The 1,119,156-nt window shown below is 38.2% G+C and overlaps 3 protein-coding genes and 1 long non-coding RNA gene across 4 annotated transcripts; 2 read left to right on the forward strand and 2 right to left on the reverse strand.

Moving 5' to 3' along the window:
- Positions 1–29,774: 29,774 nt before the first annotated feature.
- On the forward strand, positions 29,775–824,211 carry nonC (serine/threonine-protein kinase Smg1). Its single transcript, XM_068225601.1, is given in 58 exon segments — positions 29,775–30,358; positions 44,854–44,960; positions 61,461–61,627; positions 75,499–75,628; positions 105,700–105,825; positions 113,841–114,106; positions 115,774–115,931; positions 147,114–147,265; positions 181,349–181,527; positions 195,097–195,248; positions 205,901–206,057; positions 209,586–209,761; positions 222,694–222,905; positions 241,329–241,475; positions 242,871–243,019; positions 251,526–251,746; positions 254,941–255,137; positions 268,578–268,742; positions 311,496–311,647; positions 321,712–321,862; positions 331,349–331,459; positions 348,452–348,457; positions 361,775–362,010; positions 376,874–377,051; positions 392,956–393,305; positions 396,926–397,129; positions 397,853–397,876; positions 405,232–405,254; positions 419,726–420,036; positions 422,833–423,024; positions 438,507–438,524; positions 447,874–448,180; positions 460,726–460,898; positions 491,739–491,966; positions 503,121–503,205; positions 505,646–505,961; positions 538,117–538,394; positions 547,209–547,377; positions 556,578–556,731; positions 584,393–584,512; positions 643,008–643,143; positions 643,246–643,378; positions 656,627–656,909; positions 674,857–675,000; positions 702,943–703,133; positions 717,040–717,374; positions 731,100–731,284; positions 739,747–739,932; positions 740,020–740,274; positions 751,806–752,067; positions 763,247–763,546; positions 773,341–773,663; positions 779,532–779,679; positions 794,355–794,515; positions 794,696–794,858; positions 801,694–801,849; positions 821,525–821,631; positions 823,964–824,211. Coding segments are annotated over 58 exon segments (10,647 nt in total). The 5' UTR covers positions 29,775–29,904; the 3' UTR covers positions 824,042–824,211.
- On the reverse strand, positions 599,995–628,532 carry mAChR-C (muscarinic Acetylcholine Receptor, C-type). Its single transcript, XM_067138638.2, has 3 exons — positions 628,129–628,532; positions 609,757–610,036; positions 599,995–600,312 (listed from the first exon to the last, which is right to left on the reverse strand). Exons 1-3 carry the CDS (start codon positions 628,530–628,532, stop codon positions 599,995–599,997), a joined length of 1,002 nt encoding a protein of 333 aa, XP_066994739.1.
- Positions 824,212–942,882: 118,671 nt separating the features above from the next.
- On the forward strand, positions 942,883–1,011,714 carry Srp19 (signal recognition particle 19). Its single transcript, XM_067151493.2, has 4 exons — positions 942,883–942,963; positions 943,178–943,253; positions 965,800–965,980; positions 1,011,225–1,011,714. Exons 1-4 carry the CDS (start codon positions 942,917–942,919, stop codon positions 1,011,356–1,011,358), a joined length of 438 nt encoding a protein of 145 aa, XP_067007594.1. The 5' UTR covers positions 942,883–942,916; the 3' UTR covers positions 1,011,359–1,011,714.
- On the reverse strand, positions 981,151–982,162 carry LOC137501535 (uncharacterized). The gene is made up of 3 exons (XR_011018608.1): positions 982,014–982,162; positions 981,830–981,924; positions 981,151–981,728 (listed from the first exon to the last, which is right to left on the reverse strand). It is a non-coding gene; the product is annotated as an uncharacterized lncRNA (long non-coding RNA).
- Positions 1,011,715–1,119,156: the final 107,442 nt, after the last annotated feature.

Raw genomic sequence — 1,119,156 nt, forward strand, 5'->3', positions numbered from 1 at the left:
AGTGTTTGTAGTAACTGAGATTAGCGGGATATATTTACAATTATCACATTGAATAGTTCCGTAGGAGTTCGCTAGATTACAAGCAGTAATTTAGGACTACGTGAAAAAAGAACTATACCTTTCTTTTTAATATTATGATTAAAATATCAGTAGTTTTTTGATAAAATAGTTACAAAAGTAGGAGAGAAATAGCGGCACTTTTTCTGCTGAGTCGGTACACGAGGTCATTGACCACGAAAAAGGTCATTGTGCCCATGACGTCATAACCACGTGACCGTAACGTTGCATTGCTTGTAAACAAAGCCACGTGCTCCTTAATAGTTGTCGTATTGACAGCTGGCACCTTCACATATCCTAACCTCACTTCTTCGGACAAGTGAGCATCGCTAACATCACTGCTGCCATTTTAACAAGATCTAAGCTCCTTGTTGCCACCTTAGGAACGTAGTAACGCGCAATTTAAAATCCACGCGCTTTTGAGAACTGTCAACATAACTGGTCCAAACCACGTGGGCGCGGATTTTGAACAAGAGAACGTGGATAACCTCAGTGCTGCCATCTTAACAGGGCCTAACACCACTGTTGCCATCTTAACCACGTGGAGGGCGCGGAATTTAAAATCCACGTGCTTTTGACAGATGCCAAGATAACAGCTGCTAACTTGACAGGACCTTTGAGCACACGGGACGCGGATTTTGAACAAGTGAACGTAGATAACCTCACTGCTGCCATCATAACAGGGCCTAATCTCATTGTTGCCAACTTAAGCACGCGGGGAAGGGAATTTTAAACCCACGTGACTTTTGACAGCTGTTAAGATGACAGGTCCTAACCACGTGCACTTGCTAAACGTGGATAACCTCACTGCTGCAATCTTGACAGGCCCTGTCCACACTGCTGCTACCTTAACCATGTAGGAGCGCAGAATTTAAATTATCCTGATGTGACTTAGCCACGCTGCGGAAATTGAAATGTACATAGCCAGGGGGCGCCAAAACTTAAAGTTTTAAGGCAAGCTGCCCTTCCCTATATGACCTCTTCCCTAACACCATTTTGGAGAGAGGATTATAGTTTTAAAGCAAGCTGCCCTTCTCGACAAGGCCCCTCACCGTCACCATCTTGGAGAGAGGATTATAGCTTTAAAGCAAGCTGCCCTTCACGACATGACCCGTGCTAACGGGACATAGACAGGGGACCTAACATCCGAGTTATAAGGTAAGCTGACTTTCTCGACATGATCCTTCCCGGACACTATTTTTGGAGAGAGGATTATAATTTTAAAGCAAGCTGCTGTTCTCGACATGATCCTTCCCCGACGCTATTTTGGAAGGAGGATTATAGTTTTAAAGCAAGCTGCTCTTCTCAACATAACACTATCTTTGAGGGGGTCTGGATTAACGTTAGCTGCCCTTCTCGACATCCCCCTTTCCCAATACCATCTTAAAGGAGGGTCTAACTTTAGTAGATTATAGTTTTAAGGCTAGCTGCCTTTCCAGACACTATCTTGAGGGGCCTAACGTCAGAGGATTAAAGCTAGTTGCCCTTCTCGACATGTCCCTTCCCTGACACTATCCTGGAGGGATCTAACATTACTGGGCTATAGTTTTATAGTATGATGCCCTTCTCGACACTATTTTCTCTCCTCCTACTCTTCTCGACAGCGTAACGTTACGGAGGTTAGTTTAATCCCTCCTTCTCCTCTTCCTCCTCCTCCTTACAGCGGAGGTCAGCTTAATCCCTCCTCCTCCTCCTTAGAGTTACAGAGCTTAGCTCAATAACTCCTCTTCCTCCTCCTTACAGTTTTACGAACAGATGCCCTTCCCCTCGGAGGAAGACTAAAAAACACCGTTGCTATGGTTTTACGTCTCTATCTGACGCTTAACTTCCCTTCCTAACAAGATAAAACATGATGCTAATCGGAGGAAGCATAAAAGTACACCATCGCTAAGGTTTTATGTCTCCATCCGACGAGTAACCTCCCCTCCTGAACAAGATACAACATGTTGTTACAGAGAACTGGAAATGATGTGGCCTCTACTAAGAGCAATAATTTTTTGTGTGTGTTTAGAACATAGTCTGTTGCTATCTTATAATAAAGATTGGAATAGTCAGGATACATTCCTATCGTGTCCTAAACAGAAAGAACTTACCTTGATAGGAGGAGGGCGCGCGAAGAGAAATTGACACGCAGGCAGACGATGATAATTGCATGGAATGAAACTACCTCTCTCTCCTATACGATCAACATTTTTATGATGCAAACAGAATTTAAAAATCATGATTCGAACTCTGATCTTCCTGCATTTAGCATTAGAATAATACGTGCATCACATGGATTTCGAACCCTGTTTCCTCAGTTCATCGTCAGAATAAAAATCTCTAATACATGGAATCTTACTGGATTAATGCAAGAATAAAAATACCTTACTCTTTATTTTGAATGCTGTCTACACAGTTACCGTAAAATAATTACATACATGCATTAGAAAACTGAAACTCACTGATGTAACAACACTCAATTAAAAACGCACTACTTTATTAATGATATACCCACACGACACTCTATCGTAAAACTGAAAACACACAAAAATATGAAATTGATTGTAGGACAAGCAAATGCCCTGAGGTAGCCCCTTACAAACACATTACTACGCGCAAACACTCACATTTTGATTATATGAGGTACTTCTATCGAATAGCAATGTGAGGTTAGCATAAGGCTTTATGTCCCCAACCGACAAACAAAAACTATGAACTACTATGCCCCCTGGGTTTCGGCACCTCTTCCCTATTTTTTCCTTAACACGTTAACTACTCTATAACCGCCCCATCTAGTTTCAAACACTTTCCCTAACCACGCCTCCACTGAAGCAATTATCTTAAAATCTTTCACTAAATCTACAATTTCCCTATTCCCTAACTTCCCCATCAACCCCTCAACATTCAGCATCCCTATCACCATCTCTAGTTATTTCCTCCCCTTCGCTCTCTATACTTCTGCGTTTCGCCACTTACCCCTCACTTCTCGTAGTTCTTCCTTGTGGCTCCTCCCCATCCATCTCCAATTCCCTCCCTCCATCCCTCCCACCCTTTCTTCTCCCCATCCATCCCGTTTTCCGTGCCAACGCCTTTTTCCCTCCAGATACATCATTAAACTTAACGATCTCCACTTATTCAACGCCTGATTTCTCTCCAAGTTTCCTTCTGCATTTCTTTTATTCGGGGAGGTTGAGTCACTACCCTGACTCCGTTTCCCTCCCATCACCTCTTCACTACCTATACTCACTTCACTTCGGTCTAGTGTCCTATTTGTTAATTCACTCATTCTTGGATTGTTCTGACTCACCAGGGCTTCTGCTATCCCCGCCACCTCACCGCTGACACCGCAGCCCCGTCTTCTCTCTTCCTTTTCCCCGCTGATGTCGCCCTGCTCTCGATTTCTGCAACTCATTTCCTCCTCACATTTTTACATCCTCAGCAGTTCCTCCTGTGCCCACGATCGCGATCATTTTCTTCCTGAAGTCACCAGACACCTCCCTACTATATGGGTTCGCAATCCCTGCGCTCGAGCCTGCCACATATGCAGCTTAAAGATATCCAACCGAATCCTGTCTTCGTCCTCTGTCTCAAACTTTAAATAAATGTTCGATCCTTTCAAATTTCCAGCATTCCTCAGAATTATATCGGCCATCAGGTTTGAAATTAATCTTAACTTCACCGGCCTATGTCCCTTGTTCCTTCCTACTCTATACATATCATCAATATCCACTTCAGAGAAGTGTATCTTCATTCTATTCGAAACTATGTCCACCACTTTCAATACTAACTCCACTTTTGATTCTGTTCCTTCCTCTGGTACACCATACACAAACACATTTTTCTTGCTGATTCGTTCCTCGCTAGCCTCACTTCTCTCTTCGCTGCTGTCAATTCTTCTTCCAATACCAACATCTTTTTAAGCTACGGTACCTACCTCTTCTATCTCCGTTAACTTGTCATTTACCCCTCCAATTACTTCTTTTATAATTTTTTTTAGTCCTTCATCACATTTGTTTTGGTTGCCCGGTATTCCTGAACCATTTCCTTTATTTTTTCTCCTTTGCTCGATTCCTTCACCACTCTCTTGATCTCTTCAAGTTCCTCTCAACCCAACGGTCCCTGATTTGGTACCGGGTTCTTTTCTATACCTCCTACCACCAGCAATGTCGCAATAACCTTCGCACACAACATAATCTCCAACAGTCCTTTATAAGCACTAATTTCTCTCCCTCTCTCTGCTCCACGTTTCTTCCAACACCACCTTGCACCATGCCATCTTCCAATTCTTAGTCTGTATTGCTGTAATGTTACACCCATCTTGCACTCCTCGGCACACTCACACGTCCGCACTTCCCGATGTCTCGCACGTGACTGCACAAGCTATATGCCAAAAAATAAGATGATTATTTTTACTACTGCAGATAAATTCGAATAATAAACGACAGGCATGAGAATAAAAATCAATTTACAAGATTGTGCCAAATAAGTGTATATGTTTCGCTACTGCAGTGTAGTGAATATCTATTATCGCTACCCCTCCACCCCCGACGCCTTAAAGTTCAGGAGCCCCTTTTAGTCAACTCTTTCAACATTTAAAAGTTTATAGATCTGAACAGCAGAGACATTTAATAGTCTACCTTAATATTCACATCACTAGAATCTAACTCTAAAGTAAAGAGGAAAACAACCATATTCCTTGTTCGTCTCTTCTATAATGTCTACACTGCCTTACGAACTAGCACATACTAAATACCAAGAAAATGCTAGGACTGTATCGATTATTACTTTCGCCACTGCAGTTAATGTGAATATATTTTCGCCACTGCAGATAATGTGAATATCTATTATCGCTATCCCCCACCGACGCACTAAAGTACAGAAAGAAAAAATCATACACTTACCTTTGAAGAAAACAATCACTACCAGCATTAATAGTAGATAGATGTAAAATCGACAGATTTATTTCCGATAACCTGGGTAGGAATCGAACCCAGCCTCACCTAGAAGACGGGGTTAATATTGTTGCGATGCCTTTTAGTCGACACTTACAGCGGGTGTTTAGAACACTGAATGTTTAATTGTAATATTTTAAGCTTTGAAGAAAACAAAAATCACTACCATCATTAATAGAAGGTAGATGAAAGCTCGAAGGATTTATTTCTGATAACCTGAGTAGGATTCGAACCTAGCCTCACGAACTAGCTCATAGTAAATGCCAAGCAAATGCTACGACTGTATGTTACAACACCCGACAATATTGTTCCGTCTTAATGATAATAATGTAATTGGCTTTTTTCATCCTACTAACTTTTTACGGATGCCGAGGGGGCAAACAAACAAACCTCATGCAAGGACTGTATAACACATCACGTAACAATATTGATCCCGTCTTTTCGGTAAAATGATTAGCGATGTTACGGACCTATCTCTTTCGACTACGGAATTACAAAGCTACAAAGCTAAAATCACAATCACAGAATCTTAAATACTCTTTGAAGAAAACGCACATTATATATGCCGACTTAGGGAAAACACAATGCAAATGGTAAGACAGATTAACACATCACTAAAAAATATTGATCCCGTCTTGTCGGTAAAATGATTAGCGATGTTTGGTTATACACCTGTAGCGTGTCGTGATGAGGACCAGTGTGAAGCGATGTACGCTGATCACACATTACCTCGTAATCTGCAGGCCTTCGTAGGCTGAGCAGCAGTCGCTTGGCAGCGAAAGACCTCCGTGGTTTTACATTTCTATCAAATCACATATTTTACGAAAAGCTAAATAAAAACTGCGAAATAGTTTGCTGACTGTCGTATTTCACCATTGCAATCACGTTTAGAAAAATCGATAACATCGGCTTTACGTTTCTACAAACTACTTACACTATTTTCGAAGACGTTGAGGTGTTGGAATTTTTTCACACGGTTCACATTCTTAAACAACACTATCAATACTTACATATCAAGGGAAGTAATATTGTTTAAAATTGAAATACATTCAGTGGATAAGTAAAGAGAGTGTGCTGCTCATTGCATGATATAAATATCGGAAGCGAGCAGCGAGGCTCCTTGCGACAGGTGTCAGTTTTCTAGTTACACACTTGTCCCACTGCAATGTTCACCGTAGAGCACATGTGAAGAGCACATTCATACATTATAAACAAGAATTATAAAGTTATAAAATAACGTTCTACCGGTGTTGAGATTATTAATATTATCTAAGAGGGCCTGCTTGATAAAATTCCGTTACCTCAGCTTTATCTGTCTACAATTTAGCATATTCGATCCTGTCTTATTCAAAATGTATTTTTCTACTTTGACGGCCAGGGGAGCAATGGGCAATACGTCGGGATATTAGCAGAACATCGGAACAGGCAAATACTGGGGCTGTACTCTAATCATGGGCATGGCCGCTTCTTTCCTATTCATAGACCTTTCCTGTCCTTATCGTCGCTATAAGACCTATATCGGATTGAATCTGCTAAGCTGTAGATAATGTCGCGGTAACGGAATTTTGTCCCTGCAGGAGATGTTTAACATGTTAGTGGTAGAAGTAGGGGGCTAGATTCGATTTCCCCTGGATCTGTTACGAAACGTATTTCGAGCGCTAACGCGGACTTTGCCTACCAAGTGACAGCTGCTCAGCCCCCACTAAAGGCCTTCAGATTACGAGATAATGTACATGGTCAGCATAATAAATCCTCCTCATCCAAGAGATAGTACGTTCGAATCTCACTGTCGCTCCTGAAGCGACCGCTTTTTGGGGTCGGGCGGAACCTTAAAATACCGAAGGGAAGGCAACTTACAACAACGGCACGACCAGGGTTAATACCATTAGCAGCATGCCTGACGCAGATGTTTAAAGCGATAGCACAGAAGTTTCAAAGGACGGACGGCGGATACTTTTTCTAGAATCCGTTACAGTGCTATACTATGTTGAAGACAAAGAAGGGACTTACTACTTGACACAGTCAGCAGGGGCACATTGTTCGCAAAATTACGCCTATTAGGGGTATCTAGTAAGATGGTACAAGCATTGGAGGCAGTTTACCGAAGGGTGCAATGCAGTATAAGGGTAGGTGATGGGGTAGCATGTGGTCAAATAGATTCTTTATTGGGTTTGAAACAAGGATGTAAGCTATCTCCTATTTTATTTCTGTTATTTATAAACGATATTTTAAATGGACATGGAGGTGATAACAGGATGAGCCCAGTTTTAGTAAATCAAGAAATACCAGGCCTAATTTTCGCGGACGATGTCCTGCTGATGACGTTAACGGCAGGAGGCATGCAAAAGAGCATTAATGCTGTGACAGAGTTTGCTAAAACGTGGTCATTAAAAATTAACATTCCCAAGACGAAAGTTCTGATCTGTAAGAAAGGCTGTAAACGAGCGAAGAATGAACAATGGACGACTGATGGTTGTCAAGTGGAGGTCACAAATATATAGCAAACAACGGGAAGTGGATCCATCAAATAAAACAAGCCAAATGGAAAGGTCTTGCAGATTTATCAGTAATTAGAATTCTTGAAAATAAATTCCCAAATATAGACTATAAGATTCAGAGAAATGTCCTGCAAGCCGTAGTTAAAAATCGAATGCTTTATGGAGCTGAGCTATGGGGTGTAGGGAAAGAGTGTGAGATGCTGAATCAGGTTATAAGTAAGTTCTGTAAAATTGTAATGGGTTACCAAATTGTACAGCAAATTGTGGAGTAAGATTAATATGTGAAGAAAATATCCAAGTAGATGTTCTTAAGAGAGTTCTGAAATATCTGTTGAGATTGAAAGGAAGAGAGGGTAGCGAGCTTCTGCAGATCGCATATCAACATCAGAGAGATAATATCCAGGGAGAGTATTGGTTAACGAAAATCAGAAGTATATTAGATAGGTTGCGATATGGAAGTTATTGAGAGAGGTTGGAAAGATCAACGAATAAACTAATCATTAGACGACTCAGAGATATTCAAAGACAGTGGTTGGTATCCGAGTGTAGAGGCAAGGCGACCCTCTCAGAGTTTATTAGGATAAGGCAGGATATGAACATAAATATTGTGAGTGTAAATAGAAGAGAAATCAGGGTTTGATATGGTTGTAAATGGGAATTTACAAGAACAGGGGATGGATTAAAGTGAAAGATACAACAAGGTGCCTTCTCTGTGGTGAAAACAGAGAAGAATTTCACATGTTGAAATCATGTAAAGAAACCATAGCGGTGAGAAGGAAATTTTTGAATAACAAGGAACAATATATGATAAATGAGGATGAGAATGGCTATAGGATTATTAAGATGATAAGCAAAGAATGGTATAAACCTGGTAATCTCAGTAAACTGTTAATTGTAATTAGAAATTCATGTAGAAGAGTGTTGAAAGAGCCTACAATGAGGGTAGGTCATATTACGGATGGATGATTGTGTTGCGAACCGATTAGTTAAGAAATTGCCAATAGGGATATGTAGTAAAAGGAATATTAGTATATGTAGCACTGTAAAGTCGGTATGTTAGTTAGCCATAACGTAATTAACTGTCAAACTGTTTGTAATGAGGCAGGGCCCAATGGATATAATGTTTCATCCTCAGCTGCTGGCGATCCGTGGCTGTAGGTCGATAACATTCATTCACTACTCATTCCACATATATTATTCATTCAATCATTTATTTAATTCATAATAAGGGCTCCCTCCCCAGTTACTGGTTATCCGTACTGGGAGGGATGAGTTTTTTTCCTAACATGCATGCATGGATATCCATATACCCATTCATAAATCCATCCATACGTGTTTTCTCAATACAGTTAGGGAATTGGTAATTAATTAATTCATTCATTCATTTATTCATACACTCATGTAGATAATCGCAGGCGTGGCCCTTGCATGTGCAAAGGGCACTATTTTAGATCGGGAATCATAGCCAATTAATTAATTCATTCATCAATTCATACACTTACGTAAGGCTATAACCGAAGTAGGACGGGATAGGACGGGCCTATCCCAATCGAATATGTAGAGTGATCTAAATGCAACAGAGAAAGAAGAATAGGGAGGGGGGCACATGGGGAGCGGGATTTCCGCTTACATGTGCCTCGCAGAAATTAGGGAATGGTGAGAAATTAGTGTTTGACAGCTATTAGATCAGGCGGGGTCTTCCGTTTGGGCCTCAGGGGAAAGGGCCGGACGTGTTATCCTTGGGAAGGTGGCTCCTTTTTCGCACCAGGGATGGATAACACGACCGGGCAGTAGTCATGCATAATCCCATCCATGCATTTATCCTGCCAACCGAATGCTCTCTCCTCAGTTGGTGGCTATCCGTGACTGGGAGAGAAGTGTTCATTCATTTATTCATGCATGCATGACAATTTAATTCGGCCATGGAATAATTAAAAAACCTCATTCATGCATTTATGTACACCTACGTGTAGTGTCTGTGAAAATGGAGGAGAACTCTGTACAGACTTATGATAAATAAATAAATAAATAAATAAATAAATAAATAAATAAATAAATAAATAAATAAATAAATAAATAAATAAATAAATAAATACTAAATACTTGTTCGGAGTCAAACGACGAGGAGAAGAACCTGATCAACGTCTTCCTACAGTGTTTACAGTAATGGTCGGAGAACGTCAAGGAGAGTGTTGAACCACTTCCATCACATCGCTTGAAGAGTTTTACGCAACATGTGCAAAGCCTTGCCTCAATAGGAGTAACAATCCCTATAATAAGAATGAAGAACACTTTAAGATACTTACTTAGGTGTGCGGACGTGGTTCTACTTATGGGTCTGCAGTTCGACATCTATCCGACTACTCCGAAGGCAACGACATTCGACGCATCCATAATTGATCGTTCTACAGAGGACAATGCAGGTGTAAGTAGATCAGGAGGTTTCTGCGTTGATAAACGTTGAAAGGGCAGGATTCGGTCAGTCCATACCTAGTCCTTACTTAGTCAAATCATGTACCTCAGCTCGTGGCCCGGACGGGACGTACATCTATTCTGTAGAACATGTGAATTCCAAGTACATACTGTATCTTGGATTGTACGACAGACACATACTCCAGGACATAAAAACCAGTGGAAGAATGGAAGAATTCATTAACCGATATAACGTTACATTTCAAGGAGTTGGTCGACAAGATGTGGCAGGCTCTTCAACACGTCCTAGTAGTAGCGAACGGGTTCATTGAAGGAAGAGGAGGCAGATCGTTCACGGTTAAGAGTCCAACACCCTTCCTCTAGAAAATTTTTATCACCAGCGATTGGAAGTACTAGAGTATCCTAATAAAAACATTTCTACGTTCCATGGGAGTGTGTTGTGCCTAGTACAGTCATAGTTTAAGAATACCAGTAATCAGTGTTTTAGTGATAGAGGTATATTTCTTAAAGAAACAACTCTACGTTTTACTGGAATTGTTGTGTTGAGTAGGAAGTGGTTACACACTCAGTTTAAATTTTTAAATACCAGTGAACAATGTTTTAAACAACTGTGCATGTTTTTTCAGTCTAAACTTGTGTGTGTATTATACTGTTAAAGACTTTCATATTTTGTGGAAAAATGTAGAACACCCATATTGGACGGTAGAGAATGCCGAGTCTTAAGGACATGATTATTTGAATGTTGATAAAAGTGTAAGTGTTTTCGTTAAGTTATTCAATATATCATTTATTAATTATATCAGAATTCGGTTCTTTTACTTCATAAGACTATATCGAAAAAACCTGAGTAGGGATAATTAATCCACCAGGTGTTGGTAAGAATTTTTTCATTTCTGTGTGTAACTTTTTATATCATATTAAACTGTTAGAATTGTTTTACAGCAGAACTCATTTCTATTAACTAAAGCATACAACAAACGAATTTTAATGTTTAATAAAACTAATTTGAGGCAGGGGCGGTTATTCCATGGAATGAAGCGAATGAGTCATTCCCTAAAAAATTATTACACAGAGAAAAAATATATTTAAGCATGTTATTGCAGAAAAAAGTATTTTAAATTTTGTGTCGTTTTATATAATGAATAATTAACATTATTTGAACGTTACAGTGATGAATGGGCAGTTGAGAGTTGCAAACATACGTCTGTCTCCAAGAGCTACGCAAGTATATGCTATTAAAATCCTTCGTCAGGCAAGTGGCTTACCAGACTCGACCATGGCTTCACTCTGTTCCCTTCGTAATTATTCGCGTAGGTTCGGGAAGCTCCGCGCAAAGGATTTGGCTCCGCCCAATGGAATGCATCTGACGACTCTTTCCGTTCGAGAGTATATGTAAGTGATGAAACTTGTGAGAAGAGGATTTAATTGTGCTTGTGTTTTCAACTGAAGTGAAATATTGTACAGTGAGTTGCACCACTAAATTTACTTTGTGTTATTTGTGAAAATTACACCAAATTTACGTGCACATATATAAGTTAAAGGATCTACTGCGATTCTGCTGGCTTAGAAGGGAATACATTGACTGTGCTCATTCCCTGCTTTGACAACTGTCGGCGCGAGTGAGGAGAGCGGAGTGGAGTGTGGATGCATATTAGAAACTCTCTTAAAACAGGGCATGAGTTCGAGGGCTATTCAAGAGAAGAGTAACATAATTTCCGATGGCAGACCAATGCCTGTTTTACAGGGTGTAAAAATGAAAACGAAAGGTTGTGTTCGACACCTTAATACAGAGCAGTATGGAAAAATAGGCTGGTTATGTGGTTGTCAAAATACATCAAAACCCTACTGTTGGCCTTGGGTTCTATTTTCAAATGAAAGAGGGTGTGGAACAGTGTAGGCTTCGATGACATGAATAACTTGCTTAAAGCATCCCAGCGTCATCGCAATCACAAACACATATCCGAACTGAAATTCAGTTAACAATTTTCGGAACGACCAGAATAGATTTGCAACTCGATCAGCAGCGTCTATAAAAGGACGGATGTAGATAACAAAATTAAACGTTTGTTACCCTAAAAGAGATTTGATGATGAATCAAACATATATCAAAATGAATATATAATATTGGTGATAATCTCTAAAAAAGACAGATGTAGGCAACCAAATTAAATATTTGGTACCTAAAAAGTATTTGATGACTAATAAAAACAGTATCAGATTAAATACAAACTATAGATGGTAACGTTTATAGAAAGAAAGGTGTAGATGATAAAATTAATTATTTGATGTCTAAGGATAAATTTGATGAAGAATTCAAAAAATATACCGTAATCTGGTATTCTAAGGATTACTTTGCATTTCGGAAAAGATATTAAGAATTATTCGTGAAGGTATTGAAGAAGATACAAACAATTTGAAACAATTTAATAAAGCATTATAAAAGTAACCAGTTGAAAAGATAAAATATCTATAGATGTGTTCAAAAACATTATACAAAAGAAGAAATAGAATTTTTGTGTATAGAACATTTAACAGCTATCGAACCAAAAACAGGTTGTAAGTGAACATGTAGAGAAATCAGAAAGAAAATTCTTTGATAAAATTGAAATAAATAAAACCTTTTCAACAAAGGATGATACTGAAATGTTGCACACATTTTTGTATGAAGTATATATAAGAAAGGTACTTGTTTCAGTTTTTATCTTTAAAATCCAAGTCCACAAATGTATAGAGGAGCTGATATACAAAAATATTGTCCTCTATTTCTTGAAAGAGAAAAAGACACTATAATTATGCATATTGATCTGAGGAAATGATTTAAAATTCGTCTTTCACATAAATAAATATTTAAAATTTGTGGTGGGTGATAATATCTTACCTACTTAAGTGAAAATTATTTTGGGTGAAATAATACTGGATGCAACTGTACATGATCATGATGAATATATTGTTTAATCAATCATATTTTTCTTCTAATAAATGCATGATGTTATCTGGTGTTTGAAATGCAAAAAAAATACTGAAGCACTTCATCCTAATAGAATTACGACTAAAATGTACAAACTAGAATTTAAGGTTTATGTTCAGAATGTAAAAGTAAGAAAAGCAAATTTGTAAAAAGAATTTGAAATATAAATATTGGAAAAGAAATAATAAACGAAAGGAAGATACCTGTTCCGGGCTATGTGTGGAACGCAGAGAGGTGAAGAAGGTGCGGGCTTGAATGGGTCTAACTACAATATGAACTATTGAATTAAAATGTTAATAAAGGTTATATTTTTCAATAGCAAATAAACAAACTTAACAAATTTCCACTAAGTGAAATAACAATCACGTACAATTCCAATCTTGAAACCAGACTTAGACAAACCCAAGTTTAATGAAGTTTACATCTTTGGGGCTTCAAGCCATTAGTTTACAATTTCAGAGATACCGGATCCAATTGACAAAACTTGATAACTCACAAGGTTTCAAGAGGGACGAACATATCCCGATTTAAGAGCACTTGCTCCAGATATTACAACATTTATCCTTCCAAGAGGCACCCTCACTATTACAAAACTTGGAAAAGAGCTTGCCCGCTTTCGATTTCTTACAGCCCACTCAAGGCAACATTACATCAAAATATTACAATCTCTGGCTTCACGAGGCACGAATTACAAATGGAAATATTTTAACACAGGGGTATCTAGTACCCAACCTAACGGGCCTTTGAGAAAAGAGCAGGTTAATTAAATGGCCCGAATACAAACAGAATGGAGGCGTACACTGCGCTCCCGGATAATGAAATATTAAAAACCTACCGGGCTTTCGGGCGATGAAACTGGAGCTAGTCCCAAACTACTGAGGTGGCTCGTATGGAAATAACTGTAATACATTACAGAAAAGAAAGGTTGCTAAATCGTAGTCATTTCAAACCAAGATGAAGGGGAGCTCGAGAGGGTAACTCATTCTCTATCCCCGATTTACAGTTAAATACTTTATGAAGTTTTACATTAGCCAAAAGAAAATTTACATTTTAGAAAAGTATTGTTACATAGTTAAGAATTCGCACCTTCCCTTCGGATAAAGCTGCGGAAGTAGCTACAGAAAGGAGAATTCATGTGGCCATTACCTTGCAGATGTTCTATCGGCCGAAGGAAGAGTCGCCCGATCTCCTGCCTTAACTCACACACTTAGAAAGACGGCGATCAATTGACAAATTATCCAGAAAAGACGCAGTTTATATACCCCCAGGGGAGGTTCGAGTGGATTCAGGACTAACCCGGCCATACCCTCTCAATTTTATTGGCAAATTCAAAGTGAACAGAAATACGGGATTGGTCGAAAATTAATTACAAAAATTATGATTGGCCAGATTCAAAACTGACGGAAGAAAAAAGAAGTGTTGCCAACCCAAAAATAAATGAACATAGATTCAGTTGTGGAAAACCTAGGAATACGAACCTTCTTTAAGTTATAAGTTCTTCCACATTGCACCAGAGTGCATGATCATAGTTTTGGCGGTGTCACCTGTGGAAAAATGTCCAAACATTTTGAGGTATAGCAAAACAAAACAAGGAGAAATTTAATCAGTTTAGGAAACATTACCAAAACACAATTACATAATATTTCAGTAATGACATATTCTGATTAATGTTGCAAGTTCGTGTAGTATCAGTTCACCCCACAAATGTCCTTATTTGGGGTGACACAGAAGAATTTTGAGAAAACATTTGAAAAAATAGAAGTCTTTTCCGGAAAGTAGATTAGTAGAAAAATTAGTAAATCCAAATTTAAGGTGTCCTTGTGGTCGTAGAAAGTTAAATACATGCTGACAGATTTGACGGCAAGATTTGTCGCCGCTGCTGATACCCAGGTGGGGTCGCCCGGACCCCCAAGTACCTTCAGACACACCTCTCACACTTCTATGAGAGGGGTAGTCGTGGTGATGGTCGCCGCAGATCAGAAGTATATGTGCAGTCCCCAGATGTCTTGGTGGTAGTAGCAGTTCACCTTTTGATCGATGGAGGAGTTTATTAACGCGCTTATTTTGAATAAGCCTAGTTGAGGAGTACTTGCCGGTACAATACCCATGACAAAAAATTTCCGAGGCAAAAAGTTATTACTTATGATATCGACCATCCTTGCCCAGCCGATTTACTACAAATGGATTCTGGAAATTATAAAGTAATATCTAATATTAATAAGGGATATAAATATTTTCTTACAGTTATAGATGTTTTTCAAAGCATTCTGGCGCTTTTCATGTTGAAGATAAAACTGGTAAAATATTGTCGAAACTTTTAAAACTATTTTTTAAGATAGAATTCCAAAAAATATGCGGATTGATAAAGGAAAAGGATTTTGTAATAAACAACATTCTGAATTAAAAAAAAATATAATATCAATCATTATTCTATATATTCCGGATTAAAAGCTCCTGTTGTTGAAAGATTCATTAGAAAATTAAAGGAGAAGATGTGAAAACAGTTTGGTATTCAAGGTAATTATAAATGGGTTGAAATGTTATCTAAAGTGGTAGATAGTTCAATAATACAAAACATGGTACAATATAAATAAAACAAAAAATATGTTAATAATGATGATAAGAAACAAATTTGAGAAAATATTTTAATGAAGATAAAACATTTCCACCACCGGGGATACCCGGTGGCAGAAATAGGACAAAATATTAAATTGGTGATAAGGTTCGAACACGTAGAATGAAAAATCCTTGAAAAACGTTATACAGCACATTGGTCTACAGAATTATTCGAAATAACTGTTCGAATTAATATATAAATAATGAAGATATTGAAAGAAAATTTTATGAATTACAGTAACGAAAAACAAAATATCCAGATATATATCTTGTTGGAAAAGTTTTAATGAAGAAAGGTTATAAAGTTTATGTTAAATGGTTGGGATTTTATAATTCACATAATAGATGGGTAAATAAAGAAAATGTTATAATATAATTTTTATCAATATGAAATATTTATATTTTGGGTCTTATATGTATATTATTTATATCTTGAATTGATTGTTCTTTTGTATAATTCTTTTAAGATTAAGATAATTTCTAAAAAATACAATATTATTACTTAATTGTTCCCTCATTCTATGATATAAATTTTTAGAATTTTGATCATAATTAACCGTAATAAAATTGTTCTTGTATATTTTAGCTTGAGCTCTAAAAACATGATAGTTATAAGCAAAAGTTTCATCAGATCATTTTAACACAACAAACGTTTTCTTAATTTTGAATCTTGCGTTCTTGGAACAACATTTGGTAGCTGAGCCATGTATTTCATTTCCCCTCCCCCTTATACTACTTACTATGTCTATTTTAATGGTTTTCAACTTATTTTATGCACTACTGTTTTTTCGCCCTTTGAGTTGTCCCCTTGGGCAAATTATAATAAAGTATTCCTAAATGATGGTCCCAGGGTAAAGGAGTTTTGTCCGCCCTGGGAACGGCCCGTCCTGTACTTGCCTCCCTTTGCTTTCCCTCCCTTGCCCCTGCGGATTCGCCATCCACTTCTCACGCAGCCTGTGTGTGTCGCATTGCGTCACGTGGTCTTGCGTCGTCGGTACTCTTGGCGAGGCCGTGCTGCCTTGCTGGGAGTAGGTATTTTTGTTTTTGCCTTGCTCTCTCTCACTTGAGCACTTCACGGACCTGTCTTCGAACCCAGGACCGCTAGGGGTATGGGAGGTAAGCATCTAAGACTTGCTTAAAACTTACGGATGATGGGAGGATATTCCTTCGATTGTAAGCCACTGGATGGACGCTGAATGTTGTTTCAAGGCATTATAAATGCCGAGTTGCTTGGAAATTGTAAACTTATGTGTGAACCCCTTGGGTCTGTTTACTGCAGCTTTACTGCAGCTTAAGTTATTGGGAGTTTGTGCCCTTGGTAGTTGTAAATATATATATATATATATATATATGTGTGTGTGTGTGTGTGTGTTGAATGATGTATTCAACTTCCCTAGGAGTCTTAGGCGCTTAGAAGCATCTTTTAATGAAAGTATACGGGACCATGGTATGTTATGTTAGGGGAATTTGCGCTGCTCCTTGAGTCACTTGAAGTGGCGTATTATCAATAAACCTTATCTAGAATTATCTATTACATTGTAGTTCTCTGGTGATAAGCTGTGAACAGGGCTGGATCCCTGTGAATTAGTATAGGGCGCGTGTCAACGAAACCTTAGTGATGTTGGTATTTAAATATTTAAATCTTTCTTACTCTTTTCGGTGTTTATCTATTTTATTCAATAAACTTTGTTAAGCTGACTACCTACGGGTATCAGTGTACTTGCCCTCTGGGTGGTTTCCTATCCTCGCAAAGTCCAGATCCTATGGAGGCCGCACCTTCTGAGGGTTTGCCAGTGATAATTTACGGTACAGTAACATTTCTCCAATTTCATTATTTCTGTCATTTATAATATATATCCCATCATGAGTTGAATCACGAAAATTTCCAGTATAATTTTCTAATTATTAATATGATCCTCTCGAATTTATTTTAAATCTTTTAACCTTGGCCCGTCCAGCAAACTACACCGTCTTCACCGTATGGTATACTACGGTATTGCCGTGTTCAGAGAAGTCCCGCCTAACATCTTACGTGGTTTGTTTTAGTATATCGTGCTCATTGGTACGGTATAGCTACATAAAAATGACGTCTTGTTTTCACGAGTGCCAGTAATGGCTGCACGTTTGAAGTTTGTAATTCCTGCTTTACTTATATAGTTGTCAATTTGGACCCTGTTGCGTTATGTTTTTCTCCTTATTGTTAAAGAAACAATGATGATATTTTATTTTTCACTGTGTGTTTCTTCACATATTTAGACTTTTTGTTATCTTTTTAATCAACTTTGTGCGCATATATTTTTGCCCTTAATCCCGCAAATTCTGTCCTAATTTTTCCCTTACTTTCGTCTTCCATCCTTCTTAGTACTTTCTTATTAACTAGAGGAATTTTGCAAATGTTGTCTTCTGGATAATCACCTGTATCAAGTAGTTCAATCATATCTTTCATATAGTTGTAGAAATCTTGTGTTTTCATATTATGTATGTAACTATCCGGATCATGATAGGGCAATTCAATACAATCACCATATTTTGGTTTCATCTCATTATAATGGAAATCATACATAAGTATTTTTGATAGATCTTAAGTACTCATACCCATATAAATTTGCTTATTAAACTCTATTTTCACCTTCTGCATATTTATTGCAACGGCGTTTTCGTTGAATATCGTTCTACTTTCAAAATTTGGTTTAGCTAAAAATTTATCACATTTCTTAGCATCAGATACTAATCTCATATCCACTTTCTTATATTTTGCATTGTTTCCCCAAAGAGTGAATTATTCATCAGTTTATAGAAATATTCTTTTACATTTTTTGCCTTTGTTCTCATTTGAGTATCCGAAACTATATAATTCTTTAACCAATTGAACTGATTAGATTTGAGTATTCCATGTATTTTATAATTTTCATCCTGGACTTAAATTTTGTTTTAGATTTCTATAGTAAGCAATATATTTATTTTTGTTGAGTAATGCCATTTTCAGTTTACAGTAGATTCCATTGTTCCTGGAATAATTTTATTTTCTGGAGCATGTAGAAGAGCTTTATGTACATCACGTAATTCTCTTGGAATTCTATATCCACTTCAAGAATGTATCTATGTTCTGAATTATCTTTCATAACCCTTTTAGTTTTTCCTAACAGTTTACATCAAATTGGGGATAATTTCTCCATTCAAATCCCCCATATGGTTAATAATGTCACATTGCCCATCTACATAGGTTATTAGCATCAAGATACATTAAATAATTAGATTCTTTTCCTTTGTCAAAATCAATTAAAGATTGATTATTTGCTATTACGTAACTTATACAACATTGTAATATTTCTCCTTTAATTCCTTTTTCAATCATCACATCATAATCGTGTACTAATTCAAGAGGATGTCCAGTCACTTTCAGCATCGCATCCGAACTTAATCCTGGCGCCGTATAATAAAAAGGTGGATCCAAACTATAAGCTTTCATACATGTTTCTATAAAATTTTCAAAAACATCTGATAATAATAGAACATCAATTTTTAGATGTAAATCATGAAATTCTCCTAGGTCCTGCATATCAAATTTTTGCCAAACTAATTTTGCATGTTCATAGTCTGCAATAGGTATAGCTTCTTCATAAAGTTTTTATAGAATTAAGTTTTTTATTGTAGTTGTGTTTCTTCAAATATTTTCCAATCATCCATATAATCATAAGGATAAATTCCTTTTCTTACAAATATTTGTTTTCTTTTGTATATTCTGATTTGCATAATGGAAAATTTTCTATTTTCTAAAAGCAAGCTTTTCATCTTTACTTAAAGGTTTCATAGGTTCTACTTGAGAATAAATAGTACCTATTTCTTCTACTTCACTTTAAGTCATCTCAATAAATTTCTTTTTAACATCTGGTCCTCTGTATAGATCCGGATTTTTATAATATCCATGAACATACTTTGTATAGTAGCAGAATCCGGATGGTTCATGTTTCTGATACTTCATTGTACATGATTCCTCTGGATTTGGTCAATACGTGTCAATTTTTTCCAACACGCTCTTAAAATCCACATATATCACAAAATGAACTTTCACTGTATTCAGATAATTTTGAAAAGTGTTTTCTCCTTTTTTGTTTATACTAATCTATTTGGAATATGATTTTTCAATTTTTCTTGAGAATTGAAATGGAGTAAACACTTATCACGAATAAATTTCTGGCCATTGTGTATTGTAATTTACATTGATGTTATTCTAGATAAATCTTTAATCCAACAATAATGTTATATCTCTGAATTTTTGATGTATTACGAATTTATATGACTGTCTTTCTTATTATTTTTTTACGAGGATAAATATTGTATTTTTCATCAAATTAGTATATATTAAGCAATATATCTAATTTCCTCTCAATTTTTGAAATATCTTCATTTTTATTGGATATTAAATTTCTTCTAATTTTCCTCAATTTCAAGTCCAACATTTTTATATTTTGATAATCGTTGTGGATTTTTATCTGCTGGATATAATAATTATATTGCATTAACATTTTTATCATTATTTTTCACATTAATACAAGCTTGTTTTGCTTCAATTTTTTGTGGTAATTTAATATAAGATGATTCCCTTATAGGATTATGCCTGTTAATTGCTAATTGTTATCCAATAACTCCTTGTAATGTCTATCCTGCATCTCTTTACTCAAAATCAGCTAGTCTTGCTAATATTTCACTTTTAGCTCTCTTAAAATATTTTTTGATATCTTTCTCATAAGTAATGTTATGATTATATGACTAAATTGAAATCTCATAACTTGATTGTTATCGGGAAATCGAATATCGCAGAATAATGACATATCCACGTTTAAACCATTGTGAATCTTTAGATTGTTTTAATTAAACGAAACACATTATGTTCAGTAGAAGTAAGGAAATATCGTAGATATTTCAAGTTTTGAGCGTTTTCAATATGGAAGGTTTTCAATCTGTTTTCGAAAGCATTCGGAACTAAGTAAGTGTTGCTGGTATTTCTTGTTCAATTCTTTTTGATTATATTTGTTGAGAATGGAAATATTTCCTTCAATTCTTTCTTTATTGGCTTTGAAAACACATCTGTTGAGAATGGAAATAATTCCTTCAACTGTTTCCTTATTGGCTCTTCAAATACATTTGTTGAGAATGGAAATAATTCCTGCAACTGTTTCTTGTTGGCTCTTGAAATACATCTGTTGAAAATGGAAATAGGTATTTTCTTCAGATCTTTTGTTTGAGATTCATAAATTTATTTTGTATCTATATCAGGAAATGGAAGAACGCTTGCGTTTTCTTTCTTCACTTGATTAATATTATAATAATAACTGGCAATAGTTCTGATTAAAGTATATTTATTCGTTCTATAATTTCCTCTTATACCACAGTCCTAGATATAGGTCTAAGTTTAAAGACTCACATTGCTTTGAGATTGTGAACTCTATTTATTAAGGAAAAATTTTATCAATATTTATTCGTTAATTTTTGTGTTCTCTATATTCATTTTTTTCTCCATATGGGCGCCTGGTTTATGATGATTTTTGAGGTATGTTTTACGTACGTATTTACCACGCTCACAAATAATTTTCTGAAGGACTTGTTCCGTGTTTTCATAGTATCATTTGAGCCTCTCATTATTCTGGATTACATTTTTCTGCATATTTTTTATATAGTTATGAAAATATTCTCGAATTTTACCTCTATTATTCTTCGAGTATTCTTTATATATGTTACTTGAACATGGCTTACATGAGGTAGAATGTTTGTATCTCGTATTATTATTTTTATATGAATAATTTAAGCACTTTGTCTCACCGCATATATTACACAACTTAGTTGACAATAAACTTGTTGCTGCCATTTATTTAATGTTTTATCAATATTTATTCAATAATTATCCCTATATAAATAATAACTAAAATGGCTAATTAATTGTTTGCTAAGTTAAACAATTCATATGAGTTTATGAAACTGTCTGAACTTGAGATAAATAAAAAATATAAAATATCTAACTTTGAAATTGTAGATACAAATTTCGGTAAGAAAGTCAGGTGTATTTTAGATGGCCAATTTAAATTTACGTTACCAGATAGATATGTTAAGATCTTTGACAAAAATACTCTGAAAGCAGTGAATTATGAAGAAAATATATTCTTCACATATAAAGTTTTAAAATAAACAAAAACTGGAAAACCAATGCATGTAATTATTGTATCAAATGAGTGAATCATGTGATTGGCAATGTTTATTTGCTCGTTCAGGATCATTCTGATTCATTCAGGCTCGTACAGGATCATTCAGATTCGTCCAGGCTTTTTCAAATTCGTTCAGTCTTGTTCAGGCTTTTTTCAGATTATAATTTTTAGAATTTTAGCTTTATTTGTCTTAAATTTGGGTGATTTTTGTCCTTTCTCTTTTTGTAATTTTTCGTGCAGGATCGACTAGTGCAAAAATGATTATTTTGAGATGTTGAGAAATTTTTGGTAAGATGTGTTTTTCATTAATATATCTTTAATTTTCACTACATTTTATAGTTATTTTCGTGTTTTGCTAATTTTCACTAAATTGCGCTTATGCTTTCAGTATCTATCTACTACCAAAGTATAAGAATTGATGTTCAGTGCATCAACCCAAAAGTCAAGTATTAAAAAATGGACATGCATTCATGCCATAGTAATGTAGTGAGTGTAGGAATGTTAGTTCATTGATGATCCTTTGGTTATTCCGTTTAAAATTTATTGATGACACACACCACTCTCTGACCTGTAGGTAATGAGCTAAGCATCTGTAGTCCTAGGATAGCCATGTAATAGAGAAAGTGGACTCTGTCTGGAGACAATTAAGGGTTCAGAACCTCTCCGTCAAGAAAATTATACAGAAGAACATGAATATAATTAGTGAGAAGTTCCAAACAATAGACAGAGAGAACAATTAGAATGATTTTCCCGGTAAAATATTCACTGACGTTTTGGAAGGAAAGTTTCAATCAATGGTTGAAGGTAACTTAAATAAACCGGCTTCGGTGGTGCGTCATGTGAGGGGAATATCGGATGGGTTATACAGGGGGATAATGGTCTCTCTCATGGAGAGTAAGAGAAGTAGAGGATGGTCAAGATGATTGTGGTTACTGTCAGTTTGTAATGATTTATGGAAGTAAACAAGGCCACAGTGTTAGTTATATATAGAGGACTGTGGAGATGTTTTAAATTAGCTGAAGCTTGCAGAATGAGCACTGAAATGAAAAACAGTCTACAATGTCTGTAATGAATATGAAAGTATGTTTGAGTTACGGTATGTTTCTCTCATTGTCTGCCTCCTTCCTTCATGACAACTGTTCTTGAATCTCGATTACAGTACGCAAGTCGACCATCGCCAGTTCACTTGTAGGCGCCGTAAAATACCATTAGACATATTCATTAGGGTACAAGGAAGGGGCAGAGTTGAGAAAACACTGGGTTTGTATATCATTACCTCACATATAAGACATAGAATAGTACACTATACATGACTATTATTGCACATGGCATCCATGTTTACTTAATGACTGAGGAATGATGACGTCATTTAGGGTTTTGAAGAGAGAGACAGGGAATAAATATTAAAAGCTAATTCCGAATTTTTGCTACTGCGCATGCTTGACTATTTTAATTATTTAGTCATGCTGGAATTCGCCCTTCAGTTTAAAACATTTCTGAGTCCCGAATCGGAGATAGTCGGCCTGTGTACCGTATCCTGAATATGTAGAGAGACTACTAGAGTTGAAGCACACATAGCATTGTGCTGAAATTATCACCACTACCACCACTTGCCTCTATTCTATAAACACTGAGGTGAGACTTGGAATTCAAGTAGGCCTAAGTGTATGTCCACACTCATTCACAACAATATTTAATTACATATATATATATATTTTCTAAGTATTGTATTGCAGACCAGAGACCACTGGTTAGAAAGTTCGCAGATGATGAAATAAATCCAAGTAACAGTTTGCCTTGATTTCGGAAACAAGCTGATTACTAATCTAAACGTTGAATAAGAAAACAATTCAGGGATTGTCATAGCAGTCTTGAATGTACAACATAATAGGAAATGCAATGAAATACTTAAAAATATTATGTTATCTAGAAATGTAACACTATAACAGAGAAATAAATAACCTAGTTCATCTGGATGTCCAATGCACGAGTTGGCAGTCACAGCGAAAGGACGTTCGTGCTTCCCGCTGACTCACCTCTCTTCGCCAGACGATTTGTACTTTCCCAGTACTAGTCAGGTAACTGTACTTGTTGGTGCATATCTGAAGGTGCATTTTCTACTGTGTGTACTTTAAAGTACACAGTACGAGCTTTGTCAGGAAACACTTTCTAGTGCTATTTCTCTTTTAGGTTTTTATTTCAGGAGGACAAGGTTGGGGCAGCTATCAGTCCCAGTGATACCAGCCGACTACGACTTCAAGGCAGCGACGGAGGATCTCCGAGCGAGACTGTGCTCAGCGCTCGCTCCCAACCTTAGACTCCCGGCGCTGATCGTGTTCAACCAGTGGGGGAAGCACACCTACAGGGAGATGAATGCCATAATCAATATCCTTACAGCGATTACGGAGCACCTTGGAGAAGAGACGATCACCCAGCTCATCGGCGAGGTGATATCGGGCTGGGCGGTCATCACCCGCCCCAAGGACCCAAGCCGCCTCTGCGCCTACGAGAAACTAGTGTTTCAACATTTCCAGGTTGTCCGGATACCAGGACCCAGGGAGCAGCTGGACGACACAGGCAACCAGGAGCTAGCCACCCAGACATCACAGGAGACGTCCACGGTCCAGACGCACACTGCCAAGAGGCAGATGAACAAGCAGGTGGGAACGGACTCAGGCTTCTTGGTTCCCCCCGAGCCGAGGACGACGACGACGACGGCGGCGCTTCCAAGCTGCACTACGGCGCGGCACAAGTCGACGTGCTGTACTTCACGAAGAACTCGCAGACCGACGAGGCCGCCAATTAGGAAAGTCGACCATCTGCCCGGGCCACCCAGGGAAGCCCACCACCCTGGCGCAGACCAGAAAGGCGACCCGGACAGCGGAATTCGGCACGGAGACGAATGTCACCGGTGTTCAGAGGCTGCCATGCACGCCCGCCCTGCTAGCACCTCGTTCACGATGCAGACATCTTACGACAGGGAATGCATGGAGATGCCAGGAACGAGCGACGCCGCCATCAGCCATCAGGGAAAAGATGGCACTGCAGCGGGGCCACCCGCCACACCACGGTCACCAGGCAGGGAAAAGGTCTACCAGGATGTGGCTTCTTCCCCGCCGAGAAGAGACCACCACCGCCAGGAAGCAGATGCCGCCCCCGAACCAATGTTTGGAAGAAGACAAGGGCACCAGCCCACCAGGAGAGGGCCAACCAGCCGTAACCCAGGAAGGCAGTCGAGCGAGGAACCAATCAGGAGGTGACCTCAGCGGGTAGCAGCAGTGAGGTGAGATTAGAATGCCCCCCTCAGCAGCTCTTGCTGTGTTTCCACTGTCTGAGGTTGGGCCACCGTCCGTTTAGCTGTGGGCTGCATGTACGGTGCAACCGCTGTGGTGTTGATTAACATTACAAGGCCTGCGCTACACTTAGATAGGCGCTGGTGTGCTTCTACTGCACGGGGTGCCACCCGGCCTCTTCTCGCAGTTGCCCTGTGTACCGGGCCATGGCGCGGGCAGAGAGGAAGGAGCTACTTGTCCCGCAACCATCCAACGGCGGGCTTAGCCTCATTCTCTGGGATTGGAGACTGGTTACGTGGGACCTTAAGGGGGTCGAGCGGTGCAACAGGCACTATTGGCTATCGCCACCTGGCTCGGCAACCGTCAAGACCCGCACTAGCCAAAGCAGGGCCCAGAAGGTCTGATCCCCTGAGTAACTGGACTGGCGAGGAATAGACTTATGACTTGTGCATGATACCTATTTCCAGCTAACGCAATTGCCTTGACCTCTCTAGAACCACATCTTTGCATGTGCTACTTACAAAATGTCATTTTTTTTACATATAGGCATCTTTCTATTTCCGCCTATGTGGTTTTGTGCTGACCTTATACCCATCACCACATCTGGCCTGGTAACATGCTGAGCATGGGAACAGGTGGATAGTCTTGTAGTATCACACTCCCACTCCTCCCTACTCTCTTTCTCTTCTTAGAACTAATAGTATGTCGGAGGCAATGCAGAATGACTATTGCCACGCGGGGGACCGGCTTTGGCCCTCCCCGCCGAAAAAAGGTTTAATCAGTATCTCTGTGTATTCCAATCTGCCACGTTGTGCGGGCCAGCTGTGGAAGATATCGGTCAGAGATCTTTACTCTGTTCGGCATACCGCCGGCGGTAGTTGAGTATACGGTAAGTGTAAGTGTTCGCGTCTGTGGACGTACACATTTCTAAGCGTCGGAGGGGGGAACTTTGAAGTCTATTTTTGTGCGAGTTAGGAAGTGATATATTATTTTGAGTCGTCAACAAGTGATAGACTTTTGTATTAAAACTTGAACAGTTCGAGTAATTAATATTCTTGAGAACGGGACTAAATTCTCCGAGTGAATAATCATACATTATTATCAACTTGCCTAAACTTGGCGGACTCCCCCGGCAATAGTTTATCGTCGCGTTATTGTGCATATTCAGGGAATTGATTATTCAGTTACTTTTGTTTCGTTGTATTATATTTATTTATATCGTAGGTTAAGTTCACCACGATGTATGTTTCCTTTAATTATTTCATTGTATGTTAACTGTTGATATGTGACTCAGTTCCAAGGGTTTCCTTTCTGTTTTATTCTTTTGGTTCCATACCAATGCTCGTTATGGACTCTATTTGGACGAAGATTTGTTTATTTTTTCTGGTACTGTGTTCTCCTAATTGTGTGTCACATACTGTACTTTGCTATGTATTTCTCTTTCTCACTACGACCAAGCAATCTATTAACTTTAAGCGTGTATGTGTTCCCCTTTATTTATTGCTGTGCCTTGCGTCATTGTTCCGGTCAATGAACTTTCGTACTACCAACATGTGACCTTGGCTTATATATGTGTTTGCTCGGCAGTGACTTGTTTACATTCTCCTTCGTCCTTTATAACAAACATCGTTTTCGGTGTTGCGCGCCCGAGATACGCAAATCAATTTCTTGTAATTATAACTATGGTGTTTGTGGGGTTCTGCTTGGGCTGGGTGTCTTGTGTGCCTTACCTGGGACCCGGCTTGTTGTCGCGGTGCCTTTGCGCCACTCCATTCTCTTCCTTCCTCTCATTGTACGTACAAGACATACACCCATTTTTTTAATTTTTCCTTCCCTTCTTTTCCTCCTAACCCACGGCCAAAGAGCTACTAGTATAGCTAACGGCCCACCCACTCCACGTATGACGTGTTGGAATGAAATAACCGACTTGATTGATTGATTTTTGTTCAGTTACAAACGAGACCATCTGATTCATGCCAGTCTTTCCCAACGAACTGTGTCATGAAAATTTCTAAAGACTGTGACGTTTGTTTGTTGGTCAGTGTTAATTTCTTACCTTCGAAGTATTCTGATCACGTAATAATCATTCCTTTTAGATTCACAAGACTGTGCGTTTGTGAGAGAAGTGATTTCGTAAAAACTGTGCTTTAATAACATAATTTGTTTTAATGAGACTGTGCCTTAGTGACAGAATATACTCGAGTTTTTTGAACTGTGTTCGCTAAGTAGACTTGGAGCTCTGGTACACTTTATCGACCGGCAATCAATTCATTTATGTTCAACTGTGTTAATATTCTTATTTCATTATGAACTGTGATATTCTGTTAATATGAGTTACGTAGACAAGTGCATGGAATGACAATCATTTCATTTTTGTTAGTGTTTACCTACTTCTTTCGTTACGAACTGTGGAACTTGTAAATTCTACGAACTGTGTTAAGTAGTAATATTCAGTGAATGTCCTAATTAGCAAAATGTGCAGTGCAGTAAAGAAGTTTCGTACCAGTTCTCATTGACATTCTGTGCGAAGTTCACTTTACAATGGCGAAAAATGAAATTATCCTCCTATTCAATACATCATATATTCCGTCATTAGACGGAGTAAACAAGTTCAGACATGTTTCGGCTCGTTTGAGCCATCTTCAGTGAAAAAATTAGGGGGGTTGGGATAATTTACATAATATGAGTTGAAAAAATGCTAAAAAACATAATGAAAGCGCAAATGAAAAAACAAACAAAAGAGAGCCTAGACGGAAACAAAATAGCACAAATATACAATATTTACATCAAAATGCAGAGCAAAAAACAACTTATTGCAACAAAATTCAGTGAAACTGGAGTTAATTTGAAATAATAATTGATACTAAAAAACTGCGTTAACCTAAGAAACAATTCTGTGCGAAGCCTATACACTTCTTTACTCCCTTCATGGACTAAAGTGGAATTATATGATAAATCAATTACTCCACATTGGATGTAATCGATCATCAGGCGTCAGACTCTAGTGTTCGATCCCGATCCTCATCGGACCTTCAAGATCTGTCAACCGCCGTGGGATAACGTGATGCCTTGGTTCTGAGAGGAGATCCATGTAGAATGGGAAGCAGTCCGGCAACGTGGAATATCGCCGACGCTGATAGGCAGCGTCACTTCGAACCACTGTTTGGACTTTCTCAAATCCATCCTTTACATCTGTAAAAAGTGATATGTTTTTTGTCTAACTTGAATAAACAAAGACTTACATTTCAAGAGAACTTATTCAAATACCCTTCTTCCTGTAGTTCCTAGCATATACCGTACACCTCCTGACGTCAACCCATGCTTTCCGATAAAGCTAATGTACGGGCGTTCCTGGTACAATGTATGTATACGCAGCTTCACAACTCAATAGGATTTTTCTACTTCTAATGTATGAAATTCATGATAATTAGCCCTGATAATTTGGGTAGTATTAACTTAAGAATTGGGTATTTTCACGCTATCTTCCCACTGTACCGTTCTCCGCCTAGGGTGCTGTAATGGTTCAACGTGGTTGGCAGTGTAACAAGTGCATAGAGCACTAGCCATAGTGTACCCAAGTCAAATATTACTGTTAGTCATAACGTCCCCTAGGTGGCATAGGCCCCCTAATGCCCTCCTCCAAAGTTGACTCTCAATTTCACGATTACATTTGTGAGTGTCTCTCATATTTCAGAGTTCGATTTATGTCATAGGCCGTATGTTTTCACATTAGTTTTAAATTCATAACTGAGCGAGGAGTAATTAGAACAACTAGGAAGATTAACTCAAAAATACTCATTTACCTGTACCTTGAATCTGGGATATCACTGTCTATTGTCACTTCCAGTGACGTCAGGCGCTTCAGCCAATAGCAGGGCAACTTTCCAGAATTGTCTACCTGACTCGTGAGTTTTTCAGTTACAGTAGAAAACCCCAGCTTTTAGAAATGCAACGACTGCGGGCCTCTATTTTGTATACGCACCGGTTGCGAAACATGAAACGCCACTTGATCGGTGCTGGCGAAGAACGCCACTGCAACTGTTATTTTCTTGCAACGGCTTCATTCGACAACGGTGTTGTTGCGGAGACGGTTGCGTTGTATCTGTCCCAACTCTATCGCACTGAGGGATTTTATTTTAAATATGTATTTACATTTAAATGAGATGTTAGCTGTTGGAAACGTCTTTCATCTGTATAATTACTTAAATATTAATAAGATATACTTGAAATAATTAACATTTCTAAAATAAAATACATTTATGACCCTTACTGGATTACGACCTGCCCTTAGGACATGCCGAGGAGGTGCCACGGAGAGAAGAGGCGCCAATATTCATAGGTGTGTCAAAAAAAGTGGAGAGATGTATTGAGTAAAATTCAGAACATGCACATTTGAATTACTGAATTTAAAAAAAGCCTTACATAATAATATGAATGTTGAGGATACTTTCAATTATTCACTACAAAGTTTTTTTAAAACGTGATTGGTCTTTTCTTGCATATGTTGGCATGATAACTTATACAATGTTCGTTGCTCAATAGACGCTCGCAATCTAACTTTGTGTAATCTCTTCATTGGTTGCGATGAAGACCGTGTTACTGGAGGCTAGGTTTATTTTCGAATACCATAGTCTCCAAATATGAATGTTAGAATACTCTTTGAGATTCACTTCAGAGAATTTATATTTAACCAACTGTCATGTATTGATATAGTCTATCTTTGATTTAACCGTTGATGATTGTGTTATGTTATGTTGGATGCAATGGTGGATGGTTGACTGTGGGGCATGGTGTTCGATTTTGGTGAGATTTCGAAAGAAGTGTTTTACTGCAGCCTGGTAGAAGTTGCAATGACTGAGTAAGGTTTCGATGTATAGTATTGCTTCGTTATGTAAAGGTTAGGTAATGATAACCACTAGTAACGGCGTCAAGCTCAAGGCTTTTAAGAACGGCAGAGATACTGAAGACGTAAAAGAAGCCGAAGTGGAAAATAAGTGCAAAGCATCTGACAAGGGCGGAGACGAAGAAAAGGGCTCCAACGGCGCTAGCAGCAATACAAATCATAATAACCCTCAACCCACGATTGTGATTTGTCAGCGGGATCGGCCTGATAACAGGCTTAAAGCTCGACCACGTACAAGAGATGATTTTCGTATGGCTCGTGGAGGTACCATGGATAGAAGAGGTGCCAATATTCGTAGTAGAGGGGGTGGAGGTGTGTCGAGAAAAGTGGAGAGAGAAAATGAGTCTAACATTTTGTCCGGAGGAAAATTTCAAGATTCGTTGAATAAGGGAAACACCTCTGAAAATGTTTCATCTAAGTATTACAACGATGTGGAAGGCTCAAAGCATAGAGTTGGTATGTACGAGCATTATTTCAATTTATTTCTTATTTGATATTAGTTATCTTTTTCCCCCTGTGTTATTTTTGTCTATGTCAGATTAGCCAATTTCTTTTCAAATGTTTAGAGAGCGATGGTATGAAAGATAATTGGAGTTGATGTCAAATACATTTGTGCAGAGAAAACTTGAATTAATTAATAATGTACATAGTGGGAATTAAAATGTTTCTACAACATTTAAGTCATTGGTATGCTGTTGTCATTCACTGCTGAATTCTGTAAGAGACACTGTCCTTTTTTGAGCAGGTGAGAGCATGATATTTGTTGCAGTGTGACTTGCATAATTCACAGATGCACTCTAAGCAAGGTGAGTGATATGTTTTGGTCGCTCAGATCTTATCATAGTGGAAACCGTGAACCGCAAAGCGGGTGAGTAGTAATTACAGCACCAGGCGAGTTGGCCGTGTGCGTATAGGCGCGCGGCTGTGAGCTTGCATCCGGGAGATAGTAGGTTCGAATCCCACTATCGGCAGCCCTGAAGATGGTTTTCCGTGGTTTCCCATTTTCACACCAGGCAAATGCTGGGGCTGTACCTTAATTGAGGCCACGGCCGCTTCCTTGCAACTCCTAGGCCTTTCCTATCCCATCGTCGCCATAAGACCTATCTGTGTCGGTGCGACGTAAAGCCCCTAGCAAAAAAAAAAGAAAAAAAAAAAAAGAAAAAAGTAATTACAGCAGATCTGATGTGAATTAAATTAAATCTATGGATTTACAATTGTTTGACATGCTAGGTTTAGATTAAAAGGGGGCATTGAAGAATGCTTAATTATTAACGAATTATTGTGCTGGTTGTTTTAGAATATTCAGTGATCCTGCAAGTTGGTTTAATTTGGACAGTTCTGTTTGTGGTTACTTAGGAATGAACCATTTCACTGTCATGTGGGAGGTAGGGGCACTTAGCGTTTGCCATATTTTCGTATTTTTTTCAATGGTGTCGTTTGTGTGTGTATGTGTGTAGGCCCTACAGTATTTCTGAACGTATTCGATGCTTTCTTCGCATTAGACTGGGTTGCATTGTTCATGAGAGTTGTGTTTCTTTTTTGTTGGCGCTTGGCTAGTAGATGGCAGTAAGAATTTACTGGTATCATTTGACGGGTCCCTCTTTATCATTTAGGTTTGAAAGGGTTACCCATTCTTTGAACTGATCATTCACTTTCCTGTAATGTTTCATTATTGATGTTGCTTTATAATGGTGTAGTTTACATGATTTCCAAGGAATTTCTTGTGAGTGGCCATACAGCTCCTGTGTCGATATGTCACTCTTGGATGAGTTATGTGATGTGGTAATTTCTCATGTTTTCCTTAGTTTGAAGTTAATCGATAGTGTGTTTGTTAGTGATGAGATTTTTTATTGAAGCTGTGTGTGTGTGTTTCTTCAATGTACCTATTTTTTTTGCTGTGTTTTGCCAAAATAAAACATAAGATGAAATGATCTCTTCATTTAATGTCTGAATATAGGCTAATAATGAATGTAAAAAGTTTCAGACAAATTTATTAAAAACCACCAATCCAATACTTTACAATCTTTAAGTTACAAATAGGCCTATTACATAGATGTTAAAAATGGGACATGTTTCGCTTAAGCTTTGTAAGCATCTTCAGCCACACTTAATCTAAAGCTAAGTCAGGGCCCTGAACTGGGTTCCTCATTAAAGTATAATACACGCTTTAATACAATGCTTAAATTTAACTAAAATTCAATAATAAACTTGTTATAGTAGGCCTATTATATGTACATGGGATGAATAGTAGTGTTTGTCTAAAAAAGTACAAGTTGGTTATTTGTAGAACGAGATATAGTCGTAATGATCTGACATACAGTTGGATTGTACAAATTATTTGATATTAATGAAGTGTGGATTAATTAAAATATCGAAAAATAAATCTTCGAACGTTGTTGAACGAGAATCAGGTACATAGAATTACAGTAGAGTTGTTGATTCCAAGTGATTGCGCGATAAGGTCAAAAGGCGCTTGAAGCATCAGTATAGAAGTGTTGTGTCTCCTAGAATAATTTTTGTAATAGATAGTAGTCATGAGCTGTCTAACGTAGATTCAATAAATAGGGTGTTCAATAAAGCCTTAGATGAAACTTTGTTTGAAACGTTTTACATTCTGTACTCCAATAAGGCTTTCATAATGAGACTCATAACATGTAATATAATAATGAGTCGATATTTACTGAAGTTGAAGATTTTTTCAATAAATTAAGAGACCTCAGCCACCTATTAGATGAATAGGCTTCGGTACTGTAAGAAACAGCTCAGTTGTTACCCTCCCAGTGAAGACTTTGACTACCAGCAAATAACACCAAACCCTAACTCACCACCTCCGTCACTGGAAGAATTTTGGATAAACTATCCAACTACTCAGGACCAAAAAGGCATCCAGAAAGGACTCATTGTGGTCAAGCCCCGGAATTGTGCCAGCAGCAAGGCAGTGAACAAGGTCATTGATAACATCTGGGAAACTGATAAGTTTCCATCCGACTAGACCTCAGCTTTCATTTGCCCTTTCAAAAGAGAATATATTTTTAAAGTTGTGAACAATTACCAAGGGATTTCTCTCCTGCCAGTAATGTTCAGGGTCATCTCTAAGGCCTTCCTAGCAGGGAATCAACTGGGGCATTTACCAGGGAGGCTTCAGGAAGAGCTAATCCTGTACTGAGCAAATTCTCAACCTTGAAATAGTCGTAGCCTACTCGAAGGTTAGAAACAGCAAAATGTTAGTCAGCTTTGTTGATTCAAGGCCTGCAACTTCACACACAGATACACTTGGTTGAATTCTTGTTGAACTAGGACTAGACAACAAAACCTGGAGACTCATTCTATAAGCTCTGACTGACACACACTCTAGAGATAATATCTTGGAAATTTTGGAGATCAAAACAGGAGTCGGACAAGGTGATGGACTTTCCCCATACCTCTTCTACTGCATCCTTGAAAAAGTTGAGAGAATGGTGCCAGGAACAGTTTAGCTTTGCAATCCAGAGCGGGACTCTAAGTGTCAGTGGAGAAAACCAAGTATTTTACAAACAACAAAGAGCCTAACAGAGATCTCAGTAGAACAGGGTAAAATCAAGTGAGTGGAGAAATTGAAGTATTTCAGTAACTTGATTGAGCCCAGCTTCTCTGCGAGAGTTTACCCTCTGAAACCAACATATCGACTGACTCAGAATATCTACAAGCAATGCCTATCATGCAATTTGAATCCAAAAAACACTTCACTTCAGTTGTCTGCCCAGAAGCCATGTATGCAATGGAGTGTTTGTCATCAAACATAAAGGGCTTGATTGAACTGGAATTTGAAGAGAGAAGAATTCTCAAAAAGATCCTAGGCCTAGTACTAGAAGATGGGAAATACCAGAGATGTCACACTGTGCCAGGAAAAGGAGGGTACTTTTCTATGATCATGTAGCAAGATTGTCTCCCAACTGACTAACCGGCTGCCTGTGCAACTTGCGGAAAAATAAATTCCATACTGTTTGGCTGACAGAGATTGAGGATGACATACAAGGGGGTATCAAATATAAACAGGATTATATTTTTTATTTAAATTCATTTATTGAAAAACTCAAGACAAGTACAGTTTATTTTTCCTCATAGTTTCCTGCTTTGGAAATGCATTTGTCCCAGTGTATGGGCAGCTTTTTGATGCCCTCATCGTAAAAAGAACAGTCATGTCACCAGCCAGTTGCGCACAAAGTCTTCCACACTCTTATCATCTTCAAATCGTTGCCCTCCTAGAGCTACTTTACACGGTCCAAACAAATGGAAACCGCAGGGCGATAAGTCCGGGCTGTAAGGAGGATGATCAAGCGTAGTCCAGTGCATTTCTTGTAGCATGGAGACGGTTAAAGCTGCAGTATGGGGCCGCGCATTGTCGTGGAGGAGGATGACCTGTTGAATCGGTTGGTGTCGTCTTTTGCGGCGATATACAATCCTCGCCTTGTTCAACAGCTCGCAGTAGTAAGCAGCATTGATTGTGCATCGCTCATGCAAAAAATCAATCAGCAAAATACCTTGCCGATCAAAAAAAACTGTTGCAAGAACCTTGCCAGCTGACAGTCGAGTCATGGCTTTCGCTGGTGCTGCCTCCCCTTTCCTCCGCCATTCCTTACTGGCTTACTTGGATTCAGAAGTGTAGTGGTGGGCCCATGTTTCGTCGCTGGTGATGATCCAACTCAAAAATGCATCACCTTCTTCTGCAAACCTTGCTGTAAGTCTCTGACAGACCTCCAAATGTCTCATTTTCAGATTTTTGTTCAAAAGGGGGGGGACCCATCTGGAACATACTTTATGGAACTGTAGGTCATTTGTGATGTTTGCTTGACAGCTCCCACAACTGATTCAGACTTTTCCTGCAATTTCTGATACTCTTGCCCGTCGATCGTCGTCAATAATGTCTTTAATTAAAAATATCACTTATAACTCAATCTTATCTTCCACAGATAAACATAACATCATTGCACAGCTACAAATGGGAAAGGAGCCACTACTTTGAAACCAATTTACGGACGCCAAAAAGACAACATGAATTGGTTCTAATAAAAGGGCAACACACACAGCAGAGCTGAACATATTTTACTTGAATTTCATCCATACATTTGGCACCTATTTTAAATTGAAAGTGTTTTATCTCACATACGCACAGGAAGACAAAACTTTTATCCATGCAATTTTACAAACTCTAAGAATAGCAGCTGAAGTGCACAACTGTGAATAAGACTTAAATACGGAAGTTAGTCGATGTATTGACCACCAAGCAAGAACGAATGTTCATATGCATGAAGTGTTTTTATATATTGTTTTTATCTTGTACATATATATAAGTTAGTTTAGGAAAAGACGTGTTTTATACACTAGTTTTAAGACCTTCAACATTTTAGACATACAGTTGCAATATTGTACAGAATGACATATACGCCAGTTCACGCTAAGACGTGCCCCATTTGTATGTAACTAAATGTACATCATCATCATATGGCATTCCTTCAACACCACAATCTTAATCAAAGCTTCATTATATAAATATGTATGTATGGTTCAGCTGAAGATGACCTTGAATATGAGGTCGAAACCGGTCCTGTAATTTAATATATACAATAAATAAGTATTGATTGGTGGAAATCCTCTCCTATTTTTAATTGTGCAATTGTCAATACGGAAATGAAAATTATAGATTACGATATAGATTACAATAATGTCTTTAACCTTTCAAGCGGTAATGACGGAATAAACCGCCATAGCCGCATGGCTTCGTAAGTGGCCATGACGGAATATTCCTTCATCACATTGTTAATGTCTTTCGGCGATGGGTTTGATGACTTACTCCGTTGTAAGATCCGAGAGCGCTTTCCTTTGTCTGTGTATGTTAGTTTCGAGCTTTACCTTCAGCATCACTCTCCTAAAACCACATGACCGGGAAAAATGCTTTCATTCCGCGCCCAGCTGGCAGCCAGCCTATACCGGCCGCCAGGCTGCTAGGAGTGGTAGGTGGGGCATTATGGCAGGTGCAAGATCACTATCTTCTGAGCATACAGTTAATCAGTGGACTGACACGAATAAAGATGAAATTATGACTTTACTTGCATTCTTTTTCTTGCAAGGCATTCATCAGTTACCTGACAACAAGAGCTACTTTTCTCGTAGACAGATATTAGAGATACCAATACTTTTGGAGATGTTCTCTGAAAGAAGATTTCAGCTTCTTCTCAAATTCTTACACTTTATTGATAACGAAGCATACGATGAAGCCACCTGTGGTCCGAAAATACTCTACAAATTGAAATCTATTCTTGACCACTTGAATAGCAGATTCTGAAGTGTGTACACACCCGAAAGCGATGTGTCTGTAGATGAGTCTCTTATGTTGTGGAAGAGACGTTTGTCGTGTCATACCGTGTAGGCGCTCAAGATTCGGTATCAAATCATTTGAACTGTGTGAATCTAAGTCTGGTTACATGTGGAATTTCTTGGTGGTGGGTGCGGAACGTAGACGAAGTATACACCCACGGTATCCCCTGTCTGTTGTAAGAGGCGATTAAAAGGGGCGACCAAGGGATGATCGAATTAGAACCTTGAGACTACTTGTGATTAGTTCCACGACGCATGGAACACCATGGGTCACTTTTAGTTGCGCATAGTACCTCTATCTTAGGTACAAAATAGGTTTTTGATTAGTAGCTACAGAGTGCGTTGCCGGCTTTTACAGTTCCTATGATTAGTAGCACTATATGAGCGACACCATGGGATGAGCAACACCATGGTTCTGGCTTGCCTATGATTAGTACCCATTATATGAGGAACACCACGAGATAGTACGAGTCCCTGTGGTTTGTACACTTACGTGATGAACACCATAGGTTTGTGTTGCCTGTAAATGGCGCGAAAACAACATAGGTCTCTAGTACATGTGCGAATTTCATTACCTGTGAGTAGTAACATAATGTGTGGAATACCGCGAGTCTACGCTACTTTTGATTAGTACCGCAACATGACAAATACCATGGTTCTACTTTCCTAGCAATAAGTACCATTATGAGGGGCCGATGACTTGGATTTTGGACCCCTTTAGACTACAAGCATCATCGATTCAGTATTGTGCTATAGAAGCAGTCCCTTGGTCAGTAATACTATTGTTTTACATCAGCTTCTGTGAATGTGAGGCATTGTGGACGGTTCCACTGATTGTTTTAAATTCATCCTTCCATTCTTTGTCCTCACGTTTTGAATTCTGGTCAGTGGAGGATTTTGGACTTTTAATTTGTCATTACATTTCGTCTCATTTCGTACCAGTAGGGGCCAATGACCTAGATGTTAAAGCCCCTTTAAACACCACCATCATCATCATCATCAGGAAAAGACACCTATTTTGATGACTATCTAAAACATGAACCGTATGGATCAAAAGTTGTTTCCTGTTGCTTTCCTCACTGAGGCAGATTCTCTTTCCTTTCCCTTGGTACTGTAATAATTTTAATAGCTTGACAGTAAGACTTTTTTTTTTAACCTGATGAAAATACCTGACCAATTCAAAGTATCTTACCGTAAGTTCGTGTTGTTTTCCCCAGCAATCCAGACACCTTGCCCTTCGTACTATAATTTCTGACAGCTTGATACATATTCTGTACTTTTTGAACCTGATAAAAATACTATACTACACAAGAGTATCTCGCTGTATGTTATTTCCCAGTACCTTATAGAAAATGTGCCTCTGTGTTAGTAGCTACTCAAAAGAAATGTACCACTTGAAAGGTTAACCGCACAAATGTTTGTGTCTGTAATGCTGGTGTGAGGACTGCGATCGTGTTGCTGATTTTCCACACGTTCTCGTCCTTCCTTGAACTTTTTATGTCGGGCAAACACACACGTGTCCTTGACACTGTTTAATCACCAAACTGTGCAGTCAATCTCTGGCAAATTTCCGCCGCTGTAACTCCGTCACAAGTAAGAAATTTTATAATCGTGTCTTGCGCAGTGGAGGGGTGCACCTTTTAAATCCGACATCGTGAACGTTACTGATGAAATGGAGGGAAGTATCTAACAGCACCCACTTCCCACTCCTAACGGTCCCGCCTAAGCATAGCAGAAGCGCGGGGCCAGTCCTACCAACTGTTGATGTTCAGGAACAAAAATCCCCTTTATATTTGATCGACCTTTGTTAAAGAATTTGGGCTGGCAGACTTGCAAAATGGACAGACTGTGAGACAGATTCTGAAGAGAGTCTGTAGTTTTCAGGAAAAACTTCTGAAGAAGAAAAGTGTCCCTTGGTTAGAGGAGAGAAAGGAACTACACTGAGAGAAGATGCAACAACACTGGACAAAAGTCCGAGCCTAATGATAGAACAAGTGCGGTCCCAAATAGGGCTGTTCGAAAGAAGAAAACAAATTCAGCATAACCACGATTATCTTTAGCCTGTACAAAGGATACACAACTGGGAAACGAAGCAAGAAGACCATGATGTATACCCAGTGTGAGAAACCACAAAGTTAAAACAAAGTATTAGTAATGTGTAATTATTAGTGTATATATAAATAATATTAAGTAAATGAATGCATGCACCTGGCAGTTGTAATAAACAAATTTTTTTCTATGATAATAATACATTGAATCTGTGTGGTCTTCTTTTAAACCTTGTAGATTCCGCACAAACTAATAACTTGGAAATGCCCTAATATTAAATTGGGGGAGTTCCAGATTGACGATGTGGCCATGGACAAGAATTATCACAAAGAAATGTATAATGTGAAAGTACTCCGTGGGCTAGACATAGATTCAGATCACTATATTTCTAAGATTAAAATAAAATTAACGCCAAAAAAGAACAAAATATCCAAATCCAATAGGAGGAAGAAGTATGACCCTAGTTATTTAATTAATAATAAACTGTATTTTGAAAGGTCTAAAACTCCTCTAAGCGACAATTTGGGGACGGTAATTGAAAAATTAAAAACCATAGCTGAGGAAATTGCTCCTGTTAAAAAAGGAAAGAAACATGCTTGGTGGAATGTGGAGTGTGACACAGCGATTCAAAACGGGCACAAAGCATGGTTCAACAAAAGAGAACAGAAAAGTCCCGTGAAGAACTAAATAATGCTAGAAAACAAACAGCGAAAGAAATCAGAATGGTTAAGAGAAATTATCACAAAGAATCATTAAACGCCATAGATGAAGCATTCATACAAAAGACGAGGAATTTTTATAAAACATTTCGACAATACCAATCAAACTATACTCCACCAACACTTATGATGAGAAATACAAATGGAAAACTGGCACATAGTAACCAAGAGATTGCAGAAATTTTAGCTCAATACTTTCAAGAATTACTTAATAGCAAAGAACCAACACAATACCTAGAGTATGACTTTTATTCAAAAAATAAAACCCCATTAGAAAAGGTTATACCACCAGATTACAATGAAGTGTTGAAAGCCATCGATTCATTTAAAAATTACAAAGCTTCAGGGGAGAATCAACTAACTGCAGAAATATTGAAGAATGTTAATACACAAACCATTCAGAATTTACATAAATACCTCAGACATTTGGAATACTGAAAAAATGCCCAAAGAGTGGAATATGGCGATAATACACCCTTTACATAAAAAAGGTGATAGATCAGATTCCAACAATTATAAGGGGATATCATTGACGGATATCACTTAGAAATTTTTTTCAAAGTTATTATACATGAGAATTCAAGAACAAATTGACAGTGAACTTGGAGAATACCTAGGAGGCTTTCGTCCAGGGAGAAGTTGCCCAGATCAAATAATCAGTTTAAAGTGGATTATGAAACATCATAGGGTTAGAAACAAAAAGTTAGTTATCACTTTTGTTGATTTTAAAAAGGCATATGGTAGTATCCATCGTGAGTCATTATTGAATATCCTAAAAGAATTTGGTTTAGGGCCTATATCCAAAACCTATTCGCCTTATTGGAATTACCCTTCAGAACACTAAATCTAAAGTCAGATTTAGAAATGAACTCTCAAAGCCATTTGACATTAATACTGGATTTCGGCAGGGAGATGGACTCTCACCATTATTGTTTAATTGTGTGTTGGAAAAAATCATGCGGGAATGGAATTAAGATGTGTCAACCTAACATCAAGATTGGCAGAAAAATAAGACTCAATTGTTTAGCATTCGCTGATGATCTTGCACTACTTGCTAATCATATGGAAGAAGCTAAATTGCAAATAGAAGAACTTGATAACATAGCAAGAAAAGTTGGATTGTAAATTTCATATGAAAAAACAGAAATAATGCCAACCTTCCCTGTTACAGCACCAACCATTACCTTAGCCAATACCAAACAAATTAAAATTGTGAATACGTTTAAATATCTTGGTGAAATTATAACTTGGAACTCCAATGAAAAATCATCAATAGAACGCAGAACATTTAAGTTAAAAAAAAGCACAACGAATTACATGGCCAACGTACAAGGAAAAATCTTTCATTAAATGCTAAACTTCAACATTACTGTTCCGTCATTAAACCTGAAGCGACTTATGCTTGTGAAACACTATTTAAATTGAACACCAAAGCAACAACTGATTCACTGCAAAACGTTGACAGAAGGATTTCAGAACAATCATTAATAAAAAACATCAGGTGGATGGACAATGGAGATTATTGTGTAATGCAATCGTTCATAGGGAAAGTGAATCTATAATAGATACAATGAGAAAAAGAAGAATTGCCTTTTTCTGTCATCTTTCTGGATTAAATGATAATAGGATAATAAAACAACTATTTAATTACTTTGGAAAAGTAAAACAAAAAGTAATTGGTTTAAAGAAGTTCAGAATGATTTAGAAGAGCTGAATATTACAATGAAGCAAATTGAAAATAGAGAAAAAGAAAGGCTTCTCAAGAACAAACAAATAAGATTGTCATTAAAAACTGTACAACACAAGCAAGATGTCATATCTGATGAAGAAACGGCAGCCAGGTCAGCCAGAATGAAGAGGTTTTGGGAAAGGAAGAAGATGATGCAAGCTAAATCTTCAGTTAATTCATTGTTAACGTAAATGTATTTGGGATAGATTTGTGTGCTCCAATGTGGGCGTGAACTATGTAAATAAATAAAGAAATAAATACATTGAATCTGTTAGTATTTTGGTTGAAAATTTTAAGTCCCGGTAAATGCTGTTATATTGGGGCGAAACGCTGGTAATTTTTTGATTGAACATAACACACACAAACCCCCAGGTGCTACAGTCCTGATGGACCCCATCCTAACAAGTGACCGCTACTCAGCCTGAAAGTCTGCAGATTAGGAGGTGACGCTGGGTCAGTTCGATGAATCCTCTTGGCAGTTATTCTTGACTTTCTAGACGGGACTGCTATCTCATTGTCAGGTAGCTCCTCAATTGTTCTCACATAGGCCAAGTGGACTTAGAACCAGCTCTCATATTCGGTAAAAATCTGATCCAGCTAGAAATTGAACCCATGGTCTGTGGATTATAGACAAGCTTGCTATCTCTAAATCACTTGGTGGCACTTTTCTATAAATGTTAAACAATTATTCTTTGAAAGACAACACAAAAAGCCTCCTCTTCTATTGATAACTTGGGCTATGGGCCAAGAAATGTCTTAATGGTGCAAGGATAAGATTTTATTAGGTATCTGATGAGATTGTAAATGATCTGATCGAGTCTCTGAAAGTAACAATATAATAAGGAAATGATTTTTGAATGCACCATGGAATAAGGTAGTAATGACAAGATAAGGATAAATAGAAGGCATGCGTTAGGGTATTTTATGGAAGAATGGATTTCTAGACTTGATTTAGCAATGAGTTGTTTCCACTTGCTTAAAATCCAGAGTCCACACCTCACCAAGGCTGAGGTTGAAACACTGGGTAAGATGAAACAGGGACAACTGGACTAGACGATCTACCTGCAGAATTGTAGAAATGAAAGCGCTGGGATTCAGTGTGATGGATGACAGGTTTCTCCAATAAGATCATTGAAGAGTGTTGGATTTCAGCAGAGTGGGAATGTAGTAGATTTCCATGGTTTTGGAGGGGTAGATTCTCTCCGCGCCGCTCACTTGCTAACTGAAAAGCAGCGTGAAAAATCAAAGCACCTACACTTTGCTTTACTTCAGCCTTTTCATTTTGCCCTTGTGCTAAATGTTCCTTGAAACAATCTCTCACACTCTTTTCTTCCAACTTGTCTAGATCCCATCTCCTTGCATTCCTTCAGTTTCATCAACTTCAGATGGCATTTCATGACCTCTTTCGGAAAAGTCTTACAATCCAACACCTGGTTTCTGAATCTCTGCGTACTCGTATTGAAGTCTATTTGATCCCTTCCAATGTCTCCAGGTTTCATCCATGTATATAGCCATTGTTTATGGTGTTTGAACCAAGTATTAGAGAGGACTGAATTGTGATTGGTGCAGAATTCAATCAGCAGATTTATTCATTCCTTTGTCCCAATTCAAATTCTCCTGCTGCATTCCAGCCTCCCATCACAATTAGATTCTGCCATTTTTACAGGTTGTATTAAATCTTCTTTCTCTTCATATATATTCTTTCGATTTCTTCATTATCTGCTGAACTAGTAGGCATATAGACCTGCGCTGTTGCGGTGGGCATTGACTTGGTGTCTGTCGTGACAACAATAATCCTTTTACTACACTGGTCGTAGTATCTTAACCAGTGGCAAAGCGTGAACTTAGTAAGGGGGTAGACAAAGATTCTTTTATTTAAACTGTTTTAATTATATTATTATATGGAATTTTGTTTTTGACGCAGACATCTGTATTCAGTATTATATTAATGACTGAAAATAAGACAAACCCTATAACAACCTATAACCCTACGTGCACTTGCTTTATTTTTAAATATAGATGAAATAGGCTGCGGGAGTTGTCAAATAACAAGATACTTTTAGAATAAAAATAGCAATATATTTCATTGTTATGTAGATTTAATAAGAGAAATAAGAAATAAATACCGGTAGTTGTTCGTACAAGTCACCTTAAACAATATTCTTGCAAATGAGTTTAATCCGCCTGTCCTTCATTTCGGCAAATATATCTATTACTCTCGTCTTGAAGTCAGGCGTCTTGCTAAGATTCCACAGAAATTTCTTCTCTGTAGCTAGAGTTCCCAAGTTAGACAGTCTCTGGTTGGTCATCCAATTCCTTAAATACGTTTTAATTCATTTGAATGCACTCATAGCGCGTTCACTAGAAACTGACTTTAACAGAATATACAGCATCAAGTTAAGCAATTTTTTCCGTATGCGTACTCTGGAGTACCTTATTAAGACTGGAAGCCAATAGTTATTGGGGTTATAATACCGCAACTAATATTGGCGGGCAAGAAAATGCACGTACTTGAAGGGTTTTGATGCTGTCATTCATTTATTAGGTGTAAGTTTACCATACTTCGTATTTAAATATTATTAATTTATTTTTAGACGTGTCTTATAGTAAAGTAAATTCAAATTAATAACATTAAAAGCATGCCTAAGATGGTAGCCAATAAGAGCACCTTTATAAGAGAGATCCAAATACTAGCCAATGAGAGCAAGAAGAGACGCTGGTAAGTCTGTCTACTGGGCGGAGACATCTCGCTATAGGAAATTCATAGTTCCACAGTCAGCACCTACAGATAGCGTTAGTGTTGCTCTATCTGAAAGCTTTGAAAATCAAAGGAAAAATACACAAAATGGACAGCGTCTACTTTCGCCTACGTGCGTCGTGTAACTAACGCGAGCCTTAGCATTGCCGAAGTGAGACGAAAATAAGTAAAGCGGGGAATACAATAATGTCACGAATCTGGAAATATTTAATGTTCTAAAAAGTAATTGAATTAACTAGACAGTATTTCTTTCACAAAATGTTAAAGGTACACGCTGTCTACCCTGTCTCCCCGGACGCTTCGCCCCTGATCTTAACCACTGCCCTATTTTCTTATTCATTATTAAACCAACTCCTGCATTTCTCCTGTTTGTGTGTTGATAAATCTGTAGTTGCCTGACGGAAAATGCTGCTCTTCCTGCCAAGGTACTTCACTTACACCAACTACATGTAGGCCTAACTTTTCAGAATCGCAGAATGTCAATATCCGTCTTCCTGATACTTTCCCCCCTTTCGTATAGTTCCCATCTGGAGATCTAAATGGGGGGGGGGGTTACTATTTTACACAGGAGGAAGCCATCATCAGTACATCATTCGTACAGAGGGCTACATGTCTTCGGGAGTCAGCTATGGGTGCAGTTTCCCGTTGCTTTCAGCCATGTGGTAGTATCAACATAGCTAAGCCATATTCAGTATTATTATAAGACCATATCAGTCAATCATCCAGATTGCCGCCTTTGCAACTTTCGAAAGGCTGCTACCCTACTTTCGATGATCAGTTCGTTAGTGTGATCTCTCGACAGATACCCATGCGATATTGTTGCACCTACGGCTTGGCTATTTGGGATGCACAAGCCTCTTCACCGTATGGTTCGCAGGGCAGGTCAAGTCTCATAATTATGTTGTAGGATCACTTCATAAAGAAACTACCTATCCAATAGTAATGTTGGTAAAAACAAATCTTAGCCTGTTTCCAGTTTCACCCTCGTCAGGAATAGAATGGATGTTTGTAATGGTCATAAAACATTAAGCTTTGTTATCCCAGAAGTCTGTTGCTGAAATCAGCCAAGTAGTTGACAGGAACCATTCCCTTGAGTTACAATGTTTACTGGAAGGACCTTTGTGACAGAATTATTCATTGTCAATTCTTATCATCACTGTGTAATTGTAATTTTTTTGTCAGCACTGATGATAGTTTTTGTTTTATTGACTATAAAACTGTTTTTAATTATTTTTCTTTTTTGTGCCATGTTGGTAAAATTTCATGAGCTGATCAATAATATTTGTTCCTGCTTTATATTTTATGTTGTATAAATGTTTTAAAACTTCTGATCTCTTTACAGAGTTTGGTTATATGGTTCCTGAAGATTCCAGGATATCTAAACTTCTGCGTCGATTATCCAGGGAAGATGATCAAGATAAATTTATGACATTATGTAAACAGTTGCAGGTAAGATAGCTGTTTGTTTATTCGTGTTATTTGTATCAATGTTACGATTTGTAGAGATCTGTAGGATGGTCTTTTTTTCAACATACAGTGAAGTCTCATTAGTGGATTCTTCGTTAGGCCCCAAGAAGTTTCTTTCTTAGCATGTTGTATATTCAAATCCAGATTCTAATAATTTTAAATCTGTACTAAAATATCTTGCATTGTGCATCATGATTTTTTGCTATTACCGCTTAGTACGATCACATTTTTCTCATCCTGAAAATGTTTGTCATCGCTTGTGTATGGAATGTGATTTCCAACACAGTGCCATCAGAGGCAGGTTGGGGAAAGTTGCGTGATAACAGGAAGAGTCCTTGAATTCCTGAACTTCCTAGCGAAAATTGCATGTTTGATGAGCAAGTTGTTAGTTTCAGGAAAGTTCAGTTTTGCTTGCTGATTAGCACTGAGGATGCTAATAATCCATTGAGCCTGTTTGTGTGTTTTGCATTCCAGTCGGGAGGTATTGTGCTCGAAGCGAAGAGTTGTGGATAATTGTCGTGTGATAGCGGAGGCAGCTTCTGAGCTGGTTACAGAGCTCGATAGCTACAGTCGCTTAAGTGCGGCCAGTATCCAGTATTCGGGAGATAGTAGGTTCGAACCCCACTGTCGGCAGCCCTGAAAATGGTTTTCCGTGGTTTCCCATTTTCACACCAGGCAAATGCTGGGGCTGTACCTTCATTAAGGCCACGACCGCTTCCTTCCTACTCCTAGCCCTTCCCTGTCCCATCATCGCCATAAGACCTATCTGTGTCGGTGCGACGTAAAAGCAACTAGCTCTGATCTGGTTGCGGGTTTGTGCAACCACCAGTTTTATTGCACTATTTAAAATGATCAAAATTACGTTTTATTTTACGATTTTTAAAAAATTTTTGCTTACAGTGATGTTCCTTTAGCCCTGAGCAATGATTTGTTTAATGCTCTTTACTGTATGCATAAACTTAATTCCTGTGATGACTGTACCTCTACAACCTGGCTGTTGGTTAGAATTCTCACTAGTTTCCTGTCCTCATGTATCTAGCTTTCTATGTCACGTGTGGTAGCCATTAGCTTTTGTATTGCCAGTCCAGGGTTGCAGTAGAGCTGCAAAGTGCAAACAGCAGAAAGTATTGAGGATACTGTTGCCATTTATTAAACTCAACAATTTTGTGCATTTTAAAAATGAATTCAGTGTCTAGTTTAGTGTTAAAAGAATGGGACAAGAGTGATTTTCGACATCTTCCTGGTGTCAAGGTCTGTGCTAAAAGTGCTAAGTCATTGCTCGGGTGCTTTTCGCTATTCGTTAATGATGTAATTGTCAGGACTGTTGCTAATTGTACAAACATTTAGATAGACGCTTTTGCCGGAAATTATTCGAGAGATCGCGATGCTAAGCATACTGATAAATCAGAAATAAAGTGTGTGATTGTTATTCTGATGTGTTTATCGCTCTGGACATCAAGCGAGATGGCAAACGTCCGAGAACGAGCTCCGATACAATCACGGTGCACAGTATACCCTAGAAACAAAATGTAAAGATTAACTCGTACAGTGATCGCTGTTGTAGAGTGATGTATGTGAAATGTATGAGGAATGTGTGTGGAAAATTTTACCAAGATTCAGATGAACCACAAAGTGATACAGACTTATTTTCTGACCTTGTGTTGTGTTGAATGTATTCTTACATGTCTTTACTTCAATCTGATAACAGAAACATTGAGTGTAATTCAAAAATATTCTTGTATTAATTTGTTTTGTACTGAAATGCAGAAATTGAGTAATAATTGCAATGTTTTTGCATGCTTGGATTTTTGTAGGAGAATATTTTGCATTTTATGATTTTCATATGCTAGTCTCGTTTGTAAATCTATATTACATATGATAAAATACATTTTTGAAAAAAAAAAGTCTTTATGTAGGTTGTACTGTGAAGTGATACTTGGGGTGTTGGCAACACCCCGCGTGACTACTAACGTTTCAAATGAGTGAGCGACTCCGTGAAGGTTAACAATGGTACCCTCCTGTTTTACTTTCAGTTCTTCAGAAAATATCTGTTCAGATTAGATATTGAAGGGGAGTGGGGATAGAACACTGCCTTGCCTCACTCCTTGCTTTATTTCAGTAACACAGGTGTGGGTACTATCAACCTAAAGTGATGGAGTGTTTTAAGGCTAACTATGCACCTGCAATTTTTAACCCTCTTGCTATAGCTTTCAACCAGCAACACATTTCACTCGTGACCACACACCCAAAGTTTCTCTTTTCAGTCACATATTCACATAGCCTGTTGTTGATTTCTGGAAATTTTGGTTTTTGCCCACAAAATGCCTGATGGTTTTTGTTTGTTCAAGCCTAGCTTTATTTTCGTCCAGTCATGTACCGCAACCATTTTCCATTCCATACTTTCTTCCTGCTGCATGATTATGAAATTACTCTCTCTTCAATAATGTGGAGCTTTTTCTGTGAATGAGTTGATGTGCAAACTTGCACTAGCCATCCTAAACACATGCTGTTAAGCTGCAACCTTGCTTCTAGCTTCTGGCATGAACAGAGTTGCCTACAGAGTGGACTGAAAAAAATCTTCCAGATTTCTGTTTTCAGGAGCACTATGACAACCTTGACTCAATATCTGCACCCCAACTTTTCCTGCAAATTAAAAAAAATATATATGTGGGCCTTATTTGCATATTTGGCTCAGTTTTACTCTTAATTTGTTTTAGAAACTATTTCCAAAAATCATTTAATTTTCTTCCTTTTTTTCTGCCATCCTGATTGAAGCTATATTGCATGTTTTGTAAAATTTACTGCAGCCTTCAATAGATCATACCACAAACTGCCATTGTGTGTTTTATCCTATTTACAGATATGGATTATAATGATAAGTTCAGTAGCATTGTGCATATTTGTCTTGTGATTGTCTAGGTATGGATAAGATGAAGGTCATTAAATTGCTTACTAATGAAGACAAAATTGAAATACTTCAGGAGGTGGATAGGCAACTGCATCTCAAGTGCATGGAGTTGGCACGATTGTTAAAACTTGCACCTTCGACTTGGGTCAGTCTGAACCAATGTTGGGTATTGCCGATGTGTTGTCGCATTCTTCTAATTTGGCTGCCAAAACCGTTCTGATGTATGTCGTGCGAGGATGAGTGTAACCTTGTAATAATTCATAGTTGATGAGTGTGATCATTAGAGACGAGAATTACAGGCACTAAAAGCAGTTAAAATAGGCAGGCATATAGGTTCTTAAATTAACCAAAATAGGCATGTAAATAGGCACTAACGTATAAAATAGGCAACAAAATAGGCATGAAGAAATACTTACAATAATGCACACAATTACTATAAAAGGAATTTACAACAAGCAACTTTTCAATGTTTTCCAGTAACAATCTTGTTCTCCTATCGGGCAGACTGTTTTGTACTGAGAGAAAGATCTCTCAACATCACAGGAAGTGATTGGACAAAACTTCAATGAAGCCACTTCGTTCAACTGCTTCATCTACCTCACCTCGTAGTACCCTGACTACTTTTACCGTCGCTTTCCATCATGGATTCTGCTGCAGGACTCTTATGGGACTTTTTCTAACAGCGGCTACCTTCCCAGAGGTTCGGTCAAAACTTCTCCGGACTTCTTCCACAATCCTAAATGACACCACCAGGGCAAAGCCACTCTTCTCCAACTAGGTGATTGCTCCCGACAGCTTGTTGAAGTTTGAAGATGCTCCATTTAATGCAGGGCGGTATTAGCTCCCATCATTGCAGTGCACAGGTCAATAGAAAATTGTTGTTGGTTGCTGTTTACAGTGGACCGGTAGGAAAGCCGTAATGACACAGCTTTCTGTACTTGTGTTAAATGCATCGCAGTAATTCTATGTTGATCTATGTGGTATCTTTACACATTTGATCTGAAAAATAATAAAATTGACTTAAATTACAGTTTTCCTATATCTTAAATTTCTACAGGTGGGCTAATTGGCAATAATGCTTAGTATAAACATGCATTTGTTTCATTAAAAAAAAAAAGACTATTAGAGATGATGTTTCTAGAAGTACAAAACTTTAAAGTAGGAACAAGAGAATTCGTAATTTACATGGAAATATATGCTCAAAAATGTTCAGTTATAATCTGGCAGTTTCCTACCGAGTTCACTGGGTGGAAAAAATAATAAAAATGGTGTGAAATGATACCTGAGTAGCGTAGAGGAGAGATCCTTCCTATATGCTTGCCAGTGACTCGCCAATCTGCCTCTAGCAATATTCTTACGTATATAGAAGAATTAAAACGTAGGCACTGTAAATCTCAGATTTGTGAACATTTATATGTTGCTATTTGCCGGCTTTGGTCAGCCGGGTTAGCTGTCATGAAGACTATTTTCTGTTGCCTACAATACATCCTGCATCATGGGTGCCCACAAGTTGCCACCCTCGTTGAAAATTAGAAAACCACGTGATTTGAAACTGTCGTGGCATGCGCCCACAACCTTACTTCTTGTCAAAATTTAGCAAGACTCTAGATGGGATGCTAGAACTTACGCACCCCAGACTCTCTTTGCTTGCCCCCCCCCCCCCCCCCCCAACACAACGGTTACTTACCTGACCTCACCAATCCGGACCAACAGTCTTTTCACTGGCCTAATCTTGTAAAGATAGTCTTTGCAGCCTTGTAAAACATGCTGTGACGTCGTCCAAGCCGTGCCATCCTGTATGTCTAGTCTCTGTGACATTGTCCTAGCAGCACCACATTCGATCTTCATTCTATGTTTCGCGAAGGCTTAGCGGAAGCGTAATAGAGTTCATTAGAGCCTACACATAGCGCTGGTGAAAGTTACTCATGATTTTAAAAAATTAAATTTCAGTTGTAGTCTGCTTCTGTGGCGTAATAGTTAGCGTGATTAGCCGCCACCCACAGAGGCCGGGGTTCGATTCCCGGCTCTGCCACGAAATTTGAAAAGTGGCACGTGGGCTGGAACAGGGTCCACTCGGCCTTGGGAGGTCAACTGAGTAGAGGTGGGTTCGATTCCCACCTTAGCCATCCTTGAAGTGGTTTTCCGTGGTTTCCCACTTCTTCAGAGAAATGCCGGGATTTATTTTGAAAACTTCTGAACCAGATATACAGTAGAACTTCAATAATTCGAAATCGGTTAATTCAAAGTCTTGCCTAATTTGAAGAAGCTCTCGTTCCCGGAAACACGAGGTACGATTTTGCATGTTATTTAAATTGTTTAATTCTAAATGCGAATAATTTGTAATTTGAAGAATAATGTCGGTCCCATTACCAAAATTCAGACTTTTATTTTGAACTGCCTTTATATTTAAAAAATTGTTTTTTTAGAGTAATTTGAATTTGAAATTTATACGCGTCTTCTGGAATTTGCTGGGGTAGATTTCAGTATTTTCACTCACTTCGATGTGTCGAGTATGTGCTTCATGTTTGTTAAGTTCGAGTAAAATCGTAATTCTATTGTGTTCAGTGTTTTAAGGAACACCATAATATCACTTAGCAGGCAGTGTGCGCAGAAGCAGAATCCTCGAACACTGGCGATACCGACAGTTGGCGATAAAGCGTGGTTCATATAATAAATTCGTGCACACCGAATATTGTCAATGCTGGTGAAACTGTATGTTTTGTTTAATGCCGAGCCCAAACGGACTTACAGTTTTATAGGGGGGTAGTGCCAGCCGGTAAATCATACAAGGGGGTCATTGCACTGTGTTGCAAAGCACAGGGAAGCGAGAGACTTCTTCCCCTCATCATAGGGAAGTTCTATAAGCCACGATGTTTTAATGGCGTCGGGATCTTTCGTCCAAGTACAGAACATCTAAAATGCATTCAGTACAGTAATCCAATGAATAAAGGACTTGCACAAGGGAGTCAGCATAATTTGTCCTCGTCTTTGAATCGTGCTGTTTTTTTTCTTTCAATGCATGAGGTTATGTTTGCCAGTGATTTATTCAAGTGCATTATTTGAATAATATCAATGCACCTTGTTGGATAAATTTTGGGAATAGATTTTTCCAAGGCATTTGAAAGGTTTAAACCATGAATCAAAGTGATTGCGTGCATTAATGTATCTTAGAATACTTTGTGACGCGGCAAGGGTTCACATTTCTGAATTACTATATAAGTACCATGGCGGGAAATTGTACAAGGATAGATGAATCACTGTACTGTGTTCAAATGCAGATTTAAGCAAGAGACTTTCTCCCTCGTCATAGGACAGTTTGATAAACCACGATCTTTTATGGGTATCGGGTGCTTTCCGTGCAAGTACAGGGCATCTAAAATGCATTCAGTTCTGTAATCCAATGAATAAAGGACTTGCTCAGGGGAGCCAGCTTAGATTTCTCCTTGTCTTTGAATCATGCTTTTGTTTTCTTTCATTGCGTGAGGTTATGTTTGTCAGTGAGTTATCTAAGTGAATATTGTATTGTGAATTTGAATACTGTAAATGCATCTTGTTGGATAGATTTTGGAAAAAAAAATTTTCCATGGCATTTCAAAGGTTAAAACTTTGAATCAAGGTTAATTGCATGCAGTACAGGTGTTAGAATATTTTTTGATGCGGCAAGGGTTGGCATTTCTGAATTAGGAGATGGCGGTTAATTAAAAATAACTTAATTCGAAGTCCGATTTTTGTATCCCAACGACTTTGAAATAACAAGGTTTTATTGTAATTCCCATGAGGATCCTCTTAAAACAAAATCTGCTGAATGGGGATTATAAGTGTCGAGTTTATAGATATTGGCGTCCAAAGGGATCTGCCAGAAGCAATTAGATGTGTCTAGTCTTGTAAAAAAATGTTTACCATCTAATCAACCTGAAGGTGATGAATGAGGGTGTTTCTTGCAGCTAGACAGCACCATATGTCACATATCTCATGAAACCATGTTGTTCTTGTGCAAGTTCTTCACTGAGCATCTCATTTCAGAAGGATTCAATCCCTGCATTTGTCAGATTTGTCGCCTTCACATTTATTCCTTTGGGGATACCTTACAGGAAATATCTATAAAAACAATTCCATATGCTGTACAAACTAAAGAACAATACTTCGTCAGCAATTACCAGTATCACTGTACAGGTGATGCAAAAAATGGTCTCATTCATGGTAAAACGAGTTGCAGGAAATGAAATTCATATTTCGAGTTTCGTATTGACAGGTTAAAGTAGAAGATTTCCACCTGTTCTATACTACACATTATAAACTTATAGATTATTTAAATCAACATTATATTTAAAAGCATAAAAAGACATAAAATGGTTTTTACTTATTGAATAAAACCATCTCAAAACAATACAATATTGATATACTTAAAAAATACATGTCAGTTAGGTCTCTGGTGAGAACTTATTGTAAAACACGTGTTCAGCATAGCACAGATAAAATATGATGAAAATGACATTAAAATTTTGTACAAACTGTTGGATCCATCCACCAAAATCTTTTTGTTTCAAGAATAGGTCTTGGTGTAGTGTTGACACTATCTTGTATGTACAGTAGTCAATATAGGATTGAAATGATGTGTAAAGATTATTCTTCATAATAGTAGAAGTCTGGGATAGGATCCTCAAATATTTATGCAGCGTTCTCCCTAGGATCTTTTTGATGGGTGCACCGCCCAGCCGTTTTCACAGACCGCCCGGCTGATATAACCTAAATATGTGCTAGTTACATATTAATACATGTCTGAATCATTGGGTGTTCCAAATTAACATGGAAATACTGTAAAACTGTTAATTTTAAATGATAAATCATTATTGCCAGCATTATTGCATCTGTAACCTTTACTACAGTGGTTACACAAAAACAAAGCACTAAACACAATAAGGGGGGGAAGTAAGAGCAACTACACAATGTCAGATAACACTACACACTCAGCAAAACATCAGCTGGACTACGTGGATCTCCGCCAACAACATAATACGTAAATATCAGTAGGGCCAACTAGTGGACAATAAACCAGGAAGGTGGAAGGAACTACGACCTACTGAGGGCATGGACATGGCTTAGGTTGCGATTTCTGAAATAATTTGCCGTGATCCTTAAATTTGAAAAATATTATTTACAAGTGAAATTTTACAAATACATTCCAAAACAAAATCCACCAACTTATAACTTACGAACTATAAGCTCTGTGATACACATATCTTAGAGGTTCTTTGATAATGGCTTCACTGCAAGTTTCAAACTTCAAACCAACTATACATCTAGTTACAAATCCAGTTGTACAGTGCAATTTACAGTGAAGTAAACGTACTCTCCAAAACTCTAGCATACATCAAGTGACACTGAACTACCAGAGGCAAACCCCAAGGTAAATATATTAAATTACAATCTACATATCGATTGCCTAGAATGAAAACCTCGTATCTCACAAAGTTCTTCCTATCCATTACTTCCCTTAAGACTGGTTACGCCTCCCAGCCACACATGAATTCGCAGTCTATCAGAACAATGTTCGTTGTGTTCTTTATTCCTATGCCGACGTGTGAAGGAAAATGAACCTTATCGTACCGTACTATAGGAAAGTATGTCTGCGTGACGTATTTACTGACTCCTACAGTATAATTTTATAAGGTTCATTTTCCTTTACGCAACACCATAGGAAAATAAACCCAATGAACATTGTTCTGATGCACTGCATATTCATGAGTGGCTGGGAGGCGTGACCATTCTTAAGGGAAATAATGGATAGGAAGAACTTTTTGAGATACGAGGTATTCAGTCTAGGCCATCGATATTCAGTGAAACAAGAAATGGGAATGCCTCGAAAACAAACAGGCAAGCCCAGCTGAAAAGCTAAGGCGTCATAAAATAATTAATTTGACGAATCTAGGTTAGGCTAGGGCAGACTCCTGTACGAAATAGCAACCGAACATTACGGAAATTTTAGCCGGAACGAAATTCAAGAGTGCTTACCCGAAGGTGGCCCATCCCGGAAGTGAGGCGTCGCACACGACGTAAAACTTCAGACAGACCAAGACAGACTAAAGCAGACCAAGACAAGACAGACCGAATTCTCACGAACGCAGCTTCGCTCTCTATATATAGGTAAACCCTGGCCTTGGAGTAGCCAATCAGAAAGCATGAGTCCGCCCATCCCACCTAGTTTCACCAATCACAATTCCTACTTTCAGTCGCGAACTTTAACTAAACTTCTCAAATACGCACGCTCCCGAATCTTCCATTTCCAGAATAGTTAGAAAATGCCTTCTAGAACACACAACCAACAAAAGGCAACACACCCTGTTCAAAAATTCATGTAACTTTCTGGGTACTTACATTAAGTACAGAACTGAAATCTACTATTTACACATACCATATGTTACAAATATTAAACAGTACAGGTGAACAATGTAGTGGAAGTGGAAAATGTTTATTGAAGACTTTATTTGTAAAGTGTGGTAATATGTTTTATTTGTAATGACCTAACCTGTACTATCATTAAATTGTCTGCCGAAAGGTACAAACATGGGGCGCACTGCTGCAGTAACCGGACATATGATTGGTCTGTGCTGTGAATGTGGCATAGGAGGGCCGATTCTCTTCACACCTTGCAGAGTGATTCCTTCGCTGATGAAAATTTAGTCCAGATTGTACCCCTGCTTCCATAGTCCGCTATTACAAGAAGGCAGTTTGGCATTATGGATCAAAAGTAGCTGAGTAGCCCCTGCCCACTCCAGCACTGCCTCTCCATCTTCATTGTCATGTTTATATCCCCATACAGAACTATGGCTGTTGAAATATCCAATCACAATACGAACAATCTGATGTCATAATTTTGTGGCCTCTGGAAGTGGAATACACTGCTGGGTGTTTTATACACAATTGAAACAGTACGACGATTTAGCTCAACTGTAAGGATCTCTACGTCATGGTCATCATCTCCCTGCAAAATGTCAGTGGACAGGGCAGCGATACCAGGCTTAACAAAAGTGGCACTACCATAACATTGATTTGGTATCTCTACCACTAAGTGCATAGCAGTAACTCTTGGACGGCACTGATTACTGTCTTAGTGTGTTTCCTGAACACGAAGGATGTCACAACCAAGTATTTTGCAAAGATTCTGCAAGAGTCGTTCTTTGGCCGAAGACATTCCCTCTATATTTATGGACGTAATTGTCAACTGGGTCCTGGAAAGGACCGTTTTAAATTCATATTCTTCAGCACGTCTGTTGTGAAAGGATCAACCGCCAGATCGTTTCTAATCATTCTCTGGCGTTGCCCAGTGTACTCCCGATTGCTGTTTTTGTCTTGAATACCTATCATTGCAATCTCCATGCCATTGATTTTCTTTTTGTGTGATTTGTTTCCATGGAGGTTCTGGCGTATCAAATGGAAGAGGAACTCCATTATTCTCATAGGTGCAAAACTTGCTAAAATCATTTTGAGCATGCTTGGTAAATTCCTGTGAGTACAATTTACGAACTTCATGTAGATTCGTATTGATACAGTTAAAACCACGAAACAATGTTAGGTTTTGGTCCACCCAATCAATATACATCACTTTACAAGTGAACTGTTTTAACAAAAATATATTCAAAATATTTAGGGACATGTTTCGTCTCTGTTTGAGACTTCATCAGACATAAAATTATGTAGTAGATTACAAAACTCAAAAATCAGAAACAAAAAAATGGAAGAACCTAATTCCTTTTTAAGAACTATTTGAGAAACAAACAAGATATAAATATATACACATTATTTACACAAATTGACCTCACTTCTTGCAAAACGTTTGTCTTCAATGTTAAAAAATGAAATATAACTTGAACTTGACAAGTCTGCCATAACGTCTCGTACGGAATCAATGTCCATTGTTGCTGTCCATATTTCAAACAGAAGTTCCTTTTGAACTGCTCAGAAAGCATAGGAGAAGAAGTGCAAGAAGTGTTAAACTACCTCATTAAATGTGTATATTTTTTCTGTGTTTTCTCAACAGTTCAAAAGGAACTTTCCGTTTTGAATACAGACAGGAACAATGGACATTTTGATTCCTTACAAGACATTATGGCAGGCTTGTCAATTTCAAGTTATATTTCATTTTTTAACATTGAAGACGAAAGGTTTTGTAAGAAGTAAGGTCAATTTATGTAAATAATGTATATATATTTATATCTTTTGCGTTTCTCAAATAGTCCTTGAAAAGGCATTGGGTTCTTCAATTTTTTGAGTTCCTGATTTTTGAGTTTTGTAATCTACCACGTGATTTTATGGCTGATGAAGGCTCAAACATAAACGAAACATATCCCAAAATATTTGTAATATGTTTTTATCTGAATAGTTCCCTTGTAAAGTGATGTGTGTTGATTGGGTGGACCAAAACCTAACATTGTTTCTTAGTTTTAAATTTCTGTGACGTAGGGTGCTAACCTTACTAACACGTGGTCCCAGTGAGAATATTTCATTCTAATGTTTTAGCAATCAGTGTTAGATTGGGTAGTCCTAACTGCCTGCAGAGAGATCTTCATCTTCTTGAACCAGCTTCAGTTTCCTGGGTGCAGTGAATGAGCGCTCTCCATTTACTTTTGTCCATGTAGAGGTTTTCTTCCATTACCTGCTGCAAATCCAGACGTCGTTCAGTTAGATCATTTCTAATTTGATTGATCCATCTCTTCCTTGGCCAACCTCTTGAACTTTTTTCGATTTCCTTCTCACACCACGCTATCTGTTCTTTGTGGATCCATTTTTTTGCGATACCAAATCATTTCAGCCTGCAAAGAGAGCCTCAACTCAGAATACGTCTGAGATACTTTGTGCTATTCTATAGCAACTGGTATTCCAATTCTCTATACCTCTTAATAGATCACTAAGCTGTCGCCCATGGTTCATGAACTGGGGTGTGACTACAGGAACCCACAAAATAATCCACTGGAATGTAAACATTTCGTATCATATGTGAGAGTAGCCAGAGAAAGTTCTGCAGATACTGACCACTGTCTAATTTGCTCTAATTCTTAAATGTGACATTTGCAGCCCGGAAATCTTTTTATAAATTCAAAGTAACTCAGGATGAACGCTGTTAACAAAATGTGTAAACCGTGGCAGGATAGTGTTTGAAACAATGGAATAGTTTAATTTAGAAATATATACAGTGTGAGTCAGCCATGCAGTTAGGGCCGCACATCTGTGAGCTTGCGTCCGGGAGATAGTGGGTTTGAACCCCACTGTCGGCAGCCCTTAAGATGGTTTTCCGTGCTTTCCCATTATCACACCAGGCAAATGCTGGGGCTGTACCGTAAAGCCACGGTCACTTTCTTCCCACTCCTAGGCCTTTCCTATCCCATCGTCGCCTTAAGACCTATCTGCGTTGTTGTGACGTAAAGCAAATTGTTGTCATGTCAATTTAAGAATACAGTGGAGCCTCAATTCTCTTTTTTGGAGGGACTGCAGGAATAAAACATAAAATACGGGAAAATGTAAAATCCGGGAATGAATGAAAACCATCAACAATTTGGCTAAACATCACAAAAATGAAATATGTATAATTATAATCTCACAAACACTCTAAACCAAGCCAAACTACAGCCGCAATGGACCTTTGTCTACCAAGCGACCGTTGCTCAGCCCGAAGGCCTACAGATTACGAGGTGACGCATTGTTAGTGTAATTACCTTCTCGGCCATTATTCCTGGCTCTCTAGACCAGGGTTGCTACTTCACCATTAAATAACATCTCGATTAAAGGTGATCATGTAGGCTGAGTGGATCTCAAAACCAGCCCTCATATCCAGGTAAAAATGCCTGACTTGGCCGGGAATCAAACCCGGGCCCTCCAGGTGAGAGACAGGCAAATTAGACCATGGGGCTGGCTTCAAACATTAATTACCGGTATGCGAGTTAAAAATCTCGATATTTTACATTCAGTTTTACCAGGGACACTTTGCCAGTTACCTGTGAAAACTCCTTTCAGTTCATCAACTTTGATCAGCCAAACTCTTCAAAAAATGTAATAACGCCAAGCCAAACAGCAATCGACCACAGGTATTTTTTAATTCTCCAGTCTAATAAAATAATACAGATTACATACAAAGAAGCCCAACATTATGGCAAAATCCCTTTTTTATTTCATCTTCCATTGTAATTTGGCCACTGGTATACTATTAAGTAATATTGTACTGCATAAATTAGGCCTACATCGACTTTTAAAGGTTCTTTTGAACTCTGAGAATGTGGTTTCTAATGTATCGATTCTCAAAAGTACGTGAATGCATTATAATAAATTCTGCCTGTCACTATTCACAATCAAATTGGAGAGAGAGAGAGAAAATATCCTTAAAATGCAAGAAATTACGGTTATTCATAACCTTGAGCTCAGCTGGAAAGTGCGCTTGCTGCACAAGTCAGTACGAGTGGAAAATGATACAAACTTTTCAGACATAACTGTTGCGACTGACGAATCAATATATTGGACGCACATAACAAAGTTCATTCTCATAGGCGCACAAGCACAAGTTGATACAAGTCACATGGAGGACCAGACTATCTTACATGAGCAGACACAACACATCACTCAGTAGGTAATTTAAATATTTATTCCACATGAATAAACACTACATATTTGCACATATGTACAAAGAAAATGTAGATACACGAGGATGTGTTTACTGCTGCCAGTCGCCATGTTCAGTCTGATCAAGATACTAAAAGATGTGGCAGCACGTTGCAAATTGTGAAGATGACAAAATGAAATGTGGCAGGCGAATTAATTGCCAACACAAAAGCTGCAACAGTAACATTGCACAAATAAAACGTCTGAAGTTTTTATGACATTTTAACAGTAATAGGCAATTCCAAGACCTCTCATGGCTTTATGTATATAAGGTGCAACGCGATAATATTAAAATACTAGATTTTTGTTAAAAAGGAGCAGTTTCGATTCCTGCCTGAAAGCCCAGTGACCACAGTGCTCTGAGAGAAGTGCCGAAAACCTGTTTGGTGATACAGTTGAAACAAGTAAAAAATATACATTTAACCCTGAACATGATGTAGACTTTTTACAGGTACAAACGTTTGACGAAACTCGTTCTCTCTTCAAGTACAGCTGTCGAAACCCGCTCTGCCTCCTTCTAATTGTCGTGGCCACTCTCTGCTTTGTGATTTCTGAGGATTTTCTAAACAATACCATCCGAATGCAGTGCTAAGGTGGTCCTTTATGCAAGTTCAGCACTGATCGTTTTTCCAGTACAGTAATGGTACTTGCTCTAATTATTGCAATGACGGGACGTTAATGCCAAGATCTACAGATATGCTGTAGCCGTTCCTTCATAAGATACAGTTTATTGAGAAACGCTTGGTCGAGGATTTAGTGTTGATGAGACTGAAATTTCTGGACGGTTGACCTGGGAAATAGTTTCTTCGAGGAATGGATAATGCAGGATTTTTACAGCGTGATTTCATTAAGATGCTTACGGGACAACTCAATTTGAACGAATAATCTGGGAATACTTAGCTTCTGGGAATGAATAATCGAGGTTCCACTGTACACACTTTACTCTGTGAATATGAATCATCTTAGGAGACCTAGGAGGTGTTGGTTGACATTGTCATTATTTAATATTTTTGTAGGTGGTGGTAATTTTTGCATTGGCTTTATGCCTGATTGGGTGAGATTTGAATTCTAGTAGACTCTTTTGAAGATCATGTGGTGTCTGGAAGAACTTTCAGCCTTAAACCCCTGGCAGAAACCGGAAATGAATGAGGATCGCTCCTGCTGTCCAGAGATGTCTGTGATAAAGTAAAGAATGTTCATATTTACTAGTGAAGGTACATTTTTGTAATTGAGATTCTTGCTAGCACCTTCTTCTGATTTGCTGTGTATGAATATTTCTGGACTCTTCTGGAGGTTTCTGTTATAAGCTAACTTTTTTTGGCATATTGTAGTATGTGAGAACTGTGATTTATGTACTATGTCTGTTGTCTGAAAGGTAGATTTCCTGTTATCGGTTTTGTGGCCAAGAAGTTGAAAATCAGCCATTCCTTGTTAAAAAGTGTATATATACCGCATTTATCCGACAATATGCCACCTTTTTTTTTTTTCCACCCTTTTATAAATGTCCTTCAGTTTAGAATCGGTATTGTTAACACAGACATTAAAGACTACGACACCCTTCATTGAAGCAATAAGCAAGAGTTCCGAAAACTAGTGCCAAAAGCCAGCATAAGTTTTTGCTATCATGTAAACTCAAGACTTTTTCGGAGAAATCATCAACGTGGTGACTCTTGCGAGAGTTGCGAACAGTGTGAATCTACAAGGCAGTGGCTGAACCAAGCAGTTTTTGCATTGCAATCTCCAGCTAAGACCAGGAATCTGACTTTTACAGACCTATATCATCCTTTCCATACACTTTAAGATCTCTTTGTAACTTGTCCCCACTTCAAACCTTTCTCTGTTATGGGATCTGTTAAATATTATACTATCGTTTATAGAACTTGGTCAGAAATACTCCCTGATTTGGAAATTAGGATCATTAATCATTTGAACATTAACAGAAAAAAATATCCCTTCCTATTATGGTTTTTAATTTTAATTTTGTGTGGCTATTTCTAGCCGAGTGCAGCCCTTGTAAGGCAGACCCTCCGATGAGGGTTTGCGGCATCTGCCATGTGTAGGTAACTGCGTGTTATTGTGGTGGAGGATAGTATTATGTGTGGTGTGTGAGTTGCAGGAATGTTGGATAGCATAAACACCCAGCCCCGGGGCCATTGGAATTAACCAATGAAGGTTAAAATCCCCTACCCGGCCGGGAATCGAACCCGGGACTCTCTGGACCGAAGGCCAGTACGCTGACCATTCAGCCAACGAGTCGGACTCCTATTATGATGTATTTCAAACCGATGGATTCTTGTGAGTGTACTATCTGTTCACGTAAAACACCAGCCAAATGGCATATTTCATAGGAGTCGTGGGTAATATATTAAATTCTTCACAAGGATGCTATTGCTGCAGAAACTCTAAAAATTTTACTAATTAAAGCTTTTGAAACTTTAGGAATGTCTCCAGGTATTACAAAAAGAATAGTCGGTCACACATTTAAGAAATGTTCCATTTGTCGTGCGCTTTGCGGCACAGAGGATGTGTACGAAGACAATGAAAAAAGAAATAAAGTGACTGTGAATCTGAATCATCTGATGTCTATGAATGACTAAACAATTAAATGGCACACAATTTATGTTTTGTGTGCTTCATTAATTTTTAAAAAATTTGTTTTTGATTTCCCGGGGATCAGCTTAGAATCAAATATGGTACGCTGATTATTTCAATGACCATTCAATAATGTGTTATATTCTTTGTAGGAACTTGTGTATTTTTTAAGTGTTCAAGTTTATTGTGATGTAATATGTTTTTTATCAGTTTTATTCGAGTCTTACAATTACCGTATGTTGACTGACTGGATAGATCCTGTTTATATAGGACTCGCATAATGTAGCATTGATAAATGTAGCCTCAGTTCATTCCATGTTTATTTCATTTCACAGGAGTCGTTGATGGTGCCAGAAAATGGTCGTTATATTAGAAGATCATTGGATTTGATTGTGGAATCTCTTCTTGATTTGCTGCACAGTGGGCCAGGGCCTGATGCCAAGTTCCAGGCTGCAAAATGCCTAGGCCGTGTAGGTTATGTTCTGGAACAAGATTTTAAACGGTAAAGTATATCATCATCATTTTGCCCTCTTTCACTCTATATTAGCCTCCAACACTTGTTTTGCTATCCTTCTCTCCTCCATACTTGTAACATGTCTAAATCATCTCTATTTATTCTTCTCCATCCTATCACTCAGTTTTTCTACCCATATTTCTTTCCTGACCTCAACATTTCTTACTCTGTCTCTCCTTGTCTTCTCTACTATACTCCTCAGGAATTTCATCTCACTGACCTGAATTTTACTTATCTCTTTCTGTCAGTGTCCAAGTCTTTGATGCGTACATTAATATATGGGTATAGTACATCTTGTACATATCTCTTTACATTTAATAGGAACTTCTCTGTTCCACACAAAATTCCTTCCATTCTGATGGAATGTATTTCCCACTTGTACTGATCTGATGATCTCCTTATCCAACCTTGCATCTTGCATTATTTCATTTCCCAAAATATTTGAATACCGGGCAAGTTGGCCGTGTGGTTAGGGGTGCGCGGCTGTGAGCTTGCATTCGGGAGATAGTGGGTTCGAATCCCATTGTCGGCAGCCCTGAAGATGGTTTTATGTGGTTTACCATTTTCACACCAGGCAAATGCTGGGGCTGTAGCTTAATTCAGGCCACGGCCGCTTTCTTCCCAGTCCTAGCCCTTTCCTGTCCCATCGTCGCCATAAGACCTATCTGTGTCGGTGCAACGTAAAGCCAATAGAAAAAAAAAAGCCACTAGGAAAAAAAAAAAATTGAAGTATTCAAGAACCTCAAGGTTTTGTTCCCTACTATTAACAATTCCTTATCTTTTTCTTCTTGTTATCACCACCGTTTTGCTCTTCTCCACACTGATTTTCATACCATATTTCTCATTGTCATTTAAAGCCTCTAGTTGGATTTGTACTGCTGTATTATTGACTCCCCTGGTCACTATGTCATCTGCAAACAATATTTTCAAAGCCCCTCTATATAATGCCTTTGTTTCCTTTAGGAAAAGTTAATTACTTTGAAATAAAAGTTCTGATTTCCCTCATGATTGCAACACATTTGTCAATGGAGAAATTGGAGTTGTTGGAGGCTTCTCTGTTTTTCAGACTGCCAATTTAGTCAGTGTAAAGGAGAATAACTACATAGTGTTGCTTGCTACTGACAGACAACAGTTTACTTGCATGACATCACGGTGGAAAAGCTCTAGGTTGCAGCATTATATGCAGAGATCTGGGGTTGCAGTGTCAAGTATAGTTGGTGAAGTGTATGAAGTTGCTGTAATGTTTTCACACAGTTATGAGTAGTAGCAAGAGGAATGTCGATATATGTGAATGCTAGCATTTACATAGTGTCAAACAAAATCGACTCTTCTAACATCACAGAAGGCTGGCAACAAGCATGGAGGAAGTTTTTTAATTTGAGTTTCTCATATCAGAGTTGTCATGTTGTGGGTGTTGATCCACTGTTGGAGGTTCTGCGTCCAGGATTATGTTCTCCACCCACGTCCTAGTTTCCTTTCTGTCTTACCTTCTGTGATTAGTTATATTAGGCTGTATTTCTTATTTCAGAAGATGTGACCGAAATTTGCTGCTTTCTTCCGTTTGGCAAAGATTAGGACATGATTTCCTGGTTCTGCAGAGTACCACCTTATCAGGGACTTGATCTACTCGTGAGATCATTAACGTTTTGCAATACATCTACATTCCTAGGCCTGCAGTCGGTTCATTGACGAAGCCTTGTCATTTTTAGCATTCCAGCTGGGATGTACTTTTTTTTTTTTTACCGTCTCTGGGAATGCTCTTCTTAGCCAACTTATATACTGTAATTGCTCCTGTAAAACATTTATAATTATAGTTCTTAGGAGGAATCTACTGAATACTTTTTATCTAATTCAGAAGAGAACAAGCCACACTTTGCTGTTCTACAGTTCCCCATTTAATGAATGGCATTAATTGTAGAATGGGGATTTTGATACTAATTTCTGATATTATTGGCCAATGTTGACTTTGGAGAGAACTTTCTATTACTTTACGATTCTAGTGAAATGGGCATCACTTCTTATTTCAGCTGACAAACTATAAATCAGGAGTAGTCTTTATCCCACTAGCTCAAGTGAAAGGTCTCGCATTTTTAAAATCTAACACCAATTTGTTCAGGTCTGCCGCACCTGTGGGTTTCACTCTACATTCATTGTTTCTTGAATGCTCTCATAGTTCATGGTGGCCATTGAAGTCGCCTGTAATAATAACAAAAGGATGTTCAGCAATTGATAGGACAGTCCTGGGCCATGATATGTGTGGAGGTTGAAAGTTGTTTGTTTCTCAAATGTACAGCAATGCAGATGTGTTTCTCTCCTGTTTGAAAAAGCAGGGAGGCTTCTTGGATGCTGCTACACCATACACATCATGATACGTTACATCAAGTACTGAGTAACCATAAACATGACACCTTTCTCGAACCTGTTCTTCATTGGTTGCATGCGCTTCCAGCGTGACAACGTATGTTGTTTAGGGAAATATTGATAGGTAATCACTAGAGCTGGGATTTTTATGTATTATCAAGTGGCATAATATGTACATAAATATGTAACAAAATGCACCAAAATATGTAGCAAAATATGTAATATCATATAATTTTAATAAACTTCAATTTTGTCAGTTACAACGCACTAAACACGCTTTATATTACATTTTGCAGCACAGTGAACAATTAAGTATTTTTCAATGTTCTTTGGAGTCATATTATATGAATATATCACACACATATTCAATAGATACTTATTATTTTCAACACTCAAAGCATGTTTATTCCTTAAATTTTGTAGCACAGTGAACTATTAAGTATTTTTCGATGTTCTCAGGGGTCATGAAAAGGCGTTTGTCACTTAGGATGTTCTTATATGCAGAGAAAGATCTTTCAACATCACATGATGTAACTGGGGCAAATTTTAAGAGAGGAATTTTCGCTGGTGAAATGTCCTCGGGATGATCAACGTCATCTCCATTTAGAATTCGGCACACACTGTGAAATGTTGAATAACCAGGAGTTCTCTTCAACACTTTTTGCAATTTACTCAATACACTTGCACTAGTTTCCCCATGCACAGCACTTAGTTTTTCAATAGCATCCTCTATGATGGCAATAGAATCTTGCAGTGGCAGTCCTGATGTTTCTAGACGTTTGATGGTTTCTGGAAGCCAGCAGAAGTTGCCCCTGATGTAGGTGATTGAGGAGACCACTTTGGAGTCACTAAAGGCAGTTTGTGATTCACAGATAGATACAGCATTTTCAGGATCAAAAGAATCTACCACAGTCTTTATAGCATCTAGATGCTCACTATAGAATTTAACTGCTTCTATCCATGTCCCCCACCTCGTTAACACTGGTTCCGGCGGCAGTGGTATCTTTGGCAATTGCTGTTTGTAAGATAGCACTCGTTGTGGAGCTTTTAGAAAAACCTTTTTTGTTGCTGAAATTAATCTATTCACTTGTGGAAACTTAGCTCTAATATCTTCGGCAACACGTTGCAGTCCATGAGCCATGCATGTAAAATGGAGCATATTGGGAAGAGATGGCTGGACCAAGTGAAAGAGGACATAGGAACAAGGAGTCAGCTGGGGTGTCGTCTTGAGAGAAGAGTGGTACATGGACAGACAGAAGTGGAGAGTGCTCGTAAACCACACCCGGGCAACTGGAGTGGAAAACTGATGATGATGATGATTAGGATAAAACACCTTCAAAGCAGTTGCAGCCTTAAGCATATATGCTGCAGCATCAGAATACATCACTAATACCTTTTCCTCTTTCATCTCAGTTAGCCACAGAGCTCTTAATCCATCATTCACAAATCTCACAATAGTTGCGTGATTTGTATAGTCTAGCTCTTTATAGTAGATCAAACATGGTTTTGAGGCGCTGTCAGGTTGTAGCTTCGCCACCACAAGATTTGCAATAAATCTACCCTTAGCATCTGTTGTTTCATCAACAGCAACCCATATGAAAGAATTTCCTATATGCTGTCTTATGTTGTGCATTACCTCGTCGTAACAGACTTGAAGATAATTCTTGCGTAGTGTTGATTGGTTAGGAACATGTTGCTTGCAGTATTTTTCCAGAAAAGATGTGAATTCAGGCACTTCAAGTTTATACCATGGAATATTGGCTGCAATCATTGCACTGCATAAGTCTTTATAAAAAGGGTTACTTGAAGGTGAAGGCTGCATCTGTGTTAAAAGGATTTGTTTCTTTTGTAGACCTAACTGTTGGTTTTTTCTATGCAGAGCACTTCGTGCATGTTGCTCAAGCTGGGATTTCATGGAACATGCGATATGTTTGTTGAATGCTTGGCAAATCACTACTTTGCCATCAGTTGCAAAGGACTCATCAACTGCAATGTATGATTTTAACTTTGAAGCCAGCGAGGACGCTACTGGTGCCATATTGACTCCAGAGGAAACTGATGTTCATGAACTATGTTCTTCAGCTGTTCAAAAGAAACTAAAACCTAACTGAGACATTTCAAAGGAAGACAGCTCTAACAACAGATTTGGAAATTCCTAAGTACATAACAGAGAGGTCAGAGAAATGCGCTTAGAAAAATATTCCTGGAAACTCCAACATGAAAGTGGCTAGTTGTAAAGCAATGAACTCTAAAACGGATGAAAGATTTAAGACTGGCACATGTAAAGTAACAGGTTTCCTGCAGCTAATTGGAACCTTTAGAATAACCTATTTCGCAACGGTCTCTACCTGCACCTATCATTATCTCAAATACCTGTCACTCATAATTACCTTAATCCCCCTGTTGAGAGAACAGACAATAGCCCCACATTAAGTGTGAAACTTCAATTCAGCAATTTATTATATATGAAAACAGGAAAACATTAAAATATGTAATTTTATGTAATATCACTAAGAATATGTAGAATACCCACAAATATAAAAAAAAAATATGTAAAATGAAATTCAGTAATAATAACCCTAATATAGCGTTTTTTTAACATATGACTTTTCCAAGCAATTAAATAGCAAGGAACAAAATATGTAATTACATAGAAATCCCAGCTCTAGTAATCACATTCTACTCTACTCCCTACTTGTCATTGTCCAGGTCTCAGCCTCACATAGGTCAATATGAGTGCATAAGACATTTTGAACATTATCTCTTTACACTTCCTTGGTATTTCCTTATTCCAGACAGTTTATTACACTCTGGTAGAAGTCAGGTGACAACACACTCCCCTGTCAGGCCTGTTTCATTTTTAAACCATTCTGTCTTTCCAAAACTGCTGACACAGTTTTTGTACATTGCTTGCACCATTTCTACAGTTTTTGTACCCAGTCTCTTTTTGACCATGGTTTCCCACACCTACTCCTTTGGAACACTATGGCATGTCTGTTAGATCTATGGATGTTGTGAGCAGATCCTTTCCATATTCTCAACTCTTTTCCATTAATTGGCTCATGCTGAAGATGGATCCACTGTAGATCTTCCACTTTTACTGCCATACTGTTCGTCTTGCAACTCTCCTTCTCATTCTCCCCTGCGTATCTGCAAAATACAGTATTTGGGTGCACACATATTTTTCACTTTCTTCATTACCGAAGAACTATCATATTTCTGATTATTGATCTCATCCTATTACATGCATATTTACTTCAACTCTGTTCTCTACTCTGTTACTGTAAAATAAGTTAAGACATGTTATTCCTTTCTTGGCTCAGTTTCACTTTAAAATAAGACCTCGGTAATATTGAATATCTACTCCCTCTCCTCTCCTTATCACGAAAATCTCCCTCATCACTGTGTCTGTAGTGTTTTCTTCTTCTTTCGAATAACCCATTTGGAGGGTACTATGAATCAACATTGGTTACTTTTCATTCATTGTGTTCGATTTCCTTTGCTTCCAAATTTCCTTCATCCTTCGAGAGTGTCGTTCCTTCTCTTTTTGAGTCCACTTTCTTCTAGTTGTTGGTTTCTTCCGCTCCTGAAACTGTGCCTTTTGAACTGCTTCTCTAAAAAGGGTTCTGTTTTTGATTGTATCTGTTTTAAGTCCAGCATTTTTCATTTCTTTCTCAATTTCAGTGAACCACGTGCGTATTCCGGTTTTTCCGTAAAATGTACGAATTTTGAGTGTGTTTTATGGTTGTACGGATGAACAGCGTTATTGTACGGATATTGAATATCCGCGCTTGCTTTCGCTTTCTCCGGTCAAATCGGATTTGTTTGACTTTCGATAGTAGCTGGTAATTTAAAGATAATAATTTCATAATGTTCCGTATTGAAATGCACCACAATTAAAATCAAGTATAAGTATAAGGAAAGTTGTGGACTGCAGAGGGGGGACACGGACGCAAACCCCAACATCCAATGTAGAGAAAAGTCACTCTGAAAATGAAGCTGTGATTATTGGTTTGGAAGCTGGAATTAAGGCGGGTGAGATCCAGAAAGCGGGGAAAAAACAAGAAGTAATAAATACACTACAGACACGCCTGCAAAATACGACGATTCATGACAACACAATATGTAAAACAGATTGCTTTAAATACTTACGAGAGTGGATAACGAATGCACAAAAGAAAAAACAGCTACAGGAACTAGAGCGCACAAAATGAAATGGATGTTTCACATGACAAAAAATGTATATAACAAAAAATCCTTATCCTGGAACAAAAAACTGGGACACTAGCAAACAGTAGTCAGACCTGAAAATTTATATGCAGCAGAAACACTTAAACTAACAAGAACTGGAGATCTCTAAAAACTAGAAAAGGTTGCAAAAAAAATTTTGAGAAAATACTGGGAGCTAAACTAAATAATAATGCAGAATACAGGTTAAGACCAAACAGAGAGCTATATTTGAAAATTGAACTGACGTAATGAGGAAAAGAAGACTACAAATTTTTTGCACAAGTTTACAGAATGGATGACAACAGACTAACCAAGCACATCTTCAACCTTCTGAACAGTTAAAAATCTAAACCCACATGCATACCTGCCAACTTTCAAAAATAAAAATCCAGAAGATCCTAAAGCTGAAAACTTTTAACAACACGCGTCACAAAGTCTTGAGACATAATGAAAAAGGACGGCAAGGGGGAAGATTATAAACAATACTAATACAAGTCAAATATATGTTATGTTCACCCCTGAAATTAAATACTTAAACAAAGATGCATGTTGATGAGTGCTCATCTGTTTCCACTTAACACTGGGAACACTTTCCGTGATCGTATAAAACAATGAAATTAAGTAGAATTTGCCTCCTAAAAGACTGATAATATCGTTTCTTAGTTGAAATCGTTACGAACACCACTAAAAATACTAAGTCGCCAATAAATTCGTCACACAATCCCACAAGTTTCAGAACTACTGCCAATGTTACTCACATCCACACACAAACAAAACCTTTCACAGCAGCTACGAAGCACGACGCAGTAACTAAATTTGTTAAATATAAATTCTCAGCCTGCTACTTTTCACAGATTTCTTTTCTTCAAAATCACAACCTGCTACTTGTTTGGAAACATTTCAGTGAATGAAGTAGCAGTTGAGGTTGAAGAGGTGACAAAAGCACGTTGATAATCATAATGTGATTATCAATAAATTTACCCGTCGAATTTCAAACATTGCATCTCGTATTACCAGCTACTTACAATTAAATTGAAATAATAAATAAGGTAGTTCAACCTATTCAGTACAAATAAATATAAAATGTAGTGTGTTGTTAGGGTTGCACAGCTGTGAGCTTGCATTCAGGAGATAATGGGTTTGATTCTCACTGTCGGCAGCCCTGAAGATGGTTTGCCACGGCTAGCTTCTTCCCACTCCTGGCCCTTTCCTCTCCCATCATCACTGTAAGACCTATCTGTTATAGAAGAAACAATAAAACTTTTGTATCCACCTAATCAATACATCAGGTGGATACAAAAGTTTTATTGTTTCTTCTTTAATAGACTTTCAATTCAGAGAAATGAGGATAGTCTCTTGCATGACCTATCTGTGTCGGTGTGACATGAACTAAGTTGTAAAACAAAATTCTTCAAGCAATCCATAAATGTATTGTGTATTACCTTCTTTGTCATCTGTTTCAAACTTCATTTTGGGATTGCTATAACTTATCTACGGTGTTAGTTTTATAGTGTTTTTTTTACATTTTTTATACAAGATGTGCCAAGTGTTTTGAGTGACACTATCACTGCTCACATCTGCTGATTTTATGATGCATACTAAAGGGTTCCTTGGATCTGTTTTGTTTTCTGTTGACACCCTGTATATTTGATTCTTTTCTTATTACTTCTTTGTCACCAGCTGGTTTGTTTATGGCTGCATTGTCTATTCGCTTTCTATCTTCGCTTTTATCATGTCCTTCGACCCTGGGTGGGAAAGTCCCTGCTGTCCCGTGTATTGTTTAACTTGTGCCGGACATATGTTCTTTCATTAGAAGTTATTATTTCCACCTGTCATTTTATTTGCTTTCAATTACACTGAATTCCATTTATTGAGCATGTAGCTATAACCGATACGGGCTCAGTGTGTTGGTGTATGATAATGCTTTGATTAATTTGAAGTTTTCACATCTTTTGTTCAATTCACACATGAATTATTTACTGAAACATAAATTGTCATAATTGAGAAATAATCTTAAGAGTAATTCTACTTAGCCTACTTTGTTGATACTCTGGTAGCCACCTGCTTTACTTTGGTTGCCACTTAATTAATTCCTCACAAAATAATCGGAGTTATAAAATAATATTCCTCCCTCTTCTACTGGAACAATTTTAAAACAAATTCTGTACAAAACATAAGTGGCATACTAACCACATTAATGTTTAATGTAATATGTATGCTGCTAGACTTGTATGTTACAGCCACTCAAAATGGCCTGACAAATCTTTCTTGAATTTCGTTTTAAGAAGAAAAGAGGTTTTGACGTAACTTTTACTTTTTACTTAACTGGAAGACGGATTAACTGACTTGGACACTGTTACAGATCGATTCACTTCTTCTGTTTTGGAGACGTTTGCACATGGATACTGTTGGGTGATCACTTCCTTCTTTATTGTTAATATTAGTCCTTTTATAAAAGAGTATTGTATCGAAAACTATTTTAGGTAGCAATTGATGCTTGACCACCAAATAGGACCCTTCTGTGTACAATGAATTCTTATTTGCCTTAGAATTTTTGGGGAAAATAAATTAAATTTCAGTAGAACCAATATGTTTATGATTTTCTATTCTTGGAAAGAAATTTGAAATTCAAATTACCTTTGGATATTTCATTCACGTCTTCGGTAGAATATATGTACAGTGTCTCCCACCCTAATGGAAAGTAGGAGAAACTAAATCAACACGGAAACTAGTACTATCACTAACAACACACGTTTTATCAAGCAGAAGATTAGTCCACTGCAGAGACTGAACAATTTTATGATATTTGTTCTCTCTTCTATGTGAAACCAGTTGAAACAGGCATGTAAAACTGTCTGGAGCTGGATTTGAGCCTCATAAGGGAAAAGAACAAGCATTAAGAGGTTATTCTACTAATATCATGCACAGTGTCTTAAAATAAGGGCAGATTTATTCAAATAAATATCAGGGGAAAATCAAACAACTTTGTGGGCTGGCGTAAGAGAATTAACAACACAACAGCAAGGAAAGCAAACAGGCCCTTTTTGTATCAAGTATCTCCAAAAACATCCGCAATCATAGAGCCAAAAGAAATATTTAGGTTCAAATTAATCAATTCAGTATTCCAGACAATTACTTTACCTTCATTTATTTTACTCCCAGTCAGTCCACTGGCCTTGACCCAATCTCGTAAAGTATTTCTTTCATATTCTCATTGGCTTCGCACTAAGCAAAACCAAAACATTTTTTTACCTCCATTATTAATAATAATTCACACCCGTGACAATCCCCAAGGAAGCCTCAAGGGCTAGATAATGGAAAACGCACGTGACGTAAGAGTAAGGGCATAAAGGTCGAGATAAGATGAGACATGCACTGAAGGGACAAAACATGAAAGGTGACACATGAATTAATGCCATAGTTACCTTGGATACAAAATAAAATACATTTAAAAGAGGAATATTCTTACGGAGCAGAGCATACAAACATAAAAAATTGCCAAGATTAGAGTTAATTGAAATCAAATCAAAGGATATATGTCCCGTTAGACTACCATTTACGCGTCCACACGTGCAGACACCTAAAATCATACTAGGAATAGTAACTTGGTGACACACCACAGCCCATCGATCACCAGTTATAATACAGGTTAGGTATATGCTCGTATTGGCTACTCAAAACAGTGATACAGATCACAACTTGTAAGAGGCCTTATTATGTACACATCTCACCTCACAACCAATAACTCGCTGTGCTAAACACATTCCCACGCTGTACAATTGATCCACATACGGACACTAGGTGCATGCAACAGACACGAAGCATTGAAACAAGACCTTAAGGCATAAGCTGTGAACAGTCTTCACACAGCATAAATTAAATGACAACTTCGAACCACACACAGCATTTACTCCACCACACATACAGTACAACAGGACGTGTACCAGCAATAATTCTCACAATTATGCAAAGAAAATTAAAAACTAGTGAAAACAAAATGAAAAGATATCAGGCTTGAGCCATAAGATGATGAACAACAGAGAAAATCATAAAACTCCAATAAATGTGTACGGCAAAGCATCTTGTCACCAAGTTAACACAAAAAATATATTCCAAAGGAATCTCCGAGAGGTAAGAAAATAACCTTTAAAACGATTGAAATATCATTTATAAGTAAGAAAGGCCATATTTATAGTATTCGCCTCCAATTTCAATCATAAACAAAATGCTGAGTCAAAACAAGGAGAATCAGGAATGTCAACGCAAGGCAGAAAAAAAATTTTCGTGACAAGACGTGACGTGGGCTGGTTAACGGTGAGCAGCGGAAAACCCGCCGCCTCGCGCGATTAAGTCTGCAACATGCAAGGCACCGGCGTGAGCAATACCTGAAGAGAGGGGGGATATATGGTTCAACCAGTACCTGCACCGCTTTCCACTAAACTTCTCCTAAGTAATAAAGTTAAAGAGGTGGGTAGTAATCAAAAACTTATATTGTTTATTCGAGGGAAAGCTGTACCAGGAGCTCCAAGTATCAGTTCTGCTCTGCGATAAGCTGTCGTCACAGTGAGGTGGATACTGGCGGAGAGCTGTGACGGGAGAGTACTGTTGAATGGTTTTGCATGACTATGGAGGTAGAAATGTAGGAGCTATTCAAAAGACAAATTCAAGGTACAGAATACAGTTTGTTTATTGGGTATCAGAGGGTACACAGTTCACGGCAGACACAAGTGCCGATATATCGGGAGTCAGTGCATTTGCTGACAGGATACGCAGAGCATTCTTCAATGTTGGATCTCCGAGCATTGATCTGTCTTTACATTTTATTCCGTGCATGGCCAAGAGAAGTTACTCGCAACATTATGTGGACCCAAACATACTCAAGAGCTGTGCTGCGTTTTTGTGCAGCCTGGGAAAGGTTTCTTGATGCAATGAACGATACCACCATGATAGATCCAGAGTGTTGTAATATCTGTCTTTTAGTAGTGTAGAATTTCGTATGTCTATTATTTCCAACTGCATTGACTGTGGGTGGTCATCAGAGGTAACTGAGGAAAGAGTGCTGAATAATCGTATTTCTTTTTCAGAAACATCGAGCTCTTGGAACCTCATTTCAAACAACTGGAGAAGCCTCATGATCTTCTTTAGATACTTGTCAAAAGAGGTCTTAGGAGGCATGTTTAAAGAGGCAGGACGGGTGAAAAACGTTGAATCTCTATTTCGAATCTGCCTCTCAAAAAAACGGAGCTTTTCTGTGAACGCTCTGAGTTTATCATACATATTGAAGATTAATAGATATTTTCCTTGCAATGGCGTATTCAGGTGGTTGAGCTGCATTGAATCTGCAAGAAACGCAAAGTCCTTACCCATGTTGGATCAAACATTGCTCTGCCTGTCCTTTCATTTCCAGGAAAAGAGCGATTTCTTCGCAAATGGCAAAAAGCATGTCAAGAACTTTTCCCCGACTTAGCTAGCGAACAGTGCTGTGGTAGGGGTATGTCACCGTAAGCTGCTTTGAGATCTTTTGAAAACACTTTGAACTGACGATTAACACCGCGTTGCTGTACAGAATTTACACACGCCACTTTAACTTCCATAAGACATTCTAATTCCACTGTTGCGGCATAAAGTGCCTCTTGATGAATAAAACAATGAAGTCACCACATCCCTCCGGAATTCACATTTAACTTTATTTTTTAACCGAGAGAGGAAACCGTACTCTCGCCCAACCATTTACGGCGCGCCGTCTGAAGCCAATGAATAAAGCTTTTCCCATGGTAAGTTCATGTCCACAGATTCACAACCTGCCTCAAATATATCTTGAACATTGGCACTGTAATCCAGTGGTACCACATCTAAGAGTTCCTCCATAACTTTCAGTCCCTTGTCCATACGGCGCACAAATATAGTTAGCTGACCGTAATCAGCTACATCCCTACTTTCATTAAGTGTGAGCGAAAAGGCCACCGTGTTTTGAATTCTACACTTGAGCTGTCTCTCCAAATCCCCTCCCATGGCACGAACGCAGCGAGACACTGTCTGTTTTGAGAGACATATTTAAATTTTTGCCTCTCCCCTGGAGTTCAACATTCTGCAATAACGAGCAAACACGATTTAACGATAGGCTCCACCGAGAACGGTTTCCCATTCATCGCAGTGATGTGAGCGACTTTTGTAACTTGCTCGAATTGCCTCATTGGTAGCTTCTTCAATATGATTCACCAGGGAAAGAACATACTGTATAAGTTTTCCTTTAATCTGTAATGTTTTATGTCGAATCTACAATGATATTTCTTCTTAAAAACGTACATCATTCTGTATGTCGGCTTTCAGTCTAGCTATGAGCTCCTGCCGTGCTTCGCCTTCCATCTGTTCATACAGAGCTGAATGAACTGTTGTGTAATGACGCTGTACGTTCCATTTTCTCATTGACTGTAGCACTTTTTGACATACCAAACACTGTGAGAGTCCATCCTTTTCGGTAAAGAGGAACTGTTCTTTCCATGAACTAGGCAACGGACCTCGCCGGCTTGACATACTGACAGAATATTATGTTATGTAGTGATGGGAAACAACACAACATCAAGACTGGCAGGAAGTGCATGGACTTGTGTGACTTTCTCCCAGTGATGTGTTGGCTATCACCCTCCGCCCCCAATCCCTCTCCAATTGTGCTCCGAGCAATACTGCTGCGTATTTGCATGTGTGCATACTCAAACTCATGGATTTGGAACAACCTGATGTATTGGGTCAAGTCAGAGTAGCATGCCCCTTCTTGAATCAAAAGCAGCCTTGATGTTACAATAACAGCTGATCGCAAACAATGCAAATCCAGTACACATACACAGGACATGAAAAAAGCCACTCTATTGGTTCAAATGTAACAAAATGCTATTAATGACGGAATTACGTAGGTGAGTAGAGATAACAGTTTCAAGGGTGAAATTGTGGATCAGTGGTTGGAAGTTGTTTTAAATGATCATGAGCTTATTTTGAGAAAACCATTTGTAATCAGGGCTGTAGACAAACTGTTCTAAGGCATAACTAATAATTACATATGTTTTTATATATGATTTTCGGGTCTTAAGATTTTTGTGTTTATGGAATAGTCTTATTGTTTATTTGGTTCAAAGGAACTCAGAAGACTATGACAGAGAATTTAAAGTAATCATTAGTAATTCATGGTTGGGTAAATACAATGTAAAGAACCATTCTTCTGATACTGTGTTTTGAAGGGAATTGATCTCATAGCATTTTAATAATTTTTCTAGGTATGTGGATTGGGTTTTTTCAACATATGCTGTAGAAAGAAATGAAGATGTGAGATTGCTTCTTATGAAAGCTGTATTAGAGACATTGAAACTGGATGAAGAAACACTGAAATTGAAAGAATTTTCATCTGTAAGTGAATTGAATACATATTTTAAATATTTTATCATTTAAAATGCTATACTTACAGCTTGTTATAAGGACTATTTTTTCTTATATTTTATACAGTGTGATTTTAGTTAATATCTTAATCTATAATGTGAATTAAATGAACAGGAAAACATTTTTCTCCTTTTTGAAAGAGAAAAGGAGATGCACAAAACTCCTTGAATTCAGCAATACCAAACCTCTTTCCAAAAAAATTTTATACTTATTCATAATTAAGTAATTTATTTTTATATTACATTTTTCCTTGGAGAAAAAATTTCTTTTTCAAATACAGTGGAACCTCGGATTGCGAATAACTTGGTCTACGAGTGTTTTGCAAGACAAGCAAATATTTTAAATTGTGACTTGATAAGCGAGTGAGGTTTCGCAATACGAGCGTCACGATTACGTAAGTTTCCACCTCCCCTGTGCCTTTGTTTTCCCCTCCCCCTGCCAATCCCTTTCCTGGGAAAGTGTGTGTAATCATTTCCCGCGCTGGACTTCAGTTGGCGTGCCTCGCTTGCATAGTCAACAACATATCAGATGTAAGGCTTTTCAGGCGTTTGCTCTATTAACCAGCATTAATTCCATTCGCATGTACGAGTGTACATGTTTTGTTTCTGTCATCTGTGATATAACTGTTCTGCAATGATGGGCCCTGTGGACGAAAAGAAGGCTTAAGAGGAATTCGGTCAGAAGGAGGAGATGATTACAGTGGATGAATCTGTTCAATGACAATGCAATGTCACATTGTCGTGAAATCCTCAAAAAGAGGCAAAAGCAACAGTCATTGGACAGGTTCCTCGTTAAAGTTGCACAGAAAGAAAACACTTCCAATGAGCCAACCGATAGTCGTGATTCATGCTACACAATAACTCTTCTCATGTCATCTCTTGTTTCCCTCACACCAACAACGATTCTATTGTAAGGTAAAGTGCAGTTTAATTGTTTTACGTTATATTTTGTTTTAGAAATGTTATACGAATAAATGTTTTTGTATTGTGGACGAATCATCCGAGTTTCAATAGTTTCTTATGGGAAAATTTGCTTTGATATACGAGCGATTTGGATTATGAGCATGTTGCTGGAACGAATTATGCTCGCAATCCAAGGTTCCACTGTACTTGTTTAGGTATACAATTGTTAATGCATGTTATGGCTAGTAAATAATCGTTATGATCAATAATAATGAAAGAGCCTGTTTTCATAAAAGTAACAGGTATAGAAATGGACCAGGTGTAGTTTACATCACTTTACACTCTTCCCAGAGATTTGTGATGTGATGCCTTATGAAAAATGGAGGTTTTAACCCATTCACGTACCATTTAACTGAACTTATTTGTGCCTTGGTGTACCATTTATTTTCATGACTTTACATGTTATCACCGACACTGAAAAAACATGCTTTACAGCAACACTATTTATTTCACCAGTTGCGATGTATGAATGATACTCTGGAGTATCAGTTACGTGCTTCCAGTTCCATTCCCTATTGTGTAAAATATGATTAGAAGCCGTTGGTGTGGCATCAGTTGTAGGGCTAAAATTCAGTGACTTACTCGACGGCAAAACAGCACTTTGTTCACCCCTATCAGCACTCACGTCACTGTCACACGAACTATTTTCACTATCTTCATTGCCACTAAATTCTTCGTTGCTTATTTCTATATCAATGTCACTCTCTTCTAAAAATTCCCTTATAATCGCTTTGTCACTCAACTTGGAGGCAGGCATGGTTTCGCTTACGATGAGGTTGCTAAGATACAGGTCATTCATTCCACAGAATAACTGCACAGGAGTGCTTATCGAATACATCAATGAAATAAAACAGTGTTTCAATCTGTCAAAAGGTTACCTTACTAATATCAAATCCTTTCACAAAGGAAATAGGCTAGGAGCGGGTCTGGAAATAAACACTATGCGCGGACAGAGAGATCCGTCTTTGTACCGGAGTGCGGTCGAGAGCCGGGACGGAGAAATCCGTCTTTGTACGGGAATGGGTTAATAGTTCATATGGCTATTGTTTACAGTAGTAACCGCACTAGACATTAATCTTAATTTATCAAAAGATTAACGAAACAGGAGTCACTGTTCTTTTCGTAAATTCCGCATGAAAATATATTCAGTCATCATCCTTTTACTGCTAAGCAATATGACAGTTGTAATTTATTGTTTCGGGGGAAAAACGTGTTTAAAATGTGCTTGCATACACAGTTCATTGCTGTGCATTCATTACGGTAGATAGAACTTGTGAGCTTATCTTGATATTGCTTCCATTTATTTGTAACAGATTACTCTCTAACTTCTTTCCTATAGATCATTCCATGTTAAGAAAACGGTAATACTCTTATGGACCACAAGGAGACAACCCCCTCCTTTCTCAGACACCCATAATATCTTGTGTTTGTGGAATATTATAACATACTTTATATTGACATGATATAGGCTTGTGGGCTTATGCCTTGTCAAGAAAATAAGGTGAAATTCTTTATATTTCGCGGAGAACTTTGCTTTGCGCCTTCAGAAGAAAATCTTGACTGTTCACGAGAAAGGCTTCTCAAAGAATGAGGTTTGAATTTAGACATTATAATAGAAGTTGAAGTGGTACGTTCATTCGCCACCAGATGGCTCATCAGACGCAGTACAGTGCTAGTGTTTGAAGCGGAAGCTGACGGAACCATCAGAATCGATCTGAGAGGGAGTCACATAATATAACAGGTGTAGGCATAGGAAAGTATGACATTGACACAAGCTTGCAATAAAACATCTGGCGATGAGGTGCGTACAAATTTGGAAAACACCTAAACGAAATAACACTAGTGAAGGGACAGGGAAGGCGAACTACCTACATAAACCCATAACATTATGAGCCCGGACGTTTCAAGATGGCGTCCCTACCCTATGCCGGCGTAATTTAGACTCTCAGAAAAAAAATCACATTTGTCATTTTTCGCATTATAAATTAACAAATTTATATACGTATTGTACGAGTGGGCTATCCCATGAAATCAAATAAAAAATACTTACCTTCAGCATTGGAAAGAAACTTAGGCTGCAATATTAGTCCATTCTGATATCCTTGTTCACGCACTTGAATTTCTATTTCACTAGAAAAGTTCGATAGTTTTTATTAATGGTTATGAATTTCATGTTTTTGGTCCGTATTGAACTGAGAATAATATATAAGTAATAATAATAACAACGTAAACGTTTCCACCTTTTCAATACTAAAATATATTCACAAAATTATAAATTACACGGTACTAGTTTCGACCCATCTAGGGGTCATCATCAGCCGTATTGGAGCAAAGATCACTTTTGGCGAAATCCTAAGAAAATGTTATTTTTAAAGAATAACAAGTGAAATGAGATGTTATTATGGTAATAGTTAATATTACAAGGAATATACATACTAAGAGGTTTTTAACAAAGAATAAAGTATAAATGGGGTGTTGTAAAAATTATAATCATGGAAATCGGTAAGTTCTTGTATTGAAATGACATATATAAAATTATATATGGCTTAGGAAGAGGGCTTAAGGTGGGGCTGAAGGGTGCGGGAGAAAGTGTAATTGTCTTGGAAAAGTACCTTTGATTAAATTTAGGATTGAGTTTAGGTTGGCTGCATTATTGTTTCTGAGGAAAGTGATAAATAGATCGAAGAGTATGTTGGGTTTCTCTGAGATTTCATTGAGATTGTGATTGGCATTAAAGTATTGGTCTAGGTGTATGTAGTAATTTTCCATTATGTTGAGTAAAGGGCCCTTGTTTGCTAATACGAGGATGTCCATGTCTTGTTCAATATTGGTGAAATTATGGTTATAATCTTGCATGTGTTGGCCGATGGCTGAAAACCTGTTGTATTTTATTGCGTTAGTGTGCTCGTGGTATCTGATAATGAAGTTTCTCCCGGTTTGCCCGATGTAGGTTTTTTTACAGGTGGTACATTTGATCCTATAAACTCCTGATTTTAAAAAACTGCTGGTCTTGTTGATGTGTGAAGTATTGTATAAAACGTTCATGTTCTTATTGTTGGTTTTGAAGGCTATTTTAACGCCTTGTTTCTTAAAGATGTTGGTTAACTTGTAGATATCATTGTTGAACGTGAAGGTGGAAAATGTTAGAGGTTTGGTTATTTCTTTTTTGAGGGTAGTTTTTGGGCGATGTTTGTGTTTGTTGATTATCCTTTCTACAAAATAGAGAAATTCACCGTCAATACAAGGTTTCATCTTTTGCATAATGAGAAAGGGGAAGTGTTCTTTGTGTGCAGTCAAACAGGTGGTATAGTGATCATTGTGAGCCACAGACTTCACAAACACAGTCGCTGGATACCTGATGAAAACCTTTCTTATTACAAATATGGTGATGAAAGCTGTGAATTGCTCCTCTCGTATAGAGGTGATATAGCTCAAAATTGGCTGATTTCCGTTCATCGTTGTTCATGGCAGAAGTATTAAAGAATTCTGGGTCTGTTTTGGCAGTTTTCAGGAGTCGTTCGTCTAGGAACCTTTCGGTAGCTGGGGTTGGTGTCGGATTATAAGTTGTCATCGAGTCTTGTATGAAGGGAGATGTTCCTACTTAGTGGTATACAAGTTGGTTTGGTGGAAACTTTGAGATGCGGAGTGCTCTTTTTATGTATCTGGCTGTAGTTCTGTCCAAAATACATACAGTAGAACCTCGATAATTCGAAATCGGTTAATTCAAAATCCCGCCTAATTCGAAGAAGCTCTTGTTCCCGGAAACATGAAATACAGTTTTGCATGTTATTTCGATTGTTTAATTCGAAATACAGATAATTCGTAATTCGAAGTACAATGTCGTCCCCATTACCGAAATTTAGACTTTTAATTCGAAACTGCCTTTACATTTTAAAACAATAGTATGTTACAGAGTAATTTCAACTCAAAATTTATCCGCGTGATAATAGAATGCGTGTTCCGGAACGTGGAGGTGTAGCTTTCCGCACTTACACTCATTTCGGTGGGTCTACAGTGCGCTTCATGATTGCTAAGCTGAATTAAATCGGAATTCTTTTGTGTTCAACTTTTTAAGGAACGCCGTAATATCACGTAACAGGCAGTGTGCGGAAAAACAGAATCCACGAACACTGGCGATGCCGACAGTTGATGAAAAAACGCGGCTCATGTGATAAATTCGTAGGCGCCGAACAATTTTGTCATTGCCGATTAAACTGCATTTCTTTATTTTAACGCGAGCCCAAATGGTCTTATGGTTTTAAAGGAGAAAATGCCAGCCGGGGAATCGTTCACAGGTGGGGGATGGGAGTCATTGTATAGTGCGTTACAATGCACATGGATATATCATAGAAAAGATCCACCTGATCTATACTAATTTATTATAATAATATATAATATATATAATACATATATATATATATTATAATTATATATAATATATAATATATAATTATATATAATAAATTAGTATTGATTAGGTGGATCTTTTCTTTTCTATGATATATGGTAATAATCAATACGGAACATAATGAAATTAATTAATCAAGACAAAATGCACACGGAAGCGAGAAACTTTATCCCCTCGTCATAGGAAGGTTCGATAAGCCGCAGTGTTTTAAGGGCGTCGGGCAATTTCCATGCCAGTACAAAGCATCTAAAAATGCAAACGGTACAGAAATCCAAAAAATAATGCATTTGCACAGGGGAACCAGCATAATTCATCCTCGTCTTTGAATTGTGTGATTTTTTTTTCTTTCGTTGCGTGAGGTTATGCTTTTCAGTGATTATTTGAACATAGTAAATGCACCATGTTGGATACATTTCTGAAATAGTTTTTTCCCTGGCATCTGAAAGATTTAAACTGTGAATTGAGGTGACTGCATGTATTAATGGGTCTTAGAATACTTTGTGATGCGGCAAGTGTTTACATTTCTGAAGTACGAGAGAAGTACCATGGCAGGAAATCGTACAAGGATAAAGTCATACGAAAGTTCGATGTTAAGGGCATCGGGTAATTTCTGCGTAAATACAAGGCATATCATTTAACTGAACTTATTTATGCCTTGGTGTTCCATTTATTTTCATTACTTTACATGATATTATCACCGACACTGAAAAAGCATGCTTTGAGAGCAAATATCCAAACTACTGTCAGATGTACTTTGTGAAGTAGATGGTAGATCATAAAACAGTCATCTGCGTGCAGCGCCACCTTGCACCGGTGGCATTCAAATGAAGATTCCTTCCTCAGATCCCGTGTCACACAGATTTTGCATCTCCGTTGATGGGATACCCTTCTTTGTTGTTGGGGGTATTTTGGTTGGAAAGTGTCCCCAGTGCCTCCCCTGAAGTCTCAGTGGTGTATCTCCAGGGCTTGGACATCCTCGTTTTGGATAGTCACGCAAGGTCACACTTGCCAACAGCTGTTCGGCCAAGTTGATCCGGAAGCTGGTGAAGCCTGCAGGAATTCAGAGGGGCCATGTCTAGCATGTAGAAGTATATCATTTTGTATCCTTTTACATACTTTCTCATCAAGGGGAGTGATGCGAGTCTCTGGTCATGGGAATCAACATCACCCATTCCATAGTTGTAGTCAACAATGAGATTGGGTCTGAACTTCTTCTTGCCATCATACTTTACCACTTCAAAGTAATCTGGCCTTCATTTCATCCACAGATACAGGAAACCAGTGATCCTTTTCATATGACATTACCCTATTTATATCCTCGCAAGCATTTGTTTCTTTGGTTAGATGTTCCCAAACGTCTGCTGTTAGAAATTTGTTCACAACTTGCAGTTCGTTCGGGCATTGTCCTAGGTGCCTTTGAACAACACTTATTTATTTCACCAGTTTTGATGCATGAATGATACTCCGGAGTATTACTTACGTACTCCTAGTTCCAATCCCTATCGTGTAAAATATGATTAGAAGCTGTTGGTGTGGCATCAGATGTAGGCCTAAAATTCATTTACACATTTGACGGCAAAACAGCATTTCGTTCACCCCTACCAGTGCTCACGTCAATGTCACACACACTACATTCACTACTTTCACTTCCACTGAATTCTTCATCACTTATTTCTATATCAATGTCGCTCTCTTCTAAAAATTCCGGTATAATCGCTTCGTCACTCAACTTGGAGGCAGCCATGATTTTGCTTACAGTGAGGTTGCTAAGATACAGATAATTTTTTCCACAGAATAACTGCACAGAAGTGTTTATCAAATACATCAATGAAATAAAACGGTGCTTCCATCTGTCAAGAGGTTATCTTACTAATAGCAAATCCTTTCATAAAGGAAACCGGCTTGGAGCGGGTCCGAAAATAAACACTACGCGCGGACGGAGAGATCCATCTTTGTACTGGAGTGCAGTCAAGAACCAGGACGGAGAGATCTGTCAAAGTACGTCAAGTGGTTAAACATCATGGGGCTCAGGGGGTCGCCTTGTTCTATGCCATTCATTTGTATGATGTCTTTTGACTGAAGACCATTCACTGATGTTTACTACATTCTCTTTTATGATGTTGATTTTTAACTGGAAGGAATGGTCTTCATGTCCTAAAGCAGTTTGAAAATGTAACATTCAAGAAATGCTCTAAACATTTGCACAAAAACTTCACTCATATTCTAACAGTTCATCCTCCAACCATCCTCTTTCGGGTTCTTGGATTCCTTGTCTCATCTTACCTGTGTTTATAGGAGAAAGTTCCTGGTTTTTTCAATTTCCCATGTTATAGTCTGTTTTTATGTAAAACTCATACTCTGCTACTAAATTGCCCTATGTTTCTGCTGTCAGTAAGTTGAGCTTACAACCAGATTGTATTTTTATATCACAAGGTATTCATATAGCTTAAGACATTTCAGAAGCAACTTTTTTGAGAAATACTAATAAGCATAATTCATAATTTAAACTCCAAACCATTAAAAGAAGGAGTGAGAAGCATGTAGGACTTACAGATCTTGCCAGTCCCTCCAAGAGTTTGGAGAATAAGACCAAAATTGAGGATTTCATTCAGATGAGATTGAATCGGTATCCCATACTTGGGATAGAATGGAAGAAATGGTTTACTCATCTGCCGTAGAGTCTGCAAAGTTGTTGCCAACTGCAAAACAATCTTGGTTATTGCACACCATACTGCTGCTCATTGAAGGGAGGAGAACTCAAAAGAAAAATGTCATCCAAACTGCTCTATAAGAACAAAAGTACAAGGTCCTGTGTCGGGAGATACAGCAAAATTGCAGGACACGTTTGTCACAGTTCCTAAACTGTATGTGTGTGTGATGATATAGAGCAACATCAAAACTCGAACCAAACAAGAGAACTATTCAAGAAAGTCTCCAGCATCGGTCGGAAGTTTAAACCCCGCACTTGCATGGTAGATGATGAAAATGGCATCGTCATTGGAGACGAAAGCAGCCATTCACTGGAAACAATATTGTGAATAGTTATATAGAGAAGATTATAACAATATCTCAGGTGGAAGACCAGTAGAGTACCTTGAAATGGAACCTGTTATTTAAAGAACAGCAAAGCCCTGGGTATTTATAATATCACAGAAGATGTGATTAAATAGTGTAATGGAATATGGAGTAATGGAGAATGTCCAAAAGATGGGACAACAACTGTTTTTATTTGGTTACACAAGAAAAATCTCAGTCATAAACTACTGTAACTATCATATCACACTATGTCCCTGATACCACATGCCTGGAAAATCCTATTCTTTTTCTTCTCCTCCTTCATCCTTTCCCTTTTCCAGATTCTCTCTGGGTAGGGTAGTGTACCAAAGCCCTCCACCTTACTCGATCTTTCCACCATTCCTTTTCTAGTACTTTATTACTATCAACTCTATTTGCAATACAGTCCATAACAGAGCTCTTCCATCTCATTCTAGGCTGTCCCCTAGGCCTCTTTGCAGTCTCTGTATCTATGAATGTTCTCTCTCTCTCCTGGCATTCTCATTGTGTCTCCAAACCATTTTAGCTTTGCCATATCTCTTCTCGAAGTTTACACACTCCCACGCTTCTTATTTTCTCATTTTGTATTCTATCCCCTCTTGTCCTTCCCTGTATGCTCCTCAAGAACCTCATTTCAGCTGCTTGTATCTTACTTTGGTTCTGCTCAGTCAACGTCCAGGGTGCTGAAGCATAGGTCAGTATAGGTTTATAATAGGACGAGTATAAAACCTTCCTGCACTTCATTGGCACATCTTTGATCCATACGTCTCTCACACACGGGTAGAAACTTGCAGACTGCTGTATTCTTAAATCAATTTCTCCAACCAAATTTCCATCTTGGGACATCATGCTGCCCAAATATTTAAAATTTTTCAGTACTTTAAGAGGTTCATTTCCCATTGTTATCACTCCCATAGATTTTCCGTTACCTCTCGTCATGATCAAATTCTTCCTTTTCGTAGTACTAATCTTCATTCTAAAATTTCTTATCTCCTCGTTCCATAAATCAACTTGGGTCTGTACTTCCTCTTCATTATCTCCCCAAACTACAATGTCATCAGCAAAGAGCATAGACTTTACTTGCTCGCCCATCATCCTCTCCTTGATATTATGTAGAATTCTATCCATGATGATAATAAAGAGTAAGGGAGGCAATACACTTCCCTGTCTTAAGCCTGTCTCGACTCTGAAGCATTCCGTTTGACCCACTTTGGTCCTAACACAGCTTGTTGGGGGTCTTGCCTAACATCTCTTCTTTTACTCCGTGAACGAAGCATCTTTATTGTTTGTGTTCATTTGTTTATATATTGTCTCCCGTTAGTAAGGTATTGCTACATAAAGGTGTGTTCCATTAACCTCGCTCTCCCATCACGATCACGAATCACGACATTTTTTGGTGCCGAAAACGCAGGAAGTCAGGATATTCACGCCACGAAACACTTAAGTTTACAAGTTAAAATTTGATGTTTGGTCTGTATTGAAATGTACATCAGTTTAAAATATTACCAATATTTATTAAAATCAACCTATTCAATACACCTGAATTGGCACATCTTTGATCCATACGTCTCTCACACACGGGTAGAAACTTGCAGACTGCTGTATTCTTAAATCAATTTCTCCAACCAAATTTCCATCTTGGGAAATCCTATTACACTAAAATTTGAAGGGAGATGTTTCGCCCTTTATAAGGGCATCATCAGCCTTTTTACACTCATACTTCAAAGATTCAGGATCCTGATTGTCATAGTACAAAGTATAAAAATGAGAATATAAGATTGGAAATGAGTATTATACAATGTGAGAAATTGTTATGAGTTCTTAAATAATAATTTACAATTGAACATTTAAAATGTTTGTGAAGAAAAGGTTGAAGTTGGTGTGACATTACACTAGTAATTTTAAAATATTTTATAAAAAATAGACGAACTAGGCCTTATCCACATAATAACAAGAAGGTCTATGGCTAAAGTCGCCGTATCAAAGTTCAAGTGAAATTCGGCTGAAAGCAACTTGATTTACATGTTGAAGAGGAGGTTAATGGACCTTAGTAGCCAATTAAGATGACACTGAAACTTTCTTGTTGAAAACTTGTGATATTAAACTGTAGTATGGCGCTATATAGATGATAAAGTTGGATCCATTAATCCATTAATCTCGTTATTTACGAAATTTTGTAGTGATCAAGTCAATACGGCTCAAATACCGGTCACTATGGTCAAGATTATTAATAGTGATTATGCTAGCCAGGCTAGAAAAATGATAAATAAATTCAAGAATACCAAAGTTAAAATTCTTAGCATTTCAAAAGACCTGAACTTTCTCAAGAAATGTATTAAAAGTAATGTCACACCTAAACATTTGAATTCAGTACAAAAGAAGTGTAGATTGCAGCATCACGAAATGAGAACACAGCGGAAAGTTAATCAATTGTGGATTAAAGATGAAATTAGGTTTTTACATCTTAAAAAACGAAGATGAACAACACACTTTATGAATTACACTTACTCATCACTAGTCAGATTTCGGTTTTGGAGTGGGAAGAGGTGCAATTTAATATTAACATCTCATTATTTTCAATACTAAAGAAAAAACAAGAAGTTTTGGTCAGAAAATACCAAAAGCTCATTGATGACAAGCGCATCACAAGAGAGAAAATGCGAAACAATATCACACACACACACATACATTTTATCCGCCACTTAAAAACCTAACCAATGTTGATTTCAACGAAGATGAGGTTGAGATCTTAAGTAAAGGTCCTTACCATAACTGGCCACACACGAGTAAGACCATTCAAAACAGGGAATTAGTGAAACTAACAGCGGAATCTGAAGTAGCAATTGCAGAGGTCCTTATAGACGAACAAGAGAATATGAGGTTCGAAACCAAAAAGAAAATTTGTAAAATAATAAAACACAAGACTAACGCAGATGTCAAAATAAATAATAATCTCTGAATGATCAACAAGAAGATCAAAGATAAGAACATAATCGTTACGAAGGCTGATAAGGGTAATACTATAGTTTTGTTGAATAAAGAAGATTACGTTAGTAAAACGAATGATTTTTTGAAGGGAGATGAGTTTCGTCAGATAAAGAAGGCCCCCACTAACAATATGCAAAAGACATTTAAGCAAATTTTAACTAACTTCCTGATGGATTCAAAAGAAGCAAAACGCTTGGTAAATATGAACCCTGGATTACCTAAATTGAGGGCAATGCCTTAGGTGCACAAAGAAGGCATGCCTATTAGACCGGTCGTAAACTTCAGAAACAGTCCCACATATAAAACGGCCAAATTTATACACACGTTTTTAAAGAAATATTGTAGATTTAATGTAGACAGCAGCTTTCACAATACCACAGATTTTTGTGATGGGACAAAAACTGTCATTTTATCGCAACATAATACCATCCACAGCTTTGATGTTAAAGATATGTACTTGAACATCCTGATTATGGAGACTATTAACATTATTAAAGATAACTTGAATACACACAGCCCTTTGAGTAAAATAGAGATAGACGAATTCATCAACTTATTAACGTTCACACTAGAAAACAACGTTTTTACTTTTAATAACAACGTGTATAAACTAGTTAATGGGTTGGCCATGGGATCACCAGCATCTGGCATCCTTGCGGATATATATATGGACCACGCGGAATCTAATAAAATAGTCGGTAAAATAAGAGGATTAGATTTATGGTTGAGGTTTGTCGATGACATTTGTTATCATTAACGAACAGACCTCAAACCAAACGAGTTGTTAGACCAGTTAAACAACTTAGATAAACACATAACGTTTACAATTGAATCGGAAGATAATAAAAGTTTAAACTACCTAGACGTAACAGTATCCAGAGAAAATATAAACCTTGTTTGTCATGTATTCAGAAAGCCTACACATACAGATATTGTTATCAGGAAAGACTCAAACCACCCGGGAGAACACAAGAAAGCGGCATTTTATAGCCTGATTAATAGAGCATTAAGAACACCACTAGATAGAAGTGAATTTAATAAAGAGATAAACATTATCCAAGATATTGCCAGAAGAAACGGTTACCCTACGAGCTATGTCAACAGGATAAAGAGTAAGGTCATGAATAGACCTAACACTCTACTTGTTAATAGGAAAGAAAAGAAGAAATTTGCAACATTCACTTATATTAACAAACAATCATATGGCTTGGTTAAACTCTTTAGGAAACACAACATCCACGTATCCTTTAGGACTGATAATAATAATAATAATAATAATAATAATAATAATATTTTTTTGTTCAATTCGAATAGCGTAAACACCAGTAGCATTTTCAGTACGTCAGGAGTATATAAATTGTCTTGCGAAGACTGCGAAAAAAGTATATAGGACAGTCGGGGAGGAGTGTGTCGGTACGGTATAAAGAGCATGTGAATGCACGAAGACATTCTAGATACTACTCTGCTATGTGCGAACACATGCACGAAAATAATCATCACTTCACTAATATTGAATGGGACATGGTTCTATTACACCCGCTAAACAAAGGTAAAAGAATGAATACCATTGAAAAGTTAGAAATTTACGTTACAAAAAAATTTGATAATGAAAATAGCCTTAACGAGCACATGGCAGATGATAACCAGTTGTTCAAATTGGTGGCGCAATACGGGAGAGCAAAAGAGAAGGAAGAAAAGCGAGTAAGAAGGGAAGTATGACATTAGCACACAGGGGCAGTACTCTCCCCTCCTCCGTCCATTCACTGCGCCTCCCACTGCAACTCCGCAATCTGTCGCCGAACAACCTCAGCCGCTTTTATATATCCTTAATAGTTGTGACAGCCTCACGTACTTCTTGTATCATTATATTGGTAAGTTTTAATAATTTTACGCGTTTACTCTCATTTTGTTTGTTATAGTCTTCCGATTACAGTTTCTGTTTTACTTCTCCCTCTTACAGATCATTTTAAGCTCACATCACCTGGCTGCATAAGAAGCCCATTATCGGATGGTTTCGACATGATAATAAGTTTTTGCACTATTCTTTTATTCTCAACTGCAATTGAATTTTAGAAGAAGTTATCGGATCTTCAAGTACATAGTGATCTAACGCCACAACAAGAACATAGTTCTCAATATTTTAATGCATACAGACTTTATTCTATTGTGTTTTTTTGACTGGATGGAATTTAATTTCCATGCATCCACACTTTGATTTTGAAAATGTTAAATTGTATAGGCAATAGTTTTGGATTTCTTAATGCCCCCCCCCCCCCCCCTTTTTATTAGGTCTTTTTTGTGTACAGGAATTTTAATTTTAATTTGACTAGCTGATGAAGGGAATGTATGTAGATTCCCAAAACATGTACTAGACTTATGTAAATAAATATAAATAATTAATATTTAGTATTGACTAGGCAGACCATCCACCTACATATTTGTTGTGATCAAGTCAATACAGATCAAATACCGGCCACTATGGTCAAGATTATTAATAGACGTTCAGATATGCGAAGAGTATATAGAAAGTGCCAAGCGTGCAATCCGCAAAGTTAATAAACTCTTAGCAGCAAATAACTCCACTGATACACGGACTTTAGGTCCACAGTCAGCTTCATTCAGAGCCACGCCTGAAGTTAAATTGCCGACTATCCGATTAGAACCGTTTACTGGCGACATCGAAGCATGGCCACGTTTCTGGGAACAATTCCACTCTTCCTTGGACAAAAACCAGGCAGTAACTGCTATCAACAAACACGTCTTTCTACGGGGATACATGGATGGCAAACCGAAATGTTTAATTGATGGAATATCCGTCACAGTGGAAACATATGAACAAACTAAAGGAATTCTTCAGTCACGTTACGGAGACAAAAACTGAATAATTCAGTCTCACTTAGGTTATCTCGAACACTTCCAGCTTGCAGCAATTTCAGACAACCCTGATGTTCTCAATTCCACATTTATGGAATGTCACCGAAGAGTTCAAGCCCTCGCCTCGCTAGGAGAAAACGTGTACACATATGGAAGAATGTTAGCTCCGAAAATCCTCCGTGCCTTCCCCAACGATCTTTGTCGATGTTGGCTTCTTCACGCCAAAAGATCAGAATTCGAAGAGAGCAATATTTCACGACTAATGGAATTTCTTAATGACGAGGTTCAGAGTTCCTTGACCACTCAAAAGATACGAGGGGATGTTTCTGTAACTACTGTTTGCGTACCGACAGCAGCCAATTTCAATATAAACGCCAGAGCAAGTAAGTCCAAATCTAACAACAAACGACCACCACATTCATACTGCGTGTTATGTGAGAATAGTGGCCACTGGGGACAAGACTGTAAGAGAATGACAAACTTGGAGAGAATTAAGAAACTGAAGGCTACGAACAGATGTTTTCTATGCCTAAATCGAGGACATAATGCATGACAGTGCGTTAAACGAGACAAGGCAAAGTGCACCAAATGTAAGAAACAACACCATGTTTCCATCTGTGACGTCGGAGAAACTCTGCCTACTTCCGTGGGTAAAATTAACGTCTACACTCCAAACTTCACATTTCTTCAGACTGCACGAGTATGGATAACGGGACCAACTGGGAAAAGTAAACTTACTCGATGCATTCTAGGCGCCGGAAGCCAGTCGAGTTTCATCGACACATCCTTGGTTGATTTACTCCAGCTTGAGGTTACTGACGAAAGAAATCTTGTAGTGACTTCATCGAGACATCTTCTTGCATCACAAGTTCCAGACGACAGATCAAATTTGATATTACAGGATTTTCTACTAACGCCAACCTCAAACTCTCGGCCTTTGAAAGCAATAATACGTATTCACGTCACCCAACAGTACCACACAACATGAATGGACTGGCATCAGTAGGTAAATTGAGACTAGCCAACCTGAAGGATGATTCCTGTGAGCTTCCCATCGAAATTCTCATCGGCGCAGACCATTATTGGAAGGTCGTGAAGATAGACCAACCAATTTGAATAACGTCATCTTTAGTCCTCCTCCCAACGATATTTGGATGGGTCCTCAGTGGGAATAGATCAGACACTACAGTCAATCAAATTACAGTCAGACCAACCAATTTGAGTAACGTCATCTTTAGTCCTCCTCCCAACGATATTTGGATGGGTCCTCAGTGGGAATAGATGAGAGACTACAGTCAATCAAATTACAGTCCAGCACATCTCCCTCTCCAATGAAATAACAACCAATAAGATTTCTCATGTACCAGATGATACTCTACGAACATTCTGGGAACTGGAAGCCATTGGTATCACAGAAAATCAAGAACGTGTATTGACAACTAAAGACAATACCATTCTTCAAGAATTTCATGAATCTTATAGGATTGAAGATGGCAGAAGAGTTGTAAAACTTCCCAGAAGGAAAGACGTTCTACTCTCTAACAATCTATCCATCGCAGAGAGACGCTTCTATAGCCTGGAGAAGAAGATGCAGACAAATGAAGAATTTAAGATTATTTATCACCAATTGATGCTTAATTACATTTCGAAAGCACAAGTAGAAATTGTTCCTGCCGACGACACAAGCAAAGAGATATTTAATTTACCCCGTCACACGGTTAAGAAAGATAAGAAAGGTAGCACTAAATTCAGAATCATTTTTGACTCTTCCTCACATGAAAAGGGTTATCCATCCCTCAATGATGCCTTAGAAATGGGACCAAACCTGCAACCTGAGATACTTGCCACTTTGCTGTGTTTTCGGTCGCATGCTAAAGCAGTCATTTGCGATGGATGTCAGGCATTCCTACAATTGAATCTTCACGACGATGACAGAAATTTTACTAGATTTCTTTGGTACCGGGTGGAGCTGAATAACGAAGGGGACTATGTCACGAAGGACGACATCGTTACATACCGGTTTGCACGCCTTCCCTTTGGACTAACTAGTAGCCCGTTCTTATCAGCCACTCTACGAGAGGTAGCAGCACTGAAATCGGACAGATATCCGAAGGCATCTGCCGTAATAGAGAAGTCTACTTTTGTGGATGACTTTACAGCTAGTGAAGAAGACGAGGTCATTACGCTTTACTACGAACTCACTGCTTTACTAAACCACATCAAGCTTCCTCTCTCAAAATGGGCTACAAGTTCTATATCTCTTCGAGATATATGGAAAGGTGAAGGCCACGATTATAAGTTAGAGACAAGTGTTTTAGGAGTGGCCTGGAATTCCATGGACGACTATATCTTTACTGATCAGTCTGATATCAATGAGATCCTATTAGAAAAACCTGGAACTAAACGAAACGTTCTCTGTGCGACATTCAAATTTTACGATCCTCTTGGTTTGTTCACTCCAGTCTCCATCATCGCTAAAATTCTCTTTCAAGACATTTGGCTCAGAGGAATCGACTGGGAAGAAATATTACCATCAGATCTCACGCAACAATAGCAGTCCTGGACGGCAAAACTGCCAGTTTTATCAGCGTTGCATGTACCGAGATGGACTGGCATATCCAAAAGACAAAAACACTCCGAAATGCACGTGTTTTGCGACGTGTCCGAAAGGGCGTACGGAGCTATACTATATGTGCAAACCACGACTGAGAAATCATGCCTGATACGATTAGCCTGCAGCAAGACTAGGGTTGCTCCTGTGAAGAAAATCATACTTCCTAGATTGGAACTACTCGCCGCATTAATTGGTTAACATCTTTTGAACTATTTCTGTAAGTCGACTGATAGATTTATGATGGCTCTTCAATGGTTTGTGGGTCGCCGTGTGTTGCCACACACCATGTACTCAGATAAAGCACAAACTTTCCACGCGGCTAACAGAGAACTGATGGAGCTCCTCACTACAATTGAAGATCCCAAGATACATCATTACTTTGCCCATCACGCTGTCACCTGGAAATAAATAACCACAACGGCCAGCTTGGTGGGGAGGATGGTGGGAACGGATGATAGGTTCCACCAAACGTTGCCTCAGAAATGTGCTAGGCCGCGCACGAGTAGACGAAGAGGGTTTAAATACAGTCGTAGTGAAAATCGAATCCGCCCTAAACTCGCACCCCATCGTACGTGACGGAGACGACTGCGAAGCCTTAACACCATCCCATTTCCTCAATGGAGAAAAGACTACCACTCTTCCAACAGGTCCGCAGCCAGAAACAAGGAAAGATCTATACAAGCGGTTCCGTATGATGATGAAATTTACGGATGATCTCTGGCGGCGGTGGAAGGAGTACCTCCTCCAACTGCGAAACTACCACGAGGTTAAGTATACTCACAGTGGACATTCGAAACTATGAGTAGGAGATATTGTTTTGTTACAAGACGATGTGCTGCCCAGGTTGATGTGGAAAAGAGCTCGCATCAAGGAACTTCTCCAAGGAAGAGATGGACGAGTAAGAACAGTCATCCTACGTCAGGCAGGTGGATCCGGAATTAGCCGACCGATTCAACTGGTCATCCCTCTGGAGATTGACCAGGGCGGGGAGGATGTTGGGGGTCTTGCCTAACATCTCTTCTTTTACTCCATGAACGAAGCACCTTTATTGTTTGTGTGCATTTGTTTATATATTGTCTCCGTTAGTAAAGAGAGATATTGCTACATAAAGGTGTGTTTCATTAACCTCGCTCTCCCCTCACGATCACGAATCACTACACAGCTTTTGCAATTTTGATACATCGTTATTATCGTCTGCATTGTTTCATTCCCAATCTGTGCCTCTGTCAATGTTTTCGATACCAAATTCCTTGGGACACTGTCATATGCCTTTTCAGTATCTAGAAACGTTGCTACCATGTCCTTTCCATATTCCCAATACCTTTCCATCATTTGACATAATTTAAATATAGGGTCAAATGTGAACCTGCATCTTTTGAATCCATACTGGCATTCAGCCAATTTTCCCTCTACTCTCTCTCTTATTCATTTATCCAAGATTCTTTCAAGGATCTTAGCTGTATGAGGTATCAGTGTCATTCCTCTGTAATTCTCACATTGCTTCCTGTCTCCTTTTTTGAAAATTGGTATAGTGACCCCTTTTGTCCACTCTTTTGGAATATTCTCTTCTCTCCATATCACTCTGAAGAGTTCTAAACAATCACTGTAGACCAACTGCTCCTGCTACTATTATCATTTCTATGGTGACCTCGTCAGTTCCAGCTGCCTTGCCTCGTTTCATTCTTTTAGTGTCTCACTCAATCTCTGCCATGGACACCTCATTTTCCTTATCTTCCATCTGCATTAAATCTGGTTCTTCGATTTCTCCTTGTACCAAGATATTTTGCACGTTGTAAAGCTGTACAAAGTATTTTCCCCACCTCTGCAATATATCCTGCTTCTGTGTCATCACTTCCTCCTGTTAATTTTTAATGAAGTTAGCACCTTCACCTAGGTTTTTCTTCTTGTTTTTACCCATTCTATTATACATCTTATATCGGTGCCTAAAACCTTACATACAACCTCAGATATCCATGGAAAAAGCTGGCTTTGTCTCTGGTCAAGGATTACGTGAGCAGATTCTCAGCGTGGGACAAATTATAGAAAATGCTCTAGAGTTTTGTGTCCCTGTCTTCATCTGCTTCCTTGCTGCAAAAAGGCCATCGACTGTGTTGTTTGGGAAAGGTTGTGCCACGTGCTAGATTAATTTGGTATCCCACCTCATATCACGGATGAATGGTCTGTATGACTGCGACAATGCAGCTATGAAGGTACATGGTGAGATCTCGGAATACTTCATTGTGTCCCATTGCGTCAGACAAGATATCATCTAGTCCCCAGAATTAAACAGCGTGTACGGCTAGTATATCATAAGGAAAGCATTTGATGATTGGATTGGAGGCATTTCAGTTAGTGGGAGAAAAATTAACTACTTGCAGTTTGCTGATGACACTACCTTGCTTGCCAGCAATGGGGAAGAGTCTTCAGATATGTTAAGTGTGAAGAACGTGATCCTTGAGTACAGACTGGAGTTTAACCTCAGTAAGTCCAGACTTATGATTGATAGAGCAGCACAGGTAGTTTGAAAAAGTTGGATGTAGTGCACGACTTCGTATATTTTGGGTCAACCATCAGTTATATGTTAAGTTCCGAGAAGGAAATAAGTTGAAGGATTTTGCTAGGACAAGTTGTTACAGTGAAATGAATTAAGATCTGGAAGAAAAGGGGAATTACCAATAATACACACTGAGCGATTTGACCGTGTGTTTAAGGGTGCATAGCCGTGAAGCCTGCATTCGGGAGATAGTAGGTTCGAACCCCTCTGTCGGCAGCCTGGAGGATGGTTTTCTGTGGTTTTCCATTTTCACACTAGGCAAAAGCTGGGACTGTGCATTAATTAAAGCCACGGCCGCTTCCTTTCCACTTCTAGCCCTTTCCTATCCCATCATCACCATAAGACCTATCTGTGTTGGTGCGACGTAAAACAGATTATAAAAATAAAAAATAAACTAATAATACAAAGATCTGTCTCGTTGAAACCCTTCTATTCCACGAACCTACTACGCTGGCGTAGCAGGGGGAGAGGTGATACTCTCACGTGGCGCGTCCCAGGTAGCGGAAAGGGGTGTTTCTAACCGGCTTGCCGGCGGACTTGAGGGAAATAAAATACCTCTTGCGTACCAAACACACTACCCCCTGCGGGTGGGGGACGCACATGTAGAACACATCCGCGGTATCCCCTGCCTGTCGTAAGAGGCGACTAAAAGGGGCGACCAAGGGATGATTGAATTAGAACCATGAAACTACTTTTGATTAGTACCATCACGCACAGAACACCATGGGTCGCTTTTACTTGCGAGTAGTACCACTCTGTTAGGTACTGAATAGTTTTGTGATTCGTAGCACTCAAGCGGGGTTCAGTGTGGTTTTCCAGTACCCGCGAGTCATACCCATGTGAGCAGCACCACGGGTCTGGGCATTGGCTGTGAGTTGTACCACTATATGAGCGACACCGTGGGTCTGCGTTGCCAGTGATTAGTACCCACTATGTGAGGAACACCACGGGAATGCCGGCGCCCGTGCTTAGTACACCTAGGTGAGGAACCTCATCGGTTTGTGTTGGCTATGAGTGGCACCATTGTGTGAGAAACACCATAGGTCTGCGTTACCTTTACGACGTACAATACTTGTGGGTAGTACCTTAATGTTTGGAATACCGTGAGTTTACGCTACCTTTGATTAGTACCGCAGCTTGAGAAATATCATGGTTCTACTTTACTCGCGACATGTACTATACTGAGGGGCCTTATACCTGGTTTTTGGACCCCTTTAGACATCAAGCATAATCGATTCAGGACTGTGCTTTATAAGTGGTCCCTTGGTCAGTAATACTATTATTTATGACCGTTTTTGAGTCGGATCCACTGTTTTCCTGTTTGTTTTTGTTTTTTTGGGTTCATGTCCATCCATTCATTTTTCATGACATTTTTATTTATTTTGGTCAGTGGATTTCTTGAATTTTTTGTTGTCATTTCATTTCGTACCATTAGGGACCGATGACCTCGATGTTAGGCCCATTTAAACAACAAGCATCATCATCATCGAAACCCTTCTATTCTCTGTTTTCTCATATGGCTGTGAGACCTGAACTGTATGTACTATGGACAGAAGACACATCATTGTCTTTGAAATGTGGTTCTGGCATAGAACGCGTGTGCCTTAGACCACAAGAAGAACCAATGCATCCATTTTTCAGGAGCTGAAGATTTTAAGAAGCCTTTCTTTTCATATCAATGAAAGAATACTTCAGTTCTTTGGACACATTATGAGATGACGTGGAGAAAATCTACAGAAGTTAATCATGGAATGGAAAGTTGGGGGGCAGTAATCCACGCGGAAGGGCTGCTACCAGCTGAATGGGACAAGAGAAGACTATCACCGGTTTATCTTTCCAATTAATATGTCCTAATGAAAACTGAAGATCGCCTGGGATGGCAATGCTACTGCAGAGGTGTGACCAGCTAAGACAAAGCTAGTGGGATCACAACACTCATAAATGCGCAATCCAATTCGTAATGATGAATAAGCACGTAACTGAAAATGAGTGACTACTTGTTAGCCATCAGTGACCAGCTTTCCTTCAGATTTCTATGCTAGAAATGGCAAAGAATAGCTATCCTTCATTTGCAGATTTTGAATGAGATTTTGACACATAGCATTAGAGTGCATTAACATGTGGTTTACCCTCTCGTTTTTTCAAAGAACTTTAAAACAAAATTTCATCTGAAAGATTTAATTTAACTAAATTTTTTGAATGAAGAATAATAGAATGAAACATTCGAGAGTGAGCTTTCTTAAGTATATGTGGTATTTATTTACTTCGCTTCTGACTGGGTATAGTAGGTTATGGTACACGAGTGACCTTCTTTTTTTTTTTTTTTGGTTTTTTTTTTGAACTGATGTTTGATAACAAAGTTTACATTTAGTTTTAGTGATATTGTAAACGTCTGGGTTTTTGCTATGTGAAACAAAGCTGTCGATACCGGGCGTGTTTCATTTCTGAGTAAGTGGAGCAAAGTCTTCGCTAAACATGAAGTTTCCTTGCTGTTTGTGTTGTTTCACACGACGTAGATGAAAAATATAAAGTCTAACATAGTTTATACTTGTAAAGTGTACAGATTCAGTGTTTTCTAGATTATTTTTTTTGTTGCGTAATAAAAGATAAATAAAGGTATTGAATTTTAAAGAAAATCACCAGAAATAGTTTCTTAAAATACTTATTGACAATTTCAAGGCAGAAAATGCAATGTCAATAATCAAAGATTTTTATAATGCCAAGATCAAACGGACTTACGGTTTTAAAGAAGATGGGGACACTGTACTGTGTTGCAATGCAGACGGAAGCGCAAGACTTTCTCCCCTCGTTATAGGAAAGTTCGATAACCCACGATGTTTCCGTGCAAATACAAGGGATCAAAAATGCAAACAGTACTGTAATCCAAAAAATAAGGCACTTGCACAGGGGAGCCAGCATAATTTGTCCTCGTCTTTGAATCTTTTTTTCTTTCATTGCGTGAGGTTATGTTTGCAAGTGAGTTAACCAAGTGCATTATTTGAATACTGTAAATGCGCCTTGTTGGAAACATTTAAAGAATAGTTTTTTTTCCATGGCAGTTGAAAGGTTTAAAATGTGAATCAATGTTAATTGCATGCAGTAACGGGTCTTAGAATATTTTGTGACGCGGCAAGGGTTGGCATTTCTGAAGTAGGTATTGGCGGTTAAATTGAAATCACGTCATTCGAAGTCCGAGTTTTGCGTCCCTGAGACTTTGAATTAACGAGGTTTTACTGTATCACAAAATTAACAAACGAGTTAACAGGTGTGTGTGTTTCAAGTGTTTACATTGCAGGAAAAGAATTATCCACCACTGGTCGTGTTACTCTCCGAGTAAACAGAGATCGCATGTGAGAAGTGTTTTAGGACAGGATTCTAATGATGCAAGAGATAATGACTCTTCCGATCTACAGCGAATCAAACCTATTGCAAGTTCAGATTAATGAAATACCTGTCACGTCAGAAGGCGTACTTGCTAAGTTTCATGGCAAATATATTTTATAGCCGTGATAGTGCATTTTTATCATCTCAGATATGTTCAGGCAAAGTAGCTATATCCATCATGTTCACATTTGCATAAAGGCCGTGTAGAACTCAAGGAGTGATATGAAATGTTTGTTTTTGCCTACGTTACTCTTTCGCTGGATGGAATTTTAGTTCAATTAATTTTTTTCAAAATTATCCATCCTAAAACTAGGGTATGAAGATTATTCAGTGGCGGGGATTATTCACGTAAATATGGCAAATCTTGGACATACATTTGTCCTCTTATCTTTAAGTGTTGTGTTTGTGGTAATGGGTGTAGTTTTAAGGATCAAGTCAATGGCATTTCTGCCCGTTTGGTATACTGGCCTATGCAAGTGAACCTTTTCTTTCTTTTCTTTGTTAATGACATTGCCCATTTTGAAGAGACCTCTCAATTTATTATGGCCTTCTAAAGTATTAAAATGTAAAGATATGGAGTACAAATTGCAATACAGATCTTACATGATTTTGATGTCTATTTAAATGCAGATTTTAAAGATTTATTATATTGTTTCATTATTTATTACTGTATGTTTCTTACATCATGGTATCGTTCATGTACTGTACTGTATATGACTTACTTTTTTGCTATTTAGCTGTGAAGTAAATATGAATGGACTTTAAATCGTCTAGTCATATTTTCATTTTTAAAACTCAAAACTAATACAATAGAAGTCTGCTATAGAGAGTACGGCATGTAGTGACAGCCCCGTTATAACTATAGTTTTTTTTCTCTCCCTTGAAAATTTCTATACATATTAAACTTTGTATTAAGAGGAGTAGATACAGGTTCAAATCATTGCATAGTCAAAATCAAAATTAAGTTCCCACCAATAAAAAAGAAACCAAAACATAATAAACAAAAGAGGAACTTTGATCCATACCAATTAATTAGGAATGATAAATATAGGGAAGTTACACAAAACATAAAACTGACAGGTAACTTAGAAGAACTGATTCCAATTCTCAGGCAACAAGCTGAAAATTTAGCCCCATTGAACACACGTAAAAGACACGCCTGGTGGACCTCAGAATGTGACAAAATTCATGAAGAAAGACATCAGGGATGGTTAAAATTTCAAACGCACAAAACAGAAGAAAGTGCAACCAACCTTAAAACTACCAGAAAAAAGTTCACACAAATTATCAGGCAAATCAAGAGACAATCACAGATAGATCTAATCAACTCAATAGAAGAAAACTACCACAAAAACAATTCCAGAGACTTTTACAATATGTTTGGAAGACAAGTACAAAAAATTGCCCCTCCCACATTAATGCTGAAAAGTGGGGATGGAAAAATGACACTTAATGACAAGGAAAATGCCAAAATCATGGCAAACGCATTCATTAAACTTTTGAATTGTGAAGAACCCCAGGAACTTTTAGCAATTAATACAAACACACTCATCAAAACCCCGCCTGAACTCATAAACCCCCAACAATCCAAGAGGTGGAAACAGCACTCAAAGAGTTTAAAAATTATAAGGCATGCGGAGAAGACCAAGTTTTCGCAGAAATATGCAAATATGCCAGTGATACAGTTCGAACATCCCTACACATGGCCCTAACAATAATCTGGATAACAGAAAAGTTCCCCGAACATTGGACCACAGCCATAATGCACCCACTCCACAAAAAAGGAGATAAAAGCAATCCAGATAATTACAGAGGTATCTCTCTCTTAGACTGTACATACAGGATTTTCTCTAGAATCCTATACAGGACTAGAGGAAGAATTAGGTGAATACCAAGGAGGCTTCAGACCTTGGAGAAGTTGTGCAGAGCAAATCATCACTTCAAAATCAACCATAGCATATTACAAGAAGCAAAACAAACCTCTTGCGATAACCTGCATGGACTTTAAAAAAGCTTACGACTGTATCCATAGACCTTCAGTGTTGAAAATTTTAAGAAATTTTGGGCTCCATCCAAAATTAATCAAATTGATTGAACTCACCTTAACCAACACTAAATCAAAAGTCAAATTCAGAGGGGAATTCTCTGAGCCATTCATCATAAAAGCAGGCTTAAGACAAGGAGATTGCTTGTCACCACTATTGTTCAACTGTGCCTTGGAATATATAATGAGGGAATGGTACAAGAGTAACCCAAAGAACATCCGAATTGGAAGACCCAAAGACAACATAAGTTTAAATTGCCTAGGTTTTGCCGATGACCTTGCTCTCTTGACCAACAGTATTCAGAAACCAGACAAGTTATATCACTACAGGAAATAGCACAGAAAATTGGTCTTGGAATATCTTTTGAAAAGACAGTAATCATGTTTACTGACCCACCACTCATAAACAAAATTGCCATAGGAAACCAAGGAATCAAAATTGTAGATAAATTTAAATATCTGGGAGAAATCATAACATATAACCTCAATGAAAAAACAGCATGGCATAACAGAATAAATAAACTGACCAGAGCACAATATGTCACCAAGAATACCTACAACAAAAAGGGCCTGTCAGTAGCAACAAAATTAAAACATTACAATACAGTCACTCAACCAGAAATAACATACACAAGCAAAACCATCTTCAAAACAACTAACACTGCACAAATAGACAAAATACTCAAGGTAGAGAGAAGAATCATTAGAACATGCATCAACAAATCATACCAAAAAGATGGACACTGGAGAGTAGCTTCTAATGAAACAGTCTACAAGGAAATAGAACCAGTAATAAGCACAATCAGGAAGAAATGCATTTCATTTTTTGGACATCTAATCAGGCCACCAGAGAACAGGATCATCCGGAGAATAATAGAAAAATTATAGAATAGTAAGTGCAACATTAAGTGGATTACAGAAATCAAGGAAAATATGGATGAACTACAAATTACAATGGAAGATCTAAGAAACAAAACCGACAAAATCAAGAAACTTGGAGACAAACAAACCAGACTGCAAATCAGCAAACAGACAATAGGAAGGGTGATTTCTGATGAAGAAAGAAGGATAAGATCAGAGAGAGTTAAGTACTGGGCTGACAGGAAACAGAAAAATTCTTTGTATAAAGTTGGCTAGAGTGGTCCAATGAAGGCCATAAAATGTGAATAACAAAAACTTTGTATTATCCTTCGGATACAGTAAGAACTGTATCACTGATGCATCCATTGTTAAAAGTGATTAGGAGAGGACTATTTTTTCCATTATCAATATTTATACACTCCACTGATTATATTGAATGTGATAGATCATCTTTGGTATAGTTTTCTCACTATGTGCAATAATGAGCTACCTCGTCGGTATTCAAAGATTGAGTCAATTAGTAATACCCATTGATTACTGTTCTATAAAGAAAATTTGAAATTAAGGAGGAGAATGTTTCCATAATAAACAAAGGTGGCCGATAGAAGTTATTGACACGTTAGAAATAAAGGCTGAAGTAAGTTATCGCTAAATTTTAATGCTATATACTGAAAGTAAGTAAGAATGTGATACACCTCAAGATATTTCAGAATGCATCACTTTCAAAGTGTAGTTTATATTTTCTCGCGTCTGGTTAAATTTTGAATGTAAATTCATGTAGATTTATAGCTAGAAGGTTATCTTTTCTCGATTGGTGCCGTTTTCATGATATGTGTATATATATGTATATATGTATTGTCTTCATATTTTACTCTCTGATATCGATGTCATAAGTCAGTCAATTGAAAATGGTAAATGTTCTCTAACTTGACGTCTACTTCTTCCTGATGAGACAGATGGCACCACATGTAATTATGAATTGCCATAGCATTTCTTTCAATCTATAACTTGCTTTGTATGCTCTCTGACTATAAGATAAGAACGCTTGGGTAAAAAGAAGAGGAGGTGCAAGGCTATGAGATGATTCTCGTATTTTTTAAATGGTATTACAAAAAGATTTATGATTTTTCCCTACGTAACTCTGCTTGGAGTCAACATACATGATTACTTAATGTTTTGATTCTTATCCTTCAAACATTATCTTATTGATGTTCCTGGCTTGCTCAGCCATTTTATTTACCTTTTTTGGGATCTAATTTATCAGCTTTGACTCATATTTTTATTTTGCTTTGGTAACTATGGCAACACCATTTTATCCTCTTTATAACCTCCTAATGTTCTACAATTATTCTTTTCTGCCTGCTTTGCTTCTACTACCTTAATTGCTTAGGGATTCGGACTCTTTTGGATATTGTTGGATGCTTTTTGATAAGGTTTGCAGGGTTGGTGAATTACTTTTGTTTTATCTGGAGCGGCGACAATATTTCTTTCTTCTTTACAAGCCGCTATGTTATTTTTTATTGATGCTTCGTTCTAATGAAAGAAATGTTTTGCAACAAACCTTATGCACCATTGTCTGGTATTAACTGAACCAATTTGTATTGCCCTTTCCTATGCCTCTCTTGAATAAGATAAACGCAATAATTTTATGAGATGGTTATTAAAGAGGCAAAAGACTCGTGGGTATTTTAGAACATATGCGCGAGTAACTGTTTCCCTTATGTCTCCTCTTTGTTTATTTGGTGCTCATCTTTTATTTGTTCGGGCAACCTTATGATGATAAATCCTGTTTATCTGAACTTGATCTCTGCTTTGGGTTCACGCCTTTTATACTTTTAGTCATTAGTGTAAGAGGCCCGGATTCAGTTCCTGGCTGTCTATAGCCAGTTTCGACCAGTCCACGATATCTCGTTACTAGTTGAGGTGAGTAAGTGGAAAGTTAAGTTAGGTGACACTGTATGAATAAAAGAACTAGAACGCTTGTCACAGAATGTGATGAATCATCTTTGTTATAGTTTTGTCACTATGTGCACTTGTGAGTTCTCTCATCGATGTTGGAGGGCAGTTTCGAAGTCGATTGGTAATACCCGTTGACTGCTGTTTTGCAAAGGAAATTCAAAATGAAAGAGAACATATTTTTGTAATAAATGCATAAATAACGTGGCCAATAGCAGTTGTTAACTCATTAGAAATGAAGGTTGAAGTAAGCAATCGCTTAATTTTAATGCTATATACTGAAATCAAGTATATTATGTATATTAAGTGATACACCTCAAGAAATAGCAGTGCATCACTTATTTTAGAGGTTAGTTTACATGTTTTGGGTCATGTAGCTATCGGCTTGCATTTGAGAGATTGTGGGTTCGAATCCAACTGTCAGCAGTCCTTAAGATGGTTTTCTGTGGTTTTCCATTTTCACACCAGGCAAATTCTGGGACTTACCTTAAAGTCATGGCTGCTTCCTTCCCACTCGTAGCCCTCTCCTATCCCATCGTCGCCATAAAATGTTTGTGATGTAAAGCAAATGATTTTAAAAAAAAATTCGTGTCTGGTTAAATTTTGGCTTTTCCCTTTTAAATTTATAGCGAGAAGGTTATCGTTTCTCTACTGGTACTTGAAATATGTTTTCATGATGTACACAGAGTTAACTCAAGAATCTATATATATATTTATATATACAGTATATATATATAAAATAACAGTTTTGTCTGTATGTTGCTCAGAATGTAAAAAGAATTGTATTTTTGTACTGGTCGTGTCCACAGTAAGAAGGAAATGCACTTTTCATTTTCCGTCATTTCTGACTGTATGTACATATGTACGTACGTACGCGCATCACGAGCAAATGGCTGAAGAGAATTTAATGAAAATCGGTATATAAAGTCGGGGAAAAAGTCACTACAATCTAGATCATCATCATCATCATCATCATGTGTCCCAATCCAGTTGCCCGGGTGTAGTTAAATAATTTTATTCCTGCTGATTAAAATGTTAATTTAGGGGAAGGCCTTAAATATAATTCTCAAATATTTGTTATTGGTGGTCCTATCAATATATACTACATAACTAAAGTTATATAGAATTACATTTCCGATCATTTATGTCTTATAGATTTTTACCGTACCGGCTATGATAATAGAGATATTCATGAATTTAGATTTTTGTTGCCAAGTCCATACCAGCGCCGAGTCATGAAAAAGTAGGTATACAGATTTTAATGAAAATTGGTATGTAAAGTCGGGGAATAAAGAACTACAGTCTACGCTATAAATAATTTTAAAATATGCCCTAGTATATAGTCAGAAGGAAACTAAATGTGAAGGCCTACAATATAGAAAGCTCATAAAATTGTTCAACATTAACATTACATTGGCCATTGTTGATTGTAATGTGCTTTGTGTCCTCTGCTGCCACTCATCACCTATAGATGGGATTACTGCTGTGTACTGAGTATAACTGGCTGCCTGAATATTGGCAAGAAGTAGCTGGGGAGTTAGATCTCTCTTTAGCATGCCATTCCTCTAGTTCATAAATTTTCTGATATTACTGGTATGTAACAGACTGGTTCATCATAGCATTCCAGCTATTCAATCCCTACTCTGAGGCACTGATTAGAATGAGCAATGTTTACATTTAACAAAATAATGGCATAGGATTGTTCCCGGCTGTCTGCAGCCTGGTCATTCCAGCACTGGAACTTTGAACTGTTAGATCGGCAGCAAAGTACTGTTTGTTAAAAGTGAGGAAAGTGTGCGGTTTTTCATTTGATCAAGTATTTTGTATGATAACATTGCTTTTAATCACTAGATTCCTACTGACATCATTGCAATGTCCTATGTTGACTTCAGTTGGGAAAACCGCAAAGACAGTCTTTCTGAGAATTCCGTAGCGAAGCACGGGTACATCAGCTAGTCATATATATATTTACTCGCGATGTTGTGTGTTACATGCTGGAGTGTCTATACTAGGCTTTTACCTTTTCAGAATGAAATTTAACATAAACGTTCACGAAAAATAACTAATGAATAAGTCGTAGTGTGGATATCTTCTGCGGAAAAGAAAGTGTTTTTACAAACTGATTGGTGTTACCTATTGTTTTTAATCTGTGCAGGTTCTGCTATAGCGAGTACATTTTCTGCCGTTATGATTTCTTGCTATAACAGACGTCTACTGGCTACTACATGCTTTATCGAGCCTAGATGGGCTGATTTTGAAAAAATCCTGGTGAGGTTATCTTTGACACAGAAGCACAAATCAAGGCTCTGAGGAATTAAAAAAGAAAATTTCTTTCTTTACAGTTGCTGATGAATAATCTCCAGAATGCCTTAGAATATACAGATTCACCTGAATTTCTCATTGGTACAGTTGATGTAATTCTTCAACTCACTGAGATGTACCCTTCTACCTTCACCAAACACTTCAGGGTAAGTAAAAAATATTTGCACTTAATATTGTTACTAGAAGCAGATTTCAGGTGGGAATGGAGGTTGACTGCTGAGTGACCTCAGTACAGCTATTGTATCTAGATGGCTACACTTTGAATCCCAGCCATTGCATGAGGAGTCTCTGAAATGAGTTGTATTCTTGTAATTCGCATTCCAAGCAAAATGAGTCCCTTTTGTTAGTGATCTCAAAAATCTTTATTTCCAGATCAGAATATGAGATTAAAAAAAATTTTTTTTTGTTATTGTGGAAGCTGTTTCATTTCAGTTTTGACTTGGTTACTCTATAAATGTGAGGATTTTCAGTCTGTCAAAAATAATGCAGTTTAAATAAAAATAGAAAACACCTGAAAAAGGAAAAAACGTATATTTCATCCATCCCTGTTGCTCTTTTTGTTTTAATTTGTTTAACAGCCATTTTCATTTCTGCCATTGCAATATCACTGTCTATTTCTGGATCATCCTCATTTACCACTACACTCTCTTCTGCATTTTTTTCTCACATTCAGGAGTTATCTTTCCACCACCAACCCCATTTTCACACCTGGTGAATGCTTAGGCTGTACCTTAATTAAGGCCATTTCCGTTTTCTTCCCACTCCTAGGTCTCTCCTATGTCTTCACCATTTAACACTCTCTCCCTTCACTTGTTTGGTGTAGATTTTTCCTCTTATTTTTTATCAATCCATACAACATCCTTTTCCAACTCTTGTGTGAATCTCTTCAAACACATTTTTTACACGTTTAATTTCCTGAAACGTAATCTTACTTCCTTCTTTCCTTTCTCTATTCCATTCTTCTTTTGTTTAAAAACCTCCTTCATCTCCTATTCCTTCACTCTTCCTGATGTTCTGCCACATATCTACTCTGCATAATTTACAAATGACCGAGCTCGATAGCTGCAGTTGCTTAAGTGCGGTCAGTATCTAGTATTCGGGAGATAGTAGGTTCGAACCCCACTGTCGGCAGCCCTGAAAATGGTTTTCCGTGGTTTTCCATTTTCACGCCAGGCAAATGCTGGGGCTGTACCTTAATTAAGACCACGGCTGCTTCCTTCCCACTCCTAGCCCTTTCCTGTCCCATCGTCGCCGTAAGACCTATCTGTGTCGGTGCGACGTAAAACAACTAGCAAAAAAAAAAAAAAAAATTACAAATGTGTTTTTATATTTGTTCCATTTTCTTTCTACACTTTCCAATTTTGATACAGGGATGTGCTGTTTTAATTCCTCCTGAAATTTCTCCCTTTTACAGCCAAAACTCGTTAGAAGGTTTTTGTGGGGACCAAAAAAAAAAAAAAAAAAAGAAATGCTAAGAAATGAAAATCAGTTTTGCTGTTAAATAAATTTAAGGTTAGGTTTGAACTAAAAATAATTATGAAAACATAGAAACCTGTGTTTACATATAATTAATGAAATAAAGGAAGAAATAATACATTTTAAGAACATCAACATAGTAAACTTCAAGGAAAAACTTCCTTAGAAACGCACATCATACACATTGCTTACCGTTACGTTTAATGGGCGATTTGCACATGTTTCATTGTGTATTAGGATCCACTTTCTCCGTAAACCAACACGTCAACTATATACGTAAGTATAGAAGGCCTAATTTATGTACGTTGTTACACAATTCACTTATGAATGTAAAATTAAGCACCAACATGTCAGAAGAGTTACTGTTACACAATCCAAGCAACCAGAGCAAAGTCTGGCTTGGGACTGATGCTCCCTGTAGCTGCTCCCAACATGCAACCGCGCTCCAGGGTTGTGAAATTAAGTTCTCTACCAAATCCTTACCCAAGCCAGTTTTTGGCTTGCTCCGGAAGGGTCCCGTCGGGGGGCTAATGTTGAGTGTTGTAGTTGTCGCTGGCCCGTCGTGCGCACAACGTGGCCATTAATGCTAATTTTTTCTAAGGGTGGGAATTACGAACGTACTAAAGAGTGATTTAAATGTGCATTTGAGATTTCTTTAGCATGTATTTAGTAGGATATGGCCTGGGACTTTGGAATAATGGCTAATAACCAGGGAATTGCACTAGAGAGGGACGTCTTAACCAGTTTCGACTGTATTTTGTATTATCTGTTTTTTGTTTTTTTTTTTAACTTAAGAACACTTCCTTTGATTTTGGAGAATTTTGTCTCTAGGTCCTTTTTTCTCTTTTGTCATGTTACTATATTATTTTATGAAAATATGTCTGAAAGCCCTAACTAGTAGTTATATAAATATAGAAATAATACATTTCAATATATTTTTATTTTGTTATGACAGTAACTATAATTTAAAGGTTTTATAGCGCAGAAAGTTACAGTAGATGACTGCGTACATACAGGCCTTAAAGTCTGTGGTGCGGCGATGAGGTGAGCGAAGCAATCGTTTCTCACCCACAAGCAGATGCCAGCTGTCACTGTTCTGTCATGATACTGACTTTATACACTTGCTTTTCCAGGAAACAGGTAACTTGGGGATTGGAATGTCTGGAATGTTACCTGAAATCTCTTAAGACTTCTGACACCTGCAGCTGTAAAGGTTAGGGTAGTAGGGAAAGGTGTGCATTTTCCATGAACGGTATTGGCTCAGTTTCACACAGTTCATAGCGTGCAGTGCGTTGGAAGCATTCAAGTATCAATTTAAAAATGCCTAAAATTAAACCACATCTCAGTTCATTTAAAAGAAATATTAGCAGAGTTTCATGATTGTGTATTCTACTGATGGAAGCATGCTGTATTGTAAGCTTTGCAAAACTAAAGTATCTGCTGAAAGACTGTTTACTGTGACGCACTAAATTGATTGCGAGAAGCATATGCGTGTTCTTGAGCGTTCATCAAAGAAAGCTGCAGTTCAGTGCTTGCTACCTACTGTTCCTTCGACATACACTAAGTCCTCACAGTTTAGTAAGGAGTGTGCAATGTGTTAGTGTCAGCAAATATTGAAGTATTTAAAATCTGTAATCCAAAATTATGTGCACTTTTTTGAAAATCACACGAACCAAATAATACCAGAAAAGTCTACTTTACGTAAGAATTATTAACCACAATACTACGATGAAACATTAAATAAAATAAGGTGCAGTTCTCATGGGAAGAAGCTGTGGGTTTCTATCGATGAGACAACTGATGTTGTGGGGTGCGATGTAACCAATATTGTGATTGGAATTGGATAGACCAGGGGAAATATTTTTGACTGCCAAAGTGTTAGGAAAGGCCATTTACTTGACGATATCAAAATTAAGTTATCAACGTACTTAATCGACAGTCAAGATGCTATACCAGAAGTGTTACTGCTGTGTCCAAATGTGCAACGGATGATCTAAATGGTTTGAAACAAAGAGAGGTGTCCAACAAGGAAGTGCTCTGTCAGCACTCCTGTTCGTAATAGTAATGGACAAGGTCATCAAATCTATCAAGAAAATGGACAGGGAGCCAAACATCCTGGTATTTGCTGATGATGTGCTTTCATAGGGAGAGACAGAAGCTGAAATTCGGAAGAAAATGAATGGAACAACACATTCAAAAATTTTGGACTGAAGATGAGCAAATCAAAGACAGTGGAAATGACCAACAACAGGAAAGGAACAAGCTCAATTATATTTCTGGAAGGAACAAGCTCAGTTATATTTCTGGAAGGAACAAAAATCAAATCAGCTTCCCACTTCAAGTACCTCGGCGGAAGCACAGTCTTGAAAGACAACACTGTTAGGCAGGAAATACTCAGCAGGACACAGAAAGCATCAAACTTCAACAGTCAAGTCAGAAATCTTCTCTGGGACTGCAAAATACCACAAAAAGTGAAAACAATCATGTACCACACTTACTTTGTACCAATCCTCACGTACAGGTTAGAGACATGCACCCTACTAAACAAAGACTTCAGTAGAATCCAATCAACTGAAATGAGATTCATTAGAACCATGAACCAAATTACCAGAAAGGACAAGATCACAAATGAAGAGAATAGGAAAGTAGTTGGTATTGAGGTTCCTATTACCAATGTTACAAAGATACGCAGACTTCAGTGGTATGGGCACATAATGAGAATGAACAGGGAAAGACTTACCAGAAAATATTCTGACCTTAATCTCGTAGGAAGAAGACCACAGGGAAGACCAAGAAAACGTTGGATAGAGACTGTAAGATCAGATGCGGAGGAGAGAGGACACAAAAGGGAGGATGTACTGGAACAGAAGATGTATGAAGACAGAAGGAGATGGCGAGCGCTTGTACACCACACCTGGGAAACGAGTTGGGAAATGATGATGATGATGATGATGATGATGATGATCAAAGTTGTTTGACAGTGCTGTGTTTCTTCTGTGGCCTGATGTCATAAAACTTGATAATATGTTTTCATTTTTAAGTGACGCGGCACCATATATGGTACGAGCAAGTCATTTATTGAAGGCACTGACTTGTGGCATATATTAGAGAGGTTTTTTTTAAAAGCCCCCCAACAAGTTACACAATTCAAAGCAGAAACTCCAGACTTCGCGTTACTACCACAACCTACAATCCCATGTTAGGTCTGTGGTTAAATATGTGATTGTATTATTGTGAAAATGTCCACATAGTGGAAAAGATAGTACAGGGTTTGCCTGTGAAGAAGCTGCTTCAATACAGATCGCTGAAGAAGTTACGCTTTCTGAATCCTTCATGGAAGGCAATTTGGCGTTTATTAAGTATAAGTATACTTGAAAATGACATTTTTAGTTCACTGCGACTCAGACTAAGGTGTATTAAAAGATTATATAATTAAGTAGTCTTATTCTTGTTCTTTCGAGTCTTTGTATTTGAATCGTATTTACATGTTTAATTTTGTAGAAATTAATTTCTCAAGTTGTTTCTTATAATTTTTTAAATGTTTTTGGAGACCTTAATTTCACAAATTGTCTTTAATTATTTTGAGCTCTTTTCAAATTATTTCTGTTTCAATCAATATTCGTTGTCTTTAGGCAGCCTCCAACTAAAAGGCCTGTATTATGTATTAGAAGTTTGTGTCTAACGTATTATTTTCTGAAGGATTTTTAAACATCCTTTTATGATGCATTGTCTTAACCTATAGATCATGCTTTATATTTTAAGTGCATTTTTAATATAATTTAAATCATTAACATCCATCCTTAGTTATCATATATTATTTTTATCATTGTTATTAGTTCCTTGCCAGTACCCCTGTGTGTCAGGGTTTCCCAAACTTTTGATCTGGGGATGCTGTCGTATTCTTTTTCTAAGTCTGTAAAAGTAATTACTATATCCTTCCCATATTCCCAGCTCTTTTCCATGGTCTGGCTCAGAATGAAAATGGGTTCCACTGTTGCCCTTTCAGAATTTAAATCCAAATTGTTCCTTTTGTAACTGACTTTCTTCCTTTTCACTAATTCTTCTTTCCAATAAGTTTCTATTATCTTGGCAACATGGGAGATGGTGATTCTTCGGTGGTTACTGCACATGTTACAGTACCTCCTTTCTTGAATATTGGTGTTATAAGCCCCTTTTTTCAATCCCTGGGCACTAACTTCTCTCTCCATGCACACTTGAGTATTCTATTAATTGTCGTCCCACTGGCCCTGAGCCTTTATCATTTCTGTGGTTATTTAGTCTATTCTCACAGCTTTACCAGTCTTCATCTTTTTAACTGCCCATTCCACGTCAGTCATTGTAATGTTTGATCACTTCTGTGTTGCCACTTCTATTCTTGCTAACTTCTTCTCATGTCTGGGTTTCTCAAGTTTATCCCCTTAGCGTCGCAGCCATTTAAAGAGCTTCCTACCCCGCGGCCGGATGAGATTTCAACTACGCGCGACTGAAATACATTGATTCACTTACAACGTTACTACAATTATAAGAGTAGCCCGATATTCACGAAACTTGGAATTCCTTATGACAGAACTAATTACGTGCAGATAATTACATAATTGTTTCACATTTCCTTAGTAATTTAGTTCCGAGTGATAGAGTTCGAAGCACTCTTCGAGACAGGGACCCAAGTCACACTTCTGGCAGCAGTACACTGATGTCTTCTTTTCGTCGTGTTTTTAACACACGATACAACGTCTCTGAGGTTTGGATTTCTCACTCTTTGGTGTTAATTTCCTGATAAAATGTCTTTTCTGCAACCTTGGAACTGTATTATCTGATGCGCGCCGGCCCTGAATATTTCTTTCCCCGCCCGAGCGAGCGTATTTTGTAAACGAACCTTTCACCAGCTGCTCCGATAAGGTACCCCTAATTGCTCAATATTTGTCTCTGTGACATGTGTGAATATTATTAGAGAAGTTAGGAATCATAATTCACTGTTGAAAACTTCCCTTTGACATGTATAATTATCAGTAGTCTCCGACACGAAATTTCCAAGTACTGTTTCCTCCTCATCGTCACTCTCATCATTTACCACTGCTACATCATCTATTTCATTATCAGTGCTGCTAATACTGTCATTACTACTTCCGACTAAACGTTCATCTGACTTATACAATATTCCAAGCACGTTACTGTCAGTCAAACCACGGCTGAGCGCGGCGCGCCACACGGACTGATAAAGCTGCAGGACGAAACTGAATGAGGGGAATAACACTTACTGTATGCGAAACAAATCAACTCGATACATATTTCAGATGAAAGGTCGAGACATAGTCTTTCAAGCGAGATATGTACCATGAACAACTGGCTCTCGTATCGTATGACAGAAAGCAGCACTTGCTGTTGCCTACACAGAGCGCTCATGGAGAGTTACGAAAATATTACGAGCTGAGAAATAAAGACGAATATAATAAATAAACCGCACTCCCGATGTACAAATAGAGCAAAGAATATCACGCGAAAAGACAAACTTCTCAGATCATCATTTCTTTATTTTCTTCTGTGGGAAAGAATGAAACAAACAGACTTTTTAAAAAAGCAGAAATTAGTGCTCAGACTTACTTGACAAATAATTAACCTTGCAAAAAAAACTACATTATAACGATTTTAAATTCTTATTTACAACACTGATAAACCTGAAAATGTCTTCTTGGAAACAAAACAATTTGCATATCAATAACTACAAAACTCTTCGCGCTATAGTCGTAAATGTGAAACCATGTATGGGTCTATACGACGTATAGAGGTCGGCGGCTACGGAAGAAAAGAGGGTCTATACCACGTATAGAGGTCGGCGCTGAGGGGTTAACAGGTCATTGAAATTTTCTTTACTTCTCTTTCCATCTGGTTTTATCAGAATTACTCCTTCTTTATTCTTCACAAACCCTGTGTTTACTGTTTCATTCCTACAGATTCTTATGTTGTATGTTGAGTATTCAGCCCAAAGGCTGGTCCAACCATCAACAGCTGTGCTACCAGCCGTCATAGATGGCCTAGGCATTACTGAAGTAGTATTTTAGGGAAATGAGGAGTGAGGTTGTTCCCGCTGTTTTCTTCACCGGGTCATAAATTGTTACCTATCAGCCTGCGAAACCCACTGAAATGCATGAACCAACCGATCCTGTGAGCAACATTTTCACACTGTACATAACAGGGACTGCCTGCATAAGGAATGGCATTACTAGCATCACATAACTAATCAACTGTAACCAATTAATTAGATGATATATTTTTCAGATGTAATCTGTTATTATGTTTCCTTTTTCAGGATTTTTCTAATTTTATTTATACTATTACTTTCAACAAACTGAAAATCCTTAGTTAAAGATTATAAAGGAACACAATTATGCTACTCTGTTGCATCCTGCAACTTCACAAAAGTGACCTTCACTTAGGCCTATTGCTTTATTTTTTACCTATTCTTTCCATTTGAAGTGTTTTGAATTTGTATTCCTTTCTTGGCAAATATGTACTAATGAGTTTGAAATTTGTATGTTGAAAAACTATTTATTTTAAACCAAATCAGTTTGCTAACATATAATGTATTTGGAAAAGAATGGCCTTCAGTGAGATTTTTATGATAGTTGTACATTTTTATGATAGTTGTAGATAAGGTATTATGATCAATGGAGTACATTTTTTACAGGACACAGTTGACATTCTGGTTGGTTGGCACATTGATGGTACTCAGAAATGCCACATCACAAATTATGCTTCCCGGAGCCTTCAGCGTTTGAGTCGCTTTTGGGTTGCAGACATGCAATTTTCTCTTACATTACTGAGTCAGTTCCTGGAAGATATGGAGGCATATGGAGAAGATCTGACACTTCCAAGCTCAGGACGTTCGTCTCCAACAGATGAGCCGCCTCTAACTCCCGAGCAATGTGTTGCCAAGATTACGTCGCTCATTAAGTAAGTCCTTTTTATATCTAATGACTTTCTTAATTTAATTAAAATATCAATTTTCCTTGTTATTCTGATTCTGATTAGTTATGTTAGTGGGTGTACCAGGGGAAATATATCTCTGATATCTTAATAAATGAGCTATACTTGTGCCTTGAAATATGGATTTTATAGGAGTAGTAGTTGAATGTTAACAATAATACTGGTACAAGAATTTTCATTTAGAATACTTGCTTTCTTGAAGCTCTTTTCAATCGCCTTCAAAGAAATCATGCCCCAAGCACACAATATCCACTCACAAAGTAGTTCCACAGGGGGTTTCCGAATCTTGCCTGTTGGAGTAAGTTTGTGCACACTTCCGCCATCCAGCACTGATAAAATTTCCGCACATAGTGCTTGAATGTTTTATTTATTGAAACGTCCAAAGGTTGAAGTACCGACGTCAGTCCACCAGGAATCATTGCCAAATCGGTTTTCACGGTTTCCAATAACTTCTTAGCGTCTTCAGGTGGCCACGTAAACTGTCCAATACAAGAAGGGCCAGACATCGAAGGAGGGGCCCTGCTCTATTTCCCCAAACCGTTCGTATCCAATCTTGTACGAGTGACGTGCCCATCCACCCTTTTTCCTGGATACGAACATGTTATTTTCACCATTGTTTTTCGCTTTAGAACAACTGAATCTGAATCTTAAATTCGTTAGACAGGAATGAAGATGGTTTCTTACAGGGAGATGCGAGCAGTGATAACATTAGCAGCATTTCTTCCTCCAGCGCTGGTAGGGAACTCGAAGACGGTACCCTATAAAAGATAAGACTCTTTTTGCCGGTATGTCATTATGTACTTACATGAATTGAACTTTTATTAGTTCATATTTCACTTTATGTAATTCTGATAATAATAATAATAATAATAATAATAATAATAATAATAATAAAAAACCGAGCTCGATGGCAGCAGTCGCTTATGTACGGCCAGTATCCAGTATGTAGGATGCTAAAAGGGTTTAATGTGTCACCTATTCAATACATATAAATTTTTAAACATTAGGAATTTATTATTAATTCCATTTCAGAAGGTTTGGCAGGCTGAGTGGCTCTGATGGTTGGGGCGCTGGCATTCTGACCCCTACTTGGCAAGTTTGATCCTGGCTCAGTCCGGTGGTATTTGAGGTAGCTTATATAAATCAGCCTTGTGTCGGTAAATTTACTGGCACATAATAGAAATCCTTTGGGATTAAATTCCAGCACCTCAGCGTCTCTGAAAACCGTAAAAAGTAGTTAGTGGAACGTTAAGCCTATAACATTATTATCTACACACTCATCTCCTAAGAAAGGAAGATCTCCGGGCGTGTTTATTTGGAGCCAGTTGTAGTGTATTAATCATAAGAAATGCCCTGCATTATGCAATGCCATAAAAAACAATTTTCAGTGTGCTGCTCAATAGCGGAAATATATTTGTACACATATAAATTTAATAATAATATTGAAACATTCTCCATTAGTTTTATCAAGCATTTAGTTACAAAAAAAAAAAAAACAAAAAAAAAAAAAACAAAAAAAAAAAAAAAAACAACGAAAAACTGTTATTTACTTGAACTTTCCAAGTCTAACCTAATGGTAATGTAACTATTGCTTGTATGTTACCAAGTGAAATGGAATACTTCTTTTCTTTCAGAGTGTTCAATACAGTACTGAAATGCTTGGGTCAGCATCTTAGCCCAGTGTTGTCACCAGCTATTTCCTGGAGTTTCCTCATTAATTGTTTCACCAAGATGCTGCAAACTGTTCTTAAGGTCTTGGAGATTCATGTGAAGGAGGACTTAATCATGGCAGGTAATCAATCACCACAACTACCACTGTTGTGTATATTATGTTCATTTTTATCACGTTATTATTACCCTTTGAAGTTGTGGGTGTATGATTAACATTGTGGTTTACCTGCTGGCTTTCCACCTGGACAGCTGAGATGTGGGTCCCAATTCAGAATTTTGACAATGAGACGTTAGGAAGGGCATTCTGCCTTAAACCCATAGCCAAAACCCATGAGCCAGGGTGGGCTCCAGTGACCTCAGAAATACTGTAACTGAGATAAGCTGAAGGAAGATATTATTTTTTGATATTATCTTCTCTTCACTTACCTCTTGTTAGCTAAAAGCGTCCTTGTTTTGAAATATTTTTTGAGATAGATTATTAATTCTTGGCATTTGATGTACATTTAGGTGATCTTCATTCAGTGTTATAATGTCGTAATAATATGTGCACAGTGAACAGAGAGAATATCATTTGAAAATGTACAACAGAATGGTCATGATTGCTAATGTTGCTCTTCTTAAGCATCTTTCTCAGTTTTTCAATATTCTCTTCCACCTGTCCATCATTAATTTATCAATTTCAAACAAGGCCTCTGAAGTAGGTACCTCTCAAATTTTTGTTGGATACTGATAAAATTATCAAAGGTGCACTAAAAGAAATACTACAGATACCATAACCCCCTGTGGGTGGGGGATTCAGACAAAGAATACAACTACGGTATCCCCTGCCTATCATAACAGGTGACTAAAAGGGGCAACTAAGGGAGGATTGTATTAGAACCGTGAAACTGCTTGTGATTAGTACCATCACGCAAGGAACACCATGGGACGCCTTTACTTGCGAGTAGTACCCCTATGTTAGGTACACAATATCTTTGTTAATAGTAGCAACAAAAGGTGACTGAGTCTGTATGGGTTTCTCAGTACCCGTGATTAGTACCATTGTGAGAAACACCATGGGTCTGGGTGTTGCCTCTGATTAGTACCACTGAATCAGCAACACCGTGGGTCTGCGTTGCCTTTGATTAGTACAGACTATATGAGGAACACCACAGGAATACTGGCACCTGTGATTAGTAGACCTGGGTGAGGAACACCATGGGTTTGCATTGCCTGTGAGTGGCTCCATTATGTGAGAAACACCATAGGCCTGTGTTACCTGTACGAAGTACAGTACTTGTGAGTTGTACCATAATGTGTGGAACACCGTGAGTCTACGCTAAGTTTGATTAGTACCACAACATGACAGCCTACCATGGTTATACTTTACTAGCGATAAGTACCATTATGAGGGGCTGTTGACCTGGATTTTGGACCCCTTTAAACAACAAGCATCGTTGATTCAGGATTGTGCTTTAGAAGCAGTTCCTTGGTCAGTAATACTATTGTTTATGATGGTTTCTGGGTCGGACCCACTGATTGTTTTAAATTCATATCCGTTCATTCTTCATCATAATGTTTTTTATTCTCGTCAGTGGATGATTTTGAACTTTTAAATTCTCATTACATTTAGTCTTACTTCATACCATTGGGGGCCAATGACCTAGATGTTAGGCCCCTTTAAACAACAAGCATCATCATAATCTTCATCATCATATATATGATTAGTAGACCTGGGTGAGGAACACCATGGGTTTGTATTGCCTGTGAGTGGCGCCATATATATATATATATATATATCTGGGCTTGGAATTATTGGGAACAAAATAGAAGATGCCATTCAATAGTTAAATTGACTGCGACTACTCAAGAGCTCCCAAACATATACATCAAATCGACAAGAAATACATTGCATGTATGTCCCAGTACAGATGATGCGCACTTATGACGGTCTCATTATGCTGCGCAACATAGTGTTCCAGTTTTTAAAAAGGATTAGTAATTTTTATGTCAACCACACGAGTTATTATAAGAGAGAATTTTCTAACTCAACATGTTTTTACTTTGTCAATCATGATCATTGTATTTTAATTCCACACACGACATCAATGTTTTTATTTGTTTGCCTAAATGTAATATTTGAGCTACTGAGGATGGCCTTTAGATAGGCTGAAACATGTATAGATACCGTCCCATCTAATATAGATGGTTGATTTGTATTGAAAAGGAGGATTATATGAAAATTTTTGTTTGTAAAGAAACAAGAACTACAGACAATGAAGACAACTGTATTAATACAAGAAAAGTCATAGCTATAATGTAAGATCGCGAATTTGATTCTCAGTTTGCCCTACGGCATGAAGGAAAAGAAGCTATTTTTATACAGAGTATACGCACCTGTAAATAAGTGGATTTCAAACTACTCTGGGCTATTTGTTTCTGAATGGAGGGATGGAATTAAAATACAGTAAAACCTCGATGCATTGTTTTTCAAGGGGGAAGGGAAAAATGGCTATGGATGCGGGAAAACTATAAATGCGGGTAACAAAAAATAGGGGGAAAGCAAAATAATAAAATATGGGTACTGTATTCGGACATTTCACTTTATGTAATTCTGATAATAATAATAATAATAATAATAATAAAAACCGAGCTCGATGGCTGCAGTCGCTTATGTACGGCCAGTATCCAGTATGTAGGATGCTAAAAGGGTTTAATGTGTCACCTATTCAATACATATAAATTTTTAAACATTAGGAATTTATTATTAATTCCATTTGAGACATGTTTCGTCCTTCATTGAGGGCATCATCAGTCAAATTACTTCCTCAAGGCAAAAATCAGGTATCTGATTAGTGATTAAACTATAAATATTAAGATACATTACAATGGGAAAAATGAAGCAACCAAGAAAAATTTTTGTTCACTGGTGATACAGTTAAACAATATAAGTTTAAAGATATAGTAGTCGGCACCAATGCGTAAAATCACTGGGTATTTTAGCAGAGTCCAGCAGTGGTGTTCCGAAGAATAATTGACGCACTCGTTAGAAAATCATGGGAAATTATAAAATTTATACAAATATTTACATTGATACAGTCGAGGGAGAAAGGGTATAAGTATCTGGCGTCGATGTTCGTAACATTAATTACTGCCGTTGGTTGAATGATTACAGGTTGACAGGGTAACTATACAGTAAATTTGCAATTCCAATTGAATAGTTGAGAAATCACAGCTTATATACATATTTACAAAAGAGCAGCTTGGTAAGAAAGGGTATAAAGATGTCTAGCATCAAGTGCGTCCCGTTGTTTTAGTTGTTGGATTACGATTGCACCATTAACACATCAGTAATATGCAGAGCCGCCCAACCTTAGTTTATATCACAGGGGGCAGGGAAAAATATTCCATAGCTTTATTTTTTATTTCCAGAATGTCAAATGAGGTTCTGTAGGCGTAATCAAATCGAAAGTTCTCTGGTTGAAGTCCTGGGTTAGTGCGGTGAAATTGGTCAGCGTGGACGGAGACTCATTGGGTGTCACTGAGTACACGGTGCATTTGAATGGCAACAATGGCGGCACTTATTTGTTGATAATTGTATTTATTGGGCATATGTTGAGGGTTAGAATCTTTTGCTTTTTAGTTTAGTTAACTTCATGTAGCTTTGAACTTTGTGTGAAAACATCAGTGAGATTCTAGTGAGACTTTAAATTGATATTATTCCGTAAATGAAAACATGAAGGACCTCGGGATGAAGTTATTGTTTTGTGCTGCTGGCCTGGTGAAAATAGAATGGAGTTGCTTATGGTATAAACTGCAGTGGAGAGATTAGAATGTATTACTACAGAGTCAGAGCATCGTAGCTGGGACGAGGCATCTTCTTTTTCTGTCTGTGGAGAGGAGCCGTAGTGGCGCGCCATGTTCGTGCCGGTGTGCGCTGCATTCTAGCATGTTGTCAAAAGTTGTGTTGTATGAAGTGGAAGTTATCTGTCATCGAGATGTTAATATTATTAATTGGTGTGTAAAGAAAAGATCATGGTAAGTAATGAAAAGTAAATGCTGTGTTACATACCTGATGCGTCGCTGAGAAGCTATTTGTTGGCGAGTGTTGGTTGACTATGAAGGAGGCTCAGTCGGTAATACGCACATGTGTTTGGCGTTTGGCGGCAGGGGGTGGGGGGCTTTGGGAGGGAGAAGCATGGGCGGAGTTCATGCGCAGAGGAGAGCTGACGGAATGGAGGGAGGTAGAGTGGAGGGGTGAGCTTGTAATGTTTTGGGAGTGTTGGTTGAAAAAGGAGGGGTGGGGGGCAATGTATGGACTCGAAAATTACGTGGATAGTGTTGATATCTTGTTACTAATGCGGTTGAAATGTTATTTGCTTGTGTTGCGTGTTGTTGTGTTTTTGATGGTCAAGTGGTTTTTATTTCTTGTATTGTATCGATGGTGTCGTAGTGGAGGGGGGAGTGCTTGGGGGTGGGAGGAGGTATGGGCTTGCTGTCGTTGCATGTGGGGGAATTGGTGGGAATGGGGGAGGGAGGAGGGAGACTGTCAACGTGTTGGGTGAGTTAGTTGATGTGGTATTAAATAGTTTAGAAAAGTTGTCGCTTGTAAGTTCATTTTTTGTAGTAAGGTGGGAATTTGGTCATAAAGGGTTTTTTTTATATCTATTATCTCGTTGAGGTTTTTGTCTTTTTGAAATGTTGGTCTAGAAAGATGTATTGGTTCTCAAATTCAGTCATTAGTTTGCCTTTCTCAAACTCTTTTTAAGATTTTTAAGTCTTGTTCTATTGTGGTGAAGTGGTGGCCAGTGTCGCTCATGTGGGTGCTCATTGCAGAAAATTTATTTTATGTTTTTGGGCATTATAGTGTTCTAAATAACGGGTTTGGAAGCTTCGGCCAGTCTGTCCGATGTACGAGCAATTGCATTGTGAACAGGTGAGTCTGTAAATACCTGAGCCCGCGTAGCGATTTTTTTCTTAGGTTCACAAAGTTCTGGTTGCAAAATATGTTCCGGTTCGTGTTCTGCGTTTTGAAAGCAATGTTGACTTCGTGCTTTTTTAGGGGGTTGGCTATCTGGTGGATAATTGGATTAGTGTATGTGAAAGTTGCGTATTTGTGTTTATTGGGTTTTATTGGGGAGAGTTGCGTTGTTAATTTTAGTTTTACTTTGTTGATGATCCTGTTGATCGTGTTGGTGTTGAAGCCGTTCAATTTGGTTATTTCTTTTATGTAATCATGTTCTTTTTTTTAGATTGTTAGGTGAAAGGGGAATTTTTAAAGCTCTATACTGTCCCCGTTTTTACCATCAAGGTAATTTGCCCCAGACTAGTCAGCCGTTCCCAGGCGTGCTTAGTCCAAAATATGATAAAAATAATGCCCTAAAATACGTACACCCTGGATCTTGATGGGGAGCATATAACTAAATACGGACACGGTGAGGTCAATTAAAACTACAAATAAAGCAAGGCGAAGCATGACGTCAGTTTTGGAGGAAAATCTGTTTATTAAAAATAAACAAGGTAAATATTTTTAAAAAATAGCAAAGCATCAAATAATCAGGTTTACATGACCCAGATAGGGGTTTTTTTTCTTTCCAGCTGGATAAAGTCCATCTTGAGATTCAGAATATATAACAAATTTACAGTGTATGCCGACACACATACTGAATATATCAAATCAATATTTGAAGTTTTTTTTAAAATTTATTAATTTTAACACACGGGCTTGCATGCGCGCACCACGCTCCTGGCTTTACTTTTTGTTAACACCTTTAAGTGTAGATGAGTACGTTCCCCATTTCTGCACACTTGACACTGCAGTGGGATCCCTAACCTTAAGGAAAGGCGTGATCTAATGCCCAAAAGGCGTGGGGGGAACTAACCTAACTGTACAATATATAACACGCTGAGTGGTAAAACATCCTACGCACAAAATATACGTCTCAAGCCATGAACGATCTCCTGAGCATAACAAACACTGCAGATAAGAGCCACACAAACAAAAACATATAAATGGCAATATATACATTCAAAGAAACAAAACATATCATATTTTCCATGGTTCACTTAGGAAAGCATGCGGCATTCACGCAACGCGCATCCACATAAGGCCTCAACGAGAATGAAAGGAAACATAATTAGACATTAAGCAACACTTCCTATTCAACACAGTTTCCGGAAAAATAATTACATGATACAAAATCAATTGGGAGCCTCCGTGGCTCAGACAGCAGCGTGTCGGCCTCTCACCGTTGGATACCGTGGTTCAAATCCCGGTCATTCCATGTGAGATTTGTGCTGGAAAAAGCGGAGGCTATATATGATTCATTCATTACATCCCTGACCCGGTCAATGACTGGAAAACAGGTTGTAGGTTTTTTTAAAATAAATTCAATTTAAAAAATAAGTGACAGAGTAGGCTTTACCTTTCAACACCTATTTCAACGTTTTAACATGGAAGAGATGACATGACACAAATATTCCTCAGCGCGGTTATATCATAAAAGAAAATCCGGAACAAATGTCGCAATATAAAACTCTCGTCAACTGCCACAACCGTAGAGACATGGACAGAAACAATAAAATCACAAAGTATAGGCCGCTCAAATAAAACTCTCCTCGGTAGACAAACATATCACCCTTGCCAACACGCGGCGGAATGACTCAAAGTGGAGATCGACGCCTCCCAAAATAAAGCAGCAATAGCAAAATCACAGGGTCCAACCTTTTACACACGCTCCTCAACAGTCTACCCGAAGCAAGTCATGCAATCAAGAAAATGCAGGCCTTTCAGATGAGGAACGCGTTCTCTTACTCAAATCACACAAAATAATATCTCATGTCCTACAGTAGCATAAAACTAAAGGAATATTAAGGACGTCGTCTAACATTCGCTCGCATGAAAGAAACACGACCGCGCTGGTCACAAATCAAAGCACTTGCGCACAAAGTAGACATGAATAATAAAGTGGCCAACTCTGTAATAAATATGTTAAACTGAAACTAAGAAATTGCCACATTGACAATCGATCATGTCTGAACATCGGAAAGTTACTGAAATATCTCAATCCAACATCGCGCGAAAATCATATGGATAATAATAATAATAAGAATAATAATAATAATAATAATGATAATAATAATACATGTTACAGAAATTTTATTCAAATATTCGGAACTCGAAATACGAAACTGTGTTCGTGGAACTCGTGAATCAATAATTAATTTACCACGTAGATATACAAAATAGTCGTGAAGATGACACAACTTCGTGGATCCACACTCCACCGTCTTACACCCTCTCATTCACACATCATGCAATAAATCCCAGAAAACGTGACGGCATGTTTCCGTACACTTTGAGCTCCCATTACTAATACATTAATCTAGTCCTTCCTGACTTTAATTTGAATCCTTATATACAATTACAATTAAACCCCGAGACGTGCACATCAAAGCAAACAAAAAAAAAAAAAAAAAAAAAATACGAGACTAAAATAAGAAACTGTCTCGTAAAGAAAAGACGCTAACCACTCAGCTAAATAAATCAGAATAAAATGTAAGACAGCAAGCTGTGACCTCATGCAAATTGTCAACATTTGTTACAATTTATATTTACATTAAGGAGCTTCCTATCATTTACTTTAAATGGGACGTAGTCCTTCCAAACAAAGCTACATCTACAGAAATTAAATATCAAACTAACCTATCCCCTTTTGCAACATTAAACACATTCACACTGACATAATTACATTAAAAATTCTGTACTCATCTGTTATATTGGCTCATGGCCGCTCGTCCTCGGGAGACAGCCGATCCCATCTTGCTTTTTAGCTTGCCGTATCGATGATAATGCTGCCTTCAGAGAAGACTTGGATCAGTCCTTTTGTCTCCAGCGAGGGGTAGAAAGGTGATGCCATATTTTCCGTTGCTGCTTCTGCTTCAGGATGTCGTCTAAAACATCCCCTCGTTCACAATGTAGAAATTAGGTCAAGATGAACCGGCCAGTTACAAGAATACTACAGCCGGGGTAAATTCCGCCGACCGTGAAACCAGTTCCCATTCAGTAGCGGAACCGCTTCTCTTATCTTCTCCCGTAACTAGGTCAAATATTTTCCATATTATAAACGGCTGAACCGAAAAATGGTAAAGTTTATGCCCTTGGAAAGCGATATACACAGGCAGGCTAATATGCACTTTTAAATGATTAAATGGAACTGTTCTCTCCCTTTGGTAACCGTAAGTTAAATGCCATTCTCCCGGTATTAGAAAACTTGAGTATATCAAATGTAGATTGAGCGTCTTCCAACAAAATCTTACGAGTCCCCCTACGATCACTCGCGTATATAAAAACTTCTTACGATGTTACCTGCACAGAATCTCGCCGAATAATAGGGTAACTGATGTGGTCATCGTTTTTATTAACTCATCCTTGAAGATGCCGTCGTATCCTTGATTGGGGCCATCCTTTCCCTAGACCAATGCCTAGCCATATCGACGGTGGCTCTATCGTTTCATTGGCTCGACGCATCGCATACCTGCCGCTTGCTTAAAACATTTCTTATAAGCGACCCTAGCCTCTCGCCCGGGCATCCGAAATGTTGTCCGTTGGAATTCTATTGTTCCCTTGTTCGGCTTTATGTGCGTCTCGAAATTCTACCTTCCAAACTTAGCTGGTGAGCAAACAAATCCGAGCTCCAAGCTCCCTGCAGAAATTGCGACGTGCTGCTGAATGTAGATGTTTCCTGCCAGTTACTAGCGCTTAATAAAATGAAATATTCTCTGTACATTCGAATAAATGACTGATTAATTAAATGAGCACTTCAATAACGGCTCAATATATTAAACTGTAGTAAGAGGCTTGTTTATGAGAGTTTGGGTGTAAAGAATTATTGTTTATTGTTAGCAGAGTGAGGGAGGGTTTTCTGTGTATCTGAAACTCAAATGTGTTGTCCATTCGTGTGAAGTTGATGTCTAAAAAATTAATAGAGCTGTTGTTCTCACCTTGCTTTGTGAATTTTATATTGTTGTCTAAAGTGTTTTAGAAAGTGAGGATGTTGTCGCTGCTATTGCACTGTTTATCGATGATGACTAATGTGTCGGTGACATAGCGGAGCCAAAGATGAATACCATTAATGGAATTTATTATTTTATTGTGTTCTAAATTGTCCATGTAGATGTTCGCTAGAATTCCAGAAATAGGGTCTCCCATAGCTAAGCCTTTTTGGTGGTATATCTTGGTGTTGAATGTGAAGTAATTATTGTTCAATACAAAAGTTAATATTTTAATAAACTCTTCGGTTTCTATTTTGCCTAGTCCACTGTGCTTGGAGAGGTTGTTTCTTATGATGCCGATGGTTTCAAGAACTGGGATGTTCGGATACATGTTAGTGATGTCAAAGGAACATAGAATGTGGTTTTGTAGCAGTGTAAATTTAAGGTTTGACATAGGTCAATTGAGTTCTTAATGGGGTTTTTGTTGTTGAATTTGTAATGTTTTTTGAGAAAATAGTGTAGAAATTTTGAAGTTTTGTATGTTGGACTGCCTCTACTGTTAATAATTGGTCGGATGGGGATGTCGTTTTTGTGGATTTTGGGTAAGGATTTGGCTGTGTGTAACGTTGGATTCATGTTGATTAGTTTAAAGATTTCATGGTCATTTAGGAGGAAAGTTGAATTTTTGAGAAGGGTTTTCAAATTGTGTTGTACTTTTGGTATAGGATCTTTGTTGATGATGGTGTAGGTTGTGTCGGAAAAAAATTCTTCAGTTTTTTTTATGTAGTCCTGTTTGTTCATGAGTACAGTTGTATTACCTTTGTCAGCTTTTGTCACTATAACGTTATTGGTGTTTATTTTGGTCTTTAAAGCATGGATTTGTTTTGAAAGGGTAGTGTTTTTGCTGGTTTGTAACTCATTAACTAGGGAGGGCAGTTTCTTTTTTATTTCGTGTCTGACGTCATTTTGTTTTTCTATGGTGATTTGTTTATTAATGTTGGATTCTACTTCTGCAATAGTGGTGGTTAGACAGATTAATGGTAGTAGGGGTGTTGTTTCAAATAATGGATGTAGTGTTAGGCCCGGTTGTATAAAACTTTTGATCTGAGTTTAAAGAGGAAAAATGGCTGCCAGTCAAGTTGAACTTCGATTTTCCATTGTATAAACGCTAATCTAAGATCATCTCGTCTTGATCTAAGTTCAGATTTCACTGCCGAATATTCGTCGGTTAATCTCCTTGAACCTAGATCATTATCATTCATATTAAACATTGAACTAGACCTGAAGACTTGAGAAGTGTTTCCTTGTATCGTATCTGCGTAAGAATACCGTACCTTAGTAATATCGAGGTGCGTTATAAATATATTGAATGCTAGTAGTTAAATAATATTGCTAAAGATCGCTCGATTTTTTCATAATAATAAAGAGGAAAAGCGCACAATGTGCAGGAAAAAAAAACAAACAAATAGTTAACAATAGTTATTAGGATAGTCCCTCACTGCAAAGCATTTTCAATGAGCACTTCCTTTCACTGCATATAATTGCGTGATATCGATCACAGTTTCTGTTGCACAAACACAGGTGACGTCTGGATCGTGATATTTGCTGGTCATGCACACCTTGAAGTGGAAGCCATGAATGGCGTAGCGTGTCACTAAATGTCTCAGCTCAGTTCCCTTGTTGCCAATCGCTGTAGATCATAGCGTCTGTAGCGTAGAACTCTGACCATATTTCATTTTTCTTTTTCCAAAGCACTTCCATATGCAGGAGTTGCTGGCAAAAGTAGCTGTAGTCGTAGTTCCTCAGAAGTGAGGTTATGTGAATATCATATAAACAATAGCCTACTGCTATACCAACATATTGTTACTTAGTTTTCTATTATGTTTCAAGTTTATAAAACAAAGCATATATATTTTCTTTAGCAGGGATGTCAGATTATTCTGACTTTTCGTCTGATGAAGAGGAGTTGATTTTACAACGAGCTCCTCGCGTCTTTCGGCACAGACGGAATCCGATTATTGAATTGTGTGAAAAGTTCAAAATAAGTTTTTGTTTATCGAAAGACTTTGTGGAACGACTGGAACTAAAGTTAAGGGACACACTACAAAAACCTAGTCAAATAAATTATCCCCTGTCACCCATGTGTTTGTTCCTAACAACTCTTAGGTTTTGTGCTACAGTAAGTTTTCAAATGGTTGTTGGAGAGCTCTTTAACATTGACAAGGCAACGGCTTTCTCTTTCCACTTTGATGTCACCATATAGGTTCTTTTATTTTCTATTATATGCTTGTACCTTGATAGTACAATATCCACCAGATCGCCCCTTTCTTTCTGTGCGAAGTTCCTTCCATGTTTACTTCGTGAGTTTACAATATTATCTTCTCCTTCTTCGACAGTCACGGCGATTTCGTATTTCATTTGTTGACAGTCACAGCCAGGTCAATCCCACTATTTAAGTATTATCCAACGGGCCGAGCTATTTCGTATTTCATTTGTTTTGCGGTGTTGCCACGTCCAATTTTTTGAACTCTGATTACATTTGAACTACTCATGTGTAAACCGAGTTCAGTTTTATACAACGCGATGAAGTCGTAATCTCAGTTCATTTTCAGAACTAAGTTCTTAATTGATCTCCAGTCAGATGTCTTTATACAACCGGGCCTTAATGTTCTTATTGTGGTTTGAAGTGTTAGGTTTAGTTCCCTTCAGATGGGCTAGTTTGAGGTTTAATGCTTTTTGTTTCTTTTCCAGTACATTAGTTAACTTATTATCGGTATGTCTTAGGAAAGATTGCCATTCAAGAGGGGATAAGTGTTATGCAAGGGTTAAGTGCGTTCGATACAACTGTAAATTTAAGAATGATTTTTTCCTGTATAGTTGTTTAATCTCTTCTTTCAACCAGATGTTATTAACTTTGTTTTGGGTGATTGTTGTACTTTGAGATGGAATGTTTTTCCTTTGTAGTGGTTTCAAAAATTTAGGTACTAAATCTAGTTTCACACATTCTTTAAGGAAATTAATATCTTTGGAAATTTTGGAAAAGAAACACATTACAAGCTCACCCCTCCACTCTATGGAATGGGAGTGGGCATCTCGGACATATTCTGAGTCCTGGCCCTCCTTGTGCTCAGGCGGCTAGGACTATACAATCCACCGGTGGTCCATAACCCGTTAGAGGACAGATCCTCACTTGGACTATGTGTAAGTAGGGTAGCATCCTGCTTCATGAATCTACCGAGCTCAGAACATTTTAAGCAAGCCTCGGACCTATGGGAGTAATGGAGTCCCACTCCCATTTGACAGGCGAGGGACTCATTGGAAACAACTTGGCGAACGAAATGGAATTTGATGGAGAGCTATCAATATTAATGGGGCTTATGGAAGAAAGAAAGTAGAACTGGCTGAGTCAGCAAAGAGGATGCATCTGGATGTGCTAGGAGTAAGTGATATTCGGGTAAGGGGAGATAACGAGGAAGATATAGGAGATTATAAAGTGTACTTGACGGGTGTTAGAAAGGGAAGGGCAGAGTCTGGGGTAGGGCTCTTCATCAGGAATACCATTGCACGCAACATAGTTTCTGTTAGGCACATAAATGAGCGAATGATGTGGGTAGATTTGTCATTTGGAGGAATTAGGACTAGAATTATGTCCTTGTATTCACCATGTGAGGGTGCGGATGAGGATGAAATTGACAAGTTTTATGAAGCATTGAGTGACATCGTGGTCAGGGTCAACAGCAAGGATAGAATAGTGCTAATGGGCGATTTCAATGCGAGAGTTGGGAATAGAACTGAAGGATACGAAAGGGTGATTGGTAAATGTGGGGAAGATATTGAAGCTAATAGGAATGGGAAGCGTTTGCTGGACTTCTGTGCTAGTATGGGTTTAGCTGTTACGAATACATTCTTCAAGCATAAGGCTATTCACCGCTACACATGGGAAGCTAGGGGTACCAGATCCATAATAGACTATATCTTAACAGACTTCGAATTCAGGAAATCTGTTAGGAATGTACGAGTTTTCCGCGGATTTTTCGATGGTACAGACCGCTATCTGATCTGTAGTGAACTAAGTATCTCTAGGCCTAGGGTAGAGAAATTGAAATGTGTCTGCAAACGAATAAGGGTAGAAAATCTCCAGAACGAGAACATTAGACAGAAGTACATGGATATGATTAGTGAGAAGTTTCGAACAGTAGACAGTAAGCAGGTTCAGGATATAGAAAGTGAATGGATGGCATACAGGGATGCTGTAGTAGAAACAGCAAGGGAATGCCTAGGAACAACTGTGTGTAAAGATGGGAAAAGGCGAACATCTTGGTGGAGTGACGAAGTGAGAGCAGCTTGTAAACGTAAAAGGAAGGCTTATCAGAAATGGCTCCAAACAAGGGCCGAGGCAGACAGGGAGTTGTACGTAGATGAAAGAAACAGAGTGAAACAAATAGTTGTTGAATCCAAAAAGAAGTCCTGGGAGGATTTTGGTAACAACCTGGAAAGGCTAGGTCAAGCAGCAGGGAAACCTTTCTGGACAGTAATAAAGAATCTTAGGAAGGGAGGAAAAAAGGAAGTGAACAGTGTTTTGAGAAATTCAGGTGAACTCATAATAGAGCCCAGGGAATCACTGGAGAGGTGGAGGGAATAATTTGAACATCTTCTCAATGTAAAAGAAAATCATCCTGGTGGTGTTGTGAACAGCCAAGCTCATGGGGAGGAGGAAAATGATGTTGGTGAAATTATGCTTGAGGAAGTGGAAAGGATGGTAAATAAACTCCATTGTCATAAGGCAGCAGGAATAGATGAAATTAGACCTGAAATGGTGAAGTATAGTGGGAAGGCAGGGATGAAATGGCTTCATAGAGTAGTAAAATTAGCATGGAGTTTTGGTAAGGTACCTTCAGATTGGGCAAAAGCTGTAATTGCACCTATCTATAAGCAAGGGAACAGGAAGGATTGCAACAACTATCGAGGTATCTCATTGATTAGTATACCAGCCAAAGTATTCACTGTCATCTTGGAAGGGAGGGTGCGATCAGTCGTCGAGAGGAAGCTGGATGAAACCCAGTGTGGTTTCAGACCACAGAGAGGCTGTCAGGATCAGATTTCCAGTATGCGCCAGGTAATTGAAAAATGCTACGAGAGGAATAGGCAGTTGTGTTTATGTTTCGTAGATCTAGAGAAAGCATATGACAGGGTACCGAGGGAGAAGATGTTCGCTATACTGGGGGACTTTGGAATTAAAGGTAGATTATTAAAATCAATCAAAGGTATTTATGTATTTATGTTGACAATTGGGCTTCAGTGCGAATTGATGGTAGAATGAGTTCTTGGTTCAGGGTACTTACTGGGGTTAGACAAGGCTGTAATCTTTCACCTTTGCTGTTCGTAGTTTACATGGATCATCTGCTGAAAGGTATAAAATGGCAGGGAGGGATTCAGTTAGGTGGAAATGTAGTAAGCAGTCTGGCCTATGCTGACAATTTGGTCTTAATGCAGATTGTGTCAAAAGCCTACAGTCTAATATCTTGGAACTAGAAAATAGGTGCAATGAGTATGGTATGAAAATTAGCCTCTCGAAGACTAGATTGGTGTCGGTAGGTAAGAAATTCAACAGAATTGAATGTCAGATCGGTGATACAAAGCTAGAACAGGTCGATCATTTCAAGTATTTAGGTTGTGTGTTCTCCCAGGATGGTAATATAGTAAGTGCGATTGAATCAAGGTGTCGTAAAGCTAATGCAGTGAGCTCGCAGCTGCGATCAACAGTATTCTGTAAGAAGGAAGTCAGCTCCCAGACGAAACTATCTTTACATCAGTCTATTTTCAGACCAACTTTGCTTTACGGGAGCGAAAGCTGGGTGGACTCAGGTTACCTTATTCATAAGTTAGAAGTAACAGACATGAAAGTAGCAAGAATGATTGCTCGGACAAACAGTTGGGAACAATGGCAGGAGGGCACTCGGAATGAGGAGATAAGGCTAGTTTAATAATGAACTCGATGGATGAAGCTGTACGCATAAACCGGCTTTGGTGGTGGGGTCATGTGAGGCGAATGGAGGAGGATAGGTTACCTAGGAGAATAATGGACTCTGCTGTGGAGGGTAAAAGAAGTAGAGGTAGACCAAGACGACGATGGTTTGACTCGGTTTCTAACGATTTAAAGATAAGAGGTATAGAACTAAATGAGGCTACAACAGTAGTTGCAAATAGAGGATTGTGGCGACGTTTTGTAAATTCACAGAGGCTTGCAGACTGAACGCTGAAAGGCATAAGTCTATAATGATTATGTATGTATGTATGTATGTATGTAGGGATCTTATCATCGTTAGTGTTAATGTTGTAGGTCTATTTTGGCGACGATGATAATGATGACGATAATAGTAGTGGTAATATTAATAAGCTGACAGTATACGTTTACATACATGTCAATATTAACATCAACGAGCTCAGCTCTGCGGTGTAGGGGGCAACGCGTCCGCCTTTCACCCTGCGGTCCTGGTTTCGATTCTTCGCCGGGGTAGGTTTTTAAAATTGTAAATGATTAATAACCCTGGCCTGGGGCATTCAACAGAAAAAGAAGAAGCATGTGCTTAGAGTATGATTTTACAACAGATATTTTACCAAACATTGTGTGCGTCATAATAGCCGCCTTCGCAGTCTAGGGAGGCCCCGGGATCGATTCCGGCCTGGTCGGGGATTTTTACCTGTATGTCAGGTTTCGTGATGGTGGTGAGGTAGAGACCGGGTCTAGAAAGCCAAGAAAAATGGTTGAGAGGATTCGTTGTGCTGAACACACGTCACCTCGTAATCTACTGGCCTTCAAGCTGGGCAGAAGTCACTTGGTAGGCCAAGGCCTACCAGGGCTGTCGCAAAAAGGGGCTTTATACTACTACTACTACTACTTCTAGCAAGGCAAAGTCACCTCCGTACAGGCCATGAAGGCCCTTGGAGGATGGGAAGGTAAAAGCTTCCACCATTGTTAACCTTGGCTCGTGATGGGGTAGAGTGGTTAGCTCTACGCTCGGCCGCCTTTGCCCCCAGGAATTAACCTGGTACTCATTTTTGGTGTAGGCAGAGTGAACCTTCGGGCCACATATACCTCCGGAAGTGCAAATCTCGTTTCTTAAATTTTACAACTTCCTGGCGGGGATACGAACCCATGTCCTTCCGGGCGAACCGAGCACGCCTCTACTGCCTCGGCCATACAGCCCTTACTACTACTACTACTACTACTACTACATTCTGACAGAATAATCTTCAATAATCGCCAACGTGAACTTGAAGTACATAATACAAACAACTTTCATGTACTTTTTTTTTGCTAGGGGCTTTACGTCTCTCCGACACAGATAGGTCTTATGGCGACGATGCGATAGGAAAGGCCTAGGAGTTGGAAGGAAGCGGCCGTGGTCTTGATTAAGGTACAGCTCCTGCATTTGCCTGGTGTGAAAATGGGAAACCACGGAAAACCATCTTCAGGGCTGCCGATAGTGGGATTCGAACCTACTATCTCCCGGATGCAAGCTCACAGCCGCGCACCTCAATGCGCACGGCCAACTCGCCCGGTACTTTCATGTACTAATGGAATATTACAACACGTTTCACCAATTGTTTTTATATACTATTATTAATAATATATTATGACCGAATCGTAAGTAATTGCCAATATGAAATTCAGTTACATAATAACAAAACACCGGCGAGCGTATTACGTATGACAAACAATTTCTAATCAGTTATTGCGTCTAATAATAATAATAATAATAATAATAATAATAATAATAATAATGCAACAAGACTTAATGTGGTCCTTGAATAATGATGAAAACCTACAACATGTTTTCGATTCAATGACCCGGTCAGGAATGGAATGAATGAAGCCCCATCCTGCGGCGAGGATAGGAATTGTACCGGCTGCCGAGGCGTGTCGCACTCCTCTGGGGCAATGATGAATGACTGACAGATGAAATGAAATGATATTGGTGAGTGTTGCTAGAATGAAAGATGACAGGGAAAACTGTAGTACCCGGAGAAAAACATGTCACGTGGAGTGACCGGTATTTGAACCACGGAGTCCAGCGGTGAGAGGCCAAAACGCTGCCGCCTGAGCCACGGAAGATTTTCATGGTTAAATCTATGTTCGAATTATGTTAGAGGATTTACCCATATTAGATTTGTTTTCATTGTTCATGTGCAATTCATAATGATTTACCATCGATATTTATCAGTTTCCTGATCACGACAAATAAAGACGTGAAATTTAGTGTCCGTGGACTGCTATGCCAATACTTTCCGACTTGACATGTTTAATTTTATTTCGACTACATCATTACGCTCATCGTCTTCATTAACGATATCGTACCTCACTCTACAATATTAAAAATCCCAATGCGCAAATAAGGATCAACATGTATGATATTTCATGTTATTTTTCGCGCCTCGACACTCAAGCGGCCCCACAATGAGAGTCAAGTTCGCTTGGAGTCGAGAGGCTTCGTGCAAACTGAGACCGGTGTTCGGAGTCGGTGGAGTCGATGCTCTCGATTCCAGGCTTCAGTCGCCCCCATCCCTACTTTCTTCTACGGGATCGAGTATGAAGTGAGACGAATCTTCGTAGGGAGTTTTTACGGCCGTATGCCCTTCCTGACATCAGCCTCACCAGAGGAATTAATGAGACGTAACGAATGACGTGATAGGTGTAACTAAAACGGACTTTTGTATGTACCGTAGGCCTAAAAGTCGTGTTCACCATTTATTGTCATATTACGTTTAGAAATACTGTCTTCCGATGAAAATAGCCAGTATAACTTAAATAAATTGTAAGTTTCTTAGAAGTGAAGCTTCCACGGTGTGAAGAATTATTTAATTTAATTTCCGGGTTGAACCGTGTTGTAGTTGTCTGCACATCATGTACAGTTTGCCGACGTTTCGAATGCATTGCAGTATTCTTTGTCAAGGCGACTGAAATACCCCTACTCGATCCGAGGTAATCAATCTCCCAGGCAGAACAGAAATTTACACTACTAGAGTGGCCCTGACCTTGGCCTTTTATATCCTAGCCTTTCTGGCTGACGTAAGCAATGGCTGTCTCGTGAGCATTCTGGAAGGTATGTGTCACAGCCAGGTAGTGGGGGCTTGCCCACGCTGTTACGTAATGGGTTTTCGGCCCGTATGTTTATGTTGTAGTCTGTATGTCGTAAACTGTGAATGATAGCCATCCAAGAATTACTGATTTTATATCCTTCTTCTAAATTTATGTTGTTCGGATGTTTCTTGATTTCGATAGCCTCGTGGATTTTCCTTTCCAGATTCCAAGGGATAGCTGCTAGGATCTTGGTCTTGTCAAATGATATTCCGTGCCTTGTTTCGTAGGAATGCTTGGCTACCGCTGAAATATCTGTGTTTTGGTTCTTGGTGTGACAGATATGTTCTTTTAGGCGGGTGGAAATCAGGCGTTTTGTTTCACCAACATAAAAAGCTCCGCAGCTGCATTCAATGTGATATACTCCAGGGGCCTGTAATTCTATTGTGTCTTTTATTGGTGGTAGATAACGGGCTAGTTTCTGGTGAGGTTTATAGATAGTTTTTATGTCGTATTTGTCCAGTATCTTGCCGATCCTGTCTGTAGTATTTTTAATGTATGGCATTATCGCTGTTTTCGGGCGGGTCAGTTCTTCTTTCCTGTTGTTTTTTTTCTTTCTCCTACGGCGGCATCTTCTTTGTTCTCTTCTGATTTTTTAAGGACTCGTCGGATGTTATAAAGCGAGTAGCCATTTTTCTTGAGGGTTCTCGTGGGGTGTTCTTTCTCGTCCTCGAGGTGCTCTGCGTCAGATATCGCTATGGCCCTGTTCACCAGTGATGTTAGGACAGCCTGCTTTTGTGATGGGTGATGATGAGACGAGGCATATAGGTACCTGTCTGTGTGAGTGGGTTTCCTGTATACTGCGTGTCTCAGAGTCCCATTGGAGTTGCGTTTTACTAGGACATCCAGGAACGGTAGTTTTCCGTCTACTTCTTTTTCCGTGATGAACTGAATATTTACGTGTATAGAGTTGAGATGGTCGAGAAATAGCTGTAGGTTATTGCTCCCGTGAGGCCAGATTACGAATGTGTCGTCCACAAAACGGAGAAAACATTTTGATTTCAGGATGGATGTAGCTAAGTCTTTCTGTTCGAATTGTTCCATATACATGTTTGCTATTATTGGAGAGAGTGGCGACACCATCGCGGCCCCTTCTGTCTGTTCGTAAAACTCCCCATTGAAATAGAAATAAGTGGCGTTAAGGCATTCTTTAGCTAGTGTTGACAGGTCTTTTGGAAGTTTCTGGTCTAATAGCGGAAATACTTCTGTTAGCGGCACCTTGGTGAAAAGTGATGTGACTTCAAAACTTACTAATAAGTCCGTACTTTCAATTGATTGGTCCTGGATGAAATGTCGGGAGTCCTTCACGTAGGTTTCAGTGTGTCCTGTATGTGGCTGAAGTAGTCCAGCTAGGTAACGGGCGATATATTGCGTGGGAGATCCTATAGCGCTCACGATAGGTCGCAGAGGTATGCCTTCTTTATGGATTTTAGGTAGGCCATACAATTTAGGAGGTATAGGGTCCGAGGATATTAGCTTCTTCTGTATTTCGGCTGCGATACTGGAATTTTTTACTAGTATGTGGAGTTTGTTCTTAATGCGGCTGGTAGGGTTCCTTATTTTTTTGTATGTAGAATTGGTGAGTAATTGTTCTATTTTCCGAGTGTAGTCGGTGCGTGTCATTATCACCGTAGCGCTGCCTTTATCTGCAACGAGGTTCGAGACAGAGCACTACCCAACCACAATAACAGCAATAACCATAATACCAGACACAATATAGACAAGAAAGGAACCACCACTGCCGTCAAAAATTTTAACTAAACAAGACTGTGTCTTCATCTTATGCATCTAACTCAGACGAAGATGATTTTACCTACCACGAAGCTAAAGTGGACCTTTTAACGACAAGTGTTTTATTACAATACACCTAGATATTAATGAACTAAATACAGTACATCATAGAAACTCATCATTGCTTACAAGCATAGTATCAACCGACGCAAATCTACGATTAACAGTATGACAACTACAAGAAGAAAGCGCACGCAAGATATGTACAATTAAACTCACGACGTTTTAGACTCCATTATATCATATCATCCTTCACAAACTCTAGCATTAACTGATATATTTGAGGTCACAAGACTTTACCAAGAAAGAAGATGATATATGCAAAACATAAACATTAATCAGTGCTTTACATATGTTTTTAATACATTTTAATGTGTTTTATGTCTTTGTACAACCTGATTAGCTCTTAAGTTTAGGTTAAGTTTTTTACAATCACAACTCAACCCCAAGGTCATTCATATTTACGTACCGCAACACAAATGATAAATCATAACTTATACGTCCCATTAGACATATCCGGATATGCCAATTAAAGATGTGAACCTCCTTCAGATATTGTAATGTAACTTATGCAAAACTTCAATATTAGCCACCTGATGATAGCCAAATAGGCCGAAACCGGTACTGTAGATCTACTAGTATAATAAATTGTATTGATCAGGTGGAATCCTTTCTTTTCCATATATGTGTAATCTATCAATATGGACATGAAGCTCATAAATAATGATGCCTAATTTATGTACGTTCACTTACGAACATAAAATTAAATACCAACATGTCAGCTGTATACGTGAGTATAGTAGGCCTAATTTACGTGCATTGTTACCAAAGTCGCTCAGGCCTCTTTCAGACGGCGCCAATGTAAGGCGTGCCCGTCTGCATACGCGGGTGAACCCTGCTTCTGCTGACTCTTACAACACACAACGGGATGAGTGGTGAAAAAGTCCCTACGCTTTCTAGTGGATACTTTTCAACGCACTTTTCAGTGTAGGTAATAAATATGGACCAATCATCTTCTTTGTTTACCTTCTACATGTAAGAAAATACAAAAATAGTTAAAGCATGCATTTCATTAGAGAAAATGATTGGTACAATTTTGAGGATACTCTCTCAATAATGGGTCTAAATGATACCACACTTTTCCAAACACGAGACCACTGGTATTTCCAACATTAAAGTTATTCAGTTCTCAGTGTCTATTTTGGGTTCCTGAACAACCTCTGTAAATCACACAAGAAAAAAAAAGAAAGCTCATGATTAACTTTTAACCTCTTAGCCGATCGTGATGAGTTAATTTGTCTAACAATAGTTGTTACTCAATCGGGTAATGACGAGTTAACTCGTCTAGAGCCTTCAAATCTGCTGGACGGGACGTGTTATCTTGTCTCTTATTGTTGTTTAGTGTAGTTCTGTGATCGCGTTATAGATGGCAGTAGGTACGAAACTTGCTGCGATAGAATGCGCACCAATATTTCATTGTATTTTCTTCCATACATAATGCCTAAGTGCACTCATTTGTATGATGAAACTATTCTTCATCTCATTGATTCATATGACAAATTAGGTGACAACTCATTGGATAGCAACGATAGCACAAGTGGTGAAAGTGAGAGTGAACTTGCTTTTGAAAATGAACAAGAGGGAGAAGATAAGAGCTTGCCGACAACAAGTGATGTAGCCACTTCGCACTGGCATAGGTAATACTCGTGCTCCTTTTACATTTGTATCTGACAGTAAAATAAATTTTGATCTAAGTGATTCCAACAAAGTTAGCCCATTGTTCTATTTTAGCCAGTTGATAGAAGAGGATCTAATCAAGCTAATATGTGAGCAGACAAATAAATATGCAGAACAATTTTTCGAAGTGCATGCGGTACTGAAGCCTCAGTCGCGAGCTCGGGATTGGACTCCAACTACCACACAAGAGATAAAGTTATTCCTACCCCTTTTCATTTTTCAAGGAGTAATAAAGAAGCCTACTTTAAAAAAAAAGTTTCTTTCAGCGAAGTTATTGTCTCATTTGCCTTGATGATGTAGTACCCAACTATATCTGTCGGCACAAGGTCGAACTACGTACATTGCGACTTCTATTACCTTCCACATTTGCTGTATATGGAAGATACAGGAACGTTGTAAAGACTAGAACTGGTACCAGATATGGGTTACAAGAACAGTGCAATGATGACCATCATACTTGAACTGTTTAGTGAAAAATACTATCTGTAAATGAAATGAATGCTTTTTGTTCTTTCTTTTTCCATTCTGGGGTATTAAAACATATTATTTCCATCAACACGCACAGCGTTCTGGTGGCCATGGTCGTTAAAGTTGTCAAGTGTATATTATGTTCTGACACTTCGTGATGTTGTGAACATCACAGCATGTACAAAATTATCAAACTGTGTAATTGATTGGAAAGATGTTTATATTTAATTGGTGGTAGGTCATTTTAAATAATTATGTTCATTTGTAGGGTTTTCAGTCATCCATTTCACATTATCTCATTTTTTTGTATCACAGCAACAACGTATTCTGAACAAACTAATTCTTGAGTAAAGTATTAAAACATCACCCGTAAATTTCCAGTAGCCGAGGTCAGGTGACCAGACACAACATGCTAATTTTAGCCCTTTACCAGGAAAAGGACATATACGAGCTTGGAATATTGCTTACCCCACTCCATATTCTAAAGGGACAGTTAAAACTTGTTAACGCCTACTTTTCAAAGTTATCTACATGACGCGTTGATTGCCCACGAAAGTTAAACCTATGTAATTGAGCGTTATGAAACAGGATGATGGATATTCAGTGGTGGATAGAAGGGATAGAGAATCAGATCATACTGGACCATGTGATATGGTACATGGCGGGAGATTTTGCAGCCTATAAACATCAAAGACAATAGTTGGAGAGCGTCTTTGCTCAACATTGGAGATGGGTTGTACGTCTTTTCTTTATGTCGGAGAACGGCTTAACTTCGGAGAAGGTCTTAACTGCAGAAGGTATTATTAACTTAGTTAACTTTGCATCTGAGTAGAGCACTACTCAAAATTACTCTCGTTGAGACCTGGTTATCTCAGTGATGAGAGATAGTCAACGAGAGACTGGTTTTGACTTATCTCGAACAGAAGATATCTTTGTCATGTATTTAGTTACGCTACATTCAAAGATATGACCACTGATGAAGGGAATGATTGAATTTCTGAAACATGTTTGGTTGAATAAATTTCTCTCATTAATAAGTGTATTGACATGGCTGATTCAAATATAACTATTTTAAATATTTGTGTACTACATTCAAACTAGTCAATACGGATCAGACAATCATTTTAACTTATCATGATTAAGTTTATCAACAACAATTCTGTAATACGAAAGAATACAAGTGTATTCTCTCCAACGCAACCCAAGGTGGTTTTTTATATTGAAATTAGGGCTTATTGCAACTTTATGTAAATAGTATCATAGGATGTGTTAAAGTTAGGAAAGCCGTAGTTCAATTAGTGGGCTATGCATGAATCAGAAATAGGACTGGTACCTACAATGAGAGATGACGATGCCTGCACGATATGTCCATCAAACACCAGCTTTCACATCAAACGTGTCCAGATAACAGAATTTACAGATGGTGAGCTAACAGCATAAATTACTGCAAGTCTCTACGTAACAGTTCATTTTCTTAAATTTTATTTCATTCAGTTTTTCTTTTGTTTCCATAAGTTCACAGGTTGTATATACGCCATCATGTTTTTTATCCTAATAAATAGTTATTTTAACCCATTGCCTTGGAATGACGGAAATTTCCGTCATTGTCCGCGGGTTCCCATAAATGCAATGACGGATATTTCCGTCCACCCTCTTTATTGCTTTGTTGAGGTTTCCAAGCATACATATTGATATTTCTTTGCAATCCCAACATGTCTACGAGATGTTGGTAATTGTATTTCAGCTATCTTTGGCCTTCAGCTATGTATTTCGCCGCCAAAGAGTCTAAATATGATCGAGTTAATTGAAGCGTAAAGCTTTAGTGAAGGTAAAGTCAACGTCATGGCCGAGTCGGATGAAGCTTGAATATTACGTTTTTTGGGGGAAGGCGATGTCAGCGACGGTTTTTCCGATGAAAGTGATACTGAATTACCTTTGAGTGACGTCAGCATTAGTAATTCCGAAGAATTAGATGACATTATTGAAGAAAATGAAGACGGGGACGCAGGTGGGCGTGTGCATAACCTAGAAGACTGAAAGTGTACATAAACAGACAATGTACCAAATAATATGTGGTGTAGTCTTCTTGCTACCACAGAGTTCAGTTCTCCAAGCCCCAAAGTTTTTCTTCTGCTGAAAGAAGGTATTGATGCGGTTTGTCGGTCGTGTCCTTATGCCTGACTAATGAGCGCAATTAAACTTATTTAGCTGATGTCGTTGCCTTTTCCTTCTCCCAAACTCTCTTCATCTTCTCACTGTGGCTTTTCTTGCGAGGTCTGCAGAGGAAAAAATCCCAAGGAAAAGAACAGGTGTGAATCCCGCTATGAATGTGATAAGTGTAAGGTGGCACTGCATGTATATGAGTGTTTTAAGATCTACCACACTGTGTTGAACTATTGTTAGAATGTGAACTGTGTTTCAGTGTGTTAACTTGCTGTAGCAAAAGTGTTCTCTGTTAAGCCAGATTAAATCGCAATCAATGTACATTTATTTTCAAGAAAAATTGCAGTTCAATGGGTTATTTGGTAATTTCAGAAATTCTTATTAATGATCTTTAAATTCCAAGTAAGTGTGTATTTAATGGTTAGTGTTCTGTCACCCCACCTCTGGGAGTGTTTAGTCTCACATTACCTATCATCATCATCATCATCATCATCATCATCATCATCATCATCATCAAGCCATAAGTTTGAAGTAAATGAGTTAATATTTATTTACATTAAAATTAAGGTGACCCACCACGTCACATATTGTCGCACATCTGTGGGTAAGAGTGGGTACGTCACAACCTTGGGCAGCTGGTTCGAATCCTGTTGGTCGAAAAAATGTTTACCATTAGGACGTTGGCTGGCAGGGTAGGAGAGGTGGTAGTGTACAATTCCAAATCACTAATTTGCGTGCCAAAAACTGGGATTAAATTCCAAACCTTTTCGCAATGTTCATATGGATTGAGTGCATATGACACTCTTATGTATTCTTTACAAGAAAAATACAATGAACCTCTTATGACCATGACTTTCGTACTTTTTAAAGAAAAATGTTCCTATCAGCGAAGTTATATGGGTTGCAAGAACAATGCAATGATGACTATCACTATTTACTGGAAGATACTATCTTTCTGAGAAATGAATAAATGCTTTTGTCCATTCTGGGGTATGAAAACACACTGTCTCCACGGTTAACATAGCCCACATGGTGGTGGCGATTGTTTAGGCGTGCAGGCTAAATGATTAGGCACCGTGGTTAGCCAGTTTGAGTTCCGTTATACATTATAAGAAATATGGGTAAGTGGTTCCACCTATTCAATACTATAAAGTTGTGAAGTTATTAATACGTCACACATTTATTTGCTCTCATTATTGGGACCGGTTTTGGCAACTATACTTGCCATCATCAGCCTAAGAAAATTGTTACAAGGCATTCTGAAAACTACACTAACATAATTTTAAAATTTATGTATGTTCGACTTGTTCTTAAACTAGGTTTTTTGTGTTGGGTGTACACCATAAAACTTGTATATTTAAAATACAAAGACTAGAATCATTCCTATGATATAATATAAAAGTCATAAATATTATACAGTCTTTTGAATATAAAAATAGTAAATGACATTGTCAAATTGCTTGTAGATGTTGTCATAGTAGATTACAGTATTGAGTTTTTGTAAAAAATTCTTCATAAAATATATCTTAATCGGATATTAAAGGCATTCAATTGGCCTAATCAGATTGTAAACATTTTTAATTACCTTTAACATACAGTAAAATAGGCTGATTAGAATATTAAAATTCCTTATACGTGAGGGAAAATCAGATTACAGTACCATTTTTTTATACAACCAGTTCCTCGTAGAATATATGTTAATGACCGTGTAGAATGTTCAAGTTTGCCATGACAGTATCTAGAGTATAGTGACTAATATCTTGTGTGGATACAGTAAATTAAATTATATTAGTACATGTGTCATGTAATATTGATCTTATATTTTGATAGCTGTATCCATAAATATGCATGAATTTGAGAATTGTAGATTGATGGCTGAGATTTCTTGAAAAACAATATGTTCAGAAGGATTTTGGTGGATCTAGAAAGACCTCGAACCAAGACGGACCTAAAAGAAAATAAATTGTGTATTATCGTGACAGAAGCAGAGACAAGGAGAAATTCCTTTTTGTAAATAGAAACTCACCTCGAGCACCAAGTTGACAAAGGTAAAGCTGATGAGGAACTGCCTTGTGAAATGATTGACCACAGACCACAAGCCCTATCAGAGGAGCAGAGCTTGTTATGTAGGGGAAGGTGTGGTGGCTGTAGCTGGAGGGCATTGGGCGGGAGGGCATGGATTTCGGTGGGTGTAGTAAGCTAGCGTATTACGTATTATTTTGTATACTGATTGATCTTTTGGTCTTTTTAGATTATTAATTACAGAAATAAGTGTATCAAATAAAATTTAGTTTTTTTGGACAAGTCGTCAAGTTGTAGGTAGGGTTATATATTGATCTAGTAAAATGAAACATTGCTCAATTAAGTCAAGTAAAGGGCCTTTGTTTATTATTTCGATGATGTCTATATCGTTATTGTCCTGTTTGTCCAATATACTGTATGTGCTGGCACAGTTGATGCAGTGAAATCTGTATACACCTGATTTGTTGAAAGGGTTAGAAACATTAACTAGGCTAGAGTTATGAAAGATGTCAAGATATCTATTATTGGTTCTAAAGGCGATATTGATATTTTTCTTCTTAAATATGTTTGTTATTCTATAAATGTCTGGATTAAATGTAAAGGTTGAATAAGTTCTTGAACTAGTTGTTTCCTCATCAGCTTTACCTTTGTCAACTTGGTGTTCGAGATGAGTTTCTATTTACAAAAAGGAATTTCTCCTTGTCTCCGCTTTTGTCACAATAATACGCAATTTATTTTCTTCTTTTAGGTCTGTCTTGGTTCGAGATCTTTCTAGATCAATCAAAATCCTTCTGAACATATTGTTTTTCAAGAAATCTCAGCCATCAATCTACAATTCTCAAATTTATGCATATTGTAACATGTTGGCAGGGTAAATAAGTAAATAAATGGGTACAGAACCTGGTAGCAACCTATTTCTAAGATTTATTAACTAAGCACTACAATTACACATTTACACACACACAGACGATAGCTGAGCTTACAAGTTACAAAAGTACACGGTTACACACTTAGGCCGGCCATACACGTTGCGGCGTACCGGAGAGGTTTACCTGTACAGTTGAACAGAGCAGTAAACCTGTACAGGCGACGACCTCATACACGGTACGGTTTGCCCATCAGTTGACCTCTCGTATTCCTTCTACTTTGTCAGTAATTTTGTATAAGAAGCGGCATATCTCAGTGCACGATTATGATACTCCTTGCTCTTCACATGCCACAGAAAAGGTTCAGGTTTGTACAACTCGATAAACTCCTCTAAAACTTGAGTTCGCTTACGGTTTGGCATATTTCGTATAGTATTCTATCAAAACAAAACAAAAAATCACCGGCAGTCAAAAAGGAATTACAATAGAAAACAGAGGGGTTTTGTAAAAACAAATAAACAGAAAGCAAGACCCTCTTCCTGGGCTTGTCCTGCTTCAACTGAGCTGAAACCTGTGCAGGTCTTGGGTGAATCATACAGACATGCAGTTATGTTCAAATGTGCAGATAACGGAATTGTTTTTCGATTCTTCCTGGCTCGCCTGTACAGGTCTGGCCACCTGTGCAGGTTCATCGAACGTAGGTGCCACCCACGTTCCGGTTTACCTGCGCAGGTCAACTGTACGGGTCTCCGGTACGCCGCAACGTGTATGGCCGGCCTTACACGGTCCACAGCCTACACGCCAATCTCGCCGGTCGGGATAGTATCCGCTGTTCACTTAATCCGTCGAACCCCGTTTGTAGTCTACACACGTCGTACCCAGTGTTCCCTTCTTCGCCGCTCCAGAACACCCAAGGTTCTTCTCCAGCAGCCAGCCACAAGGGACTCACACGCACACGATGTCAGGGGTACAGGAATGAGTCCTCGGTTCTAACAAGCAGATAATCCATCAGGCTGCACTCTCCCAGGCCCTCACTGACTGTGCTCCAGCGAACTCAATCTCGCTCTCTCACTCACTCTTACTCACTAACTCCGTCTAACTCTCACTGACTGACTGCAGGCAAGTAACTGCTCTTATATACCTGTGCCAGTCCTTCTGGAATAGTCCGGATGTTCGATGGATCCAGGAACCTCTCGAAATAGAAGACTCCAGATTAATCTTCCAGTTATTTCCGTAGTCCTCTTCAGCGCGGCCCCGGATAGAAGAGAGAAGGGCCGGCCCAGCACTTAATTGTTGCTCGTGATTGGCGCGGTCGAGCGTAAAGGGGGGGCGATGGGTGACGAGCTCGGCCCGCTGCCAGTTAGCATGGCGGACGCTGTAACCATTACAATATTTATGGATACAGTTATCAAAATATAAGATCAATATTACATGACACATGTACTAATATAATTTAATTTACTGTATCCACACAAGATATTAGTCCCTATACTCTATATACTATCAAGGCAAACTCGAACATTCTACACGGTCATTAACGTATATTCTATGAGGAACTGTTTTTATCAAAAATTGGTGCTGTAATCTGATTTTCCCTCACGTATAAGGAATTTTAATATTCTAATCAGCCAATTTTACTGTATGTTAAATTTTTTTAGAAAACTCAATACTGTAATCTACTTTTATAACATCTACAAGCAATTTGACAACATCTTTTACTACAGTATTTTTATATTCAAAAGATTTTTTTAAATTTATGACTTGTATTCCATAGGAATTATTCTAGTCTTTGTATTTTAAATATACAAGTTTTATGGTGTACACCCAATAAAAAAACCTAGTTAGAACAAGTTGTACATACATAAATTTTAAAATTATGTTAGTGTAGTTTTCAGAATGCCTTGTAACAATTTTCCTAGGCTGATGATGGCAAGTATACTTGCTGAAACCAGTCCCTATAATGAGATCAAATAAATATGTGACGTGTTAATAACTTCACAACTTTGTAGTATTGAATAGGCGGAACCACTTACCCATATTTCTTTATGTAAATCTTGATTCAATATGGACCAGAAATGAAATTTTTGACATTAAATCGAATTCCGTTAATCGAAGGAAAAAAACAAAAATTAGAATGTTGGTCGGCAGGGTAAGAGAGGTGGTGGTATGCATTTTATAATCACTAGATTGCGTGCCAAAAGCTTATATTAAGTTCCAAACCTTTTTGCACTACTCATATGGAGTGAGTGCATACGACGCTTTTGATGCTGATTCGTCTGTCGAATAGATACATAAAGCCTTGAACAGAAACTTTGGTGCTTTTAGACAGGAGCAGGCTATGTGCCGGCAGGGTATTTCACCCTCTCCCTTCCCACTGTCATATATCAACGTAATTCGTTTTATCTCATTAACTCCTCTGAGTTTGACGCTAGGAAGGGCATCCTGTTGCACAACCTTGCTACAAAGATTCGTCTCACTTCATACCCGACCCTGAATAGGTTGGACATACAAGTTTGAGGAGTGACATCTTAACAAACGTTGATCTTGGGTGTTTTGTTGTTGGTTTTTCATTTTCATTTTCAGAGATATGTTTCGGCCAAGATGAAATTTCAAACACTTACACTTGGTTCTTTATCAATAAATTGCTTGTCATTCAGTGGAGAACTGGGCCAAATGGCACTATCGAGATTCAACAAAACCGGATGTTAAAAGATATTCTACCAGATTTACTTGGTTCTTCTTTTCATCCAAGTGAGAGTACAATGTTTTCCAAAGTAGCAATTTTTTGTCCAAGAAACAAACAAGTTAACATCATCAATCAATAGATTCTGAATAACTTCAAAAGAGGACCAAATAACGTACATTACCATTGAGTCCTTAGTATGCGATGTTGTTATTGAATTAATTTTTACAAACAATGAAATTTATTGCTTATACGATGTTATTGAAGTTAATAAAACTGGTTTGTGCAGTGGAACAGGATTGAATGTATGGAAGCTTGACAAAAATATCATTCATGCAAAAGTGCAGACAGGCTCAGCTTCAGGAAGAAAGTGTTTTATTCCAGAAATAAATTAAGCAGCTGTGAATACGGGAATACCATTCGTTCTTAAATGGAGGCAATTCTATCTAAATTTGTCTCTGTCACAATCAATAACCCACCAGGGACAAACTTTAAAGTTGGGATGAATCTCTCTAGTGTTTTGGACAGTTGTACATACCTTTTTCAAGAGTACTCAGATCCATAGACTTCAAAATATAACTCCAAGCTACAACTGCACTCATATGGTTTGTAGGGAATAGTGACCGTATTTTTTTTGGTAATAGCGATCTACACACATTTTTTTCGTATCTTCTTTCTTGCCTATCTTTTTGCTTCTGAATTTGGCCAACTGTGGACCACGTGAAACTTAATGCTTTCTGGCCAGTCTTCTTCTTTTCTCTTCCCAGAACTTCTTCATTCATTCACTCCTTATTTTTCTCTGCTCCTCTTGTGATATATTAAAGGGACTCTCTAGGATATATTTGATTTTTATCCTGCCTGCTTATTAATTGTCTGGTAATGAAACGCAGTATTTTTGTTTGCATGTTTGTAAAGCTATTTTTTCTGAACAGAAGATTTATTTAAATTTTGTTCCAAATTCTAAGTCTTCAAACTGGCTTTGGTAAGAAAATATGACAAGGGCTTTTTATCTGCCACTTGCTCATCACGTTAAAAATATGTAAAGTTATATATGTATAAACTGCTTGAAATTTCAATTAATATATGCCAATATAACAATACATTAGTTTGCCAGACATAAAAGATTTATTTATTTTTGTTCCAAAAGTGATTTCAACTGGATTTGGCAAGAAAATACAGAGGTCGTCTGGTTTCTTCTTCTGCCATGTACTTACGGTAAAAATATGTATTTATATACTGATTGAAATTGCCTCTGTGAGTGGCGACCCCTCTGTAATAACAGCCCATTTAGGATAGGGTACTTCTGAACTTGCCTCAGGAAAGATAGTTAATATCTGACAGACATCCTGAATGAATATAAATGCAGTCAGATTAATATTTTGTATGTGACAGTTAATCCTTTTTTCAATGCATGGTACTGGTTTCTACTAGGTATTGACTACTATATCCTTACATTTTCAGCAAATGAATGTGCCTGCCTGCTCCTTACTTATTTACAATCCAAAACATCCTCGGGTAACGTCAAGTTGTATCTCTTGATAGAGACTGAACTTTCTGTTGTCCCACAACTTGGTGAAGAAGCTCTGATCTCCATGCTACGAATGATAGCCAAGGTAAATATTATACAGTATTAAGTTTTGGTTGGCTTTTCTATTTTAGGATTTACTTCCCATTGTTGCTCTCCTATATCCCAGTAAAACCCAGGTATGCTTCTAAAATTTAGCTAGTATGAAAAATAGTACACAGTGATGGCCAAAAGTCGTGGGAAAACATTGAATGTCATTTTAATAACGAGTTGCTCCTTCGCGAGCCCTCAAAACTGCAGCAATACGGTGAGGCATTCACTCTACAAGGTGTTGGAATCGTTCTGGAGGAATCTGGGCCCATGCATCTTGCACTGTTACCCACAGTTGGTCTTGTGTATTTGGTGCGGGGTTTATGGAGCATACACCAGCATCGACAACATCCCATAAATGCTTGATTGGATTAAGATCGGGGTATCTGAAGGGCCAATCCATGGTTGTAACTTCACTGGAGTGCTTCTTCAACAACCTGCGTACCACCATAGAGCGGTTGAAAAATGGCATCTCAATCAGGGTATTCTAGGGCCAGAAAGGGATGCAGATGGTCTGAAAGAATGTCCACCTAACGTGCACCTGTCAGCACTCCCTGCAGTGGGACCCAATTGCAATCATGAGAACGCCACCCAGACCAGAACTGAGCCACCTCCCGCCTCGACACAATCTTGTTGACACGCAGGATCCATAGTTTTATGGGTCATACACCATACTCTCACGCGACCATCAGCTCGATACAACTGGAACCTGGATTCATTGGACCTTACCACATGCCGCCACTGTTCCATGTTCCATTGCCTATGTTCACTGGCCCATGCACGTCGTTGAGCTGTTTTAAGGTGTCAGCAAAGGGACATGAGTTGGTCGCCAACTGTGGAAGCTTATGCGGTGTAGTTGCCTCCTTACATTCATGGTAGAAGTGGCTTCCTGACCCCCAGCATTCAACTGGGCAGTGATCTGACTCACAGTATTCCGCCGAGTACCCAGTATGGTTCTCAAGAGGCAGCGTGATGTCCGTTCGTTAAACACCTGTGGTCTTCCTGCGTAGCGGTTTACGGGGTGGTAACATTCTCTCTGCGATATTGAAGGTCTACTCTCGGCACTGTTGACCTCAAACCCAAATTCACATGTGATCTCCACAATGCTATGACCTGTGTGCCGATAATCATCGTACGTTCAGCATCGATTAACTTGCGACTTGTTGCCATCTTCATGACACTGGTGTCTGTGACAGAATGCTCAGTTATGGCGCAGCTAGCCGCAACTCATAGGGATCATACACGGCACATTTTCTAATGGGACACTCCTTCCCGTGACTTTTGGCCACTCAGTGCTTGTTGTTTTTAACATCTGTAATGTGAGAAATTGACCACAAATTTGAAAATCTGGAATAATTGAGCAAACTTGGAAGCAAATGGAAATTAAACAAAGAAACCAAAATGCTAGTAAGACATTTTATTCTCTGTAGGTCTAAGTAAATTTTAAGTTTCTTTAAAGAAACGTGGAACAGAAGATGTACAGATCAACTAATTCTACTTTTGATGGTGTATTTGAGGTTCAGCTATAACTAGGAGGGATTTTTTCTTAGAAAATACCTTTCTACAAACATACTTATTTAACATATCCTCTGAAGTATTCCCTTTCAGCTTATATGCACTTTTTCACAAATATTTTGTCCAAAGCCATTTAAAGACCCTTTTGAACTCGTATGTTGTTATATCAAACCACTCGCCTTCAGTTTCCAAATATGCAAAAATCTCTTGTGGCTATATCAGGACTGTAAGCTGGATGTGGCAGGATGTCCCTCTGTAGTTTCATAATGTTTTCCATGGTTTCACAGGATGTGTTAAGCGCTTATTATTCTGGAAGGAAGAAACCTGATTTCCCCCATTTTTGTTTTTGACCAGATCTTATTCATTTCTTACAACAACATGTTGGCATAATACTCTGCATTGATGATCCTGTCTTATAGAAGAAAATCTTCATGAATAACAAACACCTTTCCAGAACCAAAGGAAGGTTGCTATTATTTTTCATATCATTTTTGATATTAAACATAAATCCCAAAAGCCCCTGTTCAATATAGCAGAAGAGTTTTACATTTATTTGGATCAATACGCTGATCCCAATTTCATTATAAATGATATTACAGAAAAAACCAATATTATCTTCAACAAGGCATTTTCGCCCTAAAAAACTACTGTCTCGAAACAATCAATAAGCAGAGCACAACCCCACTTCTGCCCCCACAACAACCAATCCCCCTACCCCTTCGTCCGTCCACACCCCCCATCACAGTTGGCATAAGCCCAAGATGAACCCGCAGCAGTACGCAGCTAGTTCCGAAACAGAGCACTACCTAACCACCACAACAACAACAACAACAGTAAGTACACTTTCTAATTCACACACGTTTTCAGGTATTCCTTCAGTCCACAATCCATCACTCATAACATATTTATGTTTTACAGATAACCGTAATACCAGAACACAAATATAGACAGGAAAGGAACTACCACTGCTGTCGGAATTTTAATCATATTCAAAACAAGACTACGTCTTCATCTTGTGCTTCTAACTCAAAACGAACAAGATTTTACCTGCCATGAAGCTAAGGTGGACTTCTTAATGACAAGTGTTTTATTATAATACACCTAGCTATTAACCAACTAAATAGAATACATCATAGAAACCTATCGTTGTTTACCAATATAGTATCAACCGACACAAACCTATGATTAACAGCTGGATAATTACAAAAAGAAAGCATACGCAAGACACGTACAATATTAAACTCATCAAGTTTTAGACTTATTTATATTATTGTTCACGAACACTAGCATCAACTGATGTAATTCATAGCCATAAGACTCTACCAAGAAAGAAGAAGATATGTGCAAGACATAAACATTATAAATTAATTAGTGCTTTACATATGTTTTTAGTATATTTTAATGTGAATTGTGTGTGTGTACACCTGATTAGGCCGTGCGCGTAGAGGCGCGCGGCTGTGAGCTTGCATCTGGGAGATCGTGGGTTCGAATCCCACTGTCGGCAGCCCTGAAGATGGTTTTCCGTGGTTTCCCATTTTCACACCAGGCAAATGCTGGGGCTGTACCTTAATTAAGGCCACGGCCGCTTCCTTCCGACTCCTAGGCCTTTCCTATCCCATCGTCGCCATAGGACCTAGGCCTATCTGTGTTGGTGCGACGTAAAGCCCGTAGGGAAAAAAAAAAAAACCAACAACTGATTAGCTCTTAAATTTAGGTTAAGTTTTTATAATCACAATTTAAACTCAGGGTCATTTACACTTAAGTACCGCAATTTAAACGATAAATCATAAGTTACATGCCCCATTAGACATACCCGGATATGCCAATCAAAGATGGCATCTCCCTTCAAACAATGTAATGTAATTCATGCAAAACATCAACATTAGCCAGCTGATGATGGCCAAATAGGCCGAAACCGGTATTGTAGGAACTACAAGTATAATAAATTTTATTGATCAGGAGGAATCTTTTCTTTTCCATTTATATATATAGAACACCAATCGACGAGTATTACTAATTGACTCCTGATGTACGGTATTCACAAAGATGTACACAAAATGCTGTCACTTGCACATACTGTTTTTATTTACAATTATTTACACGTTACACATGAATAAAGCACCATTTTGAAGAACTGTCTATCGCGAAGAATAAGAAGACTGCAGCAAATGCATGTCAACTACCAACTCAACAAAACCAATTCACATACTTCACTCGCTACATTGACTTCCACACAAGTCTCATCAAAACAGCTGCTGTTAAACAATAATTCAACTCGAGACTCTCTTTATATATGTTGCCTTGCCAGGCTTCTAGAAGGATATTGCAAAACATATTTTCTAGTAAATTCTAGAGTGCCTAATAGCCTAGTTATAATGTAAAGAACTTTCTACAATTATGTAGTGCCAAAGATACATATTCTGGATATTACAGTGTGTTGCACAATATTGTAGTGGATTCTACATCATATATACAGGTAATAATAAATTATATACTATTAATTCAGTGTTCTTAAATTAAATAAACTCATATATATATACAGCACATGTTTCATGACATAACCTCACAAATAATACGATAGTGATTTATACCAAATAAAGTCCGGTTATTGCTACGTAAATAATAATAATAATAATAATAATAATAATAATAATAATAATAATAAATAGTTGGATGTAGACACTTCATAGCCATACCTCTCAAGTAGCAATAATAATAATAATATTAGTAATAATAACGGTAATAATAAATATTTGCATTATTTACCCATGGCTTAAAGAATATTGTTTCCAAGTTAAATCGGTCTATTACACTTGCGTCACTCCGATGTCACCTTTGAGTTTGATTGTCGACCAGAGTTTGCTAGTGCACATAGCGACATATCTATACCGAAGATGATCGATCACATTGAATATAATAATACAAGTTATTATACTCATGATTTTTCCGTATTGATAGTTATTATACAAGAAAATAACAAAGGTATTTTATGGGTCCACCTATTCAATACTATCCACTTTTATGTGGTTACATTTATATACAGCTATAGAGTTTTACAATACATGTTTTGCCCTTTCTAGAGGGCATCTTCAGCCTTTAGTCAATCTTAAGGTGTTGAACTGAAATATTTAATAAAATGTGAAACAAGAAGCTAAATAATTAACATTGTAAATCCTAAACTAGTATATAAAGTCCTTTAAAATTTGGGCAACACTACATTAAAACTGTGACAATCGCCACTAACTCGAAGTTCAGAAATGCCAACCCTTGCTCATCACAACATGTTCTAAGATCCTTTATAGCATGCAATCACCTTGATTCACAGTGTAACCTTTCAAATTTTGTAGGGAAAATATTCCTATCTTGTATCCAACAAGGTGCATTTATTGAAATAATGCTCTTGGATAACGCCATTCACTGTCAAATGTAACCTCACACCCGGGAAAAGTAAAACAAGATTCAAAGACAAGGAGTACTGTAATCTACACAATGCAATTTAAGAAGATAGGTATAACCTACTTGAAACAAAATTGTTTTCAAAAGAGCTACTTTCGTCTTCCCACAAAGTAAATTGGAAATGTAGAGACCACTTTGTGTTTGACAAACGGCATAAATGCAGGCACCAAAAGCCTTCTTTAAAGTATCACTAAATCAAACAAATAAAAAGAGCTACAGCGAATTCCTGGATTTACGCTTCTCATAATTCTGGTGTTGTTCAGTCTATCTAATGATATATTGTTCTCATTCCAAGTCTGAAGGTGCTCTGGGGACAATGGCTGATCCCAGTCCAATCCATCTACCCATAAGTTTCGCATCAACTTCCATTTGATCAGTACTGGACCCATGAGTTCTGGTTGGACAAAAATCTGTGGTTTTGGAGGCAACTTCTGTTTTGGATCTTGGTGACTGCTTTGCCAGCTCAACTCGAAACTGAAGGCGATCTTGTGCAGAGTCCCAAAGAAGTCCAAGAGTCTTACTAGTTTCACCTTTGTCTAAAACCAGTAAAGTCCCTTCATCGCTTTTACTCTCCGAATCCTGCAAGATCCGTTTACTGTTGGACCTCCATTTCCTCAAATGCGTTCCACCACTCTTGAGAATATCTTGTATTTGCCGCTGTAATCTGTTCACATCTTCTAGTATGTCTCCTCCTCTTAAGCAGTCATCCATATAAAAATCATCACGAATAGCCTTTGCTGCTGCTGGAAATTCATTTTCAATGAGAGTGGCCAATTCATTTAGACATTTTATGGCACGGTAATGTGCTGATGCTGTTCTGTATGTTACTATGTTCAACTGATTAAGCCTAACAGGGTCTGAAGATTCGTCTTGCCACAAAATGCTCAATCTTCAGGGCAGACGAGAAATTGCCGAAACATTTTTCGCCATCTGATGTTGTGACATGGCTGCAAAATTTAACTACAATGTGGAAAAATCATGTTGTAAATTAGGTTCTGTCATGCGCTTGTCATTGAGTGACGTCCTAAGTGATGTTTTCGCCGAGGCATCAAATACCACTCTTACCTTTCTGGTGTCGCTATCTGGACGTAGGAAGTATGAATTTAGTACATCTTGATTTTGGTTTGTTTCAATAAAGCTCATATGCCCTTGTTTTTGATATTTGTCAATGAAATCTGCGTAAGCAGTCTTGAGTTCTGGTAGTCTGCTTAATCTCTTGACTAATGATTCTAGTCAGTTTAGTGTTTTTTCTTGATTCTCAGAGGATGACTTTTGGCTTTATAGGAAGCCTTACGATGAATCTACCTGTTGTATCTCTCAAATCGGTCTCCATGAACGGTGTTTCACATTTTCTTCCTTCTGATGTGTAATGCTGAATTTCTGGAGTTGCCTCTTGTTTCCAGAATTTTTCCATCTGATCTGATAATTGTTGATTGCTGATTTTCATGCATGCAGTTGCTGATCCTTGTTTATTCTCAAACTTTACCACCTATAGTCCAGCCTAATTGGGTGTTTTTTCAGAGCTAGCTGTCCTTCAGCTTCATTCTTGGGTGGACCTATGACTATTTTCCAATAAAGTCCAGCACCAATCAATATGTGTGTCTCCAGGCTTGTTGAATGTGGGGTCTGCCAAGCGAATGTCCTTTGGAATAATAATCTTGTCTTTCTTAATCTCCAATTGTGGCAATTGTGCTGTTATAGTTGGCAAAACCAGAAATTCTGCTTCCACCTCAAATCCATCATTCTTTGAAGCGGGGTGTACTCTCGTAATCTTTCTTGTTTCCACTTTGGAATAATCTACTCCAATGAATTGTGTGTTTCTCTTGATGTTCTGTAAAGCAAGCTTCTTATACAGGTCTTTTATTAGATTTAACTGAGATCCCGTATTCAAAATGGCTCAACATGTCTTTTTTCTTCCACGAGCATCTTTCACGTTAATTAAAGCCGTTGACAGAAGTATTTGCAGTGTCATTTCTTTTGCCAAGCTGGCATTGAGAGAAGGAAGTGAATGCTGAGATTTGACCCAAAGGTTTATGGGCACTTGGTTATCTTTAACTATTTTTTTTTTTTTTTTTTTTGCCATCTTCCTCTGCAGGGAAAAGTCTGTTGTGTAGTCCACATTTCTTGCATTTCGATCCTCTACAATTTTTTTGCAATATATCCTGGTTTCACACAATTATGACACTTTTTTTCCTTGGAGCAGTTTCCTTCTGTCTTCAACTGATAGCTTAAGTAACTCTTCACATTTAAAAATGGGATGACTTCCTCCAATAATATTACAGCTTGCCTGAGTCGTTATCATAACTTTCTTCCTAGGTTATTTGTCCTTCGGATTTGCCTTTGTATTGAATGTCTTGGTTTTGTTGTGGTGTAACAGCATGTATGTTTGGGAACGTTGGGTTAAAAATTTCAAGAAATCCTCCAACATTGGCGTCTTCTCTGAAGTGTTGCCTTTCACCCTTTACTGCCGGTTTCTTTGCTCTATGAAATCCAACTGCTCCTTTGCTAGATGAATAACCATTGTATCCCAATATTGTGCTGGTTGCTACATTGCTTTTAACGAAGTCAGTGAATTTTGAATATTAATTTGTAATTGCCTGGGTGATTCAGATTTGTTCTCTTCGAAAACTGTAGGAAACTTATAAAAAGTTCATCTAGATGTGTCTTGATTATCATAATTTGATTTATTATACATGTCTACAAGCAAGTTTCAGGCACTTGTGTAGTTTTCTCCTGAAATGGTAAAACCTTGAATGACTTTGCATGCCTTGGCCTGCAGAAGACCGATCATATATTGATATTTTTTGCATATTTGTCAGTTGAGTATCATTATGAATGGTTGACTCATAACTGTTTTTAAAAAGCAGCCATTTTGTGAATTTGCCGTTGAATTCTGGTAATTTAATTTCTGGTAATTTCTGTGTTCTTCTGTTATGATTTTGTGGAACTTCCTGTTGATGAATTGCATTGTTTACGGCTGCATTCATTTGAGCTAGCAAATTATTTTGAACGTCCTTTTCTTCATTTATTATTGTATTCAATTGTGTAACGGCACTGAAATACCGTATTTACTCCTGTATTATGCACGCGCGCGCACACACACACACACACACACACACACACACACACACACACACACACACACACACACACACACACACACACACACACACACCCTCTCTGGCATTTTAGGACAAAGAAAATGAAAAATATAAATCTTGCATACAAGACCCCGCAACATAATTAGTCAGAGGAGAGTGATTCCGCTTCGAAGCGGGTACAAGCCTTACTGCAGCTCTGTGACATCACACAAATTTGTGAATAATTTCGTCTGTGACCCGCGCAATGAAAACACATCAAAGTCATGCGCTACGCCTGTGTTTCGTAGTTAAGAAATGTCGCCTCCGTTATGTAGGCCTACTGCAGCTCTGATGATGATGTACAAATAGGTGAATAGTTTCATGTCCGACCTGCACAATTAAAGCACGCATCAGTCATTCTATATGTCTGTTTTTTGTAGTTCAGAATATCTGTCAGCGTAATGGTTAACACAATTAGCTGCTGTTCTCGGAGGCCTGAGTTCGATTCCCGGTACCGTACTGCCAGAGATTTAAGAATGGCAGAAAGTTGATATGTGGTAGAAAGGTATATGCAGCTCCCCTCCATTAGGGGTGCACCACCTCGGGGTGAGGAAATGAGTTTAATTTAGTTACGAAATATTCACTGTTGTTGCTATTAATATAGCAGGCGAGATCATTAACAAAGTGATCGTTTAATATCTTGTGACTCGGGCCAATATAGCCTACGTAATCTTTGGGGAGAAGTAGGTTTAAAGCTCGATAAAAACAATCCAATCATAACGATTGTTGTACTCTCCAATGCCCCTAAATAATAATATTGATTTTACGTCTCCACTAACTACTTTTATGATTTTCAGAGATGCCAATCAGAACATACTATGCGTTAATTAAAAAAAGTATAAAGGCAGTGAACATGCATAAATTAAACATTATGATAATAAAACGTAATACCGCCACACCTGTAGATATTCATAAATGTGACAGGCTTTCCTTTTATTTATTTTTATTCTTTCCTTCTAGGAACTTAAGACTGTCCGAGCACTTTGTAGCATACCTAACCAAAACAATGTGGCCTGTCTTATCTCAATTACAGCTGTTAAGGTATATCCTGATGTGATAAATGTAGAGAACAACCATGAACTATATTTAAAAATAAAGGTCTGGCTTTCAATAGCCGCAGTTACCCAAGGAATGCTTCCAGTCACTGTGTATTACAGTCGGAAGTACAACTCGTAACATATGCTAGTTATCAGCTGGTGGGTTGGCACGCTTTTTACAGCATGGCTTTATACAGAAGGAGTGGCTTCTGCTACACATACACCATTTGGGAATAACAGAGACCATCTCCAGAAACCATTTGCGAATAAGTTCTCACTGTTTGGACTCTATAGTTGGGAACAAAACTATTTTTTAAGTTGCAAAAAGGAAATTGGCGGCGCAAAACAATGATAATTCAAATGAAAGCAGTGATCAGGTTTGTTGTGTGGTAGGCCTACTACTTAACTGACAGACACAAACGACTGCCATTACGTTCTTTTGTTTTAATATTGCTTAATACGATACCCTTATCCCTTTTCTGTACGGGGTCGAGTATGAAGTGAGATGAATCTTCGTAGCGAGTTTTTATAACAGGATGCCCTTCCTGACTTCAACCTCATCAGAGGAGTTAAAGATGATACGAATGATGTGATATAAGAGTAACTAAAACTGATTATATTTACTTTTTATGTAGGCCTAAAAGTCATGTATTCACCACTTATTCTTTTTAAATTTAGAAATACTGCCTTCCAACAAAAATAGCCAGTAAAACTCTGAATACATTCATAAGTTTGTTAAGGAATAGCGTCGTCTGTTTACATGTACAGTGTATAGCTCTTCATAGCCTAGAAGTCATGTGTTCACTGCACAAAATTTGAAGTTGTTGCATATTGGACAACCCCTTACTTTTTTTGCCTGTAAATGTGGAAAAACAAATGGTCTAATAACCAAGTAAATACATTAAATAGATTCAAATAGATCTCTGGTTCTCCCTCACATTCCTCTAGAAATGGTTGTGCAGCTTTCACATCAGTGATCTCCATTTCCTCTACTTTAATTTGTACCTCTTCAGAAGAATTCCATAGCTCTTCACATGTTAAAATTCTAACCTTCGCCTCTGATTTTGACATGTTAGCTATAATTGAATTAATCATTCTTAACGCGCCTTTTACTTGACCATGCGATTGCTTCAGTTTCGTTAGTTGCAAGATATTGAAATTGAGGTTATACTGTATGTACAAATTCGAAGGGATTGCGTGAAGGTCATGTATAAATTCAAATGAGTCGTGTTACTGAATTGAGGTTATATGACAAAGGAAACTGGATCTTTTACATTTATGACATCGGGAAGATCAATGGATTTTAATTGCAATTTTCCTCCGATTATTATGTTGATCAGTTCACTTTTATATTACATAAATATGTGCTGAGAGGAGACGAGGATCTAAGAGAATTTGTAGCAAGAATGGTGTATATGTCAAAGGGACTCTCAGAGATTCTTGCATTGAGTGGTAAGAAGAATGTAAAGTCAACTTTAAAATCTTGTCATCTTTTCTTCTTTGTATGTACGTAATCGAATCGTATTTGCCTAATAACTAATTTATGCTGCACTCCGTTGAAGGTGGTGGTTTCAGCAGTCGGATTTGGGTTATGAACAAGAATCCAATATCCGCGAATGATTCCACGAATTTGAGTTGTGTTACTTCGCTGCTTAACCTCAATGGTGTTGCATTGTTTTCACGTCTGCATTTCACATTTCAGGACCTTGCATGTATTGAAATTGAACATCTCAGGTTATAGAGCACCATGCTGTCGGGCGCCAATATTTTTGATTGATTTTGAAGAAAAGGAACTTTGTGCCTTCAATACTCTATTGAATTTGATATGTCTTGCTTATTATACCATATCACAACTTGATGATGAACCTGACATAATCATCCGACCAATCAGAAAGTGTCTCGGAAGCTGCCAACCACAATTAATGAAATCGTCATCATCTGCAGTTTCCAGCTGTTGGCCGGGTCTGCTTAATTAATGAAATAAATTTATAAAAAATTAAGTCTCTTCATAACAAGTAGCTTAATTTCTCAGTTGGCCTTATCTTACAACTTATCGCTTCATAATAATCACAGTCTGGATATGCCACCAAGAGTTAATGTACATTACACTGTCACACTATGAGCAAGTACACAATACAATGTAAGAATAGCGTAGTAACTGAGTAATAACTAGGAGTCTGCCTAACTGATTGTAATCATGAATATAATGTTCTGTGAGTACAGTGCAGTTCCAAACAACTCAAAAAATAGAAACCTGTAAGCAACAAACACATCAAGTTTAAGAATTAGAATCGTGATTGCACCAGAGTATTATTGAATGACAGAACAGAATGTTGGTTTTGAATTGACGTTACTAAACAAATACAAATATAAAAGATTCACCAATTCAATACACTATTTATTCAGATGAAAGTTATGACGTGACAGCAAATGCTAGTACATGTTGTCACATAACTTTTACTTTCCTGTTTAGGTTCTTTCTCTTTAGTCTTTAATCTAATTTGGATATTTTCTTTGTTTATAAACTTTGCTCGTTTTACATGTTACGCATCGTTAGCAAAATCTCCATATTCAAAAAATTCAATGGTTCCCTGTTGAAGTTCACCGCAACATAAAATAAGACTGATCCATGCAGCAGGAGGATATTTATCCTTATTTTAAACGTTTTTATGCACTTAGTTATATGTGACACGTAATTTGGTTCTCATTACATCGAGACCTTCTGTATCAACTCGTCAAAGAGCAATTTTTAGACTTTAGTGATTAACTTTCCAGTAATATGTGCGATGTTTTACGACTTACTAGATGCACTTTCTATGCATATTTTAATTTAATGTTTCCTTCTAGATTTTGAGTGATACACTAGTTTCCCCATATATTAATTCCATTGTTCTCTTTAACAATTCAATGTAAATGGTTTAGTACTGATGGTATTAGGTGAAGATGTCCAAGTGGGCCAAACATGTACTAGTATTTGCTGTCAGCTAATAGCTTTTATCTGAATAAGTAATGTATTGAATTAGTGGATCTTTTAGCCTTTACTGTGTGATGATAAAACAGAACTAAGCCAAACATCTCAGTACTTTATCAAGCTGCCTTTAGCTATTATAAATGCTGCCTGGCATACTGTTAATACAAGATCATACGGTATCCTGCATCTGTGGGTGATACCAGACTTGAATAATCTTTTTAATGAGACCAATTTTTGTCGTGATTGTTTCCTTTGCCACTTCCCTTTTCACCTGTTCCCAAACATTTTCTATTGGGTTCAAGATAACATAAATATTGCACAGGAGAGTTTTCCACCTATTCAATACTAAGTTGTATTTACATTACATGGGACTAGTTTCAACCCTACTTGGGGTCATCATCAGCCATATTAAACGTACACAATATTTGGCAAAATCCTAAAACATGTTTCTAAGCAGTAAGAATCTTATGAATATATAATTTACAATATGAAGTGTGGTTGAATTAGGCAAGGGCTATGGCGCTCAAAATGTTGCAAATGAAAATGAAATATTACGTGTGACGTAGGTGAGTAATAAAAGTACACTAAATGTGCTAAATAGTCTGGAATAAAAGTACAAATGAGGTGCTCTGTGTTGTAGGTTAAAATTTTTTAGTATGATTATAGAGTCATGGAATTCAGTAGGTCCTGGTAATATATAAACATTTTGCCAAATATTGTGTATGTTTAATATGGCTGATGACCCCGAGTAGTGTTGAGACTAGTGCCATGTAATGTAAATACAACTTAGTATTGAATAGGTGGAAAACTCTCCTGTGCATTATTTATATGTTACCTCAGTTCAATATGGACCAACAACATGAAGTTCATAACCCATGATATTGGATTCAAGTCCAGTGAATTTCCTGGCCTGTATAACAATGGGACGTTTTCTTGCTGCAAAAAGGTTTCTACTGATCACGCTGTGTGATATGGAGCTCCGTCTTGCACAAACACAAATGGTTCTCCGTTAGGGAACCATTCTTTTATTTGAGCTAGGAACCTTCACCTCCTTGTACTGGACTTGCCTCATTGCTCCCTCAACCACGTACAGATGTCTGGTGCATTTCACACTGATGACTGACAGACCCAACCATGACTTTGGTGGGATGTTTCACAGTCTGCACAACACAATCGGGGTGGTACTTTTCACCGGGGCGCCGTCGTACAAACTGTAGTTTATTTGCCAAAATTTTAAATGTGGACTCTTCACTAAAGCAAATCTGAAACAAAATGAAAAAGCCATTACGATTTGATTTAGGAATGGCCTTGAACTCAGGAAATACATTTATTACTATATTCCATCTTCATGGTAAGGGTTTTTGGATGAATGGAGGTGTGGCCTGGCTTCGAGTGTGAGGAACTATCGGAGTGTTCACGCTGGTAGTGGCGGAAAATTTGATCCTTTCTTCCAGCTGTCGCAGTTGAGTTCAGGCAGTGGACGTAGCCCAGGGAGCTGATTGGAATAGTGTGCAAAGCTTTTGTGTATTACTCTCCCCGCTCCAGGTGCAAAATGTTCCTGGGTTGGGGTGGTCAAAATGCAATGGTTCATCGGGCTACATACACTGAAGCAAGTGTAATAGACTAATATAACTAGGAAAGAATATTCTTTAACCTGTGGGTAAATAATGCAATTATTATAATTATTATTATTATTATTATTATTATTGTTGTTGTTGTTGTTGTTGTTAGCCTGTTATTATTATGACTTGTCAGGTGGGGCTATGAAGTTGTTCACATCTATTATTATTATTATTATTATTATTGTGTGATTATGTCCGGACTTTATTGATATAAATCACGATTGTATGATTTGCGAGGTTGTGTAATGAAACATCTGTTGTATATATATATTAATGAGTTTATTTAATGTAAGAACACATAATTAGTAGTATATATTTTATTATTACCTATATATATATATATGATGTATAGTCCAAGGCAACATTGTGCAGTACACTGTAATAAGTTCAGAACAATGCATGGTGCGACTAGAAGTGTATAGAGAGTTCCTTACATTCTAAGTAGGCTATTGGAGACTCTCGAATTTACGAGAAAACATGTTGTCATATTCTTCTGAAATCCTGGCCAGGCAACGTATATAAAAAGGCAGTCTTGAGGTTAGAGTTGATTTGTTTTGATGAGACTTGTGTGGAAGTCGTGTTAGCCAAGTATTTGAAGTAAAGTATGTGAATTGGTTTTGTTGGGTTGGTAGTTGACATGCAGCTGTTGCAGTCTCTCCTTACTTTTCTTAGTAGCGTTTTGTTTATCAAGATGGCAGTTCGTTAGTGCGTGAGTATGGAAGATGTAAATACAATTTGTAAGTAAAATAGTGTACACAGCTGACAGAATTTTGTGTGCGTCTTTGTGAATACAATACACTAACTGAAAGTTGTAAGAATTAATTAATATGATGAACTAGTGAAAATAAAGTAATACCATGACGAATAGAATACCAAGTGTGATCACTCCGCTCTCTTAACATTGTAGTTGGTGGTCGTGGCGGAGCGTGGCACTGCAGTCTCAACGAACCAGCTGCAACAACACATGCACCAAATTGTCGGCGAAGGTATAGCGAGCGTGCGTGAAGTTGTGATAATTTTAATGCCTATTTGTTTGTTTTAATATTTTCTGAAAGTCCGTGTTAGCATCTGTGCAGTGCTTTGTGTGTGGAATCAACTAGTTTTCTATTATTTCGAGAAAATGTACTGTTTTGTTCCTGGTTGTAAATCGGGTTACGGAAGGAAGCTTGAAGGTAGATGATTTTTAGACTGCCAAAAGAAAATAATATGTTTGCGAAGTGGGCTATAGTTATTCTGCAGAAAAGCAATTGTTGGCCAAAAGCAGAATATGTGACCTGAATTTTTCGGCAGATTTAATTATAAAGGCGGACTGTTGTTGTATCCACAAAGATGCACACACAATGCTGTCAGTTGGTACACTTATTTATTTAGAACTATTTATCTACACATTACACATTAATCATGCATACAACCTAACTGCCGTCACTAACAAAGCCCTGACGTCAGAAACATCATCAAACCACCATTTTAACAGCTGCCTATCACTAAACACACATGCCATATGGAGATTGCAATCTTAAAACAATTGACTGCTGACTGCTTACAAACATGTCTGCCTAAACACAACACGTGGTTACAAGTATACTCCTGTTAAACCATAACTCTTGCTGAACAGTAACTCGTCTCCACCATTCTGACCACCTCTATATATATGTGCCTGGCCAGGCTTCTAGAAAAATGTTACAGAATACCTTCTAGTGAGTTCTCGAGTGCCTAACAACATGGTTATAATGTAAAGAGTATTATACAATCATCTCGTCTTACCTAGTGCCATTCTGGATGTTAGAGTATGTTTCACAATACTGTAGTGGATTACAAATCATATATACAGGTAATAATAAATTATATACTATTAATTATAGGTTCTGCTGGGTTGAGTGGCTCAGATGGTTGAGGCGGTGGCCTTCTGACCCCAACTTGGCCAGTCCGGTGATACTTGAAGGTGCTCAATATGTCAGCCTCGTGTCGGTAGATTTACTGGCACGTAAAAAGAACTCCTGCGGGACAAAATTCCGGCACCTCGGCATCTCCGAAAACCGTAAAAGTTGTTAGTGTGATGTAAATCAAGTAGCATTATTATTATTATTATTATTATTATTATTATTATTATTATTATTATTATTATTATTAATTATGGGTTCTTACATTAACTGAACTCTTATATATCTATATACAGCACAAGTTTCATGACATAACCTCACAAACAATGCGATTGACTACGTACATAATAATAATAATAATAATAATAATAATAATAATAATAATAATAATAATAATATATGCGGGAAATTTTAAATGTCAGAATGCGTAAAGAATTCTTAGAGTCTGATCATTATTTGCTACAAGTTAAGATTAGGCCAATCCCAAGACAGAAAAAGACAGCGCAAAACAAAATAGTCAAACCTGATCTGGATTACTTGAAGATAAACAGGGAAAAAATCGTTGAAGAAATTCATAGGCATTCAACAGACATTTGGGCAGATCTTGCGAAGACAGTTCAGAAGGCAATGCGCTGGGAAAACGAAAACATGATGGTGGAATGTAAGTTGTGATCAAGCCATTGAGAGAAGAAAACAAGCATGGGAGAAGTTCAGCAGTAACAGAACATCAGAAACATGGAAGGAATTTCACTTAGTTCAGAAACAATCATCGAAGGAAATCAGAAGAGAAAAACGAGCATACGACAATAACAGGCTAAAAGAAATTGAGGAAGATTTCAAGAGAAATAACACAAGAAATTTTTATAGAACTTTCAAAGAAAATATTAAAGGCTATCAGCCTCCTAGCCTCTGCTTCCGAAGAACAGATGGATCTCTGGAAAAAAACACGAAAGAAAACTCTAAAATTCTCAAGCATTACTTTGATAAACTTCTTAATTGCAAGAAACCCACAGAAAAACTAACATTCCAAAAAACTACATCCAACCCCGATTCTAATCCACCCACAATAGAAGAGATAGAGGAAATCATAAAACAAATGAAAAATAACAGAGCAGCAGGAGAGGATGGTATTATCGCCGAGATCTGGAAGCTCCAAGATGAAAACATCACCAAAAAATCCATAAGATTATCACAGATATTTGGGTCACAGAGAAAGTGCCAGAGGAATGGAAATGTGCATTAATCCATCCATTACATAAAAAGGGTGATAAGTCAGATCCAAATAATTAGTGAGGTATTTCGCTAGTACCAGTTGCGTACAAAATTTTCTCTAAGGTGCTATTAAACAGGCTAGAACCACAAGCAGATCCACAAATAGGTGAATACCAGGCAGGCTACAGAAAAGGGAGATCATGCATCGAACAGATCTGGAACTTAAGAACACTTTTGAAAGTTAGACAAACAAGAAACACTGTAGTTACCTATGTGGACTTTAAAAAAGCGTACGACTCCATAGACAGACAGACGCTCTTTGACGTACTGGAAGAATATGGCATTGACAGAAAAACCAGAGCACTTATACAACAGACACTTACAGACACCACCTCCAAGATCAAGTTCATGGGAGAAATTTCGGAACCCTTCCAGATACACACAGGTGTCCGACAAGGAGACGGGCTCTCACCAATCTTGTTCAACATGGTGTTGGACAAAATTATCAAGCAGTGGGAGGAACAAGTTAAAGGAATACAGCTGGGACGAACACGTGAAACAAAAACAATCATAAAATGTCTGGGATTTTCAGATGACATAGCCATACTTCGCAATAATACACAGGAGGCAAAGGAAGCACTGGAACGCTTATATGAAATAGCTGCCAAAACAGGTCTACAAATATCTTACGAGAAGACCCAATACATGGAACGACAGAACAACAATGTGCACACCATGCATACTGTATATGGATCCCCGCAGACGTGCCAAGTCTCCCGATTTGAGCGGGAGACTCCCGATTTTTCATCGTTCCTCCCGATCTCCCGATCGCCGGGTCCGATCTCCCGATTTTCAGAGCAATATCCGTAATTTTCGTGTTATTTTAAACTCCCGCGTATTTCCTCGTTCTATCGATATATGGCTGAGTATGGCTGGTCGATAGTAGTTCTAATAATGATACCAGATGGCAGTACGGGGCACGGTGGCTAGTCATGTGCTGCTCTTTGATCTATAATACAGTCATTCTCTTTGCAAGCGAGTCAAGCGAGTAACATTCTCTTTGGAGTAACCTAACCTCAGAAGTAGCACACCATAGTTGTTTTACCCGTAGAAGTGCTCGTGTTGTGCCTTAATATTTGTTTTGGCCAAAATGTCAAAAAAGAAATATGATGCAGTGTTTAAAAGTGCTTATAGGGAAGAGTTTCCGTGTTTGAGTGAATCCAGAAAGGGACCAACGTTCACATTCTGTACTATATGTAGGTGTGAATTTTCAGTTGCACATGGTGGGAAATGCGATATACTCAAGCATATGCAAACGAAAAAACATAAGGAGAGTGTCCAGTGTGTAGAAAGAAACCAGAAACTGAACTTTTCATGTAAAAACCAAGATGTAAATCCGGTGACGAATGCCGAGGCGTTATTTACGTCATTTATAGTAGAACATAACCTGCCTGTAAATTGTGCCGATCAGGCCGGGCCTTTGTTCCGCAAAATGTTTCTTGATTCGGAAATCGCTAAACGATATGGGTGTGCTAGAACGAAAACAGCGGCTATCATTACAGAAATGTGCATGGAAGAAAGGAAGAAAATTGTATCACATTTGCAGGTGAATGCATTTTCTGTTGCTACTGATGGTAGCAATAAAAGCGACTTGAAGATATATCCCATTGTTGTAACATTTTTTAGGCCTGAACTCAATGAAATTCAGAGTTTTCTACTCTCTGTGCCTAATTTAGAAGGGGATGCTACTGGAGCTAACATTGCCAATCTTTTGCTCTCAGCTTTTCGGGAATTCTACATTCCATTAACAAACTGCCTAGCTCTTGGTGCTGATAATGCTCCAGTAATGGTAGGATTAAAGAATGGTGTGGCAGGATGTTTGAAGCGGGAAAATAGTAACATAATCATCGTAGGCTGCTCTTGTCACCTAATTAATCTTGCTGCCGAGAAGGGTGCGGCGTGCTTGCCCGTAAATGTAGATGAAAGTATAATTGATATATTTTATTATCTGGAAAGGAGTGCAAAGAGGAAAGAGAAGTTCAGAGAATTTCAGACTTCACACAACACTGAGATCAGGAAAATTCAGAAGCATGTGCCTACTCGATGGTTATCACTAAGAAGGTGTTTAGATAGGATTTTGCTTCAGTGGGACCCTTTGGTTACATTATTCAGGAGCGAAATTGTGAGTAAGGATTCTCAGATGGGAACTTTGAAGACTTACAAAATTCCTAAGCGCAGTTTAAGTGGAGATGTGTCTTGTTTGTCTGAAAACATTAAGGAATGTCATAACATTTCACCTCACTCCTCAGTTAAAAGGAAAACCCAGTCATCAGTTTCACTAAAAAAAAAAATGAAACTACTGATCACACTAAGAGCCATGCATTGTCACGTGAAGAACGACTTTTCATGTTCCTTTCATCAAATTTACATAAATCTTTTTGCCATTTTCTCTCAAGTTTTATGGATATCTTTGAGAATCCAAACGTAGCTCTTCAGTCAAGTATGCCGCACTTCCACTTATTGAGGTCAGTTTTGGAGGAACTATTGAAGAATGTGATGGCAAGGTTTGTGAAACCAGACGTTATTAAAAGATCCTCCTCTCTCCTTGATGTAGATTATCATACTCCAGCAAATCAAAAGGATGATTGTGGTTTGATGATAGGGAACTCTGCGTTTGTTTTAGTGAACACCTTGAAGTCTGAGGAAAAGTGCGTATTCTTTAAGTCTGTTAGAAAGTGTTTCTCTTCATCGTGTGACTACATGGTTCACAAATTTCCATTCAAAGATGATGTTTTAATTAATGCAGAAGTTGCAAATATTTCTGCTATAAGTAAGGCATCATTTTCTAGCCTAAGATTTTTCATTAACAAGTGTCCGAACATTTTGACTAGTGAAACGGAACATTTGGATAAAGAAACTGATATTCTGCACTCCCAGTTCTGTAACTTTCAGCTCGAAGAAACAGACCTGGCAAAAGGAAGAATTGATGCTCAATGGGCATTGGTAGGTCAGATGAAATCAGCTGATGGTGTACTTAAGTATGACAGACTCTCTAAGGTGATGCTTGCTATTTTATCAATTCCACATAGCAATGCAGAATGTGAAAGGATTTTTAGCAGAGTCACAAAGACAAAAACACAGTTCAGATCCTTGCTGTCTGAACAAACTTTGGAGAAACTTTTAACCTTGAAATCAGTTCAGCAAGGCAAGTGCTTTGAGCAAAAATTTAGTTCCGAGTTTCTGAAGAGGGCTAAGTCAGCTACTGGTGTGTTGAACAACAATTAGTCATAATGTGAGTGATCACCATGTTGAAGGATGAGAAGTCACATGTTTCTACAGTTCAGGTATGTCCAGTATTTAGTATTCACATGTAAATGATGAAAATATATATGTGGGCAAATAGAATTGTTAATGTATTGAATTATAATGAATTTGTACATGTTTTGCCATCAGTAATGTGTCGTAATACGTCGCGATTCGCTGCGAAATTTCTCCTGATTTTTCACATTTGAAAGTTGGCATGTCTGGATCCATAAAAAGAGTAGAAAAATTTAAATATTTAGGGGAATACATACAAATAGGAGGATCAAACAAGGCGTCTAACATAGAACGAACGGAAAAACTCCAGAAAGTATACACACTCACATGGTCACATTATAATAAGAAAAGCATATCAAGACAGGCCAAACTTAGACACTACAAAACAGTCGTATTACCAGAAGCATTGTATGCGTCAGAAACGACCACAATTGGAGCATCAGGCATCATAGAGACAGAAAAAATAGAACGTAAAATTCTCAGAAAAATATTTGGACCAATACACAGAGATGGCATATGGATGAAACGACCTACTGAAGAGCTGTACCAGCACACTGACAGACTCACAGACATGATCAGGAAACACAGACTTAACTTTTTATGGGCACATACAGAGAATGGACAGCAACAGACATAGAAGGAAAATCTTTGATGTAGTAAACAGTTCAAGCAAGAAAACAAATTGGTATCATGAAATAGAGGAAGACTTAAGGCAGGTGGGGATCAACAGGCAAATGATAGGAGACAGAAAATAATTCAGAAACAAAATTAGGAATACAAAATTTGTGGACAGAACAAAGGAAACAGGAGCACAGCCAAAGGATGAAGAGATTTTGGGAAGAGAAGAGGAAGAAGAGAAAGAAGTGAAAATTGTGTCATCATGAGATATTCGAGTTCAAACACTGTCCATAAGGGCAAAAATGATATGAATGAATGAATAATAATAATTTGAGCTTGGTATTTGCATTACTTACCCATGGGTGCGAGAATATTTTATTCATGTTAGTTCAGTTTATCACACTTGCGTCACTGTGAATGGTGAAAACGTTGAACTCCCTTGAGTGGGGTGGAAATTAAAACCAGAAGAGGTGGCTCTTATATTTCCAAATTTACCAAAATTCTTATCCATTGAGGTAAAATCGCGAAAGGCACCCAGTGGGAAATGGAGTGAGGAGATTATCAAGAGGATAAGGAACAGGAATCACGAAGTGAGTGAAGCACTGATGACAACAGTGGGCGGTGAAGTTCAAGTTCGAGGTCAGCCTAGTTGTTGCCAAATTCAAGGTCAGTCTAGTTCTCTTACCGATGCCGAAATGACAATATTGTCTCTCAAGAGGCGACTAAAGAATGCAACTCTAATTTAATGCGAGCTCAATTCAGTCTTTCTTCAGCCAAAGCTAGGTATAATTTCGTACAGGGGCAGATTAAGAACACAGAATTTCAATTTAAAGATTGTAATTTTCTTAGTTAGAAGCAGAAAATTGTTATAGACACTATGTTAAAGAAATGCCAAGTAAAATCTCCCAGTGGTATGAGGTACCGTAGTGATTTTCTTTTAGAGAGTTCATTACTTGGAATAAAATCATCTAAAGGATATAGGCACTGTCAGCGGCATAATTTATCTCTTCCCTTAAATCCAAAGCCATTTGAGGAAACTCTGCAAAGGACTTATGTCCTTATGGTGTAAATCTTCATTGCACAAGTGCTATTTCAGATTATTTTAAGGATGAAATGGACGAGGTACGGGATAGTTATATTCGATGAGGTTAAACTAAGAGAAGAGATTCAATTTAATGGTTCTTCATTGAAAGTAGATGCCTTTGTCGATTTAAGTGAAATTATGCCAGATTTGTCAAAGAAATCAGGTGGCAAATCATTCATTAGTTCTTATGTTTGTGCCTCTTTTGCAGAATTGGGTGCAACCTATCACCATTTATGCAAGCAGAAATGCTACTCCAGGAGATATCCCTGCTAAAATTCTAATTCAGGTTATATTGCAGCTAGAAAAGGCTTCCGCGAGAGTGGTATGTTTCACGTGTAATGGTAGCCAGTCAAATAAGAAAGCCAGGAAATCTTTTAAGGAATTGGCAGGAAAAAAAGTCAAGCACAATGTTATATTCCGTATCCAGCTGATGTAAAATGGAAGATCTGGGCTTTTCTGATTTTTTTTTTTTGCACATACTGAAATGGTGGATGATAAAGTGGACTAACTTACAAAGGCAAAAAAGTAAATTTTGACTTTTATAGGGAACTATTTAAGGAAGATCTCTGTGGATATGCCAGACTTAGAGCTTGCCCCAAGCTGACAAGAGCTCATTTAGATCCTTCCTCCTTTCAAGGAATGAATGCCATGCTAGCAATCCAAGTATTCAGCGATAGTGTTGCCAAAGCGCTAAAATTTTGTCGAGAAATGGTTCTGACCAGATTTGTAGGCAGTGAGGACGCTGAGGCATTTACAAGTTGACTTAAACAATGTTTATGATGCACTAAATGCATTGTAACTTCTAAAGCTCTCTGTAAAAACTCGTCATCCCGCACAGTTATCCTCACTTTTCTTCAAGCTCTAAAATCTACTTTCACCGAGCTCGATAGCTGCAGTCGCTTTAGTGCGGCCAGTATCCAGTATTCGGGAGATAGTAGGTTCGAACCCCACTGTCGGCAGCCCTGAAGATGGTTTTCCGTGGTTTCCCATTTTTACGCCAGGCAAATGCTGGGGCTGTACCTTAATTAAGGCCACGGCCGCTTCCTTCCCACTCTTAGCCCTTCCCTGTTCCATCGTCGCCATAAGACCTATCTGTGTCGGTGCGACGTTAAAAAAAAAAAAAAAAAAACTACAGATAACAGGTTTGCCTCATCCAGGACCATGGAATCCTTAATGGTAACACTTCAAAGTACATTAGAGATGAGCGGGTGGCTCTGGGAGAGAAGTTATGCTTATGTATTGACAGGAAATTTCACTCAGAATCCCTTGGAGCAACACTTTGGAATCATTGCATGATATCTTCATTTTTCCATATTGAAATTCAGTTAAAGTAGAACAATAAAAGTTTGATTTCCGCCTATTCAATACTTTACAAGCAATTATAAAACTAGGATCTCATCCTTATTTTATTGCTAAATTATTAAAAACATAGGACATGTTTTGTTCAATTATTGAACATCTTCAGCTACATACATTTTTAACAAGGTCAAAATCGGTAATACTATTCTAATAACCTGCCACTATTTTTTACCGCGAACAGATTTAATCATAATAACTATTAAAATACTTTTGAATATAAAACATTATATATAACGTCTTCATTGTTAAAACAATATTACTATTTGTAGTGTTTGATATTTTACCGGACGAGTTGGCCGTGCGCGTAGAGGCGCGCGGCTGTGAGCTTGCATCCGGGAGATAGGGGGTTCGAATTCCACTGTCGGTAGCCCTGAAGATGGTTTTCCGTGGTTTCCCATTTTCACACCAGGCAAATGCTGGGGCTGTACCTTAATTAAGGCCACGGCCGCTTCCTTCCAACTCCTAGGCCATTCCTATCCCATCGTCGCCATAAGACCTATCTGTGTCGGTGCGACGTAAAGACCTAGCAAAAAAAAAAGTTTGATATTTTAAAAATTTTGTTCTAAATTTGAATACAATGTCATAAGTTAGTGAGATATAAATAACTTTACAATCTGTTTGATTTTGTTGTTTATCTTAAAACTATAAGTTGGATACACATTAAAATCTTTTTGCTAACTGGCGTGAGCATTACTACATCTTGTACTTTATGAATACAAAATCTTGGTGCTCTCTCAAAACAGTTGAGTTTGGTTCATCCATAAATTAACAAAGTGAAGCACACTGTTAATTATTATTTATTAATTTGTCGTATTTCAAATCTTTAACGTCCAATTGTTCAAATTCACGACTTTCTATTAAACTTTACCGGTTTGGAGCAATTCTTCAAAACTTTATCATGAACTCTGTCAAATGGTGACAGTGTGATTAGTAACTTATTCAAATTTTACGAAAGTAAGTTTGTTGACATCTCTGTAACAGGAAAATAATTTTGTTAAATAATGTTAGATGGTATTAAAAGTTGAAGAAGCTAATGTTGAAGGATCAGTATTTACCCTTTCTACTTCTGCCTGTATTTACATTTGTGCACTCAACTGTTTGACGACTACTTGTGCTCCTCGTGTTGTATGTGTCTCTCCTTATCTGCGGAGTATTGGGAGGGGAGGTAACAGGGCGGCATTCTAGCGAATGACGTGATTCTTGGAGGGGAATGTTCAGAATTTGTGTGGAGGGGTGTTTGTATATTCGTAGATTGACTGTTATTGTTATTCAGGATAAAATTGTTTGTCAGCTTTGTATTATTGAGTTTGAATGTCTGTATTAACTTCGGAATTTGTTCTATTAATGGGTTTTTTATTTCTATTTCGTCGTTCAGGTTTTTATCTTTATTGAAGTATTTGTCTAGGTAAATATGTATGTTCTCCAGCTCATTCATTAATTTTCCTTTATCTACCTTTCTGATTATTTGTAAATCCTTTTCTATTGTGGTAAAATGGTGTCCTTTTTTTTTTGCATATGATTACTCATCGCGGAAAATTTAGTTTATTAGTTTATAGATTCCTGAACTTTGGTATTTGCTGTTGCGTGAATTTACACTATTGTGGTTGAAAATTATATTTCTATTTGTATTTTGTGTTCTAAATGCAATATTGATTTGCCGTTTTTTGATCGGATTCGTGATTTGGTATCCTTTTCTGTTGTGGTAAAATGGTGTCCTTTTTTTTGCATGCGATTACTCATCGTGGAAAATTTATGTTTAGCTGCGTTTACATGTTCCAAATATGTACACAATAGTGTAAATTCACGCAACAGCAAATACCAAAGTTCAGGAATCTATAAACTAATTTGCTCAGAATGTGGTTTCTCTTATGTTGGCCAAACCGGCAGAAGTTTTATAACTAGATATTTGGAACATGTAAACGCAGCTAAACACAACAAATTTTCCACGATGAGTAATCACATGCAAGAAAAAGGACACCATTTTACCGCAATAGAAAAGTATTTAAAAATAATCAGAAAGGTCGATAAAGGAAAATTAATGAATGAGCTGGAGAACATACATATTTACCTAGGCAAATACTTCAATAAAGATAAAAACCTGAACGACGAAATAGAAATAAGAAACCCATTAATAGAACAAATTCCGAAGTTAATACGAACATTCAAACTCAATAATACAAAGCTGACAAACAATTTTATCCTGAATAACAATAACGGTCAATCTACGAATATACAAACACCCCTCCACACAAATTCTGAACATTCCCCTCCAAGAATCACCTCATTCGCTAGAACGCCGCCCTCTGTTACTTCCCCTCCCAATACCCCGCAGATACGGAGACACACATACAACACGAGGAGCACAAGTAGTCGTCAAACAGTTGAGTGCACAAATGTAAATACAGGCAGAAGTAGAAAGGGTAAATGCTGATCCTACAACATTAGCTTCTTCAACTTTTAATACCATCTAACATTATTTAACAAAATTATTTTCCTGTTACAGAGATGTCAACAAACTTACTTTCGTAAAATTTGAGTAAGTTACTAATTACTTATCATCATAACTGGACTGTCACCATTTGACAGAATTCATGATAAAGTTTTGAAGAATTGCTCCACACCGGTAAAGTTTAAAAGCAAGTCGTGAATTTGAACAATTGGACGTTAAAGATTTGAAATACAACAAATTAATAAATAATAATTAACAGTGTGCTTCACTTTGTTAATTTATGGGTGAAAAGATTATTAGTCACAACCAAACTCAACTGTTTTGAGAGAGCACCCAAGATTTTGTATTCATAAAGTACAAGATGTAGTAATGCTCGCGCCAGTTAGCAAAAAGATTTTAATGTGTATCCAACTGATAGTTTTAAGATAATCAACAAAATCAAACAGATTGTAAAGTTATTTATATCTGACTAACTTATGGCATTGTATTCAAATTTAGAACAAAATTTTTAAAATATCAAACACTACAAATAGTAATATTGTTTTAACAATGACGACGTAATGTATAATGTTTTATATTCAAAAGTATTTTAATAGTTATTATGATTAAACCTGTTAGCAGTAAAAAATAGTTGCAGGTTATTAGAATAGTATTACCGATTTTGATTTTGCTAAAAATGTATGTAGCTGAAGATGTTCAATAATTGAATGAAACATGTCCTATGTTTTTAATAATTTAGCAATAAAATAAGGATGAGATCTTAGTTCTATAATTGCTTGTAAAGTATTGAATAGGTGGAAATCAAACTTTTATTGTTCTACTTTAACTTTGGAATCATGCGTTCGTTCAGTTCAGATGACCATCCATCCACGATAGATTTTCTGCATTTGCATTTACTACAATGTATCTACGTTCCTGTAAAGCAGGCACTCTCACCTGAAGGAATCTGTGAGCCTAAAAGAGAATTAGTGCTGACGTCCTTTGTAAAGTAAATGCGAATGTTAGCCCGGAATGTGAAAGTGCGCAACGAGACGGTAAAAAAGTCAGTGGAAGCTTCCATAAAAGAAAAAATCTTTATTCAAGACAGTTTAAGTATTAAAGATTGGGAAATGCTGTACCGGAGTTGAACCCCGCCCCTGATCCTTCGATAGAAAAGTGTTTAGTTTATCATGTGGCTGGGTATGTTGTTAGGCAATCCTCAAATTTTATCAAGTGTATATCCTGTGTTCGTTCTCTCCATCACGAAACTGGAAGTCATTTTTCAGTTCTTACGGAAATCAAAGACTGTGGATGCGGTAGTGGGATGAGGTTTCTAACATATCCGTCTAAAAGTGTGCGTGACATTTTTTCAGACTGAAAGGAATATTAATGAAAAAATGAGCTCGTCTAGGTCGATGTGGGGCCAAATTTTTTACGAGTGTCTTGACTCGATTAAGGTGATTTCAGTTATACCATCAGGAGCTGGCTGTGGAATTGAACACACTTTGGACATTATTCCAAAACTGGTCTACTACTATTTAAAGTGCCGATTCTTCTCTAGAGTGGGAGAGATCCGCAGAGAACTGCACGCTCGACAGTCTATTCGTAAACTATCAAAACTAGTTTTGGGGAGTAATTTACTTCATTTAATTTATTCGAGAAAAATGTCAGTGTTGTTTCTAATCTGGCGTATGTTTAGTGTGCTCTGTTTAAAAAGTATTCTTTAAGTATGTAAAGCACAATATTGCTTTCGCTTTTTGTAACGTTTCATTTCATTTCATTTTGTGTGTTCTCTTTTTAAAGTTAAAGATATTTCTTCGTGGGGACTGAGAATATTATTTATAACTCTCCGACTGTATTATTCATGTGTTGTATTTGATTATTTGTGTATCAATATAAACTTCCATTAAATCAGCTGACATGTAGGTGGGAGCGCGCTTGAACTCGGTGAGTGATCTCACTAGGTATTCCATTCGTCATGGTAATACTGTACGTTTTACAAATAGTCTTACTTTTTGATTGCTTTAAACAAGCACAATCAATACTAGAAGCTGTGGAAATGTGGTTCTGGAGAAGACTGACAGGGACGAGTTGGACAGAATAAAAGACTAATATACAAATCTTCAATGACGTTAATGAGAAACCGACCTTAATTTATTCAATAGAGCAAAGGAAAGCTAAATTTCTTGGACTGTCCTATGACAATGACACCTTTCTCCAGAACGTCTTCGAAGTAAAGGTCCTAGGGAAGAAGTCGAGAGGAAGACCACGTTTCTCATACCTTAGGAACATAATCACTCAGCTGGGTTTTGCTTCCTATGTCACAATGAAAAGGACTGTTGAAGACCGTGGGATGTAGCTGCAGCGACAAGGCTTAGTCTTTAGATAATGGATGGACGGACGGACGGACGGACGGATGGATGTCAATTAATTACACACGCCTTTGAGAATAACATTCTTAAATTTCTGGTATATTCCAGTTCGGAAATACTTTGTATCCTTCGTAGTAAATGTTGGTGACGTCCAAAAGCAGAGTGGATAATACCTAAATATCGGATGATGCTTTCGCATACCTGCCAACACTTCCGATTTACCCGGAAACTTTCCGGTTTTTAACTCGTGTTCCGATTTTCCGATTTATTTTTACTTCTTCCTATATTTGACCAATATAACCTCTAGTATGGCCAATACTCTTCCCCTAGGATAAAGGATAAATTCTTAAGTGCTTGTGTAATTTACGAAACCTCATTTTCAAGGGTATTTATTTGATGCTTTGTTTCGTGAGTGTTTTGTCCGTCGCCTTCGTGTATCGTGTTTCCCGCTCACTACAGCAGCGTATGCGCTTTATACAGCTGGGGATTTGGGGTGGCATTCGTCCTGCAAGCAAGAGGGCTAGCGCGCGTTAGCGACTCAGTTAATCGGGAAGTTAGTAAAATAACCACCTAGTCGATTAGGTGGTTATTTTACTGACTTCTTGATTATATTCATCGATATGGTCATGAAATGGACAACTTGTATTCAGTTAATCGGGACAAAAGAATGAGTTTGTTATCGTGCTGTTCGCGCGCTGTTAACATCATTTCGTAGTTTCGTCGGAGTTGTAGGCCATATATTTTTTCTTGCATTTCTATGCTTTCCCCCTCTCTCATAAAGGATCAAGGAAGGACGAGAACGTATGGAAAATGAGCAACACGATCACCGTCCTCGGACCAGCGTTACAGACGAAAACATTTGTGCGGTTAAAGACATTATTACGACAATCGACGGGCGAGGGTATCAGAAATTGCAGAACAAGTCGGAATCAGTCATGGGAGCTGTCAAGCAATCATCACAAACGACCTACAGTTCCTTAAAGTGTGTTCCAGATGGGTCCCTTGCCTTTTGACTGAAAATCTGAAGTAGAGACATTTGTAGGTCTGTCAGAGGCTTACAGCAAGGTTTGCGGAAGAAGGTGATGCATTTTTGAGTCAGATCATCACCTGTGACCAAGCGTGTCCGCCACTACACTCCGGAATCCAAACAAGCCAGTAAGGAGTGGCAGAGGAAAGGGGAGCCAGCACCAATGAAAGCCAAACTCGACTGTCAGCTGGTAAGGTTCTTGCCACCATTTTTTTAAAAAATCTGTGAGGCATTTTGTTGATTGATTTTTTGCATGAGCGACGCACAGTCAATACTGCTTACTACTGCGAGCTGTTGAACAAGGCGAGGGTTGCGTATTGCCTGAAAAGAAGAGACCGACCAATTCGACGGGTCATCTTCCTCCACGACAGTGTGCGGCCCCATGCTGCAGCTCTATTTCCAAGCTACAGGAAAATGCACCGGCCTACACTTGATCATCTTCCTTACAGTCCGGACTTGTCGCCCTGCGATTTCCATTTGTTCGGACTGCTTAATGAAGCTCTAGGAGGGCAACGATTTGAAGCTGACGAGATTGTGGAAGACTATGCGTAACTGGCTGGTGCAAAGGTGCCATCTATTACGGATTGTCCGTAATAATTACGGATTTCACCTCACGATTACGGAATTACGGTCAAAGGGGAAATTATTACGGAAAAGCAGACATCACGAAAAAATAATTTTGAACGGTAAAAATAAAAGGAAAAATGTTCAATCCTTTCGAGCCTTTCTCCTAAATCGTCCTTGTTTCAATGCTTGTGAGTTGGCAACGATACTTATTCGATCGTGACTTCCTTTGCTACCCACAAGCGCTGTAAAATTCATTGTGAATGAAGGAGCTCAGGCGCTGCCCTTCTCCACTATAAATCCTTCAGTAATGTCGTATTTGCTGTGTTAAGTGTACCTGGAAAGAAGTAAGGCCTATATTAAGCACATCAGCACTGGAATCGCTTATGGTTCAGAGGACGGAAATACCATCACAGTGGGAAGGATGCTTAAAGAAAAACTACGCTGAAAAGCAGCTGCTGCGTGAGAAACAACCTATCACAGAACTGACAGGTTGTGTGCACATGTTATTGTGTAATATGGTATACTTTCGAATAGATTGCTAGAGGGAAGGACAAAGGGGGTGTCATTATCGACGAGGAAGGAGCATGCTTTGGACTTGACTCGAAATTCTTCTCGGGGGCGGAGGGCGATTACTGATAATCCACTTCAAAGGTTGGCACCTCTGCTGGTGACACAACCCTGTTCTTTTTACGATGAGGGCATCATAAAACTGCCAATACGCTGGGACAAATGCATTTTCAAAGCAGGAAGCTATGTAGAAAACTGAATTGTAATTGCCTTGTGTTTTCAATAAATGAATTTAAATAAAAAATGAAATCCTGTTTATATTTGATCCACCCTCGTAAATTAAAAGGGCATTGGGAACAAAACATATGAGTAAACAACACAATAAAGGTTTCCACCTATTCAATACAAAATATATTCACAATATTTTAAAGTTACATGGAACTAGTTTCGACCCATCTAGGGGTCATCATCGGCCACATCAAAGCAAAGATCACTCTTGACGAAATCCTAAGAACATGGAACTCTCTTCTTTCTTTCACCTTGTTTTCCTGTCTGAATGCTAAACTTAAGTTCTCCCCTAGCCAGACTCGACATTCCCTCTTTCATTATCCTCTTTATCAGCATTGTTCTCACTCCTGTCGTCCCAGAAACTGAACTGTCTGCACAACATTCAGTTTCAAGTCGTGTTCTCTCTTCATAACTTCCATATGTTCACTCACTTCATAAACAATATTGCGTGCCTGACCTCGCAGTGGTCTCCAAGATTTAGAAGAGGACCTAGAAGCCATGCTCATCACTTTAGTAATGTTTCTGGTGTGAAAGATCAGCCGTCAGCACATTTCGTAATGTCTGACGTTGCCCAGGGTACACCTGATTGCTATTTAAATCTCTTTTTGCCATAATTGCAATCTTCGTGGAGGTTCCTTATAGTACCAGATGAGAAGGCAAGGATACAGCTATGGAAGACGAAGATCCCCTAAGGCTCTGAGCAGATGGCAGTTGAGGAACGTTTGCCACCCGGTTGCAATGAGAGCTGGACAATCTGGAAATCTCTCAATAGGTTGAGATCAGGAGTGGGAAGGTCCACAGTTAATTTGGCAAGATGGGGCTTCATCAATGGCGACAACACCAAGTGTGACTGCAGAGAAGATCAAACCATCCAGCATATGCTTCAGTGTCCGCTGTGTCCATCTTTGTGAACGCAAGATGACCTGCATCAAGCTACGAAGAGAGGACTCGAAGTAGCGTTGTATTGGTCCAATATTATTTAAATGTTACTTGAAATTATTGTAACTGTTTTCTTTTTTTTTTTATGTATCTAACATGAGAATAATAATAATACTTTAGTAATTTCAAGTTAGCCCGCACATAACAACATGCACCACTTGAAAGACTTTTTCACTTCAGCGCTGGTGACTGGACCTGCTGCAGGTGTGTCGGGGGGGCGATAGCTCTCATCACTGCATGTGCAACCATTTCTCCCACAGGACGCTTTCAACCAAAATTGACTATACTGTATGTAGGCCAATACTGAAAACACTTCAATGATGCTCACCGATTTTCAAAAGTCGAAATCTCGTTGCTAGTGCTCCTTAGCCCATGCAAGATATTTTAACGATGCAGCAGTTAATTTTGGCTTTCGGGCAGGCCTGTGAGCCTTGAAGTTCATCTGTGAAAGTTTGCGCCTTACAGTTCTTTAAGATGCAATGATGCCACTGTGTTCCAGTTCCGGTTTCATTTTCATTTCTGTTGTAGAAGCAAACTGGTTCTCTTCGGATATCTTCTTTAAGGAGCGCTTGGACTTTAGTGAAAGTATTGGTCTTTGCCACACCTATTATTCCTTTGAAGGACTAATTCCTCACCAAAATCATTTTCTTCTTTTTACATGCCTCACGCCTGATTCAGATATACCCAATCTTTTTGATATATCTCCTAATTTGAATACATATTGGTGCTAATCTGTGCTTTTAGCTCTGCAGTCTTTTGAGGCATTGAATCACTTACTTTACCCATTGTTTTTAGTATTGTATTCTATCTAAAACCCCTCGGTAATCAGAAAACGGTATCATCAGAGGCTGCAGATTTTAAATAAACGAAGAAACCAACAATACTAGATGTTAATATTGCACTGTCATTCTTGCTGTTCTCAAGACTGCAACTGGTATTTGTTCATCAATAATCAGCTTTCACAAATATGACACTGCACAGCAGATGAGCTCATTTCGTTCCGTAATAGCTGTTTTACAATATTCAACATATTTAACAATGACAGGTGATTCAGTTTATTGTACTGATTTAAATCAATATGAATGGCATCTTGGGATTGTTTGGATGTCTGTATACCAGCGCATAACCACCAGACAGAGCCAACATCGGCCAGAACATCAATTTAAAAGTAAAGCCGTACAGTTTAATAGTCCACTTACAGATAGTTGTGAATGTTACTACACTGAACAAAATCGCTGAGCGCTTTGGCAATCAATCGGTGTACGTCCAAGTGCTATTGCCAGTCAGCTCTGCTGTCCCTGACTGTTAACCATGTTTACTTGTGTGCTGTGTGTTCCATTACATGAAAAACATTCGAATTATGCTGGAGTGCTTAGACGTAACAAAATGTTTGGTATTACATTCCTTAATTTCAGCATGCTGTTTTTACAGTATTTATATGCTCATTTTTTGGGCTGTAAAACTTTCTTCATCCAGAATTTGCCCTGTTAAGAAGTGTACATGTATATATTTTTTAATTTGTCCTTGTTTTTGTTAAGTTGTAGTATTTTGAAAGATGCCATAAGAATATTCCTTTCTTCCTGGCCCTCTTTGTACTTTGGATATTATATCTGAGAATAATTTTCCCATTCATCTGGTCTGCTAAATCATTGGTTAGGACTGGGCTGAGTAGCTCGGACTGTAGATCTCTCTCCTTCTGAGCCCAATTTGGCAGGTTTGATCCTGGCTCAATCCTGTGGTATTTGAAGGTGCTGGAATACGTCAGTCTCGTGTCAGTAGAGTTACTGGCATGTAAAGAATTTCTGCACCTCAGCATTTCTGAAAACTTTAAAAGGAGTTAGTGGGACATAAAACTAGTAATATTATTCATTGGTACGGTACCTTTAATCTCCATGACGTGATTAAATCTGATACAGCTAGTTCGTGGAGGATTATGATGTAGTAGTTCTTTTGGCCACTGTTAGGGATAACCATAAGTTTATTTGTAACTCCTGCTGTTGTTTTGTGCAGGGGATATTTACAAATGAAGTTTTGTATTTTGTTAGCTGGGACATCACATCTGAGTTAAGAGCAGGAGTAGAGGATTCTGATAGCCGGTACTAGCTGATGTACCCATGCTTCGCTACGGAATTCTTTGTGGTTTTCCTGACTGAAGTCGATGTAGATCATTACAATGACGTTAGTAGGAATGTAGCGATTAAAAGCAATGTTATCATATAACATACCCGATTAAATTAAAAACCGCACATTTTCTCATTTTTAACATGCAGTGTATGTTACTGCTACGTACCGAGTATAACAGTCTGCCTGAAGATTGGTAAGAAGTAGCTGGAGAGTTACATTTCTCTCTTCTTTAGCACACCATTCCTTTGTGCTGTTTCACACATTTTGTGATACTACTGGTACGTAACACACGGGTTTATCATAGCATTCGAGGTATTCAGTCCCTACTCTGAGGCACTGATTAGAATGACTAGTGTACACCTTTAACGGAATGATGGCAGAGGAGTGTTCGCAGCTATCTATGGCCTGGTCATTCCAGCACTGGAACTTTGGGCTGTTAGATCAGCAGTGTAGTGCATTTCGTTGTTACTGTGGACATGACCAATACAGAATTATACAATTCTTTTTAAATTCTGAGCAATGTGCAGACAAAACACTTATATATTAGGAAAAAATGTATTATGAAAGATAAAAAACTGTAATATGTTAACGTGTGGATTTTGTAATTCATTTTTTAGGCAGTGCGTGAAGTAAGTGCCAATCTTCCAATTGAGTTGGTGCAGCAAATACTGGGACCTACTTCAGCCATACTTCAGTTAAGGTTCTCATCCTCACTCAGTGTACAGAATGAAGTTGTTGCTGTTTATCAAAGTTTGCTCAATCTGAAGAACATCCCACCGCTTCAAGAGGCATACAGGTACAGTAATCTTAAAGAAAGGCACATACTTATTCTGTTTGTCTAACCAGAAAATTTCCTTTCCTTCTCTTTCTTTTAGTCAGCCCACCTGTTGGCCATGATTTATAAGGTGTCAAGTCTATATTTTTTGATGGTGTGTGGTTATCCAGTTCGAGTCTCGTTGATTGAAAAAATTTTCACCAGAATAATGTTGGATATCATTGCAGGAGAGGTGGAGGTATACAATTTCTAATTACTAGATTGTGTGCTGAAAACCTGGATTCAATTGCAAACCTCTCCACAGTATCAGTATGATGGAGTGAAAGCATATGGCGCTATTGATGATGATTCTCCCGTTGGATGGAAATGTAAAATTATGTTAGGCTATCTGTCAGCACAGGGTTTCTCCTTCTGTATTCCTATTATCATATATTACCTCATTCATTTCATCTCGTAAGCTCCTCTGTTGATGTTGACCTTACTACGAAGATTTGTCTCGCGAGGGAACATTGGCAATGGTTAAGTCTCCGATCACGATGAAACTTCGAAAACACATTAAGGTACACATAAAAAGATGTCAGCATCAATTTTGGGTGCCGACATTCATTAGGGCGTTAACTAAGGGGCTTAAAATTTATGACGTCAAAAGTTCAGTGCGAACAGCGATGAATACCTGCTGGCCAGTGCTAAGCCGGCACACTGCCTGCCTCATGCCACACCTCTGCACCTTCTCCCTTCCCCCCTCCTACTGATTCGCTGCCGCACATTTTTCTCTCCATGCCTGCCCGTCTCCTTAGCTGTTGAGCGGGACCGGCGCTATGCTTTACTTCTTTACGTACTATAATTATTGAAATCCTTTAAATAACGTTCCTTTTCACACATAATGATGATCAATAGCCTAAATTAATGAATCCATGTTTTATTAAAATATTATACTTTCATTCTTGCTAATTCCGGTGAGTTGTCACATTCGTCGGTACTAGCCCAAGTTAAGCACCATCGGGCGTGGTCAAACGTGGGATAGGGTACTGCATCTGACCCACGCTTAAATGATTATTTACTTCTACAACGGTCTTAAAGCTGTCAGTAATGTCCTCTTGAGTGGACATACAAATGAAATTAAATGAAATCACCCACCATTAAATAAATCACCCACCTTTGAACAACGTTAAATATCTTTTTATTTAAATAAATTACGTGCCCAGGTAGAGGATCTCGGTGAATGTAATGAGATTCGGTACCTTGGGATACCAAAATCTGTATACAGGTGCAGACCTTCTTTTTACGTCCCCCCCACCCCACTTTGTGTACGCTATCAGTTGTGTCATAATGAAATCGCAGACAACAATTATCAACTCCGAGCTTGAAACCACTGGTATTTTCTGTATTGCATACTCTGGTATAAGGATTATAGCTAGAATGTTTTTATTTGTGCTTGTACTGAACGATATATGTTTTGCAGTGACAGATACATTTCAATTGCAGCAATGGTTGCTGAATATAAATCAATTTAATTCATAGATAACATTGATACGAGTATGACATGGAATGTAGTAAAGTGTGACATAATAAGAACAGCCTTGAAAAATAAAAATGATGTGCATTTATAACTGCAGTAGATATACATTTGAGGAAAGCAACGGGAAACCACCGCACCCCTCCTCATTTCCCTAGTACGCCTCTTCAATGATGCCTAGACCATCTATGACATGACAGCTGATGGCAGAGCTGTTGAGGATCCAGCCAGCCTTAGGGTTGAGTACTGAACATACAGATATACAATAATCACAGGCAGACCTATAGTCTTACTTTACCGGTACTTTTTGCGTTACTGCTGATGAAGGTCGATCTCATACCTGCCAACTTTTAGAAATCAAAAATAGGAAGATTTTGTAATCTTAACACTTTCCCGTGCGTCGATCTATCGGAGCAAGAGGTTATGGCAAGAAAGCTCACGGCGAGTTACAATAATTGAAAATCTTCCACCTTTTTGATACTTTTTATTTGCTTTTTAGCAAATTATTAATTTTAAACAGTACATGTTTCATTCTCACTTGATAACTTCTTCAGCTGTTGTTTAGCTTAGGTGAATCGCTAAGTTTCTGAATACATTATTTTGAGGTACATTGTTCCTCTTAAAGACTAATTTGAATATTAAATTAAAATGATGTTAATGGGTTGATGAAATGAGACAGGATGAATACATAGTTAGCCTGCTGAAAAACTATATCTATTCATTAGAATAGCTGTTAAAAATTTCAACTCTGTTACACTAAAAATATCTATTTGTCTTCCAGTTAAAAGTTTTTTTGAAAAATGAATGGCTTCTTGACACTGTTCTTATTACTGCTGAATGCTCATTTCATTCACTCCTTCCAGGTAGGCTGTTATTTATTTTGAGCTTGCTTAATGTGCCTTAAATTGAGTCTAATGCGGAACTTTGAAGCTGATTGCCGGTCACTTTTTGAGAAGGGAGCTTCGTCTTAATTTCTTAATGTTTTTAGACTCCAACTCTACCGTGACCCTGGAGGGGGAACATTTGAAGCTGTTTGTAGGAATGCATAATGTACGGCAGGTGAAACACATGTCTGGAGAACTCACTTCTCACCTTGATTTTCGACGAGCAATTGCTCAGACTTACCTCACACGCTACAAAGCTGCTCCCTTGTTCAGCAGATCTCATTGTTTTGGATATAATGCAGTGCAGGAACTTCGGTACGATGGAATGCACCACTGGCCGTCTCCAATTCCAGGAGCCAAGAGAAGAAGATGCGCGTCAGAAAATTGCCTTACTAGGCTTGGAACCCAGTGTACCAAGTGCAATGTAGGTTTATGTGTAGACTGTTTTACTAATTATCATACATGCAAAGGTAATAAGTACTGTGTACTTGCCATTCAGAACATCACCGTTAGTGCAGTACTTACATGAACAGGTGACTTACCTTTGTACATATCGCTGCTATAGTGTGTTCCAACCTTAAATTGCAGTACAGCGTGGATGGAGCGCGCTGTTGCGAAATTGACTCTTGAAGATCACGCTCGAGTGTGACTCACACAGGGCGTCACATTTCCACATTTTTCGTTTGTAATTTTAAGTTCATTCATTCATAAATTGATATTTGTAGGATGGTAATATAAATACAACATATCTTAATCACTGTTGTTGCTCTCAGACTTTGGACATACACCTTCTATCATTTTTGCAAGACCTGATGTTCCCGCTTTGGATGAACCGGGTTCGGGAGATGAACTTCAGTATGTTCTGGACGATGAAGAAACTCTTATTAAAAACTGTCCTGTAATTAATCTTCTTTCTATAATCTTTCATTTTTCTTTACTTCATTCACGTAATTTGTCCTACTGTCCAACGTAATGTTCTTATACGCAGTGGTTATTAAATTTTCCATATCATTTTTCTTGAATGATACGTTATGATACAGTTTTTCACCTGGGACCACACCATCTCATGGGGTTTAACTAGCAGTGATAAGGTGGGAGATGTAGAATCGGTCGACCTACCGCTTTTGCCATTGTATCTATTCTCTGTTTATCATGCAGGGCCCTATGCTGAGAAGCGATGTGCAACAGTTCTTGCTTGAGCATCCCGTCCTGAAAAGATATTTGTTTTTTACATAACCACTGTACGATGTCATCTTTTCGTCAAGAAGCCACCGGCAAAGGTTCCAACTTCAGGAATGATAAGCGGCATTATCCAGTACGATCACGGCACCTTCAGGAGTGTTCGGCAACAGTTGTTCAGAAAACCACTTCTCATAAATTTCACCAGTCATTTCCTTGTGCGCGTCTGCCATGTTTTTATGGCATAAAAATGTTAGTTCAGCATTTGGAACAAAGCCATGTTTATTACCCGCGTGGACTAGGCGAATCGTGGTCCTCAGCTTTTCGGTGGCCTAAGTCCCGATCTCACCCCTTCAATGGCGGCCTGCTGTGCACTTTCCACTGTCGTATCCTTCCATTCTTTTGTCACTCACTCTCTGCCTAATATTTACCCACGGTTCATCTGTGTAAATTATAGCTTTATTTTGTGCCCTCAAACATTTTATCTCCCTGAGATATCTGTGCCTCCATTTAATAATTTCATCGGTTTCAATGAAAGCTGCTTTATTACCCCATCTTAAGTAACGGAAGCCTATATTATGTAAGAAGCGATACAACGTAATTTTTTTAAAATCGTGGCAAAGAATCTTCAACATTTACCCGACTCAAAATCACATTCAATGTCGGTGGTTTGTTAGCAAATAAGAGAGTGAACTACCCAACGCACTCCACTTTGCACAATTTCTTCAAATTTAAATTTCCTTGCGTTTTTCTGCCATCCTTCTCTCGTTTGCTTTCTTTTGGCGGGAATTCGCAAAGGACCATGTTACATGTAATAAATATCATTTTTGGTCCGTATTGATGATATTAGATTGAAATAATAACATTAAGTTATTTATTAGACCACCTAATCAATACAAAATCGTCTTGGATGATTTACATAAATTTGTTAGCTAATAGTGGTACATGTTTCGCCTTCCCTGAAGGCATCATCAGCCATAGTCTTAACCTTAAATTAAAAATAAGCGTCTAAATAACATGTATTAATGAAATGAATTTTTAAAATCTTGAAGAGATTTGAAGTAAAATAACATTAAAAATAACAATGATGGTTTGAAAATACAATGTGATGAGATACAATAGTGGAAGTATTAACAAAATTAACATTAGAAGGCTGCTAAAATAAGTACAATGGATAAAACAACAGATTGTTATACAACAAGTAGTAAGATTGCATAAAAGTAAAGTTGATAGTCATGGCGGTTATAATTAGACGATGGCGAAAAATCTTATATAATCAAAGTAAAGAGGAGAGAATAAAAGTCAAAGTTAGTCGAGAGATCCAAAGTTCATCATGATCTTGAAGATAAAAGACGAAAGTCAGATGCATATGGTGAAGTTGTAGAACACGTTGAGGATATGAAGTAGGTGAATAGAAGTTGAAGAACAGTTTCAAATAGGATCACTATGGACTATCTCAAAATTTGAAGTGATGTTCAAATGTTGTAAATTGTGAGTTTGTAGATATTCTAGTTGAAAAAGCATATAAAAGTGGAATCTGTAAATGGAAGCAAGAAACGTAGAGTTAATTGTGTGAAAAGATATTTGAAAAATATTGAAGTAGAATCGTATGCACTTACCATTTGACGATGACAAAGATAGCTTGTAATATTATGAGTTAGAAGAATTTGCAACCGTAGACTTCTTGCTACGTGTGTTATAACTGAAGTTTTGTGCTGGAGGGGGATCTGTTTGCGTTGACGTAACTATTGGAGGGGGGCTGCTATTGGTGGGAGGGAAGGAAGAGAGTGTATTACTGCGCGTGTTGTAACGGTGTAAGGCTATTGGAGGGAGCAATGTTCCGGTGGGTGTGGCTATGGGTTTATTGGTTGTATTTGAATTAGAGGTACTAGCGGCGGGGGGAAGGGAGGGGGGTATATTAGCTGTAGGGGAGGTGGGAACTCTAATTGATGTGAGGTTGAAGATTTTTAAGAATTTGTTGGTGAGGGAAGTTGATTCTCGTAATAAAATAAGAATCTGTTCATACAAGGGGCTTTTTTTATCAATAGTGTCATTTAGATTTTTATCTTTATTAAAATGTTGGTCGAGGAAAATAAATAAGTTTTCATATTCAGTCATGAGTTTGCTTTTATCGACTCTTTTTAGGATATGGAGGTCTTGTTCTATTGTGGTGAATTTATGCCCGGTGTCCCTCATATGGTTGGCCATTGCGGAGAATTTGTTGTGTCTTTGGGCATTGTAATGCTCGGCATATCTGGTAGAGAAGCTGCGGCCAGTTTGGCCAACATAAGAAAAATTACATGTAGAGCATATCAATCTGTATATTCCTGATCCAGAGTAACTATTGTCTGTGATGTTGATAGAGTTGTGATTGAAGAATAAATTACGATTAGTGTTTTTTGTTGTGTAGGCTATTTTTATTTCGTGCTTCATTAATGAATTGGTTATCGGGTAAATGCTATGGTTAGTGAACGTGAATTTAGCGTATTTTGGTTTGACGGGTTTTAATGGGGTTAAATTGGTAGCTAGTTTCAGTTTGGTTTTATTGATGATTTTATCAATCATACTCGTGTTAAATCCATTGAATTTAGCTATTTCCTTGATGAATAGTAATTCTTTCTTTAAATTAGTAGAGGACATAGGGATCTTTAATGCTCTATATATTAAACTGTGATAAGTGGCTTTTTTATGTGAGTTGGGATGTAAAGAATCATTTTTTATGGTTGTTGGAGAAAAGGTGGGTTTTCTGTATATTTGGAAGTCGAATTTGTTCAATGCTCGTGTGATTTTGATATCTAAGAAGTTCAAAGAGTTATTGAACTCATCTTCTTTAGTGAATTTAATATTATTATCTAAGTTGTTGAGGAATGATAGTATGTTATTGCTGTTGTTGATTTGTTTATCAATGATAGCTATGGTATCATCAACATAGCGGTGCCAAAGACAGAGTCCGTTGATGTTATTAATAATCTTACTGTGTTCGAGATTATCTAAGTATATATCGGCTAGTATTCCAGACAACGGGTCTCCCATCGCTAGACCTTCTTGTTTGTAAATTTTCTTATTGAAGGTGAAATAGTTGTTGTCTAAAACGAAATTAAGTAATTTTAACCATTCATCAATTTCGATTTTACTCAATGTGCTATGTTTCAACAGATTGTTTTTTATGATGTTAATAGTATTGTTGATAGGGATATTAGTATACATGTTGGTGATGTCAAAAGAACATAAAACGTGGTTTGGTTGTAGATTGAAATTATTTAGGGAATTACAAAGTTCGATCGAGTTCTTTATGGGGTTGGAGTTGTGAAATTTGAAGTGTTTTTTTAGGAATTTGTGTAGGAATTGAGAGGTTTTATAGGTAGGACTATTGATACTATTAATTATAGGCCGAATGGGGACATCATTTTTATGAATTTTGGGCAGTGATCTGACTGTAGGTAATTTTGGGTTCATTACAGTTAATTTCTGATAATCTTGATCATTTAAAATGAAGTTAGAATTTTTAAGAAGGTTCTTTAAGTTACGCTGTATTTTGTTTGTTGGATCTTTGTTAATTAAGGTATAGGTATTGTCTGAAAAAAAGGTTTCAGTTTTATTGATGTAATCTTGTTTGTTCATTATTACTATGGTGTTGCCCTTATCTGCTTTTGTAATTACTACGTTGTTGTTATGGATTTTGGATTTCAGGTTTAGAATTTGTTTCGAGACATTGTAGTTATTATTAGATGTTATCTCATTAATCAAAGTTGGGAGTTTCTTTTTTACTTCATATCGTATGTCATTCTGTTTATCAATTGGGATTTGTTTATCGATATTAGTTTCGGTTTCAGCGATGGTAGTGATGATGTCTTCTGCCTTTTTGTGATTAGGCCAATTATGTTTGATGCCTTTATCTAATAGATTTAATTCTTGGTTAGAGAAGGTTGCATTAGATAGGTTGATTGTAGTGGGAATGTTAGTCAAATGGGAAGGGGACACTTTGTTGTTTGTATTTTGGTCAGGAGTTTTACATTTGTTTTCTTGAAGACAAAGTAATTTATGGTTTAGGGTTTTCTGTTTCTTGTCTAATACGTAAGATAGTTTGATGTCAGTGTACCTTAAAAATGAGCTCCATTCAAGTGGGGGTAATTTCTGAGAGATGGTCAAATGAGTCCTATATAATTGTAAATTTAGTAAAGATTTCTTCTTGTATAATAGTTTAATTTCATTTTTCAACCATATGTTGTTTACTTTCTTTTGAGTGGCATTAGATTTTGAATAGGGATGACTTTTTCTTTGTAAAGATTTGAGAAATTTAGGTACCAACTCTAATTTCAAGCAATCTTTAAGAAACTTGATATCTCTAGAAATCTTGCCTATTTTAATTTTTAGGTTCAAGTACTTGTTAGGTTTTACTATTGCCTGGTTGGCATTGACATTACATGTAATAAATATCATTTTTGGTCCGTATTGATGATATTAGATTGAAATAATAACATTAAGTTATTTATTAGACACCTAATCAATACAAAATCGTCTTGGATGATTTACATAAATTTGTTAGCTAATAGTGGTACATTAAATCTATTAGAATTAAATCTATTAGATAAAGGCATCAAACATAATTGGCCTAATCACAAAAAGGCAGAAGACATCATCACTACCATCGCTGAAACCGAAACTAATATCGATAAACAAATCCCAATTGATAAACAGAATGACATACGATATGAAGTAAAAAAGAAACTCCCAACTTTGATTAATGAGATAACATCTAATAATAACTACAATGTCTCGAAACAAATTCTAAACCTGAAATCCAAAATCCATAACAACAACGTAATAATTACAAAAGCAGATAAGGGCAACACCATAGTAATAATGAACAAACAAGATTACATCAATAAAACTGAAACCTTTTTTTCAGACAATACCTATACCTTAATTAACAAAGATCCAACAAACAAAATACAGCGTAACTTAAAGAACCTTCTTAAAAATTCTAACTTCATTTTAAATGATCAAGATTATCAGAAATTAACTGTAATGAACCCAAAATTACCTACAGTCAGATCACTGCCCAAAATTCATAAAAATGATGTCCCCATTCGGCCTATAATTAATAGTATCAATAGTCCTACCTATAAAACCTCTCAATTCCTACACAAATTCCTAAAAAAACACTTCAAATTTCACAACTCCAACCCCATAAAGAACTCGATCGAACTTTGTAATTCCCTAAATAATTTCAATCTACAACCAAACCACGTTTTATGTTCTTTTGACATCACCAACATGTATACTAATATCCCTATCAACAATACTATTAACATCATAAAAAACAATCTGTTGAAACATAGCACATTGAGTAAAATCGAAATTGATGAATGGTTAAAATTACTTAATTTCGTTTTAGACAACAACTATTTCACCTTCAATAAGAAAATTTACAAACAAGAAGGTCTAGCGATGGGAGACCCGTTGTCTGGAATACTAGCCGATATATACTTAGATAATCTCGAACACAGTAAGATTATTAATAACATCAACGGACTCTGTCTTTGGCACCGCTATGTTGATGATACCATAGCTATCATTGATAAACAAATCAACAACAGCAATAACATACTATCATTCCTCAACAACTTAGATAATAATATTAAATTCACTAAAGAAGATGAGTTCAATAACTCTTTGAACTTCTTAGATATCAAAATCACACGAGCATTGAACAAATTCGACTTCCAAATATACAGAAAACCCACCTTTTCTCCAACAACCATAAAAAATGATTCTTTACATCCCAACTCACATAAAAAAGCCACTTATCACAGTTTAATATATAGAGCATTAAAGATCCCTATGTCCTCTACTAATTTAAAGAAAGAATTACTATTCATCAAGGAAATAGCTAAATTCAATGGATTTAACACGAGTATGATTGATAAAATCATCAATAAAACCAAACTGAAACTAGCTACCAATTTAACCCCATTAAAACCCGTCAAACCAAAATACGCTAAATTCACGTTCACTAACCATAGCATTTACCCGATAACCAATTCATTAATGAAGCACGAAATAAAAATAGCCTACACAACAAAAAACACTAATCGTAATTTATTCTTCAATCACAACTCTATCAACATCACAGACAATAGTTACTCTGGATCAGGAATATACAGATTGATATGCTCTACATGTAATTTTTCTTATGTTGGCCAAACTGGCCGCAGCTTCTCTACCAGATATGCCGAGCATTACAATGCCCAAAGACACAACAAATTCTCCGCAATGGCCAACCATATGAGGGACACCGGGCATAAATTCACCACAATAGAACAAGACCTCCATATCCTAAAAAGAGTCGATAAAAGCAAACTCATGACTGAATATGAAAACTTATTTATTTTCCTCGACCAACATTTTAATAAAGATAAAAATCTAAATGACACTATTGATAAAAAAAGCCCCTTGTATGAACAGATTCTTATTTTATTACGAGAATCAACTTCCCTCACCAACAAATTCTTAAAAATCTTCAACCTCACATCAATTAGAGTTCCCACCTCCCCTACAGCTAATATACCCCCCTCCCTTCCCCCCGCCGCTAGTACCTCTAATTCAAATACAACCAATAAACCCATAGCCACACCCACCGGAACATTGCTCCCTCCAATAGCCTTACACCGTTACAACACGCGCAGTAATACACTCTCTTCCTTCCCTCCCACCAATAGCAGCCCCCCTCCAATAGTTACGTCAACGCAAACAGATCCCCCTCCAGCACAAAACTTCAGTTATAACACACGTAGCAAGAAGTCTACGGTTGCAAATTCTTCTAACTCATAATATTACAAGCTATCTTTGTCATCGTCAAATGGTAAGTGCATACGATTCTACTTCAATATTTTTCAAATATCTTTTCACACAATTAACTCTACGTTTCTTGCTTCCATTTACAGATTCCACTTTTATATGCTTTTTCAACTAGAATATCTACAAACTCACAATTTACAACATTTGAACATCACTTCAAATTTTGAGATGGTCCATAGTGATCCTATTTGAAACTGTTCTTCAACTTCTATTCACCTACTTCATATCCTCAACGTGTTCTACAACTTCACCATATGCATCTGACTTTCGTCTTTTATCTTCAAGATCATGATGAACTTTGGATCTCTCGACTAACTTTGACTTTTATTCTCTCCTCTTTACTTTGATTATATAAGATTTTTCGCCATCGTCTAATTATAACCGCCATGACTATCAACTTTACTTTTATGCAATCTTACTACTTGTTGTATAACAATCTGTTGTTTTATCCATTGTACTTATTTTAGCAGCCTTCTAATGTTAATTTTGTTAATACTTCCACTATTGTATCTCATCACATTGTATTTTCAAACCATCATTGTTATTTTTAATGTTATTTTACTTCAAATCTCTTCAAGATTTTAAAAATTCATTTCATTAATACATGTTATTTAGACGCTTATTTTTAATTTAAGGTTAAGACTATGGCTGATGATGCCTTCAGGGAAGGCGAAACATGTACCACTATTAGCTAACAAATTTATGTAAATCATCCAAGACGATTTTGTATTGATTAGGTGGTCTAATAAATAACTTAATGTTATTATTTCAAGGACCATGTTTGCGTTCCTTCTTTATAGCATAGATTGTTCTTTCGGAACAACCTGTAGCTTTAGCTGTTCCACTGATTGTGCTACTCACATTCATAGTCTTTAAAAATAATCCAGGACACTCATTAAAATATTGCTTTCTTTTCCCCTGAGTTTACTTACGGAACGTTTCTTTTTAATTTGATGATCCATTGTACATCCTTCTGCACTTTTTTTCAAACTAAGATCCCCACACACGGGCACGAACTCACGAACCACACAAACGAAATACACTTGCCTTCAAGAATTGTACGTATGTCACCGATATGTATTTTATCACTATTATACATACTACTGACAAAATGAACACTGCACTGCATGTGACTCTCTGTAAATGTTAAAAGCGCGTGTTTGAGAGATCACTACCGGTACTTTAGCCAGCCAGACAGCCAGCCAGCCGAGTCACGCGCAAAACCAAAATTCAAGGAGACATTCTTCCCGTCACAAATTAAGAACTAAGCAAGATATGAACTTCAGGATTGTTTTAAAAATAACTTCCATATCTGAAGTCCATTTGCCTCACTTTGACCCCCTATTCAAATTCAATAGGAAAGACACTGGCCAGCGACTGACTTTTTTTTTCGTACCTGCACATAAAAATCCCTGAACATGACTGAAATGTTTCTTTACCAGCAGTGAAAAAATTAGGAAAATAATTAATATAAAATAGGAGTTATGACATGATAAGTTCTATCGTAGGTTATGATCTTCATTTCCATGTTGACGTATGTCTATGTCTATCGTCTATGTCTATAGTTTCCTGATGGGAATGAAAGAAGAAATTTAGTCCTAAATGAACTGAATGGTAACGGCCATAATTTTTACTTATGCATATACATTTTAAATACCGTATTTTCTTGAATAATTAACGACCTTGCATTTATGCATCCCAATATTTTTGGGTCCAAAGTGGAGAAAAAGAAATGTTTCCGTATTATACGCATCCACTTTTTCGAACATCCATCACGCAACTCCGGCTACGTTGTGTTCCATGAACACAAGACAGTTTAAGCCAGAACTAAGAACTTTTTAAGTTCCAAGTGCTGCTTGCCATGTGTACGTTACATTTCAAGGTAATGTCTTGGAACCCATTGATGTGTTTCCATGCAATCGCCTTTAAGTACATAATTTTTTATTATGATGATTGTTATCAGATTCTCCTTGATTTGATTTTCAACAAGAACTGATGATGACTCCAAGGGAGTTGAAACCTGTCTTCTTATAATTTATATATTTTACAATGTGTTGAATGGTGGAACATCCCTCAAACTCTATCTTATGATAAGTTCTATGCAATGGAGATTTTTCATTTGGTGTAACTTTCCACTATATTATCATTTTCACACTAAATTATTTTTTTACATTTTTTTTTGTTAACGGCATCAAATGCGCCTTGAAATTCTGTACATAACATGATATTCACCCATTTTAACCGATAACATTCTGATTTACGAATATTTGGCAAACCCGCTGCATTAGAGTAGGACAGCGCTACCCGCAAAACATGGGAGAAGGAAAGAGACAGAATTACCCCATTACTGCTGTACTGCATTTTAAGGTTGAAGCGCTCTATATAATTCCTCATACAGACTGATTGCCTCACAATATAATCAGTGATTTGGGTAGCTTGTGAGATTATAGCATTATTATTTAAAATATAAATTCATTTCCTCATACAATTAACAACTCAGGGCATTTACAACCTTTATAAAATCATCTCTAGCACCAAAAATCAAACATCTAGGTATTTTTAATGGTTCTGGAACAACATTATTTTTGAAATATATGCAAATATTGAAAAAAGACTTGTATACTGATGATGTACAAAAGAAAGTATTGGATGAAAGCATACCAATAAGAAAAATTGCAGAATAACATCCAAATTCCTGTATATGAAACAAAAGACAGCACTACCCCCCAGCGTGCCATATATGGCATGGGCCTTTTCTCAGAAGTTACATGCCGAATGAATAAAATTAAAACTTTTTCGGGATGTTCATATGCACATTATCCAACACTAAAAGTTACGACTTGATTCTCAAAAAAATAAATCTCGGGTGGATCCACATTAAATTAGCAACAATGTTCATTGTCAGCAGCAAAGTATTTCAGCAGTCATATGTTAATTTTTCTTGCCTATAGTAACTATAAATACCTTAGTAACTTTAAGGATTTTGTGAAGTGTGCGGAAGGAAAAATATAGAATGGTTTCCAGATGTAGATACATTTTTAAGAATTTGCAGAGATAAGAAATTGCTTAATGTAATGGTGTAGAAATATGCATATGATTTTTGCCTGGACATTCGAATTATTTACTACCTGAACTCCTCCTCTTTTCTAGGTATGTTCTGGGGGACCTCGAGATAGCGTACAGAATGATTGTTCCTTCCATGCCAGAATTGTGCCAAGTAAATCCTCACGTGGATACAAAGTATACTTTAGATGATGCAGAAATTGTTGTCATGTTCCATCTGCGTTCATTGGCTGATCTTGGTAAGTTCCTTTTTTTATAATTTTGAGCATTAACTTGGAGAGAGAGGCCTCAGAATTTTCAATTTGTACATATTTCTTCTGTTTTTGAATTCCATATTCTCAGCCAGCTTTTAGAAACTTTCAGAAAATCACCTAACACCTTGAGAGAGTTCAGTCTCCTATGACACCAAAAGAAAACTACACAGAACCTGATTCTTGTCTAGGATGAATCCATGTTCTGCTGGTTTGGAGAGTAGAGGTGGAGGCATTCATATTGCTGCTAGCTAGGGAACTGCACATCACAGTTCCTTGGAGATGTATTTACTTTATACTCCCATTGACTTGGTATTTTTTTTGTCCATTTGCTTGCCAATTTTTCCAGGAACTCCATTACTTTCACATAATTGTCTCTCCTCTTATAGGTAGTAGATCTCATATACCTGAAATGACACAATCTGAAATGTAGGGAAGTATGTCTATAGTTCCCTGATGGGAATGAAAGAAGAAATTTAGACCTTAATGAACTGAATGGTAATGGCCATAATTTTTACTCATGCGTATCCATTTTAAATACCGCATTTTCTCGAATAATTAACGACCTTGCATTTACGCATCCCAATATTTTTGGGTCCAAAGTGGAAAAAAGAAATGTTACTGTATTTGACGCACCCACTTTTTCGAACATCCATCACGCAACTCCGGATATGTTTCGAAATAAAGATGTCAACTACTTGAGTAGCAGTCTTCCTATTGCGAAATTCCAAATACTGGGCAGCGTGCTGTTATCATCCGGTATGAAATACCACTGCACTAGTTAAGTGGGTGAATTGGCACAAAAGTGGCTAGTGACCCTCTATTCCAGTCTGGTACAAACATATTTTATGAGTGTTTCGGGTGCGGTTTACGTGCTTTCTGTGATCTCGGAACTGTTTATTAATCTACAAGAAGCAAGTATTCGAATAATACGGAATCGTATAAACTTGCAGTGATCAGTTACGCCAAAACATATAGGAATAGGGCAGCAGGCCGCTAGTATTGAGTTTCCGAATGCATTGTGCGCTACTGGCGGATACAGAAAATTGCGACCAACAAATATCGCAAAGCATTTCGCGGACCAAAAAGTGACAAGTTTCTACAAATAGAGAAGGATCTACTTAAATATGTGATTTAGTTATGCAATGATGGAAATGCTGTTTCTCACAAAATGCTGTATTTTAAAATACACTGATTGACAGAGCAGATGCAACACCAAGAAGGAGTGGTCAGAACTTGATGCCAATTGCAGGGTAGACTGACGTCACTGCGGTATGCTCATGATGTGAAATGCGCCGCTGTGCTGCGCACGTAGCGAACGATAAATGGCACACGGCGTTGGCGAATGGCCCACTTCGTACCGTGATTTCTCAGCCGACAGTCATTGTAGAACGTGTTGTCGTGTGCCACAGGACACGTGTATAGCTAAGAATGCCAGGCCGCCGTCAACGGAGGCATTTCCAGCAGACAGACGACTTTATGAGGGGTATGGTGATCGGGCTGAGAAGGGCAGGTTGGTCGCTTCGTCAAATCGCAGCCGATACCCATAGGGATGTGTCCACGGTGCAGCGCCTGTGGCGAAGATGGTTGGCGCAGGGACATGTGGCACGTGCGAGGGGTCCAGGCGCAGCCCGAGTGACGTCAGCACGCGAGGATCGGCGCATCCGCCGCCAAGCGCTGGCAGCCCCGCATGCCACGTCAACCGCCATTCTCCATTCTTCAGCATGTGCAAGACACCCTGGCTGTTCCAATATCGACCAGAACAATTTCCCGTCGATTGGTTAAAGGAGGCCTGCACTCCCGGCGTCCGCTCAGAAGACTACCATTGACTCCACAGCATAGACGTGCACGCCTGGCATGGTGCCGGGCTAGAGCGACTTGGATGAGGGATGAGGGAATGGCGGAACGTCGTGTTCTCCGATGAGTCACGCTTCTGTTCTGTCAGTGATAGTCACCGCAGACGAGTGTGGCGTCGGCGTGGAGAAAGGTCAAATCCGGCAGTAACTGTGGAGCGCCCTACCGCTAGACAACGCGGCATCATGGTTTGGGGCGCTATTGCGTATGATTCCACGTCACCTCTAGTGCGTATTCAAGGCACGTTAAATGCCCACCGCTACGTGCAGCATGTGCTGCGGCCGGTGGCACTCCCGTACCTTCAGGGGCTGCCCAATGTTCTGTTTCAGCAGGATAATGCCCGTCCACACACTGCTCGCATCTCCCAACAGGCTCTACGAGGTGTACAGATGCTTCCGTGGCCAGCGTACTCTCCGGATCTCTCACCAATCGAACACGTGTGGGATCTCATTGGACGCCGTTTGCAAACTCTGCCCCAGCCTCGTACGGACGACCAACTGTGGCAAATGGTTGACAGAGAATGGAGAACCATCCCTCAGGACACCATCCGCACTCTTATTGACTCTGTACCTCGACGTGTTTCTGCGTGCATCGCCGCTCGCGGTGGTCCTACATCCTACTGAGTCGATGCCGTGCGCATTGTGTAACCTGCATATCGGTTTGAAATAAACATCAATTATTCGTCCGTGCCGTCTCTGTTTTTTCCCCAACTTTCATCCCTTTCGAACCACTCCTTTTTGGTGTTGCATTTGCTGTGTCAGTCAGTGTAAGAGAAATAGCTGCTGCAGATTGAATCAGTATCTCTGATTTTAAGGCTAGCCGAGGCTGGATGATTAATTTTATGAAGAGAAATGGGCTCTCTCTTCGACGAAGAACAACCTTATGTCAAAGAATGCTGAATTTTTCAACCAAAAAGTAATTGATTTTCACCGCTTTGTGATTTAAAAGCGTGAAGTTCAGGAATATTTGCTCTCCCAAATAGGAAACTCAGATCAGACGCCAATAAGTTTTGACATGTCACAAAATCGAACAATCTATACGAAAGGGACAGAGTGTTATCGTACGCACGACGGGAAGCGCAAAACAACGATGCACAATGCTTGCTGTAGCAGCTGATGGCAGAAAGCTTGCATCTTACGTTGTTCTAAAGCGGAAAACAATGGTGAAAGTAACGTTTCCACGAGGGATCCACATTTTTATCCTGGAAAAAGGGTGGATGGACACGTCACTCGTACAAGATTGGATACGAACGGTTTGGAGAAATCGAGCAGGGTCCCTACTTAGTTGTCTGGCCCTTATCGTAATGGATAGTCTTCGTAGCCACCTGACGGAAGACACTAAAGTTTTTGGAAACCATGAAAACAGATTTGGCAGTGATTTCCTGGTGGACTGACGTCGGTACTTCAGCCCTTGGACATTTCGATAAATAAACCATTCAAGGACAATGTGCAAAAACTTTATCAGTGCTGGATGGCGGAAAGTGTGCACGAACTTGCGCCAACAGACTACATTCGTAGACCACGTGTTGGACTACTTTGTGAGTGGATATTCCGCGCTTAGGACATGATTTCTTCGAAGGTGATTGAAAAGAGTTTCAAGGAAACAGGAATCTTGAATTTGTTACATGGGAATGAAGATAATTTCTTATGGGGAAATGTGAGCAGTGATAACAGTAGCAGCAGTTCTTCCTCCAGTGCTGGTAGTGAACTCGGAAGATGATACCCTATAAAAGATAAGACTTTTTTTTATGGTCATTATTATGTACTTACATGAACTGTTATTAGTTCATATTTATTTCACTTCAGGTTGTATCATCACCTTGTAACGGGAAGAGAAATTTCCAGTGTCGGTACTTCAAATCTGTGTCTCCATCTTACCTTATGTATCCTATCTGACTTTCAGAAAGAAACACACGCTGTAATTTTACGTCAAATGACTATAACCGCAAATAAGTTGAACCAATTGTGTGTATATTTGATGTATTCCTTTAAATGTAAATAAATTGTAAATAATTCTTTTAAATATTTGGATTCCTTGAATAATTTACGCATCCAAATTTTTCGCCTGGTTTTTTTTCCTTCGTCAAAATAGTGTGTTAATTATGCAAGAAAATATGGTAGTATCAATAACTGATGCTGCTCTCCTTAACACATGTATATTCTGTTCTATTTAACAAGAGCAGTGTTTCTACAACTTTGTTGTCCTTTGAATGTAAAGCACAACAGCTAATATATTTCTCCTTCACTTGTAACTATACACCTGTTCAAATTTATTAGCTCTTTCAATGCAACTTAACACAACTATTAATTCAAAAAAATTGAAACAACTATTTACTATTTCCCCCCAATAGTTAAATTCAACAAACTATCATCAAAATGTGAAACAATTTTGGGTGCCACTGTAGTATTACAAAAGTTAATGAATTCTTGAGTTTTGCCTGGCATGCGTTTCTCTGTTCTCCCAGAGCGAATTTCATTTGCGGATAAGCCTCCAGATTTGCTTATTACCTTATATGAAACTATTAAATTATGAAAAGGAATCTGGGTAGCATGCCAGGCTTTTAGTCCCGATGAAAGATTTTACAAGGTTAACTATAGAATTTACTGGGCAGTACTTATTGTCTACAACTCATATTATATAATCATTAAACCCCTCCTCTCACCTTGGGTCATCTCACAATAAATAACATATTAATTTCTCTATACTTCATTTCAAATATTTACTGCAAAATACACATAAATTACTGTTCACGGATCCTTAGAGAAAAAAATATAAGCGAATTTAACTGTATTGGTTCACAAATTGGTCCAAATCGACAATCTCGTAGAAGAACACAATACAAATAATGTTGTTTTTTTTCATAATGTTATTTGCTTTACATCTCACTAACTACTTTTCCGAGATGCCAAGGTGCTGGAATTTTGTTCCGCAGGAGTTCTTTTACATGCCAATAAATCTACAGCCACGAGGCTGCCCTATCAGTATATATATATATATATTTTTTGCTTTACGTCGCACCGACGCAGATAGGTCGTACGGCGACGATGAGATAGGAAAGACCTAGGAATGGGAAGGAAGCGGCCATGGCCTTAATTAAGGTACAGCCCCAGCATTTGCCTGGTGCAGGTTGGAACGAAATAGAGTTAGAAATGGTTGTGGAAGTAAGGAGAAAGTGAAGGAACTGACTATGAAATTGAATCTAGCAAAGAAGTCAGCTAAGGACAACATGATGGCAAGCATAATTGGTGGTCATACAAATTTTAGTGAAGGGTATGTATAGGTACTTTAAGGCAGAAACGGGTTTGAAGAAGGACTTTTCCAGGAATCATTAATGAACAAGAGAAGTGTGTATGTGAGGATCTTCAAAAGGCAGAAGTATTCAGTCAGCAGTATGTGAAGATTGTTGGTTACAAGGATAATGTCCAGATAGGGGAGGTGAGTAATACTAAAGAAGTATTTAAATTTACCTATGATAACAATGACATTTAAGTAAGATACAAAAGTTGAAAACTAGAAAAGCAGCTGGAATTGATGAGATTTCTGGGGATATACTAAAGGCAATGGGTTGGGATATAGTACGATATCTGAAATACTTATTTGATTATAGTTTGGTTGAAGTAGCTCTACTAAATGACTGGAGGGTTGCTATAGTAGCCCCTGTGTATAAAGGAGAGGGTGATAGACATAAAGTTGAAAATTACAGGCCAGTCAGTTCGACATGCATTGTATGTAAGCTTTGGGAAAGCATTCTTTCTGATTATATAAGACATGTTTGCAAAATTAATAACTGGTTTGATAGAAGGCAGTTTGGGTTTAGGAAAGGTTATTCCACTGAAGCCCAACTTGTAGGATCCCAGCAAGTATAGCAGATATCCTGGTTTCAGGAGGCCAAATGGACTGTATTGCGATCGACCTATCTAAGGCATTTGATAGGGTAGATCATGGAAGACTACTGGCAAAAATGAATGCTATTGGACTACAAAAAAAGTGTGACTGAATGGGTGGCTATATTTCTAGAAAATAGAACTCAGAGAATTAGAGTAAGCGAAGCTTTATCTGATGCTGTAATAGTAAGAGGGGAATTCCTCAAGGCAGTATTATTGGACCTTTATGTTTTCTTATATATATCAATGATATGTGTAAAGTGGAATCGGAGATAAGGCTGTTGCAGATGTTATTCTGTACAGAGTAATAAATAAGTTACAAGATTGTGAGCGGCTGCAGGGTGACCTCGATAGAGTTGAGATGGACGGTGGGCAATGGTATGGTGATAAACAGGATTAAAAGTCAGGTTGTAAGTTTCACAAATAGGAAAAGTCCTCTCTGTTTTAATTACTGCGTTGATGGGGTGAAAGTTCCTTTTGGGGATCATTGTAAGTTCCTAGGTGTTAATATATGAAAAGACCTTCATTGGGATAATCACATAAATATGATTTTTAATAAAGGGCACAGATCTCTGCACATGGTTATGAGGGTATTTAGGGATTGTAGTAAGGATGTAAAGGAGAGGGCATATAAGTCTCTGGCAAGACCCCAACTAGAGTATGGTTCCAGTGTATGGGACCCTCACCAGGATTTCTTGATTCAAGAACTGGAAAAAATCCAAAGAAAAGCAGCTCGATTTGTTCTTAGTGATTTCTGACAAAAGAGTAGCGTTACAAATATGTTGCAAAGTTTGGGCTGGGAAGAATTGGGAGAAAGAAAACGAGTTGCTTGGCTAAGTGGTATATTCCGAGCTGTCAGCGGAAAGGTGGTGTGGAATGACATTAGTAGACAAATAAGTTTGAGTGGTGTCTTTAAAATTAGGAAAGATCACAATATGAAGATAAAGTTGGAATTCAAGAGGACAAACTGGGGCAAATATTTGTTTATAGGAAGGGGAGTTAGAGATTGGAATAACTTACCAAGGGAAATGTTCAATAATTTTCCAATTTCTTTGCGATCATTTAAGAAAAGGCTAGGAAAACAACAGATAGGGAATCTGCCACCTGGGCGACTGCTCTAAATGCAGATCAGTAGTGATTTATTAAACGGGAAACCACGGAAAACCATCTTCAGGGCTGACGACAGTGGGGTTCGAACCCACTATCTCCCGATTACTGGATACTGGCTGCACTTAAACAACTACAGCTATCGAGCTCGGTTCTATCAGTATTTAATATCCTTGACTAATTCAATATTTAATTTTTGCATATAAATTATAAACAGAAAAGTTTTCCACCTGTTCAATACATAGTTATATTTACAGTGCATGTATTTACATTACAGACTGGTTTCAACCCTACTTGGGGTCATCATCAGCTATTTGATCAATACACAAATATTAGACGAAATCCTGAAACATGTTACTAAGCAGTAAGAACATTATGAATGTATAATTAACACTACGATGTGTGGTTGTATTAGGCGAAGTGCTATGGTGCTTAAAATGTTGTAAACCGGGCGAGTTGGCCGTGCGCGTAGAGGCGCGCGGCTGTGAGCTTGCATCCGGGAGATAGTAGGTTCGAATCCCACTATCGGCAGCCCTGAAAATGGTTTTCCGTGGTTTCCCATTTTCACACCAGGCAAATGCTGGGGCTGTACCTTAATTAAGGCCACGGCCGCTTCCTTCCAACTCCTAGGTCTTTCCTATCCCATCGTCGCCATAAGACCTATCTGTGTCGGTGCGACGTAAAGCCCCTAGCAAAAAAAAATGTTGTAAATGAAAGTGATATATTTTGAGTGACATAGGTGAGCAATATATAATACAAGTACACCAAAAACGTTAAAAAGTCTGGGTATAAAAGTACAAATGAGATGCTCTATGTTGTAGATCAACTTGAGTAAAATTTTAGACACATGGTGTTTCAGATAGAATTCAGTAGGTCCTGGTAATATATTACGGTTGTGGATACCCAATCAATACCCTTAACTTTACAGGTGAAAACTATTTAATATTAAAATATATTAAACATGCTTTCGAACATGTTTTGTCTTATTTAAAGACTTCTTCAGCCATAACGTCTCGTAACAGATTATGATACTCATTGTTGCTGTCTAATGATTTTAAAAATGGAAGAACCCATATCCTTTCAGAATGGTTTGATAATACATTAAAGACAATAAATAATATTTTCATAATTGTCCATCACTTCTGTAAAAAAATTTCTTCAATGTTAAAATTTGAATGACATTTCTTTAACGTCCTGGGAGTCAAGAGGGCTGCTTATTTCAGTATGGTTTATAGAGTCTTCAATTTACCTTTATCTCATATGGAAAGGGAAAAAGAATTACGGTACATTCAGAAGATAGCCAATGTGAATGGGTTCAGTGTTAATACCATTGATTAAATTACAAGTAAATAAAAAGAAGGAACAACGTAAGGCTAACACCAGAGAATCGCAAGAGTTCGAAGTACACGACTTTTACATTTACAAACCCAAGGATATTTCAAATCCTCAAATTATTTAACAAACACGACTATCAAGTCTGATTTTCAACAAAGAACAATATTGGTCACACATTTTATGACCATAATAGTGTAAATTACGATAAAGAGGATTACTTAGATTCAGGAATCTATAAACTTAAGTGCGATCAATGTTTTGTCACGTACATGGGCCAAACAGGTAGGAGTTTTCAAACTGGGTATCTGGAACACATCAATGCTAATAGACACAAGACATATTCTCCTATGAGTGTCCATATGGGAGATACTGTTCACCAATATACCAACATAAAATGAGACTTGAACATTAAAAAAAAGGTGAGCAAAGGGAACCTGATCAGCAATCACGAAAATATTTATATAAGTTTGGACCAGATTATTAACGCAAACGTACAAGAGAACAAAAATCCGTTATATGAACAGATACTGTTGCTCTTATCATGAAAAATTAATAATTTTAAGTTACCTCCTATAAAATAAACATCCCACCCTCCCGTTCTACCTATAGGTGGAGCTGTTTCCCGTTCCCCTACTACTAGCACTGCTCCCCCTCCTACTGCCGCTAGCCAAGTTCCACTGGGCTAGAGGAAACATAATTATAACACACGCAGTAGCGTGGTGAGAAGCAAGTCAGAGCAAGGCTCAGATGTGAATCAGCTATAGGGAGTTTCACCAACTTCGATAGTAAGTTCTTACGTCATGCATTCGTGACAGAAACTCATTTCTAAAATTTTTGAGGATTTTAAACCCATTAAGACCTTGCCTTTTGAAAGGAATATTCATAAGAATTAAGCTATCAATATGGTGGTCATGCAGCGCGGATCTTTGCCATACGACAGGCTATCTCAGAAACATTAGATTCCTTCTACCAGAAATAGCTTATTTTTTGAAAGGAATTTTCATAAGAATTAAAGCTTTTAAGTATTCTGATGTGGATATGGTCCCATCTTCCTATTCTGAGACCAGAATTCAAATCTCCCTCAGTCAGTATACTGAAGCTACCAGCCATCACTGAATGTCATATTTTCAAGAAATGTCATTCAAATTTTAACATTGAAGAATTTTTTTTTTCACTAGAAGTGATGGACAGTTTTATGTAAATATTATTTATTGTCTTTAGTGTATTCTCAAACTGTCCTTAAAGGACATGTGTTCTTCCATTTAAAAAATTATTAGACAGCAACAATATTGCAATCTGTTACGAGATGACACGGCTGAAGAAATCTTTAAATAAGACGAAACATGTTCCAAAGTATGTTTAATATATTTTAATATTAAATAGTCTTCACTTGTAAAGTGAAGTATACTGCTTGGGTGGGTCATTAAATCTAACACTAGTTCTTAATTTAAACTGTATCACTACAGACCTATATGATGAAGTTTGTAAATTGTAACAAGACTTGGGAGTACGGAGACGAGCTGCTGTTCTGAACAGTATGTCAGTGTAGAGATGGTGGGGAGTGATACTACTAGACGTGTAAGCTAGAGTGGAGCTTTTAAAGTAATATAACATAATATGGAGATCAAGTTTGAACTTAGGAGAACAAATTGGGGGCAAATATTAATTTGCAGGAAGAGGAATTAGGGATTGGAATAGTTTATGAAGGGAAATGTTTGATACATTTCCATGTTCTTTGATATAATTTAAGATAGGACTAGGTAAACGATTGATAGAGTGTATGACACCTCTGCAACAACTCTAAATGCAGATCAGTTATGCTTGATCGATTCTTATTAGCTTATTCGTCAATTTGACTTATACTTTTAGTGGGTTGATGTGTTAGTAAATTATAGTTTATATTACTGGAAACTGAGAGAGTTGGCTACATGGCTTGAGTCTAATAGCTGTCAGCCTGAATTCAGGAGATGGTGGTTTTAATCCCTGCTATCGACGATCCTGAGGATTGTTTTCCTTAGTTTGTCATTTTCACATCAGACAAAGATTGGTATTATACCATCATTAGCCAGGCTGAGTGGCTCAGACGGTAAAGGCGCTGGCCTTCTAACCCCTACTTGGCAGGTTCGATCCTGGCTCAGTCCGGTGGTTTTTGAAGGTGCTCAAATACGACAGCCCCGTGTCGGTAAGCAAATAACATTATTATGCTTATACCATCATTAAAATCTTGGTCACTTCCTTCCCAGTCCTAGCCTTTTACCATCCCTTCATTAACATAAACCCATCTGTATTGGTCCGATGAAGATGGGAAAGAAAAAAGAAAATATTGTAAATTTTAGTAATAACTTGTTGTGTAAATGACGTCTAAGTTTCTTTCAGTGCTATTGTGTGTTTGTTCTTGTTAGTTACCTTTGTTGTTCTTTTTTTATACTTGTGTAATTTTTCCTTTTTTTTTTTTCTCAGCAAATGCCAGCAACTCGATCATTGGAATGTGGGCATTAAAACCAAGCATATTAGAGTTGTTAGCTGTGAAGTTACAGCCCTATGACGAGAATTTAATGATGTATAGTCCAGCTTTATTGTATGCATTGCTTTATCTGCTTTACAGTCATTGTGCAAGGTATGTTGCATGACTTTTCTTAATCCACATTATTTACACATGAAAACTTACATAACATTCACAATCCGTGCAATTATGGTTCCCTTCAGGGAACTAATTTTTTATCCTCTTTTAGTTGTTTTCATGCATATTTATTATGAATTGGACAGCATTATGCATTAAACAACTATTTGCTGAAAGCTAAAATTGTGTACAGTGTGACTAAAAATTTGGGCATACAACTTCTAAATGTCTCCTGTTGTCTCCATGTGAGTTTGAAAAGCAAACAGTCATATTTCTATGCATTGTTGGCAGTACTTGCATTCAAATTACGAAAAGTACTCCAAGGTTTTATTAGCATTTATCTCTTAGATGCTTTATCTTATTTGTAAGGCAAGTTAGACATAGCACTGCCATGTAATATTTTTGACACTTTTTATCGAACAAAACAGTTATGTGTAAAAGGGCTAACTGTCCTGTTTGTCGTTTAGTCTTTTTATGTGTAAATTGGTCAGGATTCTGGACAATTTGAAGTGTACAATGAGAACTAGTTCGTTATAAAAATAACAGCATTTTTTTTTCAATATTGTAAGAGAAATATAAAATATTTGAATACAGCCTTAATCACATTTAAAGTATAATAATGATGATGATCATCATAATCTTAAACCCTGATATCTTCAAAACTGTTTCCATCATATTCTTTAAGTCCTGCAATTCCAGCTGCAATGTACCCCTATCTTTCAGCTGTAAGGCATTAAGGCAAAATCTAAATTTCTTCTGGTCACACTGGTGTGCAGTATGTCTCCCCTGGAAATTAATCTTCATGGCCTTCTCTGTTGGGACCATTTTGCTTGTTCTCTTTCCGTCCTGCAGGAATCGGAATAAAACGAAAGCTTTATTCTGTCTTGTAGATATTTAGTGACATATTTCCTTAGACAAGAACTTCTTGGGACCCACGGCCAGCGTAGCCATTCAACTACACGCGACAGCGGCCTTTGTCAGATGAAGTGTTACTGAATTCCATAGTTATGCAATAACTGATATGGATAGAATGTAAGACTTATTGGAATTATTGGCAGGAATAGTGTCCTCTGCATATTAAAGCTTAGCACTGACGTTTCATTAATTTCAGTTACTGTATAATCCTGATTACTATCCACAGTTTTCTTGCGAATTTTTGTGTCTCAGAATTCGGTGCAGATCATATTTAAACCCTTATTGTAGTGGTCTCATAATTACGTTGTTCAGTATGTCATTGTGGCAACAGTAGTTTAATGTTGAACGAGGCTTGTTAAGAGGGCTTTCACAGTCACTGTTCCTTCAGGCAATATATTGCAAATAAGCCAGAAAAATACTGTGCCAAATATATTCCTTGGTATATGCCAGAACATACTACACCTATAAGATGGAAGTAGACATATGTAAACAACCTGAAGGGCCTTATAAGGTTGCTGGATCAGTCACTGTGGAAGGAATGTCGGTTTCATGTTCAGATTCACCAGATTCCTCGGTTTCTGTGTTATATGCACTTTCGTTCATTGAATTATCCCTGACAGATGCTCATCAATTGAAGTCTGTGTATCATCAAATTGCACACAGTTAGAATTGTCATCATCAAACCCATAGCATCTTTCAGTAATCTATTCTTGTTGAAGAGCACGGTTCACCGATTCTTCTTTTTCTGCATTCCGGTGATAATGATCAGTTGTTTCATGTTCCTCAGGATCCGTGTCTTCTATAAGGATGAATATCACAGTCTGCATATTTAAGCATTCAGACTCACAAGCACACAGCACAAACAAAAGTACAAAGCGAAACACATTTGCTCGCACGGAAGAAAAGAGTGCAACTTATGTAGAGTTCAGATTTTCCTTGTCGAGACAATTGCTGCACTAATGTTTCCAATAGTTCAACAGAAGTTAAGATGAGCAAGAGCATAGCCAGATTTAAGCTCGTAAGTTAAGGAGGAAAAAGTGAATGTGCGGTCTGTTGTGTGTATGTTCAGTATACAAAGTTAGAAGACCAGTTTTAATTGCCGTTTCATGCAGGGTTTCTGTCATTACTTCTGCCTTTAATTTGCTTCCAAAGGAAAAAATGAAATGTATCCTCCTAATTCAATACAAAACAAAATATCTTGTAATTTAATTTGTTTGCCAAAATTATTGGTATATAATCAGAAAAAGCAAGTCATTTCTCATCAAATCTTCCTTGATGTTTTTCTCATGTCATTTATTTTCCCACGCCCTCTAGATTTTGTTTTAATAGTGGAGAGAATTAGTGAAAGTCTTTCATCTTGCTGAATGCCAGGGGCCTGAACTATTGTTTATAAATTTCACACTTGGGTTGTATCTTTGAATGTGTGTTCAACCAGCTCTCTAATATTTTTATCTATCCTTAATTTTCTTAGTGTTAGGAATAGCATCTGCCTGTCTGTTGAATCGCTGGCTTTTCTGAAGTCAGTGAAAGTGGTGACTGTGTTGAGGTGTTGTATCTTTCTAAGTTTAAGGATAGTTAAGCTTGATAATCTGCTCTGGGCGAGATCAACCTTTTATAAATCTAATTTGCTAATCACCGATAGTGTGCTCTGTTTGTTTTCTTCTAGACTGCTTAATAAAGCTATTGAGAGAAGTTTGTAAGCTGGATGTTGTTAGGAAGTACCTCTATAATAATTGGGGTCTTTCTTGTCCCCGTTCTTGTTTAAGGGGTGGATTAGGATCTGTTTCAGATCATACAGTATTATTCTTTTTTCCCCAGCTATCTTCGATAACTTTGTGTATGGCTTCAGTTGCCAATTTACTACCTAGTTTCCACACTTCAGTTAATATTCCATCTTCACTAAGTGCCTTATTATTTTTCATTTGGCCAGTATATTGTAATGTGTTGTAAAGTTGCTGGTTCTGAAGGAGGTTTCTCATGTTGTGGAAAGGTAAATTGTAAACATTCTGTTGGTTATTCCCAATGTAGAATTTCCTAAAAGTATTTGGTAAGTAACTCATAGTTGTCTTTTTGTTGGCGACTTGTCTCCCTGTTGAATCTTTGAATCATCATCGTATTATTATTATTTCAAATTTCCGAGTTTAGGATCTTGCAGTAGTTAAAGTTACCCGGCATTGACTTGATTGTACCTAGAGAGAGGAATATGTTGGTTATTCTTTTCCTTTGATTGAAAATAATCAATATACCGACTCAATGCACTACACAATCTGCCCCATAGTAAGAGCTTTATGAACTTCTGTGAGAGTTAGTATACGTTCTACCAAGACTTCGGTTAGTAACTTTGGAAATCTTAGGAAACAAGTATGAGTATTTCAGAGAAAATTAGTGGATATCAGGAATAAAATATATCAACTAAAATCTTAAAAATCAGTATTTTGAGTCTTATACCCTTTTAAATTTAGGACCATAGTATTTGAATTCATAGTCATGGTTATCTATTTGTTATACTTGGAAAGCTGTTTATGGATACGAAACCTGACTGCATTTTGGGATTTTTTTGTAAGCTAGAATTAAAAGGTTTCACTCACGATCTAAATTTTTGTGTTACAGATACAACCACTTTGTGTCCAGTAGTTTTTTGGTTAGTGCAAACCATGGAATGACTAATGTGTGCGACATTCTGCGATTGCCCTTGACACGGGATGCAGATGTACCAGCCACTTCTCCTACAAGTGGCCACTTTTCCATAATTCTTAATTTGCTTTCAAGAATTTTATCTCAGGTGAGTAAATTCCTCTATTACCGTATTGCACGTTTTCGTTATAGACTGTTACGCCTGTGTCCAGTCTGCATGCCTGTGTGCATCAACTAAATGGCTCCACAATCCCATATTTCCAAATAGTTTAATGGCTTCCTTTACTTCGACACCTCATGTCATAAATCATTAAAAGTAGAGTTTAACTACCAAGTGAATTGGCCTCGCAGTTAGGGAGATAGTGGGCTTGAATCTCACCGTCAGCAGCCTGCCTGAAGATGGTTTTCTGTGATTTCCCATTTTTACACCAGGCATATTCTGGGGCTGTACCTTAAGGCCATGGCTGCTATCTTCCTAGACCTAGCCCTTTCCTATCCCATTGTGACCATAAGATCTATGTGTGTTGGTGTGATGTAAAACAAATTGTAAAAGTAATTTATAAATGTTTGTTTAAAACGTTTTGGACTTAGTTCTCTTCCTTAGTAAAGCTAAACAATTTTGATGGGTGGGAAGAAATCTCTCATAGTAACTATAATAACTCCTGATGTAATTATGTTAAACATAGCATAATGCCATACATAACACCTACTTACAGTTTATTCCATAGATCATCATCATCATCATCATCATCATCATTTCTTCGCTCCAGCAAGCCGGGTGTGGTTGTGTACGAGCCTCCTCCAGTTTGTTCTATCCATCCACAGATGCTGCTCATATATGCGACACCAATTCACATCTCTAATTTCAAGGTCCTTCATTATCTCTTTTTCCCAAACATCACGAGGTCTTCCTCTTGGTCCCTTCCCAGGAACATTGTGGTCAAAGTATGTTCGAGGAGTCCCGTGAGGGTTCATTCTTTTCACATGACCATACCATTGCAATCTCTTCACTTCTAGAGTCTCCAGCAAGCTTCTTTCCAATCCAGGTTGTTGTCGGATATCAACATTCCTCATTTTATCCATTTTTGTTTTTTGTAGACAAGAACGGAGGAACTTCATTTCTGTTGCCTGAAGACGACTCTTTGTTGGTCGAGTAAGTGTTGCTGCTTCCAGGCCATTCGTCAATATAGGTACTAGATTTATTTTGTACAAGCTGATCTTGGAAACTAATGGAAATGTTTCATCCCAGAGTATTTGACATACAGAGTGATAGAATTTGGAAGCTTTCTGTATTGTGTTACTAATCTCTTGATGTATTGTCTGATGACAGAAAACTACCTAAATACTGGAAGTTGTCTACAATATCAGTCCCCTCATCTCCAATTCGTAGATGAACAGTTGGAGAGTTTCTACTCATTACCAAGCCAACCATCTTCGTTTTGCTGATTTTGAGACCTAAGGTTGTAAAAGCTTCATGCCAGAGATCTAGTCTAGTTTGTACTTCCGCTTCTGTCTCACCCCATACCATTACATCATCAGCAAAAACCAGGGCATTAGTTGTTGGATCCTTTCTCTTAACTGCTTTTAAAACTTCATCCATTATGATTATGAAGAGAAGTGGTGAAAGACAACTTCCTTGCTGGACTCCACTATTCGTTTCAAACCAACCTGACCTTCCATCCTGGACCTGGACACAACACTTGATTTCATCATATAATCGTTATATTCATGCTATGATGTCATCGGGCACTTTCTTATGTCTCAAACATTCCCATATATGCCTGCATGGTACATGGTTATATGCTTTCTTGATGTCCAGAAAAACAGTTATAAGTGTTTTTCCTTTCTCCCAATACTTCTCATAGATCATTCTGGTGGCAAAAATGAGGTCTATAGTTTATCTATGAGGTTTAAATCCATGTTGTTCCTCCTCAAGTGTAGATTCAACATATTATCTAATCCTGCTCTCAACAATGGATTCGTAGATTTTGAGGCCATGTGAAAGCAGAGTTATACCTCTGTAGTTGGTACATTTCTTTCTATCACCTTTTTGCAACAATGGCAGCATGTTCAAAGGTAAGAGTGCCAGTGTAATCAGAGAAGATGGGGGAGTTAGGAAAAACTGTTAGAATATATTGCAAATGTAGATGCTTTAACATTTTATTCTGTCATTATTCCACAGCCATTCAATATTTGTTAGGTTAATGATCCTATGTATGAGAGCAATTGACAATCTTCTACAGAACAGTGAGGTAGTCATATCATTGAAATTACACTGAAGCACCAACTAACTGCAATATTACATCCAAGACTACTAAACCAAGCGTATGGGTGTTTGGAATGGTTGACATGTGCGCATAAACAGCCCAATGATATGACTACCTCACTGCAAGGTAACTGGGATAAAAGGTAAGCTACTCCGGCGGTTGAAGCTTCCAGTGGCTGGAGCGCTATGACGTCACACAATATGAACGACAGCGAGTAAGGTACACAGTCGCAAAACAGCAAGCCTATAAGTTCTCGTGCCTGTGAAACATCTTCTCAATCTTTCATCAAATAATAAGTCTGGTTTAGTCCGATTTGATAAGTAACGGCACTTCCTATACATTTAAAAACGTGAAAATGCGTTAATTTTCATCACATGCTGAGCAGGTAGAACATCAAGTATCAAGTACATGTCATATAATATGATAAGAAATAAAATATAGCCATGCAGCTCAAAATAATTAATTTATTTCCTGATGAAGTAAATATTTATATCAAGTGACATAGGAAAATATACATCATATAGACATCTTTATGGCATTATATTAAATTATTAAAACATACATGTCAGGAGACTTACAGTAAAACCTCGTTAATTCGAAGTCCGATTTTTCATGTTAGTCGTTGGGACGGTGCATTTACAGTATTCAAATAATGCACTTGGATATCTCACTGGCAAACATACATGATTTAAACATGAGGATAAATTATGCTGGTTCCCCTGAGCGAATGCATTATTTTTTGGATTTCTGTACTGTTTGCATTTTTAGATGCTTTGTACTGGCATGGAAAGTGCCTGACACCCTTGCAACATTGTGGCTTATCGAACTTTCCTATGACGAGGGGATAAAGTTTCCATGTGCATTGCAACGCAAACGGTAACCTCCATCCCCCACCCTTGTACGATTCTCCGGCTGGCACTTTCTCTTTTAAAACCATAAGACCGCTTGGGCTTGCATTAAAATAAAGCAATGCAGTTTCGTCGGCAGTGACAATATTGATAATAATATAAGAGAATTTATTGGACTCCAACCTATTCAATACATTACAGGATGTTAACATTTTTAGTTAAACATCGTTAAAATGGAGACATGTTTCGCCCTCCATGTGGGGCATCATCAGTCATATCAAAGCACCTCAAAAGTAAACCAGACGTCTGGTTGGAAATTATGAACATAATATGTAAGAAAGAATACATTAAAAAACACGTACAAAGTCCTATCCTAAACGAAATAACAATAGACTAGTTACACATAGTAAAATACGCTATTGGTTTCTTAATATTAAAATGTGGCCATCATATGCACAGTATAAAAATGAAAGTAATCAAAGTCTATATGATATTGAGTTCGATGGTAGTTCTACGTAGTATATACAAATGTTGGCAAAATAAAACACAATTTATAATTACTGTACACTTATTTATAATTGTTAAAATTGATGAGGTAAAACATTCCAATTTGTCTATTTGTAATTTGGCTCCAACCAAAATAATTCGCCCTAGGATTCATGAGGTAGTCAACTCCGTTGGTCACTCTCTATTTGAATGGAGTGCACAGTGCAAGTGAACAGCTTTTGTTGATTATAAAATGAGGCTGTGCTAAGACAGAGTTAAAACAACACCGGCTTCAAATGAAGATAGTTAAGAAACATCATTAGGTTCTTCCTAGTTGACTAAAGGTTTGCGTATATTTTGTTGTTGAAGTGTGGGAAAGTCCGTTGTTGGTTGAATGGGCAACGGTCGAAAATGTTGTGCAGTGCAATCGGTGTTTGAGCTGTCTTACATGTGAGGGAAATCTGAAAATGGAGGATTTGTCTTAATTAGTTAAGTGAAATGACGAAAAAAAGAGAAAAAAAGGGGAAATCATTGAGAAATGAAAGATGTGAAAGTTAAAACTTACCTTGAAAGCTGTTGAGCTGTTACCTAATTGTTAGGAGGTTTGTGGAGCACTGGCTGTCGCTAATGTCCTGCTCCTCGAGTTGTACGTGTGACGTCTTAGAGGAGGGGAGTGGATTTGAGAAGGGTATGTGGGTATGTGATTGGCGCTTGGGGAGGAGTTGTGTGCATTGGAGGGAGAATAGGGGCTTGATGTGTTGAGCAGCTTAGTGGGGGTGCTTGGAAAGCTTGTTTTGAGGACGTTAACAAGTCTTTTGTCTTTCAGATAATATGTAAGAAAGAATACATTTAAAAAACACGTACAAAGTCCTTACATATTATTCGTACATGTTATGTTCATAATTTCCAACCAGACGTCTGGTTTAGTTTTGAGGTGCTTTGATATGACTGATGATGCCCCACATGGAGGGCGAAACATGTCTCCATTTTAACGATGTTTAACTAAAAATGTTAACATCCTGTAATGTATTGAATAGGTTGGAGTCCAATAAATTCTCTTATATTATTATTGAGATTCTTTCAATACGGAAAATAAAATGATTTTCATTACTTGTAGTGACAGTATTGTTTGCTGCCTTCGAATTTATTATATGAGCCACGTTTTTTCGTCAACTGTTGGGATCGCCAGTGTTCGCGGATCCTGTTTTTTCCATACACTGCCTGTTGCGTGATATTACGGTGTTCCTTAAAAGGTTGAATACAAAAGAATTCCAATTTCATTCAACTTAGCAATCATGAAGCGCACTGTAGACTCACCAAAGTGAGTGTAAGTGCGCAAAACTACCCTTCCACGTTCCGGAACACGCGTACTATTATGACGCGGATAAATTTTGAGTTGAAATTTTAAAATGTAAAGGCAGTTTTGAATTAAAAGTCTGAATTTCGGCAATGGGGCCGACATTGTACTTCGAATGACGAATTATCCGTATTTCGAATTAATTTAAATAACATGCAAAACTGTATCTCATGTTTCCGGGAACGAGAGCTTCTTCAAATTAGGTGGGATTTTGAATTAACCAATTTTGAATTATCGAGGTTCTACTGTACCATGGTTCTACTTTCCTAGCGATAAGTACCATTATGAGGGGCCGATGACTTGTATCTTGGACCCCTTTAGACTAAAAGCATCATCGATGCAGTATTATGCTATAGACGCAGTCCCTTGGTCAGTAATACTATTGTTTCACGTCAGTTTCTGTGAATGCGAGACATTGCGGGTCAGATCCACTGATTGTTTTAAATTCGTATCCATCCATTCATTCTTCGTCCTCACGTTTTGAATTCTGGTCAGTGGAGGATTTTGGACTTTGAATTTGTCATTCCATTTTGTTTCATTTCGTACCTTTAGGGGCCAATGGCCTAGATGTTTGGCCCCTTTCAAACAATATAATAATAATAATAATATCATCATGATGATCATCATCATCATCAGCTGTTGTGGACAAATTCATGTTACAGTTTTTTATTAATGTTGAGGCTACCTTGATTAATGACTTCACCATGTCACGGCAGGCATTCTTTGATGAATTCTATTGTTGAAAATGGCACACACATTCTTTCCCTGAGTGAGAGGAATTAACCAACAATGGTTAAAATCCGTGGCCTGCCTGGGAATTTAATCCGGGGACCCTTTGGACTGAAGGCTAGTTTGCAGCCTTTTAGTCATGGAGCCAGACAATATAAGTTTGCTGTGTAATGACCATCTATCCAAGAAAAGACTCCAGTCCCATCAGACGATGTTTATGTCCAACAGGACACAGACACCTAGCAAATACATGGACATATGGCAACAGAAGTTTGGATGTGTGGGGCTCTTCATGGTCTGTAAGCAATTACGAGCCTATCATTTAATGAAGTGAAAGAATAGTTGGAGAAGATCATGTGATTCTAATTATGATCTAAATTCAGCTCGGCAAACTTTGTGCTTAATGGAGTATGTCTCATGGTGACTTTTTCAAAGTTACAAATTCTGTTAGGCTGAAAACATTCATACTGAGCTCATCAAATAGATTTCAGTTGAACATGAGGTGACTACTCACCAACATTGAAAACGTATCCCCACAGTATGGTTTGAGGACTGTGTACAAGCACGTAAGGAAATGAGTTGTAGATAGGGTCTTGCTGTGAGGTTTCAACTAAATAGTTATTAGTGGAACTCTATACAAATTGATGTTTGCTTGCCACACAGTGTACCCTGATGCATGCTACAGTTTTTATCGATCACTAGGTAAACATAAGGTGAATATCAACATATGTAACTGCCTACTGAATGCTCTAGTTGTCTGAACGTATGTCATTCCATTTATGTTTTACTTGGAGTGTTCATTTCAGGGTGTGCTCGCTTTTTTGAATTAACTTGGATAAATTTGGTTGTGTTCATTGGCTGATGTTTTAGTAACATTTTCATCTTATACAACCTTTCTTGGGCCAATATTCATATATACAGTGAAACCTCATTATAGGTTTCTGCAGAGGACAACGTGTTAAGTGAGAAGACATACCAACGAATGTATGAATAAAAACTACCCAACAGGGATATGGAAACACTAGATAGAATTTTTTTCCATTTGAGGGCATTTTACGTTGTGCATTCACAGGTACAGTGAAAACTATAGGCCTATCTACCATTTATGAAGATGAGAGGAAAGTATTAAAAGGTGTGAAAAACATGAGAGAACCAATATGAAAACCTTTTTTGCTGGGAATTATAAAATGACATGTACCAGTACATTGAAAGGTGTGAAAAACACCAGACAACAAATATGAAAACGTGTGCACAGGTGCCAACAAAAATATCAAAGTATTGTTGCGGATCACATTCTTTCTAAAAGAAATGTTAAGTCATCATCATCATCTAGGTAATCTGCCTTATGGCAGGTCTTGTCATGGGATGAACCTTTTCCACTATTGCCTGTCCTGTGCCAAGTTTTTCATGTCCGAATATTTATTTCCTTTGATATTGTCCAACATTTGATATTTTTTCCTTCCTCTTCCTCGTTCGCCTTTCACCATCCCTTCTATTCCTTCTTTCAGTAAACAGTCCCTCCTCCAACAATGTCTGATCCAGTTCATTTTTCTCCTTCTAATGATTTGCAACATACTTAGTTCTTCTTGAACTCTTCATAATACCTCCTGATTCCTTACCCGGTCTTCCCATTTTACTTGTTCTGTTCTCTTTCATACCGACATCTCTAGTGCCTCCAATCTTTTCTCATCTTCCTTTCAGTTTCGAACCCCACTATTGGCAGCCCTGAAGATGGTTTTCCGTCGTTTCCCATTTTCACACCAGGCAAATGCTGGGGCTGTACCTTAGTTAAGGCCACGACCGCTTCCTTCCCACTCCTAGGCCTATCCCATTGTCGCCATAAGACCTGTGTCGGTGCGACGTAAAGCAACTAGCATCTTCCTTTCGCAATGTCGAAGTCTCTGCGCCATATAGCGCTATGCTTGTAATATAACACTTACGAAGTCTTTTCCTCAAATCTTTGTTTAGTGGTCCATAAGGTAATTTTGATTTTTTTCTTGAAGCCTCCTTTTGCTATGGCAATTCTTTTCCTAATTTCTGTTGTGCAATACATATAATCTCTTATCATACTTCCCAAGTACTTAAAATTACTAACTTGCTCTATTTCTTCTCCCCCTATACTGATGACAACTTCTACCTTTACCTCCAATTATCATACTTTTGGTCTTCTTATTAATTCTCATTCCATATTCTTCTAGTTTCATGTTGAGTTTATCTAACATTTGTATCATTTCACGTTCACTTTCTCCCATTACAACCATATCATCTGCAAATCTTACACATTCTACTCTCCTACCTCCAACACAAACTCCACTTTTTTCATTAAAACTTTCATTGATTATTTCTTTGAGATAGATGTTGAACAGTGTCGGTGATAAAAGAGCAGCCCTGTCTTACACCTCTTCCTAATTCATTTTCTTCACTCAACTCATCTCCTATTCTCACTCTTGCTCTCTGGTTTAAATACAAATTCTTTATTAGCCTTCTATCCCTCCAATCAACTTGCTGTGAGGTTTCAACTACGTAGTTATTAGTGGAACTCTATACAAATTGATGTTTTTACTGTTTTCCATTTCCTGCGCTCTTCCATTTTACTTATCATTTCTTCACGATTGTTTTCAATTTGTCTCATCTGAAACAGTCAAAAGCTTTCTCAAGGTCAATAAATGCAGCATAAAGCTTCCTGTTTTTCTCTATGTACCTCTCTCCTATCACCTTCAGAAGCCCAATGGCATCTCTTGTTCCAACTCCTCTCTTGAAACCAAACTGTTCTTTACCTGTTTATTCAGCTTTCCATATATCCTTCTGTTGAGCATCTGCAGTAAGACTTTGGCTGCGTGTGAAATTAGACTCAATTTTAGACTGTTTTGCTGTTCTTTTTCTTTTCCATAGGGATTAAGATGATTTCACTAAAGTCCTTTGGCCATTTTCCTGTTATGTATATTTAATTACATAATCAAGTCAACTCCTTTCTTCCTTCGTTATTTAACGCTTTTAACAGTTCAACAGGAATCTCATCTATTCCCATAGCTATTTCTGTTTTTCATCTCGTTCAGTGATGCTTCGATCTCTCTTCACATAATGGTTTCTTCTTTATCATCCCGTTTAACCATATCTTCCCCCTCTAATTCAAGTTCTTCATTTGGTCAGTTGTCCCGATCTTATAGCCATTCTATGTATTCTTCCCATCTTTTCGTTATTTCTTGGGGTTCATGTATCATTGTGAAATCTTTAGCCACTATTTCCTTACTGTTGTTGTTTCTTTTCATTGAATACTATATTTGTTGCTTCTTTGTACATCAAGTCATATTTCCCTTCTTTCTCCAGTTGCTCTATCTCATCACACTTTTCTGACAACCATTTCTTCTTTGCTTTTTCTGTTTCTCTTCTTAACTCATTATTTAACTTCCCACAGTTACGCTTTCCTTCTTCTGTTTTTACTGTTTTCCATTTCCTGCGTTCTTCCATTTTACTTATTTCTGAAGTTATCTATTCCTTCTTTCTTTTCCTCTCCTTGACTCCAAGTGTTTTATTAGCTGCTTCTTTTATCCCATTTTTAAAAGTTTCCCATCTCCTTTCTACATTTTCTGTTTCATTTTCTAATGTATTACTGTTACAATACCCATGCTCTAGTTTTCTACACTTGTCTTTGTCTTTCAGTTTCTCAATATTAATTTCATCTCTCTTCTTTCCTTTCCATGTTATTTTCAATTTAATTAGTACCTCTGCTACAACTAATATATGGTCAGAATAAATGTCTGCTCCTAGGTAACATTTAGCATTCTTGAGGCAGTTTCTGTACTGTTTTGTTGTATTATTATATAATCAATTTGATATTTCTTGTCATCTAATCGAGATATCCAAGAATACCTTCTCTTGTGGTTGTCAAACAGTGTTTCCAACCACCATGCAATTTTCATTACAGAATTCAATCAACCTTTCTCCCCTCTCATTTCTTTCCCAGTCCAAATTTACCAATGGTCTTATCATCTGATCCTTTACCAACAACTGCATTCTAATCACCCATTACAACAATACATGCAGTCTTTTCCTCTTTCTCGATGAGTTGATCTATCTTCTCATAACACTCTTCTACCTCTTCATCAGAATGATTACAGGTTGGCGTATAAACTTCAATGATCACTAAGCCTTCTCTTTTCCCTTTCGGTCTTATCACAATCCTTCCATTGATATATTCAACCTTCATAACTCTGTTCTTCAGTCGTTTTCCAATCAGTATCCCAACTCCATACAATCCATTTTTATCTACACCCGAATAGTACATTCGAAAATCACCGCTTTCTGGTTCTTCACATCCACCCCATCTCACTTCACAAATTATTTCTCTTCATCTTATATTTAGCCTTTTTCTAATTTTCCGTCCTGTAAAAGGGTAAAACATTCTACGTCCCTATCTGCACTAATTCTTCTTTCTTCTTCTCCTTGCTTCCATATTTTAGAAACCTCGTTGTACACCCCTCCCGGAGATCCGAATGAGGGGAATCTTTACCTTTGGAATCTTTTACAAAGAGGTCCATGTCATGTTAGTAGAAGTCTTTTATGTCGAAGCAGTGGGTTATTAAACATGATTTTCTGGTCACACTCTTAGACAATGAATTGGGAGGTTGCACATCCAAGTGCAACTGCGAGGAATGACTTTCGCCGCCATTTTGAATCAAACAAACTTCGACCAATTTAAGTGATTGAGTAGTAACTCAAAGGTGCAAGTTTCAATATTCGCGACCTTTGCATGCTTATGTCAGTCCTCTTTCTGACAGATTTTAATTTCTTCTTCATTAAGTTATTAAAGAATAGATGGAGAAAGTATTTTCAGATGTTTCTGAACATGGGAACTAATGACAGTCATTCAATGGACCACCAGGAAAGGCAATTAGTTGAAGAAATGGATAAAGAAATTACAATGAACGAAATTGAAATGGCAGGAAGAAAGATGAAGAATGGAAAAACTGCTGGAATAGATGAAATTTCAGTGGAGATGATACAGGCAGCTGGAACTGTAGGCCTGCAGTTGACATATCGAGTTCTCAGGATTGTCTGGGAGAATGAGGTCCCTGAAGATTGGCAAAAAGGAATAATAATCATCCCAATTTTCAAGAAAGGCATTAACAAAGTATTGAAGAACTACAGGGGAATTACTCTGATATCCCATGTTGCTAAGATAATGGATAGGATACTGGAAAGTAGGATAAGGTTGTGGGATGAAAATCAGATACATGAAAATCAGTTTGGTTTCAGAAGTGGAAGGTCAACAATACAATCCATTTAGATTGTGAGACAACCAATGGACAAGCAATGCGAGTGTAGGAATGATATGGTGATGACATTCATTGACATTGAAAAGGCATGTGACAGTGTCCCCAGGACTAAAGTTTGGGACAGTCTGCTGTTAAAAGGAATTGGACAGGGGTTAATAAAATTGATCATGGCATTGTCCAAGGAACGTTGTAGTTGTGTGCAAACACAAGTTGACAGCAATAGTTGGTTCAAAATCACTAGTCTGCTGAGACAGGGAAGTGTTCCATTACCAATCCTGTTTACAATAGTAATGGATGACATCATGAGAACAGCAAAAGCAGCATATGGTGGAAGAGAAATATACATGTTATTTGCAGATGATTTGGGAAGAAGAGGACATGACTGTTCAAGAACAGTTGAATGTGGTGAATGGGAAGATCGAAGAATGTGGATTGAAAATAAGTGTAGAAAAGAGTAAAACTCTTGTTATGACTAGAGGGGAGAAAGAAGGGAAAGGTCAGATGGACTTGCAGACAAGCCCCTGGAAGTAGTGGAGAGATTCAAATACATAGGGAGTGAATTAATGGAGAATGCTCGACTGGATGCTGAAATGAGTAAGAGGATTCAAGCTGGAAGCTGTTTCTATCATAGTGTAAGAAACATGTTATGGGACAAAGATGTGCCAATGGAAGCAAAGGAAACTATATACAAGATGTATTACATACCAATTTTACGGAGCAGAAACTTGGACAATGACAAAGAAGGATGAGAGTCAAATACAGGCAGCCAAAATGAAGTTCTTGGGGAGTATGATACAAAAGTGTAGAAGAGACAAAATAAGGAATGAGAAAATCTGGGAAGAAATTGGAGTGGAAAAAATGAATGGTAGAATAGAGAAGAGCCAATTAAGATGGATTGGGCACATAAAGCGAATGAGTGATGAAAGAATGCTAAAAAAAAGGTGATGGAAATGTAAATGCAAGGAAGGGGGACGAACACAATTAAGATTGAGGGACACAATCCAACACATTATTAGAGAAAGAAACCTGGACTGGGACACATTGTTGGAGGAGGAGTGGTTGAAAGACCGAAGAAAGTGGAGAGGAACCATATTTGCCCTTACTTGGCTTCAGCTCGATAATGGGAAATGATGATGATGATGATGATGAAGTTATTAAGGAATTTTACATTTTCTGTATCCATAACTAGGCTATCACAAGACAAATATGCACCACACTAGTCAATTTCACATGATTATGTTCCTAATCCAGATATAGGCTACTGTATCACATGAGAAATATTAGCTACACTTCACTGTACAATTCAACACAAAATACATTTCTACCTTCTGAATGGAATGCGAAATACAAGCACAAACAGGTTCACTCTGCTATTCAGCAATCTCTCTGCTAACCTGCAAGCAAAACGGAACATTCCTGAGGCTAACGGCCTGCTCCCCAAAAGTGCAACTTATCCTTCAAAGTTCAGGAAGGCCTTTTTTCTTGTAATCACACAGCTGTGGCAACGACTTGTAACAGAGTTGGAAATCGCGTTTCTTTTAGAAAGGATGAAAAATACATTAACATTTTAAGGTGTAGGAAAAATATGATTGTACTAAGTGGTAGTAGCGAAAATTCGTGACATGATAAGTGAGGTATTTTATATATAGATGTAATACGATGAGAATCAGGACTTGGAATTTACAATGTGCTAAGCATGAAAACGTGTTAATGAGGAATGCATTAACGAGGTTTCACTGTATTCATTGAACGTATGGTGCTGACATTCAGAATGTGTTTATAAGCTGTTCTGATCATAGAGGGTGTAAAATGGCATTCATGATCTGGTAACAACATAGCAATTTAAACTTACGAGGCCATCTATATGGCTCCAGATGTAGCTGGAGTGGAGCATACGTTTTGTCTGAAGACTTGTAATTGAGGTAATGTACACTGTTGAGGGGCTTGATACATGTCTGAAGAAAACACATACAAACAATTGTTGTGAGCTTTCTGCCATGCCCAATACAGCTTTAGTTGCAAACATGTCAGAGTTATGCTTTTAAAAATTATTCTATCAGTACTTTTCTTAAAATCTGTTATTTTCTCTATCTTATGTATTTTGTTGTTTTCAACAGGGAGCTTGTGAAGAAGTTCTACATTTAGTTTTAGGTTGGACTCAGGAACTACTCTTCCAAGCAGTTACATACCTAAGTGTGTTGCAGCAAACACCAGAGTTCACAAAACTCATAAATGCAATCATCGTAACTGGCCATACACCAGTACCCAGCATAGCATTGAGTGTGTTTGATAATTTGGAGCAGTTGCTGTCTGCTGTCAATATTCCTTGGGAGGTAAATACACTATTTTATTTTACTTTGCTTTTCTAATATTATTACTAATTACTTTTAAAACTATTGTGTTTACTGTTTTGTTTCTTTGTTGTTTGCTTTGTTCTTTGTCACAGTAAGAGGTTATGGTGGAACTAAAACAGCTAATACAAAGAATCTTTTGTGGGCACCTTGTTTGTCAAAGTAATTTGACTACAATTTTAACAAATTTATTTTAATCTTCTATTCTTCTGAAACTGTTCTGAATCACTCCAAGTTTTTTAGCTGCTCTCTTCCCTGCCTTTGCCATTAATTTAGCTCTGCAGTATCATTTTTGGGTGGAAGTCTTTGTTATCCTTCATATGTTTGAGATTCAAATTCTCAATCTTTTGTCACGTTTAGTCACTAGAAGGAGAATGAGTGCACTCTTTACACCTTTTTCGGCTCGGTCCCAGTGCCAGGTTTATACAAGAACGTTTACAGCAGTGTTAGGGATTATGAGTATATATGGTGAATCACGTAAAACTTGCACCCAAAATATTTCTGAAATGGAGGGTGCTATGATGTGCTGTTTTCACAAAAATGTTTAACCAAGGCCTCATAATTGTAGCCCTTACACAGATTTTAATCATTATTAGGCTGTATTTATTTCAGAAAGTTCCATCTTTTTTTTAATGGAACAATGCCTATTCATGCAACAAAATAAAACTACAGTAAACCGAGTAAGTTGGCTATGCTGTTAGGGTCGTGTAACTGTTAGATTGTTTTCGGGAGATAGTGGGTTTGAATCCCACCGTCGGCAGCTCGGAAGGTGGTTTTCCATGGTTTCCCATTTTCGCGCCAGGCAAATACCGGAGTTATACCTTAATTAAGGCTATGGCTGCTACCTTCCCCATCCTAGCCCTTTCCCATCCTAGCCCTTTCCCATCCTTCCATTGCCGAAAACTTTTGATGTGTTAGTGCGACATTAAGCAAGTAGGAAAGAAACTAGAGTAAATTAGTTTTTGCCCCCTTCCAGATTTCAGTACTAGTACAGGGTGGGCCATAAGTCAGTTGTCACTAGCAATCCTTGGACTTTGTTTTGCCAGTGTAGTCAGTTGTGAACTTGACTAGTGTATTGTACCCGTAAGTCAGTTGACACTAGCAGTTTGAGCCTGTTGTTTATCTCTCCAATACATCAGGACTGCTCACATCAGCGCCTCAGGTTAAATTCAAGGGAAGCATCATGGGTACTAGGTGAGAGACTGATTAAAAAACAGTTCAACATGAATCAAACATGGCACAGTATGTGGTTCTCTTCAAACCCAGACAAACTAGGCTTAATCCTGGATCCAATTAAACGTTGTCCTGGTTTCAACCTACCCAGAAAAGTCTGGACGTCATTAAATCGAATAAGAATCCAATGTGGCAGATGTCAGTACTGGAAGCATAAGTGGAAGGTAACTGAGAACCCTTGATGTGACTATGCAGACATGTCCTAGACTTTCCAACATATTACTGTGGATTGCCCGCTCAGGAAGTTCAGCGGAACAATGCAGGACATCCATGAGGCCACTGATGAAACTATGAAAGTGTTAAGCATGTTGGACATTCAACTCTGACATGACTACATCATGTGATCTAAGTTTCATTCTGTATGTTTTTAAGACTACTCAAATGTATATAGTTGTAAAAAAAAAAAAAATATCATTGTTTGTAAACTCATATTTTTCTGCATATGAAATAAATAAATAAATAAATAAATAAATAAATAAATAAATAAATAAATAAATAAATAAATAAATAAATAAATAAATAAATAAATAAATAAATAAATAAATAAATCTGATAGACAATGAATAGATGAAATAAATAAATAAATAAATAAATAAATAAATAAATAAATAAATAAATAAATAAATAAATAAATAAATAAATAAATAAATCTGATAGACAATGAATAGAAAGTTAACTATAGAACAGCATGTATTTGTTTTGCAGACATTGTGAAAACATGAGGATAATTACAGTGATGATTGTGATTTGTTTGTGGAACGTTTTCCAAACATCCAACCTCCATCTTGACAGGGTGTTCACAAATTAAATTTATGATGTAAAGAGACTGGATCAGTTGCGGAGATTCCTTGTTCAGGCAGGCCAAAGTATGTTACTACAGAAGAAAACAATGTTTTGTGCAATCGCAGACTAAATCTCAGAGAAAAACATCCAAAGAGTATGGAATAGCACAAATAAGCCTACCAAGGATGCAGAAAAAGCTGATCTTAAATGAAGATCATTCATAGAGGCGAATGCAGTTCTGAGAGTTGTACACAATTAGACAAGAAGCCGATCCCAACTTTTACAAAAGCATTCTTTGGAACAACATAGTGGTTAAAGAATAGTTGATATGGATGCAGGGGTGCATTATGGAGTTATTGTGAGAGATTTTCTAAATTAGAACTTTGATTAATGGGTTGGCAGACGGGGTACTCTTGAATGGCCTCCACGATTCCTAGATTTCACATCCATGAATTTTTCAGTCTGGGGTATACTAAAAAATAAGGTTTATACAGTCAAGATTCGTGATGTTGAGCATTTGAAGGAACAAATGCAATCAGAATTTGAAAACCTACAGTCCTGGAAGATTTGTGACAAAATTTGTAAATTAGTGTTGTAAAGATGAAATGTTTGCTTAGAACAGCATGGAAACCACTTTGAGCATCTTCCTTAGCTTCATTGAACTGTACATGTGTTTCTATGTTGATAATAAAACTGTATTTTCATTTGTTTAGTACTGTTGCATCAAACGTATTTTTGACAACTGATTTATGATCCACGCTGTAGTAACACGCTATCATAGTTTCAAAATGGTTAACACTGACAGTTGTCTCCTCCATGTATCAGCACTAACTTAAAAAAGAAGTGAACAAACTGAAACTACCGCAAGCTATTGAAATACTGAACAGATAAACGTTGACTCAACTAAGTGTAAATAACAAGGATAATGGGCGCCACCTGCAAAACAATTGCAGGAATATTTAATTATGTAGAGCAACGAGCCACTCCCTCTCCCAAGGCGACGGTCATCAGGCTGACGAGGCTCCAGACTTGCTTTATAACCTTACCTGTTGCTATATAACCCCTGAAATTAAATTTGGGTAACATGCCAGGTTCAGCCTTACTCCACTGACAAAAGACTCACATTAAGTTTGATTCTATGACTTTACTCCCAGAATAAGAACTCATATGTGACAAGCACCAACAAAAATAAACACTTATGCAACCCACTTAGTGCTTGCTGTTTACATAGAGCTAATATACACAATACTACCCAACAAATTCATCTCTTCACGAGATTTCTTCGTTTGCCGTCTACAAAGGCAAATTACACATCATTAAAATCATCACTAAAAAATAGAACATCACTATACTTTTAACATACCTCCAGGTAAGAGCCCCACTGCACTCCACTGTTACCGTGAATCCTAATCTGGTAGAGAAAAGTACGACGACTATTTCTCTACATATGGATGCAACCTTCTTTACGACGAGCATCCCTAACCTTATTTACACTTCTTCGTCGACGTCTTGAATTCTTTCCAATTGCTGGCTGGACAGAAAGCGTTACATCTCCGGAGGCAAGCAAACAGCAAAATTCTCCATCAACTGAAGCTGCATACTCGGGTGACAAGTTCCAAACAAACACTTCCTTATACAGAAAGTCCACTGCAAAGCCGGTAAGTCGTTGAGATTATACCACGTTCACTCCGCAACAGATACTCCGAACAATAGCAGATCGTATAGCAAACTGCGCAAATACGTCGCTCCCGCAGACCAGTACAAATGAGAAACACACAGTATCAGCATCAGAGTCAGAAACCGAATGAGAATCAGAATGAGAATCAGAATAACTCGCCACACACGCGTACACACTTATATATGCTTGCTACACGTGGTTATAGCGGCCTGAAAAGTTCACTGGTAGCAACGCTCACACCGGCACTTCTTCCCGCGTCACTCTGTCAACCCAAACCTTGCTCAAAACAAAGCCCTCGCATTGGTTATCGAGTATATGATGTGACATAGACCGTCCACTCATGTATGTCCACATTGATTCACTCCAATTCTTCAACCGATACAACCTGCCGTACCCCGTGTTTTCAAGCCACTTGTTGCAACACATCCAACTGACTTCAACCGTCCTTCCCGATATAGTCGCAGTTTTCCCGGTTGCACAATCCTTACGGCTAGGCCATATTTACAGACTCTTACCCAAACGGAAATTTATACAAAATATAATGATGAACATATGCAATATTCCCTAACTATACATTCTTCTTATAATATTACGTTTTTACATGGTAAATAAACAAAATTACAGGATTTTGACCTTACAAACTATATACAAAATTTCCTAACCTAAAAAACTCGGGGATCGTACATACGTACGGTTACAAAACAAATGCTTTGGATTCTGAAGAAGAAATAGCATTGGCCTTCAGATGTTGTGCTCAAGATGACAGCCACCCGCTTCAATATAAAATTCCAGTGTGCCATGTAAGGACTGATGCATATGTTCTACCATTTCATCAGAAATTTCAGTGCAGGCAGGTTGCTTACTTCGCACTGACACACGTCTAATGGCAACGATGGGATTGGGAAGGACTAGGAGTGGGAAGGAGGCGTCCATGGCCTTAAAGTACAGCCCCGGCATTTGCCTGATATGAAAATGGGAAACCATGGAAAACCATCTTCAGAAATACCGATGATGGGGTTCGAACCCATGTCTCCTGAATGCAAGCTTACAGCTGCATGCCCCTAACTGCACAGCTAACTCACTTGGTGATTAGGAAACTATCAGTGAAGACAAGTGGTTGTACGTCATGCGCTGGACAGCCATCGTGCTCATAGCATGTTCCTCCTAGTCTGCAGTGGAACATCATCTCACATCTGTGAAGTTTGGTTTATTAGGAGGTTGGGATACTTTTGAGAATCTAGTGTTCTATGAAAAATGGGCCTATGAGCTGATGATTCACTATTCCACACCACACATTTAAACTCCGTGGATGCTGATGTTCCACCTGACTGACCAATAGTACATGTTCTGGAGGTTCACTTGGCCATGGTTTGGAAATGTTGCTTCATTACTAAACACAATGCTTGATAAATCTGGTGTATTTGTCAAATGCTCATGTACAGAAATTAACACGATTCTCAAAATCTTTTCAGTGCAGATCTTGATGGATGTATTTAGTCTTATGGTGATTACAAGTATTGAACTAATTCAAAAGTATATGTTTTGCAGCCATTTGATAACACCTTCTGTGAGATGAAACAGGTTGCTGGAGCTTTCAGAGTAGGAATGCAGAGGGCAGTGCTGGATTCAATTGTCTGCTCCTCCTCATTGCATTCAAACATTGGAGAATCTATCCACCCCCACATGTGATGCAAGTGTTTGCAGTGACCATGCTTGGTTCTCAATCTGTTTAGGTGACACCATAATTTTCTTGGTAGGTTAAAACCCTTCATTTCCTTTGTTGGATTTAACTCATGGATGCTAGTTCAGGATGTTGCATTTGATCATTCATCCTGCCAACACTGATTTAGATGAGTTTACCGGACAGTACACTTGCTGATCTCCTGAATTGAAGTCGTGGCAGTGGGTAACAAAATTCCTGGTGAATTGGTAATAGGGGAAATACCCAGATCATTTTTGGTTCTCTCAGCTGAACTTCCTTTCTTCTCAGGTCTGGTGGTGGGATATGACTGAGTGCAGGTAACCAATGGCATGGGGTTGACTTCACAATATCAGTTATTCATTGCATGGTATCGTTCAGCTTGGTATCTACTTTATGTATGTGTGCACTTTCCTGCCACATTGGAGTGCATTATTCTACTGCAGAGTAAACAATACTGATACTCGTTGGTCAAGACTTCTCAGAAACTGTCACAAAGCTTGTGCAGGATGTTATTCCTTGCAGTGATTTTTTGAGAGAGATTGGTGAGGTGCTCTTTGTAGCACATAGTTCTGTCCAAGATGACTCCTAGATATTTTGCAACCTGGTTGTACCTTAATTTTTCACCACCAAATAGGGCAGTTGGCTCATAGTTTGCACTACCAGTGCAATATCATCAGCGTAAATGAATTTTGTAGCTATGGTTGGTGGTAAATCATGAGTGGAGAGCTTGAAGAGAACTGAGGCCAACACACCTCCCTGAGGCAGACCATTATTTAGTTTTCTTTATGACTTGGAATAACCTAGGATTACTACCATCTCTCTTTCACAAGGTATGTGGGAAATTAGATTTGCAATTTCCAAACAAGAAATTGCTTCTAGCACTTACAGAATCAATCCATGCCACCATACAGTATTGTGCACACTTGTCAGATTGATAAAGACAGCTGTTGATTCTAACTTCTTTTGAAAGCCTGTCTCATTGTGAGTGACAAGGGCCAAAACTTGATCAGTGCAGCTACAGTTTTTTTCTAAAACCAGCTTGTTCTGGTGGGATTACAGATTCGTTAAGCGATGCTATTCTCGTAAGGAGGATTCTTTCCAAGGGTTTATAAATGAAGAGAGACATGACACGGATAGAACTTATGATGATGGAGAATTGTGCCCTGAGACCTAACTTCAGTCTGTACAACAGCAGCAGCTTGAACATTAATTTCACCCTCTTCACCAGTCACTCAGTTGCTTCTGTTATTTTTTCTAGGTATTACACTTCCATTTTCACTTCATTGTTTGAGGAGGTTCAAAAAAATTATCGAGACTGGTAATGTCTGTTGGGATATCGTTCTGCGTACAGAGCATGAGAATGAACAGCATTCTTCCTGCATTGTCTATACACCATTAACATGTCGGATTCTCAACATTGGTAAATACCATCTTCCACTATGTCTTTTTGAACTATCACAAAGGAAGTGACAAGGAAGTTGCAATGCAATCAGTGTACTGCAAAGGAAACAAACATAAGAACATAAGAAGTAAGCAGTTGAATGGAGCAGACAACTGTCGGTATTTACAATTTTCAAACTACTATAGCTCGTGAACTACTTGTACTAGAATCGTGAAGGGAAAAAACACCACCACCATTGTCATTCTAATTTACTGTAGTTTTATTAATGGCAATATGCATTGTTGCATATGGAATGTTAAAAAAGTAATACACATTCTATTAACAATTAAAATCTGTAGCATTTCTTCGCTCTGTACATGGACTTCAATTGGTTACACTTTATATCTGTGAAAACAGCACATCAGTAGCACGTTCCATTTCAGAAATACAGTCGAATATCGATATCTTCAACCTCAGTTACTCAAATTTTCAGTATCTCCAAGTAACAAATTTCCCGACTGTTTGTCCGATTCTTCATGTGTATTTCTCTATTACTTGAAATTCGGTTACATGAATATCTCTTGAAGCAAACATTTCTTCCCTTGAAGCAAAAAATACTCTGTAACTCGAATTTTGTACAAATTAACTGTGCAATACGGCATTTGTGGTTTGTGAGGAACAGTTAACCCATTCCGGTCTGGGCCTTAATATCCCTAACAAACGTTCTGGACTGGGAATTTTTAAGGATCTTTAAAATATTATATCTCTGTACCTGTAGGAGATATTGACATGATTCTGTTTTCTTTGTGCTTGTTTGAGCATCTAATTTTCAAAAGCGCTTTTTAGATCATGTCAACTATCACTTGAGATTTTAAAATTGTTTATATATTATACCATGATTTGCGAATGGAGGAAAGGTCTGACGGATAACGAAGCAAGTACATTTTTCTGAAATACAGTAATATTTACCCTATTTCACTAATATAAAATGTGCATTGCAATTACAAAACAACAACGATAATAAGTACGATATAAAAATAATAATTTTTCAGTAATAATAATAGTAATAATTACAATAATGAAAATGGGTGCTCTTACGAAATTTTATTTTAATTGATAAATTTTGTTAAAAGTTACTCAAATGTAAAAATATTGTTCCATTTACCACAAAAGACTTCTGAGAAAGAGAAAATACAGTCTTCTAAACAGACAACTTTACGAATATGTAGACAGTCTTACGTATTCACGCAAATATGAAATACGCGGGAACATGAGCTAGGCCGTAAAACGAACTCCAATCATAATGAAATGCAAGAAGTTGTTTTGAATTCATATGTCAATAATATGTTCATTTGCACATAAACTTATAATATATCATAAAATAACAAAAATATCACTTTCGTCAAGCACGTGTTTGCCACGAGAAGCCATGTCTTAGAGCTCACTGAGTGACAAAATCTACTGATGCATGCTGTTCAAATATATCGTAAATTCTCTGACTTAGACATATAATACTGCCATCTGCTTAAATACTCTCGTAACTAATACATTAGAAAACACGATGTAACCACCAGAATGCGTGCATAGCTCGTTCTCGATTTTTAGCGAATTGTCAAACCTTACTACGGGCTATGCCCGCAGCGCGTCCTGAATGTAATTTCGGCCGCTGAGCTCGCAGTTAGACCAGAAAGAAAGAAAGGATTGCAGTGATGCTGGAAACCAAAAAGCTAAAACTTCTAGTGACCGAAAAATTGGCAAATCCGCGCTGTTTCTCGGGTGTGAATTAATTACCAGTTACGTATGAAAGCAAACCCCGAAGTCTCAGATGACAAGCTCCATTTACGAATTTTGCCTACATGGTATTGACGAGAAGTTTTAACACAGAATGAGGAATATCCTCCTTTTCATAGACAACAGCCCTGCTCATCCCAAGGTGCTCGTTCAGGAGTTAAAGGTAGTGCACATAGTTTTCTTGCCATCAAATTTAACATCCAAACTACAGCCTATGGACTAAGGTGTGATTGAAAACTTGAAGCATTTCAATAGGAAGAGGGTTGTTCAGAGAATTCTGAGAGGAATTTAATCCAAGGAGTCATTAACAAACATTAATCTACTACATTCGATAACAATGCTGAGTAAGTCGTGGGCAGATGTGAAGCAGGAAACAATTGTAGACTGCTTCCACAAAGCAGGATTTTTGGAAGTTGACTCGGGAGCTTCAGAACAGGAGGAGGACGAGGAGGATTGTTGCCTTCTCCTGTACCGTCAGCAGACCAGGCGTTAAGTGCAGTGGCTATTCTTCGATCCTACATACAGTCAGTCGAATGTAAATGACAGTGTTTTCGCAGCAATAAATATTGTTAAAAAATGTATGGAAGAAAAAAAAAAACAGAAGAGATTACCAGATATTTTTCAAAGTGTTAACGGAGGTATGTGTCTTGTTTCATGACTGTACATTATGTACGTATTCTGTCTTCTAAAATGTTACTATAATAAGGGTTGTAATTAAAGTGATGCTATAAAATAGAGTTTGTATATTTTGAAATACTGTTAAAAAATTTATTTGGTGTAAGCGTGTAGATACATATGATTCAGTTATGTGTTATATGCACTCAGAAACAGAATTCTCTATATCTTGAAATAAAATTTAGCTCCCGAGGTGATTCGAGACATCGAGGTTCTACTGTATTTGGGGTTCAAGTTTTAGGTGATTCACCCGGTATATTATTTTATTCTGTGCAGCTCTTCAAGTTTTGGCACTGCGTATGAGAACTAAACAAGAAAGAAAGTGAAGGTGCCCTGAGACTTAACTTCAGTCTCTACAATCAAAATCAAATGGGAACATCAGAAAGAAAACAAAATGAGTCAAGGAGCCATGTATTTATCTGTATGGGTAAAGGCATTAGGTTGAACTGACAGTGTAGATATTGGTAGCAGGCATATGTTCAAATTCTCCTAGCAAGCTGGGTTTTCCTTTTCTTTTCAATGTAATTATACTGATTACTTGTTACTAGGAGAGATGTGGACGTTACCATGCATGGATAGTATTATATCTTTTGCAGATGTTTTTTACTTATTTTCTGGTGTTGGTCCTTGCCCTCAAGGACTAAATAAGAAATAAAAATGTGCCGTGAGATTTAACGTCAGTCTGAAAAGAGAGAAGAAAAGAAAGCAATTTAGTATCGGGTCTGCTGACCCTTGTGCTCTATAATCAATGTTGATTGGGCACAGTAGGAGTGAGGGTCTGGCAGAGCCCCTTCTTAAGGGCCAGTTCTTCCCAAAGGTTGAACACCATTGTCTACAGCATTTCCTTTTCAGTTCATGCAACGGCAGTATTCCCGCAGAGTCCTCTTCATTAGACCTTGGAAATTCTCAATTGGGTTCAGGTCAGACTATTTTTGGAGGTCAAGGTATCACCTTGATCGTTGCCTGACAAGCAGACCATCACTGAACTGCCTTTTGAGGTATGATCTGGGTGATTTTTGTATTGAATCTGTATTAAATCAAAGAATTGTTTGTTGGTAATAAAGTGACTTGGATACATTTGATGGATGAACAAAGAATAATAAATGATTAAATTTGATGTCAACATGGAACAAAGAGTAGTTGGTGAGTGAACTGAGCGTCACTCCAATTAAGAATTCCATGCAACATGTTGAGCTGGATACAGCGATGTAAACAAGTGTGCACTATGGCAGGAACTGCAGAATGCCTCTCTGCTTCTTGAGCATGTTCTGATAAAACTTGTCCCATCACTTAGCAGTAAAATTGGGAATACCTTCCTTACAATCAACTTCTGTTTCTGAAATGCATTCACCAGCGCCAACACAGCTGACCTACGGTCCACAAACTGTACCATTATAGGAATGACGGTTGTAAACACAAGGATATCGAACTATGGGTGGCATGCACCAACCAAGAGTAAGTTCTACTTCCGTAGTAAAGTACTCCTGAAGTTAGCATTCCGTGACTTCCATACGAGAGTAAATTACTTTCGAAGTATTTTAGTCCTTTGAGATACTCCTGGACTAAATTACTACAAGAGTAAAATGTTGATGAGCACCATCTTGTAGTATATTACTAAAGAAGTAAATAACGCACGAATATAGGTTAGAATTTACTCTCACGTCTTGCGTGGAGTAAGCTAGGATCAGACTTGTTGACTAATTGAATACTATATCGTATATGAGAGGAAGACGTTTCAAACGTGGTTATGGATTACTTAGATTATATTGACGATCTCGACGAAGAAAATGACAGAAATATAATAGTGCATACAGTGCGTGAAAGGTGAGATCCGTACGATATGTAAATGGAGAGAGAGTTTAAGGAACGTTTTGGCCTTAGGAAGGAATCCTTTACTTTCCTTCTAAATCTACTTGTAGATAATTTACAACAAAATTCAGACAGAAATTCAGCTGTATACAGTTACTGTGTGCCCTGCGAGTGTTTCGTACTGGAACATTTCAGTTAGTTGCCAGTGATCTAATAAACGTTCACCACACGACTGCTGGCTGTATCTTTCATCGCGTGGTTAGAGCAATAGTGAGGTTAGGAGGGAGGTACATACATATGCCTGCAAATGATGATGAATGTTCTGAAAATAAAAGGAAATTCTTCACGTTGGCAGGTTTCCCACATCGTGGGTGCAATTGATTGTACGCATGTTCCCATTTTGTGCCCTCCCGGTGACAACGGCGAACTTTTCAGAAATCGGAAGGGGTATTTTTCTATAAACACTCAAGTTATTTGTGATGCAAGTATGAAGATCATGAATATTGTTTGCCGATGGCCTGGTTCTACGCACGATGCACGAATATAGGACAATAGTGCTGTTGCAGCGAACTTTGAGAATGGTTTATATAATGGAATGTTAGTGGGAGATAAGGGTTATGCCTGTACGAAATTCCTCATGACACCACTCCTAGAACCAAATACACCCGCTGAACACCGGTAAAACACTGCTCATGCAAAAACCCGCAATGTTGTGGAACGCACTTTTGGAGTGTGGAAAAAAAATTCCAAATCCTCGAAAATGAAACACGCTTCACGCCTACGGCATGCGGTAACACAATAGTAACTACGGCAGTCCTCCACAATTCCGCTCTGGATGTAGGCGATATGTATGAAGAAAGAGACTTGTTCAGTAACAACAAAAACATTGAATTTGTGAATCACGAAGAAAATATAGCAAGAAATGCCATTCGGCGAGCTATTATAAATGATTACTTTTCATGAATGTGAAAACCAGCTAGGCGTAGTGCATTTTTCCATGTTTCCTTGTAAATAAAGACAGTATTATGAGAACATTTTGCTCTAAATTAAGCTAAATAAAATGTGAACTAAATAAAATGATAATATTTAAACTGTAAATAAACATACTTCATATGAAATTACTGACAAAACTGGCAAACAGTATAGGGTGAAAATATTTACACATTGTTCGAAATTTCAATCCGCCGTTATCGATACAATTTCGCATACTTAACTCGCGTGATCTAAGTAAGTCACAAAGTTGACCGAGTTTTCTGCGAGCATTGAACATATTTTGTTCTTAAATATTTCTAAAACGTTTATTTTCATTTTGTGTACTTCCTCTTGCATTTCTCTCTCTCTCTTCATTATTGACATCTTCTCTTCGTGTTCTATGCGAAGGAAGTCTAGACGCATCTTATGTAGCTCTTCATGCCGCTTATGTATCTCATTGTCCTGTCTGCTAGGGCGTCTTCTAATTCTTTCAGTACTTCCAAGATCTGTAATACAACAAAATACGGTATTTGTCTTTACCACAGCATAGCCATAAGAATATCAGCACTTACACTTACGAGGTTTATGAACAATTTCAACAATATTTTCTTATCGAATAAGAGTTAATTTTACACTTGCCAACCTTCGGACTTCCAGCAGTATCAGTGATAGAAATTTCAACGTCATGATCCACCGGAATGTTTAGACTTGGGCCCACTTCTTTATCATTATACATAGCATCAGCGTAAGTGTCATCAGCTCTGTGTATAGGCTTATTATTATTATTATTATTATTATTATTATTATTATTGTCGTGTGATTAGCTGCTATCGCATCATCATGAACTGAATTAATACCATCGAAAACCTGGGGCATTATTTCAATTATTATTTTTGATATATCATCAATGTGCGTTGTCTGTGGACCACCACCAGTTTTAATTTTTTCCCGTGTGTCCGTGGCTTTCTGCTTCTTAGCCTTCACTAAGTCCTTCCACAGAATTTTAAGTTGTTCTTCACTGCGTTTACTTCCACTCGAAGCATTGAATTCTTCTGTCACGGCTTTTCTTGCATTTCTTTTTTTATCCAGCATCTTTACATCGTGTTTCTTACACTCTACATCCTTTGCATACATCCTCATTATCTCTACTAACAAGCATTTATCTTTTTCGCTTACGTTTTTCACCCATTTCCTATCGCACATAACCTTATCCATTTTGAGTTCTTTAAAGAAGGTACATGAACATAACACTTCTCCGCAAATAACGAGCGCTACTTCTATAGTAGTAACTAGAAGAGTAAATTGTACTTCAGCTCTCAGACATTACCTCCGGGGTAAATAACTACCGTAGTAGTTTACTTCTGTAGTATGGACTTCTTTAGTAGACGCTACTTCCGGAGTAATTTACTCTAAGATGGTGCACGCCACCCTATGGATAGTAAAATATATAAAGACATTCCCTTGGGCTTTTCACGAATGGACAAGAAATCTGGTCATGTTTCATGAGAGAGAGAGAGAGACAGAGACAGACAGACACAGAGGATTGACTGAGATTTATTAATAAGCTACCCATATTTAACTAGCAATGACATCTATGAGGTGAATAATGAAATGGATTATTAAAATGCACATTAAGAAAAAAATATCCTGGACAGGAATCACTCTGTTTGGATCTGTTCTGTGTTTACCTGTGCCTCATCCATACACATCACCTAGCACAGCTACGGAGCAGCTTGTGAATTGTACTATTGAACTTGGAAGAATAACACTAATTACAAGTGTCATATGTATTTCTTAATTTAGAGGCTGTGTGGCTCAGGTGGCAGCATGCCGGCCTCTCGCTGCTGAGTTCCGTTGTTCAAATCCCAGACTCCACGTGAGATTTGTGCTGGACAAAGCAGAAGCAGGGCAGATTTCTCTCAGACTACTCCGGTTTTCTGTGTTATCTTTCATTCCAGCAATGCACTCCAGTATCATTTCATTTCATCTGTCAATCATCAGTCATTGCCCTAACAGAGTGCAAGAGGCTTCGGCAGCCAGTACAGTTCCTATCCTCGCTGTTAGATTGGTGCTTCATCATTCCATTCCTGACCCAGTTGAATGACTGGAAAAAGGTTCAGGACTTTTAAATTTACCATATTAACAAAAGCTAATGTGAACTTGAATTCCTGACATTTCTTCATTTCATTTGCCCAGAATAATTGAATAACATTAGCCATTCAACCAAACTGTTTCAGGAGATTATGAACCATACTCTCTGAATTACTGCATATGCAAATGTGCATATGTGGAACTTATAGAATACCATGCGTTAGTTCTTTGCGTGACTGTACTTCAGTACCACTGCATTGGAGATTTTCTGACCAAGAAATTTGCAACATCCTTGGCAAGATCCATATCTTCAAGTCACTCTACTTGTGATTTTAGTCTTTTGTGTCTGTCTGCTTGTAGGATAGACGTAGGCGTACTAAATTCACATAGCACTTACAGTACCTCAGAACTGAAACTTATATCACTAAGCTTTAAATGACTTAAAATTTGAATCTGGTTGTAAATCTTCAGTAATCTGGCTGTGTAGGTACAAAACCTTATGCACCTGTTCAAATTGTTTGCTATACAGGTTGTATCTAAATTATGCCAACAAAAAAATCAGGAATGTTCTTTGTGTTATGTAAAGAATGATGGTACAGTCAGATAGGCGGAGAAAATTTTTTGTTTCAAGAAAATTAGGTTACTTTGTTATTTCCGGGCACGTGATTCAAACCGACGAACTCGCCATGTTTGCTGTGCCAGAGCTTAAGCCTCTGCTCGCTGCTGTGCTTCAGTGACAGGAAAGGAAGGGGAGAGAATGAAAGGTGAGATGTTTGTGTACTCGCATTGTAACTGAAATGAAATACTGAACAAAAGAAACAATACGCCAAATGGCTTGATTACATTAAAAGTTCAATATGCCCCCTTCTACTTCGATGCACTGTTCAAAACTGAGTAGTAGTGACCTTAGGACTCTGTTTAAGATGTGTGGTATGTCACAAATAACCTGAAAAGCTTCCTGGATCTTCTCTTTCTATGGGGTTCGAATAACTAAAGTCTTCATGTAATCCCACAAGAAAAAATCCATGGGAGTTAAATCAGCTGACCAAGGAGGCCATTTAACTGGCCCACCATGGCGTACTCATCTCCATGGACTATGATCACTTAAGTGCTGCATGACAGACAAGTGAAATGTGGTGGAGCACAATGATTCTACCAAGAAACGGTTGTGCTATATTTCTCACTGTTCAGGTGAGGAGGAAGGACATATCGTCCAAGTAGTGACCAACAATGCTGGCCTATACTCTTCTTTTTCTACTTCTTCTACTTCTTCTTCTTCTTCATTTATGACCGCATAGGATGACTTTAGTCAGTCCATCGTTCAGGTCTCTTTGAAAGTATTGTTCGGGCTTTGTGGTCCTTCCAGTACTTCTTCAGATGCTCCGATCTTTTTTGTGCCCTTTCCTCGGTTGAAAATGTGCGTGTTGTTCGTTTGTTTCGTGTAAGGGTAAATAGGAGTTTTGTATTCAGTTTTATCTTATTTGTGGTGTCTTCTGTTGTAAGGCCTATTTCCTTCAGATGCTCTCTTACTTCTCTGATCCATTTACATCCTGTTGTGGTATTTTTTGAGACGAGATTGTGTTGTACTAGTTGATTCAGAAGTCTCAAATCGTACGTCCTCATGATATATCCAAAGAATCCCAGTCTCCTCTTACTCATAGTATCTGTAATGGGTTCTAGCTCTTTGTACACAACTTTATTAGGTATCTGCCATTGTTCATCTTTCTGGTATTTTTTGTTGTTACATGTTCTTCCAATCCTCCTTTCAATTTTCTGAAGTCTGTCAGTCTTTGATTGTTTATTCAGGTGAAGAAATATTTCTGCTGCGTATGTTTTATAACTGTGTTGTAGTGTTTTATTTTTGCATTTATTTATAGACATTTCTTTTTGTAGATATCCCATGTTAATTTTTGTGCTTTAGCTAATGTATTTGTTCTTGTTTGGATTGAGATTTTTTCATTTAGGTTATGTGTTATTACTTCTCCAAGATATTTAAATTGAGTTACTATTTTGATTTTATTACCATTTATGGTAACTTTTTTTTAGTTGTGTTGGTTTTTGGGGCATAATTTCTTTTTTTTTTCAAATGATATTTTGAGGCCAGTTTTATTTGCAATGTTTTGAAGTTCTGATATCTAGGGTTTAGCTTCTTATATGTCAACTGCTAGTAAAGCTAAATCATCGGCAAAACCCAGCCATTTTGTTCTGATTTTTTGGTCAATCATTAGTTTTGGGGGACATTTTCTAAACCATTCCCTCATTACTATGTCTAGAACACAATTAAATAATAGTGGTGAGAGCCCATCTCCCTGCCGTAGTCCAGTTTTAATTTCATATGACTGACGTTTCACCACTAAACTTCACATTTGATTTGGTGTTAGAGTTTAATTTTATCATGTTTATTAATTTGGGGTGTAGTCCAAGGTGTCTTAAAATTTTAAACAGAGATTCTCAATGGATGCAATCATAATCTTTCTTGAAATCTACAAATGTTATCACCATATCTGTGTTTCTTCTCCTCTTATAGTCCATTATACTCCTGTACTAATCAGGACAGCTCCTCCAGGGTCTGAAACCTCCTTAATATTCTCCTAGTTCTTTCTCAAGTTGTGAACTTATCCTATTAAGGATGATTATTGAAACAATTTTGTATGTTATGTCTATGAGCGAGATTCCCCTGTAGTTATTAGGGTCAGTTTTGTCTTTTTTGTGCAGTGGGTGAATGAGGGCTGTTGTCCAGTGTTTTGGTAGTTCTTCTTTAATCCAGATAGAGGCAAGTTGTTGATGGAGGGTAGCTTTTGTTGATCTTCCTGCATATTTCCAGATTTCCGCAAAGGTCTAATCTTTTCCTGGCGCTTTGTAGTTTTTTTTAGCCAAAACTCTAAAACAATGTTATGTTTTTAAAAAAAAAAAACAAACTTTGTTGCTAGTGGTTTAATGTTGCACTAACACATCAAAGGTTTTCAGTCAGGCAAGGTTGGACAAGGGCTAGGATTGGGAAGGTAGTGGCTGTGGCCTTATATATGTATATTTGCTTGATGTGAATATGGGAAACCGTGGAAAACTATCTTCTTCTGAAATGTGCTCGCTACTATGACATGAGGGTTTTCTTATGCTAAAAAATGCCAATTTCTGGAGTTTACCACGCATCTCTTTTAAATGTAGCTTCATCTGTGAAAAGAAATGCGAAATATTCCTTCAACTGTTGAAGACCCACCTTGCAAAGTTTAGGCATTGTGGGTAATCCAGTGGTGATAGTTCTTGCACAGATTGTTATCTATAAGGGTGCAACAATTCCGGGCTTGGGACTGGACAGTAATGGAGTTGATGAAAGTATTGCATGTAATTTAAAAGAAACTATATTTGTGGAAATGTTACTACTAGGTCTGTGGAGATTGTACCACAAGTGGACTAATATTGATAAGACCAAATGAAATAATGCACTTTTAAGTAATTCGTTTGTTCGTTCGTTCATTCATTCATTCATTCATTCAGTTTCCATAGTATTTACGTTACATACCGTGAAATATGTTAAAAGCAAGGGTGCATGCATTTATTAGGTAAAATAAGACAGAGCTTTAAGGATATAAGTAGAAACGGACACTTCTATTGCAGGTAAAGAGGGCTGCTTGATGTTGCCGTGTTAAGCAAGACACTCAAGGAGGTCATCTGGGTAGTTTCTTTTGCATAACCTGTTCCGTACAGTCTGATCAGATACTGTGATTCCTGTTGGCCTTCTGAGGTCTTGTTGGAGTTCTCTGACTGGTGTTATGATGTAATACAGAATGACCAGATATTGTTCGTCATTTTGGATTTGATGTGTCAACGATGTTGTCCAACCTGCCTGGTGAACTGACCTTCCTCGTTGTGATTCTATAACCAATAAATGACAGACGGAGAGACATTGAAGTTCTCAGCAACATGTCGAGAAGTCCACTCTTCCTGGATCAAAGTGACTCTTCTTGCTGCTTTTACATTGTTAAGATGTCTCATCGTACCTGCTCAAAGATATACATACTCTGCTAATGATAACTTCTATTAACCTTGCTGCAGCACATCAGTTCACGGATATTTACTTTGTTTTGAAGGGTCTTGTGACACTGCACTGCAGGGCGAAGATTATAGAGACAGTATGACTCAGATGTTTCCTGCATTGAATAGACAAGGTCTCAGTCTAAGCAGTAAGGTCACTGGTACCAATTGTGTCAAAAGTACTGTAATAGATTAAAAAATATGTTCCATTAATCCCTTTTTTGACAGTTTAGAATGCTCATGTTTTTTATTTTAAAGTTTCAGATATTATCAGATGTGGTGGACTTGTGTATTTTACACTTAAATTCGACAGATAATCAAGTAGGTCAAAAAGTATGCAAACTGCTCACCTTGATACCATGGCATGTTACTGTCATCAAGTTGGCTACTGTTGCTGAGCAGAAGGTAAGTTTTACTTTCAGCATTCTTTTAAAACTTTAAATTCATAATACGTGTACCGTAGTGCTATAATGCAATTAATATAAAATGGTCCTGCATCATTTTCTAAGTTTTATTCCAGTGTATTAAAGGTATTTTGGATCCACCTTTTCAGTACAATAATAATTTATTGATGCGAATTATATCACATGCCGTTCATAAAAGAGTGGTACTAGTTTCGACACTAATTACTTGTCATCAGCCAGTGATACAATTATGCAAAATACAAACATTCAGAAAAACAATATAAAACACACGAGACACATACAATAGTAATTTAAAATAGTTAAATAGCTACAAAAATATGAAATGAGAATATGGTGCATCAGACCATGAAGTAAAATTCTTTAAAATCTAGGGTGGGAAACTCAGTTGTTAAGTCCATTGACACACAAGAGATGATCCACCTTGAAGCATATAATTCATAAAGTGTTTATATATTTGTCTTGTTAAAAGAAATTTTGAAAACATATGTCATTCATGTGAAGAATAACTCTTGTTTGTATAAGCTGTGGCATTCGATGGTCTTAACTCCTGAGTTAATAATTCTTAATAATTGTTATTTTGCTGTATTGTATCACTGGCTGATGATGACACGTAATTTGCGTCGAAACTAGTACCACTCTTTTATGAATGGCATGTGATATTATTATTATTATTTTAATATACCGTCTCGGCCTCTTAAAGCCATGGTTAACACTTGTCAACCTTTCGAGATTTCCAGTACTCCTTCATCTTGATGGAGAATGCAGTTATTTGCTTTTTGGACCGCTTTGCACCGGGTGATTGATCATCTTGCTCTTTCTGAATTATCATTCAACTATGTACCCAGGGCCTGAACTTACTTCTTTCTTGACCTAGTGTATCAGAGACACTAGCCAGATCCTCCTTCAGTGCAGTTGCCCATGGAGTCGTAAATTTCCATTGGCGAGATGACACAGTTTTGTATATTGCTGTGGGTGGAGGACAGTGGGACGAGTGATGGGCATATCAGTGGTTCAGATACCGTTGTTGCATGATTCTTACATTACTGACTAGTCACGATATATTTTGGAGAAGAATTTATGAGTGCTACAAATACGAAGACAGTGGGGCGAATTCAGTTTAGATTACATGTTGTTCATTCATGGACTAGCAACATTAGAGTGAAAGGAACCCATGTATCGCCAAGGACGTGACAGGCTGTCTGAGCAATCGTTGATTTAATATGCTACTGTACCTAGCAGCATCCAGATGGCATAGCACCTGACTTGAACAAGCAGGTGTTTCTGGCAGTTTTATTTTAAGCACACAATATTTATATGGTATTTCACTGTGGGATGTTCAGAATCTAAGACATTTTTTGTTTTTCTTTTATTTCAGAAGAAGGCAAGTAGTAAACTGGATTCCTTCACTCTGGAAACTGTTGATTTGATTCAAAGACATCATTTGGCAAGAGGCACTTACGGTGAAATACAACCCCAACAGTTTAAAAAATTTATGGGATATTTACTGCAAGGAATTCATTATAGGTAATGCTTGTTGGATTTCCTTAATAACCTGATGTTGTTTGACGGTCATCATCATCATCATCATCATCATCTGTTATCCAGATCCCACTAGCCATTACACTCTTTTCTTTCCACTACTCCTCATTCACCATTATACTACAGATCAGGTCCTGTTCTTCACCAGTTTCATCCACTGTAATCTCGGTCCACCTCAGCTTCTTTTTCCTTTCATTTATAATTTTACCATTGTGCCATTTTTCATTCATTTGTTTAGTACAGTGTGTCCAAATAATCTCCTCTGTTTTCTGTCAACTTTTTCACTGCTGATTCTTCCTACTCTTCTTACTCTCTCTCTCTCTCTCTCTCTCTCTTAATTTTCTGTGACATTCATCTCAGAAATTTCATTTATACTTCCTGTATTCAGCTATCACCGGGCGAGTTGGCCGTGCGCGTGGAGGCACGCGGCTGTGAGCTTGCATCCGGGAGATAGTAGGTTCGAATCCCACTATCGGCAGCCCTGAAAATGGTTTTCCGTGGTTTCCCATTTTCACACCAGGCAAATGCTGGGGCTGTACCTTAACCCTCTTGGAGCCAAGAGCCGATCTGGTCGGCCGTTCCCCATCAGCTAGAAGAGGCCAGAGCTCCGCCTCCACTCTACTACTGTAAAGTGCCAGGCCGTTTTCAGTGGAAATACATGTATTTTAAAATTTGCGTATATCTACCGCTGTATAGCAAATACCAGCATGAAATTTTCTACATACCGACTACGTAGAATAAGAAACTGGTTTGGAGTGTTATAAAGAGTCAAAGACGTTTTATTGTTGATTTATAGTTGTCGATAACGTTTATTTTTAGGAAGAGAAAAATATTTTCGCACTTTCTCTCTCAATATCTACTTTGAAAAAATAATTTACGATACAAAAGAATATACGTATTTATGTATAATGTATTTCTAAATACAATTCTATAGAATAACTAAAAAAAATAAAAACGTAAAAAATAAAAATTCAAACATATGTCACTAATAAAAACAAGACAATTTTACTCACCGATAAAATTCGCGTTTATGTATCGATGTTTGGCAAATACTGACAATAAATCTTCTACATGCGGACAACACAGTATTAAGATAATTCTGAATTATTAAATAAGTAAAAAATAGTAGTTGATATTATAGTTTTTGTTTTCAGAAGAAATAGTTTCTTGTTTTCGGTTGTAGTATATATTAGAAAAATAATTTTACAATACAACAGAATTTACGAAATTAAGAAATGTACAGCACTAAAGCAGTGATTTGCTTTGACCTACTAAGCGACCGCTGCTCAGTTCGGTACCCGCAGTTTACGAGGTGAATCATGGTCAGTGAGACGGATCCTCTCGGTAAATATTCTTGGTTTTCCAGACCGGGGTCGCCCTCTCACCCTCAGATATCTCCTCAATTGCAATCACTTAGGGTCACTTAGATTGAGTGAACCTCAAACCAACCCTCAGGACCAGGCGAAAATTCTTGACCTGGGCGGGAATTGAACCCATGACCCCCGGGTGAGAGGCACGCATGCTACACTTGTCCCGCGGAGACCATCATTTGGGTAATTATAGAGGACTATATGTGACTATAAGGTTTAGCAGAGAGTAAGTGAAAAGTAAATTGAAGTGTGATATGGGCGGAGAATCAGACAAGAACTTCCTTGAAGGAGACAGGAGGTTGAGGAATGTTGTCGGGTTCATTGGGACAAATTTCCACAAAATGTTCTCCAGAGACATAATCATCATATTCGTTATCACTAGTTTCATCTACCACCATATTCAGAGTAGCTTTAGTGCTGTTAGACACAATTAAATGTCTCTTCTTTAGGTGCGGTGATTCCGTGGGATAATTTCGTCGCTACTCTCTGAACTAAATTCCCTATTGCTATCCGATAAATCATCAGCGTTAACTTCGCACTGTTCTAAATACTGCATTAATTTATTGTCATCAGTACATGCTGAAAAATTATCACGTGAACAATATGCCATTTTCCTGTCACAAATCCACTCACTGCAAGGAGCAATCTCTTACTGACCGGTTAGCGGTATTTGTAAACACAGGAAACGACTCTTGTGAAAGGTATAACACCCTCTTAGAACTGCCAAAGCAAGGCCAGGCACACAATAACGTGTAGCCCCTTTACTACAGGTTGTAACAAAAGTATGCACATCACTATAGGTTGCCTCAAAATTACGTATATCACAGAATTTTAAGCCGGCCGATGTAATCGGCTCTGGCAACTTCCTACTGGATTGTTAACGGCCGACCAGATCGGCTCTGGCAATTTAAAGGGCGGATGCTCGCACTACCGCCTGGCACCAAGAGAGTTAATTAAGGCCATGGCCACTTCCTTCCAACTCCTAGGCCTTTCCTATCCCATCGTCGCCATAAGACCTATCTGTGTCGGTGCGACGTAAAGCCCCTAGCAAAAAAAAAAAAAAAAAAGTATTCAGTTATCCTTTGTGACAAGTTGGAATCTGTCAGACTCGTTGGCTAAATGGTCAACGTTGAGGCCTTAGGTCAGAGGGTTTTGGGTTCAATTCCCTGCTGGATTGGGGTTTTAATAGTGTCTGATTAATTCTTGTCTTGGAGACTTTGTGTTTGTCCCGACACTCTACCTTTCATATTTAGACAACACACTACACTTCCAATCACCAGAGATACATAAAATAGCAAATGCATCCCTCCCTATATGGTTGACGTCAGGAAGGGCATCCGAACGTAAAACAGGGCCAAATCCACATGATGCTGTTCGCACCTTGAACCTCGGAGGTGTGGGAGAATAAGAATAAGAAGATGGTGATAATGCCATTAAGTATATAATATACCTAGAGTTACCGGATTCTGATAGTGAAATGTAGGACTTCATACCGTAAAATGTGTATATCACGGAATTACACACTGAAATTACAAATATGTGAAAAATGAGCAATATTGTAAGTTACTCTCACATTAAATAAGCCAAGATCAGAATTAGTCCTTTACAGACTATGAAACTCTTTGTTGAATTCTAGTCAATACTATATATATATATATAGGAGGATTAAAAATAGTTTCGTACAATTTTGTAAGAATTAGTCCTACTTTGACTGTAAAATATCATTCATATTCTGCAGACATACTGATTTGTTTCAAAATATCTCGCATATTTAAAATATAATGCTAAAGCTCAGGGAGTTTTAAGAGAGTTTGAAGTTACATTTAACTAAAAGTATATCCCTCACAGACATAGAGTCGGCCAATATTCCTTTCTCTCATCTGTCCTTTGAGCGGGAATCATTGGAAACACCCGTTCAACTGCATTGTGCAGCAATAGTGGGGGGGAATACCCCCCACCAAACTACAACATTCAGCTGCTCAAAATGGCAGGTTTCTTACTTTCTATTGCTAAATTATCTCCAAAAATAATTGCCGATATGGTCTAGCTACTTGCAACGTTATTCTTTCCTTCACATCCGGAAAGTAAATTTTTTAATATTAAGGAAAGTTTCCAATTTGTATAATTGAACATTTAAAAATTTTAAGAAATTCTGTCCAGATGTCAGACAGAAGGTCATGCCTGGGAATTTTCAAACATTCAGTAATTTTTTTTTTAAATTTTTTTTTAGCCTTCATTAATAAATGTTTTGTTCTGTAGGATATTCTGAAATCTGTGTTGCACAACTTTCTCAAGTTTTATTTCCCTATTGATTTCCTCATCCAGCTTTCAATTCTCTTTTGAGTTACTTCCATAGCACTTATTTTACTGTATGAAGTTGTTCTTGCACTTGTCTGTTATCATTTCACCAAATCACAATATAATCAGCAAATTGCATTGTATTCATTCTTGGCTGCTTTTGCTGCCCTTATGATTACCATTAGAATTAAAAATATGAAAGTTAATGGTACACTTCCTTGTGTTAGCCCAGTTTCTGTTTTGCCTGCTTATTGATGATGATGATGATGATGATGATGATGATGATGATTATTATTATTATTATTATTATTATTATTATTATTATTATTATTATTATTATTATTATTATTATTATTATTATTATTATTATTATTATTTTTCTTCTATTTGTTTTACGTTACACCAACAGGCAGGTCTTACGGCATTGATGGGATAGTACAGAGGTAGGACTGGGAAGGAAGCGATCATGGCATTGATTAAGGTAAAACCCCAGCATTTTTCTGGTGTGAAAATTGGAAGCTACAGAAAACCATCTTGATAGCGGTCGACAGTGGGATTCGAACCCACCATCTGCCGATTGCAAGCTTAGCTACTTAGGTCTTGACCAAATACAGCATTTATTGTCGTGGCCACCAAATTAGGCGGGTGAGGAAAACTGCGCTGTCGTCAGATATGGGAACGGCGCAGCGACAGATGTTCGAGAGTCTCTTACTCCTGGGCACGAATTGGCAACGCTGATCGTGCATAGCTGTCAAACTGAAGCCCATCCGCTCCAGGCCACCTTACCCGAGTCATTCCCTGTCAAGCGGCTGTTGAGCTCGCATCGTAAAGGCAGTTAAAGATGGATAGTGAATGTGAATTGATTTGGGCTCATGTCAAGAGAGAAGTGGCAGAGAGAAACAAGATATTCAAAATAAAGGGCGTAGAAAAACTCACGTCAGAAGCCATCCACCGTGTGACTGCTGCAGATTGGGAAAAGTGTTTCAATCGCGTGGAAGATGTTCAAACAGACGATTGTGCCAAGGAAATACTAAGGGACGAAAGAAAGGAGCCATTCATCATCAGTTAAAAGACGACTCGACAGATAGGGAGATAAGTGATGACAGTGACTAAGACTGCCTTGAAGCCAGAAACCAATTCTTACTTCATTGTAAATTAATGTAAACCTATTCTTTAAAGTAGTTCTTTTCCTATATTACTTGGTACAATATACAGTATTCAAATATTTATAATGTAATAAAACTGATACAGATAAATATGTAATCCGAAAGTATTTACGGTGTCCTGCAGCCTGAGCTGGTGCGCGCGCCCCGAACTGCCTCAGCTAGCGACATTTACATGATCGCTTTCTGGGTCATTTTCCAGGAAAATTACAAGACTCACGGAAATATGTTTCAGATAAAAAATATAAGTCAGGCGATTTTTTACATTTTTCCCTCAGACAAAATTTTATTGGCAGGAGAAATAAAAACTTGGCTGCTTACTGAAATTTTCAATACATGATTCTACGGATTTAAATTTACTCGTTCAAGATTTTATTTTCCATAATTATTTAAAGTGGTTTATATGGAAAATAGTTATACCACTGGAATCAGCAGTCTTTTCTGAAGCTTGTAGTATAATTTGTCTCGCAACATTGCATGAAGTAACATCAGAAGCTTGAGAGAGAACGACTTGCCTCGCGCTCCGAAGTGATGTGTTCAGTTAGACATTTCTTCGCCAGTTGCTACGTAATCTTGGCAACAGCGTAATTTCTCTGACCCGCCTAATTTCGTGGCCGCGACAATAGTATATATTGCTTCTGTCAGTTTTATTCTTCCTCTTTCATTGCCTTTCTTTACCAGACTTCGCCACAGTTTTTCTCTGGGAATATTATTATAGGCCTTTCTGTAAACAATAAAACTTACTACTATATTCTTTCGATATACTCGGTGTTTTCCCAGTTTTGTCTGTTAATGAAAATGGACTACGCTGTTTATCTTGTTCTTCTGAAAGCACTGTTGTTGTACTTCCACCTATCCAGTATTTTCCTTTCTGGTATTATTTCAGTGATTTTGACAATATGGCATGCAATTGATATTCTTCCATTAATTATTATTAACGTTACTGGCCACATTAGACCACTTGAGTCGTTCCACATTATCTTTCTCTTCAAAGGTTGCACTGCTTGGTTCTTGTGATCTGCCCAGTACTTTTTCAGTCATTCTGATTGTAATTTTCTTAATTCGTCTGAAATTGCTATAGCCCGCCTGTGTGTCTTTTCATAATTGTGAGTTTTAAGAAAAGAGTTCATTTTACTTTTGTTCTCTGCATCTGCTCTCTCGAGTCTAACTGCTTTGAGGTCTTGCTGAATTTCATGGATTCATTGTCCTCCTGTATTCGCTCTAAAATTTCTCATAGCTAGTTGTTGTAAAATCCAGTTTCCTGGCTGTTGCAAGATGTGAAAGAAATACAAGATTTTGTTCTTCATTGTGCTGGTGATAGGGTCACTCTCTCGATAGACAGTTTCATTAAGAAGGATTCTTCTGACTCCTTTGACCCGGTATTTTTTACCTTTTTTATGCAAGTTCTGTTGATTCTAGTTACAGTTTTAAGGAGCTGATCAGTTCTTCTTTCATTTTTAATTAGAAACAGGGTTTCACGATTGTGTCTTCTAGGAGAGTTAGGTTTATAGTGTTGGATCTTAGTGTCTGTTAATTCTTATTATGCGTTGACCGGTTTAGAAGTTGGACTTTTTGTATTTTGTTAGTTCTATTTATCCAAGTTTCTCGTTTAATTTTTGTGTGATGATTTCACCAAGGTATTTTAATCGTAGAATTATATTACGTTTTTGATCATTTATGAAGATTTTAATTACGGTATGCTTAGGGGTTTCACGGGCATGATCTCAGTCTCAGTTTTCTCAAAAGATATTTGTAATCCTATTTTTAGGGGCGATTTCTTGAAGACGGGTGATCTGGACACAAACTTCTTCCAAGTCGAGGGCTAAGAGAGCTAAATTGTCTGCAAATCCTAGGCAGTTTGTTTGTATTGAGGGTTTTGCTCTAATTTTAATTCTGTGTTCTTTTATAACCTTGTAATCAATCTGTGTGTCTATTGTAATATCAAATTTCCCGCTGCCAATTATCATTCATGCTGAGACTTCATCTTTCACCTTCATTTTTGTAACTTCTAGTTTCAACTCTTCCATGTCCAACACCGTGGCTGAATGGTCAGCATCGTAGTCTTTAGTTCAGAGGATCCTGGGTTCCATTCCTGGCTGGCTCAGGAATCCTAAGTGTTTAATTCCCTTGGTTCTGGGACTGTACCCAACATCCCTGTTACTCGTACTCCACTCACAACACTATCCTCTACCACATTAACATGCAGTTTCCCATACACAACAGATGGCACCCACCCTTACTGGAGGGTCTGCCTTGCAAGGGCTGCACCATTCTATCAATAGCCACACAAAATTATTATTTCTTCTATTCCTATCCATCATTCCTAATCTCTGTCTCTGGTATTGTTTTAGCTTCTCTTTATACTCTTCTTGTTCTATGGAATGAGTTGGCACAAGTCATGGTAACTGTAAACTTCCATTTGTCAGCAGCTGTGAGTATAATTGTAAATGGTTTCCCATTTACACACCAGGCAAATGCTGATTTAGACCATAACTGCTTCCTTCAGAGACCTAGCCCTGTTTTATCCCATAATTCCTGGAAACCTGCGTGAGTTAGTGCAATGTTAAACAAATTCCAAAAAAGAGATCTTCCCTTATCTGCTTACCTTCGAATTTTCTCAAATGTATGTTTTTTTCCCCCTGTAGTTGTACAATCCTGCCTACTTTGGGAGTTGATATCACTAGCCTCTGATCTGTACCAAGAACTTCTTCAGGCATGTTCGTGATATTCATTTACTGGGCAAGTTGGCCATGCGGTTAGGGACGCGCAGCTGTGAGCTCGCTTCCGGGAGATAGTGGGTTCGAACCCCACTGTCGGCAGCCCTGAAGATGGTTTTCCATGGTTTCCCATTCTCATACCAGGCAAATGCTGGAGCTGTACCTGAATTAAGGCCATGGTTGCTTCCTTCCCATTCCTAGGCCTTTCCTATCCCATCGTCACCATAAGACCTATCTGTGTTGGTGCGACGTAAAGCAAAAAAAAAAAAAGTGATATTCATTTCTTTATGATTTGCCGTTTTCATCAATATTTAGTTAGTCAATGCTTTAGTTGTCTTCTCATGTTTGCCTTCCAGAAAGATAATTTTAACAAAGGACATCAAGCGTTAAGTGAAGACAATAATTCTCTATACATGCAGCACTCAAAATAGGGAAGGCGAATATGTGATACAAATAGATAACTTTTGGTCATGTAGGAATTTGGAGTTGAGTCTTATGCTTTAAACTGTAGAGGAATGAATTAGCAGGAGATGCAAATGACATTGTCTTGTTTTATATTTATTGATTTCAGGACCCAGGACTACATACCTGTAAGCAAATAGGGGGATTTTTGTAGGTATTTAATTTTCAGAGGCTTAGGTAATTACTTTTGAAGGGCATAACAGCCTGAATTGAAAATGAATGTTTTTACTTGAATAGTTCATAAGATGCTGTGCAGATTTAATGACCTTTTGTGTAAAGTTTTCCAATTAAAAAAAAAAAAAGCTTTTGTCTATACACCCTTTATCAAATGATTATCATTTAATTACATTTTTCTTTCATGAATTATATTTTAACAGGAAAATATCATGTACTTTCATGTTCATCTGTTCCTGTGGTTGTGTTTCAGTTCTTTTCACTGTATTTAAATATATATAACAATTGTATTTCTCTCTTTTCACAGTGATAGAGAATGGTTGGAAGATATGTTTTGCAGTTGTTGGCCTGTCAACCCTCCTAAATCAACAGATGATGAGAAGACAGCATCATTATTTCCAAGATTTGCTTTGGCTTCTAATACAGTGTTATTACTTTGGGCAACTTGGGAAGCTGCTCAATTTTGTGTTACATATAAGTTGAGAACTCCCCTTGGGAAGCCACAGGACACTTTTACGAGTATTGAAGGTAATTTGCAGTGTTTATGATAACTTGCCAATCTTTTAAGTACCATATGACCGTTATTCCTGTTTGTTGATGTAGACCTTTGTAGTCAGATATTTGTGTACTGTAATAAGATAGAAGCACAGAGAAGAGAGGACGAACAGGATCATTTTTGTTTCCGCTTCCACTTAATTTGTTCAGAATGGATGGTTACCTTGTTGTATTTCTTAAAATAAAATCCATCACCACCACCACCAGTACCTCATTTTAAATAAAAATTGATGTCTTCCCAACTGTCTCTAATTTTTTTTGTGGTGGTTTAATGCCACACCGATTCATTGAAGGTTTTTAGCGATGCAAGAATGAGAAATGGCTAGGATTGTAAAGGTAATGGTGGTGGCCTTAATTAAGATACAGGCCCATTGTTAATCTGGTAAAAATGTTAAAACCACAGAATACAGTCTTCAAGGCTGTCAACAGTGAGATTTAAACTCACAATCTCCCGAATGTAAGCTCACAGCTACGTGACACTAACAGCACAGTGAACTTGCTCTGTTTTCAATATAGATATTTACTGTATTTTTCCAAATCCGAGGCAACGTTTTTTCCTCAGAATTTCATGTGAAATATCACGGGTCTCCTTGCATTTGCAACGTAGTAGTAATGAACACCACTGGCAAGTACCACGGTAACCACGCTGCTTCCCTTCTCTCTCTCTCTCTCTCTCTCTTATAGAGTGCCTGTGTGTAACATCTCTGGTTCTCGGAAAATAGTGAAGACAGAATGACATTCTTTCTCCCCACCACAGAAATATTTTCAAGGGTTATGAACTGCATATTGTTGGTCCGTATTGAACTGAGATAGCATATAAACAATGCACAGGAGAGTTTTCCACCTATTCCACCCTTAGAATTCTTAGAAAGGCCACGGTTACTTAATGACAAAGTTATAACACATCTACTGTACTTCACGTGTAGTAAAAGTAAGTTTTATAGACAGTAGTAATATTTTCGTGATGGATCGTCGTATTGTAGACACGTGTAATAGGTATTGCTAGCAAATTTTTCTATGTTTTTCGTTGATATTATGATACCAATTGTAAGTTAATTATTATTAAACATGCAGAAATGAAGAATAATTGTGTAGCCACAAGAAATTACGACATAACTGAAGTCAATGTTCGGTGTAAACGTGAAGCCACAGATAGCTTAGAAAATGTGTACTGTAGAAAAAAAAGTGTATTCAGGGACCTGCAATAAAGACGATTTACAGAAGTCGAATATGAAAGTGTGATGAATGTGCGCGAAAAACATGAGGGCGCAATGACCAAATCATGGTGTACAAAACTCTTTGACCTTCAACGTCCACGTCTTTATTATACTGTACATTGCTAGCTGTCGAAGCCGAGAAGCGAGATGTGCTTCTAGCAGCAGCTGGTTGTACCCAACACTTAGTAAGAGTTTTATAGACAACAGGAATATTTTCCTGATGGATCGTCGTATTGTAGACACACTGGAACAAGTATTGCCAGCAAATTTTCAAAGCTTTCGCTTTGATATTATGATGTCAGTTTGAAATTAATGGTTATTAAACACGCAGAAATAAAGAATAATTGTGCAGCCACAAGAAAATGCAGCATAACTAAAGCCAATGTTCATCGTTGGCGTGAAGACAAGGGTAATCTAAAAATGTGTGCTGTACAAGAAATGCATTCAGTGGCTCACACCAAGGGCGCTTTATAGAAATCAAACATGAAATTATGGGGTATGTGCACGAAAAACGCAAGGTTGGAATGACTAACACGAGATGCGATACGAATGCGGGCTTGCGAATAGGAATTCCTTAAACTTTCAAAGGCAGTATCAGGTACCTCTACCTCTAATGAAAGTGATTAGGGAAGTAGGTAGGATTTACATGATACTTGTATGTGTTTATTTTATTTCTCTAATTAAATTTGAAATTTGTTACCAGTATAAATGAAATTATGATTTCACAAAGCACTTAATTATTTTGAAGGGAAAAGTGGGGGTTGTCTTGCCTGCGGGGTCATATTGGATTCAGAGAAATAAGGTAATAGAGCTGCAAATCCAATAAAAGATGTTATTTAGAATTTCCCTTCCTGAAATTAGAGTGCAGGGATTATTCATGTATGTATGGTATTTATTATTGGTGAACTTCTATAACAGTATATACATACTTGTGCCAACTGCTAATGCAGAATGTTAAAATCACTTTGCTTAATGCCCTATAAATGAGCCTTTTTTCACAACTATCAGAAACATGCTGTTAAGTCATACCGTTCATAAAGTTCTGTAATACGGAAATGTTAATCATCGTCCTTGCAGAAATGATGGAGGTCTTCAAGTCTTTGATATTATCATCCTTCCTTCCTTTCTTCCTTCCTGCAAAGGATTCCTCACAAGTTTTTAGAACGGTTAAGATATAGAGGAATGGCTGGCTACTTCATTACATTAACACCTTTGCGCTGAAACCATTTTTGTTGTTGTTGAATTTGACATGCTGGATTGATGCTTTGTCTTCTAGGAATACTCAGTCTCCTCTGTAAATCGTAAATGATAATTTTCAGGTAATTGCTATTGGTCTCTGGCTTTCATACAGCCTGAGGAGAAAGTAGAACTGTTTTCCTCGATATCTAAATCCATCTATACCATCGGAGACTTCCCCCCCCTTGTTGCCTCTTAGAAAATATCTGGCCGGGCTGAGTGGCTCAGACGGTTAAGGCGCTGGCCTTCTAACCCCAACTTGGCAGGTTCAATCCTGGCTCAGTCCGGTGGTATTTGAAGGTGCTCAAATACGACAGCCTCATGTCGGTAGATTTACTGGCACGTAAAAGAACTCCTGCGGGACTAAATTCCGGCACCTCAGCATCTCCGGAGACCGTAAAAGTAGTTAGTTATATAATCATAAATAATAATAATAATAATAATAATAATAATATATCTGCTCTTCTCTCAAGCCAGTAGTATGATGAACCATCACATCAACCTAAATTGAATTTTTGATTACTGAAGATCACACATTTCCATTCTTTCTTCCAAGTTAATTGCTCTTTAGCTAACTTTATCCACTATTGTACTGGTACCATAACATGAGGCCCATGAGATGTAATTTGATGCTTATCTCAGAAGTGGGGTAAATATAGTATATTGTAATGATGTTTGAGATTTGAATAATTTTGATACTGATATACTTTTCAGGTGCTATAAAATCTTTAGCTCGAGAACTGAGTCTTAATCAGAATAGTATTGAAGATATACATCCTGCAGTCGAGGTGGAAGGTAACTTTTGGAGACAACAGAGGGTTCGTTTGTTAGTTGAATTTGTGGAGCATCTGGAGAAGGCGACCCACAATGCTGCTGAAGGTTGTGCTACTGCTATGCTGCCATCACCAAAGGTGATATTAATCTGCAATATATTTCCTGTAGCATTAAAACTACAAGTGGGTTCATGAAATATCCTGTTTCTGTTAACATTGTTAAAATGAATATTATTGTGGGGGGTATTTTGGTACCACTCTTCGTAGAATCTGTCACTTTTGAGTGAATTATGCTATATTAACCATTGTTGCCTTTATATACCTACCATTCACATGTTTTGATAGTTCTTCACACTTGGAAAATCTCCTTATTAAATAAGGTGTGATGGTCATGTCTAATTTTGTGTTTTGTTACTTAATCTGTTTTTTTTTAAACTGTGAAGCAACCATGAAGTATCGGGTTTTTTGACTGCTATGAACATATCTACGATAATAGTATGAGTGTTGATGGTGATCTGCGCCGATGGAGACGACTAGGTTTGAGAAATGGTAGTGAAATTAGTGTAATACATTTGCACAATAATATTTGGAGGGCATATTGAAAGGATACTGAGGAAATATCAATGGAAATAGGAATGTTATTAGACTGTGCTCATGATATTCTGTATGAAGGTGTTTATGTACAGTACAACACAGTAAAACGAAAAATCCAGGAACGAATGAAAACCATCAACAATTTGGTTAAACATCACTAAAATGAAATATGTATACAGTAGAAGTCCACTATAGCGAGTACGGCATATAACGAGAATCCCGTTATAACGATAACTTTTGTCCGTCCCTTCAAATTCCTATATTAAACTGTGTATTATGGTTCGGTTACAGCGAGAACCCTGTCACTGAAGCATCCGTTATTACGAGCGATTATTCGTGCTCGAGTTTTTCCGTTGCCGATATTTATGCACTCAGTCCTTGTACTGCATACGATTGATCATCTTCGGTACCGTATCGTTTTCTCGCTATGCCCACCAGTGAGCTCTCCCGTTGACATTCAAAGGCAATGTCGGAGTCTATTAGTAATACCCGCTGACTGCTCTTCCGCTAGGAAAATTAAAGAGGAGAACATTTTTTCGTAATAAATGCGGAAATAATGTGTCCGATAACCGTTGTTAACTCGTTAAAGATAAATGTTGAATAAAAGATCGCTTAATTTTAATGCTAAATACCGCAATTAAGTAAGAATGCGATCGGCCTACACCTCAAGATATAGCAGAGTGTGTCAGTGATTGCGAGGTTAGTTTATATTTTCTCGCGTCCAATAAATTACGGAAAGACTATTATCATGTAAATTTATAGCAAGAAGGTTATAATTTCTCTACTTCCGCTTGAAGTATTTTTTCATCATACGTATAGTACAGATAAGTTAATATGTGACGCTACTGGTATTTGAATAACAAAACTGAAACGTTTGCCACAAAATGCGACCAATCATCTTCGGTACGGTATAGTTTTCGCGCTATGTGCATTTGCGAGCTCTATCGTCAACATTCGAAGGCGATTTTGGAGTTGATTAGTAATACCCATCGACTGCTCTTCTCAAAAGAAAATTCGAAATGAAAGAGGATAACACGTTTTCGTAATAAATGCGTATATAATGTGGCCGATAGCAGTTGTTAACTCGTTAAAAATAAAGGCTGAAGTAAACGCTCTCTTAATTTTAATGGTATACCGTATACTGGAATTAAGTAAAAAGTGATACACCTCAAGATATGGCAGGATACATCGCTGATTTCAGAGGATAGTTTATATTTTCTTGCGTCTAGTTAAATTTCGGAAAGCTATTCCCATGTCAATTTTTAGCGAGGAGGTTATCATTTCTCTACACGCGTTTCAAATAGGTTTTCATGATACATATGCGGTTAGGTTAGGTGATGCCGTTTGAAAAAAAAAAAAAAATGTTTGCCACAGAAGCCTCTGGAGTGATACCGTACTTCTCCGAATCCAAGAAGACGTTTTTTTCCCCCTTATAATCTCATGTGAAAACACAAGGGTCGTTTTGCATTGGCGGCCTGATAGTAACTAACGCTATTGGCAACTACTGCAGTAACAAAACCACTCTGTCTCTTTTCACCCCTGCGCCGTACACTTAAAACTCGTTGACAATAAACAACTGCCTCTTTATCAGGCCTACATCGCTAGCCGCGGCGACGGGTCGTACAGTGCCTATGTGTTACGTCACTGGATCTCAGGAAATAGTGAAGAGAGAATGACACTTTATTATCCTCTATAAAATGTTTCTCAAATCCGCAGAATGGCATCAAAACGTGCGAGTCTTCGAATTCTTAGAAAGGCCACGGCCACTCAGTAGCAGAGTTATAACGCGTCTGCTGTACCTGACGCTTAGTAAAATTAAGTTTTATAGACCGCAGGAATATTTTCGTGATGGATCGTCATATCGTACAGATACATGGAACAGGTATTGCCGGTAAATTTTCAACGGATTCTCGTCGATGTTATGATGCCAATTTTAAGTTAATGGCTATTAAACACTCGGCAATGTATAATAATTGTGCAGCCGCAAGAATATACGGCATAGGCCTAACTAAAGCCACTATTTGGCGTTACTGTGAAGACAAAGATAGCTTAAAAATGCGTACTGCACAAGAAATGCACTCAGTGGCCCGCAACAAGGACACTTTAAAGAAGTCGAAGATGAAATTGTAAAGTATGTGCAGAAAAATGCATGGGCGGAATTGCAATACCGCGGCGCAGTAAACTCGTTCATTGACTTTTAAAGTCCGCGATTAAGACCTATTTATAGCTGAAGTTGGCCTAATCTGGCAAGCAAGACGTGCGTGTAGCGGCAGCCAGTTATATCTGGCGCTAAGTGAAAGTAACAGTTTTGTAGTTACCAAGAATATTTTCCTGATGGATCATCGTATTATAGAGACGGGTGGAATGTGTATTGCTGGCAAATTTTCAGCGAGTTCCCTTCGATATTATGATGTCAATTTTAAGTTAATGGTTATTAAACCTGCTGAAATAAAGCATAATTGTACAGCCGAAAAAAATACGGCATAACTAAAGCCAATGTTCGGCGTCTACAGTCTAAAAACCGCGTACTGTATAAGAAAGGCATTCATATGATTCTACAAGCACTTTTTAAGCCTGATTAAAATTTTTTGAATAAAAAAGTGGGGGTCATCTTGGATTCAGAGAAATATGGTAATATATATTTTTTTTTCAGAATGAAATTAAACACACACTTTCACATAGTATCGGATTTCGAAAAACAAGAAACAAGCAAGCCGTGCTGTATATATTTTCCGCGAAAACTCAAATTTTGAACAAACCGATTGCCGTTTCATACTGAATTTAATGTGTATGTGGGTTTTCCTGACTTTTACAAAAAATCTGATATAACGACGATCCGCTATTGCGAGTAAACTTTTCGCCGTTATGAATTCTCGCTGTAACGGACTTCTTCGGTAATTATAATCTTACAAACACTCCTAAACCAAACCAAACCAAACCGAACCGAACCAAACCACAGCCCCAATGGGCCTTTGCCTACCAAGCGGCCGCTGCTCAGCCCGAAGGCCTGCAGATTGAGGTGGCGCACGGTCTGTGTGATGAATCCTCTCGGCTGTTATTTCTGGCTCTCTACATCGGTCTCGCCATCCCATCATGCAATAACTCCTCAATTAAAGGTAATCACGTAGGCTGAGTGGACCTGGAACTAGCACTCATATCCAGGTAAAAATGTCTGACCTGGCCGGGAATCGAACCTGGACCCTTCGGGTGAGAGGCAGGCAAGTTAGTCCGCGGGGCCAGCTTCAAACATTAATTACCGGTATGCGAGTTAAAAATCTCGGCACTTTACGTTTAGTTGTACCGGGGAAACTTTGTCAGTTTCCTGTGAAAACTTCTCTTTCATTTCAGCAACTTTGATCAGCCAAACTCTTCGAAAATCTAACACCACCAAGCCAAACAACAGTCGACAACAAGTAGTTTTTAATTCTCTAATCTAATAAAATAAAGCACATTAGATAAAACAGCGCCCAACAGGATGGCAAAATCATTTTTTTAAAAAAATCCTCCATTGTAATTTGGTCATCGGTAAACTGTTTAGTTAGTTTCTTGTAGTGTTGTACCGGGTAAATTAGGCCTACATCGACTTTAAGGTTATGTTGAACTTGAGAATGTGGTTTCGAATGTATTGGTTCTCAAAAGTTCTTGAATGCATTATATTAAGTTCTGCCCACCACTAATCACAATCAAATTAGAAAAAGTATCATTAAAACTTCAGGAATAACGGTTATTTGCGACCTTTAATCAGATGGAGAGCGCGCTCACTGTACAAGTCGGTACGGCTGCAAAATGATAGTTTTTAAATGTAACGTGCGAAAATAAAATGACTGCGGTTTTTATGACATTTTAACACAAAAATCTAAAATTCCCAGTCTTATATTAGGGCCAAACCAGTAATAGGCAATCCCAAGACCTCCCATGGCTTTATGTATGTAAGGTGCAACATCTATTCTGGTTCACAACTAAGTATTTTTTATTTTCCACTTTGTCGATGTATCGATGTATCGACAAAAATACTTAGTTGTGAATCTGTTAAAGTGCAATACTGACCATGAAGCTGATTTTCTCTTCTGGTCTTGATAACATAATCGTATTGCATGTAATAAACTTCATGGTTGGTCTGTATTGAAAATTGTATATTAATTTGAAACAATTAGGTTTATTGAAGTGGTCAACCTATTCAATACAATACAATACAATATATTCGTGAGAATTTTTGTAACTTAAGCATGACACTTAAATTGGGACATGTTTCGCCCTTGTTTTGAGCATCGTCAGCCTATCTCTCAGCCTCAAAATCAATTGTCATCGGGATCCCGATACATTGGTATTAAACCATTTTATAACTAAAATGGTAGTGAGAGTTAAAAAATACAATGTGGTGGTTCTTTACTGACAGGTAAACAAGATTTAGTGGAGTTCTTGAAAAAGCCTTTGAAACAGTTCATAAGATATCTGGTGTTGGCACCTATTAAAATAATTATCATGTGGTTAGGCACTCTCTGTCTTACGAAACAATGTTTGACGTTTAAAGAATACATTAACACTTGATACAAAATAAACACCATGTTAAGACAATATGTACAATACATTAACTCTTGATATAAAATATCACACCAGGCAAATGCTGGGGCTGTACCTTAATCAAGGCCACGGCCGCTTCCTTCCCATTCCTAGGCCTTTCCTATCCCATCGTCACCATAAGACCTATCTGTGTCGGTGCGACGTAAAACAAATAGAAAAATAAAATAAACACCATGTTAAGAAGTTGTCTGATTGATAATTAAAATGTTTGATGTCTGATAACATGTATTAATCATACTCAAAGTATATGATAAAACCTCTTGATGTTACTATGGTCGTAGTCGTATTCTTCTAAGTTGAAGTCTGCTTTACAAAAGGCACATCAACAGATTGTGGAATTGAAACAGCTGTGAGTTAAATTGTAGCCAAGCCCTTGGTTCATGCTATTTTAAAAAACGGGCTATTGTTGATTGGCGATCTAATTTGTATACTGTAATGGTTTAGAATATAAGCGAATAATAGGGATAGGTAGGTAACGATGCTTCCTAAGTGTTCGAGGTGTGGTGTCGGCCACTGTCTTGATGTTGGTTGAATGGGAGACTGACGAAATACTAACTTTTTAGACGGAAGAATGATATCCACTGACGAAATGAAGTTGTTAGTAATTGTTATTAGTTGTTAGTTACTGTAACTGTCAGTCGAGCTGGTAACAAGAATGACACGATCTTGCCACATACAACACAAGGAGACATTCTAACAACTTCATTACCTCAGTGGATATCATTCTTCCGTCTAAAATGTTAGTATTTCATGAGTCTCCCATTCAACCGACTTCAAGGCAGTGTTACATGTGATAAATATCATTTTTGGTCCGTATTGATGATATTTGATAGAAATAATAACAGTAAGTTATTTATTAGACCACCTAATCAATACAAAGTCTAGTCTTGGATGAATTACTGTACATAAATTTGTTAACTAATAGTGGTACATGTTTCACCTTCCCTGAAGGCATCATCAGCCATAGTCTTAACCTTAAATTAAAAATAAGCGTCTAAATAACATGGAATACCTGACGGTACACTGACCAACACTTGAAATTCATTAACATTTCCAAGTTCCTCTATAATTTGAGGAAGGTTACGCGCTCTCAAATCAGTAAACATAAACATTTAGAGAAATGAAATGTTTGTAATATTTAATTTTTACAGTAAAAGCTTTGGAAATACAGTATTAATACCGTATGTTATCGTACAATACACTGACACTTCGGCAGGTATCAAGTTTAAAGCTAGCACTTTATAACAGCCGCAGAAGCAAGTTCATATTCGAAAACATGCATATATCATTCTACTTTTTTAAATAACAGACTAAGGAAAAACAAAAAAAAACAAAAAAAAAAAAAAACAAACAGTTAATTTGAATACAGTTCTGTGATATCAGATTTAATGAAGTGGTTGCTTTCGACAACGAAATGCCAACGAGATGCAATGGATTTTTCAGTCCTTGCCCGAATGTTCATTTGTCGAATGCCTATGAATATTCTCGTTCTAACATACATTTTTACAATTTCTGGTGGCACAGCGGTCAATTTACTGCTAATTATTTGACACAGTCTGTGTATAATATAATAATATTAGTTACCGGTACAAGTGACAGCTCAGCACATCCTTGAGTGTCCGTGAAAACTACTTTTACGGTTTTCGGAGACGCCGAGGTGCCGGAATTTTGTCCCTCAGGAGTTCTTTTACGTGTCAGTAAATCTACCGACACATGGCTGGCATATTTGAGCACCTTGAAATACCACCGGACTGGGCCAGGATCGAACCTCGCAAATTGGGGTCAGAAGGCCAGCCCCTCAACCGTCTGAGCCACTCAGCCCGGCCCAAAAAATTAATTCAGATTCCTTTATATGGTTTAGCCATTTTTCCGATGGAACGAGTAGACCTGCCCAAGATAAACACTTCTCTATCCAATCTACAGGGGTTGTACCAGAAGAAATGGAAAGCATTTGCCCGGTGGGACTCCCCATTGACCTGTCATATTTCTTTCCACGGTAGGCGATGTAGCCGGCGAGGTACCGAAATCTCTCTTTAGGAAATGAATGATACACGATATCTCATCCTTTCGTCTTTCTGCTGTATGACAGATGGCCAGCTACTCCATATCCAGGCACTGTTGTCAGTTATTTTGACCAGTTATCATCTGCTATAACATATTTAAGAAATTTTATTCACACTCGAAGTATCGCAAAAAAAAAATAAAACCCGCAAATATATACGCTACAATGATATTATGAACACACAGAAATTTCACTCCAGCTACTGTATAATGTTCATGCAACTAACGAAAAGAAAATAAGTTCACCTCGCTGCACGAAACACAGCAACTTATCAGAGATCTCACAGAAACGAACTATGATTCACACACTACGCAAAATACAGTAGGCCACTATTCAAACTAATTGCAATATTCGGAAATAAATTACAAATAGATATTGCGTGGAAATTGCTTTTTTATAAGACAGACAGCGGTAAACAACACATGTAGTTATATGCTGCACAGTCACGGTGCTCCTATGATGACGTCACATGCAGGACGAGGAAAAACTAACATCTACTGCGCAACCAGTATAGGCCACCCGTGATGTAATCTATTATGGATCTGGTGCCCGTACCATCCCATGTATTGTGGTGAACAGCCTAATGCTTGAAGAATATATTCGTAACTGCTAATCCCATACTAGCTCAGAAATCAAGTAAGCATTTCTCATTTCTATTACCTTCCATATCTTCCCCACATTTACCCACCACCTTTTCATATCCTTCAGTTTTATTTCCAACTCTCGCAGTAAAGTCTCCTATTAGCACTATGCTATCCTTGCTGTTGATCCTGACTGCGATGTCACTCAGTGCTCGATAAAACTTGTCAAATTCATCCTCATCTGCATCCTCACGTGGTGAATAAACTGAGACAGTTCTTGTCCTAATTCCTCCGACAGCGAAATTTACTTACATCATTTGTTCATGTACATGCCTAACAGAAACTATGTTTCATGCAGTAGTATTCCTGATGAACAGCCCTATCCCATACTGCCCTTCCCTTTTTAACACCCATTAAGAATACTTTATAATCTCTTCATCGTTTGAGAGCTAGACGCGTGTAAGTGTGCTCCGCAACTCACCTGCCTAAATCGCAAGTAAAGCAGCAAATCATAATCGCGAGTGTGTGTAATTTGAAACTTTAGTATACAAACTCATCGTGTGTGCAGCTATGGCCCTGAAAGAAGTGAAGGAAAGAATTGCCGGCTTCGAAAAACAAATGGCTCATTTCCAAGCCTGCCTGGAGGAAGCCATGTCTGCTCCCATCAGCAGTGCTACCAACCCCAGCGATGTTCTGACTGTGCTTCAAGCGGACTTCTGAAACTTTCAAAATTCTATCTGTGCTGAACTCTCGGTTTTGAAAAACAACATTGATCGAGAAATGACTAGAAATTCAGGAGGCTAGGAGCGTCGAAGAGGAGCAGTACATTAGGCGTAATTGTCTCCTCCTGCATGGAGTGAGCGAGGCATCTAATGAGGACATTTACTGGAAGGTCATGAAAATTATTGTGTGATAAACTGAAAGTTGAACTGTCCATGGACTACATTGATCGCTGTCATCGACTGGGACGGCAACGTAGATCGACTGCTGACGTGGTGACTGAGGGTAATCGCCCTATCATTATAAAATTCCTCCGCTACCACCAGCGGGATCAAGTTTGGCACACTAAGCGACAGCTGAAAGGCTCCAAACTTCTCATGACAGAATCCCTCACTAGGTTGAGAAAGGACATTTTGAAAAAGGCACGAGACACTTTAGGACTGCCCAGCACATACAACCAAGATGGAAGAATAGTTATTCACGTATCCGGCAAGAAGTTCCATGTGAACACACTCGTGGAATTACAATCATTAAAGAGGCAATATGGTGAAAGCAACATGTGAACAATGTGCATTCTATTGTATGTAGTTTATTGATTTTTAATTTAGTATATATTTGTGAATGTGTGTGTTCGTGTGAATCAGCTGGTCACTGTATGTATGAGGAAATTGTGGTAAGCCACAATGTTTTACATTCCTTTAGCATGCCTGTGTTAAGAAGTGCTATTGAAAGTCCCCCTTCTTGCTTTCTCCCTAACCCCTCAGCACTCTTCAATAAGACAAACCCTCCTCATATTCCCTTCACAGCCCATTCACCGGAACATACGTCTGTAAAGACACGGCTTGACTCCGACCGTTTTTCAGCTTCTTCTCCCTCTTATTCTACCCAAACCATTTTAGGGAAGAAACTAAAGTAATTTAATCACGCCCTGTTGTGTGTGCATGTCAACAGCCAATCCATCATTGCTCACCTCGATGAACTGAAAACGATATTTGAAGACAGTCTAATTCATATGGCTACTGTAAGCGAGAGTTGGCTCCGTAGTTCGATCCCTTCAAACATGGTTGACATATCGGGCTGTGATATTCACAGGCATGATCGGATGAATAGACGAGGTGGTGGGGTTGTCCTATATTGTAAATCTATGCTCAAGAGTACAGTCGTTCACACGTCTACTCCTGCTGTACAAAGATTGCCCTTGAATATGTGTTTGTAGAGGTGTTTGTAAATTCTGTAAAAATACTTGTAGGTGTAGTATATAGGCCTCCTGAACGCAGTGCGAGACTTCCGTGACTTGGTAGCAGTTTCAGTAAGCTGTCTTCTATCATACGGGCACGTGATACTTTTTGGAGACTTTAATACAAATTTATTAACCCAGGGCAACGATGCCTTATGACTACAAAATATTTTTAAATCCTCTGACATGACTATATTGCTTCTTAAACCCACCCACCACGTCCATACTTCCACAATTTCCACTGATACATTCATAACCGAACTCGATAATAGCTGCAGTCGCCTAAGTGCGGCCAGTATCCAGTAATCAGGAGATAGTAGGTTCGAGCCCCACTGTCGACAGCCCTGAAGATGCTTTTCCGTGGTTTACCATTTTCACACCAGGCAAATGCTGGAGCTGTACCTTAATTAAGGCCACGGCCGCTTCCTTCCACTACCTAGGCCTCTCCTATCCCATCGTCACCATAAGACCTCTCTTTGTCGGTGCGACGTAAAGCAAATAGCAAAAGATACATTCATAGACCTAATAATAACAAATAACCCCCAAAAAGTCCTTCACCATGGTCAAGTATCTGTTCCTGACATATCTAAACATGATCTCATATACTTAGCGTACTCTCTTCGGGTGCCTAAGTACCGACTGAAATTTGTAATGTTTAGAGACTTTAAAAGCCTGAATTTAATACAACTGAGGCAAATTGCACAATTCTGCCCTTGGTATGACATAATGATAATGAGCGACGTTGACGAGAAAGTGGAAATATTTAATTCCTATTTACATGACTTGTACAACAAACACGCACCAAAGCGTAGTGTGAGAGTAACACACGTGCCCTCTACTTGGCTGACTTCTGATGTTAAGACTATGATAAAAGAACAAGACTCACTATACCGACCTATAAAGAGACTCAACTAGCTGACATACATGAGCAGTACCGTGTTCTTCGAAACCGAATTAAGCTTGTAATTCATAATAAGAAATTTAATTATTTCCAGCATTTAAACAAAAATATTAACACTGGTTCCACATGACAATTTTGATCATTGGGTATTGGCAAACCACTTGTGAAGCATACTGATCCCGAGGTGTCCCTTGAGGAATTAAATACATATTTCTCCACGGAACGTCTCACTCTTGACTCACCAACAGTACAGAACACCATTGACAATATATTAAGGCAACAATCACCAGTCCGTCCAGTATTTGAATTTGATACTGTTACAGATCATGAAGTAGGAAGGGAAGTTATGTCAAATCTCACGCAACAGGAGCTGATGAAATTCCCATTTCATTCGTGACCTACATAATCGACATAATATTGCCCATTATTACGCATTTAATTAATACCTGCCTTACTTCAGGCAATATCCCAATTAAATTGAAAGATGCACTTATTGTGCCAGTCGCAAAAAACTCTCCTGCAAGCAATACATCTGACTACCGACCTGTCTTAATTCTCACAGCACTTTCTTCGGTTTGGAGGAAATTATGCATAAACAAATTGTTAAATACTAGGAAAAACATTCTGTACTTGATCCCTTACAGTCTGGTTTTAAGAAAGGACACAGTACTGCAACAACACTAATCAAAATCACAGATGACATTAGACGGGCTATGGTCGAACTAAAACTGACTGTACTTATCATACTTGACTTCAGCAGCGCGTTCGACACTTTAAATATTGACATATTGTTAGCCATGTTACAGAAACTTCACATGGCTCATTCTGCTATTCACCTCTTGGGCTCATACCTCAAAAATAGACGACAGCGGGTTGTATCAAACATGACGACTATAGAATGGAGGATTAAGCTATCTGATGTTCCCCAAGGGTCTGCTATTGGACCTCTTTTATTCTTAATCTATATTAATGACATTTCTTCTCATCTGAATGACTGCAACTACCACTTTTATGCTGACGATCTTCAGATATACTTATACTTCAATGTCTCCGACACTGACAAAGCAATCCACCAAATGAACTTGACTCTAAATTTAATTACCTCGTATGCAAAAGAGAATTGCCTATTAATTAACCCGAAGAAAATGCAAGATATCATAATAAGGCAATCTAGGCTTTTAAATACGCTAAACGTCACACAACAGCCTAATCTCATGCTCTGCGGTAAAGCTATACCTTTTATGAAGTCTGTAAAAAACCTAGGTGTTGTCATGAATGGCATCTTAAACTGGAATGACCATATAACAAGTGTCTGCGGAAAGGTATATGCATCTTTTCAACCCTTAAAAGGGAGACAATCTATTCTTCTACGTAGCATGAAAATAAAACTTATTCAAACTCTCATTTTTCCAATAATTCATTACTGTGATGTCGTGTTAAGCGATGCAACTGCAGAGCAAACTATGAAACTTCAAAGGGCAATGAACCCTTGCATACGATTTATATTTTCTTTGAACTTTAGGAGACATATTTCCCCATATTATGAGAAGCTATCCTGGCTGAAAATCGATCAACTAAAAAATCTACATACTGCAACACTAATTTTTTGACTTCTAAATGAATCTACACCTGAATACCTATCCTCACATTTTAACTTCCTCTCATCTATCCATGGACATATTACCAGATTGACTTCTACCCTTATGATACCGGTTAATCATTCATCTGTATACAGCCACTCTTTCCAAGTGCCTGGGGCAAGGTTATGGAACACTCTCCCTGTCAGTATACGTAATAGCACTTCAATAGTCTCATTTAAACGGTCTTGTCGAGAATTCCTCTTAAGTACTTGATCAGCTTGTATGAATGTTAGTGTGTGAGTGCAAGTATGATTTAGAGCTAGGTGATGTAGATAGATAATACTAAATATTAAAAAAAGCAATTATAATAAGTTATAGGCTAATATTACTCTATTAATTTAGGTAGTTTTTAGAGACTGTTAACAATGGTATTTTTCTTATTCATGTGACTATGTACTGTATGTTGTGGTTAAGTGTAAGAGGGGGCTGTGAACCCTAACTTCGCCACATACAAAGGCATAAAATAAATAAATAAATAAATTTCCCCTTTTCCAAATATCATTAACGAAACAGATCCAGGAGGATCCTCTTTTTTTGACTTGGCCAATTCTACATTCTTTCTTTCTTCCTTTCTTTCTTTCATAAGCCTCATTGATATTAATATCTCCACATCAAATACCACTCCACTTGCCAAATTCTTTTCAATTAGTCCCTCGCCTGTCATATGGAAGTGGGACTTCGTTATTCCCCTAGGTCCGAAGCTTGCTTAAATTGTTCTGATCGTGCTTTGTAATAATTCTGTGAAGTAGGCTGATACCGTACTTACACATAGTCCCAATGAGAATCTCTGCTCTAGTGGGTTAGGTACCGCTGTTGGATTGTATAGTTCTAGCTGCCTGAACACAAGGAGGGCAATGGCACAGAATATGTCCGAGATGCCAATTCCCATTCCATAGCAACTGGTATCTCAACTTTCAGGTTCATTTACTAGGCCACTCAGCTGTTGCCCATGGCTGACGAATTAGTACGTGACTTCAGTAATCCACACCATGAACCACCATGTTTTTATTTTTAAATAATGAGCTGACAAAAAATAAAAAGTGCATCTTAGGATACTTCCACTTGGAACACTTGTTTCACTACAAGTTATTTCTCCACATATATTATCAATTTTTACCCTACATGTTTGGTCAGTCAAATAACTTTCAAAAACTTTTAGTGGTGTTCCTCTGACCCCTATAGGTTATGTGGTCTTTATGTTGTTTTTGGTTTGTTTCATGTAGAAGCCTCTGGTGACTAAATGTCTTACTTTAAATTTACAGCCTGTCAGAATGTTCTTCCACACAAATAAGAGTACATGTGCAGAGTGGCTGACTCGTATTCGATTGGCTGTAATGGTGGTTGCCTTGCATGCTGGACTAGCTACTGCTGCTGTTAGACATGGTCATTGTTTGCTGCAGGATCTTGTTGATGCTAACAATATCCAGGTATGTTATATACTAAGATTATTCATAATATTTTTACTGCACTTAATGAAACTGTGATGGAAAATAATCATCAGGGGCATGGAACTTGTTTGAAAAATAGGAGAATCCCATATTCAAGTCTAGATGATGACCAAGTACCAGGGCTGATGACAGAACACGTATAATTCAGTACCGGGTACCAGTTCAGTGAATACATGAAGCGAAAATTCCTGGGTATCTGTTACATCAGATAGAGATGTCTCAAATCCTGAGTACCCCTTCCTCGTAACACATAAGATGAGTCATACCCAGGGATAAATAGCTTGCATGTATTCCTGACGATGCATTTGATTTCCTTTTTCCCTGCGAGCCTGCTTCTTTTCATCTGCCCGATTACTCTTGTTAAGCGTTGCTCTTGGTGCCCTGAAAATGTTACTGTGCTTGCTTTTTACATACAAATTGAGCTTTTCTGCGAGTCTAAATTGAAGGTGCATTTATGTTGTTTGTTATTTTAAAATGTGTGGATTTATATTTTTCATGGAAACAGTTAATTTTATTTACTGTGTTTAGAAATAGTCGACTCAGCATTTCGAGAGATTCATCCACTAGTTGAAATATTTTTAAACAACTACTGTTGTATTTTAACTGGAATAGAATCTGACAGGAAGTCATGGATTTTACACAAAATTATGCATTGTCAGTGTTGCAAACAATTGTGAATTCAAGAGCAAACTGTGAAGTGGGTGTGCAAATTTTTTAATAATAATAATAATAATAATAATAATAACGACCTCCCCTGTGAAACATGCGATTTTTCCGCGATGGGGAGGCTTGCATGTACGAATAAAGCAGATAGCCGAGCCGCAGGTGCAATCATATTGGACGGGTATCTGTTGAAAGACCAGACTAACCAATGGTTCATCAAAACGGGGGTAGCAGCGTTTCGGAAGTTCCAAGGGTGGCAGTCTTAGATAATTGACTGATATGGCCTTGTAATACTCAACATGGTTTAGCTGTGTTGATACTGTTACACGGCTGAAGTCAATGGGAAACTACAACCGTAACTAACTCCCAGGGACATGCAGCTCTCTCTGTATGAATGATGTACTGACGATAGCTTCATCCTGGGTAAAATGTTGTGGAGGTAAAATAGTCCTCCATCGGATCTCTGGGTGGGGACTACACGAAAGGGGGCAATCATCAGGAAGATGGATACTGCCATTCTGTGAGTTGGAACATGGAATATTAAAAGTTTGAATGGTGGTAGGTTAGAGAATCTGAATAGGGAGATGGATAGACTGAAGTTAGAGGTAGGTGGTATAAGTGAAATACGTTGGCAGGAAGAGCAGGAATTTTGGTTAGGTGACTACAGAATTATCAACACAAAATCAAACAGGGGAAATGCAGGAGTTGGTTTCATAATGAAAAAGAAAATAGAGCAGTGGGTAAGCTACTACAACCAGCATAGTGAAAGGATTCTTGTCGTGAAGATAGACACCAAACCAATGCCCACCACAATAGTGTAGCTCTGTATGCCTACTAGATCAGCGGATGAAGAAGAAATCGAAAGAATATGTAATTGTGATTGGAGACTGGGATTCTGTGGTAGGCAAAGGAAGAGAAGGTAATGAAGTAGCAGAATTCGGATTGGAACAAAGGAATTAAAGCGGAAGTCACTGGTTGAATTTTGCACCAATAATAATTTAGTCCTTTTAATACTTGGTTTGAACACCACTCTGAATACCGGCCGTATGCGTGGATGAGACCGGGAGACACTAGATGGTATCAAATAGACTTCATTATGATTAGGCAGAGCTTCAGAAACCAGGCGTTGGATTGCAAAACTTTCCCTGGAGGAGACGTGGACTCTGACCACAACTTGTTGGTCATGAAATGCTGCCTAAGTTGAAGAAATTGAAGGGAAGGAATGCAAGAAGATATGATCTAGGCAAGTTAAAAGAAAAGAAATGTGAGGGATTGTTTCAGGGAACTTGCTACACAAGGACTAAATGAAAAGGCTGAAGGAAGCACAATAGAGGAAGAATGGACTGTCATGAATAAGGTCTCTAGGGCTGCTGAAGAAATGTTAGGAAAAAAAAGGAAAGGTCAACTAAGAATCAATGGATAACTTAGTGCAACCTTACCACCCATGCCATTGCCCCATAGAACCACATGACAGCATGATAATCCCCATAATATCGGGCTACCGCCATATAGCACCATACGCCAAGGCGTTCTATGGTATGGGACCTTTTTAGTCTAGAGTCAAATGCCACCTCATCTAGGAAAAACGAAAGAAAGATACTCTTCAAAATGATGGGTGAGCAAATGCTCTTTCGACCGTGCAAGGATCAACTGCACCCCTCCGTTCCATAAAATCAATGTTTGGGAGCACATACATATCTACATCCCTGCCGACCCTTGCGATTTACCTGAAAACATTCCGTTTTTTAACTCTTCTTCCGATTTTCTGATTTATTTTTAATTCTTCCTATTTTTGTCTAATATAACAGTCAATACTCTTGCCCTCGGATAAAGGTTAAATTCTTATGTGCTTGTGTAATTTTCCCAACCAAATTTTCAAGCGTATTTATTTGATGCGTTTATTTCACAAGTGTATCGTCCGTCAGCCTTAGTGTATTGTGTTCCCTGCACGCTACAGCAGCATGTGTGCTTTACGGCTGAGGATTCGGGATGGCAATTGTCCTACAAGCAAGAGAGGCTAGCGGGCGCTAGCGACTTAGTTAATCGGGACGAAAGAATGAGCTTTTTTAATGTGTGGTTCGCGCACTGTTAACATCGTTGCTGTGTGTAATTTCGTTGGAGTTGTAGACCACATGTTTTTTGTAGCGGTTCTGTGCTGTTCCACGTGTGAAGGTCGTATGTTAATAATGTATGAGACATACTGATCTATTTTGTATGTGGTAGTTTCGCATACTTCAGTGCATTTATGTTCATTCTTAATAATTTTATGAGTTGAATGAATTTCAGAGAGTTGTGTCGGTGACAGTTTCTGCTATTTTCTCTTCACATTATGGCAAAGAAACATAACAAACATTATCTCCAAGTGTTCAGAGTTACCTATAAAATTAAATTTCTGTTCATTTTACAGTCTAATAAAGGAAACTATTATGTGTTTTGTTCTGTGTGTCGGTGTGATATAAATACAGTGGAATCTTGAATCACATAGCACATATTAAGTCACACGTACCTACGGTCTTTTACTGAATACATTATTTTTAACAATACCGTACTTAAAAATGTATGAAGAAAGTCTATTTTATGGCATCACTTTAATTACAGTAGAACCTCAATAATTCAAAATCGGTTAATTCAAAATCCCGCCTAATTCGAAGAAGCTCTTGTTCCCGGAAACATGAGATACAGTTTTGCATGTTATTTCAATTAATTCGAAATACGGATAATTCGTAATTCGAAGTACAATGTCGGCCCCATTACTGAAATTCAGACTTTCAATTCTAAACTGCCTTTACATTTTAAAACAATACCGTAATATGTTACAGAGTAATTTCAACTCTAAATTTATCCGCTCTGCGTCATAATAGAATGCGCGTTCCGGAACGTGGAGGGGTAGCTTTCCGCACTTACACTCACTTCGGTGGGTCTACAGTGCGCTTCATGGTTGCTAAGTTGAATGAAATCGTAATTCTTTTGTATTCAACCTTTTAAGGAACGCCGTAATATCACGCAACAGGCAATGTGCGGGAAAACAGAATCCGCGAACACTGGCGATGCCGACAGTTGACGTAAAAGCGTGGCTCATATAATAAATTTGTAGGCACCGAACAATATTGTCATTGCCGGTGAACTGCATTGCTTTATTTGAATGCGAGCCCAAACGGTCTTATGGTTTTAAAGGAGAAATTGCCAGCCGGGAAATCGTACAAGCGTGAGGGATAGGGGTCATAGTAGTGCGTTGCAATGCCCATGGAAGCGAGATACTTTATCTCTTCGTCATAGGAAAGTTCGATAAGCCACAATGTTTTAAGAGCGTCGGGCACTTTCCATGCCAGTACAAAGCATCTAAAAATTCAAACAGTACAGATATCCCCAAAATAATGCATTTGCACAGGGGAACCGGCATAATTTATTCTCGTCTTTGAATTGTCCAATTTTTTCTTTCGTTGCGTGAGGTTGTTTGTCAGTGATTTATCCAAGTGCATTATTTGAACATTGTAAATGCACCTTGTTGGATACATTTTGGAAATAGTTTTTTCCATGGCATTTGAAAGGCTTAAACTGTGAATCGAGGTGATTGCATGCATTAATGGGTCTTAGAATACTTTGTGACGCGGCAAGTGTTTACATTTATGAAGTACGAGAGAAGTGTCGTGGCGGGAAAACGTACAAGAATAGAGTCATAGGAAAGTTCGATTTTAAGGGCATCGGGTACTTTCTGTATAAATACAAGGCATAAGGCCGACTAAACGACCGCTTAATTTTGAGGCTAAATACTGCAATTAAGAATGGGACACACCTCGAGATATGGCAGAGTGCTTAATTGATTTCAGAGGTTAGTTTATATTTTGTCGCGTCTGGTTAAATTACGGAAAGGCTATTATGAAAATTTATAGCGATTGGCACTTTAAGTGTGTTTTCATCATACGTATAGTACGGTTAAGTTAGGATACGTGACGCTGTTTGAATAAGAAAACTGAAACGTTTGCAACAATATGCGATCGATCATCTTCGGTACAGTATAGTTTTCTCACTTTGTGCATTTGCGAGCGCTCTCATTGACATTCAAAGGCGATGTTGGAGTTGATTAGTAATACCCATCGACTGCTGTTCTCTAAAGAAAATTCGAAATGAAAGAGGATAACACGTTTTCATAATAAATGCGTAAATAACGTGGCCTATAGCAGTTGTTAACTCGCTAAAATTAAAGACTGAAATAAACAATATCTTAATTTTAATGTTATATACGGGAATTAAGTAAGAATGTGATGCACGTCAAGATATGGCAGAGTACATCACAGATTTCAGAGGATATTTCATATCTTCTGGCATCTAGTTACAGCTATTTACATGTAAATTTTTCGCGAGGAGGTTATTTCTCTATATGCGTTTCAAATAAGTTTTCATGATAGGCTACATATACGGTTAGGTTAGGTGACGCTGTTTGAAGAAGAAAGCTGAGGTGTTTGCCACAGAAATCTCTGGAGTGATACTGCATTTCTCCGAATCCAAGACTTTTTTTCTTTTCTCAGAATCTCATGCGAAAACTCAAGGGTTGTTGCATTCGCGGCCTAACAGTAAGTTAATGGATACCACTGGCAACTACCACAGTAACCACACTGCTTCTTTTCACACGCGCACAGAATTTGTTGACAATAAACGACCGCCTCTTTACTACACATCTCTAGCCGCGACAACCGGTTGTACAGTGCCTGTGTGTTTCTCAAATCTGCAGAATGGCATCAAAACATGCGACCCTTCGAATTCTTTGAAAAGCCATGTTTACTCAGTGACAGTGTCATAACGCGTCTATTGTACATGACGCTTAGTAAAATTAAGGTTTATAGATAGCAGGAATATTTTCGTGATAGATAGTCGTACTGTAAAAATACGTGGAAAAGGTATTGCTGGCAATTTGTCAACGGGTTCTAGTCGATATTATGGTGCCAATTTTAAATTAATGTTTATTAAACACTCGGAAATGTAGAATAATTGTGCAGCTGCAAGAAAATATGGCATAGGCCTAACTAAAGCCAATATTTGGTGTTAGTGTGAAGATAAAGAGCTAAAAAAATGTGTACTGTACAAAACATGCATTCAGTGGTCTGCAACAAGGATGCTTCAAAGAAGTAGAAGATGAAATTGTGAGGTACGTGCACGAAAAACGCAAGGGTGGAATGGCCACAATGTTGCGCAATAAACTCGTTCGTTGACTTTCAACGTTCGCGATTAGGCCTATACATCGCTAGCCGCTGAATTTGGCCGAACCCGACAAGCGAGACGTGCGTGTAGCGGTAGCCGGTTATATCTGACGCTGCGTAATAAAAGTAACAGTTATATAGACAGCATGAATAATTTCCTGATGGATTGTTGTATTGTAGAGACGCATGGAATAGGTATTACCGGAAAATTTTCAACGAGTTCTTTTCGGTATTATGTTGCCAATGTTAAGTTAATGGTCCTCAAACCCGCGGAAATAAAGAATAATTGAGCAGCCGCAAAAAAAAAAAGCTTCATGAAAGTCAATGTTCGGCATCTAAAAATGCGTAGGCCTACTGTAAAACAAGGTGTTACCGTGTTTTGTGGTAGTTATGCATGAAAGAAGGTGCTGGGTGGTGAATAGGTCTCAAGCTACTAAAGTGAAATTAATTTTAAAATTTAACAAGGTTATATTTTCTTTTCAAAATTAGGTAACAACAAATAGAACAGGTACTTAGTAGCCGAAACACGATTGAAAAATACATTTACATAGGTACCCCATTTGGGGCTTCAAAAGTCAGAAACATAATTCTTGAGCAATGAGCCCAACCTTACAACGAACACCATACAACAAAGGGGCCGAAAACCCCCAAACATGCCAGAAACCTTTGCTTTCAATTACACCCAAAAGCCTCCTTGAGGCAGAAACACAATTTTCAAGAAAGGGCAACTTCCCCCTAAAATACAAGCCTATCATAGGCCACTCCGAACTCCACCTTTAAGCTGTCCTCCAAGGACATATACACAGGGGTAAAATACCCAACCTACTGAGGTCTGTTAAATGACAAGAAGGTTAATGCATGACCTCTAAAATACAATTTGAGAGGAGGCGAACTTGCACTCCCAATACACTTTGCTTAAGACCTACTTGGCCCTAGGCTGTTAATACAAGGGCTAATCCCATACTAAAGAGGTGACTTAAGAAGAGAACAATTTGTTTTACGTTAACGAAGAATAGGTTGAGAAAACTAAGTTCACCTCACAACAATATGAGTGGGAGCTCGAGAGGGTTAGCACTCTCTATCCCAGTATGAAGCTTTAAAAGAGATTATATGAAAAGAGTAGTTACATTTTAGGAAAAGGTTACATGGTTGAACGCTTAGAACCCGCCCCGAAAGTTAAACTGCTGAGCTAACAAAGAAAGAAGTTATAAATCGGCCATTACCTTGTTGTTGACCGCTGCCGAAGAAAGAGGCGCTTCCCGCCCCCTGCTATGTACTTTACGCACAGAAAGATGGATCAGAAGTGGCGCAGAGACCCAAAAATCAGCAGTTTATATCCTCTCGCGGAAGGTTCTAGGCGTTAGGGGAATGAAAACACCCGCCCACAATAATTTTATTGGCTAGGGTACAGAAACATATCCAAGTTGGGGGAAAATACATCGGATTGGTCGGAAATTACTAAAAGAAATTCGGGATTGGATAAACCTAAAACAAGGGGAAAAAGAGGGGTATACAGCCAACTTAAACAATAACAGAAGGAAATTTAACAAGAAACAAACATTTGAAATAAAAATTTCTCCAACAAAATAGTTCTTTGACTCCGCACTAGGGTGCACTATTGTTGATCTTCAGTAGTGTCCTCTAGGAGAGAAAGTTTACACTTCTTACTTCAAGCGAAACAAAAACACATCAAAAATGACACAGTTCAAAAACTCAAAATTTTCCACGTGGTGACATCTTCTGAGAAGGTAAAGAATTAACAGCGTAGATAAAGTTCAGACTTCCTCCAGCAGAGGAGTTTCACCTGGCGCAATTTTTAAATTAGCGGCGTGGAGGTGTACCGCCCGGTACAGACCTCCCCCCCCAAAAGTTCCTCCAGGGGTGACACATGAAATCTGTTTGAAACAAGGTCCAAGTTATGCTGTGGATATGAAGATTGATTGCAGAAGCATTTATAAGATTTCTTAATTTGGTTTGATTCAGTTTCAAAATTTGTTGTTGCAGATGAAGTAAAGTCTTTATATTTGTAGAAGTTGAATTTCTGAAGATAACTTTTTATACTTGAAAGTGAAGGAAAAAAAATTTTCAAAGTCCACCAAATATTGCAGTTGAATTCCCAAGTGTAGTCATTACTTATAGTAACTGTTCATGTAGTAGATGGTGATGAAGTGGGATGGCCAGACCGGCCGTTGCGGCTTGCGTCCAAAGGAGGCCGCTCGGACCCCTCAAGTACCCTGAGATACCGCTCGCCCGCACTATGAGGGGAGCAGAGGTGTTGAAGCACGCCGCGCCCGCGGTGAACATATACAGGCTGCGGGCAAGTAGCAGGTCGTGCGCCGCACATCAGCCTTGGCCGGGAGGAGAGCTCCGGCTCGCCGTGCACACGTCGTCCTCGCTGGGGCCGAGGGGGCCCGTCCTCTGCTCCAGTTGCTGCACGGCGCCGCGCGGCTGCGGGGGCACTGAAACATTAAAGCTTGGCGGCAGAATTGTGTTGGACCATCATCTTTTTTTTAAGGGCACAGGCTTGGTGAGGAGGTTGAGGGGTCAGCGGCGTGCAGATATCCATGGCATTTACTCAAATCAAGCCACAGTGTGTATTGAAGCAGGAGACGGGAGCGTGGTAATGGCCGAGGCAAGGACAGAATGGCAGTTTAACGGATCGGGGAAGGTTTTACAAGAGGCTTACATATAAGACAAAATATTATAGAAGGGGCAGAAAGCCTTAAAAGTTGAACTCAAAAAAAAAATATAACCTTCATATTCCTTTCAAATTATATGAAGCAAGTTGACACAAAATTTACACTGGTTTCACCTGTGACAGGTGAACCCTAAATATCCTCTCGGTGGCTGGATTGCTTACTAACAACGTAACTGGCGTAAGAAAATCGAGAATGATGCATGGCCCATGAAATCTGGGGGCAAGCTTGCCCGCGGGAACAAAATTCTTGACCATTACCTGGTCACCTACATTCAAAGTGGTGGGTCTCCGTCCACGATCATACCTTTCCCTGACCTTTTCGTGAGACACTTTAAGATTGGCTTTAGCCTTCTTCCAAAGATCTTTAATATTATCCGGATCTATTGTCTCGGGTAGAATGTCACTCAGAGACCAGAGGTTAGAGAGCGGCGAGTTGGGAACAAACTTGAACATCAAAGAAGCTGGAGTGAATTTATGTGATTCATGAACCGCTGAATTCAAAGCAAAAGCTAACCAATGCAGGGACGTGTCCCACCTGGAATGATAATCATGATGATAGGCAATCAGTGCGGACCTGAGATTACGATTAACCCGTTCAGCCAGAGATGGTTGAGGGTAATAAGCATAAGTAGTTACATGAGAGATGGATAAGTCAAAACAGAATTTACGAAATAAATTAGATGTAAAAGCCTTAGCATTATCAGATACAATATATTGGCACGGACCAAAAGAAGCAAAAATAGAATTTAGGCAAGTAATGGTGGACTGAGCGGTAGCCAGCTTAGTCGGAAATAACCAAGAAAATCTGGTAAAACCATCTACACATACAAAGATGAATTTGTTGGCATTTCCCTTCGACTGGGGGAAGGGTCCTACATAATCAATATACAGGCGTTCCATGGGGCGCGATGCTTGATGCGAAGACAAGAGGCCTACCTTGGTGGACATGGTTGGTTTACTAATCAAACAGGATTTACAAGCCTTTACTAGTTCACGGATTTCACCGTCCATACCTTTCCAGATGAACATTTCACGAATCTTTTCACGAGTTTTAAAGATACCAAGATGCCCTCCTAATGGGGTCTCATGATAATACTTGAAGATCATAGGTACAAGAACCGCTGGAACAACAACCTTCATCATCTTATCATGCCTCGAAGGGCAACATAGAACACTATTCCTCAGAACATAAGGGACGACATGTTCCCCAGAAGAAAGGGTTTCCATTATCGGAGCCAGCGTCGGATCTTCACGTTGGTATTTCTCAATATCCCTAAAAAGCATGGGAGCATCTGTTAAGATGGCATTAACACCAGATAGTATGGACTCGGGAGGTGATGAACTGTCGACCGGTTCCTGGGTCTCGACGTCGTTAGAAAACATACGGCTGAGTCCATCAGCAACAACATTTTCGGTACCTCTGATATGCCTGACATCAAATTGGAAGGCAGAAATACGGATGGCCCAACGGGCTATACGACCAGTACGACGCGGCCTACCTAAGACCCAGCTTAGGGCTTGATTATCTGTCTCCAGGTCGAATTTGACATGTTCCAGATAAAAACGGAACTTCTCTAAGGCGAATAAGACTGCCAAACCTTCGAGCTCATAGATGGAATACTTGGCTTCTTGAGCCGACAATGTCCTAGACGCATAGGCGATGGGGCGCCTCCCTAGTTCAGTCTCTTGAAGAAGGACTGCAGCTACCGCTGACGACGACGCGTCGGTTTGGACGATGAATTTCTTCGAGAAATCAGGCATAGCAAGTACAGGGGCATTACAAAGTGCTAATTTAAGGTCTTCAAAAGCGGCTTGTTGAGAAGGTCCCCACTCGAATTTGATGCCTTTCCTACGAAGAAGGTTTAAGGGCGCCGCTCTATTAGCGAAGTTAGGAATAAACTTCCTGAAGAAATTCACCATACCAATGAACCTGGCGATACCTTTAATGTCCTTGGGAGGTTTGAAATCACGGATGGCCTGGGTTCTAGAATGATCGACTGCTACACCATCAGGTGACACAATATGCCCTAGGAAGGACATAGAGGGCTTAGCGAAGGCAACCTTGGACAACTTAACAGTTAACCCAGCCTTACGAAGGCGATCGAGAACTTCTCGCAGATGATCTAGATGTTCTTCAAAAGTCTCTGAAAATACGACGACATCATCCAAGTAGTGATATAAGTACTCAAATTTGATGTCGGAGAAGACCCTATCTAGTAGCCTAGTGAGTACAGCTGCTCCGGTGGGGAGCCCGAAAGGCACGCGGTTGTATTCATATAAATTCCAGTCCGTGGCAAACGCTGTAAGGTGTTTAGACTCTTCGGCAAGGGGAATTTGATTGTAGGCCTGATTTAAGTCCAAGATAGTAAAGAACTTGGCCTTACGAAACCATGAAAAACAAGAATGAAGGTCAGGAAGGGGCACAGATTGCAACACCACCTTCCGATTGAGAGCCCTATAATCAATGACAGGCCTGAAGCCTCCTTGGGGTTTCGGAACTAGAAAAATAGGCGAAGAATACGCCGACTTAGAGGGCCTAATAATACCATCCTTCAACATCTGATCGATAATTTCTTTCAGAGCCTTCATTTTAGGTGGAGATAGCCTATACGGTGGAAAACGAACAGGAATCGAATCCGTGACCTCAATTTTGTATTCGATCAGGTCAGTAACACCAAGAGTATCAGAGAACACCTCGGGAAACGACTGACACAATTTGCGAATACTATCAGCCTGCTCCTCAGGTAGATGTCTAAGGTCTAACAACATCTCATCCTGGGTAGGCGAAATAGAAGAACATGATGCAGATTTACACTTTAATAGAGGAATGCTACAATTAGAGGCAAATTTGAAAGTGCAAGACCTACTCTGAAGATCGAGCACAAGACCAGTGTGAGAAATAAAGTCCGCTCCCAATATAATGGGGCAAGACAAGAGCTTGGCCACAAACAATTTAACTCTCCAAGTGAATTTAAAAATACGAATTTTGACCAATAAGGAACCTAGAATTTCTAATGGGGATGAATTAGCCGAAACATATTGCACAGGAGATGAGACATAGTCAGGTAGTTTACAAACAGATTTCAATTTAGAATACCATTCAGCCGAAATAATCGAACAAACACTGCCTGAGTCTAAGAGAGCTGTAATAGGCTCGTTATTTAACTCAATCTTAAGAAAAGGAACCGGTGCGGGGGAATCCGCCGCAATCCTAAGACACTCTTTGGGACCTTCAAAAGATAAATTTGAAAATTGCTCGTTCTCTAAATTTACAACCTGTTTACCAGGGGCTGAGTCTCGGGAAGATGGATTAGTTGACTCAGCCGAAGCCACTAGTCACTTTTTATTATTGGCATAGGTAGAATTTGCACCAGAAGTTGAGCAGGAGGGGGTGCTATTCGAGTTTGGGCAATTCTTGGCGATATGTGAGAAAGCCCCACATTTAAAACAGCCTTGTGCTGAACCAGCTCCATTATTTGCCCTACTAGTTTTGACCAATGGACATTTATTGCGAAGATGGTCAGGCGACCCGCAAGCATAACATTTACGGGGTGTGACTGGTCGGCGAGGTGGAGGCCGAGTGTTACTAAAGGAAGGCGGGGGTTCTTTCGCTACACGCAAAGAATCGGCGTATCTAACTCCTTCCGCTGAGACGGCCAACGCTTCAAGTTCAGAGAAAGTTTGCGGGCACGCCGCGAAACACAAGTATGACCTATAAGATGGTGAAATGCCTTCCACAATAGCCTGTACAATCTGATCTTCAGGAAAATGAAGGGCAAACACCCTAGTATAAAACTTAATATCTTGGATGAAGTCAGCCAAGTTTTCATCCAAGCGCTGTACACGGTAATAGTACTTCTGAATAAGGGAGGACCTGGCCCTAGCCGGGATGAAGTTAGCTAGCAAATGGGCATGGAAATCCTCAATAGATGATTGCTCGGCAATGGCTCTTACGATTTTATCCGAGAGAATACCAATAGCATACGGATAGATAATTTGCAAAATTTGACATGGAGAAAGAGAAAACACAAGGGCATGATCCTGAAATTCAACCAGAAATCTTAAAAATGAAATTACTTCACTGGTGGTATTAACCGAAAACTTAGAGATACCTCTGAGCAACATTGCCAATGGATGAGGCAAGCTGCTAAACCCGGGTGACATAGTAGGTAAAGGTTTCAATGGCAAGGAAGTTAATTCAGAACGGATGTTACTCAACGATGCACGGCGTTCAGGCTCGTTGTCCAATGGGGCAGGGATAGTTTGGGCAGCAATGGTTTTCCTATTTACTTCTCCCTTAGGAGGTGCTTCCTCGCTACCTACATTCACTATGGTGGGTTGATCAGATTTGGGAGGAACTTCCCCAGTTAACAATTGAGTGACCTTGCTAGATAATTCAGACATATTTTCAAGCAGCGTACTAGCTTCCTTCTTCTGAACGTCATTCAACTTTAGAGACAACAGATCGTTAACTCTATTTGAAAAGTGATATAGCCTAGCTTGCACACGCTTAATTTGATTGGGAGAAGGATCATTTTCATCAAAAAAACTAACTACAGAAGCTAGCCCAGAAATATTCTCCGTGATCGTGGAAAGAGAGTCGTCAATTTCTTTCTCTCCCAAATTGGGGATGGAAATGGGCAAATCTAGGGACTCTCTAAGCTTGTTAGTGTCTACTGCAACCGTGCCTCCAGATTGCACATTTCTGATAGTTAATTCATAGATCAACTCCTCTTTGCGCAAATAATTAAGATGGAGAACATCGCGAGGGCCTGGCATGATGACAGAACAATTTTGAAAAAGTCAAAAAATTCCAGCAACTGAGAAAATGGTTAGAGTTCGGATCAAAACAATGTGTAGCCGTCAAAAGGGGCTAAATTGAGACCCATTCAACCACGCTCTGCTACCACTTGTTACCGTGTTTTGTGGTAGTTATGCATGAAAGAAGGTGCTGGGTGGTGAATAGGTCTCAAGCTACTAAAGTGAAATTAATTTTAAAATTTAACAAGGTTATATTTTCTTTTCAAAATTAGGTAACAACAAATAGAACAGGTACTTAGTAGCCGAAACACGATTGAAAAATACATTTACATAGGTACCCCATTTGGGGCTTCAAAGGTCAGAAACATAATTCTTGAGCAATGAGCCCAACCTTACAACGAACACCATACAACAAAGGGGCCGAAAACCCCCAAACATGCCAGAAACCTTTGCTTTCAATTACACCCAAAAGCCTCCTTGAGGCAGAAACACAATTTTCAAGAAAGGGCAACTTCCCCCTAAAATACAAGCCTATCATAGGCCACTCCGAACTCCACCTTTAAGCTGTCCTCCAAGGACATATACACAGGGGTAAAATACCCAACCTACTGAGGTCTGTTAAATGACAAGAAGGTTAATGCATGACCTCTAAAATACAATTTGAGAGGAGGCGAACTTGCACTCCCAATACACTTTGCTTAAGACCTACTTGGCCCTAGGCCGTTAATACAAGGGCTAATCCCATACTAAAGAGGTGACTTAAGAAGAGAACAATTTGTTTTACGTTAACGAAGAATAGGTTGAGAAAACTAAGTTCACCTCACAACAATATGAGTGGGAGCTCGAGAGGGTTAGCACTCTCTATCCCAGTATGAAGCTTTAAAAGAGATTATATGAAAAGAGTAGTTACATTTTAGGAAAAGGTTACATGGTTGAACGCTTAGAACCCGCCCCGAAAGTTAAACTGCTGAGCTAACAAAGAAAGAAGTTATAAATCGGCCATTACCTTGTTGTTGACCGCTGCCGAAGAAAGAGGCGCTTCCCGCCCCCTGCTATGTACTTTACGCACAGAAAGATGGATCAGAAGTGGCGCAGAGACCCAAAAATCAGCAGTTTATATCCTCTCGCGGAAGGTTCTAGGCGTTAGGGGAATGAAAACACCCGCCCACAATAATTTTATTGGCTAGGGTACAGAAACATATCCAAGTTGGGGGAAAATACATCGGATTGGTCGGAAATTACTAAAAGAAATTCGGGATTGGATAAACCTAAAACAAGGGGAAAAAGAGGGGTATACAGCCAACTTAAACAATAACAGAAGGAAATTTAACGAGAAACAAACATTTGAAATAAAAATTTCTCCAACAAAATAGTTCTTTGACTCCGCACTAGGGTGCACTATTGTTGATCTTCAGTAGTGTCCTCTAGGAGAGAAAGTTTACACTTCTTACTTCAAGCGAAACAAAAACACATCAAAAATGACACAGTTCAAAAACTCAAAATTTTCCACGTGGTGACATCTTCTGAGAAGGTAAAGAATTAACAGCGTAGATAAAGTTCAGACTTCCTCCAGCAGAGGAGTTTCACCTGGCGCAATTTTTAAATTAGCGGCGTGGAGGTGTACCGCCCGGTACACAAGGCATTCGTATGATTTTACAAACTTCTTTTTGAGCCTGATATACATTTTTTGAAGGATTTGGAGAAATACGGTACTATATTTTTTTTTCAGAATGAAATTAAACATACACTTTCACGTAGTATCGGATTACAAAAAATAACAAACAGGTATGCCGTAGTGTGGATATCATCTGCGGAAACGCAAGTTTTGAACAAACTGAGTGCCGTTTCATACCGATTTTAATGTGCAGAAGGGTTTTTCGACTTTTATACAAAAATTGGATATAACGACAATCCGTTATAGCGAGTAAATTTTTTGCTGTTATGAATTCTCGCTATAACGGACTTCTACTGTAGTTCTTTTTTCATGGCATTTGAAAGGTATTAACTGTGAATAAAGGTTAACTGCATGAAGTAACTGGCCTTAGAATATTTTGTAACGCGGCAGGGGTTGGTACTTCTGAATTGTAAATTGGCGGTTAATTCAAAATCACGTAATTCGAAGTCCGATTTTGCAGTCCCAATGACTTCGAATTAATGAGGTTTTACTGTATAACTCTTATGGTAACTTTTTAGAAGTAAGAATACAGTGCATACAGTAGTGAAACAAGAAATATAGCTCCGTTAACACCTATAGAAAAAAATCCGTTTTTGAGTTCAAAAAAGTATGACCTTTCCCTACAGAAGCGATATAGAAGCGGAATACTATTTCACATTACTCTGCTTCATAATTATTCATAGGAAGGTTGAGCATGTTAAAAAAGTAAATGCTTTTTATTTTGTACTTCATACTTTATGGCAACCTTTAAAGTAGGATGCTAAAGGGTTTATTGTGTCACCTATTCAATACATTATAAATTTTAAACACTTAGGAATTTATTATTATTTCCTATTGAGACATGTTTCGCCCTTCATTGAGGGCATCATCAGTCAAAGCACCTCCTCAAGGTACAAATCAGGCATCTGATTGGTAATTAAATTGCAAACACTAAGATACAAACTTAACATGTTAACAATGGGAAAGTAAAGAAAAAAGAAAAACATGTTCAGTGATGATACAGTTAAACCATATATATTTATAGACACAGTAGTCGGCACCAATGCATAAAATCACAGGGTATTTAGCCGACTCCAGCAGTGGTGGTCCGAAGAATAATTGATGCTACTCTATTAGGAAATCATAGGAAATTATGTTTATAGATATTGTACCGGGAAATGATTTTGGGGTTGTTTGAGCATGGGAAGGTTCTCAGGTAGTGTCCGGTGTTTTTTTGGAGCAGGTACAGAGACGGATAGTATCGCAGGGCGAATATTAGATGGTAATTCTTTCTTCTATAAAATTTATTAATAATAGCCACAGATATATCACCCTGCACTTGCAATTCAATTTGGTAGTTAATATTTGCCAAAATGTAAAAGAAAATATTTATGTTATGATTTTCTTGACGTCTGTTTGCTTGAGAATTTCAAAAATAATTATTGTTCTTCTATAGATCATGAATAGCCTACAGTCTTTCTAAATGTTAAACCACACACATATTACTTAGCACCTTGGAAATTGTCAGTTCATCATTTATGGTGCTGACCTATAGTCTTTCTAAATTTTGAAACAAAATAAACACACACTTGTCATTGAAAGTTTGATAAATTAAATATTTGAACTCTTGCAGTATGTCTTTTAGTTTGTTTAAATTGAAAAAATGAAACGAATAAAGCACTTCAATTAATTAATGACTTAGAAAGGAATTTACAGCAAAATATGAACTTTTAACTGACGATGAAATTATGAATGAATATCCACACGCATCACTTGTAAGAACACTGTACTGAACAAAGTGCTTGGTAAAAAGTCAGTCAGTTGTGATTACTCACTCAGATTACATGAAGATCTGCTTATTAATGTTGGAGTTGTGCTGTACGGTGTCTGGAACATTCCGCGGAGTGCGGACGAAGACTCGAACTCAGCACTGGCGATGTTCAGTGAATATACCACGTCAATCTCCCTCGCGACGTCCCTCGATGGGTACCATAACTGAAGAAACCATGTAAATCCCTCGTTGGAAGCGACATTTAATGTAGCAGGATCTCGTAGCACTTTTGCCAAGATTTCAGTTGTTCTTGGAAGTAATGTCGGAACACGGGAAGTTCAATTGGCACTATTGAATTCACAAATATTGTGGATATTAATCTTACACACCATAATGCACAGTTCTATTTTTATATTGATTTAACGGCGTTGAATTAACATTCACAGTCCATGCTGTAGAAAACACAGTTTTTATATACACAGTTCACAAGCACTTGGAACTGTGATAGATCACGTTTTCTATCACAGTCTCTGAACAAATATTATTAACAGATTAAGGCGGTTTTATGGTTGCATTCACACCACACTAGTCCGTACTACTTAATATTATTGGAAAATGTCCTCAATGTTCACTGGATTTCTCACCGTAGTGATCGAAAGATCAAGACAGTGCATAATGAAAATAGTTAATTTTTACCCTGTTATATGACGAATGTTGAGTAAATACAGTCTCACACAGTTCATTGTAAGGGAAATATGTCTTAGAAGTGGTTTTAAATTACGATTTCAGTTTACCACATGCAATGATTTATGATATTAGCACAGTTTAGAATTATGTGGAATTATTACAGTTCACGGTGTTGTATTTTAGTCAGTGAAATATTGGACACTTCAATTGCTACTTCCTATTATAGCTTCACCTTTATAATAAACTTGCAAGTGTTATATCACGCTAATTCACCTCGAAAAACGTCTAGAATCTTACAGTCGTCGCGGTGCGGCGGAAACTTCACGTTCGGTACGACGTCCTTTTACTATTACAACAGCGTTTGAGTACGGCCACTATTGTCCTCGCGAATCGTGACGGAGCATAGTTTCTACACACACTGTGCACACATGACTCTGTACACGGGACTGCACTGACTATGGCCTTGGCCCAGTGGCCTATATATACATATATATAGCGCTTGGAATCAGATGATGAGGGAGCGAGTATTTCTCGCAAAATTTAAATTGTCGTATCTCAGAAACCACTGGACGGATTGATTTCAAATTTGCGGGGTTTTACTTCCAGAACATTAGCTATAATTCAGCGTTGGTCTCGTGTTAATCGGTCCAGGCATTAAAAAGTTCTTAAAAATATAATCGAGAAACTTCGGTAGGGGAAGTAAGCTTCAGGCGACGGTGACGTCACTTGACCTTGCTTGACTCGCCTTCTCCCTCGTGTCATGCAGTAGGTACGAGAACATTCTCTCACACAGCTGTTCATGCAGGGGAACTGAATTGTATGCTAGAAAATAAAATTTATAATTTATATGTGCCAGGGCCTATGCCTTCCTGGTACAATATATTTACATGGAAACAGATACGGGAGAAAGGGTATAAAGTGTCTGGCGTCAACGTTCGTATGCTAATTACTGCCGATGTTTGGACGATTACAGGTTGACAGGGTAACTATACTTTATACCGTTTCTCCCCTAACTGTTTCCATGTAAATATATGTATAAACATTGTGTATGAACATTGACGCCAGACACTTTATGCCCTTTCTCCCCTATCTGTTTCCATGTAAATATATGTATAAACTTTATAATTTCCTATGATTTCCTAAAGAGTAGCGTCAATTATTCTTCGGACCACCACTGCTGGAGTTGGCTAAATATCCTGTGATTTTACGCATTGGTGTCGACTACTGTGTCTATAAACATATATGGTTTAACTGTATCATCACTGAACATGTTTTTCTTTTTTCTTTACTTTCCTATTGTAACATGTTAAGTTTGTATCTTAGTTTTTGCAATTTAATTACCAATCAGGTGCCTGATTTGTACCTTGAGGAGGTGCTTTGACTGATGATGCCATCAATGAAGGGCGAAACATGTCTCAATAGGAAATAATAATAAATTTCTAAGTGTTTAAAATTTATAATGTATTGAATAGGTGACACAATAAACCCTTTAGCATCCTATGTTCAGTATCTTCAATACTGATTAACAATGATATTTATCACTTGCAAAACCTTTAAAGTAGTTATCCATTTTCCTGGTACAGGTTGGTTACAAAGCAGGTTGTTTCACGCATTGTGGTTAACCTTTCCTCCCTTAACGTTGAAACATCTCGTCAATACCACATAACCGTGTTTCGTAAATGGAGCTTGTTATCCGCGACTTCTGGGCTTGCTTTCGTACGTGACTGGTAATTGACACCCGAGAAACAGCGATGCTTTGCCGATTTTCCAATCACTAGAAGTTTGAGTTTTTTTGTTCTGGTCATATTAGTTCCCAGCTTCACTGTAACCCTGTATGTATTTGTTAACTGTTTCTCACAAACCACAAATGCCGTATTGCATAGTTAATGTTGCACAAAATTCGAGTTACAAGGGAGCTTCAAGGGAGGAAATGTTTGCCTCAAGAAATCGAGAAATTCGTGTAACCGAATTTCGTGTAATAGAGAAATAAATACACTTGAAGAATAGGACAAACGGCCAGAAAATTTAAGTTACTTCGAGATACTGAAAATTCAAGTAATGGAGGTTCGAGATATCGAGGTTCGACTGTTTCATTATTTGTATGTATGCGTCATAAATGAGAGTGATTAGGTATATTTTCTTGTAACTATTTAATGTTTGTTTGTTTTTAAGTTTTAAGATTTTAAATTTAATGGTCAGTTCACATTGTAACTGTAGATAAGTATGCCTTTTATCCTGTCCATTTTTCACTTACACCGTGGCGCAATATATGTGATGAAATCCAAGAATTAAAAAATCTTCCTATTTTTCCTGTGTAAAAGTTGGCAGCTATGTATCTAAAAGTGTTTTTTCTATGAAATTCATTAAAAATCAATACAGAGGTCTACTTTCAGATTATTTCTTGCTGCATCTTTTGAGATTAGCAACATCATTTCTTCATGGGTAGATGCAGCTGATCAACAACACTACTCCCACTAAATTGTCCTCCTTTAAGTTTTATTTTGACTACATTGTTAATGTGTCTCTTTGTCATTTATCAAATATTAAGGATGCTCTTCCTTAAAATTCAATTGTCCTTGGTATAATAGTGTTTATTTTTAATTTCACTTTTTTATTCAATTATAAAATAGTGTTTTAAGCAATTCAGATGATTAAACCTTCATTTCAGTTTAACTATGCATATGATTTCATACTGATAATTCACTGTTATTTGAAGAATTTCACAGAAATTGCCCTATTATTGAAGTGCGGCCCGCTATCATGCCTGATGTTTCTAATGTGGCCCTCGAGCCCTTACAAATTTGAAACCCCTGCTCTAGGTTGAGGACTGGGTGTTTGTTTTCGCCTTAATACACTTATTCATTTACATATGAGACATCACCTACAAATCGTGACAGAAATATGCAGTGGTGAATTGTATTATATATCTCGTTGGCATCAGGAAAGGCACGCAGTTGTAAAAATGGACTAATTCCATATGCGGTGTGCCAGTTACAGGTAAGTCGGAAAAGGTCAGGAAAAATAATAATAATTTGTTGTTTTTACAGTTGAAGTGAAGAAAACTTTTCTACACTAGAGGTAATCACTAGTAAATTTGCCAAATTAATAATGAGGTTACCCAGCTGCACAGCCAATTGTGGAGTAAGAATGATGTGCAATGATATGAGTTTACAGAAAAATATTATTAAAATGAAAATTAAGTATTGGTTGGGATCTGGGGGCGTAGTGTTACAGGTAGCCTGCGAACAACAAATGAAGTATCAGAACCAAGGATGGTGGGCGGTTGGTGTAAGGAACAGTTTGGAAACTGTAGGAATGGGATACTACTGGGAAAGGGATTGCTTAGAGCAGCAAAGAATATGTATTAAAAGAATAGAAAATGGTTCTAAGAGTTAAAGATGTTGAAAAACAGCAAATGACTTCACTGTGTGAAAATAGGGTCACTTGAATAATTTAGTTAAAGATATTGAAAAACAGCAAATGACTTCACTGTGTGAAAATAGGGTCACTTGAATAATTTAGTAATGTAATTGCGAGAATGAGGGCAAATGTAGACAACATAACATAAAGGGAAATGAGGGTGAATAATATGGTGGGTAATGGGAGTACACAAAAGTAAACCATACAGACAGAATAAGGATGATAATACATGTTTATTACGTTGTAAAGCTTATGTTGTAAAGCAATGAGATCGGCACATCTTATAAAGATTGTTAGAGACAAGGGAAATAAAACAGAAATTTATGGATAAGGTGAATAGGAGAAAAATAGATAATGAAACTCAGTTGCATACCAATGTGAAGTTATTTAACAGAGAGTATATGCACGTGGGAAAAGTTGACAAATTATTCAACATTATTAAGGGAATGTGGAGAAGTAAATAGATGGAGATAAGAGTTGATACATGCTAGTTAGAGACGGAATTGTTCCTAAGGTACATACACATACATAATCATTATAGACTGTTATGTCTTTCAGCGTTCAGTCTGCAAGCCTCTGAGAATTTACTAAACGTCGCCACAATCCTCGATTTACAACTAGTGTTGTGGCCTCATTTAGTTCTATACCTCTTATCTTTAAATCATTAGAAACAGAGTCTAACCATCGTCGTCTTGGTCTCCCTCTACTTCTCTTACCCTCCATAACAGATTCCATTATTCTCCTAGGTACCTATCCTCCTCCATTCGCCTCACATGACCCCACCACCAAAGCCGGTTTATGCGTACAGCTTCATCCATCGAGTTCAATCCTAAATTAGCCTTTATATCCTCATTCCGAGTACCCTCCTGCCATTGTTCCCACCTGTTTGTACCAGCAATCTTTCTTGCTACTTTCATGTCTGTTACTTCTAACTTATGAGTAAGATATTCTGAGTCCACCCAGCTTTCGCTCCCGTAAAGCAAAGTTGGTCTGAAAACAGACCAATGTAAAGATAGTTTCGTCTGAGAGCTGACTTCCTTCTTACAGAATACTGCTGATCGCAACTGCGAGCTCACTGCATTAGCTTTACTACACCTTGATTCAATCTCACTTACTATATTACCATCCTGGGAGAACACACAACCTAAATACTTGAAATTATCGACCTGGTCTAGCTTTGTATCACCAATCTGACATTAAATTCTGTTGAATTTCTTACCTACTGACATCAATTTAGTCTTCGAGGGGCTAATTTTCATACCATACTCATTGCACCTATTTTCAAGTTCCAAGATATTACACTGCAGGCTTTCGGCACAGTCTGCCATTAAGACCAAGTCGTCAGCATAGGCCAAACTGCTCACTACATTTCCACCTAACTGAATCCCTCCCTGCCATTTTATACCTTTCAGCAGATGATCCATGTAAACTACGAACAGCAAAGGTGAAAGATTACAGCCTTGTCTAACTCCTGTAAGTACCTTGAACCAAGAACTCATTCTACCATCAATTCTCACTGAAGCCCAATTGTCAACATAAATGCCTTTGATTGATTTTAATAATCTACCTTTAATTCCATACTCTCCCAGTATGGCGAACACCTTTTCCCTCGGTACCCTGTCATATGCTTTCTCTAGATCTACGAAACATAAACACAACTGTATATTCCTCTCGTAGCATTTTTCAGTTACCTGGCGCATACTGAAAATCTGATCCTGACAGCCTTTCTGTGGTCTGAAACCACACTGGTTTTCATCCAACTTCCTGTCAACGACTGATCGCACCCTCCCTTCCAAGATGTCAGTGAATACTTTGGCTGGTATACTAATCAATGAGATACCTCTATAGTTGTTCCAATCCTTCCTGTTCCCTTGCTTATAGACTGGTGCAATTACTGCTTTTGTCCAATCTGAAGGTACCTTACCAACACTCCACGCTAATTTTACTACTCGATGAAGCCATTTCATCCCTGCCTTCCCACTATACTTCACCATTTCAGGTCTAATTTCATCTATTCCTGCTGCCTTATGACAATGGAGTTTATTTACCATCCTTTCCACTTCCTCAAGCATAATTTCACCATCATTTTCCTCCTCCCCATGAGCTTGGCTGTTTGCAACACCACCATGATGATTTCCTTTTACATTGAGAAGATGTTCAAAATATTCCCTCCACCTCTCCAGTGATTCCCTGGGATCTATTATGAGTTCACCTGAATTACTCAAAACACTGTTCATTTCCTTTTCCCTCCCTTCCTAAGATTCTTTATTACTGTCCAGAAAGGTTTCCCTGCTGCTTGACCTAGCCTTTCCAGGTTATTACCAAAATCTTCCCATGACTTCTTTTTGGATTCAATAACTATTTTTTTCGCTCTGTTTCTTTCATCTACGTACCAATCCCTGTCTGCCTCGGCCCTTGTTTGGAGCCATTTCTGATAAGCCTTCTTTTTACGTTTACAAGCTGCTCTCACTTCATCATTCCACCAAGATGTTCGCCTTTTCCCATCTTTACACACTGTTGTTCCTAGGCATTCCCTTGCTGTTTCTACTACAGCATCCCTGTATGCCACCCATTCACTTTCTATATCCTGAACCTGCTTACTGTCTACTGTTCGAAACTTCTCACTGATCATATCCATGTACTTCTGTCTAATTTCCTCGTCCTGGAGATTTTCTACCCTTATTCGTTTGCAGACAGATTTCACTTTCTCTACCCTAGGCCTAGAGATACTTAGTTCACTACAGATCAGATAGTGGTCTGCATCATCGAAAAATCCGCGAAAAACTCGTACATTCCTAACAGATTTCCTGAATTCGAAGTCTGATAAGATATAGTCTATTATGGATCTGGTACCCCTAGCCTCCCATGTGTAGCGGTGAATAGCCTTATGCTTGAAGAATGTATTCGTAACAGCTAAACCCATACTAGCACAGAAGTCCAGCAAACGCTTCTCATTCCCATTAGCTTCCATATCTTCCCCACATTTACCAATCACCCTTTCGTATCCTTCAGTTCTATTCCCAACTCTCGCATTGAAATCGCCCATTAGCACTATTCTATCCTTGCTGTTGACCCTGACCATGATGTCACTCAATGCTTCATAAAACTTATCAACTTCATTCTCATCTGCACCCTCACATGGTGAATACACGGACACAATTCTTGTCGTAATTCCTCCCACTGACAAATCTACCCACATCATTCGCTCATTTACGTGCCTGACAGAAACTATGTTGCGTGCAATGGTATTCCTGATAAAGAGCCCTACCCCAGACTCTGCCCTTCCCTTTCTAACACCCGTCAGGTACACTTTATAATTTCCTATCTCTTCCTCATTATCTCCCCTTACCCGAATATCACTTACTCCTAGCACATCCAGATGCATCCTCTTTGCTGACTCAGCCAGTTCTACCTTCTTTCTTCCATAAGCCCCATTAATATTGATAGCTCTCCATCAAATTCCATTCCGTTCGCCAAGTTGTTTCCAAGGAGTCCCTCGCCTGTCAAATGGGAGTGGGACTCCATTACTCCCATAGGTCCAAGGCTTGCTTAAAGTGTTCTGAGCTCGGTAAATTCATGAAGCAGGATGCTGCCCTACTTGCACATAGTCCAGGTGAGGATCTCTCCTCTAACGAGTTATGGACCACCGGTGAATTGTATAGTCCTAGCCGCCTGAGTACAAGGAGGGCCACGACTCAGAATATGTCCGAGATGCCCACTCCCATTCCATAGCAACTGGTATCCTGACTCTCAGGACCACTTACTAGGCCACTCAGCCGTTGCCCATGGTTCACGAACTAGGTCGTGACTACAGTAACCCACAAACATGAACCAAAGGTAACCTAGACATAACTGTTGAAGTCTATAGCTATTAGGTATGTACTGTAGATTATACTTATAGCATATAAACTTGAACTGTCATATTCTACTCAAAAGTTATATTTTGATAATATAATATTAATATTCATTTGAGATGTTGGACATGGTATGCAGGGTCTGAGAATGACTACTCTGGTCACCCTCACCTTGGGCGGGGTCACGTTTTCGGGGTATTCAATAGACCTCTGTAGTGTGTCTGAGAAGTCTTGTTTTTTTGTTCATTTTTTATTACTATAATGTTTCTAAATTTAATATCAGACCATTCTTTCTCTGTTCAATTCCTAAATCATTTAAGTGTTAAAATTAGTTCATGACTTTTTGAGACACTTCTTTATTTGTGGTTTCTTTGTGTGTTTTATAATTATTCTGTAGGATATCAACTTTTGTATAGTGCATGTATCAAAAATGATCAATGAACAGTACCCTCTCCTGGATCTGTGGTTTCTAGGATTATGGGAGACGGGTCTTATATTAGCTAATACCACAATTCCAAAGTTTTTTAACCTCTGTTCAGAAAAAGTCTACATCTTCAGTCGGGCACCAAAGAATTCTATTAAAAACAAATTCCATTTGATCAAGAAACATAATACTCTAGATAAAGAAAAAGTACACACTTAAGTACCCCAAACCCAGTAATAATTCTAATACAGCAATTTTTTTTGCCACACCAACACAAACACAGATAGAGTTTTTCCATCCACCTGTTAAGAATCAGGCACACACACACTTTAACGACACTGAACTCAGTATTTTAGAAAAAAGGTCCCGACCACAATTGGCCTAGTTCCTGAAAATTGAAGAACGCATTTACTATGGTTGCAGAAATCGAACAAGCCATTCCCAAGTTATTGTATCTATTGAAAAACAATAATATAAAATGGCCGCATAAAATGTATTCAATCGCTACATAAGAACATTGCATCAACAGTTATGCATTTTTAAGGACACAAGTTTTTAACAAATTAGTTGTATGTAAGTGTCATTATGCTAATATTATTTGCGCTACATGGGCATATTTGAATGTTCTTACATCAAGACTTTGCCTCAAGACTTTAATTGTGAGATAGTTTTTACTACTGTGCAATATGGTTTTAATAGTAATAGAGCACACAAATTGTGTGTTGATTAGAGAGAATCATTGTATGATATCAAGAGGTTCACTCGGTGGTCATATAAAACTTTATTATAGACTTTGGTAGATTTTTTCCACTTCACAATATAGTAGCGTTCGCAGAAATTATCACAGAGTTCACACTCGCACTTGTCGCCTGGGTTCTGGAAGGAATCAACTTGCAAGCCCTGTGGTGGTATCCCTGTACCACCATTGAGTTCACAAAGTGTCGCAGCTCCTGGTTTGTGTCCGCCCATGAGTTGTCCACCATGGCTTTTGTAGAGTAGAATTCTGTCCAGATCTCGGTTTTCTTCATTTTCCTTTTCTGCAGTAGCCTTCTCCAACTATCCGTAGAGGGTAAATGTAGCTTATATTTCAGCATTTCAGTTATGAAGTTAGTGAATTACAAAGTGTCATATATTCTCAGCTCTGCACGTACAACTGTCGTTCTCTATTAAGCAATGACAGATTAGAAGAGCTCGAAGATGAACTTGGAAAGATCAACTGGAGCGTAATCGGTCTATCTGAAGTACGCCGTAAAGGAGAAGGGTGTTACCTTTTGAATTCTGGTAATTTATTCTATTACTGTGGTGACCCAGAAGGAGGGCTTAATGGAGCAGGATTCCTAATCAACCGACATCTCGTAAACAAGGTCTCTGTATTAGAAGGTACTTCAAGTAGAATTGCGCGATTAGTTCTAAAACTCTCTAAGAGATACGAAATGCACATTGTGCAAGCGTATGCGCCCACATCAAGCCACTCAGACGAGGAGTTAGAATTCTTTTATGAGAGTCTACATGAAACCTGTGAGAAGCGGAGTGACTGTCACTTTCAAATAGTAATGGGTGACTTCAATGCGAAGGTTGGAACCTGTAAGACTGGTGAAACTGTTATTGGAAACTATGGGATAGACGAGAGAAATGAGAGAGGGGAGAGATTGGTCCAGTTTGCCGAGTACACCAACATGCGTATAATGAACACATTCTTTAAGAAACACCCAGGGCGTAAATGGACATGGAGAAGTCCCAATTTTGAATTCACCAATGAGATCGATTTTGTTCTCTGTAACATCCCTCAAATTATTAAAGATGTATCAGTCCTCAACAGATTCAATGCTGGTAGTGACCACCGACTAGTAAGGGCTAGAGCCGAGTTAAACATTAGGGAACATCGACTTAAACTAGTGCGGGAGAAAAAGAAACAAATAAATCTTAAACATCTAGAAGAAAATAAAGAGAAATTCCATCAAGCCCTTCAACAAAGCCTACATGACACAACTGGTGAAAATCTGGCAAAAATGCTAATGGATACGGCTGAAGTAATTGGAGGGTTGAAAAAAGAATAACACCCGTGATAAGAAACTCAGTGACGATACCAGGAACCTGCTAAAGAGGAGGAGAGAAATGAAAATTCAGTCTGTGACAAAATACAGTACTCTGAGCTGTGCAAAACCATAAGAAAGAGAATTAAAGCCGACTTAAAGAAATTCAACGAAGATACTCTGAGAACTTGCTTATCTGAAAAAACAAGTTTGAAGTCTGCTAAAAGGAAGCTACAGATCGGGAAGAAGCAATTAATTGCATTAGATGGGGACAACGGACGAATTACTGATAGGGAAGAACTTCTTGAGTTCATCAGGAACTTTTATAGCAAGTTGTACGAGAAGGCTGATGATAACCTGTCCTTGCCTGACTTATCCAACATTTCCCAAGTCCCGGAAGTTCTCCCATCTGAGATCAGACATGCTATAAACAGTATGAAAAAAGAATCAGTTGCAGGTAGCGATAACCTTTCAGTTAGCGTTCTCAAACTTGCTGGTGATGAAACTTTAAGCCACTTGGCAAAAATATTCACGTCTTGCCTGCACAATGCATTCATCCCTCCATCTTGGAACAGAGCAATGATAATTCTCCTGCACAAAAAAGGGAACATACATGACATCAGAAACTATCGTCCTATTAGCTTGCTTTCTGTCCTTTACAAGGTTTTCACCAAGGTACTGACAAATAGTATCAGTTCAACGCTTGATTTTGCCCAACCAATTGAACAAGCAGGTTTCCGCTGAGGTTTTGGAACAATCGACCATATACTCACCCTTCGTGAAGTTATCAGCAGAAGTAATGAATATCAAATGCCGCTCTGTCTAGCCTTTGTGGACTTTGAAAAGGCTTTTGACTCGGTGAGCCACGCTGCTGTTATGCAAGCCTTAGCTGAACACGGCGTCGATGCTGCCTACATAAGAGTTCTCCAGCATATCTACGAAACCTCTTCAGCCTTCGTGAACATCAGTGTGCCAACCACGGATTTTCCCATTCAAAGAGGTGTTAAGCAAGGCGACCCCATATCTCCCAAGCTGTTCTCAGCCATATTAGAAATGGCCATGTCAAAAATCAGCTGGCAAAGCACAGGAATCAAAATCAATGGGAAAAGGCTGAACAATTTAAGGTTTGCAGACGACATTACACTTTTGGCCAACGACATCGATGAACTACAAACTCTAATACAAGATCTTGTCTCAGCCTGTCAAAAAGTGGGACTATCCATGAACCTTTCTAAAACCAAAGTAATGCTTAACAAATGGGCCCCAGCAGGAAAGCTGCATGTGGGAAACACCACATTACAACAGGTCAATGAATTTGTCTGTCTTGGGCAACTTGTAAACATGAAAGGGGACTTAAGACCAGAAATCTTCCGACGTATCAAACTAGGATGGCAAGCCTACGGAAGAAATTCTTCAGTCTTCAAATCCAACATGCCACCCCACCTAAAGAAGATAGTCTTTGACCAGAGTGTTCTCCCCGTACTGACTTACGGTTGTGAAACCTGGACATTGAGCGAGTTTGTTAAGCAAAAACTCAGAACAACCCAAAGAGCTATGGAACGGTTCATGCTAGGCTTGACGAAGAAAGACAGGAAGAGAGCAGATTACATCAGGTCAGTCACAAAGGTCAGTGACATTTTAGAAAGAGTATTTACCCTAAAATGGCAGTGGGCAGGCCATGTTGCTCGGAGAACTGATGGTAGGTGGACAAAGCTTGTGCTTGAGTGGTGTCCGAAAGATCATCTCAGACCAAGAGGAAGACCACCGGACAGATGGGATAAAGACATCCGGAAGATTACTGGGATCAATTGGCAGAACATCGCTCAAGACCGTCCCAGATGGAGAGACCTCATGAAAACCTACCTTGCTTCGGACTTAAAGAGGCCACATCGTAAAAACGATTGAATATGGCTGATAGTGATAGTGATCTTTTAAGTATTATTGGAATTTGCTCTTATTCAATAAACGGCTGATGTCCTGGAATCAGGGACGAAACATGTCTCACTTGATTTTAGTTATATTTTAATTAGTAAATGCATTGTTTTTAGTATTGATAAGGTGGACTTTTCTCAAAATTTTTAAAATCTAATTGTTAATTGTTAAATCCTTCCTGTCTTCATGTTCTTCGAAGTTACTACCCAATACGAACATAAGATCTTCCTTCGCGGTATACAGTTTCTCTGACATTATGGAATATGGTACCCGAATGCTGTGGAGCTTACTGTATTTAGTTTGAAGCAATTTTATGCTCTTTTCCATGAATAATCCAATTGGAATTTTTTCTCTGCATCCTTAATCCATGTGGATTTGCATTTTTAATGTGGTTGCCCTAAATCTATTGCAATCTCACTTCAGGACTGAACCTATTTCGGGGAGGGAGGGAGTCATGGAGAAGATTGTTTTAGAAGGGAAGGTACCATTTGGGAGATCTAGAGAGCAGGCACCTGCGAGATGGGTCGATAGGATAAATACATTTGATGAAAGTCTTTATTTGAGGCTTCGCAGCTGGCCAAAGATAGAACAGCAAGGAAAAATGTCTCAAACTGCTAGTGACATGTCACCATGCCCTGTCAAGGGTAGGGATAAACATTAAAAAAACAAAGAGGCAGATACAAGCACTAACATATTGTTAGTGAATACCGAGTAGGCGGCAAGTGATCATTAGAAAAATTTACTCAAATCCTTACATTTGAACTGACTGCCCTCGGCATATGGTGATTTTAGAAGTAACCATAGACTCCCAAGACAACCGCTAAACATCATGAAGGTCTAATTTCTCCAGTAGTTTTCTGTAGCGAAGAACAGAAAAGCCAAATAACACAAGACTGCTCCACCAGGCATGCGGTGTTGTTCCTGCGTGACTGCTGGAGCAGTCCACTATACCTGACAAAGCTCTCTCCTGACTGCTGCTACAGTCCACTGGATTGGAAAAGTTAAGTAACTTTGTTGCACATCTCTCTGACTGTTGAAAACCTCAAATCCACGACATTCCAATGTACTGCCTTGTTTTTTAAAAATGTGATGAAAGATACATGCAACTCACCAATGTCTTACAAAATTTTGCAATCCTATTGCGCAACACAAGACGTTTCCTTGACACTGCATTCCACATACGATCCTTCAAAACAACCTTTTACACCTAAAATTCATTAATGATTATGACACAGTTGATAACTTTGCGTTTCTTTTTATACCATCAACATTTTTTTTTTTTAGAAAGCACTGTTCAATAGACTTCACTTTTTATTTATACATGTAAATAAATGTACATGATGTATGAATACAATTTTATGATAAAGATATAAACAACTGAATACACTAACCTATAATCAATTTACATATTACTTCCACATGCACAGCCTCCGTGGCTCAGACGGCAGCGCGTCAGCCTCTCACCGCTGGATACCGTGGTTCAAATCCCGGTGACTCCATGTGAGATTTGTGCTGGACAAAGCGGAGGCGGGACAGGTTTTTCTCCGGGTACTCCGGTTTTCCCTGTCGTATTTCATTCCAGCAACACTCTTCATTATCATTTCATAGCATTTATCACTCATTAATAAATCACCTTGGGAGTGGCGACCCCATTGTAATAACAGCCTATATATGTTTCATTCATTACATCCCTGACCCGGTCAATGACTGGAAAACAGGTTGTAGTTTTTTTTTTTCCCACATGCACAGAACAAGGGATGTTTTGATAACTGTCACAATACCATGAACCATGACACATTGCTTGTTTTTTGAAATGATATTAAGCCCCATTCACAATGCAAACGTAACGTAACGTAAACTTAAAAATACCGTTAACATAGAAGTTTGCGGCCATGTTATCTGATGGAACCATTCACAATGCGTCGACATAAACGTAACTGCAAGTCCGTAAAATTAAGAGATTGCAAACTCCAAGCTCTTGTGGTTAATTTTATGTTAAACTTAAGAGCCAGCCAATCAGAGCAGACATAAACATTGTATTTTGTGCATGATATAATGACTTCTTTCGACGAAACATAATTCTCTTTCAAAATAACCTTTGTATGTATGATAAAAGGAAAAAGAATTACAAAGACGCTGTGCCGAAAGAGAATACGTGGAAATAAACATGCTGTAGCAATGAACTCTGACGGTAAATGGCGGGAGACAAGCTCGCAGCACTGGTGACCGGGCGAGTGACAATCCCTGTCATAAATAAAACCAGATAAAACAGTGTCCCTGTATATTTCTTAACTTTATGGCAGACTACTAGTTTACGAAAACAATATCAACCAAACAAATAGTTCCAAACATCTCATTGGGGTATGATAGATAGGGGCATAGATGTCGGTAAAGGAGACCTTACATTTCTTATTTATTAAAAAAGGGGAAGCAATTCGTAAGAAGGCAAACAGTTTAGGTTTCATCCGCATGTACATAACGAACTGATGAGGGTCATTTCTTACGGTAGATTCCGAAATCGCCCTGAGATAACCTCCTTTGATTCAAGGATGAACCCATTTTCTGCACTGTTGTTTAGATCGCCTTTTCAGGTACACAGCTCCCAGGAGCAAAGCAATAGATGTTTGAAGTAATATGAATTCCGCTACCATGTTGTTTGATTCCATCGAGGTATTGAAATATAAAACTGTGAGATAGCCCAAAACCAGACTTCCGTGCTAAATAACATGGCAGTGTTTTGATTGGCTGCTGTGTACTCTTTACATTAATGTTACTTTCCTCCATTGTGAATACCACAAATTTTACGTTAATTTTACAGTTACGTTACATCGTTAAGTTTATGGTTACGTTTGCATTGTGAATGGGGCCTTACTCTACACTGCGGAAAGCCAATAGTAGTTCAGTTTCGGTTTGTACCTTTACAATTCTAAATATTTCTTCTTACATGCAATGTATCTGTCAATATTCAAATTTTGATTTTAAGTGATTTTTGTGTTTTGGCATCATAATTTGCCAGACTGGCCAAATATTTAAGAAGGAAACCATTCTTTTTCAGTGTTGACTCTGTTAATAAAACCTGTAAGAGTTTTGGGCTGTCGAATATAACACACCACCTTAACATATCTGTAAAGGAACACTTTAATCACAGAATAAAGTGTCTCATTCTAAAAGAATATTGTCAGATTTTTTTCAAATTACTTTTACACATTACTATGTCATAATAATTCAGCTTAGAAGTCGAACCAGAAACGTTCTGTCATCTAAGGTTCAATATTCCATGAATTATATAAACAAATTTTTGTTTTAAGTAGTACATGTGGTGTGGGTTAGTATTTCTTCCCTCAACATCATCACATAACGGTATTTCAAGGTGCAACAATATTGTTTACATCTGATAAACTTATTGTTGAGTGTAAATGAGTGTTATTATGAACAAGTGTGACAAACTATATAAATGTTGAAGTAGATTTATGGAACATTGGTTGAATGAAGGAAGGTTACTGGGCTGCAAGTGCCAGTGAGAGACGATAATTTGTATGGAAAAGGTGGACCCTTTTAAGTTTGCTGTCTTACGTTCTCAGTTCAATACGGACAAAAAATGAAATTCTTAGATTTAAATGCACAGCAGTGAGTCAAACATTGGGACCGGTTAATTACCGAGGCTTTTGATAAGTACCGGGTGAGTTGGCCGTGCAGTTAGAGGGGCGCAGCTGTGAGCTTGCATCCGGGAGATAGTGGGTTCGAATCCCACTGTCGGCAGCCCCGAAGATGGTTTTCCATGGTTTCCCAGTTTCACACCAGGAAAATGCTGGAGCTGTACCTTAATTAAGGCCATGGCCGCTTCCTTCCAACTCTTTGCCCTTTCCTATCACATCGTCGCCATAAAACCTACCTGTGTCGTTGCGACGTAAAGCCACTAGCTTTTGATAAGAAAGCTGTAAATTAACTATGGACCAGGTGCCCAGAATGATCTAGATGTAGGAACTGCTAGAATCCTCTGCATACCAGTTGGTCTTGAGTGCATCAGTCATGAGTAAAAGTAAAGTTACTGGACGGTTGTGAGTGTGTGACAAGTTATTCATTGGTATCGAATCCGTCAGTCGGCTGTACAGAGTTCAAGGCTTTCTAGTTGTGAATTGTTCTAGGATGACACTACACTGTTGAGAGCCATATGGGGAGCAGGAGTTTGACAAAAAAAAAGAGAGAGAGAGAGAGAGAGAGAGAGAGAGACACACACACACACACACACCCTCTGCGTTGAGTGGAAAACTCAAACATGAGTGAGATTGTTATTAACTGAAAATAGTTCAATAAATTTAGTGAATAGTAAAAAATGCTACCTTACTCTGTAGTAATTTTTGGTGTTAAGGATCCAAATAACACCTATGTGTAGCATTTTCATTACAAGGAAATCTCTAGGGTAATTGACAAGATGGAGTCTGGCTGGCAGGCCTTCTTTGGCAAGCTCTGTGACTTTGAGGTGGCAGAGTCGGCAACGGAGCTGGAACAAATGACAATAGAATTGGACAACACCAGCAAAGAAGCGGGCCTGACAATGAACCCAAGAAAAACAAAGTTGATGACTAATGCATTGGAAACTCCAGTTAGCGTAAATGGAGAAATACTGAAATACGTAGAGAAATGTGTATTCCTTGGCTAGAACATATCATTCTCAAACTGTTCAGCGCAGTAGGTCAAACGGCAAGTAGGACAAGCATGGAAGAGGTTCTGGTCTCTAAAGTTCATGTTGACAGACGAAACTCAAAAACTCACCCTTAAAGCAGAAGTCCTAGAAAAATGTGTAATACTGGTCCTACTATATGGATGCGAAACCTGGGCACTAACACTAAAACAAAGGTAAATGATCCAGATATGCCAGCGTAAAATGGAAAGAAAAATACTCTAGGTCTCATTGAGAGACAGAATACGGAACGAAGAAATACGAAGGAGAACCGGCATGAAAGACGCTCTGACGACAGCCGATCAGCTAAAATGGAAATGGGGAGGACACGTAGCAAGACTGAAGCAAAATCGATGTACTTACAAAATGACAGTGTGGGATCCCAGGGAAGGAAGACGGAGCGTGGGAAGGCAAAGAACTAGATGGGTAGACTGGTTTGCGAGATGGGGAGGAAAACAATTGACAAGAAAAGCAAAGATAAGGTACGAGTGGAAAGAGCTGGGAAAAAATTTGTGTGTAGGGATCACTAACCTTACGGGATATACATTTGGTTCAAGCGCTATGATGGGATAGGTCGATTAAGACACGTGTTATAGAAATTGTGCAACAGTGAAATATAAAACAGTGCGCTTCCACAAAGAGGGAAACCTGAAAGTCACCTCTCTGATCACTCCGGGATAAAAGAGTAAAAGTGCCAGGAATACAAAAAGAGGTTTTTATGAAGTGGTGAATATAAAATTATCATCCTCGCGTACACTGCAAAAAGAAGCTGCGCAGGTGTAAAGTATGTTGAAGTACGTTCTCAGGACAGGGGCAAAGTATACAACATACAATTGTACATCCCGACGAAGAGGATACCGTGATGGTCATCTTCTGATCACTCGGGACAGTAGCAAGACTGTTGTCAAAGCAGACATTAAGACGTTTGCATGAAGTAGTGTTTTGATAACTCATTACGGAACGCATAGGAAAAGGAGGATATGCACATGCAATGTATGTCAAGAGACTTTCGACGGAGGATAAGCTCAGGAACTTACGAGAAACGTCTACAACATTCGGAGAAGAAGCTATGGAAGAACGAAGAGTGCAAAGTAACGCTTTCATGAACAATTAATCTGAATCCTCCCTGGGGAAAAAAGTGTACACCTGTTAATAATGTAACAGTGCGTTTTCGCGGTATTTTTCATCTCGAATTGCATCCATTCAGAGGTGAGACTGCACAAGCGTGCAGTCTGCAGTAGTAAGTTTTCATCAAACAAGCTAGGAATTAACCAACATAATAATGCTCTTCAGGACCTGCTCACCTGATGAGTTAAACTGAGCACTGTTCCTGCATTGCAGGAGGCCATAGCCCTTAGGGGATTCACACGGCTAATTTATTTTTATTTATTACCGAGCTCGATAGCTGCAGTCGCTTGAGTGTGGCCAGTATCCAGTATTCGGGAGATAGTAGGTTCGAACCCCATTGTTGGCAGCCCTAAAGATGGTTTTCTGTGGTTTCCCATTTTCACACCAGGCAAATGCTGGGGCTGTACCTGAATTAAGGCCACGGCCGCTTCCTTCCCACTCCTAGCCCTTCCCTGTCCTATCATCGCCATAAGACCTATCTGTGTCGGTGCGATGTTAAGCAACTAGCCCAGAAAAAAATAAAAATTATATATTTATTTACAAAACCGAGTTGAATAAATTGAGGGAGGACAGTGCAAGTTAGACAAGTAACTGCAGGCTCTTGAAGAAAGATTGAAAAATGATGTTTTTAAGTGAAATGACCAATAAACAGATCAAGCCAATACCTTAGATTGGTAAATCCAGCATTCAAGACTTGAGGGAGGAAATGGGTGCAAAGGTCAGTAAAGGCGATAAATAGTTCCTGGCAGTTCTCCTGATTGTGGGGACTGGTATTTGCACCTTGAGGCTAGAGATGAGTTACTGTACCTACAGGGAAGGGTGACTGCCTTGGAAACCGGACCGAGGCCTAACAGCAGCGACAGCGGTACCAGCATCATGAGAATGAAAACCTTGTGTTTCGATGGGAGTATATTGTAGATGACGTTCCGGACCCATTTTGAGACCATAGCCAATCATAATGGGTCTCATCGCTGGTCTGTATAGACGAGTGACAGAGTTGCTATGCAGTGTCTGGCTAGGTGCTGTGTACGAAGAGATTGTGAGGATCCTTACGGGATGTTAAAGTGGCTACTAGCTGGCAGCCCAATTGTTGAAGAGGACACAGAGCACGAGCGAATCACTGCAGGAATTTATGAGGGTTCAACAGCTGTCTCGCAGGGTCTTATGTGGCTTATTACCGGAACATGTTTAGTTATTTAGTTATTTATTTCAACATTGCCATTTACAGAGCTCATCTCTAATTACAAAAGGCAGTACATAGTACATACACAGAAAATTTTAAAATAACATAGAAATGTTGATAAAAAGAACAGAACAAAACTAATAAACCTGTCTTGAAGAAAAAGGAAGCATCTATTTGTACAAATATCGTCCTTTTAAAATTCTAATAAGTGCATTCATATTATCAGTAAAAAAAAACAAAAAGGGCTACAGTAATAAGAAATATTCTACACATTAGACAAAATTTACAGCAAATGTATGTGTATATGTCGTGTATTGGTGTACACGATTTGGTAAAGACATCTTAATACTAACCTTAGAGAAACTTCACAAATCAGATATGTGTAAGCCATTGTGAAACAAATTTGCATATTGGCATTGCAAAATCAATATTATTAACATTTAAGGCTATTTGCTTAAATATTCTAACCAGTGGTGAATTTCTTTGACTAACTGACGTGGAATGTGCACAGCAGAATAGTTGCCGTGTCCTCAAATTAGTTGGCTTTACACTGAATTTCACTCGAGCAAGTAAATCACTATCATCTATTATACTGTTTATTATTTTATAGAGAAATGCTTGCTGATAAACTTTTCTTTGATTAATAAGAGTGGAGTAAATTACTGGAGTAAGTGTTTATAAGAGACTCTTTTCTTTAGAGCCTAACTTTTATGACCGATATAGTAGAGATATCTAAGAAATTTCTTCTGAATCTTTTCAATAGAATTTTTGTGAGATTGTTAACACAGATTGCACACAACGCATCCATATTTAAGTTTGCTTCGAACAAGTGTATTATATAGTGTAGTCGAAGTATGTATATTTTTTATTTCACTACACTTTCTTATGAAACCTAAGGACTTGTATCCTTCATTAATCATCATCATCTGTTTGCACTTCCAGCGAGCCGGATAGGGTGTTTGAAAACAAGCGTCTTCCAAAGTTGCCTATTCAAAAAAGATTTTGTTGTCCATGACAGATTCCCAATTCCATGGTAACCTTGTGCTATTCATTCGTTTAACATGCCCAAACCATTTAAGTCTAGATGACATAAGTCTTTCCTCCATCAATTCATTTAGGCCTAGGTTAGATTGGATATCATTATTTTTCACGTGATAAAGTCATGTCTTTTTGGAGGGCAGTTCTAAGAAATTTCATTTCACATGCTTGAATCCTACTACAATCCTTTGATGTTAGTGTGAAGGTTTCCAGAGAATATGTAAGGATGGGAATGAAATATGACTTGTACATTTTGTATTTCATTTTTGTTCTTTGTGAAACCTTTGCATACCATAATATGTAAGTAATAATAATAACAACGTAAACGTTCCCACCTTTTCAATACTACAATATATTCACAAAATTACAAATTACACGGTACTAGTTTCGACCCGTCTAGGGGTCATCATCAGCCGTATTGGAGCAAAGATCATTTGTGGCGAAATCCTAAGAAAATGTTATTTTAAAGAATAACAAGTGAAATGAGATGTTATGGTAATAGTTAATAATACAAGGAATATACATACTAAGAGGTTTTTAACAAAGAATAAAGTATAAATGGGGTGTTGTAAAAATTATAATCATGGAAATCAGTAAGTTCTTGTTTGCTAATACGAGGGCCCTTTACTCAACATAATGGAAAATTACTACATACACCTAGACCAATACTTTAATGCCAGTCACAATCACAATGAAATCTCAGAGAAACCCAACATACTCTTCGATCTATTTATCACTTTCCTCAGAAACAATAATGCAGCCAACCTAAACTCAATCCTAAATTTAATCAAAGGTACTTTTCCAAGACAATTACACTTTCTCCCGCACCCTTCAGCCCCACCTTAAGCCCTCTTCCTAAGCCATATTTCATTTCAATACAAGAACTTACTGATTTCCATGATTATAATTTTTACAACACCCCATTTATACTTTATTCTTTGTTAAAAACCTCTTAGTATGTATATTCCTTGTATTATTAACTATTACCATAACATCTCATTTCACTTGTTATTCTTTAAAATAACATTTTCTTAGGATTTCGCCACAAATGATCTTTGCTCCAATACGGCTGATGATGACCCCTAGACGGGTCGAAACTAGTACCGTGTAATTTGTAATTTTGTGAATATATTGTAGTATTGAAAAGGTGGAAACGTTTACGTTGTTATTATTATTACTTATATATTATTCTCAGTTCAATACGGACCAAAAACATGAAATTCATAACCATCAATACCATAATATGTGTTTAACAATACTGTTAAAGTTAGAGCCTTTGGTTACTCTGTTATTTCTGTCTCAGCTCTATTATTATTAGCCTTTATGCTTCCTAAATATCTGAATTGGTGTACTACTTCAACTTGGTGGTCCTGTATTTTTATGTTACGTTCTGTATTGTGTCTGCTGATTTTCAATGCTACTGTGTTTGATGGGTTCAGTTTCATTCCATAATCATCAAACTTCTTACACCTTGCATTCAGATTATTTTGTACTCCCTCCTCTGTTTTATCCCATATTGCCACATTGTCTGCAAACACCAGAGCCTGAAGATCTTTATTGCCTTTTCCTTTTAGTTCCTTCAAAATGACATCAATCAATCAATCAATCAATCAATCAATCAATCAATCAATCAATCAATCAATCAATCAATACTGATCTGCATTTAGAAGAGGTGATAAGGCACTTCCCTGTTGTACTCCTTTGGTTGTATTGAACCATTCAGAGAGACCATCTCCAATACTGACACAGCTTTTGCAATTAAGTATATAGCATTTGGATCTTCCTAATAAGCTAGTCTGATACACCAAGTTTTCTAAGACTATTTCAAATAGTTGATCTAGGAGCATTATCATACGCCTTTTCAAGGTCCATAAACACAATAATTAGGTCTTTTCGTCTTTCCCAGTATTTCTCTGCCAACATCCTCAAAGCAAATATCAGATCTATTGTGCTTCTTCCAGCCCTAAAGCCATGTTGTTCCTCTTTTAAGATTTTAAGGCCGTGTGAGAAGAGGGTAATGCCTCTGTAATTTTCACTTTTCCTTCTACTCCCTTTCTTAAAGATAGTTCCTATCATCCCTTTTGTCCAATCTTCAGGTATTTCCTTATCCTTCCATATTATTCTGAGAACTCTATACAGCCACTGTATTCCTGGCAGACCAGCAGCTTTAATCATGTCAGCTGTAACTTCATCAGCTCCTGCTGACTTACCACTTCTCATCATATGGAGAGCTTGCTCTACTTCTGTCCATGTAATTAGGATATCTTCCTCTATTGTTTTCTGTGCTACATTCTCAACAGAGATCTCGTTAGGGCCATTTAGGAGCTTGTCAAAATACTGTCCCATTGTTTCCGTGATATCTTTCATGTTGTGAACTATATTCCTTTTCAATGTGCGTTTCGAAAGACATTGTACTGTGCATTATGAGCCCTATATCATTTACAGAGTTAGTTTGAAGGGTTATATTATTCATTTTTTAATCAAGTAAAATTTCAGGTAGGCTGCTTACACTCATCACCACCAAAACTATGCTTGCATTCATTAGATTTCCAAGGCTCCAGACGATTAGTCTGCTGAAAATAGGGTGAAGGCATCCATCTGAGGAAGGCGGCCTGCCAGCAGGAGGCCCTCTCCTATTCGTGGACTTCTCCTGGCCAGTGTGCTCGTACCAGTACAAAGCTGCTTGCTGGTACTAACTCTCAGTGCAACGTCTTGGAACCATTGGAAACACTACAGCGTAGAAGTTCTGTCAATTAGACCATACCCTGGGAACTGTATCTGTTGTCAGGAGGTTGAGAGGATGGCTGGTACAGTCAGTGCCCAGTCTGTGAGAGCTGGTGCAGTGGAAGGCTGGGATTATGTTACCGTGAGGAGGGAGCAGCTTATGGATGAGGATGTTCGACAGATCCTGTGAGAAGTTTAATCAGGACAGCAACTATCATGGAAGGACATTGCTGAGGCTATCAGCGTGCATGGTGTACTGGGCCCTGTGGGAGTCCTGAGAAGTCAATGACTGTACAGTACTTTGAACATGTAGGGCCTATATAAAATATGAAAATTACCGGGCGAGTTGGCCGTGCGCGTAGAGGCGCGCGGCTGCGAAGCTTGCATCCGGGAGATAGTAGGTTCGAATCCCACTATCGGCAGCCCTGAAAATGGTTTTCCGTGGTTTCCCATTTTCACACCAGGCAAATGCTGGGGCTGTACCTTAATTAAGGCCACGGCCGCTTCCTTCCAACTCCTAGGCCTTTCCTATCCCATCGTCGCCATAAGACCTATCTGTGTCGGTGCGACGTAAAGCCCATAGCAAAAAAAAAAAAAAAAAAAAAAAAAAAAAAAAAAAAAAAAAAAAAAAGAAAAGAAAATTATTTGCTGAAGTGTATGTGGGAGTGCCACATGATGCCCAAAATTGTCCAAAATAACGTGCCAAGTTAAAACAGCAGACCCTGCACCAGCAAGAAACTCTAGGATGATGATAATGATACTGGAGTGGGCCCTTGGCAAAGAGGAGGTCGCCCAGGAAAAAATGGATGGAACTGGTGGCTGAGTTTCACGTAGACACTACTGCAATCCATCTTGCAGTCAATAAAATCTTGGATTGGGTCCAGCAACACTAATACAGAGTACATACGAGGACACATGTTGTAGGATAGTGCCAAATGTGCAATACCTGTGCAACTAACCAGGGTTGTCGTTCTCGGAGTAGGGGTCAGATCTAGCATTACAATGGGGAAGTGCCCTTCGAGAGGGTAGCCTTAAACATTGTAGGACCCTTTCCCGAATCAGACGTCAAGTATTGTTACTTGGTTCTAGCCATGGACTATTTCACGAAACAGCCTGAGGTGTACACCACCACCAATCAGGAAGCATCAGCAGTAGCCGATGCCCTCGTGAGGAACTTCTGTCTGCACAGTGACCAGGACCAAAAGTAAATATCCTCTAAGTTTTCCATTCTGTCAAAACTATTGTAATGTAGGCACAGATACCAACTATTACTATTCAGTCTAATAATTACGAATTACCCATCATAATTACGCCTTTACAAATCACACACTACAAATTATGATTTTTTTTGTTGATTTTTAAATCTAAGTATATGAAGTGTTCAAATGGATACACAAGGAATGTCATTACAGCTTGAATTCTCAGAATATTATTTTTGAATTTCTCAGTAATCATTTATACCTGTTTCCTGTCCTTCGTTTAAGAATTTTATTTTGAGTTTTCACGCGCCGAACGCAGCGTGTGCTTCCAGTATCAGAAAAATAGCCACCTGTGAAGTGGTATATCTTGCTGAGTTGTCTTTGTTCGTCACGTGATCAGACTCCATGCAGGTATGCAAGTTCTTTTGTCTTTGTTTTGGTGGCAAATTGGTGACACTCAGTTTCATTGTGAATACTGTGTGCGTGACTGTTGAAGTATTTATTGCGATTTAGGTTGCCAATGGACATAGTTTTAAAGGAGAGAAATGCCAGCCAGGAAATCATATAAGGATGGGGGGTTATTGTATTGCGTGGCAATGCACATGGAAGCAAGAGACTTCCTCCCCTTGCCAAGGGAAAGTTCGACAAGCCACGATGTTTTAAGGGCGTCAGGCACTTTCCTGCAAGTACAAGGTGTCTAAAAATGCGACACAGTAATCCAGAAAGATAAAGCATTTGCATAGGGGAGCCAGCATAATTTTGTCCTCGACTTTGAATTGTGTACCTCTTTCTTTTGTTGCGTGAGGTTATGTTTGCCAGCCATTTATCAAAGTGCATTATTTGAATAATGGAAAACAGAGTTCGATAGCTGCAGTCGCTTAAGTGCGGCCAGTATCCAGTAATCGGGAGATAGTGGGTTCGAGCCCTACTGTCGGCAGCCCTGCAGATGGTTTTCCGTGGTTTCCCATTTTCACACCAGGCAAATGCTGGGGCTGTACCTTAATTAAGGCCACGGCCGCTTCCTTCCATTTCCTAGGCCTTTCCTACCCCATCGTCGCCGTAAGACATATCTGTGTCAGTGCGACGTAAAGCAAAAAAAAAAAAAAAAAAGAATAATGGAAATGCACCTTGTTGGATACATTTCGGAAATAGTTTTATGCATGACGCCTGAAAGGTTTAAACTGTGAATCAAAGTTAACTGCATGCAGTAAAAGCGTCTTACAATAATTTGTCACGAGTTGGCGGTTAATTCGAAATAACTTAATTCGAAGACCGATTTTTGTGCCCTAATGAATTTGAATTAACGAGGTTTTACTATAGTTCCTTGGGAATAATTAAATCTGCTTTAGTACCTTATATTGCTATGACCCTATAAATTTATACATTTATTTACACCATCTTAATGTTATTTCTTATTCTATATACTGTTTTCACAGCTGGAAAATAGCAAAATTTTGATGACTCTGAAAAGTAATTTTATATCGTTCGTTAAAATCTGCCATCGACCTTTTGCAGTGGGGTGCCATCAGCAAGTGAAGGGGTGGGTTTTGAATTTTCTGGCAAATGCTCTTTATCTTAAAGTATGCTGGTTCGTTTGTACAGTACTTTTGTGTCTTGTGTAACACTGGTAAACTATTGTTTTTTTGATATTTTCACTTAAAACATATGTATAATGTTTGATTCACAGGGAACAGAGTTTGAAAGAGCAGTAATGTATACGTGTTGGGCACTGTGCAAGCTGAATGAACCTGAGGCAATCCAAGGTCTATATGCCTGGTGTCGAGAGCTGGGCAGAAAGTTTGTATGGTTGAAAGCAGCTGCAGAGCAAGCTTGTGGAAAGTAAGTCACGATAATTTGTTAAAATGACCTTGTTTATGTTCTTGTACAGTATAAGTCTGTTATAGCGAGAATTCACAACAGCAAAAATTTACTCGCTACAGCGGATTGTCGTTTTATCCATTTTTTGTGTAAAAGTCGGAAAACCTCCATGCACATTAAAATTGTATGAAACAGCAATCAGTTGTTGAAAACCTGCGTTTCCGCAGATGTTATCCACACTGCCGTGTACTTGTTTGTTATTTTTGAAATCCGATACTACGTGGAGGTGTATGTTTAATTTCATTCTGAAAAAATACAGGACCGTATTCCTCCGAATCCAAGACGAACCCCACGTTTTCCTTTCATCATTGCGCATTTTTTTTCCGGCTGCGCAATTATTCTTTATTTCCGCGGGTTTAATGTCCATGAACTTAAAATTGGCACCATAATACTGAAGAAAACCCGTTGAAAATTTGCCGGCAATACTTGTTCCATGTATCTTTACGATTTTCCATCATGATGATATTCTTGCTGTCTATAAAACTTAATTTTACTAAGAGTCAGGTACAGTAGATGTGTTATAACTAGAGATGGGAATTTGCCTATTATTTATTCCTGTGTTCAGAAACATAGGCTTTTGAGATATAAATCTGTCTTAGGGTATTTTCAGCTAAATTTCATTGGTTTTATTGTGCCTATAAATGCCTATTTCAGGTGTTTGTGCCTGTTTGGAGTATAATTGCCTATTTGGTGCCTTTTGACTCTATTTTAAAGAAGCCGATTTTCTTCCAGTGCATTATATTGTAACTGGTGTGCTCACAGAATTATCTTCTCATTTCTCAATATCTGTTTACCCCACGAACAAAAATGGGAATTCCTGGAAGTCACCAGAAATAGTTCTTTGGAAATTTCCATGAGGAGAAACAACTTGACCTCGAAGCCTTCAACCCCTCCAGCCTCCTAAGACATATGCGAGAACCAGTCGTCAAACTATGTCCCCTGTACCTCCCTCATGATGTGAACTGTTGTACAAGTACGCTTTATCTTCAGAACATGTTGTGATTTATTGTGGAGAAGAAAAATAAGTGTGTCTGCGGCAATGCCCAAGGAAACATCGTCGGTCCTACTGGCTGAAGCAGCGGATTACAGGGGATCCCAACTTCACTATGGATGGAAGGGTAGTCTTCTGCCAAGCTTGCTGTAAGGTGGCAAAAGTTCGTTTGTTCCTTTTATGTTTTTTGTGACTGAGAATTACAATTGTATTTCATTGTAGCATTTATAGGCCTATTTATGTATTGTGGCAAGTTGTTTTGTTGCAATGCTGTATTAGTCGTGAATTTTTAATTATTTACATCGCTAAAATATAAACGAACGTTTAATTACTGAACGAGCAGTTTGAACGGCAGTGGTCTCTATTCACAGAGTGGATGAAAATTAAAAGTTGGTAATTTGAACTGTGATTCATTTCCTGTGAAATTGGAGATTTACAACCGAAATGACATTTAAAAAAATCATAACTTTCACAGCGCTATGTGTAACCTCTAGTGAACTCTATTACGCTTCCGCTAAGCCTTCGCGAAACATAGGTTGCAGATCCAATATGGCGTGGCTAGGACGATGTCACAGAGTGTCTTACAAGGTTGCCAACACTATATTTACAAGACCAGGCCAGTGAAAACACCGTTGGTCTGCTTAGGTGAGGTCCGGTTAGTAACCATTGTGCTGGACGCATGCAAAGAGTGTTGTGGTGTCCTAAGTTACCAGGTTAGGGCCGCAATGCGGCCAACAAGCCTCTAGCATCCCCTCTAGAGTCTTGCTAAATTATGACAAAAAGTAAGGTTATGGGCGCCTGCCACGACAATTTCAAATTATGCGTTTTTCTCATTTTTAACAACGGTGGCAGCCTTGTGGGCACACATGATGCAGGATCTATTGCAGGCAACGGAATATAGTCCTCATGACAGCTGACCTGGCTGACCAAAGCCGGCGAATAGCAACAAAATGTTCACAAATCTGAGACTTATAGTGCCTCCATTTTAATTCTTCTATATAAATAAGAATACTGCTAGGGGCATCTTGGTGGCTCCCTGGCAATCATAAGGGAAGGATATCTCCTCTACGCTACTCAGGTATCGTTTCACGACATTATTATTTTTCACCTGGTGAACTGCACACGATACTGCCAAATTATAACTGAAAAATCTTTGAGGACATACTGTATCTCCATGTAAATTACCAATTCCCTTGTTCTTACTTTAAAGTTTCGTACTTCTGGAAACATAATCTCTAATAGTCTTTTTTTACCGGGCGAGTTGGCCGTGCGGTTGTGAGCTTGCATCCGGGAGATAGTGGGTTCGAACCCCACTGTCGGCAGCCCTGAAGTTGGTTTTCCGCGGTTTCCCATTTACACACCAGGCAGATGTTGGGTCTGTACCTTAAGGCCACGGCCGCTTCCTTCCGATTCCGAGGCATCGGCCAAAGGAAGACAAGGGCCACGAAGGGCCTTGAGTGCTCTAACACCTTCGGGGTCGGAAAAGAGCAAGAGTTGACCAAGGAAGGTCAGATAGGATAGATGAAAGTGAGGAGCCTGGCACAAGTAAGTGGAAGCAATGCCAGGACTCAGCTAAGAGCCACGTGGTTGCCAATTGACGCTCCCAAGTTCAGAGCTCCTGCAGTTCCTTTTAGTCGCCTCTTACGACAGCAGGGGATACCCTGGGTTTTATTCTACCCCTCCCCCCCAACCTACAGGAGGAACAAAATTCAACAAGCTATCGGCAGCAATCATCGAGCTGGAGAAGAGTGGCATATCATTTAGGATTGTTGAAGAAGTCAGGGGAAGTTTAGACCGAACCTCTGGGAAGGTAGGCACTGTCGGCAAGAAGTTCACTAGGGTCCTGCAGCGGAATCCAGGATGGAAAGTGATGGTTAAGTAGCCAGGGTACTATGAAGTGAAGTAGATGAAACAGCTGAACTAAAACCAGATGAAGTGACTTCACTGAAGTTTTGTCTGATCACTTCATGTGATCAGAGATCTCTCTCTCAGTACAAAATCATTCTGCATAACAGAAGAACAAGTTTTTGACTGGAAAACATTGAAAAGTTGATTGCTGTAAATTCCTGTTATAGCAGTTGAGTGTTATTAAATTGAGAAATTTTTTCATGCCTATTTTGTTGCCTATTTTGCACGTTAGTGCCTATTTACATGCCTATTTTGGCTTATTTAAAAGCCTATATGCCTGCCTATTTTAACTGTTTTTAGTGCCTATAATTCTCGTCTCTAGTTATAACTCTGCCACTGAGTAGCTGTGGCCTTTGTAAGAATTGGAAGGCTTGCATGTTTTGATGCCATTCTGCAGATTTGAGAAACGTTTTTGTAGAGGCTAACAGAATGTCAATCTACCTTCACTGTTTCCCGAGATCCAGTGACGTTACACACAGGCAGTGTTCAACTGGTTCTCACGGCTAGCGATGTATAATAAAGAGGCGGTTCTTTATTGTCGATTAATTTTGTGTTTGCATGTGCGTGCAGGGGTGGAAAGGAGCAGCGTGGTTACCGCGGGAGTTGCCAGTGGTATTCATTACTGTTAGGCCGCGAATGCAAGACGACCCTTGATTTTTCACATGAGATTCTGAGGGAAAAAATGTCTTCTAGGATTCGGAGAAATACGGTACTGTATTACTCCAGAGTTTTCTTATTCAAATGGCGTCACCTAACCTATATATGTCATGAGAACATATTTGAAACGCATGTAGAGAAATGAGTTATACTCACTAAACGTTTACATGTGAATAGCCTTTCCGAAATTTAACTAGACATGAGAAAATAAGAACTATCCTCTGAAATCAGTGATGTACTCTGCCATATCTTGGGGTGTATCACATTCTTACTTAATTTCAGTATCGGTATATAACATTAAAATTAAGAGATCGTTTACTTCAGCCGTTATTTTTAACGAGTTAACAACTGCTATCAGCCACATTATTTACACATTTCTTACGAAAACTTGTTATCCTCTTTCATTTCGAATTTTCTTTAGAGAACAACAGTCGTTGGGTATTACATATTACTAATCAACTCCAACATCGCTTTCGTATGTCGACGAGGAGAAAATTGTACTGTACCAAAGATAATCACATTTTGTGGCGAACGTTTCAGTTTCGTTATTCAAACTATGTCACATATCCTAACTTACCATACTATATATATGATGAAAACATACTTCAAGCGCCAGTAGAGAAATGATAACCTTCTCGCTATAAATTTACATGATATTAACCTTCCCGTAATTTAACCAGATGCGAGAAAATGTAAACTATACTGTGAAATCAATCATGGACTCTGCCGTATCTCCTGTCTCTCCCATTTTTACTTAATTGCAGTATTTAGCATTAAAATTAAGCGATCGTTTAGTCAACCTTTATTTTTAACGACTTAAGAACTGTTATCGGACACGTTATTTACGGATTCATTACGAAAATATGTTCTTTCATATTGAATTTTCCTTACGGAACGGCAGTCGACGGGTATTACTAATAGACTCGGACGTCGCCTTCGAATGTCGACGAGAGAACTCGCTGTTAGACATAGAACTAAATGAGGCCACAGCACTAGTTACAGATAGGGGATTGTGGCGACGTTTAGTAAATTCGCAGAGGCTTGCAGACTGAACGCTGAAAGGCGTTATGGTCTATAATGATTATGTATGTATACAAAAATACTTTTTTCCTCATTAGTAATCATTTCTTCAGTCTTCTCATGTAATGTTACACCTTGTTAGCTTTCTTACCTGTGTAATTGAGAGTAGAATTTACAGGTAGGAAACATCTTAATTTTAGCGTGGGCAACTGTTGGTCAACTGTATATACTTTCTTCCGAGGTAAAATTTTGAGACTTCTAAAACATGCTGTTTGCCTATGATGATGATCTGGTGTGAGGAGCAAGCAGGTTGGTAGTACAAGAGCACTTTGACACATTAAGTGAGATTATTGAAAATCAGCACGAAGAAGAGTAAGACAATGGTGTTAACTAGAGGAGAAAGGAATAACAAAAATAATAAGCCAAAACCTTGAAATTGTGGAGAGCTTCAAGTACTTAGGAAATGAACTAATGCAGGGTGCAGGGCTGGAAATGGAGATCAATAAAAGGATTCTACAGGGAAATGCATTCTACTAGTGTGTCAGAAACCTGGTGTGGAGGATATACAGTCGTCTGCTGCAATTCTTATCTGAGTAAACTTCTAAAGCAGTTAAAATTTTCACACTCTGGAATGCTTTGTGAATATGTTTCATATGACTTAGAAGCCCAAATTTGACATGAAACGTACATCTACACATCACATGAAAAGGGAGGGGGGAGGGCTGGGCTGGGCTGTGTTTGTCATTTATCCTCTTCATGTCATCGTCCCTCTTCAAGCACCGTAACTGATGTAGAAACAGTGTGGCACCAAAGTGTACTTTTCTCAGCAAGCGTATCCCAGTATTGAGTGTTAATTCCAGCTCTTTTAATGGTATGCTTTAGCTGATCCTTGAAATGCCTCAAGGGGCCTCCATGAAGTCTTGTGCCGGTACAGAGTTCACAATACAGAAGTTGATGAGGAAGCCTGGTTTCACTCAAGCGACGGGTGTGCCCTGTCCATCTGAGACGGTGGTCAGTGATGGTAGCTTCAATGCTTGTATCATGCACTTTCTCAAGAACTGCAAGGTTGGTGACACGGTCCTTCCATTTGATGTTCAAGATGGATCTAAGTTCTCTAGCTTTTTGATATCCTAGAGGGTCCAAGTTTCACAACCATAAAACAGTTTTGATATGACAACAGCATGGTAAACCATGATCTTGGTATGCATTGTAAGGTCTTTATTCATGAAGACATGACTGGATAAACGTCCAGATGCTGAGTGGGCAGCATCAGTTCTTCTATACACATCTTGTGAGCAGTTCGCATTTGTTGAGAGGATACTTCGTAGATATAAGAAGTACACAATTAGAAATAGGAAAGGATTTCCACCTATCAATACTTGTTTATTGCACTTATTATGCTACAGGACTGGTTTTGACCCTTTACATAAGGTCATCCTCAGCTGAACCATGCATACATATCTATATGATGAAGCTATGATTAACATAGTATTGTCAAAGGAATGCCATACGATAATAAACATTAGGTCACATCCAAATGGGGTATGTCATAACGTGAACTGGCATATATGTCACTACGTACAACAATGCATTGTATGTCTGAAATAGTATGTTTAAGATCTTAAAATTAGTTGATAAAACATGTCTCACTTAAAACTAACTTTTATATATATATATATATATATATATGTACAAGATGAATACAATATATACAATATATGGGAGCACTACATGCACATGAACGTTCGTGTCTTGCTTGTTGGCTGACTCCCGTGTTCAAGTCTTATTTACACATTCACTCAGCTGCTGTTCCTGGACTTTAAATGATATGGTTTGCTTGTAAAATTGTATAAGTAAAAGATTTTGTCTTCATGTATGTACATTTAGTAAAACACTTTCCAATTTTAAAAAGGTGCTAGACGTATGGTTAAAATTAGGCTAAAATATGCTCAGCTCTGCTGTGTGTGTTGCCTTATGTTAAATCAAATCATGTTGTCCTGTGACGTCCATAAAATTTGAGTGACATTGGGTTCAAAGTAGTGGCTCCTTTCCCATTTGTAGCTGTGCAGTGATGTTATATTTATCTGTGGAAGATAAGATTGAACTATGAGTGATATTTATGTTGGAGGAATGTCTAAGGGTTGTGTGTGCTAATTTGAATATGTACTTGCTGTTGTTGGTATGGCTGAGATGTGTTTGATATGCGAGCTTGTTGTGTACTGCTTCGTGTTCTTCTTGGGCTCATACTAGCTGCTGTGAGGGGAAGGGGAGGAGGGGTAGGGAGAGTTGCTGTTGTGGGGGTAGGGGTGGAGCTGGGTGTGTTGTTAGATGTTTTCCTGTCGCGTTCTGTTTATCGTTTATCTTAAGGTAAGAGTTTGTTAGGGCAACGTAAGGCAACACACACAGCAGAGCTGAACATATTTTAGCCTAATTTTAACCATACGTCTGGCACCTTTTTAAAATTGGAAAGTGTTTTACTATATGTACATACATGAAGACAAAATCTTTTACTTATACAATTTTACAAGCAAACCATATCATTTAAACTCCAGGAACAGCAGCTGAGTGTATAACTGTGTAAATAAGACTTGAACACGGGAGTCAGCCAACAAGCAAGACACGAACGTTCATATGCATGTAGTGCTCCCATATATTGTATTCAACTTGTGTATATATATATATAAAGTTAGTTTTAAGTGAGACATGTTTTATCAACTAATTTTAAGATCTTAAACATACTATTTTAGACATACAATGCATTGTTGTACATAGGGACATATATGCCAGTTCACGTTACGACATGCCCTATTTGGATGTGATCTAGTGTTTATTATCGTATGGCATTCCTTTGACAATACTATGTTAATCATAGCTTCATCATATAGATATGTATGCATGGTTCAGCTGAGGATGACCTTATGTAAAGGGTCAAAACCAGTCCTGCAGCATAATAAGTGCAATAAACAAGTATTGATAGGTGGAAATCCTTTCCTATTTCTAATTGTGTAGTTCGTCAATACGGAAATGAAGATTATAGATTACGATATAAGAAGTAGTCGACCTGCTCCAGTCGAGTATTCAAATTGGAGATATTGAAAGCTGGAAGGTTTACCGAGGTGCAGGCTGTGTAAGTACTTTGGTTTTCTGAATATTGATGGAGAGACTAAATGATCGCAAGCACTCTTGAAACAACTGATGGACTGTTGTAGCTCATCACGTGTACAGCGTCATCTGTACATTGCAATTCTGTAACGGAGGAAATTTTAGTAGGCCTTTGGGAGCTAAGCCTAGTCGGATTGAACAGTCCCCCACCGAAGCAATATCTGACCTTTACACCTTGGTTATCTGTAGATGTTCCATATATCATGGCTGCTAGATAAAGAGTGAAGAGTGTTGGAGCAAGCACACATCCCTGTTTCAATCCATGAGTGACTGGAAATGGATCAGGGATAATATTTTGATGAATGATTTGCTCAGACGTGTTATGAAGAGCTTTGACCAGATCTGCAAAATGCTGTGGACAGCCAAAGTGTTTCAGTACTGTCCACATAGCCTTTCTCAGGGAAAGTCGAAAGGAAGTGTCAGTGAAGTGTAAAAGGGTTATGTAAAAGATGTACTACTGCCCAATACTGACCTTTGCAGCAGAGACCTGGACTCTATCATATAGACAGGAGAATATAATCCAATCCAAACCAAACCAAAACCATACCCCATGGCGCAACAGCCCCAGAAGGGCCATAGCCTACTAAGCGACTGCTGCTCAGCCCAAAGGCCTGCAGATTACGAGGTGTCATACGGTCAGCATGACAAATCCTCTTGTCCGTTATTCTTGGTTTTTTTTAGACCGGGGCCACCATCTCACCGTCAGTTAGCTCCTCAATTGTAATCACGGGGCCGGCTGGAATCAAATCCAGGTCAGTGAAATTAAAATTTTATGAATATGATAGGAAAGACAAGAAAGGACAGAGTAAGAAATAAGGATGTCGGGAAGGAAATTGGAGTGGAGAAGCTTTTCGACAGACTTGAGAGGGATAAACTTAGTTGGTTTGAACTTGTTACAGAGGATAAAAGAGAAAGGGATGACACCAGATAGAATTGAGGTCAAGAGGGAGATCCCGACTAAGATGGTTGAAAATGATCAAGAATAGTAAATTACAAGAAATGTGGATACAACACTGTTAAGAAGGAACAATTGTGGTTACATAGAGGAAGATGGAAAAGTGCCACAAACATTTCGCCTCGGCGGGAGCTGGACGAGGGAAATGGATGCTATACAGCACTGATGTATCAATACCTTTCTCATCAGAAGGATAAAGAATATATTTGTAATGAAGAATTAGACTCATGAAAACACACCCTGTCTTGATTATGAAATTCTTGATAGCATCAGTAGCAATATAATAAACCAGTAGTGACTGCAAATGATTTATTAATAGTCTGTCTACAAGTGAGTCTATGATTGATAACTAGCCTCAGCTGGGTAAACTATAAAGCAGAACACAGATGGCACAAAGTAGAAATAAAATACAGCGTTAATTATTAGTGAAACTTGCTGTATAATTTGAATTAATTTGACTTAATTCTATTCATTGAAAAAACACAGTTGACTGCTTACTGCAGGTGTTCTAACTGTACTAGGTTATTAGTTGTTCAGTGTACTTTCAGCATGTTAAGAACAACTAATTCAGATTGGGGTTCTTTTTAACGTATATTTGAACGTGACTACTCCATCTAACTCTCATCATTGCCACTAATTACTACACCCACTATAAAATTAAACACACACTGTATTTGATTGCTCATTTTAATATAACCTCCCTTTTGATAAATGAGACACAAGAACCTCGTTTATCCGGCTCTTGTTAATCTGGATCTCCGGTTTATCCAGATCAAAAATAATCATCATCATCATTTGAAATTGGCTGAAAGAAGCTCTTGAATTCACTGATTAGTACACTCATTTCAAATTTACAATTTGTAATATTCCATGATGTGTTGTTTACAAGTGGAAATAGTTACATTGATCTCAGGAAATGTACCAGGACAGTTTTTAACTATCAGAATACAGATTGAGTGTTTTAAAACTGACATTCAGTCGTGGTGTTGGCGTGCACCACTGGGATTCATGTGTTTAGCTTTGGCATGGACTAAAATAATTAATTGGTGACTAGTCAGACGTATATCGTTGCTATGCCTGTGTAAACTGCTGTGCGACTAGGAATATTGGCCCGCAGCACCTGCATGAATATGAATGACTATGTTTGGTAAAACTCACTCGGTATTGAACCTTACAAGTAGACGATAGAACTTAACCAGTCAATATTCTAATCTGAAAAATTTGACATAGCAGTTTCTGCAGGCACGATAACGACATGTTTCATGAGTTGATAATTTTTAGAATTTTCAAGATTATCAAGATTATTATGAAGTACTGTATGTTATTCTGTAGATATGAAGCTGCTGGTGAAGATTACCGCAAGTTGTTGTACCAGGAGTGTTCTAATGTGCAGTCTCCTACTCATCCTCCATTTGATGAAAATTCAAGTTCAGTAGTCGAGAAACAACCTGAGCAGCATGTTAATGGTTTCCTGGCAGCCCAGGTAAGATTTCACTTGTCTTTCTACCGATGGTATGTTAGTACACAAGAACCTCGTTTATCCGGCCCTCATTAATCCAGATCTCCAGTTTATCCAGATCAAAAATAATAATAACAATAATAATAATAATATTATAATAATAATAATCATCATCATCATCATTTCCCAACTCCATTTTCCTGGGTCTGGTGTACAAGCGCTCACCATCTCCTTCTGTCTTCATACATCTTCTGATCCAGTACATCCTCCCATTTGTATCCTCTCTCCTCCACATCTGATCTTACAGTTTCTATCCAACATTTTCTTGGTCTTCCCTGTGGTCTTCTTCCTACAAGATCTGGCAGGTCATTCCCTGTTCATTCTCATTATGTGCCCATACCACTGAAGTCTGCGTTTCTTTATGACGCTGATAATAGGAACCTCAATACTAGCTACTTTCTTATTCTCTTCATTTCTGATCTTGTCCTTTCATTCGAACCATGAACCAAACAACCAGAATCTCATTTCAGTTGCTTGGATTCTACTGAAGTCTTTGTTTAGTAGGGTACATGTCTCTAAACTGTATGTGAGGATTGGTACGAAGTAAGTGTGGTACATGATTCTTTTTGCATCAAAAATAATTGGTTTTTTTTTTTACTTGTACAGTATTTCTTTTACGGGGTCGACTTCTTGAATGTCAGGGACAGGACAGGAACTGGAAGTCATTCGGCTACTGTCTATCAAAGGTACCATCCTGGCATTCGCCTGGAATTGAGAATGGGAAATCATGGACTCTTCTGATTTCCTTCACACATTTGCCAGCATTCCCGGATGCTCGGCGTAGATGTGAACGACGTAAATGATTGGTTGAAAAATTACTGTAATTCAGGCTACAGCCTAATGACAGATGAATAAATTGCCTCTTGTTCCTCGGCAGGTGATGACGAGAGTGATGGTGAATTTGAAAATGAAACCAGCGCTCCATCAGAAGAAACAATGAGTCATGGATGGGTAACAATGCAACTGGACAAACGGATGGCCTATTTAGAATCTGACTGAAACCACACCGGCAGAAATGATATTAGTAAAACGTCTTTGTGATCGTGGTGTGCGCAAACGCTATACAAATGTAAAACAGAAAGAACTTGCACATTATTTTAGTGCATAAAACAGAGTTGTAAATGTAAGAAAAGTGTTCTTATATTTTTTGTACAATTGAAAAAAGGTATTACTGTACAACTTATATAAATGATGAATAAAAATGTAAACAGTCTCTGGGATGGGTTTAAAGCAATTGTTGAGGAATGTGAAGATAGGTTTGTACCTTTAAAGGTGGTAAGGAATGGTAAAGATCCACTATATTATAACAGGGAAGTAAAGAGACTAAGAAGGAGGTGCTGGTTGGAAAGAAATAAAGTTAGAAATGGCTGGAGAAATTGAAGGAACTTACTAGGAAATTGAATCTAGCAAAGAAGTCAGCTAAGGATAACATGATGGCAAGCATAATTGGTGACCACACTCATTTTAGTGAAAAATGGAAGAGTATGTATAGGTACTTTGAGGCAGAAACAGGTTCCAAGAAGGACATTCCAGGAATAATTAATGAACAAGGGGAGTGTGTATGCGAGGATCTTCAAAAGGCAGAAGTATTGAGTCAGCAGTATGTAAAGATTGTTGGTTACAAGGATAATGTCCAGATAGAGGAGGTGACTAATACTAAAGAAGTATTAAAAGTTACCTATGACAGCAATGACATTTACAGTAAGATACAAAAGTTGAACACTAGAAAAGCCGCTGGAATTGATAAGGTTCCAGGGGATATACTAAAGACAATGGGTTGGGATATAGTACCATATCTGAAGTACTCGTTTGATTTTTGTTTGCATGAAGGAACTTTACCAAATGATTGGAGAGTTGCTATAGTAGTCCCTGTATATAAAGGAAAGGGTGATAGGCATAAAGCTGAAAATTACAGGCCAGTCAGTTTGACATGCATTGTATGTAAGTTTTGGGAAAGTATTCTGTCTGATTCTATAAGACATGTTTGCAAAATTAATAATTGGTTTGACAGAAGGCAGTTTGGGTTTAGGAAAGGTTATTCCACTGAAGCCCAACTTGTAGGATTCCAGCAAGATATAGCAGATATCCTGGATTCAGGAGGTCAGTTGGACTGTATTGCGATTGACTTATCTAAGGCATTTGATAGGGTAGATCATGGGGAACTACTGGCAAAAATGAGTGCAATTGGACTAGAAAAAATAGTTACTGAATGGGTGGCTCTGTTTCTAGAAAATAGAACTCAGAGAATTAGAGTAGGCGAAGCTTTATTTGTCCCTGTAAAAATTAAGAGGGGAATTCCTCAAGGCAGTATTATTGGACCTTTATGTTTTCTTATATATATCAATGATATGTGTAAAGAAGTCGAATCAGAGATAAGGCTTTTCGCAGATGATGTTATTCTGTACAGAGTAATAAATAAGTTACAAGATTGTGAGCAACTGCAAAATGACCTCGATAATGTTGTGAGATGGACAGTAAGCAATGGTTTGATGATAAATGGGGATAAAAGTCAGGTTGTGAGTTTCACAAATAGGAAAAGTCCTCTCAGTTTTAATTACTGGATTGATGGGATGAAAGTTCTTTTTGGGGATCATTGTAAATACCTAGGTATAAATATAAGGAAAGATCTTCATTGGGGTAATCACATAAATATGATTGTAAATAAAGGGTACAGATCTCTGCACATGGTTATGAGAGTATTTAGGGGTTGTAGTAAGGATGTAAAGGAGAGAGCATATTAGTCTCTGGTGAGACCTCAACTTAAGTATGGTTCCAGTGTATGGGACCCTTACCAGGATTACTTGATTCAGGAACTGGAAAAAATCCAAAGAAAAGCAGCTCGATTTGTTCTGGCCAATTTCCGACAAAAGAGTAGCGTTACAAAAATGTTGCAATGTTTGGGCTGGGAAGACTTGCTGGAACGGGGACGAGCTGCTAGACTAAGTGGTATGTTCCAAGCTGTCAGTGGAGGGATGGCGTGGGAGGACATCAGTAGACAAATAAGTTTGGATGGTGTCTTTAAAAGTAGGAAAGATCACAATATGAAGATAAAGTTGGAATTCAAGAGGACAAATTGGGGCGAATATTCGTGTATAGGAAGGGGAGTTAGGGATTGGAGTAACTTACGAAGGGACATGTTCAATAAATTTCCAATTTCTTTGCAATCATGTAAGAAAAGGCTAGGAAAACAACAGATAGGGAATCTGCCACCTGGGCAACTGCCTTAAATGCAGATCAGTAGTGATTGATTGGTTGATTGATTGATTGATTGATTGATTGATTGATTGATTGATTGATTGATTGATTGATTGTTAATATGATACACCTTGTTCTGTAATTTTTTAAAAGTTTTTTCTGGGTTATCCGGATTTTTGAAAACCCAGATCAGTTCCGGTCCCACTTACTCCAGATAAACGAGGTTCTTGTGTAATTGTAAAACCTGAAAAGAAGATAACTGCTGTAAGGAGGAAATTTTTTCCCTCAGATTGTTGAAAAAGAGAATTGATGGTATCACAACTAACCTATACTGTTCAAATATGAGTTGTGTGAATTGAAATGATTTTGTGTAATAAGGAGACTAGTTTCTTAATGAGAAACATGCAAAGTACAATAAAATGTTGCTGTAACGAATGCCAATGTAACGAAATATTCAGATTTGAAAAATTTATTTCTAGCGCCTCCATATAAAGTGAGTTGAAATATTTAATTTCAATGAATTTCGAACTTGCAGTGTAAGGAATTAATACTTAGCCCTTTTGCCTACGTCATATTTATGCGAATAACCCTGCACCCTAATTTCAGGAAGGACTCTTTTAAAAAAAAAGAAATAAACTAAAATTCCTTCCATCGAAAGAGTAACGTAGACATAAAGAAACATTTCATATTACTCCTCGAGTTTCACATGATATTTATGCAAAATAAGAACATGACTGATATAGCTACATTGCTTGAAGATATTTAAAATGATAAAAATGCATAATCACTCCTATTAAATATACCGTATTTACTCGTGTATTAAACCCCCTCGCGTATTAGACACCCCCTCCCCCCGGGTTTTCGAGACGAAGAAAATGAAAAAAAGAAATCTCGCCTATAAGACCCCCAACATAATTCGTCAGAAAATGATGACGATTTCATTTCGAACCGGGTACAAGTCTTATTGCAGCTCTGATGACGTCGCACAAATTTGTGAATAGTTTCGTCTGTACGACCTACGCAATGAAAAATGCTTTGAATCCATGCGGTGCATCTGTGTTTCGTAGTTAAGAAATGTCCGCCTCTGTAGCGTAGGTCTACTGCAACTCTGATGACGTTGCAGAAATAGATGAATAGGCCTAGCTTCGTGTCCAACCCACGCATTGCAAGCATGCATCAGTCATGCTATATGTCTGTGTTTTGTAGTTAAAATTTTCTGCCAGCGTAATGGTTAGCACAATTAGTTGTTGTTTTCGGGGGTCTCACTTCGATTCCCGGTAACGTACTAATATGAGCCCCAGACGTACTCGTAGCAGAACACAGCAAGTCTCCAAACATACCAGTACACAACCTCCACAACAACAATAGTAAGTACTCTTTTCATTTTCATACATACACCAGGCATTCCTTCATACGAACACTATGCTTACATTAACTTATCTTTACAGATAACAACCACATAACGTGCATACACAAGAGAGGTGCCGCCACCAACTCCTCTAAAACCAAACCCTGTCTCGCAGTATATATAAAACTTACTGGAGTACATATCGTGTTATCATATAATTAAATGCTGATACGAAAGAACTTAATGGCCAGTCATTTGTCTCTGTCAGTTTAGCAGTAGGCCTAGCACACAGTAAACCTGATCACTGCTTTCATTTGATATATCGCCTTGCGCTGCTAACTTCCCTGCCTTACTACCAGCGTGTCGGCATTCTAAGTGACGCCATCCTCACTGCTATCTCTCGTCAGTCGCGTCAGCCATGCTCAAATTTTTGGCACTATTAGGGCGATAATGTACCTCACCTAAACAATGTGGTCTGTCTTATCTCATGGACAGCTGTTTACACAAATCCTGATGTGATAAATGTAGAGAACAAGCATGAAATATACTTAAAAATAAGGGTCTGTGTTTCAACAGCCGCAGTTATCAAAAGAATGTTTCCAGTTACTATGTATTACATTTGGAAGTACAACTCATAACATACGCTAGTTATCAGCTGATGGTTTGGCATACCTTCTACAGTACGGCTTTGTTCGGAAGGAGTGGCTTCTGCTACATAAATACCAACTGGGAATATCAGAGACCATCTGGGAATAGATTTACACTGTTTAGACTCTATAGTCAGGAGCGAAATTATTTTTAAAAGGTACAAAAAGACAGGACCTCGTATGCTCTTGATTGCAGTGCATGCCTCAACACTATAGACCCACCGAAGCGAGTGAAAGTGCAGAACGCTACCCCTGCACGTGCCAGAAGACGCGTTTTATCGTGACTCTGAGAAAATTTGAATTTAAATTACCTTGAAGAATACTACTTTTTAAAAATGTAATCGCAGTTTTAAATTAAAAGTCTGAATTGTTTTTTGTTTAAATGTGGCAAATGGGGGAAGTTATCTTCCAACTTGCTGTTAAAGAAAGTATAACTGTACACCGAACATCGACAACCAGAAGTGTGTTGCCAAGCTTGACGCAAATAAAATCCCCACTCCAATTTCGTACCTCGAGTTTTTTTAATTGCAGTATGTTTCTCCATTTCTGGATCATCCTCATTTACCATTGCAGTCTCTTCTGCATCATTTCTCACATTCAAGAGTTAATCGAAGTAATCTTTCCAGCTATTCTTTATCTCCTAGGTCTGTTCTTACATTTCCACTCTCTTCCTTCACTTGTTTTGTGTAGATTGTTACTTCTCTCTTATTTTTTATCAATCCATACTTCATTTTCCTATCATTTACATCCTTTTCCAACTCTTGTGTGAATGTTTCCCAACATTTTTTCTTTTCCTCATTTACCACTCTTTTACAATTGCTTTCAGTTTCCTGATACTCAGTCTTAACTTCATTCTTTCCTATCTCTATTCCATTCTTTTTCTACTACTACTACTACTACTACTACTACTACTACTACTACTACTACTACTACTACTACTACTACTACTACTACTACTACTACTACTACTACTACTACTGGTATAGGGATGTACAGTTTTAATTCCTCCTGAGTCCTTTATATTTCAATTTCCTACTTTTAGTTTCTTCTGTCTGATTTCTTTTACTTTCATGATTATACCTATTTTCAGTTTACTACTCTGTCGTCTCCATCAGACGCCTCACCTGATAGTGCTGTTGCATCCATTAACTGTTTATGATTTGTTTTCTCAACCAAATAACATAACATTTTTGTCCTTATTTTATCCCAGCCATAACAAGTGATCTTTCTACTATTCTTCTTTCTAAACCCAGTGTTACCCACAATCATTAGTTTCTCTCAGAAAAATCAATCAAATCCCTCTCGCTGTTACTTTTTCCTGAACCGAAAGGACCAATCCCTTCTTCTTTCCCAGTTCTGTCATTTCCAATCTGCGCACTGAGGTCTCCCATGCCTATTGCTTTCACAGTGATGATTACTTCCTCAGGTATCTCCAAAAAAAATTCTCTTCGTTTCCTGTTTGGGGTGCATAAACTTGGAGTCTTTCAATCTTCTTCCGTCCTTAGTCGTACTGTGATTGTTCTGTCACTAACTTAATCTATCTTATCCTCATTTGTGTGCAGGGTTTTGTTAACAATCACTTCTACTCCATTCTTTGCCTCACCACTTCCACTGATTGTTTTTACATCCTTTTCCTTCCTTCCTTCCTTCCTTCCTTCCTTCCTTCCTTCCTTCCACTCAGCCTCAATCAGTCCCATCATTGCAACATTCTCTTTCTCCTTAAAGTCAATCAGTTCTTCTGCCTTTCCTGCCAAGGTTATAACATTAATTATTCCCAACTTCATAATATTGGTTACTGCTCACGCACTTTTCGCATCTGCCCCAGCACAAGAACTGCACGTCACATTTTTCAGGGTATGCCCTAACTTTCTCCGAGGCTGATATTTACCATCACCCATTTTTAGGTTATTGTTACGATGGGGCTGCCACTCCCTTACATGGGGAACAGATGCCCTTGCAGCTGCCCCGAATATGGGAAACAAATGCTGCTGCTGATGAAAATGTACTCTTCTATTCCTTGAGTAATGACTTGCCTCTTCCACAATCTCCACCGTTCCGAAGTCCATCTTCTCCGCTGTAGATTCCATTGAGGTCTTCACTCATAACCCTGACCTGGGACCCATACCAGATGATACACGCTGGGTCAGTGTGCTCTGAGACTCGCGTAGACAGGGGCACCACTCCCTGGGCAGGGCTGCCTCTGAAGATGGTTCCTACCTGCTACCTACAGATCACCACTAAATATGCCAGTGAAACATTATTATTTACAACATACATCAGTTAAGCCTCAGGTTATGTTTGAAGACATTAGATTCATACAGGTCGACAAATTACTGCAATACAGTCTATGTGAAATGTTTTAAGTGGCCTCCTGTAACCAAAACTAAACTACAAATTGAAAACAAAACAAAAATACGTAATATAACTTTTAACAAGGATTAAAATCAAAACACACATGCACAACTTGTGTTGCACAAACTAGTAATGAATTAGTAATGAAACTAGTAATTCATTGTAGTACAGAAATAAATGAATGAATGGATAGATAAATTAATTTTAAAACCTATACTATCCCTTGCCCTTGTATATAGTCATGGATTCCTTAGAAACAAAGAAAGATTATCTCACAAGGAGGATGTAAAGAGCAAGTAAAATATTTAATGATAATTAGCATTAAGACATAATAACATATTAACTTTATTATCCTTTAATCTCTCATGTCGGCACAAGTCCTGCCTTCAAGAATACTCTCTCACATGGAACTGACGATGCCAGGGCACAAAGCCTTGCTTGTGCAAGAGTTGCTAAATTTAGATACACCATTTTATGTTCATTCCACCATTGAAATGGATCTGTATTTTTGGAAGAACATAATTTTCCAGAAATCATTATACTTTGATATTTGCCTTGATTTGAATGTTCCCTGTGGCTGTGCTGAAGCTGTTGTTTCATCAGAAGTTAACCCAGATAGACGGTTCATTGTAGATGTGAAGTTTTTTCTTAACAATCAGCGTGTTTTTCACAAGATCCTTCAGATAATTTTTGTGCAGTCAGATTGATGTCCCTCTTTTTAACAACATCTGCAAAAAACTTAAATGGTGTCTGCTTAAACCTAGGGCCTAGGAAAGTTGCCAGTGACAGTGCATTGCTATTTTCCACATTGCCCAGGTGCTTTTCAAAACCATCTTGAAGGTGCTTCAGAACTTCCATTATGGGACATGAAAACATGACTTTTGACGATTTTTGATGCACACTTCTTAGGCCATACACACTGGAATTAACATGCACAGCTATGCTGTGTTTATTTACTGCTTTTGTTCCCCTGTATTTACTCGTAATGTTTCATAAGAGAGGGTCATATACAGAACACTGTCACAGCATCATACTGTACATTGTAGGTTCACGAATCATCCAGGACTGCACTTCCTGCTTCAAGATATTTCACTGCAGTAATAAATAGCTTCCTTTTGGATTTGGATCTAACTTCAAAAATAATTACGAAAACACAACGCCCCATTCTGTCTAGAGTTATGTCACACATTATATTTTTCTTTCCAGCTACAGCTTCTGTTGTCTTTCTACGGTGATCAGAGGCAACTTCAAGGAAAATTAAAGAATTATTTTTGGAATTTCATAGACTTAACATTACAACAAGAGAATCTAGCAATAATTACAGAAACACAACACCCCATTTTGTCAGTAGTGGTGCTGCTTTGGTAACTGAGACGCACTAATCCCAACATGGCTCATGGTGATAATGAAAAAAGGAATTTAATTCTGGGAAGAAAAAAAAATCATAGGGATATCGCAGAGGTGGCAACCTATGGGCTGCTTTTACTAATGCATCAAATCTAACCCATCACTTCCATTTGGTTTGAATGTCCATATTAAATTCCTCATAAATGTTGAGAATTATTTTGGACTTAATTTTTGACATGTATTTGAGTGGTATTCATGCTCATTAGTTTGGTATTCTCAGCTCTGACCATAGCACCTGGACATTGTTGGGACTGAATTGTTCTTGTCATGGATATACTATAGTAGAATACTAGTTCTATATAGCTGATTTGCTGGGAAAAAAATTCGTTGAACAAGGAGATGTTTGAGATTTGGTTTTTTAAAAATATTCTTTTTGTATTTCCTTGTTAGTATCTCTGATTTGTTGGAGTATGATTTGTAAAAGCATATCCTTTCAGATGTGGTATTTTTAAAATGCATGTTGTGTTTCTATTCTTTGAGTAACATCTATCTGTTTTTCAGTTAACTGAGTGTTACATGGCTGTTAACAATTGGACAGATCTCGTAGAATGGAAGGAAAAGGAAGAAGAGCTATGGAACAAGTTCACTAGTGGCGAAATGCCTCAAAAATATGTAAGTTTTGTTTTCTTATTCTTTGCAACTGAGATTTAGTATTTTAGGATTTCCATATTAAATTCTTCATGAATGTTGAGAATTTATTTGGCCTAATTTTAGAGATGTCACAGTCCAAGATGTAGTGGTTAATGCACTGTTTATAGGCATTATGTGGGAGAAATTGACTGCACGAAATGTTGTTAATACAGTAAAACCTCGTTAAGACGACTCTGCGGGGGACAACAAAGATGAACGTTGATGGTTATGAATTTCATGTTTTTGGTCCGTATTGAACAATATATAAGTAATAATAATAATAACTTAAATGTTTCCACCTTTTCAATACAATATATTCACAAATTTACAAAATTATACGGTACTAGTTTCGACCCATCTAGGGGTCATCATCAGCCGTATTGGAGCAAAGATACGGCTGATGATGACCCCTAGATGGGTCGAAACTAGTACCGTATAATTTTGTAAATTTGTGAATATATTGTATTGAAAAGGTGGAAACATTTAAGTTATTATTATTATTACTTAAAGATGAACGTGTTAAGCGAGAAACCATACTGTTGAATATACAAATAAAAACTATCCAACAGGGTTATAGAAACACTAGATACGAATTTTTCCCAAAATTAGGCTATTTTAGATCTTGTATCCACGGGTTAAGTAAAACCTTTTCTAAAGATGAGAGGAAAGTATTAAAAGGTGTGAAAAACATGAGAGAACAAATATGAAAACCTTTTCTGCTGGGGCTTATAAAATAAGTGCACTGAAAGGTGTGAAAAACACCAAACAACAAATACGAAAACATATGCCAGGAGCCAATAAAAATATCCAAGTATTAATGCAGTTCCAATGTTAGCAGAAGCCTTTTATTTCAGAACATTATTTACTGGTCGCACTCTTTGACAGTGAATTGGAGGTTACACTCAACCATGTGCGACCGGGAGGAATCAAGAGGAATAATTTTGACAGCCATTTTGAAAAACAATTATGTCAAATAATCGAGTCAAAACTCAAAGGTGCAATTTAACATTCACGACCTTCTTCGTGCTTAAAAGATGTGGCTGCCAGTCGACTTTGTGCAAGATTTTAATTTTGTCTTCCTTACTAAGGAATTTAACGTCGTTTTCTGTATCCATAATTAGGCTATCACAAGATAAATATGCACTACCCTAGTCAGTTTCACACGATTATGTTCCTAATACAGATATAGGCTAATGAATCACGTGACATAACTTCACTTTATTACTCTTACACAAAATAAATTTCTAACTTCTGAATGGAATGTAGTTGGCCCGTTGTTGGAGTTAGCCGGAAAACTTAACATCTATACCATTCTGAATGGAATGCGAAATACAAGCACAAATTGACTCTCTGTGTTATTCAGCAATCTTGTTCCTAACCGGCAAGCAAAGTTGAACATTCCTGAGGCTAACTGCTCGCTCCCCGAACGTACAAGTTATCTTGTGAAGTTCAGGAATTTAAGGTGTTTTTCTGTAATCATGCAACTGTAGCGGCGGATTTAACTCGAGTTAGAAATCACGTTTGTTTCACAAGGGATGACCAATACATACCTGCCAACTTTCCCGATTTAGTGGGGGAGACTCCAGATTTTCTACAGTGTTTCCTGCCTCCTGATTATTCTATTATTTCTCCTGATTTTATCTTATTTTTTGCTGAACTTCAAACATTTGTTTTCAAATCCTGCCATTTCAGCTTTTTTACGCTAGTGACCGGAAGTCCTTTGGTCATTGGCCGCTTTCAATTGAAATATCGATGTTTATTATTGCAAGAAATGTGCGCGAATGTGCGATGTTTATTGAATGAACCATGTATATCGCGATGCGTATATCGATTGTCAATCTCTCGTTCTTGTGTGCTATGTTCAAGACCGACTCAGTCTTGCTATGTTCGTGTTCGTTCAAAGTTCACATCAGTCTAGTCATTTCTAGAGATAATTGCTAGATACGGTGTCTCTTTCAGTAATTTAGTGACAGAATTTCGGTGATAATGACTAGTGACTTTTCTAGAGATTTTAGGTGCCATTTGTAGACAGTTCTGACAAATTTTAATTTATCTCAATATAAATTATTTAAAAAGAATTTAAAAAGAATATTTCCGTACCGGTTGTGACCACAGTAACAAGGGGAAATGCAAGTTTTAATTTTCCTTAATTTCTGCCTGTATGTATGTATGCTCATCACAAGAAACGGCTGAAGAGAATTGAATGAAAATCAGTATATAAAGTCGAGGAATAAGTTGCTACATTCTAGACCATAAATAATTTTATTCATGCTGAGTGAAATGGTAGTTTAGGGGAAGGCCTAAAATTTAATTCTCAAATATGTTATTTGCCCCATCGGTAAATACTACATAAGTTATATATTATTAAATTTCCTATCGTTTGTCATACATTGTTACCATACCAGCTATGATAACAGATATTCATGAATTTTGATTTTTGTTGTAAATCCATATCAACACCGAACCAAGAGAAAATGGGTGAACAGAATTTAATGAAAATCAGTATGTAAAGTCGGGGAATAAGGAACTACAGTCAACGCTATACGTAATTTTATTCACCTTGTTCAAAATGGAAGTGTAGGGGAAGGTGTCATAAAGTTAAATTTTTAATTACCTATCTTATTGGTCATATCGAAAAATACTAAATAACTACTAAGTTTATAGAGAATACAATTTCCGATTATGTCTTATTCACTTTTACCGCACCAACTATAATAATATTGGTGGTGATGGTGATTAAATTGTGAAGATAATTATAACATACCTGCCAACCCTTCCGATTTACCCGGAAACTTTCCATTTTTAACTCTGTCTTCTGATTTTCCGATTTATTATTACTTCTTCCTATTTTTGAGCAATATAACCTCCAGTACGGTCATTACTCTTCCTCTAGGATAAATTATTGTGTGCTTGTGTAATTTATGCAACCTCATTTCAAGTGAACTTATTTGATGCTTTATTTGATGAAGGTATCATCCATCTTTGTGTATCGTGTTTCCCATTCACTATAGCATCGTGTGTTTTACAGTTAGGAAATTGGGGCCGCAATCGTCCTACAAGCGAGAGGCTAGCACACGCTAGCAAGTCCGTTAAACGGGACGAAAGATTGGGCTTCTTATTGTGTGGCTCTCATGCTGTTAACATCGTTCCTGTGTGTAGTATCGTTGGAGTTGTAGGCCACGTGCGTTTTTTTTCTTTTTTTTGGTTCTGTGGTTTTCCCCTGTCGAAGTCGTGTGTTAGTAATGCGTGAGACATTGATCTATTTTTTATGTGGTAGTTTTGCGTTGTACCGTACCCAAGGGTAAATACCCTCTAGGACGATGCCTCCATTCCTGTATGAACATCCGACTAACTCAGGCTTGGGCAGAGTGTGGGTTGGTTGTCGGTTGGGTCAGGATAAAAGTCGAAGTTCTACTCTAAAATATCAGTCAATGACAGGAAATGGAGGTATAACACGAATGAGAAACAATCATAGGGGGTAAGTTGGACTTATTGATAAATATCCCCAATCATATTACGAGAAAACAATTAAATCAATGAAAAAAATAATATGTCAAAATGAACACAAAATATAGAAAATAAATGGAAATTAAAACTTTACTTGAATGATAATACGAAACTTGAAATCAAAATCAAGTTCAACAAAGAACACTTTTATACATCAAGACTGAGCTTCTTCTTATAGTCCATTGTTTATATTGTATGGCAACAAGTGTACGCAAACACTGACATGTGGCATTTCCGTATGGAGTTACACACTATCGCATCGAGAGTCACCGAAATGTTACCGTTAAATAAAAGTTACATAATAAAGAAAAGTTACGCCGAAAAGAAAAATAATTAAGACGCAATAGGACGCTATGTAAGTTATGCAAAATACTAGGGGCATATCCTGTACTATATTTACAACAATTCAAATAATCAAACTAAACACATATATATACATCGGATAGCGAGTAAAATCTTAAATGCTACACAGATTCTAATGTGAACCCCGGTTCACTGCAAAAGATCTAGACAGAACTAGATAAACCACCATTACTTCAGCACTCGGGCTGTTCCCTTTAAAACGAGACAAGGTATACAATTACAAATAACAATGTAAAACATCATCCTGTAAAGGAAAAACATATAAATAACCCTTGATATTATGAAGAAAGCAATGGGCAACATTGCCTCCTTCTGCTGCATTTGAGCGCTTAACAGCGTGGTCATCCGTCATGTACTTCTGGGTAGATTACGAGCTGAAGAGAAATGTTGAACTCAACTCTATGCTAAAGTTTCGATTCTGTCTCCCGAGGCCGTCACAAGGAAATATCGTCTCATTCTCGCTTACAGATAAACACAGGCCAGAAATCAGCTTGCCATGAGATAACGTCTTTCGCCGGCTACACGGAAACTCATGTATATTCATTCCTTCTTAGCATGCTTGTGCCATTTAACAACATCAGACTCAATAGTCTGGAATTAATACTGTCCATTCTGATCACAATATACACTCAGAAGACACTAGGCAGGCACACATATCTGCACAATATTCTTTATCTTGTCAGGCATACAATCAGCCTGCACCAATACATTATAATTCAGCATGCAATCTTTATCTCATTATTTCTCATAAATCCCATTGGCCTTCCACATTATGAGACTCAGATCATGTCCTTTGCTGCTTAATGCTACGAGCCGAAATACCCTGTCTGTTTACAAGATCAGCTAAACACACTGATACATTTATAATACACACTTCACTCAAAGGGTGAGAATACAGTTTGAAAAGCAGCACACGGTTCGCCACGAAAGTTCCTTGCGAAACGCGCCCGTCGCGAAGTAGTGAAACAATAGCATGTCTCCTCTACACTTGCTACACAGCGGTCACTAAACACCGTCTTTATATATTGAAAGTAAACTCTGCCAAAATATACTCTTCCATTTACTCAAGAACAGTAAATCTTCCAACAGCACAATTTAAAATATCATTAAGAACTAGTTACTGTTACTGGAATAACACTACGTTAATCACGATCACCAATTCAGAGTTTGTGCTTCCGCACTATCCAAGCATTTAACACAGAGTGACGCTCTCCAGAGCTTGGGTTACTGAGGAGGCTTCGGTGACGCCATTTCAATACTGGGGTTCCTGGGTGTCTGAACCAACCACCAATCAGAAAATTCGTCATATATGATGACACAATGTTTATTGTGATATATTTACAAAACACAGCTCAAACACTAGCAAATCTCTTCCACCAGTTTCTATATTACATTTCCAAATATATCTGACTTCTGAAACTGTGGAAAACCGATTACCAACAGAAACTGACATTAGCAACTGAGCACGTTGGTCATTCTGGAATTAAGATTTGGCGCGGTGTAGCCTCCATGTTTGCCAAATCCTTAAGTTCCCATTGGCTGAAATATCTTGCTTGGTCAGCATCTAATACACGTGTCGATCCTTGCCAACGCTTGGTTACGCCACCCTTTTCACACGGAAATATGAAGCAATATCCAGCGACTTACTGTCTTGCTCAACATCCGGTATCAACTATCTTGGGATGCGATGCTTTAACACAGGGCCTCTCAGGGTGCATGCACTGTGCACGGTGCAAAAGACGACTTCGCTTGGTTGACCAGAGTGCAGACTCCCCACTCCTCTCTCCCTACACCTGTCTCTCCGTTCGGCCTGTCTCCGCGTTCCTCACCTTCACTGCTGTTTCTCCCCCACTGCGAAATGTTTACGTGTGGTGAGCGGAGACGCACAGTTGTATGGGACAAGGTTACCAGTGTTATTAAAAAAATTAAAAAAGTGAATTAGAAATACACATACGTTTGAGAGGAATGTAAACATAATTTAAAAAAAATGAAGAACCTGTAACCAAAATGAAAATGCTACAGTACTGGAACAAACCTCATTTATGGATATAGAATGCTCTTCTTCGAGCTGTTTCAACTTCCTTAATTCTTTCTCTCTGACGTCTCCTATTGTAGTCTGTTGTAGTGTCTTCCAATAGACGATTTTCTTACGCACGTAATTATCGTCCCACAGATTAAGCATTTGGCGTTATCGTCACGACAAACAAACAAACAAAAAATACGAAAGTTCCCAGTTCGATTGAAATGAACTTTCGGAAGTCTTTGCTTTCTTCGAAACAGGTTGCTCCATTATTATGTTGTAGTCGTGCGCTTATCTATTTCACTGATAAACACGTCGTCTACCATCAAACGCTTCGTCGCTCTCAGCACACTACACCATCAGAGTCAAGCCGAGTTGAGGCGAAGCGTACCGATGCACAGTGCACAGTGCACAGAGCCTATGCACCTCGCTCTGCACGCGTGAGAGTTTGGGCGTTTGAGAGGCCCTGCTTTAACATGTTAGACTGTAACTTTTATGAATAAATTTTACATATTGTGTCAAATAATACTCTATTATTATTATGGGCCGGCAGGATACGGCTCAGCGTATTTCAGTGCATTTGTGTTCATTCTTAGTTCATAATTTTAATGAGTTGAATGTATTTCAGAGAGTTGTGTCGGCGTCAGTTTCTGGTATTTTCTCTTCACATTATGGCCACAAAAAATAACACAAGTTATCTCCATATGTTCAGAGATGCCTATAAAATTGAACTTTGAATTTTCATGTTTCAACTAAGGGAAACTACTATGCATTTTGTTCCATGCTCGTTATATTTTCTCGTAACCATTTGTATATTTTTTCAGTATAAGATTTTAAATTTAATGGTCAATTCGGCTTGTAACTGTAGATATAGATGCCATTTATGTTGTCCTTTTTTCGAGACCGTGGCGCAATATATGCGATGAAGTGGAAGAATTAAAAATCTTCCTATTTTTGATTTCTAAAAGTTGGCAGGTATGTTACAAGAATGAGGGAAAAGTGATGAAGGAACGATCACTTGAATAACAATACACAAGGGAGTCGTGAAAGAAAGGACAACTCACTTTTCATTAGATGCTCTAATATCACAGAGTCGGAAGAAAACTAAATGTGAAGGCCTGCAGTATAGAAGGCTCATAAAATTGATCAACAATAACATTACATTGACCACTGTTTGCTGTGATGGGCTTTGTGTATTCTGCTGCAATTTATCTCCGATAGATGGGATTACTACTGCGTATCGTGTATAACAGACTGCCTGAATATTGGCAGGAAGTAGCTGGGGAGTTAGATCTCTCTTCTTTAGCATGCCATTCCTCTGGTTCGTAAATTTTCTGATACTGCTGGTACGTAACACACTGGAGCATCATAGTATTCCAGCTATTCAATGCTTACTCTGAGGCAGTGATTGGAATGAGCAGTGTGCACACTGAAATGGAATAATTACACAGGAGTGTTCAGGCAGTGATTGGAATGAGCAGTGTGCACACTGAAATGGAATAATTACACAGGAGTGTTCAGGGTTGTCTGCTGCCCGGTCATTCTAGCTCTAGAAACTTTGAACTCTTAGATTGATGCCGTAGTACTTTTAGTTAAAAGTGAGACAATTTGCTGTTTTTCATTTTATTGAATATGTCATATGACAGCATTGCTTTTAATCGCGATATTCGTACTGACATCATTGTAATGACCTATGTTGGAAAGTATAAGGGCAGTCTGTGAGAATTCTGTAGCGAGGCACGAGTATGTCAGCTAGTTATTTGATACAAATAGCATTTCGCTTCGCATATTCACGTGGTCGCTTGATGCAATTGCTAAGTAGTGGCATCTAAGTGCATGACTAATTCATACGTGTGGAGCATAAGGTCATACTATTTTCAGAAGGCTTATCAGAGACCGATCATCTCACTGACCTGTGAGGGAGTAGAGATGTGTAATTTTTAGCCTTGTAGCCTCGTATAGCAACAGTCGGGCTTTGAGACAATAAGGGCCAATTGTATAACCATCATTGACTGGAAATCAATTTTAATCTAAGTTCAGAATATGATCAAAGATCAGACCGGTGTGGTGTTGTGTAACGCTGATTTATTTATTTATTTTATTTGGCGTATGATGAATAATGACAACCTATAAACTATTTACACAATCAGTGAAAGATAAGTACAAAGTAAATACAAATTATCATATCTATACGGTCAAAGCAATTTATAAAGTTTGAAAGAACAAGAAGAAAACACAATATATTTACATCACTATCTACCTATCAACTCTGACAGTTCATTTATACACATTGAGTGCGAGTGATGTACATCTCACTAAATGTGAATGTCCAAACCCACCACCCACTTCACTGCTTCGGGTGTTGCTGGGTTGAGGTCTTCCATGGTGCCAGGGAAAGCACGGAGTGGGCATTCCTGCACTACTTGTTTCATTGTTTGGTGAACCTCCCGTCAGTCACAGTATGGAGAAACTGACCAGCCCCAGGTGTGTAAAGTAGATGCTGTTCTACCTACTCCAGATCTCATGCAATTTAGTCTATGCTGATTTAGGATCAATTAATCAAAGTTCAATTTTGATCCCAGTTCAAATATGAGCACTTGGCAACAGGGCAGAAACAGCTGAGTATCGTGAGTCGCGTGGAGCAGTGTGAATCTCTCTTCCTTCGTATTCTGTGTGCTGAGGGAAAGAAAGAAAGAAAAAAAAGAAAAAACTGAAATGAAGCAGAAAAGGGACCGTTCTAATTTTTCCAAGGAGGACAAGGTGAAATGGTACCGGGCGAGTTGGCCATGCGGTAAGGAGCGCGCAACTGCGAGCTTGAATCCGGGAGATATTGGGTTCGAGCCCCACTGTCGGCAGCCCAGAAGATGGTTTTTCGTGGTTTTCCATTTTTACACCAGGCAAATGCTGGTGCTGTACCTTAATTAAGGCCACGGCTGCTTTCTTCCCACTCCTAGGCCTTTCCTATCCCATCGTCTGCATAAGACCTGCCTGTCTCGGTGCAACGTAAAGCCTACTCTAATAAAAAAAATAAAAATAAAAACGAGGTAACTTCACTCTTAGCCCGAGACAAGGGAACCCTCTTTAGGAACGCCAAATGTTCTTTCTATTGCTGACCTTGTTGCTTTATGGGCTCGATTATAAGCTTGCTCTGCAGCTGTTTCGACATGAAGTACTGAAGTCAGCAGTTAACGACAACACTGATAGCCATTGTCTCCCAGGAGTAGGCCTATACCTTCTGGAATGTCTCCTGTTTCGAACTGAGCATGCACTCGTAAATTAATGAAGATTTTGCTATCGTGAGCATATTCTAGCTGTCTTGCTACGATATTTAGGCTGAGCCGAGCATCACAAATAACTTTGAACATTTAACGAAAACTATTCATGACGATTCCTATAAACTTCTGCGTTATCACCCCCAGGAGATATTATACATATGTGGGTACATTCTGTAGCACCTAGAACACCAGGGAAGTGTTGTACATCGAAAAAATCACCCATGGTTTTCCTGGTCAATTTGTTCGGAAGACATTTTGATGAACTCATGTTTCAGTGCATCAATAAGATTAGATACACGACGAATCGCTCTGCAGACTGTCGCTGCATCTACATGCAGTAAATCACCAACGACTAACTGAAAACTTCCTATGGCAAAGAACCTCAAAGTTAGTAATAACATGTGCATTGGGGACAAAGGTTTGTTTCTCTTGGTAGGTTTAACTAGAATATCACGCAACCTGAGTTCTAGCTATTCCACGGTATCTTTTCCTAAGCGATCTCTCAGTTAAAACTTCTGATCACTCAATTCTCTCATTGGATTTCCTCCTTCACAGAACACACAGGGAGCCCGTCTCGAAATTAATCATTTTCATCATCAGAAGATATATCCGAGAAGTCAGAGGAATCAGACATCTGTAAAATATGAACGAGATAAGATAATAACGTAAGCAATTTATTGAGGTTATGTTAATGAATTAATACATTACACTGCAGTAAAAAAAAAAAAAAATCGTAATATTGCCTATATACTGCCAACTATAGCTAGCAATGTATGATGTGAGATTTCAGTGTGTGTTTTTTTTTTTTTTTACCACTTATCGCAACAACCCAGTTAATAGTTTTATTAACATTCAGCTGTTCTTGTATCTCAAGTAGCAAACAACTCCTTGATCTAAGATCAAAGAATTTGATCTTAGAAATTTCTCCAGTCAAAGTTGATCTTAGTTCAGTGCGAATTGATCTCAGATTAATGTTTATACAATACAAATGTCCGAGTTTTGCGTGAACCGAGATAATTTTCGTCTCTGATCTAAGATCAAATGGTTTATACAATCAGCCCTAAGTGATATAAATATATCATAGTACTGTTTTGCACAAGACATGTAGAGTAAGTACTTTTGACAAATTGTATCTCCTGATTTCTCCTAATTTTCACGTCAAAATCTCCTGATTTTTGGTTTTGTAAAGTTGGCAGGTATGCAAATCACATTTTCAGGGCTAGGAGTAATGTGATCATACTAAGCGGTAATAGCAAAAATTCATGATGCGATAAGGGAGATATTTTTTTATATACAGATTTAATATGACGAATTGGGACTTTGAATTTACAACGTGCTAAGCGGGAAAAGCATGTTAATGAGAAGGCACTAACAATATTTTACTGTACTGTACTTAATACTTGTTAATACTGTATTATGCATATTCTCTTTGTCAATTCCTCATAAAATTTCTGATGTTGAGGAAGCTTTGACATGGAGGTCACCATAGACCTGCCATTCTATATTCAGGCTGTTTCTTACACATTCATTACATCATTGTGTACTTGTTTGATGACATAATGTTACGTGGAGGAGAAGGAGGGGATACATCTACATTTTTCACACATCCTTCATTTCTTCTGCATCAGATGTAATCTTCCCTTTTTTAAAAATTCACGTTACCCTTCTTTCTTATTCATCTTGGGTCTTATTTAGTCAGGTTCTCTGCTATTCTCTACATTTCATCCATTTTGCCAATCTTCTCAGACTTTTTAAATTATAAACACTAATTTTCCATACAATCTTCTCTAGCTTTATCAGTTGTTCTCCTCAGGCTGTTATTCTCTTCTTCCTTCTTCTGTGGGATCACATATCAATATCCTTCCTTCTTCCATCTTGTCATGCACATCTTGAGTAATCCACTCTTCTGTATTCCTCTGAATTCTTCCATTTCCTAATTCCTGATTCAGTATAACTACAATGACAGTTTTCATGTTATTCCATTCTTCATTTACATCTTTTCGTTCCAAACCTTTATGGTGCAGTGTTATTGGGAACTTAGTTCCTTCCCTTTTCAGTCTCTTCCATTCCTATGTCTTTGTGGTAATCACTTTCTTTCACATGTGTTAGAGCTGTGTCCTCACATCTGCAGCCAGCAGGTTATTATTCAAATCTATGTCAACACTGGGAGGGGTTTTAAATTTCTTATACAGTAGAACCTTGATAATTCAAAATCTCACCTAATTCGAAGAAGCTCTCGTTCCTGGAAACATAAGGTATGGCTTTGCATGTTATTTAAATTGTTTATTTCGAAATACGGATAGTTCGTAATTCGAAGAACAATGTCGGTCCCATTACCAAAATTCAGACTTTTAATCAAAACTCCCTTTACATTTAAAAAATTTCTTTTTTTCAGAGTAATTTAAATTTGAAATTTATGCGCGTCATGATAGAACGCGTCTTCTGGAACGTGCTGGGGTAGATTTTCAGTACTTTTACTCACTTCGGTGTGTCTACAGTGTGCTTCATATTTGCTAAGTTTGAGTAAAACTGAATTCTTTTGTATTTAGCATTTTAAGGAATACCATAATATCATGTAGGAGGCAGAAGTAGAATCCGCAAAAACCGGCGATGCCGGTAGTTGGCGAAAAAGTGTGGATCATATAATCAATTCATACGCACCAAATAACATTGTCAATACCAATGAAACTGCATTGTTTTTTTTTTTTTAATGCTGATCCCAAACAGTCTTGCAGTTTTATAGGAGGGAAGTGACAGGCGGGAAATTGTTCAAGGGGGGTTCATTGCACTTTGTTGCAATGCACATGGAAGCGAGAGATTTCTTCCCCTCGTCATAGGGAAGTTCGATAAGCCACGATGTTTTAAGTGTGTCGGGCACTTTCTGTGCAAGTACAGGACATCTAAAATGCATTCAGTACAGTAATCCAATGAATAAAGGACTTGCACAAAGGAGTCAGCATAATTTGTCCTCGTCTTTGAATTGTGCGTTTTTTTTTTTTTTTTCTTTCGATGCGTGAGGTTATGTTTGACAGTGATTTATTCAAGTGCATTATTTGAATAATGTAAATGCACCTTGTTGGATACATCTCAGTAATAGTTTTTCCAAGGCAGTTGAAAGGTTTAAACTGTGAATCAAGGTGATTGCGTGCATTAATGCGTCTTAGAATACTTTGTGATGCGGCAAGGGTTCGCATTTCTGAATTACGAGAGAAGTACCATGGCGGGAAATCGTACAAGGATAGAGTCACTGTACTGTGTTCTAATGCAGACGTAAGCGAGAGACTTTCTCCTCTCGTCATAGGAAAGTTCGATAAACTACGATGTCAAGAAGTTGGTAAAATAACCACCTAATCGATATTTTATTATTGCCTCAGGCAAAACTGAATATAAATTAGTACTTACAGAACATGTTTCGACCACTTAGTGGTCCTCTTCAGCTGTATAAAGAAAGAATTGAGAAGAAAAAACATTAGGACAATAAGCAAAAATAATAAAAGTTTTATTATTTGTAAAATGAATCTTAACTTTTGCCTTAAAGTGGTATGTTTGGAACTGTCAGTAGTGAGTTGGCATAACATTAGGACAATAAGCACAAATAATAAAAGTTTTATTATTTGTGCTTATTGTCCTAATGTTTTTTCTTCTCAATTCTTTCTTTATACAGCTGAAGAGGACCACTAAATGGTCAAAACATGTCATGTAAGTGCTAATTTATATTCAGTTTTGCCTGAGGCAATAATAAAGTATCGATTAGGTGGTTATTTTACTAACTTCTTGATTATATTCATCGATACGGTCATGAAATGGACAACTTGTAAAACTACGATGTTGTAAGGGCATCGGGTACTTTCCATGCAAGTACAAGACTTCTAAAAGGCATTCAACTGGGCGAGTTGGCCGTACGGTTAGGGGCTCGTAACTGTGAGCTTGCAATTGACTATTTTCACCATTTTGGTCCGTATTGACTTATATACAAATTTCTATAATTTTCCGCCTTGTCAATACTTTATACAATTTTATTCTATTTAATTACCGTACATGTACATGTTTCGAGAGCCTCTGCCCTCTTCCTCAGCGGTGCCAAATACTAATTATCTTAGGACTATGGTTCGTTGGTATCATATTTCAATTATATATTAAAATATATGAATTTTAAATTAGTTACAATATTATTCTAAGTTTTTCTTTTGCCCATTTACATTGTCATTTGTGACATATTTTACCAGAATTTTACCAATCATCAATGATAAAATCTAATTAAATTATTCTCTCTATGTTAATTTATGTCCTTATTAATATCTGAAAATAGTAACTCTTTCTTCATCTTCTATAAAATCTATCTCTATCCTGAATTATAAAATAACAAATAATTTAATTTACAAAGTGGCTATTTATTATTTGTTATTTTATAATTCAGGATAGAGATAGATTTTATAGAAGATGAAGAAAGAGTTACTATTTTCAGATATTAATAAGAACATAAATTAACATAGAGAGATTAATTTAATTAGATTTTATCATTGATGATTGGTAAAATTCTGGTAAAATATATGACAAATGACAATGTAAATGGGCAAAAGAAAAACTTAGAGTAATATTGTAACTAATTTAAAATTCATATATTTTAATATATAATTGAAATATGATCCAATGAACCATAGTCCTAAGATAATTAGTATTTGGCACCGCTGAGGAAGAGAGCAGAGGCTCTCGAAACATGTACATGTACAGTAATTAAATAGAATAAAAGTGTATAAAGTATTGACAAGGCGGAAAATTATTTTATAGAAATTTGTGAGCTTGCATTCAGGAGATAGTAGGTTAAAATCCCACTGTCGGCAGCCATGAAGATGGTTTACCATTGTTTCCCATTTTAACACCAGGCAAATGCTGGGGTTGTACCTTAATTAAGGCCACGGCCGCTTCCTTCCAACCCCTATGCCTTTCCTTTCTTATCGTCGCCATAAAACCTATCTGTTTCGGTGTGGCGTAAATCGACTCGGGGGTGGGGGGGGGGGGAGGAGGGTGCATTCAGTTCAATAATCTGATGAATAAAGGACTTGCTCAGGGGAGCGAGCATAGATTTCTCCTCATCTTTGGATCATGCTTTTTTTCCTTTTTTTCTTTTTTTTCCTTTCCCCCCCCCCCCCCCTTTCTTTCCTTATTTGCGTGAGTTTATGTTTATCAGCGAGTTATCCAAGTGAATATTTTGCAAATCTTTTTTTTCCCATCGCATTTCAAAGGTTTAAATTGTGAATCCAGGTTAATTGCATGTAGTAAGGGCCTTAGAATACTTTTTGATGCGACGAGGGTTAGCATTTCTGAATTAAGAGTTGGTGGTTATTTCGAAATCACATTATTTGAAGTCTGATTTTTGCGTCCCAACGACTTCGAATTTACGAGGTTTTACTGTACTGTTTTTGAACATTGATTATATGAAGTATATTTGATATCTCTTGGTGTCATCCGGTCTTTTCCATCTATAAAGCCTTCTTTTGTAATTTTTAAACCAGGTATTTGCCACCCAGAGCTCATTCACAACACAAAATTCAATCGGTCAGTTTATCTTCTCATTGCTGTTACCAAGACCATGCTTTCCTGTCATCTTACCTTTCCTGCTTCTGCCAGCAAGACTGTTCCAGTCACCCATTATCTTGGATCTTGCTTGTCCTCCTGTACTTTCTTCATAAATATGTGAAATTTGTTCATACACATCATCTACTTGGTTCTTCGCTGTAGATGTTAGAAAGTATACATGTATGTCCCTAATGTGTCCACAGGATCACCTTTTATCTTCACAGCTATCATAATCATTATAATCCTGTTATACTCTTCTCAATGCTTTTCAATATTATTATACCTACTCCTTTGTTTTGAAGTCTGCAAAGCTTTGAAAGAGCTCAAAAACTACAAAGCATGTTGAGAAGATCAAACATTTGCAGAACTTTGGAAATATGCAGCAGTACCAGTGAAAATATTATTACACCAATGCATAGTGAATATCTGGAACAAAGAATTACCAGAACATTGGGCTACAGCTATAGTAATAACAATAATTAATATTGAAAGTCGTACTAGTACAGTATACTTACGTGACGTGAAAGCTTAGTTAATGGTCCATTGCATCAAAGGGATTATTTCAGTTCCAAAGGTTACCTTAAGAATGTAAATATTTTGGACATCTCAATGATTAATTTGTAAGAAAGATCAGTGTGACAAAAGATAGGTCAAGAGGAGGAGGAACACAAGCCTGCAGGATGAAAACCCCAAGCCCCCTGCATGGGGACACTAGTGGCGGTCAGTAGCGCTAGCGAGTGACGGTTGCCATTAATATTATTCCTCTATTGTCTGCGTGAGCAGGGGTACTGTTGCTTCAATGTCCAGTTGGCTACTGGGGAACCTGAAATAATTGTCCTGAATGAGGAAATTTATTATACCAATATAAATGCCCTTTGGAATCACCATCTATATCGTCTGAAGGCCAGGCAGGCATCAATATTTGGTAATGAGACAAAGTCTGTCATAGTGCATTGGCACTGCCGGTGGCTCCAGGTAGCCTACGCAGTGGCCTCCACGGTACGCACTACCCATGTGTCTTAGTTCGTTTCCTATTTACCAACTGATGAGCCCAACTTAGCATACTGGGGCAAAACTCTGGCAACCAGGTATGAGTTATAATGTCCAATAACGGACCATTTACCGTAATTACTCGCATATTAGACCCCTTTTTTCCCCTCACTTTTACAGCCAAAAATAGTAAAGGGGGGTCCAATATGCGATAACCTCAAAATTTTGTGCAGCGAACACATGACTTCTAGGTTATAAAGAGCTATAAATTGTATGTGTAAACATTCTGTATGTACTGTTATTTAACAAACTTAGAATATTAATGGTCCAATGCATCAAAGGGATTATTTCAATTCCAAAGGTTAGCTTAAGAATGTAAACATTTTGCACATGGAGAGCTGCATCAAACCAGTTGATGAACTGATGACTCAAACAAAAACAACAGAATGTATTTAAGTTATACTGGCTGGGATCAGATACCGAGAACGAAGAATTATCTACAATCTGTATAAAAATCAGTCTGCAATGATAAGAATCGAGGGCTTCAAAAAAGAAGCAGCAATCCAGAAAGGAGTGAGGCAAGGCTGCAGTTTGTCCCCCTTCCTGTTTAATGTTTACATAGAACAGGCAGTAAAGGAAATCAAAGAGGAATTTAGAAAGGGAATCACAATCCAAGGAGAGGAAATCAAAACCTTGAGATTTGCCGATTATATTGTTACTAGCAAATGTACCCATGCTTCGCTACGGTAATCGGCAAATCTCAAGGTTTTGATTTCCTCTCCTTGGATTGTGATTCCCTTTCTAAATTCCTCTTTGATTTCCTTTACTGCCTGTTCTATGTAAACATTAAACAGGAAGGGGGACAAACTAGTCAGACCAATACGCTAACCCCAATCATAACGTTAATGATATTACTGAAAAAACCAGCATCATTTTTGACAAAGCCATTCCGGCATTAAAGAATGATTACCTCAAAATAGTAAACACACGCTCCAACAAACCAACGAATCACAAGCCCGACCCCGCCCCTACTTGCCCAACGGCCACTCCTTCCCCTCCACCTACATCCCCCTCCACAGCTAATATGAGCCCCAGACGCACTCGCAGTAGAACACAACAAGCCTTCAAACACATCGGCACAAGACTTCCACAACAACTAAAGTAAGTACACTTTCCATACACACACCAGGCATTCCTTCATACACACACCACTGGTATACTTATATTACCTTATCTTTACAGAGTACAACCACAAACGTAGACGAGAGAGGTGTTGCCACCAACTACTTCTAATTCAAACTCAAGACCTGCTGTTTACTATATTTAAACTTACCAGAGTACATCACAAGTTGGAATATATAACACATTATAAAAAATTTCTTCATGACAAAGATCCATATCAATATGACGCATACCAGCTTCAGAACTTTCTCGAAGATTACCATACACAGCTAAAATCAACATAACATAAAAGCAAAGGAACTACACAGAAGATAGAAGAATGGAACCTATGTAACATGAACTAAAAATTTTTAACAAGTGTCTACCTATACTTACCAAATTTTATTGTGTTAAAACTTTGTAAGTGTTTAATATTATGACCCATATGTTTTAATATGTCCTACATACTCATGTTCTAACTTATTGTAACTTTTTACCTTGACTACTGATATTTTAATTACATGCTACTGTATACATTTCCATCCCCCATTAGACATCCGGATGTCTAATACAATAACAACTTGTGAATTGTCTAATGGCTGGAAACAAATCATGTACTAGCTGATGATGGCCGTTAAAGAGCCGAAACCGGTACTACTTTAATCTATTTAAAATAAATTGTGTATTCATTGGTGGAAAAACACTTTTCTTATCTATCCACTATGCCTATCTTCAGTCATATTTTAGATGGGTCAGTTTGTTTATAATGGAAGACACCCTTGCCTACTGACAAACAGGATTGGGTAAAATAGTTTTGAAAAAAAATTGCACGCTCCCTAGAGTTCTGCTAGTCGAATTCAGAAGGGAATTATGCATTAAAATAGTGCAGAAGAGATGGAGGACGAACCCATTCTTACTGCCTGTCAAAGTCGATGTGGGTAGGACTGAACACAATAGCAGAAGCCCTCCTCCTGACAGTCACTATCGATTTGCAATGAAGTTAATACCAACGGCAGACAAACCCTTCCTGGATTGCTACAAATTGACGTCAATGAAAGAATATAGCTGTCATACGGAAGTATAAGGATGTTAACCATCATTTACAGAATAACTGCTGCTAAACGGTACATCAAATCGAAAAACGGATTGTACGATAAGACGCACTTTCTGGCCATATCTTGGGGTCATCAACTACTCCCGTATAAGTTTCAAATTTCTGAGATTTCTCGTAGTGCCCCATTAATTCACGTCTTTTTTTCATTTTTAAATATTTATATATACATCGCTCCAGCCCGACTTGCTTTTATATATATAGATGACGGATAAGCATGAGCACGTTGAAAAGTGCAGACTTCCACTTCGAGATTCATATCTCCTAAACGGGGCATGATGTTAAGAAACGGTTTGCGCCATCAGACGCCTCATTTATCGCTCCAAACGTTTATTTCTGAACCATTTCCTCATATCTCCCATATTAACGGGGTAAATTGAGTTCAAATTTTGAATAGGGTGAAATTTGGGTACATTTTTAACATTTTACATTACTTTTTGCCTACTTATGTATAAGCTAGAATCATGAAATTTGCTCCACATATGGCTCCTAATTGTGCCAATGTGCGCACCCAACGTGACGATCCTATCATTCTTATAAGTGTGTCAAACAATGAAATATACTTGTAAAAATCACCACATTTACGAACATCCAGAAATACGGCCAAATTTAACGTATAAGGGAGAGAGATACGACAAAATGACACAGGACCAAAGTTGTAGATCACTCCGAATTGAAGCGACACTGTGCCATCCGTTTTGTGATACGACTTACCGTTTATCCAAAAAATAGCTCAAAAAGAATGTCTGCACAGTCATTAAAATTGCCTCCATATTTCGATATCTTTGGGGGTAAAAAGTGAAAAATTTGAACATCTTGGAATTTCCCCGTCGGTTAGGGACCAAAAGCTACAAATTCACCACATTTCAATTGTCTACCTCGTCTGGCAGGTTGTGCCGCCATCTTGATTTGGGGGGACGGGGGATAAAAATTAGGAAATTCCCGAAAATTTTTAAGCCCACGAAACCTATAGGTTGTTGTTTCGGATATATTATACGACTGCGTTCTTATGCTGAGCCCAAAATTTGAGCCCCCCCTCCAGCGTGCCCCCTTCAGGGAATTTTGAGAATTTCCGATTTTTCTAGGGATCCTGGGGTCATCAGCTTCTCCCGTACAAAGTTTCAAATTTCTGAGATTTCTGGAAGTGCCTCATTAATTCACGTCTTTTTTCATTTTAAAATATTTATATATTCATCGCTCCAGCCTGACTTGCTTTTATATATATAGATGACGGATAAGCATGAGCACGTCGAAAAGTGCAGACTTCCACTTCGAGATTCATATCTCCTAAACGGTGCATGATATTAAAACACGGTTTGCGCCATCAGATGCCTCATTTATCGCTCTACATGTTTGTTTCTGAACCATTTCCTTGTATCTCCCATATTAAGGGGGTAAATTGAGTTCAAATTTTGAATAGGGTGAAATTTGGGTACATTTTTATCATTTTACATTACTTTTTGCCTACTTATGTATAAGCTAGAATCATGAAATTTGGTCGACATATGGCCATTAATCGTGCCAATGTGCGCACCCAACATGATGATCCTATCATTCTTATAAGTGTATCAAACAATGAAATATACTTGTAAAAATCACCAAATTTACGAACAATCCAGAAATACGGCCAAATTTAACGTATAAGGGAGAGAGATACGACAAAATGTCACAGGACCAAAGTTGTAGATCACTCCGAATTGAAGCGACACTGTGCCATCCGTTTTGTGATACGACTTACCGTTTAGCCAAAAAATAGCTCAAAAAGAATGTCTGCACAGTCATTAAAATTGCCTCCATATTTCGATATCTTTGGGGGTAAAAAGTGAAAAATTTGAACATCTTGGAATTTCCCCGTCGGTTAGGGACCAAAAGCTACAAATTCACCACATTTCAATTGTCTACCTCGTCTGGCAGGTTGTGCCGCCATCTTGATTTGGGGGGACGGGGGATAAAAATTAGGAAATTCCCGAAAATTTTTAAGCCCACGAAACCTGTAGGTTGTTGTTTCGGATATATTATACGACTGCGTTCTTATGCTGAGCCCAAAATTTGAGCCCCCCCTCCAGCATGCCCCCTTCAGGGAATTTTGAGAATTTCCGATTTTTCTAGGGATCCTGGGGTCGTCAGCTTCTCCCGTACAAAGTTTCAAATTTTTGAGATTTCTGGAAGTGCCTCATTAATTCACGTCTTTTTTCATTTTAAAATATTTATATATACATCGCTCCAGGCTGACTTGCTTTTATATATATAGATGACGGAAAAGCATGAGCACGTCGAAAAGTGCAGACTTCCACTTCAAGATTCATATCTCCTAAATGGTGCATGATATTAAAACACGGTTTGCGCCATCTGACGCCTCATTTATCGCTCTACATGTTTGTTTCTGAACCATTTCCTCGTATCTCCCATATTAAGGGGGTAAATTGAGTTCAAATTTTGAATAGGGTGAAATTTGGGTACATTTTTAACATTTTACATTACTTTTTGCCTACTTATGTATAAGCTAGAATCATGAAATTTGCTCCACATATGGCTCCTAATCGTGCTAATGTGCGCACCCAACGTGACGATCCTATCATTCTTATAAGTGTGTCAAACAATGAAATATACTTGTAAAAATCACCAAATTTACGAACAATCCAGAAATACGGCCAAATTTAACGTATAAGGGAGAGAGATACGATAAAATGTCACAGGACCAAAGTTGTAGATCACTCCGAATTGAAGCGACACTGTGCCATCCGTTTTGTGATACGACTTACCGTTTAGCCAAAAAATAGCTCAAAAAGAATGTCTGCACAGTCATTAAAATTGCCTCCATATTTCGATATCTTTGGGGGTAAAAAGTGAAAAATTTGAACATCTTGGAATTTCCCCGTCGGTTAGGGACCAAAAGCTACAAATTCACCACATTTCAATTGTCTACCTCGTCTGGCAGGTTGTGCCGCCATCTTGATTTGGGGGGACGGGAGATAAAAATTAGGAAATTCCCAAAAAAATTTTAAGCCCACGAAACCTGTAGGTTGTCGTTTCGGATATATTATACGACTGCGTTCTTATGCTGAGCCCAAAATTTGAGGCCCCCCCCCTCCAGCGTGCCCCCTTTAGGGAATTTTGAGAATTTCCGATTTTTCTAGGGATCCTGGGGTCATCAGCTTCTCCCGTACAAAGTTTCAAATTTCTGAGATTTCTGGAAGTGCCTCATTAATTCACGTCTTTTTTCATTTTTAAATATTTATATATACATAGCTCCAGCCCGACTTGCTTTTATATATATAGATTTTATCTGATACTGCAGAAGATCTCGAGAAGCTGCTGAATGGTATGGACGAAGTCTTGGGTAAGGTGTACAAGATGAAAATAAATAAGTCCAAAACAAAAGTAATGGAGTGCAGTCGAACAAAGGCAGGTGATGCAGGAAATATGAAATTAGGAAAAGAAATCTTAAAGGAAGTAGATGAATATTGTTACTTGGGTAGTAAAATAAGTAATAATGGCAGAAGTAAGGAGGACATAAAATGCAGATTAGCACAAGCAAGGAACAGCCTTCTTAAGAAAAGAAATTTGCTCACTTCAAACATTGATATAGAAATTAGAAAGATGTTTTTGAAGACTTTTGTGTGGAGCGTGGCATTGTATGGAAGTGAAACATGGACGGTAACTAGCTCAGAAAGAAAGAGAATAGAGGCTTTTGAAATGTGGTGTTACAGAAGCATGCTGAAGGTGAGATGGATAGATCGAATCACGAATGAAGAAATACTGAATCGAATTGGCAAGAGGAGATTGATTTGGCTAAATTTGACGAGAAGTGATAGAATGATAGGACACATCTTAAGACACCCAGGACTTATTCAGTTGGTTTTTGAAGGAAGTGTAGGTGGTAAGAACGGTAGGGGTAGACCAACGTATGAATATAACAAGCAGATTAGAGCAGATGTAGGATGCAGTAGTTGCTTAGAAATGAAAAGGTTAGCACAGGATAGGGTGGCATGGAGATCTGCATCCAACAAGACTATGGACTGATGACTCAACCAACAACAACAGAATGAATTTAAGTTATACTGGCCACTTTCGTCGGAAGACAGTATTTCTAAACGTAAAAGACAATAAATGGTGAACACGACTTTTAGGTCTCCTGTACATATAAAAGTCTATTTTAGATACTCATATCACATCATTTGTTACATCTCATTAATTCCTCTGGTGAGGCTGATGTCAGGAAGGGCATACGGCCGCAAAAACTTGCTACAAAGATTCGTCTCTCTTCTTACTCGTTCCCGTCTAAGAAAGGGATAAGGGTATCGTGTTATTATATAATTTAATGATACAAAAGAACTTCATTTGTCTGTCAGTTCAGCAGAGTAGGTCTAGCACACAGTAAACCTAATCACTGCTTTCATTTAAATTATCGCCTTGCGCCGCCAACTTCCCTGCTTTGCTACCGGCGTGTCGGCATTCTAAGCGACGTCATCTTCACTGCTATCTCTCGCCAGTCGCGTCAGCCATGCTTCATTTTCTTTGAACCATGCACTGCAATTAAGAGCATACGAGGTCCCATCTTTTTGAACTTTTTAAAAATAATTTCGTTCCCGACTCATAGAGTCTAAACAGTGTAAATCTATTCCCAGATGGTTTCTAATATTTCCAGTTGGTGTATATGTAGCAGAAGCCACTCCTTCCGAATAAAGCCATGGCAAACCATCAGCTACAGCTGATAGCTAGTGTATGTTACGAGTTGTACTTCCGAATGTAATACATAGTAACTGGAAACATTCTTTTGATAACTGCGGCTGCTGAAATACAGGCCCGTATTCTTAAGCACATTTCATGCTTGTTCTCTGCATTTATCACATCAGGATTTGCGTAAACAGCTGTTCATGATATAAGACAGACCACATTGTTTAGGTTCGACGGAAAAAATAAAAATTAATAACAGGAAAATATACCGCATTTATGGATATCTACAGGTGTGGTGGTAATGCGTTTTATTATCATAATGTTTAATTTCGTAAGTTTGTTGTCTCTGTTTTTATTAACGCATACCCTAGTATGTTTTGTTTGATATCTCCAAAATTCGTTTAAAGTACGTGGGGACGTAAAATTATTATTATTTGTTAGGTACGTTGGCGAGTAAAACAATCATTTTAATTGGATAGCTTTCATCACGTTTTGAACTTACTTCTCTCCTAATATGTACCTATATTGGCCCGAGTTACGAGATATTAAATGATCACTTTGTTAATGATCTCGCCTGCTGTATAAATAGCAACAACTGCAAATATTTCTCAACTAAAATAAACCTGTTTCCTCATCCCAAGGTGGTACAGCTCTTTTTAGACACATCCCCAGTGGAGGGGAGTTACATGTACCGCTTTTACCGCATATCAACCTTCCTGCCATTCGTAAATCTCTGGCAGTATGGTACCGGGAATCGAAGTCAGACCCCCGTAAACAACAACTAATTGTGTTAACCATTACGCTGGCGGACATTATTAACTACAAAACACAGACATATAGCATGTCTGATGCATGCTTGCAATGCGCGGGTTGGACACGAAGCTAGGCCTATTCATCTGTTTGTGTGACGTCATCAGAGCTGCAGTAGACCTGCGCTACAGAGGCGGACATTTCTTAACAACGAAACACAGATGTACCGCATGGATTTGACGCGTTCTCATTGCGTAGGTCGTATGGACGAAACTATTCACAAATTTGTGCAATGTCATCAGAGCTGCAATATGACTTGTACCCGCTTCGAAGCAGAATCGTCGTCGTTTTCTGACGAATTACGTTGGGGGGTCTTATAGGTGAGATTTATTTTTTCATTTTCCTCGTCTCGAAAAGCCAGGGAGGGGTCTAATACGCGAGGGGATCAAATACACTAGTAAATACGGTATATTGGTATTATAAATTTACTCATTTGAGACAAATATTTCAGGTTCCCTATGGAATATGTAAACAGACCTCAATCTCTAATCACAGAAATGACAGTGTGCTGAACATCTTGATTGTACCCATTGTGTTTAATAAACTAATTAAATTTCCGATCATTTATGTCATGTATTTTTACCGTACCGGCTATGATAAGAAATATTCATGGGTAAGTATTTTTTGTTGCTAGGTCCATATCAACGCCGAGCCACAAGAAAATGGGTTTACAGGATTTAATGAAAATTGCTATATAGAGTTAGGGAATAAGAAACTACAGTCTCAGCTATAAATTTTTTAATTCATTCTGGGTGAAATGGTAGTTGAGGGGAAGGCACCTAAAATTTAATTTTTAAATACGTATGTTATTGGTCCTATCGAAAAGTACTGCATAACAAAAGTGATAGAGAATACAATTTCCCAAAATTTATGTTTTATTCAGTTTTACCGTATCGACTATGATAAGAATGGTATTTCAGAGTCGGAAGAAAACTAAATGTGAAGGCCTACAATATCGAAAGCGCATAACCTTGATCAACAATATTACATTGACCATTGTTTGTTTTGATGTTCTTTGTCTCTTATGCTGCCACTCAACTCCGATATAGGGATTACTGCTGCATATCGAGTATAACAGCCTGACTGAATATTGGTAGGAAATAGCTGTGGAGTTAAAAAAACTTTCTTCTTTAGCATGCCATTCCTCCTATTCATACATTTTCTGATACTGCTGGTATGTAACACACTGGTTCATCATAGCATTCCAACTATTGGATCCCTACTCTGACGCGCTGTTTTGAATGAGCCATGTGCAAAATTACGGCAGAGTCTCACTTAATAGTAGTAGTATACCTGGTCTAGAATTACAGTTTAGGCCTATTCCAAATTATTGCACCACAATTCACTAAATAACTCAAAATTCAACCCTTAAAAGAGTTTGCTTAAAAAGAACTGCTACCTCTTCACTTTTATTAAATTCTACATTCATTTTATTCCAAACTAGCAGTGAGGAGGGGGTTTCTCCTCTGGCTTGAAGAAAAAATTTGCTTTTAAGTCAGATTCTTCCGCCACCAGTGTAGTGAATTGAGATTTTCCGACTCATCGGGTACTCGTAGAAAACAGATTAATAAAAGGACATAGGTTTTACTCTGGGACCCTCCACTATTTGGATTTCCCCCACCGAAAAAAGAAAAAAGAGTGTTCATAGATCATGGCTATCTGCGACCTGGTCATTCTCCCTCTGGAACATCGGACTGTTAGATCGGCAGTGTAGTACTGTTAGTTGAAACGGAGAACATGTGTGGTTTTTCATTTGATCGAGTATTTCATATGTAAGCATTGCTTTTGTACGCGCCATTCCCACTGACCTCATTGTAATGACCTATGTTAAGGTGGGAAGACCACTAAAACGGTCTTTCTGACGATATAAAAAGACAGGTGGAGAGTGAGTGTCTGTCATTATAATGAAAACTCCCAAACCTGATTGTGACTGATGGTAGGCAAGCGGGCCTACCATTACGATGAAATTTCCCTAATGCAGCCTTCATATAAGAAGACTTTTGGTGACTTCCCTGTCGCGTTTGTAGGGTAATGTTAAGAGCTATGCAAATTAATACAATCTTGCTCACAACGCGTACACTATCTAACCTAGAATTCTATATACAATGTAGAATTCCATAGTGAAGCATGGGTACATCAGCTAGTAAATGTCTATATACAAAAAAATGTTTCATGACATAACGTCACAAATAATGTGGTCGTAAACTAATAATGATACTAATAAGTGGATGTACATCACAAGGAATAATAATAATAATAATAATAATAATAATAATAATAATAATAATTCAAGCTCGTTACTTGCATTATTTACCTTGGGTGAGAGAATATTGTTTTCATGTTATGAGTTTATCATACTTGCATCAAACATTGAGGATGTTTGAAACAGGTGAAATCAGGTGTGCAGTGAAATCCCTGAAAAACAATGAAGCTACCAGCATAGGCTAGAGCAGCCTTGTGGAGATGATCTGGTAGGACAGCTAACTGGATTTTTAAATGAGAGCTGGTGCACACCATGTACACCTGACAACTGGCGGGAAGGTGTTACTGTAAAGATCCCCATGAAAGACAGTCTCAATGACTGCAATAACTGGCAAGGAATTACCATTCTTTCAGTACCCGGTAAAGTGTTTAAAGTTAAAAACATTTTGTTCTGTATTGAACTGAGATCACAATGTTAAAATTTTGGGTAAAAGTTCAACGTTTTCAATACAATGCATGTTGTACAGGAATGTTATTTACAACATATTTTTATTTAAGGTACTAGTTTGGACACATTTATATATTGATAAAATCATTGTTATCCGTATTGAAGATACTGAATGTAGGATGCTAAAGGGTTTATTGTGTCACCTATTCAATAAATTTTAAATGTTTAAATTAAATTTTATATGTATTGAATAGGTGACACAATAAACCATTTAGCATACTACATTTATATATGGTGTCATCATCAGCGTAAAATTACAACTAAGCAAAGGAACATCCTGGAATTGTCTTTACAATGTATGCAAATGATACAACACATAAAATCACATACTAGGTGTTATAGTCTTGTGTGGTTTTGTGCAATTAAAATCACTGGTAATGGAACCAAGATGTGCTTAAATATAAAGTTAAGTTAGATGAGCATGTTATAATTGTGTTCAAGTGAACATGAGGAAGAACAGTTGTTGTTATAAGCAGGTTCTTCAAAATCTTAGTATTACCGGCACAGTTACGAGATAGTGGGTTTATACAAGTAGGCCTTCGTTGGTTGGGCTGCTCTTGTTTCCAGTCCAATAAGGATTACAAATCCTTGTGCAGCATGCCTTGCAACTTGCCGTGTCAACCCTATTGGACTGGGAACAACAGCGGCCCAACCAATTAAGGCCTACTTGTATAATCCCACTATCTAATAATTGTGCTGGTAACACTTAGATTTTGAAGAACCTGCTTATAATAACAACTGTTCTTCCTCACGTTCACCTGAAGAAATCGATTTTAACATGCTCATCAAGATTTTAATTTGTACATTTGACTTTTAACTTCATATTTAACCTCATCTTGGTTCCATTACCAGTGATTTTAATTGCACAAAACTACATAAGACTATTACGCTGTAACGCGTTGTAAGAGAACAAGTGCTACATATTTAATATTATTTTAACCTAGTATGTGATTTTACAACATGTGTTGCGTCATTTGCATACGTTGTAAAGACAGTTTCAGTATGTTCTTTTGCTTAGTTGTAAATTTAGGCTGATGACACCATGTATAGGTGTCGAAACCGGTACCTTAAATGAAATATGTTGTGAATAACATTCCCGTACAACATGTATTGTATTGAAATGGTTGACTTTTTACTCAAAATTTTAACATTACGGTAATGTGTTTTCGACTGTTCCACTCAGGTATTTTGGGAAAAGCAGTTGATAAACTGGTAAGAGAGGAACAGGCTAGGTCGCATCATGACCGCTTGTGTCCTGAACAAATATTTGCATTGCATAACATTATTGAGCAGTGTATAGAGTTCCAAAAAACCATTGCTCTGAGCTTTATCGATTTTAAGAAATCTTTTGATAGCATACGTAGGGACTCTTTGTTGAACATTGTAAGAAGCTATGGTATCCCTGATAGATTTATCAACATCTTTGGAAGCCCATATCACAAGAGTAGCTGCTGTGTGAGGGCCGATAGTTGGACAGTAAACTTCATCAACGATACAGTTGTCAGATAGGGCCGTATTTTATCATCCTTTCTGTTCCTCCTCACCACTAATTTTGTTATGTGGAAGGCGCTGAATGGTCCAAGTGGAATGACCACTATTTTGTTGAAGACATCGCATTGATGGCGGAAACCAGTGCCTCGTTACAAGACACAACTGACACGCTGAGGTTGGAAAAGTTGGGCTATGTATTAGTGCTGTTAGAACAAAAATTATATTGATTGTTAATCACACTACAATCACACTGATCACCATTATCGCCATTGATCAGCAGCCAGTCAAACAAGTGAAAGAGTTCACTTCGTTTGGTAGCATCTTACTGTAAGATGGCAGTGTTGATGTCTGCTACAGAATTGGCAAAGCTTCAGCGCTTGCGATACATTTGTTCCACTTCAAGGATCGATAGAGACAAAACTCAAATTTTATAAAATACTTGTCATGCCAACAACAATCTGTGCCCGTGCAACATGAAGACAGCACAGAAGCTCAATGTATTCCACCTATTTTGTTTATGCAAAATATTAGGTGTCACTTGAAGTGACAGTCACCAATGAGGAAATTTTATGACAAAGGAACTGCAGGAAATTTTAAGGTATGTGGGCGGAATGTTGAATGTATCTAGCTGGTCATATTTTTTGCCTACACAACAGCTGACACTTCAACGTTGTGTTATGGGAGCCACCAGGAGGCAGGGAGAAATGGGGCAGACTGTGCAAAACATAGTGCCAAACATTCAAAGAAGACCTATGAATAGTTAATATCAGGTAGGATGATAACAAGAACACTACTTCAAACAGGACACATGGTGGAACCTTGCTGCTCTATGCGCTTTATGTGGAAGATGATGATTGGTAAACACAGATCTTCTCTTTCCACTCCAGTTGCAAAGTTAATATCCTTTTCCTCAACCCTTGTGCAGCAAATATTAGAAAACAAATATTGTTTAGCTAATTTACGAAAGTAAACGTCACTGAAAATGCACATTACATTGTTTCTGCAAATGATTGAAGGCATTAAAGCTAAATCCACACAAAGTTCTAATGCATTGTATATGTTACCAGTTCTTTTTTATTTCACTCCACCTGAATTGTCAGCTCAAGAAATGGCTGTTGTTGCAAACAGTTATGTTTTAAATATTTTTATAGCTTTTAACTTCACTAATTATTTTTCATAATTGTTTACATTTGTAGATCTTACTTCACAGTCACTCTTAATTTATAGAAGTCTTAGAAATTATTTCCATTTTAATCAGTATTCACTATATTGTGTATTATTTGTCTTCGGCAGCCTCTAGGGGGAGGAAGAACTTGTAATAATAACATGAAAACATTACCTTGCCTGATTGACGTGTGAATTTTCACAGGCATTCCCCACATGACATCATTTAAATAATGACAATAATACACTGGCACATGCTATAATAAATGAAATATGCTGTTCTTTTGCATTAGTTGCTGCCTGTTTTCACTAGTTTCTTTTTTAGAGTCTATAATCAGAAGTATAATTATCAGAATCGATGTCAGAGTAACCACTATATTATTCTGACTCACACTGCTATTTCCTCTTCTCGTATTTCATCAAATTCAGATATCTTACATTCTGGTGTGCTAGCGCCACACTTACAGCTTCTTCCATATGAAAGTAGATGTATCTTCTTGTTGTTGTGGAGGGGGATTTTTTCTTTTTTTCTTGGAGGATCTAGAGACTTTTATGGAATATTGTCATCATTTACCTGTGGATGTTAGAATTTACAATCTGGCTGAAGCAATTTCTTTCATCATTAACGGACTGTTTAAAATTTTCATTTTGGAAATGTATGCCATAGATTACCAAAAGTGATGGGGGAAAGAATATTTTTACTTTGCATAAAAACCCATTTCCTGTATACCTTGGGAATTTGTCCCTGTATTGACTAGTCTGAAACTATTACAGAAATATTTAAAATAGTTTTACTTCCCGAAACATGTATGGTTAAATAAGTAGATTTATTTCATTATAAGGTGTATTGACAAGGCGGATTCAAGTAAAACTATTTTAAATAGTTTTGTAATAAAACAGATTGTGTAATATGGTGTGTGTTACCATTCCTTACCGCTTTTAAGGGTGTATACCAATTTTCACACTCTTCAGCAAGTGCTTTAAATCCATCCCATAGATTCTTAAAAATTTTATATACCATTTTCGACCTACCATAATTACTTTTTTGAACTCTTTCATGCCTCTCTTAATAACCATGTGATTCTGCTTAATAGTCGTAATTTTACAGCCCTACTTTCTGTCATATTTATTTCTATTTTTATTTGTATAATAGACCAATTTTACAAAATGTTGTAAATATATTGATCATATTGAAGAATTTTGCCGACATTCTTTACCAGAAAGATTAGTGATGAAATATTGTTGTTCTTGCTAATTTACTTAGGAGTTAGTTATTTTTTAGTTAAGTCCCTATGCTTACTTGTCTGTTACAAAGGAAATGGTATTACTTTTATTGTTGAGGAAATATTATTTCTTGTGGTGGAAACCTGGAAAAGGTCCAGTAGTGTTGTAATGTGTGTTTTGTTCCAAATCCATAATAATGTTATGTGATATTTGGCAGTGGCTGAGTAATATGACTCCCAGTCAGATTAAAGCTTTGGCTGAGATAGAAGAAAATAAGTTTTCTGCCCTGACTGAATTGGAGAAATGGGATAGTGCTGAGAAGGAAGATGCTTTATTTGGTATGGATGGACACTGGAGCTGTTATAAACTCACTGGGCATGTTTATTCAACTCTCTTTGATGTTGCAATCAATTTAGCTGGACAAGGTCCTGTAGAAGAAAGGGAAGAAAATGAGTAAGTGTACATCACTTTTGTGAGATATTATTGTCAATTGTTGTAATCTGAAGTTGTAGTGCAAAATTTTCCATTAGAGTTAGGTTTATTCGAAGTGCTTAATTGAAATATTTATAAACTTATATACGTTAAAGAAATTGTTAATTGGTATGTCATTGATTCATTGTCATGTTTATCTGTGCATATTACACAGTAAACTCTCGATATAACAGACTATGGGGCTCCATTGGTCCATAAAAACAGAAGTCCATTAAATTACAAATGTGAAGAATATTACTGGCAATAATATACTTGTATTAATATCATGTTTATCTGTGCATATTATACAGTAAACTCTCGATATAACAGACTATGGGGCTCTATTGGTCCATAAAACCAGAAGTCCAATTAAATTACAAATGTGAAGAATATTACTGGCAATAATATACTTGTATTAATATCTTTTAACGGGTACAGTTTTACATACAAACTATTTTACAGTGAATTTGATTTTCAGTTGAATTTCAGTTGCTTTCTACTTGTATAATGTTTCTTGGCAACTATTGATCAAAATTCTCCAAAAAATCTGTAAAAAAAACACTCACCTGTGGATTTGATGAGACATCTATGACTGACATAATTTTTTCCATTTGTTCTCCAACTACCGATGTAAACACTCAAGAACAATTGAGGAGCTTTCTAGCAAGCTCCACCAAAGTTATTTTTAATGCTTTTTTGTGTCCGACTTGTTGACCGAATGGTCAGCGTACTGGCCTTCGGTTCAGAGGGTCCCGGGTTCGATTCCCGGCCGGGTCGGGGATTTTAACCTTAATTGGTTAATTCCATTGGCTCAGGGGCTGGGTGTTGGTGCTGTCCCCAACATCCCTGCAACTCACACACCACATATAACACTATCCACCACCACAATAACACGCAGTTACCTACACATGGCAGATGCCGCCCAACCTCATCGGAGGGTCTGCCTTACAAGGGCTGCACTCAGCTAGAAATAGCCACACGAAATTATTATTATTAATGCTTTTTTGTGTGTGTGCTGAAATGTCTTTATCAGATGTGATACACCTTCCAAACTACAATAACATGCAAAACTCATTTAAGTTGAGTAATAATATTTGAGAGATCGAATTTTTTTTTTTTTTTTTTCTTCTCCAAAGTCCACCTAAGTCATTAAAACACTTAATTCCAAAACCTACTTAAGTCTGTCATGACACTGGTATTTTCACGACGTGAAGTGGTGTTAAATCAGATTGCTCCCCAAGCGGTTTGGGAGATTAACTCTATGGCCTGGGAGATCCGCTATGCGTGAGAGAATTGGTCCACAGCTTCCCTTATACCACCTGTAATTACAGCAGTTGATAATGTATACAGTATTTACAAGCGCCTCCACAACCTCAAATGATGTGTATATCGAAGATTTGGCGTGGTCAACTCTCAGTGGTATATAAATCTAAGTCCAAACTCGAAGTGTTTGATATTATTATTATTATTATTATTATTATTATTATTATTATTATTCATATTATTATTATTATTATGATTATTATTATTATTATTATTATTATTATTATTATTATTATTATTATTATTATTATTATTATTATTATTATTATTATTATTATTATTATTATTTGAAGACCTCAAAGTGCTGACTGACAGAGCTTCCGCTCGCAACTCCCGGTAGATTTGATCAAAAAAGACCCCGTCCAGGGTGTGCCCCCTGGTTTTATACCTACTCCTTGTCAAGCCCGTATTTCTGGAAAAGAATCGAAGTTCTCCACTCTGTGCTAACTTCAGCCAATCAGAATGAAAACTCCCATTTTCGTTCAACATGTTTTCGTCTTTTCTAGTAGACAATCTATGCACTTGGGAGGGTGCAGTTTCCCGCTACGTGACTAGCCACCGCTCAACCAAGCCATTTCTTCTAATTGCGCAACTATTCTGCCTTTGTACACTCAGTATACTTTCACATTCCAAGACCTTTATGTTTCTTATTTTACATTGAATCTCTCCTCTAATATTATTCATATTATTTTGGCATCACTGCAATTACATAGCTATAAATATATACTCATATTCTCCCCTTTAATATCAGCTCATGTCTTTGTGACACCATCCTCCTACGTTCCCGATCACAGGTTCGATCCTCGGAAGAGTGGTTGTCCTGAGCTCAAAACTGGGGCAGACACGACAAATCAAATCAATATTCTTGAATTCCATTCATGGTTTAATATTGATTTCTGCGCAATATGGAATGATATTTCAACTTGAGTTTTGGAGGGAGAAGCTAGTTTAACAATAATAGAGCCTTTCAAACAGTTACTGTAAATCTCAACAGTGAAACAGCTTGAGATAGAAAGGAGTGTTGTTTGTGCTTATGCTGAACTGCTGCCGCAGTAGAGTAAGATGAGTGATATAATGTTGTGGCCTAAACGTCAAAGGGGAAGGAAAGGAACAAGAACAAGAGATAAAAGAGGGTAGTAAGGATGAAGAAGCAAATAAACAGGAACAGTAAAGAAGCTCATCGTCCTCCAAGACTGAACTGCCATCATGATCATGGTTCAACTACCGATGACATCAAATACCTTTTCAATGAAATACACAGCAAGAAATCAAAGGTTGAACAAGACAACTTATTGAGGTTCATCATATTTAAGAAAAAAGCAATAATGACCCAGGGTGCAGAATCCAAGTGATCGAGCAGACGTAGAGTACAATAGTCATAAAGGATATGGATTGCAAGTTCCTGTCTGTCTTATGTCTTTCTGTCAGTTACAGGCATCACATTGGACAGGCTGAAGGGTTTAAGGAAATTCCTGAAGATGGGTCAAGGTGTCCTACGTCAAGAAAACTGAGGCGGCTCGCAAATCAAACAAACGGATTTTGGTATCACACAGAGCATTGCAAATCACACCAAAACGTTTAAAACTATTGTCACATTATTCATGAGGGGAAAACTGCACGTTCATATTTACCTTTAACTTTGAATGCAAGAAAAATGTATTATATGAGGAAAAGAGAAGAAATTCACTCTGGACTACAGTATTCATACAGGAAATAAAGGTTATCATTTCCCTACAAGTGTTTGAACTGTTTTCATGATACATATATGGTTAGGTTAGCTGACTCAGTTTGAAGAAGAAAACTGAAATGTTTGCCACAGAAGCCTCTGGAGTGATAATTCTCCGAATCCAAGATGACGTTTTCTTCTCAGGATCTCGTGAAAAATGAAGGGTCGTCTTGCATTTGCGACCTAACAGTAATGAACACCACCGGCAACTACCGCGGTAACCACGCTGCTTCTTTTACCCCTGTGCGCACGCACATGCAAAACTCGTTCACAATAAATTGCGCCTCTTTATTGTACATCGCTAGCCATGGCAACCGGTTGTCCAGTGCCTCTGTGTAACGTCACTGGATCTCGGGAAATAGTGAAATGAGAATGACGTTCTATTAGCCTCTACAAAACATGTGAGCTTTTGAATTCTTAGAGAGGTCACGGCTCAGTGGCAGAGTTACATTGTGTCTACTGTATGTAATGTATCGTCGTATTGCACAGATACAGGTTTTGCTGGCAAATTTTCAACAGGTTCTAATCGATGTTATGATGCCAATTTTCAGTTAATGGCTATTGAACACTCGGAAATGTAGAATAATTGTGCAGCCGCAAGTAAATACGGCGTAGGTCTAACTAAAGCCAATATTCTGCGTTAGCATGAAGACATAGATAGATAAAAAATGCCCACTATTAAAAAAAAATGCATTTAGTGGCTCGCAACAAGGACGCTTTAAAGAAGTCGAAGATGAAATTGTGAGGTATGTGCAAGAAAAACGGAAGAGTGGAATGGCCATACCATGCGCAGTAAACTAATTTGATGAATTTCAATGCCCACGATTAGGCCTATACATTGCTAGCCGCTGAAGTTGGCCGAACCCGGCAAGCGAGACGTGCTTGTAGCGGCCACTTGTAGCTGATGCTGAGTAAAAGTAACAGTTTGATAGACAACAAAAATATTTTCCCGATGGATCGCCATATTGTAGAGACGCGTGGAATAAAATTGCTGGCAAATTATCAACTGGTTCTCTTCGATATCATGATGCCAATTTGAAGTTCATGGTTATTAAACCTGTGGAAGTAAAGAATAATTGTGCAGCCATAAGAAAAAAGAAAAAACCCTGGCTTAACTAAAGCCAATGTTCGGCCTTGGCGTGAAGAAAAAGATAGTCTAAAAATGCGTACGGTACAAGAAAGGGATTCATATGATTTTACAAAGTACTTTTTAAGCTTGAAAAAATTTTTTGAAGGAAAAATTGGGAATCGTATTGCAATCAGGGTAGTCTTGTATGAAATTAAACATACAATTTCATGTAGTATCGGATTTCAGTAAGTAACAAATAAGTAAGCCATGGTGTGGATATCATCTGCAGAAACATAAGTTTTGAACAAACTGATTGCCGCTTCATTCCGATTTGAATGTGTATGGGGGTTTTCCCGACTTTTACAAAACATCGGATATAACCACAATCCACTATAGTGAGTAAATTTTTTGCTGTTTTGAATTTTTGCTATAGCAGACTTCTACTGTATATAAAGTTAAAATAAAAGTCAATTAAAATATTAATAAAAGCAGAAGAAGTTTTTCATTCTCTCTGTAAAACTATTAAAAATGACGTAGGTGGAGTCTGCAAGAAAGCTCCTCAAGTAGATGCACACCGAATATCATGAATTTTCATAAATAAATATATAATATTTAACCCTTATGCTTTCAAGGTAACGATCTATCAGTACTCATGGTTTCTGCGAAAACTGTCACAGATCGATCCATTGTTACTGGCCTGTATTGTTATTCTTTCGTTATTTACATGCTAGATAGCAGCATTTTGCACGGAATGAGAAGAGCACAGTTTAAACTCGCGTTATACACCACAGGAACTGCCAACTATCCTTGTTTATCGATATTCGTAGAGTTGGAAACATGTTCGTTGGAGTTTGGTGTCTTGTTTACGCCATGGTTGGCGTTTTTGTCTCCGTTTTTGTTGATGTTACAGATTATATTGTCAAATGAAGCACTATCATAGGCATTATATTTAGTTTCCTTGCTAGTTCATTATTTAAATTGTTTTCTTTGGTAATAAGGTGCATATTGTTAGTGAAGTGTTAGAAGTAGTTGGATATAGTTCATTTAGGTTAGGCCTAGTTATTTATGGCGTGCAACATGGCAAAGAGACGGTATTATCGTGGAATATCTTGACGTGTTATTCAAGTGATGATATGTTTCTGTTGGAGAAAAGTCATCTTTCACCCACGGAAATAGTGAGGAAATAGCTTTTCAACTCACTGCTGGTTATGTAGCTTCCGGTTTTATAACTGTGTTGTAGTGTTTTATTTTTGCATTTATTGATAGACATTTCTTTTTGTTGATATCCCATGTTAATTTTTGTGCTTTAGCTAATCTATTTGTTCTTGTTTGGATTGAGATTTTTTCATTTAGGTTATGTGTTATTACTTCTCCAAGATATTTAAATTGAGTTACTATTTTGATTTTATTACCATTTATGGTAACTTCTTTTAGTTGTGTTGATTTTTGGGCCATTATTTGATTTTTCAAATGATTTTTTGAGGCCAATTTTACTTGCAATGTTTTGAAGTTTTGATATCTGGGTTTTTGTTTCTTTTGTATCCACTGCTAGTAATGCTAAATCGTTATCGGTTTTGATTTTTCAGCCAATCTTTATTTTTGGGGGACATTTCCTAAACCCTTCCGTCATTACCATTTCTAGAGCACAATTAAATAATAGTGGTGAGAGCCCATCTACCTGCTGTAGTCCAGTTTTAATTTCAAATGACTGATATTTCACCCCTAAACTTCACTTTTGATTTGGTGTTAGTGAGAGTCAATTTTATCATGTTTATTAATTTGGGGTGTAGTCAAGGTGTCTTAAAATGTTGAACAGAGATTCTCTATGAATGCAATCGTAAGCTTTCTTGAAATCTACAAATGTTATCACCATATCTCTGTTTCTTCTCCTGTTACAGTCCATTATCAACTTGACTCATGATCTGATCAGGACAGCTCCTCCAGGGTCTGAAACCTCCTTGATATTCTCCTAGTTCTTTCTCATACTTTCTCTATGAGGAATTAATTATTATTAAAATTGCGCACAATGTTAATCAGTGTTTAGCATAGGTACACAATGATTTTGTTCTCTTTTTGCAAAACTGCAAGTGATATCTGTGACAACTTTCACTACACAGTTCGCATACACATGAATCACAAGGATCATGGTATCTTTTTTTTTTTGCTTTACGTCGCACTGACACAGATAGGTCTTATGGCGACAATGGTATCTCTTATTAGTGCTGGCTTCATGATGGAAACAATGACAAGCATACCGGGTCATAACATGTCTTAACTCGTAGTTACACTGCGTCCTCGCCTTATTCGTCATGGCGTCAGTGGCATAAAACTCGCACCAAATGTCAATTCGTTTTTTTCTCCGCTTTCTTAATGCATTTTGGAGGGCATTCGTTGATTGTAGTAGAATAATATTTCTGATTTCTTGAATTAGATAGTCTTCTTTCGTTAAGACATATAAAAGTCTCGATCGAGTGAATTGTGAAACACCAAGTGTTCTTTCGAGAAATGAAGCCTTCACTTTTTCTAGGGTTTCCAAATCACGTACTTTTAAATGGTCCCATATAATTTTTATTCCGTATGTCAAAAGTGGAATTATTTTCGCTTGAAAAGTTGCATTGCTCTGGTCGGAGACAATTTTTCTGGGTTTGGAATGTCTCATGGCTCTAATCGCTGCTGTTATTTTTTCTTTAACATGTATAGAGAAGGTGGTTCGAGTCGTCTGGAGATAAATTCCCAGGTATTTGAATTGGTTCATAATTGCTAAATGTTTCCTTCTAGGTACATTTGGTCTTTTAATGCATTCTTTCCTCCTTTCCGAAATGTCATTTGAACTGTTTTCTTAGTATTAATTGAGAATTTATTTTCAGTTGCCTATTCCAAGAGTCTGTTGAGTGTATCTTCGACGTTTTATAGCGTTGGCCCTCCTATGACAATGTCATCGGCATACATGTACATCATAACGTCTTTATCCATCCCATGGGTGATTCTTGTCACATCAGATGTTAACGAAATTGAATAAGACGGGACTCATGGGGTCCCCCTGAAGTACACCATTCATTTACTTTATGGTACTGGATGTAGCAACGCCATCATCTATTATCACCCCTGTGTCAGGCAGAATGTTTCTGATTATTACGGTAAGGTAGTTTTCCCATCCTATCAGGTGCTCTAATTTCGTGATGAGTATTTTTCTCTCCAGAAAGTCGAAAGCCTTGTTGAAATCTATAAATACTGCGAAGAACTTTCCTTTTTCCTTCCTTAGAGTATCATCGATATCATTCAACAAATTCTTCATTGCATGAAGAGTTGATCTACCTCTTCTAAATCCAAATTGAGGGTCTGGGATAGAGATGTCAACCAGCTCTGTTGGTCTATTGCAAAGAATTTTAGTGAAGACTTCAAAACCATTGTTCTCCAGGGCGATAGCTCTATAAGAATTTGGATCTTCTGTGTTTCCTTTCCCTTCGTAGGGAATTTTGATTTTGGGAGTACCTCCAGCACTGTGGTATATCCCCTTTTTCTAAACAATTGTTGAACAGTTTTGTCCATAACGTGTTCATCTGTTCAAATGAATCTTTTAAGTTCTCATTTACTATATCGTCGGGGCCGGGGGCTTTCTTTTTGTTGGACTGTATTATTATCTCTGCAACTACTTTTATATTTGCATCGAGGTTTCTGCGATTAAGAATTGAAATGTTTCTCCAATGTTTCTATCTCAATGTTGTTGCTGAAATGTGGTTGTCTTGGTCTTAATGCTACAAAAGGGTTTGCCTCTGCTTCTTCTGCCAATTGAGTGTGTTTCATGTCTAAATAGTTTTTCTTTCTTTTTCCTTTAGAGTTTCTTTTTGTATTTGCAAAGAGCATTGTTATATCTTTCAAGTTCTTTGGGATTCTTGTTATTAGATCTTGTTTTATGTAAACAGTCTAATACATATTTCCTTTCCGCATAGCATTGAGCATCGAGCCAAGGTTTTGACTTACGATGGTATTTGTCTACTGATACAACTGCTATTTTTATTGTGTCTAATCCGAGCTGCATTATTGAATTGTCCATTACTTAGTTCTTGGAGAACATACTAGTTTGTGGTGTATGCTGATTGCTTGATTGTTTCTGTGTTGAGTGTTCTATTCATTCTGACTTGATTACTTTTTTTCAGATTGAAGTGTTTTTCTGTTAGTTGTCAGAGAAGTTAGAACTGGTAGGTGCTTCCTTGCCCGTTAACATAGATGATTTTAGAATATGTTGACTTACACATAAAAATAAACAACCCCTCATCAAGCACATTCCCCTCAACTTCCCCTTCAACCCTGCCTTTGTTTCCCCTCAATACTACCTTCCCTACTTTTACTTCACCACACTGGTGGAGCTCCAACTTCTCTTCAATCCACACACAAGAGCTGTGTGTTTCACTAACATAGTTTCATAATCAATAAAGAGCAAGTAATTAATTTTTCTAATTAGGTATTATTTGTTTTTCTTATCTTTTTGTTCTTTCTATTTCTATCAGCTTTCTTTACACTTTGTGTGTTGATTTTACGTTCATTTCTCTTTTTAAACATTAACAAAGAAGACCATTTGATGTTAACCTATTAGGCTCGACATCTATTACATAATATTCTGCTTTAACAACAAACTTCACAGCTATTATTTTATGACAACTTCTTTAACTATTCAAAGTCAACTGAGCAGTCCCCATTTTCATAAGTCTGCGTTAGCGTCCTAGTCAAGAAAACGACACATTTTTGGACACCATAAAAAAAAATTTATGTGAATTTTTACAACATGAATGTACACTTTCTAGTCAATTTCTTGCAGCTGAAGATCACTGAAGGAGTCCAAATGCACTGTTCCGTGTAGTTTAACTTGTAACAATGTTAAGAAACTTTTAAGTGGTCAAGACTTTTTGTTTTTGTTTTAAACATCGTCATGAAGGCTTGTATGTTTCAGTGTATATTATATGTTTGTCTTGTGGTCTTTAAGAGAATGGTTATTCTTTACCATGCTTCGTCAGCTGATGGTGCATGAAACAAGCCAAAACATGTACCGACCCATTGTAACTCATCATGAGTATTACAAGTATTAAGTTGACTTTATTAAAATTTTATTTTGTAGCTGATCACAATGAATTTTGTAATGATCTAGCTATACTACATAACTAAAGTTATATAGTATTAGATTTCCGATCATTTATATCATACATTGTTACTGTACTGGCTTTGATAACACAGGTATTCATGAATTTATATTTTTGTTGCCAAGTGCATATCAACGCTGAGCCACAAGAAAATGGGTTAACAGAATTTAATGCAAGTCGGTATATAGAGTCGGGAAATAAGAAACAACAGTCTAAGATATTAACAATTTTATTCACCCTGGATGAAATTGTAGTTTAGGGGAAGGTGCCTAAAATTTAATTTTTAAATACCTATGTTATTGGTCCTATCGAAAAGTACTACATAACAAAAGTAATAGATAATACAATTTCCGACCACTTATATATTTTTCAATTTTACCGTACCGACTATGATAAGAATGGTATTTCAGAGTCGGAAGAAAACTAAATGGGAAGGCCTACAATATTGAAAGCGCATAACATTGTTCAACATTAACATTAGATTGACCATTGTTTGTGGTGATGTTCTTTGTCTCTTATGCTGTCACTCGACTCCGATAAATGGGATTACTGCTGCGTACCGAATATTAACAGCCTAACTGAATCATCATCATCATCATCATCATCATCATCATCATCATCATTTCCCTTTATCCAGCTGTAGCCGGGTAGGGGCAAATATGGTTCCTCTCCACTTTCTTCGGTCTTTCCACTACTCCTCCAACACTGTGTCCCAGTCCAGGTTTCTTTCTATAATGCTGCGTTGGATGGTATCGTTCCATCTCAATCGTGGTCGTCCACGGCCTCTCCTTCCTTGGATTTGCATTTCCATCACCTTTTTTGGCATTCTTTCATCGCTCATTCTCTTTATGTGCCCAGACCATCTTAGTCGGCTCTTCTCTATTCTATCATTCATTTTTTCCACTCCAATTTCTTCCCGGATTTTCTCATTCCTTATTTTGTCTCTTCTACTCTTCTGTATCATACTCCTCAAGAATTTCATTTCGGCTGCCTGTATTCGACTCTCATCCTTCTTTGTCATTGTCCAAGTTTCTGCTCCGTAAGTTGTTATGGGTACGTAATACATCTTGTACATAGTATCCTTTGCTTCCATTGGCACATCTTTGTCCCATAACATGTTTCTTACACTATGATAGAAACAACTTCCAGCTTGAATCCTTTTATTAATCTCAGCATCCAGTCGAGCATTCTCCATTAATTCACTCCCCAGGTATTTAAACGTTTCCACTACTTCCAGGGGCTTGTCTGCAAGTCTAATCTGACCTTTCCCTTCTTTCTCCCCTCTAGTCATAACAAGAGTTTTACTCTTTTCTACACTTATTTTCAATCCACATTCTTCGATCTTCCCATTCACCACATTCAACTGTTCTTGAACCTTCCTGTCGTCTTCTCCCCAAATCACAATATCATCTGCAAATAACATCATGTTCATTTCTCTTCTTCCATATGCTGCTTTTGCTGTTCTCATGATGTCATCCATTACTATTGTAAACAGGATTGGTGATAGAACACTTCCCTGTCTCAGCCCACTAGTTATTTTGAACCAACTTGTCCTGCCAACTTGTGTTTGTACGCAACTACAACATTCCTTATACAATGCCATGATCATTTTTATTAATCCCTGTCCAATTCCTTTTTGCACCAGACTGTCCCAAACTTTCATCCTAGGGACATTGTCATATGCCTTTTCAATATCAATGAATGTCATCACCATATCATTCCACTACTCGCAGTGCTTTTCCATTAGTTGTCTCATAATGAAAATGGGCTCTATTGTTGACCTTCCACTTCTGAAACCGAACTGATTTTCCTGTATCTGATTGTCAACCCTCAACCTTATTCTACTTTCCAGTATCCTTTCCATTATCTTAGCAACATGGGATATTAGAGTAATTCCCCTGTAGTTCTTCAAAACTTTCTTATCACCTTTCTTGAAAATTGGGATGATTATTCCTTTTTGCCAATCCTCAGGGACCTCCTTATTCTCCCAGACATTCCTGAGAACCCGATATGTCCACTGCAGGCCTACAGCTCCAGCTGCCTTTATCATCTCCACTGAAATTTCATCTATTCCAGCAGTTTTTCCATTCTTCATCTTTCTTACTGCCATTTCAATTTCATTCATTGTAATTTCTTTATCCATTTCTTCATCAACTAATTCCCTTTCCTGGTCGTCCATTGAATGACTGTCATCCGTTCTTATGTTCAGCAGCTTCTGAAAATACTCTCTCCACCTCTTTCTTATTTCTTCTGGCTTTGTTAAAATTATGCCACCTTCATCCTTCACAAATCTGGTGTTTACTTGATCTCTCTTTTTGTTTCTTAAGATACCATACAGTAATTTCTTGCTGCCCTGCGTATCATCTCTCAATTTCTGTGTGAATAAGGCCCAGCTTTTCCTCTTTTCTTCCTCCACGACTTTCTTGGCCAAATTCTTTGCCTCCACATATTTTCTTCTACTTTCTTCAGTCTTAGATGTTTTCCATGCTTTCCATGCCATTTTCTTTTCCTTCACTTTAATCTTTACCCTATCATTCCACCAGTGTGTTTCTTTGTCTTTCACATTTCCTGATGTTCTACCACACACCTTTTCTGCACATCCAACCAGTGCTTCCTTAAATCTTTTCCATTCCTCTTCAACATTCCCCACCTCTGTCTTGGGTACCAAGGGTATTATTTCCCTTTGAAATTCTTCTTGTATGCTTTTCTCCTTCAACTTCCATACCTTAATTCTTTTCTCTCTTCTTAATGGGGGTTTTTCAATCTTTCCAACTTTCAATTTTCCTATCACAACTCTATGATCTCCACCAAAAGCTTCTTCAAGCATGGCTTTTACATCTACAAGGTTCTTCCGGTGTTCCTTCGCTATGATTATATAATCAATCATGGTCTTTGTTCGTCTGTCTCCCCAACCATACCTAACTGAATATTGGTAGGAAATGGCTGGGGAGTTAAAACACTTTCTTCTTTAGCATGTCATTCCTCTGATTCATACATTTTCTGATACCGTACTGCTGGTACGTAACTCACTGGTTCATCATAGTATTCCAGCTGGTAGTAGTAGTATGATGACCTGGTCTAGAATTACAATTTAGGCATATTCCAAATTATAGCACCACAATTCACAAAATAACTCAAAATTCAACCCTTAAAAGAGCTGTTGCTTATAAAGAACTGTTTCCTCTTCACTTTTATAAAATTCTACATTCATTTTATTCAAAATTAACCGTGGTAGTTGCCGGTGGTGTTCATTACTGTAACCTTCTTCAAACTGAGTCAGCTAACCTAACCATATATGTATCATGAAAACAGTTCAAACACATGTAGGGAAATGATAACCTTTATTTCCTGTATGAATACTGTAGTCCAGAGTGAATTTCTTCTCTTTTCCTCATATAATACATTTTTCTCGCATTCAAAGTTAAAGGTAAATATGTAACCACGCTGCTTCTTTTACCCCTGTGCGCGCGCACATGCAAAACTGTTAATCCTTTTTCTCACATGTCTGCGTTAGCATTCTTGTCAAGTAATCATATTTTTGTGCATCGTTAAAAAGAAATACTTTTATCTATGAAGTTTTACAACATGAGCATTTTTTCAAGTGTGTGTGAAGTTTTTGACAAGATTTGTTGTTTCATAGAAATATGAAAGCACACTTTCTCGGCAATTTCTCACAGTTGAAGCCGACTTAGAGAGTGGAAACATGTACTGTTCTCTGTAGTTTCTTAACTTGTGATAATGGTAGAGAACTTGAGTTGTAAAATCTGAATACATAAAAATACATACACTGTTGTTCAAAACATAAGGATGAAAGTAACTTTAGCATGTTGTGTCACTTCCTAATAATATAGCTCGATGAAACTTTAACTATACATCGAAGGAACTGCTACAGTACGGTATGGTAGGAAACTGAAAGGATTATGTGATGAGACAAACAGAAATGACACTTTTGTACAGAGGCAATAAATTATGAAGTCACTGCGACTCATGGTCCCTTGAACATCGCAAAAGAAGGGATGTGGTTCTTAAAAGGGTGTGGAATCACAGTTGACAGTGATGCATCCTCTGCAACGTGTTTCCATGTTGGCCACAAGATTCGAGAGGTGTTCTTGTGGTAGAGTGTTCCATTCCTCCACCAGTGCGGTTGACAACTGCTGGATGGTCGTTGGTGCATTTGGATGTGCTGCAATACGTGTGCCCAACATGTCCTACACGTGCTCAATGGGATTTAAGTCGGGGGAACAGGCAGGCCAGTCCATTCGCTGAATATTCTCTCATCCCAAGAGCTTCTCTACCTGCACCCTTCGATGCGGTTGTGAATTGTCACCCATAATAATGAAGTCGGGGCCTAATGCACCTCTGAAAATACGCGCACGGGGAAGGAGTACAATGTCAAAATAACATAGACCGGTGAGTGTACCCCATTCAAGGATTTGAAGGTCAGTATGCCCATACAACACAACTCCCCACACCATAATACTTGGACCACCAAAATGATTATGTTCGACATGTTCCTTGGTGCATTGCGTATTCTACTTCTTGCCAGTTGAGAGTACGTCTGGAATCACTACTCCGACTGAGTCTGTTCTCATCTGAGAAAAGCACGCAACCCCACTCCTCGTCGGTCCAGACCTGATGCTCTCGGTACCATCGCAAATGGTGCTGCCAATGTGTGGGTGTCAGTGGAACACAACGTAATGGTCGTTGGACAAACAGACCACCTCATGCAGTCGCCGTGCCACTGTGGAACGTGAGATTGCGTTCTTTGCAGTCCTGTTAAATGCAGTTGTAATTGCACCCACTGTTTGACGAGAGTCTCTTCTTGCCTGTTACACAATGTAGCAGTCATCTGCTGCTGTAGTTGACCATGATCAACCCCTCTCTCCTTCGGACAGCAGTGCCTGTGGTTCGGAATGCTCTCCATGCATGTGAAACAATGCTTTGAGCAATACCAAACTCCTGAGCTACACTAATCACACTTCGTCGCTCCGTCAGTTTCCCGATGATTCTTCCTTGTGTGAAGTCGTCCAGATGTTGTCTCTGGGCCATGTTGTATTGAATAACACCACCCCAGTGCACTGTAACAGCTTGCTTATTGACCCACACTGTCTCGGCCTGTTCCTTCAACTGCCTCGTTTTGTGGGGTCAGACCCACTTGGCGCTATTGTCATGCCAGGCTTCTATGCATGTGTGGGAGACCTCTGGCAACATATTATTGCACTTTTATTTATTGCCACCGTGTAGTTGATATGTTATGTAGCTTTATCTATATCATCCTTAAGTTTTGCACAGCAGTGTATGATGAATAGGTGATAAGCAATTTTTTTTTTTTTTTTTCCAAGAACATTTTGAAAACTATGTATACATGAAGTTGCAAATTATAAACACTGTGTAACCCTACTAATTGTTACCCATCATGTTATATAATTTCATTTTTTTTGGTGATTGTCAAATTTTGTACGTTAAATTGAAACTCCTCTGACTCCGGGGTGAGTCTACTGTATTCCCATTCTCATTCCTAGCTTTCTAAATTAAACTTCCATTGTTACTGATTGTTTCCTTTCCATTACTTATGTTGTTTAATTTCTGTAGTAATGCTGTTCTGAGTGAAAAACTAGAGACCTGTTTACGGATTTCCCGTTGTCAACTCCAAGAAGGTCTGAGGAATGTGCCATCAGAATTTCTTCAAGATTGCGCTGTTGCTCAGTGTGCTGCATCTGGGCTTCAAGCTTTACTGCATGGCCATCCCATCAGAAACCCATTTTCTGTGGTAAGTGAGTCCAGTTTTAATATAAGGAATATAAAGACAGCTAACATATTTTCACTGGAATATGTTTGAGTGTATATGTCTTGAAAATGAATTTGTTTATATGTAACTAACAGACTGTTTTGAAGAGAAGAAACCCATCCTGACTCTGAGTTTGTGTGTTAGTTCCTTCAACATTTATATCAGGGGTGACAGAAAGTTTAAATTTCTGTGTTTCAGGTAATTCATAGAATTTGACTCTTAGGTTGAGTTAAGGTAGGAATGTATTGTACTGTAGGATGATGAATCCTAGCTGACACTGTTAAGCTATCCAAGCAAGTGTTCCTATCAATAAAGTTAACTGTTGTTGAATACTTGTATCTGAACTGTTCATCTAGTTCCCTAATGACAGCCGGCTGAGAAAGTGGCTGTGGGGTTTGGGTCATGTAGTTATCAGCTTGCATTTGGGAGATAGTGGGTTCGAACCCCACTGTTGGCAGCCCCGAAGATGGTTATCTGTAGTTTTCCATTTTTCACTCCAGACAAATGCCAGGGCTGTACCTTAATTAAGTCCATGGTTGCTTCCCACTCCTAGCCCTTTCCTATCCCAATGTCACCATTAGACCTATCTGTGTCAGTGTGATGTAAAACAAAATTAAATAAATAATGACAGGAGAGAAGTTGGAGGGCTGCTGGCCCAAGCAAGATTCTGATAAAACTCTGCCTTTCATTTTATATAAACAATGAGTTTGTTTGACTGTGTTTGACACTAGTAATCAATGCAGAATTATGCAGTAATGCCTATATATCCCTTCACATAGAGTTGACATCAGAAAGGGCATTCAGCTGTAAAACTGGGCCAAATCCCCACACGTGCTCATCCCAGGAAAGTGGTATTAAGGTCAGGGATTACACTTCTTGAGGTATAGTCGCTCAAAGAAAGAATTAGTGCATGGTATTGCATACCTGCCAACTTTCCCGATTTAGGCAGGAGACTTCCGATTTTTGACAGTTTTTCCCGCCTCCCGATTGTTCTATTATTTCTCCCGATTTTAGCTTATTTTTTGATGAACTTCAAACATTTGTTTTCAAAACCTGGCAATTCAGCTTTTTTACGCCAGTGGCCAGAAGTCCTTCGGTAATTGGCTGCTTCCAAATGAAATATGTACGTTTATTAATGTGAGAAATATGCGCGAATGTGCGATGTTTATTGAAACCTGCATATCGCGACATGTATAGCGATTGTCAATCTCTCGTTCTCGCGTGCTATGTCCATGTTCGTTCACGGTTCACATCAGTCTAGTTGATTCTAGGGAAACTAGTCGCTAGATATGGAGTCTTTTTTAGTAATTTAGTGACAAAATTTCAATGATAACGACTAGAGTGACTTTTCTTGAGATTTTAGGAGCCGTTTAGAGTCAATTCTGACTTCTATTAATTTATCTCAATATAAATAAGAGTTTTGTCTGTACATTACTCAAAATGTAAAAAGAATGATATTTTTTTACCGGTTGTGGCCACACAAGCAAGGGGAAATGCTGTTTTAATTTTCCGTCATTCCTATCTGTTTGTATGTACGCTCATCACGAGAAAACGGCTGAAGAGAATTTAATGAAAATCGGTATATAGCGTTGGGGAAAAAGTCTCTACAATCTAGGCCATAAATAATTTTATTCACGCTGAGTGAAATGGTAGTTTAGGGGAAGGCTTAAAATTTAATTCTCAAATATTTGTTATTATTTGCCGTACCGATAAATACTACATAACTAAAGTTAAATATTATTAAATTTCCTCTCACTTATGTCTTATACATTGTTACCATACCTGCTATGATAACAGATCTTCATTAATTTTGATTTTTATTGTAAATCCATATCAACACTGAACCACGAGAGAATGGGTGAACAGAATTGAATGAAAATTGATATGTAAAGTCGGGGAATAAGGAACTACAGTTTACGCTATAAATAATTTTATTCACCTTGTTCAAAATGGTACTTCAGGGGAAGGTGCCAAAAATTTAATTTTTAATTTCCTATCTTATCGGTCATATCGAAAAGTACTGCATAACAAAAGTTATAGAGAATACAATTTCTGATTATTAAGTCTTATTCAGTTTTACTGTACCCACTATAATAATATTGGTGGTGATGGTGACTAAATTGTGAAGATGATTATAAAAAGTCATGAAGGAATGTCGCTTGAATAACACAAGAGGGAGTCGTAAAAAAAGGGGTGACTCACTTTACATTAGATGCACTAATATCACACAGTCAGCAGAAAACTAAATGTGAAGGCCTGCAATATAGAAAGCTCATTAAATTGATCAACAATTACATTCCATTGACCATTGTTTGTTGTGATGTGCTTTGTGTATTCTGCTGCCATTTATCTCCGATAGATGGGATTACTGCTGCATATCGAGTATAACAGCCTGCCTGAATATTTGCGGGAAGTAGCTGGGGAGTTAACTCTCTCTTCTTTAGCATACCATTGCTCTGGTTCATAAATTTTCTGATACTACTGGTATGTAACACACTGGATCATCATAGTATTGCAGCGATTCGATCCCTGCTCTGAGGTACTGATTGGAATGAGCAGTGTGCACACTGAAACGGAATAATTACACAGGAGTGTTCGGGGTTGTCTGCGGCCTGGTCATTCTAGCTCTGAGCTGCCTCTGTGGATCAGTTGATAGAGTATCAGCCTCCGGATCCCAAGATAGCGGGTTCAAACCCGGCAGAGGTAGTCGGATATTTGAAGGGCGGAAAAATAGTCCATTAGACACTCCATGTCGTATGTCAGCATGTAAAAGATCTCTGGTGACACATTTGGTGTTAACCCGACAAAATTAATTAAATCTCAGTCATAGACGCCCAAGAGAGCTTAAAACTGAACGTCGAAATTGACGAGCAGACAGCCAGATGGCGTCAAATTGAAATGGTTGCACACGGTAGCTGTGTCTATACGATTATTATTATTATTATTATTATTATTATTATTATTATTATTATTATTATTATTATTATTCTAGCTCTGGAACTTCGAACCATTGGATCGACACTGTAGTACTTGGTATTGAGTATTTTCACCATGTTGGTTAATCCTGTCCATATTGACTTATATTCAAATTTCTCTAGAGCACTTTCCCGCCTTGTCAATACTTTACATATTTCATTGTATGTAATTACCGTAGATGTTTCGAGAGCTAACTACTATCTTCTTCAGCGGTGCCAAAACATTAGTAATCTTTGGACTTCGTACATTGGTACAAATATACTTATCAACAGAACAATTATATATAGATCTTGAAATTGTTAAAATATTTCTTTGTGTTTCAACTTATACTTGCTGTGTCATTTATTACAGACTTTAAAATAGAAATTTTCAAATCATAAATGTTTTTCTTTTTTAGGACTTAAGGAAAGGAGAAATTTTCAAGAAGAGAGCAGAAATTTTTTTAAGTTCAACATAATGAGTAACTTAATTGGTGTTTATTTATTTACGAATTGAAAATTACTCAATTTCAAGTGTTTTATTAAATGACGAAGAAAATGTAAATTTAGACACAAAGAAACATTTTGTTTCTTTTTTAGATGTAAACACGGATGTAAGTTCCAAGAGCAGAGCAGATTTAAAATTTTAGCATATATTGACTAGTTTAATAGATTTTATTCATTTATGATTTGAAAATTTCTATTTTAAAGCCTGTGATAAATGACATAATAAGTAAGTAAAAGTAGAAACACAAAGAAATATTTTAACAATTTCAAGATTTCAAGATAATTGTTCCATTGATAAGTATATTTGTACCAGTGAACCAAGTCCAAAGATTATTGATGTTTTGACACCGCTGAAAAAGAGAGTAGTTAGCTCTTGAAACATGTACTGTAATTAGGTATAATAACATATGTAAAGTATTGACAAGGCGGGAAAGTGTTCTATAGATATTTGACCGTAGTTCTTGTCGTTAAAAATGAGAGAATGTGCTGTTTTTCATTTTATCAAATTTATCATATGAAGCATTGCTTTTAATTGCGACATTTTTACTGATGTCATTGTAATGATCTATGTTGACTCTTGTTGGGAAAAGTGTGAGTACTGAGAATTCCGTAGCAAAGCACAGGTACATCAGCTAGTTATTTCATACAAATAACATTGCACTTCACATAATCGTGCGGGCGCTTGATGCAATATATTAATCTATGCATTTGCGAAGTAGTGGCATCTAAGTGCATGACTAATTCATAAGTGTGGAGCATTAGTTCATACTATTTTTGGATGGCTTATCAGAGACTGATCATCTCACTCACATACCTACTCTGAGGGAATAGAGATGTGTAATGTTTAGCCTTGTGGCCTTGTATAATAACAGTCGGGCTTTTGAGTTGATAAGTGTTATAAATATATCAGAATACTGTATTGCGCAAGACATGCAGAATAAGCAGTTTTGACCAATGGTATTTCCTGATTTTCATATCAAGATCTTCTGATTTTTGGTTTGTAAAGTTGGCAGGTATGGTATTGTATGTACCTCACATTTAGTGTGTTATCAAACATAATTTTAATTATCAAAGCATAATTTGCCGAGCTAGGTAGCTTACACCTTCTGACCCCAGCTTAGCAGGTTCAATCTTGGCTCAGTCTGGTGATACTGGAAGGTGCTCAAATATGTCAGCCCCATGTAGGTGTATTTACTGGCACGTAAAAGAACTGCGAAACTAAATTCTGGCACCTCAACGTCTTTTAAAACCGTAAAAGTAGTCAGTGAGACATAAGTTTAATTCACCTCCCATGTAGATACAAACATTGTTGATATCTGCAAGAAGTATATTTAGGTTCAGTTGTTTTTTGCGGAAAGTAGTATCTGTGAGGAACTTATGCAATACCATGCACTCATTCTTTTTTCTTAGGCGACTATACATTATGCACTGCAGTGAAAAAAATATCACGAGTGACTTTATATTTTTCAGGAAATGAGGTAACTTGTTTCCAGACACTTGACGTTACATTGACAACTTTATCATGTTGCAAGTTATACTTTGCTACTTCCAGGCAGGCATTTATGTAAACAGCAGTTGTTCAGTTATACTATTTCTTATACTTTATTGGGGTCTTATTCCACTAATTTTGAAAATCTAAAATTGGATTTGTCCTTGCAATCAGTTCTCAGTTCTTGAAATGGAATGCCATAAACGTTACATCATCTTTTAACTGCAAGAACTATGTAAACTTTTTGGAATCTAGTTGCATTGCAGACCACTCAAATTGGATTATTTTTTACACCTACACTCTTCTTCAACTGTAGATTTTTAAATCACCTGTCGTGATCATAAGGGCTGGGGACTGGGGTTCAATTTTTAGGAGCTTACACAGAGAGGCTTTTTCCTTTTTTTTTTCCCTCCAAATTATGTACAAACTCGTAGTTTGAGATAGGTTTTCTCAACTCCTTATCCTCTCAAATTCTCTCTACACACAATACTTTACAAATGCCAAAGGAATTGAGAAACTTTGTGAATACTTAGCTCATGTTTAAGGTCTTCTCTCTTCTCTCTGAGACGCTGCAGCTGTCTCGGACATCGTTATGACTATTTGAAACGGAAATGCAGATCCAGAAACTCAAACTCAACACATTCAAATTCCGTTGTAGTCAGCTCTGATTAAGTTCTCTTCACTACTGGTTGCAAGTTAATTATGCGTTGCTGAGTATAATGGCACGCTACCATTACTTGAGTCTTTCTAGCAGTTGGCTCGGTACTCTCTTTCAGTCTCTGTGGCTTACTGCCACGGCACGTCTTACACAGTAGCTGGACAGACTCTACCGTGTGGTTCACTGCCACGATATTAACTCACAGTCGCTGGTCAGGTTCTCCTCGACTCTCCCAAACTTCTGCTTATATGCTTAGTTCGTGCTTTCTCGAATATCATCCCCTACTACCACAGAGTTCTGTTGTGTCTCAGTCTGATTGACTCACATGTTGCTCCCTCTAATCTAATGGGGAGTGTTGTGGAACATTCTAGAATAAGGTATTTTTCTGATGTGTCAAAATCATTGCATGGTCTGCGTGACACTTCTTCCCACTTGCTTCTCAAATTGCCTTACGGGTTTCCTATTGCATTTCTGTTTCTGCATTGGCACTGTGCTGTCGGATATTTCACCGTGTTGCACACACACTGGGCTTGCTTCCACTAAAGTTTGCTTTATGTTAAATTTGTATTGAATGATATGCCTCGAATATTTCGAACTTCCACTCGCATAAAATTATCACTCAGTTATTTGAAGCACTGTCACTTCTTGCCACTGTTATACATTCACTTAGGTTCTAGACCATTACTCCCTATCTTCTCAATCTCGCAGATTCGAGACTCACTGGAGTCTGCTCGGCACCGAGATGTGAGAGAGGCGCGTCACGATAAACGGTCGTGACACCTCCCTCGCCAGGGAAGTAATGTTTGCATCCACTTCATGCAGACATTTCTGTTCACTTTTTCTCTAGATGTAGAGGGTAATTTTTACTGACTTGAAAAATTTTGTTGCAACATTTACTTACAGTGTGGGGGTACCTTTTTGTTTACAACCCCAATTTCTCATGGGATTTCATACTAGGGATTGTTTGCACTTGACCTCTAGTGGTTATCTCTGATGAATCATCTGAGATCTCTATCTCGTGAATACTGGCTTGACTTTCAACTGGTCGAGGTCTCTCAAAATGCACTACTAAATTATCATCTGATGATTTCAAATGACTTTCATTTACTATCTTTTGCTTAGAACACATCTTTGTGCGACATCCAGTAGTATGATCCCAATACTGTTTGTGATTTGCACCCGCTAAACATGGGCAACATTTTCAACAGGTTAATACAACTAGAATTGCCACAGACAGTTATCTTATACACATTAAAACTTGAATACTTGCTTTTTAGTTAAGATATGTACACAATTGTTGTTCAGCATCCAGGACTACAAATTCCTTTTCTATTCATATATTTACTGATTGGTTGTTATTGTTTTTGACTGAAGTAGGAAAAGGAGGAAGTTCATACAAAGTTTCTTCGTCCCAGATTAAGGTCTCCTCTTCTACCTTTTTGCCAGCATGTTTAAAATCATCTACATGGGTTAGGAGACTATGCAGTGAACTTTCTTTCATATTCAAATCTTGTAACTTAACTCTAGAATTTAGACTGTCACAGCATTTGTACTCAAGAAATACATCAGGAATTATATCTTTTCTATAAGTGGTATTAACTTTACTGATCGACCTAAGCTTTGTGTATGGCTGTACGTGGTTCACAAAATGTCAGTATACGTGCACCATTTAGTAGTACATCACTCGTTTCCTTGCACATAGTTGCTACCTTTACTTGTTCAGGAGTTAAATACATTTATGTGTATGGGTAACCACATCAATTGTTTGATGTACACACTATCCTTTTTGCAACTCTTAGGCATTGAATTAACACCTTTCAACTACATAATTATACATTCCTTTTCTCCTTGAACCATCTTTAATGCAAATTCTGATTTACACACCCTAGACAATTCAGTTATTGATTTACAATTACTCACTTGGTTTAGTTAGGTATGTATAAAATTGCTGTTCAGCATCCTTTCTATTCGTATATGTACAAATTGGTTGTTATTGTTTATGACTGAGGTAGGAAAAGGAAGAAGTTCATACAACTTGAAGTTCTTCTTAACACTGAGCAGCATTGGCACAATATGCACTAATATCTTGTAACAAACATGTTTGTTAATAAATGCCTTAATTTCTACAACTTATAAATCAATTGTGCTTGAGTTGTACCCAGCTCAAATGACAGGGTCATTCCATGTGGAAACTGTTCCTGTGACTATTTATAGGCCTTTATTGTCTCAACGGGGCTCAAAATTTGCATATGTATTATTCCAACCTGAGCATACATGATTCCAGTAGCTACCACCTGCTACTGTTCATACAGTTGTGATATGAGATCCTCTACTTCGATTAAATGTCTGTTGACAGCAGTCTCAATATCTAACAGTGTGAATGTCTGTGTTAACTGTTACAACATTTATTATAATTTGGGTCCACCTTATTCAATACATAAAAATGTAATCTTGGTTCAATACGGACAAACAATGAAGTTTATTAATTTAACTGTGTTAACTGTCCTGTTTCGTTATGGAGAAATTCCTGAATGCGTTCTAAATTTTTACTTAATTTTAATTCATTGGCTGTTACAACATGAAGTGTACTGTTCATGGACTCTAATAATGTAGATTTAACCACTGTCATCTGTTCCTTAGCTATTTTTAACATCAATGTGTGTTCATTTTTTAATTCCAATATTTTCCCTTGATCAAAATTTGCACTGTCCTGCTCTAAAGTACTGAACAAAGATTTTGATACTGTGCCAATGTTTAATAATCCATGTTTGTCACATTTCTCTTTACTTTTAGTAAACTGTAATTCTTGTATCTTTTGTAAACAGTTCAGCTGTCTGTCATGTTGACATGTGTGGTTGAATTCATGTGTGCTAACATAATGTTTGCATTTTCTGTATGTTTTGCTTGACAACCTGAAATGCATCATTTAATTTACTTACATTTACTTAAGTAATCAGTTTCCATTCTATTATAGATAGTGTCGCATCTCTTTGCTCCTTGAAATATATTCCTGGAGTTTTCTCTTATGGTAACACTTGAAAATCTAGTGCTTCTGCCTGTGTAACCCTATATGCTAATACGTAAATGACCACCATAACCAAAACCACCCTCTGTGTGGAAGTCTCCATCTCGTACTTCCAAGGAATGACCTGTAAATGAAAGAATTTTCTCGCTATACTCTTGGTAAGTTCGTGTAGTCATTGTCTATTAATATTCTATAACTATTTCCTCTGTAGCAATACGCTAATTACTTAGCAGATTCTATTGTCGTAGAGTTACATTACCTTAAAAATACAAACACCACAATAGCAATGACAGCTTTCCTACTGTGAGATGCCCAGTCACACCAATTAATCCCATAAGTTGTTTCAAATCACACGGTATACACATCTGTGAGGTCAGTGACCTGACCTGCAGATGACCTCTCCCTTACATTAGGTCATCGAACCCTTTACTGAAGACTATTCTGTTTAAACTATTTCACACACCCTCTGAGGAATAAATTCCTTTGGGTTATTCATCTTCATGATCATTATTACCATCATTATTGTGGCTAACACCCTCACACAACATTGAACCACTGACTGAGGTCCGAATACCTCATCTTCAAAGGTTTTCACTTGCCTTTGGATTTTGTAATATATGATAAAATGGAAATTATCCTGCTCAAACTAACAAAGGGTCAAAATGTTTCTTTACTGTTCACTATTGAAGCAACCCGTATCTCAAAATGTTATCTTCCACAGTCGTATCTTCTAGAAAGAGAGGTCCTCACCAGAGGGTGGTAGTGAAGCATGCGCTTATTTGGACTTAGGGTACATGGCGCCTGTTGATGTTTTGGGTACTGCATTCAATGATATTGCATTTTCCTTCGACTAGTCAACCACGAACAAACTATGTCCTATTGGAAATGAAAGAAAAGTGAGAAGAACGTATCATATATTTGCCTTAACATATAGGACAAAGGCACAAGACGGAAACAAAATAATTCTTTTCTCACTTGGTACGAGACAGAACTGGCCGTGGTACTACAGTAGTCTGCTTATGTATTTGCTTTTCGCTCTGCATCTCAATGTGTCTAAGTAGTGTTAGTGCTAGCCCCGATACTACGCAGGAAAGAATGAATCACTCCTTGTTTACTTCCGGTACGAGGGAATGATCTCATTCATTGAAACACCTGACCGTAGGGTAGTGAGATGACTGGACTTGACTCGCTAGGGTGAATGGCATTCACTTTCACTTTCTTTGGCCTACTGTTTGTCAAGATCATTTGTGAGCTTTCACTGTCGTTCATTCATAGCACTTGGTCATTCATTTACAGTCACATGGCCTTTTTGTGTAATTTAAAACTGCAAGTGATGTATTTTAGAAACACAATTTATGTTTGAATTATTGTTTTGAGTATTTAAACAACTTTACTCTCTCTAATTTTTAGTGGATTTTCCCATAAATAACTGGAAAAATGGGGAATTGAACTGTGATCTTCCAGTGTTGCGAGTGGACATCTGAACTGTGGCCTCGCATCACACAGTCCCTCTGACGAGTACAGACAGCTACACACAATGTGCACTGCGTAACAAAAATTTTCACTGCTACTTCATTACCAGGTTAAAATTTCTATTCTCCCCTAAATTTGGTTATGTGGTTTGGCTGGGTATTTCAAACTAACCCTACCAGCAACCATTGATAGTTCCAGATAATCATAGGAGTGGTCAGGGGTGTGGTTCGGCCACGTCAAAAGAATGGGACAAGAAAGATTACCAAGAAGAGCTCTTTAATGGACAGAATCTGAAAGAAGACCAATTGGAAGACCACGTAAAAATTAAATGTGGTCATAAAAAGAAAGTGGTAAAATTAAAATGGGCTTGAGGAAGGATAAATAAATAAAACAAAGCACAAATAAAACGTGTGGCAATTTTTTATCAGTATAAGTTATGCCATGACATATTGCAGCACACCACAACACCAAAATCCTCAGAAACAACTTTGGTACTGTACGAAAAGAATAGAACATACACAAATACTATGCAATATACAACCAACTCTCACTCAACACAAGACAAGTACTCACTGATTTAAAGCCTAAAAACACACATGCAGTAAATACTGTAGATGACTTCACTACAGAAGTGAGCTGCTGGCTGTTCACAGAGTGAGGGACTACATGATGCTTGTACCAGAGCAACATAGAAGGAAAATAAAGAAAGGCAACGAAGCCATGGCTGTTAATGCCACTGTGCTTCCTCCCTATGAATATATTTATGAAATAGAAAATGTTACGTAGTTATTTTAATAACTCAAGGGCAAAAAGGCCTCATCCTTTTTACCCGTCTTTCATAATACTTAGGTCGAGTCATAAGTCATGGCAACTATTTTTTTTCTTGCAAACAGGAGACAACACGGAAAATCGAAGGTATGCATTTGGAAACGTACGGTATGTTCTTGTGTATGATGCCACTAGATGCATATATAAATTTAAACAACCTCCGTAAGCAGTAATATATCAGGAGGAGGAGGACGAAGAAGGCACTGCAACTTCTTCAATTTATCACATATTTCACAATCTTTAAATAAAGTACAACGGAGCGTACAAATTAACAATGTACAACATATGTACTTTCAGAGGTGCCAACTATTACGGATTTCACCTCACTATTACAGAGTTACGGTCAAAGGGGAAATTATTACGGAAAAGCTGACATTATCACGAAAAAATAATTTTCGATGGAAACAAAAGAAAAGGAAACATTGTTCAGTCCTTTCGAGCTTTTCTCCTAAATTGTGTTTATTTCATTGCTTGTGAGTTGGCAACAATACTTATTCGATCGTGACTTCCTTTTGCTACCGTAAGCGTTGTAAAATTAATTGTGAATGAAGGAGCTCAGGCGCTGCTCTTTTCCACTACAAATCCTTCAGTAATGTTGTATTTGCTGTGTTAAGTGTACCTTACAGTTGACAGAAAGATTGAGAAAGAAGTGAGGCCTACATTAAGCACATCTGCACTGGTATCGCTTGTGGTTCAGAAAACGAAAATGTCAGCACAGTCGGAAGGATGCTTCAAGAAAAACTACACTGAAAAGCAGCTGCTGCGTGAGAAACAAGCTACAAGGAATGTTTTATCACTGAACCAACAGGTTGCGTGCAAATGTTATTGTGTAATATGATATACTTTTGGATAGATTGCTAGAGGGAAGGGCAAAAGGGGTGTCATTATCAAGAAGGAAGGAGCATGCTTTGGACTTGACTTGAAATTTTTCTCGGCGGACGACGATTACTGATAATCCACTTCAAAGTTGGCACCTCTGTAATTTGGATGTCCGATAAACAACTGATGAAACAAAGAACACAGAGTACCGAGCGCGATAGCTGCAGTCGTTTAAGTGTGGCCAGTATCCAGTATTCGGGAGATAGTAGGTTCGAACCCCACTGTCGACAGCCCTGAAAATGGTTTTCCGTGGTTTCCCATGTTCACACCAGGCAAATCTGGGGCTGTACCTTAATTAAGGCCAGCGCCGCTTCCTTCCCACTCCTAGCCCTTCCCTGTCCCATCGTCGCCATAAGACCTGTCTGTGTCGGTGCGACGTAAAGCAAAAAAAAACAAAAACAAAAAAAAACACGGAGTTGCCAACAGAGCTGCTCTCTGCGTGTGGTCATTCTTGTTTGTGAACACTAAAAGAAGGCTTCTTGTTTGTTGAAGCATTATTTTTTGATAATTTATTCAATACATACATATTAACAATACTGTACTGTACTTTATAATTGTGACTCCACATGTGCCATAAGCACAAGATATGCATAAAACATTTTGATAGACCACAATAGGATTCTTGCAGGAGCCCGCTTTCCGAAGCTTCAGAAATGTATTTTATTGTATTACAGTACTAAGTAGGCCGGATAGTCACGAGCCCGATAGCCGACAGTTTACTGTATCCTTAATATAAATGTTTGCTTCTTTTGAGGTCATTAATGTCTGTGTAAACCATGCTGGTTGTGCTTTAAGCTTTATGATTTTACTAGCAATTTGTTTTGTCAGTCTGTCGTTATTCATTCTGTTCAAATGTCCAAAAAAAAAAGACAATCTTCTTTTACGCATGGTGTGTACTATATACTTCACATGTACGTAGATTTCTTTATTAGATGTGCTGTTGTATTCTGGTCCTGTTGTCCTTGGGCCAAGTATGCTTCTAACCAGTCTTCTTTCTGGGTTTATGCTTTTGTTTGTTTATTTATAGTGTAAAGAAAGAGATTTTGTCTGAATTAAGAATTCTGTGGAGAAGGGATGAGTGCAATTTACAATGGTTGTGCACTCGAAGACTTCACAGTTCCCTATAATGAGGGATCATATGATTTATCATAGGTAATGTAAATGAAAAATGTATCTGTTCAAAGTTTGATCTGGTTTCTTGTTACTGTCCTGTGGTTATTTCATTTATTATTTATTATACAATCTTCCTGCAACAGCTGCAGGTTGCCCGAGGACAAAGAGTACCTTAACAACAATAATGTATATAGATACAGTAGATAATGTGATCCTATGATGTTAAGTGTAGGCAAACGAGTGAGGTATGTCAAACATTTATTTGAGGTTCGCAAGCATGGTTTTTGAAGATCATGATGGACTTCTTGAATGTGGTAATTGCGATATTATAGATGAAATCTCTATTCAGCCCAGAGGTAATGCAGAAGTAGACAAAAAATGTAGGTATGGTTCCTCGAGCACCTAACATTGAGCCGATTACAGAGATTAAGATGAGGAAGGAAACAACTTATGGGAAAATAATTGAGTAGCATTTCAATGGATGAAGGGATTTGTGAATTTTATCCCTGGTGCTGGTTCAGTTTTTTTTAATATCTCATTTGTTACAGCACCGGTGTTAATTGCTGTTATCCAGTAGGATACAACATTATTATTCTACATAACTAGAGGCACGTAGCTTTTATAGCGGACGGACGAACCGACTGACCTTCGCCATCGTTGTCTGTCCAGAAATACCTTCTCTCTCACCACTGACTCCCAGTTCCTTCCTCTTCTCTCTACATCATCTCTCAGTTGGTATAGCCATCTCTCCCTAGGTCTTCCCACTGGCCTATTTCCTTCAACCATTCTGTTGAGGCATGTATGTGGTGTTCTTATGCCAGGCATTTGCTTTACATGTCCGTACCATGTTAGTCTCGAAGTCCATAGTTTCTTTTCTATTGAGTCCACTTCCGGTTCCATTCTGATGTTATCATTCCTTATATGTCATAGAACCCCTCTTGTGTGCCAGGTAGGGTGGTGTTGAATGAGTTTGGGTCCTTGCGTGTTTTTTGAAGGGAAGTTCGTAGGAAATTCATTTCACATGCTTGCAATTGACTAACCCCTCTCTTTCACAGTATATGTTTCTAGACTGTATATAAGAATGGGCACAAAGTATGACTTATACAGACTCATCTTTGTTCTCACAGGCACATTGTTATCCCAAAGTACATGTCTTATGAGGTTGTGGAAGTTGGAACTGCTAGACACTCTGTTTACTATTTCTTTACCTGCAGTACCCTTACTGGAAATCATACTCGCAAGGTATTTGAATACCTGTACACACTGAATGTTTTCACCTTCAAGCTTTATGTGGCAGCCAGTATATTTCCTACTCATTTTCAATGCAACAGCTTTTGTTGTGCTAACTTTCATCTGATACTGTTTGAACTTTGCTACGCATTCATCTGGCCTGGTTTGTACCTCTACCACTGTCTAATTAAATAGTCACATTATAAGTGAACCAGTCATTCAGGTACTTTCAAAAGGGGTGGTTGACGTAGTGACATCCTTTTTCTCAGCAGTTACCAGGTTTAGTTAATTGATGAAGCATTGATGGAACTTTATTGGCTTGTGGGACATAACAAACAACATGCAAACTGTGAGTGTAAAATGCAAGGAATTATTAACAGTCTGATATAAAGTAGCAGACACTACTGGAATGCCTGTTTACAGCTTGAGCGAGAACTTGACCCTTTATTGTACTTTGTTGGCACAAACTCAGTTCAAGCACAGAAAATATTAGAAGTTACACTTTATTTCAGTGGAACATGTATAAAATGTCTAGTAGAGTGTGCAATGGAAAGTTTCAAGTGATGAAGGCTACTAGTAATATGCATGAAAAGGAAAAATACAGTTTAGCTAAATATAAAATAGTGTAGGAGATATAAAAATGTGTAATTGAAAATACGAGGCATTTAAAAAAAAAAAGTAAGTACAGTTTTGATATGCCGCTGATGCAGCACTGCGGTTGGCATTCCGTGCCTGCGCGCTGTGTACCTGCATCTATTGGCAAGGCTGAAACGCCATTACGGCAATAGTCGCCCTTGTGTACTTTAGTTGGCAAGCATTTGATGAAATGGTCTCGCCGATCGAGAGTCCCGCCGACTGTGAAGTCCGGTCTGTTATTCGTTTTCTGAGTGCAAAAGGTTTGAAAGCTATCGATATTCACCGTGAGATGCCTGCACCAAATCTTCACTAATGGCTGAAGGTCGCCCACTCCATTCTTCATCATACACATCTTTGCGGCCACCTTTAAATGCTCGAACCCATTTCCTAACCATTCTATTGCCCATAATGTTTGGTCCGTTAACTGCACAGATCTCACGATGAATATCGATAGCTTTCAAACCTTTTGCACTCAGAAAACGAATAACAGACCAGACTTCACAGTCAGCGGGATTCTCGATCGGCGAGGCTATTTCAAATGCTTGCTAAGAAATGTACAAAACTATACTACTATTGCCATAATAGCATCTCAGCTTGCCAATAGATGCAGGTATACAGTGCGCATGCACAGAATGCCAACCGCAGTGCTGCATTGGCGGAATATCAAAACGGTACTTACTTCAAAAACATGCCTCGTACTTTGATAGGTATACAAGAGATAATGTTTCTGGTTGCAAATTATTGACCAGTGCCAATTCACTCGGCTTAATATTTAGACCAACCTTCTTCAGTGGAAGTGAAGGCTAGTCACATAATAGTAACCCGATTAATGTACTGGATATAATTTATTAGAAGGAACTTATAGATTATCAGCCAGATAGGTAATGGAGTAGTAAATATATAGCATAACATTACTACGACGGATAAAGCCATATGCATTTTAAATGGTAGGCGTCATGATGCATTAACAAAGAGGAGACGTTCTAAAACAGCAAAGTGTATTGTTCACTTACTATAATTAAATAAGTTACCATACCAGACATACATTTTTCTATTTCAGTGATATTTCAGTAATCTTAATTTTGTAATTTCAGATGGATAAGCAATTGAGTATTGATTCCATGAACACTTCTGTCCTTACCAAAATTCTGTGGTGGGGCAAGTACTTTGACCATATGTCTGCCTGTGGTGAATCCTTACATTATAACCAAACGTGCAGCAACCAACTTCGTATGGAAGTAGCAAGAAAGGCTCGTAAAGAGGGTAATTTCAATTTGGCTCAAAATTTACTTGTCAAGATCATTGGCTCAGAGGAAGGATTACTCTTCAGGAAGAAGCTTATGTTCAATGAAGTGGCTCAAAATCTAATTCAAACAAACAGTGGTCAATTATGGAATTCTGATTTGGCAAGAGCATGCATGGAAATTGCTAAACTTTTATACAGGTATGTATTCTATCCACTAATCCTATCTACTAATTCTAACAATTATCTTTCTCATACATAACCCAGAAATTAACATACAGAACTGCATTTACGTAACACTCCATGAGAATAAAGCTTTACCGGGGAAAAAATAATGAGCACATCTCCTTTTATTGTGCTGGTTTTTGGATTCTAGTTTTTAAATCTTAAAACAGTTTCTTGTTGGGAACATTGCTAGATCACTGTCCTAAATAATGATTTTAAAGGTGTGGAAAAGATTACACCCTCCGATGTTATCTCATCCCACCAGACTGCTAGACTTTCACTCTTATCTACCAGATTTACAGCCAACATTTATTTAGATGGGATATTGTATGTGTGTGTGTGTGTTAGGTCATCAGCCCAGAGGCTGGTTGGATTCTCAAATAGCACCACCAAAGGTTATGTGGTTATAAGGAAACCCCAAAAAGCAATGGCAGCACCATAATGAGGCGTACTAGGCAAAATGAGGAGTGAGGTAGTTTGCCATTGCTTTCCTCACTGGGTCAGAAACTACTATTGCAGCACGACTGACCCTATGAGCAGCACCTTTCATAACACTCAGATGCACTAGTCATGCTCTGAATGTCATTATTCAGCACTACCCATACCCCAGCAACTTCCATATTGTCACAGCCATGGATGTCACGACCTGGATTAACCTCAGAGTTGTCTCATACAATGGATTTTTGTTAAATCAGAATAAAGTTCCCAGTATGTTTAAATCACAGAACACATGCGCTCCAATAGCCACACCTAACGCCAGGCCCGCCCAATCCAATTCGAGTAACACCTCTCAAGCAACAACACGGACGCACGATTTGAAACTCGCTCCCCCTTCCCCTCCACGCTCCACCCCTCCGTTACAACATCAATACTACACTAGGAGTAGCAAGCTTAGTCGTTCAGACACAACCGGAACAATTAATCCTAGCTAACGTCGACAAGACAAGTAAGTTCATGTGATAAACTCACTCTGCAATTATTATCATATTGGGTTCCACATTCATCATTCTAATTCCCTGGGGGGGAGTTTTTCTTTTTTTTCTCTCTCTTATCCAGTTACGGACAACTCATATTCCTCCCAAGATTGAACAATGCACCAATGGGAAGTTAATCAACAAGAATGAAGCAATATTTAAAAAAAATTTACCCGATCAACAATAGTTTCCAACATACGTGCTTCAACCTTAAAACATAACCATGCTTCTTTCTAAAGGAATATTCAACTGATTCACACCCTAACATGAACGACTTTAACCAAGGTTCCGGTTTTGTAACAATTCTTCAATTCTTACGACTCAGGCGACCATAACAGTTGAAGAAATCCCAACTCACGCTGTGATATATCTCTAGTCAATACAATTTAAAAAAACCCAAATTCACGCTGTGATCAACCCAATCTACAATTTGGATGACTAGTCATTATAAAATAAATTATTTCATTGTTCGTAAATTCTGGCAAAGTTAATGTACATATTGTACATACCGTACATATTGTAAACTATGTAAAAAGCATAAGACCGTTGTATTTAGTATTAAGTTAAGTTTACTATTAGGTTCCGATGTTTATAGTTTTAATTCTGGATCTTAAGATATAGTATTAGGCTGAAGATGCCCATAACTAGGGCAAAACATGTCCCTAACTGGTGTTTTTAATTCATGTAGAATTTAATCACTAAAAATATATATTTGTATTGAAAAGGTGGACACAATAATTTTAATCTTGAAAGTGTTTTACTTATTGTATCTTCAATACGGAACAAAATGAGATTAGTTACTTGTTGGCTTATGGTTGTTAAAAATTGTTTCGTGTTCACAGTTCCAATTCGATCCATCACTGTTTGCGTAAGTTGTAATTGTCTTAACCCTTTTAGGACTGGGTATATTCAAGGAGGGCGCACCTAAGAAGACCAGCTGTTTAGCATGTAGTATGGAAATAAAAGACCAAGGCATTCGAGGCATATTTTATACATCTCCTTTCAGAAACCTATAACTTAGTCTGTAATTAAGGTTTCTTCAAGTTTTTCTTCAAAATCTTGAGAAAGCAACCCTTTATCTTATGAGATGTAACTGGAGGCAGTTTTAACAAAATTAATATTTTAAAATAAAGAATATTTGATATATACACTAAGAATGTTTTTTAAATGTTGAAATGAAACATCTGTAGCTTCTAAACTATGCAAAATTTATCCATGGCAGATGTATTATTTACATTCCATACTTTATTTTCTGTATTATCACATTTGTTTTTGAGTTCGGATTGAAATTAACAAAATATTATTGTCAACTTGATCTGAAATCTAAAAAACCCAGCACAGCAGTAAGCACACATTGTTTGCCTACAGTTGTAGATGCAAAGCCAGAACCTCTGAAGAACACCAATACACATCTACAATATAACACATTGAAACTGACCCAATAATGTTTTAAAATGTTTCCAGTTGTTTTCCACACTTACAAAATTCTTCTTGGCATTTGGTATACAAAGTTCTTCAGCTGGTCAGTGACCTAGTGCACCGTTCTCTCATTTATCGTTTGTTTGTTTGCTTATTTACAGTATCTCCTTTCCAAGTGGATAATTATTTTGAATGTTGCTTTCTGTTTCAAGCGATACAGCCATCGCATTTGTAAATAATGAGTGTTTGTCGTAAACGCATGACAAGTTGTAAATTGTAGGCAGAACTCGACAAGAACTCTGACGATGACTTGTTAGATGATTTATCATATTTTTGGAAGGGTGATACTGTAAATTAGGAAATAAACAAACAAATTATAAAACTGAGAAGAGTTCATTATGTTACTTGCCGCCTCACATGGTTTATGTTGAAACGGCAACAACAAACTGCACAGCTCAGTGATAAGGTTAGCATGGGCTGGCAAGCGCAAGGTGGTGCTCTGCATTAGATGTTCTGCACTGTACTTGTTGGTTTATTTCATGCTTTGACTCTCATACTCAATCAAACTTTAACAACCCCAAAAGATGTTCAAAACACTTAATATAGCGTCATATTATTCATGTATTAAAATATTTTGCTTAAAGATATTCTTTTATTCCATTGACGAAATATCACCAGCTGGTCTTCTTAGCCAGTGTGACCATTGACGATATATTGTCAGTTGGTCTTTCTTGCAAGGATGATATATCGTCAGCTGGTCCTATAAGGGTTAAACCATATAAAACATACAGTACACCTGTGGCAATGTAAATTGCTGGGCTGAGCTGATCAGATGGTTGAGGTGCTAGCTGGCTGAGCCCAAGTTGGTAGGTTCTATCCTGGCTCAGTCCGGTGAGGTGTTCAAATATGTTAGTCATGTGTCTATAAATTTACCAGCTCGTAAAAGAACACCCGTGGGACCGAAGTCTGGCACCTCGGTGTCTCCGAAAACCTAAAGGTTGTTAGTAGGATGTAAAAAAATAAAAATAAAAAATAAAAAGAAAGTTTTGGTGTAGAGGAAGAAGTGAGAGGAAGATAAGCTAATATATGGACAATTGAAATTCTTAACCACTGCTACAAATATTGTTTTTTGATTCTAAAATTGAACTTGCAAAAATTCCTTAAATTTAAGGTACAATTTTAAGTGTATTTCTCTGTTTACAGTTCTGATAGCCATGAAAAAGCCATTCAGGTGTGTGCAGTATCTGCCCTAGGTGTGATGCAACAGCCAGTAAACATAGAACTGGATCTGAAGGAGAGAGGAGCTCGTACCTTGCTTACTTTGGCTAAATGGCTTCAGCTCGAGAGTCATCTGATATCTGATGTTGGAGACAAGCTCGCTCATTTGTTGGCATGGGAAAATACTCAGCTCAATAAGGATATGTTGCAGTTTGGTTCTCTGAATATTGACCGTGAGTATGAACAGATGAAATAATAGGAATGAAAGGAGAACTTTAGGAACCAAATTTTTGGAAATTCCAGTTGCAGTGTAGATTTTTCTGAACAGGTACCTTAATGTAAAAAAGGGTCTTTCCTGAATTAACATGGCTGCCGTGTCCCCAATCTTCACTTGTTCAAGTAGTATTTATTATATAAATGGTATTCTTGGGTTATGTCCAGACTAGTTGATACACACTGTGGTGTGGAGTGGGGAGGGGTAACTGGTTTTTCATCTTGTGGCAACAGTTTGATTCCTGTTCAATGCATGCGGTATTTTTTAAATGGAAAGTCATGTGTCTATGGTTCAGATTCCTCACAAATCTCCCACAAGGTGGCTTTCACTCACACCTGCAGTAGATAGTATATCCTAATTTGGAAGCCATTAAAAGTTATTTGAGAAGTGTTCAAGATTGTCCTAAGGTTCTACAGAAATCTTTTGATGATGATGATGATGATGATGATGATGAACCTCAAAAAGGTTTGATTCTTGATGTTTATTTCACCTTTTTCTCTCTCTCATATTGGTAATAATCTCCTCCATACTTCTACGTTAATAGAAAATACTGATTTAAGTATCATGTAAACTTTCAATGCAGTAAGTACTCTCCTTGATAAAATATGCCAAAGAATGAATGAGAAATATTTTGAAAGTGCAACATACAAGGATTTGAGCATGTTAGATAGTAATATAACATTAACCTCTCTTGCGAACCATGTGACTTTGCTGGTGGCAAGGGTTGTGTGTCGCAGTGAAGCAGATAGCTGAGCTGCAGGCGCACCCTAACCTTTTCTGGATGGGTATCTGTCTAGAGACCAGACTAACGAATGGTTCATCGAAAAGGGGTAGCAGCCTTTTGAAAGTTGCAAAGGCGGCAGTCTAGATCAGCCATTCCCAAACTATGGTCCACGGACCCCTGGGGGGCGCAACGATAATCCATGAGGTCTGCAATAACAATGTAAGTTGTAAGTACTTAAAGAGCAAAATTTTATTGTAAACACAATTCCTAGTACATCAAATTCGGTAATTATATCTTCACTGTTGTATAACTTACATACAGTATTGTAACTCTTAACTTAGCCAATAGATTGTACAAGTTAGCAGCAGAAAAAAAAAATGAAATACTATAAGTCATTGTAAGTGATGTGTAAGTCAGTGTAAGTGATGTAATTGTGAGACACTTGGAATTGGTAGTATCCACACCCAGACCATATTTTCTGCCTCTGTTCGAGAAAATTTTGTGGATCAGAAATCCCTTCTTTGAAACTGAACATGAACTGCCCTCCCTTGAGGAAGCTCAACTAGCTGAAGCATCTTGGCAGAGAGAAAGTAAAAAAATGAATTGAAGTATGATGTGGGTGGTGAATTCAATGAAGTTGCATCTTTAGCTCCAAGACACTCCACGAATGTATCACAACTCCACATCTCTGATCGACTTTTGTGTCCATACCCTACAATTTCTAGAAGGGAGATACTGAGTTTAATGCTTTTCATGACTACATAACTGTCATGCATGAAACATTTAAAATATTGACTATGTCTTTCTTACTAACACCTTTCATTACTACAAGAAAAATGAAAAAAAAAAAAGTATAAGCGTATACTTCGTTTAGTTGAGTCCCACCAACAAGTGGCACTCGCTGCCGCATTCAAACCTCAACGTTCTCAACAACCTGTGTGAATGTATCTTTTCTGATCTCACACAAATGGAAACAAAGTACAGAAAAAGAGCTAATGTAGAGGCTGATCTTAGGTTTGAGTGACTGCGCTTGTAAAATGCTTCGTCTTTGGAAAACAGGACCATCTGTCCCATTGAGCCAACAACCGCAACAAGTGAATTTTTTCTAGTATGTTTCCAGATACAGACTGTTGTAATTATTAGCAAAGTGTCACATGGTTAATATCTTTATGTAATGTTGTATTAAACTTTCAACTAAAGGAAATTTTAGTCCTAAATTATATGAATAAAATAAATATAGTATCATTACAAAGTACTGTTTTTTGTTTACTGAATGCGGTATTGTGTTCTGTGGCTAAGGGGTCCTTGGATATGTATGCGATATGCTCAGTGGGCCTCAGAGACAAAACGTTCAGGAAATCCTGGTCTAGATGATTGACTGATATAGCCTTGTAATAATACTTAACGTGGCTTAGCTGTGTTGATATTGTTACACGGCTGAAAGTAACGGGAAACTACAGTTGTAACTAACTCCCGAGGATATTCAGCTCTTTTTCTGTACGAATGATGTGCTGATGATGGCTTCCTCCCAGGTAAAATATTCCGGAGGTAAAATAGTCCCCCATTCGGATCTCTGGGTGGGGACTACATGAGAGGGGTCAGGCATCATCAGGAAGATGGATACTGCCATTCTGCAAGTCAGAGCGTGGAATGTTAGAAGTTTGAATTGTGGAAGGTTAGAGAATCTGAAAAGGGAGATAGATTGACTAAAGTTAGATGTAGTTAGTATAAGTGAAGTACGTTGGCAGGAAGAGCAGGATTTTTGGTCAGGCAACTACAGAATTATCAACACAAAATCAAACGGTGGAAATGCAGGAGTTGGTTTAATATTGAAAAAGAAAGTAGGGCAGCGAGTAAGCTACTACAACCAGCATAGTGAAAGGATTATTGTCGCTAAGGTAGACACCAGACCAATGCCCACCACAATAGTGCAGCTCTGTATATGTACTACTTCTGTGCATGATGAAGAAATCAAAAGAATATATGAAGAGGTAGAAGATTTAATAAAATATATAAAAGGTTGCAGACGATATGGTGATCTGGGGTGAAACCGAAAATGATGTGGAGGAAAAGATGCAGAAATGGAGTCAAGAGGTTTCTTGTAACGTCGCACTGACACAGATAGGTCTTATGGCGACGATGTAATAGAAAAGTTTTAGGAGTTGAAAGGAAGCAGCCATGGCCTGCATTAAGGTACAGCCCCAGCATTGCCTGGTATGAAAATGGGAAACAATGGCAAACCATCTTCAGGGCTGCCGACAGTGGGGTTCGAACCCACTATCTCCCGGATGCAAGCTCACAGCCGCGCGGCCCTAACCGCATGGCCAACTCGCCTGGTTGTCAAGAGTTTAAGATATATGATTTAAATATCAACAGGGCTAAGATGGTATGATGAAGTTATAGAAGGGGAGATGACAAACCACAAATCAGAATAAATGACACCAAACTGGACAGTTTTCCAATGTTGCTAAGTACTTGGTAGTATAGTATCAAAAGATAATCTTGCAAAATATGAGATGGACATTTGAATTAGCAAGGCAACTCAGTTTTACTGCCAGTTTTACTACAACCAGCGTAGTGAAGGGATTATTGTTATGAAGATAGGCACCAAACCAATGCCCACCACAATAGTGCAGGTCTAAATATCTACTAGTTCAGTAGATGATAAAGAAACTTAAAGAATATGTGAAGAGATAAAAGATATAATACAATATGTAAAAGGTGACGAGAATCTAATTGTGATGGGAGACTGGAATGCAGGCCGAGGAAAGGAGGAAATGCAGAAGTAGAATATAGATTGGGATAAAGGAATGAAAGAGGAAGTCGGCCAGTTGAATTCTACACTAATCATAATGTAGTCCTTGGTAATACTTGGGTCAAACAACAGAAGCGACGGCAATATTTGTGGACGAGGCCTGGAGACACTGGAAGGTATTAAATAGACTTCATTATGATTGGGCAGAGGTTTAGAAACCAGGTGTTGGATTGCAAAACTTTTCCAGCAGCAGATGTAGACTCTGACCACAACTTGTTGGTCATGAAATGCTATCTGAAGTTGAAGAAATTGAAGAAAGGAAGGAATGCAAAGAGGTAGGATCTAGAGAAGTTGAAAGAAAAGATTGTAAGGGATTGTTTCAAGGTACATGTTGTACAAGGACTAAATGAAAAGGCTGAAGAAAACACAGTAGAGGAAGAATGTAGTTGTGAAGAATGAGGTCAGTAGGACTGCTAAAAAAATGTTGGGAGGAAAGGAAAGATCACCTAAGAATGAATGGGTAACTCAGGAGATACTAGACCTGATAGGTGAACAAAAAAATGCAACAATTTAAAAAAGGAAGAGGATAGAAAAGAATACGTGCGATTAAAGAATGAAGTGGATAGAAAGAGCAGAACAGCTAAGGGAGAATGGCTGAAGAAGAAGTGCAAGGATGTTTAAGGTTGAATGGTCCTAGGGAAGGTAGATGCTGCATACAGGAAAATCAAGGAAATCTTTGGAGAAAGGAAAACTAGGTGTATGAAAATTAAGAGCTCAGATGGAAAACCACATCTGGGAAAAGAAGAGAAGGCAGAAAGATGCCAGGAGCATGTATAGTAGTTGTATCAAGGTAAAGACGTAGATTATATGGTTGTGGAACTAGAAGAAACTGCTGATTGTGTTGAAATGGGGCACATCTACTTTTAGGTCGGAATTGGACAGAGTTTTGGGAGAAAAATAGGAACAAGGCATCTGGAATTGATGACATTCCTTCAGAATTACTGACTACCTTAGGAGAAACCAGCATTATATATATATACACAAAGCAGAATGTCTGTTTGTCTGTCTGTCTGTCTGCTCCTTATACAAATCCATGCCGTTCCACCAATTTGAACCAAATTTAGTATATTTATCTTTTAGGTCCTTGCCGGTAACCCCATCTTATACAAGAAATTTTAACAGCTCTCTCCGTTGCATTGATTTAGGCCCTTCGGCACATTAATATAGGCGAAATATCAAATTTTTTGTATAAGGACAAGACAAAGCTCATTTTAAGCCTCATGATGCGAATAACAAAACACAGTTAACCCCTATGGGCCCTGGAAACCATGTTTTAAGAGCCTAAAACTAATTGGTAAGGAGACATTGGCATCACACTACCTCGCTCTCTGAATCGGATGAAGAAATGACCAGTTTTAACCATGGCAACGTCACCTCTATGATTTTACAGTAGGATATAGGCCTGGTATTCAAAGTAGGCATATGTGTAAATGTAGGCTAGGTCAGGGAGAGATTCTGCTATACACGACTGTCTGGAAAAAACGCCCTTTGGAGGTAAGCCACCGCTTGGGGTGGAGGTAGGTAGGGGGTGGCATATACAAATAATCAGGCAATCAAATAATCAATTATTTTTCCATTCCATAGCGTTCGGGGTCGCTGAGATGAACAATTACACTCCGCGTGTCATTTTAAGTTCAAGTTCAGTCCCATTGGCATGGGGGTGAGACAGGGTGAAAAAAGTCCAAAATGGCCGAGATGTGTTCACCCCTGTGGACGGGGGTGTATAAAGGGTGAAGTATAAAACTAATAGAAAATTACCAATATTAAAGTAGAATCTCTACTTTTGGGGATTGCTGAGATTAATAGTGACACTCCAAATGTTGTTCAAGTCTCAAGTTGAGCCGTATCGACATGGGAGTTAGAAGGGGTGAAAAAGAAAATATCCAAAATAATGGAGATTATGGACGAATGTGTGTATGTTCCAGCATAGCTCTCAACCAAACATAGTACACATATGGCTTACTTTCTGCAAAAATGATTCTGGGAGCAGGACTTCCCTAACACTGTGACGCTTTGGATGCCATTTAAGTTGTAGTTCAAGCCCATTCGGAATGGAGGTTGAGAAGGGGTGAAACAGAATGTCAACAGTGGCCAAGATTATGGATGTATGTGTTGTATTCCAGCATAGTTGTCAACTAAACTTGGTGAACACATGACTTGCTATATATCTGGAAAAAACTTACATGGGATAGGACACCACTAGCACCTGTAGCAGAGGGGATGACCATTAAAAATAATCAAAAACGACGAATATTACTGTTGAGTCCATCGTTTTCGGAGTTGTGTAAATGAATACGGACAGTCTGGATGCCTTTAAGTTGAATGTCATCCCCCATCGGCGCAGGGTGAGAAGGTGTAATTAAGAAAATGTCTGAGATTATGTATTTAGCCTATGTATGTATGTATGTATGTATGTATCTTCGAGCACAGCTCTTAACCAAACTTGGTACGGATATGAATTACTGTCTCGAATAGATGATGTGTAGGTGTAAGACACCCTAGAGGAGTAAAACAATAGAAAGCGGCCGATATTAATGTCAAAATCATTGTTTATGGGGTCACAGAGATGAACAGCGACACTCCGGAAGTCGTTTAAATCCAAGTTCATCCCTCATCGGCATGGTGATTCTGAAGGGGTGGGGAAAAAAAAAAAGTGTCCAAATTGAATGAGATTAGTGTTGATTGCACAGTTTTCGGGGTCCTTCGGCTAATTGGTGACAGTCCCAGTGACAGTTGGAATCCTGTACATCATATCTCTAATTACATTACGTTAAAACTAATTTTTATTATTTGTTTGAAAGGATCAACTACTTCCCAGACAATCTGGGCTGCCACAAGGAAATACTTTAATCTGAAACTAAATAATCTCAAACTATAATGTAAAATTATACACATAACAATAATTCTAAATCTGTAAAAGAGTTCATAACCAATCAGTCGTCACAATTAAGGAAACTTAGAAATATCACCTGAAAAAAATCCTAAAAGTAAATAGTGTGAAAGAGGAAATGACCAGACTGACCAAGATTGTAGATATACCTGTGTGTGTACAGTATCTTCCAGAATAGTTAAAAGGTTTATGTGCATGGAGAAAGAGTGTCTGTAAATGAAAGTCTGATGAAGTGATGAAGTTCAAGGGTAGGCTTTCCTACATATAAATATAACCCATCAAAGAGGGCCAAGTTTGGCATCAAAAGATGTATACAAGGTGTGTGCATCTGATAATGGGTACTGTTGGTACTTCAAAATTTATAGTGTGAAAGAGAATGGCGGTGAAGTACCTACAGTGGGATTACTTTCTAGTGAAAAAGTAGTTATGGAAGTGTGTAGAGAGCATTTGGGTTGCCGGAGGAAGCTGTACATGGATAACTGGTACAGTTCACCAGCGTTATAAACTGGTACTATTGGTATAGTGGGACCAAATAGGAACTCAGCAACGCAAAACTGAAAATGGGGAACTCACCTTCATTTCCAGTAATGGGGTTTTGGCTGTGAAATGGGTAGATGAGAAGGTGGTGCACATGCTCTCTACACAACATAGCAGGTCAGATTACCTTGAAGTGGTAAAGTATGTTGGCAAGAAGTAGTTCGGACCCGATCTTGTTGTTGACTACAACTGTGGAGTGGGTGGTGTTGATTCCCATGACCAGAGACTTGCTTCATTCCCCTTGATGAGGAAGAATGTAAAAGGATATAAAAAATATACTTCTATATACTACACATTGCACTTCTGAATTCCAACATCCATTCATCGCTTCCTGAACTCTTACAAGAAGCAAGTAGGCTTTACCAGCTTCCGGATCAATTTGGCCAAACAACTGTTGGCAAGTGTGACCTTGCCTGACAATCCAAACCGAGGACACCCAAGCCCTGGGGATACACCACTGAGACTTCAGGGGAGGCACTGGGGGTACTTTGCTATTAAGAAATACAAATTTCACAAGACCTCTTAAATGGTACAAGATTTAGTGTTAAGAACATGTACAACAACCGTTTGGATTTAGACATTACTTGTGAGAGAATAGGCCAAAGAGTGTTAATCTTCAGAATCCGCTTAACATCATGAGATATTGCTTTTCCTTTTTTCTGTAAATGAGGACAGTTTCCAATTCATCTGGCATTTTGTGTGACTGTAAACGAAAGCACAAGGACAGACTTTAGAACATGTAGCCATGTACAGTTGTATGATGCTATGTCTGGGGTGTGATCAGCAGAAATCTTGACAGTGTAAATTCTGCCTGACAGTAACACCACTCATAATGTTGTGTTTAAAGAGGTCCATTAAGAAGAGTAATCACTGAAGTTTCACACGCTCTACATTATGTGAATCTGGAAAAAAAATGTAAAAAATAAAAATAAAGTGAAGATGATTAAATACACCCAAGTCCCAATTTCTCTCTGTTCCCCGAACCACTTACCTCTTAAAAATTACAGAAATAAAAATAAGATACTGTGAAAATCAACATGGTGCTTACTAGTCGTGGATATTTAGAAACAAAAAGTAACCATGAATGGAGGTTTTATGAAAGGAAGTCCTTCCGTAAATACTCCATCCTTTGTTCATTACGTATTGACGGGTTTCACCAAGTACCATATTCAACTCCTTTCCAGTTTAGCTTCTTGCTGGGAACAACCAAGATCTGATACCTGTAACATTTGCTTACATGTTACATTTTTATCTCATCTCTCAGTACAAAAACAGTTTCGGTATACACTAGTATTAAAAAGTTGAAAGGCACTCTAGGAAAACTCTGATTCTTGCTATTTTTTGGGCAACAGCAAATCACTGTCGAAAATTCAGGCAGAAAATCTATCTTTGTAGAAACCCATCACATCGAATTGGCTAGGAGGGGAGCGGGAGCGAAAAAGTTTAAGAAACCAAGCCTGACATAACGTGCAGGCGAAAAGCTTGTGACAAGGAAAAAAGATGAAATTTAAAGCTTTAGAACAGCAGCGTTCTCAATATCTTCTCAATCTAGTGGTTCCATTCTTGATTATCTTTTCATAATGTTGGCTGGTTGGTTTGCCTTGGAAGGGCCGTGACATAAAATTGAGATGTGTTGGGGATATGACAGATGCATGGTAAACTGTAAGTGACCTAGTGAGAAACTTGGCCTGATAAGTAAAAAGTGTGGATTGGGTATGTAGAAAGCTTAAACTTATGGTGTTTAGAAGGTGGTTGTCCTCTCAAACGGCCTGGCCTTCTCAAAGTAATGGTCTCGTTCGCGCGATCGAGTCTATTGTTGGTTCAGCTGTGTTTGAGAGGATGGAAGGACCGGAGGGGGAAGGGTTGGTGCAGGGCTGGTATGGGGAGGGGGGGAGTGGTGGTGAGTTGGAGAGATGGAGGCAGGGTTTGTTTATATTATGGAAGTTCTGACAAATATATGGAATGAGTGTTTCAAGTAGAATGTTCTTTTTCTCGTTTACTTCATTTAATGTGAGAGGGGTTCATAAACTGATCTAAATCGATGTGGATGCTCGCGAGAATGTTGAGCAAGGTGCCTTTTTGCTCATAATGCTAGTATCTATTGAAGTGTATTCGTTGCTGGATGCTTTATGATGTTCACTCATAGCTGACAAATGATTATATTTGAGTGTGTTGGGATGTTCGGCGTATCTTATGACAAAATATCGACCTGTTTGACCAATATAGCTGGAATTACGGGATTGGCATTCCAATTTGTAAACTCCGGAGTTCAAATATTTGTTATTAATGTTGTTATTGTTGACAGTGTGTGGATTGAAAATGAGTTTGGAGTTCGTGTGGGAGGTTCTATATGCTATTTTGATGTTGTGTCTTTTAAATATATTAGAAATTTGGTAAATAATGCTACGATTATTGAAAGTGAATGTGGAAAACTTTTCTTTAGGAGTGGAATCTTTTTCTAGGGTAGTCTTGGGTCTGCTCTCATATCTATTGATGATTCTGCTGATGAAGGTTCTATTGAAACCATTGTGTTCTGCAATATTGTAAATAGTATTTTCTTTTTTTGTAATTCTTGCGAGATAAAGGAACAGTTAATGCTCTGAGGACCATGCTATTGTAAGCTGCTTTTTTTATGTATGTCTGGATGGTATTGATGGTGTGGGTGGGTTTCTTGTATATATTGAAGAATAAAGTGTTGTTGCTGTTGTACGTAATGGTTAAGTCCAGGTAATTAAGGGCATTATTGTTTTCTGACTATGGTGAATTTTATATGTGGGTTAATGGAGTTGAGAAATTCAAGTACTGTGTTGCTGTTAGTAATGCGAGATTCTAAAATAACAACAACAACAACTGTTTGTAACGTGGGAGTCTAAAATAAAAACAAATATAATTTTTAGGGTCTAGAAAGATGAGAATGGACAAATACTTGCTGCAGGAAATTGATCAGTATTCCAATAAATCTCAATTAAGTATTGGTTTCAAGAATATACATATTGAGTATTTCAGAGGTGAGTTAAAACGTTTTGATACTTGTGTGGTGTGTGTGACAGCTTTGCCAGTAGTGTCATCTACCAACTACAATGCAAATAATTCCCTCCCTTGCATATAGGACACTCAATCTTCATCATTATCTAATAAACGACCTTAGAAACCCTTTAGTGATACATCTGTTTATTGGCCCTAAACGACTGCTCGCTCGACACTATACGATTAATCATGGATAATAAATTTCATATTGTTCCGTATTGAAGAGCATTATAATGTAAAACAAAAGCTAAAGGTTTCCACCTATTCAATACTAATTATTGTAACCTTAAAAAAAGTTGCATACAGTTTATGAATTTAGTTTTGGTCTTGCTAGAGACCATCATACGTCAAAATCAAGTTAAGACAAGGTATGAAATACAGATAAAATTTATGAAGCAAGCGTGTGTTGTTGAAATTCAGTGTAAGTCAAGTAATGATTTGAATGTTAAAACATTCATCACATTCACACATCTTGTGTAAGTTCTCAGTTTTTTCCAATTTGAAGAATGCACTTCACAGAAGTCTAGGTGAATCACTTAACATACTAGCACTTGAAGAATCTTCTAGAATTCAGTTCAGGTGAAACAAGTGTGAACTAGTGATGGGACTATCGAATGAAAACTACAAAATTATTTTATAGCCGTCAACTGCCGTTACAACCAATTGTTCCCGTTTGCATTTGGGTTGTCATTCGGATCACAAATTCCAATTGTTTCCACTAGTCAAGTGCTGAAATCGGCCTCCTCTCTCGTTGTGGAATGAAGTCAGAGTCATTTATTATAAATGAATAGATATCTGTCTCAAAGTTGTATAATGATAACTGCAGTTTTATTATTGTGCACTATATCAATAGATAAGCGTGTTATAGTTTTTATAAATACTTTCCATATACTAACCATGAACCTCTAAAGATTGTCAAGGGTTATAAGTTTCATGTTCTTGGTCCGTATTGAACTGAGATTACATATAAATTATAAACATAAACGTTTTCCACCTATTCAATACATAGTCTTATTTGCACTGTGTGTATTTACATTACATGGGACTAGTTTCAACCGTACTTAGGGTCATCATGAGCCATATTTAAACAATGCACAATATTTGACAAAATCCTAAATTCTAATGAGCAATAAGAACAGTTTGAGACAAATATATAATTAACACTATGATGTGTGGTTGAATTAGGCGAAGTGCTATGGTGCTAAAAATGTTGCATATGAAAGTGACATATTACGTGTGACAATAGGTGAGCAATATATAATACAAGTACACAAATACGTAAAAAAGTCCGGGTATAGAAGTACAAATGAGATACTCTATGTTGTGGATCAATTTGAGTCGAATTTTTTAGACACATGGTGTTTCAGATATAATTCAGTAGGTCCTGGCAATGCATTACGGTTGTGGACTGATTTTTATGTTACTAAGTCTGAACACAATATAACATGACACTTACAATGAAAGTATACAAGTATGTACAAATGTTTGACTAACAAATGTGTCCATGATACTCTCTCAAAGAATCTTTGAGGAGTTCATTATACACTGTAACAACTTAAGCAGAAATTTTGATACTTGGTGTATTAGGTGACCAAGCTACTTTGATATGACTGCAGGGTTGATTGTTGGAACTGTGCAGACTGAATATGAAGTTTTAAAATTCTTCTGGAGTTGTAAGTAGCCACTACGCGTGGTGATATGAATGGGTGGAACTCTCAGTTCATAGCGGAACAAATGGGACCTATTAAAATGAGGAAAAGCCTGTAAAAACGCAAAGTACGCTGAAAGAAGAATAGATAATGAAGTGAATGGACACTCACCTTGCGCGGCAGTATGTGCAGCTTAGCTGGTAGTGTGCAACTGGTGGCGGAAGGAGATATGTTGAAGGGGAGGAAGGTAAGAGTCAGGTGCATGCTGGTTGGGCAGTGGTGGTGGCTTAGGAGGGGATGGGCGTGAGGGGGGGGGGGGGAATTTAAGGCAGAGCTGAATTGTGTTGTAGAAAATTGTTTTGGAAAAGTACCTTGAATTAAAATGAGGATGGAATTCTGGTTAGCTGAATTACTGTTTCTGAGAAAAGTGTTAAATAAATCAAAAAGGATGTTGGGTTTCTCTGAGATTTCATTAAGATTGTAATTGGCGTTAAACTGTTGGTACCGAGCTCGATAGCTGCAGTCGCTTAAGTGCGGCCAGTATCCAGTATTCGGGAGATAGTAGGTTCGAACCCCACGGCCACGGCCGCTTCCTTCCCACTCCTAGCCCTTTCCTGTCCCATTGTCGCCGTAAGACCTATCTGTGTCAGTGTGACATAAAACAACTAGCAAAAAAATATATATATATATTGGTACCGAGCGAGTTGGCCATGCGCTTAGAGGCGTGCGGCTGTGAGTTTTCATCCGGGAGATAGTGGGTTCGAATCCCACTATCGGCAGTCCTGAATATGATTTTCCGTGGTTTCCCGTTTTCACACCAGGCAAATTCTGGGGCTGTATCTTAATTAACGCCATGGCCGCTTCCTTCAAACTCCCAGGCCTTTCCGATCCCCTCGTCGCCATAAGACCTATCTGTGTTGGTGCGACGTAAGGCCCCTAGCAAAAAAAATAAAAAATTGGTCTAGGTGTATGTAGTAATTTTCCATTATGTTGAGTAAAGGACCCTTATTTGCTAATTCAAGAATGTCCATATCTTGTTTGATATTGGTGAAATTATAGTTATAATCTTGCATGTGTTGGCCGATAGCTGAAAAATTATATTTTATTGCGGTAGTGTGCTCGTAGTATCTTGCATTGAAGTTTCTTCCGGTCTGCCCAACATGCGAAATGTTACTGGTATTGCATTTGATCCCATAAACTCCTGATTAAAAAAAAACCTGTTGATCTTGTTGATATGTGACGTATTGTGTAAAATGTTCATGTTCTTATTGTTGGTTTTGAAAGCTATTTTAATGCCTTATTTCTTAAAAATATTAGTTATCTCGTAAATATAACTGTTGAACGTGAAGGTGGAAAATTTTAGAGGTTTAGTTATTTCTTTTTTTAGAGTAGTATTAGTGCGATATTTTTGTTTATTGATTATCCTATCTATAAAATGATGCTGAAACCGTTGGATTTTGCAATTCTGCAGATTGTGTTTAGTTCATTCTTTAGATCCTTCTTGGACATAGGTATGCTGAAAGATTGATGAACTAGGTTATTCTATGTAGCTCGTTTGTGGGACTGGGGGTGCATTGAATCTTGGCTAATAGTGGAAGCTGTTTGAGTAGGTTTCCTGAATATTTTATAACTTAAAGAATTTGAGTGTCTAATAATAGTTAAATCTAGAAAGTTTATTTTTTGATCTAATTCAGTTTCTAGTGTGAATTTGGTATGAGGATCAATGTTGTTGAGTCTTAGGAGGGTGGTTGAAGCGTTAATTGATTTTTCGTCCATAATTACAAATACATCATCAACATACCTTGCCCAGAAGTGAATGTTATCAAATTTATTGTCAATTTTGTTGTAGGTGTGGAAATCTAAGTATATTTCTGCCAAGATGCCTGAGGCTGGCGATCCCATTGCCAAACTGTTCTGCTGGTATATGGCATTGTCGAAAGTGAAAAAGTTACTGTTTACAACTAGATTTAATACTGTAATGAAATCTTGTATCTCTAGTTTGCTCAAGTGGCTGTTTGTTTTTTTTTAAACTGTTTTCAGTTATCAGAATTAATTTTGATACTTGTATGCTTGGGTACATATTTTCAATATCGAGAGAGTGAATAGAGTAATCAGGTTGCATATTGAACTTGTTTAGTTTATCTGCTAACTCTGATATGGTTTTAAGACTTTTTAGATAAAAGTTGATAGTTTTTTCTTACAAAACTTTGGATGAATTGTGACATTTTGTATAAGGGACTTGGTCTGTAGTTGATGATTGGGTGAATGGGGACGCTGGCCTTGTGTATTTTGGGGAGAGCTTTAGCAGTGGGGAGACCGGGGTTCATATTAGAATTTTCTTGTTCAGTAAATAAAAATGAATTGTTCTTAAGAGTTTGTTTAAGAAGTTTCTGAACTTTTTGGGTGGGGTCTTTTTTGATTATAGAAAAGGAGGTATCTCTGACAAAGTTTTTTGTTTTATTAATATATTCTTTTTTATCCATAATCACTGTTGCATTGCTTTTGTCAGCTTAGGTTATGATAAGTTTGTTGTCTTTGATTTTCTGTTTGAGAGCGTGTACACGCTTTTGTTCAGCTATTATTTAACTATTTTTGAAATCATTCGTGGGGTTGGTTAAATTGGAGAGGATGTTGTTCAGTTTCTTTTTAACATCGGTTCTAACTTCATTTTGAGTATCTTCCGGTATTTGGCTAATGGCTAGCTCTAATTCTATAATCGTAGTGGTGGCTATGTTGAGAATGTTCAAATTGGGCCAGTTGTGTTTGGATCCTTTGGCTAAAGTTGAGTGTTCATATTCACTTAAGGGTGTGTTTGGATAGATTTACGACAGGTGGGTGAAACTGCTTACAATCGTCCATGTTTCTGTTAAAGTTTCTAGTTTGATTGTTGTATAGTTTGGAGATTTTTAACCTGTTAAGTTTTTTCTCCAAATTTGATTGTTTCCTGGCTAGTTCGTAGAATAATTTATTTTCTACTTGGTGATAGAAAAGTGTCCATTGTGCGTTTGAAAGTAGTTTAGTCGCTTTGAGGTGACCGTCATATAATTGATGATTTAAAAAAAGTTTTCTTCCTATATAAGAATCTAATTTTGTCTGTTAACCATATTTTGTTGGTTTTGTTTTGAGTTTTGATGGTTGATTGAACAATAACCTTAAATGAATGGAATTATTTTTAAATTAATGTATGCACTGTTACTTGGTCCTAGGAAAACATGCTGTTCTTTTTTCATTTAGTTTAGTTTGCCGTATGCACATTACCTTAATGTGTGGTGTCATTACAATAAGGTGTGAACCTAACCTTTGTGTGAAGTTACCTACCATTTCTTATTTTATGAACAGGCGATCTTACATTCATTAACTTGTGGTTGGGGACACAAAAAGGCATTTTATTTAAAATGAAACGTAATGACCACAATTACTTTAATCAGGACATTGTATCTTATTTTATAGTCCTATGTATTTCAGTTTCCAATCACTAACTCGAACATTGTGTAACGTTTGTTATTAGTCTCACTACCACTACCAGCAAAAGAAACATGCTATAAAAATCGGTAGTATAATACAACAATCCATATTTCAGTAATTACTAGCAGATGACTTATTACTAGTTACTAGTACTACCTCACTACAAAACGTATATTACTATCTTATAAGCGATTTCAACCGAATGAAAACTGTCTCAAAGGGTGTGCCGTGAAATTGTCGGACTGTGCCGCGAAAAAATCGATTGTGTGTTCAGTATTTTAGTAATACTATTTACTAATATTACAGAACGGTGTAAGCCTACGTGCAGTAAGAACTCAAAAAATATGATGCTTTGTCAATAATATTACACTATTGTTGCAGTTTTGTAGAAAATGTGGACTTGTTTACTTCTGCACAACTGTTCGTTGCGAGGAGGAATCGCAGACAAGCACACCCTTAATTCTTGGTTTACAGAAAGAAGTTGCTCGCCTTTCTTATTTTTAATGCAGGTCAGTGCAAAAAATCCTTGTTCGATCAGATATGTTGCTGAAAACTGTATTAATATAGCAGGGCTGGCCACTAACCTTAATTCTGGGAGCCGCAAATTCAGGAGACAAAATTGGGAGCATGTTTAAAAAATGGTTTATAAAATGAAAACACATTTTTCATTTTGTAACAAATGAAGGAACATTTATTTTCTACACTACACAGAACGTTATTGTTCAGGTATACATCAAGGAATGAGATTTTACTTTTGAGAAGTGCTTTTTCAAGTGTTCATTTTTGCGTTAGTTTTCTTAAAATCTGGCTGATAATTAGTAAACACAGTTCGCACAAGTTCACTCAGGTGTTCGTCGGTTAGTTCAGATCAATATTTAGATTTAATGAATTTAAGCGTTGAGTACAGTGATTCACACACATAATTAGTCCGAAAGACTAAGATAAGTCTCTTGGCACACGCTTTTGTTAGTGGGTATTTTTCCTCTGGAACATTCTTCTAAAATTCTATGGTAGAAACGCCACTTCGTTTGAGTCCTTTTAGTCCTTCGTCCTCTTGCAGTTCTAGTAGCTCCAACTCTACAACTGCTGTATTCTTTGTTATTGATGATGAAACAGGACAGTCATCGCCCACAACTACTTCTTTTTCTACTGCTTTTCAAACAACTGTGGGGTCGCGGGTGCAAACTGTGTCTCACCTGTAGATTTGGTTATGTTTTACGGCCGGAAGCCTTCGCCCAGAAAAAGGATTTTCCCGGAATGAAAATGAAGGTTTAAGTGATCTCAAATCATTACATCTGCCATTGATTTATTCAGCAAGGCTAGACATTTTACTCATGTAATTTTCAGTTTCCACCTGAACGTCGGGAAGGCTTTCAGTAATTATCATCAAACATTTGAAGTGAGAAAATGTTTCAGTCTGAAGGTCTTTCTCAAAAAGCTTTAAATTACTATGAAAGCTAAATAGAGTCTGGGCCAAATCAGGAATATGTTTTTCTCTTCCTGGACCATATCAGTAAAAAAGTCAAATCTAACAACAATCTGTTTGATTGGATCAAGTAATTAAAAAAATCTGCCAATAACATTGCTTACTGATAGCCATTTTACTAAGCAGTGCCAAGATACATCATCAGGAAGTTCATCATTGTTCATATCTTCTATAAAAGATTTGAACTGTCGGTGTGTTTTGGCACATGAGCGAATACAGCTTACAATTTTTAGAACTACCCACATAATATGCGGATACTGAAAATATTTTGCTGCTAAATGTTCTCTGTGAATAATGCAATTTACAGGTAGGAAATCAGGAAATTATGCCCTTGTTTCATGCCAGTCATAGATAGTGCATCATCAGTAGCAATGCTGACAATGTTACTGATAGGCACTGAGTTTTTCTGTAAAACACCATCCAGGGCTTCTGTAATGTCACAACCACAAGTAGTATTCCTCACAGTCACCAGATCTAAAAATTCTTCCACCACCTGAAAGTCCTTTGACACATACCTCACAAATATGGCTAGTTGTGGTTTATCTTTGATATCAGTAGACTCGTCCAGGGCCAGACTTACTGTTGAGCAGTCCCTTGGATTTTTTTGCAAATTATTTAAAATATCCGCACTAATAACAGAAACTCGCCTCCCTGTTGTGTGTTTAGCAGCGAGCATTTTGTTTCTGCAGTTTCTTATTTTCGGGTTCTAAAACAGGAATAAATCAATCAGTCACTACTGATCTGCATTTAGGGCAGTCGCCCAGGTGGCAGATTCCCTATCTGTTGTTTTCCTAGCCTTTTGTTAAATGATTGCAAATAAATTGGAAATTTAATGAACTTCTCCCTTGGTAAGTTATTCCAATCCCTAACTCCCCTTCCTATAAATGAATATTACCCTCAATTTGTCCTCTTGAATTCCAACTTTATCTTCATATTGTTATCCTTCCTACTTTTAAAGACACCATTCAAACTTACTCGTCTACTGATGTCCTCCCACGCCATCTCTCCACTGACAGCTCGGAACATACCACTTAGTTGAGCAGCTTGTCTCCTTTCTCCCAAGTCTTCCCAGCCCAAACTTTGCAACATTTTTGTAACGCTACTCTTTTGTCGGAAATCGCCCAGAACAAATCGAGCTGCTTTTCTTTGTATTTTTTCCAATTCCTGAATCAAGTAATCCTGGTAAGGGTCCCCCACACTGGAACCATACTCTAGTCGGGGTCTCACCAGAGACAAATATGCTCTCTCCTTTACATCCTTACTACAACTCCTAAATACTCTCATAACCATGTGCAGAGAAAAGGTGGTTTTTATTAATTTATCAACTTCTTATTATGAATTCCAATACAGCTCTATAATGAGATTTACAATTTGCAACATGTGACATTGACAGAAGCCTGGAATGAAACATCTGGCGATCAGGAACATATGAATTTGGAACATATAAGACGAAATAACAATAGTGAAGGGACAGGGATGGGAACTACCTACGTAAATTCTTAATGGCTGGCAACCAGGTTTTACTTAATTGAAGTGAAACCTTGATTTTTCTCCCTATCTTACAGTTTCACAACCTAATCGATCTTAACGGAGAAAAAATGGCAATTCTCAATTGGAAAAACCAACCAAGCAAAACTAAGAATGTTACAAGCAAAAACAAAAAAAAAAAAAACCAATGAAACCAGGATAACATAGACAATGCATTATAAAGATACAATAATACCCCACGCTGGTGGGCATAACACTAAACACAAAAAACAAGTAAAAAGTCAGCCCACTGGCCTCGCGGCCAGCTGAGTTAAATGGAAAACTAAAGGGCAAAGTACGGCAACCCAAGGTTAAACAACCTCACTTCCTGGGTACGTGTTGCATGTGTAACCCGATCCCTCCTGATCTAGCGTCTATTATATATTTTAGAATGCCTACTTGTGGTGGCACACGCCAGCACCTCCCCTGCCCCCTTCCCCACTTCCAGTCAGCAGCAAGGAAGGCCGACAATTCCACTGTGCTGACTCACGAGATTTAACATACAGCCTGTGTCATGATAAACCACTACTAAGATCTTCCTCCTCTTGGCACAACTGAGACATTGCCTTTGTATTACTTAATTGATAGCCAGTGTCCCTGTTGAAATTGTTAGTATTTCTACGTATTTCCACGGCTACTCGTATAATCCTGGACCTGTAGTGTCTTGTGTGGGTAAGAGCTTGAGCATCTTGGAACATGACATCATGACCTGACGATAGAGCGTGCTCAGCTATTGCCGATTTGTCTGGCTGGGTGAGATGAATATTATGTTCATGTTCCTTGATACGGGTACCAATGGACCGGCATGTTTGGCCAACGTATACCTTACCGCAACACAGGGAATTTCATATACCCCAGGATGTAAAAGTGGGGACAATTTTTCCTTGGTTTTACTCAGACTGTGAGCAATTTTAGTGGCGGTGCCAAACACGGTTTTTATATTGTGTTTGCGGAGGAGCTCGGCAATTCGATCTGTGGTGTTGTGAATGTAAGGCAGGTAGGCAGTTCTCTTCACTTTTTCCTTCTGTGAGCTTTGCTGGGTCTTTTCTCTGGGATGCAGGGCTCTATGAATCTGCAAATCGCTGTAACCATTACCCTTGAACACGAATTTGAGCGTGTCCATCTCCACCTGGATATTTGATGGCTCACAAATTTGTCGTGCTCTCTTGACGAGTCTCATGAGAATGCCTTGTTTTTGTGCTGGATAGTAGTGAGAATCTGCATGAAGATAGCGATTTGTGTGGTTAGGCTTACGATAGACGGTATGTCCTAAGGAGTTGTCCGGTTTCTTCTTACTAGAACATCCAAGAAGGGAAGGCATCTGTCCGACTCCATCTCCATCTCCATAGTGAATTTAATTGAAGGATGTTGCTGATTTAGGTGGTTTAGAAATAGATGAAGTTTCTCAGGACCTTCTGTCCAGACCACAAATGCATCAACGACATACCTCCACCATATCATTAGGTTTGGCAGGCGCCAAAGCAATAGCTTCCTCCTCAAAATGCTCTATAAAGAAATTAGCCACTACAGTCGAAAGTGGACTTCCCATAGCCAGTTCGTCCCTCTGTTCGTAAAAATTCCCACCCGACAAGAAATAGCTGGAATTCATTCAGCGGTAAAATAGCCTAGCATTGACAGTGTCAATAAGCACTTTAGTGATCAAGGACTCAACATCGAAACTCACCAAAAGTGCATTAGGTTGAAGGATTATGGTTGACAGCTTGTTGACGAAATACCGAGAGTCTCTGATGTATGATTCAGTACGTCCTATGTGTGACTGAGGCAATTTGCTTAGGTATTTAGCCAGAGCATATGTAGGAGAACCTATCGCACTAACAATAGGTCTGCAGGGAACATCTTTTTTATGGATCTTGGGCAGTCCGTATAATCTAGGTGGCACTGCATCCCCTGGGGACAGATGTTTAGCCTCCTCTTTTGGAATTGAAGATTGCCTTAAGAGCTTCATGGTGGCATTGGACACACGAGTGTTGGAGTCACGTGAGCTCAGTTTGTAAACAGGCTCTGGCAGTATAGCCGAGATCTTATTCTTATACTCGTCAGTGTCCATAACCACTGTTGCATTACCCTTATCAGCTGAGAGAATGGTCAGTTCAGAATCATCTCTAAGTTCCTTCAGAGCTCTCCTTTCCCCTCTTGTTAAATTGGGCGCAGGTACAACAGTGGACCTTACGAGTCTTGCACATTTCTGTCTTAACTCCTTATACATACATATTAAGTCATTCATTCCAGATCCTGGATTGAGCATCATCCTTCTATCTTTTACTGTTTATTGCCTATTTTTTACTTCATTGTTTAATCTTTCTTCCTGTTCGCACCCTTCCTTCTTCTTTTATGACCACATAGGATCACTTTAGTCAGTCCATCGTTCAGGTCTCTTTGAAGGGATTGTTCGGGCTTTGCGGTCTTCCCATTACTTCTTTAGACGCTCCGATCTTCGTGCCCTTTCCTCAGTTAAAAATGCGCATGTTGTTGGTTTGTTTTGTGTAACTGTAAAGCGGATGTTTGTATTCTTGAGTTTTGTGTTCAATTTTATCTTATTTGTGGTATCTTCTGTTGTAAGGCCTATTTCCTTCAGATCCTCTCTTATTTCTCTGATCCATTTACATCCTGTTGTGGTATTTTTTGAGACAAGATTGTACTATACTAGTTGTTTCAGAAGTCTCGAATCCTGCATTCTCATGATATGTCTAAAGAATCCCAGTCTCATCTTACGCATAGTATCTGTAATGGGTTCTAGCTCTTTGTACACGACTTTGTTAGGATTAACCGCCACTGTTCATCTTTCTGGTATTTTTTGTTGATGCAGGTTCTTCCAATCCTCCTTTCAATTTTCTGAAGTCTGTCAGTCTTTGATTGTTTATTCAGGTGAAAAAGTGTTTCTGTTGCATATGTAGCTTCCGGTTTTATAACTGTGTTGTAGTGTTTTATTTTTGCATTTATTGATAGAGATTTCTTTTTGTAGATATCCCATGTTAATTTTTGTGCTTTAGCTAATGTATTTGTTCTTGTTTGGATTGAGATTTTTTCATTTAGGTTATGTGTTATTATTTCTCCAAGATATTTAAATTGAGTTACTATTTTGATTTTATTACCATTTATGGTAACTTCTTTTAGTTGTGTTGGTTTTTGGGGCATAATTTCTGTTTTTTCAAATGATATTTTGAGGCCAATTTTATTTGCAATGTTTTGAAGTTCTGATATCTGGGTTTTGCTTCTTCTACCTCCACTGCTACTAATGCTAAATCGTCAGCAAAACCCAGGCAATTTCTTTTGATTTTTCGGCCAATCTTTATTTTTGGGGGACATTTCCTAAACCATTCCCTCATTACCATTTCTAGAGCACAATTAAATAATAGTGGTGAGAGCCCATCTCCCTTCGTAGTCCAGTTTTAATCTCAAATGTCTCTGGTATTTCACCCCTAAACTCCACTTTTGATTTGGTGTTAGTGAGAGTCAATTTTATCATGTTTATTAATTTGGGGTGTAGTCCAAGGTGTCATAAATTTTGAACAGAGATTCTCTATGGATGCAATCATAAGCTTTTTTGAAATATACAAATGTTATCAGCATATCTCTATTTCTTCTCCTGTTACAGTCCATTATCAACTTAAGACTCATAATCTGATCAGGACAGCTCCTCCAGGGTCTGAAACCTCCTTGATATTCTCGTACCGAGCTCGATAGCTGCAGTCGCTTAAGTGCGGCCAGTATCCAGTATTCGGGAGATAGTAGGTTCGAACCCCACTGTCGGCAGCCCTGAAAATGGTTTTCCGTGGTTTCTCATTTTCACACCAGGCAAATGCTGGGGCTGTACCTTAATTAAGGCCACGGCCGCTTCCTTCCCACTCCTCGCCCTTTCCTGTCCCATCGTCGCCGTAAGACCTCTCTGTGTCGGTGCGACGTAAAACAACTAGGAAAAAAAAAAAAGAAAAAGATATTCTCCTAGTTCTTTCTCAAGTTGTAAACTTATCCTATTAAGAATGATTATGATTATTTACATATGGAACTCTGTCACATCGTCTGTAATGCCTGTTGATCTAAATGCCACCTCACATTTCACTTTTATTTCTCTCAGTAATGATATATCAAAATATCCCTTAATTGGTGCATTACTTTCCAACGTGCATGTCTAACATCCATGCCAGGATATCTTGGGGGTCAGTCAAATTCGAACCTTGATGATTAACCATATCATATGTCTTGGGCAGTTTCTTTTCCAGTCTATTGTTTCCATTTCAGCTTGACAATTATCAGATTGTTTATTTTTCTAATTTGGAAAGAATATACAAATATTTATATGGCTATTATTGAACATAGTGAATATTCATGTTTTGCTTTAAAATGAAAAGTAGTGTACTTTTGTTGGACAGATTGTAGTCCCTTACTTCAGAACGGAACTAATGTGATCCCAGCTGCTGATGCCATGGTAGGCCGTCTGTTGCATAAGAGTGTGAGTTTATGTCCCTCTCTGGCTAAATGTTGGAGCCAGTTTGCTGCTTGGTGTTACCGCTGGGGACGCAGGGTGGTGGATGCTGCTAGTGAAACTGGTGGACAGTTATCGGAAGGAGATCGTGCAGGTGTGAAACGCCTTTTGCCATCTGGTATGCCATTGCAAGATCTAGAGAAAGTTTACACCATTCTCAGTCAAACTCGAACTGGAGCAGATGAAGAAGACATAGAGGTTAGACTTTTTATACTTTTATTGTTTTCCTCACTTCTTTGATTACATTTCAATCTCATATAAACATATTTACAAGAATTGCAATTTTACTTTAAAAGATCTCTCTACTCATGGACTTGATATAAACTTCAGCTTCTTACTATTTGAATTCAGACAAAAATGTGGTTTTCCATGAGCAGTAATATTATTGAAAATGTTTCATGTAAATACAGTAGAAGTCCGTTATAGCGAGAATTCATAACGGCGAAAAATTTACTCACTATAGCGGATTGTCGTTATACCCGATTTTTGTATAAAAGTCGGAAAAAACCCATACACATGAAAATTCGGTATGAAACAGCAATCAGTTTGTTCAAAACTTGCGTTTCTGCAGATGATACACACTACTGCGTACTTGTTATTTTTCAAAATCCGATACTACGTGAAAGTGTACGTTTAATTTCATTCTGAAAAAATATAGTACCGTATTCTTACGAATCCAAGATGAACCCCCACTTTTTCCTTCAAAAAAAATAAATCAGGCTCAAAAAGTATTTTGTAAAATCACACGAATGCCTTTGTTGTACAGTAGGCCTACGCATTTCACTCTACTTTTAGACGCCGAACATTGGCTTTCGTCAGGCCGTAATTTTTTTTGCGGCTGCACAATTATTCTTTATTTCCGTGGGTTTAACGACCACTAACTTATAACTGGCATAATAATACCGAAGAGAACCCGTTGAAAATTTGCCGACAATACCAATTCCATGCGGCTCTACAATACGACGATCCATCAGGAAATTATTCTTGCTGTCTATAAAACTGTTACTTTTACTCAGCGTCAGATACTGTATAATCGGCTACCGCTATACGCACGTCTCGCTTGTCGCCTAGCGATGTATAGGCCTAATCGCGGACGTTGAAAGTCAACGAACGAGTTTATTGCGCCACGGTATGGCCATTCCGCCCTTGCGATTTTCGTATACAAACCTCACAATTTCATCTTCGCGACTTCTTTAAAGCGTCCTTGTTACAGACCACTGAATGCATTTTTTGTACAGTACGCATTTTTTTTTAGCTCTTTGTCTTCACGCTAACGCCAAATATTGGCTTTGGTTAGGCCTATCCCGTATTTTCTTGCGGCTGCACAATTACTTTACATTTCCGAGTGTTTAATAACCATTAACTTAAAATTGGTATCATAACATCGACGAGAACCCGTTGAAAATTTGCCGACAATAGGTACCTTTTCCACGTATCTTTACAATACGACTATCCGTCACGAAAATATTCCTGCTGTCTATAAAACTTACAAATTGTCGCGGCTAGCGATGTATAATAAAGAGGCGGTCGTTTATTGTCAACGAGTTTTGTGTGTGCGTGCGCGTGGGGGGGGTGAAAAGAAGCAGCGTAGTTATTGCGGTAGTTGCCAGTGGTATCCAGTAACTTACTCTCAGGCCGCGAATGCAAGATAACCCTTGAGTTTTCACATGAGATTCTGAGAGAGAGAGAGAGGGAATAAAAAACATCGTCTTGGTTTCGGAAAAATACGGTATCACTCCAGAGGTTTCTGTGGCAAACACTTCAGTTTTCTTCTTCAAACGGAGTCACCTAACCTAACCGTATACCGGTATGTATCATGAAAACATATTTGAAACACTTGTAGAGAAATGATAACCTCCCCCCTAAAAATTTACATGTAAATAGCCTTTCTGAAATTTAACTAGACGCAAGAAGATATGAACTATCCTCTGAAATCAGTGACGTACTCTGCCATATCTTAATTTCCGTATGTAACATTAAAATTAAGAGATCGTTTACCTCAGTCTTTATTTTTAACGAGTTAACAACTGCTATCCGCCGCGTTATTTACGCATTTATTACGAAAACATGTTATCCTCCTTCATTTAGACATTTTTTTTTTTTTAGAGAATAGCAGTCGACGGGCATTACTAATCTACTCCAACATCGCCTACGAATGTCGACGACAGAGCTCGCAAATGCACATAGTGAGAAAGCTATAAGTTTACCGTACCGAAGATGATCTATCTCATTTTGTAGCAAACGTTTCAGTTTTCTTATTCAAACAGCGTCACCTATCCTAACTTATCCGTATTATACATATGATGAAAACACACTTCAAGCGCCAGTAGAGAAATGATAACCTTCTCGCTATAACTGTTCATAATAGCTTTTCCGTTATTTATCCAGACGCCAGAAAATATAAGCTAACCTCTGAAATCAATTATGCACTCTACCATATCTCGAGGTGTATCACATTCTTACTAAATTGCAGTATTTAGCCTTAAAATTAAGCGGTCATTTAGTCAGCCTTTACTTTTAACGAGTTAACAACCATTATTGGACACATTATTTACGCATTTATTACGAAATTGTCCTCTTTCATTTCGAATTTTCTTTATGGAACAGCAGTCGACGGGTGTTACTAATCGACTCTGACATCGCCTTCGAATGTCGACGAGAAAACTTGCTAGTGGACATAGGGAGGAAACGATACCAAAGGTAATAGATCGCATGCAGTATAATTGCTGGGGTGCATAAATATCGGGAACGGAAAAATCACGCGCGCTTAATCGCTCGTAATAACGGATGCTTCAGTGATAGGTCTTTCGCTGTAACCGAAGGACGACACACAGTTTAATATAGGAATTTTGAAGGGACAGAAATATATTGTCGCTATAACGGAGTTCTCGTTATATACCATACTCGCTATTGCGGAGTTCTACTGTAGTGTAAATTTTGTTGAAACATTTTTAACTATGATTAACCTGAGGTTCACATGTTTTCTCATTTCAGAATGAAGATATTAATACTTCTGAAATGATTGAATCCCAGCTTCAAAATGTTCAAACTCTGAATCAGGCTACCAGTGAACAGTTAACTCATTTGGTAGATATATGGAGAGGAGCACAGAAAAGGATATACATCTATTATGAACTGTCTGCTGTTGCTTACTTCAAGTATCTGGAACTATGTGGGGATAAAGAGGTAAAATTAAGCTTCAATGTTATTTCATGTTCAAACAAAATATACTTAAAATAAAGTTGTGTGATGTCTCATTTGCAAATTTGAATCAGTTTCCAGGATTTTATTTTCAAGCTGGTACAATTGAAACAATATTTAAGTAATTAAGTATATTTGTGGAAAAAGTCTTAAATTTTATCTAAGCTTATTTTGTTTTCGTAATGGCTAAGAAGATGGCGGCTGGAGGAGACACGCGCAAGCTTAGTGCTGCTGCAGTTTGTGTTGTTTGTGTGGTAATAATCAGAGTTGTTGCGCTTTACGGTTCTCTGCACGGGTCTATTCGAGTTAAGGAATTGGTGTGTGGAAGTGAAAAAGTGAGTTCTCCTTTTGCATGGCTACTAGCAGAGAGAAACTACTACATTCCGGCGTTCTCTCTGACTGGATGCGCCATTTTCCAGACTTATAGGTGCCTCCCTATTAGCTCGGAGCCGAACAAGCCTAGGCCTGGTCGCTCAGCGATTAGGGGCTTGCTTTGCCTCCTACTACTGGCTGGAGATGTCCACTTAAACCCCGGTCCCACCACTTGTGAAATGAAAACAGACATAAACATCCATTGTCAGAATGTGCAAAGCCTAAACAATAAGTTGTCTGATTGTGAACTTTCCCTGCCAGACTTAAGAGAAGTTGACGTGATCGGACTTACTGAAACATGGCTCTCTTGGGCTAACGACAGTGAACTACCACTCAGTGCTAATTATATCATATTCCGTCGTGATCGCTCTACTCTAGGTGGTGGAGTGTTGCTAGCAGTGAACAGAGCTTTACCATGTAAACGAAGGACAGATCTCGAACGGAACTGTGAGTTAGTGTGGGTGGAGCTACTCTTTCCTCGACGCCCTGTACTTGTGGGATGTTACTACAGACCACCAAACAGCCAATTCAGTGACCTTGAGCAGTGCCTGGACTCAGTCATTGCAGCTCTCCCTCATGGTGAAGTAATTTTAATGGGCGACTAACTTGTCTATAAAGTGGTCTTCTCCAACTACCGGACTGTCAGCTAACAACTGTGACACATACTTTATAGACAGTTTTATTAATGGCCTCGGACTGAAACAGTTCAGTATGTACCCATCCCGTGGACCCAACACCCTGGACTTCATACTCTCCTCATTAGAACTTAAAACAATAACCCCAGGCAGAAACCTTTTCCTGTGCGCCCACCAGTCCCTCGATGCTACATTCCTCCTTCCACACCCCTCCTCAAAGCCTCACAGCAGGACATCCTACCGCCCTACCTACATCTGGCGCCGTGCCGACTGGCCTGCAATGTGTCGTGCCCTGGAATGCCTTCCCTGGAGTCTGCTCGAAATAGCTGATATCGAATCGGCTGCAATTAAAGACTTCGTACCTGCACAACGGGATACTACTAGCAAACATCAACACTGGATATCACAAGAGACCAGACTGATATTATTTAATAAGAAGAGAGCTTGGCGCCTGTGGAAAGACTTCCCTAACCCACACACACACAATACCTTCGTTAAAATCCGCCACCACGCGAGGTTTATGGTCAGAAGAGACTACAAAACACATGTAGACACTGTCACTGAAAACGTCCGCAGCAATCCCAAGCGCTACTGGAGTCTCATCAACACACGGAGAAGGACGGAGCGGATTCCTGTCAGCGTGAACCACAACGATACAACAGCAGATGGCGCCGATCGCAATGAACTGTTCAACAGGTATTTCTTCTCCAACTTCTCCCCTCCCGTACAAAACCAACCGCTCCCTCCCGTTGGTACAGCTTCAAACAGAACCCTATCAAGCATAACTACCACACCAAGTGAAGTTCATAACCTTCTTCAAACTCTTCGTACCAACAAAGCTACCGGTGCCGACACTATAGGTCCTCTTTTCCTAAAAAATACTGCCAGCACTCTTTGCGTCCCTCTCTCTAAATTATTTAACAGATGTTTTGCCGCGGGATATTTTCCTATTACCTGGAAACAGGCAAATATTGTTCCACTTCTCAAATCAGGCAACAAATTTAATGTTTCATCTTACCGACCAATCTCTATTCTCCCCACACTATCCTTTATCTTTGAAAAAATTATACACCAGCGTCTCCTCGCATTCACTTTGCCGTATATCTCAACCAAGCAGCATGGTTTTCTACCAGGTGGCTCTTGTCTAACAAACCTGCCACTCTGCATAGCTTTGCATCACACGCCATTGCAGCTAAATCACAGCTGGATATCGGCTACGTAGACATTTCGAAAGCTTTTGATTCTGTTGACCATACTCTGTTGCTCCATAAACTCTCCGAACGATTTAATATACATGGCAGTCTACTGACCCTTCTTGCTGGCTTCCTACATAACCGTTGGCAGAGAGTGTTAATATCAGGCACTTCATCCTCATGGTTACCAGTCACCTCCGGTGTCCCACAAGGCAGTACTCTTGGCCCCTTGCTGTTTTCTTTGTTTATGGACGATCTGCCGTCCGAACTCAACGAAACAGCGAATACCCTACTCTTTGCTGATGACTGCAAGATATTTAGGGAGATCAGGAATCCAGCAGATGCAGCTCTGCTACAGTCATCGCTTAATGCCCTCTCGAACTGGTGCCGTACTTGGAAACTTATCCCCAATCCACAAAAATGCAGCCACATGACCATAACACTGCGTAAATCTCCTCTACCGACATCATATTACCTACTCGACAAGCCCATCACCGTGGTTACGCAACAGCGTGACCTAGGTGTAATATTCGATACAAATTTACAATTTAAGACCCATATAGAAACATATACAACCAAGGCTATGAAATTACTAGGCATTCTCTATCGCTTCACAGAAATTTCTGACCCCGTTGCTCTTCGCCACTTCTTCCTCACGATCGTTCAACCTCTCTTAAACTACTGCTCTCCGATTTGGTCAACAGCCGCCCCCTCCAATACCAAGCAGTTAGACAGAGCAGTGTCCTCCTTTGCTGCAATTGTAAGGAACAGAAACCCCAAGCTCAGAAATCTGTCTACGCAGCAGATATTAATGGCAATTAATGTGTCACCGCTGCACATCAGGCGACAGGTAGCTGACCTGAGTTTCCTCCACGAGATCTTAAATGGACATTACCGCTCGGAACATCTTGTTTCTCTCTTCTCTCTCCGCGTTCCTTCCCGCTCCACCAGAACCAAAGACCTTCTCCACATTCCCCACACTCAGCACTCAATACTTCAACGATCTTTCCTAATCCGCCTCCCAACACTCTTTAACAATATTAATAGGAGACAAGAGCTTGATATAGCATCAAATAAAAGTGTATTCGAGAGGTGTGTAAATAGTATCTTAAAGATAAGTTGATGCGAAGGGATTATACCGCCATCTTGACCCACGACGACATGGCTATGAACATGGACATTCTCATGGTTTTCGATTTGGACAGTTATTAGTAGGATGTGTACCTGATCTTGTTATATATTGTTATGTTTGTTATATTTTATTATGAAAGTTTACGTTTGTTAAATAGTCTGTTGACAGTGCAAGTGAAATTTGCTCAGTGTAGCTGTATCTTGTGCTTCGTGAATAAATAAATAAATAAAAAAATAAATACTCAGTTATGAACTCTAGACAGGATGTTGCCTATCATCAGTTGTAATCTAGTGGGGGTTTTTTTCTCCACACTGTTGGAATTGTTTTTAAAAACAAATAATCTATGATTGGTTCCTCGTATTAGGCCCATATAATGTGAACTCTACGTTGTTTGGCAGGGCAGGAAATGTGGTGCTATACAATAATCACTAGATTGCATGCCAAAATCCTGGGTTTATGTTCAAACCTCTCCTCACTGTTTATGTGGAGTGAGTGTATGGTCTTCAGTTTTATCTCCTCATGACCGAAATACATAAGAAAACTAGACTGAAAGTTACAAAAGAAATGAAAAATTTGAGAATGGAGAGTAGACTGTTAAGTAGTGAGCATATTTGAAAAATGGAAGTACAAAATTTCCACAATAAAAAAACAACACATAAAACACATCTTGATGGTAATTTGTCTGTTGAATGCGTTCATTAAGCCTTGAACAGACTCCTTTGTGTCACTCGATAGAAAAAGGTTACTTCCTCATCATCATCTTCATCATCACAATCCCCCCTCCAAATATGCAGGTTGCCCATGAGTGTCAGCTGGAAAGACCTGCACCAGGCCTCTCTGGGAGCCTGTTGACCTTGCAACACGTCTCAGACTTAATGTATAGGTGTATTCCGTTTTACTTATGTACTTATATCCATAAATTCGCCATTCAGTGGTATGGCACATCCAGTAAACTGGCCTACTCCACCTGGTGTATTATGTTGAAACATCTGGATTTAAATTGAGACTCATAGTAGTATGGTCTCTAAAACCATCCACTGTCTTCTTTGTTGTCATTCAGTTGGATTATTGTGAGCGGCATCTTTCACAAAGTGCAGAGTCTTTTTTTTTCTTTCTTTTCTTTTGTGCGAAATTTGGCTCAAAATACAGAACCATTTACGGTACCTGTATGAAAAATAATTGGCAAAATTATGTGGAATCAACTCATTTGAAGTTAATGGGAGAACATTTTTGTTGCAGTTTGTAGATGGAGCAAGTCTGTAAAAGCCGAACCACATAATGAGGTCTGGAAAAAAAAAATTATCTCAGTAAACTCTTTCTTTGTCCCTAGAAGCCTAATGAAAGGTGATTTAGAAAATGATGAAGTCTCTCATCTGATAATCAAATTCCCATCCTAAGAGACTTTGAACCTCACAATATCTTGAACGATACACAGTGTTTGGGAATCTAGCTGGTAGTTCATGCAGAGCAGGTAAACATATTGACGTGATTTCCATTCTTCTTTCCTTGAAATCATAATGTTGGCATATTGTGAAAGCTTTAAGGATTCCAATCGGAAATGTTGGTAGTGTTCAATGAATTTTAATACAACGTCTGACCGGAGAACAGCTCCGGCTCCCAGTAATATGAAACTCATGGTTTGTCTGTGTTGTTCAGACTGATGTGTAAATTATGTGCATAGGCTAGGCCCTACTTATTAAAGTGGCAGGATACAACATTTTCAAACACCAGTGCTTTGATATACAGTATGTAATATGTTTATTTTGCAGTATATGAAGCCATCTGTTTTCAGCTTTGACTCAATTAATTTATAGCTGTTAGGTTCCTCAGTTTGCTGAAACTAATTTTGAATTGAATAAAATTTATAAACAGAACAGAAAAAAGAAGAAACAACGTAATTAAAATAGAATGGCATGTTTCTTTCTTGAAAGATCATAATAATATTCTATCAAATTACACTGAAAATATTCAGAAATGTATATGTTTACTCTGTTCAAATCATTAAAAACTTGACCTTTTTTTAATTTATCTTAATGAGTGTTCACCGTACGGTATTGCAGTAACTCTCATTCTGTTCTAGAGTGGAGAGAAGTGATGACTGTAAGATGGTTCCAGATTTCCAGTTTTAGGGCTTTAAACAGAATTAAACATCAATGATTTTACAACGATTTTACATTTCATTTACGTGTCATTTGTTTATTTTTTCATGTATAATTTTCTCTTTTTTTTTTCCTTTTCTTTCTGTTTTTTTTTCTTCCACGTTGTTTATATAATTATACAAAATTAGTTTCGGCAGACTGAAAAACCTGTTATAAAAATAAATTTTTAAAATGTGTTTTCAGCAGAAGCTTGACTCGTGTTTCTTGTGCATATATAAAAACAAATACGATGTTTTACTACAAGTATGCCATCAACTATATCTTATTTAGCGTTTATTTTTGTAAAGTGGAAATAAAATATAGGAAAAAAATACTGAAAAAGCTTTTAAAAATGACAAAATTAGGGAAAAATTTCACCACAAACGTGCCTCTTATTAATGCTCTGCGATGTACTGTATGGACTGGTTCTATGTTCCTTATGCATTTGTGTGTTCATGTGTGTGCATTAACCATCAACTACAGTTTGAACTATGTTGAACTTCCAGATACGCAAGTGTAGAACATTATCATTGTGTGAAAAGTGTGATATCCATAGGAACTGGATCAAGATGAGAAACACCTGGCGAGTTGGCCGTGCGCGTAGAGGCGCGCGGCTGTGAGCTTGTATCCGGGAGATAGTAGGTTCGAATCCCACTATCGGCAGCCCTGAAGATGGTTTTCCGTGGTTTCCCATTTTCACACCAGGCAAATGCTGGGGCTGTACCTTAATTAAGGCCACGGCCGCTTCCTTCCCACTCCTAGCCCTTTCCTGTCCCATCGTCGCCATAAGACCTATCTGTGTCGGTGCGACGTAAAGCCCATAGCAAAAAAAAAGATGAGAAACACCTCTTTAAATATATATCTAGTATATTTCTTTTCTGTAAATCGAAAAAATGTATCAACTGGCACCCCTCCGGTACCGAGAGGGCTGAATTATCAAGATTATGCTGGTTTGACTCTACATTTTTATTTTTACGGGATGCTATAAGATGCATTCCTGCTTCCTACTGGAATTTTACACAGCCACTTTCATTGTTATGAAAGTTCAGAACACTTGTTTCTCAAATATACCTAGGTAGATTCAGTCCTGGAGGTCTTGTGACAGAAGTTGTAAATCTTTAACATTGTAGTAAGACAAAGTTTAGGAGGCATTCTGCTCTCCCTTCCCTGATTACTTTTTCTAAACCAACTTAAATTAATGAGAGTTCAACATCCTGTTGCTATTCTGTCTTGACCTCAAATAGATCTGATATTTCTCTTTGGAATCACATTTAAATTTGGTGTTTGTAAATATCTCTTCTATCATTGCTTTGGTCTTGTGATCTATTCCAAATTCATCTTGTACAATGTTTGTATTGAACCCATAATTCTACGACGAAAAAAAATTTAATTCCAAATATTTATTTCAGCTACAAACAACTTTTTTGAGAGTAGCCATGTTTTCATTTCAAGAGTCTGGCTCTCTCGTGGGAACAGGGCCCTCTGTGACAAGCGAGCTGCGAGCTCGTGCAATGCCGGTACACTTCGGTAGACCTCGAGTAATGAATAATCTACCAATTTCGAAAAATCCTTCATAACGAGGGATTTTGGCAACATGGTAAATCCAGGAATAAAGGGTCTAAATTATTTATAAACCGTATGTGAAGATAGAATTCCCAGCGTAAATATAAATTCAGTTAAGCCTGGAGGAACGTTTGCATCCTGCTCGCAGATCGGCGACACGTGGCGAGGTCATTTTCATGAAGAAAAGCCGCGAAACTCCAGGGCAGAAATAATTCATTTCGCCCGTTGCAAGTATGGGAAAAATATGAAATTAACACCATAATGAATTATAAGTCTGTCCGAATGTATGGAATAACTTTCAAGAAAATAGGTCCAGTGGATGTGGAATTAGCAGATTGCATAACCAAGCCTCGTGGAGAGAGTGGCGTCCCTCCCAGAGGGTATAAAAGAACCCCACCTCCGCCTATTCTGCACATTCTGTCTGTTGATTTGAATGGTGAAACCCACGTCGCTCGTCTGCAAGAAAGTGCGGGGTTTTGTTCTCAAAGTAACTTGTTATATGTTCGTGTCAATGGTTCAAGTAGAATATTAAATGGAAGGTGACAGAAATTTTCCTGAACTGCCGCCGGTGATAACTGTGAAGGTTTAGATATTTGGTTAAAATACGTAGCTGAGTTTCTTTCCATATTACAAGTGCATGTGTATTTGATAGCCAGCCCTGTGGTGTAGGGGTAGCCTGCTTGCCTCTTACCCGGAGGTCCCAGGTTCGATTCCCGGCCAGGTCAGGGATTTTTACCTGGACCTGAGGGCTGGTTCGAGGTCCACTCAGCCTACGTGATTAGAATTGAGGAGCTATCTGATGGTGAGATAGCGGCCCCGGTCTAGAAAGCCAAGAATAACGTCCAAGAGGATTTGTCATGCTGACCACACGACACCTGATAATCTGCAGGTCTTCGGGCTGAGCAGTTGTCGCTTGGTAGGCCAAGGCCCTTCAAGGGCTGTAGTGCCATGGGGTTTGGTTTGGTTTGGTTTGGTGTGTTTGATATTTGTAAATGGGAAGTCTGGAGGCTACCAGTGAGGTCTGATTGTCTTATCTGTTTGGAACACCTGGCCAGCAGTAGTGTGAACGAAAGCACGGTCGTGGGAAAACTGTGGCAGTCGCCATTTGAGAAGCGTGCTCGTCGCATGTTAAACGCGAAGAAAGTGCGGTATTTGCGGTGTTAATCGACACCTAGTGTATAAATTGTAAGCTTAAGTTATATATATATATATACATATATATATATAAAGATGATGTCAAATGTAGCCACGGAAGGCTAAGCACGAGATAGGTTGGCTAAATACGGCCAGAATCTCCCAAGACAACTATGATTACAGGTCTGTGACTATATTTTTATCAATGTTGTAGTTAGAATCTGTTCAATGCGTATGTCGAATTAATATTTTATTATGATCAGGCGAATGTGTTGCATTTCTGGTCATCGTGTGAAACTCTTCAGGACTGTAAAATTCATAATACCAATATAAATGGTCCGTTATTGGACATTGTAAATTTTCCAGCTAACTCATTCCTGGTTGCCAGTGTTTCGCCCTCGTGTGCTAGGCTGGGCTCATCAGTTGGTACCTAGCACACCTACCAAGACGCATGGCTAGTGCGTACCGTGGAGGCCACTGCGTAGGCTAATTGTAGCCACTGGCAGTGGCAATGCACTATGAGACACTCTGTCTCATTTCTAAAAATTGGTGCCTGCTTGGCCATCAGATGATACAGATGTTGATTCCCATTGGGAATCTGTAATATTTGTTCCGAATGAGTAAATTTATAATACCAATATAAATGGTCCGTTATTGGACATTATAAATTTTCCAGCTAACTATGATTAGCTATTAGCCTACGCAGTGGCCTCCATGGTACGCACTAGCCATGCGTCTTGGTAGGTGTGCTAGGTACCAACTGATGAGCCCAGCCTAGCACACGTGGGCGAAACGCTGGCAACCAGGAATGAGTTAGCTGGTAAATTTATAATGTCCAATAATGGACCATTTATATTGGTATTATAAATTTACTCATTCGGAACAAATATTACAGATTCCCAATGGGAATCAACATCTGTACCATCATGTAAAATTCATGTTGAGAAATTACAAAATGCGAAGTTTAAATAATGTGTTAATATTCTTTGAGATATTGTTCAAATTGAGTAAAATTAGAAAGGTGACAATGATAATCTAGCCGTGGTGAATGTCTTAATTTCGAATATCATATGAGTTCAGAAAATTTTTGTCAGAATAATAATAATAATAATATTTACCACGGGATAAAATTTTTCTATGTTATAAGTGTATTTAACAGTTATGTTCAATAAGATTTGTGTTGTCTCGAAATCCAGTGAAGTCTGATAAAGTTATGTTTTTTTTTGTGGGAAGCTAATTTTGTGACATCGTGTATGTCGGTGATATGGGTGTGTTGTTGTATTCCTGAGGTCCGAAAGTTCTAGTGAAAATAAATGAAAAGGGATTTTTATAAAAGTTTTTGTCACGAGAGGATTGAGGTTTGAAAAGTCTTGAAACAGAAGAAATGGATTGTGCCAGAATGATGTTTTGAGATAAGAGTTGTATAGATGTTGAAGGCAGAGGAAGCCTGTATTTCATGTGTAATGCCGCCGTGAGAGACGATGAGGATGAATTTTTGAGACAGGCTGTATTTGTAGATGGCAAAGAATTTTTGAGACTGGCTGTATATTAAATGTGATAATTCTGAGGCAGACTCCAGTGACACCCTGCTAACAATCTGGAACAGCTGACCGGGTGAAGGTTGGTTCGAAATGAGTTCTCTCTGACGCACGTTATGATTTCAAGTTAAAATCCTCCAGTGAAAAACAATTTCTGTAGAAGATTGTAGCTCTTGGCAGTTAAGTCTAAGTTATGAGTTTACATAAAGTCAGCATAATGAATATTATAGGCGACCTCAAGGGTAAAAGAGCATTCTGAATACAAGGTTGGTGTTATTTGACTGTTATAAACAAATTTCCACTCAGTAAATTTCATAAATTACGAGACAATAAGTTCTCATTAAATCGGAAACATTGTGGGATGAGATATTGGACATTATTAAAGCGATAGTTTGGCTGTGTAGATTCATTGAATTTCGCTTCACTGGATAGTTAATGGATATGGATATTTGGAATAGTGGGATGGTAGGCGATTTGAGGGCCTCACCCTAGAGCTACAGCCTGGATTTTTGCGGTGGTGATGATTACTGTTTTGGCGATATTCACGTAATGTTAGATGTGTGTTGAAAATCATTTTTATTTTTCCAAACTTCATTGTGTATGTCGAGATCATGTTTGAGTTGTGGATCGCTTGCCACGCGTTATTTATTTTCAATTTCACGTTTTATTAACAAGATAGGGACTTAGTTGCATGTGCCAACTTGCTTTCATTCTGTGGCAAGATTTGTTTCATTGTGTGCTATTAGTTTCGACAAGGTTTACAGCTAAAATATCTAAGTGTGTTTGAAGTTACGATTTCGCCTGACATTCTACAGGAAAGCGTAGGGAACCCAGTTTCCGCTCGACAGTAGATTTAGGACGTTACATGTTATCCTAGGAGTATACCTACTGATGATAAGACATCCTAGTTCACACTCAACGATAGGTTTAGGGAGGTGTGTGTATGTACTTAGAGGTTATTGTTAGGGTGTGCAGACATTAGGTAGGCCCCGCGATAGGTTTAGGTTGTCAGCTGTATATACTCAAGTCTACTGTCTGCAGTAGTGTATGCAATGTGAAGAGTGTTAGCTAAGTAATATTGAGGCCATGTTTTGTGCACAGCCCTTACTAGCTGGAAGGTGTTTACCTAAGATTATAGAACCACTAGTGGCATGAACATGAGGGTTGTCCAATATTGGGTACTGAGCTGACGGTGATTGAATATTTATTGCAGTTTGCCACGCATTTGAGTTCATTGAACTTCAGTATTTTATTTTTGTTACGGACTTAATTGTTTTGTCGTTCTGACGTCCGATTGCTTTGCTAGTGTGCGTGTTGACACTTAGTTTTTTTATGTGAAACTTGAGTTATGAATGCGGGTTCAATTCGTCAGCCGGGAATATATTATTTTCAATTTTTGTCGTTCTTTCATTTTTGTAATAGTTGATTGTGGTTGATCAATAACTTTGTAGTTTGTTTGTTGGGACAAACAATAAGTACATGTATCTGTAATGGTAGTCGTTGTACAGGAAAGAATTCCTAAATTTTTGATTTTATTTTACCATGCGGACTTGTAATTTTATTAAACTTAACGTAACCGTTTACAACCTGAAAGTTGGTTCTGTAGGAATAATTATCAAGTGATTTACCACTTTTATTTAACTTCAGTGTTTGGCATTTCTTCTAAATGCGTGATGAATAAGTGTTTCCTGCATTTTGCTGTTTTGTTCCTTCAGAACGACGTAATGTAAGATCCTCTCGGATCGAGTTGTTGTTGGTTCCTTTTGAACAGTTGTTTGGGTGATGCACGTTTCAGCAATGGGATTAGCCTATAACTGAAGGGTGTCACGAGATGACAATACATGGTGGAATTTTTATTTTCAATTATGAATGCTGTTGTTAACTGGTAGTGAACACCATGCTTTCCAGTAGTATTTCACAACCTATCCAAAGAAACTGATAGTCAATTTGGTTCGATTAAGGGTCCATTCGGCGGGTGTTCCCATATCCGACAGGGTATTTGACTGGTGGATAACCTTAATTAAGAGTAAATCTGGAACTCTATTTGTTGAAGGTCAGATTTTCCACGGATCGTGTGAATTAATTCTCAGTTATCGTTTGGATCAATAGGTGCCCTATTTTCAGGTTTTCTCTTCACTTTTCAGTTTTGCCATCCACTAATCTGTGATATTTCTACTTTTCTCCAAAGGAGATTCTGCGATGCTGTAACTAATGAAACTAACGCCATGCAGTGTGACTGCGTTTGAAACATTAAATAATTAAATTTTTTCTTGATATACTTAAGTGATTTTATATTATATAAATTTTTTTCTGCAGTTAATTGATTCAATAAAAGTTAGTAAGCACATAGAGTGGAACCTCGATTCTCCGTTTTTGGAGGGACCACCGAAAAAAAAAAAAAAAACGTACAACAGGGGAAAACGGAAAATCCGGGAATGAATGAACCATGAACAATTTGGCTAAACATCACAAAAAAAAAAAAAAAAAAAAAAAAAAAAAAAAAAAAAAAAAAAAAAAAAAAAAAAAAAAATGTATACTTAAAATCTTACAAACACCCCTAAACCAAACTATAGCCCCAATGGGCCTTCCGCCTACCAAGCGACCGCTGCTCGGTCCGAACGCCTGCAGATTGAGGTGACGCATGATCAGTGTGACGAATCCTCTCGGCCGTTATTCCTACCTCTAGACCGGGATCGCCATCTCACCATTAAATAGCGCCTCAATTAAAGGTAATCGTAGAATGAGTGAACCTGGTCATATCCAGGTAAATGTGTCTGACCTGGCCAGGAATCGAACCTGGGTCCTCTGGGTGAGAGGCAGGCAAGTTCGACCGCGGGGCCGGCTTCAAAGATTAATTACTGGTACCCAACTTAAAAGTCTCGAAACTTTACGTTCAGTTTTACCGGGGAAACTTCTTTCAGTTCAGCAATTTTGATCGGTCAAACTGTTCGAAAAACCTAATAACATTAAGCCAAACAATCGACCACAAGTATTTTTTAATTCTCTAATCTAATAAAATAAAGCACATTGGATAAAAAATCGTCCAACATGATGGCGAAATCCCTTTTTCTTTAAATCTTCCATTGTAATTTGGTCACCGGTATACTGTTCGTAGTCAGTTTGTGGAAATTACCGCGCAAATTAGGCCTACAGCCTACATCGACTTTTAAAGGTTATGTTGAACTCGAGAATATTATTTCGAATGTAAGTATCGATTCTCAAGTTTTCGAATGCATTATATTCAATAATGTCCGTCACTAATGACGATTAAATTGGAAAGAGAAAAAATATCATCAAAACTTCCGAATTTACGGTTATTCGCGACCTTGACCTCAGCTGGAAAACGCCCTCGCTGTCCAAGTCGGTACGAGTGCGAATTGAAGCAAAGGTTTTTACATGTAACGTGCGCAAATAAAACAACTGCGGTTTTAACATTTTAACACAATAACGTGAAATTCCTAGTCTTACATTAGGACCAAAAGAGTAAAAGGCAATCCCAAAACCTCCCATGGCTTTATGTATGTAAGGTGAAACATCTGTTCAGGTCTCGATAACGTAATCGTATGCGATATTATTAAAATACTAAATTTATGTTACTTAAGAAGGAGCAGTTTAGATTCCTGCCTGAAAGCTCAGTGACTATACAGTGCCCTGAGGGAAGTGCCGAAAACCTGTTCGGCGATACACTCAAAATAAAAAAGTAAACATCTAACCCTGGACATAATGTAGACGCTTTGCAAGTACGAACATTTAACGAAACTCGTTCCGTCTTCAAGTAGAGCTGTCGAAATGCGCTCTGTCTCCTTCCAATTATTGTGGACACACTCTGCTTTGTGATTTCGATTCTCTAAACAATACCACCTGAATGCGATGCTAAGATGGTCCCTTATGCAAGTTCACTGCTGATCGCTTTTCCTCTTCCTCAAATTACTGCTATGACTGGACGTTAACACCAAGATCCGCAAGTATGCGTTGCCGCCCTTTCATGAGATACAGTTTCTTGAAAAACGCGTGATCGAGGATTTAGCGTTGATGGGACTGAAATTTCTGAACGGTTGATACGGGAAATCGTTTCTTCGAGGAACGGATAATGCGGGATTTTTACAACGTGATTTAATTAGGATGCTCACGGGACCACGTAATTTAAACGGATAATACGGGAAAACATAGCTTCCGGGAACGTATAATCGAGGTTCTACTGTATTAGTTCCTCATTGCAAGTAGTTAGGCTCTCTTCTGAACCCCATCGTTTGGTTAAGATTGTGACCGCAATATTCCCGCTACGACCCCAAGATTTAAGAATTCGATGTTGCTCTACTGCAGCAGCTGTGGCCGCCAACGATGGAATGGTAAGTTCAAGGGTTCAGTATAAATATTCAGTTGTGTGCTTTTGTAAAATAAATACAGGTTGCGATCTTCTGTTTATTTCTTAGTTTTTTGCTAGTTGCTTTACGTCGCACTGACACCGATATGTCTTATGGCAACGATGGGACAGGAAGGGGCTAGGAGTAGGAAGGAAGCGGTTGTGGCCTTAATTAAGGTACAGCCCGAGCATTTACCTGGTGTGAAAATGGGAAACCACGGAAAACTATTTTCAGGGCTATTGACAGTGGGGTTCGAACCTACTATCTCCCGAATACTGGATACTGGCCACACTTAAGCGACTGCAGTTATTGAGCTCGGTTCTCTTAGTTTTGCGATCTTTACAATAGAATCCAGGTTGTACATTAGGAGTCCGCTATAGTGAGTACGGCATATAACGTCAGGGTTTTTTTTTTTTGTGTGTGTGTCCGTTCAAAATTCCTATATTAAACTGTGTATTACCTTTGGATATAGTGAGAGCCCTATCACTGACACGTCCGTTATTACAAGCGATTACGTGTGCACGATTTTTCCCGTTACCGATATTTATGCTTCCAAGCTGTTATGGTACATGCGATCGATCACACTCTGTATAGTTTCCTTGCTATGTCCACTACCGAGCTCTTGTCAAAATACAAAGACATTGTTGGAGTAGGTTAGTAATACCCGTCAGCTGTTCCGTAAAGACAATTAGAAATGAACGAGAACATGTTTTCGTAATAAATGCGTAAATAACTTGTCCGATAACAGTTGTTAAAGGCTGCATAATGCTAAATCAATTAAGTAAGAATCAGATACACCTCAAGATATGGAAGAGTGCATCATTGATTTCTGAGATTAGTTTATATTTTCCTGCGTCTGGTTAAATTTAGGAAAGGCTATTATCATCAAAGGTAGTAAATTTCATATTATTCTGTATTGAAGAGCAATATAATGTAAAACCAAAGCTAAAATTTTCCACTTATTCAATACTATTTTTATTGTAACCTTAAAAAAGTTACATATATATCATGAAACTAGTTTTCGGTCTTGCTAGAGACCATCATCAGTGAAAATCAAGTTAAGGCAAGACAATGATGAATTACAGATAAAATTTAGGACACAAGCATGTGTTGTTGAAATTCAGTGCAAAACAAATAAGATTTGGATGTTAAAACACTCTTAACAATCACACGTCTTGTGTAAGTTTTCAGTTTTTTCCAATTTAAAGAATACACTTCACAGAAGACTAGGTGAACACATAAAATAGTAGCACTTGAAGAATCTCCTAGAATTCAGTTCATCTGAAACAAACGTGAACAGAATAATGTTGATAGTAAAGTGTTGATGTTTTAATTTTTTCCAATATGGATCATTCAAAAAGTGAAAGAGCAAACGCAAAGAAATATAATAGAGCTGAGTCGTAGATCGGAGGTATCGTGTAGCCTAAGGTAGGGCTGGGGGATGTGGAATGGTGGACGATTGCTGGAGGGAATTTGGAGAAAAATAAAGAAGGAAGTTTAGAGTACTTAATTTCTTTTTATTGAAAGTAGGAATTGATAGGTCAAATAAATGGTTTGGGTTTTCTGATGACTCCTTAAGGTTGAAATTGGGATTAAAGAATTGATCCAGGGGGATGAAACAATTTTCAAATATATTGAGCAGAGAGCCCTTATTAACCGTTTTTAAGATTTTTTTATCTTGATCAATATTCATGAATTTATGGTTTGAGGCCATCATATGTTTTCCCATGGCTGAAAATCTATTATATTTACATGAATTTACATGTTCTATGTGCCTTGTGTCAATGTTTCTACTTGTTTGGCCAATGTAGGTGGACGGACAGCTACCACATTTAAGCATATAAAAACCTGATCTGTAGAATTTTTTTAAATTATTATTATTATTATTATTATTATTATTATTATTATTATTATTATTATTATTATTATTATTATTATTATTATTATTATTACTACTATTGATATTATTGATATTATTGATATTATTATTATTATTATTATTATTATTATTATTATTATTATTATTATTATTATTATTATTAATTGAGTTTGTGTTCTGTAGAATTGATGCATTATTATTCTGTTTTAAAATATATTTTTATATTATGTTTTTTGAAAATGTTAGAAATCTGGTGTATGTGTGGGTTATTAAAAGTGAAAAACTCTAAATCCGCTTCTAACTCTAACACAGCACATCCATCTACCATTAACAATCTTACCATTTTCCATTTCTTTGCTTTTGCTCTTCCAACTTTTTCAGTGGTCCATATTGGAGACAAGTGAAAATCTCAACACTTTCCCATCAGCATTATTCTGTTTACAATTGTTTCAGCTGAACTAAATTCTAGAAGATTCCTCAAGTGCTGTGAACTGGATTCCTCAAATTAGTAAAAACGGAAGACTTATACAAGACATGTGACTGTGATGAGTGTTTTAACATCCATATCGTTACCTGACTTGCACTGAATTTCAACAACACACGCTTGCTTCATAAATTTTATCCGTAAATCATGTCTTGCCTTAACTTAATTTTGACCGACGGTCTCTAGCAAGACCGAAACTAGTTTCATCAAATATATGCAACTTTTTTTAAGGTTACAATAGGTGGAAACCTTGAGCTTTTGTTTTACATTACCTATTATCATGTAAATTTATAGCGAGAAGGTTATCATTTCTCTACTGCGCTTAAAGTATGTTTTCATCATACATATAGTACGGTTGAGTTAGGTGATGCTGTTAGAATAAGAAAACTGTATCGTTGATCACAAAATGCGATCGATCATCTTAGGTACGGTATCGTTTTCTCTCTATGTACACTTGCGAGCTCTCTTGTTGGTATTCAAATGCGATGTTGGAGTCTATTAGTAATATCCGTCTACTGCTGTTCTGTAAAGCAATATTGAAATGAAAGCAGAGAACGTGTTTTCATAATAAACGCGTAAATAATGTGGTCGATTGCAGTTGTTAAATCGTTAGAAACAAAGACTAAAGAAATCATTCGCATAATTTTAATAATGAAATTAAGTAAGAATACGATACACCTCAAGGTATGGCAGAGCGCATCATTGATTTCACAAAATGGGACCTTCGATATCGTTTTCTCGCTTTGTGCACTTGCGAACTTTCCCGCCGATATTTGAAGCGGAAATCGGAGACGATTAGTAACACCCGTGAACTGCTGTTCCGTAAAAAAAAAAAATTAGAAATGAAAGAAGAGGACATGTTTTTGTAACACGTAAATAACGTGGTTGATAGCAGTTGTCAACTCGTTATAAATAAAGGCTAAGTAAACAATAGCTTAATTTTGATATTGTACACTGAAATTAAGTAAGAATGCATTATATCTCAAGATCAGGGGTTAGCTTATATTTTCTCGCATCTGGTTAAATTTTGGAAAAGCTATTCCGACATCAATTTATAGCGAGAATGTTATCACTTCTCTACTGGAGCTTGAAATAGGTTGTCATCATACATACAGTACGGTTGAGTTAGGTGACGCAGTTTGAATAAGAAAACTGAAGCGTTTGCCTCAAAATGCAATTGAAAATCTGTGGTATCGTTTTTGCACTATATACGCTTGCGAGCTATCTCGAATTTAGCAAAATTGATCTCCTTTCACCAATTCGAATCACTATCTCTTCATTCGCGATTTTATCTTTCCATCTCATCCTCAGCATTCTTCTGTAACACCATATTACAAAAGCTTCTATTCTCTTTCTTTCTGAGCTAGTTGTAGTCCATGTTTCACATCCATACAATGCCACGCTCCAGATGAAAGTCTTCAGAAACACCTTTCTAATTCCTATATCAATGTGAGCAAATTTCTTTTCTTAAGAAAGCTCTTCCTTGCTTGTGCTAGTCTGCATTTTACGTCCTTCTTACTTCTGCCATTGTTAGTTATTTTACTACCCAAGTAACTATTTATCTACTTCCTGTAAGACTTCATTCCCTAATGTAATATTTCCTTTATCGCCTGCCTTCGTTCGACTGCACTCCATTACTTTTGTTTTGGACTTATTTATTTTCATCTTGTACTCCTTACACAAGACTTCGTCCATACTATTCAGCAACTTCTCGTGATCTTCCACAGTCTCAGATAAAAATAATATCATTGGCAAATCTCTTGGTTTTGATTTTCTCTCCTTGGATTGTGATTCCCTTTCCATATTCCTCTTTGATTTCCTTTACTGCATGTTCTAGGTAAACATTGAAAAGGAGGGGGACAAACTGCAGCCTTGCCTCCCTCCTTTCTGGATTGCTGCTTCTTTCTCAAAGCCCTCGATTCTTATCACTGCAGACTGATTTTTATACAGATTGTAGATAATCCTTCATTCTCGGTATCTGATTCCAATTCCCTTCAGATTCTCAAATAGCTTGGTCCAATCAACATTATCGAATGCCTTTTCTAGATCTACGAATGCCATGTAGATGGGTTTGTCCTTCTTAATTTGATTTTAATGTTATATACTGAATTAATAGATATGGCAGAGTACATCACTGATTTCAAAAGATAGTTAACACATTGGAGACAGCCATATTTGAATGCATTATCCTTCAGAAATTACAGGATTTTTAATGGTTTTTGAAATTTTTTCATCAACTTCCATCAATACTGATCTGATCTGCATTTAAGGCAGTTGCCCAGGTGGCAGATTCCCTATCTGTTGTTTTCCTAGCCTTTTCTTAAATGATTTCAAAGAAATTGGAAATTTATTGAACATCTCCCTTGGTAAGTTATTCCAATCCCTAACTTCCCTTCCTATAAATGAATATTTGCCCCAATTTGTCCTCTTGAATTCCAACTTTATCTTCATATTGTGATCTTTCCTATGCCACTCAAACTTATTCGTCTACTAATGTCATTCCACACCATCTCTCCGCTGACAGCTCGGAACATACCACTTGGCAAATTCCAAATTCCCATGGAGGGAGTTAGATATTTTTCACTAACAGAGCATGTCAACAATGTCAAAAAACATATCAGATGTAAGGGTTTTCAGGCGTTTGCTCTATTAACGAGCGTCAGTGGGTAGGGTTTGACACATCCCACTCTGATGAGTCTGGTGTCAGACCTAAGGCCGCGTGCACACCGAGCGCGCTTCGCATAGTGTGTCGCGTGTAGCGTGAAATGCTATGCATAGCGTAAGCGTGCTTGCTGTTCACACCGAAAACTCTACGCCGTGATCTCAGCTTAGTTTGGTGCGAGGCTCTTTAGGGTGGTCACAAACTAATGCCGTTATCCAAGTATGCCAGTAACGGTTTACTGATGGATAACAGTTACCTAAAATTGAAAATTAGAAAGCAGAATCGAAATTGGGTTCATGAATTTAATGAAGAACGAATTACTTTCAGAGAATTTCATTGTTTGTACAGAGATGCAAGTCTTTATTGCCATGACAAGTAGCAGAGAAGTATTGGGAGAAATTCAATTTTCCCAATTGTCTAGGAGCACCACGCAGCAAACACGTGGACATTAAATTTTTATAGTTTTTGTGTCTTGGGTTCCATATTTCTTCTCTTTGAAACACTGCATGAATAATTTCTTCTTCCATAGCTTCGGAACCAGCTAGGTAACGCTAAGCAATTAACCAACACTGCGCGTTGTCTGGCGCTTCGCTTAGCTGTAAGGTAGGCGTTCAGCGCAACAGAGCACGGACGGTGTGAACACCTGGCTTAGGAACAAAGCACTGGTTATGCTTACCGTGATGCTTAGCGTTGAGCAACACGCGACACACTATGCGAAGCGCGCTCGGTGTGCACGCAGCCTAAGACGAAACGCTGGTTAATAGAGCAAATGCCTGAAAACCCTTACATCTGATATGGTTTTTGACATACCACTTAGTCGAGCAGCTCATCTTCTTTCTCCCAATTCTTCACAGTCCAAACTTTGCAACATTTTTGTAATACTACTCTTTTGTCAGGTAAGCCATGATTATACCATCTTTGGGAATACTTGTAAAGATAACACTTTCTTCTACACAAAAATTAGTTTTAATTATCATAATAGTGCAGCAATTTTTAAATATAAATTTATGAATATAATAAGTTTTACAAATAAAAAAGAAATCTGACACAGCTATGGATGCCATTTTGGTTAACATTCTGAAATCTGTCTAATATTCTGGACCCATCTACTGAAACACACTAATACAGATTGTAACCTAATTGGTCAATTGGCACCAATATCCTTGTTTACAACCAGTAATTTGTTTTCCTACTGTTCGTTATTGACGACGGGGTTGCATTGATTTGCTGCAGGTACACAGGAAACGCCCTCATTTATAGGAAGGGGTATAAAACAGTATTACAGAACCCACTTCAAGGAAGCGGTATAAAACTATGTTACACTTCACACTGACGCAAGTGTAATAGACTAATATAACTTGGAAACAATATTCTTTAACCCATGGGTAAATAATGCAAATATTTATGATGATGATGATTATTATTATTATTATTATTATTATTATTATTATTATTATTATTATTATTATTATTATTATTATTATTATTATTATTGCTATTATGATTTGTGAGGTATAGCTATGAAGTGTTTACATTATTATTTATGTAGTTGTGTATGAACCATATATGGTATAATCATGATCGTATTATTTGTTGAGGTTATATCAAGAAACATCTGCTGTATATATATATTAATATGAGTTTATTTAATGTAAGAACATGTAATTAATAGTATATTTCATTTATTTATTAGATGGCAAGTACACAAAAGAAAAAGAAAATTTTTAATATATGCAAGGACAAGAATGTTAGTTGCGTTTACATTTACAAATCAATGTCCAGTTGCTGTAGCCATTCTAAGAAGGGAGGTGCAGCGCCGATGTTCTCTTTGGCTGGTCCATCATACTTCCTCAGAGGGCACTCCTCGATAATGTGCTGCACTGGCGGGGAAGGGGCTCCGCAGTCACAGGCAGGGAATTCTTGAAGTCCCCACTTATGTAGCATGGCATTTCATCTAGTGTGGCCTGTTCTTAAACGGTTGAGTTTAGACCATTGGGGTCTCCTTAGGTGAAATCCTGGGAGTCGAGTTGTGGGGTCATGGATGCCTTGGTGTTTCACATGTGCAGAGCTCCAGCTTTGACGCCATTTTTCCTGGATATTGAAGCCAGTTATGTCATGCCATATTGGGTTCCTTGAATTAAGACGGGAAGGGGGTAATTCAGTAAGGACTTCATAGATTGGAAGATTCTGTGGATGATCAGGATGGTGTAACTTTTTCCACTCGCGTATAGTTGCTTCCTGTCGTCTCAATTCTGGAGGTGGTATGTTACTTATAGTGTGTAGCCATGGGATTGGGGTTAGATTTTATTTTGCCTGTTATGGTTCTCATACATTCGTTCAAATGGACGTCAATCTTCCTAGTATGAGCACTACTTTGACACACCGGGACACAGTATTCAGCCACTGGATAAACCATGGTGAAGGCAGTAGTGCGTAGTGAGGTTGCATCAGCTCCCCATGTCATACCCGGTAGTTTCTTCATGATTTTGTTTCTTGACTTAAGTTTCTGACTTGTATTTTCCCGGTGTTTTTTGTATGTTAAAGAATGGTCTAAGGTGATGGCAAGGTACTTGGGGTTGTAATTATGTTTAATTTTTTGTTGGCAGAACACAATGTTGAGGTTTTGGTGAGCTATTTGGTTACGTAGATGGAATGTGCATACTTCTGTCTTAGCTGGATTTGGGCAAAGTCTCCACTTCATGTAGTATGCATTCAAGGTTTCCAGTTCTGGAGAGTATGCTTTCCCCCTCTTCTAATATGACAGTTTGGACAACGACGGCTAAGTCGTCAGCATAGCAGAATTTCTTGCTGATGGTGTCAGGCATGTCACTGGTGCACTAGTTGAAAAGTAGTGGGGTTAATACAGACCCTTGAGGTAGTCCATTTTTCACTTTAAAAGACTTGCTTGTCTTTTGCCCTATGGTGACCTTGAAGTACTGATTTGTCAGCATCTTCTTCAGAAGGGCTGTAAGTTTTTTGCAGCATGTGTGCTTTTCAGTTTTGAACAGTAGTCCATCCAGCCAAAATGTATCATATGCCACTGTCAGGTCAACAAAAGTGATGTATGTCTTTAGCTTCTTCTGGAATCCTGCCTCACTGTATGATGTTAATGCTAATACTTATTCACAGCAGCTTCATTTGATTCTGAAACCTGCCTGGTATGTTGGTGTTGTGTTATTTATTATTTCCTGAATTCGATTGAGGATGAGGAATTCCAACCATTTGTAGCAAATACTTGTTACTGCAATAGGACGGTAGCCTGAGGGATCATCTGCTGGTTTTCCTGGTTTGAGGATTGCCATGGTGTGAGTCATCTTGAACTCTGGGGGTAATGATTCCAGTCTCTAATATGTCATTGAAGAAGTTCTTGAGCCATGTTTTCCCATACTTCACAAGATATCTTATGAATTCATGGAAAATACCATCTGAACCTGTGGCCTTCCTCATTTTTAGCATGTTGATGGCTTTTTCAATTTCTGCTTAGCTGAATGAATTAGGAAGACTTGAGTAATTTTGGAGGCTGTTGTCCAATTTCTTCATCTCTTTCTCAATGTGTTTCTTCGTAGTGGGGTCTATTGGAATTTTGTCAGCTCTTGTTTTGATATGTAGTGCCATTTCATTTGGTGTTTTTCATGGCTCCTCTTTGCATATGTTTGAAGCAGCACTAAGTTTTCTAAGGAGGGTCCATGCTTTTCTGCTGGAGTGAGTAAAGCTCAACTGAGAAGTTAAATCTCTCCATTTCTCTTTTCTTCCTTTACTCAGATCTTCTAATATCTTTTTTTCTCTTTTCAGGATCACCAGTTTTCTGATAATTTCCATACATTTTTTGGGTAGTTTTATCCCAGCATGTGATTATTTCTAAGTCTTCGGGAGTTCACTTGTGAAATGTTGCAAATATTACTTCTGGCATACATGATTGATCCATGGACAGGTGTGAGAAGACACTCTATAATTTTGTATCTTGTAATCTTACTTCTGCTTTCCAAATCGTCCTCTGTCAAATGAGTTTCTTGTATTGTTTGGATGTCAATTTTCAGGTCATCAGCTAGTTTACTAAGGTATTCACATTTGTCCATTGACAGGCCTTCTGCATTCATCTGTACAGTGTGAACACTGGTTCCAAGCTTTCTTGTCAGTTGGCTCTGATATGTACCTTTGGTTGTTTTCATCTTTGGTTTCATCTTCTGATGTAACTTTGATTGACTGTGAAAGATCCAGGATCTAGTTCAGTCGCCTATTTGTGTAGACTATCAGCCGTCCTGCATAAGCAGTCCGTTGCCCAGGGTACACCATGAGGTGGTTATCTACAAGTCGCACCCCAATAGTATATAATTTATTATTACGTGTATATATGTATAATACAATGTAACATTTTGCAACACACTGTAATAAGTCCATAATAATGCTATGTGCGACTAGAAGTATGTAGAATATTCTTTACATTATAAAATAGGCTATTGGAGACTGATATAGATGTTGATGCCCATAGGGAACCTGGAATATTTGTCCCGAATGTGTAAAATTTATAATACCAATAATGGTCCGTTATTGGAAATTATAAATTTTCCAACTAACCCATTCCTGGTTGCCAGCATTTCACCCCATTGTGCTAAGTTGGGCCCATCAGTTGGTTAATAGCACACCCACCAAGACTCATGGCTAGTGCATTACCGTGGAGCCACTGCATAGGCTACTTGGAGCCACAGGCAGTTCCAATGCACTATGAGAGACTTTGTCTCATTACCAACATTTTTTGGTAATGTCCAGTAACAGACCATTTATATTGGTACTATTGGATACTCTCGAATTTATGAGAAAAACATGTTATGGCATATTCTTCTAGAAGCCTGGCCAGGCAACATATATAAAGAGGCAGTCTTGGGAGTAGAGTTGAGTTGTTGTTTTAATGAGACTTGTATGGAAGTCATGTTAACTGAGTGTTTTGAAGTCAAGTATGTGAATTGGTTTTGTTGGGTTGGTAGTCGACCTGCATCTGTTGCATTCTTCTTCTGATTCTTCGTAGTGACAGCTGTTCATAATGGTAGTTTATTGATGTGAATATAACATATGTATCTGTCTGTTAGGTCATCAGCCCAGGGCCCTGTTTCATAGAACTAACTAATAATATTAGAACTTATAAAAATAATTATTAGTTAACCAAATTCTGTTTCATAAAGATTTACACATTTTATTATATCAGCTGATGTCTGATCTGTTCCTTATTGTTCTTGAAATTCCTGCATCTTTCCACCTCTTCCTATGTAATCCCTTTAGACTTGGTACTCCTTTGGTATTCATAGTTTAATATTTCCTTGAAGTACCCAGCTCCATTTCTCATTTATCTTTGTCTTTTACTGCCAGTCTGCCTTTTGGATCTCCGAAGGTTAATTATATCATTGCATATCCTCTCAGCCTGCTCTTGAATATTTCATGGAACTATATTTTTTTTCCTGAAATTTTCTTTTAGCTCATCCAGTTTGGCATAATCTACTTGCATATCCCTATAAATGTATCTGTTAAAAAAAAAATACTGTATTTTTGGAATGGAGCTATGCTTTTAAATTCTTAAATTGCATTCATATATACTGAACCCTCTATTTATCTTACAGATCGTTAATCCAGAAATATTTAATTGTCTTAAAATCTGCATATTTAGGAAACTGTGAGGTAATAGATGTGCATTGCAAAAACTGTAGTTATTCTTTGCCCATTTCTATTTTTTAAATTTTTTAATTTTTAGGGTGGAGATTGTGCAACAATAACTGCTACACTACGCCTGTTGCGACTTATTGTAAAACATGCTCTTGAACTTCAGGAGGTTCTAGAATCTGGGCTTGGTACTACACCTACTCGTCCCTGGAAAGGAATCATTCCTCAGTTATTTTCCCGACTTAGTCATCCCGAACCTTACGTCAGGCGAAGAGTCTCAGAGTTATTGTGTCGAGTGGCTGAAGATGCTCCTCATCTGATTACTTTCCCAGCTGTTGTAGGAGCTGCAGCTGGTGGTGCAAGGTTGAGAGATATGAATCTTGCTACAACTACTGCACGTAAGTTAACAGTACATTTCAACTTTTCTTATTCAGATGTTGAGATTCTCTTCTTGTGCATACAAATTTTAAATTATGATAGAAGTTTTACATTTTTAAATTTCCTTAGTGAAAACGCTAGACTGAATAACTTCATATTCGCATGAAGCCAGCCCATAGTACTTGAAAGCCAAATCAGCAACTGGATGGATTTGGATTAAAGTTCTGTCTGACTTTATAAAAGATTAAGTTTTTTCATTATGTATCTGGATTGTAACCCACTTTTACTAGACTCATTTCTCATTTCATTTTCTGCTATTTATATTGCAGTGATCATCTTCGTCATTACAATCGATAACACCTCTTTACCAGATGGAACCCAGTCAGAATCATCAAAGAAGATATGCTCTATTTTTTTTTTTTAATTTCCACTCCTGTTATCTATTACCATGTTCTTGCCCACATCCCTTTGCATTATGGTGTTCTTCACCAGGTCCATACATCATATATCTTCCTCATTGTCTTTCTTTCTCTTGCTCTCTCTCATCTTTAGTATTATCATTTCATTTTACTTTTTTCATTCATCTGTTAATATGTCCAAACCTCTTCAGGTTCTTCTTGTTCATGTTATCTCTTAAAACATTCACCAATATGCTGAGTTGTGGCTGAGGATCTCCTCCTCCTCTTTCTCCTCCCAGTTGCTTTATCTTCATTGTACTTCATGGTTGTGAAGCTGCTGCTGCATATATATTCTGCACGGTTAGCAGAATACAGTTGCATAAATTTTCCGTTTGCTCATGTTTGAACATTTGTGGGGTTGGGTAATTATTAATATTGGTTTTATGCCCCACTAACCAGCCTACATTTTTATAAAATGATTTTTGGAGAAATGGGTAGTTGTCACTTTATCTATTGGGTCAAGCTGATCTTAGACCTTTCTCTTCCTTGTACCCTGGGTAGCTTTTTTTGTTACATAGCTTTCATCTATTACAAGATATAAAAACCATTCCATATTGACTGTTTTCACTTCACAAAGGACAATTTAATGTATCCTCCTATTCAATACATAACATTTTGAATATTAACATGTTTTGACATTGAAAAAAGGGGGTTAAAATTATTTACATATTAGAAGCTAAAAATGTGTTAAAAACATAATGAAGGAACTAATGAAAAACAAAAGAGACATGATGGAAGTAAAAACCAATTCAATATATATACATTTCCATCATTAGATGGAGTAATAATCAACTCGTTTGAGACATCTTCAGTGAAAAGTTAACATTGTTACATAATTGAAGCTAAAAAGTGTGTAAAAACGTATGAAGAAAAGAATGAAATCAAATGAGGTAAGACGGAAATGAACAATAAGTGTTTATAGTGCGGTTGTGAAACTCTGTGTTAAAAATTTCAGAATTGACATACTGGCTTTCTAGAGTCTCCATCACCACGAATAGTTAAGAGGGGAGCGAAAAACTTAAGTTTGAGAGGAGACAAGTGCCAGATGAAATGTATGTGACACATGATGGAAAACCGCCAATGAATTTCATATTTTAGAATAGTAGCACTCTTGAAAGGCCTGATCTCCTCAAATTTTAGCGGTCCCGTTCTCGATGATTGTTTCCAGTGTTGGCTAGGTGTGTTTGCCTCATTATAAATAGTCAGAAGGGCAGCGAAAAAATTGAGAAGCTATATTAGAGAAGATAACAGATGCATGAAAAAAACTGTGTGTTGTTTATTGAATAGGACACATTAAACTTTCCTTTGTAAAGTAGCTTTCATCCTGTTCTTTTACCTTCTCGAACCATGTTTCCTCCTCACATTGAACCTCCTCGATGACCATCTCCTTCTCATGTGATGTACTTCTGATTCACTTATTTCAGATGTGATCTTTCTTTAAAACTCCTGTTGATATTGTAAGAATTTTCATCTCTGGCACTTTGACAACACCTGTGGTATTAAAAAATGTTCAGCATTTCACAACATGAGTCAATACAGGCTCACAGCCATCCTGTAGATCTTTCCTTTAAGCTTTGGTGGCGTTCTCTTATCGCAGAACACAGGTTAATTGTTTTCAGTTCTGTCACCCTGCACCGATGCTGTGATTGACATCCTCATCACATCCACCCAATTTCTTGGATCTCCCTGGACCACTCCTTTTTGAGCAATTTTATAATTGTGTACAAGGTTAGAATATTTTTTTTTTTTAATTAGCAAGTGAAATATTGAGGACGGCCAAGAGGTTAGGGGCGCACAGCTGTGAGCTTGCATCTGGGAGATAGTGCGTTCAAACCCCACTTTCAGCAGCCGTGAAGATGGTTTTTCATGGTTTCCAATTTTCACACCAGGCAAATGCTGGGGCTGCACTTAAGGCCATGGCTGCTTCCTTCCTATTCCTATCCTATCGTCGCCATAAGGCCTGTCTATATCGATGCGACGTAAAGCAAATTGTAAAGAAAAAAGAAATGTTCAGGAATTTGAGGATCAGGTTGAATCTGTTTCTGAGTCTGGTGTTATTGAAGGTAGGTATGCAAAAAAAAATCTCACGGTGACCAGTACATTTCTAATCATAGATAGGAACAGTAATAGGATCAACACAATGACAGGCCAGTGAAGGGGATTGGAGCAATAGAAGGAAAAGGCAAGGACAAACAAGTAAACACAAACAATATCTACATCTTCAAATAGATAGGGTCGCTACTCATCAAACGCTGTTCTTCTACATCTGTCTCTTCTCTTCTCAGCTCCCAACAACTTCATTTCTGCTTCCCAGCTTTATCAGGAGGGCAGGTCTCAACACTCATTGAGGGTGATCTTGGCAAGGGAAGATGAACGCAGGTGGTATTTATACCAGCCGGCTAAAGAGGTACTTCTTAGGGAGTGTTGATGCCCTTCCTGATGAAGTTAGGAAGCAGAAACGAGCCCTTTGATGCCTGAGAAGAGATACACCTCAAACAAAGAAACAATCCCATCTTTAATCTGAATGAAATATTAGCATTCTCTTCGATGAAATAATAAAAATTTATTCAGAATCGATGACTAATAATGCAATTACAGCACAGGACCAGCCATCTACTACTTCCCCTCCAATTCTGCTCCCTTCTGCTGCCTTTGCTCAATAACAACAGCTCCCAGCCATTGCCCGCTAGTGTTTGTTCTAACGTCAATGCAGAGTGACAGGACAGAGCCTGCTCATTGAGAATGAGGGAAAGGGGAGTAAGTACTTTTATATTTCACTTACCTAATTTGTTTTCTTTTGTCTTCTTTTCCTTTTCTGCATTAGTATATATTCAAATTCTCCTTTTTTCTAGACTTCTCTGTTAACATAGAATGAACTGCAATTTTAGTTACAAATGTAGGGTGACCAGATATTCAGAGACAAAAAGCAGGACCTGATTGTAAATATGGTCTAGCAGCAAACTTGATTGCCAATTTTTCTCATTCCTTTTCAGCGATGCCAAGCATAAAAGGCATACAATAAATCATACAGTATTACTCACTACCTCATGATAAAACTTAAAAGCACTCTGATTTCTGGATGCTATAACAAAGGAAGTAATGTGTTTCAGTAACAAAAATTACCAGTTACCAAATTTTATTATACTACTAACCTATTATTACATTTGTTTACATTACCTCTTACAGTGTTACATTAACACATTGCAGTGTGAAGTCTCTGTGATAGGCTGTTGTACTTTTCATTTGAATGAATTGCCTTCAACAACTTTAAGTTTCCATTTATTTATTTATATTTGCTTTACGTCGCACCGACACAGTTTAAGTTTCCAAACAGTCTGTCATAAAACTCTACACAGTTATAATCCAAGTTGCACCTTATCATTAGCATGTGTTCTATATTTTCATGCTTTAGCCTGTCCAACTCGTTGCCTGAATGGTCAGTGTACTGCCCTTCGGTTCGGAGGGTCCCGGGTTCGATTCCCGGCAGGGTCGGGAATTTTCACCATCATTGGTTAATTTCCCTGGCACGGGGGCTGGATGTATGTGTTGTCTTCATCATCATTTCATCCTCATCACGACGCGCAGATCACCTAGGGGCATCAAATAAAAAGACCTGCAACTGGTGAGCCGAACCCGTCCTGGGATATCCCGGCACTAAAAGCCATAAGACATTTCATTTTCGTGCTTTAGCCTGGATTTTTCATTGGTCCAAAGATTGTTCGTTAATGGATATACCCATTCTGTAAGAGCATTTGTAGCAGGCAAGCTCAACACAAATTCTACAATATCACCTATATTCCTGAAGCCAGTATTCCTATCTTCAAAATTGGTGAATATTTCCACCCACCTCAAATGAGTTGGTGTACGAGCCAAATTCCTTTCTTTTACTTTAGTAATTGTAACATATTCCCTGACATTACGAATTACATCAAAAAGCACTATCACATGTGTCTTTCACAGTATACTTCAGTACAAATCTAAGGACCTTTGTGCATCACTCCATTCAAATACAGAATTAAGATCTGTCCAAATTAACACATTGAGTCCAGAAAAATGAGAAGTCCAGTGGTCTAAGTATTCTAAGAAAGTAGAGTAAAATATTTCAACATTTTCGTTGAAATGTGAAACATTAACTAAGCCATCATTTTCAAGAATCTTTGGTTTAAATTGAACAATTAAGGGTACAAACACACAGTCTAATCTATTGGAGAACTTTTTCCCGAGATTCTCACGTACTTCCCAAGCATGCAACATAACACATTGCCCCTCCAGTAATTGAATAATACTGTGAAAAATTGTTGCTTGAGTATGTGCAAAATTCAACCACACCTCAGACAAGGGATTATAAAAGAACTGTTTGATTACAGTTGGACACGTGATTTGTGATTCAAAATACGGTTTCAGGGCTGGATACAACTTCAGTACTCGTTCAATGGAAGGTCATAAGGAAAGCCACCTTGTTCTACTGAAACTGAGAACTTTGGAGTACCCAGTCTCGATGAAATCATAGAACCCAATCAAGGAGGCCTTGCGTACAGTGCAAATATGAGTAGATTTTCTGCACTGCACCTTCAACACAAACTTTAAGACAATCCACAGCAGTCTGCGTAGCATTGTATACAGTGTAAACACTGCAACCAACACCAACAATCAATTTCTCAAGAGACTTCTGCACGATACAATAAACATTCTTAGAACCTTTCCAAGATGAACCAAAGTTAGTATTAGTGTTGTCTGCACAAATTCCAACTACTTTACTTTCAAGATAAAAATCACTTAGCGTTTTCAGGACACATGAGGGAATAATGTTAGCAGTTTCCCATATTTGTTTTCCAATTTCTAAAAATTTTACCTGTACCCCCTTGTAAATAAAACGGCAAACAAGAAGAGGGAAAAGTTTGGTGGATTTACAATTTGACGCTCCTGTGTACACCGAGACATAGTTCACATTTTCAAGTCCTTCTTCACTTCAGGTATGACAAATGGATTCATCACATTAGTGACAATAGCTTCACACTTGTCTTAGCACACACATATTTTGGTTTGAAACACTTCTGAATCTGTCTGCCGAGTAAAATGTTTGATTGTGTTTAACAGTATGGAATGCTTTCAGCCAATTTCTGTTCAGCTGATCCAAGTTCAGCTCCTTGAAAGAAAGTAGTGAGAAATGAACTGGATGCAGAAAACTTGTCAGAGAGTTTGTGCTCCTTAGTTTGCAAATGTCATACAATCTTGCTTTTTCCGCCGTTTAGAAACCACGCTGAGCATTTGGTACACCATTGTCTCTTTCCGAATTATCTGGAGCTATAAACGGGTAGAGGAACTGCAATTCGGCATTTAGTACACATTTACCTTTAACATTCGGCATGATTACCACGAGTAGCTTAAACCGCTCCCCTGATCATCTGGATAACCTCCGGTATTGTTGCCTACATTATACCCAACTCCTCCTGCCTAGCAGCAAAAAGGTGAAACAGCTGTGTCCGCGTTTTTGGTTTAAAAAGACCTCCATTTCATGACCTTGATTATAACATACGCATCACCACTACACAGCTACATTGCACCAAACTGATCTTCCTGTCATGAATGTAACGTACTCTGCAGATGCGTCTCCGTTCCTGCTTCCCACCGTCTTTTCCACTCTGTAGTTGGGTTGTAGCTTCTAGAATACCATTTTTGAGCACGTATAGAACATAATTGAATCATATGTATCTACGGGCTTTTACTGAATACATGATTTTTAACAGTAGGCTACTTAAAAATATACGAAGAAACTCTATTTTATAGCATACTTTAATTATAGCACTTAATATATTAACTTTTTAGAAGACAGTGTACGATACATACAGTAGTGAAGCAAGAATCATAGATCAGTTAACACCTTTAAAAATCCGTTAGCCTCTTCTGTTTGTTGCGGTCAACCTTTCTTCCCTTCACATTGAAACTTCTCGTCAATACCACGCAGCCGAGTTTCGTAAATGGAGCTTGTCATCTGCGATTTCTGGGCTTGCTTTTGTACGTGACCAGTAATTAATTTACACCCAAGAAACAGCGAGGCTTGGCCGATTTTCTGATCACTAGAAGGTCGAATTTTTCTTTTCCCATCATATTAGTTCCCAGCTTCACTGTAATCCTTTCTTTACTTAACTGTTCCTCAAAAACCACAAATGCCGTTTTGCATGGTTAATGTTGCACAAAATTCGAGTTGCAGAGTATTTTTTTCCTTCAAGGGAGGAAATGTTTGCTTCGTGAAATTGAGAAACCGAATTTTGAGTAATAGAGAAATACATGTGAAGAATAGGACAAACGGCTGGAACATTTAAGTTACTTCAAGATACTGGAAATTCGATTAATGGAGGTTCGAGATATTGAGGTTCGACTGTATTATTCTTATTTATGTGTCATAAATGAGGGTGATTACAGTTGGGCCCACGAGAGTTGAAGTCTGACATTTGAGCGGCGAAAGCATTAACTACAAAGTAAGCTGCGTTGTCATAGTTACCTCATCTGTGGTATTTCACTCTTTCATACAGACCGAATATTTAATCAACTATGTTGGCCTAATGCAATTCAATCAATTTTGACCTCTTCCTAAGCTCGTGTCTGTCTGGAAATTCTAAGTTCCCATGGAGGGAATTAGATTCTTTTCCACCAATAGAGCATATCAAAAATCAGATCAAAAATTAGATGGATGGCTTTTCCGGCGTTTGCTCTATTAACCAGCGTTTCATCTTTGCGAATTTATATTAAGTGGAGAAGTGATAAGGGCTTCTTGGCTGAGGAGATATGGGTTAGGGAGTAGTGAAGGTTCAGACTGGAGTTCCGATGTGTGAGATGGGGAGGTGAAGCATAGCTGAGATGTTATATAGGGAGGTGGTGAGAAGTCGGAGTAGGTCAGCTGATAGAGGTGATGGGATGAAGGAGGACGTTGAAGGAAGGGGTGGACTGACGTGTGGTGGAGGTCGATAGTGGGGGGGGGCAGTTCGGGGTCGATGACGTGAGGTGTGTGATGGTCTGGGAGGGGAGCGAGAAGGCTCCACGGTGAGTTGTCGACCGTAGAGGCGTGCGCCGTTGGTGATGAGGCGTTGGACTTCCTCTTCAGTTTGCAGGTGAAGACGGACTATGTTGGTCCCGAGGAATTCCAGATGCGGAAGGCTCGCCGGACAGGGATACCTTCGTGGTTGATCTCGTCGATAACGTCTCTGTCAGAAATGAGGGGATCCACACAGCATAGGACTCAACTATACATGATGTTGTGGGCTGGTTGTAGCTGTGGCGATTGTGATTGTTGTACGGCATCTGCTTGAGGCGGTGGCTGCGTTGCTGGTGGCGTCGTAGAGCTTTCTTCGGCGGCAGTTGGTGAGTGGTTGAAGTAGCAGGGAGGGATATAAGGAAAACTGGGTGGATCAGGGTAGGTTGGCTGAGGAAGTACCGAAGTAACAATTGGTGAAGTGTGGGAGGACGTAACATTTGTGATAGGAATGGGAAGAAAGGTGAAAGCGGAGGTCATGGTGGTGGTGGTGGTGGTGGTGGTGGTGGTGGTGATGGGGAGGCTAACTTCCAGTGTGGAGTCGGCCTATATGCTTTATTAGGTCGGCGGGGAGCTGACAGTAGAGATGAATAGCCACCCAGCCGATCAAAAATGAAGAAGTGTTGCGTCGAAGTTCGGAGACGTCCTGTTGCAAAGAGTCCAAGCTGGTGTTAATGATTCCGGCATTTATGACAGAACAATTCATTGCTGATAAATACGAGATTTCACATTCACTGACTTGACAATAACCCCAGCAAATGTACATATCAAATAGAGAATAGAACTGTACAACTAGCCACTGATTAACTCACAACAAAAAATAACAACGAAAATAATATTCAGGAAACAAACATGTAAATAATTATAAACCATCAACAACTAACGCACCTAACACAGTACTACTTTGAATAATATCACAAAAGCGACTGAGAGCAAGCCAACCCACGTGGCGATAGCGTCCTTAAAATCAGGCATCTCTGTTATTGTTGCCATAGCAACAGCCCATTTTCGAGCAGCATTAGTCAACTTTTTCTCGCCGGTGGCACTAAACGTCAGACTTCAACTCTCATGGGACTTACTGTAGGTACATTTTTCTTGTAACCAGTTTTGATTTTTAGTTTGAGATTTTATATTTAATGGCCAATTCACATTGTAACTGTAGGTATGTATGTCTTTTATCCTGTCCTTTTTTTTCCACTTAGACTGTGGCGCAGTATACACTGCCGGAAAAATTAATAGCAACTCGGTGAATTTTCTTCTCATATCAAACTATTTCATGCTTCAGTGTGACAGGTCATTACAAAGTAATTCAATCTATATATTTTGTGAAAGCTTGTTTTATTGCCTCTCTAATGCAAGGTAAGAAATTAATTTATTGCCATTTACATAGCAGTCTGTGTAGCATTTCTTAATTGAAGGGACAAAACCAGAATTTTACACTTCACTAATTACTTTCTTATCTCGGCTCTAGTACTTGGTGGGATAGCCTTTTGACCTTAAAACTTCTTGATACCTCCTCGGCATAGAATCTACTAAATTTTGGAGAGTTTCAATGGGTATTCCATGTTACCAGATATTAACAATAGCCTCAATCAATTGCAATCGTGTTCGGGGCTTCCTTTCTCTTATTTTCTTCTTCAGAATCGCCCATAAATTTTCTAGTGGATTTAGGTCTGGCGAATTTCCAGGCCAAGACAGCGCTGTGACATTTTCTTTTTCACCTAAGAAGTCTTTGACCACTTTTGCATGATGGCAGGGTGCTGAATCATCCTGAAAAACGAATGTTGTCCTGCAAATAAATCCCTTCCTGATGGTAACATTTTCTTCGGTAGTGCCCTATCCTAGGCACTGCAGTATATAACACACAACCTTGCGAAGAAATATATATATGAATTGTACCTTAAAATCGTTTTAGAAGAGAGATGTGTTAATTACCACTGCCAGGGACTCACCAACCCGCAAAAAAATTTTACTTTTATAACACAACGAAAGTTTTCACGTGCCATCGACCATTAGCTGGCCAGGTACGAGAACGGCCATTGGCTGACATGACGTAACTCGCTGGTTCCGTTATCAATCCGCGCAGAATAAAAACGCAGCAAGAAACACGCCAAGAAAAATATGTAATTTAGTAGCTGTAACCTATCTTTCCAAATCCAGGCCAAGCTCTGTCATGAGAACAGTGGCCCCCTTCGGGGGCCACACTCCCTTCGAGAAACTCTTAACTATCGCCGCGGCACATACTGTCCGCACGGCAGGAAAAAGAAATTAGTAGCTGTAACCTATCATTGCAAATACAGGCCAAGCTGTGTCATGAGAATAGTGGACCCTCTTTGGGGGCCACACTCCCTTTGAGAGGCTCTTAACTATCGCCGCGGCGCATACTGCCCGTACGGCAAGAAAAAAAAGTAATTTGCTGGTTGTAACCTAATAACAAATTTCGCACCAGTCTGCTGGACATTTCCTTAACAGTTGGCAACAGTTCGCAGATCGCTGGCAGATCGTAAAGGACGCTCCTATCGGCAATCCCGTGAACTAATAATACAATAGCATCACCGGCCGCCGAGCTTTCGTGTACAGCAAGCGGAGTGAGTGGAATGCCTACACTAGGGCTATGCCTTTTCTTTTCCAAAATTGTCTTGTATTTCTGCCCATTGATGGTGGATTCTAGGACATCAATACGCCCAACACCATTGTATGAGAAACACCCCCAGAACATAACACTAGTTGGAAATTTCACAGTTTTCAGAGTACGGGCTGGATTCAGTGCTTCACTTGTTTTCTGAAACACTCAACAACCACCATCACTTCCACCAATATTGACTTGAGATTCATCACTGAAGAGAACCTTACGCCATTGCTCAGCTGGCCAGTGCTGATGTTCTGTAGCCCACTGAATATGCTTCATACGTTGCTGTTTGGTGAGCATTGGTTTCTTTACAGGCTTTTTGGACACCAAATCAAATTTTTGCAATCTGTTCCTTACAGTTCTAGAACAAACATTAACCCCAGATGTTTCCCTCCATTTGTCTCTAAGTACTAGACATAAACAATGCAAAGCATTGTCAGACCTGGGTGAAATTTTCAGTTTTCTACCACATTTTCCCACTCTACCACTCATAAGACCACCCGTTTCTCGAAACTTGGCCAGTTGTTTCCCAATTGTACTTTTGTGCACTCCCACAATTTGAGCTATCTCAGAATTAGTTTTACCACATTCAGTTAATGTCACAATCCCTGCAGCCTTTCTTGGTGATATATCATATTTTCTACCGATTTTTTATTACAATTTGGCACTCAAACTCTTTCAAGCAAAAAGAAACCAACTGGTAAATATGAAAACTTCTATGAGGATTCAGAGGGATTATTAACAGACAAGAAGTAGGAATGCACAACAGGAAGTAGTACCTAGCAGCTGTTTACACAACAGAGACAGCTGTGGACGGTCAGTAACACTAGTAAGAGCATTTACTGCTATCTGGTGGTTCAATACACACTAGCATGTAAAATGCAAAATTTTTGTTTTTTTTCCCTTCAATTAAGAAATGCTACACAGACTGTTATGTGAAGGGCAATAAATTAATTTGTTACCTTGCATTAGAGAGGCAATAAAACAAGCTTTCAGAAAATATATAGATTGTATTACTTTGTAATGACCTGTCACACTGAAACATGAAATAGTTTTATATGAGGAGAAAATTCACCAAGTTGCTATTAATTTTTCCAGCAGTGTATGTGATGAAATCCAATATTTCAAAGATCTTCCTATTTTTGATTTCTTAAAGTTGGCAACTATGCAAACGCAATCTTCGGTGAAACATGAGGACCACACCCTACAAGTCTGGAAAATTCTGACATTATTTATGGCACGCACAGACTGTTCCCTGCTTCGACTCCAGATGGGCTCGGTAGCTCGCACTGTCAACACAGTTATTTCATGTGGCCGCTCCACACAGTGAACTATTGAACACTGACAACTAAATAGAAGTCACATAACAGCAACGACTCAACTATGCTAATGAGCACTATGATACTCATCACACCGAGCTCGATAGCTGCAAATACTTAAATGCAGGCAGTATCCAGTATTCGGGAGATAGTGGGTTCGAACCCCACTGTCGACAGCCCTGAAGATGGTTTTCCGTGGTTTCCCATTTTCACACCAGGCAAATGCTGGGGCTGTGCCTTAATTAAGGCCATGGCCGCTTCCTTCCCACTCCTAGCCCTTTTATGTTCCATCGTCGCCGTATGATGTATCTGTGTCGGTGCGACGTAAAGCCAATAGCAAAAAAAAAAAAAAATACTCATCACAACGGCGACAACACTGGTCCAACTCTATTCACACCAACTGTTCCGCACACAAACTCCATGTCAGTCTGCAGTTCCTGATAGCACATGCACAGTACTCCAAGGCAGAATACACATGATACTCAGCACTGCAAAGCAGTAGAGACACAGCACTACACGTTGGTCTCTGCAGTCCATGGTCGCACACGGTACTCCACTCAGTACTCCAAGGCAGTACACACAGTACTCCACGCCGGTCTGCAGTCCACTGTAGTACACACATAGTACTCCACTCAGTGCTTCAGGACAGTACACAGAACATGACTATACTCCGACATTGACACTGGTGGGACACCCACCTCACCTATGCTGACGACATCCAGCACTATTGCCGTTCAGATCCAACTACTCACCAACTCTTCGCAGCTAGTCTCCTATGATATATCCTCATGATAGTGTCCTAGGATCTTCAGTGCTCAGCCATAATAGGAACATTATTGTTTCATGTTTGAGAAAGCGCACGGGAAAACCAGATGAAGAGAACTATAGGTAGAAGAGAGGTCATAATTAGGCCGGCAAAGAGGTTTCTGGTGCCTGACTTATTCAATCCTTCCAGGAAATATTGAACAGGGCTGCAGGAAGCTTGACACGCAGCAATAGTCTTCCTGGGTTCGAGTTGCCTTTTCAGTAGTTGGTGTTTCCTAATTTCTGGAAATTCTGGATCTTCTCTTTGTTTTATGGAATTTTTATGGCTGAAAGTTACTTAAGTGTTTTACTGTTTCTTTTCCAGGTTTATTCAGCACCTGCTTATCACAACGATCAGAAGAAGGAGATCTTGAGGATGAAGAGGAGGAGGAGGAAGAGGAAGAAGAGGAAGATGATGAGTGTAGTAATGAAGTAGATAGCCAAGTTTCTGTTTTGAAGAATTGCTTCTTGGCAATGGTTGATACTCTCTCTAAACAGGTAATCCTTTTTATTTAAAAACTTAACCTGAATATCTGTTGTATTTTTGATAATTTATTTTACTCTTATATTCACTTTGAAAAGCCTTGTATAGATCACAGTGTTAGTTGAGATTTACCTAGTGGTTTAGTATTCTTTTTCCTCTACCCCACGAAACTAACCAGACTGATATTTCTCGTGTTCTCCTTTATGGTTGATAAATTGTCATCAAGCAGAAACTGCCCACAGCACATTATGGACATAGATTTACTGCAAATTATTTTGATCAAATGTGTATTGTATTTTACTGAATGTTTTGGAAAAGATAGTTTTCTTGTTACTGATAATGTATTTTTATCTTATCTTTACATGTTGATTTTAGTATAGTGTGCCTCGAAACAGGGGCTTAGCACAAAGGCACATTTCTGCAGGCTGCATACGTTGTTCTTACAGAAAAATGCCACGGGTCAACAAATTTGAGCTTGGTCAATACGGACCAGTCGAGGACCAAAAATGATCAAATTTGTTGATGCATTGTTCTTACATCTTTCCTGACACTTACTTTCTGACAACTCAAATCACTGGCTGGCATTTTTTTTCTTGTCTGTGGATGGGTTTCTCGAGGTGTAATGTCTCTCTTTCAGCCTATTATCATCAAAGCTGAAATCAATATCTCTGTGATTGTCTACTACATCTTCAACAAAATCTCATAATTTCTGCATCGCCAACACTCGCTTAGAAGTCTCAAATCGCTTGACTTGCCTTGATTTTAAATAAGCACACCAGGTTGTTTAATGGGTCCACCCTGTCAATATTTATTAAAACATAGTCTAATTATTCACTCATCGTATATGTTTACAGAACTGTGGCATTTTCTTCATCACCGATATTACCAGCATGCAAAATTTCCTTACTTTCCAAGACCGAATTTGAATAATTACAATTATTAAACATACACTGTTATAAATCTTAAAAATCCTTAGTGCTATAAATTTTCTTCTTAATGATTGTTAGAAAATATCTAATTGTTTCTGCGACTGTTCTTAAGATTGTTGAAAAAACACACACTAAATATTTATATAAAGTAGTACCAGTATAATATGGATGAAGTCAGCAGACACAGAACGTATTAAAATAACCGGTAGAATTGTTTGATTACATAAACATAAAGGTCTTTGCTCACCATCTGTCTTGCAGTAGTATCCAGGTGGAAACTATAGTAAATAATAGCATGCAAGCACATGCATGGTCACTGACTGCTCTCCACTCTACACTGAATCAAAAGTTGACTAATTTATAGATGTATTGACTGCACTAAACATATACAAATGTAAAAGGTCCACCAATTTAATACACTATTTAATCAGGTAAAAGGTATCACCTAATAGCGAATATAAATACATGTTTTGTCCACTTAGTGAACATCTTCAGCTAAATACCATAAGTACTAAAGCATCATTACATTTGAATTATTAAAAGAGAACAATGAAATTGAAATCCATAGGGAAACTAATGCATGACCCACTAAAATATGGAACGAAACACCAAATTAAAATATGAATATAAAGTACATGTATCAACTCTTAAAACATCACACATACAACTGGCAATCTAATCACATGGAAGTCTTAAAATTTGATCTTTGATATGTTGATACACAAGGTTTTGATATAGTGAAAAACCAAATTACATGTCACATGTAACAAACTGCGTAAGAAATGTTCAAACTAGGGGTGATGCCGGTGATCCTATAGGGAGACCTATTTGTTGGTATATTACATTATTAAAAATGAAATAATTAATATGTAATTATAATGTAATGTAATGTGGAAATATGCCGGCAGTGCAACTACGACATACCTCCATATGATATTACAGAAGATGTGGATATCAGAAAAATTCCCAGAACAATGGACAACAGCTATAATTAATCCAATTCATAAGAAAGATGAAACAAGTAATCCAGACAACTATAGAGATATTTCCGTCCTTGACTGCATGAATAAGATTTTCTCTAAGATACTATATAATTGGATAGAACAAGTTGATCAAGAGTTAGGTGAATACCAGCGAGGCTTCAGACCTTGGAGGAGCTGCTCTGAACAAATAACTTTGAAGCTAGTCATGGCATATTACAAAAATCAAAACAAGCCCCTTTCAATAACATTTGTAGATTTCAAGAAAGCTTAAGACTCCATCCACAGACATTTCGGAGTTCACCCAACGCGAATCAAATTAATTGAACTTACTCTAACTAATGTGGGCGGCTACACCCAGCGTCTGATCTCCATGTTAGGAGCGGCTGTATTCATACAGGATAAGGCAACGGGTTTGATAGCAGGTAGAGACCCTCCTTGGAGGCAGCTCTACCCAGGGAGTGGCGCCCCTGCCTATGCGAGTCTCAGAGCACGCTGACCCGGTGTGTAGTATCTGGTAAGGGTCCCAGCTCAGGGTTACGAGTGAAGACCTCAACGACATCAACGGCGGAGAGGGTGACCTTCGGTACGGCGGAGATGTTGGAAGAGGCAGCCCTGTACATGGGGATTAATACGTGTACAACACACAAAGGGCACGACGGTTCCACATGTTAGTGGCGGTACCCCGACAGCGTCTGTTCCCCATGTTAGGGGCGGCTGAATCACAACTCACCAACACGTCTGGCAAGCGTGGTGTTTTATTGCCGAACACCTTCCATAAACTCCTATGACTTCGAATTTTCAAACAAAACTACCCCAGGTGAGTAGAGTGAAAGACTCAGAATCTCACACTGACAATACGTCAGTCTGCCTCAAGGATTCTGGGGGAGGCACAAATTCGAAAAGAACGACTAAAAAAGTAAGAATAGCCACATACAACATAAGAACTATGAGACTAGCTGAAGACCTTGAAAGGCTAGAACAAGAACTGCATGACATAAAATGGGATATTCTGGGTATTTGTGAGACTCGCCTTCAAGGAGAAAAAGCTGAGACCCTTCCATCAGGTCATGTCATCTTACGTAATAACGGGGATGCTTCTACACATGGGGTTGCTATTCTTGTCAATAAAAATATCAAAGAATTCATACACAAGATGATTTGTGTCTCTTTCAGAGTGATATATATCGTCCTCAAATTGAATAGTAAATTCTCCATACAAGTCATACATGTCTATGCTCCAACGAGTACTTCTGACGAAGAGGCAGTGGAACAGCTGTATGAAGATATCACCAAAGCGAAAAATTCAGAAAAGACACAACTCTGTATCATCATTGGAGACTTCAATGCAAAAGTGGGTCAAAAGGAAATCGGAGACCCAGAGAACATTGGTACATATGGACTAGGCGATCGAAACGAAAGAGGAGAAAGATTGCTAGAATATCTCACAGCCGAAAATCTCTATTGCATGAATACTTTCTTTAAAAAGCCCATCCAACGAAAATGGACATGGAAGAGCCCCGATGGACAAACCAAGAATGAGATAGATTTTATCCTGACCAACAAGAAGAAGTATTGTACAGATGTTACTGTTCTCAATAGATTTGATACAGGAAGCGACCATAGGCTAGTTCGAGCAACCTTTACATTTGACCTCAAACTTGAACGGTCCAAAATGACAAGGGGGTACACTTTTCCAAGAGTAGAGGACTTAGAAACACATCAATCATCATTTCAACAAGCTCTTACCAAAAAACTTAACCCAACAGAAGATTTGAAATACTTGGACGTGAACGAACTTAATGAGAAAATTACAGTCAGTATTCAAAATGCAGCAAAGGAGATCCCATTGAAGAAAACTAATAAGAAGAGCCGACTTTCACTCAATACCATGCAGCTCATTAAGGACAGGAAGACAATGGACAGGGATACAGCAGAATACAAAAATCTTAACAAGACCATTCGCAAGGAAATAAGAAAAGATCTAAGGAAATTTAATAATAACATGATCATACAGACAATTGAAGAAAATAAAAACATGAAGATTTTAAAGAACAGCATGTCTACAGGAAGACCAAAAATTACAAAACTTAAGAACCAAAATGGAGAAATAGTCACAGATAGGCAAAAGATTACTGAAGTTATTAGAGATTTCTACTACAAGCTGTATACATCAACCATTAATAAACCATCCAGTGATGAACAACTAGCCCAGAATTATACACATGAAGTAACACCGGAAGTAACCACTGCTGAGATTGAAAGTGCTCTTGAACAACTAAGGAATAAAAAATCCCCTGGGGAGGATAAAATAACGAATGAAATGCTGAAATTAGGTGGAAGAGATCTGCTAGAAGCCGTGAGAATACTCATGAACAAGTGTATTAACTCTGGAAGAATACCAGAAAATTGGAAAAATGCTGAAGTGATACTTCTCTTCAAGAAAGGTGATAAGGAAAATTTAGAGAACTATCGTCCTGTGAGTTTGTTATCACACCTTTATAAGCTCCTGACTAAAATTGTAACCAACCGCCTCACAAGAGAACTGGATTTTTATCAACCTGCCGAGCAAGCGGGATTTCGTAAAGGCTTCTCAACTGTTGAACACATCCAGACTATTCGTCTTCTTCTGGAGAAAACCACTGAGTACAACATCAAGATTCATCTGGCCTTCATTGATTATAAAAAAGCTTTTGACTCAGTGGAGATCTGGGCAATCATGAAGGCACTTCAAAATGCCATGATAAACTCAAGGTATATAAAGCTTCTGGAAAACATTTATGATCAAGCAACAATGGTAGTCAGAGTGGACGAAGACCTCATCACCAATAAAATCCCAGTTGGCAAAGGAGTTCGACAAGGTGACACAATCTCTCCAAAGCTGTTTACCCTTGCCTTGGAAGATGTATTCAAAACCCTTCATTGGGATAATAACGGAATAAAAATCAACGGGGTATATTTGAACCATCTGCGTTTTGCCGATGACATTGTGCTCATAAGTGAAAATCTAGATGAGCTAGAAAGCATGATCCAAGAATTAAAAACTGCTTCTGCTAAGATTGGTTTGGAAATGAACATTAATAAAACGAAAATACTAAGCCCAGAGAGTCGACCACTTAAAACGGGAAACCAATATATAGAAGCTGTCGATGAGTACATCTATCTTGGACACAAGATAAAACTTGGAAAAGACAACCAACGTGCAGAAATTCCTCGCAGAATAGGTATGAGTTGGACTGCATTCCGAAAACTAAGATTCATCCTCACTAACAAGGATGTTCCAATTAACCTGAAGACCAAGGTTTATAATACGTGCGTGCTGCCAGTTACAACTTACGGTCTGGAAACGATGACTCTGACGAAGGAAAGTGCTCGCAAGCTTCAGCGAACACAACGAGCCATGGAGCGACAGATGCTAGGGATCAGCCTTAGGGATAAGATCCGTTCAGAGGACATCAGGAGAAGAACTAATGTTACAGACATCCTAGAGATAGTAGCAAAACTAAAATGGCAATGGGTAGGACACGTAGCTCGACAAGACTACAACAGGTGGACCTCTAGGATTGTTCACTGGAGACCATGGGGACACAAGAGAGGCATTGGAAGACCCCTGAAGAGATGGCTCGACGACATAAAGCTGTTGGCTGGAACACGCTGGTTCCAAGTGGCTCAAGACCGAAGACGATGGAAGCACATGGAAGAGGCCTATATCCAGCAGTGGATTGAAATAGGCTAGAAAAGAAGAAGAAGAAGAAGACTCTAACTAATAAAATTTCTAAAATTAAGTTCAGAGGGGAACCTTCTGAACCATTCTTGGTAACAACTGGTTTAAGACAGGGTGACGGATTGTCACCTCTTCTTTTTAACTGTGCACTAGAGTGCGTTATGAGGGAATGGTACAAGAACAAGTTGAAAAATATAAAAATTGGAACCCAGAAGGATAACATACATTTGAACTGTCTAGGATTTGCTGCTGATCTAGCTCTTCTGGCCAACGATATTCAGGAAACAAAACAAGAAATAAAATCTTTACAGGAAATAGCTCAAAATATTGGTTTGAAAATTTCATTTGGAAAAACAGAAATTATGCTAATTCAGCTTCCGCTTGCAAACAAAATTTAGCTGGGAGACCAAGAAATACTTAGTTCACTACAGATCAGAGTGTGGTCTGTATCATTGAAAAATCCCTGAAAACCTGCACATTCCTAACAGATTTCCTGAATTCAAAGCCTGGTAAGATATAGTCTATCCTCTCATGTGTAGTGCTGAATAGCCTTATGCTTGAAAATTGTTTGCACAACTGCTAAACCCATACTAGTGCAGAAGTCCAGCAAATGCCTCCCATTCCTGTTACAGTGAAACCTTGTTAGTGTGTTCCTCATTAACACGTTTCCGCACTTAGCACATCATAAATTCACAGTCCCGATTCTCATCGTATTTAATCTATATATAAAAATACGCCGCTTATCGCATCACACATTTTCACTATTACCGATTAGCATGATCACATTTTTCCTAAACCTGAAAATGTTACTGTATTTGTCATCCCTTCTGAAAGAAACGTGATTTCCAACTCAGCTAAGAGGCGTCGTCACAGTTGCGTGATTACGAGAAAAGACCTTCCTGAACTTCAAAGTATAAGTTACACTTTCGGGGAGCAAGCCGTTAGGGTCAGGAATGTTCAGTTTTGCTTGCCAGTTAGTAGCAACATTGATGAATGATAGAGTGACCCTATTTGTACTTGTATTTCGCATTCTATTCAGAAGGTAGAAATGTATTTTGTGTTGTTTTGTGTTGAGTGTTACAGTAAAGTATAGCTAATATTTGTCCCGTTATACGGTAGCCCCTATCTGGATTAGGAACGCCATTTTGTGAAATTGACTAGCGTGGTGCATATTTGTCTTGTATTAGCCTAGTTATGGATCCGGAAAATGTAAAATTCCTTAATAATGAAGACAAAATTAAAATCTGTCAGAAAGTGGACTGGCATAAGCACGCAGAGTCTACGAATGTTGAAATTCGCACCTTCGAGTTTTGACTCGATCACTCAAGTTGGTCAAAGTTTTGTTTGATTCAGAGTGGTGGCCTAAGTAATTCCTTGCAGTTGCATGCGGTTGAGTTTAATCTCCAATTCATCGTCTAAGAGTGTGACCAGAAAATAATGTTTAATAAAGCACTGATCCGAAATAAGACTAACACATGTTTTAGAAAGAGTGTGATCTGCAATAATGTTTTGATATTTTTGTTGGCCCCTGTGCACATTTTCATATTTGTTGTGTGGTGTTTTTCACACCTTTCATTGTATTGGTACTTGTTATTTTATAATCTCCAGCAGAAAAGCTTTTTCATATTTGTTCTCTCATGTTTTGCACACCTTTTAATACTTTCCTCTCGTCTTTAGAAATGGTGAAAACCGAGCTCGATAGCTGCAGTCGCTTAAATGCGGCCAGTATCCAGTATTCGGGAGATAGTAGGTTCGAACCCCACTGTCGGCAGCCCTGAAGATGGTTTTCCGTGGTTTCCCCATTTTCACACCAGGCAAATGCTGGGGCTGTACCTTAATTAAGGCCACGGCCGCTTCCTTCCCAGTCCTAGCCCTTTCCTGTGCCATCGTCGCCATAAGACATATCTGTGTCGGTGCGACGTAAACCCAATAGCAAAAAAAAAAAAAAAAAAAAAAAAAAAAAGAGAGAGAGAGAAATGGTGAAATGGTAGATTGCCCAATTGTACCTGCGGATACATGACGTAAAATGCTCCCATGTCGGAAAAAATTGTTTGTAGTGCTTCGACATCCCTGTTGGATAGTTCTTTTATTTGTACGTTCGTTAGTACATTTTCTCGCTTAGTACGTTCTTTTTCCTTTCCCCTGCAGAAACGGCTTAACAAGGTTTCACTGTAGCTTCCATATCTTCCCTACATTTACCAATCGTCCTTTCATTTCCTTCAGTTCTATTTCCAACTCTCGCATTGGAATCGCCCATTAGCACTAGCCTATTCTTGCTGTTGACCCTGGCTACAATGTCACTTAATGATTCATAAGATTTGTCAACTTCATCCTCATCTGCTCCCTCACATGATCAATACACTGAGACAGTTCTCATCGTAATTCCTCCAACTGCCAAATCTACTCACATAATTTACTCATTTACGTGCCTGTCAGAAACTAAGTTGTGTGCAATAGTATTCTATCAAAATTTTCTCTTTCTTATTAAATGTTACGTGTTTGCACTGTATTCCTATGGGTCCTCTTAATGAACTTGAAGAATTTTGGAGGTACGTTATTAGTGAGTTATTAACGTTATTAGTTAGTTTTGCAACCTTTATTTTAAAATTACAGGAAGGGTTGGCTTTTTTCTTTGCCTGATTGGCATTTCCATTACAGATCACCAATTTCATTCTCTGTCTTGACGGTTCAACTCTTAAAATAATATATGTATTTATTGATCCTGCTGTTGAATGTACAGAAGTAGTCTGTTATAGCGAAAATTCATTACGTCGACGAATTTACTCGCTATATCGCATTGTCATTATATCTGATTTTTCATAAAATTGTGGAAAAAATCTCACACAATAAAATCGGTATGAAACTGCAATCAGTTTGTTCAAAACCTGCGGTTTTGCAGATGATATCCACACTGCGGCTTGCTCGTTAGTTATTTTTCAAAATCCGATACTACATGGAAGTGTGTGTTTAATTTCGTTCTAAAAAATGTATAGTATCACCCCAGAGGCCTCTGTGGCAAATGTTCCAGTTTTCTTCTTCAAAGAGCGTCACCTAACCGTATACAGTATCTATCATGAAAACGTCATTCAGGCACACGTAGAGACATGATAACCTCCTTGCTAAAAGTTTACATGGGAACAGCCTTTCCAAAATTCAACTAGACGCGTGAAAATATAAACTGTCCTCGGAATCAGTGAAGTACTCTGCCATATCTTGAGGTGTATCCCATTCTTACTTAATTGCAGGGTTTAGCATTAAAACTAAGCAATCGTTTCTTCAGCTTTTATTTTTAAGAGTTATGCTTTCGGACATGTTATTTACGTATTTATTACGAAAACATGTTCTCCTCTTTAGTTTCCATTTTCCTTTGTGGAACAACAATCGACAGGTATTACTCATGGACTCCAGCGTCGCTTTCAAATGTCAACGAAAGAGCTTGCTAGTCGACATTGCGAGGAAATGATACCGAAGATGATTGATCGCATGCAATATAATCGCTGGGTGCATAAATGTTGGTAACAGAAAAATTCGCGCACGCTTAATCGCTGTTGATAAAGGATACTGTAACCACAGGATAATACACAGTTGAATATAGGAATTTTGAAGGAACTAAACAAGGCAAAAACTTTCATTATAACGGGGTTCTCATTGTATACCGTACTCGTTATAGCGGACTTCTACTGTAATATTTCGTCTCTTTTAATGAAGTATTTATTCAGACATGTTTCGAAAACTTATGAGTCATCTTCAAGTGACATGTATTAATTAAAACATTATTAGATTAAAATATATGTATACACTGTAGAATCCTTATCATTTGAGATATTTACAAATCGGTAAAAAAGTATTAGTTTGAATAATACGTATAATGGAACTATAGAATAGTGCCTTACAATGTTGTTATTAACACTAATACTGTTTTTACTGGACTGTTAATATCCCAAATACAGTAAAACCTCGTTAATTCAAAGTTGTTGAGACAAAAATCGGACTTTGAATTAACCGTCAACACCCAATTCAGAAATGCCAACTCTAGCTGCATCACAAAATATTCTAAGACCCGTTACTGCATGCAATTACCTTGATTCACAGTTTAAACCTTTGAAGTGCTATGGAAAAACCTATTTCCAAAATGTACTCAACAAGGTGCATTTACAGTATTCAAATAATGTACTCTGTTAACTCATTGCCAAACATAACCTCATGTAACGAAAGAAAAATATGATCCATAGACGAGGAGATATATATGCTGGCTCCCCTGTGCAAGTGCTTTATTCATTGAATTACTGCTCTGGATGCATTTTAGATGCCCTGTACTTGCAAGGACAATATCCGAAACCCTTAAAAGATCGTGGCTTATGGAACTTTCCTATGTTGAGGGGAGAATGTCTCTCGCTTCCTTCTGCATTGTAACACAATCAATCAGTCAATACTGATCTTAATTTAGGGCAGTCGCCCAGGTGGCAGATTACCTATCCCTTGTTTTCCTAGCCTTTTCTTAAATGATTTCAATGAGATTGGAAATTTATTGAACATCTCCCTTGGTAAGTTATTCCAGTCCCTAACTCACCTTACTATAAATGAATATTTCATAGGATATAAACTTCATGGTTCTGATCACAATATGATTATAAATTAACATTGTAATGGTCCACCTTTCAATACTATAATATGCAAGATGCTAAGAATTTAGAGCCTAGTTTATTCTCGTTCTTTCATCCCAGTTTTTAATGTCAATTGTATATATTTGTTCATTTGTTTTCTGTCAATTGTGTGTATGTACATTTGTTTAGTTATTAGATGTTTTATATTAAGGCTGAAGGTGGCCAACCCAGGCCGAAACTAGTCCCTAGTTAATGTAAAGCAAAATATTGCATGTTATAATATTGAAAGACTAGCTGATGTGCCCGTGCTTTGCAACGGGATTCTCAGAAAGACTTACTTTGTGGTTTCCCTAACTGAAATCAACATAGGTCATTACAAAAACGTAAGTATGAATTTAGCGATTAAAAGCAATGCTATCATATAAAATACTTGATCAAATGGAAAGCCGCACATTTTATTACTTTTAACAAACAGTGCTGCAGTTAGATTGCGGTGCCAATCTAATAGTCCAAAGTTCCAGAGCTAGGATGACCAAGTCGCAGATTGCCATGAACACTCATCTGCCATTATTCCGCTAAATATGCACACTGTTCATTCCAATCAGTGCCTCAGAGTAGGGACTGAATAGCCCGAATACTATGATGATCCAGTGTGTTACGTACCAGTAGTATCAGAAAATTTATAAACCAGGGGAATTGGCATGCTAAAGAAGAAAGTTATCTAACTCCCCACCTACTTCCCATCAATATTCAGGCAGGCTGTTACACTCTGTACAACTGGGCGATTTGACCGTGTGGTTAGCGGTGCGCAGCTGTGAGCTTGCATCCGAGAGATAGTGGATTTGAACCCCATTGTTGGCAGCGCTGAAGATGGTATTCCGTGGTTTCCCACTTTCACACCAGTCAAATGCTGCGCCTGTACCTTAATTAAGGCCTAAGGCACGCCTAGCCCTTTCATATCCCATCGTCACCATAAAACCTATGTATGTCGGTGCGACGTAAATCAAGTAAAAAATACTCTGTATGCAGCAGTAATCCTATCTACCGGAGATGAGGGGCAACAGAAGACACAAAGCACATCACGACAAACAATGGTCAATGTAATGTTATTGTTGATCAGTGTTATGAGCTTTCTATATTGTAGGCCTTCACAGTTAGTTTTCTTTCGACTTTGTAAAAATATGTTATACCGTAAACTGTAGTTTCTTATTCTCCGACTTAACATACCGATTTTAATTAAATACTGTTTACCCATTTTCTCGTTACTCGGCACTGATATGGACTTAGTAACAAAAATCCGAATTCATGAATATCTTCGTGATCATAGCCAGTACGGTAACAATGTATAAGACATGCATAATAGGAAATTTAATGCTATATAACCTTAGTTACGTAGCATTCATCAATTACACCTCTAATAAGAAATATTTGAGAATTACATTTTAGGCCTTCCTCTAAACTACCATTCACTCAGTGTGAATAAAATAATTTACGGCCTAGACTATAGCGATTTATTTCCTGACGTTGCATACCGATTTTCATCAAGATAGGACTACTAATAACAACAATATTTGAGAATTAAATTTTTAGGAAGTACGACCACTAATAACATAAATAGTTGAGAATTCAATTTTAGGCCGTACCCTAAACTACCGTTTCACTCAGTGTGAGTAAAGTGATTTATAGCCTAGATTATAGAGGCTCATCTCCCGACTTCACATACCGATTTTCATTAAATTCTCTTCAACAGTTTTCTCGTGATGCGTGTACATACATACATACATACATACAGACAGACAGACAGACAGACAGACAGACAGACAGACAGACAGAAATTACGGAAAAGTAAAAAGTGCATTTTCTTGTTACTATGGACATGGCCAATACAGAAATATCATTATTTTCAAATTCTGAGCAATGTACAGACAAAACTCTTATTTTATATATACAGATGGACCATTACAACGTTAATTTATATAATTATATTGTAAATGAATATTTGCCCCAATTTGTCCTCTTGAATTCCAACTGTACCTTCATATTGTGATCTTTCCTACTTTTAAAGACTCCACTCAAACTTATTCGTCTACTATTGTCATTCCACGCCATCTCTCTGCTGACAGCTCGGAACCTACCTCTTAGATGTTACAAATCTACAAATCTCATGTTATGGTCTGTATTGAAATGCACTTAAAGTCAAAAAATAATACTAGATTATAAATTCCACCTGTTCAATACATAAGAGTTTTTTATTTGTATTTAAGAAATAGTTCTTTACATATTAGATACGTGCACCTACATCTTAACATGAATGTATCCCCAAAATTTCATTTCTTTATGTCCAGTAGTTTTGGCTCGGCGATGATGAATCAGTCAGTCAGTCAGTCAGTCAGTCAGTCAGGCCAAGTTATTTTATATATATATAGATAGGGACATGTTTCCTATGACAAAGTCGTATAATCAATCCTTATTGTAGATCTTTACGAATGTCTTGTTTTTTAAATGTGGTAACACATAGTTAGTTAAAAGTTCAAAAATAAATACATAAATTGCTGCGTTGAAATGAAATCTGGTAAATATGGTGCCTTATTCTGGAGAATGGCATAAGGAGCTTATAATAGCTTAATATTTAGGATAAAAGTCACTTAGGGGTAGTTAAATTTAAACCTAAAGTTGAAGTTGTTAATTTTAAACAAAAAGATAAGACGACAAACTTCTTGAAGCACTTAGGAGCGAAAACTTCTTGAAGCACTTAGGAGCGAGGACAAGCACTCGTTAGAAACGTAGCTGGCAACCAGGAATGAGTTTGCTGAAAAATTTATAATGTCTAACAATGGACCATTTATATTGGTGTTAATTTATTGTGCGTCATGTTAACATCCTTTTTCCTGTGCATTATTAAAACTCCAAGTTATAAATAGGAATATTATTTTACCCACTTCTAATGTCCTGAATCTTCTGAAAATTACTACCCGCCATTGTCATATCAACTAGAAGTATTTCCATACTGGCCTCCCGCGACCAAAGTGTGACCGTGACATTAATCGTGTGCTCGTGCTTCCTGTGACTGAATTGAAGGTAAGTCAGATAATTTTGTGTCACAGATATGCCAGTTGCAGATACTCTGAAATATCATTTAAGCTCATCTCTGTGACCCGTGACGATAATCATATGCTTGGGCTTCCTGTGACTTAATCACAGAAAAAAGCCACAGATATTTTTGTGTCACAGATACGCCTTTCACCGATATTCTGAAATATCGCTTCAGTTCATCTGTACCCCCACGCGTCTACGATTTCCTGGCTGGCACTTCTTTCCTTTAAAATCATAAGTCCGTTCGGGCTCAGCATTAAAAAAACAATGCAGTTTCATCCATATGAATTGATTATATGAGCCACACTTTTTCGCCATCTGTTGCCATCACCATTATTTGTGGATGCTGCTTCTCCACGCACTGCCTGCTATGCGATATCGTGGCGTTCCTTTAAATGCTGAATACAAAAGAATTAAGATTTCACTCAAACTTAGCAAATACGAAGTACCCTGTAGACACACCAAAGTGAGTGAAGGTGGGGAAAGCTACTTCTGCACGTTCCAGAAAACGTGTTCTATCAAGACACGGATACATTTTGAATGTAGATTACTCTCTAAAATACAATTTTAAAAAAAAATGTAAAAGCAGTTTTCAGTTAAAAGTCTGAATTTCGGTAGTGGGAACAACATTATTTGAATTACGAATTAACCAATTTACATAAAATGCAAAGCCATACCTCATTTTTCCGAGAATGAGAGCTACTTCGAATTAAGCAGGATTTTGAATTAACCGATTTCAAATTATCGAGATTCTACTGTAATACAGACTCTGCAATGCATATATTATTGTGTGAGTAAGGGTTTTATTTCATGTATTTACATGTTTCATGTTGTCCAGGTGTGAATTTAAATTGTGAAATAACGCAAATTTTCTGAAGAACACGACAAACGCCACAATTTGTGAAATAAAAACATTTTTTATGTATGTTTTCCCAATCCATTCCAAGCATTCTTGTCCACAGGCCATTATTCAAATTTGTTTGGTGTGTATTCGAGAATGATCGATTGTATAATTTCATGAGGGGCAATCAATACTACAATATTTATTGTGGATAGTCTCGTTACACCGTGACTTAGAGCAAGATCGACTCCAATCCTCAGACCTTAATGATATTCTTGATCATTCCAAAATGGCGAATCTACTAGCCAGGCTTGTTGGAAACATGGTTTTGTTGTTTTCGTATACAGTCGGTGTAATTTCATAGAAAATTAACAATAAATATTAGTTTCTTTGTAGAATATAAGTGTGCGAGTGTATTTATATGAGTCAATGGACACTTAGGACCTGTAATCATTCACGGTAATGTGAGAATGTATTTGTTTTGATTGTGTTATGAACTGGGTTTAAATCCAAATACGATAATGCCTCTCATAATACTATGATTAAGTTCTCTAAGGAATAAAACATGGTAAGAGATGTTGATTAGGAACATGGTACACATTGTGACTATTTTGAACTCGATGACAAAACAATAGCATGCATACATCATTTTGAGAGTAAGTCTGATATTAGGGAAGATTTTTTTATCATTCTAAATGGCGTACTTATTCCTATATATATATATATATATAGTAAAATACCACTTAGATAGTTGATAATTGGTATGATGATATTGCACCAGTATCTATGTGCTTCAAAGTGTTGAGTGATTTAAATGCAAGTGTATTTTATAAGAATTTTATAAGAATCTATAAGAATCTAGGCTTGATCTTGGAGTATAACAAAACCTTTAAGTGTCACAGAGGGAGCATTCTGTACACTGTTACACAGGAGAAATAGTGACGGAGGGTTTAGCTGGGTTTGAAACGCAGGGTTGTACAGTACCAGCACCTTCCGATTCATGCTATGGTTATCTGTTACCAAGCAGACTACACCAAATTGAAGCTTATCTGCGTAGGTTAAAGATATCAGTGTTTAGAGTCAATAGAGTTTTTGCACTCATGTTCTTCAATGGGTAAAAACCTGTTACATAATCTTTAATGTCGGAACATTTAATTACTAATTTTACCATCATTGTGTGAGGTGCTGCTATGCCACATGTAAACACATGTTAGCAGTACCAGGACTGTTCGTTGGGTTAGCAGAATCATTTTGAGTGTACGTCCCTTTCTTTGCATGCTAAACATTACATAAAATCAGCTTCATGGTCCGTATCGCACTTCAATAGATTCACAATTAAGTATTTATTTATTTTCCACCTAGTCGATACAATGATTGCTTAAGGCAATTTTTAATGGTCAAAAGTGGTACACTTCCTCTAAAGCATTACTTTGTCAATTTTATATATTTTTTATCTAAACAGTGTTATGTGGCTGAAGATGTTGATAATATACGAAACATGTACCACTTTTGACCATTAAAAATTGCCTTAAGCAATCATTGTATCGACTAGGTGGAAAATAAAGAAATACTTAATTGTGAATGCTAAACATTATCGAACAGTCTCCACTGATCTGCATTAGGACAGTTGCCCAGGTGGCAGATTCCCTATTTGTTGTTTACCTAGTCTTTTCTTAAACAATTGCAAACAATTTGAAAATTTATTAACATCTCCCTTGGTAAATTATTTACCAGGTTAATTCCTGGGGGCAAAGGCGGCTGGGCGTAGAGCTAACCACTCTACCCCATCACGTGCCAAGGTTAACAATGGTGGAAGCCTTTACCTTACACTCCTCCAAGGGCCTTCATGGCCTGTACGGAGGTGACTTTGCTTTTTTGTGTGTAAATTATTCCAATCCCTAACTCCCCTTCCTATAAATGAATATTTGTCCCAATTTGTCCTCTTGAATTCCAACTTTATCTTCATATTAGAAAATGTCCACCATTTTGAAACTGAGGTAACAAGTTATGTTTCATAGTTCTCATGAGAATGAATAAGTTGAGGAATTTTGCACCTTAATTTATTTTTAAACATTCAAAATGATGTTATAAATATCATTCTAACAGTTTTATCATGATTGTATTTCCATCTATCTAGTAGAGTGACATCTAAGAGAGAACTTCATTTGACTAAGTGAAATTTTTAAATAATCAGCTTGTTTTCTTGTGCTGTGCGACTTTCTATGTATTTTAGTAGAATATATGTGCTTCTAGTAAGTTATAAATATGTGATGGATAGTTGTTTGCAAAGAGTTTTCATGGGTGCAACAGTGATTTTCCCTATGATATGTTTATCATATTACGTTAACACCATTGGTGTAATATGTACGTGATATTTTCATGTTGACCAATATCAGCTAATTCGGCCACTATGTTTTTTTAAATATTACGGTCTGAGTATTGGTTACTCTATAATAAAATACTTGAGGACTTCCAACTTTTCAGTACAATTGTAATCACACTTTGCAATTAAATTACATAATCAAAAATTGGCAGTACGCCGGGCTGATTGGCTCAGACGGTTGAGGCCTTCTGACCCCAACATGGCAGGTTCAATCCTGGCTCAGTCCGGAGGTATTTGAAAGTGCTCAAATACGTCAGCCTCATGTCGGTAGATTTACGGGCATGTAGAAACTCCTACGGGACTAAATTCTGGCACCTCAGCGTCTCCGAAAACCGTAAAAAGTAGTTAGTGGGATGTAAAGCAAATAACATTATTATTAATTGGCAGTACATGTTTCCTCTCATGGGAGACATCTTCAGCTGCTTGTTAATAGCTTAGATTAAAATGAGCATAGATACGCAACGGAGAATAGTAAAAAACATCCAAGTTTCCTAAAACCTAACAAGCATCAACTGAGTTCACTAGAATCACTGAGTATTGGAGTTGGTCTTGCTTGGAGTATTGGAGTCGGTCTTGGATAGTAGTAGTGTGGCCGGTGGTGAACAGTGTTATCTCGTGGCATGAATCGTTTGGCCGACTACCTTCAAGAAAAAAACGTAATAGGTATTAGATTTTATCCTGTATTGACTTGTCTGAAGCTATTAAAAACTATTTAAAATAGTTTGTGTTGGGTCCGCCTTGCTAGTACACATTGTATAATTGAAAATTGTTGGGTCGATGCATAAGTTTGTGCGGTTCTTATATATATTTTTTAAACTTTTACATTATTTTACTGTCACTGTCATGCACTGTAACTCACAATCACTCAGTGAAATATTCTCCTCCGCTCTCTATGACCTGCCAACGTTCAGGTAGCAGTTGAATGCCTCGCATGTAGAACTGTTTTGGTTTCGACTGGAAGATATCTGTTAGCCATTGGTCAAGAGAAGCTTCGTCAGGAAACGCTTGCCCCTGAACACGGTTAGAATGTGCTGAAAAGGCACGATGTTTCGGAAAGTAATATGGTCAGCACGGTTTATATTAGAATTACACTATTTATTACATACATAAATCACAGATGGATACAGTGAAAACAATAGACAAGGAGTTTGCAGTCATGACTTGTCAGAATGGAAAAAGAAAACGTAGTGTGTAGGTGACGCTACTTGATGGTAGCTCAGCCAGAGTCGTATGAATATATATAAATATTCTCAACACCCCCACTCAAAGGATGAACCAGCTTCAACCTTTCAGTCTTCTGACACCCAGGCATTCTAAGCACTTCCAGTGCTTATCCTTCGGTAGTCCCTTGGTTAATATGACTGCAGGCATCTTCTCAGTTGACAAATATTCGAGATGGATGTCCCCAGATGAAAGAACTTCTCATAAAAAATGATGTTGCGCATCAGTGTGCTTAGCCCGAGAGTGGAAAACAGGATTTCCAGCAACCTTCTGAGCTCCAATGTTGTCATTATATGGCTGTACAGTCAACACGCTGTTAATGCCTATCTCCCTTGCTAATCGTAGTAAGTGCACTGCCTCTTTCGAAGCCTCACTCAAGTCCATATATCCAGCCTCCGCTGAGGACAATGCCACTCTCCGTTGTTTCCTGGATTCCCAAGGTATAACTCTACCATACATTGTAAAGGCAAAGCCAGTGTATGATCTGTGATCGTTGATGCATGCAGCCCAGTCAGCATCTACGTAGCCAGTTAAATTACTGGTATCATTTGCAAAGGTGATTCCCACATCAGAAGAACCCTTCAGTTACCTCGGTACCCTTTTTGCCACTTGCCAGTGTTCTTTGTGAAAAGAATCATTGTATTGGCTTAAGATACTCACTGCATGGGATATATCTGGACTTGTTGCAGTTGATACGTACATAACAGCATCTATGAGCTCTCTGTATGGTGGCCTCTCGCTATCATCTTTGGATCAAGTACTTGATCTTCACAGTTTAATTCCAGCTTCAATTGGTGTGGCAACGGGCTTGCAATCAGACATTCGAAAGCGATCTAAGATCTCCATAATGTAACCTTTCTGTTCCAAGGTGATACCGGATTCATCTTGAGTAAACTCAATCCCGAGACAGTACTTAATGTCTCCTAGATCTTTGACCTCAAATGACTTTTGTAAAAAATTTGTAGACCTCATCAATTTCTCTCAAGTTCTGTGACAAACAGTCAAGAAATTAATTTAAAAACCACCTAATTGATACTTTATTTTTTTGTCTTGGGCAAAATTAAAAATACATTAGCACACACAGAACATGTTTCGACCACTTAGTGGTCATCTTCAACTGTATAAAGATAGCTTACATGAAAACATTTGGACAGTAAGCACATTAAACCTTAAAACTATGTCCCATGGGATCCTAAAAACTATTGCTCTAGGTGTTCTAAAAGAAGGGAGGGGGGTTGGGGGAGGTTGGGGGGTAAGTTAATATGTGTGGATGATACTTAAATTACAATTCAGGTCTGCAATTTTGTTTAAAAACTTATTAACTAATATACATATTTAAAATATTTGAAAGCGTCTGTGGTGATACACTTTTCGTAAAAACACTAGGTGCCATGAATAAAAAAAAATCAATGTTTGTAACAGTCTTCAGGCATTTGTGAGGAGGAGACTTAAATTAAAATTTGCGTCTACATGATGTTAAAAAAAATTACCAATAAACATATTTGAAAAATATCTTCAAGCGTCTATGGTGAGGCATTTTTTAAAAACACTTGGTCATGAATAAAAAGTCTTTGTACAGTATATTCTAGTCTTCGAGTATTGTTGTTTGTATTTTTTATTGAGTATCTTCCTTAAATGTTACTTTTAGGTTATGGTAAAAGGCCATGTTGACTGACTTGTGAATATTGCTCTTTAGCTTGTGATAAAAGGATGTGTTGATTGTTTGAATTGCAAAGGTCCTATGGTAGCTTCTCTGTTATATAAAATGGCGGTCTTCTGTTAGGGCAGCTTGCCTCACAATCTGCAACCAGCAGGAGATCGTAATATATTAAAATATGGCATAAAATAGAAGAGCTCAGAGTTTAAATAGATCGCGGGAAAAGGAATGTATTGAAAAATGTGTTGTCTTAACTCACTTTATCTGGCAAGATGTTTATTCTGCGCTGCCTTGGGGATGTGTCTTCGTGCACGACCTAGTGTAGTAGCGACGTGACACGGTCTGATTGTTTGTGCAATTCTCCGGAGAAAAGGGAGAGTAGAGGTATGTTGTCATCTAATACGTCTCGTGAGGGGGGGAGGGAGTACTAGCTGTGCTTCCATGACGTGTTTGATTATTTCACTTGTTCGTCTTGTTTGCTTTCTGTTTACCTATTCCATGTATTTACTGATATGCTCGTATAAGATGTTTTTTTGCTCCTTCATTTCGTTTAGATTCGGTTCCCATTTCTCTAATTTATCAAGAATAACGTGGATGTTTTCTAGGCTGTTCATTAGACTTCCTTTATTGATCCTACTAATGATTTGAAGGTCCTGTCTAATATTAGTGAATTTGTGGCTTGCCTCTTTCATATGAGCTCCCATGGCAGAGAATCTTCTGTACTTCTCTGCATTAACGTGTTCCTGATATCTAATTATAAAGCTCCTTCCTGATTGTCCTGATTGACCACTATGTGGTCGAAACAAGTTCTGTGTGTGTGCTAATGTATTTTTAATTTTGCCCAAGGCAAAAAATAAAGTATCGATTAGGTGGTTTTTATAAGTATTTTTAATTTTGCCCAAGGCAAAAAATGAAGTATCGATTAGGTGGTTTTTATATTAATTTGTTGATTGTACTCAGCGATACAGTCATGAAGGGGACAGCTTGCAGTTCCATGACAAAACTAAAATGTCAGCAACATAAACTATGATTAGGAGAGCATTAGCATCTGAACCCTTAGCATACACGTTTGAATCGCCAGACGTTGGATTGACGCCAAGCTTTAGTAGTTGCTCGTTCAGGCGTTGGTGCTGACAGCGGCCAGCCTGCTTCAAGCCATACAGTCTTTTTAATGCGGCACACACAATCCTTGTTCAGCTATGATTTCAGCATCTTCTTGCCTTCAGCTATGATTTCAGCATCATCTTGCCTTCAGCTATGATCTCGGATGTTGCATTGCTTTCCTTTATGATGAATTCAAATATTTCCCGGGTGTAGTTTGGTACCTCCATAAAGATTTCCTCTTCAACAATTCCATTTAGGTATGCAGTTGCTACATCAAATTGTTGGACATACATTCCACGATGAGCAGCGAGCACAATAGCCATTCGTATTGAGCTGAGTCGTGCTACTGGTGTGAACGTTTCTGTATAATCTATACTTGGCCTCTGAGAAAAACCCCTGGCCACAACTCTAGCCTTCCTTTTTGTGATCTCGCCATTTGTTCCATACTTATTCCTAAGGACTGCACGACTTCCATTTGTCGTCCCATTTTCTAGGTGGTCTACGATATCCCAGGTCTTGTTAGAATAGAGACAAATTCATCTTCCATCGCCAGCATCCACTCATTTTTCTCTGGACCTGAAAATGCCATCTTAATTGGAACCTCAGCCATATATACCGGATCAATTTGTCCTCCACCGTGTTCCTGGTAAAGCTTTCGAGGTCTGTCTCGTGTTCACGAACAAATCATTTTTGGTCTTTCTGGAGCATCTCGAGATTGTCATATTTCTGGTTCTGGTTCATTTTCAAAACCAAGAAATTCTTCTTCCGAACTATCCGGATCTTTGATGCTTTCTGTACGTTCTGTGTCTAGGAGTTGTATTTACATTGATGAAAGATTCAACCTGCTCTGGCTCTATGCTGGGATGATCTTCATCTAAGTGCTCTGCATTTGGGCGCTGACTTGGGAAAATATCAAGATTGTATTTTTGCTCTTTTCTATCTCCTTTCACAAACTTGACATCACGTGGGATTTCCACTTTTTGTTCCTGTGGTATCCAAATTCTAAAACCTTTGGAATGCTCTGCATATCCGAGGAATATGCCCTTCTTTCCCCCAAGGTTCGAATTTTCCTACTTTCAGCAATCAATTTAGGCAGTAGGTTTCCCCTCCAAATTTTTCGAATTTATAAACATTTCAAAACTTTCAAGTCCAGGCTTCGTAAGGAGTTCGTCCACCCAGCTTACTCGTAGTAGGACATCTGTTCCTAATGTAATTCGCTCTTACAACAGCCACTGCCCAGAAGGAAGGAGGAAGTCCGAACTGCATCAATAAACATCTGGCCGTATCGATGAGTGTACGGTTTTTCCTTTCCACTCCTCCATTTTGTTCTGGGTTACGCGGAATTGTCAGGCGTCGTAGGATCCCGCAGATCTTCAGCAGTGCGTCAGATTGAAAATTCATTTACTCCGTACCATTATCAGACTGCAAAATCTTTATCTTAACGTTTTTCTGTTTCCGAACGTTTTCTGAAGTCCTGGACCTCATTAACAACTTCATTTTTCTGACGAAGAAAGTTCACTTCGCTCCATCCAGTCGCATCGTCGACGAATGTGACGAAGTAATGCGCGTTTCCATTCAAGGAAACCCTCATAGGGCCACAAATATTGGAGTAAACCAATTCCCCTGGTTCCATTCTCCTATTAGACTTCTTCGGAAAAGGAGTACGTGTCATCTTTTCTTGGAGACAGATCTCGCATTCAAAATCCTCTTCACCGAGCTCGATAGCTGTAGTCACTTAAGTGTGGCCACTATCCAGTATTCGGGAGATAGTGGGTTCGAACCCCACTGTCGGCAGCCCTGAAGATGGTTTTCCGTGGTTTCCCATTTTCACACCAGGCAAATGCTGGGGCTGTACCTTAAGGCCACGGCTGGTTCCATCCCACTCCTAGCCCTTTCCTGTCCTATCGTCACCGAAGACCTATCTGTGTCAGTGCGACGTAAAGCAACTTGTAAAAAAAAAAATCCTCTTCATTGTCGATGACTTCAATTCCCTCTATCATTTTATTCACTGCCTCATGTAGATCCGTTATGTTTAGTTGTCCCAATCGAATGTGCCAGTCCATGATAGACCTTTTTCGTGTATCTCCAGCTCAGGCAATTTTTCCCTGTTCTTCAGTGTACAACCCATTAACTTAATTTAGTCCATCTTTCCTATGTGCGACGAATAAGGTACTATCGTTTGCATCTGTAACTCAAGCGGATGTTTTGTTGAGCACTACGCGGTGACCCCTGTCTATGATCTTCCCGTCTGAGAATAAATTAGTTAGCAGATCAGGCATTGTCACAAACACCATATTTTGCACTTACTGTATTTTCATTGTAGAACTGTTCGCTAACTTTAAATTGTCAGAAACGTCGGGTTCTACTTGTGAAAAATAGTCTATATTTTTACACATGCGATGTGCAGCCGCTGTTGAGGCACCACATTTTATCTGTGTCGTGGTCCGTCACGATCTTGCAAGAGTTCAGATCTGATGTAATATGTAGCGAAGTACTTCCTTCGGCCTTGTAAGCATTGTCATGATCATTTTTACTCGATTTGCACGCCTTCGCCTTATGACCTGTCTTTTTACAACGATAACAAAGAGATGTGAATCCTCCTTTTTTGCCTTTATTGACTTTGCTTGTAGGCTTTCTATAAGTCTTCTTCTTGTATTATCGTTCAACAGTCATACAGTTTTGCACCATGTTGTTTCGATCATTGCTCCTCACGTCACTTTCTTCGACAATTTTTATGTGTAATACATTGGGCTTTGGAAGTTCTTCGCAAGATTCTATCGCACACTGAAAGTATTCAAAACTGACTGGCAAGCTATACAGAAGTAATATGGATAAAAAGTCATCGTTGATTGCCACATCCATACCTTTGAGCTTGTCCACGGCGTCGAAAAACCTCCACAAATGACTCGTACATCCCCATCTTCACTCATTCCTTGAAACACGATCTGCTTTAATAATGTTGGTTTCCGCACTGGCCCCTTTGATTGGTAAATTGACTCTAGTTTTAGTCACAGTTCGCGCGAAGTGACGCAATCTTTTACCCGTTTCTATTCAGAGGGTTGAATCGCCAAGATGTTATCTGACATTGCTTCACTGTCACATTTTCCCATTCTGTAATAGCAACTGCATTCTCGCTGACTAGATCAGGCTTAACCTGTATCCCAGCTACATATGCCCATGTATGATTCTTTTTTACTAACACAGGCTTCATGTGAATTTTCCACGTGTCAAAGTTGTCCTTAGACAATGTCTCGATGCGCACCATACTTAAAGTATTCTTCTTCACACACTATTTCTTTGCAAAAGACACGTGGCTAAATGTTTAATCCAACCTCGCCAACCGTGGTCGACACAATAAATTCACGCGTCTATTTTTTTCCATCTTTTTTGTTTCATTTATCACTACGCATTTAATCACCTTCCACACATTTTATATAATGTATGACGTAGGTTGAAACTTTTATCACGACTATCAACACTCATTCACATTGTCACAGCACATTTTGCACTTATTTTTGTTGTAGAACTGTTTTCTAACTTTAAATTGTCAGAAACATCGGGTTCTACTTGTGAAAAATAGTCTATATTTTTACACATGTGTGATGTGGTGCAGGTGTTGAGGCACCACATTTTATCTGCATCGCGGTCCATCACGAACTTGCACGAGTTCAGTTCTGATGTAATATATAGCGAGGTACTTCCTTCGGCCTTGTGATCATTGTCGTGATTATTTTTACTCGATTTGCACGCCTTCGCCTTACGACCTATCTTTTTACAATGATAACAATGAAGAGATGTGGAGCCTCCTTTTTCGCCTTTATCGACTTGTTGAAAAGTCGGAAAATGAAGCTGATTACTTGCAATTGTTGAAAAGGCACGATGTTTCGAAAAGTACTAAGGTCAGCACGGTTTATATTAGCATGACACTATTTATTACATACGTAAATCACCGATGGATACAGTGGAAACTATAGACATGGAGATTACAATCGTGACATGTCAGAATGGAAAAAGAAACCATAGTGTGTAGGTGGCGCTAATTTTTGGCGGCTCAGCCAGACTGATATGAATATATATATAATAATATTCTCATCAGAAAGGGAGCAGAAAAGATGGAAATCTGAGGGGGCTAGGTCAGGGCAATACGGAGAATGAGATGGAGATTCCCAGCCAAGTTCAGCAATCACACCTTTCGTCGATTGCGCTGTATGCGGATGAACGTTACCATGGAGCAATAAGACTGGTTGTTGTCTTTGTCTTTTGTTGTCAGTAGCAATGGGAAGCCATCTTAGCTGGTCACTTTACACAGCAAAGGTAATCATTAAGTTTTTCGGAAGAAGTTCATGGTGAAGAATGCCATCTTTGTTCCGCCAAATACACAACATAATTTTCTGTGGATGGTTACTATCCTTGGCACGGGGAGTTGCTTTTTGATGGGCTGAGCCACTCTTTCCTCTTCTTCATGTTGACATATATCCACCATTTTTCGTCACCAATGACAATGTTCAAAAGGAATGCTTCGTGCCTATCACAAGCCAACCGGTGCCAGGCAAGCAATGACGAACAGTTGTGTACTCATTGATTTTTGTTACTGTCTCTTAGCTCATGTGGCACTCAATTTCTCTTCCTTACCCATGAAATGCAATTGGCGTTCAATAGTTCACTGATCACATTCAAAAACTTGTGCCATTTCCCGCATTGTTTGACAAGGATTCTCATGAAGTAACTCATTCAAGCGATTTTCGTCAAAATCTGAAGGTCTTCCAGAACTTGGATCATCAGACAAGTCAAACTGTTGAGTTCGAAAGCGGGAAAACCATTTTTATGCTGTTCTTTCAGCAGTTGCTTTATTCTGTACACTTCACAAATTGCTCTCGCAGCTCCTGCTGCACTGGATCCTCGGTTAAACTCAAGGAGTAAAATGTGTCGGATATGCTCACTTTTCTCAACCTGACATTCCATATCTGTTTGTCTGAAATATACACAAGTAATACGTTCGCGATCAAGAAAACCTGTGTTTCACAGTACACAAACTCCAAACTCAGTTAAAACAACGGAATAACGATAAGCAATCCATTCACGTCGCATTGTTGCCAACCCAAAGAATACCGCATTAAATTGTGCATCAACCCAATATTTATTCATACATGTTTCAGGAACATTGTGCATTCCCTTCGTCAGTGATGTCCAGTCAAAGAATAAAAACAATATAACACCATTGTTTGTTTAGCCCACAATTTAAATAAGTATTATATCTAAATTCACCATATCAATGAATAAACAAACATTAGTGAAATATGAAAATTGTCATTACTTAAATTTTTAATATTTGGATGATGTTGAATGAGAATACCTAAATAAATTTGAGATCTTCAAGTTTTATCTTTTTCTTCTTTTGTTTCTTTATCTTCCTTAAATGATTAAATGCTAGTTTATGGAATGGGTTCTCATCTGTGCTTCTTTCATTTAAACTTGGCTCAAAGTCATTTTTTGAGCAAGATAAATTTCTAACGTTTCGGAAATGTTCATGAATTTTCCCTTTATGGCTGATTGTATTATTGCCATTTCATCAGAAATGTCTGTAGATTTACGATTCTTTTCAACCATATTCTCTCCCATTGCCAAATATCGCACTATGTTTTATGTAGTCACGGTGAGCAAGCCTTAATCCCATGAGGATCTCCGGAAGATTAACATTCACATAATAATCTTGACACAGTTTATCTGTGATGGCAGTCAGGTAAATACTGTGAGCAACTGCTGCATTAAAATGTGTGTGATATCCATATTCAAATGTGAATTCTGAAAGGTCGTTTTTCAAAATATAGTCTCATAGTAAGTGATGGGAGGCGACGATTGACAGCTGCAAATCCTGACTATGATCTACTTTCAATGATTTTCACTGCAGTATTCAGATAAAACTGTAAAAGGCAACTTGTATTCATTTAAAATGTGTTTTGAGATGCTGCATGGAGGTGAAAGTAAAATAAAAATGTGACTTTCATAGGCCTAAAGGTGTTTTCTCTTTCTTCCATAGGCACGTTTAATGGTCTACTTGCTATTTAGTTTATTAGTTTACCGGGCGAATTGGCCATGCGGTTAGGGGCGCGCAGCTGTGAGCTTGTATCCGGGAGATAGTGGATTCGAACCCCACCGCCGGCAGCCCAGAAGGTGTTTTTCTGTAGTTTCCCTTTTTGCACTAGGCAAAGGCTGTACTTTTATTAAGGCCATGGCCATTTCCTTCCTGCTCCTAGCCCTTCCCAATCCTATTGTAGCCATAAGACCTATATGTGTCATTGTGACAAAATGCATTTCTTTAAAAAAATGTTTATTACTTTTTTTGATTAATTTTATGTTTTTAAATGCACTTATTGTACAAACCAGATTGCTTTCCATGTTTTAACATCCCTTCCCCCCCCCCCAAAAAAAATAACAAACGCATCTTAGTTATCAGTTATGAATTGAAGTACAAAGAAACCACATCCTTCAACTTCATTGATGACACGCTTAGTCAAGGTACGAAGTTGGAGGCCTGATTTTATTTCCTTTCGTAAATAAATAAGGTGTGGGTATTTACAGTAAAACCTGCCTTTAGTGGAGCACTTATGAACCTGAAAACTGTCCATATCGGAAAATTTTCTTAGTTCCATGAATTATGGTGTAATATTCATGTAAGTTTACCTGTATTTAACAGAACTTGCCTGACAGGGAAATGGAAAAAAAAATTTGTGACTATAATGGAAAAAATAATTAATTTTCCTTCCTAACCCTTTTCAGCACACATTTATTCATAATGGCTGTAAGATGGTCAATACAGCATTCGGCCAGGAAATTAACTTGGGTTAACTCTATTATAGACCTTAACAGGGATATAACACGTGGTTTGGACATAGTTTACTGCAGGAATGCAGAAGGACGAAAACTTGAGGTAGGAATCATAGGAGCCTCCTCCGTCCCTTATCTAATGTCTTCACCATGAGAGTGTAATCTTTGCCTGCTTAACAGTGCAATGCTGGTTTGCTTGAAAGGTCTCAAATTTAGTGTGCTTACAGTTAGCGATCATGGAACTTTGTGCTGTAGTTATAGTATAATTTTAAAAGTGAAGCAAGGAAAGAAATGAATGGTTTTAGATTTGAACACAAAACTTAATGTTTTAAAAGCTAGAGGGAAAGGCAAATTGTATATTAAGATTGTAGCAAAGTTTAAGATTGTAAAAAATGCATGTCGTCATTCTTAAGAAAAAGAATGGTTATTGGGAAAATGAGCCTAGTGAATCGAAAGCTCAGAGTAACTGGGAATGAGGAAATAAACTTGTTTGGGAGTGGACTGTTAGTGGAAGAGCAAGAAATTTTTCCATATTAGGGACAATGGTACAATACCAAGCAAGAGGAGTTGCAGAAAAACTCTGAAAGGAAGATTTTACTGCTTCCAGTGTGTTTTGCAGGAATAGTGTGTCCAGCGAATAATTTCGAATTACTGGAAAAAGTAAATGACAGTACTGTACAGTATTACTATTGATGTTATTTCTTTGAATTGTGAAATATATGTTAAATATGTGTATGCACTGTGAGGAAGTTCTGAGCAGGAACAGACTTGTGTTAGTGCTGATGAACTACTGTATATGTGTGTGATTAGAGTCATTATTGTATCTATTACCACACAAAATCATATAAATCTACTGCTACTAAGTAATAATGTTAATGAGGAAGGTAATATTCAATAGCTCAAATTGTTTATACGAGGGAAAGCCATATCAGGATCATCAAGTATAAGTGGAACTAATCAGTTTCCATATCCCCCAATTATACTAGGCATTACTATGAAGAAAATTATTACAAATGCGTGAGCTGTAACGATTACATTATAAATTTGATCATCGCCAATCAGATACCCTGGCTGTCCTAGCTCTGCCCAGACTTTATATATATTGTATTGAATTGGTGGATCTTTTACATTTGCATTTGTACATTCCATGTCATCTGAAGGCACTGGACATACAACAGTTCAGTAGACCTTTGACTTCTGGTGGATTGGCATTCTGCAGTCACACAACGTACCTGAGACTTCCCCCCCAGTTTGACAATTTTGCTCTCACACTCTAACATCACCACCGATTCCATCCTCATCCTGCAGGTACGATTCCAGGTATCGGAACAAGTTAGCTTTGTGAACATATACACCATTCATTTGGATAGAACCATCAGCCAGATTTGTTTCCAAATGCTCTGTTTTTGCAATGTTAAGACGAAGCCCAAACTGTGAAAAGTGATCAGCCCACGTCTGTACTTGACGCTGGAGCTCTTCCGTAATTGTAGCTGCAGGCATCACATCATCAGCACTTAGCAATGTCCATGCGATGCACATCACAAGTTATAGTGTCCGTGATGAAGATGAAAAGGAACACGGAATGCCATCTTTCACACAGAAGTCATCAAAGGTATGACTTGAGTATCTAACAGGCTGGTGGTCTTTTGAGTGGAGCAGTCAAATCCATTTGATGAAGAGCTCTCGGAACTTCATGGCCGCACAGCAAATACCATATAATTTGGTGCGGAACACGGTCAAATGTCTTCTCGCTAGATCAATGTTTTTTTTTTTTTTCCTTCTCCTGGTGTCTGTAGCAACATCCGTGCGGTAAAATTCGCATTTATAGTGTTGGAACCTTTTACGAATCCACACTGCTTGATGGTGAGAGTGAAGTTTCTATTGGATAGAGAAACTTCCTTATATCCAACTCCTTAATTGAACTGTCAATCACCGAGCTCGATAGCTGCAGTCGCTTAAGTGCGGCCAGTATACAATATTCGGGAGATAGTAGGTTCGAACCCCACTGTCAGCAGCCCTGAAAATGGTTTAACATGGTTTCCCATTTTCACACCAGGCTGATGCTGGGGCTGTACCTTAATTAAGGCAACGGCCGCTTCCTTCCCACTCCTAGCCCTTTCCTGTCCCATCGTCACCATAAGACCTATCTGTGTCAGTGCGACGTAAAAAAAAAAAAAAAAAAAAAAAAAAAAAAAAAAAAAAAAAAGAGAACTGTCAATCCAGTATTCGGGAGATAGTGGGGTCGAACCCCACTGTCGGCAGCCCTGAAGATGGTTTTTCCGTTTTTTCCCATTTTCACACCAGGCAAATGCTGGGGCTGTATCTTAATTAAGGCCACGGCCGCTTCCTTCCCAGTCCTAGCCCTTTCCTGTCCCATCGTCGCCATAAGACCTATCTGTGTCGGTGCGACGTAAAGCCAATAGCAATATATAAGTAATAATAATGACGTAAACGTTTCCACCTTTTCAATACTAAAATATATTCACAAAATTATAAATTACACGGTACTAGTTTCGACCCATCTAGGGGTCATCATCAGCCGTATTGGAGCAAAGATCATTTTTGGCGAAATCCTAAGAAAATGTTATTTTAAAGAATAACAAGTGAAATGAGATGTTATTATGGTAATAGTTAATAATACAAGGAATATACATACTAAGAGGTTTTTAACAAAGAATAAAGTATAAATGGGGTGTTGTAAAAATTATAATCATGGAAATCAGTAAGTTCTTGTATTGAAATGAAATATGGCTTAGGAAGAGGGCTTAAGGTGGGGCTGAAGGGTGCGGGAGAAAGTGTAATTGTCTTGGAAAAGTACCTTTGATTAAATTTAGGATTGAGTTTAGGTTGGCTGCATTATTGTTTCTGAGGAAAGTGATAAATAGATTGAAGAGTATGTTGGGTTTCTCTGAGATTTCATTGAGATTGTGACTGGCATTAAAGTATTGGTCTAGGTGTATGTAGTAATTTTCCATTATGTTGAGTAAAGGGCCCTTGTTTGCTAATACGAGGATGTCCATGTCTTGTTCAATATTGGTGAAATTATGGTAATAATCTTGCATGTATTGAAAAGGTGGAAACGTTTACTTCGTTGTTATTATTACTTATATATTATTCTCAGTTCAATACGGACCAAAAACATGAAATTCATAACCATTAAAGCCAATAGCATTCAATGTCAATGTAGCAGTCTTTGGTTCACTGGGCCCCCAATTCGATTCTCCTCAAGGTGGAGTATTTTAGCCGCAATTGGCTAATTCCCCTAACTAAGGAACTGGATGTTGCTATTCATTTCTATGCACACCTCTTAATTTAGCCACTGTTCTCCACACTACCAATCACCAAAAAAACAGAGGATTTGCATCGGTAAAGGCACGTAGCCGTAAAACTGGACATAATCCACTTGTAGTAGTACTAGACTCTAGTGTTCATCTTTTACAGTCTTGTACACACACTAAAATTAAAATCTTTCTCTTAATTATGATTGTTTCAGGCTCCAGATGCAATATCACAGGTCCAGCTGCTGGTGCAGGAACTACGTCGTATCACACTTTTGTGGGATGAGCTTTGGTTAGGCACACTCGCACAACATCATGCTGAAATTTCACGCCGTCTCTCACAGCTGGAACTTGAAATATTGAAGGTAGACAACAATGCCTCGTTGTCTGCTGAAGAAAAGGAATGGCTTGTAGCAGAGAAGCACCGTATTATATTGAAGCCAGTAAGTAAAAATTACTCTACATTCAATTCACTATTTATTTATTTATTTATTTATTTATTTATTTATTTATTTATTTATTTATTCATTCATTCATTTATTTATTTATTTATTTATTTATTTATTTATTTATTTTTTATTTATTTAACCATTAATTTCATCATATTGTAAATAAACCGAACAAGTCTGATGCGATCGTCCTGATGGGAGATTACCTTGGTAGGATAGGTAATGTGAAAACAGACCAAAGTATTAGAATACCGTACTTGCTTGATTATAAGCTGAAACCAATTGTAAGCCACCTCCCAGGGGAAATCAGAAACAGAAATTAAAAAATGAAGCACATAAAACGTAAGAAATACAATTGCCGCCATTTAATTGTTTAGTTTGACATTGGCATCAGATGATTGATTTATCATCACTTATTTGTCACTGGTCTTCGTACACCACATAGTCTTTTGTGCTGTCAAGTGGATTCAAGATTACCGGGCGAGTTGGCCGTGCGCGTAGAGGCGCGCGGCTGTGAGCTTGCATCCGAGAGATAGTAGGTTTGAATCCCACTATCGGCAGCCCTGAAGATGGTTTACCGTGGTTTCCTGTGTAGTTATGATATTTTTGCATTTTCTTTAATCTAACATGAGGAGTATGTATGTAGTTTCTTCTTCTTGTATTACATTGATGTACCTCCTTCTTTAATGGGTAATTAATCAGGTTTCATTTAATGTCCATTATTCATCTTGGTAAGTATATATTGAGAGAAGAGTCGTTATTCTCAGTTCTTGAAAAATGTTCTTACGTGATTGCTTGTCTGAAATTCCCTGTATGCACCTGATTGTTTTCTTTTGCCACATAAAGACATCCTGAGCCCCTGTGGAATTCCCCCACATTATTATACTGTAGATGTGAATTAAAGAAAGCATAGTAAGCAAATATAATTTGAAGTTTCCTAACACATTTATTCAGTTTTAGCACTAAAAATGTCACTCAGGACAGTTTCTTACATAGTTGTTGTGTATGAATATTTCAGCTCAGTTTTGAGTCTAAATGGAATCCCAACGGTTTCACTGACTTGTTGCTGTCCTCCCTAGTTGTATTGCTTAGATGAAAGAACATTTCTTCAGTTTTGTTGCTATTTAAGACCAATTTATTTACCTTTAACCATGTCAATAACAGCTGAAATCTCTCCCTGTTTTGATTAACTAAATTTTCTGATTCTTTATCAGCTGTTATGAGAGTAATGTTATCTGCATAGAGTACAGACTTGCCTGATAAGTTCCTAGGAATGTCATTAATATATACAAGAAAAAGGAATGGCCGGACTACTGACCTTTGGACTACTCCTTTTGTTAGTTTGAGTAACTCTGAGTGTTGATTGTCAACTGTTACATTTTGGCTTTTATTTGTGAAGAAAGATGATTTAATTATTGATGGTTCAAGACTGTTAACACCATAATGCTTAAATTTAAAAATTAGTATCTCGTGTGGTATCATATCAGAAGCTTTGCTAAGATCAATAAATGTCATCATCATCATCATCATTATCATCCTAAACCATCTCCAGTTTCCCAGGTGTGGTATATGAGCCTCCTCCATCTCATCCTGTCCTTGTACCATTCTTCCTCCACCAACTTGTCCCAATCATGACCTCTCAGCAGTACATCGCTCTTAACTAAATCTATCCATTTCCTTCGTGGCCTTCCCACGGGTCGTCTTCCTTCTACCTTTCTATCAAATTCCTTCCTTGCAGTTCTGTTTATTGGCATCCTCTTCATGTGACCAAACCACTTCAGTCGTGATATCTGAATCTTATTGAGGAGAGAATCATCTATTCCTACTTCTTCTCTAATTTTCTCATTCCTAATCTTGTCTTTCCTGGTTTTCTGGATCATAGTGCGTAGGAATTTCATTTCAGCTGCCTGAAGTTTGGAATTATCTCTATTGGTCAGTGTTGTGGTTTTGAGACTGTACGTAAGAATTGGTGTATAATAGGACTTGTACAATGTCATTTTTGTTTTCATGGGCATTTGCTCATCCCACAGCAGGTGTCTTACCTGGTGGTATAATTGTGTTGCCTTATTGATTCGCTAGGTTGTCATTTGATATAACGCTACCCAAGTATTTGAAAACTGGCACGCTGTCCAGTTGAGCTTCATTTAACATGACTATTGGTTCTGCTCCTTCCCCATACACTTTCATCACCACCGTCTTGGTCTTGCTGATGTTTAAACCATAACAATAAATGTGACACCAGTAATTGTGTGGAACTCAAAATGATTATTATTTCAGAGATTACACATTCTACAGCTGTATTGAATTTCCTGCCCTGAAACCAAACTGGGAAGTATTTATTAAGTTGTTTTTCTCAAAGTATTTTGAACATGTATTTTCATACAATATTCTATTATTTTTTATAAGATTGGCACAAGTGTTACTGGTTGGTAGCTGTCTGTACTACTGTATTTCTATCCCCTTTCTTATAAACTGGAACTATTAATGTAATCTTCAGACAGTCTGGAAAAAACCCTTCCTTGAATACCCAGTTTTTTATAAGTGTAGTTAGCGGGAGCACTATTAAATCAATAATTTATTTTAAAACAAATTTGAAGATACCATAATAATCTTCTGTTTTCGAATTAGTAAGTTCTGTAACTATTTTTTTTAATACCACCCAATGTAACTTTTTCCCATGTGATCTTTGATCTGTTATTTAAATTATCTCATTGGTGCTGCTGGTTACCTAACATATCCATGACTGTAGGAATAGTTGTAGGTTGAGTCTTGTCCCTTTCTATAGACTGATTATCAGGATTGGCAATTTTTTGTATTGTGTTCACAAAAAAATAATTTGAGACATCTGGTTCAATGGGTACTGGTTCCTATCTTACCCTCCTGTCTATTTGCTTATTTATAACTTCCCATGCAGCTTTACACTTACTTTTAGAGTTTCTAATATAGTTATCATTAGCCCTAACTTTTGCTAATTTCCCTCCTGTATATTTGCTTTACGTTCTTGTACTTATCTTCTGAATTACCATTCTTAGATTTCTTATAAAAGGATATCATTAGTTTCCTAATGGCTGAAAGGTAGGGAGTGTACCACTTAAACCCATCTTTACTTGTTCTATTGCTTGTCTTGTTTACTATCTTACTTCTTTTCGGACAGCTTACATTCAGGAAAGAGCTTATTTTTAATTTTTTTCAAAATTTTCCTCCATTCGGAGGCTGCCAAAGATAAAGAATACACAAACAATTTTATTTTTTAAAAAAAAGGAGTAAAGTATGTTTCAGACTGGCAAATATAAGTGGTGTCTGAGTATCAAAAGAGAACCCCTGAGCGCTTTCAGCCCCCAGTCAATGACCTCCTTGATACTGATGTTAAAGGTCTTCATCAGTTCTATCATCTTCTTAGGGACTGTCCCTCTCACACCGATCATGAGACCCCTCACTTCTACGTCGTCCATTTCGTATTTATTCCTATAACATGGCACTGTAGGCAGGTAGGTAGACTTCTTTTCTCGGTCCACTTCGTCTGGTTGGTCAGAGTCTGTTTCAAATCTTATTATGGGGTCTAATGTATATACTCCCCTTTAATTGGGAACATGCATCATTTTCAAAAATATTTTTTTTGAAAAGTACACCAATGAAATAGTACGTAAACGTATTACATTGTGGTATGTTGCCTTGTTTTCTACCATTAAAAAAATATTTAATAGTGCCTTTCCGCAAGGCGAGTGAAACGGCCTCTGACGTAAGCGGCGCGCTGTGACGTCACGATCCCGTATCGCATGGAGCTCTACCAGCCGTTGTGCATCAGCCGTTGCTAAAGCCGATTGTTTATTATTCATGATCGCGAATAACTTCAGAATGACAGAAGAAAGGTTCAAAACAGCACAATCAGACAATCTATCATGTGTAGATGTCATCATTCTTGAAAAATAGTGACTTTTGTGGCCGCAGAATTTCGCGGATAAAAAGCAAGTTTGTAAGTGGCATCTTTTATATACGTGCAATGTACTGTAACCCATAGTATTAGGATAACAACTGAACCTGGATAGAAATCACATCACTTTCAACATTTCCTTCTAGACTGATTCCCCTATTAAAGAATAACATTACATTTTCGGGCTTTCAGCATTAGTAAAGTAAGAAATCGGATTTCAGCACTAACATAAACATATAGGTAGCATTATAGTACTAGTCCGCTTCTGTGGTGTAGTGGTTAATGTGTGCCATTCCCGGAGGCCCGGTTTCGATTCCCGGCTCTGCCATGAAAGTTGAAAACAAATAGTACGAGGGCTGGAACGGGGTCTACTCAGCCTCGGGAGGTCAACTGAGTAGAAGGGTTTCGAATCCCACCTCAGCCATCCTCGAAGTGGTTTTTCGTATTTTCCTACTTCTCCTCCAGGCACCTAAGGCCACGGCCGTTTCCTTCCCTCTTCCTTGTCTATCCCTTCCGATCCTCCCATCCTCCAACAAGGCCCCTGTTGAGCATAACAGGTGAGGCCTCCTGGGCAAGGTAATGGCCCTCCTCACCAGCTGCATCACCATACTCAAAGTCTCACGTTCCAGGACACTGCCCTTGAAGTGGTAGAGGTGAAATCCCTCGCTGAGTCCGAGAGAAAACCAACCCTGAAGGATAAACTGATTAAGAAAGAAAGAAAGAAGGAAAGAAAGAAAGATCATAGTACTATAGGGCTATAATCTATCATTCCCAAAAAAATATATATTTATGGTTGGGACAACTGGCCTACTCACTTCCGGGGCCCATGAAAGAGAATTAAATATCTTTGTGGAGGGAAAAAGTTAAACATGATAAAGGTAAATATGACTTCATCTAGTTTTCACAAGTCGGGCTGAGTGGTTCAGACTGTTGAGGTGCTGGCCTTCTGACCCCAACTTGGCAGGTTCGATCCTGGTTCAGTCCGGTGGTAGTTGAAGGTGCTCAAATACGTCAGCCTCGTGTCGGTAGATTTACTGGCACGTAAAATAACTCCTGCAGGACTAAATTCCTGCACATCGGCGTCTCCGAAAATCGTAGAAGTAGCTAGCGGGGCGTGAAGCCAATAACATTAATTACATTTGGCTTTTAACAAGCTGAGCATATCAGGAAAGAAAAGTGTCCTGGTGACATTTTAGTCGTTCAATACAGGAATGTCTTTGGGTGCTGTGACTTTAATTTTTTTTCTGTTTGCTTTACGTCACACCGTCACATAATGGCGACGATGGGACAGGAAAGGCCTAGGAATGGGAACAAAGCGGCCGTGGCCTTAGGTACAGCCTCAACATTTGCCTGGTGTGAAAATGGGAAACCACGGAAAACCATCTTCAGGGCTGCCGGCAGTGGGGTTCAAAACCCACTATCTCCCGGATGCGAGCTCACAGCTGCGCGCTCCTAACCGCACGGCCAACTCGCGCGGTATTTTTACCCTTCGGTTTATTGACTTGGCTTGTATAACCTAAAACTTAGGCTAAGTTGGATTATATTTTAAACACCTACATCACTATTTTCACCTGTGTGCAATTATGTTATTTATTTCATTAATATTATGATAATTATTATAATTGAGCATTGTTAACTTATAAGACTCCAACAGACAAGCATTGGTTTTGTGTAGAGTTATACATTTGTTAAATTCACGTCGTTTCCTTTCATGATGTACACGCCTATTCTTTGCTACATTATAGGGTATTTAGATATAGCCTAAATTTCTTTACCAATTAAGCTCTTCAATAAAGACATACATAACTGTCCCATGCCAAGATATATTGGTAGAATTAGAGCTGTCAAAATGGTTCATAACCCCTTTGATTTATTATCTTGAGATGGATCACCCAAAACATAGGTTAGGTTTGGAGAATACTTTAATAATTAGCATTATTTAATGCACCGTTTATTACTTTCATATTCCAAGATGTAATTGAAGCATTTAAATAAAGCATCATACATTAAAATTTAAAGTTTTACCACTAGAAACAGCTGACATGGAAAAGTGATTTGAAAATTCAAACAAATTCATCTTACGTTAAAATTTTCAAAAAAATAAACTGTAGACTTTTCCGATATATCACCAGCATTTCTCCAGCTCGCCAAAATCCATTTCTCCCTAGTTTTAGCGTCTTTGGAACGTTTATAAACAATTTGTTTGGGATGGTATGCGATGTGCTATTGCACATCGGAACTCTACACCATTTATAAGTTTTCTGCCTCACTGTCTGCACAGGATTAATTTTAAGTCTAAAATATACCACTCAGATTATTATCCAATGTATAGACCTCGAATTTAACCATACTAGACACCAACGTAAAGTAGAAATACGCGAAGTGTATCCTGCTTCTCACAGCACACTGCGTGTTATTTCGTCTGCTAATTCAGTCAACCTGTACGATGACGTCAGGCCAATGAGATCGCGTACTTGTGTGACGTGACATTTTCGTAGATTTTTATCATGTTTGGAGTTAATATTTGTACATTCTGATCACATTTTTGAATTCTGCATGCAATTTTGTATCAGATTAGCATATTTTTAATTAAAACCCCGGATCATGCATGTTCCCTATTGTGATCATATCAATCCTTCTCGTGCTGCCATTTACTCCAGTGCCACGGACTTCCTCATGCACTTGTGATGCTAGTGTTTCGAAGAGCTTCACCGAAAGCACAGGAACCCAAGACGTGAGGCAATGTTTCAGTCTCACTACATCTTCTGCAGCAGTTACCATCAAGGGATCTTCCTGGTACAGCTCTTACAGGTGCTGTGTTACATGCCATTTTCAGCGCGTCTCTACTCTGTGTTAGAAAGGCCATCGTGGTTTCTAACCCAGCAGTTTGCAGGAGGGAACTCCTTGTACAGACACACTCCCTGACATTTACTTCTTAATTTCTCAAATTCAGATTCTCGTAATTTATTTCTGAGTTTCTTGGTGTCCTACTCACCATGCCTGTTCTTGATATCTTCAGTTTTACCATTTATGTTTAACTCGGTTAAGCATCTGTTAATTTCTTCATCTAGGTTTCTGGTGGCTTCAGTATTTTTGACACTTGGGCAGGGATTACTATGTAAAAAGTAAATATGAAAAATTCAATTTATTCCCATCAAGGCACTAAAAATATCAGACAGATAAATATTAACTGCAGAATTGAACTATTTTAGTGTTATCATGAGCAAGACATTAGAGTATTTTGAACTCCTGTTGTTTTCCTTCTCATTCATAATTGTGTAACTCCAGGGCTTACCACTCAAAAGCTGTGGAGTGCCATGCATGTTTGTGACGTCATGTGGAATCGATTCCATGCTAATCCACACACTGCTCACGCATGACACTAAGTGATACTCAAGCTGAACATTTAAACTCTGGTGTAATTGAACGAGTCAGTCATCACTGATCTGCATTTAGGGCTGCTGCCCAGGTGGCAGATACCCTAACAGTTCTTTACCTAGTCATTCCTTAAATGATTTCAAAGTAGTTCACATTTTATCACATCTTCCTAGATAAATTATTCCAGTCCCTAATTCCTCTTCCACCGGGCAAGTTGGCCGTGCGGTAGTGGCACGCAGCTGTGAGCTTGCATCCAGGAGATAGTGGGTTCAAAGATGGTTTTCCGTGTTTTCCCATTTTCACACCAGGCAAAATGCTGGGGCTGTACCTTAATTAAGGCAACAGCTGCTTCCTTCCCACTCGTAGGCCTTTCCTATCCCATCGTCTCCATAAGACCTATCTGTGTCGGTGCAACGTAAAAAAAAAAAAAAAAAAAGAGAGAGAGAGCGAGAGAGAGAGAGAGAGACCTTATCAATACATCAGTATGCACTTTGCGACCTACTGTACTCGATGTACACTTCTGGACACAATATTTCATTGATAGAATTTAGGACCACCTTCATCAATACATACAATGAACTGGTTATATTATGACGCGTTATGTTAGCAGTTGATTGAAAAGTGGTTGATAATCCCATTGTTTTTGCCTTTTAGAATAACCATCACCACTAGGTAGGATGGTGAATAAAGGTCTCACACGACTATTCTACAGAAATGACAGCGTCAGTCAAAAGTACTTTAAACTCTGTATTTCTACTAATCCACGATACAAAAGCATCTCTGCACATCAGGTATTTTTGTGTTCAGTAAATATTTAGTAGCACACTTAAAATACTGGCTTACATGACTAGCAAAGTGAAACATCTCTGTGATGTATTTCTTCTCACTGCACTACCGTGTGCCATTCACACTGCTCCCTATATGTCCACTGTAGGTAATGTCGATCAACATAGCCAGATGCAAGGAGCAGAGATTTAACTCCAAATATATGGAAACCATCAATATTAATATCTCATGTCTGCTACAAACTTCCAACTTTCTCACATTCTCTCTAATGCTGTGTTTGAATCTCGCAGTTGACACTGACAAACAGCATTTTAACGACACATCTCAGCAGCAGACACACGTATTTATCATAATGTCCTGCTCACCATCGTTCCCATGCAATTATGCTGACAATAATAAATATTTATAATTTAAGTAAACAGTTTTACAGTATTTACTTTTTAAGTTTGAGCACCCATTGATTCAAATATGTATATATCTAGGTTATGTCAGCATGGTGGTGTATAAAAATAGCAGGGTGGTGTGCCCATTAAAAAGGTCCTAGGGAGAACAGAAGCTCAGATGTATTATGAATATAAATAGGGTGAATAAATTTCAAACACAACAGTTCTAGAGAAGGCAAAGATGAATAGTAGAGAGGCCACCATCGTTGTCACCAACTCGGATGGATATATCCAGTGCATGAAAGATGACAGATTTCCTCAAAAAGTTAAGTATAGTGAAATCACTACAGTCAGGAGACCCCATTGTGCCCTTCTGAAATACTCTAAAGATCAGATAAAGAAGAACTTCAGGAGCACTGACATTGATCTAAGTACTTGGTATATCATTACAGAAGACCACACTCACTGGAACATAAGTACTGCAGCTGCTGTTGCACAATTTGAGTATGAACATCGTAGATTGGAAGCAGACATAAACAGTGGTCGGCTCAACCTTTGATTCTCTATATTCATGCTTCACTTGACTTGCCCTCTACAGAACTCCACACTCAAATCAGCTCTCTGTTTTCTTAGGCTTTACATTCCGCTTGAACCGAGGTACCTCGGTCCTACACAATGCAGTAGGACCTACATGTACATTCTAATGCCAACAGCACGACTTCAAATTAAGACGACCATGCCACCAGCAGTGACCAGACTATTCCTCATTGCCGTATTATGAACAAGACTTTAAAGTGTTCAAATTTTTTTTTATCATATCAAAGCAAAAATTCACAGAGAGTGCCTCAGCTCATGTACAAGACTAATACGCCGCTAACGCGTAGCTATCTCTAGACATTTATTATTTTAAATGTGACATTTTACTAATTTTATCTAGTCTGTGTATCTTGTTGCTATATCCAAATCTATTCACTTGCTTGGTTTTATCTATGGCTGATGATGACATTGTATACGTGTCGAAACCGGTACCATTATAATTAAAATATTGTAACATAACCTATGTGCAACAGTAATGTATTGAAAAGGTGGATTCTATTATATTAAATTACTTTTGTAAACAGTGGATATCAGGCAATAGTGACTATAGAAGTGAAGGTGTTGTTGTGTACTGTCGTGTGTGCAACAAGAGTGTAAAACACGATAAAATATGTAAAACTAAACAGCATTCAAAAACAACTTCACATCTCAGATCAAAATAATGGAGTAAGAATACACAACATAACACACATGAAAATGCAGTGTGAAGTTAGTACATTTTCTGCTGATATTTGTAAGGATTTTGTACGCAGTAACATTTCACTACATAAATTGAATATTCCATATCTATGCTTGTTTCTTGAAAAGTATTCTGCTAATCAAAGGATACCAGATGAATCTACCCTTAGGAAGAACTTTTTTACTTCCACTGTATGCTTCTGTCATGGGTTCGGTAGATCTAACGTAGGAGGGAACTATGTTCTTGATATCAGTAGATGAAACAACTCATTCATGTGGTCAATACATTGCAAACTTCATAGTGGGTAAATTATGTCCAGAAGAATCCGGCAAATCTCATTTATTTTCGTGCAAAGTGCGAGGAGAAACCAAGCTTGCTACCATTGCAAGATTTGTTAACGATTCCCTGCAACTTCTGTGGCCTAGTGAATTGGAGAGTGATTGTTAAAAAGTGTGCCTTTTAGTTACAGATGCAGCTTCATATACATTGAAAGCTGGTCATTTCATTTTTTCATTTTGTTTAGAAATCTTAGATAATCGATCACACATAAGAGAAAAATATATCTCTATATGCACTAACGTTCAAAATATGCATTTGCATATGCAGTTTTTTAAAATCTTGACCCTAGTCATCAGGCACACATAAAATACTATGAAAGGGATATATACTCCAAGGTTTAGAACATTCAATTAATGTATTGAGGTCATCACTAGATATTAAAATAATATTTCTTGAAGTAGTTGTGAATATATATATATTTACGATGTATGGTGGAAAATACATTATTGGCAGGGTCAAGTGTATTGAATAGGTGGAATAAATAAATAATATTTCTTTGATTTTTCGGGTCAAGTGTGCCGGGGAACACCTCTCAGAGTGATAATGAATGGCGTTGTTGTTGAAGATCGTATTGTAGCAATAGTTAAGACGTAAACAAATCTGAAGTAATTTGAATATGAAAATTTGAAGGTGTTGTTGCATCAGACTTAAAAGAGGGGAGTCTAAAGAGAAAAGAAAGGAAAAATGAAGTGAAAGGAAACTGAATGAACCAGATGATGCGAAATAAACTACTTACTCTTCGCTGTGCTTTACTTCTGAGCCTGTGCTGAACTGATTAGTAAGCTGCGACTACTGCGGAGCAGAACAGCATGTATGTGCCAACTATTGCTTTTAGTAAATTCATCACATGCAATTAGAAGATATGTTCAAAGCCACATTGAATAGAAGAAAATTGGTTTGACAACTGTTTGCTGTTACCTGACTGCATACTTCAGCTGAACTCTGTATCTGTAATGCCATGTTTACCAATAATCTGTCATGACTTACCAGCTAAAGTGAATTGTTTTGTTTTTCTTTAAATATAGGTATTCTGACTGTTGATTTCTCTGTTCCAGTTGTTTTTTGTCCTGGAGCAACTTCATGCAATAACATCTGTCACTCCTGAGACACCTCATGAGAAATGGTTTCAGCAGAAATTTGGTAAGTACAGTACTGAATGAATAGACCCAATAAATCCTATTAGAACACTTATAAAAATAATGAAATAAAATATTTCCAGAAATCAGCTGTGTTTATAATTCTTACAAAAGTACTTAAGCAGATGTCAGGTGCATTGAAAAGTGTTTGCGAGAACAATAGTCACTGGAAATTTATGCAACCAGCATACTCATCATGTGTCCTATAAACAAATATTTGTCCCAATTTGTCCACTTGAATTACAACTTCATCTTCATATTGTGATCTTTCATACTTTTTTTTTGTTTTTGTTTTTGCTAGTTGCTTTACGTCGCACCGACACAGATAGGTCTTATGGCGACGATGGGACAGGAAAGGGCTAGGAGTGGGAAGGAAGCGGCCGTGGCCTTAATTAAGGTACAGCCCCAGCATTTGCCTGGTGTGAAAATGGGAAACCACCGAAAACCATTTTCAGGGCTGCCGACAGTGGGGTTCGAACCTACTATCTCCCGAATACTGGATACTGGCCGCACTTAAGCGACTGCAGCTATCGAGCTCGGTTTTCATACTTTTATAACACCACTCAGACTTATTAATCTACTAATGTTATTTCACGCAATCTCTCCACTGACAGCTTGAAACATACCACTTGGTTGAGCAGCCCGTCTCCTTTCTCCCAAGTCTTCCCAGCCCAAACTTTGCAACATTTTCATAACGCTACTCTTTTGTTGAAAATCGCCCCGAACAAATCAAGCTGCTTTTCTTTGGATTTTTTTTTTCTGGTTCTTGAATCATCCCTGGTGAGAGTCCCATATACTGGAACTATACTTAGTTGGCGTCTTAACAGAGTCTTACATATCTCTCCTTTACATCCTTACTACAATCCCTCAGTACCTTCATAACCATGTGCAGAGATCTGTACCCTTTATTTAATATCCCATTTATGTGGTGTTACTCCAATGAAGATCTTCAGAAAGTACTAGCATTAGGGTCTAGGAAAAGGAAGTCACTAGAGGGGAAGAAAAGGTGGACCAAAAGTGTGGTACATCCCTAAGACAGGTCAGTAATTCACCAGGCTTATTTACATTAACCCAGCAACAAAATGTTACAAAGAGGAAATGTAGTTGCAAAACAAATTAAACTGCTAGGGCCGATGACCTTTGATGTTAGGCGCCTTTAAACAAGCATAATAATCATCATCATCATCATCATTATCATCAAACTGCTGAACCACATGTCAGCAATAACTCCACTGAGTTTCCTTCATTTCCACAGTAGTTTCGACATGTAAGTGTCTAGTATTCTCGTTATCACAGGACACAAAATTTCCAGTCTCCATTGGTGACCAAGAAACTGAAACGGGCAACCAAGTTTTAATATTTACCAAGTATTAGCTTTTCACAAATGGCGTTAACAGATGGCAGTGATTTCATATGCTTTTCCAGTACCTAGAAAACTCCTTTCCATTTGTAGATATTTTAGAATGCTTTGATTTTTAGTTAGAAATAGTTTTCATGAGTTCAGTATTTTGAAAAACTGACAATTACATAACCGCCATGGAGGGAAAAAGTAATCTTCTGTTCTTTTATAAAATGAGTAATATTAGCAGTGAGAAAGTTAGTGATGACTCGACTGTGATCCATGTGCAAATCCAAACTTCTGAAATAATGTGAAAGTAACAATGCTGAAGTCGGTTCACAACAAGGAAAATTACTTTCCTTTTAAAAAAAATACTCAACAAAGATTGGTTAGGCCATTCTGTTGTTATACGACGACGAGACTATTTTTAGTGTGTGGAAATATTGAAGCATAGAGTAGAAATGTGTTGTGAGTTTATCTATGCCATTTAAAAAAGAATTCTTTGTTTTGCATAACAAGCAAAGTGCACCATGAAAGTAGTTGAATGTCTTTTGGGTACGATGACGGTGAAATGTGTTGAAACGATAGTCCAAGAAATATTTGTGAGGAATAAATAAGTAGCGAAAAAATATTTAGTGGTTACTACTTTCAGGCTTTGGATTTTATTCAATTTTATTCTCTGCCTTATCCCATACTTGGGCAACAGGTTCGAAGAACTTCTACGAGATTGATTTTGTCAATGAATAATATGGTTCACCCCAAAAACCTCAAAAGCAGAAATCAGCCCCTCACGACTGAGGGGAAAAAAAAAAAAAAAAAAAAAAAAAAAAGCAGCATTAAGATTGATGAGGAGAGTGTCTAGTTATGAAGGTAAAGGTGTATGAAGACGTGGATTTGTTCTTGTCTTTTCGTATATTTAAGTTTGTTCTGATTTCTTTCTGTTGCTCCCTCTGATACTTCTAACTTTTCCTTGTATAAATCTTATGCTTGTATTCCTATTCTCTTCTAGGGCTTTGCCTTCTAAGTGTGTCTAAAATCCATGTTCCCTTTCTAATATGTATCTCAAAAAAAAAATTGAATGGAAATTGTTTTGCTTCATTTGTAGGAGAGTATATCACAGATGCCTTGCAGAAACTTAAGCATCCAACCAACCCCCGTCGACCTCAGGAGTCTTGGCAGCCAATGAAGCAGCTGCAGTCCAAGTTACAGCAACGGGCTCAGAAACGAGGTGCTTACATGATACGAATGACGGATGTTAGTCCGGCGTTAGCTGCTCTTAAAGACACACTGATAGCCATGCCCGGAATAAACTCTCATTCAGACCAAATAATCACTGTGGCTTCTGTGGACAACAACATTGCTATTCTTCCCACAAAAACCAAACCCAAGAAGATAGCTTTCCATGGTTGTGATGGACAGATGTAAGTCTTTCATATTTTATTCTTTAATTATTAGTTGCTGAAACCTGTGACCAGTTAAAATTATCCATATTTTTAATATTAGGTGAGAGTATAGTTGAACAACACCTTAATGATGACATTGAAACATCGGAAGTATAGGATGATCTACATAGAAGTGGATCATAGTACAAATGGAAATGACGAAATAATGATTTTGCTTAAGAAAATATTACCTTTCAAGTACTTAAATTGAAAATCTCAATACTTTAGGGTATTCTGACCACCCTCAGTATTCTGTCCCAAATCCTTAATTTTACCCAATTCCTTGAAAACAATAGAAAAAATGTTTAACACAGTATGTAATATTAAATGCTCTTTGATAAGTGGTTACTGTGAATTATATTTCAGGCATTCATAATAACCAAAATGATGATACTATCAAATATCCAAAATAAATTTAGTAAAAATACTGTAAAATCTAAGATATTACTATTTTGCACATACATACATACATACATACATACATACGTCCTTGTAGACCATTATATCTTTCAGCATTCAGTCTGTGAGCCTCTATGAATTCATTATGCATCTTCACAATCTTGTATTTGCAGCTAGTTCACTGTTCTTGTTTAGTTCTTAGTTTAGTTTTAACTACATTTGTTATTTCTGTTATCGTGTTAAAATTAAGATACTCTTACATGAAGTTCAGAATTATAGTGTAGTTACTTGGTTAGATAGTATCTTAATTAAATTTCTGTTGTGTAATTCTTGTGTAATCCTATTTTCAGTAATTTTAATGCTAGTTTAAATTCCTGGTAGTGTAGTTACTTGGTTAGATAGTATCTTAATTAAATCTCTGTTGTGTAATTCTTGTGTAATCCTATTTTCAGTAATTTTAATGCTAGTTTAAATTCCTGTTAGTGTGTAGTATGATAAAATATGCCTATGTAGTATTGTTGTTTCTTTATTATTTAGTATTGTATTAGTCATTACATTGGGGTGGTCATGCATCACCCCCAAATAATTAATTGGCTGCTCAGCAGTGTGTGTCACCCACCCAAAAAATTCAAAAACTACTTAAACAAACTCTTAAAAACACTTCATTTTTATTTACCGAACAGGAAAAATCCAAACTCATACATATGAACCCAGTACTCCCCACTGCTAAAGCTCTTCCCAAAATTCACAAAACCGGAATTCCCATCCGGCCAATTATCAACTATAGACCGAGCCCCTTATACAGAATATCACAATTCATCCAATGTTTCTTAAGAAAAAATTATCAATTCTTATCCAAAAAGTCTATTAAAAACACATGTGAGCTAGTAGAAAAACTAAACAAGTTCAATTTGCAACCGGATCACTCCATCCACTCTTTCGATATTGTAAACATGTACCTAAGCATACAAGTATCAAAATTAATTCCGATAATTATAAACAATTGAAACAAAAACAGCCACTGAAGCAAACTAGAGATACAAGACTTTATCACAATATTAAAACTTATCATCGACAATAACTTCTTCACTTTTGACAATGTCATATATCAACAAAATGGTTTGGCAATGGGGTCACCGACCTCAGGTATCTTAGCAGAAATATACCTGGACTTCCTCGAATAGGCCAGATATGTCGACGATGTCTTTGTAATCATGAATGAGAAATCAATTAACGCACCCACCACACTCTTAAGACTCAACAATATTGATCTTCATATCAAATTCACACTAGAATCCGAATCAAATCAAAAAATCAACTTTCTAGATTTAACCATCACTAGAAACTCAGATTCTTTCAGTTATAAAATTTTCAGAAAACCCACTCAAACAGCCTCCACCATTCGCCAAGATTCAGTGCACCCCCAGTCCCACAAACGAGCCACATACAACAGCCTAGTTCACCGAGCCTTCAGCATACCTATGTCCAATAAAGATTTAAAAAACGAACTCAACACAATCCGCGGAATCGCAAAATTCAACGGCTTCAGCAATCATTTTATAGAAAGGATAATCAATAAACACAAACATCGCCCAAAAACTACCCTCAAAAAAGAAATAACCAAACCTCTAACATTTTCCACCTTCACGTTCAACAATGATATCTACAAGTTAACCAACATCTTTAAGAAACAAGGCATTAAAATAGCCTTCAAAACCAACAATAAGAACATGAATGTTTTATACAATACTTCACACATCAACAAGACCAGCAGTTTTTTAAAATCAGGAGTTTATAGGATCAAATGTACCACCTGTAAAAAAACCTACATCGGGCAAACCGGGAGAAACTTCATTATCAGATACCACGAGCACACTAACGCAATAAAATACAACAAGTTTTCAGCCATCGGCCAACACATGCAAGATTATAACCATAATTTCACCAATATTAAACAAGACATGGACATCCTCGTATTAGCAAACAAGGGCCCTTTACTGAACATAATGGAAAATTACTACATACACCTAGACCAATACTTTAATGCCAGTCACAATCTCAATGAAATCTCAGAGAAACCCAACATACTCTTCGATCTATTTATCACTTTCCTCAGAAACAATAATGCAGCCAACCTAAACTCAATCCTAAATTTAATCAAAGGTACTTTTCCAAGACAATTACACTTTCTCCCGCACCCTTCAGCCCCACCTTAAGCCCTCTTCCTAAGCCATATTTCATTTCAATACAAGAACTTACTGATTTCCATGATTATAATTTTTACAACACCCCATTTATACTTTATTCTTTGTTAAAAACCTCTTAGTATGTATATTCCTTGTATTATTAACTATTACCATAACATCTCATTTCACTTGTTATTCTTTAAAATAACATTGTCTTAGGATTTCGCCACAAATGATCTTTGCTCCAATACGGCTGATGATGACCCCTAGATGGGTCGAAACTAGTACCGTATAATTTGTAATTTTGTGAATATATTGTAGTATTGAAAAGGTGGAAACGTTTACGTTATTATTATTAATACTTATATGTTATACATCTGTAGGTCGACATAAACTTGTGGGTAACAAAATAACGTATTTTCTCAATTAACGTTCTTGCATCATTTACTCATCCCAATATTTTTCGGGTCCAAAGTGGAGAAAAAGAAATGTTCCCGCATTTCATGCACCCACTTTTTCCAACATCCATCATGCCACTCCGGATGTGTTTCGAAATAAAGATGTCATCTACTTGAGTAGCAGCCTTCCTGTTGTGAAACCGGACATTCCAAATACTGGGCAACATGCTGTTATCAGCCGGTAGGAAATACCAGTGCACTAGTTCATTGAGTGAATCAGCACAGAAGTGGCTAGTGACACACTGTTCCAGTCTGGTACAAACATATTTTAGGAGTGTTTCGGGTACGGTACATGTGCTTTCTGTGATCTCAAAACTGTTTATTATCCCATTAGTGCCTGAATTAATTTTTTCTGAGATTTACTTCTTTACTGTGTTTTGCCACATGTTTGAGACCAAAATAAACTAATAAAACAAGTTTCAGAATTTTGGGACTGGTAGGTCATAAGATATTTGATGTTGCCATATGGCAACGCTAGGTGCTTGCACTACCTATTCTTTAACAATGAGTTTTGGAAGTCTAATGTAGGTTGCACATTTTTTTTTCACACAATAACAATGTTGAAATATCTTAGCATTATTTATTGTAAACCGAGCTCAATAGCTGCAGTCGCTTAAGTGTGGCCAGTATCCAGTGTTTGGGAGATAGTGGGTTTGAACCCCACTGTCGGCAGCCCTGAAGAGGGTTTTCCGTGGTTTCCCATTTTCACACCAGGCAAATGCTGGGGCTGTACCTTAAGGCCACGGTCGCTTCCTTCCCACTCCTAGCTCGTTCCTGTCCCATTGTTGCCATAAGACCTATCTTTGTCAGTACGATGTAAAACAACTTGTAAAAAAATATATATATTTATTGTAAGAATATAGAATATCACAGCAAAAAAAAAAAAAGAAGAAATTGTTGAACAAAGCAGAAAATATTTGTTTGCATTACAGAAGCATATGTACAGTTCCTTGCCTGTCAAAACAAAACACTCACTGGAACAATTGAATAAAATCAAAAATAAGAAAACAAAGAATCAAAGAACTTTCGATGCAGTTACATACTACAGAGTAACTACAGTAGTCAAAATTTTCAAAGGCAGGTAAAAGCCCACCCTCAATACTTCCGCATTAGACACAGAGATAGAGAATGACAGTCTTTCACTGTCCTCATATCATCCTGCGTGTCCCAATAAGAACGCTTGGAGGGCATTTTATTGTATCCAGAAATGAAAAGTATGGCGATAAAGCAACGAATTACATCAAAATTTATTTGTGGGTCTGTACAATTTAAAAACACTGCATACTTTTTAGTCTCTCAAACTGAATGTTCGATCAAACAATTAAAAAATGTCAACAACAGTCATGGATTTTCACTTGCTATAACTAGGCTGCCCAATATTGAAACCAGCCTCTTCAGTATATCTTGGTTTGTTATTTGATTTATTCTTTTCTCTATTAGTTGTGTGTTGGAGTCGTCAGTCCAGGAGTTGGTTTGATGCAGCCGTCCATGTCACCCTATCCTGTGCTAACATTTTCATTTCTAGGAAAATTATTGCATCCTACATCTGCTCTAATCTGTTTGTCATATTCATACCTTGGTCTACCCCTACTGTTCTTACCACCTGCACTTCCTTCAAAAACTGAACAAGTCCCGGGTGTCTTAAGATGTGTCCTATCATTCTATTTCATCTCTTCGTCAAATTTAGCCAAATTGATCTCTCGCCAATTGGATTCAGTATCTCTTCATTCATGATTCGATCTATCCATGTCACCTACAGTATTATTTTGTAACACCACATTTCAAAAGATTCTATTCTCTTTCTTTCTGAGCTAGTTATTATCCATGTTTCACTTCCATACAATGCCGCGCTCCATATGAAAGTCTTCAAAAACATCTTTCTAATTCCAGTATCAATGTTTGAAGTGAGCAAATGTATTTTCTTAAGAAAACTCTTCCTTGCTTGTACTAGTCTGCATTTTGTCCTCCTTACTTCTGCCATCATTAGTTATTTTACTACCCAAGTAACAATATTCATCTACTTCCTTTAAGACTTAATTTCCTAACCTAATAGTTCCTGCATCACCTGCCTTCGTTCGACTGCACTCCATTACTTTTGTTTTGGACTTATTTATTTTCATCTTGCAGTCCTTACTCAAGACTTCATCCATACCATTCAGCAGCTTCTTGAGATCTCCTGCAATCTCAGATAAAATAACAATATCTTTGGCAAATCTCAAGGTTTTGATTTCCTCTCCTTGGATTGTGATTCCCTTTCCAAATTCCTCTTTGATTTCCTTTACTGCCTGTTCTATGTAAACATTGAAAAGGAGGGGGGACAAACTGCAGCCTTGCCTCACTCCTTTCTGGATTGCTGCTTCTTTTTCAAAGCCCTCAATTCTTATCACTGCAGACTGATTTTTATACAAATTTTAGACAATTCTTCGTTCTTGGTATCTGATCCCAGTCACCTTCAGAATCTTAAATAGCTTGGTCCAATCAACATTATTGAATGCCTTTTCTAGATCTATGATTGCCATGTATGTTGGCTTGTCCTTGATACGATCCTCTAAGATCAGACGTAAAGTCAGGATTGCTTCACGTGTTCCTACATTTCTTCTGAAGCCAAATTGATCTCCTCCCAACTCAGCTTCAACTTGATTTTCTATTCTTCTGTAAATAATACGTGTTAAAAATTTGCAGGCATGAGATACTAAACTAATGGTGCGGTAGTTTTCACACCTGTCAGCACCGGCTTTCTTGGGATTAGGTATAACAACATTCTGCCGAAAATCGGATGGGACTTCTCCTGACTCATACATCTTGCACACTAAATGGGATAACCTTGCCATGCTGGTTTCTCCTAAGGCAGCCAGTAATTCAGAGGGTTTGTCATCAATTCCAGGTGCCTTGTTCCTATTTAGATCACTCACAGCTCTGTCAAACTCTGACCTCAAAATTGGGTCTCCCATTTCATCAGCATCAATGGCCTCTTTTTGTTCCAGAACCAAATTATCTACTTCTTTACCTTCATACGACTGTTGGATATGTTCCTGCCATCTTTCTGCTTTGTCTTCTTTCCCTAGAAGTGGCTTTCCATCTGAGCTCTTAATATTCATACACCTTTTCCTTGATTTTCCTGTATGTAGCATCTACCTTTCCCAGGACCATACAACCTTCAACATCCTTGTACTTCTCCTTCAGCCATTCTTCCTTAACTACCTTGCACTTTCTATCCACTTGATTCTTTAATCACCTGTATTCTTTTCTGCCCTCTTTCATTCTAGCATTCTTGTATTTTTGTCGTTCTTCAATCGGGTCTAGTATCTCCTGAGTTATCCACTGATTCTTAGTTGATCTTTTCTTCCTTCCTTCCTAACATTTCTTCAACAGCCCTACTGACTTCATTTTTCATGACAATCCACTCTTCCTTTATTGTGTTTCCTTCAGCCTTTTCATTTAGTCCTTGTGCAACATGTTCCTTGAAACAATCCTGCATACTCTTTTCTTTCAACTTGGCTAGATCCCATCTTTTGGCATTCTTTCCTTTCTTCAATTTCTTCAACTTCAGATGGCATTTCATGACCAACAAGTTGTGGTCAGAGTCCACGTCTGCTCCTGGGAAAGTTTTGCAATCCAACACCTGGTTTCTGAATCTCTGCCTAATCATAATGAAGTCTATTTGATACCTTCCATTGTCTCCAGGTCTTGTTCATGTATACAACCATCGTTCGTGGTGTTTGAACCAAGTATTGGCAAGGACTAAATTATGATCAGTGCAGAATTCAACCAGCCGACTTCCTCTTTCGTTCCTTCTATTCTCTTTCTTTCTGAGTTAGTTATCTCCAAATTTTCCTACTGTATTACTTCTCTTCCTCAGTCTACCACTGCATTCCAGTCTCCCATCATTATTAGATTTTTATCACCTTTAACACGTTGTATTAAATCTGCTATCTCTTCATATATTTTTTTGATTTCCTCATCATCCGCTGAACTAGTAGGCATATAGACCTGCACTATTGTTGTGGGCATTGGTTTGGTGTCTGTCTTGACGACAATAATTCGTTCACTATGTTGGTCATAGTAGCTTACCCGTTGCCCTAATTTCTTATTCATTATTAGACCAACTCCTGCATTTCCCCTGTTTGATTTTGTGTTGATAATTCGGTAGTCGCCCGACCAAAAAGTCCTGTTCTTGCCAACATACTTCACTTATACCAACTACATCTGACTTTACTCTATCCATCTCCCTTTTCATATTCTCTAACCTACCACAACGATAACGTTAAAAATTAAATAATTGAAAAAGAGGTTCAACCTATTCAATACATAAGAGAAAGAAATGTAGTGATTACATTCTTATTTAATAGTAATTAGAAATGGGACCGGTTTCGACCCTAGTCCAGGTCATCGTCAGCTGTTCAAAACATAAAAAACATGAAAAACAATGCATATGAAAAAGAAAAAGATTAAGTGAACTCTGGATCGGTATGAGATGAAATATAAATTGATGATGGGGGTAGAAATTGTGAGTCACTTAAAAGAAAAACAGTACGTAATATTATGAATGGTAGTACGGCACACGCAATGATAGGTAAAGTCTCACAATGTTTATGAATAGTGGAGAACGGTCAAATGGGTCAGTTTTTACACTCTGTCAGGTACAAAGTCACAACACTATCGAACAACATATGAAGATCCATAAATATGTTTAAGTCGCAGACAAATAGATTTATAGAAGCAAACTGCCAGCTCCCGGTGATCAGCGCGGTACTTTCAAGGTCATGTGCTGTGGTCTTGAACGCTAAAGTAGAATGGAGAATATCCTGAAGATCCAGTATTTGCCTCGGTTGCGGGAAGTTAAGTACGTATATATAGAAATATACAACGCAATTCAGTATAATTAAATGAGTAATTGTGCTCCTGCCGAGTTCTTGGAAAACAGTTGACTTGAAAAAACAATTGTAAAGAGAAAAAAATATAGTAAAAAGCGCAATATCGGAAAACAAATGAAAACATATATGCACAGTGCGCTATTTTTTAAATTGAAAAAATTTAGGTCATGATTGAAGTAGTTGAAGTTGGCACAAGACAAGAGTTAAAATTTGAATGAGGAGAACCGAAATGAAGGTAGGTGTTTTTTTTTTTAAATAGAAAAGGTAGAATGAATTAAAAGAGGAAGAGTGATAGTGAAATAAGAGAAGAATAAAAGAAATTGAAGTTAAATGGTGTTGAGGAAGGATAAGATAGGGAAATGAAGGAGGGGTAGTTTAAGGTGGGTTAGGAGGGTGGGTTATTGGAGGTAGAAAATGTGGGTGAGAACTTAGTAAGGCATGGAAAATAGAATTGGGGTTTTGGAATTTGGAATTTTTGAGAAGAAGAATTAGGAAGTTGAAAAGGATGTTGGGTATTTCAGAAATGTCGTTTAAATTGAAATTAGGGTTGAAGTACTGGTCAAGGTGGATAAAGCAATTTTCAGTAATGTTTAAGAGGGGGCCTTTGTTAATGATTTTAAGTATTTTCATGTCATTGTCAATACTGGTGAAACTATGCTTGGAGTCTTGTATGTGCTGTCCTATGGCAGAGAATCTGTTGTATTTAATGGCGTTGACATGTTCAGAGTACCTGATATTGAAGTTGCGGCCAGTTTGTCCAACGTAGGAGGAACTGCAGTTGTTGCATTTGAATCTGTATACACCAGATTTAGAAAAAGCATTAGACTTATTTAGAGATTTAGAGTTGTGTAAGATATCAAGATTTCTATTGTGAGTTCTAAAAGAAATTTTCATGTTATGTTTTTTAAAAATATTAGTTATTTTATAAGCATCCTGAGTGAAAGTGAAGGTGGAAAAAGCAGTTGGTTTTATTTTGTCTTTAGATTAGGTGGTTTTTGGACGGTGTTTGAATTTGTTGATGATGCGGTTTATGAAGGAGTTGTTAAAGCCATTGAATTTAGCGATGTTGCGGATGGTGTTTAATTCGTTATTTAAATCTTTTTTGGACATAGGGGTGTTGAAGGGATGAAAAATTAAGGTGTTATAAGTAGCACGTTTATGAGCTTGAGGGTGCGAAGAATCGTGTCGTATTGTGGTTGCTGTTTGGGTTGGTTTTCTGAAAATTTTGTAAGATAAAGAAGAAGGATGTCTGGTGATCGTTAGGTCTAGAAAATAAAGAGTTTGGTTGTGTTCTGATTCGAGGGTGAATTTAATGTTAGTCTAAGTTGTTGAGATGAAGAAGTGTAGAGGCTGCGTTGGTTGATTCCTCATTTAAAATTACTAATGTGTCATCGACATATCTGGCCCAAAAGAGGATGTTGGAGAAATTATTATTATTATTATTATTATTATTATTATTATTATTATTATTATTAATTTTTGTGTTTTCTAAGAAGTCGAGGTAAATTTCAGCAAGAATGCCAGAAGCTGGTGAGCCCATAGCCAAGCCATTTTGTTGATAAATGGTGTTGTCAAAGGTAAAATAATTATTGTTGAGAACTAATTTTAAAATAGACATGAAGTCTTGAATTTCAAGTTTACTTAGGTTACTGAATTTGTTTAGGTTGTTGTTTATAATGTGGAAAAATTTTGAAATTGGAGTACTAGGGTACATGTTTACAATGTCAAAAGAATGGAGAGAAAAATTTGGTTGGATTTCAAAATTCTTTAATTTGTTGATTAGATCAGAAGTCTTTTTGATAGATTTGTTGGATAAACGTGTATAATTTTTTACTAAAAATGTTTGGATTAATTTAGAAGTGTTGTATAGGGGACTGGGTCTGTAATTGATTATTGGACGGATGGGAATGTTAGTTTTGTGAATTTTAGGGAGGGCCTTGGCAGTGGGTAGTCCTGGGTTCATGTTTATTAATTTAGTTTTTTCTTGATCTGTGAGGAGAAAGGAAGCGTTTTTTAAAGTATGTTTGAGTAGGCGTTGGATTTTTGTGGTTGGGTCTTTTTTTACTATAGAAAAAGAAGGGTCACTGAAAAACTTTTTGGTTTTATCTAAGTAGGCAGTTTTTTCCATTATGACAGTAGTGTTGCCTTTATCAGATTTGGTGATGAGATTATTGTCATTGATTTTCTTTTTAAGATATGAAATGATTTTATTATCATTATTATTATTATTATTATTATTATTATTATTATTATTATTATTATTATTATTATTATTAAGAGAAATGATTTTGTTATTGAAGATTTTTTCGAGTTTTCTTTTTACTTCATATCTGATTTCATCATGTTCATCTGTTGGCATTTTGTTAATGGCTATTTCAGATTAATTTTTCGTGCCTTCAACATCCCTATGTCCAAAAAAGATTTAAATAACGAATTAAACACCATCCGCAACATCGCTAAATTTAATGGCTTTAACAACTCCTTCATAAACCGCATCATCAACAAATTCAAACACCGTCCAAAAACCACTTTATCTGAAGACAAAAAAAAAAAAACCAACTGCTTTTTCCACCTTCACTTTCACTCAGGATGCTTATAAAATAACTAATATTTTTAAAAAACATAACATGAAAATTTCTTTTAGAACTCACAATAGAAATCTTGATATCTTACACAAATCTAAATCTCTAAATAAGTCTAATGCTTTTTCTAAATCTGGTGTACACAGATTCAAATGCAACAACTGCAATTCCTCCTACGTCGGACAAACTGGCCGCAACTTCAATATCAGGTACTCTGAACATGTCAACGCCATTAAATACAACAGATTCTCTGCCATAGGACAGCACATACAAGACTCCAAGCATAGTTTCACCAGTATTGACAATGACATGAAAATACTTAAAATCATTAACAAAGGCCCCCTCTTAAACATTACTGAAAATTGCTTTATCCACCTTGACCAGTACTTCAACCCTAATTTCAATTTAAACGACATTTCTGAAATACCCAACATCCTTTTCAACTTCCTAATTCTTCTTCTCAAAAATTCCAAATTCCAAAACCCCAATTCTATTTTCCATGCCTTACTAAGTTCTCACCCACATTTTCTACCTCCAATAACCCACCCTCCTAACCCACCTTAAACTACCCCTCCTTCATTTCCCTATCTTATCCTTCCTCAACACCATTTAACTTCAATTTCTTTTATTCTTCTCTTATTTCAATTTAAAAAATAGCACACTGTGCATATATGTTTTCATTTGTTTTCCAATATTGCGGCTTTTACTATATTTTTTTCTCTTTACAATTGTTTTTTCAAGTCAACTGTTTTCCAAGAACTCAGCAGGAGCACAATTACTCATTTAATTATACTGAATTACGTTGTATATTTCTATATATACGTACTTAACTTCCCGCAACTGAGGCAAATACTGGATCTTCAGGATATTCTCCATTCTACTTTAGCGTTCAAGACCACAGCACATGACCTTGAAAGTACCGCGCTGATCACCGGGAGCTGGCAGTTTGCTTCTATAAATCTATTTGTCTGCGACTTCAACATATTTATGGATCTTCATATGTTGTTCGATAGTGTTGTGACTTTGTACCTGACAGAGTGTAAAAACTGACCCATTTGACCGTTCTCCACTATTCATAAACATTATGAGACTTTACCTATCATTGCGTGTGCCGTACTACCATTCATAATATTATGTACTGTTTTTCTTTTAAGTGACTCACAATTTCTACCCCCATCATCAATTTATATTTCATCTTATACCAATCCAGAGTTCACTTAATCTTCTTCTTTTTCATATGCATTGTTTTTCATGTTTTTTATGTTTTGGACGGCTGACGATGACCTGGACTAGGGTTGAAACCGGTCCCATTTCTAATTACTATTAAGTAAGAATGTAATCACTACATTTCTTTCTCTTATGCATTGAATAGGTTGAACCTCTTTTTCAATTATTTAATTTTTAACGTTAATACTTTCAATACGGAACAATGAAATTTTTATCTTTAAACTACCACAACGATTCAAACTTCTAACATTCCACGCTCCGACTCGCAGAATGTCAGTATCCATCTTCCTGATGATCGCCCCCTCTCGTGTAGTCACCACCCGGAGATCCGAATGGGGGGACTAGTTTACCTCTGGAATATTTTACTCGGGAGGAAGCCATCATCAGCACATCATTCATACAGAGAGAGCTGCATGTCCTCGGGAGTTAGTTACGGCTGTAGTTTCCCGTTGCTTTCAGCCGTGTAGCAGTATCAACACAACTAAGCCATGTTGAGTATTATTACAAGGCCATATCAGTCAATCATCTAGACTGCCGCCCTTGCAACTTCCAAAAGCATCGAGTATTGAAACAGATCTTGCATCAGTAGACAGAAAAGGCACTTCATCCTCTGTTAACACACTATCATCGTAACGAATCCTGATTCTTTAATTATTTACAAGCTTCATTTCATTACTGACACGTACTGAATGTTGGATATGGGTAAATGACAGTTCCAGGAACGATGCATTGAGGTTCTACTGTATTATAAGCAATATCGTATGTTTCAGACTCATCTAAAAGGATTACAATTGTTTCTACATTTATCTTGGACTAATAATCAATCACAAAAATATCACCATCGAGATCTACAGTCAGTAGGATATCCAGTGCTTCTAAAAGAGAAAACTCTTCCTACAATGAAGATATATGAATTAGCATAAAGTATCATGATCTGACAGCTGCAGCAATTTTACTGAGTATATGGCAACGCTAATGATTCAACAAGCACTACTGCGGCATTGTGCACCCGTATTATTTCAAATGCTTACAACATATATAATGAAGTGTGCACAACACTACTGTAAATATAATCCAATGAAGCAACTTCACTTATAGATTTTATATCCTTCTTACATGAAGCCGGCAGCCATTTCACAGGAATCTTAAAATAACCAACAGTCCACCACTCCTTGTGTCACAACAATAGATTTTTAACGTGATTACTCGATTCTACAAACTCTTCTTTAACTGTCGTCAAACTTCAACTAGGTATCATGGACTTAGACAACTTCTGGAAGACTTCAAGACGGGTTTTCAAAATAATTTTTCTAAAATGAACTTCCTGCAAGAAATTTTCTATCAGTGAAATTCCCCCATAAAATTTTATTTTCTCTATAGCGTCACCCCAGGGTAAGACTTTGGGGGGGTGGGAGGTCTGTACATGCGATCGAACCATGCGGAAAAACTGTGGCTGAGGACAAATATTCTTTTGACAATCAATATGATAAAACGGTAGTTCGAAGAACGATAGATGTGGGGAAGTTTAACAATGGTTTATATGGAACATCTTAGGGACCAAATAAATTGAACGATGGATACAGGAAAACGACAGTTCCGGGAACGATGCATTGAGGTTCTACTGTATTATAACCAATATCATATGTTTCACATTCATTTAAAAGGAGTACAATTGTTTCTACATTGATCTTGGACTAATAATCAACATCCATACTAATGAGAATATGTATATTGGTCATGAATAAGGTATAATGCAGAATCTCTGTGTGTAAGACTATTAAAACCCATTTTAATTGGATTTGCTGTACGCATTCACTGATTTCCATAAGCAGTATTGTTCTGTCTACTCTCCGAGACTAGAATCCGTGGTCGAGATGTTGACTGCTGAAGAATTAGGAATTCTTGAATATATACAGTGAAATCTCCGTAGAACAATTGGAAGCTACCAATAGCATAAACATTTCATTTAACAGCGTTTTATGTTTTGTTTCAATGTTATTCTCAAAATAAAATTAAAAACTTGTGTTAGTGATTAATATGTATGTACTTGAAATGAATAATCATGAACACGTGACCTAATTCTGATAGGGACATGAATATTGCGCCTATTTTAAATGAGTTAAGCAGTAGATACATAATTCAATTAAAATAATGGTCATATTTTAATATTTGCACAATTATACAATGAAATGATCAGATGAAAATGAAAACCTACAACCTGTTTTCCAGTCATTGACCGGGTCAGGGATGTAATGAATGAATCATATATATAGGGTAGTAGTACGATGGGGTCGCCACTCCCAAAGTGATTTGTTAATGACTGATAGATTCTATGAAATGAGAATGGAGAGTGTTTCTGGAATGAAAGATGACAGGGAAAACCGGAGTACCCAGAGATAAACCTGTTCCGCCTCCGCTTTGTCCAGCACAAATCTCACATGGAGCGACCAAGATTTGAACAACAGTATCCAGCGGTGAGAGGCCAACGCGCTGCCGTCTGAGCCACAGATATAACAGCAAAAAAATGACTGGATGAAAAATAAAGTTTGTTGCCATGTCCAAGAAATCTTTCACAGCTTATCCCCCGAGCAATGCCATAATTTCACTGCGGCTCGCAAATTGAGCATCACGTTCACGGCTGTAATTCACTTCCTCCCGCTTCCTAGAAATGTACAAATTAATCCAGTATATTAGTTCATCGACCATCTCAGCGTTTATCAATGGCATGAAACATTCAATTTCTGTAGATACCATTCTCACCTCCCCTTCTGGTCCTGGCAATATTTTTACAATATTCCTTGCTTTTATCCTCGAAGTAAGTTTTGAAAAGTCCATCGTGGACCACATTGTTCCTCCATCTCTCCCGAAGATAAATTCCCTTTCGTTATCGTCTTCATGGATCTCACTCTCCGAATCGGCCTCTTGCTCCGTATCACTGTTATGGTCCTGATCCAAAACATTTATAATTTCCTCCTTTCCATCCGAAAAATCTGAGGCAGAGTCCTCCATTTCATCGGACAATTGGCTCAAAATGTCAGGTATGTCTTCATCATTGACAAAACGAGACTTGTACAATAGAAATATACTACATGTAATTATGCCTGACTTTGCCTAAGTACCCAAAAAGTACAGAGAAAAGGAAATTTTAAAGAAATAAATTTTACTTACATGACCAGGCGCGTGGTTGATTTTATCAATCAACTTCAGGTACTAAGAGTTCCCTCGAAATAATTACACATGTATCGCTTCCACTGTTGTCGAAACTCGACTGAACTGAAGGTCAAGAGTGAAAGCAAAGGTATTAGTTGCGAGGTGGTGAAAGACTGACAGGTCTAGGTATTACGGCGTGAAATAGTGCGCTGGTTGACAAAAACAATCAGCATGCCCACTCTAGGGTTAAGTAACACAAATTTAGTATTTCAATATTATCATAAACGATTATGTTATCGAACAGATGTTGCACCTTACATGCGTAAAGCCATGGGTGCTTTTGGGATTGCCTATTACTATTTTCATCCTAATATAAGACTGGGAATTTCACGTTTTTGTGTTAAAATGTTATAAAAACCGCAGTCGTTTTATTTGCGCACATTACGTAGGTGCTTTGATAAGTTCTCGGAATGTACTAGAATTAAGTATCTTACCTCGGTGGAATTGCTTTTATTTTTCAACATAGTCTCCCTGTAGACTAATGCATTTGGTCCAAATGCCTTGATCCCATCTTGAAAATAAGATTCCTCCAGGCCTGCAAAATGCCTCTCCAATTCGGCTGTCAGTTCTTCCCTTGTAGAAAATCTCCGTCCACCGAGAAAAATTTTCGGCTTGGGGTATATATGAAAGTCTGATGGTGCCAAATCAGGTGAATAAGGTGGATGTGGCAACAATTCGTACCCCAGTTCATGACGTTTTGCCATGGCAATAACACTTGTGTGCGGCGGAGCATTGTCCTGATGAAAGATGACCTTTTACCTTGCCAAACCAGGCCTTGTTTCGCGTATCTTTTCCTGTATTTGGTCGAGGAGGTTTGCATAGTATTGCCCCGTAATTGTTTGGCCAGTAGGAAGATAATCCATCAGCAGAATGCCTTTGCATCCCAGAAAACTGAGGCCATGACCTTTCCGGCCGAACGCACTGCCTTAGCTTTATTTGGTGGTGGTGAATCAGCATATTTCCACTGCTTTGACTGTTGTTTTGTCTTTGGGGTATAGTAGTGGACCCAAGTTTCATCTGTAGTCACAAACTGGTGCAAAGAATCTTGTTGGTTGCACTGAAAATGGGCCAGACTTTGTTCGGACATTTCCAGTTTGGTGCGTTTATTGTCCAATGTCAAGAGCCCCGGCACCCATCTTGCAGATAATTTTGTCATACCCAATTCTTCGGTTAAAATATAATATACCCATTCAGAAGACATCCCTACAGCGTCAGCAATCTCCCGCACTTTCAGTTGATGATACTCCATGACCATTTTATGCACTTTTGCAATAAACTCTGGGGGTCGTAACACTTTTTGGCCGTCCACTACGCGGATCATCATCCAAGTTCTCCTGACCAAATTTAAACTCGCTGGTGCACTTGGCAACAGTTGAAAATGAAGGAGCAGAGTCCTCCAGTGTGTTCTGAAAGTCGGGATGAATTTCCTTTGCTTTCATACCTTTCTTTACAAAGTATTTAATCACGGCTCTAATCTCAGTTTTTTCTATTGTCACAAATCACTACGCGGGAACAACAACAGAGAGTCATCACTACCACACTCTTGCAGCTAGAGCACTGACGCGCCATGTGTTCACTCACAAAGGATGTGTGATTATTGCGCGGGAACCTCATTGTTCTAGCACTGACATCTAGCGGTGATTCCGAGAACTTTTCAAACCGTCTCGTAGATCTCTTTTTGGTGGTATTTGCCCATGCAGATGTGATCCAGTTGCCATCGGTCATTGACATAATCTTTCTTCATGCTCTTCTTAAATTAAATCTGCCATTCTGCTTATCCTTTTAATAATTTCAATATTAATTTCTAAGCATACAAATAAAATTTGTATACATAATATTTTCATGAAAGTAGATGCTGATTTGAACAAGTTATGACATCACATTGTACTGGTAGTATTCCCTTACTCTTTGCTATTGATAATCTTACATTTCAGCCCAGACCGCCAAGTGCTCCATCTTAATCCAATATCCATGGGAAAATGGTTCAGTATGTTTTTGCCAGAATGATTGAACGATAGAGACCCCATGGTGGAATGTAAGGTACCGTAAACAGAGGGGTGAAAAATAAGAAAGTGTGGCAATTATAGAATAAGGATAAAATGGAGGATATTAGAAGAAAGTATTGCAAAATTAAAAGAAGGTACAAAAATGTAGTAAGTGAAGAAAAGAAGAAAGGCAGGGAATGAGTTATACAAGAGTTGAAATGGGATGTGTGCAGTGTTAAAAGGATGCTATATGGACTTGTAAGAAGGAAAGGAAAGAGTCTACTCAAAGTAACTGAATGGGGAAAAAGGAGAGGTAATAATACAACCAGAGGAAATAAGGAAATATGTAAGGATTACTTTCATGAACTCTTGAATGTGGTAATGGGTGTAGATAAGATGATAGACGTAGGGTGTGAGGCGACAGAATCGAAGAGTGAAATCACACTGGAAGAGGTAGCAACTGCTGTCAAAGAAATGAACATGGGAAAAGCAGTGGGATTGGATTAATTTTATGTGGAATGATTAAAGCAGCTGGACCTCTTGGTCTACAATGACAGTATAGGCTATTTAGAAGTATTTGGAAAGAAAAATTGGTACCACATGGCTTGAGTAAAGGAGTAATAATACAGTACCTATATTTTAGAAGGGAAAAATAAGATGCGTGATAATTAATGAGCAATCTTACTCATACCTTGGATAGCAAAAATATTTGAAAGGTTACTACAAAAGAGAATGAGAAGAAAGGTGGAAGGACAGTTACAAGAAGAGCACATGACTTTCAAAATGTAAGATCAACACTACCCTCCATCTTCATTGCAAGAAGTTAATGGAAAAAATTGGGAATGTGGAAGAGGTATGACATTCCTTGTGTTAGAAAACGCTTATGATAGCATACCCAGAGCAAAGGTATGGAATGTAATGCCACATAAAGGATTTGGGAAACCAATTATGGAATATGTGCAAATGCAGTGTACAGAAATTGTTGCAGCAGTGTTGTGATGCACATGGGGAGAACAGAATGAAATAGGAATATGACAATGAAGTGTAAGTATGCTGTCACTACTATTATTCATAATGAAGTTAATGCTGTTTGCAGATGATTTTATGTTGTGAGGAGCAAACAGAAAGTACAAGGAAAACTTGACATGCTGAGTGAGATTTATTGCAAATTGCAAATTATGGAATGAAAATCAATGTGGAAAAGAATAAGACAGTGACTAGTGGAGAAAGGGAAGGGAAAATAAATATAAAAATAAAGTGACAAAATCTTGAAATTGTGGAGAGCTTAAATTACTTACGAAGCGAACTGATGCAGGGTGCAGAGTTGGAAATGGGGATCAGAAAATGGGGAAATGCATTCTACCAGAGTATTAGAAGCTTTTTATGGAGGAAGAAAGTATGAATTAAGCGTAAAGAGGGGATATATAAGATGTATTGTTGCCCAATACTGAAATATGCAGCAGAGACCTGGGCACTGACACAAAGACAGGAGAACAAAATCCAGGCCAATGAAATTGAATTTTTAAGAAGTATGATAGGAAAGACAAGAAAGGACAGAGTAAGAAATGAGGTTGTCAGGAAGGAGATCAGAGTAGAAGAGGTTGTCAGGAAGGAGATCAGAGTGGAAGAGCTTTATGACAGAATGGAGAGGGTTAGATGGTTTGGATTCATTAAGAGAATGGAATGGGGAAGTATGCCAAAGCCGATGATGGTGACTGGATAGAAAGGAGCGGCAAGAAGTAGACCCAGTGTGGTTGAAAACTATCAAGAATGGTATAATTAGATGCGGTATTGGGAAGAGTACAAGAATAAAGTAGTTGGGTTCGATTGCAGTTACCTGAAAAATATTTTACAGATTTATGATTACAAATTACTTTCTCAACATCAGTAAAATTACAATTACTTGAACTCTAGTCTGAAAGATATCATTTATTTTTTCACATAGGGCTGGAATAATACAGAAATTTGCAAGAAAAATATATTACCTCATTTTGTGTTTTTCTTTTTTTAGTATAGAGGCATGAAGGGCTATGGCTATCATCACCAGGTGAGATAAACATGATAGCTTGGAACTTTTGAAATTATCTTTTTCCTATGAAATTCCAAATAATTTGCAAATTGGGACAAGGGGAGTACATCTTGCATTTACTAAAAAGAATTCCTGCATTTCATTTTATGAATGCCGTTGGAATACGTTTGGAAGTACTGGAAAGGTAAGAAAGTTCCTTAACCAGCACTGGTGAAGCTACTGGTTCTGCCATAGAACTGACAAGGTTATTGTCACGATCATTTATTTTTCCCTGTTTTTGTTTCAATGCGGTTTATATAAATTACTAGAATGTAACGATTACTATTCATAGAATGTAACGATTACTGTTTCATTGTAAGAAGTATATTACAAGTAAAAATTACTTAAAAAGTGTTAAAAATTAATGTATTACATATATGCAGTTACTTCTTAACTCTGATTAGAAGAAACCTGGATTGGTACACAGTTACAGGGGACAATGATGCTTAGATAGTGTGTCGTAATCACAAAGACGCACACAGGAGATGCTGTTACAGTAATTGTGTACACTGTTTTATTTACAAATTATATACACATTATACACACACATTAATATACCACCATTTTGAACAAAACACTTCACTGCTACATTAGCATGTCAACCAACTACTAACACCACAAAATTACAACATAATTTCACACACTGAATTCAACTAGCGACTTTTGCTAACTCAGGTACACTACCCACGGCACTCTCTTTATACACCTTGCCTGGCCAGGCTTCTAGAAAAGTATGACACAAGTTTTCTCGTATCTTCTCGAGTCTCCAATAACCTATGTACAAATGGATGGAACATTCTATAAAACTCTAGTGACAAAAGGTGCATTGTTCTGGACTCTTACCCTGTGTTGCACAGCATTACGTAGGATTTATACATCATATTTACAGGTAATAATAAATTATATACTATTAAGTACATTACATAAAGTCGTATTAATATACGTACACCAGATGTATTGTGACATAACCTCACGTGTTTTGTTAGACAAGACAGATCATACAACACACAAATAATAAATAATACGACCATGATTTATACCAAATAAAGTCTTCCAAGATGGCGACTACTGTGTGTGAGTCTGTGATATCCGTAGTAGATAATGGTGTAAGATGCAGTGAAAAATGTGGCAAATGCAGAAGAGTAGTTAAAAATGGGATTCTGTGTCGTAAGTGTGATAAATGGTACCATTTTCGTTGTGCAAATATTGTAAATAGGACTGATATTGAAGAAAGTGAGTGGCTGTGTCCCGAGTGTAAAGAAACTGATAGTGAGGCAGAACAACAAGAAAGAGAGACTTACGAAACTATAATTAAGATTTTAGGAGTGCTACAAGAAGACTTATGCGCTCTGAAACGTGAAAATGAAAGCTTAAAGGACAGGATAAAGAAACTGGAAGATAAAGAAGACGTTGGAGAAGAAAGATCGCCGTGGACGGAAGTGACGCATAGCCATTTTAGGCCTAATGTTAAACATGGGAGAAACTACGTACAACTTAAAACCGGGAAAAAACTCTTTGCAGTGCCAAAATAGATTTCAGTTATTGCAGCAAGTTCCAGAAGAAGACACACCAAGTTTTCCAAATAATTTTAAATCCAGTGGAGGTAAGCTACAGAAGAAGAAAACCAACCGAAAGTCATGATCGCCAAAGATTCATCTCTACGCAGACAGTCAAGGACGGGGTATGGCAGAAGGCATCAAGGATGAGCTGCAGAATCCAGAGACTGAGGTTTTAGGACTAACAAAACCAGGTGCCAAAACTGAAGACGTGCTTTCAAGTTGTGATCCTGTGTTAGAGAAGGACAATTATGTGGTGATTGTGAGTGGTACAAATGACATTGCTGCTAATGAAGGTGAGGAACTAATTACGACTCTCAGAGGTAAGATTTCCAAACTACCTGACTCAAAAGTAATTGTAGTTAATGTACCACCCAGGTATGACCTTTTAGAGGACTCATGTGTGAACAAAGCTGTACATGATGTAAATAAAAAAATCAAGAGATTATGTAAGAGTTTTAGAAATGTCTATGTAGTAGATACTTTAGGTCTTGGCAGGCAAATGTTCACTAGACATGGGTTACATCTAAATGGTAATGGAAAAGCAACTCTCTGTAGACAAATTGCTACAATTATCAACAGAGATTTGCAAACTAATCTGTACTTAAGAAAACCCATACCACTAAACTGGCACATACAGGGAAACTTGCCAGAAAACCCAGACCCTTAAATCAAGATCTATGTACAAGGATCTGGGTTCCAGGGAAGTTCTCAACTCATGAGTCAAACGTTACCCAATTGCAACAGTCAAGTTTTAGAGAGGAAGGAGGTCTGAGATTGCTCTTAGTAAACTGTCAGAGTGTAGTAAATAAACAATTAAAATTCGGTACATTGATGGAATCTTATGAGATGGATGTGGTGATAGGAGTGGAATCGTGGTTGAGAGAAGGGGTGGGTAATACAGAAGTATTTCCAGAAGGGTATACAGTCTATCGTAGAGACCGAGAAGATAAAAAGGGAGGAGGGGTATTTATTCTGGTGAAGGAAACTTACTGTTCACATGAATGGTTTACTGATGAAAGGGATGAAATATTAGGGATAAAATTAGTTTGTGATAATATGAAGGAGGCGGGAATTATAGGAACATATAGGCCTGGAAGAGAGGAAAGAGACATGGAAATATTTGAGAAAATAATAGATTATACTCATAAAAACAATAATGATATGGTAATAATTGGGGGAGATCTAAACTTGCCTGAAGTTGATTGGAATGGAGCTGCAAGTGAAGCCCATGAACAGAAACTGGCAAATATGTTAATTTGGGAGGGAGGATTTACACAAGTAGTACAAGAACCAACTCGTCTCAATAACTTACTAGATGTATTCTTGGTTAAATCATGGGAAATTGTTGAAAAAACTGAGGTAATTGAAGGAATAGGTGACCATAAGGCTGTAATGATGGATGTAGGACTCGTACCAAAAATGCTTAATAAGAGGGTCACAAAAGACAAGAAATTATACAGAAAAACTAAAGTTGATGAATTTGGGACTTACCTTAAATCACAATTCAGTTGTTGGATAAGTGAAGGGAATAATGTGGATACACTTTGGGCTAAGTTTAAAGGAATCATTTGGGAAGGAGAGAAGAGATTTGTACCTGTTAAGAAGGGTAAAATGACCTCAGGCCCTGTTTATTACACAAGGGAAATAAGAAAATTAAAAAGAAAATGTAGAATAGTAAACAGGAAAATCAAAGAAGGCAGAGAGAATAAAGAAACTAGAAAAAAGCTGATGAGGGAACTGAATAGAGTGAAAAAGGAAGCAAAAGAGAATTATATGAATGGCATTCTTCAAGAGGGTAATGACCACAAAGGGAAATGGAAAAAAGCTGTATTCACATATTAGGAATCAAAAAGGAAAAGGAATCGAAATTCCTACAATGGTGGGAGAAGGGCGTGAACACTATTTAACAGATACTGAGAAAGCAAACCTCTTTAGTAGGGAATTCAGAGATTCAGTAGAAGATTGCCAGGACTTGGAAACCGTAACAGAAGATAGAGAGGGAGAGAAACACAGGGATAAAAGAAGCTTCTCATTCACAAATGAAGATATTTTCAGAGAAATTCAACTTCTTCAGCAAGGAAAAACAGCAGGAAGTGATCAAATTACTGGGGAGGTATTAAAGACAATGGGGTGGTATATAGTGCCTTATTTAAAATTTCTCTTTGACTATGTCATAAATAATAGTGTAATACTAAAGGAATGGAATGAATCTATAATAATACCAAGTTATAAAGGAAAGGGTGATAAAAGGAAACCAGAGAACTACAGACCAATCAGCCTGACCAGTATAGTTTGTAAAATACTGGAGAGTTTAATAGCAAAGTACATCAGAGGGATATGTGATAATAAAAATTGGATCATGAGGAGCCAGTATGGATTTAGAAAGAAATTTTCTTGCGAGGCACAACTGGTGGGATTTCAGCAGGACATATCAGATCAGTTAGATTCAGGAGGCCAGTTAGATTGCATAGCCATAGATCTTTCCAAAGCCTTTGATAGAGTGGAACATGGAATATTATTAAAGAAATTGGAGGGAATAGGATTGGACGTAAGGGTTATACGTTGGATAAGAACCTTTCTAAATTCAAGGGTTCAGAAAGTCAAAGTAGGAAATAATATATCACAGGAAGAGTAAGTTTGGAAGGGAATTGCACAGGGTAGTATAATCGGTCCGTTACTTTTCTTAATGTACGCAAATGATTTAGGGAACAATATAACATCGAAAATAAGATTGTATGCAGATGACATAATTGTTTATAGGGAAATAAATAACATTGAGGATTGTTCAGAATTACAAAGGGACCTTGAGAGTATCCAAGAATGGGTTGAAGAAAATAATATGAAGATTAATGGAGGCAAATCAACTGTTACAACATTTACAAACAGGAGCTTTAAAACTGAATTTGAATATACTTTGGATCAGGTAGTTATCCCAAAAGATGGCAAGTGCAAATACTTAGGTGTGAGATTTGAAATTAATTTGCACTGGAAGGGTCATGTTGATGACATTGTTGGGAAAGCATACAGATCGTTACATGTCATAATGAGGCTACTTAAAGGATGCAACAAAGAATTAAAAGAAAAAAGTTACTTAAGTATGGTTCGTCCATTATTGGAATATGCAAACAGTGTTTGGGAGCCTCACCAATATTACCTAATAAAAGAACTAGATGGTGTGCAGAGGAAAGCAGCAAGGTTTGTAACAGGGGATTTCAGGAGGAAGAGTAGTGTATCAGAAATGTTAAAGGAACTTGGGTGAGAAACTTTAAGTAAGAGAAGGGAGAAAACTAGACTTATAGAATTATATAGAGCCTATACAGGAGAAGCAGCATGGAGAGATATCCGTGAGAGGCTTCAGTTGGAAAATAATTATTTTGGTAGAACTGACCACAAGTACAAAATTAGAAGGAATTTTAGCAGAAGCAATTGGGGTAAATTTTCTTTCATTGGGAAGGGCGTGAAGGAGTGGAACAGTTTACCAGGGGTAGTGTTTGATCCTTTTCCAAAATCTGTACAGATATTCAAGAAGAGAATAAACAACAACAGAGATAATAAATTAAATGTTGGAGGGCATTCGACCAGTGCAGGATATTGTAAATAAAAAATGTGTGTGATTAAATTAATTCCATCCCCTGGTCTAAGGAGTTTGGACAGCCCAAGTAGGGGACTGCCTGTAGGGGTGAAGTACAGTGGGGACTTTGAGGGCCCTGGGACCGCTACAGTAGCTATGAAGGCCCTTCAGGAACTCTGAAAAGTGGTGGCAAAAGGGGCTCTGGTTAAGACGCAGCAGGTCGTTATGCTACTTAGGTTCCAAAATGGGTAAAATATAAATATGTAAATAAATTCAATGTTAATTTTAATCATATACCAGTTGTATAGTATTATTAGAAGTAATTTCACATACCGTACTGTATATGAGTTGACTATGTTTGTAAGATATTATAAGTAGAATTGTAAACAATATAAATTTATTAAGGATGATGTGTGTGTTTCATAGAAAAAATTATTAGCGTAAATTGTATAATATTGTATTCTAGGAAAATTTTCTTCGTCTCCTGTTAATTTAAAATTTAGTGCTTGACAATAATGTATTTAGCGTACCATTTGCCGCCGAGGTAGACATCTCATTTGAAAATAAAGAGATTTTGATTTGATTTTGAAGTCTGTATATAACCTCTTATACATAACTACGTAGATAATAATAATGATAGACTTAAACAACTTCGTACCCAACCTCAAATAATAATAATAATAATAATAATAATAATAATAATAATAATAATAATAATAATAATAATAATAAATACCTATCAATCGAGTGATATTTTCACTATTTACCCATGGGATTAGAGAATTGTTTCCAAGTTATACTAGTCCATTACACTTGCACCATTAACTCTGATTAAAAGAAACGTGGATTGGTACGCAGTTATAGAGGAATAATGGTGATTGGATAGAGGAAGATGAAAAGATGCCAGAAACATACCAACCTGGTGGGAGCTGGACAAGGGAATTTTATGATGGTGATGAGTAAAAATCTGTAATGAGGGATAAAGCTTTTCGAGGATGTTAAACTGGGTAGGACAATAAATAAGTCACAGGATTGTGAGCGACTTCAAAAGTACTTCTACAATATTGTGAGATGGACAGCAGACAATGGTATGTTGGTAAAGGGGGTGAAAAGTCAGTTTGTGAGTTTCACCAAGACAAAAGATTCTCTGAGTTTTAATTACTGTGTTCATGGGGGTGAAAGTACCTCATGGGGATAACTGTAGGTACCTAGGTGTTAATATAAGGAAAGATCTTGATTGGGGTAATCAAATAAACAGGATGGTTACAGATTTCTTCATATGGTTATGAGGGTATTTAGGGGTTGTGGTAATGATGTAAAGTGAGAGGGCATATTAGTCTCTGATATGACCAGAATTAGAGAATGGTTCCAGTTATATGGGACCTTCAACAGAATTACTTGATTCAAGAACTGGAAAATGTCTAAAGAAATGCGTGATAATTTGTTGCGGATAATTTCTGACAGAAGAGTATTGTTACAAAACTATTGCAAATTTTGGGTTAGGAACCCTTAGGAATAAGGAGACAAACTGCTCGACTATGCGGTATGTATTACATGTTAAAAACTTAATTGTTGATCCATATTGACAGTAAGATACTTCAAAATAAAAAGACAAAGGTTTTCACCTTTTCAGTACATAATATAATCATGTTAGCAATTACAGTAATATAAAAAATATTTGCAGGAAATGTTTCGTCGTTTTAAGACATCATCAGCCACTTATTTCCAGCATGGATTAAAAATAGCATGTAAAAGCAGCAAAGAATTGCCATACACTCATGATTACTATAAATTACAAACATGCTCTTACGTCCACTAAAATCAGAAAAAATATAATGCATAAAAACACTTAGTCTTTAAGAAACAGAAAAAATACACATACACTTGTTCTGGCTATATTTTAATATACACTTTTTTAAATCTATGAGGTAGAATTGTCCTTACAGAATTGGTCTTGTTTTGAATCATTTTTCATAATAATCTTGCAGATGATTCTAGTATTGCAACAGTGTGCCTTGTGCACCAAGGAACTTGATCAGTAGATGGAGGGGGAAGAGAAAGGAGAAAGGGAATACGCATTAGCAGGTGAAGTATAGGGAAGGGGTTGTTTAGTTACAAGGAATCCAGCTTGATTAGTTCTGAGCAAATCAAGGAAGGAAGGGATTTGGTCTTATAAAGGACTTTTATTTTCTAAAATGTCATTTAAATTGAAATTATTATGAAACTGATCCAAAGATATTTTCTGTGATGTTCATGAGGTTGCGTTTGCTAACCCATTGCAAATTGGCAATATCTTGATTGAATTGGAGGAGTGCCCGGCTTCGCTCATATGAATACTCATGGAGGAAAACTTACGATGCTTTCCAGCATTAACATGTTCCAGGTGTCAGGTTGTAAAACGAATTCTTACATTGGGCCTAGGTAAACTTATGCAGTATATGCCTGAACCAGAAAAAAGGATCACTGTTAGAATTTATAACATTGTGATTAAAAAACAAATGGCAAATAGCATTACAGGTCAAAAAAGACACTTGAAAATCATGCTTCTTAAATAAATTTGTTACTTGAAAAATACCAGGAAGATATGAGTGAAGGTTGCATATTTAAGTTTTTTATGTGACTCAGGAACCAACATAGAGCATTCTTCTTTTACAAATTTTTCCAATAATTCTGTTGGTGTTGATTCTAAACCCATTAAACTTAGCCAAGTTGCTTACAAATTGCGATTCTTTATTCAACTTTTTGCGTAAAAGGGGCAAGTTAAACGCACGATAAGTGAAGCTATGATAAGCTGCTCTATTTTTTGAGTGCCGATATGCAGAGAAGTAATTCTTAGTAGTAATAGGTGAGAAAGTGGCTTTCTATAAACCTTATCTAGGCAAACTAATCTTATTGTCATATAATGGTGATATCAAGGAAATTGAGAGAATTATCAATTTCATCTTCAACTGTATTTTTTGATAGTAGGGTCCAATGAGTTAAGAAATTTGAGAATATTACAGCTACTGTTTAAACGTTGGTCTATCACTATGAACCTGTCATCTACGTAACAGACCCACAATTCCAGACCCTGTATTTGTTTAATAATCTTGGTATGTTCCAAATGGTCCAGATAGTCGTTGGCCACCATTGGAAGACCTTTCTGTTGATATACTTTTTGTTTAAAACTGAAATAGTTGTTGAACACAAATTTGGGAATTCTTATGAAATCATTGATCTCTGGCTTAGTGATATGACCTTGATTCACAAATTATTCTAGATGATATCTACTGTTTCCTTAACCGGGATATTGGAACGTGGTTGCCGCACGTCCTTGCTGAAACTTTCCTGCCCGCCATGCTACTGTACAGTATGGGAGGGCGTTATTCCCAAGGGCTTCCACCAATTTACTGTGACATTCTCTCGCATTTCTCCCCCAAGAACGGCTGTTTTGATGTGTGTAAGCTGCTCAACATGGGTTACTTCCATCTCACATGACGCTCGCCACAAAACTGATTTCACAGCACGCTCTGTATTACTACCAGCAATCACAGAGCCATTTGTTGTCATGAATCCACACTATGCCTGCATACCTTCCATACAACAAACAGCAGTTGATGATCCACTCTCATATCTACAAGAAAATAGTTCCAATGACTTTTGCCCCAACTCTTGTATATAACTTACAAGAAATCATTTGTTCACTCGGCTCGATGTTCTTGACTCCAGTGATTTAAAATGTGGGAAAGATGGGGATTTGCTTTGTTCAGCAATTAAGAACATTAAAGAAAAAGCTTAGTTTTGTTAGGTCATGTACGTTTTAAAGACAACTACATTATTAGCTTTTGCTTGGTAGCCTGTATTTAGTAGGGAGCTATCTACCCATGATATTGTGGTTCTCTTTGCTTAAAGTTTTACTACTATGCTCTTTTTGTGCATATAGGTCCTTCTTGCTAATGTCTCGAGTATGAAGTCTCTCTTTCGTAGTCTGTGGTAAATCTTAAAATATGATTTTTATTTTCACCGATATTCATAATTATTGTTCAAAGGACTTGAAGATCTTCACTTAGATGAACGTCGTCATTTTAATTTTCCCTTGTCCAGCTCCTGCTAGGTTCGGGTGTTGATGGTATACCATCACTCATATTTAGGCTATTATTATGATGGGGTCATCATTGCCAAACATGAATGTATAATGCAATATTTAAGCATTCGTAATATTATGATGCATCAGAAGGGGTCAAGTTCTCAGGTGTATCAAGCTCGATGTTATTCTGTAATGCCATTAGGACACTGTAGTTGGCTCATCAGCTTGGTTGATGGGGTCACATCATTATTTTCTACAAGAGGTAGATGCACCTATGCCTGACCTTGTACCTATAGCTGACAGCCTAACTTAAGGTATAGAAAAGTGAGAATTGCTCCACTCATAGTTAATTTCTTTTTTTGTATCAGTTTGTAGTTCAAATGTTTCCCTTTGGAAGAAAAATGAGTTGGCAGTAATGAAAGTTATAAACTAGATCTGCAAATCCTTTGTATGAAGGGGAGCATCAAAAAACAAAGTTTGGAGGGAACCTTAGCATTTTTCATAAGAATGCAAGTAAATACGGTATTATGTTTTGTTTATTGGATTCTGTAAGCTAAATCAATGTTTGATAGTATGTTCAACAAATGTGTATGAGCTCTATATGGTGGTTGAAGTGAAAGTTATAAATTATCACATAAATTATGGAGGATCAGCCATTGGTACACCATAGTGGGACCTTATACCTATACCTGACACTTATGTCAGTTGAGGATACAAAAAATGATTTTGATATGTTTCAAATTAGAAACAGTCAGTTTATATTAGCTAGACATAAATATGGTGCCCATGATCGTTAAGGCGCCAAGTCTGTGTTGTCCGACACCGTGGTAAGTTGGTTCAAGTCCCGTTGACAAAAAGATTTCACCATCAGAATGTTTGCAGCAGCGTAGGAAAGGTGGTGGTATACAATTTCTAATCACCAGATTGGGCGCCAAATGCCTGGATTAAATTCCAAACATATCCGCAGTGCTCATATGGAGCAAGGGCATATGACGCTGTTGATGTTGATTCGTTCACCGGATGGGGATGTGGAGCCTTGAGCAGACCCCTTGGTGCGTTTCAACAGGAGTAGGCTATGTGCCGGCACCAGGTTTCACCTTTTCCCTTCCTGCTTTCATATACCACATCATTCGAAAAACTCCTCTCAAAAACTCTGATGAGGTAGGTGTCAGGAAGGGCATCTGCTTATTAAAAACTATCTACAAAGATTCATTTTTGTTCATGTCTGACCCTGTAGGTAAACTGGACAAAGATTGGACATACGTACATATTTACATACACACTAGCTAGATATAATATTTCTTTTTATGTGGTTCTCCAATAAGGGAACCTAAAGCTGATAGGGATTCTGAGATCAACAGGTATTGACTCCGGTTACTTACGTATAATCAGTAACCTGTACTGGAATCAGTTTGTAAATGTCAAAACTGATCAAGGAACTTCAGAAACTGCTTCGATCAGCAAGGGCGTCCGCCAGGGTTGTGTACTGTCACCTCTGTTTCTTTAAAGAAATATTGGCAGACTCCGATGGGATCAAAATTAACGGGAAAATCATCAACATCAGATATGCAGATGATACTGTTGTCATAGCTGATGACATGCCTGCCCTTCAGTGCATGATGAACTTCTTAGTTCAGCACAGTGAAGAGTTTGGATTATATGTTAATCCCTCAAAGACGAAACTGATGGTGTTCTCTAAGAAGACAGTTCGGACAAATCTTACAATAAAAGATAAAATAGTTGAGCAAGTGTCTTCTCTCAAATATCTGGATACCATCTTTGATGACCAATGTAACTCCAAACGGGAGATAATATCTAGAATTGAGCAGGCCAGAAAAAAATTCATTACCATGAAGAAATTATTTGTGAGATCAGATCTCAGTCTCCAAGTATGAATTCGTATGATCTGCTACTATATATTTTCTGTTCTCCTATATGGATGTGAAAGCTGGACTCTGGATCCAATCATAGAAAAACGTATTGATGCCTTCGAAATGTTCCTGTATCGCCATCTCTTGCAGATATCCTGGGTACCAAAAATCTCAAATGCTGAGGTCCTTCATCGGATGAAAAAGCAAAAAGAACTACTGTTCACCATAAAACAGAGGAAAACACAATACCTAGGACATATCATGAGAGGTGAGAGGTATCAGTTATTACAGCTTATTATCGAAGGAAAGATACAGGGGAAGAGATCTGTTGGGAGAAGAAGAAATTCATGACTAAAAGACCTTTGAAGATGGCACTGCTGTACTTCAGAAGTGGCATTCCATTCTGCGCTGTCAAGATCAGAGCTAGTTACGTGTTTCACCAACCTCCGCTCGGAGACAGCGTCTTAAGAAGAAGAAGAAGCTGATGCCATGTGTCATGTGGAAGTAGCTGATATAAGCCATAACCCAAAGCTGATACATGGTGTGTATATTTCAAAAATATATAAAATGGACCCTCAACAAAGTAGGCCTAAATTTTTAAAGTACCCACAGTCATCTGTGGCTGTTACATTGGATGAGGTGAAACGAGGAATGCCAGTAAATACAGCAGCTTCAAAATAAGGAATACCAATAACTGCTGTTCTGTACAAGGCTAGAGGGTGGTATCCTGCGTATAATGTACAGGATATCGGTAATGTTTAGGCTTGTCGGTGCGACGTAAAGCCCCTAGCAAAAAAAAAAAATGTTTAGGCTGTAGCTTACAAACAATGATTATTTGAATAAAGGGTAATTTAATAGATACAAAAAGGGTCAACCTTAGGAGATGAGCAACAATGAGGTGTCAGTTACAAGTACAAAAACACACATTCTAAAAAATATTTTTAACCCATTGAGGGGAATATAGTGGCGCTTCACATGATGAGAAATTTTCTACTTATATGATCATTAAAGATTTAAATATACATGAAAACAAACTGCATTCACACCACAAACTGTGGAACAAGGAATAAAATTTATTTTATTAGCATTATGAGTACATACTCATTCCGTCTGCTGAGCTGTAACATGGCCATCTCCTCGCACTTCCTCTTCAATTTCCATATCTATTTGTTCATCAGGAGCATTGCTCACAATATTGCTAATAGTACTACTAATTTCACTGAAAAATTACATTCCTAATCATCATTACTTTCTAAAAGGAGTTATATATCGGCAACTTTCAGTCATTCACCGGCAGCCATCTTGTTCACAAGCAAATCTCAAAGTCTAGAGATAGCCCACTTCAAATTAATATTACCAAGCACACTATCGATATATATTAGCAAACACCATATAACATTGGAGAGGAAGAGTCCCTGCGCAAATCACAAACGCAACTCGCTCTGAATTACGTAGTATAGTGAGAAGACGGAACAGTTCCATCGTCCGGCATTTGGTCCACCAAGACGAAGCATGGAATGGTTCTGTGGCTCTGGCCCAATGACTTAAGGGACAATTATTGATTACATAAATGAAATGAAATAAAATGCCATATAGCTGTTAGTGCCAGGAGTGTCCAAGGACAGGTTCGGCTCACCACATGCAGGTCTTTTGATTTGATGTCCGTAGGCGACATGCGCATCGTGATGAGGATGAAATGATGATGAATACAACACACACACCCAGCCCCCGAGCCAGTGGAATTAACCAATTATGGTTAAAATTCCTGACCCTGCAGTGAATCGAACGCAGAACCCTTATGACAAAAGGTCAGCACGCTAACCATTTAGCCATGGAGCCGGATGATTACATGAATGTGTACTTATTATGCATCTTGTTGGGCATAAAGAGATGATCTATCTGATGGTACATATAGATAATGTGCGATTTGTTTAGCAAATTTTTTTCCCTGGATTATGTAAAAAAAATATTGAAGTGTCAGCTACCGGTGCATCTACCTTAGGTCCTTCTTGCTAATGTCTCAAGGGTGAGGTCTTTCATAGTCTGTTGTAAACCATAAAATATGATTTTTTTTACAGGTATACATACTTGTTCAAAGGACTTGAAGATCTTCACTTAGATGAACGTATCATGCAATTTTTAAGCATTGCTAATACTATGATGCATCAGAAGGGGTCAAGTTCTCAAGTTTATCAAGCTCGACATTATTCTGTTATACCACTGGGACCCCGTAGTGGGCTCATCAGCTGGGTTGATGGGGTTACACCATTATTTGGTCTCTACAAGAGATGGCAACAACGTGAAGCAGCCTTAACAACAATAAAGAACCAGTCTTCGTCTGGGACACAACCCAGTGGTGAGTAAACTTTAGTATTGTTGACATAATTTTAATTTAATATTAATCATTGACCTGTCTCAGTCTCATCCTTGACTTTGACAATATGAAAGTGACTGAGGTATAAGGAATGCTAGTAATACCACTGTTTATGCAGCCAGTCCCTGTTATGAATGGTGTGAAAATATCGCTCATAGGGTCAGTTGGTGCATGCATTTCAGTGAGCTTGGCAGACTGATATGTAATAGCAACTGCTGGCTCGGTGAGGAAAGCAACGGGAAACTACCTCACTCCTCATTTCCCTAGTACGCCTTTTCAGTGACGCCTAGGCCATTTATGACAGCTGTTGGCGGAGCTGGAGAGGATCAAACCAGCCTTCGGGCTGAATATCCAACATACAGCACACACTTGACATGTCCACATGATTCCCTGAATATGGTTTTCTGTTCCATTTTACTGGGACATTTCCTTCCCAGTCCTAGGTCTGTTCTATCCCATTGTCACCATAAGACCTGTCTGTGTCAGTGATATGTAGAAGAAATAGGAAAGAAACTCTACATTATTGCATTTGTGCATCGAATTATTTATTTTTTACGTCAGTCTTATGTACTTGTGCTCGTGCAGTGATCTTACTTATATACATCATACATCTAGTATAAGTCCTGTTCATACCCAAGAATACAGGTTTTTCTTTGTCGGAAAAGACCGAGTTGGTGACTGCATGGTTTGGGTCTTGTAGCTGCTAGCCTGCACTCGGGAGATACTGAGTTTGAACCTCGTCAGCAGTCCTGTAGATGTTTTTCTGTGGTTTCCCGTTTTCACACCAAGCAAAATCTTCGGCTATACCTTAAGGCGATGGTCACTTCCTTCCCATTCTTATACCTTTCTGTATCAGAGTGAGACCTAAAGCAAATTGTGAAAATATAAATTATATATACAATTGAACCTGAGTTATCTGTACTACCCCCTACCGCCTATCCCTTAAAGTGCTCCTGTAACCTTCAGGGTGTGTACGGTTCATGAGGGCGATATCTAAGTAAATTAACTTGAAGGGACGGGGGATGAGAATGGATAAAACTGCAACAAAAGAGAAGCGAACAACGAATCTTGTAAAAGAGAGTTTATTGCACCTGTTATGGATGCTACTTTAGGCAAATCAAAATTGCATTTTACAATTATACAGATTCTTCGGGGTTGAACCCCTGATCAAAACATTATAAAATGTTCAAATTAGCAAGTTCTCGTAGGTGAATCTATTAATAAACTATTTAAAATGTGTTGGGTCCACCTTGTCAGTACACTTTTTATAATATAAAATTATTTATTCATTCATACATGTTTCAGGAACATTATGCATTCCCTTCATCAGTGAAGTCCAGTCTCGTAGGTGATGAGAGCACCCCCTTAAACCATCGCTGATGTGATATTATTTAAGCGTATGAAATCCTATGCACACACTTTGTTATTAAAAAAAATATCAGCAGCACAGAGAAATAAATTAACATTGAAAAACACTACCGATTTGAGTTGAAAAACCTTCAATTACAGTACAACGGCAATTATCAACATCACTGTGCTGAGAGAGTTGAACGCAGTACTTGTAAGAAACACAAGAAATCAATACAAATCATCAGCACAACTCCAACACGTATTCTGAAATACAATATACATTATACAATACTTGATGAAGACATCATCTCAGTCAGTCAGTCAGTCAGTCAGTCAATCAATCAGTCAATCCCCACTGATTGCATTTAGGGCAGTTGCTCATGTGGCATATTCCCTATCTGTTGTTTACCTAGTCATTTGTTGAATAATTGAAAAGAATTTGGAAATTTATTGAACATCTCGCTTAGTAAATTATTCCGATCCCCAACTCCTCTTCGTATAAATGAATATTTGCCCCAATTTTTCCTCTTAAATTCCAACTCTGTCTTCATATTGTGATCTTTCCTACTTTCAAAAACACCACTCAAGCTTATCTGTGTACTAATGTCATTCCACGCCATCTCTCCACTGACAGCTCAGGGCATCCCAGTTAGTCGAGCAACTCTCGTCTCCTTTCTCCCAGTTCTTCTCAGACCATGCGTTGTAACATTTTTGACATTTTTGTAACATTACTCTTTTGTTAGAAATCACCCAGAACAAATCAAGCTGCTGTTCTTTGAATTGTTTTTTTCCAGTTCTTGAATCATGTAATCCGGGTGAGGGTCCCATACACTGGAACCATACCCTGTTTCAGGTCTTACAGATATGTTCCCTCTCTTTTACATCCTTATTCATCATCATCGTCTTCATTGCCATCATCATCATCATCATAGAACCCCTTCGCCATCATTGTTCAGAAATGCCACTTACTCCCAATTACAGTAGAACCTCGATAATTCGAAATTGGTTAATTCAAAATGCCGCCTAATTCGAAGAAGCTCTCATTCCCGGAAAGACGAGATACGGTTTTGTATGTTATTTAAATTGATTTAATTCGAAATATGGATAATTTGTAATTCGAAGTACAATGTCGGCCCCATTACCGAAATTCAGACTATTCATTCAAAACTACCTTCACATTCTAAAACTACAGTAAGTTAGAGTAATTTAAATTCAAAATTTATCCGCGTCATGATAGAATGCATCTTCTGGAACATGCAGAGGTAGCTTTCTGCACTTTCACACACTTCGATGTGTCTACAGTGTGCTTCATAATTGCTAAGTTCGAGTGAAATCGGAATTCTTTTGTATTCAACGTTTGAAGGAACGCCGTAATATCACCCAGCAGGCAGTGTGCAGAGAAACAGAATCCACGAACATTGGCAATGCCAACAGTTGACGAAAAAGCGTGGTTCATATAATCAATTCGTAGGCACCGAACAATATTGTCATTTTCGATGAAACTGCATTGCTTTCTTTTAATGCCGAGCCCAAACGCTCTTATGGTTTTAAAGAAGAAGTGCCAGCCAGGAAATCATACAAGGGTGGGGGTGGGGTCATTATACTGTGTTGCAATGCACACGGAAGCGAGAGACTTCCTCCCCTTGTCATAGGAAAGTTTGATAAGCCACAATGTTTTAAGGGCGTCAGGCATTTTCCATGCAAGTACAACGCATCCAAAAATGCAAACGGTAGAGTAATCCAAAAAAATAATTCATTTGCACAGGGGAACCAGCATAGTTTAACCTCGTCTTTGAATCTTGTGATCTTTTTTCTTTCATTGCGTGAGGTTATGTTTGTCAGTGATTTATCCAAGTGCATTATTTGAATACTCTAAATGCACTTTCTTGGATGCATTTTGGAAATAGTTCTGTTACCTGGCATTTGAAAGGTTTAAACTGTCATTCAAGGTTAACTGCATGCAGTAACGGGCCTTAGAATATTTTGTAACGCAGCAAGGGTTGGCACTTCTGAATGACGAATTGGCGGTTAATTTGAAATCACGTAATTCGAAGTCCGATTTTTGAGTCCCAACGACTTCAAATTAACGAGGTTTTACTGTACCTCCTCTTCTCCCCACAGTCTCTCAGTTCATGTAGCCATCTCTTCCTAGGTCTTCCCACTGGCTTTCTTCCGTTCTATCTTGAGGCTGTCCTAAGATTCTTTAGGCCTATACCGGTATTAAATACTTGCAACCAACCTTATGTGATCCCCCAACTAGGCAGGTTCATCCTGGCTGTCCGGTGGTATTTGAAGGTTGCAAGTGATAAATATCATTGTTAATCTGTATTGAAGATACTATATGCATGAGGCTGATGCATTTGAGCACCTTCAAATACCACCAGACTGAGCCAGGATTGAAGCTGCCAAGTAGGGCTCAGAAGGCCAACGTCTCAACCGCATGGGTCACTCAGTCTGGCAATCTTAATACCAGTATGTATTGATTCACATAACATTACACTCCCAGTGTTTGTGGCCCTTGATATTTGACAAATGCCACCGTTCTATGGTTAAATGCCCTTGTCCAATTTAATCATGTCATACCAGAAGAAAAATATGAGAGTACTTTTTGTATGGTATGGATCAGGGATTGCAAAACACAGGTGTACCTACATAGTTGGGGATATGTGGGATATGGTTATGACAGCAGAGGTGGAGGTATAGATTTTGATTCCCTGAAATATATGTCCTAAGTGAGAGTTCATAATTCCAATATAAATGGTCCATTATTGGAAATAAGTCTTCCATCAAAGTCATTCTTGGTTGCCAGCATTTCATCCCAGTGTGCCAATATGAGCTCATCAGTTGGTAACCAGCACTAACACACATACCAAGATGCATGGCTAGTGCATGTAGTGGAGGCTATCTATTCAAGCTATCATTCCTCCCCTGAATGGGGAGATGGGCCACTTAGTAGGGAACACCTACTCTCTGGCCAAGAGATGTGGGAGGTTAAAGGTGAAGTGTTAGATGTGGGAGAGGATAAATGGAGGTGATAGGAGTGGGAGATTGGATTGTGGGCATCTTAGCTAGAGAGTCTAGAGGTATACACATTGTTCTGTACGGTAGTCTTTCTTTTTTTTCTCTCTTCGAGTTTGTTAATTTTTATTTTTACTAAATTAGTTTTGTTGTCTCCTACCATTTATCGTGTACTTGCACGGAAAGTACCCAATCCCTTAAAACATCATGGTTTATCAAACTTTCCTATGACAAGGGGAGAAAGTCCGAGACGTTGAAACCGGTGCCAAATAAATAATGCTGTAATTTTAAATTAGCAGCATACTTTGTATTGAAAAAAGTGGATCAATTGCACTCATCTTCTCAATCTCCATTCAGTATGGACTAAAGATGAAATTGTTAATATTAAAATCAGCTGTCCTTCCCAGATCAACTTATTTGCCATTTGTTGGTCATATTTCCTGTAGTTTGCATTACCTATCCGGTTGATATTTGGTAAACTGAGATCACCCACTATAATATTATTCCTTTCATATAGTTTCCCACATAGCTGATTATCTTATCAAGTAATTCCGAAACAGCATCTGTGCCACCCTTTCCAGGTCTGTATACTTGCAAAATGTCAAATTGCCTGTTATCTTTAGAGATGAGCCTTACATCTAGAATTTCATGTTTGTCATCTTTAACTTTTTTGTAGCTTACAAATTCTTCTTTCACCAGAACGGATACTCTCCCTCCTACCATTCCTATCCTATCTCTACGATACACACACTTCAGTTCTGTGAGAAAATTTCTGCATCCATTGTATAATTTCTCAGCCATGATTCAACTCCCATTACAATATCTGCTAAGTATATACAGTGAAACCTCATTAGCACATTCCTCATAAAGACGTTTTCTCACTTAGCACCTCATAAATCTGAAGTCCCAATTCATGTCATTTTAAATCTAAATCTATATTAAAATACCTCACTTGCCGTGTCGCAAATTTTAACTATTACCACTTAGTACGATCACATTTTTAACATAACTTTTTTATTAGACTCCAAAGATACTGTCTAGTTAACATGAGCCCAGAAATACTTACTTTAAGGGCACTACCAAAAATTCTCTCTCTCTCAATTTTCCTCAACCTGATGGTTGGTGGGTAGCATGACTGTCCTCGTCCAACAACCTTCTCTCCTGAGCCAGCTGTTTGATTAGTTGATATGGACGTCGTCGCCCTTTAATGCCATCGAGGAACCCTGCTCTTGGTCGTCCTCTTCTAGTCTTTCCTTCCAGTTTCCCTTCAAGCAGTGTGGTGCACCATGATGAATGTCGGAGTAAATGGCGTATCCAACTACATCTTATTTTCGTGATCATTTTCTCTAAACTGATGGTTTCTTCAGCTCTCTTGAGAACTTCATTTGTTAGCCTGTAAGTCCAGGGAATTCGTAACATTCGACTCCAGCACCCCATTTCAAATGCATTTATTTTCTTATCAGCCTTTAATAGAGTCCAGGTTTCAGAGCCATAGGTCGCAATGCTCCAAATGAAGCTCTTAATGAAATGCTTTCTTACTAAAATTAAAATTCAGGAAAATCAATCGTCAAAAATTACCAGTGTTTTGCCCGGAGTGCGGCATGAGCTCATCAGCTGGATACTGCACCTTTTCCAAGACATATAATAAAAACTATTTTGTTTTTGACAACAAAATGTACAAACAGTCTAAAGGCCTAGCAATGGGTTCGCCGGCTTCAGGTATTTTAGCAAACATAGTCATGGATTGCATGGAATATAATGAAATAGTAGTAAAATAGAGGGATTGATTACATGGTTGAGATACGTTGATATATTTGTTATTATCGATGAACAGAAGGTTAAATCTGATGTAATATTAGAGTATTTAAATACTGTACTTTGGATAAACAAGTGCATTTTTACGATTGAATCTGAAAATGATAGGACTCTAAATTATTTAGATTTAATGGTTACTAGAAATTCTGGTCATTTCTATTTTCAAATTTTCAGAAAAGCTACTCAAACAGATAACTATTATCAGAAACAACTCCAATCATCCAGGTCAACATAAAAAGGTAACATTTCACAGTTTAATTAATAGAGCTATGAACATACCTGTCTAAGAAGAATAGAGAGATAAATATAATCCATCAAATTGCTCATAGCAACGGATATTCCAGAAGATTTATTAATAGAATGATAAAGCAAAAAATGAACCAAAAACAACTGTAATTAAAGAGCAAAAAGAGAAAGAGACATCTGCCATTCTAACTTTTCGAAGTAAGCACTCTTATCCCGTGGCTAAAATTTTCAGGAAAAAGAACATCAATGTTGCATATAAAACTGATGATAATAATACTAATAAGATAATTTTCAATTCAGATAATATAGAAAATAAATGTATATTTAATAAATCAGGAATTTACAAATTAACATGCCAAACATTTAAACAATGATACATAGGACAGTCTGGAAGAAGTTTGGCTATAAAGTACAAAGAACATGTTAATGCAGTCATACATAAAAGATATTCAGCAATGGGAGAACATATGGTTGAAAAGAATCATAAATTCACAGACATTTCTAGTGACATGAAATTATTACATTCGGCCAAAAAGGGAAAATTAATGACTGTTTTGGAAAGTTTAGAAATTTATCTTACACAAAAAAACAAAAAAACAAAAATTTTGAATCAAGTTTAAATGAGAGAAGTGCAGAAGATAACCCACTGTATAGACTAGCATATGATCATTTAAGGAACAAAAAGAAGAAAACTTGAAGATCTTAAATTTATATAGTATTCTCATTCATGTCAACAAAATTTTATGTATTGATCATTTTTATAATATTTCATAAGTTTTTTTTTTTACTCATTGGTATGGTGTATTAGGACACAATACTTCTTTGAATTGTAAAAACAAAAGATTGTGTTATGTTTTATTCTTTGATCTGACCACTGATGAAAGGAATGGTTGAATTCCTGAAACGTGTTTGGTTGAATAAATAATTTCCTTCCATTAATAAGTGTATTGACAAGGCTGATTCAAATATAACTATTTTAAATATTTCTATACTACACTCTTAAAACATTCTTGCCAGGTTGCCATATTGCTCCCATCCAGAGTTACGTTTTGGAAGCTTCTGTGCAGTTATTTTATGGTGAGCTGCCAACCCAACAATGAAACTACTGCCTGGATGGCCCGACAACCATCTGTCAATATAACCATACCTTAGCCTTGGTGTTGAATACTCTCCCTCACCCCACTTCTCATGGGACTAGGATTTACTGGTTGTGTAAATAGAAAAGCTTGTCAATGAGCACTCCCAAATATTTATTAGACACACCTACTCAGCATAGGTATCTCCTTTGGGACCCAATAATGAGCTATTCATGCTTCCATTTATCCTGGCTTGAGACTGGCACAGAGTAGAGCTGGATTGCCTACCCCATGGCCAGATTCCATTTACCCTTAAAATAATTTATGATGACACTTACAGTAAACAGAGTTAGTGCACTAGGTTTACCCGAAGTATGATGTTCATTATTTCTGAGTTGCCAGATGGATTTAATTATCTTCTGGAGATAAGATATTTTTAATTATAACTCAACAGAAGTTGACCATAAGGTATCTATGTTTCAGGATTGAGAACCATAATAGGTACAATATACTTCATCATTCCAAATTAACACTTCTTTTTCTTTCATATTGACCTAAAATGTTAATTTTATTTAAAAAGCAAACTATTGTACAAGATGCATCATCATCACTGGTGGTCTGCCTATCGGACATTACATTTATGCATGAGAAGGCTGTTGTGGTGCTGTGATGACAAAGTTTTAAATTGGTAGCACTGTACAATTACAAAGAATAAGAAAGAAAGTAGAATCGGGGCATTGAAATGGCTCGCCATCTTATTAAATGGTTCTCTCACTCTTAAAGTGTTTGCACATTATAAACTTCATATTAGAGCCCGTATTGTCATAGTATCAAATTGTGAAAATTTGAATTTATAATTCCACCTTTACAATACTGTAATTGTCTTTATTGAAATGACTACATTAAATTATCTTGTGAAACATGTTTCGTCCTCTTATGAGACATCTTCAGTCACAAATTCAAAACATTAAAAATAAGCGAGGGCATGTTGAAATAAGTTAATAAAATGTCTTTGACGTCATCACGCCGCACCACAGGATACAAAGACTTTTTATTAACTTATTTCAACGTGTCCTCGCCTTATTTTTAATGTTTTGTATTTGTGACTGAAGATGTCTCATAAGAGGACGAAACATGTTTCACAAGATAATTTACTGTAGTCTTTTTAATAAAGACAATTACAGTATTGTAAAGGTGGAATTATAAATTCAAATTTTCACAAGTTGACTTAAAGTGTTTGTTCTGATATCATGTGAATATTTTATGTTAATGTTTCAATATTTTCTTCCAGCTCCATCCCCTGTAATGCGACCATCAGAGCTCTTTTATAGCAAATTGACTCCATATTTAAAGGAACGTGGTATTACAAATCTGGACAATCGCAAGGAATGGCCTCATGCTGTTCTCAAACAAGTCTTAACTGAATTGATGGAGGAGACACCTAAAGATTTGTTGGCTAAGTATGATCATATTTCTAAACTAAAAAGTCTATTAAGAAAGTTGAATTGCTTTTAATAATAATGTTATTTGCTTTATGTCCCACTAACTACTTTTCTGTACGGTTTTTGGAGAAGCTGAGGTATCAGAATTTAGTCCCGCAGAAGTTCTTGTACATGCCAGTAAATCTACCGACACGAGGCTGACATATTTGAGCACTTTCAAATACCACCGAACTGAGCCAGGATCAAACCTGTCAAGTTAGGGTCAGAAGGCCAGCACCTCAAACTTCTGTGCCACTCAACCTGGCTAATTTCTCTTAATGCTAAAGTGTGAATATAGGCCTGTCTTCACCATATGTGTACTATTCTCATAGTCCCAGATATAGGCCTACAGACAGCATGGGGGCTAATTGGGTATTACGCTGTGTTACATAATTGTGGAATGCCATAATTTCACTTCTTTTTTGTGGGTGATATTGTCAGTGTTATATGAGAGATTTCAGTGGGCTTGGCAGACTGATATGTAATAGCAACTTCTGGCTCGGTGAGGAAAGCAATGGGAAACTACCTCGCCCCTCATTTCCCTAGTACGCCTCTTCAGTGATGCCTAGGCCATCTATGACAGCTGATGGCGGAGCTGTTGAGGATCCAACCAGCCTTCGGGCTGAGGACTAAACATACACATACATACATATGAGAGATTTCCCTCTTCATGTCTTCTTCCATTGTTGAGTAATTGTCATACTTGGATCTGTAAGGTCCTCTTTAAATACTCTGTGTGATTCAAAAGTTAAATAGATACAGAAACCATTTTGTAGACCTCTCTAAACGGTTGTAACATATGGCAAGCAGAAATAGGTGCTACCGGGCAGATTGGCCGTGCGGTTAGTGGCACGCAGCTGTGAGCTTGCATCCGGGAGATAGTGGGTTCGAATCCCACTGTCGGCAGCCCTGAAGATGGTTTTCTGTGGTTTCCCATTTTCACAGCAGGCAAATGCTGGGGCTGAACCTTAATTAAGGCCATGGCTGCTTCCTTCCAACTCCTAGGCCTTTCCTATCCCATCATCGTCATAAGACCTATCTGTGTCGGTGCGACGTAAAGTCACTAGCAAAAAAAAACTTATCTGTAAGATGATCAGAATGTTTATTCTTACAGTGCTTTTTACTCAGTAGTTGGCCAGTTGTTCACAATGTCATGGTAGAAGCTGATATGTTTATCACTGTGCACAACTATATTGAAATTCATTTTATACAGAAATTTGAAAAGACATTTTGTCCTTTCTAGCTGCATTTCTTCCAAAAGAACTAGTAGATAACACTGATTTATTTGCATGAATGAATGCGTCCACATTTCAACTACAGGATTATGAGAAAACATGCATTTGGAAAAAAGTGGACATGGTCCCTTTTCCAAATAACCAATTCAATTAGGGATGTGTGGGACCTGGTTATTACGGTACAGGAGAAGTTTAAGGCAGCAAAGTTTTTATCGGTAGGATACTCTATAGGAGGGATACTGACTGGAGGGTGATCAAGGATTTATATGAGAATATGGAGTGGGTATGAGAGGAGCTTGGTGTGAGATTTTTAGATCCTAATGAATGGGTGCGAGATACGCATCTGCGCTCAGATGGCCTTCACTTGAACCGCAGTGGTATAAGTTAGGAGGTTTGTTTGGAATGGTTGTAAGGAGGTTCGGTCCATTCAGGAGTGGACTATGGAGCAGTGAAATCCCACTGTCGGCGGCCCAGAAGATGGTTTTCTGTGGTTTCCCTTTTTCACACCAGGCAAATGCTGGGGCTGTACCATAATTAAGGCCAAGGTCACTTCTATCCTGATCCTATTCCGTTGTCACCATTGACAATGAAACATTGAAGCTAATTGAAAAAAAAAAAGAAGAAATGGTGATTATGAGACTGCAGGAAGCTGGAATAAGGAAGGTATATTACTTCATTGCTTTTAAACTGTAGAAGTATTGTAGGGGAAGAATACCTGCCAAGTATTCCAGTTTTTCTGTAAAATGTATGGATTTTGAGTGTGTTTTATGGCTGTACCAGTAAATGTATCAATAATCACATTATTGATTATCAACGTGCTTTTTTTACCTGTTCGACCTCAACTGCTCTTCATTAACTGAGATGTTCCCAAACAAGTAACAGGCTGTGATTTTGAAGAAAAGAAATCAGTGAAAAGTAGCAGGTCGTGAATTTATATATTTCAATTTTAGTAACTGCATTGTGCTTCGTAGCAGCTGAAAGGCTATGTTTGTGTGTGGGTGTGAGTAACATTGGTGGTAGTTCTGAAACTCGTGGAATTGGGTGATGAATTTGTAAGCAGTTTCTTATTTTTAGTGGTGTTCGTAATGAGTTCAGCTAAGAAACGATATTATCAGTCCTTTAGGGAGACATATTCCGCTGGATTTCCTTGTTTTTATACGATCATGGAAAGGCGAAACATTCACATTCTGTTCCATGTGCTCTTGTGATATAAACATTTCTCATAGAGGAAGAACAGAATTAGTAAATCACATTAAATCTGTTAAACACGTCTCCTATATAAAATTTAAGAATGGTAGTGAGAATGGGTTTTTTTTTTTTTTTTTTTTTTATATATCTCTTCTGGAGCTGACCTTGGTGTAGTAAGAGCGGAATGCTTGTTCACTTCATTTTTAATTGAACATAGTATCCCGTTAGCTCCTGCCGATTATGCTGGTGCTCTGTTTAGGAAAATGTTTCCAGGTTCAGAAATTGCAAACATATATGGCTGTGGTCATACAAAAACCACACAAGTTTTGAAAGAAATGGCTACGGATTCAAGAAGTGAACTCGTTGGTTACATGCAACGTGAATCACTTTCTTTAACTACGGATGGGAGCAATAAAAAAAATTTGTGTCCTCATCCCGGGGTGGTGCAGCTCTTTTCTGGCACACCCTCATTGGAGGTGAGAGGCATGTACCATTTCAATCACATACCAGCTCTCCTGCCATTCCTAAATTTCTAACAGTACCGGGAATTGAACCCGGACCCCCGAGGACGGCAGCTAATAACACTAACCGTTACGCTATGGAGCTGGACGATGGGAGCAATAATGGTAATGCTAAGCTTTTCCCTGTTGTCGTCACCTGTTTTGTGGCAAAGCAGGAAAAGTTATTTCGTTCAATGTTGTCTGTCCCAGTCTTGGTGCGTAATTCAACAGGACATAATATTGGTAATTTGGTAATTTCACAGTTAGTGTGTTACAAAATTACAATTCAAAATTGTGTAACGTTCTGTTCCAACAATGCTCCAACCGTGATTCGAAAGAAGAATGGAGTTGCTGCTGTTTTAAAACAAGCACAGTCATTTGTCTTCATACTGAGTTGCTCATGCCATTTGATTAACTTAGTTGCTGAGAAAGGTGCAAGCAGTTCACCTGTTAAGCTGGTAAACTATTAGTCAACATCTTTTATTTAGAAAAGAGTTGTAAGAGGAAGGAACGCCTTAAGAAATTCCAAGAGCTTCACAACAAGGAAACAAAGATGATTCTGAAACATGTTTGCACAAGATGGCTATCGTTAGGAAGATGTCTGCAGAGGCTGTTAAAACACTGGGATCAACTACTTGGTTTCTTTAAAGATAAGGTGCTGTTAATGTTCAGTGTGAGTGTGCATCAACTACTAGCTTAACATAATTTACGATCCAAAAAGCCAAGCCTGCTAGTTCCATAGACCATGAAAAGAGGATAGCTACTGAGTCGTCAGAATTAGTTGTTCCAAAAAGATTTGCATGTGTCCCAAAATCTGACACTCCTGTGCTGAAGAATAAGAACATTACTCAAAATCATGAAAAAAAAAAAAAAGTTTAATGGTTCTCTCATCAGGCTTAAATAAGGCGCACTGTGCCTTCCTGTGTGCTGTCATTCCTTTATTTGGGAATCTCAATTCTACTCTTGAGTGCTTTTCTGTCAAATTCATAAACTACTAGAACTAATGATGAACGTGTTAAAGCAGCTGCTTTCTAGATTTGTTAAACCAAAAGTGATCAAAAGTTCCCTTTAATTAACCTCTTAACTGGGTATTATTGATATGCTTGGTGTAACCTGCCTTGTGTATTTTTTTCAGCGGATTGTTGTTACACAGCACGACAGGCAGTAAAGTTAGTAATATCATAAATATCATTCATCTGCGATACAAAAAGTAAAGCAAAGGAGTTTTAATTAATTAATGTTAATAGAGAAATTTTTAATGATTTTTACATTAACTGCAAGGTCATTTACTTGGTTGGAATTTGGGAGTTTGGCCCATATTTTACAGCTGAAAGTTGAAACAATTAATATCAAGGGGTATTTATAAATATCATATCATGCATGTGACATTTTGAACCATTTTTCATGAACTGCAAGGTCATTTACCTGGTTGAAATTTGAGTGTTTTGTTCATTAATGTTAGCACCTAAAATTAAAACAAATAAAAGAAAAGCATATTTATGAATTACACATCATGCTAGTGACATTGTGAAAGATTTTACATTAACTTCATGGTCATTTATGTCATTTACCTCACTAGAACTGCAGTGATTTGTCTATATGAAACTGCCTGAAGCACGGTGCAGCATGAAGTGCCTTCTCACAATCAGGGCAGCAGATCATGGACTCTTTCCTCTTTCCATTCTTCCAACACACTACATGTCTTCTAGTGGGTCTCTTCTTCGATGTACCTGGAACAAAATATGAGAATTCTAACATGTAATATAGCGCCCCATTAGTCGAGAAGCTGTTGGTGATTTTGAAGGACGTCCTTTTGGCTACTGTTCTGCCACTCCTCCGGTTGAAGATAAGTCCTCTGCTAAGGTCAGTTGAAAGTTCTATCTACATAGGCATCCTCCTTTTTTCTGATAAATTATAAACGCATTCAAACACGCCAGATCCATCAGGTAACGGAACCTCTTCTGGTAATATTTCTTTAGACGTTCTTTTGCAAGCTTGTAGCTGGGAACTTGGCCATCATTTTTATCCACTCCTCCCATATTCTTGTTGTAATCTAAAACAAGGGATGGTTTATGGATTACTCCTTTCCTCGTCTGAACATCGCTCATGCTGTCATCATGGATTGTGCTGACAAAGGTAACATCTCTTTTGCCTCTCCATTTCATGATCATTTGCTTTTTACGAAAGGCTGCAATTGTTTCCCCCTCCTGCAGTCTGGCCCTCTTCACTGTGTCTGGGAATTCCTTTCTGTTGATTCTCATAGTCCCCACAGTATCAGTATCTCTGCTACACAATGTGTCAACTAGTCTTGGACTAGTGTACCAGTTGTCAAGATAGAGGCAATACCCTTTATCTAGAAGGTTGTAAGTTCTAGTACAATTCTGGACAAAATATTCTCGCCAGGATATCTTTGACCTTATACTGTGTCCTTGCTTGTATAAACTACTAAATTCAACATAACCAGACCCACTTTCACAAAGTTTATAGAATTTCATGGCAAATCTGCTTCTTTTAAATGGAATAAATTGCACCCAGCCCAATCATCCTTTCCATAGGAGGAGGGACTCGTCTACACATAAGTTTCGCTCAGGAGTGTATACGGAAGAAAATCTTGATTGTAGGTGATCAAGTACCGGCTGAATTTTATAGAGCTTTTTGTTATCCAGGTTAGGATCAAATTTCAAATTGTCGGAGAAATTAAGGAACTTCAGGAGATTATGGTATTTTTTCTCAGGGATAATTTTCAAAAAGTAAGGGGTTGCGATACTTTCCCATTTTGAGAAGTACATACTGTTTTCTGGCTTATGAACTATCTTCTGCAGCATTAGTTAGAAGTCCAATTAGAATTTTCATCTGTTGGATTTGTATCCACCCAATCTCTCGCTTGTGACCATGTTTTCATGTTTGGATGGGCTTCCAAAAACTATTTAGTATACACATTGGTCTGTTCGGCAATAAGTTGAAACATACCACCACCTATGATGGTGGTTGTGGTGGTGATTATTGTTTTAAGAGGAAGTACAACTAGGCAACCATCCTCTATATAACACTAATCAGAGAGAGAAAATGGAGGGGGTCCAACACTTCAGACACGATGGTATCGCCCAAAGGAAGACAGTGACCATGAAGGGTGTGAAAATGAAAGACTCCCTAGGTCTCCATACGTAATACCGTCGGGGTCAGAAAAAAACAAGAGTTGACCAAGGTAGGTCGGATAGGATAGATGAAAGTGAGGAGCCTGGCACAAGTGGAAGCAATGCCAGGACTCAGCTAAGGGCCCCGTAGTCGCCAACCTACGCTCCCAAGTTGCGAGCCCCTGAGGCCCCTTTTAGTTGCCTCTTACGACAGCCAGGGGATACCGTGGGTGTTATTCTACCGCCCCCGCCCACAGGGGGAAGATCACCTATGAACTGTTCAAAATATTCAAACGCATTGGATTCATCGTCGAAGTCGACATTGACACCACTAGCACCAGAAAATATGAATTTCTGACATGAAACACCACGTGGCAGGAAAGGTTAAAACATAATACCAATATAAATGGTACATTATTGGGCTCATCAGTTGGTAAATAGCACACCCACCAAGACGCATGGCTAGTGCATACGTGGAGGCCACTGTGTAGGCTACTTGGAACCACCGGCAGTACCAATGCACCATGAGACACTTTGTCTCATTACCAAAAATTGATGCCTGCCTGGCCATCAGATGATATAGATGTTGACTCCCATAGGGAAACCGAAATATTTGTCCCGAATGAGTAAATTTATAATACCAATATAAATGTTATGTTATTGGACAATATAAACCCATTTTCATTCTGAGACAAGTCATGGAAAAGAGCTCAGAATATGGGAAGGATATAGTAATGACTTTTGTAGACGTAGAAATGGCATACGACAATATCCCCGGATCCAAAGTTTGGAAAGCCTGGCACACAGGGGCATTGGCATGGAACTAATAAAAGTGATAAAAGCAATACTGTCAAATGGGGTGAACTTTACTGCTGGGGTGAACTTGACCGAAAATTGTACTATGTATGAACTATGTATGTATTTATTTATTTTAATATTTTAGCCAACATAGGACTACTTAGGTTTATGGAGGTTTTTCTGAATTTTGTCAGCCCAATGCTGTTTCATCCCTTCTGAATGTAATTTTCTTTCTGCTTCTGGAATCACACTTCCTATTCTCTGCTTGTTGATTTTTGTCTGTAGTCTAATGTGTTTATCTTTCAATATGTTGAGTGTATTTTTGTATTTTAAATCTTCTATTGTAATATGCAACTCTCTCATGTCTTCTTCAAGTTCTGTGATCCATCTAATATTATTCTTACTCTTACTCTTCCGTACTTTTTCTTCTCTCAACATGACAATGGATTTGCTGTGGAAAGCGGGGAAACTGTTTTGACGGAAGCAGTGTGCTGTGATTTTCTGACTGTCAAAATTTGTTCTTGTTCTTTCATGAAGTTTAGTTTATAGCTATTCAGAGTGTGAAAATGCCATATGTTTATGAACGAAAATCTACGGTGAAGGAAGTATACTAATAATAATAATAATAATAATAATAATATAATAATACAGTTTTAGAAAAGTGCTTAAAAGAAGTGTTAGAAGTAAAAATAAAGGAAGCAAAGTGTACAATATCCCTAACAGAACTCTCATGGACCAAATTCACGGTCGCATGGTAAAAATCAAAGTGGTCAAGACTGTTTTTAGTGTGGGATCAGAAGAAGCTTTCTTTGTGAGAAAACTTAATTTGTAATATTATTGGTTGTTTAAGTACATTAAAACTTTAAGTTCATATCATGTTCTTCCTATTGATTATCATAGATTTAGACCAGTCACATTCACGCCCCATTGCTATGGAACCAAATTTAAGTACTGAAATGTACCTTTGATAACAAAAATATTCTCAAGAATATGCAAATGTTGAAAACTAGGGAAGAAGCTAGAAATAAGATGTCAGGGGATATACTAATAATAATATTATTATTTGCTTTACGTCGCACTAACTACTTTTACGGTCTTTGGAGACGCAGAGGTGCCGGAATTTAGTCCCGCAGGAGTTCTTTTACGTGCCAGTAAATCTACCGACATGAGGCTGTCGTATTTGAGCACCTTCAAATACCACTGGGCTGAGCCAGGATCGAACCTGTCAAGTTGGGGTTAGAAGGCCAGCGCCTTAACCGTCTGAGCCACTCAGCCTGGCAGGAGGGGGGGGGGGGGGGATATACTCAAAGCAATGAGTTGAAATATAGTAAGATATGTGGAGTACTTATTTGATTACCAACTTGTGAAAATCTTAACAACAAATGTTCCATCTTCACAATACTGTAATCGTCTTTCTTCTTCTTCTTCTTTTATGACCACATAGGATCACTTTAGTCAGTCCGTCGTTCAGGTCTCTTTGAAGGGATTGTTCGAGCTTTGCGGTCCTCCCAGTACTTCTTCAGACGCTCCGATCTTCGTGCCCTTTCCTCAGTTGAAAATGTGCGTGTTATTGGTATGTTTTGTGTAAGGGTAAAGCGGAGGTTTGTATTCTTGAGTTTTGTATTCAATTTTATCTTATTTGTGGTGTGTAATCGTCTTTATTAATAAGATTACATTAAACTATATTGGTGATACATGTGTCACCCTCTTATGGGGCATCTTCAGTCACACACAAAATCATTGGAAATATGGTAAGGGCACATTAAAAATAGTGAATAAAAAGTCTATGGATCTTGTGACGAGGCATGTCAGCATCTTGTCAATCTTGAATCTTAAAATAACACAAACATGAACATGATGTGAACCATGAAGTCCAATTATTGCACAGGCTAAAATGTTGTTACATGCATGGAATTGCACAAATATAATACATCATGAGTGGCTATGCAAATGAAATTTCTGAAGCCGTCAACACTTGATGTGAAGTGGATGGTACAGGACGGGCAAGGAGGCCTGTATTGTCAACAACACAGCCAAGTTCAACTTGAACCGCTCAACATGCTGTAAGTCCACCTTCCTTCAACTCCTCATCTGAAGCTATTTTAACATGGCATTAACATTACACTATTTATGTACACATTCAAGAACATGTACAATATGTTCACAATATCAGTATAACTATCAGTGTTGGTGGAACGTAAAACAGATTGTAAAATAAAGTTTGTGATTTTTCACTTGTTAAGAGCCTTTTATAAATTTGACTTAGTTGTCTTTAAGGTGTTATAAAAAGTTTTCAGCTATGCCTAACTTCCATTTCTTTCCAGGGAACTGTGGTGTCATAGTATAAACTCTGGTAGCTGGTGGCAGGCTACTAGAACCTATTCATACTCAGTTGCTGTAATGTCCATTATAGGATACATAATTGGATTGGGTGATCGACATTTGGATAATGTTTTGGTTGATTTATCCACAGGAGAGGTTGGTACCTTTATATATTTATATATATATATATATATTGTATTATCAGAAGCCATTTCTTTTCAGTTTCAACAGAGTTTATTTATAACTGTTAGGTTCTACAGTCTACCAAAACTAATATTGAGTAATAAATGTATAAACCACCTGCAAAAGAAAATATATATGATAACAGTATTATGCCTGAAAAAAGAAATAATTAAAATAGAATGACATTATTTGTTCTTAATAAGACATTCAGAAATGTACAGGTAAACCCCGTTATACGCAGATTCGTTACACGCGATTTTGGTTTTTGAGTCTAGTGCTGCCATCTGTTAACAGTAGGCTACATGGAAGCTGTAATGCCTTAAGGCAGGTATAGACTTAAGTGTCGAACTCTGTAACATACACTACGTTGCGTGCCTAGGTTAAACAGGGGAAGCGCATCATCTGTCGTGTTTTTCGAGACGTGAATCGTCAGTTCCAGTCAGTAGAGCTATCAAGTTGCACATGACAGGTTTCGTATTTAAAAAGCCAGGTGAAAGGAAAGAAAGTGTGCCTGTCGAAGGAAAGAAGCTTGTACCAAAGCTGTATTTGTTAGAAACACAGAAGTTTTGGATCGCTATGAGAAAGGTGAGCGTCTACTAACTTAAGTGAGACTAGAGTGGTCAATTCTCGCTCGGAAGCGATGTAAAGAATGGATTGGATTGAGCATCACAACCAGCAACACATGTCTCTCTCTGTAGCTGCTATTAAAGCTAATGTCAAGAGCTTGTATGCAGAGTTCAGTTTATTGTTGTGTGTTTCAGTATTCAGTTTTTAAGTGTATAAAAGTTGTATTAAAATGCGTTTCAGAAACATTATAATGGTTATTTCTTGTAAAAATCCTAAGAATCTCTGCTATTTCAAATTTAATATGTGAGTAAATGGAAACCTAACCCTATATTTTACCTATAAAATGACACTCGATTTACGCGAATTCGATATGCGTGGCAATTCTGCGGAACGTAACTATCACTATAATGAGGTCTACCTGTATAAACATGTATGTTTATTTCTGTTTAAATACTTGAAATCTGGAACTTACCTTAATGACTTCCTCTTTTTTCTTCTTCCAAGAATAGACACTCTGTCCTTGGCTCGAGTCCAGCTAGTTATATAGTCCATTGGCCTTTTGGCTGCAGCATGCCCCCCCCAGGCTAGGTCAGTGGCGCACTACATGTTCACGTTTTAGGTGCTTTATTTTTAATGTTTCCACTATTATTGTTGTTATTAATTTGAAAATAATAGATTCCGTAATTGATCTCGCAGAGAATTGCAATTCTAACTTTACAAACCACAAACAAACTTTACACTATCATAAATGCTCATGCCCCTATCCATGAAAAAAAAATTCCTAACGAAAACTTTGCAAGAAGTCAATAATTTCTGTGATCTCCTTGGTCAGACAATGAATAAATAAATATGAATAACATCAAGATCCTTATAGGGGACTTTATCGCTCAACTGGGTAAGGAAAAGAAGTATCGAGATGTAGTAGAAAAGTGGGCTCCTCATAAATATATTAACAGAAATGGCCAAAGACTCGTAGAAATTTGCAGGACCCATGGATTAATCTCCAAATCTGCATATTTTAAAAGAAAACCACACAAACTGAAAACTTTGAAACATCCTGATTGGACAAGAGGAAAATGGCAACTAGACCATGTATGTATGGACAAATTCTTTCACAAGGCAATCCACAATGTCAAAGTTTTAAGGAGAACGGACACTGGTTCAGATCATTACTTAATGAAAATCAAGAGTAAATGTACTCCATTAAGAAGAAAAAGACAAAATAGAGTTGGAGGGAAAAGGACATACGACCCTCATCAGTTAATCCAGAATGCCCAGTATTGGCAAAGAACAGGAACTATAAGACTAACAGACAATTTAGATGACCTAATACCAATTCTTAAACAGAATGCAGAAGATCTAGCTCCATTAAATCCAAGGAAAAGACATGCCTGGTGGACCTCTGATTGTTATAGAATGCATGAAGAAAGACATCAAGCTTGGTTGAAATTTTAAGTCCACAAAACAGAAGAAAACACCATGAACCTCAAGTATATCAGAAAAGAACTCACCCAAACGATTAGAAGAATTAAGAGAAAATATCAAACAGATTTAATAAACTCTATTGAGAAAAATTATTGCAAAACCAATTCTAGAGATTATTACAATGCCTTTGGTAAACAATTGAAAAAATACAACCCCCCCACATTATTGATGAAAAATAAAGATGGAAAAATAGCGCATAACAATAAGGAAAATGCAGAAATCATGGCGGAAGCATTTAACAAGCTCTTGAACATTGATGAAGCTGAAAAGCTCTTAGTAGTTGATACACATACCCTGATGAAAACTAAACCAGAAAATATAAAACCACCTACAGCAAAAAAAGCTGAAACAGTGCTAAAGGAAATAAAGAACTACTAAGCATGTGCAGAAGACCAGGTTTTTGCAGAGATGTGGAAATATGCCAGAAGTGCAACTCAGCCATCCCTCCATATGAATATTTCAAAAGATTTGTATATCAGAAATATTTCCAGAACAATGGACAACTGCTAGAATTAATCCAATTCATGAGATAGATGAAAGAAGTAATCCAGACAACTACAGTAGAACCTCGATTATACGTTCCCGGAAACTACGTTTTCCCTATTATTCGTTCAAATTACGTGGTCCCGCGACCATCCTAATTTGTAAAAATCCTGCCTTATCCGTTGCTCAAGGAAACTATTTCCCAGATCAACCGTTCCAGAAATTTCAGTCCCATCAACTCTAAATCCTCGATCACACATTTTTCAAGAAACTGCATCTCACGAAAGGACGGCTATGGCATACTTATGGATCTTGGTGTTAATGTCCCGTCATTGTGGTAAGTACATAGAGGAAGTACTGTACTGAAAAAACGTTTGGTGGTGAACTTGCATAAGGGACTAGGCTTAGCATGCATTCGGGTGGGTATTGTTTAGAGAATCCTCGAAAATCATAAAGCATAGAGTGTCCACAGGGTGATGGATTGTCACCTCTTCTTTTTAACTGTGCACTAGAGTACGTTATGAGGGAATGCTACAAGAACAACTCGAAAAATATAAAAATTGGAACCCAGAAGGATAACATACATTTGAACTGTCTAGGATTTGCTGATGATCTAGCTCTTCTGGCCAGTGATATTCAGGAAACAAAACAACAAATAAAATCTTTACAGAAAATAGCTCAAAATATTGGTTTGAAAATTTCATTTGGAAAAACGGAAATTATGCTAACTCAACTTCCGCTTGCAAACAAAATTAAGCTGGGAGACCAAGAAATAAAAATTGTAGAAAAATTTAAATATTTAGGTGAAATAATCACATATAACCTGAACGAGAAACCAGCATGCCAAAATAGAATAGATAAACTGGTTACAGCACAGCATGTTATCAAGAATACTGTAATGAGGAAGGACCTCTGCTATCATACTGTCGTGGGTGGGTACTGCTATCATACTATAGTGGGTGGTGTACTATTATACAATAGTGATAAATGATCAGAAGTACGTACAGTGGAGTATAATATCATATTAGCAATACCGTAGAAAGCTCAGTGTACCAAAGTATAGTAGTGAAATAGATAATGTGAATAATAATAATAATAATAATAATAATGAATGATTCAAACCAAGGAAACGCACAGTGAGAAGGAGCTAGGCCAATAGGAAGACCAAAAAGATAACGATGTGAATAGAATATATATTTAACAATAAAACATAACAAGATAAATAAAATCGAAGATAAATTTATAACAAATGGTGAAAGATGAATATACCAGAGTAGAGAAAAATCCGAAAAGTGTGCCACATTTACAAATTGAATATATCCAAAAATGCATAAGGGGAAAGCCTAATAAATAATTTACCAATGTACAATAAATATAAAAACTAAATAGGACAGCAGGAGTAAAAATCAGAGAGAAAAGAAGGACAAAAGAAAGGGGGAAGGGAAGTGACATGAGGATTAGGGCGGGGAAAGTATTTTCTTCACCGGGTTATTCCAAGATTTACCAATTTTTACATAGGTCCAAGAAGACATCTGAAATGATTATAAATAATTCATAATTGTCCATAGCGCATGTTCATATAGTGATGCAGTCTATGAGCTTTAAAATGTAGCATACCAACTCGACGGAAGAAAATTTGAACTGGCAAGAGGTCGGATGAAAATTTTAAGTCCAAATGAAGATAAATTACAATAAGTCTGCTTACCAAATAGCTTGAAGACAGAGTCCAGATGGAATAGACATGATTTACAAGAGGGACAGTACTTTGGCCCTCCACCACTCCGCTATGAAAACCCGACTCAAATGTAGAGAAGCGGAGTGGGCAGTATATAGTGGAATAGAATATTCCAGAAAAGTAGAGAAGGCTACAAGCCATCGAGTTCGAGAAACATGAGGTCACGTGTACACACAGTGCACAGGCAACGGCGAAGTGCAGCGAGGATGACGTAATCACACTGGTAGAGCACAGGTGAGCGGAGTGCTTGATGCGGCGAGGACGAGCTCAAGGCAAACAGCAGTATGTAAGGTAGGGAAATGTGTTGTAGATACGGCGATCGTAATAATACATATAATAAAGTGTCTCTGAATAGCAACAAAATTGAAACGCTACAAAACAGTCACCCAGCCACAAATTACATATGCATGTGAAACGTTATTCAAAACAACACAGTTGCAATAGATAGAGTACTCAAGTTAGAAAGGAGAATAGTGAGAAACTGTTTAAACAAAAATTATCAAGCAAACAGAGTCTGGAGACTAGTTTCCAATGAGACAGTTTGTAAAGAAATAAAACCTGTGACTAGCGCAATGAAAAAAGAAAGAATATCATTCTTAGGCCATCTTGTATGGTCACCAGAAAATAGAATCAGCAGAAAAATTATGGAAGAGTAAGAGTAAGAATAATATTAGATGGATCACAGAACTTAAAGAAGACATGAGAGAGTTGCATATTACAATAGAAGATTTAAAATACAAAACAAATACACTCAAATATTGAAAGATAAACACATTAGACTACAAACAAAAATCATCAAGCAGAGAATAAAGGGGGGGGGGGGAAATTCCAGAAGCAGAAAGAAAGTTAAGTTCAGAAAGGATGAAACAGTATTGGGCTGACAAAAAGACCTGACTAAGTAGTGCTATGTTTTCTAAAAATAATTAAATAAATAAATGATTATTATTGTTGTTATTATTATTATTATTATTATTATTATTATTATTATTATTATTATTATTATTATGACTTTGCACACTATGCGAGAGTTCTTAATGAGCATCTAATGAGGGCTGCCTATTATATGTGTAATTTTACGTTATGTCACTTTTGCTTACTCAACTCTTCTTGTAACTTTATTTGCAATTTTTTTAAATTTTATTTTATTATTTTATGCTGGCGTGGATATTTAATTTTTGCTTGGCGTATATATGTGACATTGCAGTTTGTTACTTGGCATTTAAATTCATTTGAATTAAGCTACCACTTTTATTGTTATATTATTATCATCTTTTGAATAGTTTTTGAACACTATTTAGTGGTTGTCTAATGAGCTTTTAATGGGCTGGCTAGTGTTCTTTTATTTTCCATTATGTAATTTAAGTTTACATGAACTGCTTTTGTGGAACTATATTCTTAGTTTCTTCATAAATAATAATAATAATATTGTTGTTGTGTATTTTGGGTTAAATTTATGTTAATGATTTGATTGAGCAATGCATTACTTGAATTAATGTGTGTCTTGTAGAACATTATTTTTATTGATAAATGATATCCTACTTGATGATGCAAATGGAGGAGCAGCAGTGACAAAAATGCAGAATCACTTCACGGCTGGCTTATATTTAGAGCCCTGCATGGATGTGGATATCTGCGGATTCTACGAAGTTAGTGTCTTGGCGGATACAAACTGTATGGCAGTGCGGATAATTTTGCTGATAATTTGTAAATTGATTTACTGATTTTCACTCAGGCATATTCTTATTTTTGTTTGTGATTAGACAAACTTCGACAGTGGTATGGGAGTATGGTGATGTATAAGGAGCCTTGAGACCGTAAAGCCGTAAATCTGACCTGAGCGTAACTGGCTCTTGGCCGCAGTTGATGGAAGGGAAGAACAAAGTTCAGTTCATTGGTAGTTGTCGCAAGAGAAAATCCCTCAAACATGTGACTAAGGGTTCTGGTGCCACATGTCAGGCCTATTGTATTATGTTAACAGGTCTATCCATTTTAATACCTTGGTTGTAATATACTGTAGTTAAATACAATATCCGCGAATAACCATTCACAGATCTGGGTGTAGATAAAAGAAGTGCGGATACAGATGTCATTTTTATATCCGTGCAGGGTTCTACATGTATTTTTACGATTTCCTTGTATTTGTGACCCTGTGTATAGCAAGGCACAGTCAAGTTTGAGAAGTTGTGTGTTAAAAAGTATGCAAATTTATCAGTAATATTGTTGGAAATATAGACCTATCTGTGAAATTAGGAATTTCAGTTAAAAGCATCCTTAGTACTTGTCATGAAGATTTAAGCATACATTATAGTTGTCACCATTTCTGGTTTACCCATTGCCAGAAGAAAGTACAAATGACTCTCACAGGAAACTAAATCTCTATGACTGATCGAGATGTTGGATTTTCAACAGTGTATACATTGGCACAGAAGCATGTACCCATGTACCATCAGGTTGAACAATGAGTGTAAGATCACTGTTGCAGAGAGTAAATTTATTAGGTATACAGCAGAGTCAGGTAGAATCACTGCTGCAGAGATTAGATTTATGAGGTATACAGCAGAGTACACTAGACACGACCATGAAAGAAATGAAGAGATGATGAAAGAACTGAAAATGGAATCTGTATTAAAATACATAAAAAATTACAGAAAGAAGTCAGCAGTGTATTTTTAGTATGCAGTCATACAGTAATTAAATGCTGGAGCTCAGCTGCCATACCGTAATGATCTGCCAGGGAAAAAAAAATGTTCTGGTACCATACTGTTGCTAAACATATCTTTCACTAACTAAGCTAACACTTTCAGTAAAAAGATAGTGGTGATCGTACTTCACTATCACACAGTGGTTGCTGTACAGCAGCTTATCATACCATATTGTGAATATATATACATTAGAATTGATATTGTGCCATGATGCTGTACCAAACTAGTATGTAACAAATAGATGAACACAATACCAACCTAGCATTAATATACTGAAGTAGGATTATATTGAGACTGAGTATGTTACAAAATGTTGCAATATATCAAAATTAGTGACAACAGAACGCATGAAGGAAACACCCAGAAGCAAGGCCGTGGATAGGGAAAATTAATGGTACGATAGGCATAAGAGGTAATGTTTGTCCAGCCCTTGTCCTGTTTCTCTATGGGGTCGCGTATGAGGTGAGATGAATCTGTCGTGGCGGGTTTTTATGACCAGATGGCCTTGCTGTTGTCAACCTCGTCAAGGGAGTTATTGAGATTTATTTATTTATTTATCGTATGATGAATCTATGTACACACATGTAAATGGGCAAATGTGCGTAGTCACAAGTCCGTACAATACTATAACTCTAGGTCTAGCATTTTGACCCAATCAACTGCTTCATCCGATGTGCGGTGAATGTCCATTAGCGTTCCTTTGAAAGCTCGAATTTGGCAGTCAGCAGCAACGTGGTGGATTGACTGAGAAGAGGCACCACAATCACAATCTGCAGACCTAGTCCAACCCCATTTGCACAACAGATAACCACATCTGCCTTGTCCAGTTCTTATCCGATTGATGATTCTCCACTGTCGTCTTGGAAGATCAAATCCTTGTACTCGTTTAGAAGGATTCTCAACCAGATGTTTGTTCACTACTGAGGACTGATCCCACTGGGCTTTCCATGAACTGTTAACATGAAAAGAGGTTCTTTCAAGATCCATTGCTGTACGCCAAGGTGGTTTCCTTGATTTCAGTCGTTGATGTTCAGTGTGTGTAATATCTTGGTGGATGGGTAGTTGGGGGTTCTGCTGAATGTTCTTCCAAACCTTTAGGAGAGCTTCTGATTGTCGTAGGGCTGGAGGTGCAATATTGCTGAGAACAGGAAGCCATAGTGTGTTCGTGCTCCGAATGCAACCCGAGATTATGCGCATTGCCTAATAGAGTTGTACATCGATCTTCTTTGTGTGAACACTATTGATCCAAGAGGGGCAGCAGTATTCAGCAACAGAACATGATAAGGCTAATGCTGTTGATCTTAGAACATGAGTATTGGCTCCCCATGATGTACCAGCAAGTTTCTGAAGAATATTATTTCTAGTTTTTACTTTAGCAGCTACATTTGAAAGATGTTGCTTGAAAGTCAAAGTTCTATCAAGTGTTATTCCCAAGTATTTTGGTGTACTGCAGAACGGCAACACTTCACCTCGGAATCTGACTGTTGGTTTGTAATTAGACTGTCTGTTGCGTAAGTGGAATGTAGATATAACTGTTTTTTGAGGATTTAGGTGAAGGCACCATTTCGTGAAGTATACATCCAAGGCTTCCAGATCAGTGGCTAAGGTAGTTTCAGCATCATAAAAGTTGGAGCACTGAGTCACCAAACAAATGTCATCAGCGTAAATGAATTTTCTTGATGATGTGTCTGGGAGGTCATATATGTACAGACTAAAAAGAAGGGGGGGAAAGGACTGATCCTTGAGGTAAACCATCGTTTAATTTAAACACTCTACTTCTGTCGTTATCAGTGTAGATCTGGAAGTACCTATTACTGAGCATATTGCTAAGTAAGGCCATAAATTTACGACATGGGATCACACTCAAAAATTTTAGGAGTCCTTCTCGCCAGACAGTATCATAGGCAGCTGATAGATCCAAAAAGGCAGCCACGCTTACGGATTTCCTCTCATATCCATTTTCGATATACGTGGTGAGAGACAGTACTTGATCATTACAACTTCTTCCAGGTCTAAATCCTGCTTGCTCTATAGGAATGTAGCTGTTGATTGTTTCATAAATTCTATTGTAGATCAGTCGCTCAAGGAGTTTATATGTAACACTTAGAAGTGCTATTGGACGGTAGCTTTCAACTTTAGATGGATCTTTATTTGGTTTCAGTATGGCTATTATCTTTGTTTTCTTCATCAGAGGTGATATGTTTCCAGTTTGCAGAATATTAGTGAAGAAGTTGGTTAACCATTTTATTGTGGCTGGTCCGCAATGAGCCAAAAATTCAGGATAAATTCCATCAAATCCTGCAGCTTTTCCAAGTTTCATACTTTTTATTGCGGCTTCAGTTTCCCCTTCTTTGAATGGAGTTGAGAATTCAGAAAACTGCGGCGCTGCCCTTTTCTTGATGTTCAACTTTAATTTGATATCCTTTTTGGTTCGCTTGTCTTTTGTGTTTTTTGGAAACTGATATTAGATGATTAGCAAAATCATTGAGATTGATGGCTGTTTTTAATCTCTTAGTTGCAGGGTTTGAAGAATACAGTTTCCTAATTATAGACCAGGTCTTTCTGCTAGAATGGGTGTAATCTAGGGATTACACTGTTTCATGCCAGATCCTTCTTCGACTCTTATCCAAGGATTGGAGGAGACCAGCTGCATTGTCAGAATGAGGATGTTCTTCATATTCTCGTAATTCCTCATTCTCTGAACTCCAGCCAGGGATATACTCCTTACGATATCCTCTAGGGATGCATCGTCTCGCTGCACCTTTTATAACCCCTACAAATCTGCTGTAGTTGTATGTTGGTTTGATCCATCTTATATTGGAGTCTGTTTGCTTTGCAAATTCAGTCCAATTGGCTTTCTTGAAGTTCCACCTTGGTTTAGAATGTGAACGAACAACAGGTAAAGACATCCCAACCTCCAAGAGAACAGGCCTGTGTTGACTGTGTGGGAAATCGTTGAGCACTGTACGTCGAACTTGACCGTGTGAATTATGAAGCCGATTTGTGAAACAAAGATCTGGGGTGTAGCCTCGAGACCAGGGAGCTGATTGAAAGGTAGGCAGGTCCTTAGCATCAAAAATCAGATTCAAATTTTCAGTTTCCATCCAGTCCACAAGAACTTCACCATTAGAGTCATCCTTGTTATATCCCCAAAGATGATGATGACTATTGAAATCACCGAGATATATAGTAGGATATTGCAGAGAAGGTATAGGAGGATTAGGCCAAGTAATATCTGGTGGCTTGTACACATTAACTATTGTCAAGTTTTCATTGTTAACTGTAGTAGTAAAAATGTCATTTTCAGAATTTACTGATAGTAATTGGTAATTTGTTATATCATTCCTGACATAAGTTGCAAGGCCATAATTTTGATGATAGTTAGACGCTACCAATTTAAAGCCTGGAATTTTCCCCCTACTCTGTAACTGTAGTTCGTCTGCTGTGTGTGTTTCTTGAAGCACGATGACATCAACTGCATATTTCAGTGCAATCCTGGAAAGATACTCGCATTTCGCTTGACTAATCCCTTCGATATTCAATTGACAAATGCGCAGCGATGGTCCAATTCTACGAACTTGAAGGTCCTGAAAAGGACCACACATCTCCTTCTTGTTCGCTCTTTGACCGAGAGGTCGTTTCCGACAGTCCGGTCTCATCTTATCACTGTTGCTTTCTTAGCACCACCCAGGGGACACGTGTAGGGCAGTGTAGTGGTTAAACCTACGGACGTGAAGCAACGTAGACCGTTATTGAGATGAAAAGAATGATATGATATATGATAGGAAGGGAGAGGGTGAAACCTGGTACCAGCACATAGCCTACTCCTCTTGAATAGCACCAAGGGGTCTGCTCAATGTTTAATGTGTCTGTCCGATGGACGAATCACCATCAACAGCGTCCCTCACTCCATATGAACACCGCAGAGAAGTTTGGAATTTAAGCCAGGCTTTTGGCATGCAATCTAGTGATTAGAAATTGTATACCACCACCTCCCCTGCTGACCAACATTCCAATGGTGAAAATGTTTTGGCCTACAGGACTTGAACCAACTAACCACACTGTCAGACCATTTAGACTTTTAACACCTTAAATATCATGGCCACCAGGCGGGTGCAGGCATTAGAGGAAATGTGTACACATAATTTGTATCATAATTATCAATATTCAAAATCAGGATAGTTTCTCATAAAAAGGAAGGGACCGGCTAAGTGATGTGACAAAGTGATGAGACAAAGTCTCTTAGTGCATTGGCACTGCCGGTGGCTCCAGTTAGCCTACGCAGTGGCCTCCACGGTATGCACTAGCCAGCGTATTGGTAGGTGTGCTAGGTACCAACTGATGAGCCCACCCTAGCACACGAGGGCGAAACGCTGGCAACCAAGAATGAGCTAGCTGGAAAATTTATAATGTCCAATAACGGACCATTTATATTGGTATTATAAATTTGCTCATTCAGGACAAATATTTCAGATTCCCTATGGGAATCAACATCTATATCATAAGTAAGAACCTTTGAATAATCTCATGTAAGTGCTATATTTTTAAAGCTACTGCCAGTGTTACATAGTATCATTATGAAAAATATATATACATATCTGCCCAATTTTATTAACAACAATGACAAAAGAGAAAAGCTAAAAATCATTGGGCTAATTTCAAAGATTAAATCCAGAAGAAAAGGGGACTTTTGAAAGCAAGTCTGCTTAAAACTAGAATCTCCAAACAGATTTTCACAAGCAGCATTGAAAAAGACAACAAATTCTCATATATATTTAATTTGTTTCCTTTTTTCTGTAAAATAGGGAAATTTATAAGGAGAGACCTAATAAACTAACTTCAGCTAAGAGTATTTACAGTCATCTAATAACCAACACAGAACTCCTTGAAAAGGGGATACAAAACTTACAAATAACTATCACAATAATCTAGGCCATACATATGAAAGAAAAAGGTTCTCACAAAGATTCATACATGGGAAACAATTAAACGCCTCAAAGGGAAGGCAAAATGACAAAGATCCATAAAGAAAGGGTGACTTCTAAGTCCATGGAAAGAGGGAATCATAACTAATCATTACTGGGCGGTCACACAGATACACAGTTCAAAGGGAGGGAAATAAATCAAATTACACTATACCTTAAACCATAGACACACAATAAACATCAAATGAACTGCGCCTATTACAGCACAACTTGACAACTATAAACAAGGAAAATGGAACGGGGACTGGAAACCTACCAAAGGTCGTAGGAAAACGAAGGTTGCGGGTTTCGAGAAAAATCAACGGTGATGTCTCGTTTTCAAATCATTTCCAAAATGGAAAATTTACAAGGTGAGTTCTGCTCAAAATTCATCTATCCAACAATCCAGTGACTTATTTTATGAAAACAAGTTTAGATGTTGTTTGACAAGAGCGTTCCTATTAAGCCAAGTAGTTAACCAAAACATTTCAGCATAACCTAAGTTCTACAGTACGGTACAGAAGGTAGAAAGGCACACCAAATACCATTACAAATTAGAATGAAAGGAAAACATGCTTTCTAAAACATCTGAGAAACATAATTGAGTGGCGAGTCTGGGTGGGGTTAGGGCAAATTGCTACATGAAAATGCAAGCGAACATTAAATATAATTTAAGGTGGAGCTGAAATCACGAGTGCTTACCACAAGGTGACCCATCCTGGAAGCGAGGAGTCACCGACAACGTCAAACTTCGGACAGACGAGGGAACGACAGACAGACCAAAGAAAGGCTGCCTCGCTCCCTTTAAAAGGGGAGTCTGGCCTTGGAGTGGCCAATCAAAGCACAGGAGTTTGCTTATCGCCACCCAGATTCACCAGTCACAACTCTTTATCCGGTCGCGATGTTAATACAATCTTCTCAAACATATACCGACGCAAATTGCGAACCTTCCATTTTCCAGAATATGTAAGGACATATTTTTAGAATCCACAACTGACAAAGGCCAACACACCCTGTTCTACAAGTTTGCGTCACAATCTTTGTGAACTGTTCCAGCTATTACAGATAAATCATTTACAAATCTAGTAGTTACAAAGTGGATAAAGTGAATTTAAAAAAAATAAAACATACTACAAAAATATTTGACATCATACAGGTTAGGTAGCTAAATGGAATATGAATAAAATATTGTACCTCAACACTCCACATCATACAGTAAGTATTACTTTAAAAAAGATTTACAAATAAAACACTCCACAACAACTTCCCACATCATAGAAATTCTACACAGGTCTAAATCTTCCTCCCCCACCAAAAATCGAGCTCCGCTCGACAACAAATGATTACTGGTAGGGGAAGTAGGATGGTGATCACTACAGGAAACTTGAACACCATAGCACAGATTAGTAAACACACATAATGGTATTCACAACTATAGTTCTCAGAAAGTTCGACAGTCATCCTACTAACAACATAGATTTACTTCAAGTTGAAATTCCAATTTAAAAAAAAAAAACTGTCACTACACCAAATGTCCATTCAGTAACTTGCGGAATATTACGGGTTACATATAAACACAACATAAATGTCAAAATGTGATAAGCATACTACAGTTCAAAAATGCCTTTCCAACACTCCAAAATTGCTTCGACCATTTTAACTCTGTCCACAGAAAGGATGTACGCTCATTCCTTCTACCAAAGGTCAGTAATTCAGAACCTTTTTGCTTCCTTGTAAGAAAGCGTCCAATGCCTCCTCCTTAGCAAGGTTTCGGAATAAGTTGATCTTGCACCTCTTTTCACACCAATCATAGGATCGAAGTTGCACAACTAGGCCACAGGTTTTTGCTGATGATGTGGCTGTCGACACGGCCGTTTGCCAACAGCCTCCATTCAAGTTCAGTCCAAACCAGATTGCTAGGTAAATTGCAGTCCAGCTCAGTTGTATCTTGAACCAAAAGAGCAGATGGGTGAGGCGCAGTATAGCCAGACAGCCTCCATAGGTACATTTTGCCACAGGATTGTGGTGCTGGATGGTAGCGCCCAAAGTATACAGTGTGCCTCTCAACTTGGCACTTTAGGTTGCCGTCAGAAGAAACCAGTCACTGCAGCCACTGTAACATAAACCAACACGCAGCAGACAGGGGAATACTTGAGGCAAAACTACCCTGCTGGATCTTAAGATCTTGGAGAAAACAGTTTGCAAGGAGGGTTAGAGATAGTCACCCAACAGGAGGCTCAATGAGTTTCATGTTGGGACCCCCCTTGCACACCAGGGACATCAGAGCACCTAGCCCCAGGCTATAATCCATACATTTTAAACAAGTTTATGGTAGGGGTGAAAGGAAACTACAGGAGTTTACTGTAAGCCCGAAATGTTAGGGGAATAAATTCCAATCAGTGACCCTAAACTAAAACCTACCTAACTTATCATAGTAAATCCATGACACTAAGGAAGATAATTGCTAGAGGATAACTAATGTATTTACCCACACAATTACTTGCTGGCCAGCATCAAATACTTACAGCTACCTTACAACAAAACTTATCATTACTTTACAACTAAAACCTTACAAATACCTTACAACTAAATTTACATGGTCACCAACAATGGTATTTACCCCTTCCTATATGACTTGTTGTCATGAGTAAGGGCAACAATAGCTACAAAGATTCTATCCTCACACAAAAGCTAATACGTGTTCTAAAAAAGAAAATAATTTATTGCACCGTACGGGGTACATTATTCGTATTGTGCCTTTTCCCTCACTGCCTCAAATACTCCGGCTAATAATCTGATATAAAATGTTGGATGGACAAATAAATATAATCATCTCCAAAAAATTCAGGACGACATGCAGGTAAGAATAAAATAATTACATCAACTTAGGTCTGCGACCAAATCATATTACAATCATCTGTATCTGCAAAAAAAAAAAAATCATTTGTATATTCCATCCCATCCAACATGTGCATTCATTTATATACACCGATATTGGCTTATTTCGGTGAATAACACATGAGAACCCTATTTTGTTATCAAATCATATATTCGTTTGCTGCACAATACCTTTCAGGGATACTCATTTCAATTAACCTTATTTTATCGTGGACTCAACTGAGAAATGCACAGCCTTTTCCCCAAATCCGTCCGCAAAACCAATTCCAATTAATTGTAGCCGACAATAAAATACGTCTTTGACTTTCTCTATTGATTATTTATAAGTACTCCATCTAATATCTCTTCCGATACTGAATTGAATAAATAACAAGAATTCCGGTTGAAATCCTTATCTCCTATTTTATTGAAAGTTCGTTGTACTTGGAATGAAGTATAATTACAATTACATATTCAGTTACACTCTTAGAAATTCCAGTTCAAAATTGAAATACAATTCAATATTTTCTTATCATATAAAGAAAAATCGTCGACATTAATATTACAATCTCGTTTCAATATTTTTGAAATATTAATAATTCATCGAAATGTTATTGAAACCTTATTAAATATCCCCTAAACATTGTCGAGATGTCGTTGGAGTGGTTGAAATACCTTGGAATATCGGTGAAATAATATTTGAATATTCCTTAAAAATTGTTGAAAAGTCATTGACATGACTGAAGTACCTTAGAATATCGGCGAAATAATGTTTAGATATTCCTTAAAAATTATAGAAAAGTCATCAAAATGACTGAAACACCTTGGAATATCGGCAAAATAATGTTTAGATATTCCTTAAAAATTGTTGAAAAGTCATTGACATGACTGAAGCACCTTGGAATATCGGCGAAATAATGCTTAAGATATTCCTTAAAAATTATTGAAAAGTCATCGAAATGACTGAAGCACCTTGGAATATCGGCGTAATAATGTTTAAATATTGCTTAAAAATTATTGAAAAGTCATCGAAATGACTGAAGCACCTTGGAATATCGGCGAAATAATGTTTAAATATTCCTTAAAAATTGTTGAAAAGTCATCAAAATGACTGAAGCACCTTGGAATATCGGCGAAATAATGTTTAAATATTGCTTAAAATTATTGAAAAGTCATCGAAATGACTGAAGCACCTTGGAATATCGGCGAAATAATGCTTAGATATTCCTTAAAAATTGTTGAAAAGTCATCGAAATGACTGAAGCACCTTGGAATATCGGCGAAATAATGCTTAGATATTCCTTAAAAATTGTTGAAAAGTCATCGAAATGACTGAAGCACCTTGGAATATCGGCGAAATAATGTTTAAATATTGCTTAAAAATTATTGAAAAGTCATCGAAATGACTGAAGCACCTTGGAATATCGGCGAAATAATGTTTAAATATTGCTTAAAAATTATTGAAAAGTCATCGAAATGACTGAAGCACCTTGGAATATCGGCGAAATAATGTTTAAATATTGCTTAAAAATTGTTGAAAAGTCATCGAAATGACTGAAGCACCTTGGAATATCGGCGAAATAATGTTTAAATATTCCTTAAAAATTGTTGAAAAGTCATCGAAATGACTGAAGCACCTTGGAATATCGGCGAAATAATGTTTAAATATTGCTTTAAAATTGTTGAAAAGTCATTGAAATGACTGAAGCACCTTGGAATATCGGCGAAATAATGTTTAAATATTCCTTAAAAATTGTTGAAAAGTCATCGAAATGACTGAAGCACCTTGGAATATCGGCGAAATAATGTTTAAATATTGCTTAAAATTATTGAAAAGTCATCGAAATGACTGAAGCACCTTGTAATACCGGCGAAATAATGTTTAAATATTGCTTAAAAATTATTGAAAAGTCATCGAAATGACTGAAACACCTTGGAATATCGGCGAAATAATGCTTAGATATTCCTTAAAAATTGTTGAAAAGTCATCGAAATGACTGAAGCACCTTGGAATATCGGCGAAATAATGTCGAAATATCAAGAATATTAACTAAGTACCACTCAAATATCAATTAGACATCATTAAAATATCATTTGAATTTCATTGAATATCCCTAAAAAATTCATATGTATGATCTTTGCTTTCTTTGTTTTCTCAAGTCTTCATTGTGTAATAACGAAAACAACATAAGTAAGTTCCATAAATATGGTTCAAAAATTACCATACAGCTATATATCGACTCAAATAAAACCGAAAATAAAATATTCTTTTTACTAGGTAAACTAACTTGGTCATAAAACCATCTGAAAATAAATAGGAGTAGCCTATCATAACATACATGTGCAAACAAGCTAATCAAACATCTAGGAATGCAATACTTCCATTCGTAAATAAACATCTTTCCGCGAAATTAAAACAGAAAATGGTATCGGAAATTTACCTGTCCACAAGCAGTAGTCATTTTAGTCATGAAGACGTTTCCTCCCTCCAAACATGCGTTTGACAGAAATTCAACTTAGGCTTAGCTTATTATGTGGGATTCTTCCAAAAAAAAAAAAAAAATGTTAACTTTCAATCGCGAATGCCTTATTTTAGGATATAATTTTTGATGACCGTATACCATAAGTAGCCTGTAAGTTCATTAACCTCTTACCATCGTATGCATGTGCCACATAACCCGACTTCGTATACTGCTACGTAATTCACATGACGAAAACATCAACTATAACGTAATATTAGCGTTATGTTGCTTAAATATTACCAACTGCTCAAATCTAGTCTTATTTCACCGAATACGCATTCTGTCAATAACAATTCCTCATTACTTACACACTTCCGTATCTCCATTATTTTAGCCTATAATCTCTTAAGATTATCGATCATAACGATTCCACCTAACAAAATCATTCGTTGTTTTAACTATAGTGCAGTATACATATAATCCATTCACATAATCTCATCACCTATCATGGGTTTACGGTATTCCGTAACACACGCAATCACATATTCTCAGCAAAATAACGCGAGTGTTAATATTTTCAGGTTCTACTTACTTACTTTTGGTGTCAAGTTATCGTCAAATTGTTCTATTAATCTAGAAGACTGTCTAATACCATTCTGCATTGCACGGGAGTTGAATTACCCAATGAAAGGCATGAATCTTGAGAATCACATTGATAGTGTCGGTTTTCCAAAGCTTCACACAAAATAAACAAGCACTCCTACTCATTGATTATAGACTTGAAACGTCAAAGACTACCTAAGTCCATATCTTAAATAAGCTATAAGGATTCCTTTTTAATGACCCTACTCATAGAACTTTTATCTTGAAGAATTAAACATTAACCATACTACCATCATATATTAAATTAAATATTTACTATCGTTCATCCAAATATAAGTAATTTTAACTACGAAAATTTAAATATAAGGAACTTGACTTATCTTGCTTTCGCTATTCGACGGGGATGGTCTTCATTCTGGATCTCCCTCGGCTCCCGACTTGAGTTGCGGTTCACGTCATCGTTGGTTACTGGTGACTGGCCTCGGGTGTGGGTGATGACGGCTGGCAAGGGCTCCCACCAGATTGTGATCCCATTCTTCTGGTTTACTCAGCCATCGTATCTCCGTCGATTCCGTGCGGTTGAAACATAACGAAGGCTAGCATTAGGTGCATTCTCCAAACAGGGAATAAATAATTTTGAATATATATTTTAGCTATCTAGTAAGTTATTCGTTAAGATGCAATATTTAGCGCAATACTTTAGGTATTTCTTGTTTGTCGCTAGCTTAAAGAATAAGCTGCCGATCTCTAAATCTTCTTTAAGATTTCGGCTATGCGTTTGTATTGGCAAATATTATGGGCGATATCTTCTTTTTTTCTTTCACTGCTTTCACTCCCGATGCTTTTAATTTGTATTTATAGTTTATATACCGCCGTAATTATAGTATTAGCAGTTTTCCTCTCTGAATTCAACCTCTTCTTTTCTTGAATACCAATTCTTGCTCACAATTTCGTTCCGATGATCAATATGATTTTTTTTTTTAAAGTGTCGTCTTTTTTTCACTCGGGACAACAATCTGATTCTTTTATCACGGCGATTTGGATTGCTAAGGTCCGATCGTCGCAATATCAACTCACGGCCTACTTGACTGGTTATATCTGCATTTTCTCTCTAGAATATACTCTTTCATTATGTAACCTCCGTCATTTTTATCGCGATGCATGGCAAGTATTAGGGATGTAACTCCCGATCATGACGCAAATCGGGCAATGAAATGGTACATTATAATAATCTCATAATTACAAAAGCAGATAAAGGCAATACTACCATCGTAATGGACAAGAATGAATATGTAAGCAAAACAAATCCATTTTTTAAAGATAGCTCATTCTCTACAATAATGAAAGACCCTACCATGAGAATCCAACATCACCTTAAGCAGACCCTCAAGAATACTTCATATCTTTTAACAGATCAAGAAAAAAACTAAATTAATTAACCCCTTCAGTGGGCGAAGCGGCGAGATCCGCGGCTACAAGTCGCTTGTTCGGTGGGGAACGAGGATATATCCGCCGATTCGAATTTTTTTTTTCTCAGTTGCCTGCCTGCAGAGGTTTATTTCCTTTTTAGCAGCGTATTCTGGATGAGTCTGCCCTCTGATGTGAATTTTTTCAATTATGTTCTCCCAATACAAATGTGTCATCCACGAGTTGCAACATAAAGAACGCAGCTGTGTCCGGGCAAGAGCGACCTAAGGCCTAATTGCTCCGCGCTGAAGCTTTAGCTCATCGCCTAATCGTCCCTTGGATGTAATAATATTGCTGTAGAAGGGATTTCTAGAGATTATGACACTGAACAGACTTCTCTGATGACATTTTGGAACTGTGACCTGATTTATCATCCCCAGTCTTGAGTTCATCCTTCACTGGAGTGTGTGTTTATCGCGAGTTACACAGCATTTTATTATCGTACGCATACGTATTGCAGTCCTATTTCATGATTTCCGGCCAAACTGCTGAGACCAGGGTTCTATTCGATTCTTTTTCTTACATTTTTTCCGCTAAAATATCTATAACGAATTACCGGCCCCCACTGTTAGAGGAAGACGATTTACGGGTCATGATAAACAAAATGTTGGAATTTAGTGGGGAGAATTGTGATATTATGAAGTAAGTTCTGCCGAAGGGGAATTCGTGACAGGAATTTACCTGCAAAAAGTACTGCAAGCTTGAATATACAGGATTTGGGTGTAGTTGATGTGAATGTTCAGCAGTCGAAAAAGAGATAACACGTGTTCGATTCCAGTTCAAGTAGCGATCATGACAGTGACAGTTGTGACGATAACACTGATTACAATCCAACCATTGCAAGTTCTTCGTCAACTTATACTGAAAATGCACAAAGAAATTCCCGCTTTGATACAAATTTCCATCGTGATGTAAAAAGAGTGTTTTTAGGGAAATCAAAACTGAGCGAAATATTGTAATTCCTTTCTTATGACGAGATATGCCAGAACATAGCTGAACAGACAAAAGATGCCGAGCAGGAAATCGCACATAAATCCCAGTTTAGTAAGACATAAGGAAGGAATCGAGATCAAGACCGTGTCCGGACAAATAAGGACGAAATAAAGCTTTTTATGGCCATACTGTTGCCGCAGGGGATTGTAGAGAGACCTAAATTAGGACACTATTTCTCTCAATCGCTTGTTCACAACGCCTACTTTCTATGAACTGATGACACAGAAGAGACTTTTTTCTCGCCAGATTGAGTGGCCTGGCCAGCCTCCTGACCCCAACTTGGCAGGTTCGATTCTGGCTCAGACCGGTGGTATTTGAAGGTGCTCAAATACGTTGGCCTCTTGTCAGTAGATTTCCTGGCATGCAAAAGAAATCTTGCGGAACTAAATTCCGGCACCTCAGTGTCTCCGAAAACCGTAAAAGTAGTTAGTGGGACGTGAAGCCAATAACATTATTATTATTATTATTATTATTATTATTATTATTATTATTATTATTATTATTATTATTATTATTATGATTATTATTATGATTATTATTATTATTATTATTAGATTTTCCTCCACAGCTTTTTACGTATCTCTGACAATGAGGTGAATAATGCACAACTTCCTCCCAAAATATACGAGATAAATCCAGTATTTGACCACCTGTTAGCAACATTTTGGGAAGCTTATATCCCTGGTGGCAAAATGTCAATTAATGACAACCTCTTGCTATGGAAAGGGTGGCTAGGGTGGAAAGTTTACATAACAAGAAAACGATCGCATTTTGGAATGGAATTATATAAATTATGCGAAGGCGAGACAGGTTATATAACATGACCTGCTTCCGTTTGTATCATAATGAACAGCTGTAAAAGACATAACACTGTGAAGACTGTAAATACTGTAAATATTACCTGTATTGTAGTGTAATATAGTCCCTTTGTCACTTATGAATTGTAGGGAGGCAATATAAACTTGATCCCTCGAAAACGCTAACAACATAACAGAAAAATTTGTGAGTATTATGAGTATTATAATTTATTCCATTGTACATCTTTTGAGTACATGTAAACTTTGTAAATCTACAATTTACATATGCAGAAACATTTATTTACAGGCAGAGATTGATAGTAAACTGCCTAAAATATTCAGGTGAAAGTTACTGTATAAACAAAAACCAGAGTTTTGCTGTTAGGAAGAAGCAATCTCGATTTCACAATGTGAAAGCACGTAGTACGTTTTTGCACAAAGTATTGAAAAATTAAAATAATCAAATTTTTCAACAATTAAATATTCAAGTAAATATTTCTCTTTTGGCTCTTCAATAGTTCATTTTAGTCTAAGATTGTTTTTAATCAAGTAATTAAATATTTTCTTCAATCAGGGAAATCGCTCCCCACCTGGGAGTGAGCTAGTGTGAACCGAGCTCCCCGCTTAAGGGGTTAATACGAACCCAGGTTTACCCACCGCCAAAGCCCTCCCCAAAATACACAAAACCGGCGTCCCCATTCGCCCGATCATTATCTATGGGCCGAGTCCCTTATACGGAGCATCTCAATTCATTCAAAGATTTTTATGAAGAAACTATCATTTCTTGTCGAACAAATCCGTCAATAACACTAAAGAACTGATAGATAAATTAAAAATTTTTAACATTCAATCCAATCATTCTCTCAACTCATTCGATATGGTAAACATGTATCTCAGCATACAAACCTCCAAAATATACCCCATCAATCAAAACAATTTAAACAAATACAGTGGCCTAGGTATACTAGAAATACGGGATATACAGGATTTCATGTCTATACTTTAGTTAGTTATAAGCAACAACTATTTCACTTTCGATAATCTTATTTATCAACAAGAGGGATTGGCTATGGGATCACTGGCCTCGGGTATCTTAGCTGAGATTTACTTGGATTTTTTGGAACACACCTAAATTGATGATAATAATAATAACTTTAACAACATCCTTTTCTGGGCAAGATTTGTAGATGACACCATAGTAATCATGGATGAGAGCATTACAAACACAGCTACCACTCTCATTAATCTAAATAACATTGACTCACATATAAAATTCACACTTGAATCTGAAACTGAACAGAAAATAAATTTTTTAGACCTAACTATTATCAGACACCCAAGCTACTTAAGATAAAAGATTTTCAGAAAACACACCCAAACTTTCACCACAATCCGTCAAGATTCTTCACACCCCCAAATTCACAAACGAGCAGCATACGACAGCATGGTATATTGAACCTTCAGTATTCCAATGTCTAAAAGAGGCCTCAGAAATTAGTTGAACACTATTCGTAATATAGCTAAGTCCAATGGATACAACAGTTTCTTTACAGAAAAAATAATCAATAAATATAAATACCGCCCATCTACTACCTTGAAAAAAAGATAAGAAAAATAACTCCTCTCTTTCTATCTTTACCTTCAACGAACAAATCTACCAAGTCACCAACGTCTTTAAAAAGCACGATGTAAAAGTAGCTTTCAAAACAAACAATAGAAACGCACAAGTCTTACATAATGCCACATCCATAAACAAGTTCAATAGTTATTCAAAATCAGGAGTATACAGGATCATTTGCAACAGTTGTAATTCTTCGTACGTCGGACAGACCGGGAGAAATGTTAATATAAGGTATCGGAACACGTCAATGCCCTAAAAGACAATAAATTTTCAGCTGTAGGACAGCATATGCAGGACTATAATCGCAAATTCACAGACATAAAACAAGATATGGAAATTTTCAAAATAATCAACAAAGGACCCCTCCTTAACATTATCGCAAGTTGCTTCATACATTTAGATCAATATTTCAACCCAAATCATAATCTTAATGAAATTTCAGAAAAGCCAAATATCCTTTTTGACCTAATTCCCATTTTCAGCAATGTCAAACCAATAAGTCATAACTCAGTTTTTCATAATATTCACAGCACCTTTCCTCAACAGCCATCCTTTTTCCCCACATCCTTCAGCCCTGCCTTAATTATCCCTTCCCTTCCCCACCCCACCCCCTTCTCCTCCCCCCTCTCCTTCAGGACCTTCCCCGTCCCCTCTCCTTCCTTTTCATTTGAATCTCACAACAGTTGGTCTGAAGCACACACAACAATAGTCCACACACCTCAAGCTGTATTGAGAGGTAAGTCTCATATAACTTATGCCATCTAACTAATACATTCTCTCATTCAATTCATTAATTTATTCACGTTGACTTCATGGGCACCCAATGAATTGCAAATTTTACACCAGACACAATGTATCTGTGTTAACCACATCTTCATGTGCCATCCTCACAACGTCCAACAACATTTCAGCATGAAGGAAGTCAGTGAGGGGAGGAGCATAGAATGACGTAAGTGGGGAGGGGTGGGGAAATGGGAAGTGGCTTAAGGCGAGGTAGGCGGGAGGGAAGATGGTGATGTTTGTGTTGGAGGGGGACCTTTAATTGACTAACTTCCTTCCCTTCCTTCCGCCTTACTCTGTTCTCACTCTGTTAGTTGCACTCAACCGGCAAGCTTGTTTCACATTGCGCAAGGTGAGCCCTCAATGTTTGTTCTCTTTTCTTTGCCAGTCTCGTCCCCTCATTTCAATTCTTTCTTGCGTTAACTCAAACTTTCTTTTCTCCAGGTTCATTTGGTTCCTATTGAATTGCGATTGCTCCTTTGTAGCACAACATGATTTCAATCTACCACAAGATATATCTAACAGTTTTGTCAACACTTAACCTCTGTTGTGGATTTATTGGACAAAATAATTTCCCTCTGCGCCAGTGTTGAACTTCATATCTTCTAGAACTTGATAGAAACATCGGACATTGTTTAAAATCCGACATAAACCAATTTTTAAATGTGCAACCTTGGACTATTCGTCAACTAGAGATTATTTTATTCAATTTTGAGATAATTGTTGTTTAATATTGTTTTTTACGAGACATATACCAAAAGATTTTTATTTGTCACTGTTCAACATAACTTTGCTACATATACAACAGCTCATTTTTTCACCATTTATATGTATATCATTCCACCACATCCCCAGTCCATTCTTTCATCTCTCATCTCACCGCATAACTCTGTTTTAGGACTATGGTATACACTTACGTATCTTGGCTAGGCTGATGATGGTCCTTACAGGACCGAAACTAGTACCTTGTAATAGCACACTGTAATGTTTTTATAAACATTGCATGATTGTTAAGTATTGAGAAGGTGGATTAAAAGAATTTTGTATCTATTTTATGTGATATCTTCTAGTACCTTGTTCATTATGGCTTTGGTTATTAGAATCCTTTCTTCTGACAATTATAAAATGTAGTTTTTTCTTAGTGTGGTCATCCTTTGCCTTCTTCAGTTTATAAATAGTCTTCATATAGCAGTAAAGCTTCAAACTTATGTCTTCTACATGCCTCCATTTTGAAATTTTAGCAGCTGTTAAGAGGTTTAACACAGGGCTGCTGCCATGTTAATTTAACACAAGTATTAACAGTTTGTTAGAGTTAACAATCCTTGATGAGATGACCATTTTTAAATTATGTGTTAAGTCTCCTTAACAGCAGTGTTATCACTTAACATTTGTTGAAGAAACCGGGCCTTAGTGTTTATAATATCACTGTTAAGCCGCGATGCGGTTGATCCGATTACAGTAAATCGAGAGTTAAGTGTAACTGTTATTTTTACTCTCATCAACCTGTCACTTTATCCTCTTTACTTCCTCCTTCAATCCATTTCTCACTATCACTCCTTCTCCATTTTGCTTTCCTTCATCATTTTCTATCCAGTACAACCAAAATCCATTCCGTAACTCTTGCTTGCCTTCCCCCTTCCATTTACTCTCTGCCAGCCCTCGTATTCCTGTTCCTCACCAGGGTCGTCATCTGTTACATCTGTCCAGCTTTTTCCTTGAAAGTGAGTTATCCATTACCGGCTTGATAGGCCTGTCATGACTTCACCAGAGCCCCATTAGCCACCATCTTTTTCAGGGTTCCTGTAGGGCCTTCACAGCTACCGTAGCAGTCTCGGGGCACACGTCTTCACTGTATTTCACCCCCACATGCTATTTCCCTATTTTATGATGTTGCCCATCTCCCACAACGTGGAGAAGGGGTTGGACTTGCGGGAGATAATACTGCTGATAATGACGTGCAGTGACATTGTGTATTGACTGTCCAAAGAACGCTTTCCATCAATTCTTAATTATTGCAAAGAAGTTTTTTTTTCACTTTCGACCCATCCCAGCTTGCCACTGGAGCAGTTTTGAATTTAAGGTGATAGGTCTCATAAGATTACCTTGTTGAAGACATTAGTTTTTTCCTCCTGATCTATGAACATAGCTCAGTGGTGTTTTTCCAAGGCCCTTTCATCTGTCTACCTCCCTGTGCTATAAAAGCCAATCCTGCACTTTTACAAAAAAAAAAAAAAAAACAGTATCTCCTTAAATCAGAATCTACAAATTTCTCTTTTTTTTTTTTTTTTTTTTTTCATCCTAGATGGTCCATATTGATTATGACAATTGTAATACTCAAGGGGTGTTTATTGGTTCCTCCCTGTCAGTACTTAAAACGTACAATGACGAACAACTAACATACAATAACAAACAAAATTGTTGTCTACATTAAACATAAATATTTCGAGAAAAGACTATTCTCTTCATCAACTATCAGAAATAATAAAAACATCCGTACATGTATGGACCCTCAAAATGATTGCATCGCATATTAAAATACAGCTAAAAGCTTATTATTAAAAGTTACAATTCTAATGTTCTCATTATTGTAATGCTTCCAAACTTATAATGTGAACTCAATACACCAAGGAATTAAAAAATTATGATGTACAAAACACCACAGAGATCTTCTGAATAGTTCTAGTAACTGTTTGAGATAATATTGCTATATATGTTTGTCCTTGAGTTGAAACTGAAATCATGTGGGCCTGCTAATGAGTTTAAAAATAATTCAGTACCGCTTTCAGATTATCTAGTGCTACAAAGTTCAGTGTCATTTAAAGTGACTGTACTGACTAGATTTGAAGAGAATAATAAGTTGACCTTGTTGTATGTTGTTAGTAAAACAGCGTGAATCCAATGGTATCCCAATCTGATCTTAGTTGTAAACCTGTCAAGAATATGTCAAGTTCTTAATTTACACTATGTTTGAACATCGCAGTGTATTCTGGGTTGATTTGCGATCTGACTGCAAAGGTTACTGCAGAACAGCGAAACTCCCAACACATCTGATATCGAAGACAAAGTGATTACTATCAACCAGCCATTGTGCATAGCACAGAACATCACCTATATGGGCGATTAGATCAGAACATTTCAACCTACAGGGTATCGATAAGAGAAGAAGAGTAGTAGTGGCAGCTAGGTATGTTCTTCCTAAACAGCGTGAATAACTCATATCAACTGTATAAGCTAACCCCATCTGGTCTGGGGAAGGACTCTTGGTGTTTCATAAGGTATATTGTCCAAGCTCATCTTAGATTGTATGCGTGCCACCATGCTGTTGTTGGAAGGTCACCTAAAGCTGCAAAGAAAAAGGTAGCTGATGAAATCAGACTTGATGTATGAGACTGCATTGTTGTTTCATCTTCTCACAAGTACACTGGCAACAAAAACAAAAAAAATGCAAGAAATATAACATCAGTTACCATACTAGCTGTTTTGAACAGTTTCATTACTGAAAATGCACCTTACTGTGTTGTCTGGACCAGTAGGCCTCAATACTATTTGGTTGAAACATTTCCATTGTAAAAGTGTGTGCGAAAGTTATTTGACTTTGATAAATAGCTCAAACTATATTGTTATTCATGATGTAGACTAATGCGACCAAGGTAAATGTACATTAGGAACTTAAGCTTTACCTTAGGAATTGCTAGGCGGGCAATAATTCCATTGAGGAGATTAATCTTCGATATGCAGTTTTCACATTGTACCTTTACTAAGAGATAGGCTTCTGATAAATTCACCGGCATACACCCAGCATAGTGGGTAGGGCTTAACAAAGTGGTAGTTTTATAGAGAAAATGCCTGAAAAGCCTTGCACCTTATTTTTTATATGATCTGTTGTGAAAAGTCTAATTCCCTCATCAGGAACTTTGACCTTTTAATCAAATAAATTGTACAATGTGATTAAGTAAAAGGTTTCTAAAAATATAATTGGATCTAGTTAGTTTCTGCTATCAGTTACGTTATGAACAGCTTGTTACAGAATGCATTGTACTAAAACAGTGATTGTACCAACATAATGTTTTCTTACTTGATGTATTTCTTTTTTTCAAGGTTGTACATATAGATTACAATGTGTGTTTTGAAAAAGGGAAAACCTTACGTGTACCAGAGAAAGTTCCATTCCGGATGACACCTAATATTTGTACTGCTCTTGGTGTGACTGGCGTAGAGGTAAGTGAAATCTGTCTTGAAATCATACTTTTCCTTCCAGTTGGTTGCAGTTTTTCTGTTACTTTTGTTTCCATTTTCTTGTCTCATATCATTACCTAGGGGAAGCAGCAAGAAACAATTTGCTCCTTATTTCCATATTAGACCTCTTCAGTGATTTGTAGGTTATGTTAATTGTTGGGGATCCAGCCAGCCTGTGGGCAGTGACTCAACCTCTATCTTAATATTAATTATGTAGATGAAGTGGAAGATTTGAATATAATTTTAATGCCAGTTTCCAAAGTTGCTGCTGCTCATCTATACAGCACACAGAACTATGAACATGGGCTTGTCAAGGAGCTTGCTTGTGCTTCCTGCTGAGCACTCTTGCCGCCTTAACAGACTGGTGAGAAAGAGAGCTTCAACATGCTTCTATACTCACAATGTACATACGATGTTCTCCTCAAACATACACTCAAAATTGAAATTCATTTAAGTGATAGAAGCCCTAATCATACTTACCTATCCATACTTGCAACGATGTTCACACATGGTTATAATTGAATGGGTGAAAACCATAACGGTATAAGTGACATTTCTTTAAAAAATGAGTTAGGTGCAGGATGTAACTCCAGGAGGATGTATCCTTTCACCAACCAGGAGATACAAGTGATAGCGGTAATATTCTGCGCTCTAGTGATGGGTGGTGTAACTACAAATACCATGCTTTATATGAGTGTTGAAGATGTTTAAATGTCTTTTTCTCTGAATGACCAAAATGTTACTTATACCGTTATGGTTTTCACCCATTCAATTATGATATGAGGCAAGTATACTGCAATATCTTCTGGAAGACATCATATAGAAGTTATTTGTGAACACAAGACTCAACCTATGCAAGGCTGTGCTATTGTTTGATGTAATGTATACCACATGACATTCTGAGTAAGATTTCCTGTGGCATCTTTATAAGGTCAAATAAATACTGTACATAAAATAATTTAGTGGAGTCAGTTCTCGTTTGTAAATGAGTACAAAATTTTATTGTTCCACCTTCTCAATAGTTAAAATCATTTAACATTTATCAAAACATTACAATATAATAATAACGGGTACTAGTTTCGGTCCGTTTTTTTGGACCATCATCAGCCTAGCGAAAATTACAAGCAAAAGACATAATCTAAAAATGAAGTGATGTGGATGAACAAGGGGATGGGATGGTGATGGAATGACATAAAAAAGTAAAAACCTTATACATGTGTTACAATAAGTATGACCAGAATATGTTAAAATTAACAGATGAATAAAAGCATTGTGATGTCGTATAAAATCACTTGATGACAAAGTCTTAGGTTGACGGTTAAACTTGTGTTGCACACTTAAATTTGAGTGAAATCTTATGTAAGTTCTTATGTTTCTGATAGGTTCTAAAAGCGAATTCCACAATAGGCGCAGAGGGAATTGTCCAATATGACCAGTATAGACTTGACGAATTGAGAAAGCTGGGCTCGTTCTATGTAGCATGAGCGATTGCTGTTTTTTAAAGGTAGTCTCAATTCAGTCGGAACCCAATGAACCTGAAGAACAAAATTGGAATTAACTCGAGAGATCTAATAGAGAATATACAAAGGCTTTCTCAATTCGTCAAGTCTATACTGGTCATATTGGACAATTCCCTCTGCGCCTATTGTGGAATTCGCTTTTAGAACCTACCAGAAACATAAGAACTTACATAAGATTTCACTCAAATTTAAGTGTGCAACACAAGTTTAACCGTCAACCTAAGACTTTGTCATCAAGTGATTTTATACGACATCACAATGCTTTTATTCATCTGTTAATTTTAACATATTCTGGTCATATTTATTGTAACACATGTATAAGGTTTTTACTTTTGTATGTCATTCCATCACCATCCCATCCCCTTGTTCATCCACATCACTTCATTTTTAGATTGTCTTTTGCTTGTAATTTTGGCTAGGCTGATGATGGTACAAAAAACGGACTGAAACTAGTACCTGTTGTTATTATATCGTAATGTTTTGATAAACGTTAAATAATTTTAAGTATTGAGAAGGTGGAACAATAAAATTTTGTACTCATTTTTAAGTTAAGTCTTAACTCAATACGGAACCCAACCATGAAGTTTATTACTTTAAATCTCGTTTGTAAGGTCGACCCATATTAGCACTATTAGTAATATTAGAAGTACACTACATTTACTGAAAGAATAAGGAAAACGGTACCATATTGACAGAAAAATCGAAACCCCCGTACGTTGTAACTGCGAGGACTACTTCCTCCTCCCCTCTTTCATCTTCATAATCACTCATGAAATGGAAATGGCGTATGGCTTTTAGTGCCGGGAGTGTCCGAGGACATGTTTGGCTCGCCAGGTGCAGGTCTTCTGATTTGACACCTGTGGGTGACCTGCGCGTTGTGATGGGGATGAAATGATGATGAAGACGACACATGCACCAAGCCCCCGTGTCAGCGAAATTAACCAATGATGTTTAAAATTCCCGACCCTGCCGGGAATCGAACCCGGGACCCCTGTGACCAAAGGCCAGCACGCTAACCATTTAGCCATGGAGCCGGACATAATCACTCATGTCAGAGTCTGAATCTCTGTCCCTAAAATTTATTACAATTTCCTGAGTTGTGTTGTCCCTTGCTAGTTCTGTGTGAAAATAATCTTCCTGTAGTCTTCAACGTGTGCCTCATGGCTCTCCCAGTCCTTGACTGTAACTCTATGAAGAGCTACGTGTGCAAGTCATTCCACACCCACAAGTTGAAATATATTAACTCGGCTACTCCACCCTTCTGTTAAGCCCATATCATCTCAATCTGATTATATTTACAATGATATGGGGGTAAGCGAATAACTTGGTGGCCAAATTCCAATGCGATCTGATCTAATTCATATAGATGTTAATTCCCATAGGGAATAATACCAATATAAATGGTCCGTTATTGGACATTATAAATTTTCCAGCTAGCTCATTCTTGGTTGCCAGCGTTTCGCCCTCGTGTGCTATTACTGATCTAATTCATACTGTCCGATTTTCAGTTGTTTTATATGGCATGACATGGGCTAGTAACTCCGCCTTTGCATCTGTTGGATAGTATGAAATGTTCCGTTCCTGCGGCCACCAATATATATCCATTTTACGAGAGCTTGTGTTGGGCGGGCAGTTTGTCTATTACTTTAGAGTGGTAGCTAGCGTTATCCATTATTATGCTTGATCCTTCTTCCAAGTACTTCAGAAAGTGATGAACAAACCACTCTTTAAATGAGTCGGCATTTATTTAACGAATGATAATCCAAATCCTTGCTGTGAGGATGGGAATGAAAAACCAACTTACTGTCACTTATGAAGTCTGTTTTTGCCGACCCTACATGAATGATCAGCCTGCCTCCTTTTTCTATGGATACTCATAGGCCCTTCTTCCAGATGAATCTTGCCATATGTCCTTCCTGGAGTGGCTCTGATTAATCATGGTTTCATTCAGATAGAAAAAAGTTCTGTCATCACCAGAGGTCTGTGGAGTATGCACTAGTCTGGCAGCAACAATGTCGCTTCTTTCCTACTGTCATGGGTTTGCTTATATTTGAACGCAGACAAAGAATACATCCATGGTACCTTCTGCCTGTCGTAAGAGGTGCCTAAAAGGGGCGACCAAGGGATGATTGTTTTAGAACCATGAAACTATTTGTGATTAGTACCATCACGCAGGGAACACTATGGGTTGCCTTTACTTACGAGTAGTGCTACTATGTTAGGTACACAATAGGTTTGTGATTAGTAGCAACAGAAGGGGAGTCTGTATGGGTATTCCAGCACCCGTGATTGGTATCATTGTGAGGTAAACCACGAGTCTGGGCGTTGCCTGTGATTAGTATCACTATATCAGCGACACCATGGGTCTGTGTTGCCTGTGATTAGTATCCACTATATGAGGAACACCACGCGAATACCGGCGCCTGTGGCTAATACATCTAGGTGAGGAACACAATGGGTTTATGTTGCCTATGAATGGCACCATTATGTGAGAAACACCATAGGTCTGCGTTACCTGTGGGAAGTACAATACTTGTGAGTAGTACCATAATGTGTGGAACACGGTGAGTCTGCGCTACTTTTCATTAGTACCGCAATATGACAAATACCATGGTTCTACTTTACTAGCGATAAGTACTGTGTAGAGATAAGAAGAATACAAGAATGAGGAATGTGGCCTGCAAGCACGAACTGCCTGTTCTGCCCAGACAGATCGGCTCTTATCTGCTACACGAAAACATTGACTCACACTTTGCACTTTGCTGGATTACAACTGACAAGAGCAAAGAGCTGCCAGTAGAAGATACAATAAAGTCGCCGGAATAGTAGCAGAGTTGCTATAGTAACCATTGCGTCACTGGCTCAGCTGGTGAAAAGCCCTTCGCCCCGTGCCTCACCGGGCATGTGCATTCTTCTGATCTCCCAACAGTACCAGTATGAGGGGCTGTTCACCTGGATTTTGGATGCTCTTAGACAACAAGCATCCTAGATTCAGGTTTGTGCTTTAGAAGCAGTCCCGTGGTCAGGATAGTTTCTGGGTCGAATCCACTGATTGTTTTAAATTCCTATACATCCATTCATTCTTCATCATTGCGTTTTTTTATTCTGGTCACTGGGTAATTTTGAACTCTTGAATTGTTGTTACATTTCTGCTCATTTTGTACCTAGATCTTAGGCCCCTTTAAACAACAGGCATCATCATAATCATCACTGCTTATATTTGAAACCAAATGATTTCAGTAATGAGTACATGGAAGATACAAAGCTCCTTAGCTAATTTTTAGCTTCATTATACACAACCAATTTCTTAGCTGTTGGGAATTCTCCTTTATTGTACAAGTCAAATATTGTTTGGAATAAAAGCACCTTTTAAAAATCATCCTAAGTTCTTGCACGTTTCTGAAATGTGCACTGTTTCCCTGGTGATCTAAATGCAGGATTATTTCTTCTTCAAGCATTCTTTCTGCCCTCACACTGCTAGCTTGAGACCTCAGCTCCAGGCTTTGAGAAAAATGTGTGTTCTCATGTACTTCTGTATTTGAAGGTTTTTTTTTTAAAAAGCGATACGCACTGTAAATTATATTTTTCTCCTGACTGTGTTAAACATTACGAGTAATACCACTATCAAGTGTTCGGCTTGCTGAGAAACTTTATGAACACAAAACTTCAGTTCACACCATGCCTTAAACTTCCACCACACTAACCTGATACCGCAATACTGTCACCTTAGCTTTTGTTTCGCCGAGAGGCTTCTCCAGGTGTACCTAAATATTTCAACACCTTATCTTTTCACTCACGTGGGAGGGTAGATGGTATCTCCTGAATGCCTGGCTGTAGAATCACAGAATTTGGGTGGATAGATTCAGATTTTTTTTTAGTGCTGTCACATAGCATCATAAAAGCAAATGAATCTGCAATGATTTTTTTCCACAGAAAGAAATACAGGTGTCGAACACAGCTAACCGGTGCATTCATTTATTTATCTCACCGCGCTATTCATTGGCCAGCGTGGATAGGCGAGGAAATCTGACTATGTTTTTTTGCTAGTGGGTTTATGTCGCACCGACACAGATAGGTCTTATGGCGACGAAAGGAGGACTCCACTACCCTTCTTGTTGTATGCACCGGTTACTTGTTTCACTTTCTTGTTCATTTGAAAAAATAATGTTTTGAATTCAGTAATTCTATTTCATTGCATTCCTCTAAGAGTTATTGTCCTTTTGCATTCCTTACTTTTTGTCTATTAACTCCTGCAAGCTTTTGTACTTTACAGGATCTTTGTTCTTAAAAAACCTTCTGTGGTCCATCAGCTTCAGAATTTCTTCTGTCATCCACAGCTTGTTTTTCCTTCTTCCAGCATCCCTTAATTTTACGTGACTTGCATCATTATTGCACATTTGATGTGATTACAAGTGCCTTCAACATCATTTACATTCACGCTGCTGTTTTGAACTTCCACAAGTTTTATATGTAGGGCTGGCTGAACTTAATCCTTCAGTGCTTGATCTGGAAGTTTCTGAATCTCAGTCCATCCAAAACTCCCCTTCAAATGGCATTTCTTCAGCCTGAGATTTTTAGAAGCAAACGGCTATGGTCTGAGTTGATATCGGCACTAGGGTATGATTTTACACATTTGATAGAATTTCTGAACCACTTGTTAATTGTGATGTAACAAATCTGGCTCCTAATACAGAATTTGAGATCCACGTATAGAGGCGACGTGAAGTTAGCTGGAAATATGTGTTTGCTATAATAAGACCCTCCTCCTGGCACACCTGGACCAGTCGATCACCTTGGTGATTGCTTGCTCCTAATCTGTAGTCACAGACTACATCAACCTGGCCGATGTTAGCATTGAAATCGCCCATCACAATGTTTATCTCAGATGATTTGGTGTATGACAGGGCTGCTTCAGTTTTCGTGTAAAAATCTTCCGACGTCAACGTCTCGTGCATCACATGTTGGAACATATACTTGGATGGTATTGACCAAAATTGGTTGTGCATTAAGCTGTAATAAACATACTCTATCTGATTCTGGTACAAATGTTTTTGCTGACTTACTGATGTCTCGATGTACAGTGAAACCCACACCATTAAGATGGCAAGGATTGTCATTACCGGAATAGTATACCTGGTAACCACTGACTACACTCTTTCCTGAATGAGGCCAGCGCATTTCGTTAATGCCAAAAATGTCAATCTTGAATCTCTCCATCTCTCTGATGGTGTTATGAATCTTTCCACTATGAATATTCGACTTTGCTATCCTTCTCATAACTGGCCCAGAGATTCTTAGCACCCCCTGCCCACTGAAGGGCTTTCCAGTTTCCAGTTTTTCCAGTCATGCTAACAATTTTCCTGGGGGTTAAATACAAGGTGGTTTCCCGTTGCCTTCCTAGCACAGTTTTGAGGCCTCTTACATACCTTGGCTGGTGCCAACGTGCACTAATAAGAAAGCTGCTGCCCTCTGTCATTATGGATTCCAGTGGCATTTCCTCCACTGAGGCACCTTATCTCTCCCTAAAGGCTCAAGCACCCGAAGCCGTTGGCCTTTTACAGCAGTCAGGTTATTTCCCGCCACCCAACACTCGGCTTTGAGACGCTGACTGTACTGTACTGACATTACCGTAGCATGATACCCTGGCCAGACAATGTATTTATTACGTGGCAGATCATTATTAAATTGTATGTACCTTTCTGTTCGAAATGTTGTATTTCCTTTTTCATTAATAAATATTGTGTACAGGTGTGTGTTGGACAGCTAGTGGGGGTGGAGGAGGCTGTTAAAAATTGTGCAAATGCCAAATGTCTGTGAGGAAATACAATATTTTGGTCAGGGAAGATCAGGGATATTAGTTTGACTTTCTGGCTGGTAACCCTGTAATAGTCATTTTTAAGATGTTGTGAAGTTTTTCCTTTGGGTAAGTAGCTAATTCAAAATGTAATCCCATTATAACTATACTTTTCTTGTCTTTTTTCCAATCTAATGCATTGTAAATCTAAATCATTCCTCTTCCATGTATTGTATGAGTGTACGTTGCTGCTCCTCCTCCTCCTCATTCTCCCCCTCCACCTCAAGTACCAGTTGTCAGCACAGTGATATGATTATGGTTCTCAGCAAGTGATAAGGGTACAGAGATCTGGAAGTCAAGTAGGGATGACATAAAAATGTTAGTGTTGAGCTGCAGATGTATTGTAAAGACAGGAATAGAATTAAGTAATTTAATAGATTGGGAAATGGTACGGAAAGGAATTTGAATGTAGTGGGTGATATCACTTTACCAAATGTCAATTGGGAAGCTAATGCAAACAACACCAACAAATTACAAATAAGTTACTATAAACTGGGAAGGACATCTGAATCAGAACCAACCAACTAGGGAAGAATATTTAGGATATGGTGCTGGAAAAACCAGATGAGCTTAATTGAGTGACTGAAATAATAGATGTTATTAGTGATCACAAAGATATTTTTGTCTTTGTTAAAAATAACTGTGATAAAAAAGGAAGATCATAAAAGTAGGACTATTAGGCAGTACCACATGGCAGACAAGATAGTCATTAGGTAGTTTTTAAAAAAGCAATTATGATCAGTGGGAAACAGTAAATAAAAATGTAAATGGATTTTGGGATGGGTTTAAAGCACTTTCTGAGGAATGTGAAACAGTTACGTATCCTTTCAGGTGGTAAGGAATGGTAAAGACCCACTATAACATAAGTAAAGAGACTAAGGAGGTGCAGGTTGGAAAGAAATAGTTAGAAATAGTTATGGAAGTAATGAGAAATTGAAGAAACTTATTAGGAAGTTGAATGTAGCGAAGAAGTCAGCTAAGGATAACGTGATGGCAAGCATAATTGGCTTTCATACACATTTTAGTGGAAGATGGAAGGGTTTGAAAAGGTACTTCAAGGCAGGAACAGGTTCCTAGAAACATTCCAGGAATCATTAATGAACAAGGGGAGTGTGTATGTGAAGATCCGCAGAAGGCAGAAGTATTCATTCAGACATATGTAAAGATTGTTCGTTACAAGGATAATGTCCAGATGGAGGAGGTTACTAATACAGATTAAGTATTGAAACTTACTTATGATAACAAAGACATTTGCAACAATTTCAAAATTTGAAAACTAGAAAAGCAGCTGAAAATGATAAGATTTCTGGGAATGTACTAAAGACAATGTGTAGGGATATAGTACCATATCTGAAGTACTCATTTGATTACTGTTTGCATGAAGGAACTATAGCAAATGAATGGGGAGTTGCTATAGTAGCCCCTGTGTGTAAAGGAGAGGGTGATTAACATAAAGGCAAAAATTACTGACCGGTCAGTTTGATACTTGTTGCATGTGAGCTTTGGGAAAGCCCTATTTCTTATTATATTAGATATGTTTGCAAAATTAATAATTGGTTCGATAGAAGGCATTTTCGGTTTAGGAAAGGTTATTCCACAGAAGCTCAGCTTGCAGGATTCCAGCGAGATATTGCAGATATCTTTGGTACAGTGCACACAGGGAAGACGTGGTTCAGATATTGGGCAGTGACTTGGCTCTTTTTCAAGTCCCTTCTCTGTAAACAGATTTGCCAACGCACACAGCTGCGATGGGTTGCGGGCACTCCACTATGAAGCCAGTGCCACATCGTCCCCTTTCTAGTCTCAAGTCGTCCTAGAAAGCGACATGTGGCATATGACTTCAGTGAAAGGTGGAATGCAAACAATGAAAGACTGCAAAAATGCGTGACGATTTGGAACTTAATATTCAGTTTTGTGAGGAGATCGAAAAATAGCCAACATTATATGACTTCAGTCGCTCAGATTATTGTAATAGAAGTATACAGGATAGAGCATGGAAAACCATCGAAAGGAAATTAAACATCAAATATTTCATTCTTCCTTCCTTCTTCAACCACAAAGGGTGCACCCCCTACACTTTCCCTGTCTTCGAATATTTGCGAGTTGTTTGTAGAAGACATTTATGAAGTGTCGCTTGGGTTTTCGACTCTTCTGTATGCTTTGCTCACGCCACATCCTCGCCATGTTCCGCGCCACATTGCCACTTCTCGTCTGAGCCACATCTTCTCTGTGTGCCGTGCACCTTAGATTCAGAAGGTCAAATGGACTGTATCACGATTGACGTATCTAAGGCATTTGATAGGGTAGATCATGGGAGGCTACTGACAAAAATTAGTGCAATTGGACTACACAAAAGAGTGACTGAATGAGTGGCTATGTTTCTAGAAAATAGAACTCAGAGAATTAGCATAGGTGAATCATTACCTGATCCTGTAATCATTAAGAGGCAAATTCTTCAAGACATTATTATTGGACCATTATGTTTTCTTACACATATATGTAAATGATACGAGCAAACAACTGAAATCGGAGATAAGGCTTTTTGTAGATGATTTTGTACTGTTTAGAATAATAAATAAGTTATAAGTTTGTGAGTAGTTGCAAAATGACCTTGACAGTGCAACCAATGGTATGATGATAAGTGGCGTTGAGAGGCAGGTTTATAAGTTTCACTAACAGGAAAAGTCCGGTCAGTTTTATTCACTGTATTGATGGAGTGAAAGTTCCTTCTGGGGACCACTGTAAGTACCTAGCATTAATATATGGAAAGATCTTCATTGGGGTAATCATGCAAACGTGATAGTAAATAAAGGATACAGATCTGTCCACAAGTTTATGAGGGCATTTAGGGGTTGTAGTAAAGATATAAGAGAGGGCATATAAGTCTCTGGTAAGACCCCGACTAGAGTATTGTTCCAGTCTATGGGACCCTCGCCAGGTTTACTTGATTCAAGATCTGAAAAAAATCCATAGAATAGCAGCTCGATTTGTTATGGGCGATTTCATACAAGAAAGTAGCGATACGAAAATGTTGCATAGTTTTGGGCTGGGAGGACTTGGGAGAAAGGAGATGAGCTGCTTGACCAAGTGGTATGTTCCGGGCTGTCAGTGGTGAGATGGCGTGGAATGACATTAGGAGACTAATCAGTTAGAGTGGTGTTTTCAGAAGTAGGGAGGTTGAATTATAATCATTATAAAATATCAAAACCATATTAAACATTGCTGATGGTAGTATTTATTATTATTATTATTATTATTATTATTATTATTATTATTATTATTATTATTATTATTAATCACAAACAGTCCTATCAGCACAATATTTTATTCCATAATCGGTTTTGGTACTCTAAGGGCCTCCATCAGCGATAAAACTATTTACAACATTGAAGTCCACATACGTGTGTAGTCAAAATGAATTAAAAATTATTTAAAATGGGGCCCTGTTGAGATCAACTGTAAGATAAGAAAAAGGAAGACCAAGTATGAGAATGTCATAATAATACGTATAAACCATACAATGTTGTTGTATAAGGCTGTTGGTCGAGTACTAGTCCTAGCTCAGTTTGTTCTGGGCGATTTCGTACAAGAGACTAGTGATACGAAAATGTTGCAAAGTTGTTCAACAATCCCAGTGTCACGCAGAAATAAAGACAGTATCGTTTGCCAACAGTACATGCCTCTAGTTCCTTACACTGTGTATTGTTAAAAATTATATTGCAAAGGGAAACTAATATACCAGGTGTATGCGTAAGTTTTTGTGCTAAAGAAAACACGTAATTTTCTAGGGAAATTCATTTTTTGTTTATTCAAATTATTGGCCATTGGCTTCTACACACTTCACTCATCTTTCAGGTAAATTATGAATACCATGCCATAAAAACTGCTTGTCTTCTGCAGCAAACCATTCGTCAAGCCATTTTCCAACTTCCTCAAAATTGCTGAAGTGGTGCTGTGCGAAGAGGTGATAGTCAGATGGCGCCAGGTTGAGGTGTACGGTGGGTGTGGAAGGATATCCCATCCAAGCGATTTCAAAGTGTCTTTCACTGGTTTTGCTGTGTGAGACGATGCATTGTCGTGTAACAAAATCACTTTGCCATGTCTTCTGGCCCATTCCGGTCGTCTTTTGATTAATGCGTGATTTAAATTAATTGTTTGTTAGCGATAGCATTGTGCATTAACGGTTTCGCCGGGCTTGAAGAATTCATAATACATAATACCACTCTGGTCCCGCAGACACAAAGCATGGTCTTCTTGCCGAAGCAATTTGGTGTTGGTGTTGAAGGACCGGCTGCGCCAGGTGACAGCCACAATTTTCTTCGCTTCGGGTTTTTGAAATAAATCCATTTTTTGTTACCCGTCACAATTTGGTACAGAAATGATTTTCTATTGTGCCGTTGAAGCAGCATTTCAAAAGTGACAGCGATTTTCCATTTGCCGTTCATTCAAATTGTGTGGGACCCATTTACCAAGTTTACTGATCTTCCCCATTGCTCGTAAACGCCTGTTGATTTTCTTGTGACACATTTAATGCTTGTGCGAATTGCTGTTGAATTTGAGTTTAGTCATCATCCAGAGCGCGCATTGTCTTTCACATTGAAATCACCACGTTTAAATTGTCGAAACCATGTCTCACATGTTCTAATCGATGAAGCATGTTCACCATATGTTTCTACCAGCAAACGATGACATTCCACAGCCATTTTCTTTTGATTAAGTAAGAAAAGCAATGCTTGCTGCAAATATTCTTTTTCCAGGCACAAACATCGACATCACTGAACGATACAACACAGACGCTAGTATTTGGCGGACTCAACTTGTGTGTGTTGGTAGGTTGATGCCAGACGAGCAAACTGACGTGTGTGTCAAATTCATACACTGTGCACTGTTTGCGGTGCCATCTGTTAGTGAAACTGGAAAAGACATATGCATACATCTGGTATAATGGACCAACAGCTGTTGGACAGGATAAATAGGAAGAGGCTCTATTTAACTACACCTGGCTAGCTGGAGTAGTGGTGGTGGTGGTGGTGGTGGTGGTGAAATGTGTACTGAGAAACTGTACTTGTTAGTAAATGAGAAATTGATAATACTTTGTGCTTAAATATTTATTGCAATCTGTAACTTGCTGTACTACATTTTAATGGCATGACTAACCAATATTATTTTTTACACTGAAGGTCTAGGGAAGTATACACTCTATTCAGACATATTTCATGACTTGCTGCTGCGCTTGAATTTTGTTTCATCCAAAGCAACTTTTTTAAATAGTTCCATATCATCATCTTGTTTTTTCTTTTTTCTTCATAAGGTGACTTCAGATGATATGCTATTGATAACACTTTCACCACATTTGCATACAACTAGTAGTTGAAATATTCTGTGGGCTACTGGTCTCTATTACTCAACAATAAAGTTAAAAATTGTGTCAAAATAATGTTGATTATTGTGAATGAAATGGATAAGTGGGTTCAAATGGTATATATTTAACACTAGAGCGGCCAGAGCGGTCATTTTGACCGTTAGCAAATTTCAAGGTATTTCCACACGCTCGCAATTTTTTTGCGCACGAGGTTGTTCTTTTGTGATCTTTAATCTTTTAGGGTTATGTACATTCACGCCAAAAATTACATCCATAGATGATAAGGGAACACCGATATTGTCCCTTATACATAGGAAGGCCATAAGCGGTCATTTCGACCGCTTCACTTCCTTGATACGGAGAGCTCTATTCTGCTCACTGCTTGCTTCCTGTGATATATTTACAAGTGGCGCTATAGGGGCGTATGATGTAACTAAATAGTATGCCTCTAGCAGTGGTTGCGAGTGGACGAGTTAGTGCCAGTCCCTTGTGTCGTATAATGCATAATAATGGCTCGGTGGCAAAAGCTTACTCCTGTTCAGTTATTAGCAGAACTTGAAAAGCTAGGAGAAGATTAATCAGGTGACGAAGAGACATTGTCAGATATAGACGCAATGAGTGAAGATGAAGATTTTATACCTCAACAGTGTGATAATATGTCGGATAGTCATGGTGATTCGGCTGATGAAAATGTGCACACAGTGGACTTTGCACCTATGATAGATGCAGTTACTCCTTCAACCAGCCGTGATCAATCTTGCAGCAGAGGACGATCTCTTAGCAGCAGGCAACCTGTTCGAAGAGGAAGGGAACGAGGTGGGAGAGGTCCTGAACTGGTAAAGTCTTCTTCTTTAGCACCAGGGAATCAGTTATGTGGTAAGGATGGAACAACTATTTGGACTGTTATCGACAGTAGTGGGAATCCCCCTGGAAGGATGGCTGCTCAGAATGTACTGAAAGAGGCAGCAGGACCTACTTTTCACGCTAAGCGTAACGTAGAGACTAATAGCAAGGTTAGTGCATGGCGTTTATTCATTGACGCATCCATGTTGAAGCATATAAAGATGTGCACAGAGACCGAAGCTCGTAGACAGACAATGAATAATAATTGGTCTATTTCTTTGGAAGAATTAGATGCTTTTGTTGCTTTGTTATATGCCTGTGGAGCTTATAAACTTACTAGTCTAACTGTAGATCATATGTGGTCTTCTTTATGGGTCCCCCTGTTTTCACTAACACTATGGCAAGAAACAGGTTCAAAGAAATTCTAAGGTATTTGAGCTTTGATCTCCGTAAAACTAGATCCACTCGTTTGCAGACAGATAAATTTGCTTTGGCGTCAGCTATTTGGAATAGATTTATTTAGAATTGTTATGCGTGCTATTAACCAGGAGCAAATGTCACGGCTGATGAACAACTCTTCCCCAGCAAAGCTCGGTTCAGGTTCACGCAGTACATGGCCAACAAGCCAGATAAATTGGCATTAAATTCTGGCTACTGGTAGACGTTGATTCTAAGTACGTGTGCAATGGATTTTCTTATCTTGAAAAAGACGAAATGCGACCCGCCAATGAGTCACTGCCTGAAAATGTTGTCATGAAATAGACACATACCTCATGAAAGGACATAACGTGACCACTGATAACTTCTTTACATCGGTAAAGTTGGCTGAGAGACTGAAAGAGAAGAAAACTAGTATTGTTGGAACAATCATTCGAGTGAGGAAGGAAATCCCGGTGTCAATCAAAGCACAACGTATGTATCTGTATGAGACTGTCGTACTTGAGAAGGAAGATCACACTACTCTCACAGCATATCAAGGAAAAGTGAACAAGAATGTGCATCTGCTAAGCACTCTACACCCAAGCGTTCAAGTCAGCGAAGATAACAAGAAGCTCCCTAGTACTACTGAATTTTATAACGGAACTAATTAGAACGTACTTTATCTAGCAACAATAAATTCATGGATAGTCTACAAGGAAGTTACGGGACAGAGAATCTCTCAACATGATTATATTCTTGAAGTAATACAAGAACTAAGATCTGATTTTGTGAAGACAAGATCCCGGTTGATTGAACTCCCTACATTTCAGCCTGAGCCTCAGATTCGGGTTCATTGTGGCAGTCATAAACGACAACAGTGTCAGGTGAACTCCAATTGTAAACAGAACAAAACCTCTGACAAATGTTCCTCGTGCAACAAAGTAGTCTGTGGAAAATGTTTGTGTAAAGTAATAACTTGCATATATTGCTTGTCAAGTGCCTAAATAGCCTTGTAAACAAATAGAGACTGTTATTTTTATCATAAATTTTCACAAAGGCATTCAATAGCAAGTCCGTCAAAATATTTCATCATTGTTACCCATTAGAAGTGAGAGAATATGAACAATTATTAATATTTAACAATGGATTGATCTGTATACAATACATCCTAATGGTTAACTGTTGTTTTAAAATAAATGATTGAACATTAGCATGTTTCCCAGATCCTGGATTCTAGGTATATATCAGTAAGCGACAGCGGTCAAAATGACCGCCTGCGGCCTTTATAGCTATGAGGAATGTTCGGCCGTTCTAGTGTTAATAAAAAATTAAATATATTTTTAGTATACGTATAATTTGGATTTTCTAGTTGAATAAGAGAGACTGTGAACCTCTGAACATTTTCAGCTTGCAAGCTGTGTGTTATTCTTACATGTTTTATTGTCAATGTGAATTAAAATTAAGCTCAACATTCATGACTGGATATAGAATGCACTCGGCTGTTGGTTGTGCCATGGAGCTGAATTTCTGTAGTATCTAAGAGGAATGGCTCTGCTCTGTTTGGTGATTGACAGTGAAGCAGATGCCAGAATGCACTTTTAAATTCAGTGTTTTTCCAAGCATATATGACAGGATTTATGCTGGAATTTGCCATCCCAAGTGAAAAGGCAATCTTGTAAAGTAAACTTGATTCGTAAGAACGAATTCCATAAGCCCGTGTACAAGCCACTACAAATAATGGCAACCAGCAGGAAGAGAAGCAGCCCAGGATGAGCATCACCATCTAGAAAGAAAATTTAGATTGATGTTTTCAAAGCTTGTATTATGTGACATGATATTCTTTTGATTTTATGCTGTATGAAATGATACTAACTACAGGAAATTTCATATTCTGAGAAGTCCTTGCTCTGCTTTCTCTGAAGTGAACTATTACAGATCACAACTCTTTATTAGAATGTTCATTGCTGAAGAAATGGATTAAGGCATTCTATAAACATAGTGTTCCTATGGTTTTTCTCATTTCACATGACATAAACCCAAAAGAATATCATATCTAGAAAGAAAATTGCTGGGCATAATCAGTATATTTTCATATCAGTATATGGCTGTAATATTCACTTTGCAACATTTATTAGAACATTCCATAGTCCATTATTAATTAATAGAAATAAGATTCTATCTCGAATGAATAGTTCAAAATAAAAATTACAATTACTATAGATCGTGTACATTTTAATGTAATCCTTCTTGTCTCTGATGTTTTTACATTTTGCACCTGTTTTCTGTTTAATTGTGTTGACATTTTTCCATCTCAAGTGCATGCTAAATATTTTTATGTATACTTAGTGCATATAAATTGTTCAATTCTACATGGGATTTCAAAGCAAAATTGATTTTTTTATATTGTGTCAAATCATGAGTATAATTTTCTCAGTCTTCCAATAAATTCAATATAAAAAAGCCAATAATACCAATATCTGGCCAAGATTTTTCTGCTACAGAATGGAGTAGACCGTACAGCCAGCGACTCAGCACAGACTACTGGGCAGCAGAAAATTACCTGACACCCTAAAGGAGTCAATGGCTGCAGGCAGATAAACTCCTTTAGGAGGGTGATGGTACCTTAGAGGAAGGAAATGCCACTGAAAAGTCTATCGGGCAGCATCTATTTTCCAGGTTAGAGGCAGCTGCCAAAGACGGTATCTGTTACCTCGTGTTGGGAGGGGTTTGAGCTTTATTTTATCCTATGGTAGGTTGGTGGCAAGAAGACAATCCAGCTGTAGAACACTGCCATATAAAATAAAAATTCTGAATATTTGAAGAGATAATGAAAACAAAGGCTAGAACATCGTCCATAAGCAAGGGACTGAGGTTTTGCCTGAACTTTTTGAAAAATGAGCAAGGGCTTCCATATTGGGGGGCGAATGTGGTTAAAAAGGATAGCTCAAAGGAAAATTACGGAGACCCAAATAATGAATATCAAGATCAGCTGTCTGAATGAGGATACATTGACAGAAAGGAGTAGGGAAGTTAGACATTGTGGTAAGGAGAAGAGTATCCACTATATGTGTACGTGAGACCAAATGGAAAGGAAGTACACTAAGAGAAATTGGGAGAGGCTACAGATTGTACTACTGTGGGACAGATAGTCGTAAGAGTGAAGTTGGAATAATTTTCGACCACAAAATTAAGAAAGGAGTAGTGGAAGTAACTAGAAAATCAGACAGAATTATTTCAATGAAAAAACACCTTGATGAAGAACAGTTACATATAAGTGTATGTGCACCATAGGTGAAAAGGAGAAAAAGGACTGTTTCTGCACAGAGATGGATGAAGTGGTAGTAGAAATTGCAAAGAACAGAATGTGATGATTTCATTGAACATGTGGGAGGAAGTAATGCAGGAAGTGAAAGGATACAAGGAAAGTTTGTAGCTAGACAGAGGATCAGTGAAAGAGAAAGCATTACAGTCTTGGTCACTGCAGTAAATATGGTGATAGCAAACCCTTATTTCTACAAACATTTAAAACTGGTGTTTGACATATAAAAGTGGTGGAAGATATTCACAAGTTGATTACATGCTTTGCAGAAGAGCGCGATTAAGAGACTGCAAAATGGTAGCTGGAGACGTAGTGGAACCCCGACATAGACCAGTCAGTTTTACAGCGAGTTGCCAGATCACTGAGCCTACGTGAAGAAGAGCTATACAGTACCTAAAACAAAGTAGTGGAAACTGAAACAAATCAACTTGCGGTAGAAGTTTGCAGAGGAGGTCAGAGAGCAACTTTGGTTGACCGAGAGAGTTGGTCCTACGGTTAGGGTCGTGCAACTGTGAGCTTTCGTTTGGGATATAGTGGGTTTGAATGCCACTGTCGGCAGTCCCGAAGATGTTTTTCTGTGGTTTCCCATTTTCACACCAGGCAAATGCTGGGGTTGTACTTTAATTACGGCCACAGCTGCTTCCTTTTCACTCCTTGCCTTTTCCTATCCTATTGTCTCCATAAGGCCTATCTGTGTCGGTATGACGTAAAACAAAATATAAAGAAAAAACAAACTTTGGTCGACAGTTGTAATTGAAAAGAAAGAAAAATAGATGGGACAATGTGGCTGCTGTTATGTGTGATAAAGGCGATAAGGTCTTGGTATAGACTACCAGAGAATGTCAGTGACTTAATGGTGGAACAGAGAGGTACAGAAATGTATGAAAGAGAAGTAGAGAATAAGTTGGATATGGGAAGCAGAATACATTTTACCAGAGAAGAAAGCAAAGAGAACTGTAGCAGAAGCTAATCAATCAATCAGTCAACATTGATCTGCATTTAGGGCAGTCGCCGAGGTGGCCAATTCCGTATCTGTAGTTTTCTTAGCCTTTTCTTAAATTATTGTAAAGAATTTACAAATTTATTTAATATCTCCCTTGGCAAATTATTCCAATCCCTAACTCCTATATTCAAATGACATATAGCACAAGAGCAATTTCTTATGAAAACAAACTACAATAGTTTCTGATTCAAGACTGTATTAGGGTTCGAGTTGGGAATCTGTATTGGTACTTCTTCATCCATAATGTACATTACATAAATAATTCATATATCAATACTCTAAAGAAAAGTCACTATACTAGCTGCATGAAAATAAAAACATGAAGATAAAAAAACTCTAAAAATCATAGAGAAAGTTCAACTTTGGATGGGTTTATGATACCTGAAAGTTTTGATTTGATCATTTGTAGTTAAATATGTAATTGCTAATTAAAATACATTGTGACCTTTAGTTGAGTTGCTAGTTATTCCCTGTGCTATGTATAGGCAAGTGGATGGTGCAATATCCACCTGACGTTTATCGCTCGCCCAGGGATGTCATAGTTTCAGCTAGTCTGTGATAATCTACCGTACTCTGTGATTGCTTTTTATGCACCAGTAGTTGATCGGTTTAGTGCATTTCATGGCTGTAGACTTCTAAATTCAATTTGCCCCAAAATTTTGAAGATTCATGAGGCTGAATTACAAAGAGTGAGCTGGAATATTATCATACGCTTGTCGATTGGCTGAGGGTGAGTATCTGTTTTTCAATCTGATTATCCATTCATTGAAGTTGATGGGTTTTCTACAGGCATACAGGAATAGTGTGATCAAGACTGCACTCTTATTTACCAACACAAAGCATGCAGGAAGGATATCATCCTCTGCAAAGCAGGCAACAAAAACATCGTAGCAAGAGAAACCTCAAAGTCAACACTGCACTTTACACGTCCATGCTTACATCAAATGTCTCTCCAAAAACTGCTGCTTAACTGCAGACACATGACGCACTGCTGGACACCATGAAAATCAGAAGATATCTTAATAATGTTAATAGCTTTACGTCCCACTGACTACTTTTACAGATTTTTAAGATGCCGAGATGCTGGAATTTAATCCCGCAGGAGTTCTTTTACGTGCCACTAAATCTAATGACACAAGACTGACAAATTAGAGCACCTTCAAATGCCACCGGACTGAGCCAGTATCGAACCGGCCAGGTTGGGGTCAGAAGGCCAGTGCCTCAACCGTCTGAGCCACTCTGTCCAGCTGGAGATCTCTTAGAGACCAGGATAATAACAGATGGTACCTAATAACCAGAAAGGCAAAGGCATGTGTCTATACCAAGAAATTACTCCAGCCAACTGGTGTATAAGAAAGCAGGATGGACTCACAAGCACTGAATGGAAAGATGATCTTAAAATGACGGCAAATGTCACACACTTAGGCACGTCTTATGATCCTGCTCCTTCGGCAAATGTCTATGAAAATACTAGACACCAAATCCGGTCTTAGTTGGCTGATGGGCTACATGGAAAAGGGTATCTAGTACATGAAAATGTCCATGGCCTCAGAATTGACATTAGAAAGAGGTGTATCGACATGATCACCTTCAAACGCCGAAGCTAAAATGGTTTTATTTTTGATCTGACAGTCGGATTTGAATCACATGCACAACAGCCCACTGAAGTCAACAAAGGAATAACGAGAATATATTCACCAGCCATTCTCTGTTACCTCAATAAGTAAGGACATGGAGGTCATGGGACTCGTATTGCATTCAAGGGGCACTATTCTTAATTTACTTACTGGTCACCTACTTACAATGCTTTGGTATGCTGAATAAAACCATTTTGAGCTGGGACATACTTACATTGAAAATCTACTTACAATACTTTGGTGTGCTGAATAAAACCATTTTGAGCTGGGACATACATTGAAAACCTCAATATCGATGTAGAGGTATCGCCTCTATGCACCACCCTCTTAATTATATCACAGACAGTGTTTTTATTTTAACTGCTTCTTCTGTATACCTGTCACTAAGGGTTGCTTCTTTTCAATAATCACTGGAATGATTACATTTTAAATTGTACCTTGATTTTTGAACTTCTATTGTATGATATTCTTTGTAAGTTTGGCAACATCAGACGTTCAAGAAAGATTTTTTTTTTAATTCTTGAAATGGAATAAATACATTAATACTGAAATTACAAGTTAAAAAATGAATTGCAGAGAGTGGACCAGAATATCATCACACACTGCATCGCTTGTCTTCTAGCTGGGAGAGAGGGAGCATTTTCAACCCTTACTGTAATGCCATGAAATGAATGGAAAATTAGAGAGTATTGAATTTCTACAGAATTAGATTTATATATTAGGAATGGCCAAAAATGGTCTCGCTTGAGACTAGAGACTGAAGCACAGATCACAGGAATCTGGGAAGTTCTCGAGACTCATTCTCCCCCATTAATAATGATACAGCCTCTAGTCATGACGTAATTACTATGACGTTTATTGCTCAATAGTTGTAACTCTTAAATCACTAGCTAACCGGGTAATCTGGAATAAGTATTCCCGCTGCATGCACTGCCAGAATGCATATCAAATCATGTCGGTGTTTTCCGGGCTTGTAGACTGTGGTCCAGGAGCATGTGATGGTCCCGACGTTTCACCGAAGACTGCGTTTGGCATTATCAAGGGTATTAAATTAATAACAATATATGTTTATTGATCGACCCCCTTTTCAATACATTAAAGTCATAAAATTAGGATTTTATCCATAATACATATAATAAAGAATAATAAATATATAATAATAGATAACAGATGACTGAAAAAATGTATGATCTAAAACTTGAAGACACATGGGAAGATCACTTTAGGAATATACTAAATATTGATGAGGACGTCAACACTGAGGCTGCGATAACAGAATCGTACCAAGAAGTAACTGACCCGTTCACAAAGGAAGAGGTGTACGAAGCTATTATGTCACTTAAAAATAAGAAGGCCATAGGACCCGATGGCATTTACATCGAACACCTAAAAGACTCATCAGAAATACTATTACCGGTGATTTCAAACCTAATGAATCTCTGTCTACAAGTATGCAACATCCCAGCATCTTGGAGAACCTCGACTATGAAAATGTTGTACAAGGGGAAAGGCGACCAGTCAGACCCTAACTCATATAGAGGAATAGCTATAGAAAAATGCATGCTGAAAATAATGACAAAGCTTCTCACAAAAAGAGTTGCAGGCGCAGTAGAACACAAACTCCCAGAGGAACAGTTTGTATTCCGTAAAGGAAGGAGCACCCTCCATGCCAATAACAACCTCATCAATGACATTGAAGAAGCCCTCAGACATCCAAGAGGCAAATTCCATGCAGTATTTGTTGATTATGTAAAAGCTTTCGACACGTTAAGCAGACCACTAATAATCGCGAAGCTGGAAGCAATAATGGGAAAAGACAAGCTCACGACTCTGATAAGTAACATACTGACAACAAATTACATACAAATTGATGACCAAGTCGCGACTTCGAAATCGATCATGCAGACCAACGGAGTACTCCAAGGAGACCCACTAAGCCCCTTGCTGTTTAACATTGCGACGTACGATGTGGTAAAGGTTACTCAGCAAGGAATAGAAGATTTGAAAATATACTTATATGCAGACGATATGGTCATTGGATCAAGTTCCCTACATGATGTGCAAAAAGCTGTAGACAATCTGGACAGGTGGGCAAAAGATAACAAGATTAAAATTAACACAGAGAAAACAGTGAAAACGACATTTCGGAAAGGTGGCCGAGAGGCCGCAAGTGACAGGATATACCTAGGATCTACAGTCCTTAAGACTGTCAATACATTTAAGTATCTAGGACTGACCATGCAGACAACAGCAACAACCTATAGGATTCACATAAAGTCTAGAGCAACGGTGGCCACCAAAGCAATATATGATATTAAAACAATTACCAAGCTTTCACTAGAAACTGCTATGAAACTATTCGATGTGAAAATTGCGCCAATTGCCACATACGGACTGGACATTATATGGAATAAATTGGGTCTGGCTGAGCTGAAGACAATTGAAGCAGTCAAGTCGCGCTTCCTGAAAGCTACACTGGGAATATCAAAATACACAAAATCGAGGCTTGCATATGAGCTTGCAAAGGAAACCTTCTTCATAGAGGACCTCCGAATGAAGCGAGGGTTTACATCCACAGATGCTTGGGAAAAATTAATGCAGGACAGAGTGAAGAAGAGGGAAGAAATCTGGCTCGATTTCTACTCAACGGAGGCGATGATGAATAGAACATGGTCAAAGACCAATCAAGACATGCGACATTTTGTTAACTCGATGGCCGTCCATGTGTACCACCATAAACTGTGCAACACCGAGTACTTCCATGACCCCGACGAAACCTGTGTTTGCAAGCTGTGCAATGAGCATTGCAGTCGATATCACGTAATCACATGCAAAAACCGGGGATTATCTATTGTGAACTTTTGTAATAGTGAGAAGTGACAGTACGTATGACAAACTTTGTTTATACAATGCACAATTTGTGTGCTGTATCTTTATTAATTATGATGATTAATAAAGTGTTTATTATTATTAAAACTTGAAGACAAGAGACCAAGAGGGTGACCAAGACTCAGGTACAAGGACATGGTGAAGATTGATATTCAGCAGCAAGGACATACTTTGGAAAGCATCGAAGGAGGAGAGGAGAAGTTCAGAGACCGCAACTGGGGGAGAAGCCTCGTTCGCCGACCCATCGCTTAAGATGGAACGATGTGAGATATGTATGTATGTATGTATGTATGTATGTATGTATGTATGTATGTATGTATGTATGTATGTATGTATGTAATAAAGATCTATTTATTAAGGATAAAATCCTAATTTTGACTTTAATGTATTGAAAAGGTGTTCAATCAATAAAGATATATTGTTATTAATTTAATACAATTACTTTCAGTACGGAACCATAATGATTTTTATCACATGCATTATCAAGGGTTCTGACTGACTTTGATAGCAGTGAAGTTCACAGTTGAATGAAGTGTTGTAATTCCACCTCATTATATAGAGCAGGCTACAGCACACTGCTCGCCTATTGGTCAGCTATGCTGGAGGAACGGTCGCTGATTAGCAGTTCTTCGGCCAATGGTTGAAGCATTAAGGAGCCCGATGTTCAGCAACCTGTTTTGGCAGAGACATGCAACTGATCACCCATTGCTTTTTCTGGCCACCTTACTGCTATCAAAGCCAGTCAAAACCCTTGATAACGCCAAATTTAGTCTTCGATGGAACATCAGGATCATCACATGCTCCTGGAACATGGCCTACAAGCCTAGAAAACACTGATATGATTTGTAATGCTGGCCATGAAAACCTCAACTGCTATATAATGCGTAACCATTATAAATTATGTAGTACTCCATCAGCAGTATACGTACAGTAGAACTGGTGATTTTACTTGCTCATCAACTTTTTCAAGGTTATATTTTTCATAGTTGGTTCCGTATTGAGTTAAGATTACACATAAAATAAATACAAAATATTTTAATCCACCTTCTCAATACTTGACAATCATGCGACGTTTACAAAATCATTACATTGTGCTATTACAAGGTACTAGTTTCGGTCCTGTAAGGACCATCATCAGCCTAGCCAAGATACATAAGTGTATACCATCGTCCTAAAACAGAGTTATGCGGTGAAATGAAAGAATGGACTGGGGATGTGGTGGAATGATAATGATATACATATAAAATGGTGAAAATATGAACTGTTGTAGATGTAGCAAAGTTATGTTGAACAGTGACAAATAAAATATTTTGGTATATGTCTCGTAAAATTACAATATTACAGATAATTGTTGTTTAATATTGTAATTTTACAAGACATATACCAAAAGATTTTTATTTGTCACTGTTCAACATAACTTTGCTACATATACAACAGTTCATATTTTCACCATTTTATATGTATATCATTCCACCACATCCCCAGTCCATTCTTTCATCTCTCATCTCACCGCATAACTCTGTTTTAGGACGATGGTATACACTTATGTACTTGGCTAGGCTGATGATGGTCCTTATAGGGCCGAAACTAGTATCTTGTAATAGCACAATGTAATGTTTTTGTAAACATCGCATGATTGTCAAGTATTGAGAAAGTGGATTCAAAAATTTTGTATTTATTTTATGTGTCATCAACGTATATTTACAGAATTGAGAAAACCCACAATTGACTTCTCACCTATTTGGCTCAAACAACATTCACCTCTCTTCAGCAACACATTGTTATACCAGTCGCGAGTTATCTCAAGATCTTGCCTCAGACTCCCTTCACGAAGTTATACTTTGCTAACCATCTCCTTGTCTGAATGGTCCGAATCACAGCCTTCAATCCAAAGCGTCTTGGGTTCCATTCCTGGCCAGTTCAGGGATTTTACCTCCATATGGTTAATATCTCTGACTAGGGGACTAGGTGTTGGTGTTTGTCTCAATACTTGCTTCTTTATACACTTGCAGCACAACACACATTTCCAATAACCAGAGAAACGTGCAATAGTGAATACGTCCCTCTACATAAGGAAGGGCATCCGGCCATAAAACGCATCTCGGATACAGATCACACCCTCCAATCGGGGTGTAGGAAAAGCAGTAGAAGGAGACAGTGATACTGTCAATTTGTATAGTATAAATCACTTCATGAATTTGTGAATTAATCAATTTTTTTTAAATATTAAGTTAATAATAATAATAATAATAATAATAATAATAATAATAATCTAGACATGCCATGTGTAGGCATTTTAATTGGAGGTCTCCTAGGCTGCCTGCATGTTAGGTGTAGAAGAAATAGTTTATGTATTTACATCGAAAAGAACCATCTTACTTGAAATGATTTCCAGTCAGATGGGCCATTCTGCAAATGATTAACATTACGAAGTCTCTTTGCATGCCCTGCTGCTTCTCTCCATATTTTCCAGTACAGTATTAACATGACCACCCAAACTAGTAGGAATAATGGAGTGAGAACATATGAAAGATATGTCCTTGGAATCACTTGGTCGAGCTCGCATTCAGTAGCTTGGTCATACCAGTTCCAGTAGGTAGGCACCGTTGATAGCAGTAGTGCAACAAGCCAACCCATTGCCAGTACAATCATTGCAACCCTGAAAATGAAGGCCAGTATCTTACTCTCTGTAGAAAATAAATTCTTCTTGTATGAAAAAGTGACACTTTTTAAAAATGAATGAGAAAGCATAAGTGTGAAATACTGCATACAAAATACACTTTCTATCTATTACTTAAAGAAATTAAACAATTTCTCTTTTTTGTGTTAATTTGTCAAGTGCAGTATACTTGGAAATTGGCAGAGAAAATGTTCAAAGTAAGGGAAATTAAGATAATATTAAATATGTAGAGGAACAATTGCAAAAATAATTTACCTGAAGTGAATACAGTGTTAAAGTTAACAATCATTCTTATTTTGTTAGAAAAAATGTTTGCATTTCATATTATCCCTGCTCAGATATTTTCCTCTCCAATAGATAAATCTTTAAATAAATAAATAAATAAATAAATAAATAAATAACAATAATAATAAAAAAATACAGCAAAAATTAGATGATCTCAGAAGTTGATAGAAGTGACATACAATAGAGTGCAAATTAATCCAAACAAGATACAGAAAAGTATTCTCAAAACAAAAGTTATAAAAACTACTGACAATCAGTTCTGCAGTATTACAGAAAGCCATACCTTAATATTTTATGTGACCTCCTTTATTCTTCAAAACAACATAGACACATTTTGCCATGGATTCTACCAATTTTTTGCTAAATATTCATGATCTCGTCATTGAGCAACTCGACCAGCATTGCCAACCATACAATCTGGGTCGTACATGTACGATAATTTGACATTGTGTGCTATCGTACCATCCAACCTGCAGATCGTACACCTATTTTGCCATCCTATGACATATCACAAATTTGTCTTGTTTTATTTGTAAATGCGTAGATTTTTCTTGTATTTGTGCAAGTTATATTTTATTATAGATGATTAGTTGGAAAAAGAGAGAGAGGCTTTTCAAATAATGAGATTCCCAAAAGGAATTTACCAAGAATGGGCTCTTTCCTTCCTGAGTGACTTCACGTTCTTGCACCTGTACTGTAATCAGCAGATCATAGCATTCACCTTCAGCAGATAGACGTTGACTGGAAGAAATTACCCTTTGTCAACATCAGTGATGATATTAAAGCCTGCTCCAAAATAGATTAATTTTGGGCTAAGTTACAGGGGATGAAAATTACATTTGGTGAATATGAGTTTCCCGCACTTCCAGAATTCGCACACTGTTTTCTCACTCCCTCATTTGAAAGCTGATTTTGAAAGAACATTCAGCAAAATTAATTTCATTAAAGTAAAGAACAGGAATAGGCTAATCACTTCTATGGTGAATGGATGCTTGCTGGGCAGTCAGTATGTTCAAGTCAGTGGTACATTTAAAGATTTCAAACCATCGGAGAACATAATCAGAAGGATGACTAAAGCAGAGTTGTATAATCAACCAGCAAGCTCAAGTACCGGTACCGGTAGGTACTTAAAAACTTCTGCTATGAATGTGCCTAGAGGTTCAATAGAAGGTGAATATCATGACGATTTCCAACTATGAGGTAAGGCATTTCAGTGACTTTATATCGTATGTTGAATACATTTTTGCAGATTACCCGGTTCTTGAGTAATCTAAATACAATTTATTTTTTTATCCTTGATACTGTATCTCACATATGAGCACAATGACTTGTATTTATTTTACATCCTAACCTGTTTAAATGAGGAGTTGCAGCAGTGAGACACCTAACTATCATGTTATAGGTAATCTTGGAACGTACAGTTTTATGTGTGGCCTGAACCAGATGTACTTGACTTTTTGTAAATCTCATATTTCATTAACCAAGAATTGAACCAGTCAGCTTCTTCAGAAACAAGCTGTTGTGTAAGTGAGCTATTGTGCCTGTAAAGAGACTTAAATAGCTAATATTTTAAGGATTATTGTAAGTTCAATCCTCTCTTGAAAAAAATATGATCTTTTTTGGGGTTATTGTACGATCCTCACCATCTCAGAGGTTGGCAGCGCTGAACTGGACCTTGATAAGTGAATATATCATGCTCGCTTCATTGATCTATTTTATCATAATAGGTGCTATTTCCTGTATTGATGTATATAACTATATAAAATAGGGTGCTGGAAAGACCTGCCTTGCCAATTCACTTTATGTTGAACATATTTATTCATTAAAAACATCACACTTGTTTTGAGAAAAGCAAACAGTCTCTTCCTCAGCAATAATATTTATATAATGATTTACATCATGAATAAAACAATCTAACAATTTTCATTTGTTTAGTCTATTTTTAAAAGAATTATTATATCAAGACTATAATATCAGTGAAAACATTTTATTAATGCTACATTTGAAACTGCTAACACATGAAATAGTCATTACTAAGATTATGTTAAGTAAGCTTATCTAATTGATAAATATAATTTATAACAAACAATCCAATAGGAGGATAAAATATAATCTAGTCTTAAAATAAAATGCCTGTCATTTTAAATGTGATCTATCATACTTCTCTATTATCTTCACCAATCATTTGGCCATAAGATATGAGAAACATGTTAATGCTGTTAAACATAGGAGGTATTCAACAATGGGAGAACACGTGGTAGAAAATAATTATAAATTCAAACATTAATAGCGACATGAAATTACATTCGGCCCAAAAAGGTAAATTCATGAATGCTTTAGGAAATAAGAAATTTATCTTACACAGAAGAATAGTTTTGTTACAAGTTTAAATGAAAAAAGAAAGTTACATATGGAAATCCATTATATAATAATAATAATAATAATAATAATAATAATAATAATAATAATAATAATAATAATAATAATAATAATAATAATATTTGCTTTACGTCCTACTAACTACTTTTACAGCTTTTGGAGACATTGAGGTGCCAGAATTTAGTTCCGCAGGAGTTCTTTTACGTGCCAGGAAATCTACCGACATGAGGCTGACATATTTGAGCTCCTTTGAATACCCCCAGATTGAGCCAGAATCAAACCAACCAAGTTGAGGTCAGAAGGCCAGCACCTCAACTGCCTGAGCCACACAGCCTGGCCAAAAAGATAAAACCATAAATAAACTAGCATATAATCATTTGGGAAAGAAGAAAGAGTGAGAGAGAGACAAAAAAGAAAAGGATAAGATTTGAAGATCATGAGTATATTTAACAAGCGAATCTTATATCTGAGGTGTATAATCATACCTCTAGATTCAACTATTTTTGTGCAATTGATTGATTAACAATTTGATATGTAACACCTAGGTGAACATTTGAAGGATGAAGGATGAGTAGAGATTATATTAAGAAGATATTCTATGATCTGATTACAAAAGACAATAACTACAAGGATATTAGTGAAGATAATACAGAAGTATGATAGATCATTTAAAATTGATAGGCATTTATTTTTAGACCAGATTATATTTCATCCTCTTATCAGATTGTTTGTTATAAATCATATTTATCAATAAGATAATCTTATTTAACATCATCTTAGTAATGACAATAACTATGTTATATGTTAGTAGTTCCAAGTGTACCATTAATAAACTGTTTATTCACTCATATTATGTCTTGATATACCATAATAGATCTTTTAAAATTAGACTGATCAAATGAAAATTGTTATTTCATTCACTGATGTTAAACCATTACAAGATATTGAAATCATTCCATATTGACGGTTTTCACTTTACAAAGGAAAAAAGATCTTAAGATCCTCCATTATGAGCAAAAGGGTACCTTGCTCAACATTCTCAAGAGCATCCACATCGATATTGATCAATTTAGAAATCCCTCTAATAATGTAAATGAAATCGATGAAATAAGAAAATATTTTACTCTACATTCATGTTTGTGGGTTACTGTAGTCACGTCCTAGTTCGTGAACCATGGGCAACGGCTGAGTGGCCTAGTAAGTGGTCCTGAGAGTCGGGATACCAGTTGCTATGGAATGGGAGTGGGCATCTGGGACATATTCTGAGTCGTGGCCCTCCTTGTGATCAGGCGGCTAGGACTACACAATTCACCGGTGGTCCATAACCCGTTAGAGGAGAGATCCTCACTTGGACTATGTGCAAGTAGGGCAGCATCCTGCTTCATGAATTTACCGAGCTCAGAACACTTTAAGCAAGCCTCGGACCTATGGGAGTAATGGAGTCCCACTCCCATTTGACAGGCGAGGGACTCCTTGGAAACAACTTGGCGAACGAAATGGAATTCGATGAGGAGCTATCAATATTAATGGGGCTTATGGAAGAAAGAAGGTAGAACTTGCTGAATCAGCAAAGAGGATGCATCTGGATGTGCTAGGAGTAAGTGATATTCGGGTAAGGGGAGATAAGGAGGAAGAGATAGGAGATTATAAAGTGTACTTGACGGGTGTTAGAAAGGGAAGGGCAGAGTCTGGGGTAGGGTTCTTTATCAGGAATACCATTGCACGCAACATAGTTTCTGTTAGGCACGTAAGTGAGCGAATGATGTGGGTAGATTTGTCAGTGGGAGGAATTAGGACAAGAATTGTGTCCGTGTATTCACCATGTGAGGGTGCAGATGAGGATGAAGTTGACAAGTTTTATGAAGCATTGAGTGACATCGTGGTCAGGGTCAACAGCAAGGATAGAATAGTGCTAATGGGCGATTTCAATGCGAGAGTTGGGAATAGAACTGAAGGATAAGAAAGGGTGATTGGTAAATGTGGGGAAAATATGGAAGCTAATGGGAATGGGAAGCGTTTGCTGGACTTCTGTGCTAGTATGGGTTTAGCTGTTACGAATACATTCTTCAAGCATAAGGCTATTCACCGCTACACATGGGAGGCTAGGGGTACCAGATCCATAATAGACTATATCTTAACAGACTTTGAATTCAGGAAATCTTTTAGGAATGTACGAGTTTTTCGGGGATTTTTCGATGATACAGACCATTAACTGATCTGTAGTGAACTAAGTATCTCTAGGCCTAGGGTAGAGAAAGTGAAATCTGTCTGCAAACGAATAAGGGTAGAAAATCTCCAGGACGAGGAAATTAGACAGAAGTATATGGATATGATTAGTGAGAAGTTTCGAACAGTAGACAGTAAGCAGGTTCAGGATATAGAAAGTGAATGGGTGGCATACAGGGATGCTGTAGTAGAAACAGTAAGGGAATGCCGAGGAACAACTGTGTGTAAAGATGGCAAAAGGCGAACATCTTGGTGGAATGATGAAGTGAGAGCAGCCTGTAAACTTAAAAAGAAGGCTTATCAGAAATGGCTCCAAACAAGGGCCGAGGCAGACAGGGATTTGTACGTAGATGAAAGAAACAGAGCGAAACAAATAGTTGTTGAATCCAAAAAGAAGTCATGGGAAGATTTTGGTAATAACCTGGAAAGGCTAGGTCAAGCAGCAGGGAAACCTTTCTGGACAGTAATAAAGAATCTTAGGAAGGGAGGGAAAAAGGAAATGAACAGTCTTTTGAGTAATTCAGGTGAACTCATAACAGATCCCAGGGAATCACTGGAGAGGTGGAGGGAATATTTTGAACATCTTCTCAATGTAAAAGGAAATCATCATGGTGGTGTTGCAAACAGTCAAGCTCATGGGGAGGAGGAAAATGATGTTGGTGAAATTATGCTTGAGGAAGTGGAAAAGATAGTAAATAAACTCCATTGTCATAAGGCAGCAGGAATAGATGAAATTAGACCTGAAATGGTGAAGTATAGTGGGAAGGCAGGGATGAAATGGCTTCATAGAGTAGTCAAATTAGCGTGGAGTGTTGGTAAGGTACCTTCAGATTGGACAAAAGCAGTAATTGCACCTATCTATAAGCAAGGGAACAGGAAGGATTGCAACAACTATCGAGGTATCTCATTGATTAGTATACCAGGCAAAGTATTCACAGGCATCTTGGAAGGGAGGGTGCGATCAGTCGTTGAGAGGAAGTTGGATGAAAACCAGTGTGGTTTCAGAGCACAGAGAGGCTGTCAGGATCAGATTTTCAGTATGCGCCAGGTAATTGAAAAATGCTACGAGAGGAATAGGCAGTTGTGTTTATGTTTCGTAGATCTAGAGAAAGCATATGACAGGGTACCGAGGGAAAAGATGTTCGCTATACTGGGGGACTATGGAATTAAAGGTAGATTATTAAAATCAATCAAAGACATTTATGTTGACAATTGGGCTTTAGTGAGAATTGATGGTAGAATGAGTTCTTGGTTCAGGGTACTTACAGGAGTTAGACAAGGCTGTAATCTTTCACCTTTGCTGTTTGTAGTTTACATGGATCATATGCTGAAAGGTATAAAATGGCAGGGAGGGATTCAGTTAGGTGGAAATGTAGTAAGCAGTCTGGCCTATGCTGACGATTTGGTCTTAATGGCAGATTGTGCCGAAAGCCTACAGTCTAATATCTGGGAACTAGAAAATAGGTGCAATGAGTATGGTATGAAAATTAGCCTCTCAAAGACTAAATTGATGTCAGTAGGTAAGAAATCCAACAGAATTGAATGTCAGATTGGTGATACAAAGCTAGAACAGGTCGATAATTTCAAGTATTTAGGTTGTGTGTTTTCCCAGGATGGTAATATAGTAAGTGAGATTGAATAAAGGTGTAGTAAAGCTAATGCAGTGAGCTCGCAGTTGCGATCAGCAGTATTCTGTAAGAAGGAGGTCAGCTCCCAGACGAAACTATCTTTACATCGGTCTGTTTTCAGACCAACTTTGCTTTACGGGAGCGAAAGCTGGGTGGACTCAGGATATCTTATTCATAAGTTAGAAGTAACAGACATGAAAGTAGCAAGAATGATTGCTGGTACAAACAGGTGGGAACAATGGCAGGAGGGAACTTGGAATGAGGAGATAAAGGCTAATTTAGGAATGAACTCGATGGATGAAGCTGTACGCATAAACCGGCTTCGGTGGTGGGGTCATGTGAGGCGAATGGATGAGGATAGGTTACCTAGGAGAATAATGGACTCTGTTATGGAGGGTAAGAGAAGTAGAGGGAGACCAAGACGACGATGGTTAGACTCTGTTTCTAACGATTTAAGGATAAGAGGTATAGAACTAAATGAGGCCACAACACTAGTTGCAAATCGAGGATTGTGGCGACGTTTAGTAAATCCTCAGAGGCTCGCAGACTGAACGCTGAAAGGCATAACAGTCTATAATGATAATGTATGTATGTATGTACATTCATTCCATTTCTTTGTCAACAATTCTATAACAAAAAGATCCTAGCTTCCAGCTCTCCAACTCAACACCACCCATCCTCCTATCCCCACCGTCTTGGGGCCTCCCTCCCTCCATTACTTCTTCCCCTACACTCGCTAACATGGCTGATCCAGCTGCTAACACAACCAGTTGAAGCGGGACCTCTAAACTAAGGAGGCTAGGCCCTTTGAGAGGGCATTCAATTAATAAGCAAGTCTCAATTTTCTTTTCGTTTATCTTTCCTTCTGTTAGCCCAAGCTTTTCACGTTCATTTTTTCCATTAATTTTATTGACGTTTTTCACTCCCGAGTCACACTCTCAACTCTTGACACCTACTTCCTCATAAATATGTTCATATACTTCTGTTGCCCTGTAGACTTTCCGAGCATGTGACTTGATTGAAGACGGACCATTCCTCATGTTTTATTTTGTGATTTTCGTCCTCATTTTTAGTGTGACTACTGTGCTTTCCGACTCGAGGTCCTCAACCTCGCTACAACCTTATATTTCTTATCAACTTCATCATGTTGCACATGTTTATATATATTCTTTTTCATTGTGTGATTTTTCATAACGTTCTTTTAACTTTAATGTATTGTATAGGCATGTATTGAATAGGAGGACGTAATAAATCTTTTTTTTTTTTTTCCTTTGTAAAGTTGTAAATCATTATATAATTATTAACCAGAGGGAGATAATGTTTGCTAGTCTCAAGACAAGTACGATATTTTTAATGAATAAATAAGATTAACATAAAGTGTATTGTCAAGGCCAAATCTCTCCAGCATCCTATTTTAAATAGTTCATGGAACTACACAGTTCTGACATTTCATTCTTACAAATGGCCTACAGATTTTCAATCGGGTTGATATCAGGTGAGTTGCTGGGCCTAGGGAGCACTTCAGTGTTGTTGTCTTCAAAGAATTTGTTGAGGTGACCTTTTTGGATATGTGGCATCGTACAAAATCTTGTTGAAAAACACTTTCATTGTCTGGAAAGAGTTTTCGTAACTCAGGCACTACCCTCCTTCAAAGGAATTTTCTGTAGAGGTCACTGTCCATCATATACTTAACAGGAACTGAAAGTCTTGTACCCATGTAGGTAAAATACACTGACTGACAGAGCAAATGCAACACCAAGAAGGAGTGGTCAGAACTTTATGCCAATTGCAGGGTAGACTGACGTCACTGAGGTATTCTCATGATGTGAAATGCGCCGCTGTGCTGCTCACGTAGCGAACGATAAATGGGACACGGCGTTGGCGAATGGCCCACTTCGTACCGTGATTTCTCAGCCGACAGTCATTGTAGAACGTGTTGTCGTGTGCCACAGGACACGTGTATAGCTAAGAATGCCAGGCCGCCGTCAACGGAGGCATTTCCAGCAGACAGACGACTTTACGAGGGGTATGGTGATCGGGCTGAGAAGGGCAGGTTGGTCGCTTCGTCAAATCGCAGCCGATACCCATAGGGATGTGTCCACGGTGCAGCGCCTGTGGCGAAGATGGTTGGCGCAGGGACATGTGGCACGTGCGAGGGGTCCAGACGCAGCCCGAGTGACGTCAGCACGCGAGGATCGGCGCATCCGCCGCCAAGCGGTGGCAGCCCCGCATGCCACGTCAACCGCCATTCTTCAGCATGTGCAAGACACCCTGGCTGTTCCAATATCGACCAGAACAATTTCCCGTCGATTGGTTGAAGGAGGCCTGCACTCCCGGCGTCCGCTCAGAAGACTACCATTGACTCCACAGCATAGACGTGCACGCCTGGCATGGTGCCGGGCTAGAGCGACTTGGATGAGGGAATGGCGGAACGTCGTGTTCTCCGATGAGTCACAGCTTCTGTTCTGTCAGTGATAGTCACCGCAGACGAGTGTGGCGTCGGCGTGGAGAAAGGTCAAATCCGGCAGTAACTGTGGAGCGCCCTACCGCTAGACAACGCGGCATCATGGTTTGGGGCGCTATTGCGTATGATTCCACGTCACCTCTAGTGCGTATTCAAGGCACATTAAATGCCCACCGCTACGTGCAGCATGTGCTGCGGCCGGTGGCACTCCCGTACCTTCAGGGGCTGCCCAATGCTCTGTTTCAGCAGGATAATGCCTTCCCATACACTGCTCGCATCTCCCAACAGGCTCTATGAGGTGTACAGATGCTTCCGTGGCCAGCGTACTCTCCGGATCTCTCACCAATCGAACACGTGTGGGATCTCATTGGACGCCGTTTGCAAACTCTGCCCCAGCCTCGTACGGACGACCAACTGTGGCAAATGGTTGACAGAGAATGGAGAACCATCCCTCAGGACACCATCCGCACTCTTATTGACTCTGTACCTCGACGTGTTTCTGCGTGCATCGCCGCTCGCGGTGGTCCTACATCCTACTGAGTCGATGCCGTGCGCATTGTGTAACCTGCATATCGGTTTAAAATAAACATCAATTATTCGTCCGTGCCGTCTCTGTTTTTTCCCCAACTTTCATCCCTTTCGAACCACTCCTTCTTGGTGTTGCATTTGCTCTGTCAGTCAGTGTATCTGCAGAACATCACTTTTGGCAAAGGTATAGGTGCTTGCTGAATATGGGCCAGTTACATTTTCTCTGATGTTTCTTTGCACGTTTATGGAATATGCTGACCACAAACTTCAAAATGGCTTTGTATGAAAACAGGACTTTCTTCCTATTATTCACAGTCCATTTTCCTTGTAGTTTAATCCACATAATCGCTTTATGTGCATAATATCCATCAGAAGCTGGTTCTTTGCTGGTCTGCATCCTCTTATTCCTGCCTCCAACAGTCTGTGGTGAACTGTTTCTGTGTTAACATTTTGCCCACTGTATCTCAAAACTCCATTTAGTTCAGCAGCTTAGAGCCTGTGGCTTATTTTACTCTTCCCGATGAGTAAACTGTCTCTTTTTTTTTTTTTGGCGTAGGCTTGTGTTTCCAATCACAGTTTCGTTTGTTCAGCAGTAAAGGTATGCATCTTAGAGGTACGCTCCCTTCTATCGCAATCTCTGAACATATATGGTTATGATCTTGCTGGAGCCATAAATGATGAACAATTCGGTATTGCTATATATGTCAGGTCCCATCTCACCGACTACAAAGTAACTTATCAAGACAGAACAGCAGATGTCTTTGTTTTTGGCTGTAGAGATTGCTGGCATCACTGTAGTAAATATTTACAAACCTCCACAAGTCAGCTGGCCAAATCCTCCTGTAAGATCCTTCAGTCACCCAGTAGTGTATATCGGTGATTTCAACAGCCATAGTCAGGTATGGGGATATCAGAATGAAGACAACAGTGGGGCAATTCTAAATGAATGGATGGATCTGTACAATCTTCAGCTTGTGTACAACGCTAAAGATCCAGGAACATTCCGATCTGGTAGGTGGTTAAAAGATTATTCCCCTGATCTGTGCATCATATCTAAATCTGGAAATAACGATATTACACAACGAAAAGTTATCAAGTCTTTCCCACACAGCCAACATAGGCCAGTCATTATTTATTATGGTACAGAAATTCCACTATTCACCTCCATCCCACAACCTTAATATGGGCGAAACATGTCCCTTAACATTTTATAATAATATTTAATTTCTAAAAAAATCTCTTTGTATTGAATAGGTGGATATAAAAATAATAACACTTGTAACATACTTTGTATATAAGTGGCATGTTCCAAGCCATCAGTGGAGAGATGGCGTGGAAAGACATTAGTAGGCAAATAAGTTTGACTGGTGTTTTTAAAAGTAGGAAAGATCACAATATGAAGATAAAGTTGGAATTCAAGAGGACAAATTGAGGCAAATATTTGTTTATAGGAAGGGGAGTTAGTGGTTGGAATAACTTACCAAGGGAGATGTTCAAAAAATTTCCAACTTCTTTACAATCATTTAAGAAAAGGCTAGGAAAACAACAGATTAAGAATCTGCCACATGGGCAACTACCCTAAGTGCAAATAAGTAGTGACTGATTGATTGATTGATTGATTGATTGATTGATTGATTGATTGATTGATTGATTGATTGATTGATTGCTCTTATTCATACGTTAGAAATAACAGACATGAAAGTAGCGAAAATGATTGCTGGTACGAGCAGATGGGAACAATGGGAGGAGGGTACTCATAATGATGAGATAAAGGCTAAATTATGAAATAACTCAATGGGTTTAGCTGTACGCATAAACTGGCTCCGGTGGTAGGGTCATGTGAGGTGAATGGAGGAGGATAGGTTACCTAGGATAATGATGGACTCTGTTAAGGAGTGTGAGAGAAGTAGAGAGAAACGAAGACATCGATGCTTAGCCAATTTAAAAATTAGAGGTATAGAACTAAATGAGGCTACAGAGGATTGTGGCAACATTTAGTAAATTCGCAGAGTCTTGCAGACTGAACGCTGAAAGGTTTATTTATTTATTTATTTATTTATTTATTTATTTATTTATTTATTTATTTATTTATTTATTTATTTATTCACGAAGCACAAGATACAGCTACACTGAGCAAATTTCACTTGCACTGTCAACAGACTATTTAACAAACATAAACTTTCATAATAAAATATAACAAACATAACAAAATATAACAATATCAGGTACACATCCTGCTAATAACTGTCCAAATCGAAAACCATGAGAATGTCCATGTTCATAGCCAAGTCGTCGTGGGTCATGATGGTGGTATAATCCCTTCACATCAACTTACCTTTAAGATACTATTTACACACCTCTCGAATACACTTTTATTTGATGCTGTATCAAGCTCTTGTCTCCTATTAATATTGTTAAAGAGTGTTGGGAGGCGGATTAGGAAAGATCGTTGAAGTATTGAGTGCTGAGTGTGGGGAATGTGGAGAAGGTCTTTGGTTCTGGTGGAGCGGGAAGGAACGCGGAGAGAGAGGTGTGAGACAAGATGTTCCAAGCGGTACTGTCCATTTAAGATCTCATGGAGGAAACTCAGGTCAGCTACCTGTCGCCTGATGTGCAGCAGTGACACATTAATTGCCATTAATACCTGCTGCGTAGACAGATTTCTGAGCTTGGGATTTCTGTTCCTTACAATTGCAGCAAAGAAGGACACTGCTCTGTCTAACTGCTTAGTATTGGAGGGGGGCGGCTGTTGTCCAAATCGGACAGCAGTAGTTTAAGAGAGGTTGAACGATTGTGAGGAAGAAGTGACGAAGAGCAATGGTGTCAGAAATTTCTGTGAAGCGATAGAGAATGCATGGAACTTAACTTTTATCTGCTGGCGTTACTGGACTGGGCTAGATTCCGCTTTGGTCATCTTTGGTTCCCTGGCTCCATGTGTTGGCTGCGTCACACTTGGGCAGTGGCTACCAGTTTCGGGCTTGTAGAGTCAGCTGAGCGGTCTCCATCAGTTGCCAGCCCCATCTCCGACTTAGTTCCTTATCTCGATGCCATCGTTTGCATATGACAAGAACATATTTAACACCACCATTAGTATTACAGTTCAGTCTCATGACAAATTCTGTGTCTAATTTCTAGCTTTTAAAACAGGTTATTCCATCAAAATTTACTGACAGATTCCAGTTATAACATTTGTAAAGTACTCTAGGTAACTTCTGGTTTATAGTAAATATGTTTTGAATTAGCGATAGCCGGGCTGAGTGGCTCAGACGGTTAAGGCGCTGGCCTTCTGGCCCCAACTTGGCAGGTTCGATCCTGGCTCAGTCCGGTGGTATTTGAAGGTGCTCAAATACGTCAGCCTCATAAAAATCATTGCTATCCGTATTGAAGATACCGAATGTAGGATGCTAAAAGGTTAGTTTTTTCCACCTATTCAATACATATAAATTTTTATAAATTAGGAATTTATTGTTGATTCCTCTTGAGACATGTTTCGCCCTTCATTGAGGGCATCATCAGTCAAAATATCACCTCAAGGTAAAAAATCAGGTAACTGGTTAGTAGTTGACGGTACAAATTATACGATGCATAGCAAACATTGGTGTCGTAATATCTCGTCTTAATATGGTCAGCGCAATTAAATGGTACATTATCTTTATGAAGACCTCACTTCTTTCTGCTCTAGCATAGAATGCAAGTTGGTGTAATACTGATACTCTGTCGTTGGCATGAATCCAGCTGGCTAGTCAGTCCGTTAACCCTCCACCATGCCACGCCCCCCGTGCGCTGGCTTGGTCGACGACACGCTGGACCGTACTTTTAGTTGGTGTGATTTTTTTTGTTTGTTTTGTTTTTTGTTAGTTCTCCCTTATTATTCCATTCAAATTGTTTTGTATGCTATGAAGAGGTTCTTAATGAGCATTTACTGGGCTGTCTGTTATACCAGTAATTTTCCATTATGTCATTCTCCACAGATGTTAACTCTTTTGGAACTGTGTTTGCAGTTTTACTTTATTTCTTTTAAATTTAATTTGTTCTTAATACCATTTATTTGCTTTTGTTGTCATCTTTGGCCTGTATTGTAGATTTTTTAAATTATTATTATTATTGTTGTTGTTATTGTTGTTAGCCCTCCTGGGGCCATGATCTTTAAAGTGTGAAGTCTATTCTGACACTGTGGTTAGCTGATTCAAGCCCCGTTGGTCGAAAAAATGTTCACGTTGGCCGCCAGGGTAAGGGAGGTGGTGGTATACAATATCTAATCACTAAATTGCATGCCAAAAGCCTGGATTAAATTCTGAACCTCTCCACAGTGCTCGTATGGAGTGAGGGCATGTGACGATGTTGCTGGTAATTCGTACATCAGAAGGGGACGTAAAGCTTTGAGCAGACCCCTTGGTGCTCTTCGACAGTAGTAGGCTATGTTCTGGCACTGGGTTTCACCCCCTTCCTTCTTGCTATCATATCATGTAATTCATTACATCTCCTCTAATGAGGTAGATTTCAGGAAGGGCATCCGGACATAGAAACTCGCTACGAAATTTCATTACACTTCATACTGAACCCCATTGAGAAATAGGACAAGGGTGGGATATACATCATTATTTTAAGTGCTGTTGTTGTCATATATGCGTCTTCCAAAGGCCGAGTGCAATTGTATTTAATCACACCGATTGTATTTAATCACATTTTTGTGTTCTTTGTATCTGGTGTGGAAATTTAGTTTTGTTTGGTCTATAAATGTGGCGTTGCAGTTTGAGTTAATTCAAATTATACTACCATTTTTTGTTGTTATTACAGTATACTCTGGTTAATTTGAAAATTGGATAATTCGAATAAAAGTTTATTCCCCATGAAATTCCCATTCTGATCAATACAAATATATTGTATTGTATTTAATTTGAATTTTCAAAGTTTAAATTTTGATTATCTGAAGTTAGGATGTTATCGCAAGTTACTTTGGTAATGGTGCCATGAATTGTAGCCTTCAAATAATTCCCAAGAACCCTTTATTTTTATTGTAGCTTCCGAGTTATGATCAGATAGTCACTATTGTTAACAGACTTAACCTTTATCTCTGCAACTGTCAATGTGTGTAGGATTGGCATGGCCTTGACCATCGCTTGTCCATGGGCGTCTGCATTTGGCCACCGGAAATCTTCCCTTTCCACCACCCTGAAGTCATCAACCTTGGAATGTGAGCAAACAATTGCAAACTTTTTCCAAAAAGCAGGTTTCAGATATAAAGAAACCAATGCAGAAATTGTTCCAGAAGAACTGGAAATGCATTTGGAACCTGAGTGATGGCAAGAAGTAGTGACTGATGTCACTTATGACGTGTATTTAACTGTTGATATTGAAGTTGCAATATGTGGATATTTGACAGGAGATAAAGTTCTGCAAGAACTACAAAATTCCAATTCATATGATGATGATGATGAGGAGAGCAGTCATGGCGTCATAGAAGAGTCTGTACCGATCATGTCTGACGCTTTCCAAATGTTAAGAAGTTCAAGATGATTTCTTGAAACTGTTATGTTTATGATGATGTGATTCTAGGTTTAAATGAAATTGAAGATTTTGTCTATAATGTAAAACTTAAAAACCCAAACAAACAAAAATCACTAACTTTTTAAGTGAGCAATACAATTAGTGTATAATGGCTGAGAGGATTCATCGTGCTAACCACACGCTGCCTCATAATCTGCAGGCCTTCAGGCTGAGCAGCAGTTGCTTGGTAGGCCATGGACCTTTGGAGCTGTTACGCCATTGGTTGGGTACTATATTTTTGTTGAAATAGTCTTTCCTGGTTATTTTGAATTTTGGATGATTCAATTTTTTTCTGATTCCCCTTGGAGTTTTAAGATAAGAGTCTACTGTATTATTATTATTATTATTATTATTATTATTATTATTATTATTCATTCATTCATCTTCACTAATCAGCCAACTAGGGACCACAATAAGCCTTGCTTTACATTCTGGCATTTGTTCATTTTTCACTTGATCCACATAGTCTTCATTAGTTCACTGTGTTTAGCACGACGTTTTTCTGTCCATTTAGCACCAGTTGCCTGTTTTTCATCCCGGAAAGTCCCAAAAGTCTTGATGGCTGCTCTGAAAAGATTTTGGTCTTGTGCATCTTCTGCTTGTAGGCCCAGTTCTTTAAGATCTTTCTTGACATTAACGTACCATGGCATTGCCATTTTTGGTTTTGAGTCAAATATACTGAAGATAAGTTTCGTCCATCTAGAGTCGATCATCCGTCGTATATGACCATAGAAGCGAACTCTGCCTTTACGCATTGTGTCCGTGATCTTCTCTATCTTAGAGTATACTTCTTGCTTGGATTTTCTAATGTAGATGCTATTTTTGTAGTTTGAACCAAGTATGGTGTGTAGGATCTTTCTTTCTTTCTTTCCTCTCTAAATCCGCAAGCAAACATTTTTTGGACAGCATAAGGCATTCAGAAGCATACAGCGATACTGGTTTGATGGCAGTGTTGTCGTGACGAATTTTTGTGTTCAGGGAAAAGCACTTTTTGTTGTATATGTTGCGGGTAGTTTGGAAAGCGACTTCCATTTTCTTGATTCTTGTTGCTGAATCCATTCCCTAAGGTATTTAAATTTACTAACATGGTTTATCGTTCTATATTTGGTTTTCAGTTGTGTCGTATCATCTTTGATATTTGATATTACTTCTGTCTTTTGTAAGGAAATTTGTAAACCTGTTTGTTCTGCTACATCCTTCAACATATTGATCTGTTCTGTTGCACTTTTGAAATTTTCTGTCATTATTATTATTACAGTATTGTTAATATTTTCTTAATTAAAATTTTTTGAAAATTATTTAGGGGTTGTCTAGCGTTTATTGGGCTGGCTAGTTTTCCTTTAATTTTGCACTATGTCAATAAAGAAAACCATCTGAAAGTGTGGTTCAGCGTGTCATTGACCTAGCCAGGTGGCAGGAGGGCCTGTCATGGCAGAGGGTTGATGGACTTACTAGCCAGCTCACCGAGAACAGAGTACTTGTATTACACCAACTTGCATGCTATGCCAGAGCAGACTGGTAGTTTATAAATTTTTTATTCATTCAAAATTAGTTTCAGCAGACTTAAGAACCTGACAGTACTCTCTTAACATACACTGAGTTGAAACTGAAGAGAGTTCACCATAATCGTGTAACTCATATGATCATAAATCTATTGATCTATTAAACAGTGCTCTCCGTTATGACTACAATTTTTGTTCTGCCTCAAGTTAGATTTAATTCACTAATAAATGATTTCTAGATAAGAAGTACAAAATTCAGTTACGGTACACTATCTGTATATAGAAATTATTGAGGTGCTTAGTTTTTTTGCAGAGACTTGTAAATGAAGCACTGAAAGACTAACAAGCTCAAGTACATTGTGGTCAAGAAAATTAAATTTTAACTTGAATTGGCCCAAAATGGGTAACAATCTTGCACTCTACAGTTGTGCTGGCAGTAGTAGCAGATCTGTAGCTCAGATTGTTTCCAACAGGACAAATATGACCTTGGCCATCTAAGCTCAAACAATAAAGCATCTGCCCCAAAATCAGAAGGCTATGGGTTTGGATTCCACTGGTGTCTGGTTGGGCACTTTTGTTCTGTACTTAACTTTTCGATAGCATGTACTGTATGTACTCAATACTACTAACAAGTTGAAAGTACAATACAGTGGCATAGTCTCATGGGCTGAGTATCATTCACACCTTTGTGACTAGACAGCCATAAAACAAAAATAGAAATTGCAACATATTCATTTTTCATAGGCAGAGATGTAAATTGTGTGTTTTCTGCAATTCCATGTATTGAAATAGCCTGTAATACACTGTCTTGCAAATACTATAGTCAAACACTTCTGTGTATCATTAACGCTGAAGAAACTAGGCAATTTTTAAGAAGTCTTTGATTATAGTTTAATAAGCAAACTTTTCTACATGATGTTGCTTACTGTGTGGTTATTTGGTTTATCCCATGGAGAAATTTATCCAGATTTCATTCTGTACTTAATGAAATAGGTATAAATTGTTGATACTATCAATCTAGGTGAGGTGTTTTAAAAGACCTAAAGATGTGATAAGGGTGGAAAGTGATTAAATTGCTTCTGTATGCTGTCTCATCTGAAGATATCGGTTTTAAAAATATTGAAAAGAGTTAAACATTGAAGAAAGTTTTTTGTTGTTGCTTGTTTTTTATTTTATTTTATAATTTGCTTCATGTCAGATCAATGCAGATAGGTCTTATGGCAGCAATGGGATGGGAAAGGGCTGGGAGTGGGAAGGAAGTGGCCATGGACTTAATTAAGATACAGTCCCAGCATTTGCGTTGTGTGAACACACAACCATCTTCAGGGCTGCCAACAACGGAGTTCAATCTCACTATCCAAGCTGATGTTTACGTAATCAAAACCACGCAGCCACTCGCTCAGTTGAAGACAATTAAAGATACAAAATTTGTTGGGGCAGTGAATTCATGTATGAATATTGCATGATGAAATCATTCCAAAACTATAATCTATAAAAATGAATATTTCATACCTTTTGTTCACATATGCATAGTAGTGGAGTGGATGTACAATAGCAATATATCTGTCCACTGCTATGATGATTAGATTGTATATAGAAACACAGCAAGGCATTATTACAAGAACAAAACGCATTATGCACGTTGTCTTGTAATGTTCCAGTTCAGTGCACAAAGTGAAAGCAATGTCATATGGTAGGGTAAGGCCTACCATGAGGTCAGACACAGCCAAACTAAGTACGAAGTAATTAGACAGAACGTTTGATAAGTGTCGACTCAAAAACACTGCACATATAGTCAATAGATTTCCACATAAGATGGCTGTAAGAATTGTGGCATCTATAATGCTCCAAGTTAACTGTCCTAGTGGTATTGTTTTATTGTTCACATCATCCCCACAGAACTTCATAACAGACATGTTTGATGAAAGTAGAAATCAATCGGTATGAACATTATCTTGCCTCAAGTCCATTGTATGTTTCTACTAATGATTGTAGGTCATGTGCTTAAGTTTCAACTCCAATACTAACTGAAGTAGCATTAAGTGCTTGTTAATTTGTTCTTCCATTTATTGTGTTCTACATAATATTTGACCACTATGTAAAATGTGAATTGATATTGAATTTCTATATTACTCCAATTATTTTTAAGCCTGTTTGTGTTAAACTCTCAGAATTATAGTGATGAAATAATCGCTCTCTCTCTTTCACTGGCTAGAATAATACTGTCATGTTAAGATAGGGGAGAGATGAAGAGTCAAGGACTGTCTGATAGCCAGTCCAATGTTTACACCTGCTGGTGAAGTTCTCATCAGGTGCATATCTTGATATAGTACCATAAACCATGATACTGCTGTCGGCATCAAAACTGATCAATAATTGAAACAAAGTGACACTGTGTTTCACAGCTACAGGGTTTTTAATGTATATACTTAATCCCTTATTCTAAAATAGATTACTCCTTCAAGACAAGGGTTAATAATAATAATAATAATAATAATAATAATAATAATAATAATAATAATAATAATAATAATAATGTACAGTGTACAGATGTGGTAATTAATAATATAATATTGTTTCTTTTCTCATCAGAATTTCCTGCACCTCTTGTTACCTAAGTAAACTTTCATTACTTGCACATTTACTAAGTACTTCCAGGAATTCTCTTAGTAAAAATTGATTTTATCATATTTTCATTAATTATATTTTGAGAGACCCTTGTACACAAAATATTAACTATGTGGTTAGTGATATGCTGTTTCTGGAGTAGCATATGGTCCTGACGTTCACTCAGTCTGCACCAAAAGTGAGTAGCAGGTTAATTCATGGGGGGCAAAAGTGGCTGGATGTAGAGGTAACCACTCTACACCACCAAGTGCTGAGGTTACTGATAGTGGAAGCCTTTACCTTCCACGCCTCTCATGACCTCCACGTCCTGTACGGAGATGATAGTGTTTTTAGTATAATTACACAGTATAATTGTAATCTATTACTGGTAGATATTTATTTTTTAAATAGGAGGATCTTACTAGGAATAATTAGTCAAATAAGTCAAAGTGCCACCTCCTGCAGCCCTTCTTGCAAGGACAGATTGACGGGAGAATAGGACCTGGGAGGATGGGGACTTCGTGGTTCAAAACACTTGCAGGTGGTATGGCATGATATCCAAGGAGTTTCTCAGTGCAGTCATATTAAAAGACAAATTCTCCATGATGATTGTCTACATCCACAACAGATAAGGTACCAAGTAGTAGTTAATAATAATAATAATAATAATAATAATAATAACAGTAATAATAGAGGTTTTATGTCCCACTAACTACTTTCTCGGTTTGTAGAGAGATATGAATTTGAAACAATTAAGTTTATTGAAGTGGTCAGCCTATTCAATACAATACATTCGTGAGAATGTCTATAACTTAAGCATGACACTTAAATCGGGACATGTTTTGCCCTTGTTGTGGGCATCGTCAGCCTCTCAGCCTCAAAATCAATTGTCATCCCGATACATTCATACTAAACCATCATATATAGTTATATGATGGTTTAATATGTATCTATTGGGATGACAGTTGATTTTGAGGCTGAGAGATAGGCTGACGATGCCTGCAAGAAGGGTGAAACATGTCCCAATTTAAGTGTCATGCTTAAGTTATAAACATTCTTATGAATGTATAGTATTGAATAGGCTGACCACTTCAATAAACTTGATGATGATGATGATGATGATGATGATGAAGCTTGTTGTTTTAAGGGGCCTAACATCGAAGTTCATTGCAGAGAGATGCCAAGATGCCAGAGTTTTGTCCTTCAAGAGTTCTTTTACAGTACATGCCTGTAAATCTACCTATGCAAGACTGTTGTATTTGAATACTGTCTTCTTCTTCTTCTTCTTCCATTATGGCCTCTGTAGGACCACAGGTAGCTTTGTCATGGTTTAGGTTTCCTTCTTCTTGCAGAATCTCTTCATCCGCTCTCTCCTCTTCCATTCTTCATCTGATATTTTCAGCGTTCTCTTCTTGTCTCCTCTACTGGTGTTTTTCTTTCCTATTCCTGTACCTTTCTTGCGTCATTGAACTCTGGCATATTAGTTTGGTGTATATTTATTTCTCCAGTTCTCTGTACCTTTCACCTTGATCCCCATCTCACTCCAGTCCTTACAGAGTTTGGCAACCCACGTGGTTTCTGTCTTCCCTCTCGTCCTACCCATTGTCTCCCATATTCTTCTTGTCATTCTCTCCACATCTGTCCTGATCACGTTTATCAAATCTTGCTCTTATTAGTCTTATTTCTTCTGCGATCGTCATCATGTTTTGGTACAGTCCATCCTTTGATCTTCAGTCCCATCTTTCACCTCCACTTTTTGGACCCATTATATCCTCAGGATTTTTCTTTCTTCTTTCTCCAGTTTGCCTGCTGTGTGCCTTCCTAGTATCATCGTCTCGGCTGCATACCACACAGTGTTCCTCACTGTTACCTTGTAGTAACAGATCTTTGCATCCTTCGATATGTTTCTTTTATTGTACACTTCTCTGGTCACAAGGTAGGTCATCCTCATCTTTCTTTTATCCTCTGGCTGCTTCCATTCTTTCTTGCTACGTATTCTCCAAGGTACTTTAACTTTTCTACCTTGCTCGGTGCCTTGCGGTGTTTTCCATTCCCTGGTGGTGTTTAGAGTCTTTTGTCTTGTCCTAGGCAATGTTTAATCCTATTATTCTGGTTATCGTGCTCATGATGTTGGGTTGTTTCTTTGAATCTTCTTTAGTCTTGCTTACTATGTCCAGCACACATTATCACACATTATGAATTTCATATTGTCAAGAATTCACACTGCCTCAAGATTAAGGTAGGGACCACCTATTCAATACAAGTACAAAGCCATGGTAGACTTTTTCATTTTAATGGCCATCAGTACTAGTTTCAACCTAGGTCTTCTTAAGCCATTCACAAAGTAAAATAGATCATTTGACAAGATTCAGATCAGTGAAATCAACACTCAATGCTTAACATAAAATAAAACAATTGTTCACAATATTAAAACATAATTATGATGATTAAAATGTTTAACCACTCAAGCCAGTTCGACATGTACATGTATAGACCTACAAAACATAAGCCAGGAGCGGTTTGACGTATACTTGTACGGAGTTGGCTAACGTCAATTTAGATATACATCTGCGTACCATCTGTTGATTGTCAACATGAACTTTTAGCATGGCTCGCAGCACAGGGTATCATTTTATGCAGGGGAGTATCTTCTACTGTAATGCAGCATTGTGCTGGCGTAAAAAGAATTTGTTTCATCAATGTCATCATTGTAAACATGGCGACATCCTCGCATGGTCTGTATTTATCTAATGCAACTCTCAAACTCATATTACGTGAAAGTAGTAATGACTGCTCATCCGAGTGGTCATGGACACCTGTTGATTCAAATTTTATTCCAACAAGAAGGTAATTTGGCATTTTGTTACTTTGCATGCCACCGTTTCATATATAGATACAACATCTGCATGATATGAGCTGCATATCCACTTATTTTGAACAAAATCAGACAAGTCGTTTGGAAGTTACAGCAATATTTGTAACAGCATTTAAAATTGTGATAGTTTTTAAAATTTATTACCCCTGTAGGGTAAAACTTGGCCAACTTTTAATACCAGCTTGGAGGGTTAACTACTCTTACAAAGATTGTGTTAATTTATACATGAATTAAAACTAAACCATGGGTTTTAAAGTCCATTGAGTCTTGTGGAATCTCCATGTCAAACTAGCTAGGTGTATAATAGGACACCTATAATATACCACTGGGATGACTAAAAATACATTCACAAGTTTGTAGATAAACATGAGTACAAGAGTTCAACAGTTGTTATAATAAGGAATAGGCTTATGTAAAGCATAAGTCAAGTTAAATGAATGTAGTAGGATATTTCCTTGATGTTATCTAATGTAGTGTTTTAGCATAGGGGACATTTGATAAGAGGTACCTTTGCTCACACTGCAACTTCAATAGGATTCCTTCCAAATTTATTTTAGTCGAAAACTTTCAATCATTTTAGCTCAGAAGCAACACGTTAGTTAAGAAGCTAAATAGGCTCGAAGATTCAGTATGTATTTGTGAGACCAATTCTTTAATACAGATCCCCACCAGTACTCCGTATAGTTATCATCCCTCTGCCAGTAAACTAACTGATATCTCTTTGTGAGAGTCACAAACTGAAAATTCGAGCAAGGGTCACAAACACAACTGGTTGAATTCTTCTAATCTCAAAGGAATCCTCAACTGAGTATGAGATGACAATCAACAGACCTTTCTTTGACAAACAAGAAGAAACTAGGTATGAAATAAAAAATAAATTACTCAACCTCATCTACCTAAATCTAACAATCTGGATATACATAAAACTTCTTTAAAACAAATTTCAAGTCTTACGAAGAAAATCAATGACAATGATCTTATTGTCACTAAGGCAGGTACAGGAAACACGAACTTAAGGAATTGTCCGAACAAATGAGACTGCGTAAATAAAACAGAACAGTATTCTTTTCGGACAATACCTTTACCATAGTTAAAAAGGATTTACCACTAGAATTCAATATTATTTGAAACAAATCCTCAAACATATCACCTTCCTCGTTTGTGAACCAGAGAGCTCATACTTAATCTACATGAACCCAGCACTTCTAAGAGCCTTACCCAAGATCCACAAAGCTGAGGTGCCTATGAGGCCAAAAATTAATTTTAGACTTGATCATATTTATAAATTTCACTTTTTATTTTAAAAATTTAAGGAATTACTAATTTTTCTTAGCTAACAAATCCATCATAAACTTGACGCAAGTGTGATAAAATGAAAACTTGAAAACAATATTTTCTCACCCATGGGTAAATAATGCAAGTATCGAGCTCAAATAATAATAATAATAATAATAATAATAATAATAATTATTATTATTATTATTATTATTATTATTATTATTATTATTATTATTATTATTCCTTGTGATGTACATCCACTGAGGTATGATTATTAGTTTATGATCACATTATTTGTGAGGTTATATCATGAAACATTTGTTGTATATAGATATTTATGAGTTTAGTTAATGTAAGAACCTGTATATAATTTATTATTACCTGCATTAATGATTACAGAATTGTGAAACACACTGTAACATCCAGAATGGTACTGGGTGGACACAAACTTGGTAGAATATTCTATACATTATATCTGGGCCTTAAACACTCTAGAATTTATGAGAAAATGTATCTATCTTGAAGCCTGGCCAGGCACATATATAAAGAAGTGGTCTTGGTGGTAGAGACGAGTTATTGTTTAGTAAGAGTCATGAGTTAATAGGAGTTGTTCTGACCAGGCGTGCGTCATGCTAACGAGAGTTTGAAGTATGTGAATTGGCTTCGTAAAATTGGTAGTTGACACGCAGTGGTTGCAGTCTCCATGTTGAAGTGATAGGCAGTTGTTAAAATGGCAGGTTTGTTGATGTTCTCAGAGTGAAGTGTTTTTGTGTGTGATACAGTGATTAAAGTTATGTTCATTCAATTTGTAAATAAAGTTTTTCATCAAAGTTAATGAAGATTCCGAGACAGACGAAGTGGTAAATATCTCTAAAATGTGTTCTAACCTAATGACCATGATGCAGGCACTAAATGACAAAATTTCAGACGTCAGTTTCAGCCCAACAGGACAGATTGCAGATCAAATTTTGAAAGTAAATGACAGCATTTCTCAAACTAACTCAGTTTTAACTGGACAAATATCACAAGTGTACACGCAGGTTTACAAAGTTGAACAGGGCTTAGAATTGAATATTTCAACCGTAAATGACAAAATTTCATCACAAATTAGCGACGTCACCAATCATCGCAGCAGATATCAGACATCAGGTCAAAATTGGGACAGGTTGACTGGATCGATAGTAGAGTAAGCCAGCTGGAAGGGGATATCTTGAACCGCAAGGAGGAGGTGGAAATCCAGGTTTCCAGCATGAAGCAACAGGTTGAGGGGAGAATTTCTACCGTTGAAGGAAATTTTGAAACCCTGACGTTGAGAGAAACTTAGGGAGCTGTATCTTTGCTGTTGAAGGAAGGTTAGAAAACCGGATTTCGACCATTAAGGGAGATGTGCAGAAAATAAGGGAAAGCATCCTTCATGCAGTAGTAAATAAATTAACTCAAACAGGACGTACTGCCACACCTCTAACCCCCTCAAACCTAACCGACAATACAGGACACCTAGACTCGAAGGTGATTATGGAGGGCCTTCCGGAAATTCACGGACGACTGGAAGAGAACCCGACTAGCTTCATCGAGGGATCGGTCAGTCTGTTAGGAAGGCCTAACCTACCAGGGGACATCTTTGTACAACTCATCACACCACAATTAAAGGGGCAAGCCGCTACTTGGTGGAATAACTTGAAGGGTCTAAATTTAAACTGGATGGATTTCAAGAGGGAATTCCTTACTAGGTTTAATTCCGAAGGGGTGAAGAGCTCCGTGAAATGGAAGGTACCGACTGAGGCACAACCTACTGGTATGAGAGCTGGCGTCTTCGTCATACAGAAGTACCAATTCTTAAAGCTTCTGCACTCGGAAGGAAGCGGAAGCAAGATCTTACCAGACATCACAGAGCTACTCCACGATGATTCAACCCCTAGTGAAAGTATGACAACCGAGTTGCTTTAACGATCTATGCAGAATCATTGCCCAGCTGGAGGAGGAACACGAGCAAAGCGACGGAAAAACCCAGTGCGCCCCGTTCAGCTATCGTCTTAAGAACTGGCAACGAGAATTTTTCAGCCATACTCAACAGCCAAGCAAGCCATTCATTCATCAACGGGAATGTTGCCAGATTACTATTACCTATGAAGTCTCACCATCTCGGAAGGGTAGTGGGAGCAGCGGACGGGGTAACCTATTCCATCCAAGGACAGACTTCCCTAACCGCTAAATGTATGGGTATGCCTATTGTAATTGACATTGCAGTGATTCAGAACCTGACACCTGACATCAAATTAGGTCATGACTTTCTGGTGAAATACAAAGTGATCCTATATAGACTATGCAGTTCATGAGGTCTTTTTGGGAAAAGACAGACATCTGAGGGTCGCCTGTCATGATGAAAATCTCCAGACTCTCAAGGATACGGAAGCCAATGTAGACATGGGAGATATCCAGTTAACGCATCTTCGACCGAGTGAAGAAGATTAGCTGAAACACATCGGAAGTCATCACCAATAAAATAGGACGGAGTACCACAGTAACACACACCATTAAATGCAGCTCTTCCTCACCCATCAAGCAATGTCCACATCCAATCAACCCGGATAGACGCAACTTCATCATCCAGAAGATTCAAGAGATGGAAGGGCAAAGTCTCATCGAACCCTCTACATCCTGTTGGGCTTTACCTATTATCCCACCAAAGGAAATATATTATTATTATTATTATTATTATTATTATTATTATTATTATTATTATTATTATTATTATTATTATTATTATTATTATTATTCCTTGTGATATACATCCACACATTATTTTTGAGGTTATATCATGAAACATTTGTTGTATGTAGATAGTCCGGCTCCATGGCTAAATGGTTAGCGTGCTGGCCTTTGGTCGCAGGGGTCCCGGGTTCGATTCCCGGCAGGGTCGGGAATTTTAACCTTAATTGGTTAATTTCGCTGGCACGGGGGCTGGGTGTATGTGTCGTCTTCATCATCACTTCATCCTCATCACGACGCGCAGGTCACCTACGGGTGTCAAATCAAAAGACCTGCATCTGGCGAGCCGAACATGTCCTCGGACACTCCCGGCACTAAAAGCCATACGCCATTTCATTTGTATGTAGATATTTATGAGTTTAGTTGATGTGAGAGCCTGTATATAATTTATTATTACCTGTATTAATGATTACAGAATTGTGAAACACACTGTAACATCCAGAATGGTACTGGGTGGACACAAACTTGGTAGAATATTCTATACATTATATCTGGGCCTTAAATACTCTAGAATTTGAGAAAATGTACCTTTCTTAAAGCCTGGCCAGGCACATATATAAAGAAGTGGTCTTGGTGGTAGAGATGAGTTATTGTTTAGTAAGAATTATGAATTAACAGTTGTTGTTCTGACCAGACGTGCGTCATGCTAATGAGTGTTTGAAGTATGTGAATTGGCTTAGTAAAGTTGGTAGTTGACATACAGTGGTTGCAGTCTCCATGTTGAAGTGATAGGCAGTTGTTAAAATGGCGGCTTTATTGATGTTCTCAGAGTGAAGTGTTTTTGGTTGTGTTACAGTGATAAGGGTTATGTGCATTCAGTTTGTAAATAATTGTAAATAAATCCATGTACACAAGTTGACAGCATTTTGTGTGCTTCATTGTGGATACATCAATCTACCATAGACTTATGTAATAAAACTAACCATTTTGGAATACAACCCTATCATTCCATCCATTCGACATTGTCAGTATGCATCTGAGCACCCCTATCAGTGATAACATTAATTTGATCAATAATCATTTAAAGAAACTTAGCAAAATTTCCCAAACAGAAATCTGAGAATATTTGACTATTCTGAAACAGACTTGCATATTACTGCGGATTTTCCATAGTTTCTACGATTTTTTCTTATGTACTCTGGCAATACGGAGCAGTACTGATCATTACGAATTTCACAAAACCAGTAGACTCCTTATAAATTCTGCATTTCTCCCGCAAATATGAAAAAAGAAATTCATATGTTGGAGACTCAGTGTTAGAAAATAGTTCATGAAAAAATAATGAAATAGCAACATTTGCACCTTTATCAGTTGGTGTAACATCTTGTAAATTCCCAGCATTTGTGGTCGGTTTCTGTTTATCTGTTATTTATTAATGTGTTGCCTGCACTGATTATTACTTCCATTACATGCTTTTGCTGCAAATTTATGTCATGTAGTACAAGCATTTATTTAAGTAAAGTGAAGAACAACATAAACTACAGCAATAATAATTTGTGTAAACATAAGAACAATTAAGAACAGAGTCAGTGGAGAAAGACAATATGCATTGGGTCACTATTACCAGAAGCAGTACACAGAAGAGTTTTCATACCTAGGACCATCGAAAATTTCACCGAAACACATGTTTTTTGGAACATGCAAATGCATGTTTTCAATTAAACATGGAAAACACAATGACTGTCCATGTTATAGAAAAATCAAGGACAATGCAAAGTGCTTTCTTCTTCTTTTTAAGGACAAAAAGTGACAGTAATAGTGTTATACAGACCTGAAGGTTTAGCACAATCATCTCCTATCTGCAGAAGACCATGCCACTACGGACAACCACCTTTGAACATTGGCATGTATGCTTAAGTTTGTTCTACATAACTGTTACTGTTACACAAACCACCTTTCGTACACCATTCATCATTTGTTGTCCTCCATTGTCTGATAACTTTGTCCAGTGCTACGTTGAATAACATTTGTGATACAGTCCTCCTCCCGTTTTGACCCCAGTCCTGATCTTAAACTCTTCTGATGGAGCACTCTTGAATCTCACCCTTGTCTTTGTGCATGTCAGTTATCAGTTCTTGTGTTGCGCTATGTAGTCCTGTGTTCTTCAGGATCCTCCCCAACATCTGTCTGTCTATTGAGTCTCATGCCTTCATGAAGGTTTTTTTTACAATTTGCTTCACGTCACACTGACACAGATAGGCCACAAATCTGCTATGCTGGCGTAGCAGGGGGAGAGGTGATACTCCCACGTGGCGCATCCCAGGTGGCGGATAAGGGGGTTCTAACCGGCTTGCCGGCGGACTTGAGGGAAATAAAATACCTCTTGTGGACCAAACACACTACCTCCTGCAGGTGGGGGACGCATATGTAGAATACACCCGCGGTATCCCCGGCTTGTCGTAAGAGGCAACTACAAGGGGCGACCAAGGGATGATTGAATTAGAACCATGAAACTACTTCTGATTCGTACCATCATGCGGGGAACTCCATGGGTTGTCTGTACTTGCGAGTAGTACCACTAAATTGGTACGAAATAGGTTCGTGATTTGTAGCAGTAAAGAGGCTGGCCTGGGAGTTTCCAGTACCCGTGCGTTGTACGCATGTGAGCAACACCGCGGGTCTGGGCGTAGCCTGTGAGTTGTACCGCTATATGAGTGGCACCATGAGTCTGCAATGACTGTGATTAGTTCTCACTATGTGAGGAACACCACGGGAATACCGGCGCCTGTGATTAGTACACCTAGGTGGGGAACCTTATTGGTTTGCGTTGGCTATGAGTGGCGCCATTGTGTGAGAAACACTGTAGGTCTGCGTTCCCTGTACGAAGTGCAATCCTTGTGAGTAGTGCTATCTTCTGTGGAACACCGTGAGTCTTCGCTACTTTTGATTAGTACCCCAACATGACAAATGCCATGTTTCTACTTTACTCGCGACATGTACCATTCTGTGGGGCCTTACAGGCGGATTTTGCACCCCTTTAGACATCAAGCATCATTGTGCTTTATAAGTGGTCCCTTGGTCAGTAATAATATTATTTACGATCTTTTTTTGAGTCTGATCCACTGGTTTTGTTTGTTTGTTTGTTTGTTTGTTTGTTTGTTTGTTTGTTTGTTTTTTATGTCCATCCATTCATTCTTCATGACATTTTTTATTTTATTTTGGTCAGTGGATGAATTTGAACTTTTTGTTCATTTCGTACCATTAGGGGCCGATGACCTCGATGTTAGGCCCCTTTAAACAACAAGCATCATCATCATCACAACATAGATAGGTCTTATGATGACGATGGAACAGGAAAGAACTAGGAGTGGGAAGGAAGCAGCCATGGCCTTAATGAGGTGTGAAATATGGGAAACCACCGAAAACGATCTTCAGGGCTGCCGACAGTGGGGTTCGAACCCACTATCTCCCGAAAACTGGATACTGGCCACACTATCAAGCTCGGTCTTTGTGAAGTCTATGAAGGTTACTACTGTCTTCTTGTTCTTCCAGGCCATGTGCTCTACTAGTTGTTTCAGAGTAAAGATCTGCACTGTACACCCTTGTCTTTTCTTAATACCCACTTGGTAATCTCCTGCTGTACTGTCTAGCTGTTCTTCTGCTCTTTTAAGCAGGATTCTCAACAGCATCTTGTAGCAGACCTCTAGTCACAATATTCCCCTGTAGTTGTTTGCATTCCTCTTGCCCCCTTTCTTGCATATTGGTACTGTGATTGCATTCTTCCACTCTTCCAGTGATTTCTTCATCCTCCAGGTGAGTAATGACCTGGGTCATGTTGTCTATCACCTTGTTGCATCCCCACTTTATCATATCTACTGGTATCCCATCATCTCCGGTCACCTTGTTATTCTTCAGGTCCCTTATGTTTTGTGACACCTCATCCCTGGTCAGAGGTCATGGCTTTCTCTCTTCTACATCCAGCCCAAGTTACAGTTCATCCCCTGGTCGTTCGCAGTTCAGTAGGTTGTGAAAGTACTCTGCCAGTATTCTATTGCTCTCCTTCGCACTTGTGACCAAGTTCCCTTTCTTACCTCATATGAACAGATCTCTACTCTTGTATCCTGTCGGTCTCTCTGTAACCTTTCTGAGAAAGCATCAGGTGCTATTCTTCCTGAAATTGTTCTTAATCTCATCCATTTCATGCTTCATCCTCTGCCTTCTGGTCCACTTTATTGTTCTGGCTGCTTCCTTCTTTGATTCTACAAAGACCTCCCATTTTCACGGGTTCTTCTTGTCTTTACAGTCTGTCCAGGCCTGTCTCATGTTCTCTACTGCTTTTGCACAGTCTTCATTTCATCACCATGATTCCTGGTTTTCCTTTCAGCACCATGAAGTCTTCTGACTCCACTCTATCTTCATCTCTATTTCTTATTTCTTGTAAGGCTAGTAACCCGATGTTTCTCTCTTTCATGTCGTCTATTATTATGTGTGTGAGTTTGCCAGTCTTTGTCATTGTACATTTATGGTCCCCATTCTGAATAATCTTTTAGCCTTGATTTTGCTGAGGTTCTGAGAAGCTCCTTATGCACTTTTCGGCAGGTTCCTCAGAATACAATGGTCCGCAGGGGATTGTCCCCCTGGGGTAATCTAGATTCAATTGTGTGATCCATTCCATAAGCTGAGAAGTTAGTTTATTGGGATGGCTCGTGTCTGTCCAACCTTGTGACTGAGGTTGTTAGCTCCAGAAGTTGTAATCAGGCCACACGTGACTTGGGGTAGAGCCGTCCTTGGTAGCCAGCCCTCACCTAGAGTACAGACGCTACCTGATAAATTTCAGTGGCATTTCCTCCACTGAGGGTCCCTTAGGATACCAGGTCATTTCCCGCTGCTCAACACTCCGTGTAGAGTCGCTGACTGTCTAATCTACTGTATTACTGTAGCAGGGTGAACCTGGCCAGCACCTTCTAATACCACCGGACTGGGCCAGGATCAAACTTGTCACCTTAACCGTCTAAGCCACTTGCCCCAGCAAGATTATTTATTTAGTGAAGGGAGTGTGAGTTTGCTGTATAGGCCAGTCAGCTATAATAAATCAATCACTTGAAAATGGATGACTAACTTTAGGTTGTGAAGATGTCAATACTAGCTGAAGTAAGGAATTATTCATATAACCTTCCAATTTTACAGTTGCCAAATTTCAACAGGTTAAAAAACAGTTGTAATGTTGAGGAATTATTCACAATTCTGGGTCTAAAGTGAAATAGTACTGAAACTTCAGAATTGAGACTACACTCACTGAAGGCAAATAAAAGCAAGACTTTTTGGAATGCTTCAAATTATATGTGCAAGATGAGAAAGAAGGATGGTCTTTGCTCTTACTTGGGATATGGAAACCTTGGAAATGTGTTAGCATCAGTTTTTGCTTAGTTTTTGGAGCTCAAAAATATGTGAGGAAAGGACAATATTATCACTATATGGTTATGAATTTTTGGAGTAGAGGAGGATGGTCAATATTTCTATTACTGTATTCTAGAATTGTTGTAGGAAAAGCAGTGGAATGTATTCATTTTTAGGTATATTGATTTTCTTGTTATGGTGGGAAGTCAAAATAATTATCAGACTGAATTAGAATGGTGAAATTTTCTTAGAATGGATTTTATCTACCTCAGAATGAATTGAAATCTATAAATCAAAAAGTGCATATTTCTTACAATATTATTATCTGAAATAATTTACAAAATTTCTTTTAGTTGCATGTAAAATCAATTCATCTGTAGTTATCCACACTGACTTTGTTTTGATCCTGTTATAAAGTTAAATATATGGAATATGAACGGAACAGACAAATGTAGAAATTTATCTTCAAAGAAAGAAAGGTAGAAAGGAGATTCAGTGTGTTGAGTCACAAAATAAAAAACTTGGAACACTATAACGTAGTGTACCTGTAAAGAAAATTATACAAAAATTATATTAAGAGTTGGCAGTGGAATAGGATGGTTTTCTTCTTAACTAATTTATAAATTGTTTTAAAAATGAATCTAACTAGTCTCATACATGTGAGGAAGGCAAAGCACCGTATCATCTTGCTGCCTTCTGCATTTCTGATACTTTTATTTTTGACTCAGGTTTTACTGCTTTTTTCTGCATTCTCGTAGGCATATAATATGTTGTAGGTGTATGAACAGATGGATATACATTGTATTCATACATACTTTTAAAACTTCATCCTTGTAAATTGTTACATTTTCTGAGTTTCCTGCATTTAAATACTGACAACTTTGTGTATGATTTTTAACAGTACAGCATGTGGCAACCAGAAGATCATTTTGCCTTGAAAACCCCTGCCCAAGTCCTAACCTGAGACTGAGTACTCTGCTAATCTTATATAAACATGGGAAAGTGGTGTTGAAAGAAAATAATATTTAATCAATTCGCTTCACTTATTCTAAATGTTTTTCTTTGTATTTTGAGGGCTTATTACATTCCTTAAAGGTTTCCTTTACATTCAATCTCGCTTGCGTAGTTGTTTTTGTGATCCTCTAGACTCTACAATTGGCTCCCTGGCTTTCTCCCATGTAATCAACTCTATCCAGAACATTTCTTCTTTCCAGCTCTTTTTCAATTAGACACTTCCTGATTGTTATTCAACAACTTGCTACTTTTTTCTCTTCTTAATATATGGCAAATTAAAAGAATAAAAGAAAAGAAATGCCATAGTGTTCTAGTTTCTTTAGCAATAGGTAGAAACCTACTAATTAGACCACTGTGGCAGAAATGTATGCATGTATAGAGTTTGGACCTTGTCTCACATCCTTTAGTGTGCACATAGACAGCTCATGGTGAAAGGTGATGAAAATATTTATAATTATAAAATCTATCCTTTTTGAAGCAGGTAAATCTTAGTGTGTTGTGGTCATTTCAGGGAATCTTCCGCCTTGCTTGTGAACATGTACTTAAAATTATGAAGAAAGGCAGAGAGACTCTTCTCACCCTTCTTGAAGCATTTGTTTATGATCCACTGATAGATTGGACACCAGGCAATGAAGCAGGTTATACAGGTATGTCAAGTTATTTGTAACATCTTAGAGAAATTATATATATTATAATATTGTTGTATGTGGTGTTGCATTTTTTTTTTATATGAATGCATGTATGTTTAGGAGCTGTGTATGGCGGTGGTCAAGAAGTTGCAATGGAGACTAAACAGAGCCGCAAGGAACTGGAGCGGGAAGTTACTGTAGCCATGTTTTGTGTAAGAGTTGCTGAGATGAAAGCTGATTGGCTTAAAAATAGGTGAGTTATGTGTCCCACTAATTGTAGTGTTATTTACTGTGAAGAAGGAGGATGTTTGTTGTCAGCAAACAAGTGTTCAATCAGTCACTATATTATAAGTAATGGCACTGTAATTATGCAGAAAAGCAGGAAGGGAGGTGATAGTTGCTTTATAACAAATACGAGTATTTATATCAACAACAAAGCAAAACTTTCAGAAAAGAAAATTTCCAGTACAAGTCATGTATGCTTTATGACTTTGAACTCGATTTTCACGCCAAGCAAATGTTTAGATTGTGCTTTCTAGTCCTATCTTGTAAGGTTACCAATTCGTCCCCCCCTCGCGCCCCCCCCCCCCCCACCCCCCACCCCCCCTCTCTCTCACTCGCACGCACATACATGATCACATTCATTCAGGCTTTTGGGGGAGTGGGGATTTCTGGTAGCTCACGTAGTAGAGCGCGGGCATTCCAAGCTCAGGTCGTCATGTTGAATCCCAGTTCAGTCCGCTGGTAATTTAAGGTGCTCAGATATGCTAGCCTCGTGTTGGCAGCTTTACTGGCCTCAAAAAGAACTCCTGTGGGTCAAAATTCCAGTACTTTGTCGTCTCCAAAAATGGCAAACGTAAATTGGTAGGATATACTTTAAAACCAATTATGTTTGAAATAATGTACAATTTCCATATACAATAGAATTTTGATTTAACACATTTGCCGGGAGATATGCTGACTCCATGTTACAGCTTAACCGCGGTAAATGGAAAATGTTCTATAGGGCAACAGAAGGTTGGGAGGAAATAATAGGTTCCCTTTGCGAATCAAAATCTATATTATCTGATGGCTTAACAGACACAATTTTTATAAAAGTAGTCTCTCATAGTGCATTGGCTGTGTGATAAAAACATGCCTCACCATCTAATGGCAAAAATTTACACGACCGTAGTACGCCCCGCAGCTATTAACGGGGCAGAAAGTCGTCCAGTGACAAAAAAAGCATGAGCAGACTCTTCCTACAATGGAAATGAAGATGCTTTGATGGACTCTGGGACTGACTCGATGTGACCACATAAGAAATACAGATGTTCGACAAAGGTTTGTCATTTCTCCAATTGTGGAGAGAGTGAGAGAAGCGCGTCTCTGCTGGTTATTATTTATTTAGCGTATGATGCTACAGTTGACACTCGACTATGTACAACTTCTTAACAGGCACAAAAAAAAAATTGACTTTATATACATACTATACATTATATATATATATATATATCCAAACTCCACATTAAAAACGGTTAATGTGGGAGTTTTTCAGTCTCTTAGAGGCGAATATCCAGCTCTTCCAGCCAAGAGAGTGCCTCAGGGGTCACTCGGTGAATGTCCTCGATGGAACCAGCAAAAGCTCGCAGAGGGCAGTACTTCAGAATGTGCAGGATGATTTGCACTTCAGCACCACAGTCACAAGCTGGAGAGTCTTTCCAGCCCCACTGATGCAGAGCAGAAGCATTTCTTCCTACTCCGCAGCGCATCCTGTTGAGTGTGGTCCAGGTGGAGTGAGAAAGGTTGAACCCAGGCAACTTTGTAGTTGGATCCCTGATGTTGACAATGCCATGAGGGTGTGATTGAGACCATTCGCATTTCTATATTTTATCAAGCTTGAAATTTGAATTCCTTTGCCGTCTTCCAGGCAGGTTTCCGTGACTTGAGTCTCAATACGGCATTTTCATCTGTATCCTGATGTATTGGGAGGTAACTATTCTTCGCTATCCTGGTCCACACTCTAACAAGGGTGCTTTGCCGTCTAATGTGAGGAGACTGAATGTTGCTCAGTAATGGTAACCACTGAATAGGAGTAGAGCGCAAAGTACCGGATATAATTCTCATTGTATGGTGTAGTTGGACATCAACCAGACTAGTGTGGGAGCTATTGAGCCATACAGAGGAGCAATATTCAGCTGGTGAATATACTATTGCTAGAGCAGTTGTTTGTAGTGTGCATGTATCTGCGCCCCATGAAGTACCAGCTAGTCTACCCAGCAAGTTGTTACAGCTTTTAAGCTTAGCAGCCAGTTTCTCAAGATGGTGTTGATAAGTTAAGGACCTCTCTAAATTTACACCAAGATATTTTGGGTTGGTATTACATGCAGTGTGTAGTTTCCAAACCTGAATCACCCATCTTGTCAAGATCTTGGGATAGAATGTCTTCTGCCTCATTGAAGTCTGTTGTTTGTATGATGAAGTTGATATCATCTTCATAGATGAACTTGCAAAATACGGGTTCTGGGAGATCATGGATGTATAAGTTGAAGAGAACGGGAGACAAGACTGATCCCTGTGGCAAGCCGTTATTACGTTTATGAAATCTGCTATGGACACGTTCTGTATAAATTTGGAAAAATCTGTTACTGAGCTTTTTTTTTATCAGGGTGAAATTTTTAAGACATGGTATAGTCCTGATGAGTGAGATCAAGGAACACAGATTTTTCATTTTCCTCTCGGATCCTGCTTCAAAGAAGGAAGTCAAAGCGAGAACCTGATCTCTGCAGTCTCAACCATGCCAGAAACCAGCTTGCTCAAGAGGAATAACGTGTTCAATTGCAGGAGATATTCTATTGAGGCTCAGTCTCCCCTGGTACTGTCACGTTATGAGAAGGCAGGACGGCTCGGTTGCTGAAACAGCTCGCCAAGTTGATCTGGGAAGAATACAACCACATGGATGGCCTTTAAAACGGTGGACTGACAATATCAAGGCCGACATGCACGACGTTAGTTTAAAACCTGAAGATGTCAGCAGTAGGACGAAATGGAGGAGATGTAGCAAAACAGCGGACCCCATACTTTGGGATAAATGCTAGGAAAGAGGGAGAGGGTGCATTGGCCCTTCATGTGGCTCCATGTAGCCTACACAGTGGCCTCCGCCATATCACTAGCCATACTTCTTGGTAGGTGTGCTGGTTACCAACTGATAAGCCCAAATTGGCGCACAGGGGCAAAATGCTGGCAACCAAGAATGAGTCAGCTGGAATGTTTATAATTTCTAATAATGGATCATTTATATTGGAATTATGAATTTACTGATTCAAGACAAATATTTCACGTTCCCTATGGAAATCAAAATCTTTATCATATATTAGGTGCCATCAAGTCATCGACGACTCCTGGTGACTGCATGGATGGAGTGTTTCCAGATGTTTCTCTTTTCCATTAATCCTTTCAGTTCTTCCAAGAACATCTTCATTGTATCTGTGAAGAAGTCTGTCCATCTCAATGCCAGCTTGCCCTCATATCAGTCCTTTCCACTTTCCAATCATAATAATTTTTTCCAAGGAACTAGACCATCTCATATGTCCGAAGTATGGCAGCTGTAACCTCATAATAAATGCCTCAAGAAACATATATGGATTGATCTTTTGAATTACCCATTTGTCTGTCTTCTTGGCCATTGAAGGTGTAAGTAAAATTCTTTGCCAGTGCCATAGTTCAAACGCATTTGCATATTCTCTATCTTGCTGTTTTATGTTCCATCTTTCACAACCATATGTATCTATTACCATTCTGACCTTGATGTGCATAGACACATCTGAGAATTTGATGATCTAAGCCTTGAAATGCTGCCCTGCTAAGTGCTAACCTTCGGCAAATTTCTGGACGACTAGAGCCGTTACAACATGATTGTTCCCAGCAGACAGAAATTACCCGCCGGTTTGATAACTTCCTTATTTATCCTGATATTTGATCGTGAACCTGTCATTAAAATATAGTCCCATCTTTTCACTCTGTTCTTTAAATTTCATTATGATGTCCTCCAAATCCTCCTTACTTTCATCTTTCAAATTTATGCAATCTGCATACCGCAGGTATGTTTCATTCAGACCATAACTGGGAACCATTCTGCGTTGCTGTGCTCAGTTCTAACTGCAGCTTATTGTCCCAAATGAAGTTTACGCATCAGTACAGTGAGATGTTCTGGAATTCCCATCTTTCTAAGCACATCCCACATTATCTTATGATTTACGCAGTTATGGTATTACGGTATTTTTTTGCTATCTCCATCATCTTATGCATATCACTAATGATCCCCCTTGTTCCTCTGCCCTTTCTAAAACCAGCTTGATCGTCGCCATAAGACCTATCTGTGTCGGTGCGACGTAAAGCCCATAGCAAAAAAAAAAAAAAAAAAAAAAAAAACCCCAGCTTGTGTATTGGATATTTCAAGCTCCATAGGCTCTAATCTGTATGATCATCATCACCACCTTACTAGCACGTGATATTAGTATTATTGTACAATAGTTTGTACGATCCATCAGATCTCCTTTCTTTCTCAACATGTTGTATATAGAGGTATCATTTCCAGTCTGTGGACCATGTTGCTTTTTCTCAAAATCTGCTGGCATATTGTCAGAATTTTGATAGATCCTTCTTCTGTAGCTGGCCATACTTCAGCTGAAATTCTGTCAGTTCCTGAGACCATTGTTTGGGCTAATGACTTGCGAGCATGTCGGACTACTTTCCGTTACCAGAGGTTCCAGATCAAATGTAACCTTTGCTGAGTTGTCAATATTGTGCATCTTCAATATACAAAACTTCAGTATACTCTTTCCATCTTCACTTGATCCCTACTCCATCACATCATTTGCCCATTTGCATCCTTGACTATTCCAATTCTTGGTTGATATGGGTGGATATTTGCTGGAAGACTTTTCTTGTATTTCCTTTCTTTTCCAGTTCGTATGTTAGTGCAGATGTTGTTATAATACTGTTGTTTATCTATTGGAACACTTCTCTGAAATTCTCTATTCAGCCTTATCATTAATTCTCTGTCTTTTGGAATTTTAGCTGTCCTTCTCCTTTTAGCTACTTGATTGGTTTCGGGTAACATCAATTTTGTCTGTTTCTTTCCCTCAACCTTCAATAAATTATGGTCTTTCACATTATCCCCAGTTTCACACTACAGTTCCTCTGGTTCTCTGTCGAGGAGATCTAAGGCATCAAAACGATTCTTAATTTATTAAAACCTGCTGGAATTTAAGATTTTATCTCAGCAGTTGTATACCCTTAGTATTCCATCCGAGTTTGAATAGTAATTCTCACATCACCAGTTCATGATTCGATCCATAGTCCGTACCTGACGAAGTTTTGGTGGCTTGAATGGCACCTCTCCATCTTATCACTATCACTATCAGCCATATTCAATCGTTTTTACGATGTGGCCTCTTTAAGTCCGAAGCAAGGTAGGTTTTCATGAGGTCTCTCCATCTGGGACGGTCTTGAGCGATGTTCTGCCAATTGATCCCAGTAATCTTCCGGATGTCTTTATCCCATCTGTCCGGTGGTCTTCCCCTTGGTCTGAGATGATCTTTCGGACACCACTCAAGCACAAGCTTTGTCCACCTACCATCAGTTCTCCGAGCAACATGGCCTGCCCACTGCCATTTTAAGGTAAATACCCTTTCTAAAATGTAATTATAATCAACTTAATTCCTATATTTTCCATCATGTGACATCCAGGTATAAACAACAATTTGGTTGTTTGAAACATATCTGAAATGTCATTGGAAACACAGAGACTAATAAGTTGTTTTCCTGCTTCATTTCAAATGCCTAACCCATAGACCAATTTCATCATGATTTTTACAATTCCAGTTTTGGCATTCCAATCTCCAATCAAAAGAAGCACATCATGCCTGCGTGTTTTATCCATTACTGTTTGCATTTGATCATAAAACTCATCAACTTCTGAGTAGTCGGTCAGTTTCCCCTCGGTCCAATCATCAGAGTGTTTATATGTATTGATTTGAAAAATCACAGATATTTTTATATATCAACATGTTCCCAAACAGTGTTGTGTATTTATTTCTTACATCCAATGTTATATTCTGTTGTATAGAATTTTTTTAATGACTGATAACAGAGATAGGCTACTTTGGCTCTAATAATTTTTCAGTGGATATTTGTTGTACACTAACGTATGTAAGGTACATAATCATAAGATAATAAAATTCAGTGCAGGTGTAAATTTATTACAAATCTCCTCCACGGGGTCCAACACAAGAGCAGATATTATTACCATTCAGTTCATAAGAGACTTATTCCAGGCCAAGGAAGTTGACCAGCAAAAGAAAAGCATTCATGAACCATGCATCCCCTCTGAGTGAGAGACATAACAGTTGCCCAGAAAACTGATCTGTGATGACTCTGCTATTTGGAAGCAGAGGCAGTGTAGCTAAGCATACTTTGGAAATCTTGAAAAAGCTTGGAATCCAGCACATGACTTTAAAAAAAATGATAGTGGACATTTTAAAAATTGACAATTTCAAATATCACTTATACTATTCCTAATGATAAATCGTTCTAGTTTCCTTTCTGTCCAATAATTTTAATATTTTCAGTTATCATCGTCTAAATTGCAAAAATTTAGGATCTTTGTGGTCATTCATGGTTTGTGAACTGATATCTTTTGAAATATACAAGGTGTCCAGGTTAAAGGTATAATAATATAAAATTTAATAATTTGAGAAATAATGGAGATATTTATTGGCGGTTTGTTTCTACAACTAGGGTAACTCAAAATGCTTTCTGTGTTCGCTTGCGGTTGTGGTGGTACCACATGCCTATGCGCATAACTGCATTGTTCACGAGAAGCATGCCAGTAACCATGTGGACTCCACAGCAGAAAGTGTTCTGTGTGCTTTCGCTCATGGAGATAAAATCTGTTACACTAGTACAACGTAGATTTCGGCATGAGTATGGACTATTACCAACTGATGATGTTACCACTTACGTAACAATCATGAAATGGAACAGGCGCCTTTGAGAATCTGGGACCTTGCTGTCGATGTCGAGCCGCCACGTCAAGCACGCAGTTTCTTGACGTTTCTTGACTCCGTGAGTCCTTCAAGTGGAGCCCTCGTACGTCAATTCAACAAGCAAGTAGGCAGTTACAGTTACCTCGTTCGACAGTACACGATGTCGTCCACAAACCTCAGGACAGGCTGCTGCGGAAGGCATTAGCGAAGACAATTCTGGCAAAAATTGATGGAAATGAGGCATTCCTTGACACGGTCTGTTTCTCGGACGAGGCTACATTCCATTTTTCCGGCAGGGTAAACAAGTACAATTGCCGCATATGGCAATCTGTACCCCCCACGTAGTGATAGAGTTGGAATGGGACTCTCCGAATGTTAATGTGTGGTGTGGATTGTTGAAGGACAGGGTTATTGGCCCATTCTTCTTCGGGGAGCCTATAGTTAAATGGAACACGTTACCTAGACATGTTGGAGCAGTATGTTGTGCCACAACTTCCTCGTGACGTGATCTTTCAGCAAGATGGTGCACCATGCAATTATGTGGAAGTTGTGAGGGATTTCATGAATCATGAGTTCCCAAATCGCTGGATTGGGAGAGGTAGTCCATCAATTGCTTGGCCCCTAGAAGCCCCGACATTAGGCCACTTGATATTTTCCTGTGAGGTTTGTCAAGAATCAAATGTACCAGACATCAGTTCGTGATCTACCAGATCTGCATCATCGCATTCGTGCAGCTATCGCAAATGTTACGCCTACAATGCTGCAGAACACATGGAGAGAAGTGGAATACTGATTACTAATGGTGCGCATATCGAGGTTCATTAGGTATGTAAACAAACATTTTTGAGTTACCCTACTTGTAGAAACAAACCACAAGTAAATATCGCCACTACTTCTCAATTTATTAAATTTGATATTATTATACCTTTAACCCTGACACCTTGTATATATCGTATTACTATCTGAAAAAATGCTTGTGTTATAGGTATCAAATCAACACTGCATAATGAAATTAACTACAATGCTGAGTGCAAATGTATTATTTTTGTCTTAGTATTTTCCAAGAGTAATCGTTAACACACATTATTATGCTTGTGTGGATTACTTCACCAGCATCATTCGTGCAGTCAGTTATGGCGCCATGCTGAAAGTGATATGTAAAATGGGAGGTACTGCGCTCTGATTATTTCACTGTCACATAAATCTATTGAAATGGGAATTAGTCTTTGATATAAAGGTTTCAGTTCCAGGTCATTTAATGGGACATAACGCCCTCTCGTGATCACTTATTTTTTTGAAAATCTCATCATGTAAGGCATATTTAAAAAATATATGCTCTGAGTCTTTCTAAATTGCAACCATTTAATTTTTAGCCATTGGTGTCAATCTTCCTGTTTTTCAGCATTACTTTCCTCAGCTGGGTGATGTCTAGAAATTTGTCTTGGTCCATTTTTATTTCTTTAAAGGGATTATTCTTCCAAACCAATCTGATTAAAGTATAAAATCCTGAAGGATCAAATATGTCAACCACACTTTTCCTCCTCTCAATCTCTGCATTTACACTATCAGCCTCCATCTCCATCCTGATTCAAAAATATTATTAATTCCTTTTTTTTGTTTTAAAACCCTACCTCATTTCAGAATGTTACCATCACTTTTACAGTATAGGGCTGTTCACTTTGCCTGTTCATTTTTCATTTATTCTTTTGCCGTTCAGTTGTTTCAGCGATTTTTCTTATCTTTTTGTAGCAGTATTATTGTCATGACCTCCAGGAGTGACATTTCCGTGAGTGCACAACTCCTACCGTGCTATGGAATATCAGTACTGATTTTTCTTTTCCTCTTAATAGTGTGGTCTTCCATATCATAAATTTCGGCATCTGTTGTAAAGAACATTAAAACAAGAAGAATAGTTAACACCACCTTTCCAATACTTATCTTTCCTTATATTTAGGAAATAAACATTACAACAGGCGTTGTAAGATGGGATATGTTTCGCTTAACAATCGTAAGCATCATCAGCCGAAAATAAATCTTAGCCTAAAGTTAGGTTAGGGCCCTGAACCTAGTGTCCTTAACATGTATGGCACCCTAAGAATCAACATTTATATTTAGAAAATGAAAATTGGCTTAAAACTAGTGTGAAAAAACATAGAATGTTACAACATGGCTAAGAGATTTATTACTTGTAATCTGTTGTAAAACCGTTAAGAGGATGGTGACACATATACGTCTTCTGATGTTTCTGATATTGCATCATAACCTTTGTCATTCGAATCAATACTAATCCCTTGATCAGTGGTGATGTCCCTCCCTTTACGGCATTCTTGTAATTGATCTGGTGACATACAGTATTTTGTAGCACTTATTGTCAAGCTAACCTTAACACACAAATTTTCTTGCACATCTTCAGGAGAGTCCCCCCCACACCCAAAAATGTTGTTGAGTTCTGCCGAAGCTTTCTCCTGCTTGGAATTAAGTTCCGATTCTGCATCACTTCCAGTCTCTCCTCTGTTATCTATGGGCACAGGAATCGCTGTAGGTGGCTATGGAAGAACGATACAACATGAGTTTTAGTATAGTCATAGCCTCATGGAATAGCATGCGTTTTATAATTTAGTTAATGAGAAGGTCCAAGATCACTGACTTGACCTTCTACCATCTTGATTATGAAATCCCAGTATGCAGTGACCTAGCTTCAAAGAACAGGGTTTTTCCTTACCTGGCAGATTCACTGAAGTCATAATCTTCACAGCATGGCTTAAATACATCATAATTATTTAAACTTCACATGATATTATCTACATACCAACAACAGAATGAGACTTAAGCTACTACAGCATTATTGTAGCGAGGAAAGAGGCAGGAAGCATAACCAGTCATTCAGTTAGAACCAAAGCAGCATATCTACTTACGCTAATAATGCTGTAAAATTTTCTCATACCCCTTAGCAGCAAAGCGACGTATCTTAGTATTTTTAGGTATTAATAATATTTTGCGGAAGTTAATAACGCTAGAGGCTTAGAAAAATATTTAAATTATACGTACACTGTTTTGGCAGAAAATATATTTCATTTGAAATAAGAAAAGCTATTAAATATGCCATTTTGGCTATATTTGTAGAAATGCTATTTTGGTCCTAAGCCGCCGAGTTGTTTGAGCGTATACCAGTATTATAGTCGCATTGAAAGGTTGACCTCTGACATTGAAACCTGGAACAGTGTTTGATCACAAAAACCACACTGTGTGCTGTCTTTGATTCTTATGTCTTGACTGAAATATTGTTTATTCTCCTGATTGGAAATGACCAATCCCTGGTCATTTGAATCTGTCTTTACAGCTTGAATTCTCTTTTCTTCAGTGGCAGCTTCAGCAGCAGTCTTTGTTGCATCATTAGCATCACTAATAATCTGAAAATTCTTACCCTCTGCATCAGTAGCAAGGGGTTCCAACGCCTAGCACTATAACTTCGTTCATTTTCTCCATGCAGTTCCCTTGATAATATACAGGAATGGTTTACCATTGCATAAAAAATGAGAGGGGGTGGGGGTGCAGAAAAGAATACAGACGATTCAAGAATGAAGTAGATAGAAACTGCAGGTCAGCTGAGGAAGAATGACTGAAAGAGAAGTGCAAGGATGTTGAAGGTTGTATGGTCCTAGGGAAGGTAGATGCTTCATACAAGAAAATCAATGAAACCTTTGGAGAAAGGAAAACTAGGTTTATGAATATTAAGAGCTCAATCATAAACTTAAACTACTTCTAGGGAAAGAAGACAAGGCCGAAAGATGGCAGGAACATATTCAGCATTATTGTATCAGGGAAAAGTAGATAAGTTTCTGTAACAAGAAGAAAATGTTGTTGCTGATGAAATGGGAGACCCAATTTTCAGGTCAGAACATGACAGAACCTTGAAAGAACAAGGGACCTGGAATTGATGACATACCCTCTGAATTACTGGCTGCCTTAGGAAAAACTAGCATGGGAAGGTTATTCCATTTACTGTAGTGTGTAGGATGTGTGATACAGGAGAAGTGCCATTCTATTTTAGACAGAAGGTTCTTATATCTATTCCCAGGAAATCAGGTGCTGACAAGTGTAAAAACTACCGCACCATTAGTTCGGATCTTACACTTGCAAAATTGTAAACAAATATTATTTACAGAAGAATGGAAAGACAAGTTGAAGCTTAGTTGGGAGAAGATCATTTTGGCTTCAGAAGAAATGTAGGAACACATGAAGTGATCCTGACTTTAAGTCTGATCTTAGCGGATAGAATTAAGAAAGACAAGCTTACATACATGTTATTCATACATATAGAATAGGCATTTGATAATGTAGATTGGGCCAAGCCATTTGAGATTCTGAAGTTGATCAGGATTAGATACCGAGAAAGAAGAATTATTTACTATCTATACAAAAATCAGTCTGCAGTGATAAGAATCAAAGGCTATGAAAAAGCAGTACCAATCCAGAAAGGAGTGAGGCAAAACTGCAGTTTGTCCCCATTCCTTTTCTATGTCTACATAGAACACGGGATAAAGGAAATCAAAGAGGAATTTGGAAAAGGAATCACAATCTAAGGAGAGGAATTCGAAACTTGGAGATTTGACGATGATATTGTTATTTTATCTGAGTCTGCAGAAGATCTGGAGAAATTGCTGAATGGTATGGACACAGTCTGGGGAAGGAGTACAAGATGAAAATAAATAAATCCAAGACAAAGATAATGGAGAGCAGTTGAATGAAGTCTGGTGATGCAGGAAATATTAGATTAGGAAATGAAGTCGTAAAGGAAGTAGGTGAATGTTGTTACTTGGATAGTAGAATAACTAATGATGGTAGAATTAAGGTCATAAAATGCAGACTAGTACAAGCAAGAAAGGCCTTTCTTCACCCACCGGCTTACCTAACCGTCGAATCGGCGGGATATGTGAGCCTGTGCCCGGCTTACCTAACTGTCGAATCGACAGGGTAATGCAGCGTTCTGCTTTATCAATGTTAAAGGGAAGGTAGTACATTAAAAACTCAACATATGGCATTACAATCATTCTTTATATCTAAAGGAAATCTCTTCCACTATATCTGAGTCATGTTTTGGGGATTAACCGCTTAAATTGAAGATATCATTGAGCTGATGTCACGGGTGTTCGGTGAGGAAAGAAGAGCATGCACGAGGCTACTACCGAGCAAGAAGTCGTCGATATTTTACTGAATAGTGATTGTGAAGAAGATTATAATATATCGGATAGTTCTACCTGTGAATCTAGTTATGTGGATACGTTATCTGTGCTTAGTGAAGTTAGTGGTAGTAATACAAGTCAAGAAGCAGATGTAAATATTACGAACGTAAATGTTCCGACGCTCCGTAAGAATTACTAGGTGAGTTTATAGTGCATAGTTCATATTGTTCACTGTAATGTAGCACATTCCATTGAAATTATTATTTTTGAATATTTCTATGAAAGTATGACTGTTTGAACCAGTAGTTGCAGTGATATTATCATTTAAGCGCAGTCTTGCATGGACCTTATAAACACCAGCATTTAAATGGTAGTTTAAAGATCCGGAACTGATGTCTATAAGGTAAGCGGATGGGTTAAGAAAAGAAATTTTCTCACTTCAAACACTGATATTGGAATTAGAAAGACATTTTTGAAGACTTTCGTCTGTAGTGTGGCATTGTATTGAAGTGAAACATGGACAATAAAGAGTTCAGAAAGAAAGAGAATAGAAGCTTTTGAAATGTGGTGTTACAGAAGAATGCTGAAGTTCAGATAGGTAGATTGAATCGCAAATGAAGAGATACTGAATGGTATTAGTTAGAGGAGAACGATTTCGCGAAATTTGACCAGATGAAGACGGAATGATGAAGCACATCTTAAGACACCCAGAACTTGTTCAGTTAGTTTTTGAGGGAACTGTAGGCAGTAAAAATGCCAAGGGTTGGCCAAGTTATGATATTACAAACAAATTAGAGTAGATGTAAGATGTAGTAGTTATATAGAAATGAAAAGGTTAGCACAGGATAGGGTGGTATGGAAGCTGCATCAAACCAGTCTATGGACTGATGACCCAGTCACACCCTGCAAGGATCTACCATATAATATTATACACTAACAATGCAATAAGACATTTTATTTTAGAGTAGCTAATTGACCATTAATTTAATAGTAATTCTGGTTACTATTAAACACTTTTTCAATGTTGTTAGAAAAACTTTTTTTTTTTCCCATCCACTTGTATATTCATTTTCATCATTCTGTGAGACTGTTATTGTTTGCTTTCCGCTGTATTTTCAGTTGCCATATTTGACACAATATGAATGAAGAATAGATTTGATAGTTTTTAATGATACTATTTATTCTACTATACTTGTTTGGTGAAAGGCAAGTTGATCCTTGCATTATCAGCATGACTCGTAGTGAGAGAGACTGGAAGAATGTTCCTTTTCTTTTTTTTCTTTTGTATAGAGACGAACTCCTCGCTGCACTACCAGAGTTGGAAGAGAGATTGAGTAATTGGCTGAAGGAGCAGGGTCACATCAAAGAGGTTCAGGAAGCTCTGCAGGACTTCCATCAACAAATGGCATTGGTGAAAGAAGCTGAGGCTCTTGGACCTAGTGGCCAGCATCCTTTGTACAGTCTCGCAGCTCGCTTTAGCAAACATCGACGTGCCCGAGATGCCCAAGAAAAGGCTAAGACAGGCCTAAGAGAAAAATTGGCTGACTGTGAGAAACATCTCAGCTTGCACAAAGTGAGTAATTTTTGTTTGAAACAAATTTAATTGATTAATAGTAAATAGTAATAGTAAGAATGAATCCATTCTTTTTCATTGTCAGCTCAGTTAATATAACTTGCAATCATCATCATCGTTAACCATCTCCAGTTGCCCGGGTGTGGTGTAACGAGCCCCCTCCATCTTTGTTTGTCCATGAACCACTGTTCTCCCATAATCTTCTCCCAATCTTGTCCCCTCTCCTCAACGTCTTTCTTTACCAGATCTGTCCATTTTCCTCTGGGTCGGCCCACTGGTCTTTTTCCTGTTACTTCTCTTCCATATTCTCTTCTTGTAGTCCTGCTTGCACTCATCCTTCTTACATGGCCAAACCACTTCAGTCTTACTTTCTGAATTCTCTGTAGTAGAGAGTCTCTTATTCCCACCTCCTCTCGGATTTTTTCATTTCTGAACTTGTCCTTCCTGGTCTTCTGTATCATGGTGCGGAGGAACTTCATTTCTGGAGCTTGGAGGTTTGAGTTGTCTTGTGTCATTAACGTGCTAGTTTCCAAGCTATACCTGAGGATGGGTGTTGAAACTTCTTGGTGAAACAGAAATACTACATGAACGAATAGTCATTAGGATAAGGTATAAATAACGAAACTAGGCACCACCTGCAAGCAATTTACAAAAATAATTGACTCAAAGAGCATGACAGAACTCCCTCTCCCAAGGCGACGGTCATCAGGCTGACGATGCTCCAAACTTGCTATATAACCTTACCTGTCTACCCCTGAAATTAAATTTAAGTAACATGCCAGGTTTGCACTCCATGAGTAAAAGTTTTCATACACTTAACTATTAAATTTACGGAGAATAAAAGTTTATAAAAAGTCTAATATTACTTACAATAAACAATTACATCTCCATCTTGTCCACTTCACAAACAACTTAATATTTACACTGTACATACACACCTCATGTGGTATACCTTCTAATAGATTCTGCGCATATAATTTTCACTCAACATATTAATTAGTAAGGACAAGATGCCCCAACTCACGTTATGATTTAAAACCAGTTATTTGCTAAGTGCATCCCTAACCTAACACAATGCTCACTTCTTACATCTTGACTTCTGAGCCTTTCAATTTGCCACCATCTATAGGTTGGTTAGATAATCCAAAACACCACCACACAAGAAATACTGCACCAATTCCCCTCATCTTTATCCAGATTGCAGACTGCTTAGCCTATTGCTGACAATTTAGAAGTAAGCTACGAGATCTTCGTCCCATGTTGACCTCGTATACACATTGAACAAGAAGCACCATCACCATTTGAGAATACCAAGTAATGTCACTGTATGAGGTATTAACATAAGACACCTCAACATGCTAGATGATACCAAATCAAATCTTAGCTACATACAATGTCAAGTCAAGTGTCTGCGAAGAAAATATCAAATTACATGAAGTGAAGAGAACTGCAGCCAAACAAGTATGAATGAAAACTGTTCACACTAAGTCCATACTGGTTACTGAATCTGAATGCACATCGGACAATGTGAAAGAATAATAACCCCAGTTCCATTCTCGCGTAATTATTAAAAGTTCTCTCTACGATAAATAGTTAACAAGCATGTGGTAATCTTCCAAGAATACGCAGGTAATGAACAATTGGGCTATAACTTATTTCATCAAGTTGTAATTAGTTCTGTGAACCACATACGTATTACCTCCACACTGTGCATTTAAAGGCTGCCCACAATGAGCATTTCCGCAGCGAGGGAAAATTAATAGTCTTATACATCACCGTACACCATCTCTCACCAACCGCTCATTGGGAATGACCATTAACGAGCAATGCACTCTTGACTCAGTAATTGTACAGTAATAAAGCTCCCGTAAAAAAAAAAAAAATTTCAAAAAAAAAATTCAAAAAAAAATATTGACTGATCCATGCAGCACAGCATCCGCCAAAATCCACATGTTGCAACACTTTAAACCACCTTCAACTGTCTTTATCGATATAGTAGCTGTTTTCCTGGTTGCATAAACTTTACTGCTATGCCATGTGCAGATTCATACACAAATTTAGGTTACACCAATATAAAGAAACATAGGCTAGATACATAATTCCCTACAACCAAATATTCTTCTTAGAATATAATGTTCTTATTCATCCCAATTCAAAACTCACTAGATATCTATTACTTTATATTAAAAATTATTTTATGAAAACTTCCTAACCTAAAAATTGCGAGTCATACACTCGTACAGTTACAGTGTATAATATGATTTATGTGATGTCATCTTTGCTTTTAATCGTACTTGTTTATCCCACAGCAGTTGTCTTACTTGGTGCAAAAATTGAGTTGCCTTGCTAATTCGACTGTCCACCTCATGCTTTCATTTTTCGCCATTGTAAAGGTTGTCTTTTGATACTATACTACCCAAGTACTTATAACTTACAAGTTTTTCCAATTTGTCAAAGCACGAAATATAAATCTGAACACTGAAACATACCTGTGAAAATAGTACCGTATTAATAATACATTGGTAATATTAATGTTTTTTTACAGTTATGTTATAGTTTTCATAGTGTTATATTTTGTGTTTTGGCAGACTTGCATATGATAGTAAATACCTGGTATGTAGTGATTCCATCACAGCTTTGTCCAGTATGTTCCTTAACTTAAAAATTATCTCCTCATTATAATTACATTGATCCCATGTTTTTATTCCAGCTATCATTCTTGGCATGTTCATGTGCATTACCTCCATTTTGTGCACAAATCCTCGTAGTTTTTACTCTCATAATGAAAAGTCTTAAAAATAAACTAAAGGGATAGTTCTACTTTTAATCTTACTTCTTTCAGTTTACTGTTTTTTGAAACTGCAAACTCTGTCCATTGCCTTCACCTCAGCTTGATTCATTTCATGTACTGTACTACTATCCTGGGAGAATATACATCCTAGATACTTGAGTAATAGAAAGGAACAAATTTGATCCTAGGTAGACTTCCAATTAGATTCACTAGCTGAGGTCTTATTGTCTCTACATGACATTCAGTCCTCTTAGTTATTTTCTCAACTGACATCACCTTAGACTGGAAAATACCCATTTTCATGACATGTACAGTACATTAAATTTCTTTTCAAGTTTCAAGATGTTGAATTTCAGTCTTTCAATCCAATCCATAATTTACAATAAAATAAAAATGCACGTAATAAGTCTCCCATTACCATCATCCACCAAGGAAAGAATGTAACCAACTACAACTAATAATACTATTTTACAAATATTCACACATGTCCACACGTTAACCATCCATTTTATGGAAATGGAAGACTCCCATAAATAATGGCCTGCGTATAGAAGTAATCAATCCGGTACAAATAGTCTGGGTAATGGTGACTGATAATATCGTCAATATCTACATCAAACTCCGTACGTTACCAAAATCTATCAAATATCGAGGAATTGAGTAGTATTATACAGCTACGATTTTGATATTATTGCGATGACGCTCATCCAGTATGACAAAAGGCTCTAACAATCTCATACTCTCAATTTTATTTTGTAGGAAGACATGTGGTTTACCTTGTGGTTCAGTAATATTTTATGAAGACGCTATCGCCTATGGTTCTCTCACGAAAACAACTACTCGCAAATACATCAAAATTGACAATAAATTATTCCTAAATATCCATTCATCATTGCACACAACATCGCAGAAAATAGATTACATGTGCTTCTGATCATAGAGACGTGAAGATTTGCTCCAAATAGCACATAAAATCACCATAATCCATGCAACATCTCTCCACATGGCACAAGGTGAGAGGTAAAAATATCACAATAATTCGCAACATCCGTCCAAAATATCACGGGAAAATTCTCATAAATGACTGGAACCACACATAAATATAATAATCAGACAATGTCCTCCCTTAAAAGTATGAAAACCGAGCTCGATAGCTGCAGTCGCTTAAGTGCGGCCAGTATCCAGTATTCGGGAGATAGTAGGTTCGAACCCCACTGTCGGCGGCCCTGTAAATGGTTTTCCGTGGTTTCCCATTTTCACACCAGGCAAATGCTGGGGCTGTACCTTAATTAAGGCCACGGCCGCTTCCTTCCCACTCCTAGCCCTTCCCTGTCCCATCGTCGCCATAAGACCTATCTGTGTCGGTGCGACGTAAAGCAACTAACAAAAAAAAGTATGAAATCGGATCCAAAAGAAAGCTATCCGTATCGTTAGCATAGCATTAATATGTCAGATGAGCCTGCTCCCTGATGAAAAATGTGGCAAACACTTTTGGTAAAATATAGGTGAAATAAATTCCAAAGAATAAAAATATCATGCGTACACAATCCTCATTATTATAGTAATTAAATGGAAACGTAATATTCCTTAAAGGTTAGCCGATGGCTGATATTTAAACCAGATTCTTGTCTGATGTCATGACTTATTGAAAGCCACGTGGTCGATGATGTTGACATACCATCATCACGCACCTTAAAATCACATAGTAAGAGAAAATACAAATTCCACGTCGTATAACACAAGAAAATGACATGGTAATGATACTAGAAATCTACTCAAACTACTGTTCAATCAATAATCCCTTCCAGAAGAAAGTTAACTACTTATTACAGCTACATAGAACAGATAATACCCAGTATAAATTAAATGTTGACTTAACTTGGATGTCTTAATGACCCCGGTCTCCTTCTAGGCTGGATTCATGGCATTAGGACGCTGTCGGCATTGGTCCTGTCTTTTAGTACTGCATCCTGATCTGGGCAATGTCTCCGGGCACACAAATTTCTTACTGTATGTCTTCATTGCCTTGGCTGGTATCGAACTGGTACTGCTTGATGTGCACTGAAACTTTCACGAAAATATTAGTATAAATTCTCCACTCGTGGTTTCACAATTGTAATGATACATACTTTCTTCCTAGACACTATCGACGTCTGTTATGACTGTAGATGGTCTGTTAAACTGCCAAAAAATGGCGCTGTTCTCCTCGTGGTGCAAGTAACAGCTGTCCAGGTCTATAAAAGACCTCCCTGCGTAGTGAGCTTCAGAACAGCATGCGTAGCGAGCAGATAAACCAGTAAGAAGATTCTAGTTCGGGTTCACCACCTATATTCTGAGCTCTGACGTCATACCTCGTGATTCAGTTAACACTAGAACGGCCGAACATTCCTCATACCTATAAAGGCCGCAGGCGGTCATTTTGACCACTGCCGCTTACTGACATATATCTAGCATCCAGGATCTGGGACACATGAGAATGTTCAATCATTTATTTCAAAACATCAGTTAACAATTAGAATGTATTGTATACAGATCAATCCATTGTTGAATATTAATAATTGTTCATATTCTCTCACTTCTGATAGGTAACAATGAAATATTTCGGGGGACTTGCTATTGAATGCCTTTGTGAAAAATTATGATAATAATGGTCTCTATTTGTTTACAAGCCTATTTAGGCACTTAACAAGCAATTCATGCAATTTATTACCTTACACGAACATTTTCCACAGACTACTTTGTTGCACGAAGAACATGTGTCAGAGGTTTTGTTCTGTTTACAGTTGGAGTTCACTTGACATTGTCATCGCTGACTACTGGCATATTGAACCTGAATCTGAGGCTCAGGCTGAAGTGTAGGGAGTTCAATCAACCGGGATCTTGTCTTCACAAAATCAGATCTTAGTTCTTGTATTACTTCAAGAATATAATCATGTCGAGAGATTCTCTGTCCCGTAACTTCCTTGTAGACTATCCATGAATTTATTGCTGCTAGATCAAGTACGTTGTAAAATACATGTACAGGCCACCTTCAGCATTCAGCTCTAGTGGAGTATTTACGCGCCATTTGATCAACTACATCCACACCGTACTTAGTTCCGTTATAAAATTCAGTAGTACTAGGGAGCTTCTTGTTATCTTCACTGACTTGAACGCTTGGGTGTGGAGTGCTTAGCAGAAGCACATTCTTGTTCACTTTTCCTTGATATACTGTGAGAGTAGTGTGATCTTCCTTCTGAAGTACGACAGTCTCGTACAGATTCATACGTAGTGCTTTGATTGACACCGGGATTTCCTTCCTCACTTGATTGATTGTTCCAATAATACTAGTTTTCTTCTCTTTCAGTCTCTCAGCCAACTTTACCGATGTAAAAAAATCAGTGGTCACGTTACGTCCTTTCATGAGGTATGGGTCCATAAGTTTCATGACAACATTTTCAGGCAGTGACTCATTGGCGGGTCGCATTTCGTCTTACCCAAGATAAGGAAACCCATTGCACACATACTTAGAATCAACGTCTACCAGTAGCCAAAATTTTATGCCAAATTTATCTGGCTGGTTGGCCATATACTGCCTGAACCTTCACCGAGCTTTGCTGAGGAAGAGTTGTTCATCAGCTGTGACATTTGCTCCTGGTTTATAGCACGCATAACAATTCTCAATAAATCTATTCCAAATAGGCAAAGCCAAAGCAAATTCATCTGTCTGCAAACGAGTGGATCTAGTTTTACGGAGATCAAAGCGCAAATACCTTAGAATTTCTTTGAACCTGTTTCTTGCCATAGTGTTAGTGAAAACAGGGGGACCCCATAAAGAAGACCACAAATGATCTACAGCTAGACTAGTAAGTTTATAAGCTCCACGGGCGTATAACAAAGCAATAAAAGCATCTAATTCTTCCAAAGAAATAGACCAATTATTATCCGTTGTCTGTCTACGAGCTTCGGTCTCTGTGTACATCTTTATATGCTTCCACATGGATGTGTCAATGAATAAACGCCAGGCACTAACCTTGCTGTTAGTCTCTACGTTGCGCTTAGCGTGAAAAGTAGGCCCTGCTGCCTCTTTCAGTAAATTCTGAGCAGCCATCCTTCCAGGGGGGTTCCCACTACTGTCGACAATAGTCCAAATAGTTGTTACATCATTACCACATAACTGATCCCCTGGTGCAAATGAAGAAGACTTTACCAGTTCATGACCTCTCCCACCTCGTTCCCTTCCTCTTCGAACAGGTTGCCTGCTGCTAAGAGATTGTCCTCTGCTGCAAGATTGATCACGGCTGGTTGAAGGAGTAACTGCGTCTATCGTAGGTGTGAAGTCCACTGTGTGAATATTTTCATCAGCCGAATCACCATGACTATCCGACATATTATCACACTGTTGAGTTATAAAATCCTCATCGTCACTCATTGCGTCTATATCTGATAATGTATCTTCGTCACCTGATTCGTCTTTTCCTAGCTTTTCAAGTTCTGCTAATAATTGAACAGGAGTAAGTTTTTGCTGCCGAGCCATTATTACGCACTATACGACACAAGGGACAGGCATTAACTCGTCCACTCGCAACCCCTGATAGAGGCATACTATTTAGTTATATCATACGCCCCTATAGCGCCACTTGTAAATATATCACAGGAAGCAAGCAGTGAGCAGAATAGAGCTCTCCGTATCAAGGAAGTGAAGCGGTCAAAATGACCGCTTATGGCCTTCCTAGGTATAAGGGACAATACCGGTGTTCCCTTATTATCTACGGATGTAATTTTTGGCGTGAATGTACTTAACTCTAAAAGATTAAAAGTCACAAAAGAACAACCTCGTGCGTAAAAAATTACGAGCGTGGAAATACCTTGAAATTCGCTAACGGTCAAAATGACCGCTCTGGCCATTCTAGTGTTAACGTCCTGAATTCCTCAACGTTGTAATTAACATGTCCCCTAATTTCTTGTTAATTAATTAGTTACTTAATTCTATAATTAATTTAATTTCTGAATATTATTATTTATGCCTTCCTGAAATGTGATATCAAAGCTTTTATGCACACTTGTTGGAGAATGTTTATTAAGACGTCGAATCTGAAGTTGTGATATTACGAAAGGTTGTGAATGTAGTACTTCTCGTGGATAGAGAGTTCAGCAGAATTAAAAATTTTCCCGTCTTCTCTTGCGGTGATAACATTGTCCTCCACCCCTCAGCAGGTTATACAAAAAGAAAAAGAAGAAAGTCATCCCTTTGGGTTCTGCCGCAGACACTCTGCGCGGAACACATGGCGCACAGTCCGGTCACATAAAATTCACTGCCAGTTACAATAGACATAAAATGTCACATCACATTATTGAATGCCGTGCCTCGGCTGACAAACACGTATATATACGTTTTGGTGCAGTGTGTTCTTCACCGATCTCATATATGAACAGGTTACAGTATCATACTTCAAAATTCCATGGAAATACTCAAAGAAGTTATGTACGGTAGATATACCAGTCCATTTCACTTGTTTTGAAAGCATTCTGATGTTATTGCTAGTGGCTTTACTTCGCACCAACACAGATCTGATGTTATTTCAGCTTCGTTGGAGTGGAACATCTTTTCCGCTGACATGTATGCATCATGGCGTCTTGAAGTATACATTCAACTCTTGTTGATGAAGAAATCAAATGTTTCCTCATAAATAGTGATTCTGGAGAGCTATATTTTGATAATGAAGGTAGAGAATATAAAGGAGGCGATATTGAACTACTAGAAAGAGTGAGACAAAGTAGTAATGATGAATCTCATGGCGAATATTCACCCCCTCCGCAGATAAATTCTTTTCCCCCAAATATTAATGATTTTGATAATGCCAGTTTTTGGATCAACAATTTTGTATTACATTTCAGTAATAGTATCATTGAGCAGAGTAGCCATGTGTGTTAACATGCTACGGTTATGGAGTCAAGCTCTGCAATCGGGAGGCAAGTGGGTTGTCCTGAGAATGTTATTTTTTTGTGTGGTTTCCCTTTTGCACTCCCAAGAAAATTGCTGGGACCATTCCTATTCATAAGCCGCAGCCGATTCCTTCCACTTCCTTACCCAGTTTCATTCACCATTGTTCATTTCATATTCATTATCTTCTCAACAGAGGTTGGGATCAGGAAAGGCATCCGGCCGTAAAAACATGCTGTAAAATATAATCTCACTTCATCCCTGATGCCGTATTGGTCCGCGGGACTAAGGGCTAGTATCAGTAAAAAATGATCTCTGAAAGTCATCAAAACTCGGCAGTGAAAAAGTTAATAATAACTTATGTACTTTTTTTCTTCTAATGGTAAACAAAGTACCGTATTTCTCTCAATCCAAGACGTTTTTCTCCTCAGAATCTCATGTGAAAAATTAAGGGTCATCTTGCATTCACGACCTGACAGTAATGAACACCACAGGCAGCTACCACAGTAATCACACTGCTTCTTTTCACCCACATCTGTGCACGCGCGCATGTAAAACTCGTTGACAGCGTGCACATTTTTATTATACATCGCTAGCCACAGCAAAACGTCACTGGTTCTCGGGAAATAGTGAAGAGAAAATGACATTCTGTTGGCCTCTACAAAAATTTCTCAAATCCGTAGAATGGCATCAAAACATGCAAGCTTTTGAATGCTTAGAAAGGCCACGGTTGCTCAGTGGCAGAGTTATAACGCGTCTACTGTCCCTGATGCTTAGTAACGTTAAGTTTTATAGGCAGCAGGAATATATTTGTGATGGATCGTCGTATTGTAAAGATGCGTAGAACAGGTATAGCCGGCAAATTTTCAACAGGTTCTCGTCAATATTATGATGACAGTGTTAAGTTAATGATTATTAACTTGTGGAAATAAAGAGTAATTGTGCAGCCGCAGGAAAATACGGCATAACTTAAGCCAATATTTGGCGTTGGCTTGAAGACAAAGATAGCTTAAAAAATGCATGCTGTAAAAAAAAAATGCAGTCAGTGCCCCGCAATAAGGACACTTTAAAGAAGTCGAAGATAAAATTGAGAGATATGTGCATTACAAGATATTAGAATCATTCCGTATTAACGGTTTTCACTTTACAAAGGTGAAAAATGAGAGTATCCTCCAAATTCAATACAATAAATATTCCGTCATTAGACAGAGTAAACAAATTCAAACATGTTTCGGCTCGTTTGAGCCATCTTCAGTGAAAAATGAGGGGGTTTTGAAATAATTTACATAATATAAGTTGAAAAAATGCTAAAAACCATAATGAAGGAGCAAATGATAAACAAACAAAAGAGAGCCTAGACGGAAACAAAATTAGCACAAATATACAATATTTACATCAATGTGCAGAGCAAAAAATAACTCACTGCGACAAAATTCAGTGAAAAGGTGTTAATTTAAAGTAATGATTGAAAGTAAAAACTGTGTTAACCTAAGAAAACAAAGGAATGAAAAAACAAATGATGCAGATGGAAATGAACAATAGTAGCACATGGTTAGGTTGTGGACCTCATAGTTTACAAAATATTGTTTAGTATCAATAATAAAACAGGTTGAAATCACTGTCGAAAATCATCCTTGTAGAAACCCATCAGATTAAATTGGTCAGGAGGGGAGCAGGAGCAAACATTTTTGAGAAACCAAGCCTGATATAACGTGCAGGCGAAAAGCCTGTGACAAGGAAAAAACACCAATGAAATTTAAAGCTTTAGAAACAGCAGCATTCTCAATATCTCAATAATCAAGAAAGGGACCGCTAGTTTGAGAAGATGGAAAGACCGAAGAAAGTGGAGAGGAATCATATTTGCCCCTACCTGGCTACAGCTGGATAAAAGGGAAATGATGATGATGATTCCTGTCCATCTCCTCTTTATAGCATGTAAATGTTTGTTCTACTTTCGGCTTTTGCCTTTGCCAGATCTTCTTTCTATCCATCTTACATAATTGTTTAAACTTGAATTCACATTTCATCATTACTAATTTATAAATAATAATAAATAATAATCGTATGGCCTCAGCTACCGTTTGCAGACATTTCGATTTGACGCCATCTGGCTGTCTTACAAGTTGTCCATTTCATGACCGTATCGATGTTTAATCAAGAAGTAAGTATAAATAACCACCTAATCGATACTTTATTAATGCCTCAGGCAAAATTGAATAAAATTAAAACTTACAGGACATGTTTCGACCACTTAGTGGTCCTCTTCAGCTCTATAAATAAAGAACTGAAAAGAAAAACATTGACAATAAGCACAAATAAAAGTTCTTTGGAGACTCCTTTGATAAAAATGGAGGTCGTCAGAATAGGTCATCTTGCCTTTCGTTCTTGTTTGGAAAAGATGTTTATTCTGCGCTGTCTAGAGGGTCTGTCTTTGAGCGCGACCTGGTGAAGTAACGATGTGATACAGTTTGACAGTTCATGGAAAGCTCTGGAGAGAAGGGAAGTAGAGTTTCATCGTCATCTAAAATAACATGTGAGGGAGGAGGGAGATTGGGCTGTGCTTCTGCGATGTCGTGTTTGATTATATCTCTTATATCTCTTAATCAAACACAACATCGCAGAAGCACAGCCCAATCTCCCTCCTCCCTCACATGTTATTTTAGATGACGATGAAACTCTACTTCCCTTCTCTCCAGAGCTTTCCATGAACTGTCAAACTGTATCACATCGTTACTTCACCAGGTCGCGCTCAAAGACAGACCCTCTAGACAGCGCAGAATAAACATCTTTTCCAAACAAGAACGAAAGGCAAGATGACCTATTCTGACGACCTCCATTTTTATCAAAGGAGTCTCCAAAGAACTTTTATTTGTGCTTATTGTCAATGTTTTTCTTTTCAGTTCTTTATTTATAGAGCTGAAGAGGACCACTAAGTGGTCGAAACATGTCCTGTAAGTTTTAATTTTATTCAATTTTGCCTGAGGCATTAATAAAGTATCGATTAGGTGGTTATTTATACTTACTTCTTGATCTGGCTGTCTGCTCGTCAATTTCGACGTTCCGGTTTACTCTGTCTGCCATCTAGCGGACCTAGAGTAAACGGGATCTCTCTTGGGCGTCTATGGCTGAGATTTAATTAATTTTGTCGGGTAAATACCAAATGTATCACCAGAGATCTTTTACATGCCGACATCGTACGGCATGGAGTGTCGAATGGACTTTTTTCCGCCCTTCAAAAATCCGACTGCCTCTGCCGGGTTTGAACCCGCAATCTTGGGATCCGGAGGCCGACACTCTACCACGGACCCACAGAGGCAGCTATTACTAATTTATGATCACTACCAATGTCTGCTGACGGGTAACTCCTGCTATCTTTAACTTGATTTTTAAATCTCTGCTTGACCAGGATATAATCAAGCTGATGCCATGCAATGTCTCCAGCAGTAATTATTACCTGTATAATAAGTATCTTTGACACTAGATGGTTTTAGAATATTCTTTACATTATAACTATGTTATTAGACACTCTAGAATGTACTAGAAGATATGTTGTGACATATCCTTCTAGAAGCCTGGCCAGACAAACTATATAAAGAGACAGTCTCGATGCTAGAGTTGAGTTATTAACAGGAGTTATTCTTATGTACTTGTGTTTATGCCGACATGGTAAATGGCAGTCAGCAGGCAACTGTTTCAAGATCTCAGTCTTAGTCTTCTTGTGCTTCGTGATAAGCAGTTGTTAAAAATGGTGGTTTGTTGATGTGTGTGTTTAATGTGTGATGTAGTTGAAAATAAATTAATGTATACAACTGACAGCATTTTGTGTGCGTCTTTGTGAGTACATCATGGGCGGCTGTGACAGGACGTAAGAATTTACGAGTAAATACGAGTGTAAGTGCAAAATAGATCAAAATGCAAATGATACTAGAAAATATGTCCGTACAACAGCTCAAGGATGAACTCACCAAGATAAATCTTCCAATGAGCGGCAAGAAGAAATCACTGCTGACGCGGTTATGGGAAGATCTCTTAGAAATAGCAAAGATCCCGGAATGTTTGTCATTGAAGTTGACAAAGATCCGGACGAAACATCGGAAGATGAGGTAAATATTCCCAAAATGTGCACTCAGTGACAAAATCTCAGACGTTGATTCACATGTTAATTTCATCTTAACAGATCAAATTTCAAAAGTAAATGGCAAACTTTCATACAAAATTTCAAGCGTCAGTTCCGCCCTAACAGAACAGATTGCAGACCAGATTTCTAAAGTAAACTACGAAATTTCTCAAGCTAACTCAGTTTCAACTGGACAAATATCAGAATTATACACGCAGGTTTACCAAGTAGAACAGGCCCTAGAATCGAAAATTTCCACCGTAAATGACAAAATTTCATCCCAGATTAGTGACGTCACCAATCGATTAACGCAGCAGATATCGGATTTCAGGTCAAACTAGGACAGGTTGAACAAATCGATAGTAGGGTAAGCCGGCTGGAAGGGGACATCTTGAACCTCAAGTGGGGATGGAAATCCAGGTTTCCGTCATAAAGCAACAGGTTGAGGGGAGAATTTCCACCGTCGAGGGAAATTTTGAAAGCCATATTTCTGCCGTTGAGGGAAATTTTGGGAGCTGTATTTCTGCTGTTGAAGGAAGATTAGAAAACCAGATTTCAACTATCAAGAAAGAGGTGCAGAATATAAGAGATAGCATCCTTCACGTGGTAGAAGATAGATCAACTCAAACAGGACGTATCGCCACATCTCTAACCCCCTCAAACCTAACTGGCAATACAAGGACACCTAGACCGAAAAGTGATTATAGAGAGCCTTCCGGAATTCCACGGGCGACTGGAAGAGATAAAAATTTCATAGTGTTCCGTATTGAACTGAATCACAATTAAATTGAAACAAGAAATAAAGTGGTTCAACCTATTCAATACAAGGAAAATAAGAATTGTAAACTTTACATTCTTATTTGATTAAAAGCAGGACTGGATTCGACCACTATTATGGTTCATCAGCCGATTAAATAAAAATATTAAACAATGCATAGGAAAACAATAAGTAAAGGATAAGTCTTCACCAAAAGCAGTTCAAGAAGCACTATAACACTATGGGGATTAGCACTGTGTGATGTAAGATCCTAAAATCCAGAAGAAGTCAAAGTTCAGTCATTTTAATGAAGCAAGGTGCAAGTTCTTGACGAGTATCATACGTTATGTCCGCGCTGTGCTTCAAAATGTTTATGAGAATTAGTGAATAGTTCAGTGAACAAACCTGCAAATACTGCTAGGAGTGAAGTTATAATACAATTTAATAAATTTGATGTTCTAAAATTATATTGAAGTCGAAGATAAGTCATTTAAATGAAGTAAGATGCAAGTTCTTGAAAAGCAGCACAACATACGTAATGTCCGGCACTGTGCTTCTAAATGCTAATGAAACTCGGTGAATAGTTCAATGATCAAGACTGCAAATGCTTCTAGGCGCAAAAATATATAATACAATTTAATATAATTGGAGTATATATTAATGTTTATGGTATCTTGTATGAGAGATTCTTTAGAGATGCAGAACAGTGATTAGTACGCCTAGGTGAGGAGCACCATGGGTCTGCGTTGCTTGCGAGTGGTACCCTTATGTGTGGATAGTGCCATTGTGTGTGACATACCATGCGTTTACATTACCTGTGATTAGTACCACTGTAGGAGGAAAACTATGGTTGTGTTTTACTAGTGAATAGTACCATTGTGAGTGGCTGGTAACCTGGAGTTTGGACCCCTTTAGATAATAAGCATTATCCCAGTAATTAAGACATTGTGAGTTGGATCCACCGATTGTTTTTGTTTCACGATCCTTTTCTCATCACCATTCTATTCTAGTCAGTGGATACATTTCGAAGTTTTAATTTTCATTTCTTTAGACCTCGTAACATTAGGGGCCAATGACATAGCTGTTACACCCCTTTAAACAACAAACATCATCATCATCATCATTTTCACGTTTACAAGCTGCTCTCACTTCATCATTCCACCAAAATGATTGCTTTTCCCCATCTTTACACACAGTTGCTCCTAGGCATTCCCTTGCTGTTCTTAATACAGCATCCCTGTATGCCACCCATTCTCTTTCTATATCCTAAAACTGCTTACTGTCCACTGTTCAGAACTTCTCACTAATTATATCCATGTACTTCTGTCTCATTTCCTCGTCGTGGAAATTTTCTACCCTTATTCGTTTGCAGAATGATTTCACTTTCTCTATCCTAGGCCTAGAGATACTTAGTTCACTACAGATAAGATAGTGTTCCGTAGCATCGAAAAATCCCCGGAAAACCCATACATTCCTAACAGACGTCCTGAATTCCAAGTCGGTTAAGATATAGTCTATTATGGATTTGGTACCCCTACTCTTGCATGTGTAGCAGTGAATAGCCTTATGCTTGCAGAATATATTCGTAGCTGCTAAGCCCATACTAGCACAGAAGTCCAGCAAATGCTTCCCATTCCTGATAACTTCCATATCTTCCTCACATTTACCAATCACCCTTTTGTATCCTTCAGTTCTATTTCCAACTCTCACATTGAAATCGCCCATTAGCACTGTCCTATCCTTGCTGTTGACCCTGACACTCATTGTCACTCGATGCTTTATAAAACTTGTCAGTTTCATCCTTTTAAAATTCCACAGAATAAAGATTAGGGAAATGTCTGTGATTCATTCTCCTTTGCGAAAGACTACACTACAGAACGCAAATTCACCCCTCCCCCCCCCCGGTTAACTGCACTAGTTGCCTGCAGCTGCTTGATCAGGGAGCATCAAATACATGAAACAGAGTATAGGAAGCGGCTCGTTCAGAAGCTGAAAGCAGTGCTGTTTGTAAAATCGGCCTGGGATTCAGTTGAAGCAAACACCATCCAGAAGTGTTTTAACACGGCCAGTTCGTTTTTTTTTTTTTTTTTTTTTTTGCAGTTGACTCTCACACTTGTAGGCAGAAACCTTGTGACGAATGATGAAGGGCGAGATTGCAGGCGAAGACAACAACATAAGCTTTGATGCTAAAATAGACTCTGGTCTCATAAAACAGTGTTGTGGCCTGTCACTGTGTGATAATTGATTAAATTCTCGATCAGCAGACTGGTGATATGCAACAGAAAGAATGTGAAGAAGAGGATGAACCAAAACCCACACCAGAGCGTACACTTTCAAAAGCACTAGAAGCAATAGACAAATCGTGGTGATCTGTGACAAGTTTTGTTGATGATGATGATTATGGTGATGACGTGGCTTTAATGACAGAAGATGAATTCAATTCTTGGGCAAAAGAAAGAGCAGTCCACCGTGGATATGTTTTCAAAGCTGTGTAATGTGGGGCATTTATTTATTTATTTATTTATTTATTTATTTATTTATTTATTTATTTATTTATTTATTTATTTATTTTGAATTATGTTATTGTGTACTGTGTAATGTGCAGATAGAGTAGAAGTACAGCAATTCCTTTCTTTTTCTTTTTTTTTTACGTTTTGTATTCCTTGTGTAAGGTACCGATAACCTATGCTTATGTTGTGACTGTAGTAGTGCATGTAAGTAATTATTAAGAATGGAGATTTAATACACATCTCTACACTGGGTTCATTTTACTTGTTGTAAATGCGGTATAGCGTTTTTCGGTAGTACGTTTTCCTGCATTTGACGTCCAAGCTTTTCAATCAGTCACTACTGATCTGCATTTAGGGCAGTCACCCAAGTTGCAGATTCCCTACCTGTGGTTTTCCTAGCCTTTTCCTAAATGATTGCAAAGAAATTGGAAATTTATTGAACATCTCCCTTGGTAAGTTATTACAATCCGTAACTCCCCTTTCTATAAACAAATATTTGCCCCAATTTGTCCTCTTGAATTCCAACTTTATCATATTGTGATCTTTCCTACTTTTAAAGACACTACTCAAACTTATTCGTCTACTGATGTCCTTTCACCCCATCTCTCCACTGACAGCTCGGAATATACCACTTATCCTTGAGATTTTATTTCTAACATACCACTTAGTCGAGCAGCTCGCCTCCTTTCTCCTCAGTCTTCCCAGCCCAAACTTTGCAACATTTTTGTAACGCTACTATTTTGTCAGAAATCGCCCAGAACATATTTAGCTGTTTTTCTTTGGATATTTTTTCAGTTCTTGAATCAAGTAATCCTGGTGCGGGTCCCATACACTGGAACCATACTCTAGTTGGGGTCTTACCAGAGACTTATATTCCCTCTCCTTTACATCCTTACTACAACGCCTAAATACCCTCATAACCATGTGCAGAGATCTGTACCCTTTATTTACAATCATATTTATATGATTACCGCAATGAAGATCTTTCCTTATATTAAGACCTAGGTATTTACAATGATCCCCAAAGGGAACTTTCACCCCATGAACGCACTAATTAAAACTAAGAGGACTTATCCTATTTGTAAAACTCACAATCTGACTTTTAACCCCGTTTATCATCATACCATTTCCTACTGTCCATCTCACAATATTATCAAGGTCACTTCGCAGTTGCTCACAATCTTGTAACTTATTTATTACTCTGTACAGAAAAACATCATCTGCAAAAAGCCTTATCTCTGATTCCACTTCTTTACACATGTCATTGATATATATATAAGAAAACATAAAGTTCCAATAATAATGCCTTGAGGAATTCCCCTCTTAATTATTACAGGGACAGATAAAACTTTGCCTACTCTAATTCTCTGAATTCTGTTTTCTAGAAACATAGCCACCCATTCAGTCACTCTTTCGTCAAGTCCAGTTGCACTCATTTTTGCCAGTAGTCTCCCATGATCTACCGTATCAAATGCCTTAGATAGGTCAATCGCGATACAGTCCATTTGACCTCCTGAATCCAGGATATCTGCTATAGCTTGTTGGAATCCTACATGTTGAGCTTCAATGAAATAACCTTTCCTAAACCTAAACTGCCTTCTACCAAACCACTTATTAATTTTGCATTCATGTCTTATATAATCAGGAAGAATCCTTTCCCAAAGCTTACATGCAATACATGTCAAACTGATTGGCCTGTAATTTTCACCTTTATGTCTATCACCCTTTCCTTTATATACAGGGACTACTATAGCAACTCTCCATTCATTTGGTATAGCTCCTTCATGCAAACAATAATCAAATAAGTAGTATAGAAATTGATTTATATTTTTTCTTCTTTGTATTGTAGGTTGCTCTGGCTTCAGTGCGTGGCCCACAACTGGCCCAGTGGGTTGCTGAACTGAACTACCCCGTGGAGAAAGACAGTCATTTGGTGTTTGATTTAGTCAAGGAGTTCTTGCAAAATGCTGGCCAGGGTCAAATGATCATGCAGGTAAGATTTTATTAACTGAAGATGGTGTTTTGTTACTTAGAAAGGGATTCACGATGAAAGTGGAGTACATGTGATAATATATTTTTCAGTAGTAGGTATCTAAAATGGCTGAATTTGAAGGACAAGATACTGAGGAAGGCAGTATAATTATCAAATATTCCATTAATTCCTTCAAATGTTAATTGCAAAATAAGGCTGAAGGGTGGGAGCAGAATCTAGGCAGGTCTATTGAGATCTGATTAGAGACATTCCAGAAAATGAATCGCAAAATTAGCATTGCATCATCCAGACTCACGTAGAATGAATGGCCATATGTGGATGACAGAGATACTAAGGAAATTGTTTCACAACCTGTGAATGAGAGAACAAGAGGGAGGCTGGAAATAAGATAGATTAAATCCAATATCTAGTTCATAAGTGACCGGGTACCATTGATGTATAGGAAGGATCCAGTGATTGAAGCAGGTTGACGGGAGGACATATATATATTACTCTCTCGGTCTCTCTCTCATTTGTAAAGTCATCCACATCAATTCAGTCTGTTGTTGAGTCCTCTCATATATCTGAGTTCAGACACTTTTTTTTGGCGAGAGTTCACATGATATTATCAGTGAGTGAAGCATTTCTTAACCTTAACCAACCGTTACACGTCTTTACCCGGAACCCATCTACTCCCGCGCAAGCGATGGACGTGTTTGTCTGGAATTTTGAGTTACGCGCTTTGCGACTGTACGTTTCCTCTTAGGGTTGAAATATTAGCCGATACATGCCAAGAGCGTATAGACAGGCCTCTTATTTAGGCTAAACACAGGGATTAGGAATTTTTAAAAAGGTGTTTCAAACCACAGTTTCCATGCTTGTCTACAAGGACGGTTTGAAAAGTTCTCGGAATCACCACTACATGTCAGTGCTAGAGCAACGAGGTTCCCGCGCATTAATCACACATCCTTTGTGAGTGAACACGTGGCGCATCAGTGCTCTAGCTGCAGGAGTGTGGTAGTGACGACTCTTTGTTGTTGTTCCCGCGTAGTGATTTGTGACAATGGAAAAAACTGAGATTCGAGCAGTGATTAAATACTTTGTAAAGAAAGGTATGAAAGCAAAGGAAATTCATGCCGACTTTCAGAACACACTGGGGGACTCTGCTCCTTCATTTTCAACTGTTGCCAAGTGGACCAGCGAGTTTAAATTTGGTCGGGAGAGCTTGGATGATGATCCGTGTAGTGGACGGCCAAAAAGTGTTACGACCCCAGAATTTATCGCAAAAGTGCATAAAATGGTCATGGAGGATCGTCGACTGAAAGTGCGGGAGATTGCTGAAGCTGTAGGGATGTCTTCTGAACGGATATATTATATTTTAACCGAAGAATTGGGTATGAAAAAATTATCTGCAAGATGGGTGCCGCGGCTCTTGACATTGGACAATAAACGCACCAGATTAGAAATGTCTGAGCAAAGTCTGGCCCGTTTTCAGTGCAACCAACGAGATTTTTTGCACCGGTTTGTGACTACAGATGAAACTTGGGTCCACTACTATACCCCAGAGACAAAACAGTCAAAGCAGTGGAAACATGTTGATTCACCACCACCAAAGTAAGCAAAGGCAGTGCGTTCGGCCGGAAAGGTCATGGCCTCAGTTTTCTGGGATGCTAAAGGCATTCTGCTGATAGATTATCTTCCTACTGGCCAAACAATTACAGGGCAATACTATGCAAACCTCTTAGACCAACTACAGGAAAAGATACGCGAAACAAGGCCTGGTTTGGCAAGGAAAAAGGTCATCTTTCATCAGGATAACGCTCCGCCGCACACAAGTGTTATTGCCATGGCAAAACTTCATGAACTGGGGTACGAATTGTTGCCACATCCACCTTATTCACTTGATTTGGCACCATCAGACTTTCATCTATTCCCCAAGCTGAAAATTTTCCTCGGTGGATGGAGATTTTCTACAAGGGAAGAACTGACAGCCGAATTGGAGAGGTATTTTGCAGGCCTGGAGGAATCTCATTTTTGAGATGGGATCAAGCATTGAAACATCGCTGGACCAAATGCATTAGTCTACAAGGAGACTATGTTGAAAAATAAAAGCAATTCCACCGAGGTATGATACTTAATTCTAGTACATTCCGAGAACTTTTCAAAGCAACTACAGACTTCATATAAGTTTGTTGACAATGTGAAAGGTTTTTTTTTTTGCCTTATTAGACATTATGTCACAGAAATATATTCAAAACGAGAATGAAATAGAGTCACAGTTATTGAATAGTGATGATGAATATCTGGAAATTAGTGATAATGAGTGGGAAAGTGAGAAAAGTGAAATTGTTGTGAGTGCGAAAATAACCTAAGTGACAGAGCAGACATAGATGATTAAAAAAGGGTTCTGTTGCCTTTGTTGTCTGTAAGGCCCAAAAACTAATAAAAGAGATGATTTATTATTGTAAAATTTGCACAGCAAAGCCATTCTTACACCCTGATAGATGCTTTGAAATATATCATACAAGTGAAAGTTTCTAAACTGTCAGGGAAGACTCAACATCATGTGTGTCAAATTGTATCATAAATACTACATAGATTGTTAATGTACATGTCCATTAGTGAATTTGCCAGTTCTATATTTATAGCAGTAGTCATAGTGAATTATGAACTGGGTAGAAAGTGAATTACAGCTCAGTCGTTTAGTGATCTTAATCAAGACTACTTTGTGTTGTGCCTTGTGCCATTTTTTCACTAAGACCAGCAGTTAAGGATTTATTTTTTCAAGATTATAGGGATACCTACAAGCTGATCTGAAATCAGGTATGAATGACTTAATAAACCTCAGAGTACTTACATATTTGCATTTTCATGTGTGTTCAGAATAAAAAATATTTTTAAAAATTTAATTACGCCCACAAGCAAGAACGTACCCACTTCGCAAGGGTTAAACCTTCCTTACCAGATTCTGGCATCTGTCTTGATGGGTGTAATATTTTCTGCAATGACAGAATAAACAGAGCCGCTAGTTGTGTTGCAGTTTACTTGAAGAACAGTATAAACTGTAGTGTACTTAGCAAATCTTCTGGAGAATACAGTAAGAAACCTGAGTACATATTCCTTGATATAGCCCTTTCAGACGCTAAAATTTGTTTTGCTTGTAAATGTTGTCCACGAAAAGTTGGGTTCAAGGATACATTCCTTAATGAGATGTATTCTCATGTAATAAATTGTTGTTTGGATTTGACGGATCCCTCCATGCCACCCTATCCTGTGCTATCCTTTTCATTTCTATGTAACTATTACATGCTACATCTACTCCAATCTGTTTGTCATATTCATACCTTAGTCTAACCCTGCTGTTTTTACCACCTATACTTCTCTGAAACACTAACTGAACAAGACTTGGGTGCCTTAAGATGTGCCCTATCATTCTGTCTCTTCTTCTGGTCAAATTTTGCCAAATCATTTTCCTCTCACCAGTTGAATTCCATATCTCTTGATTTGTGATTCGATCTACCTAACTTTCCTTCAACATTCTTCTGTAACATCACATTTTGAAAGCTTCTATTCTCTTTCTGAGCTAGTTATTGTCCATGTTTCTCTTCCATACAGTGCCACGCTCCATATGGAAGTCTTCAGAAATGTCATCCTAATTCCAGTATCAATGTTCATAGTGAGCAAATTTATTTTCTTAAGAAAGGCCTTCCTTGCTTGTGCTAGTCTTCATTTTATATACCTCTTACTTCTGCAGTCATTAGTTATTCTACTACCGAAGTAACTATATCCATCTACTTCTTTTAAGACTTCATTTCCTAATTTGAAGGGTCAGGGGAAAAAAGCAGGAGAGTCAATATGTGTACATCTTGAGAAAAAGCAACTTTTGTGCTTGACTTCTCTAGTTCTTTCCCCTAAAAGCAAAACTTTGAATGCTAATTTCTCCTGATTCGCCTGCTGTTTTTTCATTTTGGACCTCTCAGTAGATGCGCATGAACACCCTGAAGCGGACTGTAACAATATCTCAATTTCGATGAAAAAGTGACTTACCTGGTTTTTTCCCCCGACCCTTCATTTAGCATAAGAAATTTCATCTTTTATTTTATCCTTATTGAACCAAGATCACAAACACTTATAAAATTTTTAGAGGTTCTACCTATTCAATACAAAACAATATTGCCTGAATGTATTGCAATATATTAACTTTATTTAGCAGTACTAGTTTTGGCGTTTCTTTAGCACTATCATCAGCTGCAAGAAAGTCATGAAAAACTGGTAATTAATATAACATATACATCAACATTTTTGTACAACTAACTCCTATAGACCTTATATTAAAATACGTATTTAGATAAAATACAAAGTTATTGTCTCAGATTTCTTCAAGTTTTCAAACTTGTGGGTCGAATGTCACAATTAAAACCGATCTGAAGAAAAAGAAATAAGGTTTGTGTGCAGTTTTTCATCTTGGGCTACCGAGTTTGATCTTTCTGAAGAACCTAGAGTCCTATTCGATTTCTTGATAACATTGTTTACAAATATAAGATTTCCAAGAAATATTACTGTTCTTCATGCTTTATGTAATAGTTTTTCATATTATTCTTTTCGTCCGCAGTGTCCTCCAGACCCCTCCTTCACTATCACGCCATAGGCGATTCTCCCTGCTAACCCCTAATGCCCCTCCTCAACGCCTCTCTACTTTATGCACGACACAAGCAAGCCACCACTCTTCGTGCGACAGCCGCTACGTTAGGCTTATGGCCGTTTGAGGTGAGTTCTACAAATAAGCTTAAAATCGATAGGGTTTATATCTTGCCTTCCTTTGTTAATTATGGGTCAGGTTTCCAATATTGAACTGCGAAACATAGTCCATGTTAACATCTTCGGGACACATTTGTACATTTCCACCGTATCGCATTACACACAACAGCACAGCCAAGCATACTAAACATTCTGCTACAGGAATCAACATGGCACATTTTAGTACATAAAATTATAAATGAACACAAGCACAGTGAGATTTGGATAATTTAGTTTTATTAATTTAATGTAAATTCCAACTGAACAAATTTGAATGTATATTTTTTTAACTCAGTATATTCGACCTTGAAGACCAGTGCTATTTCAACTGACATACAAGGAGTTAAAAGGAATCATTTAAGCAATGCCAAGTAAACAAGAAACAAGATCGAACTTAGTACCCTGAGATGAAAAACTTTGAACGCACACAAACCTTATTTCTTTTTCTTCAGATTGTTTTTAATTGTGACATTTGACCCACAAGTTTGAGAACTTGTAGAAATATGAGACAATAACCTTGTATTTTATCTAAATATATATTTTACTCTAAGGTCTATAGGAGTTAGTTGTACAAAAATGTTGATGTATATATTATATTAATTGCCAGATTTTCATGACTTTCTTGCAGCTGATGATGATGCTAAAGAAACGCCGAAACTAGTACTGCTAAATAACATTAATATGTTGTAATATATTGAGGCAACATTTTTTTGTATTGAATAGGTGGAACCTCTAAAAACTTTATAAGTATTTGTTCATTTCCTAATCTAGTATTTCCTTCATCACCTGACTTCATTTGACTGCACTCCATTACCTTTGTTCAGGACTTATTTATTTTTATCTTGTACTCCTCCTCCAAGACTCCATCCATACCATTCAGCAATTCCTCCAAATCTTCTGCAAACTGAGATATAATAAGAATACCATCATCAAATCTCAGAGTTTTGAATTCCTCTCCTTGGATTGTGATTCCTTTCCCAAATTCCTCTGTGATTTTCTTTATCACCTGTTCTATGCAAACATTGAAAATGAGCAGGGACAAATTGCAGCCTTGCCTCACTCCTTTTTGGATTGGTGCTGCTTTCTCATAGTCTTCGATTCTTATCACTGCAGTCTGTTTCTTGTTTAGATTGTAGATAATTCTTCTTTCTCGGTATCTGATCCCGATCACCTTCAGAAACTCAAATAGCTTGGGCCAATCGATGTTATTGAATGCCTTTTCTAGATGTACCAATGCCATGTCCATAGGCTTGTCTTTCTTAATTTGTTCCTCTAACATCACACGTAAATTCAGGATTGCCTCGCGTATTCCTATATTTCTTCTGAAGCCAATTTGATCTCCCAACTCAGCCTCATCTTGTCTTTCCATTCTTCTGCAAATAATACATGTTAAAATTCTGCATGCTTGAGATACTAAACTAATAGAGTCGTAGGTTCCTCCTTTTTTTCAGCACCTGATTTCTTGGGAATGGGTATACTCTGTCTAAAATCGAATGGCACTTTTCCTGTATCATACATCTTAGACACTAAATGGCATAACCTCCCCATGCCGGTTTCTTCTGTGGCAGTCGGTAAATTTTAGGGTATGTCATCAATTCCAAGTGCCTTGTTCGTACTTAGGTCTCCCAAGGCTCTGTCGAATTCGGACCTCCCATTTCATCAGCATCAACAGTTTCTTCTTGTTCCAGAACCTTATCATCTACTTCTTTCCCTTGATACTACTGTTGAATATGTTCCTGCCATCTTTTGGTCTTGTCTTCTTTCCCTAAAAGTGGTTTTCCATCTGAGGTCTTAATATTCACACAACTGCTTTTCCTTTCTCCAAAGGGTTCTGTGATTTTGCTGTATGTAGCATCGACCTTTCTTACAACCATACAACCTTCAACATCCTTGGACTTCGCTTTCAGCCACTCTTCCTTAGCTTACCTGCAGTTTCTGTCTACTTCATTCATTAATCACCGGTATTCTGTTCTGCCCTCCTCATTTTTTGCATTCTTGTATTTTCACCATTCATCAGTCAGGTCTAATATCTTCCGTATCGTCTTCATTTTCTTCAACTTCAGACATTTCATGACCGTCATGTCGTTGTCAGAGAAGCATTTGCTCATGGGAAAGTTCTGCAATCCAACACGCTGGTTTCTGAATCTCGGCCTAATCATTATGAAGTCTGTTTGATTCCTTCGTGTGCCTCCGGGTCTTGTCACGTTTATAGCCGTCATTTGTGGAGTTGGAGCCAGATATTACCAAGGACTAAATTATGATCAGTGCAGAATTCAACTGGCCGAATTCTTCTTTCATTCCTTCGTCCCAGTCCGAATTCTCCTACGGCATTACCTTACTTTCCTTGCCCTACCACTGCATTCCAGTCTCCTCACAATTAGATTCTTCGTAACAATAATTCATTTACTATGCTGGTCATGGTATCTTACCCACTGCCCTATTTTGTTATTCATTATTAAACAAACTCTTGCATTCCCATGTTTGTTTTTTGTGCTGATAATTTTGTAGTTGCCTAACCAAAAATCCTACTCTTTCTGCCAACGTACTTCAGGTATACCGTCTATATCTAATTTTAGTCTATCCATTTCTGTCGTCGGATTCTTTAACCTACCATAACGATTCAAACTCCTAACATTCCATGCTCCAACTCGCAGAATGTCAATATTCATCTTCCTAGTGATTGGTGCATCCTGTGTAGTCTCCACCCAGAGATCCAAATGGGGGACTATGTTACCTCTGGCTATTTTACCTGGGGAGAGTGGGGAGCCATCATCAGTACATCATTGATTCATACTGAGAGAGCTGCATGTCCTCAGGAGTTAGTTTCAGCTGTAGTTTCCTGTTGATTTCAGCCATGTGGCAGTATCAACACAGATAAGCCATTTTAAATATTATTACAAGACCATATCTCTCAATCATCTAGACTGATGCCATTGCAACTTTTGAAAGGCTGCTAGCCTGTTTCGATGAACCATTTGTTAGTGTGACGAACGTCCTAATGGTGGCAGTCTGCCTGGACGGTGTCTCACCCTGCTGCTTATCTGGTGCAAGATACCAATGGACTGCAATTACATGGTTACCTGGATCGGACTGAAATTGAATGGAGGCTGGCGGCAAACGGCCGTGTCGGCAGCCGTATCGTCAGCAAGAACCTGTGGCCTAGCTGTGCTGTGACTGGTGTGGAAAAGTGGTGCAAAATACTGAGTCTATAACTCACTTAATTGGAGGCTTTTGAACGCTGTTTGGCAACAGAGTGAGAAGTTCCTGGCTGACTAACATTTGGCACAAAGAAAGTGTGTGCATCCTTTGGTGGACAGAGTACAAATTGTCTAAACAATTGAAAAAGGTTCAGAAGGCATTTTGGAGTGTAATGTGACTATCCATGTAGAATTTATGATATTTATTGAATAGGTGGATCTATGAACACCTTTATTATTTTTGAAAATTAATGATGAATCGTAAAATCTTGGCTACTAAAAGGACCTGTGGTGTTCTTACAGTTTGTTTGTTATCAGAAAGTCTACTTCAAGAAATCGTGTGTGTTAGAATAATGTATTTTTACTATCTGCACTATGTGAGAACGTTTTATCGCTTTCTCCCCAGGGAAACTATGTTAATGGTCGAGCGTGGCTCGACTTTCGGGGGGAGGAAGATGTCACAGGTGAACAATATAGTAGAAGTGGAAAGTGATTTTGAAGATTTTATTTGTAAAGTACGATATAATGTTTTATTTGTAATGACCTAACCTGTACTGTGTACTGTGTAATATTTGCAACATATGTATTTGTAAATAGTACATTTCAATTCTGTACTTACTGGAAGTATCTAGAAAATTGTTGAACAGGGTGTGTGCCTTTTGTGGGTTATGTTTTCTAGAAGGAATTTTCTAACTATTCTGGAAATGGAAGATTCGCGAACGTGTGTATTCGAGAATGTTAGTTACAGTTCGCGACGGGAGTAGGAATTGTGATTGGTGAATCTAGGAGGGGATGGGCAGACTCATGCATTCTGATTGGCTACTCCAAGGCCAAGGTTTTCTATAAATAGTGAGCGAGGCAGTGTTTGTGATAATTCGGGTCTTGTCTTGGCCTGATCTGCCTTTAGTCTGTGTTGGTCTGCGTCGTGTGCGACGCCTCGCTTCCGGGATGGCGCACCTTCGGGTAAGCCCTCTTACTTTCCTTTCCAGTTAAAATTTCCGTAATGTTCGGTTGCTATTTCGTATAGGAGTTTGCCCTAGCCTAACCTAGATTCGCTAAATTAATTATTTACGACGCCTTAGCTTTTCTGCTGGGGTTCCCTGTTTGTTTTCGAGGCATTCCCATTTCGTATTTCACTAAATATGTAGATTGTAATTTAATACATTTACCTTGGGGGTTCAGTGTCACTTGATATACGCTAGAGTTTAGGAGAGTACATTCACTTCAGTGTAAATTGTAATTGCTTTTACCTTGCTTTTGACCTACTAAATTGCATTGTACAACTGCTTTGGTAACTAGATGTATAGTGATTTGAAATTTTGAATTTACAGAAAAGCATTATCAAAGAACCTCTAAGTTATGTATATCACAGAGCTTATAGTTCGTATGTTGCAACCTTGGTGGATTTCGTTTCGGAATGTATTTGTAAAATTTTCACTTGTAAATAATATTTTTCAAATTTAAGGATCACGGCGAATTATTTCGGAATCTGCAACCTAAGCCATATCCATGCCCTCAATAGGTCGTAGTTCCTTCCATTTTCGTGTTCATTGTCCACTAGTTGGCCCTACTGATATTTCGTATTATGTTCTTTTTGGCAGAGATCCACGTAGGCCAGCTTATGTTTCTCTGAGTGTATAGTGTTTTCTGATAGTGTGTAGTTGCTCTTACTTCCCTCCTTTATTGTGTTTAGTACTTGTTTTTGTGTAACCACCGTAGTAAAGGTTACAGTTAGTCTGATCTCTCAAAAGATATCCTTCCTATATGGTTGTACCTACGGTTCAGCTATCTGCTTCATTGGGATGTGCAAGACTCCCCACTGCTGCAGGTTCACAGGAGAGGATGTAATGAATTATAAATGTATATTTGTTGTGAGTGATAATGCTCGGTATGGTACTGGGACTTTTAAAACCAAAAGCATGTATGATGTGCTCAACGCTTATAACTTTGATTGAACCTAGACTGTCTTCATTTCAATACAGTCTTCCATATTGGGTGAAATGAATAAACTGGAGACGTATCTCTTGTCTCATAAATATTAAGACATGTCTCAAATGTATATGAATAAAAAAGCAATGTCTCAGCAGTGACCTTTGTTCCTTGAGACACAGCTCGTTAGCGGATTCTCTCGCAGACACATCTCCAAATGTATATGAATAAATTGGAGCTTAGTCTCTCTGAATGGAGACTAATCTTAGAATTTCTTGAGACTGCCCAGAAGGTGACTCAAGGCGATAGAATCAGGCTGAAAACGTGATGGCGGAGTTTATGATGGTTTTACAACGGAGAAAAAAATTATAAAGCACAAAGAGATTCTCTCGAACATGATTATAAAGATCTCTACCATTTCCGGAAAGAAAATGTGGAATGGTTAGCACAACATTTTCTGGAGCCAATACACGAGACATTCATATAACAATAATGATAAAGATGATGACAATGATAGTCATTAGCGATAGGATTTACATGTATCATAAAGTCTAAAATGTTCAAAATCAAACCAGAAATGTGCAAAACATACAGTTCTGAAAATTTTCTTAGTAATTAATAAATTAATTTAACTATTCTTAATCTATTCCACACTTGTGATTTTTTTCTGTACGTTGATTTTTTTTCTATTCACAAAATACGACTAATATTTTATAAATAAAATTAATTCACAATCACAGAAAAGGCCGAAACAAAACATAGCTATGTTTAAGATATGACTAACAATTATTCAAGGCTTTCATTATTCACTTTGTCCTACTCCTTAGCTGAATGGTCAGCGTAGTACTCTTCGGTTCAGGGGGCCCTGATTTCGCTTCGCAGTCGGGTCAGAAATTTTAACCTTAAATCCTCAACATTCCTGCAACTCACACACAACACTATCCTCCACTACAATAACACGGCAGATGACACCCATCCTCGTCGGAGGGTCTGCCTTACAAGAGCTGTACCAGGCTAGAAATAGCCACACGAAATTATTACCTATTATTATTATTATTATTATTATTATTATTATTATTATTATTATTATTATTATTATTATTATTATTATTGATATCTGGAAGAATATTTTTTCAAGTCTGAAAATTATCGCTCTCTATCACATGTTGGCCAAATGGTATTGAACGAATGTGTGAGTATTTTGGTTCTTGTGTAAGCTATCCCATTGATGTTTACTTTAAGTGCCATAAAATTCCCTGCCCATGCCTTTTTCGATTGCACTGTTCCTAAGTTTATTTAAAAGTTTCAACCGGCGGCTCGTGCCCTTGAGAAAAATATGCTGTAACTGGTTTCACAACATTTAACAGATTCGCATAATGACATTATTCGGCCAATGATTTGCTGCCTCTATGAGTGCTGCTCTTTATCAACCATCGCACTAAAATCTCACTTGCGCCGAATGCTACAAGGGAAGAATTTGGTTTGGATCAGACAGATTATATGAAACTTCGATGAATTGTCAATCCACCTGTCTTAAATTTATTGCTGATATTCACTTTGTCTTAAAATCAACGACATTGTTATAATTAATTGCTAAAGAACAGCTGGGTGGTTTGCGGCTGTATTGACCTCGCGTATGCACTGTAGAAATGCACTGATAGTTATATTTTAAAGAAAAGCATTGATAGTTCTATTTTAAAGTTACATTAAACAGTGCGCTTTAGAGTGAAAATTAGATTTTGACAACATGAAAAGAATGTCTTGGTCGTCAAACCCATTTTACTAACATGCACAGTATATGAATATTTCAAAATATTAGGCTTTTAATACTTCTTTGTCGTTTACAATTGAAGCTAAAATATGTAATATGAAATCCTCGTCATTTGTGTATAAACTTGCATGCTGTAAATACCCTTAAACTTTCGGATTCTTGTTGAGAGTCGCTCATTTGGTCACACTGCGGATAACCTATACAACAACGTCAGTCATGCAGCGATGTTCTGATGTCTTAATTGATCATCCTACCATGTTTCATTGAAATTGCTGCCATCTACACACCACGTTCCATTTAAAACTGGAGCAAAAATTTACTGTCAATAAATACCGGGAAGATAATATTATTTCACGGCAGAACGGTTATCATCATTGAGTTACGGATGTCTTAGCTCATCATGTTACTAAGTTTCATTGCAATTTGTCCGGTCCAAATCAAACAACTCCCTTATTAGTTATATTCATTTATGAATATGGATAGCATTTTGTATTATTTGTATGTTTTGAAAGTTTGAAATTTAGACAGTTTATGCAACAGTATATATGTATTGGTTGTATATTATATACCGGGTGAGTTAACCGTGCGGTTAGGGGCGCGCGGCTGTGAGCTTACATCTGGGAGGTAGTGGGTTCAAGCCCCACTGTCGGCAACTCTGAATATCGTTTTCCGCAGTTTCCCGTTTTCACACCAGGCAAATGCTGGAACTGTGCCTTAGTTAAGGCCACAGTCGCTTCCATCCTACTCCTAAACCTATCCCATTGTCGCCATAAGACCTATCTGTGTCGGTGCAACGTAAAACAAATTGTAGAAAAAGTACATTATATGCAGAAACACCCCTAGCTATGCACAGGTATGATCAATAAACTCTTCATATTCATGAAGAATGAAGTACGAAGCGTGTTTAAAAAGTGTTTTAGTGACTTTAAATGACCGCAGAAAAGTATGCATTTGAATGTGGATCCTAAATGTGGTGATAAATACAATGTAACTTCTTACACAATATCTTGAAGGAACTTACAATAAAAGAAATCTTAAATCAGTCGTTCCCAAGCTGGGGTGTAAGTATACCAAGTGTACGAGCCACTACGTTTATGTAAGCCTAGAAAGAGTTTAAATAATAACTGTAGTGATTATTGAATATTGATTAATACGAAAGGTATAGTTTGCAGAATAGGCTTCCAAGTGAAACACAACTGAAGAAGAAGAAGAAGAAGAAGAAGAAGAAGAAGAAGAAGAAGAAGAAGAAGAAGAAGAAGAAGAAGAAGAAAAGGCTGTCAAGAACTATTCCAGATGAAAAAAATATCGGGAAGGGTTCCATTTCGGTTGTACTTGTTTGTTCTGTTCTTTTCTCCCTTTCATATAAAAGATTTTCCATTTGCAGTTGCAAAACCTGTTTTTGCTCTGAAATGAGTTCTTCTGTTTTTTCGAGAACACACTGTCGCTTTTCAATCTTTTTCGCTTGTAAATCTAACACTTGTGTGATTAGCTGCCATCCCCGGAGGCCCGGATTCGATTCCCGGCTCTGCCACGAAATCTGAAATGTGGTACGAGGGCTGGAACAGGGTCCACTCAGCCTCGGGAGGTCAACTGAGTAGAGGTGGGTTCGATTCCCACCTCAGCCATCCTGGAAGTAGTTTTCCGTGGTTTCCCACATCTCCTCCAGGTAAATGCCGGGATGGTACCTAACTTAAGGCCATGGCCGATTCCTTGTCTATCCCTTCCAATCTTCCCATCCCCCCTCAGCATAGCAGGTGAGGCCGCCTGGGCGAGGTACTGGTCATACTCCCCAGTTGTATCCCCCAACCCAGAGTCTGAAGCTCCAGGACACTGCCCTTGAGGCGGTAGAGATGGGATCCCTCACTGAGTTCGAGGAAAAACCGACCCTGGAGGGTAAACAGATTAAAAAGAAGAAGAAATCTAACACTTTCATCTGTTCCAACAAAACCACTTTTTGTAGCTCTCAGATTGTTAATTCACTCGTTACCAGAGCCAGTATGCGAAACTCATCTCAAGCGGAAGGAGACAAGTCTCGTTAGCGAGAAACAAACTTTATTAACGTACATGACGAGTTCTGTTTCGAAAGTGACTTCCGTCTCAATCCTCCTCCGAGACTTGTCTCGGAGTTACAGATACTGGGTTCGAACCCCACTGTTGACAGCCCTGAAGATGGTTTTCTGTGGTTTCCCATTTTCACACCAGGCAAAGGCTGGGACTGTACATTATTTAAGCCTACAGTTGCTTCCCTCCCACTTCTACCCCTTTCCTGTCCCATCGTTGCCATAAGGCCTATCTGTATTGGTGCAGTGTAAAACAACTTGTTAAAAAATATACATTTCTATTTATTTAGGAATGACCTCCTGTATTTACAGGCTGCCACTGAGTACAAGGTAAAACAAATCAAATCATATCATATAAAATTTTCTGTACAGTTCTATGAATTGAAGAAAACTCTGTATTATAAAGAAACAGTATTTTTAGTGTGGCATTTCTGAACTGTAGCTCTAGAGGTGGTGTCTCAGAATCTTGATCGAGTCTCAGAGGACAAAAGTCACAATTTCGGAGATAAGCTTCATTGGAAGTTGGAAGTGTCGTGAATACTATCTATTGTGTTGCAGTTGCATTTGATGCTTTTTCTTCATCAGTTTAGAAAGGTTCTCCAGAGTGTTTTTTGTTCTTAACAACCTCAAAATGCCAGTAAATTGATGTAACGACGACTGAAAGAGTTTGACAACAGGTTCCTTAATGAAGTGAAGTGTGAAGAATACATTAAAATTAATTAATTACAGTCCACATTCAAGTAGTGAGCTACAGCCAATTAACCAACTATGACCATATGACACCAGAAGTTACTTAGTAAGAAAGCAGATGAAAGAACGGCCAAGATATGCAAACTATCCCTCAATTTCTGCCATAGATGATGGACAGTCTCATTAGCATCAGTGATGCTGGCAAATATTTAAGCAATTTAACCAAGTTATCAATTGATAGTAACTGTGCGTAGGAAAAAGTGGAGACATATTTATCATTGCTGTTTTCAAAATAATACCTGTAATGTATGTACAGTATTTAAGGATGTCAGTTTTCGTAGGTATAGATCCTAATATACTCGATGCAAGTTATAAATATTCAAAACTCTTTAGCGATACATTCATATAGTTACTTTTTGTTTTACTATATACTGTATTTCAAATAAGGTTTGCATGATGGCTTCTTTACACACACATTGAGTTGTTCATGAAATGTCTTTGCAGTATTTTATCCACTTCGAAACTAAGTATTTTTCACAACATGAAAAAAGTTGTATAAGCCATAAAGTTATATCAGAATGCACTCTTGTTTCTGTGGGTTTGATACTCCTGGAACACAAAACTCAAAGATCGCTACTTAGAAGATTGTTGTAGGAATATATCTCCAGATGGACAAAAGCATGAATATTTTCTTAGCTTTCACAACAATTTCAGTTCAGTTTCCAGCACCAGCACGATTCTGCGCTACCTCTATCTTCCCTCCCGGCAGTTTTCCAACATCTTTAAACATTATTTTTTGAAAATATGAGAGTTCTAATATGTTTTGCTCCTGGGATGAATTGTCAGCATACTAGCCATCAGTTCAGAAGGTCTCAAGTTCGATTCCACCCCGATCTGGTCATTTCCTGTGAATTGGTGACTGGGTGTTTGAGTTTGTTCCAGCACTCTCATCATTATTCACACACAACACACCACAGTACCAACTACCACAGAAATATGTTGTAAATATATCCCTCTACATAAGATTGGCATTAGGAAGGGAATCCAGCTGTAAAGCCAGGTCATCTACATATGACGCAGATCACACCCAAAACCCCTGCCAGGGTGTGCAAAGAGCGGTAGAAGAATTAAACAATCCAATATTTTAATTATACCAATATAAATGGTCCGTTCTTGGACATTATAAATTTTCCAGCTAACTCATTCTTGGTTGCCAGCGTTTCGCCCCCGTGTGCTAGGCTGGGCTCATCAGTTGGTACCTAGCACACCTACCAAGACACATGGCTAGTGCATACCGTGGAGGCCACTGCGTAGGCTAATTGTAGCCACCGGCAGTGCCAGTGCACTATGAAAGATTTTGTCTCACTACCAAAAATTGATGCCTGCTTAGCCATCAAATGATATAGATGTTGATTCCCATAGGGAATCAGAAATATTTGTTCCGAATGAGGTGTGCTTATGTACCAACTGATGACCCCAGTCTAGCACACGGTGGCGAAACACTGGCAACCAAGAATGAGTTAGCTGGAAAATTTACAATGTCCAATAACAGACCATTTATATTGGTATTGTAAATTTACTCATTTGGAACAAATATTTCTGATTCCCTATGGGAATCAACATCTGTATCATCTAATGGCCAAGCAGGCATCAATTTTTGGTAGTGAGACAAAGTCTTTCATAGTACATTGGCACTGCCGGTGGCTACGATTAGCCTACGCAGTAGCCTCCACGGTATGCACTAGCCATGTGTCTTGGTAGGTGTGCTAGGTACCAACTGATGAGCCCAGCCTAGCACACAGGGGCAAAATGCTGGCAACCAAGAATGAGTTAACTAGAAAATTTACGATGTCCAATAACGGACCATTTATGTTGGTATTATAAATTTACTCATTCGGAACAAATATTTCTGATTCCCTGTGGGAATCAACATCTATATCATATTTTAATTAAACACTAACTTTTACCTTTGGTGCTGTATAGAAATTTTTAAGTGACCAGAATAAAAAATATAATGACATATGGTTTTTAGGGCAGGCAGTGTCAGAGGTCATATTCGGCTCACCAGGTGCAGATCTTTTGATTTGACACATCATAAGCTGTTGTATCCACAATGATGACGCACGCAAAATGCTGTCAACTTGTGGACATGGATTTATTTACAATTGTTTACAAATTAAATGCACATAACCTAAATCACTGTTAGCATGATGCACGCCTGATAAACTCCTGTTAAACCATGACTCTTACTAAACTATACCTACTGAGCTCGATAGCTGCAGTCGCTTAAGTGCAGGCAGTATCCAGTATTCAGGAGTTAGTGGTTTCGTACCCCACTGTCGACAGCCCTGAAGATGGTTTTCTGTGGTTTCCCATTTTCACACCAGGCAAATGCTGGGGCTGTACCTTCATTAAGGCCACAGACGCTTCCTTCCCATTCCTAGCCCTTTCCTATCCCATCGTCGCCATAAGACGTATCTGTGTCGGTGCGACTTAAAGCAACTTGCAAAAAAGAAGAAAAAACCAATACCTGTCCTCTACCATCAAGATCGCCTCCTTATATAGGTTCGTGGTCAGGCTTCTAGAAAGATACGTTACAAAAATACCTTCTCATAAAATCTCGAGTGTCTAACAACATGGTTTTAATGGACAGAATATTCTACCATCATCTCGTCTGATCTAGTGCCATTCTCGATGTTACAGTGTGTTACACAAATTCTGTAGTGGATTACAAATCATATATACAGGCAACAAATCAAAGACAGAAAAGAGAAGAGGATTTTGAAGAACAAAAGCATAAGTCTCAAACTAAAAGCAGTTGAACGGAAACAATATACTATATCGGACACACAAAGGGCTTCCAGGTCGGAGAGGATGAAAAAGTTCTGGGAGAAGAAGAAGAAGAAATTAACTCAAATGTATTGATTTCAGTGCTCCAATGTGAGCGTAAAATATGTAAATAAATAAATAAATAATACAGGTAATAATAAATTATATACAGGTTCTTACATTAATTGAACTCATATAAATATCTGTATATAATAGATGTTTCTGACATAAGCTCACAAACACTGCGATCATTCGATTACATAAATAATAATAATAATAATAATAATAATAATAATTGCACCAAGAATTGGCAGCAGAAGTGGAAATAAGGATGGCGCAAGCTTTAAAATCAGAGCCATTTACCAGTCATGCAGTAAGGGCGATAGAAAAGTTAGCGAAAACGGAGGCCATCTGCTATGGTAGATATTTATTACTGTAATGCATTCCAACAACAATAAACATTCCTTCAAATGGGGTCCTGCCCTTACACTATACAAAGTCTCCATTATTCCCTTTATAGCACATGTTCTCGAATACATTCTCACTCGAGTATCACAATACAATTCTCAACTGTTTACGAGGCGTTTGGCCTTAGGCCAATTCATTTCTATAAGGGCAAAGTAGTACTGATTGCCGAATCTGCCCAACAATTTAGATTATATAAAACAACAGAGACTCAGCCTCATAACCAACGTTATTAAAAGCCAGTATAACAGACTAGATTAAAAACAGATCTCATACATTAACATTTCCTTCAAAAGCTTACTCTTTCCAGCCAACGAGGCCCATAGCCTCTCGTAGAAGCATTACAAAGTATATTACATTTTCAAGATTAACGTAACTCCCTCCCTTGGCCCAAAAGATAGTTGATGAACATTCTCCCTACCTCTACACCCGTGGATGAAGTGAGCGGAATACGCCACTGCTCTTCGGCCAGACAGCTTGCTTGCACCGAGCGATCTGAAGAACTCCACACAAGAGGCACTGACCTCAGTCCATACGCGCCATGCCCCCTCTCTCGGGAGAAGCGGGGCGAGGTGGGGAAGCAGTGAGACGGGTGTGAAGATCGGAGGAAGGCTTGCCAACATAAAGATGGGGAAATCCTCCAGGGCGGAAGTAGCTTCCCTTTTCCCTGGGGTCATAAGGGAGAAGGGAAAAAATATATATTAAGGAACAAGGAAAAATAGCACATACATAAATATAAGAATACACACAGATTGATCTGGGCAAATAGATAAGCTGAAAAAAGAAATGAACGGCAAGGGATCGTAATTCATGGTATACAGACCTCTCTCCCTAAGTCCCCAACCAGGTTGGGAAAGTTTATTTCTTACACCGAGAATTCTTGATGAAAAAGTTCATTTTTGCTATTGATAAATAACTGTTTTCTTCACACTTGAAAATTCCTGAAGAAGAGTCCTTCCTTGCAATAAACAAACATCAACTTGCTTAACAATAAATTAGGTTGATACACATATATGTTGCTTGGCGAATATAAGCGATGAAAGAGTCCATAAGAATCAACATCCCAGTGTAGATGATGTCTCAATTTGTAAGATTAGAAGGCGTTCCAATACCATCGCCAGGCGAGCTACCAGCTCCCAAGTCCAAGTTAAGACAAACAAGGTTTGGCTCAAAGTCGGTGATAATGCCGAGCACGTGGCAAATAGCCACACCAACATGCAGAAAGCCAGATAGAAGATGCGTGCAACAACGGGCGGTGGATGCTGGCCAGCACAGAGTATGCAGAAGGACGGCCGATGGAGTCAGCGCACGCCAAGACATGCCCACATGAGGGGCCCTTCCTACGGAACGACGGGCGAAGGTGGAAACTCCATAATGCTGAAACACAAATATTTAAGGCCAGCAGTTTCGTCTCTCAAAAGCCGATAAGGTCGAAAGGTCGGGATGGAAGGAAACGACCCAGGCCAGCGCACCTGGTGTGGAGACGGAACGCAAGGTAGGGCTGCAGGAAGGCTCACATAGCAAATTAAACTAACTTACAAACTAAGAGATATAACACCCCTAAATACAGGAGTTAGTAAACCAATAGAGAAAACATACCCCAGTAGATATTAACAGACCGCACAGGTTCTCGCCAAAGAATTAAAGCAGAGGAAACTCACTGAGCAGATTGAACCTGCAAAAGGTGAATGCAAAAAACTCCCTCCGTCGCGGGGTCCCTCATCAACAAGGTGACCGGCGTAAGGAAGTCAACAATCTGGATAGGACCGCAGAAATGGGGAGCCAGCTTCCCAGAGGATAGGAGGATAGGAAGGATGGGAGGGGGAGTGTTCATTCTGGTGAAAGAAGAATTTGTAAGCTACGAAAAAGTTAAAGATGAGACACATGAAATTCTAGGTGTAAGGCTCATTTCTAAAGATAATAGGCAACTTGATATATTTGGAGTGTACAGATCGGGAAAGGGTAGCACTGACGCGGATTCGGAATTATTTGATAGGATAGTCAGCTATGTGGGAAACGACGTGGAAAGAAATGTGATTGTAGCATAAATGTGATAGAAAGGAAGGTCTTAAAAGTAGGACTGTTAGGCATTACCATATGGCTGATAAAGCAGGCATGAGGCAGTGTCTAAAAAGTAATTATGATCGGTGATAAAGGGTAAATAAAAATGTAAACAGACTCTGGGATGGGTTTAAAGAAATTGTTGAGGAATGCGAAAACAGGTTTGTACCATTAAGGGTGGTAAGGAATGGTAAAGACCCACCTTATTATAATAGAGAAATAAAGAGACTAAGAAGGAGGTGCAGGCTGGAAAGAAATAGAGTTAGAAATGGCTGTGGAAGTAAGGAGAAATTGAAGGAACTTACTAGAAAATTGAATCTAGCAAAGAAGGCAGCTAAGGATAACATGTTGGCAAGCATAATTGGCAGTCATATGAATTTTAGTAAAAAATGAAAGGGTATGTATAGGTATTTTAAGGCAGAAACAGGTTCCAAGAAGGACATTCCAGGAATAATTAATGAACAAGGGGAGTGTGTATGTGAGGATCTTCAAAAGGCAGAAGTATTCAGTCAGCAGTATGTAAAGATTGTTGGTTACAAGGAAAATGTCGAGATAGAGGAGGAGACTAAGGCCAAAGAAGTAATAAAATTTACATATGATAACAATGACATTTACAATAAGATACAAAAGTTGAAAACTAGAAAAGCGGCTGGAATTGATCAGATTTCTGGGGATATACTAAAGACAATGGGTTGGGATATAGTACCATATCTGAAGTACTTATTTGATTATTGTTTGGTCGGAGGAGCTATACCAGATGAATGGAGAGTTGCTATAGTAGCCCCTGTGTATAAAGGAAAGGGTGATAGACATAAAGCTGAAAATTACAGGCCAGTAAGTTTGACATGCATTGTATGTAAGCTTTGGGAAGGCATTCTCTCTGATTATATTAGACATGTTTGCGAAATTAATAACTGGTTCGATAGAAGGCAATTCGGTTTTAGGAAAGGTTATTCCACTGAAGCTCAACTTGTAGGATTCCAGCAAGATATAGCAGATATCTTGGATTCTGGAGGTCAAATGGACTGTATCGCGATTGACCTGTCTAAAGCATTTGATAGGGTGGATCATGGGAGACTACTGGCAAAAATGAGTGCAATTGGACTAGACAAAAGAGTGACTGAATGGGTTGCTATATTTCTAGAAAATAGATCTCAGAGAATTAGGGTAGGTGAAGCTTTATCTGACCCTGTAATAATTAAGAGGGGAATTCCTCAAGGCAGTATTATCGGACTTTTATGTTTTCTTATATATATAAATGATATGAGTAAAGGAGTGGAATCGGAGGTAAGGCTTTTTGCGGATGATGTTATTCTCTATAGAGTAATAAATAAGTTACAAGATTATGAGCAACTGCAGCGTGACCTCGAAAATGTTGTGAGATGGACAGCAGGCAATGGTATGATGATAAACGGGGGTAAAAGTCAGGTTGTGAGTTTCACAAATAGGAAAAGTCCTCTCAGTTTTAATTACTGCGTTGATGGGGTGAAAGTTCCTTTTGGGGATCATTGTAAGTATCTAGGTGTTAATATAAGGAAAGATCTTCATTGGGGTAATCACATAAATGGGATTGTAAATAAAGGGTACAGATCTCTGCACATGGTTATGAGGGTGTTTAGGGGTTGTAGTAAGGATGTAAAAGAGAGGGCATATAAGTCTATGGTAAGACCCCAACTAGAGTATGGTTCCAGTGTATGGGACCCTCACCAGGATTACCTGATTCAAGAACTGGAAAAAAATCCAAAGAAAAGCAGCTCGATTTGTTCTGGGTGATTTCCGACAAAAGAGTAGCGTTACAAAAATGTTGCAATGTTTGGGTTGGGAAGAATTGAGAGAAAGAAGAAGAGCTGCTCGACTAAGTGGTATGTAACAGTTCAACAATAATAAAGGTGTTTCAATTTATTCCACCTATTCAATACTTATATTTTCACTTATAGTTGTTACATAATTAAATTCTTAGTTACATGGGACATGTTTCGCCCTCAATTAAGGGCATCTTCAGCCTAAATACAATAATCAAAAATACAACTAAATTAAAAGTGGAAGTTAAATACAATCATCAAAAATACAACTAAAATAAAAAGTGGAAGTTAAAAGTTTAGTCTGTTATTAAAATTTGGAACAATAAAAATGTGAAAAATGATAAAATAAAAAGATGCTAATGGAAAACTGTCTTATGATTAAACTATAATCTTGTCGGAGACTAAAACTTCTATTAAAATTCTAATTAAAACAGTTCATATAAAATATTGGAAAATCAAAGTGGTAGTAATAAAAAGCCAACGACATGAGGGCGTGTACACAAGCATAAACTTGATTGTCATGAATACAATCTTTTCAAGGCCGCTGATGAAAATCGTAGCAAGTAAGGCAGAAGCGTCTATTGAAAAATTGTAAGAGGCTGTTAGCACTGGTAGGTAATAAAATGGCTGAATCCTTGATTGAGATCCAAGACGGTGAAGTACCTAGCCCTCGTAAACTATGAGAAACACCTATGTCAATCCAGGAGCGGGACTGACTGCAAGACCACCTTACGATTAAGAGCCCTGAAATCCAGCACAGGCCTGTAACCTCCCTGGGGCTTGGGCACTAGGAAAATGGGGGAAGAGTAAGCTGAGGTAGAGGGCCGGATTATCCCTTCCTCAAGCATTTTGTTAATGATCTCCTTTAATGCCTGCATTTTAGGAGGAGATAAGCGGTAAGGTGGAAACCTGATGGAAACAGAATCCGTAACCTCCGTATACTCCTAAGATATTCGTCATCCCCAATTTCTCAGTAAACACATCCAGGTAGGCCTCGCACAACTTCCTAATATGTAAAGGAATTTTAGTCATTTGAGAAAACTTGAACCAACATGAACGTGCCTGTATGTCTAACACCAACCAGAATAATCGAAAAAAGTTGAACCAAGAATGACAGAATACGGAAACTTACTCGCAACATACAAAGGAAGTTTCCAAGTGAAATTGGGAACACGGATTTTACATTTTACCACTCCCAGAACTTCAATTCTGGAAGAATTAGCTGACGCAAATGGAAGCGAAACCGGAGATATATTGGGAAGTTTACAGACAGCTTTATGCAAAGCGAACCATCTTTCACTAATAAATGACACTACACTGCCAGAATCAAGAAGGGCCGAGACTGGCCCTTTATTTATTTCCACCTCAACCAAGGGACTCAAACCTTTAACTTCCATGGATATCCCTAAACAGCCCACAGGGCAAATCGGTGAAGGTTCACCAAATGAAAAAGATTTATGATGGTCAACAGGGGAAGGTAATTCGACACCTTTGTCTTGAACCACCTCCCGCGGTAGTCGGGAACTATTTGGAGAGGTCACACAATGCCACGCGAGATGACCGGCGACTCCACACTGAAAACATATAATATTACTAGTTCTAGGCGGAACCTCTACCCTAGAACCGGCGCTAACACCCTAACTGTTACGAGATCGAGAGGGCCATTTATTACACAAATGATCGGAGGCACCACAACTATAACACTTCCTTAATAAATTAGGCTTACGAACAACCAAAGACTCCCTCATATTAGAATCAGCGGGGGGCAAGCTAGTAACACGAAGTGAGTCCGCATGGCGAACATCTTCGGCAGATACCACCATCGCATCCAGCTCCGCGAAATTATGAGGTTGAGTAGCAAAGCATAGACAGGAGCAGTATAACGGGGAAATGCCCTCTACAGTCATAAGAACAATCTCCTTCTCAGTATAATGTAATGCAAACACCCTGGCATAAAATTTGACATCAGAAATAAATTCAGTTAAAGGCTCATCCGAGCGTTGAACCCTGAAATAAAATTTCAGGACTATAGAGTTGAGAGCCCTAGCCGGAATAAAATGAGTAAGCAAATGAGCATGAACCTGCTGAAGTGACAACTGATCAGACATGGCATTGGCTATTTTATTGGAAAGCACTCTTGTAGTATACGGATAAAGAATTCACATAATTTGGATGTGAGTTAGTCCGAACACAAGGGCATGATCCTGAAATTCAACAAAAATCGCAAAAAGGTGACTACATCATCCGCGGAATTTGCCGAATAACGAGGAATGTTTTTCAACATGCTATTTAATGGGTGAGGTATACTAGAAAAGGGCAAGTTCACAGAAGGCAAGATTGATTGTTGAATTAGGGAATTAACCTTGGGCAGAATCCTAGGTAAGGAACATTGCTGCGACTCCAGCAAGCCTTGCGGCCCATCAGACTCAAGATTACAAATACCCTTATTCGATTCCTCCTCAACCCGATTGACAGAAGGAATAGCAGGTTTAGATTTAATGGAGAGTGCGGCCAACCAAGCCTCAACCTTTCCTAAAAGTTGGACAGCCTTGTCCTTTAAAGCTCCAACTTGACTTACTAATTCCTCCTTTAATTACAAGGAAAGTAAGCCTTCCGTCCGATGAACGTAATGAGTTAGACGCCCTTGTACTCGTTTTAACTGATGGAGGGATGCTACATCGTTTTCTAGAAAATCCATAACTGAGGATATGTCAATTAAATTGGCCTGAATAAGGGACGCCAAACTCGCAGCCTCACTGTCGGAGAACTTGGGCACCACAATGACTTTGCCTAAATTTGTTCACAATAATAGTTTGTCCACTTTAACTGTTCCTTTAGACTCTAAATTACAAATTAATAATTCGAATAACAGCTCCTCTTTTCGAAGAGACCCAGGGTAGGCCACGTCTCGAGTAGCCATAGTGCAAATATCTCCGGCCACCAAGCTGAATGGGGAAGACCGTAACCCAGAGAGACATCGCACACTCAAAATTGCCCGAAAGCACTGGTATGAGCTCAAACCACGCTCTGCTACCAGAATGCTGCACCAAGAATTGGCAGGGGAAGTGGAAATAAGGAAGGTGCGGGCTTTAAGATCAGAGCCATTTGCCAGTCATGCAGTAAGGGCGATAGAAAAGTTAGCGAAAGCGGAGGCCATCTGCTATGCTAGATGTTCATTACTATAATGCATTCCAACAAGAATAAACATTGCTTCAACTGGGGTCCTGCCCTTACACTATACAAAGTCTCCACTATTCCCTTCATAACATGAGTGGAGTGTTGCTCTAATACATTCTCACTCGAGTATCGCAATACAGTTCTCAACTGTTTACGAGGTGTTTGACCATATGCAAATTCATTTCTATAAGGGCAAAGTAGTACTGATTGCCAAATCTGCCCAACAATTTAGATTATATAAAACAACAGAGGCTCAGTCTCGTAACCAACGTTATTAAAAGCCAGTATGACAGACTAGATTAAAAACAGATCTCATACATTAACATTTCCTTCAAAAGCTTACTCCTTCCAGCCAACGAGGCCCATAGCCTCTCATAGAAGCATTACAAAGTATATTACATTTTCAAGATTAACGTAACTCCCTCCCTTGGCCCAAAAGAAAGTTGATGAACATTCTCCCTACCTCCACACCCGTAGATGAAGTGAGCGGAATACGCCGCTGCTCTTCGGCCAGACACCTTGCTTGCACCGAGCGATCTGAAGAACTCCACACAAGAGGCACTGACCTCAGTCCATACGCGCCACGCCCCCCCTCTCGGGAGAAGCGAGGCGAGGCGGGGAAGCAACGAGACGGGTGTGAAGATCTGAGGAAGGCTTGCCAACATAAAGATGGGGAAATCCACCAGGGCAGAAGTAGCTTCCCTTTCCCTGGGGCCATAAAGGGGAAGGGGAAAAATATAATTTATTAAGGAACAAGGAAAAATAGCACATACATAAATATAAGAATACACACAGATCGATCTGGGCAAATAGATAAAGCTGAGAAAAGAAATGAACGGCGAGGGAGCGTAATTCATGGTACAGTAATAAATGGATATAAACACTTCATAGCCATACATTGCAAGAAATAATAATAATCATAATTGTAATGGTAAAATTATGATATAATAATAATAATAATAATAATAATAATAATAATAATAATTCGAGCTCCATACTTGCATTATTTACCCATGGGTTTAAGAATATTCTTTTCAAGTTATATCGGTATATTACACTTGCGTCAAGGCGACCTGTGTGTCATGATGATGGAGACGACATACACCCAGCCCTTGTGCCAGCGGAATTACCCAATGATGGTTAAAATTCCCAACCCTGCCGGGAATGGAACCCAGGGCTCCGGTGACCAAAGGCCAACATGCTAACCATTTAGCTGGATGCCAGAAATAAAGACTAAAATGAAACTGATAAAAGAAGCGTGAAAAAAGTAACGGAAAAAATACTGAACTCTGGAATACCATTTATTTGCCTTTAAACATACACCTCTGTTGTGACTATACATATGGAATTTTTGAACCTTGGCAATTGCCCTATCATAATCTTACACATGCCTGTAACAATCATGTTTTAATCACTTTAGTAAAATAGACTACATTTCACTGTAAATGATTGCATTTGACTGTCCTATTCATTGACTGATTTTAGTATTTCATTGTAAACTATGTTTTTTGTCAAATACCTTCAGTTTTGGAGAATTGACCCTGATATGGTGTAGTTATAACTTTAATTTTGACATCCCTCGCAGCTTTAACTCTACTACCTACCACATATAACTGACCATGGCTGAAATCGCACCAAGATAAGTAAATACTGTACCTATTTTATCAAAACTTTGACCCTGTGCTTTGTGAATGGTCATTGCAAAAGCAGGATATAATGGGAACTGCCTTCTTTTAAATTTGAAAGGCAGGTTACTTTCATTGGACACCAAAACAGTCCTAGGTAGGTAAATGACCTGATTATTGGAAGCACCTATAACTACTTCTAATTTTATAGTTTTGTCATACATTTCTTTATCATACATACTCTGTTTATTAAACCAAAGGCCATGTGCACATTTCTTATATGCATTACGATTGCACCAACTTTCAATTTTAATACACATGGGGGCATTCCAAATGACATAATGGAGTCTTAGTATTCTATTGATATGCTGCTTACGGAGAGTATCGACACTATTGTATTCCTTAAAAATTCCTGGGATTAGGTGAAGAACATCTTCATTTATGCTGTTAGTCATCATTGAAGGGACTTACAGTGCTCTGGTATAGTACTGAAGAATTAGTGTATATACAATTGCCTAAAATGTGTCTTACCACTGAAGTCATTGAGAACCCTTATTATATCATTTCCTATTTCAATTTTTATGTAATTTCATTATTTCCTAGTTGTAGTAGCCATGCCACTAATTCAATTTCAGAATGATGTTTTATGCATATTTGTTTTCAAGTGCAATACTTTAATTTTTGGCCATATTTGAGCATTCTGGATGCATGCCTCAATTATCTGAGCTCTTCCATCTTTGAATACCTAGCACAGAAAGGACTTGGCAAAAATCAGCCCCAAATGTGACAATTTTACCACCCATTTATTTTTCACCCCTCATAATATCCTTTAGTAAGCGATCAATACAATTTACTGCTAATGCAGGAGTCATCGAAGCTTCATCAGTAATAATGATAAATAATAATGGCTGATTTTCAAAAAACATCTGCTTCTGAGCTGTCTCATTTAATACACGAAACTAACTTTCTGTTTCTGGAACAGACAAATCAAAAGTTTGGTGAATTGCCTTACCATCTGGTAATAACAAAGCTGCAATTCCTGTCCATGCAGCAGCAATTGCAGTCTCACCTCTGCTTCTAATCATGTTATGTATACTTGAATAAACAAATGTTTTCCTACAGCCTCTTGGAGTTTCTAAAAACAAGTTGTTCATACTTGATTCCACTGATCCATCTATTGGACTAATATAGATTTACAAAGACAACTTTCACAGAGCCCTCTATCAGGCTGACATAGAAAGCTCAGCAGAGACAACTTTCATACAGCATTGTATTATTTGAATAAATGTTTATTTAAAGCAAATAAAGGACTTAATGAAATAAACAATATTTTTCTAGTAATCCTGAGATGGAGATCTTCCTTTTGATGTATGATATATAGATATTAGTATTGTGATTTTCTCGCAATATTATGTTACATATTCAAATTATATATATCTATATATATATAGATTTGAGTTTAAAACATTTCAATTAACCAGGTGCTACTGTATGTATATGACAGTATATACAGTATGTTTTAGGATATTTTATTAATTGTTTGATTTCTTTAATTTGCAGTGTGGACAGTCAGAATGTGAATTAGGCCAACTTGCTCAACAGCAAAATATGCTTATTCGCACTTGTCTTGACTTACTGAGCCAGTATGGAGCTGTGGCTGGCTTGTACCCAGCATCTTACCTGAACACTCATCGTTCAATGTGCTACTTGCAATGGGTGCAAGTTCTGTTGGGTGATATGACTGTGGAAAGGTAATGTCCTCCAATCTTTTATATAAACAAGAATGTAATGTATCCTTCTTTTGCAATTGTTTGGATTATTTATCTGTTCCACGTCAACTTGAAACCATATACGTGATCGTATACTGATATTCCATGAACTTGTTAACATGTATCAAATATTACATTTTGTATTACCGGGCGAGTTGGCCATGCGGTTAGAGGCGCGTGGCTGTGAGCTTGCATCCGGGAGATAGTGGGTTCGGCAGCTCTGAAGATGGTTTTCCATGGTTTCCCATTTTCACACCAGGCAAATGCTGCATCTTAATTAAGGCCACCTCCACTTCCTTCCAACTCCTAGGCCTTTCCTATCCCATCATCACCATAAGACCTATCTGAGTTGGTGCAACGTAAAATCACAAGGGAAAAAAAATTGAATTTTGAAATATAAATTGAAAGGAAGGGAGATCATAATCACATGTAGCCTGCACCATGTATAACATGGTAGGCATAATTTCTAATATGATTGTGCTACTGTAGTTATTAATGGTCTGTCCGGTTCACAAAATTCAGCTTAAGAACCTCACAATGGTAATATGAAAGAGATACTATCTCACACAAGAACAAGAATGCTTTAAAACCAAAGCATCATTTCATATAACGACATTTCTAATGACTCTTGATAAAGAAATAATATTGGCTTGCTGTGATATTCTGCATCAGTCAACGTCATTATGAAGAGGCAAAACTTTGTTGTTGATAAATGCAATAATCTTTGAATTTATGTATTTAAATGCTGGAGTAAATGTACCACCTCCTGCCTTGGACCACTTCAACTTGTCTTTCGAATTTTTTTTTTCTTTTTTTCTTTTTTTTCCCTTTTTAGGTTATCGTACATGTATTTTATTTGTTTTGCAGATTGCGTGGTCACATTCAAGTGACTATTCAATTCATTTACTAACTCATTGCATGCCCTTACTCCCCAGGGATGTACTGTCTGCATTTTTTTACATTTTCTAAAGCTTACACATATTTTCGAAAGTAAATTGACAATCTTTTTCTCCAATTAATCATTGCTCCAGAGGAGTGCGACAGGCTTCGGCAGCCGGAAAAATTCCTATCCTCGCCACTAGGTGGGGGCTTCAGTCCTTCCATTTCTGACCTGTTGAATGACTGGATACAGGCTGTGGATTTTCATATTAAAAAGTGCTGAATAAATGAACCTTTTCACTTGACAATTGGATATTTATTCAACACAAATATTACAAGTAGAAAGATGAAATTTATCATTTGTAACATGGTGTTAAGATGACATGCTGTCTCTGTTTTTGAGATGCCAGAAACCAGTTACACTCTGGTCTCACTTAGGTGAGCTGTTGTCAAGAGCGCACTCTGAATGCTGCTGCCATCTGGAAAGAATAGTGCTAGCACAAATTTAGGTAATGCTATCAACTTATGCATACAACCGAGCTCGATAGCTGCAGTCACTCAAGTGCGGCCAGTATCCAGTATTCAGGAGATAGTGGGTTTGAACCCCACTGTCGGCGGCCCTGAAGATGGTTTTCCGTGGTTTCCCATTTTCACACCAGGCAAATGCCGGGGCTGTACCTTAATAAAGGCCACGGCCGCTTCCTTCTCACTCCTAGCCCTTTCCTGTCCCATTGTCGCCATAAGACCTATCTGTGTCGCTGCAACGTAAAGCAAATTTTAAAAAAAATGTATACAATTTTTCTCTTAGATGGCAAAACAGGTACCTAACTGTTGATAACAGAATCGCTTACAAAAACTCGTAAGGGCATCTTAAATGCAGCTAAGCATTCTATTATTATTCATTTATACATGAAGTGCTAGATACAGTTACATAGAATGCATTTCACTTGAACTGTCGACAGACTAATTAACAAATTTGAACTGTCATAATAAAATATAACAAACATAACAAGAGATAATAAGATGGGGTACACTGACTACTATTAACAACTATCCAAATTGAAAACCATGAGAATGTCCATGTTCATAGGCAAGTCACCATGGGTCAAGATGGCGGTATAACCACTTCACATTAAACTTATCCTTGAGAGATTTACATCCCTCTGGAATATACTTTTACTTGATGCTCTATCAAGCTCTTGTCTCCTATTAATATTGTTAGAGAGTTGGGAGGCCGATTAGAAAAGATCGTTGAAGTATTGAGTGCTGTGTTTGGGGAATGTGGAGAAGGTCTTTGATTCTGATGGAGCAAAAGGAATGCGGAGAGAGAAGAGTGAGACAAGATGTTCCTAGTGGCAGTGCCCATTTCCCATGGAGGAAACTCAGGCCAGCTGTTTGTCGCCTGAGGTGCAGCAGTGACACATTTATTGCCTTTAATACCTGCTGCATAGACAGATTTCTGAGCTTGGGGTTTCTGTTCCTTACAATTGCAACAAAGGAGGACACTGCTCTGTCTAACTGGTTAGTATTGGAGGGGAAGGCTGTTGTCCAAATCGGAGAGCAGCAGTTCAAGAGAGGTTGTGACGAAGTCGCGAAGAGCACTGGGATCAAAAATTTGTTTGTATATGGTTCTTGAATTGTAATTTCATATCTAATATTACACCTAAGTCATGCTGTGACAGAAGTAAGATTGTTCAGTAGGTAATATGATGATGTAGGAGAGATGTAGGCGTATGGTCATGTGGCTGAATTTTTGTGGATTGGGCTAAGTTTCCAAGTATGGCACCAGTTCAAGTGGACATTAAGTAAGGTCTGTAGAAAAGCTGCATCTTCTGGATTTCTGATCTCCCTAAATATCTTGCAGTTATCAGAAAATAGTAGGGTATTTGCTATTTCATTGAGTTTATACATCATACCATCCATAAACAAGGCAAACAGGGAAGGGCTAAGAGCACTGCCTTGTGGGACACCGGACGTGACTGCTAACCGTGAGAATGATGTGCCTGATATTATCACTCTCTGCCAACGGTTATGTAAGAAGCCAGCAAGAAGGGTTATAGAAGATTGCCATGTATATTAAATCGTTCGGAGAATTTACGAAGCAGCAGAGTGTGGTCTACAGAATTGACTGCTTTTGAAATGTCTACGTAGCAGATATCCAGCTGTGATTTAGCTGCAACAGCATATGATGCAAAACTATGCAGAATGGCCAGGTTTTTAGACAAGAGCCACTTGGTAGGAAACCATACTGATTGGTTGAGATATCGGGTAAGGTGAAAGCAAGGAAATGCTGGTGTATAATTCTTTTCAAATAGAAAGGATAATGTAGGGAGAATAAAAATTGGTAGGTAAGATGAAACATTAAATTTGTTGCCTGATTTAAGTAGTGGGACAATATTTGCTTGTTTCCAGGTCATAGGAAAATAGCCCATGGTGAAACATCTGTTAAAAAATTTAGAGAGAGGGGCACAAAGGCTGCTGGCAGCATTTTTCAAGAAAAGAGGACCTATAGTGTCAGGACCGGTAGCTATATTGGTACTAAGAGTTTGAAGAACATTATGAACTTCACTTGTTGTGGTAGTAGTACTTGAGAGGGTTTTGTACTGAAACTGTACCTACAGGAGGGAGCAGATGTTTTTGTGAGCGAAGGGAGAAGTCAGAGAAGAAATACCTGTTGAACAGTTCATTGCGATCAGCATCATCTGCTGTTGTATCGTTGTACTTCACGCTGACAGGAATCTGCTCCGTCCTTCTCCTTGCGTTGATGAGACTCCAGTAGCACTTGGATGGCTCCGGATGTTTTCAATAACTGCATCTATGTGTGTCTTGTCTCTTCTAACCATAAACCTCACGTGGTGGCAGATGTTAATGAAGATGTTGTGAGTGTTTGTGTTAGCAAAGTCTTTCTAGAGGCGCCAAGCGATCACTTTGACATTACTTAAGTCTGGACACAGCATGTGGTTCTTTTTTCAGGTGGGACCAAAGATTATATTAGCTCAGCGATTGAACTGAATAAACTAATGAAAACTGTGGGATGACAGATTTCATCATTCATTTTTGCCATGTGTTTGATCATTGTTTTAAACAGTTTAATTATTGTTATATTTTCTTAATGAGAGATTGTGGTTTGTGTGTTTTATTTTTTATTATAACATTCATCAGTCTCTTGGGTGAGGGCTCCAACATTACTCCTTCATACCACTCCCCTCCCACCTCCACATTTTCTCTTTTAGTCTCCTGGTAAAGTGTCCAAAGTATATATCATAAACTGTTTGCTCACAAGAATTTGACAGTCTCATTTTCTCAGGATTGACTCATTGGTCCGGTGTGCCATACATAGTATTCATAATAGCCTTGTATAACACTCCAGTTTCAAGGCAACGATCTGCCACATTACAGCACAATGCTGCATATGTTGCGATGGAGAAGATGAGAATTTGCACCAATCGCAGTTTCATCTTGGTGGTGATGGAGGTGTTTTTCCAGACCCAAGTCAGCTTTGCTGTTGATTTCACGCCATTGCAATGCACCTGTGGATTTCAGGCTCGCAGTCACCAGTGTTAATGACTATGGATTCCAGGTATTCAAAGCAGTTGCCTGTCTCATAGTCCAGCTCCATGGCTAAATGGTTAGTGTGCTGGCCTTTGGTCACAAGGGTCCCGGGTTTGATTCTTGGCAGGGTCGGGAATTTTAACCATAATTGGTTAATTCCCCTGGCACGGGGACTGGGTGCATGTGCCGTGTTTATCATTTCATCCTCATCACGACGCATAGGTCGCCCACGGGGGTCAGATCACAAGACCTGCACCAGGATGATGATGATGATTATTATTATTATTATTATTATTATTATTATTATTATTATTATTATTATTATTATTATTATTATTATTATTATTATTGTCTCATAGCCAACAACTCACTGGGCGAGTTGGCCTTGCGGTTAGGGGCGCGCGGCTGTGAGCTTGCATTGCAAGTGATAAATATAATTATTGATCCGTATTGAAGATACTTGCTAAATAGTTTATTATATCACCTATTCAATACATTAGAAATTTTAAACATTTAGGAATTTATCCTTTTTTCCATATGAGACATGTTTTGCCCTTCTTTGAGGGCATCATCAGTCATAGTACTACCTCAAGGTATAAATCAGGTACCTGATTTGTAATAAAATTGTAAATACTAAGATATAATATTGACATATTACAGTGGGAAAATCAAGAGAAAACAGTGTTCAGTGATGATATAGATAACTATATCAGCCATTGGCTGTAAATTACCAGTTGTGAATGATAACAGCATCAAAATGTTAAGATAAGTCCTACAAAGGATGACTTAACATATTAACATGAGGCAGCTTAAGGGAAAGATAAGTGACTTGCACTAATAGGTAAGACCACAGGGTATTTGACAGTGTCCAGCAGTAGTGGTCCATATGAAGTATTGACGTTACATTATCAGAAATTACATTATCACAATTGATAGTTTACAGCCAACGGCTGATATATTGTTATCTATATCATCATTGAACATTGCTTTTCTCTTGACTTTACCACTGCAATATGTCAATATTATATCTTAGTATTTACAATTTAATTAACAATCAGGTACCTGATTTATACCTTGAGGTAGTACTATGACGGATGATGCTCTCAAAGAAGGGCAAACCATGTCTCATATGGAAATAATGATAAATTCCTAAATGTTTAAAATTTTAATGTATTGAATAGGTGACATAATAAACTATTTAGCATCCTAAATATCGTCCCCACAACGGCAAACTAGGGAAAGTGTAGTTGTGAGGTTTTGATCTAGATTTTATTATTTATATAATGTCTAACCCTCTAAAAATGTATCTCATTTGCAGCTCGTTCTGTATTGTACCGTACTCAGGGGTAAATACCCTCTAGGACGATGCCTCCATTCCTGTATGAACATCCGACTAACTCAGGGTTGGGCAGAGTGTGGGTTGGTTGTCGATTGGGTCAGGATAAAAGTAGAAGTTCTACACTAAAATAGCAATCAATGACAGGAAATGGAGGTATAACACGAATGAGAAACAATCATAGGGGGTAAGATGGATTTATTAATAAATATCCCCGATCAAATCACATAAAATAATTAAATCAAGAAAGATAATAATTTGTAGAAAAATGAACTCAAAGTATTGAAATAAGTCGAAATTAGAAACGTTAATTGAATGATTATACAAATTTGACATTAAAGAAAAGCAAGTTCAACAAAGAACATTTATATAAATCAAGACTGAGTTTCTTCTTATAGTCCAATGTTTATATTGTATGGCAACAAGTGTACGCAAACACTGCCATGTGGTATTTCCGTATGGAGTTTCACACTATCGCATCCCAACGATACGGTTTCAAAGTTAAGTTAATCCTGAGAGTCGCCAAAATTACAATTAAATAAAAGTTACATTATACAGAAAAGTTACGACGAAAAGAAAAATAATTAAGACGCAATGGACGCTATGTAATTTATGCAAAATACTAGGGGCAAATCCTACACTATATTTACAACAATTCAAATAATCAAACTAAACATATATATACATCGGATATCGAGTAAAATCTTAAATGCTACACTGATTCTAATGTGAATCCCGGTTCACAGCAAAAGATCTAGACAGAACTAGATAAACCAACAATACTTCAGCACTCGGGCTGTTCCCTTTAAAAACGAGACAAGGTATACAATCACAAATAAAAATGTAAAAACCATCATCCTGCAAGGGAAAAACATATAAATAACCCTTGATATCATGAAGAAAGCAATGGGCAACATTGCCTCCTTCTGCTGCGTTTGAGCACTCAACAGCGCGGTCATCCGTCATGTACTTCCGGGTAGATTACAAGCTGTAAAGAAATGTTGAACTCCACTATGCTAAAGATTGGATTTTGTCTTCCGAGGCCGCCACAAGGAAATACTGTCTCCTTCGCACATACAGATAAACACAGGCCAGGAATCAGCTTGTCATGAGATAACGCCTTTCATCAACTACACGGAAACTCACATATATTCATTCCTTCTTAGCATGCTTGGGCCATTTAACAACATCAGACTCAATAGTCTGGAATTAACACTGTCAATTCTGATCACAATATACACTCAGAAGACACTAGGCAGGCACACACATCTGCACAATACTCTTTATCTTGTCAGGCATACAATCAGCCTGCACCAATACATTATAATTCAGCATGCAATTATTATCTCATTTTTCCTCATGAATCCCACTGGCCTTTCCACATAATGAGACGCAGTTCGAGTCCTTGGCAGACCATCAGGCAAACAGAATCCAACTTAACTTCAAAGATCTTATTTTAACGACGACGTTCTGCAACTCCTTCTGGCAGCTTCTGTAAAACCATGCATCATGCAAAATAGCTATACCTGTCTCTCTGAATAACCGAAATAAAATGAATTCATATGTGTTTAACGTTGTATAAAAATGAACCTGTCGATCTAGCCCCTCTAGCATATATATAAGGAAAACTCGGAATATCCTACGCTAAGTGATATACACAAATAAACAACAACTGATCCTATCAATCCCTCATTTTCCCAAACATCTACTCATAAAGCAAAATGAAAATAAAATAAACATGCATTATTCTCTTATCCGAATTTATCATAGTAAAAAATTAAACAAACACTTGCCGTCAGGCTTACTTTACATGAAAATTAAAATTCTATCTACACTGCCCTAGTACCTTAACATAACTTACATATCATGCCATAAATAATACATGTGTCTTACTGTATTTACACGACTCTCGGGATACCAGGATAGCAGCTTACATCCCCACTAATTTAGGGATCTACTCCATGTTAATCACATCATTAACATGTGTGAATGCACTTCCTTCCTCTGCAGGTGTATCCATCATCTTGCTGGAAAATAATTCACTGGAACACAGAAGACTATAGTTGATAATCTCTTCGCTGCTTAATGCTGCGAGCCGAAATACCCTTTCTTTTTACCAGATCAGCTAAACACACTGATTCACATATATATTACACACTTCCCTTAAAGGGTAAAAATACAGTTTGAAAAGTAGCACACGGTTCGGTACGGAAGTTCCACGCGAATACGCGCCCGTCGCGAAATAGTGAAACACTAGCACGTTTCCACTACACTTGTTACTCAGCGGTCACTGAACACCGTCTTTATCAATTGAAAGTAAACTCTGCCAAAATTATACTATTTCATTTACTCAAGTATAGTAAAATATTGCGACTGCACAATTTAAAGTATCAATGAGAACCAGTTACTATTACAGGAATAACACCACGTTAATCACGATCACCATTCACAGAGTTAATGCATCCGCACTGTTCAAATCTTTACCACAGAGATACAAAGTTGGTGCATCCGCACGGTTCAAATCTTTACTACGGACTGACGCTCTCCAGAGCTAGGGTTACTGAGGAGGCTTCGGTGACGCCAATAATGTTGGGGTTCCTGGGTGTCTGAACCAACCACCAATCGGAGAGTTCGTCATATATGATGACACAATACTTATTGTGATATATTTACAAAACACAGCTCAAACACTAGCAAATCTCTTCCACCAATTTTTATAATACATTTCCGAATATATCCGACTTCAGAAACTGTGGAAAACCGATTACTTACAGAAACTGACTTTATCCACAGAGCACGTTGGTCATCCTGGAATTAAGATTTGGCGCGGTGTAGCCTCCAGGTTTGCCAAATCCCTAAGTTCCCATTGGCTGAAATATCTTGCTTGGTCAGCATCTAATACACGTGTCGATCCTTGCCAGCGCTTGGGTACGCTATCCTTTCTCACGGTCATACGGAAATATGAAGCAACATCCAGCGACTTACTGTCTTGCTTAACATCCGGTATCAACTATCTTGGGATACGATGCTTTAACATGTTAGACTGTAACTTTTATGAATAAATTTCACATATTTGGTCAAATAATATTCCAATTATTATTATGGGCCGGCAGGATACGGCTCAGTATGTCTAACACACAAAACCAATCATTATATATCAAAATTGATTTGACATGAGTAATCACAACTTCTTTCAACTCTCCTAATTTTTTGCCAGTTTGCAGATTCATTAGTTTGCCAGAGCAGGGACGATATGTGAGCTTGCATCTGGGAAAGAATGAGTTTGATCCCTACTGTTGGCAGCCCTGAAGACGGTTTTCTGTGGTTTCCCATTTTCACACCAGGCAAATGCTGGGGTTGTACCTTAATTAAGGCTATGGCCACTTCCTTCCCGCTCCTAGGCCTTTCCTATCCCATCATCACCATAAGACCTATCTGTGTCAGTGCAATGTAAAGCCAATTGTAAAGATAAAGAAGCCAGCAACTCTTTTGATGTCTGGGTAGTTGGTGTTGGGGCAGTTTACGATTATCACCTTGGTCTTTGTATTACTAATTTTGAGTTGTTACACCCTTCTTCGATCTTCTGGTCTATGCATGACAATCTCTAGTTCATGTTCCTTTTTGGCTATTGTCACTGTGTTGTCAGAATATCCTAGATTGCTAAATTACCTACACCTATGGCAGTGTCACCATTCTAGTCTTTGTTGAGAACTTCCGTCATGATGGGCTTGTTGTAGTTGTGTAAAAGAGGGGCAATAAAATGCATCCTTGCCTCACTCCGGCAAGTCGTGTAGATAGCAGAAAGGGTGTTGTTGACATGCACAGTCGCTGTATTTGAAGAGTACATTTGCTTTATCAGGTTCACCAGGTGTCTCAGCATCCCTATTGTGATAAAAATATTGTAATAACTTGCCTGCAACATCCTCTTCCCCCCTCCCCCCCCCCCCTAATTTTCTCAAAAATAGGGGAGGGTATAATACATACAAATTTCACATAATAGAGGTTAGGTTGGCATTGTTGACACATTGCCATAGTTTTCTTGAACTCATACCAGCTTATTTATGCCCGTGTTCACTTCTAAATTACATGCATCGAGCTGCTCAGAGACCCCACTTTCATTGTTTCATTTACTTTGTAAAAAGTGTTTAGTCTCTGATTTAAGATTTGTTTCTGCTATTATGAGTGGATCTTAGAATGAAAATGGAATTAGACACAATGGAAGAGTAGTTTGATAACACTGGATTGGTAGAAAAGGTAGACTATTCAGATGTGACTTTATCAGACTTTTTTCAGAAGGCATATTCTTGGAAAATTTGCAAAGTGAATAGTATTCAATATAGGCCGATCTTAATTTTTCAATATGTAAAACAGACAGTTGTTTTTATATATATAAATGTGTTACAATTGCAAACTACCTACTAATTTCCAGAATTTTTTAAAACCTTCAGAATATGTCAGTCTGCCTGTCCTAATGCCACCTTAAAAGCATGGTCTTCAATGTGTTAAAAGCAGAAAAATGAACATCTAGCATCTGTAAATCAACACACCTGGTTTTCATCCAACTTACTCTCAACCACTGTTTGCACCCTCCCTTCCAAAATGCCAGTGAGCACCTTCTGATATATTGATCAGTGAAATACCTTGATAGTTGTTGCAGTCCTTCCTGTTCCCTTGTTTATAGATGGTGCTATTACTAATTTTGTCCAATCAGAAGGTATCTTACCAACATTCCATGCTAATTTTATTATTTTAAGAAGTCATTTTATTTCCATCTTCCCATTATATTTCACTATTTCAGGACTAATTTAATCTCTTCTTGCTGTTTTATGACAGTGGAGTTTATTTACCATCCTTTCCACTTCCTCAAGCATAATTTCACCAACATCATTGTACTCCTTCCCCTGAGCTCGGTTGTTCACAACTTCATCAGAAAGTTTTCCTTTTTATATTCAGAAGATTTTCATAATATTTCTTCCTGACCAGTGATTCTCTGGGATCTGTTATGAGTTCACCTGATTTACCCAAAACACTCACGGGTGGCCCAGATTGGTTGCGCTGTAGATGTTAGTTTTCCCTCGTCCTGCTCGTGACGTCATCACAGGAGCACCGTGACTGTGTAGCATACAACCGCACGTGTATCTTATATCGTTTATAGCTGTCTGTCTTATAAAGACAGGATTTCTATGTAATATCTATACATAATTTCTTTCTGTATATTGCTGTTGGTTTATATAGTGGCCTACTGTATTTTGTGTTGTGGGTGTGTGTGTCTCTCTCTCTCTCTCTCTCTCTCTCTTAGTTCGTTTCTGTGAAATCTCTGTTAAGTTGCTGTGTTTCGTGCAGTGAGGTGCACTTAATTTCTTTTCGTTAGTTGCGTGAATAGTGTAATAGTAGCTGGAGTGAAATTTCTGTGTTCATAGTATCATTGCGATAGAAAACCGTGCCGCAATCTACAGCGACACCTGATTGTTCAGCAGAGGGATTTCGATACCTCGCCTTCCGTGGAAGAAAATATGACAGGTCAATGGGAAGTCCCACCGGGGAAATGCTTTCCATTTCTTCTCGTACAGCCCTTGTGGGATGAATAGAGGTTATCTCGGGGAGGTCTACTCGTTCCATCGGAAGAAGGGTAAACCAAATAAAGGAATTTAAGTTAATTTTGACGGACACTTATGGAGGTGCTGAACTGTAACCAAAAAATCCACGGCACGTAACGCCCTTGAAAGGGCCTTGGCCTGCCCAGCGACTGCTGCTCAGCCCGAAGGCCTGCAGATTACGAGGGGTCGTGTGGTCAGCACGACGCATCTTCTCGGCCGTTATACTGGGCTCCTCAATTCTAATCACATAGGCTGAGTGGACCTCGAACCAGTCCTCAGGTGGAGAGAAAAATCCCTGAGCTGGCCGGGAATCAAACCCGGGGCCCCCTGGGTGGGAGGCAAGAACGCTACTCCTACACCACGGGGCCGGTGCTGAACTGTGACGCATACCTTATATTATACGCAAAATGTGTCAAATAATTAACACTAAAATCCTCTCTGTGCCACAAGAAATAGTAAAAATGTATGTTAAAATGAGAACATTTATACGCATACGACAAATGAACATTCGGGCAAGAACTGAAAAATCCATAGCAGCTCATCGGCGAAAGGCACGACAGTGGATTTCATCTTCAAAAGCAAGCACTTCATGACATCTGATCTCAAGGGTAGGACTGTGTTCTAATTGTTTTTCCTATTCTTTCTTATTCTTTAATTTTAAAAAGTAGGAATATCTATGCATGGTTTCGAATATGAACTTACTTCTGCTGCTATTGTAATGTGTGTTAAGCTCTAAACTCAATACCTGCGGAAGTAAGTCAGTATATCGTATGTTAACATACGGTAGTTCCATTACGGAAGTTTTGCTGTCAAAATTTAATATTACAAACATTTCATATTTCTAAATATTTATGTTAACAGATTTGAGAGCACGTAACCTTCCTCAAACTAAATAGAGGAACTTGGAAATGTTAATAAATTTCAAGCCTTGGTCAATGCACCGTTACATGACATTTATACCTTATTCGTACGAGAAATGATGAAAAACTATGTTATACTTTTTTTCACTCGTATAAAAGCAGTAATCTTTATGTCTGGTCTGCAATTAGTTCTGAGAGACTGTAATGTTTGCTGGTATTACGAGATTCCTACTGATGTGTGCGCTCTGGACTCGGCTGCTTTGCTCCTACTGTGACGTCATTTCGTTAACCAATAGCAGCTCGTCTCGCGTTGGGCCCAACCTTTAGTAGTGTTTAAGAACCTTGCAAAACACTATTCGTTTCCATTTCCCCTCCCTTTCTAAGATTCTTTATTATTGTCCAGAAAGGTTTCCCTGCTGCGTAACCTGCCTTTCCAGGTTATTACCAAAATCTTCCCAAGTCTTCTTTGATTCAACACTTATTTGTTTTGCTCTGTTTCTTTCATGTACAGATGATGCTCTCTCTGCATCACTCTACCCTAGGCCTAGAGATACTTAGTTTACTACAGATTAGATAGTGGTCTGTATCATAAAAAATTCTCCAAAAAAAACCCCCGCACATTCTTGACAGATTTCCTGAACTCGAAAGTGTGTTATGATATGGTCTCTTACGGATTTGATGCCTGTAACCTTCCCATCTGTAGAGTGTGGGATAGGACTGTTCATCAGGAACCGTACTGCACGCAACATAGTAACTGTTAGGCATGTAAATGAGCAAATTATGTGGGAAGATTTGGTAGTTGGAGAAATTTTGTTTGAATGTATTCATAACCACTAATCCCATAATAGCACAGAAGGCCAGAACATGCTTCCCATTCCTATTAGCTTCCATATATTTGCCACATTTACCCATCACGTTGTCATACCTTTCAGTTCTATTTACAACTTTTGCATTAAAATCGCCCACCAGCACTATCCTGTCCTTGCAGTTGACCCTGATTATTATATCACTCAGTGCTTCATAAAACACACCAACTTCCTCCTCATCTGCACCCTCACATAGTGAATAGACTGCGATAGTTCTCATCCTAATTTCTCCAACTACTAAATCTGCCCACATGTTTTGCTCATTTACGTGTCTAACAGATACTACGTTGTGTGCAATAGGATTCCTGATGAACGGTCCTATCCCACACTCTACCCTTCTCTTTTTAACATCTGTTAAGAAGACTGTATAATCTCCTATCTCTTCCTCATTATCTCCCCATACTCGAATATCACAACTCCTAACACATTCAGATGCATCTTCTTTGCTAATTCAGCCAGTTCTACTTTCTTCCTTCCATAACCCCAGTTGATATTAATAGCTCCCCATCGAATTCCATTTTGTTTGCCACATTGTTTCCAAGGAGTCCCTCACCTGTCAAATGAAAGTGGGACTGCATTACTCCCATAGCTCTGAGGCTTTCTTAAAACTTTCTATATCAACCTTTTATATAAATACATATTTTTGAGTTGCAGAATGAATCATCTATATTTCAGTTATTTCTTTTGGGAAAATTCACTTTGATATAGAAGTGCATTGAATTACAAGCACATTTACAGAATGAATTTTGATTCTAATCCAAGGCTTTACTGTATTATTGTAGTTTGTACTTTTTGCAGATGTCAAGAAGTGCGAGCCCAGTTCCAGTCAGTCTTCTCTGCTGATGCTCTCAACAATAATCCTGCCAATCAGCAAATAATAGCCTTCTCATATCAGTTACAAGGAGCTCTCCAGGAGGCCAATGTTCGCTTTAAAAAATGCTTCGAACGGCTCACTGCTGAGGGACTTCCAGAGTCCATTGTACGATTAGAAGCTTCTTACATGGAAGCACGAGAAGCCATAACAAAATTTATGCGCGGGGAGCATGGGGCAACTGTGGCTTTGGAATGTGTCATCATCACTGCTCTGTGCACACTCAACAAGCGTCTTCTTATGATGGAAGCTGCTGCTGCTAGTACGTATCTTTAACAAGTAAATTGTGCTCTTTCTATTGTAAAAAATATTAATTTGTTTTGATTACTGCCATCTAGATCATTCTCTACAGGAGAATCCATTATGTAATCCCTCTATCTAAGCCAGTTTGCTTAACCTCGCCAGGCTGAGTGGCTCATTTGGTTGAGGCGCTTGCCTTCTCAACCCAACTTGGCAGGTTAAAGATCCTGGCGCAGTCCAGTGGTATTTAAAAGTGTTCAAATACGTCAGCGTCATCTCGGTAGATTTGCTGGCACATTAAAGGACTCCTGTGGGACAAAATCCCAGCATCTTGGCAACTCTAAAAACTGTAAAAGCAGTTAGTGGGGCATAAAGTAAATATTATATTGCTTAACCTCATTTAGCATATTAATTTTAACTTAGCATTTGTTTCTGTTACAAACACTGTCCTCTTTACTCCCTTCTGTTCTTAGCAGTCATTCTCATGCTTTGTTGCGTATTATATCAAGCTTTCTCAAACATGCCAGTTCCATTTCAGAAGATTTACCTGCACATGAAGTAGCTGCTGTGGGGCAATCTTTCTGGTACTTCAGCATATCTGAAAATCATGGGAGTAGTTAAAGTAGCATAAAACAAAAAACTAGGTGGCTTTGGATGTTAAGTATGGTTAGTGTCCTATGCTCTTCAATTTTCTCTGTGTTTCTGTCTGTTAATACCACTTGCCTGTTTTCTTTTAACTGACAACGCATAATTATGTTAATACAGTAGAAGTCGCATATAGAGAGAATTCATAACAGCAAAAAATGTATTCGTTATAGCGGATTGTTGTCACATCCGATTTTTCGTAAATGTCGGGGGAAGAAGCCATATACATCAAAATCGATATGAAACGGCAATCAGTTTGTTCAAAACTTGCGTTTTCGTGGATTATATCCACACTACGGCTTACTTGTTTGTTATTTTTCTAAATCTGTTACTATGTGAATGTATGTTTAATTCCATCAATCCAGAGACATGTGTGGCAAATGTTTATTTTCTTATTCAAACAGCGTCACCGAACCTAACTGTATATGCATCATGAAAACATATTTCAAGCCCACGTAGAGAGATTATAACCACCTTGTTACGAATATACATGGAAATATTCCGAAATTCAACTAGACTCAAGGAGATATGAACTGTCCTCTGAAATCCGTGATTTACTCTGCCATATCTTGAAGTGAATCACATTCTTACTCAATTTCAGTATATAACATTAAAATTAAGTGATCGTTTGCTTCAGCCTTTATTTCTAATGAGTTAACTGCTATCGGCCACGTAATTTACGCATTTATTGCAAAAACGTGTTCTCTTCTTTCATTTCGAATTTCCTTTTAGAGAACAGCAGTCGACGGGTTTTACTAATCAACTCCAAAATCGCTTTTGAATGTCGGCGAGAGAGCTCGCAAGTGTACATTGCGAGAAAACTATACTGTTCAATGATCGATCGCATTTTGTGGCTCAAGTTTGTTTTCTTATTCAAACAGCATCGCCTAACCTAACTTGACCATACTATATGTATCATGAAAACATATTCCAAGCGCCAGTAGAGAATTTATAACATCTCGCTATAAATTCACATGAAAATAACCTCTCCGAAATGTAACCAGATGTGGCAAAAAATAAACTAACCTCTGAAATCAGAGATGCACGCTGCCATATCTTGAGGTGTATTGCATTCGTACTTTAATTTCAGTGTAGAGAATTAAAATTAAGAAAATTTTTCTTAGCCTTTAGTTCTAACAAGTTAACAACTGCTTGAATCTATTCAAGAAACTATTTAAAATAGTTTATGTCCACCTTGTCAATACACTTTTAATGATTGAAAATTATTTATTTTATCATACACATTTCAGGAAAAATATCCATTCCCTTCATCAGTGATGTCAATTCAAGGAATAAAACAATATAACCCTATCTTTTATTTTTCTTACAATTTAAAGGATTATTGTATCCTAATTCACCATATCAGTGAATAAAGAAACTAATGAAATATTATGAAAATGTATATTATATAAAATTTAATATTTTGATGAATTGAAAAGGGAATACCTAAATAAATTTAAGATCCTCAAGTTTTTCTTCTTTTTTCATTTTTTTTCTTCCTTAAATGATCAAACGCTAGTCTATACAATGGGTTCTCTTCTGTACTTCTTTAATTTATACTTGATTCAAAGTATTTTTTTTTTTTTTTTTTGTACAAGATAAATTTCTAAACTTTCCAAAACATTCATGAATTTTCCCGTTTTTTCCCGAATGTATTAACTCCATGTCATTAGAAATGTCCGTAAATTTATGATTCTTTTTAACCATATACTCTCCCATTGCCGAATATCTTTTATGTTTGACTGTATTAAGATGTTCTTTGTACCTTATAGCCAAACTTCTTCCAGACTGTGCTATGTATCATTGTATACATGTTTGGCATGTAAGTTTGTAAATTCCTTATTTATTAAATATACATTTATTCTCTATTTTATCTGAATTGAAAATGATCTTATTAGTATTATTATCAGTTTTGTATGCAACATTGATGTTCCTTTCTCTGAAAATTTTAGTCAGTTGATAAGAGTGCTTATTTTGAAAAGTTAGAAATGCAAATTTCTTATTCTCCTTTCACTATTTAATTAAAGTTGTTTTTGGTTCATTTTTCATTTTATTTATCATTTTATTAATAAATTTTCTGAAGTATCTGTTGTTATGAGCAATTTGGTGAATTATATTTATCTCTCTATTATAATTCTTCCTAGACATATGTATGTTCATAGCTCTATTAAGCTGTAAAATGTTGCCTTTTTATGTTGACCTGGATGATTGGAGTCGTTTCTGATAATAGTATCTGTTTGTGTAGCTTTTCAGAAAATTTGAAAATCGAAATTACCAGAATTTTTAGTAATTGTTAAATCTAAATAACTTAAAGTTCCATCATTTTCAGATTCCATTGTAAAATATACTTGTTTATCCAAAGTATTTAAATACTCTAATAGGCCATCAGGTTTAACCTTTTGTTCATTGATAATAACAAATATATCATCGACGTATCTTAACCATGTAAGGTTCGTTCCAACACGAGTCCCTGACCGTCCAACGCATGCGCAGTTGAGAGAAAGCGTTCCAACACACACCAAACCAATCCGGACTGATGCATGTACTCAAATGCGGCGTTCCAACATACCTTGAACTGCAGTTACTGACCGCCAGAACTCGTCCGAGGCCTATGGCATGAACCGGTAGTACGGACATGCGCAATGGAATACATGCGCGAGAGAGGAAACTCACTGGACAGACCACGTGCGTTTCCACTCCTGTTCTGTTCCTTGTTCTTCTCCCGTGTGGTTTGTTAACATTGCCATAACCTCTAAGCGGTAATAATTTTCTAAATCTGTTAATGAATTATGTTCATGCACTTGTGAATTGAGGAGTAGAAATAATAACTTAGTAATAATTAGTAAATAACGAATTAATAAATACGCAATAAAAAATTGAAAGATACGGGGATTTCGTTGAATCTTCATCCAGTGGAGATGAGTTGGATATGCAGTTATCCACGCCAAGGAAGCGAGAAAATTATTTGCGTAAGTTTTATTGTTGCCAGTGGAATTCCCGAGGTTCTTTCTCTTCGCGTCATTCTGATTTCATCGTCCAAACTCAGTAGCGATTATTATAGTTGTTGATTTTTCTAACGGTAGAAAATGACAGGGTCATGGCCACATAAAAGTTAATTAGTTATTTAAAACTTGTAGGTACCGTAATTTTGGTACATCAAAACGGAAACCTCCTTACCACTTGTTCCACTGCTTTCCTCTCACCCTAGTAGGGCCTGGGAACGAACTGTGTTGTACATGTTGTGGAGGGATGTATTTGCTATTACGTGTTTCTCCGTTGGTTGGTTGTTGGTTGGCACTAAGATGTGTGTCTATAAAGAGCATGTATTGAGACGAACACGAACACCCTGTTCCCGCGTTCGTGGAATTAACTGGACCTGGCCAGGAATTGGACCCGCGACTTCTATGAAACGAAGGTTGTAACAATGACCTTTGAAAATAGTGTATTATGATGATAAAAAATAAAGAACGAGCAAGTGTATTTATTTTATACCGAGTGAGTTGGGCGCGCAGCTGTGAGCTTGCATTCAGGAGATAGTGGGTTCGAACCCCACTGTCGGCAGCCATGAAGATGATTTTCTGAGGTTTCCTCATTTTCACACCAGGCAAATGCTGGCTGGGGCTGTACCTTAATTAAGGCGACGGTCACTTCCTTCCCACTCCTAGCCCTGTCCTATCCCATCTTCGCCGTGACCTATCTGTATCGGTGCGACGTAAAGCAGCTTGTAAATTTATTTTTACGTTTGTAGTTTGAGATTTGCGATGCCTAACAAAAATGTGACAATATTAGCAGTTCCCTTACACAGCATTTTCTAGCAACTATTGGGAGCTGAAAACGTTTATTTTCTTCTTTACATCCTCAACCATAATCATCTCCTTTAATATCATTCAGAATCTCGCTATATTTCCTTAATCGCAAATATTTAGATATGTATAAACATGCTTCATCCAGTTCTTTTATCAAAGACTATAACATTTCTTTGATCCAATTTACTTAAATCATAGTTCCTTAACAGTGAAATACATGCTTAAGGCTTCGAGGCAGATATCCCTCCCTAACCAATTAAAACGAATATAAGCCATGTGTGTGTATTTCATTCTTTATTAATTTTTAAAATACTTGTTGTACCGTGTTCTATATGTATATTGAATTTCACCAGTATTTCAGTAATTTACCCTTTCCTTTTTGTCACGAATCTACAAACAACTAAACAGGGCAAGGTAATACGCGCCAAACTCTTTGTTTACACGTCAGATTGCTGTCCAGGAAGTGTTCCAACACGATCAAGTTCGGGACCAGCCGCTGACCAATCCCAAACCGGCGCATGCGCACAGGGCCATGCATGAACCCGCCGGTGACCGTCAGAAACTCGTGTGTTGGAACGAACCTGTAATCAATGCATCTATTTTATCCACTACTAGCTACGCTACGGAATTCTACATTGCATACAGAATTCTATGTTAAGTAGTGTACACCTTGTGAGCAAGATTGTATTATATTGCATAGCAACGTTACCCTAGAAACGCGACGGGGAAGTCACCAAACATCTTTTCTCATATGAAGACTGGGTGAGGGAATATTCATTGTGACGGTAGGTCTGCTTCCGTACTCTGTCACAATCGGGTTGGGGAGTTTTCATTATAGTGGCAGACACTCACTCTCCACCTGCTTTTTTACATTCTCAGAAAGACTGCCTTAGTGGTTTTCCCAAGTGAAATGAACATAGGTCATTACAATGACGTCAGTAGGAATGGCGCGATTAAAAGCAATATGAAATATTCGATCAAATAAAAAACAACACATTTTCTCACTTTTAACAAACAGTACTGCGCTGCCGATCTAACAGTCCGAAGTTCCAGAGCTAGAATGGCCGTGAACACTCTTCGTCTTTTTTCGTTCGGGGGGGGGGGGGCGTCGCATAGCGGGGTGTCTCTCAGGAGGACAAATCTATGCCCTTTTACTAATCTCTTTACTAGGAGTACCCGATGAATCGGAAAATCTCATTTCACCACACTGGTGGCGGAAAAAATCTATCTGACTTGGAGGCAAATTTTTCCTCCAAGCCAGAGGAGAAAACCCCTCTTCGCTGCTAATTTCGAACAAAATGAATGTAGAATTTAATAAAAGTGAAGAGGAAGACGCTTTTCTTAAGTAACGTCTCTTTTCAGGGTTGAATTTTGAATTATTAATGAATTGTAGTGCTGTAATTTGGAATAGGCTTAAATTGTAATTGTAGACCAGGTCATACTACTATTACTAAGTGAGCCTCTGCCAAATCTGCACACTGCTCATTCAAAACAGCACGTCAGAGTAGGGAGTGAATAGCTGGAATACTGATGAACCAGTGTGTTACGTACCAGCAGTGTTAGACAATGTATGAACCAGAGGAATGGCATGCTAAAGAAAACAGATTTTTAACTCCCCAGCTCTTTCTCGCCAATATTGAGTCAGGCTGTTATACTCGGTACGCAACAGTAATCCCATCTATCAGAGTTAAAGGGCACGATAAGAGGCAAAGAACATCACAACAAACAATGGTCAATGTAATGTTATTGTTGATCAATGGTATGCGCTTTCCATATTGTAGGCCTTCGCATTTAGTTTTCTTCCGCCTCTGAAATACTACTCCTATCACAGTCGGTATGGTAAAACTGAATAAAACATAAATGATCGGAAATTGTATTCTCTATAACTTTCGTTATGTAGGACTTTTATATAGGAACAATAACGAAGGTATTTAAATATTAAATTTTAGGCGCCTACCCCTAAACTGCCATTTCACCCAGGATCAGTAAAATTGTTTATAGCTTAGACTGCAGTTCTTTCTTCCCCGACTCTATATACTGATTTTCATTAAATTCTGTTCACCCATTTTCTCGTGGTTCGGCGTTGATGTGGACTTAGCAACAAAAATCGAAATTCATGAATAACAGTGTTATCATAGCCGGTACGGTAAAATTGTATAAGCCATAAATGATCGGAAATTTAATTCTATGTAACTTTAGTTATGTAGTATTTATCGACAGGACCACTTAAAATATAAATATTTGAGAATTGAATTTTAGGCCTTCCCCTAAACTACCATTTCACTCAGCGTGAATTAAATGATTTATAGCCTAGATTGTGGAGGCTCATCCATCCCACCGACTTTACATACCGATTTTCATTAAACTCTCTTCAGCCGTTTTCAAGTGATGCGTGTACAGACAGACAGAAATTACGGAAAAGAAAAAAGTGCGTTTCCTTGTTACCGTGGACATGAACGATACAGAAATACCATTTTTTTCAAATTCTGAGCAATGTACAGACAAAACTCTTATATGTATAGATTATTATGTTCCATGTAATCCATGAATATGTTCTCTAAAATACCTGAAGCCGGCGAACCCATTGCTAGGCCTTTAGATTGTTTGTAAATTTTGTTGTCAAAAACGAAATAGTTATTTTCCAAAGTAAATTCTAGTAATGTTAAAAATTCTTCAATTTCTACCTTACTTAATTTGGTATGTTGCATGAAATTCTGTCTTACTGTTTTTATAGACTGGGCGAGTTGACCATGTGGTTAGGGGCGCACAGATGTGAGCTTGCATCCAGGAGATGGTGGGTTCGAACCCCACTGTCGGCAGCCCTGAAGGTGGTTTTGTGTGGTTTCCCATTTTCACACCAGGAAAATGCTGGGGCTGTACCTTAATTAAAGCCATGGCTGCTTCCTTCCTAGTCCTAGCCCTTCCTTATCCCATCGTCGTCATAAGACCTATCTGTGTCGGTGCGACATAAAGCATCTAACAAAAAAAAATGTTTATAGTATCTACGATAGGAATGTTGGACTACATATCCTTGATATCCAAACTATGTATTGCCCTTTAATTTTCCTGCTAAGCTCAGCCAGCCCTCGAGCGATCCAGAAGTGGACAGTTCGTTAGCGGGCTGTCTTAATTTAAACAAGCATTTAAGGGACAAGGTTTGACGACAATAAAAGAGAAGAACAGTTTTTTAAAAACATAGGCTTGACATTTATTATAATAAGCACAAATTGAAATTAATAACAAAGTATCTCTTGCTGCTGTTTATCGTGATCCTCATGGAGCTAATGTTGTAGACTAGATTTACAAAAGGTATGTCATTCAAATCTTGAATCTCGTTGACAATGGATATTTCTGAAAGATTAAAAATAAAATCAAAATTAGCCTTCCATTGGCTTTAAAGTTTAAAATAAAAAGAGATGATGAACGTCATCCTAAATTACCATTGATCTCAAATGTATTTGACTGCCTGATGTCATGTGTCTCACTTAAAATAAACTGAAATGCTGAATTTTCACTAAATCAAGTGTCGGATAACCATGTTTTCCTTTCTGAATTATTATAGCACAGTATCTACAAAATCCACATTAGTTTCACTTTCTCATTTACGGATATCTTTAATAGCACGCTGATATTATTAAACTGATTATTTGAATAATTAATACTCTTGAAAATTATTAATTTAATTAACATGAATCCCATTGTGATCTGATGTTATAATTAATATTGCTCTTTAGAACAATAATCCTTCTCTTGAAAATTATTAAATAACTACATTGGGATTATTCATGTCGTACATTAATTAACGTTACAAAACTTTCTTAAATTTTACACTCATTTATGCTTGCTTTGAAAATTATACGATCTTGTTAACTTTCAAAATCACATCATTATGGCATTGAATCTGCCCTTAAGTTTGCAAGAAATATTATTAAACAACAATCAAATAAATGAACCAAACACAGACAACTCTGGGATAACCTGACCCACCGTGCTGAACATCCGGTCAGATTGAAACTCTAATTCAGTAAATAAATAAATTAAAAAAAAAAAAAAATAACACTTCAAAATCATCAAAACTACATCACACACACATATGATACACGGATATTATTTTCAAAATTTACAAACGGATCCTAGGGCTTTATTTTTATTTGTTGATTATTACCACAAAATACGACCAAATGGACTAAACAGATGAACCTTCAATAGGTCAAACATGATTAACAAGTTATGTGGCTTGTGACTGAACTAAAATGGTCATTTCAATTATCATTAATTTGGCATTACACCAGCGATGTATTCAAAATTACAAGATTTTAGTCAGAAGATTTGGTATAATAATAATAATAATAATAATAATAATAATAATAATAATAATAATAATTATAATAATAATAATAATAATAATCACGCACATCGCTTGGGTTGAAATTAATGCCATCGGACAGGTGGTCATTGAGCACCGATAAATTATCATTATCCCTAAACTGCATGAAATATAACTTAACACGTGCTCCACATTTTCTCTCGGAAGGCACGGTAACCCGTGACACGTGCTTCCAAAATTCAACAAATATCCTGCAGGACTACCATATTCCAGGCAAATTACGCAATAATAGAGCACACATTAATATTCCACAAGAAACATTCTAATATCATTTATCACTCATGACCATTAAATTCTTATTTAACCCGGTCTCAAAATATTGTTGTTGTTATTATTATTGTTGTTATTATTATTATTATTATTATTATTATTATTATTATTATTAGTGATTTTTAAATCTACCATCAGTCCCTGAATTAATCTGTAAATTGGATGACACAAGCCTGCATAATTGTAGAGTAATGCATTAGATGAAACAATACCAAAATTTACTAGGTGAAGTGCAACCCAAATCTATTCCCACAATGTTCACAAAATCTTACATCATTATTTAGGTTCTCATTTATCCAAGAGATCAGTTATTATTAAATATCATTTTAAATCATTGCATAAAGATTGAGATATTCTCGGAATACAAGCTACAACAAATCTACACTAATAGATTCCAAGTCACATTCATTCATTTCCAAAACTACCTTAACCAGGTGGAATGGAAGTTGAAGAACATTGCTAAGCTACACAAATCTAATAGAAATCTCAACTAAATGAAGAAGATTGTTTAATTTTCTACACAGACGGACAGAAAATTATCATAAAAGTGTACTCAAATTTTACGATGGAGCTTGATTCCTAGAACTGTCTATTATGCCCCCATGTTGAAGTTCATCCGTCACGTGCTCCCTCCATTGTTAAGAGATGCCCACATTTTAGCAGCACATGGTGACAGCAAAGTCCAAATCCATCATTGAACGGAATGGTCCACTTCTTTCTTCAATTTAGAGTTAGCTGAAACTGACACAAAATATTTTAGTTCAAGTCCATGATAGACCAGGCTGAATTATTTAACTGCAGACGGAACTTTTGTTGTGAGCTCTCGTAGAATCGAAGCAATAAAAGGGGTTGATTAATGGGAATCCTGAGGCTATATAGCCGCTCACTTGGAGGTGTGGCACTTGTTCTCTAATTATTATTGGTTCGTACAAGCGTTCCATAATTGGTTTAGATTGTTCTGGAAGTTATACTAGCGAACAAGCAGACACATACGGCAGTGGCCGAGTGGATGTAACCTTAAAAAAGTCCAGTCAGTCACGTGATCGCCACATGTTATCGATAGATGAAGTGAGGCGAAAAATCAATACTCTGCACTCCCAAAACCTGTCAAACAGCTGAATGAATGATAAAGCAGCTCGCCACCAAATAAAACTTTACACCTCACTCACAATGAACAAATGATACTGGTTATTGCGGGCACATAATTAAACACTCATTAGACTGAAAATTGACAAGGACAGTATCATGTAGTAGTCTGTTAGCTCACGGTTTTTTTATACTGTTACAAAAGTCAATAGTTAATTAGATGTATCTGGCTATTAAACTTAGTGTTCTTTTAAAAATATTTGTGTAAATTTGGCCGTCTTGTATACCGGACCATTTCTAAAATGAACTATTTGTCTACTAGGAATTTCTTGTTTATGAATTTTTGGTAGCACCCTTAAAGTAGATATTGCTGGGCCCATGTTAACTAGATAGTTAGTATCTTTGGAGTCTAATAAAAAAGTTATCTTATTAAGAATTCATTTAAGTTTTTTCTGCATAGATAACATGGGATCTTTTTTTATCAATTCAAAATTATTGCTAGTTACAAAATTCTTAGTCTTTTCATTATAATCTTGTCTTTCTATCAGCACAATAGTATTACCTTTATCAGCTTTTGTCACAACAATATTATTATTATTATCTGCCTTCTTCTTCAATAATTTAATATTTTTATTCAACTCCTTATGCTTCTCTACATTATGTTATATCATATTGAGTAATGTTCTACTAACTTCATATCTAACTTGTTCATCAACTCGTAGGTTAGCTATGGCCACTTCAGTTTCAGCTATTAACATGAGCAAATCATTTCCATTATTATAATTCTCCTTTTTCCAATTGAATTTAGGTCCTTTACTTAAAATGTTCATTTCATTAACATCAAATTTAACTTTAGTTAGATTTCTAACAGGTTCAAAGAACTTGTGTTCTTTATCATCCAGAATATTTATCTTCTTCTTATTCCTCTTAAAGTGTTTTACTTTATTACCAAATAAATTTTGTAACTTCTTATCCAATATCATGTGTTTCTTGCTCAAAATATTATACATTGAAGTTTCTATGTTCTTCTCTAACCAGTCTCACTCTATCTTCGATACTGTTTTGGCTATCTTTAGATGTAACTCATATAATTCATTAAGTCTGGATTTGTAAGAAAAAAAAAAATTCATTTCTGAGTCATACTTCATAAAATAAGGTTAATCTTTAATAGATTCAGACAAGTCAATACAGGATCAGATATATACCTATTCTGGTTAAGTTTATTAACAACTGCTATCGGCCACGTTGTTTACGTATTTTGTTATGAAAACATGTTATTTTTCATTTCTAATTTTCTTTACGGAACAGCAGTCTACGGGTATCACTAATCGATACCGACATTGTCTTGGAATGTTGACGAGAGAGCTCGCAAGTGCACACAGCGAGAAAACATCACTGAAGGTCGCATTATGTGACAAACTCTTCAGATTTCTTAGTCATACAGCATCAGCTAACGTTACTTAACTGTGTATGTACCATGTAAGTATATATCAACACTTGAACTAAAAATCTTGTAGGTTCCACCTTTTCAATATAAATACAGTGTTGATAGATGGCATTACAACATATATTTTATTGCAGAACTAGTTTTGGCGCTCATTTAAGACGCCATCATCAGCTGCATAATAAGTGAAGAAAAACTTGGCAATATCTATTTCTGTGAAGGTCAAAGGTGGTATACCAGTACTCCTGATTGCCTTATTACTGACCTCCATTCTTTCTGAAGCAAAATCTACCAGGAAGTCTGCCACAACTGTTTCTTCTGGCATGATCCCGTAGTGAGCATACTATATAAACCACCAAAGCTTTATGACCTAATTCTGCAACTTACAGAATTTCAATGCAAATCATAGTGAATAACCAGAATACAAACCCCACTCTTTCTCTCTCTCAACTTAGCTACTGACCATATCCATAAAAAACTAAGCACTCCAGATTTAACTGATTAAAATTACTTCTGTTTGGTCCCAGGTGTACTCATTATGAACTTCACTGATGACATTCTTTTCTTAGCTAGAGCTGTTGAATCCACCTCTAAGCTTACAGAGCACCCAGTTGCAAAGTTCAGTAAACTAAATGTCAGTAAATCTAAATGCCTTGCCTTTGTAATCATCCATTAAATTATGTGATGTAAACACCTCCACTTCTATAGAATATGAGGAAATATATCTCTTATATGTAAAGAATAGTGTTTGTTCCCTGTATGAACATGGATAATTCAAAAAAATAAACTTGAACTTTTGGCTGCATTTCCTCTTCCAAAGCCTCATAAAAAATGCCAAGTGTTCAGTTCATTTATTTGGCTGAGTATAATTTACCCTTCTTTCATAACTTCAATATCCAGCAAGCCTTTCATTGATGCTGACCTCATCAAGAACGTCTTGAACTTTTGTCATGTACACTAGGGAATGTACTTTATGAAGGTGCTTGGCCTGTTTGGAACAAAATGGGAGGCTTTTCTTCAGCACATAGTCATGTTGAAATAAATCAAATTCCACACATAACATATACTGTACATAATCCACATGTGCAACGATCTAGTGGAGGTCTGCCCCTGGTCTCTTGCTCTGAAGTTCCTCTTGTAGTGATCTGTTCTGTTCTGTTCACAATGACAGTCATTTAAACATTAGAGGACAAGGACAACCTCCACATCTGCATTCACTGTTGTCTTTATACTGTAAATAGGATCTTTCTACAATCCCAGTCCTATATCTATCTTCTCAGCCCCCTACAAGCTCATTTATGTTTCCCAGTTTCATCAGCAGAGCAGGACCCATTGTGAGCATAATCATGAGAACCCTAGTGTGGAAAAGGGAGAAATCCAGATGTAGATGATAGCAGACAGAAGTAGAAAAAAGTTGTATGTAAATTACAATTCCTGAATTCTAACATCACTGTCTTAAAACACTTCCTACCTGTAGTCAGTTGAGGAAGATGATCAGTTGAGACTGAAATTTTGTAGGATGATAATGGCTAGAACACTTCAAGGTACACTACAATGATTGCAGATGTTAACACTGGGCGAGTTGGCCGTGCGGTCAGGGGGACGCGGCTGTGAGCTTGCATCCGAGAGATATTGGGTTCGAATCCCACTGTGTCGGCAGCCGTGACGATGGTTTTTCCGTGGTTTCCCATTTTTACTCCAGGCAAATGCTGGGGCCGTACCTTAATTAAGGCCACGGCCGCTTCCTTCCAACTCCTAGGCCTTTCCTATCCGATCGTCGCCATAAGACCTATCTGTATCGGTGCGACATAAAGCAACTAGCAGAAGAAAAAAATTTGTCAACAAAATTTGCAATGGGAATAGAGATCATTCCAGAAACACAGTAGTTCTAGGAACAATATATTGGTTTCACTATGGAGACCAAGAAGTCAGAACAACAGAAAACATCACTCACAATGAGCACCTATAGCTAATGAATAATACTAATCAAGAACCTGTTTTAAAATAAGCAAATAAAGGATTTGTTATCCTCATTGTTAATACCTTGAGCAAACTGACATTTATTCCCTTCATGAACTTAATTTCCTTCTTGCCACTTGTGATTTTCAGGTGCTGGTGACTGCTTGGTGGATCTGACATCCCGAGAAGGTGACTGGTTTCTAGATGAAATGTATTTAGTAAGCACTCTAGTTACTGAATTGGCTACTCTTCTACCACGTCCTCATAATCCTACTAGTGTTCAGTTGGTGCTGCAGTGTCTCAAGTCAGCAAATAGTATCTATAAGGGCCTTCAGGTAATTTAAGTTTTATGTTTAACACCTTAAGATTTGTTTTCTAATAAATTAAATCTGTGGGATTAATAAAAATTATTTCCAATGCGTATGATAAATTAAGTATTATAGTCTCCTAGCATGAAGAACATCTTTTCTTTTTGGTTCTCTGTCAAACATGAATACAAAGAAATGAATTTTAAAAGTTGAGGAGCTGATCATAAAATGTAATCTGCCATGTTTGGATAAGTCAGATGCACCAGATCACCTATGATATACTGACAAAGAAGGGTACCCAACTGTCGTTACACACATTTTGAATCTATATAGTGTGTTGAATAGGCAATATCAAAATATGCATACTGTCCAAATTACAGCTGCTATGGGCAGGAACCAAAGGAGCTACGAGTTGTCAAATATGGACTACGAGTACACATAAAGACAGGAAACCTCATGTAGATTAGTCCAAATGCAGCTGAATATTGTATATGGACAAGCAATATATTCACTAATGTTTAAATATTGAAAATAAAATACATTATGTAAATTCAAAAATTAGTATAATAGTCCCACGTAGTCAATACTTATTTACTATTTCAAGGTTGCAAAAGCCTATTTTTAAAATTACAGGACATGTTTCAGCCACATCAGCCATTTTCAGCTGTTTACAATAAACTTAAAATCAATATACCAATAGTTACAAAACATGGATAAATTCCACTCATGTGATATATGGTACAGTGGAACCTCGATTATCCATTCCCGGAAAATACGTTTTCCCGGAATATGCGTTCAAATTACGTGGTCCCGCGAGCATCGTAATTAAATCACGTTGTAAAAGTCCCACATTATCCATTCCTCGAAGAAACTATTTCCCAGATCAACCGTCCAGAAATTCCAGTCCCATCAATGCTAAATCCTCGATCAATCGTTTTTTAATAAACTGTGTTTCTCGAAAGGATGGCTATGGCATATTTATGGATCTTGGCGTTAACGCCCCGTGTTTGCGATAATTAAAGCAAGTACTGTACCGATACTGGAAAAGCGATCGGCGGTGAACTTGCATAAGGGACCCTCTTAGCATCGCATTCGGGTGGTATTATTTAGAGAATGTCGGGAAATCATAAAGCAGAGAGTGGCCACAACAATTGCAAGGAGACACGGCGCATTTTGAGAGCTCTGTTTGAAGACGGAACGAGTTTCGTCAAATGTTCGCACTTATAAAATGTCCATATGTTTACATTTTTTCCATCGTACTGCCAAACACGTTTTCGGCACTTTGCTCAGGGCACTGTAGAGTAACTGGGCTTTCAGACAGGAATCGAAACTGCTCCTTCTTAACACAAATTTAGTATTTTTGATATTATCGTACATGATTATGTTAGCGAGACCAGAACAGATGTTGCACCTTACATTTAAAAAAAAGAAAGAAAGCCATGGGAGGTCTTGGGATTGCCTATTACTGTTTAGGTCCTAATGTAAGACTGGGAATTTTATGTTTTCGTGTTAAAATACCAAAAACCGCAGTTGTTTTATTTGCGCACGTTACATTTTAAATGGTTGGTATCATTTCCAACTCGTACTGACACGTGCAGCGAGCGCACTTTCCAGATGACCTCAAGGTCACAAAACCGTAATTTCTAAAGTTTTGATGATATTTCTTTTATCTTTCCAATTTGACTGGATTTGTGACGCGCAGAACTGAATATAATGCATTCGAGAATTTTTAAGAATCGATACATTCGAAACCATGTTTTCAAGTTCAACATAACCTTCCAAAGTCGATGTAGGCCTAATTTGCGCGATACGAGATTTCCAGAAACTGACTACGAACTGTATACTGGAGACCAAATTACAATGAAAGATTAAGAAATGAAGGGATTTTGCCATCATTTTGGGTGCTTTTGTATCTAATGTGCTTTATTTTATTAGATGAGAGAATTAAAAAGCTACTTGTGGTCGATTATCGTTTGGCTTGGCGTTATTAGATTTTTCGAAGAGTTTGGCTAGCTTAATCAAAGTTGCTGAACTGAAAGAAGTTTTCACGGGAAACTGACGAAGATTCCCCTGTAAAATTGAATATAAAGTATCGAGATTTTGAACTCTCGTACCGGTAATTAATGCGGTTTCATCCAGAGGGCCCGGGTTCGATTGCGACCAGGTGAGGCAATTTTACCTGGATATAAGTCTGGTTCCAGGTTCACTCAGTCTACGTGATTACCTTTAGTTGTGGAGCTATCTAATGGTGAGATGGCGACCCCGATCTACAGAGCTAGGAATATCGGCCGAGAGGATTCGTCGCACTGACCATGCGCTCTCGTAATCTGCAGGCCTTCGGGCTGAGCAGCGGTCGCTTGGCAGGCAAAGTCCCAATGGGGCTGTAGTTTGGTTTGGTTTAGGAGTTTTTGTAAGATTATACATATTTCATTTCTGTGATGTTTAGCAAAATTGATGGTTTTCATTCAATCCCGGATTTTCCGTTATCCCATGTTGTACGTTTTATTTTCATGGTCCCTCGAAAAACGGAGAATCGAGGTTTCACTGTATTTGCAAATTAGAAAGTACATATTGAATCATCATTTGATGAAGAAGTCGCTGGATGAAATGTAATGAATTTAGAGCAATTCTATCTAAAGTGAAGAAGATGTAAATAAAAGTTCCTTCTGTCCTTAAAATTTGTTTAATTCGGTTGATTCAGTAAAATAGTTCCATTTAATATAAAAACTTTAAAAACCTTATGAATTCACAAATGTGAATCAAAATGATTCGTTGCCAGCCATACTATTAAGTAGGAATCGACGGTCATCCAGTCATGTTCTGCAATGTAAAATCTTGAAGGAAAACGAAAAAATGACTAAGATGAAAGTTAAAATCAGGGAAGCAAGATTTAGGAGAAGAACCATGTGGATAAAAATATAGAAAAACAGACATAAAACTCACAACTGCTCTGGGTTTACGTCATATCATGCCTGTACGTTGGCTAAATTGACACTGTTGACACTAAATCGGTAAAATGTTTATCGTTGTGTGAGTGTGAGCAGTGTCTTCGGTAGAGGGGGGGGGGATATGTTCCCCCAGAGTACCGGGAACTGCACGTCACTTCAGGGTGACACCCTAGCGTTTTCTGAGGCCTCACTTCACTCACTCATTTTTTAGGCTGTTTGTACGATGGGTTCGCCACTTCCAAAGGCATTTTATTACCTTCTGCCAGGTTCAAATTAGGCCGCCCCTGAACATGGAGTCAGACGCCTTTTGTAGTCGCTCTTCTGGAGTACAGACACTACGGGTTTGCCCCTTCCACCATCTTCACCATACCGAAGTCCATCTTCTCTGCCGTAGCTGCTGTTAAGGTCTTCACCCATAACCCAGGGCAAGAGCCCTCCATATTTATGACCCCTGGAGAGAGGGTGTCCCAGTATTTTAAAGCCCCCAGGAATTGCGCTACCCTACGTACTATAGGGACCCTCTATCTTCCACCTGGAGACGCGCTCTGTGCAGGTCAGGTTCACCTGGTTACTTATTGGAATTTAACCCCACCCACAAAGGCTGAGATTGTGAGCAGCTGCAAAATGACCTTGATAATATTGTGAGATGGGCAGCAGGCAATGGTATGGTGATAAACGGGGTTAATAATCAGGTTGTGAGTTTCACAAATAGCAGAAGTCCTCTCAGTTTTAATTACTGCGTTAAAGGGGTGAAAGTTCCTTATGGGGATCACTGTTAGTACCTAGGTGTCAATTTCTTTGAATCAGTTGCCTTTTGTAAAGAAATAAATGATAGCACACCCAGGGTGTCTACAGGTCTACAGGAAAGATCTCCATTGGCGTAATCACATAAATGGGGAAAGTTCGAGACCATTCAAGAATGATCAAGACACCCACCGAATTTTATTGAGTAATGTAAAAGTTACACTCAAAATCGAAGAAGACGGCTGTGATTGGTAGAAAATTAATTACAGAAATTAGGGATTGGCTGGATTCAAAAGTGGAGGAAAGAAAAGATAGATATTGCCAACCCAAAAATAAATGAACATCAATTAGTAAAAAAAAAAACTTATGAATACAAAACTTCTTTAAATCAAAAGTTCTTTCACTTCGCACCAGGGTGCATGATCATAGTTTTTTAGCAGTGACATCTATAGAAGAACGTCCAAACTTCTTGATGAATGGCAAACAAAACAAGTAGAAATACAGTCAGTTCAGGAAACTTCACAATAACAAACTTACATCAGATTTTGGTGGTTTATTATTTATCGTATGATGTGCAGAGATAGATTATATAAATAAGTATACAATATATACACAATATATACAAGCAGAAGCCTATAGTTCCAAATCAAGTCCATTGATCCATTTCAAGGCCTCCTCAGTTGCGTTATGAATGTCCTCCAAAGGACCTTGAAATGCTCTCCGTGGACACTCGGCAATTACGTGGTGGATGGTCTGTGAGGTAGCTCCACAATCACACCCAGAAGACTTCTGCCAGCCCCATTTATAAAGCGTATAGCCGCATCTTCCTTGATTGACTCTTATCCTGTTTAGAGTCCTCCATTGACGTCTGGGTAGATGGAATCCAGGAGGTTGAACATGAGGTAGAGTCACAAGATGTTGATTGGGAACAGAAGACTGCTGCCATTGGTGTAACCAGGCGTTCGTGATGGAGAACCCAGATTCTTCCAGTGTAAGTGCAGTGCGCCAGGGTGGAGATCTAGACTTAAGTCGAGGAGGGGCAGGTTGAGTAATATCCTGGTGAACGGGGAGGTTGGAGTCCTGGCTGGTCTTCTTCCACAGGTTTAGAAGAGCTTCAGACCTTCTTAAGCAAGGCGGAGGAATATTACTGAGTGTAGGCAGCCAGGCCACGTTTGTAGAGCGAATACAACCGGTTATGATGCGCATTGTTTGATTTAGTTGAGCATCAATCTTCGCAGTATGAGCACTGTTCAGCCAAATTGAAGCGCAGTATTCAGCAACTGAATAGCAAAGAGCTAGAGCAGTAGATCTCAACACTTGGTTGTTTGCGCCCCAAGATGTGCCGGCTAATTTTTGAAGAATATTATTCCGATTTTTAATCTTGGCGGCTGTGTTGTTAATATGATGTTTATATGTTAGGGATCTGTCTAATGTGACACCTAAATATTTTGGGAAGGGACAGTGTTGTAAGGATTGATTTCTGAATGTTATTGAAGGCTTGTAGTTGGCAAATTTATTTCTGAGATGAAACACAGATACAACAGTCTTTTGGAGATTTGGACGGAGACACCACTTTTGGAAGTATGTATCTAGCTTTTCTAGATCTGCTGTAAGAATTTGTTCAGCTTCTGGAAAACTTGGTGTTTGGCTAACCAGTAGTATATCATCTGCGTAAATAAATTTCCTGGACTTAGTTCTTAGAGGGACAGGCGGCTTCTAGCCGCACGAGATTTTGGTGGTGACATCTTCTGAGTAAAGTTCTAAGTAGGTCTAGTTTCAGTTTCACTGATTCACCAGTAGAGGGGTTCTTTTAGGCGCTAGATTTAAATGCGCGGCATTGGGGTGTACCTCCCGGTACAGTGACATTAAGCAAGTAACAAAACATAAAAGTTATAGGTAGGTAATTTGTTATTGCGTATATTCGGAAGTGCAGTATTTTGGAGTAATTACCCTGCTAAATGTATTACATAATAAATATATAAAGAAATAAAATTATTTACAAAGAATGTGAGTGGGGACACATGTTGAAAGTGCCAAAAGGTTGAGTAATGGCCATTCTTTCCTTGTAATTCATTGTTGCTTGTTACGATTGAATCGTGAATTATGTTAGGAAATGGTCATGAAAAAATCATAAAAAATGGTTTGCTCAAATCTATGGACCCCCTGATACCTCAAGTGGGGCCGATGACCTTCGATGTTAGGCCCCTTAAGGCAATGGATCTGTGAAAATCCTAAAATTTACAGTTTTCATCCTATCGCCTTAGAATTTTGATCATTTAATGTCAGTATCAGTATGATACAACATACAAAGTTTCAAGTTTCTATCAGTAACAGCTTTTGTGATATTCATAAATTTATCAATATATTAAACAATTTTCGATGTATTTATAAAATGCTCCTCATGCCAAACGGCTCAACAGATCTGGCTTAAAATTTAATCTTGGTTTTAAAAGACCAATATAAAAGAAGTGATGTGTGGGTTTTGACAAATTTTAATTACGCTGAAAGGAACAAATTATTTCACATAGGCTTAACTTTCAAAATATATTTTATGATGATCATGATGAGAAAAAACTAGATTGCCACTGAACTATTTGCATGTATTTTAAAATTTGCACATCAGTTTGTTATGTTATATCTGAAACTACCCTAAAAGTTTCAAGTAGATTGATTGAAAACTGTGGCATGAGGAGCATTTTGCATCTTGAAAAGTGCTGGTAAATAAATTCTGAGGAAAAAGAGATTGAAATTTTAGAGATGAACAATAGTCCAATACCTGAAACTAGTTGACTTAAAACTCCCCAGCACCATATGTTGGATCCTCTGCTGCCTTCTTCCTGGCCTCACTAGCAGTTTTGAGAGTTTTAGTTTCCTTCGGGCTGTTTTGAACCCTTGTCGCCCAGACACTCCACTGTGGTCAATTCTACGCTTGTCCCTCATTACACTAATATTCTGTCCTGAGCTGCGAACTTTAACACACCTAACACTAGCTTTTAGTTTCTCAATTGCTTCACAACCCATGTTGAATTCAGCAATTGCTGATGTTACAGCAATCTCCAGTTCTTTATTTGACATAAACACTTTCTTCAGACACTTAGCCCAAATTACACTATGCATTCCCCAGGCACAATATTTGGTGTGGGGATTTTAACTTCCCCTACTTGATCTTGTAAACTAGTACTTACATTCTTATTCCTGTTAGAAATGGCATTTTTTCACTTTATCCAACACTTTACTAGGACGTTTTTCCGTTGACGACAAGTCTCAATTCTTCTTCCCATTATGTACATTGATAATTACACAACCTCACAAATCCCAACCTCAAAAACTAAGCTGCTTGCACTAAATAGATCCTGTTATTTTTTATGGATCATTTATAACACACTTATTACAAATATAACATGTAAGAAATTACAGGAAAGCAGAGTATAGGGCTAAAACACGAATGATAAACTCAAAACATGGGATCACAACTCTTTGTTTACATTCAACACATGGACAAGCTCCATCACTGAAATAAGCGCCAATTCCACTCGATATATCAATAGTCCATCAGAATAGCCAACACAAAGATCCACAGGTACAAAATTTCTTACATTCAACCCTCGCGCTCAATTAAAAATCTTCGAAAAACAAAACAAACGATATTCATGAGAATAGTGTCGATGGGCGGCAATCCCCACTTGCACCGGGTCATTTAAATGGCCGCTAAGGGCTTTAAATGGCTGATATTTAAATAAAACAAAAGGTATAAACATTATAAGAACGTAAAAAACTAAAAGTGGATTTTTAAAAAAAAATTTACAATTTTCACCAAATTTCACCGATACATTGCCTCAAAACAACAAGCATCATCATCATTATTATCGACACCTCAAGTCGAACTGCTACAGATATTTCATTTTCACTTTCAGTGTTCACTGATTGTGAATGTTGTGAAAATCTTCTGTCACAGTTTCTTTCTCTTGATCTCTGGGGATGAAAAACCTACTCCACAATCTTATAGGCTTCTGCATAGTTTGTTGTTTGCCAGCACATAACAGAAGTCTGTGCTTAGGCAAACAACAAACATTGCATATCTTAGGTAGTAACGCAAAACAAAGTCATCTCTGTACAGATCGTGAAGGCCCTGGGAGGAGTGGAAGGTAAAGGCTTCCACTATCCATATCCTCGGCACTTCATGTGGTAGAGTGGTTAGCATTACACCCAGCCGCCTTACCCTTGGGAATTGACTTGATACCCATTTTTTGTGTAGGCTAAGTTTAACCTCAGGGCTACGTGCACCTCCGAAAGTGGAAATCTTGTTTCTTAAATTTTTCGACTTCCTGTTGGGTAATCGAACACGTCCTTCCAGGTGAACAGAGTATGTGTTTACCACCTCAACCAGGCAGTCTCTTATCTTACGTAATAACAGTATAAATATCAGCGTGTGTTTACAAGAATATATTCTTAGACTGATATCAAAGCTTACGTTGTCTTATTTGTACTTCTATAAAAATGCATGAAATATACTTCCTTTGTTGTATCTCCTTATTCAACCACTTTCAGTGAAGTTCATCACACTGATGAATAGTGCCTGTCAGCGTAATGACAGCAGATGGCAGCATTGCCAACTATAAAAATGGCACTGTACAGTTAGAGACCACAGAGTCGTAGAGGCCTTTAGATAATAGATATTATTTTTAGCTATCATTGAATCCTGTTGCCTGCCTGCCTGAATTTCTTTACAGTTATCCTCAGTCTCTATGGTATTTGATTTGTCATTTTCACTTAATTTCCTTTGTTCCAAACTTTTAGGAACTGAACTTCAACTTCCATACCATCATCCTACCAGAGGCATTGAAGACCATTCAAACTGAGGAACCAACGGTATTGGTTATGGTTCAAGAATTGGATGATATTATTGCTGGCGTGGGTTGCCCTTTGCCTGAATTATTAGTTCAACTTGAGATGCATTTGCGTTTTGTCATCATGGAGATGGAAGTAAGTTCTTGAATTGCATACAGCTTTCACTTGCCCTTCCATGTTTGTTCCTTTTAATTGTTAGTGTGATTTTTTTTTTTTTTTCAGTCTCCTCACAGCAATGCCCAAGCTCTTGTGTCGGCACTTCGTACCAAATATGAGGCTTTGTTACTTCACCCATCTGATCCTGTATCTGAAGGAGACGAAACATTGAAGCCTGGCCAGATGCTGCTTATGGGCTTTAATGGCTTGTTTGAAAAGCTTCAACTGGAAGGAAGTGCTTTAATATCAGCATTAGAGACTTTGGAAACCCCAGCTTGTTGGAAGAAGGTTGATCAAGTTAGAGAAGCAAAAACATTGGCAGTAAGTTACCATCTTGGTATTTTTGTTGTATTGTCAATGTAGTCTGAGGAAATCATTGTCATTGTGCTTTTTTCAAAAGGGATATAGGTCCCTTTCTCATTTATTTACATTATACATATATCTTTAACTGCATTTTAAGAATAGAACAAACTCTTGACACTTCTATAAATTCTCATCATCATTCTGTTTGTATCATCTTCATTATTCTCATTCCCATAAGCATAGATTTTGAAAAAAGCAGGAAAATGCCTTTGCTGTTTTACTTCGTACCACCTCAGACAGATCTTACAGCGACAATGGGATATAGGACAGGCCTAGGACTGGGAAGGAAGTGTCCATAGCCTTAACTGAGATACGGCCAAACTTCATGTATCTTGTCCCATGCTATGGCCTTCTGTTAAAAAATATTTATCATGCTCTTTAATAGATATTTCTTCAGTACACACTTGGCCAATAAACATTTCAAGTTACATTGCATTAGTGAAAGGGCACGTTTGCTAATATTACTTTTACTTTTAAAGAGAATCAGCAAAGTAAGCACAGATTTTGGCCTTAAAATAAGCGTTCAAAAAAACAAAATAAACAATGCTGTTATCACTCGGGACTGAGCACCATTGAAAGATTGCAATGTAAGATGCTGGCAAATGCAGGGATGGAATCAAAATGTAGAAATCAAAACTAGAATCAGTGTTGCAAGTTATCGTGCGTGCAAATGTGACCTCCGATTCGAAACTTGTGGACATGTCTTGGTGTGTTATTGATGCTTCTTTACGGTGTCAACAGCTTGACATTAAAGGTTTTTGAATGTATGTCATGCAAAATGATGGTAAGCAGCCTGTTTTGGTTGCACCTTCCTAATAACGAATAGAGCGTATTGCAGCTCATAGACGTTAAGATGTGGAGCTTGGGCAGAGAAGATTATCCTGGATGCAGAACCTTAAAACTGGTTTGACATCCACAATTCAGCTACCCTGATGCAGGAAGAGCGAAATAGGAATAATTACTCCATAATAGTTTCCAGGAATAGTTGTATTAGTAAAGCAAGTAGTTATCATTTAACCTTCTAAGTACTATAAAATTATTTTATTCCTTATGGAATTTGACACTGTCATTTGTCATTATTTGTGTTATAAATAGCTACATATGTATTTTATTGGGCATGTTTTATGTCTCAGTCAATAGGGAACAGAGAATGAAGTTTTTAAGTTGCAGTTCTAAGTACTATGTTAGCACATTGAAGTCTTGCTCACTTTCATACATTTTAATCCTCCAAATTGGTCATTTTTCACTCATTTTGGATTTTTAAATTAAATATTAGCATTGCCATGCTTCTTCATTCACAATTGCCATACTACAATGCATTTAGATTTTACTGATAGAACTTACGGCAGTATTGTGTACACATAACATATATTCGCTATAATATATGGCTGAAATTGAGTTTATTTGGTTTTTAGACCACTCAGAATTATTTGTTCAAGAAATACATCTAGCTAATAAATTTGGACAGAAACATTATGTGCCATCTTGTTTCTGTTTAGTAGGTGTAATTGCTTTTTGTGGTAAACTTCAAAACATTGTGGTGCATAATGAGCAACATTGCAAATTTCATAGAACCACCTGGCTTCTTTTCTCAATCTTTTCCCAGTAATGGCCTTTCCTTTATTAGATTAGTATCACTGTCATCAATATCCGGTCCTGAAATGGCATGTAACATTTCAAATAAATCACTGTTGTTCAGTCTGTGTTTGCAAGCAGCCACCATTATTTGCACACGGCTGTTGAGTCAACACAATTCTGACACTATTTGAAATGAAGAAGTACTGGTAGATGAAGTGTACAGCTGTAATATGATCTCTTTCTTTTTTTCCCCACCCTTGAGAACCATTTGAACTCCATCTCAAACTGCAGTGCCGGGAAATACACATAGTATGTTTCATAGTAACAAGGTTGAGAACCAGGGAAAGTGCATCGTACAGGCACCGTTCTCTGCAGTAAATGACAAAGCCTGTATGGTGTAAAGCCATCGACCTCAATGGGCAACTAGTATGCACTCCATATAAACTGGGTTAGGAAGTGAAGATTGCCTTGGAATCTGCCCGGTTTATTCCTCTACCTGAATTACACTAGCCAACATGATTTTGCGATAAAATAGAAAATATGTAATTCTTATGGAAATCGCTGCCCTGATTCCGAAAATGATGTTATATTTTTCCTATCGCGTCTAGTTTTGACGCAATTCAGTGTTTTAGTATCTAGCTCTAGGAGATATGACCCTGCGAAGCAGAGGCACACCATCTCTCTTTTGCCTCTAGTGCTTCGCATCCCTACAACGTGGCCTTCACGGAGTGGGAGCTGCGAAGTGCACTTGCGCTATGCAGAGATACGGCTCCTGGACCGGACAAAATCCATAATCAAATGCTTCAAATGCTTAAGCATTTGAGTGACAGATGTCTCAAGGATATCCTCACCCTATTCAACAGAATATGGAGTGAGGGAGTGTTTCCATCTCAATGGCGTGAGGGAATTGTAATACCAATTCCCAAGCCAGGTAAAGATCCAAAACTTCTGGATAGTTATAGGCCAATATACCTTACAAATGGGCTCTGTAAGCTATTTGAAAGGATGGTTAACCGGCGCCCAGCGCCTTGTGTGGGCCATGGAAAGGGAGGGCCTCTTGTCTAACTACCAGTGTGGTTTTCGCTCTCATCGGTCTGCCACTGATCATCTGGTCAGACTGGAGAGCGCCATTCAGGAGGCTTTTCTCCGGAAGGAACACCTAGTCGCCGTGTTTCTTTGACCTGGAAAAAGCTTACGATACTACCTGGCGATATGGGATTCTCTCCACTCTACACCAGTGGGGATTTCAGGGAAATTTGCCAACGTTTATTGAGAACTTCATGGCCCTCCGTCTCTTTCGAGTCCGAGTAGGGAATGCATTTTCTCAATATTACGTTCAGGGAAATGGAGTACCTCAGGGATCGGTACCGAGTGTCACGCTGTTCGCAATCGCCATTAACGGCATAGTTGCCACTGCTGGGCCCACAGTCGTTCCATCGCTGTATGTAGACGACTTAGCCCTACATTACAGCTCCGGAAGGGTGGCGTTTGCAGAGAGACAGCTACAGCAAGCTATTAACCGAGTCAACAGATGGGCCCTGCAACATGGTTTTCGATTTTCAGCAGCGAAAACCTCAATTGTACACTTCTGTCGACGTCGGCCTGTGCATCCCGAACCAGAGCTCCGCTTGCGAAACAGTGTCTTACCAGTGGTTGACACCTGCAAATTCCTGGGTCTCCATTTTGATAAGAGACTTATGTGGCAGCCCCACATCCGTCAGTTAAAGGTTGCCTGCATGAAGAGACTTAACATGCTTAAGTTTCTCAGCGGCACTTCGTGGGGGGCTGACCGTGCGGTACTGCTACGATTTTACACGGCGATGGTCCTCTCCCGAATTGACTATGGAAGTGCGGCTTATGGCTCAGCATCAAAATCTACGCTGAGCCTTTTAGACAGTATTCACCATAGTGGAGTAAGGCTGGCAACGGGTGCTTTCCGTACTAGCCCCATTCCCAGCCTACTCGCTGAAGCGGGAGTTCCACCTTTACGGATAAGGAGGCAGCAGTTACTCCTAACGTACACTGCCAAAATTCGTGAAATGCCGCTACATCCAAGCTATCAATGCATCTATCGCACCCAATACCACCAGCGGTGCCAAGACCGGCCGAATGCCACACGGCCGGTTGGGTTTCGGATTGATAGCTTGTGTCATGATTTGAATATTGATATCGGTGGTTGTCTTGAACGAACTTTTAGCGAGGTACCTCCGTGGTTGGTTCCGCGACCGGATATACATCTAGATCTGCTCCGTGGACCCAAGGTGAACACGGATTCCTCCATTCATCGGAGGTATTTCCAGGACTTTGTTCACCAATATCCGGCTGCGAGACTTATCTTCACGGATGGTTCTAAAATCGGAGATAATGTTGGTTGCTCTTTTGTCATTGATGATATGAGTACGAAGATCTCGCTCCCTAAAGTATGTTGCGTGTATACTGCAGAGCTTTACGCCATCTTAGAGGCTCTGCAGTTTGCACTGCGTGACGAAAGAAGCCACTTTCTGTTGTGTACCGATTCGTTAAGCTCTCTGCAGGCTACTGAAACCTGTTTCTTGCAACACCCACTGGTGCAGCAGATACATGACCTTCTAGCCAGGTTAAGCGATGCTAGCACCAGAATTACTTTCGCGTGGCTTCCAAGCCACGTTGGGATTGCGGGAAACAAACTTGCGGATGAAGCAGCAAAGGAAGCTGCACTTTTACCTCCAAGACCCGTCAATGTACCTGCTAAGGATATTTGTTCTCAGCTACGTTGAACCATCTTGGCGTCCTGGGAATCGGAGTGGCTAGATATCTGAACTCCCAACAAGCTGAGAGCAATTAAGAAGACAACTACCGTGTGGCGGTCCTCTTTCCGACCTTCACGGAGAGAGGCCATAGTACTGTGCAGGCTGAGGATAGGTCATTTACGATCCACGCACTCTTATCTCCTAAAGAGGGAAGACCCCCCCCAGTGTGTTCTTGTGGTGCTGAATTCACCGTGGCCCACATCCTCACAGAGTGCGCCGATCTCTCTGGCCTAAGACAGAGCCTCGGCCTGCAGGAAACACTCGAACACATACTAGCCGATGACGCGAATACTGCTGATCTCGTGATCCGCTTTATGTGCGACAGTGGACTTATCAAGGGTATGTAAATTACAAGTGTACTGTTACTCAGGGAACGTACGTTCCCTTTTGATACGTTAGTAATCCTTTCGGCCTAGTTTTATAATTATTTTTTGTTTTATTTTGTACTGTGTTTCCAAATTCCTTTGTTGAATAAATAATTTTGTTTTATATTTTAAATTTCTTTTCCACTTATTTGTTCAGAGAGGATGATTACCTTGTTGTACTTCCTCTTAAAACAAAAATCACCACCACCACCACCACCACCACCTCTTGCAAGGTGACCAGCCTATTGCCACTTGAGTAGTGCCTCTTTTGTTCCGTCACATCTACTGTATGACTCCTGTTCTCCTCCAGATCTCTTGGTTCAGTATTCGGTGCCTCAAGCTGACCCCAGCATCACCTGCTCCATTGTTCTCTGGCAAATTCGAAGTCGGTTTGAGCTTTTGCACATTAAAGTTGGAGTTTTAAACCCATAGGTTGCAACTGGTAGGATGTAGGTAGTGTATACCTTCCTTTTGAGATGTATAGGGAAGTTTGATTCATGGAGGATGTAACTGGTTTACTGAATGCTGCCTAGGTCAACCCGATTCTTCTGGTAATCTGTGCTGTGTGGTTGTTTTGCCCAAGTTTATTATTGTGGCTCAGGTACACATACTCATTAACATTCTCAAGAATGTGCCTGTTGATGGTAACCTGCATGTTGTTTGGGTTATTAATTTTAGTTTTCTGCAGATTCAGTCCCAAAGCTTGGGAGGCTTTCGTCAGTTCCTTCAGAATTGTTTCCAGTTCACCAGCATCACTGCTTATGAGGACCATATTATCAGCAAAGCATTGGTAACTGAGATATGTACCATCGAAGTTGACTCCCTTGCGGTCCCAGGCTAATGCCTTTGCCACCATGTTACAGTACTTTTCTATGGCCGAGGAGCCTCTGCGTGATGATGGGAATATTTACAGTGAATCAAGGAGTTTAATTTTAATCCACTTGCTCAGTATTCAAATTAGAAATCCTCAGCCTGTTTCCAGTCATTCAGTGGGCCAAGAATGAACTGATTGAAGCCCCCCTCTAGCAGCGAGGGTAAGAATTGTGCTGGTTGCCGAAGCCTGTTGCATTGTTAATATTGAATATACTGTGCCTGTACTAGTCAGGCGACATCAACAGGGGTGGTGTATCCCTATCGGCTGAGCATACAAGTATAGGAAAGGAAAAGAGTCGCAAGGAATAACTATCCTTAGGAAAATAAATAACTAAGCTCAACACAATCCTTAATATAAAACAAATTTTATTAAAAAACAGAGCATGGTTAACTTAAAAAACTGGAAAAACTGAATCAACAAACATGGTTTCTTGCTGGAGCTCTGAATAAACTTTGTCCTGTTCCTACAATTTAGGAATTGACTATCATTCCATTCCATCATATTGACAGACATCATATCTGTAAAATAATTGAACATTAATCTTCTGAATTAAATAATTTGTTATTGAGTCTACGTATCACCACAATATAACAGCCTAAGTTTCCTAAAAAGTTTAACTAAATCTTGACAAATTCGTAATTCAAATATCGATACCTAAATTTCTCATGAATTCTAACTATGCTTTTACTCTGGCATAACTTATTTTACTGGTATAACTTTCTCCCTTATTCATCTATTACACAGTCTTTCTTAATAGCTAATAAGCCCTCCTGTCTCTTTTGTAAGTTGCAGTACATTATGAATATTGATATGCCTGAAGCATTTGTTTACTTTCTTAGAAGTATGGCAAGGAGCTAAACAATGCTGAAAAATTCCATCACCATCTGGAAATCTTTTCTGCTACTCACAAAGAACTCTCCTTTCCAGTATTTTGCATGTTCCGATCACTTTTCAGTGTGCCATCAACTGACACCAAGGGTCTTGGACCTTCGTACTTGAAAACAGTCCCAAATCACCACCTTCACGGAGTGTTTTATGATCTACTGCAATGTCCTGAATTGGTTGGCTCATTCTTTGCTTGGCACACACATTGATCTCACTGTACCTGTATTTCAAAGTGATATTTTCATCAAAGGAAAGATCTTTCAGTGTTCTGTTGCCAATCCTAATTACTACATTTGCACTAGAGAAGTTTCCTGCATATTTTTTCTGTTAGAAGGTATTTCTCTGGAGGTTTGCAGGCTTTCCTTCAACTTGTTAGGTGTCTGCAGTGTTCATTAATCACATGTAGATTCACTGCTGTTTCACCTAATTAGAGAGCCAGTCCACAACGATGACCCAGATGTTTAATTTGCTGCTCCTGAGGAGAAAGCAATCCATATTTGGTGTTTCTTTTTCCTTCCACTGTTTCCCTTATTACTGGGTGATATTGAGCCAGTCTATTGGTACCACTGAATAATGGAATTTACAACACCTATGCCTACACAGACAGTTATATCTTCTTGTGTCCTAGAAGTATTCTTTGATAATGTAATTGCACTATGCTTCCTGAGAGTCGTATCCACTGAAGACAGTTAATATGGATCTTTCAAAGAAACCCTGAAATTCCTTAAAAGTACATTAAATGAAAATATGTCCTCTTGAATTCCAACTTTACCTTCATATTGTGATCTTTCCTACTTTTAAAGACGCCACTCAAACTTATTTGTCTATTAATGTTATTCCACGCCATCTCTCCGCTGACAGCTCGGAACATACCACTTAAATACAAAGTATGTTACAAGTGTTAATTTTTATATCCATCTATTCATTACAAAGAGATCTAGTAAATTAAGAATTAAATCTTATCATAAAAAGTTACGGAACATGTTTCACCCATTTTAAGGGCATCATCAGCCTCAAACTCAAACCTGAAAGGTGAATAATCAGGATCCTGATTCTTCTTACAAGTTGTAAAAAGAGGATATCAATGTAGGTGTTCGTCTAACATAAAATTATTAGGAAGTCCTTGGTTAAAATCGTAGCGTCAAGCTGCATGTCACAAGTTCACAAAACCTGTTGAGGGTAGAGCAATAAACAGCTCAATCTTATAATGAAGTAGAAATGTGTTTCCTTGATTACACTCTCTGGAGCGCTGAGTCAGTTGTGCCCAAAACCTGTTGAGGTAGAGCAATAAACAGCTCAATCTTTATAATGAAGTAGAATAGGTACTCCTATTAGAGGATAAGAAAAAGTGAAGCTTATAGACTGTTAAAAATACTGATTTCGTATGTTAAGATAAGACAACAGCCTTCTTTGAGTAGCTGTTCAGCTGTCTATAGTCGTATTTAACTGGCTTGAAGGAGTGGAAGTCGAATGTGTTAACTACTTAGGAATTGAATGTGAATTTATTGAGGTTATTGTCAGTTTAATGAATATGAAATCTCATATTTATCGGCAATGACGTGTTCTGTCTTAAATGCCGGAATTATTATCACAAGCTTAGGAACAGGTCAAAGTTTATTGAATTGCATTAGGCCAACATAGTAGATTAAATATTCAGCCTGTGTGAAAGGGTGATATGCCACAGGTTGAGGTAACTATGACAATGCAGCGTACTTCGTAGTTACTGCTTTCGCAGCTCGTGTCAGACTTCAACTCTCATGGGCCCACCTATAGAGCCCCTCTCTGGATCTGCCTCTGATATCAGACACTATTAGAAAAAGAAGACTGAAATTTTATGGCCATGTTAAAAGAATGGTGAATGAAAGACTCACTAAAAGGATGTTTAATCGTGCCTCCGTACTAAAAGTGAAGAATAATATTGGATAATCAAAATTGAAAAAAAATCTTCAAGAAAACAAGATAACAGATGAAATTACATGGACAGATCTAGCTTTAGACCATTGATGAACAATCATCATTTTGCTGAAATACTCAAGATGAGAACCAAAACTGCATGGACGTAAGAACGGAAGAAAAGTGATAGCGAGATGATAAAAACATTCTGGGAAGAGAAGAAAGAAAAATTCATCTGCTAAGTAAGTTCAATTGCACTTCTTAGTTGGGCACAACGTTATGAAAAAATAATAATCACTACCATGTGCAAGCATTTAATTTGATGCCATCTGGCTGCCTGCTAGTCAATTTCTACATTCCGTTTTACTCTTGGCCTACTAGGTGGCAGAGTAAACTGAATCTCTCTTGGGTGTCTATGGCTGAGTTTTTAATGAATTTTGTTAGGAAAACACCTAAGGTGTCACCAGCGATCTTTTACATGCTGACGTCATTCAGCATGGAGTGTCGAATGGACTTTTTCCTGCCCTTCAAAAATCCAACTACCTCTGCCAGATCCAAAGGCAGGCACTCTACCTGTGATCCACAGAGAGAGCTATTATTATAGGTAAGATAATGTTGAATGTATTTCGTATAAGTGAGATGCCTTCACTGGAAATGCAGGAGTTCGGCTTAGATGAGTTACCATGATCAACATAGTGTATGGATTACTGTCTAGCCCATCAAAGTAGTACCAGTCAACAAGCCTATCAGTTTCAGCATATTGTTAAAAAATAGAAAAAATGTATGTGAGGAGGTGAAAAACTAATTGTGATGGAAAATTAGAATGCTGTTGGAGGTCAGGGAGAGGAGTGGTAGGAGAAAATATATTGGGACAGTGGTAGGGATAGTAAAGCTGGGAGGGTGAAATTCTTTACTGAAAATAAATGAGTCCTCAACAACACTTTGTTTCAAAACCATACAAGACAGTATTGTTTACAGGTATGAGGCCTGTAGACATGGACTCTAGAGTGTAACTTTATGGTTTGTCCGGCCCCATTGTGTAGGGGGCAGCGCGTCTGCCTGTCACCCGGCAGAGCTGGGTTCGATTCCCGGCCGGGTCAGGGGTTTTAATTGTAAATGATTAATATCCCTGGCCTGAGGACTGGGTGTTTGTGTCATCATTAATGTTCCTTTCCTCACATTCAATACGTTACACTACCACCATTTACATAATACACACAGGTTCCTTATATATGGTGCAAGTAGGGGCAAAAGATCTTCCTAGGTCAATGCCCCAAACAAGTAGCATTTAAAAAAAAACTTTATGATTTTGTGAAATTCTAATTTGAATTGTTAAGAATTGTAAGCCAAATGGGTTGATGGAAGTGGAAGGAAGTTTCAAAATGTGCTGCACAAGGACTATCTAAGGAGAGGGAGAGATAGATTGACAGACAGACAGGTATCCCGTAGGGAAGAGGTAGGGCTTTAGGTTTAAATATAGGAACATAAATGAGGTAATAAATTTTTCTGATGACCAGGCGAAAAAGCCTTACTACCAGCAGTGTTACGCACATTATCACAACTCTGGAGAGATATGGCATGAAGATCAGTACTGAAAACACCTAGTGCATGGTGATGCCACATTCACTTCTGAAGCTTCAATGCTACATTGTACAAGCCAAGGCTGCATTTATGTAAAAACACTCACTATTTTGCACCAGTAGATTAAGTCTTCAGACACAGATTAGATTGCTACACACCTTTGTATGGACTGTTGGTTTGTATGCCTCTAAAATGTGGACAATACACAACGCAGAAATAAACTAAAAGCATTTGAAATGCGGTGGTTCTATAGGATCTCGTGGAAGGATAAGACCTCAAATTTCATGGTCCTTGAGGTGGTTAACCAAAGGCGACTAATAGTACACCTCTATGCAAGCAGTGTTTGTCCTGGTGGTGAAATGTGATGTGCCGTTTAGAATTTATACAGACAGTATCAGATAGATTCATTGAAGAAATGGCACCTTGTAGGCAACAGCGATAACCCTTTAGCAGTAAATGTGAATGAGCTGAGAGCAGAAAAACTATGCAGCAGTGAAAACTACTGCAAAAGACCACTGAACGTGGAGGAACTTAATGGAAATCAACCAGTTCCAGGACGAATGACATGATGATGATGATGATGATGATGATGATGATGATGATGATGATGATGATTCAAGGAAATACTGGATTTATATTGCCTACAAATGTCAATTCTGGTTGAGAGTCCTGGATGATAGTTATCAAAAGTGATAGTCTTTAGTATGAAGTATGTTTTGTTTAGTTGTTTTTCTATCAAATAAAGAAACTTACCAGCCACCTTATTCTGTTTTGAACCTGCCTAAGCAGAAACCACTCTTTAAAAATAGTTTCTAAGAAAACTGGAGTCATTATTGAGACCCACACCACAAGTTACTAATAGGTACATTAACAGTAAATAATGAAGGAGTTTTACTGGTAATGAAGTTTTATTCCATCACCATTTTATATACTGTACCATCCTGATCTTCTGACTCCAAAGTTGGTAGGTTAGATCCTGGCTCAGTCTGGTGGTATTTGAAGGTGCTCATATATGTCAGCCTTGTGTAAGTAGATTTACCGGCATGTAAAAGAAAACCTGCAGGACAAAATTCTGGCACCTCTGCATTTCCAAAAACCATAAAAGTAGTTGGTGGGACATAAAACCAATACCAGTAAAAAATTATCATCATCATCATCACAATCAAATGCTATTTTCCTATGTGTGATTCTCTTGGATTTAATTTGAACCCCTAGTTTTTAGTACACAATTCAGAATTATGATTGTTTTCTACCTCAAGTAGTCCATAACACTGCCAGTGATTCATCAAAAATATGATGCTGCAACTTTAAATAGCAGGTAGGCTACATTATCAAAATTTCTGTAGTTTTATCAGTCCCTATAAGAACTGGCTTTGTAGATGTCTAATGTTTGTGCTAGCTGCTAACATTTTCATGATTTTAAAAAAAATTTCTTTGTTTCTTTATTTTGATCCTCCTTTTGCGTGTTGAATTTGGAACTATATCACTTAATCTGTTTAAACAAATTTGTAATATAATTCTCAGGCTCCTGTATTCAGTGATGCAACACGGGCTGTACTGGAGGACATATTCTTGCTGAAACGTCTGCAAACCATGCAAGAATTCTTCCTTTTGTGTGGCCAAATGACACGATGTCCAGCCAACATGCACGATGATGACCAGTTAAACAAACCTATCAGACGCTTCACAGCTGACTACGTGAGCCGGCAGTTACTAGGTGTAACATCTCAGACTCTTGCCTTGGCTCTGTGTCTGCTTCTGCAACGCATTGGACTAAATGTAACAGGTAAATTATTAACTTATGACAATATCATAATCTCAAATCAACATAGGGATCATATTTAAACACACAGTCATTTATATATTCAGTAGAAGTCTGTTATAGCGAGAATTCATAACAGTGAAAATTTTACTCGTTGTAACGGATTGCCATTATATCCAATTTTTCGCAAAAGTTTGGGGGGGGGGGGGGGGGGGCACGTACACATTAAAATTGGTATGAAACGACAATCAGTTTGTTCATAACTTGCGTTTTCGTGGATGACATCCACACTACGGCTTACTCGTTTGTTATTTTTTGAAATCTGATACTACGTGAAAGAATATGTTTCATTTCATTCTGAAAAATTACATTATCACTCCAGAGGCCTCTGTGGCAAACGTTTCAGTTTTCTTCTTCAAACAGCATCACCTAAGCTAACTGTATGTGCATCATGAAAACATTTCAAGCACACGTAGAGAAATTATGACCCCCTTGTTACGAATTTACATGGGAATATTCCAAAACTTAACTAGACGCAAGAAAATATAAACTATCCTCTGAAATCAGTGATGTACTCGGTCATATCTTGAGATGAATTACGTTCTTAATTTCAGCATATAACAATATAATTAACCGATCATTTGCTTTAGCGTTTATTTCTAACGGGTTAACAATTGCTATTGACCACGTCATTTACGCATTTATTACGAAAATATGTTATCCTCTTTCATTTTGAATTTCCCTTTCCAGCAGTCAGCGGGTATTACTAATCAACTCGAGCATTGTTTTGGAAGGTCGATGAGAGAGCTCGCAAGTGTACATAGGGAGAAAACTACAGTACGCGAAACTTTTAGTGATACTTCGGCTCTCTAGTGCTGAATCGGTAGACCTCGGTTATCTTCGTGATTCGTATTGGCAACCTTTGTCACACAAACTATGAATCGATTATGCATCGCCGTGAGACATCTGGCGAACACTTTACATACTAGTACTGTTGTTATTTACACAGCAAAGCCAAGGTGATATTTCTGAGAATTCATGCTAGGAACAACATTTGCATCGAAAAATGATACATAACGTATGTCTGACACAGTTGTTGGCTTAATATAATAAAGGTTTAGAAAATTTATATAGATCGACCATACTATCGATTCAATTCAGATTTCATTTCCATTCAGTTGGCAGTATTACTGGAACCGGGGTAGCTCCCTCCTTACTCCTCACTCCCGTGAAACAAATTATCACTAAAAGTTTCGCGGACTGTATTCTGTTCAATGATCAATGGCATTTTGTGACAAATGTTTGTTTTCTTATTCAAACAGCGTCGCCTAACTTAACTTGACTGTACTATATGTATCATAAAAACATATTTCAAGCGCCAGTAGAGAATTGATAACATCTCACTATAAATTGGGAATAAACTGGGAATAGCCTCTCCGAAATTTAACCAGACACGAGAAAATACTAAGTAGCCCCTGAAATCAGTGACGCACTCTGCCGTATCTTGAGGTGTATTGCATTCATACTTAATTTCAATGTAGAGTATTAAGATTAAGTGATCATTTACTTAGCCTTTATTCTAACAAGATCACAACTGCTATCGACCATGTTATTTATGTATTTCTTATGAACACATGTTCTTTTCTTTCTTTCTTTCTTTCTTTCTTTCTTTCTTTCTTTCTTTATTTACAGAACAGCAGTCGACGGGTATTACTAATCGACTCCAACATCGCCTTTGAATAATTAAGATGTTGATTCCCACAGGGAACCTGAAATATTCGTTCCGAATGAGTAAATTTATAATACCAATATAGTTGGTCATTTATTGGACGTAATAAATTTTCCAGCTACCTCATTCCTGGTTGCCAGCATTTCGCCCCAGTGTGCTAAGTTGGGTTTGTCAGTTGGAATAGCACACCTACCAAGATGCATGGCTAGTGCATACCGTGGAGGCCACTGTATAGGCTACTTGGAGCCACCGGCGGTGCCAGTGCACTATGAGAGACTTCGTCTCATTTTCAAAAGTTGATGCCTCCACGGTATGCACTAGCCATGCGTCTTGGTAGTGTGCTATTTACCAACTGATGAGCCCAACTTAGCACACTGGGGCAAAACGCTGGCAACCAGGAATGAGTTAGCTGGAAAATTTGTTACGTCCAATAACGGACCGAATATATGGGTATTGCCTTCGAATGTCGACGCGAGAGCTCGCAAGTGCTCACAGCGAGAAAATGATACTAAAGGTCACATTTTGTCGTTATTTACATATTTATTACGAAAACATGTTGTACTCTTTCGTTTCTGATTTTCTTTACGGAACGGCAGTTGACCAAGACCGACTCTAATATCGCCTTTGAACGTAGACGATATAGCTCGCAAGTGCTCATAGCAAGAAAACTATACCGAAGATCGCATTTTGTGGCAAACGCTTTAGCGTTCTTATTCAAACACCGTCAGCTAACTTAACCGCGTATGTACCATGAAGTGCCAGCAGAAAAGTGATAACCTTCTCGTTATAAATGTACATGTTAATAGCCTTTCTGAAATTTAACCCGATGTGAGAAAATATAAACTAAGCTCTGCAATCAATTATTCACTCCGCCATATCTTGAGATGTGTCCTTTTCTTGCTTAACTGCAGTATTTAGCATTAAAATTAAGCAATCGTTTACTTCAGACGTTTTTACCGAGTTAACAACTACTATCAGACACATTATTTACACAGTTATTACGAATACATGTTCTCCTATTTAATTTCCATTAACGTTACGGATCAGGAGTCGATGGGTATAGCTAATTGACTCCAACATCGCCTACATATGTCGATGAGAGAGCTTGCTAGTGGACATAGCAAGGAAATGATACCAAAGATTATCATTCGCATGCAATATAATGGCTGGGTGCATAAATATTGATAAAGTCGCTCATAATAACGGATGTATCGGTGATAAGGCTCTCGCTGTAACTGAAGTTTAATATAGGTATTTTGAAGGAACATAAAAATCTGATGTTATAACGGAGTTCTTGTTATATGCTGTACTTGCTAATACTGTATACAGTATATAATAAAGAAAACAGTATTGTTGATAGCATTGTTCTTTTTTGTTATGCAGTACTCTTTGCTATTTGTTAGAGAAGAATAAACAGTCAAAAGAAGAAATAATATCATACAATGAAAATAATAGAATGGAAAATTGCCTGTCTCCATGATGTAGTAAGTCGCTCATCAGTCTTCTGTTCCCAAAATAGTAGGTCGCTGATGTCAGTGGCATTTGAGAGTGTTTAATGTGACAATTCAGTACTCGTTGAACAACTTCTGCAGGACTACAGTCTCTTAAAATCTGTAGCAATTGAGGGGATGTTATTTTTTTTCTTTGCGTTTAGCCCATCTGCGGAACATGATGCTTGTGTTCTAGCTGTGTTCTTGTTGTCGTCTGCCCCTTTTGGCATACTGGTTTGTGTTCTTTAGCGGCCTCTTGAGCCTTCCTGTTGGCCCTGTATTCCTTCATTTTATTGCTGAATTCTTTTCTGCACTTCTCTAACAAATTCCCAGCTCCTTTGTGGCTAGCTGATGTAAGGGATGTTAGGAAAGGTTTTGTTTTGACCATTAAACAGTATGCATTCCTGCCTGTTATGGTAGCTTGATTAATATTAAGCTCTGCAAGATCTTTGTCCACTTGCTTGGTCCAGGGGAATCCAGTAGCTTTGCCTTTGTTAGCAACCTTGAACCTTGAAGATGGGATAATCTATTAGGATCCATTCTGTATAGGTATCCATAGAAAATTAGAAGTTTTCTTCTGATGGCATCTATGCAGTTTTCTTGAAGCTGGTAAAGCTCATTGTTGGGTTTGTACCATCGCCTTCCATCTGGTAGGATCCTTGGCCCTGTTATTCTTCTCAGGAATTTTCGTTCTTGCACTTCCAGGGCTCTCAGTGGTGTCCTTCTAGTTACGGATAGGCATTCTGCTGCGTAGAAGACTGATGGTCTGATTACTGCATTATAGTGTCTCAGTTTTACATTCTTTAATAAATGCTTTGAGGAATACAGTTTTCTGCAGGCATGGTGGGCCTTGTCTAATTTGAGGAAGATAACCAACAAAAATGGGGTATGGAAAATCAAGGGCAGAAGAGGAGACTGGTCACAAGAGCGTAGTAGCGTAGACAGTAGAGCGCTGCCCTTCTTAGTTCTAGTTGGTGTGTTCTAAAACACAACTCAGATATAAAACCAGAAGCCACATATGCAGCAGCCTTTCCACCTGAACGAACAATCAAAGCCAGACTTCAGAAGATCAAAGGAAGAATTGAAAAAACCTGCATAAACAATGACACGCCCTTTCATCCACAAGGGATATTAAAATGGTATCCGGCTAGTGACACCATGGGGTAAGCGTATCACGACAAGAAAGCAAAAAAATCAAAATGCAACAAAACACCCAAAATTAAATTAAAATAAATGTGGAAGAGTGAATATATAGCACAAGGGACCCATTTCCCAAGGAACAAAGGGCGGGATCAACAAGGGGAACCAGAACAAGCATCTACAAGAAATTTTGTACACCCATTTCAAAAAACAATACTATAATTAATTCAAACATGACTACAACTTAATACATGTTTAGTAGAAAATAAGTGGATGAAAAGAATTAATTTTGTTTAGTTTTAAAAAAAACATCTTAAGTTTCAAGTAAATAAAAATAAATACATAGGGCTAAGTCATATCTACAGTTCTTTTTCTTTTAAATAATTTTGGTAAATTTTGCTTTGTAAATAAGAAAAATATAATTTATAAATACTAAGGTGAGGTTTTTAACAATAAATATATTATCTCTGAATATGAATAGATAAGGAAATAAATAAATAATTTGAGTAAATAGTACCAAATCTATGAAAACATGAAATATTCTAGAATGAAATACCAACCCAAGCGACCTAATTAATAAAGGAGCTCCTTAAATAAACCTAAATATATAATTTTATCTGATATCTACATTTAAAATAAATTAATTTTCTGAGGACCATTATTAGTGGAAGGTTCACAACACCGAACGCATAGTAGAAAATAGTAAATGCCAAAATGCGTCGCATGAATCAATCATAAGGACATCCCTGACGAAAAATATCAGTCACATAGCATATCCCAGAAATAGAACCAAATAACGTAATAAAATTAGCATCACCATCACAAAACCACAAACAGAAAGAAACAAGAAGTCATCGTTCACATGCCGTACACTTGAAGAGAGAACTGGTCAGGTAATACAAATATTAGTAATCACATACTCAAATACATTTCCCACAGTCATTTTTCAAATACCACACACACGTAAGATAGTAATAACAATAGGTCCAAACACAACGGCATTCAGAAGCAGACTCACATGGCGATAAGATAGCAATAATAATAATAAAAAAATACAATGGTTACGTAACGACCGGGTAAAGATAAGAACAGATAACCAACAATGACAACAGACACGGATTGAGGAGATAAGGCGACACAACAAAGCAAGAATGATGAACGAATTAAGCCTTCCCTTAACAATGTCCTTACATACTATAGAAACACTACTCGTAAAATGAATAACAAGGAAATTGGTGTCACCAAATAGCCCAAAATATACTTATCTACCTTAACTTACACTATAATAATAATAATCATCATTAGGGAACATTAGTGGCAATAGTGCTTGCTCGGTACACAATTCAAAATATTCCCTTACAGAGGAGAAACGAACCCGTAATAACATAATGAACATAAATAGAACAAGAAGTCACAATAAAACATAGCGTCGCATACCGGCAGGATTTACAAGCACAGGCAGCACTAATGCAAATGAAAATACTAGCATGAAGGGAAAATCACTAGAATCACACAAGGTAGGCAGAAATAGAATAAATATGCAAAATAAAATGGAAAAGACCCAAACACACCCAGGATTTAACGGACGTCACAAGGCACATACGACGGCTCCAAAATACCGGAGCACAAGACGAAAAAGAAAGGATAAAATTACGCCTCGGAAAAATAAGTACAACCAACTACGAGGCGCCTACGAAACTTAGCAGAACATATCCACAAAATAAAGAGAGGAGGTACTTACATAAATGAAGAAACATACATACCAAATAATCCATAATGAATTGAGCAACCGAACAAACACTATCAACCACCAGACAACACTACACTTTAAAACAAATACCTCACCAAATTCATCTAATACACTAATTCTACTAATTCTATATACATTATTTACAATTCCCCATCCCTGAAAGGGATACTGAAAGTTTTTCAGCCAATGCCCAAACTAGGCATGTTCAATACGCCAACTGGCCAGATAGACCCAGCTCTTCGCGTCATGCTCTTGCGAGTTCGAAATGCAGACAGACCTTTCCAAGCCCCCAGCACACACCACAGTTTAGCAAGTCACGCGCTATCTGTCTAACAGCGTTCAAACTCGTCACAAGTTCCACAGCGCGCCGATAGGTTGAGTTAACTTTACAATGGCGAAAAATGAAAGTATCCTCCTAATCAATACATCATATATTCTGTCATTAGAATATATGATGTATTGATTAGGAGGATACTTTCATTTTTCGCCATTGTAAAGTGAAAACTGTCAATACGGAATGATTCTAATATCTTGTAAAGGTTGAGTTAACGTACACTTCAGGCAGTTGAATGCACTATGTTACCAACGTATGAGTTTCACTTGTGCCGTGCCAGTGGTCCAACAACACATACGAACAGTCCAAATATATCATACAGGAATACGAAGACGTAAACCGACAGTTCAAGTTTATTTATTAATTGTAACGAAACAACAAAAAGTGCCAGAAAGATGGACAGCCCAACAAAGTCGTGTATAAGGAGTTGGAACCCATTACTGATTCTATTGCATAAGAGGAGAGTGGGATTCATTGGACATATAATGAGAATGCAAGATTTGAGACTTCTGAAACAACTGGTACAGTATCATCTCAACTCAAACAATATCTCAATAGGAGATGGATCAGTGTCTGAAGAAAAATTGGCCTTACACTAGAAGACACCACATATAAGACAAAATTAAACTAAATATCCGAGAGATAAACATCTGCTTCACACTCGCAGGAAAGCAACTCACAACACGAATATATGAGTAAGGGCATGAAGATCAGAACGTGTGAAAAAAGTACTGCGAGAACCGCAAAGCCCGAACAGTCCTTTTGAAGAGACATAGATAATGGACTGATTAAAGTGGTCATATGTGGTAATAAAAGTGGAAGGAGGAGGTTTGGGTAATCAGTCTCTAGACTACCTAAAATATGGCTTCCGATTGAGATAGCTAAATAAAATTCAGGGAAGTCAATCGTCAAAATAGTCTAGTTTGATGCTGCATTGCCATCCTTCATAATCTCTGTATAACTATTAGGCTGAATGTGCTCTATTTCTCATATTCGTTCCTTGGCTTCTACCTACCCTTCTTTCTCCCTACACTTCCCTCAACTCCAGCCCTAAGACGATCAGAAGCTCTCCTAAAGGTTTGGAAGAACCTTCAGCAGAACTCCCAACTACCCATCCATCAAGATATTACGCACACTGAACATCAAAGACTGAAATCAAGGAAACCACCCTGGCGTACAGCAATGGATCTTGAACGAAGCTCTTTTCATGTTAACAGTTCATAGAAAGCCCAGTGGGATCAGTCTTCAGTAGTGAACAAACATCTAGTTGAGAATCCTTCCAAACGAGTACAAGGATTTGATCTTCCAAGACGACAGTGGAGAATCATCAATCGAATAAGAACTGGACAAGGCAGATGTGGTTATCTGTTGTGCAAATGGGGTTGGTCTAGGTCTGCAGATTGTGATTGTGGTGTCTCTTCTCAGTCAATCCACCACATTGTTACTGGCTGCCCAATTCGAGCTTTCAAAGGAATGCTAATGGACATTCACCGCACATCGGATGAAGCAGTTGATTGGGTCAAAATGCTAGACCTAGAGTTATAGTATTGTATGGACTTGTGACTACGCACAGTTGATTGGGTCAAAATGCTAGACCTAGAGTTATAGTATTGTATGGACTTGTGACTACGCACATTTATCCTGAACTATATGCATGTGTGTACATAGATTCATCATACGATAAATAAATAAATAAATAAATAAATAAATAAATAAATATATATCTCAATCAAAAAGCCAATCGAAAAAGCCTGAAGAACTTGAATAATGTACACAATTGGTGAAATTAAATTATGGTTCCTTTTTGAAAGTTACATTTTTATACAAGAGAAACATATATCTATATTTGAGGAGATAGATTTAATATTTTAAGAAAGACCTTCCTTGCTCTGATTTAATATTTCAGACATCATCTATTTCTTTCAACTGCCTTCCTTCACTTTTGTTTTATGATAATAATGTTATTTTCTTTACATCCCACTAACTACTTTTTAGTTTTCGGAGATGCCAAGGTGCTAGAATTTAGTCCTGCAGAAGTTCCTTTACGTGCCAGTAAATCTACCAACACAAGGCTGGTACATTTGAGCACCTTCAAATACCTCCGGACTGAGCCAGGATCGAACCTGCCAAGTTGGGGTCAGAAGGCCAACACCTCAACCGTCTGAGTCACTCAGTCCGGCACTTTTGTTTCAGACTTATTGTATATGTTTTCATCTTGCACAGTTCCAAATTTCTCCCCCTGTGTATGGGTGTGGTAGAATAACATCCACCCTGCCTGTCATGAGGGGTGATTAAAAGGGGCTCCAAGAGCTCTTGACTTTGGAGCATGTGTTGACGACCACTGGGCCCGGAGTTAAGTCCTCGCATTGCATAAATGTGCCATCCTCCTCACTTTCATCTATCCTATCCGATCTTCCTTGATCAACTCTTGTTCTTTTCTGATCTCGACTGTATTAGATTTGCGAGACTGAGAAAACATTTCATTTTAACGGCCTTTCCTTTTCATTCATTGGCCGATACTTTCATTTTTCGAAGTATCGGACCTCTTTCATTTTTCCCTCTGATTAGTGTTAACCCAATCACATACCATTTAATTGAACTTACTTATGCCCCGGTGTACCATTTATTTTCATTACTTTACATGATATTATCACAGACACTGAAAAAGCATGCTTTACAGCAACCTAATGAGAGGAAATATCCAAACTACTGTCATATGTACTTTGTTAAGTCTTTATGTCCAGAGTACAGTATACTGCTAAAGAAGGACGCCAGCCAGCGTACAGTTGCGGGGCCCCAGTTCTTCAGTAGCTCTGGATATACACCGTTAAATCCAGCTGCTTTACCATTCTGGAGGGACTTCTGGCCATGCTGTACTTCCTCTGGAGAAAATGGTCGAGAGTAGATGGTATGAGGTTCAGCTTCTTGTCTTAACCGCTTTAGCTCGGATCAAATATTTCTGCTGTATTTCTTATCTTTCATGGGCCTGGATGAGGAGACAATGTAGTTGGCAATGTTCTCTGAGTTTATAGATGATCGTTTTCTTGCTGGCTTGTTTGATGAGTCCAGTTTTCGGATAAGTGACCATGTTTTCCAGCTTAAGTGAGTAAAGCTGAGCCCTTCAACAGTTTTGTTCCACTTTTCTTTCCTGCCACTGTCCAAGGATGCCAGCAGTTCAGTAGTTTTCTCATGACTGTAATCTTTACGGAATCCTCTCGGAATACTTCGCTTAGCAGCAGCTTTGATTAGTCCCACGAAACGAATGTAGTTCTCAGGAGATGGTTTTACCCATCGTATGTTAGCATCGGTGTATGAGGAGTACAGTTTCCAGTCAGCTTTCTGAAAATTCCACTGAGCTGTAGGTGTTGATCTAATTATTGGGATTTGCAGACCGATTTTATAGATTATGGGCCTGTGTTGGCTTCGTGGGAAATCGTTCAGTACTTGCCTTTGTGTTTGAGAAGATTGGGTCATTAGTCCATGTGACATAAAACACAAGTCTGGAGAATAATCATGATCCCATCGTGCTGAATGGAATGTATCTTTGTCCTTGGTATCATACACCAGTGTCAGGTTATTAACGTCTATCCATTGGAATAGTCTATCGCCATTCTCTTCGCTATCCTTATAGCCCTATAATGTATGATGGCTGTTAAAAGTCACCTAGGATAACGCTATTTTTGGTGGGTTTTAGTGTGATGGGGTCTGGCCAATTAACCATTGGTGTTTTGTAAACGTTCGTGATAGTAATATTTTGAACCTTGACAGATGTGGTGAAGATATTATGCATGTAGTCTGGTGGCAGAACTTCATAGTTGTCAATATCGTTCTTCATATAGATGGCAATGCCATATTTAGGGTAGTGAAGTCCGGTAGTTAGTTTGTACCCAGGTATTTTCCCCCTGGTAATCAGTTGATGTTCATCTTCACAATGAGTTTCCTGTAGCACCAGAATATCAACAGAATGATCCAGAAGTATCCTGTATAAGTATTCACTTTTGGCTCTACTTATACCCTCAATGTTTAGTTGACAAATGGTTAATTGAGGGCCTAGTGTCCATGTGTAGGATGCTGTGCCCTGAAAAAGTTAAAGTTATCAAATTGGACACAAAACTTTTCAAAACATTCTCATAGATATTGCAGAATGCTTGTGATAAATCATATTGAATAGTCAATCCTTGAGTTGTTTATATTTGTTAGTAGTTAAATAACAACGCTATTTTTACAGCTTGAAAAATTGATGTGATTGTGAACAGGATGGCCACTGATAAACGATCTTATCAGGGGACTCCAGAATATGTAAATATAATTTAGGTAATACAAACACTGCCTACTTAACACTGAAAATGAAACAGAAATTAACGTTAGTTTCCTTTACACCTTTCAGGATCATCTTATTTCAAATCAGCCTGAAGTATAATTCAGGATATTCTCTGTAAAAGTAAAACATAACAAACTGGAAAAGGAGCACATTGTACACCAGGTCTGAAAGAAAACCTCAATCCTGTCTTCTTTCTGGCAATGGGGGCACTTTGATACAGAGTAGTACTTTCTATTCTTATAGTTTGCCATTTTGACATAATATTATCGATACAACTTTTCTTACGAGGAAAACTAGCATTTTCTGTATAATCAGGGTACTTGTTTAAATTAATCCAGACAATAGTTATTCTTTTGTAAAACTTGGAAAGAAGACACTACAGATTCTTTTTTGTTGTACGGCACTTGTAATTTCACTATTCTTTTTCTGATTTTTGTAGTGGAAGTGGAACAGCGTGATATAGGAGCAGAAAGTAAGGTGCCACTAGAAGAGTTGTGCCATAAGGCTGTAGATTTGTGCCTAAAACGTGGACATTTAAGCACAGGAGTCCTTGCACAAGCGTCTGGGCTTACAAGTTCGCTGGAAGTGGCCTGGAGGCAACGACAATTGGCATTACATCTACAACAGGAAGTAGAAGGGAAGAGGGCTACACTTCAGCGCCTGCAGCTGCAGTTAACAGCTTACCACTGGCTATATGAAGATGTGCTGGCACATGCTCATGGTCCTGTTCTTCCACTCAGTATGTATCCTATAAAATCATGCATGTCCTTGCTTATTGTGTAGTATACCGGGTAAACCAGCTGCTGCTTACAATTTTGAAAGATATGTAATCCAGTAATGCACATTACTCATGATGATGGTGAATACTACTCTGCTTGCCTCTCATATGGCAAAAACTCGCTGCAAGCATACCCTGCAAAGAACACTGGACTCTATTAACCTTTTGCACCATGAGAACAAGACTGTCCCCAAAATATGATATTACCGAGTGAGTTGGCCGGCCGTATGGTTAGGGACGCGCAGCTGTGAGCTTGCATTCAGGAGATAGTGGGCAGCCCTGAAGATGGTTTTCAATGGCTTCCCATTTTCACCTGTACCGTAATTAAGGCCACGGCCACTTCCTTCCCAATCCTAGCCCTTTCCTCCCATCATCGCCATAAGACCTATCTGCATCAGTAAGACATACAAAGCACCTTCTTCTTCTTTTGAGACCACATTTCGATCACTTTAATCAACCCTTTGATTTGTCGATTTCTCAGTAGGAACTGTTTGAGCCTTACGGTCCTTAAGGAAATTATCACAAAATGATTTATTCTAATGTACCACCTATTCAATACAAGCCACGTGCTACGTGGGTGAGATTTACATAATACTATGTACACTTTTTAGGAACATGTTTCACCCCTTGTTAAGGGCATCAACAGCCTGTAGGTAACCTTAAGGTCAAAAGTCAGAATCATTAACCAATCGTACAACGAATACACTGAAAATATGTTACACTTTAAAAACATCTTAAGTTAACATACTACAATTATAATATAGAAAAATGCTTACAAACTAAGAGTATTGAGAATAAATAGTGTCTGAACTCATTTAAAAGAATGTAAATGAAAATTAAAAGAAATTTTTTTTTAACGAAGACCATGACTTTGCAGGTCTTGGGTTAGTAACAGCTGTGATAACGATTGTAATCTTCTTTGGGTATAATAATCCCAAGAATTCTGTATCTGAATATTCTAGTTGGGGTTTTCTTCCTCTTGAGTGGAAAGTCGTATTTTTAAGTGTTGTGTTTACTGTTTTTCTTTATCCATAGTGTCATCCAATGTAATGCCAATTTCTTTCAAATCCTTCCTAATTTCTTTTATCCATCTGCATCCAGTTGTATTTCTTGAAGCAAGATTGTACTGCACTTGCTGCTTCAGAAGTCACGAATCTGGCATCCTCAGGATGTGGCCACAGTACGTAGTCTTTTCTTGCGCATGGTATCAGTAATGGGTTCTAATTTCTGCTGGGTACTATTCACGATTGCCCATCTTTCTGATACCGGTAGCTTTTATTGATACAAGTTCTCCAGTTCGTCTTTCAATCTGCTGTAATCTGCCAGTTTTGGATTGCTCGTTTAGATGGAATAATGTTTCTGCAGCATATGTGGCTTCTGGCTTTATGACTGTATTGTAATGTTTGATTTTTGCATTAATGGATAAGCATTTCTTTTTGTAAGTTTCCCATGTTAATTTTTGTGCCTAAGGTAACTTGTTTGCTCTTATCTGAATTGAAGGTTTTTCATTTAAATTATTTGTTATTAACTCACCTAGATATTTGTATTGTATTACAATTTTAATTTTAGTACCGTTAATATGTATTTCTTTTAATGGTGTTGGTTTTTGGAGCATAATTTCTGTTTTCTCAAATGATATTTTAATGCCAATTTTATTTGCAATGGTGTGAAGCTCTGATATTTGAGTTTTAAGTCTTTGGCTGGTAACACCATGTCATCTGCAAAACCAAGGCAATTTGTTTGGATTTTCCTACCTATTTTAATATTTAGAGGGCATTTCCTAAACCATTCTCACATTACCATTTCTAGTGCACGGTTAAACAGTAATGATAAGCCATCACCCTGCCGTAACCCAGTAGTTACACTTCCAGTGGGTCTGATAATTCACCTCTGAACTGTACTTTCGATTTGATCTCTTTAAGAGTTAATTTTATCGTATTTACTGAGGTAGGATGTAATCCCATGTATTGTAAAATTTTTAATAAATATTTCCTGTGAATACAATCATAGGCCTTCTTGAAGTCGATAAATGTTATCACCATACCTCTTTTTTTTTTTTTTTAATCCTTTTCAGTTAAGAGGCTCATAATTTGGTCAGGGCAACTCGTCCAAGGCCTTGAAACTGGCTTGGTATTCTCCTAGTTCAATTTCAAGTTGTAATTTAATTCTATTAAGAATAATTCTAGAGAAATTTTTATAAGTAACGTCCAGGAGTGAAATCCCTCTGTAGTTATTAGGGTCTGTTTTTTAGTGGGTGGATGATGGCTGTTGTCCAATGCTCTAGAAATTTTTCTGTAATCCAGATGTTGACTAGTTGTTGATGAAGGGCAATTATTGCTGAACTTCCAACATATTTCCAAATTTCTGCAAAGGTCTGATCTTCTCCAGGTGCTTAAAAATTCTTTGCATCATTCAGTACTGTATAAACTTTCTTTATTGTAGGAGGGTTTATAACCTCTGTTGGGGTTATTGTCAGTGTATTGACATCTAAGTGAAGGAATTCTGTTGGTTCTTTACAATTTAGGAATATTTTGAAATATTTAGCCAGGATTTGTGCATTGTCATGATTGTTGTGGGCTAATTCACCATTGCATGTCTGGCCAGGACATCCTGCTACGGTAATGAATAGACCATACAGCCAGCAACTCAACGCCGAGTGTTCAGCGGCGGTAAATAACTCTACTCCTTAAGGGGACCAACGGCTTCGGGCTACGAGTCCCTTTAAGTGGGGAGATGGTCCCCAGAGTGAAGGAAATGCCACCTGAACCCATAAAGCAGTGTCTGTTCTCCATGTTAGGAGCGGCTGCCTCCTATTGCTGGGCGCGAGCAGTGTAGATGAATGTCTAAGGCGGATGAACACCTAGGTGTCAACGGCAAGGACATTATGACCGCGCAGGAGAAGGCAATGATAAACCACTCCTGTATTATTACCAAGAAAATTATATGGAAAGTCTCTCAGTTGTTTCAAGTATGGTACCCAATGGTAGGACCCCCAGGCCAGTTAAGTACCGAATATGCTACTGGGGAAGAGCAACGGTCACGTACACGTAATGTCGGTTTGAATGACGTGAATGGGGAGGCCCACTTGCCGATGTTGTCCCTGATGAAAGGATCTGCGCTGTATGAAAACCTGTCATATCTCAACATGGAATGTTCGAGCAATGAGTAAAGGGAAACTTGACATTGTTAAGAATGAAATGATCAGGTTAAACATTGATCTGCTTAGTATTAGCGAGTTGCATTGGACAGGAAATGGCTTCTTCAAGTCGGATGACTTTACAGTTTATTATTCTGGAAACGATAACAGAAAGCAGAATGGTGTAGCTTTCATTGTGAACAAGAAAATTGCAGCAACTGTGGAAAGTAGTCAGTGACCATATTTTAGCAATCTGTTTGAGGGAAACCACTCAATATCACTATTTTACAAGTCTATGCTCCAATGTCAATGGCATCAGGGAATCCTTTTATTCTATATTAGAAGAAAATCTACATCAGATGCCTAAAAATGATATAATTTATATCATGGGTGACCTCAATGCAAAAATAGGGGCACAAAATGACCTCAGCATTACTGGCGGTTTTGGTCTAGGGAAGCGTAATGATGCTGGTGACAAACTGTTCCAGTTCTGCATGGAAAATCAGTTTAGAATCATGAACACCTGGTTCAAACAACCTAAACATCGGCTGTATACCTGGACATTCCCTGATGGTGTATATCGCAACCAGATTGATTACATTTTATGTAGCCAACGCTGGAGTAGCTCCATCCATTCTGCGAAAACCTTTCCTGATGCGGACTGTGGCTCAGATCATCAACTACTTGCAGCAAAAATTAAAGTAAATTTTGCAAAATTAAGAAGCTTGCTCCTCCAAGAAAGTATGATGTCTCTAAGGTCCAAACTTCATACTCCATTGAGCTTAAGAACAGATTTGAATCGCTTGAGACTGATGAAAAGCATCCTGATGAACTATGGCAAGAAATAGAATCCATTATTACTTCAACAGCACAAGAAAATGTACCGTACAAGAAACCAGAGAAGCATCGCAAATGGCTTTCTGCACATACCGTACAAATCACTGATCAAAGAAGATCAGCCAAGGTTAATGGTAATAGAGATCTCGTTGGACAGCTCAATGCGGATTTTCAATGAACTGCAAGGAAAGACAAGGAAATACACTAGAATCAGCAGTGCCACCAATTAGAAGAGGACTCCAAGAAGGGTCACACCCGGAACCTTTTCATGCAGGTAAAGAAAGTTCAAACTTCTTTTAGTGCTCGTAAAGGAGCAACAAGGTGCAAGGATAGGAATATCTTGATTGCACAACAAAGTATTAAGAACAGATGGCGTGAGTATACTGAACAGCTATATTCCCACAATGGTAAAGCTGTTCCACCCTGTAGCGTTGAACCATATGAATTAGAACCAGATAGCCTGCAGGAAGAAGTGGAATGGGCACTGAAACAGTTACAAGATAACAAAGCTCCTGGTTTTGATTGTATCCCAACTGAACTGCTAAAGCCTGTCCCTTTGGCAGCTATCACTGCTTTGTGCCAGAAGATATGGCAAACTACCACATGGGCAAAGGAATGGAAAAGATCAATCTTTATCCCATTGCCTAAGAAAGGAGATGTCAGTAACTGCTCTAATTATCGTACTGTAGCTTTGATTCCATATGCTAGCAAAGTTCTTCTAAAAATCTACAGAAACGTCTTGCACCCATCCTTGAAGCTCAGTTACCTGATCTTCAAGCTGGTTTCCGTCGAGCTCGTGGCACCCGTGATCATATTGCTAATCTGCGGTGGATCATGGAGAAACACGTGAATACCAGAAAACAGTCTACCTGTGTTTTATTGACTACAGGAAGGCCTTTGACTGTGTCAAGCATGTACCCTTACATCTGACTCACTTGATACGTTCGCTTTATACAGAACAAGAGGCAGCAGTTCACACATCATATGGTGACACTGAATGGTTTAAAATTGAAAAAGGTGTCTGTCAAGGCTGCATTCTTTCACTATTCCTTTTCAATCTGTATGCAGAAATAATTATGCGGAAGTTAAATTTAGAGGAACTCTACATTGGTGTGAAGATTCGAGGAAGTATTATAAACTATTTGAGATATGCTGATAATACAACCTTGCTGGCAGAAACAGAAGAAGATCTAAAGCTTTTAATTTCCCACCTCAGTGTTGAAAGTGAAAATATGGGCCACTATCTCAATATTAAAAAGACCAAAGTTATGACTACAGACGAGCGTGGTACAGTTTGTCTAAAGCTAAATGGGGAAGAGGTAGAGAGTGTGCGGGATTTCAGATTTCATCTTCGTAGGAGCCAAAATCAGTCAAAGTGGAGATTGGCGTCCTGACATCAAAAGACGGATTTTGTTTGGACGTATCGCTATTATGACCATGTCCCCGATCTGGGAAAGCAGAGATATCAGTTTGGCTACCAAGTACAGATTAGTCATTGCAATTATATTCCCACTGTTCTTGTATGGATGTGAAAGCTGGACGCTGAAACAGGCAGACAAAAGGAAGATCGACGCTTTTGAGCTCTGGTGTTGGCGAAGTATCTTACGAATACCATAGACTGCAAAAGTCACCAATAAGGCAGTTTTAGAGCGCATCAAGCCCCATATGTCATTGGTTGGTAAGATTATGAAGCTGAGACTAGCTTACTTTGGCTATGTTATGCGATCAGATGCATTGGAAAAAAACAATCATGCTAGGAATGATCAGTGGTACAAAAAGACAAGGTCGCCAGAGGACTCGTTGGTTAGACATTGTTAAAACAGACACAACCCTCACCGTGTAACAACTAAAGGAGGCAGTATGGAACAGGACAGCTTGGAGAGCGCTAATTCATAGAATTGCCTATGGTCGGATTCGACTGAACAGATATCATCAATTCACCATTTCCATCTTGAATAAGGCTGGGGCTTCATATTTAGTTCAATGCTTTTTTAAATATTTTGTACTAATGCCATGAATGTGATATTTTGAATTCTCCTTCATTTGAGTTCAGAGTTTCTTTAAGATACAACCTTTTTATTCTTCTTAAGGTTTTAGTTGTATCTTTCTACTGTTTAACTAAATCTTGAAAAGATGTTTCAGATTTTTGGAACTGCTGCAGTAACAATGCTTTGTATCTTTTCTCAATCATATCATCACATTCATTATTCCACCACTGATATTTTTTACGAGGCTTTATTGGGTCATTTCTTCTGCAGTTTGCTGAAGGTTACTAACTAATCATCTATGTTATCTGTGATTTTATTTTTTCTGTTGCTTTTTGATGATTTTCATTTTTAATTAGCAGTGTAGGATCTATTTTCCTTTTTGGTTGATAGGCTTGTTGTTGTAGTCTCCTTTGGAGAGTTAATGTGATTTTAATTTTAACTACATAATGATCTGAGCCTGTGTCTATTCCTCGAAGAACCCTGACATTATAAATTATAAATTTCTTTGTGATATAATTTATCCATAAAAACATGATATAATTGTCATTCACCCTTAGTGTAATCTGGATGTTTTCATGTTTTAAGTTTTGTGGTTTTCTCTTAAAATATGTAATTTTGATATTAGGCCATGATTCCTGCAAAGAGTTTTTGGCTGTATTTGTTTGTTCTCTTCTGAGCAGGCCATTTTCCAGTTACATCACGATATCTGCATTCTCTTCCTAGTTGTGTTTTTTGGGCATTAAAATCTCCGATTAATATTTTAACGTGGTGTTTAGGAATGTTATGTAGGATATCATCGAGTAGATCCCAAAAGTTTTCTATCTCTACACGGTCTTTTAAAGAGTTATTCTTATCATTGGTAGGAGCGTGTGCATTAGTTATTGTATAAATTTTATTAGCTGTCTTTATTGTAAATGTGGAGATCCTTGAGGAGTGAGTAAATAAAAAAATATTCTTTCAAATGAAGAATAGCTTAATGATTCAGTATTTGCTTCGGTCGCGGGAATGTAAGTATATATAGATACATATAATATAATTCAACATATTCAATATATTCAATTTTTATGTTGGCGTTTGAAACCACAGTGCCTGATGTTGAATACATCGTGCTGATCACCGGGAGCTGGAAAGTTACTTCAGTTGTTCTACTCATCTCCAGCTTCACCACGATTATGGATCTTCATATGTGTTCGATTGTGTTATGACTTTGTGCCTGACAGTGTATACAAGCTAGCTCATTTAACCGTTCTCCGCTTTTCATAAACATTATAAGACTTTGCCTAACACTGAGTGTGCCATACTGCTGTTCAGAAAATTATGCACTGTTTCTTTTAAGTGATTTACATTTTACTTCTGAATTTTACAGTGTCTACCCCCGTCATTTTTATATCGCCTCTTCTACTGATCCGGAGTGAACTTGATCTTTTATTTTCTTTTTCCTGTGCATTGTTTTTCATGTTTTAATCAGCTGATGATGACCTGGACTAAGGTCGAAACCGGTACCACTTCTACTTATTATTAAATAAGAATGTAATCACTGCATTTCTTATTCTTTTGTATTGAATAGGTTGAACCTCTTCATTTATTATTTCAATTTTAACTGTAAGTAAAACATCTCAAATGACTAGTCCGTTACAGTTATTAAGAACTACAAATCCTCATTTTTAGGAGTATATTAGGGAACTACTAATGAAAAACATAGTGATAAAGCAATTTTCTTTTGGCTATTGGAAATCGCAGTTTGTAACGCTTTCGTGTTTGTTCAAGTTGTACCATAAAAGCCCAGAAAAAAATGGAATTCTTGTAGGGTTTGGCATCTGATCAGGTGAAATTACATATTAAAGAAGAATGATAAATGAGCGAGTTCCCAGAGAGATAAGAACAGGAATAAGCAACATTTTGCACGCAAGACTGCACCGAGATAGGTTATGGAAGAATAACTGAAGAAGCTGCAATTTTGCTGTACATATCCAGCCTCCTTGAAGAGGGGAAAACAGCATATGTGTGTTTTAAGTGGAAGTTTTCAGTTTGTTTGCTGTCTACTAAAAAAATCTTCAACAGTTGCAGCGAGGATGAATGGATATCGCACAATCAGTGCAGAACTTCAGTGCTGCATTGACAGGTTCCAAAGTGTGCTGCACATTTTCATTTTTATGATTATTGGTGTTTGCGCTTGTAGTGTTCTGCTTCAGTGTTCTGCGGTGTATTTGTATAATTTTACTGACCACAACGATCAAGGTGAAATTTAAGACGATATCTGCATAGGTGCTGTGAATAAGAAAGAAGGGGAAAATTTCTAATTTTTGCATTATTAGATCATACATATATTCATATGAGAGATTATTGCATGCTGAATCAGATTGATTGAGATGACTGTGTACATGTTTGCCAACCAGTTTTTATTATAGAAAATTTCTGCTAGTAAAAGTAACTAGATATTACCAAAATAACCCTAAAATTTCTACTAGTAAAAGTAACTAGATATTACCAAAATAACCCTAAAAACATTTGCGTAGGACGTCTGTTAGAGGACAAGGTATACTAAACATGATGATATCTGTACTGTTTATTACAAGGGCTTATGAATCTGGATATAAGTTTCCGGAAACCCATTAAAGTTAACAGCGCAGTTAAAGTTACAAGCACATGTAACTAACTCGCAGGTAACTGTGGTGTACCAGAAACTGGCCATGACTGTCTGTGGTTCAAATTATCAGCCCACCTTCATCCTCGTCAGCTGAGTCTTCATCAGAAAGAATATTAGGCACAGGTGGCTCTATGAATAGAACATCAATAGTGTTATCTTCCTTCTCTATTTCCCATTAAATTTCGGCCATGCTCAACTCTCTGAAATAATTCTTCATAAGAGCCTGCATTTAATGATATAGTAATAGCCTACATTTAATGAACTACCCATCCACCCAGCTAAAAAAAATATTAGCATAGCCATGAAATTATTAGCCTGGAATGCCAGACATAACTTTGTAATAAAATACAGTGCTAGAAAACATGCATATGAGCAAAGTACGTAGAGCATTATTTTTGTCTATGACAGCATTACTATATGGTAATGCTGGCAAAACTAGGCCCTAACACATATGAATGGTTGAAAACCATAACGGTACAAGTGACATTTTAAAAAAAAATGAGTCAAGTGCAAAGTGTAACTCCGGGGGGATGTATCTTTTCACCAGCAAAGAGATACAAGTGCTAGCAGTAATATTCTGCGCTGTAGTGATGGGTGATATAACTAAAAATAGCATGCTTTATATGAGTGTTAAGATGCTTAAATGCCTTTTCCTCTGAATGACCAAAATGTTACTTATACTGTTATGGTTTTCATCCATTCATATAGGCTTAAGAATTGTGTAGGAAATTGAGTTATGTTATTAGTCCAATGTATCTGCTACCATAATATTGAAGGAAAAAGTTAATTACATGCATTACATGGAGTAATTTAGTATTTCTTACCATCTGTGGCATGCCATCTCAGTAAGCCAAACAAACACCTCAACACACCCAACAATGTCAACTGAAATCAGGCACTAACTATTGATAAGAAGGTAAAGAATGAAAAAACACTTCTTCCTTGACCAATTAAGTGTGCAATTTGCATATCTCTAACAAGGATCTGTCCCACAATGCAGTAAAAGTCTGAAGAGGTACTGTGTTACCAAATGGTAACTCTAGACATTCATGGGTTAAGCATAAATGTAGAAGTTCACTGAATAATCGTGTTAAGTCTCATGGTACCCTTCATAACTTCCATTAATTCCATGTTCGTTCTCTTACAGGTCGTCCCAGCTTCATGTTAGAACTTCGTAAAACATCTTCAGCACTCTTGGCATTGCAAGCACGTCTTACTGAAGCTCAGGAACAGCAAAACAATCTAGTATCTAATGTAGAGCAGCGCCTGAAATGGGCTGCTGGTGTGAATCCAGCTCTCAACGAAGTGATGTCTGCATTTGAATCAGCTGTAACGTACAGGGCTGAACGTTTAGCCATGGAACAGGAATTGGCTGCTGTAGTTGGCAATACATGTAGTGCATTGCTCCATCATGAAGCACTACGTACAAGAACGTCTGAAGCAGTGGCTCATGACACTGCATTTTTGCAGGTAGGTTTTTAAGCACATTCTCCTATAGACTATTGCATTTTAAGCAAATTATATCCTAATTAGTAATAGGTTGAAATAGATCCCTTTGTAATTGTTGAATTGTTTAAAGATGATTTCCCTATAAATATGTTCCGAAGATAGGTTGGTTTTTTTTTTAAATATTGAGTTGCTAAACACTGTATTGTGTTGACGTAAGTGTGATGATATAACTTGAAAACAGTATTCTCTTGCCCATGGGTAAATAATGCAAGTATCGAACTGTAATTATTTTTTTTTTTTTACGATTATGATTGTTGTTAATATTATTACCTGTAATGTATGGCTGTGAATTGTTTACATCCATCTATTATTATTATTATTATTATTATTATTATTATTATTATTATTATTATTATTATTATTATTATTATTATTTACTTAGTCGAATGATTAACCTGTGTATGATGTGTATTCCCCTACAGAATTGTGAAACACACTGTAACATCCAGAATGGCTCTAGATCAGACAAGAGAAGCCTGGCCAGGCACGTATATAAGGGGGTGGTCTTGATGGTAGAGATGAGTTATTGTTTAGTAGGAGTTTCACTGGTGAACACGTGTTGTGGTTAGGCTGACATGCCGATGTTGGCAGTTGGTAGTCATCTGTTTCAACCGTGTTTCAAGGTTGTAATCTCTATGTGCTGTGATAAGCAATTGTTAAAATAGCAGCTTGTTGATGTTCTCGGAGTAAAGTGTTTTGTCTGTGATAGAGTGGTTAAGGTTATGTGTTTTTAATTTGTGAATAATTGTAAATAAATCTATGTACGCAAGTTGACAGCATTTTTTGTGTGTCATTGTGGTTGCATCATTGGTGACAGTGGAACAGGACATAAAAATTTATAAGTAAATACAAGTGGAAGTACAAAATGATCAAAATAAAAGTGATACTAGAAAATATGTTGGTGAAACAGCTCAAAGACGAACTCATCAAGAGAAATCTCCCAACGAACGGGAAAAAGAAATCTCTCCAGATACGGTTACTGCAAGAGCTCGCTGGAAAAGGAGATCATCCCGAAAAGTTTTTCATCGAAATCGACAAAGATTCTGACGAAACATCGGAAGATGAGGTAAATATTCCCAAAATGTGTTCTAACTTTATGACCATGATGCAGGCACTCAATGACGAAATTTCAGATGTCAATTCCGGCCTAACAGGACAGATTGCAGATCAAATTTTGAAAGTAAGGGACAAAATTTCAGACGTAAGTGACAAACTTTCAGGCAAAATTTCAGACATTCTCAAGCTAACTCAATTTTAATTGGGCAAATATCACAAGTGTACACACAGGTTTACAAAGTTAAACAGGCCAGGCACGTATATAAGGGGGTGGTCTTGATGGTAGAGATGAGTTATTTCAACCGTAAATGACGAAATTTCATCGCAAATTAGCGACGTCACCAATCGATTAACGCAGCAGATATTGGGCATCAGGTTGAAACTGGGACAGGTTAACCAGATTGATAGTAGAGTAAGCCAGCTGGAAGGGGATATCTTGAACCTCAAGGAGGAGGTGGAAATCTAGGTTTACGGCATGAAACAACAGGTTGAGGAGAGAATTTCTACTGTTGAGGGAAATTTTGAAAGCCGTATTTCTGCTGTTGAAGGAAAGTTAGAAAACCGGATTTCGACCATCAAGGGAGATGTGCAGAATAGAAAGGAAAGCATCCTTCATGCAGTAGAAAATAGATTAACTCAAACATGACGTACCGCCACACCTCTAACCCCCTCAAACCTAACTGGCAATGCAGGACACCTAGACCCGAAGGTGATTATAGAGAGCCTTCCGGAATTCCACAGGCGACTGGAAGAGAACCCAAGTAGCTTCATCGAGGAATCTGTCAGTCCGTTAGGAAGCACTAACCTACCAGAGGAAATGTTCGTGCAACTCATCACACCGCGATTAAAGGGGCAAACCGCTACTTGGTGGAATGACTTGAAGGGTCTAAATTTAAACTGGACGAACGTCAAGAGGGAATTCTTGGCTAGGTCTAATTCTGAAGGGGTGAAGAGTTTGGTGAAAAGGAAGCTACTGACTGAGGCACAACCCACTGGCACGACAGCTAGCACCTTCGTTCTACAGAAATACCAACTCATCAAGCATCTGCACCCAGAGGAAGCGAAAACGAGATTTTACCAGACATCACAGAGCTACTCTGCGATAAGATTTGACCCCTAGTGAGAGTATCACAACCGAGATCCTTTGATGATCTACTCAGAATCATCGCCCAGCTGGAGGAGGAACATAACAACAAAGCTACAGAAGAGCGCAGCGCAGTTAGGAAGTGCTACCAGTGTGGAAGAACGGGACACTTGAAGAACAAGTGCCCAGCCTTGACGTCGAAAAACTAGGTCCAGCCCATTGTGGATTGAGGGGGGGATAGGACCGGGATCAGGAATGCGCCTCAAGACCTGACAGACGAGCAACCCTGGTTAGGTACGAGGGGGATTGGTCATATTGTGAGTAGAACAGGCCAACCCCGCCCAGCAACAGGATTGGCAACGAGAATTTTTCAGCCATACTCGACAGCCAAACCAGCCATTCATTCGTCAACGGGACTGTTGCCAGATTACTACCGCCTACGAAGTCTCACCATCGCGGAAGGGTAGTGGGAGCAGTGGACGGGGTAACCTATTCCATTCAAGGATGTCGTGTATATACGAGTACAGTGAAAGATATAGGCTATCTACTGTTTCTAAAGATGAGAGTATTAAAAGGCGTGAAAAAGACGAAAATCTTTTCCACTGTGGTGTATTAAATAACAACAGTGTATTAAAAGATGTGTAAAAACACACCAGACAAGAAATATAAAACATTTGAACTGGGGTCCATAAAAGTATTAGAGCATTATTTGCAGATCGCACTCTTTTTAAAGGAAACCTCAGCTAAAGCTTTATATTACGGACCAGTAGGTTATTAAACATTGTTTGCTGGTCACACTCTTCGACCGTGAATTATTTGGAGGTTAAACTCAGCCATGTGCATTAGGATTACTTTGACCGTCATCTCGTATGCGACAATAATTCGAATGACTTGAGTCGAGACTCAAAGGTGCGAGTTTCAACATACCTGCCACCATTGAAAGATGTGGATGCCTGTCCACTTTCTGGATTTTAATTTTGTCTTCATCAGTAAGGGATATCACAACTTTTTTAGTATTCATAACTGTGCTACACAATAATATGACCATGCTAGTCAATTTCACACGATTATGTTCCTCATTCGTACATAGGCTATCACACAACAAATATTCACTACCCTTCACTGTATCACTGGGCACAGAATACATTTCTAACTTCTGAATGGAATGAAAAATACAACCACAGACAGGCTTTCTAGGTTATTCAGCAATATCGATGAAAACCGGAGAGCAAAATTGAATTTCCCTGAGGCTAACAGCTTCCTTCCCTAGGGTGTTATTTGCCCTATAAAGTTCAGGAATTAAAGGCCATTTCTCATTTTTGTGCAACTTTCTCTGACCAGCCTGCTGTGGTGAGGGCTCTAATCTTTGTTGAAAATCTATTTCATTTACAAGGGATGACAAAGAACATTTTCAGGGCTAGGAAAAATGTGATTGTACTGCGCAGTAATAGTGAAAATCTGTGATGCAATAAGAGAGAGATTTTTAATGTAGATTTAATATGACGTGAATCATGCTAAGCAAGAAATCATTTTAAAGAGGAAATCACTAATGAGGTTTCACTGTACTTTTTTTGCGTCTGGTTAAATTTTGGAAATTTATAGCTAAAAGTTCATCATTACTCTACTGGCGCTTGAAATATATTTTCATGATTCATAAAAGGTTAAGTTAGCTGTGAGGTCGCATCCGGGAGATGGTGGGTTCGAATCCCACTGTCAGCAGCCCTGAAGATAGTTTTCCGTGGTTTCCTATTTTCACACCAGGCAAATACTGTACCTTGATTAAGGCCACGGCCACTTCCTTCCCATTCCTAGGCCGTTCCTGTCCCATCATCGCCATAAGACCTATCTGTGTCAGTGCGACGTAAAGCAAATACCAAAAAAAAAAGTTAAGTTAGGTTAGATGATGCTGTTTGAATAAGAAAACTGAAACGTTTGCCACCAAAGCCGCTGGAATGTTACTACTCCATTTTTTCAGAATGAATTTAACATACGCGTTCATGATGTCTTGGAATTAGAAAAAGAACTAACGAGTAAGATGTATATAAATCTGCAAAAACACAAGTTTTCAGCAAACCGATTGCCTTTTCATACCGATTTTAATGTGTGTGGGGTTCCCCCTACCCGCTTTTTTTTTTTTTAATTTTATTTATTTATTTTTTCCTCCAAAAATTCGCATATAACAGCAATCCACTATAGCGAGTAAATTTTTCGCCATTATGAATTCTCGCTATAACGGACTTCTATTCTATTCGGTCAGGAAGTGGCACAGGTGCATTTGGGAAACTGGCCAATCGCTTTTGATATTGGACCACAACACCAAACACACTTGGGGGGGGGGGGGGGAATGCAACACAGATTTGGCGTCTGTCGCACCACTAATGATATGCATATCGAGTGTATTAGTTATGTAAAGATATATTTTGAATTTCCCTGCTGGGAAATTATATTATAATATATTATATTATATTATATTACTTTTCAAGGTATTAATTTTTATTTTATTATACATTCAACCCAGACACGCTGTACTTCTGGTAATTGACATAAGAATAGACTGCATTGAAGTCAGATTTGGATTTACCCATTGCTTTAATAAATACACACGTTAATTTTAGTTCACGAAATGAACATAAAGTTTAAATAGAAGCTTAGCAAATTTCATTGACTTAATATTACATTCTAATGAAATATAGTAAGGAAAAATAAAACTAATATCATGTAAAATATTTCAAGAATTGATCTATGAGTTTGAATTTACAACTTCGAAGGAAATATTAAAATGTGTACTGGAGCACACAGTGCAGCACGAGAGAGCTAGTGTGATAAAAATGAACGTGAATGCTCGAGGGTTAAAGATAAACGTTCATATATTCAGCATTTATTCATTTTTCAAGATAAAGCAATACAACATATGCCAGTTCATAGAGAAATTCTCAAAAGTTTTACCAGGTCTGACAGATGGAAAAAATGAGTTTGTTAGTGAACCTGTGCTCACTTTCATCCATGAGCTCTTAAAAAGTACAACAGAATTATTTACGACACACAATCATTCAGCATTAGGTCTATCGCTGGTTGATATATGTATGGTTTTGCACATAGACATTTCCTTAAAATCCTCTACACGATTGGCTGAGATATGTGTAGCTCCCTACTGGCCCAATTGTTTGACTTATGAGGGTGCCATTGGTACACTTCTCTCACTCAATGTGTTCACCAATGGTCCAAGCTACCACACAGAGGCATCCAGTACTCTCAAACATCCTATGAAAACTGTCCTGCGCTAACATCACTTTCTCATTTGTTGAAGCTATGTTGAGAACTAACACCATCTGCACTGGCAGGAAATAGACATTCATTTGCAAGATATTTAGAAACCTTCCACGAGTTTTTTCCTATTAATTGCCTTTTATTTTTATTGTTTTATCTTTGAAAACAAATATATGCTGAATATTTGAAAATATTACCTTCTTCATGAATAACCCTGTACTTTAAAACCAAGAATTACTGTTATGTAATTTTAAGATCTACATTGTATTTTGTTATATCATGTATGTGTATTATAGCAAGATAATAATTCATTTTTTAAACTGTTTAGATGAAATATGAAAATCTTCTTGTTCTCCCTCTTCTCATCTCCTAATTTATTTCATATACTAACGGCATGCTCATTTTGAAATATTTTACCACAGTTACTTGATCAGTGTGAGAAAAGCTGTGTGCTCATTGATGGACTTGATCAAGGAGTGACTGCTGCTGAGGAGAGTCTCATGCAACTTCTTCCACCAGAGGGACCAATAGATCATTCTTGGATACAGAATGCTGAGATTCTAATTTCTGGTAAGTCACACTAGTGTATAGTTATCTCTCTCTTCTTTTTAACTCTTGAAATTGTGATTGGTTTTAAGATCATCACAGAAATTATCAGGCTGTCAAGATTTTGCTTTCTTAGCACCACCCATGGGTCATGTGTAGCGTACTTGAAGGTTAAACCTACAGATATGAAGCAACAGTAACCCTTTGGCCTTGCTCACAACAAACGATTGGAATACCTCGGAATTATTCTCGGTCTGTCCATTAGCAAACACCATCAGAAAATCACAGCCAAACTGCAATCAACAAATAATGTAGTACAGGGCAATCCAAATAAACCTTTAAAAAATTTTAATGAGTTATAATTTTTCTGTAGAAGCTAGTGTGTACATGAAATTGAGTTTGATTGTCTCGGTGGCTGTAGAAGAACCTATACAGTATCCCTACCATCTATTGTGGACTATTAGGACTATTGTTGGCTATTATTAATTAGTTTGAAATCTCTATTTTTTACAGTACTCCCTTCAGCAGTATGTATATATTGTGAAAACTTATTGTAAGACAAGTTTCGTGATTAAGTCACAGTGGGCATTTCAGAGAGAATTAGGTGTGTAATGTTTCAATCAGGCGAACATTTTTATTGATTGGAGGAAAACTGGAACAACATTTTCTCTTCAGCAAGGGCGGAAAACACAGACCTGGAAAGAATTAAGATTGTGTTTTTAACCTTCAGGGATGGTTACTGAACTCATCAAAGAAACCATTGCACCTACTGAGACAGGTCACTTGTATGGCACATGTCGGAGAGCTGCAAAGGAATCAGGCTTCCAAGCATGCAATGCAGGAATTGAAAGAACTAGACATAGAAACGTGAATACGTACTTGTATTGGTTTCAGACTCTTCATATTGCAAGCCCAGACATTCTCTCTATAGATGAGGTGTGGTTCCACCTGTCAGACTACATTGACATGCAAAACAGCAGGGCTACTGAAAATTCAAATATCATCCATGGAACATCTCTGCTTTCTGAAAAGGTTGGAGTCTGGTGCACAGTGTCAGCTACCAGAATAGCTGGTCCCATTTTCTACGACAGTGTGGTAAATACTGAGGTTTATGGCCACTTTTTCAAAGAATTCATGGAGCAGCTGGATGGCATTGAATTGTCAGAAGGCGCTATCCAGCAAGACGGCACGCCATACATCTAACGACTCCGTGAAACTTGTAGCCAGCTTCTTTGGTGATCGCTTAATGTAAAACTATATATATATATATATATCTGCTCCCCCCTCACTCAAATCACTAACATGTGCGAAAATCATTGTAAGGGGCATCATTAAGGACAGAATGTACAAGAAAAGACCACAGTCACCTGCTGTTCTCTGTGAGGCCAATAGGAATGAAATTAATAAAAATAGTAATAAGAATGGCATATGGTACAAGAAATAAACTCTACAGACGACACCATAAAAAATCATAAACTCTTTGGAATTCTGGTTGTAAATCATACATTTGTGGAGAAAGCTAAGAGCCCTGGAAAACAGTGGACAGAAGAATATAAAAAAACACCACAGGGAATTCATGAAAAGATTTTGGGAGAAGGGGAAAGGGAAGCCATCAGACCAAGCTAATAAAGTTCAAACGCGCTCTTTAATTGGACACAACAAAGAAAGAAGAAGAAGAATAACAACATATGGCCTCTGGAGAGGCCTGGTGCAGGCCTTTTTCTAGTAGATGGTCTACAGGCAAACTGCGTGTCTGCGAGAATGGGGCCCTACCTAAGATGATTTCCAGTGTTGAAGACATCGCAAACACCCAGTCCCCAAGCCAAATGAATTAACCAATTAAAGTCCCCGACCCAGCCAGGAATCAAACCCAGGACCCCTTACACCCAGGACCAGCATTCTAACCATTTAGCCACGGAGCTGGGACTTCGGAGAATGTCACCAAATATGATGTGACGTACAGTTTTGTATGAATGCTGATGGAAGACATTTTCAGTATTTACTCTGAGGAATCTCCCATAGTTGTCATTCTAGAAGATTGCACGTTTGCTACTATTGGTTCCCATGTAGCTATCAGCTTGCATTTGGGAGATAGTGGGTTCAATCCTGATTATCGGCAGCCCTGAAGATGGTTTTACGTGGTTTCCCATTTTTACACCAGGCAAATGCTGGGGTTGTATCTTAATTAAGACCTTGGCCGCTTCCTTTACACTCCTAGCCCTTTTCTATCCCATCGTCAATGTAAGATCTATCTGTGTCAGTGCGATGTAAAGTAAATTGTAAAAAATATTGCTGGTTCAAAAGTTAAATCCTTAAAATTGTAAAGGTGTATATGGACTGCCCTGTGTAAAAGTTGTGTGATACTACAGTAAACTTTGTTTGTGTTTTTCAGGGGCCTGAATGAAGGAACAAAGTATAGGTATGAAAAAGCGTGTAATTGAAAGTATGCCTATAGCAACTTATAAATGACTGTAGTGTCCAATGAAGGGCAAAGGCCTCTCTCAAGAGGGGGAGATCTGTTCGATTGATCTTGCATGGTGAGCTAGTCACGTGGAATTGTCATTATTGATAGTCTTTTTTTTTTTTTTCACTAGAGTTATACTTTTTAAAAAAAATAGAGTTATACCTACTTTCCCAAGATTTCACCTTTTCTTTTGTGATATTTTTCATCTCTAATTCTATAACTTAGCACTTATTTGATCACTGTTCTACACTAGAGCAACTTAAGCAGAGCAAAAATCCACAAGGGTGTATTGTGTTAAAAATTATGTATTTGAGGTGATATAAACTCACAGTAAACATCATACAAAATTTTGTATTAACCCTCACGGGAAAAATCAGTTATTTTAGACTGTTTGTTATTGTCTGCTATTAATGGCAAAAGCAGTGCTCTCAAATCATAAAAACATCAGACACATTATGATGTGTTACAAAACACATTGGAGTGTTTGACAGCATCATCTCCTTGCCCAGCTCTTGCTGAATGCCATCAACAATTTTGTTGATGGTCATGGGTTTCATAGTAGTGACGTTCTTGTCAATATCTATGTATTAATCAAACAATGCCCGCTCTCCTAAACTGTCCACTTCTTTGTCACCACCGAGAGCATTCCCATTGCTAGAGTTTTCGCAATTGCTGAATCCCACTTCAAGAAAACAATTGCATATGCTTAATTGCAACACTCATCACAAAGCTGTGATGTAATGCATCTCCTATTGAAGAGATTCAGGTGTTATATATTTGTACACTTTTGGAACTACAGTTCCTAACGTCAAAAAAAAAAAAGAATGTATATATATATATACACACACACACACACACACACACACACACACACACACACACACACACACACTGCTGTGCAAAACTTAAGGACGAAGGTAACTTTAGCATGTTATCACTGCCAAGTAACATGCTCAATGAAACTTGAACCATACATCAGAAGAACTGCTATGGTATATGGTACAGCAGGCAGCTGAAAGGAATATGCGACGAGATGAACAGGCCTTAAGGACCAAGTAAGGATAGGGCATAACATCACTATTAACTGCTTAGCATTCGCTGATGATCTTGTGCTGCTGTCAGAGAACATCGAATCAGCTATAATGCAAGTTTACACTTTGGAAGAGATAGCAGTGGAAACCAGCCTACAGATATCATTTGAAAAGACCAGTTTCATGACTTACATTAAAGAAGACCAGAGATACATAATGACAACAAAGGAGGATAAGTTAAAGTGTTAAATTCAAGTAGCTGGTGAGATACTACAGCTTAATGTGCTCGAGAAAGAAGGAAACCATGAGAGAGCCAGAAAAATGGACCTTGCATTCTATGTTATGAAAAATGCTTACAACAAGAAAGCGATTTCTATTGGGACTAAACTACGACACTGTCAGACAGTAATCTAACCAGAGTGCCTGTATGTTTCAGAATGCCTAGGATTAACATCCAGAAAAGACATCGAAGAAACCAAGAAGAGTGAAAGAAAGATTTTAAGAAATATTCTCAGTAAAAAATAAAAAAAATAAAAAGTGCTGACACATACCAATCAATCAATCAATCAATCAATACTGATCTGCATTTAGGGCAGTCGCCCAGGTGGCAGATTCCCTATCTGTTGCTTTCCTAGCCTTTTCCGAAATGATTTCAAAGAAATTGGAAATTTATTGAACATCTCCCTTGGTAAGTTATTCCAATCCCTAACTCCCCTTCCTATAAATGAATATTTGCCCCAGTTTGTCCTCTTGAATTCCAACTTTATCTTCATATCGTGATCTTTCCTACTTTTATAAACGCCATTCAAACCTATTCGTCTACTAATGTCATTCCACGCCATCTCTCCGCTGACAGCTCGGAACATACCACTTAGTCGAGCAGCTCTTCTTCTTTCTCTCAATTCTTCCCAACCCAAACATTGCAACATTTTTGTACCGCTACTCTTTTGTCGGAAATCACCCAGAACAAATCGAGCTGCTTTTCTTTGGATTTTTTCCAGTTCTTGAATCAGGTAATCCTGGTGAGGGTCCCATACACTGGAACCATACTCTAGTTGGGGTCTTACCAGAGACTTATATGCACTCTCCTTTACATCCTTACTACAACCCCTAAACACCCTCATAACCATGTGTAGAGATCGGTACCCTTTATTTACAATCCCATTTATGTGATTACCCCAGTGAAGATCTTTCCTTATATTAACACCTAGATACTTACAATGATCCCCAAAAGGAACTTTCACCCCATCAACGCAGTAATTAAAACTGAGAGGACTTTTCCTATTTGTGAAACTCACAACCTGACTTTTAGCCCCATTTATCAACATACCATTGCCTGCCGTCCATCTCACAACATTTTCGAGGTCACGTTTGCAGTTGCTCACAATCTTGTAACTTATTTATCACTCTATAGAGAATAACATCATCCGCAAAAAGCCTTACCTCCGATTCCACTCCTTTACTCATATCATTGATATATATAAGAAAACATAAAGGTCCGATAACACTGCCCTGAGGAACTCCCCTCTCAACTATTACAGGGTCAGACAAAGCTTCACCTACTCTAACTCTCTGAGATCTATTTTCTAGAAATATAGCAACCCATTCAGTCACTCTTTTGTCTAGTCCAATTGCACTCATTTTTGCCAGTAGTCTCCCATGATCCACCCTATCAAATGCTTTAGACATGTCAATCGCGATACAGTCCATTTGACCTCCAGAATCCAAGATATCTGCTATATCTTGCTGGAATCCTACAAGTTGAGCTTCAGTGGAATAACCTTTCCTAAAACCGAATTGCCTTCTATCGAACCAGTTATTAATTTCACAAACATGTCTAATATAATCAGAAAGAATGCCTTCCCAAAGCTTACATACAATGCATGTCAAACTTACTGGCCTGTAATTTTCAGCTTTATGTCTATCACCCTTTCCTTTATACACAGGGGCTACTATAGCAACTCTCCATTCATCTGGTATAGCTCCTTCGACCAAACAATAATCAAATAAGTACTTCAGATATGGTACTACATTCCAACCCATTGTCTTTAGTATATCCCCAGAAATCTGATCAATTCCAGCCGCTTTTCTAGTTTTCAACTTTTGTATCTTATTGTAAATGTCATTGTTATCATATGTAAATTGTATTACTTCTTTGGCCTTAGTCTCTTCCTCTATCTCGACATTATCCTTGTAACCAACAATCTTTACATACTGCTGACTGAATACTTCTGCCTTTTGAAGATCCTCACATACACACTCCCCTTGTTCATTAATTATTCCTGGAATGTCCTTCTTGGAACCTGTTTCTGCCTTAAAATACCTATACATACCCTTCCATTTTTCACTAAAATTTGTATGACTGCCAATTATGCTTGCCATCATGTTATCCTTAGCTGCCTTCTTTGCTAGATTCAATTTTTTAGTAAGTTCCTTCAATTTCTCCTTACTTCCACAGCCATTTCTAACTCTATTTCTTTCCAGTCTGCACCTCCTTCTTAGTCTCTTTATTTCTCTATTATAATAAGGTGGGTCTTTACCATTCCTTACCACCCTTAAAGGTACAAACCTGTTTTCGCATTCCTTAACAATTTCTTTAAACCCATCCCAGAGTCTGTTTACATTTTTATTTACCATTTTCCACCGATCATAGTTACTTTTTAGAAACTGCCTCATACCTGCTTTATCAGCCATATGGTACTGCCTAACAGTCCTACTTTTAAGACCTTCCTTTCTATCGCATTTATTTTTAACTACCACAAAAACAGCTTCATGATCACTAATACCATCTATTACTTCAGTTTCCCTATAGAGCTCATTTGGTTTTATCAGTACCACATCCAGGATATTATTCCCTCTGGTTGGTTCCATCACTTTCTGAATCAGCTGTCCTTCCCATATTAATTTATTTTCCATTTGTTGGTCATGCTTCCTGTCGTTCGCATTTCCTTCCCAATTTACATCTGGCAAATTCAGATCTCCCGCTACAATCACATTTCTTTCCATGTCGTTTCCAACATAGCTGACTATCCTATCAAATAATTCCGAATCCGCATCAGTGCTACCCTTTCCAATTATGCAGTAACAAAGAAGTATATAAAACCTGCAGAAAGGTTAAATTATTTGGACATATTTCAAGAATGCCTGACAACAGACTCGCTAAGAACATTTTTCATCATTTCAACAAGCCCAATAGGAAAGGTAACTCTTATGATAAATGGTTTGTTAACACCAGGAAGCATCTGCAATAAATGAACATCATGGATCAAGACATCCACAACAAAACCACTTTCAGAAACAGGATACACACATTTGAGGAGTTCCTAGAGCCAGAAACAAGAAACTACAGTGGACGGTTGAAAAGAAAGAAGCTGTAAGCAAGAGAATGAAGGAATACTGGCACCAAAGAAAACTGAAATCATGAAGAGTTATTTATGTGGTTCATTGTTGGCCAGAATCAATTATGAATGAATCATGTGGAAGTAGTGTGTGTGGTTTTTGTTTTTCTTTCACTGTTGGCATCTGGACAACCTTGTTCCATCACCAAGCCTCCTTATCAGTTGATGTTACTCCAGATGCCCTTACATTTAAGAGCTGCTTTTCTACAGCAGTTATTTGCAGCAATGCTTACGTCCAGTAGTCTTGCTCCAGAGAAATAGAGTATGGAACTGTAGCAAGGGATAAGAAAGGACATACTGAAATACGGACCATACACCCTGTATAGAGGTAGGTTTTGTATTATACCCATATGTCAGATGTTGCTGAAGTCAAAAATGCAATATCAAATCAAATCAAATCAAAATCTCTTTATTTGCAAATGAGGTGTCTACCTCGGTGGCAAATGGTACACTAAAATACATTATTGTCAAGCACTAAATATTAAATTAACAGGAGAATAAAACTTTCCCAAAATACAATATTATACAATTTACGCTAACATTTTTTTCTATTAAGCACACAGCTCATCCTTAATAAATTTATATTGTTTACAAAATTCTACTTATAATATCTCCTGTAGTACTTACAAATATAGTCAACTGATATACAGTATGTGGAATTACTTCAAATGATACTATACAACTGGTATAAGATTAATATTTACATTGCATTTATTTATTTACTTTTTTTTTTTTTTTACCCGTTCTGGATCCTAAGTAGCATAACGACCTGCTGCGTCTTAACCAGAGCCCCTTTTGCCACCACTTTTCAGAGTTCCTGAAGGGCCTTCACAGCTACCGTAGCAGTCCCAGGGCCCTCGAAGTCCCCACTGTACTTCACCCCTACAGGCAGTCCCCTACTTTGGCTGTCGAAACTCCTTAGACCAGGGGATGGAATTAATTTATTCACACACATTTTTTTTATTTACAATAACCTGCACTGGTCGAATGCCCTCTAACACTTCATTTATTTTCTCTGTTGCTGTTTATTCTCTTCTTGAATATTATCTGTACAGATTTTGGAAAAGGATCAAACACTACCCCTGGTAAACTGTTCCACTCCTTCACGCCCTTCCCAATGAATGAAAATTTACCCCAATCGCTTCTGCTAAAATTCCTTCTAATTTTATATTTGTGGTCAGTCCTGCCGATATAATTATTTTCCAACTGAAGCCTCTCACGGATATCTCCCCATGCTTCTTCTCCTGTATAGGCTCTATATAATCCTATAAGTCTAGTTTTCTCCCTTCTCTTACTTGAAGTTTCCCACCCAAGTTCCTTTAACATTTCTGATACACTACTCTTTCTCCTGAAATCCCCTGTTACAAATCTTGCTGCTTTCCTCTGCACACTATCTATTTCTTTTATTAGGTATTCTTGGTGAGGATCGCAAACACTGTTTGCATATTCCAATAATGGACGAACCATACTTAACTAACTTTTCTCTTTTATATCTTTGTTGCATCCTTTAAGTAGCCCCATTATGACATGTAACGATCTGTATGCTTTCCCAACAATGTCATCCATGTGACCCTTCCAGCGCAAATTACTTTCAAATCTCACACCTAAGTATTTGCACTTGCCATCTTTTGGGATAACTACCTCATCCAAAGTATATTCAAATTCAGTTTTAAAACTCCTGTTTGTAAATGTTGTAACAGTTGATTTGCCTCCATTAACCTTCAGACTATTCTCTTCAACCCATTGCTGGATATTCTCAAGGTCCCTTTGTAATTCTGAACAATCCTCAATGTTATTTATTTTGCTATAAACAATTATGTCATCTGCATACAATCTGATTTTGGATGTTATATTATTCCCTAAATCATTTACGTACATTAAGAAAAGTAACGGACCGATTATACTACCCTGTGCAATTCCCTTCCAAACTTTCTCTTCCTGTGATACATTATTTCCTACTTTGACTTTCTGAACCCTTGAATTTAGAAATGTTTTTATCCAACGTGTAACCCTTACGTCCAATCCTATTCCCTCCAATTTCTTTAATAATATTCCATGTTCCACTCTATGATCAAGATCTATGGCTATGCAATCTAACTGGCCTCCTGAATCCAATTGATCTGATATGTCCTTCTGAAATCCCACCAGTTGTGCCTCACAAGAAAATTTCTTTCTAAATCCATACTGGCTCCTCATGAACCAATTTTTATCATCATATATCCCTCTGATGTACTTTGATATTAAACTCTCCAGTATTTTACAGACTAAACTGGTCAGGCTGATTGGTCTGTAGTTCTCTGGTTTCCTTTATCACCCTTTCCTTTATAAATTGGTATTATTATAGATTCCTTCCATTCCTTTGGTATCACACTATTATTTATGACATAGTCAAAGAGAAATTTTAAATAAGGCACTATGTACCACCCCATTGTCTTTAACACCTCCCCAGTAATTTGATCACTTTCTGCTGCTTTTCCTTGCTGAAGCAGTTGGATTTCTCTGAAAATATCGTTTGTGAATGAGAAGCTTCTTGTTTCTCTCTGTGGCTCTCCCTCTCTATCTTCTGTTTTGGTTTCCAACTCCTGACAATCATCTACTGGATCTCTGAATTCCCTACTAAATAGGTTTGCTTTCTCAGTATCTGTTAAATAGTGTTCACCCCCTTCTCCCACCATTGTAGGAATTTGGATTCCTTTTCCTTTTTGATTCCTGATATATGAATACAGCTTTTTCCATTTTCCTTTGTGGTCATTACCCTCTTGAAGTATGCCATTCATATAATTCTCTTTTGCTTCCTTTTTCACTCTATTCAGTTCCCTCATTAGCTGTTTTCTAGTTTCTCTACTGCAGCGATTAGTGGAGATGATAGGCAAAATACCAGAAGTATCAGTGTACCGTGTGAAGAGAGGCAGGGAGAAGTGCCAAGTGACCAATAACAGTGTTCGGAGTGAAGAAGTGCTGGTAGAGAGGCGAAGTGAGAATAGGGCTATTTGCAGTGAAGAGGGAAGTAAAGGAAGTGTATGCAGTGAAGTAAGAGAAGCGCAAGGTAAAAAGGTAACGGCAAGGTTAAACTTGGGGAGCCTCGACCAGAGTAGGGCCAGATACAGGAACAGAGATCTGACAGAAATGTGGGGTACAAGTGGATATGAGAGGGGGGTAGTTACTAGAAGTAAAAAACAGTAGTAGGTGGTTTGGTTACTGAAAGTAGAGATGAGAAGCGAGAATGGTTGGTAAGGTTTGGACATTGGTATATAGAGTACTTGTGTAGGGTAAGATGTATTTTAATTATAGTGTATTTCAGAGAAGTAGTGCATAGGGACCTATATGTATATGTGAGAGTGGAATAGGTATTATGGGGTGCTCCGGGATCGCATATGGATATTTTAAGTTTATTATTTACTGTAAGTAAGGCAAACGGTTCATAGAGGAAATCTACCGTTGGCCAGTTGATTATTAATATTATTATTATTACTATTATTATTATGAGTATTACCATTATTTTATTATTATTATTATTATTATTATTATTATTATTATTATTATTATTATTATTATTATTATTGATATCACTATTATTATTTTATATGTGGGTAGGGGGTATTGTATATTTAGTTATTTATTTATTTATTCATCTAATTATTTATTTGACGTGATAGTGTGAGAGAGGTGAGTTTATCATCATTTTGTAAATTTTGGTTTGTTTGTATGGAGAGGAGAAAGAAATATGAGGTTGGAGAGGTGTTGGTATATGCGCGATTGGTATTTGTGTTGTTTGCAGTATTGATTAGGTGTAGGTCAGTAACAATAAAGTGACGAAAGCGCAGAACGAAATAAGGACACTTGATGAGCATGCTTGAATATTGAGTAAGAGACTGCTACAGCAAATGACTGTTACGAATAATACTCTTATACATAGATTATTATTATTACTATTATTATTACTTTCATTATTATTATTATTATTATTACTATGTTTCTCTTTTTTAGTTTTACTCTACGATAATTTTCGCTTCTTTTTCTTTTTTTTTGGTGAACTGAGTGGTTTATTATTATTATTATTATTATTATTATTATTATTATTATTATTATTATGGTATTTATGTGTGGAGGCTGGTGTCTGGTATGAGTATTTAATTATTATTATTACTATTATTATTACTTTCATTATTATTATTACTATGATTCTCTTTTTTTTTTAGTTCTACTCTATTGATTCTGGGGGGTTAATTCTACGGAATGAGGGGCATGGCACGAGGCTCTGAGGATGACTGCTGTGGTGGCTCTACTTTAGGGGTTTCACGTTTCCGGAGTGTCCAAACGAGCCTTATGGCATGCCCAGGGGATACGATAATTTTTTTTTCTTCTTCTTTTTTTTGTGGTGATCTGAGTGGTTTATTATTATTATTATTATTATTATTATTATTATTATTATTATTATTATTATTATTATTATTATTATTATTATTATTATTATTATTATTATTATTATTAGGGTATTTATTTGTGGAGGCTGAAATGTTGTGATGATGGGGTATTCATTGTTAAAATGTGGTGAGAGTAGAAGTATGTCTGTTAACTAGATTGTAATTAGAGAAGTTGGCATAGCGGTCTATGTGTATGTGTGAGAGTAAGCAAAATCTGAAAGATGGCTGGTTTGGTATGCAATCGTGTAATGTTGCTGTTGTAGCTTATTTTGGAGTAGGTCAGGGAACAATAAAGGTGATGAAAATGCTGAAGCATGAAGGTTTGCGTGATGAGTGGGTACGTGTGAATGATAACAAGCAGAGAGTTGCAACACCAGCAATAGAATGTAAATATAGGCCCGGCTGAGGAGGTCTGATCTATAACTGTAGCGTTAGGTCTTTTTGTTTTATTGTTCATTTTATTTTGTAAATGGTGGAGAGGGGTGGCTTAGGTTGGACTACGTTTATTAATTTTATTAGTTATTGATGTTTTAAGTGTGAATTTAGAATTAGACAGGGGAGTAGCTGGACGTGGCATGAAGAGACGGAAGATGACTACCGTGGTGACCTAACTTTTGAGGTCACGTTTCCGGAGTATCTGATAGGCTTCATGGCACGGCCAAGGTGTACAGTAGCAGTATTTAGTATTTATTTATTTATTATTATTGTGAACATGTACTCGGGGCTGAACGCCTGTTTTGTTCATTAATAAACAACAATTAGTCCTAGTTTCTCTACTCTCCCTACCCTCTTTGATTTTCCTGTTTACTATTCTACATTTTCTTTTTAATTTTCTTATTTTCCCTTGTATAATAAACAGGGTCTGAGGTCATTTTACCCTTCTTAACAGGTACAAATCTCTTCTCTCCTTCCCAAATGATTCCTTTAAATTTAGCCCAAAGTGTATCCACATTACTCCCTTCACTTATCCAACAACTGAATTGTGATTTAAGGTAAGTCCCAAATTCATCAACTTTAGTTTTTCTGTACAATTTCTTGTCTTGTGTGACCCTCTTATTAAGCCTTTTTGGTACCAGTCCTACATCCATTATTACAGCCTTATGGTCACCTATTCCTTCAATTACCTCAGTTTTATCAACAATTACCCATGGTTTAACCAAGAATACATCTAGTAAGTTATTGAGACGAGTCGGTTCATGTACTACTTGTGTAAATCCTCCCTCCCAAATTAACTTATTTGCCAGTTTCTGTTCATGGGCTTCACTTGCAGCTCCATTCCATTCAACTTCAGGCAAGTTTAGATCTCCCCCAATTATTACCATATCATTATTATTGTTTTTATGAGTATAATCTATTATTTTCTCAAATATTTCCATGTCTCTTTCCTCTCTTCCAGGCCTGTATGTTCCTGTAATTCCGTCCTCCTTCATATTATCACAAACTAATTTTATCCCTAATATTTCATCCCTTTCATCGGTAAACCATTCATGTGAACAATAAGTTTCCTTCACCAGAATAAACACACACACACACACACACCCTCCCTTTTTATCTCCTCGGTCTCTACGATAGACTGTGTACCCTTCAGGAAATACTTCTCTATTACCCACCCCTTCTCTAACCACGATTCCACTCCTATCACCGCATCAGTCTCATAAGATTCCATCAATGTACCGAATTTTAATTGTTTATTTACTACACTCTGACAGTTTACCAAGAGCAATCTCAGACCCCCTTCCTCCCTAAAACTTGACTGTTGCAATTGGGTAACTCGAAATTCCTTACTTTCCTGAGTTTCATTTTCTAGTTGACTGAGCCAGCTTGGGGTATGAACTCCTGATTTTAAAAAAGTAAACAAATGGTTGAAATTCCTCCCTTATAGAGATATAAAATGGCTTTAAAATGTTGATATTCAATAGATGGCATTGATTATAAAACACTAATGCGTGTTACTACTGCATATTTGATATAAGTGACTAGATGTCACTAAGATCATTCTGTGGGGCTCTCATTTTTTTGTTTTAGACTTTGATTCAAATGCTCGTCTGCTTATTTAAGACCATAACAGATGTTGCTAAGATCGTTATGTGGGAATCTTATCTCATGTTTGTGTTGAGCATTTTGATGAATCTGGTATGTGAAGTGGAGTAAATCTCTTTTCACTTTATCTTCTCAGTGTATGTGTATACATTAACCAATACTGCATAGACTAGGCCATGGCAGATCTGTAGTCATATAATAAAATCCTTGAAGTATTTTCTTAGCATAAATAAAATTGACACTCAGGCAGCCTAGATAGCATCAAATAAAAATTACTGCACACAGCAGCTGAGGCCATATGATTATTACCATAAATAGAATATGTGACTAACCTCAAATTTAGGCATATAAAGACAGAAACAATGAAAGGAACACACAACAGGAAAAACACGATGACAGGTCAGTGTGGGAAGTGGAAGAAATAGAAAGAAAACACAAAAGGACAAGGATAAACTCCACATCTCCATACCCTACTGTCTACAAAAATTGGCTCTTTCCTCATCAATCAGAGTTCTACATCTATTTCTTCTCAGTTTCCTGGGCTGAGTGGCTGAGACGGTTGAGGCACTGGCCTTCTGACCCCAACTTGGTAGTTTTGATCCTGACTCAGTCCAGTGGCATTTGAAGGTGCTCAAATATGTCAGCCTCATGTTTGTATATTTATTGGCATGTGAAAGAACTCCTGCAGAACTAAATTTTGACACCTTGATGTCACCAAAAACCGTAAAATTGGTAGTGGGATGTAAAAACCAATATCATTATTCTTCTCATCCCCCAGTGAGCTCGTTTCTGCTTCCCAGCTTCATCAGTAGGGTGGGCTTCAACACTTATTGGGATCTTCAGTCTTGATTCAGGAAGTGCAGGTTAAGAAGAAAGCCAGAAAAACAAAGGAAAAAGGAAAAGACAAAAAGATAAAGATGAATACAGATGATTAAAGACTACTGTTATTTACTAATTTCATATTTTGTATATATAAAATGTATTTTGTGACTCTGTGGAAGTGTTTTGAACTCATGGTCTCAGAAGTGAGGGGTCCATTTTAATTCATTGTTTGTTTGAAGAAATTTAAATGTAAGTGGCTACACTTCGTGCAGATGTTGAAGGTAAACACAATATTATATAGGCTAAAATGTCTATTCATTTTTGGATGTGTCATTGTCATATATGATCACTGTAATTCCTCAGATTTTATGAATGTCATTTATCATTTATGTATTTTGGACATAATTGTACAGAGAAAAAAGAAGGTAGGTGAAGGATGCTTTAGTATTTTTTTGTTTTTTGAAGAAAGGAATGCATAAACTTTGGTAATTAAGTAGAGTGTTTTTTTGTGAAATTTCAGATAAAGTGAAGACATTGCAAGAGCAGTTAATAAAATACCAGCAATCCTTAGTTGACACCCAAGAGAACTTAAAGAAGCAAGTTTTAGCAGTTAGAAGTTTGTTTTCCGCTCATCACAAACTTATGTTGGAAGTTCGCAGTCTTCTGAAGTCTATGGCCAAGGTTAGCTAGTGCAGTCCCAGATATTGTTGAATATGATGATGATAAACCACTAGTTTAATCCTTGCAATTTGTATATATGTAGACCCTCAAAAGCCTACTCTTAGGTATAAAATTCTTATTTTAACATTTCTTGATTTAATCTAGAAAAATTGTTTTTTTTTTGCTTGTCTTTCTGTCCAGTTTGAAGACGGTGGGTTGGCAGGTCTACATGAATATCTGTCTGGTTGCCGAATGTACTCCGAACAGTTTTCCTCTGTAATTCGAGACCTGATGGCTGACGAGATTGATGTAGATAGAGTACATTCGGCAATGGAACAACTTCAAAGGCTAAAGGAAAGAACAAGTACGTATAAGCTGATTATGGGTAAACATTTTCAGCTCTGAGTTATAAAAGCAAACAAAAATATTTTTATTAAAACATTTTTAACAAGGTATGTTTTTAAAATAATATATTCTAGTAGATAGAAATGTATTTCAATTTTCTATCCTTAAAAAAAACAGTATTGTTTATTTTTGTAATTGAAGACTTAAGTACAAAAACAGTAACTCTCAATAATAATTTTGAGTTATGTAGGTTAAGATCTGCCTGCTGTCATTTCTTGATGGTTACAGTACTTTCGCATCCATCTCTTGGCACATGCCAGAGCAAAGTGTAGCTTCCACTGAAGTCCCAGTCTCATCCATGGCTGTGACAATATGGAAGCTGCTGGGGTATGGGTGGTGCTGATTAATGACATTCAGAGCACAACCAGTGTGTCTGAGTGTCATGAAAGGTGTTGCTCATAGTGTTAGTTGTGCTACAATAGCACTGTCTGGCCCAGTGAGGAAAGCAATGGCAAACTACCTCACTCCTCATCTTGCCTAGTACGCCTCATTTTGGTACTGCCATTGGTTTTTGTGGTTTCCCTATAACTGCATAGCCTTTGGTGATGCTATTTGAGGATCCAACCAGCCTCTGGGCTGATGACCTAACAGACGGGTTAAGATAGGAACCAACTGTTAATGATCAGTGGGACTATAGGGAAAATTTTGATGGCTAATTATATCCACCTGAGGTTTAAACATGTCGGCCAGCTGTTTCTATTCTCTCTGTTATTTCCTCCTCCATCTTCCCATCTGGGCTGATGATTGAGCCAAGACACTTAAACTTGGTGACTTGCTCTAGTAGATTACCATCGACTATGATACTGTACCTCTCCTCATTTCTGATAACCCTGGTCTTTGTCTTGTCCACATTCACCTCCATGCCTTTTTTCTTCAACTATTCCACCCATACGTTGAAGCAAGTGTGATAAACAGATGTAACTTGAAAACAATATTCTCTCACCCATGGGTAAATAATGCAAGTATCGAGCTCGAATTATTATTATTATTATTATTATTATTATTATTATTATTATTATTATCATCATCATTATTATGACTTGTAATGTATGGCTTTGAAGTGTTTACATCCAGTTAGTATTATTAGATCATATGTACATATGATACGATCGCGTTGTTTGTGAGGTTATTTCATGAAACATGTGCAGTACATAAATATTTTATGAGCTCAGTTAATGTAAATACCTATAAATGAATATTATATAATTTATTATTACTTTTATATAATGTGTAATCCGCTACAGACTTGTAAAACACACTGTAACGTCCAGAAGGGCTCCAGATCAGATGAGATGATGGTAAAATATTCTGTACATTATAACCATGTTGTTAGGCACTCGAGAATTTACGAGAACGTATTTTTGTAACGTATCTTTCTAGAAGCCCGGCTAGGCACCTATATAAAGAGGTGGTCTTAAAGGTAGAGACAAGTTATTGTTTAGTAGGAGTTTCACTGGTGAACACGTGTTGTGGTTAGGCTAACATGCCAATGTAGACAGTCGGTAATCAACTGTTTCAACTGTGTTTTTAGGTTACAACCTCCAGGTGCTGTGATAGGCAATTGTTAAAATACCGGCTTGTTGATGTTCACGGTGTGAAGTGTTTTGTTTGTGATACAGTGATTAAGGTTATGTGCATTTACCATATAATCTCGAATATCACCCACCACCGAATAAGACCCGCACCCTTATTTTGAAAGAACAAAATTTTAAAAAATGGTGAAGTCAAAATTATTTACAATCTTTACTAACACACATCAAATGATTAGAAAATACAAATAAAAGTAAACAAACATTACCAGAACGATATCCAACAAGTTCATTCATCATCATAATCGTCATTAGTACCAACTTTGGAACTTTCATCACCATCACCTTCCCACAAAATGTTGTCATCGCTGCCATCCATAGCATTAGAAATGCTACATTTCCTGAAGCTCTTCCGTATGAGGTCTCCAGGGATACGATTCTATGCCATCAAAATCCACGAATACAGCAGCTGAACTTCCGGGCGCTGAATGCGACCAGTTGGCGTCAGTGTGTGATGATCAGCAACCATCCATTCTGTATAGAGCTGTTTCAAGGCTGCTTTAAATGGACGGTTCACGCAGACATCTAGCAGCTGTAGCATAGATGTCATCCCGCCCGGAATGACTGCTAGGTCGGTTTTCCCATCCTTGATATGTTTCTTCACAGCGTTTGTTGTGTGGCCGCGGTGACTGTCGAGAACAAGCAAGCTCTTTTGTCCCAATAATGCACCAGGGCGACGTTGCCAGACACACTTTACCCAGTCTTCCACAAGCGAACTGTCCATCTAGCCGGAGTTCTGAGATCTGACGAGAACACCAGCGGGTAGATTTTTAGGAAGCGTCTTTCGCTTGAGAACAACGTACGGCAGCCATTTGGTTCTGTCGGAGAGACTGACACATTTCGATTAACACACCATATCCCAATTCCAGCCTTTCTGTCACATATTTATAGGTTTGTTTTTCTTCTTTTTTTCTGGAAACTGTACACTCAGTCCACGAAAAACTCTACGATCACCACTACATGTTAATAGCACATTTTTCTTTTTTCTCCAATTGCGAATGCACGACTCGTCAGTATCGTATTTCCTACCAGCGGCACGATTTCCAATAATTTTGGCTTCCCAAACTACTTTCAGTTTCTCACTCGTAGTAAAAGATCGCGAACGCTTTGTGGAATTCATGTTGATACTCCGAGAACGTGCGTGAGACTGGCGCAAAGCGCGAAGTAGCGTATACTGAGAGCGGAGAGAGCATTGTTGCCAAGTCCGATTTACGCGCATTCTGAAAGATAAATTTCCCAAAATTTTAAATAAGATTGCACCCAATTTTGGAAGCGATATTTTCGAAAAAAAAAAACCTGCGGGTGGCATTCGAGATTATACGGTAATTTGTAAATAATTGTAAATAAATCCGTGTACACAAGTTGACAACATTTTGTGTGCGTCATTGTGGATACATCAACATTGATGTGCTGTAGGTTTTGTTCACTGGAGGCAATAGCAATCAAGTCATCAGCAAATACCAGCTTAGAAAGTCGTACTGGCTGCATGTGATAATTTCTGTCAACTTCTTGCTTTTGCTTCTCTTGTGACATAACTATATAATATGGTTGTAGTACGTGATGAAAAGAGGAGGACTAAGACTATAGCCTTGCCAGACTCCTTCTCTTGAAGTGAACTCAGCAGACCTCTAATTTCCTGTCCGCACATAATTCCGGCAGTTCATATAGAGAACCCTGGCAGAACTGCAGAGTGTCTTGCTGACTCCATACTTCTTTAGGGCTTTTTGGAATTTAGACCTCGGGATTTGGCCAAATGCTTGTTTCAGGTCAATAAAGGCAGCATGAAGGGTCTTGTTCTTCTCCAGTAATTTTGCACTGAACATCCTAATCATAAATACGAGATCTGATTATTGTAGACAAATGAAGTAATCCACCTAAACAATACAATACAAAATTGCCACGCTAAGTGGCTGAGACGGTTGAGGCACTGGCCTTGTATCCCCAACTTGGCAGGTTCAATCCTGGCTCAGGCCGGTGGTATTTGAAGGTGTTCAAATACGTCAGCCTCATGTTGGTAGATTTACTGGCACATAAAAGAACTCCTGTGGGACTAAATTCTGGCACCTCTGTATCTTCAAAGTAAAAGTAGTTAGTGGGACATAAAGCCAATAACATTATTATTACAATATAAAATTGGTTCTTCAATTTGTTTTTTAAGCATGGTACTAGTCTTGGCCTATTGATATTAAGCCATCATCAGCCAAAAGATATTAAACACTTAAAAAACTAATTGGCCATTCATATAACAAAAATAGATAGCATAATACTTGAAAATAGTTCTGATCTAATATTCATTATCCACTAAAATAAGTCACTGTCTTGAGGATATAACACAACACTTGACAATTCTTCTGATCTGTTGGTATCCTTCAACAAATATAAATCACTGTGCTGAAGATCTATAAATAATTTGTTAAACACTTCTATAAAATTAAGAGCAATTTGAAGAGACTCATTGCAGGGGCAAACCAGTAATTAGACTGAATTACTCTAAGAAGAAGGTGAAAAATTAAGGTAGAATATACAGTATCTAATTCAATCTATTCTACCTTAATTTTTGACCAATTTCTTTTAATTTTATACACGTGTTCAACAAATTATTTCTAGGTCTTCAAGACAGTGATTTATATTTACAGTATTGAAGTATACCAACAAATCATAATAATTTTCAAGTGTTGTATTATATCCTCAAGACAGCAACTTATTTTAGTGGATATTGAATATTAGATCAGAACTACTTTCAGTATTATACTATCTATTTTTGTTGTGTGGCTTATTAGTTTTTTAAGTGTTTTAATATTTTATGTCTGATGATGGCCTAATATCAATAGGCTGAAACTAGTACCATGATTAAAATAAATTGAAGTACTAATTTTATACAGTATTGTTTAGGTGGATTACCTCATTTGTCTACAATAATTATATTGTCATCAATACGGAACACGAAACTTATAAACTTTAATTTAATATGAGATCCTGCATGCTTCTGTCTGAGCAGAAACCACACTGGGCTTCTTCAAGTTTAGCCTCAACCTCCTTTCTCAATCTAGTCTTCAGGCATCGATAACAAAGATATGCCATGATGTCTCTGACTGTCTCCTTTCTTAAAGATGGGGATGATGACACCTACTTCCCAATCCCTAGGTACTTGCTTTGTTCTCCATGCATCCACCATAATATTTCCATTCTTTAGTTATTTAATAGCCAGCTGCATTTCTTTTATCCTTAATTTTTCTCCTTTTTCTTGTTGCCCTTCTTTCCCCATCTCTCTTTCCTCACTTGCCCGAGGACTGCTTTCATTCTCATTTTCATTCAGTAAATCATTGAAATATTCTTTCCATCTCTCCATTATTTCTTTCTCTTCTGTTAAGATTTTCCCTTTCTTACCTTCTTCTACGAACCTTAAAGGGCATTGTTTCTCCTTTCTCATGTTCTTCAATACTCTATATAACTTCTATGATGGAGCATTCATCTCAATTGGGTTCCTCCCTCGTGTACATATGTATCATCTTATATGGGAATATGTTCATTGCAGCAAGGTTATTACCAACGCAGAAATCAACAATCCTCTCACCATTGTTGTTAACCACATTTCGCTGTGCCAGCCAACAGCTCCACCATTCCCCTCTGGCTGGTTTCCATCTCTGCCGTTGAGATCTCCTATTACAATGATTTCCACTCGAGTGTCGTCCACTACATTCTGGAGCTCTTCGTGGAACCTCTTTCTCTTTCTTCCTTACGTCATTCCCTCCATATACCACAATAAAGGAAGTCATCTCTGCCCCTGAATCTAATTGCATGCTGTCAGTGAGGATCCTATCCGTGTGGAATTTCCATTCCTGAATCTTGTTTCTGAAGTTCTTGTGGACCAGCAGTGCTACTCCTGATTTGGCTCTTAGTCTTTCGTTAACTCTACTGTAAATGAGTACATGATCTTTCACCATTGTTTCCACCCTTGCCAATTTTTTGTCTGTCAGTGCCAATACTACAAGTTTTGCTCTCTCGAATTCTCTTTCTCAGCTATTCCTTGTCCATTCCTTGTTGCAAACCTCATAAGCCTTTCTCTTCGGCATGTTGTCATTGGGTATAGCAGTCTGGTATATCTCTCGTTTTTAACTTTCATGAAATAATTTAGGGCATATGAGGTATGAGCCCACAGTACCTATAGGGCATAAGGGGTTTGGTCTCTTTTGGTGCCTGTCCTCGCCATGCGGCGACTTCAGGACTGACAATATTCTCATTCCATACTCCCTGAGACATTCTCTTCCTTCAGGACCTACAGCTGCTGGTCTGTCATTTAGTCTGGCCCGTTACCCTCGACCTTATTGGCTAGAATGACCCTGCCAGGAGTCAAAGCTCCTGCCGGCATTGCTCTCGGGATCACTGAGGCATGCAAGCCTCCCCACCACATCACGGTACCAGACCCTTGGGGAGGAGAAATTTGACACCCTTTTTTTGACTGCTTATTGAATGAATACATCTGCTAAGCAAAAAAACCAATAACTGATTTGAAGCCATTTCCTATAGTTCGTTGGGTCTTCCTACAGCTCATTAGGCCACTCCACCTCAACAAACCAATAAATATCTCTCTCTGAGGTATGAGTACAAAAACTTCAAAATTATTACCGTAGCATTTTGTCCAGCAAGTTATTTCGTTGCATATGTGCCACCACCCTTCCAAGAAAGGTTCACATTCCATTTCCTCTTCAAAATTTCACAATTAAGTCAAGGGCTACTCAGCTAGTGGTTTATCTGCACTGTCCCCACACAGTCACCAATTAGTGGATTCTCAGAAGTGTAGAAAAGAAGTGGCAGTCGCTGTTTTTTCCAGCTGCATTTTCCTTTGAATGACAGCACAGTTACAGTAGTTACTCCATTCAAGGAATTTTTGTCTTCAATAATGTTTCTATTGGCAAGGATATGATAATTTTAATGTGAATGTTTGCAAAAAGTTTAAATATGTATAATAATCATGAGTCTAAACATATTCAAAATTAATCCTGAAGTTGGGATATATGCACTAACCTCCAAAATATACACAGATATAAAATAAAATTTTGTGATTCACTTAGTGTGCTTGTTGACTGTTTTCTGACCTCTGTATAGGAATGCATGCATATACTGTATATCTGATGTCTAATGATAATACAGAAATAATTTTCTTGAACATAATATGCACTAATGCAACCAACAACTTTTCTCTAGGTAAAATTTATGAAGAACTGCTGCTATTTGGGAAGCTGCAGCAGACTGGGGGCAGTATTGAGGAGAAGTCACGACGTCCTCCTCTCCTTCGACAGGAGAGTGTGTGCTTTTCTCCCAGGAAGGGAGTACCTGGTCAAGACCCAAGGACTGGAAAAGGTAACTTAACTGTGTGATCATTATCTTTTGGTAGTTTCTATTGAATGATCATTAAAAGTAATATACAGTACGTGAAATAATTACTGTGGTCTCGTTTGGATCATAAGGACTGATGCAAGTGTAATGGACTAGTATAACTTGGAAACAATATTCTCTAACCCATGGGTTAGAGATGAGTATTGTTGTTGTTGTTATTGTTATTATTATTATTATTATTATTATTATTATTATTATTATTATTTGTGAGGTATGGCTATGAAGCTGTTTACATCAATTAATATTATTATTATTTATGTAGTTATGTCTGGACTTTATTTGATATAAATCGTGGTCTTATTATTTGTGCGTTGTATGTGAGGTTATGTCATGAAACATCTGCTGTGTGTTCGTTAATATGAGTTTATTTAATATAAGAAGACATAATTAATAGTATATAATTTATTATTACCTGTCTATATGACCAGCTGACGTACCCCTGCTTCGCTACGGGATTCTCAGAAAGACTGAAGGTTTGGTTTTCCTAACTGAAGTCAACATAGGTCATTACAAAAACGTCAGTAGGAATGTAGCGATTAAGAGCAATGTTATCATATAAAATACTCGATCAAATGGAAAACTGCACTCTTCTGCCATTATTCCATTAAATATGCACACTGCTCATTCCAATCAGTGCCTCAGAGTAGGGATTGAATAGCTCGAATGCTATGATGAACCAGTGTGTTATGTACCAGTAGTAGCAGAAAATTATGAACCAGAGGAATGGCGTGCTAAAGAAGAAAGTTATCTAACTCCCCATCTAATTCCCGCCGATATTCAGGCAGGCTGTTACACCGGTACAACCAGGCGAGTTGGCCATGTGGTTAGGGGCGTGCAGTTGCGAGCTTGTATCCGGGAGATAGTGGATTCGAACCCCACTGTCGGAGGCCCTGAAGATGATATTCCATAGTTTCCGATTTTCACACCAGGCAAATGCTGGGGCTCTACCTTAAAATCAAGGCCGCTTCCTTCACACTCCTAGCCCTTTCCTATATCACATCATCGCCATAAGACCTATCTGTGTCGGTGCGACGTAAAGCAATTTTAAAAAATACTCGGTACGCAGCAATAATCCTATCTATCGGAGATGAGCGACAACAGGAGATACAAAGCATATCACAACAAACAATAGTCAGTGTAATGCTATTGTTGATCCATTTTATGAGCTTTCTATATTATAGTCCTTCACATTTAGTTCTCTTTTGACTCTGTGATATTAGGGCTTCTTATAAAATTATTTACAGCGCAGACTGTAGTTCCTTATTCTCCAACTTCACATACCGATTTTCATTAAATTCTATTTACCCATTTTCTCGTGATACAGTTGTACACAATTGACAGCATTTTGTGTGTGCGTCTTTGTGGTAACATCAGGACTTACTTCATTGTTGCAATGGGTCTGAATTGACAAACTCAGCTGACCTATATTAGGATGCTCTTCATAATTTGAATCAATCCATCATAATTTCCCTTTGTCCAGATGCAGCCTGGTCAGGCATTCCTCAGTCAATATGTTCTGTATCAGATTCCATTGTCATATGTTACTGTATTTGTTAACCAAGTTGATACATTAGAATCTGAGTCTTCCTTGACCTCACTTTCCTTTCATTTGTAGTTCTGTAGTTTATTTTGTATCCATTCTTTATTTAACTGTTTTATATGGCTGAATCTTTCGTCTTTTTTCCCATCTATTTCTACATATGTTAACATTGGTACTTAATAGGTTAAAAACAGAACATTGCATTTCCTTATAACTTCTTAATTCCATACCCCTCACATTCTGATGAAAGCCATTTGCTTGTTGTACTCTCTTCATTAACTTGTTCTTGTTCTTCCATTTCATTTTCTTCCCCCTAGCACTATGTCATCTGGAAGCAGTACGTCCTTTGCTGTGTTCCTTCCCATCCTCTGTTTCCCTTCAGTTTTGCTTTCACATCAAACTATGTGTTCCTAATATCTTGGTCTTCACACTACTGACACATCTATCTTATATATACCGATTTAGCTTGACCTCAATTTAGAGTAAACCCGCATTTAACGGAAGAAATTTGAAGTCCCGAAAATTATTCCATAAGAGCAGTGCAATTTTATATTTGACTAGCAAATGTACCCGTGCTTTGCTATGGTATTCTACATTGTATACTGATATCGACGTAAAGACTGTGCGTGCAGTAAATGAGATTGTTTTAAAATTGCATGTCTCTTAGCCTTATCCGAGAAACAGCATGGGGAGGTCCCCATACGTTGTTTCCAATGTAAAGTGAGGGTTGCGGAGTTGTGATGATAACGGCAGGCTCACTTGCCTACTGCCATTCACAATCGAGTTGGCAAATCTACATTATAATTGCAGGCCCCATTGCCTACTGCGCAGTCACAGTTGATTTGGGGAGTTTTATTTACAATGGCAGACCCATTTCCTACTTTCAGACAGATTACAGTTGAGTAGTTTTTATTATAATAGCAGGCAACTTCCCTACCACCAGTCAAAATTGAGTTGTGCAATTATCATTTTAATGACAGGCACTTTTCACTGCTGCCAGCTAGCTTACTTCTAGTCATACAGAGTTGGTGAGTTTCCATTAAAATAGCAGGCCACTATGCCTAATGCTAGTCAAATTTTAGATTGGAACATTTGTTTTATAATGGCGGGCACCCTGGCCTAGAGCCAAACACAATAGAGTAGGGGACTTTCGAACAAAACTGCATAATCCCTTGCCTTGCAAGACAAATTGAGAAGTGAATTATTCATTAAAATGGTAGGCCCTCCTTACTAATGCCAGTTACACAGGAGTTGGAGAAGGACCCCATTCCTACTGCCAGCAGTCAAAGTCGGTGTATGGAGTACTGATTACAATAGCAGACACACCCTTTCTCGATCGCTACAAATCGACATCAATGAATATATATAGATGGACATACGAAAGTATATGCATATTTACAATATTGCAGACCTTCATTTACAGATTAACTGCTGCTAAACGGTACGTCATATTGACAAAGGATTGTACCGTAAGGCGCAGTATATAGCGATCTAAATGGCTGGTCCAATGATATTTTCTCGCATCTCATCTATTCATGGGTCAGATTGAGTCAGAAACGTTGAATAGGTTGAAATTTGTTTAAGATTATCTTACATTGCATTACTTTTCGGATAATTATGTGACATAGCGTTTGGCTCACATATGGGTACTGGGTGGGCCAATGTTCGTGTAGAGTTTGATCATACTATCTTTCCTGTAAGTGATTGAAAGTATGAATTATATAGGTAGAGAGTCCATATTTACTTAAAATCGAGAAATAGAGACAAATCTAACGTATAAGCGATACAGATACGACAAAAAGTCATAAGACCAAGTTTGAAGATCACTCCTAATTCAACTAAGATTGTGCCATCCGTTATGTGATAGGACTTCCCGTTTATCCCACGAAATACCTCGAAACGAAGGTCTGCACCATCATTAAAATTGCTTCCATATTTTGTTATTCTTCAGGGATAAAAAATGAAAAAATTAAAGATCTGTGAAGTTTTTCGTTCATTACAGGCTGAAATGTATTATTTTGCCAAATTTCAATTTTCTTGCTTGTCTGGCAGATTATGGTGCAATCTGGATTTTGGGTAAGAGGGTAAAAATTATGACTTTCAGGAAATTAAACCAAAAAATATGCAGACGATCATTATTACCCTTCAAACGGATATCATTACGAAAATTTTACCAAAATAGTCAATGTACAGGCACACACAGTCGTTACGATTTTATTTATATAGATAGAGAAGGAATCTGCTCCACATACAACACATTTTGGCTGCGTCCGCTGGACTTAACCTGCAAAACGAACCGTTCATGATATCTCACTTATTAATCCTCCTGTCGAAAAATTCACATGAGAACAAAAGTTCTAGAAATGGATTTCCATTAACGATTGTAGATTTCAATTAATTTTGGATGTGCATATTTTGAGGAAGTGCAAAATCATGGTTCCGGTTTCGGACAAACCCCCAGTAAATTTAGGTATTCAGAAATAATATTGGCCCTAAAATCTACACAAGGACAGGTGGATTCTAAATATCAAGTTTGGTAGAAATATATTCAGTAGTTTTCAAGTTATAAAAGCTCATACAATCAAACCGACAAACAGACACCAAAGTTAAGAAATATGCAGATGGTCATTATTACAACTGAAACGTATAACTGTACGGAAATTCCGCCAAAATAGCCAATGTATAGACAGACGGTCATTGCGATTATATTTATATAGATGACAGATAAGCATGGGCACGTTTGAAAGTGCAAACCTTCATTTCGAGATTTACTGCTCCTAAACGGTACATCATACCAACAAACGGTTTGCACCCTCAGACGTCCCTTTTATCGCTCTACATGTTTGGTGTTAAAACATTTTCTCGTATCTCACATATTTATGGGTTCGATTGAGTTACGATATTTGAATAGGGTGAAATTTGGGTACATTTTCATCATTTTATATTATTTTTCACATACTTATGTGGAAGCTAGAATCATGAAATTGGGTTCGCATATAGCCATTGGTCGTGTGAATGTGCGTGCCAATTTCAATGACTCTGCCTTTCCTATAAGTGTGTCAAACTAAGTAATTCATGACTAAAAAGCACAAAATTTACGAACCATCGAAATATACAGCCAAATCTACCCTATAAGGGAGAGAGAGAGAGAGAGACAACGAAATATCACAGGACCAAAGTTGTAGATCACTCGAAATAGAACGGAGATCGTGCCATCCATTTTGTGATAGGACTTACCGTTTAGCCACGAAATACCTCGAAACGAAGGTCTGCACCGTCATTAAATTGCCTATATTTCGATATTATTTGGCATAAAAAGTGAAATATTTAAATATCTTGGAAGTTTTCCGTAGGTTACCGGCTAAAACGTATAAATTTGCTTAATTTCAATTTTTCAGCTTGTGTGGCAGATTGTGAGGCAATCTTGATTTTGTGCGGGGGGGGGGGGGGGGGGATTTAGGACTTCCAGGAAACTATAGCTAAAAAATATGCAGGTGGTCATTATTACCCCTCAAACGGAAAGCTGTACGAAAATTTCGCCAAAATAGACACGGTCATTACGATATGATTTATCTAGATAGATAAGGAATCTGCTCCATGTATAACACCTTTCGGGCTACGTCCGCTAGACTTAGCCTGAAAACCGACCTTTCATGTTATCTCCCTTATTAATCCTCCTGTTGAAAAATGCACATGAGAAAAAGAAATTAGAATTGGATTTCCGAACAGTTTGATCAGTTTCCAGTCAGGTTCATTAAGGCAGGTAGATTTCCATTAAGTTCGGTTGTGTATACTTTGAGGGAGTGCAAAATCACAGTTTCGGTTTCATAAAAATCCCCACTCAGTTCAGGGATTTAGAGAAACCCAAGGATAGGTGGATTCTAAATATGAAGTTTGGTGCAAATATATCCAGTAGTTTTCAAGTTATAGAAGGACAGACAAACAAACAGACACCAAAGCTAAAAATTATGCAGGTGGTCATTATTACACCTGAAACGGATAACTGTACGGAAATTTTGCCAAAATAATCAATGTACAGACACACGGTCGTTACGATTTTATTTATATAGATTTAACCTCACCCACAAAGGCTGAGGTTATTTGCAGAGGAAAATGGGAGTATGGGAATGATATGGTGATGACATTCATTGTCATTGAAAAGGCATATGACAGTGTCCCCAGGACTAAAGTTTGGGACAGTCTGGTGCAAAAAGGAATTGGACAGGGATTAATAAAAATGATCGTGGCAATGTACAAGGAATGTTGTAGTTGTGTGCAAACACAAATTGGCAGGACAATTTGGTTAAAGGAGAACAATAAAACTTTGATTTCCACCTGTTCAATACATGAAAAGCAATTACAAAATTAGGATCTCATCCTTATTTTATTGCTAAATTATTAAAAACATAGGATATGTTTTGTTCAAATTTTGAACATCTTCAGCTATAAACATTCTTAACAAGGTTAAAACCAGTAACATTGTTCTAGAAACTTACACTTATTGTTTGCTGTTAACAAACTTAACCATAATAAACTATTAAAATTCTCTTAAAATATAAAGCTTTATATATTACGTCGTCTCATTAAAAACAATATAACTATTTGTTGTGTTTGAGTTCTAATATTTGAAATACAATGTCACTAGTTAGTCTCATGTATAAATACATTTACAATCTGTTAAAATTGTTGAATGTCTTAAAATTATTTGTTGGAATACACATTAAAATCATTTTGTTACTATTGGCGTGAGCTTTTCCAAACGTTGTACCTTATGGAAATTTGTATCAAGGACAAATGTGGTAGAAGAAATAATAAATAAAAATAAAATATAATAAAATGAAAAAATACAGTGCAATGAAAGACTAACAGGATAGAAGAACGGAAAAAAGTTGAAGATGGAAAGAAACGTGTGTTGCAGAAAGGTAAAAAAGGAAAAAACTAAACAGAAACAAAAGAAGTTGTTTATTGTTACTGCTTGACTTCCTTTGGCCATAGATGAATGTTTCTGTAAACAAACATGTCTTGAGAAGTGCTTAATAGAATGGTGAAAACCGCATCAAAATCTATCCAATGGATCTTGAGATTTTTTACAATGACAGTGGTACATGTTTCAGCTTTGCTCAGACATCATCAGCCATTAAATATGAAATTTAAAGTACAGGGCTTTGTTTTTAACTCTTGACCTTGACAGCGCTTTTTCCTTTGCCGCTGCCAGGCGCACAGTAGCACTGCTTCTGTCCTTGAAAGCTTGTCTGTAGCCTACGATGGTGAGTGTTCAGTCAAGGAGTGCTCAGTTGAAGGTCAAAGCCCTGTATTGTTAATTTGCAAAGATGCTTTCTTTACAGCAGCGCTTCTTCATGTGTAAAAAAGGTACTTTAAATAAGATTCAGCTTGTTGGGTGCACATTGAATTCTGTTTAGAACTTCCCTGGTGAGGTGCCACCTTCTAGCAATTCAAAATATTGTAAATAAATTTGACAGTTCTGGCTGAGTGGAAAACAAGCGCAAGCACAAATGGACAGTTTTAACAGGGAGAAAGCTAGACAGAATTTGTGAAAATATTGAACAATCTTCGAATAAATCTTCCATCATCTGTTATAAGGTAAGATTGTATTGTATACATTGTATTTGCAGAGAGTCTGAGAGTGTGCACTGATTGCACGCTTGGTGGCAGAGAGGCGAACGCATCAGTCCATTGTTAGGAATAAAGCCCAAGTATAACTATTTATTCATTTATTTATTCATTCATTCATACTTCCCAATTTATGGGTTGCCACATAAAGTGTATTACTACTGTCGTGGTTGGTGTCGTGCGATAATAAGATATATTGGAATAGATAATAGCTTAACTTGCTATTATTAGTAACACTACTCGGCCCAGCCTCAAATACAGTAGTGTTGCTGTAATGTAAGAAGCACAATAACGGACAGCAATAGAGTTGTCAAGAGCAAGAAAAACTTCAAGCATTGGCCTCCAAAAAGAAGCAAACTACAGAGTACAGTGAAAGTGTTGGTCAAGGGTATTGGGCAGTGGAGGTCGAAGGTGAATGATACAGGGAGTTTGAAGGTTATAAGTGTAAGGGAACAAAGACCAAGGGTACCTAGATTTATACCAAGCATGTTTCGATGCCGCAGTCATGAAAAAATACCAAACTTAATGGAGAATGTGATCTCGAAGGGGGGACAAAAGGGAATGAAATAACCTTTAAAAATGTTTAACTAAAACTCAAATATAAATACAGTGAAACCTCGTTAAGACATTTCTGCAGGGGGCAAAGAAAAAGAACATATTAAGCAAGAAAACATACTGCTGAATACATGAATAAAATCTATCCAAGAGGGATATGGAAACGCTAGATACGATTTTTTCTAACATGAAGGCATTTTACGTTGTGTATCCACGGGTACAGTGAAACTATGTCTACCATTTATGATGAGAATATTAAAAGGTGTGAAAAAACACAAGAGAACAAATATGAAAACCTTTTCTGCTGGGGATTATAAAATAGTGCACTGAAAGGTGTGTAAAACGCCAGACAACAAATTTGAAAACATACGCGTGGGGGACCATAAAAATATCAAGTATTAATGCAGATCGCACTCTTTCTAAAACAAATTGTAGTAGAAGCCTTTTATTTCAGACCACTGGGTTATTAAACATCATTTTTTGGTCACACTCTTAGACAATGAATTGGAGGTTACACTCGACCAAATGAAACTGCGACTTTGGCAGCCATTTTGAATGTGACAAAACTTCAATTCGACCAACTCGAATGATTGAGTCGAAACTCAAAGGTGCAAATTTCAACATTCACACTACCTCTGCACGCTTAAAGATGAGGGTGCCAGTCCGTTTTCTGATAGATTATATTTTTGTTTTCAGTGGTAAGGAATTTCATTACTTTTTCTGAATCCATAGCCTGATACACCACCCTAGTCAGCTTCATACGATTATGTTCCTAATCTAGATGTAGGCTATCAGGCAACAAATATTCGCTACCCTTCAGTGTACCACTCAACACAAAATAAATTTCTAATTTCTGAATAGAATGCGAAATACAAGCACAAACAGGTTTACAGTGTTATTCAGAAATCTTGCTGCTAACCGGCAAGCAAAACTGAACATTCCTGAGGCTAACGGCTTTGTCCCCAAAGGTGCAACTTATCCTGTTAAGTTGGGAATTAAAGGCCTTTTCCCATTATCATGCAACTATGGCGAGGGCTCTTTCTTACTAGGCTGACCAACTCTAAATTTTCAAATGTACGACAGACTCTTAACAGAAGGACTTTTTTTTTTTTTTTTAAACAACATATACTACAAATGCAATACATTCTCTTTCGAAGCCTCTTATCCTCCAGCTGATCACTCTTATTCCTATCATAAAACATTACTTTAGTGAATCCCCATCTTAGTTCATCTGAAAGCCTGGGGAGGGAGGGAGAACATGAATGGACTGGTACACTTGTAATTGCATTGAAAGATTTCATCACTGACAAAATCTGAGCACATGCACATCGAATAACCAAGTGAGTAAATGACTTATTGTGATGGGTATCCAGAATATGAACTGATAGAGAAAGTTCAACAAAAATGGCCTGGCAGCAGGGAAGACAATAGGAAACTGAATAACTAAAAACACAATATACAAAAAGCCATGCATATTATAGCAAATAATAAATGCCTGCTGGACAGTGAACAAGCATAAAAAAAAGGACATGTCCGGCAAATGCTGGACGGTTGGTCACCCTGGGTGGACTTAGGATATCTTATTCATACATTAGAAGTAACAGACATGAAAGTAACGAGAATGATTGCTGGTACAAAGAAGTGGGAAAAATGGCAGGAAGATACTCGGAATGAGGAGATGAAGGCTAAGTGAGGAATTAACTGGATGGATGAAGCTGTATGCATGAACTAGCTTCGGTAGTGGGGTCATGTGAGGCGAATAGAGGAGGATTGGTTACCTAGGAGAATTATGGACTCTGTTATGGAGGGTAAGAGAAGTAGAGGAAGGCCAAGACGATGACGATTATACTCAGTTTCTAACAATTGAAAGATAAGAGGTAAAGAACTAAATGAGGCCACAGCACTAGCTGCAAATAGAGGATTGTGGTGACATTTAATAAATTTACAGAGGCTTGCAAACTGAACGCTGAAAGGCATAACGGTCTATAACGATGTACTTATGTCATATGTTAAACAAGACATCGCGATTGGGAAATATCCCGGTGGCAATGAAAGTAAAACATAATTATCTAACAACAACAACAACAACAACAAAAACAACTACAAGACTACAACAAGTAATAACATGGAAAGAAAATATTACATGAAATACTACTAGTTTAACATTCTAAATCTAGCATCACCGAGCTCGATAGCTGCAGTCGCTTAAGTGCGGCCAGTATCCAGTATTCGGGAGATAGTCGGTTCGAACCCCACTGTCGGCAGCCCTGAAGATGGTTTTCCGTGGTTTCCCATTTTCACACCAGGCAAATGCTGGGGCTGTACCTTAATTAAGGCCACGGCCGCTTCTTTCCCACTCCTAGCCCTTCCCTGTCCCATCGTCGCCATAAGACCTATCTGTGTCGGTGCGACGTGAAGCAAATAGCGAAAAAAAAAAAAAAAAAAATCTAGCATCATATACAGATTGACACACAACTTAGGTATTTCCAGTACTTAACACTATGGCTTACCATACTATGTGTTGAGCTCACTACTAACATTACAATACCGTCTTATCAAATTCACGCTTACCTTAAGTATTTCAAATCTTTACACTATGACTTACAGTAGATCAAGCAGTCCAATTACTAACCATTATCTTAGCACTGTAAATACAGCACGTTCATATACGAATTCACACATACCTTAAATCATTCAGATGCCTTAATACTACAATTTAGAGGGGGTTGAGTATTGCTTTAAAATATGACACCATCACACAGAAATTTACACACAATTTATAGAATGCTGGAGTCTATTCTTGAAGCATCTTACATTTTTGGGATAAAGCTCTAAGACAACTGCAGGTAATGCATTCCAGTCATCAATTCCCAGACTCACAAACAAATACTTATCATTGTTTTCTACCATCTATCTCTTACATTATGCGGATGATCTGTTCTGCTTATGTAACAGGGCTTTTCTAGTTGATTCTCCCCAAGCTGGCTTATTCGTGTGGCATTATACATGGCACGTAACAGTGTTCATTTCCTCCTAGTCCCTAGTGTGTCCCACCCAAGTTTTTCTATCATACTTGCCACACCACTTCTAGGATTGAAATCGTTAAGCACGAATCTTGCAGCCTTTCGCTGTACCATCTCATGTTCCTTAATGAGTCCTCTTTGGTATGGATCCCATACGGCTGCTCCATATTCCAAGTCTGGCCTAATGAGTGATATATAGCCCTGCTCCTTTGCCTAGGAACTATTGCCCATTAACACCCTCATCACGAAGTGTAGGGACTTGTAAGCTTTAGAAATTACACTTCCTACGTGCGTGTTCCATTTTAGATCTCTCTTTACCTGGATTCCTAGGTACTTGCATGAGTCACTGCATACCAGAACATTCAAGACAGTACTGAAAGTCCCCTTGCCTATGTTTCTTTCCCATTTTTATGAGACTGCATTTTTGAGAATTTATTTTCATTTTGTTATAGAGTGCCCATTTATGGAGTATATTTATATTGGCTTGTAATAACGAGCATTCTATTTTTTGTATATTTCGTATTTTTTGTATATTATGGAGTCGTCCACAAACTATCTGCATTCACTTCGAATTTCATTCGGCAGATCGTTGATAAACGCTGTAAATAGGAGTAGTCCTATAACACTACCCTGTACTCCCGATGTTATAGAAACTTCGTCGGAGTATTTACTTCTCCCCGTTACCCTCTGTGTGCAGTTTATCAAAAATTCCTGGATCCACAGAACCACCCTTTTATCAATATTTGTTTCCACCAATTTTCAGATCAGAATGTTGTGTGGTACTACATCAAATGCTTTAGCAAAATCAATTACAATAGCATCAACTTGCACACCTTTGTCTAATGATTCGCTGATATCTTGAAAGAGCTACAACATCTGGGTCTCGCAGGAGAAACCTTTTCTAAAAACATGTTGACGGCCATTAATCTACGAACTTTTCTCCCATTGTTCCCTTAGATATTCTGAAATGAGGTGTTCCATTTGTTTGCATACAATGGACATAATGTTAATGGGTCTATAGTTGTCCGCTGGCTGCCTGTAACCCCCTTTAAAAATCGGACTACAATTGCTTTCTCCCATTCATCTGGAATTCGCGCATTGTTGAGAGACACAGTAAATAGCATTTCAAATAGCGTAGAATAGCTCTACCTCCTGTTTTCAGAACCTCCCCAGGAATATTATCAGGCCCTGTAGACTTATTTTTCCTTAAGTTCTTAATTCTTTCCTGAATTTTTCTACGGCTAATTTGGAAGAGAGAACAATCGGTGTTCCAATAATGTCTATCGCCAGGCTATTCTGTTCATTAAATACATTCTCATACCAATGATTTACTTCATTACCTATTAACAGATTGTCAGTAATTACCTCACCTTCTCTGGACATTATCATTGACACATCATGACTGGCTCCTTTCCTTTTCGTAACATACCTATAGAGATTTTTCCACCCATTTTCCCTGGAAGAGATTATACCTTTCATATATTTGTCATAAGCATCTTTCTTTTCAGAGCAAGTTCTTTGCACAGCTTGTGAAACCTATTCATATGCTCTGAACTAAATTGCCTTTTGTTGTATGCTTTCCTTACTTCACTTTCCTTTTAAGGCTCCTAATTTTGCTATTGTAGTATTCTGGATCTGGGTTCTGTTTTAGTAATTTAATGGGCACAAACTGCTCAGTAGCCCTATTAATAATTTTTAACATCATCATCCCACATTACATTTATGTGCCCACCTTGTGATGCCGAGCTGGGAAATATTTGCTATAGAAAGTCTTGGAATGTAAAGGGATCAGCTTTACTATACTAGTATACTTTCATTGTCTTCTCATTATCTAGTTTAGGGTTTAAGGGATACCTAATATTTAATTCTGCAGCTGAGTGGTCGCTAATTCCTGGTACTGCCATACAGCTAATGTATACATCATTGGGTCTTACAAGATAAACATCTAAACATCTAAAGTGGTGTTTTCTCTGGTAGGAAAGTCTGCTACTTGGGTAAATCCACCATCCCTAATTACTGTAGCTTGTTTACCATGATTCGACTGTAGCCCCTTCCTGTAGCTTCGCCAGACCAGTTTATGCCCAGAATATTTGGGTTACCTGCAATTATAAAACTTTTCTTCATATTGTTGCCTGTACATGTAACATCGTATAGCCTATCGAGTACTGAGAACTTTTTACCAGGCACCCTATATATTCCTGTTATTTAAATCAGGTTGGCATTCCCTTGAATCATGATTTGCTTACACAGCATTTCGTGATCCTGATCAACTCATTTTAAACTACCTACCTATGATCCTTCACTCACAGATGTATACTCTGCCACCTCTATACTCTCTGTCCCTTCTATGTATAATGAAATCACCCTGATTTACTTCGCTACTATTTATATTCCCATTCAGCCATGACTCTGTACCAATGACAATATCCACAGGATATGATTCAGTAAGATTCCAAAATTCGATAATTTTATTTTGTGTGCTTTCACAATTCACCTGCAGTAGTCTTAGGATCTTACCTCCATAGTCTATAATGCATAGCTGCTCTGTGCCGTCGTTAGCTCCAGTTCGTAGCCCTCCTCCGACTCCGGTCTTCCTCACCTTTGCCAGCACGACTCAATGACTCTCGCGTGCAGATTTCCTAACTCGTAGGAGCCTCACCTATTCAGGTGCAGTCAGTCCAACTGCTGACACACCCAGTCTATCCGATCATTCAAAACCTTCACTCACCGTAGAGATACGTCCTTCCTTCGCACTGTGCCACCAAGTATGGTCTTCGCATTCTTAAACGTTTTCTTAGCTGCATTCCCCAGTTCATACACCTCTCCCATTAAATAATCTACTGATACCTTTCTTCTAACAAGGGAACATCGACAGTGGTCAAGTCGCCCATCGCGATGAAACTTGGAAAACGCATTGAGGTACACGTAAAAACTATGTCGGCATCAATTTTGGGTGCCAACATTCATTAGATCATTAACTACGGGGCCTAAAAGTTGCGACATTTCAAATTCCGCGCGATCAGCGATGAATACCCGCTGGCCAATGCTAAGCCAGCGCATTGCGTGCTTGGAGACACGCCTCTGCACCTCCTCCCCTCCCGCTCCATTTGGTTCGCAGCCGCACGTTTACCTTCTCCCAGCGCTTGCCGGCTGCTTAGCTGTTCAATGGGAGCGGCTCTATACTTTGCTTCTTTTCGTACTATAATTATTGAAATCCTTTAAATAATGTTCCGTTTCACACATAATGATAATAAATAACCCACACTAATATACCCGTATTTTATTCAAATGTCATATTTTCATTCCTGCTAATTCCGGTGAGTTGTCACATTCGTGGGTACAACTCCGAGTTAAGTACCACCGGGCGTGGTCAAACGTGGGATGGGGTACTGCGTCCTACCTACGCTTAAATAATTATTTACTTCTAAAACGCCTTAAAGCTGTCGGTAGTGTCCTTTAGATTTGACATACATATGGAATGAATTAAATTAAATCGCCCACCACTAAATAAATCTCCCACCTTTAAACAACGTTAAATACCTTTTTATGTAAAAAAATTACTTGCCCGGGTAGAGGATCTCATTGAATGTAATGAGATTCGATACCTCGGGATATCAAAACCTGGTTATAGGTCCAGATCTTCTTTTTATGTCCCCTTCCCCCACCCATTTTGTGTACGCTATCAGTTGTGTCATAACAAAACAACATCGCGGACGACAACAACAACAATTGTAAACTCCGAGTTTGAAACTACTGGTATTTTCCGTATTGTGTACTCTGGTATAAGGAATAGGCCTATAGGTAGAATGTTTTTATTTGTGCTTGTTCTGAACGATTTATTTATGTTTTGCAGTGGCAGGCACAACACATTTCAATTGCAGCAATGGTTGTCGAATATAAATAAATTTAATGCATAGGCAACTTTGATATGAGTATGACATGGAATGTAGTAAAGTTAGACGTAATAAGAAAAGCCTTGAAAAATTAAAAAAAGATGTGCATTTATATATGCAGTAGATATACAGTAATCACAGGCAGGCCTGTAGTCATACTGTACCGGTACTTTTGCGTTATAGCTGACGAAGGTCTATGTATTCAACAAGTACCGATATTAAAGTATCACACTACAGTCTTCTGGGTATAATGGCAATTATATACGCAAAAAGTTAAATGGCTATTGTACGAACTGGTAGAACAACAAACAATTACAAGGCAACACAATAAATGACTCCGTATACATTACTTCGGGCAAACTCCCCACCAGTAACTGATAGTAAACAAAAGCAAACTTTGGTCTATTCGAAACATTAAAAAATAGTGAAAAGAAAACCGAAACAAAACACAGTTAACAACAGGCACCATACTTTTTTTTTTTTTTGCTAATTGCTTTACGCCGCACCGACACAGATAGGTTTTATGGCGACGATGGGATAGTAATGGCCTAGGAGTCGGAAAGAAGCGACCGTGGCCTTAATTAAGGTACAACCCCAGCATTTGCGTGGTGTGAAAATAGCAAACCACGCAAAACCATCTTGAGGGCTGCCAACAGTGGGATTCGAACCCATAATCTCCCGGATGCAAGCTCACAGTCGTGCGCCTCTAACCGCACGACCAACTCGCCAGGTGCAAACGTTTTCATAATCATTTCAGAAAACGTAAACTTACTAATACAATGTGGAAATTACAAAGGAGAGATATGAGGAAGGCTGATCGAGTACGCAAAGTGTAGCACCGGTTTTCTTCGACAGCTAAAAAAACGGGCTGGCGAGGGGTGAAGGGAAACGTGCAGTGGCAAACCAATTGGAGCGTGGAGGGGAGGAGGTGTAGAGGCATGTCTCCAAGCACGCAGTGTGCAGGCTTAGCATTGGCCCCGTAGTTAACGCCCTAATGAATGTTGGCGCCCAGAATTGATGCCGACATCATTTTTACGTGTACCTCAATGTTTTTTCCAAGTTTCATCACAATCAGCGATTTAACCATTGCCGATGTTTCCTTGTAAGATCATTGGTCCCTGCATGAAGCACTAACATTTGCACATCATCACTATCTTCCACTCTTTCAACCTGCTGAGACAGCTGTTCAATTTTTATTCCCAAATAACACTGTACCTTTCTTACCAGTCCTCCTTGAAATATCACCACTCCAGCGCATCATCGATTTGCCCATGATGAGTAGGTCACGGGTATTTTTGTATGATAGAATTACCTTCCTCCCCTGAGTCAGCTGCAGGAATATAATCAGTAGAGCCCGGATTTCCATGCACTATCAAATCTCAAAATATGCATGCATTCATGAACTATCATATGGCAAAACATGCACAATAAACTGGAAAATGTATTCGGGAGATCGTGGGTTCGAACCCCACTGTCGGCAGCCCTGAAGATGGTTTTCCGTGGTTTCCCATTTTCACACCAGGCAAATGCTGGGGCTGTACCTTAATTAAGGCCACGGCCGCTTCCTTCCCACTCCTAGCCCTTCCCTGTCCCATCGTCGCCATAAGACCTATCTGTGTCGGTGCGACGTAAAGCAAATAACAAAAAAAAAAAAAAAAAAAAAAAAAAAACTGGAAAATATGCACTATCAAAATTCAGTTTCTTTCGAAACATTGTACAGCAACTACCATAATTTCTCCAAACTGTCTTGATTTAAGCTCATCCGTTTGTCTGTCAGCACATTCTTAAGCACAGAAATGACCTTTATACGTCACAAAAAGTGGCAGGAGCATACTTAAATGAAGACATTTGGGACAATGTGAGGTCAAACTTTACGTCTTTGCATTTTCACCACAATACGTCTTTTATGAGCTTGACAAATTCAGTCAGGATTTGAACGGATCACTTTGTTCAGCTTATCTCTAGCTGTCGCAGCTACTTCTCCATGCAATGATTGCAGATGATGATGTCTTCAATAACTTCTATAGATTACCTGTTGCGATAATACAGACGCGTGTGATGAGTGCGAGTTCCGGGTAGTAAATTCCAGGATAACAACGGAAAAGGATTCAGTACAAAACCAACGTTTGTAAGTCGCTTTCTCATTAACGCGGTGTCACAGAAGTGCGATACAAGTTTTGTTTTGTTCGTCTAACATAGACGAAAAAGTGAGCCGTCATTTAGTAATGCGCATTTTAAGGTTCAATTTATAGCAATGTATAACTGGGACGCCTTATTCCTAAGAATTACAGAGATTGACGTGGGAACTTCCAGCTTACGTCAATTTTCACTCAAACAACAGATAAGAAAGTGCTAGGTTAATTGGATTCTAGGACCTCTACCGTATGTACTAACTTTGGTTGAAAAACCGGATGCCAGGAATACATTCAATTCTCTCCGTTTCTCAGTAATAAACATATTGTATATCGTGGAAAAATGGTACCAAATTCTGCACACCAACTTCCATAAAAGTCTTTATCATGCAAGTTAACATTATGCAATATTAAGCGTCCAAATATTCTCTATTAAATCCAAAATCTTCAAAATATGCATTACGCATGAATTTTCTCCTAAAAAGGCCAAAATATGCAAACATGCAGGGAAAAAGAACGGTTATTTGGAATCGTTAAGCCATAAAACGAATGTTTGCAAAGTTTGAGAACTGTAACCAGCTTATTTAAAAACATGCATTTGCATGGAAATCCAGGCTCTAATAATCAGGTTCTGCTTCCTTGTTTCCTTTTGTGATTTTCTATCCGTGCTTTCACTGTTTCTTCGAATTCTGAATGCTTCCACTCTAAATTCTCTATTTTCAAGTCTCTCGCCTTGATTGCTTCGCATATATTTTCCACATTGTCCCAAATTTAACAAAACCGAAAGTTGTCTAGACAATCTTTCTTCACCTTATCACATCCAAAGTGGAACTACTTTAAACAACTTGCACACTTGATTCCATTCTTTAAGTTCTTGCTACACATTGGACACTTAATTGCCTTTACTACTGTGGGGGCCTGAACATCTTACTCTACTGCAGGGTTCAATTCAACACCACCAATAACCAATAAGGCCGCTCTAATAACTGCCAGGAACCACAAGTTACTAGGTCCGGAAAGACTGCACTGTCGCGGGAAGGAGGGCCTCACCCGACCTTACCACATTCCTATCCTCGCCCAGTAAATTTCCAACGCGCAACCCATAGTAAACAACTTCACTTCAGATCACTGGGAAAAATACATCCATCCACTTCAATTGCTCACTCGGTTTAGGATGTCTTCACATTTTAATCCAGATTCCCACTTGGGGTGTTTTTCCGCAATAATGTTGCCACTGTTCATGTATGTATTATCTATTAATTTTTGTGGGACATTATCTTTTGCTAAGATAGTCACAGCTTTCACCCAACTAATTTCTTCCATTTCTGCACATTATTATTGTTATTATTATTATTATTATTATCAACAACAACAACAAATGTTTACTGCCATTTGAGACCATGTTAAGCAACAATTGCACATTACTAGGACCATTCTTTGCAGCCGAAAATCTTTCCATTGTTTCTCTGGTAGCCTGTCTTCTTTCCTCTGTCCATCCACTGTTCAGTTTCTGTTCTTCATGGAAGTCTCTGAAGCTGTCGATCACTGGTCTATACTTCGTTCGGTTCAACATCTATATCATTAGGATGTCTTCTCAATTGAATCCAGATTGCTAAAGATTCTTTCTTACCTCCTTGAACCATTGTCGGAAACTTTATTTCTACTGTCAAATATTTTAAAAGTCTGTCTGAACAGCCTCTTCTCATCTATTTGAAACAGATGTCCTCAAAATGTGAGTCTTCTTCTTCTTCTTCTTCTTCTTCTTCTTCTTCTTCTTCTTCTTCTTCTTCTTCTTCCACTCAGATGGGATCAGCTTTTATGGTAATTCCCCTCCAGTAACTTTGATCTTGTTGTCTATTTTCATCAGCATTGGTACTATTCAAGTCTTTTCTGATGCAAGATTATTTAGGTCTGCCCAGAGCTGGCTGCTCTTCTACTGCCTGCCTCTCCACTCTGCGCACCACATAATCTTCTGGTCTTTGCCTAAGGTGGCTGAACCATCTCAGTCAATTCCCCCCCCAGTTTCTCAGAGATTGATATTATTCTTAGAGATTGCTGAATGGTTTTATTTGGAATTTTATCTAGCCTGGTTATTCCTTGGTTTTTTGTTGTTGTTGTTGTTGTTGTTGTTGTTGTTGTTGTTGTTGTTCATCTTAAATTTAACAAAATTGAAGGAAGAGATGGTCAATTGATTCATCAGTGAAATGAAAATGAAAATCCACAGCCTTTGTCCAGTCATTTGACTGGGTCAGGAATGGGATGGATGAAGACCCCATCTAGCGGCAAGGATAGGAATTATGCCAGCTACCAAAGCCCATCGCACTCCTCTGGGGCAATGATTGATGGCTGACATATGAAATGAAATTATATTGGAGAGTGTTGCTGAAATAAAAGATGACAGGAAAAACCGGAGTACTCGGAGAAAAACCTGTCTTGCCTCCACTTTGTCCAGCACAAATCTCACATGGAGTGACCGGGATTTGAACCACGGAACCCAGCGGTGAGAGGCCAGCGTTCTGCCGCCTAAGCCACGGAGGCTCTGATTCAGCAGTATTCATGAAATTTATTTTTCTAAGTAATGTGCTGCATGTATAGTATTATAATAAAGGATTTTTCTAATCGATTACAGTGTGTTGTTTACTGATTATTTACATATTTCTTAAAACGTGGAATGCTAGGAAAATGCCAAAATATGATTTATAAGTCAACTTGAGTTGGCTAATTTCTCAGTGCAAAGAATTTTTAGTGTTCAAAATCAGTTGTGTTGACTACTGGTTTTACAGCTAGTGTTTAATAAAAGATCCTCAATAGTGCTCTGAATTGTTTGATAAACCTTAGTAAACCACTACTTTTTTATTCCCCTAGCTGTACAAGAAAGAAATGCTTATGCATTAGGTGTTTGGCGCCGTGTACGTATGAAGCTAGAGGGCCGGGATCCTGATCCTGGAAGGAGAGCTACAGTACAAGAACAGGTAACACCCGTTGTATTAAGACAATGCAGTAAATGGAATTGTCAGAATGAAGTTTCTTCCATTCATTCTGATCATGAATCAATTGTACAATAACAGTCTTACTAACAAAAATTCCTTATACAGTTGTTTAACACTTATATCGTTATACATTGAATAAACCTCGTATAAGCACTGCATATTTTTCTTACTAATAAACATGGTATACACATTGTATTACTATACTGCACGTATAGTAAGCTGTAGGAATCTCTTCCGGCAGTTCTCTGGCATATTTCTTCACATTCACCGCCTTCATAATCGCTTTTGCTGGTTATCTAGGAGCAAACCTTTCAAGAAGCCACATAGTAGCATGAAGAGAATAGAATAAAATGGAATGCTCAAATAAACAAGAACAGAACAGTAATAATTATGTCACTGTTAATAATTACTAACCTCATTCTGCACTCATGTCCATAGTGCTGTGAGACTGAAGTTCGCACGATATAGAATTACCTCTTGGATCTTTCATTAAGTAATTTCTGTCTGTGGTAATGACAATTTGAGCATACTCTTTCGTAAATATATATTTCATTTTAAAACTTTCATCTAGAAGAAATTGGCCACCCCGTCTCTTAAAGTGTTTTATTTTATGAACATGTCCAGCCTCCATAACCTCAAATGTTCTGTGGTGGAGATCATCAATGTTATTTCCCATTCTTTCAATATGTACTTAATGGGTAAGTCGGATATTTTAACACGATTATATTACAAACTGATCACTCGTTTCTTTTTCGTCACTCACTGCTATACAACGCTTATACAAGGGTCCCGGTCGGTATAAGCAATTCAGTGAATAACTATAACAGGTGTATACACAAGAGGCTTATATACAGTTTATTAGTAATAATTGCACATAAACCTTGTATAAAAGTTACACACTGTTTATTAGTAAGACTGTAATAATATATTCTTTATAAGTTATATATATTTATTAAAATAATTTAGCAGACACTTCCCCCATTTGAGGATTGTCTAAAAGACAAAGTATAACAAAACAGTGATAATATACAAGAATGTCCAAAAGATTAGAAAGAAATCAACAACACAACAACAAAGCATCTCAGCGAAGCTGGTTATGAAAAATGCTTATTGAAGACTTCAAAGCAGTTATGACCACTTCATTCACTGGGAGTTAGGAAGTTAAAAAGCATGACAGATTGTTATTCTTGTTATTTTCCAGCTAACAATATTGCCTGCATTCTGTCCTGGTCTGTTGGATGCTTGAGTAAAATAGAATACACATTATGGTGTCTTCTGTGATGTGTCCTTGATCATTTAAAGAAATATATTTGTATATAAATATCTGATTTGATTGGTCCAACAATTACAGCAAAACTTTGTTTCAATTTGCTTGATTCGTAGTTGATCCAGGTTTGTAATTTTTACTTGAAAAATCATGTTGTGTCAGGTAGGGCATTCAGGCTTAAATTTAGTAGTAAATTTCTTCAGCTTATTCTACCAAAAAAAAACCCTTCTCTAATTGAAAGTAACTAGCCCAAATTATTAACGATGAGTATGGGGAAAGGTACACAACATGGCAGTTATTTCTGTTGCCTACAAAACTCATGAGAAGCAAAATATAACACACACAATCTAAAAGACAGTCCATGGCTAATATTGAGGGTTCATGGTTGAATTTTTACTCATGATTGTGACCGAACATATGCACACCTGCACATCAAACTCCTGTTCTCCAACACGGCTTTCTGTATCACAGTGTCATCACAGTACAGTTCACCTCACAGCTTATTGCACTCCACATAATGAAGACCATAAGATTCACCACAGTACTCGCTTACGCACAGGACTCTCATCCGTCTTGGAACTCACTCGTGATTGACGCAACACTGACTCACTCAAGACTGACCCCAGGCTGATCAGTCACACTTGGTTTTCTCTTTATATAGGCCCACAGTAGATTCTCATAGTTTCCACTTCCAGTCTCTTCTAAGAGCTTCCTTTTCACAAGCCCCAACATGTTACCAGCAGTATTGTTTCCTTCACCGCAGGCCCATCCACATTGTCACTGTTCCACCAGTTTTGTCATCCACCAGCCCTGCACACTCGGCCTTCACTGTAAAATGAAATAACAACCATGGTCTCATATCCATCTTTCACATTGTGGATGCGATGTTAAAGCTACACCCTCTCACATTTTTAATATGCAAGGAGGCGACTGATGTGTCAGAATTGATGCGTTTTTTTTAAAAGCATTTTTATAGTATTTCCTATCATTAAGTTTTCAATTGGACTTGATCTCTTATTGATGAAGAATTGTATGTATATCATCTAGGTGGAGTATGTTATCCACGAGGCCATGAGTCTGGATAATTTGGCGTTGCTGTATGAAGGATGGACACCATGGGTGTGAAGCATATCAAAGGGCGGCTTGAGCATTGAGTTCGGTCCGTTGGAAGTGCTATTCTTCCACACAACGTCCCTGGAGGAGTTGAGCGTGGGTCTCTCTCTATCTCTCACCCCCTCCATTGCCTGCCTGGGAGGGGGGGATGTGGCATTCAGCTGCAAACAGAAGAACAGGAACAGCCACAAACGTCATCATAGGCCCCTGCTTTCTCACTCTGCCTTGTGAGTAATGTTAGTTGTATGTTAATGTGACATGGCCATTCATTTTATAAATTGAACTGTTCACCAAGTTCTCTTATTTCATAACAAGTATTAGACATCCAGGATGTTAGAGTATTGTTTCACAAGTTGTGTAGCATACATTATATTTCATTATTGGACTATACAATTTATTGTGATGGTATTAAGTGAGTAAATTATCATTAGGTATTATGTTGAGGTTATTACTTGGAAGTGAATTATGCAATCTTATTTCATTGTACAAAATTTTGTTAAAAGTTGCATTTATTGTCTCTTAATTTTTATAATTGGGTGGCAGTTACTTCGGAATATAATGGATATGAAATTTAAATTCACACATAATATTGGAAAATAAGTATTAACCTTTCCTCTGTTCATCTTACTAGCACAAAACTGACAACTGATATGGCTTTTTTTTTTTCCTGGGTGTTTGGACTGTGCTTAATTGAAATAAGCAACTCTTATCAACATATGATGTAAAAATAAGTATTATCTATGAATGACCAATCTGTAGAACTGAAAAGTCGATTTGTTTTCTATCATAATATTTTGTTTTTATTTTCTTGTTTTTTAAGGTCTTTGTTCATTGTATTGATTTTCTGACTTTGTGTCCTTAAGTATAATTAATGAAAGACTTGTTGCAGTGCTGTTTATAATGATAGAAGTCAGATATCATCCATATCAATACAACAGATTTTTATAGCCTGATCAGGATTTACAAAGAGTGAAATGTCTGTAGTAACTTTTCCACTTTATTATTTTTGAAGCTAAACAGAATTCCTAAAAGTTTATACCAGTGTGAGTCATTCATTTACAGTACCTCCAAGTATGTTATTGCAGCTGTGGAAAGGTTTGTATTAGTATAATATCAATATGTTAATCCTTATTGTGAATTAAGATCTATAAATTATGCAAGAATTCATGGACCAGTATTATATCCTGGTTGTCATTTCAGTAATATTTGGTGGGCTGAGTAGCTCAGACGGTAGAGCACTGGACTTCTGAACTCAAATTGGCAATTTCAATCCCAGCTCCGTCCAGTGGTATTTGAAGGTGTTCAAATACACTACCCTCATGTTGGTAGATTTACCAGTGCGTAAAAGAGCTCCTGCGAGACAAAGTTCTGGCACCTCACCTTCTATGAAAACAGTAGTTAATGGGATGTAAAACCAATAACATTATTATTATTATTATTATTATTATTATTATTATTATTATTATTATTATTATTATTATTATTATTATTATTATTATTATTATTATTATTATTCAGTAATATGAAACCACCAGGATGTAATGTTGATCCTTAAATTTTGATCAGAAAAATCAGATACATTAAATTACATTTAATTTTGTGGTATTTAAATATCAAAAGTAACATGCTTAGTCTAACACTTAATGTTACTATTAATTAATTTTCCAGCTACATTTGTTCTTTTGTGATATCACCCTGATCTTGTCAGGTGTTTTTTTCATAGCATAAAGGCCCTTTTAAATCTGCAAACAAGTAAGGTCTGAATGTTGTACTATCAAAGCTTTTTCTTATGTGTTTGGATTACTCAATTGAACTTAGATGCATGTTATAGGTTGCTGTATTAAATCCTGATAGAAATGGTCAGCCTTTAAATGTGATAAATCTATATCATTATTTCTATTAGCTCATAGAAGAGCTCCTTACAGGGCAAAATTCCAGTTGTGGAGGGATTTGAAAATTCATAGATTCATACTATTTACAGTACTTATCTTATACTTATGAGACATTTTTACTTCTTTAATATATTCTCCAATAGTAATTTCTTCTATTCTCAGTATCATATTCACATTAACTGGAAATAGAAACTGATTTGTATGTATGTTGCTTTATTAGCAGTTTGGCTCCCTCTGTGGATCAGTGGGAGTGTGTTGGCCTCCAGATCCCAAGATAGCGGGTTCAAACCCGGCACAGGTAGTCTAATTTTTGAACAGTGAAAAAAGATCTGTTCGGCTTTCCATGTCGTACAATTTTAGCATGTAAAAGATCTCTGGTAACACATTTGGTGTTTACCCAACAAAATTTATTAAAACTCAACCATAGATGCCACCCAAGAGATTTAGTTTACTCTACCATCTAGTAAGCCTAGGGTAAAACAGAACATCAAAATTGATGAGCAAGCACCACACAGTACCTGAGGCCATACGATTATTATTATTATTATTATTATTATTATTATTATTATTATTGTTATTATTATTATTATTATTATTATTATTATTACTACTACTATTAAGCAGATGCTTTCTCTTCAGACTATCACATGTTTAATAAAGTCCAAAGAGTTTTAAGGAATTCTCTCCAGAGGCTTTGGTATCAGAAGATTTACTGGCACGTTAAAAGAACCCCTTTGTGAGGCAATATTTGGCAGTCCTGCATCCTTTGAAATACATAAGAAGTAAGAAGCATTAATCTCATTGCATCATCATATTTTCCTCCAGCTTATCGGAACCAGATTGGCCCCACAATATAGGATTAGTGTACCTGCCTCTTAATTCGGTGGCCCCAGATTTGATTCCCGGCCAGGTCAGGGATTTTTACCTGGATGTGAGGGTTGTTTCAAGGTCCGCTCAGCCTACCATTTTCAGTTATTCTCATTTCATTTCAGTAGAGTACACCTAGGTACAGCTGCCCATTTCTGTACATAATCATTACCGCATTTTTAATCTTGAGAGAACATGGGATTGTATTGTTCTGCTTCTTAGCTGCTTATCTGCAAAAGTCCTGTCTTTCATTTTAATGATGTGACTTAATTGTTGAATCTCCTTCATCATAGCAGTAAAGAGAAGAGAACTCCACTTTGTCATAGATCTTCTGTTATTCTAAGGCTATTTGTATTTCTGCAGGTGATTGACAACAATTAGTTTGTCCCAGTAGATAATTTTTGGTCTTTCTTCATGTCATTTTTTATTTCAGTGTTCCTCAACACAGAACATTATTTTTCAACCGCTCATCCACATTGTGGAAGATGAGCAACGGCATGTACAGTGGAGGCAACATGTGCCCCAGGACTAGTACACTAGCTATGAAGTCCTTACAGGAAGATTGAAAACTGATGGCTAATGGGGCTCTGGTAAAATCATGACAGGACTAAGAAGCCAACAGTGTTATTGTAGATTGTTGCTCTTACAAAACATAAGAATGGGAATGTTACAGAATAATTACACCAAAAATATGTAAACTTGATGCTCACATTTTTTCCTACCAATAAATTAAGGACACTGTTTTGGTGTAACTTACAGAAATTGCAGAAATTGTTTTTTTTTTAATGAAATAATATATACTGTTACCAGTTACACATTTTATTAAATGACACTATATTCCCCTTCAGTGGGGATAAAGAACAACTTGAACTATGCCTCCTGTTCAGTAACTTACACTACAATATCAGTTTCACAATAGAACATGAAACCAACAGATCATGTAACTTCCTGAACCTCTCTATGACAGTCACAAATGGGACACACAAATTCAGCGTTTACAGGAAAACAACAGTAACCACTATAACCATACATAACTCCTCATGCCACCCAACCAATAAAAAATAAAAAAAATTGAAAAAAAGCATCATTTCCAAACTATGCTTCATAGAGCATTAAACTATCCTTATCTGGAGAGTGTAGGACTAAAGAAATTCAATTCATAAAACAAATGGCCATAAATACTGGATACAGTCCACAGTGATAGGTAAAATGCTTAGAAGCATCAAGAAGAAAACAACAGAAAAATCAATGCTAGAAAGTGAACACCAAAAAGAAAGACATGCGATATCACAGCTTACCATTAATTGGAAAATATCTTACCAAATATCCAGAGCCCTCAAGAAGGAAAATCCAGTCATCAGCTTCTCAACCATAAACAACCTGGGTCAGATCCTACCTCATTGTCAATATACCAGATAAATTCAAATCACCTGTCAAAATTAGACAGACTGGAAGAGGATTTGACATTTTGGGCATTTTGGCTATATAAGCATGAAAACTTGGCAGTTGCTGCCCATCTAGAAATATCAAATATACAAAATTCTCTCACCATTTTACACACACTTCCAAAAGGGATAAAACTGAACGTTTTAGAAACTTCAGAAATTTATACACATCATTTAATGGATCCTCAACTTGTGCTCATTGAAAATTAGTATTTATAAACAATATTAAAAAGCTTTAGCAGCAAATGTATATTTCTGAGACGACACATACTTACTGTTGATCCAACATAGATGTTACAAATTAATAATTTGTAATCTCTGAACCCATCTCTTTTCAGTTTCAACTCAGTTTTTCAAGTATAATACTGTTACTATATCGTCCCTGCTCTGGCAAACTAACGAATCTGAAAATTGTCAAAAGGTTAGGAGAGCTGAAAGAAGTTGTGATTACTCATGTCAAATCAATTTTTATATTTAATTATTGGTTTTATGTGTTAGGCATACAGAATGAGCTGCAGATGTGAGACTTTGTCAGAGGGTAGACAATATATAAATAACAAAATCTAGACCACAACTTCAGAACTACAGATTCCTTAGTTTGTCAGTTTCGCTAGTTTGCCAGAGCAGGGACGATATATTTTCTTTTTCTGGTAATTTATAAATTTATTGCTCAAAATTAGTTTTGGGTGTCTGAATAACCCAACATTTAATTTTTATTTATTTTTAATAATGCACATAGCTTCTACTCTTTCTTGCAGTACTATAATATTCTATGAAAACAATTTTGTACCAAGTAGAGCAACAGTATACCGTATGTCACCATTTTCACCACCTGACAATGAAGCGAAGTCTTCTGAAACTTATTGTGAAATAAATTATTTAATAAAACTTGTGACTGGTAACAGTTTATATTATTTCATAAAGAATTAATTCAGTCATGGACAAGACCTTCTTTTTAAAAAAATGATTATGTTTAAGATCAATATGATTTTCCATTCAGTAAACCATTTGGACATAATCATCATATATTTGCTAGGTATTAGTTCTCTGTTAGCCAGTTTTCTTACATTGTCTCTTCTGATATTTTAATTGTAATCATTTTAGAGATGGAATTTCTTATGAGTTATCGGTCCAGTATTTGCCTAGCATGAGTGTGGAATGTTTGGAGGAACGTGCTCTCATAGGACAGTCATCAGTATCAGGATTTTAATTTACAAACATTTTTTACAAAAGCAAAATATAAGTGGGCAGGTAAAGGAGGTTCATCAGTAAATTAGTGTTGCTATAGATTACAAATACCCATGTATTTTTCTAGAAATGTTCTCAGTATGTGTTGCGTAGAAAGTTTGATCATTTGAAGCAGAGCAAGGTCTTTTCGAAACATGTAAAGTTTTTCTTGCAGTTTCTCTCATTGAAAATGTCATAATCCTAAAAGACTATTTTGCCTATTATTCTTGGGCAGGTGGCTAGTCCAAATCCTGGTCAATATTGGGTTACAATTTTCACCTGAATAATCATATGGTATCTTTCCATATTTTACCCTTGACAGGGCGTGGTGACATGTCACTAGCAATTAGAAAGTTTATGACATGCTGATTGATCTTTGGCCAGCTTCAAAGCTTTGAATAAAGACTTTCCACCAAATGGCATATAGATCCGGCCTTAAAATCCCCAACCTAAAACCAAATGAGCCAGGATTGCTGCAACTCCCAGAAATCATTAATCTAGTTAATAATAATGTTATGTGTTGAATGCCCCTGTAGCTGCTATTAGTCTCAAAGCATGAAAAATTAATATGGCTTTAATGGAGACACAAAAGGAAGAGACCGACAATGCTACTAATGTCCCAAACATCTGTTATCATTTCAGGTACCGGTACTTTGTTTCCAATTAATATCCATGTGTTTGCATGAGGGAAGTGAGATGTAACGAAGATAAAATTCATGGTATATTTGTACTTGAAGATCCTTACGGCCTTTTGAAAAAATCTTGCTCGTTTCTCAGCCACAACTTTCACTTCGCAGATTGCCTAGAAAAACATTTTTCACTTGAATTTGTAGTGGATGAACATTGCAAATTGAGATAATTATAATGGAATAAATTTATGTTGCTATTGCGGACTATAAACATATCAATAATTCAACTAATGTACTGCATATTTCCTTGTTATGAAGTAGAGTAAAAATATAGTAATAAGTTACAAGGAATAAGTTCATGATATATTAACTGCTTCTATTTATTGTATTTATAGATTTCTTTTGATATTAAGAGAAGCATACAAGTTAGCATTTAGAGAAACAGCTGAGAATATGAGCAAAATGGATTGCTATTTAATTTTTTAATAGGGACTGAGGGGTAGACATACATGCATTCTTGCGTAAGGTCATTTTTCCCTTTTTCTTTCTTAATTCCCTTGAAATTCACTTGCAGAAAAGGATTCCTCAAACAAAAGTAATGCTCAGAGCTTTTCTTCTGATGGTTATGAATTTTCGAGCTTGTAGGCTGTGGTGTAGTAAGATATGAAATTCCAAACTTGTCAGTGAAAACTGCATTCAGTATCCTTTACTGATTGCTGACCTTGATAAATATGAGAAATTGCAGACTCCTTGATGATCTTAATCAGTGAATACAAAAGTGATCAGTTACTTTACAAAACCTATTGTATCATTCTCCTAGCCACATGACATTAAAAGTTGCAGAGAGTAATATGAGCTATGCTGTTTTTTTTTTTTTTTTTCCATAACTTTGTTTCGTAAAGTTAAAAATGCCAGGCTGAGTGGTTCAGACGTTTGAAGTGCTGGCCTTCTGACCCAAACTTGGTAGGTTCAATCGTGACTCAGTCCAATGGTATTTGAAGGTGCTCATATACATCTGCAATTGTGTTTGTAGATTTACTGGCACTGTAAAAGAACTGCTGCGGGACTAAATTCCAGCACCTCGGTGCCTCTGAAAACCACAAAAGTAGTTAGTGAGATGTAACACCAATATTATTCCATGGTGGCTATTGATTAGTAGGCCATATTTGATTTTTCTTAAGCCTAATCTGAGAATAGCTAGCCGAGTGACTCAAGTGGTAGAAGCGCTGACCTTCTGAGATCAAGTTGGTAGATTTGATCCCAGCTTATTCTGGTGGTATTCGACAGTGTTCAAATGTGTCAGCCCTGTTATCAGTAGATTTATTATCACGTAAAAGAAGGGACAACATTCTGGCACCTCATCCTCTCCAAAAACTGTAAAAGTAGTTAAGATATAAAACAATTACATTATTATTATTATTATTATTATTATTATTATTCTATGATAATCCTTAGTGATCTTGAATATGAGCTTGCGTTCAACGACTTATTAAACTATACAGATATACTGAATATACTTTTACTAATTATTCATACCTTTACAGTGCAATAAAATAAGTTGTATGGATCTTTCACATATCTATGCATTTCCATTATCTTTTTTTTTTTTTTGGCGTCGCGCCGACAATGATGGGACAGGAATGGCCTAGGAATGGGAAGGAAGCGGCCATGGCCTTAATTATGATACAGCCCCAGCATTTGCCTGGTGTGAAAATGGGAAACCATGGAAAACCATCTTCAGGGCTGCCGTCAGTGAGGTTTGAACCCACTGTCTCCCGAAAACTGGATACTGGCCACACTTAAGTGACTGCAGCTGTCAAGCTTGGTCCATTATCAATTAACTTTGTAATGCTGACAGTGCATTGTATTGTAGGGTATTTTAAAGTAACCAAATATAAGTATGTTCATTTAAAAAAATAATCTTTACTAATTTATACTACAGTTGAGTATTTATGCATGAAATAACTATGACAGCTAGTGGGACTGAATAGCCAATTTTATGCATTCTCTTTTTATAACCTTTACCCCATTAAAAATATCAAACTGACTCTTTTTAAACTTTTATTTTAATCCTTTGTTCATAATGGTACAAATTAAGTCAGTTTCTTTTAGTGTGTATTGAATTATTAAATATTACTTCCACATTTTGAAGTTGGGAAAATTACTCCGTGAAACTTATTACAGTTATTATTCTGTTGATATTGATGCTTTAGTGGCCCGTACTTATAGACATGATACTGTATAGGCTTTTGGGCTTATACCGTGTCAAGAAAATAAGGTGAAATTCTTTACGTTTCGCAGAGAACTGTGCTCTGCGTCATCAGAAGAAAATCTTGACTGTCCACGAGAAAGGCTTCTGGTCCAGCCCAAAAAGTTTCCTTGTGAATAATGCTTCCTAGAAACTTCAATACTTTCATATAAACAAAAGACATAATTCTTTCTTATACCCTTCACACACAGCTTCAGACTATTTCTGACTTTAAAGTACTGAATTTAAGGAAATGTCCAGCCAGACTTTCTCGTAGACAGTCAAGATTTTCTTCTTATGACGTAGGGCACAGTTCTCTGAGAAACGTAAAGAATTTCACCTTATTTTCTTGATACGGCATAAGCCCAAAAGCCTATATAGTTATTATTCTGTATTGTTTTCATAATGTCTGCTTATCATTATCATTTGATTATCCAAAGGAAGTAAGAGTGTTGACGTTGTGGTATGTCTTCTTTGTGTCTTACACTGCTGCAGCTCACTGTATTTTCTATTCCTGGCTTATCATATTACAGTTTTCTGTATCTTAGTTTGAGTTTAGGAAGAATTTGAATATGGTTGAATGTCTGCAGCTATCAAAGTATAGTTCAGCTCTGTATTGATATACAACATTGTCAAAGCTAGGCATTAACAGAAACCTTGATTTATTTGTTTGTTTATTAATTAATGCCATCTAGATTTGAAAGGTCAGGATTGAAGGAGATTTCTATTTTAAAATCTGCTGGTACTCTTATCCGACTATTGTAATCATTGCATTTTTGTCACTTGAGGATATGATTGATTGGAAACAGAGTGGAATTTTACTTTTCAACCTAATGTACTCATGTTTTTGTTTGTGCTGCTACTTACATCCCTGTACCAGATGTCTAGTTATTTTCTTATTCGAACCGGGTTTAATGCTGCTGTGAAATACAGGCAACATAAACAAGGCAATTTCTTCCACAGCTCTTTAAGAGAACTGATCCTTTTTTAGGATGATGATGGTGGTGGTGGTTGTTGTTTTAAGGGTTCTGGCATCTAGGTCATCGGCCTGTTTTTAGAAATAAGTTGAACTCTACTCCTGGTGGAATCCAGACCCACACACAGTATGTAATGGAAAGAGTACATCTTGCTGCCAAGGCAGTGATACTGCTCTGACTGCTTTTCTAAGCATTATATGAACTGGCTGGACATTTCTTTTAAATTGAGGACTTTAAAAGTCAGAAATACCGGGTGAGTTGGCCTTGCGGTTAGAGGCGCGTGGCTGTGAGCTTGCATCCGGGAGGTAGTGGGTTTGAATTCCTCTGTTGGCAGCCCTGAAGAGGGTTTTCTGTGGTTTCCCATTTTCACCCAGGCAAATGCTGGGGCTGTACCTTAATTAAGGCCATGGCCTCTTCCTTCTAACTCCTAGGGCTTTCCTATCCCATCTTCGCTATAAGACCTACCTGTGTCGGTGTGACGTAAAACCACTAGCAAAAAAAAAAAAAAGAGTCAGAAATAGTCTGTTTGAAACTGTGTGTGAAGGGTATAAGAAAGAATTATGTCTCTTTTGTTTATATGGAAGTATTGAAGTTTCTAGGAAGCATTATTCACAAGGAAACTTTTTGGGCTAGACCAGACTGATTCCTATGAAACATAGCAAGATGATCAGCAGTAACATATCATGAAATTAATGGTGATAGTTGTTCTATCATAAAATAATATTTACATACTTAACAACATGGTAATTTATTGCTACAATTTTAAATGAAATGTGGTGTATTGAAGACATCGATTGCAATGATATTTGGAAGGATGGTCAATTATGACATCATAACATCACTGTACTATTGCCATTGTTACCATAGGCTGCCCTTGGTGTGGCAAAATGAGTGATTCTAAATAGTAATACATGAGTTTCTTCCTTTTATGCTCATAAAAGATAAAATGCATGCACATTTTGTATTGTATATAGATTGCTATACGATTTCAAACTGCATTTTATTTTAGCTTCCGTTATAAATAATACTGAAGTATCGAAACCCAAATACAGTATTTTGATAAATTCATATAGGGCCTATGCCAGGTGTTTGTAAAATAGGTTTGTGGAGCTGAAATTCAGTTCCTTGTCGAAATATCTTTTTCAGTACTAGGTTTTTATGTAACTAAAAATATAACGATCAGTACATTTCTAACTGCATATGCTTAGTCATTCTACACAGTCAGTTAATCACTCTGAGCTGCCAAGCTATTTTTTAGCAATTAATTATAATAGTACCCTTGATTTCATGTAAAATTATTACTGTTATCTGTAGGATATGTTAATTGGTCATTCACCCAAGTTTCATTGAAATCTGTCAGGTCCAACCCAGACAGTTTCCTTGTCAGTGGCCTGTCTTCTTCATCCCCATCATCATTATTTTCCAGCTCCAGTTTCCCAGGTGTGGTATACAAGCACTCGCCACTTCTTCCTGTCAAAGTATAGTTCATATTCCTTAAGTGGCCTATATAATGTCCATTTGATTAGACAAAACATGTGTTTAATAATGGGTTTTTGTTCCAGATTATATGTCTTAATTGTTCTTCATCTCTATAAATTGTGTTCAGCCAACTAAAAATGTAATTTCACATCCTCTTTACAGTTTGGAGATGTAAGGATCATGAACATCATGCATAACTGAATTTTGCTGCTTTATTATTTCTAACATTCAGCTAATTATTCTTCTCTACTGCCTACTGCAGTAACAGAGGATTTTTGTAGAATGAAACTTTATGGCTGATCCTTTCTTAATGGTTATCAGTAGAGCCCGGATTTCCGTGCAACTATCAAATCTCAAAATATACATGTATTCATGCACTATCATATGACAAAACATGCACAACAAAGTGTAAAATATGCACTATCAAAATTCAGTTCAACATGGTTACATTTTCAGCTTCTTTTGAAACATTGCACAACAACTAAGTTCTCCAAATTGCTTTGATTGTTAGCACATTCTTAAACACAGAAAATGATATTTCTACGTCACAAGAAGTGCGAGGTGCATGCTTAAATGAAAACATTTGTGACTACGTGAGATCAACTTGTATGTCTTTTGCATTTTCACCACACAATACGTCTTTTTTTACGCTTGATGAATTCAAAATCATAATTTTAACGCGTCACTTTGTACAGCTTATCTCTAGCTGTCACAGCTACTTTCTGTGTGATGATTGCAGTCACATTTGGATGCCTTCAATAACTGCTAATGATTCGACAAGGGGTAGTCCTGTAGCTTCTAATTTTGGTACCGCAGCAGGCAATTTGCCAAAATTTAATTTTATATTAATTTAAGTCTTGCTGCATATTCTTTTTGCTGAATTCCACTTGCGCATTTTTAATGCAAACATCATCATATACTCAAACTGTCTACAACCTAACACTGGAAAAAAATAATTCAGTTAAGTGATAAGTTTCATGCGGGCAGATATTTTTACATCTAATTCTGTGTAATTACTTCATGCAGTTGTCACCATGGGCCAAAGGTTTTGTAACATCAAAACTTAATGCGAAGAAGTGGCTGCAGCAGAAAGCTGAAGGTTGGATGACATGTATAGTAAAGCAGTTCATAGAATGAAGACCAGATGGGAGCAGTGAGCACTGAATGTTGTTTCTGGTGACTCTGATGTGCCGTCTGTAGCATCACTGCATCAATTCAGTAACGTGAACGGGATCAAATGAATCGATTCCGTAAAGTGATCGAATATCCCATCACTATACCATATATACATACTAACTTTAGTTGTCAGCAATACATTCTCTCTCCATCTCTCAATAATAGACATATAACGTGGAAAAACGGTTCCAACTTCTACAAACTAACATTCATAAAAGACACTATCATGCATCTTTAAAATTCGATATCGCCAAAGTCAGAAGAGAAGTAATATTATGCAATATTAACATCAAAATATTCGCTATTAAATCCAGCATCTTCGAAACATGCATCATGCATGAATTTTCTCATGAAAAGGCCATAACATGCAAACAATGCATGGAAAAATAATGGTTATTTGGAATAGTTAAGTCGTAAAACGAATATCTGCAAAGTTTGAGAAGTGTAACTTGCTTATTTTAGCTTATTTAAAAACATGCATTTGCATGGAAATCTGGGCTCTAGTTATCAGTTTTTTGTCATTTTCAGGTGAATGTAATAATTTAAAGAAACAGTATGTTTATTGTGTATTAGAAACATTTTGTAAGAGTTGCAATCAAGCTCTTAATTGCTTTTATCTTTGTCATATTTATTTTGTTCTAACATTTACTTTTCTTTTAATTATATCAAATTATGCTAACTCATAGTGAGGCCAGTATAATTTGTTATAATTCTTATTTCTTCATAGTTGATGTTTACATTAGAATTATTTTAAAAAACAAATGTTTTTATATGATTCTATTTTTTATGATTAGTATTATTAAAATAAGTCACAGATTTGTGAAGGTGCTCAGCTGCTGGTATGTAAAAGTATTTGTATATATAATATTGTTGAATGGTCATGTCACATTAAAATCTTGATCAGTGTTGCATAAAAAGAGCTGTTTTATGGGATGAGTGCAGAGAGGGGGGGATATATCTGCCATCGTATTTAGACCCTGTGGTCTAAACTTTCTTGATCAGATTCACTGATGTACGCAAGCAGTGCTTTTGTCAAAAGGCTAACATTCTGTTAAGTTGGCCATTATTATTATTTCAGTTAAATGTTATAATTGGATTGAAATATTTTAGAACATTTTTCAGTTAGTTCTAGTCTGGACTTTCTCTGATTTGTGCACAATTTTGCTATAAAAAGACAGCTCAGTTCTGGATATATGACATTCATGTACTATTTAATTGGCCTGGTGGTCCGCTGGGGTTGCCATACAAGTAAGTTTATCACTAATTTTGTTAATTGCTCCAAGGAAATACTTATGATGTGTAATCATTGCTTTTTCATATTCTGATAAATGCTGCTTTTACATAAAATGAATAATGAAGATATAAAAGGTGTCCGAAAGTGGGAGAAAGTGCTAAAAATTAAAATATTTCATAGGAACGTAATACTGCCAACCGAGTTGTTCTGTATGTGAAATCTGTATTGGCATCATAGTTCCCTTTAATTCAGATTTCTTACAATCCATAATGGAATGAGGGAAATTTCTGTTGGCAGTAACCGGTAATATTAGCTCTGAGTAAATCATTTTGAAAGTAATGAAAGTTTAATTTTAGTATAAAGTGAAGATGACTAATAGGTGGAGGCATGATTTTTTGCATGTAACAATAAATGCAACAAAGAACATTTTGAACAAATTTTGATGTATCTTAAAGAACCATATGCCTCTGATTAACACTACTCAACTGGATTATTTAAAATAGTGTCACTCCCTTATGCCAGCATGATTTGAACTCTCAGGAAAGAATGGTCTCTCTGTTTTTACTGTATAATTATAACAGTTTATATTCATATTTTACCAATCTATCACATGAAATCCATCAACAGTTGTGACAAAACTAACAATGCATGTACTTATGAAACAATTTAGACTCTCAGAAAATAATCCCAGTTATGCCAGTTTTTGCTCATCATAATAATAATTTCCATTTATCCAGCTGTAGGCGAGTAGAGGCAAATATGGTTCCTCTCCACTTTTTTCTGTCTTTCCACCACTCTTCCTCCAACACTGTATCCCAGTCCAGGTTTCTTTCTGTAATACTGCGTTGGATTGTGTCCTTCCATCTCATTCATGGTCGTCCGTGGTCTCTCCTTCCTTGCATTTGCATTTCCATCACCTTTTTTTTGGCATTCTTTCATCCATCATTCGCTTCATGTGCCCAAACCATCTTAATCGGATCTGCTCTATTCTATCATTCATTTTTTCCACTCCAATTTCTCCCCGGATTTTCTCATTCCTTATTTTGTCTCTTCTACACTTCTGTATCATACTCCTCAAGAACTTCATTTCGGCTGCCTGTATTTGACTCCCATCCTTCTTTGCCATTGTCCAAGTTTCTGCTCCATAAGTTATGAATACATAATACATCTTGTGCATAGTTTCCTTTGTTACCATTGGCACATCTTTGTCCTGTAACATGTTTCTTACACTACAATAGAAACAGCTTCCAGTTTGAATCCTCTTACAGATTTCAGCATCCAGTCAAGCATGCTCCATTAATTCAGGTATTTGAATTTTTCCGCTACTTCCAGGGGCTTGTCTACAAGTCTAACCTGACATTTTCTTTCTTTCTCCCCTCTAGTCATAACAAGAGTTTTACTCTTTTCTGCACTTATTTTCAATCCATATTCTTTGATCCTCCCATTCACCACATCCAACTGCTCTTGAACCTTCGTGTCCTCTTCTCCCCCAAATCACAATATCATCTGTAAATAACATGTTCATTTCTTTTCATATGCTGCTTTTGCTGTTCTCATGATGTCATCTGTTACTATTGTAAACAGGATTGGCAATAGAACACTTCCCGGTCTCAGCCCGCTAGTGATTTTGAACCAACTTGTCCTGCCGACTTGTGTTTGCACGTAACTACAACATGATCATTTTTATTAATCCCTGTCCAATTCCTTTTTGCACCAGACAGTCCCAAGCTTTAGTCCTAGGGACACTGCCATATGCCTTTTCATTGTCAATGAATGTCATCACCATCTCATTCCCATACTCCCATTGCTTTTCCATTAGTTGTCTCATAATGAAAATGGGCTATATTGTTGACCTTCCACTTCTGAAACCAAACTGATTTTCCTTTATCTGATTTTCAACCTTCAACCTTATCCTACTTTCCAATATCCTCTCCATTATCTTAGCAACATGGGATGTCAGAGTAATTCCCCTGTAGTTCTTCAATACTTCCTGATTGTCTTTCTTGAAAATTGGGATGATTATTCCTTTTTGCCAATCATCAGGGACCTCCTTATTCTCCCAGACAATCCTGGGAACTCGATATGTTCTCTGCAGGCCTACAGCTCCAGCTCCCTTTATCATCTCCACTGAAATTTCATCTATTTGAGCAGTTTTTCCATTCTTCATCTTTCTTACTGCCATTTCAATTTCATGTATTGTAATTTCTTTATCCATTTCTTCATCAACTACTTGCCTTTCCTGGTCGTCCATTGAATGACTGTCATTAGTTCTCATGCTCAGCAACTTCTGAAAATACTCTCTCCATTTATTTCTTCTGACTATGTTAATATCAAGATACCATACAGTAATTTCTTGCTGCCCTGCATATCATCCCTCAATTTCTATGTGAAACTTTTTTCTATATAATTATAAAATTTTACATATATATTTCACAAACAATTATTCAACATATGAAATCTGTCCAAAGTCCCATCAGAACTAGCTGCCCACATATGCTGATGAAATGTTGTCTTTAGAAAGAAAAATAAATCTATTGGTGGATTTTTTTTTTTTTTTTTTTTTTTTTTCTTTTGAAGTGATTTCTCTTCACTTTCGACCTAATCTATAACTATTAAGCTGTTCAGTCTGTAGAAGATTAATTCAGAGAAAGCACCTGAAAAGGGAAACATTGAAAAGCAATTATACCTGAAAAAGATACCATTTAATAAAATTGGAATGATGTGTTTCATTCTTGAAAGAACACCATCAGATTCTATCAAATCACACTTGACTGTGTTATTGTTGTTGGTTGGGTTTTTTAACCTATTGTTGATCAATTGGTGAATATCATTAAGAAGTGAAAAATAATTTATGTTAAAATTCCCTGTACACCCTTTTAATAATTGTTAAAATGTTAGAAGTTTTCTTAATAAAGTATTCCTCCTGATCTTCTTTTCTCCATCATTGCATTACCAGTAGTAAATTTCAAAAACTATGTAAACAAACTACTCATCTATATGCTAAAAGAAAAGATATCAATAAAAATTGACAGGTCAGTTAAAAACACACTAGAATGAATGAAAAAAACTAAATAAACTGAAAAGAACAGAAAACAAAATCATGATATATTTTAACATCACCAACATGCACACTAGCATACAAATAGAAGAACTGGTTAAAATTATAGGAAAAAAACTAAAAACAATTCACCACGAGAAACAAAAGAAATAATAAACCTATTAGAAACAACCTTAAACTAAAATATGTATATATTCAACGACAAAATATTTTCTCAAAAGAAAAAAATTAGCCTTAAGTTCACCATTATCAGGAATACTGTAATAGTGAACATATTCCTAAAAGTAATATTGAGAAACGTTAAACAGACCTTTTCCAAAGGATTATTGCACTGGAGCAGATATGTTGATAATAATGTCACAAATGCCCAACACTTAATTCTTTTTTCTTTTCCTACTACCACTTTTCCCACACATGTGGGTTTGCGGGTGCGAACTGCGTCGCACATGTGGATTTCACCCTGTTTTACAGCTGGATGCCCTTCCTGATGCCACCCCTATATGGAGGGATGTAATCACTATTGTGTGTTTCTGTGGTGGGTGGTAGTGTAGTGTGTTGTGTGAATATGAAGAGGAGAGTGTTGGGACGGACACAAACACCCAGTCCCCGAGCAAGAAGAATTAATCAGAAGTGCTTAAAATCCCCAACCCGGCCGGGAATTGAACCCGGGACCCTCTGAACCAAAGGCCAGTATGCTGACCATTCAGCCAACGAGTCAAAATGCCGAACACTTAATTGACACATTAAATTGGTGAGCTGAGTGGCTCAGATGGTTGAGGCGCTGGCTTTCTGACCACAAGTTGATAGATTTGATCTTGGCTCAGTTAGGTGGGTATTTGAAGGTGTTTAAATGTGTCAGCCTTGTGTTAGTATATTTACTAGCACGCAAAAGAACTGCTGCAGGACTGAATTCTGGCACCTTGGTGTCTCAATACAATAAAAGTAGTTAGTGGGATGTAAATTATTATTATTATTATTATTATTATTATTATTATTATTATTATTATTATTATTATTATTATTATTATTATTTACACAGTTCAAATAAATTCACAGTGGACCCAGAAACAAACCGGAAAATCAACTTTTTAAACATCATAATCAGTAGAAATGAAGATAATGTCATACGAAATACACGGGATTCCATCTCAGTGGAAATTCTAAGTTCCCAAGGAGGGAATTAGATATTTTTTAGATTTTGTTTAGATTTTTTTAAATTCCATCTCAAACATCACACACAGTAGACAACAATTTCAATCACCCGACAATGCACAAGAAAAAAAAAAGGGGGAAATGAATCCCCATCCAAAAATAATAAATATGTAGTTATCGAATGAAGTCATTTACAAAAATAGCTAATGTATTCAAAAGACAAGGTTTTAAAATAGTGTTCAGAACAAACAACACATTAAAAGACAAATTCAGTAAATGCAGTCTAAATAAAAAAAGACAGTTTTCCCAAATCAGGAATATATGACCTTAAATGCCAAGAACCAAATTGTAATGCCACCTATATCATCCATACAAAATAACACAGAAGCGCTCACACACACCCACCTTAAAGATTCCTCACTCTTTAATCTGCTAAATTAAAACACCTACCATTAAAGAACAACATTTTTTTTTTTAATTTAAAATAATTAAATACTAAAGTACAGAAGTACAGTTCTGTGGAAGCCAATGATGTTGCCAGCGCATGACATGTCGGAATGTTATAGCTTAACAAGCCAGTTGGTGTAACACGAATGCCAGCACATTGCACTCCCAACTGTAATATAGGGAAAAGAAGAAGTATAGGAGGAATAATTCATTAAGATACAGTACTTCTACGAGTATGAAAAGGGTGTACAGAGAATTTTAACATAAATGTTTTTTCACTTCATAATATTCATCAATATTCATAATAGGTAAAAATATAAAAATGAATAGTAGTAATAATGATGATTAAAGTTGTGATTTGATAGAATCTGATGGTGTTCTGTCAAGAAAAAACATGTTGTTCTGTTTTGAATTAATGGTGTCTTTTTCAGGTATAATCTGATATTTAATGGTTTCGTTTTTAGGTGTTTTCTAAATTTCCTGAATTAATTTCTGACAAACGGAGGAGCCTAACAGTTACAGGAAAAGAAACTGACAACAGTGTTAGACAACTAGTTTTTGTGCAACTCGGTTTGAACGTTTGTGGTAGTAGCATTACTAACAGCAGCACACAGGCTCTTGAAGTATGGTAGTAATGTGGTCAGCACGACAAATCCTCACAGCCATTATTCTTGGCTGTCTGGATCAGGGCCGCCATCTCACAGTCAAATAGCTCCTCAATTGTAATCACGTAGCCTGAGTGGACCTCGAACCAGCCCTCAGATCGATGTAAAAATCCCTGACCGGGCCAGGAATCGAACTCAGGGCCACCGTGGGGCCGGCACATTACATTCAAAATTCCTCTAAATTTAAATGAAATTTCAGTGTCTGGATTAAGATGAAATTCCAAAGCAAGTGATGATATTCGATAATCATGGCAAATAGTCATTCATTAACATGTGTGAATTGTCTTCTAAAATATATCATAGGTAACAATATTCCATTCTTTCTGGTGTGAAAATTGTTCTTGGAAGAGAATTCATAAAGGTTTTGCCTGATTTGCCACATGCTTATCGCCAAACAATTATTTAGTTATAATTGTATTAAATAGTTTCCTCTTTGACTTCTTCAAAACACACCCTTTATATAAAAATATATGCGTGCAAAACAACATAAAAATGTAATTGTGTGGTTTTTTTTTTTTTTTTGCAAGAAATCCGTTACAGAGACTACCCCTCTGTAGATCATGACAGATTAAAAATTATTAAACTCATCGTATTCTTTAACGTTTGTCCCGCCTGGTGGCAGGGTCCGCTGTGTGGATTCGTTGTGTCCATTTAATTCGGTCTTGAGCCTTGTCTGGATGTAGTCTTACAGCTTTTAGGTCATTTTGCACTGTATCGGTCCATCGCTGTCTTGGTCGTCCCTTGGGCCTCTTTCCAGCAACTTCCAGTGTATACGCTGACTTTTCCTGCGTTTTCTTCTGGATCGGTGCAACGCAAAAATGTTTCCTAATATCTTTGTTTGAAATATGATCCAATCTAGTGATGCCAGCTGTCCACGTAAGCATCTTCGTCTCCATGATGCTTAGTTGACGTTCTACCTCCTTTGTAGCTGGGCCAACACTCGGTGCCGTAGAGTGTGACAAGACGGATAACAGTCCAGTAGATCTTATATTTCAGATGGTCCTTCATCTGACGGTCGCAGATGACGCCCGTTGTCATTCGCCACGTCAGCCAGGCTGTGTGTATCCTTGTGTTGACCTCGTCAGTAAGTCGGCTATCATCAAAGATTTTGGAGCGAAGATATTTAAATTTCTCTACCCATGGTAGATCTTTACCGTCAGTTTGGATGGTTCCAACTTCTCGAGTATCTGATGTCATGTATTCTGTCTTCTTTTTATTGAGGTGCAGGCCATATTGTGTTAGTTGGCTCTTCCACTCTTCTGTTTGGAGTTGGAGATCAACTTATTCTCAGCAGCCAACATGACATCATCAGCATGGAGAAGTGTCCATGGTATTGGCTTGTGCAGGTCTGATGTAACAGTGTTCATTACAGAATGAACAGCAGTGGTGATAATGCAGAGCCTTGATGGACTCCTACAGTGATGCGCAAATCACATAATAAGGTGCTCTGGAATGCTATGTTCTCATAGCGCTAACCAGATTAGGTCGTGTGGCACCTGATCAAAGGCCTTCTCAAGATCCAGAAAAGTTGGATGAAACGGCTTATTCTTTTCATGGTGTTTCTCAGCTAACAGCCGTGCAGCGTGGATTGCGTCTGTTGTGCCCCAATTATTCACAAATCCAGCTTGGTTCATTGTAAGTTTGACTATCTCGCAAATCCTTTTGTCAAGAATACATTCGAAGACCTTCATCACGTGGCTCAGAAGTCAGACGATAATTAGAATAATGGGCAGGACTTCCCTTCTTCTTGAAGATTGGTACGGTAATGCTCCATCACCAATCTGATGGTATTTGACCTTCTTTAATGATCTGGTTGAAAAGCTGTTAGCCATATTGCTGCATCCAACCGTTGAGAGCACCAGGTCACCTGTTTCGTCATTGATGCCGTAAAAATGTTGGATGGAAGATAGGAAACTTAAAAGGGTCCACCTTTTCAATACAAATAAATGTTATAGTTTATTTACAACATATATTTACACTTGAAACTAGTTTCGACGCTGTTTGGCGTCATCTTCAGCCAAAATGTGGGAAATAGGCTAGCATGTAGACATTTATATTACAAGGTGTTACATTAGTGTGATTAAATGAGAGAACATGAAGACGCAAAGTACAATGTCAGTTTCAAAGTGGTCATGAAGGGTGAGTCAAAATTGTATAAACATGAGATAACAATCACTTGAACAATAAAACATATAAACTGTAACAAAACCGTGCGGAAGTACAGTTTATATGTTTATATGTTTTATTGTTCAAGTGATTATGTTATCTCATGTTATACAATTTTGACTCACCCTTCATGACCACTTTGAAACTGACATTGTACTTCGCGTCTTCATGTTCTCTCATTTAATCACACTAACGTAACACCTTGTAATATAAATGTCTACATGCTAGCCTATTTCCCACATTTTGGCTGAAGATGACGCCAAACAGCGTCGAAACTAGTTCCAAGTGTAAATATATGTTGTAAATAAACTATAACATTTATTTGTATTGAAAAGGTGGACCCTTTTAAGTTTCCTATCTTCCATTCTCAGTTTAATACGGACAAAAATGAAATTCTTAGATTTAAATTTAAAATGTTGGATGTCTTTCGTTTTGAGATGCCTCGATTTAGTAGCCGGTAAATGTGCCGCTCGTCTTTGCGCGTGTCAAGTTTTGCATATAGGTCTGCATATCGGTTTGCTTTTGTTACAGCAATTACCTTCTCGCCTCACTATGGGCTGCTTTGCAGGCATTTCAACGAGATGGTGTTTTATCTGAAAGAAACTCATGGTACAGCTGTTTCTTCTTCTGCACTGCATCTTTAACATCATCATTCCAAAGCCACTTGTCTTTGTCAATCCTTCGTCGTCCTGGTTTAGTTGTTCCAAGAATAGAGCGTGCAGCTTCATGAGCGGTGTCTTTCAGTTTAGTCCAGCTCTCTTCAACTGTGGTGATTGGTGGCACTGTAATTTTTGTAACAACGTTGACCTCATCAAAAACGTTGACCTCCTCCTCCTTGAAGCGCCACCATTTGATTCTTTTAAGTCCATTTCTGGGTAAGTATTCGGCTTTTGGCGACTATCCGTAGCTTCCAGATGACTGGTCGGTGTTGCATCACGACAGTTTTATAATGAACAACTTTTTTATCTAGAACATCTAAAGTTAAAAACTTCATGGTTGTTCCATATTGAACTGAGAACCACACAAGTTATTTTAATGTAAGGAAATCCACCTTCTCAATACATCCAAAACTATTGCACATTTTTATTATTATGAAGGTACCGGTTTTGGCATGTTTTCAATGTCATCATCAGCCTTTTGTAAAACCAAGCAAGAGAATAAATTCACATGTAGCAGCAATATACACGCACTAGGTAAAATTTGTATAACGACACACATTTAAAATAGTTTATATAAAATATATGAGGATTGCTACTCGTTGGCGGCGTAATAGTCTTCTGTTGTCTTGGTACATAAGTTCAGGCACTTTCATTAAAGTTGGGCTTTGGTATGATAAAGCTTAATGAACACATTAAAATCTTGATAAGTGTCTTATTCATAGTGAAATGTCTATACCATTGCAGTTTTCTCTCTTAGAATGGAAATTTCTAGTACCTTATTAGTTGCCCATATCCTCTAGTTTCTCATCTTGACCATTCTGGTGACATCACACAGTCTCTTATTAATCACCCATGCCTCTACACCATACAGTAATTCACATTGCTCAACTAATTTATAGATCTTTCCTTTCAGTTTCACATGTATCCCTCTATCGTGAAGCACTCTCAGCATTTTGCTCCAGTTCATCCATCCAGCATTTATCCTGTGAGCAATTTCCAAGTCCCAGCTGCCATCTGTAGTACTAGGTACTTAAAGGTATTCACCGTTTTAAGACTTTCACCTTCCATCAGGACTAGCCCTCCTCAGTGTTTCCAGTTTATACCATACTCCCTCTCTGCTGGTCCTGTAGAGCACTATGTCATCAGCAAAAAAGCATGCACATCCATCACCACGTTAAAGATAGAAGGTCTTGATGAAGATCCCTTAACCAAGCTCGATAGCTGCAGTCGCTTAAGTGTGAACCCCACTGTCGGCAGCCCTGTAGATGGTTTCCCATTTTCACACCAGGCAAATGCTGGGATGGTACTTTAATTAAGGCCACAGCCACTTCCTTCCCACTCCTAACCCTTTCATGTCCCATCATTGCCATAAGACCTATCTGTGTCGATGTGACATTAAGCCAATTGTAAAAGAAGTCTTCTTCCTTGTGCAGGCAGTTTACAATCCATATTCATTGTATGGACTCCAAATCAAGAACAATAGGAACAATTAAAGAAATGTCCATGTAATTATCTTGAAAGGGACATTGGGAGGCACAGAAACTAACTAGTTAGAGTTGACAATGCAGCAGTTTTATATCAGGCAGCAAAATTCGATGGGTCGACAACCCGCCTGGCATAAATGGGTTAATTATTTTATCATTTGTTGAAATAGCTCCCTGGGAATATTCTAAAAGGGTTCTGAGTTATGAAGAGAGTATCAGTTTATTTTTTTATTTTTTTCCCTAACGACATCTTTCATTTAAATACTTTCTGGCAATGCTTCATCAGAGTTTCAAGGGAAGATGACTTTTACGTTATCTAACCCTTATAAACTTTCTGATAACTTCCCCTGTGTTATTTCTTACTTCATTTTGGAATAGACCCTTACCAAATAGCACTGACCCTATGCCCAAATGCCCAGACTTAGTGACTGTTGAGATATTATTATTATTATTATTATTATTATTATTATTATTATTATTATTATTATTATTATTATTATTATTATTATTATCAAAGAGAATTTTCTAGTATTCCTTGGAATGATTTTGAAAGAAATGAAAATACATGTAGGCATCCCCAAAAATGATTTTTCCTCTTCAAATGAGGTATCAATAGGTAAATCATTCATCAGAGTCATTTAAATGTAATAATAATGGTGTCCAAATTAAAAGGAAGTTCATAATGTTAAATGTATCTTCATTGAATGGGATGTTAGATCTGATGTTGTGAATCTGGTCACATTGATAGTGTGTAATATGTACGCATTGTTATAAGGAATCGTTGTCTACATAACAACTGTGGTAGGCAGTTTCTTTTAATGGTATTAACTAATAAAGATTTGCAAGAGAAATTTAACTACAGCAAATATGTTGTTCTGAAAAGTATTTCTATAGTCCCTTCATATTTTAGCGGGATACTTATGAAGAGGCTATATTCATTTAATGATTGTCAGTCATGGCTAAGTGAATCAAGAACTTTCTTTTTGTAAGAATATTATTATTTATAAAAATTGTAGTATCTTTATTTTATTATTATGAAAATTGGAAAGAAACTTTCGGCAAGAGTAATGCTTCTTTTAGGGAAACAGTAATTACAGTTATAATAATCTATGTGGTATGGACAGAATGGTTATATCGGCATAACATCTGTTGGTACGTACAGAAACTTAATTTCATTTCAGATGCAATGCTTGTTGAAATCAACTTTATCACAGTGTATATTAGTACAGTTTCTCAATAATTAATAACTCTTCAAACAGTTTCCTTATTCAATACTAGTGATCTATTTACCCTATTTCATACGTATTTTTTTTTCACTATATATAAATGTAGTCTTCTTATATACATAGCTTCCGTAATTCCACTGAATGTGTTCCACTGGCTCTGTACAATTTTTGGTGCAAACAACTTACAAATTCCACTTACCTATTCAGAAATGATGATTTTAGGTTTACTGGATTTCATTCGGAGTACTTCAACCTAAATCATTCCCATCTTTCATTATATTAAACAAAAAGTATGAAATTTGAATACTTCTAGTTCAATTTCATTTATTTTCCAGAATTAGATATAATTCCCACTATAACAATATTTGTTCATATTAAAAGTGCAGAATTAAATACAGTTGGATCTAAATGATTTAGTTTCTTGCAATATTATATAAGGAAGTGTGTATAGTTGTCCTGCTGCAGATGAATGGGGTCTGGTATTATGTATGTAATGCCATGAGTAATGCCTCTATTCAGAATTTTTGATGTCAACAACCTGAGAATTCAATGTGGCTACTGTTTGGTATGTTACCAGAGTAAATAAATGTCTTAATATAAATTATGATGTAGTACTGTAATCTTCTTTTTATTCTTTCATATTAAATTGTTATATTCTTATCACTGTATTTCATAATTGTATTGTTTTAATTCCTTCCCTTACTTTCCCTACCTCTCCGTTAACTGACCCACAATGTACTGTAATTTCTAAATCCACACAATGTGAACATTGATCTTTACTGAGTACAGGTTCATGATTTTCTTCAAACCTGCCATACAAATATGTACATTGAAAACAGTCTGACTGTATGCAAATTGCTCAGAGGACCCTACCGAGAAGAAAACTACCATTTAAACTTACCACTATTCTTAGTGGAATGGAATGATGGCCCCCCAGTCGAGTATTGACACAGAGAGCCATTATACAGCAGGTTAGTAAGGGTGGAAGGTTGCAAAGGATGATTGTCAGCACATTAGGAGCAGCTAACTAAAACCTGATGATTGGAATAGAACACCTTTGATGACACCTTCATAATACGAGGGCGGTTTGAAAAGTTCTCGCTAGATGTCAGTGCTAGAGCAACGAGGTTCCCGCGCAATAATCACACATCCTTTGTGAGTGAACATGTGGCGCGTCAGTGCTCTAGCTGCAGGAGTGTGGTAGTGACGACTCTTTGTTGTTGTTCCCGCGTAGTGATTTGTGACAATGGAAAAAACTGAGATTCGAGCAGTGATTAAATACTTTGTAAAGAAAGGTATGAAAGCAAAGGAAATTCATGCCGACTTTCAGAACACACTGGGGGACTCTGCCTCTTAATTTTCAACTGTTGGCAAGTAGACCAGCGAGTTTAAATTTGGTCGGGAGAGCTTGGATGATCCACGTAGTGTTACAACCCCAGAATTTATCGCAAAAGTGCATAAAATGGTCATGGAGGATCGTCGACTAAAAGTGCGGGAGATTGCTGAAGCTGTAGGGATGTTTTCTGAATGGGTATATTATATTTTAACCGAAGAATTGGGTATGAAAAATTATCCGCAAGATGGATGCCGCGGCTCTTGACATTGGACAATAAACGCACCAGATTGGAAATGTCCGAACAAAGTCTGTCCCGTTTTCAGTGCAACCAACAAGATTTTTTGCGCCAGTTTGTGACTACAGATGAAACTTTGGTCCACTACTATACCCCAGAGACAAAATAGCAGTCAAAGCAGTGGAAACATGCTGATTCACCACCACCACCACCACCACCAAAGAAAGCAAAGGCAGTGCGTTCGGCCATAAAGGTCATGGACTCAGTTTTCTGGGATGCAAAAGGCATTCTGCTGATAGATTATCTTCCTACTGACCAAACAATTACGGGGCAATACTATGCAAACCTCCTAGACCAACTACAGGAAAAGATACACGAAACAAGGCCTGGTTTGGCAAGGAAAATGGTCATCTTTCATCAGAACAGTGCTCTGCCGCACACAAGTGTTATTGCCATGGCAAAACTTCATGAACTGGGGTACAAATTGTTGCCACATCCACCTTATTCACCTGATTTGGCACCTTCAGACTTTCTTCTATTCCCCAAGCTGAAAATTGTCCTTGGTGGACGGAAATTTTCTACAAGAGAAGAACTGACAGCCGAATTGGAGAGGTATTTTGCAGGCCTGGAGGAATCTCATTTTCGAGATGGGATCAAGCCATTGGAACATCGCTGGACCAAATGCATTAGTCTACAGGGAGACTATGTTGAAAAATAAAAGCAGTTCCACCGAGGTAAGATACTTAATTCTAGTACAATCCGAGAACTTATCAAAGTACCTACATACAATGGAACTTAGCCATTTTGATTCTGATGGGCCAGGAAAAAAAATCAAATAACTTCAAATTCAAAATGATCCCTACCTTTTATAAGGTTCCTCAAAATGGCATGACAGTAGAATGTGGTGAAACAATAACAGACCATGAAACTGTAAATGGCATTTTATCATAAAAAATGCACAAAAGTGTACTGAAAAATAAAACGTGTATAGATATGCCAACTCCTCCGATTTAAGAAGGGGATTTTCGATCTCCCACTCTCTTGATGGCAGGGACCAATATCCCAATTTTGAGAACAGATTTATAGTCTCGTATTATTTGAAAATCCCAGTTTTCCTAGTTCTGTCAGTAGCTGGAGAGGATTCACAGTAGGGAGGTCTAAGAAAAAAGTCTAAGCTAATAATGTCTACATTTTTTCTAATGACATGTTGACTATAACTTTTTATTTAGCGTATGGCTTATACAGACATAATCAGTAACATATATATATATATATACATATTTACAGCTGAGTAACAAAGCAACTTGTGCTTCACAATTGAATGTCTAATTCTTCGATCCAGCGTGTAGCATCCGGAGTTAGCAGCAGGAAGTCATCCTCATCACCGTGATAGGCTCGAATCCTACATTCCCTGATGATATGACGAACAGTCTGGTGAGGAGCTCCGCAGTCACAGTCTGGATTAGGTAGGTTTTTCCACTTACGGAGAGCGGCTCAGCACCGACCATGTCCTGTTCTGATTCTATTCAGGGCAGTCCAGGTCTTGCGTGGTAGGTGGGATCCACTTGGAAGTCTGGGACCTGAGAAGAAGGTATGAAGGCACACATCCGTTGCTTGTTCCCATCTACTTTTCCACTCGTCAAGAGATTTAAAATCCTTAGCATCCATGTTAGAGGCATCACGCAGAGTTGGATGGCGTGATTTTAGTCTGTTAAGATTCAGTAGTGGCAGGCCACTATTCATGGGTAGACTAGGATTTCTTGAGATCTTGTGAAATTCCTTCATAAGGGCATTAGATCGGCGTAGATCAGGTGGCATTATACCAGTTAACAGTGGAAGCCAATGAACTGGAGTAGATGTGATTGCACCAGATATGATGCGCATTGTGGTATTAAGCTGGGCATCAACAAGCCTTGTATGATGACTGTTCATCCAAACAGGTGCACAACACTCGGCACTTGAATACACCAAACCCAGGGCTGAAGATCGCAAAGTGGTTGCTGAAGATCCCCAGGTAGTTCCACACAGTTTATGAAGGATGTTATTTCGAGACTTCAACTTTTGTGCTAAGTTCAGGTGGTGTTGTTTGAAGGATAGTGTGCGGTCCAAGATGACACCAAGGTATTTTGGGTTCCAGTTATGATGAATTCTCCCTCGGAAACTAACATTCAGTTTCACGTTCGCCAAACGATTATTTAAATGAAAGCAAGACACTTGTGTTTTGCTCGCACTGGGTTGGAGTCTCCAGATTTTGAAGTAGTCTTCCAGTAAAGACAGGTCTTTGGTCAGAATCTCTTCAGTCATCTTCATTACCTGATCTTGTACAGCTAGAGCCAAGTCGTCGGCATAGCAGAATTTTCTGGATGAAGTGTCAGGAAGGTCAGAGAGATATAAGTTGAACAATAATGGTGAGAGAACTGATCTTTGGGGCAATCCGTTGTTTAGCTTCCTCTCCTTGCTTATCTTGCATCCAGTGATTACTTGGAACTTCCGATCACTTAACATATTGTTAATCAGTTGAGCCATCTTTCTGCATGGTATGATACGAAGAAATTTGTAGATAAGGCCTTCCCTCCATACAGTGTCAAAGGCAGCAGTAAGATCAATAAATGCTACAGATGTTTTCAGTTTCGTTTGATATCCTGCCTCAATGAAGGATGTAAGAGACAATACTTGGTCACAGCAGCTACGTCCTGGTCTGAAGCCTGCCTGTTCAACTGGAATATGCTCTAGGATTGCGCTACTTATTCTATTATATATCAACTTTTCAAAAAGTTTGTAGCAGCAGCTAAGAAGGGCGATCAGTCGATAGCTTTCTACCTTGTTGCTGGGTTTGCCAGGTTTCAGAATAGAAATTATCTTTGCCTTCTTGAACTCCAATGGAAGTTGACCTGTCAGCAGGATGTCAGTAAAGAACTCCGCCAACCATTTCTTAGCATATCCTCCCAAATGAATAAGAAATTCTGGATGGATGCCATCGAAATCAGGTGACTTAAAAGGTTTGAGGTCCTTCAGTCCCATGTTAATGTCTAAAACTGTGAAGGGACGTGCATATTCAGATGAGGGAGATGTTGTCTTTTTCAAGTCGCGAAGCTGCTGTCTGATATGTTTGGTATGTTTCTTGTCGGGAGGCACTCTTGATGTGGTAATGATGTGGGAAGCAATTTGGTCAGGTGTTACTCCTGAAGGTTTCCTGCATACTGATCCACTTCCTCCCAATCTCCTCAGAAGACTCCATGCTTCCCTGCTTGAGTGGGTAAAGTCCATACTTTCAACTGTGTCTGTCCATTTCTGCCTTCGAGATAAGTCTAAGCTGGTCAAAAGTTCTGTAGCTATCTCTTGGTCACTACTTTGCTAGAATTGTTGGTACAGTGTTTCACTTTCATCACTCCATCCTGGGATATATTCTTTTCGATATCCTCTTGGCATACACTTTTTAGCTGTTTTTACTGCACCGATGAACCGATGGTAGTTCTTATGAGATGGAGGGATCCAGCGAATGCACTTATCCAGTTCCCTCAAAAACTTTGCCCAGTCAGCTTTCTGGAAGTTCCATCGAGCATGTGGAGTTGATCGTATGACAGGGACCATGCAACCAATTTGTATTATTACAGGTCTGTGCTGGCTGTGGGGGAAGGCATCTATCACTTTTCTTGTGGCATTGATCGGGAAACCTCTGTCATTGCAGGTAACAAAACATAAGTCAGGATTAGAATCCTTGCTCCAAGCAGCTGACCTGAAAGTACCTTGATCTTTGGCATCGAATACTAGATGAAGATTGTTCACTTCAGCCCATTCTGCAAGCATACTTCCATTCTCATCATTGTCAGAGTATTTCCAAAATTCATGGTGACTTGCCTCCTGGGTGGTGCTAACTGAGCAACAGTGAAAACAGGCAGCCAGACTATCCACAGGATCTCCTGACAATGACATATTTTCAACGAAATAATAGAAACAGTTCTTCTCAGAACTCACTGACGAGAAACATTGGTCCATCTATCAGACTCCCACAACTGAATGTCGAGGGCATTAGCAAGGTTGACTATAACTGAAATGTGTAAATAAAAATATGGCCAGTACTGGAAATGTTTAAGGTGAAAATGTTTAATTCTTTAAGTCTAATGATGTGCATACCTGCCAACCCTTCCATTTTTAACTCGTCTTCCGATTTATGAGCAATATAACCTCCAATGCGGTCAATACTCTTCCCCTAGGACAGGGATGGCGAACCTTTTCCAACTAGTGTGCCATTTTAAGCCTGGTTTATTACTATCATCTGTTGACTGTGCTACTTGTTATTTTCCATTAGGGGATGTCTACAACCTACAACCCCCCCCCCCACCCGGGACTTCCTTTATAAATTCCCGATTATGTTTCATAATATATCATTTATTTATTCATTTACAGATTCATTTATTTATTTATTTTACATATATCTGGTAAATACATTTGATTGCATGTTCCGTGGGGCTGTGCCTCAATTATGGCCACGGCGATTTCCTTCCCACTTGTACGCCAATTCCATTTTCGCCACAAGACCTATCTATGTTGGTGCGACCTAAAACAAATTGTAAAAAAATAGTTATTAGATACAAAATTCAAAAGTACTAATATTGCGAATGGACTTAACTTCCTCCATTAGCTTCATTATCATTCCATGTTGTAGTTTGTATGCTCAACAATTAAACTAATTTCTCCCTCATCACATTTCCATAACGAAATCTAAAATTAAAAAAAAAACAGGTATCCTTTTTTGTAAGGTCATGTTCTGCTTTCATCAAAACATACTGCATACATGTGGGAGTTATCCAAATTAGCTTTCAACTGCTCCGAAACTTCTTCACTCATTTTAAATATTCTATCCTTGACAGCAGTTCAGCTGGCTGGCATTCCTTTAATGTGTCGGACGTCAATAAGAAACTTTGTTTCAACAACTCACCGTCAGAAATCGGTTTCCCATGCATGTTGTACTATGCAGTGAGACAGATGGAAACAGCCGCACTGATATTATTCCTTGGCCGAAAAGATGATACAAAAGAATTAGTTTGTTTTGTGCAATGTTCGATATTTTGTTAAACGAACTCTCTTCTTTCTTCATTTGAAATGGAACAAATATTCGAATGATCAGTCTCGAAGTTACGCTTTACATTAAATGTGGAGGATACAATTGTATTGTTTTCGAACACAGGCAACACATCATTTTATCAGTCCGAATTCCCTTGGCCAGAGTTCTTGTAAAATACGGTCACCACCTTTTTTTTACGTCGCACCGACACAGATAGGTCTTATGGCGACGATAGGACAGGGAAGGGCTAGGAGTGGGAAGGAAGCGGCCGTGGCCTTAATTAAGGTTTGCGATGTCCGTATACAAAACGACACTATTTCACTTGACTTTCAGACCTATCAGTGTAGCATTGTTGCCATATTGCACGTCCGAATGGAACTAGTATTTAGATCTTCGATATTTATTTCTTACACGTGAAACTTTATATGTATTGTCTGCAGTGCAAGACGTAAACTTATATATAAAATAGTATGTTCATGTGGTGTGCCACCGAAATCGTGTTCGCGTGTCACCTAGTGACACGCGTGGCATAGGTTCGCCATCCCTGCCATAGGATAAAGGATACATTCTTATGTGATTGTGTAATTTACCCAACCGCATTTTCAAGCGTATGCATTTGACGCTTTATATCGCGAGTGTATCGTCCATCGCCTTCGGGTATCGTGTTTCCTGCTCGCTACAGCAGCATGTATGCTAGTGGTGGGGAGGGAGCGAGTAGAACTGTAGAGTAATTCGGTTCTTCAGGTTTACGTGACGTCACAGCGGAGCACCGATTCAACTCGAATACTCCGCACAGCGCTGCGGGTGCTTCAGTACACCTTCCAGCCAGGCTGCACTCGCAACACCACTGTGCTGTTGTTCAGACTCCAGACTGAGACGTCTGTTTTCTACCGATATTTGTAATAAAAATGAAGCAATAATGCCATGAAAGTCCTCCCAAGCATGGCAGTATTTTACTAGCAGTCCAGGTAGAAAATCCGCTACTTGTAAAATTTGCAGTGAAATCTATTGTACAGGTGGAGGACGTCAAATGTATGGAATCATATAAAACGGGCGCATCGTAAGGACATGGTACATATACAGTTGCACATCGTGAAAGTAATTCCATTCCTACGTATGGATGAAACAGTGCACGGAGTTGCATAGGAGTTTGGCTACTTTTGTATGCGAAGACATGCAGTCACTAAGGGTTAGATCCTTTCCAACAGAACGAAAACGAACTAGACCACTGTAGCTCAACTGATAGAGCTACCGACGCAAACTCGGGAGGTTGTAGGTTCGGATCCCACTGGTGTCCAGTTGGCAGTTTTTTCTGTACTTAACATCTCTTCGACACGTGCTAAATGTACGTAACACGACCTAATAGGTTGAAAGTCTATTTCGATTACAATGCGATCGTGAAAATTCAATATTCATTGACCCTTAAGTGAACTTGTTCTTGCTTACCTTAGCGTACCTGCTACATCTGTGCCCACATAGGAGGTGTTTTCATGTACTGGACAAATTCCTTCAGACCGAAGGTTGTCGCTTTCTGCAAAACGAGCTGAAACTCTATTTCCGAATGGAAATTCCTCCTATGTAACACCTGTTCCATGCAGTACAAAACACTAATGGTACTTCCCATACTGTCTGTGTACAACATGTTGTCTTGATTTTAATGTTTGTCACAATATGAAGAACTGAGTTCATTTGTATACTTATTTCCATTACTGATGTTATCTTAACAGATTTTTCATTTAACTCTTTGCCACATAGTTATAAATGAAATGTTTGACACTATATGAGTTTAGGCACATTTCAAAGCTCTAGATTTCGTTTCGTAAATTATCACATTATGGAATGCGGAACGTGTATCCATATGCATTCATGTTTATTGTATTTATTTATTAATTTGTATGTTTACTTCTTTATTTATGTCTACTTCATATGCTTCGTATTAAGCACACATTTGTAATTAGTCTGTTTGTTACGTTATGTGTTAAATTTATATTACATTATAAAATTGTACAAATAACCAATAATAGAAAGTACGGAGCACTGTACCACTGATAATAATTGATAATCTTCTTTATAAATGTAAACTGTAACTTAGAAGGTCAATATAAAGTTTAAATTTACGGCTAAAAAGTTGTACTCGGTTCTGTACTCGGTTTAGCCGAGTAATGACGTCACAGTACTTGCTCCGAACCGAACCGCTCCGTCCCCACCACTAATGTGTACTTAACGGCTGGGGATTCGGGACAGCAATCGTCCTACAGGCGAGAGGGCAGGGGCGTATTCTCCTTGAATGCAAGGCATTCATTGCATACGTTATGATAACACAAAGAACTGTCTGATTTACGATTTTAGCTTGTTTCAGGTCAAATATTAACGATTTCACCTCTCAGAAGTTCAAAAGGTCCGCGCAACTGTACTAGTTCCGTTGCTTGATTACGTGTGGTGCTGGTGTAGTCTCGCCGTCTACTCCACTCTCGGAAGAAAGAGACAGCAAATGGAGGAGTTAACGACGTAAGGCATTCAATCTTAAAATTGCATTCAGTAGCAGACGTAGTTCTGAAACCCTCCGAACGATGTCGCTGCAATTGAAACTTGGTCAGAATTTGTCACCCCATACCCGTGCTACCTCTGCCATCTGTTAGCAACTTGGAGAAAGTCGACATGTTTACAGCGAACGGGACACACAGATTACCCCCTAGCGAGAACCCAACGTGACGAAACTGACCAATGCCACTGGGGTGACTTACCTCCAGTGCTTGAGTTGTTTTAAGGACATGGAGGCCAGAATGGAACAATTTTTGGAGGACGATCAGCAAGACGACGACGGAGGTACGGACGACCCGGACCCAGTGCAACCTCCACCAGCAGCCATCCCTTGGCGACAACTACAGCCGGCGACCTACGACAAGGGCCTCCCTACTCCGCCCGATCCAAAGGTCTACCAGATCGCAACTGCCTTAAGGGATCAGCTCACCATCATCCCTACTGGACGCGATCACCACGACGCGGCAACCACCCTCTGGGCACTCTCCGCTTGGCCCAGACTCGACGTAGCGCAGAAGAAATACTTCTTCGACAGGGCCAACTTACTATACCTGGCCCTGGCCCAGGGGTGGGAGTGGCCGTCCAGGTAGACCGGGCAACAGGCGATCAGGTCGCCGTGCTCCCCGAAGGATTCACGTACACACCGACTCGCCGCCAGCCCGCGGTCACCCGCGGAGCCACCACTTCTCGGCAAGGACGAGGACGCGGACGTCGCGGGGCGGCGAGCAAGGCAACAGCAAAAGACGTAGTGCCGCTTCTGACTGCAGGGCATCGTCGGACCTCGCCCAGGCGGCCCCTGCGGCAGACCACCCTTCCAGTATTGTCAAGGTCTCTCACAGGCCTTCCTGAGACTTTCAACTAATATTTTCTCTTTTGATGTTTGTTTTATGTATATTTGAATTTATATTGTTCTTTCCTTGTATGGTTCTTTTAACAGGCTTGCCTGTTTACGTCTGTTCTTGTAATTTTTATATCATAATAAAGCAGCAATTGGGGGAGAGTACCCTTCCGGAGCTCCCTCGCTGCCTCTCTCGCGGCTAACGCCTGTGCTGTCTCCTCGTACACGCGAGAAGCCTTCGCCTATATACGGCAAGGCCAGAGGCAGCTCAGGGTCAGTTGTGTGTTTTGCTGATTAGTGAGTTCATTCTGTGTGTGCTGTTTGAGTTCATTCTGTGTGTGCTGTTCCTGTGCTATTCGTCGTTTTATTATATTTTGCGCAATGTGGTATTAACGATGGATGAGTCTAAAACGGATATTGTAAATCAGTTTGAAAAGCCATTTACTGGCCGTTCGTTTGATGAAAAGATGCAAATAGTTAAAGCCGCGAGACCTCTACCTTCCCTCGTAAATTTCTTCTTCTTATTCTTCTTATTCTTCTTAATCTGCTTACCCTCCAGGGTTGGCTTTTTCCTCGGGCTCAGCGAGGGGTCCCTCCTCTACCGCCTCAAGGGCAGTGCCCTGGAGCTTCAGACTCTGGGTCGGGGATACAACTGGGGAGGATGACCAGTACCTCGCCCAGGCTGCCTCACCTGCTATGCTGAGCAGGGGCCTTGCGAGGGATGGGAAGATTGGAAGGGATAGACAAGGAAGAGGGAAGGAAGCGGCCGTGGCCTGAAGTTAGGTACCATCCCGGCATTAGCCTGGAGGAGAAGTGGGAAACCACGGAAAACCACTTCGAGGATGGCTGAGGTGGGAATCGAACCCACCTCTACTCAGTTGACCTCCCGAGGCTCAGTGGACCCCGTTCCAGCCCTCGTACCACTTTTCAAATTTCGTGGCAGAGCCGGGAAGCGAACCCGGGCCTCCGGGGGTGGCAGCTAATTACATTAACTACTAAACCACAGAGGCGGACCCTCGTAAATTTAAAAAGAGAAAACAAGAATTGTGTACGCACGTTCAGTCCAGAAACTTACAGTAAAACTGTTTGGCTCGAGTTCACCTACATGTAATTAGGGCGAGTAGAATTGAAATTTACTTAATACATTGTGTTAACTGCATGGTTACTAGTTGCATGCCTCAGTGGAGATTCCAGGATACGCCACTGCGAGAGGGGCTAGTCCGCGCTAGCGACTCAGTTAATCGAGACGAAAGAATTAGTTTCTTATTGTGTGGTTCGCGCACTATTAACAGCGTTTCTATGCGTAATTTCGTTGGAGTTGTAGGCCACCTGTTTTGTCTAGCGGTTATGTGCTTCTCTCCGTGTCAAAGTCACTGATCTCTATACCTGGATGGCTGGTAGCTTGGGTAGCAGTAAGCCGAATAGAAGATGACAGGCGTAGTAAGATGGCAGCGAGCGCATGGTGCAATAGACCACGCGGAGCGCGCTTGCTTTGTTTATGCTTAGTTCAGTGACGCCAGGCCTCTTGATTGTAGTTCCACGAGTGTTCTGTGCTGTATTATTGCAAAGTAAATAGTAGTGTATTTTACGAATCTAGGTTCGTTGCCTTGTAGTATACTTGTGGATTACAAGATTCAATTTAAATATGTACGTGTTTATCTGAAATATGAATGAAGAAACATTCTACGGGGTATTAACATACCGCAGTGTTCAGCTTATGGATGTACAAACAGAACCGATCAGGAGAAGGAGAAATCATTTCATCGGGGAGTTTTATACTGTACATAAGAATCTTCCTAGGGTAGTATTTTGAGTTTTAGGTTTATTGTATCTTATTTCGCATATTCTGGGAGCAAAATGGCAATTAATTTTTGTAGGTTTCCTTTCTCGAGACCCGAACATCTAAGATCATCGATTAGGAGTATCAGGCGGGAGAATTGGGAGCCTTCTAAAACAGCTGTTCTCTGCTCGGATCACTTAGAGGAAGACTGTTTTGATAGAAATGGACAAATTGTACACCTTAGAAGTGATGTACAGCCAACTGTTTTCAATTTTACTGAACATTAACTGCAAGTAAAGATTTACTTATTTTTTTATTTCTCATAATTAAACTGACGGTTTCGATGAAATAATTGACGTGACCTTATAACAATCTTAGAAAATTAAGTCTGGAGGAATTCTAGACCTTATTTACATCAGTAATAATTATGGGTTTCAGACACTGGAGTGGTGGGAGAAGGGAAAGTGTGCTGGGTGTTTGGGGCTATCCCATTATACTATTCGTGGTATTTGGGACTCTTTTAACTGGTGTTACATATTTCTGATGATGACTATCAATATCGCTATGCTAGCTGGATTTAATTAAAGAGGTCTGTAATAGTAAATTAAGCTGCAGGTAATGTGATATATTGACAAGTTTTGAATATTTGCTGGTTTTATAAATGTGTACATTTGCTTCAATGGTATTTTAATTTGATAATATGCGCGTTATTTCATGGAAACAGGAAACAGAAATTCATTATCAAGCACCGATTACGATATGTCGAATCTAGGCCTGTATAGTGAGCTACGTTTATAGGTACATCATTTTAAGAATGCATAATTTCGTGGCATACACGTATACAATTTACAGCAATGTTTCCAGAAACTGATTTTCACTCGTAGAGTGTTATGAAAGGTGCTGCTCATAGGGTCAGTTGTGCTGCAATAGTACTTTCTGGCCCAGTGAGGAAAGCAATGGCAAACTACCTCACTCCTCATCTTGCCTAGTACGCCTCATTTTGGTGCTGCCATTGGTTTTTGGGGTTTCGTTATAACCGCATAACCTTTGGTGGTGCTATTTGAGGATCCAACCAGCCTCTGGGCTGATGACTTAACAGACAGACATTGTGTTACCGATCGCTAATGGCATGTATTCAGCACCTAAGTTAATATTTGTCGGCCGTTACTATACACTCATGTTTATTGCTATCCCGGAGATTTACTGGGCTCGGAATGACGTGTCAGTGATCCCAATGTCCTTATGCTTTGAGTGAACATGTCTCTATATTTTTAATTATTCCAATGTGCCATTAATTGCGACTTAAAATTGACTATATTATCATTGCTTCCCCATAAGGAGAGCTCTAGGTTGGGTACGCCAACATGGCGAACCGCGCGCTCAACTTGGCGTACTTTCTCCTGCAGCGGAGACCTGCCATCAGCAATCCATGTATAGAGATCAGTGGTCAAAGTTAATTATGTATGAGTAAATCTGCCAACTAGAAATCAAAAATAGGAAGATTTTTTAATTCTTAGATTTCATCACATACAATGCACCATGGTTTAAGTGAAAAAAGGACAGGATAATAGGCATACATATCGACAATTACAAAGTGAATTTGCCATAAAATTTAAAATCTTATACTAAAAAACATAAAAACCGTTACAACAAAATGTACCAATCACTCTCATTTATGACACATACATACGAATAATAATACAGGCGAATGTCGATATCTTGAACCTCCATCACTCGAATTTTCAGTATCTCGAAGGAACTTAAATTTTCCGGCCGTTTGTCTTATTCTTCACGTGTATTTATTTCTCTATTACTCGAAATTCGGTTACACTAATTGTGAGTCTTGAGGAGGGAGTGATCAGTGTTAACTTTTTGTAAAACCGTGATGTGTAAAGTAATATTATTTTCATTACTATAGCATAATAATCTTACGTAGCAGCAGACTGTATAGTGGCTGAGAGATAGACGGGATTCGGTACTGAACCTCGGACTACGTAGTCGTATCCGAGATCGTGACCGGACGTTCACATTGAACGCTGTTAACCGGAGTGTGGAATTAAACCGTGATGTCACGGGGAATCCCCATTCATAACCCCTCCCGGGTCTAGATGAGCTTGCGTTCCGCTGCGGGCCCCCCGCTAAACGCCCGAATAATTTTAACAAAGGTGACGGCTATATACTGAGTAGATCATGGCTACCCTCCATAGTTAACTCGTCAACATCTTTCTCCGTGACTCTGGAGGCCCTGGAATGAACTACATTTCTAACAGGGTCTCTCTATCTTGAGTCTGTTTACTATGGAGAGACCGTAGCCATTTTGCTTTGTTGTTGCTCTGAAGACGATCCTGGTCGCAGGATTGAAACGCGTCAGCTGGTATTTATTTATTATTACACGACCTAATATCCTCAAATAATTATCATAATGTCATTTAGTGGTCGTGAAAGTCTACGTATTAAGATTACCCCAGATATTGATACTAACACCATATTTTAAAATGGAATGGCACAAATTCATACACCTGGTCTAAAAGTTCAACTGCTTACACGTTCACGTTCAAATATATAAGTATTTTCAAAATCGGACAATTACTTTTTGAAATATAAATAAGAACAACATGCGCGGTTTTGCATGCAGCATCTGACGGCGTGAAGTCGGGCAAGGACATATTGACGCGCAATTAGTTTCCTGGGAGTGAGTTCAGCCACAGAACGGATACCAGGCATGTACTGTAAACATAATGTGATGTACCGTAACATACCCTAACTAAATAACAATGCTTTCATTCCCCACCTGAAAGGGGTGGGGCGGGCCACTAGATGGTAACGCCCTCTCTCTGGCCAAGAGATGCGGACGGGTTGGTGAGATGTGACGGAAGAAGAAGGTGGGTAAAGGATGTGAATATGTAGGAGATGGGAGGGGAATTGTGCCTATGCCTGAGTATGAATGGATAAGTTAAGGAGATGAGGTTAAGTGTGTGTAGATTATCTAGAGCTTTATTGACAGATTTACAAATGGTAAGTACAACGATGTGATTAAAAAATCAAGATACAAGGCATGCGTGAGGGAAGATGTGAAATGCAAGGGAGGAAGTGGAGTTTAGAAGGAAGTGCGGTGAGAAGACGGAGGAGGTCAAATGTTGGAAGGGGAGAAGGGAGGAAGCCGTTGGGAGGAGAGGGTGGGCATACTGGTGGAGGTGGAAAATGGGAAGAGGAATTGGCCGGGGGCGACGATATGGACGATCTGAGCTCTGGCGACCAGATGAAGGCGGGGAAAGAGAGGGCTCGACGCGATAAAAATGGGCGTGGACACGGGCACCGGTGGCGTTGAGCTGTTGAACTGCTTCGGATGTAGGCAGCTGGAGGCGTACCATAAAAGTTGGGCCGGTGTCGAACATACCCTGGGTGTGCAACGTTATTGTATGACTGGCAAACACACAATGGGGAAGGGAGATTAAAGTTGTTCTGCTTTGTTTTGTTTTGTTTGGTTTTGTTTTGACATCCATGTGTAATAGGTTGCGCTCAGTTTAGCGTCTTTTCCCATGGATGGGAATGGGAAGAATTTGGAAAGGACTTCGGCCGTGGCCTATCCCATACGTACCTATCCGGCATTTGCCTGGTGTTGAACATGGGACACTATGAAAATCACTTTCAGGTTGGGCGAGGCAGGACTGTGCTCTCCCGAATGCACGCTACTACAGTCGTGCTTGAGCTCCGCGGAGATTAATGGGTGTAAAATAAATACATAAATAAATAAATAAATAAATAAATAAATAAATAAATAAATAAATAAATAAATAAATAATGTTCCTACCATCTCACCACGATCAGCTCTGAACATCCCACATAATAAGTCTAGTTGTTTGTCTTCTAATGTCTAACCTATTCCAACCCAAATAATCCAGCATTGGTAACACTGCTCCTTTGCATGAAATAACCCGGCACAGAACAAGGTGCGCTTTCTACTACACACACGCACACACACACAAGCAAACGGGGCTACATGACCACGCTGTCAAAGCTCCGGAAATCAAATAACTACAAACAGCCACTCTTCTCCGCAGCCTGTCGAGTTTCGTAATCACGTGTAGCGGCTAGCATTTTTTTAAATCAAATAAATAAATTGCAGATTCTTTAATGTTACATCTTCAAATAAATATTGTAATTTCGGTACGGACTGGATTGTCTTTTTTAAAACGCTGTTTACATGTTACATGTTAGACACCTAAGAAGTGATACAAACTAGTTTCACAGAGTATTCTAGACAAATACATTACTGTACTGTGTTCAAATATCTCTCTGTTGAGGTTTTAGATTGTATAATGTATCCGAAATTCCCGTGGCACTTTCGTAATTCCTGTAACAAAACCAAACAAAGACACCAACAACAAAGTACTACTTATCACAAAGCACTTAGATAATGTCCACACACGTCGTTGACTCAGGGAGCAACAAACTTCCATCTTGTTCTCTTCAGGTACGCACCGTAAAGTTCCTTGTCTAGCTGTCCATCTGTAGTCACTATAAAATGGATAGTGTGTCCAATTATCCATAGTGAAGAATTGTGCTTTGTCCTTGGGGTTAGGAGGTAATCTGGTCTTATGAATTTTGTCCTCTCTGTTGATTGTGAAGTTCAGTTGGTGAAGAAACGTTTTGGCTTGTATATACACCGGTCTGACTCTCATACAAGTGGTCAGTCTGTGAAGTATTGAGTCACGTTGAGCACAAGATGAGCAGGAGTCCGAATCAATCATTCGTATTCGATATAGCCGTTCTTTTGTTGGTATAATGTCATGGATACCATATACCATGTAGATCGCACTTTAGCAGGGAGATGAGGGGCGCTAATGCTTTTCCAAAGTTGTTTAAAGTCGGTGTTTGAAGGCACTTGTTGAAATAAACGCATGAGTGGTGTAGGTGTTAGAGGAAATAAATCAGCATAAACCCGACGTGTTAATTGTACTTCTGGTACGAACTTGGCTTCCGTCAAATAGCACCATTCTTGCAAATAAATGCGGAGATACTTCAGGGCAGATCAGGTGGATTGCGCAAGTCCGTCACAGTAGACCAGTGTTTAAGCCAAGCAGATGAGAAGCTCCGTTGGTTCATTTCTATTTTTCTTCTACGACTCAAGAAGAGGGCTTGACATTTACCAACCCAAGTCCACCAGCTGTTGGTGGAAGACACAAGGTAGTTATCGGTACTCGGAAGATATTGCCACGCCATATGTACCAGGAACTAGCACACATTATCTGTCTAGCAAACGTTGCAGGCAGTGGTAGTACTTGTGCAAGATACCAGCATTGTGATAGACGGTATGTGTGGACAGTCCAGATCCTTTGGATCAGAGAGAGGTCTCGGCAGTAGAGTTCTTTTGTATAGACTTTTATCTTGTTGACAACAGGTCCTCAGTTTTGTTGATTCAAGTCACTGATCTTTCGAGTGTAATATATTCCAAGTATCTTGTGTTATTCTACCGTTTGTAGCGGTGGGAATTGAGGTAATGATGCCCAGTCTCCTAAAGGAAACACTTTCGATTTACGATAGTTAATAGACAACCCAGATACTGCACTGAACTGTGCGAGAGCATTTCGCATGTAGAGTATATCGTTCTCCGATGATAATATTACAATGACGTCATCCGTGTAAGCAGCTACCGAGAGCTTTGCACTTCCTTGTCTTATTCCTCCTATTTCTTTATGCAGCTTGCAGATGAGAGGATTTATGGCCAAGGTAAACAGCACCATCGAAGCCGGACATCCTTGTTTTATTGACCTCTTAATGGGAATGGTTTTAGTGTGAAAGCCATTAATTTGCAAAATCGCAGATACGTTTGTGTATAGACACTGAATGTAAGAGATAAATGTGGGACTAAGACCATGCCATTTTAAACAGTTTAGCAGATATTGATGATTCACACTGTCAAACGCACGCTGGTAGTCTAAGGACACTAGTAAGCTCCGTGAATGAGTGCGTTCCTTGGACGCCACGTAATCACGCAGCAACCAGGTAACATCAAAAATTGTTCGTCCAGGCACTCCACAGTGTTGTGCAGGGTGAATGATGGAGGATAATGATGGTCGTAATCTGTTGACGAGAATTCTGGCTAATATTTTGTACTGTAGTCGTAAGTTAGGAGGGTGATTGGGCGATAGTCATTGACAGTGATAGCTGTAGAGAACTTCTTTATCAGTACAACAATCCCTCGACGATGTGATTCACAGAGTTGTTTGCTCTGTAACACAGTGTTCAGGACGCAGGTGAGGGCTTCTCCAATTATCGGCCATCAGGTAGAGTATAATTCCTGAGGTATTCGATCAATCCCAGGTGTTCTTGAGCTCTTCCCTTGTATCGCCTTTAAAACCTCTTCTTTGGTTATGGGTCCTTCAAGGCTTGAGTTATCCTCTTCTCTGACCGGTGGAGGCTTACAGTCAGCAAAAAAAAAAAAAATTATTTCATTGTCGTGGGGGGACTCGGCATCAAACAGTTGTCGATAAAAGGAATCGAAAGCCTTACTTATAGTCGGTTGTGTTGTGTACTCTTGTCCTTCTGGGTCTTGAACTTTCAATATGAGAGATGATCTGCGGCGCTTGAAGTCCTTCATTAAATGATAAAGATTGATCCGTTCATTTTCGATTGGTTCGTTGACCCGACTGCGTATTTTGAGTCCCTGCAGTCGTTTGTGATATATAGCAAATATTTTTGCTTTATAGCGGCTGATTTTACTTCTTCTCTCTGGTGATGGCTGGTAGTTTTCTTGTAAGTCATAAATACACCTAAAATAAAGGTTTATTAGACGTTCTTCGTCTTGATAAAGTTCGTAAGATTTTCGCTTAAAGAAATACTTTATTTGCGGCTTTACATACCGATCCCACCAATCAGCACAATATTGATATCTAATCTTCCTTTTACTCCATTCTGACCAAAGCAATTTCAGCTCTTCAAGGATACTAGCATTTTGAAGACAGGTTACATTCATCTTCCAGTAAGAGCGTCCTCTAGGTATAAAATTATTATTTAATTTTATACCTACGTAGGATAACAGCTACATGATCAGAAAATGTGACTGTTACTACTTCTACACGACTTATGTCATTAACTAAATTTTGAGGAACATAAAATCGATCCAGTCTTGCTGCTGAATTTGAAGAAAAGAAAGTAAATCCTGGGGTATTATGTTTTAGCACCCAAGGATCACACATTTGGAGATTTGTAACTAAAAGTCTGTAAGCTGCTGCTCGGCTTAAAGGGACCTGTACAATCTACTGCACGCAGTACACAGTTAAAATCACCCCCCATCACATATTGTGTAGGCAAGGAGCGAAGTAAATATGTTAAGTCCGATTGGAAGAATTCGTTCCTTTCCTGGCGTTTTTTACTCCCAGATGGTGCATAAACATTGTAAGACAGGTAATCTTGAAATCTTCCACTCATTCCACGACCAGAGGGAAGCTTCTCTATGGAATGCAGTTCAATATCTGACTTGGTAAGGATAGCAGTACCTAGATTATCACTACCGGTGTTTACATAGGCATTACAGTTTAATACCGAAGAAAAATCATTGATGGAGACCTCCTGTAGCATTACAAGATCTATATCATGACACTGTAGAAATTTCAGTAGAGCATGCATTTTAGTTGGTGTTGAATTATCGTTGAAGTTGACTGTCCCCACTGTTAGTGTGAGGGTCATGACACTACAACAGAGGGAAAAATAGAATGCAGTCCACATATCGATATTCTGTCGAAGTATTTCTTCGTAGTCGGGGGAGGTAATCCTTGCTTACTCGTTCCTGTCTTATACGGATGGTTTCGTTGTTTACTAGCTAACTTGCTTACTTTTTGCTGACCGGGGTTACATTTTGTTACGTCAAGCGATATTTCTGCTACTGGGTCCTTACTTGGCAATACTTCCTCCTCTAGGTCCAACTGACTATTCCACGATCCGAGAGTGGGAGGATGCTGTTCAGTGATCACATACCTATCCATATCAGACGAAGATAATGTACCTGTACTTTCCGGAGGACGCTGGCTCTCAGCTTCAGACCTTGCCAAAGGTTGAAGAGTGATGGACAATGTATCAAGTTGTTGGTCTTCCTGTCTCAGTGTGTTTGTGATCGCGTTATTTTCTTCTATGGTTCTTTGATCTGATACGTGTATGTCCCTGATATCTAATGTTTCTTCTACTGATACTGTATCTGAGTCTGTACTGTCATTTGAAGCTAATGGAAATTGTTCCCCTGCAGGTGCGTTAGCTATATCCTGTGAATCGGCTGTTAAGTCTAGTGTGTTTATTATGTCCATATGTTCTAACTTTTTGTCATGACTTGAGCCAGGTGTTGTAGGGTTGACGTTGCTATCTTTGCTACTTTCCACTGCACCATTCGCTACCCTGCTCTGCACGGACCTTGGTTTATTTACATCCGTGAGAGCGGGTTCTCTATCTGACTGTGCACTGTCAAATAGCTGGCCATACACGGACAGATTTTTTCGCAGGCCTCGCCTTTGGGGCCAGATCCGACAGACCGCCTGCCAGGCGTGACCTTCAGAGACCCGGCCTGCTGCTCGCCATCAACTGTGACACCAAGCCTGTCGTGTTGTGCAGCATAATCTGTCAACATTCCAGGCCCTTTCGTTAATGGAATGATCCCTTTGTTCTCGGCAGGCCAAGCCTCATCCGCTGGCCTTTCAAACTTTCAAACTAGTTTGAAATCCTTGTCGGTCGGGTCTTCCGTACTTAGAACTGTGCGATGGACATCAAAGCAGACAGTGTTCAGAGGAAAAAAAATGTTGTTGCGGCTGTTAGAATGTGCATTTTGCTATATGTTAAAATCATGCAAACAAAACAATTGATCGAAGTTGATGAAATCGTGGATAGGAGAGCGAGACAGCTTTAGTCACACGAGTCTGATACAACACCTGAGAGAAAATGAACCGGACGATTACAAGAATTATTTGCGAATGGACCACAGCGATTATGATATGCTGTTAGGTAAGCATGTACCGGGCGAGTTGGCTGTGCGGTCAGTGGCACGCGGCTGTGAGCTTGCGTCCGGGATATAGCGGGTTCGAATCCCACTGTCGTCAGCCCTGAAGATGGTTTTCCGTGGTTTCCCATTTTCACACCAGGCAAATGCTGGGGCTGTACCTTAAGTAAGGCCACGGCCACTTCCTTCGAACTCCTACGCCTTTCCTACCCTATCTTCGCCATAAGACCTATCTGTGACGGTGCATCGTGAATCAACTAGCAAGAAAAAGGTAAGCATGAATGGATTTTTCTCATTATTACGTTAAATGTTTGATCCTTCCCAGTCTTATCCTTGACTTTGACAATATGAAAGTGACTGAGGTACGAGCGATTCTAGTAATACCATTCCTTATGAAGCCAGTCCCTGTTATGAATGGTATGAAAATATCACTCATAGGGTCAGCTGGTGCGTGCATTTCAGTGGGCTTGGCAGACTGATATGCGAGCAACTTCTGGCTCGGTGAGGAAAGCAACGGGAAGCTCACTCACTCCTCATTTTCCTAGTACGCTTCTTCAGTGAAGCCTAGGCTATCTATGACAGCTGGTGGCATAACTGTGGAGGATCAAACCAGACTTCGGACTGAATACCAAACATACACAACACATACATAATGGACTTGTTTACCGGGCGAGTTGGCCGTGGGGTTAGGGACGCGCAGCTGTGAGCTTGCATCCGGGAGATAGTGGGTTCGAATCCCACTGTCGGCAGCCCTGAAGATGGTTTTCCGTGGTTTCCCATTTTCACGCCAGGCAAATGCTATGGGCTGTGCCTCAATTAAGGCCACGGCCGCTTCCTTCCAACTCCTAGCCCTTCCCTATCCCATCGTCGCTATAAGACCTATCTTTGTCGGTGCGACGTAAAGCCACTAGTAAAATAATACTTGTTTAGCGTAGCTCTTACTGGAGAACAGTCTAGTTGAAAGCGTATTTACTGTGGATATTGTAGATTCTAAGCTGAAGAAGGAGGAAAGGAGGATACTGAAGAACGCTTGATTGCGACACCTCATGTTTTAATTTTCAGAGTCACAGCCGCTCTTTGTACATTTCAATAAATTTCTCTAGCAGTGCCTTTGTCCACTCCATGCTTTCCTTACAAGGGCCTTTATGTGTGAGGCGAGGTCTCTCCGTTGAGGCGCTGACAACAGGTCTCGCCTGTAGCAGATAACGCCTCGAACTGATCTCGCTCACTAACGAGCAGTCCTAGCCTGTCGAAACGCGTCACAAAAGGCCTCCTCTGTTACAATTCCTTTCCGTGTATGGCCAGCTAATGAGGGAGGTTTGAATAGATCGCTCAATGTGAAGCGTGATCTAGATGCCGTCGATGGTTTGCTGGAGTAAATCTAGTGGGACAATTAGTCCGAATAAGAGAACAACTTGCACATGAAAAACAATGTTGTTCCTGTCCGGGATAGGTTACATATGCCTCATAACCCGCTACATTGAGGGTTGAAGGAATAGGCTTTTCAATTGATATCTTGAACTACCCTTATTCCTGTATCGACTTGATAGCGGTATCTGTTTGACCACTTCTCGTTTTCTATCTGTTGTACCTTGCCACAATTCTGCAATACGTACTGTACCCGCTCGTTCGGTACTTCCGGCGGTATATTCATTAAGCGTACAGTGATAAGTTCTATTTTACCGGGCATGATTGTAACTGTCACTGAATCGCCATTCATTAATGTAAGAGAATTTGTACCTCTAAAAGAATGTAAGTACTTCTGGTAGCTTCTGCCATTATTAAATTTGAGATAGGCTGCATTCTGTTTTCCAACTAGTTGAATTGTTTGCAGTTCATCATCAGATACCTTCAGAACGTCTTCTATCCACTGGTGAATTTCGTGGGCTGATGGTCTTTGTTGTTCCTTGCCGAATACTACTTTCAGGGTGTTTTGCCGTGTAATTTTGGATGTCATTTTTCCTAACTGTACTCGTTCAATAACTGCAAACACTCACACTACCGTCCTCGTCAAGTTAGCAGGGGGCCGGTCAGATAACCTGCTTGGCCGGCTGTACAAGCAAGACTGTGTATTCGTAGCTGTCGCCACGGTGGTCTGGGTTCAATTCCCAGCTCTGATAAGCAATTTAATTCTGGTTGGGGGGCTGGAACGGGGTACACACAGTCTCGTGAGGCAAAACGGGCAGAGGTGGGTTCGGTACCCATCTCAGCTATCCTGGAAGTGTTTCCGTGATTTCCTACCGCTTCTCCAGGCAAATGTCGGGATGGTTGCTTAAATACGACAACGACCGCCTCCGTCCCAATTCCTCACCGGAATTACAAATCCAGTACAGTACTACAGACACCACAATAACACAGGTTATCAGACACATTCTAACAGATATACATTACACACACACACCCAAGCACCACGATGTCCAAGCCCCGGAAATAAAATAACAACAACTCTTCTCTGTACCCCTTCGAGTGTCTTAATCACGTACGTTTGGAGAGGAACTCGAACAACAAGATGCATTACTGGAAGTGCGACCGTATAAGCATTACTGTTCTGGAGTAAAATGTGCATGTTGTTATGCAATCGCTACTTTTTTTTGCTAGTTGCTTTACGTCACACCGACACAGATAGGTCTTATGGCGACGATGGGATAAAAAAAAGGCCTAGGAGTTGGAAGGAGGCGGCCGTAGCCTTAATTAAGGCATAGCCTCAGCACTTGCCTGGTGTGAAAATGGGAAACCACAGAAAACTATCTTCAGCGCTGCCGACAGTGGCATAGCTTTCTTTATGTTCCTTTCAAGGCAAAGTACTTACTTTATTCCTTTTAAACACATCAACCCTACCTGTCCTCTCATGAGTTCGCCTGTCATACACACTTTGCAAACCCATCACATGTGTACGAGGTGCTTACATGCCTGGTATCTATTCTGAGGCTGAACTCACTCCCAGGAAACTACTTGCGCGTCAATATGCCCTTGCCCGACTTCACGCCGTCAGATGCGGCATGCAAAACCGCGCATGCTGTCCTTATTTATATCTCAAAAAGCAATTGTCCGATTTTGAAAATACTTGCATATTTGAACTTGTACGCAGTCGAACATGTAGGCCAGCTGTATTAATTTGTGCCATTCCATTTTAAAATATGGAGTTAATATCAATATCTCGGTTATTAATCACCCCATGAGACTAAGCAGCACGTTATTTTACAAGACCCTGCGTACCATTTATGAATATGAAAACAGAATGCCGATATCTTTAATGGTTTAGATGCTATTCCCGTGTAACATGTTAGGTGAATAACCCTGTATATTCTAAAATAAATATGAATTGTAAAAACATATTACAGGTGCTGTTTAATCCTACAGCATGTTATGTTAACTTAGAAGAAAGGAGAGGTAGAGGATTAAAAAACACACACAAGATTTAAAGTACATCCCCTTTATTAATCCATGAATTAAAGCTGTAATTAAAACCAAACATACATTTTATTCCCACGCAGTAGAATAACACGTTCAACTAAATAGTGATCAGGATATTTTGTTTTCTGCAGTTCTTCGATGTAGAATCCTCCTTCAATCGGCTGTCCTGTGAGATCGCGAAGTAAATACGTAACACTTCTGATTTGAAAAATTTCAGTGCTCCAGTTGGGTGTGTATCCTTTTGCGAAGACAGACTTGTGTTTGCTGATGCGAACAAAATCACCTTCTTTAAAGCGATAGCAACGTGGATAAGCTGTTTTAATTACAAGATGAATAGCATCTAGGCAAGGTGTATTCCTTGTAACAAGACGTGGCTTTGTTCCGATTGTGCGATGAGGTATATCGTTGTAGGTAGATACAAGTCTAGGTAGCAGATCAGTCCAACGATATGAACCTTGTGCTGTAAATTCTCGCCACATCATTGTTTTGAGTGTACGATTAAAGCGTTCTACAACACTTGATTTGAGATTGCTGAACGTAGAGAAGTGTTGAATGCCAAGTAAGTTGAGGTAAGAAGAAAAATCCTTGTTGTAAAACTCTTTACCTTGATCAGTTTGAAGAAGCCTTGGGCAGCGTTTTGATTCTTCAACAATATGTTTAAATGCTTCTTTAACTTGATCTGCTGTCTTAGAACGCACAGGTTGTACAAAAGCAAACTTCGAGTACACATCGATAACAGTAAGTAGATACCTATACCCCTTATTGCTAGAGCTATATGGAATTATTTCTACTAAGTCTGCTTGCCAGAGATCGCCTTTTCCGCGTGTAATAACGCTTCTGTGACAGTAGATGCAACGTGATGGTTTATGTTACTCGTGTGCGATGCGTATCTTCACAGGCGAGATCTTATCTTGAGGAGCCATTACTGAATAATACACGCATGATGTAATTCTCTATTTCTAGAATTTCTGATTCGTGAGGATTCGTGGAGGAACCCAATCCTAGTCCTGAGGATAACCTTCCGGTTTGCGTTCTTGAAAGGTATCCCCTGAGTTTTTCCGATGTATCGGGATTTCAAAGTAATGATCGTTAATGTGCTGAGATAAAGGATGGAGTTAGCGAAAATGATAAAAAATTGGAATCTTTTGGGATAAAAAAGGTCTTCTGTGTCGCAAATGCCCTCGTGCCAAATCCTCTAGATATTTTTTCCCGTGATTTGAGAGGCATGCTTTTACATTACTATCATGATTCATATTGAGGTGCACACCTGGGACAACTGAAATATTTCACAAGATTGCTCGAAATTATTACTGGCCTAATCTAATAAAAAGAACGTCTTCGAATACGTTAGGAGTTGTGACGTTTGCCAGAAATGCAAACCTGCTCAAAACTCTAATGTCGGTTTCCATTATTCTGCTGACATTGTAAACTCTCCTGGGGAGAAATTATTTGCTGATTTCTTCGAGACTCTTGTAAGATCCCAAAATGGGAATATTAGCATTCTGTCTGTAATCGACGGCTTTTCCAAGTTTGTCTGGCATTTCCCTGTCCAGAAAATTATTCTATTTCCACGGTGAAATACTATCTAATCATATCTTTGCTATTTTTGTCACTCCCAAGATTTTGGTGTCAGACAATTCTTCTGTTTTTACCCGTGTCAAGTTTCAAAAATTGTTTTTTTTTTCTTGGGGCGTAAAGCACGCCCGACTTAGCCCCCACCATTCTCAGCCTTCTCATATTGAGAGATTCCATCGAAACCTTAAGACGTGCCTAACGGCCTTTCATCATTGCAGCCAGACTCTTTGAGACTCTTGTCTTACCTTTTTCAGCTTAGGTTTTAACACTGCCGTTCATGAATCCAGTCGTTTTACTCCCGCAGAATTGTTTTTGAGCAAAATAGCTAAATATCCCCTTATGTTGCAGTGGAATATTGAATATTTGTCTACTTTTTCCCTTCACGTAACTATCCAAGTGAAATGGAAATTAGCTTCAGCACATATAACCAAGCCAAAAACCAAGGTGGCCCGGAGAAACAACGAAGGAAGAAAACCCGTTCCTTTGCAAGTTGGAGACCTTGTCCTGGGAAAAAGGTACCCCGTCTGTTCTGCAGTTGACTACGTCAGCGGGAAACTGGCTGAAAATTGGTCAGCACCAAAGAAGATTATCGAATTTTTAGAACCAGTCACTGCCAGACTGGCGGGCGTCGTCAGCCGGGGTTTATGTAAAGCTCATATTTCACTACTAAAAGAAATTATCCCAAGAGCCAATGATGTTTAACTTAAGTCTTTTGTGCTGTATTTTCTGTTAGTCCTATCCCTGTTTATGTACAGCTTTATAAATTTAGAGGATCGTATTCCTAACATATTTTTGTTTCAGTTTCAAAAAGAATGGACTGAAAATAGAAGGCCGAATCCTATGAATATTCGAACATCCGCGGAGAAATATGGAAAAAAGGTATGATTATAACAAAAAATGGAATGAGATTGGATCCGACGCGATCATTTTTGAAGACTTTTGACTCACTAGGATATGTCCAAAGTGAAGACTCGAGTGATCTTTTAAACTGTAGTAGGTCGATGTGAATGAACATTTAAAACCTACGTATCCCAATATTCCATATATGTATATATTTTATTAATCTGATTTATCCTCTCTTTTTGGTTATCTAGGCTATTCGCTATTGTATCGTTTAATATGGTTGTACCCGCGCGTATAGTCTTAAGATATAATCGCTGTGGAAAATTAATCCTCCTCGCCTGATCACCGAGATTAGGATTCATTTTTCTAGGGGCGGCAGGAATATTTATGCCGTACCAAATCCCCTTTTGCTCTATCGCTCTAGCTGTACTATTATTCTATTTCCTAGAGGACATATCATAATGTTTGTTGTTCCAATATTGTAACCTTCTTGGACTTGACAGTTACTTCTTCCATAACGTTTGCTTGTATTATCTCTTTGAAAAAGAGAGGGGCTTTTTAACAAAAATATGGCGAGACGGTCTTGCGAAATGTGTATCATGTGGTACAAATTGTTTTTGAAAAATATGTAAACCTTGCCTTACTTAATTCTCCGTCCTGGCTTTATCTTCAAGATCACTTAACGTGTACGGGATCTGACCCCAAGTATTTGTTATTTTACCTTTTTCTTTGGTTTCAACGGCTACTTGGTTTAATGTCCGTGTGATCCCATTTGTATTATATCTCATTTTATCGTCGCGATGCGATATGCTCTGTTTTCCTTTCGCATTAGTATTAATCCTTAATGTATTTATACTGTTATTAAAGGCCAAGAAGGTAACACAGACCCATTCTGTGTGTATGGGTACATGCAATTTTCTGTCTGCCTTGGTTGTGTATTCGAGACCTGTACCCACAAATATGTCTCCTTCCCCGACGTCTCATATTGGGCTCTTTATGTTATGTGTACATACGTAGGTAGTACAGTCATTAAGTTCTGAGACTTGACGTCTGGAGGATAGGCACCCACACGACTCTGCATGTAGCACACGATGCCGCGTTACACGGCGTACATCTACATAGAATCACCAAAACCAAAACCAAACCCCATGGCACTACAGCCCTTGAAGGGCCTTAGCCTACCAAGCAACCGCTGCTCAGCCCGAAGGCCTGCAGATTACAAGGCGTCGTGTGGTCAGCACGACTAATCCTCTCGGCCGTTATTATTGGTTTTCTAGACCGGGGCCGCTATCTCACCGTCAGATAGCTCCTCAATTCTGATCACGTAGGCTGAGTGGACCTCGAACCAGCCCTCAGGTCCAGGTAAAAATCCCTGACCTGGCCGGGAATCGAACCCGGGGCCTCCGGGTGAGAGGCAGGCACGCTACCCCTACACCACGGGGACATAGAATCACCACCACACACAAATAGTCGCCGTTAGCCGTTAACCACTTAAAAAGAACAACATACACCCTCAATATAGTCGCCGTTGGCCGTTATACACGTTTGCCAACGTTGGTATAGCTGCTAGAAGCACTGCTGAATGGAAACAACATGTTCTGTCTCCAGTTATTATCCGGTTGAAAAACGTCGGATCATCGTCAGCACTACTGATGAGCTCACCACATATAGTCATGTGATCATCATGTTGGACTTGCGACAGGATTCGTGGCACACTGTGCTCAGTTACACGAGACATGTTGAGGTCATCCTTCAGAATTTTGTGGCAAGTACCATGGCTGACCCCTAATACTGCTGCGAGATTGTCTATCGATTGGCAGCGGTTAGCACGCACCAGCGTTGCAACTTCTTAAATCTTGCGTTCCGTTCGAACTGTTCGTGGCCGACCAGTACGCACATCATCTTCCAAACACCCGTCTTTGCACAAAACATCGGTGCGACTCAGTGTGTCCTCACCGTAAATCTGCTGCAACATTTCAAACGTTTCAGCAGCGGTTTTGCCAAATTTCTGGCAGAACATGATGTTTGCCCCTTCCTCAAACTGTGACATGTCAAGGTCCGACCGACGCATTCAAATCACCGCCACAACAACGACCGTACGTCTGCTTCCGGTGCATACACTCAACTGTCTCTTGCAGGGACGAGAGACTAACTGACATTGTACCATACCACGGTGCCATCTATGCGCTGTAGTACACCACAGCGCCATCATGCGGTCAGTCCCAGAATTTCAATCAATCAATGATGATCTGCATTTCGGGAAGTCGCACAGGTGGCAGATTCCCTATCTGTTGTTTTCCTCGCCTTTTCTTAAATAATTTCAAAGGAATTGGAAATTTATTGAACATTTCCCTTGGTAAGTTATTCCAATCCCTAACTCCCCTTCCTATAAATGAATATTTGTCCCAATTTGTCCTCTTGAAGTCCAACTTATCTTCATATTGTGATCTTTCCTACTTTTAAAGACGCCAGTCAAACGTATTCGTCTACAAATGTCATTCCACTCCATCTCTCCCCTGACAGCTCGAAACATACCACTTAGACGAGCAGCTCGTCTTCTTTTTCCCGATTCTTCCCAGGCCAGACTTTGCAACATATTTGTAATGCTACTCTTTTGTCGGAAATCGCCCAGAACAAATCGAGCTGCTTTTCTTTGGATTTCTTCAATTCTTGAATCAGGTAATCCTGGTGAGGGCCCCATACACTGGAACTATACTCTAGTTGGGATCTTACTAGAGACTTATATGCCCTCACCTTTACATCCTTACTACAACCCCTAAACACCCTCATAACAATGTGCAGACATCTGTACCCTTTATTTACAATCCCATTTATGTGATTACCCCAATGAATAACTTTCCTTATATTAACACCTAGATACTTACAATAATCCGCAAAAGGAACTTTCACCCCATCAACGCAGTAATTAAAACTGAGAGGATTTTCGTACTTGTGAAACACACATCCGTTCGAACCCCACTGTCGGCAGCCCTGAAGATGGTTTTCCGTGGTTTCCCATTTTCATACCAGGCAAATGCTGGCGCTGAACCTTAATTAAGGCCACGGCCGCTTCCTTCCCAGTCCTAGTCCTTTCCTGTCCAATCGTAGCCATAAGACATATCTGTGTCGGTGCGACGTAAAGCCAATAGCAAAAAAAAACACATCCTGAATTTTAACCCCGTATATCAACATACCATTGCCTGCTGTCCATCTCACACCATTATCGAGGTCACGTTGCAGTTGCTCACAACGTTGTAACTTATTTATCACTCTATACAGAATAACATCATCCGCAAAAAGCCTTACCTCCGATTCCTCTCCTTTACTCATATTATATATATATATATATATATATATATATATATATATATATATATATATATATAAGAAAACATAAAGGTCCGATAATACTGCCTTGAGGAATTCCCCTCTTAATTATTACAGGGTCAGATAAAGCTTCACCTACTCTAATTCTCTGAGGTCTATTTTCTAGGAATATAGCAACCCATTGTCACTCTTTTGTCTAGTCCTATTGCACACATTTTTGCCAGTAGTCTCCCATGAACCACCCTATCAAATGCTTTAGACAGGTCAATCGCGATACAGTCCATTTGACCTCCAGAATCCAAGATATCTGCTATATCTTGCTGGAATCCTACAAGTTGAGCTTCAGTGGAATAACCTTTCCTAAAACCGAATTGCCTTCTATCGAACCAGTTATTAATTTCACAAACATGTCTAATATAATCACAAAGAATGTCTTCCCAAAGCTTACATACAATGCATGTCAAACTTACTGGCCTGTAGTTTTCAGGTTTATGTCTCTCACCTTTCCTTTATACACAGGGGCTATTATAGCAACTCTCCATTCATCTGGTATAGCTCCTCCGATCAAACAATAACCAAATAAGTACTTCAGATATGGTACTATATCCCAACCCATTGTCTTTAGTATATCCCCAGAAATCTGATCAATTCTCAATTCCAGCTGCTTTCCTAGTTTTCAAATTTTATATCTTATTGTAAATGTCATTGTTGTCATATGTAAATTTTATTACTTCTTTGGCCTTAGTCTCCTCCTCTATCTCGACATTATCCTTGTAACCAACAATATTTACATACTTCTGACTGAATACTTCTGCCTTTTGAAGATCCTCACATACACACTCCCTTGTTCATTTATTATTCCTGGAATGTCCTTCTTGGAACCTGTTTATGCCTTAAAATACCGATACATACCCTTCAATTTTTCACTAATATTTGTATGACTGCCAATTATGCTTGCCATCATGTAATCCTTTGCTACCTTCTTTTCTAAATTCAATTTCCTAGTAAGTTCCTTCAATTTCTCCTTACTTCAACAGCCATTTCTAACTATATTTCTTTCCAATCTGCACCTTCTTCTTAGTCACTTTTGTCTCTATTATAATAAGGTGGGTCTTTACCATTCCTTACCACCTTTAATTGTGCAAACCTGTATTCACATTCCTCATCAATTGCTTAAAACCCATCCCAGAGTCTGTTTACACTTTTATTTACCGTTTTCCACCGATCATAGTTACTTTTTAGAAACTACCTCATGCCTGCTTTATCAGCCATATGGTACTGCATTATAGTCCTACTTTTAAGACCTTCCTTTCTTTCACATTTATTTTTAAGTACGATAAAGACAGCTTCATGATCGCTAATGCCATCTATTACTTCTGTTTCTCTATAGAGCTCATCTGGTTTTATCAGCACCACATCCAAAATATTCTTCCCTCCAGCTGGTTCCATCACTTTTTGAGTCAGGTGCCCTTCGCATATTAACTTATTTGCCATTTGTTGTTCATGCGTTCTGTCGTTTGCATTACCTTCCCAATTGACATTTGGTAAATTGAGATCACCTGCTACTGTCACATTCCTTTTCATATCATTTCCAACATAGCCGATTATCTTATCAAATAATTCTGAATCAGCGTCAGCGCTACCCTTTCCCGGTCTGTACACTCCAAAACATGAAGTTGCCTATTATCTTTAGAAATGAGTCTTACACCTAGAATGTCATGTTTCTCATCTTTAACTTTTTCGTGGCTTATAAATCCTTCTTTCACCAGAATGAATACTCCCCCTCCCACCTTTCCTTTTCTATCTCTACGGTACACTGTCCAGTTCCGTGAGAAAATGTCTGCATCCTTTATATAATTTCTCAGCCGTGATTCAACTCCTATTACAATATCTGGTAAGGATATATCTATTATATTACTTAATTCTATTCCTTTCCTTACAATACTTCTACAGTTCAACACTAACATTTTAAAGTCTTCAGTACTTGACTTCCATATCTCTGTACCCTTATCGACGCTCCCTACAAGACCCTGTTTCCCTGAATGTACCTCCCTATTACCCTTACAAACAAATGTCCTAACTTATACGTACCACTGCGGTGTGAAGGCCGTCTGAGCGCAGATCCCTTTCTCCTACCCACTCATTAGGATCTAGAAATTTCGCTCCCAGTTTCCCACATACACACTCCATAGTTCCATTTATATCCCCAATCACCCTCCAGTCAGTATCCGTCCTACACAGTATTCCACTGATAACAATCTCCGCTTCCTTAAACTTCAACCAATAACAGTACTCCGTATAACGCTATCTGTGGCCAATTCATTTTCGCCTCTAGAGCAGATATGAATGTGCCCAGTTGCGTGATGGTTCTGTGACTTGGGCCGATGACCTTCGATGTTAGGCCCCTTAAAACAACAAGCAGAACAACAAGCATCAGTTCTGTGATTTTATGCGATGAGGTGAGCCGTGTCTTATACTTACGGCCACCCTGAAATTTGGATCTAATCTTTCAGATCGAACCCATGTATTGTGAGCTTACTTGCTTGTGCTGCTGCGATTCCATCGCGGTGTGTCTCTGTTTTGCTTTTATGGTACCTTGAACTTTTGGTCTACGTGTATTCATGTATGAATGGTTGTATGAATGACGGGGTTGTGCTATGTCTTTCTCGTATTCCCTTACGGGCGTTATTTACTTTTTGTGTTTGGGTGGGCATATTGCTTGTTTCATTCCCCATCTTAGGGTGATTCCGGCATTTCCATTCGTAGTTTGGGATCTCCTTTTATTTTTCTTGTTTTATGCTCTGGGACTATGTTTTTGTAGCTATGGCAACTTTTAGATTCCTTGATTTCCCTATAACCTCTTGATATTTCACGGTTCATCTTTTGGCAAAAGTACTTCTTTGCCCATGTATTATTTTTTCTATGCTCTTTCCTTGGGAATTGATGTTACGTAAGAAGAAGAATTCTTAATTGTTGTGTGTGACCTCGCCCCATTTTTTCTGATAATTTTCTGGTTACCAGTCGGTTAGTATACGATTTCTCCGTATAAAGAAAGAAATGTTTTGAACTTATTATATCCTAAATCGATTATTGTTTCCCAGCCTCTAAATTATTATATTATTGTCACGAAAATATGATACAATTATATGAGACGTTGGTGACCCACGTTGGTGGGTTTATTTGTATGAGAGGCACGGGTCCAATTCCTGACCAGTCATTAGTCAGTTTCGAACACTCCACGGTAATTGTTTAGGTATTTTCCTGAGTGTGTATTACGTGTGTTACTTCTTTGTAACATTGAAAGATGTGCGATTGCGTATGTTCTTGTCTGTAATTCATTAGGCTCGAAAGTGTGTAAGTGTTTGGTTGAGATGGCGACGGTGTATTTAGGCCCCTCTAAAATGGTGACAGGATGGGCATATGACCGTAAAACTGGGCCCTGTGTAGTTAGGCCCCTCTCAAATGGCGACGGAAATGGCATCTGACCATAAAACTAGACCAAAGGTGGCGATGGTGTAGTTAGGCCCCTCCAAATGCCGCCGGGAAGGGCATATGACCGTAAATTTAGGCTCTGTGTAGTTAGGCCCCTCCACGAGGTTAGGCATGCTCTCTTATGCGAATCCCCATTGCCCTGGTACTCAGGATGGCGGCGGCAAAATCCGCGGATCTCCATTGTCCTGCTACTCAAGATGGCGTCGGGAAGGGCAACAGGCCGTAAAAGTGAGGTTAGGTACCTCCATATGGTTAATCTTGCTCTCTTATTCAAAATCCGCGGCAGGAAGTGCATCTGGCCATGAAAGTGAGATTAGGCCCCTCCAAGGTGGCGACTGTGAAGTTAGGCTTGATCCCTTATGCAAAATCCCCGTCGGGAAGGTCATCTGGTCGTAAAAGTAATGATAGGACCCTCCAAGATGGGGACTGTGCTGTTAGTCTTGCTCTCTTATGCAAAATCCATCGGGGACAGTACGTATGTATGCTAGGCTTCAATGGTCTTGCCAGGGGTCAATGACCTCGAGGGAAAATAGTCTCAGCGCTGATTCAGCACCAATTGTTTCTGAATCCCCCTTGCTACACAACTCACATCTATTTTTAACTATGAAAAAACAGCTCCGTGATCAATAACACCATCTATTACTTCGGTTTCTGTATATAGCTCATCTGGTTTTTCGAGCACCATATCTAGAATATTCTTCTCTCTAGTTGGTTCCGTCACTTTCTGAATCAGCTGTCCTTGCCATATTAACGTATTTGCAATTTGTTGGTCGTGCTTCCTGTCGTTCGCATTACCTTCCCAATTGAATTTTGGTAAATTGAGATCACCTGCTACTATCACTTTCTTTTCCATATTGTTTCCTGCATGGCAGATTACCTTATCAAATAATTATTATTCTGAATCAGCGTCAGCGTTAGTCTTTCCCGGTCTGTACACTCAAAAGACATCAAGTTGCCTATTTTCTTTAGAGATGAGCGTTACACCTAAAATTTCATGTTTGTCATCTTTAACATTTTCGTAGCTTAAGAATTCTTCTTTCACCAGAATGAATACTCCCCCTCATACAGTTCTCATCCTATCTCTACAATTAATACTCCAGTTCCGTAAGGAAATTTCTGCATCCACTATATCATTTCTCAGGCATGATTCAACTCTATTACAATATCTGGTAAGTGTATATCTATTAAATTAGTCAGTTCTATCCCTTTCTTTACAGTACTTCTGCAGTTCAACACTTACATTTTTATGTCATCCGTACTTGACTTCCAGATCCCTGTACCCTTATCAGTGCTCCCTCGACCACACATTTCCCTGAATGTACCTCTCTGTAACCATTCTAAACAAATTTTCTAACTTATATGTACCACTGCGGTAAGTGAAAGCCATCTGAGCGCAAATCCCTTTCTTCTATCCACCCAATAAGTTCTAGAAATCTCACTCTCTTTTTCCTACATACCCACTCTATAGTCTCGTTTAAATCCCCAGTCACTTTCCGGTCAGTATCCCTCATACACAATATTCCACTGATAACAATCTCCGCTTCCTTAAACTTTATCCGTGCTGCATTTACCAGATCCCACTCATCCCCAGCTTTGCTTTCAATTATGCCTGCTTGCGTTACGTTGTAGGTACCAACGTGAAACACTACTACCTTCTCCTTTCTCTTATCTTTCTCTTCTACTTTCCTCAACATCTGCCTTAACTTAATTCCTGGATATTACTCTACTTTGTTTCCATTTCCTCCATGCACATTCCCCACATGTCTAATAATGAAATCCGCATGACCAGAGCCTCAATCCTACCCACCTCATTTGATCCCCTCCCTTCCTGGTCATCACTATCTTTCCTGGCGGCTGCAGAAGCTACTTGGTCCTCCCTTTTCTCCCTCCTCACTTTTCTCCCTCCCACGACTCTCTTACACCTGTATTTTTCTATCCTGCACTCTACATTTCCCTTTCCTCCTACTTTCACACTTCTCAGTATTGTAGTTTAGTACTACATTGATTACCTTATTGTCGTGTGATCTTTGCGTACTATCCTAGAAAATATTTCTTTCCTTTCATTTTTAACAGAATGACGTTTTTTTCAATATTCCGTAAAGAATGGCTAAGGAGTGCGAGTGTAGGAACTCTTTGTGTGAGCATGCCTTAAGGAGTATGTGGGAGGAGTTCGAGAGTTTGCCTTTTTTCTATCCTGTACTCTACATTTACCTTTCCTCCTACTTTCGCACTTCTCAACAACAGTTCCCTGCTCCTCATCTTCCCTCTGTTGTTCTACCTGCAGTGACTCATACCGGTTTCTCACAGACACCTCTCCTGAAATCTAATCTTGAATAGAGCCCTTAGCTTGCACTGTCCTTCCCCTTAAAACTTTAAACCACTTGTCTTCTACAATTACCCCGTTCCTTCCCATCACTCTTTTACGCCTACTGTATCCTGTACATTGTTTGATGGAGGCCTACCTTCATACCTGTTCTCTGAGAGATTTCCAATTATCTCCCTCAAATTCTCCACCTCCTCCCTCATACTCCTTAATGCCTGGCCACACCCACAGTTCCTACCCTTGCGCTCATTAGCCATTATTTACGGAATAATGAAAATAAAAGGAAAATATTATTTGTGCCAAAAATGGAAGGAAGGAAATATTGTCTTGGATAGTACACAAAGATCACACGACAATAAGGTAATTAATGTACTGCTATCCTAATTACTACTTTGTCGAACTGTATTTTTATCCTACCACCCCCAAACACCATAATTGCTGTATATTGGTCATAATATTAATGTATATGGTATCAAAACTTCGTTCTGTTTCTGTTTACTAGCAAGTGGCTATTCTATCCCGAGTCTGGCATGGAAATACAGGATTGGGAAATCAACGGCATACAAGTTGATAAATGAAAACACTCGTGCTATCTGGGATGCACTTCATGAGATGTATCTACCGTTGAATACTGCAGAAGCTTTCCGGAGTATTGCGCAAGATTTCTACACAAAGTGGGATATGCCAAAATGCATTGGAGCTATATACGGTAAGCACATTGTAATTAAGCTCGAAGTAACTCTGGCTCACAATTTTTCAATTACAAAACGACATTCAGCACAGTTTTAATGGCATTGTGCGATGCCAATTATTGTTTTACTTATGTTGACATTGGAGCTTATGGATCACAGTCTGATGGGGGAATATTTTGTCAATCGAATTTTGGACATAGATTTTACGATGGTTTGCTCTCAATTCCTACCTCTGATCCCTTTCCGAATTCGACAAACTCCATGCCATATTACTTTGTTGGCGATGAGGCATTCCCTCTGAAAAATTTAGAGACCATTCTCAAATGCTTCTTTAACTAGCTTAAAGGCGAAAGTATCTAACTATCGCCTCTCTCGCGCTCGACGGGTTATTGAAAATACTTTCGGTATTTTGGTCTCTCGCTGGAGTAATTTCCATCGGAATTTAAACGCAAAGCCTGAAAATGTGGACAATATAATAAAAGCAACTCTGTGCATTCACAATTTCATAACAGTATCCGAAGTTAATCTCCGGTTAAATTTTATTGCACATCGGTATATGCTGATCAGGAAATAGATGGCCAGGTACAAGATGGTGATTGACGGATAAATATTCCAGAGAATATGGGTGCTATGCAAAGTTGAATGGGTTATCGTCAACGAGTTGGTGCACGTAATGCAACGTATGAGCCCCAAGGTGTGCTGATTAAAATTGCTGACTACCTCGTTTCACCGGCAGGTGAAGTAGATTGTCAAATTGGGTACATTTTGAGAGGAACATTGCTCACTGACTAGTGAAAGTTTCCTTATACATGTATTGCAATTTTAAATAAATATACATATTAACTGAAAAAATTCCACATATTTAGAAATTGTTTCTCCTCCGTGCCTTCTCCTTCGCTTGTACAAGGATAGCCGTGATCATTAATGTACTCTCATCCTTTATGTCCTCTGGCAGCTGAGATAGGCTCCCTGCCACGAATAGTGAGAACACACTTTCAGCACTATTTTGAACTTTTCCTGTCAGTTTGCTCGCACTCTCCGTCAATAATTTCAGTTGCTTCTCTATTAACTCCTCTTGTGGTGTAGAAGAGCACCATTTTTACCACGGCGTAAATGGATGGGCTGGGCGGAATTTGAGTCATCTGATCACTAAGGGTAGAGAAAGCAGTGACGTCGGAGCTGTTGTCGCTCTCGACCTCGCTACCGCCAATATCGAAACATCTGAAGAAATAAAAGAAAACACATTTAAACTGATTGCCGGTTTGAATGTAGTTAAACATAAGTAAACAAGACTTGTATCAATATTTGTACATACACATCGTACTCAACGATGCAATGTTCAATCGTAGAGCATCTGGGAACTGACTGTGAATTTTCACTACCGGTCTTGTTATTTCCCAGTCCTGCAAATTTGTAGGCTTTTCGGGGGTTTGTCTTGTCGTCCAAAAAATATATCGCCTCCATTAGAGGCCACGGTTCTTTGATGGACTTGCCTGCCCCACTTCTTGTCTCCATATCTAGTAATATTTTCTGCTTACAATATCGCTGTCTCAGGCACTTCATTCGCGACTGGCAATGAGCTGATGAAATTCAATGAATTATGCTGTAGTACAAGTCCTAGACAATGTATTTATTTTCACAACCTTTCACAGCCTCTGCTATAGTCTATGTCTCATGAATGTGTCGTATAATTATTTAAACTAGTTAGCTCTCAGGCTAGGTACGCACGAAATTTAAGGTTATGGGAACTCTCAAACTCTACTTATCGTCTGATTTCACTGCTACAGCAATTTGTTTCCACGTATTATCTTTCAGTATAGATTATTTTAAGATTTTCTCTTATCACATTAACAAGGATTATTTTGATACAGAATTACCAGTGTTTCGTCGAATGAAATCATCCCAAACAAAATGCAATGTTTACCTATGTTCTGATTGGCAGGTTCTCAAACTTAACGTAAAATTAGCCGCAAGAGCTTGGAGTTTGCAATCGCATAATTTTACGGCCTCGCGGTTAAGTTTACGTTAGTGCGTTGAGAATGGTTCAATCAGATAACATAGTCGCAAACTCCTAAGTTACCGTTAATGTTAAGTTTACGTTCCGTTCCCTTCAGGATCTCAGAAAAGCAGTGGCAAAAGGGTCTCTGGTTAAGACGCAGCAGGTCGTTATGCACGTTAGGTACCAAAATGGTTTAAAAAGCTATCTACATTTAAATCTTGTATGTATGTATGTATGTATGTATGTATGTATGTATGTATGTATGTATGTATGTATGTATGTATGTATGTATGTATGTATGTATGTATGTATGTATGTATGTATGTATGTATGTATGTATGTATGTATGTATGTATGTATGTATGTATGTATGTATGTATGTATGTATGTATGTATGTATGTATGTATGTATGTATGTATGTATGTATGTATGTATGTATGTATGTATGTATGTATGTATGTATGTATGTATGTATGTATGTATGTATGTATGTATGTATGTATGTATGTATGTATGTATGTATGTATGTATGTATGTATGTATGTATGTATGTATGTATGTATGTATGTATGTATGTATGTATGTATGTATGTATGTATGTATGTATGTATGTATGTATGTATGTATGTATGTATGTATGTATGTATGTATGTATGTATGTATGTATGTATGTATGTATGTATGTATGTATGTATGTATGTATGTATGTATGTATGTATGTATGTATGTATGTATGTATGTATGTATGTATGTATGTATGTATGTATGTATGTATGTATGTATGTATGTATGTATGTATGTATGTATGTATGTCATGTGCCACCGAGGTAGAGACCTCATTTTCAAATAAAGTATTTTGACTTGATTTGGTTTGATTTTAAATTATCAGCTGACTTGGCTGCTGTGTGCTGGTGGTCGTACTTTATTCATTCCAGTAATGAAGAGATCAGTTTGACGTGGCACGTCACTGGAACGTAGCTCTCGTTGTTGGAAGACGTCTAACTGTCCGTGGTGACTGTATCATTACGTCTTTCTTTTGTCATAGCATACAACTTAGGAAATGGTGTATTACTTAAAGTCTTACGACTCGGCATTTTGTAGCCTCTATTTAAGTCCTCACACTCCACAGTTTGAAAAAGTAAGCAATTATTATTCACTATTAGTTTCAATAGCAAGAAATCGAGATCCTGACATCTCCTGATAGAGAGGGGCTTGTGAAAATACGGAGACATAGCATGTTCTCGAGTGTCACACGTGGCGTTGTTGTTGTTGCCATTGACATAGCCATTCTTGATGTTACAGTTGTAGGAGTGATGGTACTTGAAAAGCCTGAAGATGAGGAAGGCACCGGATAAATATTTGGATCGTCCGGAGAGCCTGGGCGTGAAGGGGCCAAACGTTGAATAGACAATGACACGGTGGGATGGACCGTTCGGACATGACCATTTAAAATGGAAGTGTTCCCTCCTTTGTAGGATACCACTGTAGAGTAAAATTTACACTGTGCCTTATTATCGCCTATATCAGAAAACTAGACCCAAATTTGGCTATACTGTGTAAATTAAGATATAACCTAATAGTGTCTGCTAACCTATGTACAGGGCCTAAAACTACTCACCACTGCATTAATAAAATTTAGCATAAACCTAATTCTAACACATAATAATAATAATAATAATAATAATAATAATAATAATAATAATAATAATTGTACCGGGAGGTGCACCTCAACGCCGCTTATTCAAAATAAGCGCCTTTATGAACTCCTGTATCGAATAAACGATGAAACTGGTACTAAATGTAATTGGAACTTTAATCAGAAGATGTCACCACTGAAATATTAAGTAATTGTGTTATTGTGAAGTTTCCCAAACTGATTGAATTTCTTCTTGTTTTGTTTTGCTATACATCAAGAAGTTTGGACATTTTTCCACAGATGTCACTACCAAAACTATGATCATGCACTCTGGTGCAAGGTAAAGGAAGTTGTTATTGAAATAAATTTTGTGTTTATAGGTTTTCCCAACTTTCATTTGTTTTTTATGTAATTCTAGGTTTGCAACACTTCTGTCTCATTCCGCCAGTTTTGAATCTGGCCAATGAAAAATTTCTGTAATTAATTTTCATCCTATCACAGGCTTCTTGTTGGTTTTTTGGGTGTAACTTTGGTTCTGCCAATAAAATTGAGAGGGTATATCCGGATTAGCCCAGAATCCTCTCGAACCTTCCCTGAGGGTATATAAACTGCGGCTTTTTTCTGGTTACCTTGTCAATTGATCGTCGTCGTTCTAAGTGTGTGTGTTAAGGCAGGAGGCGGGGCGACTCTTTCTTCGGCCGGCAGGACATCTATACCGTAAACATGGGTTACTTTGTCCCTTGGGGTGTTACTTTGGCCCACCTTGTTTATGTATAGCGAAACAAAACAAGGGAAATTCAATCAGTTTAGGAAACTTCACAAGAACACAATTACTTAATATTTCAGTGGTGACATCTTCTGATTAAAGTTCCAACTTCATGTAGTAGCAGTTTCATCTTTTGTTTGATAGAGGAGTTCATGAAACGTTTAAAAAATTTATCGGCAGCTTGTGTAATAGAGAATACAGTGTGAAATCCTTCCACATCCAGAAGATTATAACACAATGTAGTCTCCATGATATATTGGTGGTTCTACATTACCTCAACAGATGACAGTAGAGGCAAACACATGGCAAGTGTAGTGGAGCATACTTTCCTATTCCAGCAACTTCTATCATTGAAGCCGTAGGGGTCTGCTGTAAAATTCTAGTCAGTACACATTTTGGCATGTGAAGCAATCAAGCATATAACTTAAGTAATGAAATTCAAGAAGCAATATGCTTTCTGTATTAATTGCGTGTTTTAAAAAATGTGACCTTTAATCACGAAGTTCATGGGTTACTTTGGCCCTTGCCAAGAGTCCACCGAAGTAACCTATACGTATAATGCCTCTACTTTTCACTGAGAACAGAGCATTTTCACCCTCGGATAATCACACCAGCCAGCATGTTTAACACTGAAGCATTCCCTACATTCTATGCCCGTTATCAGCATGATGTTTTCTCTTTCAGAAACAACGTAAAATGCCAGCTGCATACAAGAGGCGACCAGGAAGTAAAAAATATTGCGACTGTAGTCCCGAACAACTTGATGCATGTCTACAGACAATAAAGTCAGGTTATATGTCCCAATCAAAGGCTTGAGCACATTTTGGAATCGCCAGAAGCTCCACTTGGATGAAGCATCTGCCCCAGTGACATTCAGGAGGCTGATTCTATCACATGTGAAACACGGGGACAATCATCAAAATCGTCGCCATAAGACCTATCTGTGTCGGTGCGACGTAAAGCCCCTAGCAAAAAAAACAACAATCAAAAAGAAGATATCGGCCAAAAAGACCTGTTATATTCAGTTCGTCTTCAGATGAAGATGAATCAGATGCCAACATTGCTTCTTCAGGAAACAGAGTATCAGAAATCAGATTTGATGAAGAGGAAATAGGTGAATCCACCACCTCTATGACTCTAATAGATGCAACGAAAGAATCTCTTAGATGCTCGTCGTCAGGAGAACGCCCTAGAGAGCTAATGCACTTGGTTCAGACAGGGGACTGTGTTATCGTAGCATGGCAACAACAGCAATATCCTGATATTATTGTGTCCATGAACAATGAAGGAACAGAAGTTGAGTATATGTAGAGGGTGAAGAAGTGCAGGAAGGACACATTATCTTACAAATGGAATGTCAAGAAGATTATTTACCCCCAAAAATGAGTCGGACGAGGCTGTTTTTCGGTGACTGAACTCATTCCATAACCTCATCTACATTAACGTGTTTCTTGGACTAAAAAATACGCGCTTGTAGAAAAATGTAAACAACGGACATTTCTTGCAAAATATTACAAAATGTGACTGAATATTGTTCTACCGTTCAATAAATGCTGTTTTCTTGCCTGTTCTCAGGTTATACTTTATCCAAATATTGTGTTCTTCAGTCCCACTTTGTTCCTAACACGCAAAAGCAGCGTTTGATGTATAGAAAGATGCATGGGTCAAAGTAACCCAAAATAAGCTTAACTTTAGCCCATTATTTCAAAAATTCATTGTTCAACCCATATGGAGAAATATTAGTACTAAACTGCTTAGGCATGTTCATTAGTTTCCAGTTTAACTGCAAAGCATATTAAATGCAGAAATCTGTTATAGTAAGGTCCGATTTACGAAGCAAAATGTCAAAAACATCATATTTTTGGGCCAAAGTAAGCCATGTTTACGGTAAGGTTATGGCCACGTAAATTCTATCTTTCTTGCTGTCTCAGAAAATTTATCCGAGGGCAAGTTCCGAATCTTTAACTATGCAACAAACTTTTCTAACATGTAAATCTTCTTTCGGCTAATGTAAAATTTCATAAAGTTTTAAATGTAAATCGGGGATAGAGAGTGAGTTACCCTCTCGAGCTCCCTTCAACAGGATGTGAGGTGATTACGATTTAGTAACTGTTTTTCTGTAATGTATTAAAGTAATTTCCATGCGAGCCAACTCAGTAGTTTGGGACTAGCCCCAGTTTCATCGGCCGAGAGCCCAGTAGGTTTGAATTTTTTCATTATCTGTGAGCGCAGTGTACGCCTCCATTCAAATTGTGTTTGGGCCGTTTATTTAACCTGTTCCTTTTCGCAAAGGCCCTGGAGGTTGGGTACTAGATACCCCTGTGTAAAACTATTTCTATTTGTAATTCGTGCCTTGTGAGGCCAGAGAGCGTAATATTTTGATGTAATATTGCCTTAAGTAGGCTGGAAGAAACTGAGAGCCTCTTAGTTCTTTTCAAAATTTGTAATAGTGAAGGGTGTCTCTGGAAGGCTAAATATTGTAATTTAGGGAGCAAATGCCCTTGAAAGAGGGGATTTCTGTCCTTGATTAATTATTCCTAATTTTGAATTGTAAACGAGCTGGTAGCTCAGGAATTGTAAAACTAGGGGCTTGAAGCCCAGAATTATTAAAGTTCTGAATCTTCGATTTTTCTAAGTCTCGTTTCAAGATTGACATTGTACCTGATTTTTTATTGTGATCTCACCTGTTGGAAATTTGCTAAGGTTGTTATTATTGAAAGAAATAACCTTTGTTAAAATTTAATTCAATTCTTGATATTGTAGTTAGATCCGTTCGAGCCCGCACCTTCTTTTACCTCTCTGCGTTCCACGGATTTCCCAGAACAACAACAACAACAACAACAATAATAATAATAATAATAATAATAATAATAATAATAATAATAATAATAATAATAATAATAATAATAATGATGATGATGATGATGATGATGGTGATGATGGCGTATGGCCTACGGAGAGGCCTGGTGATGGGCTTTTCTTTTGACACCCGTAGACGACCTGCGCACTGATGAGGATGAAACAATGATGAAGACGGCACATACACCCAGTCCCCGTGCCAGGAGTATTAACCAATTATGGTTAAAATTCCTGACCCTGCTGGGAATCGAACCCGGGACTCCTGTGACCAAAGGCAGCACGCTAATCATTTATCCATGAAGTCAGACATTCCAACGCTAATGCACTACAATAATAAAATTATTTCCACCTGCAAAAACAATCAGTATCAGTTTATCACTAACGGAAACTGTCGTAAATCACAACATTCCATTACGATCCTTACTTCCAAGAGCATAAGATCACTACTGACAATGTGAGAATTAAACTCGTATGCAAGAGACCAATACATTGAGCCATAAAATGTGGGAATTCCCCAAACTTCAACCCATGAAGGAATGCAAAATATTATATTTAAGTTTTGACCTGATATGGCGGCATTAGTACGTTTCTAAAAACTCATTTCGTTGTAATAGACTTTATAAATTAAAAATATTTAGTATCCGGGAGATAGTGCCCCTTCCCATTAGACCTATCTGTCTCGGTGCGACATAAAAGAAATTGTAAAAAAAGTTTTAGTCAGGGGATGAAATCGCCACAAAGGAAAGGGTTATCTTGCGTTAACAGGTCCACGCTTAAAACACGTCATTGTCAAGTATAAAACTGTCAATAATATTTAAGATAATGTTTTATTATGTTTGAAAAAATAGATTTCTCCTACACTTGCATTCCTGAGGGTTTGGGGTGACGGAGGAGAGAGTTTGAACTCACATTAACAGGAACGTTCATCTCTGTAGCATGTACAGAGACGTTCACTTGCGGGCTACCTGATGTCCACTTTATGTGCTTCCTCGGTCTCTATCTGAAGCAAGCTCGCGAAGCGATGGAGTCTTGTGTGGTGTGAAGTGAATGAGAAGGAACATGTTCGCGGACGAACAACTTCAGTGGATGCAGAGTGCTCTGGTGGGAAAATTATTCATTGTGAAGCAGTACGCGAAGTAGTTTAAAAAAAATTATTTATTGGCTTTAGGTGCCAGACCAAACAGCCAGCTAGAAATACATTAGATAACAAAGCATATACATTAAATATACACTGAGAATACATATACACCTATGAATCTTCCATAGTATTATAATGGTATTACGTTCCGAGCCCGTACAGAATGCGCGCACACACATACGAAGATTAAAAAGAACAAAAGAACAAATTGGGACACTGCAACTGTAGTATGTTTACTTAGTTTTTCTGAAGTAGTATCACGTCAAACTTTATAATCTTAAATCGGTGTCTTTTAAGAATATAGCGATTGCATTATACGCTTCTGGTTGTTGGGATGATAAAATGCACTGGATGTTGAGTGGTAGTTGGAAGTTCAATGAAAGTAAAGTTGTTATAAATTTTTCCTGCTGTACATTATAAAGATGGCACGAGAAGAAGATGTGGTTGTGGTCAGCGATTGCTTGGCGGTCACAGGAACAGTAGGGCGAGTTTAGGACTCATATCTGATAGAGATGATTTGCAAAACTGCCGTGATTGAACCTCATGCGAATAAGAGAAGTGATGTATCGGCGACAGGCATTCCATTTGGAGAACCAAGGTGAGTGAGGAGGGTATGGTTGGACTGCAGCGTATTGTTTTCCCCGTTGCCCTTTTGTAATATACCATTCTCTTTCAATTTGCGTCCAGGAACTCTGCTTGATACGTGGCACGTAGTCTCGAACAGACACTGGTGAATCTAGCCGTTCGCCCAAATGCGTTACTGCTCTAGCGAGCCGGTCAACATACTCGTTGTGTTTGATACCTTTATGACTAGGTATCCAAAGAAAGTGCACAGCAATACTGAGCCGAGTAAGTTGTCGAATTCTCTAAATGATCTGAATTTGATGAACCGTTAATTTGTATGTAGCAGGTGACTGTAAAGTCTTCAAGACACTGAGAGAGTCAGTAATTATAAGAACTGCAGAAGGTTTAACTCTTAAACTGTATGCTAGAGCTTCGGAAATAGCGACAGCTTCTGCTGTAAAAATAGACCATTCATTTGGTAAAGTGAATAAACGAGATTCTTCAGTTGCGGTACAGTAAAAAGCGCATCCCACTGCAGGTGGTGAGGGTATTTTTGAGCCTCAGTGAAGATCTGAAGAGCATTGGGCCACTGTCTTTGAGTATATTCCACAAAGTAAGACTGAACAATGGTTAGAGGAAGTAAGTCTGTTGTAAAAAGATGTATTGGAACAGAAAACAATGAGTAGGAGTACGGAATCTCAAAAGCAGGGCAAGACTTGTGGGGTGTTGACGATGGAAGTATGGGGCGTAGAAACTGAAGACTGTTCAGAAGGCATATATTTTTCATCCATTTTCGGTGTCCGTGCTCTCTCATAGCTGTTTCTAAATCATCCAGACTGCTGCAGATTAGTGGTTCATTGTTGTACTTCCTGGATAATACAAATTTGTCTGCTAAATATTGTCGACGCACAGCAAGAGGAGGTTCGACGCACTCTAGTAACAACGCATTTGTGGGGGTCGAAGCCATTGCTCCAATGCAGGTTCTGACACAGTTGTATTCTATTCTGTCCAGCTTGCGCAAAGCGATTTTGCTTACGTTATGATAAAACATACTCCCATAATCCATTTTGGATCGGATAAAACTGCGATATAGGAGAAGGAGAACACAGCGATCAGCCCCCCCCCCCCACCGTGTTCGGGCGAGAGCACGATGAATATTCATAGATCTTTCCAGTTTTGGTGTAAGCTCAGATATATGTGGCGACCATGTCAGTCGAGTGTCATATGTGAGACCTAAAAACCTTGCCTGAGGTTTGACTCTGAAGTTGTATGGTCCCAAGTTCAAGGTTAAGGGTAGGACTCTCAGGTATTTTTGCGTAAATATCACTACTTGAGACTTGGAAGGCGATAGGGATAAATTGTTTTCAAGGAGCCAATGGTCTAATTGATATACAGCTAAAGCCATGTGGGCTTCTAGAGTCTGGAGAGAGCTTGCACAAGTATATACATACATCGTCAGCATATTGTAATATTTTAATCCTGGGTGAAAATATGGTCTCTAGATCACTGGTGTAAATAGTGTAGATCAGGGGACTAAGCACAGCACCTTGAGGCAGACCTTGTGAGACTTTCCGTGGGCCAAGTAGTTTGTCATGATAGCGCACATATATCCATCTGGTGTGTAGAAGATTGTAAATGCCCTTGATGAGAGGATGAGGAAGGCCGAGGTCCACCAATTTAGATAATAATCTTGAGATATCTACATTGTCGTATGCAGCAGAAATATCCAGAAAAAGGGCAAGCATATAACTGTTTGAAGCAAATGTCTTATATATGACCGTAGTGAGCAGTGCATGACCATCATAGGTACTTCTTCCTTTTCGAAAACCATTCTGAGTTCGTGTTAGAAGATTGTGAAATTCTATCCACCATTCGAGTCGAAGTTTAATCATACGCTCGAGGGTTTTCAGTATACATGAAGACAAGGCGATAGGACGATAAGCGTTCGGATCCTCTGGTTCCTTTCCGAATTTGAAGATGGGTATCACAACCTGTGTTAGCCAGGATAATGGAAATTCTCCTTGAGACCATATTTCGTTTATGATCCGAAGCAGCCACTGTAGAGCATGGATTGATAAGTGGGCCAGCACCGGGTAACAAATATTATCAAAACCTGGTGTAGTACTGGAGGATTATTTTATTACATTTTGCAGCTCAGCCTATGTGAAAGAGAGCATAAGAAATGAGCACTCGGGTTCGTGTTGAACTGAAAGGGTTGAGAATCAACAAACGGTGGAGCTATTTTGTCAAAGAATCCCTCTATACAGGCTGATGAGATCGTATGGGATCGTGGACTATGATCTTTGTGGCGGAAGGCTTTGATTTTGTTCCAGACGTCGGAGATGTTGGCATTCCTATCTAATGATGCACAGAATACCTTCCAGCTGTGTCTTTTCCTTTCTTTCAAAAATATCCTTACTTTAGCTGTAGTGTGCAGACATTGCTGGTACCTCTCAAAAGTAGGTTGTTCCCGATATTGCCGAAGCGCTGTCCGTCGTCGTGCAACAGCTCGAGAGCAATATGGGGTCCACCAGACAGCTGGTTTTCCCGTGTGTATAAATCCAACTTTCTTCAGGGGAATTGAATCGGATGCAGCTTTATCCATAGCGGAGATATAGAGGTTGTAGCTGACACTACTAGGATTTTGCAGTGGAAGGCGTAATATCTCTTCATCCATAATGGCTGTAAACACTGGCCAATTTGCTTTAAAGCAGTTCCAGTTTCCTGTTGACACTTTCTGCTGATGAGGTGGAGGAGAAGTCTCTATTGTGATCAAAATGGGAAAGTGGTTGGAACCCCCCAGAAACAGTAAGGACGGACCAGTTGGTGGACAAGGATAAAGAGCGGGTGGCAATAGCGAGGTCAACTGCCTATTTCTGCCGATTCGGTGAAGGAACAAATGTAGGGGAATGATCATTCAGGATGACTAAATTATAATGTTCGACCATATTGACTATATCATTGCCGTAACGATCGGTGGTTGGACAACCCCATGCTATGGAGTGAGCGTTGAAGTGCCCACAGATGATCTGTGGGGGAAGATGTTGCGACATGATTTCTTGCCAAATATCCAAGGTGACTGCTGTTCTCGGTGGGCAATATTCAGATGCTATCGTAAGAGTTCTAGAAGGTAGTTATATACTAGCTGCAATCAGTTGAAATGGCGATGGTACACTACGTTGATAGTTAGCTGTCTGTAAGGTAATGTCGTGTGTACCAGAATAGCAACGCCACCATATCCATCATCACGGTCTTCCCTTAAAATGGTGTAGTTTGACAATGTATATATCTTTGAGCCTTGAACCATGTTTCTGACAGGACAACAACGTGAGGGTTTATATTGTGAAGTGTATTTTCTAGACTCTCTTTGTTTGAAATAGCCGATCGTGCATTCCATTGGAGAATTTTAAATGCCATTATGAGCTTGGAGAATCTGTCGCAGAATATACTTGATCGCCATGGGTTGTAGAGAGTCAGATGGTTGAGACGAAAATAGTTGGATCAGTAAAGTAAGTAGCCATGTCCCAGATAGCGCGATTATGGATGCATTTTGGCTTTGAATCTCACGCTGTAGAACACCTCTGTTCAAGATCACCGACCGGCCGTTCCACTGTAAGATTTTAAAGGACATTTTCAGAGGCGAAAATATTGGTAATCATGTCGCAGATTGCTGTTGGATGAATGTTGCTGGATGCTGAAGATTGGAGCTGACCTACGATGAACATATTGAATATATGTTCAATGAGTTGTTACGCGATGGGGTTGGGGAGGGTAGGGATTGTAAGTAATCGGAGAAACAGGTAAATTTGGAGGAATATAGGCCAGTTGAGAAATTGGGGGGAAATGGGGTTTAAAAGGTTGTATCGGACGTCTTGACGAGTTTACAGGAACAGAAATTTTACGTTGAGAGGCGGGTGGATGGTCGAGTTGTTGGTTAAATGTTGAATGGGGAGAGATCTGTTGTGTGATATTCCATGGGGCATCTTTCTTCATTGGTGGCTCTGCTGTAACCCTTGGTGTCAAGGGCTCATTTTGTCTTGGAAAGTTCCTTGCTGTTGAGATGTTAGAGGTTGCAGAAATATTAGGTAGCGGGAGGAAATTCCACCTGATTTTGATAATTAACTGGTGGACGTGACGCTGAGTCCGCGTACGCTCTGTTGTTATAAATATCAAGCGCAGCCACTTGAGAGATATTGTTAAAATGCTATAAGTTCCCGAACAGAAATCCACTTTTGATATTCTGTGCAGTTTTTATCAGTGTAGAGATGAGTGAACACAACAGGGAGTAATTAAATCTGAACACTGACTAATATCGTGAGGCCCTGAGCAACGGCTACAGCGTTGAGCACTTCGGCATTGCAGGCTATACTCCGCACGGCCTTACTTCTAAATTGAAGTTTCGCAAAACAAATGAGCATCGCCTTTCCTCTGTTGCCAGCGCGCTACTGCCGCGAGAACAGCTGATGCAATACGACCGCAGAGCAGCCCTCGTAAAATGTAATACCGCACTCAGAAAAACTAATGAATATGGATTGAAAACAAATTCACAAAAGCTAAACTTACTAACAACATCTGACTCTAATAAGAGAATATATTATTAAGAATAAAAGAGAATGAGGAAATAAAACATCACTCACTCCTAATGGCTGGGACAGGAAGGAGGTTATGGCCTACAAAAGTGACACTCCACTGATCTCAGTCACTGGAACCCATCCAACAATATGAAAAACACACTAACTACTGAAGGAAAATGCGAAAGATCGCGAAGCGTACCGAATACCATACACGCTGAGCGAGATAGGTTCACCACGTGGCGAATGTAAATATTAGAGTTGGCAACTGGGACTCGAAATCGTGCTCTGTCGATATAAATCGATGTGAATGGCATATTGGGATTGGTTGGATGTCCATGCTTCAGCGCATAACCACCAGACAGAGCCAAAATCTGCCAAAACGTCAATTTAGAAGTAGAGCCGTGCGGAGTATAGAGTGATTGAATCTGAGGCATCGTTCACATAATCGCACAGACATCACAAATGGTTGCACTGGGCACCGATTTCCGAGTAAGTGGATATATGTTGGCAGTTGTTGTGCACAAAAAGTTAACAGACAAACTGGGATAGGCCTTCTCTCCCCGCGAATAACCTTAGTGAAGCGCTTTACACGAACAACTGGTAACGGGGTTTGTATCTCCCGTAATATTTCATCTTCACTAAGTGAGGGGTCGACATTTTTAATTAAACCTTGTCTTTGAATAACACTAGACGGAATGTAAGCTTCTAGATTTTGTTTACGAAAAATTCTGTTTCCACTAGTTGATTCGCCACTGCTCCTGAAGTGGTTTCAACTCGAAGTCTGTTTCACTCTATGGGTTTTATGTCCAGGATGTTTTGACGGCAAACGACCTGCTCGTTAAATAAAAGCCTACCAAGCGCCATTGGATGGAGACTGCCCACGTCTTTGTTAACACTTTCGACGTTAACAACGAAAGGGGCATGATCATTGGGATTGTATCTATTTTCGCTGCTATTGCGATATATAACTCTTTGATTAGTGTTGGGCTGATTTACAGATGAGGATAAAGTATTTATTTCTCCCACATCTGCACCATTAGAACCATTAGAACTATTCGTGGTATGATTTGAACCGGAACTGTTCGTGACATCAAGGATCATTACATGTAATAAATATCATTTTTTATCCGTATTGATGATATTTGATTGAAATAATAACATTAAGTTATTTATTAGACTACCGTAGACCAACGGTTGCAAATACTTCTAACTCATAACGTTACAAGCTATCTTTGTCACCTTCAAATGATTCCACTATTATATGCTTTTTCAACTAGAATATCTAGAATATCTACAAACTCACAATTTACAACATTTGAGCATTACTTCAATTTTGAGATGGTCCATAGAGATCCTATTTGAAACTGTTCTTCAACTTCTATTCTACAACTTCATATCCTCAACGTGTTCTACAACTTAACCATATGCCTCTGACTTTCGTCTCTTATCTTCAGGATCATGTTTAACTTCGGATCTCCCGACTAACTTTGAATTTATTCTCTCTTCTTTACTTTGATTATATACGATTTTTCGCCATCGTCTAATTATAACCGCCTGACTATCAACTTTATTTGTGTGCAATCTTACTACTTGTTGTATAACAATCTGTTGTTTTATCCATTGCACTAATTTTAGCAGCCTTCTAATGTTAATTTTGTTAATACTTCCACTATTATATCTGATCACATTGTATTTTTAAACCATCATTGTTATTTTTTAATGTTATTTTACTTCAAATCTCTTCAAGATTTTAAAATTCATTTCATTATTACATGTTATTTAGACGCTTATTTTTAATTTAAGGTTAAGACTATGGCTGATGATGCCTTCAAGGAAGGCGAAACATGTACCACTATTAGTTAACAAATTTATGTAAAACATCCAAGACGATTTTGTATTGATTAGGTGGTCTAATAAATAATGTTATTATTTCAATCAAGGATCATGTCAGACTCCTCTGTAGGACGGGGTTCATTTCCACTAGGACGCACTTTTTTGCACCGGGGATTGAATTAACTTAAAAATTCGGAGTCAGAATTACCTGATTTGATGACTGGTTGTGCTGATGCAATAGATACTGGTACCTGACCTCTTTGAAGTAATGCGGCAGATGCTCCTTGCATCTCTGTTGAGTAGGTGTTTACAGGTTCATAGGTTGTTGAGTCGACAGAAGTTGATGTGGATTCGGAGGAATTCTAGCATTTAAAGTAAAGTCTGGAATCATCGATGGAGAGTTGCTGTAGCATGCTTGTAAGGCAGCGTTAATTACCTGACCCGTGTCAGGAGGATCGTTCATGATGGACTGACATAAACACACACAAAAGGAATTTTCAAACTGCTGTTATTCTATTTACTGCAGTTGAGATGATAGTAATTCCTCAAATTCGCGTAACTTCTACTTTCCCGTGAAAATGGATTAATATTCTTCAAGCTTTCTATTATTTCGTTTGCAGAAAATGAAACTTCTCTCTTCTACAACTCCAAGGAATAATAATGCGTACGTGAAGCAGTTCTTTCTTGCGAGCGAGAGTGAATGAACTAGTTCCCAGAGGCGAACTGCTTCTTTCCAATACCATTTCACACACACATTATTCTTTTTTCGATTTACAACAAGGATAGTGGCATTTGATGCATTTTTGTATCAGCAAACTGAGATACGTGACCAATATTATCCAGCCTCACTTCAGGAATGGGTGCTACCGCAACCATGCAGAATTTTTTCTTCTCTGAAATACTTGCTCATCTTCCATTTGTGATTCCTGAATGGCATGTGAACATTGTGGCAATGAACGAGGCCTTCCCCTTTTACTGACAGAAACTGGGAATGTTTACATGAGTGTTAATATGGCTATACAAATATTCATTTTATAGTTCAGCAAAGGTAATATCTTATTCTTTGGGGCATCATTAATTCGCAACTGACATCTGAACATTGTGGAAATGAACGAGGCCTTCGTATTTTACTGGCAGATCCTGGGTGTGCATTTTATTGATAGTTTTATCATAGCTACACCCATAAGTAATTTATAGTTCAGCAACAATTTCTTATTCTTTGGAACATCATTAATTCACAGAATCTAAGATACATTACCCAACATTTCACTAATATCAAATCATTGGAGTGATGAAATGAAATGGCGTACCGGTATGGCTTTTAGTGCCGGGAGAGTCGGAGGACATGTTCTGATCGCCAGGTGTGGGTCTTTAGATTTTACTCCCGTAGGTGACATTCGCGTCATGATGAGGATGAAATGATGATGAAGACGACACATACACCCAGACCCAGTGCCAGAGAAATTAAAAAATGATGGTTAAAGTTCCCGATCCTGCTGGGACCCCTGTGACCAAAGGCCAGCCTGCTAACCATTTAGCCATGGAGCCGGACAATGGAGTAATTAAACAGTCGGCAGGCCGTTTTCTTTTGCGTGTGTGTAGCACCTGTAGTCGGACAAAAACTATCACCCAAATCTACCCTACACATCTTCTCATTATAAACTGCCACAAGTGATGGCCACGGAATTTCCACTTACTTTCCTTCTTTGGACTGTCGTTTACAATATGAAGCTGATTCATTTCCAATGGATGAATAAAGTAGCAACACACTTAAGTTTTTTCAACGTAATTATACAAGCATTGTTTTCATGCCTGGATTTCTCCCGTTCTTCTTTTTTAAGTTGGTAATCCTTCATTAGCTTTTCTTCGACTGGACCTATCACATTCTTCATCACCTGATAAATATTTCTCTCCAACAGACAATCAAGGGATTTTAAACTGATAAAAAATGTGCTCAAGTGTAATTGCTGTGGAATGCTGGCTACCGGTATTCTGAGATAGAGATTATGTCAGGAGCTTTATAAGAGCAGCACCTAGTCCAAATTGTTCCATATCTTCGATGTGAATTGTTCATTTGTCATTATAGAAAAATCTAACAACAGGCCATTGAAAGCCGCAAGCACATAATTCTTAAGTCGCAAAGGATTAGGCTTTGATGGGACATACTGCCGTAATCTACATTTCCCGGGAAAGTGTACCTTTTGTTCTTCTATTGCAACATGGTTGGGTCTTGAAAGTGTTAAGCATTTACTCCAAATACACTGAAGACATGGACTGACTTTCCAAAGCTTGTCAATTTTATTATGTTCAGTACTGTTGTCTGCAAAATGCATCTTAGAGCTGTAGCTTTCATGGTGCGAAGAATTAATTAGTTTATTTTCCGGGTTGAACCGTGTTGTTGTTATCTGTACATCACGTACAGTTTGCCGACGTTTCGAATACTGTTGCGGCTTTTGTGTTGGTACTCGTCTGCCGCATTTCATTTTGTAACAGTTGGCAATGTGCTGCTGCGTTTTTGTTATATACAGAGACACTGAACATGGCGACCGGCAGCAGTACACGTGTTTTGGTGTACCTCCGAATTTGTTGTACATAATGTGTAAATATGCAGTGTTTTATTCATGTGTAATAAATGTTTGAATCACCTTGTGAGTGATGTATTTGTGTCTGCTCGTTTGGGGCAGTCTGGTCCTCCATTTGATTTGTTTCAAAATTGTATTTGTGCGCCTATGGAACTGAACTTTGTTATGTGCGGCCGATATGTTGTTTCGTCGTTCGCAACATAAAATTTTGGTCCTTCCGGGCCGCGATGAGAATCATTGTGAACTTTGAACATAGTGCTAGTCACCTAAAAATTGTTATCGTTATGAATTGCTGCCTGCAATCGCCGTTTGTACATAGCAACGAGCTTGGCGCGAAAAGCATCGTGAACAGTTATTGTATAAAAGCACCAGGATGTCGTGCTTAAGGCTAATTACTACGAATGTTTGAATTCGTCATATTGAGATTTCAACGAAGTCTACATTGTTTTGTAACTGCTTTGATATCGCACGTTAACAATCTGTGGAAGTTACCACGTGCTATTTATTGCATTTGTTCTTGTGAGCTATTTATGCCAGCTTGTATCTGATACCCTGATGTTCGAGATGTTAAATGCTACTTGGAATTTGAACTCCAGTGAACATTACATCGCAGACGTCATCCTTTGGACTTTCCAGTCACTTTGGGCATGTGATTCCAGCCAAGGAGTGTTTCCAGTGGTAGTGATGATTAATGATACAGCACCGCCATATACTGTAAGTCTGTTCCATTTGTCTTTATTGTTCCTATCTTGACTAGGGTAGACATCCTGCCTGATTACTAACCCTACTGCTAGCACTTTCCGTGTATAGAATAACAGATTTGTCTTGACTTCTCATGGGCATTATACGATTTCGTGCTAATAATTTGTTGGGCCGCTTTGTGTATTTTGTATATTTTAGAACGTACGTGGTTTATTATACGTTATTTTATGCTTTTGTTCATCTACCTACATTGTTGGTTCCATTCAAAGACTGTCACTCATTCTAACAATGCAAATGAATGCAGTGCACTGATTATAGGGCTTATTGTTTGTATAGTCACCATAGTTGTAAGATTGATTTCTATTATTATCTTGTCAATAATTGATTACCCCAACTATTCATCATGGTGTTTGAATCCGAAGCAAAGGCTGTTCAAAAACGTGGTCTACTTAAAAGGTCATTAACTCACCTTGAAAATTACTTAAAGCAAGATAACATCAACCATCACGAACTAATTTCTAGGCAAAATAGGCTGCCAGAAATTTGGAAGGAATTCAGCATTGTTAGGGAGTATCTAGAATGTGAATTAGACTCAAAATCTAGCGAAACTCACTTTGGAGAGCATGATGAATTTGAAAACAGATATCATGCAATAGTTGCTAGGATTCAAGAATTGCTTTGCTCATTTGAGATACCCACAAGTCCAAGCAATGCATCCATTATTTCTGAAAACTCTACTCGGTCCAACTGTAGCTTGAAGATCCCGCCCATTGAATTGCCTGTTTTTAAAGGAGATTTGACAAAATATTTGAGTTTCAGGAACACCTTTCAAAGCTTGGTTATTAACAATACCCGCATTGACTATGTGCATAGACTACACTACCTATTGTCGTCTCTTCAATGGGAACCCAGGGATTTGTTAGATAACCTATCCATATGTGCTGACAATTTCACTGTTGCTTGGAATTTAGTTGATGAAAGGTACAATAACAAACGCTTGATTGTTTCACAGCATGTAAAACATTTGCTCAATCTCCATAATTGTACTAGTGGATCTTCCGTTGAATATCGCAAATTGATAAACCAAGTAAAATCTAATCTTAGTGCTGTTGACAATTTGGAGGGTCAAGTTCCACTACATGAAATTTTGCTACAGGAATTGATTCTAAGTAAGATCAAGTCCAACCATAGAAGTGAATGGGAAAACAAATTTGCCTCTACTGATATTCCCACACTAAATAATTTAATTAATTTCTTGGAAAGAAAATGTCAAACACTAGAGCTAACAGAATGCAAGAAACCTGTTATTGAGCAAAAACGAGACTTAAAATCCAACCTAAAAGCCCTTCACATTGCCAACAATAGCACTTCCTTGAATTGTAGGTTTTGCAAACTTGATAATCACAGCATTTCTAATTGTAGAAAGTTCAAACAAGCAAACATTGATCATCGTCGCAAGTTTGTGAGGGAAAATAAACTTTGTTATCTTTGTTTTTCCGCTAATCATGTTTCTAAACAGTGTAAGCAAAACAAGTGCCCCCAGTGTAATGGGCCCCACAACTTATTGGTTCACAAGGAACAAGCAAGTCCCAATAATAACAATAATATGAATGCTACAAGTTCTGCAATTGTTTCACCCACTGCTATGAAGGTTGTTTCAGGACTAGGTTCTAATGTTTTGCTGAGCACAGCGTGTGTAGGAGTAAAAAATAGCTCAGGAGAGATTATACTCGTTAAAGCTTTGTTAGACTCTGCGAGTCAATTATCCTTTGTGACTTCTGATCTTGTCAAGAAGCTTGGTATTCGTACTAGGTCTTGTCGTCTACCTATTGTTGGTATAGGCAATGCGAATGTGTCTCCTGTAAGTTCCACATGTAACCTTGTTTTATTCTCCAATGTATCAGATTATACATTGAAGTTGAACTGTGCAGTAGTGAACACAATCACAAGTCCACTTCCGGCGCAGGAAATTGATTGTTCCAATTGGGTTATTCCTGATGATATTATTTTGAGTGATAGGACATTTAATCAGCCCTCTACTATTGATATTTTGCTAGGTGCTGATGTCTACTATGAAATTGTGTCTTCTAATATTTTGCATAAGAAGGGTTATCCCGCCTTATTAGACACCGAATTTGGTTGGGTGCTGTCAGGCACTTTCCCTGAGTCGTGCATTAAGAATAATGCCAAGGCTCGTCGTGCTAATCTTGTAAAACTTGATTCTATTGACACCAAACTCCAAAGGTTTTGGGAGCTTGAAGAACTTCATCAACCAGTTCTTACTCCTGAAGAAAGGGCTTGTGAAGACAACTTTGTGAATAGTGTTCAAAGAGATGATTCTGGTAGGTTTGTTGTCAAACTTCCTATTCGTGCTGAAGTGCCACCTGTAGCTGAGTCTAACCATAATGCTGTTAGAAGGCTCAAACAGATGGAAAATAAATTTGCTAAGCTTCCAGACTTGAAAAGGAAGTATGTAGATTTCATGCGTGAATACAGTGAAATGGGTCACATGGAAATTGCTCCTCCAGAGACCTCTAACTCTGTAAGCTTTTACTTGCCCTATCATTGTGTGCTCAAGGATTCTAGCACTACAACCAAGTTGAGAGTTGTTTTTGATGGAAGTTGTGAATCATCAAATGGGATAGCATTGAATTCTATGTTAATGGTTGGTCCTACTATTCAGCCTGACTTGCTGTCCATTGTTTTAAGGTTCAGAACCTATTTTGTTGCTCTTACGGCTGACATTGCTAAGATGTATAGATGTGTGCTAATTCATCCTGACCACAGAAATCTTCAGAAAATTGTCTGGCGTGAATCTACTGATGAAGAAATCAAGGACTACCGTCTTACTACTGTCACATACGGTACAAGTTCCGCCCCTTTTCTTGCCACGAGATGTCTAGTTCAACTTGCTGATGAACACAAGGAATCTCACCCCACTGCATCAGAGATCATTCGCTCTTGTTTTTATGTTGACGACCTGCTGACAGGTACTAGTTCAGTTGAAGAAGCTAAGGAGCTTCAATCAGAAATTTCTTCTGTGCTCGATAGTGCACATTTTCATCTTAGAAAATGGACGTCAAATTGTCCAGAAGCTCTTGCCAATCTCCCTGTAGAGGATAGAGAAATGTTGTCACCTTGTAACCTCACTAAGGATGAAGCTATTAAAACATTAGGTATCGTGTGGCATCCTAAATGTGATGAGTTTCAGTTTCAAATAAATTTGAAGAAAGCACCTAAGGAAGTCACTAAGAGAAGCATTCTCACTATCATTGCTTCCATATTTGATCCCCTTGGATTGTTAGGATGTGCCGTAGTTAAGTGTAAACTTATCCTGCAGTCTCTTTGGCAGTTGAAAATTAATTGGGATGATGTGTTAGAACCTTCATCTGAAATAATTGAAATCTGGAATGCTATCTACAGTGAGCTCCCCTTGCTTAACTACCTCAGAGTGCAAAGAAATGTAATGCCGTTTGCTAAGAATAAGCTTATTGAAATCCATGGCTTTTCTGACGCTTCAGAAGCTGCCTATGGTGCTTGTGTGTATATTAGGACAGTATCTGATAATGATGAGGTATCTGTGATCCTGTTGACTTCTAAATCGAGAGTTGCTCCATTAAAACAGCAATCTATTGCCCGTTTAGAGCTTTGTGCTGCTCTGTTGCTTTCTCGCCTAATGAGTAAGGTCACTGAATCGCTGAAATTGCACATTCCTTTCTCCACATACTGCTGGACTGACAGCACGATAGTTCTATGTTGGTTACAGAAACCCGCCAATTGTTGGAAAACCTTTGTCGCTAATAGAGTTGCTGAAATTCAATCCCTCACTTCAGTCTCAGACTGGAGACACGTACCGACCCACAGCAATCCAGCTGACCACTTGTCTCGAGGTGTTTTACCCTCACAAATGTTTTCTCTTGATGTATGGTGGCATGGTCCATCCTGGTTGCGCGAATTATTCCCGGTGTACCCTGATTTTGTTGCCAGTAATACACCATCTGCTGTGAATGCAGAATCGAAACCCTCTTTGAGAGTCTTGCTAGTTAATATGCACCCACCTGAGTTAGAGAAGTTTTCGTCCTTTCTCAAACTTAAGCGAGTTTATAGCTATGTTCTGAGATTTATTACCAATGTTCGCTCCACTAAGGATGCTCGTGTCATTGGTCCACTCACCCCTGAAGAATTGAGGATTAGTGAAATGAAGATAATAAGTCTGTTGCAAGCTATTGAGTATGGAAAGGAACTTCATGACTTGAGGTCTAATCATGTAGTTGCCTCTTCGAGCTCATTGAAAACTTTGAATCCATTCCTCGATGACTACGGGTTGTTGAGAGTCGGTGGTCGACTCATGAATTCTCAGTTGGAATACAATGAAAAACACCCCATCATCCTTCCTCCGAAACACTTTGTTACTAAACTGATTGTTAAACATGAACGTGAGATGCTATTGCATTCCGGCCCTCAGGCTGTATTGATTTCCTTGCGTAAAAGATTTCGGATTTCCACGTGGGAAGACAGTTGTTCGTGGTGTGATCGATTCATGTTACAAGTGCTTCAGGAGCAAACCTCCACTCACCACTCACATAATGGGTCAGTTACCCTCGCATAGAGTTGAGCCATCATTACCCTTTGTTAAGGTTGGTCTTGATTATGGTGGCCCAATCATCATTAAAGGTGATAACCCGAGGAGTAAGATAAAGTTTAAAGCGTACATTGCTCTCTTTGTTTGTCTTGTCACTAAAGCAATACGTCTTGAAACTGTGAAGAGTCTAACGACTCAGGACTTCCTCGCCGCATTTAGAAGATTCACGGCGCGTAGAGGATTTCCAAATCTCATCTTGAGTGATAATGGCACAAATTTTGTTGGAGCCAACAATGAGTTATTAAGATTTATTAAGGATAGCTCTACTGAAATAGAGGAATATTCATCTAATTTGAATGTGAATTGGAAGTTTATTCCACCCTCCAGTCCTCATTTCGGTGGGCTTTGGGAAGCTGGAATAAAGTCTACAAAATCACTTTTAAAGCGGACCCTAGGAAAATGCATTCTTAATTTTGAAGAGCTGAGTACTCTTTTGTATCAAATTGAGTCTGTGTTGAACTCGAGACCTCTCTGTTCAATGACTGACGACCCCAATGATCAATGCTATTTGACACCTGGACATTTTCTAGTAGGGAGACGATTGACCTCTATTCCCTCTCCAGACATATCCAACAGCTCCCGCTCCTGTCTAACAAAATGGAATTTGGTGCAACAGCTGTATCACGATTTTTGGCAGAGGTGGTCAAAAGAATACATACAATCACTTCAACAAAGACGTAAATGGTCTTCTGTAGGAAAGTGGACTCCAACTGTGGGAGATTTAGTGCTTCTAAGGGAGGATAACCTTCCTCCTCTGGTTTGGAAAACTGGTATAATCCAGGAGCTCCATCCTGGTTGTGACAATATTACTCGTGTGGTCAGTGTTACGACTAAAACTGGTCTTTTGCGCCGTGCCATAGTGAAATTGTGTCCATTGCCCAAGGATGTTGTATAGTTGTATATTTGTATATGTTGTATCTGAGTTTATTTTTTTTATTAATTTGTCCGTGATGAACATGAACACTTGACTTTGATTTTGAGTGTTGAGATCCCTCAAAGGGGGGATTATGTTGCGGCTTTTGTGTTGGTACTCGTCTGCCGCATTTCATTTTGTAACAGTTGGCAATGTGCTGCTGCGTTTTTGTTATATACAGAGACACTGAACATGGCGACCGGCAGCAGTACACGTGTTTTGGTGTACCTCCGAATTTGTTGTACATAATGTGTAAATATGCAGTGTTTTATTCATGTGTAATAAATGTTTGAATCACCTTGTGAGTGATGTATTTGTGTCTGCTCGTTTGGGGCAGTCTGGTCCTCCATTTGATTTGTTTCAAAATTGTATTTGTGCGCCTATGGAACTGAACTTTGTTATGTGCGGCCGATATGTTGTTTCGTCGTTCGCAACAAATACATTGCAGTATTCTTTGTCAAGGCGACTGAAATACCCCTACTCGTTTCCCTCACGAGAAATGGCTACTCGCTCAATAACATCCGACGAGTTTTTAGAAAATCAGAAGAGAACAAAGAAAAGGCCGCCGTAGGAGAAAACAACGGGAAAGAAGATCTGACCCGCCCGAAAACAGCGATACTGCCATACATTAAAACACTACAGACAGGATCGGCAAGGTACCGGTACTGGACAAATACGACATAAAAACCATCTATAATCCACACCGGAAACTAGCCCGTTATCTACCACCAGTAAAAGACACAATAGAATTACAGGCTCCTGGAGTATATCACATTGAATGTAGCTGCGAAACGTGTTATGTTGGTGAAACAAAACGTCTGATCTCCACCCACCTAAAAGAACATATCCGTCACACCAAGAACCATAACATAGATATTTCAGCGGTAGCCAAGCATACCTACGAAATACAGCACAGATTATAATTTGACAAGACCAAGATCCTAGCAGCTATCCCTTGGAATCTGGAAAGGAAAATCCGCGAGGCTGTCGAAATCAAGAAATGTCCGAACATTATGAACTTAGAAGAAGGATGCCTTTCATAGTCTAAGACATACAGATCACAACATAAACACGCAGGCCGAACCCCAATTACATAACAGCGCGGGCAAGCCCACACTACCTGTCTGTGGCACATACCTTCCAGAATTCTCACGAGACAGCCAGGGGCTTACGTCAGACAGAAAGGCTAGGATATAAAAGACCAAGGTCCCACTCTTGTAGTTGTGACTGCTGCCTGGGAGCCTGACTACCTCAGATCGAGTAGGAGTATTTCAGTCTCCTTGACAAAGAATACTGCAATGTATTCGAAACGTCGGCAAAGTGTACGTGATGTACTGACAACAACAACATTTTTCAACCCGGAAAATAAACTAAATCATGAAGTGACTTTGTTCAAAAAATTTATGTCAAGACCTGCTGTTCGAAACCAGTGGCACATTCCTTTTATGTGTGCAATACATTTTTACCTGACGATATCCTAAGTCCCCATTACTACCTGAATTCAGGAAAAATGCACATACTCCTTTGCAATAGTATTAAAAGATCTATTATCACGTGTCTGAAAGGAATACAGGTTTGTCTACTTTGCATGAAGCTTCTAGAATTCAACAGGTACATACTCCAACAACGATTCCAAGAATCCCTTTTCATCTTGGAAAACTGGCACGTAGATGTCTTCCCTGGCAGGTCCTGGTGGGGTCATCATAAAACCGAACAAAACAAAATAAATAAATGATAACAAACAAAATAAGTTCGTAAATCATCTGCATAAGATTCTATGTCAAATGGCTGCAAAAATTACAATACTTAACTAGCAAACTTACGTTGTGAATTTCCAGATCATTTTCCTAACATTCGGTTGATTTGAAGACGACGACGGTGACCCGTTGGGTACTTCAGCATGACCGGTATCGTGATCGCGGTTAGTTTCATTGTCATGGTTATCATTATCATTAGGAGGTCCAGTTTTATCTGGACGTCGTCGTCATTGGGATCATCGGATTCATGTTCACTCCAATCATCATTATCATAAATATCATATGTGACCACTTCATTTTTAGATCTAAGTCGTATTGTCCTCATCAGACAATTCTGCATTACTATTATGTAAATGCAACAGTTGATCATCGTTCAATCCCTTGCGTTCAGAACAATAACCTGAGGTTCACACACGAGGATCGGCACAAGAAGAGTATTTGTGAATAAGCAACTCGCTATTTTGAGGAAATATGCATGTAGGGTGTATTATGTTCATTAATTTCTCCCTCATATCAATTTAAAACATAGTAATGTAAGTAACGTGGGGGTTTTACTCCTCAGCTAGAGCTGCGAGGTACGTTGTTCCCGACGAATTTTGTCTCCCTTCCTTCACAGTGTTCGTTCAGATAGGCGTCATCGCCTTCCATTGTGTTTGAACTTCGAGACGGCTTAGGAGCTTTCATATCCTGAATGACATTGTTTTCGACGTCTTCCACTTGAATTCCGTCCCGGTCCTCTAAAATATGCGCCTGTCCCTTTGGAGCAAGGTATCGATTGGATACAGTTAACTATTCCATCAAACGTTCGAACGGAAGAATAATTAGGGCTTGCTTCTATAAGTTGAACCTCCTCAACCAAAGAGTACCGCCTGAGTTGGCGCGCAGCTATGAGCTTGCATCCGGGAGAAAGTGGGTTCGAACCTCTCTGTCGGCAGCCTGAAGATGATTTTCCGTAGTTTTCCATTTTCACATGAGGCAAATGCTGGAGTTGATCCTTAATTAAGGCCACGGACGCTTCCTTCCCACTCCTAGGATTTTCCCATCCCATCGCCGCCATAAGATCTATCCGTGTCGGTGCGACGCGAAGCAAACTGCAACCAATCGGTTGAAGTTACTAGCACGAGCGTTTCTTCTCGTGAATACAGGGCCAGGCGTTGTTAACCATGTCGGTAGGAATGATCCTGTCGTGATTCGTGATCGGGATGGGAGAGTGAGGTTATGAAACACACTTTTATGTGGCAGTTCTTTACTTACAAAGACAATATATAAACAAATGAACACAAACTAAGAAGCTTCGTTCATGGAGTAAAAGAAGATATGTTAGGCAAGATCCCCAACATCCTCCCCACCCTGGTCGATCTTCAGAGGAATGACCAGTTGTATCGGTCAGCTAATTCTGGATCCACCTGGCTGACGCAGGATGACTGTTCTTACGTGTCCGGAGAACTTCCTCGGAGAAGTTCCTCGATGTGAGCTCTTATCCACATCAACCTGGGCAGTACGTCGTCTTGTAACAAAACAGTATCTCGTACTGCGAGTACACTTAACCTCGTGGTAGTTTCGCAGGTGGAGGTAGTACTCCTACTTGCACCACCGCCAGGTCTAATCCGTGAACTTCATCACCATACGGAACTCCTTATTTAGATCTTTCCTTGTTTCTGGCTCCGGGCCTGTTGGAAGAATCGTAGTCTTTTCAACATTGAGGAAATGGGATGGTGTTAGGCACCTCAGTCGTCTCCGTCAGGCACAATGGGGCGTGACTTTAGGGTGGATTCGATGTTCACTAAGACTGTATATAAAACCTCTTCGTCTTCTCGTCTGCGGCCTAGCACTTTTCTGAGGCAGCCTTTGGTGGAACCTATCATCCTTTTTGTTTCGTGATCGTGATGCGAGAGGTTAATGAAACGCACTTTCATGTAGCAATCCCTTCCTTTACTTACGGAGACAATATATACAAAGACGATTCGTTCATGAGGTAAAAGAAGAGATGTCAAGCAAGATCCTCAACAGATCCATTCGCTTTGCGTCTAGTGTGAGTGAACATACGGGAATAAAGTGTCGAATTAATAGCTGTGCAGAAAAAGACGTTATAGCGTTCAATGATTCCTGAAGAACAGGCAAATAATTCCGAAAGGATGGACTACTACGAATCACTCGAGGACAGCCGAACTGAAATGTCCATACGAGTAACTCTAATCACGAAAAGGTCAAAGTCGACTCGAAAACCGATACCGAATGTATGAGGAAAGGGTACACGGACGGAATCAAGGAGGTGGTCCACGAAATGCACGTGCTAAAAATAAAAATAAAAATACAAGCACGATAACCAACTTACTAATGGCGAAAGAGGCATTGTTGGAAAAACGCATAACTGGGACAACCCAGGCGTCAACTCCATCCATTGCATTGGACAAAGTACTTCTAATCCAATTAATGCATCTCCAGAACCGATGTCAAACATCTCGCAGCTAAATACGGTCAGGCACAGATTGTCAACAATATCAGACTCCACGAAGATCAGCCGAAGAAATTCAATAATGTCCGCGGCATCACACCGAAAATTTTCTTCAACGAACTGCAGGACTATTTTCGCGATGCGAAAATCCATCCGGAAAGGCAATTTCGAGTCAATGAAAGATTTCTAAAGAAATCAGTGAGCACCTGTTTTGTGGCGTTCAGATTCTCGTTGGATGACTTCGACGGATTTAAGAAGGCATTGAAATATTGGAATAGCAACGTACAGCACAACCTTAAAACGGAACGCTACGCCCGGAGGTACGCCTCATCTATGTCCACAAAGTACGCCGATTTCTTCGCGAGTCAATTACGCAAGCTCAGAGAATTAGACTCACCACCAGCTAAGCAAGAGTTGGTCAAGGTTATTGTTAGTCAACTAAATGCTGACGTGCAGCGAATTAAGATCGCCTCCAATATGCAAAGAACAATCCAGGCTGAAGCATTATTACGACAGCTGGACATGACATCCAAGGAACCAGCTCGTCAAACGCGTAATCCGGAGTCCCAAGTACATAAGCTTTTCACGAACGAAGGTTGAGGAACAGAGACCAACCCACCAGGGGAGAATTTGGCAACAGAACCACGAAGGCCGAGATTCAGCTCGTGATCGTTCCCCAGTTCGTAGAAAAAAGACGATGAGAAACTGAGAATATTCACGCCGGAACGGAAGAAAAAGACCATACGTGAACAACTAGAGAAACTGGAGAAAGAACCAAGACTTCCGCCAGTCAAGAGGACGGCGAGATTGTCGAGAAGAAGAGAGAGGTATGTCGAAGACCTAAAAAAAACGACAATAAATGGAACGGTGGAGAAGAGCTATACAGAACCAGGATACCGACCCTGATATCGTGGGTCTGGAGAGCCTTCAATACCAAGAGGCAAGATCTAGAGAGAATCAGCAGAAGCAATCGAGTCAAGAGAACAGACATGGTGCGGGCATGAAGAAAACGCGATGTATAATAAGAGGAGATAGCCTGAATCCTGAAGACGTGGTCGATATGTGTCGATAATGGATCATCCTACAGGTCAACACGTGGACAACTAAGGCAAATGATTTGCTAGATGAAATGGATCAACGTAACTGCGGGACGTCATTAACTCTACCTTTTATTTCGGTTCGGATATGCAATGTTCAGGTCAAATGTCTCATAGATACTGGATCGAATATCAGCGATATTTCAACTGCATTTCTAAGGGACCTGAAGGATAGAAATTGCACACCTGTTATACCGGTATCCCAAGTAAACATCAAGGGTATTATTCCTGATAAATCAGTTTCTTGCAAGCAACAGACCCCGTTAGATGTTGAAATCCGTAGGATGATATTTTCTCATGTTTTTCTAGCCATGTCTAACATTAAGTTCAATATCATTCTGGGAGCTGGCTTTTTAATGATTGACATGAAGTCAAATTCAATCCATATTAAGAAGGCCGATTTTTTTTCAAAATTCCTACATTCAACCCTCAGGAATTAAAGAATACATACACCTTTTATGGGAATATAAACGCCTTATCTCCGAGGGAATTAGAAGATCAAGACGCTTCCGAAGAAATTCTTATGGTCGTGGACAAAATTTTAGAAGAGGGCGAGAATAATACACACCCATTTGACTTAATTACAATAACGTCAAGGCAAGCCATGGGTACAGAAGTAGATCAGATTCAAATTCAGAATGTATTATTGAAGTATAAGAACTTGTTCGATTCTAAACCTGGCCTTATTCCAGATTTTAAATACTCACTTCTCGTTACGGACTGGCTACATTTTAAGAAAAAGCAGTATCCGATACCCGAGAAATTCCACTCCAGTGTAGGCAAGATGATAGAAGTGGAGAAAGCCCGAAGCCCGTTCATTAACACTTTAGCGGTGGTTTCTACACCTGATGGATTATTACGCGTGTGCCTCAATCCCACGAGTGTAAATGAGAAGCTAATTCCGGAGAATGATCAGCCTCCAACGATCAAAGACATCATCCAAATGTTTAAGGGTATGAGATACTTCTCCTCCTTTGATTTTACGTCTTCATACTATCATATTATGTTCGAGGAAAAATGCAGGTTACTGACAGGTTTCAAATATGACTGACATATATTTTCTCTCGGCTGCTTTTCGGAATCCGTAACGCTGGTGCCGCACTCATCAGAGCTCTTCATCGATGCCTAACTAATGAGGTAAAATGTTTTACTACGAGGTACATAGACGATTTGCTCCTAGCGACCGAAACCTTAGAGGACCACATGGTAAAATTAGAGAAACTTTTGAAGAATTTACCTGATTCTGGTTTCCATGTCAACCTGAAGAAGTCACACTTTTGTAAGCCCGAAATACTATTCCTAGGACACATCATAGATGGCAATGGAGTGAAACCTAACCCAGTTAAAATCAAGGCATCAGTAACTTCCCTAAACCAGTCAGAGTCAAACAGGTGAGGAAATTGTTGAGAATGTGTCAATTCTTTGCGAATCACTGTCCGTAATACACACAAACAGCCGCCCCGTTGTAAGATCTTACTTATTGCAGCAAAGTCTCATCCCTATTTTTTCTTCCTGTCCTAAGGAACTGTATGCGATGGACCTATTCAGCCAAAATTCCGACCTCAAAAGAGAGGCAACCGTCATGTGATTGTTACTATCGATGTGTTCTCCAAATATGTGACGCTTTATCCAATTCAGAAGGCTAATTCGGAGTATGTTCTATGGAGAATAACTCGGAACATAACCCCTCATGTGGGAAAACCTAAGGCTAACGGATCACGGACCACAGATTACCTCCGTGGAATTCAAGCAAGCAAGGATGCGAAAATTTTAAGTTCAACAGTTGCCAAGTAATATGTTGGAAATCGTGAAGAGGATGAGTGTTCTGACATGTTATATCAAACGGATAGTGGAAGTGAATGTACTTAGGCAAAGAAAAGGAAGATAAAGCAAAGAGAGTAAGCTTGGAAATAATATTCATCATTTAAATTCAAAGAAAATTGTAAAACGAAAATCAGGAGGAAAAAATCGAGTATCGTAAAGATCCATTAGATGTGAGATCGGAAGGACATTATAAATATATTGCAAGCAATATATTTAAAAGTCATTGGGAGGTGAAATGTACCATTACGTTACATTCGAGGCGCTCATACGGACGGAAAAACAGCGGAAAAAATGGCGCGCTGTATCTTCAAGCAGTACACACGCATATAAATTCTCGTCGAGATGGAGATTAATCTAAGCCTAGAATTCGCAGACTCATAGACACCTTGCAAAGGAGCTTCATTATGGAACAATTATTGTTTTAGAAAGTAATTGAAACCAATTCATTCTTAATACTGGAAGAAAAAGATTGCACGGGAAAAAATCAACTCAGAAGCAAGAAGAGGCAGTCTATCACCGGTCAGGAATAAAATAACAGATTAAATACGAAGATTTTAATAGAATTATGAGCTACGTAACTGCAGGACAAGTCAAGTTGTGGAAAGGATCAAAGATCTTTAAATTCATAATATTGGAGAAGGGAGATATTGGAGCCGCCGAAAGAAAACATGAAAGGGAAAATTTCCGTGCTACAAACGGTCTATAAACGCTGAGGAATAATTTAAGTAGCAGTTGGAATCCGCATTTAGCCTGAAGAAAACATATATTTATTAAAAAAGGCACAGTTGAATAATTATACAGATGCAGTTTCAACATAAAGACAATTATATATTTATTGAGAGGCTAAAATGAAAGACTGAAGTATATATTCTGCCAGTATAATGCCTTTTTCTTCTTTCATGAGTGATTGTGACATCATGAGGTCCGCCTAAACGGTTGGGAGTTAATTGCATGGAATACCATAACGAGGTCAATCATTACCATGCCGTGGAACCAGAGATGACGTCTCGAGAAGTAGACTCCAGCCACATGAGATGGCATAACGAGCAAGCAGAAGCCAGCAGTTCCCAGGGAAGAGACGATATATAAGGTAAAATTTCCTGTGCAAAAATATTTGTAGTTGTTACGGGGTTACCCGTGGAGCAGAAAGAGGTTAAAGAAGGTGCCGGGGTGAATGGGTCTAACTACAAAGTCAGGAATTGAATTAAAACTTTAACAAAGGTTATATTTCTTTAGAATTTCAAACTTTAATAAATGACAACGTGACAGGTACAATTAGCGATCTTGAAACGAGACTTGGAAAAATCCAAGATTCAGAATTTTAACAATTTTGGGCTTCGAGCCCCTAGTTTTACAATTTCTGAGTTCCCAGCTCAAGTTTACAATTCAAAATGAGAACTAATTTAGTCAAGGGCAGAAATCCCCTAATTCAAGACCATTTGCTCCCTAAATACCATATCAAGCCTTCCAGAGGCACTCTTTACCATTACAAATCCTTGGAAAGAGCAAATAGGCTCTCAGTTTCTTACAGACCCCTCAAGGCAAAATTACATAAAAATCTAGCCTCACAAGGCACAAATTACAAATGGGAATAATCTTACACAGGGTATCTAGTATCCAACCTACTGGCCCTTTGCGAAAAAGAACAGGTTAAATAAACGGCCCGGACACAAACTGAATGGAGGGGTACACTGCGCTCCCAGAAAATGAAAAATTAAAACCTACAGGGCTTTCGACCGATGAAACAGGGGCTAATCCCAAGTTACTTGAGGTGGGGTGCATGGAGATAACTGTAATACATTACAGAAAAGAGGTTGCTAAATCGCAGACACCTCAAATCAAGATGAAGTAGAGCTCGAGACGGTAACTCACTCTCTATCCCCGTTTTACATTGAAAGATTTTATCAAGTTTTTACATTAGCCGAAAGAAACTTACTTTTTGAAAAGTATCTTTACATATTTAAAGATTCGAAACTTCCCTCGGATTAATTAGTGGATATAGCAAGAAAGATAGAATTTATGTGGCCATTACCTTGCAGATATTATGCTAGCCGAAGAAAGAGACGCCCTGCCTCCTGCCTTAACACGCACAGTTATTAAGACGGCGATCGATTGACAAGGAAACATTTAAAGCCGCAGTTTATATACCCTCAGGGAAGGTTCGGGAGGATTATGGGCTAATCCATATACACACTCTCAATTTTATTGGTTAAGTTCAAAATTAAACTCAAAATCGAACAAGAAGCCTATGATAGGTTGAAAATTAATTGCAGATATTTTTCATTGGCTAGATTGAAAACTGGCGGAAAGCAAAAGAAGTGTTGCCAACCCAAAAATGAATTCAGTTAAGGAAAACCGAGGAATATGAAAGTTTTTTAAGTTATAAGTTCTTCCACCTTGCACCAGAGTGTATGATCAGAGTTTTTTATAGTGACATCTGTGGAAAAATGTCCATACTTCTTGATGTATAGCAAATAACACAAGGAGAAATTCAATCAGTTTAGAAAACTTCACAATATCACAATTCCTCAATATTTTTAGTAGTGACATCTTCGGATTAAAGTTCCAACTTCATGTGGTATCAATTTTACCTTTTGACCGATAGAGGAGTTTATTAAGGTGCTAATTTTGAATGCGCGGCGTTGAGGTGTACCTCCCGGTATAGTAGTATTTGATAGAAATAATTTATGTTACTGAAATATTTATTTTATATGAATTATACGTGCCAAATTCTAAATGTTAGTGGTAGGTCTTGATCATATAACCGCTAATTTAAAAAACAGATATACTCAAACGTGAAGTGATATGGCTAAGTTGGCATATGTAATGAGTGTATATCAATTTAACGTACCAATCTACACGGAAAGTCTAGTCAAGACCGAACTCAATCCTCAGACCTTAATGATACTCTCGATCGTTGAAAGATGGTGAATCGAGTAGCCGGAATTGTTGGAAATGTGGGTTTGTTTTGGTTTGTTGTTCTTATATGTAGTCGGTGTAATTTTATGAATGTTGACGACAAATGTTAGTTTCTTTGTAGAATATAAATGTGCGAGTGTATTTATATGAGTCCGTGGACACATAGGATCTGTAATTACACACTGTTATGTGAGAATATGCTTGTTTTTATCGTGTTTTTACTTATTGAAGAACGTGAGTGCACCAGGTGGACCAGGTTTTAGTCTAACTATGGCAATGCCTCTCATGCAACTATTCTTAAGTTTCGTACGGAATAGAACATTAAGAGTGAAATGGATTAGGAATACACATCGTGATTATTTTTAAGTCCATGATAAAACTGTATCGTGCATACATCCTTTTGAGAATAAGTCTGAGCTTAGGGAATCCATTTCTCTACTTCCAAACTAATCGCGTTCCTCGAAAAATATTAATTTAGATAGAATACAATTGATATTGTGTTATTTCGTCAGTGTCTATGTGCTTCAAAATATAGAGTGATTTAGATGAAACTGTATTTTACGATAATCTGTCATTTGCCTGCGGAAATGTTTGGCTGGATCTTGGAGTATAACAAAACTTATAAGTGTGACAGATTGAGCAATCTGTATACTGTTACAGAGAAGAAATAGTGACTTAGGGGGATTACCTGGGTTTGTAACGTTGGGTTTTACACTACCAACACCTTCAGATTCATGCTGTGGTATCTCTTATCAAGCAGACAGCGCCGAACTGAAGCTCCCCTCATGTGGTTAAATATCAATGTTTAATCAATAGAGTTTTTGCACTCCTGTCCTTTAACGGGTAAAAACCTATTATATATTTAATGTCTGAACGTTTAATTACAAAGGTTACTATCATTGTGTGAGGTGCTTCTATGCCATATATCAACATTATGTTAATATTACCAGGACCGTTCATTGGGATAAGATAATTATTTCGGGTGTACTTGGGCTGAGTGACTCAGACGGTTAAGACGCTGGACTTCTGAACCCAAGTTGGCAGATTCAATCCTAGCTCACTCCAGTGGTATTTGATGGTTCTCAAATACGTCAGCCTTGTGTGGCACGTAAAAGAACTAGTGCATGACTAAATGTCCACACTTTGACGTCTCCCAAAACCGTAAAAAATGTAGTTAGTGGGACGTAAAGCCAATAACATTATTATTTCGGGTGTACTACCCATTCACTTTGTGCTGAATTTGAGAAATTGTCCACCACTTCAAAACTAAGGTAACGAACGATGTTTCAGAGTTCTCATGAGAGCGAATAAGTCGAAGAATTTTGCACCTTAATTTATTTTGAAACATTCAAAATTATGTTAGAAATATCATTTTAACAGTTTTATCATTTATTTTCATCTATCCATCAAAGTGAAATCTAGGAGAAAACGTTATTTGACGAATTGAAATTTCTAAATAATCACCTTGTTGGTCTCTTTTCTAGTAGAACTTACGTGATTCTAGTTGATTATATATGGTGCGTAGTGGTTGGCGAAGCGTTTTCATAAGCGTAAAATAAATTTTCCCTCTGATGGTACATTTATCATGATAAATTACCACCGTTTATATAATATGCACGTGATATTTTGGAGTTAGCCAATACCAGCAATCCTGGTACTTCAGCCGCCATGTTTTTAATATTACGGTCTGTGGATTGGAGTCGGTCATGGTCTAGTCAGCTATGAACTGAGAGATATTGGGAATAATACATGTATTACAGAACATAGTCGAGTTTTAAGAGGGAACCAGATCGACAGACATGACCGTACCTACTCGATTAATAAGAGGAAATTGATCCTGCTTGGAATATGAGAATATTATACAAAATATATCGTCGAGGGTAAGCTGTATCGTAACAAATATGATATTAAAAGGAAAAGTAATGTGATCATATTTATATGAAGAATGATTAATAAGAAGAAATGGAATCGAATTGTGTGTTAATAGAGGTGTTGAGATGTAATGTTTATTTCATCGAGAAGTTATATGAAAGAAGTTGTTACGAATTCGTATGATACATGTTGGCAGAGGATCGTATTTGAAATAAATGTTGCAGGGTTGGGCCATGCCGAGATGAACGTGATAGCAAAAGACCAGCTGATTCCATGTCGATTTGTGACATAGTGTAACAGAATATGTGTAGTTATTGGACGTCATATGCTTAATGGTGTAGAAGTAGGGATTTATTCAAGAATTGTCGTCTTATAGAGAATCATTCTTTCCTAAGCAAACAGTGGATTGACACATTGATTTAAGTGGAATTAATGGCACAGCGGGATATGAAATAAGATTAAATTATGTCTGATGGTAGGATAATATATAATTATTTGGCACAATTTCTCACTTGATATATTAATGGAATACTTAATGAGAGGCTTATTTGGCCTGTTTATGATTGCCAGTGTTGCAAATGAATTAATATAGCAGCGATAAATAAATATTTATAAATTTAACGGTATTTTAAGGGTATGGCAACAATTATTAGCCATAACAAGGAAACTTATTGAATACCTCCGCTCTCAAAATTAAAGAATGTCAACAACAAGAAGACCCCAACATGAAATTTTTCCCATAATGAATAAAAATAGAGATGAAAACCTTGTGTAGGGACAACCTAATGATCAATTATGAATTTAATTGGAAACTAATCAATTTGTGAGCATTTAATTTTCAATAGGCAAGTTTTTCACATAGTAAAACGTTAATTTTCGTAAGTTGAGTTGAATTACGAGTTTGGAAGTTGTATGATGATATTAATTAACTGAGTAAAGCGACTTTTGGCATTTAATGAATGTATTAGCAGAAGAGACCCCATTTCAGCTTTTTTATGAACAGAAAGCAATGTAAATATGTGTTGAATGATTATTAAGTATCCTTTTTCTTTTCTCTACAGGTTATAATTTAATTTCGTTTTTATCCGGATTAGCATGCTAATAAACTAGTGTAAGAATTATTTTGAATTATATTTTTTGCAAAATAGGATACCTAGCAATAATATATTATAATCATGGATGGTAGGAATTATTTCACATCGTATGTCTAGTATTTTAATGAGTATTATTTAGAGGACGTGTCTATATTCTTCTTCGGAACCTGCGATCTACTAACGTATTTATGACGAGATGAATTTCTTAACTTGTAATGCTACCGGGACTTTATCCGTACACTTACTTGGACGCATGTGGGGTAGACTTTAGAGATTAGCCTTACCCATAAAATTTCGTGTTTCTCAACTTTAACTTTTTCATAGCTTACAAAATCTTCTTTTAGCAGAATAAATACTCCCCTCTTACCATGCCTATCCTATCTCTACGATACCCCCTCGAGTTCCGTGAGAAAATTTCTGCATCCATTATATCATTTCTCAGGCATGATTCAACTCCTATTACAATATCTATTAAGTATATATTGCTCCGTTCCCGCGTCCAGGCATGGACACAAGAGATCCTGACTAGCTCTAAATTCAATTAATCCGGTGACTACGTTTTACGGGTGTGAGTTCCGTAATAGAAAAACGTCCAGGTCGATTAATGGTAGTTTCTAACTAACGCAGAAAGACGTCTCTAACTCGTAACTAGTTAGATACCATACTCTTATTAGCTCTTAGAGAAATTGTCGTCGGTTGAAACAACTACAGTTTTGCCACTAATTCTTATTCTAAGAACACAGAGAAAGAATGTTTGGTTTCACTATTCCATATTTATTTTAAATATTAAATCAGATATTCAAGAAAATTATCTCAAACTTTGCCAATGAAATAGTTCTTGAAGTGAGAGATTCACTGTCATCCCTATAGTCTATATCCGTCAATGACATTTCAGAAAAATTACATCTTCCGAATTCATCCTAAATAAATGTCTTCTCGGATTACATTATTTCCTTTCATAAGTCCATTGATCTCAAAATCATGAATTATTAGAATAAATACTAGGTAACATCTGGGAAATTTTTGAAAAAGATATGTTTTCCTTCGTATACAACTCACTTACGAAGTTGGGCGACAATAAAATAAATTACGGTAATGTGAATGCAGTTAATTGTATTTACATGTGCCGTACTGGCAAGAAAATAAACATTAAAATCAGGTATACTAAGAATATGGGATGCATCCTCAAAGAAGAAAAATAAAAATTGTATTAGTTACTATTTACAATATTTCTAGCGATACCCTCTTGAGAAAATAAAGAAACGCTTGTAGAATTGCCGAGTTAATGCTCAGTTAAGGATTGGAGTTCAAGTTGTCTGAATCAATTATTCTTGGAATAAGTATTAGATTCTGTTAGCTACCACCTATTCCTTACTCTTTAAACTGCCACATTGCTTAATTTTCACTGACTGTTTGGCTGGATGCAGGTTTAAAAATTCTCAATAAAAGCTATCACAAAGTTCTTCTTCCTTTGATCTGACAAGTACTCTCTTGTATGTTTTACAGTTTAAAATATTCACTTCCGCATACTTAGTTGCCTCTTAGTTGCTCATATTTCCCTGTGTCACACACCATAAGCTAAGCTACGTCCATTGTAAGTCGTAATCATCCTTCAAGTAACGTTATTGTAAGATTTAATTTATGAACTTAAGGTAATGTGACCTTAGCTTATTGATATTAGACTACGTGCGTACAAGGTTGCAAGAAACGTCACCACGCATATATGTAGTTATCATAACACGTACTACCAACGGAAAATCTACTTGATCAGATGACACTATCTCCGACAAAAAATAATTCTCCTTTGAAAATCTATGTCACCAGTGATTAGTCTAGAAGGTTGAATTTTGTCCAGAATAAGGTTATACACCGTGAGAGTTTTCAAGATCATCCTAAATAAATCAGTGAAGGCTCAAATCTCATCTAGAGTACATATATGATTCTCTAGGTAATCCTAACATTGATAAAAACATTGCACTACACGTCTCGAGATCATATCCTGAGCTAGGTAAAATGCGTAGGATCCAGAATTATTACATGGAATTGGCGAGAATTCAGTGACACTCTCAGAAACATCATTTGAAATCACGAGATCTCACTTCGCACAACTATGACTATTTGTCTCTCGAAGAAAACAATAAATACAACCATCATAAATCATTAACAACCTTATATTATATCTATAACGCGTTAAATATTACTCACATTTCATATATAACAACGCTTTCACTTCATCATATGTAAATCACTCCCTTAACTTGCACATCAACGTGCCGTGACATTCATAAAATGCCTACTTTACTTACTACTGTCATAGTGTTAAACTTAACATGAACTTGGAGTAGTCTACTGCCTTATTCCTTCATAAAACACTTCCAATATACGATCTCGAACTGATTGACATTGATTAAATTAGGACACACAGGTATTAATGCCAACTTCACTCTTTACTCTTCACTGATAATAATAATAACTCTAGCTATCTCTCCTCACATATCACTGGAAAACATTACGATCGGAAAATCACTTGGTGACCACGCCTACAAATGGAATTGACATTTCATTTGGATGAGTACCTACTTCCAATCATCTCAGCTAGACGTTTATCTACGCACTGTCTTCGCACCAAAACAAACATCAACATACAATAAAGGAAATAATATACTCTTACTTACGAAAACGACTTAGATAATGGACTTAGCTTTGCTCAAGATGGTCTCGGTGTTTCCTCATCTCCGGTCATCTGAGATTAGGATCTCGTCATCTGGTTGCTCCACAAGTGGTCGGGTACATCGTAGCTTCTCAACACTGATTACAGGTCATCCGGGACAGCCAACATCGTATCGCCTCATCAGGATCCCAGTAGCGTTGCCTTGCTTCTTTACAGACCCATGGTTGAAACTCGTGCGTATGAAACAGAACAATAATAAAATATTTGATTCATTGCTGACATCTTTCAATGAATATATCTCTTGTATTGCTCAGGTTGTATAGATTTCGTTAGGGTACAGTTGATCCAACAAACTAGTTCCAAATCGACTAAGATAGATGTTCTGTATATATTCCAATTTGAAAATAAATTTCTTTCCGCTATCTTTTTATTGGCGTAAATGCACTCAAAAACTGATCAGTAGGTGTCCTTCAACATTAAACAGTATCGGGCAAATTTTATTGAAGCCCTGCGCCACTTCGTGACGTAGTTCTACTGTAGTCTTTTTATCTCTTCTTTTACGTATTTAATCTCCCGCGCAGCGTTTTAATCTTGATATCAGCTGATTGGGGTGTAGTCGCGAATTATCTTTCGTTTCCAATTTATAATATTTAGCTCCGCTGGATAATCCCTTTCAAATCTAGTCTTGCGTCTTCTTAACACATCGAAGTCAGATTATATAACAAGTGATGAGCACTTTTTTTTCTTGAATAATGGTTTTAAATAATGTCCATTTGTCATTTTTTTCTGCGCCTTCTATACGCGGTTATTTCCGTAACCGACCGACGAAAAGACTTACATTTCGGCCCGTATTGACGTTAAATGCATTTTATTTGACATTTTGATCGCGGAGACTCCATCTTTGTTACTACAGCTCTTATAAAGAACTGTGAAACGGCACAATATATATATTAATTTACTTAATATATATATATATTAATTTACTTAATTCTATTCCTTTCTTTACAATACATCTACAGTTGATCACTAATATGTTTATGTCATCCGAACTTGATTTCCAGTTCCATGTTCCCTTAACACCGCTCCCTATGCCACCCCGTTTCCCTGAATGTACCTCCCTATAACACTTCTAAACATATTTCCTAACTTATACGTACCACTGCGGTTTAAGTGAAGGCCATCTGAGCGCTGTTCCGTATCTCCTAGCCACCCATTAGGATCTAGAAATCTCACCCCCAGTTTCCCACATACCCACTCCATAGCCTCATTTAAATCCCCAATCACCCTCCAGTCAGTATCCCTCCTACACCGTATTCCACTAATAACAATCTCCGCTTCCTTAAACTGCACCCGTGCTGCATTTACCAGGTCCCACACATCCCCAACTATGTTGGTACTTATACCTGCTTGTCTTAAGTTGTTAGTACCAACGTGAAACACTACCATCTTCTCCTTTTCCTCCTCCTTCTCCTCTACTTCCCTCAACATCTGCCTTAACCGAATTCCTGGATAACACTCTACCCTGGTACGCTTTCCTCCACACACTTTCCCGACTTGTCTAACGACATGCCCTTTGTTTGGCGGCTCCATCCTAATAGTCTACGGATTTCAGCTTCACAGATTACGGAGTTTGAACTGATTACTCTACAAATTTAATTTAATTTATATTAAATAATAGAGTACAAGTTTGCATTTTGCGATTTTTTAATTTTAAGAAAACTAAGTTTGGGACCCCACCATCAAAGTCATAACAACGTAAAGTAAACGTGAGTTTCGTATATTCATGGTATTCAGAAGAGTACCGTATTAATAACTTAAATTTTATTTGGCATTTCAATACAAAAATGTAAATAAGATATCAGTAACTCACATCGTTATATTAGACTAATATTCCGGTGGTTTAAAGTAAACCCTATTATTTAATGTGTATTTCAATTACATATTTATGATATGGTTCTTAATTTTAAAAGTATTTTATTACGTAGTTTGAGAAGAATACTGCTCCTACTAGTGGTGTACCGGTACCCTTGTTTTGTCCTCTTCTTTATATGGGCAAGGGTTCTCTTCGTGTGTTAGTTCTCCGGGGAATACTTCCCAGTATGGTGTTCTGATATTTTATGTGTTTTATTGTTAATTTGTGTGTTGCCGAATTTCTTATGTTGTTTTGAACCATATATACTTGTCCTCCATTCTCCATCCCCCTTCTTATATCAGTTCTGTTTCACCTGTCCCAAAGGGGAAAGCGTAGTTCTGGTACTGTTTGGTTGGCAAATCAATGTACATATAAACATTAAACTTCCAATAATACCAGCAAGCATCCCTGCATATATTTGGCGTATTTAACTCGCTTACATATAACATCAGGAATTTAACTAATAAACACAGGATATAGTTTTGGAACATAAAATAACCCTTCAAATTGATTCAGCAAACCCGAACCTATTACATTTTAACTGCTCCAGAATCTGCGTTGACCTTGCCTTCTTACGACATCATGAAAATCAATAATAGTACACGAGAGAGTTGGCCGTGTGGTTAGGGCTCTCTGCTGTGAGATTGCATCCGGTAAATGGCAGCCGTGAAGATGTTTTTCCGTGGTTTCCCATTTACATACCAAGCAAATGCTGGAGCTGTACCTGAATTAATGCCACGGACACTTCCTTCCCAATCCTAGTCCTTTCCTATTCCATTGTCGCCATAAGACCTCTCTGTGTCGGTGCGACGTTAAGCAAATTCTTCTCAATAATAGTACAACGCTGAACCTGTCAAATGACTGAAATAATCATTGGGCACCAAAACCAGTTCGGGCGCCATTTGTACGTCCTCGTCTGTCTCTAAGTGTACTGAGAACACATGCGTGTTCAGTTCCCGTATGTCTCTAACATGTATTAATACTACGGTCTAAACCAGAATACATGCTTGCTCAGTTCATCATTAACATAATTCTGGGAAACATTATAATTAAAGAAATGGAAATACGGTAAGTTTAAAACAGCTATAAGTATACTCGGGCACAGACGTTTGACACAAAAAAGTTATTGTACTAAGGTAAATACACAGAGAATAAAATAAATTAGGCAAGCGTTAAAAGCATTCCGATGACTGGCGATACTGTGTTATTTGAAACTGGAATTATTTTGGATGAGAATTCTATCCAATTCCCCTTAACATTGCAGCAGGTTCCTAACCATGCTTCTTTACGCACCAAACCTTTCCAGTAAGGGAATGGCAGTAGATAGGAAATAATCATCCCTTGGAATTTTCACAGTGATACTTCGTTTAGGAGAATATACAAACAGTTCACTTAAGTTGATGTTTAAAACATACGTGGATATGTGCACTTGGGTGTAATAGACGTGACTATCTTTAATATTAAATTCACCTTGTTGTGTCACATACTGCAACATTACCAAGTAGTAAACAAAACCTCAAAATGAAAAAGCACAAACATCAAGAAGAAAATAAGCACAATACTTACCGTAAGCGCAGTAGCACAAAACACGAAGCGTGGAGGGCAAAAGCATAAAGGAAAAGGCCAGGGTCTTACATAAACGTTGACAGGTTGCCAGGTCAATATTACTAACTACTAAATGACACACGAGATTAAATTTAAAATAAGGAAAATTTACTTAGTAAATAAAATTTGAAAATCGGTATAAGAACAGTTAAATATATATATTTTCCTTTTTCTTAGAAAAATTAAAACGCAATTAAACTAAAAGAGCTAAACAGTATTTTAAAATAAAATTGAAATTAAGATTAAATGAAGCTGACATTAATATAGGCTTCCACCAAAATTAAGGTTGGAAAATTCATAACTAATACCATTAAAAACTAGTCAAATTCGTTACCTTACGTACAGAAGGATTGAAAATTTTGTTTTATAAATTGGTTGCAACCGATATGCGGGCCCGCGATATAAATTCTGTTTAAAATTGAAATTTGCTACACTACTAACAAGTAAGAGGACACACGCCCAAAAAAACACACACTAGCGTACAATAATAAATTAGTGGCTCCAACCGCGAATAAAAATCTACATAATTAAAGGAAACCAGATTAAATTATAATAAAACAAAGGTGGATAACTATCCCAACCAAATAAGAAAATATCAATGGAAAGGATACATAATGCGTTCTCACATAATAATAGAACTCGAAGCACACCCCAGGAGCGACATTTACCGACGCCAAGCCATAATCTCATTATAATCATCAAAGCCACCAAAATTAATAACGTATCATCAGAAAAGGTAAGAGAGGGATGACCATAACGTAATAATAAAAACAACGGCAAGAAGCCCAAACAAAGAGCAGAACGAGACAGGCAAACGTAAGGAGATTGGCATATTTTAAGTTCAATATCAACCAGAATATTTCAGTTTTTACAGTCTCAACGTTATTAAAATCATAGTAATAAATTTTTAAATTACTCCCATGGGTTATAATACGAAATTACATTTCCTTTTGTTAAACAGTACGCCAACTGCCTAAATAATTTAGGATGGAGGGGGCTTTGGATAACGCTAAGATGCATACATGAGGTGTCATTTAATTTAAGTCCCAACATTGCAAATAACGATCACATCCAAATAATTACCAAGCCCAGGCAATAGTAACAGTTAGAAGGTAAATACAAACAACGAAGAAAATTAGGGAGGAAAAGAAAATTAAATGAACATAATAATAATAATAATAATAATAATAATAATAATAATAATAATAATAATAATAATAATAATAATAATAATAATAATAATAATAATAATGTCGACAATAATAATGATAATAATTATCAAAACAGACGTTTCGAAGATGTGCTCCTTGGTTGTACGAGATCACTTGCAAAATGTATGCTTTCCATTACTTATTGAGTAAAGTTAAGATATCCAACTTACAACACATTTTACACTTCCCATCTAGTTAACGGTAAAAACTCACACGAAGTTTTCTACTTACAGTAATGAAATACAATGGTTGGCGCTCACGTTAATATTAAAAAGAACAAAGGGCATTGCCCTAATAGCATCGCACTCATCTTGGCGATTCACTCTCCATTATTAGCACTTTCTGGCAACATGAAGTTGTCTTTATACGAGCGCGTCTAATCACAGCCATGTTGAACGCTCGAACACAGCAGACCGACTAGCTCGCTCTCGCTGAGCATGCCGGAAGTTCACACATACAAATGCGGCATATTGCTCCGTTTCTCTTGAATAATAGGCTTTCCTTTACACGAAAAAGGACACTTAATTTCTAAGAGAGAAAAGTCATTGGGATGAAAAACTATCCCGTCTGGACTCGAACACAGCCATGGCTACTCTATTTTGATGCACACTCCCACCTGTTTTACAAAACAATCATTGAATTTGCAGTACTCAGCCACCGCTAGTTGTTCAGTATTCCTACCGTACCTCATCGCAGGTTTGTTAAGGGATGTTGGAATTAGAAATGTCCTTGCAAGCTGATCATAATCACCACTTCTCAGTGTCTTAATCTGATGAGCTTGCTGGCTGGCAGATAAGCGTAATTTTCTTTGTTTGAAACATGCAACACAGCGATCTTGAAACCTTGTGCCAAATGCAATTTTGTACATCTGTTCTGTTGTAACTGCAACGTTTGCGATATGAAAAAGTTGCACATCTTCAGGTAAGAAATCGAGACAATTCTCGGGTTTGATTGATAATCTAACTGCGGACATTTTCGTAACAAAATAGCACCTATGTTCTGCATGAGTATTCTGATTTTGTACTTCGTTCAGACACTTGATCAAATCCTCAATTTCGCATACATTCTACAGCATCATCTATAACGTTTTGTAGAATGGAACTTGCCACCACGTAATTTTCACTCTCACATTCGGCTTTAAGCATGTCCGTGAAGGCACACTCAATATTTTTTACTCGTTGGTACAAACACGTTTTATTGAAAGTGGTTGATTCTGTTTGTTCAGCAACGTGGACGTATGGTTTCAACAGTTCTGCTATTTCCTCTCCTTTCCAATATAGATCCTTACGAGCACACTTCGGTTTCTCCCATTGTTGTACTATGGTTGTTTTGGAGGAGTGCCTCTCGGAGTTAATAGAGGAACACAAAGCAATGTGCTTACAGCGATTCGACTGACCTGCTTTGTATCCACAATCAACGTCAACAATGTTCCTGTTAGTGTCAATCTGAAAATAAATAAAAATACTTATAATGAGGAATTATTTATCGCATCACTTTTCGGAGTTAAGTATTTTTGTTATAATCTTTGAACCATCTCATCACCATTCACAGCTTATCCCGCCTGCGCAGGGGAAGTACACTCAAAGAGAAGTTGTCGCCATGAATTGCGGGTCAGTTGCCCTTCCTCATTCATTATTTATAAACTGAAAATCTGCCGGGATTTGAACCACAGTCGCCGGAACTTGAGGCGAGCCGCTCGTTGGCTTGCTTTCCCTATGTTAGCTTAGCTGCTAGCCTCTGACTTTGGTGACCCTGGTTTGTATCCCAGTGTCACTGAAGTACGATTTTAAATTGAAAAAAATGTGTTTCAGGAAAGGCATCCGACTTTAAATTCATGATTACAAGTCTAACAGGACTCATTGTATGCAATGGACACGCGCAGTGATTCAATAATTTATAACTAAAGTTATTGGGAATAAGTAATTAACTATTTCCTGAAGTAGGGATAAAATATCGTAAATACCTTAATTTCAACGTTGTATGGTGCCTGATTAATACTAGTTTCCCTTAGACATTTGCTGTATATTTCGTGCTCTAACCATTCCTTCACGTCAAAGACATGGTTATTGCTATTTAAATCTTTACCTTTCTTTAGCGTGGATTCCCGGAAATATTCTGAGTGTTGCACTGTCTGAAACACTACATAAATTATAGCGGTCGCTGCTACTGTCGAAGCCATTATTGTCTGGCTGTTGTGTGAGATCAGTTAGTGTAACCTCTTTGATTCTTGTTACTCCAGAGATTTGTTTTCGAGAGCTTTGAAATAAGCAAAGAAACACACTTCAAGTTTTAGTTTGGGATCTTTTTTGTTGTTCGCAAGATGGCTTCCATGTATATATGTGTATTAAAATAAATGTGTTCGATTATTGTGGAATTGTACCCGTGTTTTATCGTTTTCGAAGTGCATTCCCAACATTTGGCGAACGTGACAGGACATTGGACAGTTATATAATCATATAAACAGTTTCATACGTAGTATTTCAAGCATATAAGTGAATATAGCTGTGACAAAGAAATCAAGAGCGGTATTACGGCTGTCAATAACCAAGATCTACAATGAGCTCGACGCGTTACTACAGATGCCGGAGGAAGAATGGGAAAGTCTTAGTGCACATATGGATCTATTAGAAACGAAATTTCATGAATTAACAGGTATGGATACTCTTTATCTTCACTAATATGATTGAGAGCGTGGAGGTTAGGGATGACGAGTTAGACAAAGAAATCAGTATGGCTGACGAGTATAAGTTCAAATTTTATAAGGTTAAGACTGTTGTTACCAAATTATTAAATGAAGACCGGAACTCAGAAGCTACTGCAGTATCAGTTAATTCTAACTCGTCACTCCAAGTTAAGCGTTCATACAAACTGCCTTTGTCGGAATTGAAAAAGTTCGGAGGTGAACTAAAAGATTGGCTTCCTTTCTGGTCACAATTTAAGAAAATTTATGAGGACCCTCTTTTAGACCCTAGTGATAAATTCCAATACCTCATACAGGCCACCACTTCTGGATCGAGAGCAAGAGATTTAGTTGAGAGCTTTCCTCCTACTGGAGAAAATTATTGTAAAGCAATATCAAGTCTCAAAGCACGCTATGGGAAGGATGATTTGCTGGTAGAAGTGTACATTAGGGAGTTGTTAAGTTTAATCTTACAGAATGCTGTGAGTCCTAATAAGGTGTGTTTATTATCCCTCTATGATAACCTTCAGAGCAACATAGGAGCCCTGGGAACCTTAGGTGTCACAACGGACAAGTGTAATTCCATGCTTTTACCACTAGTAGAGTCATGTTTGCCTGAGGACATTCTAAGAACTTGGGAGAGAACTTCTTCAATCGCGCTCATTGGTCAGTCTTCTTCAAATTCAGTTGTTGAACCAGGGGGCGCTAGTGTCGGTGACCAGAGTATGAATTCCAAGAATCGTTTAGACAGTTTGATGCAATTTCTTAGATGTGAAGCAGAACAGGAACAGAAGATTACTTTGGCTATGTCAGGGTTTGGTGTTTTGTCTTCGGTAGCTGTCAAGGGAGGTCCAAAGAAGAAGGAAAAGAGCTTGAATTACACCACTAATCCGAATGAGAACATTCCCACAGCAGCAGGTCTCCTTACTGCATCTGGTAGAGAAACAGCAGGGTGTGTATTTTGTTCGTCTAATCACAAGTCTCAAGACTGTATTAAGGCCCAGAAGATGTCTTTGCAAGAACGTCGTCTTGCACTTGAGACTAAAAGATGCTGTTTTTCTTGTCTCAAGGTCGAACATCCAGCGAAGAAATGTAGAAATAGTCCTAGGTGCATCATTTGTAGTCGAGGACAGATTGTGGTTATGTGTGATAAGTTGCCACAAACCCAAGTAGACTCAGCCGTAGAGAGATCGAACTCAACCGAGACAAGATGGTTTCTAGTGCGCAAGTCCAGAAAGATGAGGCTTTAGCTAGTTTGTCGAACCCTTGTAGGGTGCTGATGCAAACACTAGTTGTCAAGGTTCGGGGCCAAGGAGTTGAGCGGACTATAAGAGCATTAATTGATTCAGCATCACAACGTTCCTACATTTTGAAGTGTACAGCCACGGAAATGGGATATCAAACTGGCAGACAGGAAAATATCCAACACTCGCTATTTGGACGTACAACCACTGGAGTATACCATCATTGTGTGTACACTATTTATCTCTCTAGTCTGGATGGTAGCTACAACTGTCACTTTGAAGCATTAGACCAAACAAGAATTTGTGGTGCCATACCTTCAGTACATCAAGGTCCTTGGATTGAAGAACTAAGTAGCCAGGACATTGTTTTGAGTGACATCGAATCTTATGGACCAATAGAAATATTAATTGGAGCTGATGTTGCAGGCAAATTGTTTACAGGAGGCCACAATATACTAAGTACTGGACTAGTGGCCATGGAAACTCGTTTGGGATGGATTTTAATGGGCAAAGTACCTTCAGAACATAGGAATGAGGAAAGTATGGCTATAGTGGTGACTGCTATGCTAACAAGAGAAGCCACCATCACAGATTTGTGGACTCTAGATATTTTAGGGATTAGTGATCCATCTGAGAAACGCAGCAGATCTGAGATTGAGTCTACTACACAGCAACATTTCCTTGATACAGTATCAGTCAATGAAGAAGAGCGTTTTGAAGTTCACCTCCCATGGGTTGAGAACTATCCTCCACTGCCTGATAATCATCAATTATCACTGAAGAGACTGATGTCTACTGTTAAGAGATTGAAGACTGAAGTTTACTATGATGCTTATCAGGAAGTACTAGATAATTGGCTGAGGGAAGGGGTGATAGAAGAGGTGCCTCCTCAGGAAATGGATGTTCATTGCCACTATTTGCCTCATCGTCACGTTGTGAAACCTGGATCAACAACACCAGTGCGCCCCGTGTTCGATGCCTTGTCTAAAGAAAATAAACAGCCCAGCCTCAATCAATGTCTTGAAAAATGCCCTAATTTAATTGAGAAAATACCTTCCGTGTTGGCTTGTTATGACTGAAGAAGGTGGGAGTTGTTGGAGACATAAGAAGAGCTTTTCTCCAGATCAGCATTCGCGAGAGAGACAGAAATTTTTTGAGATTCTTGTGGTTAGACGGAAATGGAAGTCTCAAGACATACAGACATTGTCGTGTTGTATTTGGAGTCTCTCCAAGTCCTTTTCTGTTAGAATCATGCATCAAACTTCACCTTGAAAATACATTAGTACTGTGTGAAGAAGGGAAGTCACCATGGCCCAAGTCATTTGTGGAACATCTTACCCATAGCTTCTATGTTGATAATTGCCTTGCCAGTTTGGACGATGAAGAACAAGCTAAACAGTTTATTGATGTAGCTTCAGGTGTCATGAGGGAACGGCAATTTTTCCTTCGAGGGTGGGAGTTGACCGGAAGTAATGACGTTTCCGGACCTACCAATGTGTTAGGACAGCTATGGAACAAGTCCGACGATTCCCTAGCAATCAACATAGATAACCGTCTTTCGACTAGCTTAGAGAAAATAACAAAGAAAGTTATTTTGAGTGCTGCCCATAGAATTTTTGATCCGGTGGGTGTCACATGTAGTGTAGCATTAATACCAAAATTGTTGCTTCAACAGGCTTGGAGGGAAGGTTTGACATGGGTTGAAGAAGTCAATGAAAAGATCAAAATGAAATTCTTGAGTTGGCTTGAAGAAGTTCCTCTTTTAGCTCAAGTCAAGATTCCGCGTTGGTTGTCTAACTGCAACAGCCCAGACGACTCCTGGACACTTCACATTTTTTTCAGATGCCTGTCAGACATCATATGCAGCAGCTGTTTTCCTGCGTGTTGAGAAAGAGGGTGAAGTGAGTGTTCACTTGGTGGCTGCCAAGTCAAGAGTTGCACCAACTGGAAAATCAGGCAAGGGATTGACCATTCCCAGGGTAGAACTTTCAGCAGCTTCAATAGCAACGAGATTATATGCATCGATTGTAATTGATTATTGTATTCCCGATATTAAGGCATTTTTGGACAGATGTTTCAACGGTCCTCGCTTGGATTCAGCGAAGTGAAGCATGGGATGCTTTTGTCATGAACCGGATTAAAGAGATACGAGAACTGTCAGTTGGTTGCGAATGGCGACATGTTCCTGGAAAAGAAAACACATCAGATCTTCCATCACGTGAAGTCAATCAATCACTACGTGGATGTTCTGTGAAGAAGTTGATACAATGCCGTTGGTGGGAAGGCCCTGGTTGGTTGAGAGAAAATCCAGACTGCTGGCCACAAACTGACTTTTCTTATAGTGAGGAAGAGATAAATTCGGAGAGAAGGAAGAATGTCGTTTCATTGATATCAAGCAGTTCAGAAGACATCAGTAAAGATTGGTATTACCGATACTTTTCTCAGTACAAGAAAATTGTAAGGATGGTAGGCTGGATGTTGCGCTTTCTGACCATCTGTCGCATCAGCAAAGCTCAACGCATACATCGTGACCTGACAAGTGAGGAATTTCTCGCGGCAGAAAGGATTATTTTACGGTGGGTGCAGGAGGAAGTGTTCATAGATGTTTTCAATTCCAAACTAAAGAGCTTACTTCCGTTTGTTGACGAGCAGGGATTGATTCGTTTGATGACCAAGATATCAAACCGGGATGATGTCAGGGACTTTTGTCATCCCATTGTGCTCCCAAAGGCTGATCACGCAGTCGTTCAGCGACTGATTATGGACGCCCATCTTAGCGACTGTCATGCTGGTACGCAGATGCTTTTGTCAATTCTGAGGCAACACTATTGGATTCTAGGAGGTAGACAAACAATTAGAGCTGTTATTAACTCCTGCATGATCTGTAAACGTCATAGTTCAAAGAAGTTGGCAGCTCATCCTTCACCTTTACCTGAGAGTAGAGTGCGTGACGCAAGAATTTTTGAAGTTACCGGAGTTGATTTTGCTGGTCCTCTCTACATCAAAGCCGATGATGGAACCTCGAAGAAGGCATGGGTTTGCTTATTCACTTGCGGAGTTTACCGTGCAGTTCTATTGGAACTGGCGTCTTCGTTATCAACAGATAGCGTTCTACAAGTTTCAGACGTTTCTGCAGCAAACAAGGAAGACCTGTCATTGTCTACAGTGACCAGGGAACAAATTTTGTTGGGTTTAAGAACTCCTATCACAAACTGGACTGGAATGCAATTTCACAATACAGTTCAGCGCGGAAGATAGATTGGCGTTTTGATCCTCCAGCTTCGCCATGGTGGGGAGGTTGGTGGGAACGACTAGTAGGAATGCTCAAAACTCTTCTCCGTCGAGTGCTTGGTCGATCATCTGTCAACTATGAAGAGATGCAGACAATCCTCTGTGACTGCGAAACCGTCATAAATTCTCGGCCATTAACCTATTTGTCTGACAACCCATCAGATCTGGCTGCTCTAACTCCAAACATGTTTCTACACGACATAGAAGAAGTAGGAGTACCTGAGTATGACCTGTTCGAAGCAACTGATCTTCGGAAAAGACTGCAGTATCGCCTTCAGTTGAAAAAGAATCATAGAGAAAGATTTCGTACTGAGCATTTAGGTCAGTTGAAGTTATTCGCCAGCAAGGATAAGCCACATCATCTCAAACTGGGAGAAATTGTTTTGGTTGGCAATGATGACACTAGAAGAATGGATTGGCCATTGGGACGAGTTGTCGAGCTTGTTAAGGGAAAGGATGGCAATGTTAGAGCAGTTCGTGTCGTCACTGCTTCAGGAGAGCTTATAAGGCCAGTTCAAAGAATATACCCACTAGAACTCGAGTTTCAACTACCTGAGGATACCCAGGAAATCCGAAACCACCTAAGGGAAGACATTGTTCCACGTGAGGAAAATATATAGGATAATCACGAGGCCAGAGCATGTGACTCTTCTACTCCTCCTGAAGATGGTCCTCAAGTTTCAAAGCAGACCGTGAAAATAACTCGCCTAGGACGATTGATTCACAAGCCAGAAAAGTTAAAGTTTTGATATGTGTCAATTAACATATTTATTTGTGTTTATATTATTGAATTTTATCATTTTGTAATTGTTTCAGGACTATTTTATGAAAGTGGCAATTTGTGCATAAAGAATGTAAGTCAATTCATCTTAACATTCATTTGACTTAGGTGGGAGGATGTTGTGTGAGATCAGTTAGTGTAACCTCTTTGGTTCTTGTTACTCCTGAGATTTGCTTTCGAGAGCGTTGAAATAAGCAAAGAAACACTCTTCAAGTTTTAGTTTGGGATCTTTTTTGTTGTTCGCAAGATGGCTTCCATGTATATATGTGTATTAAAATAAATGTGTTCGATTATTGTGGAATTGTACCCGTGTTTTATCGTTTTCGAAGTGCATTCCCAACACTGGCTTTATATCTTTATTTTACAATCACAAGTCAAAGCTTACTACGCTGGTTGCATTGAACTGCACTGTCAAATGTCTGGTGTGTTCCCCATCAAACAACTGCAGCTGTTTCCGTTAGGGGCGCTAGCTACTAAAAATCTCGTGCTCGCACGATCCCTATTGTCCCTGTCGGTGAGTGTCCGTGAGGTCAAAAGGCATGGTGCATTGTTGCGTGCCTCTACATACTTCGGATAGCGCTATAAAACAAGAAAATATGACGTTCCATAATTTTCCTTCGGAGTGCGCTAACCATTCACACCCGTATCCGAGTTATTGCGTATAGCGCGTGACCATGCTGTGGACTGTATCCGAGTTAGCCTGTATAAGCGCAACCTTGAACTGGAGCCGGTCCTATGCAGCTGGGATCTTATTTGGTCACAAGTATGTGCGAGAGAGATGAAGGTAATACCCTTATGAATGCTTCTACTCACCAGATACCACATGGCCACGGCGATTTTCCCTCCCAATGCACTTCTTTTGTTTTGTTACTGAAGGTAGCCTTGCGCTGGTCCAACTAGTTGCGTAGTTGGTTTGTGACTGCACAAGCGTGTGTATAATCGCGTCCTGAAGTGTAACCATGGCGTGTAGGGACAATATAAATGATGCAAGTTTCGAATTTACAAAGCACAGTTTTTCAGCTGCTTGAAAATTATATTGGCCAGGGGTATACAGTCTATATGGACAATTATTACTATAGCGTTGGACTCGCGAAACAATTCCGGGAACAGAACACTGCCGTATGTGGGACAATACGGTCAAATAGGGGTGTACCAAAAGATCTAGGGGAACATCAGGGAATTCTCAAATGTAGGTAAAGTGAACCCGACATACAAGTACAGTCACCTCTCTTCGACATTTCAGCTTCATCTACTTCATCGGCTCCAAGTCAACATCCCGCGATCCTCCAAAAAGGGCATCCACCAAGGATCACCATTTAGGTTCGATGGGAAGAGAAAAGAAGTTTCCCCCATCAAATAAAGTCAAGTTCTCCTCAAGAAGGTGCCAAGTGTGCTTCAAAAATAAAATTATTAGTGGAACGCACTATTTTTGTGGAAAGTGTGGTGTGCTATTACCTAATACACCCTACAGAGATGCTAGAGTACTTCATTAAGGTATGTGGAAAATTTTGTTTCCATATCTTGTTTAGTTTAGAACTTATTGTGAATAGAATTCGTTGTTGTTTGCTCTGCCACTAACAGCTGGAATAGCTGGGCCAGCCCTTTAAATAGCCCGCTCAGATGGTGGGCGTGAATGTGTTAAGAGAGAAATGCATGCAAGCTATTTCGAGGCACGAGTATGTAGCTTGCATTTTAAAACTTCAGATTTCCGTGTAAGCCCATCAATCAAGCGAATTCTCCACAACGAAGTTCCTTCTGTTTTTAATGTATATCCTGTTCACAACAGAAAAGTGTCAAACGCAGGAAGGCTCAAGCTTCAAGAAATGACGTATTGCCATCAAAATAAAGTAAAATTTCTGATTCAGATGACGATGAACATACCATATCTTCAGCATATAACTGATCTACGTCACCCACAAACCAAAAATGGATTACCTACAAGTTTTGTTTCTATGTCAAAGAAAGGCTACGAGTATCTATGTTAAAACTAAATACATATTGATGATAATTCAAATGGCAGAACACGGAAAATGTATTTTTATGGAGAAGTAGGATACGGCAATGAAATCAGAAAAATGATTTAAGGTATCTTAACTTGACCAAATAGTAAACCAAATTGAAATAATGGTACAAACACGGCCATCTTGATATATAGAGGCCTGCTACCAACAGTTGTGACGTCACGCGTATAGTGCTCACTCTCCGTCGTCGCGTGTAATTCCTATATTGCTGATACGATACTTTTTATCATAATTTGACAAAGAAAATGCAATAATAAGCCTATAAACACAAAACACAGGAGAAACACTATCAAAAGTATACATACGAATACACAAATATATGCACTCAAGGTAATATATTACATATTGTAAAATATTCGACTGAAGGCTACTCACCTGGACTGTACGATGACGGTGAATAGGCGAATGGTTTTCTCTCAAAACAATACAATTCTTTTATGCTTGTCTGAGCACATGAATAAGGTAAAAACGTAAATACGTAATATGACAGATCTTGGTCACAACACTCATTAATTCAGCAGCACACACCCACACTTGTTACGGGTTTTTCAACTTTCATTATCAAAACATTGAAAACATTGAAAGAAACATCCCTAGAATTTCCACTGTCTAAAAATATATCTTTGAATCAGATATCAAGGTATGAATTAATGTGTATCTTTCCACAATTTAAAAAGTAGTATGATGGTCACTAGGCAAACTGTTGCTGTTTCTAAAATGCCATTATATTACACTTATTTGAGCTCATAGTGTTATTAATTAATTATATATGAATGACAGGAAAATATTTGCTATGATATGATAGATCTTGTACACAGCGCTCATTAACTCTGCAGCTCACACTCACACTTGTCACAGAAATTACCAGGCTTTTCAACTTTCATTATAAAAACATTGAAAGAAACATCCCTACAATTACTACTGAATGAGGTATCAAGGTCTGAGTTAACGTGTACCTTTCCACAATTTGAAATGTAGTATGATGGTCACTCGGCAAGCTGGTGCTGTCTCTAAAATGCCCTTATATTACACATTACACTTATTTGAGCATATAGTATTATTAATTATTTATGAATGACTGTTAGCAAAAATATGTGCCATGATATGATAGATCATGGACACAACACTCATTAACTCTACGGCACACAGCCACACTTGTCACAGAAATTACCAGATTTTTCAACTTTCATTACCAAAACATTGAAAAAACATCCCTACAATTACCACTGAATGAGATATCAAGGTCTGAGTTAATGTGTAGTTTTCCACAATTTGAAAAGTAGTATGATGGTCACTCGGCAAACTGATGCTGTCTCTAAAATGCCCTTATATTACACTTATTTTAGCACATAATGCTATTAATTATTTATGAATGACAGTTAGGAAAGATATTTGCCATGATATGATAGATCTTCGACACAACACTCATTAACTCTGCAGCTCACACCCACACTTGTCACAGAAATTACCAGGTTTTTCAACTTCCATTATTAAATCATTGAAAGAAAGATCCCTACGATTTCCACTGTTTGAAAATACATCTTTGAATCAGATATCAAGGCCTGAATTATCATGTAGCCCTCCATAACAAATCATTTGATGCTCAATAGGCGAACTGTTGTCTCTAGAAGGTTATTTGTTTACGCTTGTTTGTGCGCACAGTGTTGTTGTTAATTATTTTTGAGTAATTGTTACTAAAAATTTCCGAAAATGTGGCAGATGTTGGACACAATACTAATGAACTCTATAGCCTACCACACACACACACATTTATCACAGTAATTGCCAGTTTCTTCAACTTTCATTTTCAAAAATTTGTAAAAACATCCCTGTGACTTCCGGTGTTCAAAAAGGCATCTTCAAAATCAGATATCAAGGTCTGAAATAAAGTGTAGCCCTCCACAGCAATTTGAAAAACAAAATCTGTAGGCTGTTTCAACCTCTCTCTGCACAGCTTTAGCAAGTATGAATTTGGTTTGAAGCTTGTAAAACAATACTTTATTGACATTAATTTTGGTAGAAAATTCAAGTACATTTAGGGTTGTTAACTTACCCAACAAGTCCTCATAATTTGATATCTTGTCTCATTCTTCTGGCGATTTTCTTTTGGCAGGTGTAGGTTGAGACATATATGACGGCTGCCCAGGAAATTTTGTTGACACAGCATGGTCAATTTTTGATTTACCCTAGGTACAGTTAAAACGGAACCATTTGGTCGTTTTGCAGTATCAACTCGAATTATGTGATTTTCGGAAGAATGTTTAGTACAGACACAGGCATATTTACTTTTTTCAAAATTAGATCGGTGTATAGCATAAATCCATTTAGCTCGCTTCTCCTTATAGCTAGGAAACGCAAATGTTGAGATAGCCATCTCCTTATTTGAACGGTAATTGGATGTAGGCCTAATCCAGGCACTCTACACGTTCGCCCCACTACACTAACACATTAGAGTAATAATCATAATTAAATGATAAACTTTAGAATACTTTAGACAATTCACAATAGCTCAGTGGGTACACTTAACCTATCACATAACCTAGCAATACTTCCTAACATCAGGCTGCTGAACTTAGAATTCTATAGTATTTAACACACACTATTGCTGAAAATACATCCTTTACTGATGCGTTTTTATACAATTATGACTTTTAAAAACGAACGAACACCTCTAATAACGTTGAAATAACAGTAACATGCTACGAAACTACCATGTAAACAAGACTTGTGCCTACATATCGCTGCACTAAAAAAACTGACGTCATCACTGTGGAACTGTCATGTGTAGCAGGCTGGAACTTCGAGTTGTCCGTGGTACAAATGATCATTTAGGAGCGTTATTGTTGTTAGAACAAACTGAATCTTACGGGAAAGAAAGGTGAAATACGGAGAAACTACGCTAAAAATTTGCTTCTTCTGGCATAGGAAAGCCCCTACCTGGTACAGATTTGATACCCTTGCACTGCCTAACTGTATCACATCAGAAGATGCTGAAAATTATGTAGGATTTTCTAGTGGCGAAACGGGCAAAACATCGCTCTCCAACAGCGGCTTCAATACGAATGTCGCAACATCAGATGTGTGGAGGAAAAGGTAGAATAGCTGATAATTTATAAGATGGTGATTAAACACAAAGTTATTTATTACGGCAATCTCGATCAGTTTATCGAATACACTGAGGCAGAATTAGAGAAAACGGGATGAAGTGACTAACTTGCTAATAGAGTTCTTTGCTTCTTTCGTGAATTATTTATTTCGTTTAAGCAAATTGTAAGAAATACGCTGTACAAAGTAAGTCACACAACTGCTTTTAGTCTTTTTAGTTATCTCATATCTGTTTGATGTCTTCTGAAATTGCTAGTTTTAATGAATTTTTATAGGTTTTCATACTGAAACGTGTTGGAATGTGCGGGCGAGACAGCTCAGTAAAGAGAAGTCTAGCGGGGCTTGTCGGAAGCATCTCGAGGCCGAGTCTAGTGTGCTGTATTTCCTGACTTTATGTATCTCGTAGCCAACGGTAATACTGCTCGTTACATAATAGTTTTTTTTTATTGAGGTTTGCTTGTGAATCATATTTATTCCATATGTGCATTCATGGAATTATACAGTTTCTCGTGTGTTTTACATTTGTATAATGTGGTGACTTGGTAACAGTACAAGAGCCCACAAGCATCTAGACAGGAAGAAAGAAGAAGAACATTGGATGTTGACGCAACATAAGAAGACTCTTTGGTTAACGTAAACACTCTTTGATTAGTTTTTGACAACCATGGCGACGGTGTGGACACCTGATAAGAAGCATAGTGACAGAGAGAGGTTAGTAGTTACTAAAATTAGAAAATTGTAATGCAGTGCTGGCAGCACTTTGTAATTATTTTGAGAATACTGTTACGCAGTCAATCATAATAACAACTTAGGAAATGAGATGGACCATATGTTTGGGTCCATTGATTGGTATCTCCAGCATAAGTAATTTTCCTGGGCATAATATTGATTCTGAATAATTTGCGAAAACCTTAAATTGTTTCAGATGGGTTTGTATTTACCCAGCTTACATCAATAGCAAGAAAACTCTAGCGGAAGGAAGGAGAATTCCTAAGGATAAGGTATGTACTGTATGCATTTCAATCCAGTAGAGAGAGAGGTTAGGATTGTTCATTAACACCTGATCGAGTACGTAGCAAGTTGATATGGTTTGTCAGAGAAAGCAGATAGTAACACTAGATCATCAATTGTAGAACTAACGTAACTTCAGGGAAATGACTGAATCATGTCTAAGCTACCTTTAGCATTGTTAATACCGTATCTACACACATGTAGTATGGTAATGTGGGTTGTAAGTATGGGCTGTGGCGATAGTGAAGTTTTATATTGCCATTACTTCCCCTCACTGACATGACATGGAATATTTTAATTAACACATAATTAAAACTGGGAGGAAAATTCCTCTCATTTTAAATTTCTGCATTGATGGAGTGAAAGTTTCTTATGGTGATCACTGTAAGTATCTAGGTGTTAATATAAAGAAAGAGCTTCATTAGGGTAATCACATAAATGAGATTCTAAATAAAGGGTACAGATCTCTGCACATGGTTATGAGAGTGTTCAGGGGTTATAATAAAGATGTAAAGGAAAGGGCATACAAATCTCTGGTAAGACCCCAGATAGAGTATGGTTCCAGTGTATGGGACCCTCACCATTATTACTTGATTCAAGAACTGGAAAAACTCCAAAGAAAAGCAGCTCGATTTGTTCTGGGTGATTTCCGACAAAAGAGTAGCATCATAGTCTATTATCTTCATTTCTGTATTGATTGGTACTACAGTATAGGGAAAATTGAGAAGTCTCCACCTTATCAATACATTAATTTATTTACTCTAAAGTGGTAAAATCATTCAATACCGGTTTCGATCCCTATGGGATCATCCTCAGTTGACACACGATGAAATACTTATAAAAACATCACATGTAAAAGATTGCATCTGGTAAGACTAGTTCAATTAAATTAAATATAAAAGTTGTTAGGTTGTTAGTGAGAAAGTATTTGTATGTGTGTGGCACATGACCACACTATGTCTAAGCTAATATACATTGTAGAGATCTTACATTTGTTCTCAATCAGTGTTTAGGATGTTACATTCAGTGTAGTTGTTTCATATTGATTAAAACATTAAAAATTGTTTATAAAAGAATGTATTGATAAGGTGGAGACTTCTCAATTTTCCCTATATTAAAAGAGTAGCATTACGAAAATGTTGCAAAGTTTGGGCTGGGGAGACTTGGGAGAAAGAAGGCCAGCTGTTTGACTAAGTGGTATGTTACAAGTGATTAATCTTATTTTTTGTCCATATTGGAGTTTCAGTATACTATAAAATGAAATTTGTTTATTGACAACCACCTATTATAAGTGGTATGTTCCGAGCTGTCAGTGGAGAGATAGCGTGGAATGACATTAGTAGATGAATAAATTTGAGTTGTGTCATTAAAAGTAGGAAAGATAACAATATGAAGATAAATTTGGAATTCAAGGGGACAAATTGGGGCAAATATTCGTTTATAGGTACTGGGTAGAAGAGTTAGGGATTGGAGTAACTAACCAAAGGAGATGTTCAATACATTTTCAATTTCTTTGAAATCATTTAAGAAAAGGCTAGGAAAACAACAGGTACGGAATCTGCCACCTAGGTGACTGCCCTAAATGCAGATCAGTAGTGATTGACTTCATTATATTCCATACACTTCCCCTTAAATCTATATTCATAGGGCAGTCAAGGGAGCCAATATCTGGCAACATTGCCTTCACAAACCGTAGTTTGCCTGTTGAGGTATGGAAGCCACAGCAGCTTACTGCTGTTGCTTCTTCATACCTGGGATTCCAGTCCTAAGAGTTTGATATTTCACCACAGGATGCCCAGAATTGTGCTGGCTCGGGATATTACATAGAGAATCTCAAGATTCATTGCTAGGAAGATCATGTTTTCTAATAAGCGCAAAATTTAATGACTCTCTCCACATCGTAAATCATATTATTTTCGAAGGTAAATCCAATAAGTCTCTGTGACCCGCAAGCTGCGTTGAAGTCTATAGATATTAAGTATAATATGAACCCGGTAGCAGTTGCTATTAGGACTATAGCTCACCAAAACCACCATATCTGCATTTCCTGGATTCGCGGACATACCTGATCCATTGGAAATGAGGGAGTTGATCAACTAGCAAAAGCTGCTGCTCATTCAAATCGGGAAGTCATGTATGACATTTCTCCCTTATGCTATGAAAGAAGACAAATCAAAGAACATACCTTGAATCAATGGAACCTCCTTTGGACCTCTGCCTCAAATGAATCCGTTACTAGAAGAATATATTTTCTTACAGTTTACAACCGACTTCAGTGCAAACTTTTGGTGCCAATTTTTGAGTTAACACAATGTATGTCAGGGCATGGAAATTTCAAGTCATATTTTGAACGTTTTAAAATTATTTTGACAGGTGACTATTCTTGCTTTTGTGGGTCTACTCAAACAGTTCATCATTTAATATTTGATTGTCCTGTGTTTACAAGAGCAAGATTTGATTTGGACTCTCATTTGAACTGCTGTAATATTCAGCTTTCACAACCACCATACCGTATTTTCGTACAGAAATGCTGTTACAAACATTTCCTAATTTTCATTCATCGCATCTTTTGTAAACTGGTTCTGTAAATCACCTTCACTATGTTTAATTTATAATTGTATGTTTCAACTATAATCCTAAAATACTTTGTAAATAGGTCTTATGGCGACGGTGGGACAGGAAAGGGCTAGGACTGGAAAGGAAGCGGCCGTGGCCTTAATTAGGTACAGCCCTAGCATTTGCCTGGTGTAAAAATCTGAAACCACGGAAAACCATCTTCAGAGCTGCTGACAGTGGGGTTCGAACACACTTATCTCCCGAATACTGGATACTGGCCGCACTTAAGCGACTGCAGCTATCGAGCTCAGTACTTTATAAAATAGGGTTTATTTGTATTGGATATTCATAATAATTATAATTCCTATACGTCTTACCTTGCAAGACTTCTGGGAGGGTGATGTATTCATTACAAAGGCCATGGACCGACCAACCCATCTCTAGAAATACTTGAGTTTACTTGCCAGATCAGGATGAAGGTGACAATTTTTGAAGAATTGAGTGACATCGTAGTCAGGGTCGACAGCAAGGATAGAATAGTGCTAATAGACTATTTCAATGCAAGAGTTGGAAATCAAACCGAAAGATACGAAATGGAGATTGGTAGGCCTAAATGTGGGGAAGATATGGAAGCTAATAGGAATGGGAAGCATTTGCTGGACTTCTGTGCTACTTTGGGATTAACAGTTACAAATACATTCTTCAAGCATTAGGCTATTCCCTTCTACACATGGTAGGGGCACGAGATCCGTAATGGACTATATCATAACCGACTTCAAATTCAGAAAATCTGCCAGGAATATGAGGATATTCCGGGAATTTTTTGGTGATACAGACCACTATCTGATCTGTAGTGAACTAAGTATCTCTAGGCCTAGGATAGAGAAAATGAAATCTGTCTGTAGATGGATAAGGGTAGAAAATCTCCAGGCCGTGGAAATTAGACAGAAGTACATGGATATTATTAGTGAAAAATTCCAAAGAATGGACAGTAAGCAGGTTTGGGATATAGAAAAAAAAAAAAAAATGGATGGCATACAGGGATGCTGTAGTAGAAATTGCAAGGGAATGCCTAGGAACAACTGCGTGTAAAGTAAATATGGGAATAAGTGAACATCTTTGTGGAATTATAAAGTTAGAGGTGCTTGTAAATGTAAAAAAAAGGTGTATCAGATATGGCTCCAAACTAGGATTAATGCAGACAGGGAATTGTATGTAGAGGTAAGAAACAGGGCAAAACAAAAAGTTGTTGAATCCAAGAAGTCATTGGAAGATTCTGGTGATAACCTGGAAAGGCTAGGACAAGCAGCAGGGAAACCTTTCCAGACAGTAATAAAGAAGATTAGGAAGGGAGGGAGAAAGGAAATTAATAGTGTTTTGGGTAAATCAGGTGAACTCATAATAGATCGCAGGGAATCACTGGAGAGGTGGAAGGAATCTTTTGAAAATCATTTTGACGTAAAAGGGTATCTTCCTTCTGATGTCGCAAACAGCTATGCTCATGGGGGAGGAGGAAAAGGATAATGGTGAAATAATGCTTAAGGAAGTGGAAAGGGTGGTAAATAAACTCCATTGTCATAAAGTAGCAGGAATAGATGAAATTAGACCTGAAATGGTGAAGTATAGTGGAAAGGCAGGGATGAAATGGCTTCATAGAGTAACCTAATAAGATTAACATTCAGATTGAACAAAAGCAGTAATTGCATCTATCTATAAGCAAGGGAACAGGAAGGATTGCAACAATCAGTGGTTTAGAGGAAGTTGGATGAAAACCAGTGTGGTTTCTGACCACAGATGGCTGTCAGGATCAGATTTTCAATATGCGCTAAGTAATTGAAAAATGCTATTGGAGGAATGGACAGTTATGTTTGTTTTGTAGATCTAGAGAAGGCATGTGGCAGAGTACCGAGGGAAATGATGCACGCTGTAATGTATGGGATAAAGGGTAGATTATTAAAATCATTCAAAGACATTTATGTCAACAATTGGGCTGCTGTAAGAATTAATGATAGAATGAGTTCTTGTATCAAGGTACTTACAGGGGTTAGGCAAGGCTGTAATATTTCACCTTTATTGTTCATAGAGTACTTGGATCATCTGCTCGGAGGTATTAAGTGACAGGGATGGATTCAGTGTATTGAAAATGTAGTAAGCAGTCTAGCGTATGTTGATGACTTGGTCTTAGTGGTCTTGGTCTTGGAACTTGAAAATAGGTGCAATGAGTATGGAATGAAAATTAGCCTTTCTAAGACAAAATTGATATCAGTAGGTAAGAAATCCAAGAGAATTGAAAGTCAGATTGGGGATACAAAGCTGGAACAGGTAGATAATTTCAAGTATTGAGGATGTGTGTTCTCCCAAGATGGTAGTATAGTGAGATTGAATCAAGGTACAGTAAAGCTCACGGTTGCTATCAACAGTATTCTGTAAGAAGGAAGTCAGCTTCCGGACTAAACTATCTTTACATCAGTCTGTTTTCAGACCAACTTTGCTTTATGGGAGTGAAAGCTGGGTGGACTCAGTATATCTTATAAGCTAGAAGTAACAGACATGAAAGCAGCGAGAATGATTACTGGTACAAACCGTGGGAACGATGGCAGGAGGGTACTTGGAATGAGGAAATAAAGGCCAATTTAGGAATGAACTTGATGGATGAAGCTGTAGTGATCAAATTACTGGGGAGGTATTAAAGACAATGGGGTGGTACATAGTGTCTTATTTAAAATTTCTCTTTGACTATGTCATAAATAATAGTGTAATACCAAAGGAATGGAAGGAATCTATAATAATACCAATTTATAAAGGAAAGGGTGATAAAAGGAAACCAATCAGCCTGACCAGTATAGTTTGTAAAATACTGGAGAGTTTAATATCAAAGTACATCAGAGGGATATGTAATGATAAAAATTAGTTCATGAGGAGCCAGTATGGATTTAGAAAGAAATTTTCTTGTGAGGCACAACTGGTGGGATTTCAGCGGGACATATCAGATCAGCTGGATTCAGGAGGTCAGTTAGATTGCATAGCCATAGATCTTTCCAAAGCCTTTGATAGTGGAACATGGAACATTATTACAGAAATTGGAGGGAATAGGATTGGACGTAAGGGTTACACGTTGGATAAAAACATTTCTAAATTCAAGGGTTCAGAAAGTCAAAGTAGGAAATAATGTATCGTAGGAAGAGAAAGTTTGGAAGGGAATTGCACAGCGTAGTATAATCGGTCCGTTACTTTTCTTAATATACGCATATGATTTAGGGAACAATATAACATCAAAAATAAGATTGTATGCAGATGACATAATTGTTTATAGGGAAATAAATAACATTGAGGATTGTTCAGAATTACAAAGGGACCTTGAAAGTATCCAACAATGGGTTGAAGAAAATAATATGAAGGTTAATGGAGGCAAATCAACTGTTACAACTTTTACAAACAGGAGCTTTAAAACTGAATTTGAATATACTTTGGATGAGGTAGTTATCCCAAAAGATGGCAAGTGCAAATACTTAGGTGTGAGATTTGAAAGTAATCTGCTCTGGAAGGGTCATGTTGATGACATTGTTGGGAAAGCATACAGATCGTTACATGTCAAAATGGGGCTACTTAAAGGATGCAATAAAGAATTAAAAGAAAAAAAGTTACTTAAGTATGGTTCGTCCATTATAGGAATATGCAAACTGTTTGGGATCATCACCAAGAATACCTAATAAAAGAAATAGTGTGCAGAGGAAAGCAGCAAGATTTGTAACAGGGGATTTTAGGAGAAAGAGTAGTGTATCAGAAATGTTAAAGGAACTTGGGTGGGAAACTTTAAGTAAGAGAAGGGAGAAAACTAGACTTATAGGATTATATAGAGCCTATACAGTAGAAGAAGCATGGGGAGATATCCGTGAGAGGCTTCAGTTGGAAAATTATATCGGCAGGACAGACCACAAATATAAAATTAGAAGGAATTTTAGCAGAAACGATTGGAGTAAATTTTCATTAATTGGGAAGGGTGTGAAGGAGTGGAACAGTTTACCAGGGGTAGTGTTTGATCCTTTTCCAAAATCTGTACAGATATTCAAGAAGAGAATAAACAGCAACAGAAAAAATAAATGAAGTGTTAGAGGGCATTCGACCAGTGCAGGTTATTGTAAATAAAAAAAAAAGTGAGTGTGATTAAATTAATTCCATCCCCTGGTCTAAGGATTTGGACAGCCAAAGTAGGGGACTGCCTATAGGGGTGAAGTACAGTGGGGACTTCGAGGGCCTTGGACTGCTACGGTAGCTGTGAAGGGCCTTCAGGAACTCTGAAAATTGGTGGCAAAAGGGGCTCTGGTTAAGACGCAGCAGGTTGTTATGCTACTTAGGTTCCAGAATGGGTTAAAAAAAAAAATTAGTAAATAAATGCAATGTAAAGTTTAATCTTATACCAGTTGTATAGTATCATTCGAAGTAATTCCACATACTGTGTATCAGTTGACTATATTTGTAAGTAGTACAGGAGATATTATAAGTAGAATTTTGTAACCAATATAAATTTATTAAGAATGAGCTGTGTGTTTAATAGAAAAAATTGTTAGCGTAAATTGTATTGTATTATAGGAAAATTTTATTTTTTTAATTTAATATTTAGTGCTTGACAATAATGTATTTGAGTGTACCATTTTCCACCGAGGTAGACACCTCATTTGCAAATAAAGAGATTTTGATTTGATTTGATTTTGTACACATGAACTGGCTTCGGTGGTGGGGTCATGTGAGGTGAATGGAAGAGTGAAGGTTATCTGGAAGAGTAATGGACTCTTTTGTGGTAGGTAAGAGGACTAGAGGAAGACCAAGATGATGATAGGTTGACTCATTTTCCAGTGATTTGAAAATGAGATATAGAACTAAATGAAGCCACAGAACTAGTTACAAATATGGGATTGTGGTGGCGATTCGTAAATTCTCAGAGACTTGCAGACTGAATGCTGAAATGCATAAGTCTATAATGAAGATGTATGTATGCTATAACTCAGCATCATAAATCATGTGCCATTTTCCATGCCATTGACATGAGTAGTCAGTGGCAGAAATTTCTAGAATGTTGTATCACTCCCACAAACCAAATCCCATGGCACTACAGCCCTTGAAGGGCCTTGGCCTACCAAGCGACCGCTGCTCAGCCCGAAGGCCTTCAGATTACGAGGTGTCCTGTGGTCAGCACGATGAATCCTCTCAGCTGCTATTCTTGGCTTTCTAGACCGGGGCCGCTATCTCACCGTCAGATAGCTCCTCAATTCTAATCGCGTAGGCTGAGTGGACATCGAACCAACCCTTAGGTCCAGGTAAAAATCCCTGACCTGGCCGTGAATCGAACCCGGGGCCTCCGGGTAAGAGGCAGGCATGCTACCCCTACACCACGGGGCTGGCATCACTCCCAAAAGTCTTTTTTGCTATTTGCTTTACGTCGCACCAACACAGATATGTCTTATGGCGATAATGGGAGAGGAAAGGCCTAGGAAGTGGAAGGAAGCGACTGTGGTCTTAAGGTACAGCCCCTGCATTTGCCTGGTGTGAAAATGGGAAACCACAAGTCTACAAATTCTCCTAATCCAATGGAGATAAATTAATACACACACACACACACCCAAAAATTAAATGTCTTAATGCCCTCTGTTGGTAGCAGTTCCAACAAAAAACGTCGCTAGCTACCAACTAGTTTCACACAGCGGTATCTCGTGGAGTGATGTGCACTGTGTGTACTCGGGAGAGTGTGAAGTTTTTACCTCAATAAAGAGCAAGTGACCCAGTATTGTTCAAAGTGAATTTTTTATCCAATTTTGAATAGAGCTAAATAAATGGTAGAAATGCACCACTGAAAAATAAATCGGGAAATTTAAGACAGCATAGGCAATTAAATCCAAGAGAGTTTTAAGAAAACCACTAGATAGCCAAAAAACATTACAGAGGCGTGTGCTTGCAACTGTTGAGAATTGTCTCTCTAGTTTTATGTGGTGATATCATGGAATGTACCCAGTAAGGTGGCAGACTGTAAAATGAAACATTCAGTTTACACCTTTCTTACAGACTAATTTACCTATAGTCACTCATTCCCTTTCATGACAAGATGGATTATTTCAAGAACTGGCACCTGAAACCTAGTCCACTTAAGACAGACACCTAAATAACACGATAGCAAACTATCAACCTATGATCAGGTTTGGGAACCACACCTTACAGTGTAATACCAAGCCCAAATATCTGGGTGTAACTTTAGGCAGGTCCTTAACCTATCGACGCCATCTTGAGAAGCTGCCTGGTGGCCGTAACAGCTTGCTTTGTAGACTAGCTGGTACTTCATGGGGTGCAGATGCGTGTACACTCAATCAACTGCTGTAGCAATAGTATATTCGCCAGCTGAATATTGCTCCTCTGTATGGCTCAATAGCTCCAGCTAGTCTGGTTGATGTCCCAACTGCACCACACAATGAGAATTATATCTGGTACATTGCACTCCACTCCTATTCAGTAGTTACCATTACTGAGCAACATTCAGCCTCCTCAGATCAGAGGGCAAAGTGCCCTTGTTAGACTGTGGACCAGGATACTGAGGAACAATTACCTCCCAGTACATCAGGATACAGCTGAAAATATCATAACAAGACTGAAATCACAGAAACATGCCTGGAAGATGGCAAAGGAATTAGTTAGTTCACATTTTAAATCTGATGAAACATGGAAACATGAATGGTCTCAATCACACCTTCACAACATTGTCAACATCAGGGATTCAGCTGCAAAGTTGCCTGGGTTCAACCTTCCTTGCTCCACCTAAACCACACTTAACAGGATACGCTGCAGAGTCTGAAGAAGCGCTTCTGCTCTGCATGACAGTGGCTGGAAAGACTTTCCATCTTGTGACTGTGGTGCTGAAGTGCAACCCATCGTAGACATTCTGAAGGACTGCCCTGTGCAAGCTTTTTCTGGTTCCATGAAGGACATACACCGTGTGACCCCTGAAGCACTCTTTTGGTTGGAAGAGCTGGACGTTTGTCTATAAGAGACTGAAAGCCCCCCACATTAACCTTTTTAATGTGGTCTTTGTATATATACTCGTATATATTTTTAAGGTGTATACAGAGTCGAGTCGATTGTATATAGTTTTTTGTGTGTGTTTAAAGAACATGTACATATTCGATTGTCAACTGTAGCATCGTATGCTAAATAGATAAGGCAAAAATTCTGGGTAGAAATTCAGTAAGACTTACATTACTTTTATAGCATAACAATGTAATATGTTGGAAATCCTAAGTGGAATACCTTGTAGAGGAGAGATGTGTTCACTGCGACAGTTAAGAACCCACCCGCCGCTCCCCAGGAGTAATTTTGTTTTTATAACCTAATATAATTTATCACTATCCATAGTCCATCACCTAACTATTGAAACAGGAACGCCCGTATTTGAGCTTAGTGGAGAGCATGGATTAACGCCGAGGCGTGTATGGTTCATGCTTTAGAGAGTACGAGAGAAGGTGAGTGAAATTAGTTCATATTTAAAGTGGAACTTGCAGTTTATTAAAAAAAAAATGCATGGAAATTATATCACCTTTTACAGATGAATGGTTTGAATGTCCTCAAAGATGTGGAGAAGGCGTCGTCTTGCGGCATCGGCGTCATCCCACGGCAGTTGTTAGCCCTTGATTTTTTTTTTGCTAGTTGCTTTACGACGCACTGACACTGATAGATCTTATGGCGACGATGGGACAGGAAAGGGCTAGGAGTGGGAAGGAAACGGCCATGGCGGTACAGCCCCAGCATTCGCCTGGTGTGAAAATGGGAAACCACGGAAAACCATATTCAGGGCTGCCGATAGTGGGGTTCGAACCTACTATCTCCCGAATACTGGATATTGGCCGCACTTAAGCGACTGCAGCTATCGAGCTTGGTACCCTTGATGTTGAAGGAGACTCGAACCTGGGACGGTCGTCTGATGATAGTGCAGCGTGGAATAGTTGTTCAGTTTTTTATTCCTCTAAGTCCCATGAAGGGAGTAGAGAAATGTAAAACATTCGCACAGAATGTCAATAGAATCTGATACGACACTTCTCTACCGCACTGCACTGCAAATTGTGGCAAGACACTGTTTACTGGTCGAACAAGTTCCACTGGGAATGGTGTTGGACGCACATTTCTTTTGGAAAAGAGATGAATTCAAAATCACATTTCTGTGAAAATAATTAATATTATTCGTACAATAGTCACTGTCGAACTCAAAGTGATAGGTAATGAAAATAATCTGGAATTTTCTGAGATACAACTGTTTACCACTACACGTAATCTCATTGCGAAAATAAAATAAATTAAGCCCCACAGACACAGTCTTTGTACTGTTTGTAATGAGCACATGCAATGTTCCAGGACACGCACACGTAGAAATAAATTAAAGTTTCTGTGAAGACAGAAAAAAGAAAAAAACGGTTTATGACATGGTTTCGTGAAAAAGAACCACGCTCTATTACGGCACAGTCTTAACAAAAAAAATCACGTGGTTTCTCAGAGATAAATTTTCCACTGAGGCACAGTTTTACACGTAATTATTGTAGACACAGTCTTTATGAGGGGAATTAACATAGTCCCTTGAAAAGAAATAAAGGCACCGTATGAATCAGCACAGTCTTTGAAAGGAAATGTTAGCACGGTTCTGCGAAGTGAATTAACACAGTCTTTTGAAACTGAAGGTTGGCGCAGTCTTATGAAAGAAAATGTTGACATTGTTTTTCTCATGGAGTGAATTGACACAGTCTTTGAGAGAAAGGTTGGCACTGTCCTTTATGAAACAAATAACACTGTCCATGAAAGAATTGTACTTTCACTAGGCACAATTTCACGAAATAACCTAACACAGTCTCTTGGAGAGGAAACAACTAAAGCACAGCCCTAGGTCCTTTAAGCACAGTTTCAAAATATCTAGTGATCTAGGCGTGAACTGAATGTTTTATTCACAAAACGAAGTAATGTTACTCGGCTCGATAGACCAATATTACATGCGAAGTTAAAGTCCACTGAGAAGACCCTCGTATCACATACTTTCAACCACTGGTCCTAAGTCAGACAGGTGACGAACTGTATCACATCAGCGGGCCTGAACAGCGAGACAGCTGGTTCACGACGAAGTACTCGCTCGCTCACCCACTGACACACTGCCCTCCTCGAGGCTGACGACCCCCTTTTATTGCTCAGGGTCGGACAGCGAGACTGGAAATATGAGCTTCTAAAAATTCATATCTCAGCCATCGTTCCGTCCGATTTTCGTGAAATTTTGGGCAGTAGCATTTGTTGTCCAGGCCTACAAGGTGACGTTCTCTAAATTACGATTTAACCTTCCGTTCGTGATGAAATACCATCGAATCGAATAGAACTTTCGGTGCGACGTCACTTGTCCTTGGTTGGCACTCCGTAGCAGCGCTCGCCTTCATGTTGTCCCCCATGATGCCTGCACGCTCAGCGCTCGTTTTGAATCTATACAGTCGGGTGTTAGCACATTCTCCTCAAGAAATACATGAACGGCGAATGCTTGCACACCAACCCGCACACAAGAAATACACAACTGCCCAGACCAATGGAGGTGTCACGCGGGATAATAGAGGCCTAGGGAAATATTTTTGATAAACATTTGGAGATTGAGAAACTGTTCAAAAGTATCATGGACATCAGTACAGGTTTTGCATAACTAGTCTTTGGATATTGAAGCATGTTCCACATGCATATTTTGGATATTTTTTCCAGTAAGTAACTTTGTATCATGCCTTTGCTGGCGAGATGTAGTGTTTACAGTGCACTATGTCTTCTGGTATGGGCTATATCAAATTTGTTACTTTCATTGACCTGTCACAGTCTCATCCTTGGCTTTGACAATATGAAAGTGACTGAGGTATGAGTGATGCTAGTAATACCATTCCTTATGCAGCCAGTCCCTGTTATGAATGGTGTGAAAATATCGCTCATAGGGTCAGTTGGTGCATACATTTCAGTGGGCTTGGCAGACTGATATGTAAGAGCAACTGCTGGCTCGGTGAGGAAAGCAACGGGAAACTACCTCACTCCTCGTTTCCCTAGTACGCCTCTTCAGTGACGTCTAGGCTATTTATGACAGCTGTTGGCGAAGCTGCAGAGGATCAAACCAGCCTTCGGGCTGATTACCCAACATACATACAACTTTGTATCCTCGTCCCAAGGTAGTGGTGTTCTTTTCAGGCACACTGCCAATTGTGGTGAGCTGAATGTACTGTTTTAACCACATAACAACCCATGCGCTACTCTTAAATTTCTGACAGTTCTGGGAATAGGACCCAGGCCTCAGAGGATGGCAGCTAATGGTGCTGTTATGCCACAGAGTTTTGTCAGTAATTGATTTTGTAACAATATTGACAACGTGTGCTGTCCCTACCCTTCCACCCAGCCATCCTATGGCACAGAGTGCTGTCGGGGCTACCAACAAGTAGTGATCCTCCCTGCCTGATTCGTAGGTTGCCTGTGTGGAGGAGTAGCGACAGCAGCAGCAGCAGCTCCCCTCTGGTTTTCACCTCACTGCTTGTTCCCCCATTAGCTGCAATAACACTGCATCCCTCATCAATTGTTGGAAAGTAGTCCTCGGATCATATCCCCACCTCTTCATATCTCAAATATGCCTGTGCGACATCCCGGAGGAAAATCTGCATAATTTTCCTGCACATTCCAGGAATCCAGGAACTCTCAAACTATGTTCCTGTCCCATTGCTCTCTCTTAACATTGGTTTTTAACTATTTCCATGACCTATTGATTTTCTAAGTGTGGATTTCAGTGTGAAGATTCGAATGCCGGTGTCCGAAAGATAGGTTAGAAATCCAGTATTATGCAGTTCAGACGGCATCAGAATACAGCAAACAGGGCAGCCAGTGTTGGAGCATTGACTTACTCAGCAGTAACATTACAGGCAGCAAAAGTGTGATTTAGGTGCGGCAATAAGGTAAAAATAATACCATCACTACTATCACCGACTTATATAGGCCTACCTATTTTTTTCACTCAATGCAGAGACCATAAGATAACACTAACGATATAGACAAAAATTTACAATCAATCTGCAAAGCAGTATCAATATTATACAACTGATCTAGGATAGCCTGCTACATCAGTTGACTGTCTAAACTTGTAACTCGGGCCGATGACCTTCGATGTTCGGCCCCTTAAAACAACAAGCATCATCATCAAACTTATAACTCACTCACTGAAGTTGTTACATTCAAAATACACAATACTTTATGAAAGACACGCAGTTGCTGTGTCAGTATAACAGCAGCAACACACTATCAACACATTGCTCTGTTAAACAATGATTGATCTGCAGAGGCAGTATCAACAACACAACCCCATAATTATCCTTCAACAACATTTTACTTACTTCTCTCATTGCTCTTTGTATGTACATGCTGGCTACGATTCTAGATAATTCTGCTTTCATACAATATACCCCGTAGTAATATTACTACAAAATACCTGCAAGATTGTACAAGAATATTGAGAAATTCTGGGGAAGTTCCTGTTATAGAATTGTCATGAAACAAGTTTGTCACTGTGGCACTTATTCAAAAGATATCTGGAAAAACTTAGGATATTGTATAGCTATTGAGGTTTTCATGGCCATCATTACAAATCATGTCAATGTTTTCTGGGCATGTAAGCCGTGGTCCAGGAGCATGTGATGGTCCCAATGTTTCATCAAGGATTGCGTTTGGCATTATCAAGCATTTTACAAGTAACAACTCTCATTATTGTTCCGTATTGAAGATGACGTTAGGCATAGATATAAAGGATAATTTAATAAAAAACCACCTATTCAATACTTGCCACGTTTAATGTGGTTATTATCTACATGATTTTATGTAGACTTATTTGGTCAGGTACATGTTTCACCCATTATTTTGGGCATCTTCAGCCTGTAAACAACCTTTAGGTCAAGGTTTGGGACCTTTTTAACCAATATAAACATACCACTATATACAATATATACATTATATGCAATATATACAAACATAAGTTAATACAGTTAAGTTTTTTGGTCCTAATCTATCTAATATGAAAAATGTCCAAAACTAAAATGGATCTTCTTTTCGGTAAAGAGGATTGCATATCGGGGTTTATGTGACCCCTATATCATATTAAGTTCTTGACGTACCGTGTCTGGTGACAGGATGTGTCGTCAACAATAAGTGGAGATTTGAACTTGTAGGTTGGTCAAGATTGAAAATATAAATTTAAATTAAATGTGTTTTAACTTGGCAGTTCTATTCTGGTTAACTTAAAATGTTCAAAAATGAAAATAAAATGAAACGGATCTTCTTTTTTTAAATCATAAGTCTTGAGAAAGGGTGATATTAAAACTGGGGCTTATTTGACCCACGATTTTCATTTTCATGTTCTTGACGTAACTAATATTTAAATGTGTTGTCATGCACAAGTGGAGATTTAAAAGCCAATTGTTGTAGGTAGACTGGTCAAAAATATTGTGAATGAAACTGTTAGCGTCTTGACTTTGGGTCTCATGTAACGTCAAGGAATTGACAAGAGTACAATATTAAGCTGTTTCATAGTTTTAGGCTGCTGCTTAATTGAGAAGAAACTCCTAGACACTTGATACAGTCTTGTGTGAAAATTGTTCCCGTTGATGTGTTGCTTGGTCTTTGGGAGGGATCTTAAGAATATCTGTAATGAAGTAGAAAAATAATTTTGGATTAAATAAACTATTATTCTATTAATAAATTTTCTGGCATATCCATAGTTACAGTCTGGCAGATTATATTTATTTCTTTTTAGAAAATGGTATATTCATAGCTCTCTACTAAGTTGTAAAATGTTACCTTTTTATGTTGACCTGAATGATTAGAGTAGTTTCTAATTATAGTATCTGTTTGAATAGGGTTTCTGAAAATTTAAAAATCAAAATGCCCCCCTTATTTCTGGTAATTGTTACATCCATTCTCAGGCTCCAATGTGAAATGCAGCTGTTTATCCAAAATATTTAAATATTCTAATAATCAATCATCGATAATAACAAAGGTATCTTCAACGTATCTTAACTATGTAACCAATCCAATTATTTTATTATATTCCATGTAATCCATGTATTTGTTTGCTAAAATTACTGATGCTGGTGAACCCATTGCTAGACCTTTTGATTTCCTGTAAATTTTGCTGTCAGAAACAAAATAGTTATTTCCAAAGTAAATTTTAATAATGTTAATACCTACATTAATCCATTCAAGTCCTAATAAATGGCCACCTTAATCAACTTACTGTGCTACATTAGAATCTTTTTTTACTACTTTTTATAGTATCTACGATAGGTATATTGGAGTACATATCTTTGCTGTTCAAACTATGTATCATGTAGTTGTCTGTTAGTTTAACGTTTTTGTTAATGTGTGGTGTGTTTGGCAGTTAAGCTTAGTGTTCTTTTAAAAATCTTTGTATAAACTTAGATGTCTTATATACCGAACTATTTCTAAATTGAACTATTGGTCTAATAGGAATATCTTGTTTATGAATATTCAGTAGTGTGTTAACCCGTTCCCGTCTTTAGATGAGCTGTGGTTGCACACGGTGTTTTGGCGCATGAATCAGATTATGAGCTCAGCTCGCAATTGCTCAGTGTCTTGCTTATCTTCATATATTAGATGCTCTTTTCAGTATAAGTTCCCACAAACACATTGTAAGAAACTAGACATGTACTGTTGGTAAACAGTGCTGTCTGTATTTCTGTGTGACACTGGGTTTGTTGAACAACAGTTTATTTTCATCACTATTCAGTCAGTATCCATTGTGCAGTAGAACCGGCATCGTCATAATGACGAGAGTTTGAATGCACTTGTAGATATTATTCTAGACAGTGATTATGGCAATAATTACTTTTTACATAGTTATAGTGTAGTGATAGCAATAGTGAAAGTTATTCAAGTGCGTAGATTATTGAAGAAAGTCAGAGTGAAAATGCCACGCAAGGTCCTTCCAAATGTGCACGGCCATTGACACAAAAGAACCATAGCAACTGGAAATTGGAGAACAAATACATTAATCCTGATATATTTCCACTTCATGGATACAGCAGTGTTTCAGAAATACTTCAGAAAAATTTGGAGTCCTCCCACCACCCAAACTTGTGATGTGTTTAGAGTATATGGATCTGTTCTTTCTGAAATTATTTCAAATGAAGCATTTGTATCGCAGCCAGCAGACATTCAAGGACTGAAGAATGAGCAAGCCATAACTTCCAATGGCATGAATGGAAAATTTGAGTGAATTATCTTCATTAGTTATTATTTTATGCATGTTTTTGTGTGACAGGTACACTCACACTACTGGTGGGAAAATCTGATTTCACAGTCAGCAACGTGGTCATTTATTGGGACCTGAATGGGTTAAAGTAGGTATCTTTGGACTCATGTTAAAAAGACAGTATAATAGGTTTTTAAATTTAGGCTAAACAAATGAAAATTGTTGTATTGTTCTTATTCTCTGATGAAATTAAGTTAGACTTCATGATTGCTGATGAAGAGAATGTTTGTCCTCAGAACATCTTTGATGAATAGTTTAAATAACAGAAAGTGAATTGACAAGATGGATTTAACCATAATACTATTTTAAATAGTTTTTGATAAGTTTAGACAAATTAGTGCAGAAATAAATAACAGCACCTATTATGGTCAAGTTTATCAACAGAAAATTAAAAAGGAATTAAAAAAAGACCTACATCTAGCATTCCTCAAATTCCACAATGTTTTTGATTCAGTTAAGCAAACATGTCTTTGATGTGCTTTGGCTAAGCAAAGAATTCAGAAATATTCTTTAAGATCATGCAATGAATGTAGACAAAGTAACTCAAGGATCAGGCTTGAATGCATTGGATGATCATTTAGAATTGAGAAGGGAGTGGCTTATTAGAGGAAGTTTTTCAGGGAATGAAATGATAATTATACTATCAATACTGATGGTAAGAAACTTTCAAATCTGAGGTTTGCAGGTATCATCATCCTTTTTGTGGCGAGTCTCGTACAACCTCCAGGGATGTTTAGAAGATCCAAATGAATACGGAAATCAAGTTGGCCTCATGATCAATGAAACAAGAATTAAGGTCATGACATGCAGCTTTGATGAAAAAATAATGATCAGTAGTGACTGTTTAGAATATGTAGAAGACTATGTTGGATACCTAGGTCAGATAGTTTAATTCCTTAACAGGCAAGACAGAGAGATCAGCAGGAAAATGAGAAATGCTTGGCTTTGTTATTGATCTAAGTTTTATCCTTTAAAATGTTCCTATGAACATTAAAAGGGACATACTCAACGCATGTGCACTCCCTTCCCTTGCATATCATGCTCAGACTTCGTCTTTAATAGACAGTTGAATAAACTGAGTGTTTGTCAGAGAAGACTGGAAAGAAGTTTGCTACGAATTTCTGTGATAGATCATCTGCGAAACATGGAAATCAGGCACAAGCCCAGAATAAAGTACTTCAGAAGAGAAATATGGACTCAGAAGTGGAGTTGGGCAGGTCATGTAATGAGAAAGGATCCCATGAATTTGAGAAAGGTCTTAATTGAATCGTATGCCCCTAAGATAGACAATGAGGCAAGGGACACCCTTCATTCAGATGGTCTGATGTCCTAAAATTGATTGTGGGACCAATTTGGAAGAGGACTGCAGTTGACAGAGGAATTTGGAAGTAGTTCAGTGAGGCCTTAACCCTAGGGGATTGGATGGGCTAGAACAGATCATGAATAGGAACACGTAATAGGATAAACTCAGTGACAGATCAGTGTAGGCAGGGAACCAGTGGAAAAGGAGACAAGAAGTTACATGAAAATGCAGGACAGGGACAGTCTCCACATTTTCATAAACTGCCTTCTTCAAATATGTAGGCTCTCTTGTCAATCCCAATTCTTGTACACCAAGACCCCAATGAGCTCATTTCTACTTTCCACCTTCATCAGGAGGGTGCAATTCAGCAATCATTATGGTACTATTTTGATAGATCTTCATTCTTGATGTGGGAAGTTTGGGATAGGAAGAAAGCTGGATAAATACAAAAAAAAAGGGAAGAGAAAAATAAAGATGAATACAGGCAGTGAAAGAGTTGGAACACAAGACAAATGCAAAAGGAGAAAACTAACTCAATAGGTCAGGATGAGTAATAGAAAGGAATGAACAAGTGCCCAGTTAAGTTTTATGTATAGAAATATAGGAAGATGAATAGGAATACACAATAGCATAAACACAACAACAGGTCAGCTTTGTTAGAGAGTGCAATAGTAAAGGAGATGAGGACAAGCCTGTGGTTTAGGGATAGAATGACTTTTTCTTCAATTCCTAGCAAGTTCAGGGATTTTAATTCAGGGCTGAATGCTGAAACATGGTTCATTCAGCCTTGATTTGGACATGTCTGATCCTTTCCATTACATATTGTAGCACGTTCAGCCAATTTATTGTAAGGTTTTGGGAAGAGCAACTTAGCCTGGACTGGCCTCTGAGTGACATCAGAGAGTTAGGGCATCGCCACTTGCCACACAGAGGACCAATCAGGAGAGAAAGCCAGGAGCATATTGGCCAGCCCTTCTACCACCACTGTTGCTATTGTCCTGCTACCTCATTTGAGGCCTCTGGTGTTGTGAGAAGGATCCCAACGGTGCACCCAGAATATTCGCTTTTGAGAGGACTCTGGTAGCATCTCCTTTCTCAGAGTATCTGTAAGGGGTGGCCTCGTTAGTTAAGGTAGGCTGGACTAGCATCAACAGTTCAGTTGGAGTGGAGGGTTCAGTGTGAGTTTGGTCACTCAGCTGTTGAGAGCAAGTAGTGCAGTTCTACCAGCGATTGTGACTGTTCACTTCTGTGAGTGACAATGCTGTGGAGTGATTGCTTAGGAGCATTGGAGTGCTGCGAGTGAACTTAGAGCAAATATGAACTGTGCAGTTGAGTAGCAGGGTACAACAGTGCAGTGGACCGAGCTCGATAGCTGCAGTTGCTTGTGTGTGGCCAGTATCCAGTATTCGGGAGATAGTGGGTTCGAACCCCCCTGTCTGCAGCCCTGAAGATGATTAAGGCCACGGCCGCTTCCTTCCCAGTCCTAGCCCTTTCCTGTCCCATCGTTGCCGTAAGACCTAACTGTGTCACTGCGACGTAAAGCCAATAGCAAAAACAAAAATAAAACCAGTGCAGCGGAGCGATGTGTGAGACGTTGGTAGAAGACTGTTGGTACCACATACAGACTTGTGAAACTGTTTGCATGCATGTAAACTGTGAAGTGTGTGGCTGCGAACACTGTACAGTGAGTTTTTAGTGAACTGCTCTAGGATCCAAGTGACAGTTACAGAAGTGCGTGTGTAATGTAATTGTTTTAGCTCATAGGTGTCAGTCAAATACTAGTGTGACTGAACAGAGGGTGCGCTAACTAGCATAATTGTGTGCCTGTGTGTGATTATTAGAGTTGGTTAATAAATCTTAGATTAAGTGCTACCGGTCTTGTATTTATCTACCAGCCTGCTTACATGTTACGATATATTAAAGGTACAATGGTTTAGGTTGTCTTATATATTAAAAAGAATCACAGTTCAAGTGAAGATTACTTCACTCTTTGACTACTTTCCTGAATGATTGGAACAAGTGATAATCACACTGCTAAATATATGATGTATTTTTCAAATCAACCAGATAATGAAGTTATTGGAGTATGAAATGCTGCATAGTAACTGTAGTTAAAGGAGTCAAAAACCATGTATGATAACATATTTCATATTATCATTTCATGTACATGTAAACGAGTGCAGGAAATTTGCCGATCTTGCTTTTTATGGCATCATGCATTATTTGTATGAGTTGGTGGGAGTAGGAATACTAAGGTTGTAACTTATTTCAAGCTCCTGAGTGGCACTATTATGCAAATTTACCACTCTTGTGCAAACAAATATTAGTGCACTGTGTTAAAAAACTCATGCATTTTAGTTTTCCCAAGACACATTCACGACAGCTTCATTTCTTCAGCCTGTATTCCTGATTTTATCCTCTTCTGCTGACCTTTTCCCAACTATATGGGGTGGGCACCTTGTATAGATTTAGCCCCAGTTTTATGGCTGGATGCTTTTCCTGATGTCAGCCCTGTTGCATGGAGGGTGTATTTACTATTGCATGTTTCTTTGATGGTTTTTAGTTTAATGTGTTGTATGTATATGAAGGTGTGAATCAAGACAAACACACACATCCATCCCCCAAGGTAGAGGAATTAGGCTAACTACACAAAAGTTAAAATCCTCAACCCGGATGGGAATCAAATTCAGGGTCCCCTGAATCAAAGGCCACTTTGCTGGCCTTTCAGCCAAGGAGCTCGACTCCTGTATTTTTTTATATATATATATATATATATAAATTATTTCATATTACTTTATCTGTAATATTTGCTTCAAGAAATCTACCTCCAGAAACAGAAGTCTCTCCATAAGGGAATGGTCATTTTGGGCAGACAAACCAATCCATACCAATTTTCTTTGTGAAAAGAACTATATTAGGACATTCTAATTGCTGAAGACTAATATTCAAAAATGAAATTATATTAGTTCAGTTCAATGTACTTTCATCATCATACACTAAAGGCTAAACCTTGTCACTGCAACAATTCACCTCTCAGTCCTGCTGTTCTTTTCACTTTCTTGTAGTTTTTACATCTCATGAAGTTTCTTACATCCTCAAAGTTTTTCTTCCTCTCCCGTCTTTCCTAATATTTTTCTTTCAAAGATGTTTACTAGGAAGTCTTATGTCTCAGGATTATGACCCACAAGATCACAATATGAAGATAAAGTTGGAATTCAAGAGGACAAATTGGGGCAAATATTCGTTCTTAGAAAGGGGAGTTGTTCAATAAATTTCCAATTTCTTTGAAATCATTTAAGAAAAGGCTAGGAAAACAACAGATAGGGAATCTGCCACCTGGGTGACTGCCCTAAATGCAGATCAGCATTGATTGATTGATTGATTGTCTTCAGTGATAATGCTTCCTAAGTAACAGATATGTTGCACTTGTTCTATTTTGGAATTTCCTATTTTTATGTTTGTATTAACTTTCCTGCCATCTTTGCTCACAACTAACTTTTTGGTTTTCTTTCTGTTGATTTTAAGTTTGTAATGTTTCAATGTATCACACAGAACAGTCAACATTCTATTTAATTCCTTCTCAGAGACAACTACTATGGAAATGTCATCAGCAAATCTAATAATCTGGATTCTTTTCCCATTTATCTTTATTCCTTTAGTCCTTTACTTTAAAATACATATTGCTTCTTTATTAAACAAATTGAAAAGGTACAGTGAGAGTGGACAACCCTGCCTCACTCCTGTCTTAATTCTTGCCATTCTTGTACATGTACTTTGGTGTATCAAATTATATATCCCTGGTTCATATGAATACAGGTAAGCAGATACATAGTGAAGTAGTAGGCCATGATGAGGTGATATTTCAGTCAAAAGACAAGCAATTTTAGGCTGACAAACCAATCCATATCACTTTTCTTTGTTCAGACATTGAGTACAACTATAATAGGACATTCTAATTGCTTGAAGACTCATATTCACAATTCATGCAGTCTGTATTTTAAGGGTGCTTTTTTCATTTATTTTTTTGTTCATTCAGTTAGCTTCAGTTTGTATGCCTCGTATTAGAAATACAGTATACAATTGAAGGTAGTGGAATCTGCAAATTAATAGTACTGTATTTACCAGTAACAGGAACAATTTTTTAAGTGATAGTCTTTTTGCCACCATGAATATACTGGGTGAAATGTTTCCTTCTTCCACCTATATTTGAACTGTTACTGTATGCACTTGGAATATCAATTTTACCATTATTAGTTTAGATCATGATGTACCAAGCAATAAAAATGATTTCCATGTGCTTAGCTCTCTTCTGATACTTTTTTCCGTTCCTTTTTAGGCAGTCGAAAACCCAACACATCAAGAAATTAGAGATGTACTGGCTTCTGCTGGAATGAAAATTGGAATAGAAAACAAAATTTACAGTAGAGAACGTAGTAAGGAACTACTCTACCGAGGTCGAATACGTGTTCAGTTGAAAAATGATGATGGATCGCCTGTTAACTCCAACTTTCCAACACGTAAGTAGTCTAACGTAATGTAAAAATTGCATACACATCTTTCTACTTTATCATATTATGTCATTTCCTGTTTTTCATCATATCATTTTATTTCAGCCCCTCATCTTCCATCACTGATGGTAGACATGCGATAAAATGACTTAGTAACATGTTTTTCTTCGTTTGCTCTCATTACCAAACTCCCTGTTAGATAAGGTTATGAATCAGCAACTCCCATTCTGGTCTCTTCTTCCATCATTCCTATCAGAACTCCCAGAAGCAGTTTATACTTCATTTCATTGTATCGATGCGACATAAAGCAAATTTGTAAAAAATAAACATGATGACAACTGATTTTACTGGCAGCAGTGTGTTCTAGGCTACCAGTTTGGTGTTGAAGGCTTACAACTAAATGGATCCACTGTCGTTTAGAAACTGGTAATGAACAATGGCACTAAGAACTTCGGGTCTCGATTAGAGATAGCTGTATGAGGTAATCCCTGTGATACCAAGAAAATATGCAGAGAAGGCAAGTCCAAGATAAAGAATGAACAAATGCAGCAAAACACATAACTTGTGTGCAACACGTTGAAAGAATGTTATACATCTAATACAGTATCATGATCATCATCATATCATCACTGGTGGCCTGCCTATCGGCAGGTCTTCACATGAATTCTCCACGCTGTTCTGTCTTCAGCCATTCTCTTTGTCTTCCAATAGCTTCTATTCACCTTCACACTGTCCACTAACTGATACCTCTTCTAGTACAGTATAAGCCAAGATTAACCTTTTCATTGCTGAGATAAATTCTCTTTTGTAAAAGCCCTGTGCTGAATTATTTTTAATAATTAACTTCAATACGTAAAAGTTGGAAAAAGATGGGAAAAACCAGAGGGTTCTTGCCTGCTTGTCATATATTTTTATACTAAATATGGAAGGTCCTAAACTGAGTTTTCTAACACAAAATGTTGCGCAGGAAATTCAAGGTTGTCCAACATAAAAGACCAACAATTGAACAAAAATCGAACTAATAATTAAAAATAACAGTAAAAAGTTCAACTTACATATTTCAGTGGCTACAGGTAGTCTAGCTGTCCACTTCCAAGCACCGATATATAACTAAACTAAAATGAGTAAAAATGTATCTAAATTTTACGGTAAAATATTATTCAAGATAAAACACTGAGAATGCATAAAAAATTCCTATACATCTTGGTTTGATATCAAAATAAAAAATGGTCCAGACCAGTCAATCAAGGGTTGTACAAAACTGGTAATTCCAAAACTGTGTGTAGCCTACATTTTTTTCAAATCGCATGTCTTCTTTGGAAGTGTTCATTTGCATGAAACAAGTTCATCTCCTTCAGTACCTTACTAGGGTATGGTAGTTTCTGAAGCAGGGGTGTACAGAGTCCAACATCGCATTTTTCACACATATATCTACATTCTTTCCTCTTTTTCTCATCAAGCTTGGTGTTTGAACACACATGGCAGTACCTGGCAGGAAATCTCTTTTTCGGGGTGGGTGGTACAGGGGAAGGAAAATGTCTCTGTCAGTCTAAGCGGTTTGTCCCTGGCTGGTCATCACTATCATTATTCTCAAAATCACTAAAATTGGAATATTCATCTTCCGATTCTAATGTGGATAGCACTCTTACAACCTCGGATTCGGTAAGATCGCGCGCTTTACTGGCGGTCGACGTACTGTAGCTTACTCATCCCTGACGCGGGCCTCACTGCTAGCTTGCACGCCGGGCATACTGCAGAGCAGCTCGTAAAGCAGAGTATCGTATTTATTTCAATAACTCGTGAAAGAATCAACAGATTGTCACTTCGTAAGCTCCTGTCTACTGCAGAGAGATGCGTGTATCCACCCACGGAGTTTGAATGACTTCTTATGTCAACATGGGGAGTATTGCATTGATAAAGTCAGAAGAATGTCACGCTCGCAATATTACGGGCGCAGCAGAGCAGCGGTCACTCTCCGCGCAATATTGTGAGCGCAGCAATGTAAAGGTTAAATACTATAAAGGCAGAGAAAGTAATTCCAATAATATCCCATTCAAATCAGACATCAGGCAGCATTTTCTGTGAATAAGTTATTAATTTAGCAAGGAGTTAGCTCCAAGAAGTGGTTGAAAAATGCAACGAATAAACAAACAAAAAAGAGCCATTGGAGATAAACACGTACATTACGTGCTGAGATGAGCGCAGAAGGAGGCAGGAAAGGTAAACCAGGGACGTAGATACATATGTAATACAAGCACGAGTGGGAAAAATTGGGGTCTGTCAGACAGGAAAATCTCATGTAGAACATAACACACAACACCATGAATATATATATTATTGATTCAATAAAAGAGAGAGAATGCTTATTAAAAATACCCAATGAAAAGAATAAAATACTAACAAAAATAGATTAAACGTTTGAAACAATTTGGAAGTATGTAGATAACATTGCTTGCACACCTATAAAAAACAACTATTAAGTATGAAGAAGGTGATGTTTTAATTTACAGAGAAGAGAATATCAATTTTATATTTTAAGGGAAGTATACATAGTAGGGCTCGCATAAGTAATCTGAAGTTATACAAAAAACACAAAGAGGGAACACATTAAGTAAATCGCAAGAAAAAGTGGGAGGGGATACAAGGATGAATAGCATGGATAGCAAGTCCTGAGGGGCCAAAGCAAAGTATGCACAGATTAACATGATTATTCAACAATTTTATAGAAAAGATGGATCATAATTCTGCCTTTACTATTAAAATCACACTTAAAATTATTCAAGATAAAGTATGCAGCTTAACACGGGTAAGTTACATCACATGCTGGGTCAATAATGCCCAGTATTGGGTGCTGATCATAGTTAGGTTTGTGAGAATATCCACACATACATAATAACAGAGTATAGCTCTGGAATTAAAAGATAACACTCAGTCCATTTGGCAGAACAAATTCAGCTTCCATTTATAGAGAGATGCACAAGTCTGAAAAATTGACAGGAGATGAAATAGTTCCCCCAAATACATTATCACTTGCAGAACAAAAGTGAACACATATATTAACCCATTGCCGTGCAGTTATTTTCCTTGAAAAATGTTCGTTGTAATGCGATTATTTTTTTTACATTTTAAGTTATGGATGCTAAAATGGTTACAAAAGCACACCGCATCAAACTGACAACATTTTAGGTTACAGTTTCACTTCCTACAGTAAATTGAAGTCTTTTAAGGTATGGCATACCTTGAAACATCCATCCATGTGGAGGGCAACTTTGCATTTGTTGCACTCGAAGCAAGATTCCTTCCAGATTCCATGTTGAATACGGACTTTACATTTCCTTGATGGGGCTGATTTACTTGCTGTATGAGCAGTCTTCACAGTAAAATGACTCCAGTGCCTTTCCTCTAGTCTCACTGGTGTGCTATCTGAGTTGAACATCCTGTAGTGGCATAATCAAGAACGGTGAAATCTTCCAGAATTTGCTCTGCAACGTTGAATCGGAATGATAAGCTCATCCTCTTTTTCCTCACGCTCAGCATGTCGTATGTAGCTAGCATTCTGCAATGTCACATCCAGCAAGTAGAAGTACAATATTTCTTATACCCTTTTATATACCTGCCTTGCCTTTCGGAACATTACTGACCAAATTCCAGTTCCAGTTGTTCAATGTGGTTGAGGTTATATACAGAGTTGTCTTCGTCCTCACTATCTTTTTCATGAACGGATTCGCAATTCTCAGACGTACTATCACTGCTAAAACTATTACCAGATAATTCTGAGATATCATCACCACTATCAAGAAGAAATTTCAAAAGCTCTTCCTCCTCACGATGTTTACACATCGTCTTGCTCTGTAGCGTTAATTTCATGAGCAAGATTACCAATGCAATGAGAAGGCTTCCACCTAATCAATACTTATTATTATTAACTTAAAATTAGGACCGGTTTTGACCTTTCTAGGTCATCAGCTGGTCACACAATCACATGTAATATATCATGCAATACAAACATTACCAAATCCAACAAGGAATGTCATATAGCGACGACATGTCAAATGGTTCATGAATGGGGACAATCGTTGGATTAAAACTTAGTATACATTGTCTGAACATGAGTTACATACATTAAAAAATAATCTATAAAAGTTAAATTGCTCATAGGCATGAGATATCAAGTTAGGTGCTAGTTTTTGTAAAATATATATCAAAAACACAGAAGGCATGTGTGTTAATCACAGTTTGTTGGTCTTGTGGAATGTTGTGGGTTGCACTTCTTGTTCCGTATGTAAAAAGAAAAGAATATCTTCAGAAATTTCAAAGTATGCATGGAAAGGAAACAAAGACGTTGTTGGAGTTGTGTGCATAAAATGGTTATCCCTAGCCGGGTGTTTAGACAGATCATTAGATCAGCAGGATCTACTTCTTTCATTTTTTAAGGAAGAAAGCAAAATAAGCCACAACTTTAGCTGTTAAATCAGACTGAAAAATATGCATATGTTGGTCTAAATAATGTAAATAACTTGTGTGCATATAACTATGTGCAGCAACATACTCTTTATTTCAAAGTTTTAATTAGTTGTGTGCATAAGTGAATTACATTTTTTAAGTAGATTTCATTGATTCATTTAAAATATACTTTAATTATTTTAACTACCGAGCTCGATAGCTGCAGTCGCTTAAGTGCGTCCAGTATTCGGGAGATAGTAGGTTCGAACCCCACTGTCGGCAGCCCTGAAAATGGTTTTCCGTGGTTTCCCATTTTCACACCAGGCAAATGCTGGGGCTGTACCTTAATTAAGGCCACAGCCGCTTCCTTCCCACTCCTAGCCCTTTCCTGTCCCATTGTCGCCGTAAGACCTATCTGTTTACATAAAATCAGCTTCATGGTCCGTATCGCACTTCAATAGATTAACAATTAAGTATTTATTTTCCACCTAGTCGATACAATGATTGCTTAAGGCAATTTTTAATGGTCAAAAGTGGTACATGTTTCGTATATTATCAACATCTTCAGCCACATAACACTGTTTAGATGAAAAATATATAAAATTGACAAAGTAATGCTTTAGAGGAAGTGTCCTTAAAATTAATCTTGTCAATCTTATGTTAATTTTAAGGACACTTCCTCTAAAGCATTACTTTGTCAATTTTATACATTTTTCATCTAAACAGTGTTATGTGGCTGAAGATGTTGATAATATACGAAACATGTACCACTTTTGACCATTAAAAATTGCCTTAAGCAATCATTGTATCGACTAGGTGGAAAATAAATACTTAATTGTTAAGACCTATCTGTGTCGGTGCGATGTTAAACAACTAGCATTATTTTAACTGAGGTGAAATATTTTGTCCGTTATGTCATCGGCCACATGTAGTGTTTATATTTCTGTTGAACTCGTAATTATCTGAAGTGAAGAAAATACCTAAATTTTGTCGTGTGTTACTGCATTTTGGTGCATTGGGTCGCCACATATTTTGACGTGCAGGGATTTTACTGATTAGTTATTTGAAAAGTTAGCAGGTATGCACACAGTGACTTTGTAACAAGAATAAAAATTTTCTTTGCAGTTTATAAGTCAAATGTATAATATATCCATTGAAATATCAGTTCTGACTTACTTCCCCCCTTGTGGTGTACTGCTGGAAAGCTGTCTGTGTTTCTAACATGATGGAAGCTCAACAGTTGCACTACGACCCTTAAAGGACAAAGTGGTACTGGTAGAAAAAATGTATTTCTTCATTTGCTTCGTATTTTCCCCTTTTCCGGGGGGTCGCTCTGCCGGCTACACAAGAGTTCCAAGGGTGGAATGTTCGTAGATGCCGAAAATTTGCTGTATCGGGACATTTAATAAAAATCTACAGAAAAGAAAAAATAGTATTTAATTGGTACTCCTGTTTCTCGATGCAGACAGATTCAGCTGGGATGTGTAGACATGAAGACAGGTCTCGTCTCTCGACTAAGAGGTATAGTACAATTCCATAATAAGAATAAGTTGACAAGAGGGTCCAACTTTTCAATACAATATATCAAGTAGATGATATTACATAAGTCTTGGGACTAGTTTCAGCCACTTAGTGGCCATCTTCAGCTAAATAAAAATTAAACAGTGTATGTGATAGCTAAAACATATGTATAACAAAGACAATGTTGCAGGAATAATTATAACATTAAATTACATAGGCTATAATAACAAAATGTGTGGTTATGATCTTCTAGTCATGATATGATTTCTTTAAGTTCAGTTAGGACCTCAGGCAAAGAAGTAAATCTCTAAATGTCTGATGTAGAAGCAGCACTGGCTTGCTGGAGGAAGCAGGCAGGCCATGTAACAAAGGAGTGGGTAGCGAACAAGCTCTGACTTGTTGTAGGAAGCAGGTAATCTGCAAGTCCATTGTGCTGGCTCACACAGGTACAGCTTAGATGTACATGATGTTCACAAAGTCGGGCAATGCAAAGTTGTGGCGATAATTCCACAAAATTCTTGTGGAAGTCCTCCCTCACCAATGCATGACTGATGATCTTGCTCTCGTAGTTAGGCTGAAACTAAGACTCAAATTAGAAATTTGATCCACTTGCCTTTTACACCACCAAGTTGTGTACTGGTATATTTAACTTGTCTATTACTTGACACAAAGATGTACAACATTTAACGCTCCATTCATTCTCGGACTCCTTGGAATAATATCCAATACGTTTAACTCTTAGCTAACATCAGTTGAATTTAATATCTTGTTTTTATGTCCTACAATTGCATAACTCTCGCCATAAGCTACTGGAAGCTGTCTCTAGCTAACTTACGCACTGTGGTAATCTTCTATGTTGATCCACTTCGTATTCGACAGGTTCGCGAGTTCTCTCATGAAATAATTTCTTCTCGACGACTCAAAGTGTTCCCAAGTTTACTTCAGAACGTAGTAATCCACACGATATCGTAGAATGAAATTCTAACTCGAAATTGGATTATTGAACTCATAAGACATTTAAAGACAAATTTGAACTTTCCAGATGTGGTAGAAAAGACAAAGTTAAACCATCAAAAACTGTTTCAGAATGTTCGTTCCTTCTCATCTGCTCAACATTACACCTAGATGTCAGGCCCCTTTAAACGACAAGCATCATCATTAACATTACACCTCTTGTTACGTCTGGTTAAGTGACTTAATCTCTTGATTAGAGTTACTATTGGTCGAGATTGCAGCTTAACTGTGATTTGTTCTCTTTTACGAGAACATGGATCTTTCTAGAATTGTCACCCACTTTTCCAGTCTTCTTGCATGACGTTAGCATACCGCTGTGACATAGCGCATGTGTCCTTGACCGCTCAACCGAATTCCAGCCTGCTTGCTTCAACGGGACCGGCTAGCTATCACCTGTTATCTCATCCGTGCGTATTGCATGAATAAATATAAATGAAACCATATATCCATATATCCTTTTGCTCCCATAAGGTACCATTGGGATTTTTGAAGGGCGGAAAAAAGGCCATTCGACACTCCATGTCATACGATGTCGGCATGTAAAAGATCTCTGATGACACATTTGGTGTTTACCCGACAAAATTCTTTAAATCTCAGCCATAGACGCCCAAGAGAGTTTCGGTTTACTCGGTCTGCCATCTAGTGGGGACCTAGAGTAAAACGGAACATCGAAATTGACGAGCAGACAGCCAGATGGCGTCAAATTGAAATGTCTGCATACGGTAGCTGAGGCCATACGATTATTATTATTATTATTATTATTATTATTATTATTATTATTATTATTATTATTATTATTACCGTTGGGACGGGTACAATATCGACTTCTGAATGTAAATTCCAACCCATGATTTGTGTATTATTGAATAGAGATTCTTTTGCTCAACGTAACAGTACCATTGTGGTAGACTTAGGACAATTAGGGCAGAAGTTACATGGTTTTCAACTTACATAAGCACAGAAACCAACAGGCACGAAATGATACAGAGTTCATGATCGGGATATATATATATATATTTTGCTAGTGGCTTTATGTCGCACTGACACAGATAAGTCTTATGGCGACGATGGGATAGGAAAGGCCTAGGAGTTTGAAGGAAGTGACCATGGCCTTAATTAAGGTACAGCCCCAGCATTTGCCTGGTATGAAAATGGGAAACCATGGAAAACCATCTTCAGAGCTGCCGACAGTGGGATTCAAACCCACTATCTCCCGGATGCAAGCTCACAGCCGTGCGCCCCTAACCGCACGGCCAACTCGCCCAGTAACATCGGGATATAAGCCATACATGTCTGTGGGTGATCAGTCACATAAGTGAGTAGTTCACAGTAAATAACAGGTCATCTGATCGGAACAATTCTGGTGTCTATTTGTGCGTAAACAGACTAACTACAGTAATCGCCACGTAATGAAATACCCCAGAAAGTAAATATCGCCGCCCGATGCTCTTCTTTTCTCTTTTTTGTAATGGCTGATCACTGCTGCCAACCTGCCTGGTTACATATTAAAATCACCAGACATAACCATAACAAACTAACCTCAATGTAAACACCGATAATAAATGTTTCCCTACCCAAGTAAATGATAAAAGTTAAGATGAAATAAATCAAGATATTCATAATTAAGTCGGTTTCCACGCTCAATGAGAAATTTAGGAAATAAACACCCTTTCTCACTCAAATTAATGTTACATATATCTGTCTTTATTTTGATATGCAGTAGGCGTACTATAACCATATTCTTGAAAATAGGGGCGTGTTAAACGATGCAATTTGTTTAATAAGTCTTTGCAGTGTGATTTTCGAAAGTCCAATGACTTCCCTTTCTTTTGCGCGAACATTTCCTTCTCTCTTCAGTACCGGTAACCAGTAGCCTAAGGAGAGAGATTGGGCATATTTTCAGCCTGCAGGCTGGTTATATCTTCATGGTTATCAGGAAACATATAGGAATACTAATGTGCCAAGCTACGTGAACGGAAATTAGGTCAGCTTCAAGCTCACTGCAGAATTGAATATTAGTTCTACTATCTACTTCTATCGTTTCACATACACCGAGGTGCCAGTATTTCGTCCCGCAAGAGTTCTTCATGTACCAGTAGATCTAGACATGAGGCTGGAGTATTTGAGCACTTTCAAATACCGCCGAACTCGAAACTGCCAACCTGAGCTAGTCATACATTCTCTCCTTCACTCGCTTAAAATAATGTTAAACATTTCCTGCCTTTATTCTGATTCTGATGTATGCATTACTATAACTGCATTCTTAAAGGAAGGGGGGAGGGAATATAGATTGAATAATTCATTGCGATTTCTGCAAGTTCAAGGACTTACCACATAAGACATATGTCCTTCCTTTTAATAATAATGCTAACAGCTTTACATCCCACTAAGAACTTTTACGGTTTTCGGCATTTGGCATTTTAAACATATTTTCAGCTTACAAGTTGGTGTATCTCAAGCTTTCAACATTACAGAAACCAATGTACAGGAGCACTATCAGTCAAACAACATTACCAGATTTTTACATATATATTGGCTTAAATCACATGAAGACAGGTTGTGATGCAAGAATTGGATAGGAAAGAGGGCTAGGATTTAAAATGTAAATAAGCGTACAGACACAGCACTAGCCTGAAATGAAAATGACGGGCAAAAAAAAACTTCAGACCTGCCAACTGTGGGGTTCGAATACATCACCATCTCCTGAAACCAAGCTAACAGCAATGTGATCAAACTGCACAGCCAGTTCACTCAGTTTCCTATGACGCGTAATAGGCCTACCACATGGGCGACCCACTTACCTGTATATGGATCTTCAATTCTTCAATTATACATGTATGCAAAAACATTTTGCACCTTAGTAAGAGGTACTTCCCTAGTTGGTTCTCTGATTGGTGCACGTATAACAAATATGTTTGGGAAGAAATACTTTAATTTTTTATTTATTTATATCATAAAGAAGTCATGTTGTCATAGCAAAACGAATATGCAACGAAGAAATGAATCCGAAGAGATAAGCATTATTTACTGCATTAAATATTAGTTTATTTACATGTTAAGCGATATGTAGTAGTAATAATAATAACAACAACAAACGTGTGCAATAAGGAAAAAGGAAATAAATACAAGTAAATATAAATATAATTTACAACATTTAGAGCCATTCCATGGTCACTGAATTACAAAGCAGGGGTATGAATAAACAAACATAATAAACATGAATACTAATATTTAAAAAGCAAAAAGCAAAGTCATCTCCGTACAAACCATGAAAGCCATTGGAAGGGGGGAAGGTGAAGGCTTCCACTATCCATGACGTTGGCACTTGGTGGGGTGGGGTGGAGTGGTTAGCTCAACGCATGACCGCCTTTGCCCCCAATAGTTAACTGGTACTCATTTATCATACGCAAAACATTCCTTCCAAATTACGTTAAACCTCTGTCACTCATTATTATTATTATTATTATTATTATTAAATTGCAAATGGGAAATACCCCGGTGGCAACGGTCACTTACAGTAATGTGATAATAAAATTAACATAATTACCCAACTACAACAAACAAACAAACAAACAAACAAACAACAAGAGTACAAGAAGCAGATATATGGTAGGAAAATATAACAAGAATTACTGCTAGTTTAATATTCTAAATCGAGCAACATCATATACAAATTCACACACAACTTAAGTATTTACAGTGCTTAACAATTTGGCTTACAATATTATAGGTTGACCTTACTACTAGCTTAACATTATAAGTGATAATAAAGTGAAGTTAAACCGTAATTACCCTACAACAACAACATTACAACAAGCAAGAAATACTACTAATTTAACTTTCTAAATCCAGTGTCATTATATACATATTCACACACAACTTAAGTATTTCCAGTACTTAACACTACAAATTACAATACTATAGACTGAACTTACTACTAGCTTAACACTACAAGTGATAATAAAGTTAAATCATACTACCCAACAACTACAACAACTCAAGTACAAAAAGGAATTCCATGGAAAAAAATATTACAAGAAATACTACTAGTCATTCTAAATCCAGCATCATGTACAGTTTCATAAACAATTTAATTATTTCCAATACTTGCTACTATGGCTTACAAAACTATAGATTGAGCTTGCTACTAGCTTAACGTTACAAGTGATGATAAAATAAAGTTAAAAATATTGTTAATTAACCAAGAACAACAACAATTACAAAAACATGAGTACAGCAAGCACTTCCCTGGAAAGAGAATACCACAAGAAAAAGCCTCCCAGTTTCACAATCGAAACCAAGCAGAAAATCACAAATTCAGTGCCCGTAATTTACAACTTTTACTTTTCATTTTACACAAATGGTCTTCTTAAATGACTTGATACCAGAAGGGAATCTATCAAAGACTGCCGCAGGTAATTTATTCCAATCCCTTATGGTCCTGTTGACGAAGGAAAACTTGCCCACATCCGTATGCTGGTTTCTGGCCCTAATTTTATGCTTAGGATAATTTCTCGATAAGTATGAGGGAGGTTATAACCTATTCCTAATACAACTCCAAGCAGCCCTTCCCGTATAGCTCTTATAAAGACCACACAGGCGAGCTCTAGTTCTTCTAGATTCAAGACTTTCCCAATTAATGGTATTCCTTCTATTCCTAGTTACGAAACGCATCGCTCTTCTTTGAACTTTCTCTAGGGAATTTATTAAACCAACATGCAGATCCATATTCGAGAATGGGTCTTACAACGTATTTATAAGGTTTATTTAAACCTAGTAGGGTGGTGAGCACATAAATAAGAATTCCAATGAAAGTATTTTCCTTCTGGACCTTCATGCCAGACAGATATATTTTTTTTAAACAAATTTTTTTTCACTATAATATGATTTATCTATAGAGCAAAACCGCTATGCAGTGTGCGTATCATAGCAATCGAGATGGAATTGGTAATGTACTATGTATCTGTAGAGCCTATATACGACTTTTTACAATTACTTCTAAAGTGAATTTCAGCTGTGTGACAACGCTGAAAAGACTATGGACTTAGAGATTGGCATTCCTGAAGAGGGTTTTCTACACTTTCCCATTTTCACACATTGATTCAAGAGTCTGTATTGACTTGTGACAAAACCACTGTATTCTTCCGAAAACCACTGATAGGGACAGGTTTGGTTGTGATCCACCGAAAACAAATTATAATGACCGGTTAGGTAGTGATCCATCGAAAACCACTGATTGTCGCAGGGTTAGGTTAGGTTCGACAGGATTTGTAATTGAGCGACTGTTGTCATTGAAAAAACTGTCGTGACGACTGAAGGCAATAAACATAAAACTGAATCCATTGGTCTACAAAGTTTTCATTCAGTAGATACGCTAGGAACTGGCGAACCAAAACCGTACATACAAAGTTTACAGGAATCAACAAAACAGGATATTAATTCGTGGTACTCACTGTTCTTTAAAGAGAAGAAATATCCTGTCAACAATAGCTGCAGTGAACATGCTTTTTCACTATTATTGTCTGCCCCCATGGCTAAATGGTTAGCGTGCTGGCCTTTGGTCACAGGGTGTGGGTTTGATTCTCGACAGGGTGGGGAATTTGAACCACCGTTGGTTAATTTCTCTGGCACGGGGGCTGGGTGTATGTTGTCTTCATCAACATTTCACTATTATTGTGTAAAATAGAAACTTACTAGTTTTGACAAGTACAGTATGTTCAACAGCGACTCCTGAATGATGACGGGCAGGATGTCCAACCTCACTAATCTATGTTCCAGACTATTTCTACTTAAAAAATTGTATTTGTCCTTTAATGTGATTTTGCAATTTTTGCTGAATATTTATGTGGCTGAAATGAAGGTGGATAAGCTACATGGTCTCCTTTATATAGGAAGAATGTATCGTGGAAATTAAACTCAATTTCGGTTTCATGTACATTACAGTTTCTCTAAGATATATTGATAGTAATTCAGTCATGTACGACGACGGTGTATTTCATGGTAAAGACAGCTGCCTCTGTGGATCAGTGGTAGAGTGACGGCCTCCGAATCCCAATATAGCGGGTTCAAACCCGGCAAAGGTAGTCGGATTTTTGAAGGGCAGAAAAAAGTCCATTCGACACTTCATGTCGTACGATGTCGGCATGTAAAAGATCTCTGGTGACACATTTGGTGTTTACCCGACAAAATTCATTAAATCTCAGCCACAGACGCCCAAGAGAGTTTCGGTTTACTCGGTCTGCCATCTAGTGGGCCCAGAGTATAACGGAACGTCAAAATTGACGAGCAGACAGCCAGATGGCGTCAACTTGAAATGTCTGCACATGGTAGCTGAGGCCATACGATTATTATTATTATTATTATTATTATTATTATTATTATTATTATTATTATTATTATTATTATGGTAAAGACGAATTACTTTGCAATGCTATCTATCTTAATGGTAATGTACTGTGTACCTCTACTAGTGTAGGCTACCGAGTGCTTGATTCGAAGCAGTGTATCGATTCATTCAAGTGTCCGAGTGAATCGATTCACAGGAACGGCAAGCTCACGGCACACAAATCATGCACAATCACGGCTCAGTGAGCCACACGACACACACGGCTCCTTATAGGCACACTGGACACTGGCGGGGAGTCGAGCTTTCGCTGCAGCGAGCCACAGTGAATCATAGCACACTGAAAGAATCGTACGCAGTCATGGATCAGTGAGACACAACACACACATGGTTCATTATCGGTACACTGGACATTGGCAGGGAGCCGAACTTCCTCTGAAGCAATACATACAGAGTCATGGTACACTGAAAAAATCGTATGCTATAATGGACTCTCGAGCTCAGCTCATTTGAAAATAATACCTATTCGCATCCACTGTCCTCTTCTTACAGGGAGTTTTAAACAATACATGGATTTATTTGCAGTGTTAAAAAGATAGAACACAATTCCAAAGTACCTAGGTTGTAAGTAGGTAGTCAATTAGGTTATTCTAATTACTGTATTAGTTTAATCAATCAGTATCTTTATAACTAGTTGACGTTCGACAATTACTTAAACTCAGCTCTCTAGCCTCCACACCTGGCTGAGTGGCTCAGACGGTCGAGGCGCTGGCCTTCTGAACCCAACTTGGCAGGGCCGAGCTCAGTGCGGTGGTATTTGAAGGTGCTCAGCCTCATGTCAGTAGATTTACTGACACATAAAAGAGCTCCTGCAGGACTAAATTCCAGCACCTCGACGTCTCAAAAAAAACCTAAAAGTTGATAGTGGGACATAAAGCCAATAACATTATTATTTAGCCTACCCTATGACTATGAGTCATGCTCATGACCACTCGAAATTGTCTGTTTTATATTTGGAAGAACCACTCGGTATTCTCTTAGTTTGTATGTCGCATCATTGCACAATACTTCAATAATCGAATCACGAGGTTACCGATGTACGTGGACAGTGAGTATGTAAGTAGTCTGATGCAATAGCTTAAATAAATGATGTTTAATCAGAAAACCAGTGGGCTACTCTACATCTCCTGTAGCCTATACAAAATATGACGATTTTAAAAAAGCCTCTGCTGATAGAAAAAGACATTTTCAAAGATGACCGAGTTAGCTGGCCGTGCGTTTAGGGTCGCGTAGCTATGAGCTTGCATTCGGGGAATGGTGGGTTCAAATCCTACCGTCGGCAGCCGTTAAAATGGTTTTCGGTGGTTTCCCATTTTCACACCAGACACATGCTTGTGCTGTACCTTAATTAAGACCACGGCCGCTTCCTTCCCACTTCTAGCCCTTTCCTATCTCTTCTATCCTCTTTGTCGCCATAAGACCTATCTGTGTTGGTGCGACGTAAAGCAAATTGATTTATATTTAATATGTGGGCTACTTATTGTGGACACAGGTATTTTTATATGTAATTCTCTCTATATATATACAGTATACGTGAGTTGTGACTTTCAGAGAACTGTGGAAAACCATTAGATAGTGTATAAAATTTAAGTTATGTCAGTATTTTAACAGGCGTACAATGTTTACATTGTGTATTGGTGACAGAGTGCTGTCTCCCTCTCTCTCTCTCCCCCCCTTGCCCGCTCCTCCTCACATTGCGCCACAGCAGTTCTAGATAATTCCACTCCGATTGGACACTGATCCCCACCTGCACATCTATACCGCCCTGTAACAAGTAGATACACAATTCCCACAATTTTGAAATGTAACTTCGTTATATCAGAAAGGACGGGGCAATCAGAAATGTATTATTTCCCAGCAAAGTTATAACATTCTTAATCTCATGGAATGGCTCTTACAATGGTACAGCTAACTCCTCGGCTTCTCTTCTTTCTTCTTCTTCTTCATCTTCTTCATCTTCCTCCTCTGATTCACTGCTTCCATGATGAATGACTAGTTCCTCCACTTCAGGAAGACCTCTCACCTCATTATTGTAGAACTCGACAATCTTCTTCTCAGTGTGTTTCACTTCATTTCTACACATCTCTGCTGTCACCTATAAGATATATTGAAGTATCACAACCTGACAAGTATATTATAAACTCCACTTGCCTATATCCAATAAATAACATTTCCACTTGGCCTACCTGATCAAGAGATTCTTTCCACACAGCTGTAGCTCTGTCCAATCCGTGACCAGGTCTTGAAGCCACTGTTTTGTTATAATACTGTTTTGCCACAGACCATACAAATTCGATGGCATTGAAAAATGAGTGGTATGGAGGAAGTCGTAAGACAGTATGGCCTTCACTGTGCAGCATCTCGTCAACAATGTACCTGGTTTTAAAGAAACAGAGAAATATTGTTATGCATACATGAAAGTCAAATACACGAGTGTAAACAACATTATCTAAACTTATGTTTACGTGCTTCTGTACCTCTTTAAGTGACTTCGATTCATATTACACAACCTTTGCAGCTCATCTTTTGTAGCATTTTCTGGTGGAGAAACTCCATTCTGCCTTAACCATGACTGTAAATTAAAGGAAAAATAAAAATTAATTTCTGTAACATCATTAAACATCATTCAGTAGAAGGAAATATTCAATTAAGTATAATTACCACTAATTGATCCTTCCTCCATTTCGTTGTTGGTTGATGCTCAACAAGCTTACAGTGATATGGTGCATTATCCATTACAATAACACAGGGTCCTATATTTCTTAATCCTACGATTAATTGCGTCTTCACCCACATCTGAAATTTCTCGCTGTTCATAGCACCATGGTAATCCTGATTTCTTTTCAAGTTTGTAGCAAATATCAAATCAGCACCTGTAAGAATTTTAAGTTTTAGTATGAAGTTATTTCTTCTAAAAAAAGTATTCCCTAAAAATGAGATCACCCCTCTTCAAGGATAGGCCTATTAATAAAAAATGTGATTTCTGTTGAATGATACAAAAAGCTGTCTGATTTTAAGTGAAACCAACTACTGTGTAGCAAAGTCACCTGATGATGAAGTCAATTAATTACTACTTACACTACTTTATCGTAACATCTCTCATGAATGTATCTCCATTAGTAGGCCTATATCTGGATTAGAAGTCCACGATCACTTGCATAAAAGATATAAGTATAAACACCCATTTCAGTACCTTAGAACAAATGTAATTGCTGCGAACACTGAACCTATATCAGGCAGTAAGAAATAAGAAGCTTGGAAGGTGTTTAACAGTCAGGTATCAAGCACTGATTCAGGTGGAGATTGTCGAATGCAGAATAAACATAATAAATAGGCCTACAATACAAGTAATTTACTGATACAAATATCCAGTAATATTATATGAAAATACACTGAGTAAGTTTTGATTGAAATACCTCTCTAAGGTTAATCATTGGCCTAAAGTGAATACCTGCAAGTCTTTTTAATAACAGTGGAGAAGTCAAAATCAAAAACCACGTACAGAGCTCAATGAGCGGTAAGTTATAATGCCACTTCCGACCTAGTGCCAGTCAATTTCAATCAATCAGTCACCACTGATCTGCACTTAGGACAGTCGCCCAGGTGGAAGATGTAGTTTCAGGGATAGGCCTAGTATTTTCTTCAATAATTGCAAAGAATTTGGAAATTTATTGAACATCTCCCTTGGTAAATTATTCCAATCCCTAACTCCCTTCTTAAAAAAAACCAAATATTTGCCCCACTTTTCATCAACTTTATCACTGTACTGTGATCTTACCTACTTTTAAAATACCACTGAAACGTATTCGTCTACCAATGTCATTCCACACCACCTATCCACCGACAGCTCGGAATATACCACTTAGTCCAGCAACTTGTCTCCTTTCACCCAAGTCTTCCCAGCCCAAACCCGACAAAATTTTTGTAACGCTACTCTTTTGTCAGAAATCACCCACAACAAATCGTGCTTCTGTCTTTTGAACTTTTCCAATTCTCAAACCAAGTAATCCCAGTGAGGGTCTCATACACAGGAACTGTACTTAAGTTGGGGTCTTATCAGAGACTTATGTGCCCCCCCCCCTGCATCCGTACTACAAACCCTAAATACCCTCATAACTATGTAAAGAGAGATCACCTCACTACAATAAAATGAAGTAAAATAAAGTAAGAACATACCAGGTACAAAGCCATCCTTCGTTCCAGCATGAACAATAACCAGTCTTCCTCCCTCAGACACAGGTCGACGAATTACCCCTTGAACATCATGTCCAGATTTGTGTGGTTTATTCCAGGAGTATGTGGGTGACCCTGAAAGACAAATGCACAATTGAAACCAAAGACACCTGATGAAGATAAATTATTCCAAGATTTTTTAAATATAAAATGTAATATATAACATATATATTCACCATTCATAAAAATCCAAGTCTCATCCAAGAAAACAACAGGTTTTGGTTTCTCACTGTCCTTATTACGCATGTATTCCCTCAGAAAACAGGATCTCTTAAAACAAATGTCTTCATTTTCTCTAACATACGCATAGGGATCACCTTTACTCCACACAAACCCCATGGCCTTCAAAATTCTTCTTAATGATGTTTCGGAGCCCTTGTACAAATAAGTGTCATAATTTGCTTTCATGTGGTCGAAAACCTTTCTTACAGTTACGACTTCTCCTGTGGGAAGAAAAAAGAGAGTTACAAGGGACTCAAAAGAGCTGTATGACAATACATGCACAAAACATTTCTGGGAGCTTATCTCACCTGCGTGCCAATTTCTATAAAAAATGTTGCAATAGATTCCTTTATGAAGTCACCTTTCCTTTATGTAATTTATCATAAATAAACCTTGCTATCGCTTCCTTAGAAAAACTGTCTATGCCGGTCACTGGATGTTCACGCTTTCGGCGTTTACCTGGTGTAGAAAATTCAACTCCCTTCTTGAAATTTCCTATTACTTTTCGGACTAAACCGAAACTACACTGTAAGAATACACACACAGAAATATATTACATACACATATACCGTAAGTCAACATGAATACACAAAGGTTAAGTCTACGAACCGTATCGAAGTCGACACAAGACATGGTATAGGCCTAGGCCTACATGATCGGGTTAGGTTAGGTTAGGTTCAGAATGAAATACTGCTCCTTTTCAACTGATTGTCATTATGCCAGAAACTTATCATAGAAACAAGATAAAAACAAACACTTACCCCATTTAATAATGCAACTCTTGCCATTAGCTTCGTATCACTACGACTGATACCTTCTTCGTCGTCTTCCTGTTTCAATTGCTCGTAGCAATGTACAAGCATTTCTTGACCTGAAGCTTGTAAAGGACGTAACCTTGGTTTCCTTTTCGGAGGAGTTTTTGCAGATTTTTCTTCCTTCTTAGACATCCCAATCGAATTCTGTTCGTATAAGTATGGGACGAAATAGGAACGTAATTAATAAAATGATGTGCTCATCATTTCACACAAACTATGTTATTAAATGCATTATCCGAACATGCCACAATTCTACTTACCTGGTATTAGCCAAATAGATTTACAATCCCACAGAAAAAGAAAATATGCTTTAAATATTCTCGCAAATGTATCGCTAGTGACTTTAGAGGCAATGCGGTGGCAACACGCAATTCACGCTAGAATAGTGACTGAACGTTGCCAACGTGCCAGATTAACGGTAACAGTAAGACGTCGTATCGGCAAGTAGGGTCCCTAAACTGTATGGTTACCGACACTGAAAAAGACCCAACAGCAAGAAAAGTCACTATAAATCAATACCTTAATATTACAGGGGAGAAAGGGTAAGGTTGCACCCTTAGTGTACGTCCTTACACGCCCGGGACTATAATATGCATCAAGAGTGAAGATTTGTCAAGCTGGACCCACAGTGAGTGTTTATGCCTGCTCCCCTGATGAACCAGGGAAGCAGGAAACAGCTACCTGGGCGCTGAGAAGAGATGGATGTAGAACAACAGGAATTGATGAGGAGAGAGCCTATCTCTTTGAAGATGGCAGTATACAAAGATAAGGAGATTGTCCTTGTCCTTATGTGTTATCATGTGTGTCCTTGTCTCCTCTTTCTGTTGCTCCATCTTCCTACTGTGACTTGTCATTGTTTTCTTCCTTTTGTGTGTTCCTGTCTTTATATGACTAGACTAACTAATGCAAAATGCCATGGTTAGTTGTTGGGTCCGCCCTGTTAATATTTATTATACAATTTGTAAGTTTACATTATTACCATATCTTAGCGAATAATCCCCGCTGCTGTATAATCCCTACACCCTAACTTTTGGAAGGATCATTTCGAAAAAATGAAATGAACTAGAATTCCTTCATTGAAAGAGTAACGTAGGCATAAACAAACATTTCATATCACTCCGCGAGATCCTCATGTGTTTTTACACAAATATGAACATGAAAATTTGGATATAACTGCTTTGCCTGAACATATTTGAGATGATAAAAATACATTATCACTGCTATAAAATATATTTGCCATGAAAATTAACAAGTAGGCCTAACTTACGTGACAGGTATTTCATTAATCTGAACTTGCAAGATGTTCTATTCCCTCTTGATCAGAAGATTCGTTGTCTCTTGCATTACTAGAATCCTCTCCTAAATGACTTACAAATTCATCACACTCCACATCTAAAACACTTCTCATACAGTCTCTTTTTACTCATACTGGTGGATAATTCTTTTCATGCAATGTAAACGCTTGAAACAGACTCGCTGGTAAACTTGGATGTTAGTTTTGCAATATCAACAATTATACCGTCGGAATACGTTTCTTTGAACTTATTAAACACATTTAACACAACAGTCTTCTCTTTCCTTTTCAGAGGTTTCCCTCTCTTTATGTTTTGCATACACAGGAACCACTCTGTGCATAACCATTGCAGCGAACAGAGTTAAGGTCGTGCATTCGTCATCTCCGCAGCTCCTACAGCTAGCAGATAAATAGGGAATTTCCACGAGCAGATATTGGATCATAGGTTGAAATAATTCCGACAAGTATGTTCCGTGTTCTACAAACACACGGCAGTATTTTTGAACCCAGATCCAAGAACAGTGCCAAGTGTTTCATTTCATTGTGTATATAATTTGTCATTATGTTTTATGTAAAATTAATACGTATTCAGGCAATTGCCATTGTGTATATAATTTTGTCATTATGTTCTATGTCAACCTAGTGAGATGTATGTAGACAATCCTCATGATGACTTGGAGTCAAAACCGGTCTTCACTTAATAAATTTCTAACATTTTACATTGTGTTGAATGCTGGAACATCTCTCAAACCCTATTATATCAGATATTGTATGTTTAAGATATTTGCTAGAAGCTTAGAACAGGAGGCCTAATGTTATTTTCACACTCAATACTAATTACTTCAAACTGTCATAAACAACTCCTTACACTCATACAATATTTAGAAATGGATTATTTATAGGTACATGAATCAACAAATAAAAAGTATAAACAGTACATGAATTAGCAAAGTGCAAGAGTCACATACAACAAAAAAGCAAACAATATTATACTACGATTCTAGCAGCAGCGCCTGGCATTCTGCAATAGGAAAACTGTACTGTAATTGTGCATCTCAAAATTGCACGGGAATACACAGTACATTATAACATAAAGATACTGTACATTTATGCTCCCTTACCTTTAATCTTCTTAGCATTCCTCTTCACTGGCAGAATCGCAGTCCTCGACATCACCGGCATCCCTCAGCATATCGTCCTCGGTTCCATTGAGCGAATAAGAGTTCCTGCGTTTCTTGAAACTCTTCTCCACCAGTTGCAGAGGAATGGAAACCCAAGCACATTTTATCCAATTACAAATCTGCCTCACTTCCGAGCGTTTGATTTTACCAGTAGGCGTACATCCGTCCACTTTGTCTGCCATCCAATGTGTTTAGAGTTGTTTCTCTGCTGCCTTAAAAGGCCAGTTAATGCACATGTCAAGTGGTTGGATGACAGATGTTAGACCTCTTGGAATTATTAACAAGTCCATTCTACCCCTTGTCAAAACAACGTGGACTTCTGGAGAAGTGTGCCCGCGAAAACCATCTAAAATGAGCATATTTCCGACATATGGTAACGCTCCAGAGTGCCGTTGCCAAAACCTACTTCACCCAGTCTGCTACTAGGCTATTATCCATCCACCCTTTGGGTTGCGCTTTTACGATAACTCCTTTCACACTTATTTTTGGAATTGTTTCCGATTTAAATATGACGTATGGGGGGGCAGTTTTCTTCCATCTGCAGTTGCACAAAGCATAAGTATACACCTTTGCTTCTCATTACCACCAGTTCTAACCATGATTTTGAAAGCGCCTTTTTTGTTTATGGTACAATCAAGTGAAAATTGGTATCTGGTTCATGTTGTCTATTTGTGAAAGTGTATAAAAGTTTTTCTTGAGCAAATTGCTCACATATTTGTGGAAGTTCGCAATTTTATCTTCATATTCTCTTGGAGGATGCTGCACAATGGTAGTTTTTCTTCGAAAACTTAAGCCATAACGAACATAAAAATCATGAAAGCCATCCATGACTAGCTTTGAATCCTGTAATGCCTAGTTCTTTTGCAGTTGTTAGGGTTTTAATTTGGTAATTTCCAGTCGTAACGGCACATTCAAAAATTGTCTCTTTTGTTTGATATACGTACATAATCTTGCTTCAGTCTCAGGAAACTTTGCTTTCTGTCCAGGAAATGTCCGGCGATTACTACTAGCTTGCTGAAGCCGTAATTTATATTTTTGCCAGTCACAAATACAGCTCTCATCCAAGTCGTATTTTCTTCCTGCTGCATGATTCCCAGTTTCTTCTGTGTCTTCAATAATCTGCAGCTTTTCTTTGGCCGAGAAAGTGTCATATAATGCGTACATTTAGTTGCCATCTCGAACATGTGATTCACTTCAACTGACGCACACGGAAGAATGACACCTCGGCTCACCCAAGTTGCCAACTGTGTTTGGCACAGTCTTGTTAGATGGACCTTATAAATCTGCAGTTTTTCTCCAAATCCTGCTAGAATTTCAGACCATTATATTTATTGGAAAAGAGGCGTGGTTGAACATACACGAACATGTATTGAATGATATGATGACCAATATGTCAGTATACATTCATTTCCAAACTATACAATATACAAAATAGTCACATTCCACCATTTCCAGATGCTTTGACATTCTAGATGGCATGGCCTGGAGGGTACAGGCCAGCTGGCAGCATTCCGGATGGGAAGTACTGTCATCACCTGTCCACAGGTCACTGAGATCATGACCATGTAGTATGCTTCTGAGACACATTGGCTCCCCTGTCATCCGAAGTAGAACCGCAATAAGTGAGACAGAAAATTACACCGGAAAGACCCCAGTTTCCTTATTTCCTGTTTTCAGCAAAACAAGAATTAAAGCCATAATGCATCATTATGCAGACTTTATTTTCATTAGCATTAAAATATAAAGTCTTGCTTACTAATACATATTTAGAGTTGTCAGTACTATACTGATAAATCATATTTAATAGTAAATATATTTCTGGTTAGATTCCAGCTATTCATAAGATAGAACCCACCAGAAAACCTGCTAGCTGCTCTTGTTGATTCTCACCTGCAAACTTAACATTAAAAGCCTCCAGATCTAGCAGGAAAACTGCTCAATTGGCAACACTGGGTCCACACACAACTACACACTTTTCCTATCATAGCAACCCCATTCAGATTCCTCTGTCTGTTAGGTCATTAGCCCAGAGGCTGGTTGAATCCTCAAATAGCACCACCAAAGGCTATACAGTAATAGGGAAACCGCAAAAACCGATGGCAGAGCCCAAATGAGGTGTATATATTAGTAATAGTTCGTATGTTTACTTCCTTTCAGTTGCCAGACATTTGTTATCTCCTTGCTAGCGGTGAGCCAGGAGCGTGTTGCCAACCTTGACGCAAATAAAACTAGCACCCCAATTTCTTACCTCAATTTTTTTTTTAATATGCAGGGATTATTTACGTAAATGCGGTATTACTCGTACATGTTTTGAGAGATGGCCCACTCTCTTCACCACTGAACTTGACATCTCAAAACAAAATCCCACATATTCTAAAATCTATAAATAGTAACTTACACTAGAAACATAAATAGTTAAAATTGTAAAATATTTTAACACACACAGACACACTAAAAAGTTTCCTTAATAATGCTTATCTAAGTAGCATTAATGGTTGTATTTGTCTTCATTATTGAGGTAACATTAAAAAAAAAAAAAAGAATTAAACAACTGCCCATCTCTTTGATTAACTCAAAATAAAACAATTAACATCTTGCTCTTTGTTGCTGTTAAAAATCCATCTAAGAAGTTCTTATCATCCATTAAATTTTTTCTACCTTATAAGATCTATTTAGAATAAGTTTCCCTTTGAACTGTAACTTGGTTGTACAGACTCGTCCTATGATGGTGCTTGGCCATATATGACCAGAGCAGAATGTTTGCCTGGTAGATTGTAATATACCGTTCCAATAAGAACATCTACCAGGCACTAATTCAGGGGCACGGGTGGATTTTTCGATTCGCTCTGTTTATATATGGCCAAGCACCATCATAGGCTCTATCCTATCGCTCATATCCACAGTAACAAGGAAATGCACTTTTTATTTTTCTGTAATGTCTGTATGTATGTGCATCGCAAGAAAACAGCAGAAGGGAATTTAATGAAAATCGGTATTTAAAGTCGGGGGATGAGCCACTGCAATCTAGGCTATAAATCATTTTATTCACGCTCATGTTTGTGGGTTACTGTAGTCACGCCCTATTTCGTGAACCATGGGCAACGGCTGAGTGGCGTAGTAAGTGGTCCTGAGAGTCGGGATACCAGTTACTATGGAATGGGAGTGGGCATCTCGGACATATGCTGAGTCCTGGCCCTCCTTGTGCTCAGGCGGCTAGGACTACACAATCCACCGGTGGTCCATAACCCGTTAGAGGAGAGATCCTCACTTGGACTATGTGTAAGTAGGGTAGCATCCTGCTTCATGTCCCACAGGGTATAACGTGGAACCCTTGCCCAGGGTTACGGGTGAAGACCTTAACGGCGGATCCAGCAGAGAAGGAGACCTTCGGAATGGTGGAAAAGGCGGATGAGGCAACCCATCCTCACTGGGGTTAATTAGTTGAGGACGTAAGACGGGGCAGACGGGACTCCTTAGTCGTGGTGAAGACAATCTGTCTAGGACTAGGATGCTCCAAAATCAATGTCCCCAGCCAGTGGATAGGGTTGAGCGTGGGGTTAACGGCCTCACCTTGTAAAAAAAGCATTGTTCAGAAGACTTCTACGAGAAAACGGGATGGAAATCGAAGACGACAAAAGCTTAGGAAAAGGACACGAGTAAGGAAAGTGGATATAAACATGGCGACATGGAATGTAAGAACAATGTTGAAACCAGAAAAAATGCAAGAAATTGTAAATGAAACAAAAAGATTTGGATACAACTTAGTAGCGATTCAGGAAATAAGATGGAAAGGGCAAGGACGTATTGAAAAGAAAGATTATAACCTCTATTACAGTGGGCCGGAAGAAAGAACAGGATATTCAGTAGTGTGATTCCCCTATAATTAGTGCATTAGTGTAATAGGATTTGAACCGATCTCAGATAGAATATGTAAGCTTCGGATTAAGGGGAAGTTTAGGAACATAACTGTTATATCTGCACATGCACCAATTGAAGATGCAGATGAGGAAAGGAAGGAACAATTTTATGATGAGTTAGTACAAACCGTTGAAGAGGGACCAAGATATGACATGACTATTATTTTAGGAGACTTTAATGCCAAAGTGGGAAAGGAAGAGTGTATGAGACCAATAGCCGGGAAATATACACTACATGATGAATCAAATGAGAATGGTTTTTACTTGGGACAGTTGGCAACTACGAGTGGTCTTATAATTAAAAGCACCTGCTTTGATCATAAGAAAATACATAAAGGAACGTGGAAGATGCCAGGAAACAATATGGTAAATCAAATAGATCATGTACTAGTGACGAGGCATGCAGCATCAATTATTGACGTAAGGACATGCAGAGGGCCAAACTGTGATTCTGATCATTATTTAGTAAAAGCAATAGTGAGGCAAAAATTGGCAATAGGACAGAGGAGACAACCTACGGAAAGAAAGAAATGGAATTTGGAAAAACTACAACAACCAGAAGGAAAACAAGAATTCCAGTCAAAAATGAATAATACTTTACAGACGATTGGACAAGTTTCTGGAATAGAGGAAAGGTGGGCAAAAGTTCAAAAGTGCATACAAAATGCGGCACAAGAAACACTGGGTATAGCCAAAAAGAAAAGAAATATTTGGTTCGATATGGAGTGTGAGGAAGCGATTGGAAACAAGTATGCAGCAAGAGCAAAAATGTTACAGAGATATACAAGGTCAAACAGGGAAAATTATGAGAAATGCAGACGTGAAGCTAATAACATCTGTAAGAAGAAGAAAAGAGAGATGATTAAGAAGAAACTAGAGAGTATAGAGACACAAAGGTTACAGAAGAGGACAAAGGAATTCTGTAATGAAATTAATTATTTCAGGAAAGGGTATAAGCCAAGATTGAATGGCTGTAAGAATAAAGAAGGTAAGCTATTACAGAATGAAGAGGAAATAAGTGAAAGATGGACCGAATATTTCCGAGAGCTCCTTAACAAGGAAAGAGAAGATGTGGAAGAAAGTGAACGGCATATGGAGCAGAATGGACCAGAACAATGGATAAATGCCCCCACATTGAAAGATGTAGAAAATGCTATTGCAAAATTAAATAACCATAAAGCAGCAGGAGAAGACGGAATAACAAGTGAACTGATTAAAAATAGTAGCAAAGAAATGCTAGGAGAGATACATGAACTGATTATTAAGATTTAGGAGGAAGAACGGATACCTGATGAGTGGAATACAGGAATAATTTTCCCAATATATAAGAAAGGAAATAAGTAGGAATGCACTAATTATAGGGGAATCACACTACTGAATATCATCTATAAAGTATTTTCAAATATCCTGTTACAATATCTGACTCCATATGCTGAAGAAAGATTGGATGAAGTACAGTGTGGCTTCAGGCGAAATAGGAGCACAGTAGATCAAATATTCGTGGTACGTCAAACGATGGAAAAATGCTATGAGCATAATATAGATCTACATATGTTGTTTGTAGATTTTAGACAAGCATTTGACAGTATATACAAGGATAAGCTATATGAATACATGGAGACAATAGGAATACCACAGAAACTGATTAGGATGTTCAGAATCACTTTAGGAGAAGTAAAGGCAAAGGTGATGGTGGATGGAAGAATTGGAAATGAGTTTGCTCTTAATACAGGAGTCAGACAAGGTGATGCACTCTCAGCTACTTTGTTTAATCTGGCAATTAACCAAGTCCTTGAAAAAATAATGGATACAGGAAATATTGTATATAAATCTAAACAAATCTGTGCATATGCAGATGATGTAGTGTTAATGGCCAGGAATGATAGATATTTGAAGGAAATGTTTCTTGAAATGGAGGAAGCAGGAAAACGGATGGGATTGGAGGTGAATGACAGTAAATCTAAGTATATGCATGTGACTGTTATAGAGGGCAGAAGAAGTCAAGATAATCTGACAATAAACGGCCATAATTTTGAGAATGTACGAAGTTTTGAGTATTTGGGAACCATGTTGACAAATAATAATAGAATAAGTGAGGAGATACATCGTAGAATAATAGCTGGAAACAGTGCCTATTATGCTAATCTTACATTATTTAAATCTCGTCTATTGTCTAAACTTACAAAATTCAAAATATATAAGACCCTTATTAGACCTGTAGTGACATATGGCTCAGAAGCCTGGAACCTTTTAGTTGATGACGCAAATAAATTAAAGATATTTGAAAGAAAGATTATTAGACGAATATATGGCCCAATTCAAGACCAGAATGGTTGGAGGATAAGGACGAATGCTGAAATACAAAACATATTAGACCAGGAGGATATAGTTAGATTCATTAAGGCACAGAGACTGCGGTGGCTTGGCCATGTGGAAAGAATGGAGGAAGATCGAATGCCAAGAAAAGTAGTTAAATCCCGAGTAGACAAAAGAATATCATCAATACGGACCAAAAATGATATTTATTACATGTAGACAAAGATGGAGTGATGAAGTTGAAGCTGACTTGAGGGCAATGAACATCCGCCCATGGAGACCAGCCGCTCAGGATCGAAGTAGATGGCGGACTATCGTAGAAGAGGCCTAGGCTCACACAGGGCTGTAGCCCCCGATAAGTAAGTAAGTAATCCTGCTTCATGAATCTACATAGCTCAGAACATTTTAAGCAAGCCTCGGACCTATGGGAGTAACGGAGTTCCACTCCCATTTGACAGGCGAGGGACTCCTTGGAAACAACATGGCAAACGAAATGGAATTCGATGGGGAGCTATCAATATTAATGGGGCTTACGGAAGAAAGAAAGTAGAACTGGCTGAGTCAGCAAAGAGGATGCATCTGGATGTGCTAGGAGTAAGTAATAATAATAATAATAATAATCGTATGGCCTCAGCTACCGTTTGCAGACGTTTCAAATTGACGCCATCTGGCTGTCTGCTCGTCAATTTCGACGTTCCGGTTTACTCTGTCTTCCATCTAGCGGACCTAGAGTAAACCGAATCTCTCTTGGGCGTCTATGGCTGAGATTTAATTAATTGTATCGGGTAAATACCAAATGTATCACCAGAGATCTTTTACATGCCGACATCGTACGACATGGAGTGTCGAATGGACTTTTTTCCGCCCTTCAAAAATCCGACTACCTCTGCCGGGTTTGAACCCGCTATCTTGGGATCCGGAGGCTGACACTCTACCACGGATCCACAGAGGCAGCTTAGGAGTAAGTGATATTCGGGTAAGGGGAGATAACGAGGAAGGTATAGGAGATTATAAAGTGTACTTGATGGGTGTTAGAAAGGGAAGGGCAGAGTCTGGGGTAGGGCTCTTTATCAGGAATACCATTGCATGGAACATAGTTTCTGTTAGGCACGTAAATGAGTGAATGATGTGGGTAGATTTGTCAGTTGGAGGAATTAGGACAAGAATTGTTTCTGTGTATTCACCATGTGAGGGTGCAGATGAGGATGAAGTTGACAAGTTTTATGAAGCATTGAGTGACATAGTGGTCAGGGTCAACAGCAAGGATAGAATAGTGCTAATGGGCGATTTCAATGCGAGAGTTGGGAATAGAACTGAAGGATACGAAGGGGTGATTGGTAAATGTGAGGAAGATATGGAAGCTAATGGGAATGGGAAGTGTTTGCGAATACATTCTTCAAGCATAAGGCTATTCACCGCTACACATGGGAGGCTAGGGGTACCAGATCCATAATAGACTATATCTTAACAGACTTCGAATTCAGGAAATCTGTTAGGAATGTACGAGTTTTCTGCGGATTTTTCAATGATACAGACCACTATCTGATCTGTAGTGAACTATCTCCAGGACTGGGGTACAGAAAGTGAAATATGTCTGCAAACGAATAAGGGTAGAAAATCTCCAGGACGAGAAAATTAGACGGAAGTACATGGATATGATTAATGAGAAGTTTCGAACAGTAGATAGTAAGCAGGTTCAGGATATGGAAAGTGAATGGGTGGCATACAGGGATGCTGTAGTAGAAACAGCAAGGAGATACCTAGGAACAACTGTGTGTAAAGATGGGAAAAGGCGAACATCTTGGTGGAATGATGAAGTGAGAGCAGCTTGTAAACGTAAAAAGAAGGCTTATCAAAAATGGCTCCAAACAAGGGCCAAGGCAGACAGGAATTTGTACGTAAATGAAAGAGACAGAGCAAAATAAATAGCTGTTGAATCCAAAAAGAAGTTGTGGAAAGACTTTGGTAATAACGTGGAAAGGCTAGATCAAGCAGCAGGGAAACCTTTCTGCAGTAGTAAAGAATCTTAGGAAGGGAGGGAAAAAGGAAATGAACAGTGTTTTGAGTAATTCAGGTGAACTCATAATAGATCCCAGGGAATCACTGGAGAGGTGGAGGGAATATCATCTCAACGTAAAAGGAAATCTTCCTGATGGTGTTGCAAACAGCCAAGCTCATGGGGAGGAGGAAAATGATGTTGGTGAAATTACGCTTGAGGAAGTGGAAAGGATGGTAAATAAACTCCACTGTCATAAAGAAGCAGGAATAGATGAAATTAGACCTGAAATGGTGAAGTATAGTGAAATAGATGAAATTAGACCTGAAATGGTGAAGTATAGTGGGAAGGCAGGGATGAAATGGCTTCACAGAGTAGTAAGATTAGCATGGAGTGTTGGTAAAGTACCTTCAGATTGGACAAAAGCAGTAATTGCACCTATCTATAAGCAAGGGAACAGGAAGGATTGCAACAACTATCGAGGTATCTCATTGATTAGTATACCAGGCAAAGTATTCACTGGCACCTTGGAAGGGAGGGTGCGATCAGTCGTTGAGAGGAAGCTGGATGAAAACCAGTGTGGTTTCAGACCACAGAGAGGCTGTCAGGATCAGATTTTCAGTATGTGCCAGGTAATTGAAAAATGCTACGAGAGGAATAGGCAGTTGTGTTTATGTTTTGTAGATCTAGAGAAAGCATATGACAGGGTACCGAGGGAAAAGATGTTCGCCATACTGGGGGACTATGGAATTAAAGGTAGATTATTAAAAGCAATCGAAGGCATTTATGTTGACAATTGGGCTTCAGTGAAAACTGATGGTAGAATGAGTTCTTGGTTCAGGGTACTTACAGGGGTTAGGCAAGGCTGTAATCTTTCACCTTTGCTGTTCGTACTTTACATGAATCATCTGCTGAAAGATATAAAATGGCAGGGAGGGATTCAATTAGGTGGAAATGTAGTAAGCAGTCTGGCCTATGCTGACGATTTGGTCCTAATGGCAGATTGTGCGGAAAGCCTACAGTCTAATATCTGGGAACTAGAAAATAGGTGCAATGAGTATGGTATGAAAATTAGCCTCTCGAAGACTAAATTGATGTCAGTAAGTAAGAAATTCAACATAATTGAATGTCAGATTGGTGATACAAAGCTAGAACAGGTCGATAATTTCAAGTATTTAGGTTGTGTGTTCTCCCAGGATGGTAATATAGTAAGTGAGATTGAATCAAGGTGTCGTAAAGCTAATGCAGTGAGCTCGCACTTGCGATCAATAGTATTCTGTAAGAAGGAAGTCGGCTCCCAGACGAAACTATCTTTACATCGGTCTGTTTTCAGACCAACTTTGCTTTACGGGAGGAAAGCTGGGTGGACTCAGGATATCTTATTCATAAGTTAGAAGAAACAGACATGAAAGTAGCAAGAATGATTGCTGGTACAAACAGGTGGAAACAATGGCAGGATGGTACTTGGAATGAGGATATTAAGGCTAATTTAGGAATGAACTCGATGGATGAAGCTGTACGCATAAACCGGCTTCGGTGGTGGGGTCATGTGAGGCGAATGGAGGAGGATAGGTTACCTAGGAGAATAATGGACTCTGCTATGGAGGGTAAGAGAAGTAGAGGTAGACGAAGACGACGATGGTTAGACTCGGTTTCTAATGATTTAAAGATGAGAGGTATAGAACTAAATGAGGCCACAACACTAGTTGCAAATCGAGGATTGTGGCGACGTTTAGTAAATTCACAGAGACTTGCAGACTGAACGCTGAAAGGCATAACAGTCTGTAATGATAATGTATGTATATATGTATGAGTGAAATGGTAGTTTAGGGGAAGGCCTAAAACGTAATTCTCAAATATTTATATTATACTCATAACTTATGATATTATTAGTGGTCATATCGATAAATACTACATAACTAAAGTCATGTAGAATTAAATTTCTGATCATTTATGTCTTATATATTTTTACTGTACCAGCTGCGATAACACAGATGTTCATGAATTTGTGTTTTTGTTGCCAAGTCCATATCAGCGCTGAGCCACGAGAAAATAGGTAAACAGAATTTAATGAAAATTGGTATATAGAGCCGGGGAATAAGAAACTACAGTCTAAGCCATAAACAATTTTATTCACCCTGGATAAAATGGTAGTTTAGGTGAAGGTGCCTAAAATTTAATTTTGAAATGTCTATGTTATTGGTCCTATCGAAAAGTACTATATAACAAAAGTTATAGATAATACAATTTCCGATCATTTATGTTTTATTCAGTTTTGCTGTACTGACTATGTTGAGTGGTATTTTAGAGTAGGAAGAAAACTAAATGTGAAGGCCTAAAATATCAAAAATGCATAACATTGATCAACAGTAACGTTACATTGACCATTATTTGTTGTGATGTTCTTTGTCTCTTATGCTGACACTCAACTCCAATAGATGGGATTACTGCTGCGTACAGAGTATAACAGCCTGACTGAATATTGGCAGGAAATAGCTGGCGAGTTAGATAACTTTCTTCTTTAGCATGCCATTCCTCTGGTTCATACATTTTCTGATACTGCTGGTATGCAACACACTAGTTTATCATAGTATTCCAGCTTTTCAATCCCTACTCTGACGCGCTGTTTTGAATGTGCAGTGTGCATGCTTAAGACAGAGGCTCACTTAGTAAAATTACAATTTAGGTGTATTCCAAATTATAGCACCACAATTCACTAAATAATTCAAAATTTAACCCTGAAAAGAGCTGTTTCTTAAGAAAAGCGTCTTCCTCTTCACTTGTATTAAATCTTCGTTCATTTTATTCCAAATTAGCAGCGAAGATGGGGTTTCTCCTCTGGCTTGGAGGAAAAATTTGCCTCCAAGTCAGATAGTTTTTCCCCCTGCCAGTGTGGTGAATTGACATTTTCTGACTCATTGGATACTCCTTGAAAACAGATTAGTAAACTGGCATAGTTTTAGCCCTGGGACTCTCCACAATTTGATCCCCCTTCCTGCCGATAAAAAAAAAAGTGTGTTCACGGATCGGATGTCTGCAGCCTGGTCATTCCAGCTCTGGAACTTTGTACTGTTAGATAGGCAGCATAGTACAGTTCGTTAAAAGTGAGAAAATGTGTGGTTTTTCATTTGATCGAGTATTTCATATGAAAGCATTGCTTTTAATCGTGCCATTCCTACTGACTTCATTGTATTGACCTATGTTCATTTCAGTTAGGAAAGCCACTAAGAGAGTCTTAATGAGAATATAAAAAGGCAGGTGGAGAGTGAGTGTCTGCCATTATAATGAAAACTCTCCAGCCTGATTGTGACTGATGGAAAGCAGGCCTACCATTACAATGAAAATTCCCTAACCCAGCCTTCGTATGAGAAAAGACGTTCGGTGACTTCCCCATCGCATTTCTAGGGTAACGTTAAGAGCTATGCAATTTAGTACAATCTTGCTCACACCCTCTCGGTCAGGACTTGATCAGTCATGGTCTTTGTTCTTCAGTCTTCCTAAACTTTTTGTACAATTACTGGATCTGGGTAGCAATATCTAGATAGAACTTGATTAAGTGGCACTCTGCTACTGGCATTGTCCTTGGTGATCATAGTGAACTGTATACAATCCAACATCTCTCCTGCTGCCTCTCGTGTCCATCCAGCTGTACAGTAAAGGACCTCATATCTGCTGCACCTAATACTCTAAAGGTGGTTACATTTTGGAGGAACTGTGTTACTTCATCAGTGGTTCACACAGTTTAAATTTAAGTCATAGATAGACAGTAACACAAAAATTAACACATAATAAGACAAACATAATGACAGGTCAGTGTGGGAAGTGGGAGCAATCAAATAATCATCATCATCCATTTCCCTTGTTGCTGGGTTGGGATGTTTATGGCACCTTTCTATCTTCCTCTGTCTAATCACCATTATTCATCATTGTGTTCCAGTCCAAGTTTCTTCTAACTGTACTATTCTTCATTGATTTCAGCCAATTCATTCTGCCCTTCCTCCTATCTGGGTCTCCGTCATCTGCTTCGTCATCCTTACCTCTTCCATCCTCTTAAAACATGTCCAAATCATCTAAGTTTATCCCTCTCCATTCTGTCATAAAGCTTTTCCACTTTGATTTCCTTCCTGACGTCTTCATTACTTACTCTCTGTCAGTTCTGGTTTTTCGTTTCATACTTCTTAAAAACTTTGTTTCATTACCTTGGATTTTTTCTTCTGTCTTTTTGTCTGTGTGCAGGTCACTGCTGATTATGTCAGTATTGGGCAGTAGTACATCTCTTTAAACATCTTTACATTTCATTGGTACTTCCTACCAACACCAGGTTTCTCTCTGGTAGAATGCAGTTGCCCATTCAAGTAGCCCAATAACACTTCTATAATTAGAGGCAGAAAATTGCTTGTAAAATTTTGGACAAAACTAAGGCCCATTATTGTAAAATCCCAATAACTAGTATTTTGGATCATTTTGAAAGGACTTCTGGTATTAAAAATAACAACTCTCCTCTTTCTCTTATGGGAACAAGCACAGACTTACCTCCTGACATTAATATTTCAGCATTATACAACATTGAAGTTCACGCTTCACCAGGCCCATATCATTTTACAGTTCATGTATTAAGGGCACCTCAAGGTTACTAAATTTCTGATGTTACTCATCAACATGATGCTTCATTTTTCCTACATACCCACAAAACTCAAAATGGCCAGAATGATTTTAATACGAGGCATATTTTTTAAGTAAGTACCGTTTTGAAATTCCGCCACTGCAACACTGTGGTTGGTGTCCCGTGCATGTCCACCATGTATCTACATCTAATGGCAAGCCATAGAGGCCATTGCAGCAACAACCGACCGTATTTTTCCACATAATTGCCACTTGTTAAGTATTTAGGAATTAATTTCAACAAAATTTCCTCTTGACAGATATAAACTAATAAGCACTGTAACTTGTGATTTAGATAATCTGGTAAAAACAAAACTTCTAAAACCAGAGTAAAAGATCAAGATTATTAATGAGTTTGTTTGACTGGGTTTAATCTATAATAATAATTATTAAATTGTCATAATACCCCCTGTAGGTAGGGGACACAGGCGAAGAATACCACGGTATCTCCTGCCTGTCATAAGAGGTGACTAAAAGGGGCGACCAAGGTATGCTGAATTTTGAACCATGAGATTACCTGTGATAAGTACCATCACACAAAGTACACCATGAGTCTGTGAGTGGATCACTATGGGTTTACAGTACCCATGTATAATATCCACCACTATGAAGGGGGCTCCACTCTGTCCAGGTTTGGTTAGAACACCCCAGGGAGATAAAGAGACTATCCTCACTGGAGTGTTTCAGCATCTGGTTGTGGACATCATGAGTCTGCGTTTCAAGGAACACTACGGATCAGGTCGTTGCCTTTGATTAGTACCGTGAGGAAAACCACAGGATAGTACAGGTCCCTGTGATTAGTACCACAATGTGAGGAACACCCATGAGTTTACATTACTTGTTATTAGTAATGCTACATGAGAAATAACATGGTTCTACTTTACTAGCGATGAGTACCATTATGAGGGGCCGCTGACCTTGATTTTGGATCCCTTTAGACAACAAGCCTCATCGATTCAGGCTTGTGCTTTGGAAGCAGCCCCTTGGTCAGTATATACCATTGTTTTGAGTTAGTTTCCGGGAAGTTGGGGCAGTGGGGGGTTGGATCCACTGATTAAGTTCATAATCATTGTTCGTCATCTTTTAAAATTCTAATCAGTGGATTGATTTTGGAATTATTTTTAACTTTTAATATTGTGAGCTGGACCTGCTGCTTATTTTGCATTCATATTCATACATTCATTCTTCATCATCAAGTTTTGAATTCTAGTCAGTGGATGAATTTTGGAATTTTAAATTGTCATTACATTTCGTTTCATTTTGTACCATTAGGGGCTGATGACTTAGATGTTAGACCCCTTTTAAACAGCAAGCAGTATTATCATCATCCAAATTCCATGCTGTATAGTGCCAGAAGGGTCAGAGGGATAATTTGTGCAGAATGGGAAGCCAGTATACAGCATAATATTTGTAATCGCTTACTCCATATTCAGGAAGTTGATCTACAATATGTAAGGAAGTTATCTTAAGAATAAGATATGGCACTCTAAAGACTTGACATTCATAAAGAAAGGCTTCTCTTGAAGCTTGACAGAAGAAAACTATGTGAAATTATGAGAAATCGATCCTTTCAGTTGTGGCGCCTATTACCACATATGGGAAAGGGAATAGGGTTATGTTCAGACTACCCGAAAGCAAACTCCTAGATGATTCATACATCACCTCTGTCCTCTTCTGAATACATAAACACAGTGAAGAAATCATATAACCTTACCACAGTCAGATCGGTCCTTGGTACGTCATTTAGCACAACCCGTTGTCTCCAAAATGGCTGCAACAAGACAGAAACCTTTAGACATGTGTTGGGGCACTGAGCTAATGTGCAACCATTGCCACTACCGTGTAAGAATGTCGATTGCTCAAGCCTTGAGACAGCATGGATTGAATGTGCACGAGGAGGTTCCTGCATCTCTACCGATGACCCTAATTGGAGAGCTGACATCATAGCCATCAGCAGAAAGGACAGTAAAGCAGTGGTCTTAGATCCTGCCATTCGCTTTGAAAAAGACTCGAATCAGGCTCGGACATGGACCTGTCGATTGGTGGATTATTTGAGGCCTGCTATTTGGACCAAGAGATACCCTCCCTAGTCAGACATAACCTTACCTCAACATTTGGAAGTTCCATTCTGTGAAATAGAAACTATAGTAATACGGATTCTGAGGGACACTACAAATGATTCATTTCCATCTAAATCTGAGAATGTGATTAACCTCCTCATGCATCCCCCCTGGAAAAGATGACAATAAATTTCCACTTTTTTGGTGTTTTTAAATTCTATTGATTGTAACGTTGACCTGTATTCAGGATCCTAATGGTCAACCTCCTTGGAAGACAGACGATTCATTGTTTCTTTAATAAATCTCTCTTTCTGATCTCCATGCCCAACCCTGCATCAGTTCACTTTTCAATTTCTTGAGGCTCTCCACAATTTCAAGGTTTTGTCCCTCTATTTTTATAATTTATTTCTCTTTCTATTTCTCCTCTAGTCAACACTGTTGTCTTACTGTTTTCCACAGAGTTTCATTCCATAATTGTCAATAGTCTCACTCAACATGTCGAGTTGCTCTTGTACTTCCTCTCTGTTTGCTCCCCATTCCATAATATCATCTGTAAACAGCATGACCTTCAGCATCCTGTCTCCATATTTTATCTTTGTCTCCTCCACAATTTTGTCTATAATCATTATAAATAACAGTGGTGCCAGCACACTTCCTTGTTGCAGTCCATTTTCATTCACAAACCACTCCGTTCTCCCCATATGTGTGTGGATAGTGGTGCAAGAATGTTTGTACATTGCTAGCACTTCTTCTATAATTTGTTTCCCAGATCCTTTCTGTTGCATTACTTTCCATATCTTTGCTCTGGGTACACTACTGGAAGTCTTATCTAAATCCAGGCATGTACTCACCATATCTCTTTCTTATTACCAATAGTTTGCCGGTAACTGTCTCATACTGAAGATGGTATGTAATGTTGATCTTCCATTTCAAAGGTCATATTGCTCTTCTTGTAATTGTCCTTCCACCTTTCTTATTATCTTTTCTAGTCATCATATTCTAAAGGCTAAGCCTTGTCGCTGCAGCCACAGTTGTCTATCTTGAGCCAGTCTTTTCAACTCAACATAGTTCATCCTCAGAAGCAGGTTCTTGAAGTATGACACTCTGGGTCATCCTCTTCTTCTTTTTCCAGCAATTCTTCCTTCAGTGATATTACAAAGGAACTCCTCATGCTGCAGAATATGACCAATAAATTTTATTTTCCGTTTTTCAATTTCAGCTATCAGATTCCGTTCTTCTCTTATCTCTCTAAGGACTTTGGTATTGCTCTTCATTTCAGTCCAACTTATCCTCTGCATTCTTCTCCAGATCCAAATTTCAATTGCCTCTAGTTTTTTCTTTTCTTGCATTCGTAATGTCCAGCTTTTGCAACCATACAGAAGCACGCTCCATACAAAGGTTTTTGCAAAGGCCTTCCGAGTTTGAATATCTATACGTTTGTTGGCCAGCAGATGCTTTTTATCTTGGAATGCTCTCTTTGCCATGGCTATCCTCTAACCCACACACTCACAATACTTTAGTTAAAATCCGCCGCCACGCGAGGTTTATGGTCAGAAGAGACTACAAAACACACGTAGACACTGTCACTGAAAACGTCCGCAGCAATCCCAAGCGCTACTGGAGTCTCATCAACACACGGAGAAGGACGGAGCGGATTCCTGTCAGCGTGAACCACAACGATGCAACAGCAGACGGTGCCGATCGCAATGAACTGTTCAACAGGTATTCCTTCTCCAACTTCTCCCCTCCCTTACAACAACCGCTCCCTCCCATTGGTACAGCTTCAAATAGAACCCTATCAAGCATAACTACCACACCAAGTGAAGTTCATAACCTTCTTCAAACTCTTCGTACCAACAAAGCTACCGGTGCCGACACTATAGGTCCTCTTTTCCTAAAAATACTGCCAGCACTCTTTACGTCCCTCTCTCTAAATTATTTAACAGATGTTTTGCGGTGGGCTATTTTCCTATTACCTGGAAACAGGCAAATATTGTTCCACTTCTCAAATTAGGCAACAAATTTCATGTTTCATCTTACCGACCAATTTCTATTCCCACACTATCCTTTATCTTTGAAAAAATTATACACCAGCGTCTCCTCGCATTCACTTTGCCGTATATCTCAACCAAGCAGCATGGTTTTCTACCAGGTGGCTCTTGTCTAACAAACCTGGCCACTCTGCATAGCTTTGCATCACATGCCATTGCAGCTAAATCACAGCTGGATATCTGCTACGTAGACATTTCGAAAGCTTTCTTTTGAGGTAATAACTACTTAAATTGGTAGATTCTGAGAAAAGTTATGAGTACATTTGTCTCCATGACAAAGATCATTGAAGGACTTTTTAACACTACGGCGCGTAGTGTTGTTCCAAGGAACGTTTAATTCAGTTTCTTTGTGTGATGTATTTTCAAGTGTTTTGTTGACATAATATTACATTCTATTATCACAGCAGATAACTCGAAACTTTGCAAATACATCCGGGAGCATAGTAACGAAAAACACCATACTTTGTACATTGCGGGCAGAGCCAGCCAGAAACTACTAGTATTACTTATTTAATTTTGTAGTTATTCAGTAATTAATCAAAATAAATACAACTACAACGGCAGATTTTCTCTAGATAAATTTACTTCATTACTCACAATTTTATCTATAAAATGTGGAGTTCTTGTTATATATTGAAAATGAAAACCTACAACCTGTTTTCCAGTCTTTGACCAGGTCAGGGATGTAATGAATGAACCATATAGGCTATTATTACAATGGGGTCGCCACTCCCAAGGTGATATTAATGAGTGATAAATGCTATGAAATGATAATAGAGAGTGTTACTGGAATGAAAGATGACAGGGAAAACCAGAGTACCCGGAGAAAAACCTGTCCCGCCTCAGTTTTGTCCAGCACAAATCTCACATGGAGTGACCGGGATTTGAACCACGATATCCAGCGGTGAGAGGCCGACGCGCTGCCATCTGAGCCACGGAGGCTCTATTTGTTATATATTATAGAAAATTAAAATACCAGTCTGCTTCCATATGGTGATTTTGAAATGTTAAATGTATATCTTAGATTTGCCCTGTAATAATTGAATGATGCCATTTTTATTTCAGAGTAGAAAATAAGGTAATTAAATTGCCAATACAAAAGGTTACTTTCATCTGGCTTATTTTTTTTGTTGAGTTGATACCTGAGTTGACCTCCTGGAATTCTGTTAATTTTATGCTGACTACTTGCAGTTACCTTGACCATTAACTTCTCAGTGAGACTGAGTAAAGAAGTATAAGTCGTGGGTGAGATTGCCAAGGAGTATGTGTTAATTCCTGTAAAAGCAGGCTCTTAGTATTACATATTAGTGTTGAAAAAAAAAGATTTAGTAATGGAAAGAGGATTAATAAGTAATCAAATCAAATTCAGAAAGCTAGGGATGTGGATATTACAAATACAAGGATAACAGCTCACTATGGGAAGAAATATAAACGGAAAGGGGAGACAAGGCTAGGCATCAAAAAACATAAGTATAAGGACATCTTCCTTCCTCTTCTCACACTGACCTGTCATTGTGTTTATACTGTTCAGGTTTCTGTCATCATTCCAAACATATGTCAGTTACACAAGCCTGCAGTGGTATCCCAGTTTTGGTGAAAATATGTGGTTCATACGGATACAGTGTGCTAATTTTGAAAACACCAACCATTTTGCCATAACACATACAAATGGTATGTAATTAGATATTTTATATATATATATATATATATATATATCGGATGTTTGAGATTAAATGTAAATTTAAGGAAATTTGAATTGATTTCATCATTTTTAAAAATGTTTTACTAGACATCAAAATACGTGAATAACGCTAGCATTAGTGTGTAGAATTCAGTTAAAAAACAAATGCTTAACCATGTACCTTGACAGGTTCGATCCTGGCTCAGTCCGGTGGTATTTGAAGGTGCTCAAATACGACAGCCTTGTGTCAGTAGATTTACTGGCACGTAAAAGAACTCCTGGAGGACTAAATTCTGGCACCTCGGCGTCTCCGAAGACCGTAAAAGTAGTTAGTGGGACGTAAAGCAAATAACATTATTATTATTATTATTATTATTATTATTATTATTATTATTATTATTATTATTATTATTAATCATGTACCGTTTACAAGATACCAATAAAAAAAATCTTAAAATTCTTATATTATGGAAATAAGAAAATAATTTTATCACATACAAAATACGAAATGGAAAACAGGAAATTAAAATTTATTGGACATGTCATCAGACACAATACTTTCATCACTAACATACTTGAAGGGAAAGTGCTGGGAAAGAAAAGGAGAGGAAGACCTAGGATGAAGTATTTGGACGACTTCAAGAAGAGGTTAGGTTGTAACAATTACATGGAACTGAAACGAACAGCCAATGAAAGAAAAGAGTGGTTGCATCAACAAGGCACTAGCCTTTAGAATATTGATTGAACAATTGGTGGAATACATAATATTACGACTTACTATCTGGAAAAAAATAGTACAGGGGTAAGACAACCCTAGCACCCTTAGGTGAAAGTAAAATACAACCTCAGTGTTATATTGTATTGGATTTGAGTGCTTTGGAAGCTTTATAGTGTGTTACATAATGACAAATAGAAAGAAGCGAACCTACATAGAAAATATTTTCATGAAACAAAACACCCTCTGTTCTTTATCTTTGGCCGGCCATGTATTTAAAATTTTCAGAGGATTGGATGATTTGACAACTGAAGGCCAGCATGTGAAAGGAGAGTAATAAATCTGTCAACACTGACAGCATTGAAGAGAAGAGTGCCAAAACATGTTAGCTCATAAAAATATCTAATGAAAGAAAAGATAAACACAACTCTTGGATAAATGTATCTTAGCATAGTACCACCATAGTCTTCAGTTGGCTTTCTTTTCTCGTTGTTGTTGAAAGGTAATATTCACTGGTTTTAAAGTGTTCCTGTGTTATGTATAGGTGTGTTTGTTTATTTATTTATTTATTTATTTATTTATTTATTTATTTATTTATTTATTTATTTACTTACGCCCACATTCGAGCACCATAATCGAACCTTATTCAACGAAGTCTTCAAAGAATAAGTTCAGCTTTGAACACTTGACAACTTTTTCTTCTCCCAAAACTTCTTCATTCTAGATGATCTTGCAGACCGTTCTTCTGCAGATATAACATACTGCTTACGCTGCAATTATTTTTAGTGATACCCCCTGCGGGTGGCAGACGCACATGTAGAATACACCCGTGATATGCCCTGCCTGTCGTAAGGGGCGAGTAAAAGGAGCCCAAGGGGCTCTCAACTTGGGAGTGTGGGTTGGCATTGCTTCCACTAATATGTGCCAGGCTCCTCACTTTCGTCTATCCTGTCCGACCTCCCTTGGTCAGCTCTTGTTCTTTTCCGACCTCGACGGTATTAGAGCATTCGAGGCCTAGGGAGTCTTTCAACTTCACACCCTTCGTGGCCCTTGGCTTTCTTCGTCTGTTACTTCATTTTTTTGAAGTGACGAATCCCTTCTTTTTTCTCTCTGTCTATCCCCACGGTATCCCCTGCCTGTCGTGAAAGGCGACCCCCTGTGGGTGGGGGTGGTAGAATAACTCACGGTATCCCCTGCCTGTCGTAAGAGGCGACTAAAAGGGGCCCCAGGGGCTCTGAACTTTGGAGCGTGGGTTGGCGACCACGGGGTCCCCAGCTGAGTCCTGGCATTGCTTCCACTTACTTGTGCCAGGCTCCTCACTTTCATCTATCCTATCCGACCTCTCTTGGTCAACTCTTGTTCTTTTCCGACCCCGACGCTATTAGGTTTGCGAGGGCTAGGGAGTCTTTCATTTTCACGCCCTTCGTGGCCCTTGTCTTCCTTTGGTCGATATCATTTTTCGAAGTGTCGGACCCCTTCCATTTTTCTCTCTGATTAGTGTTATATAGAGGATGGTTGCCTAGTTGTACTTCCTCTTAAAACAATAATCACCACCACCACCGTGAAAGGCGACTAAAAGGGGCGACCAAGGGATGATTGTATTAGAACCATGAAACTACTTTTGATTAGTACCATCTCGCGGGGAACACCAAGGGTCGCCTTTACTTGCAGGTAGTACCACTATATTAAGTGCACCAGAGGTTTGTGGTTAGTAGTAGCAGAGAGTGGTTCACCGTGGGTTTCCAGTACCCGTGATTAGTATCATTGTGGGAAACACAATGGGTCTGGGCGTTGCCTATGATTAGTACCACTATGTGAGCGACACTGTGGGTCTGCGTTGCCTGTGATTAGTACCCACTATGTGAGGAACACCATAGGAATACCGGCGTCTGTGATTAGCTTACGTAGGCGAGGAACACCATCGGTTTGCGTTGCCTATGAGTGGTGCCATTATGTGAGAAACACCATGAGTCTGCGTTTCCTGTGCGACGTACAATACTTGTGAGTAGTACCATCATGTGTGGAATAGCGTGAGTCTACGCTACTTTTGATTAGTACCCCAACATGACAAATACCATGGGTCTACTTTACTAGCGATAAGTACCATTATGAGGGGCCATTGACCTGGATTTTTGACCCCTTTAGACAGCAAGTATCATTGATTCAGGATCGTGCTTTGAAAGTGGTCCCTTGGTCAGTAATACTATTTTTATGTTAGTTTTTGGGTCAAATCCACTGATTGTTTTAAATTCATATCCCTCCATTAATACTTCATGACATTTTTTATTTTAGTCAGTGGATGATTTCGAACAAATTCATTACATTTCGTACCATTAGGGGCCGATGACCTAGAAGTTAGGCCCCTTTAAACAAGCATCATCATCAGTTTTAGTGATAGTCTTGTGTAGTTGTTGTTTAGAATCAGTTTCTCTTCTCTATTTTCAATTTGATCTTTAGTAATTTTCAATTCATCTCAATTCATTTGCATTTTTTTAAACCATGTGTTTTTTGTTTTACTGTTCCAAAAGAAATCAAAAAGTTGTTTCAGAAGTCTAGTATTTGGTAAGGGGTATATTTTCATTAAACAAAACAACCCTCTATTCTTTATCTTTGGGTAGCCATGTTAATATAATATGATTTCAGTCTCTGTTGCACAAAGATCATTTCTGTCATGTATATGGTTCCTACGTGTTATGGAGGCAGAAACATAACATTACACCCTTTATTATGAAAGTGTGTCTTGCATATTTCAAAGTTAAGTTTGGAGATCAAGGCAAAAATGGGACGCTGGATACTATATATAAAACGTGGTATGAAGGACCAAGACAGTGGTTCAGTAGAAAACATGCTGTTTGGAATTCTCATGATTTGGCGTGAACCAAAAATCATTATGATGATTGCTTCTTCTGTCTTTGCAATGTATTGGGGTACAAGAAAGTTAATAAATCAAAACTAAATATTCCAAAGGCTTAGAACCAGCTATTAGGCCTGTGCCACACGGTTGTATGGAGACCTAAAGGTGACCACTATCTTGCTTGGCTGACAAGCAGGTTACACAAAATTTCATTGCTTTTTTGTTACATTGGTATAGTAGAAGTAGAGAAACATTGGACAACAACAGAGTGGCCAAAGAGGGAAAGTTTAACTCCTGGAGAGAAAATACTACTTCCCCTATGCATATCAAATTTGAAATCATCAAGCTATTTATAAAAGCACTGGATAAACGTGGTATGTGCTTAGGGGTATTTAAACCAAAGATTTCCACTCTTGACAAAAGCTAAAAGAAGGAGTATTCAATGGACCACAGATTAGGCTCTTATGAAGGACACTGCATTTTTGGGCACTATGAATGATGCTGAATGTCAAGCATGGTGTGCTTTCAGAGAAGTAATCAATACATTTTTTGGGAAACGTAAAAGGCAGAACTATAAGACATCAAGGAAAAATATGTTGAAACAATTTTAAGCTTTTGGCTGCAACATGAGTATAAAACTCCATTTCTTGAACAATGGTCTGGACTAGTTCCGTGACAATTAGGGAGCCCAGGTGATGAGCAGGGTGATAGATTACATCAACTGATAGAGGAAATGGAAAGAAAATACCAGAGATGGTGGAACATAGCAATGTTGGCTGACTACCACTAGTGCTTGAAGAGGAAAACTACTTAACGCAGCTATAAACGTTAGTCAACACAACTCGCCTTCCAGACAAAGAAAAATAATTCTTGTTCAAGTGGTACTTTGTAAAGGTTTGTAGGAAGTTAGTTTTATGTTGTACAAGGTTTTTCTTCTATTTTACAGTGCACTTTATTAAGTAAAAGCTAACTCCTATGAAATTGGATTTGTATACTGTAAGAAAGTCGGACCGAGCTCGATAGCTGCAGTCGCTTAAGTGCGGCTAGTATCCAGTATTCGGGAGATAGTGGGTTCGAACCCCACTGTCGGCAGCCCTGAAGATGGTTTTCCTTGGTTTCCCATTTTCACACCAGGCAAATGCTGGGGCTGTACCTTAAGGCCACGGCCGCTTCCTTCCCAGTCCTAGCCCTTTCCTGTCCCATCATCGCTGTAAGACCTATCTGTGTCGGTGCGACGTAAAGCCAATAGAAAAAAAAAACACGAATGTCGGACTTGGGCACTGAATTCAGTGCATTAAAATTATTTACAATCACCTATAACATCTCATACCTCAGAAAAAAAGTTTGTTTTGCTGGCAAGTCATTTTCATTCACCTAAGTTTTTTTTTTTTTTTTTGCAGATCTTTAAGGGGTGTCAAAATTTAGTGAAATGTTATCAAAATCATGATATTAAAGGAAATGATGCAGCTGTTGTGAAAAAATGGAAAGCAGATTTGAAATCAGCACATAAGTTCTATTAATGTTTGTTTAGAGAATAATTTTTTTGCAGATCTGTAAGGGGTATCAAAATTTAATGAAATTGATCAGAATCATGATATTAAAGGAAACGATGGGGCTACTGTGAAAAATTATGTTTTATGGAAAAACTGAAAGTAGATTTGAACTCAGCACACCTAAGTTAGATAAAATCACCTATTAAACATTTTACTGGAGGAAAAATATATTATTTTGCAGGCTAGTATCATCAGTTTATTAATCAAAATCCTGGCTTGATATATGTTGATCTAAAGTTTTTAATCATGCTATTGCACAAAATGATTTTTCTTTCTCTTGACCTTCACTTTTGCTGATGAGGATTGGAAAAATGTGTTGCAGGTGATTCTATTATGCTGTACCTTGGTCAGATGATTCCAAAATTGAAGTCTCGATCTGGCAAGCAAGGCGGTGGTGACCAGGGAGCATCTCAGTCGGGAAGTGGTGGAGCAAAGAAGAAGAATAAAAGAAGATGAGATCATAAAGTGCTCCTTGTGAATATGTCACCACCATTAAAAATGTTACATGGATATTTTGACATTGTTACAATTAGTTCTTTCATTTTTCCTCCCATAAAACAAAACTTTTCTCTAACCATTCCACAGAGTTACTATGTCAGAAGGAGGTTTTTTCATCATGTATATTGTTTCAGAGGTTGTGTATTTCAAAGCTAATAAATTGTTAGTCCTTTATAGAAAGCTTGTTGTTGTCCATAGTTTAAATTTTAGAATGGTTTAATTTTAAATAAGGTCTTTGGAATGCTGTTGATTTTCATGATTTTTAAAATGTAAGTTCTCTGTATATAAAACACCATATTTTCTTGCATAATTAACACCTTTGCATAATTTACTCATCCCAGTATTTTTGGGTTCAAAGTGGAGAAAAAGAAATGTTCACGAACTTGACACACCCAGTTTTTCGAACATCCATCACTCAACTCCGGATGCGTTTTGAAATAAAGATATCAACTACTCAGGTAGAAGCCTACCTATTGTAAAACCGGGCATTCCAAATACCAGGCAACGTGCTGATATCAGCCGGTAAGAAATACCACTCATTCTCTTTGGCAAATACCACTGCACAAGCGTATTTTACGCGTGTTTCGGGTACGGGACATATGTTTTCTGTGATCTCAGAATAGTTTGTTAGTCCACACTGAGCCAGTATTCAAGTAATAGTGCATCATATAAACTCGCGATGATCAGTTACACCAAAACATGCGGAAATAGGGCAGTGGGCCTCAAGTATTCAGTGTCCTAATACAACGTGCGCTACTGCGGTATCTAAGTGCACTTCAAGTGACCAAGAAGTCTCGCAAAGCATTTTGCGGACAAGAAGCTGGCAAGTTTCCAAATGTAGGGGAGGCTTTGCTTAAATGTATGATTTCGTTACGCAATGTTGGATATGATGCTTCTCGTGAAATACTGTATTTTAAAGGGCGATAAATAGCTGTTGCACATGGAGTCAGTATCTCGGATTTGAAGTTTAGCCGAGGCTTCATTAATTTTATGAAGAGAAATGGACTTTCTCTTTGAAGAACAGCATTATGCCACAAAATGCAGAATGATTTCAACCAAAAATTGATTTTCATTGTTTTGTGATTGAAAAGCATAAAGTGAAGGAATATTTGCACTCCCAAGTACGAACTACACGTCGGACACCAATCAGTTTCCTTATGCCACAAAGTCAAACAATCGATAAGAACGGGGCATCGAGTGTTATCGTACACGCTACTAGAAGTGACAAAGAATGATGTACTTCAATGCTTGCTGTAACAGCTGATGGCTTGTTTTACGTTGTTCTAAAACGAAAAAAAAAAAAAAAAAAAAAAAACAACCTGAAGTAAAATTTCTGCAAGGGATCTACGTTCGTATCCAAGAAAAAGGGCGGATAGACACGTCACTCATACAAGATTGGATACGAACGGTTTGGGGAAATATAGCAGGGGTCTCTCCTTCAATGCCTGGCCCTTATGGTGTTGGGCAGTTTTCTTTTTTTCCAGTATGTCATTATTATGTACTTAAATGAATTGTACTTTTATTAGTACATGTTTATCTTACTTCAGGCCGTATTGTCAGCTCGTAACGGGAAGAATATTTTCCTGTGTTGGTACTTCAAACCCATGTTTCCAACTTACTTGATGTACCCTATTTGACTATTCAGAAAGAATCTCACGCTGGAATTTTACGCCAAATGATTATAATACCAATATAATGGTCCGTTATTGGACATTATAAATTTTCCAGCTAACTCATTCTTGGTTGCCTGCGTTTCGCCCTCGTGTGCTAAGTTAGGCTCGTCATTTGGGACTTAGCACACCACCCAAGACGCAAGGCTAGTGCATACCGTGGAGGCCACTGCATAGGCTATTTGAAGCCACCGGCAGTGCCAATACACTATGAGAGCTATGTCTCATTTCCAAAAAATAGATGCCTGCCTGGCCATCAAATGATGTAGATGTTTATTCCCATAGGGAACCTATGCTGGTGGCTTCAAATAGCCTATGCAGTGGCCTCCACGGTATGCACTAGCCTTGCGTCTTGGGTGGTGTGCTAAGTCCCAAATGACGAGCCTAACTTAGCACACGAGGGCGAAACGCAGGCAACCAAGAATGAGTTAGCTGGAAAATTTATAATGTCCAATAACGGACCATTATATTGGTATTATAAATTTACTCATTCAGGACAAATATTTTAGGTTCCTTATGGGAATCAACATCTACATCAAATGATGGTTAACCGCAAATAAGTTGAACCAATTGCGTGTATATTAAATCTGATGTATCTTTTAAATGTAAATAATTGTACATAATTTTAATATCTGAATTCCTCTATTAATTTACGCATGTGAAGTTTTCTTCTGTATTTTTTGTCAAAAATATGCGTTAATTACACGAGAAAATGCGATATGCATTGAGGTGGTGGTGTCCAGAGAACATCACAGTCTTACAACCACCGTCAAAATGTTCATGGACTGGCGCCTAGAATGTAGGCAGTCGCACAGTATGGTGTTTACTTACAGAACTTCTCACTGTCCTTCAAAATATTCGCTCGTGGCTACTATGCACATCTGTCAATATTGGTCTAGCTGTCGGAAACACCGATGAAACATATTGGCAGGAAGACCTGTACGGCTGCTCGTTGCAGTACTGATCTCCTCGGTGTAGCTTTGCTTTCAAGGTGGGAAAGAGAAATAAACCATATGGTGCGACTTCAGGTTAGTATGAAGGGTGTGGCAAAATGGTAACCTGCGGCCTTGCCAGTTCCTCTTCAACACAGCAATGTACAGGGTTGTTGTCGTGGAGCAACAGCCAGTTCTTCCTATGCCACAGCTCGACGTGTAGATGGCAAAGAATCTTCTTGTTGCTGTTTTTGTTTATAGTTTGTTTTTTTTTTTTTTTTTTTTTTTTTCTGTCATGACAATATGGGCGATTTCGATTTACATCAATCTGAAATGTTTTGCTAGTGGAGTGCATAGTTTTTTCAGCTTGTTGAAATTTGCAACATTCTTGTGTTCCACCGCTCACACTTTACTACCGTTCACAACAGACACCATAACTCTGTTTATACTATGCACACAACTGACTCTTGCTGGGACAAGTGAAAAACTGTTATGGCACCATCCTGTGGTGCAACCTATCCAAAGTAGTGCTACACCACATCACTGCGACCAGTCCACGAATTTACTGTACTATGTTCGGTATTTGTATCACTTATTACTCCACTAAAGCAATGAGGAGACTGCCCCCTTCTGTTTCCTTTGATTGGAATTTAGAAATTTGGGAATGACCCCAGTTTCAAAACATTGTTTCTAAAACAAGTAGACTGTAAAACCAGCATTTCAATGTTGATTGTCGGGCAGCAGTAAATAACCCAATCCCATAAAGGTGACCAATGGCTTTGGGTGGATGAGTTTTCTTTGTTGGGGTTATGGTCCCTTTAGTGTGGGAAAAAAGAATAGAAAGATATTTTTCTATTGAAGAGAAAGAATGATGTAAATGTGAGATATGGTCGACGAAGGCTGAAAATTTGTTGTACTGTTTTGCTTTAACATGTTCCTGGTAATGAATATAAAAGCTACGGTCAGTTTGCCCAATGTATGAAGCTGATTGTTTTAAAGGCTATGTTAGTTTTGTGTTTTTTGAGAACCTGTTAAATGCGTAAAGAATATATTTGTTTTTATCCTCCTTTTTACGTTCTTTAGTTAGAGTGGAAGGTGGTTTATTTGTGACTATTAATGATGTTCTCAATGAAGTTCTTATTATAACAATTGTGGGAAGCTGTATGAAAAATGTCTAGTTCTTTTCTACAACCTTTTTTGGATTAAGGAATAGTAAAAGCTTTATACACCATACTAAAGAAAGCCGCCCTTTTGTACAATCCAGAATGGTTAGAATCCTTTCTTATACGGCAGTTTTAAGGGTATACATTCTGGTAGAACGTATTTCCCACTTGTACCCTTCTGCTGATCTCCTTATCTAACCTTGCACTTGCATTATTTCACTTCCCATATATTTGAAGTATTCAACAATCTCAAGGTTTTGTCCCCCAATACAAACGACTCCTTTCCTTCTATTTCTCCCCTTGTCTTCATCACACTTTCCACACTGATTTTCATACCATATTTAAAGCCTCTAATTGGATTCACACTTCTGTATTGTTGACTCGCAGATCACTATGTCATCTGCAAACAACAGTATTTTCATATCTCCTCCATATATTGCCTTGAAAATTATGGAATGAAAATCAGTGTGGAAAAGAGTAAGACAGTAGCATTGACTAGGGGAGAAAAGGAAAGGGAAGAAATTATAAAAATAAAGGGACAAAACCTTCAAATTGTGGAGACCCTCTAGTTCTTGGAAAGTGAAATGGTGCATGGTTGGACATGGAGATCAGTTCTTCGTGAATTGGTTGTGCCTTACTCCTCGGCATTCTAGATCGAAGATGAAACAGGAAGTGGATATATGAGATGTACTACTGCCCAATACTGACATGAAATAGAGACCTGGATACTGACAAAAAGAAAGAAGAATAAAATTCCTGCCTGTGAAATGGAATTTTTAAGTTAATACAAAAAATACAAGGAAGGACAGAGTAAGAAATGTAGACCTCAGGAAGGAAATTGGAGGGGGAAGACTTTGACAGGATGAATAGGGATGAACATAGAGGGTTTAGACATGCTAAGAAGGTGGAAGAGGGAAGGATGCTGAAGTAGATGATGGAGACCCAGATGGGAGAAGGTAGGGCAAGAGGGAGATCCAGGCTATGGTGGTTGAAATCGATCAAGAATAGTATATAATTAGAAGGAACCTGGATTGGAACACAGTTAAGAAGGAACAACAGTAGTTGGATGATGGAATATGTAAAGGTGTCATAAACGTCCCAACCTGGCAGGAAATGGATGATTTATTTATTATTTATTTGGCATATGATTTATACATGACAACCTCTTGGACACTAGTTATACAGCCAATATGAAACATAACATTGGAAGAGAAATATAAATTAATCAATTTAAACAACCTGTATAGAAATATATTTGCACATTGAGTACGTGCACTGCATGCTAAACTATAGGTGAACATCCTGTCGGTTGCTTCAGGTGTTGATGAGTTGAGGTCTTGTATGTTGCCTGAGAAAGCTCCAAGTGGATATTCTTGTACTATATACCTCACTGTCTGCTGAACCCCAACACAGTCACAACAAGGAGAATCTAACCTTCCCCAGTTGTGAAGAGTTAGATGCTGTTCAACCCACTCCACATCTTATGCGATTGAATCTACTCCAGGTTTGGCGTTGAAGGTTGAAGTCGGTAAGTTTTGTGAATGGATTTTTAATATCCACTATTCCTCATGGTGGAGATCCCTTTCCCACCCATATTAAAATGCACGTTTTTCCCCAGAATTAAAGCAATTCTTTTCGGCTATAAAAATGTATATTGTAAAATTAAATCGAAAGTGTTTTCATCAAATATAAGGGAGAAATACTCTAACGCTGTACTACCCACAGGAAGAGAATGGCAAGGTCCTACCTCTTCAGTAAAGTCCGCCGGTTCAACGTAAGACAATGTATTTGTCCACTGAAAGTTAGGCCTACAATCTATGTCATCACGCATGTGTACGTCATCATTTCCTGAAATATCGTCACTTTCATTTTCACTTTCCACTTCACTGATTTCACTTAAGCCACTACTAACAGTATCAGTCAGAATTATTGTTCATCAAATGTTCAATGTCGTTATCGCATAAAATATTTTCACGCGAATTAAGCGTCGACATGTTTGTTTACAATATGTCACTGCCTTCCATATTTCGTGTTCTAATACGCCTGCTAAGGTTTTAAAAGAATAAAACCAATATCTTTGGTCTCTAGGAAGTGCACATGCTAGTAACAGTAAGTTATATTTGTCTATCGGCCGATAGATGGCTCATACATGCGACTAGAAGTACAAGTACGCTTTACTACGCTATGGGCGGGAAGCCCTAAGCTTTCACGCTAACGCATTACTACGCCATGGGCGGGAGAGGGTTAACCAGTTGACGGTGGGGTTGAAACAGGTGGTTGTTGTCTCCATGGTAGTCTTCCAAGCAGGTTGATGGGACTTAAGACACTTGCATTGCTGTTTGACATCTTTGTGAATTGGTAGTGGCTTACTCTTCAGTATCCTAGACCAAAGACAAAACGGGACCTGTCTTGTGATGTATGGAGGTAGTGTATTACTGAACACTGGTAACCATTGTATTGGTGATGGATGATAGTACAGTATGTGTACATACAACATGACCATTATTCACACACATACTGTATGATTCTGTAATCAATGGCAATTATTACTTGGCTATAACTAAAACTTTTTGGTGGTTTCCTTTTGTTGTCTTTTAACTAAATTAGATATCAGAGATATTTTGTATTATTCATTGTTCATTGTTTTTGTGAACGTTGTTTCATCTATCAAAGAGCATGGCAAATTAAAAATGCTATTTTTTTTTTTTTCATATCGAAAGAACTAACCTTAGTTGACCTTCTGTAAATGTAACTCTTAGCTCTGATGGCAAAGATATACAATTCTTCTTCTTTCCTGGCCGTATGAGTACCCATAAAATGGGCACTCCCAAGCTCACTCAGGGTCGGCTTGTCTTACTTGGGAGAGAGTATGTCTGACGTTCTTGTACCAGATCTAATGGCACTTCTTTTCCTTAATACAGCCTCAGCAGTGTGTTTCCTTGTTGCCTTAGGATGCCCTCTTCCTCTCTTCGGCTCTTCAGTGGCAAGAGCTTTCCGTACTAAATGGTGTCTATTTCTTCTTCTGACGTGATCATACCAGCGAAGCTGTTTCTCCTCCATCTTGTCGCTGATGGGCACAACTTTAAAGGATACTCGCACATGTTCATTCCGCACTTTGTCACGCAGAGTGAGTCCTGCTGACCACTGCAACATCCGCATCACTGTGATGTGCATTCGCTGGTCATGCTTTTTCTGCCTTGCCCAACATTTGGAGCTGTACATGAGGGCAAGCCGGGCAGTGGTTTTGTACACTTTGCCCTTTAATTTGACTGGCATCTGCTTATCACGCAGAACACCAGTAAGCATACCTGCCAAGTATTCCGGTTTTTCCGTAAAATGTACTGGTTGCGAGTGTGTTTCACGGTTGTATGGATGAACATAATTGTACGGATTTCGAATATCCGTTCTTGGTTTCGCTTTCTGCAGTCAAATCTGATTTGTTTTACTTTCGATAGTAGCTGGTAATACAAGATGCAGTGTTTGAAATTTGACTGGTAAATGTGTCGATAATCACATAATCGATTATCACCGTGCTTTTGTCACCTGTTCGATCTCAACTGCTACTTCATTCACTGAGATGTTCCCAAACAAGTAGCAGGCTGTGATTTTGAAGAAAAGGAATCCATGAAAAGTAGCAGGCTGTAAATTTATATATAACAACTTTAATAACTGCGTCGTGCTTCATAGCAGCTGTGAAAAGGCTTTGTTTGTGTGTAGGTGTAACATTGGTGGCAGTTCTGAAATTTGTGGAATTGTGTGATGAATTTATAAGTGATTTAGTATTTTTAGTGGTGTTCATAATAAGTTCAACTAAGAAACGATAGTATCAGTCTTTTAGGGAAGCATATTCTGTTTAATTTCTTTGTTTTATACGATCACGTAAAGTGTTCCCAGTGTTAAGTGGAAACAGATGAGCACTCACGAAGATGTAACTTTGTGTAAGTATTTAATTTCGGGGTGATCATAACATATTTTGGACTTGTATTAGTATTGTTTATAATCTCCCCCCCTGGCCGTCCTTTTTTATTATTTCTCAAGACTTTGTGGCTCGTGCGCGTGTTGTTAAAAATTTTCCACTTTAGGATCTTCCGGATTTCTTTTTTTGAAAGTTGGCAGGTATGAGAAAGAGACCGCCATTTATCGAACCAACACTGATGCGGTGCTCGACATCTTCATCGATATTACCATCAGTTGTGATGACTGATCCAAGCTGTTTGCACTCGTCGGTCATCATCAGTGGTTCTCCAGCGAGGAAGACAGTGTTGTGTTGGCCCCACTTGCCCTAGCTGCGCAAAGTTTGATATGTTTTTGACATGCTCTATTGGTGAAAAATATCTAATTCCCTCCATGGGAATTTAGAATTTTCCATTCGGAATTGCTAGGCGGGCAATAATTCCATTGTGGAAATTTATCTCCCGTATGCAGTTATCAGACTGTGCCTCTTATATAGGCTTCTGATAAGCTCACCTGCATACACCCAGCGTCAGAGGGTAGGGTCTGACACATCACAATCTGACGAGTCTAGTGTCAGACCTAAGACGAAACGCTGGTTAATAGAGCAAATGCCTGAAAAGCCTTACATCTGATATGAAGGTGCTATAATCAATGAGTGGTGTATTTTGATTATGGGCCACATATTATTTATATTACCTATTTGATTTTTGGCCCCCTCGTTTTACCTATGCAACCTTTTTTTAAATTTTATTTTCTCTCCATAATAAATTTAAGTTCTTGCCCTTATTACTGTTATATTTTTATTTCTTTGTGTCTCTTATATGTTTGTTATCTGCAAGAGGCCTGGGTCCAGTTCCTGGCAGTTTTTTGCTAGTTTTGACCAAATCCACCGCACTGGGTCTTCGTCGTGTTCTTAGTGTCAGTTCAGTGGTTGTGGTGTCTCTTTATCTCGCAGCTTGAACCGCTTAGTCTTCGTAGTTGGTCTGACTCTGTTGTTTAACGGACACCATAGCAATAGCTCTCCGATCAGAAGCCTATGTTGAGATGTCAGAGGCTCTCCTGGGATGACCTTGCAGTCAACAAACTGTCTCAGCAGACCACAGTTGCAGAGAATGTAGTCTATTTGTGTACATAAGACTTTCCCTTCCACTCGGTCTGGTACCATTGATGAGGTCTTCATCTTGTATGTGATAAGGTGCTCTTCCTTCTTCTGAAAGTATGTGTTGACTACAGCTAGATTGTATGCTGAGGCAAAATGGAGTATCTCTTCACCCTGGTCATTCCTCATTACTAGGGGCCATATTTTTTGGTAATAACGATATGCACGAGATTTTTGATATCTTCTTTCTTGTCTATATATGACTTCCCAGAAACTAAAAATACCGTATTTTAGCAAAATGAACTCGCGAAATATCGCAAAATTTGATTTATTGCACAAATTGTGCAAATAATCACGAAATATACACCAGTTGGTGCAAAAAATGCGAAATGGCACCGGAAGTGCTCTCCAATAAACGTTTAAATGCTTCTAAGAACTTGACTATTGTAGTTTCCTTGTCATTTGCTTGATAGCGCCGTATATTATACACACAAATGCACACACAGCAGTACGCACTGTGTATCGAAAGTGTGTGTATTATCGGCACACTTTATCTGGATGCATTTACACCCTAGTGCTGAATCGGTCGACCTCGGTAATCTTCGAGATTCGTGCTGGCAACCTTTGAAACACAAACTATGAATCGCTTCAGCATTGTTGTGCGACATCTGGCGTACACTTTACGTACTAGTACTGTTGTTGTTTACACAGCAAAGCCAAACTATAGAATTCATGCTAGGAACAAGATTCGCATCGAGAAATGTTATATAATGTTATATAATGTGAATGTAACACAGTTGTTGGCTTAAGATGATAACGGTTTAGAAACTTCATATCGATCGATCATATTCTCGATTCAATTCAGATTTCATTTTCATTCAGTTGGCAGCACTACCAGAACCGGGACAGCTCCCTCTGTACTCCTCACACCCGTACACAAACGCATCCAGATAAAGTGTGCCGATAAAATTCAGTTCCGCGATCTCTAAGGCTAATACCAATTTAATGGTCCGTTATTGGACATTATAAATTTTTCCAGCTAACTCATTCTTGGTTGCCTGCGTTTCGCCCTCGTGTGCTAAGTTAGGCTCGTCAGTTGGGACTTAGCACACCACCCAAGACGCAAGGCTAGTGCACACTGTGGAGGCCACTGCATAAGCTACTTGAAGCCACCAGCAGTGCCAATGCACTATGAGAGCTATGTCTCATTTCCGAAAATGAAAAAGACATAGCTCTCATAGTGCATTGGCACTGCTGGTGGCTTCAAGTAGCTTATGCAGTGGCCTCCACAGTGTGCACTAGCCTTGCGTCTTGGGTGGTGTGCTAAGTCCCAACTAACGAGCCTAACTTAGCACACGAGGGCGAAACGCAGGCAACCAAGAATGAGTTAGCTGGAAAAATTTATAATGTCCATCAATTTTCGGAAATGAGACATAGCTCTCATAGTGCATTGGCACTGCTGGTGGCTTCAAGTAGCTTATGCAGTGGCCTCCACAGTGTGCACTAGCCTTGCGTCTTGGGTGGTGTGCTAAGTCCCAACTGACGAGCCTAACTTAGCACACGAGGGCGAAACGCAGGCAACCAAGAATGAGTTAGCTGGAAAAATTTATAATGTCCATTATAAATTTACTCATTCAGGACAAATATTTTAGGTTCCCTATGGGAATCAACATCTACATCATCTCTAAGGCTGTCGATAAAAATCAATATCTGTTATCGATTACAGCAAATACCGTTGTGGTCGTAACAAGATACAAGACCTGTCGCAGATACAGCAGTGTGCAATGAGAGTTCATTACTTACGAACATTTATCGGCAAATGTCCAACACTTAAGTATAAAAATGCCGAAAACTGAAGTCACAAGGTTTCTGAGGGCCGAAGAATACAACAGTGAGGGGTTCTATGTATTTGATGCTGCAGAAAAGATTCTAATGTATCAATAGTGTACCGGTAATATTCGTAAAGTTGAAACATGCGATAATACACTGCAGAGAATCAAAATTAAGCAAATTAACATAATTCTAAGCGACAAATAACAATCGGCGATACCTTACAGATCATAAAGGTGTTGAAAAATTATAGAGAGCAATTCGTAATAGACACAAAAAAAGCATTCATGCAAGCCAACATGCCTCTAGAAAAATAGGATAATCCTGCCATAACGAAGAGAATGAATATAAAATGAAAGATAAGTAATACTGTCTTTACTGTAAAATATGACGGTATTGGTAGGCCTATTGTAAAACGCCTGTTTTAGTAGTAATAATTTTATTGTTTTTATGTCCCACTAACCACTTTTACGTTTTTCGGAGACACCGAGATACCGGAATGTTGTCCCGCAGGAGTTCTTTTACTTGCCAGTAAACTAGTGACGCGAGGCTGAGGTATTTGAACTCCTTCAAATACCACCGGACTGAGCCAGGATCGAACCTGCCAAATTGGGGTCAGAAAGCCAGCGCTTTAACCATCCGAGCTACTCATCCCCGACCGGGGAAAATGAGCATATCCATGAACATATTCCAGAACTATATGACTTTGCAAAATGCAATGAAAGCACATCTGGTGGAGGAAGTGAAAGAAGACAGTGTTAGCAAAGTTTTAGGAGGTTTTATAAAATACCACAGTGAATTTGCATCCAAGTGTTTGCAAGAATTATGGTTTCCGACATCTAATGTGGTCAGCGAGAGGAGCTTCTCTGCTTACACAAAGACACTTTCCGACTGTCGCACAACTCTGCATTCTGATAATGTTGAAACCATGCTTAGTTTGTACTTTGGAGACAAGTAATTCAACGTTCAACGTCGAAAAATGTAGGCTATGTATAAATGTATATCACAGGGCAGACCACCTAACTTCATTTCGAGGTATCAGTGATTTATATATTTATTTCCGTAACAATTTTGCATATTTGGTTTTTCTAAGATTTAATAACAGAGATACAATTCAAGAGTTTACTTTAAAACCCCTTATCACAAAGTTAGTTACATTTACCCCATACACTACTACAAGGAAGATTTCGCAGGAAACATCGATCAATATATCAATTTATTTCGCGAAATACCTACCGAAATAGTATCAGTTTTAACACCGAAATCAACAGTTTTATTACACCAAAAAATAAGGCCCCTACTCATTATATAACCAAAGCCTCTATGAGATTCGGAATAACCCTCGCCAGTCCTTCCAACATGACCATTAAGGTCACCCAACAGCCTTGTTCTCTTCATGTGGCTTCTGCTGCACTAGCTGATCGTAGTCCTCCCAGAATTTTTGTTTCGCGATTCCATCACAGCCAGCCTGAGGCGCATATGCAGAGATCACATTCAGGCTGACGGTATCATCCATGACTAGTTTTACTGCCATTAGACGGTCGCAGATCTGTGTGGCTGAAATCAGCCTTCTGATAAGATGATTGGCGAGGATGATTCCTACACCATTTCTTACATTGGTATTACCATTGTAGAGGAGCTTATAGCTATGGCCAATGTTTCTGGCTCCTCCTCCTCTCCACTTTGTCTCCTGCACAGCTGCGATGTCCAGTTGGCGCCTTTCTAGAATGTCTGCTAGTTCAGACGTTTTTCCGGTGAGTGTGCCACATGCTGATTCTCAACTTTTGCAGTATATTTCCCACTTTCTGCATGAGGGCACGTGTCCTAGCTTTTGCCCCACTTCTGCAGGGAGGCGACCTGTTTTTTATCTGTCTACAAATATGTCGTACTCCCATGGTCAGCATGGTTTGGCAAAATGTTTTACAGCCGGTTGCCTCCTGACGCCAAGCCAGATTAGTCTCGCTGACTGAGACCTGGATGCTGCCATTGATTCCACTATCGAGTTCATCCGCCACCAGTTCTGCTGATACTGGCAGTCAGCAGAGTCCCATGGACCTCTACTTTGATCCTTTCAAAGACACTTCACGAGTCACGGTAAGATGGCTTCCAGTGGCATTTTCTCCACTGAAGGGCTATCGCCCCACCTAAAGGAGCTCATCCGCCCGGGCAAAGTTATACACTGAGTGGCCAAAAGTCACGGGAAGGGGTGGCTCGTCATAAAATGTGGCATGTATGATCCCTGAGCATTGCGGCTAGGTGCAGCGTAGCTGAGCAGTCTGACACAGTCACCAGTGTCGTGAAGATGGCAACACGTTTCGAGTTAACCGACTTTGAACGTGGGATGATCATCGGCACACGGCGCATGGGTCATAGCATTACAAGTAATAAACTTCATCTTGATCCGTGGTGGATCTATTATATATAACAAATTCCAACTTGTGCATTTGGGAAGTTCCACCTTTCCACCACTTTAAATCTTACAGTTTTCTTAGATTACAGTAGGCCTAACATTAATTAAAATTTTTTTATTGGTACATGTTTCCTTTTTATAGAAAACATCTTCAGCTGTGATCCTGAATGATAGTTAAAATATACACAAAACACAAGTAACATAGGGAAAACATAGTATTAAAAACTTATCCTTGGCTAGTAGAAGGTTTAGATTTCTAAAGAGTCAATGATTTTCTCTTCCTTGTTGCTATTTTATACCTTTTGATGTAAAAGATGTGTTCATGAAAAGCCACTTAAAAACTATCCTAAAATAAAGGGATCTTAAAAATTTTTCTTGATAAATAATTAAAACAGTAGTGTGTAGCTATGCATGTTCTTGTAAGTTTCAGCCTTGATGTGATGGAAAGGGGAAGTTTTTTGGAACAGTGGCGGCGTGTGGTATGGTCCAATGAATCCCGGTTCCAGTTGTATCAAGCTGATGGGTGCATGAGAGTGTGGCATATGCCCCATGAAGCTATGAATCCTGCATGTCAATGTTGTGTCCAAGCAGGAGATGGCTCACTTCTGGTCTAGGCGGCGTTCTCATGGTCGCAATTAGGCCCCATTGTTCGGCTGCAGGGAACGCTGACAGGTGCATGTTATATGGGCATTCTTTCAGACCATCTTCATTCCCTTCTGGCCTTAGAGTACCCTGTTGGAGATGCCATATTTTAACAGGACAGTGCTCCATGACACCGCTCTGTGGTGGCACACAGGAGGTTGGAGGAGCATTCCAGTGTAGTTACAACCATGGTTTGGCCCACCAGATCCCCCTCTAATAGAGCATTTATGGGATGCTGTCGATGCTGGTGTACACTCCATGAACCACGCACCAACTACACAAGACCAATTATAGGTAAGCAGTGCAAGATGCATGGGTCCAGATCCCTTCAGAATGATTCCAGCACTTTGTAGAGTCAATGCCTCACCATATTGCTGCTGTTTTGAGTAACATCACATTCAGTGTCTCCCCGTGACTTTTGGTCAGTCATTGTATAATATAGGTTAGGAAAATGCTGTGCTTGTTACCTTTGGTGGTGGTTATTATTTGTTTTAATAATAATTACAACTTAACTCTAATTAGTGAAAAAAATGAAAGAGGTCTGACCATTTGGAAACGTGGATATTAGTCAGAGAAAGGGAAGGACCATGAAAAGTGTGAAAATGAAAGAGACCCAAGCCTTGCAAACCGAATGTCATTGGGGTCAGAAAAGAGCAAGATTTGACAAAGAGAGACAGACTGAATAGGAAAGATGAAAGTGAGGAGTCTAGCACAAGAAAATTATCGTAATGGCAGATTAAGCTAGGGGTCCATGGTCACCAAACCAAGTTGATAGCCTTTTAAGTCGCCTTTTTCGACGGGAAAGGGATACTATGGATGTATTCGACTGCCCGTACCCACAGGGGAGTTGTATCATTGTGTAAGTGTCAATAAGATTGTCATCCCATTGCCACAACATAAGCACAGAGCAAGTGGTAAGGGCCACCCACTACTGTTTTAAGGCTTGAAATCGAAGGAAGTTTTAGGTTGTGATTTTCTGAGGTTTAATTATTTTTAATTTTAGGGTTGCATTTATGATGCTGTTCATTGCCATCACATTGACAGTGTGGATCTACCAGAACATGTAACTCCTAAACTTGCTCCTAAATACAATACCATCATGTCACATCCGTAGATGTCAAGAGGTCATTTTCAGCATTTAAGTTAATATTAACATAGATTTACACCAGTAAAGCTGGAAAAGATAACATATTGTACTGTAAGGAAAATTATGGACAGGAAACCTAACCAAAGCCTACTCATGTGAGAGTGAAAAGAGTGTGAACTCAAGTCTGTTTCTGCCAACCATGGTCACAGTCTATGAACATAATCATCTGTGCACATTTCTGAACCAACTACATTGTGTACGGCTTGTTTTCGTCTGTGTCATTACATGCTTATCTTAACAGCGATCATTGAACAATAAAACTTTTTTTAAAATAGTACATTAGGTACTTTCTGCTAACAGAATAGCTATAAGTCAGTAGAATGATTACCGGTGTTTGTCTGAAATTTTGGCTGAATGGTCAGTGTTGAGGTCCCAGTTCGGAGGGTCCTTGGTTCAATTCCTGGCTGGGTCGGGGATCTTAATCGCGTCTGATTAATTCTTCTGCCTAGGGAACTGGATGTTTGTGTTTGTCCAACACTCGCCTCTTTTATTCACACAACTCGCCACACTGCCAATCACCACGGAAACATGCAAGTGTTTACTTCCCTCAACATAGGATTGGCATCCGACCGTAAAACAGGGCCAAATCCACATGTGCAACACAGTTTGCATCCACTACTCCACAGGTGTGGGAAAGGCGGCAGAAAAAGAGGGTTATTTTATCATTTGTATTTAAATATATGGGTGTGGGTGAATTGATTAAATGTAATGAAAGTGTTTCAGATAGAGTGCTATAAAATGTCTTAAATTTTATAGAAAAAATAAGTGCTTATTTAAGTGCATATTTTAACCATTGGCAAGCAAAATTTGGCAGTTTTCGGAGCCTAGAAATCCGAGGCTAATAACACTAACAGGCTCCCTTAACACCAATCCTTCATTCACATCATGGGAAGTGCAGAGGATCATTTTAAAAAAAAATTTTTTTGCTAGTTGCTTTACGTTGCACCAACACAGATAGGTCTTATGGCGACGATGGGGCAGGGAAGTGTTAGGAGTGGGAAGGAAGCGGCCGTGGCCTTAATTAAGGTACAGCCTTAGCATTTGCCTGGTGTGAAAATGGGAAACCACGGAAAACTATTTTCAGGGCTGCCGACAGTGGGGTTCGAACCTACTATCTCCCAAATACTGGATACTGGCCGCACTTAAGCGACTGCAGCTATCGAGCTCAGTGCAGAGGATCATTAAGTGAGAGATTGTTTATAGGTATGCCCCACGACTGTGAAAGCGCTGCCTTGTAGTTTGGAGAACGGATCCTTGAAAGCTAACAGAAGACTACACTGACAAAAGGCAGGCTTGACAGTAGGCTAACAGAAGGTAACACTATTATCTGGTTAGGTTGAGGAGGGCTAGAAACACACGTAAATGAAATTAATCTATTCGGAGACAAAATAAATTTGATGGGCGGAGTATGAGGAAGTGACATTGGTGGTGATGATTATTGATTTAACCTTCAGGATGTAGGCGATGAAATGATTTGTCATGAGTAGAGCCTGAATTCTTATGTAATATCAAAGAGCAAAATATGTATATAAAAATGTAGTAAATACCAGTGAAATATGTAATCTTCATAAAATATATAATACCATAGTATCAATGCACAAAATTTGCAAAAATGGTTGGATATTCCCTTTAATTTAATTAATGTATCATCATCAGTTTCCCTTTTACAGCTGACAGCAGATGGGGGTAAATATGGCCCCTCTCAGCATTATCGTCTCTCTCCACCAATCCTCATCCAGCACTATGTTCCAGTCCAGGTTCTGTTGTCCTATGCTGTTCTTCACAGAGTCCGTCCATCTTAATCTTGGTCTCCCTCATCCTCTCTTACCTGTCACCTGTCTTTCCAGTAATCTTGGCAGTCTCTCTTCTTTCATCTGTTTGACAAGTCCAGTCACCTCAATCTGTTCTGTTCCAGTTTATGATTTAGTTTTCGCACATTTCGCTCTTTCGTATCCTTCATTTCTCACTCTATCCCTCCTTGTCTTCTGTACCATACTCTTCAGGAATTTCATTTCAGCCCCTTTACTCTCATCTCTCTGAGTCATTGTCCAGGTTTCTGTTTTATATGTCATTATAGGTAAGTAATATCCCTTGTATATTACTTCTTTAGCCTTAATTGGTAAATCTTTATTCCATATTAATCTCTGTACCTGGTGGTAAAAGGCACTCCCCAGTTGTATCCTTTTACTTCTTTCCATATCTCTTCTTCCATTTTCTGACATTTCACTTCCCAGTATTTGAAATATTCCACTATGTCTAGTTCCTTGTCTCCAATTTTGATAGCTCTTTTCCTTCTTAATTTCCTCTCCTCATCACAATTGTCTTGCTCTTCTCCACGTTAATCTTCAATCCCCATTGTTCAATCCTTCTACACCCTGTGGGTGGGGGGCGCAGACCAAGAATACATCCATGGATCCCCTGCCTGTCAAAAGAGGCGACTAAAAGCGTCGACCAAGGGATAATAGTATTAGAACCATGAAACTACCTTTCCTGATGTTGTGCACATGTTTTCTCTGCACACCTTACACATGCACTCTTAAAATTATTCCATTTCTGTTCAACATGACTAATATGACATGATTAACATAATTGTTTTAAAAACCTCCATATTTTATGACAAAGTCATCATTGTTGCTTTATGAAATTTACGTAGGCTACTGCATTCCAATTTTGACAGTATTAAATAACCAAATTAAAGACATAGTAAAAATACTTCAAATATTTAAAAATAATGTTATGCTCTGTAAATCACAGAGTATATTACATAATGTATTGTTGGAGCTTATTTCTTGTTTCCCTTGTTATGCCCTTAAAGTGACACAAAGAAATGTTACTAAATACAGTTAATATATAATCTGTCTTTAAACCCCTGTTATGTAACAGAAATAGTATGGTAACATTTTTATCGTGATTCACAGTGTGTCACCAAGTACTTCTCTATGTTTTCCATTGTGATGTTTTGGCGTTGATACAATAAAATTTTCTTGTAGGCTGAGAAGGACCGTTCAACATTGCAGGATGCCACCAGTGCATATTTTAAAAGATAAAAACTAGCTGGATGATTATTCTGGGGGCTGTTCTTGGTAACTACCAATGAGAGGCTCCTAGCCATCCCAGATTCTGAGAAAGGATTAGTGTTGTTTCTGGCAGGTCCCTCGCTCTTTGTTCTCATAATGTGCCCATACCACTGAAGTCGACGCTTCTTTATTACATTGAGGCACTTGGACTTACTGTATTTCTTACACAAAGGGTTATGAATCCTAATTTTAAAGGAATTTTAAAGCCAACTTAAACAACTGAAGATGAAATTTGCCAGTTATATTATTGTAGTCTGAAAATTAAACGAGCTGACACAATTTTTAATTTTTAAAAAATAATTACCTAGATATGTGCAAAAATGTTACATTCTTCACATAATATGTAAAAATGTCTAATATTACTAAGAATATGTGCAAATAAGAAAAATGAAACACAGTATTAAATAACTAAATCAGAACCACAACTCATACATTTCATTTTCAGTTGTATGGAAGTAAAGGAATGGAATATGTAATTACATAAGAATCCAGGTCCTGGTCATGACTGCTACCACGTAATTATTTTATTGATGATATGGTTCATTGCTGCGCATGCTCCTTTTAAATTCTGCATTCCAGCCATTTGAGGTGCTGTCATATGAAAGTAGACTTGTCTGCTGTCGTGTTTTAGCCTGCCGGGCTGAGTGGCTCAGACGGTTGAGGCGCTGGCCTTCTGACCCCAACTTGGCAGGTTCGATCCTGGGTCAGTCCGGTGGTATTTGAAGGTGCTCAAATACGTCAGCCTCGTGTCGGTAGATTTACTGGCATGTAAAAGAACTCCTGCGGGACTAAATTCCGGCACCTCAGCGTCTCTGAAGACCTTGAAATAGTAGTTAGTGGGACATAAAGCAAATAACATTATTATTATTATTATTATTATTATTATTATTATTATTATTATTGTTGTTGTTGTTGTTGTTGTTGTTGTTGTTTTAGCCTATACAACCATTACTTTTGCTAATAATTTTGTAACCAGGCGAGTTGGTCGTGCGCGTAGAGGCGCGCGGCTGTGAGCTTGCATCCGGGAGACCGTGGGTTCGAGCCCCACTGTCGGCAGCCCTGAAGATGGTTTTCCATGGTTTCCCATTTTCACACCAGGCAAATGCTGGGGCTGTACCTTAATTAAGGCCACGGCCGCTTCCTTCCAACTCCTAGGCCTTTCCTATCCCATCGTCGCCATAAGACCTATCTGTGTCGGTGCGATGTAAAGCAACTAGCAAAAAAATAAAAAAATAATTTTGTCCAAATCATCTTCAGGCTCTGAATTAGCAAGCAGTTCAAGTATATGGTCTAAAGGTAGCACACTGAGACATTTAGAAGTACCACTACTGAAACTACTGCTTGGTCTTTTGTCCACCATTGCATTGCAAATAAATGGATAATATAGTTTTGCATCACCACTACCACTACCACCACCATAATCATCATTTTCCAACTTCAGTTTCCTGGGTGTGGGGTACAAGCACTCGCCATCTCTTCCTGTCTGCATACATCTTCTGTTCCAGGACATCTTCCAATCTGAGACCTCTCTCCTCCACATCTGATTTCACTGTGTCTATCCAGTGTTACCTTAGCCTTCCCTTTGGTCTCTCTTCTTGGACAGTAAGGTCGAAGTACTTTCTGGCAGGTCTCTCGCTCTTTGTTCTCATAATGTGCCCATACCACTGAAGTCTACTCTTCTTTATAACATTGGTAATAACGACCTCACTGCCAACTACCTTCCTGTTTACTTCATTCTTGATTTTTGTCATTTCGAGTAGTTTGTTTCATAGTTCTAATGAATCTCATTTCTGTTGCCTGAATTCTGCTGTTGTCATTGTTTAGTAGAGTACATGCGTGTAAACCATATGTGAGAATCGATACGAAGTAGGTGTAGTAGAGAGTTGTTTTTGCTTTTTGTGATATTTCCCAGTCCCAGAGTATATTTCTGATTTGATTTTAAAAGTTTGATGCTTTTTGTGTTCTGCTGAGTAATTCCTGCTTGACAGTGTTGTATTTGGAGGTTGTGCTTCCAAGGTACTCGAAGTGAGAAACTGATTCTAGTTTTGCTCCTTCCAAAAAGAGGTTTTAATATGTTCCTTTCCTGTTGATGGTCATTTCTACAGTCTTTGTTTTAGTTATCTTTATCTCAAATTTATTGAACATATTATTCCATTCAGTCAGTTTTTTCTGTTTCTCCCCATAACAGCACATCATCAGCAAATACCAGGGCATTTGGTCAGTTGTCCATTTTCATGGTAGACTTTATGATCTTGTCCAGTACTATTATGAACAAGAGTGGTGATAAGGCACTTCCTTATTGGACACTTCTTTTTGTCTCAAACCCTTTTGATCTTCCATTGCCTATCTAAACACAGCTGTAGCAATTCTGGTACAAAACTTCACCTTATCAGTCAGGTACTTTGGCACCTTGAGGTCTTCTAGGCATTCTAAGATCTTGTTCCGAGGGACTCTGTCATAGGCTTTTTCAGTGTTCAAAAATGTAATCACAAGATTCTTTCCATGTTCCCAGTACTTTTCTGTAAGCATTCTTACGGCAAAAATGAGATCCATAGTACCTCAATCTATTTTGAACCCGTGTTGTTCTTCCTCGAGCAAAGGTTCCACTAATTTTTATTTCAGTGTTTTTTTTTCCAAGAGCTTCAGGGTGTATGACAACGTTATGCCCCTATAGTTTTCACATTTCCATTTATTGCCCTTTTTAGAAAGTGGGATAATGATTCCTTTTATCCAATCTTCTGGGATTTTGTTTTCTTCCCAGATCACTGAGGGCACTCTATATAGGCCATTTAAGCCTAGTATGCCAGCTGCCTTTATCATATCTGAGATGAGATCATGGAAGCCCAAGGACTTCCTGTTTCACATGTTCTTTAGTGCTGTTTCAATGTCAAGCCATGTTAATGGGGGCTGAATTTTCTGGATATCATCTATTTTACAGGTGGTGGTAGTGGTGTCTCCATCTCCATTTAACAACATGCTGAAGTACTTCTTCATTTCAGCTCTGATCTCTTCACCTGTTCTTATCAAACCACCATCATTTGTTTCCAGCACAAGACTGTTTCCATATTCACTTATTTTACTTTTTATTACTGTATATAATAGCTTCCGTACTTCAATGGTAGTCTTCTTCTATCCTGGTAGTAAAGTCATCACCGGGTGAGTTGGCCGTGCAGTTGAGGGCGTGCAGCTGTGAGCTTGCATCCGGGAGATAGTGGGTTTGAAGCCCACTGTCAGCAGCCGTGAAGATGGTTTTCCATGGGCTCCCATTCTCACACCAGGCACAAATGCTGGGGCTGTACTTCAATTAAGGTCACGGCCGCTTCGTTCCCATTCCTAGGCCTTTCCTATCCCATCATCACCATAAGACCTATCTGTGTCGGTGCGATGTAAAACAAAATAGCAAAAAAAAAAGTAAAGTCATCCCAGCACTTTCTCTTTTCTTCTTGGATTAGTCATTTTACAGCCAACTTCTTGGTACGATACTTTTGTGCTCGCTCTTCAATTTCTTCCCCATTTCTTCTATTGCCCAATTTTTGTTTTACTTGATCTAATTCTCTTTCTTTTACTGCTGTCTTCACCCGGTCATTCCTCCAAGTAGTTTCCTTGCACTTGTTTTCCCACAGATTTCCTGAGGTTCCTTTACAAGAGTTTCTTTGAACAATGTCCATTCTTCTTCAACCCCTCGGATCTCAGTTTTGGTTAATTTTGATGTTATCCTTGATTGGTATTGCTCTTTCTTCTCTGAGTTTTGGGGACATGGACATCTTTAAGATGAGCCATTAATATCTGATGATCACTACCTAGACACTTGCTGGGTATGACTTTGTCATCACCATAGCAGTTGTAAATGTAATGTAAATTGTTTTATAGACTATCACAAGACAACAGGTAAGTCTATTTTTGAATAGCAATGCCTCAAACAGCTGGAATGTGGAACTGAAAAGTAGTGTACATGGCAACGGACCATTTCTCAATAGCATTGCCGCAGGTAACACTCACCAAAAGCAGGAGAGAAAACATGTTCATTTACTCAGGGCCTTGATGAGTCTAAGTGGTGTTTATGCATCAGGAAATAGATAGCACTTAAGGGTTAAGGGGAAGTACAAATAGATAACCATTCCTTCTTAATTCTGAACAGAAAAGGAAAGAAGTAAGGTAATGACTTAATGAAAGGGAAGGGCCTAAAATTACTTCAAGGTGACCTTGACACGCAGCCACATGTAGTAGAGTGTAACCATTAGTAGTCTCAGCATTGAAACTAGTGAAGTCTAGTGTGGTGAGGTACTTCATTACTTCAAACTTACCTCCACGTGCAGCCCAGTGTAATGGAGTGTAACCATCACTAGTCTAAACATTGAGACTAGTGGGGTCTAGTGCGGTGAGGTACTTCACTACTTCAAAGTGACGTCCACGTGCATCCCAGTGTAATGGAGTGTAACCATCACTAGTCTTCTCACACTTAATGCTGTTGAGGTCAGAAGATAACAGATGGGAAATATGAAAGCAAGGAGCCTGATACAAGTATGTTAGGGGCCCCAAAGTCAACAATCTTTCTTTTCTTTCTTAATCCATATACCGTCCAGGGTTGGTTTTCCCCTCAGACTCAGCAAGGGATCTTGCCTCTACTGCCTTAAGGGCAGTGTCCTGAAGCGTGAGACTGGGTAGGAATATAACTGGAGAGGAGGACCAGTACCTCACCCAGGAGGCCTCAACCTGGTATACTGAACCAGGGGGCATGGGAAAATTGGAAGGCATAGGCAAGGAAGAGGGAAGAAAGCGGCCATGGCCTTAAGTTCGTTACTGTCCCAGCATTGGCCTGGAGGAGATTTAGGTAACCACGGAAAACCACTTCGAGGATGACTCAGGTGGAAATTAAAGTCATCTCTACTTGGTTGAGTGGACCACCTTCCAATCCTTGTACCACGTTTCAAATTTCGTAGCAGAGCTGGGATGAAATGTCGTATGGCTTTTAGTGCAGGGATATCCCAGGACGCGTTAGGCTTGCCAGGTGCAGGTCTTTCTATTTGACTCCCGTAGGCGACCTGCGCGTCATGACGGGGATGAAATGATGATGAAGACAACACATACACCCAGCCCCCGTGCCACTGGAATTAACCAATTAAGGTAAAAATCCCCGACCCAGCCGGGAATCAAACCTGGAACCCTCTGAACCGAAGGCCAGTACACTGACCATTCAGCCAACGAGTCGGACGGAGCCGGGATAAAGACCCGGGCTTCTGGGGGTGACATTAACCACTACACCACAGAGGTGGAGTCAACAATCTGCACTATCAAACTGAGAGCTTTAGGGAGTCTCTCATTTTAGTCACTGCTTACAGTGGGCATGGGATACATGGCTTGTTTCTGATACCACCTCTGTATGGTAATTTAATGGACATAATTCGACAAATGGATACAAGTAATGAAAATAATTATTGAACAGAAATGGACCAGAATACAATTTCAGAGATATAGAAACCTCTGACTTTCATGAAACTTTGAATGAGGCAGCTGATAATTGCAGTGAGGATAGCACTGATCAGTGAAGACGGCCCAGGCTACCAAATTCTAAGCCAAGAGAAGATTGCTAAACACGTTCTACAGGGCGATTGTAACGCTAACGCAATGACAAAGGTGATGTTGATAAAGCAGGTCCAAAAACTATCGGTGGATAGAGAATGCTTAGGCGACAGTATTTCATTCATAGATGTCTCATCAAATCCTAAGGTGACTTGCTTATTACAAACATATTGAACAATTTTGATCAATAATGATCAAGAAGTAGTATACAAGCAAAAAGCTACTGAAATTTGTCTTCTTCAAGCCAAATCCCCTGTAAAATTGTTCCCATTTAAGTACAGTATATTAATACTATTGAAAAGTATCATGGATACTCATCATGCTGCATCCAGGAGATAGCGGGTTCGAACCCCACTATCGGCAGCCCTGAAGATAGTTTGCATGTGGTTACCCATTGCCACACTAAGCAAATGCTGGGGCTGTACCTTAATTGAAGTCAGGGTCGCTTCATTCCCAATCCTAGATCTGTCCTATCTTATCGTCACCATATGACCTGTCTTGTGTTGGTGATATGTAAAACCAATAGAAAAAAACACCATGCTGGCCAACAGTTGACCTCTTACATTTTTATTTCAAATTTTACTGCTTTCAGAGGAATATACTGTTTTAGGCCTAACCAACCTTTTCCTCAAGGTCAAAGATTTATTAATTGTGATGCTTTGTCATGGAAGGTAGGTGGACTGAAATTTTCTGTTCATTATTTGGAGAATGTTTTGAATTTTGAATAGTTTTGGAGGCTTTGTATATTGTCAGTCATTTTATTATGAACAAAATGCAGGAATTGCATTATAAGTTCAAACCGGTCCTGTTTAATAGTTTGCAGAAATACTGGGGACTCTGAAATGCATTCCTACTGGCATAACTTTCCAGGATGGGCGTTTACTCTATACCTATCAAATTATCGCGACCAAGTACCTCATAAATTTTGTCACCTGTTGCGGGCTCCACCAATTCACGACTGTGGCTTGCTTCAATCAGTCACCACTGATCTGTATTTAGGACAGTCACCCAGGTGGCAAATTCTGTATCATTTGTTTACCTAGTTTCGTCTGAAATGATTTCAAAGAAATTGGAAATTTATCAAACATCTCCCTTGGTAAATTATACCAATCATGAATTCCTCTTTCTATAAAGAAATATTTGCCCCAATTTGTCCTCTTGAATTCCAAATTTGTCTTCATATTGTGATCTTTCCTTCTTTAAAAAACACCACTCAACCTTATCCGTCTACTAATGTCATTCCATTCCATCTTCCACTGACAGCTCAGAACATATCGCTTAGTCAGACAGCTTGTCTCCTTTCTCCCAAGTCTTCTCAATGTACCGTTTGCAATCCCTTTTCAAAAATCACCCAGAACAAATCATGCTGCTTTTCTTTGGATTTTTCCAGTTATCGACTGGAGCTGGTACTTCCACTAACAATATTCACCTTCTCAACCAAATGAAGTTTAAACTCTTAGCATGGATGGCAGTCAAGATCAAGCCACCTAGGAGTCGGTAGTTTCTATTTTGTCTCAATAGACAGCTTAAGGCAAAATATTCCAAATTTCAATGATTGGTACATAAAGTGACAAACTTATAAAATATTGGTTTGGATTATAGGTGGTCAGGACATGGCTTGTAGAACTCATTGGTATGTGCAATTTCCATGTATGCTCAATAGAAGCCATTCCAATATTCTTTTTTGTATAGCAGTGTGCAGAGCGTACACATAATGCCATACCACCACTGTGCCTATTAAGTTCAAGCATACTCGCATACATAGAACTGGCTGGAGAGTTAAAGCACCAACCTATGTTTGTAAATTTATGATGGATATAATTCAGTATGCATTAGATTCCTTTCATTGCTTTTAATGTCCAGCTCCATGGCTAAATGGTTAGTGTGCTGGCCTTTGGTCCAGAGGGTCCCAGGTTCGATATCCAGCCATGTCGGGGATTTTAACCTTCATTGGTTAATTCCAGTAGCTCAGGGTCTGGGTGTGTGTGCCGTCTTCAGCATTAGAATTCATCCTAGATAGGGCCCCATCGTCATAGATGCACAGGTCACCTGTACGGTGTCAGCTTGAAAGACCTGCCTCTTTGCAGGCCACATGCCATTATTATTATTATTATTATTAGTATTATTATTATTGCTTTTAATTTCTCTTAACTTTTCTTCCAAATCTTACCAATCTTCCATTTATTTACAAATGCCCATTAGCTTTTTTCTCTCATTCACTACTGGTATAATATTTGTTTTGGACACCACTTCTCACCTCTATACCTCACAGGAACACCTGAGGAGAAAGTTCAGAATTATTCTTCCATCCTCTGTTAATTTTGTTCTTCTGATACAATATATAATATATAAATGGAGATGCAAACACTGTAAAAATGCAAATTTACTGAATATTACACAGAAAGATGAATTATTTTTCCTATAACACTTACTTCAGTATTGCAACTTATTTCCTTTGTTTGTTATGATGTTCAGAAAATCTAACATAAGCTCAAAAACTCTTACTTTTCTCAGCCTGCTGCCATCCTTGAAACTGGCATGGAGCAGTCTTAAAATCTCCCTAGAAGACCACTTCTAGTCTATCTATATTTGCCAATGATGGTATAGAATGACAGCATTAAAGGATGTACAAAAGGAGGTATGTTCCAAGAAGTGGAGCTGGGGTAGGCATGTAGCAAGATAAAATACCCAGCAATGTATTAAGGCAGTAACGGAGTGCTATCCAAGAGATGGATGTCTGTTGTCTAGATGATCAAATATAGTGAGATAAACTATGGAACTGCCCAAGATAGAAGAACCTGGAAGGAGATAGGGGAGGCCTTTGCACCAAAAAGGGAGTGATCAGGCTGTGATAATGATGGTGTGTTTCGAACATGATTTACCACTTTCCCGTCTTTTCTATGTTTTGACAATGCTAGTGACCGAACTGCACGGAGTGAACTAGATCCTACTGCTCCCATTTGAAAGCTCTTTGATCAATTTGTTCAAACTGTCACAATGTTTACACCATTGCGTATGAAGCCTATGCAGATGACATACTTCTGGCTCTCTGTGGCTGTTACATATTCAAACTCTACATGCCAAATAAATCAGATAATTATGGATTGAAATTTTTTGTGTTTGCTGATGCTTGCATCAATTAGTTTCTGAATGGGTACATATATATTAGACAGAACTCTTTCCTCTGCAGAGAAGAAGCCATTTAAGTCAACCCAAGCAGTGCTGTACCTTTCTTCTCATATACAAGGAACAAACAGGAGCATCACAGCTGACAGTTGATTCAGTTTAATTGATCTGATGGATGGCACTGAAGGATAAAGGACTAACTTAAGTCAGGACATTGAAATAGCATAAGTGAGCAATACCTAATGAATCCTACCTAACAAATCATGTCAGCCATATACTTTGTCTTTCACTTTCATGAAAGATACAACCTATGTTTAAAGAAAAGCAGCCCGCCATCATACTGATTTTATCAATGCATCCTATTGATAAGGAAATTGGTAAAGCACACATGATTTCCCACTGCCATAGTACCAAGGGTAGAATAGACTCACTAGCTGGGGACCAATGGCTCCCCAATTATTTTCACAAGTGGGTTTTTGATGAATTCTTATAAATGTTCAGGTAGATAGATTGCATTTTGCAAACGTTTTATACTGTTGACATGTCACGAATGTTAATCATTTTACCATTTTTCTTGAATTCTTACATAATTCACAATTTTTGTAAATTTCTACATATTTCACAATTCATTTTGCAGTTTTAGACAAATTTTGAAACAAAATTTGTGATATATCGCAGGACATCATTCACCAATTGTTTTCATAGAAGTAATAGGTGTATTTTGATATTGTCTGTATTTTGCAGCAATGCCTTTATCAAAGTTGATCAAGTTTTCAAAGATCGTAAGCTTCCAAGTATCTAGGATCTCACCTATTGATTGATGGTGGGGTAGGTGATGAATTGCGAAGTAGGATAAAAGCAGTGGGGAAGCAACGGGCATACCCTGCGATAGGAGAACGCCACTACCTCTGAAGCCCAAAATATATGGCTTAGTATTACGTCATGTTGCTTTATACAGTGTAGAATGTTGGCCAGCTGACAAAGCTGCAGGGTGCTAATTATTCTCCAGCAAATAGGCATTGCGCCCATCACGGGGGAAAACGTCTCTAATTGTATGGTCATGTGCAGCGTGCTACACCTGGAACAGTTGCTAATTTCACCCACTCCTTTGAAATTAATGAGCAGTGTCCATGTGGATGTCCAAAACATGACACATGGCATGACACAAACTCTTAAGACCACACAATGCCCAAGATTAAAACAGCAGACCCTGCTTCAGCATACAAATGCTAGGTGGAAGAAGAAGAAGAAGAAACAGAAGAATATTTTGCAGTTCGATATATTGAAATTGATTCCTATGCTATCTAGTGATTTTACTGACACTGATGCTGCCTCCGCCGATTTAAAAAAAAAAAAAAAAATTGAGAAATGATACAACTAAAGAACTGGAACCCCAGATAGAGATTTTTGTGGATAATGTTTTACTGTATGGAGTGTCGGTAATAAATAAGTTACAGGTTTGTGAGCAACTGTAAAAAGACCTCAACAATGTTGTGAGATGGACAGCAGACAAAGATATGATGGTAAAAAGGATGAAAAGTCTGTTTGTAAGATTCACCAAAAGGAAATGCCCTCTCCATTTTAATTACTGTGTTGATGGGCTGAATGTACCTCATGCGGATCACTGGAAGTACCTAGGTGTTTATATAAGGAAAGATCTTCTTTGGGATAATCACATAATTGGGAATGCAAATAAAGGTAACAGATCTCTTCATATGGTTATAAGGGTATTAAGAAGTTGTAGTAAGAATGTAAAGGAGATGTGTAAGACCCCAATTAGAGTATAGTAGTAGTAGTAGTAGTAGTAGTAGTAGTAGTATTTATTCACTCATTATGTTGTGTACATATTTACAGGATTCTGTTTCTTATATACATAACTCTTCTAATAACATTATTACTGGTACTTGAGAATAATTAATCTTGTAACTAAACCACATATATTACAGTAGTACTATTCTTCATTCTGCATCTTCTTTTATGACCACATAGGATCACTTTAGTCAGTCCGTCGTTCAGGTCTCTTTGAAGGGATTGTTTGGGCTTTGCGGTCCTTCCAGTACTTCATCAGACAATCCGATCTTCATGCCCTTTCCTCAGTTGAAAATGTGCATGTTGTTGGTTTGTTTTGTGTAAGGGTAAAGCGGAGGTTTGTATTCTTGAGTTTTGTATTCAATTTTATCTTATTTGTGGTGTCTTCTATTGTAAGGCCTATTTCCTTCAGATCCTCTCTTACTTCTCTGATCCATTTACATCCTGTTGTGGTATTTTTTGAGACGAGATTGTGTTGTACTAGTTGTTTCAGAAGTCTCGAATCCTGCATCCTCATGATATGTCCAAAGAATCCCAGCCTCCTCTTACGCATAGTATCTGTAATGGGTTCTAGCTCTTTGTACACGACTTTGTTAGGTATTAACCGCCACTGTCCATCTTTCTCGTATTTTTTGTTGATGCAGGTTCTTCCAATCCTCCTTTCAATTTTCTGAAGTCTGTCAGTCTTTGATTGTTTATTCAGGTAAAAGAGTGTTTCTACTGCAAATGTAGCTTCCGGTTTTATAACTGTGTTGTAGTGTTTTATTTTTGTATTTATTGATAGACATTTCTTTTTGTAGATATCCCATGTTAATTTTTGTGCTTTAGCTAATCTATTTGTTCTTACTTGGATTGAGATTTTTTCATTTAGGTTATGTGTTGTTACTTCTCCAAGATATTTAAATTGAGTTACTATTTTGATTTTATTACCGTTTATGGTGACTTCTTTTAGCTGTGTTGGTTTTTGGGGCATAATTTCTGTTTTTTCAAATAATATTTTGAGGCCAATTTTATTTGCAATGTTTTGAAGTTCTGATATCTGGGTTTTTGCTTCTTTTTATGTCCACTGCTAGTAATGCTAAATCGTCAGCAAAACCCAGGCAATTTGTTTTGATTTTTCGGCCAATCTTTATTTTGGGGGGACATTTCCTAAACCATTCCCTCATTACCATTTCTAGAGCACAGTTAAATAATAGTGGTGAGAGCCCATCTCCCTGCCGTAGTCCAGTTTTAATTTCAAATGTCTCTGATGTTTCACCCCTAAACTTCACTTTTGATTTGGTGTTGGTGAGAGTCAATTTTATCATATTTATTGATCTGAGAAGTAGTCCAAGGTGTCTTAAAATTTAAAACAGAGTTTCCCTATGGATGCAATCATAAGCTTTCTGGAAATCTACAAATGTTATCACCATATCTCTGTTTCTTCTCCTGTTATAGTCCATTATCAACTTAAGGCTCATGATCTGATCAGGACAGCTCCTCCAGGGTCTGAAACCTCCTTGATATTCTCCTAGTTCTTTCTCAAGTTGTAAACTTATCCTATTAAGGATGATTATTAAAAATATTTTGTATGTTATGTCTAGGAGCGAGATTCCCCTGTAGTTATTAGGGTCAGTTTTGTCTCCTTTTTTGTGCAGTGGATGAATGAGGGCTGTTGTCCAGTGTTCTGGTAGTTCTTCTTTAATCCAGATAGAGACAAGTTGTTGATGGAGGGCAACTTTTGCTGATGTTCCTGCATATTTCCAGATTTCCGCAAAGGTCTGATCTCCTGGCGCTTTGTAGTTTTTTAATTTATTCAGAGCTTGGTAGAATTCGTTTATAGTGGGGGGATTGATGTTCTCGGGTGATGTTTTTATCGGGGTGTTGATGTCCAAATGAAGGAGAGCTGTAGGTTCCTCACAATTTAAAAGCTTGTTGAAATGTTTAGCCAGAATTTCTGCACTGTCTTTATTGTTTTGGGCCAGCTTACCCTCTTCATCCTTCATCAGTAGGGTCGGGGGTTCATATTTTTGGAGCTGCTTTCTGATGGTTTTGTAGTAGTCCCTTGATTGAGTTTTATTGAATTGTTCTTCAATTAACTGCAGGGTGTCCTTATGATGATGTCTTTTTATTCTTCTTAAGACTTGGGTAGTTTCTTTTCTCTGTTTTACTAGCTTTTGATAGGATATTTCTGTAGTAGTAATAGTATTATTATTAACATATTAATACTTAAAATAAATTGAACTTGTAACTATCTCTTGCACACATTAAATAAATTATTATTATTATTATTATTATTATTATTATTATTATTATTATTATTATTATTATTATTATTATTATTATTATTATTATTATTATTATTGAAAATGAAAACCTACAACCTGTTTTCCAGTCATTGACCGGGTCAGGGATGAAATGAGTGAATCAGATATAGGCTGTTAGTACGATGGGGTCGCCACTCCCAAAGTGATTCATTATGAATGATAGATGCTATGGAATGAGAATGGAAAGTGTTGCTGGAATGAAAGATGACAGGGAAAACCGGAGTACCCGGAGAAAAACCTGTCCCGCCTCCGCTTTGTCCAGCACAAATCTCACATGGAGTGACCGGGATTTGAACCACGGTATCCAGCGGTGAGAGGCCAAAGCACTGCCATCTGAGCCACGGAGGCTCTATTATTATTATTATTATTATTATTATTATTATTATTATTATTATACATAACAAAATCATACCAACCTCAACAGAGTCAAGTAGATAACAGTAAAATACCACGTAAGGTGAAACCTTGTGTGTGGTAATTTAGAATATTAATTACATAGAGAGAAATATATTTTTAATTGATACCTGAAGTACGAGTATGGGTATGAGTGAATGATGGATATGATCAACAGAACATGGTGGAGCATCGAATAGAAACTGAATATGGTGACATGATATTCTAATTTAGTTTTTTCTTCAATAACAGTTTTATTATCCCTGACAAAGGATTTAAGACGCTTCAGACTCATTTTCTGACTTAATGAAGTAGTTTGTAAAGAACCGGAAAGGACATTAAAGAATTTTGGAATGGAGTACAAGAAATTGCGCTTTCTTATGCTAAGTTTGGGTTTGTATAACATACAACGATGGTACATCTTGCTGCGTGTTGAATATTCATGTTTAATGTTCTCACTTATATTTTTGTTTTTGTTAATATATTTGTATATTTCAAGGGCATAGAGCTGTTTTACATTAAATATATTTGCTTCAGCATATAATTGACTACTTGGATATAATCTTCCTTTCTGGTACATTATTCGTATTATAAGGTTTTGAACAACCTGTATTTTATTGATTACATTTTTTTAGGCTCCTCCCCATACTAATATTCCGTAGCTAAGAATAGACTGAACTAAAGCATAATAAACCTCTCTGTACAATTTCATACTGGATATATATTTTAAATTGTGAAATATATAAACAGTTCTTCTGATTTTCTTTCTTAAATCGGTAATGTGACTTTTCCATTTCATGTTTGAATCAATTAATAATCCCAAATAAACATTACTTTATAAATTTTGTAGCAGTTACAATTAAATTTACAGTTGATGTTGTGTACAGTTAATTCATTAAAATCGTTCCGTGTATCTGTTACTGAAAAATTCATAAATTTTATCTTTTTAATGTTTTTAATGTTTAAAAATAATTCAGTATTATCTAACCATGCTTTAACTTTAAGCAGTGCTCAAGTTGCTCTCTGCCTGACGAGATTCCAGCTATCACCCTCTACATAATTGACTGTATCATCTGCATATGTTACGATGTGCGTATGTTCGGCATTTGCTATTGTTTTCTCTAGATCATTAATAAAATACCGGGCGAGTTGGCCGTGCGTGTAGAGGCGCGCGGCTGTGAGCTTGCATCCGGGAGATAGTAGGTTCGAATCCCACTATCGGCAGCCCTGAAAATGGTTTTCCGTGGTTTTCCATTTTCACACCAGGCAAATGCTGGGGCTGTACCTTAATTAAGGCCACGGCCACTTCCTTCCAACTCCTAGGCCTTTCCTATCTCATCGTCGCCGTAAGACCTATCTGTGTCGGTGCGACGTAAAGCCCCTAGCAAAAAAAAATAAATAAATAATATAATAAAATAAATAGAATAAACAGTAGTGGACCTAATACTGTGCCTTGTGGCACACAGTGTATTGGAGCCTCACCAGGATTACTCGATTCAAGAATTGGAAAGGATCCAAAGGAAAGCAGCACAATTTGTTCTGGATGATTTCCGACAAAAGAAGTTGATCAAGTTTTCAAAGATTGTAAGCTTCTCGTCTACTGATTGATGGTGGGATAATCGTTGTGTTACAAAAATGTTGCAAATTTTGTGCTGGGAAGACTTGGGAGTAAGGAGAAGAGCTGCTTGACTAAGCGGTATGATCCGAGCTGTCAGTGAAGAGATTTCATGGAATGACATTAGCAGACAATAGGCTTGAGTAAAGTTTCAAAAAGTAGGGAAAATTATAATATGAAGATAAGAGTTAGAATTCAAGAAGAGCAATTAAGGATTGGAATAATTTACCGAGGGAGACGTTTGATAAATTTCCAACTTCTTTGAAATCATTTAAGAAAAGGATCGGTAAACAATTGATAGGTAATCTGACACCTGCGCGACAGCCCTAATTGCTGATCAGGATTGATTGATTGATTGATTGATTGATTGATTGATTGATTGATTGATTGATTGATTGATTGATTGATTGATTGATTGATTGATTGATTGATTGATTCCTGAAAACTTAAAGACAAAAATTTACTACAAGAGAGTGATAAAATCTGTTGCTCTTCATAGAGCAGAATGTTGCCTGATAAGAAGGAAATATGGACAGATCCTCCATGATATGGAGGTGAGAATTTTGCTATGGTCATTGGGACTGATTCTGTTGGACCTTGTCAGAAATGAAGATTTGTGATGTGAACTTGGTGTAACTCCAGTTATAGAGAAAATGAGGGAGACTTGAATCTGATGATATGGCAGTAGGCAATTTTTTCCACACCTTTTATGGGTAAAATTTGAGAAGATTTTTGTTCTTAAATGGATTAAACCAGTGTTTAACTCAGAATAATTGGGTGCGGAGAATGTTGTGGAATCCTTAAAAGAACAATCATAATCTCACTCACTGGACAAAATAATTGGACAGTATTAAACAGAAAGAAGGATCTATAGTTGACTCAATCTTCAGCATGAGACAATTAATGGGAAAAAGTTGGGAATATGGAACGGATCTGGTTGTGACATTCACAGATCTAACAAAGACAACCAACAGTGTTCCTATGGAGAAGGTGTGGGTAGCCATGGTCAAAAAGAGACTGGGTACACAAACTGTAGAAATGGTGCAAGCAATGTACAAAAATAGTGTCGGCAGCATACCTACTCCGTTTGGAAAGACAGAATGGTTTAGAAATGAAAGTGGACTAAGACAGGGGAGTGTGCTGTCACCTTTTTTTTTTTGTTTTTTTTTGTTTTTAATGGCTATGGGCAAAATTGTAAAGGAGACAAAGGAAGCATATGGGAATAGGGAAATAAGTTATTACTATTTCCAGTGGTCTGGAGAACATGCAGTAAAGAAGTACAAGAACAATCTGATGCACTGAACAAGAAAATTGAAAAGTATGGTGTGAAAATCAGTGCAGAGAAAAGCAAGACCATGGTGATATCAAGATAAAGATAAGGGAAAGGCATTATGAAAACAGGGGGTCAAAACCTTTAAATTGTTGACAGTTTCAAATACCTAAGGAATGAATTACTGCAGAACTCAAGGCTGGATATGGAGACTAGCAAGAGGGTGCAACAGGGCAATGCATTCTACCAGAGTGTAAGAAACCTTGTCTGGAATAAGGAAGGGTAAAGAGATAATGTACAAAATGTATTATGGACCCACAATGCAGCTGAGACCTGGACAATGGCAAGTAGGGAGGAGACTAGAATTCAAGCCAATGAAATGAAATACCTAAGAAGTATGATAGGAAAGACAAGGACAGACAGACTTAGAAACGAAGATGTGAGAAAGGAGGTCAGAATGGAAAATCTAAATGAGAGAACTGATAGGAGTAAACAAAGATGGTTTGGTCAGATAAAGAGGATGGAGGATTAAAGAATACCAAAACAGATGGTGGAGATTAAGTTTAAGGGAGAGCGAGAATGAGACCTAGAATAAGGTGGATCAATTCAACAAAGAGGAGTGCTACAAGAAAAAACCTGAATTGATACAAAATGATGGGAGAGGAATGGTGGAAGGACAAAGGAAGGTGGAAAGTGCCATAAATGCTCCGATGCTGCAGGATCTCGATAAGGGGAAAGGAGGAGGATACATGGAAAGGAATCGAGGTACAAAATTATAAGAAATGAGTTAGTGGCATTTTTAAGTGTGATTGCAATTATCTACTTTCAGCAAAAGTCCTGAATTCAGTCATTATTAAATAATATTCTTACTAGAAAATTTTCTCAATATGGAATGCAGTGTTTCCATTTGAGGAGAAAGGAACCAGAATCAAACAGTCACTTCATTCAACAGTATAGAAAATTACTTTTATCTTCATCCATTAGCCAGTGGTTCCTGTATATGAATTACTATACCTTTATCCACAGTACAAAAGGAGCCAATGGTTTAACTTTGATTTCAGTTTTCTCACAAAGTACTCCATGATGGCTGGTTCCTTTCTGATTAATGCTATCTGTTTGACTCTGCAAGTACTATAACAATATTATTCAAAATTTGTAATATTCTTAAATTCTATTGAAATTATTTGAAGGAGTTAAAATTAATTTTAGTGTTGATGGTTTATTGTAGTTGACAAGCCCTGGAAACTAACATCAGGTATAGCTTGCTGTTTTAGGAGGCTTTGCTATGTATTTGGCAGTGCTGTTATTTATTCTTTCGATTATATTTGATGAATGGAAAGGCATGTCTTTAAGGTATGAAGTGTTTTGAATACATTAATTTGTTTTTTCATGTTTTGAACTAGTTAAAGATGTTTTTCATATTCCAAAGCTATCTGTGGATCTTAGGCAAAAACTAAATTAAAATAATTATATTTTCACCATTCATATCAGCATAAATACTGTAATTACATATTTTCATCACATGTCTAATATGTTAATGAAATTTATTATTGAATATGATGATGCTTACAAAGAAATATGTGCAGCATATTGAAATAATTGTGAAATGAGTAAATCTCATAATATTACAAATAAAAATAAAATTTCTAAATCTCCCGTCCGCAGAATCATTAAGTCCAAACCAATAAATACAAAGGGACAGTTACCAGGTTAGTACCGGTGTCATAAGTTGAACAACTAGTTTAGGTTAGGTAAAATGACATGTGTTTTTTAAATACAGAACTATTGAGGCTAGGTAATAGGTCTCCTTAAAATCAACAACAAAATTTATATTGAGCCAAGTCTCAATAAATAAATAGATAAATAAATAATGACTGCCATGATGTCACAAAATTATGGACCATGTTTTGATAAAAGTTTTGCTATTTTGTTCTTTGAACAGAAAAATCACATGACACGAAGAATGACATTTGGTCTTGGTTCCCTGATTTAAACCTAAAATAAGCCAGAGTAGTTTCAGGAATCCCAGAGCTGATTGGGGTAGAAGCTGTAGAAAGTTATTTTGAATATAATAACAAGTCAAATTATTATTCATCACTATTTACAGTATGATTACGAATGGAGATATTGTTGTATAGGTTTTAAGCATTCTTAACTCTCATAGTAGCTTCAAACTACCAAGAAAAAATGAATAAACATTATGGATGGTAAATGGGGCTGTTAATTATTGTTTGAAGAGGATGTACAACTGGGCAACCATCCTCAGAGGGAAAAATGGAAGTCTGATGATGATGATGATTGTTGTTTAAAGGGGCCTAACAGCTAGGTCATTGGCCCCTAATGGTACGAAATGTAATGACAGGTTAAAAGTTCAAAAATATCCACTGACCAGAATAAAAAACATGATGTTGAAGAATGAATGGATGGATATGCATTTAAAACAATCAGTGGATCCAACCCAGAAACCATCATAAACAATAGTATTACTGACCAAGGGACTGCTTCTAAAGCGCAATCCTGAATTGAGGATGCTTTTTGTCTAAAGAGGTCCAAAATCCAGGTCAACGGCCCCTCATAGTGGTACTTTATAAAGTAGAACCATGGTATTTGTCATGTTGTGGTACTAATCAAAAGTAGTATAGACTCATGGTATTCCACATATTATGTTACTACTCACAAGTATTGTACTTCGCACAGGTAACGCAGACCTGTGGTGTTTCTCACATAATGGTGCCACTCATAGGCAATGGAAACCCATGGTGTTCCTCACCTAGGTGTACTAATCACGGGCGCTGGTATTTCTGTGGTGTTCCTCATATAGTGGGTACTAAACACAGACCCACGGTGTTGCTGATATAGTGGTACTAATCACAGGTAATGCCCAGGCCCGTGGTGTTTCTCACAATGGTACTAATCACTGGTACTGGAAAACCCATACAGACTCCCCTTCTGTTGCTACTAATCACAAACCTATTGTGTAACTAACATAGTGGTACTACTCGCAAGTAAAGGCGACCCATGGTGTTACCTGCTTCATGGTACTAATCACAAGTAGTTTCATGGTTCTAATACAGTGATCCCTTGGTTGCCCCCTTTAGTCACCTCTTATGACAGGCAGGGGATACCGTGGGTGTATTCTTTATCTGCGTCCCCCACCCACGGGGGGGGGGGGGGTAGACAGAGAGGAAAAAAGAAGCAAAAAGAAGGTATCCATCACTCTGAAAATGAAGTAACGGACGAAGAAAGGCAAGGGCCACAAAGGGTGTGAAAATGAAAGACTCCCTAGGCCTCAAGTGCTGTAATACCGTTGGGGTCAGAAAAGGACAAGAGTTGATCAAGGGAGGTCGGACAGGATAGATGAAAATGAGGAGACTGGTACAAGTGGAAGCAATGCCAGGACTCAGCTAAGGGCACCATGGTTGCCAACCCACGCTCCCAAGTTGAGAGCCCCTGGGGCCCCTTTTAGTCACCTCTTACGACAGGCAGGGGATATCGTGGGTGTATTCTTCATCTGCGTCCCCCACTCACAGGGGGTGGAAGAGGTCTGACCCTTCAAAAGATGAAGGTATCAGCAAAAGAAAAAGGTAAAGGCCGCAAAGTGTTTGAAAATAAAATACTCCCTAGGCATTGCAAATCTAATACCATTCAGGTTGGAAGGGAACAAGAGTTGACCAAGGGAGGTCAGATAGGAAAGATGAAAATGAGGAGCTTGGTGCAAGTACATAAGTAGAAACAATGCCAGACTCAGGTACGAATGAGTCCCATTGTCACCACCCATGCTGTCAAGTTGAAAGCTCCTAGATTCCCCTTTTAGTCACCTCATACGACAGGCAGAATATGTATTCTACCACCACTACCCAGCAATAATAATGATAATAATAATACAGATGTAAAAAATGAAAACTTATCCGAACATCTCTTTACTTCTGTATTCTTGCTAATCTTTAAGTCTCTTTTTTTTTTCAATATGCTTTACATCACACCAACACAGATAGGTCTCATGGTGACGAAGTGACAGGAAAGAACTGTGACTGGGAAGGAATCGACTGTGGCCTTGATTAAGATATAGCCCAAGCATTTGCCTGGTTTGAAAATGGAAAACCATCTTAAAGGTTGCCAACAGTGGGGTTTGAACCCACTATCTCCCAAATTCAAGCTAACAGCTACATGGTCTAAACCGCACAACCACTTGCTTGGTAATCTGTAAGTATTATCAAAGAGAAGTTCCCAGTAGGTGTCTGTGTTTGTGAGGGCTAATCTTAAGAACCATTTAATGGATTTTTATGCCATTTTATAAACCATTTATCGATGAAGGATTAGGTCTATGAAACACTAATCTATTTGTTGAGAAGGAAGCCATTCATAGTTAATGTAACTTCTGAGTTTTTAGGTCTGTCAAACCACAAAATATAACACTTAGAACATACCTGTAAAAAAAAAAAAAAAAAAAAAAAAAAACAGAATATGTTATCATTAAGCATTTCAAGGGATAGAATTCTACCTTGTGATGGTATCCTGTTTTAGTGTTAGGACTGGCTCACAAGTAGAAACTACAAGAAACAGTACATATTTTGACTCCTTGAGTCATCTTCAGCTGTGAGAAATTAATGAGAAAGTGAACATTCATGTTTCATTAAAACAACAAATCTTGCTAAAAACTTCAAAAGCACTTGAAAAATGATAAATGCTCATGTAAAAATTCATATATAAAAAGTTTTTTTACAGAGTAGAAAAATATGCTGATTACTTGACTAGAATGCTAATGCAGACATGTGAGAATGAGGATTGCTCAGTTGAGGCTGAATAGTTAAAATAATATAAAATAACAGCAGTGTTATTCGTCATCAAAGCTGAACATTGTGTAATTGATATTGAGTCTTATATGCTCAGACCGAGCGAGTTGACCATGCAGGTAGGTTTGCATAGCTGTGAGCTTGCATTCAGAAGATGGTGGGTTTGAATCTCATTGTCCGCAGTCCTGAAGATGATATTCTATGGTTTCTCATTTTCACAACTGGCAAATGCTGGGGCTGTACTTTAATTAAGGCCACGGCCACTTCCTTACCAATCCTAACCCTTTCCCACCCTTAAATCACTGAAGATCTTCTATGTGTTAGTTCAACGTTGAACCACTAGCAAAAATATCTTATAGGCTAATGTCCAAGACATTAATAAAGATGACCATTTGACGTTAACCTGTAAGGCTCAACATCAATTACATGATGTTCTACTTTGACAACATTCAGTGTGAATTGAGCAATCCGCATTCTTATATGTCCGCATCAGCATTCCAGTCAAGTAATTAGCATATTTTTCTATACCATAAAAAATAAAAACTGTTATCAAGGAATGAACTTTCCATCATTATTCAAGTGTTTTTTAAGTATATTTTAGCAAGATGTGCTGCTTCCATAAAATATGAATGTACATTTTCTTGTCAATTTCTTACAGCTGAAGATGACTCAAAGTGTCAAACCATATACTGTTTCTTATATTTTCCTAACTTGTGATAATGTTAAAGAACTTCAAGTTATAAAACTTGAATAAGTGAAAAATACATTGTATTGTATAGGTGGTAGACATACTTTCTGTTGTAAATAACAAATTCATTTTACAGTTGCGCACCTGTATGCATATCCAAGTAGATGGTCAACAGATACTGATGTCTCGTCCAGTGGCACCTCTGACAATCCTCAGACAAACACCAAAAATAAAAAACTGAAAATACCTCGTCTTCTATCAGAGCAAAATATACCCGCTGAAAACAAGGCTACTGAAGACAAGAAACCATGTGCACGCATTGTAGACTTGTGTGAAGATGATAGAAAGAGAATTGTGCTGTTAATAGAGGAATTGGTTAAGTAAGTAAACCTAACTAAAATTGACTTGGTAGTGTGACTATACATTGAAGGAAATTAGTACTATCCATGTAAGATATACCAGTAGACTGTCATGCCAATGGTCATGGGATAGCAGTAACTTTGTAAATGTAGTAGTCAGTGACACCACCATACCATGACTTCTTGGAAGTGCCTAGACCTGTATCAGTTGTGATCTGATATATTTTGAGCGAGTGTAAACACTGCCTATGCTGGTCATGACAAGGGCAAGGCAAGGTGAACTATTGGCTTTTGAACAGGGCATGATAATGGGGGCCAGATGGATGGGACATTCCATTGACAAACTTGTGCGAACATTTAATATTCCCTGATCGACAATATCACATGTGTATTGGGAATACCTTGTGTATGGTATTACCATTATCAATAGACAACACAGTGGCTGACCATAGATGCTTAACGATTGTCATCAGTAGCATCTAGCTAGAATTGTCCATGGTAACATACAAGCCTCACTGGTTTAAAACTCATCCACATTCAATGCAGGAGGTACCAAATGCATATCCAGCAGGTCAGTGCACCGTTCTTTACTGTCCATGGGACATGGAAGAAGAAGGCCCACCATAATGCACTTCTTAACACCACAATACTGGGCATAGTGCCTCACTTGGGCAGGTGCTGTTGCTAATTGGACCATGGAGGACTGACGGTATGTGGCGTGGTCTAATGAATCATGGTTCCAGTTGTGTAGAGCTGATGGTAAGTTCCAGGTGTTATACAGGCCCATGAAGCCATGAACTTCAGTTGTCAATAAGGCACCATATAGGCTGGTAGTAGTTCTGTAATGGTATGGCATGTGTTCACATTGCATGGACTTGGTCTGCAGGTCTAACTGAACAGGTCATTGACCGGTAACCACTACATTGAACTACTTGACCACTTGCAGCACTTCATAGACATTAAAATCAAATCAGTCAATACTGATCTGCATTCAGGGCAGTCGCTCAGGTGGCAGATTCCCTATCTGTTGTTTTCCTAGCCTTTTCTTAAACCACAAACCTGCTACGCAGGTGTAGCAGGGGGAGAGGTGATACTCCCACGTGGCGCGTCCCAGGTGGCGGATAGGGGGGCACTAACCGGCGGACTTGAGGGAAATAAAATACCTCTCGCGAACCAAACACACTACCCCCTGCGGGTGGGGGACGCACATGTAGAATACACCCGCGGTATCCCCTGCCTGTCGTAAGAGGCGACTACAAAGGGTGACCAAGGGATGATTGAATTAGAACCATGAAACTACTCTTGATTCATACCATCATGCGGGGAACACCATGGGTTGCATGTACTTGCGAGTAGTATCACTAAATTGGTACGAAATTGGTTTGTGATTAGTTGCAGTAAAAAGCCTGGCCTGGTGGATGCCAGTACCCATGCGTTGTACCCATGTGAGCAACGCCATGGGTTTGGGCGTAGCCTGTGAGTTGTACCGCTATATGAGCGGCACCGTGGGTCAGCGTTGCCTGTGATTGGTACCCACTATGTGAAGAACACCATGGGAATACTGGCGCCCGTGACTAGTACACCTACGTGAGGAACCTTACCGGTTTGCATTGCCTATGAGTGGCACCATTGTGTGAGAAACACCATAGATCTGCATTCCCTGTACGAATTGCAATACTTGTGAGTAGTACCATCTTGTGTGGACCACCGTGAGTCTTCGCTACTTTTGATCAGTACCCCAAAATGACAGATACCATGGTTCTACTTTATTCGCGACATGTACCATTCTGTGGGGCCGTAGACGTGAATTTAGCAACCATTCAGACATCAAGCATCATTGTGCTTTATAAATGGTCCCTTGGTCAGTAATACTCTAATTAACTACCTTCTTTTTGAGTCTGATCCACTGTTTTTGTTTGTTTGTTTTTGTTTTTTGTAGGGTTCATGTCCATCCATTCTTCATGACAATTTTTTTATTTTATTTTATTTTGGTCAGTGGATGAATTTGAATTTTTTGTTATTTCATTTCGTACAATTAGGGGCCGATGACCTTGATGTTAGGCCCCTTTAAACAACAAGCATCATCATCATCACCACCACCTTTTCTTAAATGATTTCAAAGAAATTGGAAATTGATTGAACATTTCCGTTGGTAAGTTATTCCAATCCTTAACTCCTCTTCCTATAAATGAATATTTGCCCCAATTTGTCCTTTTGAATTCTAACTTTATCTTCATATTGTGATCTTTCCCACTTTTAAAGACACCGCTCTAACTTATTCATCTACAAATGTCATTCCACGCTATCTTTCCACTGACAGCTCGGAACATACCACTTATTCGAACAGCTCATCAGCAGCTCCGATGTCTTCCTAGCCCAAACTTTGCAATATTTTTGTAACGCTACTCAATACTGATCTGCATTGGAAATCACCTGGAACAAACCAAGCTGCTTTTCCTTAAATTTTTTCCAGTTCTCGAATCAAGTAATCCTGATGAGGGTCCCATACACTGGAACCATATTCTAGTTGGGGTCTTACCAGAGACTTATATGCCCTCTCTTTTACATCTGTACTACAACCCCTAAATACACTCACAACCATGTGCAGAGATCTGTAGCCTTTATTTACTATCTGATTTATGTGATTACGCCAATGAAGATCTTTCCTTATACACTTAAGAAAATGGAAATTATAACACCATGAAGCCATTGGTCATTTGTGTTGATTTTCAAGATATGGAACGATGCCATGTAGGTATGTAAACGATCAAAGTTTCAGACCCATTGGATTGTCGCTTCAGGTCTCCCCACATGATTGGTCGCGGAGGAATCAACTCCAGTATACGGACTCTGGTGTAGCGTAGTTGACTTGCAGTCTGTGCAGTGAGGTGTTCCCCGTCAAACATGCCTCGACGACAGAGAAGAGCACGATATCAACAACTGTCGCCGTTTGAGAGGGCTCGGATGATTGGGCTGTGTGAGGCTGGATTATCGCTAAGGACTGTCGCTGCACGTGTTGGCTGACAGGCATCTACGGTACAACGTGTATGGCAGCAGTGGGCAAATGATGGTACCCACACTCGTAGACCTGGCACAGGCCCAGCGCGACAGACAACTGTGAGAGAGGATCGCCGCATCATTCGGATGGCCTCGATGGAATCCCATGCAACAGCAGTGCAAATTCGAACAGCTGTGGCACCCCACGTTACACAACAAACAGTTGGTAATCGCCTGTGTGCACCTGGCTTACGAGCCCGTGTCCCTGCAGAAGTGTTCCATTGACCCCACAACAGCGACGTGTAAGGCTGGCCTGGTGTCGAGAAAGATCAACGTGGGTCGACGAATGGCATAGGGTTGTCTTTAGTGATGAATTGCACTACTGTCTTGCCCGCAGTGATCACCAGAATCGTGTGCGCCGATGTACCGGGGAGAGGGGCCGCCCAGATCTTACTGTCGAGAGGCACACAGGCCAACACCAAGCATTATGGTCTGGGGAGCTATTGGCTTTAATGTGAAATCACAATTAGTGCTTGTTGAGGGCACTATGACTGCTCGACAGTACGTTGTTAGGGTACTCAATCCAGTGGTTGTCCCTATGATGGCGAACATTGCTAATGGGATGTTTCAGCAGGACATTGCCTGGGTTCACACTGCACGCATCTCCAGAGAAGCTCTTCATGACATCACAACCTTAGAATGGCCCGCCAGATCCCCGGACCTCAGTCCTATTAAGCATGTGTGGGACATGATGGGTTGACAACTGGCCAACCGTCCTCAGCCACCCACAACTCTGGAACAACTGACCCATGCAGTGCAGCAAGCATGGGCCACAATTCCTCAGGAAGCGATCCAGGCCTTATTTACTCCATGACTCGACGAATTCATCAATGTATTGCATTGCAGCTCATGGTGGGCACATCCTGTATTGATTGTTGTCCAAACTTGCTGTCAATGGGACCTGAAAGTGCAATCATCGAATCACAACCGAATGTTCAATTGCAGCAATGTAACACTACTCCTTCTGGGTGTTGCAATTTCCATTTTCTTCAGTGTATTAACACCTAGGTACTTACAGTGATCCCCATCAACGCAGTAATTAGAACTGAGAGGACTTTTCCTATTTGTGAAACTCACAACCTGATTTTTAACACCGTTTATTATCATACCGTTGCCAGCTTTCCATCTCACAACATTATCAAGGTCATTTTGCAGTTGCTCACAATCTTGTAACTTATTTATTACTCTATACAGAATAACATCACCTGCAAAAAGTCTTATCTCTGACTCCACTTCTTTACTCATATCATTTATATACAGTCCGGCTCCATGGCTAAATGGTTAGCATGCTGGTCTTTGGTCACAGAGGTCCCAGATTCGTTCCCAGCAGGGTCGGGAATTTTAACCTTAATTGGTTAATTTCGCTGGCACGGGGGCTGGGTTTAAGTGTTGTCTTCATCATAATTTCATCCTCATCAGGATGCGCAGGTCGCCTACGGGCATCAAATCAAAAGACCTGCATCTGGCGAGCCGAACTTGTCCTCGGACGCTCCCGACACTAAAAGCGATACGCCATTTCATTTCACTTATATACATAAGAAAACATAAAGGTCCAATAATACTGCCTTGAGGAATTCCCCTCTCTTAGTTATTACAGGGTCAGATAAAGCTTTGCCTGCTCCAATTCTCTGAGATCTATTTTCTATATACCGGTATATAGCAACCCATTCAGTCAATCTTTTGTCTAGTCCAATTGCACTCATTTTTGCCAGTAGTCTCTCATGATCCACCCTATCAAATGCTTTAGACTGGTCACTCACGATACAGTCCATTTGACCTCCTGAATCTGCTATATCTTGCTGGAATCCTACAAGTTGAGCTTCAGTGGAATAGCCTTTCCTAAACCCGAACTGCCTTCTATCGAAACACTTATTAATTTTGCAAACATGTCTAATATAATCAGAAAGAGTGCTTTCCCAAAGCTTACATGCAATGCATGTCAAAATGACTGGCCTTTAATTTTCAGCTTTATGTCTATCACCCTTTCATTTATACACATGGGCTACTGTATTAACTCTCCATTCATCCTATATAGCTCCTTCATGCAAACAATAATCATATAAGTACTTCAAATATGGTACTATGTCCCAACCCATTGTCTTAAGTATATCCCCAGAAATCTTATCAATTCCAGCCGCTTTTCTAGTTTTTAACTTTTATGTCTTATTGTAAATGTCATTGTTGTCATATATAAATTTTAATACTTCTTTAGCATTAGTCACCTCCTCTATCTGGACATTGTCCTTGTAACCAACAATCTTTACATACAGCTACTGATGACTGAATACTTTTGCCTTTTGAAGATCCTCACATACACACTCCCCTTGTTCATTAATGATTCCTGGAATGTCCTTCTTGGACCTGTTTCTGCCTTAAAGTACCTGTACATACCCTTCCATTTTTCACTAAAATTTATATGACCAACAATTATGCTTGCCATCATGTTATCCTTAGCTGACTTCTTTGCTAGATTCAATTTCCTAGTAACTTCCTTCAGTTTCTCCTTATATATCTATACTGTATAAAGGGAAAAAGCACCTACTAAGGAAGGGTTTCAAAAATTCCACCCCTAAATGGATAAAACGGGACAAAACTTTAAAATCAAAATATTCATTCCTTCGAAACCGTTGACCAGACAAAGTTGAAATTGCACTCAATGATTGATTCTTTATGTACTAGATGTTAAATAAGACAAGTTTAGAAAACAATTCAGGCCTTATATGGGCGTTAGTACCCTAAAACAAATAAACAGTTCAAAAACATTTTTGTAAAGTCTGGTATGTGAATATTAGTTTAGTAGATGGGGTTCCAATGGTCGAACAGCATACCTTGAGCCTTTAGCTACTCAGGATATGTCAAATCGAAGTTATATTCCATCTGCAGGCATAGCCATGCATTAAACTATCAGGTGACCCCTCAAAATAAAGGGAATTGCGGTGCGTCTGTGTGTCGTTGTGAGGTACACAGACTACTGCGGACATTTGAGCACATTGTATTGATACACATCAATATGCCCCATGTATATTTATTTGAATATTGTGCAACACTGTGGGTTCGTTATATTCGAAGGCTTTGTTTGAGAGGCGGTTAGCCAACGGTTTCATTCTGGACTGCACGGAGATAGAGGACAATCAGCAACAAGCTTTGAAACTTTGAACGAGTCTGCAGGGAGTTTGAAATAATAACATTAAGTTATTTATTAGACCACCTAATCAATACAAAATCGTCTTGGATGATTTACATCAATTTGTTAGCTAATAGTGGGACATGTTTCGCCTTCCCTGAAGGCATCATCAGCCATAGTCTTAACCTTAAATTAATAATAAGCGTCTAAATAACATGTAGTAATGAAATGAATTTTAAAAATCTTGAAGAGATTTGAAGTAAAATAACATTAAAAATAACAATGATGGTTTGAAAATACAATGTGATGGGATACAATAGTGGAAGTATTAACAAAATTAACATTAGAAGGCTGCTAAAATAAGTACAATGGATAAAACAACAGATTGTTATACAACAAGTAGTAAGATTGCATAAAAGTAAAGTTGATAGTCATGGCGGTTATAATTAGATGATGGCGAAAAATCTTATATAATCAAAGTAAAGAGGAGAGAATAAAAGTCAAAGTTAGTCGAGAGATCCAAAGTTCATCATGATCTTGAAGATAAAAGACGAAAGTCAGATGCATATGGTGAAGTTGTAGAACACGTTGAGGATATGAAGTAGGTGAATAGAAGTTGAAGAACAGTTTCAAATAGGATCACTATGGACCATCTCAAAATTTGAAGTGATGTTCAAATGTTGTAAATTGTGAGTTTGTAGATATTCTAGTTGAAAAAGCATATAAAAGTGGAATCATTTGACGGTGACAAAGATAGCTTGTAATATTATGAGTTAGAAGAATTTGCTACCGTAGACTTCTTGCTACGTGTGTTATAACTGAAGTTTTTTTTTTTTTTTTTTTCCAGTTATAACACACGTAGCAAGAAGTCTACGGTTGCAAATTCTTCTAACTCATAATATTACAAGCTATCTTTGTCACCGTCAAATGATTCCACTTTTATATGCTTTTTCAACTAGAATATCTACAAACTCACAATTTACAACATTTGAACATCACTTCAAATTTTGAGATGGTCCATAGTGATCCTATTTGAAACTGTTCTTCAACTTCTATTCACCTACTTCATATCCTCAACGTGTTCTACAACTTCACCATATGCATCTGACTTTCGTCTTTTATCTTCAAGATCATGATGAACTTTGGATCTCTCGACTAACTTTGACTTTTATTCTCTCCTCTTTACTTTGATTATATAAGATTTTTCGCCATCATCTAATTATAACCGCCATGACTATCAACTTTACTTTTATGCAATCTTACTACTTGTTGTATAACAATCTGTTGTTTTATCCATTGTACTTATTTTAGCAGCCTTCTAATGTTAATTTTGTTAATACTTCCACTATTGTATCCCATCACATTGTATTTTCAAACCATCATTGTTATTTTTAATGTTATTTTACTTCAAATCTCTTCAAGATTTTTAAAATTCATTTCATTACTACATGTTATTTAGACGCTTATTATTAATTTAAGGTTAAGACTATGGCTGATGATGCCTTCAGGGAAGGCGAAACATGTCCCACTATTAGCTAACAAATTGATGTAAATCATCCAAGACGATTTTGTATTGATTAGGTGGTCTAATAAATAACTTAATGTTATTATTTCAATCTAATATCATCAATACGGACCAAAAATGATATTTATTACATGTAATCTGCAGGGAGTGTCGTAGTATCGCCTGACGTGCAGCGAGTTTGAAGTAAGCCAATCACAAGCTGAGAAGACTTGGTCTACAGTCTCAGTGAACCCCAAGACAACTTTTTTTTTCGCTAGTTGCTTAACGTCGCACCGACACAGATAGGTCTTATGGCGACGATGGGACAGGAAAGGCTTAGGAATGGGAAGGAAGCAGCCGTGGCCTTAATTAAGGTACAGCCCCAGCATTTGCCTGGTGTAAAAATGGGAAACCATGGAAAACCATCTTCAGGGCTGCCGACAGTGGGGTTCGAGCCCACTATCTCCCCGATGCGAGCTCACAGCTGCACGCTCCTAACCACGTGGCCAACTCACCCATTCCAAGACAATTTTTCTGGATTACCAACCTCATCATCACAGTGCTGACCTACTATTTTTATATGGGTGAAGTCTGGTATTTAACCTATGCTCCACGGTTTTGATATGAATAATGAGTTGCACTTGAATTTAGAGACACATATCTGTTCATATTTTGGCTACTTTCAATCTATCTATTGAATTGCTCTTTTCCAACGATCGTGCGCTTTGTATCCAGAAAGCGGTTGAGCCCTCAAGCCATAGTCTACTGGGGAACCCCCTTTTTTGAATAAGACCTGTGAGTCTATAAAACCAGGTGCAGCTGAGGAAACATGGTCAGTCATTCGTTATTCATTTCTCAGTTAGAAGGCAGTCTCCACGTCATTCGTGGTTACCGTATTCTTTGTCTGTATCCATTTCAACAGTGACGTTATTATAAATATAATTGTGAGAATAATGTAATGACAGTGAAGCTATATTGAAAACTGTGCCTAAAATGCACGATCCTGATGTGAACTAAGTATTATAAATACGGGAGTGCAAAGCCCATTATTGTGGCAATTACCTTTGCCCATGTGATACAACGCTATTATGCCAAGTGCGGTAGGCACTGCATATGTGGAAAGTTCGAGAGACGGTAAAGACAGTAGCCGTGCACACCGATATAATTCTCGTGAACTGAATTAACTTTGTTATACGCCAACAGTTATCCGGTCGGGTTTCATGTTCGCAGATGAATCGTGTGCGTTCATTTCGATCACTCCTCTTGTATATAAACTGATCCGGGTTCTATTCTGTGAGCATTAACTCTGAATGAAGCTCAATATTTTATTGATCTAATTATTTGTGTTGAGTAATAATGTGCTTGTCCTCCGTGGCTCAGAAGGCAGCGCGTCGGCCTCTCACCACTGGATACCGTGGTTCAAATCCCAGTCATTCCATGTGAGATTTGTGCTGGACAAAGCGGAGGCGGGACAGGTTTTTCTCTGGGTACTCCGGTTTTCCCTGTCATCTTTCATTCCAGCAACACTCTCCATTCTCATTTCGTAGCATCTATCATTCATTAATATATCACTTTGGGAGTGGCGACCCCATCATAATAATAGCCTATATATGATTCATTCATTACATCCCTGACCCGGTCATTGACTGGAAAACAGGTTGTAGGTTTTCATTTTCAATAATTTGCTTAGCTAGTGTGTGCATATACAATAGAGCAAGTGTAGAATTAACATATATTCATTTATTCTAGGAGTGTTTTTTCTACAAGGTCTATGATGGTATCTTCATGTGTTATTCATCTATATTGTAACCACATCCGGTGTGATATGATGGCTGTGTAGATCCATTGACGCTGAAGCCATGTAGAGGGTGTGAAAGCAGAGATCGACCAAGCTAAGTGAAAATGTCAATATTATAAGCATGTTCTTAGACAGAAGGAATCAGCTTAGTTTCAACCAGTGTAGATTTTAAATTAATGTTAAATGTTGGCTCGCTAGAGCTGAGTTACTCTTGATTTTAGGTTACGTAGTTGGTGATCAAGGGCAAATGCTTGTAAGTGATTTGCATTTTAATTTAGCCTGGAGCTAATTTTATTAAGGGAAGTGCTAATCCACTTGCGACAGAACGGTCTGTCAGTAGAAGCAGTATAGTGTATAAGATTAGGATCCCTGGAATTACCATATTGTAATTAATTACTTTGAATATGTAAATATGTGTATATAATGGATTGAAACTAGTGTGATTTTCTTTTGTTGAGGATTAGCTTATTGGATGATCGTAATTGCAATTTTGGATTTGGCATATTCATTTAGCAGCGTAGTTCTCATGAAAGGTGTAGATCCAGCCAAGATTTTAATTATGTTTTTATGTGTTTATCATTTGTTCAGTATTTGATCCGACTATCCTTATTTGTATAAACCTGTAATTATTTCTGATGTGCTCGGCACATACTTATAATTTGAATGACAATTTAAGTCTAATTTGCTTTATTTTTTATCATTGATTTTTGTTTAGTATGGATAATTTTATCATGTGCTTAGTTAAATAAATCTATTTTACCCCCGAACTTGCTTCTTATTCACACTAAATGATACGGTTTCCCATTCATATACCATTGGTATATACTTCTTAGGCAGTTAGCTTTAGTTTTAACATCCATTTTTGACTGAACGCACCGCAAGCTCATTGACTTAGCTGGCATATTTATATTTGTTGGATGGGAACGGGTCAGTATGTCAAGCAGCACATCCCACGAGACATCTTAACGAAGTTCAAGTCGCAAGGGCCGTCACTTTGATCCAGGAAGGATGGACTTTTCGTCGTGTTGCTGTGGATCTCAATGTCTCTCCGTCAGTTATTCAACGCTTGTGGAATCGCTCAGTGCGACAGGCCAGCTTACAAGGAGGGTTGGACAAGTTCATAGACGCATGACAACCCCACAGGATGACCGATATCTGACCATTTGTGCGTTGCGGCGTTGTTCAACAACTGGCAGAGAACTGCAACAAGACCTCAGGAGAGTTACTGCATTCACGGTGTTTGACCAGATAGTAAGGAACAGGTTAAGAGAAGTGTCCTTACGACCCAGATGTCCTGTTCAAGTGCCCCACTTAATGCAGCAATACCGCGCAGCTCGCCTTCTGTTTGCCCGTACCCACGTCAACTGGCAACTTTGCCAATAGAGACCTTTGTTGTTCACAGACAAGTCCAGATTTCCCTTGACTCAGCGTGATGGATGTGAACGTGTATGGAGACAACGTGGTAAGCAGTACATGCCAAATGTTGCCCAGAAAGGCGACTCATTTGGACTAGGTTCTGTGATGATGTGGGGTGGCCTCAGTATTGATGGCCGTACGGATCTTGTCGTTGTCTGTGGTAATCTTACCGCTGCAGGGTACATCGAGCTGATACTGCTACAGCACATGTTGGTTGCTGCATACGGTGTTGGCCCTGAATTCGTACTCATGCACAACAGTGCCAGGGCTCATGCAGCACGCATCACCAGAGTTGTCTTGCGAGAACTGGACAGTCAAGAGATGGAATGGCCAGCGGTGAGTCCCGACCTTAATCCCATCGAGCTTCTGTGGGATAGGCTTGAAGAGGTGCTCGTGAGCGTCCTGTTCAACCACAGACTCTCCAAGACCTCGAACAGGCTCTCATTGATGAATGGGACCTGATACTGCGACGTGACCTCCATCGACTTATACGGAGCATACCACGTAGGTGCCAAGCTGTGATAAATGCTCGTGGAGGACATACACCATATTGCTCCAACTGTGATAAAAATCCACCCTGGAGGATTGTTATCACTTTGTTTTTTGCCCCTATTGGGACAGTTCTGTTCATGTTCTGAAAATGAACGTGAATCCATCGATGTTCTTTTGTATCCTTCAACGGCAAAGATTAAAGGTTTAGTTGGTAATATACCTGGGTGTGAGGTATTGTTTTATAGAGCATGGCATACGTTCAAAAACATGTTCCCCTAATTTTTTTTGAACTGTGTATATTCCTTTTTCTGAAACAGTTTGACATGAGGTTGAAATTTAACATGATGATTCCTCCTGTATGTTTTAAATTTTGAATAAGTGTTCTTAAGCAATATACCCTTGCTGGGGGGGGGGGGGGTTGACTAGGGGGTGAGTTCTTGACAACATAAATATTAATTTCTCTGAAACCATGTGGCATATGCATTTGAAATTTCACAAGACGGTTGCTCCTATATGTCTTGGATTTTAAACAAAAGGTGGTCTTAAAATAATACACCCCTATGGGGTTCTCACCGTGAGGGTGAGACCTAAAAACACAAATATTCATATCTCTAAAATCGACTGACATATGAGGTTGAAATTTCACATGATGTTTGCTCCTTTATGTAATAGATTTTAAATAAGAAGTGGTCTTAACTCAATACACTCCAAAGGGTGTTTAAACTGGGGGTGGGGTGTAGCTGGCGATATAAATATCATTTCTCTCAAACCGTTTGACATATGAGCTTGAAATTTCACATGTCGGTTGTTCTGTAAGTCTTAGGTTTTAAATAAAATGTGGTCTTAAAATAATAAGCCCCTAAGGTGTCTTGACCAGGAGGAAAAGGCCTGAAAATATAAATATTCGCGTCTTTGAAACTGTTTGACTTACTTACGATGTTGAAATTTCACATGAAGGTTGCTCCTGTATGTAATAAATTTTTAAATAAAAAGTAGTCTGAAAACAATGCTGCACCTCTAAGGGGTCTTGATTGGGATGATGTTTGATGACAAACATTTATTCCTCTGAAACCATTTCACATGATTGTTGCTCCTATACATCTTAAATTTTAAATGAGAAGTGGTCTTGAATCAATATATTCCTAAGGGGTTTTGACTGGAGTTTGAGGCCTGATGACAAAAACATTAATCTGAAACCGTTTGACATACAAGGTTGAAATTCACATGGTGATTGCTCCTATATGCATTACATTTTAACTAAGAAGTAGTCGTAAACCAACACACCCTTAGGGAGTTTTGACTGGGGGTGAGTTCTGATGACATGATATCCATTTCTCTAAAATTGTCTGATATACAAGGTTAAAATTTCACATGATTTTTGCTCCTATATGTTTTAGATTTTAAATAAGAAAAGGTCTCAAAACCATGCACCTCTAATTGGTTTAAGCTGGAGGGTGACGACTTATGACAAAATTATTCATCACTCCAAACCGTTTGACAGAAGAATTTGAAATTTTACAAGAACTTTGGATTTTCTAGCTGTCAAATATGATATAATTCAAAATATTTCACGTATAGGTATTGGGATTATGTAGAAGTTGTTGAAGTTGTAAAACTAAGTCTCGACAACAGCCAAGGTACTCGACCAAATTTCCAACTCCTTCTCTTTATTGCCAAAAAACATTATTTGTAAAACTCAGGGATTTAACTGAAATAATCTTAAACTTGATACACAACTGAAGGAACATTTTTTTTAGACTGTATACCATTAGTGGTACCTACAAATTCTTGTGGACGTCGAATGTCTAATATTTAAAGATTTAAACCTCTCAAATTACCAATCACTTTCCACAAGTTTAATACAAATAATAGGCCTAAATACCAGTACTAATTGTAGGCTCATGTCGATTTTATCAGAGATCAGTGCTGTGCTCTATAAACACAAAATTGTATGTCTTAGATTTTAAATAAGAAGTGGTCTTCAAACAATACACCCCTAACGGGTTTTGACCAGGAAATTTAGAAATGGTGACAAAAACCGTTTAAATTATGAAGTTAAAATATCAAATTTTATTCTAGGTGTTAAATAACAGAAAGTTTGAAACAAATTGAACCCCTCAGAAAGTCAAATGGGGGTTAAGATCCAAAAACAGATATAGTAAAACTTGCTCAAAGCGGAATCGCAAGGGACCAAAAATATTTTCCAAATTAGACAAGCCCCGCTTTACTTGTTCCAACGTAACAATTTTATTATAAACTTCACTTGAAGTGAGCAACGGTAACGTCTCTTTACTAGCTTTAATATGTTTTAATACTCCATTTGGAATTATCAATTACATTTTTTCTTTTATCATTATTCTAACGCCCTCAACCTCCACAGGACGCCACTTTACAAGGTTTAACGTAACAATTTACGTTCTTATAAAATTACCAGTATACAATTTGTTGCCAAGTTTTAAACAAGGACAGTCAAGAAAGTGTATAAATTTACAACTATTTGTTTTTTAAGACTTTATTAAGGCTTCATTTTAAGAATATCATAACTTTTGTTAACCATTTGCTCACCATTTGAAGCACATTTCCAACATCATCCTCACATTCATATATAATTTTAATACATTCAGGTACCTGATTAATTACCTTTTAGATTGAGATTAAGGCTGAAGATGCCCTTAATTAAAGGGCGAAACATGTGCCTATAATTTTATTCAAGATTTAATTTCTTAATTAAAATCTCTATTTATGTATTGAATAGGTGGAATAAATAAATTTTAATATTTATTTGACTTCATTGTACATTTCAATACGGACCAAAACATGAGTATTATAACATGTAAGTGGTACGTTCCGAGCTGTCAGCGGAGAGATGGTGTGGAATGACATTAGTAGACGAATAAGTTTGAGTGACGTATTTAAAAGTAGGAAAGATCACAATATGAAGATAAAGTTGGAATTCAAGAGGACAAACTGGGGCAAATATTCATTTATAGGAAGGGGAGTTAGGGATTGGAATAACTTACCAAGGGAGATGTTCAATAAATTTCCAATTTCCTTGAAATCATTTAAGAAAAGGCTAGGAAAACAACAGATATAGAATCTGCCACCTGGGCGACTGCCCTAAATGCAGATCAGGATTGATTGATTGATTGATTGATTGATTGATTGATTGATTGATCGATCCCACGTTTAAAAAAAATATGAACCCTGACACACTGGTCGGGATTTCTTTTAAGTGGCCTATCCTGGACACGGGAAGTGCGTAATACGTTAAACGGTTGGAGGGATGAATAATTTTGTCATAAGTTGTCACCCCCTAGCCAAGACCAATTAGAAGTGTATTGTTTTAAGACATTTTCTTATTTAAAATCTAAAACATATAGGAACAAAAATCATGTGAAATTTTAACCTCATATGGCAGACGATTTTAGAGAAATGAATATCATGTCATCAGAACTCACCCTCAGTCAAAACCCCTTAAGGTTGTGTCAGTTTAAGACCACTTCTTCCTTAAAATATAATTCATATAGGAGCAATCTTCAAGTGAATTTCAACCTCGTACGTCAAACGGTTTCAGAGAAATGAATGTATAATATCATATACTTCAAAATATTTCTTCCCTATGGGGTTTAGATAGTGGTTGACTGTCAAAAAACACAATATCCACTCTTCCAAAACCGCTCCAGGCACGATCTTAAAATTTTACATGCAGAGTGGTCTTCTATGCCCTAGATGTTAAGATATTTTTAAAACATTCAGTGCCTAACAAACATTCATTCCTCCATTACTGTTCGACGTACATCTAAATTTCACAGGTTGATTGCTTTTACATTTTACTGTAGATGTATATTCATATATAGGGTTTAAAAACATTACAGTTCTTCTATACAGGGTTCAAATGCGTATTAGATGAAAAAATTAATAATCATTCCCCCAAAACAGTTTGACGTACGAACTGAGGGTGTATTTTACAGGCTGAGTCGGCAGTAGACTCTCAACAATGTAAAATGTTGAAAAATAACTTTCAATTTAAAACCATTAAAGAAAGTATTTAAAATAGTTTTATGTTGGGTCCACCTTGTCAGTACACTTTTAATAATTGAAAATTATTTATTTTATCATACGTGTTTCAGGAAAAATATCCATTCCTTGAATTGACGTCACTGATGAAGGGAATGGATATTTTTCCTGAAACATGTATGATAAAATAAATAATTTTCAATCATTAAATATATATTGACAAGGTGGACCCAACATAAACTATTTTAAATAGTTTCTTTAATAGATTCAGACAAGTTAATACAGGTTCAAATAAATACCTATTATGGTTAAATTTGTCAACATTTAAAACCAAAGCGAAGCATAGGTATCTTGCTAAATAGTTGGTTATATGTTCATTCCAGGTCAGAGTCTTATTTATGGTGTCCCCCTAGATTTCTAACTGTCTTGGAGTAAGTCACTTTATTATCACCGATGGTAATCGGAGGTGGACAGTCTTTCATGGGTTGATGATTAAGGAATGGTTTCTGACATATGTAGTGAGCTGTTGTAGGCCAATATTCATATATTTGACTGCTTCACATATACAGTCTATCCTAGTATGGTAATATACCTGTAAATCATCAGCATATAGATGGTTCTGACAACGAAGAAGTGGGGATGAGATATCATTGATATATAGGCTGAATAATAAACGTCCCATCACAGATCCTGGAGGGAAGCTGGATAATGTGATAGCCCATTGAGAAGTAACATTATTTACCAAGACACAATAATGATGGTTTGTGAGATAGGCTATAATAAAGAAATCAAGCTCTTCTCTTGGTGCCAAGGGAGTACAATTTTTTAACAAGTAGTTGTATGTTTTCTGTGTCAAATGATCTGCTAAAATTAAGGAGTGTGAGTATTGTCACCTGCCATTTATCCATAGCAAGCCTAATATAACATAATCCATTTCCTGAAGAAGTGCAGTTGTTATGCTGTGGCCCTCCTTAAAGTCAGATTGCAAAGGGTCTGTAAGTGAATGAATTGTAAGATATTCAGTTAGTTGCTCGTTTAGCTGAGCCGCAAGCATAGTGATGTTGTACCCACCAGTCTCATCATTGCTTATTATTGGACACACTGTTGCTCGGCAGTTGAAAGTGCTCTGTCTCAACATAGTGATACAGTAATTACAGTAATACCTATAGAAATTTGGTTAATTTTGTGAGTGTGAGTAATCCATTTAAATAGAGCAAAATATTGGTGTTTAGTGTTTATTGGTAGTGATCAAAAGTAGTGATATTTATTTCAATTTTACATTGAGTAGTTCTGTTGATGTTTGGCAGATGGCGTACTGTAGATTACGCTGGTTAGGTTTACTTTGTTTTATATCTGCTTGGTGTAAATAGTAAATACTATTCCATTTTTTTTATTTGAATACCCATAGATTTGTTGGTAAGATACATATAAAGATACGTAGTTTACTATATGTAGTTGTGCCTTCTGCACTTGATACATTTACATTCATATAGGATTGAGACACAGTATTTCTTATGGTGCTTCCATTGCACTTGTCACGTAGGAAGCAATTTTCTTTAAATAATCAATACAATACTAGTAGCTTTGTAAATTTAGTTCAAGAAGATACAAAGACTTCAAGAGAACATAAGGTATTTCTCTGACAAGATAGTTCACAGTCTTTGCATTGTTGGTGGGTGTTGCTACTCTTCAAATGATTCAAATATTTGCATTTGGTTGAGTAAATCAGCTGATTTGTATTGCCCTGTCCACGGTTAGTTCAATCAGAGACCATGAGGCTTCCCAAAGTGGAACATTCGTGTGACCGATTTCACTGTCAAGGCATTTTAATGTAACTGGATGGGCATGCAGCTATTGTCATGTGGTAACAAAAGAAATGAAATACAAGAAATGGGTGGATTTTTACTCTAAAAAACAAAAAATCAATATAAACTTTCTCCCTGTTAAAATGCTTGCTTGAATTACAAAATATTCTGAAATTCTCACTTCTTTAATTTTACAATGAATTTTTGTGTCGAGAATACACCTGGTTACTATCCACTCGTTTCACAACTCAATCATAGGAAAATATAACTGAAAAATGGAGCCTATATTAATTTAAATTAAGACCATAATTTATTTACACATTGTTCAAACTTTGTCCTCCTGAATTGAAAGTCATCTATCATCGTTGTATGTTCAAATTATATTCTTCCTGAATTTTATCACAGTTAGGATCTCCCTAATGTGTAATTCAATTTTATTTTAATGTTAGGATTAATTCCATTTAATTATGGGGTTCACAATCTATTACTGTCCTTTCTGTACAATACACTAGCCAACATGATTTTGCGGTAAAATAGAAAATATGTAATTCTTATGGAAATCGCTGCCCTGATTCCAAAAATGATGGTATTTTTTTCCTATCACATCTATTTTTGACTCAATTTGGTTTTTTAGTATCTGCGTGAATTCGTAAGATGTAATGTTGAGAGATGTTCTCACGCAACTATTTTTAGAAAACAATTATGTGATTTGATTTGTTATTGTTTGCATTTTATTATAGGTTTATTGCTGTCTGAATTTTCATTTTGTAGTTGGGGGTTTCCTGGTAAATTCATAACAAACTCCCCCAGATACGCAATAGACCGCGAGGTATGTAGGATTGAAAATAAGACAGTTTGTCTTTCATCTTAGACCACTTGAATAAACAGACGTGTTAAAAGCCCCAGCCCTTATGCAATGTTTATGATGGACTGATAAAGCAGTTTCCTTTCAAAGATAACAGCCCGAAAGTATTATACTCAAGAAGATGAATTTGTATTTTGTATGGATGTTTCAAATCTTCTACGTCAATTGGGAGAGAAAGAGTATGATCCTAGTAACTGGCGTGTTTTTATTGACTCTTCCAAAATAAGTTTAGAGGCTGGTTTGCTTCATAATACAAATGTTCTGGCATCCGTCCACTTGCACACTCCACAAAAATGTCTGAAATGTACAACATCTTAAAGTTGGTGCTTGAAAAATTTGAAGATCATTGGATTGTTGCTGGGACAACAAAAAGGCTATACAAAATTTCCCTGTTTCCTATGCGAATGTGAGAGCAGGGCACGGGATAAACATTGGGATACAGTGAATTGGCCAGAAAGGAAACAACTACAACCAGGATCCAAAAATTTCTTGAATGTAAGTCTTATTGACTGTGAAAAAATTCTACTTCAACCCTTGCACATCAAATTAGGATTGATGAAACTGTATGTCAAGGCATTAGATAAAAGTAGCCTATGCTTCCAATATTTATCCACTATATTTCCCCCATTATCAGATGAAAAAATTAAAGAAGGCGTATTTGATGGACCACAGATTCGTAAACTGATGAAGGATAAAAATTTCACAGACACGATGACCAAAATTGAGAAAGAGGCATGGAACGCATTCAAAGATGTAGTGACTAAATTCCTTGGCAACATTAAGGACCGTCAATACAAAGATATTGTAAGGAAAATGTTGATAAAGTTTAAGGAACTCAGTTGTAATATGAACCTTAAGCTTCATTTCTTAGCTTCGCATCTGGATTATTTCCCTCCAAATTTAGGAATTGTCAGTGAAGAACAAGGTGAAAGGTTTCACCAGGATCTCAAAGATGCAGAACGACGCTATCAGGGACGTTGGGATGTGAATATGATGGCCGATTATTGCTGGTCGATTGCACGAGACGACCCTTCTAGAGATCATTCAAGAACTTCAAAAACCCGGAAATTCCACGGAAAACGGGAAAAGATGGAGGTGTGAATCTAACCTGCATATAATGTAAGTAACAAAGCTATGTGTGATTAACCATGTAATTTTATTCAAGGTACGGTTATATTAATTTAAAAGCAACTGTACAGCCGAAACTAAATAGGCGTTTTATTCTTCAGTTTCACGAATTTCAATATACATTAAAAATATAATACAAACCATCTACTTGCTTACAAAGCAGCATTTATGTGTATTCAAAGCATGCAAAATATGATTACGTTTTGCAAGCTGAAATTTATATTAATACATCAAATTTAATCAATACTAAGTATCAAAAATTTTACGTAAGAACAAAATAATATTTTGTAAAATTGCCGCTAAACCAGATGGGATACTCCAAAACTAATTTTTTTCTCGAATTCTACGTTAAGAAATTCATAAAACCCACCTGTTTTCGTTTTTACCGCACAAAAAAAGTTTTTTTTTTGCAGGCTAGTGATATCTATAGTTGTTGTTTGTCCAACCCTTGTCCCGTTTCCCTACGGGGTCGGGTATGAGGTGAGATGAATTTGTCGTGGCGGTTTTTTTTACGACCGGATGCCCTTCCTGACGTCAACCTCATCAGAGGAGTTAATGAGAGATGAAATGAATGACGTGATATATGATAGTAGGGAGAGGGTGAAACCCGGTGCCGGCACATAGCCTACTCCTGTCGAATAGCACCAAGGGGTCTGCTCAAGGCTTAACGTCCCCATCCGACGGACGAATCACCATCAACAGCGTCATATGCCCCTAGTGATATCTATAGTAATTGTCTTATACAAGCTTATTTACAGTCTCTTACCGTATTAAAATCTTATTTAGAATATCTAATTTCCTTATCCAAATGAAGCTATCAATTAGAGTTTAATTAATTTTTAATTAATTAACTATTTGGTACCTATTTTTCCTTAGTAATAATGATCCAAAATTTACCATAATAAATATTAGGATTATGTCAACCTATTTGTCTTGACAATTATTTAAGAATTAATTTTATTCCTGTAATGAATTAATCAATCAGGAATTCATTATGGTTAATTTGAGGATGATAAATCTGTCTCTGATTTGTAATCTGCTAATTTATCACAATGATTAGCATAGTATTTAATTACGTTGTTTAGAAACATGGTTTAGCCCTAATATAATTTATTGGACTCATAATTAGCTTTATTCCATGGCATTCCTTATTCATCTGGAATTTTCCCTTACAGTGGATTATTTCCTTGGACTGTGACATTCAAATCTTATTTTCATTGGCTTCTAACAAATGTAATCTTATTTTAATGTCTTCAGATTTTTCTTTCCTTGGCTAACAAGAATTAATTTCACTGACTAATCCTTACTAATCCTTTAGTTTTCCAGACTAAAAGATGATCTATCTTCGTTAAAAGATTTGATCACTGATCAAATTGTACTAATAGCAATGTTAACATATATTGGCACCAGGCGAGTTGGCATTGCGGTTAGGGGCGCGTGGCTGTGAGCTTGCATCTGGGAGATAGTGGGTTCGATTCCCACTGTCGGCAGCCCTGGAGATAGTTTTCCGTGGTTTCCAATCTTCACTCCAGGCAAATGCTGGGGCTGTACCTTATTTAAGGCCACGGCTGCTTCCTTCCAACTCGTAGGCCTCTCCTATCCCATTGTCACCATAAGACCTGTCTGTGTCGGTGCAACTTAAAGCCACTAGCAAAAAAAAATATATATATATATATATATATATACAACAGGAATCGGGGCTTTCCACTATGAAAAGTTCTGCACGAAGTCCAGAAATACCTTCATTGAGCACATGGTTCACATAATGAACAAATATTATTCACAGCAATTAAAGTCTACCTACTGCACACACACACTCAATTACACGTTAATTTTACAGTGTGTTTACATAAATTTCTCATGGTCATATTTTTAGGATAATGGTTATGGTTTTCACTTAGTTGATCTGGTGTACGGTATGTATGTAATGTATGTTGGGTATTCAGCCCAAAGGCTAGTTTGACCTCCATATCTCTGCCAACAGGTCCCATAGGTAGCCTAGGCATCACTGAAGAGGCATACTAGGGAAATGAGAAGTGAGGTAGTTTTCCATTGCTTTCCTCATTAGGCCAGAAGTTGCTATTACATATCAGCCTGCCAGGCCACTGAAATGCATGCACCAGCCGACCACATGAGCAATATTTTCACACCATTTATAACAGGGACTGGCTGCATAAGGAATTGCATTACTAGCATTGCTCATACCTTGGTCACTTTCATATTGTTAAAGCTAAGGATGAGACTGAGACAGATCACTGAAAGTAACAAATTTATTCTAGGCCATACCAGAAGACATAGTGCACTGTAAATGCTACATCCCACCAGCCAAGGCATACTGATCTGGTAGATGACCTTAATTTACAATATTCAAAACCAATAAAATTTCCACCCTACAGGTTGGTGATTGAATATGTAGAAATCACTTCCATAAACCAATCATTCTAGAGCAATGCAGTGTCATCTTAAAAGAATTAATGTGAAGAATAAAATCTACTAAACATTGTTGAAATGATTTACTGGAATGGGATAAATAGCTACTTCTTTAATAACATGTTGAGCCTTCTAAATGAATGAGTATTATCATTACATGAGCCAACGATTGCTTTCAATTAGCTAAACACATACTCAAAAAACTATGTTTCATAATTAATTTGCTCAGAATCTGATAAAATGGTTACAATGTCATACCATTTGTTCTGCCAGTTCAAACTGAGCACACATCAATGAAATAGCAACTTTCCACAACTTAAACTAATTTAATAGCTCAACACCATTTGTATAGCCTAGCACTATTCCTGATCCTCACTTTCTCTCATTTCTCATTATTTTTAGTTCAGTGATTATTATTCTCCTCATCAGATTGATGTTCCACTTATTTCCACATAGAATTCTTAAATAGATGAAATTCTACCATTAATTCTTTTCACAACATAAGGTTGGATTCAATCAAGTAAAAACAAAATTAATTATTTAATTAATGGTTGAGCTTTCATAATTATTGTTATTACACTGTTTATAATGTATCAATTAGGGCCTTGGATTCAATCCAGAAGATTGTATTATCATTCCTGTACTAAGATAGACTACAACACACATTCCATACTATCTAACCAACACCTTAAATAGATGGAAGAAAAGAATGTATTTCTACTGCTAATTAAAGATACATAATTACTTCAAAAGGTCTTCATTGGGGTAATCACGTAAATAGGATTGTAAATAAAGGGTACAGATCTCTGCACATGGTCATGAGGGTGTTTAGGGGTTGTATTATGTAAAGGAGAGGGCATATAATTCTCTGGTAAGACCCCAACTAGAGTATGGTTCCAGTGTATGGGACCCTCACCAGAATTACTTCATTCAAGAACTGGAAAAAATCCAACGAAAAGCAGCTCTATTTTTTCTGAATAATTTCCAACAAAAGAATAGTGTTACGAAAATGTTGCAAAGTTTGGGCTGGGAAGACTTGGGAGAAAGATGATGAGCTGCACGACTAAGTGGTATGTTACAAATAACTATTCTCATCTTAGAACCCATATTGAAGATCAATTATGATGTAAAAATACAATACAATGGTTATAACTTGTACAATACAAGGAGTGGTAACGGAGCGACAAGCATTTGTCACCAAGCTGTAAACATTACCAGACATATAGGCAACAGTCAGAGGTATATATCAACAAGTTCAAGTCTGAATTTGGAGTTTTCACATCAAATTTCAACTTTAAGTTAGAGCGTCCCTTTAGACTGATGCCTCATACAAGCACACAATGCTTTAGGAATAAACAACAAACAGACTTCTGACATATAACAAGTCATTCCAGCCTTAAGTCAATGATAGGGAGAAACTACAATATCATTTACGATAGACATGCTAAATCCAGTTAGCTTTAATTCATAAGATGAAGAAGCATGAGGATTTAAAGACGCCTAAATGTTCTAATTGACACAAACAAAATATTTTAGCCAGATCTCAAGTAAAATTTTAATGATTTCATTAACAGAGTCTCGTTCAGTTTCTATATTTAAGATTCAATGTTATTTTAGACAATTAATGTTTTTACCTTAAAGAACACACTTTTTTTGTTAGTTGCTTTACATCGCACCGACACGGATAGGTCTTATGGCGACGATGGGACAGGGAAGGGCTAGGAGTGGGAAGGAAGCAGCCGTGGCCTTAATTAAGGTACAGCTCCAGCATTTGCCTGGTGTGAAAATGGGAAACCACGGAAAACCATTTTCAGGGCTGCCGACAGTGGGGTTCGAACCTACTATCTACCGAATACTGGATACTGGCCGCACTTAAACGACTGCAGCTATCGAGCTCGGTAACAAACTTTTTAAAACTATAATAGATTAAATTGAATATGTACATAACAGTCAAGTCTTTTAGATCCATAGCTAAGATTCATACATGAACATTGTAATTAATTAAGATTGTCAAAGAATTTGGTAAAATGGCAAATGTTTGTAAAGTAGCATAAATTATTTCAACTTTCAAGGTCAAGATCCTAATCAACCTAGAGTAACTATAATGGCTGATGATGCTCAGAAAAAGACCAAAACATGTACCATGTACAGCAATTTAGTAAGGATGTAATCCTAACTAAGCTGATTATGTATTGAATAAGTGGATTGTAATACTGTAAATCATTCTATTTTTACATCATAAGTGGTATGTTCCGACCTGTCAGCGAAAAGATGGCATGGAATGACATTAGTAGACGGATAGGTTTGAGTGGTGTCTTTAAGAGTAGGAAAGATCACAATATGAATATAAAGCTGGAATTCAAGAGGAAAATTTGTGGCAAATATTACTTTATAGGAAGGGGAGTTAGAGATTGGAATAACTTACCAAGGGAGATGTTCCAAAAATTTCCAATTTCTTTGAAATCATTTAAGAAAATGCTAGGAAAACAACAGATATCCCTATCTGTGCAACTGCCCTAAATGCAAGTCAGGATTGATTGGTTGGTTGATTGATTGATTGATTGATTGATTGATTGATTGATTGATTGATTGATTGATTGATTGATTGATGGACTGACTGACTGATTTGATTGATTGATTGAATGATTGATTGATTGATCGATTGATTGATTGATTGATTGATTGATTGATTGATTGATTGATTGATTGATTGATTGATTGATTGATTGATTGATTGATTGATTGATTGATTGATTGATTGATTGATCGATCCTACTCTCACACCTGACCCAACAGCTGGCAAATGCAGCATGCACTAGTCTCAATCTCACACCTGAATGGTATGGTACTTAACTGGGGGACAGCGAGTGTGGTTTAATCTTGCTCGCGTAGTGGGTTACATCCAGCTAACAAAAGAATAACTAGAGAGGAAAAGGTAGAAAATCTTATCAGTATAGTCTGAGAAGAATGTACATTAAGTTATTAACAATAATGAATATACAATTTAAAACTAGTACAGGCAGTAGTAAATGTTTCTTTTACAAAATAATAAATCTGTGTTTATTATTTTTAGTGTTCCCTGAAACAAGGTATATGATAGCATCTTCTTACTTACTATTCCACTAATTTCTGAGTTAATGAATTCCAAAGTGGCTTGTTTTAATTCAGTGCAAATTTCTTACACAATTTTCAGTTATGATTTCTTTGGGTTTTTCTGGTGGAGCACTGTTGCAACCACATATATTTTCTGTGATCTTTGAAATGAAGTGAGTTTTCCTGTAGAAGGGAATGTTCCAATTGTTGGACCATTCTACTCTTCTTCATATAATTAGTGGTTGGAGTCTGTGCAGCTATGGTCCTAGTTGTATGCATGACATCAGAACAGGTTTATGCATCATACATCCAAAAGTAAAGTGTAGTTCTGCCTACTTGCCAGGGATTGCACTGCCGGATGAGCACATTAGGAATGATCACTGAGCTATTGTTCATCCCTAGTGTTCAAGAGTGCTTATACTAAAAGCAAGGATTTTAGAATTAAAAAGTTCTATCATGTTTACTGGATAGAACCTCCGTGGCTTAGGCAGCAGTGCGCCAGCCTCTGACCACTGGGCTCCGTGGTTCAAATCCTGGTCACTCCATGTGAGATTTGTGTTGAACAAAGCAGAGGCGGGACAGGTTTTTTCTTGGTACACCAGTTTCCCCTGACATTTTTCATTCCAGCGACACTCTCCAATATCATTTCATTTCATCTGTCAGTCATTAATCATTGCCCTAGAAGAGTGTGACAGGATCCGGCAGCCAGCACAATTCCTACCCTTGTTGCTAGATGGGGCTTCCTTTATTCCATTCCTGACCCATTCGAATGATGGGAAACAGGCTGAGGATTACAAACATTATATATATATATATATATATCATATTTACTGGAATTGATGTTAATTACAAAATATGGTTGTGAGAAGTTGGGATCAGATGTGATTAGAAAAATATTTTGAGTGGTTATTTATCATAATAGTTTCTTGGGGCTAGGCCGGGAAAGGAAAGAGACGAAGATATCCTGCTATTATATCTCCCAGTTGATTGTGTATTTAACAGTTTGTATGAGTTGATATGTGAAAGTATTATAAATATTAGTATTTATATTTCAATAGGTACAAAGAAGAGAAATTGAGTTTAAAAATAACAGTAACAAAACTGAATGAACAATTAGAAGATAAGAAGAATGAGATAATTGAAATAACTGAGAAGTATACAAATAAGGAAAGAGAAATGCTGAAAGAGGTGAGTATAATTTAATAAAAATTATCTGAATAATTTTCTGAATTAAAGATAATGTAATTAGTTGTAGTTCTAAGGGTAGAGTAATGACATTGAAAGAAGCAGAGTTGTGACAACTCATAAGAAGTGGGTACAGAGAGAAATGGATCCTGGCAAAAGAATTCCTGGGTTTGGAAACTGAGTACCATCAGAGTCAGAAAAGACTAAGAATTATTTAATCACATGGAAAAATTACAGAAATACAAAGTGGATGAAACTAAATAAGTTTACAAATCAACACTTTAATTTTTGTAGCCATTTGACGTCAGAATTTCCAGGATAGGAATGCAGAGGGCAGCATTGGATAATATGCTAAATGGCTTTCACTTCCATACCACAGTCACATGCAGAAGAATCCCTCTGCCCCCACTTATGATGAAGGAACCATAGCTTGATCAACCATGCTCAGTTCTCAATCTGTTAAGACGGCACCTGAATAAGAGGTAATCAATAGTGACTGAATGAGACAGATTAAAAAAAAAGAAGAGCTGGGTACAAGAAAGTGGAAGCAGTGCCAGACTCAGCTGAACCTTGAATCTTTGTAATTGGAGCCAAAGAGAAACTTACACAGATTACATACTGTTTCTTCGACAGGTCTTTGATTTTGATGTGGGAAGTGTAAGATTTAAAAAAAAAAAAAAAAAGTTGGATTAATACAAGAAAAAAAGGAAGAAATAATAAGAATGAAGATTTATATAGGTAGAGGAAAGCTAGGAACCAAGTCATACAAAAAAAGGAGATCAGCAGATTGATGTAAGCAAATACACATAGAATAAACATAAACAGAGAATGACATGTTTTGTTCCACAAGAACATTCTCAGATTCTATCAAATCACTTTAAATCATGCGCATAAATATACAATATTTCTTATGTTGCAGAAACTAGTCAGTGATTATGAATTGATGATGTTATGTTCAAATATGAACAAATAAGGAATGTAGTAGCCCTTCACTGTCATTTTAGTAATGTTTGAAAATTTTTCTATACTTTTCTTAGCTGTTACTTCCATTACCTTAATCACATTCACATTCATCTGTCAAATCAAGTCAACTTTAGTACAAGTTTAGCATCAGCATCCCACTCTAAACATTTTAAGCCTCTATAAAATAGATTATCCAGTTGAATGAATTATAAAATGCATGGCATTATTCCCTCGATTCTGTATTGATCAAGATAGGCAACATGTTTATGTCTGAGCGATGGGACATTTTGCTCCTCATAGAAGATTATATACAAGATTTTTTTATTTTATGTAACTCAGGGTGACAATCTAGTGATGTTATATATTCAAGGACATTATTATCATGGACTACCATTTTAGTTACATTCAGTTTTGTGGTGTATCCAGTATTTTTGAAGATTCATAATCGAGGCTATTCGTCCTGATCGAGGCTTAAATTGGGTATAAAAATGTTGATGTCCCATTTTATAAAATATCATTAAATTAGGCTATGTCATTTTAGATGGTTCACACTTTCTGGAAAGTCAGTGAAAATCAGAGAATGTCAGAGAATTTGGGAAAGGTCAGGGAAACACTGAAAAAGAAATGCTGAAAATCAGGGAAAAATAGCTAGGTCTTTTAAAAAACGTCAGGGATTTTTAAAGTACACCATTCACTTGTGCTTGTTGCTGTGATAAATCATCAACAAGTGTGTGATTTCTTCTTGATAACTGTTGATGAAACAAATTGTAATCAAGCTCAGGTAACAAATATTTATACAGTATATTAATTATTAATAGAGAAATGTGCACTCAAGTTTTGAGCATTAAATAAATTTCACATTTCAGTCTTTGCTATAGTCTGTAATTGTCCTGGTTTTTTTCGTGCATGTTATGATGTGATATCTACTACACTTCTGTCCACACAAAATGCACTTACAATCTTCGTCTGGCTCATGGAACTTCTGGTTTACGCATATCTTGTGGTGAAACCCATGTATGGAGAGTCGTGTTATCACGTGGCATTGTGTGTTGCACTCTCTAGTCCATCTATCGTCCGTCATCGCTGGTGAGGCGTAGAAGTCGAGGTCGATTTCACTTTTCTTCCTTTCCCTGATGTTTACTAGTGCCCTGCTTGCTTCCGTTGATTGTAGGTAGAATTGTGATCGTATGTTCTCTATGAAATACGTCTCCCGCATCATTTCGTATACCATCCGTGATTGTTAATAAACTTAACCATGATAGGTTAATATTGTGTTTGGTCCGTATTGACTGGTCTAAATGTACAATATAACTATTTATAATAGTTTATTTAAATCCGCCTTGATCAATACACTCATTAAATGAAAGAAACATTATTTATTAAACCATACATGTTTCGGGAAATCTCAACCATTCCCTTCATCAGTGGTTAGATCAAAGAATAACATAATGAACACAATGTTATTCTTTGATCTAACCACTGATGAAGGGAATGGTTGAGATTTCCCGAAACATGTATGGTTTAATAAATAATGTTTCTTTCATTTAATGAGTGTATTGATCAAGGCGGATTTAAATAAACTATTATAAATAGTTATATTGTACATTTACCATCCGTGATGGCGCTGTCTTTCCGACTCGGGTAATCCTCTTCATGAATATTGCTTTTATTCTTTCTATTCTCATCACGTCTCCGATCTTCAGCTTTTCCCACACGATTTCAATTCCATATGTTATCACTGGCGCTACTGTCGTAGCGTATATTAAATATATTAAATATCTGTTATTACTTTTAAAATAGAATTAATCAAGAACTACGTTAATTTAGGGGAAGGTGGGGAACAGTAAGACATGGGGAAAAGTGAGACATTTCATATTAACCGCTTCCAGAGAATAATTATGAAGTGACGTTTTTGTGGTAGCATTTTGAAACACACTCCATACCCATAATCCTGTTTGCAAACGGCTGCCTTTCTTGCAAGTTTGCTTTTGTGATCCATTGTGTTTTAAGGTGAGCAAAGTATATTTTCTGTGGTGTCTTCTGAGTGCATATTCTTATTCCTGACGAGAATATATTGGAAATAATTTTCAAAATAGAAAGGGTAATCTATAGCTTTGGTTTCTTGAAATATTAAATCTGTTCATGCAGTTAGATTATGGTGGAATTAGGAATACATATGACGGTAGCTGATGGGGAACAGTGAGACAAGTCTTAGCAGGTAACAATGAGACAAGTGTCTCACTGTTTCCCATAAACAGAGGAGTTAAATTGTAATACAACTGTTATTGAATGTCGCTTTTTAAATAATCTGTAGAGCAAAATAGGTATTCTGAACGGCTTCTATTGTTGCAGATCTCAACAACATGCTGCAAAATCCAAAGAGAAAGACTCAGATAGGAACATTTTCAAGTGAGACGATGAGCACAGCTGTTGAGCAAGTAACAGCAGGGAGGAGTTTAAGATCTGTTGCAAAAGAATACAATTTATCATTCCAGACACTGGCCAGATATGAAAAGGAAAGATAACCCTGGGGAAATTATTTGTATGACTCCAAATTACAGAATCAATCAAATTTTCACTGATGATGAAGAGGCTAGTCCTCCATCTTATTTAATAAAATGCTCTAAATTGTTTTATGGTTTGCCAATAATCGAATGCCAAAAGTTAGCTTATGAAATGGCTGTTGAAAACAAAATCAAAACGCCGAAAACATGGGCAACCAATAGAATTTCAGGAATTGAATGGATGAGAGGATTTCTTAAATGCCATCCTGAATTATCCCTCCGTACACCAGAAGGATGCAGTCTGTCAAGGGCAACCTCTTTCATTAAACATAATTGTATGATCTTCTATGACAATCTTCACATTGTCTTATCCAGGACAAATAAATTTGCTGATGGAACAAGGATTTTCAATATGGACAAAACCAGCAAAGTCACTGTCCAGAAACCACCAAAGGTGAGAGCAGAAAGGGGAATCAAACAAGGCAGTAAGATCACAAGGGTGAGAAAGGTATACTTTTAACGACATGCTGCATTGTGAGTGCATCTGGAAATAGTGTGCCTCCTGCTATGGTATTTCCAAGGGTACATTTTAAGGAGCACATGATCACTGGTGCTCCGCCAGGTACCCTGGGATTAGCAACACCTTCAGGATGGATGAACAGTGAACAGGAGAGTAGAATACAGACAGCGGAGATGAAATTGCTAAGAGTATTGTGGGCAAGACCAGAAAAGATAGAATAAGAAATGAAGAGATAAGAAAAAGGACAGGAATCTTGAAACTTAATTTTAATTTTAAAGACTCACAAGATATCCAAGATAGAAACTGCATAATCAACATGTGCATGCCCTAAGAAACTGTTGCTCTTCAGTTTAGTTAAAAATTGGATTTAATCCACCTTGTTCAATACACAATGTTAACATCATCATCATCATCATCATCATCATCATCATCATCATCATCATCAATGGCTCACTCCAGTTGCCCAGGTGTGGTTTACAAGTCTCTTCCACTCCTTTCTGTCCTTCCACTATTCCTGCTGCAATACTTCTGCCATATCCAATCCAGCTTCTGTAATGTCCTTCCAAATCTGAATCATCCACCTTCTTCTCGGTCTTCATATTGGTCTTTTTCTCTTAACTTCTCTTTCCAATTTCCTTCTTGCTACCCGTTCATAGAAACTTCAAGACAGGATAGAAACAACAAAGTTGAAGTGGTATGGGCATATGATGAGAATGGGAGAAGAGAGAGTGCCAAAAAAAAAAAAAGTTTTTTTTTTTCAAAGAAGTTAACAGGAAAGAGATCACAAAGAAGACCCTGAAAGAGGTGGACAGATTCAGTGCGGGAGTGCATAGAGAAGAGGGGAGGAAATCCAGAAGATGTACTTAAAAAAAGGAGAAGAGTGGTGGAGAGACAGGCAGCGGTGGAGGTCCTTGATTCACAACCCGACCTGGGAAGCTGGAAACGGTAAATGAAAATGATGATGATGATGTAGGATCTCCCTTTTAATAATTACAGAATCAGATAATGCCTCACCAAGTCGAATTCTCTGAGTTCTATTTTCTAGAAATGTAGCCACTCATTCAACCAATTTTGCAAACATGCCTAATATAATCAGTAAGACTGGTTTCTCAGGCCTTACACACAACACATGTCAAGTCGACTGGCCTGTAATTATCTGCTTTATGTTTGTTACCCTTTCCCTTGTACACTGGGACTACTATTGCAGATCTTCATTCATTTGGTATTGCTCCTTCATGCAAACTGTAGTCAAATAAGTATTTCAGATATGGCACTATATCCCACCCCATAGCCTTTAATATATCCTCAGAAGTCTTATCAATCCCAGCTGCCTTTCTAGCTTTCAGCTTTTGTATCTTTTTGTAAATATCTGGATTATTTGCCAGCGTTAATCCCCTCCTATATCTGGATATTGTCTATATACACAACTACCTCTACATACTGCCGACTGAATATTCTGCCTTCTGTAAATGCTCACATGTACACTCCCCTTGTTTATTAATGATCCCTGAATAACCTTCCTGGTTCTGCCTTAGTATACATATTCTTCCATTGTTCCCTCAAATTCATATGGTTGCCAATTATGTCTGCCATCATGTTATCCTTAGCTGATTTTTTCACTAAATTCAATTTCCTGAGTAAGTTACTTTAATCTCTCCTTATTACTGCAACCATTCCTATTTCTTTCTAATCTTCAGCTCCTTTTTTAATCTGTTTATTTCCCTGTTATAATATAATGAGTCGTTACCATTCTTTCCCACTTTCAAAGATACATATCTGCCTTTACACACCTCAAAAGGCCATAGGCCATTTACATTTTTATTTACCTTTTTCCCTTCACCATAATTTCCCATGCCTCTCTTATCAACCATATGGTATTGTTTAATAATCCTACTTTTATGACATCCTTTCAATCACATTTAAACTACAAGAAAGACAGCTTCATGATCATTTATACCACCTGTCACTTCAGTCTCTCTGTAGAGCTCATCTGGTTTTTTCAGCACCGTGTCTAAAATATTTTCCCCTCTATTTGGTTCCATCACTTTCTGATTCAGCTATCCTTCCCATAGTTACTTATTAACCATTTGTTGGTCATGCTTTCTGTTGTTCACATATCCTTCCCAGTTAGCATTTCGTAAGTTCAGATCACCCACTAAAATAATGCTCCTTTCTGCGTTGTTCCTCACATAGCTGATTATCTTTATCAAACAATTCCGCATCAGCATGAGCGTCAGCCTTGCCATGTTTGTACATTCCAAAAACATCAAGTTGCCTATTATCTTCAAAGATAAGTCTTATACCTACAATTTCATCTTCCTCATCCTCATGAATAATCCTCTCCTATCATTCCTAACCTGTCTCTATGACAAATACTCTAGTTCCTTGAGAAAATTTCCATATCCATAATATTACTTCTCGGCCATGATTCAATTCCTATTGCAATATCTGATAAATATATATTTGTCAAATTACTTAATTGTATTCCTTTCTTAACAACTACAGTTTTTCACTAACAATTTTATATCATCCTTAATTGACTTCATGCTGCCTATACTGTCATCACCGCTCCCTAGTCCACCCTGTTTCCATAAATGTACTTCCCTATAACTCTTCTAAACAAATCCTCTAACTTATATATACCATTGTGGTTCCAAGTGACGGCCATCTGAATGCAGATCTCCTGCCCATCAGTTAGGATGTCGCTCCCATTTTCCCACATGCCCATTCCATAGCCTCATTTAAATCCCCAATTACCCTCTAGTCAGTACCCCTCCTATACAGTATCCCTCTCTGCTTCCTTAATATTCTTTTGTGTTGCCGTAACCAGATGCCACACATCCCCAAATATGTTATTACCTATTTCTGCTTGCCTTAAGTTATTGCTACCTTCTTCTTCTGCCGGGCTGAGTGGCTCGGATGGTTGAGGCGCTGGCCCTCTGACTCCAACTTGGCAGGTTCGATCGTGGCTCAGTCCGTTGGTATTTGAAGGTGCTCAAATACATCAGCCTCGTCTCGGTAGATTTACTGGCACGTAAAAGAACTCCCGCGGGACTAAATCCCGGCACCTCGGCGTCTCCGAAATCCGTAAAAGAGTAGTTAGTGGGACGTAAAGCAAATAGCATTATTATCTTATTCTTCTTCTTCTGTGGCGCTACAGTCCAAGGTGAACCTTGGCCTTTCCAATGAGCTTCTTCCATCCATCACAGTCACGTGCTCCCCTCCTCCAATTTCTGCATCGCAGCTCCCGTAGATCATCTTCCACTCCGTCCAACCATCTTGTTCAAGGCCTACCTTGTCCTGTTTGTCCTCCTGGGTTTCCAAAGAGGATCTTCGTTGTCACCTCAGACTCCTCCATTCTTGCCACATGACTAGCCCATCTTATCCTTCCTGATCGTATGATTTTTGTTACTGGAGCATCGGTGTATATAGTGTACAATTCTGCATTGTACCTTGTTCTCCATTGTTCTTTATCATACATGGGACCAATTATCCTCCTCAGAACTTTCCTCTTGAATCCATCAAGCAGTCTTGCGTTGGTTTCTGTCAGAGGCCATGTTTCTGAGGCATAAGTGAGGACTGGTCTAACAAGGGTTTTATAAATAGTAAGTTTTGTTGGGCAGCTGAGGAGTCTTGATTGGATTAAGTTGTTCAAGGCAAAGTATGCCTTATTTGCTGAGATCAGCCTGATCTTAATTTCAGTTGAGACATCATTAAAGCAAGTTACTGTGAAACCAAGATACTTGAAACTATCTACTCTTTCAGATATATATCCATCCACACTGAAAGTCGTCGACATATTAGGTTGATAAGCTGTCCCACAGGCCATATATTTTATTTTGTCTTCATTTATCATTAGGCCCATCTTCCTGCTTGCTTGGTTTAAGGCTGTGAAGGCTTCTTTCAATGCTGGTATTGTTCATGCTACAATGTCTAGGTCATCTGCATATGCCAAGATCTGCACAGACTTGTAGAGGATAGTGCCTCTGATCTGTAGGCCTACATCCCTGATCACCTTCTCAATTGCTATGTTAAATAATAAGCATGCCAATGCATCTTCTTGGCGTAGCCCATTCTTTATTTCCAGAGGGTCTGAACAATTTCCTGTAACCCAAATGCAGCTTCTTACATCAGACATCATCATTTTTACCATTCTCAACAGCTTTCCATGTATCCCCATCTCCTGTAGAGCATAGTAGAGATGGTCTCTATTGATGCTATCATATGCAGCCTTGAAGTCAATAAAGAGGTGATGGGTTCCAATTCTGTATTTGACAGTCTTCTCCAAGATTTTGCACAAGTTGAATATCTGATCTATCATTGACTATCCTCCTCAGAATCCACTTTGATACGCTCCCATCTCTCTATCCACCTGTGGGTGTAACTGATCGAAAATGTTGTTAGATAGCACCTTGTACCCCAGATTCGAAAGGGTGATTCCATGGTAGTTTCTGCACTCCATTCGGACGCTTTTTTTTTATGTATGGGACGTATTATTCCTTCATTCCATTCGTCTGGTATCTTCTCCTGTTCCCAAATGAGAGTAATAAGATCAAACCAGGACTACTCTAATGTTGCTCTTCCACATTTTAGCAATTTGGCTGGCATGCTATCAGTGCCAGGGGCCTTATTATTCTTCAGCTTCCTTAATGTTTCTCTAACATCCTCTATCACTGGGCTATCCAGTGACTTTCCATGATCCAATCCTTGTTCGCACTCATGGGAGGCATCATCTACTTGTTCTAGCTCTCGGTCCAGTAAATCATTAACCCATTCGCCTCACATTTAAATACCATAGGAGTTCACTAAGAAATCACATTTAAATGCCGCTCTGCGGCTGTCGTCATCACACTATTATTTAGAAAATCATACAAAACCAACCAGTATATATTCCTTTCTGAAAATTTGCATGCATGATAACGAAGTAATGAACTTACCAATGCCGTTATTTTAGTACATCTGCTGGGTGTGGTACACCTCAAAACATTCTTCTAAGTGAAGAGCTACGCCACACTTTTTGCACTGCCAGCAACTTTCGCTTTTTTTACCCCGGCTGTAGCACACAACACACCTTCTTGTGACTTTTGATTTCTTCTCTGTAGGGGGAATACGCATGGGAAAGTGGGCCCATGATTTAGCTTGTAATCTGGTTGAGGTGGTGCTCGCTGAAGGTCGACCTCGAACTGAGTACTCCGGCAACTGAACAGTCTCTAGTAGCTGCTGTGCTATGCTAGTTCAGAAGTCCGTGTAGCTCGTCTTTCTGTTAGCAGCGATCTTGTGATACACAGTGAAGGAATTGAAAATACACATATCTAGGAGGTAAAAGAATATTTTTCTATACCCTTTCACTGTGCGTCGCATGACGGGGAACAGAGCTGTAACCTGATCCTGAAGGTCAACACCACCCATCCCCTTCTGATATTCAAGGCCACACTTGGGCTTTATCACTTCTTCCCTCGGGGTTTGTCCTCTCTTTCGTCTGAGTTTGCCTGTCCCTGTCATGTCAGCTGATTTGTGTTTAGTGCTGAGAAAGCAAACATCCTTGTTATCTTTCCACTTCACACACAAGATACTGTTGGCAGCCCACGTCTCATACTCTCCATGTTTTAGTTTCGTCTTACTGATATCACGAGGCATGTCTTTTCGGTTCTGTCTAACAGTTCCAATTACATTCATCTGCTTGTCGTGTAGCCTTTTGAATAAATCTGGGGAAGAATACCAGTTATCTAAAAACAATGTATGTCCTCGGCCTAACAAAGGTTCACACATGTTGAGCACAACGTTTGTACTTGCTGGCAGACTTGGATCCGTTACATCGTCACCTACATAAATTTTGAAAGACAGACAGTAGCCAGAACTCTGATTCACAAATTTTGTAAATTTTTATTCCAAACCTAGAACGTTTAGACCAATTACACTGGACATATGAAAGGCGGCCTCTGAATTTCATTAGACTTTCATCTAGAGCAATGTCTTGTGAAGGCAAATATAATTCTGAAAATTTGGAGCAGAAATGTTATATTATAGGCCTAATCTTTCTTAGTTTGTCACTACTATTGACTTGTTCATCATCAACAAAATGTAAAAATCGTGAAATTATAATAAATCTTCCCCTACTCATGGTTTCACGAAAAATAGGAGTGTTTATACACCTGTTTTTACTCCAGTATAACTGTATTCTTGACTTTCGCACTTGTGACATTAGTATAACTAACGCAAAAATGCCCTAATTTCGTCGGGTGTAGTCTCAAACCATCTGTCATCGTCTTTCAACTTTTTTCTGTCAGGATTGCTCAACTGTTTTGCTGCATATGAATTTTTGACAGATATTTTGTCAAACAAAGGGTTCATGTATTCACAAAAAACCGAGAGTTCAGATAGTGGCTGTGTTTCAGACTTTTTCAGTAAGTTTTCACTAACACCACTGTATTCACCAAACTTATGTATAACAGGTTTATTGTCACTTTTTGTCCAGTTCCAGTCAGTCAAGTTAGTCTGTGCCGAGGTACAAGCTCGTTTCGAAATACTCGGCACACCGTCGTTATTTGCATCACTTTCCGTGTCATCAGAACTATTATACGCATCGCTAGTACTCGAACTAAGTACTTCAGGGTCTATTTCGTCATCACAAATATCACTGCCTTCAATATCACTCTCTAAAACACTATCTATTAGCTTCTGTATTCCTTCTTCATCAACACCAGCACATCTGCTTGACGCCATGATGGCAACTGACAAGAGCGAAATTATATGAAAAATGATTCTCTTATCTCTTGTTCCGGAAGTGTGTGAGAACCTGGTGAAAGAGAAAAAACCGAAGCCACATGTGTAAACTTCAGCTCAGAATGCATACAAGTGGCGTCTGTGGGTTAGTGACTGAACTACATGGATTGATGTACAGCTGTGCATCGCCGCGAGCAGAGCTCGTCATTTGATTCATATGCCACGAATTACTATGATGAGCTAGGGTCGTCAAATGATGCGATTGGGTTAAAGTGCCTTCGCCATCTTACCAGTATCTGTTTAGTCTTGCTTATTATGTTTCCTTCTTCATCTCTAATCAGGCTAGTTATTGGAGTAAATTGTCTTCGAGCACTGTTCACTTTTATATAGAATTTTCTGGTTTCATTCTGTTCCTTATACAGATCCATACATTCCACTTCAAGCTTAGTCCATTTCCTCTTCTTTTGGTGATGTATCATCTTTTCAGTCCTCCTTTTCTCTCGGTAATCCTCCAGCAAACTTCTTGTACAGTTCGTCTGTAATGTCTTTTGGTACACAATGTTCTTCTCTTCAGTAACCCACCTACACTCTTCATCAAACCATGTAGGTCTTTAAGATTGTCTTTCCATCCCTAGTACATCATTAACTGATTTGTCTGTAGCTGCTTTTATAGTTAACCATCTCTGCTCTGTGTCCTTACCATCTTTTATTGTTTCTTGTTCTTTTTCTAGGGCCGGAGAGACTTTCTGGCAGTACAATTTGCACGTTTCTATTGATTTCAAGGCTGCAATATTGTACCTTTCTCTCCTGATTTCTCTTTCGTTTTGGGCATTTGATATCCTCGCTCTTATCTTACCAATCACTAAAAAATTATCTAAATCCACCTTAGATTCATGGAGAGTTCTTACATCCATCAAGTTTGATTTATACCTCTGGTCTATCAGTATGTGATCAATTTGATTGATAGTTATGCCATCAGGTGACTTCCATGTGACCTTATGTATCTCCTTACGAGAAAATTTGGTAGATCCCACTACCATATTCCAGTGGGCTGCGAAACAGACCAGTCTTATTCGATTGTCATTAATAGATTCATGCTTACTATGGGCTCCAGTTATTGGCTGGAACATGGCTTCTCTTCCAAGTTGTGTGTTAAAATCACCCAGTACGATCTTGAAATCATTCCTTGGGCATTTCTCATAACCTTTTTCAAGGTCATCATACAACTCATCTTTCAGGTCTTCACCAGATTCTTCTGTTGGTGCATGTCCATTAATTATACTGTAATTAAAGAATCTTCCTTTATTTCTAATTACTGACAGCCTTGCTTGCTATTGTCACAACTATAGAACATAGTATCTTCTTTCTTTTCCAATACACCACTCCCTATCCATTGAATTTGTTGGATGGCGATGACACTCTCGTTGAGCTTCCCATGCTGGTTTAATAATTTCTCAAGGGATCCTGGGCTATATAGAGATTGAATATTCCAGATACTAATTCAGAGATGAGTTTTCAATTTTGTATTTACCATTCATTGTCCAGAATACATGCCATATCGTCATCTTTTAACCCATCTGGCTTCTGCTCTTTGGATTTTCATAACTTAGATTTTTTTTATAGGAAGAGGGTGTTAACCTCAGGCCCAACCCCAAACCTGGAGGACCAGGGTATCACTCTTTGTCTGGATCATCACCTTAGACCTGTCCAGCTTGGATGACCCTACCTGGAGCATATACTCCTGCCGGCACAGCTCTAAGGATCATTTGAACATGCAAGCCTCCAAAACACCAGGCAAAATGTATTTTGCCTTCGTCAAGGTGGTTATATCATCGAGAGGAAGTTATTGCTACTAACGTGGAAAATTATCACCTTCTCCTTACCTTATATTTTCCTCAACATCTGCCTTACCCTAATTCCTGGATAACAATCTACCCCAGTTCCCTTTCCCCACATGACTAATAATTGAGTCACTTGAGCCTCAACCCCACTCTCCTCATTAGATCCCCTCCTCTCCGGGTCTCCTTTAACTTCCCTGATGCCTGCAGAATCTGCTTCCTCCTCCCTTTTCTCCCTCTCACTGCCCTGTTCCACCTCCCTCTTCCTATCCTCTCCTCTAGTTTCCCTTTCCTCTTGCCCGCCCCTCCTCTCTGACACTTCCTGACATCCTTCTTCCCTCTGTGGATCTATCTGCAATGACTCATACTGATTCTTTAGTACTGTAAATAATGAGAGGTCAATGTTAAATTGTGCCTCCTCCCACTCCAAAACCAAAATTATCATATTGATTCCTCACCTATACCTCTCCTTGGCCCACTCCCTGAGGTAAACCCTTAGCCCTCCTTTTCCTTCTTCTTAAATTAGCCCACCTGTCTTCTATAACTTCTCCCCTTCCTTCCCCTCCCCCTTGCCTACCTAGCATATCCTGTAGGCCTACACTGATTGAGGGAGACTTATCTTCATTCCTGTCCTCCGTTACAAGTCTAATTATCTCCCTCAAGCTTGCTATCTTTTCTGCCACCTTCCTCAATTCCCTCTCAGACCCACAGTCCTTACACCTGCCTCTCTCAGCCATTGATTTCTTCAAGGAAATATCAAATAAAATGGAAACATCAACAAAAATAAAACAGTATATTTTATGAATAGAAGTACGTATATATGTCAGAGGAAGGAAATAATGTATACAAAAAGAATTCAAGACAATAATGCAAGCAGGAAACTAACTGACAGAATAACTATACCACAATTTTTCTATTTAAACATATCCTTATTACACAGTACAACAGTGAATTGTTCTCAGTCACAAAATATATTACCATGTTTTCGGACATGCTGATCATGAAAATAACATTAGTTTTCTTGTATCACCTAACATTGTTGACATATTTGGATCGCACCCTGTAGTGGGACTGTTACTTTCTTAGTGAGTGGAAGGAGCTATTGTCTCCCTGTCTTTGCAAGTCTTGGTTTTATTACTCTAAAGGAATGGTAAACCCCCCAGAATGTCCTGGTATATGGAATTAAGGATTGCTACTGTCAATACCATGAAGCAGTGTCTTGTAATGCCTCATTCTGTGCAGTTGGTGTTGTGTTATGAGTGAATCTTTGTAGTGGTTAAGTATGATTCTACTCGTACACTGAGAGTACTGTGCAGCAGTATTAAGAACTTAGATTTGTACAATCTGCCAGCTGATATCCTAGTAGCCTATATAGCCTAGTAGCTCATACTTTCATCATTTTGCAATGTCTCACCACTGTAAATATTCTCAAAATTAATTTTGTTATGTTTGTGGAGAGTATTGTACAAAATCTCAGCGCAGAAGTATAACACCCCAACTTGTGACAGCTTATAATTTATATTTTGGGAAGTACTGTACAGTAAATTTGGCAATAGAGATAAATTTTGGCTACCCATATCATGCTGTACCAATTGGCAAAGAACTTTAACAGGTTAGTTAAAAGGTATGCATTCACGTATGCCTTTTACAATTCCAATGTTGTGGAGGGAACTTATGGATCACATTACAGACTGTTATTTCTGTATGGTTAATATATCTGTTTTTACCTCAAAAAGTAAGCATGCAATTGAATATCCTAATCTGCAATAAGCAACATGTCGTGTTAAACATAGCGATAGTTTACCAATTCCAAAGCAACCTGAGAAATGGATCTTGGAGGGAGAATTTACCTCTCCTGGCTTTAGTTCCTCTCCTGATAGATCATCCCTCACTGATCTTTATTTCATTATGTCTCAAGAACCTCATCTGATATCACAAATGGAATTAAATTATCTTGCTAGAGATTTTAAATTAACCAAAACGCAAGCCAAGATTTTATCATCTCATCTTCAGGGATAGATCCTTTTACAACCTGGCACAAAAATAACATCGTTCAGAAAACAGGAATACAATCCGTCAGCACTTTTTACAAAAAATTAACAATTAGTTTACTGTAATGGTGTTAATGGGCTAATGGTGGCTCTGAGAAGAGAAAAATTGGTATCAATGAGCATGAGATCTTTCTAAGTGGTGCCTAGTCCTTAGGAGCAGGTACAGAGAGGAAGGATCACAAGGCAAAATAATAGATATAACTTTTTCCATTTATTCAATCTATGAAAAGTTACCCTATTATATCACTGAATTGAAGTGATCAAAGATATTTATTGGAAAATATGTTCCAATTGCTACAACAAAAATATCGAAAAATTGTGTTGATCATATAAAAACTTGCTATCCAAATGAGTAATATTTCTTTTCAACCAGTAATGTCTATCATGATTTTCTTGATGTAGAACAATAAAGCATGTTGAAAGTAAGTTAATATTCAACTTTAATGAAATCCTAAAGTCCTTTCTACTATCATTTGTGATTTCGGAGTATGTTTTCTACGTAAATTAAACAAAGTAAATTCTATAATATCTTCTCGTGAAATTTTCAAAATATTCATATATAAAACACTTAAAATTAAATTTGATCTTCCGGTAGAAAGTTCTAAGTATTGTCCTATTTTACATAACTTATTATACACTTTATATGAATATTGCAAATTAAGAGTTTATTGTACACCTTCACTATAAATAAACCACTGAATTGAAATTCTAAAGTTCCACCAAGTGAAAACATATGATATTATGAGAGCTAATGTGATAACTAGAGACGAGAATTATAGGCACTAAAAACAGTTAAAATAGGCAGGTATATAGGCTCTTAAATTAGCCAAAATAGGCATTTAAATAGGCACTAATGTGTAAAATAGGCAACAGTCTTGTTCTCCTCACATGCATAATGTTTTTGTACTGAGAGAAAGATCTCTCAACATCATTTGAAGTGATTGAACAAAACTTCAATGTAGTCACTTCAGCTGGTTTTATTTCGCTAACAGCGGCTGCCTTCCCAGAGGTTCGGTCAAAACTTCCCTTGACTTCTTCCACAATCCTAAATGACTCCACCAGGGGTATGCCACTCTTCTCCAACTTGGTGATTGCTCCCGGCAGCTTGTTGAAATTTGAAAATGCTCCGGTTTATGCAGGGGCATATTAGATACCAACTTTGCAGTGCATAGGTCTGAAGAAAATGGTTGTTGGTCGCTGCCCAAAGTGGACTGGTAGAAAGGTTGCGTTGATACAGATTTCTGTACTCGTATCAGATGCATCGCAGTATTCCAAAGTTGATCTTTGTGGTATTTTTCTCACATTTGATCTGAAAAATAATAAAATAGACATCAATTACATTGTCCCTATATCTTGAATTTCTACAGTTGGGCTAATTGGCAATAATGCTTAGTATATATCATGCATTTGTTTCATAAAAAAAGACTATTAGGGATGATGTTTCTACAAGTACAAAACTTTAAAGTAGGAACAAGGGAATTAGTAACTTACATTGAAATATGTCCTCAATGATTTTTTGTTATAATTTGGCATTATCTTGTCGAGTTCACCGGGTGAAAAATATAATAAAAAAGATGCGAAACGATACTGGAGTAGCGTAGAGGAGAGATCCGTCCTTCATGCTTGCTAAGGACCCACCAAGCTGGACTTTACAGTACTCTTATTTATATAGAAGAATGAAAACGGAGGCACTCTAAATCTCAGATTTGTGAGCATTTTATTTGTTTCTATTCGCCGGCTTTGGTCAGTCGGGTCAGCTGTCATAAAGACTAATTTATGTTGCCTGTAATAGATTCTGCATCATGTGTGCCCACAAGGCCGCCACCCTCGTTGAAAATTAAAAACCGCGTAATTTGAAATTGCAAGTAATCAGCTTCATTTTCCGTATCAAAATCTAAAATTTAGTAATTTGAAATTGTCGTGACATGCGCGCATTACCTTATTTTTGTCACAATTTAGCAAGACTCTAGAGGGGATGCTAGAGGCTTGTTAACCTGGGAGTTTACGCCCCTCAGACTCTCTTTGCTTCCCCATTCCCCTCCCCCTCCCCAAGCACAACGGTTACTAACCGGACATCACCAATCCAGATTCACTCTCTTTTCGCTGGCCTGGTCTTGTAAAGTTGGTCTTGGCAACCTTTTAAAACACACTGTGACATCGTCCTAGCTGGACTACACTGGATCTGCAACCTGTGTTTCGCGAAGGCTTAATGGAAGTGTAATAGAATTCATGATTTTTTAAAGAGAGTTTTAAAAATTGCACTTCATTTGTAAATCTCTATTTTCATAGAAAATGAATCACAGTTAAAAATACAGGTTTAATTTTGATCCATTCTGTGACAAGAGACCACCGGCGTTCTAACACCTCGTTCAGTAATTTAATGATTTTTTACATTTTAGCAATATAAATATTATTGAAAGTTCACGAGTGATACAGAATTTCAACAAAACAACTTGCCACACTACATAAATTAATAGGCCTATATATGCTATGGTTCATGTTTGTGGGTTACTGTAGTCACGTCCTAGTTCGTGAACCATGGGCAACGGCTGAGTGGCCTAGTAAGTGGTCCTGAGAGTCGGGATACCAGTTGCTATGGAATGGGAGTGGGCATCTCGGACATATTCTGAGTCGTGGCCCTCCTTGTGCTCAGGCGGCTAGGACTATACAATTCACCGGTGGTCCATAACCCGTTAGAGGAGAGATCCTCACTTGGACTATGTGCAAGTAGGGCAGCATCCTGCTTCATGAATTTACCGAGCTCAGAACACTTTAAGCAAGCCTCGGACCTATGGGAGTAATGGAGTCCCACTCCCATTTGACAGGCGAGGGACTCCTTGGAAACAACTTGGCGAATGAAATGGAATTCGATGGGGAGCTATCAATATTAATGGGGCTTATGGAAGAAAGAAGGTAGAACTGGCTGAGTCAGCTAAGAGGATGCATCTGGATGTGCTAGGAGTAAGTGATATTCAGGTAAGGGGAGATAAGGAGGAAGAGATAGGAGATTATAAGGTGTACTTGACGGGTGTTAGAAAGGGAAGGGCAGAGTCTGGGGTAGGGCTCTTTATCAGGAATACCATTGCACGCAACATAGTTTCGGTTAGGCACATAAATGAGCGAATGATGTGGGTAGATTTGTCAGTGAGAGGAATTAAGACAAGAATTGTGTCTGTGTATTTACCATGTGAGGGTGCAGATGAGGATGAAGTTGACAAGTTTTATGAAGCATTGAGTGACATCGTGGTCAGGGTCAACAGCAAGGATAGAATAGTGCTAATGGGCGATTTCAATGCGAGAGTTGGGAATAGAACTGAAGGATACAAAAGGGTGATTGGTAAATGTGGGGAAGATATGGAAGCTAATGGGAATGGGAAGCGTTTGCTGGACTTCTGTGCTAGTATGGGTTTAGCTGTTACGAATACATTCTTCAAGCATAAGGCTATTCACCGCTACACATGGGAGGCTAGGAGTACCAGATCCATAATAGACTATATCTTAACAGACTTTGAATTCAGGAAATCTGTTAGGAATGTAAGAGTTTTTCGGGGATTTTTCGATGATACAGACCACTATCTGATCTGTAGTGAACTAAGTATCTCTAGGCCTAGGGTAGAGAAAGTGAAATCTGTCTGCAAACGAATAAGGGTAGAAAATCTCCAGGACGAGGAAATTAGACAGAAGTTCATGGATATGATTAGTGAGAAGTTTCGAACAGTAGACAGTAAGCAGGTTCAGAATATAGAAAGTGAATGGGTGGCATACAGGGATGCTGTAATAGAAACAGCAAGGGAATGCCTAGGAACAACTGTGTGTAAAGATGGGAAAAGGCGAACATCTTGGTGGAACGATGAAGTGAGAGCAGCCTGTAAACGTAAAAAGAAGGCTTATCAGAAATGGCTCCAAACAAGGGCCGAGGCAGACAGGGATTGGTACGTAGATGAAAGAAACAGAGCGAAACAAATAGTTGTTGAATCCAAAAAGAAGTCATGGGAAGATTTTGGTCATAACCTGGAAAGGCTAGTTCAAGCAGCAGGGAAACCTTTCTGGACAGTAATAAAAAATCTTAGGAAGGGTGGGAAAAAGGAAATGAACAGTGTTTTAGGTAATTCAGGTGAACTCATAATAGACCCCAGGGAATCACTGGAGAGGTGGAGGGAATATTTTGAACATCTTCTCAATGTAAAAGGAAATCATCATGGTGGTGTTGCAAACAGCCAAGCTCATGGGGAGGAGGAAAATGATGTTGGTGAAATTATGCTTGAGGAAGTGGAAAGGATAGTAAAAAAAACTCCTTTGTCATAAGGCAGCAGGAATAGATGAAATTAGACCTGAAATGGTGAAGTATAGTGGGAAGGCAGGGATGAAATGGCTTCATAGAGTAGTAAAATTAGCATGGAGTGTTGGTAAGGTACCTTCAGATTGGACAAAAGCAGTAATTGCACCTATCTACAAGCAAGGAAACAGGAAGGATTGCAACAACTATCGAGGTATCTCACTGATTAGTATACCAGGCAAAGTATTCACTGGCATCTTGGAAGGGAGGGTGCGATCAGTCGTTGAGAGGAAGTTGGATGAAAACCAGTGTGGTTTCAGACCACAGAGAGGCTGTCAGGATCAGATTTTCAGTATGCGCCAGGTAATTGAAAAATGCTACGAGAGGAATAGGCAGTTGTGTTTATGTTTCGTAGATCTAGAGAAAGCATATGATAGGGTACCAAGGGAAAAGATGTTCGCCATACTGGGGGACTATGGAATTAAAGGTAGATTAATAAAATCAATCAAGGGCATTTATGTTGACAATTGGGCTTCAGTGAGAATTGATGGTAGAATGAGTTCTTGGTTCAGGGTACTTACAGGAGTTAGACAAGGCTGTAATCTTTCACCTTTGCTGTTCATAGTTTACATGGATCATCTGCTGAAAGGTATAAAATGGCAGGGAGGGATTCAGTTAGGTGGAAATGTAGTAAGCAGTTTGGCCTATGCTGACGACTTGGTCTTAATGGCAGACTGTGCCGAAAGCCTGCAGTCTAATATCTTGGAACTTGAAAATAGGTGCAATGAGTATGGTATGAAAATTAGCCTCTCGAAGACTAAATTGATGTCAGTAGGTAAGAAATTCAACAGAATTGAATGTCAGATTGGTGATACAAAGCTAGAACAGGTCAATAATTTCAAGTATTTAGGTTGTGTGTTCTCCCAGGATGATAATATAGTAAGTGAGATTGAATCAAGGTGTAGTAAAGCTAATGCAGTGAGCTCGCAGTTGCGATCAGCAGTATTCTGTAAGAAGGAAGTCAGCTCCCAGACGAAACTATCTTTACATCGGTCTGTTTTCAGACCAACTTTGCTTTACGGGAGCGAAAGCTGGGTGGACTCAGGATATCTTATTCATAACTTAGAAGTAACAGACATGAAAGTAGCAAGAATGATTGCTGGTACAAACAAGTGGGAACAATGGCAGGAGGGTAGTCGAAATGAGGAGATAAAGGCTAATTTAGGAATGAACTCGATGGATGAAGCTGTACGCATAAACCGGCTTCGGTGGTGGGGTCATGTGAGACGAATGGAGGAGGATAGGTTACCTAGGAGAATAATGGACTCGGTTATGGAGGGTAAGAGAAGTAGAGGTAGACGAAGACGACGATGGTTAGACTCGGAGTCTAACGATTTAAAGATAAGAGGTATAGAACTAAATGAGGCCACAACACTAGTTGCAAATCGAGGATTGTGGCGACGTTTAGTAAATTCTCAGAGGCTTGCAGACTGAACGCTGAAAGGCATAACAGTCTATAATGATATTGTATGTATGTATGTATATGCTGCAATGAAATGCTATATTACCGGGCGAGTTGGCCGTACACGTAGAGGCGCGCGGCTGTGAGCTTGCATCCGGGAGATAGTAGGTTCGAATCGCACTATCGGCAGCCCTGAAGATGGTTTTCCGTGGTTTCCCATTTTCACACCAGGCAAATCCTGGGGCTGTACCTTAATTAAGGCCACGGCCGATTCCTTCCAACGCCTAGGCCTTTCCTATCCCATCGTCGCCATAAGACCTATCTGTGTCGGTGCGACGTAAAGCCCCTAGCGAAAAAAAAAAGAAATGCTATATTAGTTCTCAATCACAAAAAATATAAAAGGAACAAGCGAACTTACCTCCTTACAGCAAGCTTGACAGACTACCCTTCCATCCATAGTGAAATTGAGATCCCCTGTGATCCACTGCTTCAGCCAGTAGGACTTCAATGATTTTTCTTTGGGCATTGCCGCAAACACACTTCTTCTTCTTTCACAAATCACAACATGTTCTGAACATAAAGTGTATGTGTACAACAGTTCACATTGAAAGGGAGGTACTGGGCATATGGGTTGTGCAACGTAGTTCGACATTGACAGGTTCTCGCATATGTCTTAGGAGGTTGGAGGGGTTGAAGGCTTCAAGGTGAAATAGTTCCTTGTTTCTCCTGATGGAAATTTCCCTAGAACTAGGGACTTCTGCGAATTTCCATTTTTGTTCGTGGGGTAAACAGATTATTGAGAAGAGAGAAGATAATTCTGTCGAGCACATTAGTTACAATATAATGACTGGAAGAAAATTGGCTTTTTCAAAATACAGTCAAAAGGCATCAAATAGGCAGTTATACTCCAAATAGGCACAAACCCCTGAAATAGGCATTTATAGGCACAATAAAACCAACGAATATAGCTATAATACCCTAAAATGAATTTATATCTCAAAAGCCTATGTTTCTGAACACAGGAATAAAATAGGCAAATAGGCAAATTCCCGTCTCTAGTGATAATACACTGTTTTCCAAAAGTCTGTCTGTATTTTTAATTATTGTAAAACGTAAATTTTCAAATTTTATATTCTGCTAATAATTGTTCATCAAATATTAAGTAAGTGAGCTTTTGAATTGAGTTAATGTTTTTTTATTATTATTATTATTTTTTTTTGGCTAGTGGTTTTACGTCGCACCGACACAGATAGGTCTTATGGCGATGATGGGATAGGAAAGGCCTAGGAATTGGAAGGAAGCGGCTGTGGCCTTACAGCCCCAGCATTTGCCTGGTGTGAAAATGGGAAACCACCGAAATCCATCTTCAGGGCTGCCGACAGTGGGATTCGAACCCACTATCTCCCGGATGCAAGCTCACAGCCGCGCACCTCTAACCGCAAGTTAATGTTCTTTGTCAGCAATGACATTGTCTATAAGAATTCTATTGAGAGTCAGAATTATGTTTCTGAATGAAAAGACACTTATATCTGTTGTAAACAAGATAAGGTTTACAAGAACACAACTTATTTATTTGCTTCACACAGAATTCTACAGTATGTACAGGAATAAAACATAAAATTGTCCTGAAGCAAAGTAGATGATTAATCTTGAGAGAGTTTCTGTTTCTATACACTATGTACACTCTGAATGTATTTACACTCACTGCTATCTTGAAAAGATAGTTCTTGGGAAAGATATAGTTCATGATAGTTGAAAACTATCATTTGCACTAGCATAGATTAGCTAAGAGAGTTCCTTCTAACTTGAAGTGTCTGAGTTCATAAGCTTGTACTAAATGAAAGCTATGTTCACAATTAGAGAATTTAATGTGTGTGTCGGAGCTTGAGTGAGCTTGGGGATGTGTGGCATACAACATCGGGGCTCGACATGGATGAAGGAACGGGAAAGTGGAGTAGTGACCTGAGGTGAAACCTCATACTACCAGAATTCCGTCCACCTGGTCGAGACACATTTTTAAGAGGAGTAGCCTCCGTGTTCGACGTTCAGTGTATTCTGGAGCAGGACACTAGGGAGAATCCTCCTGAGTGACAGATAGGGAGCTCCTTATATACTGCACACGACGTAACAGACACGCGCACTGAAGACTGCGCGTCGAGTCTCGAATGATCCACACTTGCGTGCGTGCGGCTGGCTGGCGCTGAGCGAAGAGTGCGGAGGACATACAACAATATCACCTGTAATATGTCTTCTTGTTAAGCTCGAATTGTTGAATACTGCTCCGCAAACAGCAATCTGGAACTCAGCTAACAGCAAGCACCATGATGTTCCATGGTACCGCGTTCCATGAACTGTCCCTTGTAGTACCAAGCCCACGTTCCGCGTTTATCTGCATCAATCTCCGTCAATCTACGTTGTTCTCTGTCGATCTGCGTTGTTCTCCATCGATCTGTGTAGTCTTGAGTAAGGATTTCTCATGTTAATAAAAGAGTAGCTTTAACATGAGAAAGTCCATCTGACTAGGTAACTGTTAGAGTGTCTTATGTTGAAATGAGCACAATTTGATTTGCGGTATTAGAACTGAAAAGGCATACGAGATGTGGCATTGATGTCACCCACAGGTTCATCGCTTGTGACGTGTCCTGCTTGCCATGAGGAACTTCGTATTGAGCTCACATAAGATGCTGGGCACATGAACACATATTACTGCCGTCCTTTTCCAAATATTCCAGTAACTTTTAGAATAATGTACCTGGCTAAAACAGTTCCTGGTACAATATCCTTGTAAGCCCTCAACAAATCTTCCACCATATCTCTGCAATTGTCTGCTCTATAGTTTCCTAGAAAATTCACATAAACCAATTTAAAAGCAAGCCAGGCTTTTTTTCAGCAGGAATGAGAGCCTCTTGAATGCAGAATCATGTAACAGATTGCATATTTGTGGGCCTATAAAGATACCCTCCTTTAGTTTTGCCTTATTCAACCTTTGAAATTTTCACCTTGAATACTAAATGCCCTTGCTGATTTGTCTATCACCTTAACAAAGTTCTTCATCAACCCCAGTTTCATCAATCACCCTTAACTATAAAAATATTTGTATTAACTAGGAAAGAAGTCACATTGCATGTCAAGCTGTTAGTATTTCCTACCAACCCCTGGAAAATAGTTATGTGGCATCCAGTAGGGCCTACTGTTTAATTTTAATTCATCTAGTTCATTTTAACCCTTGTCTAGTCGTGCGAAAATTATTACGTTACTAGTAGCGCATGGACGTAACCTCCGGGGTTAAAAATGCGCGTCATTTTCGTCCTTTGAGATGTTGTTTTGGTGTGTTCGTTTGCAGTATTCTTCGGTATAATTAAAATAAATCCTTTTAAGTACTTGTAGGTTATTTTTACTCAGTTTATTTGATGTAAAAGCAGAATACTGTAGACCATAACTATGTTGAATGATCTTATGATATTAAATTCATGAGACTCGCCATTACCTACGATGATCACATCATATGAAATATGAAATCATATTTTTCTAAAATAAGTTTAGAAGAACAAAGCAACAAGGTTATCGACCTCCAAATTAAAAAATTATGCACTAAAATATAAGGTAATTTACTTAATCGCACACAGAGAAAACATCTAGGCGATGTCACTCGTCACAACAATGATCCCACACTCGCACAGCGGATGCACAATCGCACCATAATGCTGACAGGAAGAGTCCAAATGAACAAGGAGAAAGGTATAGGGATGGAGAGACCCACAGTTCAAACAGGAAGTTCAGTACTGGGCAAAATGTAATCGGCCCGGAGGAAATCTCCGTGAGTGACTAATTAATGGTTAGCTGGGCTGAGTGGCTCAGACGGTTAAGGCGCTGGCCTTCTAACCCCAATTTGGCAGGTTTGATCCTGGCTCAGTCCGGTGGTATTTGAAGGTGCTCAAATACAACAGCCTCGTGTCGGTAGATTTACTGGCACGTAAAAGAAGAACTGCAGGACTAAATTCCGGCACCTCGGCGTCTCCAAAGACCGTAAAAGTAGTTAGTGGGACGTAAAGCAAATTAACATTAATTATTAACTAATGGTTAAGCCTCTATTTGGCTGTGAACCTTAAAGTTAATTAATTTCTTGACATTCTAAAACTCTATTCATATTGCAGTCATTGACAAGACAGCCATTAAAAAAAAATACTTTGTGTAAAACTTAGGTTACTATTTCCCTAAATCCTACATTAATTCATTTTGTTGAGAAGGTTTTCATTACACCCACATAAAATATTTGGTATTTAATGGCATTTCTATAAGAACGTTGTATGGCTGCTAAAGCTATGATCTAAGTTCCACATGTATAATCCATCAGTCAAGTTGTAAATTCTTGTTCTGCAGTATCTTCCAGGAAGACCACAAATTACTGGTCATCTACATCAGGTTCCACACTGTTTGGAAACATATGTTTTGTTCTAACTGGCAATATTTCAACAAAATTAAATGTGAAATTGACTGAGAATGTGAAAAAATTTCAGTTGATTGAATGTAATTTATAAAGTAAATGAAAAGTTAAGATCTAGGAGCTGGATTCATATCACTATTGTTACACCTATTTTGTCTTAGCTTTTCATTTATTACCAGTATAAATTCTGTTTGGTTAACTGGGAAATTTTCTCATTCTCATTGTTAACATATTGACACTGGAAAACAAGTTTTCCTCATATTTTTCATATTTCTCCTTTTGTATGCAGGTCAAGTGAGTTTTTGAACTGTGGTATGTTATCTTTATACAGACTCACTTACTATTACAGTACTTCATTGATCAGTCATTTCTGGTAGTAAGTGAGTGTGCCGATCTTTGTTGATAAGTGCTGCACAGATGCATGTATACTCACTTCAAAGAGCAACCGTATTTACATCTATAATCCTCACATATATTTTTCAAAATTAAGCTGTGAAAAGTTGGGGTATGGTTGTTATTTACATCAAGATTGGTAAAGTGCGCCAGACACACAGAAATCTGGAAGTTTGTATTTTTCCACCCAGTCCGTTGGCAACCCTGTTCCCACCACAAGCAAGAAGGCTGCCCACATACATATTGTGTCATTTTCATGGTGTATGTTTTAAGTAGTAGCATGTACTTAGGATGGCTGGTATGAGTTCTCCTTATAAGTTGTTCACAAGTAAAATGTTCAGTGCGGATCCGCCTGATGACCAGTATTACCTCTCGATTTCAACCACCATTTGGGTCACGGATCAGGTGCGTGAGTGGGATAAGTCCATGAATTTGATAGAACTTCTCCTACCACCACCACCACCACCACCATCATCATCATCATCATCATCATCATCATCATCATCATCATCATCATCGTTGACCATCTCCAGTTGCCCGGGTGTGGTATATGAGCCCCCTCCATCTTTGTCTGTCCATGAACCATGTTCTTTCGTAATCTTCTGCCAGTCTTGTCCTCTCTCCTCGACATCTTTCTTTAGCAAATCAGTCCATTTTCCTCTGGGTCTGCCCGCTGCTCTTTCATATTCTCTTCTTGCAGTCCGGCTTGCACTCATCCTTCTTACATGGCCAAACCACTTCATTCTTGCTTTCTAGATCCTCTGTGGTAGGGAGTCTCCTATTCCCAACTCCTCTCGGACTTTTTCATTCCTGACTTGTCCTTCTTGGTCTTCTGTATCGTAGTGCATATGAACTTCATTTCTGCAGCTTGGAGTTTTGAGTTGTCTCGTTAACATGGTAGTTTCCAAACTATACGTGAGGATGGGTGTAATGTGATTTATATAAAGTCACTTAGCTTTTAATGAGCCTGCCTACTGGCCATGGTCGTTAAGGCACTGAAGTCTAAATGGTCTGACACCGAGGTTAACTGGTTCGAGCCCTGTTGGTCGAAAAAATTTTCACCATCAGAATGTTGGCCGGCAGGGTAGGGGAGGTGGTGGTATACAATTTCTAATCACTAGATTGCATGCCAAAAGCCTGGATTAAATTGCAAACCTCTCCACAGTGCTCATATGGAGTGAGGGCGTATGATGCTGTTGATGGAAATTCGTTCGTCAGATGGAGACATTAAGCCTTGAGCAGACCCCTTGGTGCTATTCGACAGGAGTAGGCTATGTGCCGGCACTGGGTTTCACCTTCTCCCTACTATCATATATCACGTCATTCATTTCATGTCATTAACTCCTCTGTTGAGGTTGACGTCAGGAAGGGCATCCGGTCATAAAAAACCCGCCACGATTCATCTTACCTCATATACGACCCTGTGGGAAAACGGAACAAGGGTTGGACAAACAACAACTTAGCTTTTAATGGACCTTGTTTATCCCACCGTTCAAAACACCAATTATAACAACTTTTGAAGAGTTCTACACAAATATTTTGCTCAGGTTGGTGGTTATGTCATGCTCTACTAATCCAAAGTGAATGTGTTAATGAAAAGCTGCATATCATTGAAGAGGAAGAACAAATTGGTAATTGCAATGCAGGAAGAAACTACAATGTGGACATGAATAGCGGTACGTGATATGAGGAAAAATAAAGCTCACCCTGAACATACAAATGGTAACTGCCAGGCATTTTGCGAACAAAAAGCAAAGTTTCTAGAAATCAAAAACAGGATTTGCAAATATGTGACTGAAAAGGGACAGTTTGTATGTGTGGTCACAAGTGAAATGTGTTAGTTGAAAGCTATAGCAATAGCAAGAGGGTTAAAAATGACAGGTTTTGAGGCTATCCATGGATGGCTCATGCATGTTTTTAATGAAATAACTTGTTTTAGTATAGGAAAACTAACATTCTGCAATGTCTATCTGTCAATTATGAAGAAAAATTGTGAATGTTTACAGATTTGCTATTGGTTTGCAACATAGAAATTCATATTTACTCCTCGAAATTGGTAACGCTGACCAGATGTCAGTATATTTTGAAGATAACGATTCAGCAAGTTGTTTCATAATTTTATAATTTATTGTATTGTAGTACTTGCCTGACACATTGGCTGAATGGTCAACATACTGCCCTTCGGTTCAAAGGGTCCCGAGTTCAATTCCCGGCTGGGTCGGGGATTTTAATCGCTTCTGATTAATTGTTCTGGCTCAGGGACTGGGTGTTTGTGTCTGTCCCAACACTCTCCTTTTCATATTCAGACAACACACCACATTGCCAACCACCACAGAAACATGCAATAGAGATTACATCTCCCCATATAGGTTTGGCATCAGGAAGGGCATCCAGCCATTAAACAGGGGCAAATCTAAACATGCTGCTCAATTTGCACCCGCGACCCCACTGGTGTAGGAATAGCGATAGAAAAAGAAGAATAAGATTGTACTGTAGTATTTACCATTTTCAATATAAATACTGTATTTACCAAACACAAAATACCTTTCTTTTTCAAAACGTATCTTCATAAAATTAGGGATATCATGGATATTCATGCATATATGGTATTGGTCTATTAATGAAACTATTTAAAATAGTTTATGTTGGGTCCACCTTGTCAATACACTTTTAATGATTGAAAATTATTTATTCTATCATACATGTTTCAGGAACAATATGCATTCCTTTCATTGATGAATAATTTCAATCATTAAAAGTGTATTGACAAGGTGGACCAACATAGACTATTTAAAAAAGTTTCTTTAATAGATTTAGACAAGTCAATACAGCATCAAATAAAATGCCTATTATGGTTAAGTTTATCAACAGTATATGGTATTGGCAATTATTAGGAGGCTAGGAATGCAGAATGGTAGTTGAATGCTATTATGATTATGCTGCTGATACCACTATTATAATCTGTTTGAATATGACAGTTATGCAGACAGAAGCTTTAGTAATCCATCCACCATCAAAATCTACATCCTCCTTATCAGTTCACTCATCAGCTATGTTTCTTGAATTACGGTACCATCCACCTCCTGCCTGCCTCACCCATAATATTAGTTTACTTATCACTTTGATCTCTTTACTGAGCAAATGGTTGCATGGTTTGGGTCACGTAGCTATCGGATCGCATTCAGGAGATAGTGGGTTTGAACCCCACTGTTGGTAGTCCTGAAGATGGTTTTCCGTGGTTTCCCATTTTTACACCAGGCCCTTTCCTAAACCATCATTGTCATAAGTCCTATCTGCGTCAGTGCGACTTAAAGCGAATTGTTGAAACAATTTGATCTCTGATTTCCAAACAATACCATATCTATCATAATATTTCTGATTGCCTGCTGTATTCATGCATCATGGTACCTGTTGATGTTTATTTCCATACTTAATAACACTCCAAGGAAGTTAGGCATACAACAATTTTGTCAAAACCATTGAATTGAGTTTCCTTTACACCTGCTGACACCTGGAGTGAGGATATGGCTATAACGTCCATCATTATCCTCTTTTGGACTGTGCTGAATGGTGTTACACACTATCTTCTGATTTCTACATACAGCCTTAACAGTTCTTTTCACAGTTTTGGATACCTTTGTGTGTATAGAATTTTGAAGCATTCTGTGTGATATTTCTGCTCTGTGAACGGATCATTTTGCTTGATTTCTCCAGAGGCATTTCCATTCTTTGAAGAGTTACAGTTCCATTAATCAACATGTGACATAAGAAGAACACAACTGATATCTGACAACAATTCACTACACATAAACAGCATCAACACTACCGGTATTGCTAAGATTATTCACTAATGTTCTGTGAAGACATGAGTGTACCACTCACACTAAGCAGTGATACAGTTCTAAAAAAAATGTAAAAACATAGAAGTGCTCTGGTGCTCTAACTTTTAAGATTTATAACATAGGCAAAATTTAGTTGGGGGGTCATTTCCTACTCCCCAGATACTTTTGAATTTATTAATTTATCATCATCATTGTCGTCATCATCGTCGTCGACACCAGGTGACAAACACAGGTATCAAATTGACTATATCCTTGTTAAACAAAGGTACAGAAATCAAGTGAAGAAATCCATGGCTTATCCTGGTGCTGACATCCTCTCCAATTATTCACTTATAATGATAAACGGGATACTGAAACGTAAGTGCAAGTACCATGGAAAACCAACAAAGAAATGAAACCTTCAGTTCTTAAAAAATGAACAGACTAGAAAACAATATAAAGCAGCTACTGATGATGAACATGCACACCATACAAGTAAATGTTACACAGTAGACTGGTTATAGGTATGAGTTAAATTCTCCATTGAAAATGCTGATAGAGATAAGATGGGAACTTTGGAAAGAGTAAATAGAAAGCCATGGATAACCCAGGAGATTCTCCAAAAGAAGATTTAAAAATGACCCTTCAGAACTAGGTAAAAGAAATGATGGAATATTGAAGAACGAAATGATATGCTCTGTAAATAAAAGAAAGAGGAATGGTGGTAGTCAAAATATCTAGAAATTGAACTCCTAGAAAACCAAGGAAGAACAGATTTAGCCTACAGGAAAGTCAGAGAAACAACTAGAAAATATACAGGATTCCATAACAGACTAATATGAAACACTCAAGGTAAACCAACATTAGATCAGAATTACAAGGAAGAACTTTGTAGAAAAAAAACCTGTCATGGATCTATATGCAGAACCAGCTCAATTCATTTGGTCAGCATCCATTGAAGAAGAATACATGATACACAGAGAAGAGTTTGAGGCTGCTCTGAAGTAAATTTCTGCACATAAAGCACCAGGAATTGGCAACAATTAGTAGTAAAGTGTTTGAAGAAGGAAAATGTCTACAAGAGTGTTATGCCTCAGTATAATTTCAATTCCAAAGAAAACTCTGCCAGTTGATTGTAGTGATAACTGGAGCTTTAGTCTTATCCTCATGCATATAAAATCCCATTGCACATATTGAAAAAATAAATGGAGTTCTATATTGAGCAGTATCTGGGTGACACTCAGTTCAGTTTTTGTAAAGGCACACATGTATGTCATTGATTACCTACATTGCCTAGGAGAAAGAATGCTAAGTGTAGACAAAGACCTCTATGTATGTTTTGTTGATTATGAGAAAGCATTCTATAAGGTAAACTGGCAAAAGTTATTTCCTCTTCTTGAACTAACTGCTTGCACCCAATTTATATAATTTTTGATATTTATCAACATCAGACAGCTTTCTTCTGGCTTGGAAATGAAGTTATGTATGTACGAGAATGTACAGGATAAGGTAGTAGGCAAGAGGGAGGGAAAGGAAGCAGAGAAGTTTTGGAAGACAGGTGGACTAATGTTTTAAGGTCAAGGAAAATGAGGTTTAAGGGTGTTCCTCAGGGAAAGGACCTGGGGGAGGTATCAGTAAGTAATAGGTATGAGTCATTGCAGGTAGATTAGCAGGGGGAAGTTGGAGATCAGGGTAGTGTTACAGAGGAGGGGTGTGGCAGGAGGAAAGGGACCACTAGGGAAGGGATGAGGAAGGTGACAGGGAGAAAAGAGAGGAGGAAGCGGGTTCTGTAGGCATCAGGGCAGTTAAAGGAGACCAGGAGAGAAGGGGATCTAATGAGGAGAGTGGAGTTGAGGCTCAATTGACTCAATTGTTAGGCATGTGGGGTAAGGAAACCAGGGTAGATTGTTATCCAGGAATTAGGTTAAGGCAAATGTTAAAGAAAATAGAAGGGAAGGAGGAGGGTAAGGCGAAGGTGGTAATTTTCCATGTTGGTAGTGATACCTTAAGGCAAGCAGGAATAGGTACTAACATATTTGGGGATGTGTGGCATCTGGTTACGGCAACACGAAAGAATATTAAGGAAGCAGAGAGGGATACTATGTAAGAGCATTGCTGAGTGGAGGGTAATTGGGGATTTAAATGAGACTATGGAATGGGTATGTGGGAAATTGGGAGTGAGATTTTTAGATCGTAATTGGTGGGTAAGAGATCTGCATTTAGATAGTCTTCACGTGGAACCGCAATGTTACATATAAGTTAGAGTATTTGTTTAGAAGAGTTATAGGGAGGTACATTTAGGGAAATGGGGTGGACTAGGGAACAGTGATGACAATATAGGCAGCATGAAGTCAAGTAAAGTTGATATAAAATTGTTAGTGAAAAAACTGTAGAGGTATTGTAAAGAAAGGAATAGAATTAATTTGACAAATATTACAATAGGAATTGAATCATGGCTGAGAAGTAATATTATGGATACGGAAATTTTCCCACGAAACTAGAGTATTTGTCATAGAGAAAGGGTAGGAATGATAGAAGGGGAATATTCATGAGGATGAGGAAAATGAAATTCTAGGTATAAGACTTATATTTGAAGATAATAGGCAACTTGATGTTTTGGAATATACAAACATGGCAAGGCTGATGCTCATGCTGATGCGGAATTGTTTGATAAGATAACCAGCTATGTGGAGAACAACATGGAAAGGAACGTTATTTTAGTGGGTGATCTGAACTTACCAAATGTTAATTGGGAAGGGAATGTGAATGACAGAAAGCACGACTAACAAATGGTGAATAAGGACAGTTGAACCAACTAGAGGGAAAAGTATTCTCTACATGCTGCTGATGAAAATAGATGAGCTCTGTAGAGCAACTAAAGTGATAGATGGTATAAGTGATCATGGGACTGTTTTAATCGTAGTTAACAATAAATGTGATTGAATAGAATATCATAAAAGTAGGACTATTAAGCAATACCATGTGGTAGTCTGGCTCCATGGCTAAATAGTTAACATGCTGGCCTTTGGTCACAGGGGTCCCGGGTTCGATTCCCGGCGGGGTCGGGAATTTTAACTTTAATTGGTTAATTTCGCTGACACGGGGGCTGGGTGTATGTGTCGTCTTCATCATCATTTCATCCTCATCATGACGTGCAGGTCGCCTACGGGAATCACATTAAAAGACCTGCATCTGGTGAGCTGAACTTGTCCTCGGACATTCCCGGCACTAAAAGCCATATGCCATTTCATTTCACCATGTGGTTCATAAGAGAGGCATGGGAAAATTTTTAAAAATCAAATATGATCAATGGAAAATTGTAAATAAAAATGTAAATGGCCTATAGGATGGGTTTAAGGCAATTGTTGTGGAGTGTGAAGACAGATATTTACCTTTAAAAGTGATAAGGAATGGTAAGAACCCATTATATTATAACAAGGAAATCAACATTAAGAAAGAGGTGCAGATAAAAAAGTAGAGTTAGGAATGATTGCAGGAATATGGAGAGATGAAAAGAGCTTACTGGGAAATTGAATTTACCTAAAAATCAATCTTGTGGGGAGCACTGTAAATACCTAGGTGTTAATATAAGGAATGATCTTCATTGGGTAATCATATAGTCTAAATGAGGTTGTTAAAAAAGGTTACATATCTCTTCACATGATGGCAAATGTAATTGGCAGCCATAGGAATTTCAGGGAGCATTAGAAGCATATGTGTAGACATTTTAAGGCAGAAACAGGTTCCAGGAAAGACATTCCAGGGATCATTTATGAACAAGGTTCAGGGATCATTAATGAACAAGGGGAGTGTATATGTGAGGGCTTACAGTAGGCAGAAATATTTAATCATCATTGCCATAAAACCTATCCGAGTCAGTGCGACGTAAAGCAAATAGTAAAACAACAACAACAAAAAACGCATTTACGCGAATAATACCCGCACATTAAAAAAAAAAAAATTGAGGCATGAAATTGGGGTGCGGGTTTTATTTGAGTCAATGTTGGAACTTTTTTCAAAATCAGCCTTCCTAAAGTTAGGGTGTGGGAATTATTCGGTGGTGGGGATTATTCGCGTAAATACGGTATTTAGTAAGCAGTATGCTAAGACAGCTCCAGGTTGAGGAGGTGACTGATACAATATTTGAATGCTACAAAAGCAGCTGGGATTGATAATATTTCTGGGGATATACTAAATGCAATGGGTTAGGATATGGTGCCATATCTGAAATATGTATTTGATTATTTTTTACACAACTGTGTGGTACCAAATGAATAGAGAGTAGCTATAGTCGTAAGTTGTAAGTTTCAGGAGGAAAAGTCCTCTTTGTTTTAATTACTGTGTTAATGTTATGAGAATATTGAGGGGTTGTAGTAAGGAGGTAAAGGAGAGGATGTATAAGCCTCTGGTAAGACCCCAATTAGAGTATGGTTCCAGTATGTGGGACTCCCACCAGGGCTAGTTGACACGAGAGCTGGAAAAGATCCAAAGGAAAGCAGAACGATTTGTTCCAGGTGATTTCCGACAAAGGAGTAGTGTTATGAAAATGTTGCTAACTTTAGGTTGGGAAGACTTGGAAGTAATGAGACGAGATGTTCAACTTTGTGATATGTTCGAACTGTCAATGGAGAGATGGCGTGGAATGACATTAGTACACAAATAAGCTTGAGTTAAGCTTTTAAAAGTATGGAAGGTTATAGTATGAAGATAAAGTTGAAATTCAAGAGGACAAATTGGAGCAAATATTCATTTATAGGATGAGGAGTAAGGGATCAAATGAATTATCAAGGGAAATGTTCGATAAATTTCCAAGTGCTTTGAAAACATGTAACATAAAGCTAGGTAAACAACTGATAGGGAATCTGTCACCTGGGCGACAGTCCTAAGTGCAGATCATTGATGACTGGTTGATTAAAGAGTGTGCAAGGATCTGTAAAGGTGTATGACAAAGTTGCTTGCTTTCTCTGGGAATGTTTAAAGCTTTTGCCGAGCTTATATTGAATTGGTTCTTAAAGGATTCCAATATGTACAGTAAGTAAAAGTTGGTGAAAGACTTATTCAGAATATGAAATTTGCTGATGATATGGCTCTGTTAGAAGCAATCCCAAAGACTTTAACAAAAATATTACAGTGCTTATGAGATAAAGTTATGGACTTTGGTATGAAATTCAACCTCAAAAAGACAACATTTCTGATTATAATAAACATCCACAGATACTTCATGTTGTCATAAATAGAGGAGTAGTACAAGTAAAACAGTTTAAATAGCTTGGACAGATTCTAACAGAAGATCTTCTGGCAGAATATCTTCATTGTGAAACTAAAATTTGAAATTTCATAGCTATGGTGTAATGGGCATTTTGTGATAAACAGTCGCTGATATGTTGACACAACATATCCCTCAGTTTAAAGAAAAATCTTTTAAAGATCTACGTGTGGTCAGTTGCGATATATTGTGTGGAAACCTGAACAATGAGCAATGGTTGTATAAAACAGACTAGAAGCCTTTGAGATGTGGTGCTGGCTATGTTTGGAAAAATTGATCTAGGTGGAGAAGATGACCAATGTGGATGTACTTGAGCGAATTAATGAAAAGTGAAAACTAATCAATAAAATCAACAAAAGAAGATCAGCTTGGCTGGGGCACAGATTGTGACATGGCAGTTTAATCATTGAAATAGTTGAGGGCAAAATAGCTGGAAAACGCCCTCATGGGAGAAACAAACACATTTTTTTAAAGACATTCTTCAGTTGTACTTGTATAATAAATTATGAAGCTAAATGAACAGCCCAAGATAGGTCCATTTGGAGAAGATTCATCAGATGGACAAAACCAGTTGTAAGATTGAATACATAATGATTATTATTATTATCATTTAACATATGCTGCTATAGTTGACAATCAACTCTGTGTACACGTTCTTGACATACACAATAAAAGATATACAATTGACAATATATACACCTTAAAATAAATATATAAAGTATATAAAAAGTCCACATTAAAAAGGTTAATGTGGGGGGCTTTCAATCTCTTATAAACAAATGTCCATTCTTCCAACCAAAAGAGTGCCTCAGGGGTCCTCGATGGAATGAGCAAAAGCTCGCAGAGGGCAGTCCTTCAGAATGTGCACGATGGTTTGAACTTCAGCACCACAGTCACAAGCTGGAGAGTCTTTCCAGCCCCACTGATGTAGAGCAGAAGCACTTCTTCCAACTCCACAGCGTATCCTATTAAGTGTTGTCCAGGTGGAGCGAGGAAGGTTGAATACAGGCAGCTTTGTAGTTGGATCCCTGATGTTGACAATGCCGTGAGGGTGTGTTTGAGACCATTCATGTTTCCATGTTTCATCAGGTTTGAAATTGACAATTGAATTAACTAATTGAATTAACTAATTCCTTTTCTGTCTTCCAGGCAGGTTTCCGTGATTTCAGTCTCATTACGGCATTTTCATCTGTATCCTGATGTATTGGGAGGTAACTTATTCAGTATCCTGGTCCACAGTCTAACAATCTGATGTGAGGAGGCTGAATGTTGCTCAGTAACGGTAACCATTGAATAGGAGTGGAGCGCAATGTGCCAGATATCATTCTCCTTGTATGGTGCAGTTAGACATCAACTAGACTACTGTGGGAGCTATTGAGCCATACAGAGGAGCAATATTCAGCTGGTGAATATACTATTGCTAGAGCAGTTGTTCGTAGTGTACACGCATCTGCGCCCCATAAAGTACCAGCTAGTCTTCCCAGCAAGTTTTTACGGCTTTTAAGCTTAACAGCCAGCTTCTCAAAATGGCGTTGATCGGTTAAGGACCTGTCTAAAGTTACACTCAGATATTTTGGGTTGGTATTGTTTCTGGGAGATCATGATGTATAAGTTGAAGAGAATGGGAGACAAGACTGATCTCTGTGGCAAGCCATTATTAAGTTTATGGAATCTGCTATAGGCATGTTCTGTATGAATTTGGAAAAATCTGTTACTGGGCATATTTTTTATCAGGGTGAAAATTTTGAGACATGATAAAGAAGTATTATTAATTTCTTTAGACCATGAAAGCCACAGTATGAATATACTGTTTTATTACAAACAAGAAAAGAAAATACTGTATATTATTTTCTCTTGCAAGTTGCTTTACATCGCATCGACATACATAGGTCTTATGGCGATGATGGGACAGGAAAGGGCTAGGAATGGGAAGGAAGCAGCTGTGGCCTTTATTAAGGTACAGCCCCAGCATTTGCCTGGTGTGAAAATGGAAAACCATGATAAACCATCTTTAGGGCTGCTAACAGTGGGGCTTGAACCCACTATCTACCGAATATGGGATACTGGCCGCACTTAAGCGACTGCAGCTACCGAGCTTGGTACTGATGAGAAAAATGGTATGTGTACTGACAAATAATATACATTGCTACATGTATATACTGTACAGTATATATAGTGTAAAGCAATGCTGGAGCACTTATGCAAGAATATGGATATGATAACGTTAGATGGGGATTAGGTAGTATATTTTCAGAATTCACCAGTTACGTAGTTGTACTTCCTCTTAAAACAACAATTACCACCACCACCAGTTCCAAATTCAGATACCAAAACATGAAAATCACTAGGATAATTCGTTGGCCGATACTCGTATCCGAGTTTATGTTTTTCACCTGCAGTTCCATAATTCATTGGTCCACTCACCGGAGGTGGCGCTGATGTCTTATCAGACCAATTCTTGTATGAAACATCCAATAAAAAGTGAGGGGCAAGGTAGTGTCTTTATCTCCACTTCTTGTTTTCGACTTTCCTGCTCAAACAGTACAACTGCAGTTGAAATAGTAGCACGCCAATGAGTGTGATCCACTGCAAGAGTATACCAAGTATTTAGATGTACATCTACGTACTCTTCTCATGGTCTGTTTGATTTGATCTTTATATCACTTCATAGGAGCACCATGAATCCAGTTGCCATTGCCGAGTTCACTGTACAGGATTTGCCGAGGGAGGCTGCTGTTACTCATACGATGGATATGGCCTGCCTATTTAAACCGATGACTGATGATGATGGCTTCTATACTGTGTAGCTGTGCTTTCTTGAGAACCACAACATTAGTTATATAGTAATCCCATTTGACGTTCATAGTGGATTTAAGTTTTTGTTGGTGAAAGAGTTCCAGTTTCTTGATGTACTGGTGGTATAGGATCCAAGTATCACATCCATAGAGTAATGTAGAGATAACAACAGCTTCGTACACCATTATTTTTGTGCTGATTTTTAGATCTTTGTTCTGGAATATTCAATGTGAGAGACGTCCCACAGCCATATAGGCAGCCTGCGTTCTGTTCTCCGTGTCCTTCTCAGAGGTACAGTGCAATATTCTTGAGGCACAAGAAGTGATCCACCCTTTCCAGAGTTGTGCCAGATACAGTGATATCAAAATCTAGGATGGTGCTTCCAGGAGCAGGCTGAGCAAGCACTTTGGTTTTCTGAATGTTGACAGTCAGGCCAAAACATTCGTATGCTCTGTTGAAGCAGATGACAGACTGTTGAAGCTCTTCAGGTGTGTGGGCTGGAGAAGCATTGTCATCTGCATATTGCAATTCTGTAACCCAGCTGGAACAGGTTAATATTTTAGAGCATAGTCTGGCTTGGTTGAAAAGCCCCCTTCATACTGATACAGTATTTAATTTCCACACCTGTGTTATTTGTAGGTGTTGTCTCATGAAGCATGGCTGTCGGGTACAAGGTGAAAAGTGTAGGTGCAACTACACATCCTTGGTCAAGCCCATTTGTGATTGAAAATTCTTCTGAGATATAATTCTGATGCAGTTCCTGACCAACCATACCATCATGGACAGCTTGGATAAGGCCAAGAAAATATTCAGGACATCCAAAGCACCTCAAAATCACCCACATAGCTTTTTGAGCAACCATATCAAAGGCCTTTTCAAGGTCATAGAACACCAAGAACAGTGGTGTCATTTGTTCTCTGCACTTTTCCTGCAGTTGTCTTGTGCAAATGATCATGTCAATTGTACCATGAGAGGCATGAAACTCGTACTGAGATTGAGCAACTTGAAGTTGATTCAGTAAGATTCTAGCAAATAGCTTTCTTGCTATGAAGAACAGGGATATACTATTGTAGTTGCAATGGATACTGTGATTGCTTTTCTTGAAGATTGTAACTATGCTGGAGTTTTTTTATTGGCAGCAGGAACATACTTGGTTTCCCAAATTAGGAAAATAACACTGCAACTATTAGCTATTGCTGAGCCTGAGTACAACTCAATATTAACCCGGAAGAGGTAGCGTGGGGATATTTTAGATAATGTTCGTATTGTTCACATCACCATTGTTGTTTGCTGCGCACTCTGCCTGCTATACTTTATCTAATTGTAGAGGGAAGTTTCGGCAACACTTTCTTGCAGTCTCCAGTTGACTGTTGTGCGGTAACTTGTATTACACATGAATTATTTCAGAGCTGGTCTTTTCAACCCCATGCAATCTGTTGAGTCTTCCATTTCATGATGGACTCTGAAGAAGATAGAATTGGGAAGCTCTTGGAGAGTGTAGAGAAGGAAGAACAAAACAGAAACCAAGTGCTCAGGTATACCGGGTGAGTTGGCCGTGCGGTTAGGGGCACGCAGCTGTGAGCTTGCATGCGGAAGATAGTGGGTTCGAACCCCTCTGTCGGCAGCCCTGAAGATGGTTTTCTGTGGTTTCCACTCCTAAGCCTTTCCTGCCCCATCGTCGCCATAAGACCTATTTGTGTCGGTGCAAGATAAACCAAATTGCCAAGTGCTCCGAGTTGAACTAGACAGAGTTTGAAGAGAAATGTTTGATGCAGAGAAAGAGGGTGCTGGGAATTTGAAGAGAGTTGATGAAGGGGAAGAGGAATTTTTGGACTCTAGTGAACACAACACAGACTCAGGGAATCAGTGGAAGAACAAGATTGTGATAACCTGACGCATAATTAAAATTAAAATACAATACAGCAAACAAAACATGCCACATTTGTCCCCTACCAGAAGAAATACTATTTATACTAGATCAGTGTATGTAAATGGGTAAAGACTGGGTTACAACATGGCGAGTACATTCTTCTCATTGAAGGAAAAGGACATGCCGACATGATCTAATTTCTCGTCTACCTGGACCAAAAGGTAAAGCTCACAAGGTCACTCTCTGATAGAAGCTTTGAGTATTTATTTTCTGGACTCCAAAATTGAAAAAAAAGAAAAAAAGAATGTGGATAGAATAAAACAGAGTAAACTTTATTTGTGACCATGATGCTCTTCCTACAGATGTTCAAGAAATGAAAGCTGTATTGGGGCTGCTTTACCTTGCTGACGTTCTTCATTCATCTCATGGAAATCTTGAAGACATGTGGGCAACAGATGGAACAGGTGTAGAAAGTTTCCAAACAACAATAAGTCTGTGTTGCTTCAAATTCTTACTTAGAGCTATGAGATTTGATAACGTTCATGACAGATATGAGAGAACTCAGTCAGATCATCTTTCTAAAATTCGTAAAATATTTCAGGCTTTCGATGAACAATGTTGTACAGCATATTCACCTAGTGAATATCGCACAGTTGATGAAATGATGGAGTCATCTAATGGGAAATGTTTTTTTGACAATTTATACCAAGCAAGCCAGCCAAGTATGGCATAAAAGTTTTTGCCTTAGACTGCGCCAGGACATATTACACAGTTCATATGGAAATATATACTGGTCAACAACCAGAACGACCATTTAGATGTGACAATTCACCAAGAGCCATTGTCTAGAGAATGGTACAGCCATTATCAGGCACTGGAAAGAATGTGGCTGTTGCTAACTGGCTTATGTCCTTCCCCTAGCCATCTCTTTTCTTGAAAACCCCCATCTAATGACTGTCGGGACTCTCCACAAAAACAAAAAAGAGATTCCTCCAATATTCACTGATCCAAAGAAGCCAGTCAACAGTAGTATTTTTGGATTTCTGGATGACTGTACGTTGCTCTTTTTTGCTTTCAGGAAAAACAAGGTCATCCTTTTGATTTCCACTTTCCATGATTCTGACACAATTGATGAGAGTTCTGGAGAGGCCAGGAAACCTGAGCTCCTAACCTTCTACAACATGATGAAGGGAAGTGTAGATACTGTCAACGAACTGAAAGGGACCTATTCACTTTCAGGTACTAGCTGTCACTGGCCACTGACTTTTCTATAGGATACTGAAGGTTGCTGGGATAAATAAATTCATTGTCCTGAGGAAAAATACATCGAAATCCACAATTAATGATAGTTTTTGAAGGAGCTCTCCTGGCAACTGTACCTTGAATATCTCCAATATTGAAAAATAATTTGTTGCTTATCCAGGGAGATGAAGATGAGAATACACAGCATTTGGAATAATTGCGGCAAGCTAACTGAGGTGGAATTTAAATAGCCTGCAGCATCGAGGCAGGAAACAGGACCTGGTCGTTGTGCCTACTGTGATCGGCGCAAACACAGGAAAACCAAGACCCAGTGCAGCAATTATCAGATGTACATTTGCAAGGAGCACACAGTTTCAACTTGTGTTGCATATATAAGGACCGAGCTCAATAGCTGCAGTCCCTTAAGTGCGACCAGTATCCAGTATTCGGGAGATAGTGGGTTCGAACCACACTATCGGCAGTCCTGAAGATGGTTTTCCATGGTTTCCCATTTTCACACCAGGCAAATGCTAGGGCTGTACCTTAATTAAGGCCATGGCCACTTCCTTCACACTCCTCGCCCTTCCCTATTCCATCATCGCCATAAGACCTATCTGTGTCGGTGCGATGTAAAGCGACTTGCATATATAAGGGAGGGTAGTGATGGATACGAATGAGAGCCTGTGAGAGACTGAGTGCATATAGTATTACTGTACATACTTTCAAGTTCACAGTATGACTGACTGAATTATAAATTTAAGCTAATTTTGCAATTGAGTATTTTTAGTTAGCAAAACCCAGAAGTTAACAATGTAAAACAAGTGATAACAATAAAAATAAGTCCCAAAACAAACAAAATAACACAACAAATAATAAAGAACAAGTAAAAGGTTGGTAGTTTGGAGTAATGTGTAATTTGAAACAACCTGGTTTCAAAGACCCAGCGCGACTTCTCACATCCAAGGAGTGAACGCGACCTCTCCCGGGTTAAATGGTCTTTCCAGTTATGTGTCAACCTAACAATGATTGCCCAATAGGTATGTAGCTTGTCGAGCATTTATTGCTACAAGCCTACAATTATAGATACCCTTCCTACACAGGAAAACCGCTTGCCGTGCAATATCCGCATTCCTCTTCAGTTCGATATAAACAGCACAATATAAGATCATGTCGCTTAAGTGAACATGTCTGAGCATAAATTATCTAATGGGTAATGAGGCAGAGAGCCGTGAATAGACTACAGGCAAGTGAAATGAAATTTCTGAGAAGCAGGATAGGAGTGACAAGATGGGATAAGATGAGAAATGAGAAAGTTCGAGATATAGTAAAAGAAGAGCCACTACAGAATAGAATAGAGGCATCTAGACTTAGATGGTATGGACACATGAAGAGAATGACAGAGGAAAGGATACCTACGAGGATGCACAAAATGGAGATAACAGGTAAACGGCCAAGATGAAGACCAAGAGACAGGTGGATAAAAGGAGTGGAAGAGTGTGTACAGAGGAGAGGAGAGGACTGGGCAAGAGTGACTAGGGAGAAGTGGTGGGAAGACAAGAAGAGGTGGAGAGGCTTATGTTCCAAGCAGACCCAGCCAACAGCTGTAACCTGCAGATGGTGATGATGATCTAAAAAAGTGCCCTGGCACTGCCAGGGCCCATCAGGGCTAAAAGATACCACTGGCGCTACTGTAACACATTGCGTCACTCTGTTTATACTGAGTAGTTCCTCTCGCTACCATCGGTAATCGCCCATCAAATGTACACTGCTGGAAAAAAAATCATGTGACATCCTCAAGGACTGTGTTCAG

This window comes from Anabrus simplex, chromosome 1, assembly GCF_040414725.1.
Source record: "Anabrus simplex isolate iqAnaSimp1 chromosome 1, ASM4041472v1, whole genome shotgun sequence".
NCBI lineage: Eukaryota > Metazoa > Arthropoda > Insecta > Orthoptera > Tettigoniidae > Anabrus > Anabrus simplex.

What these genes read in the sequence shown, in the direction of transcription:
- Srp19 (XM_067151493.2), top strand. Translation starts at nt 942,917, where the DNA reads ATGGCGACGGTGTGGACACCTGATAAGAAGCATAGTGACAGAGAGAG. An exon ending in GGAGAATTCCTAAGGATAAG is followed by an intron (nt 943,254 to 965,799) that starts GTATGTACTGTA and finishes GTTCCTTTTTAG; the next exon opens with GCAGTCGAAAACCCAACACA. An exon ending in TAACTCCAACTTTCCAACAC is followed by an intron (nt 965,981 to 1,011,224) that starts GTAAGTAGTCTA and finishes AATGTGTTGCAG; the next exon opens with GTGATTCTATTATGCTGTAC.
- mAChR-C (XM_067138638.2), bottom strand. Translation starts at nt 628,532, where the DNA reads ATGTCTGTTATGAAGTTCTGTGGGGATGATGTGAACAATAAAACAATA. An exon ending in TATGCATATGTGAACAAAAG is followed by an intron (nt 610,037 to 628,128) that starts GTATGAAATATT and finishes CTTCATTTTCAG; the next exon opens with GGTTGCAATGATTGTACTGG. An exon ending in CTGACTGGAAATCATTTCAA is followed by an intron (nt 600,313 to 609,756) that starts GTAAGATGGTTC and finishes TTTTCTTTCTAG; the next exon opens with ATGGTGATGCTCATCCTGGG.